The sequence below is a fragment of the Homo sapiens genome, chromosome 16, assembly GCF_000001405.40.
Source record: "Homo sapiens chromosome 16, GRCh38.p14 Primary Assembly".
NCBI classification, from domain to species: Eukaryota; Metazoa; Chordata; class Mammalia; order Primates; family Hominidae; genus Homo; species Homo sapiens.
The window spans coordinates 79,959,045-81,051,192 of record NC_000016.10 but is presented as its reverse complement, the minus strand read 5'-3'; the positions used below and the strand labels follow the sequence as shown (position 1 = coordinate 81,051,192).

Genomic DNA, 1,092,148 nt, shown 5'->3' with positions numbered 1-1,092,148 from the left:
CTGGTGTTGGTTGCATATATATTTACAATTGTTATATTAATTGTTATATAATGACTTTCTCTCTTTTTGCAGTTTTGACTTAAAGTCTGTGTTATCTGATACAAGTATAGCTACTCGTGTTCTCCTTTGGTTTCCATTTGCATGGGATAACTTTCTCCATCCCTCCACATTAGTTTTTGTGTGACCTTGCATGTTAAGCGAGTCTCTTGCAGGCAGCATATAGTTGGATGGTGTTGCAGGTTTTATTTTCTAAATCCATTCAGCCACTCTATATCTTTAACTGGAGAATTTAATCTATTTACATTCAAGGTTGTTATTATTATATTATTATTATTATTTTTTTTTTTTTTTGAGGAGGAGTCTCGCTCTGTTGCCAGGCTGGAGTGCGGTGGCACAATCCTGGCTCACTGCAACCTCCACCTCCCAGGTTCAAGCAATTCTCCTGCCTCAGCCTCCTGAGTAGCTGAGATTACAGGCACGTGCCACCACGCCTGGCTAATTTTTGTATTTTTAGTAGAGACGGGGTTTCACCATGTTGGCCAGGATGGTCTTGATCTCTTGACCTTGTGATCCACCCACCTTGGCCTCCCAAAGTGCTGGGATTAGAGGTGTGAGCCACCATGCCCGGCCCAAGGTTATTATTGATAGGCAAAGACTTACTCCTGCTATTTTAAAAATTATTTTCTGGTTTATATATCCTTTGTTCTTCTCTTCCTCTTTTGTTGTTTAGGTGGTTTTCTGCAGTGCTAAACTTTGATTCCTTTCTCTTTCTCATTTGTGTATTTGAGGTAATTTTTCTTTCTGTGGTTACTAAGGTACTTACATGAAAAATCTTATAATAGACTTTTTAAAGCTGATAACAACTTTGGTCCCGCACAGATACTCACACAAAAAATTTTTGTCCTTCCTCCACAATTTAAAATTTTGTCTTAAGTTACATCATTTTGTGTATTCCTTAACAGTGTATTATACCTGTAGTTATTCATAGCGGAGATCTGAAAGACATATGCCACCATTAGAGTAATGGTGTATTCTGAATTTGATTATGAGTTTACCTCTACCAGTGAGTTTTATACTGTCATATGTTTTCATATGACACACAAAATGATGAAAGTAATTATCATCCTTTTGCTTTTGGTTGAAGTACTTCCATAGCATTTCTTGTAAGGCCAGTCTAGTGGTGATGAATTCCTTCAGCTTTTGTTGTCTGAAATATACTTTATTTCACTTTCATTCAGGGTATAACATTCTTGGGTGGCAGTTTTTGTTTTTGTTTTTTTTTCTTTCAGAACATTGACTATATCATCCCATTCTTTCCTGGGCTTCAAGGTTTCTTCTGAGAAATCTGTTGATAGTGTAATGGAGATTCCCTTATATATGATTTGATGCTTTTCTCTTGCTGTTTTTAAAACTCTGTGTCTTTGAATTTTTACAGTTTGATTACAATGTGCCTCTGAGAGGACCTCTTTGGGTTGAATCTATTTGGGATTCTTTGAGTGCCATGGATCTGGATGTCCATATATCTCTTCCAGGACTTTGGAAGTTTTCAGCTATTATTTCATTAAATAAGCTTTCTGTGCCTTTCTCCATCTCCCTCCGAAAATCTCATAATGTGAGTATCTGTTCTCTTAATGATGTCCCCATAAGTCCTGTCAACTTTCTTCACTCTTTTTCATTCTCTCTTTATTCCCTTTGAATGTGTTATTTCAAAAGAGCTGTCTTCAAATTCAGAAATTCTTTTTATTTTCTGGCTGGGTGCGGTGGCTCACACCTGTAATCCCAGCACTTTGGGAGGCTGAGGCAGGCAGATCACCTGAGGTCAGGAGTTCAGGACCAGACTAGCCAACATGATGAAACCTCCTCTCTACTAAAAATACAAAAATTAGCCAGGCGTGGTGGCAAACACCTGTAATCCAAGATACTCAGGAGGCTGAGGCACGAGAACCGCTTGAACCCAGGAGGTGGAAGTTGCAGTGCAGCAAGATGGCACCACTGCACTCCAGCCTCGGTGACAGAGGGAGACTCTGTCTCAAAAAAAAAATGGAAAATTTTTTTTTTTCTGCTTGATCTAGTCTGCTGTTGAAGCCCTCAATTGTATTTTTTATTTCATTCATTAAATTCTTCAGATCAGATTTCTGTTCTTTTTTAAAAATATCTGTCTCTCTTGAATTTCTCATTCAGATCAAGAATTATTTTGCTTATCTGTATTCTCTTGTGTCTTGCTGAGCTTCCTCAAGATCATTATTTTGAATTTCTTTTCAAGAAATTCATAAATTTCTATCTAACTTTGGGGTCAGTTATTGGAGAATTATCATGTTTCTTTGGTGGTGTCATATTTGTTTGCTTTTTCATGTTTCTTGTGTTCCTATGTTGATTTCTTTGCAGCTGATGGATCAGCTGCCTTTTCCAGTTCTATGCAGTGGCTTTCATAGGGAAAGGCTTTAATGTGCAGATGGGGCCTAAGTATCAGTTGAGTAAGGCACACTGGCTTTGGTTCTGTATGGGTACAGTAGTAGTGTGGTCTTCATGCAGGTTCTTCAGCTGTAATCAATGTCAGCAATGCCTGCAAGTGCCTCAGTGGCCTAGGCTGCAGTAGACTGTGTGGCTGGCATCCTGGGTTGAGTATGGCTCCTTTGTGGATGGAGTATCGGCTTTTTACATGCTGAGGGGATGCAGGGCTGGTCCACTGGCTTGAGCTTGGCTTCCCCACTGAGCAACACTTCCTGTTCCTTTGGAGGCAGGGCACTGCATGGGCCTGGGTGCTAGGGTCATGGCTGTTCTGCTAGGCCTAGGTTCTGAGTAGTTGAGTTCAGGACTGTGCTGCCGCGAGGATGGTTAAGATGGAGCAGCTCTTGGGCAGCTTGTTCCCAAGGAGTAGGGAGCTGTAGCCCCTCAGCTGGGGGATGCTGCACTGCTGTGTGTGAGATGGTGTAGTGATAGCAGAACCTCAGGAATGGAGAGATGCAGTGGTTACTGTCCCCTAGAGCAGTGGGTCCAGGTTGAAAATGGTGCCATGCTGTAGTAGCTTGGGTCACAATGTCGGCTTTTTCTCTGCAGTAATGCAGTCATGTGAATTCGAGGATGCTTTCTAAACTGGGCTCAGGGCTTGAGAGAACTGCAGGATTCTCCAGCAGAAAAGACTACAGGTGTCTGTGGTGGTAATGGGACCTGCTGGCGACCTTCTGCCTTCCTTTTCCCCCAGGCAGAAATCCATCTTGGTTCTGAGCTCATCCTGACTGGGGAGACGGGGTGGCAGAGCAGGGTATTTCACTCCCTTCTCTCTCTGGCCGTCCTGAGTCTCTGTGTGCCACAGGTTCTCTACCACTCCCCTGATATACTCCAGCATTTTTTCTTTTTTTTTTTTTTTTTTTGAGACAGAGTCTCACTTTGCCATCCAGGGTGGAGTACAGTGGTGCAGGCTTGGCTCACTGCAACCTCTGCCTCCCAGGTTCAAGCGATTCTCCTGCCTCAGCCTCCTGAGTAGCTAGGATTACAGGCATGCACCATCACGCCCAGCTAATTATTGCATTTTTAGTAGAGATGGGGTTTCACCATGTTGGCCAGGCCAGTCTCGAACTTCTGACCTCAGGTGATCCACCCGCCTCAGCCTCCCAAAGTGCTGGGATTACAGGCACGAGCCACCATGCCAGGCCTCATTTTCTTTTAGATACTCTAGTCAAAATGTATTCTATTTGTTGTTTTGGTCCTTTTCTGTGGGGGCAACAAGCATTAGGGACCTCTAGTCAGCCATCTGGCTGGTATTACCTGGAGTGTCTTTTCTAGGAAAATTGTCTGTTAGCATATTTTCATGAACAAAAGAAAAAACAATGAAAATAACTGGGTATTATTAAATAAAATCATTTTATCATATGGCTTTCAAAAGACAATGAGTGAAAACTTAAGGCAATACAATAAGTCATATTTATGAGTACGTTCAAGAATTCACAAAAAAGGGTACAATTCTGGCTTCTCTTTAATCATTAAATTTCAGTTTTTACAAATAATTCAGGTTCAGGTTTTGAGGGGGAAACAGTTCTTGTATTATTACATGCTCATTTTTCTTCTGTAAATGACTCTATTGGCTAGATTTACAAACATTGTCACAGAAACAAATTTTTTAAGCCATAGATCACTGCATTTATATTTACAAAAAAGCCATAAACATGCATTTCTCCTTTATTAGGACTTAAATAGATGCTTGAATATTAAGGCAGTGATGATTCTAAAACATAATGAAATTCTAAGTTAAGGCTTTATGTTTCTTTTGAAACCCACACTCATAGGCAACTGTGACCAAACCAAACTCTTACCTACTAGGTTGAGCTCATCTGCCCGGGATATGTTATTTATCCATTACCAACACTTCTTTTGTGTCAAATGTATGGGATAGGAATTAGTAGCAAAACCATCAATTTACTTTAATGAATCATTAGTCCCCTTACTAGGTTTTGAGGATTTAGCTTTCAGTAATACAGGCATGTGCCACAGAAAGGAGCATGTCGTGTGTGTGTGTGTGTGTGTGTGTGTGTGTCAATGTGGAGAACTTACAGGCTGCACTGATTCCTACTTGACTGGAACTTAGCCAACAATTAAGAATCCAGGATCTCCTAAATACAGAAAATCCCCAAAGCATACTTGATCATGCTCCTACCTCAAAACACACAAAGCATTCTTGATTATTGAAGCAATAGGTCTTCACCTTGTTTTCTTTGAAGACTGGTATTATTCACTTAAGAAAAAAAACCAAAATGCAGAATACCATATTTTAGATGAATCTATCCTATAATTGCTAGCCTCAAGGCACAAGTAATATCCTTGCTAGATACTTTTTCTTATTCAAAGAAAAGATAAAGAATGGTGAATGGAAGGAAATTCACTTTAAAATAATTGTAGATTGCACTCCTGCCCTATCAAGCTTAGTAGAAGTGCAAAGTATTGAAACCTAATGGGGGATGCCCTTTTCCCACTTTTTTTCTTGTTTAATTTTAGAGTGACAAAACTCAGATCCAGCTTGTGGATGCACTTGGGGAAACAGCTCCAGAGCCCCCAACTCTGGCCTACTGTGGAGACCAGAAAGGATCTTCATAGGACACACCCCAAGATGAAGTCATAGGCATGTTTCCATAACTCCCTGTTCCCAAGGTTTGGATAACCTACGCTCATTTAGCAGGAACACTACACTACGTGCTTGTTGCTGGCGACTTTTTTTTTTTTTGAGATAGGGTCTTGCCCTGTTACCCAGGTTGGAGTACAGTGCCAAGACCATGGCTCATGGCAGCCCCAATCTCCTCGAGTGATCCTCTCACCTCAGCCTTCCAAGTAGCTGGGATCACAGGCGCATGCCACTGTGCCTGGCTAATTAAAAAAAAAAAAAAATTCCAGAGACACGGTCTTCTTACGTTGCCCAAGCTGGTGTTGAACTCCTGGGCTCAAGTGATCGTCCTGCTTTGGCCTCCCAAAGTGCTGGGATTACAGGGGTAAGCCACCACACCTGGCCCGCTGCTGCTTCCCTAGCCGATAATTTTACATCAATAAACCTCTTGTGTGTAAAGTGCTGTACACTTGTATGCTGGTATCAATAGTAGTTCATGTAGCGAAGAGGTGGCAATGATTACATGAAAACTGCTTCAAAGCTAAAGACAGTTGTAGTTTTCCTTGGTGTCTTTAAATCAGAAAAGAGGTGTCAAAGCTGACGAAGGTCCAGGCAGCAGGAGTCTTAAGAGCATGGAAGCACTACTGCTTAAATCCTACGGTGGCAGCATCCGGTTTCTTTAGTGATTAGTAACAGGAATCAGGAATTTCTAACAAGCAGTGCCAAAGATATTTTAGGTGCAGTTTAAGTATATTACACTTTGACTAAAATGTTTTGAAGATTTGAGAAGTTTGTACCCTTGAACCTGGTAAGCTGGGCTTCAGCTAAATGGCTATATAGGTTTTATAGATATGAAATACATTTTTTTTTTTAACATGAAAAGACTAGCTGTGAAAAGGCAAATGTAGGCAACACAAAAACAATTTAGATCAACATCTCAAACTTTATAATACACTCACATTTATACGCAAATTTCTGTTTACAAGTACAAAAGGCAAAGAAACACAAAGAAGCTAAGCAACTGCATCATCAGCCACATTCAATCGAATTAATACTGTTGTCCCCAGTCCGTAGTTTTAATCCAGAGGAAATGGTAGATGCCATTTCACACATGGACTCCACCGTTAGTTTTAGAAGTTGGAGACTGTGTGTGGTTCCGCAGAAGTCTGGGTTTCTACAGAGCTGAACTGAGACTCCATCGTGTTCCAGGCCAGATCAGCCAGAAGAAAGTCATCCATTGCTGTCTGAGTTTCGTTGCTGGTGAAGAACAAGCTCCCCAGGGTTTCAAACCCAGAACTCATGGTCTGTGTTTCTGTACTGTTCAACTGAACTTTGCTTTCTAGAGCAGGTATATTTTTAGCAGTGGAGACTCCTTCAGTTTGGGTCTCTGTGTCAGATGAATCAGTACTCACGGAAAAGCTGGAGTGTTTCAGAATACTTCCCAGAGGCAGATGAGGGCTACTGTCTAAGAAAAAGTTTAAGTCTGTCTGTGTCTGTGTGTCAAACATCTCAAGGCCTAAGAAGTTAGAATTTCCCCTACACCCATAGGACTGAGCAGAGGTATCTGCGAGTAAGAAGTCCGTTTGAGTCTCTATGTCCAGTGACTCCAAGACTGGCTCGGTGGTCATGGTGCTAAGTTCACTCTCTTCAGTTTGAGTCTGGATATTTGAGGCCGAAAAGAACTCTTCGATATCAAAATCGATTCCGGGGTTCTGGGCTGGGCCAGATGGGAGCTGGGTGTCAGGTCCAGGATTTGTGTCAGACAAAAGACTACGATGATCCAATGTCTGAGCAGGCAGATTACTTGACAAGATGTTTTCCAAATCACTTAATAAATCTATGGTTTGGGTCTGATTATCTGTCATGTTCTGTGAAGGAAGCATACTATTCTGTGCACTGAAATTTATAATTGGTGCAGATTTCTCAATATCTTGATTTAAAGTCTTAGGCTCATTCTGAGGTAACAAACTATGAGTTACTGTCTCTGCTACTAAACTGTTGCTTATAATGTTACCTGTAGCAACATTATATGATGAATGAACACTCTCAAAAATGTCTCCGCACATTCCAGCTTGGTCCATCTGTACATGGTCATCCGTTGGACTTTCTATCCCACTGGTTTGAGTTTCTCTGGAGACCCCACCTGACTGGAAACAGGTGTCCATAAATGCATCAGTCTGAGCAGCTATAGATGAAGTTACCTTAGAGCTGGGCAAAAATGTCTGAGTGTGAACACTAATGGGAAGAGACACTTGAGAATCAAACGACAAATCAGTTTGAGAACAAGACGACACAGAGGAATCAGCAGTGGCCCACTGTGCAGAAGGTATAAAGTTTTGTGAGGCATAAGACAGATCTGTCTGCACGTTGATTGAAGAAATGCTATTCTTTTGACACGTGTTCCCTAGTTCTTGTAAAGGATTAGATGGACTTTTACCAAAGTTCACTTGAACACCAGTACTTATTGGCTCACCAGCAATAGGATTAGCAATTTTGAAAAGAGGTAGGCTCTCCTTAAGAGAGCAAGCCTCTGAATCTAGGCCGAGGATCAGGGTTCCTACTGACAAGGGCATTAAGTGCACAGCCCCTGTGGCAGAGCCCTGATCAACACCTAACACCACAGGCTGGGCTGAGGAGTCGGCTGTAGGCACAAAGACAGGCATGACAGAAAACTGCATCACGGGTAGTTTAACCAAAGCCACTTTGGGCTTTGGTAAAAGCAACTTCTGAGGATATCTCGGTGGTGTTGTAAGAGTCTGCTTGTCAGTGTTAGAGCCACAAGAGTCTTCAAAAGATGGTTCTAGCTTTATTTCTGAAGCTTCTAGTTCTTGAGTGTCTGGTCTAGGGATTGGTTGGTTGTTCAATGATTCAATGGTCTTGTTGGATAACTTCTGGTTTTGTGCACAGTTTTCCATTTTCCTTTTCTTACTAGGTGGGTCCCTGAAAACAATGACAGAGCAAAAAGAAAACCTTAAAATACAACTTTCTTCGACCATGACACTCTATCCTCACTTACAAATGCCATTTCCCCCATCTATAGCAGAGGTCATGTTCAACCCAGACAAGATAAATCCATTCTTTCGCAACTCTGGGAGTTGGTCCTATTATAGCAGGTGAACTTTGAGAAACATGCAAACAGAGAAGGAGGAAACATACCTTTTGTTAAGCTCTAAGTACTAGAACTCAACTCAGATCTTTAAGCCAAAAGAAGCTAAAAGACTTACATAATGCAAGTTTTATCATTTCTAAGGCAGGAAGCTATCACACTAAATGAAAATTTGACCTTTAAATGAAGTACAGTTTCATGATAAAACTTATTTGTTGGCAGTTTGGTTCCCTCTGATAGAAAATTCTGGAAGCTGAGATTTTCAAATGGAAATAACAAGGGACTCTCAAAGAGGGCTGGCAGAAAAAAATAGGGGGAACAATTGGGTCAAGATTTCAGGCCCAGACATGTGTCATTTGCAAGACCTGCTTCCATTTTCAAAAGCTTCCTTCTTCCACGTCACACATTTTCTAAGATTCCTTTTTCCTCCCCACACCACTGGCTCTCCAGGATGTTTCATCTGAAATGCTTCCCATAGCTACTGACTTCTGTGCCATCATTTCTTTCCCTTCACCTGTGTTCTGCAGGTATCTCGTGCCCAGTTCGGTAGATGTGAGACTGCAGTGCTGTTCTACTGGCGTAGGGACAGCCGCATGTGCACCGGAAGGTCTTGCCACAGTCCTCTGCATGTCTTTTCAGGTCCCATTCTGTACCGTACGAATTGCTGCACTTACTACATTTGTGCTTCTTCTCAGCATGCATTTTCATAAAGTGCTAGGAGGAACGCAGAAGGGACTAAGGTGAAAAACAGCAACTGGTCAAAACATTTCAGAAACCATCATACACCCAAATTAATAATGATTTTACACTATTAATATAAATAACATAAAATACAGCAGTCCAAGTCAAAAGAATGTAAAAGCAGGAACATCGCAGTTAATTATATATATGCCTCTTCTTGTTGCTTTTGCTTTGTGAAAAGTGAGGAGATTGTTTTGGAAACATCTATGGTCTCCAGCATTTACACTCTGATCTGTAAGTGCTGCAGGCAGGAAAAAAATGTCTTTACAATGCTCTTCTCAGGACGCCCTCCAGCAGACCCTCAGGGGAACATTTCAGATGCCAATCTCTTCCAGTTCTGAATCACCTCTTGTCCCAGTCACTGGGGCCCTCCCTCCTCTTAAGATTGCGGCTTCCAAAACTCTTCTTTTCCTGGATTCTGCAGGTTCTTATTCCCCTGGGAGAACAGTTCCTTTGTGCCTTTGCGCTGGGCCCTTGGAGGTATGCAGACTCACACAGGAGATCTGCGAGCAAACATTTTCTCATTCTTTGCTGAACTGGTTTACTCTCTCTCTCTGTATTTTAACTCAGTTCTAGACATATTCCCTCCAGACCGTGCCGCTTTTCCCTCCACTTGTGTAACAGCATACTCAGGTTTATACCAACTGGGAGACACGCAGGCATCTCCCCTCACAAGCAGCTGTCTACTCAATTCTGTAGTTATGTCTGCTAAGTAATCAGAATGCACAATAGGTTTTTAGCATCTGTATCTCATCCTCAGAGTAGAGAGTACCTGTTTTACGAGAGAAAACTGAGAAAACGGTCTCTCAGGGCCTCTGGGGCAGCCTTCAATTGGACAGCAGTAGAATTTCGGTCCAGTTTTCAAATCTTTTCTTATTGTTGGATTGACTATGCCATCCTGCAAAAGGAAAATTACTTTAAATTATTATTTCAAAAAAACAACACAACAGGCTGGAGTGGAAACGGAATGACTGAAAACGAGCACATTTTGTGAAATACTTTTAATTAAGAGTTTTTCCATCTAGTGTCAGCAGTAAGAGAAAAAGAGTATGAGTAGATTAAACGAAATGTGGTGAGAATACTAAGCAAGACTCTAAAATTCTGCATTCATTTGACCATTACTGAATTCCTCTTAGTCAATTTACATTCCAGGGAGATGCCCCCCTTGTATGTTCCTAGGCTGTGAAATGCTCCAGAAAACCACGGATTAGGATCACTACAAGATTCCTGCTCATTTCAAACACATCGTCAGTGAAGCTCGGTAATCCTTTCATTATCTTTTCCAACCTCCCTCATGCTCCCCTGTAGTGTGTGCTCTCATCATTGAATGCCTTTTACTATCTCCTGTCCTCTTCTAAGTGCCCCTTCGTTCAAGTCCTCCTATTTATGTGGATTTTGTCATTAGCCTCAATCTAATTTCTAGACCTTCAGTCTCTTTTTCACTCATACTTTATCAGATTCACCTTTCTCAAGTATAGCTTCGATCATGTCATTACCTCCCTCAAACGTTTTCAGCAGCACCCCCGTACTGTTCAAGTCCCAACTTTTTGAGCCTGGGATACTCAAAGTCCCTTACTCCATAGCTTCAAACTACTTTTTCTTCTCTCATTACTTCATTACACCGAAGAGAACGCCTTCTAATGCCCCCCACACCTTTACATGGGCAGAGATTTATTTGTATCTTCTGTTGCCTTTGGGAATGTTTTGAACAGAATAAATGTTCAATAAAAACTGGTAGCATTATACTGAATCTCTTCAGGTAGCCATCTAAGCCAAAACTATCATGCCTGGGTAAGAGACCACTGAAGACAGTCTAAGTGGATGTTAATAACCTCACTGTCATGGCAACAAGCTGACACTGTCCATGCTCCTGTTTTCTGAGAGCCAACACCCCACCACTCACCAGCACAGCAGCCTCCTCCCACCCCCACCCACTGCTTCTGGGGCCTTCTTCCCATTTCTGTCCTCAGAGAATAAGCTCAAGGGTAGGATGGCTCAGATGAGAAATGGCAATGGCACGATAAAATGGAAGTGCAGTGAGAAAGTGGTGTTTTCATTCTGAAGTTCTATATACTTTCAAGAATAAAATGCACTGGACTTTTTGTACTGTATCTTTTGTGCGCATAACTGAAAAGAGAACCTATGAGAGGAAACAATCCAGTAACAAGACAGAAAGAAAATATACAAGAGGAAAAGTAAGACACAGTTGAAGAGTAGAGGGTGAAAAGAAACGATTGTAAGAACTGTAGCAAAAACTAGGAAAAACTGTCTGTCTAGCTACTCTAGCACCACCTGACTGCCTTCCGAGAAAGCATCCAAGAAGGAAACGGTTTGCTTTGTCATCTTATTCTAAATTTAAAATTAGAAATCTTTGTACAGTATAGTCTATAGAGTAACTTGGAACCTTTCCTTTCCTTAAAAAATTTCTGGCAAATCATTAAAAACAAACCTCTGGACTAAAAATAACACAAAATCCTCTAAGCCATGTTTTACAATATAAATGTTGCTTGATAAGAGGTTCTTTAAGTGCCTGCCTGTCCCCTCCACTGCTTTCACACACAAGGAACAAAAGAATCTCTAGGAATAAAAAAATGTACATTTACTTCTGCTCTTCCTGCCCCTGAATCCTCATGGCTTTCATTTCTCCATGAATCCCACCATACACAAGGCTGGGCTAGATTTCTGGATTTCCTTACAGGATATGGAATATGGCCATATACCTTAGGCACCCACATCAAACCAGAAGGCGGCACATACTCTACAGTTTGCAATCCAATTCCTCATTCTCACCCATCCTCGTTGCTCATCATTTATGTTAAGAAGGGAAGATTTGGTTGGGGGTGGGGTGTTTTGGGAAGAAAGATTAGAATAAAATAAGAACCAACAGCAACTAGTGGGGAGGGGAAGAAAATATAATCTAGAAAATATATAAACAATGAAAGAAATTATGCAAGCAGCTGTAACTAAGACCGAAAATTTCCACTGACTATAAGAAAACCTGCCAATAAGATACTCAGGGCAGAAAGTGGATGGAGTCTCTGGTCAACACAGCTCTTAAAACCTAAGATAGCTTCCCAGCCAGCCTTCCTCCCGGTTCCTTGTCCTTACCCCTACCTTCTTCCAGTACTTTGAAAACAGGTATCAACATTGATGTTTGAGGCCTGGCGCAGTGGCTCACTCTTGTAATCCCAGTACTTTGGGAGGCTGAAGCGGGCGGATCACTTGAGGTCAGGAGTTCAAGACCAGCCCGACCAACATGGCGAAACCCTGTTTCTACTAATAAAACAAAAATTAGTCGGGCGTGGTGGAGCATGCCTGTAGTCCCAACTACTCGGGAGGCTGAGGCAAGAGAACTGCTTGAACCCGAGAAGCGGAAGTTGCAGTGAGCCGAGATCATGCCACTGCACTCCAGTCTGGGCGACAGAGTGAGACTGTCTCAAACAAACAAACAAAAAGAACAATGTTTGAGGCAGGGCATGGTGGCAGGAGCCTATAGTCTCAGCTACTGGGGAGGCTAAAGCAGGAGGATCACTTGAGCTCAAGAGCCTGACAGCAACCTGGGTTAACAGAGCAAGACCCTGAAAAGCCTTCTATGTAGTAACCAGACAAGGTACAGATCTCCATACTGGGCACCATCATATAGATGGCTATTGCATCACACAGACAACCTTCATTAAAGGAAGACACCAAGACAGGAGCTGCTCAGGGGCCACTGGGCACTGCGGTTAGAAAGCCAGGACAAGACAGGAAAGTCAGTCTGCTTGTCAAGAAAAAAATGATGGATCTGGTGAGGTATAATTCCTGCTAAAAAAAAGTTTGCCCTGGCTGGGCACAGTGGCTCACACCTGTAATCCCAGCCCTTTAGGAGGCTGAGGCGGGTGGATCACTTGAGGTCAGGAGTTCGAGACCAGCCTGGCCAACATGGTGAAACCCCACCTCTACTAAAAATACAAAAATTAGCTGGGCGTGGTGGTATGCACCTGTAATCCCAGCTACTAGGGAGGCTGAGGCAGGAGACTCGCTTGAACCTGGGAGGCAGAGGTTGCAGTGATCCAAGATGGCGCCACTGCACTCCAGCCTGGGCGACAGAGTGAGACTCTGTCTCAAACAAAACAAAAAAAACCCAACATAATTAGAAACAAACCTACTGTATACTAACCAGTCCTGAAAGGCAAATGGTATCTTTATGTTCAACAGATGTTTACCAGGGTCTTTAAAGAGCTAGAGCTCCTAACAACAACTCCACAGAAAGGAACAACAGAAACTATTAAGAAATAGTTCATCCACCTAAGTTATGATTAAATAAAGGATTTAGGTCGGTCGCGGTGGCTCACACCTGGAATCCCAGCACTTTAAGAGGCTGAGGTGGGTGGATCACCTGAGGGTCAGGAGTTCGAGACCAAGCTGGCCATCATGGTGCAACCTGTCTTTACTAAAAATACAAAAAAAAATTAGCAGGGTGTGGTGGCAGGTGCCTGTAATCCCAGCTACTAGGGAGGCTGAGGCAGGAGAACTGCTTGAACCCCGGAGGCAGAGGTTACAGTGAGCTGAGATGGCGCCACTGCGCTCCAGCCTGGGTGATGGAGTGAGACTCTGTCTCAAAAACAAACAAAAAAACACAAAAACAATAGGGAAGAAAAGGATTTAGTTAAAATTTAGTATGAAAACAAAACAACAGGTTGAAAGCCATTCCCAGAGTTACACTTGAGTGCTGAAAGAAACCCAGAGCTTTTCAGTCCAACAATTCGGCCCCACCTGCACGGTCTTCCTCAGCATACCTCAGGTACATTTCCTGACTGGCTCCCTGATCTTCAATTGAGAACGTTGTTGCATCCCGGTTTAGATGGTGGTAAGAGCAGATCACTCTTCATTGGCGACACATCTGTCCTACTAGAGACTACAACCTCAGAGTTTTCTGCTGTGAAATTCTTATCAGAAGCCTGACTATGGGCAGACAGAACATGCAATATTCTGGGTACTCTAAATTTACTCCTGATCATCAAAAGCTACATATTCGCAGAACTGCTTTCAATGACTTGCGCTTTTGAATTATGTCACTGCTGGCCTAGAGTGGTGGAAGGAAACTTGCCATTGTAATGACTGAGAGATTGTGACTTAACAGGTCCGGGGTGGGGCTGGACATCTGGATTTTTAATAAGCTTGTCACAGATGTGTCCCAAGGTTGAAAATGACTGCCCTGTTTTGCATAACGTGGAGGGTTGTTGAGACTATTGTCATGGTGTATTTACTGTGTCCCCCTCTTAAAGAAGAGCCACAGGGGCAATTTCCCTTAGGTCTCAGTCCTGAGCTGATCTTACCAACACCGTGAAACTGACTGATGGTGTTTAGAGGCAAACCTACCGCTCCTTTAAAACATTTTTTTATTCATAATCGACACACAGTAATTATTCCTACTGATGGGGTGCGGTGTGCAGCATGGATGGACATATACATTGCATAGTGATCAAGTCAGAGTGTTTAACATGTCCTCGACCTCAAACGTATTGTCTCTTGGTGGTGAGAACATTTAAAACCCTCTCTTCTAGTTATTGTGGCACATACAGTCCACTGGGCAGGACCCAAGGGCGGCATTGTGGGTGTCGTGGCAAGCACAGGGCTTTAGAACCAGAGGCCCCGGTTTAAAGCCCCGCATCATCTAGGTTGCATAATCTGTTTCTCATTAATATAATGGAGACGATGCGTCCCTCGCCAAAACGCCGTTAAGAACTCACAGGCAAAAAAGTGTAAAAAGCCTGGGCCGGCGTCCGGCACGACACTCGGGGCCAGGGAGCCAGGGAACCAGGGAACTGGCGCGTACGGCGGACCCGGGGCTCCCAGCTCCTCCTCCCCCCCAGAGGCCGCACCTGCGGCGCCTGCCGCGAGGGTTCGAGAGCCGCCTCCGGCCGGGGAGGGCAGAGGCCGGTGGGGCAGCGGCAGCGGCAGCGCGCAGGGCGCTCGTCCCCCCGAGGCCGGCTTCGCGCGCCGGCGCCGGGCGCTTTGTTGGAGCCAGGCCCGGCCCCCCGGGCCGCCGGCCGCGTCGGGCTCACCTGCAGGCGGTGGCTCTTGACTAGGTGCATGTTGAGCGCGGGGCTGTTGGGCAGGATCTTGCCGCAGCCGCGCACGGTGCACAGGATGTTGGTCCGCACGGCCCGGGACAGCTCGCTCACCGACGGCTGGATCAGCTCCCCCGCCGGCGGCGCGGGGACAGCGGGCTGCTGCGTCGCCCCCGCGGGCCGCGGCCGGCTGCCCCTCAGTCGGGGTCCCGGGGGCACCCACGGGCCCGAGGCGGCGGCGGCGGCTCCTGTCGTGGCCGCCGGGACGGCCCGGGCACCCGCCGCCAGAGCCGCGGACCCCGCCGCCGCCGCCGCCTCCGAGGCCGCCATGGCTCCCGCACGGCCGCCCGGCCCAGTTCGTAGGCCCCGCCCCCGCCGCAGCCACTTCCGGCAGGGGGCGAGGCCGCCAGGCTTGTTAGCATCCGGCGGGCCCAGGCGGCCGCGGCGCCCCCTGCCGGCCGCGGAGGGCGCGCCTTGGAGGGAGAGGACTTTAGGTGACGCCGCCAGGAGGCGAAATTTCACCTGCCAGCAGGTAAAAGGTATTGCCCCGCCTCTCTAATCGATCCATTCTTCCTAGGAAAGTGACTTCAGGCAGTAGTCACATAAAAGAAAAAGCAATACGTTGAGCAATGCGTTTACTTCCCAAAGATTAGAAACAACCCAAATGTCTAGTGGCAGGTGAGGCAGAAGTACACTGATTTCCGCCGTTGTTTATTACCTAGGCCTTACTGGGTACCAGGTGGGTCTGGTGGATGCACTTTTCATGCTGTGTCTCATTTTGTCTTCAAAACGACTGTAGCGGGTATGTACTGTAACTTGCCCCACCTTGTGCAGAGAAGGACATTTAGGCTTATATAAATTAAGTAACTTGACCTAGACCACACTATACAAATGAAAAGATTGTTATTATTGATAGGATTAATCATTTTAAGAAGGCTGGATTTGCTTGCTTCTATTTTAGCTGCTGAAATTAGGATTACTGTTTGGGAGACACTGCAGTTCAGTATACGATTACAAAACTTAATACTTAGACTGGGTAGTTCATGTAAATGGACATAGGAGGCTGGGGTAGACAAAAGGGAGGGGTGAGGACTGCAGTGAAATTGGAAACACATCCTTTATTAAAAGGGGGCAGCTGCTACTCATCTTTGGTATGGCTAGAGTTTTATGTGAAAATTTCCACCTTTTACATACTAGCAGCTATATTCGTTTTCTCTTGCTATTAATAAATTACCACAAACTTACTGCCTTAACACAAATTTATTATCTTCCAGCTCTGGAGGTCAAAAGAAATGAGACTGCTGGGCTAAGATCAAGGTGTCAGCAGGGCTGTATTCCTTCCCAAGGCTCCAGGGGAGAATCTGTTCACTTGCCTTTCCCAGCTTCTAGAGGTTGCCTACATTCCTTGGCTTGCGGACCCTTCCTCCATCTCCAGAATCAGTAACGGTGAGTTGAGTCTTCGTCACATCACATCACTCTGATTTCTTCAGTAGTGATCCCTCTGATTCTTCTATTCTTGAGGCCCCCTGTGATGACATTGGGCCCATTCAAATCATCCAGGATAATTTCTCCAACTGCCAAGTCCCTTTGCCTTGCAAGATAACTGTGATAATGTGAAGTATATATTTGGTCTTTGTCCTGGCATGCAATTCCTAAAATCCTTGGAATCAGCAAATTGGTGTTTTTTTGTATGCTAATTAGTTGACTGATGACTCACAGTCCCTAGGTAGCTTTAGGATGGGACTGGTCACTGGAAAGACCAAGGTAGGATTAGAGGCTTGAGACTTTCAGCCCTCCCCCTCAACCTCTGGGGAGGAGACAGGGGCTGAAGCTTAAGCTGATCAATCATTCCTAGGTAATGAAGCCTCCATAAAATCCCAAAAGAAATGGGTTTGGAGAACTTCCAGATAGCTGAATGCATGGAGTTTCCTGGAGGGAGGCGCACTCAAAGAGGGCATGCGTGGAAGCTCTTGCCCTATGCATCTTTTCATCTGAATCCTTTGTAACATCCCTTGTAAGAAGTCAGTCTATGTGTCTTCCTGAGTTCTGTGAGCTGCCCTAGCAAATTAATTGAACATGAAGAGAGGGTTGTGGGAAATGCAATTTATAGCTGGTTAGTCAGAAGCGCAGGTGAAACAACCTGGGGCTGGCAACTGGCCTCAGAAGTGGGTGGCAGTTTTGTGGGACTGAGCCCTTAACCTATGGGGTCTGATGATATCGCCAGGTAGTTAGTGTTGGAATTGAACTGGAGCATACCCAGCTGGTATCTGCTGTAGAACTGATTGCTTATGTCAACCAAGAAGAGGTGAAAGGGCCAGGCATGGTGGCTCACGCCTGTAATCCCAGCACTTTGGGTGGCCGAGGCAGGGCGGATCACGAGGTCAAGAGATCGAGACCATCCTGGCCAACATGGTGAAACTCTGTCTCTACTAAAAATACAAAAATTAGCCGGGTGTGGTGCGCACGCCTGTAATCCCAGCTACTCAGGAGGCTGAGGCAGGAGAATCGCTTGAACCCAGGAGACGGAGGTTGTGGTGAGCCAAGATCGCACCACTGTACTCCAGCCTGGTGACAGAGCAAGACTGTCTCAAAAAAAAAAAAAAAAAAAAGAAGAGGTGAAAGACCACACTGCAAAGCAGTAAGACAAGGCATTTTTTTTTAATTAAAAAAAAAAAAAAGAAAAGAGACAGGGTCTCGCCATTTTGGCCAGCTTGGGGTCAAGTGATCCACCTGCCTCGGCCTCCGAAAGTGCTGGGATTATAGATGCAAGTTACCACGTCCAGCCAAACAAGGCATTTTGATTGGGGTCTTAGAAATTACAATTTGGGAGACACAGATTCACCTAGAAGCCAAATGGGGTTCTGAAAAGAGGGAGAGAAGTAGATGTTTTTAAAAGAAAGCAGAGGGTTAATACACAAATTGTTTTGAAAGAATTATCATTGGTGGAGGTGGCTGGCTTAGTACATGAATCCATAGTTGATTGGTTGCCGCTGTTCAGGAGTTGTAGCACTGGTGAAATTCAGTTTTCCAGGATGTAGTGGTTATTGCAGTTTTGGCCCAGTTCAAAGCTTCAAGGCAAGTTCATATTTTTTGTTTTTGTGTTTTGCAAGTTGCAGATTGTGCAGGCAGTCCTTCTTAGAATGGCTTCCCAACTCCATTTTAGAGCTCTGAACCAAAGTGATGCCATTTTGTGTATCACTTTTCACATTTTCCTTTTTTGATCAAGATCCGAGGCAGCATAGCTGATTAATCATTGGTTGGTTGGCCACAGATTAGTTATCTGTTCCCCTTAGAGCTAGAAGCACCTGTGTCTAGAGTGTTATGTCCCACAAAAAGTGGTTGTCAAGTCAGTGCACATCCAAGCTTCCAAGATTGGTCAAATTTGAGTAACAAAGGGTCCATTTTAACAAGGAGGCCTGCATTAGTCTATAGCAGTTAGCTGTATATCAGGAGAGACATACATTTGATTAACCATTTAAATGTCTAAATGTTGTGACATCATGATTTTAACATCTTGGATACAATGGGACAAACAGAAGGTACAAGTCCTTCTGCCAGCTGCTCGGGTCCTGGGTCCCTTGACTGTGGCTTCCAGAATAGCAGAGCAGCTTTTGGATCCTGCAAACAAGTGCTAAAAAAAAAAAAACACTGAAAATCAACTGATAAAAGACGGATTAATAGGAGAAAAGACATACAAGTTTTATTAACGTGCCTGGTGGGGAGGGGAGGCATCAGAGTGATGATTCCCCAACCCCCAATGGGGTGTGGACGCTTATATACCCTTTTTCATAGGAGAGTAAGGAGATGGGGAACGTGTGTAATTCTTCTGAGGAGCAGTAAATTATTATAAGGGAGAGTAAATGGACCAGGGAGACAGAAATTAACTTGTAAATGATTCTCTTTGGAATCTGAATGAGCCTGAGGGGCAGGCCTTATGAAAAGGTCCATCCATATGTGGCTCTATTCCTCAGTCTTCATTTTTTGATAGATAATGAGATTTGAAGGACAGAATAGAAGGCAACTGTGTTTCTTTTAGTAAGAAGCTTTCTTAGTCAGACAAGGAAATTCCAGAGGGAGTTCCTCTCTGCCCTTGGTTGAGGCAAGAATAAGACAAGGTTGGAGGGACCTTGACTCTCAAGTGTATTTCTCAGGCCTTTCCATTTTCAAAAGCATCCAGCATGCCAAAGTACCATCATTTTCTGTGCCTCAATATTCCCTAGTCTGAAATTTCCCTAGTAGTTTCACAAATGAAACAGTGAGTTGGCCATGAAGAGAAAAATCAAGTTAAATAGAATTTTGGCTGGGCACTGAGGCTCACACCTGTAATCCCAGCACTTTGGGAGGCCGAGGCGGCAGGATCACTTGAGGTCAGGAGTTTGAGACCAGTCTGACCAACATGGTGAAACCCTGTCTCTACTAAAAATACAAAAATTAGCTGGGCATGGTGGCACGTGCCTGTAATCCCAGCTACTGGACAGCTGGCAACCAAGGACGTTGGATAAAGAACCTCAACCAAGGTAGGGGGTTAAGGAATGAGACAACTCGTAAACAGAATCCGTGGCCATGGGAGAGGTGTGGAACACAAGGGGTTCCTCCTGCAGGAACTGTGCTCGAATCCGTGGCCGCACCAGAACAAAGAAGGGAGTTGCTTTTTTGTCCCACTCAATTCTGACACCATTTAATGTCATCCAAGGGGCAAAAGACCACACTGCAAAGCAGCAAGACAAGGTGTTTTTATTGAGGTCTTAGGAATTGCAATTTGGGAGACAGATTCAGCTAGAAGCCACTTGTGTTCTGAAGAGAGAGGGTAGAGGAGGGGTTTTTAAAAAAAGCTGAGGGTGATTAGACAAGTTGACAAGTTGTTTTGAAAGAGGCAACTGGCTTAGTACAAAAATCCATAGTTTATTGGTTGGTGCTGTTGAGGAGTTGTAGTGCTGGTGAAATAAAATTTTCCAGGATGCAGTGGTCATCGCAATTTGGCCCAATTCAAAGGTTCAAGGTAAGCTCCTGTATTGTTTTTTTTTTGGAGCTTTTAATTTTTTTTCAAGTTGCAGGTCATGTAGGGAGTCCTTTTTAGAATGGCTTCCTCCCTCCATTTTAGAGCTCTGAACCAAAGTGATGTCATTTATTTTATTTTATTTATTTATTTTTTAAGATGGAGTCTCACTCTGTCACCTAGGCTGGAGTGCAGTGGTGCAGTCTCGGCTCACTGCAACCTATGTCTCCCGGGTTCAAGCGATTCTCCTGCCTCAGCCTCCTAAGTAGCTGGGATTACAGGTGCACACCACCAGGCCCAGCTAATTTTTGTATTTTTAGTAGAGTCGGGGTTCACCTTCACCATGTTGCTAAGGCTAGTCTCAAACTCTTGACCTTGTGACCCACCTGCCTTGGCCTCTGAAAGTGCTGGGATTATAGGCGTGAGCCACCATGCCTGGCCTTTATTTTATTTTTTGAGGCAGAGTTTCACTCTGTCACCCAGGCTAGAGTGCAGTGGCATGATCTTGGCTCACTGCAACCTCTGCCTCCCCGGTTCAACCAGTTCTCCTGCCTCAGCCTCTCGAATAGCTGGGATTACAGGCGGCTGCCACTACCCCCAACTAATTTTTCTATTTTTAGTAGAGACAAGGTTTTGCCATGTTGGCTAGGCTGGTCTCGAACTCCTGACCTCGGGTGATCTGCCCACCTCGGCTTCCCAAAGTGCTAGGATTACAGGCGTGAGCCACTACACCCGGCCCAGAGTGAAGTCATTTTTCTATATCATGTTTCACACTTGCTTAATGTGTGGGGGAAACCCCCTCCCCCACATATCTGGTATCAGAAGTGTGAGAGTACACTAGGAGAAACCTCCTGAAGTGCTGGGATTACAAGTGTGAGCCACCATGCCCAGTCTAATGTGTTTCTGTAACTCCAAATCCTCTCTGAAACAAGATAAAGAATAGATTTTAAAATGTTTAAAAAAGACATGCTGGCGGGCGTGGTAGCTCATGCCTGTGATATGGTTTGGCTGTGTCTCCACACAAGTGTCACCTTGAATTGTAATAACCCCCATGTGACAAGGGCAGGGCCAGGTGGAGATACTTGAGTCATGGGAACGATTTCCCCCATACTATTCTCATGGTAGTGAATAAGTTTCATGAGCTCTGGTGGTTTTATAAATGGGAGTTTCCCTGCACAAGCTCTCTTGCCTGCCGCCATGTAAGACATGACTTTGCTTCTCATTTGCCTTCCACCATGATTGTGAGGCCTCCCTGGCCACGTGGAAATGTGCGTCAGTTAAGCCTCTTTCCTTTGTGAATTACCCAGTCTTAGGTATCTTTATTAGCAGCATGAGAATAGACTAATACACTCCTATAATCCCAGCATTTTAGGAGGCTAAAATGGGCAGATTGCTTGAGCCCAGGAGTTTGAGATCAGCCTGGGCAACATGGAGAAACCCTGTCTCTACTAAAAATACAAAAATTAGCTGGGCATGGTGGTGCAGGCCTGTAGTCCCAGCTACTCAGAGGCTGAGGCAGGAGAATCTCTTCAACCCAGGAGGCAGAGGTTGCAGGGAGCCAAGATTGTGCCATTGCACTCCAGCCTGGGCGATAGAAGGAGACTTGTCTCAAAAAACAAAAAACAAACAAAAAAAAAATTAGCTGGGCAGGATGGAGCGCGTCTGTAATCCCAGCTATTCGGGAGGCTGAGGTGGAAGGATCACTTGAGCCTGGGAGGTCCAGGCTGCAGTGAGCCATGATCATGCCACTGCACTCCAGCTTGGGTGACACAGTGAGACCCTGTCTCAATAAATAAATAAAGAAATAAAAAATTAGAAAGGAAAAAATTTTTAAAAAGATAGGGTATTTAGTGATGATCACTGAAGTACTTTGATCAAAATTAACTGATGTGCCAGTTTTTTGACACCTTTATTCATAAGTCAATATATTTGTCAGTTTGAATGTTATACACATGATAAAATAGATTATGAGAAGTATCATATTTACAATAAGAACACTATTTTATATAACTGACTCACCAAATATGCAACCTCTTGCAACAATAACAGAATGGACTCAACTCCATCCTTTGAATAGACCAATTTCATGATTCTCCTAAAAAGTTTTGAGTTGAGTATAGTTCCTTGTTGCTTCTCTCTGTGATCCAGAGCTTAAGAATCAATCCCTGGAAACCAGCCACTGGAACCAGACCTCTCCAGAATTGAGAAGAGACAGCCATAGAAAAAAGGACACAAACCCAAAAGTCTTGAGCGCTGTGCCATATGCTTGATTTCAGAGCATTCAGGCACTCAAGGTCAAGTGTGGGGCCATATATATATATGTCCTGTCATCTCAAATGCCACAACGGCTACAGTTAGCAGGATATCAGAGAGAGGAGGCATATCGTGGAGGAATGAATCAGTCCCAACAATTATGTGAGCATTTCTAAAAATTCAATACCAAGGATTCTTGAAAATACAAGTTTACAGACGGAAGCTATACAGCTAGCCATGAACTGAAGTGCATGTGCAATATCAAGAAGGAGGAGCTGTGCTTAAGAAACCACGCACGTCTTATTTATCTCTAATTTTAAAATAATTCATTCTCTTGTTGGGTATGCAAGTGAGCAGTGGAGAAAGTGGAGCATCTGCAATACCTGAAATTAAAAAAAAAAAAAAGGGAAAAAGAAAATTAAAAGTCATCACAGGAGGATGGATTTGAGTCAGTTTAAAAATGGCTGAGATTAGAGGGTGGATCATAGATGCCCCTCCTCCCTATTAAGTACAGAAGCAGAAGATGCAAGAGAGAGCAGGATGGGCTAGCAGACTAGGGTGATGGGTGAGCTCAGAAGTAATTAGCAGATTATAAGGATGGAATGGAGGCATGTTGTTAATTTTTCTAGCTTATAGAGTAAGCTGACCACTCACCCGCTGGTGCTAAGGATTTCAATGCTTCCAGAAGATGTGGGCTAGAGAACTTTATTAGGCATCGGAGGGGTTCTTCCCTCTCAGCCAAGATGCTCCCATTTAAACCACTTTTGAATTTCGTTTCAAGCTGTCAACAAACATTTATAAATGACTATTAAACATATTGTATAAATACGAATGGTAAAATATAATGAAATCATAATGATACGTTTCATTAATTCTTGCCATTAAGAAATACAGGAATTAACAGGGGTGGGGACCATTTAATCTGCTAACTGCAAACATAGAGGGCAGGTCGGGCAAAGTGGCTCATGCCTGTAATCTCAGCACTTTGGGAAGCCAAGGCGAGTGGATCACTTGAGGTTAGGAGTTTGAGACCAGCCTGGCCAACATGGTGAAACCCCGTCTTAACTAAAAATACAATAATTAGCTGGGTATGGTGGTGGGCACCTGTAATTCCAGCTACCCAGGAGGCCAAGGCATGAGAATTGCTTGAACCCAGGAGGCGGAGGCTGCAGTGAGCCAAGATGGTGCCACTGCACTCCAGCCTGGGCAACAGAGTGAAACTGCATCTCAGAAAAAAACAAAACAAAACATAGAGGGCAACTGGTGTATCAAACAACATCCAAGGCAAAATGCCAGCATGCACAGTGCCTGCTACATGGGAGATACTGACTGTCAGTTCCACCCTCAGGTGCCCTTTACAGTTTGCATTCTTAATGGAAAATTAGTGCTATCTTTTGCAATCTGTAACTTCAATGTAAAAATACCACATTTTTTTTGAGTCACACTGAGATTTCTTTCTTTGTTTCTTTTTTGAGACAGAGTCTTACTTTGTTGCCCAAGTTGGAGTGGTACGAACATGGCTCATTGCAGCCTCGACCTCCCTGGCTCAAGCCATTCTCCCGCTTCAGTGCAAGTAGCTGGGACCACAGCCACATGCCACCACACCTTGTATTTTTGAATTTTTGTAGACACAGGGTTTTGCTGTGTCGCCCAGGCTGGTCTCAGTCTCCTGGGTTCAAGGGATCCGCCCGCCTCAGCCTCCCAAAGTGCTGGGATTATAGGTGTGAGCCACTGTGCCCAACTGAGATATCTTTTTAACTTCTAATTATGGAAGATTTTAAACATATACAAAAGTAAGGAGCACGGTATGAGCCCCATGTGCACATCACCCAGGTAAAATAATTATCAACTTATGGCTGGGCGCAGTGGCTCACGTCTGTAATCCCAACACCTTGGGAGGCCGAGGCAAGGTGGATCACCTGAGGCCAGCCGTTCGAGACCAGTCTGGCCAACACGATGAAACCCCGTCTCTACTAAAACTCCAAAAAAAAAAATTAGCCAGGTGAGGTGGCAGGTGCCTGTAATCCCAGCTACTCGGGAGGCTGAGGCAGGAGAATTGCTTGAACCTGGGAGGCAGAGGTTGCAGTGAGCCATCACGCCCAGCCCAGATTCATAATTTCTAAAGGTCTCTTTTGCTAACAGAGGAACTTATAAATACAATAAAGAGGTCTATTTAATTCATAAATTTATTACATGAAATTTAAGTGACAAGTGAAAAAGGAACAGTTTCTTAGATCTGTTTTCCACTTAAGGTTTTTGTTCTTTTTAAACAATGTTGATATCTTGTACTTAATATTTATTACGACATCTTACCTTATATTGTGCAAATTCTAGTTGTGGTTGAGGATAATCTCCAAATGTTTCTTGAGTTATTCGTTGGACTCTCTCTTTTTCTACTATGTTTTCATGAATGATCCTTGAATCCACTATGGGTGGAAGATTTCAAATAAAACAGCCGTTAGGAATATATTTCATCCTTAAATTATCCTCCTTTCATTCCTAACCCTTCGAATTGTTTGTATAATTTTAAAATAATATTTACTGCTTCTTCTCTTGGCTGTAATAATTTCTTAGTGTAGGGAAGTTTCTTAGGGTAGTGAAGTACAGGTTGATAAAAGAGAAAATAAAAATCATAATTCTACCACCCAGAGATAAGCACTGTTAGCATTTTAGTATATTTTTGCCTAGCTCTTTTTACAGTGAATAAAAATAAAGATGCATATATGTGTATATATATATACACACACATATATATACATATATATACACACACATATATATACACATATATATACACATATATATATACATATATATATACACACATATATATACATATATATATACACACACATATATATACACACACACACACACACACATATATATATATATATATCTCCATGGCACCCAGCCTATATATGTATTTTTTTTAAGAGATGGGGTCTCGGCTGGGCACGGTGGCTCACACCTGTAATCCCAGCACTTCAGGAGGCTGAGGCGGGAGGATCACTTGAGGTCAGAAGTTCCAGACCAGCCTGGCCAACATAGTGAAATCCCATGTCTACTAAAAATACAAAAATTAGCCAGGTGTGGTGGCAGGCGCCTGTAGTCCCAGATAGTTGGGAGGCTGAGGAAAGAGAATCGCTTGAACCTGGGAAGCAGAGGTTGCAGTGAGCTGAAATCATGCTACTGCATTCCAGCCTAGGAAATAGAGTGAGACTCTGTCTTAAAAAAAAAAAAAAAAAAAAAAAAAAAAAGAGAGACAGGGTCTCACTATGTTGCCCAGTCTGGACTGGATCTCTTGGGCTCGTGATCTTCCCTCCTCAACCTCCCAAGTAGCCGGGACCACAGATGCATAACATTGTTCCTAGCCTCACCTATGTATTTTTAAAACTGGAATCGTAAGATACACACAATTTTATATCCTGATTTCTTTACCTAAGATGAGATCAACAGCAGTTCCTATGACACTGGAAAATCATAAAAGTGTTTAGTTTATAACAGTGGCACTGTTTCATTTCATTGCCAAATCTCTACTAAGAGATAGGAAAGTTTTCATTTTTTTATGAATTTTTATTTTACCCCACCACTTTTGTAAATTTACTTTAGTAGTTCTGTACTCTTTTCTCTTGGGTTTTCTAGTGAGAGACTTCAGACATCTGTGAGTAGCAATACAGTCATGATTCTCATTGTTCTAGAAGTTTATCCAGCGCATTAAGAGCATGGGCTCCAGATCCAGACGTACCTGGATTTTACTCCCAGTTTTGCCACTCCTTAGCTGTGTGACTTTGCCTAGAGAGTTACCATACCTCCCTGAAACCCAGTTTCCTGATGAATGGCGCTTATTCACAGGACTACTGTGAAGATTAAGGAAAGAATACATATAAACATCTTAGTGTGGTGCCTGGCACACAAGAAATGCTCAACAACTATTAGCTAACTTTTGTTTTTGTAATTATTGTTTTGTTGTTTATTGTTATTCTAGTAAATTCTAAAGGAGAACTATGGTAGATTAGCTTTCCTCCTTCAACAGATATTTACTTTTCAATTTTTCTGAAAACAATAAAAGTTTTAAATTAGGATCCTACTATACACGTTTTACCAAGTGAAAGAAATCTATAAGGGAATGATGCATTTCCAAAATTCAGTTTCATATTAACACACACGTACTATTTATATCTAGTCCAAGGCTTCTTTCCTGTAGAGGTGTCGTAGAGTTGTGAGTTTCAAAGGTCTAGGGAAAAAAAAGTGAATATTTTACTAATCTTGACATCTTGAAGTACAGATATTAATTTTTTTTTTAGTATATTAAAGTATGTCAAATGTTTATTTTTTTCCAACAGAAAGATCCAAAGCCATATCCTGGCTGAGTTGGCTGAGTTGAGCAGGACACTGACAAGGAGGCTGCTGAGCCTGCAACTCGACTGTTCTGTTTGAGGAGCTCTGTGCTTTATCATAGAAATGGATCTGGTGAGTGCAGAGCCCAGGGAATCTACGGAAGCATTTGCACTGTGGTATTTCAGCGTCGTCAGTGCTCAATCTTCATAACCCTAAAAAACTTACTGAGATTGGAAAAATAACTTTCCTACTGTAAGTCTGAATCTCTTGAACCCCTTCTCCTACCTTCACCCACTGAATCCATTGTTTTTATAGTTCTGTGCTTGACAACGTGGATTTTCGTAAGAATGCCACTGTCTTTTTTTTTTTTTTAGACAATATCTCAGTCTGTTGCTCGGGCTGGAGTGAGTGGCATGATCATGGCTCACTGCAGCCTCAGTCTCCCTGGGCTTTGGAGATCCTCCTAACTCAGCCTCCCAGGTAGCTGGGACTATAGGCATGCGGCACCACACCTGGCTACTTTTTTTTTTGAGACAGAGTCTCACTCTGTCGCCCAGGCTGGAGTGCAGTGGCACTATCTCCACTCACTGCAAGCTCTGCCTCCCGGTTTCATGCCATTCTCCTGCCTCAGCCTCCCAAGTAGCTGGGACTACAGGCACCCGCCACCATGCCTGGCTAATTTTTTTGTATTTTTAGTAGAGACAAGGTTTCGCCGTGTTAGCAAGGATGGTCTTGATCTCCTGACTTTGTGATCCGCCCGCCTCGGACTCCCAAAGTGCTGGGATTACAGGTGTGAGCCACCGCGCCCGGCATGCCTGGTTATTTGTTGTATTTTTTGTAGAGACGGGTTTTCGCCATATTGCCCAAGCTGGTCTTGAACTCCTGGGCTCAAGGGATTTGCCCTTCTTGGCCTCCCAAAGAGCTAGGGTTACAGGCATGAGCCATGGTGCCTGGCCACTACTGTCGTATTATAGCAGAACAGTTTATATCAATTTGGTGAGAGGGTAGTAGGTAGGAGGGGATGGCTAGAGAAGAAAATCATGATCTAAGTTTAAAAAATATATATTATTTATTTTTTGTTTTGTAGAGATGTGGTCTCCCTATGCTGCCCAGGCTCATCTCAAACTCCTGGGCTCAAGCATTCCTCCCACCTTGGCCTCCTAAAGTGCTGGGATCATAGGCGTGAACCACTGTGCCTGGCCTCATGATATAACTTCTTAATGTTAGTTTTTCCTTAAAGAGGGACTGCTTGCAGAGAGCTGTCACTTCTTTCTGCTTAGAACAGATGAAAATACAGAAGTATAACATCTCTAGTGGCTCAAAGATATACACAGAGCATTAACAATCCACTCACAGGAGTGTCAACACATATGCAGACATCTGCCATGCATAGTTTGAAAAAACACCCCTGCATCTGTAAGGACAGATCTGTATTTGTCATTAGAGGGGAACATTACATTCAAATTATTTTAACAAATGAACTTTGGGATTTAAAAAACCACTGCTTTTCCCTTTAATTCCAGTGCCTGTATAACCTGCTTGAGTGATGGGACAAAAAGTTAATTCTACTTCTCTGTTGTTTCATAGAATAATATATTTAGCTTCAAAAGATAATGTGAAGTTTCTCTAAAGAGAAAACAAATTCTAGTGTGATCAGGTGATTTGGAAGCTGAGATCTACAACACAGACTCCAGTGACTAATGAGTGGTATAAAACACAATACAATTATAAAAAGATGACTGTGAGGAATTTTTATTTTCCTTTCATGTTCACTAATTGCAAGCTTTCTTCATTTCGGTAATATCTAAAATGATCTCCTCTTGTCGGAGGTAGATTTTCCCAGTAGCTTCTAACTCCTGTGTCAAAGAGAAAATAAAGATTTACCTTTAAAGAGAGTCACTGATTGGCTCACCTGATTATACTGTTTAAAAACAATAGCCTTAAGAGAGTCCAGATACCGACTTCTCAGGTCCATTTTCACAATCTGATGGTGTTTGCTAGCAATTGTCAGCGCCTTGAAATGAAAATTTGCAAGACTATTACTAGGATTACTGCCTCTGTGTTTATAATACTTGTCAAAGTAAAATGTAAGAGCTGCAATTAGGGAATAGTTTCCCCGTAAGTGTAAAAAGAAGTCTAGAAAAACATCTGATAGCCTGTTACTGAGCTTCAAAAACAAAGTGGTTAATGGCATTAATACTCTGATAAATGCAGTCTTTTGTATCATTTCTTAGAAAAGCGATCCTGTTTAAAGTTAGGAGTTACTAATAAATCAAGTTCAGACTTTGGAATAAACAATAAATACTCAAAATGTTACTGTTTTTGAATATCAGTCATCTAATACCATAATGATATTGCCATACAAAAACGCAGATATGTATGCTTTTTGGCAAATACTGAAGAAATAAGTGTGTATTGAATACAGCTCATAAGAGTTTCCTGTCATTAGGGGAAAAGAAGACTGAAACAGAATTACTATGATAGGATAAGATGTTTAACCTGATCTAGAGAACAGACAAGTTTGCCTTAAGATACACAATAGAAATGAACATTAGTCCGCGCAGTGGCTCACGGCTGTAATCCCAGCGCTTTGGCAGGCCAAGGCAGGTGGATCACTTGAAGTCGGGAGTTTGAGACCAGCCTGGGCAACATGGTGAAACCCCACCTCCACTAAAAATAGAAAAATAAGTTAGCCAGGCATAGTGGTGAGTGCTTGTAGTCCCAGCTACTTGGGAGGCTGAGGCAGGAGAATCGCTTGAACCTTGGGGGTGGAGGGTGCAGTGAGCCAAGATCGCCCCACTGCACCCCACCCTGGGTGACAGAGTGAGACCCTGTCTCAAAAAAAAAAAAAGAACATTAGCCTTTGGGGTAATGTTTAAACTACCTGTGGCAAGGTGTACTCACCTGGCTATAAGTGGATGAAAGACCACTATGTATCATGGAGCAGGAGACCCCAAATGTAAAGAAGTGTTTTAAGGAAATAGAAGTGAGTAGCAGTCTTTGCCATTTCAATAAACCACCAAAAAACTTAAATGACAAGCAAGTAGTCATTTACTACCTAGGGCTCGCCTGGTCACAACAGTGGAGTCCTTGGTACTCCACACCGCACCTCCACCCCACTCTGCTGTGGAGTGACAGGACATGATGCAGCCAGGATGGTGGAGCTGCTCGCCTACAACCAGCTGATGTGGCAGCTCTGGAACCAATTGAAGGTGCCACTGAGGTTGTGAATGCTAACAGTGGTAGCAGCAAGTGCCAGGCCAATTTAGGGAGAACTAACTTTGGGGAAAGATGCTAGGAAGCCTGTGATATTAAAGGCAGAACCATAAAGAGAAGCAGGCTCGGAACAGAGGCTACATCTTATGTGAAAGCAGTCTCCTTGTGTATGGAATGTGGGAGAAATGGTTACAAATGAAAATAATGTTCATTAATAAGCAAATTATACAATTATGAAAAAGTAATGAGGTATATTCATTTGTAACCACGTGGAAATGTTATGTTAATTTTTTTTTTTTTTTAAGACGGAGTTTCTTTCTCGTTGCCCAGGCTGGAGTGCAATGGTGCGATATGGGCTCACTGCAACCTCTGCCTCCCGGGTTCAAGCAATTCTCCTGCCTCAGCCTCCCAAGTAACTGGGATTACAGGTGCCCACCACCACGCCTGGCTAATTTTTTTGTATTTTTAGTAGAGACAGGGTTTTACCATGTTGGCCAGGCTGGTCTCAAACTCCTGACTTCAGGTGATCCACCTGCCTCGGCCTCCCAAAGTATTGGGATTACAGACATGAGCACCGCGCCTGGCCTACCCTGGCTTTTCTAATAACCATCTTGTCAAAGGAAATAGCAAACTTTGACAGTAGTTATTTTGAACGAACGGAATAGGGAAAAGGGGTATGAAGCTTTGAAGACTTTTTATCTTTAGAGACTTCTGTATCGGTTGCATTTTTTTATATTAAGTATGCATTATTTCTAGATCAAAAAACAATAAAATATAGCTCCAATCTAATATCTTATGCCATGTTCCCATCTGCAGATAACAACACTCTGTTTCTTATTTTAGGAGAACAAGAATTACATGTGGTATTCTATATCTTTTTTTTGTTTTTTTAGAGGTGGGGTGTTGCTTTGTCTTGTGATCGCAGCTCACGGCAGCCTTGGACTCGTGGGCACGAGCAATCCTCCCACTTCAGCCTCCCAAGTAGCTGGGACCACAGGTACATGCCACTGCACCTGGCCTAGTATTCTCTATCAAATACTTATTCAACAGTTAAAATCTATATAGACCTTTGAGATAGGATAATAAAATATTATAGCTTGTAATAATTTTTTCCATACCTGACCCAGAAGCGGTGTATTGCGCCTCAGCATGGAGGAGGACGTGAAGGCGTACGGAGTCTGGGAGTAGTACACCACGTAGGTAGGTTTGTACTGGTTTGGCTTTGTGTACTGTGTTCCCCAGGCAATTCGAATCCAGACTGCATTCTCCTCAGTTTCTCTGAAGCTGACTGTCACCTTATTAAAGAAAAAAAAAAAAGGCTTAATTTCCTAATTAAAATTTCACTGTGGCACCAACTCCAGGTGCTTATTAGGGGTGAACAATGATGTCCCTATACTCTTGTATGCAGGTTGAGACCTGGCAGTCTTTTCTGCTTTTCATGAGTATTTTGAGAATCTTTGGGAAAACATTTTGTGATTTTAAAAAAAAAAAATCCTTTTCAGTTCTTTTTTTTTTTTTGAGACTAGGTCTTGCTCAGTTGCTCAGGCTGGAGTGCTGTGGCATGATCATAGCCTGCTCACGGCAGCCTCAACTTCCTGGGCTCAAGCAATCCCATCTCAGCCTCCCTAGTAGCTGAGACCACAGGCACGTGCCATCATGCCTGGCTAATTTTTTTAAAAAAGTTTTTTTTTGTAGAGGTGATTGTTTTTTCAATAATTTCTTGGGCTTGTCCTGAAAACTGTTCCTCCTTACGTAAGAATTTATGAGGTAAGGCAGCCTTACAAATGAGATACTTGTTTTATAATGAAGCCTTCTTAGCATCTAACCCAGACCTAGCACACGCTATAAACTTTAACAGTAAGATTTCTATGTAATTAGGCTGGGTGTTGTGGCTTATGCCTGTAATCCTAGCACTTTGGGAGGCTGAGGTAGGAGGATCGCTTGAGCCCAGGAGTTTTGAGACCAACCTGGACAACATAGTGAAACTCAGTATCTACCGGAAAAAAAAAAAAAAGCCAGGCACGGTGACATGTGCCTATAGTCCCAGCTACTCAAGAGGCTGAGGTGGGAGGATGGCTTGAGCCTGGGAGGTCTAGACTATAGTGAGCCGAGATCATGTCAGTGCATTCCAGCCTGGGCAACAGAGTGAGACCACGTTTCCAAAAAAAAACAAAAACAAAACAAAAAGAAGAAGAAAAAGAAGATTTCTATGTCATAATGGGCTTAAAGAAGATTTCTATGTAATAATGGGCTTGAAAATATACTATTCCTAATGCTCTTATGCATTTAGCTCAGAAGCTAAAAACTCCTCTAAAAGAATGTTACATGGCAAGACCAGAGGTACTACCTTGAATCCACTTCATGGATAAAATACAGGCCTTTCCAAACTTTTAAATATGGTTGCCAATTGGTCTGGAATTTAATAGGCTGCTCCTGGATTATCAGCTCCCCTCTGATTCAGCTTCCCTTTAAAGCTCTGAGCCTAGAAAGGAGGGACTTGAGTGAGATGCACTCAGCTTGCCCACGTCTCTGTTTCCTCCCTCTGAGATCTTGTTCTAGGAAAAGTGGGTTGTTACAGTGGCACTAGCAAATTCTGCTCATTCTTTAGCAGCTTTTCCAAATTCCCTCAGTGCAGGAGACAAGAAAGTCTCCCCAGTCCAGGGTATGGCGGCACACAGCTGTCTGACTTTCCTGAGTGAGCATCATAGAGCTTGGACCCAGTCACATGCTCAGTGGGCCTCTACTGCCTTGAATGGAAGATTGTCTTATTCTGAATAGCTTCTTTGTTTTACATTAAAAAAGCAAAAACATCTGTAAAATCAAGGGTGCTTCAGGTTTGCACTGACTATTACTGGAACTACTAGCTACATGTGGCTATTTAATGTAAAAAATCATTGAAGTTTAAAAAGATTAAAAATTCAGGCTGGGTGCGGTGGCTCACACCTGTAATCCCAGCACTTTGGGAGGCCGAGGCAGGCAGATCATCTGAGGTTAGGAGTTCGAGACCAGCCTGGTCAACATGGAGAAACCCCATCACTACTAAAAATACAAAAATTAGCTGGGCATGGTGGTGCGTGCTTGTAGTCCCAGCTACTCGGGAGGCAGAGGCAGAAGAATTGCTTGAACCCAGGAGGCAGTTGCAGTGAGCCGAGATCTCGCCACTGCACTCCAGCCTGGGCAACAGAGTAAGACTCTGTCTCAAGGAAAGAAAAAAAAAAAAAGATTAAAAATTCAGCTGCTCAGTCACACTAGCCGCAAGTGCTCAGCAGCTACATGTGGCTGAACTGAACAGTGCCAATACAGAGCATTTCCATCACTGCAGAAAGCTCTGTTGGACTGAGCTCCTCTGGAAAAAGAAGCCTCAGGCCCTGAATGGACAGGAGAGAGGAAAGGGAAGTTTTCATAATATTTACAGTGTGTTTCTGATATGGAGTAGAACCGTATGAACTATTACTAACTGAATTTCTTACAAATTAAAAAAAAACTATGATAGTAGCAAATTTTAAGTGCACAGACGTCATGACATTGAATTTTATGTAAAAGATGAATTTTATTCTTACATTTTTTAATGCTCTCTGAAGAATTTTCTTGAACGAATTTTTAAATTGTTTCATATCAAAAAGGTCAACATCTTCACCTGCCAAAGTGAAAAAAAAATAAAGAAAAATCAAGGGAGCTACAATGTCTTCAGTAAATACATTCGTAAAGTACCATGAAACTAAGCATTTTGTATAATTCCAGAGTAATAATGATCAAATCACACAAATGGTGCTAGTACTTCTGACATGGCACCAAGAAGTATGTTTCTCATTTTCCAAAAGTGAGTAATAAATAATCACCTCATTTTGAAAGAAATGAGGAACATACTGCTATTTTTTTTTTTTGGATATAGAGTCTTGCTCTGTTACCCAGGCTGGAGTGCAGTGGTGCAATCTCAGCTCGCTGTAACCTCTGCTTCCTGAGTCCAAGCCAAACTATCAAATATTCAATTGTAAACAGAAAATATTACCTGGTCCTTTACTCATCTGAAAAACTTCCCAAACTTTCTGGTGCTGATGAAATTGCATATCTGAGAGAGGGAAGAAAGCTTTATTACTAGCATATCATAGAACTTTGAAGTAATATGCTTATAGATATTTCTATACTTTAAAACTGGGGAAAGTAACAGTAATTCACAAATTGAGTTATACAGATTTGTATTCAAAATATAAACTTTATATGGATTAAAGTACTTCATATAAATAAAGCAAATCATAATTACTTAATTCAACTGACTTAGATAATACAGTTGAGTTTTGGTATTTATTCTATGTTAGCCCATTTATTCCATTTCCACATTCCATTTATTCCATTCCACAGAATGCCACATTAATCTGGCACGACAGGGAATGCTGTGCCCCACAGGACCCACATTTGAGCCAGCTGTTCCTCTGCCTGGAGCCTCTTCTCCTAGCTCCTTACACACCCTACTCCCCACCTCATTCTGCTCTCTACTCAGAGTAGTCCCCGCCCGGATCACCCTACCCCAAACACCCTGCGTTAGTTCCCAGTTCCTGTCGGAGGACTCATCACTACCTGATGTCACATTATGTATGTATGTATGTATGTGTGTATTTATTATTATTATTTTTTGAGATGGAGTTTCACCCTTGTTGCCCAGGCTGGAGTGCAATAGTGCAATCTCAGCTCACTGCAACCTGTGCCTCCCGGGTTCAACCGATTCTCCTGCTTCAGCCTCCCGAGTACTGGAATTACACATGCCTGCCACAACGCCTGGCTAATTTTTTGTATTTTTAGTAGACATGAGGTTTCACCATGTTGGCCAGGTTAGTGTCGAACTCCTGACCTCGGGTGATCCACCTACCTTGGCCTCCCAAAGTGCTGGGATTACAGGCGTGAGCCATCGTGCCCAGCCACATTATTTATTTAGATGTTCATTTGTACACTGCCTGTCTTTCCAGTTAGACTCTGATGGAAATGAGGGACCTGTTCACTGTTGTAGTCCCAGGTCTAAACTTAACTGCGTGGCATAAAGCAAGCACTCAATATTTGTTTTGTTTTTCTAAGAGACAGGGTCTCACTATGTTAACTGGGCTAGACTTGAACTCGCGGGCTCAAGCAATCCTCCTGCCTCAGCCTCCCAAGTGTCCCACACCACCACACCAGGCTTCAGTATATGTTTGATGAACGAATGAATGAATAAGTATATGACAGAAAACACCTTTCAGGAGTTACAAACTTGGAGTGTCTTGGAGTAGAAATGGACCTAGGAAGTTAGCAAGTTCAACCATATCCCTTCATCCTTCTGGCTTAAAATTGTCTCTGCACTGACCTCTGTCTGTGCCTCTGGACTTCAGACCAGGTTTTCTTTTCTTTTTCCTTTTTTTTTTTGAGACAGAGTCTCACGGTGTCGCCAGGCTGGAGTGCAGTGGTGTGATCTTGGCTGACTGCAATCTCTGTCTCCTGGGTTCAAATGATTCTCCTGCCTCAGCCTCCCGAATAGCAGATTACAGGTACCTGCCATCATGCCCGGCTAATTTTTTGTATTTTTAGTAGAGATGGGGTTTCACCATAGTGGCCAGGCTGGTCTCCAACTCCTGACCTCAGGTGATCCACCTGCCTTGGTCTCCCAAAGTGCTGGGATTACAGGTGTGAGCCACTGCGTCCAGCCAGGTGCTTAATGAATTTTTGAATCAATGTATGAGAAATGGGAATGGTGTGGATCCACCTTTTATGCTTGAGAGAATCCAACCACTGAAAATGAGACAAACTAAATCAGAGGCAGATGCTCCAAATTCAGCAATAGCTGAATTGGAGCATGCCATGAGTTGGAGCAAAGTATTAATAAAGATAATTTTTGTTACACTTACAGAAAACAGCTAATACATAATGATTGCAATTAGTTAATACCAGGCTTTAAGTATTTAACATGTACTCTTATTTAATCCTCACCATAACCTTATGTGATATTATCACTATTATACAGATTGGTCAAATGATAATACCAGAGATGTCGGTATGCCACAGAGATGTTAACCAACTTCCTCCAGGGCTCACAGGGAGGCAGTAACGGAGCCATGAAATGAACCCAAGAGGTCTGGCCCCAGGGCCTGTGTTCTCAGCCCCTATATTATGCTGCCTTCTGATAAAAAAAACAGACATCTTGAAAAAGTACAGACAGGAAAGCTAGACAAAAATCAATGAAATGGAAGGGAGGAGAGGTGAGAAGCTACACTGTAATAGGAACAAATTTTCAGAAAGATATTTTCAAATCCTTTAATAATAATACAGATGCTTCTTGACTTATGATGGGGCTATGCCTGATAAATCCACCTTGAGGTGAAAATAATTCACCTAACCTTCATATATCTTAGCTTAGCCCAGCCTACCTTATGTGTGCTCAGAGCACTTACATTAGCCTACAGTTGAGCAAAATCATCCAACAGAGTCTTCTATCATAAACTGTTGCATACCTCATGTAACTTACTAAATGCTGTACTGAAAGTGAGAAAAGAATGGTTGTATAGGAACTCAAAGTATGGTTTCTGTTGAATGTCTGCTGCTTTCATACTAGTTGAAAATTTTTAAGTTGAGCTGTTGTAAGTTGGCAACCTGAGTAATACAAAGCCAAACATTTACTTTGTGTTTCTGATGTGCCAGTTACCATGCTAACAGCTTCTCGGGCACTACCTCATTTAATCCTAACAAGAATACCGTGAAGTAGATAATGTACTATTATCTCTGCTTGAAGTCTGAGGCTCAGAAAGGTGATGCAACTTGTCAAAGAACATACGGCTGAGTGACATACTGGGATTTGAAACAAGGTCTCCTGAACTCTAGACTCTGAGGCGTTATATACAAAATTGCTTCTGGGACAAGTACAGCGGTTCACACCTATAATCCCAGCACTTTGGTAGGAGGAACACTTTAGCCCAGGAGCTGGAGACCAGCCTGGGCAACACGGCAAAACCTTGTGGCAAAAAATACAAAAAATTAGCCATACATGGTGGTGCACTGCTATAGTCCCAGCTACTCGGGAGGCTGAGGTTGGAGAATCACTTGAATCCAGGAGGCAGAGGTCGCGGTGAGCTGAGATGGCGTTACTGCACTCCAGCCTGGGCGACAGAGGGAGACCCTGTCTCACAAAGAAAGAAACAAAATTGCCTCTAATAAACTGATTGGTTAAGTATAAATACAAATCACTGACACTTACAAATGATGTCTAACAGGGCAGCATCACTGATACTTGCACGCTTTTCCTAAAAGAGAAAACAAATTATTTAGTAACTGTGGTTATAGGTTTGGTTCTATCCCGTTTAAAACACATTTTAGGATTGGTTAGAACAGACTATTAGCACATTCTCAGTACTTTACTGACAACCCATCTCCAATCTCTTCTCCTGTTAACCAATGGACATTCTTTCTGATTCATGTCTTAGTCCACAACCTTCTCTCACAATTTATTCCTCATTTATCACTTTTAACTTTTTGATTTTTTAAAAATTAACTTTATTGAAGTATAATTATCATCCATTAAACTGTATATTTTTAAAGTATACAATTTGATACATTTTGACTTATGAATATACACACAAAACCACTACCACAATCAAGACAGTGACAATATCCACCAGCACTGCCTCCCAGATTTTCTCGTGTCTCTTTTTTTTTTTGGAGACAGAGTCTTGCTCTATTGCCCAAGCAGGAGTGCAAACGCGCAATCTTAGCTCACTGCAACCTTTGTCTCCCAGTTTCAAGTGATACTCCTGCCTCAGCCTCCCAAGGAGTTGGGATTACAGGTGTGCACCACCATGCCTAGCTGATTTTTGTATTTTTAGTAGGGAAGGGGTTTCACCATGTTGGCCAGGCTGGTCTCCTAACCCAAATGATCTGCCTGCCTTGGCCTTCCAAAGTGCTGGGATTCCAGGCAGGAGCCACTGAGTCCAGTCTTGTGTCCCTTTCTTATCACCGCCCACTTCCTTCCACTCTTCTTGGTTCCCATGTCTCTACCTCCCAAGCCTTAGTCCTAAGGCAAACGCTGATCTGCTTTCTGTCATTACAGATTTGTTTGCATTTTCTAGAGGTTTATATGAATGTTAACATAAGTGTGTACTCATTTTTTTGGTCTGGCTTTTACTCAGCACAATTATTTTGATATCCATCCATATGTTAGCATCTATGAATACTTCATTCCTTTTTACTGCTGAGTATATCCACTGTATGGAAACATCACAATCTGTTCATCTGTTTACCTGCTGATGGACATTTGGGTTGTTTCCAGTTTGTGGCTTTTATGAATAATGTTGCTGTGAACATTAGTACACACGTCTTTATGTGAACGTGTTTTGTTTTTAAAACAATGCTACAATGCATCTTCATTTATATAACTAAATATTTATCAATATTTATACATACCTCCTATTTTTTATTATTTTCTCATCATAAATTTCTGTAAGTAGAATTGCTAGGTCAAAAAGTATATTTATTTAAAAGCAAAGGAGGCCAGGCATGGTGGCTCACACCTGTAATCCCAGCACTTTGGGAGGCCAAAGTGAGCAGATCACCTGAGGTCAGGAGTTTGACACCAACCTGGCCAACATGGCAAAACCTCGTCTCTACTGAAAATACAAAAATTAGCCAGTGTGGTGGTGCGTGCCTGTAGTCGCAGCTACTCAGCAGGCTGAGGCACTAGAATCGCTAGAACCTGGGAGGCAGAGGTTGCAGTAAGCTGAGTTTGTGCCACTGCACTCCAGCATGGATGACAGAGCAAGACTCTGTCTCAAAAATAAATAAAAAATAAATAAATAAAAGTGAAGGAGAGACGGGTATATTGGAATAAGAAAATTATTTGAACTAAATTTGCAACTTTTCTGATAGTCTGAAAACATTTTAAAACAATAAGCAATTAAAGAGATAAATACACATGAAAGACAGAGTCTCTTTCCTTACAAGTTTGCCAATACATCTGGGTGTTGTTGTCTTTTCATCCTTGATAATTTGATAGGTTTAAAAAAATACTGCGAAAAATACTGCTCGTTATTTTAATTTGTACTGTTTTTTCTACTATATTTACTTTTTCCATCTTATTGATTTTTAAGCATTCTTTTAAGATGAAAAGGTCAATTAAAAATTAGGTTTTTTTCCACTGCAGTTGTATATAGCCCTCATCACTTCACTAGTAGTTTAGCAGCTACCTTACATCTCTTTTGGAGTAAGGAATAGAAGAAAGAAAAACCCAAGGGGGTAGCACTCTGTTCAAGGCTCATCATTTTTAACACTGTTACCTCACACAGATGGATCAAGTGCTGAACTACAGATTCCTTTCTCTGTCGGAAATTTACAGTCTGCAGTTGATTTTCAGACAAAAAATCCCAGGCCTTCAGGATTGTTGTCAGTTCATTCATGGGGATTTTCAAGATGGTCCTCTTGATGAACTCAGCAACAGTCTCATCCATCTCTTTGGCACTTTTACAAAACAAAAACAGCACAACAAAGTATTAACCAAATACAATACTTGTCTGTCTTTATTTACACATACACATACACATATGAAAAATAGAGACAGGGTCTCACTAGATTGCCCACGTTGGTCTTGAACTCTTAGGCTCAAGCAATCCACCCGCCTCAACCTGCCAAAGTGCTGGGATTACAGGCGTGAGCTACTGCGCCTGGCCATCGGCATCATATTTAGCTGGGATTTTGATTTGTAGGTCCAACACCTAAATGTTTACACTTTTTCAGCTATTTTGCAGTGTTTTAGCATGAGCATTTAATTATTTTCTCCTTAATGTATATTTAAATGTTTTAGAGTTTAAAAATTAGTGCTATCTCTCCTTTTCTGGCTAGAGTATTTTGATGTTTTGATGGTGATGATATATAAATCATTCATTCATTTACTGATTCATGTAACCCCTTACTGAGGATCTGTGCATGCCAGGCCCTTTTCTAGGCACTGGGGATACATATGTCTTTGGCCAAAAAGACAAACATCTGTTCCAGTATGGCACATCCATTCTAGTGGGGAGAGAGAAACAACAGGGAAATCACAAACTATGTTAAAAGTGAGGAGTGCCGGAGAAAATGGAATAATTTTGGCAGGCTGAGTTGAGCGTGGGAGTGCTGGAGAGAGTAGGCATCATAGAGAACATGACTTGGGGGCAATCCTTGTAGGAGAAGGAGTCATGTGGTGGAAGAGCTTTCCAGGCAGAAGGAACAGCATGTGCAAAAGTCCTGAGGCAAGAGCCTGCTTGGGGCCTTCGAGGAACAGGGAAGGGTGGCCTCCAGTCAGGGGACAGCAGAGACAGGAAGGAGGCATAGAGAAGGAGGTGAGGTCAGTCATCATGGAGGGCCTTGAAAGGCACTGCGGGGATCACTGCTGTTTTCACTCTGCAAGGTGCTGAGCACAGGCAGGACATGCTCTTGTTTAGCTTTTCTACCAGGATCAATCTCGCTACTGTACTGAGAACGCAGTGTAAGGAGGCGAGGGCAGAGGTTGGAGGTTAGTGAGGCAGGGGAAGAGGTCAGGTTCTGGATACACTTTTAAGAGGGAACTCACGGGGTTTCCAGATGGATTACATGTGGGGTGTTAGATCAAGAAAAGAACCAAAGATGAAACCAAGGTTTTTACCAGGGAACTAAAAGACAAAGTTACTATTAGCTGAGACGGCCAAGACTGCGAGAGAGGCAGGAGAAAGCTCAAGAATTCTGTAATTCTGTTCTGAATCTGTTAATATTAAGATAAAGATGAGAGTCCAAATGGAGATACCGAATAAACAGCTGGATCTGTGACTCCACAGGACATGCTAAGAGCTAGTGGTGCAGTGGATTGCTGTCTCTTAGTCCTTTAATGCACCGCCTGTGAACAAAGAGCTCTTTCCTCCCTCACTTCTCCTGCCCATGCCTGAGGGTGAGATTCCTTAATTGTCTATAAGGTCCTGAGCCCCAAATCTGGTGTGCCTCCCTTATCAATAGGCAAGGGATATAATCTCCAGAAGAATGACCTAGCGGCTGCAGGAATAAGGAAGGAAGATTCTGAGCTCTTTTATCATTTTCCTTTGGCAGAAGTTGTGAGCCAATGGTGACAGCTGATCTCACGTCTGCTACTTTATTTGGGGACACCAGTGAGCATCTCTCTCTCTCTCTTCAAATACAGAACAAAAAAGCAAGCAAACATGATATTTATTTATTTTTTTCATTTGAGATAGAGTCTCACTCTGTCGCCCGGGCTGGAGTGCAGTGGTGCAACCTCGGCTCACTGCAACCTCCCCTGCCTGGTTCAAGTGATTCTCCTGCCTCAGCCTCCCAGGTAGCTAGGACTGCAGGCGTGCACCACCACGCCTGGCTAATTTTTGTATCTTTAGTAGAGACATGGTTTCACCATGTTGCCCAGGCTGGTCTCGAACTCCTGACCTCAAGTGATCTGCCCTCCTCGGCCTCCTGAAGTGCTGGGATTACAGGTGTGAGCCACCGCGCGTGGTCTGCAAACATGATTTTTATACAATGCAGGGTACCACCCGCATACTTTAATGTCCCTTAACAGTGTGTCTTCTAGGAAGGCACACACAGACCTTGGCATCTGTGTTTAAGACAAGCCTGTCAGTCATCTGTTTCCTTCACAACTGTGGGAATTCCAGGGACAAAGAAGTATCTTCCTACAAGAGTCCTGGCTGTGACTTATTTGTTGAACACTGAAAAATTATCCTTGTCCACTTCTGAAAAGAAATAGTTGACTGTATTTTAACAATATACTGAAAATGATAGTAAGACAAAGATAAAGAGGAAGGATTAGGAGTCATTTAGAAATAGAAAAATAACTGAATTAAGGTCGTAGGAACAGAATCAGGATCATGAAACAGGAGTCGGATTTGTTTCTTTGTGTAGTTACTGGACCATCTAAAGCCTTCACCATGGTCTACAAGGCCCCGTGTTGCGTGGCCCCTGCTTCCCTCTCCTTGGTTTTCTGAGCTCCAACTACACTAGTCTCTTAAATAATCTCTAGAGAAGGACCATTGTGCCTGCAGTTACAACTGCCTAGAAGGTTCTTCCTGCACATGTTCTCTCCAGTGACTTCTTGCAATTCTGGTGTTAGCTTAGATGGTTTCTCCTCAGACTTATCCTGACCACCCAACCAAAAGTTACTTCCCCACTCTCCACTGCTAATTGTTTTTTTCCTTTTTTTTAGACGGAATCTTGCTGGGTCACCCACATTAGAGTGTAGTAGTGGGATTTCTGCTCACTGCAGCCTCCTGCAGCCTCTGCCTCCCAGATTCAAATGATTCTCCTGCCTCAGCCTCCCGAGTATCTGGGATTACAGGTGTGCACCATGACACCCAACTAATTTTTCTACTTTTAGTAAAGATGGGGTTTCACCATGTTGGTCAGGCTGGTCTTGAACTCCCAAGCTCAAGTGATCCTCCCGCCTCGGCCTCCCAAAGTACTGGGATTACAGGCGTGAGCCTCTGCACCAGGCCATCCACTGCTAATTGTCTTTACAGAACTATCTGAAATTATCTTTTTAACTTTTCTTGTTTCTAAAATTGAGCTCCAGGGCAGGACGATGTTTTTATTCACAGCTATACTCCTAGACCAGAACTGCCTCACTATAGTCAGTAAGTCTAATCAGGCCAAGAACAGTCTAATGTGTCTTTGATAAATACTTGTGGAATGAATGCCTGAGGAGACAACCTGGGTGGTTTGGGGTTCAACAGTCAGTGAAACATCAAATCAACACCTCTCCCATTAAGAACACGGGCGAGGGGCCGGGAGCGCGCCGGGCGTGGTGTATCACTTGAGGTCAGTCGTTCAAGACCACCCAGGCCAACATGGTGAAACTCCGTCTCTACTAGAAATACAAAAATTAGCCGGGTGTCGTGACGCACACCTCTAGTCCCAGCTACTCGGGAGGCTGAGGCAAGAGAACAGCCTGAATCCGGGAGGAGGAGGTTGCAGTGAGCCGAGAACGTGCCACTGCCCTCCAACATGGGCGACAAAGCAAGACTCCGTCTCAAAAAAACAAAAAACAAACAAAAAAACCCACAGACGAGGCTACCCGTTAAAATGAAGATTCCTGGGCCCTATCAAATTAAACTGTGAGGAGGGCGCACGGAGGGCTTGAGATTTAGCATCTTTTAAAAAGTACGTCAGATGATTTATTCCGGGTAAAGTTTGCAGAACGCCAGTCTAAAGAAATTTGGTAGAGCGCCCTCAGTCTCACCAATTAAGACGGAAATCCCTTTAGTAAACGTTTACCCCGTGACCATTTTTAAACTTTCCTTTTTTTGTTGTTTCGGAGACACAGTCTCGCTTTGTCGCCCAGGGTGCAGTGCAGTGGCGCGATCTCGGGTCACTGCAACCTCCGCCTCCCGGGTTCATGCGCTTCTCCTGCCTCAGCCTCCCAAATAGCTGGGATTACAGGCACCCGATACCACGTCCGGTTAATTTTTGTATTTTTAGTAGAGACGGGGTTTCACCATGTTGGCCAGGCTGGTCTCGAACTCCTGACCTAAGGTGATCCGCCCACGTCGGTCTCCCAAAGTGTTGGGATTACAGGCGTAAACTACCGCGCCTGGCCCCATTTTAAAACTTTCTTTATACTTCCTAGCGTTTTAGTGTCTGACATACAGTAGATGCTCAAGATCTGTGGAACGCATGATCAAAAAGATCCATTTTAAGTAACGTTCCCGTAGCCACACACCTCTGCTGCGCTCCAACAGGCAATGCGAGGAGCAACGCAAGAGGGTACAGGGACAAAAAACGACGGAAGCCGAGGTGACAGAAAAGCAAAACCCCAACTCTGGGAAAGGAAGCAACCCCAGGATCGTAGAGCGGAGCCCCTGGTCACATGACCACACGGCCCTCCCCTGACGCAGTCGCGAGCCTACGAAAGGCTCCACCCGCCCCACCGCGGGCGAGGTGACGTCACAGCCGGCACAGCGCCACCGCCCCCTCACCTCGGCCCGAACCGTAGTTCCTCGCCCCGAGCCCGAGACCCAGCGCCAATCCTGCGCCTCACAACGTGCGACAATTGCGAAAAAGCCACCCCCGAGGCCTGGGATCTGGCTTCCTCAAGGCCCCACACCCTCCGGGGCCCGATCCAGTGCCGCCCGGGGCTCTCTTACCGGCCCACATCTCCTGCAGTCTCACTCCTCAAGAGCTGTTCCCGCTCGCCGCGCCTTCAAAGCCACCAATTGCAGTTCCCGCCGCCTCCAAGCTCCGCCCACCGGAGCACAAGCATCAGGCTGTGTCTTGGGCACAGGGGACTGCACGGGGGAGCGACTGAAGCGAAGGTCGCCGAGCCCCCCACGCCGCTCTTCTTAGAAGTGTGCAACCTTGCACCAGTAGTGGACTTACACATAGGCTCCGTTAGGACCTGGCTTATGTGCTCGGCTTGTGGCTTAGACGCTGCCGTGCCCCAGTGGACTCACTGTGCCTCCCCCCACGACGGACGGAAATGGGCCCCTCCAGGACAGGCGGCGCATGCGCCTTGGGGCCCGCGGGCGGCGGGGGCGAGGAGCCGGGAGCACGGTGGAGCGGTGGAGGGCGTCACTGGGTTTCGGCGTCTGGCAAGCGGTTCAGCTGTCTGCTCCCTAGCAGCCGGCCTTCGGGTCGGGCGTCTCCGCCGGCTACTGCCGCTTCAGTTCTCCCGGTGTGGCCACGAGTCGGGTGAGTCTCGGGAGTCCAGGCCGTTCCGAACGCGTTCCGTTGTTCCTCCTCAGGTCCCTGATGGCGCGTCCCGCCGAGCCCCTTCCTGCCGCCCGTCGGCCCCAGGAGGTGGGGACCAGGAAGACCCGGCTGCCGCAGGCCCACAGCCGGGCTGCTGCGCTGGGGAGGCTGCGAGCGAGGTGGCTGGGCGCTCGCTGGAACACGCTGGTGGCCGAGACAGGCCGTGGGCGTCGCTCGGGGTTGGGATCCGCCCGCCACTCACTCAACTGGCTGGTGACCTTGGGCGCGCTCCTCCCCTCCCGGAGCCGGGGCTTCCTCGCCGGTAAAATGGACCTTGAGGAATGGAGCCCTCAACACAGGGTTTGACACGATGAGCGCCCAATAAAGTGTTGTTATTGTTGTTTATCTAGCAATTGAGAATTTGCGGGTAGAAAACGGGGGCCGTTCAAGCAAGTCTCAGCTGCAGTGCCCTGTGATGTGAGAACCCACCAAGAGCCCCATCAGTACACTTTACTCTTTTTTCTCCTTTAATGCTTTTTTTTTCCAGGAAAGTAATACATTCATCTTGCTTTTCTTGCGTTTAAAGATCAGGCGTTTTACGTAGAGTCTTAAGTAAATCAGTTTTGGAAGTCTTCATTTAAAACCTCAAAGGCATGGAAGTTTTCGATGGCAAAGGAATTATGTTGTGATGCCATTCGTATCTCCTCTCCTTTATATGTATGGCTTTTGCACTTGTTTAGTTGATTTAAAATGAGTTTCTTTTTCATCCTTTTCCTACTGCGTTGAGGCCTGAACTAGTTGTCAGTTTCTGACATTCCGCGAACATCGATTGGGCATTTACCATGTGCATTGGCAAGAATGCTCCCTCACGAGCCTGTGCGTTCCTTGAGATGTGTGAACGAGTATTTTCCTCTGAAATTCACATGATTCTGGCAGAGTGCTAGGCACCTTGTAAGTCCTGGTAATGTTTATTCAGGGAAAGCTGCGAGGGCGCATTCTCTGAGAAACTCTTCGGTGGAAGTCAGAGTAGTTAAGCCCTTCTCCCTAGGCAGCACCCCCGGGTCCCTCCCAGAAGCAGCCTGGCATGGGGTCTACAGTGCCAGCGCCAGTCGCTTTCTTAGTGGTATCGGTTTAGAACTGGTCCTGTGATAAGTGGAAGTGGGCAGGGGAGGCCGTCCCCGACCGTGTCTGCGACCTCTGCTGCAGTATGGCTCATAGCTTGAAAAGTTGAAAAATAATTCTTTAATACCAGGGCCGAAATGTAGGCCTTAAAAATGTTTTATGTTATTTATTTATATATATATATATTTAAATTTTATTTTGAGACGGCGTCTTGTTTTGTCGCCCAGGCTGGAGTGCAGTGGCGCGATCTCGGCTCACTGCAACCTCCACCTCCCGAGTTCTAGTGATTCTCGTGCCTCAACCTCCTGAGTAGCTAGGGTTACAGGCCACGCCTGGCTAATTTTTGTATTTTTAGTAGAGACGGGGATTCACCATGTTGGCCAGGCTTGTCCTGACCTCAAGTGATCTGCCTGCCTCGGCCTCCCGAAGTGGTGGGATTACAGGCGTGAGCCACCGCGCCTAGCCTAAAAAGATATATTTTAGAAAGCGGAGTGTTTACAGTTTTTTTTTCTGGAGAACAGTTTCTTCAGACTCTGCACAACAGACTTTTCTGGCCTTGTTTTTTGCTTATTTTGCAGTAGCATTAGAAATTACAACTGTAGTGTAAATTTCCTGTGCAGCCGCACAATAGGAAAATCTTTCTAAAGAAAAGCCAACTGGCATTAAAATACAGGGTTCTTCCTTGTGATTATAGATTTGCTGAAGTGAGTTATTAGAATGCTTACCCGTTTTCTTTATACTAGAGTTAATACAGCGCTGGCTCTTGGTTTATTTTCTAAAATTGTGCCACCTGGTGGTTGAAATCTGTCTTAGACTACTCTTGAGGAAAATTGTACCTCAGAGTCAGTAGACAAAGATTGAAGGAGTGAGTAAAAGAAAGCTATAATTTTTATATCTTCACTAAGAGTACCCTACCGCTTCTACCCTCCCAGCTTACTCCCCAGGAAAAGTTAAAATTGCCCTTATGGGCCCCTTAGCTAGCTATCAAAACACATTTGACAGCTGAAAATTTTAAGGAATTTCAGTGGACTGTTTTGGTATCATTGTGTGCATACACAGTGGATGGGGCTGGATTGAGGAGGGAGGTGGTGGAATCGTGACAAGTTTACCTTTTTGATGTTTTCTTAAATGCCATTGTAAAGATGAGACTGACAAACTGATGGAAGTCAGAGTAGTTAAGCCTTCCTCCCCAGGCAGTCCCTGGGGTCGCTCCCAGGAGCAGCCTGGCTTGGGGTCTGCACTGGAATTAAATATTATTCTATTCAAATAATAACAGTTTGAATGGAATTTATCCCTCTCTATTTCACTGGAAACATCCAAGAACGAGGTCTTATGTTCCTTTCACTTTCGTTTCCACCATGCTGCTGATGTTCATAATTATTATTTTTTGAGATGGAGTCTCACTCTTTCGACCAGGCTAGAGTGCAGGTGGTGCCATCTCAGCTCACTGCAACCTCTGCCTCCAGGGCTGAAGCGATTCCCCTGCCTCAGCCTCCCAAGTAGCTGGATTACAGGCCCCCACCACCACGCCCAGCGAATTTTTGTATTTTTAGTAGAGACTGGGTTTCACCATGTTGGCTAGGCTGGTCTCGAACTCCTGACCTCAAGTGATCTGCCCACCTCGGCCTGCCAAAGTTCTGAGATTACAGGCGTGAGCCACAGCTTCCAGCCTCACATAAGTTATTTTAAACCCATGCCATCACTGAGATATATAGGTCAAGAGCAAATTCCATTTTATGGAAGAGAGACTTAGGTCTCAGATTAGTAACCAAAATGATGTAACTTGTGAGTAGCTGACTAGTGACAAATACAATACTCTTCTCTTTTTTTGTGTCTTGACAGACTCACTATTTCCACACTTACAGGATAGTATTACGTTGGCTGCTTTGGAACTTGGGCCTAGAATGACTACCTTTTGAACTTGTAGTCAATCAGAAGCTCTTTGGGAAATAGTTTTTCCATCTGAATGTATTTCATTCACAAACTGCTGTGAATGCCTGTCTTTCCTATTTTGAACATGGATTAAAAATCTGTCATGGTTAGAGATTATGTTGGGTTGTGACTTTGCAGCTAACTACTGTGTGACCTGGGGCTTAGTTTCTCTATGAAAATGTGGGCAGTGCATATTTTGACCTATAAAAAGACAGTTTCTCATGGTTCAACTGAATTTAAAAGGCTACCCGTTTCATAAGGTTATTGCATTGTAAGACTTGTGCTTAGCACTTGGCAAGTGTTCAACAAATTATTTTCTAAACTAATAACGTTGATATCTTCTTATGACTTTGAAGAAATTTTAAGAATAAGAATATGGAATACGTATTTAGCGTTTCTTCAGTTTGTTAAATATATTTTGAGTTAAATTGTGTTACTAGAATAGTCTTTTAAAGGTGAGTGCTGGAAGACATCAGCACTTAATTACATGTGTTCTGAGAGAACATTGCCATTTTTACAGTTGTACCTTACATATTACACCCCAGAATACAGCAGTACATCTGTGTATGCACCAACATTTAGGCAAAGCCAAGTGACACAAAGTGGATGGAAGTGAGCATAGGTGACGGGTAGGTAGAGGGCAAGGGGAGGAAGAACATATCTAGCTAAAAATATGTGGTAGAAGAAAGAAGGGAGTGATGGGGAAAGCAAGGAATCTGTTGGATAAGGGATAAGGTGAGTGTTTAGAGCTTTAGGTTAAGTAGTAGCTTCTTACCAAGAATAGGAAAAGGAAATGAAATTAAACCATTTTATTCTTTGACATAGTCATCTAGGCTAAGAAAGTAGAAGGGCCTTATAAATATATACAATTATTATTTGTCAATTCAAAGTAAAACTAAATAATGTGAATTAGAAGGGAAGACGTTTTATTGGTACCCTACCCTGATTGACAATAGCATATGTATTTGAGGTAAACTTGTTATAGAGGGAGGAAAATATGTACCATTTTATGTACTTAGGCTTATATACATCTTTGCATCTATTAATATTGTCTCAGTCAAGTGTCTTCTCAGGTATTTGTCAATTAAAGAAATCATTTCAGTACATCATAAGCTTGTTTCTGAATTGTAAAGGCACACATTTGAGTGCCGGTTGATAGAAATGTGCAAAAATATTTTGTCAAATACATTTAGAAAATGTTAGAGACATTTTCTAGTGATTAAACCAGTGTCTGTTTTCTGTTATTGTTGTTTTTGAGATGGAGACTTGCGCTGTTACCCAAGCTGGAGGTCAGTGGTGCCATCTTGGCTCACTGCAACCTTGCCTCCCAGGTTCAAGTGATTCTCCTGCTTCGGCCTCCCAAGTAGCTGGGATTACAGGCGCCCACCAACACGCCCAGCTAATTTTTTGAATTTTTAGTAGAGATGGGGTTTCGGCATGTTGGCCAGGTTGGTCTTGAACTCTTGACTTCAGGTGATCCACCTGCCTCAGCCTCCCAAAGTGCTGGGATTACAGGTGTGAGCCACCGCATCTGGCCTATACCAGTGTATGTTTTCTTTAGGAAAAAATAAGGCAGAAACCAGAAAACTAACACTTCACATAAATGTAGGTGCAGAATATTGGTACGATATTGGATAACTTAAATTGCTGAACTGTATGAAACTTAATTTTTCTAAGGCAAAAATTGATATCATTGGAAGGATCTTGGAGTCAGTGGCAGGCAAACAAAATTTAAACTTGGCTGCATTTTCTTTTTTCGTTTCAAATGAATACTTAACTAGGTGCAATGGCTTTATTTGTGGTCTTCAGCTGTGGTGTGTGTGTGTGTGTGTGTGTGTTTAGTAGTTACTGAATAGTACAGGGACCTACTGCATTTTTATAAGTTGCAATTGAAATAGTAGCTATGCTATAATCCTTTGGAATTATTTGTTCAGACAGTTTTTTGTTTCTGTTGAGTGGGAGGTGGATGGGCAGTTTGAATTTCTCACAGGTTTTTTTTTAACAGCTTGAGGTATAATTTACATACCATAAAATTCGCATGGTGAAATGCACGTAACATAAAATTTACCATCTTAACCATTTAAATGCACAGTTCAGTGGTATCAGATACATTAATAATGTTGTGCAACCATCACCACCGTCCATCTCCATAATACTTTTTATCTTGTAAAACTGCTTGTTAAACAGTAACTCCCCATTCATCTCCTCCTGCCCTTCCACCTCCCTCTGGTAACCACCATTCCACTTTCCGTCTCTTTGATTTTGACTACTTTAGGTGCCTCGTATAAGTGGAATGTTAAAGTATTTGCCTTTTAAAAAATATATAATTTCAAATTTTATTTCAGATTTTGGATATAAGTAATGTGCAGGTTTCTTACATGGGTACATTGGATGACACTGAGGTTTGGGGTACTGTTGATCCCATCATGCAGGTAAGTGAGCATAGTACCTAATGGTTTTTCAGCCCTTACCCTCCTTCTACCGTCTATTAGTCCCCAATGTCTTTTGTTGCCATCTTTATGTCTGTGAGTATCCAGTGTTTAGCTCCCACTTATAAGTGAGAATATGCCATATTTGGCTTTCTGTTGCTGCGTTAATTCACTTAGGATAATGGCTTCCAGCTGCATCCATGTTGCTGCAAAGGACATAATTTCGTCCTTTTTTATGGCTGTTTAGTATTCCATGGTGTATATGTACATATTTTCTTTATCCAATCCATTACTGATAGACACTTAGGTTGATTCCATATCTTTGCTATTGTGAATAGAGCTACAAAGAACTTATGAGTGCATGTTTTTCTTTTTGTAAAACGGTTTATTTTCTTTTGGCTATATACCCAGTAATGGGATTGCTGGATCTAGTGGTAGCTGTTTTAAGCTCTTTGAGAACTCTCCAGACTGCTTTCCACAGTGGGTGAACTAATTGACATTCCCACAACAGTGTATAAGCATTCTCTTTTCTCACAACCTCCCCCAGCATCTGTGTTTTTTTGACTTTTTAGTAATAGCCATTCTCACTGATGTGAGGTGATATCTCATTGTGGTTTTGATTTGCATTTCTCTGATGATTAGTGATGTTGAGCATTTTTTCATGTTTTTTGGCCACTTGTATATCTTTTGAGAAGTGGCTGTTGATGTCTTTTGCCCACTTTTTTTTAAAATTTGTTTATTTGTTTTGTTTTTTCGAGACGGAGTCTCACTCTGTTACCTAGGCTGGAGTGCAGTGGCGCCATCTTGGCTCACTGCAACCTCCGCCTCCTGGGTTCAAGCGATTCTCCTTCCTCAGCCTCTCGAGTAGCTGGGACTACAGGCGCCCGCCACCACACCCGGCTAATTTTTGCATCTTTAGTAGAGATGGGGTTTCACCATATTGGCCAGGCTGGTCTCGAACTCCTGACCTTGTGATCTGCCTGCCTTGGCCTCCCAAAGCGCTGGGATTACAGGTGTGAGCTACCGTGCCCAGCCTTTTGCCCACTTTTTAATGGGATTATTTATTTTTTACTTGTTGAATTAATTTCTTTATAGATTCTGGATATTAGACCTTTGTTGGATGCATAGTTTGTGAATATTTTGTCCTATTCTGTAGGTTGTCTTTATTCTATTCATAGTTTCTTTTGCTGTTTTGAGATCTTTAATTAGGTTTCAGTTTTTGTTGTAATTGTGTTTGAGTACTTAGTCCTAATTCTCTTCCGAAGGTGAATGTCCAGAATGGTGTTTCCTGGGTTTTCTTCTAGGATTCTTATAGTTTGAGGCATTCTGTGTAAATCTGTAATCTATCTAGAGTTAATTTTTGTATATGATGAAAGGTAGGGGTCCACTTTTATTCTTCTGCATATAGCTAGCCAACTATCCCAGCACCATTTATTGAATGGGAAGTCCTTTTGCCATTGCTTATTTTTGTTGACTTTGTCAAAGATCAAAAGTGTGTGGCTTTATTTCTGGGCTGTTATGTTCCATTGGTCCATGTGTGTGTTTTTGTAGGAGAAGCTTGCTGATTTGGTTATTGTAGCCTTATAGTCTGAAGTAGGGTAATGTGATACGTTTGGTTTTTGTTCTTTTTGCTTAGGATTCTTTTGGCTATTTGAGCCCCTTTTTGGTTCCATATGAATTTTTGGATAGTTTTTTCTAATTGTGTGAAAAAATGCCATTGGTAGTTTGATAGGAGTAGTGTTGAATATGTAGATTGCTTTGGGCAATATGGCCATTTCAGTGATATTGATTCTCCCAATCCATGAGCACGGAATGTTTTTCTATTTGTTTGTGTCATCTGTGATTTCTTTCAGCAGTGTTTTGTAGTTCTTCCTGTAGAGATCTTTTACCTCCTTGGTTGGATGTATTCCTGGGTATTTTATTTTTTTGGTGGCAATTGAAAATGGGATTGTATTCTTGATTTGGCTTTCAGGTTGAACCTTATAGTGTATAGACGTGCTACTGATTTTTCTATGTTGATCTTGTATCCTGAAACTACTCAAGTCATTTGGCAGAGTCTTTAGGGTTTTCTGGGTATAGAATCATATCGTCAGTGAAGAGAGACAGTTTGACTTCTTTTCTTATTCGGATGCCTTTTATTTCTCTTGACTGATTGCTTTGGCTAGGAAATAAGTACTGTGTTGAATAGGAGTGGTGAGAGCGGGCATCCTGTTCCCTTGTTCCGGTCCTCAAGGGAAATGCTTCCATCTTTTGCCTGTTCAGTATGATGTTGGCTGTGAGTTTGTCATAGATGGCTCTTATTTTGAGGTATGTTCTTCAGTGCCTAGTTTGTTGAGGGTTTTTATCATGAAGGGATGTTGGATTTTATCAAAGGCTTTTTCGCATCTATTGAGATAATCACATGGTTTTTGTGTTTAATTCTGTTTGTGTGGAGAATCACATTTATTGATTTGCGTATGTTGAACCCTATATATATGTTTTTTGACTGGCTTATTTCATTCAGAATGTCCTCACATTTCATCCATGTTGTAGCATATGCCAGAATTTCCTTCCATTTTAAGGCTGAATAGTATTCCATTGTATGTATATACCACATTGTGCTGATCCATTGTCTGTTGGACTCTTGGGTTGCTTCCATGTTTTAATTATTGTGAATAATATGCCGTGAACATGGGTGTTCAAATATCTCTTCAAAACCCTGCATTTAATTCTTATGAAAATATAGCCGGAAGTGGAATTGTTGGATCATATGGTAATTTCATTTTTAATTTTTTGAGGAACTGCTATACCAGTTTCCACAGTGGCTATCCCAGTTTACATGCCCGCCCACAGTGCGCAGGAGTTTCAGTTTCTCCACATCCTCTTTAGCGTTTGTTATTTTCTGTTTTTTTTTCAGCAGTAGCCATCCTAATGGATATGGGTTGGTTCCTGTTTTCTATTTGGAACTTTAAAAAAAATTAAAGCAGGTAATCGGTTCTTTCTTTTGGTAATCATTTCTGAGTTAGAGTAGGTTAAGCCCAGGTGGGGCACGGTAGCTCATGCCTGTCCCAACACTTTGGGAGGCTGAGGATCACTTGAGGACAGGAGTTTGAAACCAGCCTGGGCAACATAGCAAGACCCCTGACTACAAAAAAAAAAAAAAAAAAAGAACAGCTGCCCATGATGTTTTTCCTTTGACCTTGGCTGCTAATTTTCCACCTTGTGGATGATCCAATTAAACTTAAGTTCAGGGATTTCAGCTTCATGTTTTCAGTGTAATAATTAGTTTTATGGCTATATCTGTTAAATTTGAAATTTTTTTTCACAACTTCTGGTTTCATTTCATTGTTTAGTTTTTTTTTCAGCCAGCTATTAAGAAAAAAGCAATCTATATTCACACTAATATGAGACTAATGACCCTTTAACCCTCAGAATAATATACATTTTAAAATAATAAGCCAATTCTCTTAATTGGTAGAATTTCATCTGAACAAAATGAGTTGTTAATTTCGAGAATGTGGCGAAAATATTTGAAGTCAGGCTTATTAATATAAGCAAGCTGTTTCTGCTTTAGTGCTTATTTCCGGGATTGGGTCTCTTGAGGCTTCCTGCTTTTCTCCTGAACCTGTAGGTTCTCTAAATACTACTGATAACTTGCTGAATATCTTAAATCATTGAATTAGAAAGCTTTGTCTCAAGTTTAATAATTTGCCTGAGGTCACACAGCTGGTTAATGGTTAACATACTTCTCTGATAAAGGTCACTAGAGGTTCTTATGAAGATACTTTTAGGTGGCGTAACAAATGTGTTTATGCATATTCAAGACACTCTTGTATCCACAGGTTGCACTGCTGTGATCCATCCTCATCTCCTAAAGATGCATCCTGACTTATCTCCACACTTGCACACTGAAGAATGCAACGTCTTGATTAACTTGCTTAAGGAATGTCACAAAAATGTAAGAGTTCAGAAAAACGACTGTACAGCCAAAATGAAACTTAGTTATAACCCACTGATGTAAAATGTTATCTCCGTTGATAGAAGGAAACGATAATGTCTTAGTAAGGAGTCTGAGTTTAGTCAAGATTAGCAGTTGATATGTGCGATTTTTTTCTTTTTTTTACACAAACTACCTCCTTTTATGATTAGTAAAAATCAGACATGGTAGTTTGTTAGGGAACGTCTGAACTGGTATGTAACAGTTGGAATCCATGTTCTTACAATAAAATGCTTTCTCTTTCCTAATTATAGGGCACTAGAACAGTTATATTCAGCGCTGACACTTCTGATTATAATGGAATTATTCTAAAAGTATCTGCTCTTTGATGGCTACCATTCTGTGTTTAATGGTAATAGAAACGTGTTATATAATTAGACATTAACTAGATTTATGATTGGCTTAATCTGATGTGTTTAGTTGTTAGTGGAATGGAAGTAAAATTACATGGTTAAAACCAAAATAGAAAAGGAGCCCATCCATATTTGGAATACATTAAATCAAGCTGACATTTTTATAGCTGTTGAATATTTAGCTTTTCCTTATATGTTTGATATATGACACCGTTGTTACAAGAAGCATTTGTTTTTTCTTTAGCTTTGCATAGTTTTTCTCATGATGTCTACAAACTGTAGATATATCAAATTATAATAATATAAAGTATCACTTAAATGAGTAAAATTTATAGACCAAAAGTAAGGTGGTAAGTAGTGCTTATAAAATGTGAAGTCAGATATTTTTACTGGTTCAAAGAATGTTGTTGATGACAATATTTTTTGGGCTATTTCACTATACATATAGATCAAATGAGCCAGACTACATCAATAAAACATAACGTTTTGATTTTTAAAGTAAAAACTATATAAAATATTCACTGTTTAAAGAACAAGAACTAATTATTTGTGTTAAAGTAGAATATTTCAATTTGTATATGGTCAGTTATAGTCAGAGACAGAAAAGGGGAGAGGGTCTGGCAACAGAGAGGCACAGCGGAGAGAAAGAGACTCTGTGGAATAACATTTCAGTCTTGTTATTGAGGATTTTGCCAGTATAGCCCTTTAGATTTATGTTGTGCTTTTTGTAATACTAGACATAAATAAGGATATTATCGCATCATATTTATTTCCATGGTTAATCAAATTAAGGGGCAGAGTTTTTCAACCCTTGCTTTTAAGTAATCTTTGTTTTATGTTTATATTTGTATATTGCTTTTTGGTCCATGACTGTTTTTAAATTGAAATCTATTTAAACGTTGTTGTTTTTTTTTTCTTTCAAATGGATTTCTTATAATAAAGGTGGCTTCTTGAATCACTGGAACTAAAGATGGATTTTAAAAAATTAACTTTATTGAGGTGTAATTTACATGTAAGGAAATGCATCTATTTTAAGTATACAGTTTGATGAGTTTTGTCATATATAGATACCCATGCAACCACCATCACAGTCAAGATCTAAAACATTTCTATCAGTTTCCTGTGCCCCTTTGCAGTGAGTCCCCAACCCTTAACTTACGTCTTGCCCAGGTAACCACTGCACTACTTTTTGTTGATATAGATGAATTTTGCAGTTCTAGAATTTGTTAGAAATTTACACTACATCGTATATTCTTTTTGTTTTTGAGATGGAGTCTCACTCTGTCACCCAACCTAGAGTGTAGTGGCGCGATCTTGGCTCACTGCAACCTCCGCCTCCCAGGTTCAAGTGTTTCTCCTGTCTCAGTTTGCCTAGTAGCTGGGATTACAGGCGTGCGCCACCAGGCCTGGCTAATTTTTTTTATCTTTAGTAGAGACGGAGTTTCACCATGTTGGGCAGGCTGGTCTCGAACTCCTGACCTCAGGTGATCCTCCCGCCTCGGCCTCCCAAAGTGCTGGGATTACAGGCATGAGCCACTGCACCTGGCCTACATTGTATATTCCTATATTTTGCACCATGATATGTTTTTGAGGGTCATAACATGCTGTTGCACATGTCATTAGTTCATTTATTTTTATTTCTGAGTAGTAGTTCATTGTATGGATATGCCACAGTTTATTTACCTATTAATGGACATTTAGGCAAATAAACAGTTTGCAGCTGTGCTATTTTGGATAAAGCTGCTATGAACATTCATGCACAAGTCATTTGTTTTTGAGACAGAGTCTCGCTCTGTCACCCAGGCTGGAGTGCAGGGGCCCAATCTTGGCTCACTGCAACCTCTGCCTCCCAGGTTCAAGCAATTCTCCTGCCTCAGCCTCTTGAGGAGCTGGGATTACAGGTGTGTGTCACCACACCTGGCTCATTTTTGTATATTTAGTAGAGACGGGGTTTCATTATGTTGGTCAGGCTGGTCTCGAACTCCTGATCTCAGGTGATCCACCTGCCATGGCCCCCCAAAGTGCTGGGATTACAGGCATGAGCCACCGCACCCAGCCATCATGTGCAAGTCTTTGTGTAAACATCATTTTATTTCTCTTGGGTAAATACCTAGGAATGGAATGACTAGGTCATGTGTTAAGTGTATATGTACCTTCATAAAAGGCCACCAAACTGTTTTCCATTTTATACTACTCTACATTCCTACCACTGTCCATCACCACTGCCTAATATTATAAACTTTTTAAGTTCAGCCATTGTGTGGATATGTAGTAGTATCTCCTTTTGGTTTTAAATTGTATTTCCCTGATGACTAATGATTTTGACATGCTTTTCATGTGCTTCTTTGGCCATTCATATAAAATTTTTTGCCTGTATTTTAAAATTGGATTGTTTTATGACTGAGTTATAAGCATTCTTTTTATCATTTGGGATACAAATCCTTTGATAAGTGTATTGTGAATATTTTCTCTGTGGCTTTTTTTTTTTTACTTCCTTTAGGATGTGTTTCAAAGAGTAGCTTGTACATTTGATGAAGTCTTTTTTTTTTCTTTCATGGTTTGTGCTTTTTGTGTCTTAAGGATCTTTGTGTATTCTGTGGTCACAAAGATACTCCTGTATTTTCTTTTAGTTCTATCGTATTAGCTTTACATTGGTCTATGATTCGTTTCAAGTTAATTTCATTTTTTTCTTTTGATATTTGTGTATTCTTATCTGAGATTTCAAGTTAATTTTTGTGTATAGTATGAGGTGTGAGTTGAAGTTGATTTTCTTTGCCTGTGGGTAGCCAGTTGTCTCAACACCATATGTTGAAGAGACTGTTCTATCCCTGCTGATTTACCATGGTCCCTTTGTCAAAAATCAATTTACCATATGTGAGTGGGTCTATTTCTGGGCTCTCTAGTCTGTTTCACTGATTTATATGTCTCTTCTTAACACCAGTACCATGCTGTCTTAATTACTGTTGCCTTGTAGTAAGTCTCAGTCATATAGTATAAATCCTCCAATTTTGTTCTTTTTTCAAAGTTGTTTTGGCTATTCTAAGTACTTTCATTTCCATATTAATTTTAGAATCAGCTTGTCATTTTCTACAAAAAACTTGTTTACTGGTTTTTTGTTTTTTGAGGCTGAACATTGTTGATGACTTGGATTTTATCTTTTGTATCAGCAGGCAGTTCGTGTTTTTACATATTTTTAGGGCATAGCTGGCATAGTCTTTACTCTAGAGTTAGCTTAGCCCAATTACTAAATTAGGATTCTTTACTGATTGACTTGCATATTCAATGAGATCTCTACTTTGGCTTATAAGGACTCCATTGACTCCCAGCCCTGTGTGAGCTCTGCGTTTTTCAGCTTGTAGCTGCTGTAATTGTTCTTCGTAGTGACTATGGCATTGTGAAAGTCACCCAATACATGTGTAGTGAATACTCAGTCAGTGACTCAAGGCAGCTCCATGTAGATTTCTGGAGTTCTTTTGCTGCTTATCTCTACCTCACAAATTCCGGCTGCCCCAGCCTGCCCGAATTCCTCTGACGTTTGCCTCCTCTGCTCGGTGAAACTACCATTCTCCTCTTGAGTTCTGTTCTCTGCTACATGGTTTGGAAATTGTCTGTGGGTAGAAAGCTAGGTGAATGTAGGGTTCACTTTGTTTTGTTTTTTTCTTTCAGTTATCACAGTCCTGTAGTCTGTTGTCCCAATATCTGAAAATAGTTGTTTTATATATTCAGTTTGTTCTTTCATGGCTAGAAGCAGAAGTCTGGAAAATAGATTTTTAAGTAAATAGCATGGGGACAATTACATAGCTGTTTGGAAAAAGTTAGAATACCATACATATGAATCAACTAATGGGGCAGACATCTAAATGTCAAAAATGAAACGATACAAACACTAAGAAACCTGGATAAATTCTTATATAACCTAGGTGTGGGGAAAGTGTGCCTAAGTAAGGACCCTGAATTCCAGAGACAATAAAATCAAAGATTGATAAAGGATCGTTTGAGGCCTGGAGTTCCAGACCAGCTTGGGCAACATAGCAAGATCCTGTCTCTACAAAAAATAAAAATAAAAGTGGCCGGGCATGGCACATGCCTGTAGTCCTAGCTACTTGGAAGGTTGAGGTAGTAGGATCACTTACCCAGTTGTTTGAGGCTGCAGTACAACACATCAGCCTGTGTGACAAAGTGAGACCCTGTCTTTACACAAAAAAAAAAAAAAAAAGGAGGGGGAATAAGAGGCCAAAAATCAGAGAGAAAAATGAGCAAAAGCATGAGAGACAATTTAAAAAAAAAAGAAAAGATGGCCTTTAAACATGAGAAGATGTTCAACCTCAATAATTAGAGAAATACAAATTAAATATACTGAACATACCATTACTTATCTGCAGGGGGGCCAAATTAAACAGTGTGACAGCGCATTCTGTTGGCAACACTGTATACCCTCATACATTTCTGATGGGACTGCAAATTGTTATAATCTTTATAGAGAGGAATTTGCTGCCTTGTAGCAAAACTGCCGTATATTTGCTTTTTAATCCATCAGTCCCACTTATAGGAATTTATCTTAAAAGTATAACTCTAACAGTATGAAAAAATGTATGCATAGAGTTATTTACTGCAGTGTTGTTTGCACTTGGAAAATGTTGGGAACACACTTTCCCAACGTAAAGTAGTTGAACGACCTATGGTGCATCCACACAATGGAGCACTATACAGCTGTTTTGTAATTTTTATTTTTAAATAGACTTTGTTTTTTTAGAACAGTTTTAGATTTACAGAGAAATTGTGAATGCAGTACAGGGAGTTCCCATATACCTCACATCTAGTGTCCCTTATTATTAACATCTTACATTGATAAGGTGTTTGTTACAGTTAATAAACCAATATTGATACATGATCGTTATTTAAAGTCCATGCTTACTCAGATTGCTTCAGGTTAGTGTTTACCTAATGTCTTTTCTCTGTTACAGGATTCCGTCCAGGATACACATTACACTTAGTTCTTGTCACTCTTTAGGCTCCTGTTATCTGTGACATTTTCTTTGTTTTTGATGACCCGAAAAGGTTTGAGGCATAATGGCCAGGTATTTGGTAGAATGCTCCTCTGTTTGAATTTGTCTTGTTTTCCTCATAATTGGATTGGGATCATGTGTTTTCGGATGAAGACCACAGAGGTAAAGTACATTTTCATCAAGGCTGCATACTACAACATAATTTATCACTGTTAATGTTGACGTTGATCACCTGGCTGAGATACGTGTTAGGTTTCTGTACCTTTTTTTTTTTTGGAGACAGGGTCCACTATGTCTTCCAGGCTGGAGTGCAGTAGTGTCATTTTGGCTTACTGCAGCTTCAACCTCCTGGGCCTGGGTGATCCTCTCATCTCACCCTCCCGAGTAGCTGGGACTACAGGCCACGTCACCATGCTCGAATAATTTTTTGTATTTGTATATTTGTAGAGAACGGGTTTTCGCCATGTTGCTCAGGCTGGTCTTGAACTCCTGGGCTCAAGCAATCTGTCTGCCTTAGCCTACCAAAGTGCTGGTATTACAGATGTGAGCTATTGCACGTGGCTAGGTTTCTCTGCTTTGAAGTTACTCTTTTTCTCCCTTTTCATAACTCTTTGGAAGGAAGTCACTGTGTGCAGCCTACACGTAAGGACTGGGAAGTTACCCTGTTCCTCCAAGGTGGTGGAGTATCTACATAATCTTGTGGAATTCTGTTCTGGAGAGTTGCCTGTTCTCCCCCATTTATTTACTTATGTCAGTATGGACTCATGTATATTTACTTTATACCTTGGGTTATAATCCAATACTACTTTGTTTTGTTGCTCAAATTGTTCCAGCTTTGGCCACTGAGAGTCTTTCAGTTGGCAGTGCAGCTGTTAAAAAAAAAAAAAAAAGCCAGGCTTGGTGGCTCAGTCCTGTAATCCCAGCACTTTGGGAGTCTGAGGCGGGAGGATTGCTTGAGCCCAGGAGTTCAAGACCTACATGGGCAACATAGTGAGACACCTGTTTCTAGAAAAAATTAAAAAAAATTATGTCACTAGATGACACATGCCTGTAGTCCCAGCTCCTCAGGAGGCTGAGGTTGAGGTGGGAGGATCACTTGAGCCTGGGAGGTCAAGGCTGCAGTAAGTCATGATTGTGCCACTGCATTCCAGCCTGGGTGACAGAGTAAGACCCTGCCTCTGAAAAGAAGAAAAAAAAATTTCTTTGAACCAACATGTAATGACTTCCAGGATATATTTCGTGAAGAAGTCAAAGGACAAAACAGTATTTATAGTATCCTAGCGTTTGTATAAAAAAGGAGGAGAAGATAGCAAAACATATTTGTATCTCTTCATTTGTGCAAAAAGAAACAAGATAACCAGAAGCTAATGAGATTGATTACGTTCTGAGAGGTTGGTAGGAGCAAAGCAGAGAGAGTGGAGGAGTGACACTTTTACAAAATCTTTTGGCCGGTGGCGGTGGCTCATGCCTGTAATCCCAGCACTTTGGGAGGCCATGGCGGGCAGATCACTTGAGTCCAGGAGTTTGAGACCAGCCTGGCCAACATCACAAAACTTCATCTCTACCAAAAATAAAAAATTAGCTGTGCGTGGTGGCGGACCCCTGTAATCCCAGCTACTCAGGAGGCTGAGGCAGGAGAATCACTTGAACCTGGGAGACAGAGGTTGCAGTGAGCTGAGACTGTGTCACTGGACGCTAGCCTGGGTGACAGAGTGAGACTGTGTCTCAAAAAACAACAGAAAAAAATTATATGTTTTGTATAATTCATGCTGTTTGAACTTTGTTAATGTTTCATATACTCAAAAAAAGGGGAGGGAATGAAAAAAAGGATGAGCAGAGTTGGGAAGAAAACTCAAAAATGGAATACAAGCAAAACCAAACAAACTTACTTGAAATGAGTCATCTAATTACACTAAAGAAAAAAATGAACTAACCCAAGTAATTTGAACGTAGGCTAAAGACAAAGTAGAGCTGTTGTTAGTAGTATGGATTTTGCAGCAGTGTGGATTGGCAGTTCTGACACTGGCTTCTATGTATTCTGTGTATTCCAAGACTGAGCAAATAAGTAAACATATTGTAGACGAAAAGAGACAGGTTTCTTACTGTCATAAATATAGAAGTGGAAAGACTAGGATGTATCCTGTGATGTTGGATTGGAATTAGAGGTATCAGTGTGAACTCATGGTTTTCAATATATATAAGATGTAGAATAGATAATGTGTGTCTATGTTTGTTTCATGTATATATTCAATATATGTTTTCCTGTAGCAATGAGCATACGTAACGCCCAGATTTTGTTTTTTAAATACCGCTCTTCCGTAAACAGAAACAGGGATCCTTGGAGAAATGACTGATTGTAGGGCTAGGGCTGGGAAAGAACAAGAAGAACCTGCAACATCTTGTACCAGAAAGTATGACATTTATCAAAGAATGATAGGGACTGTTAAAAGGACAGGGGCTAGCTTGAAGGGATTCCCACTGGCCAAAAATGGGGCAGAGCATCAAAGTAATGAAAATAATATAATCAATTGAATAAGGATCCATGAGTCCAAACTCATATAAATATATAAATGGATGAGAAGGGAAAGTTTCCCTTACAGTAGAATGCCAACTAAAATATAAGAGGAGTGCTAGAATTAGAAAATCACTTTTTGTTAACTGTTGTAGTAGTAATTGATTTAGTCAGTAATCATTAATAGATCCTCATACTAGTGGGTGAAAAGTTTGAGGAAATAATTGGATAGTTAAATGGTCTCAAAGTGTGTCCCCATAATAATTAGAGAGGAAAAACGAATACGGTGTAGAAACTTGGCAGGTAGCTTCTTACCTAGGTAATAAAAGTTAACATCAATAATGGGACAAATTGCCATGTGCCTCTTGATGTGATACACTGAAGACACAACATCACTTCTAGGGTATTCCTGCCAAAAAGTCACGACCTGAATCGAGTTGTGAAGAAACACCAGACAAACCCACGTGGGGGAGCATTTTGCAAAATAACTGGCCTGTACTCTTTAAAATGTTAAGGTAATGAAAGAAAAAAGAGACAAGCTGTTTCAAATAAAGATTAAAGATAAGAAAAATATTGTTTAGAGTTGGAAAAAAAAAAGACTAAAAAGACGTGACAACTAAATGCAATGGCAATCCTGGATCGGGAAAAAAAACCCACCCAACTTTTTTTGCCTTTTGCATGAATGATATTATTAGGCAAATTGGTGAAATTTGAATAAGGTCTATAAATTAGATACTAGTGTTAATGTTAATTTCCTAATTTTGGTAATCGTATGGAGACTTAAATTTAAGTCCTTGTTTTTTTTAGGAAACGTGCATCATATCTGCAACTTACTCGGTTCAGAAGAAAAGCTCGGGTGTATATGTAAGAGCTAGAAGGATAAAGCAAATTTGGTGAAATGTTACTATTTGGAAATTCTTTGTACTGTTCTTGGAACTTTTCTTCAAGTTTGAAATTGACAAATGTTTTTAAAGACATCTGCTGTCATCAAGAAATACTTTACCTAACTGATCTTTCTGAAGACTTGCACTTTTTAAGTGTTAAATTGAGCCCAGGAGTTTGAGTGTATAGTGAGCTATGATGTCACTCCGGCACTTCAGCCTGGGCAACGGAGTGAGACCATGTCTCTCAACAGCAACACCACCACCACTTAGTGACTTAAAACAACCATAATTCTGCAGGTCTATATCTGGGGGGGAAAAGTTAATTAAAAGTTTATCGGGAGGATGTCTCACTCTGTCACCCAGGCTCGAGTGCGGTGGCACAATCAAAGTTCACAGCAGCCTTGAACTCCTGGGCTCAAGTGATCCTTCTGCCTCATCCTCCTGAGCAGATGGGAGTACAGGTGTGTGCCATCATGCCTGGCTAATTCAATTTTTTTTTTTTTTCCTCCTAGAGACAGGCTCTCCTGTGTTGCCCAGGCTCATCTCAAACTCCTGGCTTCAAGCTGTCCTCCTACCTTGGCCTCCCAAAGTGCTGGGATTACAGGCATGAGCCACTGTGCCTGGCCTGATCCCAGTTATTTAATTAATAAATCGAGTGAATTATATTACCTAAGATGTCTTCTAGCCCTGAGTTTGTGTAATTCTGTTTTAGTCTTTTTTGTTGATTAGTCTTCCTGAATACCCCTGTCTGTGCTGGAATGCTGCAGTGCTCTCCAACCTGCTTGAAGTGCATGAGTGTTTTATCTCCAAATAGCCTACCTTGCTGTGCTTTTATCATTCTTTCCGTGCTTTTATAGTTCTGCTGTGATCTTTGCAGGCAAGTGTTATTTCCACAGCTTTCAGGTGTCTGTGGGTGGCTTCTGATCTACTGGCCTATTTTGCCTAAATTTGTCAGCAAGACTTAGATATTCTTTGCATCTGAAGGTAAAATACAGAATTTAGAACAGCTTATTTCGTCAAAGCTACTTGGAAATCCTTGTGTATTTTTTCTGATTTATAAAAGTAATATGTAAATAATACATATCATTTTAGATAGTGTTAAAAAAGTAGGAAAGTATAAAGCAAACAAAAATTACCTTTTGTTCAACCATCCAGAGATAAACTCACTAAGTACTGGGTTTTTCCACCATTTAAAAATTTTTGTATTTTCCCTTTTTCTCTTCTTCTTATTAGCATTTTGAAATGCCCACTTTTTTTCCATCGTGAGAAAATAAATACATAAGATTCCTTCCCATAATCCCAGCCTTCTGGTATCTTGTGTTAGCGTCCCTTTCAGAGCTATTGAAAGAATACTGCTTTCTTCTTTCAGGTTGGCTTCTACCCTCACTAGGGTCCCAAAACTTTCAAGATCACTAATGACTGCACTACTGGCAAATTTGGTGGATGTTTTCAGTAGTTACCTCACTTTTCTCCCAGCAGCAATTGATTCCCTCTCAAAACACTCTTCCACAGGCTTCTACCATAACTTTCTCTTCCCTGGTTTTCCTTAAGTTTTTTTGGCCACTCTTCAGGATACCCTAGGCTACACCTTCCTGCAAAAAATCATTCGCTTTCCTGGTTTCAGTAACTCCCAAATCTGTATCTCTGGCTCAGATTTTCTCTGAGTTCCAGGTTTATCTCAGCTAGATAGTGGACTTAACTGTTCCACCAATAAACTCAACATGTCCAGATACAAATTTATCTTATCTCTTTTTAAAACTTCCACTGTCATTCTTGGCTGAAAGCCAGTGTCATCTTTAATTCCTCCATCTGCCTCACCTCTTCCTGTGAGTCCTTACCAGGGCTGTGTGTTCTCTGCCGAATCTCTCTTGAACCATTGTTCTCCTTTGCCAGTGCCACTGCCATAGTCCATGGCAACACTTTTATTGGGGCCACCTGTAAAGGACTTCTATCTGGTCTCCTGGCGGTTTTGTTTTCTTTTTTGTTTAAATCAATTTTCCACCCTGGATTTAGAGTGATCTTTCAAAAATAAGTTTAATCATTGTTACCTTTTTTTTTTTCTTTTGAGACGGAGTTTCACTCTGTCGCCCAGGCTGGAGTGCAGTGGTACAATCTCAGCTCACTGTAGCTGTTAGGAATCTGCATTTTATTTATTTATTTAGTTAGTTTTGAGGCAGAGTTTCTCTCTGTCGCCCAGGCTGGAGTGTAGTGGCATGATCTTGGCTCACTACAACTTCCGTCTCTCCGGTTCAAGCGATTCTCCTGCCTCAGCCTCACGAGTAGCTGGGATTACAGGTACCAGGCCATTATGCCTGGCTAATTTTTGTATTTTTAGTAGAGATGGGGTTTCACCATGTTAGCCCAGGCTGGCCTCAAACTCCTGACCTCAGGTGATCCGCCCGCCTGGGCCTCCCAAAGTGCTGGAATTACAGGCATGAGCCACCGCACCTGGCTCATTGTCACCTTTTTAATAGATCCTTTTGCCTATACAATGCGTTATAAATGTCTTGCCTTGTGTTTCAAGTCCTTAATGAAACTCATCCTTGAGTAGCTGTTAGTCTTCACCACTCTCCCACAGCTCCTTCCCCTTCATTCCTGTGGTTTTTTTTTTTTTTTTTGCAGGTATATGGGAGAATGATATTTCTGTCTTCCAAGCCTTGATTTTTCCTTTGCTGAGCTTAGTGCATTCCTCCTGGCTCCACTTACTGTTTGCTAAACCAGGTCTTATCATCCTTCAGGTTTTCTTCAGCTTAGTTGGTCGTTTCCTTTTCCCTTTCCTGGCCTAGATTCTCCTGGTGCAGTCACTCTGTTTGAGTAGCATCATACATAACAGCTTTTCTCCTTCGTGGCAGTTCTCACACTTTTTGGTCTCAGGACTCTTTTGCACTCTTTTAACATTATTTAGGATTCTAGGGAGCTATTGTTTATGTGGGTGATATCTACAATATTTATTGGATTAGAAATGAAGGCTGAGAAATGAAGAAAAAATTATTTTAAAATTACAATGATAAATTATAATTTTACATGTTAAGATGACATGTTAGCATAGTTATTTTTCACGAAAATCTTATTTTTCAAACCAGAAAAAAGCGAAAAGAATTGCATTGCTTTTCATTTTTTAAATGTCTGAATTAATAAAATATACCTGAATTCTCATGTCTGCCTCTACATTCAATCTGTTGTGATGTTAGACTTCATGTAGCCCCGGGAAAACTCCGCTATACCCTTGTGGGAGGATGAAAATGAACAAAACAAATGTTTTTGTATTATTGAGAAGATAGTTTTGACCTTGTACCTTCCCTGAAAAGGTCTCAGGAACCCCTCGGTGTCTCTGGACTGCACTTTGAGAACCACTGCTTTATGGCAGTGACTTCTTATTTGCCTCTTTCCCTCTGACTATGTACTGTGAGAGTAGGACCCAGATCCACCTTGCTCACTTCTGTGTCCCTGGTACCTGGGACATTGTTCTTTATGTAAAAGGTTCGCAGATATCTGTTGATTCACTTATTCAATCAGTTACTCGGTTGGTTTGGTTCTCAAGAAATTGACACCAGGCACTAGAGACTCAGTCCATGTAAGTATAAGAAAATTGTAGCCTGTGGGCATTTCTTCTACCAATTTCTCTGGGGCACTTGGGTCTAATATTTTTCATGTAACATCACAAGAGTATAATTCTCATTTTACCTTAGTTAATATTGAGGTAAAAGGAAGCATATAAATTAGTTTTTGTCATGGATTTTTGAATTAAGATGTACATATGTGGAATGATATGAATAAATGTCAACTATGTAATATTGCCTCACATTTGAAAAGTCTACTTGACTTGAAGGCATGAAAATGCATTGTCATGTTTATTTGTTGTCAAGGAAGTAGTAGTATAGTAAAATACACAGGAAATATTTATTCTTTGGGAATGATAGAGGAAAGAAAAAAGTAAAATAAAAATTAAGTACAAAAAGTTTTTTTAATTAAAAAATTTATTCTGGAAAGGTCATTAGGTAACAAATAGGAGACTTTAGTCTATGTTAAATGCTTTCTGGAAAAACTGACCACTTATTCAGTGTGGAATTGAAACGTACGTTTAAAATGGTGGTGAAGCAGGAAAAAAAGAAATAGCATGAGGCATAGCTTATTAATTATGTGTTGTCTGGTTTCCATGAAAGCCTTAATTAGAACGAAAAGGAAAAGATGTGCTTATTATTACAACTACCAAGTTCAGCATTTATGACCTGTCATTATAAAACAGATCACCATGCTGTCTGACCCACCCTTGAAAATCGTGAAGTGCAAACACACTAATTATGTTCCTACTGAAATTCAGGTTCTTAACTTCAGGCTTCAGCTTAACCTGCTTTAGAGCACGCATACTTTTTGCCACGATAATACTCATAGGACTAGAAACAACTAGGAGATGTTATTTTATTTTTTAAATCAGACTGAACTTCAGGCAGATTTCCTTATATTGTAAATTAGTGGCTTATTTATATGACCTTTATAGGGCATCTAATGATAGTGGGTTTTTTTTTCTTTTTTTTTTTGAGATGGAGTTTCGCTCTTGTTGCCCAGGCTGGAGTGCAATGGTGCGATCTCAGCTCACCGCAACCTCCACCTCCCAGGTTCAAGCAGTTCTCCTGCCTCAGCCTCCAGAGTAGTTGGGATTACAGGCATATGCCACCATGCCTGGCTAATTTTGTATTTTTAGTAGAGATGGGATTTCTCCATGTCGGTCAGGCTGGTCTCAAGCTCCTGACCTGAGGTGATCCGCCCACCTTGGCCTCCCAAAGTGCTGAGATTATAGGCGTGAGCCACTGCGCGCATCTGTGTTACTTATTTGATGTATTTTGGTGACATTTTGAATGGGGGCAAATGAGAAAAGGGCTCTGGCACTAAGCATTTATTAGATAACTCTTTTACAGGACAGTGTTTGGTAGTGAAGTTACTCTGCCCATGGCAGTGTGGCCATGCTGCAGCTTGACACCACTCCCTGTAATAGAGAATGGATTGTGCTGTGATTTTAACATTTCCCTTAAGAAAAGGGTGTTAGGTTATGATAAAACTTTTATACTGTCTTTGTGAGGTTTTGGTGAGTTAGTAAGTAGGCTTCCCTATCATTAAGAAAAAGTCTTTAAATCTTTGTTTCTACTTGCAGAACATTTATTCCTTCTTTGTAAGAAGAACCAGGATAATTTGTTCATTTGTATAGTTGATCCTTGAACAGCTTGGAAGTTCGGGGCACTGACCCCCATGCAGTTGAAAGTCCACATATAACTTTTTGACTCCCCAAAAACTTGTCTGAGAGTTTCCTGTTGTCTGAAAGCCTTACTGATAGCATAAATAGGTGATTAACACATGTTTTGTATGTTATATGTATTATATATTGTATTCATGCAATAAAGTAGGCTAGAGAAAAAATAAGGAAGAGAAAATACATTTATGGTATGGTATTGTATTTATTGATATTGTAAGTTTACATCATCTGTTTACAAGATGATGTATGTCAGTCCGAAATGGTAGGTAACCACAGCTGCAGACCTCAATCTACAGTACATTTCAAGTAGTTCAACTTTTTCCTGTAATGTCATTACTTTTCTCTGCTTCTTGGGAGCACTTCCAGCATTACTAGTGGCACTTCGTATGGGTCCCATGGTGTTATTCAAGTTTTATGGTTATTACAGTAAACATGACTTGCTTACTGTGTATGTTATTGGTATCACAGGGTGTTATAAGTGGATAATTGTAGTGTCTGAGCCCAGTGTAATAGCAATAGGAGGTGACTTCAGAATTATTACGGCAGTACAGTATATACCGCAGTTAATTTTATGTAGTTGTGATTTGATATATCTTTATGTTTGCTTACAATTCTCTCAAATTTGAATGATGCTATTTATGTTCTGTGTGTGTGTTAGTTTTGATAAATTTTATCTTTTTAAAATTTGTATATGTTTTATGGTAGTAAATGACAAAATAGACTAGTATTCACTTTTTTTTTTTTTTTTTTTTTTTTTCCTGAGACGGAGTTTCACTCCGTCGCCCAGGCTGGAGTAGTGCAGGGGCGCGATCTCGACTCACTACATCCTCCGCCTCCTGGGTTTAAGCAGTTCTCCTGCCTCAGCCTCCCAAGTAGCTGAGATTACAGGCGCCCACCACCACGCCTGGCTAATTTTTTGTGTACTTTTAGTAGAGATGAGGTTTCACCATTTTGGCCAGGCCGATCTTGACGCCTGACCTCGTGATCCACCCACCCGTCTTGGCCTCCCAAAGTGCTGGAATTTACAGTTGTGAGCTACCGTGCCCGGCCAGTATTTACATGTTTTACACATTTATGCCGTATCTTTCTCTTAAATTTTTTTGATATTTCTAGGCTATGGTAGTTCATCTGTGAGGTTTTTTTTAATTGTTCCAAATGTTCAAAAATGTTTTCAATATATTTATTGAAAGAAAATCCAGGTATAAGTGGACTCATGCAGTTCAAATCCATGTTGTTCAAGGGCCAACTGTGTTTTATACATGTGATTTAACTATTACTTGTTTATTAACAAAGTGACACTGTAAACTCATGTCTGTGGCAGTATTTAAATTTTATGTGCCCCAAACCTTGGCATATTATGGGATGAAATATTTTACTCCTTTTCTTCCTTTTAGCACAACATTCTGAAATTTTTTGGTTATTGTAATGATGTTGATCGGGAGTTGAGAAAATGCCTGAAGAATGAGGTAAGAAAAGTGTCAAAGGATGGATATGGTTGAACAATAGAACAGAACATTTTTGAATATTGTGTATTACTGCCATTATTGAATTTTTCCCACATTTTAGTGTAACAGAAAATTGACTTTACATGTATGAACTTCCTCTGTTTAGGGGAAGAAATGAAAGCTTTTCTGGGGACAGTTTTAGAACATGGCTTTTTGGCCATGAACACAAATGAGGAAAACAACTTCCTTATGATGATTACTGTAGGTCATCTGGATGAATTTAATGGTTTAGGAAGTTGTATCTCTGGCCGGCAGAAAGACTTATATCAGTCACCTATTAGCTGATTGGTAGGTAACTAAAACTCTCAGGGCCTCAATTTCTATATATAAATTGAGGAGGCTAGAATTAGGCTGTTTTCAGCTTTAACATTTTGAATTTCTTTGTAGTTATGGTTTGTGTAAGCCACAGGGATCTAATTTGACTTGTTTTGGAACACTGTCATCTCCTGAACTTGATTTTAGGGCACAACTTGGACTTGGGCAAATAGCCACAGTACACAGTTCATTGTCTTTTTCCAGGCACTGCCAAATAAGCAGAGTGCATTTTAAACCTTTGAAAAGAAATTTGATTCAATTTCTGTTTCATACATCAGATTTTTTGTGTCCAGAACTTTTAAAAATATATGATGGCTAAAATTTTGCCTTTCAGATATCATTTTTGTTATTTTTGAACTTTTTTTTTTTTTTGCCTCATATTGAAAGATTTAAATATAATATTTGAAGTTGTCCAACATCTTTCTTTTGATTTTGTTTTCTGCTTAGGCTGTTTTTCCCTTCCTGGATTCCCTTTAAATTGTGACATTCACCTTTACTGTTTGAAGAACTTTTTGGAGTACTCAGTGAAGAGTAATAGTTTGTTTCTTTTTTTCTTTTTTCTTTTGAGACAGGTTCTTGCTCTGTCACCTAAGCTGGAGTGCAGTAGGGTGATCGTAACTCACGGAAGCCTCAAACTCAAGTGATCCTCCCACCTCAGCCTCCTGAGTAGCTAGGACGACAGGTGCGTACCACCATGCCTGGTTAAGGTTTTACACATTTTTTTGTAGAGATGAGAGTCTCACTGTTTTGGCCAGGCTGGTCTCAAACTGCTAACCTCAAGCAGTCCTCCCACCTTGGCCTCCCAAAGTGCTGGGACTACAGACATGAGTCACCATTCCCAGCCTTATTAGTGTTTTTAAATTATTTACTAAAAATGTTTGTCCTTTATATGAAAAAGCCAGTTTACATGAAAAATACACCTAGGGTGAGTCCTCCCACCTTGGCCTCCCAAAGTGCTGGGACTACAGACATGAGTCACCATTCCCAGCCTTATTAGTGTTTTTAAATTATTTACTAAAAATGTTTGTCCTTTATATGAAAAAGCCAGTTTACATGAAAAATACACCTAGGGTGAGTCCTCCCACCTTGGCCTCCCAAAGTGCTGGGACTACAGACATGAGTCACCATTCCCAGCCTTATTAGTGTTTTTAAATTATTTACTAAAAATGTTTGTCCTTTATATGAAAAAGCCAGTTTACATGAAAAATACACCTAGGGTGATGTTTCTTTAATAGTAAACTTGTGAGCTGGCATCTGTAATCCCAGCTATTCGGGAGGCTGAGGCAGGAGGATCCTTTGAGGTGAAAGCTTTGAGGCCAACTTGGGCAACATAGTGAGACCCTGTCTCAAAGAAATCTCTTAAAATTTAGCCAAGTGTGGTGGCACAGACCTGTGGTCCCAGCTACTTGGGAGGCTGAGGCGGGAGGATCGCTTGAGCCCAGGAGTTCATGGCTGCAGTGAGCTATCTAGGTCGCCACAGTGCTTCAGTCTGGGTGACAGAGTGAGACCCTATCTCTAAAAAATAATATTGGCCGGGTGTGGTGGCCCACGCCTATAATCCCAGCATTCTGAGAGGCCAAGACAGGCGGATCACCTGAGGTCAGGAGTTTGAGACCAGCCTAGCCAACATGGTGAAACCCAGCTCTACTGAAAGTACAAAAAAATTAGCCAGGCATGGTGGCGGGCGCCTGTAGTTCCAGCTACTCGGGAGGCTGAGGCAGGAGAATAACTTGAGCCTGGGAGACGGAGGTTGCGGTGAGCCCAGATCACATTACTGCATTCTAGCCTGGGTGACAGAGTGAGAGACTCTGTCTCTAAATAAATTAAAAAAAAATAAAATAAAAAATAAATAAAATAAATAGCTTATGGAAAAATATAGCTCATATTATTTTATTCAGTATGGCTATTTGTTTTTTACATACTTTCAGCTGTATAACATAGGTTTTTTTCATGTTTTTAAATTTTTTTCCTGTATAGTTCAGAAATTTTGCCACTGCTTTGTCAATTAGATCTTCATATGAAATTGTCTTCTCAGCTGGCCTGAGATCTGTTAGTGACTTTTTGGTAGACCGTTGGAGATATTTTTCTTATTTTGTCTGAGTTTGTTTTCCTATACATCTCATGTTTTCTCTTTGAATTCTTTTCTAAGTCCTCTGTGTAGTTATGTTACTTTATTCTCTAATTTGTAGATGTTTATTCTCTAATTTGTAGATGTTTTTCTGTCTGCTTGCCCATCACTAATCTCTGAGTCTGCACTCATGTATTTCTTCTCTACTCTTAATGCTTGCTTCAGATGCTTTCCTGCTACTGTTTGCTTCATATGTCATCTGATTACTTCATTCCATGAAGCTTTTTTATTTTTTTATTTTTTTTGCCAGAGTCTCACTCTGTCACCCAGGCTGGAGTGCAGTGGCGCAATCTCAGCCCACTGCAAGCTCCTCCTCCCGGGTTCACGCCATTCTCCTGCCTCAGCCTCCTGAGTAACTGGGACTACAGGTGCCCACCACCACGCCCAGCTAATTTTTTGTATTTTTAGTAGAGACGGGGCTTCACCGTGTTAGCTAGGATGGTCTTGATCTTCTGAGCTTGTTATCCGCCCGCCTTGGCCTCCTAAAGTGCTGGGGTTACAGGCGTGAGCCACTGCGCCCAGCCTCCATGAAGCTTTTAAGTAGAAAAAGGGTATGGCCATTTCTTGTTGGGACTCCGCTGTGTCACTCCTTTTATTCTTTTTTTTTTTCTTTTTTTTAGAGAGATGGAGTCTTGTTGTGTTGCCCAGGGTGGTCTCAGACTCCTGGGCTCAAGGAGTTCTCCCATCTTGGCCTCCCAAAGTTTTGGATTACAGGTGTGAGCCACTGCACCTGGCCTTTTGTTCTTCTTCTTGAAAAGAAACACTAATAGTACTTTTGTGGCATTCTCTTTTGTCCCTCTTAATTGTTTTGTTTGGTTTGGGGTTAATTGGCCTTTCATTCTGTCTGTATTGTTTGATTGAGTTTTGTGAGTAACTTCATATTCATCCTTTTCTCCCCTTTTATTCAGGGACCATCTGGACTTCCTTTGGAGATGTCTTAGCATATTTTAATGTAGACTATATTTTAATTTGCTTTGTAACTTATTTTATTGGCCTGCTACAAAGTATTATCTTCTGAAGAGTTTCCCTTAAGACCCTTCTCAACCTGATTGCTGGGGGCAATCCAGTAGACGTGATTAAAGGTAGATATGAAAGCTTTTTCTCAGAGCAGGTATCCTTCCTTGTTCTAGAATACGTTTTATTGATTTTTTCCCCAACAATTTTATGAGTAAATTTAATGTATGATAGATAAAATGAATGACTTTGAAGGGACCTGGTGCTTCATGTGTAATTTAAAGTAGCTTTTTTTTTGAGACGAAGTCTCACTCTTGTCACCCAGGCTGGAGTGCTGTGGTGCGATCTCGGCTCACTGCAACCTCCTCCTTCTGGATTCAAGTGATTCTCCTGCCTCAGCCTCCTGAATAGCTGGAATTACAGGTGCATGCCACCATGCCCTGCTAATTTTTGTATTTTCAGTAGAGACGGGGTTTCACCATGTTGGCCAGGCTGGTCCCTAACTCCTGACCTCAGGTGATCTGCTCGCCTCAGCCTCCCAAAGTGCTGGGATTATAAGCATGAGTCACCGCACCCGGCCTGAAGTAGCCTTTTGACAAGGAAGTAATAAAAAGTTTGAAAACTACCATTCCAGAAGATATGTTAGAATCCTTCAGTCAAAACTTTTGACCTAGAAAACTTCTTAAAGATTATCTAGCCCACCTCCTTATATTTGAAGTTACTGGTCCAGAAGAGTGAAGTAACTCAAAGTCATGAATCCCCTCATTACTCTCTCTTGGGTGGCGGGGTTTGTCCCTGATGAGCTCGGTATCACTAATCTTTAATTTCTGTGGCCTCGCTCTCCAGATCTGTGGCTCCTAAAAGATTCTGATGTTTAACTGTTCACATGTTTTCAGTTTTTTCTGTTTGAATTTACTTTTACCCTTTTCCCCTTCTGCCCAGGGGAAAACACACTCATCCACCTTTAAAGTGTGTTGGATTGGTGTATGTATTATAAGCATGTACATATATACATATAAAAACACTTTTAAGGTCCTCTGCTTTAAATGTAGGTTAACTATTTAAGAAAATCTAAGTGCCAGGCTTTGTGTCTCCTGTTGTAACCTGCTGGCCAGATCAGAATACTAGGCTGAAAACCTCTTGAGGTGAAAACTGTGTTTATATGTAGCTGATTAAGAAACATAGGATTTGAGGAGTATCAGGTTTGTTAACTGTTCGTGATGAAGAAACCTTGGGAAGTTGAGCTATGTATTTCCATATGAGTCAATAGGATAATATGGTTGCTAAGAGCTAGTTACTCTTGATAATGTCTAAAGAAATACAATGTGAGCTGGTCTAAGATGTAGGCCCACTGTAGTCTATGTCTGTCATTGTGACTGGAGCACTGTATTCAATTTTGGTTGTGATTTTTTTTTTTGGTAAGGGGCATTAATGTTAAAGTGCTTTATGAAATAAAAGTCATTTTATAGGTTAGATATTAAAAGATGGAGGCTGTGTTCTGTGCAGCAGTTGTGGAAACTAGCAATGTTCAGCGCAAAAGGTAGTAAGTGGGTTATCTGTAATTAAATGTTTGAAAATTATAGCAGACAAGAAGAAATAAAAGGTGGTAGTTGACAAGGCAGCACTTTTGGTTTAAAATGAAAAACTTTGGAACGAGTAGAATTGTCCAACAGTTAGACAGGCTACCTCTCAAGGAGTTTACAGGGAAGCACTTTTGGTTTAAAATGAAAAACTTGGGAATGAGTAGAATTGTCCCAACAGTTAGACAGGCTACCTCTCAAGGAAGTGAGCCTCTCCACTAGAGGTACTCAGCAGAAGTTAGAGGACTAGTTAGACTGCAAGCCCCTGGAGAACATGGACAGAATTTGCCCATCTTCAGTACTTATTTAATTCAAATTTTGGGAGGAAATTGATTGAGCAAACATTTGTGCATCTATTAGCATGTAGATGCTGTACTGTATTGAATGAAATTGTGCTAGATATGAGATACTCTCTAAGGTAACTATTTCCAATCTCAGATTTGGTTAAATAAAAGATAAGAATTTTGTCAGTAAGAACATGTTTAAAAAATTTAAACCCTGTTAACCTCAAAGGACATTTATATTTTGCAAATATTTCTAAATAGTAAACTGCTATAAATAGTGACATAATCTGCTGTTTCTTTTCTCCCCCCCTTCTTTTATTTTTCAGTACGTAGAAAACAGGACCAAGAGCAGGGAGCATGGCATTGCAATGCGAAAGAAACTTTTTAATCCTCCAGAGGAATCCGAAAAATAAATTGTATTTTCACTCGATGCCTTGGCTGAGAGAAGACCTAAAGACTCTGGGTTGATACCTGAAAGAATCCTGTCTTATTTGGTCTCCATAATCCTTTGAATGGAAAGTGACCTGTGAGAGATTGAACCATGGAGAAATATGAAAACCCTGGATTCTGAGTATTTGTTGGGCAGGGCGTTTAGTACTGTCTCCCCTTTACCAGCAAACCTGACTTCACCATGTTTATTCCCTTTGCCTACAACCAGTTAATATCTGAGTAACTTATCTCCTTCAATAAAATAATTTAAATAATTTTTTTCTCCTTTCTCTTAGATTCTTTTGGCATTAGAGGAAAATGTTGCCATTAGGCTTTTTCTTTTTGACAACATGATGTTGAAGAATTCTGGGGAAATCCCAGCAGTGTTAACTATTTGAAAATGTTGCAACTTTATTGTTTTTAAAGAGTGATTTTCTAAATGATTAAAAAAAATTTTTTTTTTGAGACATAGTGTTACTTTGCTGCCCAGGCTGGAGTGCAGTGGTGCGATCTCAGCTTACTGTAACCTCCACCTCCCGGATTCAAGTGATTCTCCAGCCTCAGCCTCTCTAGTAGCTGGGGCTACAGGCGCAGGCTACCATGCCTGGCTGGTTTTTGTATTTTTGGTAGAGACAGAGTTTTGCCATGTTGGCCAGGCTGATCTCAAATTCCTGAGCTTAGGTGATCCGCCCACTTCAGCCTCCCAAAGTGTTGGGATTACAAGCGTGAGCCACTGTGCCCAGACTAAAAGATTAAATATTTACACTTAACATTGATAAAATTTCATCTGGTTAGGAATTGAGTCTTAGCAGACTTTGCTTTCCCATTTGGTTGAATGTGTCCACTCGAGGTGCCAGTTAACTCCTGGACATTAACCTTAGGCCAGTGTGTCTCCTCTCTGCTGAGTATAGGACTGTTCTTCCCGTGCCCAATTCTAGCAGTCATTTCACCAGTGTTCCTTCTGCCAAGTGTTTCTGAGACCTGTGACAATCTGGAAGTCAGCAGCTTCCAGCTGCAGTCACAGCAGGGGCTTGATCTTGTCAGGTGTCAGGGAACAGACTCAGCTGTGAGCTCCTTCTAGTGGAGTTCTGTGTATAATATCCAGCATGAGGCCTTGTTGGTGTTGGTGTTTAATAAGTGACTTCCCCATCACAGGAGGTATTCAAGAAGCTGGACTTTCGCTCAGTACGTCGATTACAGAGCATAACAGACATTCAGTGAAAGGATGGGGAAAGAACCAGAATTAATTCTGAAGTACCTTCCAAGACAAAGTGTATGAATATTTATTCAGTCCCCCTAGTGTCAGGCAGTAGAAATACAGAAATGAGACATTTTGCCTTTAGAATCTTGTAGTTAACTGAAAAGTTGACTTTTAGTCACCTGTAATCATCAAAGTGCCATGATTAGGTAGATGTCATAGAAGACAGAGGACTTTCATGTTCAGTCTTCATGAAGAAGGAGCTATTCCAAGAAAGCTATTTAGCAAAGATGACCTTTGACAAATGAGTGAAAATGGGATACATTCTGAGGCGCACTTTAAGGCATTTAGCATGACTAGAATATGGGAGCTTAGAGTGGAGGAAGATCATAGACAGCTTTGAAATCTGTTGGAATTTTATTTTCAGTGCTGTGATGACCAGTTGCAGGTTTTAATATGGTGATTAGGGATTTGGGTAGAGGAGTTAGTTGGAAGGCTGATATATTTCAATTTGTATTTTAGTAAGTTTTTTTGGTTATAGTTTGGGGGATAAATTGGAGGGGAAGGAAGATAACGCCCAAGGAGAGCAATTAGGTTTTTGTGCTAACTTGAGTGAGAAATGAGGGCCTGGATGAAAGATGTGGCTTTGGGGATTAGGAGGAGTGACGATTCAAGCATTGAGTCAGCATGACTGACTAGGTGTAGGGTTTAAGGAAGTGTCTAGGATGTCTCAGGCATTTGATTTGTGCCTGCTTGGGAGGGAGTACTGGGGAGGTGAAGTGTGTGTGGAGGATCCAGCGGGAGAGGGCTTCCGGGTTGCTGCTGGGTATTTAGGTCTGCAGCTTGTTAGAGTCACCTGGATTAGAACAAAATTGGGAGATGTCAGCATGCAGATGCCAGCTAAGGCCCTGTAGGCCAATGTCAGTAGCTGACCATAAGAGCAGGATGAAACTTTGGAAGTTCATTCTTAAAAATTTTATAAGTAATATATGAGTACGTTTTTATGGGATATTCAAACCACCTACTGTTTTTAGGTCTTACTCTCTTGTGTTGCAGCTGTTGCTGATCCCTGTAGAGTAAAGTACACACTGAAGGCTATGGCAATGATCTACCTTTCCAGCTTCCTCTAGGAAGGGAGTTTGACAAATAAAATGCTAGTGAACTGGAGCACAGTGAGCAAGGGGGAGGGTGGCATGAGCTGAGGACACAGGTGGGCAGGGCCAGAACACACAGGCCTTGGACATCACCTCAGGGAACTTGCATGTTATTTGGAGCATAATGGAAAACCATTAGAAAGTTTTAGGGAGTGGTTATGATTTCATTTATTTATATTTTATAAAGATCTTTCTGGTTATTCGGTGAATAGTTATGGTTAAACCAGTTCAACCCAGTGACAGTACCTGTCACATAGAGTTATTGTGAGGATTGGTTGAGATGTATGTGATAGATTATCTGGCACAAAGTAAGGGCCCCCTCAATATTGTTTTTCTCTCAAGTGCACCCAAATTGGGGTATTGGAAACACTTCCTCCGTAGTTTGGTAGAAGGCACCAAATCACTAGGGCTGATACCGTTTGAGTGGGGCCCCAGCTGATGGGGCAGGGGGTAAAGGGGTGAGGGGCTTAATATGAGGCAGAAGGAAGGGCCAGGCCTCTAGAACTCATCCCAAGCCGGCCCCATTCTCTGGCTCCCTGTACATCCTGCCTTTCCATAGAGGAAGCCAGTCCCAGGGGTGGCTGCATCTTATTCCATGCTTTACATCTCATCAGCCTTGCTGACTTTCCCCAGCCTGCTGTAGATCAGAGTGAAATCTGTTTCTCCTGTCTAGAGCAAGCGCACTTTTTCCTGAGGATTTCCAAATATTTTGAATTCCCATATGCAGTGGAAGCCGAAGAAGCTGGAGGGAGAGTGGGGTTGGGAGGTGCAGAGGTTCCATGTCTTCTTGCCTTTATGAAGCTTCTGGCATTGTGCTGGGTGCAGGTGATACCATGGAATAAGATGGATGTGGTTCTAGTGACGGTTCACATCACGAAGGACCATCTGTGTCCTCTTAGGGAGTCTGGCTTTCCTGCTAAGGGCAACAGGAAGGCATTGTAGGGTCTGTGCAGGATACCAAGTGAAGGAAGAGATTTCCTTACTGTGGACTTGCAGACGATAAGTAAACTTTTGGGTCATAAGAGACCATCTCTTGGAAGCTGAAGAACTTAGGCCAAGGTTTTCCTGAGAAATCTAGTTTTGCAGAATGTTGTGAACCTTGATGCTCTGGTGACAGTGAATTAATGGTTTATTTTAGGAAGCACTACACAATTTTACTTAAGAGTGAGGCTAGAAAGTTGAGCTGTTTCTCACCTTTTATAAATGAAGTTTAAGATCAGATTAATCTCCATGGAGTTTTTAGCTCAAAGCACAATTAGTTTTCTATAGAAAGGGCTTGGGCTGAACCAAATTATGCCATTGATCTGCCTGGTAGACATACAAATCATTCTGTTCTTAGAAAAAAACAAAAAAAACGAAAAACAAAAAATCCTCACTGTCCCAAGGGAGTTGCTCCTTTCACTACACCCTGATATTGAAACCCTGATATTGAAATTTGTGCCCCTTAAATGATATCATATTCAGGGAACCAGCTATACCAGAATCTACCTTAATCCATAGACATCCCTGCCTCCTCTAGAGAGGTCACTGAAGGAGATAAGTACATAGCAGAAAGTGGTGAAGGGAAAGCAAAGGGATGCTTTATTGTTACCAGTCTCCTGCCTCTGGTATCAGATGGAGCAGGTGGCCTGGGCTAGAGGCCTGTGGGGCCATTTCTGTCCTCTAAGCTCTAGTCTGATCTCACCGGCAGCTGGTCACATGGGAGGACAGGAGATGGAGAACAAGACTGACAGTAGGGAGGGGAGAGCAGAGACAGGTGGCTGAGTTTCTCTCACTTAGAGAAAAGAAACTGGCTGAGTGTATACCACGTCTGAAGTGAGCAAAAGGGAAGATTGCCCAAATCCTGTAAAGGACCTTTTTTGTGGTATTAATGCTATTCTTTTTTATGACAAAATGTTTCAGGTTTACAGAAAACTATACAGACTAATACGAACACTCACATAGCTGCTATCTAAGTCATACTTTTAAAAAATACAGGTTTAAAAAAATAATAATACAAAAGTGGGTAAAGCCTCCTGTGTTTGTCACCCCAAGCCCGTTCCACTTATTTCTTTATTGGTGGTAACTACTACCCTGACTTTGATATATTTCATTCTCATGCATGATTTCATACATATATATATATGCATGATTTCATACATATATATATATATATATATAAAATGTATGTATGTCAGTATCCATAGCCATATTTTATTTTGCATGTTTAGTCATTTTACTTAGGAGGCGTCATGATGTGTGTAGCCTTTGGTAGCGTACCTTTTTTTTTTAAAAAAAAAATACTATGTTGATAAATGAGGTTCTTGTTTATTTGTTTTGCCTGCTATATAGCATTTTGTTGTAGGCCTATACCACGGTTTATGTATTTCCCCGTAGATGGTCACTTAGATATCCAGTCTTTGCTATTGTAAACTTCAATGAACGTTCTTACTTACCTTCTTGTCCAATCTGGGAGAGTGTTTTTAGGTATAAACCTAGGATTTTAATTATTGGGCTGTAAGGTATGCATTTTCAAACTTACTAGAAGTTGCTAAATTACACCCCAAATGTTTTTAAGATTTTATGATTTGTATTTTTGTTGTTGTTTTTTGAGACAGAGTCTCACCCTGTCACCCAGGCTGGAGTGCAGTGGTATGATCTCAGCTCGCTGCAACTTCCACCTCCTGGCTTCAAGCAATTCTCGTGCCTTAGCCTCCTGAGTGGCTGGGACTACAGGCATGTGCCACCATGCCCTGCTAATTTTTGTATTTTTTAGTAGAGATAGGGTTTCACCATGTCCAGGCTGGAAAATTTTATGATTTTTAAAATAGTGTTCTTATACATCTTTTGCTAGATTTGTGTCTAAGGGGTATTTTTAAAATTACTTATTCTAATATCTCTTAAAATTTTTTTATAAAGCAGGGATTATAGGCATGAGCCCCTGCATCCAATTTATTCTAATTTCCTATTACTGATACATTGGAGTGTAATTGACTTCTGTATATTTATCTTACATTCAGAAGGCTTGCCAAACTTTCTTAATAATTCTGGGGCCTATAGATTATTTTAGATTTTTCTATGTAGACAGTCACATCACTTTTGAATAGTAACAGTAATGAATCATTTGTTTCTTTCCAATGTTTATACTTCCTTATTTTATTGTACTTAGAACATTCAGTATAATGTTTAATAGATACATCAGACTTCTCTTGTGACTGATGTTAAATCCTTACATTTCACTGACAAGTAGCAAATTTGTAGTAGGTTTTTGGAAGATGTCTGTTCCTCCCTAAGGAAGTTCCTTTTGGTAATTGTAGATAGACTTGCTCAACCTCTACTGCACCTCCTTCTAGTGTGCCTTCCCATATTTGTGAAACTCAAAAGCTAAATACTGCATTTTCTCCAATTCCTTTACAGTTAGGATTCCAGATAGGAATTAATGTCCATTAATCGGTGAGATTTGGATTTGGAATTGACTTAAATTGAGAGAGAGACGGTCCATGAAGCATCCATTTTCTGGTATGGATCAGAGCAGAAATGGTGGGGTTATAGAGCCTGCAACTGTAGCCGCAGTTTTCTCTTTTTTGCTAGACAGCTTTTTAATTGCAATGTGGCTCTGAAGTTTCTTCATCCCTCCCAATGGTCAGGTAAGTTATTTAAATACCTGTCTGTCATTGCTTACTACACTGTCCTTTTAATCTTCATTATATAAACAATAAAGACATACTTAATGCTCACCGCTAGTCTTGTGTTAATATCTCCCTAGTCATTTTGGTTGTCTGAGCCTCATTTTCCAGCAGATTCCTAAGGAAGTTCTCATGGGAACAATATTCCATGGGTTTTTTTCTTTTCTAATTGAGACGGAGTCTTGCTGTGTCACCCAGGCTGGGGTGCAGTGGTGTGATCTTGGCTCCCTGCAACCTTGCTGCCTGGGTTCAAGTGATTCTTGTGCCTCAGCCTCCCAAGTAGCTGGGATTACAGGCATGCACCATGATGCCCGGCTAATTTTTTTGTCCTTTTAGTAGAGACGGGGTTTCACCATGTTGCCCAGGCTGGTCTTGAACTCCCGACCTCAAGTGATCCACCTGCCTCGGCCTCCTGAAGTGCTGGGATTACAGGCCTGAACCACCGTGCCTGGCTCTCTTCATCACTTCTGTTGTCCCTATCCTGTTCAATTTTTTTTCTGCTCCCTGCAGTTCCTCCTCACTTTGGAGTCTTGTCCTGGGAGGGAACCCTACGGGATCAGTTTTGAGAGTTCATTAATGCTAAATTGTTCCAGCCCCTTCAGACCTTCCTGTGGGCCCCATTTACTGAAGTGGGCAAGAACCTTCCCAGTACCAATTGCTGTTCTCAAATTGGCCCTCCGGGCTTTGCAGTGAATATCTGTTGTTTTGGGTTCTTCGGTCCTTAGTTGGTTCAGGTACCTTGTGCCTCCCTGTGCTGCTTTCCACATCGATGCTGAGACCTCCCAGGACTCCTCTGGCTCTTGATGCTCTGTCCTCACCTCACTCATTTGTATTTTGGGATATGAGGGTTACATTTTAACCTAATTTTGTTGTAAATACTGTCTCTCCTCCTGCCCTTTTTATATCATAAAAAAGATAGTTGCTTCCACAGTCACAACTATCTTTCCAGAATTTCCCACCAGTAACTTTCTGACACACACACTTAACTTACCAATGGGAAACATATTTTTTCTGCTCAGAGCCCAAGGTGAGTCACACTGGCCTTACTCTTACCTCCCTATGCTGGCAAGTGTTATGTTTTCTAGTTAATGTTTTCTTAGAGGATTACCATCTCCTGGCTTTATGTGATATTCTTGTTTCTCACACCATTCCTCGTAGAGACTCAGTATCTTCCATCTTTTTCCATTGTGTTTATGAAAACCTCACTTCCTGGTACCTGGAACTGGTCTAGGCTGCATAGCATGTGCTGATGCACTTACTTTCTGGTTTACAGTTCTCTCTGATTTCAACCCCCAAGGATTTTCTTTCCTTTCTTGTGAGCTCAACTACACCTTTAAAAACTATATTTGATATATGCTATCTAGTATTTGTAGATAGCTTTTTAGCAGGAGTGTTTTCAGATTACCTAATGAGCTATTTTACCAGAAACAGATATCCTGTACATAAAATTTTACCTTGGAAAGACTGCCCCCTAGGAATGATTATATTTTCAACAGTTAGAGAACTAACTCATTCCTAGAAGATGGGGGGAGGATGGGAGTTGGGGAGGGCATGGCAAAGAGAGGAGTTATAAGAGCATCTTCTGTTCAGAGACCTTCATCTTCATCTGCATTTGGGCCATTAGACTGTGGTCCGTGGGCCAGCAGCTTTAGCGTAACCCGGGAAAGTTTGTTAGCAACGCAGAATCTCAGCCGTGTGGGGTGGCTTGCGCCTGTAATCCCAGTACTTTCGAAGGCCGAGGTGGGAGAATTGCTTGAGGCCAGGGAGTTCAAGACCAGCTTGGGCAACATAGTAAGACCCTGTCTCTACAAAAATAAAAATAAAAAAAAGAAATGGAGAGTTTTAGACCCCACCCTGACCTACTAACTGAGAATCTGCATTTTAATGAAATCCCCAGATGATTTGCATGCATATAAAAATTGGAGAAGCATTGACTTAGACTCTTTCTGATGTAACTGCCTTCCATAAAATGCCTACTTCTTTAGGGTTAATGACCTTCATCCACTCTTGTCATCACTTCTAGCTTACTCTTTTTTCTGCATTTAATTTTTAAGCAGTTTCCTCAAATAACTTTTGTATTTAAGTTTTTGAGAAAAGTTCTTATTGGTGATATATTATGTTGAGAATGTGATTTGAAAAAAAAATAGGAAGCGTTAATATGGTATGTTGTCATTGAATATGACAGCAAAATCTTAAGGGCAAAGCTGTTACGAAATTCTCAGGGCATTTACTTTTTCCTCAACTCTGGCGAGTAGAGGGCTAAGAAAGTAAAGCATTCTGCAATTCTGCATACAGAAATTTAGACCTGGCTATTTTTCACTGGAGTATTTGCTTACAGAGCATCCATATTTCCTAAAATGCTATGATTGGATTATTGAGCTAATGATTGGACTTGCTACAAATATTGAAAAGTACGAGGAAGGCTGGGCGAGGTGGCTCACGCCTGTAAACCCAGCACTTTGGGAGGCCGAGGCGGGCGGATCACGAGGTCAGGAGATCGAGACCATCCTGGCTAACACGGTGAAACCCCGTCTCTACTAAAAATACAAAAAATTATCCGGGCGTGGTAGTGGGCGCCTGTAGTCCCAGCTACTTGGGAGGCTGAGGCGGGAGAATGGCGTGAACCCGGGAGGCGGAGCTTGCAGTGAGCCGAGATCGTGCCACTGCACTCCAGCCTGGGCGACACGGCGAGCTCCGTCTCAAAAAACAAAACAAAACAAAACAAAAAACGAGGATATCTTTTCAAAGCAGATACAATTAAAGGAAAATTCTCTAGGGATAGTTCAAGTTGCTGTGATGGCTTTATCTGCTAAAATTTTAGTTAAGCTAGCAGATAATTTATGAGCAAGTTCATGATACATGGAATTCAGGTTATGTGTAGACTGAAAGCTCTCTGGGCTGACACCTCTCTGGGCAGACACCACATTATTCCTGTATCTGCAGCTCTTAGGACAGTGGTTAACACATAATTGGTATTCAATAAATGCTTTTTCACTGAATGAATGAATTTTTAGTGAATAAAGAATAAATAAAGTGTTGAAGTAGCCCAAAGGACTTTAAAATTTACATTTTCTTTTTCTGTAGATCACTTGATAGGTACATTGTTGGATGTAATTAAAATAAGACGGGCTCTATATGTCTACGAATAGGACAGTAGTTAAATAAACAATGATGCATTTACACAAAGGTATACCATGAATCTATACAAAGGAATGAAGATTTCGTGTGTCTGTATGTATGACTATATGGTGATTATATAAAGAAAAGAAGAAATTCCTAAAACTTGAAAACAAGCTGAAACAAATAACTCGAGTACATGTCAAGTTGATTTTATAACCACAGAAAGGAAATGATTATAAGTGTTGTTCAAATACAATATTTTGACTTTACATCTCCAGAAGGTGATACATCCTGAAGATAAGGAGAACTGCAAAAAAAGTAAAACTTTATAATAAAAATAATATTGTTTTGAAATTGGTATTATAAAATATCACGTTTTAAAGTTATGATGTTAGTGTCAGTAGAAACCAAGATTTTCAACCTAAGACCAAAACAAGATACAAGTGTAAAATTCAAGTCAAAACATGCATTAAATTTGAATTGGAAATAGTACTTTGAATTCATTATTTTTTTTAAGAAGTATTTCCTAATTCTGTCCACTGAAAAGGTCTTTGAAGCAATGACACCTCAGTAGCAATTAGCATCCTTAGCACTCAGATTATGCTTCCTAATACCATTGCCCACTAAAAACCAGGTCTCTTTGGAGAAGTGGCTGATTCCAGCTCTTGGGCAGTAAATGTCATGTTGAACCTGAGCTATCTTATGCCAGAAAGCAGGGGAAGCATCAAAGACTGCTGGGGTCCTGTCAATAAGACCCAGGAGCTACCTTGAAGGAGTGCCCAGTGGCCACAGGTGAAACAATGCTTACATCGAAAAGAATAGTGAATGCAATAGATTTATACGCATTGAATACGTAAATATCCATGAGTTCATAAAAATGCTTTGAAAGGCGTTAACATCACTGAAGGTTGTTAGGGTATCCAACTCATTACTGTGAAAGGAAAACAAAATATTTGTCCAAACTTTCTGGCATAAACTATTGAAAATAACCATAACCAAATGGATGACTGAGAGAAAGTTATTTATTTATTTATTTATTTTGAGACAGGGTCTCTGTTGCCCGGACTGGAGTGCCGTGGCATGATCTTGGCTCACTGCAACCTCCACTTCCCAAGCTCAAGCGATTCTCCTGCTTCAGCCCCACCAAGTAGCTGGGATTACAGGTGCATGCCACTACTGCCCAGATAATTTTTTTGTATTTTTAGTAGAGACGGTTTTCACCATGTTGGCCAGGCTGGTCTCGAACTCCTGACCTCAAATGATCCACCCACCTCGGCCTCCCAAAGCGCTGGGATTACAGGCGCGAGCCACTGCGCCCAGCCCATAAAGTTCTTTTTAACATATTTCTTGAGATATAATTCATATACCATGAAACTCAATCATTGAATAAATGGTTTTTATTATATTCACAAAATTGTCCAAACATCACCACAACCCAAGTTTAAAATATACAAGGTCAGGAGATCAAGATCATCCTGGCTAACACGGTGAAACCCCGTCTCTACTAAAAATACAAAAAAATTAGCCAGGCATGGTGGCAGGCGCCTGTAGTCCCAGCTACTCAGGAGGCTGAGGCAGGAGAATCGTGTGAACCCGGGAGGCAGAGCTTGCAGTGAGCAGAAATCGCGCCACTGCACTCCAGCCTGGCCGACAGAGCGAGACTCCGTCTCAAAAAAAAAAAAAAAAAAAAAAAACATATATATATATATATATATATATATATATATATATATATATGTTTTTTTTTTTTTTTTTTTTCATTCACGCCAAAAGAAGCCCTGTACTCCTTAGCAATCACACCCCATTCTCTTTCGCCTTCACAGCCCTAGGCAAATACTAATATGTTTTCTGTCTCTATGGATTTGCCTATCTTCCAGACATATTATATAAACGGAAGCTTTAGTTAAATATGTGCTCTTTTGTGATTGGCTTCTTTCACCAAGCATAATATTTTCAAGGTTCATCCAGATCGCGACATGATCAGTACTTTATACCTTCTTATGCTGAATAATAAAAATAAAGTTCTCAGCCTGGCCAACATGGTGAAACCCCGTCTCTACTAAAAATACAAAAATTAGCTGAGTGTGGTGGTGAGCACCTGTAGTCCTAGCTACTAGGTAGGCTGAGGTGTGAGAATCACTTGAACCTGGGAGGCGGAGGTTGCAGTGAGCCAAGATCGCACTACTGCACTCCAATCTGGGTGACAGAGTGAGACCCTGGCTAAAAAAAAAACAAAAAACAAGTTACAAAGCATCATTTTCAGCTCCTAATACAATAATGGGTGAGTGATGTTTAAAATTATCAGTGGGTGTTTGAAACCATTAGGTGGAAGAGAAAGTGGATAGTAGGAAGGTATAAAATTGGATGAATCACACCAGTGAACCCTGAACTCAGTGATAAATCTTAAAATTATTAAATCATTCAAAGACTGCTACATATTGCATGCCTCCTCTTATTTTTTTAAATGAAATGACTACCATATTATTTTTGAAACTAATCAAACTTCTAGAATTAACTTTCACTTTCTGAAGGCTAGAGAAACACGTTACCACAGAAATCCAAAACGTGTGTGATATTCTATAGGACAAATGACTCAATTGTCTTAGCAAATAAGTAGCATAAAAAAGAAGAGGGAGAGGGATTCAATGTATGCTTTAGATTAAGAGATTTAAGAACATAACCAAATGCAATGTGTGAATCTTGTGTGGATTCTGATGGGAACGAACCAACTGAAAAAAGACATCTTTGAGACAGTTGGAGAAATTTGAGTATGATTGGGTTTCAGATGATGTTAAGAAATTGCTGTCATTTTGTTAAGCATAGTAATGGCATTGTGATTATGTTTTAAAAAAATCCTTACTAGTTAAAGATGCCTTGAAGTATTTACAGGGAAAATGATAGATGTGTGGGATTTACTTTAAATTACCAGCAAACAGAGTGGGTGCAGGGGGATTAATGAAACAAGATTGGCTATGTGTTGGTAACTGTTGAAACTGGATGATAGATTCATAAAGTTTTTTTTTTACATTTGTCTCTAATGAATGCTTGAACATTTTTATAATAATTTTTTTAAAGAGTCCTAGATGCTTAGAGTCAAGAAGCAATTTCATCTAGAATATAACTTGTCAGAATATGTGCTTCTCTGAGAAAAGGACTCAGAACGTCAGTTTTTTTTAAATGCTTAACATTTATTTTGGTCTTTTTTTTTTTTTTTTTTGAGACGGAGTCTCGCTCTGTCGCCCAGGGTGGAGTGCAGTGGCGGGATCTCGGCTCACTGCAAGCTCCGGCTCCCGGGTTCACGCCATTCTCCTGCCTCAGCCTCCCAAGTAGCTGGGACTACAGGCGCCCGCCACTACGCCCGGCTGATTTTTTGTATTTTTAGTAGAGACGGGGTTTCACCGTTTTAGCCGGGATGGTCTCGATCTCCTGACCTCGTGATCCGCCCGCCTCGGCCTCCCAAAGTGCTGGGATTACAGGCGTGAGCCACCGCGCCCGGCCTATTTTGGCCTTTTTGATTCTGAAGAGTTCTGGGTTTTTCTGTTAAATAAAGGGCATCCTTTCAAAAGAAAGACAAATGTTGGCAGTGGAGATGCCAAGAGTGGAATAGGAATATGGTCAAAATAAGAAATATAGGCCCACAGAGAAACTTAGCACTATTTTGAAGGCTTCTCCCCAGGGCTGCATTTTCTATGAGAAGTTTCTATGAATCTAAACTATTTTAATCTTTCTTGAGAGGCAGAATACTGCCATGGTTAGAAGTTTGAAATCAGACAGACCTATATTCAAATTCCAACTCTTGTCACCTATGAGTTGTGATGGAGGGCAAATTTACTTAAACTCCTCAAACCTCAGTTTCTTCATCTGTGAAATGGGAATCATGATAGTATTTACTTCATAGAGTTGAAATGATGATTAAATTAAGCCTTTTGACATATGATGTGGTTTAAGTTATCATACGTTTGGAATACCATGAGTGTCCATGGAGTCCTAGCTGGTGTCTGTGTGTGAGAAAAGTAGAAGCTAAAGCACATGGCCGTATGGACACAAATGCCTTTTGTCTGCCTTTACAGCCTTTTCTCAATAGAGATAACACAGCCTTGTGTTTCAGTATAAGGAATCAATGAAGTAAATTCGCACAAAATTCCTGCATTTCTGGAGTTAAGAACTCAGAAGTGCAATTCCAAATATTTGTCTCATTTCTGTTTGGACTCCATTGATCTTCTCAGCCTCTCCCAAGGAAAGAGTGTGAGATTTGAAAACCTGGCTATGGACTGGTTGAGACAGGCACTGCTAGATGCCACCTGACTACAAAGATGAGGAAGCCCCAGCTATACCTGCAAGAAGACTTGGGGCATGTCTGTATATCTTAAAGGAAGATGGAAGAACAAGTGGTGGTGTAGAACGCAAATTTTACTTTTTAATTTCTTTAAGTTTTATTTTTGACAATTATATATATTTATGGGGTATATAATGTTTTGACACATGTATACATTATGGAATGATCACATTAAGGTAATTAGCCTATGTCACCTCAAATATTTACCATATCTTTGTGGTGACAACATTTATTTTTTATTTATTTTTTTTTATTTTACTTTTTTGGAGACAGAGTTTGGCTCTGTTGCCCAGGTTGGAGTACAGTGGCACAATCTTGGCTCATTGTGACCTCTGCCTCCCAGGCTCAAGCGATCTTCCTGCCTCAGCGTCCTGAGTAGCTGGGATTATGGACACATGCCACCACACTTGGTTAATTTTTGTGTTTTTTTGGAGAGGCAGGGTTTCACTATCTTGCCCGGGCCAGTCTTGAACTCCTGAGCTCAAGTGATCTGCCTGTCTTTGCCTCCCAAAATGCTGGGATTACAGGCATGAGCCACTGCACCTGGCCCTGGGTGAGAACATTTAAAATCCTCTTTTTTAGCTATTTTGAAATATCCGTTATTAACTGTAGTTCCCTTGCTGTGCAGTAGAACACCAAAACGTATTCCTTCTATGCAACTGTAACCTTGTATCCATTTGCCCAACATTGTCCTTTTCACTTTCCACCTACTCCCACCCTCAGCCTCTGGTAACCACTATTCTACTCTCTACTTCTGTGAGTTCAACTTTTTTAGATTTTACGTGTAGGTGAGATAATATGGTATTTGTCTCCCTGGGCCTGACTTATTTCACTTAACATAATGCCCTGTAGGATCACTGATACTTCACAAATGACAGAATTTTCTGTTTCTTTTTCTAAGGCTGAATAGTATTCCATTGTTTGTATTTACCACACTTAAAGTCAATGTATCCATTGATAGACACTTAGGTTGTTTCTGTATCTTGGCTCTTGTGAATAATGCTGCAGTGAGCATGACAGTGCAGACATCTCTTTGACATATTGATTTCAATTCCTTTAGATATATACCAATAGTGGGATTGCTGTAATGTATGGTAATTCTATTTTTAATTTTTGAGGAACCTCCGTACTGTTTTCCAAAATGGTTATACAAATTTCCAACACCACCAAGAGTGTATAAGGATTCCCCTTCCTCCACATTCTCACCAACACTTGGTATTGTTCATCTTTTTGATAACAGGCATTCTAACAGTTGTAAGGTGATTTCTCATTGTGGTTTTAATTCACATTTCTCTGATGATCAGAAATGTTTAGCATTTAAAAAATGTATCTGTTGAACATTTGTATGTCTTCTTCTGAGAAATGTCTATTCAAGTCCTTTGCCCATGTAAAATTTTTCATTTTACTTTTTTTTAGAGATGGGGTCTTGGTATGTTGCCCAGGATGGAGTGCAATGGCTATTCACAGGCATGATTATAGCACACTACAGCCTTGAACTTCTATTGTCAAGTGATCCTCTTGCCTCAGTCTCCTGAGTAGCTGGAACTACAGATGTGTACCACTGCGTCCAGTCTGCCTATTTTTTAAGAGAGTTATTTGTTTTGTTGTTATTGAGTAGTGTGAATTCCTTGTACATTTTGGATACTAGTTTCTGATTCAATGTATGATTTGCAAGTATTTTATCCCAATTTGTAGGTTGCCTCTTCATTCTATTGTTCTCTTTGCTGTGCAGAAGTTTTCTAGTTTGATGCAATCTCATTTATCTATTTTTGATTTTGTTCCTTGTGTTTTTAAGGTCGTATCTAAGAAATCTTTGCCTAGATCAATGTCCTGGAACTCTCTCCCTGTTTTTTCTTAGTAGTTTTACAGTTTCAGGTCTTACATTCAAGTATTTAATCCATTTTGAGTTGGTTCTTGTATAAGGGGTGAAACATGGGTTCATTTTCATTCTTCTGTATGTGGATATGCAATTTTCCCAACACCGTTTATTGATGAGACTGTCTTTTTCTCATTGTGTATTCTTGACACGTTTGTCAAAAATTAATTGGCTTTTGGTGTTTGGGTTTATTTCTCATCTCTCTGTCCTATTCCATTGGTTGATGTGTCTGTTTTTATGTCTGTACCATGCTGTTTTGATTGCTGTAGCTTTGTGATATCTTTTGAAATCCAGTAGTGTGATACCTCCAGTTTCATTCTTTTTGGTTGATAATGCTTTGGCTATTCAGGGTCTTCTGTGGTTCTTTATGAATTTTAGGATGGTTTTTTCTATTCCTGTTGAGAATGGCTTTGAAAGTTTGATAGAGATTGCACTGAATCCGTAGATCACTGTGGGTAATATGGACATCTTAACAATATTAATTTATTCCAATCCATGAATAGGGGTATCTTTTCATTTATTTGTGTTATTTTCAATTTCTTTCATCAATGTTTTATAGTTTTCAGTACACAGATCTTTCACTTCCTTGGTTAAATGTATTCCTGTGTTTATGCTATTGTAAATGGGATTGTTTTCAGACGATTTGTTGTTGGTGTATAGAAACACGACTGATTTTTGTTAAGTTGATTTTGTATCCTGCAACTTTACTGAATTTATCTGTTCTAGCGGTTTTTTCAGGGAGTCTTTAGGATATTCCATATATAACAGCATGTTGTCCACAGAGACCATCTCTTGTCATCCTTTCCTATTTGTATGCTTTATTTCTTTCGCTTGTGTAATTGCTGTGGCTAGGGCTTCCAGTACTGTGTTGAACAGAAGTTTTGAGAGTGAACCTCCTTGTCTTGTTCTTGATTCTAGAGGAAAAGTCTTCAGCTTTTCACTTTTGACCATGATGTTTGCTGTGGGCTTATCATATATGGCTTTTATTGTGTTGAGGAACATTGTTTCCGCATTTCTCTCATGTTTTATTCTTCTTGTGTTTTTTAAGTTCAGGGGTACATGTGCATGTATTTATATAGGTAAATTTGTGTTACGGGGGTTTGTTATACAGATTATTTCAATACTCAGGTATTAAGCCTAGTACCTATTCCTTATTTTTCCTGATCTTCTCCCTCCTCCCATCCTCCATCCCTTGATAGGCCCCAGTGTCTGATAGCTGTAGTTGTGCAGGCTTATTTCTGTGTTCTTTATTCTTTTCCATTGGTCTATGTGTCTATTTTTGAACCATGCTGTTTTGGTTACTGTAGCCCTGTAGTATAGCTTGAAGTCAGGTAGCATGATGCCTCCAGCTTTGTTCTTTTTGCTTAGGATTGCCTTGGCTATTTGGGTCCTCTTTTGGTTCCATATGAATTTTAAAATACCTTTTTCTAGTTCTCTAAAGAATGTCACTGGTAGTTGAATAAGAATAGCATTGAATCTATAAATTACTTTGAGTGATATGGCCATTTTAATGATATTGATTATTCCTAGCCATGAGCATGGAATGTTTTCCCATTTGTTTGTGTCATCTCTGATTTCTTTGAGCAGTGTTTTGTAGCTCTCCTTTTAGAGATCTTTCACCTGCCTGGTTAGCTGTATTCCTAGGTATTTTATACTTTTTGTGGCAGTTGTGAATGGGATTGTATTCCTGATTTATCTCTTGACTTGACTGTTGTTGGTGTATAGGAAATGCCATACACCAACAACATCCCTTTTGTACATTGATTTTATATCCTGAGAGTTTAATGAAGTTGTTTATCAGCTTACGGAGCTTTTGGGCCAAGACTATGGGGTTTTCTAGATACAGAATCTTGTCATCTGTAAACAGCGATAATTTGACTTCCTTTCTTCCTATTTAGATGCCCTTTCTTTCTTTCTCTTGCCTGATTGCTCTGGCCAGGACTTCCAATCTATGTTGAATAGGAGTGGTAAGAGAGGGCATCCTTGTCTTGTACTGGTTTTTAAGGGGAATGCTTCCAGCTTTTGCCTGTTCAGTATGATGTCAGCTGTGGATTTGTTGTAGATGGCTCTTACTGTTTTGAGGTATGTTCCTTCATTACCTAGTTTATTGAGAGTTTTTAACATGAAGGGATGTTGAATTTCATTGAAAACCTTTTCTACATCTGTTGAAGTAATCATGTGGTTTTTGTCTTTAGTTCTGTTTATGCAATGAATCACACTTATTGATTTGTGTATGTTGAACCAACCTTGCATTCCAGGGGTAAAGCATACTTGATTGTGGCAGATAGCTTTTTGATGTGCTGCTGAATTTGGTTTGCCACTATTTTCTTGAAGATTTTTGCATCAGTCTTCATCAAGGATATTGGCTTGAAGTTTTCTTTTTTTTGTTATGTCTTTGCCAGGTTTTGATATCAGGGTGATGGTGGCCTCATAGAATGAGTTAGGGAGGAGTCCCTTTTCCTCAATTTTTAAGAATAGTTTCAGCAGAAATGGTACTAGCTCTGCTTTGTACATCTGGTAGAATTCAGATGTGAATCCATCTGGTCCTGAGCTTTTTTTGGTTGGTAGGCTATTTATTACTGATTCAATTTCAGAGCTTGTTATTGGTCTGTTCAGGGATTCAGTTTCTTTCTGGCTCAGTCTTGGGTGGGTGTATGTTTTCAGGAATTTATCCATTTCTTCTAGATTTTTCTAGTTTGTATGCATAGAGATGTTCATAATATTCTTTGATGGTTTTTTGTATTTCTGTGGAGTCAGGGGTAATTTTCCTTTGTTGTTTCTAATTGTGTTTATTTGGACCTTCTCTCTTTTCTTCCTTATTAATCTCATAGTGGTCTATTTTATTTTTTTTCAAAAAAAAAAACCACCCTAACTCTCGGACTTGTTGATCTTTTGAATGCTTTTTTGTGTCTCAGGCTCCTTCATTTCAGCTCTGATTTTGGTTATTTCTTGTCTAGCAGCTTTGGGGTTGGTTTTCTCTTGGTTCTCTAGTTCTTTTAGTTGTAATGTTTGGTTAAACTGAGATCTTTCTAACTTTTTGATGTGGGCATTTAGTGCTATACATTTCCCTCTTAACACTGCCTTGGCTGTGTCCCAATGATTCTAGTATGTTGTATCTTTGTTCTCATTAGTTTCAAAGAACTTCTTGATTTCTGGCTTGGTTTCATTATTTATCCAAAAGTGATTCAGGAGCAGGTTATTAAATTTTCATGTAATTTTATGTTTTTGGGTGAATTTCTTAATCTTGATTTCTAATTTGATTAGAAATTAGAAATCTGTGGTCCAAGAGACTGGTTGTTATGACTTCAGTTCTTTTGCATTTCCTGAAGAGTGTTTTATGGGAAATTATGTAATTGATTTTAAAGTATGTACCATATGGCAATGAGAAGAATGTATATTCTATTGTTTTTGGATGGAGAGTTGTGTAGATGTCTGTTAGGTCCATTTGATCCAGTACTGAGTTCAGGTCCTGAATATTTTTGTTAATTTTATGCCTTGATGATCTGTCTAATATTGTCAATGGGATGTTAAAGTCTCCCACTATTACTGTGTAGGAGCCTAAGTCTTTTTGAAGGTCTCTAAGAACTTGCTTTATGAATCTGGGTGCTCCTGTCCTGGGTGCATATATATTTTGGATAGTTAGGTCCTCTTGTTGAATTGAACCCTTTTCATTATGTAATGCCCTTGTCTTCTTTGATCTTTGTTAGTTTAAAGTCTGTTTTGTCTGAAATTCAGATTGCAACCCCTGCTTTTTTCTGTTTTCCAGTTACTTGGGTAGATTTTTCTTCATCCCTTTATTTTGAGCCTATGCGTGTCATTGCCTATGAGATAAGTCTCCTGAAGACAGCATACCAATGGCTCTTTGTTCTTTATCCACTCTGTGCCTTTTAAATGAGACATTTATATTCAAGGTTAATGCTGATATGTGTGGATTTGATCCTGTCATCATGATGTTAGCTGGTTTTTGTGCAGACTTGTTTATGTGGTTGGTTTATAGTGTCACTGGTCTGTGTACTTAAGTGTGTTTTTGTAGTAGCTGGTAATGTTCTCTCCTTTTCATATTTAGTGCTTCCTTTCAGAGCTCTTGTAAGGCAGGTCTGGTGGTAATGAATTCCCTCAGCATTTGCTTGTCTGAAAAGAAACTTATTTCTCCTTCGCTTATGATGCTTAGTTTGGCCAGATATGAAATTCTGGGTTAGAATTTCTTTTCTTTAAGATTGTTGAATATTGGCCTCCAATCTCGTCTGACTTGTGGGGTTTCTGCTGAGAGGTCTGCTGTTAGTCTGATGGGCTTCCCTTCATAGGTGACCTGACCTTTCTCTCTATCTGTCTTAACATTTTTTCTTTCATTTTGGCCAAGGAGAATCTGATGATTATGTGATGATCTTCTTGTGAAGTATCTTACTGGGGTTTTCTACATTTCCTGAATTTAAATGTTGGCCTCTCTAGTTGGATTGGAGAAGTTCTCATGGATGATATCCTGAAATATGTTTTCCAAGTTGCCTACACTCTCCCCATCTCTTTCAGGGACACCAATGAGTTATAGATTTGGTCTCTTTATATAATCCCACATTTCTTGGAGGTTTTGTTTGTTCCTTTTCATTCTTTTTTCTTTAATCTTATCTGACTGCCTTGTTTCACAAATCTAGTCTTCAAGCTCTGAGATTCTTCCTTCCACTTGGTCTATTCTGCTATTATACTTGTGATTGTATTATGAATTTATTGTAGTGTGTTTTTCAGCTCTGTCAGGTCAGTTACATTCTTTCCTAAGCTGGTTGTTTTGTCTGTCAGCTCCTACATTGTTTTATTGTGATTCTTAGCTTCTTTGAATTGAGTTTCAATGTACTCCTGTATCTCAGTGATCTTTGTTTCTATCCATATTCTGAATTATATTTCTATCATTTCAGCCATCTCAGCCTGGTTCACAACCCTTGTTGGAGAGGTGATGTGGTTGTTTGGAGGAAGGAAGGCACTCTGGCTTTTTGAGTTGTCAGGGTTCTTGTGCTGGTTCTTTCTCATCATTTTATGTTCCTTCAATCTTTGAACTTGCTGATGGTTTTTTTTTTCCTCTTTTATCCTATCTGATGACCTTGAGGGTTTGTGGTGTAACGTGGATTCAGCAGACTGGCTTTATTTTAGAAGATTTTAGGGAATTAGGGCTCAGCTCCCAACTCCTAGACTGTGTGTTCTAATTCTGGGGAACTTGTATTGGCCTTGACTTTGTTCTCTGTCTCTTCACGGTTAGAAATCCACTGCACTGGCGGGGCTGAGGTGCTCGCAGACCACTGGTCACTACACTTTGATAGTTGGTGTCAGCCAAAGTGTTTCATAATACAGTGACAGGGGGATCTGTCCTTGCTTGTACGTGCCAACAGCAGCAGCAGCAGCAGCAGCAGCGTAGTGGGGTGCTCTCTAGTTGGCTGTGGCAGGGTGATAGCGGGTACCAGCATGCCTGCCCCTGTGCAGGCGTTCACCACAGTGGCAGAGGCAACATGGCTGGGGGTGTCAAGAGGTCCCTGCTGGTGACTATGCTTGTGGTCATGCTGGTGGTGATGTTTGCACAGGTGCTAGCAGGCACAGGCCTTTGTGTGTTCTCCATAGGCAGGAATGGTTGCTCAGAGTGGGGGAGGTTCTGCTGTTCTTCATGCCTAGTTTGACTCCCGTGACAGTGTTGGATCCAGAGCAGGGTGCTGGTGAGGACAGGCCTGGCTGTCTCTGTGCCCACTAAGGCTTCAATTGCAATGGCAGTTGGTAGGGGGAAGGGGCGGGTGGACTGCACTCGCAGTGTAGCAGTGGCAGGGCAAAGAACATATATACATCTACATTGGCAGGGCAAGAAAAGCAAAACCGTTCACACACATGCACCAGTAAAGCAATGTGAGGGGTTGCCGTGGTCCAGGGGGAAGCTGCCATGTGGGGAGGGAGTGTCAGGCTGGTGTGTGGCTGTGGGGGCCCTCCCACTGGAGCTCTCTACAGGTCAGGCATGGTTTGCCAGCGCTAAAGCTATGATACAGGCCCCAGGGCACCTGAGGCTGCCCTGCAAGCAGGCACGGTCAGGCTGGATTTCTGGGAGAGACCAGCAGACCAAGGGGTGCTCAGGTCAGACCAGTCCCATCTGATGGAGAAGACTACCCTGTAGAGTTCAGGTCTGACAGTATCCCTGGGGCTAAAGTCTCCAATGGGAGCAAGTCAGCCAGGGATGGCCATCCCTGGCTGTGCTGTGCTACACACGCTCCTTTACCAAGCGCTCTGGGCTCCATGTCAGCTGGCTTGCTGCCCCTGCCACTTCTCTAAGCAGCTCTCCTTGCCAACTACAGTGTCTGTGGTGGTCTAGGGGTCACCTCTTGCTGGGATTCCAGAGGGCCGTGGTAAGAATGGGGTTGCTCCTGGCCAAGTGAACTAACCTGTTCCCCTAGAGTCATTGGGGGCCAGGAATGAGTCCTGGTGCACGGTAGTCCTGTGCAGCGTTCCCAGTTTCCTTCCCCATCAGCCCAGCCTTCCTCTGTCCACTCTTGGTGCCTTCCCTTTGAAGGTCTGTTAGGAGTGCGCCCATCGTCTTGGTCCCTTGGTGACAGCTGTTCCACCTGACTGTGTCTAGTCAGCCATATTCTCTTTTTTTTTTTTTAGTCTAGCTAAGTTTTGTTGATCTTTTCTATTGTTTTTCTAGTTTCTATTTAATTTATTTCTGCTCTGGTCTTTATTATTTCCTTTTTTTTTTTTTTTTTTTTTTTGCTAACTTTGAGCTTAGTTCTTCTTTTTCTAGTGCCTTGAGGTATAACATTAGGTTGTTTATTTGAGATCTTTCCTTTTTTTTGATACAGGTATTTATTGGTATACAGTCTCTCTTAGTACTGCTTTTGCTGCATCTCATAAGTTTGGATATGTTGTGTTTCCATTTTCCTTTGTCTCAATATATTTTTATATTTTCTTCTTTAATTTTTTCTTGGACCCAATAGTCATGCAGGAACATATTATTTAGCTTTCATATACTTGTAAATTGTCTGTGATTTTTCCTGTTACTGCTTTTAGTTTCATCTCATTGTGATCAGAAAAGATACTTGATATGATTTCAGTGTTCCTTGATTAAGACTTGTTTTGTGGCCTAACATGTGATCTATCCTGGATAATGTTCCATAGACACTTGAGAAAAATGTATATAAAAGTAAATTTTAGAGTTGGAATTTTTCACTGGATCTTGGCTTCCCCATATACCTTTGGTAACTCACCTCACCTCACCTCTTTAAACCTCCATTTTCTCATCTGTAAAATGGAGATCTGTGCTTCACCAGTTATATGCATCAAAGGAGACCATAGTATTGGTTTTGGAGTATAAAAGGCCATACAAATATTAACCGATATTTTCTAGAGAGTGTGTAATAGAGCGTATCAGACTTCTCTTGGGATCCCACGAGGACATCCCATCAGAACAGGCCAGGAGTGGCCTCTGATGGGTGCTCTGAATGCTAGGTGGCTTTGGGAGCTCCTTGGACTCTCCTGAGGCATGAGTTGGGTCTAGGGAGGGTCTAAGAAGAGTGTTAGTCTCCTCTATCTTGTTCTCAGCCTCCCTGTGCTGCTCCTGGGCTCAGCCAAGGAAGTTTCACTGGCTATGGTCCTTGGCCCATATTGCAGTGACCTTCATGGCATGAGGAAAGCCGTACACAGTCCCTGGTGCCTTCATATGTCTTTACTGGATTCCCAAGGCATCCTGACCAGTGTACTAGGTGTTGGTATATATTATGAAGAAAGCAGACATGGAGTTGATAAGTCTGGGGAGAAATCTGCTGGGTTTTCCAGGTGTCTGGTCCAGCATTGTCCAGTAGCAGCACTTCCTACAATGATGTTAATGTTTATAGATCTGTGCTGTGCAATGTTGTGGTCATATGCCATGCATGGGGGTTGGGCTCTTAAAATGTGGTTTGTGCAAATGAGGGACTAAATTTCTAATTTAACTCAATTAATTTAAAGGTCACATGTGGCTAGTGGCCATTATGTTGGACAGTATTGGTCAGTGCTAGAAACTTCCCGAGATGGTTAGAAGGGCACCCAATCTGGCCAAAGGCTTGACTTCTCTTCCTAAGAAAGGGCTGTGAGACCCAGAAGTGTCCTGAGTCCAGGCCTTTGCTCTGTCTCCTGCTGTGTGTATGGATTTTTCATTCCATTTGGCCTCTTCTCTGTTTAGTTTTTTCATCTGTAAAATTGGATTAATTTTTTAATTGCTAAACCCTTGACTCCATTGTGATTTGTCTTTTAATCCATCTGCAACAGATTACTACAAATGTGATTGGCTTAAAACAACAGAATTTTATTCTCTTTCAATTCTGGAGGCCAGAAGTCTGAAACCAGTTTCGTTAGGCTGAAACCAGGGTTTTAGCAGAGCCACCCTCCACTGGAGGCTCTAGGGAAGAATCCATTCCTTCACTCTTCCAGCTGCTGGTGGCTGCTGGCATTCTTTGGCTTGTAGCTGCATCACTGTGATCTCTCCTTCAGTGGTCATGTGACATTCTCCTCTTCTGTGTTTAGTCTCCCTCTGCCTCTTTCTGATAAGGACATTTGTGATTGCATTTAGGGCCCCTGCTAGATAATTAAAGGTTATCTCTTCATCTCAAGATCCTTATTTAGGCTGGGCACGGTAGCCAATTCCTCTAATCCCAGCTACTTGGGAGGCTGAGGTGGGAAGATTGCCTGAAGCTAGGAGTTTGAGACCAGCCTGGGCAACATAGTAAGACCCCATCTCTAAAAAAAATGCAAAAATCAGCCAGGTGTGGTGGCATGTACCTGTAGTCCCAGCTACTCAGGAGGCTGAGGCGGGAGGATCGCTTTATCCCAGGAGTTCAAGGCTGCAGTGAGCTATAATTGCCACTGCACTCCAGCCTGGGCAACAGTGTGAAACCCCACCTCAAAGAAAAGAAGATCCTTAATTTAATTACATCTGCTAAGATCCATTTTTCACATAAGGTAGCATGTATGAATTCCAGGGATTTGGACATGATATTTTGGGGTGCCATTATTCAGCTAACTACACCTAGTAATATTTATTAATAGTGGACTTCCTTTAGATAAAATGCTGTGGCTATGTCATGGGATGTGTAGAAGTTGCTACCTGTCTGCCAGGATCTCCAGAGAGAATTTTCTCTGTTCTGAATGGAGACCCAAGTTTGATAAAAATTTTGAGATTGCTCCCTTCCCTGCTTCTACCATGAATTACCTTGATTTGTTTACGGCAGCTCATCTTACTAAAAGGTTGGTCAACTCACAAATGTGCCCCACTGCACACTCTACCAATATTTGAATTATTCCCCATATTACCTCCAATTCCTAAAACGTGTGGAAGGAACTTTGGGACTTCAGTTAGGAAAACGCAAACTGTATTGCATCTGAGTGAGAGGAGAGAACATTTGTTCTATCAGCTGGGTAAGTGATGTTTCACAAATTAGAAAATATAGAGGCTTGGCCCTGACACAGCTCAAGAACAGATTGTGACTCTGCTTTGGAATGTCATGTTTTACTGTTATTTAATCAAATCTGAGAGCAGTGGTTGGGAAGTGGGTTTTGTAAATATTGCTCTGAAGCATTCACATTTCAACAGAAAACAGATGCCAAGTGTTTTCATTAGTATCGATATTCAGAGTTATTTGAATAAAACACAAATCTACTTCCTGGTAAAGCAAAACACCTGCAAAGGCCTGGAGTTGGTGGGGTTGGGGGAGAGGGTGGGGGGAATATGTATTTGTAAAGTTTGAATGAGGAATAAAGTTAGCTGGAAGACCTTCATTTTTCCTAAAGAAGCCTAAAAATGAAATATTTATAACTAGAGGGATATAGAAACACAATTATAATTTAAAGTGTGAGTCACAACACCGTCTTATTCAACCAGGGAACAAAATGACTTAAAGGCAGAATAAAATTACTTCATTTATGTGTCTTAAGAATACGACATTCTTTCAGTCTGCTCATGTCCTTGGGTTAAATGGCAGAGTGTCTGTTCTGTTCCCCGAGGTGGTCAGTAGCTTTATTACTGGTCATTCGTCTGGGGTGGCTTTTCCAAGAATTAATAATGATAATAATAACAATTCACTGCCAAGCACTGTGCTTTACTTATGTCATCTCTTTTAATCATGTTGCCTTGTTTGGTAAGTATCATTGTCCCCATTTGATAGGTAAGGAAACTGAGGCTTGGAGAAGCTTGGCCACTTACCCAAACCCACTGAGTTACTAGCTGTCAGAACTGAGGTATGAACCAGTGCCCTTGATCTGGAGCCCAGCCCTCAGTCACTTGCCTACCCTCCCGAATGAGATGGGCTTGGGTGCTCCCCTCACTTTCTTTTGAAAGCCTATGTAACTAACTCCCCTGGCAAATTCCGCTCTGCTATGTTTGGTCATGGTCACCATCAATAGAGAGGGATTAACTTGCATACTAAGGTTTTGACTTTTTTGCAACATCTGGGCATTGATCTCGGCTCACTGCACTCCAGTGTGTGTGTATATATATACATATATGTAAAAAGATACATATATCTATACAGATATACAAAAATAGGTATATATGTATATATTAAAAATATGTATATATGTATATATAAAATGTGTGTGTATATATAATATATATCATATGTCATATATAATATATATTATATATCTTATATATAATATATATTATATATTATATATCTTATATATAATATATATTATATATTATATATCTTATATATAATATATATAATATATATTATATAATATATATTATATAATATATATATCTTATATATTATTATATATCTTATTATATATTATATATATATATATATATATTTTTTTTTTTTTTTGAGATGGAGTCTTGCTCTGTCGCCCAGGCTGGAGTACAGTGGTGTGATCTCGGCTCACTGCAACCTCCATCTCCTGGGTCAAGCAATTTTGCTGCCTCAGCCCCCTCAGTAGCTGGGATTACAGGCGTGTGCTACCACGCTTGACTAATTTTCCCATTTTTAGTAGAGACAGAGTTTCACCACGTTGGCCAGGCTGGTCTCAAACTCCTAACCTCAAGTGATCTGCCTGCCTCAGCCTCCCAAAGTGCTGAGATTACAGGCATGAGCCACCGTGCCCAGCCTTATGTATTTTTTTTTCTTTTTACTGTGACTATGTCTCTTCAAACTCCCTCGTATTTCTAAATGAGAGATGAGATGGAACTCGATAGCTTCCCGGGAATAGAGAAAATCTCCCCACATCTAAAGAAAATTTCATTTACTTTCTCACAGGGGGATATTTCTTCTTCAGATTCCTAGTCTGCTTTTTACTACTGATGAGCTAACACCCTGGGTTTCAGTGTGCTCATGCACTTGAAAGGGCTCATGCCCTTGAGTTCTGTGAGCTGGTGCCATGAAGTGCTGTCTTCACTCATGCACTCTCACTCAAGGAGTTTTCCTTGAGCTCCCTCTCTCTGCTGGGCCTGGGCTTATGTCGGGGAAACACTGTGAATATATCAGGCTACGCCCCTGGCCTCCCAGAAGCCTCAGCATATGCAGTGAGTGCACTGCCAGCCTTTTCGCCTAGACAGTGCCATGTTGTGCAGGTGTATCCTGCCTATTGCAGGCTGTTCATCGAGCCTGGCCCTGACCCACCAACTTCTCAAGCAGGGTGACCGCAACGATGTCACCATACCTTTCCAGGTGCCTCCAGGGGGCGCTGCTGCCCCTGGTTGAGAACCACTGCTGGGAAGTGGCAAGTTTGGATGGAGTCCCCAACCAATTCTGTCTTGGGTGTGGTACCCACTTGTCTTTATTTCTAGGAATTTGGCCCATACTAAGGATGGCAGAAGCAGATATTTGAAAAAGGAGAAGGAAAACCAAATCCATTTATCAGGGTCCTGCACTGAGAGTGGCTGATCTCAGCAGTAGAAAGTTAATGTGTTTAGCTGTTCCCCACTGAGGCTGCCTTCCACAATCTCTTCCTTCACTCCCTTCCCTGCTCACCCCTACCCCAGCTCTATCAAAAGGTAAACTACATGGACCTGAACCACTCCCACCCCGAGGCAGAGGCTGAGGAAGACCTTGGTTGGGAGGGAGAATGGAAGGGGTGAATGACCCAGAGCACTGTGGCTGATGAAGGAGAGGGAGGAGGTCTCGCCACTAAGACTGATAGGCAACTTAAGGGCAAAAGCAAAGACATCTTTTCCCTGTCCTCTAGAATCCGTGTGTGTGCCGATTCAGCTAATAGCAAGATTTTCCCAGTGAACAGAGTATACCCTCCCTCCATTCTTATTGTTAACAACATAACAAAGGAGTGACACAGACAAGAGCAGAGAGGCTGGGGCCCTGCCCTCGAAAATCTATTGTTTCACTGTTCTCCCTGGTGAAATCTGCCAAGTGCTAAGCATTGTCTAGGGTTTGGGAGTGAATGAAATAAAATCCTTACCCATGTGGAGTTTAGAGACTAGTTTAGAGTGGCAGATGGTTGAAAGAAAATGTACAAGATTAACAAATTTTAAAGTTGGACCCAGTATGCACTGGCAAGGATGTAGAGGGGCAGAACTCTCATACGTGGTTTGTGGAGGTTGGTACAACCTCTGTTGAGAACAACAAAAGTTATGACTCAATCATGCCACTCCTATTTACATACCCGAAAGAAACTCCTACAGATACACAGTCAAAAGTGTCTACGACAGCTTTTTTTTGTAGTATGAAAGAAAAAATCAACAAAAATGTTTATGAACAGGAGAATGAATAAATACATTGTAGTACATTCATACGTGGAATGCATCAATGAAAATGTGTGACATGCAGGGCCTGATTAGAAAGAAGGATGACCCATCATTCTTGCCTGTGGTTGGTTCCCACCATGCTCTCTCCCTGTCTGTCTGCTTGCTGAATATGAGAGGAAGCATGTTGCCCTGCTTGCCCATGGCAGCCTTCCTCCAGTAGAGGAACAGCCTGAAAAAGTAACTGACAATGTAAATGGTAGAGTAGAGAGACGATTAAATCCATGTCAACTCTATCACCCTGGTTCTGAGGCTGTTGCTCTTTCAGAATGTGAGTCGGGCATTGTTCTTGAGGCTAACGCTACCTTGGTTTGCGTTTTCCATTGTGTGCAAGACTTGCACCACATAGGTTGCTATGGAAGCGTACAGCAATCATTTCCTAATCAGCAGGAAAATTGTTTCTTAATTTACTCAATTTTAAGTTTTTCTCTATTTTTACTTAAACATTTGCACCTGCTTGGTTGGCTGGTTCTATCAGTACTAGCAAGAGTTAGCCTTTAAGGAAACCCATGAACACAAAGAAACCAACCTTAATGGAAACAATTGTGAAGAGTCCAACGTGATTAGTGTGTCAGCTTATCTTTTTCTGAGAACACGCGTCTTAGTTTCCATTGTATTAACTTGTGTCTGCTATAACAAAAGTACCACAAATGTGGTTAAACCAACAGAAATGTACTTTCTCACAGTTCCGGAGGCCAGAAATCTGAAATCAAGGGATTGGCAGGATGTGCTCCCTCCAAAGACTCTAGGGGGAATTCCATTCGTTCCTTGACTTTTCCATCTTCTGGAGGCTGTTGTCATCACTCTGATCTCTGCCTCTATCTTTACATGGTCTTCTTGTGTCTTTGTGTCTCTCCACTGCTATCTCTTATAAGGATACTTATCATTGGATGTAACCCCAGCTGGGTAATCCAGGATGATCTTATCTCAAAATCCATAACTTAATTACACTTGCAAAGGTCAGTTTCCCAAATAAAGTCACATTCACAAGTTCTGGGGATTAGGATATGGACATATCTGTATAGGGCATCATCATTTAACCAACTACAATGTACTTGTTCTTTGTTTTGATTTTATAGTGCAAACAGATAACGTGATCTTATTTTCAACTTAAAAAGTGGTTCCTGATTCATAAAAATAGGAAAAAATAGATCAGTATTTACTGGTGCTCCATGGAAAACATTGCCTTCCTTTACCCGAATTGGATAACAGATTAGTTAACACTTGAGAGATAAATTTTTTTTAAGATTTTAATAGAGGAACTATGATTGTGCAATATAAATGTTGGACAACATGTTCTTGGTAGTGTGAGTTCCTTGCTCCCTGGGAGAGAGGCCATGTTCAGCCTCAAATATGTCCCAGGACAAATGTGGACAAAGAGGCTCAGCATCAAATACGGGGGTTCCAGAAAAGGAAAATATGAATAAAATTAGCAGAGAGCAGATGAGCGTGAGACGGGAAAAAGTAGTTATGTTTTAAGGCCATTTCATCTCCTCTGAGAGGTAGTAGAGAGATCCCAAAAGGACAGCTGTGAACATTGGAAAGGAAGTAAAGGACTTTGAACCTGGAATCAGATAGACCCTTTTGACATACTTCCATATGATTTTGGGGAAGCAATGCATGCATCCTGAATGAATTTTATCTCCCCCACGTTGTAGAAATTTTATTTTATAAAATGGAGATGACAGTGCATACCTCTCAGGGTTGTTAGGAGGATAAACTGATTTATCCTCTGTGAGAGTACTTTCCCCATGGTAGAGGCTTAGGACATTTCTGTCAAGTTAGAATCTGAACTAGAAATGTCTTCAGTGAGTGACAGGTTGGAAACGCCTGCAGTATGAGTGTGTTATCACAATTCTTTCAGATTCACTAGTTTCTACGAGGTTTTGACTTGAAATGGAAAGGCCAGTATAAATAAATGAGTTCAGTTTCTAGCCATGATGGAGTCACTGATATGGATTATCCTTCATGCAAACAACTTGGCCTGGCCAAAATACGTAGGGCAGCTTTTTATTTCCACCATCCCTGACAGTGGATAGTAAATATAGCAAGACTTTGGTCCTTGAGAGAAGAGAAACTCATGATTCCCAAAATTGTCCAGCTTCCTGGCTAGGGACATTATTCCAACTGTAGAATAAAGAACTGGAATTTGAGCAAAGGACAGTGATCCTACTGACTGAAGGAGGAAGAGATCAGCGTTCAGGGGAACAGAAGAGGTTAGAATCTGTGAGGCGGGAGATTGGAGAGGAGGGAGCTATCCAGAGGGAGCTGTGTGTGGAGATTCTCTGAGTCTGTGCCTGAGAGACACGTGTGCACACAAGACCACCTGAGGCTCATCAGAGAGTGGCTGCTTCAGGGGTGAGAGTGGAATATAGGTACCAGAAGGTAGGCAGTGCTAAGGACGAGCAGTGCTGGGGCATGGTGGATTTTCAGCTCTGCCAGAGTGGAGAGAGATCATTAACGGCTGATTAATCCCCCTGGTACCCAGCTGAGGTGCCAGAAAGGCCACATCTAAGGAGCAGAGTCTTCTCCCAGGTAGTATTGCATTTTGGACAAGAGATTTCTTTTTTGAGTGGGGGCATCCTTTGCATCGTAGGATATTTAGCAGCATCCGTGGCTCCACTCATCAGATGCCAGTAGCACTCCCCCACCAACGTGCGGCAACTAAAAAGACATCGCCACATGTCCTCTAGGTGCAGAATTGCTTCCGTTGAGAACCACTGCCCTAAAGTAAGACCTACTTTGTACCTTACCTAACAAAACCTGAATAAACTCCTGATAAGATTAGCAGTGAGGGCAGAGTTTAGAAGTTGAGTCCTCAAGTAAGAGGGGCCTGGGAAACACTGGGCTTTCCAGAGATCCATAGTAACCACTCATAAACCTATATAAGTTCAAGATGACCAGCCCGTAAATGAAGTGCAGAATCAATACCTTTCAGGAGAAAATAAGAAAATTCAGATACGTGTATGGTAATACATACAATACATAGCCTACTATGTGTTCATCACAATGCCCATTTTTCAAACAAGAAATACTAGACATACAAAGAAACAAAAAAGTTTGATTTTTAGGCAAGAAAAAAGGCAATAAAACTAAGCCCAAGATGGTCCCAGCGTTGCACTTAGAAAATAAAAGCTTAAATGCAGCAATTATAATATGTTCAATGAATTAAAAAAGTAAAAAGAGGTAATCTTAACAAAGACATAGAGACTGCAAAAAAAATGCAAATGCTAGAAGTGACAAGTAAAAAATGAATAATACCTGGAGGTATTTAACAGCAGATTCAAGATGGCAGAGGACAAGGTCGGGGAATTTGAAGGCAGAATAGTACAAATTATCCCATCTAAAGAACAGAGAGATACAATTTTTTTGTTTGCTTGTTTGTTTGTTTGTTTTGAAACGGAGTCTCGCTCGGTCACCCAGGCTGGAGTGCAGTGGCACGATCTTGTCTCACTGCAACCTCTGCCTCCTGGGTTCAAGTGATTCTCCTGCCTCAGCCTCCCAAGTAGCTGGGACTACAGGCGCGTGCCACCACGCTTGGCTAAGTTTTTGTATTTTTAGTAGAGGTGGGGTTTCACTGTGTTAGCCAGGACGGTCTTGATCTCCTGACCCCGTGATCCACCCGCCTCGGCCTCGCAAAGTGCTGGGATTACAGGCATAAGCCACTGTGCCAGGTTTTGTTTTGTTTTGTTTTGTTTTTGAGATAGAGTCTCACTTGGTTGCCCAGGCTCGACAGGCCATAGTGCAGTGGCACACTCTCAGCTCACTGCAACCTCCGCCTCCTGGGTTCAAGCAATTCTCCTGCCTTAGCTTCCCGAGTAGCTGGTATTACAAGTGCTCACCACCGTGCCCAGCTAATTTTTGTATTTTTAGTAGAGACAGGGTTTCTCCATGTTGGCCAGGCTGGTCTTGAACTCCTGACCTCAGGTAATCCACCTGCCTTGGCCTCTCAAAGTGCTGGGATTACAGGCATGAGCCACTGTGCCCAGCCAAAGATTTTTGAAAACAAACTGAGCCTTAGGGATATGTGGGAAAATATCAAATAGTCTTATATATAAATATGTAAATAAATGTAATATGTAAAAATATATAAATATATTCATGTGTAATGTATAACTGTATGTATATAGAGTCCCGGAAGGAGACAAGAGTGAGATTAGGGCAAATAAAACATTTAAATAAATAATGGCTTAAATCTTTCATCCTAATTTGATGAAAAGCATCAACTTACAGGTGTTAGTAGCAATGAACCCCAAGCAGGATGCATACGAAGAGAACTACACCTAGGCTCATCTGTAGTCAAACTGCTGACAATCAGAAATGCAGAGAAAAATCTTGACAGCAGCCGGAGCAAAAAGGTACATTACTGGGGAACAAGGATTAGAATGACTGCGGAATTTTCATCAGAAACTATGAGATCAGAAGACAAAAAAATAATACCTTTAAAGAGCTGAAACAACTCTCAACCCAGAATTTTATATCCAGCGGACATATCTTTCTAAAAAGGTGGTTGAGAGGATTCACTACTAGCAGACCTGAGTTACAAGAAATGCTAAAAGATATCATTCAGGCATAAGAGAAATGATTCTAGAGAGAAATCTGGATCTATAGGAAAGAATGAAGAGCAACTGAATGGTAAATAAGTGGGTAAATATACGGTGTTATGTTTTCCTTTGTGGTAATGTTCTGAAAGACAATTGACTTTTTAAAGTACAATAACAACACTGCAATATGGGGTTTACACTCTATGCAGAGGTAAGTGATGTGGCAACAGTTGTACAAAGAATGAGGGAGAGTGGATAAGTTGAATTACATTGTTGTCTATGTATGAAGTGGGAAATGGTACAGCATTAATTATAAATAGCTTTTGATAAGTAAAAGTTTATATTGTTAGCCCTAGATCAATCACTGTAAAACAACAACGAAAACCCACAATCTTCAAAGAGATATAGGTAAGAAGCTAATATAGAAAATAAAATGGAACACTAAAAAAAATTCAGTTAACCCAAAAGAAATCAGGTAAAGAGCAATAAAGGAAAGGAAACAGAAGAGTCAAATGGAAAACAGATATCAGATTGGAATACCTAAATCCAATCTTTCTTTTTTTTTTTTTTTTTTGAGACTGAGTCTCGCTCTTTCGTCCAGGCTGGAGTGCAGTGGCATGATATCAGCTCACTGCAACCTCCACCTCCCGGATTCAAGCGATTCCCCTGCCTCAGCCTCCTGAGTAGCTGGGATTACAGGCATGTGCGTCCATGCCCAGCTAATTTTTGTATTTTTAGTAGAGATGGGGTTTCACCATGTTGGCCTGGCTGGTCTTGAACTCCTGACTTCAGGTGATCCGCCTGCCTGGGCGTCCCAAAGAGCTGGGATTACAGGCATGAGCCACCGCACCCAGCCTAAACCCATTTTTATTAGGCCATTCTTGCGTTGTTATAGAGAAATACCTGAGACTATGTAATTTATATTAAAAATGTTTAATTGGCTCACAGTTCTGCAGGCTGTCCAGGAAGCATAGTGGCATCTGCTTCTGGGGAGCCCTCAGAAAGCTTCTGATCATGGCAGAAGGCAAAAGGGGAGCAGGCACATCACATGGCAAAAGCAGGAGGAAAAGAGAGAAAGGGAGGTGTTACACACGTTTAAACAGCCAGATCTTGCGAGACCTCACTATCATGAAGACAGCACCAAGCCATGAGGGATCCACCCCCATGATCCAAACACCTCCCACCAGGCCTCATCTCCAGCATTGGGGATTACAATTCAACATGAGACTTGGTTGGGGACAAATATCTGAAGTATATCACCATTCATATCAGCGATTATATTAAATGTAAGTAGACTAAACACTCTATAAAAAGAAGAGGTTGGGCCAGGCGTGGTGGCTCACGCCTGTAACCCCAGCAATTTGGGAGGCCAAGGCAGGTGGATCATGAGATCAAGAGATTGGGACCATCCTGGCCAACATGGTGAATCCCCATGTCTACTAAAAATACAAAAATTAGCTGGGCATGGTGGTGCATGCCTGTAGTCCCAGCTACTTGGGAGGCTGAGGCAGGAGAATCACTTGAACCTAGGAGGCAGAGGTTGCAGGGTGAGCCGAGATTGTGCCACTGCACTGCAGCCTGGGCAACAGAGCAAGACTCCGTCTCAAAACAAACAAAAAGAAGAGATTGTTGTAAGACTCAACTATATGCTGTCTACAAGAGATGTATTTTACATATTAAGGCACAGGCTGACACTAAAAAGATATAAAGAATGAAAAAAGCAAGCATAAATAAAGAAGTTTACAATCATCATACAAATGCACTACCATAAATGTTGCAATATGAAGGCGCTCAATGAGCCTGCCATATTCGTTATTGTTTGTTTTTGAACTGCATGGTAGTAGGAGGTACTCCCACAATTTTCATTTTACAAACATTCATTCCTTGATTTAACCCACCACCACTACAATCACTGTCACTGACTAACTCATCAAAAAGTTTTTATTAATGTTTTTTAAATGTACATATAGCTCACAGTTATTGCAATATTTAATATTTGAAGTGTTTTGGGTCTTTATTGAGAAGTTTGGTGATGTTTTTGTGACCAGAAATATGCTGTAGGAACTTAACTCTTGTTTATATCAGTTAGCCTATGGTAAAATTGGTTTTATTACATGCTGTTTTGCCTAAAGTTGAAGTTTTCATGAAGCTATTCACAGTGTTTATTACATGACAACTTACTGTATGGTAAATGAGCATCACCAAAAATCTTGGCAGCCTTTGCTTACAGGAGAAAATATTCAATCATTTTCTTCCTTGTTCTACGTTTCCAGTGATTATTAGAGATGATCAATTACCTGAAAGCTTTCCTTCTATACATCATTCTAAAATAAAACTTATTATTAATGTTACCCAGAAATATCCATGGGCACAATATAGACCAATCTAGGGACCAGGCCATATTAAAGCAACAACAGCAATGACAATTATGTAGCCAAAATGAAAATTAATTGCAAGCCTCATATGCAGTCCCCCAATAATACTCAAGGGAATCAAATTAGCAATCCACAGAAACACTCCCTGCAATCCCTGTCTTGGTTTTAAATGTCTTCAAATATTCTGACACTCCTCCTTTCAAAAGATGGAAGCTATTTTCCTTCCCCTTCAGTGTAGAATGGGCTTAGTGACTGTCTTCTAATGAACAGAATGTTGTGGAAGTGATAATGTGTGATTTCCAAGACTAGGTCATAAAAGGCCTTGCAGCTTCTTCCGTGTTCTCTCTCGGGTCGGGGAAGCCATCTGTCATGTCATTGAAGGCACTCACACAGCCCTGTGCAGAGCCATTGTGGTTAGAATCTGAGGCCTCTTGCCAATAGCCTCATGAGTGAGCCATCCTGAAAGATGGTCTTCCAATCTTTTGAGCTTTCAGATGACTTCAGGCCTAGCTGACATCTAAACTGCAATCTGATGAGTGACCTTGAGACAGAATAACACAGCTGAGCCTCTCCCAAATAGCTGACCCATAAAAACAGTGAGATGTAATAATGTTGATTTCTTTTTAGCTGCGAAGTTTGGGGTAATTTATCGGGCAGCAGTAGATCACTAATTCAGTCTCCTTCCCTGATTTATCTCAGTCACCACCTCTCACACTAGGTGATGGCTCCAAGATCTCTCATCCTGTTTCTTGTTCTGCACTCTTTCCTTTTCTTTCCTTTTTATTTATTTATTTATTTATTTATTTATTTATTTATTTATTTATTTTTTGAGACGGAGTCTTGCTCTGTGGCCCAGGCTAGAGTGCAGTAGTGCAATCTCGGCTCACTGCAACCTTTGCCTTCTGGGTTCTAGCAATTCTTCTGCCTCAGCCTCCCAAGTAGCTGGGATTACAGGCACCTGACACTGGACCTGGCTAATTTTTGTATTTTTAGTAGAGATGAATTTTCACCACGTTGGTCAGGCTGGTCTCAAACTCCTGACCTCAGGTGATCCACCCCCTCGGTCTGGTTCTCCCACTCATTCACCACATTTCCCAATAAGACCCCAAAGCAGAGGACAGTGTGGGAGAAGGGGCTGAGGAGGATTTGCTGACCAAGTAATACTGGCTTTTAATAGGAGAGGAAAGGGAAAAGCTACAAACACCCAAATACTAATGATTTTGATCCTCATTACATTAGTGTTTATAACAAAATTTGTTGTTTGTTCACTATATGACAAGTCCTGTGCTAGGAGCTTTATTTGTATATATTTAATCCTAAAACACATCCCAGTGAGGTAGATACTATCATTATCCCCTTTTTCAAGAACAAAATTGAAGCACAGAGAAATTAAGTTCCTTGTCCACAGTTGCAGAGCTGTTCAACAACAGGGCCAAGGTCCAAAGCCAGGGGCCGGCTGGGCGCGGTGGCTTACGCCTGTAATCCCAGCACTTTGGGAGGCCGAGGCAGGCAGTTCACTTGAGTTCAGGACTTTGAGACCAGCCTGGCCAACACAGTGAAACCCCATCCCTACTAAAAATACAAAAACTAGCTTGGTGGCAGGCTCCTGTAATCCCAGCTACTCAGGAGGCTGAGGCAGGAGAGTCGCTTGAACCCAGGAGGTGGAGGTTGCCGTGAGTCAAGATCGCACCACTGCACTCCAGCCTGGGTGGCAGAGTGAGACTCCGTCTCAAAAAAAAAACAAACAACAAACAACAACAACAACAACAAAACACAAAGCCTGGGGCCTAAGTCCCTGTGCATATCACATCAAATTGGGTTCAAATAGGCTCAAACTCATTTTAAACTAGTATTTAACTTAGTATTACCAAAACCGTGGGGCTGACTTCTCACAGATTCAATGCCAGTGAAGACATGTTTAAGCCCATGTTCCCTAATTTCCCTTCTTGTGAGCCGGAAAGAAATCCAGGACCTTCTGGATACTGAACTCATAGTGGCCTTTCTTTGTCTTCAACCTCAGACAGAATCTGCAAGTGGAAAACCCCAGGGACGTTTAGATTTTAGAAGTTAAGTCTACTTTGTTCACTGATTCACCCCCATCCACCCCTGCCAAAAAGAAAACACCTGAGAAAAAAAGATTATGCTTATTATTGCCTTCCCATTTATCAGTCGTTACAGTAGATGGCAGGACCATTTGCCCCAGGGGATTGAAATTACACACCTTTGGTGCGTCATCGGACATGCAAATCTTTCTCATCAGTGTGAGGTTTGGCATGGAAAAGCAGTCACTTCTGCTGCCCCATGCTGTTTTCGGCTCCAGGGAGGACACATATACTTTTCTAAAATGCTTCTTTTTCTAATTAAAAAGTAGCACAATCACTCAGTAGAAAACAGAAGAGGATATTACTCATAACCCAATGCCCAGAGACAATGATTATTCTTACGATACACTCGTCAGGCATCCCCCGGGGTCATTGTATTCTGATCTTTTGTTAGGTCCCTGTTTGGGCTCCAGATGTTGGAAGCTCTGGCTCTCAGGACATTGTTTTTGCCACTGGAATTTGGCCTGTCTGCAGCTGAGACTCCGTCTTTGTTCAATTCAAGAGCCTGGGAACTTTATATTCTCTTCCATTCGCCCCACTGGGGGGCTCCCTGCTGTGAAAGGCAGATTTATCCTTAAGTCCCATTGTTCCAGCACTTGTTTCTTGGTACGACCGATTATGTTATTGTTTGCAACTATCTTCTGCCTCTGTCTGAGGGTATTACACGTCCAACACCGTTTGCCACGTGACTTCCAGGAGCAATCCAGTAAGGGGAGTATGTTGGCAGGTTTGGCCTTGTGACTCGCTTCTTCCAATGGAATGTGAGCGGACATGATTTATGCTGTCTGAGCAGAAGCTTTCAATGAGATTGCATAGTTTGGCTTGGCCTCTTGCCTTACTGCTTTCTGCTGTAAGCTCCACAGTTCCCAGATGATGCTGCTCTTTCAGCCTGAGTCCTGGAGTGAGAAGATGGGAGCAGAGCTAAGCAGAGGCAGCTGAGCTGCAGACTTGAGTGCAAGAATTAAACCTCTGCTGTAAACCACGGAGAGTTTTGGAGTCTGGGTTACAACAGAATACTGACTAACACACTGGTTCTTTACGTAAGCCAGGAGGAGACCCTACATCTCCTGGGGCAAACATGCCTCAGTGGAGGCATCAAAACTGCTTCCAGCTCCCTCCTTAAACTGAGGCATAACTTCACCCTGCTTTCACTGACAGGATCCAAATATTGACGTGCATTTTCTCATGTTGATGGAGGCTGAGTTGGAGCCCTACCTCCTGAGTTCTCTGCCACTCACCTCTGTTTGACCTTGGGCAATTTCTCTACCATTTTGTTCCTTATTCTCATTTTGGCAAAGAATACCTACCTTTTGGCAATGAACACCTACCTCATTTTGGCAAAGAATACCTAAGGTAGTTAGAGTATCCCTAAGGTAGTTAGTTATTCCTCTAATAACTACTAATAATAACTCTGAGGTAGTTAGTTATTTTCTAACTGCCTTAGAGTTTAGATTTGAAGAATAAATGTAACAAATGGCAGCGACGATGTTTATCGTTCTCTCACTCCCGCCCATGGATGGACTCTCACTGTCCAGGATGTTGTGTGGGAAGTTCACAGAATGGAAGCTCTAGAATGGAAACTTCTAGAAAGGAGCTGGAGGCCTGGTGCTGTTGGCGCTTCTGCTGCCCAGCTGTCACCTCTTCTGGTTTCTCATGGACTTTATTCCCTCCTCCTGTAGAGGAGCTTCCTCCAAGGCCACAGAGGCAGAGGGCTTTCTGTGCTGTCTCTGTTCACAGCAACACAGGGGAGAACTCTGATGGGCCTGACTTGGGTCATATTGCCATCCCTAAGTCAATCCCTGCGTTCAGGAGGGTATCCCAGCCAGTCGTGCCTGGGCTCACACACCCTGTTGTGAAGGGTAGAGTCAGAGTCTGTTGGTAGAAACATCAAGAGAGCAGCACGGTACTCAAGGTTACCACAAAGACCAGTGCGTGATCACTAAAACTTAGACGTGGCTTGCGGTAGTTGGTGGTAACATGAAAAATGCATGGGTTTGGAAAGCAGGCAACTGTGTGACCCTGAGAAAATGTCTTCATCTTAATATACCTTGATTTCCTCATGTAGAAATGGAGATGATAATTTCTCTCTCTCAGGTTTATGATGATGAGATTAGGTAACGTATGAAAACGTCTGGAGTGTAGGCTTAAACAAATCCTAGTTATTATTCCCCAAGATTAGTTATACTTGAACCCAGGCCTGCCCAAGCAATCACTTTTCAAGCGTTTATTATTTTCATTTACACCAGTAATCCACAGCATAGTTCTTTAGTTAGTGGGCATGGGGCCAAACTATTTCATGGGAAATGCTTCAGAAAGGAGGCATTTCCCCACGCCTGTCTCCCAGCATCTGACTTTGCAATGAGAACCACAGCTCTCAGGTGGACCCAAGTGCTCCCATCAGTAGCTCCCTGTATTCTCTTCCTGGTGGTGAGCCACCTGGGAACCCAGATTGTCAGAGGGTGGCAATGAGACTGAGATATATGCAAGAATTTGGGTGGTTTTAAGAGACTGTCTCAGCTAGGATGCCTGAAACAATTTCACTTGTGACATTAGCAATTCTTAACCTACTAGGTGTAATGAACCACTTTGAGAATCTGAATGAAGTTATAGACATTCTCCTCAGAAAGATGCAGAGGTCGGGCGTGCTGGCTCGTGCCTGTAATTCCAGCACTTTAGGAGGCAGAGGCGGGTGGATCACTTGAGGTCAGGGGTTCAAGACCAGCCTGCCCAGCGTGCTGAAACCCCATCTCTACTAAAAATACAAAAATTAGCCGGGTGTGGTGGCACATGACTGTAATCCCAGCTACTCAGGAGGGTGAGGCAGGAGAATCACTTGAACCCAGGAGGCAGAGGTTGCAGTGAGCTGAGATCGTGCCACTGTACTCCAGCCTGGGTGACAGAGCAAGACTTCATCTCAAAAAAAAAATGCAGAATTAATTACACATACAATTTTAGGAGGTTCATAAAGCTCCAGGAAGCCAGCCCTGGGGCGCCAGGTGGAGACTCTATACCTGTGTTCACTTAACAGTTAACCTGGCTGGTGCTTTCGTGGGCCTTGCCAACTCTTTCTCCATGACCCTCTTTTGTGCAGGCACTCATGTCTGACCAGCCTTTCTTCTGTTGGACACATTCTATGTCAGGTAACTTAGAGTCTTGGCATGAGATATGCTCTCAATAAGTCTTTGCAATCCAGTCTTGCCTTCCAAAGGGCTATTCTGCCTCAAGTTGATCTCATACTTCTATTTTGATTCAGGACATATGAGTTTTAAAGTTTTTCTCTCAAAAGGATATTCTTATTTCAACATGCTTTAGCAGCATGAAGATTCTCTTGCTCGCAATAGATGGAAAGTCTGCATTCAAAATGGCATAGGCAGAGCCTGGTGTGGTGGCTCACGCCTGTAATCCCAGCACTTTGGGAGGCCGAGTTGGGCAGATCACCTAAGGTCAGGAGTTCGAGACCAGCCTGGGCAACATGGTGAAACCCAGTCTCTACCAAAAATATAAAAATTGGCTGGGCGTGGTGGCGGGTGCCTGTAATTCCAGCTGCTCGGGAGGCTGAGGCAGGAGAATTGCTTGAACCCAGGAGGCGGAGGTTGCAGTGAACCGAGATGCGCCATTGCACTCCAGCCTGGGCAACACGGTGAGACTCCGTCTCAAAAAACAAAACACCAAAAAAACCCCATACAAAACAGAACAAAACAAAAACAAAATGGCTTAGGCAAAAACAGGGAATGGCTTACAACTAAAAAGTTCAAGAGTCATGACTGACTTCAGGAACAGCCACCTCTGTGGGCTCAGATGCCATCAGAACTTGTTCTCACTCAAGCTCCTAACACCGTCTTCCTTTGTTTTGGCTCCATTCTCAGGCAGTGTTTTCCTCATGGGGACAGGAAGCAGGACAGCTTCCATTTAATGTTCCAAGGGCACTAACAGATGAACTGTCATCTTCCCCTCAGCTCCAAACCTGCACCTAGCAGTTCCAGGCTTATACCTTATTCACTCTCAGAAATGTGAAGAAGTTCATTTCAAACCAGTTTCCCATGATCTGCTTGGGGAAAAGCAAACCTAAGACCATCTCCTTTCCCCATCTCCAACCAGAATGTACTTAGCCATTCTTCCTTAGTGATCACTGAATGAGTTCTTACTCTGCTGGAGTTGGTGTAGTGGGTGGAGGGGACAGATGGAGACATAAGTCATTGGGTAAAGGCAGTGCAGTAAAGTCTGTGCTGCGGCAGGGATGGGGAGCAGGTATAGTAGGGAACTCAAAAGGACTGCTACATTTTGCCTGTGGGAGTCAGATGATGCTTCTCTCAACGGGGGATATTTGAGCTCATTCTTGAAGCATGAGGAGGAGTTTTCTAGGTAGAGGTGAGGGTAAGCGTCCTTCTAAGTGGAGGAAATAGCAAGTGCAAAGGCTTAGAGGAGCAAAAAAGGCAAGGAGTGTCTAGGAAACAGTGAAAGATTTCACGTAGCTAGAGGAGGGTGCTTGCGTAGGAGTGCTGGGAGATGCAAAGAATGGGGGCAGAGTGGAAAGGAATGCAAAGCTTGTTATCATGATGTGGAGTCTGGACTTCATTCAGGGGCAATTGGCAGGGTACTAAAGAGTTTTAAGCCCCTGCCATAACTAGGTAGGCATTTAGAAAGATCACCCTGACTACAATGTGGAAGATGGGTTTGGAGGGGAAAGCCCTAGAGGCAGGAGGCATCTGAGAAGCTAGTGCCACCTTCCAGGAGAAAAGGGATGCGTTGACCTGAGGCAGGTGAAGAAGGAATGGACTTGCGAGCTCTTTAGGGGGTAAAATGGACAGACCTGGGGACCAGATGGATGGGGATGAGGAAAGAAGGGTCTAGGATGATTCCCAGCTTTCTCCACTGGGAAACTGGATGAACGGTGGTGGCCTGCACTAGCTGGGAGAGGCGCAGGTTTGGAGCTGAGGGGAAGATGACAGTTCACATGTTAGTGCCCTTGGAACATTAAATGGAAGCTGTCCTGACCTCATCTGGGTTCCTGAGTCTGGAGGTGGTGGGTCTGGAGGGGCCCATGAGGCTTGTAGGCTGTGGGTGGTGGTGTGCAAGCAATGATACCCTAGACAGGGTGTCACCACTAGCAAGAAAATGCCCCATGATTGTTATTATTATTGTTATTGTTTTATTCTGTCCTTGCATGTTCCCCTCAAGATTCCAAGTCCTGAGGAAGAGAAGGTCCCTTTGGCCTGTGGGATCATGGGCCCACTCTTGACTCAGGGAGAGCAAGAAACTCTGATTTTCAGCTACCTAAGATGGCACAGTGGGGACAAGGAATTTCTCCAGAAGAAATAAATATATTCACCCTATGAAGAGGAAGTACGTGTCAAGTGACACCAAAATGACAAATATCCACTTGTTACTTTACCGTTTATTTCAGCCTCAGTTGTCCGCATGGTGAGTGCACCTGCCCCTAGCACTGCCCAGAGGCTGCATGAGTGATTTCACCTAAAGCTCTGGCACTCTCTGTTTGTATCATAGCAATCGCTTTTGAAGTGTTTATTACTTTTATTTACACCAGTAATCCACAGCGTCCTTCTTTTTATTTTTATTAAATTAATTAATTAATTTTTGAGACGGAGTTTCACTCTTGTTGCCCATGCTGGAGTGCAATGGCACAATCTTGGTTCACGGCAACCTCCGCCTCCCGGGTTCAAGCGATTCTCCTGCGTCAGCCTCAGCCTCAAGAGTAAGTAGTTGGGATTACAGGCATGCGCCATCACGCCCGGCTAATTTTGTATTTTTAGTAGAGACGGGGTTTCTCCATGTTGGTCAGGCTGTTCTAGAACTCTCGACCTCAGCTGATCTGCCCGCCTCGGCCTCCCAAAGTGTTGGGACTACAGGCATGAGCCACCACGCCCTGCCAGCCTCATTCTTTAGTTAGTGGGCGTGGGGCCAAACTATTTCATAGGAAATGTTTCAGAAAAAAGGCATTTCCCCAAGCTTGTCTCCCGGCGTCAGGCACTACGATGACACAAATCGCTTATGACCAGCGTTCACCGATGGCCATAGCCCGGTCACGATCATAGAGCACGGTTGGCCGGCTCCTGGATCCGTCATGACGCGCCGGCAAAGCAGCTTCCTCCCGAGTGGATGAACTAACATTTTTATTGAGCACACACCACGTGCCGGCTGCTATGCCAGGCACTTTCACACACGTTATTTTATTTATAATCCTCACCTTGACCCTGAGATGTGGATGGCATTTTCTCCATCTTAAAAATGAGAAAAAAAATAGGGCTCGGAAGCGTCAAGTAACTTGCCCAAGGACACGAGCGGAAAGTGGCGGAGCCTAAATGACAACCTGGGCCTGCCTGTCGCAGGCTCTTTCCACCTCGGCACGAGGAGGGCGCCCGGCGTGTGCGCGCGCGCGGCCTCCTGGTGGTTCTCCCTCTGGCCTGGTGGGAACCCGCGGGGCCTTCCCGAGAGCGGCCAGGGCCCCGGAGCCCGGCTCTGCGCAGGCCGCTGCCGAGGTCCAGTTCCCGGGGGAAGGCAGCTTGTGCTCTGGGCGGAGAGCCCGTGGAGCGACTCGGGTTTAATAGACGCGCCGGTCCTCTTCCAAGAGCCTGGAAATCTGCAGAGGGATCCCGCCTTTCCAGGGAAGCCGGGCTGGGTGAAACTGACAGGTCTTGGCGCGCGGAGGAAGGGGTGGCGGGGAGCCCGGCCGGCTCCCTCCCAGTCTGCGCTCGCTGGCGGCTCCCCGAGGCTCCGGGCTTGGCTCCGCGGTACCTCTGGCTGCAAACACATCGGCCCCAGAAAGTAGGTCAGCGTGCGGCAAGCTCTGTCCCAGGCGGCGCTGCCGACTCCCCCGCTCCCCTGGCCCCCAGTCTCCTGCAGCCTCCCCGGCCTGCGGTCGGCGCCCTTGCCCTCCCCCCGGGTCTGCAGTGTCCTCCTCTCCTCTGGCTCATCTCCTACTCGCCTCCTGCCCTCTCTTTCGCTCTCTCCGTCATTTGAGCCCCCCTCTTCTCTCTCTCGCTCCTCTCCCCTTTCTCGCCTCCTGCTCCCCCCAACTCCGTCGGTCTGACACCCTCCCCTCCTTCTTCTCCTTTCCTCTCCTCTTAACATCTTGGCCCATTCACTTCTGGTAGCAGTAGTTAATAATACAACCAATCTGTTGTCTTTTTAAAGAGATACCGTGCTTGTTTCAAAGAAATCAAAGGACGTAGAAAAGTTTACATGTGGAAAAAAAAGAGAAAAATCCCACTACTGAGAAATAGCTTTAGTTAACACGGGATGCACGCTACTCAGATATATTTTTATGTATACATAGAGTTAAAGGATATAAATATTTTATAAAAATGAGACCACAAATAGATGCTTTTTCATTAAAAGTATTCATATTAATTTAATTTTGTTTGAATTCAATACAAAAAAAACTACAGTATAGTGAAGTGGAAAGAATTGTTGAATTTTATTTTATTTTAATTATTTTATTATTATTTCTTTTGGCGATGAAGTCTTTTTCTGTCGTCCAGGGTGGAGTGCAGTGGCGCCGTCTCGGCCCACTGCAACCTCCGCCTCCCGGGTTCAAGCGATTCTCCTGCCTCAGTCTCCCTAGTAGCTGGGATTACAGGCATGCGCCACCACGCTCAGCTAATTTTGAATTTTTAGTAGAGATGGGGTTTCTCCATGTTGATCAGGCTGGTCTCAAACTCCTGACCTCAGGTGATCCGCTCACCTTGGCCTCTCAAAGTGCTGGGATTACAGGCGTGAGCCACCGCGCCTGGCCACGCCCGGCTAATTTTTTGATATTTTTAGTAGAGTCAGGGTTTCATCATGTTGCCCAGGCTGGTCTCTAACTCCTGACCTCAGGTGATCCGACTGCCTCGGCTTCCCAAAGTGCTGGGATTACGGAGTGAACCACTGTGCCCGGTCTGTACCCCTAGTACTTAGAACAGTGCCTGTAACATCGTTGACACTTACAGGTACTTACTGAATGAATAAATAATTGAACATGACTTGGAATCTTGCCTAAAAAACCTAGGCACCAACTTCAACACGGTGATCCAAGTACCCAGCTTTTCCAAATCAGTTAGACTAGGCTTCTAATGAGAAGGACGGGAGCTCTAAGACTAGAGGACTAGAGGTGTCCTAAGGCCATTAGGACTTTTTTTTTTTGAGACAGGGTCTCGCTCTGTTTTCCATCTCTGGCGCCATCTCGGCTCACTTGCAACCTCCGCCTCCTGGGTTCACGCCATTCTGCCTCAGTCTCCTGAGTAGCTGGGTCTACAGGCGCCCGCCACCATGCCTGGCTAATTTTTTTATATTTTTAATAGAGACGGGGTTTCACCGTGTTAGCCAGGATGGTCTCGATCTCCTGACCTTGTGATCCACCTGCCTTGGCCTTCCAAGGTGCTGGGATTAAAGGCGTGAGCCACTGCGCCCGGCCTTAGGCCGTTGTTAACTTCTCCATTGGTAACAATGGAGAAGTGTTTATGTAAATGTGGGGCCATTTGCAGCTCTTGAGATTAAGTGAGATCGCTGGTAGAGAATGGAGAAGAAGGCAGAATTCAAGTTTTCTTCCCTTGAGTTCATTTCTGTGCTGCTTCAATAATAGACACAGACACAGAAAAATCCATTTTCCCCACTCTTTTATTTTTGCTATTCTGATAATTTGTCCCCCTTTTAAAAATAAACTTCCCATGTCTTCCAAAAAAAATAGACCTATTTTTGATTAATATTAGGGACATCAGACCTCCACATCTATAAATTGTTAATCTGTGGAAAATCATAGGCTCTCAAGAAGAAGCAGGTTCCTCTGAGCTCACTCTCTATCTTGCACAGGATTTGCCACCGGGGAAAGGAGGTGCCAGCCTACCTTACCTGGGTGCTTCTTGGGAGGAAAGAAATGTGTCATTCTGCATCCCCTGCCTATGAAGACTAGAGACTCCATTACCTGGCTTAGTTTCCATTCAGCTGCAGCTCTCCTGAGCTGTGGCTTAGCATACCAGGTTCCCTCTGTAGAGGATGGTCCTGAATAGAAGATTGGGCTCCAAGGGCGGTCTTAGCCTTCTTCAGTCAGATATTTATTCAGTAAAGCCTTCCCTGATCACCTGGTCTATGTCAAGATATTTTTATTTCCTGCTTCACAGAACAAATACCATTTCTTGCAAGCACCTATCTCAGTTTATAATTATATATTCATTTGTGTGGGTTTTTGGGTTTGTTTTTTTTTTTTTTGAGATGGAGTTTCACTCTTGTTGCTCAGGCTGGAGTGCAGTGGCACAATCTTGGCTCACTGCAACCTCTGCCTCCCAGGTTCAAGCAATTCTCCTGCCTCAACCTCCCGAATAGCTGGGATTACAGGCGTCCACCACCATGCCTGGCTAGTTTTTTTGTATTTTTAGTAGAGACTGGATTTCACCATATTGGCCAGGCTGGTCGCTAACTCCTGACCTCAAGGGATCCATCCGCCTCGGCCTCCCAAAGCACTGGGTTTACAGGCATGAGCCACTGCACCCAGCCTTGTGTGGTGTTTTCATTAATGCTTGTCGTCACCACTAGACTATAACCTCCATGAGGGCAGGGGCCATATCTGTTTTTATTAACACAGTACTCTCAGAGTGTGTGCTTGGTAAATGTTTATTAGCTGCATAGATGGATAGGTGGATGAGCAGATGAATGGATGGACTGACAAACTAAGGAACTGAAAATGTTTTGGTTAATTTTTCTGAACTACAAAGGCATGCATCACATAAATAAAATCAGGAAGCAGACCATGTCCCCCTCATAGTGCGGCAGGATTTGAGTTAGGAAAAGACCTTGAGCTGAGGGCAATGGAGCCACCTGAAAAGCTTTCGGCTGCAGCACTCAAGATGCCAAAGATCTGGAGGAAAAGTGAACACAAACAACCCTGAGCTAAGGGGGTTTGGAAATTCCAAATACCTGGTGTGGAGATAACCCAGCAGGTGTGGAGCATCTGCGTATGGTTCACATAGACTGTCAAGGTTTAGAAAAGCTGGGCGCAGCCTGATGGGGGTCCTCTCCCAACATGGGGCTCATGGGAGGGACAGGGAGAATCAGATGAACAGACGTAAGACAAGTTCTTGGCACAAGAAGGTGTCACTAACTGAGCTATTATTTGAATAAAACACAGTCAAGTCTCCTGAATGTATTTTGTGAGCCCCGTGATGATATGGTTTGGCTGTGTCCCCACCCAAATCTCATCTTGAATTGCAGCTCCCATAATTCCCATGTGTTGTGGGAGGGACCCAGTGGGAGATAATTGACTCATGGGGGCGGTTTCTCCCATACTGTTCTCATGGTAGTGAATAAGTCTCACGAGATCTGATGGTTTTATAAGGGGAAGCACCTTTTGCTTGGCTCTCATTCTCTCTTGTCTGCTGCCATGTAAGACGTGCCTTTCACCTTCTGCCATGATTGTGTAGCCTCCCCAGCCACATGGAACTGTGAGTCCATTAAACCTCTTTTCCTTTATAAATTACTCAGTCTTGAGTATGTCTTTATCAGCTGTGTGAAAACGGACTAATACACCCTGACAGCCTCTTTTCATATCTTTGGCCTTCATATCTTCCTTGTTAAGGTGTCTGGTGTCCCGCATTGGCAGCCAAGTCTTAAGCTAGCTATGGAGTATGGGGTTGTCCTCATGGATTTGGTATTCTCAGCCTAACCTGAGGACACTAACTGGGCAGTGTGACTTCCTGAGCCCCATCGGAATGCAGAGCTGCTGAAGTGGGCCCCGCGATAGTTTGGGTTCCTGGAATAAGGAGTGGAGGGAAGGCCTTATGTGTTGGCAGATGCTGCGGGAGGAGCCGGCTCAAGCCCACATGCCGGTGTGAATCCACAATTTAGTTTTAGTTTTAGGTGATTTTTTAAAATTCTTGATACCATGTAGATAAAACAACAAGTTGTTTAGCTTTTTCTCTTTGTAACCATTTGCTTCAGAATTAGGTAAGACTCAGAATCCAAAACCCAGTACCCAAGCAGAGAAACAGCTGATTACTAGCATGGAGATTTTGGACAGGGACACACACTTTGCAGGGAACCTGGAAACCAGTCACTAATGACAGAAGCACCATCTGCATTCACCTCCCCACTGATCACCTCCCGCTGGATGTCCCACAGAAACCTGGACCTCAATATGTCAAATATTGAACTTATGACATTCTCTGGGGTCCCCTCTCTTAGTGGCTAACACCACCATTGTTTGTGTTGAGAATCATGCATCTCCTTCAACACTGCCCCTTCCTCACCTCCACATGCATTCCGTGATTGCGTCCTGCTGGTCCTGCCTCCTGAGTGCCTCTCCGAGGCATCCCTTCTCTCCTCCTCTCCACCCACCTCTGGCATCTGTAGCCAGGCACAGGGATTGCATTTGTCTCCCTGCCTTCATTATCACCCCTTCTCAAATCCCATCATTCCACAGCCACTGACGGCCCACATTCTCTTAGGATAAAGACACTTCATGACCTCACGTGGGTGAGTTATCCCAGCTCTATATTTCCCTTCCTGGTGACCCAGGCTCCAGCCAGGATGAACCTCCTTCATTCACCTCCTCCAACACGTGGGCCGCTCTCTGCACTGTCCCTCTAACCTGTCCCCCCACCTTGTTCCCACTGCCTGGGCCACAACACATGGGCCACTCTCTGCACTGTCCCTCCAACCCATCCCCCAACCTTTTCCCATTGCCTGGCTAATTCCTACCCATTTTTTTAAGTCTGGGTAGACAGCACTGCTTGGTCCCCAAAGCTGTCAGGGGGCCGGGAGAGGTGGCTCACGCCTGTAATCCCAGCACTTTAGGAGGCTGAGGCTGGTGGATCAACTGAGGTCAGGAGTTCGAGACCAGCCTGGCCAACATGGCGAAACCCTGTCTCTACTAAAAATACAAAAATTGGCCAGGCATGGTGGCGCGCACCTGTGGTCCCAGCTACTTGAGAGGCTGAGGCAGGAGAATCGCTTGAACCCGGGAGGCAGAAGTTGCAGTGAGCTGACATCATGCCATTGCACTCCAGCCTGGGCCACAGAGTGAGACTCCGTCTCCAAAAAAAAAAAAAAAAAAGGCCGGGCGCGGTGGCTCACGCCTGTAATCCCAGCACTTTGGGAGGCCGAGGCGGGTGGATCATGAGGTCAGGAGATCGAGACCATCCTGGCTAACAAGGTGAAACCCCATCTCTACTAAAAATACAAAAAATTAGCCGGGCGCGGTGGCGGGCGCCTGTAGTCCCAGCTACTCGGGAGGCTGAGGCAGGAGAAGGGCGTGAACCCGGGAAGCGGAGCTTGCAGTGAGCCGAGATTGCGCCACTGCAGTCCGCAGTCCGGCCTGGGCGACAGAGCGAGACTCCGTCTCAAAAAAAAAAAAAAAATAATAATAATAATAATAATAAAAAAAAAAAAAAAAAAAAAAGCTGTCAGGGTAGGGAGCCTCCCTCCTGCAGGTGTCAGTCTGTGTTGGGATTACCTCTTCACTGTTGTAGCTTCAGTACCTAGTGTAGAGTCTGGCACATAGTAGGTGGTCAATAAATGTTTATAAAATGAATGAGTGAACAAAAACAAGAGAGAGAGTTTGGCTTGGCGTGAAATGGGCATATTAAAACCTGATAGGTTACCAGGGTGTATTAGTGAGAAATGATGACTTTCTGGCTAATGAGGTAATGGGTAATTCTAATTTTTTCGTTTCCTTTCTCTACCTCCTCTTTTCCCCCTTCTCCCCCTCCTCCTTTTGGCTTATGTATTTTCTATAACTTATGCAATCAGCATGTATTTATTTTATAATAATGTAAGAAAAAATGTCTTATTCGTTTTATGGCCACAAAGAATGAATTTTGCATTTTGCATCACAAAGATGAAACACTGAACCCTGGGGGCTGTTCTTCGAAGGTCAGTGGCAGCTCTCTCTTCTGGATGTATTTTTCCTTAGCTATATCTCAGCATTTCAAGGATTTTTAGCCAATTAAGGTAGATGTATGTGAATGAAATGGCTAAAAAAAAAGTCTCCCAAGGGCTAAAAGTCAGCAAAATAATAAATGACATTTAAAAGGAAGCAAAAACACTCTGAAGAAACTAAATGCTACATATCATGGAAAAATGAATGCATTTTGACAAATACTTGTTACAAATATGAAATTAAGGTGGACACGTCCTTGGACAGACAGGCCACAAGTGCTCCAGAGTGGAAGGAAGGAGATGCCTCCCCTGTGTGCCGTGCATGGCCATTCGCATGACTGCTGGGTTCTATTCATCCTAGAGGGTTCATAGACATGAGTTCCCACCCAGCCCGCTCCTGCCTGAAGAAGGAAGACGTTCTCCCCCAGCCCAGGTATCTGGGTGTGAGTTGGGTCCTTAGATGGGAAAAGCATGCTGGAAGTTTTATCGGAGATAGGAAAGAAAGAGCACCCTGGTTTTTTTTTTTTTTTTTTTTTTTTTTTTTAAATCTCTTGGTCTTGTTCTTTTGGATCTCGACTTCCAGGAATTGAAATGTTTAGGAAACTGCTCCTGCCCTTAGCCAATGCATTCTCGACACAGCCGCGTGTTCTACTTACCTAGTGCTGCCTACCACATTCCCCAAATTTTCGTGCTGTCAAACAAGGATTTTTAAATGATGGATTCTGTGGGGCAGAATTCTTTTTCTTTTTTGAGATGGAGTCTTGCTCTGTTGCCCAGGCTGGAGGGTACTGGTGCGATCGATCTCAGCTTACTGCAACCTCCTCCTGTTGGGTTCATGTGATTCTCCTGTCTCAGCCTCCCAAGTAGCTGGGATTACAGGTGCGCACCACCACACCCAGCTAATTTTTGTATTTTTAGTAGAGACGGGGTTTCACCATTTTGACCAGGCTGGTCTCGAACTCCTGACCTCAGGTGATCTGCCCACCTTGGTCTCCCAAAGTGCTGGGACTACAGATGTGAGCTGCTGTGCCCGGCCTGATTTCTTTTTGAAGTATAAGATGTATGCCAATTTTATTCCAGATACATGCCTATTGCAAAGCACGGTGCCTGACACATGATATTCACCCAGCAGAGATGTGTTACATGAACAAATAAGTGTTACAAGGTGCCCAGTTCACACAGGCCAGCTGAAAGCTGATTCTGGGGCTGGCCTGGAGCCCCAGTTGACCACATCTCCTAAAGGTCCCTGGGCTTCGTTCCCTTCTGCTCTCTCCTAGTATCTGCAGCCTTGATTTCATGCTTCACCCTGACCCAACCGTGCTAGGGCATTAAAGAGAGGTCCCTGCCCGTCAAGGCTGGGTGTTAGGTGGGAAGCAACGCCCCCTCGCGGCTAGCGTGCTGGTGGCTGTCACAGATCTCAAAAGGAAGACACCTCTGGGAACCAGAGTTTAGAGATCCAGCTGCCCTTTCCCTTGACATTCATTGAGATTCATTTCCACCCTCAGGGAGTCTGGGTTTTATTGGTATTTGTGAAGGTTTCTTTGTATTACGGTTGGCAACTAGGGAAAGATGTCATCACACAAATAAGCTTGCAAAGAGCTGAGTGGAAAATGTTGCAAATATTAAGAAAGTGACTTTTTGGTCACATTCCCCTGGCTGCCACCAGGTGAATTGACTTAGGGCAACTGTGACTTACTTTTGGCTTATAACTTCCATGAATAAAGCCCGTATAATTATGCTGTGACCCCACAGCTAATTATCTTTCTTTCACTCGCTCTGCTCTGGCCCTGTGGTCTCTGCTGATCTTCAAAGCCATGCAGAAGGCCCCACCATTAGGGCCTTTGCACTTTCTGTCCCCAACTGCTCTTGACCTAGGGGTTTTCACGGCTCACCTCCTTCTCTCCTTCAAGTCTTTACTGAAAGAACATCTTCTCCACAAGGCCTTCTCTGACCAACCTGTTTAAAATTGCAAGCTCCCTGCCATGGTAGGCTCCAGACCCCTCCAAAGAACTTAGCTCCTTTTAAAATAATGTGTTCATTGGCCGGGCCTGTTATCTCAGCACTTGGGGAGGCCAAGGCGGGTGGATCATTTGAGGTCAGGAGTTTGAGACCAGTGTGGCCAACCTGCAGAAACCCTGTCTCTACCAAAAATACAAAAATTAGCCGGGCATGGCAGTGCTTGTACTTGCAACTGCTTACGAGGCTGAGGCCTGGGCAACAGAGCAAGACTCTGTCTCAAAAAAACAAAAACAAAATGATTTTTTGCTAATTGTCTGACTGTTCCCACCAGACGTCATGCTCTAGGAGGGTAGGAATTTGTGTCTGCTTTCTTCACTGCTGCATCCCCAGATCCTGGGACAGTGCCTGGATCATAGTAGGACCTCAATGAATATTTGTTACATGAACGAATAAACAACTCTGTCAATTACCATCTTTCATTCTGGGCATATAACAGTTTTGATAATCAATACCAACAACCTGTAAGATATTTCTTATTGTCTCTGTTTTATAGAAGAAGAAACACAGGCTCAGAGAGGTCAATTAACTTGCCTAACGGCACACAGCTACTTCCTGGCTGAGTTTGAAATAGAGTTAAAATGAAGCTGACACTCAAATCAATGCACAGTGTGCTCTTTTTTTTTTTTTTTTCTTTTGATGGCATCTTGCTCTGTCACCCAGGCTGGAGTGCAGTGGCACAATCTCAGCTCACTGCAACCTCCACCTCCCGCGTTCAAGTGGTTCTCCTGCCTCAGCCTCCCTGGTAGCTGGGATTACAGGTGTGTGCCACCACGCCTGCCTAATTTTTGTGTTTTCAATAGATACGGGGTTTCACCATGTTGGCCAGGCTGGTCTCTAACTCCTGACTTCAGATGATCCACTCACTTTGGCCTCCCAAGCTGCTGGGATTACAGGCATGAGCCACCGCACCCAGCCCAATGCACTCTTGAGCTCTGCATTCTCTCCTATTGATGCAAACACCTCAAAGAGGCCCAGCGCTCCTCCATGGCTGGGCGAGGACAGGCAGGATCAAAGAGGAACAGTAATACAATTCCAGGGACGAGACATTTGGTATAGGCAGAAAGTGCAAAGGAATGTAGGCTGTTCAGCCGGAGGGTTCCTTTGTAAGTTTTGGGTGAAGCACTGATTGGTTGTTCTCCATGCCAGGCTACAGAGGCTGCAAACCAGAAGATGTGGGGGTGCATTTTGGGAAGTCTTGTCTGTAGCAGCCCAGTCTGTGGGAACTGGGAAGCACAATCTCCCTAAACTCCATGCTGATCAGATTTCCCAGAGAAACTGTTTCTGCCAACCACATCTCATATTTGTAATCATGATGATAAATAATTCTATGCGATATGATGATAAATATGGGAGTCACACAAGACATTTTAAACTAAGTGCCTGTTGTCTCCAATTCACAATTGCAGAAATGTGGAACCAGCCCAAATGCCCATCAATCAGTGAGTGGATAAAGAAACTGTGGTATATATATATATACGATGGAATACTACTCAGCCATAAAAAGGAATCAATTAATGGCATTCACAACCACCTGGATGGGATTGGAGATCATTATTCTAAGTGAAGTAACTCAGGAATGGAAAATCAAACATCGTAGGTTATCACTTATAAGTGGAAACTAAACTATGAGGATACAAAGACATAAGAATGATACAATGGACTTTGGAGACTCGGGGGGAAGGGTGGAAAGGTGATGAGGGATAAAAGACTACAAATTGAGTTCAGTGTGTATTGCTTGGGTGATGGGTGCATCAAAATCTCAGAAATTGGCCAGGCGTGGTAGCTCATGCCTGTAATCCCAGCACTTTGGGAGGCCAAGGCATGTGGATCACCTGAGGTCAGGAGTTTGAGACCAACCTCGCCAACATGGTGAAATCCCATTTCTACTAAAAATACAAAAATATTAGCCAGGCATGGTGGTGCATGCCTGTAATCCCAGCTACTCAGGAGGCTGAGGCTGGAGAATTGCTTGAACCTGGGAGGCAGAGGTTGCAGTGAGCCAAGATCGCTCCACCGCACTCCAGTCTGGGCAAGAAGAGCAAAAACTCCGTCTCAAAAAAAAAAAAAAATCTCAGAAATCACTACTAAAGAACTTCCTCATGTAACCAAATACCATCTGTTCCCCAATAACCTGTGGAAATAAAAAATAAAAAATTAAGTGTCTGCTATCTGACTGCCCAGAGTCAGTTCTCAGGAGGGATTCAAAAGAAGAGACCAAGAGATTCTGATATGATGCTGCCGGGTTCCCTCTAGTAGCTTGGAAATAAACTGAACTGAGAGATTTTAGTTCTCAGTGGGGTCTTCAGGGACCCTGGGCCTGAGCAAGGGAGAGCGATGTCATAGATGATCTGTGGTTCTTAAAGTATGGCCCTCGGACCTGCAGCCTTACCTGGAAACCTGTTAGAGATGCAGATTCTCTCCCCTCTCCTACTCAGTGCTGAATCAGGGGTCCCAGCAACCTGTGGTTTGACAAGCCCTCTGGGTAGTTCTGAAGGTTGAGAACCACTTGTATATATCGTTGCAAAAACAGGGCCTCAGTGGCCTTCTGCTCTCTTCAATATTTGTTGTCCCCTAATAGCTGTGCTGTAGGATCTGGAGTCCAATCTGGGTGTGAATGCAAGTTTGAATACACAAGTAGTTAATTTCCCTGAGCCTCAGTTTTCTTATTTGTAATATGGGGATAAATAATACCTGCGGTACAAGTTTATTATAGTTAAGTTAAAATTAAATGAGATAATGTATATGAAGTTCCTGGAACACAGTAGGTACTCAATACCTTCCTTTGCCTCCTGCCTCCCTCCTCTATTAGCCCAGACTTTTGTTCTTGTTATGAGCAACAGAAAGTCAATTCACAGTAACTTAAGAAAAAATTAAAACGTTATGGGTTCAGGGAATTCCGGGAAGACCTGTCCATCCTTGCTGCCTCGAATTTCTCTCGCCCCACTTATTCTTGAACCGCCCCTCACCAGGTTTTTATACCTCTACTCCACTGAAACTTCACTTCTCCAGGTTTACAGTGACCTCCTTGTGACTAAATCCAATGGTCCTTTCTCAGTCTCTATCTGGCATGTGCTGTCAGTAGCGTTTGGCACAGTTTATCACTTTCTTCTTTTTTTTTTTTGAGATGGAGTCTGGCTCTGTCACCCAGGCTGGAGTGCAATGGCGTGATCTTGGCTCACTGCAACCTCCGTCTCGCGGGTTCAAGCGATTCTCCTGCCTCAGCCTCCTGAGGAGCTGGGACTACAGGCGCGTGCCACCACGCCCAGCTGATTTTTGTATTTTTAGTAGAGATGGGGTTTCACCATTTGGCCAGGATGGTTTTGATCTCTTGACCTCATGATCCACCCACTTCGGCCTCCCAAAGTGCTGGGATTACAGGCGTGAGCCACCGCCCCCAGCCATCACTTTCTTCTTGACAAGCTTTCTTCTCTTGGCTTCCAGGACACCCTCCTCTCCTGGTCCTCCCATTTCTGAGTCTTCTTGATCTCTGTCGTTCTGGAGCTCTCTAAAGGTTCAAGTCCCCCAGATCCCATTTTGTGGCCCTCTTCTTTTTCTTCCTTTTTTTTTTTTTTTTTTTTTTTTTTTGAGGCGAGTCTCATTCTGTCTCCCAGGCTGGAGTGCAATGGCATGATCTTGGCTTACTGCAACCTCTGCCTCCTGGGTTCCAGTGATTCTCCCGCCTCAGCCTCCTGAGTAGCTGGGATTACAGGTGTGTACCACCACGCCCAGCTCATTTTTTGTATTTTTAGTACAGACAGGGTTTCACCCTGTTGCCCAGGGTGGTCTCGAACTCCTGACCTCAAGTGATCCACCCACCTCGGCCTCCCAAAATGCTGGGATTACAGGCATGAGCCACCATACCCGGCCCCTCTTCTCTTTTCCATCCACACTCTCTTCCTAGATGATCTCATCTAACTTCATGTTTTAATCCCATCCATGTGCTGACAGCTTCCAAATTTATATCTCCAGCTGGGACCTCTTTTTTGAATTCTACTCTAGAATATCCAACTGCCTTTGCAGCGTCTCCACTTAGATATCTAATAGCTCTGTCAAACGTAGCATGTCCCAAACGGAGCTTCCAATCGCGCCTGTGCACACCAGAACCCGCTCCATCACAGTTTTCCCATCTCAATTAATGGCAGCTCCATGTTAATGTAACTCAGGCCCAAATCGCTGGCTTCAGGCTTGTTGCCTCTTTTTCTCTCATATTGTACGTCCAGTTGGCAGCAAGTCTTGTTGGTTCTGCTTTCAGGATCTATCTGGAGTCTAATTCAATGGTAGCGGTCTCCATCATCTCTCACCTAGATTTTTGTAGTGGCTTCTTCAGTGCCTGTGCCCGCTACAGGTAATCTCTATACAGCATTCAGGGCAATCATGTTAAAATACAAATCAGATGATCTGACTCTTATGCCCCCAGATCCTCCAGTACATGTTCCCCCCACCCGTTGCCTCTCTGTGTTAGTTTCTCAGGACCAATGTCGCAAATGACCACCAACTCATGGCTTAAAACAACAGAATTCTATTCTTTTCCAGTTGTGGAAGCTAGGTGTCTGAAAGCAAGATGTCATGCTCCCCGTTGGAAGTCTGAGAAACGATCCCATGCCTCCGATGGTGGCCAGCCATCCTTGAATGATCTCATGCCTCCGATGGTGGCCAGACATCCTTGGCATTCCTTGGGTTGTGGCATCATCACTCCGATCTCTGCCTGCATTCTCACATGGCCTTCTCCTCCATGTGTGTGTCTCTACACAGACTTCTTATAGGGGCACCAGTCTTTGGACTTAGCACCCACCCTACTCCAGTATGAAAGGAAAAAACTCTTGGGGCCCCCAAATCACTAAGCTAAAGGGAAAAGTCAAGCTGGGAACTGCTCAGGGAAAACCTGCCTCCCATTCTATTCAAAGTCACCCGTTTGCTCACTGAGATAAATGCATATCTGATGGCCTGCTTTGGAGAGGCTAATCAGAAACTCAAAGAAATGCAGCCGTTTGTCTCTTATGTACCTATGAACTGGAAGCCCCCTCCCTGCTTTGAGTTGTCCTGCTTTTCCAGACTGAACCAATGTTCATCTTACATATGTTGATTGATGTCTCTTGTCTCCCTAAATTGTATAAAACCAAACTGTGCTGACTACCTTGGGCACATGTTATCAAAACTTCCTGAGGCTGTGTCACAGGTGTGCGTCCTCAACCTTGGCAAAATAAGCTTTCTGAATTAACTGAGAGCTATCTCAGATATTCAGGGTTCACAGCAATATGACCCCATCTTGACTAATTACATCTGCAATGACCTTATTTCCAAATAAGGTCATATTCTGAGGATCTAGCAGACATGAATTTTGGGGAGACATTAGTGCACCCAGCCTACTCTCTAACCTCATGTCCTGGTCCTCTGCCTTCCTTCTCCTTCCTGCTTCAGCCACCGTATCCGGATCACTGCCGTTTAGACATGCCAGGCTAGGTCTCAGGGTCTTTGCATTTTCCATTCCCATTGCCTGGAAGGCTCCCGCAGACACCCACATGACCCACTCAAGTCTTTTCTAAAATGTTACCTTCTCAATGAAACCTTCCCTGGCCACCCAATCTAAAATTTTAACACCTCCCATCAAATTGCATATTCTTCTTTTCAGTATTATTTGTCCCTCTGTAGCACTGATCACTTTCTGACTTACTATACATTTTACAAAAAAGAATGTGTTGAAAACATTTTGAATTAATCAACTCAGTAGAATCTAGGAGTGGGCTACTTTGGTTATTGAAATTATGTCATTTAAATCTAAATGTAAGCACTCTTTGTTTCTTTCTGTTGGCTTCCTTTTCATGTAGGCTCTTCTCTTATTTTGGTCTGATGACCACCAGAAACTCTAGGTTTATATCTTACCAGCTTGACGAGAATCTTAATCAGCTATTACCATAATAATGCTGCATAACAAAACACCTCAAAACTCAATGGCTTACAACAAGAAGCGCTGATTTTTATTTTATTTTCTTTTTTCTTTCTTTTTTAGAGATGAGGTCTCACAGTGTTGCCTAGGCTGGTCTCAAACTCCCGGGCTCAACTGATCCTCCCATCTTAACCTTCCAAAGAGCTGGGATTACAGGTGTGAGCCAGCGCACCTGGCTGAGCATTTATTTTTCTATTTCACAGTTCTGCTGCTTGGCTGAGACAGCTCTGCTCCTGATAGGGGATTGGCTGGGCTTGGCTCTAGGGCTGCAGTTTGGAATCAGGTCTGCTCCATATGTCTCTATATTTCCATGGCATCTGCATCTGTCCATGGACTCTTCTGCTCATGGCACATGGTGGGAACTCAAGAATGCCAGTGGAAACATGGGATGCCTCTCAATAGTTTGACTAGGAATCATGCACTGTCATTTCTGACTACATCCCAATGGCCAAAATAAGTCACTTGGGGTGGGGAAACAAACCCCAGCTACCCGCATGCACTGCAAGGTCACATGCAGGAGAGAGTGAAGGATTTAGAACACTCATCTAATATCCAATAGTAAGCTTGGCAGAAAGAAAGAAATTCTTGTCCATTAGTTCCTGAGAAGGTCTTGGGCTGATTCTCATTTGACTGAACTGCTTCACTCAATCCCTGGGACTTGGGGCAGAAACAGAAATGATTAGACTTGCGCCATGCGCTCACTCACATAGAGATGGGCAGCGGGGTGGGTGGGGTAGGGAGGTTACCCTTTTCCAAGGCCCTGGATTGAGAATTAGAAAGAGATGTCCTTCCAAAGGAAATTTGGGGTTGTTCTTACCAATTTGGGGTTGTTTGGGTGCTGTGCAAAGAAAATCACAAGTCTTTAACCCTGGAGTATTGCCTCCTAAAGATAGATACCTGTCCGAATCCCCCAAACCTGCAAATATGTTATCCTACATGGCAAGGAGAAATTAAGGTTGCAGATGGAATTAAGGTTGCTAGTTACTAACCTTAAGATGGGAGAGTAACCTGGATTATCCAGGTGTACCCAATGTAATCACAGGTGTTCTAAAAAATGGAAGAGGGGCCGGGCACCGTGGCTCACGTCTGTAATACCAGCACTTTGGGAGGCCGAGGCGAGCAGAACACGAGGTCAGGAGATCGAGACCATCCTGGCGAACACAGTGAAACCCCATCTCTACTAAAAATACAAAAACAATTAGCTGGGCGTGGTGGCAGTTGCCTGTAGTCCCAGCTACTAGTAAGGCTGAGGCAGGAGAATGGCGTGAACCCGGAGGCGGAGCTTGCAGTGAGCTAAGATGGTGCCACTGCACTCCAGCCTGGGTGACAGAGCGAGACTGTGTCTCAAAAAAAAAAAAAAAAAAAAAAAAGGAAGGTGGGGCAGTGACAGTCATGAAGATAGAAGCCTGGAGGCATCTGGCAAGTGGTAGGCCTGGGAAGCAGAAACATTACATGGCATGGAACAGGCACTGTGGCACTTGGCTTGGGAGTCTGAAACTAGTACCTTGCCTAGGAATATGACGAAAGGAAAATCCAAGGGCTACCTCAAACGGACATGTCCCATTCTTTGCATGGGAAGTGGGTCATCGTGGCAGGGCTGGACGCTGTAGGGGAGAATACGCTTCCTTGCTTTTCCCAGCTTTTGAAGGCTGCCCACATTTCCTTGGCTCATGGCCTCTTTTTACCTTCAAAGTCAGCAACAAAGCATCTCTGTAACCCTGCTTCTGTTTTCATGTTTCTCTCATTGCCTCCTTCCTTTTTTTTGTTTTTGAGATGGAGTCTCTCTCTGTAGCCCAGGCTCGACTGCAGTGGCTCGATCTCGGCTCACTGCAACGTCCGCCTCCCGGGTTCAAGCAATTCTCTGCCTCACCCTCCTCCTGAGTAGCTGGGATTGTAGGTGGCTGCCACCACACCCGGCTAATTTTTGTATTTTTAGTAGAGATGGAGTTTCACCATCTTGGCCAGGCTGGTCTTCAGCTCCTGACCTCATGCGATCCACCCGCCTCGGCCTCCCAAAGTGCTGGGATTACAGGCGTGAGTCACCGTGCCTTGCCAGGAACAGTGTTTTAAAGTGTTCTTGGCCGGGCACGGTGGTGGGCAAGAGGAAGGAATGGGGTGCTGGAAGGAACCTCATGTAAGCTGGGGTTAAAGGGCAGATAGAGAAGAGGTGTGTTCATAGAGGAAGTAGCCACACCCAAATCTGTCTTGGCAGGGAGGGAGCATAGGAGGCCATCTCTCTCCTTCTACCCTGTGGTCACCTGCATGTGCTTCCTGTTGGTTGAACCCAACTAACAACAGAAGGGTAATTTGGAAGAGAGAATAATGACCAAATACCCATAACCTGTGACTGTGTTACCTTACATGGTAAAAGGGGCTTTGCAAATGTAATTGAATTCAGTTCTTGAGATGAGGGGATTAAACTAGATTATCTGGGTGGTCCCAGTGTAATCACAAGGGCTCTTGTAAGAGAAAGAAGAAATCACGAGAGGAAGGATGAGAGGTGCTGATGTGACAATGGAAGTAGCCAAGGGCCAAGGACTGTCAGTGGCCTCTAGAAGCTGGAAGAGGCAAGGAATGTATTCTGCCCAGGAGATTCTCCCCAGGAACCTCTAAAAGGGGCCAGACCTGCTAATATGTTAATTTTAGACTCATAAGTTCATGCTAAATCATAAGACTCATTTTGGATATTTGGCCTCCAGAACTTTAGGAATAAATCAGTGTTGTTTTAAGCCACTAAGTTTGTGGTCATTTGTTACAGCAGGCACAGGACACTAATTTAATAAGGGAGTCCTGTGATGTGGTCCATAGGGTTGGCTTCTGGTGTCACATGGAAGGGCGGAGAATGGAGTGGGAAAGCAGACAGAATAAGAACAAGTGTCAACATTCGGAAGTCAGGAGCTCTCTCTGGAAAGCCACAATCCTTCTGCCCATGGTTAGTGTGAAGCACAAAGGGACTAGTGGATGAGGAAGTCGCTTTGAAGTGCAAATGATTATTATGGGGATGTACATGATTTTGGTATAGTGCCAAAGACCCCCTGCACCTGTCTATAGTGGAATGGCAGGAGTCTCTGATTTTTGTTTGGGCTTCAACTCTTACCCCCATTTCCAGGCCAGGTGTTTGGCTGAGGCCCCGTCTCTCTTCCTCCAGTGACGGGCATGAGACCTAGAACTGCACTAATCAGCATTGCCCTATCCTGGCCAAATGATTGGTTGAAGGATGAGCATATGACCCAAGTTGGTCAAATCAGAGTGAAACCCAGGACTTGCCCAGGAGCTACCCGGAAGAGAATTTCTCTCTTTTTATGCAGGACTCGAACCTGGGAAAATGTGAGGGAAAATCTTTCTGAGCTGTAGCCAACACAAGGAGAAGAAAAAGGCAGAGAAAAGCCAGTGACATTGTTCAAGTTCCATAATCTGGCCACACCTCTGTCTGCCATAGCTCTGATCTTTTCTGTTTTATGTCAATGAGTCACTTTTTTGCTTAACCATTTTGAGTGAAGACCTTTGCTCGGGACCCACCCGGCCTCTTGCTTGGTCTCTTTGTATCTCATTGTGCATTGAACATTTGCTCGCCTGTGGTTTCAACACCCGTGCAATTTATCAAAGAGGACCGTAGACACAGGTGACAGACAGGTCATTAATGACAGGTTTTCTGAGTGGCAAAAACTGTCCCCAAAATAGGATGCTTTGTGTTCTTCCATTTGAAATGGCTTCACCATCAAGTCACGCAGGGAGGTTTTGGCCCTTACATTTGTAGGGGCGTAACATTGCAACAAAGACCCAAGAATCAATTTCCCTTTTTTGGAGTGAGTAAATATAGAACTAGCCATTTCCAGAAAGCAATGTGCTAGATAGATGTACTCTCATAAGAGGGTGATTTTCCTTATAATTATACCAAACTAACTATCATTTTATAGTCTTTATTGTTTGCAAAAATTTGTACATACATTATCTGATCAAATCAACCCAAGTTAAAACCACCGCAAGAGGTGTGTATCATAATCCCCATTTTATAGATCTGGAAATCGAAACTCCACTCTATGAGGTTAAAATAGGTCACCCATGTTCTCTAGTTAATGAGGGTAAGAGACAGAATTGGAATTTGGGTCTCTGTGATTTCAAAATTCCATGTAGTTCACATCATACCACACTGGCAGAATGAGAAAGTTTGTGGCAGTGTTAAGTCGAATTGGCTCAGAGTCCACTTTATGGCTCAGAGTCCACTTTATACTCTTTGCCGCCAAGCCCATCTCCATGGCTTCCTTGGACCATTGGAAAAGGGCCATGGAAACATCAGAGTGTCTCTAATAGAAAGTAGTGTCAGAAGTTAAGAGGTTACCAACTTGGTCTTCTTCCCTCATCTTTCACTGCATCATGAGACGAACATGCCTTGGCTGGACAGGTAGTCCAAGGAAGAAGATGAGAGATATGTGACGCAGATGTGCCTCAGTAGAGCCCAACCGATATCAGCCAAACTCTAGCTGACTTGTAGACATATGAATGATAATAAATGATTGTTATTTTAAGCCACTGAGTTTTGGAGTGTTCAGGTGATTTGTTACACAGCAATAGCTGACTGATACAATCCTCAATGAAAATGATTCCCACTGGGCATAGCCATTTCTGCTGGTGTGTTGTGGTTTGTGGTCAACTGTGAGTGTGACTGTCCTTTTTCCTGACCATCACTTTTGGTCATGTGGGACTGCTTATGCCCAATTTCTCAAATCGTCTTTTTTGTACATAGCTCCTTCAACTTCTGGCCATTAGCCATTCTTCCATGCAAGCTGAAAACTGACTTCTAACGCTAGGCAAGCAGACAGTCACCATGGCAACCCCTCCATCCACCTGCTCTTTTCCATCTCCAAACTCCAAATCCTACCATCTGCTTTTACCAACAAATCACATCAAATAAAAACAAAAAGATTAAAGCCTGCTTGTATTGATAGGCATGCAAACTCATGCAAACACCTGACTGTAGGCAGCAGTAGCCTATCCAGTTTGTCAAACATCCAGGTTCTGGGTGACAGTTCAGGTCTTGGAGAAGCAGGAAGAGCCAGGATGAGCCTTCAATACCTGTGAAAGGAGAGTTGAAAAGGAAGGGGAATTGGGCAGAAAGAGCCTCAGACCACAGCACACGTTTAAGAACATTTTTTTCCAGGTTGATAAGGAGGTAAAGTTACCCTTAGAGGAGTCCCAAATCCTCAAGAAGGGGTTGGCACTGTACTGTGCTGTGCTCAGTCACTGGGTGGAGTAAGCTTGGTAGAAGCACAGCCTCAGGGTGAACATGAGCCAACTTTGTTCCTTCAGCAGGAGATCTGGGTGATGCCTTTCTGTGGCCACTATACTCTAAATCCCAGGTTGGCCCTCAACCGATATGCCTTGAATAGAGAAATGTGTTTAAATAAAGGGTTGAGAGAATGGGGCGTGGGGGAGGTGGAGAAATTTGACCTCTCCATGGAGAGGTCGGCTTTTCTAGAACATATTCCTACAGAGCAGACACGGAATACCTGTCTTAGAGACAGGGACCCAAGACTAGTTGCCTTTCTTTGTCTAAATCGGGAATAGTACCTAGATGTCCTTGGAGTGGGTGGCAGGATTTGTGGTTGTTGAACAACATGTTGCTGACTGTCAAAGGTTACATGGTAGCAAAACAAGAGCATAGGAATCATTTCTGCAGGTTCCCCTTTAGAGCAAAGGAGGAGGTGTACAAAGTCCTCAAGATCTGCCTCTGTAGCCAGACTCCAGGTGTAGAGAGTTAGTTTAGGGTCATTTAACCAACTTAACTTAACAAATAATAATTGCACACTTGTGCTCAGACTGCACCAGGGGGATGTTCCAGATAGCCCCCATCTGCCTGTTCAGACCCCTCTTTGCTCTGTACCCGTCTCCATCTTGCTCTGGCTGCAGAGGCTGAATTGTATGGAAAGCATCAGGCTCCAGTACCCCCTGGCTTATGGTTGGGATTGGCCAATGGTGACAAGTAGTGGGAGGGGAGGTCTCCCAGCAGAAGATGGGAAGGAGGAAGGAAAGTGGGCTCAGGCAACTTCCGCTCTGGCTCTTTCTCTTTGACTACATGATTGGCAATCAGGATTTTTCTCAGGGGGCTGATTCTTTACAGCTGTCTCTCTTGTGACTTCCTTAACTGACCCCTCCTATGGTAGTAAGTACTGGTTATTGCCCCTACACCCACTCCTTTGTGTAACTAAACCCTCCTGTACTTACTCAACCGATTCAGGTGTGCCATCAGTCTCCGGCGAGACCTGGGAGTGATAAAGGAGCAATAATATAACAGACATGGCCTGTCTGGGGATGATAGACATTGTCTTAGTCTTCTCAGGCTTAAACAACATACCATAGACTGGGTAGCTTATTTCTCACAGTTCTGAAGACTGGGACCGTCAAGCTCAAGGTGCTGGCCAATTTGGTTCCTGGCGAGGTCTCTTTTCCTGGTTTGTAGATGGCCACCTTCTTGCTGTATCTTTACATAGTGGAGAGAGATTGAGAATGAGCAAATTCTGTGTTGTCTCTTCTTTTTTTTTTTTTGAGATGGAGTCTTGCTCTGTCACCCAGGCTGGAATGCAGTGGCGCGATCTTGGCTCACTGCAAGCTCTGCCTCCCAGGTTCACGCCATTCTCCTGCCTCAGCCTCCCGAGTAGCTGGTACTACAGGTGACTGCCACCACGCCCGGCTAATTTTTTTAATTTTTTTAGTGGAGACGGGGTTTCACCATGTTAGCCAGGATGGTCTCGATCTCTTGACCTCATTATCCGCCTGCCTCGGCCTCCCAAAGTGCTGGGATTACAGGCGTGAGCCACCACGCCCGGCTGTCTCTTCTTATAAGGGCACTAATTTTATCATGAGGATACCCTCCACCCATGACCTCATATGTACCTAATTATCTCCCAAAGGCCTCATCTCCAAATAATATCACATTGGGGGTTGGAGATTCAGCATATGAATTTTGGGGGTATACAATTTAGCCCATAGCAGACATCAAACACATTATTCCATAAACATTTTAAATTATAATACAATAAAGTCTACAATGGAAAAGTACTTGGTGCTCCTTGTCTGGGATCAGATGCAGTCAGAAAAGGCTCCCGGAGAGGTGCCATATTTCACGTGCTCTCTGGTAGGCACCAAAGGAATGTGCCAGGCACAGAAAGACCTGAGGTGGGAAGGAGTTTGGGGTGTTCTAGGAACCTAAGAAGGCTGTGGGTGGCGGTTGGAAGAGTGGCAGAGAGGAGGCTCAGGAGGCAGGTGGGGCCATGGGGGACCTTATCCCAGGAGATGGCCAACATATCTGCATGGGAAAAGAATCTCAGCCCTCCAAGTCCCCTTGTCCAACCCCTCAGGAGATACACTATCTCCATCTGGCCATTCCCTTGTCTCCTCTCCTTGAGCCCTGAAATTTGAAGGTCATCAAAGTTACTTTTCAATTCATGTTTGACCAGTCCCTATCAATCTGTCTTCTGTCTGTCTTTTTTCAAAAGAATAGGCTTCATGGGCGGGGAGGAGGTTGGTCAAAGGGTACAAAGTTCAGTTATGCAGGACAAATCAGCTCTGGAGATCTAGTGTACAACATGGTGAATGTGGATAATACTGTGCTGTATAACTGAAACTTGCTAAGATAGTAGATCTTAAATGTTCTTATCACACACACGCAAAAGTAATTATGTGAAGTAATGGATATATTAATTAGCTTGACAGGTAATCGTTTCATAATGCTTATGTATATCAAAACATCATCTTGTATACCTTTAATATATACAGTTTTTGTCATTTATACATCAAAAAAGCTGGAAGAAAAGAAAATCAGGGGAAAAAACCCAAAAAAAGAAAAGAGAGAGAGAAAGAAAGAAAATAAGATTCAAAGAGGTCTCTAGCCCACGATCAGCTGCTGGTCTTAATAAGGACATGGTTCAGGGGCCCCCGGCTGGGTCAAGGGAAAAGTCCCAAGGGTTAAAATGCTGAGTAAAGACTGGGGCACCTTCTGCTCTCCTGTCTTCCTCTGGACTGTAGAGGGCTGGGAGGATTAACACGTTGTGAACCACATGGCAAGATGGCCCAAATGGCTCACAGGCAGAACCAGCCCAGTGCACAGAAGCTTGGTTATTAAAAGCTCCCAGGGGCCGGGGCATGCAAGGCAGACTGCATTTTGGCAGGACACTGTGGAATCTCATTTATTGGCTCCATTATCTGAATTAGGAACAATTTGAACTTATGACCACAAGATAGAAATAAATGATAAGAGCACTTACAATTTTCCTCTTCCCTGCTTGTCTGTGTTGTGGGCATTGTGAGGGCCTCGCCTACCTTTCCTCATCTTTCAGAATCATTTAATTAAATTTAATCAGTTCTTCTAGATCCCAGAAAAGGAAGAAGGGAGCCAGTATTTGTTATGTGCTAGGCTCTGCATTAGTTTTAATCCGGAAGCCACACACAGCAATTCAGCATCTCATTTAATCCTCCCAGTGGCCCTAACACAAAGGTATTCTTATCTGCATCGTGAGTGTTGATATGCTGAAGCTTAGCAAGCCTGAACAACTAACTGTAGTCCCTGAGAGTCCATACATGCATCTGTTCATCCATCCACCTATTTATCTGGCGACCCATCCTTCCTTCCATCTATCTGTCCATCTGTCTCGCACCCACGCAGCAATTACTTATTGTTCACGTTTTTTGTGCTCTGTGCTGGGCCCTGGGGTATCATCGAGGCAGGAAACACTTGGTCTTTGGCCCTCATGGAGTTCCCAGCCTAGTGGGGTGAGTGCTCAGCCCTTCCTGGGTCCCTTCGGTGGGTTGTCCCAGAGAACTCCTCACCTGCCTGGGCACAGTGGCTCACGCCTGTAATTCCAACATTTTGGGAGGTCAAGGCAAGTGGATTGCCTGAGCTGAGGAGCTCAAGACCAGCCTGGGCAACATGGTGAAACCCTGTCTCTACTAAAATACAAAAAATTAGCTGGGTGTGGTGGCAGGTGCCTGTAATCCCAGCTACTGGGGAGGTTGAGGTATGAGAATCGCTTGAACCCGGGAGGCGGAGGTTGCAGTGAGCCGAGATTTCACCACGGCACTCCAGCCTGGGTGACAGAGTGAGACTGTCATAAAAAAAAAAAAAAAAAAAAGAACTTCTTACCCACAGCCCCGATTCAAGGTCTTCTGCAGTCTTGATCTTGACTTTGGTACCCACAGGAACTTGGGGCATGTCAGTGGCACATGGGTCACCCTCAGCCCTCCAAAAGGAACGCGTTTTAGGGTAAGCAACTCTCAGATGCCTGAGACTGGGGGGTCTCCCAGGACATAGAGTTTTAAGCGCTAACACGAGTCTTGGAAAAACTAGGGTGGAGAGTCACCATAGCTCAGTTGTTCTCAACAGGGGGGTGCTTTTGTTCACCCCCCATCCCCCTGCCCAGGAGTGCAGTGGCTCGATCTCCGGTCACTGCAACCTCCGTTGCCCGGATTCGAGCAATTTTCCTGCCTCAGCCTCCGGAGTAGCTGGGATTACAGGCGACTGCCACCCACACAACTTGGGTGGAGGTGCTATTCCTGACCTCTAGTGGGTCGAGGCCGGGGATGCTGCAAAACATCCTCCAGAGCACAGGGCACCTGCCGTCCCAACCCCCAGAAAGAATTATCCAGTCTAAAATGTCAATAGTGCCAGGAATGAGAAGCCCTGCCCTAGTTGGTAAGGACAATGGAAGGTGGAGGGAAAAGGGAGTATATAACTGGTGGGTTTATCTAGATCAAGATGGAAATTGAACAGCTCTGTGTGGCTACCAGGTAGTTAGACCCCAAGGTTCCTAATCCACGGTTCTGCTGAGTCCTTGTTTCTCAGTGTTTGGTCTTTTATTTTTGAGACAGGGTCTCCCTCTGTCACCTAGGATGGAGTGTGGTGGTGCAATCTTGGCTCCGTGCTTGGTCTTAAGAATTGCCTGGAGTGCTTGTTAACAGTCAGGATTCTAGGACCGTCTCTGGTCTTGCTAGATCCAAATCCAGGAGAGGAGACTGGGAATCTGTATTTTTGTCACATGAGGTTGGAAAACTCTGTGCTGAGTCACCGATGGACACATGCAAAGCTGAAGGGGCTGAGGGATATGTGGAGCCCGACCCTGGCCACCTGGGTGCTGGTTCCACTGTGGGACAGACAGAAAGCGTATTTCTGTTGCTGGTCAGGTACTCATGGTCTTTCATGCCCACAAATTACTCAAGCTGTTAGAGGCTAACTGGCCATCTGCTCTGGGAAGTCAACCTGAGCAGATGTGCATGCACCTGGAAGGGCTGTTTGAGGACATATGGGGACCTTCTTGCTGTCCGTTTCGGGAGGTGGAGTCCCTAAAGTCAGATCCAGCAATAACTTGTCACAGAGCAAAAGGGCCAGGGCCAGGGCTAGGACTTTGAGAACTCCTGGGTCCATGACATTTTTTTCTTTGCGACAGAGTCGCACTCTGTTACCCAGGCTGGAGTGCAGTGGTGCCATCTCAGCTTACTGCAACCTCCAGCTCCTGGCTTCAAGTGATTCTTCTGCCACAGCCTCCCTAGTAGCTGGGACTACAGGCATGCACCACCGTGCCTGGCTAATTTTTTATTTATGTATTTATTTTTCGAGATAGAGTCTTGCTCTGTCACCCAGGCTGGAGTGCAGTGGTGTGATCTTGGCTCACTGCAACCTCCGCCTCCTGGGTTTAAGCAATTCTCCTGCCTCAGCCTCTTGAGTAGCTGGGATTACAGGCATGTACCACCATGCCTGGCTAATTTATTTTTGTATTTTCAGTAGAGATGGAGTTTCACCATGTTGGCCAGGCTGGTCTCGAACTCCTGGCCTCTAGTGATCTGCCCGCCTCGGCCTCCCAAAGTGCTGGGATTACAGGCATGAGCCACCGCGCCTGGCCCATGACATTTTGTATTACTCTGTGCACCTTCTCTCCAGAGCTGAGAGCTGGGAGCCTGTGGGTGGGGGTAGCAGGCAGGTTCCTCAGGACTGACTATAAAACTCACTGCGGGATTCTCTCTGCCAGCAGAATAAGAAACTGCTCTTTGTCTTACTTTGTTTCTATCCTGCCATGGATATACACCACAGGATTTTGAATCAGCTTACAAAAAACCCACACACAGAGTAACACAGAAGATTGTACAAAAGAATTATAAAAAAATCCAACCCAGGCTGGGCATGGGGGCTCACGCCTGTAATCCAAGGACTTTGGGAGGCTGGGGTGGGAGGATCTCTTGAGCCCAGGAGTTCAAGTCTGTTCTGGGCAATATAGTGAGACCCTGTCTCTACAAAAACAAAACAAGTTAGCCAGGCATGGTGATATATGCTTGTGGTCCCAGCTACTCAGAAGGCTGAGGTGAGAGGGTGGTTTAAGCCCAGGAGGTCAAGGCTGCAGTGAGTCATGATCATGCCACTGCACTCCAGCCTAGGAGACAGAGCAAGACCCTATCACGAAAAAAAAAAAAAAAAAAAAAAAAAAAAAAAAAAAAAAAAAAAAAAAATCAAACCTAGAGGAATTATCTGTAGTATGGGGAATCATGCTCAGATTTGACGTTAAACTTCCTGCTAGCCAAAGTAAAAAGAAAGACACTGTTAGTTGCATAATTTTAATACCAAATGTTTTAGAAACTTATGTGATTTCTATAGGGGCAACTGGAAACAGGAAAATTTTTTACATGGGCTTCATTTGGGGACAATGGATAGAATGATTTTTTTCAACATCATCCCTGCTATAATGCTATAATCAGTTGCACAAGACCATTTCTTATTTATTTATTTATTTATTTATTTATTTATTTATTTATTTATTTTTGAGACAGGGTCTCACTGTCACCCAGGCTGGAGTGTAATGGTGCGATCTCTGCTCACTGCAACCTCTCCTTCCTGAGTTCAAGCGATTCTCCTGCCTCAGCCTTCCAAGAAGCTGGGATTACAGGCACCTGCCACCATGCCTGGGTAATTTTTGTATTTTTGTAGAAACAGGGTTTCACCATCTTGGCTAGGCGGGTCTTGAACCCCTGAGCTCAGGTGATCTATCCGCCTCGGCCTCCCAAAATGATGGGATTACAGGTGTGAGCCACCGCATCCTGCCACAAGACCTTTTCTTACAACAACCCATTGAAAGTCAAGGTCATATATACAGGGGTCCATGATTTTAGGGGTTAAGGAAAGTTTTTATGGCAGCACAAGTTACTTTGGAAGGGTCTACAGAATATTTTGCTATTGATATAAACAGAATATTGTAATTCTTGGACAGATGACTCAGTAATTCTGCTTCTACAAATCTATCTTGAAGAAATAATTGTGGGCAAAGATTTATATACCAAAGCATTTACTTGTCATTACTTAGCCCATTCCTTAAACATGTATTCGGTATTATTTCTATGGTGACAGGCTGTATTCTAGTGTGGACATGCAATGGTGATGTAAAAGCTCATAGAGCCTATAGTCCAGTCTAGTGGCATTGCTCTAACTAATGGCATTGTCATTGCATAGATAAACACAGTTGTGTGTGAGAGAAGTAGTAGAATCCCTAGCATCTGACAATACCTGTTTTAGTCTGTTTTGGATTGCTCTAAAAAATACCTGAGGCTGGGTAATACATAAAGAAAAGAGGTGTATTTTGGCTCATGGTTCTACAGAGTGTACAAGAAGCATAATGCCAGCATTTGCTTCTGGTGAGGTCCTTAAGAAACTTACAGTCATGGCAGAAGGTGAAGGGGAGCAGGTCTGTCACACGGCACAGGAGAGAGAAAGAGAGATGTCAGGTTCTTTTAAACAACCAGCTCTCACATGAGCTAACAGAAGAACTCACTCATTCCCAAGGGTTTCACCCCGTGACCAAAACACCTCCTACTAAGCTCCACCTCTAACATTGGGGATCACATTTTAACATAATATTTGGAGGGGACAATATCCAAACTATATCAGCATGGAACCAATAGTTGCTTTATTGCAATTAAAGTGAAGAACCAAGGCAACTTGCTCTTGGCAAGCTGAGATGGAGGTAGACGTGTGCATGCATTTCAGGAAGTACTGTATTAGATTGAAGGGTCCAGTGGGCATCAACAGAATGATTTACACAAGGGATAGAGAATGCTGGTTCTCCTGGAGCATGGTTAGGTGAAGGTGGGTTCAAAGTTCTACAGGGAAGCAAATGCATTGATGCCCTTCCCAGATCCTCTGGTCTCTATTCTATTACGTGCCAACAGAGTCCTCTGCAGATATTGCATCTGCAGAGGACTCTGCAAAGATTGAAATGTGGAGGCAGAGATTGCATCTCTGCAGTATCTGTGCCTCTCCACCAAAGGGCCTGCTCTGCCCCATGCACAGGGGACAAGCTAGAAATGCTGAAGAGTTCCTAATGCCAGGAGCATCATTCAGCCAATGGCAAGTGGCAGTTGGAGGATACTACCGCTGCATCCTTGCCTCTTAGGGGAAAGACTCCGACATATGTTCTATGTTGTCTCAAAGACTTTCCCGGTAGAACTCAGCCCCAGTTGTACATGGCAGTGGCCTACTCAGTAACAGAACCCTTTATTGGCCACCTTCCATTCCCTGATTAATTTTTCCACTGTCCTTCTGATGCTTCCTTAAAACTACTAGCACTCGGCTGGGCGCAGTGGCTCACGCCTGTAATCCCAGCACTTTGGGAGGCCGAGGCAGGCGGATCACAAGGTCAGGAGTTCAAGACCAGCCTGGCCAATATGGTGAAACCCCGTCTCTACTGAAAATACGAAAATAAGCCAGGTGTGGTGGCAGGCGCCTATAGTCCCAGCTACTCAAGAGGCTGAGGCAGGAGAATTGCTTGAACCCAGGAGGTGGAGGTTGCAGTGAGCTCAGATCGCGCCACTGCACTCCAGCGTAGGCAACAGAGCGAGACTCCATCTCAAAAACAAAAAACAAAAAACAAACAAACAACAACAACAAAAAAAACAAAAAACTATTGGCACTCAAATTCTTAAGATTTGCTTCTAGTGGAACCCAATGATCTTTATAAACAGAAAAATTAAACATAGTCAATTTCAGTTAATAGATAACAGTGGATTGGCTACTTGGAAACTCTGTCCCGCTTTCACGTTTTTGGTCCCCAAACTCAGTTCATGGATCCTACTGCGTAGCCAAGTGCAGCAGCTATATGAGAGTGGGCCGTCACCGAACAGGCTCTTCACGCAGAAGCTGCCATGGCATGGCTGTCTTTGGGAGGCCTCAGGTGCGTCTAGACTTGCCAGAGGGACTTAAGAAGGGAGTGATGGTGTTGGTGTGAGACATGGGAAGGGAGGCTAGAGCCAGCCAGGCCAGGCTGGGATTCCTTTGACCTTGACTTATTGACAGATGGGAGCCATTTCTGTTGGCCTTGTAATTGTACATTGGAGATTTTTGTGGCATCAGTGAGTGTGCGTTAGTGGAGTGGGTAAGATTCCAGGCCTAGAGTCAGACCAGCAGTGGGTCTGACACCTGGAGTTGTATGTCCACACTTACCTTATACATGCATATATGTGTGTGTGTGTTTGTTTGTGTGTGTGTGTGTGTGTGTGTGTGTGTGTGTGTGTGTGTATGTATAATTCAAAATATAATTTTGCAGTTTGCAGGTTATCAGGCCTAGAAAATGTGGCTGGCTCATCTCCAAAATATATATTTACAGAGAGATAAGACCCATGAGCATGGGAAAAAGACCTATTTTCTTCAAAGAAAATTTTCAGTATTGAAAATTTCAAATATACACAAAAGTAGAAGAATAATGTCATGAATCCCTAAATATTCATCACCCAGCTTCAGCAGTTATCAATATCTTACCAATCCCGTTTTGTCAATGTAGCCCTCAGCAATTTTTTTTTTTGTGTAGAATTTTGAAGCAAATTCCAGGCAACAAGTCATTTCTGCTGTTATTTTCAGTTTGCATGGTAATGGATTTAGGCTCATTCTTCTTCACGCCTAAGACCCTCTCTGTAGGCTGAAGACGCTCTCTGTAGGGCCCGAGGACTGTCATCTGTGCCGGGCTGTGGAGTCCTGTTTGCCCCCTCCCACAGCCCTGGGCACCCCCCTGCTTGCAACCCCTGCTTTCCTCCTGGGGTCATTGTTTGCAGCGATGTTTCAAGGTTGTACCTCACTTATATCCAGGTACCTGCCACCTGCTTCTCTAGACTTACCTGGTGTAATTCATGCTGAGTGCCTGTCGCGTCTCAGGGAAGGCGCTGCTGCCTCCACATTTCACAATAAATATCTTTTTAAATGGCCTGGTGTTCAGGCTCGTTTCTCATTTCCAAGGAGGCTTTTGACTGATGACCTGAAGAATTGCTTCCCCGTGACTGACAGGCTAATGCAGTATCGCAGCTTTCCCAACTGTCTCCCTCCAGGAGGCTGGGTGGGAGCTGTGACTTCCAAGTGCCACCGGCTGCCTCCAACAGAGGTGTTTGCCCCCAGCTACTGCCTGCTCTCCTCTGCCCTTGCAGGCTGCTGGCTGCTGGTCAGTAAGTCAGCTCCATCCTGGGGTGCTCCAATAGGATACATTTTCTCAGGCAATAGACGTGAAAGGCCTCCAAGGTGAAGGGGAATTGGGCTTTCTGCCTACTGGACTCTGTGAATGCTATCACTGGAGTCTGGAGGCAGCCCTCAAAGGCACAGTTCGGTAAAGACTTTGGACTCCACCGCACGCAAAACCTGTACAAAGGATTCTGGTTAGAATTCTGTCTTGGCACAAAGGCCCTGAGCTGTCAGGGCCGGTCATAGGCCCTAGGCACTCTTACTTTGTGAAGCCCCTTCTTACATTGATCATAATTAAAAGTACCCACATCCCACGTGACATGTAATTCGTACAAAAACACTGAGTTGCAAATGACTCAAATGCAGTTGACATTCTGTAGACATTAAAGTAAACATCTATTAGGCTTGCATTCCAAGTTACATTCTCAATGTACGTATGCATCTGTTAACTTGGTATTTTAGGGGACGTTCTTTTTAAAATTATTATTATTATTTTTTGAGATGGAATCTTGCTCTGTTGCCCGGGCTGGAGTGCAGTGGTGCAATCAGGGATTACTGCAACCTCCGCCTCCCAGGTTCAAGTGATTGTCCTGCCTCAGCCTTCCGAGCAGCTGGGATTACAGGTGCCCACCACCACACATGGCTAATTTTTGTATTTTTAGTAGAGATGTGGTTTCACCATGTTGGCCAGACTGGTCTTGAACTCCCAACCTCAAATGATCCTCCCACCTGTGCCTCCCAAAGTGCTGGGATTACAGGCGTGAGCCACCATGCCCTGCCGAATTGTGCATTTCAAATGAGTGAATTGTATGGTATGTGGATTATATCTCAATAAAGCTGTTTTAAACAATCCTAGCTCTACCACTTATTAGTTGCCTGACCTTGGGCAAATAACTAATCACTTCAGTGCCTTAGTTTTCTCATCTTTAAAATGGGGACCATCACGGCATCCACTATATCAGTGTCCTGGGGCTGCCATAACAAATAACCCCAAACTGGGTGGCTTGAGATGGCAGGCATGTGTTCTTTCACAGTTCTGGTGGCCAGAAGTCGGAAATCAAGGTATCAGCAGGTCTGTGTTCTCTCCAAAGTCTCTGGGAAGGAACCTGTTCCATGCCTCTCCCAGTGTCTGGTGGTGGCTGGCAGTCCTTGTCACTCCTCGACTTGTAGAGGCGTCACTCCAATCCCTCCCTCTGCCATCACATGTCCTTCTTCCCTGTGTGTCTTTGTCCCAATACCCCTTTCCTTCCAAGGATACCAGTCATTGGATTAGGGCCCACCAGAATCCAGTATGACCTCATCTTAATGTAGTTACATTTGCAAAGATCTTATTTCCAAATAAGGTCACATTCACCAATTCCAGGCAGACAAGAATCTCACAGGGGATACTGTTCAACACAGTATACCCCCTAAAAGGTTGCTTTTTCTTATGTTCCGCCACCATGAGACAGTAAAGTCCTCTTACCCCCCCTAGGTGGTTCACATTAGGGTTTTTTTTTTTTTTTTTTCACTTGTAGGTAAGAAACTTGACTAAAACAGGGGCAAAGGCACTCTTTCCTCAGAGGAGCAAGATGGGAGAAATGTGACCAGGTCCAGTCCGAGACATCCCTGCAGACCTTTGCAACTAGGTCTGGGGTGCAGATGTGGGTCAGGGCGGTTCCATTTGTGAGTCTTTTCAAGGTAGACAACACTGGGCTTGTAGAGGGGAGAGGAAATGAGTCCCTAATCTGAGGAGGAACCTGGACTCTGTTATGAAGCCTCTTTCTAGACAGTTGCCTACATGGCAACGAGGCTCTCAGCAAGCAGTTGTTGATTGACACATTGTCCCAAACAGGCTGTCCTGTCAGAAGTCCCGGAATGACACTCCTTCCAGTTCCGTCCAGTGGCCGGCCTCGACAATGTTGCTCCGAAGACAGCACAGAAATTGCCCGTGGCCACTCGGAGACTACAGGAAGGCAATGGCTGCACTCAAAGATAAAAGGTCCACTCAGCAGCTTCAAAAACATTTTGTTCTCTCCCAGCCAAGTTTCTGTTCTGCTAGGAGTTTTTACTTGTTACCTAGAAGCGGCCAGTGCCCAAGGGAATGATGCTGTCTAAACTTCCTCCTATTTACTGGCCTCTCCAACCCCTCCCACTGCCGCTGGGAGACTAGTGCTTCCCAGGAGCCTTTGAGGCAGCCGTGCCTGCAGCCAGCCTCCAGCCACATCACCGCTGAGAACTCCATCCTATCAGATGGAGGCCCAGAGCTGGACGGCAGCCAGTCATAGCCACGAATGTTGGCACCGGGCTTAAATCCACATGGGCCTCCCGCCCGCCTGCAGTGGGTCCAGTCTGGTCTCCCTGCTCTGCTTCTCTCCCTGCTCTGGCCAAGTTGTGTGTGCAGAGTTTCTTGGTCCAAACCATACACTAACAGCTGGGATTTGTATTACTACATTGCATCCTTAGCTTTGTAGATACAGACTCTGGAAATGTCTGTAAGTTCATTTTTCTTTTGCACATTGATTAGTTTGATCCATTAACATGGGCACCCCATTTCAGAAATTCCAGAGCCCACTTTTGCTTGTCTGTGAGTGGAAGTGACCACTTGTCTTGTTGCCCAGAACTGGCTGGGAGCAGGGCCAAGATTCCCCCCTTAGACACACCACTCAGTGCGTGCAGCCATCTAAAATTCTCCAAAACCTCTGACTCATCCTCTTTCTCACTGTCATTCATTCATTCTAAGAATATTGAAATCTACTGTGTGCTAAGGGCACAGTGCTGAAAAAGAGACAACGGCCCTGCCAGCCTGGAGTATCCTTGGAGTCTAGTGCAGGGTAGGAATAAGTAAACAGTGTAACCCACTGAGGTAGGAGGAAAAGATAGGAGCACAGAAGAGGAACACCCGGCCCAGCCTTGGAAATTCAGGAAAGTTTCAGGAAGAAAGGCCATACACATCAGGCATACAAAATGTCAACATCAGGCAGCGGGGAATTGGTTGATGTTGGCATTAAACATGGCCTTAAGGTGCACCAAGTGCCTGTCATATGGGCAAATGCCGCAATTGCACCAGACATGAGGAAAATGGGGAAGGCATTGACTTGCTGGTTTTTCCATTTCTTGGTACAAAATCTCTTCATTGGCAGCCTTTAAAAATGAGGTGGCAGTGTCATGGACACAGGCAGGGGAACATCACACACAGGGGCCTGTTGGAGGGTGGGGGCAAAGGGGAGGGAGAGCATTAGGACAAATACTTAATGCGCGTGGGGCTTAAAACCTAGATGACAGGTTGATAGGTGCAGCAGACCACCGTGGCACATGTATACCTATGTGACAAACCTGTACGTTCAGCACATGTATCCCAGAACTTAAAGTAAAAAAAAAAAATGAGGTGGCAGTGAATTGCTTCTCACTCCTTTACTTCTAAGAGTCTGTACTTTGCAGAGTCAAGACTTTGTTCGATGTCCTAATGGATGAGTATATCACCATGGGGAAGCTCCAACTGAAACCCCTCGCAAGGTCCACCTCACCTATGCGCCCCCCTTCATGGACACCAACCATGGCCTTCCTGTGGGAGGAAAGCCTTAAAAATATGTGCTAGGCCAGATGTGGTGGCTGACACCCGTAATCCCAGCACTTTGGGAGGCCAGGGAGGGAGGATTGCCTGAGCCCAGGAGTTTGAGACCAGCCTGACAACATGCCGAGACCCTCATCTCTACAAAAAATAAAATTAAAAAGTTAGCTGGGTGTGGCCGGGTGCGGTGGCTCACGCCTGTGAACCCAGCACTTTGGGAGGCCGAGGCGGGTGGATCATGAGGTCAGGAGATCGAGACCATCCTGGCTAACACGTTGAAACCCCGTCTCTACTAAAAATACAAAAAAATTAGCTGGGCGTGGTGGTGGGTGCCTGTAGTCCCAGCTACTCGTGAGGCTGAGGCAGGAGAATGGCGTGAACCCAGGAGGTGGAGCTTGCAGTGAGCCAAGATCGCGCCACTGCACTCCAGCCTGGGCAACAGAGTGAGACTCCGTCTCAAAAAAAAAAAAAAAAAAAGGTAGCTGGGTGTGATGGTGTGCACCTGTGGTCCCAGCTACTCAGGAGGCTGAGGTCGGAGGATTGCTTGAGCCCTGGGAGGTTGAGGCTTCAGTGACCAGAGCTGCACCACAGCAGGGCAATAGAGGGAGACCCTGTCTCAAAAAAAAAAAGAAAAGAAAAGAAAAGAAAAATACATGTGCTGAGTGAGCGAGGGTGGGCAGACAGGGAAAAGAACACCGTTTCTTTTATATACAGGAAAACAAAGCACCAATAACTTTGAAAAATTTAGTTCAATTTGTGGTCATTTCAGGTGAATAACAGTAACATTGAGGGCCTAAGCTGTGGCAGGCGCTAAGTGCTTGCTGTTTGACCGCATTTGTCCACATAATTGTACTGTGAGGTAGGAACTATGCTCTCTTGAGTACAGATGGGGAAGGCAAGGCACGGGAGGTTGAGTAATTTGCTCACTGTCCCCAGAATGGCCAGGCAGGGGCAAGAACTCAGGGCACCTTGATTTGGAGTCTGGGCTCCTGACCACGCTGCCTTGCCACGGTCCCGTTTGTTCCTTGGTTTCTCACACTCAGGGAACTGAGGTCGCTGTAAGGCCTCTGGTTTGATTCATGGGGTTGAGAGAATGTTTGGTCTGGGGAATGAAAGTACGAGCAAAGAACATGGAGAGAGAGTTGTGTGTGCCCTGGCGCTTCACAGCTGCGCTGGTCGGTAGGCGAGGCTGCCAGCCTGTCCTTACAGCCTCTGTGCTCTTGCACATGGGGTTCATAACCCTCAGATATGAGTGGGTGGGTGGGGCTCACATCCAGCACAACTCCCTTTGTCAAATCCAAAGGGGGTGCCCTGTTCTGATTCTGCACAGGCACCCTCAGGGTGAACCCTGGCCTGCTCTGCTGTGTCCTGGAGTGGTGGCACCTCCCCTGTCCCTCAGTTTCCCTGCTGGCAGGCCCAGCTCTCCAGAACCTACTTTTGCCTCTGGGCCTGCCCCATTTCGAGTGGGAACTTTGGGGGACCACCATGGTTCTCTTCGGCCTACATCCTGCATGCCCACCCCAAGCTCACGCTCGGATGGCAGAATCTAACACCAGGAGTGGTTTCTGGTTTCTGGCCTTCCTGGAAGGGGGTTCCAGCAAGAGCAGAACGTTAGGGAAGAAAGAAGAATGGGAAAGAGAAGAGAGAGGAAGACTAGCGTGGGTGATGGACTGCCCATTTGAGGTCACTCACTGGAGCCTTGGGAGAAAGGGGCCGCGCGTTTCAGGCCAGAAATAATTCCAGCCCTCTCGGCCCTTTGCCGCTCATGTGGGAAATAAGTTGGACTAACGCGATCAGCAGACATCTACAAACAGATAGAGAGCCCTGGAGACACAGGCACACAGCAACACACCAGAGCACTGGATTTTCATTTTCCCCCAAGCTCCTGTAAGAAATATTAAATGACAGATATGAAACCAACTAAATATATCCTTGGAAAGCTAACTTCTTCCAGCCAGAATAAGAAATAAGACATTATTCTCATTTCTAGGAGACTGTATGTTTCCACAAGACAGGAGATCTTGTCTGTGTCTGTGCACGTGTCTTAGGTGTGTCTGCATGTATGGTGCCTGTGCTGGTGTGTGCCTGTACATGTTTGCATGTGTGTGTACACGTGGGACTCTGCCTGCAGTGTTAGTAAGCCCGAAGGCACAGTTGCTTTGGAAACAGGATTCTTGCCTTGCCACAGCTGGGGACAAGGGGTGTGGCAGGCCGCAACATGACTCTGGGTGGCTGTGATTCTCTCAGGGATGTGGAGGCTCTCATGCTCTTGGGTCCTTCCCTCTCTCATGCCCTTGGGTCCTTCCCTTTAGGTGGCGAATATGCATGGGCTCTGCAGGATAGCAAGGTGCGGAGAGATCTTTTTCAAGGAAGTTATGAAACCCTTATTTGAAGGCAGATCTGGAAAAGAAAACTAATTGGCTGTGTGACTTGCTCTTGCATCTTTGTTTTTTGCCACCTAAAGAGTGGAACCAGGCCGGGCATGGTGGCTGATGCCTGTAATCCTAGCACTTTGGGAGGCCGAGGCGGGCGGATCACCTGAGGTCAGGAGTTCAAGACCATCCTGACCAACATGGTGAAACCCTGTCTCTACTAAAAATACAAAAATTAGCCGGGCATGGTGTGCCTGTAATCCCAACTACTCAGGAGGCTGAGACAGGAGAATCACTTGCACCTGGGGGGCGGAGGTTGCAGTGAGCCGAGATTGCACCATTGCACTCCAGCCTGGGCGACAGAGCAAGGCTCCGTCTCAAAAGAAAAAAAAAGAAAAGAAAAGAGTGGAACCAATTCCTCCCTTCATTGAAATCTTTTCCAGAGGAGGTAGGTGCTAGGGCATGGTGGTGCTTGTTTCTGGCCACTGGGGGACATGACTTAGGGCATTCTAGGGAGCCTCCTGTATTTGTTTTACATAATGGGATGTTAGCAGCCACACTCTGTGCCTGGGTGCAGAGAAGTTTTGTGATGATTGCTGGGCAAATATAAAAGAGATCAAGGAGGAAACATTTGCTTAGAGGTGATGGCCTTGTGGGAACTCTTTTTTTTTTTTTTTTTTTTGAGACGGGGTCTTGCTTTGTCACCCAGGCTGGAGTGCAGTGGCGCCATCTTGGCTAACTGCAACCTCCACCTCCCGGTTTCAAGTGATTCTTCTGCCTCAGCCTCCCGAGTAGCTGGGTGGGACTACAGGCGCGTGCCACCACACCTGGCTAATTTTTGTATTGTTAGTAGAGACGGGGGTTTCACCACATTGGCCAGGCTGGTCTCGAACTCCTGACCTCGTGATCTGCCCACCTTGGCCTCCCAAAGTGCTGGGATTACAGGCATGCGCCACCGCACCCAGCCGTGGGAACTCTTACAATGACAGATGTTGATTTATACAGAGTGTGTGCTGATGTGTTTTTTTAAAAAGGTGTTTATTCTCACATCTTAATGAATAATATCATTAAATCATTTGGGAAATCCAGAAGCTAGACAGTGAAGATCCAGGGATAAAAGATCCAGCCCATCTTCAGAAGGAATTCGCAGGATGGAGAATGCATTTAATTCAAGAGACAATTGCAATAAAGTCTGAGTAGCTCTAAGAAAGAAGTAGTGGGTGTTGTGGAGCACCTAATTGGGAGGTCGAACCCAGCAGGGGTGGGGTGGTGTGTTCTCCGTCTCATCCCCAAGCCCTAGGAACTTGTCATTCCTGACCAATAGGTCGGTTGAGGGGAGAATGGTCATGAGCAAAGGAAGGTCAATGTCAATGTCAATGTCACTTGGGGGGTGGGGGGACCACACTAGTGGGCTGTGCTGGGCTGTAATTCAACAGATCAAAGCACTCAGTGCAATTGGTATGCCTGTTCGTGAATATGAAAGTCACTTTGCAAGTGGTCACTCAATGGGAGTGGAGATGGGTACTCATGCCAAGAGCAGCTGTTGTTTCTTTGGTCTGCAGGATGACAGGCACGGTGCAAAGAACTCTGTGTCCCTCATCTTAGGTATGACCACACGAATCCTTGTCCTCAGTATTTAGTTGAGAAAACTTCCCCTCCACCAGATTACTGGGTGGTGGAGCTTCAGGTCTTTTTGTCTCTAAGGCCTGAGTCCTTCCCATGGATCTCCCTGCCCACTCCAGACATGCAATCTATGCTCATACATATGTAATTGACCCTCATAGAGTGGGATCAAATCAACTGTATTTCATTCTCCCCTCTGCACACTCCTACCCACGTTGCGAGAGGAGTCCTTCTCTTGCCCCTGGTTAGAAGCTTTTCCAGCCAGTCTCAGATAATATGAGTACCCAGTTCACTTTACATCCCAAAGAACCCTCATTTCAGTCATTGATGTGTCCCATCCATGTAGGGATCCAAACCCCAGACCTTCCTAAAGCTGCAACTTCTGCCCTGCTCCCGACAGCGGGCCTGCTGCTGTATGGTCAATTTTGCCTCTGTTTCTCTGCCTTTACCTCCCCTAGCTTGGTAAGCAGTTTCTGATCCCTGCAGGGCCCAGGTGGTGGAGGGAGGGAGCAGAACGATCTTATTTGTCAGGTTCTGTCCCAAACTTGTCACCGTATCATGTGGTAGCATAAAGGGAATATAATTTTAGCTTAAAAAATAAAAGCATATTTGTTTAGTTTTGGAGGAAAGAGATCACTGGGAAATAATAATGGTGGACAAAATATATTGAGCTATTTTTCTGTATTTTCAAACACATACACAACCAGAAGTGGCTACTATTACTTTTTCCCACTTTGTTTTTAAGAAAACAGAAGCTCTGAGATGAGTAATTTGTCAAGGTCAAATAGCTTTTTAAGTGGGAGAGCAGGGCTTTGAGCCCAGAGACTTTGACTGCGGAACCTGGCCTCTTTACTGCTCTGCTATATGAAGTTGGGAAATACTGCCAGAGCAGATTGCGTTTCCTTTTAATAGCTGGTATCAAAGCAAATCTAATGAAAACGTGTAACTTGAAAACAATGTCTCTGAAATTTATGCTCTTAAAGGGGATTTCTTGTGTTTGAAAATAACCAACTCAATTGGATGATATGTAAGGAATTAGGAAAAAAACCAAGCAATTCTCAAGGGAACTAATTTGTATAACTAGGAAATATCTCAAGAGAATTATTTCTTGCATTGTATGATACTTGGGAGCATATACCATACAGTCAGATTTGCAACCAGAAATAATTTGTTGTGCGAAATAAGACACCTTCCCTCCAACACTTGGTCTGTAGGGAGAGGAGACGAGATCACCGATAATGATTTTCACATGTAAGGCTGTGATTTCAGTTGTTGCAATTTGTTCCTTTCTCGACGCTTCAGTTTGGTTGGTATTCACAGGAGCATTGACATACTTTTTACATAATATAATTTTCCAAAGCGTTTTTAACCCAAGAGGTTGGAATATTTTGGGTGGAAGCAGGCATTTTGGACTGGGTACCCTGCATACACCAGTCTTCACCCTGTTGCCCAAGCTATTGTCTCTACTGTTGAACTTCTACTCATCATTCAAGGCCCACACAGATTGTCACCTCCTCATTGTAAGCCTTTCTAATTGTCAGAACAAAATGAGCTGCCTGCCTCCATTGGACCATAGCCAATTTTTTTTTTTTTTTTTAAGATAGAGTTTTTCTCTTGCTGCGCAGGCTGGAGTGCAATGGTGCTACCGCAACCTCTGCCTCCTGGGTTAAAGTGATTCTCCTGCCTCAGCCTCCCAAATAGCTGGGATTACAGGCATGCGCCACCACATCCGTCTAATTTTGTATTTTTAGTAGAGATGGGGTTTCTCCATGTTCGTCAGGCTGGTCTGAAACTCCGGACCTCGGGTGATCCACCCGCCTCGGCCTCCCAAAGTGCTGGGATTACAGGTGTGAGCCACTGTGCCCAGCCGACCATAGCCAATTTTGTAACTCACAACATTTTACCTTCTATTAGATTGTCCTGTCTTTGCGTCATTGCTCTGCTTAAAAGTTTCCATTTAGTAGGTAGCGTAGTCTTGTTTCCGTGCTTGCCAAACTATGGCCTGAGGGCCAAATCCAGCCTGCTGCCTGGTGTGGTATAGCCCTTGGGATTAAAATGACTTTTTGCTTTTTTAAATGATTGGGGGACATAGGCCAAAAGAAAGGTAACACTTCATGACACATGAAAATGATATAACATCCTGATTTCATTGTCCATCATTAAAGTTTTATTGGAGCACAGTCATGCTCATTTATTTATGCATTGTCGGTGGCTGCTTTTGCGCAACAGCGACTTTGAGTAGTTGCAAAACAGACCATCTGGCCCTCAAAGCCGAAAATATTTTCTATCTGGCCCTTTACAGAAAGCCTTTGTTGACCTGTGACACGGTTTGGCTCTGTGTCCCCACCCAAATTTCATCTTGTAGCTCCCATAATTCCCACGTGTTATGGGAGGGACCCAATGGGAGATGCCTGAATTATGGGGGCGGGTCTTTCCTGAGCCGTTTCTCGTGAGAGTGAATAGTTCTCACGAGATCTGATGGTTTTAAAAACGGGAGTTGCGTTGTACAAGCTTTCTTTTTGTTTGCTGCCTTCCGTAGAAGATGTGGCTTGCTCATGCTTGACTTCTGCCATGGTTGTGAGGCCTCCCCAGCCATGTGGAACTGTAAGTCCAATAAACTTCCTTCTTTTGTAAATTGCCCAGTCTCGGGTATGTCTTTATCATCAGCCTGAAAACTGACTAATACAACCTGTGTAGTAGAGCAGGGAGAAATCTCTCACATTTTAGTGTTTATCAGAATAACCTGGAGGGCTTGTTATAACCAAGTGTTGGACCCTACCCCTATAGTTTCTGATTCAGCAGGGCTGGGGTGAGCCCTGAGAATTTGCGTTTCTAAGAAGTTCCCAGGTGCGGCTGCTGCTGCTGCTGGTTGAGTCCTCTACTTTGAGAGTCACTGGTTTAGAGGTAAAGGACGGTCTCTGAAGACACAGATACATCTGGAGCTAGTTTCTTATTAATCAAACAGTTAACCTCTCTGAATCTCCATCTGTAAAATGGGGATAAATGGCAGCCTCTTCAGATTGTTTGAAGATTTGGTAGATAAAGCCTATGAAAGTTCCTGGAAGGTATAGTAAAGATTCAATACATGTTTTTCTCTCCTTCTTTCTGTTCTCTGCCTACACCTTGTCTCCCTCAGCGAAGGAACTGTAAACACTTCATTTTCTCAGGGACTAAGAACTCCCCTTCTTTATAGGGTTGCTTGGGAACTGTATAGTCGTGGACAAGTCCTGAAGAGCTTCCCTCTAGCGTCATACTTTTCATGTAACCCCAGGTAGGCTGGGAAAACCATTCCGACCTAACTTACTTGCACGCCTACTGTGTACAAGCATCTGTACTAAGTAAGAAAATTAACATCCAGGACTAGAAAAGAGATGATCTCTTAACCTGACAGATGATTTCACGACAAAGGCAGAGGCCAGGCCTTAAAAAAGAATGGTTGTGCTTTTGTTAATTATAACCAGCTGATTTTGTCTTCTTCCTTAGGAAGAATGATAAAGGGCAAGTGCTTTAGAAACCAAGCCGTGCTGAAATGTTTAAGGAACCAGATATGAGTGCATTCAAAAGAAATACAGGCAATTTGAAAGTAGTGTTTTTCTGGAGCTTGGCTTTAGAACCAGGGTTAAGCACACAAAACCCTAAGTTTTCCCTAAGAATTTTTTTCCCTTTGAAACTTAGCCATTCCTACTTCGTAAAATTGTTGTGAGGATCAAGGGAGATAATAATATAATTATATTTGAAAAGTATAAAGCACTGTTTACATGCAAGGGAATCAGGTTTAACACATTAAATGGAAATCAAATTAGGGACGAAAGAGTGCAGTTTATTGGATGAATAGCAGAGGGTTCAGAAAATCTGGGGAATGCTGTAGGAATCCACTTCTGTCTGTCTTAGCCTCTAGAAATGTGTGCACCTTAATTTGCTTGTTAAATTAATTATAGAGATAGTCTTTTGACCTTCTTGTTCTCAAATTTCTTACTTTCTCTGCATGTGGCAGAACGTGACAGATGAACAATTAATAGCATACAGTTTCCCTCCACATAGGGCACAAAACATCAGTTGCTTACTCCCTGTTAGCCCTACTTAGAAAGAGGTACTTTTCCACTTTGCCTTCATATTTTTGCATTGTGCCTCCGTCCCTTTACCTCTTTGATGGCTTCAGCTGTGGCTAGATTTGCAAATCACGTTTATTTTGATAACCTTCTACTGAAAAATATTTTTCAGCAGAGGTGTGCTGGTAAATGTTTAACAACCAGTTCCCTGGGAGAGTGTATGTATGTATATGCTATTTATTTGATGTTTACTATCAATATTGCTGATTTAAAGGATGTGTAACACACAATTTACAAATAATGATAAAGTATGCAATACTCTTCATTGTAAATTCCGTATAACCAATTGATAGCAGGATGCCTTTGCTGATTTGTAACCAATTCTTGTCTATAGCCAACCTGTTATTGCAATTGACCAGCAAGTGTAATTCCAACATAAATGTTGGTTGATATTTACTTTTATGTTAATTAGTAAGATGAAGGTGAAACAACCAAAAATATATGTATGCCAGTAATAAGGAGTGACTACTTTTTCTAATTGGATAATAGTTTTGAATACTAGAAGAATATTTTCTTAATTTTTTATGCTATCATACCTACAGACCCAACATTCACTTAATTTTAATCTGTGTAATTAACATTTTTCACCTTCACTTTTTTAAGCCTAGAAAACTAACAAAACAATAAATCAAGCCCTGACTTGTAGCATTTACCAGTTCCCATGGTATAAATAATCCTACTGCTGATTTCAAGTTACCAATGAGATGTCCCTGAACATAGAGGTAGGAAGAGATGTGCTGGTTCACAGTTTTGTGAGCCACATAATTTCTGTTGCAGCTACCCAGTTCTGCTGTTGCAACACAGAGACAACCATAGACGATATGTAAATGAATGGGTGTGAGTGGCTGTGTCCCAATAAAACTTTATTTACAAAAACAGCCTGTGGCCAGGTTTGGCCCACAGGCTATCATTTGCCAATTCATGGTCTTTAGTCAATCTCCTAATTATAATGCTTTTCAACTTTTTAAAATAGACTTTATTATTATTTTTAGAGCAGTTTCAGGTTTACTAAGTGGAAGGTACAGGGATTTCCCACATGCCCCCTGTCCCCCAAATCCATACCTTCCCTCACTATCAACACCCCTCAACCAGAGTGATTCGTTTATTACCACTGATAAGCCTACATCAACAGGTCGTTATCACCCAGAGTTGATAGTTTACTTTAGGGTTCGCTTTCTGTGGTGTACATTTTGTGGGTTTGGACAAACATGTACTCATATATATCCACCATTATAGTGTCACACAGAGTAATTTCACTGCCCTCAAGATCCTCTGTGCTCCACTGGATCAGATCCAAGTAGCAGTTGCCAGGGGTTGGGGGAGGAGGGATGAATAGATGAAGCTCAACTTTATTTTTAATCAGGAAAAAAATACTTAAATCTACAGCAAACAACAGCTATTTATTGAATACCTAATATAAGCCATACGAGCCAAGCACTGTGCTTAGTTTTAAGAATCTGGGCTGGGCACGGTGGCTTATGCCTGTAGTCCCAGCACTTTGGGAGGTAGAGGTGGGCAGATCATGAGGTCAGGAGTTTGAGACCAGCCTGGCCAACATGGTGAAACCCCGTCTCTACTAGAGATACAAAAAATTAGCTGGGCGTGGTGGTGCGCACCTGTAATCCCAGCTACTTGGGAAGCTGAGGCAGAAGAGTCCCTTGAACCCGGGAGGCAGAGGTTGCAGTGAGCCGAGATCGCACCATTGCACTCCAGTCTAGGTGACAGGGTGAGACTCTGTCTCAAAAAAAAAAAAAAAAACAAAACCAAAAACAAACAAACAGCAAGAATCTGGGAGCACATCACTCATAGATAGGTTCTTCATGGATCTTACATTCTAGTCAGGGTAGACTGACAGTTACTAGAAACAAAGCAAAACAAACAGACAAAAGAGCTATGAATCTTAACTGGAATTCAATACATAAAATAGATAAAAGCTCAGAGTCCTAAAAACTTGAGCACTTTCTCACCCTGCTGGTTCCCCCTGTGTTTAACTGTAGGACTCTACTGATAAGAACTGGAAAACCATGACCCAACTGTCAGTAGGATGTTGACAATTTTTTTGTTATTATGTTGCTGCTTTGAATTTTTTTGCATAATACATGATTTTTTTTTTGAGACAGGATCTTGCTCTGTTGCCCAGGCTGGAGTGCAGTAGCACGATCAGATCTCGCTGCAGCTTCCATCTCCTGGGCTTAAGTGATATTCCTTCCCCAGCCTCCCAAGTAGCTGGGAATACAGGCAGGTGCCCCTATGACTGGCTAATTTTTTATTTTATTTTATTTATTTTTAGTAGAGATGAGGTCTCTCTATGTTGCCCAGGCTGGTCTCAAACTCCTGAGCTCCAACGATCCTCCCACCTCACTCTCCCGAAGTGCTGGGATTACAGGTATGAGCCACCGAACCTGGTGGCTTGTACATAACCCTTGATCACATTATTTTATTACAAAAGATTTCTAGCAGAAAATTTAGGGGGTCAAAGGGGTATGGCTATTTTTAAGGCTCTTGTTCTATTTTGTGAATACATTTTTCAGTTTGTGCTACCGTGAGCACTATTATGTGAGTTGTATCTCACCTTTGTCAACATCTCATATTGGCATTTAAAAAACATTTGCAAATTTGATAGATGAAAAATATTACCTTGTTTTAATTTGCATTTCTTTGATTAGTTGAGTGCTGAACAATTTTTTCATTTTAGTCATTTGCATTTTTCCTCTGAATTGACGAGAATAGGACAGTTTGAACATAATTTAAGTAGAGCTTTGGAAAGAGATTAATGAATCAGTTTTTACCTCCAGATACCAGATTTGAGTTTGAATGAGGTCATGGCCAAGAAAAGCAGAATTCTGAGAATTCTATAGAATTCTCCAGCGTAGCCAGGTCTGCATTTTATTCTGGACACATTACTCTTCTTTAATAACATTATTTTTTCAAGTATTTAAAAACACTATCTGAAAACTTACAGGTAAAGATTTAAATATGAGGGAGAAACCATGTGATATTACTCAGCAGAAGAGAAAAAGATGAAACTAGATGTAATGAAAGTACAAGGTTTGTAGTATGGACTAAATGCTTGTATCCCCCCAAATTCATATGTTGAAGCCTAATCCCCAGTGTGATGGTATTTGGAGGTGGGGCTTTTGGGAGGTAATTAGATCATAAGGGTGGAGCCCCTATGAATGGGATTAGTGCTCTTATAAGAAGAGACACAACAGGGATGATTATTATCTCTGCAAACCAGATCTCTACAAGACAGCCATCTGCAAACCAGGTCCCTCTCCACACACTGGATCTGCCTTGACTTTGGACTTCCAGCCTCTAGAACTGTGAGAAAAAATTCATATTGTCGAAACCACCTAGTCTGTGGTATTTTGTTATAGCAGCCTGATCTAAGACAGAAATTTGTGTTAGGGTTCTCTAGATAAACAGAACCAATTATATGAGAAATCCCATCTGTCGTCTACGAGTTGGAGATCCAGGCAAACTAGAGTGTAGTTCAAAGATCTGAGAGCCAGAGAGAGACAGTGCTAACACTGTAGCTTCCAGTTTAGTCTGGAGGCAGGAGGACCAGGAGTGCTGAGGGCAGGAGAAGACTGATGTCCCAGCTAAGCAGTCAGCATGAGAGGGCAAATTCAACCTTCCTCTGCCATTTTGTTCTATATATGCCCTCAAAAGATTGGATGATACCGCCTCCACATTGAGGAACATGCTAATCTCTCCCAGATACACCCTTGTAGACACACCCAGAAATAATGTTTAACCAGCTAGCTCGGCAGTCCATGGCCTAGTCAAGTGTTGACACATAAAACCATCGCTGTAGGACACTTTTAGGTGGATGGGAGAGAAAGTCTGAGTAGTTGAATTAGTTTACTTTTTCATAGTCTTCATAAGCAAAATATGTGCCTGCTGACAGTAATTCCAAAAATATACTTAACTGTGTTCCTATTTTGAAACAGGTATGGTTTACTTCCAGGCTTTTTGCATCTAGTGTTTTTCATTTTTATTTTTTCAATTGTAAAGCAACATTTTACTCAAAAGTTGGCTCGACTGTCAAAAGAAATATTCCTTCCTTTGAATATTTATCAGTTTTTCTCTCATCCCAGAGCTCTCTTAGAGTTTCTTTAGATTATTATGGGATTTTTCAAAAATACATACAGGTAAATATAATAATTTCATGTGAATCCATTACCCAGCTTCAACAATTAGCACGTCTTATCAATCTGGCTTTACCTACCCCTTTCTGTCCTCTGAACTTCTATCCCCTGCCACCCTCAGCCATGCACATGCACACACACACACACACACACACACACACACACACACCCCTATTTTTTTATTGTTTTTGGGATTAAAACAATAAAAATTGATTAACATAATTATCCAATAGCATTGTATAATATTTTGGCAGTCTTAAACAATTTTGTTTTGAATTACTTATTTGTGATAAAACTCTTATTTTTATTTTATTTCATTAATATGTTTTAGAAGAATTTTGTTTGTTGTGAAAATAAAAGCAATACCTTTTATTGTAGAAAAATTTGAAATTACAATAAGCAAAAAGAAAAAAATCAATGTATGTTACCATTTATATTTTGGTTTATATAATTCTTATTTTTTTCTACATATGTCTTCTATGAAATCATATTTTATATTCTGCTATTTTTCCCTCAGTAAAATACTATGAATATCTTTCTATAACATTGACTTTTTTTCTATTTTAACGGCTGAATAGGCTTCCTATTGTAGGGATGGAAAAAGTTTATTTCATCAGTTATTGTTGGAAATTCTTTAAAAAATTTTTGGCTATTAATTGCCTTGCTACAGTAAATATGGATGTATCTAATTCCTTGTGCACATAATTATTTTCATTGGATAAATTGCCAAAATGAACATATAATTATTTGTTTTCTTCTTGAGTGGCTTGCCAGTTTATGTCCTTTTCTAATTTTTTATTGGTGACGTCAACATTTTTTTGTGGTTTTTTATATATTATAAAAGGTTTATTTACCTATTTGTCATTTGTTTCACTTTTTAAATTGTCATGTTTTTCATTTACCTTACGTGGCAGATTGTATTTTCCAAAGATGGTCTTAACACTTCTGCCCTAGAGATGTGAGTTGATGTCACCTCCATTTGAATCTGAGCAGGCCTGAGACTCAACTTGTAATTTCTAAGCCTAGGTAAGAAAATGTGTGCGGCTTCTGCCTTGTTCGCTGGAGCACTCTCCTGTGGTACCCTAATCTGCCATATGGGAATTGTGACTATTCTGAGGTGGCCATGCTGTAAGGAGCCCAGACTATACAGAGAGACCATGTGTAGGCATTCTAGTTGTGACATTCCCAGCTGTGATCCCAGCCACAGGCAGCATCACCAGCGAGACGTGAACAAAGCCACCTTTACATGATTCCAGCCCCTACCTATCAAGTCATATGCAGCCTTTGAGTATTCTCACTGAAGATCCAGATGTCATGGAGCAGAAACAAGCCAATCCTGTTATGCCCAGTCCAAAATAATTATCCACAGAATATGTGCTCACAATAAAATTCTTGTAAGCTACTAAGTTTGGGGGATATGTGTTACACAGTAGAACACTAAAACCAGAACATGTTATGATTCTGTTATGAAGTTATAAAACGTAGAAAGTTAACATTTTTATATGGCCACATATTTCAATGTTTTCCCATTTTTTTTTTTTTTTTCGAGTGAGGGTCTCACTTTATCGCCCAGGCTGGACCATCTCTGCTCACTGCAACCTCTGCCTCCCAGGTTCAAGCAATTCCCCTGTCTCAGTCTCCTGAGTAGCTGGGACTACAGGCGCACGCCACGATGACCATTTAATTTTTGTATTTTTAGTAAAGATGGGGTTTCACCATGATGGCCAGGCTGCTCTTGAACTCGTGGCCTCAAGTGATCTGCCTGTGTCTACCTCCCAAAGTGCTGGGATTACAGGCGTGAGCCACTACACCGGGACTGCTTTGATTTTTACCTTTTATTCACCCCTCATGATTAGAAGGGACTTTTCCATCTGCTATGGACTCATTTGTGTCCCCCTGAAATTCATATATTGAATTCCCAACCCTCAATGTGACTGCATTTGGAGACAGTGCCTATAAGGAGATAATTAAGGCTAAATCAGATCATAAGTGTGGGGTCTTGATCCATAGGATTCGTGCCCTTACAAGAAGAGCTACCTGAGAGCTTGCTCTGTCTCTCCATGCTTACTCAGAGGAAAGACCAGGGTGGGACAAAGCAGCCATCTGCAAGTCAGGAAGGGAGCCCTCTCCAGAAACCCAGCCCTGCTGGAACCTTGATCGTGGACTTACCAGCTTCCAGAACTGTGAGAAAATAAATTTCTGTTGTTACAGCCATGCAATCTGCAGTATATTTTATGGCAGCCCTAGCTGGCTAATATACCAACCAAAGGTTGAATAATATTCTTCCTTATTTAAAAATAGTTCTTTTATAATCTTGTTTTTTGGTCTTCATCTTCCCTGGTCTCTCTGTAGCACTGAGGACAGGTGACCTCCTTTGCCTCTTGCTGTGGCTTCTCAAACTCTATACCCCGTAGCTGTTACTCCTACCCTTTCCAGATTCTCCTCCTTGGTTGTCTTTGCACAAACATCTTTCTCCAACTTAGTCTTTAAATTTTGTAGTTCCTCAAGTCTCGGTTCTGGTTTCTTTTATCTTCACACTCCATTCCCTCTAGGATACCTCATCTACTTGTGTGACTTCAGTGACCAGTTTGAGCTGATGGTCCCTAAATTAAAATTTCCTTTCCCGACGCTTTTTTGAGCTCAAGACCAAATACCCAACCGCTTTTTCTTCATCTCCGCATGGCTATCTTATAGACACCTCCAAATAAACCCATGAGTTCAAAACTAAGCTCATGCTCTATGTCCGTCCTTGCCCTCCTACTCTCAAACCTGGCCCCTTTCCCATGTTTGTGATGTGGAGTGGCACCATCAGATACCTTGAGGTCACCTGGACTGCTGCCTTCTGCCTCCTCCCCCTCATGGAAGATCAACTCCCAATTCCTGTTGGTTTACCTCGGAAATAACCTTGACCTCTCTGTACTCCTCTGGTTCTTTCCTACTCTTGCTTTTGTCCCCTATACCATCATTTTTTATCTCACTTCAGTAGAATATTTACTGGTCTTCTTGCTTCCAGCCTTTGACTTCTTCCAATCGACTCTACAGCCAGAATGATCTTTTCAAAATGTGAGCGTAGTCACAACACCTTCTGGCTTTGTCTGTCCGTGGGTTCTCATTGCTCTGAGGATAAAGATGAACCTCCTCGCTATGACCCAGGGGACCCTTCATGGTCACGGCCCCCATCACATATAGCAGTCTCCTCTGACCTCATTCTCCCACCCAGTCTCTGAACTTCATCCTCATCAGCCATTCTCCAGTTCCCCAAACCACACGCCCAGTCACAAAGTCTTCTCTGCACACGTTCACCCTCACCCTCTATGTGAGCCCCTCTGTGTATTTAATTCCTGCTCCTTGCTCAGAGCTCTCAGATGTTCTCGGGAAAGCCTCACCTGACCCCTGTTGTATGAATTCCTTGACCCCGGACTTCTCTGGCATTATCACAAAGGTAATTAAATAACTGGTTGTGCAATTCAACCTTTGATGTCTGCATTATGGCTGCTGTGTCAATTAAGGTAAGAACAATTGGAAGGCAGAATTGGAGGCAGTTTTATTGGCCACATGCCACACCTGAGACCATACCTGCCAGGTAACAGCTTAGTCCAACCACTGACAAGAGGGGGAGAGAGAGAGACAGACAGCAGACAGAGAGACTGACTTATGCATTCATTTATTTTTAAGCAGAATTTCTCCTCTCTCCTCTCATTGATTCTGACCCTGTTGGGGGGAATGTTATCAGGCATGGCAGGATAAATTACCCGTTATTGCTACCTTTGCCCTTTGTTCTGGAAGAACCCTTTCACCTTCTTGTGAACTTGTGGCTCTCTGTCTTCAGTATCTGCTGATAAATGCTGAAGAAGCTGGGTTTTAAACATCCTGGTGTTTGATCACCTCCCCATCCAATATTTCCTAAAGGTGAGCAGGAAACCACCTCCAGTGTACTATCAGCAAGGGAAAGGGGAAGAGTGAAAGGGTTGTCACCTGGTGGCTCTGTGTGCCAGATAAAAGCAATGCAAGGTGGAGAGCAAAACCCTACCTAATCCTGGAGGAGCTGTGATGGGACCCTTGATACTTAACTGTAGTTCTTTGGAACTCATCAGACCATCCTGTTAAGCCTCAGCTAAACTGCAACTCCAAGACTGTGGAATAAATGGGGGTTTTCTCCATGGTTATGTCCTCACTGCCCCACAGTGATCTTGCTTGTATTAATAATTTTGTACTTGGTAAATATATATAATAATTTTAATATAAATAGAATAATTTTGTACTTGGTACATATTTGTTAAATGTATGAAGAAATTAAACTCTTTTGCTTGAGACAACGTCTTGCTGTGTTGCCTAGTGTGGAGTGCAGTGGCGTGATCAAGGCTCACTGCAGCCTCCATCTCCTGGGCTCTGGTGATCCTCCTACCTTAGCCTCTCGAGTAGCTGGGGTTACAGGTGTGCAGCACCATGTCCAGCTAATTTTTGCATGTTTTGTAGAGATGGGGTTTCACCATGTTGCCCAGGCTGGGTCTCAAACTTCTGGGCTCAAGTGATCTGCCCACCTCCGCCTCCCAAAGTGCTGGGGTTACCAGCATGAGCTACCACGCCCAGCCAAATTAAACTCTTTAATCCATTTGGAATTCATTTTAGTGTGTGCTGTGATTTAGGGAATAGCTCTATTTTTCCCCACAAATGATTAGTTCCCTCAATGGCAAATGTTTAATAATTTATTCTTTTCCTAGTAACTTAAAACATTACAATTACTATATACTTCAGTCATGTATACACTAGGTGCTGTTTCTAAACTTTCTATTGTTTATTAATCTCTTGGTTTGTTACCATTACCATCACCCTTTAAAACATTTTTCTTGATTTATGTGTTCTTGTTTTTATGAAAACATTTGTTTTTTTTAACATACTTTTAATATATCTATTTTATTTTTAAAAATACATGACTATTGGAAGTGAAATGAAAAGCTGTGCTCTGTGAAGTGTAAAGTGTGTTAAGAGAACTTGATATTTTGATATTCTGTGATTTGGGTTCTGAGTTTTAAAGATAGTGATGTATCCTGGCACAATTTATGAAATTAAGATATTTCTGGCTGGAGCGGTGGCTCACACCTATAATTTCAGCATTTTGGGAGGCTGAGGTGGGTGGATCACCTGAGGTCAGGAGTTCCAGACCAGCCTGGCAAACATGGTGAAACCCCATCTCTACTAAAAATACAAAAATTAGCCGGCTATGGTGGCTCACACCTGTAGTCCCAGCTACTTATGAGGCTGAGGGAGGAGAATTGCTTGAACCCGGGAGACGGAGGTTGCAGTGAGCTGAGATCACGCCACTGTACTGCAGCCTGGGCAACAGAGCAAGACCCCATCTCAAAAAAAAAAGATATTTCTATAAAAAAGTAAATTTTTGATTGCCCATTGAAAAACATAAATGGTGGCAGCTTGCAGTAATGTTCTTTGTTTTCTATGAACAACCATGAGTACGCTGCAAGAATCCAAACTTCTAGTCTTCTGGGAGTCTTCTAGTCTTGTGAAATGCATCAATAGCCCTTGATGCATTTCTGATGTGGCTCCTCTTTCCTTGTTACTAATGTTCAAAATCTTCTTGGCTGTTCTCAGTCATTTATTATTCCAGATGAACCTTACAATTATTGTGTCAAATTCTGAAAGTGAAATCCTGCTGATATTTTGACTGGAATTGAATTATATTCACAGATTCATTTGGGGAAATTTTAGTTCTTTGCAGTATTGAATGTTTTCATCCAGGAAAATGACATGCCTTAAAAAAAAAAAACTCAAGTTGTTTTTGATGTCCCTTAATAAACATTTTTAGCTTCATGTGAGTCATGTCTCTCTCTCTCTCCCTCCCTTTCTCTCTCTCTCTCTTATCCTTGTCTTTCCTTCCCTCCCTTCCCTCCCTCCTCCCTTCCGTCGCCTGCCTGCCTGCCCGCCCTCCTTCCCTATTGTGAATGAGTATGTTTTCCCCATGAACTTTTCAGAACTAGTCATATATTTAACAAATAATCATTGAACGCTTGTATAGTTACAGCCTTATTCCAGGTAATCCAAGTTATTGATTTTCTTCTGTGGTAAAATACATTAAACATAAGAGTAACCACTTCAGCAATTTTTAAGTGTACAGTTTAGTGGAATTAGGTACAGTCACATCACCACTATCCATCTGGAAAATGTTTTCATAATCTCAAACTGTAACCAGCCATTGAATTTTGAGTAACCAGTATGATAAGACACTTTAGAAAACTCTCATTAGTTTCAGTTGTTGACAATTGTTTTGTTTCATAGATGTACACCTGTATTGTATGTGGTCTGTCTCCTTTCCAGTAGGTGCCTCACTTACTTTTCTTGCATTATTGCAAAGGTACATAGAACTGTCACCATAATCTGAAATAACATAAGTGATTATGGGCATCCTTGTCTTGTGTATTTTAATGAGAATGCCTTTAGTGGCTGGGAGTGGTGGCTCACATCCATACTACCAGCAGTTTGGGAGGATGAAGTAGGAAGATTGCTTAAGGCCAAAAGTTCGAGACCAGCATGGGCAACATAGTGAGCCCCCTCCCCCCAGCCCCCACCATCTCTACAATTTTTTTTTTTTTTAAATTAGCAGAGCATGGTGGTGTGCACTTGTAGTCCTAGCTACTTGGGAGGCAACACTTTAAAGCAAATTTAAATAAAATGAAGAGAATGGCTTTAGTATTTTTAAAAAGTGTACTATTACTTGCTGGCTTGCTGTTTAATATTGATATTTCTTAGAGAAGTATACTTATTTTATTGGGAGATTTTTAATAATCGAGAAGAATGCTGTATTTTATAAAATGCTTTTCTTTTTTAAATTTTACTTATTTATTTATTTTTGAGACAAGGTCTCATTCCGTCACCCAGGCTGGAGTGCAGGGGCATGATCACCGCTCACTGCAGCCGTGACCTCCCAGGGTCGGGTGATCCTCCCACCTCAGCCTCCTGCAACTACCTGGTAAAGGAATTATTTTTATTGTTTTTTTTTTTTTTGTTTAATAATGAAAGCATGGAAGCATGGATGAATACAGCTTTGACTACATGCTTTGAGAGGTACTATTTATTGTTTTACTAAGTGGTGGAGTGGTGAGATCACGTGGTCTGTACAAATTCTATTTTTGAAGACTAATAGATGATTGGTGTCTGTGTCTACCTACTTTATAAAATATGAAGTGTGTTACTGTAATTTTTGGTCAGTTTTTCCTTGAAATTTTTATAGTAATTGCTTTATACGTTTTGATGCTAGTACATAAAGGACTTGACTGTTGTTTGTTTATTGATCTGCCTTTACCAGGCAGTTGCATTTTATGTGAGGGAAGTACTTCTGAAGACTGCAAATCTAAGACTGATTTTCTTTTTTATAATTTTTTTATTTTTTATTTTTATTTTATTTTGTCGAGTTATTTTCTTATTGGGATAAATGTAGAATGTGTGTGAGAGTGTATTCTTGTGTGCATAAATCATTAACCTATAGTCTAATTTTGCTTTAATGATTCTATATTCTACAGCGTTATTCTGATACTTTTTTCAAAGGGCCTAATGTAGCATGATGGCTTTTGACCCTTCTTATATGACCCTTCTTATAATGTTGTGTAATATCTAACTTCTGCTTTAAAGGGAATGGTTTAGGGGTACCATTTCAGCAATAGCCATAGCATTATTATTTAATAAAAATTGTTATAATACACAAATTTTTATTTTATTTTTAGATGGAGTCTCACTCTGTCTCCCAGGCTGGAGTGCAGTGGCACCATCTCGTTTCACTGCAACCTCCATCTCCTGGGTTCAGGCAATTCTCCTGCCTCAGCCTCCCAAGTAGCTGGGATTACAGGCATGCACCACCATGCCTGGCTAATTTTTTTTTGCATTTTTAGTAGAGATGGGGTTTCACCATGTTGGTCAGGCTGGTCTCAAACTCCTCATCTCAAATGATCCACTCGTCTTGGCCTCCCAAATTGCTGAGATTATGGGTGTGAGCCACTGTGCCTGGCCAATACACAAACAATTTAAATTAAAAAAATACTTTTTACTATAATCTATTTTTACTCTATACTGTAGTAAAATAACAAATGCCCACCAAAATCATCTGCATAAGTTCTGACATTTAACAGCAACATGAGTCTTAGGATAATGACAAAGATTAGTGGGTTGTTTTCTGCTAACGTGTTGCCTTCATGTGGCAGCATCAGCCATCATCATCATCATCACCACGACCATCATCTTCATCCTCGCCATAACAAATACTGGGTAATATTTGCGTATGCTTGGCTGTGTTCTAAGTACTTAAATATATTAACTCTTTTAATACTTGTGACATCGTATGACATGGTTATTATTAGTCTCACTCACGTCATAGATGAAGAAACCAAGGCACAGGGAGAGAAAGCAATTTGTCCAAGGTCACACAGCTTATAAATGGCAGAACTGGAATTTGAACCCAGGCAGCTTAGCCCTGGAGTCCGAATCCCTAACTACCATGCCATGCTGCTTCTCCACAGTTTACAACTCACTTGGCTAGAAAGGTCTGTAAGTTTCCTATGTTTTTCAATTTTTTAAAATACTGAGCTTTGGCCGGGTGCAGTGGCTCACGCCTGTAATCCCAGCACTTTGGGAGGCCGAGGTGGGGGGATCACGAGGTCAGGAGATTGAGACCATCCTGGCTAACACAATGAAACCCCATCTCTACTGAAAATAGGAAAAAAATTAGCTGGGCGTGGTGGCGGGCGCCTGTAGTCTCAGCTACTCGGGAGGCTGAGGCAGGAGAATGGCGTGAACCCGGGAGGCAGAGCTTGCAGTGAACTGAGATCCTGCCACTGCACTCCAGCCTGGGTGACAAAGCGAGACTCTGTCTTAAAAAAAAAAAAAATACTGAGCTTTGCATTATTTCAAATTTTGCACATAAAGTAAAATTTTCTTAATATGTTTATCCCACTTTTAAATTCACTTAATTTAAAATCAGACAAAATGTAACTATACTGTTTTGCTAAATTGCATTACAGAGAGTTTGCATGAGTTTATATCACAACTACCATTATTTAAAAGAAATCTTTTTCAATAAGGGGATGTGTAAGGTGACCTATTATTTTAATTTGCATCTTTCATTAAATAAAAAATGAATTTATTAACCTTTAGTGTCTCTTCTGTAGGTTTTCTGCGTATGCCAATTTTTCTACTGGGTTTTAGTATTTTATTTTTTGATTTCTGAAAAAAATCCTTTTTATTTTATTTTTGTTATTTTTATTTTTATTTTTTGTGACAAGATCTAGCTCTGTCACCCAGGCTGGATGGAGTGCAGTAATATGATCTCAGCTCACTGCAACCTCTGCCTCCCAGGCTCACACAACCCACCCACCTCAGCCTCCCAAAGTGCTGGGATTACAGGTGTGCGCCACTGCACACAGCCCCCTTTCTGTTTTAAAGGTATCAACTACTCTTTCAAATGTAAAGAAACGTGGCAAAATAGGGCACTTGCATTTTATGTTACTTAAAAAGTTATATCTGTTATGATTTTTTTGTTCGCGTTTCTATTTGGTGAATGGAAGTTTTACATTTGTATGTTATCAAGTCAGTTGCTGTTTCCCTTTATAATTTATTACATAGTCTTTCCTTCTCCCTTAATAAGTTGATAAACATTTAATAATATTTATTCTATTTTTATGATATAATTTTATTTAATTGTTTAATCCAGCTGGGATTTCTGTTTGTGGATGGTGAAAAGAAAAATCCACAATTGAAAGTGAATCTTTACATTCCCCTTGCAGTTTTAGCATGTTGTGCTAACAAAATTTATTAAAATGTCTGTCTCTGATTTCAGAAACACCTTTAATTAAACTGATGTACACAATGGATTCTGTTTCTTAGTGATTGGTTTTGTTCCACCAACTGCCTTGATCTCTTCTCATATAGTAGCACGCTGTCTGTCCTATCTTGAGATAGTGGTTAGGGCTGGTTTGCTTCCATTAGTGTTATTCTTTGATAGTCGTATTTATTTTTCCAGTTTCATTTTAAAATACAAGTTGTAGAGGAGTTCAGATCATAGACTCTGGAGCCGGATTTACTGATTTTAAATCCTCAGTTGATGCCTTCCAGCCCTGAAACACCTGGGCAGATTGCTTGACCTTTGTATATGCCTCAGTGTCCTCATCTGTACAAAGAAAGTATCTTTAGGGGGTTGTAGTGAGAATCAATAGTTAAAATACGTACAGCTCATATATTAATAATTGGCACAGAGTAAGCTTTAAGCATGCTAGTTATTCTCACAATTTTGTGAAGTTCAAAACTCATCCTATTGGGATCTTGATTTCAATCACATTAAACCAAACCTATGGATTGATTGGGGAAGATTGATAACTCCCTCTTCAGGAGCATAGTTTGATTTATTCAACTTCTATCGCACATTTTCTCAATGAGCATTTGTAGTTTTACCCACATGAGGTTGCAGTCTTAATTAACTAGAGCAATTAAGACCTGAGTGGGGAGAAAGATTCTGATCACTCCAAATCCATCTGGATGCAACCGTTGAACTGGATGCTCCCACTCCTGTCTCAAACGGGATGAGACTCTTACTGGGGGCAGTGAATAAAGAAGATAGAGGCAGTATAAACCTTTCCTCTCTCTGGTGACCCTACAGCAAGACCCTCCCTGATTTGGATGTTCTCATTGGCACAAGATGCGGCCGGCAGCAGTGGTGATTTATACTAGGCTTGACCTCTGGGTACCACCACCAGGCTTGTTGCAGAGGAAGGCAAGGTTGAGCACTCCAGCCTTCCCTCCTAAATCAGGCTCCAGACCTTGTTTGAGCTGCATCCCTACTCCAGAAAGAAGTAGGAGCCCTCAACTCACCAGCCCTTGCCCAGCTCATTCCATCAGAAACAGGGATTAAATTGCACAGACTTTATTCCTGGCATGTGCATACGTGGAGCACTTATTGACTGATATCCTTTCTTTCACTCAGCTAGTCAACGTTTCCCATGTTAGGAGCTATAACATTCTTCCAGCTCCCACTTGCAGACCAGCACGACGTGGTTACTTTTGCTTTCTTATCAAGCACACGCTGTTCATGAATACATTTGGAACTTGTTATCCTTTCTTTATCTCTCAAGGCTAGATATCTGTAAACAGAACATGTTTAATAAATATTTGTAGTTTTTTTATATGTCACACATAGTTTTCATTTAGATATTTTATAGATACTGCAATTCCTTTGTTATATTTATGAATTGAATTACTTTTCTAAATGTAAAATTTGTTATACTAATATTAAAGGAATGTTACTGATTTTTTGAATGTGTATGTTTTAGCAAGCTTTTATTTTTCTTTCATAACTTCTATTCAATTAATAAAGTTTTCCTTATTATTTTCCTTCTCCCCCACTGATTTAGAAAGTATGTATTCTTTTTCTATTCTTTTAGTCTTCCTTAAATTTTTAATGCACATATTTGACTGAAGACTTCAAATTAATACCTTTATTCTCTTTCCAACTATATGATGTCCTTAAAATGGTTTAACTCTGGTCTCCCCAACATCGTGGATGTTTTTGTTATCTAGTGATTACATCTTGTTATTGTTTATTTTTTCATACCAGCAAATTCAGCTTTAATCTCTTTTTTTTCAGTCTTTTATTTTAAAATTGTAGACTCACAGGAAGTTGTAAAGATAGTACAGAGAGATTCCTGTACCCCCCACCCAGTTTCATCATCCATGACCCCTGGCAACTTATCTATTCTCCATTTCAATCACTGGGTCATTTCATGAATGTCACACAAATGGGATCATGCAGTATGTGGCCATCTGAGATTGACTCTCTTCCCACAGCATAATGCCCTTGACATCCATCCAAGTTGTTGAGTATATCAATAGTTTGTTCCTTTTTATTACTAACTAGTATACCACCATTTTGTATTTATTCCCTCAACAGCTGTTATTAACATTATCATTTTTATTGATATGTTTACCAGCTTGTCTACTTACTATTATTCCTTGTATGTGCTTCCTTCTGAATTTGATTTCCTAAAAGTACTGTAGCCTTCAGTAATTCTTTCCATGAGTATTTGCTCGTGCTATTTTTTTTTCAGTCTTTATTTTTCCCAAATTATCCTTCCCCTCTCTTAATTTGAATGAATAGAAGGTTCTAGATTTATGGGTTTTTTTTTTTTTAATCTTTTTCTTTTTTGAGACAGACTCTCACTCTCGGGCTGGAGTGCAGCGGCATGATCTCGGCTCACTGCAACCTCTGCCTCCCGGGTTCATGTAATTCTCATGCCTCAGCCTCCCAAGTAGCTGGGATTACAGGCACACGCCACCATGCCTGGCTGATTTAAGATTATTTTTTTCACAAAACTTTGAAGACATATCTTCTTATCTTCTGGCTTCTGTTGTTGTTCATTTACAGGTAATCTTGTTGGCCCTCGTCTTCTGTACCCTCTCTCTGCTGCTGCCATGACTTTGAAGATGATCTTGCTGCCTTTTGCCTTCTATAGTTTCACCACAATGTATTTAATGTATATTTGTTTTTGTTTATTCTATTCTTGTCTCAGACCAAATATTCAAAATGAAGATTCATGACTTTCTTTAAAGCTTAGAAAATGTTTAGCCAACATGTCTTTAATATTTTCTTCTTCCCTTTATTATTTTTCTGAAGTAAGGATTATTGAAGGCCAGTTTACATGCAGTAAAATTCAGCTCATTTACACATATAGGTAAGTGATTTTTGACATTTATAGTATTGTAAACACCACTATAACCATAATACAGAATATTTTCATCACCCCAAAAAGTTCTGTCACCTCCTTTATAGTCAATTCCCTATCTCTGCCCCAACCCCTGACAACTTCATCTGGTTGATGACTCTATAGTTTTGCATTTTCTAGATAATCATGTAAATGGAATTGGAGTATGAAATGTTTGTGCGTGGCCTTTTTTTTTTCACTCAGCACAATACACTTGGTTTATTAATACTGTTGCGTGTACTTAGTAATTCCTTCCTTTTTATTTCCATGTAGTATTTCATTATAAGGCTATACCATAATTTGTGTTCACCAGTTGATTAGTATTTGGGCTTTTTCCTGGTTTGAGTGATTATGAATAGGCTGCTATAAATATTCATGTTCAGGTCTTTCAGCGGACATATGTTTTATTTCTTTTGAGTAAATATCTAAGATTGGGATTATTGGTTCGTATGGTAATTGCATGAGTAGCTTTAGAAGAAACTGTTTTCCAAAGTGGCTGTAGCACTTTGCATTTCCACGAGCTCTGCATAGAATTCCATTTGCTCCATGCCCTTACCATCACTTAGTATTGATAGATTTTTTTTTATTGTCATTCTGATAGGAGTGTAGTGGCATCTCATTGTGGCCTTAATTTCCCTAGTCACCAATTATGTTGAGCTTCTTTTTCATGTGCCTATTTTTCCATCTACAGATGTCCCCAATTTACAATTGTTTCACTACAATTTTTCAACTTGGTGCAAAAGTGATAGGAATTCAGTAGAAACTATACTTTGAGTACCCATATACCCATTCTATTTTTTATTTTCAACCATTTATTGGATTCTGGTAAGGTATTCAATAAATTACATGAGATAGTCAACACTTTATTATAAAATAGGCTTTGTGTTAGATTATTTTGCCAAGCTGTAGGCTAATGTAAGTTTTGTGAGCACATTTGAGGTAGGATAGACTAAGCTCTGATGTACCACAGGATAAGTGTATTAAACGTATTTTTGGCTTACAGTATTTTCAACTTAAGATGGGTTTATTGAGATGTGACCCCATCATAAGTTGAGCATATGTATATATCTTCTTTGGTGGAATGTTTGTTCAAATTTTTTGTTCAATTTTAAAATTAGTCTTTAAAAATATTGTATTTTGAGAATCCTTTAAATATTCTCAAGATATTTCCTTTATCAAATATGTTTTTAGCAAGTATTTTCTCCCTGTCTGTGACTTGTCTTTTGCTTTTAATTTCTATTCATTTTTCTGTAGAGATAGGGTCTCACTATCTTGCCCAGGCTGGTCTCAAACTTCTGGCCTTAAGCAGTCCTCCCACCTCCACCTTCCAGAGTGTTGGGATTACAGGCATGAGCCACTACACATGGCCCTTTTCCTTTTTAAAATACAGTCTTTCCGAAAAGCAGAATTTTTTTATTTGGATGAAATCTTTTTTTCTTTCATGATACATACTTTTTTGTGTCCTGTGTAAGAAATCCTACTGTATCCCAAGATCACAAAGATTTTCTTTTAAGATTTCTTCTACAAGTTTTGTAGTTTAGGTTTTAGATTTAGGTCTAGGACCTAATTTGTGTGTGTGTTGTGAGGTAAGAGCTGAAATTCCTCTCCCCAGTTCCCACAAAGTTTAATATGCTATGTTTTTATTTTTATTCAGTTCAATACACTTCCTAATTTCCCTGATTTCTTCTTTGAGCCATGGATTATATAAAAGTGTTTTATTTAGTTTTCACATATGTAGGGGATTTTCCAGAGTTCTTTGTGTTACTGATGTCTAATTCCTTTGTGGTCAGAGAACACATTTTGTATGACTTGAATATTTTAAATTTATTGAACCATATTTCATGGCTCAGAATATGATGTGTTTTGGTAAATGTCGTAAGTGTTCCATGTGCAGTTGAAAAGAAGGTGTGAGATCTTTCTTTTGTTGGCAGAGTGCTCTATAAATGTCAATTAGATCAAATTGGTTCGTATTGTTTCTCAAACCTTCTGTGCATTTACTGATTTTCTCTTTCTTCTATAGATAATTGAAATGGACTTTGAAATAAACTCTGATTTTGGATTTGTCTATTTCTCTTTATGGTTCAACCAGTTGCTGCCTCATGAATTTGAAGATCAGTTACTAGGTTATAAATGTTTAGGAATTGTCTTGTCCTTTTGATTAATTGACCCCCTTGTTTTGCTTTTTTTTTTGAGACGGAGTTTTGCTCTTGTCGCCCAAGGCACGATCTTGGCTCACGACAACCTCCGCCTCCTGGGTTCAAGCGATTCTCCTGCCTTAGCCTCCTGAGTAGCTGGGATTACAGGTGTGCGCCACCATGCCCAGCTAATTTTTGTATTTTAATAGAGATGGCATTTCACCATGTTAGCCAGGCTGGTCTTGAACTTCTGACCTCAGGTGATGCACCAACCTCAGCCTTCCAAAGTGCTGAGATTACAGGCGTGAGGCACTGTGTCCGGCCTGTTGGAAAGCTTTTAATGACTGATTTTATCTCTTTACTTGCTATAGGTCTGTTCGGGGTTTTATTTCTTCTTGGGTCAATTTTGGTAGTTTTGTGTTTCTAAAAATTTTTCCATCTCTTCTAGGTTATCTAACTTGTTGGTGTACAATTGTTCATAGTATTGTCTTGTAATTCTTTTAGTTTTTTAAGGTTGGTAGTAAAGTCCCAATTTTTATTGTGATTTTTAGATATTTGTATCTTCTTTCTTTTTTGTGTAGTCAGCCTAAAGTTTTGTAAATTGTGCTAGCCTTTTCGAAGGACTAACTTTGGTGATTTTCTCTATTATCTTTCTATTCTTGGCTTCATTCATCTCTGCTCCAATCTTCCTACTGCTAGCTTTATGTTTAGTTTGCACTTCTTTTTCTAGTTTCTTAAGATGTAGTTAGGTTATACTTTATTTCTTCTTCTTATTTCTTATACTTAATTATTGCATGTACAACTTTTTCAGAGTGTCTATTCAGATGTTCTCCCCATTTCAAAAATTGGGTTGCTGTGTTCTTTCTATTAACTTGTAATTGTTCCTTTTATATTTTGGATGCAAATATTTGTTCGGATGAGAACACATGGACACAGGGAGGGGAACAATACACATTGGGGCCTGTCAGGGGGTTGGGGGAGGGAAAGCATCAGGATGAGTAGTTAATGCATGTGGGGCTTAGATGGGTTGATAGGTGCAGCAGACCACCATGGCACAAGTTTACCTATGTTAACAAACCTGCATGTTCTGCGCTTGTATCCAAGAACTTAAAACCAAAAAACAAATATTTGTTTAGATATAGGCATTGCACATATTTTATTCGAGTCTGTGTCTTGTGATTTCAAGTGTTTTTCAAAGAGTAAAAGTTTAAAATTTTGTTGAAGCCCAATTTATTAACTGTTTTAAATGTTTAGCGTCTTCTATATTCTAAGTAACCATTGTCTGCTCCACAGTTTGCAAAGACTTCTCCTGTCTTCCAGAAATTTTAATCTTTTAGATACAGGTCTAAGATCCATCTTGAGTTAATAAAATTGTTTGATGTGAGATAAGGGTTAAGGTTAATTTCCAATAGACCTCTAGTTCTTTCAGAACCTTTTGTTCAAAAGACTATCTCTTCCCATTGAATTAAATTGGAACTTTGGAATCTTAATAGAAAACCAACTGACTTGGCTTGGTAATAACTTGATACGTGTTAATCTTTTCCTAGAATCTCTATTCTGTTCCATTTGCTTCTATTCTATTCTTATTACAAAGTTGTTTTTATTAGTGAAGCTGCATAGTACGTCTTAAAGGTAGTATAAATTTTCCAGCTTTGTTCTTTTTTCAAAATAATTTTGACTATTCTAAGTTGTTGGCATTGCTATCTACCTTTCAGAATCACCTTGTTAATTTCTTCAAATAATCCTAATGAGATTTTGATGATGATTGCCTTAAATCTATAGATCAATTTTATGAGATCTGACATTATTACAACATTTAATCTTTTAATACACGAACGTGGTGTATATCTCAAACTATTCTTTACATTTTCTCAGCAGTTTTTCGTGTAGCAGTCTTGTGAATATTTTGTTAAATCTGTAAGTATTTCATGGTTTTTGACACTTACATCTTTATAAAATTTCAATTCAGATTGATAGTAGATTGAAATATAACTGACTTTGTATCCTCTGACATTGATACATTTACTTAATAATTATGTTAATTAAATTAATAAGTTTAAAAATATATTCCTTATGACAGTCTATGAATATGATCATATCACCTGTGGATAAATACAGTTTTACTTTATTGCTAAGATTTATGACCTTTATTTCTTTTTCTTTCCTTAATATACTGGCTAGGACCACCATTAAAATGTTGACTGGGAGTTGTAAAGTAGACATTCTTGCTCATTTCCTGATCATAGGGGGAAATTTTATGGCCTTTTGCTGTAAAGTATAAGGGTAGGTAGTGATTTTTATTTATTTATTTATTATTTATTTATTTTTTTTGAGATGGAGTCTCACTCTGTCGCCTAGGGTGGAGTGCAGTGGCATGATCTCGGCTCACTGCAAGCTCTGCCTCTCAGGTTTATGCCATTCTCCTGCCTCAGCCTCCTGAGTAGCTGGAACTACAGGTGCCCGCCACCACGCCTGGCTAATTTTTTATATTTTTTAGTAGAGACAGTGTTTCACCGTGTTAGTCAGGATGGTCTCGATCTTCTGACATCGTGATCCACCCGCCTCGGCCTCCCAAAGTGCTAGGATTACAGGCGTGAGTCACTGCACTCAGCCAGGTAGTGATTTTTAAATGCTTGTTATCATTATCTCTTTGAGAAAATGCTCTTCTATTCCTAGACTTATCACAGGTTTTTTCATGCATGGGTGTTAAGTTTTGTCAAATGCTTTTTCTGCACCTATTGAGACGATCATGTGGTTTATTTTTTCATGTGTAAAAATGGCTAATTCTATTTCTTGATTTTTGAATGATAAGACAACATTGTATTTCTGGGATAGCACACACACAGCCATAATGTATTACCCTATTTAAATATTGTCGGACTTGATTTGCTAATATTTGTTGAGGAGTTATTTTTTATGTTCGTGAGGAATATTGGTTTGTACTTTTTTTTTTTGTAATGTCTTTTTGGCTGTCAGAGTAATATCATAGTAATGCTGGCCTCAAAATGTTGTGGGAAGTATTCCCTTGTTCATTATTTTTCTGAGACAGTTTTGCCTGGTTGGTTTTTTTTTATTTTATTTTTTTTACCTAAATATTTGCAAAAATTCATCAGTGAAACTATCTAGACTTGGTATTTCCTTTGTGGAACTATTTTAAATTGTGAGTTTAATTTCTTTCATATAAAGGGGTTTTCAGATTTTATATTTCTTCTTGCATGAGTTTTGGTAATTTGTGTCCTTCAGGGAATTTGTCTATTTTATCTAAGTCACCACATATTGGTATAAGCTGTTAATATAGTCTCTTACTATCTTTTAATGCCTGTAAGATCTATAGTGATACCTCATTTTTTTTTAACAAAAATTTCAACTGTTGTTATAGCTTTAAAGGGCACACATGCAGGTTTGTTACATGTGTAAATTGTGTGATGCTGAGGCTTGGAGTCCCAGTGATCTCGTCACCTAGGTAGTAAGCATAGTACCCAACAGGTGGTTCTTCAGCTTACGCCCCACTCCCTTCTTCCCTCTCACATCTAGTGATCCCAAGCGTCTGTTGTTCCCATCTTTATGTTCATGTGTATTCAATGTCTATCTCCCACTTATAAGTGAGAATATGTGCTATTTGGTTTTCTGTTCTTGTGGTAGGTCACTTAGGATAATGGTTTCCAGCTCTATCCATGTTGCTGCAAAGGACATGATTTCATTCTCTTTTATGGTTGTGTGTATTCTATGTTGTGTATATACCACACTTCCTTTATCCAATCCAGTGTGATGGGCACTTAGGTTGATTATATGAGTTTACTATTGTAAATAGCACTGCAGTGAACATAAAGATGGATGTGTCTTTTTGATACGATGAGTTATTTTCCTTTGGGTATGTACCCAGTAGTGGGATTGCTGGGTCAAATGGTAGTTATATCTTAAGTTCTTTGGGTATCTCCAAACTGCTTTCCACAGTGGTCGAACTAATTTACATTTCTACCAACAGTGTCTGAGCATTTCCTTTTTTTTCCGTAACCTCGCCAATGTCTGTTGTTTTTTTGACTTTTCAATAATCACCATTTTGACTGGTGTGAGATGATATCTCACTATGGTTTTCATTTACATTTCTCTGATGATTAGTGATGTTGAACATTTTTTCATGTTTATTGGCTGTTTGTATGTCTTCTTTTGAGAAGTGTCTGTTCGTGTCCTTAGTCCATTTACTTTAATTGGATTTTTTGTTTGTTGCTTGTTCATTTGTTTAAGTTCCTTGTAGATTCTGGATATTAGTCCTTTGTCAGATACATAGTTTGTAAATATTTTCTTCCATTCTGTAGGTTGTCTGTTTACTCTGTTGGTAATTTCTTTTGCTGTGCAGAAGTGGTTAAGTTTAACTAGGTTCCGCTTGTCAAAATTTTTTTTTTTTTTTTTGTCATTGCTTTTGGGGACTTGGCTAAGTTAAATTCTTTGTCAAAGCCTATGTTGAGAAGGGTATTTCCTAGGTTTTCTTCTAGGATTTTTATAGTTTGAGGTCTTACATTTAAATATTTAATCAATCTTCAGTTAATTTTTATATATGGTGAGAGGCAGAGGCCCAGTTTCTTTCTTCTACATATGGCTAGCCAGTTATCCCTGCACCGTTCAATAAATATGGAGTTCTTTCCCCATTACTTATTTTTGTTGATTTTGTTAAAGAGCAAATGGTTGTGAGTGTGCAGGTTTATTTCTGGGTTGTCTATTCTGTTCCACTGGTCTATGTGCCTGTTTTTATACCAGTGCTATGGCATATAGTTTGAAGTCGGGCAATGTGATTCCTCTGGCCTTGTTCTTTTTGCTTAGGATTACTTTGGCTATTAGGGCTCTTTTTTGGTTCCAAATGAATTTTGGAATAGATTTTTCTAGTTCTGTGAAAACTGACATTGGAATTTTGATAGGGATAACATTGCACAGTATGACCATTTTAACTGTATTGACTCTTCCAGTTCCAGAGCATGGAATATATTTCTATTTATTTTTGTTATCTCTGATTTCTTTCAGCAGTGTTTTGCAGTTGCCATTGTAGAGATCTTTCACCTCCTTTGTTAGATAAATTCCTAGGTATTTCATTTTCTTTGTGGCTAATGTAAATCATATTGTGTTCTTGATTTGGTTCTCAGCTAGAGTGTTATTGGTCTATACATATGCTACTGACTTTTGTACATTGATTTTCTATCCCAAGACTTTACCAAATTTCTTTATCAGTTCCAGGAGCTTTTTGGCGGAGTCTTGAGGGTTTTCTATGTATAGAATCATATTTTTGGCAAAGAGAGATAGTTTGACTTCCTTCTTTTACTATTGGGATGCCTTTTACTTCTTTCTTTTACCTGATATGCCCTGGCTAGAACTTCCAGTACTATGGTGAATAGAAGCAGTGACAGTGGGCATCCTTGTCTTGTTCTAGTACACAAGAGGAATGGTTCCAGCTTTTGCCCATTCAGTGTGATGTTGGCTGTGGGTTTGTCAGAAATGGTTGTCATTATTTTGAGGTATGGTCCTTCAATGCCTAATCTGTTGAGGATTTTTATGAAGGAATATTATTGAAGGCTTTTTCTGCATCTTTTGAGATGATCATATGATTTTTGTTTTTGATCCTGTTTATGTGCTGAATTATATATATTGATTTGTGTGTGTTGAACCAATCTTGCATCTCAGAAATGAAGCCTACTTGATCATGGTCATTTAACAGTTTTGTTTGTTTGTTTGTTTGTTTTTTGAGATGTAATCTTACTCTGTCACCCAAGCTGGAGTGCAATGGTATGATCTCGTTTCGCTGCAACCTCTGCCTCCTAGGTTTAAGTGATTCTCCTGCCTCAGCCTCCCATGTAGCTGGATTACAGGTGGACACCACCACACCCAGCTAATTTTTATATTTTTAGCAGAGACAGGGTTTCACGATGTTGGCCAGGCTGGTCTCGAACTCCTGACCTCGAGTGATCCACATGCCTTGGCCTCCCAAAGTGCTGGGATTACAGGCACGAGCCACCGTGCCCAGCCTCATTTAAGATTTTAATATGCTGCTGGATTCAGTGTGCTAGTATTTTGTTGAGGATTTTTATATCTATATTTATGAGGGATATTGGCCTGAAGTTTTCTTTTTTTGTTATATTTCTGCCAGATTTTGGTATCAGGATGATGTTGGCTTTGTAGAATGAGTTAGGGAGGAGCCACACCTCCTTGATTTTTTGGAAAAGTTTTAGTGGGATTGGTATCAGTTCTTTTTTGTACATCTGGTAGAATTTGGCTGTAAATCCATTTGGTCCAGGGCTTTTTGTGTTTGGTAGGTTTTTGATTACTGATTCAATTCCTGAACTTGCTATTGTTCTGTTCAGGTTTTCACTTTCTTCCTGATTAAATCTTTGGAGGTTGTGTATTTCCAGGAATTTATCCGTTTCCTCTAGATTTTCTAATTTCCATGCATAGAGGTGTTCATAATAGTCTCTGAGGATCTTTTGTATTTCTGTGGGATTGGTTGTAAAGCCATCTTTGTCATTTCTGATTGCACTTATTTGAATATTCTTTTTCTTTGTTAATCTAGCTAAGGGTATATCAATCTTATTCTTTCAAATAACCAACTCTTGGTTTCATTGGTCTTTTGTATGGACTTTTGGGTCTCAATTTCATTCAGTTCTTCTCTGATTTTAGTAATTTTCTTCCAGTAGTTTTAGAGTTAGATTGTTATTTTTTTGTAGGACCTCTAACTGCAATGTTAGATTGTTAGTTTGAGATCTTTCTTACCTCTTGATGAAGATGTTTAGTGCTATAAATTTTCCTCTTAACACTGCTTTAGCTGCATCATAAAGGTTTTGATAAGTTGTGTCTCTATTTTCATTAATTTCAAAGAATTTTTTTTATTTCTGCCTTAATTTCATTTTTTCCCAAGAGTTATTCAGAAGAAAGTTGTTAATTTCCAGGTTTTTGTGTAATTTTGAGAGCTCTTCTTGGTATTTATTTCTATTTTTATTGCACTGTCGTCCTGATATCTCAGTTTTATTACTGATATTAGAATTTGCTTCTTCTCTTTTTTCTTCATCAGTTAATCTGGAATTTATTATTTCAATTCACCTCTTGAAATAGCTAGATTTTAGTTTTATTGATTTCAAGTGTTTGTCCATAATCTATTTTATTTGTTTCTTCTATTATCTTTATTATTTGCATTCTCCTACCTACAATGAGTTTCATTTTCTCTTCTTTTCTAACTTTTTAAGGTTAGATAATTAATATTAGATCTTTTAACAAATTTTCTAATATAAGCATTTAAAGCCATAAAATTTCCTCTAAGTATTATTTTATTTGCATTCCACAATTTTTATATATTTTTGTTTTCATTGCTGCTCGGTTCAAAGTGTTGTCTAATTTCCTAGGTGATTTATTCTTAGGTTTTCTTTTTTTTAAGCATGCTGTTTAATTTCCAAATATTTGGAGATTTTCCAGATACTTTTTTTCTGTTGAGTTCTATTTTAATTCCCCTGTGATCAGATCAGAAATGTACTCTAATGCTTTCATTTCTTCTAAATTTATTGAGTTCTTTTACATGGCCCACCATATGGTCTTTACTGGGCTATGTTCCATGTGCACTTGCAGAAAATGTATATTTGACTATAGTTGAGTGTAGTTTTGTGTAAATGTCAATCAGGTCAGGTTGGTTGATAGTGTTTTTCTAGTCATTTACTTCTTTGATGATATTCTTTTTGCTCTATCAAGCACTGAGAGAGGAATACTACAGTTTTTAACTATCATTATGTACATATTCGTTTCTTTTTTCAGTCCTGCCGGTTTTTTTTCTTCATGTATTTTGAAGCTCTGTAATTTTGCACATTTAAAAAATGGTTATATCTTCCTTGCGAATTGAGCTTTTTGCCATTATGAAATGTCCCTTTTTATCTCTAGCGAAATACCTTTTGCTAAAGTCTACTTTGTCTATTATTGATGTAGTTACTCCAGCATTCTAATAATTAATGTTTGCCTGGTAGGTCTTTTACTTTTGATCTGTGTCTTTATGTTTAAAATTCATTTACTATAGGCATATAGTTTCTTGTAGCATATAGTTGAAGTTTCTTTTTTATTCTTCTGATACATGTTTTAATTGGAATACTTAGAACATTTACATTTAATGTAACTACTGATATAGTTTTCTTTCAGCTTTCACTTTAGTACTTGCTTTCTAATTCTGTTTTTGGTTTATTTCTAACCTTTCTTTCCTAATTTAGATTAATTGGGTTTTATTTATTTAGTATTCTATTTTATCTTTGCTATTAGCTTATATGTTATGTCTCCTTATTCTTTGTTTAATGCGATTGTTCTCTGAGTTACTATATATGTATTTGAAACTTATCTCAGTCTATTTTAAATTAATGTACTACTTTACATATCATGTAAGAACCATACAACAGAATATTTTTATTTCCCCCTTTTGCTTTGTGCTTCTGATGTCATACATTAATCCCAAAATATATTTCTATTATTTTTGTGTTAAGTGATTGTGTGTTTTTTTTTTTTTTTTTTGGAGACGGAGTCTTGCTCTGTTGCCCAGGCTGGAGTGCAGTGGTGCGAACTTGGCTCACTGCAAGCTCTGCCTCCCAGGTTCATGCCATTCTCCTACCTCAGTCTCCCCGGTAGCTGAGACTATAGGCGCCCACCACCACGCCCAGCTAATTTTTTTTTGTATTTTTTTAGTAGAGATGGGGTTTCACCATGCTTGCTAGGATGGTCTCGATCTCCTGACCTCATGATCCGCCCACCTCGGCCTCCCAAAGTGCTGGGATTACAGGCGTGAGCCACCGCACCCGGCCCGATTAATTGTGTTTTTAAAGAAATTTAAAAATAAGAAATACAAATCTTATATTTATCTGCATATTTGCCATTTCTGGTTCTCTTCATTTCTTTTTGTAGATCTGGCTTTCCATCTGGTATCATTTTTCTTCAACTTAAATGACATTTTTACACCTTTTTTGCAGTACAGGTTTCTTACAGAAGAATTCTCTCACATTTTGTATGTCTGAAAAAGTATTTATTTTATCTTTATCTTAATGTGTGTGTGTGTGTGTGTGTGTGTGTGTGTAAAAGATATATATATCTATCCTTTATAGATGTTCTGCAAAGATACAGAAGTTCTACAAAGTCTGTCATTCTGGTGATTGGAACTTGAAAGTCTTCCAGTTTGAGGAATATGTGAACTTAGAGTTTCCTAGTTTCACCCTACACATGCACAGCTTAATACTCATCAGTGTACACAATGAGACTCTTATGAAGGTTTTTTTTGTGTGTGTGTGTGCTTTACTAAAAGAGATGGTGTCTCACTATGTTGCCCAGGCTGGATTTGCGTAGCTGGGCTCAAGTGATTCTCTTGTTTCAGCCTCCAAAGGAGCTGGCATTCTTACGAAGATTTGTTTAGCTCTTTCTCTGTGTAACTTCCTCTTTTCTGATATAGTCTTTCAAGTTACAGCTGCCTTAGCCTCCCCCAAATCTCACCTCTCTCTCCTCAGCTCAGCAGGACCACCTTGCTCTCACTCTCTCTGTGCTGGAGTCTAGAATTGCCTTCAGACAGAAAGCCAGGTGATTGTAGGGGAGTCATGTGTTTTCCTTCCCACAGAAATCACAGCCTCACAGTGCCTGTAGTCTAATGTCTGTATCCAGCTGTTCAATTTTCTTTTCCAGTTTCCTATTTATTACGGGAGGGCAAGTCTGCTACCAATTACTTCAACAAGGCTTAAAGTGAAACTGGGTAATACTGTTTAATCTTTCATTACAAGAGAGTGTAAAAACACTAACTTTGAATTTAAAACAAACAAAGCAAAATCCTTCCTTTATTCCCGGATTTTTAGGAGCTTTCATTATTTTTTTAGGTGTTGATTATTTAAATACATAAAATAGACAATAAATATAACACTTTTCCCATTAGTGGTTAACCCCTTTGTATATCTTTAGCGGAAGTTACAGCTAAACAATATAGTCATAGTCAATATCAGTCTTTTTTTGTTATTTATTCTTTTAGTGTATACATATATAATACTATAAAAGTATACATATATGTATGTATAGAATTTTCAGGAGAAGTTTTTTTTGAGACAGGGTCTGGCTCCATCGCCCAGGCTGGAGTGCAGTGGAGCGATCACAGCTCACTGTGCAACCTCTGACCTCCTGGGCTCAAGGGATCCTCCCACCTCAGCCTCCAGAGTAGCTGGGATTACAGGCATGTGCCACCATGCCTGGCTAATTTTTTTTTTTTTTTTTTGAGACGGAGTCTGGCTCTGTCGCCCAGGCTGGAGTGCAGTGGCGCAATCTCGGCTCACTGTAAGCTCCGCCTCCCAGGTTCACGCCATTCTCCTGCCTCAGCCGCCCGAGTAGCTGGGACTACAGGCGCCCGCCACTACACCCGGCTAATTTTTTTGTATTTTTAGTAGAGACGGGTTTCACCGTGTTAGCCAGGATGGTCTCGATCTCCTGAGCTCGTGATCCGCCCGCCTCGGCCTCCCAAAGTGCTGGGATTACAGGCGTGAGCCGCCACGCCTGGCCAATTTTTGTGTTTTTTTTGTAGAGATGGAGTTTCGCCATGTTGCCCAGGCTGGTCTCAAACTCTTGGACTCAAGCAATCCTCTCACCTTGACCTTCCAAAGTGCTGGGATCATAGGCATGAACCATCATACCCAACCAGGAGGGTCTTTTTTAAAGCACTGTTCTTAAAATAGTATAATTAGATTGAAATTTTTCTCAGATCTTTGAAAATGAGAATATATTTCTGTTGCTTTTAAACATAAGTAAGTTTGGTATGGTATAGTATTCCCATTTTGTACATTTAAAAAAATTTCTCTACCGACTTTTAGAATTTATTATTGAACATGAGACAAACATGATTTTAATTGCTTTGAAGGTAATACTTTTGTTCTGCTAGTATTCTTGTAGAATTTCCCCCCATTCTTCAATTGAATGTCCTGATGTGTTCTACTCAATAAATTGTCTAATGATATGGTCAACGCTTCCAATCTAAAAATTTATTTTATCTTACTTAATTTTTAGGGACAGGGTCTTCCTCCGTTGCCCAGGCTGGAGTGCAGTGGCACAAGCCATACCTCATTGCAACCTTGAACTCCCCGACTCAAGTGATCCTCCCACCTCAGCGTCCTGAGTAGCTACAACTACAGGCATGTGCCACTATCTCTGGCTAATTAAATTTTTTTTTCTTTTTTTTTGTGAAGACAGAGTCTCACTATGTTGCCCAGGCTGGTCTTGAACTCCTGGCCCCAAGCAGTCTTCCTGCCTTCACCTCCCAATGCACTGGGATTTCAGGTGGGAGCCACTATGCCTGGCCAACCTACAATATTAAATGGTTTATTAAGTCTATAAAATTTTCTTTTGTAATATCTATTATTATTGCTTTTAGTACAATCATTCTTTTTTTTTTTTTTTTTTTTTTTTTTGAGACAGCGTCTCACTGTGTTGCCCAGGCTGGAGTGCAGTGGTGTGATCTTGGTTCATTGCAACCTCTGTCTCCCGGGTTCTAGCAATTCTCCTGCCTCAGCTACCCGAGTAGCTGGGATTACAGGCACATGCCACCACAACTGGCTAAGTTTTGTATGTTTAGTAGAGACAGGGTTTTGCCATGTTGGTCAGGCTGGTCTTGAACCCTGACCTAAGGTGATTTGCCCACCTGGGCCTCCCAAAGTGATGGGATTACAGGCGTGAGCCACACTGCACCCAGCCATTCTCTTATCTTTGTTCTCTACTCTACTCATTTCATTCTCTGCTGCATCATAAGCACTTTTTAACTTTGCTTTTACTATGATTTTAATTTTTGGTACTGTATTCTTAGCCATTAAAACATTAGTTATCTTCTTTAGTTCTCTAGTTTGCCCAATTTTTGACAATTTAGTAGACTAACACATCCCTACATGAGGTATATTCCTCAAAATTTCCTCATATTTTAATGGAATAAGCCTGTATTATGGAAAAGATTACATTGTTTTCCCATAAGAATACTCAAGGCCAGAATTTTCTTGGCCACAACTTTTTTCGCGTAAGTCTCCCTTTCTTTCATGTCCTTATCTTGAGTGATTGAGTAATTGTACTGAAGGGGTAATTTTTGAGAACTGCCCTTAGCCTCCTGTGTCTGCTCACCTGAGTATTCACAGATGAGACATATCACTTCTGAAGCTGGGGGGCACCTTGGGATTTGAGTCCCAAAACGGTCCCTAGTACAACTCGGCTTCTAAGTGTATAGTCCCATCCACAGTCTCCAGGCAGTGCAAAATGATCTTTAAAATATAGATGAGGCCAAGGTGGGTGGATCACCTGAGGTCAGGAGTTCAAGACCAGCCTAACCAACATGGTGAAACCCTGTCTCTACTAAAAATATACAAAATTAACTCAGCATGGTGGTACACACCTGTAATCCCAGCTACTTGGGAAGCTGAGGCAGGAGAATCACTTGAACTGGGGAGGTGGAGGTTGCATTGGGCTGAGATGGCGCCATTGCACTCCAGCCTCGGCAACAAGAGCAAAACTCAGTCTCAAAAAAATAAAATAAAATAAAATAAAAATGGTAATAGTTTAAGCCTTTCTAATGCTCTGAGTCAGTGACTTTAGTGAGTGGATGACTGATTAATGAAATATTAATTAAGAGTATGGGCTAGGTGCAGTGGCTCTCACCTCTAATCCCAGTGCTTTGCGAGGCTGAGGCAGTAGGATTGCTTGAGGCTAGGAGTTCAAGAACAGCCTGAGCAACATAGTGACACCCTATCTCTAAAAACATTAATTTGCTGGGTGCAGCGTGTGTGCCTGTGGTCCCAGCTATTCGGGAGACTGGGATGGGAGGATCGCTTGAGCCCAGCAGTTGGCAGTTACGGGGAGCTATGATTGCACCACTGGACTCTGGCCTAGGTGACAGAGTGAGACCCTATCTCTTAAAAAAAAAAAAAAAAGAGTATGATGAATGTTAACGAGGTTAAGAGGGCTATGGTGGATATACTGTTAGAATAATTTTATCTGCCTAAGAAGGAAAGAGAAGCCTTCCTGAGAAAGTGATAAAACAAAAGAGGAAATTTTAATGATAAATCAACGTTGGCTAGATTGAGAGATGGAAAGTGGGAGAGAAAGAAAAACACATAGACAAAGCGAAAATTACATGTCAATGCAATGATTGAGAAGCAGGTGCTACATCAAGAAATACTGGAGGACATCAAGCAAACAGGAGAGTGATACTTAGAGTATGCAGAAAGGAGGGTTCTATAAGATCATGTGAGTTTTAAGATCTTCTACAAAAGAAAAGCCAAAATGAAAGGTTTTAAATAGCTATGGGAAGTGGGCATGGCTAAGTACATGACCAGCTTTCTATTTTAGAAAGATCTTTCTGGTTGTAGAGTAAGTGGATTTAGGGGTGAGACACAAGATTCGTGTCTAGGAGGCCACATTGGAGGCTACTACAGGAGCCCAGTTGAAAGACAGTTGTGGGCCGGGCACGGTGGCTCATGCCTGTAATCTCAGCACTTTGAGAGGCAGAGACGGGTGGACCACTTGAGTTCAGGAGCTCAAGACCAGCTTGACCAACATGGCGAAACCCCGTCTCTACTAAAAATACAAAAATTAGCCAGGTGTGGTGGCGTGTGCCTGTAGTCCCAGCTACTTGGGAGGCTGAGGCAGGAGAATCGCTTGGACCCGGGAGGGAGAGGTCGCAGTGAGCCGAGATGGTGCCACTGCACTCCAGCCTGGGTGATAGAGTGAGACTCCGTCTCAAAAAAAAAAAAAAAAAAAAAAGACAACAGTGGCTTGAAAGACAAAGGTGACAGTGTGACAGTAGTGGGGATGCAGAGAAATACACAGATGTGAAAAATCCTTAACATGTTGAATCAAGAGGACTAGATTTTTGAGTGTTGGCAAGAGAAAGTGAGAAGAATGAAAAATAACTGAGATTTTTTAGCTTGAGCAACTAAATAAATAATGGTGCCATTTATTGAAATAGGGGATAATGGCACAGGGACAAGTATGGGAGAAGAAGGGGGAGAAGTTTGGAGGTGAGGTCTAGTCATATCAGGAAATACAACATATGGATTTGGAGTTTGTGGGACAGGACTGAGCTGGGAGATGGGAGTTGGAAGTCGTTGGCATACCAAGGGCCGTGGAAGCTGAGGAAGATGGAGTTGCACACAGAAAGTGTGTAGATGGAGTCAGGAACAAGGACAGAACCTGCAAGATTGTCTAATGTTAAGGATGGAGCAAAGGAGGATCCAAGAAAGGAGAATAAGTAAAAATACTTAGAAAAGGTGGGAAGGAAACCAGGAAAGTATGGCTGCTCTCACCCCAGGGAAAAGTGTATTTTTCAAAAAGAGTAGTCAGTGGTATCACATGTTGCAGATAAATAAGACAAGCAAGATCAAACAAGACAAGGGTTCAAAAGTGTTCTTTAGATTTAGTTGCAAGAAGGCTCTGATTTTTCTTGGTGAGAACAGTTTCAGTGGAAAAAGTGGAAGTCACAATGAGGTAGTTGAAGACTAAGGTGGAGAAAATAAATAAAAGCCATCAGAGTGGACAGCAATTTGAAGAAGTTCAACTTTTCCCCTGACTTCTGGGTTGTCTACTCTAAAGGATACTTTTACATTCTTTATTTTTCTTAGAAAAATTGAGCATTATACACTTTGGCATGGATGTCCACTTGTCAATTTTGTCTGAAATATGGTTGGTTATCTCATAATTATAAAAATTAAAAATACTTAATTTGTATGTTTTCCCTTATTACACTTTTAATTACTGGTTTGAGCTATTTGCTCTTTTTTTCTGCAGAAACATTCATTTGTTGAATGTTTATGATCTATCCAATTTATCTGCCAACTTCTGTAATATATTTCTGTTTTACTTTTATTCAATATTGTTTTAAAATTGATTTGTAAGAATTCTGTTACTATTTCTTAAATTAATTCTCTGCATCATTTTATCAGGTTTTGGCAACTTGAAGTCTTTCTTTTACCTTTTCCTATATGACCTTTTTTAAATTTTAGTTTTTTAATGGCTTGACAGTTTGTCAGATTGTTCTTATTTCATAAAAATTGTATCTCTCATATCCTGCTGAACATAAGAGGTAGATCTTTTCTGAACTCCTATTTCATGAAGTTTAGTAGAAGATCATTTATCTGGGAGTCTAAATATAAAAGTATATGATGGAATTGTTATATACATATTATGTCCTTTTTAAAAACCATTGTTTAGATTTAAAAATCATTTATTATAATAATTGAAGAATAATTTCCTGAAATGAATGGTCCATGGTGATGGTGAGCTCCACTGGGCCATATCAGTGATGGTGAGAGTTGTAATAGATGGATGAAGGATGCCTTTACCTGATGCTATTTTATACCGTGGAAAGCTCATACGTTTTATGGAACAAATGTCATTTGTTACTGATTACTGAACAGGAGATGGCTCAGATGTAGAAGCTGGAAAAGAAACCTGAAAAAAGCAGACCAAAAAACAAAAAAAATTTCATCAACGCTGTGGCACCATTTCATTCTTCAGTTTCTGTGCTGCCTTTACATCAAATCCTGTCTCTTTAGATCAACAAAGATTTCCTGGAAAATAAAAACTTCATTTAAAAAAGTAATTTATCATTTTTATGTGTGTATTATCTTTAAAGGAAACAAGTGCAAGCAAATTCTCTTTGTGTTTATGAGACTTGATAAGTAAAATATATTTGCTGTGTTTCTGTTGCTAAATATTTAGATATATTTTTCCCATTTTTAAGTTAGTCCAGATTTTTTATGGGTGCAATTGATGACTTATATTTGATACATTCTTCAGTTAGTTTGCATGATACATTTATGTTAGATAAAACTCTTGTAGGATATGTATGCCTTTACTAATATAATTTTGGCCAGGTGCGGTGACTCACGCCTGTAATCCCAGCTCTTTGGGAGGTGGATGGTTCACTTGAGGTCAGGAGTTCGAGACCAGCCTGGCCAACATGGAGAAACCCTGTCTCTACTAAAAATACAAAAATTAGCCAGGTGTGGTGGTGCATGCCTGTAGTCCCAGCTACTCGGGAGGCTGAGGCAGGAAAATTGCTTGAACCCAGGAGGCAGAGGTTGCAGTGAGCCGAGATTGCACCACTGCACTCCAGCCTGGGCAACAGAGTGAGACCGTCTCAAGAAAAATCAAAACAAAACGCTAATTTTTTTTTTGTATTTTGTAGGTCCCCCATAATGTTCTATGATGCTTTTTTTTTTTTTAACCATTCTGCTTGTTTGAGGTTAACGTGTATAAAACTGGAAATATATTATTCTGAAAGAGATCAGATCATAGACATTCTGGCTAAGTGATCCTTTATTGTAAAATTATTTTACAAGAAAATCTTCTAAGATTCTAAGCAAGAGAGGCGAGTCAACATGGATGGTTCATACTTGCAGATTCATAAGCATAAAGACAGAAAAAGATGGCAGGATGATAGCACATTGAGGTGCTCTCAAGTGTACAGATTCAATATATCTTCCTTATCCTTCCAAAAATGAGTTTATTATTTGCCAGCTGCGACAACTCTTCCCAAATGCCACCCCAGTTTCTATCCATCTCTCTTTTTCATTTACAATTACATTCTTTATCTGATCCACAGGCTTAAATCTTTTTCCGAGACATCTTTTTTTTTTTTTTTTTTTTTTTTAACTGACATTTGTCTAATTTGGATTCAGGAATTCTGTTTCAATCACAGCAATTTTACATTCTAAATAATCCCATATGTGCATCATCATATACAGAACCTCATACAAAGTCCATTTTCCATATGTAATATTTAATCAGACACAATATCTTCCCATCTTAGGAGGATATACTTTTTGGTCTTTTTGTACTTTTTTTTGGTCTTGATCCATGTGGCCCATTAGACTCTACATTAATTTTTATTTTCCACTTCTTGAATATACAATGATATATCAAGATCGAGTGTTGGAGAGTAATTAGTATTGTTTCTAATTCTAAGGGATACAGAGGCTGACAGATACCCCCTTCTATATCTGAAGTTCATAGTGGCTTTGTCTATAGTGTCTTGCTGCTAATGTTGCATAGCAAATGTTTAACAAAATATCCCAAACTTCCAAACACACTAGGAAAGATTAAAGGCCTTTGTAAGTAGAGTTGCATTTTGGGTAATGAGAAACTGTGAGGCCAATGGCTTTTAAAATATGATTGTGAGATTACTGAGGTTGTGACTTATAGACGGCTGAAGGAAATGTCAAGCTAGAGAATTTTTTCCCATTGCCTCTTCAAATGTCAAATACAGATATGGCCATGGATTTTAATTTATTTCATTTTTTTCAGACAAGATTTCACTCTGTCACCCAGGCTGGAGTGTAGTGGCGTGATCTTGGCACACTGCACCTTCCACCTCTTGGGTTCAAGTGATTCTCCTGCCTCAGCCTCCCAAGTAGCTGGGATTATAGGTGTGCACCACCACACCTGGCTAATTGGTGTGTTTTTAGTAAAGATGCCATTTCACCATGTTGGACAGGCTGGTCTAGAACTCCTGGCCTCAAGTAATCCACCCGTCTTGGTCTCCTAAAGTGCTGGATTATAGGCGTGAGCCACCACACTTGGCCTGGCCATGGATATTTTTGATGCTGTCAAAGATGGTGGAATGACTGGATTCACTATTTCATAGACAATATGGAATGTCTGTTATGTGGCAGGCACTGTACTAGGTCTTGTGCATACCAGAAGGGGTCCCTGCATGCACACTGCCCAAAGCAACCTTACTGTCTGTTGAGTGAGTGGGGAACAGGACAAAGAGCGGACATGTCAGCAAGTGATATAACACAGTGTAGGAGGAGCTCTCCTTTAGGTCTCTACAAAGTGCTGTGGGATACACGAATGTTCAGAGCAGCAATTTCATGATAGCCAAAAAGTTGAAACAACCCAATTGTCCATCAGCTGATGAGTAGAACAAAATGTGGTATATCCATGCAATGGAAGATACTTGGCAATAAAGAGGAGCAAAGTACTAATACATGGTATGACATGAATGAACCTTGAACACATGGTTAAGTGAAAGAAGCCAGTTTCAAAGATTATATGCTGCATGATTCCATTTATATGAGATGTCCGTAATAGATAAATCTATAGAAACAAAAAGTAGATTGGTGGCTGCTTAGGGCTGACAGTAAAGTGAGGGAGAAAGAATGGGAGGGTGACAGCTAAGGGAAGTAGGATTTCTTTTTGGAGTAATGAAATGTTCTTAAATTGATTGTGGTGATAGATGCTCAACTCTGAATATTCTAAAAGCCATTAAGTTATGCACTTTAAATGAGTGAACTGCATGGTATATGAATGACACCTCAATTAAGCTGTTAAAAATGCTGTGGGAGCAAAGAAATGCGTGATCGTTGCCAATGTCATGGGGATGGGAACAATATTTACAGAACGCATGTTCCTCTAGACAGCCTGCCGGTGAGTGCCCTTACCCCCATTTTCAGAGAATAGAACTTGTCCCTGGTCTCAGGGCAGAGACTGGGCATAGTCCCCCATCTGTAGGAAGCAGTAAACACTCTTCCTTACCATACTTGCATACAGAGGAGGTAATATTTATGCTCCTCCTTTAAGTATCAGAGTTAATGAGGGACGGGTGACCAGAGAGGGACATTCCGGCAGAGAGGCATATGGTCAGGGTCCTGGTGGGAAAGAGATGGCACATGTGATCTGGATAATTTGAGGAGAGATCAATAAAGTGACTACCTATAGAGGTATGGGAAGAGTTTAAGGGAACCAAAGTGGGGATGGTGGCAACGTGGAGCATTACCATCCCAGGCCTGAATGGGTGAGGTGAGGAAGCCATTGTAGGAACACAGAGAGGGTGGCTGTATATACAGGGCTGCCTTCCACAGGGGGACAGCCCAAATGACAACTGCCCGGATTCATTCTCCTCCTACCCTCTGATTTCTGCTGGTCACTTTCATTGGCTGTACCCAACAAGAAGCAAGAGGGCAAGAGAGCCCACTGATGTAATCCATACTGGTCAGCCTCATGGGACAGGGAAAGGCACAGAAGCTGGACCCACAGGGATGAATGGGAGGTAATCAGCACAGATAAGGAAGTATAAAGATAACGCATATTGTAGGACTGGTAAAGGTCCCATTGAGTCATTACACCATTGTAACGCGGTCTATGCTGATTATCATTCTTCTCCAAATTCTTGCCCTGAGACCATGTTTTTTTTTCTGGTAAATTTGAGAAGTGTCTTCCAGAAGCTTTTCTCAGTGGACTCCAAATCCTTTCATTCTTTTCGCAAGGCATTCCAGCCTCTCACTTTCCTGGTTCTTCGTAAGGCCCATGGTTGCTCTCAGTGCAGATCTCAGATAAGCCAGGCCCTCTAAGTCAGGTCAGGAAGCCCAAGGCCATCTTTGGGGGAACCAGTGCTCATCTTATTCAAGTAAATGAGCCCCCCAGTGCTGAGGAGGGTAGAAAACAATTCCCCTGGCAGGGAAAGTTCAGGAAGGAGGGTTTGTAAGTCTATGGGGATCCATTTATGTCTGCCACCAGGGGGCAGGTGGACCCATTTTTAGGACTACTCTAGAAAAGTGTTTTGCTAGAGTCTTCCAAGAACAGAGGCAGAGAAAAATGGGGACTTGGAAAAGAAACAGGGTTTTTGTTTTGTTTTTCTCTTGCTTCTAAAGTTGTTCTCGGATCAAGGAAAGTGTACAGAAACCAAAAAACTCTCCTGCTAGAAATAAACAGCTAGGCCACTGAAGTGTTCTTCATTGACGTTGGTAAATTTCTTCAAGTCCCCATTGGATCTCTCCTTCATCTTTGCAGACTAAGAAGTGAGAGTTTGTACCGGAGATAGCTTGACCTAGGATCACAGGCCATATGAACAAGGCTGTCGGAGACCAAAGCGTCGAACAGATACTCGTTTATTGGTTTATAATAAGAAACATGTTGGGGAGATAAGGCAGCTGCCAAGGCTTGATTAGGACATTCTTTTGTTCAAAAAAACTTCATGGGAAACCAAAGCATAATCAGAAGATGACTGGGAATGAGAATAAAGTGAAGCTGGTTGTATGACTGGAAGTTTACTGCTTAGGTCTGCTGTGTCTAGCCTCAAAGCAGAGATTTTTGTGATAGTTGAAAGGGCAGCCTGCTCCTTAGATGACACTGAGATGGAAAGCTCCAATACTGCCCCGTGACTCTCTTCTCTCTGTTGCTGAGCACTCGTGTTTAGTGTTAAGTATTCTCTCTCTTTCATCTATCTAATCTAATCTAATCTTTGTGTCTATCATCTATGCACTATCTACCAACGATATATCTATCATCAATTGATCTATCATCTATTGATTATCAATCATCTATCAACCATCTATCTACCAACAATCTGTCATAATTGATTTATCATCTTTCAATCATCCATCCATCCTGCCAACAAGTCGGGCATATTTTAATGTTAGGGCCTGTGAGTCATTTTGGGTCTTTAAGATGAATTCATAGATCGTTGCTCCAGTTCCTGTATCTTGATTTACAGTTTGACTCTCAGAGGAGGACCTTCACTTCTTCTGGGTAGTTGTACCTTTGGATAACTGAGAGGCCAGAACACTCAGATTGAGGATGCGCTGAACATGTATGATAGAATAGGTACAAACTGAACACTCAGTTTAGACCACAGGGTGAAGGTATGAGAATCTAACACCTGCTGGTGAGGTCTGAGGATAGGAAGACACCACATCCCTCAAGGATTAGGTAAGATACTATTTAAAAGAATGGACTTCAGTGAGTTTTTTTATTTATCTGAGCTGTCTCAAAATTTAAGCCTTTGTCATCTCATTCTGAGATTTATGCATACAATGATGACTGTTGGGTTGTCCAGAATAATCACTTTCAAAGTGTCTTGAGAAATGCTAGAGTTAAATAAAGATATGCTGTAGATCAGGGTTGACAAACAATAGCCCAAGGCCTGAATCCAGCCTGCTGCCAGCTTTTGTAGATAAAGTTTTATTGGAACACAACTACACCCATCTATTCACATATTGCCTATGGCTGCTTTCTCACCACAACAGCAGAGTTGAGAGGTTGTCACAATGAATGAGTGGCCCATAAAGGCTAGACTAGGGGCTAGCTGGCCCTTTACAGAAAACAATTGCTGAACCCTGCTGTGGAGGAAAGAATACAAGCTTTTAAGCTAGATATTTTCTAGCTGCCTGACATGAGGCAAGTTTTTGCCTCTGTATGTCTCCATTTTACCATCTGTAAATGAGAATAATTATATCTACTTTTAAGTTAGGTTTAGATGAAATAACTTATTTAAAACATCTACCATATAAGGCTCTCAGGAAATTATTATTAATAAATGGGAAAACTTTACCCAAACCTCTGTGGCAGAGTTAACATGAAGACACGTACATTTGAAACAATAACCATGGCAGTAAGTTTGACTGGGAGCAACTGTTCAACACAACTCTGTAGGAATACACCGATTTTTTATAACTGTGCTGCCTAATATGGTAGCCACATGTGGTTTCTGAGCACTTGAAATGTAGGTAGTCCAAATTGAGATATGCTAGAAACATAAAATACACATCAGACTTCAAAGGCTTAGTATGAAAAAAATGTATATGAAAAAATTTCATATCGATGATCTTGAATATAGAGGCTGGAAAAAATTATTTCATATTGATTATATACTAAAAGATAACATTTCAGATACACTGGGTTGAGTAAACTATATTATTAAGTTTAATTTCTCCTGTTTCTTTTTACTTCTTTTTTTATCTTGGCTACTGAAATTTAAAAATCACATTTGTGGTATGTATTATATTTCTATTAGGACTGTTTTAGAAGAAAGGAATGTTAGTTACACAACCACTAAGAAGTTAGTTTTGGGAAATCTTTGCCGCCTAATAAACAAGTATAGCTGGAAAATCACGGTTGCAAATGTAAACGGAGACATTTTATTTAGAAGTTGAAGGAATGATTTCTCATAAAAGGATGTAACTTCTTTGGAAACAGATGTTGGTTGTGCCATCTTCATGTTTCCCAGGGAAGAGTCAGGCATGTATTAGGTGCTCAGTGACTGTTGAATTGAATTGACAGAGATAAGGGAAAGGCAGATTCATCAGAAGAGGAAATGAGGCCAGAAGAAAAGTCAGTGAGCCTCACTCTGTCTTGCTAAAAGAAAGAACGGGTCTGGGGCTTTAACAGATTTAAGTCTAAGAGGAGATGTCTTAAGAGTCAGGATTTAAGGCCCTGGAGAGAGAGCCATTCTGTATAGAACTGGAAACTCCCAATAACTCAAATCTGGATTGGGGAGGCAGTTTCCAAACGCAGGGCCATCCAAGTGGAGTCAGGAGCCTTAATGCCAATCACAGCCCTGGGATAGGCCGAGGAGGCTCATTGTTCACTCACTCAAGAACTGATGAAGTGCCTGTTATGTACCAGGCACAATGCTAGGTGCTGAGGACATAGAGTTGAAAGGATATGGTCTCTATCTTCAAGGAGCTTACAGTTTAAAGGGAGGCAGACGTGGTCATTTACAGTATGAAGTGGCCATTGCTTACACAATTATACTTAATGAATACCCATATTCCATTTTAAGATATAAGAATCTATAACCATTTTGAAAATTAGTGATATATGAGGAAGAAACACTCCAACCCAATATGCAGTGTTTCAGCAGCCCTTATAGCGCCATTCACTTAAGCAATTCACAGTCTTCACAATCTTTGTTCATTCTGTGTGTCCTCAGCATGATAAACATTTGGGGCTAATAAGCTAGTTTTTTTTTTTTCTTTAACTTACATACTAGGGCTTTCAACAGTAGAGTTTGATGTTTACAGCTTTGATTAGTTGAATTGTAGACTTATTGTGGTGGTTGGGACCATCATTCAATATACTTGCTCCCCCTGTGGTTGGAATACACCTTCCTGCATCATTGAGTTTGGCTTGGCCATGTGACTTGCTTTGGCCAAAGGAAGGCTAGCAGACTTGAGGTGAAGAGAGGCCTTAAATCTGCTTGTGTGACTTAGCTTGGCTTTTGCACTTTGTTACTCCCGTGGAAAGAAAAAGCCCTAAGAAGCCACTGGTCCAAGAAGAAGACAAGTAGTAAAGATATGAATGAAACTCACAGCAGGAAATCCAGCCCAGCTGACCTACAGCTTAAAGCAAAGCCACTCTCTGGGCCCAGCCTAGACAAGCCAAACTGCAGTGGACCTGCAGACCCAAGAACATGAGAATAAATGTTTGTGGTTGTAGAAACTTTGAGTTTTGGGGTGATTTGTTGTGCAGTGCTATTTTGGCAATAATTGTGTAATACACTCATCAGGAGTCAGTTATGTTTGTTCCTAATCCTTTTTAGACTGATTGAATGTTTATTATATTCATATAATTTAATGAAACATTACACACACTAATGGAATATGAGTGCAAAAACAAAGAGGTTTGTTTTTCTAGATAAATCTTGTTCTATGTTTAATTTTTAAAATCTTTGTTGGGTTTTGGTGTTAAATGTGACGTTGGACTCCTAAAATGAATCAAAGAGTTTTCTATCTTTTTCTACTGGCTGAAATAGTTAAAATTATATTGGTTTTATATATTTTGAAAACATGAACCTATGTTGTCCTAAAGCCTTGTACAAGAGTAGACATTTAATCATCTTATTTTTCCATCATAATGGTTTATTCAAGTTTTCCATTTTGGGGGGTGGTTTTGGTAATAAACACATTTCTAGAAAATCATTCATTTACTAAAAGTTTAAAAAATATTTATGGTAGTATTTTCTTATAATATTTTTAAGCATTCTGAATCTTGCATATATAATTTCCCTGTTCTTTTTTTGTTTAATCAAACTTGTAAAAGGTTTTCCAGTTTTTGGAATTTTTACTTATCCTACTTTTGGTTATTTATATATTTTCTATAATTTTTTGTTATTTCATTAATCAGAGCATGTAATTTTTAAACTTTAAGTTCCAGAGTACATATGCAGGATGTGCAGGTTTGTTACATAGGTAAATGTGTGCCATGGTGGTTTGCTGTACCTGTCAACCCATCACCAAGGTATTAAGCCCAGCACGCATTAGCTATTTTTCCTAATGTTCTCCCTCCCCTGACCTTACCTCTTGACAAGCCTCAGGGTGTGTTTTTCCCCTCCCTGTGTCCATGTGTTCTCACTGTTCAGCTCCCAGTTATCCATGAGAACAGGGCATGTAATTTTAATTGCTCTTTTCTAAATTCTATTTCAGTCTTAATAGGTTGTATGTTTCTAGGAATTTATTCATTTCTTCTAGGTTATATGATGTGTTGGTGTATAAATGCTTATAGTAGCCTATTATGATCCTTTGAATTTCTGTGTTATTGGTTATAATATTTCCTCTTTCAGTTTTGATTTTGACTCTTCTTTTAGTCTAGATAAAGCTTTGTCAATTTTGTTTATCTTTTCAAAAAAGAAACTTAGTTTTCTTGATCTCTTGTTTTTCTACTCTATCTGATTATTTTTGCTCTGATCTTTATTATTTCCTTCTTTTTAATAACTATGGGCTTAGTTTGTTCTTTGTTTACCTTGAGGTGTAAAGTTAGGTGAATTATTTAAGATCTTATTTTTCCCCCCATGTGGGCATTTATTGCTATAAGCTTCCCTCCTAGAACGCTTTTGCTGCGTCTCATAAAGTTTGCTATATTGTATTTCCATTTTTGTTTGTCTCAAGATATTTTTAAATTTCTCTTTTGATTTCTTCTTTGACTCATTGGTTGTTAAGGAGCATGTTGTTTATTCTTTATCAACTTGAGGAAGTTGCTCTCTATTCCTAGTTTATTGAGAGTTTTTATCACAAATTGGTGTTGGATTTTGTCAAATGCTTTTTCTGCATCTATTGATATCATCATGTGAGGAGTAGGTTGTTTAATTTCTACCTATTTGTGAATATCACAGTTTTCCTCCTGTTATTGATTTCTAGTTTTGTACTATTGTGGTTGGAAAAGATGTATGATAGAGGTCAATCTTAAATTTGTTGAGGCTTGCTTTGTGGCTGCTATCGTCAAAATTCATATGTTGAAACTTAATCCCCAATATGATAGTATCAGGAGGCAAGGCCTTTATGAGGTGATCAAGTCATGAGGGCTTTGCCCTCACGAATGGGGTTAAGTGCCATTACAAAAAAAAAAAAAAGTTGAGGAGCTGCCTTCTCCTGCCATGTGAGGGTGTGGCAAGAGGAGCCGTCTGTGAAGCAAAGTGCAAGATTTCATCAGACACTGAATCTGCTGGGGACTTAATCTTGGAGTTTCCAGTCTCCAGAATTATAAGAAATAAATTTCTATTATTTATAAATTAACCAATCTAAGGTATTCTGTTTAGCAGCCCGAATAATGGACTAAGACAGACGCCTAACATATGATCTATCCTAGATAATGCTCTCTTCGCATTCAGGAAGAATGTATATTCTGCTTCTGAATGGAAAAAAACAAAATCAGGATCAGGCACGGTGGCGCATAAGGCCAGGAGTTTGAGACGTCTAGGCAACACAGCAAGATCCATTTGGTCCAAAGTATAGTTCAAGTCTAATGTTCGCTTATTGATTTTCTGTCTTGATGATCTACTGTTTGTTCTAAGTGGGGTGCTGAAGCCCCGTGCTATTATTGTATTGCTGCCTATTTCTCTCTTTGTGTCTGTTAATATTTGCCTTACATATTTTGGTTCTCTGGTGTTGGGCACATATATATTTACAATTGTTAGTCCTCTTGATGAATTAACTCCTTTATCATTATATAATGATCTACTTTGTCTGTTTGTCAATTTTTGACTTAGTCTATTTTGTGTGATATAAATATGGCTACCTTGCTCTCTTTTGTTTTCTTTTTGCATGGAATATCTTTTTCACTTTCAGTTTACATGTGTCCTTAAAGCTGAAGTGAGTCTCTTGTAGGTAGCATATAGTTGAGGGGAGGGGGGTCTTCTTTTTTTTGTTGTTGCTGTTTGTTTGATAGGGTCTTAATCTGTCACCCAGGTTGGAGTGCAGTGGTATGATCACAGCTTACTGTAACCTTGAACTCCTGGACTCAAGCAATTCTCTTGCCTCAGCCTCCCGGGTAGCTAGAGGTACAGGCATACACCACCGTACTGAGCTAATTATTTTATTATTATTATTATTATTATTTTTTTTTTTAGAGAAAGGGTCTCATTGTGTTGCCTAGACTGGTCTCAAACTCCTGGCTTCAAGCCATCCTCCTGCCTTGGCCTCCCAAAGTGCTAAGATTACAGACATGAGCCACCTGGCTCTGTTTTTTTTTTTTTTTTTTTTTTTTTTAGTCCATTCAGCCACTGTATGTCTTTTGATTGGAGCATTTAATTCATTTACACTCAATTAATGATAGGTAAGGACTTACTGTTCTCATTTTGTTAATTGCTTTCTGGCTCTTTTTTTTTTTAAAAAAAGATGTTTTGTTCCTTTCTCCTTCTCTTGCTGTCTTCCTTTGTGATTTGATCATTTTCTATAGCGGTGTGATTTCATTCTTTTCTCTTCATCTGCTGTGTATCTATTCTAGGTTTTTGCTTTGTGGTTATCAGGAAGCCTATATAAAACATATCATAGTTATAACAGTTAATTTTAAGCTGATGTCATCTTAACTTTGATTGCATATAAAAACTTAGCACTTTTACTCCCTTTCCCTCACATTTTATGTTTTTGTTGTCACAATTTACATCTTTTAATATTTTGTATGTATTAGCACATTATTGAAGCTATTATTATTATTAATTTTTGTTTCTTTGAGACGGAGTCTCTCTCTGTCGCCCAGGTTGGAGTGCAGTGGTGCGATCTCGGCTCACTGCAAGCTCCGCCTCCCGGGTTCCCGCCATTCTCCTGCCTCAGCCTCTGGAGTAGCTGGGACTACAGGTGTCCGCCACCACGCCTGGCTAATTTTTTGTATTTTTAGTAAAGACGGGGTTTCACTGTGTTAGCCAGGATGATCTCGATCTCCTGACCTCGTGATCTGCCCACCTCCGCCTCCCAAAGTGCTGGGATTACAGGCGTGAGCCACCGTGCCCAGCCGCTATTATTATTTTAATAGTTCTGTCTTTTAACCTTTGTACTAGGGTTATAAGTGATTTACACACCACCATTACAGTATTAGAGTATTCTGAATTTGACTATATACTCACTTTTACCAGTGAGTTTTATATTTTCCTATGTTTTCATCTTACTAATTAGTGTTCTTTTGTCTCAGTTTGAAGAACTGCATTTAGCATTTTTTGTAAGGCAAGTCTAGCAGTGATGTACTTCCTGAGCTTCGTTTATCTTGGAAAGTCTTTATCTCTTCTTCATTTCTGAAGGACAGCTTTGCCAGATATAATATTCTTGATTGACAGTTATTTTCCTTTAAGCACTGTGACTATGTCATCCCACTGTCTCCTGACCTGCAAAGTTTCTGCTGAGAAATTTGCTGATATCCTTATGAGAGTTCCCTTGTATGTGAGGAATCTCTTTCCACTTCCTGCTTTCAAAATCTTTTTTTTTTTTCCTTTAATTTTTGGCAGTTTGATTATAATATGATTTGGTAAAGAATTATTTGGATTGACCCTGATTGGAGACTTTTGAGCTTCATATATCTGGATGTCCATATGTCTCACCAGATATAGGAAGGTTTCAGCCATTATTTTTTTCAATAAACACTCTGCCCATTTCTTTATTCCTTCTTCTGAGACTTCTATAATGTGAATGGTAGCTCTTATGATGGTGTCATATAAATCTTATAGGCTCTCTTCATTCCTTTTCATTCTTTTTTCTTTTTCCTTCTTTGTCTGAATATTTTTTAGAGACCGGTCTTTGAGTTTACAGATTACTTGCCTAATCATATCTGCCATTGTCCCCTTCTATTGCAGTTTTTTCATTTTATTCATTGTTTTCTTCAATTCCAGAATTTTTGTTTTTTTAAAATGATTTCTATTTCTTTATTGAACTTGTTGTTTCATTTATTTATTGTTTTGTTGCTGTTTTTTTTTTTTTTTTTTTTTACAGCTCTTTGAGTTTTCTTAAGAAATTATTTTGAAATCTTTTCAGGCAATTACAGATCTCCTTATCTTTGGAGTTGGTTATTCTGTTCTTTTGGTGGTGTCATGTTTTCTTGATTTCTTTTTTTCCCTACCCTGTCCTCCTTTTCCTTGATTTTTCATGCTTCTCTACATTTTGTGTTGCTATCTTCACATTTGAAGGAGTAGTCACCTCTTCCAGTCTTTACTGACTGTCCTTGGGAGAGAAATGCCTCCACCAAACAGCCCAGCTGGGAATTTCAAGGCTCTCTTGGATGCTTTCTATGGATACATCCACTGTACACCTCTTGTTCCCTCTAAGGGGATTTCTCTTCTCCTTCTCCTCCTTCTCCTTCTTCTTTGCCCAGGCTGGAGTGCAGTTGCACGAACTTGGGTCACTGCAACCTCTTCCTCCTGGGTTCAAGCAGTTCTTCTACCTCAGCCTCCCAAATAGCTGGGACTACAGGCATGTGCCACCACAGCCAGTTAACTTTTGTATTTTTAGTAGAGATGGGGTTTCACCATTTTGGCCAAGCTGGTCTTGAACTCCTAACCTCAAGTGATCCATATGCTATGGCCTCCCAAAGTGCTGGGATTACAGGTGTGAGCCACTGCACCCAGCCCCTCTAAGGGGATTTCTTAAGGTTGTATACCTGCTCTTGACTCTGCAAAGCCAGGCCAGGTGCTCAGAGTCTCCTGTTTGTTTTTCCTAGAATGGTGTCTTGAAACCCTCAAATTGTGTGCATTCCTCCAATCCCACAAAATTGAACTGGCTCTTTTTGTAAGATGCTTGCAGTGCTGTCCACAGGGGCATGCTTGGGAGACTGGTCTGGGGAAGATGGGGTTGAGGGTAAGCAGTGTTTGGGGTGCCTGTGGGTCATTTGGGAGGGGTCCACGAGCAAGGCATCCCAAGTGGCTCGTGGAGGGGTTTCCTGATGGAGTCTGTGGATCTGCATCCTCTCTTCATAGGAACATGCTCTCCCAACCACTGAGCTCTACAGTTCACTTCAGTATTCTTGCCGAGATGAGAAAGAAGTGGTCTTCATGAACTGTGTCCTGCATGGCTGGGGAAGCTGGACATTCACCACTATGCTCTCGCTTTCTCCCGTGGGAGAAACTGTGATCAAAGTGGACAACTCCTTTTTGTCACTGGGCTGTGCCGTCTTGGAGGGCAGATGACATGGATAGTGTTAACTGTTCTTGTTACCCTCTTCAGTGCACCTAGCCTCAGAGTTGTTGTGCCAATAGTGTGCTGAAACTTTTCCACTGGACTCTTCCCAAAGATACTCCTATCTGTTGGTAATTATTAAAGTTAATGCTTCTGTGGAGTGAGGCGTGATGATGGTAGAAAGCTCTGATTCCACCATTTTGCTGATGTCAGTTTTAATTTCTAACTGTTCACCTTCGTTCTGACATTTTGTCCCTGGGCTCTGCTTGTCATTCTCATTCCCTGAGCTCTCATATGTACCAAGAACATGTCTCTTTCCTTCACTTCTGTAGCTAGCGTCACAAAAACAAGAATCTATATGGATCATTGTGTTCGTGATAGAGTCCCTGTTTTAGTGCTTAGTGCTTTTAGCCTTAAATTCCATCTTTTCTGGTAATATTGCTTCCTTTCCTCCTTTGTTTTTCACTGTGTTTTCCTGGTGTCTGCTTGTCCATCCCTTTATTTTTAACTTTTCTTTAGCATAAAGACTGATATGCTCAATCTTACATTTTACATTACTTTAAAATTTACATTCATAATTATTTTAATTATCAATTTCTATTTGTTTTTTCCTCATTTTTTTCTGATTTCATTGGATTACTATTCATTCTATTTTCCTTCTGTTTTCTCCTTGTTAATTTAGATGTTTTATTGAAATTTTTGTTCCATTCTCTTTTCTTATGCTCATTAGACATCTATGTACTATTTTTTTTTTTTTTTTTTGCAGGTGAGATTCCAGTGTTTCCTCCAGAAAGGCACATTATTCCTCCACCATGGTCTTCTTTTTCCTGTGTACCTTGACCCTGTAGGAGATGAGACTTCTAAAGTGATTCCTTTCCCTCTTTTCTCCTCATCACCCCTTCCCACTCTCTAAGGTGAGATCCTTGGAACATTTTTACGTCTCTTCTCCCTCTCCACCTATAACTCCTAGGTTTTCCTGGAATTCTCTAGGATTTTAGTCCCAGATGATTACTGGAATTTTCCTTGCTGTATGTCCCTCCTGTTTCCAAAGGACTTATGTAGCATTTACACTACATAACCCCCAGTAGCCATGAATATCCACTTAACCTGTCTATACTGGGTTCGTTTTTCATCAGTATTGTGTTTCCTCTCATCTCCCTATATCTTGAAGTCTCAATCTAACTCTCACTTTTGAAGATCTTTGCTTGATTATTTTCTTCAGATGGGAATTGCTGGTGGTATACTCTTCACATTCTTTTGTGTTAACAGTTTCCTTCTTTTGCCCTGGTGGGTGAATACCATCTTGAATAAGTAGAGGATCATAAGTTGTTTTCAGCTTAGCTATTGGCAAATGTCATTTCCATTGTCTACTGGCTTCCAATGTTGACAGTAAGAAGTCAGATGCCAATTTTCCCCTTTGCAGATAATGTGTACTTTCTGTTGATTAGCTTGTCAGCATTTTGTTCTGTTTTTGTTTTAAACTTTCAGGAATCTTACCAGGACATGCCCAAGTGAGTGTTTTCCTTTATCAATCAAGTCTAGAACTCTGGGAGTCATTTCAATCTCTAGACTCCAGGGTCTCTTCAGTTTAGGAATAATTTTTTGTATTACACACTTTATAATTATTCCCTCTCCTTTGTTTCCTTTTTTCCTGAGATTGGTATCATTGCTCATGGTAGGTCTCCTGGATCCAGCCCCAAGTCTCATCTTTCCTCTTATTTGTCCACCATTTTGCTTGATCCATATGGTGAGAATTTTTTCCAATGTATTTCTAGTCACTAGTTCATATCTCTCCAATGACCATTCTCTCTTTAACTCATCTACCAAATTGTTCAATGGAACAGCTGCCAGATAAAGTGCAGAACAACTAATTAAATGTGAATCTCAAACAAACATTGAAATTTTTAGTGTAAGTATGTTGACTATAGCATGGGACATAGTATACTAAAATTATTTACTATTTATGTGAAATTAAAATTTAATGGGGTGTCTTGTAGTTGTTTGTATGTAGTTGCTTTAATTCTGGCAACCCTATTCAATGGAGAAATCATATCTCTGAGGTCCAGACATTCTTTTTGTGTATGCATTTGATTTTCCTTAAGTGTCCTTGTTTATTTGCTTGGTTCTTTGTTGTTTTTAAAATCTTCAGTTCACTGGCCAGGTGTTTTGTTTGTTTGGGTTGGTCTTTCTCTGTTTGGATGCTGAGTTTCCCTTACTATGTTATGTTAAAAACAGTCAGAGATCTGCTTGTCATGGGACCCCAAGTAGAGGCTGACCTCTGACTGGTAGAAGATAAAGGAATTTTTCCCATAGCGGGAAGGGGGAGGGTATATGGTAGAAGGTGGACAGCAGTCCCATGCTGAGGGCCTAAGAAGAGCCCCTCTGTGCCAAAGTGTCTTTGTGCTCTTCTAGCTTCACAGATGCAAAAGATTAAGTTTACCTGTTCGGTGTCTTTGTGGCCTCTAAGAGCCATGGATCCCACACATACTCAGATAGGATTGATACTGTCTCTCACCTCAGGAATCCTTGTACTACCACAGATCACACTGTCTTTGCAAATCTGTTATTAGCAATCTCTGCTTCCAGGTTTTCAGGTGCTGGTTCCATGGCTCTTCCTGAGCCGAAAATAAGGAAACTCCATAGACCTTGTCCACTGGAACTCGTTCCCATCTACCCTCCACTCTATCCAGGTAAGAAACCAACCATCTCAGGAAAGGAACCAGGCAGGAGTCAGAGGGGAAGATGGGCACTGAAGGTATCAAAATACCCAAAAGATGCAAATTGCTAAAGGAAACAATAATCAGATTAGGTGTGGTGAAAGACCTGGAAAAAAATTTGAAAAAAAAATTAAAGTGTAAGAGGATTCTGCTCTTGGAATATACCACAGTTGTCTTCATGTTCTCACTTCATTTAAACCAACCGAAACTGAAATCAGAAAGGAGGCATATGAATGTGATCTATGCAGAGAAGATAACAAGGATGCTGTGTAGCTAGAGCCACACATGGCTTGGGATGAGTGTATTACAACAGGCATAGAACATTTCATTATTTTGGAGGGTTCTACTGGACAGTACTACAATTAGTTGTCTATACTCACAGAGAGGTCCTTGCCTCTCCATTACAAACACTGGCTAACCAATCTGAATGTTTGTATCTTGAGGTAAAATGATATTTTTCTTTTTTCTTTCTTTCTTTCTTTTTTTTTTTTTGAGACAGAGTCTCGCTCTGTCGCCCAGGCTGGAGTGCAGTGGCGTGATCTCGGCTCACTGCAAGCTCTGCCTCCCGGGTTCATGTCATTCTCCTGCCTCAGCCTCCCGAGTAGCTGGGACTACAGGTGCCCGCCACCACGCCTGGCTAATTTTTTTGTATGTTTTTCGTAGAGACGGAGTTTCACTGTGTTAGCCAGGATGGTCTCGATCTCCTGACCTTGTGATCCACCTGCCTCGGCCTCCCAGAGAGCTGGGATTACAGGCGTGAGCAACTGCGCCTGGCCAAAATGATATTTTTCATACATGTATTGTTTTAATGTGGCACCTGAACCTGGTGGACATCATGCTGAATGAAATAAGTCAGGCTCGGAAACACAAATATCACATCATCTCACTTATAGGTAGAATTTTGAAAAATCAAATTCATAGAAGTAGAGAGTAGAAGGGTGGTACTGGAGACTGGCTGGGGGAAGGAGAAGAAGAAATGAAGAGATATTGGTGCAAGTGTACAAAGTTTCAGTCATACAAGACCAATATGCTTTTGAGATTTATTGCATGACCTAATGACTATAGTTAATAAAAATGATTTGTATATTTCAAAATTGCCGAGAGAGTAAATTTAAATGTCTTACCACAAACATGATAATTAATTGAGGTGATGGATATATTAATTATCTTGCTCTAATCACTTCATATTGAATAAATGTATCAAAACTTCATAGTGTACCCCATAAATATATACAATTATGAGTTGCCATTTTAAAATATTATGAATTTAGGCCAGGCACAGTGGCTCATGCTTGTATTCCCAACACTATGGGAGGCTGAGGCAGGAGGATCACTTGAAGTCAGGAGTTCAAGACCAACCTGGGCAACGTGGTGAAACCCTGTCTCTACTAAAAATACAAAAATTAGCTGGGCGTGGTGGTGCATGCCTGGAATCCCAGCTACTCAGGAGACTGAGGCAGGAGAATCATTCAAACTTGGGAGGTGGAGGTCGCAGTGATCTGGGAGATTGTACCACTGCACTCCAGCCAGGGCGACAATGAGACTCCGTCTCAAAAAAAAAGATTATTAATTTAAAAATATTTTAAGTGATCAGCTGTTACTCTACCCCAATCTCATTGGAGAATAAGATTCTACTGCGGTTCTAAGTCATTGTGTGCTGAGTAAAGTGGTTAACTAGTGATTTGAAAGAATACAGGAGAGAGGGTAGGAGAGTGAGTAACAGGTGGAGCCTCTGTTTTCTTTATAGAAAAAAGTAAACAACTCTTTGTTTAGTTAGAGAGCACTTAATTTTAGGATGGGCTTCACTGGAGGGTAAATGGCTCATTACCCACCTCCATGATTCTGGAGGCGAAGGCACTTGTAGCTCCACCGTTAGCCAGCTGGATAACAGGCCCATGTCTGTCCTGGCCAAGCCTGTTTTGCTGTCTGGTTGCTTCGGCCAAGAAGCCTTCCCAGAACCGTGCCCTCCTTCCTCATGCCTGTGCTTTCTGTGTTGTATTTCTTTGTATTTTCTTTTTGCTTATAATTTTCTCCCCCCACTGTAAGCCCCATGAGGACAAGGAACATGATTGGTTTTGCTCACTGCCGTATCTTCCGTACCTAGTACGTAACAGGACATCAATAAATATTAGTTGAATGGAAGATTAAATCAACAAAATGGTGAGTTCCTGATGATCATAGGTATGTGCCACCTGGGTTCTATTCCAGTAAGGAATGGGAGATTGGCTGCCGGAGGCAAGAACGTGTTTCATTTACATTTACGCATTTGACCCTGAAAAATGTCACCAGATTTTACAAGTTATTTACAATGGTGTCTTGGAATGACTGCAGGCTCGTAAATAACCAGGAAAGATAAGGCTGAAAAAAAAAAAAAAAACAGTTGAAGAATCAGTTGCTTGTTTTAAAAACTCATTTCACAATGCGTTATTTTCTTACCAAAGAGGCAGGAAGCTCAATGTCTATAAAACTTTAAAGTAAGCATTTCCCTTTAAAATGAAGACACACTCTTAAACCTCTCTGTGAACCAATCTCTCCATAAAAATTTATGATGTATTTGAATTAGAGCATGCTAATTTAAGTGTGATGCACAAAGAGCACTGCAAAGGAAAAAACAAACCTTAATTTTATTTAATCTCAAATAATAACTAATAATTGCACAAGAAATAATCAGGATCTTTGAAAATATAAGCAGTCATTTACATTGCCATTGGTAGCTTAAATGTGTAGCCCAGCAATCAGAACAAGGAGTCAAAGTTTCTTTTCAAGGATCTGAAATAAAAAGGCAAATAGCAAAGCATGTGCCCAAACAGCCGGCTTGGAGTAACTCCCTGTCCCAGGATGCTCAATGCCTTTGTAAAAGAAATATCAATCGGGAATGTTCTTCTAACATAAATAAGCTAGAGGAAATATCTTGATTTTTAGAACTGATAGGATTTCAAAACAGGAAAATCTTCAAAGCTGATACATTTTTTTTGAAAGAACAAGATATTTCTTCCCAAGGCAGCATTTGTGCCCTGGAACTAGCTGAGCAATCCTCCTGCTGACCTTTCCCCTTGTTCTGAAAGGCTTAATGGTGACTAGCATGCCATTTCTCATGCGTCTTGAGTCAATGTGGTGTTCTGAGTTTTATTAGGTTGGTGCAAAAGTAATTGCAGTTTTGCCATTAAAAATAATGACAGGCCGGGTGCAGTGGCTCACGCCTGTAATCCCAGCCCTTTATGGAGGCTGAGGCAGGTGGATCATGAGGTCAAGAGACTGAGACCATCCTGGCCAACATGGTAAAACCCCGTCTCTACTAATAATACAAAAATTAGCTGCTGTGGTGGTGCGTGCGTGTAATCCCAGCTTCTCAGGAGGCTGGGCAGGAGAATTGATTTTACCAGGGAGGCAGAGGTTGCAGTGAGCTGAGATCATGCCACTGCATTCCAGCCTGGCGACAGAGCAAGACTCTGTCTCAAAAAAACAAAAAAAAGAAAAAAAAAAAAGAGACAAAAACTGCAACTAGTTTTGCACCAACCTCATAGTTCCTAACTAAACTCCATATTCTTTACAAATACTCCATCTTCAATGATAACAATAGACACTGAGGACTCCTAGAGGGAGAAAGAAGGAGGGGGCAAGGGTTGAAAAATGAACTGTTGTGTACTCTGCTCACTACCCCGGTGACAGGATGTTTCTTAACCCAAACGTCAGCATCATGCAACATACTCACATAACAAACCCGCACGTGTACCCCCGAATCTAAAATAAAAGCAGAAATTATATGAAAAAACTGGGGTGGGAGTTGGAAGGAACTTTAGATATGTAATAAATTTGTTTGAAAACTGTTAATTTCTCATGCTTTCATTAAAAAATAATTTTCCTCAAGAAACCCCAAATTCTCCACCTCAGGAATGAAAAGTGCATTTGAATTTCAAGAAGGTATGGGCATGAGAACCTTGCAGTTTTCTAATTTGTGGAGACAAAATAATTTTTATAACACCAACCAGAGGTTTCCTCTACAAACCCCTTGTAATTCCTTTCTGAGCTCTCTTCCTTCTAGAATCTTGGGGCATCTGAAAAACTCAAAGCTATGTAAACACAACATATTGGTTGTTGGAGACAGGATAGCTTCTTGTCTTCTTTCCCTTGTGATATGGTTTGGCTGTGTCCCCATCCAACTCTCAACTTGAATTGCATCTTCCAGAATTCCCACGTGTTGTAGGAGGGACTCAGGGGGAGGTAATTGAATCATGGGGGCTGGTCTTTCCCCTACTATTCTCCTTATAATTAATAAGCCTCACAAGATCTGATGGGTTTATCAGGGGTTTCCGCTTTTGCTTCTTCCTCATTTTCTCTTGCTGCTGCCATTTTCGCCTCCCGCCATGATTCTGAGGCCTCCCCAGCTATGTGGAACTGTAAGTCCAGTTAAACCTCGTTTTCTTCCCAGTCTCAGGTATGTCTTTATCAGCAGCATGAAACGGACTAATACACCTTGTTTTCTCACTGTGGGGTTGTAAACATTTGTAAATGTGGCCACCTTAGAACAGACGTTGAGTGGAAATAAGAATTGTAGGGTAGCACTGAAGCCAGTTGCCTTGTGTAGGACCATGTTCTCTGTTTTCATGCCTTTTCTTGTCCTCCTCTTAAAAGATGTCTCCTTCTAGTATTCTACCAGACTACCTTAGTCTTCGGATTTTCCTTTCTATCCAAGCTTATTTTTATAAAGGTTGGGATCAATTTATTGATGTGATTGAGATGGACCCTCCTTCTAGCGTCAAGGCATTCTAATGGAATATTAAAATTATAAAGATGACTCCCCCAGACCCAGAAAAAACAAATCCTTGGCCTTGAACAGTTCTGTTAGAACCAATTCTGTAGGGAAGTTTGTGAAAGTAACTTGCAAAGCTACTCAATATGGATATTAAACAGCCTAGTTTTTCCTAATTGTGCCTCATTTCAACTGTGTCCTCTGGGTACTACTGGCTTCCCAGTGGTTGGGTTGAGTATAAGCCCCCAAATATGAGTAAAAGAAGAAAAAGTTAATTCAATCACCAAGTCTTGCTCGCATATTAAAAATTGGATAGATGAATGTTCAATCATATGTTTTGGCTTTGGCCAGCCAGACGAGGTCAATTTTTAGATTTGAACTGCTTAGAATTCTTCAGGCAAGTCTTGATGGAGCACTTCTTGGACAGTTAGAACTTTACCAGGTTCACAGGAGAGCTCAGATGAAGCGAACACCTCATCCACACTGGTTTCCTTTGGAGACCTTTACTGTTGAGAGGTGGTTTTCATAGCCGCAAAATGACAAGTGCAAGTTGAGTAGATCAGTGTTTATCAACCAGGTGCCACATTGTGCCCCAGGAGACATTTGACAATGATGGGGTGTTACTGGCATCTAGTAGACAGAGGTCAGGGATGCTGCTTAACATCTTACAATGCACAGGACAGTTGCCACAGCAAAGCATTACCCAGACCCAAATGCCAATAGTGCCAAGGTTGAGAAGCCCTGCAGTAGAGAATGCTGAATGTCACAACCAGGGAAGCAAAATCTGTCAGTGGTGAAAGGGATGTGTATGGCACTTAGAGTAGAATCACAGCCAGAGTCAGGACACAGGTAGATTTTGGAGAACTGGAAGTGAGGACCAAAACCAGGGGAAAAGTGAGAGAAGCCAAGACCGTGGCTATGATCCAGGTTGTAATACCTGAAGCTTCCTTGGCTTGTATGGTGGGGTACTGGACTTGCCTAATTTCTAGGCATGGAGTTGGGGCTTGTAACAATGGTGGGAGATGGGCAGTGCTTTGGGAATGTAGCTGACCACTGCATGGGTGCTAACTAGCCCAGGGATCTTAAAGAATTTGTGTAGGCCATGAGGATCCACTCCAGCCACTGAATAGTCATAGAATTGAATCTAGGACATCACCGTATGCTACTACCATGCAGTTTTATCCCTTCTAAGAATCCAAATGCCCTAGTTTAATTTCTAAATTTTTGTTTTGTTTATTTTCACTAAAGCAACATGTTAGTGGACTGCGGAGGGAAGTGAATTCATGGCTGGTCCTCATCTTGATATCTTTTAATAGGATCATGAGGCAGTGTGGTAGGAAGAAAACGTTGTATTTAGTTAAAAAAAAAAAAACAAAGAGAATCTGCCTTTTAAGAGAGGAAGAGCATGGCTATCAGAAGTGAATGGCTCTTTGATGGAGTAAAATACTTTGATGAGACTTTGTGGTTGATGAAGATGTCTCTGTCTTGCTTTTTTGACTACTTCTAGGCAAAACCTAGATTTGTAAGGGTAAGTGAGAGAGCTCAACTGCTTCAGCTTAGAAAATAAGGATTTTGACTGTTTGTGGGCAGCCCAAGAATGAGGTAACTGAATGTGGGAAGCCCAAGAATGAGGGGCCCAGTGTGTGAGAATTGGATCCCAGAAATATGGCCATAGGCAGCCTCTGGGGAGAGACCAAGGCCATGAGAAGCTCCCCATGAAGGAGACATTATGGGACGTGTGTGAAAATGACACAGTTTTAAATTACGTGCGTTCTGGCTGTGAAGGAATGGTTGTAAAGAAACCACTTATATTATCCCTAAAAGCCTCAGTAAACGTTTGCCACACGATGTAACAGCTTTGGGATAGTTGCTGGGGAAGAGGGAAGGAGGCTGAGTGGGGTTCAGAAGCAGCAGGGAAGAGAGGTGACCCACAGGAGGGTAAGCCCTACTTCATCCACTCCTCTTTCCCATTCTCACTCTCTGAGGCACTGGAAAGGTCACAGGACCTCTCCTAGTACATGAGATGGGAGCTCGACACATTTTATTTGGAGAATAAAAGAAAATATGCCGTCATCAAACTAGAGCGTGTTGGGGGGCATCTGGTTTACAGAACTAAGTCAAGGAGAAGAACTCTCAAGCAATGGTGACATCTGCCAGCTCTGCAAAGTGGGCCCTGCCTTGTCACACAAGTCTCCTTGGGCAAATGTTTTCTATGTAGATTTTAGACACTTTCCTGTGACTTTCTCAAGGTCTTTTGGTGACACATGCAGCTTGAAGCTTTTGCAAGGGGCTGGAGTCTAATCTCTTCTTGCCCAGCTTGGCTGCAGGAGAAGAAGGGAGATATGTTAGGACTTGGCTTTGACTGAGGTGGTGTAGCCTGGGGTTGCAAGGGCTGTTGCCAAGGCTTTCTGGTGGCATCACATGCTTCAGGAGTTGGATGAATTTTCTGTCATCTTTTGGACTCTGTCGCCTCAAGATCGCTTGTTTTGTTGCATTGCAAAGATCATGTTAGCTGTGTCTCCTTGCCGTTCTGAGAGTGCCTGGCTGCCAAACACAGTCCAAGAACTGTTGAAGAGGCCTCTTGCTAAAGGTGACAAGTTGAAGATGCCAAGGCGTTTGCTGCAGTCATTTTTCTTGCCCAATCTTTATCATCTTCCATTAGTCAGGAGTATTAATGGACAGTCCTGGAGTGTCCAAATGGCAATAATCCATCTTTTTCCCAATCCTACCAAGGGTGTTTCAATGCAGCTGTTGGAATAGTAATGTTTGTGCATTATTGCTGTTCTCAGGGTACTGTAAACTTCTCCCCCTCCTGGATCTTTGCTCACTAAATCAGCCCTAACCCTTTCTCTTCAGTCTCTTTCTCTTGACTTTCCCCTAGATCTTGCCCCTAGACCATCACTCAGCTGGTTCCTCTTCATTGCCTCCATCTTAGTTCAAATGTTTCTTCTTTGGACAGTTTGGAGTTTTGCTCCCCCTCTTCCCTGCCATTCTATAGTAGGTTTTTTTTTTCTTAAAATAGTGCATATCATCTGGGTGCGGTGGCTCATGCCTATAATCCCAGCACTTTGGGAGGCTGAGGGGGTGTATCACGAGGTTAGGAGATAAAGACCATCCTGGCCAACATGGTAAAACCCTGTCTCTACTAAAAATACAAAAAAATTACCTGGGTACGGTGATGCGTGCCTGTAATCCCAGCTACTCGGGAGGCTGAGGCATGAGAATCGCTTGGAGCCGGGAGGCAGAGGTTGCAGTGAGCAGAGATCATGCCACTGCACTCCAGTCTGGTGACAGAGTGAGACTCCGTCTCAAAAAAAAAAAAAAAAAAAAAGGTGCATATCACTACCTGTATTGGCTTGTTTAATGGCTTACTTAGTGTCTTAGTCCGTTGTGTTGCTATAAAGGAACACCTGAGGTTGGGTAATTTATAAAGAAAAGAAGTTTATTTGGCTCATGGTTCTGCAGGCTGTACGTGAAGCATGGCCAGCATTTGCTTCTGGTGAGGGCCTCAGGGAGCTTCCAGTTATGGCGGAAGGCGAAGGAGAGCTGCATCACATGGCGACAGGAAAGAACAGAGAGGAGGAGGTGCTAGGCTTTTTCTTAGTACCCAGATCTTGCCTGAACTAATAGAGTAAGAACTCACTCATAGGTATGGCACCAAGACATTCATGCATGATCTGCCCCCATGGTCCAAAAACCTCCACTAGGCCTCACCTCCAATACTGAGGATCAGATTTCAACGTGAGATTTGCAAGGACAAATACCCAAACTGTATCACTTGCTTATTATCTTTCTCCCTCTACTAGAATATAAGCTCAAGAATGACCAGGATTGCATCCGATATGCTCACCATCGTATCCTTCCCATGTACAACTGTACCCTGCACACACTAGGTTCTCAAGAAATATTCATGTAATAAGTGAATAATTGAATGAATGAATGACTAAGTGAAACTTCTCTTTACAACAAGCAAATGTAATAGCCCTTTCTAAGCTCTCATCATCCTCATTGTCCTTGGTGGATTCCCACCACACTCAGAATTCCTTTTCACCTTTCCATGCATATGAGGCCCCACCTAATCAGGTGCTGGTCTTCTTAGCTTTCTGTCTCCTACCACTTTTTGTCTTGCTTCGGGAACTCCACTGTCTTTTCTGTTATAGGAACATGCTAAGGTTATTCTTCATAGTCAAGAGCACAAGCTCTGAACCCAGCCAAATCTGTTTTTGAACTCAAGTTCCACTTATTGCTAGCTGTGTGATATTGGGAAATTCTTTATGTTCTGTAACCCTCACCTCCCTCATGTGTAAAATGGAAGTAATGATGGTACCTGTCTCATATGTGGCAACTACGTGGGGCAGCACACTCAAGGAATGAAGGAAGTTTCAGTGAATGACAACTTTATAAAGACAGTGTTGAGGCAGCCCAGTGCAGCGGTTTGGGAGCCAGGAACAGCGTGTGGGCCGGAGTGTGGCTGCAGGACAGGAGGTCAAAAATAAGGGTTGAGGGTGGAATAGGAAGACCCCGGAACGTCATCCTGGGAGCTTGAGATTTTATTCTACATTTCTCTTGTTCTTAACTATTTAGGGTGATGGATCTCTGCAGTAAGTGGAAGAGTTCTTCATGGCCCCCAAGGTTATATCCATCTAGAACTTCAGCACGTAATTTCATCTGGAAATAGTGCCTTTGCGGATATAAGTTAGGTAAAACTGAAGATGAGATCATACTGGATTAGGATGGGATCTAAATCCAATGAAAATGTCTTCATAAAAAACAGGAAAGAACCCATAGAAACACAAGGAAGAAGGTCATGTGAAGATGGAGGCAGAGATTGGAGGGATGCAGCCACCGGCCCAGGAATGCCAGCAGCCACCCAGAAGCTGGAAGGAAATGAGGGATTCTCTCCTAGAACCTTTAGAGAGAACATGGTCCTGTGAACAGCTTGATTTTGGACTTGCCCATAGCTTGTATACTCTTACTTTGGATACAATTTTATCCAAACTTGGCTAAACAGTTTCTCAGCCTATGGAAAATTTAAAATGGAGAAGATTCAACTCGATTCTTACAGATTCAAAGCAAGAAAATGATGGGAACATAGGAGGAGACCAAGAAAGCCTATAAAAAGCAAAAATATGAAGTGAACATTGTGGTAGCTTTAAGATGTTTAGTGTAGCTGCAGGCACCCTATACACATGAAAACCCCCAAGGGGAATCCCCATATCACAGTGTAGTGTGATATTTGACATTCGTGATCATCTAGAGATGTACAGAAAAGGTGAATCTGTGTTCTGTATATTCTGCCTAAGGCAAAGAAATGTTTAGCTCTCTTTAAAATAGTTCCATAATTTTTTCTAAAAAGCTTTGCTTGAAAACTGTAAGCTTCCCATATCTGGAGCATTTCACTTTAAATATTTGGATAAATATGTTATCTTCTTACTTGGACATTTCATGTGTTTAGGGATTGTCTTCTAAATTCTTCCTAATTCATATAGCTGCTAACACTTCCCGCAGAGCTAAACCATTACAGATATGAAATAAAGACCTATTGATTTGACTTACTTTTACTTGTAAAACCTTCTGAGTGTTATAACCTCATTTAATCTTTCAGCATTTACAGTTTCAAGAGTTTGTGTCACAATTAGAAGAATTCAGCTGCACCTCCAAGTGACAGCAGTTGCTCTGGTTGGTGGGTGATCTCAGGAGGCTTGAGAATTGCTTTGTCTGTGAGGGAAGTAAGACATTTTCAGAGCCCCACTTTAGAAGGTGTGAACTGGCTAGATAATGAACCCCAGGGCTAACGCTGCTATAGCAGTGGGAAGGAGGTGATGGGTTTTCAGTTTGGACCTCAAACATCAATACCCTCCTGGTACGGGGAGGAACAGAGTCCCTCCTTTACTTCTCCATTAGAAAGAATGAGATGGCAAGACAATGAAACAGGCAAAGTGAACAGAGATGCAAGACAAAATTCAGGTGAGAGAGCCAGAGCATCACTCAGCCATTCCTGACATGTAAAACAGGCAACTAGAAATTTGCAGAAAGGAAGCGAAGTCTCCATAAAGATGTTTTTAAAGTGAGCTTGAAGTATTTGGAGACAATTCAGTGTTACATAAAATCTGCAAATCTCTGGATAAAGAAGCAGAGATCCCAGCATGGGACAAATGGAGCCTCAAAAGTGGGAAGAAGACAGAGAAGACCAGGGCAGAATGCATCTCTTCCTTTCTCTTGGCTTTCCTGGATAAGGACTGCATCATTCCTGTGGAAGGACAGGCCATCAGCTCCGAAACACTGTATGTATTTTCCAGTATATACTGCTAGCTGTGTGATGTTGGGAAAATTTGTTACCCTGTCTAACCCCCACTTCCCTCATCTGTAAAATGGAAATAATGATAGTACCTACCTATCTCATAGGTGGCAACTACAAGGGGCAGCACACTCAGGGAATTAAGGAAGTTTCAGTGAACATCAACTTTATGAACACAGTGTTCATAAAGGCAGGTCAGTGCAGTGGTTTGGGAGCCAGGAGAAGCACGTGGGCCGGAGTGTGCCTGCAGGAGACAAGGTCAGAGATGTTGCTAATAATGGAGAATAAAGGATGCATTCTCATTACTGACCTTGGAGTCGTTCATTCATTCCCAGAATGTGTTTTGTCAGCTTACTAAAACACTAAGTTAAATAATCCCAGGTTTTGTTTATTATAGATACTAGGACTTAGTGGACCCAAGGTTAATGACATCCAGAGTAGACAAACATCAAGTGTGTACTGCTTCTGTGCCAAGCGTCCTTCATCTAGATGTCCATGGATCATATTTGGGAGGAATGAGGAGTTCCTGGAAATTTATATGAAATTCAGTGTAGTTGCACGTGTGCACTTTCATGGCCAGCCAACCAATAGCTTTCACTATGTTTTCCAGGATCTGTGATCCTAGTAGGGATAAACAACACAGCCTTTTAGAATACTCTCTTAAAATTTTATTATTGCCATAGTACATAAATAATATGATACTGAAGTTGTCAAAAATGCATATGAACAAAACGAAAAATTATTAATGCCAAAGACTAGTTATTCCTACAGATGTTAAATATCAAAAATTATATATGTATAAAAATACGCACACACAACTAAAATACACATTAGATATATATACAGTCATGAAGCGCTTAACAACAGGGATATGTTCTGAGAAATGTGTCATTAGATGATTTCATCAATGTGCAATTATCAGTGTACAGTATTTATGCAAACCTAGATAGCATATGTAGAGTTTTATTTATCAACATTTCTTCACATGGAAAAACAACTGTTTCAGCACCATTACTGAATATCAATCATTTCCCCTACTTGATCTGCGGTGCCAATATCAAGTACCACATATCAGGTTTCTATATACGCTCCATAGTAATCTTATGGGACTACCATAATACATGCAGTCTGCTGTTGGCTGAAATGTCATTATGTAGCTCATGACATGTTATATATACTATATATTCTTAGAAAAAATAATGGTATACAACAAAATATTGGTCAACTGTTTTCCCATCTTGAAAAACATGCATGCCTTTTCTTACAAATAAATACACATTTACATAATCATCCTTAACAGCTGTAAATGTATAATAATTTAGTGAAGCATTTAAGACTTCTCTGGATTTTTCCTTATAAATGGCACCAAGATGTATAATACTTTTTGCCCACTTATCCAATTATGTTTAAGGATAAATTCCAGGAGTAGCCTTCCTGAGCCACTTTTTAAGTCTTTCGATGTTTTACCCAGTTGCTTTTTGAAACATTTTATATCAATTTATACCTCAAGGACAGTGTAGGAGGGTGCTTCCTTCCTCTTTTCTATCCCTTAGCCAAAATTGGGTATGATCATACTTTATATCTCTGTTAATAAGATAGTTAAAACAGCAGTCTCAATATTTATTTCAATTTCTTTGGTGGTTAGCCAAATTAAACACATTTTAACGTTTTTTGTGGCTATTTTTATATTTTCTGAAACTTGTCTTTATTAATGTCCTTAGCACCTTAGGACATTCATCTTTTTTTTCACTTGTAAGAATTTTTTACATATGAATCCAGCAGCACATATGCTGCAAATAAATTTTTTGGTTTGGTTTGTGGTTGACTGAGTATTTGTAGAATGAAAATTTTAACCTTTTATGTAGCCAGATCTTTAAACTGTTTCATTTAAGTGTTGCTCTTTCATGTTATTTTTAACTAGATATGAGATTTTATAAATATTCATCAGTGTTTTCTTCTAGAGACTTCATAGTTTCATTTTGACACTTTATCTAATTTCTATTTTTATATCACTCAACACTTTTTTTAGGTTGTGCATGGTAACAAGTGATCCCCAAATTTCAGGGGCTTATAATAATAACGATTTACTTCTCACTCACTTTACATGTTAGCTGTAGGTTACCTTTGGTGCTATTCCAGTTGTGCCTCATTCTGTGACCTAGACCGAAGAGGAAGCCTCTACTCTGAGCTCCTGGAAGAGAGACAAAGAGCAACAGTGGGAGCGTGCAATGGCATATAGAACTTCTACTATACTGGGGTATTTGTCACTTCTGTTCACATTTCATTGGCCAAATTAAGTCACATGGCTAAGCCTGATGTCAATGAGGCATGGAATTGTAATCTCATTGAAAAGGCAGCTCATAATTCAGAACTAAGTACAATCTACCTTATTTTTAGAGTAGGGCCTAACTTTATATTTTCCCAAATACTTAGCTAATTGCTTCAATACTATTTGTTAATAACCTGATTTTTTACACTACTCTGTGATACCACTTTTATCCCATATCACATTCTAATAGGTCCTTCTTCCTGTTCCTAAACTTTGTGTTGGGTTTCACTGAGCACCAGGACAGTTAGTGCTTTTTAAGGCAGATAGGGTAAGGCCCACTTTATTTCCCTTCATTTAAAAAGAGTCTTGGGGCCGGGCACGGTGGCTCATGCCTGTAATCCCAGTACTTTGGGAGGCCAAGGCGGGTGAATCACTTGAGGTCAGGAGTTTGAGACCAGCCTGGACAACATGGTGAAACCCCGTCTCTACTAAAAATTAGCTGGGCATGTTGTTGCCCGGCTGAGGCACGGGAATCACTTGAGCCTGAGAGGTGTAGGTTGCATTGAGCTGAGATCGTGCCACTTGCACTCCAGCCTGGGTGACAAAGTGAGACTCTGTCTCTAAATAAATAAATAGTCTTGGGTATTCTCTATTTACTATTCTAGTTGAATTTTTGAAAACCTGTATTCATTCCAAAAAAAGAAGCCCTATTGAGATATAGGTTGGAATTGCACTATATAAGTGGATTAATTCGGAAAAGAACTGATTTGTTTGCAATATTGTCGTTTCATCCATGAATATAGTATGCCACTTTATTTGTCCATGTCTATTTTTTATTTTTCTTAGAGTTTTGTAGATTTTTAGAAGCGTGTCTTAAGCTTCAGATTTATTTTTTTCAAGAAAAAATAAGTTTTTGATACTTTTGCAAAATTAGTTTCCCCTGTGATATTTTATAAGTAGTTGTAACTGGTTATTTCATTCATAATTTTTTTTACAAGAGTAAGAAAGATTTTAGAAGGAGGGGGAATCTTACTGATATTTATGAACTTTTCCTCTAACCCTAGTGCAGTAGGATTGTTCAACCAAGAATACAGTTGAATTTATCAAAGGCTTTTTTTTTGTCCTTAAAGCTCTTCACAGGATTTTTTGCTTGTTTCTATTATTAAATTATACTGATGATTTTATAATATTGAACTATCCTTGCATGTCTAAAAATAATGCTGACTCGACAGTGATATTCTTTGAATATGCAGTTGTATTAACTTGCTATAATTATTTGGATGACTTTTTGTATCTATATTTAAATTTTAATTTGTCTTCACATTTCCTTTAGGGATATTTTTGTCAGCTTTTTCTGTGGTATCAGAGTTATACTGATTTTATTAAATTAGAGAATCTTCTTTTTAAAATAACATTTTCGAAGAGTTTGGAAGATATAGGAATTAATTGCTTTCTTAAAAGTATTCAATTGATCCTAAACCATGTTGGGGAGAACTTGTTTTCTTTTTACTTCTTACATGGCCATTTGGATTTTTGAGTTTTTGAGTCAAATTATTAATAAATGATATTGAAGCAATTAGTTAAATGAACTCTTGAGTCAGTTTTAGCTATTTATAATTTCCAGCAAAATTTTCCCGTTAGTCATAATTTAAAAATTGATTGACATAGCCTCTAAAGTATCTTGTACCATTTAAAATATTTCAGAAGTTGTAAATTAAAAACAATATTGAAATTTCACTTTACAAGGGTTTTAAGGTACGAACAAAGGCAGAGCAAAGGTGTCAACTCCATCTGCTACCAACAGATGGCGATACAGTCACTTTATGTTACTTTAGATTTAAGAACAAATGGACTGAAAACCTTCCAGAACCTGATTTCTTTAGACCTTTTACCATTCCTAACATTATGTGATTGCCTTGCTTCTCTCTTCCCTCCCTCCTTCCTTCCTCCTTCTCTTCCTCCCTTTCTTCCTCCTTTTCGTCCTCCCTCTTTTTCTCTTTCCCTGTCTTCCTTTCTCTTGTGTAGACTTGGAATGCATTAGTCTTTTCAAAAAATTAGAGATTGGATTTGTTTTTTGATTTATATTTGTTAATTCCTGATTTTTAAATTTCATATCCTTTTCCAGCTTTTTAAAAAGTTAAGTGCTTAGTTTATTTTCCATATTATTTAATAATGAAAGCATTTAACTCCGTAAATAACTCACTGATTAACACCTTGACTGTATTCCATTGGTTTTGATATAATCTGTTTTCACTGTAATTAATGTCTAAATAAGGTCATTGCAATTTTGTTATCTTCTTATACATAATTACGTAGGACAGAATTTGTTTTATATTCCATGAAGGGAGGTCTTTAATATCTAACTCCCTATAGTTATGAAGTTGTATAAGGTAGCAAAGTTGTTGTAACATGAAAGGTTTACTGATGAATTAATTACTTATAAAATTGCTCTTATCTTCAATGTTTCTTGACCAGTAAGACCAGGGCTTATACCTGTTAATCTGGTCATATTTCTTTGTCTAGTAACCGCTAGTTGATTTATGCATATTTTTCTGACAAAACATAGCAGACACATTAGATTTGATTAAAAAGAGATCCTGTAGAATTTTATGAAGTTGATGAAAGTGATGTTGGAGAACTGCTGGAATCACTCAAATTTCTTTGATAAATTAGGATCTGGCAGAATGCAGCTAAAAGAGAAAAATCTACAAAGATGATGACATGGTAGCTTCAGAGAAGAAATATCTAAATAGAAAATCATTAAAAGGACCTTTGGGAAACTGATAAAGGCTTTGATATTTCTTAAGAAAAATTACTCTTGATTATTCAAATACGAAGGATGGCTGTATCCTGAGCTCCTAAATTTTGTCAGAACAAATATGCCAAAAATCAATGTTTAATTTTTCCCAGCACTTTGGGAGGCCGAGGTGGGCAGATTACTTGAGGTCAAGAGTTTAAGACCAGCCTGGCCAATATGGTGAAACCCCATCTCTACTAAAAACACACACACACACACACACACAAAAGTTAGCCAGGCTTGGTGGTAAGCACCTGTAATCCCAGCTACTCAGGAGGCTGAGGCAGGAGAATTGGCTTGAACCCAAGAGGCGGAGGTTGCAGTGAGCCGAGGTCACGCCACTGCGCTCCAGCCTAGGTGACAAGAGTGAGACTTGGTCTCAAAAAATAAATAAATAAATAAAATGTTTGTTCTTTAATTTTATTATATATGCAATAAAATAGACTCCCTGTGATAATTTTTTGTTTGAATTTTCAAGGTAAAGTTCCACTCCAACTTTTTTTTCACATTATAAAATTTTGAACTTCCTTATAAGGGGATTTGCTTTGAAAGGATTATTCTCAGAATCTATTATCCTCAGGCAATGCCTGTAATTTATTTATAGTATTATTGCACTTTATTATGTGTTCTGTGTCAGTGGTCCACAACCTTTTTGGCACCAGGGACCAGTTTCATGGAAGACAGTTTTTTCATGGACGGGTGGGAGGAAGGGATGGTGTTGGGATGATTCAAGAGCATTACATTTATTGTGTACTTTATTTCTGTTATTACATTGTAATATATAATGAAGTAATTATACAACTCGCCATAATATAGAATCAGTGGGAACCCTGAGGTTGTTTTCCTGCAACTAGACAGTCCCATTTGCTGGTGTTGGGAGACAGTGACAGATCATCAGGCATTAGATTCTCATAAGGAGCACGCAACCTAGATCCCTCAAATGTGCAGTTTACAATAGGATTCGCCACTATGTTGCCCAGGCTGGTCTCAAACTGTTGGCCTCAAGTGATCCTCCCACCTTGGCCTCCCAAAATGTTGGGATTGTAGGCATGACCACTGCACCCAGCCCAAAATTCTTTGTAGTTTTTGTTTTTAAAATTAAACTTTCAAACTTTTAATATTCTAGATTATATATATATATATATATATATATATATATATATATATATAGTCTAATTGACCTGCCTAAAACAGAAATGGTATGTTTGAGTTTTTCCAAATTACAGTTTTTGTCAGTTTTTCTTTGTATTGCTAACATTAAAAAATGTATTTAAATGGAATATTCTGAGGAATAGAACAACCCAAAAAAGTTATTTATCTTACTTTAACTTTTAGTAGCAGTTAGCATTAGATGTTTTACATGATTTTTTTTGAAAAGCTGTGAGCATTGATAAGTATTTGCTGAATAGTGCGTCGTATCCTTATTTTGAATTATGACTCTTATTCTTGTAAAATGTCCCCCTTTGTTCCATTTAGTGTTTTTGTCTAGATTTTTTTTAATCTAATATTCATTTTACATTTGTACCATGTCTCTTACATTTCTTGTTTTTTAAACATGTTATAATCACTTTTGTATTTGTATTTTGTGAAAAACATGTTGTTTCTGACCCATCATAATTTGGGGGCCTAATTTAAGAATCTTTGCCTCTCTCTGGGCATTTATCCCATTCACCTTGGTCCTTATGATAGATATTGCCCCTGCTATCTTAACTCATGTTTTTTGTTAACTTCTTGCTGTCTCCTTTATTTTCTACCTTAAGCTGTGTAGAGTATAATGACTTAACTGTTATATTTGTCGGTGTTTTAGAGGCTAATATAGCACGTAAGTTCTAGTAATGAATTATCTTTGGTGTTTTAAATTTGTTTCTAAGATCAGGAGCAAAGCAGTTATGTTTGGGCTCCCAATGCTCTGTCTTCTATGTGAGAGAAAGTATTTAGTATAATTCACTTCCTCCTTCTTCACAGATCTTGGTACCAAATTATTATTACATCGTTACTTTCCCCTTTCCATTTTAAAACTAGACTTAGGCCAGGCACAGTGGCGGGCACCTGTAATCCCTGCTACTCGGGAGGCTGAGGCAGGAGAATTGCTTGAACCTGGAAGGTGGAGATTGCAGTGAGCTGAGATCGTGCCACTGCACTCCAGCCTAGATGACAGAGTGAGACTGTCTCATGCTAACAAACAAACAGAAAACTAGATTTAAAATGACTGAAGTATTTTTACCAGTTTCAGTATTTATTGCCGACCCATTCCTAAGATTTAAATTTTGATTAGATCATACAATCAGGCAGGTTCTTTTTCAAGAAGGGCACATGAAAAGTATATTTTCTGAGTTCTTGTTAATATGAGAATGTTATTGTGTTGTCTATACATGTAAATGACTACTTTCTTTGTATAAAATGGTTACAGGTTTAAACTGTTAAAACTTTAGCTCACCACTTTCTTTATGATATCTTCAGATTTTGCTTTTGTTGTATTTTTTCTCTTTAGTCATAATTTTTATCTTATCTTTGTTCTCTAATCTCCATTTTCCATAATTATCATACCTTCCTTCTTCATCTTAAAATCTTTGTCTTTTTATGCTAAATTCTGAGGGGCAAGGGGAAAGGGAGTATTCTGAAGTTTACTGTCCACGTCATGTACTGTCAATTGTCTACAATGTTGGTTTTTTTGTTTTTTTTTTTTTGAGACAGGGTCTCACTCTGTCTCCCAAGCCAGAGTGCAGTGGCACAATTTCAGCTCACTGCAACCTCTGTCTCCCAGATTAAAGTGATTCTTCTGCCTCAGCCTCCTGAGTAGCTGGGGTTACAGGTATGCACCACCATGCCTGGCTAGTTTTTTTGTTTTTAGTAGAGACGGGGTTTCACCATGTTTGCCAGGCTGGTCTTGAATTTCTGGCCTCAAGCAATCTGCCTGTCTTGGCCTCCCAAAGTGCTGGGATTACAGGTGTAAACCACCACGCCCAGCCTTACAATGTTGATTTTAATTTTACTACAGCATTTAAAGTTTCCTTGAAATCTTTTCTGTCATTCACATTAAAAAAAAAATCTTTCTGTTGCCTATTCATCTCAATCTTATGACTCTCTAGTATTAGAAAAGCTTATTATTTTTTGTTCTTTTTTGAGAATCTCAGCTAGGTTTTGAAATTTTTCTTCTAGATTTTGGAGTAGCTTATCTTTAGAGGTAGGCTGTTCCTGACTTTCTTATTATTTAGTAGGTGTGTCTTTTCTCAGATTAAATTCCTTATTTTCCCACTTACCTTGTGCTAAAGAATATTGAAATTACAGCTTTGTAGATAATTATACATTCAGAAAAGTGTAATAATTCACTCTTAAGAGAAAAATATTCTTCTTCTTAATATGTATTTTTAGCTATACTGTTAATTTAGATCAATAAAATAAACTTTTTTCCAGAGATAACTTGGCCTTTAATGGTCTTCCACCTATTCTGAAGAGTCAATTTATGAAAATGCTTTTATTGTTTTTTTGTTGTTGTTTAAGAACCTTGGTTTAAAAACAATGTTATTTCTTAGAATATTTTTTGATTTACAGAACATTTGCAAAGGTAATAGAGAGAGATCCATATATTGCTCAGTTTTCCCTATTATTAATACAATACATTAATAGGGCACATTTGTCATAATTGGTGACCAACATTGATACATTATCATTAACTAAAGTCTGTATTTTCTTCAGATTACCTTAATTTTTATCAATATTCTTTTTTCTGTCCCAGGATCCCATCCAGGATCCCACATTACATTTGATTGACATGTCTCCTTATATTCCTCTTAGTTGTGACAGTTTCTCCGACTTCCCTTGTTTTTGATACCCTTGACAGTTCCGAGGAGTACTGGTTGTATATTTTGCAGAATGCCCTTTGGCTGAGATTTGTCTGATGTTTTCCTCATGATTTGACTGGGATTATGGGTTTTTGAGAGAAATATCATTTTTATCATGTCATAACAAGGGTACATGCTGTTCACATGATTTGTCACTGTTGCTGTTGGTGTTGATCACCTGGCTAAGGTAGTGTTTGTCAGGTTTCTCTAAAGTAAGGTTATCACTGCTTACCCCCTCACCCTTTCCATACTGTACTCGTTGGAAGGAAGTCACTATGTGCATCCCATTCTTAAGGAGTGGGAATTTATGCTCAATCTCCTTGAGGCGGGAGCATCTATATACATTACTTGGAATTCTCCTGCACAGGAAAATGGTCTATTCTCAACCATTTTCTTATTTAGTTATTTCACTATTGAATCATAAATATTTATTTTATACTTTGAATTTAATCCAATACTACTTCATTTATTTTGACTCAAATTGTCCCAGCTTCGGCCACTGGCAGCATTTTCAGTTGGCTCCTTTGACATGCCCCCATCGCTGTGGGTTTATTTATTTTTGAGCACTTCCTTATTTTCTGGAATCATAAGATGTTCCAGGCTCATCTTGGATATTTCCCATCCTAGTCCTGGAATCAGCCATTCCTCTAAAGCAAAAACACTCTGGTTCTTTTTACTGGAGAACAGTATTAGAAATCCGGATCTGGGCAGTGGGTTTCCTCAATGCTACTGGGGTGTTGTTACTTCTAGACCCTCTCAGTTGACAGAATAAGGAAATGTGTATATACCTACCTGCATATATATACATATTTTTATACATAACTATCTGTATCTATATTAAGTGGAATATGTTCACACTGACATCTCCAGCTCCAGTCCATTACCACATGGATTGTTCTAGCCTCCTCCCATCACTTCTCTGTAGACTGCTTTTCCAGAATCTTGCTTTTAAAACACATTTCCGGCCAGGGGCGGTGGTTCACTCCTGTAATCCCAGCATTTTGGGAGGCTGAGGCGGGCGGGTCACGAGGTCAGGAGTTCGAGACCAGCTTGACCAACATGGTAAAACCCTCTCTCTACTAAAAATACAACAATTAGCCAGGCATGGAGGAGTGTGCCTATAATCTCAGCTACTCGGGAGACTGAGGCAGGAGAATAGCTTGAACCCAGGAGGCGGAGGTTGGAGTGAGCCAAGATCACACCACTGCACTCCAGCCTCGGGGACAGAGTGAGACTTCGTCTCAAAACAAAAACAAAAACAAAAACAACCAAATGCTTAGCATGTCAGGGTGGAATAAGACAGATCAAGACTCTGTCTAGAAAAAAAAATTAAAAAACATTGTTTTTATATGTTTAAATAACATTATGTTCGAATGCTATAAATATATCTATGTTTTAAGTGTGTATGTATTAAAGGTTCGTTGCAGAACATTTGGAAAATTCAACAATGTCTAGGGTAGAAAACCCAAATCTCTTTCTAGACTCAATCACTGCTAACATCTTTACACATATGCACACAATTCTATAAATAAAACTGTGGTGATACTAGACATACTGCTTTGTAATCTGCTATTTCTACTCAACAAGATATAAGGAACTTTACCACCATGTCATTAACTATTTTTCTTAAAGGTCATGATTTTAATTGCCTGCAGAATATTAACCTTTAGTTTTGAACACTTGAGTTTTGATGTTTTTTGGTATTAAAAATAACTATAATAAATACTTTAAAACATAAGTCATTATGCACATATCTGATATTTTTAGTTAGACTATTTTGTGGAAGTTAAGTTACTGGGCCCTAGAGTAGGAATATTTCAAGGAGTATGATAAACAATTCCAAATTTCCTTTCAGAAAAGAAAGCAGTAATTTAGCTTCCTTCCAAAATTGTATATGAGCCATTTTCTCTACATCCTTAGCAACACTATATATTGAAATAATTTTTAAAAATAATTGATTAAAATGACATTTCAGTGTTGTTTTATACTGAATTTCTTTTATTACAAGTGTGTTTGAATAGCCTATTTCGTAAGTTCATTGCCCATGTGTATTTCATTTCTATATTTCCTGTTAATGCTGTTTTCAGTTTTTTTCTGAGAGTATTTTAAAAATTATTTCAAAATAGCACTTTAATTTCAAAATAAGTGTGTACTCAATAGAGAAACTTTAAAAAAACACAGAAAAAGACAAAGGAAATGTAATTACTTATGATTCCGTTACCCATTCTTACTTGATTGCTGTCATTTTCACTTTGATGTGTGCTGAGGTCTGAATGTTTGTTTCCCCTCTGCAAATTTTTACATTGAACCCTAAGCACCAGTGTGATGGTTTTAAGAGAGGCACCTTTGGGAGATGATTAGGTCACCAGGGTAGAGCCCTCATGAATGGGATGAGTGCGCTTATAAAGGAGGCCCCCCAGAGAGCTGTCTTGCCTCTCCATCATTCCAGGATGCAGAGAGAAGGTGTCATCTGTGAACCAGAAAATGAGCCCTCCCCAGTACAATCTGCCTTGATCTTGGACTTCCCAGCCTCCCGAACTTTGAGAAATAAATGATGTTGTTTACAGTTTACCCAGTCTATGGTATTTTGTTATAGCTGCCCAAATGGACTAAGACAATGTGTCTATTTAATTCCAGAAATTATATTTTATAAATGGTTAATTGGGAAAATGAGTCTCTAAAATGGTTATAAAAAGGTCAGTCTGCCTTGATCTTGGACTTCCCAGCCTCCAGAACATTGAGAAATAAATTGTGTTTTTTACAGTTTACCCAGTCTATGGTATTTTGTTATAGCTGCCCAAATGGACTAAGAAAATGTATCTGTTTATATTCCAGAAATTATTTTATATTTTATAAATGGTTAATTAGGAAAATGGTGTACCAGACTCCTTGTTTTGTAGCCTGTTTATCGATCACTCAATCATTATTATTTCCCCAGTTAATACAATAGTCTTTTCCTACTTTGAAGGAAGGTGCTCTTGAGAACGCGTATCTACGCATCTTTTCTGTGGCCTGCCTTCATCAGGATATCTGACTGCATTCAACAGGACCCAAGTCTGAACCATCTCCTAATTCCATGGCACCATTCTCTGTCCATGAGGATTTCTCTACAGGATCAGCCTCCTGGAATTGCCAGCCATAGTGTTCCCTTGAGTTGCTGTCACTGCCAGTCTCAGCCTTGGGGACAGTGGGTAGGAGGCATGGTCACTCTCAGCTTTATTACCACATTCCAAGCACATACACAGCTGTCTCTGAATTTTCCACAGCACAACTGAGATATGACTGTAACATTTCACAGAACTTGTCTAAAGTTCTTGACATAAAACAAGAAAAACTGAACACAGAGAAAATTAAAACCAGTAACTGGGTTATTCTCTGAGTCCACAGGTTCAAGTGCCTCTGTCTGAGTCCCCAGCCAGCACTTCCAGGGCCACTTCCTAGATGGGATGACCCTGGTACAGTCTGCTCACCCTCATTTATTTGCTGGTGGCTTCCTCTGATGCCCTTTTCCGTGGTGGAGCTTCAGGTTCCCGCCCCTCTGCAAATTCTCACTTGTCATCCCCAGATTGGTTCCCACCAGGATGATTGACAGTTGCAGAGGCCACACTTCTCAGAAATAAAAATAAGCCTAACGCCCTGCCCACAGTGTTCTTTTGGACACTCTCTCCGAACAGATTGTAACGATCAGGCACCCGTACGTTTTCTTCAGTCAAATTACTCAGCATAAAATTGAAGTCCCCCTATAGGCTAGCAGAAACTCAAAAAGACACAGGCATAAAGCTAATTATTGCAGTACTATTTGTAATTGTAAAAGGCTGTCCATCAACAGGGGACTGGTTGAATAAACTATGATACAGCCACATCATGGGGTATTATGCAGCTGTTGGAAGGAAGAGTAATTCTGAATAATGTTAAGGATGATCTCTAGAATATACTACTTACTGAAAAAAGCAAGGTAGAGAAAACTGCATAGCATGCCAACTTTTTTCTAAGAAAAGGGGGTATATACATGTATGTGCTTATTGGTTTATATTAAAAATTCAGTAAAAAACCATGAAATAGAATGGTTACCTACAAGGGGAGTGAAGGAAGCTAGACTTCTCTAACTATACCTTGTTTGTCGATTTAATTTTGGAATCATGTAAATGTTTCACACAATTAAAAAATTAACAGTTAAAATGTAATCCCTAAAAATCAAAATGAAAACAAGTGAATCTAAGCACATAGTGAGTTGGTGATGCAACCAAGCATGAAGTTGTTTCAAGGGACTTTAAAACAGTCATTTGACTGGACATCTTTTGTGGGATATACTCTAAGTTCCAAAAGAACTACAAAACATTTTGGGCTTTGTCCACTGGAAACAACTAGAAACAATGATCAACCCATAGCCACAACCTGGTGTTCGCTTCATGGTATCTTAATATTTCTCAGTACAAGGAACCAGGAATCATTGGTGAAATGTTAGACCCTAAGTCTGGTGGAGGAAATGGTCAAGATGAGTCTGAGTATCTTATACTAGAAAGCAAGGATGCTATCAAAGGCTCAGGAGCTCCTGCTACCCAAAGCAGGAGCAATTTGGGCAATAAGAAGAGGAATATCCATGTCCCTGCAAAAGACATGATCTTGTTCCTTTTTATGGCTGCATAGTATTCCATAATGTGTATGTACCATATTTTCTTTACGCAGTCTATCATTGATGGGCATTTGGGTTGATTCCATGTCTTTGCTATTGTGAATAGTGCTGCAATGAACATATGCGTGCATGTGTATTTACAATAGAATGATTTATATTCCTTTGGGTATATACTACCCAGTAATGGGATTGCTGGGTCAAATGGTATTTCTGGTTCTAAATCTTTGAGGAATTGCCACACTGTCTTCCACGGTGGTTGAAATAATTTATATTCCCACTCCTCAGCAAACTAATGCAGGAACAGAAAGCCAAACACTTCATGTTCTCACTTGTAAGTGGGAGCTGAATAATGAGAACACATGCACACAGGGAGGGGAACAAGATGCACTGAGGCCTGTTGGGGGAGGCCGGGGGTGGGGAGAGATCAACAGGAAAAGTAGCTAATGCATGCTGGGCTTAATACGTAGGTGATGGGTTGATAGGGGCGGCAAACCACCATGGCACACACTTACCTATGTAACAAACCTGCACATCCTGCACATGTACCCCGGAACTTAAAAAAAAAAAAAAAGAGGAACAATGGCAATGTAGTGAAACATTAAACGTGCTAAAGTTCATGAGTTCACAATTACACTAAAACAAATCCCTCACGATCCTTTGGAGGATGGTAGAGAACCAACTCGTTTGGAGAACTGATAAAGGAAAAGAATAAAGCATTTGGCCAGCCTTCTCTGCACAAGTGTACCCCAGAGAAATGATAGTTGATCAGGGGAGATTTCATAGATGTATCCAGCTAGTAAATAGCGAAGAAATAATAGATGATCACGATTTTGCAACTTGTATTAAAATAGTGAATCTAGGCAAGGATCATCAGTGACTGCAAAGATTACAAAAAGGAAGGCAAGCAAACATTATATGCCTTGTGATGAAAGCACACACCATCAGCTGTAAAGTCCACTTGCCCCCGAAACAAACACAAATCTGATCAAGCCTCTAAATCTAGCTACCAGTATATAGGAAATACTCCGTAGAGAAGAACATGCTAAATGACATCACTGACAAATAATCTAGCTTCTTTAACAAATAAATTGCAAGAAAAAGTTGGCTGGGATGAGGTACCTAAAGGTTAACAAAGGTTTAAGAAACATTGAAAACAAATATTATGAATAGATGTGTAGATTCCGATTTGTATAAACCAACTGTCAAAAAGCATGAGACAACAAAAAGTATTTATGAGAAATGTGGACACCAACTGAATACTTGATAATATTAAGGAATTAGTGTGAATTTAGGTGTAATGATGGAGTCGTGGTTACATTTAAGAGAACAATTCTTATTTAGAGATACATATTGACACTTTCAGATGAGATGATATAATGTCTAGGACTTGCTTCAAAGTAATCTAGTGTGTGTAGTGAGGGAATAGGATAGTAGAGATGAAATAAGAATGGCTTTGAGCTGGTGGATCTTGTAGCTGGGTAACAAGTACATGCACACTCCTTGTATTATTTGCTCTACTTTTGCATAGGTTTGGAATTTTTCATTGTAAAAAGAAGGTAAAATACTTAAAAAAGGAGGAGAAAGAAGAAAAAACCTCCCCCATAGGACTTCACCAATACCCTTTAATTATGTTCCGTTAAGATTCTTCCTAATGCTTGTGGTGAAGAATGATGCTTTCATTTCCTGTGTGTTCCTGGGCTCCTCTGGTTGAGGACACTTCTTGAACGAGAACATGCACCCTCACCTCCCAAGATGTAGGAACAATGCGTTCTATTTAAAAAAGAAACATTTTCATATCATCTGCAAAGATGCAACTTTACCCATAACACAGACAGCCTTTTTTGTGATTCTTTAGACCTGCAGTTCTCAAAGAGTGGTCCAGGCAAACTTGGGGCTGTTGAAGCAATTTCAGGAATCCGTATGGTCAAAACTGTTTTCATAGTAATACCAAGACTTTTTGCCTTTTTCATGCCCATTCTCTCACAGTGTATAGAGGAGTTCTCTAGAAGCTCTGCAACTCTAGATAACTTTATTGCATTTACAGTCAATGGAATGTGTGCTTGTGTGTTATTTTTATGTATGTGTATTCATGTATTTTTTCAGTTTAATTGTTAGTAGCTTGAATATCCATAGATATAACCCAAATAAATACAAGCTCTTCAAAGTTTGTAATCATATTTAAGAGTGTCAGTGGATCCGGAGACCAAAAAGTTGAGAAACTCTAATACAGACAGCAGCTAGGCACTCGATGGGCACATACGCATTTCACAATAATGTCATTGATTTACTGTGCACAAAGAAAAACTGCATTTTGGTCTTCCTAGACAAAGGAGCGTTGAGCTCACAAACTTAAATCTAAGCTCTTTCTTCTTATAACACAAACAACTAAAAGTTGATATTGCTTGCTTCCTACCTTCCATCCACTTCTCACCCCACGGTTTCAAAGTCTATTGTCTTGACTATTGCTTAGTCAAGGCTCAAGGCCAACAACTTGAGTATTTTTTCTCTTTCATGTTGGCTATGTGCAAGAAAGAACTCTTCTCAAGCATGTAGCCAACAGAGAGTCTGGGCCTACTTAAGGCAACAGAAGCTCTACCTGTCTTTTCCACAGGATGTCCCAGGGGTCATGAAATTTTCTTCTTACATTATAAAATGAAGCCAATGTTTCTTACCTTGTTGAAATGATAAAATGATGCAACATGCATGAAATCATTAAGTTCTGCCTACAATGCCTAGAAGGAATGGCAAATTCATTTCATTACCAGAAACTGCTGGAGTCCATAAATAGTGCAACCCATTTCTTTCCTTTTCCTTTTATTTATGGTCAAAGGTAATCTCAGTTGGGTTTCTGGGAGGTCTGTCCTTTTTGCTCTCCCTCCCTTGTTTCTCAGTCCCTCTCCCAACCCCAGTATCCATGGTCTTTTCCATCCCTCAGTCCTTATCCCAAATTCACTCTCTATCTTTGAGGTCTTCAAAGTTCTGAACATTAATCCTGACTCCATCCTAGGGATGGGGGTGGGGGGTGGGACAGCAGCAGGTCCTTACAGTGTAAGTGGGGGAGGCAAGAAAGAGCCAAGGGAAACAAAAGATGGCCACATTTGGAAAGCAGGTGGCCCAGGCAGATGCTTATGAGTGGTAGCTGCCATTACTGATAGCACCATTTCAAGAGTCCTTCTCATTGCTGTTGTGGCCCTACTCTAACAATCTTTGTTCTAATCCATTGACTGACAGTTTTGTTTGTAGTCACCTCCACCCCAAACCCCATGTCATTACATCCCTCCTTATGAAGGCTAAGCTAGATTGGTAACCATCATTCCATCATTTATAATAACTTTCTTACAAACACTCTTAACTCTGTTACCCATCTCTCCTTCTATTGACCTCATATGGCAAATCCCACCGTTGGTTAAATCCAACACCCCAACGCCTTCAGCCTGACCCTGAACAGCTGATTGTGAATGGATAAATTACAAGCATGCTGACTGCTCTGACTAGCCTAACTTTAACTTATGACCACAAATATCCAGTGGGCCTTCAGCATCTTCCAGCAATGCCATTATATTTTCCTAGTTAACCCACTCTTCTCTTGAACTGACTTTTCATATCTTTTAATCTGTCCTGAAACATCTAACACTAGAAAAACCATTCACATGTTATCTAAATGTGGATACCTTTGGGAGTGAAAGAGGTTCTATCAACAGTTTTTTTGTGTGTGTCGGGGTAGGGGGATACAACAGTCAAATCAATATTGTTTCAGGCAAATCACATACCCCTATCTGATACATTCTCTTTTTTCCTCACTTTCATCTGATGACTGCATGGCTTATTTTATGGAGAATACAGAAATAATGAAAGAGAGCTCCAATCTGTCAGGCCACTTTATCTGCAGCCATGCTTGTTCTTCCAATGGATGGTGTTTGAGTTTCCTGCAGTTGTTGTAATAAATTACCAAAACGTGGTGGCTTAAACTAATAAAAATTTATCCTCTCATAGTTTTGGAGGCTAGAAATCTGAAATCAAGGTGTTGGCAGGGCTCCGGGGAAGAATCCTTCCTTGCCCCTTGCTAGCTTCTGGTGGTAGCTGGCAATCCTTGGCATTTCTTGTTTGGCAGATGCATCACTTCAGTCTCTGTGTCCATCTTCACATGGCCTTCTCTCTGTCTGCCTCTGCCTCTGTTTTCTCTTCTTATATGGACACTGGTTACTGGATGAGGGTCTAGCCCTAATGACCTCATCTTAACTAATTACATCTGCGAATAAGGTCATGTTCTGAAGTTCTGGGTGGACATGAATTTTGCGGGGACAGAATTCAACCTAATACAGATTGACTCTGTGCTCCTAAATCTAGTTCCTCCACTTTGGACTTCTACATCCCCTCTCTGTTGGCATTTTCAAAGACTCTGTTCCTGTAATTCTCTCCTCTTTTCATTGCACAACCATTTTCCCATATTTATTGCATGCCTATCATTTTACAAACATACTGCAATAACTACTTCTTTTTTTTTTTGAGTCTCGCTGTGTCACCCAGGCTGGAGTGCAGTGGCACAATCTTGGCTCACTGCAAGCTCTGCCTCTCGGGTTCACTCCATTCTCCTGCCTCAGCCTCCCGAGTAGCTGGGACTACAGGCGCCCACCACCACGCCCGGCTAATTTTTTGTATTTTTAGTAGAAACGGGTTTTCACTGTGTTAGCCAGGATGGTCTCGATCTCTTGACCTCGTGATCCTCCCACCTCGGCCTCCCAAAGTGCTAGGATTACAGGCATGAGCCGCCGCGCCCTGCCAATAGCTTCTATATTAAAAACTATTCCTGCGTCCGGCGCCCCCCTCAACCTACTGACCCACTTCTCTGCTTCTTTATAGCAAAAGGCCTTGAATGAGTCACCTGTGCTCACCATCTGCACTTCTCCTCTGCCAAAGCTCTATTTAACTTGCTTCAGTCTAACTTTGAACTTTCCTGTACCACCAAAACCCATCTCCACATTGCCAAATCCCAGTTCTCTTCTTTCCCAACCTTCCACCAACATTTAAGGTTCATTCTGCTGTCTTTCACTTGAATCTGGGACAGCACATTGTGTTGGTTCCCTCTCTCACTCACGCCTTCTCAGGCTCCTTCACTTCTTCCTCACCCTCTTCCTGACCCTTGAATGCTAACCTGCTCTAGGGCTCAGTCCTAGGGCCTCTCCTCTTTCAGACTTGCGTTCATCCCACCAGTCATCATAGCAAGTATCCTTTCATTGTCATCGATATGCTGCCCAGCCACATAAATGTCCGGCTGAGTTCCTGACTCACATATCTAATACCTCCTTGACTCTACTTGGATATTGAATTCCCATCTCAAAGTTAACTTATCCTAAAATGGAACTATTGATTTCCCTTCACCCACCCCGATACCACCTACTAATGCAATACTCACCCATTGTCCTCAGCTCAGTAAATGGCACCACCTCCATTCACCTGAATACTCAGGCTAAAAATTTAGCATTCCTTTCCCTTCCTCTTGTCTCAAGTATTATCCTATATATCCTCAATCCAACTACATCTCTTCATCTTGACAGCTTCCTCCTTATTCCCCATCACTAGGACTTCACTCAGCGACTTCTGCAAAGGTGGCCCACGTCACCCTTGTCCTTCTTCATGCCATTCCTCTATCTAGGAGCTGAGTGATGCGATCGTATCATTCCTTTGCTCAAAGCCTCCCAGATGACCTCTCTTGTCACTTGGAGGAATCCAAATTCTTTCCCTTGGCCTACCCTGACCTTGGTTAGCTCTCTATCTCTTCCCATGTTCCTTCTTGCTCAGTTGGTTTCAGCCAGACTGGCTTATTTGCAGGACCTTGAACACACCCAGCTTCTCCAGCCTCAGGGCTTTGCCCTTGCTATTTTCTCTCTCTGACATTCTCTGCCCTTTGATTTGATTTGTGTCCTCCTTCATTTTGTTCAAATTTCTGTTGCAATGTCACCACCTTAGTGAGGTATTGCCTAAGCACCTTATCTAAGCCAGCACCCCTTCCTGTCCCCGGCACCCTCCATCTCAGTTCCTGTCGCTTTACCTGCTTCACTTTTCTTCCTACTTCACATCACTACCTGAAATAAAATTATGTATATATGTGTTTTATTTTCTTGGTTTATTCTGTCTCCTCTGTACTGTAAGCTCCATAAGGACACTGTTTTGTTCAACAAGAATAAGCTCCATAAGGGTAGGACACTATTTTGTTCAACAAGAATAATATCTAGCACACTGTAGATACTAAATAAGTATGACTTTAATAATAATAAACATTATTATGGAAGTAAAATATACCAAATGAATGCTGAAAATAAAGCCTAATTAGTAACAAGAATTTCTGCATAGCTTGAAAACAATACTCAGTTTGAAGGTTTTATTTGACTTACTGCCTTTCTATAGGAATCTTTGACATTCAAGGATATTAGTGACTCATATTAAGTTTGAAATGGGTAATAGTTGTCATTACAACAGGGACTATTACTCAGCCCTTATTATAGATGCTTTGCATGGATTAGCTTATTTAATTCTCAAAACAACTCTATGGGGTATCTATCACCTCAATTTATAGATAGGGTGTGGTGGTTTTAAACCATGTCCATAAATTCTTTGATAGTCCTCCCTTTAAAAGGTGGATTCTAATTTGCTTCCTTTTGAGTATGAGCTTGGCTTAGTGGTTCAGTTCTAAAGAATAGAATAAGTGACTATGTTTGGTGTCTAAGATGAGATATTCAAAGGCATTGTGACTTCCTCCTTGCTCTCTCTCTCGGATCACCCAATGTGGGTCTTGGTTTTTCCATCTTCAAAGTGAGGTGTGTGGATCAGATAACATCTCCAGTTATCCAACCTGACATGTCGTAAATCATCTGTGCATCAAATAGTCTTCTTAGCATGGACTATAACATCAGATTCGTTAGCTGCTCTGTGCTAGAAAGAGTTGAAGCTTTGACAGTTTTGCTTCATTTTGTTGGATTTGGGGGGCCAAGATCAGAATGACATGAGAACACTCAAGCAACTTTATGGAGAGACCCATGTGGCTAGGAGCTTAGGCCTCCTGCCAACAGCCATATGAGGGTGCCATCTTGGAGGTGGATTCTCCAGCCCAGCCAACCCTTCAGGTCAATGCAGTCCTAGCAAGCATTTTGACTGCAATCTCACAAGAGATCCTGAGCCAGAACCACCCCCAGTTAAGTTGCTGTCAAATCCACAACCCACACAAACTGTGAAATTAGAAAAACCTTTTGTTTAAAACCATTAAGTTTTGGGGATAATTCATCATGCAGTAATAAATAACACATACATTTGGAAATGGAAGGGTAGAGAGGTTAAACAAAGAGGCTGACACCAGATATCTAGTAGTGATGATGCAAGAATTGGAACCCAGGCCATCTGCCTCTGGAGCCCACATGTTCAGCCACCACAGGATACAGGAGGTCAAGATTATGTCTCAAGTAATACCGGAAGGAGAATATTGCCACATTTCAATGCCACTGTTAAGGCAGTGGATACGATCTTTCCTTGGACATTACACTTGCTGGTCTTGCTCTATTATATTAAAAAGGCCGTGTTCCAGGCAGCTACTGCCCTTGCTTCTAAGTTCCCTTTCTGTCTCAGATTTGTTTTGGCGTAAACACCTACCGTTTCAGTATTCCTTCCACCATTCCTTTAGGCTTCTGCTCAGACCCGATTCCCATCATGTAATTCTGGTAAAACTGCCAATTGTCATATTGTTCCCATAGATAGGAGTATGACTTAAGCCTGGCCAATCATAGTGTCCTATCAGTTATTGACTATGGTGATTGGACCAGTAAGACAGCATATGAGCTACATTGGCCCAATAGAGTCCTTCCCTGGGATTTAGAAATACTGTATAAGGCATAAGCCCAGGTGAGTGGCCAGGTGCCATATTCTCAGCTGCATGGAAGAAGCCTGTCTTCAGCAGGAAAGATACCAGCATGCAGAAAGAAGGAGAGAGTAAGAGAGGCTATTTTGTATCCTTTCATACCTTGAATCCGGCCAATCCTGAGAGCAATTCCATCCTTTTCTAGTCTATATGAGTCAGGAAATACTCTGTTGTTTTAAGTTAGAGCTTTCTATCAGTTCATCTTGAGTTACGACCAATATGAATAGTCTACCACAGTTTGTGGAAGATGGCAGCTATCTTCCATTCTCCATGAGCAACACTAGTTCTCTATCATCTGGAGAACCTAGAGCCTCACTGTTAATTGGTTGGGCTGAACTTCCTACAGTGGGTGAAGACCCTTCCCCCCTTCATCCCTCAGGAAGCACCTGCCTTTTCTGGAAGCTAGCCATGGTCTGGGGGTAAGCTCAAAATAAAATTGTGTTATGACGGATGGGTAGCTCAGTCACTCAGTTTAAAACCTTAGTCATCTCTGTATCCTTTCCTTAGTCGCGGCCCCTCCCCAAGTCCTCAATGCACACACATCCTGTTAGTCATCAAGTCCTGTTGATCTGAATCGAATGCTTCATGGAAGTAGGTGGAGTAACCATAATGAAAGTTAGCCTGGTTCTTCCTTCTGAACATCTCGCAAATCCCATTTTTCTTCTTCATTTCCACTGCTAACACCAGGGACCATTGCAATTGGTCTCCCTGCCCCTAACCTCAAACCCTGCAGTTGATTTCCCATATTTCTTCTAGAATTTGTTTTCTACAGTGCACTTTTGATAGTCACATGCTTTTGATTGATTCAAAAGTCTTCATCAGTTTCTCCACTGTTGACCTACTAAATAGCAAACTTCTTAGCTTGGCTTTCAAGACTATCTCCGAACTGACCCACATTCACCATCCAGGGTCCTGTGACCTCCATAAACCAGTCCTCCAATCTTCTCATACCCTTCCCATAGCAGAATTGCTTACCATCTACTCTGACTTCTTCTCCTCACGGAAAACACTGTCCTTCCTTTTCTATGAGTCTTCAAGATCCATTTCAGTCCTAAAACATTTCCTGAGCATGGTCATCCACACTAAGTATCCTCTTCTGTGAACTCTGTAAACAACTGTTGTCTAGACTAGGGTTTTTCAAACTGCACTCACATTCTCAGGGAGTACTTGGCCAGTACAAGTCAAGCTTTTGGTGTTTTTGTAAAACTACTGATTATATATTCAAATTTGGCTTAGTATATTATTTCCAAGCCCAGTTTCCTTCTTGTCTTCTTCCAAATTACATCCTCATGCTATGGTGGTGCATTTATTCGTGAGTACAAATTAAGACTCATTAAAATTTGTTTAGCTACCTACAGATAGAGAACTGCTTATTATTACTGTTATTATTTAAAACCATGACCACCGGGAAAATATCAATATGAAGAGAGAAGTTCTATAACAATTTCAACAGTTTCTAAGCCAAATATGCTTTCTGATTTATTAATTCCTTATCCTCACCATTTTTTCCTTATCTTCATGCGGGATTTTAACTAGAAATTGGTATAAAATTTGTTATATTGGCATAGTTCGAAAAACAATCACTGTGTACCTACTCTCTCTCAGGAACAGTGGAAGATGCTTGCGATACAAAGATAAACAAGCCCCTATACGAAGAACAAGAATGTTCCAGATGGATTCAATGTGGAAGGACATTCTAGGCAGGGGGAACAGCAAATGCAAATCCATGTGTCCTGGAATGAGCCAGACATGCTTCAGGTTCCATGGAGTTTTTTTTTTTTTTTTTTTTTTTTGGATTAAAAAATTTGGTGACTTTTCAAAGTTTGACAACCTCAGGATTAAACAATTTATCGAGCCCCTCTGCCATCTCACTCTCCATGAGGGCAGTCCAGGTTGAGACTCAGATACAAATCACCTTTATTGAGTTCTGCTGGGATGGACAGGTCACTTCATGTATACGTAGATCCTCTCCTTAATTCTATTTAAATCACTTAGGTGACTATCACCATCTCCCATCAGGGTTCGGTGACCTGCCCACAGCCTCCCAAGTAGAAAATGATCCAGGGAGCATGTGAGTTAATGATACATCACATCTGGAGCCAGGCAGGCATTTCATGGGTGGGGATGAAGATCTTCCCTCCAATTTCAGAAGTCTGACCTTGCAGGTTCTGAAGTAACTATATACATAAATATTTATAAGGAGAACCCTTTAAGCAGAGGGGTGACCATTTATCCATGAGAGATGGCTTAGGAACGGATTTGGGTTTTGGAGAGCTTCTCTAGCTCCTCCAGCTCCGCAGCCTGTCACACGCAGGATGACCTTTTAGAACAACTGAGTGCTCCATTACACTCCTCACTTGCGGATTCAAACTGTCTCTGGGCAGGGTCCCAGTTTTGCCTGTCCAGGGACACTGTGCACTTGGGTTGACTTTGGTAAATGTTTGAGTAAGGGATGAGTGAATAAATTCGGGGAGAGGGGTTGTTGAGGGAAGGCCACCCCTGGCTCTAAAGACTTTCCAGGGTTTATGGGGTGGCCACGCCTGTCCTGGATCCCCATGGTGCCTCTGGATGGGCCATTTCATCCTTCCTCCCTGTGGCCTCCACATCTTACAACCCAGCCTGGAGGGAGGGGCCGCGCAGCCCCGAGGGGCCAGGTCTCCCAGGCGGCGTCCACTCCCCTCGAGGGTGGAGGAGGTAGGTGGGGACCCCGGGCCGGCGGGGCTCGGCTGGGGCCCCTTCCCTGAGGTCTGCAGCCGCAGCCCTCTACCTGGCTCCCCGGCCGCCCCTTCGCGGCCCCAGATCGGGCGCACCCGGCGGGCACCTGGCCCGCCGCCCCCCGGGGGCCCCGCCAGCTGCTCCCGAAGCCGGCCCGGGGTGGCGGGGCGGGCCCGAGCGCTAGTCGACTCTGGGACCGGTCCCCCGGGGCGCGGCCGGGCAGCAGCCCCCGCCTCCCCGCCCCGGGGGCCGGGCCGGGCTCCCGGGGGGCGGGGACTCGCCCAGTGGCAGCAGCGTCCGGGCCGGCGGCGGGCGCCGGGCGGCTTCCTGCAGGCGGCGCCGGGGCGAGCCGTTGCCGGCTGCAGCCACCGCCGCCGGGTCGCCGGGTCGCGGGGGCCGCGGCGCTCGGGCCGCGTCCGTGCCTCCCGGGCGCGCTGCGCGGCCGTCGCTGCTGCCCGCGCTCGTGCCGCCGCCGCCGCCGCCGCCGCTGCTGCCGGTTACGCCAGCCCCGCCGCCGCCCGCTCTGATTCTGCGCATAGGCAGCCCCCAAGCCTGTCATTCTGCAAAAACACAGTTTACTCAACACACCACACACACTCGCACACACACGCGCGCACACACACGCGCACACCGGACCCCGCGCGCACACGCACGGAGGGCGCGAGCGAGCAGACGCGCACACCGGCGAGCCAAGTTCCGCAGCCTGGCATGGCTTCTGGGGACCTTTACGAGGTACGGGGACGCGGGGGCGCGGGCCGGCCCCAGTCAGCGGGCGGCGGCGGGCGGCGGCGGCGGGCGGCGGGGACCGGGCCGGGGCCGGGGCCGGGCGCAATCCGGAGTTGCCGAGCCCGCGGCGGCGGCGGCGGCGGCCGGAGGGTGGCGGGGGCCGGGCGCGCCTCCCGCCCGCCGCCCGCCGCCCGCCGCCTCCCGCGGCGCCCGCGCCCGCTCCCTCTTTCTCTTTCTCTCGCACACACACTCTCTTACTCCATCTACTTTGCGGCCTTGGAGGGGAAGGAGGAAGCCGGGCGGAGCCGGGGCGGGGGAGGTAGCGGTCCCGGGGAGGTGTTTCTCGCCCGACGAGCCGCCTCGAGTACAGAAAGTACAGGTAAAAGTCGGCGCCGGACGTGCTGGGAATGCGGGGGGGCGCGCCGCGGCCGGCGGGGGTGTGGGGCGGGGGTTGCGCGGCCCGGCTGGGCCGGGGGCGCGGGGGAGGAGGGGGGCGGGCGATCGGAGCGGAGCCTGGCCGGGGCGAGGCGGGGTCCCGGGGGGCTGCGAAGGGGGAGGCTGGGTGGGGGTTCGGGGGGACAACCGCCAAACCGCTCCCCGGGGTCCCCGGGCCACCTCCCTCACCCCCCACCTGCTGCCCCCGCACCAGCTCGGACGCCCTCCGGGCTCGGGCGTGGGGGTGGCCCTTGCGGGTGTCGTGCTCCCTGGGGGCGAAAGGGGGCGCTGCGGAGGGCCCTGGGTGGGAGGAGAACGTGGAAGTCTGAGGTGTTGGGGACATAGGACACAGATGCCAGCCCAGCGCCCAGTACTCTCGTCACCCTCAGTGGATACCTGGCTCCAGGTCCTAATGAGTAGTGGCCAGCGTTGGATACTCTCATGTCTTCCCAAAAGTGGCGAAGGAAGACATTAGTCTGGCATCTTTCAAACAATGGAGGAACACCCATGGTCTTTGGGGAGCAAGGGCTTAGGAACACAACTGTTACTGCTTTGGGTTTTCCACAAGTGGACAACACAAGGAACAGCCAGCCACCACTCCCCAGAGGGAATGGCCTCAGAGGTGTTGGCCGCCAAGACCAGGTTCAGGATAAAGAAGTTAAGAGACCAGCCATCTTCAACCAGAGGGCCTTCTGGGCCTCCGTGAAACCAGCCGCATGGGTTAGCCTGGACCTGCACTTCCCGGAACATAAATTGGTTAACGCCATCTGGTTCTTAAGGCTTTGGGGCTCCATTGAGATAAGCACCCAGAAGGGGTAGAATTAGCCTTTTGCATAAGACATTGTAGGGTGATCCACCCACGACAGACTGCAGGGGGTGATTCCTAAGAAGCTCTTTCCTCTAGGCCCTCGTGGGCAGTTGAAGCTTTTTCAGGTGGTGGGTTTGCTGACTGGCGTTAGAGAAGAAGAATGGAGAAAGGAGCACAGGTCTCCTGTGTGACCATGTTCTTGTGAATGATTCTGGAGTTGGTGAGGCCCAGGCCTGGACTGCCGGCCAGCAGGTTCAGGTGGGGTGGGTGGGAGACCTTAGAGCTCCTTGAAAGAATGGTGTATGTTGCCCTCTTCACTACCCTGTGGCCGTCCTCATCTCTATGCTAAGAGACAAGGTGAAGTTGGATAGAGATCTTGTGAAGAACTTCGGCAAATGTGGCCAATGGATCACCCAAGCGCCTTGGTCTGTTTCAAGATGGTGGAACAATTTCTGAAATTGAAAATTGAAGCACAGTAAAATAGAAGGTTTGATTGAGTTTCCTTATGTGTAACCAGTACTGTGGGGACATTGGCTAAAAGTAGATATTGTTTAGGGGTGAAAGTGATCTGGTTGGAATCATGGTTTTCTACGAATTGAGGTTGAGTCAGCTTAGAGCTGTTGACCTTGCCTGAGTGAAAAGTTGTGTCTTGAAGGTGTTAAGAGGATGTACTAGGAGTCATCAGTATTTCCCCATTTAAAGTTTAGAACTTATGAACCTTCTGGGGATAATTTCTTGTTTAATGTTCATCTGCAACTGCCCTCCTTAACGCTGGTAATTGTCGTTGCCAGATTAGTCTGTTAAGAGGAGAGTTTTCACGGTGGCCTTGGAACTATCTTAGTATCTCAAGAGTTTTTATAGAATTTCAGTTAAGGAGGACAATAATAATAATTACTTCTGTGATAGTAGGTAATTGTACTAGATGGAAAATGGCTTTCCCATGGCTGATTATTTGCATAGTCATTACTAAAAGGGCTAAATTGCATTACGAGAATATAACGAATGTCAACATTTTTATAGCCTGTGTCTACATTACATAACATATACTGAGAAATTTAATTTATTGTTCAAATTTAGCTTTAAGAACAATTAAGAAGTGCTAAGTGTACATTAGCATATATATTTCTGACTGTAAAGTTGTTATGTGGGTAAAAAGTAGCATATTGATTTAAGAAAAATATTGGAATATCCAGTGTATGTTGACTGGCCTTGAAAGGAAAAAAAGAAAACAGATTTCATTCTAAATTATGAGACCTGTTTATTACTTTCATTAAATATTATACTAAAGTGTACATAAAATGGCTTCTCGCAATCTCTACTCAAGAAACCACGTTTTTAGTGGGCCAAGAGTTCTTACGTTTGTAATTGATATATTTCACCTGTGTGTCTGCTGACATTATCTTTGAGCCTTTATGGTGAAGTGTGATTTGGATTGTAGAGATTCTTCATCTTTTCTTTGGCATTTCAGACAATTAAGTTGTAAAGAGTGAACCTCCATAAAGCAGTTGTTAGGAATAGGTGCTGATTTTTAAAGACACCAGAAAACGAAAACTTTGTTTATGTAATAGCACTCTTCAATCATAGTGAAGAAATAAGAAATCAAGCTCAGGTTCCAAAATCTTGGATCTTGATAGATAGTTCTGGTTTGTTTCTCCTGTAGTGGAGTTCTCATCATCTTCTGGTGCATTGTAGCCATCACTTATAGGAAGGTGATTTTAAATTTTGGGTTATGTCTTAGAGTCAGGTATCTGTCTGGATCGAAAGTGAAATTTCTTAGCCAGATGCCCTGGTCTATATTCGGCTAAACATAGGGGCCATGGAGTGGCAGCCTGTGAGCCAGGTCTAGGCTGCATACGCATTTTGACTTGGCTCAATGGTAGATAAGAAAAACGATTTGAACACTTTTAGATGGAGCATATGATCTCTAGCTTGTCCCTGTCCCCTTGCTCCCTATTACCAGGCACCCATTCTTCTTAAATCATTCACTGGGCTCCAGTAGACTTTAGAGTTTGCAACCTGATTCTAGTCAATCTTTTGCTAAGATGTTTGGGTGTCAGGAAGAAATAATCAGTGGGATAGGCTCTCAGTTTTCTTGTCTCTCTCTGGGTTTCTACCTGCTTGTACGTTCAATTACTTGTTGACTGAATCAGTGAGCAGAAGACTGGTTTAAGTATATAAAGTACCCTTGTGTGACCTTCGTTGTCCTTCTGTTGAGTGTTACCCTCTATTGTCTTTTTCTTTCCCAAGCTCATGGCCTCTTGGTGGTGGTAAAACCGTGTGTAGGGGTGGCTCAGTTCTCTCTCTGTAGGGAAGTGTCCACAACTATCCATTTTTTTTTGGATCTTTTCGGTTTGTGGTTGGTTGAATCCACAGATGTGGAACCCATGGATATGGAGGGCTGACTCTATCTGCACCTGGCATTCTGCAAAATCACGCACCACTAAGAATAACAGAGTTTATGGGAAAAACAGGATTGAGGCAGACCGCTAAAGAGCTGTGGAACTTTTTTTGCAAGTTGGTCTAGCCTTTGCCGTGTCCACATTGAGCTTTGCTTCCCTCTTGTCTCTGTGGATTGCACAGGGCATTTGCTTCTAAGAGAGACGATTTTATTGAAATTAAGTCTGATCCAGGGTGTAGCCTTCTTCGTTTATCTGTATAAGGAGAAATGTTTTCATAGCTGTTCTTGCAGTTTTGCCATGAGGTCAACATAGTGGAAAGCATAGTGGTTCTTGAAGCTAGAAAATCAGCCACTATTCATGTTAAAGAAAGGCACTTGAGTGCATTTCCAGCTTTGTTCTGAGGTCTTCACACATTGTTAAGTCTTTCTCTTTCCCTGTGAGAGTGCTTACCTTGATTGCTGCAAAGTATAAACAAGCTAGGAAAAACTGCATATGAACCCACACAGACGTCATTCCTCTATTTACGAATCACACCTGAGGTCATTCCTGTCAAAGAAATACATGTACTAGCAGAACTGATGGTCTGTGGTACAGCTTCTTGAATCTCTGTACCAGTATTTGAAGAGGCAGCTATCTTCAGAGAAAATGTTATCAGTTGGATTGGATTGATTCTTGGGCACGTAGAAGACACCTGATGAATATGGAATGAGTATATGATTCTCCCACCTCTTGAAAGTTATTTTAAATTATTCCCTCTGGGCAGGCATCAGCTTATTTTCAAGTAGGCTTTTATGTCAGGTCATTCCTTAGTGCATGAGATAATTTCTTCAGGGGCTTAAGCTGTCCTAGTAAGGAGTTGATACGGCTCCTTGCAGCCTGGCCAATTGCTAAGAAGTGGTTCAGGCCTGGTGATTATTAAAGATCTTTGTATTGGAGGCATGCATTTAGATTACCAAGATTTGGATCCTTCTGTTTCTCTCAGATGGTGAAAAGAAGTGTGGGTGTGGTTGAATTCATAGCACCATCATTCATTTGTTATTTCATATTTATAGACCACCAAATATATGAGAGGCACTTGGGGAACAATGATGATCACGTCCTCCAGGAGCCCAGTGGGAGATATAGTTAAGAAAACAAGTATTTTACGGTACAGTGGGGAAGTGTTAATAGGGATGATGGTGTTCTCTAGGAGTTGCTTGAGAATATTATCTTTTCTGTTTTTGAAAGCATCTCTAAAAAATGAAAGCAAAAAAGAAATAATATCTAAGAGAACTATTGTTATATATTTAGCATGTAATTGATGTTCAATAAATACTAATGTGATATCTGAATTAATTAAAATGTTAGCTTTTGGGGGTAGTTACAAAAGTAGGACTGGGTTTGTTTTCTACACATGTTTATGTAATTTAAAAAAACCAAATCGGGATACTGGGTACATATTCTTTGTAACCTATTTTATTTTCACTTAAATATCTATATATCTATATATATCTATATATAGATAATGTAGGTAAGCATTTTCTCAAATGCTAAAATATTATTTTGTGTTATGAGTTTTAAATGACAGTTTAATTTTCCCTTGAATGTACCATGTTTTCTATAACTAATCCCCTGTTATCGGACATCTAGATAGTTTCCATTTGTAAACCATTATAAATATTGATGTTATGAACATCCATAAACACAATTATGTATTTGCATATCTTACTAGTTTCTTCAGCATAAACAATTTCATATACAGTGAAATTGCTGTATAAAGTTGGCCGTTGGACAATACTTGGATTAGGGGCACTGATCCCCTTTGATGTTGAAAATTCACATATAACTTTTGACTTCCCAGAAACTTAACTACTAGTAGCATACTGTTGACTGGAAGTCTTACTGATAACATAAACAGTTGATGAACATATATTTGTATGTTATATGTAGTATATACTCTATTCTTACAATAAAGTAAGCTAAAGTGGAGAAAATTTTATTAAGAAAAATCATAAGGAATAGAAAATATATTTTCTGTTCATTAAGTGAAGTAGATAATCATAAAAGTCTTCCATCTTCATGGCATTCCCATTGTGTAGACTGAGGAGGAGGAGGAGGAAGGGGAGGGGTTGTCCTTGTGGTCTCAGGGATAGCAGAAGCAGAAGGAAATCTGCCTATAAATGACCTGCACAGGCCGGGCACTGTGGCTCATGCCTGTAATCCCAGCACTGTGGGAGGCCAAGGCAGGTGGATAGCTTGAGCCCAGGAATTCTAGACCAGCCTGGGTGACATGGAGAAACCCCATCTCTACTAAAAGAATACAGAAAATTATTGGGCATGATGGTATGTGTTTGTAGTTCCAGCTACTCAGGAGGCTGAGGTTGGGGGATTGCTTGAGTCTGGAAGGCAGAGGTTGCAGTTAGCTGAGATCACACCACTGCACTCCAGCCTGGGTGACAGAGTGAGGCTCTGTCTCAAAAGCAAAAAACAAAAAACAAACAAACAACAACAACAACAAAACAAAAAAGCAAGACAAACCCCTGCACAATTCAAACTCTTTTGTTCAAGGGTCAACTGTAGTTTGATGAATGGTAACGTTTTTAATGCTGTTGATACATATTCCCAGATTGTCCTTCAAAGTTAACAGTGGATTAGATTAGAGGAAGAATAGAAGTAGGGCAGCCAGTTAATGTGCTGTTTCAATAATTGAAACAAGATGATGGTGGCTTGAACTAAGGGAGTGGTAATGGCGATGGAGTGGAATGGATGCAATTGAAAGGTTGAAAAAGAATCAACATTTGGTATATCAGTCAAGCTTATGTTTGGTGGCATATAATGGAAAATGTACAATAACAGTGGTTTAAAACAGGTTTATTTTACATGAAATAAACTTTGGAGTTAGGCAGTACCAGGGTTGATTGATATGATATGTTCTATGACATTCTGAGAGTACCAGGTATGCTGGAAAAAAAAAGGTAAGGATAGAAGGGTGAAAGTTGAGTATTCTCTCCATAAACAGCTGTCTGGAAGTTCCATACAATCCTGCTTTCTTCTACTGGCCTGAAGATAGTTATGTGGTCACATGTAGCTGAAAGTGTAATTTTCAGCTGCAGTTTCCCCTCCCCTCCTGAAATAAAACTTGATTGATGGTCTGTAGGGATTGAGGGAAAGACAAGAGTTAAGGTATAATTTCCAGGCTTCCATTCTAGTCCATTAGGTGGATGGTGGAGCCAAGGATGAGCATTGGTTGGAGGGAGTGGAGGGAGTGGAAAGGACAGTGAGTTTGGAGTGTTTGTTGAACATCCAGGTACAGACGTCCACAGCAGCAAGTTGTGTGTGCCTGAAGCTCAGGAGCACTATTTGACATGGCGATAGGGATTGGGAATAATTAGTATGTAGATTATAATTAAAGCCAAAAAACAGTGTGTAAACATGAGGAGGGGTCTTGTGATGGAGAAAGTGGACATTTTAGAGATGGAAGAAGAGAAATAAGGTCAGATGTACAAGGGGTAGCAAGAGAGGTAGAAAAAAAAGAGGTGTTGCTGGTATGGAAGGCAATGGAATATTGCATTTTAAGAAGGAGGGGATGGTTAATAATGTCCTTTGGAGTTAATAACCAGTGAGTCATTGGTAACCTTGGGGTGCATCTATTCCATAGAGTGTGTTGGTGGGTCAGGGATGGCTTGATTGCAGTGTGATGAGGAATCGAGGAGTTTGGGTCTTCTGGATTTAGAGACATCTTGTATGGGCAACTCTTCTAAGAGTCTTGGGCATGATAGTAAAAAGAAAGTGAATGTGATATCCAGGGTGAAGTGGGAGAATGGATTAGTCATCTCCACTTTTCTAGTTCTATACACTCTCTGCCCCTTTGGATGACTTGGATAACAAAAGATTGTGGTGTAGACTTTGGATCTACATGTTTAGAAGAGGTGATTTTCCATAAGCCCTGCTGACATATAACAGATGTGTTTCATGTCTTCAGTAATTTTAATTGGAGAAAAAAGTAGAACATACGTAATGGAGTCATACAAAAATTTTGTTCATTAAGAATTTGTTGCAGCCGCATTTAGTGAGGAGGGCTAAGGTGGAAAGAAGATGATGGTGCTATTGATAAGTTATGTGATGGTCAGTTTTATGTGTGAATTTGGCTGGCTCCAGTCTCCAGTTACTCAGTCAAAATCTAGGTGTTGCTGTGAAGGTCTTTTGTAGATTTGATTACAGTTCATAATCAGTTGACTTAATAAGGGAGATTATCCTAAATAATCTTCATGGTCCTGACTCAATCAGTTGAAAGGCCTCAAAACTAGAACTGAGGCTTCCCTGAAGAGCTAGAAATTCCAGATGTGGACAGCAGCTTTAGCCTGGGCCCAAGTATTCCCACTTGCTCTTCCTGATGATCTAGCCTATGGATTTTGGACTTGACTAGCCAGCCCCACAACTATGTAAGATAATTCCTTGCACTAAATCTCTTAATGTATATATTCTAGTGATTCTGCTTCTCTGGTTGAATCCTGACTGATGCAGTTAGGGTTGTTGTCCACAACTCCATCATTTGGTAATAGTGTATGGCTAGACAAAGCTTTTAATCTTTTGAACTTCTATAAAATGAGATCTCTTCTATTTTTGAAAACTCTTCTTCTGTTTCAGTCTATTACTTCTTCAAATAAATGCCTTGATTTCAGTAGCTCACATCATCTCACACATGTATGCATGTGTAATGAGGGGCAAGCGTAGAGCTCTGGGTCTTAGACTAGAACTGGTAACTCTAAGAACTCAACCAGGCCTGGGTGTTCTGTCACACTGGAGTGCTCAGGATGGCAGGCATGGTGGTGCTGGACCTTGAGGAGAGGCCTATCCTGGGCCTGAAATTTATCCTTGTCTGGAGTCAGCCCCTGGCTCTGGTAGGTTGGTGAATGGTGGGGGTTGTGGAGTAGCACTTCTTGGTCCTGATCCACCCCTTCTTGTCCCTTCCCTCAGTTCATTGTCATGCTTCTGTGTTGTGCAGTTAGCCTTAGCCAGCGAGTAGAAGCTGCTACCTCCAAAGGTCACACCACTCCAGTGAAAGGTCCATTCATTGACCAGGACTTTATAAAGCGATGGGTTCCTGAGAAGGCTTGCAGGGCCATTTGTTTATTTTATGTCCCAGTTTCTCTTATAAAGGCCACCGCTGCCAAATTATTCCCACTTGACTCCAGTCATTCCATCTCTCCCAGAATTTTCATGTTGATCAATCACCACATTGATTTATAAGTGACTTACAGAAGTTTCAACATGGAGACTTGAGGGATACGTTTGTGGGACTGGGACCCTGGGCTACACATTGCCATACTACAGATTCCTCTATTGAGAGGCCACTGCCCTCCCCTCAAATTCTTGATCAGGGAACTTTTCTCCTTGATTTTCATTACCTTGTCTTCTAGTCCAGTGTTCTTAAAATTATGTCCTAAGGGGCCTTACTAACAAGCCATGGGAACTTATACAAATGCCGGATTTGAATTTTATTTGAAAGTAGTCATTTGTTTAATGATCCATCAGTCAAATTTTTATTTTATGTCAGCTGTGGACCTAGAACTATGGTGGTACTAGGGCTACAGCCATGAATGCCTTTAAAACTATCACTGAGGCTGGATGCGGTGGCTCATGCCTATACTCCCAGCACTTTGGGAGGCCAAGATGGGCGGATCACCTGAGGTCGGGAGTTCGAGACCAGCCTGACCAACATGGAGAAACTCTGTCTCTACTAAAAACACAAAATTAGCCGGGTGTGTGGTGGCACATGCCTGTAATCCCAGCTGCTCAGGAGGCTGAGGCAGGAGAATCGCTTGAACCTGGGAGGTGGAGGTTGCAGTGAGCCGAGATCACGCCATTGCACTCCAGCCTGGGCAACAAGAGCAGAACTCTGTCCCAAAAAAAAAAAAAAAAAAAAAAAAAAAAAATCACTGGGAATGTAATAATTAAAAAACTCAACAATCGTATATGGTTTAATATACCATATTTTTAACACATTGAAGTTTTCCATATGTTAAAAGGTGCAGCCATGTCAGTTCCTTTTTTGGTGAGCATACCTCAGAATATGGCTTTTTCCGCTATTTTTGACATATATTGGAACTTCTGGTAAATGCACTATTTCAGCAACAGTGGTTCTTCAGTGTTCTTAGAAAAATTCAGGCCTATCCATGTCTCCTCACATAAAATTAAATGAGCGAATACACTTTTACAGCACAGTCACCCCAGTCAAATACCACTTGAGGTTGAGGAGGCTGGTGAATGTTCTAGACATGGTGTAATAATCAGTATGTGATAACAGTGGAATGTGTAACACTTTGTATCATTATATTGTATTAAAGGTAGTGTTGCGGTTTATTGAGAAGACTGGCTCCTTCTGCTCTGACTCAAATTTGAGAGAAGGAATGGGGACAATATTGTGTGTTAGAGGTTTTTCTACATGAAACAGACATTTCCTTCTCTGATTTCAAACTTCAGGATCAATTAGAATGAAGAATATCCTGAGATTCCAAGACAAGATGGTCAAACCACACCCGATACCAGTTATAATTACTTTCATAGCAAATCAAAGATTGTGTTTTTATTTACAAACAACCAAATGCAGAAAGAAATTGACTGCCGAGACTGTTACGGGAAGGCAGCTGACATCTTTGGGCCTCATTAAAAAATTTTGCTATTAGTGAAAACAGGCTTTATTATTCTCGGAAGTTAATGTAGTGATAAGGAAGTATCATAAGCTAAACTTACAAAAGAAATCTACACTGAGAAATTATTTTATGTATCAATTTTTATGTGTTAGGGATCCTGGAAACATATTGTTAGGGAAATGGTTCTATTGCTGAGCTCCACTGTGTTCTGCTAAACCCTAAGCTCGGTGAGGGCAGGGACCATGTCTGTATTATCCAAGGTTGTATTCCAAGCTTGTGGCACTTTGCTGGACCTGTAGCTTTTCAGTAAATATTCATTGAATGAATGGTTGAAAATGTTTGAAACCTATGCTTCCAGGCCACCTTAGCCTTCCTGCAATGAACTTCATTGAGTGCTTCCTGTATGGCATTAGTCCCTCTGTTTTCTAAGAACTTTCTTTCAGATTGTCCTTGAAATTCAGGTTTCCATTTTGCCTTCCACTAGACCTTGTATAGATTTATTAGGTAACAAAAGTGCCTTAAAGCAAATTGAAACATTTAAGCCATTGTCCCTCATCACAGGTTAGGACTGGATTGAGAGTGGCCATTCTCTGTTAAGGTGTGCATGTGATAGAGGCCCTTTCACACTGAGCACGCACAAAGACCGCCCTGTGGTTTGCATTTGCTTCTGCCATTTGCACCTTTGCCTTTCTACTCTAGCCTCAGTGGCTGGCCTAGTTTGAGATATACTGTCCGTTTTAGATTGGGTTGCTTGGAGAAGGACTCTGGAATGGAGAACTGTGTCCAGAGGGTTTGCTGAAGAGTGCTGTTGGGAGACACACTTGTAAGGAAATGTGGAAAGCAGGCTAGGACAGATGGCGAAGCTGCTCTGCATTGAGGTTACAACTAAGATCTCAGCTGATTCTATGGGCAGCTCTGGAGCTGTAATGGCCCTTCAGAAATGTCCCATATTGAGGCAAGGGAACTGGGCCCTTATATCCCAGCGTCGGCCAGTCATTGCTGGTAGGCTGTTCCATGGGAAGGGGTATAGACTTGGGCGGAGTAGTTACCTGTGGCAGAGGGCAGTTCCCTTTGAGGGACACATCTGTGAGCTTTTGGCAGCACAGCAGCGATATTCCTAGCAGCTGTGGGGATGGGCACATCGACCCTGAAAAGGAGATACTCCTGGGTGGATACGTGATACTCCTGGGTGGAGTATCACGTTATCCATGACACCATCCCTTCTTGCCCTTTACTGGTAGGTGAGTCTCTGTACTCTGGATCCCCAGAACACACCTGTCACCTTGGTTGTACTTTTGGTTGTTGGTGCTTCCCTTGAAAACATCACTTGTCATTTGCAGCTTCTTGTTGCAGCCTGGGTGTGAGAACTGATAGACTGGCCATGTGTTAGGAGCATGCTTATGGTTTCTTTGACTCCCCATTGCAACACACAGCACAGGATCATGTATAGGTAAATATTTCAGAGGCTGTGACTTCTTTTGGGTCGCCACCTCTTGTTCTTGAAATATTTTCCTAGAATGGCCCTCCACTCTCAGTTGCCTTTGTGTCCTCATCTCCTGCTGCCTGTTCCTTAAACATTGCAGTTTCTCATGGTTTTGTCCCAGGGTTCTTCTGTTCTTTCATTGTACTATAGTGATTGTATGGATGATTGCCAAGTCTTGGACATTTGCCTGGATTTTTCTCCTGAGCTCTGGAACTATCTATCTAACTTCACTTGGGCTCTTTAAACTCAAAATATCAAAAGTTGAAGTTAGGATCTTCCTTCTGGATTCCTAGCCTCAGTAGCACCCCCATCCACCTGTTCCCAAGGTAGAAGTGCAGCCTCCTTTGTTTTGCGCAGATGCCATGTGTGTTCTATTGAATCAGCATCCTGCATATTTCTTGACTCCATCCTTTTTCCTTAATACTCTCACCACTTTAATTCAGGAGAAAACTGCCATTGCTTGGGTCTTTCTAGTACCTCTCAGCTGATATTTCTGCATCTAGCCCTTCCTACTTCCATTTTTCTCTGGACTATACTCATGAGTCTTTCAACAATGTCCATTTTATTATGTCTCTTTCCTGATTAAATGCCTTTAAGTGATATATAAGCTTTTTGTGGCTTGACTCCTTCTCACCTCCTCCTATTTCTCTGGTTACAGCATGTATTCAATCCAGAGAAATCTGTTTTCAGTTCCTTGAATGTTCTGTGCTCTCTCCTTTAATCATATCCTTCCAAATGACTGGGACACTGTCCGTTACCAATCCTTGTCACATTTTTGCTTGTTTAATTCCTACTCACTTCAGATCTCAGCTTATGTGTTATTCTTGGCAAGCTTCCTCAGCTTATCAGGAGATTTCCACCCTTTCTTTGGGCTCCTGTGGAACCCTTTTCTTCTCTTGTTATAGCACTCAGCTGAATATGTAGTATCTTATTTTCTAAATCTCCCACTTACATTGTAAGCTTTGTGAGGGCAGTGATTGTCTGTCTTGTTTCATCTGTAGCACCTAGCACAGTGCAAGACTCAAAAACCAATCTGTTTAATGAAATAATTAATTTATTCAATCTTTCATTTATATGAAAGTTGGAATCATCTCAGATATCTCTATAGTCTCTTTGGTCTGATGCTTAAAGCCATTTTCAGTCTCTCAGTTTTCCTTAATTCTTGAATGTGTTTCCTATGTCTTTATGGATCAAATAATGGGACATTGTTTTCCTATAAGCCAAACTCACCGAAAGCATCCATCTTTGTGTTATCAATAAATGTAATCTTGTATTTAGAGGATTGCTGAATCTTGGAAATGGCAGAACTCTTGGATGTTGGATGAGAGTTTTGAAGTCGTCTGTTTAGTCTTTCACTGAGATCTCTAACAGGCGATGAAAAGTGAGGGCCTCATATACTCTGTTGAAGGAGACAAATGCTTGAGATGCTAAAACTGGTGATTTGCCTTCACTGAAATCTAAGTGTGTTGGACATGAGACAGAGACTGTATCTTCCCGGACTGTTCTGGAGAGTCTCCTTGAAAATCTTGACATCATTATCGCTTTCTTATGCAAGATTTAGCAGAGGACGGCAGGGAGGCTCAGCACAGCCTTGAGTCTTGTTTAGCTCTCCTGGTGATCAAGAGTGGAGCTGAGACCTACCCCCCTGACTGACTGATATTATAGGGAGCACCTTATATCTAAACTTTTCCTAGAAATCCAAACTCGTCTGTGAACTGTTGGAAGTCAGATCAAGTAATAGAATCCAAAGCACCTGTAACTTTAAGAAGGAAGGATAAAATTTGAATGTCTTGATATTTACATTGCTAATTTGCTTGTCTGTATTGCCACCTGAAACCACATTCACTTTGAGGAATATGGTATATATGAGAGCTGTGAAGCAGACTTTGGTGAGATCTTGTATTTAATAGAAAGAGGAAGGGAGCCACACAATAGCTGCCTTTAGGATGCAAAAATATATGGACTTTCTTCAAACTGTAAACCCTTTTTTTCTCTTAATTGCTGTATATTTTGGTGTTGTGTAGACAAAGGTTGTTTTTGCACCTTGATTATCACACATGGCAGAGATGGCAAAGTCTTTGCTATCTTAGGTATTTCTTTATTTTATTACCACCCCCTTGGCATTTGTGTAGCCACGTCTATGGTATTGGCTTTTTGGGAAGCTGGTGTAAGTCCTGTTAGGTTATTGACTTAATGAATTGCTGTGTAATCTCTTGGAGTAACCTAATCTCTGATCCTAGGTGTTGCATAAAAAGGTTGTTGAAATGATACTTCTTATTTTTCTTGAATATGCTTCATAATAATTGTAAAAAACAGTTATAATAGCGTTTGCTATTATTTTATTTTGTTTTAGATTTTGGGGTACATGTGCTAGTTTGTTACATAAGTATTACATGTATAGTGGTGGGGGCTGCGTTTCTAGTGTAGCCATCATATTGTACCCAGTAGGTAATTTTTCAACCCTCATCCCCCTCACATCTTCTTTCCTTTTGGAGTCCCCAGTGTCTGTTTTCACCACCTTTATGTCCATGTGTACCCTTTGTTTATGTCTCATCTACAAGTGAGAACATACAGTATTTGATTTTCTGCTTCTTTATTAGTTCATTTAGGATAATGGCCTTCAGCTCTATCCATGTTGCTGCAAAAGATATGATTTCATTCTTTTTTTAATGGCTGCATGATATTCCATGGACATTTTCTTTATCCAGTCAACAACTGGTAGACACTTAAATTGGTTTCATGACTTTGCTCTTGTAATAGTGCAGTGATGAACATAGAAGTGCAGGTGTCTTTTTTTTTTTGCTGGAGTCTCACTCTGTTGCCCAGGCTGGAGTGCAGTGGTGTGATCTTGGCTCACTGCAACCTCAGCCTCCCAGGTTCAAATGATTCTTCTGCCTCAGCCTCCTGAGTAGCTGGGATTACAGGTGCCCACCACCATGCCCAGCTAATTTTTGTATTTTTAGTAGAGATGGGGTTTCACCATGTCGGCCAGGCTGGTCTTGAACTCCTGACCTCGTGATCCACCCCCTCGGCCTTCCAAAGTGCTGGGATTACAGGCGTGAGCCACCGCACCTGGCCCCGCAGGTGTCTCTTTAATATAATGATTTCTTTTCCTTTGGGTAGATACCCAGTAATGGGATTGCTGGGTTGAACAGTAGTTCTATTTTTAGCTGTTTGAGATACCTCTATACTGTTTTCCATAGAGGTTGAACTAATTTACATTCCCAGCAATAGTGTATGAGTGTTCCCTTTTCTCCACAACCAAGCCAACTCTGTTGTTTTTTTTTGACTTTTTAATAAAAGCCATTCTGACTGGTTTAAGATGATATCTCACTGTGATTTTAATTTGAATTCTCTGATGATTAGTGATGTTGAGCATTTTTTAATATATATTTTTGGCCACTTGTATGTCTTCTTTTGAGAGATGTCTGGTCATGTCCTTTGCCCAGTTTTTAATGGTTGAAAACAAACAAACAAAACAGTCATAGTTGTTTGTTTTTTTCTTGTTGAGTTGAGTTCTTTGTAGATTCTGGGTATTAGTCCTTTGATGAGGGCATAATAAAAACAGTAATAATAGCATTTAATATGTGCCAGACACTATGGTAAATTCTCCACGTGTATGGTATCATGTAATCCTTTCTATGAGATGGGTACTAGAATTATCTCCATCTTATGATTCATAAATTAATTCACAGACACCAGACGGTTGAACCAACATTTAAGCCAGTCATCCTAGGTGCCTCTAATCATCTCTTGATAAATTATAAAATGCCTATGCTTTTCCTTCTAAATTCTGTCCTTTTGTTGGTAGATGATACTTCTATCATAGCACTGTCTTGCACCTGTGCTTTCCACAGAATCCCAGGTATAGGTCAATGAGTGTTACACTAAGAACAAGAAAAGGAAAAAGAAAATCTTCCTGGTTTTCCATGCTTATGGCACAAAAACAGGTGTCTGTTGTATTGTTCAAGAGAGGGATTGCACAGGGCAGCTTTGGTGTGTAAAGGAGTTCTTGTGAATGAGTTAATCAGGATGGGAAAGCATCTCTTTGAATCTGAATGGATGTTTGTCAATACTACTTTAAGCCATGCTGACTCACAAAAAGTGATGACTGCACATCTTAGTAATTGTGATGGTGGAAACCATTTAAGTCTTGGTCTTCTTCGTGTTGGTTGGCTTTTACTCAACTTTAGCAGTGAGAAGACTGATTTTGAGAGCAGTTGGTAACATTTCTTGGTCAGTCTAATTTTGTCCTTTTAGCATATTTATGAGCCTCAGTGCATTTTTTTCATGTGCTTTTTTTCCTTTTTCTTTCATTTGGCATGGTGCTTGCATTCCTTCACGGTTGGAATTGGCAGGATAATGTTTCTGAAACTTTTCCTTTACTACCATGTACTGTACTTAAGTTTTGTACCTGGTGGACTGTGATGCCTTGGTTATTTGGGTTTGTGCTCAGGATGCCTAGACTTCCTATGGGTAAGGCAGATAATCCCAGATTCTAGCAAATATGTCTGCATGCTTGGCATTAAAAAATATTACCAGAGCATGCACATTACTAATCTTTACTAAAATTAAGATAATATGTTCAAGTAAGTAAAACCATTTACTTCAATACATAAAGAAATGCAAAGGACTAGAAAGAGATATATAAAACTATTTTTCACCACCTGATGACAGGCAGTAAAACACTGATGGTAATTTACCATGATAGTTTTCTGTGAGGAACTCAACGGGAATAGAGAGGAAAACTGAGATATGAGATAATACACACACACAGAGGAGAGAGAGGAGAGAGAGGAGAGAGAGAACGAACATATTTTATATCTGTCCTAGGTGTTTCACATTGAATTTTCTAGGTGACCTGACACTTCTGTTGATTTTAACCAAGAGAGGTCAGAATGTCTTAGATGCTGTCAAGTCTAATTTCTCACCCAGTGTATGTATCCTTATGATCACCCAGTACCTCCTAGGAAACTTCCTAAGGAAGGGAGTGCTTTGCTTTGAAGGGCAGTCTCTTCCATTTTGGCATGGAAGTACTGGCTGTTGGAAGTGCTGTAGTATAAATTGAACCAAAGTCTTCTTGTGTAGTTTCTACCTGAGGAACAATGAATTCTGTCCCCAAGACCTCTCAGTTCCATTTCCTGGCTGGCTTCATTTCCCCTGCTGCCATTCAAGGCACTCATTTCTTTCTTGTGGAAGAAACAATAGTCTCTTAACTAGACTCCCGGCATATCCTCTTTGTCATCTATTCTTGTAATGTATTTAAAGCGACTGTTTGGAAAGGTAATTCTGAGCATGTCACTTTCTTCTTCTTCGTCTTTTTTTTTTAAATTGTACTTTAGGTTCTGGGTTACATGTGCAGAATATGCAGTTTTGTTACATAGGTATGCACGTGCCATGGTGGTTTGCTGCACCCATCAACCCGTCACCTACATTAGGTATTTTTCCTAATGTTATCCCTCCCCTAGCCCCCCACCCCCCACAGGCCCTGGTGTGTGATGTTCCCTTCCCTGTTTTCATGTGTTCTTATTGTTCAACTCCCACTTCTGAGTGAGAACATGCGGTGTTTGGTTTTCTGATCTTGTGATAGTTTGCTGAGAATGATGGTTTCCGGCTTCACCCGTGTCCCTACAAGGGACATGAACTCATCCTTTTTTATGGCTGCATAGTATTCCATGGTGTATATGTGCCACATTTTCTTAATCCAGTCTATCATTGATGGACATTTGGGTTGGTTCCAAGTCTTTGCTATTGTAGAATGATTTATAATCCTTTGGGTATATGCCCAGTAATGGGATTGCTGGGTCAAATGTTATTTCTAGTTCTGGATCCTTGAGGAATTGCCACACTGTCTTCCACAATGGTTGGACTGATTTACACTCCCATCGACAGTGTAAAAGCGTTCCTATTTTTCCACAACCTCTCCAGCATCTCTTGTTTCCTGACTTCTGAATGATCAACATTCTAACTGGCGTGAGATGGTATCTCATTGTGGTTTTGATTTGCATTTCTCTAATGACCAGTGATGATGAGCATTTTTTCATATGTCTGTTGGCTGCATAAATGTCTTCTTTTGAGAAGTGTCTGTTCATATCCTTTGCCCATTTTTTGTTGAGGTTGTTTGCTTTTTTCTTGTAAATTTGTTTAAGTTCTTTGTAGATTCTGGATATTAGCCCTTTGTCAGATGGATAGATTGCAAAAATTTTCTCCCATTGTGTAGGTTGCCTGTTCACTGTGATGATAGTTTCTTTTGCTGCGCAGAAGCTCTTTAGTTTAATTAGATTCCATTTGTCAATTTTGGCTTTTATTGCCATTGCTTTTGGTGTTTTAGACATGAAGTCTTTGCCAAAGCCTATGTCCTGAATGGTATTGCCCAGGTTTTCTTCTAGGATTTTTATGGTCCTAGGTCTTACATTTAAGTCTTTGATCCATCTTGAGTTGATTTTTGTATAAGGTGTAAGGAAGGGGTTCAGCTTCAGTTTTCTGCATATGGCTAGCCAATTTTCCCAACACCATTTATTAAATAGGAAATCTTTTCCCCATTGCTTTTGTGTGTCGGGTTGGTCAAAGATCGGATGACGGTAGATGTGTGGTGTTATTTCTGAGGCCTATTTTCTGTTCCATTGGTCTATATCTCTGTTTTGGTACCAGTACTATGCTGTTTTGTTTACTGTAGCCTTGTAGTAAAGTTTGAAGTCAGGTAGCATGATGCCTCCAGCTTTGTTCTTCTTGCTCCAGATTGTCTTGGCTATGCGGGCTCTTTTTTGGTTCTATATGAAGTTTAAAGTAGTTTTTTCCAGTTCTTTGAAAAAAGTCAGTGGTAGCTTGATGGGGATAGCATTGAATCTATAAATTACTTCGGGCAGTAAGGCCATTTTCATGATACTGATTCTTCCTATCCATGAGCATGGAGTGTTTTTCCATTTGTTTGTGTCCTCTCATTTCCTCGAGCAGTGGTCTGTAGTTCTCTTTGAAGAGGTCCTTCACATCCCTTGTAAGTTGTACTCCTAGGTATTTTATTCTCTTAGTAGCAATTGTGAATGGGAGTTCACTCATGATTTGGCTCTCTGTTTGTCTGTTATTGGTGTGTAGAAATACTTGTGATTTTTGCACAGTGATTTTATATCCTGAGACTTTGCTGAAGTTGCTTATCAGCTTAAGGAGATTTTGGGCTGAGACGATGGGGTTTTTCTAAACATACAATCATGTCATCTGCAAACAGAAACAATTTCACTTCCCCTCTTCCTATTTGAATACGCTTTATGAACATGTCCCTTTCTCCCAAAGTCTTCAGTAGCCTCCCATCACTCTTGGACAAAAGTCCTGTATACTAATGATCTTGCCCTTGCCTACCTTTCCAGGCTTGGCTAACACCACTCCCCGTTTTCTTCCCTGTGTACCAAACTTACTGACTCTTTTTTGTTCATGCAGCTATCCTTTGCTTCATGACCTTTGCTCATGCTGTCTCTTCTGGCCCTGCCTGGTGTCCTCTTACCCTTTTGAGCCCTAAAAACATCCTTGTTTCACTAAGGATGCCTCCCTGACCCCCAGACCAGGATAGACCTCCTTGTGATATATTCTTGGGGCAGCCCAGCTTCTCTCCAGCACTGATCATTGTAATCAGTCAATTGTTTCTGTGCTATTTAAGGACTATGTACTTGAAGACAGAGTCACATCTGTCTTGGTCACTGCTGCATCCCCAGCACCTAGAGCATAAGAGGTGTTTGTGGAGGTCTTTCAAGTATTCCAGAAAGCTCTGGGCTACTAGAAATGCAGACATTTTTCCTTCAGGTTAAACATCACTATCTTTTTTTCCTGCTCTTACCCTGATATGTTTATTAACCATTTCCCCTTCTGGTTTTCTCTCATGGATGTTCTCTAAACAACTTAAGATCCCACTTTAAGTGTGTTACTGGGAAGAATTCTCGGTTCATCAGCAAAGTTCACTTCTCATAATTTGGACACTACTTTTAGTTAATTTAGTCTCATGAAAAACCAGAGCCTAAATTGCAGAATAAATATTTTTTAAAAATAATATGAATGAAAAAAATAGTCTTAGAACTTCTGGATAATGGGTTAAAGTGGTACTCAGAGGAACATTCATAACTTTAAACATGTCTATTAAAAACAAAGAAGAGTAAATTCAGCATTCATTTCAAGAAGTTAGAAAGAGAACAACAAAATGAAAGGAAACCATAAAGAAGGAATAACTTAAATGGAAGCAAAAATATTAAGAAAGTAGAAAAGAAAAATAGCAGGATAGGTGTATTAATGGTTGTATTAGAATTTTTTGATGTCAAAAGTACTTATATATATTTACTACTTTTTATTGTGGTAAAATATATACAGTATAACATAGTATTTTCCATTTTAATCATTTCAAATGTACATTTCAATGGCATTTAGTACTTTCACAATGTTGTCTAGTTCCAGAACATTTTCAATGTTCATTTTTTATGTAGCGGAAACCGCATGCCTATTAAGTGTCACTTGCTGTTTTCCCAGCCCCGGGCACTCATTCATCTGTTTTCTGTTTCTGTGGCTTTTGCCTATTTTGTATATTTCATACAAATGGAATTGTATAACATATGGCCTTTTCTATTTGGCTTTTTAAAACTCAGCCTAATGTTTCTGTGGCTCAGCCATGTTGTAGCTTGTAATCAGCCATGTTTTAGCATGCATTACATATATGTAGCATGTAATCTGACTCATTAAATCAGAGTTCTAATATACTCCTTTTTATGGCTGAATAATATTTCGTGGTATTTTGAATATACCACATGTTGTTTATGCATTCATCCGTTGGTGGACATAGGTTGTTTCCACTTTTCCATTATTGTGGATCTGCATATTGGCTTACCAGTATCTGTTTGAGTCCTTGATTCAGTTCTTTTGGCTGTGTAGGTAGGGGTGGTTGCTGAGTTCCATGGTAATTCTATTTTTAACTTTTTGAGAAACTTCCAAACCATTTTCCATTTTACACCCATAGCAGCAATGTATGAGGATTTTAGTTTGCGTCCTTGCCAACACTTGTTATTTTCTGTTTTTTGATTATAGCCATCCTAGTAGTTGTGAAATGGTATCTCATTGCAGTTTTGATTGCATTTCCCTAAGTGACTAATGTTGTTGAACACCTTTTGATATGCTTATTAGCCATCTGTATGTGTTCTTTGGAGAAATACTTATTCAACTTCTTTGCCTAGTTTCAAATTGAGGTGTTTGTTTTTTTGTTGTTGAATTGTTGAGTTTCAGATACATGATTTGAAAATATTTTCTCCTGTCCTGTTGGTTATCTTTTCACTCTCTTTTAACAACGTCCTTTGATGCACACAAATTGTAGTTTTAAAGAATTCTACTGTATCTGTGTTTTCTTTCATTGCCTTAGCTCTTGGTGTCATGTTTAAGGCAGAACTTCCAGTACTGTGTTAAACAGAAGTGGAGAAAATGGTCATCATTGTCTTATTCCTGATTTTAGGTAAAAAGCTATCAGTCTTTTACCTGAATATGGTGTTAGCTGTGCGTTTTCTTAATTATCTTTTATGATGTTAAGAGAGTTTCATTTTATTACTAGTTTTTCAAAATTTTATTTTTAATCATAATAGGGTATTGAATTTTTCAAATGCCTTTTCTCTGTCAATTGGGATGACTGTGTGTTTTTTTTCCATCATTCTACTCATGTGACATATTACATTTATTGATTTTCATGTTTCGAGCCACCCTTGCATTCCTGGGATAAATCCCTCTTGGTCATGGTGTGTGATCCTTTTAACATACTGCTGAATTTGGTTTCCTAGTATTTTGTTGAGAATTTTTTGCATCTATATTGTCAGGGATATTGGCCTGTAGTTTTTTTTTTTTTTTTTTTTTTCTCCTTATGTCTTTGGCTTTGGGATCAGTTTAGTGCTGGCCTGATAAAATGAGCTTGAAAGTATACCCTCCCTTTTAGCTTTTTAGAAGATTTTAAGAAGAATTGGTGCTAATTCTTTATATGTTTGGTAGAATTCATCAGTGAAGGCTTGGTCTTGGCCTTTTCTTCGTTTGGGGGGCTTTTGATTACTGATTCAATCTCCTTACATGTTACAGATCTATTCAGATTTTCTATTCATTTTTGAGTCTGTTTTGCTTGTTTGTGTTTCCCATTTCATGTAGGTTATACAGTTTGTTGGTGTACAATTATTTATAGCATTTTAAAATAATTCTTTTTATTTCTGTAAAGCCTGTAGTAATTTCTCTTTTTTCATTTCTCATTGAGCCTTCTTCATTTTTCTTTATTAATTTTGTTGGTCTTTCCAAAGAATAGACTTTGGTTTCTTTGATTTTCTCTATTGTTTTTGTATTCTCTACTTTATGCTAATCTTTATTATTTACTTCTTTCTACAAGCTTTTGGTTTATTTGCTCTTTTTTAAATTTACTCAAGATATGCAGTTAGGTTATTGATGTCTTTTTTTTTCTTTTTTAATGTAGGTGTTTACACCTGTAAATGTCCCCTGAGCACTGCTTTCACTGCATTTCATAAATATTGCAGTATTAGTATGTTTTGTTTTCTTTTGTCTCAAGATATTTCCTAAGTTACCTTGTGATTTTTTTCTTTGACACATTGGTTGTTTTAATACAGTGCCATTTATTTTCTACATATTTGTGAGTTTTACAGTTTTCCTTCTATTATTAATTTCTAGTTTATCCCATGTTGGTGAGAAAAGGTACTTTGTATGATTTCCTTTTTTTTCTCAGATTTTAAACCGTTTATTAAAGCCTGTCTTGTGGCCCAACATGTAGTCTATTCAGGAGAACATACCATGTGTACCTGAGAAGAATGTATGCTCTGTTGTTGTTGGGTGGGATGTTCTGTATGTATCTGTTAGGTCTAATAGGTTTACAGTGTTCTTCAAGTCATCTATTTTCTTACTGTTCTGTCTAGTTGTTCTGTCTATTGTTAAATATGGGATATTGAAGTCTCCAACCATTGTGGAACGGTCTGTCTCTCCCTCCTATTTTGTCAGTTTTTTGCTTCATATATTTTGGGGGCTCTGTTGTTAGATGCACATATGTTTATAGTTGCTATGTCTTCTTGATGGATTGAACAATATTAGTATTTAAAAAAATCATTTTGTTATTTGGTTGGGTTATAGGAATCTTGAAGTCAGTTAGAACTTCTCCAACTTTTCATACGAACAGTTCCCAGTAACGGATGTAGGGCCTTTTCTAGCATGTTCTTTTCTTTGGTTTTCTGATGTGATGTGTATTGTGTAATGATTTATGTTAAATTTCACTCTGCCACTTTTAGCCTATTGAAGTAATTTTGAAAATCTGTTTGGATCCTCTTTCCTTTTTATGGGGGCTTATTATTTCTGGGCTTTACCACAGGTAACATAGAGAAGTGTTTTGGACAAAGTGAGTATCGGTCATGAAATAGGGTAAGTTAAGACATCACAAAGCTTGCTGTTCTTACTGAGATTGAGCCATTTTTTTGAACAAATACCTCTTGATTTATTAACATCTACAGGTCAGAATAAGTTGATTCCAACACTTTTTTTCCAGTTTTCTCATTGCATTTGTGGAGGAGAGAGAATTTTTGGAGATCCTTAGTCTGCTATTCTTACTGACATTAGCCTTATGTTGTTGATAGTAGTATAGAATAGTATTCGAAATGATGTGGACAATTTTGTCAAATGCTTTTAAGATATTGTACATCTGGGCCGGGCGCGGTGGCTCACACCTGTAATCCAGCACTTTGGGAGGCCGAAGCAGGTGGATCATGAGGTCAGGAGATCAAGACCATCCTGGCTAACACGGTGAAACCTCGTCTCTACTAAAAATACAAAAAAATTAGCCAGGCATGGTGGCAGGTGCCTGTAATCCCAGCTACTTGGGAGGCTGAGGCAGGAGAATGGCGTGAACCTGGGAGGCGGAGCTTGCAGTGAGCCGAGTTGGTGCCACTGCACTCCAGCCTGGGTGACAGAGCAAGACTCTGTCTGCAAAAAAAAAAAAAAAAAAAAAAAAGATATTGTGCATCTGTATCATTTTCCTCATGTACAGCCTTGCATATCCTGTTATAGGAGGAAATGAGATTGGTGTGAAGGGCTTGCTTATAGTAGTTTCATGTTGTTATTGATAAATCACTTCACATTATTGTATACACCTAAAATCTGACCTTTAAAAAATGCATTTTAGAATTTTTACGAAAAATTCACAGAAATCTTTTAGAAGTTTGTAGAATGGTAATATCAGAGTGCTGCTGTTCTGCATGCAAGGCTTATTTTTCATGATTAAAAAAAATTCTGGTCACAGTTTTACAACTTTCTTTATAAGATTGTTTTCAGGTCCTTAGATTATATGAAGTTTGGGACTGGAGGTTTGCAATCAGATACAGTCATAGGTGTTCATGTGTCATCTTCTCTACTATCTTAACTCATTTTCTTCTCTTCATTATATGCTTTCTTAATAAGTATATTTTAAAAACCAGATTATAAAGCAGATACATGTTCACTATCAAAAATTTAAAAAATATAGAAAATACAGAAAACACATTTTACTCATAATTTGTTAATTTAGCAGTGTTCACCATTAACATTGATGTATATCCTTCTAGTCTGTCTTTGCACTTACATGGGAGTCTTCAAATGTGTATGTATTAACTACATATATACAATTATTGGCCATACAATTTTTGCAACTGTTTTTAACAATATAAGTATTTCCTTACTTCATTTAATAGTGTTCTATAACATAATTTTAATATGCTGTACCATATATTTTATCACTTTGTTTTAGTATATTAGATTTTATACTTGGTTTTTTTTGAAATTTTCAGTATTTTAAACAGGGGTATAAGCTTTCTCTACAAATCTTTGTATATATTGCTGTTATTTTCTTATGATAAATTTCTAGATGTGGAATGTCAATGAGTATGCCCTTGGTAAAGACTTCTGATAATACTGTCAAATTACTCTCCAGAAATCATGTGCTTGCCATCCAGGAAGGATATTGCTAGCAATAACAGACATGTTTATTTCATGAGGCTCTCAGCACTACTCGTATTATTTAAAAAATGCAACTTGAGAGGTGTTTTTCATTTCTTATTGATAATAGAAAGATTTTTAAAACCATTAATGGGTTTAATTCTTGTCTGTCACATACATTAACAAAAATACTTATTTTTCATTCTGAATAGCTCTTCATTTTGCCTATTGTGGATTTTTTAAAGGAGAGTAATTTAAACATTTATGGCAGATTAATGTATATTTTTGTGCTTCTTTCTCATCTCACTGTTCTCCTCCCTTCCTCCTTCCTTCCTTCTTTTCTTCCTACATTCCTTCCTTGGAGTGAGGGGAAGGCTATCCTCATGACAAAATATGTAAGCATTTATTCTTAGTCTTTTATGGCATAATTTTTGCCCATTTTAGTGGAAATTTAATATAGCTGAAATTTGTTTTGCTGTATTATGTGAAGTAGGGATATGGTCTCTGTGATTGTTGATCTTTCGTTTCAGTCCACTTATTAAATGAGTCATTATTTTCCCTCTGACTTGAAATGTCCGATTTGTCATTGATGAAATTGTAACATATTAATATGAGTTTGTTTCCAGGCATTCTACTCTGTTCTACAATTTCCATTATTGTGCTTTTAGAACACATTTTATTATTTGGTAATTCAAGTCCATTTCTTTCCAAAATTTTTTGTTTATTTCTGTTGATAAAGTTTTCAGATGAGGTACTTCTTTTAATTGTACTAAACTTATACGTAACTTTGGATAAAGTTGATACCTCTGTGATACTGAGTCTTATGATTAAAGAACATAATATTTCTCCCCAAAAGACTTTCTTTTGTATGTGTTAGGAAAGTTTTCTAGTTTTCTTGATACAGATCCTAAGTTTGTTAGACAGTTTAGAGTTTTGTTGCCTTTGTGAAGAGGGTTTTATAATTCAGTTCCTTTTGGAATTTAAGATAGTCACATCATGCTTAAATTATATCATCTTACCTGTCTTTCTGTCAGTTATAATTTTATATAAGATAGTCACATCATGCTTAAATTATATCATCTTACCTGTCTTTCTGTCAGTTATAATTTTATATATATTTCTACTCTTATTTTATTAGCTAGAATTTTCAGAAATGCTAAATTATAGTGTAATAGCTAGTATTCATGTTTCTTGTTTCTCATTCAATAAAACTGCTTTTTGTTTCACCATGAATTAAAGAAGTGGCTATTGATATAAAGTAGATATTATTTTTCCTGTTAAAGTTTCTACAGCTAGTTTACTGTTTTTTCTTCTTGACAAAGAATGGATATTCCATTTTATTACATTCATTTTTGATACTTACTGGAGTGATCGTATACTCTTCCCCATTATCACTAGATATAATTTAGTAACAGATTTTTTTAAAAATTTCCATATTTAATAGCACACACACTTGATGATAATACATTTTTTTTTATTTTAGTATTATGCTAAGTTTCAGCCAGCAGCTGTGAGTGTTTAGAATTTTAGTATTGAGTATCTCTTTTTTTGTATGTGCTAATTTAATCAAGTTTTTAATGTCAAATTAATGCTGGTTTCATGAGATTAATTGATTAATTTTTTTCCTGTTTTTAGGAATAGCTTATGTAACATGTCAACTAAGCTTTCTCTGGAATGCTTTATGAAAGAAATAAGTTGGTTATGATACTTTGTGTGTCTGTATTTTTTTGGGACAATTTAGACAGCATGTTCAGTGACTTGATTTTTTTCATATTTTCACTTCTTTAATAATTCTTGGTAGTTTATATTAGTAAGAACATCATTTTATTCTTATTTTAACATTTATCTGAAAATGTACAAAATGTATTTTCAGAATATCTCTTCCATATATTTGGTTATACCCTTCATCTCTTTCCTAAGGTTGTAGATTTGTACTTTCTCTTTTCTTCATATTTTTTGTGTTGCCAGAAGCTTGTCTCTTAAATAGATTTTTTTTTCTGTAAAATCAATTTTTAGCTTTATTTTCCCATTGCAGTCTTTTCTTGCTCTGTTTCAGTGTTTCTCTGACTTATCATTCATTCCTTCATCTGTTTACTTTTTTTCTACTTTTAATTATGAACTAGATAATATGCAAACAAAAATATATATGTATAATTTAATAATCATATTGAGTGTACTCGACACATAGTTTTAAAAAAGGACATCTTTCTAGTCCTCTGTGTGCCCCCTTCTCAGTGTACTCCTTCCGTCTCCCCAAGAGGTTAACTCTTCTTCTGAATTTCTGCTTATTTTCTTGACTTTAAAAAATAATTTTACATGCCGGGCACGGTGACTCACGCCTGTAATCCTAGCACTTTGGGAGGCCAAGGCGGACGGATTGCCTGAGCTTAGGAGGTCGAGACCAGCCTGGGCAACACGGTAAAACCCCGTCCCTATTAAAAAAAAAACAAAAAATTAGCCGGGCGTGGCAGCGTGCGCCTGTAGTCCCAGCTATTCGGGAGGCCGAGGCAGGAGAATGGCTTGAATCTGGGAGGCGGAAGTTGCAGTGAGTCGAGATCGTGCCATTGCACTCCAGCCTAGGCGACAGAGGGAGACTCTGTCTCCAAAAAAAAAAAAAGTTTTGTAATATATACGTATGCATCCCTAAAATATATGTTGTTTGATTTTTCCTGGGTTTAAAATTTATGAAATCAGAATCCCATTATATGAATTCTTCTGCATCTTGCTTTTTTTACTCTACATTATGCTTTTAAGATTTATCCATGTTAATATCATTATAAGAATATACAAATGTACGTTAAAATATAAATACACAAAATATTAAAATATATAATATATAATATACAGATACAAAAATTACAGTATATAATATATAAATAAAAGATGGATGGAAGTGTATGGAATTTATTTATACATTCCATTATCAATAGACTTTTGGGATCATTTCGATTTCTTGTTTTGTTTCATGCTTTGATATTACAGACGGCTGCTATGAATATTTTTTTGTAGCTCCTTCCTAGTATATCCGTGCCAAAGATTATTGAAGATAAATTCTTAGCTGTGGTATTCCTGAATCCTAGTGTATATTCATCTTTTCTAGATTATAACAGATTCACCAAATTATTTCCAAAACATCTATTCTTTTCAGGCTTAATTTGTTTTTAATTTTCTAGCTAGTTGAATTGAGTGCTTAACTTACTTATTTTCACGTTTGATGTTTGAAAATTGACAGAGAAACTGCAGAAGTTTCATTATGTTGTCTTCTAATTGATATGTATTTTTCTAAGTAAAATGTACTTTCAGTTGCTAATTTGCTCTTTTACTGAAGAATTAACGTGGGAGGGTGTTTTTAAATTGCTGTATAATCAAATTAATATTATTGTTTGTTTTTTTGTTGCATATAACTTCAAGTTTTTATGCATTATGACCAGAGGTTATGACATATACGTAACTTCTTTTGCAGTGTTACTGAATTTTTGTGACCTAATAATGTATGACCAATATTTTGATGTTTGAGAAAAATACAAAGCCTCTGGACAGCACAAAAGTTGATATTTATTTTATATAAATAAATATGTATTAATAATTAAGATATAGATATATACCTATTAAATAAAGCTTATTAAGTACTATATCAAGTAAATTCTGTAGATCGTTATTGGCTTTGCCATAAGATGAGAGTTAGTCTGAAGTCTTAGGTTCTCCTTCTAGATGTATTTGTTAGGTTTCCATGCAAATATTTATTGCAAATATTGATATGTTTCAAATTATTTATGACATCATATGTTATATTTTCTGTTGATCATTCTTTCCTTTTTTCCTTTCCTTGGGATTATTTGTGCTATTTCTTTTTTCTTTAAGTGTTCTAGTAGTTATATATATGCTTCTTATTTTTGTAATGGCTGTTCTTAAATCCTTTACAAACATATTTGAAGCTATTTTTTTCTACCAATGTCTAGAATTAATTAATTGTTACAACCCACCCCCCTTGAAAAAGGCAAGCTCCTTAGACACTTTATTTCTTCTCTACTAGTCCCCTTCCCGTAACTTTTAATTTAATTATTTAAACTGTATATACAGATTTTTGTTACTATTGTGGTTTTGTATCATACCTACTTCCTTAAGCATTTTATCTTTAACATTTCCTCAAGTATAATAGTTAAATAATGAACAATTATTTAGATTTAAATATAAATTTACTTATATCTTCACTTATAATATATTTTTATATATTCCATTGTTTTCTTTTTCTTGGACTTCTGTTTCAAGATGCTGAAGTATTTCTTATAGTAGCTCTTTCAGAAAGGGACTGTGCATGGGCATTTTTCTGATTTCCTGAACATATGTAATTATGTTGAATATATGTAATTATATGTTCAAGAAATGAAGATATAATATAGTTACCTAATTTGAAATAATATTTCTTTCTATAGAAATAAATCTTTTTGGTGATATAATCTATTCACAGATTTCTTAATGCTAACCTTCTGTGTCTTAGAGTAAGTCCTACTTGGTGATAAGGCATTTTTTTTTTTAATATTTAGCTAAATTCAGTCAGTTTCTATGCCTTTTCTCCTTCCTATCCTGGCCTCTTCATGTATCTTACTACTCTTACCTTTATTTTTTGTGCTTTGCTCATTCTGACCTTCCTATTGACCTTGAGTATACTGTGTTTCATCTTATGAAGTGTTGAAAATACTCTTCAGATTTGCCCCAAATAATATCCTCCTGCTACACTTATTTTTTATTTTTAATTGAAATAATAATTATGTTTATTATGGGGTACAGTATGATGTCTTGATCTCTATATACATATTACAGAAAGATTCCATCAAGCTAATTAACATATCTGTTACCTCACCAATTTATCTTTTTTTTGTGGTATGAACATTAAAGATCTATTTTAGCAGTTTTGGAGTATATAATACATTGTTATTAACAGTGGTCACAGTGCAGTGCTGTGGATCACTAAAACATATACCTTCAGTCTAACTGAAGCTTTGCACCTGTTGATCAACCTCCTTCCTTCCCCCATCCTCCCCCACCCATTCTCTGATAACCCCCTTTCTCCTCTCTGTTTCCGTGGGATCAACTTTTTTAGATTCCACATATAAATAAGATCGCATAGCATTTGTCTTTCAGCGCCTGGCTTATTAGCATAATGTTCTCCAGTTCCATCCGTATTGTTGCAAATGACAGAATTTCCTTCTTTTTAAAGTCTATATAGTATTCCATTGTTTATGTGTATGTATCAAATAAATTTTCTTTGTTTTTGTCACTTCTGATTTCTGTTATTTTCCTTGTGTATTTTTCTTCCTTTACTTTTATGCATTTATTTATTGCCAAAATTATAAATGTGCACTTTAATGAATTATAAAGTAAATACCTGTTTCATTATCAAGTCTTCACCTTATAGAACGCTGCCAGCACCCCAGAGCTCCCATATACATAAAGGTTGTTCTTAATATTCTCTTCCTTGCTTCTATAAACCTATCTGTTTGTAGAACTAAACTGAGGCTCTTATCTTTATTATTTTCTTCATTCTACTTTTTCTGTGCTTGTTTTATTAAAAAAATTCTTGACATGGTTGTTTAGTTCATTAGATTTCAGCCTGCCATTGCTCCTAAATATATAAATTAAAACTGTACATTTTAATTTAAGCATGCCTTTAAGTATGTCATACGAGTTTTAATATATAATCTTTTATGATTACTGAGTTTAAAACACTTCTAGTTTCCATTTTTGTTTCGACGTATATTTCTTAATTTTCAAACATGAAGATTTTCTGTCATCTTTATTTTATTGTACTTTCAATTTTATCATTAAAGAACATACTCTGATATTTAACTTTAAGATGTATCAGAATTGCCTTATCACCTAGTGTGGGACTACTTTTTGTAAATGTTTCATGCATGCAGCTGTTGGGCACAGCATTCTATGTGTGTTTTAGGTCAAGATTATATATTTTATATTAATTGTGTATTCAGATATTTAACCTTGCTGCGTTTTTGGTCTGATTGTTCTATCATTTATTGAGAGGCATGTGTGAAAAATCTCTGTTCCGATTATGGAAATGTCTATTTCTCCTTGTAATGTCAATTTTTACATTTTGTATTTTGGTATAGTTTTGCCAATTTTTACATTATATATTTTATGATATTAAGTGCATACACAATTATAACTTTTCTGTGTTCCTAGGAAATTGATCCTTTTGCCATTATAAAAAATTCCACTTTCTAACTCTAGTTAAACTTTTTGTTTTAAAAAATATCTGATATTAGTACAGCTACATCATATTCTTTTAATAAAATTTGCAGAGCATTTCTTTTTTTGTCATTTTGTTTTCACCTTTTCTGTATGCATATGTTTTACATGTATCTTTGTAAATGGCATACAGTTAGGTTTAAAAAATTCTATCTGATAACCTTTATGTTTTAATTGGAATATTTAGACCAGTTATATTTAATATAATTATACATATATTTGAGCTTAAAACTACCATTGCACTGTGTGCTTTCTTTTTGTCCCACCTATTCTATGTTCCTATTTCTCTACTTTCATGCCTTACTTTTTATTGACTGAGAACATTATTCCATTTTTTCTGTTATTTTTTCTTTTCTTTTAGTGGTTACTCTAGAAATTACAATATGTATACTTGAGTTAAATTCTAATTTTAATTGGCATTTTGGGCCAGGCGTGGTGGCTCACACCTGTAATCCCAGCACTTTGGGAGGCCGAGGTGGGTGGATCATGAGGTCAGGAGATTGAGACCATCCTGGCTAACACGGTGAAACCCCGTCTCTACTAAAAATACAAACATTAGCCGGGCGTGGTGGCACGTGCCTGTAGTCCCAGCTACTTGGGAGGCTGAGGCAGGAGAATTACTTGAACCCAGGAAGCAGAGGTTGCAGTGAGCCGAGATCATGCCACTGCATTCCAGCGTGGTCTACAGAGGGAGACTCCGTCTCCCAAAAAATAAAAAAATTGCAATTTGCACTATTCCCAGACAATTCAGAGACCTTAGACATCTTGAATCCAGTTTATCCACATTTGTCTTAAGTGCTGTTGTTTTTGAGTGTTTTATTTCTGTATATTTTAAGCCCCATTGGAAATTGTTATTATTCTTTTGACTTTCTCCAGTTTTTCATTTTTGTGTCTTTACTTCCCTCTCCATGTCCAGCCTTCTACCTGAAATTATTTTCTAAAAAACACTCTTTTTTATTACCTTTAGTAAAATTTTCCTCATTTTTATTTGCCTAAAAAAGCTTTATTTCACATTTAGTTTTGAAGGATGTTTTTTCATGAAGTAAAGAATTATCGGACTGCAGTTATTTCCTTAGTGGATTGAAGATGACATTCCATTGTCTTCTGGCTGCCATGGTGTTTGTGGGGCTACATGAATTTGTGAAGTTAATATTTTCCATCAGTTTAGGGGAATGCTCAGCCATTTCCTCTTTCTCCTTATTCTCCCTGGTTCTGCTGGTGTTCCCCTCATATGCAGTTATTCTCCATCACTGTATCCTCTTTGTCTCCTAAGCAGTTTTTCTCTTTCCTTCTTATTTCAGTTTACATAATCCACTAATTTTTAAATCTGGTTTCTAGTGTCTAGTTTGTCTTAAAACTCTTTCTCTGAGGCCTTAATTTTGGGCATTATATTTTTTACTTCTAGAAATCTGCTCTGCAGTTTTTTAGTTTTCATTTTTTTTTTGCTTTTGAAATGGAGTCTCACTCTTTGACACCCAAGCTGGAGTGCAGTGGTGTGATCTTGGCTCACTGCAATCCCTGCCTCCCGGATTCAAGCGATTTTCTGCGTTCAGGTGATTCTCCTGCCTCAGCCTCACAAGAAGCTGAAATTACAGGTGCGCACCACCACACCTGGCTAATTTTTGTATTTTTTGGTAGATACGGGGTTTCACCATGTTGGCCAGGCTGGTCTCAAACTCCAGACCACAAGTGATCCGCCTACCTCGGCCTCCCGAAGTGCTGGGATTACAGGGGTGATCTACTGCACTGGCCAGTTTTCGTTTGTATGTTGAAATTTCATTGTTGACTTTTAGTTCATTGGACATAATAAGCATCCTTATTTTAAGGTGTGTGTTTGACATTTCAACATCTGGAGTCCCCCTAGACCCTGGGCTATTTTTGCCAGTTCTCATCTTCTTGTCACACCTGTCTGTTTTATTTTGATTGTATACTTGACATTGCATTTGGAAGAAATATTTGTAGAACTGAACTGAGGCCTAGTGTGGTTTTACTTTCTATAGATTGGATTTTCATCTGCTTTTATCAGACAGTGGAGAAATATAGGATCATCTTAAACCACTTACAAAGATGGAGATTCTTTTCTGGGGAGTTCAGATGAATCAAAACTAGGAAATGGTCTTTATGAGTTTGGGTTACTTACCATTTACCCTTACTCCTAGAGTGCAGCCTTTTGGGGTCCCAGTGGGATTCCCAGTATTCCCAACTTTTGTCAGCTGACTCTTCTGGTTTAGAAAATGTCCTCCAGTGGCTCTGATTCTGGATTCATTTCCTGGCTTTCTGTTTTCTCCCAGATCTTGGCTGTCTAATCGTTTAATTTCTTCTCTTCCTCTATTTTACTTTTTTAAGAATGAGACAAAATCTTTAGTGGTTGTGTCTAATCTTTTCCCTAGTTTTTGATGGCATAATAGGATTTTGTATATTTTTCTGTAGATTTAAAAGTATTGTATGTCTTATTTTAAAAAATTAAAACTTAGCTTTGACATTGACAAGAATTAGACATCAAGTCTAAATTTTACATTTATCTTTGCTTATCATGAATTATTTTATGGCACATCTGCCCCATTTTTGAATTTATTGTTTCAGTTCACTTTGTAGTCAGTGGTATAATTCTATTTTTTTTTGTGGGCAGGAAAAATATATGGGTGGTATACTTTCTGGGCTTTAGCAGATCTGAAAATAGAAAATGTATTTTTTTCTTTTGTTTTTCTACATACAATATTTAGCTTGGCTGGTTGTGAAGATTTTGTTGCACATTATTTCTTTGAAAACCATGGTGTGGAGGAGAAGTCTGATGCTAACATGATTTAAAAAATGAATAATTCCTTCTGGTTCTTGTAAGATTTCTTCTTTACCTTTTAAATACATAGTTTTCTGAAGTATATATCCAGGTATAGAGTTTTCATTAACATAACTTGGTACCTAATCTTTTAATCTGCAGTAAAGTCCTTCAGGATTATATGATTGATTATTACTTTATTAACTCATGTTGCATGGCTTAATATATTTTAGTTTTTCTGGAGATACTTTTTACTATTTCTGTCATTTTGCCTATCATTTTTTTTCATCCTTAATTCTCAGACAATTGTTTTAACTCGTCTTTTAATTAACACATTCGGTTTTCTGCAGTGACCATTGCTAACTCCATTTATTTTGCAAAGTAGTTTTGTTGTTTTTGTAAAACCTGACACTTTCTAATATAAATGAGCAGAAAAATCCATTTCATTTTAAAGTTGTGTAGTCCTCTTATTCTTAAACCCTTATTTCCATTTCGTGGGTGTGGTATTCTCAATATCATTAAGAATACGTGTTGTGTAGTTTATAAAGTCTGATTTTGTTTTTAGTACTAGGAAATGAATAATCTGATTCTTTTTCAGTTTAATCTCTTTAATTTCACCTATGCAAATACCTTATTATTGTTATTATTTAGTTTTATCGTCTCTATAAAGGCATGCTATTTGCCCAGTGTTGGGAGTTGAACTGAGATTCTACCCATAAAAGTACTGGTTTCCTGTTCACATCTTTCGGCCTGGGGAGGAAGGGAGCTGGGAGAAGTTTGTACTTCCTGTTGACATGACCAGAAGCTTACATTGTCTGCTGAAGGTTCCTCCCTATGTTCATGGTGACAGCCTAATATCAGTGAGTGCAGGGTCCATTCTCTAACCCACTTGGCTGTCGTCACTGGCAGCTAGCAATAGAGTAACTCTTCTTTTATTTGGCCAACACTAAGGGATGATAATGATACCCACCTTTTATAGTTTGAGAATTAGTTGAGACAATGCTTGTTAAGCTTTAGTATAGTTACTTGCATATAGTGAGTGCTCAATAGATGTTGGCTTTCAGCATCACCTCCATTAACTCATGCTTTTACTAATAGTTTTCTAGTCTTGTAGCCTTTTGAGCCATCCTCTCAATCACATAATGATGTAATAAATGACAGCTGATTAGAATGCGATCCTATCCCAGAATGCAGGTGCTCCTAAGCACTGAAATTCCTCCATTTCTTTCATTTACTTGTGAAATGTAGAGTCACTGGCTCTGGGCATGGCTGTAGCCCATGGACTGGGGGACTGTGGTTGATGATATGTGATGGGTATTTGGGGCCTGCTTGATGAAGGCCATTCTATTCCATACTAGGAAGTTTGGACTTTATTCAGAGGTAAAAGGGAGCCTTTGAATATTTTCAAGTAGGAGGCTGGTGGCCAGACTTGTTTTTGATAGGTGTTGTACATAATATAATACTAATAACAATAGCTAATATTTATGGATACTTATTATATGCCATTTTCTAAGTGTTTTATCTGCATTATCTCTTCTAATCCTAAAGCATCTTTTACAAATATGAAGACTGAAACATTGAAAGACTGAAAAACTAAGTTACAAAGCTAGTACAGCATGGAGGAGGCAGGATCTGAACCCAGGCGACCTAATTCCATGGTGTTATGCTACATGTCATCCAGGAAGCCAGATTACTTCCTTCTCATCCAGGAAGTTATGTCTCCCCAAAATTTATATGTTGAAATCCTACCCAAAGGGGATGGTATTAGAAGGTGGGCCCACATAGATGGGATTAGTACCCTTATAGAGAGGCTAGAGGGACCTTGATCGTGCCTTGTGCCATGCAAGGACATAGCTAGAAGCACTGTTTGGGAGGAAAGAGCCCTCACCAGACCCTGAATCCACTGGGGCCTTGATCTTGGACTTCCCAGCCTCTAGAACTGTGAGTAATAAATTCCTATTGTTTACATATCACACAGTCTATGGTATTTTGTTATAGCAGCCTGAATAGTCTAAGACACATGGACACTGGTTAGTGCAGGTGAGAAACACTTGAGGTGTTGATGTTGGGGATAGTGATGAGTGGACCAAGTTCAGGAGATATTTAGAAGCCAGGTCTGATGGCCAGTGAATAGGGAGAGAGAGAGGGAATGGAGGGGAATTCCAAGTTTCGGATATTGTCAGGATCTCTAGTATGTTCTGTTTCCCTTCATTGGCCACAGTGTGGCTGTTTGACTTACTAAGAACATGGGCTGTGAAGTCATCAGGCTAGGGTTCAAACTGTTTCTCTTGTTACTGGTGTGGCAGTGGGGGAATGGGCTTTGCCTTTTAGAATCCTGGTGTTAGCTTATATGAACTGGGAGGAGTAGAAATGGTCTAACAAACAGGATTGATAGGAAGACTACATGGGTTAATTCATTTTAAGAGCTCAGTATTCATACAGCCCTGCATCCGTAAAGTTGCTCCAGAGAAGCCATTTTCACTAATATTTGCAGTAGCAGACAGAGGCGAGACTGTGACACTGCACAGTGAACAAGGTGCCACTTGGTGACAACTCAACCCCAGCTCCTTTTCGTACTTTTTAGAAAAGCTAGAGATTGTTCAGTGCCTGGCATATAGTAGGCACCCAGTGAATATTGGCAGAATGACTACTCTGCCACAAGCTGGCATTTCAGTTGCATTCTCCAGCATCCTGTGACTGCATAGACACGTGCTTTTATAGCGTGCATAGCCTTGGCCGCTTCCACCTTCTATGCCTTGTCTACCTTGTTCACTGTCTGAAAAGTCTTTTGGGATGCCTTGAGCACAAAAGAAATGATTAGAAACCAAATAATTTTCCATTAGGTGCTCATATTTTATGACCACCTGATGGCCCCTTATTTAGATCATTTCATTTTTCGTAAATGAAGTTTAGTGGGGGGATCTGTGTGCAGTGAAAGCCTCATGCCAGAATAAATGGCTGCAGTTATTCTCACTATTGCATTAAATACCTATTAAAAGTAATAACTGAAATTAAGCTCTCCTTCCCTGAGAAATTCAGCTTAGTATATTTAGTGTCTCCAAAGTAAAATAGGCTCAGAGAACTTTTCTTTGAAAATTTTCAGAGAACTTTTCTTTGAAAAATTCTGTGCAAAAATGCAGTTGGGGTATTCCTCGATGTGGTTTGGTAATTGGAGAATCAAAGGAAAAATCTGTCTACATATTTGCTGTATAGTTGGGGAAAAGTTCTAGTATGTGGAGGGCTGATGTTCTTCTATTTGTCACTGCTGTTTGGGAGAGTTTGAGAGGCAGTGTGGTGTGTGTGTGTGTATGTGAGCAATGTGCAGGTTCTGGGACCACACTGATAAGTTCACAGCCTAGGTCTGCAATGACCAGTGTCAGCATTGGCAAGCTTTCCAACTTCTCTGTGCCTCAGTTTATTCATCTGCAAAATGGGGGCAATAATAGTACCTGTTTCTTAGGGCTGTTGTGAAAATGAAATGAGTCAGTATTTGTAAAAACCAGTGCCTGGTATACAGTCAGTGCTTAGCCAGTGTTTTGTTGTGATTTACACCTGCAAGGATTGTGTGGCCGACACTTCTTTCTTCCTTTTAAATGCTACTCTCCATTTTGTGATGTTGCTTTTTACACTTTCTTTTTGTAGAGGCAGCTTTGCGTCATTTTCTAGAGCTTAGAATTGGCAGTTAGATATATGATCTATCTATCTGGAGTCAGTCCCATCGTTATTAGTTGTGTCATCTCAGACAATTTCTGCACCTCTTGGAATCTTAGTTTCTCCATTTGTAAAGGGAGTTGAGTAAGAGTAGTGCCTGCCTCATTGGGTTGTATTGGGATTGGGTTATTATAAAAAACTTCTGATACTTATTACAGTCCTTTTTTCCCCTAGAAAGGTGAAACTAAGTTTTATTTTCACAACCAACCCCGGAGAATGCCATTTTCATTGAATATTGGTCAACACTGCATGTGACTATGAAAATTTTCAGCCTTCAGTAAATTTTAGGTGAAAAATGGATTATCATTTCAAATGTATTTTTCTTTGGTAGTAGAGGTTAAATTTTTCTCTAGGTTTTATTGGCCATTTGAATGCCCTTCTTTGTGAACCTTCTCTTTTTTTTTGTCAATAAAAGTTGTATTGAGATGTGATTCACATACTGTACAATTTATCCCTTTAAAATATGCAATTCGGTAGTTTTTAGTGCATTCACAGAGTTGTGCAGCCATTATCGTAATCAGTTTTGGAACAGTGGTCATCATTCCCCTTCTCCTTCAAAAAAAACACCTCTATCCATTAGCTGTCACTGCATGCCACCCCACCCTCCTCATCCCTTAGCTCCAAGCAACCACTAATCTACTTTCCGTCTCTATGGATTTGTGTATTCTGGATGTTTCATGTAGATGGAATCATGCGATGTGTGATCATACAATAGAAGACTGGTTTCTTCTATTTAACATAATGTTTTCAAGGTTCATCCATGTTGTCGCTTGTATCAGTACTTCATTCCTTTTTTTTTTTTTTTTTTTTTGTAGATGAGGGTCTTGCAATGTTGCCCAGGCTGGTCTCAAACTCCTGGGCTCAAGAGATCCTCCCACCTCAGCCTCCCAGGTAGCCAGAGCTACCGGTACAGTACATGCCACAGCCCCCATTCCCTTTTTTTTTTTTTTTTTTTTTTTGCGATTAATACTCCCTTGTATGGATAGATTACATTTTGCTTATCCACTTTTCAGTTGATGGACATTTGGATTGTTTTCACATTTTGGCTATCATGAATTATGCTGCTGTGAACATCTGTGTACAAGTTTTTGCGTGCAGATCGGCTTTCATTTCTCTTAGGTTTATACCTAGGAACTGCAGAGTCTTAGGTTACTGGTTTAACTCTTTGAAGAACTGCCAGGCTGTTTTCCAGTGTACCTATCATTTTTTAATTGGGGGTATAATTGCTTTTCTTATATATTTGTATGCTTTTTATGTTAGGAATTTCAGATCCATGTCAAATCTGCTGAAAATATGTAACTTCTTTGCTTTTAAAGAATTGTTCTTACAGTTTTTAGTCTTTCGTCGTTTCTGTCATAACCTTTAAACTTACAGGTGTTCTGTCATCCAGAGATTGAATAAATGTTTGTTTCATTATGGGATATGGACAAGCATGGATACTCGGAGCTTTAGGAAATCATGTATGCAAGATTCATTTAGCTTTTTTGGTATATAACCAGTATATTATTATATAATATATTATATATATTGTATAACATATAGTACTATATATTATATAGTACTATATGTTATACAATATATATTAGTATATATTATATGAGGAACTAAATTCTTTTTTTTTTTTTTTTTTGAGACGGAATCTCACTGTCACCCAGGCTGGAGTGCAGTGGCGCGATCTCGGCTCACTGCAAGCTCCGCCTCCCAGGTTCAAGCCATTCTCCTGCCTCAGCCTCCTGAGTAGCTGGGACTACAGGCGCCAACCACTGCACCCGGCTAATTTTTTGTATTTTTAGTAGAGACGGGGTTTCGCCCTGTTAGCCAGAATGGTCTTGATCTCCTGACCTCGTGATCCACCTGCCTCGGCCTCACAAAGTGCTGGGATTACAGGCTTGAGCCACCGCGCCTAGCCGAGGAACTAAATTCTTTCTATTCCATATTATCAGTCAGTTGACCCAGACCCACTTAATTATTATTATTTTCTTAACTTCTTTTCCCACGGATGGCGATGACCACTACAGTATATATTAGATACCATTGATGCTAGTATCTCATGACAGTTTATTAACATACCTGAGCATGTTTTTCACCTCTATATTCTTTCCCATGGTGTGTCTGTTCATTCTTGTTCCAGCAACATAGACTTTATTATAAAGATTTTAGTATTGATAATGATTGTCTCTTTTCATTGCTTTTATACTGGAAGACTTTTTTTTCCTGTCCTCCCATTGGGATAGGGAATGGAATAGCATCAGTCCTAAAATTTAATTTGGGGAGATTGTGACACTGTACTCTTGGGTCTTCCTCCGTAGAATAAGACACATGGCTCAGTTTTCCCATATCTCTTTTTCTGTCTCTCAGAACAGTCTTGCAGTTGTCTTTATATAGGTCACATATATTTCTTTTTAAAACAGTTCTTAGGTACTCTCTACTGTTTGAGGCTACTGTGTAAAGAATGTATTAAAATCATGTTTTATAAGATGCTGTTTCTGAAATATAGGAAAATGATTTTCATATATTCATCTTATACCTAGCCACTTTATTATCTGCTTTTTATCAAATGCTTATCTTTACCACAATTCTGTTGTCTTTTAACATATTAAATCATACCATCTTTAAAGACTTTTTTTGTCTTGTCCTTTGGATATTTATAATCTCATTCCTTTTATTTTTCTTAATTTCTCCAGTGCTTTTCCTGGGTACCCTAATTCATTTTCAATACCCCTCTTTCCCTCTCTACCCCCTTCCCTATTTTGTCCTTCTCTTCAGTTTTTAACTCCTTGACACACATCTGTTAATTTTTTAAGCTTACTTATGGTCTCCCAGCAGAAAGTAAGTTCTCTAAGAGGAAGGACTTTCATCTGTCTTCACCACTGTGTTTTTTGATACAGCAGTACCTAGTGTTAATGCTTCAGTAAACATTTGGTGAGTGAATTATCTGCAAATTATTTTGGGACTCCAGATTGTACTGAACCAAGATTAATGTCACTTTTAAAGTGGCTTGATGTTCCCTTCCTCTCTTAGTCTTTGTTTTACCCTTTCTGATGAGAAGTGTTTTTTTTTGTTATTTTTTTGTTTTGAGACAGAGTCTTGCTCTGTTACCCAGGCTGGAGTGCAGTGGCACGATCTTGGTTCACGGCAACCTCTGCCTTCTGGGTTCAAGTGATTCTCCCACCTCAGCCTCCCAAGCTGCTGGGATTACAGGTGCCTGCCACCATGCCTGGCTTTTTTTTTTGTTTTTGTCTTTTTGATAGAGACAGGGTTTCACCATGTTGGCCAGGCTGATCTCTGACCTCAAGTGATCTGCCCGCCTCGGCCTTCCAAAGTGCTGGGATTACAGGTGTGAGCCACCTCACCCAGCCCTGGTGAAAATATTCTATTCTTTGTTGGAGATAATGGGGATAGGTTAGCTGTTGAGTAGCCACAGTTGATTCTCGTTACTTGTGGTTCTCATTACCTTTATTACATTCTATAAAGTTGCCCTCGAACACCGGATTAGCAAATGCTGAATCGTTGCTTCTGGTGGGAATACAGGATTAGTTAGGTTCCTGCTGGAGTGCAGTGGCACAGTCTCAGCTCACTACAGCCTCAACCTCCTGGGCTCAAGTGATCCTGCCGCCTCAGCCTCCCAAGTAGCTGGGACTACAGTTGTAAGCCTCTGGTCACAATGTTTCTGTCAACCATTTAATATATAACCTAATTTTATGGTGTGTTTCTCTTTAAAGACACATTATTAAATATATATTGTGGATCATTAACATTGAACTCATGGCCAGCAGTACTGTAGCTCATGCTTGAATGAAGCTCACAGATGTAACACACACATTCTGTCCTTAGGCACATGACAGTCTTCTTGCATTTAGGGACACCAGGGAGCAGAAAGGACACGTCTCTGCCCTATGAGAGCTCAAACAAGAAGGCAGAGAGTCACCTTGCTTCACCTCAGCTGGACACTTGCAATTGATGACATGAATTTTCCACTGCTTTGTGCTTGTGCCCAAAAGACTGGACAAGCTCCAAAAGGATAATTTTGGGGTTACAAATACTTTATAGACAGTAGGTGAATTAGCAGGTATGAAATACATGAATGAGGTCAAGTGTAGTTTTCTCTGGCACCATGGCAGCAACTTTTCCAAGCAGTGGCGTGACCTCTGCATCACGCTTTGGCCTGAAATGACTTGATGCCATCTGACGCTTTGGCGATTGTGAGTTCCTTCTGGGTTTTAGCGTTGCCCACCGTGTTCAGGCTTTTTGGAGCTGTGCTGCTTGTATGGACTGTAGTCATATTCTGCTCTTTCCACGTTTGGTTTGCTCCCGTTGAAGCCTGGCTCACCTCTTTGCACAGTCGTGCTTTCTTACGTTCTTTCTTCTCTTCCTTGCGATGGTCTGCATTTGTATAGTCAGAATTTCACTCTGCGACTCTTCTGAAGTTCATTTGAACTTTATTCCTAGCGCTTCTGGACAATAGATGTAGCCTTTGTTTTTTTGTTTTTTATTTATTTATTTTTGAGACAAGTCTCACTCTTGTCCAGGCTGGAGTGCAGTGGCATGATCTTGGCCCACTGCAGCCTCGACTTCCTGGGCTCAAGTGATCCTCCTGCCTCAGCCTCCCGAGTACCTGGGACTACTGTTGTGTACCACTATGCCTGGCTAATTTTTGTATTTTTTGTAGAGATGGGGTTTTGCCATGTTGCCTGGGCTAGTCTTGACCTCCTGGCCTCAAACAATCCTCCTGCCTTGGCCTCCCAAAATGCTGGGATTTTTGTGCACCACCGTGCCTGGCCAGTCTTTGTTTTTTTTTTTTTTTTTAATTTTCTCCTTTATTAGATTGAACATTCACATGTTATTTTATGTGCATTATATTTAATAAGTAACTTTCAAATATCCAAAGTAGTTTTCCCAGCATCTTCTTTTGTATTTTTATTAACATATAATAGTTGTATGTATTTTAATAGATGTAGATATACCTTTTGAATCTCAAAATATGTTTTAGTTTTCTAAAGTTAGGGCTTTCACATCTAAGTCACCTGGGGGCTCCTATAAGATCTGGTCTTCCTGGCCTCTCTCAGATCTATTGATTCAACAATTGCAAAGGATGATGTGTTGAAAAGGCTCCGCAGGTGATTCTGATCTACAGGGAGGTGGGAGCCAGGGAACACTCATTTTGAGAGCTGTGGCAGGACTGTCAATAATTAAAAAGAAGAACCTTCAAGACCACCAGCACCACCACTCTTGGGGCACTTTTACTAGACGTCAAGCTCTCTACTAAGCTCTGGGTGTGTTATAATCTTACAACAACCGTTTGATGAAAACGCATACTTCGATGAACCCAAATTCACAGATGAGGAAACAGAAGCTCACAGTGGTAAATAACTTTTCCAAAGTCACACAGGTCCTCAGTGATAGATTGGAACCCAGATGGCTGCCTGGTAACCACAGGTGGTTCAACCTGGAGCCCCACCAGAATCCCCTGGCGGGCTTGTTCAAACAGATTGCTGGGCTTCACCTGCTGAGTTTCTGATTCAGTAGGTCCCTGGTGGGGCCTGAGAATCTGCATTTCTGAGAAGTCTCCCCCCAGCCAGGTGATGCTGGCGTCCTTGTACCCTCTCTCCTTTGTGGGACTGAGTGTATGGCTTTTTCTTCACAATTAACAACGCTCTACATTCTGAAGTCTATTGCACATTGTCCGTTTGGTTGCCATCACCTTCACTGCCCAGGCATTAATAATTTGGTTTTTGTCACCTTTGCGCATTAAATCCACAGACGCACCGGCCCTTAATGTTTCTTTTTCCCCTTTAAGAGACAGCTCAACATCAGGGTGAGTGCAACCTTCAGTTTCTATGATTTCAAGAATACGGCCCTGGATAACTGTTCAACTCTGAATGTTCTTGCTCTAATTTCATCTATCCTGCATTCTAGATGGACTGCCCCCTCTGGTAGTTAGTTGATCTGTTTGGCTTATAAGATTTTTATCCCCCAGTCAATAATAGAAGCGTAGGTGAGAAGATACTTACAAGGAATACAATGATTTTGACACTGTTTTTCTTTTTAAATTTTTAATTTTTGTGGCGACATAGTAGGTGCATATATTTATGGGGTATACGAGATGTTTTGATGCAGGCATGCAATGTGTAATCATTACATCATGGACAATGGGGAATCCATTCCCTCAAGCATTTATCCTTTGTGTTATAAACAATCCATTGACACTCTTAGTTATTTTAAAATGTACAATTACGTTATTATTGACTATAGTCACCCTGTTGTGCTTTCAAATAGTAGGTCTTATTCATTCATTCTATTTTTTTTGTACTCATTAACTATCCCCATCTCCCCTCCAACCCCCCACTACCCTTCACAGTCTGTGATAGCCATTCTTCTATTCTCTATTGACACTGTTTTTAATGAGCCAGAGGCAGTGAACTTTCTCAAGTGTGTAACAGGAGGCTTTCTTAGGGACAGTTGCTGGTGCAGTTAAACTGCCTAGTTGAGGTGTGCCTTGCCTCGCACAATAGATTAATGCATCCCCAAGTTGGATAATATCGTCATGCATGAAAGCAGCCTGCTAGTCTAAGGGAGTCCTATAGCAAACCATCTTTATAAAGTGAACAGTGACACCCAATTTATAAATCTAAATTTTCGCCATTTTCTTAAAATGAAATATAGTTTCAAACTGGGGTACTAATGTCTGAAAAGGTTTTATGCCTCTACAGTTAATTTACCCTGAGACAGTAATTTCTAGTAACTCTAGTCATTTCTAAATAGTCTGAGTCAGTTTTCCTAGAATTTAGGACAGGACCTCAAAAAAATACAGTTCAAGCTCTTTCCCCATGTTTCAGGGAATCTTAGAATTCCCCTGGTAGTTTCCTGGTCTTAGGGAATCTTTTACAAGTGTGTTTAGGCTTGAAGTGGTTTGTGCAATTGCTGAATGTGTTGTTGTTATGCAGTCGTGTGTTGACTTTTTCTCAATGCAGTTCTTCCTCATGCACTTGCATCTTTATGGTTATACATTTACTTCCAGGTATCATTTCACTCTCCTAAATGTGTTTTTCCACCTCAGAGAAGCCACAGAAGTAGCAAACACTAACCCAAACCAAAAGGAACAATTTGATCGATGCACTCATAACCATCATCACAAAACTTTTCCTGCCCACTGATTCAGCCTGTTGTTTTAAAATGAGATAATATTTAACTGGCATATTGGTCATGACTCATCGATAGTTAACAATCATTTTGTTTCCTGACAATACACATTTGAGTTCAGTTCGTATTGAAGCGCTTGACAAAAAAATCACATTGCTTAGGACTAGACTTTCTGTGCACATTTCACAATTTTTAAAACATTAACCTTTTTTCAAATTTCAAGTGTCATCTCCATTCACTGTGGAAAATGTGAAGTATTCAAAAGGCACAAATATACCCAACACAGAAATTATGCATACATCCATCACTCAGAGACACTAACCTATATCATAGGTAGATTAACATATCAAATTATATATATATATACACACCATATATATATATATAAACCATATATTTATATAAACCATATATATATATATATATATATATATATATATATATAGTATATGGTTTGTAGATATTACATTTATACCCAGGTATGTACATATGGGGTCATATGTCTTAGTATGCTGTAACATGTGTTTTCCATTTAGCAATTATTCAAATATTTTCCTGGGTCAGATATTTTTCTACACCAAAATTCTTAATGTCTGGTTAGTATTTTCTTATATTATAGAACCCAGAGGTACTGTGATTTCCTTAACCAGTCTTCGGAATTTTAGAATATTTCTGATTTTTTGATATGATTAGAAGTGCTGCAGCAGGCCGGGCGTGGTGGCTCACGCCTGTAATCCCGGCACTTTGGGAGGCAGAGGCGGGCGGATCAGGAGGTCAGGAGATTGAAACCATCCTGGCTAACACGGTGAAACCCTGTCTCTACTAAAAATACAAAAAATTAGCTGGGTGTGGTGGCGGGTGCCTGTAGTCCCAGCTACTCGGGAGGCTGAGGCAGGAGAATGGCGTGAACCAGGGAGGCAGAGCTTGCAGTGAGCGGAGATCGTGCCACTGCCCTCCAGCCTGAGCGACAGTGTGGACTCAGTCACAAAAAAAAAAAAAAAAAAAAGTGCTGCAGCAAACTTCTGTATTTATGTGTTTACACACTTGTATGGTATATTAAAATCCTAGAAAAAAGCGTTTCTGCATCCAGTGTTGTACACATTTGGGATTTTGATTCTTACTTCGAAATTACCTCCCCAACCCCTTGCAAAACCACCTCAAGATGTACATCTAGGTTTTTTATACTTTTGTTTATTATTGTAGTTATTACTTTTGTTTATTATTGTAGTTATTATTACTTCTATATGTAAGTTATCTGGAATTTATTTTATACTAAATTTATTTTGGTGTAAAGATAGGGGTAAAATGTCTTAGCTAAGTTCTTTTCTGTGTAACTAATTATTAATAATTGGTGTCTAACACCGATTATTGACTAATCCATTTACTTCCCATTTATATGAAATCTCACATTTACCAACAATTAAGATCATTGATCTATTAATATTTCTGGACTTTTGATTTTTTTCAGTTATCTAATGTCTTATTCTTCCTTAGATACCATACCTCTGTATTGGAATGCCTTATTTTATTTATTTATTTATAGTAAAGCCTTCCTTGTATTCTTGTGTTTCGAAGTTTTATTGACTACACTAGCCCAGTTATCTTACATATGAATTTATGGAGTCAATTTTTAAGTAAAATAAAATCTTAGTAGCTGGGATCAGAATGGTATTTATTAGTAGACTTGGAAAGAATAGACTCATTTATAATAGGCCAATTGGCTTATCTCTCTAATTTACCTAGGTCTAATTAGGTCCTCCAATAATTTGTTATTTTGATTTGTGTGGATTTTACATATTGTTACATTTTTCCCTAGGTATTTTGTTCTGTTCAATTTTGCTTTTGTTGTTATTATGAATATACCTTTCCCTGTTAAATATATAAAATGTCAAATAAATATATAGATATCAAATATTTATCAAAATGGCAAATATTTTGATATAAAATATCAAATATTTTTCAAAATATATGTGTGTGTGTATATATATATATATTTTTTTTTTTTTTTTGAGACAGAGTCTTGCTCTGTCACTCAGGCTGGAATGCAGTAGAATGATCAAGCTTACTGCAGCCTTGAACTCTTGGGCTCAAGCAAGCCTCCCCTCTCAGCCTCCTGAGCAGCTAGTACTACAGGCATTCACCGCTACACACAACTAATTTTTAAGTATTTTGTAAAGACAGGGTCTTGCTATGTTGCCCAGGCTGGTCTCGGACTCCTAGGCTCAAGCATTCCTCCTGCCCCAGCCTCCCAAATATATTTTTTGCTTGTTAATTTTATAGGGTAAACTATTGGTTATTGAATACTTATTTTATAGCCTGCTATGTTTGTGACTCTCTTTTAGTTATTAAAGTCTGCTTGTCTTAGTTGATATTTTAACTTCAATTGTATCCTAAGCAAACAGTGGTCATTTTCTCTGTCTGTCCTGGTAATTGAAGCTCTTATTTCTTTTACTTGCTTTGTTTGGTAGGCTAGCATTTTTTTACTGGTGTTACATATTAATTGTGATGGGAGTCTTACCCATGGTTTTAATGGGAATGTCATTATTACATCACCATAAGTATGATGTTGGCTGTTAGTTTGAGACTAGGATTGTTCTTTTGGTCTTAGTTGACTATTTTTTAAAAACAGGAAATGACTTATCAGATGCCTTTGAAAAATTAATGAAATCATGTGTTTTTTTTTTTACTAATTTATACGATGATAATGCTAATTTATAACTTCTTTTTCTGGGACCAATCTCTGCTGATGGAAGTATATTTTCTGCTGTTATACTAGTGGATTTAAAAATATTTTATTTAATTTTTTAAAATGAATATTCCTAAGTGACACTGGACTGTGGTTTTAGTGTGTACTGTGCATTATTAGATTTTTCTGTCAAGGTCATTAAATGTTATAAAATGAGTGGAAAAGTGTTCCTTTTTTTACTGTCGTCTGAAACATTTTATAATGCTTCAGAGATCATTCTTAACAGCCTTTTCAAATTCACCTATAGCTTTTGGTTAATTTGATGTTGTTTATTTTTATTGTCAGTTGTGTTCATTTGTATTTACCCAAAAAATTCCTTGTTTCATTGAGGATTTTCAAATTTATTGTTCTAAATAATTTCCTCTCATTTTTGAATTACTGCCATTTTTTGTTATATATTCTTTTATTCTTGTTAACAAATTCCCTTGTTAAATATTCCTCATTGTGTGTGTTTGTGTTTTCTCATTTTCTTTAAATAGACTAGACAGAGGTTTGTGGATGGTAGAATTTGTTTTGGGTAAGGTTTTTCAGAGAATTGAGTTGGACCACTATTTGGTTTTTAATGAATAAATTTCCACTTTTAATTATGTTAATGCTTCATTTCTGTTTTTCTTAGTTTTTATTTTGTTGTTCTCTTTTTAACTTCTCAAGTTGGACCACTGGTGCGTTTAGTTTTATCCTTTCTTATTTAATGACAACATCATTTAATAATTTTCTTATGATTGTAGTTTTGGCCATATCACTATTATGAATTATTATGTGTGTTATTATCATTATTGCTATTTTCTAACTAATTTGTAATTCCATTTCTTTACCCCTTGACCCAGTAGTTATTTAAGAGCATGTTTCCTAAATGACTAAGGGTATAGTAGACTTTATTTTAGAGCAGTTTTAGGTTTACAGAAAAATTCAGCAGAAAGTACAGAGTTCCCATGTATTACCTCCCCCTGCTCCCATAGTCTCCACTGTTTTAACATCTTCTATGGGTGTTGTACGTTTGATAAAATTGGAGAAACAAATATTCATACACTATCATTAAGTTACATCCATAATTTAAGTTAGGGTCTACTTTTTGCATTGTACAGTACTGTTGGTGTTGTCAGATGTTCTTTGTGATTTCTTTGTAACTCTGTGATGAGCATTTTGTATTTTTCTCTATCTCAGGTACTTAGGATAAGTTTCTGAGGATAAGTATCTCAAATGTTTGCTTGGGATAAGTTTCTAGAAGCAAAATGAGCAGGTCAAAGGGTAAGGATGTTTTCTAGGCTTTTGATAGATTTGGCCAGATTCTTTATTGGCCCTGTGAACCATTAGGGAAGCTATGCCATTTCTTGGCTGTAGGTATTCAGAGTTGTTTTCCACAGGATGTCAGGTCTCTCTGCAGATAAACTGTGAAGTGCCGAGTATGGGCTCTGGTTCTCCACTGATTTCTGTTTTTCCTGAGGGGGACTCTTAGGTGAGGGAGCAAGGAAGCCCTTCCAATTCACCTTACATGGATTCAAGATGTCCAGACTCCTTGGTAATTAAAGGCTAAGATTCAGGTTTCCTCCATTCTCCAAACACAGCCTCTTAGAGTCCCTACTGCCACATAGGAGAAATTTACATTTGCTGAGTAACCAGGATGGACATGTCACATACTTTGTCATCTTAAAATATATGTGTGCATTAAATAGGATGTGGATGAGGAAACCAAGGCTGTGAGAGGGGAGGTGAGGGCTGAAGTCCAAGGTCAGCGGCTGGTTGAGGATTTAAGCACAAGTCTATTTGGCTCCCAAGCACCTGCTTTTTCCCTTCAGCTGAAGGGCAGGCTTTGTTGGTGGGTGACTGCCCAAGTTCCAGAAGTGAAATCCTAATGATATTTCCCCTCGTAAATCATGGGGGCATCTCATTGAAACAGCAAATGTCTACCTTCCCATCTGATACCCTGCTCCCTTCCCTGATACAGGAGGCTCCCCTGGGAGCCCTTTGATTTCCCAGTTTATTAATTTTTTAGAAAGAAAGAGAGCCAAACCCCATCACACTCCCTTTGCAACTCTAAAAGCTCAAACTAATAACTTATTGAGCTCATGCTCTATGCCAGGTGTGCTATGTGTATTCCCTCACGGAATCCTCCCTGATGTGGAGTTAGTACCATCTGCATTTTACTGATAAGGGAAGTAAGGCTTACAACAGCTAAGTGACTTGTCCAGAGTCACAGCACTGAGAAGCTGTGGAGCCAGGAGGGTGGACGCTAGACTGCCTTCATCTACAGTATTACTCTTGACCACGTGAGGCCACAGTTTATGGAGCATAATGGGTCTGACGGTTCTCGGATTCTGGTATATTTTCCAAACTCCGGAAAGTTCCTCTGCAGAAATTCCTGTTTTGTAATAGCAACATCTCCTAATTTATGATGTTAGGGTGGCCTTTGCTTGTGGCTTAATCTCTGTTTGTTCCAAATCCTAGATTCTTGTCCACCCAGCCCCCAGAAAGCCATATATTCTGGATATCTCTCCTTGGGCTCTGTCCACCTGTTGGTTGTAGCTCCTCTTTCCAGGTGAACCATGATATTTTCACCTCCTTTGCTGATGTGTCACTGGTTGGCAAGGATTGATTAGTTTGTCTCTCTAACCAAGCATCTCAGTCCCCTTCCCTGTGCACAGTGGCGGCTCTTGGGCACACGTTGCAAAGTAGGATTGTGTTGAGCTTGTAAAATAGGGATTAAAATTTACACTTCCTTCAAAGGATTATTGTGAGGATTAAATAAGATGATGCATAGAATGTTCTCAGCATAGGGCCTTATGTACAGTAAGGCATGCTTCCATCATTTTGCAGCTCATTCTCCTGTGTTTCCTGCATCTGTTCTTCCCACAAACCTGGTTTTTTACCCTGGCTTTTGACAAAGTGGATTATATATTTTGGAAACAAATCCTTTGTAAGAAATATGTATCATAAATATCTTCTCACAATCTGTGTCTTTTTTTATTCTTTTAATTGTGTCTTTCGATAAGCAGACATTCGTCATTTTAATGGAGTCTAGTTTATCTGTCTTTTCCTTTATGTTCAGTACTTTTTGGAGTCCTGGTTTAAGAAGAGATTTTCTATCTGAAGGTCATGAAGGCACTTTGCCATGTTACCTTCTGGAAGATTTATTGTTTTGTATATTGTGTTTAGAGAGGTGATGGATCTGGAATTGATTTTTTTTTCTTTTTTTGAGATGGAGTTTTGCTCTCATTGCCCAGGCTGTAGTACAATGGCACGATCTTGGCTCATCACAACCTTCACCTCCCCAGTTCAAGTGATTCTCCTGCCTCAGCCTCCTGAGTAGCTGGGATTACAGGCATGCGCCACCACGCCTGGCTAATTTTGTATTTTTATTAGAGATGGGGTTTCTCCATGTTGGTCAGGCTGGTCTCGAACTCCCGACTTCAGGTGATCCGCCCACCTCGCCCTACCAAAATGCTGGGGTTACAGGTGTGAGCCACCGTGCCCGGCCTGGAATTGATTTTTTTAATACATGGTGTGAGGTGTAGGAGTCAAGATTAAATTTTTTTTTTTTTTTAAGTTGGGAATTTACCATTTCTCGGAAAGGCCATTCTTTCCTTACTACATTGTCCTCTTTCTAATAAATTATTGACCATTTATGTGTGTTTCTGTTTCTTTGACTTGGTAAAGAAAAGTGTAAATTACAATTTTACCACTTCTCAGACCTTAGGAAACTTTGACTGCATTACACCATTTTTTCCCTTTTGTGTTAATGTTGTCATGCATTTTAATTCTTAATTTATTTTGAAGGCCACATGTCATTATTACTAATTATTTAGCACAACAAATGTTCATTTAAATCAACTCACATATTCTTTCTGTTGCCCCTCATCCTTTCTTGCATTTCAGCTTTCAATATGGGATAGATTTCCTTCTTCCTGAGGAATTCCCTCTGGTTTTGTCACATTTGTGTGCTGCACTAGCTTCTGAGAGTTGATTGTGCACATCTTGTTCCATCTCTACATTCAGTGATGTCACACTGGCAGCTGACATCAGCCACAGCGGGAGTATTTACACCACAGAAATCAGCAAACACTGACAGAGCTTTCCCGCTTTGTTAAACATTTATCAGTACACCACTGGTTGGTGACAAATTCACTCCCTTGTTGTGTGTTCATTTTATAAGGATATTTCCATAGGGCAAATAATTCTGAGTGGCATTTGTTGTATTTTAGCTCTTCTGTTGGTTTTATTGAGGACCCAGCTGTCAGTTTTATTGTTGTTCCTCCTGCTTCCTTTTCTAAAGATAATGTGACTTTTTTTCTTATCTGGGTACTTTTCAGAATTTATCTTTGTCTTTGCTTTTATGAAGTTTTATTATGGTGTTTCTAGGTACCATTTAATTTATTCTGCTTGGGATTTTGTGACTCGATGTTCTTTTAAGGAAATTCTTGGTAATTGTTTTTTTCACAGAGTGCTTTTACTCTGTTCTTTCTTTATTCCTCTTCTAGGACACCAGTCAGACAGACACAGACTTTCCCACCAGGTCTCCATGCCTCTTATGTTCTTTTTCATATTTATCTGCGGTTTTCTCCTTGTTGCTGTCTGGATGTTGTCTTCTAACCTATCATTCATTTTACTAATTCTATTTGTGTTTTATATGCTGTTAAACTTATCTATTGAGTTCTTAATTCCAGTTACTATGTTTTTTTGGTTTTAGATTAATTTCGCTTTGCTAAAATTGTCCACATGGTTATCTATTTCACAGTTATTTTAAAGGTTATATTTGACAATTCTAGTATTTATATCTTCTGTGGATTTATTTTGACACTTGGTCCTGCTTCTTGGTGTGCCTGGTAATTTACGGTTGAATTTCAGGCCATGGGTGGTTGTTTCCTTCTACAAAGAGTATTCACTCAGCCCATCTCCTGAGAAAATTTATCCTGTCCTCCAGTAGGCAAAGAAGAGGCAGATCACTTTCAGTTCAATCAGAGACGGAAGCCGGTTTTCAGTCTTTGTAAGGTTCAGCTATCTCTGATTATCCCTCTCTTCCTAAGTGAAAGACTTGAGTATTTACTTTTGCCTGGGCAGGTCCTGAGTTCCAAAATTCATTTCCTCAGCACTTTGAACCTTCTGAAAAGTAAGCTCAGCTCTCCTGCTTCTTTCTGCTCAACACTTGAGCCTATTATCCTTCTTTGACTAAGAATCATTGAGCACTTTGAAGGAAAAACACGTGCATAGTGTCTTAGTTCTCTGTTTCTCTTCTGTCCTAGCTTTTCCATCCTCAAGTCTTGTTTGCCTTGATAGGCTCTTGCTACAACTTTTGTCTTCTCAGCTCTGTAAAACTGTTGAAAGCTCTCCTTAGCTGCCACGTGCTGCTTGCCTTTCTGTTTATGTTTCTGCCAGGCTTTTCAGCATCTACCCCTATACTGCTCAAGAGCTGGCAAATAACCCAAGGGAGAAGACCAGAATGCTAAGTGTCAGGTTACCTCCATGAAGTCCTTCCTCCGGATTTTTGGCACTTCAAGTTCTGGCTGCCAAGGCAGCTCTTGAATGTCTTAGAACAGATGAAGTAACTTACCAGCTTTTCTCCTCCTCTTGGCAGGGACATTGGTTTCCTAAAAGTTGCTCAGTTTTGGCCGGAAGTGGAGGTCTAAAGTTTTTGGTTTTGTTTTCCTGAATTATCTGTGTTGATTTTGGAATCAGAGTTTGGCAAGCCACAAAATAGATTGATAGATTCCTATATTTTTCTATAATGTAAAATGAGTTGAGCAGCTTTTACATTATCTTTTGAAAGTTTGAAGTAACTTTTTTTTTTAAGATGGAATCTCACTCTGTCGCCCAGGCTGGAGTGCAGTGGTGCGATCTTGGCTCACTGCAAGCTCCACCTCCCGGGTTCACGCCATTCTCCTGCCTCAGCCTCCCCAGTAGCTGGGAGTGCAGGCCCCCGCCACCACGCCTGGCTAGTTTTTTGTATTTTTTTAGTAGAGACGGGGTTTCACTGTTTAGCCACGATGGTCTCGATCTCCTGAGCTCGTGATCCGCCTGCCTCGGCCTCCCAAAGTGCTGGGATTACGGGCGTGAGCCACTGCGCCCAGCCTGAAATAGTTTATTAATAAAATCATTTGGACATAGTACTCTCTCTCCCTTCATAGTTGTTCTTTGGCAACTTTTTCTAATTTCTGATTATTAGCTTAGTCAGATTTTTCTCCCTCCTCTCTAATAATTTTGATAATATATTTTTGGGTGGGTTGTTTTAATGCAATCATTAATTTCTTCTGTATTTGCCAAGTTTATTTGTTGTGGAGAATACATAATATTTTAAGATCTCTTTGTGTTTATAGCCTCTTTTTCACAGATAATGTTTTTAAGTTTTTTATTTCTCTCTCTGGGTTTGTTTTTTAATCAGTGCTTTTAAAGAACTGATTTTTTTTTTTTTTGGATCCAGTCTACTGTTTTTATTTTTTATTTCTGTTAATTATTTTGTGCTTTTAAAATTAATCATTTTATCCTACTTGGAACAAGATGATATTTGTGGGTGTGTTTTTTGCTTTTTGTACTTTGTGCTTTACATATTTTTCTTCTTTTTAACTTTTTTTAAAATATATTTTTATTATATTTTAAGTTCTAGGGTACATGTGCAGGTTTGTTACATATGTATACATGTGCCATGTTGGTGTGCTGCACCCATTAACTTGTCATTTACATTAGGTATATATCCTAATGTTGTCCCTCCCCCATCCCCCCACCCCACAACAGGCCCCGGTGTGTGATGTTCCCCTTCCTCTGTCCAAGTGTTCTCTTTGTTCAATTCCCACCTCTGAGTGAGAACATGTGGTGTTTGGTTTTCTGTCCTTGGGATAGTTTGCTGAGAATGATGGTTTCCAGCTTCATCCATGTCCCTACAAAGGACATGAACTCATCCTTTTAATGGTTGCATAGTATTCCATGGTGTCTATGTGCCACATTTTCTTAATCCAGTCTATCATTGATGGACATTTGGGTTGGTTCCAAGTCTTTGCTATTGTGAATAGTGCCACAATAAACATATGTGTGCATGTGTCTTTATAGCACATGCACATGTATGCTTTTTTTTAAATTTTTTTAAAAAAATTTTCATATAAGGCTATTTTTCCCCCTGAACTCAGCTTCAGCTGAATTCTTAAGTTTTGGTATGTGTTGGAGTTGTTGTCCTTATTTTGTAGGTAGCTGATAATTTGGATTACCTTCCTTAGCCAAGAGTTAGTTATTGGGGTGTCTGAGACTTTATCTTTTAGCAATTTTTTTTTGCTAAGATAAATAATTTGCGTAATCTTTTAGCTGTTGATTTTGCTTTTCATTGTTTTCTGGACAGACTAAATAGGGGGTTAATTTCTGGGTTTTGGTATTTATTGAGTATTTCTAGTGGACTAGGACTTGTTAAAATTTTTCGGTAAATATTCCAGGCATATATGAAAAGACCATGTTTTGCATTTGTTATTGTGAAAAGTTGTGACTACCATAGGCAGGTGACCAACTGCTTTATGCATTTTCAATAACTTTTATATGTTTTCAACAATTTTAAAAATGATTAACTGCCCTAAATAAGACATTGCTAGGTATTCAGTTGTGTTCTGTTGTTTTTTAAATCATAAATTAAAATAAGAATACCAGAGGAAAATTGGAAACTAAAAGTATAAATAATAAAACACACACACAACAATCTCCCATAATCATTCCCCACTCTTAATATTTTGGTCAAGTTTCTTTAGCTCTGTTTTGCTATATATATTTTATTTAGGTACAGTTAGAACCACAGTGTATATCCAGTTTACAGCTTAAGCTTTAACCTTATATTTTGACTGTATTTTTCTATCCTCAATGTTCTCGATGGTAATATTCAACCATGTACAGAAAGAATGTAAAATTAGCCCCTTCTATGACTTTTCTTTTTTTGATGGATTGATTTATATCAGGGTGAGCTAATTTGGTATCCATGCCCAAACTGGGTCCCTTTGACCTCTCATGACAGAACTGGGAATAAGAAGAATGAGAGACAAGGGCAGCTCAAGGACAGGGATCAACTGTTAAGTTGGGGGTAGAGATGAGGATGAGGTTGTTGTTGGTGGTGGTTGTGGTGTTGGGCCAGATGGTGGGTGAGGGGTGCTGGTAATAATGCATTGGGTTGTTTTTCTAATAGTTATCTTGTTTATTCTTCACAAGAATTCTTCAGAAATATTTCTTATTAACCCTGTCTTCCATTTGTGCAAACCAAGGCTCTGAGTGTTGAGTGAATAGCTCTACATCACCCACCTGAGTTTTTTTTTTTTTTTTTTTTTTTTTTTTTTTTTTAATGGAGTTTTGCTCTGTCGCCCAGGCTGGAGGGCAGTGGCGCGATCCGCCTCCCAGGTTCACGCCATTCTCCTGCCTCAGCCTCCCAAGTAGCTGGTACTACAGGCGCCTGCCACCAAGCCTGGCTAATATTTTTATATTTTTAGTAGAGATGGGGTTTCACCGTGTTAGTCAGGATGGTCTCGACCTGCTGACCTCGTGATCTGCCTGTCTCGGCCTCCCAAAGTGCTGGGATTACAGGCGTGAGCCAGCGCGCCCGGTCCACCCACCTGAGTTTTAAAGGCAGAGCCAGGGCACAGACCTACACCTCTGGCCCCAAGCCTATGCTCTTTTCTTTATATTATTATTATTATTATTATTATTATTATTATTATTATTATTATTTAATCTTCCCAGAATCACCTGTGAGTGTGAACTGGCTCCATGGCTGAACTGGTGTTCTCTGTGTGTAACATTCTGGTCACTGGGGTGGAGGCTGGAGTCACAGAGTTCACTGTGCCCTGCTTTTGAAGAGCTCATGGTTTAGTGGAGAAAATGAACAAATATAGAATGGATTCAAGAATCCTGCCTGAGAATTCAGGAAAGGTTTTGTGGTACTGGTGTCTAATGAGTCTTCAGATGTGAATAAGGGCTTCCAGGTGGGCAGAGGTAGGAAGGGTTCCAATCAGAAGGACCAGAGGAAGCCATAAATAGGTGTGTGCAGGAAATGGAGATGAGACTTGGCAGGGTGTATGTGGCTGCAAGGCAAAGAAACTAGGGCACTTACTCAGTGGTTCTAGAGGGGTCTGTGAAGATAGCTTTTGGTTGTGGCTGTGACTCTTTTGTCTGGTACTTGCTTCTCTGGCCTCAGAAGTTGGGAAGGGGACGAAGCTCAATCCTGATGCTAGAAGGGACACTCCAGAGGGGAAGCTGCCACCCCATTCCCACCAGCTACTATTCACCACCACTACCACTATTCACGACAACATTGGTAACAACAATCCCTGGCATTTATTAAGCACGTAATAGGCCCAGGCCTTGTGTCTAGATTTATTAAGCACGTGATAGGTCCCGGCCTTGTGTCTAGTCCTTTGCATGCGATATCTTCTTAAATCCTTCCCCTAACCCTATGAGGTATAGGTATTTTTATTCTCCTTTTAATAATGAGAATTCTGAGGCTTGGAGAGGTTAAATACCTACCCCAGGCCTCCCTCCCGAGAAACTGCCAGGCTGGGATTTGAACCCAGACTCTTCAGATGCTAGATGCTGAGATCCTCACTATGGGGTGGTTCATGCAAATAAGGAACATCGACAGGTGGTGGGCCTTTCCCTAATTTTCTTGAAATTTTGTTTTGTTTTATTTTGGCCTTTCTATCTTTTGTTTTATTTTGTTTTGCTGATTTTCTTTTGAGTACAGAGAGAGATTTCTATGCCGTAAGAAAACTGACAGCACACAGATGATGATAAATGGCAGCCAACCCTCAGCTCTGGGGACACAACAGGGAGTACTGGGGATTGTGGCAAACCCAGGAGAGGTAGTGGCTTTTGAAATCCAGCCAGTTGTTACCATATTGGAATATAGTCCTAGGGCTGCTGATTTGCAGTTCTATTAATTTTTTTTTAAAGAGAAGAGAAGCTGGGAATCTGGACTTTAAGTGAAGTCTGCAAGTTGTTAAAGTCTGCTCAGTTTTTTAAGCAAGCTCAGCCAACAATAATGGGTTATGATAAAAGCACAGTGTCCTAGTGAGTGGTCTCTATGTTGTGCCATATTGCTGGAGAACCTCCTGCAGCCTCACTGGTGTCCCTCCCCCTGCCCCACACCCTCACACCTGCAAAAGGGGGCCTTCTAAGCTACCTGGTAGTGTTCTTTCCTGGATTGTCTAGTTGTTAAGGGAAGATCCCGCCTGGGCTGTCTGAGCCAGGAATTATTCCCAGTCTGTCTTGGGCACTTGGCTTCCTTTGCCCTACATTCTTGGGGTTACTTTTCCTGTCTTCAGTACTGATTTAGAACAGTCAGAAGATTCCAGAATACTTGAGAGGATGCAAGGAAAATTGCTCAGAATTCACACTTTAGAAATCTGGCTGTAAGAAGAGAACAAGAGGTCACTACTGGAGTCGGTGCCAAATGGAACATTTCGAGCTTGTCTAAAGAAGCCTTTTTCTTCCCACAGCACAATTCACTACTGAATTCATAGCGCTTGGGATTATAAAGTCAGATCTCCCTGGGTCAGCAGGATAGGATAATTTGGTATCAATTTATTATGTTCTCAGCCTGTGCTTTTGCTCAGACAGAGTTGGATTTTAGTCCCCCATCATTTGCGGATTGTCATGGGAATGGGGAGTAATTGCCCTTATTTTCACGCAGGTACAGCCCAGCATTTTGTGCAGGTACCTGTTGGAGCCCAGGGGAGAAGGAAGGTCTCGGGAACAGAGCTAGTCTTCTGAGGTTTGCTTCCTTTCCATCCACTCTTTACATTCCAAGGACCTGTGTGTGGATAATACAGAGACAAGTGCGAGCTTTACCTTCTGCCTGCAGCAGCCTTGCTGATTGATAGCAGGAGGGGGTATCCTGACAGTCACAGGGCTGTGTAGTTGGGTCGCGGCCACGTGTTACTTCTTGTGGGTGAACCAGTGGTGTCACTGGTACCCCCTGCCCTTCCCTGTCTTCTGGGTCAAGAGGGACAACATAAGTGGAAGGTCGCTGGAGAAACCCTTCCAAGCTGTCCTGGTCATAGGGAGGATTGAATTGACTCCAAATTTCTCCAGAGGCATCACAGAGCAATGCTATCATTGTGGTATTTTGCTACCAAAAGCTAAATCTAGGGCAGAAATCACCTCTTGCTCCAGGTTGATAACTTGCGCACTGTCATCTCTTTGTGGTAGTAGTAATAACAACAATAATTATAACAGCTGACGTTTACTCACTGTGTTCCTACAGTACACAGCCATCATTTGAAGTGTTTTAATCCTCACACCAACTCCATGAAGGGGGTACTGTTTTTATATTCTTTTTAGGGATGAGGAATTGAAGGCACAGAAAGGTCTGGTGGCTTTCTCAAGGCCACACAGCTAGTAAGTGTCAGGCTGGGATTATGTACTGCGGGCACTCTTGATTCCAGTCTACTGGACTGCTTGTTGCTGTGGGTATTTGAGTATTTATGTGTTTCTTTTGGCTCCTGTTTGCATGGTCACTGGCTGTCATAGGGAATGGTGATCGGCTTTTCCAGTTGCTCAGGTGACACAGAAGAGGTTGGCTGGTGTCATGGACAGCACATGGGATTTGGAGTTAGAAGGTCTCAGTTAAAAACCCTCAGGCCCCTGCATTCTAGCTGGGGGACCCTCGGGCAGTTTGCTTGAACCTCTCACCTTGATTGGTTTGTTGAACTTGCAGGGTGCTAGCAGCACCTGCCCCCAGCGTGGGGGAGTGGTTTTGCAGATTAAAGTGTTGTGAATGCACTTCCTCGATGGAGGGCCTCTAGCACCATGGTTTCGTCATCCTGTATCTGTCACTCACCCTGTAGGTCAGGGGTTTTTCACATTTGTGGCATCAGAGAGACCCTTAGGTTTCTGTTTACAGAGGCATCCCAGGCCTAGGGGAGACAGGTGGCTCAGTGGCACTGGTTCCTACTGCTAGGCTTGCAGAGCTCACTGCAGGAGGACTGTGGGTGGGGATCCAGGACTGTCCACTTCCTTCTCCTGGGGGACATGCTGCCAGCTGTCACAGAGATAACATTACCGTTCTGTTCCTCTGTCAACTGGAAGAGAGCTTGACCAGAAAATTCCTTTGCTGTGTTGACCCATGCCACTAAAACCTTAGTTTGGTGGAGACCCCTATATGGCCTTTGACTGTAGGTCTTACAGAGCTGGAATATTACCTATCACATGGGCAAGTTGCTTAACCTCCTAGAGCCTCAGTTTCTTCACCTGTATTTTGAAGACAATGACATTTTCTTGTAAGGTTGTTGGGAGGATTAAATAAAATGATGGAAATAAAGTACCTTCTATAGGGTGCTCCTACATGCTAATTTCTTTTTTTCCTTCTTTTGGTCATCACCTTGTTGCTTTCTCAGGTCAGGAGGTCTGAACAGGGCTTCCTGCAGAAAGGATATCTTCATGGTGTCAGTGTAAAGCTGGTGTTAAAGGATGCAATGTGTGAAGGGGAAAGAAATCTCTGCTTTCCAGAGCTGTGCTATGGTTAATAGAGTTGCTTAGGGAATGGGGAGGTGAAAATAAAGGCAAAGAGGAGCAGGCCTAGGGAGCAGGATGTCAGCAGTACACATGTGCTAACCAGACCCAGCGTGTGTTCCCCAGGGCTCCTGCCTTTTCTGCGTCTCTGGACTTAGAATCACACTGATCTGATCTCAGTCTTTTGCTGCTTCTGTGTAGCTTTGATGAGTTGCTCTAACTTCTCTGTGCTTCAGTTTCTTTATTTTCCAAACAGGAATAATGATACCTAATTCCTGGGGGTTTTGAACATATTAAATGGGTGAATAAATGAATGAATGAGTATCAGGTGTCTATATGACTCACTCCAGTAGGGAGGTTCCCTTTTCCCTTTGCAGAAGCAGCAGAAGAGGCAGGAGGAATAGTACAGTCCCACCACCACCGCAACCACTAAGTGATCTCTTTACCACTTACTGGGTGCCAAGCCTGTGTTCAGGCACTTTATCAGCACCATTTCTTCTGGGGAGACCAGGATGTTGCTTTCAGTTCTTACTTATCTTCATCCTTAATTGATTTTGAAGGGGTTAAATTAAAAAAAATACTAAAACAATTTGAACTGATATATATTATAGAAAATCTTGATGGACTGAGATGAAAGGGGCAAAAAAACCCCCAAAAAACAAACAAACAAACAAACAAAAAACAGAGAAAATAATCTTACTTGCATTAAGATGACAACAAATTAAGATAGAGCTCACAATGTCTGGGGTTTCTGGGGGCTAATGCCAATCCCGCTTCACTGGGATGTAGGTGAGACCTGTGGCTACACAAGTTTTAAGAAACATCTCTCCTGACCCATTCATACACCCCAGTTCCAGGTTGAAGTGCTGCTACTTCTGTTAGAGCTGATGAATCACTGCAGACAGCTGTGGGGCTTTTTGTCTGTGGTTCCTTGAGATTTAGACTGCAAATAAAGACTTTCACACTTTGTGACTTCTTTTGAATTCTCTCTATTTTATAAAACGAAGAGATTTTAAGAACTTAAGAAGATAACACTTTCTGGTTTGAGGGCTCCCTCACAATGTCTGCGCTTACCATTTAAGGTTTTACTTCTGGGAGCAGAAGTATTGGGTTTTGCTGTGTAATTGTTTCCTGTTTTATTGAGGGCTTAACATGGAACCTGGAGGTTTGCCTACCATGAAGTTGATGTTCAATACATGTAAGTGGAAACAAAAATGACGACATGCTACCAAAGGAAGGTTTTGTGATTTAGACCATCAATGAGTCCGTCCGTCGGTCCATCCCTCCATACAGCCATCCACCCACCTACCCACCCACCCACCCTCTTACCCATCCATACATTTATTCATCTTTGTACTCACCTATCGATTCATCCACCCATTCATCTACCCATCCACCTATCTGTCCTTCATTTATTCATCCATCCATCCATCCATCCATCCATTCTTTTTCCATCCTTCACCCATCTACCCACTCACCCATTCATATATCCACTCATTTATCCACTCAACCACCCAGTCTTTCATTTTACATCTGTCTATTTGTCAGTCCATCCATCTGCCCATCTATCCATCAATCCATCTATCCATCCACCCACTCACTCACCCACCTACCCTGTCACCCATCCATACATCTCTTCATCCATGCACTCACCTACCCATTCATCCACCCTTTCTACCCATCCACCTATCTATCCTCCATCCATCCATCCATCCATTCATCCATTCATTCTCCATCCATCCTCCACCTATCTACCCACTCACCCATTTATATATCCACTCATTCATCCCAACCCACCTACTCTTTCATTCATCCATCTATTCATTCGTTAGTGTATCCATCTATTCATCCATCCATCCATCCATCCATCCATCCATCCATGCATCCATCCTCCATCCATCCTCCACCCTTCTACCCACTCAACCATTTATATATCCACTCGTTCATCCCCTAACCCACCCACTGTTTTATTCATCCATCCATCCATTTGTCAGTCCATCCATCCATCCCATCCATCCATTAATTCTGTCAAGTGAATATTCTGGAATGTGTTTAATCAATCCTTGTTGTTGGACATTAGGTAGTGTTAAAGTGTTTCCTGTTGATGTTGATGCTTCTTTAGTGACATCTTAGTGGTTAAGAGTCTGGGCTAGGTAGGCACACTGCCTGGGTTTGCATTCTGACCCCACCTCGTATTGTGTGACCTTGGATGATTCTTGATCTCTGTATATCTCAGTTTTCTCATCTGTAAAAGTAGAGATTACATTAGGATCTGTTTCTTATTTTTTAAAGGGTTAAAATACACAATCCATTTGAAGCATAGAACTGTGCCTAGTAAGTGCACATGGTTCCCATAACGTGGTGATGTTGAAACCTTGCACATTGTTCTGGTTATTTCCTTAGGCTGTTTTCTGAAAGTGGAATTACTAACCAAAACATGTAACTCTTTCAAAGGTTTTTCATGGGCGTTGCCAAATTGTCCTTCAGGAATGTTGTAAATTAGTCCAACATTAACAGCTCCCCCGTATGAGAATGCCCATTTTACCTGAACATCTGCCAATGCTGGGCGATTATTTAATTTTTGCCAATTTTGTGAAAATTGCCAATTCATTTTTTTCAATACTTTTATTACTGGTGAATTTAAATATCTTTTATTTGTTTACTGGTGAATTTAAATATCTGTTGTTTGTTTAAATATCTTTTGTTTTATTTATTTTATTTAGATATCATCTATTACCCTCACACACTTCTTTTTCGTGACCTTTTCCATTAATATGTTCATCTGTTTCTTAGATCATAGAATTCATTTCAGTATTAAAAATAACTTTACCACCTATGCTGCAAATATTTTCCCCATAATGTTTTTTTAAAACCTAGATTATGACACTTTTTGATATATGAAAATTTAAAATGTTTAATAAAAGCTTTTATGTTTTTCTGTAAGCCTAGACCTTGTCTGTCTCTAAATCACAAGTGTGTGTGTGCATTTTTTTTTTACATTTAATTCTTGAGGTAAATTGGATTCATGTTGGTTAATGATATAAGGTAGGCATTTTATAATTTCCCTTTACTTAACCAGTTGTCCCAATCCCACTTTATTGAATCTAGAATCTAAAATACCATTTTATTATATATAAAATTCTTATACACACATCTTATATAGTACATGTTATATATATATTATGTATATATATGTTTCTGGGCTTTTTATGCAATTTGGTTTTTTGTCTATGCTTACTTACTACCTTATTGTAGCTTTATTTTTTAATAATTGGCAGTAGAAGTCTTGAATTCTTTTTTTGTTTGTTTGTTTCAGAAATTTCTGGGCTATTCCTGTTTGTTATTTACTTAAAATAAACTTGTCAAGTTTAAAAAATCCAGATGGGGTTTTGATTGAAATTGCTTTAAGTTGAAAAAATTAACATGTTTATAGTAATGAAACTTCCCATCCACAAATATAGAAGTGTCTCTATTTGGTAAAACCTCTTTTTTTTTTTTTAGTGTATCACAGTTAAGTTTTGTGGATTGCTTCATTTAATCCTGCACATTTCTCATTAAATATATTTCTAAGCATTTTCTATTTTCGTTGCCTTTATAAATAGACTTTTTTTCTACTATATTTTCTCACTGGTTATTACTGATTGTTGATTAGATCTGTATTTGGGAACTACACATCTTTCTGAATATTTAAATTCATTCTAAAGTATTTCAGTTCATTCACTTGGGCTGTGAAGATATATGACTGTGTATGCAAATAATATTTTAGAGATTCTTTTGTATAGATCACTTCTCATTTTTATTTCCTGCCTTATTGCATTGGCTAGAAGTTCTAAACTGATATTAAAAATAATGGTTTTGAATGTCAGGCTTGAATTTTTAATGCTGAAATTTTGTGTACTACAGAACTTGGATGGGTGGGTGGTCATAGTTGTACTTTTGAATTAGGCCTTTTAAATGGTTCTCAAATACATATGTCTGTTCATATGTCTGGCTGTTTCTATACTCACTTCACAACCTCCTCCACCGTAGAAGTGAAAATAAAGAATGAGAATATATCTCAGTAGGATCATGGGCTACATGATGGAAGTTTTAGTGGGGAAAACAAGTGGCAAGTTTCATCCACTCTGGTTTTTGGTGCATCTTCCTGGACGTGCTCATTCCACAGAGCAAGGTTAGCAAGGAACACTGAACTGACAAACTTGTCCATGTGGTTGTCAATCCTGCCCGATTTAGTCAGCCTCTTTTTCTGAGTTAGAGACCTGTAAGTAGCTTTTCTGTCTTCTGTAATTTCTCTCTGCACCCGTCCCCTCCTCTGGCACCCACCACCCTCCACAGCCACATGGGGAAGACCCTAGCAAAGACAGTGACATTGCCCCCAAGTCGTTTCATCCTGGGCATCAATGTACGTGACTCAGCTTTGTGCTCCACAGACTTGGGCTGCTTTGTTGGTATAGCCCAGATCAGCATTTCAGGTAATTGGGCTGTAATTGGCCTGCCGTGGACAGCAGGTCCCCAGTGTGAGGCTTCTGTTTTTGGGGAGTTTCCCTGATTGGCAGGGAGTAAGGCAGTGACCTCTCTGTCTCTCTGAGAGCAGCGCTTCTATGACTCATTCTGGCTCCCACCTCCCACACCTGAGCTCTGAGCTGGTGCGTCTTGTTCCATGGGCTGGTGTGGGTGGCGGTGTGGATGGCAGAGCAGGATGCCAGCACACTCCTGGGAGGCAGTGCTAGGGTCTCTCTGGTGTGCTGGGTGCTATCCTGGGACTGCTGGTGCCCGGCTGCTGTGTGAATCTGCCCCGCTGGGGCTTAGCTCCTGATCTTTTGTCCTATGACACCTCCAAATTTCTCCCTCCTTCCCACTGACATTTCTTTCTTTAGCTCTTGCATCTCCCCATTCTATTCTTTTTTAGATTGTGATAAAATACATATAACATAAAATTTACCATCTTAACCATTTTTAAGTGTGCATTTCCGAGGTATTAAGTACATTTACATTGATGTGCAGTAATCACCACTGTCCACCCACAGAACTCTTTTCATCTTGCAAAACTGAATCTCTGTCCCCATTAAACACTAATCCCACATTCTCCCCTTCTCCCCCAGTCCTTGGTAACCACGATTCCACTTTCTGTCTCTATGAAATAAAATACTCTAGGGACCTCAGATAAGTGGAATCATACAGTCTTTTCATGACTGGCTTATTTCATTCAGCGTGACGTCCTCAGCGTTCATCCATATTGAAGTATATGTCAGAATTTACTTCCCTTTAAAGGCTGACTATACTCCATTGTGTGTGTATACCACGTTTTGTTTATCCATTCATCCATTGATGGAAAATCGGGTTGCTTCCACCTTTTTCACCTTGTGAAATACTCCTCTGATCTTTTACAGCTGAAGACAATAGTGGTCAAAGCATGTAGCGCTTTTTTTACAAAGTTGTTCCTATGAATTTTCACAAGAATTAGAAATTTGCCACTATCATCATCTCCATTTTATAGATGAGGAAACTGAAGCTTGGCGAAGTTAAATAATTTGCCCAAAGTTACCTTTAAAAAATAGCTTAACTGAGATATGTTCACATACCATATGACTCACCAATTGAAAGTGTACAAGTCAGTGATTTTTAGTGTATTTACAGAGTTGTGCAACATCACCACAGTTAATTGTAGCATATTTTTATCACCTGAAAAAGAAACGGTATACCCTTTAGTTATCACCCGCCTATTCTTGTGTCCCCACCTTAGCCCTGGCAACTGCAAATCTGCTTTCTATCCCTATGGATTTGCCTATTCTGGAATTTCATATGAATAGACTGGCACAATGTATAGTCTCTTGTGTCTGGCTTTTTTCACTTAGCATAATATTTTCTAATTCTCCTAGTTGTAGCATGTAGCATTAGTACTCATTTCTTTTTGTTTCCTAAAATTCCTTTTTTTAAAAAAAAAATAGACATGGGATTACTGGGTATATACCCAAGGAATTATAAATCATTCTACCATAAAGACAGATGCGCATGTATGTTTATTGCAGCACTATTCAAAATAGTAAAGACTTGTAACCAACCCGAATGCCCACCAGTGATAGACTGGATAAAGAAAATGTGGCACATATACACCATGGAATACTATGCAGCCATAAAAAAGGATGGGTTCATGTCCTTTGCAGGGACATGGATGAAGCTGGAAACCATCATTCTCAGCAAACTAACACAGAAACAGAAAACCAAACACTGCATGTTCTCACTCATAGTGGGAGTTGAACAGTGAGAACACATGGACACAGGGAGGGGAACATCACACATGGGGCCTGTCGGGGGGCTGGGGGCTAGGGGAGGGATAGCTTTAGGAGAAATGCCCAATGTAGATGACAGGTTGATGGGTGCAGCAAACCACCATGGCACATGTATACCTATGTAACAAACCTGCACGTTCTGCACATGTAACCCAGAACTTAAAGTATAAAACAACAACAACAACAACAACCAGTCCCTAAATGCATTAGAAAAAAGAATCTCTCCCATGAGGCTGGGCATTCTTTAGAGAAATGGTTCTCAAAGTGTGGTTCCCAGACCTGGGGACTTGGAAATGCAGATTCTCAGCCTTACCCCAGACCTACTGAATCGGAAACTCTGGATGTGCAGCCCAGCCATCTGTGTCTTAACAAAGCCTTCACCTGATCCTGATGCACACCAAAGTTTGAGAACCAGTGCTTTGGAGAAACTTGCCAAGAAAGAGACAAAGAGAAAACCACCACCACTAGCAGCAGCAGCAACAGCAGCAACAACAGTCCAGGCAACAGCTGGTATGAAGAGCCATGCTCACGGTACCTAGAGCAAGGTACAGTTTAATACAGTGGCTGAAGAGCTCACGCTCTGCAATTCTCACAGCCCTGGGTTTGAACCCCAGCTTTGGTACTTGCTGGCTGCCACTTCCCTTAACCCCTGAATCTGCAAAATAGGGATAATGATTCCTCCCTTTTAAGGTTGTTCCAAGGACTCGGTGAGACCTTACCTGTAAGGCACTTAGCACAGAGCAGCACATTAAGTAAAAGCCACTATACCAGAAAGGAAACTCAAGCAAATCCATCCTCTGCAAAAGTGTTAACATCTCTGTGAGTTCAACATCCTGTGGAACAGCAGTCTACATGGGGTACTTACACACTGGTAGGTACAAGCAGACTTGGTCTGGGGGCATGGATAGATTTGTGAGGCTCAATTTCAAGATCCTCAGTTTTCCTACAGGCTGTCCTGAAACTGATCTGCCTGCAAAGGGGGCATGAAGCAAATTCTCTTTCCTTGTCTTCTCTTTCCACAGGAGCCCTTCTCCCACGTAACAAAAGAAAGGCAGAGTCTCAGCCATCCCAAATCTGAATACGATGCATCATGTAATATAAATTTCCAGGGCTCCAACAGAGGATAAATGGAAATACTGAGGTTGTGAACAATGATTAGATAATAAATCCATGTGCAAGTGAACAGTTCAAATGACTGGGTAACAAGTCCTTATCCAAGTCAAGTGGTTCGTACATAATTGAAGGAAGCCCTAATTGGGCTGTAAGTTGATAGATCATTAAAAATAATTTTTGATGATTAAAAAAATAGAGATGACGTCTCACTATGTTGGCCAGTCTCATCTTGAACTCCTAGACTCAAGTGATCCTCCCACTTTGGCCTCCTAAAGTGCTGGGGTGACAGGTGTGAGCCACTATACCCAGCCTTATTTTCTGAGATTACTTTTTGAACTCAGACATCTGAGTCCACAGTCCCAGTGTTCAGCCACATTGCTGTCCTGTCTCCTCCTTCAAACATTGTATACAAGTTCATGTTTACCTGTTGATATCTTCCCAGCTTCCCCTCATATTCAAGAGACTGGGGGTTCAGCTTTGTACCTCTCTTGCTCACTGTCATGTTGCACATAAGGGCTTCGTAAATTAAAAATTAGTAACTTGAAAATAAGTGCTTAGTCTGTTGAATGCTGTGTGTTGGACAGTGTTGCAAACTAAACTCACGCAAGGAGTCACTTGTGTTAGTATTCTGTGCATGATGGTTACGTATCGTGTTTTGCCGTTAGAAACGAGAACAGACAAATGAGAACATGTTCGTTAAAGGGCTCTGAAACAGTGTGAATTATAAATGTATTGATGGTGGGGATGTGTCACCATTTGCAGTTAGGTTCAGGAGCTGATGAACAACCCACGAGATGGAGGTTTGCACACAGTGGCCTTGGGCCTGTGGCCAGCTGTGACAGCTGGGAGTTCCACAGTCTCAAGGTCACTGGCCTATGTCATAAAAGGCTGGTTACTGAGGACAAGCTGGGAAGGTGACCCTTAGTCCAGCGGATGGAGCCACCTGGGGTGAGGAGTAATTACTTGCTTGAGGCCCCTGAGCTACTAAGTGCAGACCCGAGTCTCTGTGATTCCTAAGTGCCTGCCTTGCCCTGCTCTCTCTAGCCTTGGATGTGGACAGGCTGTGTTGGAGGCTGGTTAGGGACCAAAACATTCTCTGAAAGTAGGAGCTGTTTGCAGCTCCCTGACTGCAGGTTTCTTTTGAAGAGGCAATGCAAATGGAAGGGGTGGTCTGAAAGCAGTGCCATGGCTTCAGAGTACTCTGTCGAGAGTCCAGTGATTATTGCTATGTGGTCCCTGAGAAAAAAAGGTCTATGCACAAAACTTCCCGGAGCTTTTCTAGAATAGACACCAGAGCTCTAGTTGGAGCCTGGGGGCCATTCCCTGGGGGTCTGGGCTGCCTCTGAGAATTCCCTCCCTTCCCTCTAGCCAGATCACTGGAGCCTTATAGTATCAAACATGGGGATGGTATTAATCACTCACATTCAGTGAGTGCCCATTCAGTGCCAGGCACGTAACTAAGTGCTTTGCATCATTTAGCTCATTAATTTTTGACAATGTCGTGGTTATTATTAACTTCATTTTACAGATGAGGAAACTGATGCATAGAGAAGGGGAAAACTTGTAAAACTCTTTAAGGATGTCACTCAGACTGTACTTTATTTTTCTCAGAAAAAAATTTAATTTATGTAAAGACTCATTGTAACATGGAGTAGAGACAATATGAATTTTCTTTGTGGCTTACTGGCAAATACAGTAGCTTGGGCATGATCTATTCTTGGTTGCCATGTTTCTCACTTTTGTGGTTCATCTCACTTTGTTTATCTAATTGGAATCTCTTTTTCTGCCATTATTTTGTGTTCTTCTGAGAAGTTCTCACCCTTGAGGGTGGACAGAGGTAAGCAAGAGGCATGGCTGGGAGAAACAACTAAGTATCAAGGAAGAAGTTAAGGTTGGGAGATAAATGTGGCTTTTGTGATGATTTGACGCAGGGCACCTTCATGGAATTGATGAAGGAAACAGAGGAGGAAACTCAGTGCTCAGGGATCACTGGGAAGCCTTTGAATGGAGGGGCATCAACAGCATCATAGCCTGGGAGGACCAAGGATTGTCAGTCATTGGACCATATCGTGGTGGCAGGTCCATTATGACTTCTAGCTTTAAATTGAAAACACCGTAGCAGCAGGTTACAAAATTAGGAACCAGTTCTAGAGGGAATGTGTAATAGTATGTGGCAGTGATCCATTCAACACCTGCATTTCCTAGAATGCATTCCTAAGCTTAAGCAGGTATATCTGTGCTCCCAGGGCCCAACATGGTGTCTTTCACATAGTGGGTGCTTATGCAGTAAACCCCCTTGAATGAGTAAGTTCAAGCCCCATGCCTTTAATTGTCAAATAGGCTGACTCCCTAGGAGAAAGGCTTCTCCTTAGCTGCCTTCCCAAACCTGCTTCCCTATTCTGAGTTTCTCTCCAGTTGCTTTCCACCTAGATGTCCTCTAATTACAGCTACTCTAGATCCACACCATGTCTGGTTTCCAAATCTTCCATCACCCTCAATGCATTAGTCTTTAGTGTTGTTGTCCTCATGGCTCATGGATCTGTCTTAACTATCTCAACCTCGTGCCTATGGAAAGTGTTCCTCAAAAACTTCATGGTACAGACACAAAGATGATTATGACCCCGAAGTCCTACTCCATGTAGCGTGGCTACCATGGTTCTAACTTGAAATCTCCTTGCCTTTCCCCGGCCCCCAACCAGGAATATGCAACAAGATTTATATATTGGCCAAATAAAGTCTCTGGGTAACTCTATTGAAATACGGAGCTTTGCATGATGGGATTCCCTAATATAGTCCATCAGAAGATAACTGATATGAGATGCCCATCCAAGTATCTAAAGGAAGTATGGGGTCTTGGTATTACTAAATTCCTTGACTGTAACTTTTTATAGATTTTCTAATCTGTTACCTTAATTCCTGGCAATGATTAGTTAGCAAAGCCAGTTTCCCATTCAGAATAATTTCTGAAAGGCCTTGTGGGTCTTGCCATGAGGAGTAGACTTAATCCTGTTGGGGAGTCATTGCAGAGTTTTAAGAGGGCAAAAAGACAATACAATTTATATTTTAGAAAGCTCATCCTGGCTTCTGAGTGGAGATGAGATTGGAGGAAGGAGATTGAAGGCAGAAAATGAGTTGGGAGCCATTGCAATAGTTCTGGTTAAAGGCAATCACTGGGTCTGTGATCTGTTAGAAGAGCTTCTTCTAACATCCTGACAGTTGCATCACTGCATTACTTTATCTTTAGAGCACCTATGGGCAGCTTCCTTTGTGGTGACAACTGCTTTACTTGAGTTTATTGAGAAAGCACTTGCGAAGAGGCACATCCAAGATACTTCATTTCCTCTTGCTCAGGCATTTCTCCATCTTGGCATAGTGATGATGTCCCCAGGGCAAGGGGACTTAAAAACTGCAGCTTCCTACTGCGTATAAAGAGAGGACACAGATGTCTTCAAGGAAGCCTCCATAAACCTGTCCAGGGAACCTTGGAGAATGTCCAGAATTTTCAACATTTTTGGAATGTTAGTATAGGGCAAAGCCGTTGCAAGCCCAAATGGCAAGATGAAACTATTCACAGTGCTTCTACAAGATATATAAAATGATTTCCAACTCATTCCATCCCTGACCGCTCCCCAGCCTGCTGCAACTATGGCCCCTTTGAGATTCTTGGGGTTACTTGAAATGCACACAGTGGAGATTCTGCAGTAATATTTAAGAGCTTTTTTTGACCACTGATTTTGTGAATCCAACTTCTTTGTCTCCTCCTAACTCTATACTTCTCCCAGGGAACTGCCTCAACCTTGCCCACAAGAGACATCAGCTGTTCAGGGTTGTGGGGTAGAAATGGCTGTAGAAAGAACGTTATCAGTAGATATAGGCTACATTGGCTTGTTGCTATAACAGTCACTCTTTTCTGTGGATCTTTGAGTCTGTTTTGATCAATGGCTTTATCACATCTTTTGGGACACTAAATAGATAATGATACTTCACGACACAATTCAAAATAATTAAAAAATAATAGATGTGTGTTTATGTGTGTGTGTATTTTCCATTCATCAACTTTCCCAACTTGACCCTTGTTTAGAGAGGTTATAACCAATCCAAAGAAAATGTGCAGACCTTAAGAGAGGTTAGTGTTGTTTTTGGTAACAATTGGAATAAAAGGAAATTCTTACATCACAGTCTGCCAATTCAAAGTCATCTTCAAATCTCATGTAATGCCCGGATTCTTAGGCTTCCTTGTAAATGTTTTCATACATTAATCTACTTAGTTATTTCAGGTATTTTAAAATTGTATTCATTCTTTGGTAGGTAAAACATGCTCATGGTACAAAATTCAAAAGGAGCAAAAGGGTAAATAGGTAAAGTAGTTCCCTTCAGACATCTCCCAGACATAACTAGAGTTAGTTACCAGTTTTGTGAACTTCCTTCCAAAGATATTCTGTGCATATTCAAGCTTATATGTTTATAGAGAAACCTTTTTTTCTTGTTTGGGACACTGTGTTTTTTTCCGTATTGCAACCTGTGGCAATCAGAAGGCTCTTTCCAACACGATGACTAAAAGGGCCTCCAAACTTGAGTGTAACTTTTTATGCAAGGGACATACCATATGTCACCGAACCCAAGATAAGAGGTCCCACTAAGACAGAAAACTGTGCAGCCCATTAAACTATGATACTCTCTCAGTTGTAGAATGTATCCTGATTTCAGAGATGTTAAAATGTGGAAAAAGTGTTTTCATCATCAGTGAAATGTGGTACTTCATGTTCTCATTATTCAGTGTCATCCACACACTGTCATCATTATGGATTTCGTCAATAAAAATGATGACTCTCATAATTTGCATTATGACTGTCTATTTAATTCTGGAGAGAAAAGTGGCTGTGAATACAGAGCCTTGCACTATCCTTGGCCAGAAAATTTCTATCCTGTTTCAATCTGTGCTGACTTTCCTTGCGGCCTAGTGCATCTCTGTCACCCTGGATCCCCTTCACCATCAGCTTGGGGATCTTTTGCCTTTTTTTTTTTTTAACTGTGCTGCATCTCTTATGTGTTGGGTTTCATGTATGCTCTTTGTTGATTTATATCCTTGTTATGGTGGAGCACATCCTCAAGTAGATTCTTCAGAGAGTTAGATGGAAAGTTAACCTTTAGAGATTTCGCATTTCTGAAAATGTCTTCATCCTGCTTTCCCATCTGATTGATGATTTGGCTAAGTATAGAATTCTAGGTTGAGAATCATTTTTGTTAAGATTTTGAAAGATTGCTTCCAGTGTTCAATGTTGCTGTTGAGAAATCTGAAGCCATTCTGATTCCTGGTTCTTCCACTGTAAAACTATTTTGCTCTCCAGAAGATTTCACAGTCTTATCTTTGAAATCCCATTCTGAATTTTTATAGGGATATGTGCTGGGTTAGGCCTATTTTTGGTCATTGTGTGGGGTTCCTGGTGGGCTCTTTGAATCTGGAAACACATATTCTTTGTTGTGGGAATTTTTCAGAATTATGTTATTGATTTTCTCCTTTTTAGTTATCTGTTCTCACTTTTTTGAACTTTTGTTATTCAGATGTTGGATTTCTTGGTCCTCTAAATTTCTTGCATTTCCTCTCCTGTACTCCTTCTGATTGTGTTACTGTCTTATATTTCAGAAGATTCCTCAATTTCATCTTCTAATCCTTCTGCTTTTGCGCTGATGTTTTTAGTTTTCAAGAGCTTCACTTTTTGGTTTTGTTAATATTCCTTTTTTATTTCATCCTGTTCTTATTTTGCATGTCAATTGTTTTCTCTTGTCTCTGGAAGGATACTTATTTAATAGCTTTATGGAAGTATAATTTATGTACAACAATTTGTACATATTTAAAGCATAACATTTGATAAGCTTTGACATATTTTACCTGGGAAGTTGTCACCTCTGTCAGTCTAATGAACATATCTATCATTTTCCAGATGTTTCCTCTTGCCTCCTTGTAATCTATCTACTCTTTCCACTCCTTCCTACCCTCATTAACCATACTGATCTGTTTTCTGCCAGTGCAGATTAGTTTACATTTTCACAATTTTATATAAATGTGATCATACAATGTGTGCTCCCTTTTGTCTGGCTTCTTTAAGTATAATTACTCTGAGATTCATCCATGTTCTTGTGTGTATCAGTAATTCATTCTTTTTTATATCTAAGTAATAGCTCATTGCTTAGATACACCCCTACATATTTATCCATCACTTATTGCCAGTATTTTGTTGAGGATTTTTGCATCAATGTTCATCAAGGGTATTGGTCTAAAATTCTTTTTTTTGGTTGTGTCTCTGCCCGGCTTTGGTATCAGGATGATGCTGGCCTCATAAAATGAGTTAGGGAGGATTCCCTCTTTTTCTATTGATTGGAATAGTTTCAGAAGGAATGGTACCAGTTCCTCCTTGTACCTCTGGTAGAATTCGGCTGTGAATCCATCTGGTCCTGGACTCTTTTTGGTTGGCAAGCTATTGATTATTGCCACAATTTCAGCTCCTGTTATTGGTCTATTCAGAGATTCAACTTCTTCCTGGTTTAGTCTTGGGAGAGTGTATGTGTCGAGGAATTTATCCATTTCTTCTAGATTTTCTAGTTTATTTGCGTAGAGGTGTTTGTAGCATTCTCTAATGGCAGTTTGTATTTCTGTGGGATCGGTGGTGATATCCCCTTTATCATTTTTTATTGCATCTGTTTGATTCTTCTCTCTTTTTTTCTTTATTAGTCTTGCTAGCGGTCTATCAATTTTGTTGATCCTTTCAAAAAACTAGATCCTGGATTCATTAATTTTTTGAAGGGTTTTTTGTGTCTCTATTTCCTTCAGTTCTGCTCTGATCTTAGTTATTTCTTGCCTTCTGCTAGCTTTTGAATGTGTTTGCTCTTGCTTTTCTAGTTCTTTTAATTGTGATGTTAGGGTGTCAGTTTTGGATCTTTCCTGCTTTCTCTTGTGGGCATTTAGTGCTATAAATTTCCCTCTACCCACTGCTTTGAATGCGTCCCAGAGATTCTGGTATGTTGTGTCTTTGTTCTCGTTGGTTTCAAAGAACATCTTTATTTCTGCCTTCATTTCGTTATGCACCCAGTAGTCATTTAGGAGCAGGTTGTTCAGTTTCCATGTAGTTGAGTGGTTTTGAGTGAGTTTCTTAATCCTGAGTTCTAGTTTGATTGCACTGTGGTCTGAGAGATAGTTTGTTATAATTTCTGTTCTTTTATATTTGCCGAGGAGAGCTTTACTTCCAACTATGTGGTCAATTTTGGAATAGGTGTGGTGTGGTGCTGAAAAAAATGTATATTCTGTTGATTTGGGCTGGAGATTTCTGTAGATGTGTATTAGGTCTGCTTGGTGCAGAGCTGAGTTCAATTCCTGGGTATCCTTGTTGACTTTCTGTCTCGTTGATCTGTCTAATGTTGACAGTGGGGTGTTAAAGTCTCCCATTATTACTGTGTGGGAGTCTAAGTCTCTTTGTAGGTCACTCAGGACTTGCTTTAGGAATCTGGGTGCTCCTGTATTGGATGCGTATATATTTAGGATAGTTAGCTCTTCTTGTTGAATTGATCCCTTTACCATTATGTAATGGCCTTCTTTGTCTCTTTTGATCTTTGTTGGTTTAAAGTCTGTTTTATCAGAGACTAGGATTGCAACCCCTGCCTTTTTTTGTTTTCCATTTGCTTGGTAGATCTTCCTCCATCCTTTTATTTTGAGCCTATGTGTGTCTCTGCACGTGAAATGGGTTTCCTGAATACAACACACTGAAGGGTCTTAACTCTTTATCCAATTTGCCAGTGTGTGTCTTTTAATTGGAGCATTTAGTCCATTTACATTTAAAGTTAATATTGTTATGTGTGAATTTGAACCTGTCATTATGATGTTAGCTGGTTATTTTCTCGTTAGTTGATGCAGTTTCTTCCTAGTCTCGATGGTCTTTACATTTTGGCATGATTTTGCAGTGGCTGGTACCGGTTGTTCCTTTCCATGTTTAGCGCTTCCTTCAGGAGCTCTTTTAGGGCAGGCCTGGTGGTGACAAAATCTCTCAGCATTTGCTTGTCTGTAAAGTATTTTATTTCTCCTTCACTTATGAAGCTTAGTTTGGCTGGATATGAAATTCTGGGTTGAAAATTCTTTTCTTTAAGAATGTTGAATATTGGCCCCCACTCTCTTCTGGCTTGTAGAGTTTCTGCCGAGAGATCCGCTCGCTGTTAGTCTGATGGGCTTCCCTTTGTGGGTAACCCGACCTTTCTCTCTGGCTGCCCTTAACATTTTTTCCTTCATTTCAACTTTGGTGAATCTGACAATTATGTGTCTTGGAGTTGCTCTTCTTGAGGAGTATCTTTGTGGCATTCTCTGTATTTCCTGAATCTGAATGTTGGCCTGCCTTGCTAGATTGGGCAAGTTCTCCTGGATGATATCCTGCAGAGTGTTTTCCAACTTGGTTCCATTCTCCCCATCACTTTCAGGTACACCAATCAGACGTAGATTTGATCTTTTCAAATAGTCCCATATTTCTTGGAGGCTTTGTTCGTTTCTTTTTATTCTTTTTTCTCTAAACTTCCCTTCTCGCTTCATTTCATTCATTTCATCTTCCATCACTGATACCCTTTCTTCCAGTTGATCGCATCGGCTCCTGAGGCTTCTGCATTCTTCATGTAGTTCTCGAGCTTTGGCTTTCAGCTCCATCAGCTCCTTTAAGCACTTCTCTGTATTGGTTATTCTAGTTATACATTCGTCTAAATTTTTTTCAAAGTTTTTAACTTCTTTGCCTTTGGTTTGAATTTCCTCCTGTAGCTTGTAGTTTGATCGTCTGAAGCCTTCTTCTCTCAGCTCGTCAAAGTCATTCCCCATCCAGCTTTGTTCCATTGCTGGTGAGGAACTGCCATCCTTTGGAGGAGGAGAGGTGCTCTGCTTTTTAGAGTTTCCAGTTTTTCTGCTCTGTTTTTTTCCCACCTTTGTGGTTTTTATCTACTTTTGGTCTTTGATGATGGTGATGTACAGATGGGTTTTTGGTATGCATGTCCTTTCTGTTTGTTAGTTTTCCTTCTAACAGACAGGACCCTCAGCTGCAAGTCTGTTGGAGTACCTGGCCGTGTGAGGTGTTAGTCTGCCCCTGCTGGGGGGTGCCTTTCAGTTAGGCTGCTCGGGGGTTAGGGGTCAGGGACCCACTTGAGGAGGCAGTCTGCCCATTCTCAGATCTCCCGCTGCGTGCTGGGAGAACCACTGTTCTCTTCAAAGCTGTCAGACAGGGACATTTAAGTCTGCAGAGGTTACTGCTGTCTTTTTGTTTTGTCTGTGCCCTGCCCCCAGAGGTGGAGCCTACAGAGGCAGGCAGGCCTCCTTGAGCTGTGGTGGGCTCCACCCAGTTCGAGCTTCCTGGCTGCTTTGTTTACCTAAGCAAGCCTGGGCAATGGCAGGCGCCCCTCCCCGAGCCTCGCTTCCACCTTGCAGTTTGATCTCAGATTGCTGTGCTAGCAATCAGCGAGACTCCGTGGGCGTAGGACCTTCCGAGCCATGTGCGGGATATAATCTCCTGGTGCGCCGTTTTTTAAGCCCCTCGGAAAAGCGCAGTATTCGGGTGGGAGTGACCCGATTTTCCAGGTGCCGTCTGTCACCCCTTTCCTTGACTAGGAAACGGAACTCCCTGACCCCTTGCGCTTGCCGAGTGAGGCAATGCCTCGCCCTGCTTTGGCTCGGGCACGGTGCGTGCACCCAGTGACCTGTGCCCACTGTCTGGCACTCCCTAGTGAGATGAACCCGGTACCTCAGATGGAAATGCAGAAATCACCCGTCTTCTGCGTCACTCACGCTGGGAGCTGTAGACTGGAGCTGTTCCTATTTGGCCATCTTGGCTCCCAGAACTTTTTTTTCTTTTTGAGATTGTCTTGCTCTCTTGCCCAGGCACAGTCATGGCTCACTGCAGCCTCTACCACCTGGGCTCCAGCAATCCTCCCACATCAGTCTCTTGGGTAGCTGGGACTATAGGCACATACCAGCATGCCTAGCTAATTTTTAAATTTTTTGTAGAGGCAGCATCTCATTATGTGCCCAGGCTGGTCTTGAACTCCTGGGCTCAAGTGATCCTCCTGCCTCAGCCTCCAAAGTGTTGGGATTATAGGCATGAGCCACCATGCTTAGCTGTTTGTTTGTTTGTTTTGTGATTGTTGTTGTTGTTGCTATTGATACTTCCTTACTTTCTGGCACTGCAGGATGCTCCAGGCTCATTTTGTATATTCCATGTTTCAACCCTAGAGTCAAACATTTTTCTAAGAAGCCCTTGCTCCTTTTATTGGAGAATGATATTAGAACCAAGATCTGAATGCTAGGTATTATTCATCTCTTTCTTTGTGTTTAAGCTAACAAATAGTTGCAGTTTAATGAGGAAAGATGCCTTGGCTGATCTTTCATTCAGTAAATATGTATTGCATGTCAAGCTTTGTACTTGGGATTAAATTTTTAATTGTTTAAAACTTGCTCTAAATAGAACTTCAGTTTTAAAATACATAGCAATTAGAAATTTTTTTCAGAATTCAATGTTATTTTAGTAAAATGTTATAGTAAATTACAGTAGGATTTATACAGTTATTGTTTGTTGTGCCAAAATCAGTGTCTTTGTTTTATGAAGTCTTTCATTTCATTGTTGGTTTTAAAAACAAATGCTTCTTACTGGGAGAAAACCTATGGATGAATATTGATTTGAGTTACAAAATGTTCCTCAAATCCCTTTGCAACATGTATGTGGAAAATTTTAAATGTACGCAAAAATAGAATCTTATACGGAACTCCTATGAACCCATTATCCTGCCTCAACCGTTTGAACTGATGAGCAATCTTATTTCATCAAACTTGACATTATTTTCTGGATTAGCAAATTATTTTTGAACTTAAAATAGATGTCACTGTCTTTTTGTGACTCAGACATACATAATGGAGGAAGCTTAAATAAATTCTAAGGAACACTTAACAGTTGGCCTTTGTAAGAGCAGGTGAGTGACTAAGTGTCATCCCACTTCAGAAGATGAAAACTTCATGCCCCAATGTCTTAGAAGCTGTGGGTTGAATGGCACCAATAATTTTTGTAACAAGTGAGAATTTGAAAAAAATGGGGATTCCCTCATCCGGGTCGTAGAATTCAGATTCCAGTCCTCTTGAATAGCGGGCAGCGTGCTTGTTGCTAAAGCGCGTTACTCACACTGTGGTTGGCTGGCTTTCAGGAGCAAAATATGCCAAGTGTTTTTTCAGTTCAGTCCGGGTTAGGGTTTCTCAGGTCAGTCGTACAGAGTTTCTTGTGGACTGCTGGAACTTCTGCATGTAGCTTAGGCCACAGCAACTAAGCACAGTTCTTGGACATGAAAGTAAGAATTTGAAATATGTGGACTGAGATTCGTAGACTGTAGGATGAGATTTGTAGACTCAATTATCCAATGAATGTTTCCTGAGCACCTACTGTGGGCCAGGAGCTATGCTGGGGACACAGCAGTGAACAGGACAGATATAGAGCCAGCTACATGGGGCTTGCAGTCTAGGGGTAGAAGTGGATCGTCACCATGAATCCCACAAATCGCTAATTACTGTTGCAATAAGTGTTGTAAAGGGATAGAAAAGAGTGCTCAAATATGCGGGTCTCCAATTTTATCTAAGATGTCAGGGATGTCAGGGAAGATGCTCCAAGGAAGTGACATTAAACTAGGACTGAAGGGATGAATAGATGTTGGTGAGGCAAAGTGTGTGTGTGTATGTGTGTGTGTATGTGTATGTGTATGTGTATGTGTATGTGTTGCACAGGTGTATGGGAGTTCAGAGTGTTCCAGTGAAAGGGAACAATGCCCACCAAGGCTCTGTGGTGGGAAAGGACAGAACATGTCCTTGGAACCGATAGAAGGTGACTCAGTTGAAGTGTGGTCCAGGAGTGGGGCAGGCAGGTGGCATCTAGACCATGCTTAACTCAGTAGACTGCTCAGAAGTCTGGATTTCATTCTTAGTTCAGTGGGAAACCACCAAAGGGTTTGAGGACACGATCTTACAGAGTTGGCTTTACAGTTTAAAAGATTCCCCTGGCCACCCTATGAAGAGCACATTGGCCATGGGTCAAGACTGTAGACAAGAAGACCATGTGGGAAGCTGCCACAAAGGTCTGGGTGAGAGGTTTGGTGACTTGGTGATGCAGAGAAGTGGATGGATCTGAGATGTAATTCACAGTGTTAGTGTCATGACTTTCAAACTTTCTTGACTGTGAACTATAGAAAGAAATCTATGTTGTATCATGGGCCTAGTACACAAATGCATGTGTGTATATGTATGTGAAACAAAGCCTTCATAAAACAATATTACAGGCAATACACACTGATATAGTTCATGCCAGGTCATGAAGTGCCACATGTGTGTCATGTGTGTGTTATGTGCTTGAGGTGGGTGGAGAGTGTTAGGGGTCTTCATGAACTATGACAAGGAGTCAGGATCTTCATGCTGCAGGGAGTAGAAGAGCTCCAGAGTTTTACAGATTTTTTCTTTGAGAGAGAGAACCTTAATGGCATAGAAAAAAGAGCCACCTGATAGCAATGCTAAGACAGAAATAATTTCTCTAGGTCCTTCTACTCCATTTCTTCCTCCTCCTCCTCTTCCTCTTCCCATCTTCCTCTCTCTCTTCTCCTTTCTTTCCTCTTCCTTTCTCCTCCTCCTCTTCCTCTTTCTCCTCATCTTCTTCCTCTTTCTCCCCCTCCTCTTCCTCTTTCTTCTCCTCTTCCTTCCCCTCCTCCTCTCCTCTTCCTCTTTGTCTCCTCCTCCTCTTCTTCTTTCTCTTCTTTTTTATCTCCTCTTTCTTTCTTCTCCTTTCTCTTCCTCTTCTTTTTCCTTCCTCTCCTCTTTTCCTCCTCTTCCTTCTTTCTTCCTCTTCATCTTCTTTCTCTTCCTCCTCCCCTCTTCCTCTTTCTCTTCTTGCTTCTTCCTCTTTCTCTCCTTGCTTCTTCCTCTCTCTCCCTCCTCTTTCTCCCCCCTTTTTCTCCTCTTCCTCTTCTTCTCCACTCCTTCTCCTCCTTCCCCCCATTTCTCCTCTTCTTCCTTCTCCCTTCCTCTTCCTCCTCTTTCTCCTGTTCCTCACTCTCCTCTGTTTCTTCTTCTTCAGCAGGAATTGGCAGACTTTCTACCAATGCCAGAGAGTAAATATTTTCAATTTTTCAGGTCATTTGGTCTCTGTCACCACTACTCATGTTCTGCAGTTTTGAAAGTAGCTATAGAAGTATGTAAACGAATGGCACAGCTGTGTTATCAATAAAACTTTATTTACTGTAGCAGCTGTTAGGCTGGATGCAGCTTGTAGGCTATGGTTTGCTGACTTTATCCTAAGGAACATGGGGGACTATCCTGTGGAATCAGTATCTCATTGGGATAAGATCAGTGTGCTGGGGCATGGGGTCAGTCTCACCTGGGCTGTGGTGGCTCTTGGGTGAGGCTGACACTTGGAGAGTTTGCATTTGGGGAACCTGGAGTTTAGAAGCCGGAATTAGTGTTCTTACTTAGAAACATCCCAGCTTGCACCTCAGATTCAGCCACAGACAGAATGCAAACTGTAAATTGAATGTTCATCTCAGCTCCTCAGCGCTGCAAGCCCAAAGCTGGACTTGATGCCAAGCTAGGGTTTACTTAATACAACCCTTCTGGGCACAGCTCCCTGTGTAGGAGCCATACATAGGTGAATGCAGCCTTTGTGCCAGGAGGAAAAGCTCCGAGAGGAGATGCCTTGAGATGGCTTCTTGGGGCGGCTTTTCCTCTCTCCAGGAATTCCTGGGCCTATAGACCACACATCTAAGTGCACTTGGAAGCAAATGGGTAGCCCAGGGAGGTGCCTGTGGTGGGTACATAGTCCACAGGGACTGTAGAAAGCGCCCTGCCGAGTGTGGCAGTTCAGAGGCTTCACCCTGCAGCAGAAAAGGGTTATGGCCCCATGGCCCCTCTATGTCTTCTCCTTCTGCTCTGCTTGTGGAAATCCTCCTTGCCCTCTAAGGGCCAACTCCCGAGTCTTCTCTTCTATGGGGACTGAATCCTCCAGCCAAGAATAATTTTCCCTCCTGTGAACTCAACCCTTTGTATGTTGGAAGCTTAGGGCACCAGGTATGCTCATGAGTAGGGCCGTAGTCTGTCTCCTGGCATGGATTATAAAATTGAAGAGTGCATGGACTGTGGTTAATCCATCCTTGAATTCCAGCTCCTAGCCCTGTACAAAGAAGGAGCACAGTATCTTGGAGAGTCAGTGTGGTGTTTTGAAAAGGGCCTGGTTTTCGGATGTCTGTCAGTTTCTTCCTCTGTAACCTTGGGCAACTTTGACTTTTTGGATCCTCAGTTTTCTAATCTGTAAAATAGGCCTAAGAAAACTAGGCTTAGTTATGTTCTGACAATTACAGATACAATATACATGCAGCTTGTGTGCCCATTCCGTTGTTGATGACTTTGCCGTTGTTGGCTCGATAAGGTGTCTCATCCAGAGGAGCTGGGAAGTGTTTGGGAGATCAGGGTGAGTTCCTGGGTAAATTCTCAGGACTCAGCAGTGTGTTTGCTTTCATTGACTCTAAGACACTACAGATTATAAGATGCTCTGTTATTTTATGTACCTCTGAATAATAGAATCACCTAGTGAGCTTTCACATGTCTTGGTGCCCAGCCCTGCTCCAGATCAATAACATCAGTAATCTGGGGGGTGGACATTGGTTTTTTCATTCACTTATTTATTCATTTTATTCATTTTCTTCTTTTTTTTAAATCAGTATTTAAAAACCTCTTTGGGTGATTCTATTTTGCAGCCAATATTAAGAATCATTGTACTTTTAAAAGAAACACCTCTATTATATGACTCAATGCTTCCTTATCACTGGGAATTTTTATTTTAATTTGTTTATAGAGCCCTTTTAGACATTCTCTCAGCTCCTGAGGGGTCCATAACCACTTCTTCCTCAAAGAAGGGTCTCCTGAGAATTTTGTAACAGCTAACAGACACCAGAACTGGGTAGTGGCTAGGACCTCTTCGTCGCTGTGCCTGGAATACAGTCCCTGAATTTGCAGCCCAGCAGGTTCAGTGAGTTTGGGGAGAGGTGGACAGGGCAAAGGAACTGTGGGGACTGCATGGCACCAGGAGAAGGATGGGGATGGTCACCGGGGAGGGGACAGAGCAGCTGTATCTTCTGTCTTCCCTGTGGTCACTGCTCAGCTTCAGTCCTGGAGAAGCTGAAGGGTGGTCTAGCTGGGCCATTGTTAGGCATGCTTGATTTCAATCCTGATTACAGAGATGATAAAATGGGAAACTGTGCATATTTTAGAATCAGTGGAATATGGTGGATCACGTGCTAGATATAAACCTGCTTAGAAGAAAGTGGTCACCAGCAGCTTGGCTTTGCAAAGGATGACTGGGCTCCTGCAGACAAGGCAGAACCCAGAGCTCAAGAAGCAGTTTGGAGAGTCATGATCGCCACTCTCCCAAATAGTCACTGATGGAAGGACTTCCCCATCTGATACTATTTTGCTGCCCAAACCTGCTCATGCCTTGGAAAAGAAGCTTGTGAATCAGGGATGATTTTGAATCCAGGCCCCAGCGTGTGTTTGCTACATGACTTCAGGCAAACCCTTTAATTTTTCTGAGCCTCGGTTTTCTTAGGTATCAAATGGGAATGAGTCACCACCTCAGAGGACTGTTGGGAGGATTAAATAAATTACTGCAAGTAAAATATCTAACATGTGCAGACAGCAAACAGCTAGCACATGACAGTGATTAGTTTCTTAGCACTCTTATTCTGTCATTGGTTGTTCTTAGTAGCACTGGGATTTTTGTACTTCTTGTTTTGGTCAAGAAGTGGGGGCACTGAGAAGGAAGCCCCTAACTGCTGGGGAGGAGCTGACATTTTCCTGGGGTCTTGGCGGAAATGTGTTTACTGCACTTAGGGTCTCTCCAGGATGAGCTCATTATTTTCTCTCTGTAGCCACTTCCTTATAATGAAATGATATGGGTTCTTTCTGGTTATTTTAGTCTATTCCCTTATTTAAGATAAGTTACCCCACTTGTGACTCTAAAGAAAGCCTTTCAGCAACCACACATGCTCAATTTCTGAAGCGGACGGCTCTCAGGGTATATTTTTAAACCAGAAACAACATTACAAGTGGTAGCAGGATTCCCAGGCCAGCCTACTGAAATCTTCACTCACTAATGCTGCTGAATGAAAGTAATAATAAGTGGCATTATCAGCTGCTGCCTACACTCATTTATACATTGGTCCAAGAGGAAAATGCACCCTGAATCCCAGGAAGAAATGCCAGGAGCATGTTTTCCCAGCAGCAACATCTTGTTTCAGAAGCCACGTTGAAGGGATTAATGGGGATGGATACTCCTGAGCAAAATACCCTCAACTTTTAAAGAGTTGTCAGCAGAGAACAGTGTCCTTGCTCTGTAGACGAGCATACCCTCCTTTCTAGAGTATTTCCTGTTGGAGTCAAATGACACTGATGACAAGGTTTGTCAGAGGCATTTGTGAGAATAGGTTGTTTTTGCTCTACCTGGTCATTGGATACTACATGGTGACTGTTCACAGTCATGGCAGGGATTGACATCAAATCTGCGGGGCAAAACCCAGTGCCTAGTTTTTGTCTCTTTGCTTCCTTGATGTTCTGGCATTTAGAGTGCCGATGACTATAGGTGCTTTCCAGGATTCAGCACGGAATCCAGGCATGTCCACAGAGAGGGGAGTCATGAGGGGAACTGGAAGAAGGGCCCTCTGAGCAAGTGTTCCCCTCCTGGATCTGTGTGGATATTGTGTAGTTTCAGGGCCCGAGAGATGGCTCAAATTCTTATGTTCCCAGTTTCATTCTCTACCTGCCCATTTCTGCCTAAATATTATTTGCTCGACCACTAAAGGCTGGTGGCTTTACAGTGTCAAGGCATGGGAGAGGGGACACTGTTGGGAAATGAGCCAGCCACAGGGAATATCAATGATAGATTTGAATCCCTTCCCAGATGATCAGGGTTTGGGTACAGAGGAGGGCCTTTGGCCTCTCTATGCCAGGGGAGGGCCAGGGTTGGACAGCAGGTAGCCAAGGCAGGTCCCAACAATGTCTTTGGTACCCTCTTGGGCTGATTCTGTTGTCATCATCCCTGTGTGGACAGACACGGGCTGTGAACAAGGCACTTCCTGTCTTCATGACTACATAGTGTGAAGCTTGGTGGCGACAGCCTCCTTGTTTCCTGCCACTGTGTCTGGGTTCACAGTAGAGAGGACAAGACATAGGGGTTCAGAATTGGGGTCTGGGTGGCCTTGTTTTCTCCTGGGCAACCCAAGGTACAGATACTTGTTTGTCTCAATTCTAAGTTGTTGGCTAGGCCCCATGTGATGGAAGCAGGAACTGCCTGCAGAGCTGAAAATTATCTAGTGATTCTCAAAATTTAGTGCACACAAATGACGAGGGGTCTTGTTAAAATGAACCCCTATTCCTCCATGATGATGTAGAAAATTAAAATGATGAAGATCATGATGATCCTGGCTTGTGTCAAGCCCCTACCCTGTGCTGAGTGCACTCACTTAATACAGCAACTTGTGGGTCATTCGTGTTCCTAGTCCCATTTACAAATGGAGAAACGGAGGCACTGAGCAGTTAGAAGACTTGCTCAAGGCCCACACAGATTCCTGCTCCCAGCCTCTTCCGGGGCCTGGGAATCTTCAGTTTTACAGGTACCTCTGGGGATCCTCAGACTCCAGTTTGAGAAACATTGCCTTTGCATTCACGGGGGTCAGTGACTGTGTCTTTCTTGCTCAGCACTCTATCTCTAGGGCTTTGCATTGGCCAGGCACGTAACAGGTGTTCAGTACTTGCTGAAGGAATGAATGAGTAATGTTCGCTTCCAAGGAGTCCCTGGGGAATCTCAGGAGCTGCTGCCCAATTCTCTGGGAGCGTTAAGTCGTCAAGCCCAGTATTCATGCCCTAGTTCTGACAACTTTGGATTTACTGCCAAGAACAATTCTATCTGGTTTCCTGGTTCTGCTCTCTGGATCCCTACATTGTTCCCTGGCTCTAAGTCCTTCCCTCCTTAGTGGCCTCCCTGTGTCTCTAGACCCCAGGCGCTCCCCTGCTCTTGTCAGTACCTCTTTTAGGGACTGGGATTCTGTCTCCAACAGCGGTGTGGCTGCTGGGCAGGATTTCCGGATGCTGCCCTCTGGCCCATTGTTCTGGGTTCTCCATCCCACTATCCACGTGTCTGTTGGGACACCACCTACCATCTACTGCTGTGGCCTTGAGTGTCAGGTTACACTTGCCAGACTGGACTTCCAGCTCCTTCAGCTGCATTCTTTTTCCATAGTGGCCAATTCTAGCTCCTGAGCCTGGCTGCCATCCAGCTTGCCTTGTCACGGAGCAGTAAATCAGCTCTGTTTTAATATAGCCAGGTGATGCAGATCTTAGGCATCAGAGTGGGCAGGCTTGGGTTCAACTTTTGGCTCTTAGGGTGAGCACTTTAATTCTCACAGCCTCAGTTTCCACACCTGTAAATTAGGTATGATAGTCCTAACCTCCCCTTCAGTGGGTTGATGTGAGGATTAAATGGGATTGTGCACATAAGGTAATAGTTCAGTTTTAACTATTATGTGAGTTTGCCATCCATCTTTAAACAAGTAATGAATTTTATTTTAAGATGATTTTGACAATGAAGATTTTAGATTAATATTTTACTTCAAATTGGTCCTTCAATTTTGTGTGAAGACAAAACAAAACTCACTTCTCACTCCCTATGCAGCCTGGTATAGCAGAAAGAGCACGGGCTTTGGAGACAGTCTTAGGTTTTGTTCTTGCCTTGGTCATGTGGCCTTTGGACTCTGATTTAACCCTTCTGAACCTCAGTTGCTACATCTGTAAAGTAGAGATAATAGCCCCTCCTGGGTTTGTCAGGATGATTGGTAACTGCTTGAGAAAGCACCCAGCGTGAGACAGCAGATGCACACTGAATGTGCCTCACAGCATCCTTGACCTTGCAAGTGGAGAAACTTATTAGAAACAGACATGCCTGCTCAGTGTGCCCTACTTTTGCTTCCACGAACCATGTGGGATAACTGTTCTAGGAACTTTGTCACATTTTGCATGCCAGGGAATTTCTAGCATATGATGGGGAGTCCTCCTGGCTTCAGTATTTGCTTTGCACACATGCAATTAGTTAATCATTTATTTTAATTATTTATTTCCTGTCTGCCTTTTACATATCCTGGCCAACTTCCCAAGGACAGGGGCCTTGTCTGTCCACTTCACTGCTCCATGCCCCTAGCAGATCTCATGAATACTTGTTGCCTCCCAGATCGTGGAGGAGACTGGAGAAGGTGTCTGGTTCAGTCTCCAGTTTCTCTCAGGGGTTTTCTCTTCATGGTTCCTAAAGAGGTAAAGCAGTCTTCACCCTAGTGAAATCTTTGGAAGAGGACTGGGGGCTGTCATTTGCCCCAGCTCAGGTTACCTCTGTCTCCATCCACCTTCCCTGGTGGCAGTGGCTGTGTTCAGTATGTTGTCTTTGAAGTTTCTTACTTTATTGCCACCAGGATATCCAGCCCCCTGTAGCCATGTTGCTATCTTTTTGTAAGAATAATAATGATGTAGGAAAGAGAACTGGTGATAATTCAAGATCGTCATAGAGGACATACAAGGCAGTCTAGGACTCTGGGTAGCTCCTGAAGGTGAAGCTGCTGGGCCTAAAGTTGAATAGTAAGAATGGCTAGTCACCACACTGTGTGTCAGCAGGGCTGTCTCCATCCATCCATCCATCCATCCATCCATCCATCCATCCATCTATCGATCCAGTCCACCCATCCATTCATTCATCCCTCCATCCATTTGTCAACCCAATCATTCACCCATCCATTTATCCATTTAATCATCCATCTATCCATCCATCCGTGCATCCATCCATCCATCCATCCATCCATCCATCCATCAATTGAATCATCCATTCATCTAATCATCTATCCACTCATCCATCTGCCCATCCATCCATTATCTATCCATTCATCTGTCTATCCATCTGTCCATTCAATCATCCATCCATCCATCCATCCATCCAGTCATCCATCCATCCATACATACATTACATACATCATCTATCCATTCATCCATCTATTCAGCCATTCATTCAGTCACCCCTCCATTATCATCCATCCAGTCATCTGGTCATCCAGTCATCCATCTATCATCCATCCATCGATCCATCCATTATCCATCCATCACTATATCTATCCATTCATTCAATTACCCCTCTGTTATCCATCCAATCATCTATTCATCCAGTCATCCATGTATCATCCATCCATCCATCCACCCATCTAGCCATTCATCATCTATCCATTGATCCATCTGTCTGTCCATTCATTCAGTCATCTATCCATTATCATCCATTTAGTCATCTATTCATCCAGTCATCCATTTATCATCCATCCATCCCTCCATCCACCCACCCATTGTTCATCCAGCTATCCGTCCATTCATCCATCCATGCATCCATCCATCGACCTACCCATCCACCCATCTATCCATCCACCCACCCACTCATTCATCTACCCAGCCATCCAGTATGTCAGGAGCTGTGGTAAGTCTTGGCATATAGTGTGAGCAAAACCAGACATGTATCCTGCTCTTGTGATACACATTAATCAAGTAGTCCTATAAAGGATGTATAATTATGATGTAAGTACTTGGAAGGAAATAGCATATATGAGGAATCTTAGTGTGGGGAGCCACAGAGGAGGCTTCTCTTTGATGAAGTGATATTTGAGCTGAGATAAGAATGAGGAGTGAACAGTCACTGAATTCCTTTTATGTACCAGGCCTTGTTACAATTATTTTTACCTGATTTGCATGGACTGACTTTTCATCCTTATAATGATCCCATGAAGGAGGAATGATTATCATCCCCATGAGGAACTGAGGCATAAAGAGATTTAGCTCTCTGCCCAAGGGCGTAACCACAGGTCGGCGACAGAGCTGGGTTTTGGGCTTAGGAAGTCTGGCTTAGAATCTACTTCTTCTTCCATCTAGGGGTGGGTAGGAGTTAGAGGAAGAGGGATGGGGAATGAAAGGACTTTCCAGGGCACAAGGGCCAGGCACTGAGGTGAGGTTTGGGGCCATGGATGATTCCATAGAGTGGCTGCAGGGCAGAGAGTGAGGAGGAGATGGAAGGTGAAGGGGCAGGAAGTGCAGGTAGATACCAAACTGTGCAGGGCTTATACACCATTTTAAGGGTTTTACATGTTCTCATTTGAGCAATGGAGGGTTTTAAACAGGGAGAGGGAGTTGGGGACACAATCAGATTTTCATTATGAAAAAAAAAATTCCTCTGGAGGCAATGTGAGAGTGGAGGAAAGGGAGGCCGGAGGGGTGCAGAGATTTTCCTTTGGAGGCTGCTATGAGAGCTGGTGTCCCACAGCAGGGCAGTGCCACTGGAGAACCATGAGTGTCTGTAAATGTCTTGCAAAGACATTCAGGAGGTAAAATTGCAAATCTTGGAAGTGGAGGTAAGGATGAGGGCCCTCTGGTTGTCAGAATGGCTCCTCGCCTTGGATAACTGGATTAGTTGGGGTATTGTTGGTGGTTATGGTCTTCCAGAGCCCTCAATCATTGTTGACTATGGTGGGATCATGACTCCGGGTCCCACAAGGATTCCTGTATCCTCAGGCCAGTGCCAAGGACACAGAACTGTATCATGTGCTGTGGAGCCCACGTCAGTGCCTGAGCCAGACACAACATTTCTTCCTCTTTGCTGACCTGACCCACATGGCCATTGTTAGATCCATGGCTTGGGTCGAAGTTCTGCTTGTGTACCGTACTGCAGTTACACTTACTTTGATCTCATCTCCAGTTGCTCCTCCAGATGAGTAAGGCATGTCCGCTCACTTGCATGAGCTTAGTTACCCTGTCAGTGTCTGTTGATGTTTCTCTCTGGGGATTCTGTCTCTGATCCTTAGTGACTCCACAGCTCTGGTCATGGTCTGAGGCTTTGACTACATCCTACTTGGGGGGACAGATGGAAACACCTTTTAATCCTGCTCGAGAAATCTGCCTGGCCACTAAAGGAGCTTTGTAAATGCTCACCTTTCATTTGATCTCCAAAAATGGAGCTTTTGGTGAAACACGTTGGTAGTTTATTTTTGGGTAATTTATCCTGTCACTGAGCAACCCTCAGGAGCCTTGGAGCTAGTTGGATTGAGCGTAGAATGCAGAGATATTTCTTGTCAGGGTTCCAGGATGGCATTGATGTAAGGTATGCTGGGATTTTATGGGGTAGGAGCAGAGAAAGTTAGGGTCGGGGATAGGGTCATTGGCTTTATTGAGGTGACCATAACTTGTGGCAAATTTAGGAAGTCTTACGTCTTGCAGGAGACACAACAACAGATATATAAATAGTGAGTAACCAGCCAGGTGGGCAGCAGCCTCTTGATTTATTTTAAATTTTTTTATTTTTCCCGTTTATTTTTAGTTGACATATAGTAATTGTACATATTTATGGGATACACAGTGATATTTCTATATGTGTATACAATGTATAGCAATCAAATAAGGTTAATTAGCATGTCCTTACCTCAAACATTTATCATTTCTTCGTGTGGGGAACATTCAAAATCTTCTCTTGCAGCTTTTTTTTTCTTGATTTATTGGTGTTAGGTAGTAAGAACCTAAAAAGTATCTGATGGTACAGGTATCCCCCAGCTTGCAGTTTAGGGGATACCAGGATGGAAGCTTAGTGTCAAGGGTCAAGCTAAGGGGTCTGGGTCGTGAGACTGGGACAGTGCTTAAGTTCCAGTATTCCAGTTTACATTTGAATATATAAATATTCCAAACCACCTATAAATTAGTAGTGTTAAAAAATTTTTAATGCTCACAGGTTTTGAGGGTCAGGAATTTAGATAGGCAACGTGGGAATGGCTTGTCTTTCCTCCACAATGTTCGGCACCTCTGCTGGGAAGACCTGAAGGCTGGCAGCTGACCCGTCTGGAAGCACATTCATTCTGACATCTGCTGTTTGATCCTGGCTCTTGACTGGGGCCTGAGCTATGTTGTCGGTTGGCACACCTGCATGTAGTCTCTCCGTGAGGGCTTGCTTGGGCTTCCTCACAGCATGGCTCCTGAGTTCCAAGAATGGGCATCCCAGGAGAGCAGAGTGGAAATGAATGTCACTTTTATGATATAGCCATAGAAGTCACATAGGGTCACTTCCCTATGGCCACGACAGTCTCAAATGTACACCCAGTTCAAGGGGAGGGGGCATAGACCCTACCAGTTGATGGGAAGCGGAGCAAGGTCACATTATTAGAAGACAGGAGATCTTAATGTGTTCATCTGTGCAAAATACCCACACCCAGCCATAGGATGGTAGAGAAGATTGTGTTGAGGCCGGTCATCCCCCACCGAGGAATCTTTGATTAGAGCTCATCAATGGTTCAGAGGGACCTTTGGTGCTCTGGGCTAAGCTTTAATATCCCAATGGAACATCCTGAACAGTAACCTATGGCTGTGGTGACAGTGCATCTGAAAGGCCATTTGATTTAACTAAAAAATGCTACCAGTCTTCTGGAGGTGTGTCTACAAATGGCATGTGACAATCTGATTGAGTCTCTTGAATGATTGCAGACTTCTCCCACAATGCACTGTTCTCAGAGCCTCTCACAGCTTGTTTTGTAACTTCATCCAGCTACATATTTATCCGTGCATTTATCTTTCCAGCCACCTAGCGCTTATTAAATGCCTGCAGTGTAGCAGACATTGCACAGGGCATTATGAGCAGGAGGAGAGGTAGAAAAAGCCATAGACTGCAGCAGATCATGGGCCATACCGTCAAGGAACGCAGTCTCTGAAGGGATATTCTTGTATAAGTAAGCAGGGCTGCTGAGGACCTTGGAACACCTCTTGTCTGCAGCTGAAAACAATGAGCGAAGCCACAACCTGGACCTGGAGTGCATTTGACTTCGGACATCTGTGTGCCTCTCCTCCTTCCTCTTGTCCCTTCTGTTGGGTACTAGCAGGAAGTCCACATTTGCTATCAAGGAAGCTGGTACCCCTTTGGGCTGGGCTTTACTAAGCTTGCAACACCCAGGGGATATAAAATTCAGAGCCGGTCATGCATCTTACATACATCAGATGAAAGGAAGCAGATATCTTATGTCTGATGGCATTGGGACACAGTCCTTTTTGTTGACTGCATTGTCTTTAAGCCATGCATTTCCCATTCATCCCAGAGCTGTACACTGTAGCTTAGGGCTGTGTTACCCATAGGCACCTTTTGGGGGCCATTGTGGTTTGGTTTTCCTTTCCAAGCACCTCGCAGAGACCTATGGAGTCCACCTTCTTTCTGCCTCCAGCCACCCACTTCTCCCACACGGTGGAAGGAGACGCCCCTGCCCCATCCTGCTGCTGGGTTTGGGCTCATTTTTGCCTCATTCACATCTGAGAGGGTTCAGTTTCTTGCTGTGGTGGTGAGGAAACAGGGAGATGTGAGGCGCAGCCGACATGGAGAGCAGCCAGGGACCAGCAATGTTGTGACATTGACGAATAGACCAGGAGAGACTTGTAAGGGTACACAAAGGACACCAGGCAGGGATAGTTTGCACTGGGGGTCTTATGCATGGTCTCCAGGTGATCCAGTGGCTACGTTTCAGGGACTCTCTGGACATTATTTTAAAACATACGCAAATTTAATTGCATTCAGTTAAATCACAGTGAGCAGTGGTTTGGAGATATATATATATATATATATATATACACACACAGACACAAAGACACATATATATACACACATGTATATACACATATATGTACACACATATATATACACATATATACACATATATACACATATATATACACACACATCTATATACACACATCTATACACACACATCTATATACACACATATATATACACACATATATATACACACATATATACACACATATATATACATACATATATATATGTGTATACACATATATATACACACACATATATATGGGTGTCCTTCTCCCCTGTCGGTTGGATAATGGATAATTCAGGGTCCCGTTGACGTCTCTATTCCGCAGTGCCATACTGAGTGTGGTCAGCCAGGGCATTATGCTCTTGCTAGGTACATCAGACAAGGGCCCAGGATTGGGAGTACAGGTGGCAGGAGTGTCCCTTGAAACACTATGCTTCAGATTTACTGAGTATTTATTAAGCGCCTCTTAGGGCCAGGTGTGTTGCCTTTTCAAACATTTAATACTTAGAACAACCATTGGAGACAGACTGTTATCCCTACATTTCTGAAGATGAAAGGAAGGCTCAGAGAGGTAGAGGAATTTGCTGTGGGTCACACAGCATGTAGCTCAAATTAAAAATCAGAGCTGTCAGGATCCAAACCTTGAGCTCTCTTCCACTTTGCATCCTGCGTGTTCAGAGGAGGAGAAAGCTTTTGCGTATGGGAAATGTCAACTCTTTTATTAACTTCAAGTGTTAATAAAAACAGGACGCTCTGTTAAGCACTCAAAGCAGTCCCCACCTTTGCCCCCTCCCAGGTGTGCATGCAGCCCTCCACAAGCTGTCAACGTCTGCTTCCCTGCCTGGGAGATTGGGCTGACTTGGAGCTTCTGACACAAATGGTTCAAGATACGTACTTTATATTGTTCACAGAATCTATTGGGCGGTTGATTTTGTTAACGTGAAAATGCCCCACTTCTTGTTGGCCATCTGCTTTGTCCAGAAAGTTGTCTTCCTGGTAACAGCGCCGCTTGAAACAAATCCTCCCACCTGGTTTTCACCCAATAACACAGCCTGCGTGCAAGCACTGTCCAGTTTGCCAGTCGCGTAGCACAACCTTTACTTTCCATTGGTATGTTTTGCCCTGCATGTTTGTGAGTTGCAAAGGGACTATTGTTTCCATATTTACAGCAAGCAGCAGGGCTGCAAATTAGTTTTAGTGACAAACTGAAGATTACCAGCTGTAGTTCAGGATTCAGATTTGTACTGTTACAAAAATATGTATTCATGAAACTAAAATTTCAAATTACTTCCTTCACATCTCGAAATAAATACTGTGCTGGGTATATGATATGCAGTGAAGAACTATTTCTGATTTTTAACAAAACCGAAAATTAGCATATTCAAAACACTTCTTGGTGACTTAGCTTTTAAAAAAATTTAAACACAGTTCTCTGTGTGTATGTGTGTGTGTGTGTGTAAGCAGTATTATAACATTAAGGGATTTTTTCAAGATGTACAATAGATCACCTTCAATCCTATCGTGACAATACAACTAAAATCATTATTGTCCTCTGTGTCCTTGTTTTCATACAGTTAACCTGTTTACACACATTTTTATTTTCTATTCACTGAACAATATACTGTAGTTATTTACTACTTGGTTACATAGTCTTTTCAGTTAAAATGTTTGCTGGCTTTGCACACATGCACACAAACACACGCACATCCACGTCAGTGTCACAATCAACACTTTAGTGCACATCATCTTTCTGTTTTCTTATTCAATTATGTCCTTAGAGTAAATTCTGTCGAATTACTTGGTTCAAAGATATGGACATAACTTGGTAAATATTGTTATGTGACTGCTGGAAGGGTTGTACCAATTTGTAGTACTGTGTACTTCCTCTAAAAATTAAATAAGCCATGGAAGAACATTTAGCAGTAAGTTCTGCTATAATATGACTTGAGCATTCTTAAAAATCAGCCTGCCAGGCCAGGCATGGTGGCTCACACCTGTAATCCCAGTGCTTTGGGAGGCCGAGGCGGGAGGATCACGAGGTCAGGAGTTCGAGACCAGCCTGGCCAACATGGCGAAATCCCCGTCTGTACTAAAAATACAAAAATTAGCCAGGCGTGGTGGCACGTGCCTGTAATCCCAGCTACTCAGGAGGCTGAAGCAGGAGAATCACTTGAAACAGGAAGGCGGAGGTTGCAGTGAGCCGAGATAGCACCACCGCACTCCAGGCTGGGCGAAAGAGTGAAACTCCATGTTAAAAAAAAAAAAAAAATCAGCCTGCTGTCCATAATCATGTAATTAAAAAATAGGGCTTACGGAAAAAGTAGGATTGGGGTACAAAATCAAAAATGTTGTCAGTGGCTCAGTGAAAAAAGGGATGGTAGTACAGTTTTGCACATGCAAGATGGTTAAGAAATCTATAATTCCTACAATAAATGTGGCACTTTACCTTAAAAAAGACTGAAAGTTGGCCTGTGGAAGTAGATGTGAGAAGGGCTAGTAATTATTGTGGGGTTGTGAAATAGGTTTTTCTGAAAGTTGTGCACAAGTGTGGTCCAGAACACACTCGCTTGGTGAACTGGGGGAGCTCATGGGTGTTTGAGGAAGTGTGTGTGTGTGTGTGTGTGTGTGTGTGTGTGTCTGTTTATTCCTGCATGGCTCAGTTTACTTAGGTGCAGCTTTAGCTTTCTGCATTCATCTAGTGCTTCTCATGGACGAAATTGTGCACAAGAAAATGCAAAATTTGCGTTATGCTCAAATTATTCCCTGATATATAAATTGTGTTGGAACAAATTTGTATTTTCTTTTTTTTTTTTTTTTGAAATGGAGTCTCGCTATGTTGCCTAGGCTGGAGTGCAATGGCACGATCTTGGCTCACTGCAACCTCCACTCCCCGGGTTCAAGTGATTCTCTTGCCTCAGTCTCCTGAGTAGCTGGGGCTACAGGTGCACGCCACCACACCCAGCTAATTTTTGTATTTGTAGTGGAGACGGGGTTTCGCCATGTTGGCCAGGGTGGTCTTGATCTGTTGACTTCGTGATCTGCCCACCTCGGCCTCCCAAAGTGCTGGGATTATAGGCGTGAGCCACCAGGCCTGGCTAAATTTGTATTTTCAAAACAGGAGAAGGCAGTCCTGCCTGTGCTTTTCTATTTGTATTTCTTCTTGTCTGACTGGCGCCTTACGCTTCTGTTCAATTTGCAAACAGGAGCTCTGCTGCCAGAAGAACATTTTTATTTTCGGAATGTAGATAGGTAATTGCCTCATGTTGCTTTATAATAAGCAATTTTTTATATCTTTAAATATTTTCTATGAGGATTGCAGCAACTTTATAATAAAGATTTCATCATTACCAGATTCCTGTCTGCTCTATCTCGATGCTTTGGAACTGAGAACAACCTGAACTACACAATAAGCTTCTAGTACTTTCTACATATAAGTACAAAAAAAAACAACCCTGTGTGTTTTATTTATTTGTTCATTTTTAAAAGGAAATTTGACTACCAGCTGATATTTATTGATTGCCTCTTGGGTACAGTGACGCCCTTTGCAGCCAGGTGGGACAGGTTGAGTTTTCTCCTTGACAGAAATCCTTTCTGAGCCTCATCCTCAAAATGGGATGGGGTTGGCTTCTTAATAGGGAGGGCTGTGGCTGTACCAAGATGTATTCGTTCATTCTCATAACTGCTAGTAAAGCCTACCCGAGACTGGGTAATTTCTAAAAGAAAGAGGTTTAATGGCCTCACGTTTCCACATGGCTGGGGAGGCCTCACAATCATGGCAGAAGGCAAGGAGGAGCAAAGTCACGTCTTACATGGGGGTAGGCAAGAGAGCTTGTGCAGAGGAACTGCCCTTTATAAGACCATCAGATCTCCTGAGACTTATTCACTGTCACAAGAAGAGTATGGGAAAAACCCACCCCCGTGATTCAGTTATCTCCACCTGGCCCTGACCTTGACACGTGGGGATTATTACAATTCAAGGTGAGATTTGGGTGGGGACACAGCCAAACCATATGACAAGATAATGGATTTGACGTCTCCACTTCCTGTTGAGTAAATGTGAGTTTCCTCCTATCCTTCCATCCCAGTCCTGGATTTTTCCTTAGACCTACCATCCTCTACAACCTCCTATGGGGCATGAAGGGGGAAAGGGCATCATCTTTGCCCCACCCCTAAAGAGTGTGATCCTCTGAGCCTTTCTTGTAGAAATAGCATCCTGCCTTTCTTTCTGGATAAACTTAAGGTGATCTACCCTTAGTAACCCAACACCCTACTGGAGAGAAAAAAACTTGTGGTTTAAGAGGCATCAATGGTCTCTTACTGGAATTTTCCCAGTGTACAGTGATGAAACACTTGTGCCCTTGTATTACAGGCCACTTGAAGCACCAACCCTTGACCTGAGCCAGGGTTCAGATAAACTGTATTCCCCTCACTTATGAGGCTGCCTCTCTGGATGCTGGACTTGGCCACACTTTTACAAACAGACACAGATTCTGTTAAAAACTAGGAAAGGATTATGACTTAAGCATTGGATCTGAACACTCAGAAAGACACCACCAAAGCATCTGGAGTTTGGTGATGCCAACCCAAAGAAGCTGCATGTTCTGACCCATTTGATGCTCTGTTCCCAACTGGAGCATTTACAGTCACCGAACCAGAAGGAGCCCTCTGGAAGGATCTTGAACAAGGATGGTCTTGTTCAAGGTTTTTCACATTTATACTTTCTTCTTTTCTTTTTTTTGAGACAACATCTCTCTCTGTCGCCTAGGCTGGAGTGCAGTGGTACGATCGTAGCTTACTGCAGCTTTGATTTCCCAGGTTCAAGTGATCCTCCTGCATTAGCCTCCCAAGTATAGGACAGACACACGCCAGCCCCAGGATGAGTTATGTTAATTTTTTTTGTAGAGATGGGGATCTTGCTGTGTTGACCAGGCTGGTCTTGAACTCCTGGCCTCAAGCAGTCCTGTCATCTTGGCCTCCCAAAGTGCTGAGATTACCAGTGTAAGCCACTGTGCCCAGCTCTCACTTATTTTTATTGTCTAAAAATTTTCTTTTTTTAGCATGAAATGCAATACCAGGTAGAACCATAATGGCTATACTGAATCCTAGGGGGCAGGCTCTGGGTGCAGGGAGTTGGATGTGGGGTGTTCACTGCACCCCCATGCTCTGAGGCGACATCCTCTGATGCCTTCATCAATCTGTACGGCTTCCCAGAACATGGGTGGAAAATGTCTGCTTGCATTCAAGACTTTTATTTTATGGGCAGGCAGACAAGTCTGTAGGTGTGATTGACCTGAGTCAGTTGGCCGTGTAACTGAAGAGCCAGGTCTTCTGATATCTACCTCTGTTCTCATGAATGAGACCGGCCTATCTTCTGCCTTCCCGTGATGAAGATTTTCCATTGTGTACTCTTGCCTTGTAGACTGGGAGGCAGCAGTCCCAAACCTGCCTCTACTTCCTTTGTTTCTTCCTCTTTGTCTATGGTCCCTGGACTCAATCTCATTCTTCTTGGCATTTCTTGTACACTTGTGGAGCATTTCTGGCACCCTTGATAATCACTTTTGTGCAGGAGGAGGGGATGATTTCCCCTGGGGCTGCCCCTAGCGGCTTGGTGGCAACTCAGTGATAATTGTTTACCAGAAGCCAGCCTCAGTCATGAATTCCTTCCAAACATTAACTTATTTGATCCCTGCAACGTGCAACAATGTGATCATGATTCCCAGTGTTCAGATGGGAGAAGTGGGGCTCAGAGAGGCAAAAATAGTTTGATCATGGTTTTATAGGGTGGAGGCCTAGATTCAAGCTGAGGTTTATCTTGTTTCCGAGAGCTTGAGCCCTTCACTGCCAGCATTGAGCGGATGGGTCCAGCATTGCCCTCCTGTTTTTGAGCTCACATTCTTGTGTGAGGGTGGAGGGCAACTCATTTTTCACAAACCTGTTGAAGTTCTCGAGAGGTTACTGGCCTGTAGCCAAGGGACAACTAATGGATGTAATTGATTTATGCCTCTTAAAATGTTTTGCAGAATTTTTAGTAGCTTTTGATGTTGGCATGTAGTCACTTGGCTGGGGATTAGGTGTTATTTTGAGGGAAAGATGCGGAGTAGAGAAGAGTGAACACTTTTCCATCAGTCTTCTACACTGGATGCTAAGTTCCATGAGAACAGGGACCATGTCTGTGATGTTCAGATTACACCCCTCTACTGCCTTGGAGTGTCCAGCATACGGTAGATGCTCAATATATGCTTTTCTCCCTTAATAAATAAATGGGATAACTTGAAGAAAGATTTTATGATGTTTATGGATAAAAAGAAGAGATAAACTATGGAATGGAGAAATTATAATATGGGGGTTGGCAAACTATGGCCACAGGCCAAATCTGGCCCACCATTTGTTTTTATAAATAAAGTTTTATTGGAACACAGCCACATTTGTTTATGTATTGTCTGTGGCTGTGTTTGCATGACAAGGGCAGATTTGAGTAGTTGCAACAGAGACCATGTGGCCTTCAAAGCCTAAAATATTTACCATCTGGGCCTTCACAAAAACGTTTGTTGACCATTGGTTTATAATAATGCCAGTTCTACTGAAAGAAATGTGGAAAATATTCATAATAGCACAAAGGCCTGCAACAGATCTTTGTTGGAATAGGAAGAACAGATTCTGCCAGGGGACCTGCCTGCGTTCCCTCAGTGTGCCTTCTACAGCTGGGCTAAAGCTTCTAGAACATTCCTGAAAGCAGATGGGCTCCCTAGAAGGAAGCAGTGGGTTCTTGTAGAGGCCTTGGCAGGTGGAGGAGTTCTTGGGGTCAGTAAGTTTGCATCTGGATGACATTAGGACTCTAGCATCGCTCATAGTTCTTCAAAAGTGGCCTTTGGCCAGAGTGAAGACAGGAATCTCCCTGCCCGCTTTCCCAGCCACCTGACCCTGAGGGACGGTCTTACCTGTGGAAGACTGCAAAGGGAGAACCAGGCTGAAAGGAGGTGTTAGCAGCCATCCTGCTAGAGGAAACTGATGCCACCTCTGGTCCCAGATGTTTGGTGCTCCCTTCTGCCCTGGTGGGCATTCGGATCTGGACCCTGTGTCTCAGAGGGATGGCTGAGCAATAAAGGATTTCCTGAAGTCAGCGTAGACGAAGCACTGGTGAGCTGTTGGGATGAGTCAAACAGAGCATCTGCCCACGAGGAACTCACCTAGTGAGGTCTAGCTCCTAGCTGGACAATAAGCATGTCAAGCCTGGACCAGGGAGCCCCTACCTTGGCCAACTTCTCCACCTGCCATACCCCTGGGTGGCTTATTTTGCACTTAGGATCAGGATGAGATCAGGGTTCTTAACTTGCCATAGAGACCCAGCAGAGTCTGTTTTCTTACTCTCATCTCTCAACATGCCCCAGTCCCTTTTGGCTTCAGCCACGTGGCCTTTCTCTGTTACTCACGCTGACCACTGGCCACATTCCTCCTTGGTTCAGAGCATTTGCACATTCTCTTCCCTCTAACTGGAACTGCCTTCTCCCTGAGCTCCTCCCGCATGCCCTGTTCCAATCAGTGGCAGCTCTTCCTTCCATTCTGAATGTCACTTCCTCCAAGGAGTCTTCCCTGACTGCCAAGACCAGGTTGGCTACCTTGTACACACCGGTGGTGAACGTCTTTCCTTTTGTCTAGAGCACTTATCTCAGTTTGCTATTAATGTTGGTTGGTGACTTTATGTATTAGAAGCTGGCTGTCCCCATGGACTGTGTGCTTCATGAGCATGAGGGCCACATTTGTTTTTATTCACCGTTGCACCTCTGGTGTCTCCTGCAGTGCCTGGCATGTGATGAGCACTTGATAAGCATTTGTTGAATGATGATCAAGTTCCATCTTTGGTATTGGTTCTGAGAGAATAGCTGTGGCTGCCTGGAGTGTTGTATTTAAAAGAAGAAGAAGAATATCAATTTGCCAAGTGCTTCTGTGTAAATTCTGTGCTATGCATTTTGAGTTGATCTGGGCTGATTAGGAGTGGGTGCTGTGGTTGATTAGCAGTGTCTGGCTTGGATGAGGGTGCGAAAGGAAAGAAGGGAGTTGGTTAATGAGGTTTCAGAAAGCACCATCTAATGTACCTCACTGACCTCCTAGGACAAACAGACATTTTGCTCTACTCAGGTAGTGGAGTTTTTACTGGTCACCTTCACCTCCCAATCTTCCAGCAACATGCACACTTCCGCTATCCTGTAACTCAATTGTTGGCCTGTGTGTACTTTGGAATTCAGTATGCAGTGTGGTGATGGGCGCACCCACCCTGCGCAGCTGGGCAAGAGAAGGGAGGTGGCTGCTCTGCTTACCTGGGTGCAAAGTTTGATGCTAACGTGGCTCCGCAGGTGAGGCTTGTCATCCAAGCTCAGGCAAGGCCAGGTGTGGTCTGGAATCAGAGGTCAAGAGGGCAGGACCCTGCAGTAGGGGTCCTGGTAACCAGCAGGACTTAGGGGAGCCTGTACCCAGGAATAGCCGTGGAGAAGCCCCTGACCACCAGGTGCGGTTCTGGGAGGGGCTGGGTCACTTGTCCCTCTCCTTGAGCCAGAGTGTGATGCATGGTAACCAGATTGGTTGCTAGAGCACCCCACAGGGAGGCCCTGTGGCCTGAGCCACCACAGGGTGATGGGGATACCTGCTGTAAGGGCAGAGTGGCTGGGTGGGCATTGACTCATGGGCACCAGCTTTGGTCTAGTGCACATTAGAGAAAGTCCAGGGACCAGTGACGAGGTTGGTAGCTCTAGTCCAATCCTGAATCTGGGGATAAGCCTGAGGCTTTCTGTGTTCATTCATTCATCTAGCATTGACTGTACCTCTACCATGTGACAAGCCGTGGGGTTCACAGTCGAAAAAAAGAGCCTCTACAATCAAGGAGGCCACAGTCTAGTTGTGGAGGTAAATCAACCTTTAAAATATAATGCTATTCACATATATTTATCTGTTCATGAAAGGAAACTTTGTAAATACAAAAGAGTATAAAGAAGATAATTAACACTAATCTTGCTCCCTGGAGATAACATTCTTGTTAACATCTCCACCTCTCTTTTTGCCCAGGTGTGTGTGTATGTGCATATTCTACATGGTTGAGATAATTCTGTTAATGGGGTTTCCTATTTTTATTAACATTTCCTTCTTATCTTTTTTTCCTAGATTCATGTGTGTATATATATTCCACATGATTGAGCTAATACTCTAATAAACTTTTATGTCAAGTTATATCAGTTATGGACTTAGTGGCTTAAAGCAATAACAACTGATTATTTCTTAGGCTTCTGTGGGTGAGCTCTGTTGATTTCATCTGGGCTCACTCATGCAGCTGGGATGGAAAGTCCAAGATGGCCTCACCCACATTTCTGGCGTGCAGTGCTGGCTGTTGGCTGCGGCATTTTGTGTCTACTCATCCTCCAGGAGGCCAGGCTAGCCTCCTAATATTGTGGCCTTACCTGTCCACAGGGTCTTACTCTGTCACCCAGGCTGGAATGCAGTGGTACGATCATAGCCCACTGCAACCTTGCCTTCCTGGGCTCAAGCGATCTTCCAGCCTCAGCCTCCCGAGTAGCTGGGAGTACAGACATGAGCCACCACACCCAGCTAATTTTTAAATTTTTTGTAGAGATGGGTTGTCACTCTGTTGCGCAGGATGGTCTGAAACTCCTGGCCTCAAACAATCCTCCTGCTTTGGTCTCCCAGAGTGCTGAATTATAGACGTGAGCCCTCATGTCCAGACCTGTCTGCTTTTCCTAATGATATTCCTGAGATCTTTATATATTTCTTGATTATTTTTACTATTTTACTTCATGCCACTTAATTTTTTTCTATTTTATACACTTTTTTTCTTGATTTCTTCTAAAAAATGGGATACATGTGCAGAACGTGCTTTTCTGAGCAAAATATTATTTTGAACATGGGATGTCTTTCAATGAAAAATGAGATGGCTGTCTACCTCTGTCTTGTTTTCTTCTAAGTTTTTATAGTTTTGTGTGTGTGTGTGTGTGTGTGTGTGTGTGTGTGTTTTAGGCCTTCTGACTCTTGGAACCTCTTGGAATTAATTTTCAGAAAACCCCCAAACTCTGATTCCTCTACTGTGAAGTGGGGGTTTGTTTCTCACTCCACATTCCTGTATAATTGCCCCAATCCCACTTATGCAATAATTCTGCTATTTGGCACTGATATTTGATGCTACTTTGTTTCCGATTTTATCTCCTAATATATGAAGGGATGTTTTCAGGCTTGCTTTCTTGCTCAGTTGATTTATTTTTCCTGTCCTAATGCTACACTCACAAGTATAGTGGCTTTATATTCTACTTGAGTATGTTATTGTAGAAGTGCCTTCTCATTATTCTTCTTTTTCAAAAATCTCTTGGCTATTTTTATTTAATTCTCCCAAAGGTACTTGAGAACCATTTTGTAAAGTTCTGAAAATGAACTCATTGGGACTTTGATTGTAAACTGCGTTACATTTATCGATCAGTTTGTTGCAAACCAACTTTTAATATGTGAAGACTTCCCATCCAGAAACATGGTACATACAGCTCCATTCATTTCAGCCCTTTAAAACATCTCAGTAGAATTTTGTTGTTTATCTTCTTGTAGTTTTCCAATATTTCTTGTGAAAGTTAACGTTTGCAATTCGGTGTTTTTTTGGTTGTTTTTTGGAATGTGCTCATTTTTCCCCATGATATGTTCCAGTTGGTCATTTTTAAAAACAGAAATCAAATTAATTTAAAAAATATTTTTATTGATTTTTAAATGGAATAGATACTATGTAAATAATGTTCATTGAAAAAAAGCTTTACAGAAGAATTTGAATAGAAATGAAAGACCTTCTTTGTGGCCTCTTCCCCTGCATCCACTCCCTGCCTTAGAGAAAACCATTGTTAATAATTAGGCAATAACCATAGAAGATTAACAGTGAATTATTCCAGACCTTTATATATTTGCATATGCATATTTTGACATAAATGGGATCATACTGTACATTAAGACATATAGCTCTGTCTTGATCTATGTAGAGGTTCTACTTTGATAGAGTCCCTGTTTATTGCTTTTTTCCCTTTAGAATTGGTTGTATGCGGATGGATACTCAAAAGTCAAATGGCTGGTTCAAGGGTTTGTGCAGATTTTTTTCCCAGTGGCTTAAGACTGCAGGGGTTTATTTCTCACTCATGCTACCTGTCCAACAGTGTTTAGTGGGATCTTCTGCCCGCCGAGTCCCTCAGAGACCCAGGCTGCTGCTGAAGGCTTAACTGTTTCTTAGCTGCACGGCGTTACAACTCATGGCCTGCTCTGTTGCTGTGGCAGGGAAGACAACAAATAGGAAATTAAACCTTTCTGTTCAGAGGTGATACATTTCTTCTGTTTCCTGCCTACTGGCGAGAGAAAGCTAGCATGATGTGAACCTATGTACTATGTGTGGGAGGAGGAGGAGAGAAGGTTGTACATTTTAATTTGCATAGATATCTGTTAAATTACCTTCCCTAAAGGGTATATCCATTTACATATGCTAAGAACATATATAGCTATTCGTATGCCCACATCCTTGCCAACATAGGGTATTAGCAACCTTTTAAAATTTTGCTGATCTTTCTCACTGTTTTAATTTTCATTTCCCTGATTAGTGATGAGCTTAACCCTCTTTCTAATATGTTGATAGCCATTTTTATTTATTTGAATTTGTATTTCTTATTCTGCTTCTTTGCCCATTTTTAACTTCTTTTTCTTAATCGACTTTGAAGTTCCTTACATATTCTGGATGTTACTCTTTTGTTGCAAATGTGAATATTTTCTCAGTCCATTGTCATTTAATTTTATTTTTGATGTCTTTTATGAAAGGAAAAATTTTAATTATAGTTTAGTGAAATTTAGCACTCTTCATGGCCATTAGATTTTTGTTTCAGTGACCTTCTCCACTGTAAGTCTTAAAACGCATTTTTTGTGTTTGATATGTTCTTAGATTTTTGTTTAACTTTCTAATTTATCTGGAATTTTGCAGAGGCACTGTGATTTCTCCAACTTTGCTCTTTTTAAAAATTGTTTTGGCTGGCCGCAGTGGCTCACGCCTGTAATCCCAGCACTTTGGGAGGCCGAGGCGGGCGGATCATGAGGTCAGGAGATCGAGACCATCCTGGCTAACATGGTGAAACCCCGTCTCTACTAAAAAATCAGCCAGGCGTGGTTGCAGGCACCTGTAGTCCCAGCTACTCGGGAGGCTGAGGCAGGAGAGTGGTGTGAATCAGGGAGGCGGGGCTTGCGGTGAGCGGAGATCGCGCCACTGCACTCCGGCCTGGGCGACAGAGCGAGACTCCGTCTCAAAAAAAAAAAAAAAAATTGTTTTGGTCATTCTAATTATTTACCTTTTCCACATACCTTTCAACCTTTTAAGAAAAGTTTTTGACACATAATAATTATACATATTTATGGAGTATAGTATATTTCAATACATATAGATAATGTGTAATGATCAAATCAGGGTAATTAGCATATCCATCCCTTCAAACATTTGTCATTTCTTTGTGTTGAGAATAGTAAAAATCCTCTTTTCTAGTTATTTGAAAATACACAATAAAATTTTGTTAACTATATTCACCTTACAGTGCTGTAGAACATTAAAACTTAATCCTTCTGTTTAGCTGTGATTTTGTATTTATTAACTAACCTCTCCCTATCCTCTGTTCGTGCTATTCTTCACAGCCTCTAGTAACTACTGTTCTACTCTCTACTTCTATGAGATCAACTTTTTTAGCTTCCACGTATGAGTGAGTACTAGTGGTATTTGTATTTCTATGCCTGGCTTATTTCACTTAACACAATGTCCAGCAGGCTCGTGCATGTTGCCACAAGTGATAGAATCTCATACTTTTTTATGGCTAAATAGTATTGCATTGTATATAAATATGTATATCATATTTTCTTTATCCATTCATCTGTTGATGGACACTTAGGTTGGTTCTATATCTTGACTATTATGAATAGTGCTGCAGTAAACATGAGAGTACAGGTATATCTTAGACATACTGATTTTCCTTCCTTTGGATATATACCCAGTAGTGGGTTATTGAATCATATGATATTAAATTTTTAGTTTTTTTGAGGAACCTCCTTTCTATTTTCCATGTCTTTACTAATTTACATTCCCACCAACAGTTTATAAAGTTCTCTTTTCTCCACATCCTTGCCAGCATTTGTTAGTTTTTGTTTTTTTGATAATAGCCATTCTACCTGGGGTGAGATGTTATCTCATTGTGGTTTTGATTTGCATTTTCCTGGTGATTAGTGATGGTGAGCATTTTTTCATATTGTATTAGTTCATTCTCACACTGCTATAAAGAAGTACCTGAGACTGCATAACTTGAAAAGAGTTTTAATTGGTTGATGGTTCTGCAGGCTCTACAGGAAGCAAAGTGGCTTCTGCTTGGGAGGAGGCCTCAGGAAACTTACAATCATGGCAGAAGGTGAAGGGGAAGAAGACACATCTTATATGGCAGGAGCAGAAGTAAGAGAGAGGAGGAGAGATGCTACATACTTTGAAACAATCAGATCTTGTGAGAACTTACTATACAGTACCAAGGGAGGATGGCAGTTTATTCATGAGAACTGTGCCCCCATAATCCAATCACGTCCTACCAAGCCCCACCTCTAACACTGGGGATTATAATTCAGCATGAGATTTGGGCAAGGACACAGATCCAAACCGTATCACATATGCTTATTGGCCATTTGTATATTGTCTTTTGAGAAATGTCTTTTCAGATCATTGGCCCATTTTTTAATTCAGCTATTTGGTTTTTTGCTCTTGTGTTGAGTTCCTTGTATATTCTGGATATTAATCCCTTGTCAAATGCATAATTTGCAAATATTTTGTCCTATTCTGCGGGTTATTTGTTCATTCTGTTGATTGTTTTCTTTGCAGTACGTACAGAAGCTTTTTAGTTTGACATAATCCTGTCTGTTTTTGCTTTTGTTGCCTGTGCTTTCGAGGTCTTAGCCATGAAATCTTGTGTCTATTTTTATGCCAGTACTATACTGTTTTGGTTACTACAGATTTTTAGTATATTTTGAAGTCAGGTAGTATGATGCCTCCAGCTTTGTTTCTTTTGCTCAGGATAACTTTGACTATTTGGGATCTTTTGTGCTTCCATATGAATTTTAGGATTTTTTTTTCTATTTCTGTGCAGAATGTCATTGGTATTTTTATAGGGATTGCACTGACTTTGCAGATCATTTCGGCTAGTATGGCCATTTTAACAATATTCTTCCAATCCATGAACATGGGATGTATTTCCATTTTTTTAATCTTATCTTTAATTTTTTCCACCAATGTTTTATTCTTTCCATTGTAGAGATCTTTCATCTCCTTGGTTAAATTTATTCCTAGGTATTTTATGTTTTTGTAGCTACTGTAAATGGGATTTCTTTTTCAGCTAGTTTGTTACGATTGTATAGAAATGTGACTTTTTTGTTGATTTTGTATCCTGCAACTTTACTGAATCATCAGTTCTAAGAGGTTTTTGGTGGAGTCTTTAGATTTATATATATATAAGATCATGTTGTGTGCAAACAAGGATAATTTGACTTCCTTGTTTCCAGTTTGCATGCCCCTTATTTCTTTATCTTGTGAAATTTCCCTGGCTAGGACTTCCAATACTATGTTGAGTAAGAGTGGTGAAAGTGTGCCTCCTTGTCTTGTTCCAGTTCTTAGAGGAAAAGCTTCCAACTTTTCCTGATTCAGTGTGATGTTGGCTGTGGGTTTGTCAGATATGGCCTTTATAATGTTGAGGAACGTTCCTTGTCTACCTGATTTGTTGAGAGTTTTTATCATGATGAGATGCTGAATTTTATTAAATGCTTTCTCTGTATCCATTGGGATGATTTTATGGTTTTTGTCTTTCATTCTTAATGTGATGTATTACATTTATTTTCTAATGTATGTTGAGCCATATGTGAATCACTGGGATAAATCCCACTTGATTATGGTGTACTATGTTGTTGATGTGTTGTTGGATTAGTTTGCTTGTATTCTTTGTTGAGGATTTTTGCATCTACGTTCATCAGGGATGTTGGCCGGTAGTTTTCTTTTTCTTGTGTCCTTGTTTGCTTTTGGTGTCAAGATGACACTGGCCTCATAGAATGAGTTTGGAATAATTCCCTCCCCTTCAGTTTATCATTTTACTTTACTTATTTTTTTTTTAGAAACAAAATATCACTATGTTGTTCAGGCCGGAGTGTAATGGCTATTCACAGATGCAATCATAGGGCACTGCAACCTTGAACTCCTGACTTCAGGTGATTCTCTCACTTCCACCTCCAGAGGAGCTGGGTCTCTAAGTGCATGACACCATGCCTGGGCCCTCCTCTTCAGATTTTTGGAAGACTTGGAGAAGAATTAGTTTTAGAGTCCTTCTTTAAAAGTTTGGTAGAATTCAGCAGTAAAGCCATCCTGTTCTGGACTTTTCTTTGTTGGGAGGCTTTTTTTTTTTATTACTCTTCCATCTTGTTACTTGTTAATTGGTCTATTCAGGTTTCCTATTTCTATTTTGTATTTCCTGTTTAATCTTGGTAGGTTGTATGTGTCCAGGAATGTATTCATTTTGTCTAGGCTTTCCAATTTGTTGGCATATAGTTGTTTGTAACAGTCTCTAAGAATTTTTTGTATTTCGATAATATCAGTTGTAATGTCTTCTTTTTTGTTTGTGATTTTATTTGTGTCTTCTCTATTTTTTACTTAGTCTAGCTAATGGTTTGTTGATTTTATATTTAAAAAAAACTGTATTGTTGACCTTTTGTATTTTTTAGTCCCTATTTCTGCCCTCATCTTTATTATTTCTTTTTGTCTATTGAGTTCGGTTTTTTCTTGCTTTTCTAGTTCCTTGAGATGTATCATTAGGTCATTTGAAATCTTTCTGCTTTTTTGATGTAGATGTTCATTGCTATTACCTTCTCTCTTAGTACTGCTTTTCTATATCCCATAGGTTTTGGTATGTTGTGTTTCTGTTTTCATTTGTTTCAAGAAATTTTTAAGTTCCCTTCTTAATTTCTTCACTGACTCATTGGTTGTTAAGGAACGCATTGCTTAATTTCGATTATTTGTACAGTTTCAAGGTTTTTCTTGTTATTGATTTCTAGTTTTATTTCATTGTGGTCAGAAAAGATAATTGATATGATTTCAATTTTTAAAGCATTTGTAGAGACTTTTGTGGCATGATGTATGGTCTATCCTGGAGAATGCTTCATGTGCTAATGAGAAGAATATGCGTTCTGCAGCAGTTGATTGAAACCTTCTATAAATGTCTGGTAGGTTCATTTGGTCTGTAGTGGAGGTTAAAGCTGATGTTTGTTGATTTTCTGCCTGCTTGATCTGTCTCGTGCTGAGAGTGGTGTGTTGAAGGTCTCAACTAATATTGTATTGAGGTCTTTCCCTCCTTTTAGATCTAATAATATTTGCTTTATGTATCTGGGTGCTCCTGTGTTGGGTACATACATATTTACAATTGTAATTTCCTTTTGCTGAATTGATCCCTTTATCATTATATAATGACCTCCTTTATTGCTTTTTACAGTTTTTAAACTTAAGGTCTATTTTATCTGCTATAAATATAACCACTTCTGCTCATTTTTGGTTTCTGTTTGTGTAGTGTATCTTTTTCCATCCCTTCACTTTCAATCTGTTTGTGTCTTTACAGGTGAAGTGAATTTCTTATAGGCAGCATGTAGTTGGGTATTGCTTTTTTAGTTCATTCAGTCATTCTTTATCTTTTAACTGGGAAATTTAATCCATTTACATTCAATGTTATTATTGATAGGTTAGGACTTACTCTTGTCATTTGCTTTGTGGTTGTTTTGTATAGCCTTTGTTTCTTTCTTCCGCTTTTATTATTTATCTTTGGTTTTGTGGTTTTGTATAGTGATAAGTGTTGGCAAACTTTTTCTTGGGCCAGAGTAAGTATTTGTGAGCTGAACACTCTGTGTGACAACAACTCATTTCTACTGTTGTATTGTGAAAGCAGCCACAGATATTACATAGATGCATGGACATGGGTGTGTACCAATAAAACTTTACTTCCAAAAACAAACATCTGGCCAGATTTGGCCTGCAGGCCATAATTGGCTAACTGCTGATTAATTCACCTGTTTATATCAGATGGACTCTTGAATATTTATTCTTCGGGTTATAATTCTTTGGGATATATATTCTTTGGGTTACTCTTATTATCAGGAGCATGTTGCTTAATTTTGTTCTGTTACTCAGATTGTTCCAGTTTTGGCCATCGGGAGCTCTTTCATTTGGCCCTTTTGATATATTCCCGTCATTGTGGGTTTATTTATTTATTTGGAGCACTTTCATACCTTTTAGCACTCTCAGATCTTCTAGGGTCATCTTGTATGTTTTCTGTCCCAGCCCTAGAGTTAGGCATTTTCCTAGGGAGCCCTAGTTTTTTTCATTGGAGAGTGATATTAAGAAACCATGATCTGTGTTGCTGGATGTGCTCATTGATAGTAGGGTGTGACTGCTTCTTGGTCTTCTCAGAGGAAAGATGTAGGAAATATGTGTGTGCTCTAACTCATGTATACATATATTTATATTTCCATGTTTATATGTGTAAATGTATTAAAGTAAACATGAGTTTATACTGATATCTCTTACTCCGATTCAGTATTCCAGGGTTTATTCTAATCTTCTCCTTTAGCTTATTTATAGCTTTTTTTTTAAGCCAGTGAGAAACCTGGCTTTCATTTCCTATCAATTATTTACATATTTGCTCAAACCTAGTGTATGCTTAAGGTCATTTTTTAAATTCTTTGTACCTCTGCAAAAAACAATTTTACCAACTAGAGCAGGGGTTCCTAACCCCCTGGTTATGGACTGGTACCAGGCCGTGGCCTGTTAGGAACCGGGCCACACAGCAGGAGGTGAGTGGTGGGTAAGGGAGCATTACCACCTGAGCTCCGCCTCCTGCCAGATCAGCAGTGGCATTAGATTCTCATAGGAGTACGAACCCTCTTGTGAACTGCGCATGCAAGGGATTTGGGTTGCGTGTTTCTTATGAGAATCTAACTAATGCCTGATGATCTGAGGTGGAACAGTTTCATCCTAAAACCATTCCGCCCGTCGTGGAAAAATTGTCTTCCATGAGACTGGTCCTTGGTGCCAAAAAGGTTGGGGACTGCTGAACTAGAATACAGTATTTGTATACTTTGTCTTTATTTTGTCCAATTAAAACACAGTTTTCTAAAGTTACTTGGGTCAGCTCCTTTTCCCTGTCTCTTGTATTTAGGTTGTATCATACATCTGTAATACAGTGAGATTCATTTGTCACTGGATGCATTCCATCCTGGGAGCCTCTGACACCTTGGTTGATTTTTTTTTAAAAGTGCGTACAGAAAAGGTCACTCTTTTTTTGTGGTCTACAGCTCTGTGGTTTTTGACAAATGTACAGTCATGAATCCACCCCCATAGGACCACGCAGAACAGTTTAATCACCTAAAGATTCCCTTGTGTAGCCGATTGGTAATCATCCCCTCTTCTTCTGGTCCTTGGCACCTGAATGTAAGATTCATTTATGTTGCTGTACCAAGTAATAGTTTGTTCCTTTTAATTTCTGAGTGGTATTCTGTTATACGGATGAACTTCAGTTTGTTTATCTGTTTTCTTGTTGAAGAATATAGTTGTTTCTAGTTTTTGGAAATGACAAATTAAGCCCCTGTTAGTATTCACATACAGAACTTTTTTTTGTAAATAATACCTTTGGCCTCATTTCTGCTGTCTTGTTTAATGCTTTTTGTCTTTTATGCTTTATTACAATTTCTTTTGCAATATAGACCTTATTTCCATCTTCTCATTTGATTTGAAATGCATATTTCCTCTTTTTATTTCTATGTGTTTTGTGTGTGTCTTCCAAACAACTTTATTGAGGTATAACTTATTTATGATTACACACATTTTCAGTGTAAAAGTGACTTTTGACAGATGTATACCTCACCACGCAAATCCAATTATAGAACATTTCCATTTCCCCAGAAAGTTTCCTTATGGCCTTTGCAATCACTCTCACCCCCACCCCGCCATCCACCCCCACACCCAGCCCCCACTGATCTGGCTTCGATCACTATAGATGAGTTTGCCTGGCATGTAGTCTTCTGAGTCTGGCCCCTTCATTCAGCATAATGCCTGTGAGTTTCTTCCAAATTGTTGTGTGTGTCATTCCTTTTTATTATTGAGTGGTACTTCTCTGCACAGATATGCTATGGTCTATTTATTCTGTTAAAATACTTAGATTTCTCCAGGTTTTGTCTGTTATGAGAAAAAATGCTCTGATCATTGATCGTGTCATTTTATGGGCGTGTGTTCTTTCTTGAAAGTAATTGTTTTGTCAATATACACAAACATGTTACTCTAGTGATAAAGGCAGACATCATTCAGTTAAGTTTTCACTCTTCTTCATGTTTGACCATTTCCTATACTCATTATCTTAACTTGGCATTTAAAAATCACATTATTATAGTTTTGCTTTCTATTTTCACATTATATATGCAAGTAATCCTTTGAAAATCATTTAATATTTGCTTTCAATTTGTCATAATTACAATGATTACTTAAGCCTCAACTCCAGGTATTTATTTGGTATCATTGTATAGCATTAATCCTAATATGTATTCTTACTACACCTTCTCCAGTTTTACGTTAAAAATTTAGGTTTAAAATTGTTCTCTGAAGTACCTGTTTGAGTCATGTTTTAAATGGGCAGTTCCTATTTTGTCCCCTAAGAGATGAGTTATCTTCTTCCCCCGTTCTCATCTGAAGGACCACTTGGGCTATAGAATAGAATTCTTGAGTTCAGAATATTTATTGCTTCAACAGGTGTTCTGGAACATAATGTTCTGAAGTTGGCCTGATTTTTGGATGGGGGAGGGCTGGGGGATGAGGCAGATAATTCAGTTTTTTGAAATGAAGAAGCTTTGCATGGATAGAAATAAAGTTGATCTATTCTCAAACTCTCCTTCCCCCGTCAGTGAAGTCTTCTTTTGACGTGCAGACTTAGGACGTAGATTTCTTCTATTATGACTTGATTAGCGTTTCTGCCCTGTTTAGATTTTTTTCTCTTTGTTGGACTTAGACTGGGTGGATCTCTATTAACTCTTCTAGGTATCTATTCTCATTTTCCTTAGTGCTTTCTTTAAAATTTCTGTGTCCTTTTTTCCTGCTCTCTTGGACAGCTTTTCGAGTATGTTGTCTATGTCGCTGGTGTGATTTCCCGCATGTTGGTTCTGTCCTTTCCTGGTTCCAGCGGGAATTTTATTCCCTTGCTTGCGTTTTCTCTTTGATTCCTTTACATCCTTTCTTATGTAAATGAATCGTTTTTTTCATTTCAGCTTCCTTCTCAACCTGTTGGTTTCATTTCATCATGTATCTCTTCTTCTCTCTCTTTTAAAAACATGGGTCATATTTTCTGTAGTATTGGAAGACACACCACAAATACTATTCAAAAATATACAGTAGTACTCTTCACTGGTGTGATTGTACTGGGAACATTTTAGTTATGATCATGTTCTTATGTTTTAAAAATTTTTATGACCATGTTGTGTGATGATGCTGCTATTACTAATTTTGTGTGAGGTCTCTCTAGGCATAGTGTTTTCCAGCAGAATGGATATGGAAATTCCTGTTGGTCTCTCTCACCACTTGGATGCCACAGAGTCCCCCAGTCAGACCCTTGCCCAGAATCTAGCTTGGTTTACATGGCTCTGAGCCAAACTTCTTGGTCTGACAGCCATTTCCCTTGTGTAGTTTTGCTGCACTGGACGGGAAAAACCTACTGCCTTCTCTGGCTAGATTAGCTGAAGCAATCTAAGTCTTCTGGATTTTAAATAGCCCATGCCAAGTTGTTCCCAGAACTTGCCCTCTTTATCCTTCCTGAGGACTTCATACCCCAAGTTGTAACCATGGGGTGCCTTCGCCCTTCCGCCCCCAAGGGAGTTGTCTCAGGATGTTGAAAGGATGCAGAAAGAAAGGTCTTCAGGGATGTGGGGTTTGAGGTACAGAGTTAGGGAATGAACTGTTTCTGGCCAGGGATGGCTGCTCTGGTATATGGATGGGCAGAGGCTGTAGGCGTGGATGTCTTCTTTCTCTGTTCTTTTTTTTTTGGCCTTGCTTTTTGCTCCCAGAGACCAAGACATGTACTAGTAAACCCACAATTTCTCAATCCAGTGCCATGTGTTGGGAAGATATCCCTTCAGCAGTCTGCAAAATCTTTGATTGTAATCCTGGGTTCCAGAGCAATTGTAATTTTATACATTGTGCTGGTTTGGTGGGAATCTGTGGTGGGGATTATGACTGGTGATGAGTCTGTTTCCATTTGGACCAATGAAGAATTGAAGCAGAGGGAGAGGAGGCCCTGTGGCTGGCATGGTAGGGGCTCTAGGAGAGGCCAGCGCAGGAGGCTAATCCGAAGTGATGGAAAGATGCTTCAGGACTTCAAGGAAATTGGCAGGAGTTGAGGGGAAGAGCCTGAAGCTGCGGATATGCTGCCAGCCTTGGTCAGGTTGGACCCACTGCACGATGAGAGGTGTATATAATGTGGTCGCCGAGAGCATGGGATTTGGAGCCAAGATGCATTAGACCAAGTCTTAGCTCTTCTGTGCTTACCAAAGTCCATAACTTCTGGGTGCCTCAGTTTTATCCTCTATATAAAAAATAAGAAAATAAAATTACTTACCTTGCTGGGTTATTTTGGAGAGTTAATGTATAGGGATCAAGTACAGCAGCAGCTGGCCCTTAGTCATGCTGAATCAAGGTTAGGTGGTGATGGTGGTATGTTATCAGCCTGCTAGTGGAAAGGCTGAGGAGGAGGGGGTGGTCTCCCTTGCTTGGAAGGCCCCTCACTGCTCCAGTCCTTCTCATCTCTACAGGCTGAGTTTGCTGTCAGTTTAAATTGTCCTTTCTTGGAGGAGCCTTTGTGACTGTTCTGTTTGAAGTAAATCCATTCCCGCTGCCGTTGTTTCTCACAGCACCTTCCTCTTTGCCATCAGAGTACGAGTCCTTTTTTATTTCTATTTATTTTTTTATTTTTTTTTTATTTTTGAGACAGAGTCTTGCTCTGTCTCCTAGGCTAGAGTGCAGTGGTGCGATCTCGCCTCACTGTAACCTCCGCCTCCTGGGTTCAAGTGATTCTCCTGTCTCAGCCTCTGGAGTAGCTGGGATTACAGACATATGCCACCACGCCCAGCTAATTTTTGTATTATTAGTAGAGATGGGGTTTCACCATGTTGGCCAGGCTGGTTTCGAACTCCTGACCTCAGGTGATCCGGCCACCTCAGCCTCCCAAAGTGCTGGGATTACAGGCCTGAGTCACCGTGCCTGGCCCAGAGTGCTTTTTGTAATTTGTTACTACATATTATGTTGTGCTCCTTTTAAGGCCTGTGTTTCTCACTAGCCTGTGAGCCATGATGGCGGTCTGCGAGGTTTCTTGTTGCACGCTGGTGCCTCGCGTATCAGTGATCCTTGAAGAGTTATTGTATGCGTCACTTCCGTGAAGCCGTTTCCTTCCTCAGTATCCGTTCCTCTTGTTGCTGTTCCAATGGTTCATGCTTTGCTTGGCCCTGCCCTGTTCTAATAGCTTCTCACTGGCAAGATGTGGCTAGGAACTCAGGCTGTTGCAGTCAGATGAACTTGGGTTCAAATCTTGGTTAACCAGCTACTGACTGTGTGATCAAGGGAAAGTTACCTACCTTCTCTGAGCCTCAGTTTCCTCCCCTGTCAAATGAGAATGATGTCCAGCTGGAAAGCTGGGCATAAGATGAAATCTAACACCTGAAAGTGATTTACACAGTTCCTGGAACTATGCATGTACCAGTCAAGATGATTGTCATCAGTATTAATCCTACTGAGACAGCCATCCAGGTGGCATCCTGGCACTGGTAATAATAGCATCAGCATTTCCCTGCCTGCCACCTGCAATAGAGCAGAGTCTCACATTAGCTGGGATCATGGAGAGTAAATGTTAATGAATGATTTGATTGAACTCTGAGGAATAGTTCAGCATCTCAGATTGCTTATTTTTGAGAAAAGAAGCTGGTGGGGGTGTGTACACAGGATTTTCTAATGTCATTCATTCATTCATTCATTCATTCATATGTGCAAATAAAGGGAAGAGAATTAATTATTGTTTCCATTTGGAAGGACTGAGCTTCAGGTAAAGCAAGTGGCCTGCCCAGGTAGAGCGGGGGCAGAGCATCAAGAGACAGAGCTGCCAGGACCAGGGGTACCAGCTCTCTGTTTTTTGTTTGTTTTTGTTTGTTTGTTTTTGGTGTGAGGAGTTATGAGACAGTGCAGGAAGTTTGGAGGAGCTTAAAAAGGATTTCCCAGAGAGAGAATGTTGCAGTCATATGCAAGGTCAAGTCCTAAACGACTTGGGCTTTTTCTATCAACAGAACAAATTACAATTCAGGTTCTGTTTGAGGTGCTCCTGAGAAGAGGAAAAGAGTCAGAAACCTACACAAAGATGTATAGAAGATTAGGTCCTGAGAGATGCCGGAGATCAAAGTATGCTGGGGTATTTGGGAGCCAGCTTTCCCCTGAGTTTTTTGTGGTTATTCCAGTGTTTCAGGAAAAACAGTGTTTTCTGAACCTGCAAAAACCTTGTGTTTGTTTGCTTTTTTAAATTGGGGGTGAAACAATGTATATAAAAGCAGTTTTGTCAACTGAAGTTCATATGTATCGGAGTCATCCATTCATCTTGTAGTGATGCTTTTCCTGTATCTTAATTCTTTCAGTTTTTCTTTATTATTATATATTTTACCGATGGGGACACCAAGGCCAGAGAGGTGGGGTGACATGCCCAAGGTCATACAGATAGAAAATGACAGAGCCAAGGTGTCTTCCTCCACATACCAGGCTATTAGAGATGGTCCTGTTAATACTGCTCATCATTGGTATTGGGTTAAGTAGAAATTGTTGACAAGCCACCCAGTGGCTTTGTGAATGGGACCAGAGGTAGAAGAACTAGCCTTGATGTCCCCCATAAAGCTACCTGTGACTCTGTGATTGCAACCTCCAGTAATTTGGAGGGAACAAAACTAAGCTCCGCCTCCAATGTGGCCCCAAATAGCCATCTAGACCCTGCACCCTTGCTAACCTTCAGCTTTTCATGTAGCCCAACTATGCATAGCCACCTTCCATGCATGGAAGCACTTATCTAAGTAGGTATACTCTCTCTTCTTCCCATGGAGGAGTTGACTGTTTTAAGGGGTCATATTCTGAAAGGTGGAGGAACATTCTGTCTTTAGACACCACTAAGGTTTGTGGTCACAGGAGTCTATGCAAGATTACTGTGGAATGCAAACGTACATAGTTGTGTATTTTCCGCAACAACCCCAAGAGATAGGCGCTATACTTCTGCCTTGCTCTATGAGTCATCTGAGGCCCAAAGAGGTTTAATAACTTGCTCAAGAACACATGATAAGAGGCATAGCAGGGGATTTAAAACAGATCGTTTTGTTACAAAGCCCTGTTCTTAAATATTTTGCTAATGCCATTTTGATAAGTGTCATCTATTAATCTATCCATCCATTTATGAACCCACTTCTGTCCCCACCTTTTCATCCATCCCACATCTGTCCATCCATCCATCCAGCCAGCCAGCCAGCCATCCATCCATCTATTCATTTATTTATCCATCTAGTCACCCATACATCCTACCATCCATCTATCCATCTATCCAGCCATCTATTCATTTATTTATACATCTAGTCACCCATACATCCCACCATCCATCTATCCATTCATCCATTCATCCACCCACCCATCCACCCATCCATCCATCCACCCACCCACGCACTCATCCATTGTGTTGGCTATTTGTCTAACATGGTCCTCCACTTCATCCTGGGGAAGAAATTTCTCCATCCCGGGAAGTGAGCATATATTGTCTAGAGCTGGAGGCTTCCATGAGAATACACCACATCCCTTAGCTCCCAGGAAATATCTGGGCGCTGCTGCTGTTCCTAGGTTGGTGTCCTCACAAATGCTGCTGTTTCAGGCAATGTCAGATTGCTTACTCTCTTTCCTCCCTCAGTAAACCTGTAGAGAGTTTCTCCCTACAATGTTCACAAAAAGAGCAAAGCTGCAGGCTCTTCCAGAAATCCTTGGCGTTCTGAAGCATTATTACAAAGGAATACTCAGTAACTCCATTCCTTAACCCAAAGGTTGGATATTGGATTAGTTAGGCATGATTTTACTTTTTCAAAAATGTTACAGAGTTTGTGTATTATATCTAAAAATTATCTAATAAATCTAAAAGACCTGTTCCCAGGACGTTTAATAAGGAAACAAATTTTGATAGCCAGTTTGGATGGAGATAAATTAATTAAGGAAACAATTTAAATTGTCTATGAAGAGGCAGTATTATAAAGAGGCAGTATGGTCTAGTTATTTGCATATTTATTAAGTGCAAGGCAAAGAAAGTGGTTTAATTATTTTGCATGACCTCTGTTGTGCAAAAGCCATTGATGAGACAATCCCACTTTTCAAAGTTTTTTCACTTTTTAGGATTAAAATTCTAAACATACTAAAATTCAAACACGTAAACATAAACATCCATATAAATTACCCCATGTATTCATTACCCATTTTCAACAATTATCAACTATGACTGTACTCACCTTTGCTCACCTGTTTTATTTTTCTTTTTGTAAGTTTCAGAGGCTTATTCCTGACTCGACTTAATTTTATTGGGTCAAAATTCCATTCTAGAAAAGCATATTATATTGATATTGAAGTAGAATAAACTTTTGAATATAACTGCTTACTTTTTCATTGAAATTTAGCATTTGGAGGGTACAACATTGGGAATTTTCCACCTTCTTTTAATTGAAAAAGTTTCAAGTCTACAGCAAAGTTGAAAGAATACTAAATGAACCCTCACATACCCTTCAGTTAAATACAACAGTTATTAGCATCGAGACTGGCATTTTCCGAGTGTATTTTTCCACGGGATTACATAAAGACAAGGGAGGTTTTCTTGCCTTTGAAGACATGTAGACAGTAGCTCATGGCTTTAGGGCCTGACACATAAAGGTTCAAATCCCACCAGTATCGCCTGCGAGCTGTGCATGGTAGGCGAGTTGCCTTATATGCAATATCTTCATCTATCAAATGGAAAAATAATAGTGGTGTACACCCACAGGGACATGTGAGGTGCATAGTAGGTACTCAGCAAATGTTACCTATCTCTTTGCCTCCTAGCTGTGCCTCTGTGTTGCAGCTGGGGGAGCTGTGTGGGGAGAGCTGGACATTTTCAGTTCAAGTCCTTTTTGGTCACTGTGGAAGATTTTTGCAGTTAAGAGAGTTAGTATGGCCTAGTGAGTAAGAGAATAAGTCTGAGGTGAGAGTGGTTCAAACCCCAGTTCTGCCCTTACCATTCTGGAACTTGGTTAAGTTACTTGGTCTCTCTGAGCCCTCGTTCTCTGACTGTAAATTGGGGATAGAAAAATATTTACTTCATTGAGTTTTTGTCCACGAGAAAATGAGATGGGAGAGTCTATGCCCAGCATTTAGTATAGTGTCTGGCTCATAAGCACCCAGTGAATGTTAATGATCATTGGTATTGTTATAAGTAAGGATAAATTGGCATAGTACCTCCCATATAATTGCTCAATAAATGTTACTTATTATAAATAAGGATGAAGAACTCACACCAAATTGGTCTTTAATAGCCTGCATCTACTTTGGTGCAATGAAAAGAATAAAGATCTCTTGTGAAACCTTGCAAGGCAATTTCAAATAAAAGTAAGCCTGGATGGACATGTGGCTACCACCAGCTGGGCGTGTCATCTAGCGTCATCATGGGAAATGGCTGCATGTGCCTTAGGTTCCATCCAGTGATGTCGTAAAATAAACCAGCCTTCTTGAACCCTCCTGCCAGTGTTGGCTTCTGGCATTGAATGGCTCGTGGCTCACCCCCTGGCTAGGGTAGATGCCTCTATCCCAAAGGCTTTATGGTGTTCTTGTTGCCTCGAACTGAGTTTTTTCCTCCCTCTCTCTCTGTTTTCTGACCCTCTCATCTTGTATCGCAGGTTGAAAGGATTGTAGACAAGAGGAAGAACAAGAAAGGAAAATGGGAGTATCTTATCCGATGGAAAGGCTACGGGAGCACCGAGGACACGTGGGAGCCGGAGCACCACCTCTTGCACTGTGAGGAGTTTATTGATGAATTCAATGGGTTGCACATGTCCAAGGACAAGAGGATCAAGTCAGGGAAGCAGTCCAGTACCTCCAAGCTGCTGCGTGACAGTCGAGGCCCGTCGGTTGAGAAACTGTCCCACAGACCTTCAGATCCTGGAAAGAGCAAGGGGACCTCCCATAAACGGAAGCGAATTAACCCTCCCCTGGCCAAGCCAAAAAAAGGGTATTCAGGCAAGCCCTCTTCAGGAGGTGACAGGGCCACCAAGACGGTGTCTTACAGGACTACCCCCAGTGGTTTGCAAATAATGCCCCTGAAAAAGTCTCAGAACGGGATGGAAAATGGGGACGCCGGCTCTGAGAAGGATGAGAGGCACTTTGGAAATGGGTCCCATCAGCCTGGCTTGGATTTGAATGATCATGTTGGAGAGCAAGATATGGGTGAATGTGACGTGAATCACGCTACACTGGCGGAGAACGGGCTCGGTTTGTAGCTTTTCTTTCTCTTGGGTTTGGCTCTGGCCATGGCGAAAGGGGAGCTCTGCCTGTAGCCTAGGGACATACATAAGACCCCCACCTCCATCCCCGTCTCTTAGCTAGCCAGCAATTCCCCCTTCATCTCTCTCACCTAGAGCTTTGTGGACTCGGTCGTAGGCCCATGTTGGTTACAGACCCTCATGCATGTGGGGAGGCTAAGCCTCTGATGCTCCAGCCAAGGTCTGGAATGGGTCCAAAGTTCCAGACTCTTATTTCAAGACACCCAAGGCCATGGTAACCCCTCTAGACCCACTTCCCTGAGGGCAGCTCAAGTCCTCACCCCCAGGACCCAAGACACGTGTCCTCAGCGGGCCAGTGCCTCCCAGGGCACAGTGCAGAGCCCTTGCTTGCAGCCTCATCATGCCCCCAGCAGTGTAGCCCAGAGAGGTAGGGTCTGGGTTGGGGTCCGTGCCGTCTTCTCAGACACAGTGTGGACTTGGAGTTCACCACGCCAGTGCCTGTGCTGGAGCCTCTTGTCCTTCTGCTATCTCTAGGTTGGATGATTGACCTATATTAGGTCCTGTCTTAGTCTGTTCAGGCTGCTGTCACAAAACACCTTAGAATGGGTAATTTATGAAAAATGGAAATCTAATTTCTCACAATTCTGAAGGCTAGAAGTCCATGATGAAGGCACCAGCAGATGCTGCATCGGGTGAGGGCCTGTTCCTCTTAGCTGGTGCCTTCTGTGTCCTCACATGATAGAAGGGGCAAGGCAGCGCCCATCAGCCTCTTTTATAAGGGCCACTAATCCCATCCACAAGGATGGAGCTCTTATGACTTAATTACCTCCTAAAGGCCCCTCCTCTTAATGCTGTGACTGTGTTGTGGCTTAGGTTTCTTCATATGAAATTTGGCAGAACATAAATGTTCAGACTGTAGTGGGTCCTAAATGCTGTCTTGACCTCATCCTGCACTAATTCTTTCGATTGGCAGCCTCTTACTCTAACACAGCCTGCATATGTTGTGTTAGGTTATGGAATTCCTCCTTTTTCCAAAGTCTCTGTAGGCAAAATTAAGGAAACAGGAGGTGATGACCCATGTAGTTCATACTCCCAAACATGAGATTTCCTGTGTGGTCACATTGCCCCTTACCTGAGTCCTTCATGGCATCAGTCTTTCAGGTTAGCTGCTTGTGCCAGTTATGTGCAGTCCCTCACTTCTCAGACACCTGTGTGTCTACCTGGTGGCATTTGTCTCTTTGGCTGCCAGAGACCCGAGCCTTGGAATGTCCAGAAATCTTACAGGAGTGTGGACAACCATTGCCCAACAGGGCAGGGCCATCAGATTCCCTGATGAAACCAGGGTGCGTGTGGAGACCGGGATGCTTGGATGCAGGGGGAATGGTTAGAAGGGCTCACAGAAGGTTGGGGTGATGAGGCCAACACACTTCAGTGTGACGATGGTAGATTTGGAGTCCAGAACGTGCAGAGCTGGCTCCCCTGCAAGAGCTTGCTGTCTTTAGGTACTCTTGCTGAGAAATCTGAGCAATCCGTGTTGAGGCTCCTCTTTCTCCAGAGAGAGGAATTTCACCCAAACAGGATTTACTTAGCATCTTTGCCCCAGACTGACTCACGTTTCCGTCTCGGGATCCCTGACGCTGACGTGACTGTGCCTGTGAACATATGTAAAAGCTGTTTGTTTTAGAAATTCATCTCTCGGGGAGAAGTGGGCTCGTGTAAATGGGGCTTGGCATAAACACCCGTGTTTGATGTTGCTGTGACGGCTGCTGGCGGTGGCGGAGTTCCCTGTCTCAGGAAGGGTGGCGAGGGGAGATTTTGTGGCCCTTTGGGTGCAGGGGCAAGGCTCTGGCGGGGTTCCCTGCATTCCAGCTGTTAGCAGCTCCCTGCCCTGCTCATATGGGGCAATCCCAAGAGTAAAGCATGAGGGAGGAAGATTTGCTGACTGTAGCTGACAGTCTGCAGTGTGAAGGAGAGAAGCCAGACTCATAGAGGGGTCTACATGAGGGTGTGCCTCTTGTGCTGTGCAATCTTCTGCGGTGAGGCAGAGCTGCGAGCTCTGTGCTCTTCACCCTTCGGCTTTGCTGATGCCCCCTGGTCCATGACCTGGTGATAAGGCATGGTACCCCACAAGCAGGGAAAACAGGTGAGGGCCAACCTGTTGAGATCCGTTGATTGTCCTGTTAGCTCCAAAATGCTATTCTAGACCTTTCTTGTCTCTCTGATCTCTTATCTTCCTCATATTTGCCTGACGTTGTGTGTTCTCTACTCCCACTTGAGCCAATGCTGGCCTCTATTTTGTTCTGTTTTGTCTGTTTCAAAAGGGCCCTTTTGCTTAATCACATCCCATAGCACTGGTGCCCGTAAGGTTAAGGCACTGGTTCTCAGATTCTGCATGTATTAGATTATCTGGCAACTGATGAGAGATGCAGATCCCATGGAATCTGATTTCCTAAGTCTAGGGTGGAGCCCAGGAGATGGACTTGTTAACAAACTTCCTGGGTGACTCTACCGCATTTTGAGATGAGCTTTGTGGCCAAATGTGTGGGGGGTGGGACCTTGAAGTTTCACATCAGGTGTCAATTTAATTCAATTCAATACTGATTTTTTTTTATGACTTCCTAAGAGTTATTCACCATGCTGGGTGCTTGAAGTAGAGTAATGAAGAGATAGGTATGGACTTTTCCCTCTGAAACTTATAGCTTCCCTCTGAAACTTGCCAGGAAGTTGGAATGCCGGCCTCTGGCCCCATGCTGAGAAGGCGCCCGAGGCTGGCTCCATGGAAGGAGTAACACATATTACATACATGTGCATGGCTTCACCATACCCACAATGACGTCTTCTGTGGTCACTCGTGTGATAATTGTCCCAGCCACCATCAGCCTTTCACCTTCTAGTCAGAACTAGCTTGTTAGCCAGGTCTGGGGGAACTGGGAAGAGGAAAAGACTGAGAATCCTTGCTTGAGAGAGAAGGAGAGTGTTGAAGAGAGTGGTTTGAGGTTCCTGGACAAGACCCAAGACAGGGGATGCCGTGGTTCCAGAATTTTTCAGCAACAGGCCAGAGGTGTAGTCCAGCAAAACGTGTTTCCATGTGTGTTTTCAGCCAGAGGGAAGCTTTGCTGAAGCCAGTGTTCAGGCCCACGTAGCCCTGAATGTCCTCCTTCTACCCTCTTCCCTAACCTCACCTTCCCTTATCTGGACTAAAGGATCCAGTCTCCAGGGGCCCAAGGGTGAGCACTGGGGGTTTGCAGCACAAAGGAGGGCTCATCTTAGCCCAGCAGAAGGGGTTGGGGGATCCTGGCTGCAGTTGCACAGCATTTGTTTTGGGGGTGGGCTGTTGCTTTTTATATGGTTTTAGCTTCTCTTTGGTGAGTTAAGGTTCTGCATACAGAACAGCAACTTATGTAACATGTTACTCATTTACTGCTGACTTCCCTGATCTACTGTGGAACAAATGCTAAATTGGGGCTCCGGCGGGTGGTGTTTTGGTTTCAGACTGCGCTTTTTCCCCAGCAGTGTTTGTGGGGCGTGTGCAGCAGTTCTACACTGCTCTTGATTCTGAGTCTTCTCTGATAATGAGTACTGGCTTTGTGGTCCGGGGCCCATCTGCCTCAGTATCTCTTGGGGAGCTTGTTAAAACGGGCTGTATCCCAGTTGAATGAATCAGGATCTCAGGGGGCTGGAGGGGTGGGTTCTGCACGTTCATGCTGAATTGTAACAGCCACAGGTGTGTACAGGAGCTCCAGCAGATGTGTTTGGTCGTAAGAGATGGTTCATAGATCCATCTGTTGGTAGATCCATCTTTACTCCCTGGATTTGAAGCTTGTGAGAAGGAATGTGATCTGGTCCTTCAAAGTTTTAAAACCTGTCATAGTTTCTCTGCCTTGCTTGCAGTTTCTACTAGGCATCTCTCTCTTTTTTCTAAAACTACGCGAGTTTCATCGGTACAGAAAAGCTGGTGGGTTTGCTAACCCTTGCTGTGGTTCTGCCTTGGTGAACTGCTTAGCACTCGTCTAAACAGGCCAAAGCATCAGTGTTCTATGGATTCACACGAGCCTTTACTCTGTGAAACGTCCCTAACTAGGAGCCATCGTTTCTCTTTGAGCCCTAGAATAGCATAAAGACTTGCAGCGTTCTCCAAATTACCAGGAAGGTGATGAGCATCACTGTTGATGCCAGTCTTGTGGCCCCATGTCCACATTTCTGAAAGGACGTTTAAGATCCTTTCCTTGCATCTTGATGACTGTTGTCTGCTGCACAGACGTTGCATCTCACACATTGCATGATTCAGTGTTTGCAGAATTATCTCTACCATTGAACGAGTCATTCCACACAACACACACACGCAACATTTGCCATTTTCTCTCCATTGATCTTTTAAAATCGTCTCAGCTTTCACTTCTAGAACATTTGTTTATCTCTTCCTACTCACTCTTTCAACATGATTATCATTTTTCCCTTTATTGATTATAATGGATAACCATGTTTTAAAGGCAGTTGGAAACTAAGCGCAAGCAATGGGAAGTGGCCTATGGCTTTTGAGAATCTAGGGGCTCCCAAACATGGATCCGGCGTCAGAATCCCTTGGAGGGCATGTTGAAACACAGACTGTTGGGTGTACCTTCAGCATTCTGATTTAGTAGGTGTAGTGTGGAGCCTGAGAATCTGCACCTCCAGCAGAAGTTCCTAGATGCTGCTATTGGTCCAGTGAGCCCAGTTTCAGAACTACTGCTCTAGACTAATGAGCTCCAAGATGGCGGAGATGAAAATGCAGATGGTGTTGTGCCTGCCAGGTGGTGGTATTGAGGAAACTTGAAGTGCTTGTGCTCTGCACCTGGAGTTGGCATTCATAAGACTTTGTAAAGAGAAAGTTTGTGAAATGAAAAGCTGTAAGGTTGAAAGTTTTAGAGTATAAGTACTTCCCTGAGATGAGGCCTTGGAGTTTCCAAAGTACCTTGTGTGATCCTCATGGCAGTCGTGAGAGGTAGTTTTTCTACCCATTTTACAGAGGTGGAGACCGAGGTTACAAGTGTCCAGGTTGGAATTAGGAGAGAAACTCAGGCAATTTGACTGCAAATTTAACTATAGAGCTGGCCTCTATACCACGGCCCAGCTGGATTCCAGGCAGTAGAATTTCCCCAAGCCCTGATTACTGACAGAGACATTTTGTGACTGGGGGAGGGTCAGGAGTGCTTGGTGGTACAGGATGTACTTCTTTGACACCCTCCTTGTTTGTTTATTTATTTATTTATTTATATATTTTTATTATTATACTTTAAGTTTTAGGGTACATGTGTACAATGTGCAGGTTAGTTACATATGTATACATGTGACATGCTGGCACAATGCACCCACTAACTCGTCATCTAGCATTAGGTATATCTCCCAATGCTATCCCTCCCCCCTCCCCCCACCCCACAACAGTCCCCAGAGTGTGATGTTCCCCTTCCTGTGTCCATGTGTTCTCATTGTTCAGTTCCCACCTATGAGTGAGAATATGCAGTGTTTGGTTTTTTGTTCTTGCGATAGTTTACTGAGAATGATGATTTCCAGTTTCATCCATGTCCCTACAAAGGACGTGAACTCATCATTTTTTATGGCTGCATAGTATTCCATGGTGTATATGTGCCACATTTTCTTAATCCAATCTATCATTGTTGGACATTTGGGCTGGTTCCAAGTCTTTGCTATTGTGAATAGTGCCGCAATAAACATACGTGTGCATGTGTCTTTATAGCAGCATGATTTATAGTCCTTTGGGTATATACCCAGTAATGGGATGGCTAGGTCAAATGGTATTTCTAGTTCTAGATCCCTGAGGAATCGCCACACTGACTTCCACAATGGTTGAACTACTTTACAGTCCCACCAACAGTGTAAAAGTGTTCCTATTTCTCCACATCCTCTCCAGCACCTGTTGTTTCCTGACTTTTTAATGATTGCCATTCTAACTGGTGTGAGATGGTATCTCATTGTGGTTTTGATTTGCATTTCTCTGATGGCCAGTGGTGGTGAGCATTTTTTCATGTGTCTTTTGGCTGCATAAATGTCTTCTTTTGAGAAGTGTCTGTTCATGTCCTTCGCCCACTTTTTGATGGGGTTGTTTGTTTTTCTCTTGTAAATTTGTTTGAGTTCATCGTAGATTCTGGATATTAGCCCTTTGTCAGATGAGTAGGTTGCGAAAATTTTCTCCCATTTTGTGGGTTGCCTGTTCACTCTGATGGTAGTTTCTTTTGCTGTACAGAAGCTCTTTAGTTTAATTAGATCCCATTTGTCAATTTTGGCTTTTGTTGCCATTGCTTTTGGTGTTTTAGACATGAAGGCCTTGCCCGTGCCTATGTCCTGAATAGTAATGCCTAGGTTTTCTTCTAGGGTTTTTATGGTTTTAGGTCTAGCGTTTAAGTCTTTAATCCATCTTGAATTGATTTTTGTATAAGGTGTAAGGAAGGGATCCAGTTTCAGCTTTCTACATATGGCTAGCCAGTTTTCCCAGCACCATTTATTAAATAGGGAATCCTTTCCCCATTTCTTGTTTTTCTCAGGTTTGTCAAAGATCAGATAGTTGTAGATATGCAACGTTATTTCTGAGGGCTCTGTTCTGTTCCATTGATCTATATCTCTGTTTTGGTACCAGTACCATGCTGTTTTGGTTACTGTAGCCTTGTAGTATAGTTTGAAGTCAGGTAGCGTGATGCCTCCAGCTTTGTTCTTTTGGCTTAGGATTGACTTGGCAATGTGGGCTCTTTTTTGGTTATTTATTTATTTATTTTTATTTTTATTTTTATTTTTTTGAGATGGAGTCTCGCTCTGTCGCCCAGGCTGGAGTGCAGTGGTGCAATCTTGGCTCACTGCAAGCTCCGCCTCCTGAGTTCACGCCATTCTCCTGCCTCAGCCTCCCGAGTAGCTGGGACTACAGGCGCCTGCCACCATGCCCAGCTGATTTTTTTTGTATTTTTATTAGAGACGGGGTTTCACCGTGTTGGGCAGCATGGTCTCATCTCCTGACCTCGTGGTCCGCCCGCCTCAGCCTCCCAAAGTGCTGGGATTCCAGGCGTGCGCCACTGCGCCTGGCCGACACCTCCTTGTTTATTGATAGATGGGTATGGTGCTTCTGAGCCTGAAACGCTGTGACTAACTCCATGCCACTCAATCTGAAAACCTAGATAACATCATCACTTCCATAGAGAAATACAACTCAACAAAACAGCCTAAAGGAGGGCTAGAAAGCCTGAAGAGAGAAATAACTATTAAAGAAATTGGGCCAGGAGTGGTGGCTCATGCCTGTAATCCCAGCACTTTGGGAGGCTGAGGCAGTGGATAGCTTGAGCCCAGGAGTTCAAGACCAGCCTGGGCAACATGGCGAAACCCTGTCTCTCCAAAAAAATACAAAAATTAGCCAGGTGTGGTGGCACATGCCTGTAGTCCCAGCTTTCCAGGGAGCTGAGGTGGGAGGATCACTTGAGCCCAGGAGGTGGAGGCTGCAGTGAGCTGTGATTGTGCCACTGCACTCCAGCCTGGGCGACAGAGCGAGACTCTGTCTCAAAAAAAAAAAAAAAAAAAAAAAAATACATTGAATTGGTTGTTAAAAAGTCCTCAGAAGAAGTAAGAAAGGAGGAACACAAGGCCCAGAGGGTTTTGCAGGCAAATCTAAACGTTCTAGAATAGATCATCTGACCACACATTCTAGAGCAGATAACCCCTCCCTTATCCAAATGATTATGGAGAACAGGAAAATGGGAAAATACTCCCAACTCCTGTGACGAGGTCAGTATGACCTGGATTTCCAAACCAGACAAAGAGAGGAGGAGAAATGCAAATTACAAGTCAATCTCACTTCAGAATGCAGTAGTGAAAGTCCTGAATAACCTTCTGGGCTTATTATAGTTCCCTTGATACTTCCTCAAAACTACGACTGTTTCAGAAACATCTCATTCCTTGCCCTGAACTTGACCCCAGTTCATTGCCTTTAGAATCACCACTGCTTCTCTGGGTGAGGAGCTTGTCCCAGAAGAGGCCCAGGGAAACTGGTTCAGGAAGGCTCTGACTGTCATCGGCAGTGGCCCCACACTATCTGGTGAACCACTGAGAGGTCAGGAAGGGTGTTCCCGGGGCAGCCTCTTGTCAGCACAGGTATCCATGTATCCACTTCCCTGAGCCCAGCTGTTCTTCCTGACCCACTTCAAGTACCCACCCCCAGGCCAACACACTTTCACTAACCTTTTCAATTTTTAAAAGCAGATGATTTTTCCAAGTCAGTAACAACAAAAACTTGAGGGTTTTTTAATCTTTTGTCTTTCACAGGGTGGCAAGTAAGGAAGGTGTGCTAATGAACTAACTTAAAACCCTTTGATGTGGTGGTGTTAAGACCCTGTCCAACTTGGCCACCGCCCTATGCACATGGAAAGTGCCAGGCTGTGATGGGAAATCCGACTCTTTAACCAGGAGCAACTTGACCTATGGCAGATCCAAGGGGAGAATCGATTCTCCCCGCTTGGCTCCTGAATTCTGGATTTGATTTTGGTGCCCAGAAGAGGATGATGGAGTCTTGACCACTGTCAAGGTTTAGAAACCAACTAATTGCTTTTCCTACCTGCTCAGCTGTCGTTTTCCTCCCTCAATGTCCTTAGGAAAGTCTTAGGCACTGTTTGCTCATGGCTATCCATCAGGGGACTTCCAAAAAGGGTATAGTGGGGGAGTGGAAGCGATCCTCCCCAGGAGCAAGCAGTAAGCGGGTACAGTGTCTGTAGAGGGCTCCAAAACAATAATAAAACTTCACCTCCTAATGTCGGTGAAAAGCCGCTCTCCTTATTGAGGGTTCCAAAACAATAATAAAACTTCACCTCCTAATGTCGGTGAAAAGCCGCTCTCCCTGTTGAGGGTTCCAAAACAATAATAAAACTTCACCTCCTAATGTCGGTGAAAAGCCACTCTCCCCATTGAGGTGGATCCCAGGGCCTTCCTCCACCCTGACTCCTCACACAAAGCAGCCAGTCTTCATGAATGATGATGATAATGGTGGCAGCGGTGGTGGTGGTGGTGATGGTAGCAATAGTAGCTAACATTTCTTGAGGTCTTACTGCAGGTAACGCCTAGCTCTTTGTATTTGATCTACTAAATGTGATTTAATTTCCTCAGTGGTTCTCTGATGGAGCAGTTTAACAACATAGCAACATAACAAGGTTACCTGGGATCAACCTTGTTTATAGATGGGGAAGCTGAGGCTCAGCAAGGGTAAGACACAGCACTGAGAGAAGGAATTAGGGTGTGGTGCCGGGTCTGGGGATGCTGAAGCTGTTGGGGGTCTGTGACCAGTTTTGTAAATGAAGAAAGGTACTTCAGGGATTCAGGTTGAAGCCAACAGACCTTTCCCAGATGCCAAGGGCATTGTTCTGGCCAACACCCCTGGGCCTGCCTTTGAGGCATCTTCAGTAGTATCAGAGATGCTGACTTGGCATTCCAGGGAGGTGGAACCTCTGGTCCTGGTGATTTTCCTTAGGGCCTTAGATTAAAACACACACACATGTATGCATGTACATACACATGCACATATTCACATCACAGATGTACACATCACACACTCATGCACACATCATATATACACACACACCTGCACATCTATGCATTGTAAAGGGGACTCCCTCAATTGTCAAAGTTTATTTCAATGCTAGAAGAAATGGCAAAAAAAGGACAAAGATCTTCACCAACTGATGAATGGATAAACAAAATGTCGTCTTCCCAGACGACGGATGTTATTCAGTCATAAAGAGCAATGAATAGTGGACATATGCGGCAACGTGGATGAACCTCAAAACCACATATGATATGATTCCACTTATGTCAAATGTCCAGAATAGGTGAATCTGTAGAGACAGAAAGTAGATTAGCCGTTGCCAGGGGCTAAGGGGAGGAGGGAGTGGGGAATGACTGCTAATGGGTACGGCATTTCATTTTGAGCAATGAAAATGTTCTGGAATTAGATTATGGGGACAGTTGCACAACTCTGCAAGTCACACTAAAAATCACTGAATTGTGCACTTTATATGGGTGAATTTTATAGTATGTAAAATAAATCTCAGTAAAGCTGTTTTTGTTTTAAAAAAAAGGAGAAGAAAAAGAAGCTAGCAAGTAGGATGAAAAATAACAGCTACCGTTTCCCTACTGCTTGCCATGTGCAAGGGAGCCTTCTAAATGCTCTCCAAGAAGCTGTGCATTGAATTTCCTCGACAGCCCCCATTTCTACACTGGAAAATTAATGCTTAAAGAAGACACGTGCATTGCTTGAGTTAGTCCAAGTGTCACAGAAGGTGGAGCTGGAATGGAACCACAGTGCCCACTCGTGAACCCAGGCTCCCATGTGGGAAATCGAGGTACTCTTAGTGAACCAAGGGACGCTGTATTAGTTCCCTATGGCTGCTGTAACAAATTCCTCCCAACTTGGTGGCTTAAAGCAACACCACCTTCTTCCCTTATAGTTCTGGAGTCAGAAATCTAAAATGCATTGGCAGGGCTGTGCTCCTTCTGGAGGCCCTGTGGGAGAATCCATTTCCTTGCCTTTTCCAGCTTCCAGAGGCTGCACGTTCTCCTCGGCTCGTGGTCCCTCATCTCTATAACCTTTGCATCCATCCTCACATCTCCTTCTCTTGACTCCAAGCCCCCTGCCTCCCTCTTACAAGGACTTATGTGATTACACTGAACCAACCAAGATAATACAGGATAATCTCCCATCTCCAAATCCTTAACTTAATCCCATTCACAAAGTCCTTTTTGCCATGTCAGGTACCACATTCATAGGTCCCAGGGATTAGGATATGAGATCTTTAAGGATTTGCTATTCATCCCACCACAGGCATTTAGGAGAGTTTGAGGGGAAGAAAGGGTATGCATATGGGTTTGTATTCTTGAATGGGCAAGAAACCTGCTGGTAACAAGGAAATGTTAATTTTGTCGTCTAGATTATTAAAATTATTTCATTTAAGTGCACTTGCACATCTGTGCATTGTGAAGGAAACTACCTTAATTGTCAAAGCTTATTTCAATGCTAGAAGAAATAGCAAAAGCCACATCAAGTAGATTATTTCATTTAAGCGAAATAATTATTTTGTTTAAATGAAATAATCTACTTGGTGTGGACTTTGATATAACTGGAAAGTGTTGAAGTTGACTTAAATTCACTTGTTGATTTTTTTAAAATTATTTATTTATTTATTTTTGAGACAGAGTCTTGCTCTGTCGCCCAGGCTGGAGTGCAATGGCATGATCTTGGCTCACTGCAACCTCCGCCTCCCGGGTCCAAACGATTCTCCTGCCTCTGCCTCCTGAGTAGGTGGGATTACAGGTGCATGCCACCATGCCCGGCTAATTTTTTTGTACTTTTAGTAGAAATGGGGTTTCACCATGTTGGCCAGGCTGGTCTTGAACTCCTGACCTCAAGTGATCCACCCACCTCGGCCTCCCAAAGTGCTGGGATTACAGGCATGAGCCACCACGCCCGGCCTCCCTTGTTGATTTTAGAGATGGGAGCAAGCAGCTCCTCCTACAAGACACAAAACACTTATCTAATCCTAGGATGCATTTCTATACGACAGTTACTGCATGACAGTGTTTTGTACAAGCCAGCGTGAGCCTTCCTAGTGCCCAATGAGCTGCTGTTAATAATGACAATAACAGCAATTGCACCAACAACAGATATTTATTAAGCCCTTGCTATGAGTCAGGTGTTGGTGGGCTAAGGATGTTACATTTAGCAGCTCTGTTAATCCTGACAATTCTATGAAGTAGGTTGTCTTTTTATCCCTGGTTTGCACATAAAGAAATGGAGGCTTTACAAAGTTAGTTAGGCAGCTGGCCTGCAGCCTCCAGATGGTAACAAGGTAGAGCCAGAATTGTGGTCCTCTTTCTTCCTTTCCTTTCCTTTCTTTTCCTTTCCTTTCCTTTCCTTTCCTTTCCTTTCCTTTCCTTTCCTTTCCTTTCCTTTCCTTTCCTTTCCTTTCCTTTTCCTTTTCCTTTGCTTTGCTTCTTTCCTTCTTTCCTTTCCTTCTTTCTTTCCTTTCTTTCTTTTCCTGGGCATTTTAAAATGGCTTTCTTACATCACCTTATCCTGTGATATCTGACTGTATCATTAGATCTTAATCACACACAAAGGGAAAGCCTGTTCTACTCATCTCTCTCTCTCTCTCTGTGTGTGTGTGTGTGTGTGTGTGTGTGTGTGTGTAACATTTTGTATGAAAACACTTGTATTTTGATTTTTCTGCTCAATATAGCGTATGTCTGTTTCCGTCTATTTCCATATTGGGCAACTCTTCATATTGGAATTTTAGTAGTGCCATTTATATGTTTTCAGAAGGATATACAGGTTGAATGTCCCCAAGTCCAAAATCTGAAATGCTCCAAAATCCAGAACTTTCTGAGCATCAAAATGATGCTTAAAGGAAATGCTCATTGGAGCATTCAATTATCAGATTAGGGGTGCTTAACTGGTAAGTATAATACAAATATTCCAAAATCAGAAAAAATCAGAAATCCAAAACACTTGTGATCCCACACATTTTGGATAAGGTATACCCAACCTGTGCAATATTTGATTTATGTAGCCAGTCTCTTGTTGTTGGACATTTAGGTTAGGTCTAAACATCTTTGGTTTTCTTTCATTTTTTTCTGGACTATTTTTCTAGACTAGATTCCCAGAGGCAGGATTATACTGCTAATTTTACCATATCCTTCTAACTCCATCCAAAAAAGAATAATAACCAGTGAGGCATAATTTTCTAGTTTTGTCATTGCCTTGCCAGACGTGTGTGTTTAAGGGGAACAAGAGGAGCCTCGGTATCGTTTATTTGCATTTCTTTAGTCTCCACTGAAGCTGAGCTTTTTCTCTGCATGCTCAAGTACTCTTTGTAACTTCCTCTTTGTGGCTGGTTCACTCCTGTCTTTTGAGATTGGGGAGAATTCAGATACACAGGGAAGAGGTATGGTATGGCAAAGGAGGAGAGCCCAGAGCATGTTTGCTGGTTGGTGAGAAGATGCGTTTGGGGCAGGGGCTGGTGTGCTTAGGGAAAGACTTGGGCGACAGCTGAAAGACAGGCTGGGGCCAGGTGCAGGAGGGGCCTGGGTGGCAGGGAACCCCCTGTTGTACTTGTGGCAGCCACTCTAATGCAGGTCATCCATGGAAGGACTGGTCCTAAATTTTTGATGAACTGGCAGAAATACCAAAATCTGGTTCTGGCCCCTATGTCAGCCACTCTGGCCTTCCTCTGGCTTGTCCGTAACTCTGTACCACCCTCTTTAAACCCACTGGGCAGCTCGGCTGATAGACATTCTCCATTAAGGGCTGCCCCAGACACCTCTACTACCTATACCCACCTGTCTGCTCCCTGGAGAGCTATTAATAAGGAGCCCAGGGTGTGGGTGACTCCAGAGAAACATCAAAGAAAAGAGATTTGGTAGGGGCTGCGGCAGGAGAGAGAAGCCTCCACTGGGGTCAGGGATGCCATAGAGGAAAGTCACAACCCTAGACTGGTTAGAAGAGGAGAACCCAGGAGACAAAATCCTGAGGCAGCCTTCTTTAGATATTCATGTTATTCCAGGTGGTGGAAGAACAGCTGGTGAGGCAAGCCCCTGTGTATAGAGCCCCTTTTATCTTCCTCGTGCGCAACCTGACTATGCTGTGTATAGAGCCCCTTTTATCTTCCTCGTGTGCAACCCGACTGTGGTGTGGTGTTCCTGGGAGCGCCAGCCTCGAGGCCTCGATTCACACTTTTTATGTTGCAACATGGCTTCTCTTTCTTTCATCCTGTCCCAGAAAGAAAATCGAGACCCTGGGGCAAAATGAGCCTGGAAATAGGTTTGCGCACCTCGTGTCATTAAGACGTTGCCGTCCACGGAGCCCCGGGGTTCTCTGAGGGCCTCCTGGTGAGAAGCCAGATGGGTGGACTCCAGCGCTCCCTTCTCCATGTCAGCCACAGTAGCTGCTTGTATTAGTCCATTCTCAAGTTGCTAATGAAGACACACCCGAGACTGGGTAGTTTATAAAGGAAAGAGGTTTAATTGACTCACGGTTCCCCAGGGCTGTGGAGGCCTCAGGAAACTTACAATCATGGCGGAAGGGGAAGCAAACACATCCTTCATGTGGTGGCAGCAAGGAGAAGTGCTGAGCAACCGGGGGAAAGCCCCTTATAAAACCATCAGATCTCATGAGAACTCACTTCAGTATCACAAGAACAGCATGAGGGTAACCGCCCCCCGTGATCCAGTCAACTCCCACTGGGTCCCTCCCACCACACGTGGGGATTATAAAAACTACAATTCAAGATGAGATTTGGGTGGGGACACAGGCAAACCATATCACTCCTGTTTTATTTGTTTCATGTGAGGGTTTGTCATGTGCTTTTGTTGAGGGAAAAGAAGACAGGAAATGAGAGGACTTAAAGCATATTTCTGAATACACCAGTTTAATAAATCTGCCCACCAGTGGCATGAGCTACTTGATGAGGTTGTTGTGCCCCATGTCTTGGGTTGTTTGGGTGGACTTAGGCAGACTTAGGCAGAGGGATTCCTGCATGGAGACGGGTGAGATTAGGTGGCCTCACAGGACCGAGTCAGCTCCTCAGAGCATGTGTCTGGCTGGGCAGGGTCGTGGCCGCTCTGCAGTCAAGACCCTCATGGTGTGCACTCACTCTCCTCATGGCTGAGCCATGTGTCACCACAGCCCATGTGTGCAGAAATACTCAGCTCATTTTTGGAGGCTCCTTGTCCAAGTTCCGACAGGTGCTCAGGGAGCTTTTGCAGCGACCATGCAGGGAGGGAGAACACAGGCTCTGCTTTCAGTGGGGGCACCTGCCTGAGGCCACAAAGCCAGCCAGAGGATAAGAGTTAGCTGTCTTGCCCACCGACCCTCCTGCTTGGCCTCTCTCGATGTCCTAGCTCCCAATTCTGGCATCCCCCGGCTGAGGGAGATCCAGGTACTGACCTCTGATTGGCTTTCATGGCTCCACGCTTACACCTGTCTGTTCCCTGCTGCCCCAGATCTGTGCCACCATCTCCCACCATCTGCTTGACGCGGCTCCTTGTCCCCACAAGACGGCAGTGAGGTGGAGGGGGGACATCTAAAGGGCCACTTCCGACTTGGTTCTGAGGACCATTGTCCTGAGTCTTACAGTGAGGGCAGAGCCACTTTCCATGGTCCGTGGGGCCTCTGAGTCCTGGGCTGTGGGGCCTTGGGGGTCAATATATCGTCGTATCTGCTTCCCCTTCTTGGCACTTTGCTGGATGCTTCCTCTGCTCGGCCAGGCCGGTCACCTTGGCCTGTCGTCTTCCCATTACCTTCCAGTGTGCAGAAATGTGGCACCCACTATTGACTCTTCTCCTTTACTTTTGCTTGTGTTAATACTTAAAAAAAAATCTTTTACTGCCATTTTAGAGTGGTTTCAAGAAAGAGGAGACAAATTTGTCAGTGTGGTATATCTAGGTCCCTAAAATGTTCTTCTTTTTTTCTTTACTTTTTCCTCTCCTCTCTTCTCCTCTCTTCTCTTTTTGTTTTCTAAAGTTACAAATAGGTGAGTTGTAAAAAATTCAAACAGTATGGAAAATATAAGCATTTAATTTTAATTTTATTTTTAAATTATTATTATTATTTGAGATGGTGTCTGACTCTGTCGCCCAGGTTGGAGTGCAGTGGGGTGATCTCGGCTCACTGCAGCCTCTGCTTCATGGGTTCAAGTGGTTGTCCTGCCTCAGCCTCCTGAGTAGCTGAGATTACAGGTGCCCACCCCCGTGCCTGGCTAATTTTTGTATTTTTAGTAGAGACAGGGTTTTGCCATGTTGGCCAGGCTGGTCTCAAACTCCTGACCTCAAGTGAATTTCCTGCTTTGGCCTCCCGAAATGCTGGGGAAAATATAAGCATTTTAGAAATTAAAGTCTCCATATTCTCCCTTCCCAAATCCTATTTAGAGGTGACTTCTGTTAATGTTTCCTTATGGATCTTTTGGGACTATTCTCTAAGTTTATATATATGTATATGTATTTATATATATTAAATCTATGTACTTTATTACATACCATATATTATATATGTGATTATATTACATATTTACTTAAATATTTGTTTGTTGAGTGATGAACAGGAATTATCCCATTTCTTTCTCTCTCCATGTATGTAGGTATAGATATGTATATATCTGTCTGTCATCTGTCTGTCTATTCATTTATCCATTATTTATCTGTTAGCCAAGGCCTCACCAAGTTGACATCCGAGTAAAGATTGAAGGTGGTGAGAACACCTTGTCCTGCAATTTCTTTTTTGACTTAAAGCCTGTCTTGGAACTCTTTCTGAGTCAGGACGTGTGGAACGGCCTCCCTGTTTTTGGCTGCTTGGGATTTACGGTGTGCAGGGACTTAACTGTTCCTCTGTGATGGCCATCTGGGCTGCCTACAAAGGGACCTGCTCCTGCCAAACCTGGCTAGGGCCAGTCTTTGTAATGCTTTTCCAGGCCCTGTTGTTTTAATTTTAGTTTCTAAATGTGGGTGAGCATCTTCTCATGTTCCTTCCACTTGTGTCTCTCCCTGGGCATTGCCCGGGTGCCATCCTGCTGTGGAAACAGTGGTGGCGAGTCAGGGGCATTCAGCCATGTTGCCTGGAACAAATGACCCAGCCTCTGTGGGCCAGATTCTTAATTTATAAGATGCAGATATTCATACCTCACGGGTTGGGGGTAAAGAATAAATGAATTCGTTTATAGGAAGCCCTTAACATATTCGCTGGCTTGTGGTAGACATTTGATAAATATTAGCCGTTATTTCAATTTTTTCCCCCTTTTTCCAACTGGGTCTTTATATTTCCCCACTTGTTTTTAAAATCACTTTACATACAGTACACATATATGAATCCTTTCCTATGTATGCTAACCAGTACTCATAAAATGACTGCCATATACCAGGAACTGTTTAGACAAATAACTGCAATACCTCATGCTGTGATGGAGACATGCAGAAGATATTGTGGGGCCATAGGTAAGGGCACCGAAGCCAGCTTAGGGGAAGGAATTACTGAGGGCTTCTTGGAGGAGGTGATGCATAAGTGGAATCTGATAAAATGAGCCGAAATGACTGAGGAAAAAGGCAGGGATGTCAGGAGGTGATGACAGCATGTACAAGGGCATAGAGCTGAGGGACAGCCTCTGGGTGCCTGTTGACACATCACAAAGAATACAGCAGTCCAGCCAATTCTAGAGCAGCCTGCACGGGAGGCTGAGCTCCAGGGAATTCCTCGGGTAGTCAGGCTTGTCTTAAGAACCAGATAGATGGAAGCCCACCCCATCTGTCTGTGTTCTGCATGTGTGACTCCCTCTGTCTGAATGCCTCCCGCTGTGAGCCCTCACGTGAGTAGTAACCTCTGCTCATCCTGCAGGTCTGGCTCAAGCAGCAATTCCCCCATGGAAACCTTTGCTGACTGCCAGCATAGCTCAGTTTCCGTTTTTATTTGCACACATGGAATGGTGTTTCTTGGTTGACAGCACTGACCTCGGTTTGTAGTGGTCACACTGATTATTCGGGTAATCTCTGCCTCTTTCACTCGATCAGAAGCTCCACAGGGGAGGGATGGTCTCCATTTTTGTTCACAGCTGTATCACCAACACCTAACAATGCTGGGCACTTAGCAGGTGCTTAAGAAATGAATGAGTGAGTGAATGAATAGATGAAAGAGAGGACTTAAGGAGCCGGTTCTGCTTTAAGATGGGGGTCCTGAGGCCAGGTCCACCCACTGCAAACCCTTCTGACATCTGTCAAAGCTGCCCATCCCCTGGCCCAGTCTTTCCTTCTCTCCTTGAGTTGTCCTGGGTGTTGGCTTCACAGCCTCTGCTCATGGTAACATGTCCTGGAAAGCCCGTATTTTGTCAGGGCTCTTCACAGCAACGACAGGATTCCCTTCCCATTGGCTCATCTGGTGATTGTTGTCGCCATCTGCCACGATGGCCCTGCTTGCTGTGTTCCTCTTCCCTTTATATTCACGAAGCCACAGTAGACTCTTAATAAAGCGCCAGGCTCCCTCCCCCATGAAGGGCATTGTGAGTTCTTTTCAGCAGGGTGCATCTCATTTGGGCTGCAGCCTCTGTATTTTGCGCAGTTCTTTGCTATGAGAGAGCGAATGCCCAAATCATGTAATTTATGACCTGCCTTGATGGTAACATAGGACATGAAATTGGTGGACTTCTTAATAGACGTCCCAGTTACAGGAAGTATTGTAAGATTTCACCTTTAAAATTGCTCTCATTTTGCAGGTAGCATAGAGGCGAAGAAACTGATAAGAGCAGGCAGGTAGAAAGAGGCTCCGTGTGTTCAAATACAAACATTGCCTCTTAGCATCTCCAGGCAGGTCTTACCAGCTTTTGAGCCTCACTTTTCACCTCTGTAGTCCGGGAATAGCAAGCCTGCCAGAAAGGATGAAGCAGTGGGTCCTGGCGCCTCATGAGTCTTCATTTCTCTTCTCCTTTGTCAGACTCCGCTTCAGGTGGAGCTTCCTGCTTTGCTCAAGAATGTGCTTTTCTACCCCACCCTCAGCCTGCCCTGTCGTTTTTTCATTGATCCTAGGATATTAGGTTTTATTCTGTTGCATAAGCCAGCAAGGCGAAATCAAGAGGGACAGCCCCTGGGTGCCTGTTGCCACATCACAAAGAATGGGTTGCAGGACAGTGGACTCTGTTACTTTTGTGACTTTTCCATGGAAGTTAGAGTCTTGAGTTTTTCACCTGCCATCTTGGTGACAGTGCCACTGAGTAGGAGGTTCTGCCTCCGAGTTTGTTCTTTCTTCTTCTGTTCCACTGTGGACCTCTGGAAGCTTCTCCCATCTTCATCTCCTTTCCCGATTCCCTCCCACTTCACCACCCTTGCAGAAAGAGGGTCTGTCCTGAGTTCCTGGAGGTTTAGCAAGACATCTCCATCTCTGGCCTGGCTTCCACCAGTAACTCCTCATATTATTAGGTTGGTGCAAAAGTAATTGCGGTTTTTGCTATTTTTTTTTTTTTTTTTTTTTAATGGCAAAAACCTCAATTACTTTTTCACCAACCTAATACTTGGTGGCAGTGAATGAGAAACAACTGGTCACAAGATCTGTTGAGCCCTCGTGTGTGCCAGGCATGGCATTGAGTGCTGAGGATACAGCCCAACTCATATTCCTGTGGGAAGAACTGAGGAAAGAGCCAAATATTCCAGTGAACTGTGAGCAGGTACGGCAGTGCCCTACATGAACGTGGATACCACCGAAGCAAGGAGATTATAGACGCAGCTTCCACCTGAAGGATGCATGGAGCTTGATCAGGCAAAGAGGAGAGGGGAGAGTGTTCTAGACAGTGAGAACTATATTTTAATTAAGAAGATTTGTAGAAAATATGTAACATCTATTTCAAGCATCATTAATAAATGCCATTTATGATTTCTTCATGAAATATTTATTAAATGACTGCTGTGAGCTAGTATTGTATACCTAGAAGCAGGTCTCAGCATGCCTCGTTCTGGGGGTATGATGAGTAAGGCAAGACAGAGTTTAGGGAAGAAAACAAACAAATGGGGAAATGACAAATACATTGACAATCTCCATACCATGTCAAAATAGCCAGCATTTACTGAGCCCTTGCTAAGCCAAACCCTCTTGCTAGCACTGGCAGTTCCTCAGTTAATCCTAGCAGGGAGGGTCATTACCCTTCCCATTTCACGGATATGGAAACTGAGGTATATGCAGGTGAAATAGCTTGCCTACAGTCTATTAGTCAGTAGGTGGCTGTTCCAGGATTCAGATCTAGTTGTCCTGGCTTGAGACCTAGATTCCTAAATTCTCCTTTTCTGCTTCTTGAGGGACAGGGCTATCTGGGAGGCCAGAAGAGAGCTACATTGTATTTGGAAAACTTTAAAAAATTTTTAGCGTTTTGAGATCATTTTCTCCCCTACAGTTCACTTAAAGAGGCATTTGCTTTCCCCTCACTATGTGGTGGGGACGAAGGCTGTAGAGATGACCAGCCGTGTCTTCCAAAGAACTCAAAGCTTATTAAGCTGATTAAGGGATCAGCTGGTCCCCAGTGACCTGCTGCAAAGCTGAGCATGCGAACTCAGGAAGGCCCAGGACACCGGAGCCCTGGGGATGGGCTGTTCCCGGCGCTTGGGGAGGAAGAGACAGCTGTCTGGAAGAGAAGCATTTCAAGTGGCCCCGGAGGATTAGATGTGTGAAGGTGGACGGAAATGACATTCCTGGCCAAGGGAACAGAGGAAGTAATGGCTCAGAGGGTGGAAAACTCAGTTTCGGAGAACCTCAGACAGTCCTGGAAGTTAAGGTGTTTATGGGGCAAGAGTGGGAGTTAAGGCCAGAAAACAGGATGAGGCCAGACGATGGAGGCATGTGAACTTTTGAGCAGGGGAGTTGCAAGAAAAGGTGATAAAAATGAATTTTAAAGGAAATCACTTTATACTTTGATACCCTACAGAATATTTTGCCACATACCAGGATCCTGGCATAATAGAGCTTTTGGAGTTAGCATGGCCTTGGAGGGTTTTAATGCAGGAGACATGATTTGATTTGTAGAAAAAGTTCCTTTTAATCAGGTTAGTTTTGTATTTTGAATTCATGCTTTACACTGCTGAATGCTTTAAACATTTAGGCGGGGCATAGTGGCTCACACCTCTAATCCCAGCACTTTGGGAGGCCAAGGTGGTGGATTGCCTGAGCTCAGGAATTCGAGACCAGTCTGGGCAACATGGTGAAACCCTGTCTCTACTAGAAATACAAAAATTAGCTGGGTGTGGTGGTGGGTGCCTGTAATTCTAGCTACTTGGGAAGCTGAGGCAGGAGAATCACTTGAACCCAGGATGCGGAGGTTGCAGTGAGCCAAGATCATGCCACTGCACTCCAGCCTGGGCAAGAAGAATGAAACTCTGTCTCAAAAGAAAAAAAAAATTTAGACATCTGACAGTGAACATCATAAGATTACTTAGAGGTGTTGGATGTAGTGATTAGATAATCTGAGAACCTAAACTTTCTTAAAATTCGAAGTGTATGGATTTTATCTGGCATAATTTTAACATGCCAGATGACAGTTAACTGTGGCTAAGATTTTTTTTTTTCTTGAATGCACCTGTGAATTTGAGCCCTGCTATTGCATTCAGGTCCTGAGAGCAAGGATTCTGTACATGGGACTAGGGGCTTTTGGTTCCACTCAACTGTAGAACTGATGAGTCTTCTCTTTTATTTAACTCTCCCCTCCACCTCACCTCCTGACATGATTGATGACCGGAAGTGCTCAAGCTGAACTCCCCCTGGGTTGGTCTGTTCTCTCTGTTAATTGTATCTGCTCCCCAAGATGATAAGAGTGATTGGAACACTGGGGAGAATGGACTGGAAGGAAAGTGCTTTGCACCTGTGTCTTTTAGGGGGCTAGAAGGAGACCCCCAACACCACAATTTTTTTATCCTATCTTCCAGCCTCTTGCTTTTTTCCCCTATGTCTTTTGATCAAGAGGTAAGAACTTCTGTAGGTCCTCCATTGTAAGTCTAGTGTTTATTCATTTATTCACTCATTCATTTATTCAACAAAGAATGACTTGTGTCGTTCTTTGTGCTGGGCCTCCGCTGGTTCTGAAGGTATATGAATAACTAAAACAGCCCTTGCCTTTAAGAATCCATCTGGTGGTGAGGAGGGAGCCAGACATTTGAGAAAATCCTTGTCAAGATGTGGAAGGTATCCATGATGATTTTCCTACAGTGTGATTCCCTTCACTGTCCAGTACGGTAGCCATCAGCCACAGGTGGTTAGAGTTATATTTCAATTAGTTAAAATTAAAAAATTAAAATTTCAATAGCCATATGTGGATTCCACCTACTGTATTAGACAATGCAGATATTGAACATTTTCATCATTGCAGGAAGTTCTGAATCAGACTGTAAGCTCTTTGAAGGCAGATCCATGTCTGGTTCTGCCCATCCGTATACCCCAGGTGCTAAGCATCTGGTGAACACTCACTAAGTATGTACTGAATGAACATGGGAGAGGATAATAAGGAGAGTAAAAGAAGGGTGTACAAACAACCAGAAGAGAGATGCACTGCTCTGGAAGAATGTGCAGAAGAGATATCCCTGGAGCTCCATCAAAAAGTAGGGGACTTTTAGCAAGTGGGGAAGGGAGGAAGGGTGCTTTCTCCAGGAGGGAGAATGACTCTGGTCTCACTAACTTCCTTCTGTGTTCTGATGTCTCAAGCCACACAAGGTGTTACTATTTTGTTTGCAATGGAAGGAAAATTCATAGCACTCACGCTGTGTTCTCTCCTTGGGTGTCTTTGAGAGGTGGGATCTCACTCAGAGCGCCAGATGTGATATAAATACGAGTTAGTCATCTAGGTGTGAGATCAACTGGATTGCAGAAAACAAGTGTTTTCACGTATGAGGCCAATACAAAGCTTTGCAAGCATGTTTGACACATGGAGACTTCATGATCTGTGAGTGAGGTGAATACGGAATGCACCACTAGGAACATACTAGGAACATTATTAAGAATTTGGCGTGGGGTATGTTGTGATTGCTGGAGTGAGTTCCCCCACCTGATTGTTTGCTCATGCAGTCATTGGATGAACACTGGGTTAAGCATGCGGTGTCCTCTAGGCACTGCGCTCTGTGTTGCAGACACACAGGTGAATACATCTCAGGCTTATCCCTCAAGAGGCCACAGTCTGGTAGGGTCTTCAAGCAGGTGTATGGATGATGATAACATAGTGAAATGAGCTCTGCTTGGTAAAGCATCACATGACACAGGAATCAGATGTGGCATCCACATTTTCTTTCCTCCTTTGTTCAGCAAAGACTAGGCTCTGGAAAACAAAAGCAGAACATCCATCAGAGCCAACACCATGAAGAGGGCCTGAGACCAGGGCTAGTTTCAGTGTCTTGATGCTCGAATCCAGCATCAAGCTTGGTCAAGATGCTGGAGTTTGACCCTCATGCTGGCACTTCCCAGTGGCATGGCCTTGGGTTTTGGTTTTCTCATCCTTAAAATGGGGATGTAAACAGTGTCCTACAGGGTCGTGATGAGGATGGAATGAGACAACCTGTGTGAATCCCATAGTAGGCACTCAGCAACTTGTGAGTATTGCATAGTTGAGAGAAAGGACTCTGGGGAATATGCCAAAGTGACACTTGGAGTCTCCATTTCACACTGTTGTGGGGGCAGGTGTAGATCACTTCTACTCCAGCTGCCCATAATAATCAAGGAGCCACCCTGGTTTCTGAGGATGGCTGTGTTAAGTGAGGAACCAGAATGGATAATGTATCCCTCAATTGGGGATAGCATCCTTCAGCGATCTGTCTAAACTTTTCCTCCCTTCCTCCAGGCCTGAAGGGAATGTGGTGGTGTTCTGTACCTGGGGTTTGAAATGTTCTTGGTGGAGAACTTGGACATGGTTCCTGTGCCCTGCCAGGAGTGGCTGTGTTTTCTGAAAACTTATTTGCATGGTAGAAGTGCCCTACGGTCTGTCCTTGTCTGTCTCAGGCTCTGTGGCCTCACCCCAACCCCAGCCCTCCACTTCCTGCCCTCTCAGACAGCTTACCCCTAGCTCAGGGGCAGCTGCCCCTGTATCTTTAATGACAAGTTTCTATCTTTCCTTCTGTGTCTTGCACACTGCAGTGAATTCCCTGACACCTTTTGTTGCTGCATGTAGACCACTGTGCACCATTTCTTGATTCCCCTGGGATCCTTCTGGCATTTCTCTATTGATTGGGCAGTTTTTCTTCCCCTCTTTGCTGAGTTGAGATCCCTCTTTCTGTCTCAGAGTTTCTCCTCAGGAAATCTTACACACATCTTTATTATTTTATCCAGTGTGATTATCTCTGTCTTTTAATATGAGTTTAATATGTTCACAGAATAATGTAATTATTGAGATATTTGGATTATTTCTCCTATTTTAGGTAGCATTTTATTTTTACCCATTCTTGTTCTCTGTTCCCTCTCTCATTCCTATTTTCTGACCTTTTAATGCTTTTCACTGGATTGATACATTTTATACATTCCTTCTCCTTGGGCTGACTCAGAAGCTAGCTGTAGATTGTATTTTTAAACTTCAGCACACATACTAAAGTATGATCTTTTTCTAACAAATATGATGTCCTCTTACTGAATTTGGCAAGATGCTTCCTTCTGCTTGGCTTTCAGTTGTCATTGAACATGTCTCTTCCACATCTTACTATTATTTTATACACCCAACATTATTAAACACCATTGATTATTATTTTCACAGCCAGTAATTACATTTACTAAAATTTTAAAAATCTATTTTTTTACCCGTGTCTTCCTCTGAATTAAATTTTTGATTTGCTAAGTTTCTCTTAATTTTTTTAGAGTCTGTGGTAGATAAATTTTCTTGGTGTTAGAACACCTGAAAATGTCCATTTATGTGGTCCTTTAAATGCTGCTTTAGCTGGGTATAAAATTGGTTGACAGTTATTTTGTCTCAGCATTTTGATGAATAGTAGCTCATTTTTTCAAGCCTCTGTTATTGCTGTTTTCAGTCTGCCATTCCTTTTTGACAATATGATTTTTCTGTCTATGCTTTTTTTTAAGAACTCTTTACCCATGGAATTCTACAGTTTATCATTAATATTATTTGTCTGTGTGTCCTGCTTGGTACTTAGAGTGCTCTTTCAAACTGAGAACTTTTTCTTTTTGAGTTCTACAAAAAGTTCAGCTATTCTTTTCTTAGAGTTATCCCTTATATAGAACTTTGATTCTTATCTGCAGGATATTTATGTTTAAAATATATTTAACTTTTTATTTTGAAATAATTTCAAACTTACAGAAAACTATGAAGGACCCATTTTCTGATTAACCAGTTTTTTTAACTTTTTTCTCTCTTTCTGTGTGTGTCTGTATATGTATATGTATATAGACACACATATTTATAATATATACACATTATATAAACTATATACAAATTGTTCTTTTTCTGTACCATCTGAGTGTAGACTATACATTATGCCTCCTTACCCCTTAATATCTAGTGTGGATATTTTATAAAAGGATATTCTTTTAAGTAAACACAATGTAGTTAAGAAATTCAAGAAATTTTGCGTTGATGCAATACTTTTATTTTAGCCCACATTCAGTTTTTTTGCTATTACCGCAATAATGTCTTTTAGATATTTATTTCTTCCAATATAGAATACAGTCTAGAATTCCATGATGCCTTTAGTTGCCATGTCTGTGTAGTCTCCTTTAATCTGGAACAGTTCTTCAGTCTGCCATTGTTTTTAATGACGCTGACATTTTTGAAGAATACAAGCTAGTTATTTTACTGAGTTTATCTAATGTTTCTTCAAGGTTAGATTTAGCTTATGCACTGAACTAGCTGATATGATGCTCTTCCTTCTTATCCATCTCATCTGTCTGTTCATCCATCCATCCGTCTGTCCATCCATCCATCCATCCATCCATCCATCCATCCATCCATCCATCCATCACCTCTATCGTGAGTACAAATTCAAGGATTCTTACTTTATGTGACAGTTTATAATCTATTACTGCCATTATTTATTTTACTATTGAAAACATCCAAGATTTGGCCAGTGGGAGCCCCTTCAAGCTGCCTTATATGCCCTTTTGCAATGCCTGGCTATTCTTTTGATCACTTCCTATTTTTAGGTACAATAAGATTTTCTAGCCCAAAGTATACCTTACCTGCCCAAGCCCTGGAAGCAGCCATTTCTCTAGGAGCCCTTGTTTATTTTAGTGGGATTGTTATTTAGAAACCAACATGTGGGATCTACATAGCTCATTGCTATTTGGGTTTCATTTCTTCTAAGCCTTTTCAGCTGACAGAGCTAGGAAATATGTATAATTTTTAAAATCATGAATTCTTACCAATACCTATGATCCATTTTAACCTCACTGGATTCTTCCTTGCCTCTCTGCATCCCATATTTGTATGTCTTCTTCCACAGAGAGAATCCTATTTCTCCACAATATCATATATTTACTCATTTTCTCAATCCTGAACTACTCATAAAATAATCTTAGAATTGCTCCATTCTTACCACAGTGAAAAGCAAACCCACTAAGAAGAGTTCAAGATTTATCTGTTGTATATTCATAATATTATATCCAAAAGTTATTTGTATTTGTTCTTCCCCTCTCCCCTTTTGATGTGGTTATGTTATTCCTTTGAAAGACGATTAGGTTTATTTCTTTCTCTTTTCATTTAGTTTATTTCCACCCCCCATCTTTATTGCTTTTATTTTATATCTTAACATGTTTTAACATACTTCCAAAAATTAAAACAAAAAGATATCCTCAAAGAAGGGTCACCTCTTCCCCATCCCTTTTACTCAATTTTCCCTGCCAACCACTTGTGATAATCAATTTCATTGTTTTCTGGTTTATTCTTCTTGTGATTTTTTTTTTTTTGGAAAAAAAAGCAAATTTATGTTATTTTCCCATCTTTTTTTTTTACATTTAAAGGTAAAGTACTTTTCCACCTTTCTTCTCTTTATTGGAATGTATACTGTGTAAACCACTCCATATTCATAGAGATAGCTCTTTCTTTTTTAGAGCGACATAGTATTCTATTGTGTGGGTGCATCGTAGTTTATTTCACCAGTCTATGCTTGCACATTTAGGTAGTTTCCAGTATTTTGCAGTTATAGATAAAGCTACAATAATTTTATGCATATATATATTTGTACCATTGGAAGTACAGTTTTCCTGTTAAATTTCTAGAAGTGGGATTGCTGGGTTTCGTGAGAGTAAGTGCATAAACAGTGTTGTCAGATACTGCCAAATTTCTTCCCATCACACTTGTACCTTTCTGTATCTCCCCCACAATGAAGATAATGCCTGACTCCCCACATTCTCTGTTGCAGAGTATATTGTCAAGGTCTTGAATTTTTGCCAAGCATAAGATGCATGAGAAATGGTATTTCAGTGTAGTTTTAATTTTCTTTGTTATGAGTTTTAATGTGCACTATTCTTTTGGGTGGATTTGGAGCCATTTCTTCTATTTAAGGGCCATTTTTGTGTAATGCTGTGGATTGTTTGTTCTGTCTTTTGTTCATTTTTTCCTGAAGGAATTTTTGGTCTTCTTATCTTCAGTGTTTAAAAGTTCTTTACAATTGGGGATATTAGCCTTTTATCTGTGATACACAACTGTTTTTCCCAGTTTGTCATTTGCTGTTTAATTAGTTCTTTATGCTATTCACTGTCCTTGTTTCCTTTCTGTCTGCTTTTGTTTGAACATTTCTTGTTTATTTTAAATGAATGTTTTTCTTGCATCTGAGCATTTGAAATGTTCCTATTTTAAAGTCCTTGTCAAATTGTTTCATGATGTTAATTTAATTTTATTTGGAGTAATTCATGTTTTGAGTATTGATTTTGCTGGCTTGTTTTCTAAGCGTGAGCTGTCTACAAGTTTTGGTATTTTGGTGTGCAGGCTCATTTCAAGAGCAAAGTTTCTGTTTTGTTTTCGTTTCTCGTTCCTTCTCTCTCTCTCTGATAGTTTTGTGTTCGCCTCTACCTGGTCCTGAGATCCTAATAAAGCCTTAGCCGTGGATATCACATCCCTTGGTTACTGTTTTACTGCCTTCAGGGTGGACAGCTCACTTCATCCCCTGGCTTCCAGCTCTAAGCCTGGGCTCCCCCTCCCATCTTGCAGGGAAGACTTAGTCCTTGTTGCCTTTGAAGAACCCACATCTTCCCTCCCCTCTCCCACCCCACTGACTGCTTTGTGTCAGTGTTGTGCCTCTCATACGCAGAGATGATTATCTCGTTTGTGAGCCCGGCTTCATCTTATTGACTCTCTCCTTTTGTATTTTATCTGTCGCTTCTGTATGTTTGGAACAGGGGCACGGTGTCAGCACGTGAGTTTATGGAGCCTTCTTAATGGGAAATACTCCTTTGTACGCTAAAGGAGGGAATGTTGGAAGTCTTGAGGGGAACAGAAGGAAGGAAACTAGCATGATGGGGGCTTTCCTATTTTCCAGATATGTAGCATGCACCATTTCCTTTACTTCTCAGCTGCCCTCCCATTTCACACGCAGGACAGTGGGGGCACAGAACAGGCGAGCAAGTTGTCCAGCCCTGCAGCCCATGAGGGGGATGTGGGATCTGAATGCAGGCAGTGCCCCCGACTGGACGTCACCCTGGCTTTTGGGCTCAGCAGAGCAGTTAGTCCCCTCTGTGCCTGGAATGCCTAATCTTTGGCCTAGGCCTGGGTGTGGGGTTGGGAGTAGGAGAGGCATGATTAGGGACACTCACCAATTAGTTCCTCCTTTTTGAATGCCTTGGTGTCCTCCAGCTGACATTGGAGAAGTGCCTGGAGTGTGCTGGGCACTTTATTGACCCCAGGTCAGTTCTTTAATTGATTGAGTTCAAAACAGCCCGAAGAGTAGGTACTTTTAGCCCCTACCTTTTAAAATACTAAGTAAGATTGAATCTCATTTCTCATATTTTGTGGGAACAAGGAGACCAATGCTCAAGAGCTCGTGTGGCTTCCTTGCTTCTCCCATTAGCAAATGTAGGGCTGGGATTATTTCCATGTCCTCTGACTGCAGAGCCCTAAGCTTCCACAGTTCCAACATGTTCTGTTTCTCACAGCGTCTTCCCTGCCAGCTTGTTGCTGTCACTCGGGAAGCATGATGCTCCTGAAGGAGAGGGACCTCGAGGACTGCTCGGTGAGAGGGCAGAGTCTGAGGGGCTCTGGAGGCACCATTCCCCTGCGTCTCCTGGAGAGAAGGCCCGTTTCAGCCACCCGCATCCAGAATTGCACACATTTTGAATCCAGTACTCAAGGAGGCTCTGATCCCTGCTTGGCTCAGAGGTGTTGCATCTTTCTAAGTTTATCGGAGAGGCGAGCCCAGTGTCCTGGCAGAGGGTAGGAGGGTCTCTTTGCCTCTGCTAGTTTCATGGCTTATTTGGTAAGATGGCCTCAGGGCCCTCGTCTCTTCGGGTGCTTCTCCACCCTGTTGCGCTAATGGAAAGACCATGAGATTTGGGTTCACGAACACCTCCCCTCCCTGCATCACTCTTTATCACATCACCCTATTGTTTTCCAATCTGTAATTTTTTTAGGTATTAGTTACTTGTTAGCTTTTCATCTCCCCAACCCAAAGCAAGCTCCATGAGGGCACAGGCCCTATTTCTCTACTTTCTTTTGGATCCCCATCACCTGGTAGATACCTAGCCCATAGGAGGTGGCAAGTAACTAGATTTTGAATGAATGAATGAATAAAATGAGGAGATGGCTGGCTCCAATCCTGGCTCTTCCATTTACAATCTCTGTGACTTCCAGCAAGGTACTCACTTTTCCTTATCTGTAAAATGGACTAACTAGAATGGCAAATGTATAAGACTGTTCAATAATTGACACCCAGCCTTAGAGCTGCTCAGAAAAGGCCTGGCCTGGCCCCAGCAGGGATGGATGTCCCCAGGCTCTGGGCATCTGGTGACACCCTGCGCCCACCAAAAGCAGCTCCCATGAGGTGAAGCCTCCACGAACGGGACCGTGCCCTGGATCTGCCTGGGCCGCTGCAGAAACCACAGCCAGCTCTGTCTGATTAGGAAGGCCTTCTGAGTTGCTGAGGGTTTGAGATTAACCCTGAAGGAACAACTCCCTCTACACAAGCCTTGTAATTAGACACTCGTGTTTACTCTCCGAAGTTCACTGAATCATTTTACCTGGTGTCAGGAGCTGCATCTTGATGTTTGACAAAGCCTGATTGCTTTTGGTAAGGGAACAATACAAAACTGGGGCTTCACAGAAGCTGTGGGTGGCACAGGCCCATCTCCATGCCGGGCAGCTCTGATGTCTGAAGCGTTGCCTTGCATGTAGCAGGGTTTGGTGGAGCGTTTTCTGGTCCCTGCCTTAGGCCTGGTCCTTGAGATTCCAAGATTCCCAATGCCATTTATGAGCCTGAGCCCACCCGGAGGTGGACCCAGGGCCCTGTATGCAGAGGGGCAATTCCTGTAGGCTTCTAGGTGCCACGGGTGTTATGCAGCGCTGGGCTCTGAGTGTGCCAGTGGCCTTGCCTTCAGACATTATGTTATTAGAGAGACAGCAAATATTACCAGAATGGTGTTGTGCTAAGCTGGGCATGATGATTATAAAGCAAATAAGAGCCACCATTTATTCCTGGTTTACTGTGTGCTGCTTCTTTAAATGTTATCTTACTTGATCCTCATATCCTGCTCACCAAGGATCAGAACACGGAGCCTGTCCAGGCTGTGTACACACAGTAATCTTCCTTAGGAGGGGCATGGGACAGGTTGGCTTCCCGGGCTGGGCTTCTGGTTGGGTTCCGGAGTCTCAGTCTCTGTAGTGACTTTTTCCCAACCCAGCCCGGCAGAGCGCTGAGCACATGGTCAGTGCCTGTCTGCGTCTCCTTGCACCCTTCTTCCCCAAATCACCACGGCTGAGCAGAGTCATCGTGAGATGTGGCTCCATCCTGCACGGGGCAGTCACTCACTTCATTGGCAGAAATGGTGACAGTCCAGGAGATTTTCCAACTTCCGTTGGCATGCAAGCATGGGGCAGCCCCATGCATGAGGAAGATGGCTCACACTCGACACCACAGTGACTCCTGGGGTTTGAGGAATTCTTGGGTTGTCTGGATCCTGGCTCTCAAAGCCTGGACCCTGGAGCAGCCTGATTTTTCACAATCCTCCCATGATCCCTGTGTACACGCAAGTGTAAGAACCATGGGTTGAAGTTCTCAAGCTTGCCTGCATGTCTGAATCACCTGGGAAGCATTGTCATCATTTTTAATGAACTTAATTCCTAAAACATATTCTTTAAAATAATAGCTTAAAGAGTGTAACTAGATTGTTTGTAACTCAAAGAATACATGCTTGAGGAATTGGAGACCCCATTCTCCATGATGTGCTTATCTCACATTACATGCCTGTATCAGGACGTCTCATGTACCCTTAAATATGTACACCTATTATGTACTCACAAAAGTTAAAACAATAAAAAGAAGAAAAATAAGAAATTAAAATACTCTTTAAAATAAATTTCACTTTTTTGTTTTTTCGTTTGTTTGCTTTTTTGTTTTTTGAGACGGAGTTTCACTCTTGTTGCCCAGGCTGGAGTGCAATGGTGCGATCTCGGCTTACTGCAACCTCCACCTCCTGGGTTCAAGCGATTCTCCTGCCTCAGACTTCCAAGTAGCTGGGATTACAGGCATGCACCACCATGCCCGGCTAATTTTGTGTTTTTAGTAGAGATAGAATATCTCCATGTTGATCAGGTTGGTCTCAAACTCCTGACCTCAGGTGATCCGCCTGCCTTGGCCTCCCAAAGTGCCAGGATTACAGGCGTGAGCCATCGCGCCCAGCCAAATTTCACTTTTTAACCAGTTATAGGTTCACAGAAAAATTGGAACACGAAATACAGCAAGTTTCTATATAGCCCACACCTAGTTTCTCCTATGAACATCTTACATTAGTATGATTTTTTTTGTTGTTGAAACTGGTGAACCGGTATTCAAGTATTATTATGAACTGAAGTTCATACTTTATTTAGGTTTCACCTAGTGTCTGTTCCAGAGTCCCATTCAGGGAATATTCAGAGAATATTATGTTTAATCATGCCTCCTTAGCCCCTCTGGGCTGACAGTTTCTCAGGCTTTCCTTCTTTTTATGGTCGTAAAAAGAGTTTTGAGGAGAGCTGCTTGGTATTTTGTAGAATGTCCCTCAGTTGGGATTTGTTTGATGTTTTTCTCATGATTAGAGTGGTGTTGTGAGTTTTTGGGAGGAGGGACCCCAGAGGGTAAGTGCCATTCTCATCACATCCTATCAGGTCTATAGTTCATAAAGACTAAGAACGTGACCTGTCACTGTTGATGTTGACTGTGACCACCTGGCTGAGGTATGCGTGTCAGGTTTCTCCACTGTAGGGTTACTTCGCCTCCCCCTCTACACACTGTGCTCTTGGGATGGAAGTCACTGTGCGTGGTGCTCACTCAGGAATGGGAAGTTATACTCCATTGCTTTGAGGTTGCAATATTTACACAAACTATCGGGAATTCTTCTGCATGGAAGATTTGTCTCTTCTGCATTTATTTATTCAATCATTTATTTAAAGCAGTATGGACTCATGGATGGTAATTTTATATTTTCAGATTTAATCCAGTACTACTATATTTTGTTGCTCAAATTGTTCCATCTTTGGCCATTAACAGCTCTTTTAGGTGGCTCGTGTGTCCTTTTGACATACTCCCATCATTGCAGCAGATTTTTTTTGTTGTTGCTTTGCTTTGTTTGAGCACTTCCTTCTGTTCTGGCACTTATAAACTTACAGAGTCAGCCATTGCTCCAGAGTTTCCTAGGTCCTTTTATTGAGAATTGTGTTAGAAACTAGTATCTGTGCCCCAGGTATGTTCTTTGCTATTGGGATGTCATTGATTCTGGGCCCTCTCAGCTGAGAGAGCATGGCAATACACATGGGTATACTAACCTGTGTATATACCCTTATCTATAGATATTTCTGTATGCAGCCATCTTTATCTGCATCAAACTAAAAATGAGTTCATACTGGTGTTTGCAACTCTAACCCGTGGTCACATTCTAGCCTTCTCCTTTTGCTTATCTGTAAACTCCAACTCCCACAGTGAAAACCTAAGTCCCACCATCTGCAATCCATTTACTTAATCATTCAATTCCAGTATACAAGTATAACAGTATCAGAATTGTTAGCCCCTACCGCCATGGGAATCAACTTTTTCAACTGGAGTACAGTGCTGTGTAGAGTTTATTTTGCCTTTAGTTTCACAAACTCCGCTCATTTCTAAAGTTATTTATGTCGGCACCATATTTCCGTAACCCCTTCAGTAAGGTTGCTTTATACATATATAATTCAGATGGATTCTTTTGTCACATTCTGCATTCTACCCTGAGATCCTGTGCCCTCCTAAATGACATTTTTAAATTGGCATGCTTTTAAATTCGCTCTCTGTGCTGTAAATTTCTTTGGTATTTGACAAGCGCTTAATGTCTAGTATTCTCCATTGTAGTATCATGCAGAGTAGTTTTAACTGCCCTAAAAAGTCTCCTATGCCTCACCTATTTGACCTTCCCCTTATTCCACTGGAACCTCTAGCAACCACTGATCTTTTTACCTTTTTATACTTTTGCTTTTACTAGACTGTTTTATAGTTGGTATCATATATAGATTTTTCAGACTGGCTTCCCTAACTTAGTAATACGCATTTACTATTCATTCTTTTTTTGGTGGCTTGATAGCTAACTTTTTTAAAAAATTATTTTTAATTTTTGTGGTTACATAGTAGGTATATAAATGTATGGGTACATGGGATGTTTTGATACAGGGATGCAATGCATAATAATCACATCATAGAAAATGGGGTATCCACCCTCTCAAGCATTTATTCCTTGTGTTACAAACAATCCAGTTACACTCTTTTAGTTATTTTAAAGTGTAAATTAATTATTGACCAGAGTCACCCTGTTGTGCTGTCATATACTAGGTCTTATTCATTGTTTCTATTTTTTTGTACTCCTTAACCACTTCATCTCCCCCGCCCCCCGCCCTTCCCAGCCCCTGGTAACTGTCCTCTTCTGTATTTCTATGAGCTCAATTGTTTTGGTTTTTAGATCCCACAAATAAGTGAAATCAGGTAATGCCTGTCTTTTTGTGCCTGGCTTCTTTCACTCAGCAGAATGACCTCCAGTTCCATCTGTGTTGTTGCAGATGACAGGATTTCATTTTTTTATGGCTGAGTAGTACTCCATTGTGTATAAGTACCACATTTTCTTTATCCATTTGTCTGTTGTTGGATGCTTAGGTTGCTTCCAAATCTTGGCCATTATGAACAGTGCTACAACAAACATGAGAGTGCAGATATCTCTTCAATATACTGATTTCCTTTCTTTTGGGTGTATACCCAGCAGTGGGATTGCTGGATCACATGGTATTTCTATTTTTAGTTTTTTGAGGAACCATCCAACTGTTTTGCATAGTGGTTGTACTAATTTACATTCCCACCAACAGTGTGTGAGAGTTCCCTTTTCTCCACATCCTCTCCTGCATTTGTTACTGCCTGTCTTGTGGGTATAAGCCATTTTACATAAAATGCGGTGAGATGATATCTCATTGTAGTTTTGATTTGCATTTCTTTGATGATCAGTGATGTTGAGCACCTTTTCATATCCCTGTTTGCCATTTGTATGTCCTCTTTTGAGAAATATCTAAATCTTTTGCCAGTTTTTTAATTGGATTAGATTTTTTTCCAATAGAGTTGTTTGAGCTCCTTATATATGCTGGTTATTAATCCCTTGTCAGATGGATAGTTTGTACACGTTTTCTCCCATTCTGTGGCTTGTCTCTTCACTTTGTTGATTGTTTCCTTTGCTGTGTGGAAGCTTTTTAACTTACTGTGATCCCATTTGTCCATTTTTGCTTTGGTTGCCTGTGCTTGTAGGGTATTGCTCAGGAAATTTTTGCGTAGACCAATGTCCTGGAGATTTTCCCCAATGTTTTCTTGTAGTAGGTTCATAGTTTGAGGTCTCAGATTTAAGTCTTTTCAATTTTGATTTGATTTTTATATATGGCAGGAGATAGGATAGGGGCCTAGTTTCATTCTTCTGAATATGGATATTCAGTTTTTCTAGCACCATTTATTGAAGAAGCTATCTTTCCCCAGTGTATGTTCTTGACACCTTTGTCTAAAATGGGTTCACTGTAGGTGTGTGGATTTGTTTCTGGGTTCTCTATTCTGTTCTATTCATCTCTGTATCTGTTTTTATGCCAGTACCGTGCTGTTTTGGTTACTGTAGCTCTTTAGTGTAATTTGAAGTCAGGTAATGTGATTCCTGCAATTTTGTTCTTTTTGCTTAGGATAGCATTGGCTATTCTGGGTCTTTCACAGTTCCATATAAATTTTGTATTTTTCTATTTCTGTGAAGAATATTATTGGTATTTTGAGAGGGATTACATTGAATCTGTAGATTACTTTGGGTAGTATGGCCATTTTAACAATATTGATTCTTTAAATCCATGAATAGTTTTTGGCGTCCTCTTCAATTTCTTTCGTCAGTGTTTTATAGTTTTTATTGTAGAGATCTTTCACATCTTTGGTTAACTTAATTCCTAGGTATTTAATTTTATTTGTGGCTATTGTAAATGGGATAACTTTTTAATTTCTTTTTCAGATTGTTTACTGTTGGCATATAGAAATGCTATTGATTTTTGTGTGTTGGTCTTGTATCTTGCAACTTTACTGAATTTATTGGTTCTAATAGTTGTTTGGTGTGGAGTCCTTAGTTTTCCCAATATAACATCATATCATCTGCAAACAAGAATAATTTGCTTTCTTTCTTTCCACTTTGGAAGCCCTTTATTTCTTTCATTTGTCTAATTACTCTAGCTAGAACTTTCAGTACTATGTTGAATAATGGTAGTGAAAGTGGATATCCTTGTTGTGCTCTGGATCTTAGAGGAAAGGCTTTCAGTTTTTCCCCATTCAGCAGGATACTAGCTGTTCTGTTATATGTAGCTTTTGTTATGTTGAGGTATATTCCTTCTATACCAGTTTTTTAGGGTTTTATCATGAAGGGATGTTGAATTATATCAAATGTGTTCTCAGCACCAATTGAAATAATCATATGGTTTTTGTCCATCATTCTGTTGATATGATGTATTGCATTGACTGATTTGTGTATGTTGAACCATGCTTGTATCCCAGGGATAAATCCCACTTGGTCATGATTTTTTTGACATATTGTTGAATTCAGTTTGCTAGTATTTTGTTGAGGATTTTTGCATCAGTGCTCGTGAGAGATGCTGGCCAGTAGTTTTCTTTTTTTTTTTTATTTTTTTTCTTTCTGATTTTGGTATCAGAGTAATACTGGCCTTGTAGAATGAGTTTGGAAGTATTTCCTCCTTCTCTATTTTTTAGAATAGTTTGAGTAGGATTGGTATTAGTTCTTCAAATGTTTGGTAGAATTCAACAGTGAAGACATTGGGTCCCAGACTTTTCTTTACTGGGAGACTTTTTATTATGGCTGTGATATCGCTACTTGTTATTGATCTGTTCAGGTTTTGGATTTCTTCGTGGTTCAGTCTTAGTAGGTTGTATGTGTCTAGGAATTTGTCTGTGTCCTCTAGCTTTTCCACTTTATTGCATATAATTGCTCATAGTAGCCACTGATGATCCTTTGAATTTCTGCAGTATCAGTTAAAAGGTCTCCATTTTCATCTCTGTTATTAATTTGGGTCTTCTCTCTGTTTTTCTTAGTCTGGCTAAATGTTTGTCAATTTTGTTTAGCTTTTCAAAAAAACAACTTTTTGATTCATTCATCTTTTGTATTTTCTTCTTTTCAATTTTATCTATTTCCACTCTGATCTTTATTATTTTTTTCATCTACTAATTTTGGGTTTGGTTTGCTCTTGCTTTCTTGTTCTTTAAGATGCATTGTTAGGTTGTTTATTTGAAGTTTTTCTTCTTTTTTGGTATAGGCACTTAAAGCTATAAAATTCCCTCTTAATACTGCTTTAGCTGTATCCCATAGGTTTTGGTATATTTTGTTTCCACTATCATTTGTTTCAAGAATTTTTTCAATTTCCATCTTAATTCCTTCATTCAGTAGCATATTGTTTAATTTCCATGTATTTGTATAGTTTCTAAAATTCCTGTTATTGATTTCTACTTTTATTCTATTGTGGTTAGAGAAGAAGATGCTTGATATTTCCATTTATTAATGTTTTAAGACTTGTTTTGTGAATTAAAATGTAGCCTGTCCTAGAGAATGATCCATGTGCTACAGAAGAGAATGCTGCAGCCATTGGATTAAATGTTTTGTAAATATTAAGTCCATTTGGCCTATAGTGCAGATGAAGTCCAATATTTCTTTGTTGATTTTCTGTCTGGAAGATCTGTCCAATACTGAAAGTGGAGTCTTCAAGTCTACAGCTCTTATTTTCCTGGGGTCTGTCTCTTTAGCTCTAATAATATTTGCTTTATATATCTGGGTGATCCAGTGTTGGGTGCATATATATATTTAAAATTTTATATCTTCTTGCTGAAGATATAAAGATAGCTCTGTAATGTAATTTGAAGTCAGGTAATGTGATTCCTGCAGTTTTGTTCTTTTTGCTTAGGATAGCTTTGGCTATTCTGGGTCTTTCACAGTTCCATATAAATTTTGTTTTTTTCTATTTCTGTGAAGAATATTATTGGTATTTTGAGAGGGATTACATTGAATCTGTAGATTACTTTGGGTAGTTTGGCCATTTTAACAATATTGATTCCTTAAATCCATGAACATGGAATATCTTTCCAGTTTTTGGCATCCTCTTCAATTTCTTTCATCAGTATTTTATAGTTTTTATTGTAGAGATATTTCACTTCTTTGGTTAAGTTAATTCCTAGGTATTTAATTTTATTTGTGGCTATTGTAAATGGGATAACTTTTTAATTTCTTTTTCAGATTGTTTACTGTTGGCATATAGAAATGCTATTGATTTTTGTGTATTTATCATTATATAATGACCCTCTTTATCTTATAGTTTTTGTGATGAAGTATATTTTATCTGACATCAGTATAGCTACTGGTGCTCTTTTTTGGTATTCATTGGCAAGGAATATCTTTTTCCATCCTTTTTTTTTTTCAGTCTATTTGTCTTTAAAGGCGAAGTGTGTTTCTTACAGGCAGCAGATCATTGGGTCTTGTTTTTTTGTTTGTTTTGTTTTGTTTTGTTTTGTTTGTTTGTTTTGAGACAGAGTCTCACTCTGTCTCCAGGCTGGAGTGCAGTGGCGCAATCTTGGCTCACTGCAACCTCTGACTCCCTGGTTCAAGCAATTCTCCTGCCTCAGCCTCCTGAGTACCTGGGATTACAGGCACACGCCACTCTGCCCAGCTGATTTTTGTATTTGTAGTAGAGATAGGGTTTCACCATGTTAGCCAAGATGGTCTTGATCAGCTGACCTCGTGATCTGCCTTCCTTGGCCTCCCAAAGTGCTGGGATTACAGGTGTGAGCCACCACGCCCGACCTGGGTCTTGTTTTTTAATTCAGCCACTCTGTCTTTTGATTGAAGAGTTTAGTACATTCACATTCAATGTTATTATTTATAAGTAAAGACTTTCTCCTGCCATTTTGTTATTTGTTTTCTGGGAATTCTGTGCACTTCTTTTCCTTCTTTCTTTCATTCCTGTCTTCCTTTTAGTGAAGGTGATTTTTGTCTGGTTATGATTTAGTTTATTGTTTGTTAATTTTTTTGTATTCATTATATATTTTTTGGCTTGAGTGATATAGTTTGGCTCTCTGTCCCCATCCAAATCTCATCTTGAATTGTATTCCCATAATTCCCACATATTGTGGGAGGGACCCAGTGGAAGATAATTTTTTTGTTTTTTTTTAATTATACTTTAAGTTCTAGGGTACATGTACACAACGTGCAGGTTTGTTACATATGTATACATGCGCCATGTTGGTGTGCTGCACCCATTAACTCATCATTTACATTAGGTATATCTCCTAATGCCATCCCTCCCCCCTCCCCCCTCCCCCCACCCCATGACAGGCCCCGGTGTGTGATGTTCCCCTTCCTGTGTCCAAGTGTTCTCATTGTTCAATTCCCACCTATGAGTGAGAACATGCGGTGTTTGGTTTTCTGTCCTTGAGATAGTTTGCTGAGAATGATGGTTTCCAGCTTCATCCATGTCCCTACAAAGGACATGAACTCATCCTTTTTTATGGCTGCATAGTAGTCCATGGTGTATATGTGCCACATTTTCTTAATCCAGTCTATCATTGATGGACATTTGGGTTGGTTCCAAGTCTTTGCTATTGTGAATGGTGCCACAGTAAACATACGTGTGCATGTGTCTTTATAGCAGCATGATTTATAATCCTTTGGATATATACCCAGTAATGGGATTGCTGGGTCAAATGGTATTTTTAGTTCTGGATCCTTGAGGAATCGCCACACTGTCTTCCACAATGGTTGAACTAGTTTACAGTACCACCAACAGTGTAAAAGTGTTCCTATTTCTCCACATCCTCTCCAGCACCTGTTGTTTCCTGACTTTTTAATGATTGCCATTCTAACTGGCATGAGATGGTATCTCATTGTGGTTTTGATTTGCATTTCTCTGATGGCCAGTGATGATGAGCATTTTTTCATATGTCTTTTGGCTGCATAAATGTCTTCTTTTGAGAAGTGTGTGTTCATATCCTTCGCCCACTTGTTGATGGGGTTGTTTTTTCTTGTAAATTTGTTTGAGTTCTTTGTAGATTCTGGATATTAGCCCTTTGTCAGATGAGTAGATTGCAAAAATGTTCTCCCATTCTGTAGGTGGCCTGTTCACTCTGATGGTAGTTTCTTTTGCTGTGCAGAAGCTTCTTAGTTTAATTAGATCCCATTTGTCAATTTTGGCTTTTGTTGCCATTGCTTTTGGTGTTTTAGACATGAAGTCCCTGTCCATGCCTATGTCCTGAATGGTATTGCCTAGGTTTTCTTCTAGGGTTTTTATGGTTTTAGGTCTAACGTTTAAGTCTTTAATCCATCTTGAATTAATTTTTGTATAAGGTGTAAGGAAGGGATCCAGTTTCAGCTTTCTACATATGGCTAGCCAGTTTTCCCAGCACCATTTATTAAATGGGGAATCCTTTCCCCATTTCTTGTTTTTGTCAGGTTTGTCAAAGATCAGATGGTTGTAGATGTGTGGAATTATTTCTGAGGGCTCTGTTCTGTTCCATTGGTCTGTATCTCTGTTTTGGTACCAGTACCATGCTGTTTTGGTTACTATAGACTTGTAGTATAGTTTGAAGTCATAATTTGAATCATGGGGGCAGTTTCCCCCATACTGTTCTCATGGTAGTGAATAAGTATCACGAGATCTGATGGTTTTATCAGGGGTTTCCGCCTTTGCATCTTCCTCATTTTCTCTTGCCACTGCCATGTGAGATGTGCCTTTCGCATGCTGCCATGATTCTGAGGCCTCCACAGCTATGTGGAACTGTTAAGTCCAATTAAACCTCTTTTGTTCCCCAGTCTACCCAGTGTCTTTATCAGCAGCATGAAATTGGTACAAGTAGAGTGGGATGTTGCTGAAAAGGTACCCAAAAATGTGGAAGTGACTTTGGAACTGGGTAACAGGCAGAGATTGGAACAGTTTGGAAGGCTCAGAAGAAGACAGGAAAATGTGGGAAAGTTTGGAACTTCCTAGAGAGTTGTTGAATGTCTTTGACCAAAAGCCTGATAAGTGATATGGACAATAAGGTCCAGGCTTAGATGGTCTCAGATGGAGATGAGGAATTTGTTGGGAACTGGAGCAAAGGTGGCACTTGTTATGTTTTAGCAAAGCAACTGGTGGCATTTTGCCCCTGCCTTAGAGATTTGTGGAACTTTGAACTTGAGAGAGATGATTTAGTGTGTCTCGTGAAAGAAATTTCTAAGCAGCAAAGCATTCAAGAGGTGACTTGGGTGCTGTTAAAAGCATTCAGTTTTAAAAGGGAAACAGAGCATAAAAGTTTGGAAAATTTGTAGCCTGACAATGTGATAGACAAGAAAACCCATTTTTTTGTTTTAGGAGAAATTCAAGCCAACTTCAGACATTTGCATAAGTAATGAGGAGCTGAATGTTAATCCCCAAGACAGTGGGGAAGATGTCTGCGGGGTTTGCCAGAGGTCTTCACAGCAGACCCTCCCATCACAGGCCTGGAGGCCTAGGGGAAAATGGTTTTGTAGGCTGGGCCCGGGGTCCTGTTGCTGTGTGCAGCCTAGGGACTTGGTGCCCTGTGTCCCAGCTGCTCCAGCCATGGCTGAAAGGGGCCAACATACAGCTTGGGCCATGGCTTCAGAGGGTGCAAGCCCCAAGCTTTGGCATCTTCCATGTGGTGTTGAGCCTATGAGTGCCCAGAAGTCAAGAACTGGAGTTTAGAACCTCCACCTAGATTTCAGAAGATGTATGGAAATGCGTGGATACCCACGCAGGTTTGCTGCAGGGGCAGGGCTCTCTTGGAGAACCTCTGCTAAGGCGTGCAGAAGGGAAATATGGGCTCACCGCCCCCACACAGAGTCCCTGTGGAGGCACCGCCTAGTGGAGCTGTGAGAAAAGGGCCACCGTCCTCCAGACCCCAGAATGGTAAATCCACTGACAGCTTGTGCTGGGCACCTGGAAAAGTTGCAGACACTCAATGCCAACCCATGAAAGCAGCCAGGAGAGAGGCTGAACCCTGCAAAGCCACAGGGGTGGAGCTGCCCAAGACCACGGGCACTCACCTTTTGAATCAGCGTGACCTGGATGTGAGACCTGGAGTCAAAGGAGATCATTTTGGAGCTTTAAAATTTGACTGCCCTGCTGGATTTTGGAATTGCCTGGGCCCTGTAACCCCTTTGTTTTGGCCAATTTCTCCCATTTGGAATAGCTGTATTTACCCAATACCTGTACCCCCCTTGTGTCTGGGAAGTAACTAGCTTGCTTTTGATTTTACAGGCTTATAGGCAGAAGGGACTTACTTTGTCTCAGATGAGACTTTGCACTGTGGACTTTTGGGTTAATGCTGAAATGAGTTAAAACTTTGGGGGCCTGTTCAGAAGCCATGATTGCTTTTGAAATATGAGGACTTGAGATTTGGAGGGGCTGGGGGTGGAATAATATGGTTTGACTGTGTGTCCCCACTCAAATCTCATCTTGAATTGTACTCCCATAATTCCCATAATTGTGGGAGGGACCCAGTGGGAGATAATTTGAATCATGGGGGCAATTTTCCCTATACTGTTCTCATAGTAGTGAATAAGTCTCATGAGATCTGATGGTTTTATCAAGGGTTTCCACTTTTGCATCTTCCTTATTTCCTCTTGCCACTGCTATGTAAGAAGTGCCTTTCACCTCCCTCCATGATTCTGAGGCCTCCCCAGCCACGTGGAACTGTAAGTCCAATTAAACCTCTTTTTCTTCCCAGTCTACCCGATGTCTTTGTCAGCAGCGTGAAAACGGACTAATTCAATGAGGTTTGCAAATAATATCTTATATCTCATCATTTTAAGCTTATAACAACACTATTTGCATAAAGAAACAAACAATAACAAACTAATAAATATATAATTTTTTTTAGATGGAGTCTCGCTCCGTTAACCCAGGCTAGACTGCAGTGGCGAGATCTTGGCTCACTGCAACTTCCGCCTCCTGGTTCAAGCCATTCTCTCAACTCAGCCTCCCAAGTAGCTGGGATTACAGGGGCATGCCACCATGCCCAGCTAATTTTTGCATTTTTAGTAGAGATGGGGTTTCATCACTTTGGCCAGTCTGGTCACGAACTCCTGACCTCAAGTGAAGCACCCACCTCGGCCTCCCAAAGTGCTGGGATTACAGGCGTGAGCCACCACACCCGGCGACTAATAAATATTTTATACCTTAACTTCATCCCCCTGCTTTTCAACTTCTGTTTCTATTTATATCTTATTGTACTATGTCTTGAAGAGTTGTTGTAGTTATTATTTTTGACCTGCTCATTGTTTATCCTTTCTATTTAATAAGAGTAGTTTACATCCCACAGTTACAATGTTATAGTATTCCGTTTTTTTCTGTGAACTTGCTATTACCACTGGGTTTTATGCCTTCAGATGATTTCTTTCTTTTTTTTTTTATTTTTTTATTATTATACTTTAAGTTTTAGGGTACATGTGCACAATGTGCAGGTTTGTTACATATGTATACATGTGCCATGTTGGTGTGCTGCACCCGTTAACTCGTCATTTAGCGTTAGGTATATCTCCTAATGCTATCCCTCCCCCCTCCCCCCACCCCACAACAGTCCCCAGAGTGTGATGTTCCCCTTCCTGTGTCCATGTGTTCTCATTGTTCAATTACCTCCTATGAGTGAGAACACGCAGTGTTTGGTTTTTTGTCCTTGCGGTAGTTTGCTGAGAATGATGGTTTCCAGTTTCATGCATGTCCCTACGAAGGACATGAACTCTTCATTTTTTATGGCTGCTTAGTATTCCACGGTGTATATGTGCCACATTTTCTTAACATCCTTTTCTTTCTGATTGAAGTGCTTCCTTTAGGCATTTCTTGTGGGAGAGATCTGGTGTTGATAAAATTTCTCAGCTTTTGTTTGTATGGGAAAGTCTTTATTCCCCCTTCATGTTTGAAGGAGATTTTCACCAGATATACTATACTAGGGTAAAAGTTTTTTTGTTTTGTTTTGTTTTGTTTTTTGTTTTTCTCCTTTAGCACTTTAAATATGTCATGCCATTCTCTCCTGGCCTGTAAGGTTTCCACTGAAAAGTTTGCTGCCATATGTATTAAAGCTCCTACATTGTGTGCTATTTGTTTCTTTTTTCTTGCTGCTTTTGGAATCTTTTCTTTATCCTTGAGCTTTGGGAGTTTGACTATTGAATGCCTTCAGATAGCCTTATTTGGGTTAAATCTGCTTTGTCTTCTGTAACCTTCTTGTACTTGGATATTGATATCTTTCTCTAGGCTTGGGAAGTTCTCTGTTATTATCCCTTTGAATAAACTTTCCACTCCCATCTTTTTCCCTACCTCCTCTTTAAGGCCAGTAACTCTTAGATTTGCCCTTTTGAGGCTATTTTCTAGATCCTGTAGGCATGCTTCACTGTTTTTTATTCCTTTTTCTTTTATTTCCTCTGACTATATATTTTCAAATAGCCTGTCTTCAGGCTCACTAATTCTTTCTTACGCTTGTTCAATTCTGCTATTCAGAGTCTGCTGCATTCTTCACTATGCCAGTTACGCTTTTTAGCTACACAATTTCTGCTTGATTCTTTTTAATTATTTCAATCTCCGTGTTAAATTTATCTAATCGAAGTCTGAATTCCTTCTCTGTGTTATTTTTAATTTCTCTGAGTTTCCTCAGAACAGCTACTTTGAATTCTCTGCCTGAAAGGTCACATATCTCCCTTGCTCCAGGGTTAGTACCTGGTGCCTTATTTGGTGAGGTCATGTTTTCCTGGATGATCTTGATTCTTGTAGATGTTTGTGTCTGGGAATTGAAGAGTCAGGTATTTATCTCTCCCTGTAGCCGCCACAGATGGGAATGTGCTGAGTCTCACCTGAAGCCACCAAGTCTCGGAGTCTTACCCAAGGCCCTCAACGTGGTACCTGTATATTGCTGCTGGTTATTCAGGGCTCTTCAGTTAGCAGGTGATGAATCCTTCCAAGATGGGATCCTTCCCTTGAAGGCAGCAGGTTCCCTTCTGGCCCAGACTGGGCCTCATGACTCTGACCAGTGCCCCATCCTGCTGTGACTGAGCTGTTATCCAAAATGCAAGACAAAGTCCTCCCTACTCTTCTCTCTCCTCTCCTCAAGTGGAAAGGAGGGATCTCTTTTGGATACTTGAGGTGTGCAGTCTGGTGTTAGGAGAGCGGTGATACCAGCACTCCCTTAGCCACCCCAGCTGGTGTCTCAGTGGATTGTGTGCCCCCTGAGTCTACTGGCTCTGGGCCCATTGCGGGACTAGGATTGGCCTTGGAGGTCTAGCCCTTGTGGCCTAGACCACCTTTCAGGTTTATCTAGGGCCCCAGAGCACTTTATCCCATTGTGGCAAGACTTGCAGGAACTCAAGTTCTGACCACTGGGATATCAGTGATTCCCCTCTGGCTAGGGCTGGTCTAAATGCTCCGTCATTGGGTAGACGTCAGCTGAGTTTGGTATGCTTTTGCTTTCTGCTATAACAGGACAACAGTGAGTTCAATGCCTCACAATTGCTACACTCTCCCTTTCCACAGTGCACAAACGTGCTTTCCATACCACACTACTGCTTCAGGGGGAGGGGAGAGAGGTGGCGTTTGTGATTCAAGACTGTTTTTCTTACCTCTTCGGTGCTTCTTTCAGCAATATGAAGTTAAAACCGGGTCCTGTGAGTGCTCACCTGATTTTTTGTTCTTATGAAGGTATTTTTTTTTGTGTGTAGACAGTTGTTAATTTGATGTCCTTGCAGGGGGGAGGGTACAATCCATGGAGCCTTCTATTGTGCCATCTTGCTCCATTCCCTCATAACTCATTTTTTATTGCTGAATAATGTTGCATATTATGAATGTACCACAGTTTGTTTATCCCTTCACTTATTAAAGGACACAATGGTTGCTTCCAATTTTTGGTGCTTTGAATAAAGCTGCAGTTTTTTGTGTTTTGGTTTTGTTTTGTGACTATAAGATTTCACATCATTATGGTGAATGCGTAGGAATGGTGGTTGCTGGTTGATGTGGTAAGACTAGTTTAGCTTTTTAAGAAAAGACAAAACTGTCTTACAAAGTAGCTGTGCCATCTTATATGCCCACCAGCAGTGAATGAGCATTCCTGTCACTCGGCATCCTCTCCAGCTATTGGTGTTGTTGGGTTTTTGGATGTTAGCTAGTCTAATGTGTGTAGTGGTACCTCCTGGCTTTAATTTCCTTGCTTTAGTTCCCTAATGAAAAATGATGGTGAATGTCATTTCAATATGCTTGTCATCTGTATAACTTCTTTGTTGAGGTGTCTCTTCAGATCTTTTGCCCATTTTAAAATTATTGAAATTATTTTGTTTAAATTATGTTCTTTGTAATGTCCAATTTAAAAATTTTTTATTTCACGGATCATGTTTTTAGTGTCTTATGTAAAAAGTCATTGCAAACCCAAGTTCCCTAGGGTTTCTCCTGTACTATCCTCTAGGAGCTTTATAATTTGCATTTTACATTTAGGTCTATGATTCATATTGAGTTAATTTTTGTTTGCAAAGTACAGAGTTTGTGTCTAGGTTCTTTTTTTTCCCTTTTTCAAATGGATATCCATTTGTTCCAGTACAATTTGTTGAGAAAAACTATCCTGTCTCCATTGAATTGTCTTTATTTCTTTGCCAAAGATCACCTCGGTATATTGCTGTGGATCTATTTCTGGGTCGTCTATCATATACCACTGATGCATGTATCTGTTCTTTCAGCAACACCACGCTGTCTTGATTACTTTAGCTTTATAGTAAGTTTTGGAATTGGGTAGTGTGAGTCCTCCAGGTGGATTCTTACTCATCAGTATTACCTAGGTCTTTTGCCTTCCCAAATAAAGTTTAGAATCAGTTTGCCAATATCTACAAAATAGCTTGCTGGGATTTGAATTGGGATTACATTGAGTCTATAGATCAAGTTGGGAAGAATTGACATATTAAAAATATTGAGTCTTGGCGAAGTGTGGTGGCACACGCCTATAATCCCAGCACTTTGGGAGCCTGAGGTGGGAGGATTGTTTGGGGTTGGGAATTTGAGACCAGCCTAGGCAACATAGTGAGACCCTGTTCTCTGCGAAAAATAATAAAATAGCCAGGTGTGTTACCACATGCCTGTAGTCCCAGCTACTTGGGAGGCTAAGGAGGGAATATAGTTTGAGCCTAGGAGGTTGAGGCTGCAGTGAGCTGTGATAGCAGCACTGTACTCCAGCCTGGGTGACACAGCAAGACCTTGTCTCAAGAAAAAAAAAAATGGAGTCTTTCAATTCATTAACACAGATTATTTCTCCATTTACTTAGATTTTCTTTGTTTCATCAGAATTTTACAATTTTTCACATATGGCTCTTATACATATTTTGTTAGATTTATATCTACGTATTTCCTGTTTTGGATGCTGTCATAAACAATATTTTTTAAAGTTTTAACATTTACGTATAATAGTTGTACATATTTTTGGAATACGTGTGATGCTTAGATACCCGCATAGGATGTGTAATGATCAAATCAGGGTAATCAGGGTAATTGAGATATCCATCACCTCAAACATTTGTCTTGTGTTTGTTTTGGGAACATTCCAATTCTTCTGTTCTAGCTACTTTGAAATATACAATAAATTATTGTTAAGTATAATCTCTCCATTGTACTATTGAATATTAAAACAGTATTTTTTTAAAAAACATCAAGTTCCAGTTGCTCATTGCTGGTATGTGCAAAAGTAACTGACTTTTGTCTGTTAACCTTGTATTCTGTGACCTTACAGTATTTGCTTATTAGTTCAGGAGTAATTGTTTTTCTTTTTTTCTTTTTTCGTTAATCCAGTTCTTTCGTACTTTCTATGTAGACAAGTCTTGTCATCTGTGGACAAAAATCGTTTTATTTATTTCTTCCCAAACTTTATATACTTTTATTTCCCTTAAAAATGTTTTTGCAATCGCTAGGACTCTCAGTGTGATATTGAAAAAGAGAGAGAACATCTTTTTCTTATTTCAGATCTTAAGGGCAAAGCATCCATTTCTCACCGCTAAGTAAGACATTATCTGTAGGTATTTTGTAGATGTTCTTTGCCAAATTGAAGAAGTCCCTTTCGTTTCCCCCTTTTTTTTTTAAGTTTGTGCTTTTTAGGAACTAAAAGATTTTTTTTTAAATGTATACATATACAGAACGTGCAGGTTTGTTACATAAGTATACACGTGCCATGGTGGTTTGCTGCACCTATCAACCTGTCATCTATATTAGGTATTTCTTCTAATGCTATTCCTCCCCTAACACTCCACCCCCAGACAAGCCCCGGTGTGTGATGTTCCTCTCCCTGTATCCATGTGTTCTCATTGTTCAACTCTCACTTATGAGTGAGAATATGCGGTGCTTGGCGTTCTGCTCATGTGTTCATTTGCTGAGAATGATGGTTTCCAGCTTCATCCATGTCTCTGCAAAGGACATGAACTCATCCTTTTTTATGGCTGCATAGTATTCCATGGTATATATGTGCCACATTTTCTTAATCCAGTCTATCGTTGATGGGCGTTGGGGTTGGTTCCAAGTCTTTGCTATTGTGAACAGTGCTGCAGTAAACATACGTGTGCATGTGTCTTCATAGTAGAATGATTTATAATCCTTTGGGTATATACCCAGGATGGGATTGCTGGGTTAAATGGTATTTCTAGTTCTAGATCCTTGAGGAATCGCCACACTGTCTTCCACAATGGTTGAAGTAATTTACACTCCCACCAAAAGTGTAAAAGCTTCCTATTTCTCCACATCCTCTCCAGCACCTGTTGTTTCCTGACTTCTTAATGATCTCCATTCTAACTGGCGTGAGATGGCATCTCATTGTGATTTTGATTTGCATTTCTGTAATGACCGGTGATGATGAGCTTTTTTTCATGTATTTGTTGGCTGCATACATTTCTTGAGAAATGTCTGTTCATATCCTTTGCCCACTTTTTGATGGGGTTGTTTGGGTTTTTTCTTGTAAATTTGTTTAAGTTCCTTGTAGATTCTGGATATTAGCCCTTTGTCAGATGAATAGATAGCAAAAATTTTCTCCCATTCTGTAGGTTGCCTGTTCACTCTCGTGATAGTTTCTTTTGCTGTACAGAAGCTCTTTAGTTTAATTAGATCCCATTTGTCAATTTTGGCTTTTCTTACCATTGCTTTTGGTGTTTTAATCATGAATTCTTTGCCCATGCCTATGTCCTGAATGGTATTGCCTAGGTTTTCTTCTAGAGTTAGGCTTTAGGTGTTACTTTTAAGTCTAATCCATCTTGAGTTAATTTTTCTATAAGGCATAAGAAAGGGGTCCAATTTCAGTTTTCTGCATATGGCTAGCTGGTTTTCCCGACACCGTTTATTAAATAGGGAATCCTTTCCCCATTGCTTGTTTTTGTCAGATTTGTCAAAGATCAGATTGTTGTAGATGAGTGGTGTTATTTCTGAGGCCTCTGTTCTGTTCCATTGGTCTATATGTCTGTTTTGGTACCAGTACCATGCTGTTTTGGTTACTGTAGCTTTGTAGTATAGTTTGAAGTCAGGTAGCATGATGCCTCCAGCTTTGTTCTTTTTGCTTAGGATTGCCTTGGCTATACAGACTCTTTTTTGGCTCCATATGAAATTTAAAGTAATTTTTTCTAATTCTGTAAAGAAATTCAGTGGTAACTTGATAGAGATAGCATTGAATCTTTAAATTACTTTGAGCAGTAGGGCCATTTTTACGATATTGATTCTTCCTTTCCATGAGCATGGAATGTTTTTCCATTTGTTTGTGTCCTCTCTTATTTCCTTGAGCAGTGGTGTGTGGTTCTTCTTGAATAGGTCCTTCACATCCCTTGTAAGTTGTATGCCTAAGTATTTTATTCTCTTTGTAGCAATTGTGAATGGTAGTTCACTCATGATTTGGCTGGCTGTCTGTTATTGTTGTGTAGGAATGCTTGTGATTTTTGCACGTTGATTTTGTATCCTGAGACTTTGCTGAAGTTGTTTATGAGCTTAAGGAGATTTTGGGCTGAGATGATGGGGTTTTCTAAATATACAGTCACATCATCTGCAAACAGAGACAATTGGACTAGGAAGTCCCTTTCTATTGGATTTTGTGAGATGCTTTTTCTACATCAATTGATATGATCATATGGTTTTTCTTCTTTTAGCCTATTGATGTGGTGGATCACATTGATTGGTTTCCAAATATTGAACCAGCTTCTTATACCTGATTGTGGCGTATAATTCCCTTTATACATTGATGTGCTAATATTTTGCTGAAGATTATTTTTCCATCTGTGTTCATGAGAGATATCAGTCTACTATTCTGTGTTCTTGTAATGTCTTTATCTGGCTTTGGTATTAGGGCAACTCAAGCCTCATGGAATGAATTAGGAAGTGTTCCTCTGAACCTGTTTTCTGGAACAGCTTTTGGAGAATTGGTATTATTTGTTCCAAAAATGTTTGGTATAATTCTTTGGGCTTGATGCTTTCTTTGTTAGCTTATTAATTATTGATTCAATTTCTTTAGTAGAAATTCCTTCAATTTCTTTTTTTTATAGCCCTATTCAGATGAGATGATGTATTTCTCCTTGTGTATATTTTGGAAGTTTGTGTCTTGATTAAAGAAATTTCATCTAAGTTATCAAATACATGGGCAGAGCAGTTTTTCTTAGTATTTCTTTATTATCCTTTTATTTTTATTTATTTTTTAAATTATACTTTAAGTTCTAGGGTACATGTGCACAATGTGCAGGTTACATATGTATACATGTGTCGTGTTGGTTTGCTGTACCCATTAACTCTTCATTTACATTACATATTTCTCCTAATACTATCTCTCACCCATGTCCCCACCCCACGACAGGCCCTGGTGTGTGATGTTCCCCGCCCTGGGTCCAAGTGTTCTCATTGTTCAATTCCCACCTATGTGTGAGAACATGCGGTGTTTGGTTTTCTGTCCTTGCGATAGTTTGCTCAGAATGATAGTTCCCACCTTCATCTATGTCGCTGCAAAGGACATGAACTCATCCTTTTTTATGGTTGCATAGTATTCCATGGTGTATATTTGCCACATTTTCTTAATCCAGTCTATCACTGATGGACATTTGGGTTCTTTCCAAGTGTGAGCTATTGTGAATAGTGCCGCAGTAAACATATGTGTATATGTCTTTATAGTAGCATGATTTATAAGATCAATAGTGATGCCCCCTCTTTCATTTCTGATATTGGTAGTTTGTGTCTTCCTTCCCTCTCTCTTTCCCTTTTTTTTTTTTGGACGGAGGTATTTGGGAAGTGTTTTCAAAATACACATTTGAGCCTCTTCCTATATCTGCTTCCGATGGAGGTTTGGGGGTGTTGGCTTGGCCTTGCTTTCTTTAGCACATCCCAGAGCTCCTGATGTATCCTGTGTGAGGCTGGAGACTGGGAACCGTTATACATCTGGATCATTCTGTTTTTAGTTTTCAAACCTTTTCAGGAGGGCACTTTCAGGCCATTTGTGAATGTTAATATGTGAAACAGAAAAATGCAAAGCCATTGTAATTGATTTGCGAGAGGAAGAGAGAGACCTAAGGATACTGCCTGCTTGGTATTCACCCCTCTCATCTCAAGGCAGCGCCTGAGGAAGCCCTAGGGGGGTCCCAGAGCCCCATCTCTGGTTCTCATATTAAATAAGGTCATGCTCGTGAATGTATTTGAGGGTGGTGCTTAGCACATAATACGGGTTGGTTAAAGGTTAGCTGCTGGTCTTGCTCTTATTGATAATTTCCTATGATTCATAGGCATCCACCAGTGGAGAGGGCTGCCTCTCAGGGTGGTCAGTGGATTCCCTGTGGCCAAGGAATCTGAGCAGAAGCTGATATATGGGAGAAGAGAGTAGAGGACCGCACAGGGCCTTCACAAAGAGCCCTCTAGGTCCCCTTCTGAATTTGGAGATGCAGGAATTCAGCCTGTCTCTTCACCTTCCCTCTTCCTAGAACAGAGGGTGGCACAGGGGAGAAGGTGGTGTGTCCCAGCACATCCAAACCTTTCCATTGGAAATCCCAACGTCCTCTGATCACATCCTTCTAGGATCGTGGTCCATTTCAGTTTCTTACATTGTTTATCTGGTTTTGGAAGGCTCTGCTCTGACCAACGGGGGATTGAACCTGCACAGTCCAGTGAAGAGGAAGCTGGAAGCGGAGAAGGACTACGTCTTTGACAAAAGGCTCAGATACAGTGTCCGCCAGAATGAAAGCAACTGTCGGTTTCGAGACATCGTTGTGCGGAAGGAAGAAGGGTTCACGCACATCCTGCTGTCCAGTCAGACCTCGGATAACAATGCCCTGACACCTGAGGTAAGGGGTGGCGGCCAGAGGGAAGGGCAAGCTGGGCTGTGGCTCCTTCTCACTCAGAATGGAATATTGGCTTTCTCCTTCCTTCCATCAGGGAGCTGAGGATGGTAACTAGCGTGCATAAAAACTTGACTGCAGCGCGCAATTTGCTCATCATTTTACATACATTATCCCATTTGATCTTTATGACCGTGTAATGATACCCTCTCATCTTATGGATGAAGACCATGGGGAGAGGGACTCACTGAACTGATCGTGGACACAGACTTAGCCAAGGGGCAGACCCAGAATCCAAACATCACATCTTGGGCTTTTCCAGCTAAACTTTGTTGTCATCAGCATGTCATATTTGTTGGCCGCAGATATAATTCACTCAGTTAATGTATCTCACTCAGTTTATAATACATATATATGTTACTACATATTGTATATATAATTGAGACAGATTGATTTCACATACCATAAATGTCACCCTTTTAAAATGTACAATTCAGTGATTTTTAATATATTCACAAGATTGTGCAAGCATCATCACTACTGAATTCCAGAACATCTTCATCACCCCAAGGAGAAACCTCACCCACATGAAATAGTAACTTCATTCTCCTTTCTCCCATGCCCTGGAAACCACTCATCTACTTTCTGTCTCTGTAGATTTGCCTATTCCGGACAGTTTGTATCAATGGAAACGTGCAGTTTGTAGCCTTTTGTGTCTGGCTTTTTTCACTTAGCATGTTTTCATGTTTCATCCATGTTTTAGTGTGTATCCATACTTCATTCCTTTTATGGCTAAATAATATTCCATTGTATGAATAGACTATATTTTATCTATCACCTTTTCTATTTGTTCGACTTTTGGCTTGTTTCTACTTTTGATTTTTATGGATAATATTTCTACAAATGTTATATACAAGTTTTTATGTGAACATATATTTTCAGGTTTCTTGGATATATTTCTAATTTCTAATATGATTTTCTTGAGTCTATTCCAATTCTTAGAATTGCTGGGTCATATTGCTTACCGTATTTTTCGAGGAACTGCAAAAACTGTTTTCCACAGTGGGTCCCCCATTTTACGTTCTGACCAGTAGTATGTGAGGGTTCTAGGTTCTCTGTATCCTCGATAACACTTGTTACGTCTGTCTTTTTTATTATAGCAATACTAGTGCATGTGAGGTGGTATCTCATTGTGGCTTTGGTTTGCATTTCCCTGATGACTAGTCATGTTGAGCATCTTTTCATGAGTGCATTGGTCATTTATCTCTTCTTTCTATTCACATCCTTTGCCTATTTTTAAAATTAGGTCACTTTTCTTTCTATGGTTGACTTTTAGGCATTCTTTATTTACTCTAGATAGTAAGGCCTTATCAGATACTTGACTTGAAAATATGTTCTCCTATTCTGAGAGTTGATGTTTTACTTTTTTGATAGTGCCCTATGACAAACAAATTTTTAAATTTTGATAAAGTCTGTTTTACTGCTTTTTCTACATTACTTTTTAAATATTAATCATGCTTATGTCTTAGATGAATAAAATAGGGAAACAATGAATACTTAATGCAGTGAGATTGACAACATCATTCAAAATACAGGGTACATGGCAGGAGAAGGGAACAGATTCTTGACGGCACAAAGGTGGGAAGATGCTCCACGAAGCAGCCTTTTCCTACAAGATGCCTGGGGTAGGGCAGTAGAGTGGTAAATGGCGATAACAGTGATGACAGCCACTGAACAGGGGCTCTTTGTTCCTTGTATTTGCTGTTTATCTCATGTCATTTCGTCACCTCCCTTCTGATGTAGGATTGTTATGATCCACATTGTATAGATGAGAAAATTTAGGCTTAAACAACCCAACTGGGCTAGGGTCTCACAGCTTAACCAAGTAGGTGCCAGGAGGGCAGGGGTTCTGTTCTTGCTCGCCCTTTTGTCTCTTCTGTTCATCCCAGTGCCAGGCCCACTGAAGACATTTAACTCCGAGACCCCTTTTTCTGTCCTTGCAATATCCTGTATTCTCTTTTTCATAATAGCAATGGGAGGTTAATGAGAAGGGTATGTTTTGGAGGATGAAGTCAAGGGATGGCCACTCACTCACATCGGGATAATAGAATGACCTAGCATTGTCCAGTGTACCCCGTACCATCAGGGAGGCATAGGAAGTGGGGTGGGGAGGGAGGTGCTGTGCTCTTGAATTTGTGATTGCATTATTATTATGGTTGAAATAGACCCTGGTTCTTTTACGGGGTTGTGGGTGCGGCCATCTGGAATGATTGACAAATGGTGAGGGAAGCACTGTGGCTAAAGCTTTGGGGTTGTGGGGTAGTGGTTGTGTGCTGCCCCTTCTCTGAGCATGGTGTTTTGGGGGCCTCTCCATCCTCCGCCTGTAACAGAAGCATCCCTGGGGTTCTCTGCTGTGTAGACCTCTGTGTGGGATTCAAAGAAGCCCAGAGCCTGCAGTCCACCCCGAAAGCAGCTCTTCATATGTTTATACACCTGGAAACCTCATTATTTTAAGCTCATCATGACATCTGCAGAGACCAGTTTTTCCTAGATTCTTTCTACTTCACTACTTTCTAAAAGCGTGCTCTAAAAAGGCACAGCATTTTCTTTCAAGAAATTGAACACATGTGAAGTCTCCAGTTCATTCCCTCTGTGGAGCAGCCCTGGGTGGTAACTGTTGCCCACTCATCATGGAAAACATGTTGTGCTCGTCTGATTTAAGGTGCACAGGTTCTCACCTCCTGAGCTGCGGGCTTGGTTAATTGGGGTTCCTGCCCTAATCAGTGTCAGTTGGTTACAGAACAGGAGGAAAACAGTCAAAGTTATTGATCTGGTATTTTCAGCTGTCTCAACAACTGAAGGGGATTGAGTATGTGGGTGAGCCAGCTGACTGGGTAAAGCAGCCCGTAATGAAGGTCCTACTGAAATGAAGAGGCTGTGTGAGAGGAGGAATACAGGTTTTAGTCTAGCAGACCTGGCTTCCAATCCTCCCTTCAACTTACCATGCTGTTACCTTGGGAAGTTACTTTGCTGCTCTGAGCTTCCTCCTTTATAGAAATTTTACAGTATTTTGCTGGCAAGATTAGAGATAATGTATGCACAGGAGCCCACAAAGTACCTGGCATATAGGAGGTATGTAATAAATGTTCCCATCATTGTTAATGGGAAGCAGAGGCCATTTAATGTCCACCAGCAGACATTGCCTTGCTTGTGAATGGAGGAACCAGAAGGCGACCACTTTCATGGTTATAATTAAGTTGCTTTTTCTAGTTGTATGTGTAACATTGGTTGGATTGGCCTCATGGGCAGAAATTCATACATTACTGTGTGCATTAAGTAGATTCTGAAGCTAGTGGGTTTGCTGTAATATTTCTCCTGTCTGGGATACAGCAGAGAACCAGGAGATGAACAGAAATGCCCCTTAAGGAAAGAGTCAGTGAAACAGATGACACAGTCTCCTTGATTGAAAGCTTATCCACTTCCCCATTGGGAGAAGACTCCAGGTCTTCCTTCAGTGCCCTTGGCCTCAGCCCACAATCCTACCACTACTCTCAGGAACACAGCAGACATGCAGGAGTCCCTTTTCACACCGCTCTTGTCGTGGCCCCATGTGCAAACCTGTCTCAAGGCCGGTTCACCTTTATTCTTGAATAGCTCTTTCATATGTTTACTTCTATTTCCACCATAACCATTACAGTCCACTACTAGGCTATTTTGTCTGGACTGCTGTAATTAGCCGTCTCATAAGTCTGCCTCCTTTCATGCTTCCTGCCCTGTAATCCATTCTGCATAAGGCAGGCAGAATGATCTTCCAGAAATGCAGCTGTGGCCAAGTCAACCCTTTATACACACACCCCTCCCCAACCAAATGTGTCGATGGCTCCTGATTACCCTGGCTGACAGTCAGAACCCTCAGCGTGGTGCAGTCCCGCCTCATCGTGCAGCCCACCTCACATACCTGTCCTCCTGTACCTCAGTCACCTGGTTTGCTTTCATGCTTACACCTGCCCCGGGGCCTTTATATGTGCTCTGACTGGAACGGGCCTTTCTTCCTCCTTGCTTCACTCACTCTTGCTCTTCCTTCAGGTCTCAGTTCACCCATCACTTGCACAAGTCTTATCACAGTTGTTAGTCTACATGTATTTGTGGGGTGACTTGTTAAATGTCTGATATCCCCCCCCTCCTCCATTAGACTGTAAACTTCTTGGGGATAAAGACTGGCATTCTCTTAATTCAGTAAACATTTGTTAAATTCTTTTATGTGAAAGGGTCTGGACTAGGTGCTGCAAGGGATATAAAGATGGTAAGTATGCTATTTTAGCTCTTGTGGGATTGTATTAGTTATCTATAACTGTAGCAGATTGTTTTAAACTTAGCATTTTAAAACAGCACACGTTTATTGTCTCATAATTGCTGTGGGTCAGGAATCTGGGCATGGCTCAGCCAGATGCTTCCAGCTCAAGGTCTCTTACAAGGCTGCTGTCAAGTGGAGGCTGGGGCTGCAGTCTCACACGAAGGCTCAACTGGAGGAGAATTCACTTCCAAGCTCACCCACGTGGTTGTTGGATGCATCTGTTTCCTGCCATGTGGGCCTCTTCTGAGGGCTACTCATGACAAAGCAGCTTTATTCCCTCAGAGCAAGAACTCCAAGAAAGAGCAAGAGAGGATGATCCTTTTGTCACCTATTCTCCTCCTGAAGATGACCTGCCATCATTTTGGCATCTTCTGTTGAAGCCAGTTGCTAGGTCCAGTCTTCTCTTGAGGGTGGGATTTACAGAAGAGTGTGAATACAAGGGGTTTAAATCACACAGAAGGCAAGATGCAGTAAGGAGGTGCACATTCTACAAGGGAGTTTGTCAGAAGAATCACAACAAGGATTTAAAGTATTCAGGGTTTTGGGAGAAGGGAGAGTATGCATCTAGTCTAGGGTACGGGGAAATCTCCCTTGAAGGTGGTTGCATTTGAGATAGGCCTGGTGTGACTGGATTTCAGCAGGTACAGATGAAGTATAAAGAGAAGGACCCTGATTGATTCCTCTTTTACATCACATTCTAATTAATTTGGTTATCTGGGTGTAAACCCACGCCGGATCCAAAGCTAGAGGTCATAGAGGGGGAGTCTGTTCTCTCCAGCAGACAACTAATAGCAGGTGCAAGTGACAGCTAGGAAGTGCATAATGAGGGCAATGAATGTACAGGACATATTTAGGACTTCAAAATGCATAGCAGTCTGGGACTATTTGTTATAGAATCACATCCCAGAAGCCTCTAAGAAGAATTTTCTGTTATAGGCCAGCAGGTGACCATTGAGAGGTAGTTATATGCATACAGTATATTCTGTTTAAGAAGGAAACAGAATGTGGACTAATTTCGGAACATTTTACTTTAAATGAACCAGTTACATTATTAAATTTGGGGTCTTTCAAGAAGGTAGAATCTTAGCCATCTGTCCAAATTGAATTAGCAACACCAAAAGGAAAGAAAAGAGATATAAACTAGATATAACTTTTTTAAAAATGAAAAACAGTATAGTTTGTACTTTTGTATCAATAAAATGCAAATTTATTTTCAGTTTAATTCATAAATGAGATGGCTGTTTTGTTTGGTCTTTTATTTATTTTTTCTTAACGAATTGAGAAGTAGGTAAGTATGGCCTTAGCCAGAGAAGCTACTCTCTGAGTCATCTATAGAATTTCAGTTCACCTCTTTACAGCAGGGTTTCTTTTTTTTTTTATTTGCCTCTCAGAGAAATAGAGTTCATGTATAGGTGAGAGTATATCTATTTCTGGAGGCAGATGGATTAAAGGACCCACAAGATAGTGGCCTGTGAGCTTTTTTGATGTTCAAAATGAATATCTGTTGCTTATACCCAGATAGGCTGGAATGTGCTTATTCCATCCTTCCAGCAGGGCACAGGGCTGGAGATTCTCAATTCAGATTGACATCCAGCCCTGTTTTTTCCACCAAAATCCTATCCATTAAAAAAAATCATCCAACAGTATAAAGTAGGAGAAAGTAAAGGATGGTTAGCATGAGATTTAAATCATGGTCGTGCCTCTTACTGTTGGTGTGACCTTGGACATCTTACTGCACCTGTCTGAGTCTTCATGGTGTCACTTGCAAGGTTGAGATACCATCTCCTACCTTACCAGATTTTTGTTTGGAATAAAATTCCTGGTGCAATTCCTGGCACTACTAGGTGCTTAAGAAATGGAAGTTCTTTTAAAACTTTAACCTTAAAAAACAGTATTTTCCCAGTATCCCCCTAACTTCCATACACCGTGATGATGCCTGTGGAGTCTTTAATAGTGATCCTTTGGAAGTTTGCTCACTTATCATCTCTTCTGTTAGCCTCTAAGCTTCACCCAGGCACACGCCATGCCTTGTTTTCTATCACTATGTACTTTCTGCTCTTGTTTTAACAATCCAGTGATTGGGTGTTCTTTATTTTATCCTCCTCCCCATTCATTATAATTCATGTATTTTTAAGAAGTTATCCCTAAATTATATACACATAGCAAAGGCTAAGAGTAACTACCTCCACCACTTCCGAATATAACCTTGACATGCTCCAACCCTAGTCATTCCTCCTCTCATCCTCTACAATATTATTGCCTGCTACTACAGTTGTACGCCATACCAACCCCTGCCCTCAAATTAATGAATATCAGTATTATGATTTTTATAGTCAGTTTTTTTTTATTAACAACACATTCACCAATTTTTTCCTTTTTTTTTTTTTTTTTTTTTAGATGGGATTTCATTCTGTCACCGAGGTTGGAGTACGGTGGTACGATCTCGGTTCACTGCAACCTCTGCCTCCCATCCTTCTGCTGAAGAGCTGGGACCACTGGCATGCACCACCATGCCTGGCTAATTTTTTTTTTTTTGTATTTTTAGGAGAGTTGGGGTTTCATCATGTTGCCCAGGCTGGCCTCGAACTCCTGAGCTCAGGCAATCTGCCTGCCTCAGCCTTCCAAAGTGCCAGAATTACAGGTGTGATCCACCAATTTCTTTGCTGGTTATTATTCCTTGCAGGTCAGTTTTTGTTTCTGAATATAGTTTCTTTTTCTTGAAGTACATTCCTTTTTAGTTCTTTTAGTGAGGGTCTAAAAATGGTAAACATTCTTTGACTGAAAATGCCTAATTTTTACCCTTCCTTTTAAGTGAATTTAGCTGAGTGAAGAATTTGTTGACAGTTGTTTTCCTCAGCACCTTGACAATTGTATTCTGCTACCTTCTGGAATTTATTTCTGCTATGTAGAATTTGCCTCCGGTTAAATATTTGCCCTCTGTAGGTAAGCTTTCTTTTTCCTCTGGATGTATTTAAGGTTTTGCTTTGTCTTTGATGTTCTGAAGTTTAAATATGATATGTCTGTGCTTGCGTGTATTGTTATTTCTATTGCTTAGCTTTTTGTTGTAGTTCTTAAATTTTAGTATTCAAGTCTGTGGTAGATAGAAGCCCTCTCCCCAAGATGTTCATGTCCAAATCTCCAGAATCTATGACTATGCTAGGTTCCATGGCTAGGGGGATTTAAGGTTTCAGATATACAATTAAGGGTGCCAGTTAGCTGACCTTAAAATAGAGAGTATTCTAGACTACCTGGATGGGCTCAATGTAATCACAAGGGTCTTTAAATGTAGATGAGAGAAGCAGAAGAATCTGTCAGAGTGACACAAACTGAGAAGGTGAGGAAGACCCAGCTCGGCATTATTGCCTTTGATGATGGAGGAAGGGGCCAGGAACCAAGGAATGTGGGTGGCCTCTATAAGCTGGAAAAGGGAAGAAAATGATTCTCCCTTAGCGCCTCCACAAAGGAATGCAGTCTTGCTGACAACTTGATTTTAACCCAGTAAACCTGCATCAGACATCTGACCTAAGGGACTATAAGATAATAAGTTTATGTTATTTTATGCTGCCAAATTTATAGTAATTTTTTACAGCAGCCATAGGAAACTAGTGGATCTTTCATCAATTCTGTTAAATTCTCATCCTTTATCTCTTTCAATATTGACTTTCTCCTCTTCTCTGTGATCTCCTGATAGAATCCCTACAGCACCAATTTTAAATCTTAGCATTCTTGTCTTTAATCTCTCCGTTATATTTTCCATCTCTGTTTTTCTGTGCTACGTTTTGGTCAATTACTTCAGGTCTTTCAGTTACTTTATGCTCCCTTTAGCACCACCTAATCTGCTGTTGATCTCAGCAGATGTCCATGACTTTGTTTTTCATTTCCAGAAGTTTCTTTTTCTCCTCAAATCTATTTTTTCCCCATATTCTCCTGTTCTTTCCTTATTGTTCATGTCTGTTTTCCTCTCTGTGATTATTTGAAACATCCCTATTTTACAGTCTCTTTTGGATCCTTGTATTACTTGAAGTCATGTTATGTAATCCGCTCATTTGCTGAGTATGCCAACTTGTATTTCCCAAGTGTTTTGTGATTTTTGATTGTGAGCTCATCTCCTGCTAGGGTTTTTTTTCCTGTGTAATTCCCATGCGGTCTGGGTTGCAGCTTCTCCCCAGAGTACTTTTACATTCATTTCCATCAGACACCTCAGGGATATTACTAGCCTGTGTCCAATTTCTGTGTTAATTTTTTTATCTTGTGGATTCTTCCCCATGTGGGTGTGGTAACTCAGAACTTCAAATCCACATACAGGGCAGGTATGGAGTTTTAGCTTCTCATGGGAGAGTTTTCCTACAGCAAAAATAAATTATTTGCTGGAGTGGCTTGTCCTGACTGTGGTATGGCAAATAGGTAGCAGAAGGACTAGAAGGGCTGAGCCTGTTTGTGGTAAAGCCGATTCCATCATAGGCTTCCTGTCTCCAAAGCCTGTACCTTTTCAGCCTGGCCAACTGCCTTGAGTCCTTGTGAATACCAGGCACCCAAGAGACATTGTGTAGTCTAGATACGCAGTGTTGCTGCAAGGTTGTGATTGGAAGGAGTCGGGGAGTATGCAGGGGTGTGAGGGGGATTGCTTCAGTCAGTACACAGACTTGGAGGGTCTGGATGATGCTTGGGCCTCAGAACGTAGCATGTGGCAGGAGCTCACTTTCAGATCCTGGCTCCATCCTAAAATCCACAGTCTGGGAGGGGAGAAGGATCTGCTTTCCCCTGGGCATCACAGAGCTCATTTCCTGCTGCTCCCGTAGCCACACTGCTATCATGTGGAGGTCTTCAGATGAAAAGCCCTGATGCTTTGAGAGGCAGCCTAGCCTGCGGTGAAGGACATGGTCCCCAAAGTCTGACTTCCTGAGTCCTAGTCTAGCTCCACCCCATACTTGCAAACTTCTCACAGTGACTGTACTTTGATTTTGTCATTCATAAAATGGAGCTTCAACAAGTGACTCCCCCAGAAGGCTAAGTGAGTTCATATCGTAAAGCAGCACTTCTCAAACAATAACATGCATATGAATTTCCTGCAGGTCCCATGAACATGAAGAAACTCATCCTGTCGGTCTGGGCTGGGGTCCAAGACTCTGCATTTCTAGGCAGCTCCTAGGAATGTGAAGCTGCTGGTCTAAGGACCATACTTTGAGTAGTGAGGTTTGAAAGTGCTTGGGGCAGAAGCTGACCTGTTCCGTAGGGTCAGTATATAAACGGGGACATCTTGCAGGGTATGTGCCATGCACTGCACTAAGCAGTCTACTTGCATCTTGTTTGTTGGTTCATCTGAGGTAGCTCTGAATTTTACAAATAGGGAGACCAGGAGAGGCTATTGATTTCACCCCAGAACACCCAAGATACTGTGGGGTAGAAGTGGAGCTTGTGCCCAACCGTAGCCCCAGAGGCGCATGTGGACCTTCTGGAACCCCCTGTCATACGTCGGGGCTGGGGCTTTAGACTCTGCATTTCTGGCCACCTCCTGAGGGATGTGTTGCTGCTGTTCCAAGGACTACACTTTGAGCAGCGAAGTTTGAAAGTGCTTGGGGCAGACAGAGCTTGTACCATCTCCGCAGGAAGCTTTGAGCTGGCCAGTCTGTTAGTGCAGGCTCTGCCACTTCCTGACATGTTGCTTTGAGAAAGTCACCTTTCTCTCTGAGCCTCAGTTTCCCTTTCTATAAAATGGAGCTAATAATAATGCCCACCTCACAAGGGGTTGGGGGTGCAAGTACTCATGGGCAAGTGCTCTGTAACCTTCAGGCTCATCCAAAAATAGTTGCTCATGTGATGAGGAGCTGAATAGCCGGGCTGCATGCCTTTGAAGAGCGCAAACACAGTTAGCTTTCATGGGGTGCAAACTTTTTGGTGGCAAACTCTTTACAGTCTTTTAAATGGTTTTCACAGGTGCCTTTTGAGTTGGCCTTGTAAAAGCTTCTAGGTGGGTGAGCAAGCAGCCTGCCTAATTTCCTCTGAAGTTGAGGAAAAGGGCTATGAGGGAGTTTCTGTGTGACTAAACAAGCAGATACTGAGTGTCCACCATACCCCAGGCACTGTGCTAGGCTCTGAGTATACACTGGAGAATAAGAGAGATGCAATTCCTGTCTTTATTAAAATAACAGTTGAGCAAGTGTGGACAAATAAAAGGCAGGAAACAAACAAGTAGTAGGTAAGACAGGTAAATGTATGATAAATGAAGAAAACAAATGGGGGTGCTGGGCAAGGGAGAATAGGGGGAGGAGAATAGGGTGGGTCATAAAAGGACCTTCAGAATCAAGGAGCCTGGGCAACCCCACAAGGGGTGGGGAGATTGGCATGTGCAAAGGTGATTAGGTGAATATAGGCTTGGCCCAGGGAAGACGTTCAAAGAAGGCTGCAGGGTGGTAAATGGGAGCTCTGGGCTCTCCTAGCTGCCCCACCCCTGCCTGTCCACCCCTGGGCTGGCTGCGTGCTCTGGGGCTGAGTCCTCTCCTTCTCCATAAATGGAAGGCCATGGCCAGATAGTGGGAATTTGCAGTGTCAAAGTGCATAGACTAGGCATTGTGTGAGCCAGGCCAGGGCTCAAATCCACCTCTAACACTTACCAACTGTGTGGCCTTGGACTAGTGTTACGACCCCTCTAGGCATCTGTTTCCTGGTCTGGAAGTAAGAATAGTGACCACTCACTGGTGTTGGGGAGGCTGGAACCCATGTAGCAGGGTACCTGGCCTGCAGTACATGTTCACTGCTAAGGTAGCACTTGTTGGTCTTACCACTTACCGAGGGCACCTGTGTCTATCTCCCAAATTCTGTCCTGCCCTCCACCTGCCTAAGACAAGGTCATAGAGACCTAAAAATCCTAGGGCATACATGCAGGAGACCCAAGCAGGAGATTAGGGGAACTTGTCCCATGATGGCAGGGTGGCCAGCACAGTTCTTCCATGTCAGATGGCACCTTTACTGGCATGAAGAGGAGGAACAAAATGCCTTTTATCCAGAATTCATCACTACCTCCCAGGAATGTGAACCTGCAGGTGGCCATAGCATAACCTTTCCTTTCATTTATTCTTCACTGGAGGCCTTGAGAGTGGGTCCACCCACTTATAGATGGGGACATTGAGGATGAATAACCAGCATGGCTCAGGTCCCATGGCTAGTAAGGTGCAGAGCCAGAATTTGGACCAGGGGCTTGGAACTCCAGTGGGACACTGAACCCAGGTCTGGATCTGATGCCAAAGCCCACTTGCCATGTGGCACCTGCAGGCCGTGCGGGGTATGAGCTGGAGGAAAGATGAGCAAGGATGTATAATAATTAAATTGAGTCATCTAGAGATGGCTTACATCCCTCACTTGGGCTGTGCATGGATTTTTTCCACATCTTGTAAAGGGCTAAATAAGCAAATGCCAGAACAAGATTTGCAGAGATTTACCAAGGATTGAGTGACTCCAGGCCAGGCTTCCAGATCTGCAGCCAGTGACCACACTGCCTCCTTATTAGCACTCTTCTGCCTTCTCCGGGGATGGTGCTGGAGGGCTTTGGCTATGATAAGTGTTTTTCTCCTTGCTCTGGACTCTTGCTTGTACTCAGGGGAGGCTCCCTGCACAGGCAGAAGCAGATTCCCTGGCCTCTACCCTCAGGGGGTCAGGCCTCTGGCTGTCTTGCAGTCTGAAAGCCCCAGGCTTACAGGATAGACACTTAACATCCCTGCAAATTCATCTCTGCCGGCAGATCATGAAAGAAGTCCGGCGAGCGCTCTGCAACGCAGCCACAGACGACAGCAAACTGCTGCTCCTCAGCGCAGTGGGGAGCGTGTTCTGCAGCGGCCTGGATTATTCCTACCTAATTGGCCGGTTGTCCAGCGACCGGCGAAAGGAGAGCACTCGGATTGCAGAAGCCATCAGGTGAGCTGTGCTCCTTTTCACACACCCTGGGGTCCTGCGTAGGATTACCAAGTAAAAATACAGGCTGCTCAGTTAAATTCGAATTTCAAACAACCAGGAATTTTATTTTTAGCATAAGTATATCCTGTGCAATACTCGAGGTCTGCTTACATTTTTAAAATGTTGGTTATTTATCTGAAATTCAAATTTTAATTGGGCATCCTATATTTTCATCTCTAACCATGGTCCTGCCAAAATTAGGGATGCTTTGCCCTCTAGGTTAGATCCCACTTTCATTCTTTTGATCGGAAAGATTTTTTATTTGCTATCAAGGCCTGAGTCTGGTAGTGGCCATGTGTTGTCCACACTACTCCCGCCCCTTGCCTGATGGGGAGAGTCTCTGGTTGTCTGGTTGTTTGTATGTCCCAGCACTGCCGTAGCTCAGCAGTGGGGAGGTTGATGGAGGGGTTCCCTGGGCAGCTGTGTGTTTGCAGACCCAACGGGGTACAGAGTATTTCCCCCTTTCTAATTGCCCCTGGGCAAAAGTTGGGATCCTGGCGGTGACATCCAGTCCCAACAATGAGTACCCTTTTGGGACACTGAAGGGTAGTTATTTCCCCATTCTTTATCAGTATATCAAAAGCAAGTGAGTGTCATTTCTAGACACTACGGCTGTTTAGCTGGTTTACAGCTGTCACCCAGTGTTCACCTGGCGGGTGCTGCTGTATCTTGCTTAGGAATCAGACAAGTCACAATTCAGGAATGCCCCTGGTCACATGAGAAGGAACATTTACTCCACATGGTGTCACGGAGCCTCAGGCCACAAGTCAGGGATTTTCTGGGGCCTCCAGTCTCTATGGTTCTGTGGAGGGGCCACACAGAGGGAGGCTGATTCCCACGTGGCTATAGGGGGCTTTGAGGGGTTGCTTTGTCTCTAAGAGGTGATGCTAGGATGCTCTTGTGTGTGGAATTCTGAGTCCCTCTTCAGGGTGAAGCAGCCATTGGAGCCCCTGCTCCGAAATACCCGTGTGTTTCCTGTTGCAGAATCCTTGCCAGAAGAGACATGACGAGCCTGGGCACTGTTATGTGAAAGGTGTTGTGGTTATGGAGGCACAGGCTTCCTGGCTGTGCCCACACAGTTTGCGCTTTGCGTGGTCCCAGCTATGCCCTCTCACTACTGCCTTTCCATGTATCAAAGGGGGACCACAGGATTTCCAGCGTGCTTCTCTCGTCATGCATGAGGCCACCAGAGCCCATCCAGAGAAACAAGTGCCCATTTTTGTGACCCGTGGAGCGTCAATCATGGTCTTTATCTGGTTTACACATTTCAGTGGAGGTGTTAGCTGGATTTCCAGAAGTCCAGGGAAACCTGGCTGACACAGCCCCTCGTTTTCACTCCATGCACGAGCAGCTCATTAGCATGCAGACCCCTTGTAGTGAGTTGAAGTGTGGCCCCCAAAAGATATGTCCACGTGCCAATCCCTGGAACCTGTGGAGGTGACCGTATTTGGAAAAAGGCTCTTTGCAGATGTGATTAAGTTCAGAGTCCTGAGGTGAGATCATCCTGGATTGGAGTGTGGGCTCCAGACGCAGAGAGAACTTATTTCATAAGAGGGGACACAGAGACAGGAGAAGGTAATGTGACAGAAAGGGAGAGCGTAGAGTCATGCAGCCTCAAGCCAAGGAACTCCAAGAATGGCCAGCAGCCACCAGAAACTGGGAGCGAGGCCTGACACAGCTTCTCCGTCAGAACTTCCAGAAGGAACCAGCCCTGCCAACACCTTGAGTTTGGAGTTCTGGTCTCCAGAACTATGAGAGAATACCTTTTGATTGTTTTAAACTGCCAAGTTTGTGGTGACTGTTCCCTGGGAAACTAATACAGCCTGGAAGGAAATCATTAGCAGCTCAAAGAGCCCCATCTTTTCAGGCTCTCCTCTTAGGCAAGGGCCCATCCTGACCTCTGCCCAACGTCCTCAATGGCTGCTCCTTCTGGTGGGCAGCTCTTCACCTTTGCTGGATGGGGTCTGTTAACAGATTATCCTGGACAGCTGCAGGCAAGGTGGGACTCCCAGGCCAGCCCTGGGTTGACGGTGATGAGGCTTGTCCCAGCCTGGGGAGGGCGTGGGGATCCTTCTTGCATGCAGGAATAAGGTATTGTAGCTGGGTCACTGAAGGGATGGAAGCTGAACAGAAACAGGGTACCCAGGGGGTCAGGTCTCATGATGGATTTCCCCAGAGCCCCCACCGAATGGTTCCTTCCTGTGGCTTTGCACGCCCAGTCTCTCTGGTGAGGGAAGTGTCTCCTTGACCTATCCCTGCATTTGTGTCTTAGATGTATCAAAGCTGAGGGGCAAAACCTCTTCTCCTGTCCCCATAGCCTCTACCCATTGGGGTCTGCTGCGTGGTATCTGTGCGTCTCTGGACTCTTGAGAACCAAATTCATGGAGAAAGAGGTGTCAGAGGCAGATGGGATTGAAAACATCAGCTGTAGGAGAACGTGGCTGGGGCCTGAGGCCCAAACTGGCTCCTGACTTTCCCAGCTGAGTAGTTCTGGGGAAACATGACTAGTGGAATTCAGACATTTGCCATCTCAGCGGGCAAGTGAGCTCCCCTTAGGCAGAGCACAGGGCAAGATGGCGGAGGCAGGAGGAATTCTTCTCGATGCTTCAAAGGGAGCAGAAGTTGCTAGTTCATGAACTAGCAAGGATGGGGGCGTGGGAAAGGAGATGTCCCCTGGACCACTGGTTCTCAGCCCTGACAGCACAGAGAGGCCCAAGGGAGCATTCCCAAGACCCTGATGCTTGGCAACACCCCCAGGGGACTCTGAGTTATTTAGGCTGAGGTGGGGCCAGCGCATCTTTTGATGTCAGTCGTCCTTGGTGGTTCTCAGGTGCAGCCAGGGTTGAGAACACCCGCCCTATGCTAACCAGATTTCTGCACCACTGATTGAGAGCACTAAGAGAAACGCAAGATTCTTATTTTTATGCAAGAGAGTAAAGGTGGTTATTAAGGGGATGAGTATGAGGAAAGAGGTGATACAGGCATGAGAAAGGTGAGGACGATGAGCGAAGATGGATGGAAGTGCAGAAGATGCGGCGTGTAGAGACAGATGCTCCCGGGGTTAGAAAGAGACTGTGGCTCGCCCATCAGCACCAAACTCTTTTAAGGCATCTCCAGCTCTCCCAACTCGGGAGTGCTGCCTTGGAGGCCACACTCTGGAGTTGGGGACACAAGGTGGCAGTGAAGCATTCTGCACAGAACGTTTTGTGGATTTCCAGAGGGGTGTCCTGAGAGAAGCGCACTGTCATTGAAAGGAGCTTGATTCATACTGCAAGTTCTGTGCCTGCTCCTGTGGACTTTCTAGGTGTATTAGCATACTTACAAGAAGTCTCTTGTGAAAGAACTTCCTTCAAAATCTAGCAGGGCTAAAACGTTGTTTGGACATAGAACTGCCACCATCTCTTCTCTTGGGACACGCTCCTGGTAGGGCTGACCAGGCATGCCGCATGGCCTTGGCACCCCGTGAGTGGTACTCTCACCCCCTCCTCATCCTTGCCTAAAGAAAACTTGCATACACGTGACTGGGACTGGTGACTGGGACGCATCACTCTGCAAATGTTTGATGAATGAACTAGCAGATTTGGGGAGAGCTCAGGTGAATTGTTCAGAAGGCTCTCTCCAGGATCCATCCTGAAAAGAGTCTGCCTCCTCTGAACTTGTCATAGGTGACAAGGTGGCTTGTTCAAACGTGGTATTCAGGAAAGCAGTGTTGGCTAGCAGCTGCCCACATGGCCCCTGGAAGCAGACCGCCTGAGCTCAAAGCTGCCTCTGCACTTGCTGGTGGTGGAGCTTTGGGTATGTCATGGATCTCTCTGTGCCTATTAGCTCATCCAGAAAATGGGAACAATCAAAATGATGGTACTGGCCTCACTGGTGTGTTGCTAGGATAAAGAATAAAAAGATACTCTGTGTGAAACACTCGGGCTATTCCTGGCACTAATATGTTCTTGGAGTTCTTATTATGGTTGTTGTCACTACTGCTGGTACTTCCAGCCATGACTTCTAGCTAAGCTGAGTCTAAGACCAGGGAGTGGGCGCCTGGACTAAGGGGTGGGTTGGAGACTAAGGAGTGGCCTGCCAGGGACCTCTCTGGGGGCCCCAGGATGGTGGTCACTGTTTGGTCCCGTACTGGCTGACTTGGCTCTGAGCTTTGGCTGGGGGAGGGTTCTCCTCCATGCCTCTGGTTAAAGGGAGTTGGGTAACTGGGTCACAGGAGAAATGCCGATTGCTCCAGGGGAAATTGAGGCACTCCTGTGAGCAGAATTTTGCTGCTGGGTCACCTGTAGCCTAGGAGAATGGATCACAGACCAATCTGAGAATTGAATGAGGACTCTGTCCACCCTCCCCAGCAGATGCACTACCCATAATAATAGCAGCAGGGATCGCGTGCTCCCTGCATGTCAGCACTGGGCTAGCACCCTGCATGGACCGTCTCCTTGGATTCTTATTCAGCTCCCTATCTGGGGCAACATCATTGATTTTCCCATTTTACAGAGGGAGAAAGTGAGGCTCCAGAGACCAGGCACCCTGTCCAAGGTCTCACCATTAGTTAGGGGCAGAACTGAGACTTCACTCTGAGTCTTTCAGATTCTGAAGTTGTTGCTCCTTCTGCCACATCAGTGCAGCCCAGCAGCTTTGTCAGGCAGAAGCCACAGGGGTCGGGTAGAGCAGAGGAAGCTGTGTGGGTCAGGTCAGCCTGATGGCCTTGGATGTGGGGGAAGGTGGCGTACAGTTTTCCCCACGCAGCCCCGCCATCGCAGAAGGATCAGATATCGGAGCTGCAGGGCCCGTAATGCAATATCCTGTTTGCTGCTTGGCTCCCAGTGATAGAGATCTACTGCCCGAGGTGAGAGAAAGAGGATGGGGGGTGGCCTTCATTAAACATCGGGTGACATTTTCATATCAAGGAAATGAAGTGCGAGGCAGATTGGATGACACAGGAGGGGCTGGGGCGGAGGGTCAGAGCTCTGCACGCCTGGTCCCCTTTCCCTTGCGTCCCTGATTCCGTTTCATGGATCTCAGGTTGGAAAACACAGAATGAAAGGCTCTGGGGTCCTGCAGAGGAAAGCTCTGGAAAGTCACAAGGGCTGCAGTCCATTCCTGAAGGATGTCATGTGGTTGATGGAGCTGAGGTGGCAACAGTATCAGAGAGGCTTACAGGAGACCCACAGCAGGGAGGCTGTCTTGACAGGCACGGACCCTCTTTTATTAAAAACGTCCAGCAGAGGCGGAATGATGCATCGTTGGAATGTTATGGAGGGAATTCTGCACCGAGTGGAAGATACGGTCCCATGAGTCCTAAAGTCCTTCCCACCTCTGAGATCTAAGACTCTGGAATTGTATGAGGTCACTCAGGAATGGGATGTTTGACAAAAATCATCCAAACCCCTAAGGATTCTCCAAAAAAGTCCATATCCCCCGCAGACCCCAAATTGCTTTCAGTGAAAAGCACTTGCAAAAACCAGTGACCTAACCGAAAACCTCACCATTAGGTTAGGAAGTGAGTGATGTCAGGAGATGGGCCACTGGAATACCAAGCTTCAGAAGTCATGGAGCCAGAACTCCCTCTCTGAAGTAGTACCTTTTGGGGGCCAGCAGGGACTGAGAGCTAACTCCACCATCTTAGGGAATGTGATGCCTCAAGCATGAGTCAGAGGCACGTACTTTTATGATGACTTACATAGATCGTAAGATACCTTCTACCCCCGCAGAACATTAAGTAGACTTCTCGCAGTTGAATCTGATCCCAGTATATCATTATGATATCCACAACTTTTGATAAGACTTGGGGGAAGGAACAGTATTGATTGAGAAGAGATAAATCAGCTCAACTTTTTTTTTTTTTTTTTTTTTTCTCCCTGAGACAGAGTCTCACTCTGTTTCCCAGGCTGGAATGCAGTGGCCCGATCTCGGCTCACTACAACCTCCACCTCCTGGGTTCATGCAATCCTCCTGCCTCAGCCTCCCAAGTAGCTGGGACTACAGGCATCTGCCACCACACCCAGCTAATTTTTGTATTTTTAGTAGAGATGGGGTTTCACCATATTGGCCAGGCTGGTCTAGAACTCCTGACCTTGTGATCCATCCACCTCGGCCTCCCACACTGCTGGGATTACAGGCGTGAATGACCATGCCCAGCCTCGACTTTTGTATTAGTTAAGTATTAGCTGTTGTAACAAGTAAGCCTCATATATAGTAATGTACTTCTCACATACATGAACCTAAAATAGATGTCACCATCAGCCTGTGGCTGTCTTCCCATTGGTGACTCAGGAACCTAGACTTCTTCCATCTTGTGGCTCGGCAAATGTCTTCCAAGACTGCTGTGCCCATCAAGATGAATGGGCTTGGAGGACGCCATGGTGGGAGGTTTGATGTGCACCTGGAAGTGGTACTGGTGGGTTTTTGCTCACATCCTGTTTGGCCAGCACTTGGTGACTTGGCCACAGCCACATGCAGTCGGAGACGGGAAATGTGGCCGGCCAGCAGACCTGGGAAGAAGAGGGAAAACAGGTTTGGTGAAGAGCTGGTTCACCATTGCCACACCTCTGCAGTCTTTGTTCTTGTTCTGGGAGACTCATGTATTTGCTCAACAGCTGTTTACTGAGTGCTAATTCCAATATTGATGGAAGCCAAGCGGTGCCCCAGGCAGACCTCTGGGTGTCCTTAAGGAGCTAAAGGGGAAGAAGAATCCAAAAACAAGCAAATAGTTAGGGTGATTGCAAATTCTGATAATGGTGTTTTTCTGAGAACTCTCAGAGGCCCATGTGGCTCATGCACAGTGAGCAGGGGCAAGAGTGATGTGAGGGAAACCTGGAGAGGTAAGCTGAGGCAGGTCAAGGTCAGGCCAAGGTCAGACCAACGTAATGGGCATTTGGATTTTATTCTTGTGAGTTCTTATAGTTTCTAATCTTTCCTCTGAAAGTAACGAAGGATGCAGACTTTACTAGACATCTTGTGTCTTTCCTCCATGTCCAGATGAATATTAAAATTTTATAGATCATACATAGCAACTAGGAAAAGGCAAAAAGCCTTCTGAGGCAAAGGAAATACAGGTCATTGTTGATGGCTCTGTGTAATTGGTAAAGGTACATGCCTTGCTCAGTGCAGAAGGGCAGGGAGAGAAAATATTGCCCAGTCTTGTAGCCAGGATTGTAGCTCCTTCCTACAGGGAACCCAATTTTAGTCAGAGCCATCCTAACATATTCAGCATTTTAGAACCACCCTTGATGAGTCTGGCATCCCTGCAGGTAATTCAGAATCAGACCATCCTAGGTGTGATTTTTGAAAGAAAAATGTCATCAATCCCAACATGTACCCACCATCTGAAGCTTGAAGTCCCTCTACAGCATCACCCAGCATAATCATTGAGCTAAAATGCAAATACCTCCAGGAATGAGGAATTCATACCCCACAAAGCCACTCCATTCACCTTTGGCCAGAGATGTTAGAACATTCTTTCTCTCTTTGAGTTGAAATATGCCTCCCTGTTACACCTTCCCTGTGGTTCTGCTTCTGCACCTTAACATTCAGGTTGACTTCCTTAGGATATATAGAAATTCTGTCAATATCTAGGGTGCCCATATAACTTACTGTGTAAGCTATGGCTTTTGAGAGTGGAAGGAGATGGTAACTGGGTGCAGTGCTAGGACATGGGGCATGAACTGGGGCAATCTGAGCAAACCAGGACATGCAGTGACCCCATCAGTATACCTCAGAAAATCTGACAGCTGGTGGTTCCATGTCCAGGCAATGAGGCCCTTGCCTGGCACCTCTAACCTCTGACGACCTGAGGGTGCTCCTCACAGCACCTGGGAGAGTCAAGGGTTCCAGTGGGGCTTAGCATGCTATAGTCACCTGTTCAAGAGGATCTTCTTTCTCTCCCAGGGACTTTGTGAAGGCCTTTATCCAGTTTAAGAAGCCTATCGTGGTGGCCATCAATGGGCCGGCCCTGGGCCTGGGTGCCTCCATCCTGCCCCTCTGTGACATCGTGTGGGCCAGTGAGAAGGCCTGGTTCCAGACGCCCTACGCCACCATCCGCCTCACGCCTGCTGGCTGCTCCTCCTACACCTTCCCCCAGATCCTGGGCGTCGCGCTGGTAAGCCTCCTGTGATACCTGGATTCGGGTCCCAGCAGGATCCTTCCTCTGCCTTGGGTTTAGGGGCTCTTCATGGGGCTAGAAACCTGAGGGTGTTGTCAGCCTGCAGATTGGCTTGGCTGCCTCATGTCCTTCACACCTTCAGTGCCAGATGGAGTAGCCCGGCCTGAGAAGATGGCGATGATGTCAGTGTATGGACCATGCACTCTGCATGGCGTCTCAATTATTCCTCACTCCAACCCCCTGAAGGCGTGTCTTAGGATTGGCTGGGTGCTGTGACAAGCAGCCCACGGTCTCAGTGGCTTTAACAACAAAACTTGCCTTCATCCTCTTGAGTGGTCCAGCATAGGTGTAGGGGCCACCCACACTCTCTGGGGACCCAGGTGTCTCCCGTCCAGTAAATGTGCCCTCACTTCCAGCCAATGGGAGAGAAGAGAGAGCCAGAAGCATCACCCTGGAGGGCTTCATGGGCCAGGCCGGCAGGGGCGTCTTCCCCTCCACTCATGTGGTATTGGCCATGACTCAGCTTCTGGTCACATGCGCCTGCAAGGGAGGCCGGGAGACGCAGCCCAGCGCATGTCCAGCAAGAAGAGGGAAAGGATTCAGTGGACACAAAGCAGTCTCCACCCCATGTGGAAACGATTGCGATTTCCATCTTACAGATGGAACGTTAAGCTCAGAGAAGTCGTGTCACCAGGTGGGGCAGACAGAGCCACTGTCCAACAGAGGCGGCGGAGTCCACTGTAAGCTGTGGTCAGATTCTGCACCAACATCCAGAAGCAAGTCTGGACAGGGGAGAGCACTGATGACAGCTGGCACGTAGGAAGCACTTGCTGTGTGCTGGGCTGGGCTGTCAACGCCGTCCACGCCCCTGTGAGGCAGGACAGCTGTGATCCCCATTTTGCGGATGTGGAGACTGAGGCTAGAGAGGTTTAGTGAGTTGTCTAAAGGCATGCAGTGGTAGTGCCAGTTGTGGGATTTGAGCACGAACTGGCTGGTTCCACTGTCTGTGCTCCGAACCCAGCCTGTTATTAAATAGGTCCCACATCTGAGGGGTTAATCTGAGATTAGCTGTCAGGACCAGGGAGGGGTTCAGAACATGTAGCTGGTCCGAGTAGGCGTTGGAGGCACCACGCTGCTGGGTCTGGGCTTCCTTTGACGGCTCCTCCCCTGTGGACTCTCAGGCAGCCTCTGCTGTTCAGAGCAGCCACAAACTCTGAATTCAGCTCTGATGGGCTAATCCTTATTTCATAAGCACGGGTCCCATCTGGATCTCAGAAGGTTCTCAGGGAGTCCCCTCCTTCCAGCCCCCTCTAGCCAGTCAGCTCCCTTTTTCCTCTCCCTTTCTTCAAATACTGCAAATCCACTAAGTGCCCGGCTCGCCACACCCACCAGGAGTGCAGGGGTGAACAAAAACCCTGCTCTTCAGACCTTCTATTCCCCAGCTCTCTGTCTTGGAAGGAGGTCCCACCTTGTTCAGAGAGGACCCCTTTGAGCAGGTGACATTTGAACAGACGCAAGAATTCCAGGCAGAGGATGCATGAAGGGAAGAACAGGGTAGGGAGTGGGCCTGGCAGGCCCTGGGTTGAGAGTGGTCAGGTCAGTGTGGCTGGGGCCTGGTGAGGATGGTGGGGAGAGGGCGAGGGATGAGGCCATGGCAGTGGCGTGGAGTGGCCCCTGCGAGCCTGGCATGCCGGGGAGGGTGCTGGGCCTTCTGTGTTGTGCCTGCCTCAGCAAGGTCTGCCCGGGGTCCACTGGGGGCATCTGCCAGCAGATGTCATAGGTCATAGGAGACCCACAAAAGTGCCAGAGAAGCACCCCTTAGGTGACAGGGCCAAACTCTACAACCCCAGAGAAAAAGCCGAGTGCTGGCTCCCGGCCCTGCAAAGTGTGCTGGGAGCTTGGTGCTGTCATCATGCCTCTTGGACAGCAGAGAAGATTGTGGCTTTGTGACGTTAAGTGACTTGCCCAGAGTCACATGCCAGTGACTAAACTCTGTTTATGTTCTTGTTTTCTTAGCTCTAGCATGGGTTTTTTGTTAATTTTATGGGTCTTCACCAGGGACACCCTACCTCTGCCCAAGAATCTCCTTTCTCTCTGAGTCCTTAGGCTTCTGGATAATACCCTTAAGTTCCCTCTTCAAAAGAGAGCAGTCCATTGTGGCCCCACGGCTATTGTGAATTGTTCCTTTTTAGGAACAGACTCCAGGATGTTTCTTTTGATGTCTTGATTTTATCGGAAGGTCAACACCCACCTTTGACATTACTCTCATGCTCTTGAGGCAGCTCCGCACATTCTCAGGACTGTGGCTGTTGCACCTAGGCAAGCACCTGTGGAAGGGCAGGTGCTTTTACACTGGATTTCTTCCTCGTCTTCCTTTGCAGTTCCATCCCCCATTGTTTCCATCTGAGGGCCTGCAAGCCCATTCTTCTCATCTCTCAAGTCCTGCTTTTGTTGCAATAGTGAGGCTGATAAGCATTGTCCCTTTTCCTTCCTTGATATTCCCCCTTGTTCTGTTTTGAAAATAACATCACCAACCATACAAAAATAGCAAATTTTTGCTACCCCTTCTGCACTACCAGGCCCTGTTCTAAGCACCTCTCAGTTAACCTTGCCTCTGTGCTGGGAGCTTGGTGCTGTCATGATGCCTCCTGGACAGCAGAGAAGATTGAGGCTTTGTGACGTTAAGTGACTTGCCCAGAGTCACACGTCAGTGACTAAACTATGTTTATGTTCGTTTTCTTAGCTCTAGAGTGGGTTGTTTGTTAATTTTATGGGTCTTTACCAGGGACACCCTACCTCCACCCAAGAATCCCCCTTTCTCTCTGAATCCTTAGGCTTCTGGATAATACCCCTAAGTTCTCTCTTCAAAGAGGGCACTGCAGGGTATGGTGTCTGAGGGGTGGCCAGGAGCCTTTCCGTATGAATGGGGGCCTCGCCTTGTAACTCACACCTGCCAGGGAGTAGCTTCCAGTGGATCTGAATCCAGGTTCATTGGAGCAGATATGGCCATTTGCCCCTTCTCCCAGCGAACTTCTGCTGAGTTCATTTGACTGAGGTGTTCTTCAGAAAGTATCAAGTCCTCCATTTGTGTTCAAATCTTGAACCAAGCAAGCATATGCTAAGACTTATTATCGACATAAAAGATTGCCCTCTACTCTGGCGTGAAAGATTGTCCTCTGGGTCATCACGAACCATCAGTGACACAACCAGAACTCAGTGGGGGAACTTACGCATAGCTCTGGAGGCCTGAGAGTGCCTGGCATTTCAGCGTCAACCCGAGAGGAGCTAGCATGTAGAGGCAGGAGAGAAGAGCAGGTGGGGAAGGCGTTGCCGGCCGTGCGGACCCTATCACATGGATTTGACCATTATGCCCTAATTATCAGTCACTGTCTGTCAGTTGCAGCTCATTACTATCATGTTCTCTGTCTGTGCAGGACTTTATCTATATAGCTCCTCCCAGACCTTGTATGACAGCTGAAAATTTCAAAGCAAAAGGAAATTCTCTGGGGAGTGTGGTACAGAGATATCCCAGGTCACCAGACCCCAGGGAAGATTGCTCTCTGCCCTTCAAGACTGGGCAGTGCCCTTGCCCAGCCCTGAGCTGCTTGGAGAGATGCACGTCTCTGCCTTGGTATTGTGGTGTTATTCACGACCTTTTTGGCTGCCAGTGATGGAAGTGCTTTAACCAGTTTAATTTTTAAAAAAGGAGCTTAATGGTTCTCCCAGCTGGAAAGCAGAAGTGGCAGTTCCCTTGGGGAGACAGGGCTGGGGAATTCAAGTACCATCAGGTCTCTCTCTCTTTCTCTTAATCTTTCTCTCTCTCTCTCTCTTCCCCTATTTCTCCTTTCCTTGTAGCCCCACCTCTCCACAGGCCGGGACACAGCCATGGATGGTCCTTGGGCTCACTGATGTTAGCCTGCAGTCACAGAGGAAGAAAGACTTTTCCACCACACCTGCAGCTGGAAACCCCACTTGAGCTTTATTATCTAGAAGGGAGCATCTCTTTCTCCCTGGGCTGTTGTGGGCTGTGTGCATTTCAGTGCCAATGATGTCATCACGGCTGGGTCATCGGCTCTGAAATCTTCCCAACCCACAACCCATGCCCATGGGTCTGCCACCAGAAATGGGGAGGGGTGTGGGGCATACAGAGTCACAGTAAATACACAGCTCCTTTGGGGAATTTAATGAAAGCTGTGGACCTTCTGCTCATGCACACGAACATTTCCATACAATTCCCAAAGCTTATCTGACCCCAAAATAAGATAAGGATCTGGAAGGCAAGATGCCTTCCAGAACTGGGATGGTTGCAGGTGGCAAGCCCTGGACCAGCTGAGGGACATGGGTGGACCTCCAGGCCCTCAGTCTTTGCCTGCTTTTGCTTTTTCAGGCCAATGAGATGCTGTTCTGTGGGCGGAAGCTCACCGCCCAGGAGGCCTGCAGCAGGGGGCTGGTGTCGCAGGTCTTCTGGCCCACCACGTTCAGCCAGGAGGTCATGCTGCGGGTCAAGGAGATGGCATCCTGCAGTGCCGTGGTGAGTTCCTGCGCCTCCTGCGTGCTTGTCCTTTTGATAGACCCATTTTACACATGAAGACAGCAAGGCTCAGAGGGCTTCACTGACTTGCTAGAGGTCGCACAGGGAATAAGCAAAAGACCCTTTGCAATTTAACAAATGCCTTTTCTCAGTATTGACAGCTTCAATCAGAGGGAGACAGTCAGCATTATTACAAATTGTCCATCATCTCCAGGCAGAGAAACCTCACAGGAGAGATGGATACTCTAGGGTAGCGTCACTGCTTTCAAAGAAAGTCCTAAACACCACAAAAACGCAAAACATCTATAGCTTTCAAAGAAACGAGAAGCAGCGGCCAATAAGGATAAAAAGTATTGAACCCATCCGGAAGATGACTAGAGAAAGCTGTACACACCATGCCTCTATTTCATTTGTTTTCTCCACCGACTGCTCGTCACATTTAAATGTCACTGTTTGAAGATGCACTGAAAAATACATAAACAAATAACACCTCTGCAGAGGCAGTGGTTTTTAATTAAGTGTTGATTTTATCTCATAACAGTCACTCAGAGCGCGGCAGGGGAATATCCTGTGGGAAGGTGGAGACAAGGCCACTCCTGCGGCCCCAGGGCTGGTTCCAGAGCTGAGAGAGGCATTTTGGGAGATTGAGGCTCTAGGACTCGCTCTGTGCTTGAGAAACAGGGAGCTGCTGCGTGCATTTTTGGGGCCAGACCCTTGCCCCTCCCTTCCTTGTCTCCCTGTGCCTGTGTTCACACCCGGCTGTCATGCTTCTCATCCCTGACTGTTGGCACCTACTGTGTTTAAGTCTTTCTCCTGCTGGGCCTCATCCCTGACTGTTGGCACCTACTGTGTTTAAGTCTTGCCCCCTGCAAGCTGAACAGACAGTGCTCGCGGGGTGAGGGTGACGGTGGGGGGTGGCGGTCTCCAGGTTGTTAGTCAACACTCACGCGGGCCACGAGCATTTCTGATCTCTTCACGTGGATTCTCTTTTAATCTTACTAATGACTAGGGTCACCAATTTGCCCCACCTTGTCTGGGACTCTCCTGGTGTGAGGACTGAAAATCCTGCATCCCAGGAAACCCTATTGTTCTCACGCTGCTGATAAAGACATACCCGAGACTGGGTAATTTATAAAGAAAAGGAGGTTGAATAGATTCACTGTTCCATGTGGCTGGGGAGGCCTCACAATCATGGCGGAAGGCCAAAGGCATGTCTTACATGGCGGCAGACAAGACAGAAGTGACAACCAAGTGAAAGGGGAAACCCCTTATAAAATCATCAGATCTCTTGAGACTTCTTCACTACCAGGAGAACAGTGTGGGGGAAACTGCCCCCGTCATTGAATTATCTCCCACAGGGTCCCTCCCACAACATGTGGGAACTATGGGAGCTACAATTCAAGATGAGATTTGGGTTGGGACACAGGCAAACCATATGCCCCTTAGTTGTGGGCAAACAGGGGTGGTTGATCACCCTGGGGTTAGCTTCATGGAGAGACAGGTAGAAATTCTAAGCAGAGGAAGTGGCAAGAGTGAGGGCACTCAAGACAGGAAATCCACAGGGAGTGTAGGCAGCAGTGTGCAGTCAGGTGGCACGGGGATGCTAGGAAACATGTGACTGAAAAGGAGGGTGGGAGACTGGCCTGCAAGCTGCATGGAGGGGGTTGGCCTGTTCTGTGGCAGGGAAGAGAGGCTCAGGTGAAACCAAGTGTTGAAGGACACCTGAGGGTACAGGCTCTTAGGACAAGGAATACTGCAAGGAGGTCTCTGCTGCCAAAAGCTGTGAATTCAGGAATGCTGGGGGGGTTTCCCAAGAAAGGAACTACTCCAGCAGAGTAAGGCCCATGGCCTCTGGGAGACGGTGCTCTTCGAGGCCATTCCAGGGGGAAAGAGCCAGCTGGGTCTGGCAGCTCATCCCACCACCTGCAGCCTCTAGCCCAGGCAGGGGAGTGAGGGTGCAGCCCCTCCCAGTCTGCTGGAGCCAGGGAGCTGCCATCTTGCTTCTTTCTGTTTGAGGGCATTTCAGGAGAGGCTGGTGGAGGCCAGCGAAGAATGCACGAAGGCCTCACTTCTGGCTGTAACGTCTGCCAGAGGGCGGCAGCAGCAGCGTGGCTGTTGGAATCAGCCAGACCAGGTTTTCCTGCTCCCTCTACCCATGAGTGGTCAGGCAGCCCTGGGCCACTTTACATCATGGAGCTTTGGGTTCTGCATCTGTAACATGGGGATCAAAAGACTACTTACTTGCAGGGTTATCATGAGAAGTAAATGAAAGAATTCAGGAAAAGTATTTCTCTTAGATCCTGTTGGATAATGGTGATCATAGTGGCATTATTATAGTTATTACAAATATTACTACAATCATTACTCATTACTATTATTAGTATTACTATTACTGTTATGAATTTTTACTCACTACTATGATTATTACTATTGTTACTGTGATTATTGCTCATTACTAAGACTATTACTATGATTATTGTTCATTAATATGATTACTGTTACTATGATTATTACTATTGTTACTATGATTATTGCTCATTGCTGTGATTATTATTGCTATTGTTACTATGATTATTGCTCTTTGTTGTGACTATTATTACTATGATTATTGCTCATTACTATGATGATGGTAGTAATCATCATAGTAACACTGTGGGATTAATACTATATTTACATAATATGTATATATTATATATAATACATATACATAATTATATATTATACATATACATAATATAATATGTATATATTATAGTGTATATACATATATACATGTGTTTACCTATATACATATGTGTTTATACGTATATATAATGTATATAATACATAATATGTGTATATACGTAATACTTTAGTAATGAATAATCATAGATCATTTATGATCATTTATCATAGCTGTGGACAGCAGCTACTACATTTATAACCATGATTACTATGATCATTATTACTCATTACTACAATTATTACTATGGCTGTGATGATTGTTATTCATTCCTATGATTTTTACTCTTTACTATAATGATTATGAAGGTGATAGCCTTGAGTGTTATTAGTTGTTACTACCATGATTACTAACATTGTAGCCTGAACACGGGGCATTGCTCTCAGGGTGAGTTGTATGTGACAACCATTCGTTCATTTCATCGTCTTATTCTGTGTTCTCAGTGATCCTTGAGTTATTGCCAACAGATCATGAAAATGAATCACGGGAGGTTAAAACAGTGTCTCCCACACTTTTTCATGACACCTATAGAAAAGGACTCTGTGTTTGTATCACCATTGGGCAACAGGCAAGCCTCTAGTGGTCTGGGGTGACATGGGCCCCACTGAGCCATCCCAGGGCCTCACAGTGTTCACGTCTTGACACATCTGGGATCCATTCATGGCCGTGCTGGAAACATGGGACTGGGAAGGCCCAGGCTGGAGGAGGCAGCCTTCTCTGGCTGTGAGTATGGGAGGTTGGCCAGTGCCCCATGGGCCAGGTACCTAGTTCTGGAGCAGAGTCCCTGGTGCCCGGCTAATCAGGCCTGTCTATTTCCCTCTAGGTGTTAGAGGAGTCCAAATGCCTCGTGCGGAGCTTCCTGAAATCAGTGCTGGAAGACGTGAACGAGAAGGAATGCCTCATGCTCAAGCAGCTCTGGAGCTCCTCCAAAGGCCTTGACTCCCTTTTCAGCTACCTGCAGGACAAAATTTATGAAGTCTGAGGGGCCCCAGCTCACGGGCCCCCAACTTCCAGCTCTGCCCTGTGTTTCGGAAACCAGAGCACAGTGTCTGCCCCGGCCAAGGAGTTTGTCAAGGTGTCTCTTTATACGTAGGGTTGTGTCCATTTCCTCGTGTCCTTTGGTTGCTCCTCCTTGGTTTGATTTTGTGTAATGGATGGAAAACGCAGCATACTTGGCCTCCCCCACCTCCCTGCCCTTCCTGGCCAGAGAGCTGTCCAAGGCTGTATCTTCCCAGGGCTCCGCCAAGCACCGCTGTCCTTTCCCCACTTGCTGAAATGCACCATGACGGTCCAGGAAGGGGAAGACCACTTTCACATTCTTCTGACTCAGGCTGTGTCTACACAGTGCCTCTGACTTGGAGACTTGGCCATCATGGCTCTCTCTGGTTGTATTTAGATCGGGTGTCAGAGGACGACCAATCTTAGGGAATTTCCAGACCAATGAGCAAAATGATTGTGCACACCTGGCCTCAGTCTCCTTTCCGACGCAAATCTGTGTGACTATTAGGGCTTGGTCTTAAAACCCAATTGAGTGATTTGCAAACCCAGATATTGTACATTTAGAAATGTTTTGTTAAATATATATTTTTAAAACAATGTAAGTGGAAATTCTGATAATTTATGTGTATTATATGTAAAGCTAGTTTTGCAAAAACAAACTACTAGGGAAATGTTTTTTCTTTCCTTGGACTTGTTTTATTTATTTATTTTTGTTTATATATTGTGATGTCTGTTGTTCACACAGATACTATTTTCATACTACCCTGGACCAAATCCCACACAAGGTTCATGCCGTTTGGTGCATTCTAGCAATGAACCATGTAGAAATAAAGTTTAGAGAGATGAAAACAGAAGGATTTCTGTGGACAAAAGGAATAGCGCTGCACCTCTGTGTAAAACGGTTCTCAGCTGTAATAATAGAATACTAGTTCCTTAGGTTTGTCCTTAGGAGACATCTTGGGAGAGTTTTTTCTTCCCTCTGCTGTCTTTAAGGAGTTAAAGGGCCCTCTTAGCCTGAATGATCCTGAAACAGACCCAGTCCCAAATTGCGTGATGTTGGGCAGGAGTGGGGATAGGCCCTACCTGAGAATAGCATACTGTCTAGAATAAGACTTCTTTCTTTGGGGCAAATGACTGAACTTGGATCCTGCAGTCTGTTGCTTCCATGTGATCAGTGATTTCTGGTATTGGCCAGGGGGATGGGGAAGAGTTCCCACTCTGCTGAGCTGTCTGGAGGTCTGAATCTTTTCCCTCCAGAAGCTGAAATGACTCATCTGTTTTCTAGTTTTTTTATGTACATAGGGAGCAATGACCAGGAATGAGATCTCCTTGCCCCTGTGCCCCTGGGCTGCAAGGGGACTCCAGCAGCTGTGTTAGACCATCAGATTCAAGTCCCTGGATTAACTACAGAGAAGGAGGGATTGGGGGTTGTGGTTTTGAGTGGTGAGGAGAAAGTTCAGGAAAACCTGAAGTTGAGAGCAGACAAATGGAAGGGATGTGTTCTGCGTGAGGTTTAAACCATGGGTCAAGCACCCAGAAAAAGCTAGATTCTCAGATTCTCAGGATGGAGGGATTTTTTTCCGTTTCTATCACAGCCCCTGCGTATTCCTGGAGGCCCTTGGCCCTCCCCTTCTTCCCCTTTCCTGTTGGGCACCAGCCTTTCTTGGCCCTTCTTTGAAGAGAGTGGAATAAGGCAGCAAGAAGTGGGCACAGCTTATGGAGGTGAGGCAGGCTTAGAAGAGAGAGTTCTGGTGACAGTTCTCTAACTCTCTGTGGTCCTTTATCTTTTCCTGGCAATCAGGTGCACTGGGCAGGGCAGGTGGAATGTATTCGTGGCCCTGAGCTTTGAGTTTCAAAGAACACGTTGATAGTCTACACCAGATCTAGAGACATGGTCCTTTAAGCAGTGACCCTCAAGTTAATCTGGACTGCTGGTCCTTCTGATGACCTTGGTTCCCTCCCTGGAAAGCGTGTCTCCTTTAAGAGTTCATGAGGGTCAGGAAGGAGGGGAAACCTCTCCTTCAGCCAGAGGAGGATGGAATTAAAGTCCTGTGCACCCTCCCCTTTGTCCATGTAGGATCCTGTAAGGACTTCGGACCTGTCCTACAGGGAGTTACTATAGGGAGACACCTGCTTTTGCCCAAATGCCTGTTGTCACAGCTCTATCTGGATCTTATCTCCTCCTTTGAGAAAGCAAATGTGAGCTTTCCAAAACCCTTAGATGACCCTGGTTCTTACATATTGTGGCAGACAGTGTCTTCACTACTGCTAAATTTTCATTAGAAAGAGCCCCCTCTTTTCTGTTGAACTTCTGATTGGGCGCAGTTATATTCAGCATCGGTTGAAGTGGGGTCAGGATTCTCCTTGGACATGGAAGGGGATGTTTAGAAATTCCTTTAGATCAGTGTCCACCTTCATTCCCTGCTTGAAAGAACTAGAAATGCTTCAGCTTTGGATGTACTATCAAATCCAAACTTCTAAACATTTCAAGGATCTCTGAAGATTAAGGTAGGAATGTGAAACCATTTCTAAGGTGGAAATCTTGCTGTTAAGTCACAGGTCCTGGGTGTAACGGGGGTGGTGAAAGTCTGTATTTTGGTTGTTTCCATACAGTCAGTTCCACCAATTGGGTGAAAGCAGGTGAAATCTTTTTGCTGCAGGGTGGACTGAATTTTTCACTTTCTGGGTAGTTGTTTTGATCATGTGTAGGCGAATTCCAGGTAACTTACAGCAAATAGATTTGGGATGGAAAATACCAGACCTCTGGTTGTGTCAGGGTTTATCCTAATAGCTTTCCTGAGACAGAGCTCAGACTTTCATTTTTGATCTTCCACCCCAGGGCCCCCTCTCTGTCTATGGGATCCTTTCTCCCCTCTCTCTACCATTTTCCCGTACCTTCCCCCATAAGTCACTCCCAAGAGCCTGGGCAGGTCTTTGAGGAATTGCGGCTCATTTTGGCAGCCCCGTCCTGCAATTACCTTTGGGTTTGAAAGAATAGCTGTGGGTGGGCAATTGAGGACACCTCTTTAGTCAGGGACCTTTCTAGCAATCCACTCCCTCCCATCCTGTTAGCCATGCAGTGGAACTCTCCTTCCCTCTCTGCCCCAACCCCGGTGATGGCTCACTCTCAGCATCTTATGGGACCATCTGAGTTAACAACCCTGTTCCAAGAAGACTTTGTGCAGAACTTTTGTTAGGGTGGTCATACCTTCTCACCACCATTTGGAAGACACAGCCTAATGCTGATGTACTTAATGTGCCCCTTCCGGCATAGAAATAATGTCTGGGTAACAGCCATCAAAATCACTAAGAATGACATTGGATAGCTATGAGAAAGTAGTAGAGAATTGATTTAAAATATCATTCTTGTTTGGTATAGATTAAACTAGGAAATGTTCTCTCTGAAGCATGAAAATGTTTTTCCCATGTGAAGTTTAGTACAAGGATGGAAAAATAATAATCACAGTAGACTTTGAACAATGCAACTGTATCTCTGAATATCCACATTTAAAAATAGCCTTCACTGAATGCTGAATTGCATTTCCCATTAATTTTTGGTTTTAAAAATTTTGTAAACTTTTTTTTTATTTGGAATTTAGTCACATCCATTAAATTTTCCAATCTAGTTTCTGTGGAAATTTTTTAACAGAGAGAAACAAATAGAAACATCTTCAAATCTTCCTAAGTGAATATTTAAAATGCAGAATTGCTTATCTTCTGTTTTTCTGTATTCAGACACTTATATCTGTTGTATATATTAGTTTAGACACTCTCACTAATATACACAGTATTTAAGACTCTAAATGAGATTTCTTAAGTATTTTATTTTATTCTCTGTAAATGGTTTTGTATAATCTTTAAACATCTACACTTTGCCTTTGTAGATATTTAAGGGAAACCATTTGGGGTTGTCTTGCATGTATATTTTTGTTGTAGATAAGTGTTGCTTAGTTATTTCTGCAAATTTTGGTTGAAATGCTTACAGACTTTAATACAGTATATATTTTCAAAATATAAACTTTTATATTTCTGTGATAAGTTAGGATATGCGTTTTAGGCAATATTTTTCATTAATATCACTTGTTCTTTTGAAAAATAGCATACTGGTTTGGTGCCAATTTTTTCATTAGAATATAATGCTCTTATATTGTTGGAGAGCAGGTTAATCTTTTTTCGAAGTAATTGCGTTTGAAGTATAATTTCAAAATGTATTGAATTTGTGAATAAGCCTTACCATTAGGATCAGTAAATTTTTCAACTTTGCAACTACATAAGTAGTTTAAGATCTCCCCGTAAATTCTCACTGTGTGGCAGTTGATGGAGTTTGTGAACAGAGCCTTAAGCTTGTTGCAAAAAAATTTAAAAAGGGTAATACGGGTTGTTTCCTCCATGCAACGTAAGCCATGCTGATGGACTGAATGCAGTCTGTAATTCATGGCTAATCCGAAGAGTTTGATTGAGTTGATGGCGGCAGGGACCAGATAGACACCTTGGTGATTGTCTTTGGCCATAAGAATAGACCAAGGATAGGTTTTCCAGAGACACCTTCATACTGTAAACATGGTTTAGACACGGTCATAGGGAAGGCTGCTGGTCCATCATTTGTTCTGAACAAATGGCATTTCCTGCTCCTGACCCTGGCAGTTGGCCCCAGATTCCTTGTCGATGACTTGGAAACGTCCATTCTGGGTAAGGTCAGCACTCCCTGAGAGATGTTAACAAAGTTTACCTATGAGTCTTACTGTGTAGACAATCTGAAGTCAATTTTAGTTACACAATCAGCATTCCCATGTGTCCTCAGTGTCTTATCAATGAACTATGTGTATCAAGCCATACTAAACTGGAGTTTAGCAGGACAAAGGCAAACTAAATGTAGAACATAACATATCAGCTGAATATGTCTATCCAGGACTGTTTTTCTAGAACATAAATCATGGAGCTCCTTGACAGTGTATCCACTGTTTTTGGGGTTTAATAAAACCAACTAGAATTTAGACTTAAAAAGAAATTATTATTCCTTTTGGTTGTCCACATAAAGTAGTCCAGGGCTATCATATGGCTAAAATCAAGTTATTTGGTTCATCTCTGGTATGTATTTATAAAGTCAACTTATCAGCCATTAAGATGGAGATTTGCTTTAAATTTTTGCAGTGTGTGTGGCAGTCAGAAAAACCCATATCTAGTTTTCAACTTCACCTCTGGTGTTTTTATGGCTTAACCTTATATCATTGATCCAACATCTAGCCTGATGCTGGAGCTCTTATTTCTAGCCTGATGCTGGAGCTCTTATATCTAGCCTGATGCTGGAGCTCTTGAAGCTGACTCTTGGAAGTTTGGAGGGTGTAGAGTTTCCCATCTAGTATTTAATTTGTCCCTGTGCCATTAGTCCCAGCTTGAAGTCATTTGCCAGTGTCGATGTTGACAGGATTGTGACAATATTGCCTTTCATAAAACCGAGAACCAAAGAATTCCATTATTCTAACAAAGCCTGAGTTTCATAGATTGTGGGCACATCTAGACAGATATGTGCATGCTTGATGGTGCAGAGAAACTGCTGACTTCCACCAACCTCATGCTCCCCCTGGCTGGCCATACAGAGGGATTCGTTGTCATATTGAAAAGGCTCTGAAAGATGAGTTTCTAATTGAAGCTCACTATCTCAGGTTGGTGTTTCTACTGTGTAGTCCCAAGCCTGTATCCATATCATAAAAGTGGAGGCCTGGTACTCCTCCAGGTTATCTGGCCAGTGTAGACTCCTCCATCTGAATATGAACCTCCAGGGTAAGAATTTTTCAGACATGTCTATACTGAACAGTAGGATCCTGCACTTTCCAAATGTCTGCCTCCTTTTGTTCTTCATTGACCCATTCTAATTCCTGTTAGGTGTGAGAAGAATTGTCTTCAGTTCTCTCTCCATTCTCATTCATGATGGAATCATTGATCCATTGACCAGTTGAGAAATGATTGATGCTGAAGAAGTGGTATTCTATTGGTAAGGCTTATTACCAAACTTCCGATAATGAAGCAGGCTACCAAAAACTTATCCAGCCCACCCTAGGAGTGTTTGGATTTGATCATGGATGTAGCATACACCAAAATCCACCGAGACCTTTGCAAAATTAGGCTACTTGTTTTATTTTGCCAGATTATCATGGGAGAGTCTTTAACTAGTTCTGAATATTTGTAAGTCTGAGTACTTCATAGAATTATAAAGAAGGTACAGCTGACCCCTTCTCACCATGTTGTAAATATTTACTGAGACTGGGTGCAGTACTGAGGGATAATAATCTTCTGATTTATCAAATCCTGACTGTCTAGAGCAAATTGTACACTCTCTTTGTGAATGGTCCTGTAACGTGTATGAACACATTTCTGGGTGCCTTAGAAGTTGTATTTTTCATGTGTGCTAATATGCAGTATTTATACATTGTGAGAAGCTGCTTTGAATAAAAAGGTTGAAACTTCGTCTGCATTTGCTTGTGTTCCCCGTTTTGCAGGCTGCACATAAAGTTCATGAGTAGATTCTGTGGTTTCTGAGCAGAGAAGTTTTTGGGGGCCTTCTAGCGGTTGAGACATCTGATATTTCTAGGTTGTGCCTGTGTTTCTAGGGAGCAGAGGCATCTGAATTTGGTGCCTCTGCTCCCTAGAAACTACCCAGATTTGGCCAGGAGGCTTCAGTTATTCAGGAAGACAGTCACTAGGTGGGAGCAACAGCTTGATGCCAGAGGATCCCAGAACTGGGGGGCACAGGAGTGATTTTTTGGGGGGTTGATATCAGCATTTATCCCTTCCCTGATATTTCCAGAATGTTTCCTTGTACCAGGGGCTCCCTCCTCAACTAAAGATGAACCTCTCTGGAGCTCGAGCTTGGACAATCCCAGCTGCCACACCTTTGTCACTATGGACTTACACAAAGTTCTTTCACATACATGCTCTCATTGCTTTGATCATCACAATATGGCTCTTAGGAGTGGCACCCTGGTGAGGACCCTTGGTTTCTAGGGCCTGGCCTCAGAAACATTGTGAGGGCTGCCGAAAAGAATGATAGGAAGTCTTTCAGGGATTTGTGGTAATAGGGGATTCTTGGAAAAGGATTTACACAAGTTCATCTACCCTTCCTCCCATCCATCCTATCAGTCTGTCAGTCCAGCATCCAACCATTCATTGATCCATCCATCCACCCATCCATTAATCCATCTGTCCTGTTTGTCCATCATCCAACCATCCATGCATCTGCCATTCTTCCATCCATCCTATCCATCTATCTGTCCATCATCCATCCATCTATCCACCATCCTTCTGTTCATCTCTCCACCCATTCTTCTATTCATCCTGTTTATTCACCTGCCTTTCCATCCAACCATCTGCCCATCTGCCATCCTTCCATCCACCCATCCTATCCATGTCTATCATCCAACCATCCATCCGTCATTCTTCTGTTCATTCGTTTGTCCACCCATTCATTCATCCATCCATCCATTCATCCATCCATCCTATCTATTCATCTGGCTGTCTGTTATCCAACCATCCATCCTATCTGTTCATCTGTCTATCATCCAACCATCTGTCTGCCATCCTTTTATTCATTTTACAACCCATATCCATCCGTCCATCTACCCATCCATCCATCCACCCATCCATTCATCCATCTATCCTGTCCATTTGTCCATCATCCAACCGTTCATGTGTCTGCCATTCTTCCATCTATCCATCCATCCATTTCTATCTATCCATCTATCCGTTATTCATCCATCATCCTTCTGTTCCTCCATCTGTCCACCCATTCTTCCATCCATCCTGTCGATTCACCTATCATCCAACCATCTGTCCATCGGCCATCCTTCCATCCATCCATCCTATCCATCCATCTGTCAATCATCCAACCATCCATTCATCTGTAATTCTTTTATTCATCTATTTATCCACCCATTTATCCATCCTATCTGTTCATCTGTCTGTCCATAATCCAAATATTCACCTGTCATTCTGTCATTCTTCCATCTATCCTATCTATTTGTCCATCTGCCCATCGTCCATCCATCATCCTTTTATCCATCCATCCATCCATCCATATATCATCCTTCCATTCATCCATACATTATCCTTCCATCCGTCATCCATCCATCCATCTATCTGTTTGTTCATCCATTCTTCCATCCATTCAGTAATGGCTAATGGGCCCCCTGCTCTGTCTCAGGAGCTGCACAGGTGCTGGGGAATCATGAGATTACTCAGACAGCCCCAGTCATACAGGAGCTTGGAGTCTAGTAATGTGAGAAGGGTGGGTAATCTGCCATGATTCTTGACATGTCTACAGTACAGTGCTGGAGAGAACATCTTACACAATTATGAACACTTAGAGTCTAGAAGACGGTGCCACGTTAATTTTTCATATTCTCCATACTTTTCGGTCTGTGGGGAAGCCATAATTGGATGGAGCTCAGGATTTTACCTCTGCTGGCCTCCCTTTCCTTTTTGCTTTCTGTTGTTCTTGGTGTTATCATTGTTGTTTTGTGTGACTGTTTTCCCCTTCTCTAAAGACCTGATTCCATCTTAAGTAGTGAAGGTCAAAGCTGTGGGGTCCTTTGCTCCTAGATTCTTATGGCCCCTCCAATAGATTGGATGAGGTCTTTTTGATGTTTCAGAGTATAATATCTATAAGACAAACCCTCCTTATTTCAATTATCTCTCACTTGCTAGCTTTGATGTGACATTATGCTGAAAGAACCCCTCCCCCAATAGGGGAGATAAAAGTTAAGAACAAAGAGAGTGAAGTGGGCTGAGACCCCACATCCATCAGATATATCAGTAATTAAATGATCAAGCAGTATATTGAATAAGCAGTAATGGAGTGCAATCACAAAAGCAACTTGATTTGCCTCTCACTGTCCCTTTAAGTCTGTTTAATGGGAGTAGTCCTTCCCTAACCCTGAATGAAATCTTGATGGGTTTCAGGACCTTTCTCTCATTCATACGTAAGAGTTACTAGTCACAAACACAGTCTCAATTCAATAATCAAAAATGACTATTTTCCACATAAGAATCATTGCTCCCAACTTCATTTAAAGTGTCTAATCCTTGCTGCCTTTTCTGCACTGGGAAAAGCAGGAAAGATCTTCTGTGACTGGTGCTGTTGACAGGTGGGGCTTTTCACTCTCTGAGCCTCATAGGTGTTTATACCTGACTCTCTCACATAGTGAAATTGTATGAGGTTTTAGTGACCTCCCTCAGTTGATGGTGGGCAGTCCTCTATAATTGCCAGATGAACCCTATGTCATCAGCTATTCCTTCAGCTCCTAGGAGTCTGGTTGTCCACTGTCAGCTTTTCCAGTTCATCTCTGTTGACCCCTTTAGGGCAAGACAGTCCCCAGGCCAGTTCTTTGCCATGCCACACCACATGTGGTTCATGGGAAACACTCATGCATCCTCTGTCCAAACTGATGCAAGGGATTTCTCAGGCATGAGTCAGACACCAATCTACTATGTCCTCCAAGTTTTGGGAGGTATATGTAAGGCCCCATTCTTCAACCTGAGATGAAGGGGGAGACCTCTTTCCTTGCTTTATGGGTGTGTGTGTGTAATAGTGGGTAGCATAGTTCTCTGTAATGGAGTCCTCTTAACAAACCCTTCTTAATAAATGTGAGATACACAAATTACATCTAAAAATTATGCAGGCATTAGAAAGTGGTGATTTCAATGTGGTGGCATTCTCCATATGAGAGACACGCTGTAGGGCTTTGTAGGCTGTGACAATGACTTGAGCTTTCTCTCCAACTGAGATGGCAGACCCTGGAGGGTGCAGAGAGGAGTGCCTGGGCTGACTTGTGCTTTAACAAATTTCCTCCATGTAAATAGACAAAAGCCAGTGATGGCAGGAGCAAGGTCAATAACATGAGACTCTTGGGATTGTCCATCTGCACCTCGACAGAGGCTTGAATTTAATCAGAGGTGGGGTGGTTGAGGTGGTGAAAAGGAGCAAAACCCTGAGTCTTTTGAAGGCAAAGATTTGCAGGTGGATGGGCTGTGGAGTCAGACAGAGAGAGGGGTCAAGGGTGAGCCTGGGACTTTGAGTCCGAGCAGCTGCAAAACTAGAATTGCTCATAACTGAGGCAGTAGTGGCTCTAGGATTTGTGGGAGCAGGTCTAAGTGTGATTTCCAGGAGCCCAGCTGAGACCTGGTGATATGATTTGACTCTGTGTCCCCACCCAAATCCATGTCGAATTGTAATTCCCAATGTTGGGGGAGGGACCTGGTAGGAAGTGATTGGAGTGTGGGGGCGGTTTTTCCTATGCTGTTCTCGTGATAGTGAGTTCTCATGAGATCTGATGGTTTAAAAGTGTGTGTCACAACCCCAGTTGCTCTCTCTCTCTCCTGCCGCCATGTGAAGAAGGTGCTTGCTTCCCTTTCACCTTCCACCATGATAGTAAATTTCCTGAGGCTTCTCAGCCATGCTTCCTGTTAAGCCTGCTGAACTGTGGCTCAATTAAACCTCTTTTCTTCATGAATTACCCAGTGTCAGGTAGTTCTTTATGGCAGTGTGAGGGCGGACTAATATACCTGATTATCACAAGTGCCAGGTGTCTGGTTTTGCTCAGCCTTTGAGGATAACAGCTGTGCCTGCCTCTAGGGACTTTTTGAAGGGTTAACAGAGTTACACACACCTGTGTATATGTCTGTGTGTCTGTATATTTGTGAAATTATATATATATATATATATATATATATATATATATATAAAGTTTAAGTATATAAATGACACTGAAATCTAAAATTATAATGTATAATATAGAAAACAGTTATTGGCCTATAGTCATTTTTAATGATTAAATTTGCATATGAGATTTATATATAAATGAGTATATATAGTATTTAGAACAGTTGCTAACATATAGTCACTGTTTAATGATTAAATGAGATTTTCACGTGTATATATATATATTTGCAAGATCTTTTATATGAGTCATGTAAATTAGATGACATGTCATTATTATACACAATTATTAGTAGAGTTGTTGGCATAAAGTCACTATTTAAAGACTGTGATTTTTGTATATGTGTGTGTTAGGTATATTAGATTTATACAAATATATGAAATATACATTTAAATAAGATTATATACATATATACATGAGATTTTTATCTATATATAGAATGCTTAGAAGAGTTTTGGGCACATTGTCACTCTTTAGTGATTAAATGGACTTTACACCTGTGCATGAGATTATATGTGTATTAGATTTATTTTATAATATGAGATTATATAGATAGATACATACATGCATACATATACAAATACACACGTGTGTATATCTTTAGGACAATTGCTGGCATGGTATTACCACTTAACCAATAGTGACCACATTAATACTTATGCTGGTGAATGCCATGGGCAGGGCTTAGGGCACTCCAGTCAGTGAACTCAGCACAGGCGTCTTGCTCTGAACACATGCAGGCCTGGGCACAGCCGAAGTGGGGCCCAGGAGAAAGCTGGTCGTGATGTGCTAAAGCCCCTTTGCTTTCCCAGAGAAGGATCTGCAAGCAGGGTCTTTGCTGGTAACCAAGCGGAGCATTGTCCCCCTAGAGAAACTCCCTGATTGAGGGGCCATGGCACGCCCCTGCTCTTCTGTGGCCTTCTGTGTCCTCATCTGTATTTGGGGCTCCCACTACGTCTCTCAGGATTGGTGACAAGATTAAATGAGAGTATATGAGACTTGGCGTACTTTCCCCCAGGGATTCCATAAAGCAGTCCCATTGGAAGCTCTTGCATTTGGAGATTTCCAGTGATGTTTCTACTTCATCATTCACATCCCTTCCTGGAAACATGGATGTGGTGGCACTGGACCAGGAGTGTGCCTACGCTGGGCATGAAGCCAAGTCCAGAAGTTGGCATCCAAGATCAGAAGACATGACCAGTGCATTGATCTGGAATGCCTGGCCAAGAGCCTGAACTCAGAACCCAGCAGCAGAATGGACAGTAGTCTCAAGAGCCAACATGGGGAGGTTCAAGATGAGGGCAGGAGGGGTATCCTGGGCACTTGTATAGGGCAGCCACTGTCTTGCCCAAGGAAGAGAAGGAGGCTGTGTTTGGTACCAGGTGAGTGGGAAACGCCAGTGTGTGCATGACCCATGATAATTCCTCCACCAAGATTGTCAATTGGTAATAAATCTGGGGAGATTTTGCTGAGAAAAGTGGCCAGAGAGAGCAAAGGCAAGAATGTTAGAGATTCTTAGGTTTTAGTAGAAAGAGCATAGTTTGAAGCCAGATGACCTTGCGTTTAAATCTCTGATTTGACTTTGATGAATGACACAGTCTTGATTATGGTCACTGTAAGTAATCTGTTCGACGGGCACGATAACACCTACTACAAGTTTTTGTAAAACTTATGTGAGCCAAGTGTAGAAAATGCCCAGAAGAGGGGCTGGCTCGTACTAGGTGGCCCATAAGTGTTCATTCCCTGACATTCACCTTCTCCCTTTCCCCTTAAAAGCAATGGAAGCCTGGCTGAAGACTGGGGCAGGAGGGTTGGGAGTGAATTTGGAGGCAGAGAGAGTCTCTGAGACTCTGTCATTGGGGACTGACATCCAAGCTGGTGTAATTCAAGAAGTGCCAGGAGACCCCACCCACTCAGGAAATCCCCACCAGCCAGATGGTGACTTGTGGGGTGTAACTTAATAACCTCCTGGATTAAGGGCCTTAACAATGATTGGTGGCTGTAGGATGGTTGGGGGGTCCGCAGATTTAGCCACTGTGTGCAGAGAAGCACACACAGATAGAGCTCTCAGGGCAAGCTCGGCGGGCCAGGTCGAGAAGGCTGATCCTTGGAGTTTTCCTGCTGTTGTGGAGTGTGGAGCCCTGGGCTTTGCCAGGACAGATGGCAGGTGCGTGCAGTCTCAAGGTGACAGAGGACCTAATGGGTTCCATCCTCATGGCACATACTGTGTCCCAGTGTGCCACCTGTGCAGCCACCCTTATTTACACTTTCACTTGCAAAAAGAGACATATGAGCTGCTCTCACTACAATTTGGATGGTAACAAGCAGTTATTGGCAAAGAGGAGAATATTCAGATGTTGTGGGCCAATCTTTGGTGGAATAGATCTGTGGTTGATAATGTTTTTTCTTAGCTTGCGGTTGTGTCTTGAAGATTATATCTACTCTTGGCCACATTTCCTGTTTGATTGTGGAGTCTTTGGGTCTCTCTTCTCGTCTGCCCTGTGTCTTGTGTCATTCATCAAGTTGTCCTCATGGTAACAGCCCTGGTGGAGCTGGGAGAGCTTGGCATTTGGAATCAAATAGACCTGGGTTTGAATTCTGCCTCCCCTACTCTGTGGCGTATTGTGATGCCATAGCCTCTTGGCTTCAGATTTCTTGTCTAGGTTTCTGTTGCTGTTGTTTTCAGAATTGTATATGATCCTAAATGTGTTTAATAGCATGCAGACATACTATTAAATAACGTGCAGTTATTTCAGGTTAGTTCCTTATTTATAAGGTATTTTTATGCCCAATCTCTTTTTATTATTATTATTATTATTATTATTATTATTATTATTATATTTTTGAGACAGAGTCTTGCTCTGTCACCCAGGCTGGAGTGCGGTGGTGTGATCTCGGCTCACTACAAGCTGCGCCTCTCGAGTTCACGCCATTCTCCTGCCTCAGCCTCCCGAGCAGCTGGGACTACAGGTGCCCGCCATCATGCCTGGCTAATTTTTTGTATTTTTAGTAGAGACGGGATTTCACCGTGTTAGCCAGGATGCTCTCGATCTCCTGACCTCATGATCCTCCCGCCTCAGCCTCCCAAACTGCTAGGATTACAGGAGTGAGCCACTGAGCCCAGCTTTATTATTATTATTATCATTTTATTATACTTTGAGTTCTGGGATACATGTGCAGAACGTGCAGGTTTGTTACTTAGGTACACACGTGCCATGGTGGTTTGCTGCACTCATCAACCCGTCATCTACATTAGGTATTTCTCCTAATGTTATCCCTCCCCTAGCCCGCCACCCCCTGACAGGCCCTGGTGTGTGATATTCGCCTCCCTGTGTCCATGTGTTCTCATTGTTCAACTCCCACTTATGGGTGAGAACATGCGGTGTTTGGTTTTCTGTTCCTGTGTTAGTTTGCTGAGAATGATGGTTTCCAGCTTCATCCATGTCTCTGCAAAGGATGTGAACTCATCCTCTTTTATGGCTGCGTAGTATTCCATGGTGTATACGTGCCCCGTTTTCTTTTTCTGAGACAGGGTCTTGCTCTGTTGCCCAGGTTGGAGTGCAGTGGTGTAATCTCAGCTCACTGCAACCTCTGCTTCCAAGGCTCAAGCAATCCTGCCACTTCTGCCTCCTGAGTAGCTGTGACTACAGGTGTGTGCCACCATGCTTGGCTAATTTTTTAAATTATTTGTAGAGATGAGGTCTCACTGTTTTGCCCAGTCTCTCAGTCTCTTTTAGTACCTCCATTTGATAGGAGAGAAAACTGGGGCTCAAAGAGATGAAGTGACTCGCCCAAGGATACAGTGGTAAACAGCGGAGCAGCAACTCTATTATTTATATTTCCGTTTGTTTTAAAACTTTTAATTCTGAAATAATTTCAGATTTACAAAAAAGTTGCAAAAATAGTAGCAAAAATAATTCCACATACCCTTCACCCAAATCCCCTAAATGCCAACTTCTTGTGTGTGACATAATGGTAAGAATTAGAAAGTTAACATTCATAACAATATTACAATTTAATTATTCAAATGTTTCCAATTGTCCCCTGAATATCCTTTTTCTGGTCCAGAATCCAATCTAGGATTATGCATCACATTTAGTTGTCACATCTTTTTAGTTGCCTTTAACGTGGAACAGTTCCTTCACCTTTCTGAGATGTCCTTGACCTTGACATTTTAAGGAGACTTTAACAGGCCAGTGATATTTTGTAGAATGTCCCTCAAATTGCGTTTGTCTGAACTTTCCCCATTGTAAAATTCAGGCTATGCACTTTTGGCAAGGACATCATGAACGAGATAGAACTGTTGTGTCTTTCTCAGCGCATCATATCTGGAGGCACTTGGTGTCCATTTGTTCTTTTACTGGTGATGTTAACTTTAGCTTATGGCTTTAGATTCCCTACTTTTTCAACTGCACTGTGTTACCCAGACATTGATCTCTGTGTACTGGACTCAAGCTGTTGGACTTGATAGTGTCGTTAAAGCAATTGAAAATAATATTAAATGATATTGCAACTCAGGATGCTGCTTTTACCTGTGAGTTTAATTGATGGCAAAACCCAACTCTGATGGTCTGAGTCAAGCCAGAGAAGGGAAGAGAGCTCAGCACACTGACATTCTCCCAGGAGAATGTCGCCCCAGTCTTCTTCTCCTTCCTCTTGCCCCTATCACAGCCTGGGGAAGGTGCTGGTGAGCTCACAGTACATGTGATGGCAGCTCAAGCTATTTACTGGGGGCCATTTTACTTGAATACCCATTCAACCTTGGTGTTGAAGGGAAGGGGATTTAGGTGGCAGATGCTTGGGTTAGTGACAAGGTGGACCCTGAGGGAATCTGAGTCCTCTAGGGTTGGTTTTCTTTGGGGGGCACTAGTGATTCTCTTGTGAGAGAGCATGGCATCCTCTTCACCAGCTGGGAGATCAGGGATGGCAATGGTGGTCAGAGTGGATGAGTTCAGCAGAGTTTCACTGGGGCTTGGGACAGGGATTAGCTTCTTCCTTGGGCCTGTGGGTCAAGAACTTAGACATGAGGGGTTTCTTGTCCCTTTGTGATGCCTCTGTTGTAATTTATCAGTGACTGTTGTCTTTCTCTCTGCCTGGATTCTGGGGCTGGGCATCAATTGTCAGAATTATTTGTCATAATTAACTGTCAGATTTTTTTTTTCAGGTCTGAAGATGTGTTAGCTGGCTCAGAAAGCAATTAATCCTATGTTTGCTTGTTTTCTAATTAATGTATGTTACTTTTTAGCGCAGTTTAAAGTTTACAGAAAGATTGGGCAGATTGCACAGAGTTCTCATATACCCTCTTCCCCAAACCCCATACGCTTTTCTCTATTATTGCCATCTTGCATTAGTGTGGTATATTTGCAACAACTGATGAAACAATATTGATTCATTAATGTTACTAATGAAAGGCCATAGTTTACATGACGGTTCACTCTGTGTTGTACAGTCTGTGGTTTTGACAAATATGTAATGTCATGTATCCATCATTATAGTATCATACAGAATAGTTTCACTGCCCTAAAAAGGTCTCTGACGCTCTAGCCATTCATCCTTACCTCTCTCCTCTGAAACCCCTGGCAACTTTTCTTTTCTTTTTTTTTTTTTACTATTTCTATAGTTTTGCCTTTTCCACAATTTCATGTAGTTGAAATCAAGCAGTATGTAAGTATGTAGCTTTTTCAGATTGGCCTATTTTGCTGAGCAATATGCATTTAACTTTTTCCATGTCTTCTTTGTGACTTTATTAAAAATTTCTTTTTATTGTTGAATAATATTCTATTGTATGGGAGGCCAGTTGTGGTGGTGCATGCCTGCAGTCCCAGCCATTCAGCAGGCTGAGGCAGGAGGATTGCTTGAGTCCAGGAGTTCAAGTATGCAGGGAGTTATGATCGCACCACTACACTCCACCCTGGGTGACAGAGTGAGGCCCTGTTGTAGAAAATAAAAAAACAAAGAAACTCTATTGTATTGATGTCCCATAATTTTTTATCCATTCACTTACTGGAGGATGTGTTGGTTGCTTCCAAGTTTCGGTAATCATGAACAAAGCTGCACATAAACATCATGTGCAACTTTTTGCATGAACGTAAGTTTTCAAATCATTTGCGTAAATACCTGGGAGTACAAATACTGGGTAGTATGGCAGGACTATGTTTAGCTTTAGCTTCGTAAGACTGTTAAATTATCTTCCAAAGTAGCTGCGCCATTTTACATTCCCACCAGCAATGAATGAGAATTCTTGTTGCTCCACAACCACATCAGCGTTTGGTCTTGTCAGTTTTTTGGATTATCATCATGGAGGCCGTTTTTAAATTTTTATTACTACAGGGGAAGCTCTCTCTTCCCCTTCCCATGTTCCTACTTCTGCTCTTAGTGTAGGAACCCCCACCAATGACTCAGAAGTGCTGGCAAGACAGCTTGCACTTCTCTCTAGTCCTTCTTCAAGTTTCTCCATGGGAGACGGTGGTGCCCCTCTGATCAGTGAGAGCCTGACATGCACTAGGCCTTGTTGACTGGGTCCCAGAGACAAAATACACATCTCTTCCCTTGGCTGGTGTGCACCCCTGGAGGGAGGGCTTCCATTCTTTATCTTTTCTGCCTGAATAAGAGGAATAAGAAGAGAAGGTGTACTTGGGAATGAAAGGTAGACAAGAGGTCCCATTTTATTTTCTAGTCATGCTGTACAAGGGAGCTCAACTTGGAAGGTTGTGTGCCCATTAATCAATCCTGAGATCCCAATTTTTACCCTTTATGTTTCTTAGCTGTGGAGTGAGAGAGGTTAGTTTCCCCCCTTCTTCAACAACACCCACATCATCACCACCAATAGCAGCAAAAAAAATTGTTCCTAATACAGTTATAGTATTATTAACACAATGCAAGCAACCAGCACCATTGTTGCCTATATGTAACATATCAGGTCCCATAGTCAGCATACCATCTGTAGTAGATCATGATTCCTCACAATGAACCCAAGAGTTATGTATCATGGCCCCCAAGGAACTTGGCTCTTGGCTCCAAGAGATCACACAGCCAGATAATGGCAGAATCATTCTTGGAAACCATCTCTATCTGAATCACAAGACCATAGTAGTTCTGATAGCACCTAGCTCAAGGTGGGGATGGGGTGGCCCCTGTACCTTGGAAGAAGTGAGGGAGAATTTGTCTCCCTCTTCAGCCCACTGTCCACTTTTACTCAGGACTCAGAATAGTTTTCCCTGTCAGCTTCTGAATTCGATTGTTATCAGGAGAGAGAGATAATCAATTGAGTACCTTCCATACCCTGGGTGCCACACACTGACTTTTGTATCTGTTGTTTTGTTTAGTTTTTACAATCAAGCAGTTGGTTGGAGAATATTATGATCCTCCTTTTACAGACAAGGAAACTGAATTTCAAAGAGGTTAAGTAACTTTTCCAAATCCATTCCTAGTCTCAGCTAATAAATGGCAACTGCTGGGAGTGGAGTATGGAGTCGTCTCATTTGAAAAACTGTGATCTTCACACTTGGTTTTCTCATACACTTTGGTCACAGGATCCTTTCATGCTCTTAAAAGTGATTGAGCTGTAACCACTAATGAGTTATCAGATTTATGATCACCATTCTTGTCAACTTCCCCAGTCAGACATCTTGTGCCTTCTCATGCTAGGACACACCACCACCGAGAAAGCACCCTTGCAAGTATTATCCCACCTGGGTATAATCGTGCCTGTAAATGAAACTTGTAATGTCCAGGAAATACAGAGGGCAGAGAAATACGTTAAACAAAACTCCATCAACGCAATTAGTCAAACCTAGAATGTAGAAAACCACACAAACTATTTCAGCTTTAGGTTTTATAACCAAATGAATTTCAAAGAAAAAAAATATCAGTGGGATGGGATTACCTAGGAGGCATATCTACCAATTGCCATATAAGGACTACTTCGGATCCCAATTTAAATGAAAAACTGTGTATGTGTGTGTGTGCCAATCTGAAATATTGGAACAATGAATATTTCATAATATTAAGGAATTATTGTTAATTTTTAGGTGGTTAATCCTACTGTGGTTATACTTTTAAAAATATTCTTATATTTAAAAAATAAATATAATTAAGGATTCATGAAAAAAATGATTAAAGAGCCCAAAGAGCTTTTATGTATATGAGTGGTATCTACTGATATTTAAGATATTAGAAATGTAATGAAGAAATTTTAAAAAGTTTTAACTCACATAAATATAACAATAATAGACCCGTTACATATTGACATGAATAACATTTTTATGAAAAACAACTGCATTTTCCAAAATAAAAAAGTAGTGAGAAGAGTGGCATTCTTTTGTATTTTTAAAAATCTTTTAAATGTCTGATGTAATAGATGACAGGTGGATTTTATATCTGCTTCTGTATTCAATCTGTTGTGATATCACATATCATGTAGCTTCTGGAATATTCAACCAGACGCTCATGACAGTAAGAATGAAAAAAGTAAGCAATGCCTTAGTATTATTAATATGAAAATAGCCTTGACTTCACAGGCTCCCTGGAGGGGTCTTAGGGACCCCTAGAATTTCCCAGAAAATACTTTGAGAACTGCTGCTCCACACCATGCGTCATCCAAGAGAGTGGTGTTGGACACACCACTTTTGGGGTTGCAGTGGTTAGTGCTATGATCCTAGACTGGTAGACTGGCAGTTAGGTAGTAATGGTGTGTCGACCAGACTTTTGACTCAAAACAAACTCACAGATACGGCTATTCCTGGTCCAAAATTCATTCGCAAGGAGTAAGAGAATCTGTGAGCTGGAGGAGTGCTGATGATAAAAGACAAAGTATAAGACATCTCAAAATCATCATCATGACTACAAGACATTGAGCAATTGCAAAGTACCTTACTGAGCATATTTCCTCCAGTTTTTAGATGAAGTAGGAGAACCCCAGATAACTGATTTGCCACTGTCACACCTGTGTTGATGAAAAGAGTCAAGCTCTGTGAAATATTTGAAGAGATTTATTCTGAGCCAAATATGAGTGACCCATGACCCATGACGGAGCCCTCAGGAGATCCTGAGAACATGTGCCCAAGGTGGTCGGGCTACAACGTGGTTTTATACATTTTAGGAAGACATAAGACATCAATTAATACATGTAAGCTGTACATTGGTTTGGTCCAGAATGGTGGAACAACTAGAAGTGAAAATGAGGGAGTGAGGGGGTGGGGTGAGGTGGTGGTGGTTGGGGTGGAGGGGTAGTTCCAGGTCATAGGTAGATCAAAGATCTTCTGATTGACAGTTGATGGAAAGAGTTAAGTTATTGTCTAAAGACTTGGAATCAATAGAAAGGAATGTCTGAGTTAAATAAGGGGTTGTGGAGACCAGGCTTTTATCATGCAGTTGAAGCCTCCAGGTAGTAGGCTTCAGAGAGAATAGATGTACATATTTCTTATCAGACTTAAAGAGTCTTTTCTATCAGTCTTAAGGTTTGTGTTGATGTTAATACTGGTCAGCTGGGCCTGAACTCCAAAGGCAGGAGCATGTCCAACTCCTGCTTCCCATGATGGCCTGCATTAGTTTTTCAGGCTAACTTTAGAACGCCCTTGGCCAAGGGGAGGGGTCCGTTCAGATGGTTGAGGGGCTTAGAATTTTATTTTTAGTTTACACCTGGTACACAGCAGAGATGGGCGTGAGGCAGCAGGTGGGGAAACTTTTCTGCCTAGGTACAGCTTGGCTCCATCCCTTTACAGTCTCTGCTCTGTCCTTTGTTGGTGTGGCTACTCGGCAAATCATTAGATAAATGTGCAAAAGTCGTGGAATTGCAAGGTGTGGCTCTAGCAAGATTCAGTTTAGGGGTTTTTCTATGGCATTCCCTATAGACAATTTTGAAAAATACCCAGAAACAGCTCCATGCCTGGAAAGGAAATGCCAAAACCAGCCTGATTAAGACTGAAACTCCAGATGTCATCAAATTTCCAAACATGTGCATTTCTTGGTGGGTGGCAAGCAGTAGCCTGGGTGCTGACTCACCAGGCTGGGATCCAAGTGGCTGGGGTTGTTTCCCACAAGAATGGTTCATCAGCTGGTTGCCATTGTGCCACTGCTGTGTTTGCTCTTCTCCGGCCCAGACAGTCCTCACCATTTCCGAAGGTCCACACTGAGGTCCACACTTCTTCATCTGAAGCACACGTAGGGCATGCACATCTGGCTTTGGAGCTCTTGGTTGGCAAATCAGCAGCTCATCCTCTGTCTAATGAACCCATGGGGTTGGGACACAGAGTTGAAGGGGTGAAGTTCTGCATCTGACCTTCCATGAATCCTTTACCTTCTTATTGCTAAAGCATCGTTGAATTTTAATCTTTCTCTCAGGCTCCTATATCCAGTTAACGACCAAGTCCTTTGAAACCTGACTCCTCAACATTGTTCTTATCTATCCCTTCCTCTCATTCCTATCATGGTAGGTTCTTTCATTTTATCTCCTGATTCTCTCTCCTAGCTGGTCACCTACCCTTCAGTCTAATCCAGCATTTCCTAAACTTTACCTTTTTGATTTTGTCCACATCTCTCTCCCATCTGTAGTATTCAACCTTGCACGTTTGTTTACATTGACTGCATTTATTATATAAAATCTAACATTGTACTGTCTACATAAACACCTGTAAAACATATACACATACATTTTCTAAAAACTTAGCTAGTAAAATAAACCTGTGCACAACATAAAGACATAAAATACTTTGAAATATCTCCATTGGTGCATGGAGCACTCTTTGGGAAACTCGAAACCCATTCTTTACTCTGCAGCTGGGGTGGTCTTTTTATTAATTTAAAATTTTTTATTATTAAATGTTTTTATTTTAATAGCTTTAGGGGTACAAGTGGTTTTTTGTTACGTGGACGAATTATACAGTAGTAAAGTCTGGGCTTTTAGTGTAATCATCTCCTGAGTAGTGTGATGAGTACTTGGGTACGCATCACACTACTACATTGTGCCCAAAAGGTGATTTTTTTTCATCCTTTACCCCCCTCCCACCCTTCCTCCTTCTGAGTCTCTAATGTGATTATACCACTCTGCATGCTTTTGTGTACCTATAACTTAGCTCCCACTTATAAGTGAGAACATGCGGTATTTGGTTTCCCATTCCTGAGTTACTTCACTTAGGATAATGGCCTCCAGTCCCATCCAAGTTGCTGCAAAAGACATTATTTCACTCTTTTTTTAAATGGCTGAGTAGTTTTCCTTGGTGTGTGTGTGTGTGTGTGTGTGTATACACCACTTTTATATGGTATATACGTACATATGTATATCCATGCCATATTTTCTTTATCCACTCATTGGTTGATGGACATTTAGGTTGATTCCCTATCTTTGCTACTGTGCATAGTGCTGTGATAAACATATGAGCAGATATCATTTTTATATAATGATTTCTTTTCCTTTGAGTAGATACCCAGTAGTGGGATTGCTGGATCAAATAGCAGATCTACTTTCAGTTCTTTGAGAAATCCAGGAGTGGTCTTTTAAAAACACAAATTCGAATACATTACTCTACAGATTAAAATCCATTGAAGGCTTTGTACCAGATTCAGTTTAAATACCATCCTGTATCTGAGCACTTGCCTTGCTTTCTAGCTGGGGCAGCCCTAGCAGCGTCTTATATTGTTCCCTAGTTTTATAGCCAGGTTGTTGAGGCAGCAGGTGGGGAAGCCAGGTAGTAGGCTTCAGAGAGAATAGATATACATGTTTCTTATCAGACTTAAAGAGTCTTTTCTGTCAGTCTTAAGGTCTGTGTTGATGTTAATGCTCGTCAGCTGGGCCTGAATTACAAAGGGAGGAGCATGCCTCTACTGTTGCTCCAAATCCCAGTTACTGTTAGGGTCTCTCCGGCCATGAGCCTGCATGGCCCTCTTTTCTCCTGCCCAGGGGCTTCCTCCAGGTGCAAGACACTACATGATCCACCTGGTGTTCCCACATGCCCAGTGCTTACACATCAGAAGTGCAGGAGTTAATCACCTATGGGGCAAATGTTGACCAATGCCTTATGGAAGCCTTGTGTAAAGTCCCCTGTCTTCCCTCGCTTAGATGGATGTTTCAGAGATGCAATCTTTCTCACGTTCTCTGCAAAGATGCCTGGTAAAGCCAAAGAGATCATCTTGTCACCAAGTCATGACCAGTTGGGTAATGACATCCTTCTATTTGCTCCCAGTGCCTCCCTTACTTACTCCCCCTTTCCCTCATTTCTACTTCCCAGGGATTGCACTCCCTGGAAAGCTTTACCCTCGGGCTCAGTTTCCTAGGGAACCACGGACTAGAAGTTCTCATTTTGAGGTCTTCATAGACCTCATCTCTTCTCATGATGCCACTCCTTCTTCTCCCTGTACTCAATGTTCCAACTTCTACAATCTACTCTTGGTTTCCCCTACCAGCCAGCAGTCCCATTCCTTTGTTTACACTGTGTCCTTGTCTTCAAAACCTATTAATACCTATTATTCTATCAAGACTTCACTCAGGGATCACCCCTCTCCCCCACCGCCAGGAGCCTTCCCTGATCCTCCTCCCCTCTCCACATAGAATTAATCATTCCTCTTCTTCACCCTGTTGTATTCTTCCAGAGTTCTCTGATAGCAGCTCCACTTGGTACTTCATTGCATGTACTTATTCATGCTCAAATGCAAGTTCCACAAGGGAAGATATTTTTTGCATTTTGTACATTTTTGTGCCCATTTTTTGAATAAATGAATATCTGACCCTTTCAGCTATGCGACTATGTTTTGCACATCAGTGTCTCCAAATGCCATCCTAGGGCCATTGTAGGGTGTACAGAGCAGAAGCTCATACATATTTGATGAATGCATGAGTGAAATTTAGTCTAAATCATTGAGCATGTATTGAACAATCATCATGAGCAGAGATGAACCCCTCATGCTAACCATTTGCCTCAACAATGCACAAAGTTTCTCACAAAAAGCAGCCAGACGCTGTGGATGAGTCATTTCAAAACCAACCCAGTACTAAGAAGACAACCACAAGCTTTGAGTCGCTACATGGCTGGCCAGAAGCTTGATCTTCTGAGTGTGAGTCCCAGCTGGGAAGCACAAACTATTGTGTTCACCGCAGGAGTCAGAAATGCCTGGGCCTGTCTAGAAGATGATGGGATGGCCTCATGGAGATTCTTTGCTCAGGGTCTCCTGGGAAAGAAACATTCTGAAGGAAGATTGAATCCAGGCCAAAAGCTTGCTGCAAGAACAGAGGTCCATATCTGAGGAAGGCGCTTCCCCACTGAACTCCCCCTAGAGCAAGGCAGCTATGGTAAAACCTGAGCACAGAACCAAAGAGCTGCTTCATATCAAAACTTGGTGAGGCGCTGCAAGCACAGAGCCGTGGTGTTTTTTAACCAGGGAAACAGGATGTAGCCCGAGTGGGGATAGGTACTTTCCCACCAGGGGTGGTTGTTGGAGCCCATGATGGCGTCAAGCTAGAGGACATAGTGCAGTGCAGTGGGGCTTTGGGAACAGCAATGGACGCTTCCACAGAGAGATGGCGCTGGAGCTGGTGAGCAGGACTATATGGCAGGCTCCATGGAATACCTAAAAGGGGCTTGTTCTTGAGCTGATGTGTGATGCCCCTGGTAGCATATAGTGGGGATAATGGGAAGATTAAGTCAGAGAAGGAAAGTTTTTGTATTGCTGTTGCTATTTTATATTTTTATTGTTGTATCAAATGACCCTAGGTTCTGACATATATATAAACCATTGGTAATTGATTTAATTATATAATTTATGTAAAGTCTTAACCCAATGTCTGTACATAGTAAGTGCTCAATTGCTTTTAGCTATTATTATTATTATTATTAATGAAGGAGATAGTACTAATTCATCCAGGCCGCTATAACAAAATACCATAAACTGGGTAGCCTATAAGCCACTGAAATCCATTGCTCACAGTTCTAGAGGCTGGGAAGTCCAAGATCAAGGCACCAGTAGATTTTATGTCTGGTGAGAGCCTACTTTCTCAGATGGCACCTTCTCACTGCGTCCTCACATGATGGAAGGAGCAGGGAGCTCTCTCAGGCCTATTTTATAAGGGCACTGATTCCATTCATGGTGGATTTGCCCTCATAACCTAATCAACTCGTAAAGGCCCCGCCTCCTAATACCATCACCTTGGCAGTTACATTTCAACATAGGAATTTTAGGGGAACACAAAAATTCACACCATAGCACCAGGGTCGGGGATAGAGAAATGGCTTTTGATTACAATTGCTCTGACCCCTGTTTTTATCTCTGGACTAATAATAGGGCTGGGGATCACATAGGCAATGTTTAAATACGTGTGTTGAAGTTATTAAAAAAAGAAGGAGAGAAAGAGAGACTCAGAATAGAGACTTGCAGATTCTAGTTTCCATCTTGGTTCTACCCACATGGATTGAGTGTCACCATATGTCCCTGGGCTAGGCACTCTTGGCTTGCCATTGTACTTAACCCTCTTGGAATTTTTCTGAGTCGTAATTTTTCCCTGTGAAAGATAGGGAAACTGAGGCTTGGGGACTGGAAGATATCTAGTAAGTCTTGCTCTCCTGTGAAATATAGGGAAATTGGCCAGGCAAGGTAGCTCAAGCGTGTAATCCCAGCACTTTGGGAAGCTGGGGTGGGTGAATTACCTCAGATCGGGAGCTCGAGACCACCCTGACCACATGGAGAAACCCCATCTCTACTAAAAATACAAAATTAGCCAGGCATGGTGGTGCATGCCTGTAATCCCTGCTACTCGGGAGGCTGAGGCAGGAGAATCGCTTGAACCCAGGAGGCGGAGGTTACAGTGAGCCGAGATCATGCTATTGTACTACTCCCGTCTGGGCAACAAGAGTGAAACACCTTCAAAAAAAAAAGAAAAGGAAGGAAGAAGGAAAGAAGAAAGAAAGAAAGAAGAAAGAAAGAAAGAAAGAAAGAAGAAGGAAAGAAAGAAAGAAAGAATGAAAGAAAGAATAAAGAAAGAAAGAAAGAAAGAAAGAAAGAAAGAAAGAAAGAAAGAAAGAAAAAGAAATATAAGGAAACTGAGGGTTGGGGACTAGAAGATACCTGGGAAGCCTTCCTTTCCTGTTGTAAGAGGTGATGAAATGAAGACTCACCTGGGTAAAAGTCACCTGCCCAAGGTTTTCTTACCTTATAGATGAAGGAAATGAGATACAGGAAGCTTAAGATGCTAGTCTGAGATCTTAGGCTGGTTAGAATCAGCAGCCAGTGCCAACATTTGAACATCCTCTCTGACTTCAAATTGCTTTATACCCCACTCTCCTGTCTCAGGCATGAGAAAGGCCTGGAGTGTCTTGGCCCCAGTGCAATGGAAACAAAAATGGAGGCAAAGCAGGTTTGGATCTGACCTCCCATCTGTGTCCCTGGCTTTCAGAAGCCCCCTGGCTTTCCCCAGCCAAGGGAAAAGACGCTCGGTGAGCTGGAGAAATGGTTTGGCTGAATGTTCTAAATTTAGAAGGGGACCTGGATGCACCCTCAGTGGCTTTTGACTCGAGCCCAAAGTTGAAGCCTGTTGGTGTTTTTCCTCTTTGGTTTCCCTGCGGGGCAGGAAAGCTGCTCTCTCTCAGTTTCCTAAGGGCTCAGTCACCAGCGCCAGGTTTATAAATACCCTCTCCCTTCCCTGGCAGCTCTCACCTCAGCAGATCATTGGTGATTTCAGAATTCCTTGTGGAGTCTTTACACTCTGATGCACCAGGGTGATAACCCGGGGAGGGTCTGTGGCAGGGGTGTACCAAGACCCTGAAGAGCTCATACCCCCCTCGCTGTGGCCTTGCCGAGTAGTGCAAAACTGTGTGGGGAAGTAACACACTCCTTTGTCCCACTCAGGAAAAGGGCTTTGGAGGTTAGCACTGTGTGTCATTAAAGGGGAGAGAGAAAAGGTCATCAAGGGAGTACTTGTGGGGTGCTGTAAGTAGGGCCTGTGAAAAATGGTTCAATACTCGCTGATAACGTGAGCTAATATTGACTGTGGCTGGGTGCCAGCTCCACATGAGGCTTTTCCATGGACTACTGTATTGATGAACTCATATGCTTCCATGGATTCCCTACACTGATCCAGGGACAGAAATGGTTCTATTTTATGGGTGAGGCACTGAAGCCATAAGAAATGAAGTTATCCCAACCACTTAGCTGGTGCACGCAGGCATCCACATTTTCTCTCTTTCTACCATGCCATGTTGAGTCTGCTTATTGTGCCTAACTTGCAGCACAGTGGGCAACTAGGCAACCTGAAAAGTTTTGAAGTCGTGTAGACTGGCATTCAAGTCACAGCACTCCCACTTGTTCCTAAGAACCTGGGCAAATTCTCTAAACTTATCCGAGCCTCAGTTTTCTTATTTGTCAAATGGAAATGAGGTAGAGTCAATGTGAAGACTAACTGAGATTAAGACATTAACTTGAGAAGTAGTATTCCCTGAATAAATAGTAGTGACTAATAATAATAAAGCTAATATTTATTCATTCCTTCATGTGTCAGGCTATGCTTTACGTGTTTTATTTAATGATCTTAGCCATCTTAGGCAGACATGCTTTTATTAATTTTATTTTTCAAAAGAGAAATCTGAGGGTCAAAGAGGGTAAATGACTTGCCCATGGCTTCATAGCTAGTAAGTGGTGGAATGTGGATTTGAATCCAGAGGATGATTCCAAGTCCCTGTTCTTATTTCATCGATAGTGACTTTATCAGCAACACTATCATTGTTCATCATTAGCTGCATCATTGTCTGTCATCATCACCATCACCACCATCATCACCATCACCATTGTCATTATCACCATCGTCATCACCACTGTTACCATCATCAACATCATCACCATCACTATAGTCATCACCATCTTCATCACTATCATCATCACCACTGTAGTCATCACCATTATCACCATCACTATAGTCATCACCATCTTCATCACCATTATCATTACCATCATCATCATCACCATCACTATAGTCATCACTGTCTTCATCACCATCATCACCATCACTATAGTCATCACCATCTTCATCACCATCATCATCACCACTACAGTCATCACCATCATCATCATCACCATCATCATCATCACCATCACTATAGTCATCATGATCTTCATCACCATCATCACCATCACTATAGTCATCACCATCTTCATCACCATCATCACCATCACTAGAGTCATCACCATCTTCATCACCATCATCACCACCACTATAGTCATCACCATCTTCATCACCATCATCATCATCACCATCATCAACATCATCACCATCTTCATCATTACTACCACCATGTTTATCACTATCATCACCACCACCATCACTACTGTCATTATTGCCATTTTCACTATCTTCATCATCACTGGCACCACCACCATAATGATCATCATCATCATTGATATCATTATATGATTATTGCTATTCTTTAACTTGTCCTATTAGCCCAGGACCTCCTCCAGGGTAGGGACGGTGCCCACACCTGGCTTGGGCTTGGCTCACAATAGGGTCTCAGCATATGTCTGTGGGTGGGCTGACTGACCTGTGACTGACTGGAAACATGAAAGGGGGATCCTCTGTGAACTCAGCTCATCCAAGAGGCTTCCTCACCCCTTAGCCCAGAGAAATGGAGGGCTGGTTGACCTGAAGGAATCATTGAGAAGGACATGGTTAGCAAAAAGCCCACAGACTGAGTCCTACATTTTCCCTGCACTGTCCAATGTGGAAGCCACTAGCCACATGTGACTTTAAATACATAAACTCAATTGATTAAAATTAAATAAAATTGAACATCCTGTTCTGAAATTGTACTAGCTCACACCTGTGGCTAGCAGCCACTACATTGAATAGCGTGAATATAGAACACTTGCATTGTCCAAAAGTTCTGTGGGACAGTGCTGTTCTAGGAGGTCCTGATTTTAGTCCCATTGTGCCTGCTAAGTACACTCAATCTTTTCAGACCAAGAGGCTGGTCTGGGGCTTGGGACATATGCTTACTGTGGCCAACAGTCCCTAGTGGGATAGAGAAAGGAGGTAGAGAGAAGCCCCCAGTGGGCCCACCAGTCTTAGCACCATATTGCACAGTCACACTGGGCCTGAGGTGGAGTGGTTAAAGGCATCAGCACTGAATCAGGGCTCAGAGCTGCCATTTCCCAGCTGTACAACTGTGACCACATTAACAAACCTCACTGGGCCTCAATTTTCCCAGTTGTGAGATGGGTGTAATATGACTTTGCAGGGATTTCTGGGAAAATTGGATGAGCTGTATCTAAAGTACCTTTGCAGAACAGATGGGGAAAAAGTGTTAATTCTCCTCCCTTCATAAGGGAAGAAGCCTAGCTATGTGTGTTGTCTGGGGGTGATCCTAGCCCCTGCCCCACCTCCAACAGGCTCAAAGACAGAGTGGCCCTATACTCTGCAGTGGAATCCCCCTGCCCTCCCTGCAGCCCACTCTTTTATGTTTACAGGTTTGATTATTTCTGTGAGACAGAGGATCATGGGCCTTCACCAGCAAACCAAACACAGCACTTTCCCCAAAGGAGGGAGGACAAAGGGACATTGGGTGCAACAGTTCTGGCAGCTACAGGAATGGACTGCCTCCTGTCCCTCTCACCTTCTTGCCCCCCACCCTCAGTCTCCCTTGCTTGCGCTATGTGGCCGTTTCCCTAATAAAAATCAGCACCTCTGTGGCTCTGAATTTCAAACTCAGTAGTAACAATCACAGTCATAGCTACTGTTCACTGAGGTCAGTGTGCTAGGCCCTGTTGGAAGGCATTTACATACAATACTGCATAAACCCTTTGGCGGGTCACATTATTGGCCCATTTCACAGATAAAGAAACAAGAGAGTTTCACTAACATGCCCAAGATTTCGTGGCAAATAAAAATGGCAGAGCAGGTCATAGAATTCAGGTCCATAGGAAGCCAAAGGCTGTGTTTTCCCGACCATTCCACATTTCCCATGGAGTCTAGAAGGTGGTATGTGTGAGAGTGACTGGCACAAAGTAAGAGCTTTATAACTGTGAGCACTGGTTGTGCCTGGGGCCAAAAGCCAGGCTTTGGGGTCAATTCGGCTTCGAAGGCTGGCCGTGTGTGGACTAGCAGTGGGATCTTGAACAAGTTGCTTAACATCTTCTAGAAGCTCCTTTGCTCTCAGTTTCATTCATTATCTGTGAAACTAAGGTGGTAATTAAACCTCATAATGCTGTTATGAGGATTCGGCGATGGAGCCTTATGTTTGACAGTGTTTGGCCCATGGTGAGTGTTCTGAGTCCATTAGCAGCTTCTGCCTTTGTAGATGTTTAGGGAGCTCCTCTCTCTAAACCAGGGCTTCTCAACTGCAGCACTGCAGATAACTTTGGGCTGTACAATTCTCTATTGTGGGAGCTTATCCTGGGCATTGCAGGGCGTTTAGCAGCATCTTTGGCCTCCACCCATTAAATGCCGGCTGGAGCAACCAAAATTATTTCCAGACATTGCCAAACTTACCCTGGGGGCTAAAATCACCCACCCCTGTGAGAACCCCTGCCTTGGCCACACTCACTGCCAGATTCACTGAACATGGTGCATGCACTATTCACACTCTGGGTTTCCCTTCACTGAGTAGCAGACAAAGGCAGGGAGGCTCACGTGGCTGGGGGGCTGCAATCAGCCTGTGGTGGCCAGTGTTGTTGCCTTTGGAGGATTGGCACCCAGCTCACCATTTCAGCCAGCAATTATCTGAACAGAAGTGCTCTAATTGCCTGAGGATCGGGTTTCCTCTGGGGGTCATTTTTTTCAAGTCTCCTGTTGTTGTTTATTTATACTCATCCCAATAAAAAGCATGTGCTCAGCTGCATAGAGTGTTAATGACTGGTGGGTCGCTCCAGATAGCGCCTGGGGAGGCGTCTGCAAATTCATCCTCCAGAGGTTTCTCATCCGCTGGATCTGCTGGCAGGGCCCTGGTGGGTCTGAGGTGGGGTGTGTGTGTGTGTATGTGCATATGTGTGTGTGTGTGTGTACACTGAGAAATAGGCATTTGTTGCCTCTCTAAGTTTGCACTTGTAATAACACAAGCGTCTCCCCCAAGGAACTTTCTTTCTTCTTGTCTGGCCACTAGACTGGGTCTCTGCCAGCTCAGACTTCCTACACCCCATGCCAGGCCCCTGCATCTTTCAACTTGATTCTTGGGGTGCTGAGACCCAAGGCAGTCCCAGCTGGCTCTCCCCCAGCAGGGGAGCTAACGCAGTTAATGAGGAAGACACACTTGTGTGTAGGACTTCATGGTGAACAAGCCACTTTCTCATTGGTCATCATCATGATAAGGATATTAAATAAGTCATCTTTATTCAACACTGACTCTGCGCCAGCCACTATATAGGGCTGCGTTCCTCCTTTCATTCATTCATGCATGCATGCATTCCTTCATCCAAACTGATAAATATTGAGTGCTGCCATAGCCCAGCCATCATTCGAGTGCTGGGGGACTGAGAAACAACTGCCTCACTCCCCGCATCAACCACACAATTGTAGGCAAAGAAATAAATAAATGAATAAGGTAATTTCAGTTACTGATAAATGGTAGAGATGAAATAAACCAGGGGAACGTGATAGAGATTTGCCAAGGACAGAGGGGCTTTTTTTTTTTTTTTTTTTTTTAACATGCAGATGTCATCAGAGAAGACCTCAGACCAAGCCCTTAAGGGCAAATGACAAGAAAATTCCTGGAAGAGAAACAGCCCAGAAAAATGCCTGGAGGTGGCAACATGGGTGAATTGCTCAAGGAAAAGAAAGACGTCCAGGGTGTTTAGAGTCTAGAGAAGTGGGGGCAAGAGGGGGACATCGGAGGGAGGGTGTACTCAGAGAGACTAGGAACTGGACTTCTTCAGCCATGTTGAACAGTTGGAATTTTGTTCTAAGGATGATGGAAGCCATTGGAAGGTTTTCTTTGCCAAAGTGATGTGATCTGATAGAAGGTTTTATGAAGCCCACGTTGTCTACTGTGCAGAGAATGGAGTAACAGGCCAAGAGGAACCGTAGGGAGACCAGTTAAGAGGCAGAGACAGTGAAGAGGTGGGTGAGTTTCCCATTGCTGCTGTAACAAGCTTACCACAAATCTCATGTGGCTTAAAAAACACACACACGCATATTTATTATCCCATGGTTTTGTAGGTCAGAAATCTGACATGGGTCTCACTGGGTTAAAATCAAGGTGTCAGCAGGATTGTGTTCCTTCTGGAAGCTCCAAGGGAGAATCCATTCCTTGCCTTTCCCAGCTTCTAGAGGCTGCCTGCAGATGCAGGTTGTGACTTCTCGCTCATCTTGAAAAACAGAAATATAGCATTTTCAAATCTCCCTCCTCCTGTCTCTCTCTGTCTCTCCCTCATCATCACCTCTACAGTAACTCTGACCCTCCTGCCTCCCTTTCCTAAGGACCCCTCTGATTACATTGGACTTGATATAGTTTGGATCTGTGAGCCTGCCCAAATCTCATATTGAAATGTAGTCCTGAGTGTTGGAGGTGGGGCCTGGTGGGAAGTGACTGGATCATGGGGGTGGATTTCTCATGAATGGGGACAGTACCATCCCCCTTGGTACTGTCCTCTCGATAGTGAGTGAATTCTCATGAGATCAGTTCATTTAAAAATAGGGAGCGTCTCCCTCTGGCTCTCTTGCTCCTGCTTTCGCCATGTGGGGCGCCTGCTCTCGATTTGCCTTCCACCATGAAGAGAAGCTTCCAGAAGCCTCCCCAGAAAGAGATGCTAGCATGCTTCATGTACAGCCTGCAGAACTGTGAGCCGATTAAACCTCTTTTTTTACAAATGACCCAGTCTCAGATGTTTCTTTATAGCATTTCAAGAATGGACTACCACCGGGCTCATCTAGACAACCAGGATAATCTCACTATCTCAAGGTCCTTAGCTTAATCACATCTTGACAGTCCCTGTTGCCATGTGAGGTCACCCAGTCACAGGTTTTGGAGATTTTGGGTAGTGGGCACCTTTGGGGCCTATTATTCTGCCGATCCCAGGAAATGAGCCATGATGGAGGCTTGGATGGTGCCAGTGGGACTGGAGAGCGTCCACTGGGGATTTATTTTGAGGCAGAACCACAAAGACTTGCTGATGGAGGATGTGGGGCTGTGAAGGAAAGCCCAAAATGGAGAAGATGCCCTTTACTGAGATGGGGAGGGAGGGCAGGCTTGAGTGGGGAGGAGAGGCTGATCAAGGGGTTTTGTGGCCATGATTATTTTGTGGCCCACTGGAGAGTTGAGGGGACATGTCCAGGAGGCAGCTGGATGAACGAGCCTGGAGTCAAGGACAGAAGCTGGACTAGTGATGTGAGTGTGGGGGTCTCCAGCCCAGAGGCAGGATGTAGCCACAGGACAGGACGAGAGCACCCATGATATCAGGAAGAACAGAAGGTCATGGGGTTTCAAAGATGGAACCAAAGAGCAGAAGCCAGCAAAAGTATACACCACTCCTAAAACACAGATCTGACCTCATCACCCAATGCCTAGACACTTCTCTCCTCTCAGCAGTTAGTTTCAACATCAGCACTTGGGGATAGAGATGGTCCCCACCTTGAGTGATTGCTCACTCTATGCCAAAAATAGTGCTAAATTCCTTACATACATTATTGCATTTCAGACCCCCTTTTTTCCCTTCCTCCTTCCCCATTTTGGGGGAAGCGTGGGAGTGATGGAAGTAGGTTGACTGTGGAGGGTGGGAGTGATGGGGGTGGGGTTGAGTGTGGATGGAGGGAGAGTGGGGTGGGCTTGAATGGGGAGAGTGGGAGTGGTGAGGGTGGGGTTGAGTGTGGAGGGTGGAAGTGGTGAGGGTGTGATTGAGTGGGGAGGGTGGGAGTGGTGGGGGTGGGGTTGAGTGTGGAGGGTGGAGTGGTGGGGGTGGGGTTGAGTGGGGAAGGTGGGAGTGGTGGGGGTGGGGTTGAGTGGGGAGGGTGGAGTGGTGGGGGTGGGGTTGAGTGGGGAGGGTGGAGAGGTGGGGGTGGGGTTGAGTGGGGAGGGTGGGAGTGGTGGGGGTGGAGTTGAGTGTGGAGGATGGAGTGGTGGGGGTGAGGTTGAGCGGGGAGGGTGGGAGTGGTGGGAGTGGGGTTGAGTGGGGAGGGTGGGAGTGGTGGGGGTGGTGTTGAGTTGGGAGGGTGAGAGGGTGGACTAGTGGGGGTGGACTTGAGTGGGGAGAGCGGGAAACCACTTAGCCTTTGTTGATTTTTCCAGCCAAGGCAGGAACTTTGTCTTTTTATTAAGATCAAAAGGAATGCATGAGGGGTGTGGACAAGGGCTGGCGGGCTGCAGGTGGAAAGTGCATGCAGTGGGAACGTGCAGCCATGAGGTCCAGGGTGCATTTTAGAGAGGACGGGTTGGAGGTCATGGTGTGGTCTGGAAGAAAGGTCAGGAAATGGAATCATGGTGTTAGTGGTTTAGAAAAGTGGTCCGATGCCAGAGGCTAAGTTACTTGGCTTGGTTCACACATCAGCAAGTTCAAACCGAGTTCAGTTGTGCTGCGAAGCCAATATGCTAAGTCACCATAATTTAACAACAGGTTTCCCCTCAAGGTATCATGACATTATTTTTTTGGGTCTCAACCAACTAGCATTTGTCAAAGAGAGATGGAGAGAGAGAGAATGAAAAGAAGGAAGGAAGGAAGGAAAGAAGGAAGGAAGGAAGGAAGGAAGGAAATAGAATAGAATAAAATCACAGTTTATTTCACGGAGTGAAGGAAGGGTTGCTGCGTGCAAATGTGTTTCTGTGCTGTATGCTTATCTGCAGATGGATGTACCGGGCTGTGATATGAAACCTATTTTTATGGCTGGTTGTGGCTCCTCTGAGCTGCTATTGGGTTTGCCCTCCACCCCCTCTCACGCTGACTCTGGGCCCTTCAAAATGAGTCATAGAGAGTCATTACCACTCCCCCCGACCCAACCCTGACTCTGCTGTACACCTCATGGTTTCTGATAATACAGCATTGTGAAGTCGGGGGAAGGCTGGCAGAGGGGCCCAGTCTAGTCTGTGACCTGAGCCATCATGGTAGGGTGTCCAGGGTGAGGGGAGGGTGGTGTGAATCCCCAGTAATGCAGGTCCTTTCCAGGCCAGGCCCCTGGTCCCCAGGAGTGCGGGGATGCCTGAGGTCTACTGCTGCCTTATCCAGAGCTGCCATCCCCGGCGATGACTCAGAGTTCCTGTGGCCCCAGCATCATCCCTCCATCCCTGGCTGTGAGGCAGGAGCAGAGTTGCAGACCTGAGAGGCCTTGAATTTGTTTGATATAGGACTTTGCCACCAGACAAAGTGCTTTGCCTGTGAGGTCTGGCTTGGCCTGGCCTCTGAGAAAGAACAAACACAGACCTCACTGGAAGGAACCTGGAGAACGGGAGAGGAGAGGCTGCTGCTGTCTGCCCTCCCAGCAGCAGATATAAAGACAATGGGCTTCTAAGTCCCCTAGAGTCCCAGCTGTGTAATTTAAGGCGAGTTCATCTCTCACAGCCTCAGTTTCCTCATTTGCTGGCACCTGTCTTTCTCCTTCATAGCCATTGTCACTGTTGCAATGATATCAACAATGCTTACATTTCAGATAGATCCCCAGCTGGGTTGAAAGGAACGTCAAGACCCTTCCTTTCTTATGACCTATGTATCAACTCCCTTCTACCTTGCCTCCCTCCACTTGGAGCGAGTTCTAGTTGGTGAAATGTAGCCAGAGGTTCCTGGAAAGGCTTTCCTTCTCAAGTAAAGCCTGGCTCAGAGAAAACCACTGGTCTCTTTCCTTTTCTTCCTCCTGACATGAACATGGGGCAGGAAGGAGCATGGAGAAGACAAGAACAAGGCTCTCAGAAGGAAATGGTGTGGCTGGAGCCATGAGAACTGGTTGTGGAGGGGGTGAGGAAGGTGGGAGAGGTGGGAGTGTGGTTGAGTGGGGAGGGTGGGAGAGGTGGGGGTGTGTTTGAGTGGGGAGGGTGGGAGAGGTGGGGGTGTTGTTGAGTGAGGAGGGTGGGAGAGGTGGGGGTGTGGTTGAGTGGGGAGGGTGGGAGAGGTGGGGGTGTGGTTGAGTGGGAAGGGTGGGAGTGGTGGGGATGTGGCTGAGTGGGGAGGGTGGGAGAGGTGGGGGTGCGGTTGAGTGGGGAGGGTGGGAGAGGTGGGGGTGTGGGTGAGTGGGGAGAATGGGAGAGGTGGGGGTGTGGTTGAGTGAGGAGGGTGGGAGAGGTGGGAGTGTGGTTGAGTGGGGAGAATGGGAGAGGTGGGGGTGTGGTTGAGTAGGGAGGGTGGGAGAGGTGGGGATGTGGTTGAGTGGGGAGAATGGGAGAGGTGGGGGTGTGGTTGAGTGGGGAGAGTGGGAGACGTGGGGATGTGGTTGAGTGAGGAGGGTGGGAGAGGTGGGGATGTGGTTGACTGGGGAGGGTGGCAGTGGTGGGGTGTGGCCTGGAGATACAGCAGCCACTTTGGGACCATGAGGATATTTGAAAGACATGAAGAATAGAATGATAGAAGCACGTTTGTGACATTGTGACATACAGCAGACTTTATGCCCACCTTTTGATTTCTTACCTATTTAAACACTGAAATCTGGTCTTTTCCTTGTAGGCAAATATAATTTCTGACCTACGTAATGATGTATGCACAAGAAGCCTCTCTTGAATGTATTAATTCAGTAAACAGTTATGGAGTCCTTACAATGTGCTAGTGGGACTTTGAAGATGAATCCAAATTTGGATCCTGGCCTGGAAAGGCTCAAAGCCCAATATGGGAGGTAAGAAATGTAGAATCCATATAACGATGGGGTCTCCCCGCCCCTTAAGATCTAGTTATGAGTAGCTGCAATTCCTGTGAATTCCAAGGTAGTTTCACCACCTCAAGTTCACCTTTAGATCTGACTTCTGGCTTCTTTTAGGAAGTTCCCATCTCTAAATCTCATCTCTGTTCCTTTATTTCTGCCAGCCTGGATACAAATGTGAAACTTATCTTCTTTTATTAACCAATCAATCACCTCCTGCCAAAACAACATCAGCAAAAACAACAGAAAAAAACAAAAACAAAAACAAAAACAAATCTGTGTACACAAGACCTTTGTTTCCACAGCAGACTTGGCTAAAGGTTTGGGCATGCATATGCATACCCCCAAAATTAAAAATGGAAAATTGAACACTTCTGTCCTTCAAAGTTATTTGTTCTCTCCTACAGGGTCTCACTCTTATCTTCGTTCTTCTCCCCGCACTCCCACCACCTTACTTACTCCCATGGCATGCTACATCCTTGAATAAATATGCCCAAGGCAGATGTGGTAATGAAGATTGGTTGAGAATTCTGAAGGCAGACGTCCCAGACGCCAATCACACAATTTCTCTGTGGCTCACTTTTCTTATCTGTGAAAAGGGAGCTAGTTACCACCAGCCCCAACCCCAATCCTCTTCCCACCTCACAGAATGGGGAGAGGATTCAGTGGGCAGTCCCTGGCATAGGGGTCACAGAATCTACACCACCAAATATCATTCATATTCTAATTCTGTATTCTGTGTCCCCTATTGCCCCAAGATAAGTTCATTTAAAACAAAAAAGCTTCTATCTCAGGTAGAAAACCCATCATCACTGGGCATTGTCTTCCAGTGATTCTGAGCAGAAACAAAGGGGAACGTATGTCTTCATTGTGACTCAGCGAGCAAAGAGATGGAGTCTTTTCCAAGAAGAAAGTGGGAGATTTGGGACCACTGACATATTTGGCCCACTGATTCCATTCCCCTAGACCAACACGTGTTCATCAAATTGCATCACTCTTATGGGGAACTTAATGCAACTCCGGTGCCCATTGCATTAGTTTTTGATGATGGAATTCTCTTTGTGAACTTGAACTTGAGGGGTCTGGCTACCCCTCTGAGACTTCTTTTTTGAGATAAAATCATATAACATAAAATTCGCCCTTTTAATGTGTACAATTCAGTGGTTTTTAGTGTATTTACAATGTCATGCCACCATCACCACAATCTAATTCCCAAACATTTTTATCTCCTTAAAAAGCAGCCACTCCCCATTCCCCCATCTGCAGCCCAGGGCAATCCCTAATCTATGTTCTGTCTCTGTGGCCTCTCAGAGACTTCTGGCACCAGTCTCTCCAGTCCATGAGCTGTGAACTCCCTTTTTAGCACATTTGGCCCTGACACCTGCCATCTTACCTTTGCTTCTGGACACCCAGATTGAATCTTCCCTAAAAACCAACTTTGCATTGTTTGCCCAACATTTGAACCTCCTTCCTATATTTGTGTAACTGCTCAGTGTATGACTCATTTTCGGAGGAGTCAGTGGCCATCTTTCTCTATTAAGGCTCAAGAAGATAGATTCCTGCTTTCCCAGACTTCCTTGCAACGAGTCCTTAGATGGGTGTGCTAGGCTCAAGCTCAACCAGTGACTATGAATCTGGAGCCAGTGGCCTGAAAAGTCAGGGGTAGTGAAGAATCTTTGCTGTTAGTGTGGTGGTAGCAGTAGTAATGTCAAAGGCCTACTGGCAGCAGGGCTGTGGGCCCATGGCAGCGGGACCATGCTCAAGTGGCACTAATGTCTGCATTGGGCTGGCTGGTTCTGATTTTGGCTGTCTCTTAGACTCTCTTGCTCCTGGGCACTGTTTAAGCTGGTCCTCCAGCCTTCTTGGCTATTGAGTGAGCTAGATCCTATCTTTAAAATAGATTTTCTTTCAATTAAAATCATCCAGAGTTGGTTTCCATGCTTGCAGTTAAGGACCCCATCTGGAAGAAGTATTTTATGAGTAGAGTCTTAACCAGAACGGGTCATAGGGTTTTGCCTCAGAATACTGCAATTAAGAGGGCACCATATTTTGAAGCTTGAACTCCCTCCCCCATGCTCTTCCTTATTCCTGTTGCAGTGCTGAGCTGGCCTCTTCTTCTGAGACCAGTACCTCAGCAGCAGGTGAACAAAGACAGAGATGGAGACTTAGGATCAAAGGCACTGAGTGCCTGACCAGGGGTCCCTCTGTGAGGCAGGAGAACAAGCCCCTCCTCTGTTTCTTTGAATTTCCTTGTTTAGAAACTGAATTTCTGGGCCAGGTGTGGTGGCTTACGCCTGTAACCCCCGCACTTTGGGAAGCTGAGGCGGGTGGATCACCTGAGGTCAGGTGTTTGAGACCAGCCTGGCCAACATGGCAAAACCCCATCTTTAATAAAAATAGAAAAAGCAGCCTGGCATGGTGGTGGGCGCCTGTAATCCCAGCTACTCAGGAGGCTGAGACAGGAGAATCACTTGAACTTGGGAGGTGGAGGTTGCAGTGAGCTGAGGAGCTGAGATCGCACCGTTGCATTCCAGCCTAGGTGACAAGAGCAAAACTCCATCAAAAAAAAAAAGGAAAGAGAAAGAAAGAAAGAAAAAAGAAAGAAGAAAGGAAGGAAGGAAGAAAGAAAGAAAGAAAGAAAGAAAGAAAGAAAGAAAGAAAGAAAGAAAGAAAGAAAGAAATTGAGTTTCTGGCTGCTTGTTGTGGGTTGAATCATGTCCCCACAAAACACATGCTGAAGTCACATCCCCAGTATCTAAGAATCTGACCTTCTTTGGAAATAGGGTTGGTGCAGATGTAATTAGTTAGGATGAGGTCACACTGGAGTAGGGTGGGCTCTTAATCCAGTAGGGCTGGTGTCCTAGTAAGAAGAAGGAGGATGACACAAAGACAGACACACAGGGAGAATGCCGTGTGACCCTAAGAGCAGAGGTTGGAGTGGTGCCGCTACAAGCCTGGGATTGCCAGCCACCACCAGAGCTAGAAAGATATAAGGAGGGATTTTAGCTTCAGGAACGATGAGGAGCATTTACGTTGTTTTAAGCCACCCAATTTGCAGTAAAACTCAAGGAAACTAAAACATCTTTTGAATCCAAATTCCTGGCCATAGCTCTGCTTAACAGGACATCCTTGGAAGCAGACAGAATGGGGTTTGAGTCTCAGCTCTGTTACCACCTGCTGCATGGGTTCGGAGGTAAGCTGTTTACCTCCTTGACATCTCCATTTCCTCATCTGCAAATCAAAGATGAACATAGCTTCTTCAAAGACTGTTAAACATTTAGAGGAGTGCACGGCACATAAACGGCAACTATTAATATGAAAGAACTGCTTCCTGTCAGTATCTGGCCCTGATGGTCGCTTCCTGTTGAGGGAAACAAGTCTAAAACCTGCTCTTAGAATACAGATCAGTGCCACGGATTATTCAGTTACAATGAATTTTCTTTTTTTAAGAAAAGAGATAATTCCGCGTTTGCTATGTTTTTCCTTCCTATTTTTAACATCTATCTGTACTTTTAGATTATGGTGCAGGTAGCCCTCTTTCCCAGGAAAAGTGAGTGCTTCACAAGGGGTGCCCACTTTTGCCCAAGGACAGAGCCTCCTCCAGCCAGCTAGGGTAGAATGGGAGAGGGTGCAGGTGCTGCCCAGGCCAGTAATCTAGCTGCCGATCTGGGGGACACTCAAAGCAGCTGGTGGCTTTAATATCCGCTCTTCACAGCTTCATCTCCACTCGAGATGGCTGTGCTGATTGTAATGCAATAAAGCTGGAGTTTTGCGGGGAGAATGCTGTCCCTGGTTATTTCATTTAGAAGCCATCGTAATACTCTTCAGGGAGAGATAAGAGTGATTTAAGTAATTCAGGGCTCCAGGAGTCCAGGACATTTATGGTTCCTTCTAACCCTGGGGAATTTTATGATTTGAGGCCTGTGGCCACAGAGCAAAGCCAGCCTGCTGTTGATATGGGGAACAGATTTAACAAGTGTGAGCACCTGTCGGTGCCAGGTGATTTATACACAACTATCCATGTTTACCTTGCAACAATCTTTAGGGAACATCGGACCAGGTACCCTAGAAGTGGACCCTGTATAAAGATTCCTATGGATGGGCGCGGTGGCTCATGCCTGTAATCCCAGCACTTTGGGAGGCTGAGACAGGCAGATCACCTGAAGTCAGGAGTTTGAGACCAGCCTGGCCAACCTGGTGAAACCCTGTCTCTACTAAAAATACAAAAAGTAGCTGGGCATTGTGGCAGGTGTCTGTAATCCCAGCTACTCGGGAGGCTGAGACAGGAGAATTGCTTGAACCTGGGAGGTGGAGGTTGCAGTGAGCCGAAATCATGCCACTGCATTCCAGCCTGGGCAACAGAGACAGATGCTGTCTCAAAAAAACAAAAAACAAAACAAAACAAAAAAATCCTGTGCATGTGACTTATTAAGGAGGAACTCCCAGGGAAAACTGGCAGAGGAGAGGGGGAGAGGGGTGAAAAGAGAGAGAAGCCCAAGAAGAGTGTGATTTCAGGCCGAGACCTGTGGAGGGGAGCTTGAGTTTGCTCCTGCAGGGGAACCCTGGAGCGTACAGTGCACCTGTCCTGCATGCCAGAAAGCTGGAGTTCCATACCCCTGCACCCGACAGTCACTGGCTCTGGGCCTTGAGGCTCAGCATAAATAAACTCCCAGGCACCTGTGGTTCCCATCTGTGCCTGTAAAAGGCTTTAGCAACCCAAGGGCAGTTGGATGCAAAAATACCCAAGGCCAGCAGATGAACATTGAGCAGGAATAAACAGAATACAAGGACATCTGGGTGGAAGTCACCAGTGCCTGCACATGGAACTATGAAGATCACCATTTTTCAGATTAAGAAACTGAGGCTCACATTGTGAAATAACACTCTCTGGAAAGGTGAGTGGCCGGGTCTGGATTTGAACCTATGATTCCAGAGTGTTTGTTTTTTCCACTGAGATTGCTGGATTGCTGGTATCTGGGGACCAGTGGCTGAAAGCATTGACTTCTCTGGTTTCTTTTTCCTGTTAAAAATATTTATGTTAGTTTTTATGCCTAAAAAAGCAATAAATAGCAATGAGAACAAGTGATTTATGGCTCCAGCATAATATGGACAAATCTCACTAGAGTTCTGATGATTGAAAGAAGCCAGACACAAAAGAGTGAGATTCTCTTTATACCAAGTACATACACACACACACACAGAGAAAAAATTCTTCTCTGGTGATAAAAATCAGGCTCTTGGTGACTCTTGGGGGTGGGCATTAGGGACCGAAAGGGAGCCCCAAATGTACCTTTTTGGAGCTGGTCATGTGTAGGGTCTTGATTTGGGTGTTGGGTTCACGAATAGTTTCAGTTTGTTAAAATTGCTCAAGCTAGGTACTTAAGTGATGTGTGCTCTTTATATGCATGTCATGCCTCAATACAAATTTAAATTGAAGAAGAAAAGTGTAAAGGTGGAAAGGGAGAAAATAAAATTGGGCATAATCCCACTCACGCAGAAATCACTGTCATTAGCTCGGCATGATGGTGGGTGCCTGTAATCCCAGCTACTTGGGAGGCTGAGGCGGGAGAATCACTTAAACCTGGGAGGTGGAGGTTGCAGTGAGCTGAGATCCTGCCATTGCACTCACTTCAGCCTGGGTGACAGAGCGAGACTCTGCCCACCCCCACAAAAAAGAAATCACTATGATTAATGTTGTCTTGATGTATATCTTGTAAAATGTTCCCATGTGTGCACACACAAACAAATATGCCCACAAACACATGTGAGGGAGTTTCTGGCTGTGTTGGAGGTGATTATCCTAACCTTGAGCGTGGACCATCTTGTCTTCTGTATTGACAGGAATAGAAAGTACACCAGGGTCAGTGGTCTGGGAAGAGGTGGAAAGGGATAGGTCCAAGAGAACCCAGATGTCCCGAGGATCTGGAAGGTGGAGCTCCCAGTGATGAGTGTTTTCATTTAAAGCATGTGTCCCTATTTGCATCCCCACCACTGCCGATGTGGATTGTGGCCACATTCACAATTCGTTTACTCTTTTATTCAACAGACATTTGCTGAGCACAGACGAAGTGCAGATACTGAACAATGCACAGGGTCTGGGGAGACAGATAGTGAGAAATAAGGCTTAGTTTCTGAACTCAAGAAGCTTTGAGTCAAACAGTGCAGCTCTGAGCAAGATACTGCCCTCATAGGAACCTCGTTTTCCTTATCAGAAAAATGGGATTAATAAGGCCTGCCAGGCTAGGTAATTTTGAAATCAAGTGGGGTGACATTCATAAATAACTATAACAAAGCATAGACTCCTTTACTCTACACTGCGTTGCACACGTGCTCTAGGAACCTGGTTTGAGCCCAGGTTGTGTTCACACTGGGATCCAGGCACATCTAGCCGATGAATAAGCTGTCTCTATCAGAAATACGTTTGCATGCATGTTTAGGAGCTCCCAGGAAAGAACTCACCCTAAGTGAAGAGGAAGTCACGACAAGCAGGCTTAACTTGGTAAGACCACCTTCTCTGAGTGAAAGAACCATTCTGATTAGAGAATGAGGTCTATATCTAGGAAACTTTCTGAAATGTGAAAACTCAAAGAGTAGACTTCCCAAGGTGCCCAAACAGGACTCCCGTCTTCTAATTCCAGACGGACCTTGCAGGTGGCAATCGTGCATGGGAGGACATGGTGGTGGCAGGTGAGTGGGGTTGTATCCTCTAGTTCAGTGGTTCCTGTAGGAAGTGTCTGTGATGTTCAGAACTCAGTAGTTCTGGAAGGAATGGCATTGTCCTGTGGACATGTGAGTGCCAAGGGAAGAGGGTTGGAGGAGGTGTAGGGGAAGGTCATGGAGATGCCACATGGAAAATGGGTGGACTGGCTCACTGGCAGCCTGAGGCTCCCCTGGGAACTCACAAATGCTTGGGGGCATGAAACCTGGCTGGGGAATCAGGATTCCCTACTTTGGGTGGATTTTACAGGAGTCTGCTTTCTCTTTCTTTTAGTCAGGATGGGGGCATACCTTGACTTATATACAATAGTCCTTTTCTTCTCTCAGGGTTCCTGACTGTGGCTGTGGGTGGCCTGGACTTGGCAGTGGAGGGAGATTCATTCAGAGAAGAGCGATGGAGCTGCTATGTTCACCCACTTTCCCAATTATAGCCCCTCTCCTCCAGGGCATTTGCTGGGGGTGGGGGGTGGCGGAATAAAGTCCCCTGACTTGGAGTAGTGCTTCTCAAAGTTTAATGGGAATGAGAAAATCCTAGGAATCGGGTTAAATGCAGATTCTGACTCAGTAGGTCTGGGATAGGGCCTAGGATTCTGCATTTCTGACAAGCTCCCAAGTGGTGCTGGTGCTGCTCTTCCCTGACCACACTTGGAAAAGAAAGACACGAGAAGTGATAATCAGAATCCTGGGAATCTGGATTCTTAAGTACCAGGATTTTTAAGTATCATAACTTGCTGTTATGATCAGGCAAGTGTGGAAAACCCTGGAATAGATCATCTTGAAAAATAAGCTGAGATTTGAAAGGGTGTTTTTAATTCAAGTTTTTATGAAGTATCTACTTGGTGCTGGTTAGATCTGGGAGGGGCTTGGGACACTGTCCAGGTATATTGAGTGCTATGTGACTTTTCATTAAATAAAATTTGTGGGTTTTGGTGGGAGAAAATGCAGGGAGAAGATAGATCCTTGTTTGTAAGTCATTTCCAGATGTGAAGAGAGATGGGGAACCCACACAACTAACTGATTTTGCAGGAGGTGACCATGGTGGTAATTTCAGACACCTCCAAAGAAAGAATGAAGTCATCAGACTTGATGAGGGGAGTAAAACTGGAAGGATCTAGGGTGGCCTGACAGTATCAAAACTTTCAAAAGGCCATCCCAGTTCTGACTTTAACCATTGCAAATGCAGAATTTGTATTGCTTAGTTCAGTGGTTTCCTAAGTCTGCTTGTATAGCCCTGGGGTTCCATGAGACTCTGGTGAGGACCACTGTGTGTTAAGTGTGGAGTGGCCAAGGGCAGGATGAGAGAATGGCATGGAAAAGGAGCCCCGTCCTGCTTCATGGAGAGTAGCTTTGCTGGCCTTTGATCAAGGTTCTGTGTGAGCAAAGGCTACTGTTTCCTAAAGCAAGGTTTGAAAAGCCACTTGCCTAGAGCATGCCCTCCTTTGGGGTTCCTTCTGTCCAGATAGTGCTTTCTCTCTTCTTTCCACCGTAAACTCCTATTCCCCCTTTATAGTCCAGCTCAGGTGTGTCTGTCCTAATGCAGCTTTCCTTAAACACCATGCACACCAGCAGTCCTTTTTCTGCATTTCCACTGTCCCTCACTCATACTTCATGTGCTGCTATTAACTTACTGTATTGAACATGTACATCTCTGCATGCCTGTTTCCCTTATTACACCAGGAGCTCCTTTAGGCAGACCTGACGTCACCCATGTCTGTTCACGGGCATAAAGTGTGCCTGGCTTAAAGCAATTATGGTTAAATGCTTGCAGAATGGGATGCCACCTGGTTAATGGTTCTCTGATTAAGAAGCACACCTTCTTTCCGTTAGAGCCTTAGATGGAGCCAGCGTTTTTATTAATTCAAGATTTCATAAACGGTTAATAATCTCTCTTTGCCTCTCCTGGAAATTGCCAGGTTTGGCAAGAATAGGTAAACATGTCCGATAATATCCCCTTTCCTGTCCTCCTGCCCTCACTGACGGTGTTGTGCTTTTAATTTTTTTTCTTGGCGATACTAGACATTTACTTTCCTCCACTTCCCCTGAGATATGACCGAATACCCAATGCAAAGGTTCAGAGTTGGTGAACAACTTAAAGCTCATATTGAATACAAGATCTGGCTGCTGGCACCATTTGGGGCATTGCAGTCTGATGATTCTTTTCCCAGAGATGTGGGACTTGCTGATACAGGCCTCCCATTTATGCTCCCCAAAGGGTGCAGCTGAGATGGCTGGAGCCTGTTCTGAGAAGCCGGGCCTTCTGCTCTCCTGGCATTGATCAGGAGGCTCCAGATATTTCCTTGAGGCTATTCAAGAAGCAGAAAGTTGTGCAGGAGCAGATACAGAAGGAGGCCTGTGAGAGTCAGTGACCTGCCTTGATTCATTTTGCAATGTGAATTGAGAACTTCAAGCTTTGAAGCTGCTAATTAATTGGTCAGGATCCTGTCTTGAGTATTTTTAGGAGATTTAGCTAACTCTGTCTTCTTCAAAGGCACTGATTACCTTGGTGGACCTTTTTTGCAACCAATCTTGTGATCCAGGGAGCAGTGTTCCTAAAGTAGGAAAATAGGATGGGGATAAACATTGATCATTTAACCCTCAGACACTGGGCACCCACCATGTGCTAGATTTTTCTGCCAGGTACTGGGATAAGAATAAGGCAATGCAGAAGCTTAATGGACTGTCAAAAGCACAACAAGGCCAGGCGTGGTCGCTCACGCCTGTAATCCCACCACTTTGGGAGGCCGAGGCGGGTGTATCACTAGGTCAGGAGATCGAGACCATCTTGGCTAACACGGTGAAACCCCGTCTCTACTAAAAATACAAAAAATTAGCCGGACGTGGTGGTGGGCGCCTGTAGTCCCAGCTACTCGGGAGGCTGAGGCAGGAGAATGGTGTGAACCCAGGAGGCGGAGCTTGCAGTGAGCTGAGATCGCGCCACTGCACTCCAGCCTGGGTGGCAGAGCGAGACTCCGTCTCAAAAAAAAAAAAAAAAAAAAAAAAAAAGCACAACCAATTCACCTTCTCTTGATTGTTGAGTCAATGTAGTTAGTCAATACAGAACAGAAAATCAGTCTGATGGATTGAATTAGTCAACCAATCTAGACAAAATAGAAAAGCTGGCTATATGTATAGGCAGAATGGGGACAGGGGAAGAAGGAATGTTTCAAACTGGTTATAAGTATAGACAGTGGGAGGAGGATAAATCATAGAACAAACTAGTTTTATGTGTAGACATAATGGGATAAAGTGTAGGCTTGGTGAACACACAGAATAGTAGATGTATTCTCGATGGGAAAGTTAATCCTTTTGGCAATTCCAGATATGAGGATGTTCCATGAATGGAATGGTGATCTGAAATCCTGTTGATCCATATGGATGGTTGGTTGCTGGAGATCTGAGGGGCTTTGATGAAAAGATTAGGAGTAACTTCTCTGTCAGGTGAACCCCATCAGATATTGTTAAGTGTCAAAATTATGATATTGATTATATTTACAGTGATAACATAACAGCCATGGTGGTCATCTCTCAGCACTTATTGGTTCTCCAGATAGCATTGATGATGGTGATGATGATAATAGCAATAATTGTTGAACATCTACAAAATGTCAGATGCTTTCTATGATTTTTTTTTAGTCTCCTAACAACCTACAGTGCAGGATTCACGGCCAGTATTTTACAGGTGAGGATTCTGAGGTCAGAGAGGTTAATTTCCTTGCCAGCTGTCTGGTGAATATGCCATGTAAAGGAGTGGCTACCAGTGTGTGCTGGAGTCAAGTATTGGGGTTTGGGTGCCTCCTTTGACATTTAAGAGCTTGATTGACCTTGGGCAATCTGTGAAACTTTTCTATGCCTTGGTGTTCTTATCTGTAAAATGAGACTGTTGTGAGGATTTAATGTGCCTGTCACATAGTAAATGATCAACAAATGTTAGCTGTTGCCGCTGCTGTTCTTCTTGTTATTTTTACTATTGATGGCCGGGCTGTGAGCCAAAGACAGACCTGTCTGGCTATAAAAAAGTGTCCTTTCTTCTGTACCTCACTGCCTTCTGGAAACAGGGGAGAGTAGGAAGTCATGTTATTCCATACTGTACTTTATCCCTTTTTTCTAGTGTGTGGATCTCCACCACTCCAGACGCTCTCGGACACCTGGAGTGCTGCTTCGGAAATGCACCTGCCCAGAGTCCAGGTGGCCCATTCTTTTTGTAGCCAATGACAAAGGCAGATGCCACTCATCAGGTGGAAATAAACTAAAGTCCCTGCTCCCCAGTGAGAGTGACACCTCAGTGTCTCTCTGTCCCCCAGAGTCCACCTCCTGACAGGCCCATTAGTGCCCTGTCCTCCTGACTGGCCATATTGGAAGCTAGGGAGGGAGTGACCATGACCCCATTGCTCAGAGCCTCTGATTAATGCTCACTTCCTGAGCTGGCTCCGCTTCCTCCACTGTGTCTGATTAAAACAGCCAGGGGCGACCCAAATATAGCCCAAAATTGTTGGTTAAAGTCTTTTTGGTTTCAGGCAACAGAAACCTACTCTGGCAGTGTACACAAAATGGAAGACTTATTGTAAGACCTCAGGGCTGCCACATAGAATCCAAGTGCCAAAATGCAGCTGAGGACCAGAAAACTGCAGGGAGCCCCTGGAATGAACACTGTACCTCTCGTTCCATGTCACAATGCACAACTGCAGCATTCTTTTCTTCTCAGAACTGGTTTTTTCTGCTACTCCCATGTGGAGCACACGGCTACCCCCAGCACCTGTGTTTTCCTGCACAGGTCAAGCCACATGGAAATTTTCTCTCTGTCTTCCACATCTAAATACTAAGGAAACATCTCTCATTGGCCTCACCTGGACCACGTCTTTACCACTGACCAACCTGATGAAACTGCATTTGGGTATTACACATCAATATGAATTATGGTTGGGAATGTGGAAATGCTAACCAAATGAAAAGGAAAGGGATTACACAAAACTGTGCCCCACAGGATCACCACTCTGTAAACCTATTAATATTTACAATTAAAGATGAGAAGAGGCCGCAGTGAGATGCATTAAATAGCTTGTATTGTGGTAAACTTGTATTTTGCCACTATTGCTATTATTAATAACAGTAATTGGCATCTATACTGGCCTGTATAGTTCAGAATTCAAGGCTGCTGTGGGTGGACATTCTTCACATTTGTAGACAGGAAAACTGAGGTTCAAAGTTGTTGGCTCTGCTAGTAAGTCATAGAGTCAGGCCCCAGATGTCATGTTCTCTCAGCTGTATCGTATTGTGTCTCAAGTTGTAAAGTTGACCAAAGAGAGAGAATTTTAAAATCAATTCTGTTTGTGGCAGGAGTGTTCTAGGCTGGTGACATCTATAGAGGGAGTCTTGAAACCATATATGCTGAAGGGAAATACAGAATGTAGGTTTCCTGGGGTAAGAAGCCAGGAGGAAGTAAGAAGATTCAGTGTTCTCTTCTATGGGTTCAAGGAATGGCTGGGTGCACGGCTAACCCTCTATGTCAAATCTTGGACAAGAAACATACCAGAGAAGACTTTGAACCTTATGTAGTCCAAACTGCTCAGGGAATGCCTGAGTTTCCATTATTAGAGATGCTTTTATGTTAAGGGAGCCTTCTAGCCCTATGATTCTCAGGATTTGAGAGACCAACTTATATTTGTAAGTCCCCCATTAGAAGAGATTATACCTCTCTGAAAACTGTTATGCCCCACATATGATCCATGTTTTCCTGTGTTTTTGTTTGTTTGTTTTGTTTTGAGACAGAGTTTCACTCTTGTTGCCCAGGCTGGAGTGCAATGGTTCACTGCAACTTCTGCCTCCTTGGTTCAAGCAATTCTCCAGCCTCAGCCTCCTGAGTAGCTGGGATTATAGTCGCCTGCCACCACACCCAGCTAATTTTTGTATTTTTAGTAGAAACGGGGTTTTACCATGTTGGCAGGGCTGGTAACTCCTGACCTCAGGTGATCCATCTGCCTCGGCCTCCCAAAGTGCTGGGATTACAGGCATGAGATACCGCGCCCGGCCTTTCTTGTCTTTTTTTTTCAACAAAGAATATAAGACCAAATATTGGTTGAATGAATATCTATAGGCATTTCACCTACACGTGATAGTTTCCATTTCAAGGACATTACATTATTTTCTAACACGAAAAGAGTGGAGATATTTTGCCCCATATCAAACACAAATTGGGGATAATTGTAATTTTTCAAAGACCAAGAGGGGAGACAAAGTGTCCAGCCTTAGTCTGTAGTAATTTTGGCTTTAGAAGAGAATAGGTAATGTATTTCAAAAGCCAGAACATACCCAGTAAAAGGGTCTGCAGGAGGCACCGCTCTGGAGATCTACGTGGGTTCCTGCTCATCCTCTACTGGGATAGTCCAGCTGTTCAGAGATGAAGATTTGGGAGCTCATAATGCTAATGATGTATAAATTCATTTTCAGCTATTTTATTAAGCTGGTCTTTCCAGGTTCATTATCATTAATATTTATGGTTGCAATATGTTCCTCCAGAGACTCTGCAAATAGCTCTTCTATTGTTCAGGTAAAATTTATAGCAAGTTAGACTAAGAGGGAGCACTATATGAACCCAGGCTTGCACTTCCCATAGGAATTGAAAGCTTTGCTGATGGTTTTGGATGGGTGTGAATCTTCAGTCTATAGGTCCAGCCATCTTTTAGATATAGGTCATTAACTATGCTGTTATGAATCCAAGAGGGAATATGAAGTTGTATGTGCCAGAAGGGAGAGAGGTGCGGTGCAAACTTCCCGAGATCACATCCTCCTTTGTTGTAAGTGGCTCTGGCAAATTCTTCCTTTTGCTGCCACAGTCTCTGCCCCAACGAAGCCTCACAGTTTCCTCTGGATGCAAAGGTACAGGCAGGACTGTGACACAACCACTGTGAGTTTCCTGCCCAGTGGGATAGAAGTGTCTTCCTCCCCTGAAGAGTCCACATAGAGTTCTGGCACTTGCAGCCGTGCCATCTGCACCTGCCAGAGATTTCACACTGCTATGTTGCAAATAGGGCTTGAAATTTCTGGCTGTGTCAGGAGGAAGGAAATGGCTTTACCACTTAGCCATGCATCTGATGACAAGCTCTGGGTGGGCAGGAAACTATGGGAAGAAGACAGATTTGGGTATTAGAATCAAATGTTACCTCTGGAACACTTTAAAACGATGAGCTATTCTGTGCCTCCTAAAAACAATTTTTGGGGATGGTATGGAGGGTTCTCACAAGGGCATGAGCCCCTGATAATGTCATAAGCGCCAGTTTGATTAGCATGGCTAGACCAATACAAGTTCACATACCTGATGTCTTAAAGACACCTGACACCAGGCTCAGGTGAAATCCTCACCTGTAAAACCAAAGGGTCAGATAGATGATCTCTACGGTTCTTTCCAGGTGTGATGATTTGAGACTCTAAAAAGAATGGATTTCCCTTCACTAGTGTATTTCCTTGTCATTTAGATTCTAGCAAGACCTTGTTTATGTTGGAAACTGTTAGCAGACGCCGAAGCTGTCCGGGGCTGAGTGAGTACCACGTTACTCAGGCTTCACTGCGCTGAAGGAAGAGGTTGAGATGAGGGCAGTCACTCACCTGTGATGAAGACCCACTCTGCAGCTTCATTTCCTGTCATTACAGACAGTGCCTGGGCCCAATCAGGAGGGGCTTATGGGGAATGGGGGGCAGGTGGCACTGGGGTGTCTAGGGAGAGCAAATACAAATTGGATACCACCTAGAGGTCGCGAAATGGAGAATAAGTTTCTAAGAACAGCTAAAAAATGAAAGAGACATGACAACCAAATGCAACATGTGACCCTTGATAGGCCCTTAGACTTTTTTTAAAAAAAAGCTATAAAGAACATTATTGGGACCACTGTGTCAATTTGAATATGATTGCATGTTATATGATATTATTGCATTAATATTAAACTTCTTAAGTATGAAATTGGTGTGGTGGTTATGTAAGAGGATTCTTTAATTTTGGAGAAATACCTGCTATTATAGTATCTGCAGCTTTTATATGCTATGTGTGTGTGCATATATATCTATATCTATATATAATATGTACTTACAGAGAGAGATGAAGCAAATGTCATAAAATATTAACAGTTGGTGAATGTGGGTGAAACTTGTATGGTGTTCCTTGTGCTATTCTTTCTAATCTTCCGTAAGTCTGAAGTCTTTTAAAATAAAAAGTATGGGAAAATGGCCCCAAAGTCAGCTATGTGCCATGGCATAGCTTCCCTATCCTACAATCCTTCTGGGTTTATTCATCCCATAGGTTAAGGCAGACACACTCCTGTTATACTTTGGGCTCATCTCCTTATTTGCTCTGTTCTCTCTGCAGACAGAGTCAGCAACCTCCTTATAATTGTGTGGCTTGATGATGTGAGGAACATCAGAGTTATCCCTAAAACTCATTTATATGTGTCTTGGGCTACTCCTCCTCAGCACCCAAGTAACAGCCATTTTTGAGTGACGGCAACAGTGTCGGCAAAAGCAAACATTTATTGAATATTCACTGTGTGCCAGATATTTTATCTGTATCAGTTCACCTGATTCTCATAAACAAACCTCGGTTAGGTTCTCTTATCACCCTGTTTTATATATGAGGCGATGAGGCTCCTACTGCTGACAAGCAGTGGAGTCAGAATTTGAAGAATCTAGGGCCAGTGACTCTAAAACCTGCATTCCTGACCACGGTTGAGCATGTCTCGGCCTGCAGCTGCATTGCAACTACCTAGAGAACATTTGCAAAATTTACACGTGCAGGCACTGCTCCCAGGAGTATGGAGTTATGCAGTGGGGCTCAGACATCTGTTGCATACAAAGGTTTGGCTGTTTGGCTTCAGTCTCCCTTGTCTCCCTCAGCCTTGGGTAAGTTTCCTCCATGACCTGTCTCCTCTCCCATCACCACTTGGGAGAGTAAATCCCTTTAACCTTAGGGATTTGGTGTGGCTCTTCCTTTCTGCTGATACCACCGTCTGTCTGGGTTGGCTCTGATAGTCTCACAGGGTACAAGTTGGGGCCAGTGGTGTGGCTGAACTAATAAACTTACCAGGCATCATTCTCATACTTGGCTTCATGTGGAGCTGTGGCAGAAACTTAGGTGAAAGTGCCTGTGGACCCTTGCATTGGGTAACCTGTGCCTCCTGACAAGAATCTTCTGGGGAAGGAGGACAGAGGCACAAGGAGGAGGAGCAGGCTTCAGCTGTATCTGCAATGTTTCATTTCTGATTTTTTGGATGAATCTCAAGAGAATGATGCAGAGGGAAAAAGTCAATCCCTAAAGGTTACATACTGTATTTTTCCGCTTACTTTTTTTTTTTGAGGAGGACAGAGTCTAACTCTGTTGTTGCTCAGGCTGGAGTGAAGTGGTGCGATCTCAGCTCACTGCAACCTCCACCTCCCAGGTTCAAACGATTCTCCTGCCTCAGCCTCCTGAGTAGCTGGGATTACAGGCACGCGCCACCATGACTGGCTAGTTTTTGTGTTTTTAGTTGAGATGGGGTTTTACCATGTTGGCCAGGCTGGTCTCGAACTCCTGATCTCAGGTGATCTGCTTGCCTCGGCCTCCCAAAATGCTGAGATTACAGGCGGGAGCCACTGTGCCTGGCCTACATAACATTTTTGATATTTAAAAATTATATAAACAGAGGACAGCTTAGTGGCTGTCAGGGGTCAAGGGTTGGAGGGAGGTGCTACCAAAGGGCATCTGAGGAATCCTGCCGAGATATTCTGTATCTTGATTGAGTCACTGTCAATTTCCTGGTTGTGATACTGTCCTAGGGTTTTGGAGGATGTTGCAACAGGGGGAAACTGTATAAAGGGCACACAGAATCACTATATTATTTCTGAAAATTTCACATGAAACTTCAGTTATCTCAAAATGCAAAGTTTAGTTGGAATAAAAGAGGATATAAAGCAAATGTGGCAAAATATTAATATCTCTTCTCTATGGGTTTGGGGTGCATGGAAATCTATTAGATTTGTTATATTATTTTCACGATTTTCTGAATGTTTGCAACATCCAGTAAAAATAAAACCCTCTGGAGTTACCTACTCAGCCTTATATGTATGAAACCTTGCCTAAGACTCATTCCTGGTCCCATCAGACTGGTGTGCTAGAAGCACAAGTCCGAGGGATGGAGGAGCTGCTTAGGTTGGCACTGATCCCAGTGGGAACCACGCTTCGGACTCTCTACTGTCCTTATTTAACCTGGGAAACCACTGAACACTCTTTGAGTATTGGGACTTTCTACTCTCCTTATAGCTCCCATAATGGTCTACTGAATCTCCTTGGTATACCATAGAAATGGGCGAAATTCTACTTCTGTACTTGATGACAGCTACTTCTAGACTAAAATAATTATCACAAGGAGCGCTGTCTTAGTAGAATCCTTGGTTTTGTGTATTATAAGACAATAGAGACGTATATACCAGAATTCACTTATTGTATCACTAAAGTACAACTTCACAATATAATCAAAAGGGACTAAATGAGACATGCAGAACAGTTTAGATATAGAAATAGAAAAGAATGTTTGAAGGGTCAGTTAGATTGAAATAGAATTTTAATACTCATGAGAGAGCCAAGTGTTTCCAACCCAGTGTCGCTTAAACAGCCTTGGCCATCGCAGGTCTATTCACATGGATTCTGAATGACGATCAGAAGATATTCCTTATCTATGGAGAGATGGATAAAATCAATTCACCCTTAATTTAAATTTAATCAAGGAATATTTCAACTAGTCTTCTTTTTTCTTCAAAACATCACAGGGACCTTGTGCAGACAGATGGTTTCCCACCCTATCTGCACGTATGAATTACCTGTTCAGTCTTTAGAAAATACCCATTTCCTAGGGCCTCAGAGATTCTGATTTCATTGGTTTGGGGTGCAGTCCCAGGAATGGAAAAAATTTTAAAATGTCCTCCAAGTGATTGGATGTGTAGCCAGGGTGAGGACACTGGTGTAGGAAAAAACTTTATTCAGTTTATAAGCAATTCTGATTTGATGGATTTGCTGTTACAGAGGTTTGTTCTAGATTAGTTTAGTGGCATAGGTCCCATTGTACAGTCATTTTGTAATATTGCGAACCTAATTCCTTCAGGGAAAGGAGTGTTTCTGTGGCTGATGTCTTCTGGTAGACCTGGGGGATGTACTTTCCTCACAGCCATGGTTTAAGAACCTACAGGCCTTGGGTTCACTGCCTACTTTATCCCCAGGACAGGGAACATTTCTCCCATTCTGCAGAGTCTGTATGCTAAGTTTGCTGAAAATGAGACGTACATTTTCTAAATTTTTTCATTACTGATAATAAATGCAAGTGGGCAAAATTCAACCTGTTCAAAAGTCATGGGTCATATTAATTGCTAATTTCATACAATTTTTTTGGTTGGGATTTTTACATTCAAACATCATTTTGTAATAGAAGAATATTATGTTTTATATTCTATACTAAAATCTGTACTTACCATTCATAGAAACAAGGCTTTTAATCTAGCAAATTAGAAAGATGATTTAACTAGGAAATGAAATGCCAAATTACCTGGAGCTACCATGATTTCATGTTTCTTTGATCTGATCCTAAGAAAAGTCAGGTCGTTCTGAGGATCAATATCACGAACTGTGCTTTTGGCTTTCATTGTCAGGTGATGAAGAAGGCCTGCATATTGAACAGTTGTTGAGTTGTCCAAGGTTGTTCGGATGGGAATACCTATTATGAAATTTAATTTTGGTTAATATTTTTTCTGATTAGAAAAGTAATAAGTACAGTGTGGAAGTATTGGAAAACACTGATAGTTGTAAAGAAGAGAAAAAAGTGATGGCTTATCCCTCTCTGGTAACAATTTTAGTTTATTTCCCTCAAATCCTTTTGTCGCTACGTAGATTTTTAAGTATAGTTGTGTGAAACTATATTTACAAACTTGACTGTTGCTTTTTTCTTCACAAAATTATAACATACAAGTTGTCCTTGTTGACAATGTCATCAACATTATTTTTAATAACTGCATACTTCACTATTTTATGGACATATAATCAATCTCCTATTGTTTGGTCATTTGGTACCTTATATTTTTTATAGCTAATGGGGTGATGATGAACATTTTTGTGCATAAATCTTTCAGAAGCCATTAACTGACTACTTGAGTACTAAGTTAACATATTTTTATATGAAATGCACTCCCCTGAACATCTTGTCTATAGTGAGTCTGCTCTGAAGTTCTTGCTCTGTGACATGGTGTTAGTCTTCTTCCCTGAGGCCACAAACATAAAGGGATATCACTGCACATGCTAGAGGGTACATCAAAAGGGACTCCTCACACAGTATTTCACAAATCTTAAGTTTTATGTTAGAAAATGTGGTAATAAGGATATTGTAGTTTTGCTGTGCATTCCGTGGTTTGCACCCATTTTTGGCTTTATCACTATTAAATTTGGCTACTTGGGTGCTCTATTTTTTTTTTTTTTTTGAGACGGAGTCTTGCTATTGTAGGCCCCCCAGGCTGGAGTGCGACGGCATGATCTTGGCTCATTGCAACCTCTGCCTCCTGGGTTCCAGCAATTCTCCTGCCTCAGTTTCCCGAGTAGCTGAGATTAGAGGAACCCACCACCACGCCCGGCTAATTGTTGTATTTTTAGTAGAGACAGGGTTTCACCATGTTGGTTAGGCTGAACTCCTGACCTCAGGTAATCCACCCGCCTCATGCCTCCCACAGTGCTGGGTTTACAGGCGTGAGCCACCATGCCCAGTCTGCTCTATTGTTCTGTTACATGAGTTTAAAACAGAAACTATTAAGTGGAAAATTCTAGCCAGAAGAATATGCAAGTGTAATTCAATTCAGTTGAAATCAATCTAACTCAACTTGGAACACCCAGCATTAATGCCTATTATGTACCAGGCACTGTGCTAGGTATTTTATATATATCGTATCTAATCCGAGATAGCCTTCATATTATTTTAAGAACTACTAGATAGCCAGGGATTTGATTTGCAAATGTGCTTTTATTTTAGGAGGAGATATGAAGGTGAATTTGGAATTGCTATCAAATTCCTTAGGTATCCGTATTAAGGGCACTCAAGAAATGAGCCTAACATGGCTCCTGGTTTCCTTCAGAGAATGTGGGTCCAGAAACGATTAAACGAGACAAGCGCTTTCAAGAATGGAAGAGTGTTACAAACTTAGGATTTTACCAGGTTTTCATAAAAATCTTGAAGACCATCAATTTTGACTTTGAAGACTGATTTCTCTTTCTTTTAAGATAACTGCTATGTCCAGAATGTTTTGCTAAACAGTATGAGGATAATATTTACAGGAAAACCTATTCAATAAATAAAGCATAATAAAAACCTTGCTAATCTTTTATTGTGATTTGTTGGCCACTTTTTCTCTGGAAGGCAGTCAGCTGTCTTGCATACTTGAAGGTCACAAAGCGTGGATCTTTAACAAGCAGAAAATGGAAACGTAGCAAGCATGCAACCTTTGATGGGAACTTTTTGACGAGCAGTTTTATTTTGCATCCTAAGTAGTGACTACCTACTAAGGGTGCAATGCTCAGTAGGAAAACAAGAAATACAACCAGAATAAATTATTTAAAATGTAGATGACAGGATTATGAATCAGATGCTCAGGTCTATTTAGTCTGTTCATGATCCAAGTCAATAAATAAAACAGCTAGCCTTTTTGAATAAGTGTGCACGGTGGAAACACATGGAGTTTTTCATATCCGCCATACACACTTGGAAAAAATCAATCAACAAATATTTATTGAACTCTTGCTTGGCACCATGTGAGGTAATTAAAAAAATTATTGAGAAGTAATTTTAGCACATGGTATAAAATTTACCCACTTCCCTTCTGAGAAACAACCACTGGTTTCTTAGAAGCCTTCTAGAGACATTCTAGGTCTATTCAAGAATGTATGTGTTTGTGTTTGTAATCTTCATCTTAATGATACCATTGTCTATTCTGTACCTTGATTTTTAAATTTAATACTCTTTGGAAATTGTTTGATTCAGTACACATAAGTCACTCATCAGTGACTGAATAACAGTCGGTTGAATGGGTGTTTTGTAATATACTTAATATGTCCTGCTGATGAGCATTTAGGCTGTTCCCAATCTTTTACTTTTGTAAACAAGGCTACAGAATATGTCCTTGGTCATCTCATTTCACATTTATACATTTATATGTATGTGTAGGATAAATTCCTAAACTGAAGCTCCTAGAACAAAGAGCATGTGCATTCTAAAATCTGATGGCACTACTTTACAATATGACTCCCTGTGATCCTAGTAAGCCAGCACTCATTATTTCAATTTGTCATCTTCAACTGCACATTTGTGCTTTGGTTGATAGATTGTATTTCAAAATAAAAGGAATTGGCTGGATGGCTGTTACAATCTAATGAAACTCAAATGATAGATTGTTAGAAATGTCAGGAATATTTAAAATTAAGAGCCTGTAGAAATCAGACTTATATACATAAGAAAATACGACAGATCTGACTGCCCGGGTGACAAATATACATATTTGCCAGTATCTAATTCAATGATCAGTGTTGCAATATTGTAAACAATGAATGGTTTTATAAATGAGAAACCAATGCTAACAAAAATCTACTCTAATAAAAACGTGTAGCATTGGGCTAAATTGGGAAGACTACTTTACGGTCATCAATAGGAAGTCTGTGTTTCAGTAACAGTGAAACCGAAGGACTATATATAAAATGGCATATGATGATATCTAAATGAATAAGCATGGTAGAAGTCTGACCTAACCACAAATATAATCTGAAAATGCTAAAATGATTTGCCTTGATTTAGCAGACCAAAACCGCTAGTAGAAAACAAGAATACATAAAACACCATCTTAGTTAAATATTTTGGTATTAAATTTCATGGGACTTCCCAAAGCTGAAAAGCTACAAAGCTGCACTGAAATAAATGATGCTTTCATCTAAAATTGAGGAGGTTGTTGAAATTGAGTATTTTATTACATTCTGGTCACGTAGCTTACACCATATGCCATTAATAAACACCCTTGTTATATACTCTGGTTATTAACAATCGAACCATAAAAATAAGCCCCTCATTTATATTTTAGGGAAAAAAGGTTAATTTGGCTTTCAGGTAAAAACTCTTAAGTACCCAGAAACCTTGAAAAGTGTCCTGAATTCTAATACAAACTTATCCTATTAGAGGTTAATTAGAAGTTAATGGGTATTGAAGGCTGGGCGTGGTGGCTCACGCCTGTAATCCCAGCACTTTGGGAGGCCGAGGTGGGTGGATCACAAGGTCAGGAGATCGAAACCATGGTGAAACCCCATCTCTACTAAAAAAAAAAAAACAAAAAATTAGCCAGGCGTGGTGGCGGGTGCCTGTAGTCCCAGCTACTTGGGAGGCTGAGGCAGGAGAATGGCGTGAACCAGGGAGGCAGAGCTGCAGAGCTTGCTGTGAGCTGAGATCCTGCCACTGCACTCAAGCCTGGATGACAGAGAGAGACTCCATCTCAAAAAAAAAAAAAAAAAAAGAAGCTAATGGGTACTGAAAATAATATTTTGTTGCCTTCGGATAAGAGAAGTGTTAATTGAGGAACCTCAGGAAAATAAAGTGAAAATCACTTTTCATCTCACTACCCAGGGTGATCACTGTAACATATCCCTACCCTTCCTTTCCTATTTATTTGAAGTGTATGTGTGCACCTGGCCATAAATAGGATTAGAACATGCCGGTGACCGCTTTGTTCTCTGCTTTTTTCATCTAATACTGTGAGTAGTTTCCCAAGACACTAAACAGTCTTCAACCTTTTAAATAGAGTAATGTTCATCAAGTAAAATTAGTTACTTTAAAAATTCCCCTACTGTTAGGATACATTTATTTACTTATTTTTTCTGTTTATTTATTTATTGCTATTATATATGATGCCTCAGTGAGTATCCTCATACCTAGATATTTTCTTCATCACTCTTTAGGATAAATTGCTAGGAGTAAAATTATAGATCAAAGGGGGTGAATATTTTTCAGACCTTTGAGGCATATCACCAGGATTACCTACTTTAGACCAAGATCTTCCAAAGAATCACATTAGATGAGTGGTTCTGGCTGTCACAGGTGAATGCACCTGTACAGGGTTGAAGAGTGTCCCCCTAGACCCCCCAAATCCCCAAATTCAAGTCCAATATAAACCTCAGAAGGTGGCCTTATTTGGAAACGGGTCTTTGCACATATAATTAGTTAAGATGAGGTCACATTGGATTCGGGTAGGCCCTAATCCAATAACTGGGGTTCTTATAATGAAACAGACAGACAGACACAAAGATGAGAATGCTACGTGATGATGGCGGCAGAGATCGGAGTGATGTGTCTATAGGCCAAGGAACACTAAAGATTGACAACTACCAGAAGCTAGGAAGAGGTAAGGAATGGTCCTCCCACAGAGTCTTCAGAGACAGCATGAGCCTTCGGACATCTTGATTTCAACTTCTAACCTCCAGAACTGGAAGAGAATACGTTTCTGTTGTTTTAAGTTAACAGGCATGTTGTAGTTTGTTACTGTAGCCAAAGGAAACTAACACACCATCTCTATGAAATCACATGGACGGCTCATCTTCGGAGCTGTGGCAGAGTGTATGCAAATACCTGGAAATAAAATCAATGCAACCAGATCCACGTACTAGGGCTGGAATGCTTCCTGGAAATATTACGCATAGTTTGTGACTTACCTGGAAGGCAGATCTTAAATCCTCTCTTCCCCCTGATTATTCAAGCTCGAAAATTTATTATGTTCTATTATCTCTCTCACTCATTTGGCCTTGAGTTGCTGGTTATAAAACAAATGTTTTAACTGTATAAATGAATTAAAAATCCTCACATTCTCATAACTATTTAATTACTATCAAGTATTGGGTATTATGCCAAGCACTCAACAATTATTGTCTCATTTAACAATGAAAACCCCCAGTAAAATAGGTTATTGTCCATTCTTAGTGGTAAGGAGTTGTAGTTCAGAATTTAAGCAGACTTTCAGTTGGTAGTTGCTTAATAAATATTTACTGATGGATTTTTCCAAGGCACTGAGTTGGTAATAGGCCAATTCCATGGTTGCACCACAAATTATGTAAAGTAGCTACTCTTATTTTAACTAATGCTCTGGAATTTCTGGCACTCCTTGCCCTTACAAATGTCTGAATTAGCAATGAAACTAGCATGAACTCTTAAGAGGTTGCCACCATAGCTGAGCGTGGAGCAATGTGCCAAAGTAAATGTGATGTGGATTCTTAACAAGGATCGTGCAGCAAGAGCAAGTTTCTGGTAAGTCTACAGATTTCATAGTTGGAAATATGTAGGGCCTTCTTATGCTATATCCACAAAGACTATATTATAAATGATATCGTTAATTCTCAAAGATTTTTAAATAAAATATGTTCAAGGAACAAGTTCCATTTAAAATAAACACTGAAATTCTGTATGGTTCATAATGTTGAAACGCAAACAACCCACCAACAATGATATTCTCCCTATCTTCTATATGATAGTTTTATTGGCACTTCTGAAATGTTGGAAGAGAATTACCAAAGCTTTAAAAAGTAAACAATGTATAGTGCTTCTTAGGAGTATATAGAGATTTTTAGACATGTCTTATTCATATTTATGCCCCCAGATCTTAGCAGAGTGTTTGGCATATAACAGATACTCAATAGATGTTTGGTAAGTGAATGCCAGAGCTAAAATATATAAATATATTTTTGATGTCAAATTCGAAGATGTTTGTCTTAAGGACTAACACGGCAAACAGGTTCCTGGTTGGCTTCTGTGTGTCAAGAAGACAGCCTGTGATATATTTACCTTCTGCATTTACAACCATAGTTCCAATAACCCCTTTATGACTCTGGATCCTCTTTAAGGTTTCCTCCACCTCTGCCTGAAAGAGACCAGGAAGATAATTAACCAAAAGGGCCCTGTGGTAACTTCAACCCTAAGGAGAATAATGTTTAGCAAGATACCTACTCTCCTATCTCCTTAACCTAAGGTGCCAGGTGTGATAATCTCAGATTTTTAAAAGACAGCTTAGAAATTGTCAAGTCCCACATAAATACCTACGTAAGACCTCCTGGATACAATCCTGATGAATCTCTTGGCTTGAACCCTTGTAGAGACAGAGAGCTTACTGCCTCACAGGAGTTCACTCCATTTTTATCTGTTTCCATTTACTAGAAAAGTATTCTTTACATTGCATGGAAATTTGTCCCAGATTATCTTTCATTCATTGACCCTGCTGTATTCAAATGAAAATTCCTTTTCTACATTACAGTGCTTTAAATATTTATAGAGCTATATCATGGCCTCCCTCTGTCTAAAAGTAGTCCTTATTGAGAAATCTTATTTTCATTAATGTGACCTAATCAGTTCGGATGATTAAATTTAAAGGATAGTCTATAAAAACAAAGTATTCCAGGATTCTAGGATTTTCTTGATAACTATAGCTTGCGTCTCAGTGCAAGCTGAATGTTCAACTATGAGTGATTATTCTGGAATCTATTATTGTGTTTTAAACTCATTCGGAATCTTATGTGTAGAGTGTATTGTATGTTTTCTTCCCCTGTAGAAAACTCAAAGACAAGAACGATCTTTTCCAAACCTGCAAATTTTTCATGACTGAGCAATCACTGGATATTTTGAATTCTGCAAATTCTCTTGATGAGGGTTTGCTATATTCTTTTTTCCTCAGTATTGCACAGGTGAACATTTTGTTACTTCAAGATAGTTTTCCTTTGTACTTGGTATGGGCAGGAGCACTTATTTTCTCTATTTCAGCATCAGAGCCAAGGTTTTCTTGACTTTAGGCATTTGTGTACTAGATTCATGATTCTTGCCATTATGAATGCCATGTATACTATTTATCTAGGTGTTCTTTAAATTATCTCACTGCTAAAAGCTTAAATAAATGCATTTTAAGAGGAAATCGTATGTCACTACCACAAATGGAAACCTGACGTTATTCCTCATAAATAGAAATAACTGTAAAACAAACAAAATGAACAAAATGAAGAGAGAGCCTATCATTAAATTCTACTGCAATGAAAGCTCTGAGCCTGAGGCCTGCTCTTCGGATGAAAAAATGGAAATTTCCAAATGACAGTGGTATTAAGGACCTAATAGCAACAGAAATTTTCTCCTGTATGTAGTCTGAAGGTTGAACAAAATGGAAGAGGAATAACTTTCTCACGATGTGATTCACTCTTATTTAGCATTTCTCGGCCATCTTATGTAGCAACGAATGTTTGCATCTGACTTTGAGAAACACTACACTAAACCGTAAGCGTTGAACAGGGGATCAATAATTCACTGCATTTTGGGCAATCTTTAAGACGATGTCCACAGCTTCTTACAGCCACTGTGTCCTTATTTATCTTTCTCCCTTTACTTATCTCCCAAACTCCTTTCTTTTCTTTCCCTGGCCTTTCCATTTCTCCACCCAGTTGTTTCTCTTCTCATGATTTGTAAGTGCTCCTAGTATAATTTCTTAATCCCCATCTCCAATCCCCGTTTCATTCTTCTCTTAACGCCCTTTGCTTTCCACAGTCTCTACTTTTTTTTTTCTTACCTCTTTTTCTGGGGGGGAGGGGGGCGGGTCTCCCATCACTTCTTTCCTTTTTCTTTATTTCCCTTTCTTCTTTCTCAGTATCTTCCCTTCTCACCCTTCCATTCCCTTGCTTTCCCTGTCCCACCTCTTCCTTCTCTCTAAGGGTCTGATTTTTTTTCCTCTCCATCTCGGCCTCCCGCCCCCTCTTTGGAAACTTTCCTGGCTCCCCGGATTTCTCACTCCCCTGAGCATTCTTCATCCTCTGAATCTCTCTCTTCCCTTTCTCAACATCACCCCTCCTTATGTACCATCCCCGCGAAATCAATTCCCAAAACAGCTTCCAGTCATCTAGACATCTTCTTGCCCCTTTCCAAGGTCTCCCTCTCGCCCCTCCAGGAAGATCCTGGAGCCACCAGCCTCCGCCGCGGCCCCTGGACCGCCCGTGCCTGGGTGGGCCCCAGAAGCTGGGTGCGAAGGTCCTTGACGGTCGGCGTGCTTGGAACGGCGGGGCGTGGACGGAGACCCCAGATTTACCATCGCGGAGGCCGCGAAACTCTGGGCTCAGGCCGGCGGCACAGCCTCCCGGGATGTCAACAACGCTACCCGCCGTTGCTAGGAGACAAAAAAGGAAGTGGCCCCACGGAAGCGTCAGGGCTGCGCCTGCGCGCTCGCGAGTCGGCTTTTTCGCCCTGACCGCGCTCCTGATGCCTCCCGGCCGCCGTAGGCGAAGGTTCGCGGAAGAGGGGAGCAGGCGCTCACCTGAGGTTCGCCCAATCCTGGAGCAGTGGGTCCCGGGAGGGAAGAGGGAAGTGGGTCAGGCTCCCGGCCTGTGTTTGTCCATTCATTCATTCATTGAGGCACGAATTAATGTGATAACCACTTATTCGTTCAAAAACTGCTGATTCACCACCCACCAGGTGCCAGGGAGACGGACAAAATGCACCAAACAAAATGCACGAAACAGTACCGGAAGCAGTAATGTCCACGTGTGATACTTGCCCTGGAGCAAGTAAGGAGGGGACAGGACCATCTGACTTCGGGGTTGGGCTGCTCTAGGGGTTTGGTGATAGTCTTAGCTGCCTGTGACCGTCCATTAGTACTGCCCTGTTCAGGGCAGATACTGTTCGCTCGCCTCCCAGTAGTTTTTATATTGAAGAAAAATATATCAGAGCATCAAATAGTACAACCTTATGTACTTAAAAAAATTACTTTCTATCTGTCTACTCTAAGATCAGTAGAGTAAGCACAGTTGCACATTTTATGTTCTCACCTAGTTATAGCACCCTCTTCCTGTTCTCAACTCCATTGAAGAGTTGCTACTTGTCAGTATTTCTGTTAGTTGTCAGTATCCATTAGGATCTGTATTTTTGCCATTTTAAAAATCAACAGTTCTGAGTTACTAAAAAATTGCAAATGGTAGTTCCGGAGGTTCTATACGTTGCCATAGAAGAGCATTCCATTGGGTGTTTAAGGAACTGTTGGAGGAAACACGTTAAAGATCAGTTAGGAATGATCAGAAGTCACTTGACCTTTTGAGGGACATTGATAATATCCTTATAGCCTAGGAGGAAAAGAGCCACTATTGTACGACGAAGCACAGCAGGAAAATTTTATGGCTGGAGTCGTGTTATGACTTCCTGAGGTTAGAGGAGGACAAATATTGATTACAAAATACAAGCTGTAAGTTGGGAATGCATCTTCATAGGGATCATGCCATAACAACTTCCTGTAATACCGATTCTGTTTGTGCATCCATTTCCAGAAAGTAGTCTCACACTGAACAAGGCATACATCGTGCTAGGAATGTCAACTGGATTCTGAATGGTCCATGTTAGGGGTGCTCTGGGACAGTTTTGAACTCATTGGCAGGCTTGGACTCGATGATCCATTTCAACTCCACATCTGTCATTTTATTATATTAACTACAGAAATACTCTGAGAAACTGTAGTTCTGCTCTAATTTTTGTTGAGGTGTGGGTGATTCTGATCACTGTAGTTCTCTCCTTTTTTTCCCTCCAAGAAATCTGTATATCTCAGCCAGTTCACTATTACTAGCCAAAGAATCCCGCTTGACTCTCAACACCTGGTACTCCAACAAAGTTGCTTTGGAAAGGACTGCTATAGCTGTGGGGAAGGAGTCTGAGTCTGGTGTGTGCGTGTGCGTGTGCATTTGTGTGCTTGTGTGTGTATGCATGCATGTGTGTACAGATCTGGCTCTTACCTGATTGACTATAGCTACCATTTTGCAGTAATACAAATAATAGGTCTTTACAGAAATACTGGCTGAGTTGAATGAAGAGTGATTCTTGGGTTCTCTGGGTGTTTCTGATCAAGGAGATTCCACTTGATTGTGTAGCCGTTTGTTTTTCTTACAAAAATCAGTGACAGTGCACCATGTCTGATATGTCAATCAGCTTTAATGAAGGAACCAACTGCATATGCATGGAGTGTGAATTTCCTTGTTTCTGGAGTCAGGATGTCAAGCTCATTCAATAGCTGACAGCTGTAATTAGAGCAAAGAACGATTCTAGCATAAAACGCACTGACGGGAGAACCCAACTGCTGAAAAAGAAATAAGAAGTAGCCAAACTGACTTCCAACCAACAGTCAAGTTTGACTCTGTGCACAGAAAATCAATGAGGAGAACTTGAGCCATTTCCCCTTTATCAATTTTTCACTTCTAATTATTCCTTGGAGGTAGCTCGGTTTAATTTTCATGCCTTTTTTGGACCTGTAATGAATATCCAGAGCTGTGCTATATAAAGTGTCTTTGCAATGTCTTACATGTTTCCTACTCCATCCCCAATATATGTGAATTCCCCTTTTACCCTCTCCTCTTTCTCCCATCCCCTCGGCCTTTCTTTTTGACTCACAATAAGTGCTAAATAACTTTGAACGTAAGTGAAAATATTAGTGAATAATAGTTTTTGCAAGTACTCTGACTTAACCCCAAAAGTGATACATGCAGAGACCAAGTCCACTATTTTTCACATATGATTTTGTTAGAAGGAGATGATTTTCTTCTGGGAGTCTCTCTTGCTGTTTGATACTTTGCTACTGCTCTCTGGTTAGCTTGAAGAAATCCAGATAACTTAATGATCTTGAGTTTTTTTTTTGGTATTTTCTATACCAACCCATATAGCTATCTTTGGCATTCTTGGCAGTTGGCAAATATTATGAACTGGGCTGTAGAATAAATTTTGTGCCCATTTTCTCATAAGGTAAGGCATTGTTTGTCACTTACCAGAACTTCTCCTGGTATTCTACTGGTTTCCCTCCAGAAAATAGACACTACATTCTTCTAACATGTTCACAGGCCAGGCATGGTGGCTTTCATCTGTAACCCCAGTGTTTTGGGAGCTGAGGCAGGAGGATTGCTTAAGGCCGGTAGTTTGAGAACAGCCTGGGCAACAAAGCAAGACATAATTTCTACTAAAAATCAAAAAAAAAAAAAAAAAAAGGCTGGGCGTGGTGGTATATGCCTGTATTCCCAGCTACTTGGGAGGCTGAGGCAAGAGGATCACTTGAGGCTGGGAGTTTGAGGTTGCAGTGAGCCACAGTTACACCACTCTCACTAGCCTGGGTGACAGAGTGAGACTTGTCTCAAATAAAAAAAGTACAATAAAATAATAAAATAAAATACTCCTTAATACTAGGGCATAATTAGAAGATACCAGTAATATCAATAAGTATTTCCTAAAACTGACCCAATGTCATAGAATTGCAGTATTATAGATTTTAAGTTTCAGAAAATCAATCATTTTCTTCTTCTTAGGACAAAGGCACCCTCTGGGGTGACTCCTTTCAAGACCTAAGTGTAATAGAAGTATTTGCTTTCCATAAGGGAATCCTTCCTGTTGAAATTAAGTGTTTTCCTAGAGCACAGGATTTGGAGTTGTATGCATGTGGGGTTGACATTTCTAGGCATATTTCCTTCAATAAAAAAAACAGCATCAGCTTCTTCATTTATAAAGTAAGAAAGATAGTATCTACCTTAGAAGGTTGAGATGCGAGGTTTAAATATTATGTGGGTGAAATGTCTGGCTCATACCAGGTGACCAGTGTGGATCATTTAACCATGTTTCTTTCTTCTGTCTTTTCTTTGGTCCATCTTTCCTCCTTCCCTGCATTCCTTCCCTCCTCTCTCCCTCCTTCTCATCTTTTCTCTAACCTTTCCTCCCCATTTCCTTCCCCCATTTCCATCTTGTCTCCCTTCTTCACTATCCTCTCCTCAACCTCTCTTCCTTCTTACCCTCCCTAGGAAAAATTTCTGTAATTCATATTGTTGACGTTGTCACTAAAGAACATCTTTCCCTTTCTCTTTGTAGACAACCTGTTATTAATTTAGAACTTTCATCTGTTTCATCTACCTCTAATCCCATTTTAACATAATTCCCATTTTTATACTTCTAGCTCCAGCAAGCAGTTCCCATCTTGGTGTACTGCACATCATAGGTATTCTCAGTATCTTATGGTTGAGGGTAAACCGTAAATATTTCCTGGTCGATTAACTTTGTTCAAAGAAGAAGAAAGGAAGGCCTGAGGGGAGCAATAAAATGTCATGCTCTTTATGTACCTCTCCTTTTCTCAGATAATCCAGTCTTGAGGTCTCTGATCTATTTAGTTTCAAAATTACTTTGGGAAGTATAACACATAAAAAAGTAAGGTGCACAAAACAAATGTACAGGGGGTGAGTTACCATGAAGTGAACACCTAAGCCCCCAAACCAGGTTAAAATAAATAGAACACTGTTCACACCCAAGAAACTTCTACTTGGCCAGTCCCAATCATTATTCCCACTCTGCCTGCAAATTTAGTTGTCTGACTTCTAACAGTATAATTTAGTTTGCTTCATTTAAAATTACATAAATGGAATTACCTCGTAGGTAATCTTTTGTTTTGGGCACAATTTTACTCAGCATTGTGTGTATGATAGCCATCTATGTTGTGTGCAGTTGTGGTTTCTTCATTTTTATTGCTGTGTAGTGCTCACTTTTAGAAAACACTACATTTATTTATACTTTTACTGCTGAGAGATATTTTCGTTGTTTCTAGGTTTTGACTATTATGAATAATGCTGCCAAAGCATTCTTTGACATGTCATTTGGTGCACATAGGCATGCGTTTGTTTCAGGTATATATATATGTATATATATATGCAGGAGTGGAATTGCTGAGTCATAGAGTATGATCCATTATCACACACTGTCAAACTGTTTTCCACTGTGGTTGTGCCAGTGTGCCAGTGTACCTCACACTGTAGTGCAAGATAATTTCTTTTGGTCTACAGCCTTGCCAGTAATTAATATTGTCATGCTTTTAGATTTTAGCCATTTTGGTACATGTAAAGTAGTGTCTTATGTGGTTTTAATTTGCATCTCCTTGATTACGGATAAGACTGATCACTTTTTCCCCCACATAATTATTGACTTATATTTTTTGGATTTTGTGTGTATGTGTGTGCGCGTGCATGTGTGTGTGCCCTGTGGTACAAGATTTTTGATGATTATATGTATATGTCTACGTTTACATAAATACCTACAGCTACACCTATATCTATCTATTACAAATCTGTTCTACTCTGTGGCTTACATTTTATTCTCTTAATTGTGTCTCTCAATTGTGCATACCTATATGGATGCTTGGTGTGTAGCAAAAGTGGCGCTGCAGTCCAGTGGGGGAAACGTGTTTTTTTCAATATATGACACTGTGTCAGTATGATATCCATGAGAAAATAAATGAAACATCTTCATTACCTTGGGCTAGGGAAAGCTTTCTTAAACAAGATACCAAAGTACTAATCCCATAAAAGAATTAATTACTGGACTATATAATAATTAAGAAATTAGAGGTGTCTTTGTCCTAATAAGAATAAAATGATTGATTTTCTGAAACTTTATAATACTGCAATTCTATGACTTTGGGTCAGTTATGGGAAATACTTATTGATATCACTGGCACCCTCTAATTATGCCCTAAAAATTACCCAATCTTAGGTATTCCTTTATAGCAACACAAACCAGACTAATACAGGGACCTTATTCTCTGAGCAGAGGGGCATTGGTTTCAAGAGTGTGTGGCAAACTTCACTGTTTTTTTCTGTGTTCTCTTACCACTGGACCTCGACACAGATACAATTACAGAATGTGGCAAAGTTGGGTAAAGTCTCAGCATTCTGGCCTGAGGATTAACAAGAAAAGCCCCAGAGAATTTGAAACTATCAGGGGATTCACAGTGAGGGAATTGCTCAGGAAGGCAACCCCATGAAGTTGTTTTTGGACTCCCAGACTTACCCCTGACTGAGCATATGTGTTTCTGATCCCAGACAATATATCAAAGACTTTGAGAATAGAACTGTGGTATAGACCACTGTGCAAGTCCGAGACTGCTGACTGGGTAGAATAAACATGGGTCAGATCCAATATTTCTTCAAATTCTTGGAAAGTGGAACCTACACTGAAACCATAAGCCACAGAAGGCTGGTCAGAGCTTGGAGCCAGAACCAAATTGGATTGATTTCTGGCAAAAACAAAAATACCAACATTCTTTATGGGATTTAAATAAAACTCAGCATTTCATTACCTAATATTCAAAGTGTTCAGTATACAACCCCAAATCACTTGATATACAAAAGTCCAGAAAAAAACTTTTTTAAGAGAAGGGAATCAATAGACTCTCTTGTGATGTGAGATGACACAGATTTTAGAATTATCTGGCCAAGACTTTAAAATAACTATAATCAAAGTAGTCCAGGAGGTAAGGACAAACGTTCTTGAAACAAATGGAAAGATAGAAAATCTCAGGTAGGAAATAGATGATGTAAATATATGTTGTAAAGAAGGAGCAAATGGAGGTTTTAGAACTGACAAAATAACAAACGAAAACCTCACTGGGTGAGCTAAACAGCAGACTGGAGATGTTAGAGGAAGGAGTCAATGAGCTTGAAAACAGATCAAAAGAAACTATCCAATATGAGCAAAAGAGAGGAAAAGCAAACCCTCAAGGAACTGTGAAAAATCTCCAAAATCTAAGATTTGTCATCAGTGTCTCAGAGGGAGAAGAGAAATAGGGTAGTGCAGAAAAACATTTGAATAGGTAATAGTTAAATTTTAAAAATGTATCTTAAAAGATACAAATCTATAGATTCAAGGAGCTCAGTGAATCCCAAAGAGGATAAACAAAAATGAATTTATATCCAAATACATCATAAGCAAAATGCTAAAATCTGAAGATAAAGAAAAAGTTTGAAAGCAGTCAGAGAAAAATGAAGTATTATTTATAGAGAAATGATTTTGATTTATACAGGCATGATTCCTGGTCATAAACCTTGGAGGGGAACTATCTCTTTAAAGAGCTGAGAGAAAATATTGTCGACCCAATTTTCTATATACAGCAAAAATACCCTTCAGTAATAAAGGGAGAAATAAAGACTTTTTTTTGTTTTGTTTTGTTTTTGAGTCACAGTCTTGCTCTGTCGCCCAGGCTGGAGTGCAGTGGCGTGATGTCGGCTCACTGCAAGCTCCGCCTCCTGGGTTCACGCCATTCTCCTGCCTCAGCCTCCCGAGTAGCTGGGACTACCCGTGCCCGCCACCACGCCCGGCTCATTTTTTGTATTTTTAGTAGAGATGGGGTTTCACCGTGTTAGCCAGGATGGTCTCGATCTCCTGAGCTCGTGATCTGCCTGCCTTGGCCTCCCAAAGTGCTGGGATTAAAGGCATGAGCCACCGTGCTCGACCAAGACATTCTTAGATGAAGGAAATTTAGTGCCAGCAAACATGCACTTAAAAAAACATTAAATGAAGTTCTTAAGACAGAAGTGAAATGATATGAGAGGGAAACATACAACATTAGAAATGAAGGAAGAAGAAACTAAAAATGTAAGTATAATACACTAGCGGTCAGCAAACTATAGCCCATGTACCAAATTCAGCTCACCATCTATTTTGATTAATATAATTTAATTGGAACACAGTTATGCTCATTTGGCTATGTGTTGTTTTGGCTGTTTTCGTTCTATAAGCACAGAGTTGAATAGTTGTGACAGACACTGTATGGTCTGCAAAGCCTAAAATATTTATTATCTGGCCCTTAGCAGAAAAAGTTTGCTGAATCCTGTAATAGACTGTTACTCGCTTGAATTCTCTAAAATGTGTTTGATGGTTGAAAAAGGTTATAGCATTTTTGGGGGTTTTGAAAGAATGTAAATGTAATATGTAAGGTAACTACAAGTAAAGGGAGGGTAAAGAGACTAATCTAAGGGTAAGTTTCCTACATTTCAATTGAAGTGGTCAGGTATTGGTTTTAAGTAGATTGTGACAAATGAGCTATATAATCTCTTGGGCAATCAATAAGAAAAATTACAAACTGATACAGTAAAAAGGTGAAGTAGATAAATTATCATATGAAAAATTGTTTGGGCAACCCAAAAGGGAAAAGGGCAAACAGTAGAATGGTAAATAGATGGAACAATCAAATCCTGATACATCAATAATTACATATATATCACATAAGCAGACTCATTAAAAGATAGAGATTGTCAGCATGAATTAAGAAACCAAAAATGATCAGTGATTTCTGTTTCTGTAAAGATGAAGTAGACATGCTTCTGCCTATTGTTTCCCCTAATTATACCTAATAACTCTGAAGATTATATATACAAACAGAAGAGATTGAGATAACCAGACAGATTGGCTAGGGACCTTGGGATCCAAGGAATGACACGCTCATAAGTTACTTGAGATTTCTTTTTGTCACATATATCCTAGACTAGGATATCTTGCACAAGGAGCTGGCAGACCAGAAATGTCAACAGGCACAGAAAGATTTTAAAAGTCCCAATGAAAGCCTACCTTTTCTACCCAAAGGATCAACAAACATCCAGCCTAAAAAGATGGAAACTCTCAGAAAACAACCACTCGACTCCAGCCAAACACCACAGAAAAAAACCATCAAAGCCCAAGAGGAGAATATAGATTTCCACTCTCATATTGCCATCATTCCCTCCATCCTCTGTGATAGTATTGCCAGAGAAGAATGAGTAGGGAGTTGGGACTTTCGTCCCTGTTGGGTGTTAACTAGTTGCCCTCTCCCCCAGCAGCTTCAGTAAAGATAATGTGGGAACCCATTCTGCCACTTCCACCACACCCTAGCCTGTTAACAATAACATTAAGTATAAATAGTCTAAATACACCAATACAAAGACAGAGGTCATCAGAGAGCATTAGAACAAGCATGACTGAACTATATATCATCTACATGAAACTCATTTAAAAATATAATAATATTGGCAGGCAGAAAATAACAAGATGAAAAAAATGTTGTGTAAACATTAATCCAAAGAAAGTGAGTGACTACATAAATACCAGATAAATAGACTTCAGAGGAAAGAAAATTACCAGAGACAGAGAGAACCATTATACATTGATAAGATGATCAGTCCACCAAGAAGACATAGCAAACCTAAAAATTAAAATGTATGCACAAAACGATAGAGCTGCAAAATATTTAAAGCAAAAGGTGATAGAGTTGAAAGAAGAAACAGACACTTCCTCAATGATAGTTGAATTCAACATCCCTCTGTCAACAATTGATAGAAAAACCAGACAGAAAAATCACCAAGGATAGAGAACTAATATCATCAACCAACAGAATTTAATTGACATTTATAGAACACTCCCACCAACGTCAGTAGAAGACGTATCCTTTTCAAGTGCCCAAAGAACATATACAACAAGATAGGCCACATCCTGGACTGTAAGACAAACCTTAACAAATTTAAAAGAATGGAAATTATACAGAGTGTGTTCTCAGACTACAGTGGATTCAAGATAGAAATCAATAACAGAAAGATAATAGGAATATCTGCAAACACCTGAAAACTAACCAACACATTTCTAAATAATTCTAGTTGAAAGAGGCAGTCTCAAGAGAAATTTTTTAAATACAGTGAACTGAAAGACAATGAAATAAGATGTATCAAATTTGTGGAACCCAACTAAAGCAGTTAGAGGGAAAAATTATACGTGCTCTCATTAGAAAATATGAAAAGTCTTAATCTGAACTCTCACTTCAAGAAACTTGGAAAAGAAAAGCAAAATAAATTGAGTTCATATTTAAAAGTTCCCTGTATTAGTCAGGGTTCTCTAGAGGGACAGAACTAATAGGTTAGATGTATATATAAAGGGGAGTTAATTAAGGAGTATTGAGTCACATCATCCCAAGTTGAGGTCCCACAATAGGCCGTCTGCAAGCTGAGGAGTAAGGCAGCCAGTTGGAGTCCCAAAGCTGAAGAACTAGAGTCTGAAGTTCGAGGGCAGGAAGCATCCAGCATGGGAGAAAGATGTAGGCCAGAAGACTAAACCAGTCTTGTCTTTCGACGTTCTTCTGCTTGCTTTTATTCTGGTGACATTGGCAGCTGATTAGATTGTGCCCACCCAGATTGAGGGTGGGTCTGCTTTTGCCAGTCCACCGACTCAAATGTTAATCTCCTTTGGCAACATCCTCACAGACACACCCAGGAACAATACTTTGCATCCTTCAATCCAATCAAGTTGACACTCAATATTAACCATTACAAGTCCACCCATTGTCAACTTGAACCCATATACATCTCCTAAAATCATACATAATCTTCAAATAAAGACAGAAATAAGGTCATAATTATGCCTAACATAATCATAAATGTGCCTAACAGCTATCCTTTGTACAACTGGAAACACATCAATCCCCAACTCAAATGCTGTTACATAAAGTTAACAATACTTAAATGCTGATATGAAGTCAATAAATCTTACATCACATGATAAAGGAAAAAGAAATAAAATGAGTATGAAGAAAGGTATTTTCTTAGTATAAGTATACATATGCACAAACATGTTCTTAACAAAATAAGAAGGAAATATTTATGACAATTACAGTCCTCGTTTTTAGCAACTGGTCACGTGGTCATAGCTGGTATTGGTGACCAACGGACCAAAACATTCCCCAAAAGAAATCTCCACTGGGGACTCACTAAATAATTCCACCAAATATATGAAGAAGAATTAACATCGTTTCTGTACAATCTCTTTCAGAAAACAGAAGAAGGGGGATAACTTCCCAATTCATTTCATGATTTTATAAAGTTAGCATTACCCTGGTCTTCAAATCAGATAAAGACAGTACACACACTGAAAAAGAAAGAAAAAGAAAAGAAAAGTGTGGTGGTGAGAGTTTGAGAGTTCTTAGACTTGGCACCAAAAATACAATTCATAAAAGGAAAAATTTATAAATTAGACTTTATCAAAGTTAAAACTTTTGCTCTTCAAGAGACCATCTTAAGAGAATAACAGACAAGCTGCAGACTGGGAGCAAATATTTGCACATCATGTGTCTGACTAAGGACTAGTATCTGGGATAATTAAGGAACTCTCAAAACTTAACAGTAAAAACAACAAAAACAGCAGCAACAACAACAACATGATCCAGTTCGAAAATGGGCAAAAGACAGGTAGAAACTTTCCACTGAAGAAGATATACAGATGGTAAATAAGCACCCCAAAAGATACTCAGCATCGTTAGCCATTGGGGTGGTGCCAATTAAAATGGTGGGAGTGTTCTATAAATGTCAATTAAATTCTGTTGCATGATGATATTGTTAAGTTCTCTATCGTTGGTGATTTTTCTGTCTGGTTTTTCTATCAATTGTTGAGAAAGGGATGTTGAATTCTTCACCTATCATCAAGGATGTGTCTGTTTCTTCTTTCAGTTCTATCACTTTTTGCTTTAAATATTTTGCAGCTCTATCTTTTCGTGCATACATTGCAGTTGTACTATGTGTGGTTTTCTTTGTATTTATCCTGCTTGGGGTTTGTTGTGTTTCTTGAAAAATGTGACTTGATGTCTTTTGTCTGGGAAAATTCTCATGCTGTGTGTTGCCAGTTTTCAGTAATTAAAAATGTGCTTTTATGAATGAATAAAGGCTACGAGTCTTTTCTAAGAGAGTCGACTGAGACATGTTTACTTACCATGTTCTGCATGTATATTTTCATCTATACAATTGTAAGTATGAAAAAAAAACAGAGCAACTGTATGTGCCATTTTCCTTGTATTTCACTCTAAATGATCACTAACTGGTTCTCATGCTCAGGATCCACTGATCATCATTTAACATATGCTGGGCCAATTTTTCTCTAAATTTTATTTCCTAATTGAAGTAAACATTTGTCAGGGTGAAGACAGTGAAACAATGTCCTCCAATCTTTAAAACCTAAAGGTATTGGATAGTGGATAGTATGGCAGTCTGCTGCTCTTCTATAAACACTAATCTCTTATTTTTTGTTTCCTGGGCATAGTTTTCCAAGCACTTCCATGTGTTCTGTCTCACTTGCCTTATAATGTCCCTTTGAATTTGTCAAGCTTGGCTCCGTTTTGCAGATGTTGTGTCTGAGGCAAAGAAACCAAATGATGGAATAAGGATCCAGAGTGGTAAATCTCATTTCACCCCATTCTGGAACTTTCTCCATGATAGTTCTGCTTCTGTCTTGGAGTGCCTGTTGTATATCCTCCAAGTTATCTAGATGGCTCTATGCTATTCTCATTCCAAAATATAGCCTGTCATGGACACGATAAGTGGCCGAGCAAGAAACAAGGCTGAGCTCCCTTGTCCTCCTTCTGTGTTGTTCTGCCAACTGCATACAAGAGAGAAGAGGACATTGTTACCTGACTGGCAAAAGGAAGGAGTTACATCTCCTTCCCAGGGAGGATGCTGCCTTGTAATGTCACACCAGACATTCCAGCATGATCCGATCCCTTTTGTAAATCTATTTGGTTGACTTCTTCTCTTGCAGCTGACTCAGAAATTGGAATGAGTTGTCTGTGGATCCTGTAAGGAGCCTGGACATGGTGAAGAGAATGCCTTGACCATCAGGAGACAGCTTAGCTTGTTGAATCTTGATCACTTCTTCTGACCGCTTTGGATCTTAAAAGAACAAGGTAAGAGTGGAAGCAAAATGGTGGATGCTGAGGCACATGCTTGGAAGGCAAATAAATGGAGACTATGAATAGAACATTAGAGTCCCTCCCAAGATAAAGCAGACTTATATGGGACAGTCATTCCTTCTACTATATAAATATATATATATATATATATATATATATATATATATATATATATTTTTTTTTTTTTTTTTTTTTTTTTTTTTTTGAGATGGAGTCTCGCTCTGTTTCCCAGTCCGGAGTGCAGTGGCATGATCTCGGCTCACTGCAACCTCCGCCTCCCGGATTCATGCCATTCTCCTGCCTCAGCCTCCCGAGTAGCTGGGACTACGGGCGCCCCCCACCATGCCAGGCTAATTTTTTGTATTTTTAGTAGAGATGGGGTTTCACCGTGTTAGGCAGGATGGTCTTGATCTCCTGACCTCGTGATCCCCCTGTCTCGGCCTCCCAAAGTGCTGGGATTACAGGTGTGAGCCACCGCGCCCGGCCTCCTTCAACAATATTGATGGAATATTTGAGGCAGAATCGTGGGGGTGAAGGGAATACAACCATAAATAAGATAAAAATATCCCTTGCTTGCACGGTGCCTACAGTCTTGTGGGGGATATGGTTAATGAACAAACAGTTGCAAAACTGCACACAAAGTTTCCCAGTGGGAGAAGTTTAGGTTGCAAATGGTGCACGTAGAAGGTCATCCTAACCCAGCATGAGGTGATCCTAGAAGGAATCCTGGACTGGTGCTATCTAAGCTGAGATCCAAAGGAGGCTCGGACACTAGTTAGGTCAGTAGGTGTAGGGGTGGAACAGAGGGAAAAGCAGGTGCAAGAAAAGTCTGATGTTTCAAAAAACTAAAGTTACTGCAGTTTGATGTGACTTCAGCTATGACTTTAGCATACAGATTGGGGAAAAAACTTCTCTAGGCAAAACCTAGTATTATTTTGGTAAACTGTGCTCAAGTGCCTTACCTGAAATTCAGAGCATGCGCATGAATGGACCTGCCGCCTTTCCTTTACTAGTGTGCTCAGGTAGGAACCCCAGCTTCATATATGGAGGCCAGAAAGTACAGGTTAAGGCAGACTTCTGCATTTGCTGCACTGACTGGCAAAATACTGACTCAGCACCCCCGCCTCACTGAGGCAGACAGCGCCCTCAAGTGGAAATGAAGATGAGCGGTACTTTGTGCCTCATTAGCCCCAATTTGTATATGCAGTAAATGTGCTGTTTTGTTTTGTTATGTTTTGTTTTTGTTTTTGTTTTTGCCATTCCCCTGTGAAGCTGCAGTCAGCTGATGGTCAGCAAAGTCTGCTGAAATTCTGAAACCAAATAATATAAGGAGTGTTTTCATTTCTATGAAGAGCTGATTTGTTTTATTATCTAAATTTTAATCCAAGGAAGTTTTCAGGTTGAGAGGTTGAGAAAAATTATAAAAGATAACAGAAGAAAGGATGGGAAATAATAAAAAAGAAAAATGTTTTGTCATTTCTCTTTCAATTCCATCTCCAGAACATTAGTTCAGCTTTGGCTAGTGGAAGGGAACTAGTAAGTGGATCTTCTGATATAAACAATGTTAACAATGGAAAGTTAATTTCTTCTCAACATCTCTAACTACACTTTGGGCAGTAGCTCAGGAACATAACTCTGAAGTGCTATCAAATGTGCAGTCGGCCTGGGCACTCATGTGTTTGGGATCAAGACAGAATAAGGAGGTGTGTGTTAGAGAGAGGATGCCTGTGTCTCACGTTGTAATGTCCCAAGACCTGGGCTGCTCCCGTAGTTGCCCAGTTTCATCTCCTATGCCAGGGGGAAAATTGACATCTTTTGCCAAACTACATTGTGATTTTGAGGTTATTCAATTTCATTTAGCTATTTTGTAAATATTTCAAGATTTAAGAATATGCTGAATAGAATTAAAATGCTTTCGGTGACAGAAGGTGCTGAAATGGAGTAGCTACTGCTCTTTGTCTCTAAGTAAGAAGGCAAGTTTGGGGAAATGACCTGTGTTACTCCTCACAGGCCTCTAGGTGGTGCTGCTGTGACAGCTATTGGCTTTACCGTTTCTTTTTAGCGCTTAACTATCAAACCAAATATTTAACTTATTAAATCTCTTACACTTATGGTTAATTGCTAATATAATACTATTGATAATTTATACCATCACATTTACATTAGATTCTCCTAATAATGAGCCTATATTCATAAATTGCACAACAGAGTAATTTTAAGGGTTGGAATAAATGTAGGTCTCTGGTTATTAATTAATAAAGTCAAAAACTTTCACGTGTGGCTGAATTTTTCCACATACATTAAAACTAACTACATAATTAGCTTTTCCTTACCTCTACTTGCATTGGGTAAAATAGTACTTCGTACACAGTAGGAGCCAAATTAATGTTTATTAAAGGACTTAATTCTTTTTTGAGTTTCCCTTTCTACTATTCATTGAGGATGAGATAACTACTGGATTAAGTTTTTTAAAACGCTGGTCAGACATTGCTGCTTATCTCGGCTAATAACAACAACGGGAGGCCATTTTTTCTTTATTTCTGAAAATGGCCTGAAGAATATCTATAAAATCACTTCTTTATTTTAAAAGCAAATTGGTTTTTGAGGTTGGTTCTATTGAAATGCAAGAATGGTATGAAAAAGAGCGTTTGATAATTGCTCAAATCTTAATCAAGATTTTATTAAAATCAATATTTGATGGGCTGCTCAATTTAATTAAATTAAACCACAGAGAAATGAGGAATAAATGAGCTTGAAAATCAATCACAGGATGAGGTATGTTTCTTTTTGTTAGTTTAATATATGAAATGTTGTGTTAAGCAATTGCTGACCATGGGAGAAGCAAACAAAATCACCACTTCGCTTTAGACAACATGAGCCCACATTTTGTGCCAGGCACTGTGCTAAACACAGTCTACATGTGCCTTAATTAATTTTGAAACAAAATCCCGTGAGGTCGGTCTCCTCAGTTTATGATTCAGGCCTAGGTGTGAGCCAGGATGGCTGTTCCAGGTCATTCCATTGATAAATGGCAGAGTTAGCTGTAAATATAATGACCAAGCCTTTCCTACTACCTCAAATTGTTCACAAACAGGAAGAAAAAGCGCAGTTAATGATTAAGTTTAGAGAAGGGCATTGGTGATAATTTTCTTCCTTAAAAAAGTGTAGCTTTATAGGTAAGTAATTAGAGGGGGCAGGGGACCCAAATTAAAAAGCGTGAGTGTTGACTTAGAAGCTCTGAGTCCCAAGATGGCAAAAAACAGGAGGGAGGTGGGAGGTGTTATTTTTCTGGATAGACATATAATATAGTTATTTGCCATATAATTTATGCTTATTGAGAGTGGCAGAGATTTATGGTGTTAGTAACAAAGTGTTTTAATTGGGATTAGCTAATGAAAAAGTGGCAGAACTGGCAAGGGAGAAGGTAGGAAAATGTGATTTGAGCTGAGGTGTTTCTTCTCATGGGATGCTAACAAAAGAGTTAGTGTTACGCACCGGGGCAAGAATCATACTTTTAATTAGGCTTTCAGAGTTTGTGCTTGCATTCTTGGTTCTAAGGAGTCTTAGTCACCCAAAGAATCAACTCTAGGAAAGTAACGATATTCTCGTTAAATATCACTGGCAATGAGAATGAAATTGCAGCTTCCTAAAAATAAAAAAACTCCCTCATTTTTATTCACTGCTTCTTTGGTGCGATGGAAATTAAAGATCAACAACAATCACACCCACACAATTGTGCAGCTTCCCTACACTCCAGGCTGAGAAGAATTTGTTTCTCAAGCCACTGCTTCCTAAACTTTAGTCATTCATGTTTCATGTTTATAATTTTTGCTATCTCCCTGCACCTCTTATATTACTTAAAATTTTTATTAAAAATGGCTCATTAAAAAATTAAAATTAAGTACATTTATTTTAGAAAAAATACGTAAGTGGGAAGCTAGAGTCACTTGCCCTAAGAAGGGTATTTGTGAAAAGAAACAATGAAATCAAAACAGTGTTATTGAATTTTAACTTCAGGGAAGTGTCCAGAGGTCGTAAAGACATACTTTCACCACACTGAGACTTCTTTGATCATAACTGAGCCATAAAAGAAAAGACTTGAAAAGGGAATAATTGTCTCATTATGTGAATCACTTTTTATCCAACAGTGTATCTATTTGCCATCTAAAATTACATTTTCTAATCAAAGCTTCATCCTCCAAACATATGTCTTTGTTTGCTGGTCATAGGAATCTCTCACCCCTCACCTTTTTAACTCTCCAACTTCCAACTTCTCCCAGTAGTATTTAAATCTCGCCTTCTACCCATCTAATTCCATTTACCTTATGTCTAAACATTTAGAGGATCCTGTTAAGCAAACACATTGGAGATGGAGGCCGATTACAAAATGAGCTTCTATTATTGGTTAATACAACTTTTCTTCATATATGCTGTTTGAGATCATGTTTTCTCTAATAAGATATGATACATTTCCAACTGTAATAAAAGTCTGTCTCTTTACTACTCCTGACCTTAATACACCCCCTTACCCTTCTTGAGGCAACAACCGCTGGCTGTTATCCTGTTTCATATATTCTTCCAGAGATAGTTTGTGTATGTGCAAGTCTACTTGAATCTATACGACTCTCCCGAAATTTCACACACGGAAGCACACTCTGCATGTCATGCTACACTTCATTTTTTTAAACGCAACAATTTTTTTAGTATATAGTTTCATATTAGTATATACAGCACTAGTCTCTTCTTTTGAATACTGTATAGAGGTATTCTATGCATGTACCCAATTCCCCTTTGATGGACACTTGGTTATTACTCTTTCTTCTACAAACAATGCTGCAATATCCTTGTGTAATTATCTTTGGGCCCATAATGACCATTAAGAAATAAATACATCTAATGCTGAGCAGTGCTCACTGAAATGGATGGAATTCTAATTATTAGAATTGGACAGGGCAGACACAATTGTATCTCTTTCATGAGTACTGGTTTTCTCTTCATTTTTTTTCACCCATAATATTAATTTGTATTTGTTGTGGCGCCCTGCACATTACCAAGCATTCCGATTTCCACATGAAGTTATAGGCTCTGAGTTATGCTTGTTACATTTGTCTAATACTATTAATTCTTCTTCCTCATGATCTCTTTTGAAATTAGTTGTATAATTTCATGCTTAATTCCTCTCTCTAGTAGTGGATGAAAAGCTCCATGAGGCTGGAAAAGGACTATAGTTGTCTTGGGCACTGCTGTGTCTCTGTCACCTAGTGAGCATCTGATATACCATAGTTCTTTGGTAAACATTCACAGATGAAGGAATGAAAAACATATGCATTGAATTTCGTTTGTTTGCTTGTTATAGACTGAATTTATCTCCCCACCCCTGAACCCATATGTTGAAGCTCAAACCCCCAGTGTGACTGGATTTGGAGAGAGGGCCTTTAAGGAAATAATAAAGGTTAAACGAGATCATATGGGTGGGGCTTTAATCCAGTAGGACTGGTGTCCTTATAAAAAGGGGAAGAGATGCCAGAGATCTGTATTCCTCCACCATATGAGGACGCAGTGAGTAGGTGTCCATCTACAGGCTAAGAAGAGAGGCCTCACCAGAAACCAACTTGCCAGCACCTTGATGTTGAACTTCTAGCCTCCAGAACTATGAGAAAATAAATTTCTGTTATTTAAGCTACCCAATCTGTGGTATTCTGCTATAGCAGCATTAGCAGACTAATACACTACTAAATACCCCAAAAGGCTAATATAGGTATTGAACGACTAAATGGATAAAATGTACATTACAAGTAGAAAAAATTAGGTCTCACCTTATACTCACTGGGCATTACTCATTGACTAAGGTTATTGTGGAGCTGAGGATGGCTTTGTGTTCTTTGCATTTTTTTCTCCACATTTGTTCCTGCATTTCTGGTGACAGAGATGCTGGCATCTAACCTATCCTCACAATTAAGCATCGTTGCATGTAATATTTTGAAAACCAGGCATCTGACTTCTTAATTCAGAACAACTGCTGGAAATATGGGGGCCATTTTTTTTCTTAACTTCTATTTTAGGCTCACGGGTACATGTGCAGGATGTGCAGCTTTGTTATGTAGGTAAATGTGTGTCATGGGGGTTGATTGTACAGATTATTTCATCACCCGGGTTATAAGCCTTATATCCATTAATTATTTTTCCTGCTTCTCTCCCTCTTCCCAACCTCCACCCTCTGACAGGCCCCAGTGTGTGTTGTTCCCCTCTATGTGGGGGACCATTCTTAGTATGGAAAGTTGACAACACAATCCTTTTGTAGATAGGGAACTTTATTTTGATTGGGATGTGCTGGAGGGTTGCCTTTCTCCTGGTGTTAGCATTTGGTATGAATGGCTCTCCTTCTAGCTACTTGTCATGGTGGGGAGATAGCCTTATTGATTGACAAGACTTCCCATAGTATTATGGCAATATCCTGACTTCCTCTAGTTCATTCTTCATGTATTCATTCATTCATCTACTTTCTCAAGATATGCTCGTAAGGTGCCTCATTCTTGTAACTGCTGGAGATATGATGATGACACAGATTCTGTCTTCAAGAAGTCCGTAAAAAAGTGGGAAAAAGATGTGACTGCAGATAAAGACTATGCGAAGGACTCTCTACACAAGGCATTTGCTTAAGTGCCGAAGGGCCTAGAAGAGAGAGTGACCAGTGTCCAAAACCCTTTGTGAATTGAATTCACATACAGTGCCTGATTTGATTCTCAGAGCACCCAGTTGGCTGGTTTTTGGTGGTTTTTTAAAGTATCGTAAGACAAATGCTCCAGTTGCCAGCAAGTTCTACTTCATCATGCTATTATAGGCTTCTGTGAATAGGAAAAATACACCACCATCAAGAAGCAAGCAGCTTGCTTGTGTTTCAGAGGAACCACCTGTGGAAGAATGTTTTCTTGTATTAAAACTGGTATTGCCATGTTCCATTCTAGAATGTCCAAGTGCCACCCTTCTGAAGGTGTTTAGTTCAAGAGTTTCCATTTTCATATTAAGTTTCTATCTCCATACCTAGTGGGATGAAGATGGTGGTGTATGGATTTTCTCTCTTACAACATTTTTTGTCCCTTATCTATACATCTTTCCCCTAAATATTCAGTAAGATTTGAAGCTGTTAAAAAATCCTAAACTTCTCCAACTGTAGGAAAGATAACTGGAATATTATTTTAAGAGCAAATACATGTACATTCCTAATGTTGCTCGAATGGGAATTATCAAGAAGAAGAAGAAGAAGAAGAAAAAAAAAAAAGGAAAACAAACCCATGAGAGTTTGGGTTGCTATTTCTGACCAAGTTTGAATTGGGAAATACCAGGAGTCCCATAGGAAATCTTATCTCACCGGAAGACGATCATGGTCTCTTGGCCAAAGAATGGGTATGCATTTTTGTGTAAATAAAACTTGCAGACTCAGACAGAGGGCTGGTCTACCTTGCAGCTTAGCATGCCATTTATTATCATTCACAAGGTGGTGTTAGATGCTCAGCTTTAAAAAGAAATGACTTTTCAGCAGTATTTTTACCCTTGAGAGTATATAGGGAGAGCTCTGTGTTGTATGTTAATCAGAGCTTTCACAACTTGCTTTGAATGGTCTTTGAAATGTGTCTGGAAGAAGAGTGAATGAACTATGCCCAAAGTGTGCTCTATTATTTATTACTCAGGAGCCTTTCCATCTGAGACATAGGCTGAAATTAAAGGCACCAAGTACCTGTCTTTACTAACTCAATGTTCTTACAATTTCCGTTCCCTGTGTACTCATGCCACCTGCAAAGGATTCCAGGATTTGATGCTTCATCAGACTCAGTTTTTTTTTTTTTTTTTTTTTTTTTTTTTTTTTTTTTGAGACGGAGTCTCACTCTGTCGCCCAGGCTGAAGTGCTGGAGTGCAGTGGCGCGATCTCAGCTCACTGCAAGCTCCGCCTCCCGGGTTCACGCCATTGTCCTGCCTCAGCCTCCCGAGTAGCTGAGACTACAGGCACCCGCCACCACGCCCGGCTAATTTTTTGTATTTTTAGTAGAGATGGGGTTTCACCGTGTTAGCCAGATGGTCTCGATCTCCTGAGCTCCTGATCTGCCCGTCTCGGCCTCCCAAAGTGCTAGGATTACAGGCGTGAGCCACCACGGCAGGCCAAGCGTCAGTTTTTTAATGAAAATTGTATTTTAATATCTGTATTTTAAAATGCCCCACTCCTTCTGTGGATGTACAGGTCTCAGAGCACACCATGCTTTGCAAACAGTTAGCAAACATGCTTGGGAGCCGTTCCTCCTAAACTCATTTCTCTCCCTTTTCTCAGATGGGAAACTCTTACTTATCCTACAAAACCTAGTTCAAATGTTACTTCCTCATGTACCCTCCCTGACTGTCCCAGGCAGTTAGTTGACTAACTGTGCCCCGTTATCCTTTCCATATACCTTTATCACATGCATTCTCAATGCAGGTAATATTGCCCCCAAGGGGCACCGACTGGTTATTTGGAGAGGGGAATAAAAAGATTATTTTTATGTATAAAATGTAGATATATGTAATACATAAACAGATACACAGTATATAAAATTTCATGGTAGGAAGAGATTAGGAAAAAGATATCTAAAATGGCTCTTCTGGTGGTAATCATGAAAAAAGGTTGGGAAATACCTGCTTTATCATAGTATTTGCCTCTTGTATGGCAGTTGACACTGTGTATTAGACTGTGTATCTCTTACAAGTTAGAAAACCATGGTTTTGAAGCCTCAGCCCCTAGCACGTAGTTGGCGTGTGTATTAGCATTCACTAGTTATTAATATCTACTTGAAGGACATAATGATTGAGATGTTTGCTTCCAAGCATGATTGCTGCACACCAGAAACTCCTGCAAAAATTGTTTTTAATGTCACTTGCTGGGATCTAACTCCAGAAATTCTACCTCAGTGGATCTGGAGTAGGGACTGGTTCTATGTATTTTTAAACACTACCCAGGTGATGGGATTTAGAAATTGTTGCTCCAGCCCGATAATTTTTTTTCTTTTCTTTTGAAAATGTCTCCATTTATAAAAACCAAAACCAAAATCAAAATAGGTGTTTTATTCATGTGTTGGTATTTCCTGTGCTGGTCAGACCACAGAACACCGGTTTCCAATCAGGAAACCATTTTCTAAAGGAACATCAGCAGGCTCAGGCATTTCCAGAAAAGCTCAATGACATGAGCTTTTCTATTTGGTGAGAATTTTAGACCAGAGGATTATGTGAATGTGGCAAGCAGCATGGTCTGGCTTTGTGGGGTGGCTTAACCCCAGGAAGTTCCTGGGCAGGGTTTCTTTTGCTAACCTGCTGGGCAAAATGGACAGATATGAAAGGTGAGGTCGTTTTGTGATTGAATGAATGTCTAGGGACTGGTTAATGGATGCATGAGAGGGCGATTTCTACTGGCAAGACCTGAATTCTTTCTTTAGTCCTGTCCTGGAAAAAAAAATCATTTTAGTGATTTGAATGGCTCTGTGGGAGACACATTTATTAAATCTATGGATTGCACATACCAAAGAGGAGTAACAAATGCATAGAAACGCAATTCTTCAGCAACTACTCAGTAGGTTAGATCAGAGGTTCTCAACCCTTTTAGACCCAACACCCTCTTTATATGAAATATTTTGAAGTGCCACTTTCATTATTGTGAACTGAATGTCTCAGCCACCTAGACATGTAATTTCCAAACTTTAATATAAAGCCCTAAATGTAGTATAAAGGAGAAATAAAGGGCATTAAAAAATAAAATCACACTAGGAAATAATGACACACGATTGGTTCTGCCATAATACTTGTTTTGGAAATGCAAATTAATTATAGCACGACTGATACAGGAAGGAACAAATAAACATTTCCGTTTGCTTATGCATGATTTCTTTCATGAGCAACACGAGGTGAACAGAGGAAACTGCAGCCAGCTGAGTCCACTTGCATACGACTCAAACATCTCCCAGCAACCTCAGTTTTTTGCATGTGGTGAGTCGTACCCATCTGCAGCTGGTGTTACACCCTTTCTTCTCATTCAGACAACTCTTCTTTCCACAGAAAGGTGCAGCCTCTGAGTGACTCTCCACAGTAACTCACAAGCTGTACGTTTCCATGGCCCACAGGTACACAAGCAAACTTTTGGTCTTTTTCAAGGTAAAGTACCATGTGCGTTGTAGTACTTATATATTTCTTAACCATTTAACATCTGTAAAACCATGCAACCATTTTTATTTGTTTCTTTAAATGTGTCAATATTGAAGTTTTTGAATGTTATGCCGTGTGATTTTGCATAGCGAAGTGATTTGTAGGAATGCATATATTATATTATATCAGAACTGATTGTACTTAGATGCTTGCCTCTGATGTAATGAATTAGTTTGAATTTAAGAGAAAACAATATTCAATTGAATATTGTTGACACTTTTTCTTTATATTTGACATTTTGAAATAAAAATTTAACAGGTATATTATTAATGGTAAAAACTGCAATTACTTTTGTACCAACCTAATAGGACCTATGCATAGAATTATCTTAGTGGAGCAGCTCAAATGTGGATCAAAGCAGTTGAGCTACTCTGGTGACTCATATACCAGTATTGCCACTGTTGTAAATGTGTGATTTTTCTAAATGATGAATAACTTCTGAAGTTCTGAGCAAAACAAAGTATACTTTTCCCTTCATTTACACAGCGGTCGCTTTCCTGGAGAATTCATTTACATTAGCCCCATGCAAAAAATACCTATATTAATAAGTAAAATGAAATCAGCTTCTGGTCATTTTTATACATATGTATAGGGATTGGCATGTGGGAATGGGAAGTGAGACAGTTCTCTTATCCACTATGCAATATCCAAGCCCCTGCTCACTAAATGCCACAGTGTCCCCTCCCCCTTATGTGACAACCCAAACTGCCCCCACATATTTCCAGCATGTCCTCTGGTGAACCATTGGCCTGTAGCAATGGACTTCTAAGCTATAATTAGGATCAACATAAATTTCTTAGGTTAAGAAAATAACTTCAGAAAACAGAATGGAGAGAATGATTAAGCACAAGAAAGGCTAAGAAGAGTTCAGAGACTTTTGTGGACGGCAAATGAAGTATTAGTAAATAATGTTAAGAGACCTAATGTCCTCAGGCTGATTGGAAGAAGTACAATAACTGGATCAGTGCTGTCTAATAGAAATACAATGTGAATACGTACGTAATATTAAATTTTCTAGTAAGCAAATTAAAAAAGATAAGAAATAGGCGAATTGACTTGAATATATTTTATTTAAAACAACATACAGAAAATATTATTGTTTTGAGATGTAATGGATATAAAAAGTGTATTAATGAGATCCTTAATTTTTTTTTTCTTCACTAAGTCTTTCAAAATCCGGGAGTATTTGCTCACAGTATAGCTCACATTTCAAGTGCCCATGGGTTCTGTCTTGCTCCTGAGCAAGTCTTATTTGGTTATCACAGCACTTACAAATGGAATTCTGTGTTTTCTAGGATGCTGCTGAGGGTGGGATGAGAAGTCCCAACTCAAACTGTCTTAAACAATGAAACATTTGTTCTCATACAGAAATTAAAGTTAGGGTACGCTCTAGGACTGGTTGGTTCAGCGATTCGTGGCATCATCAAGGATGCAGGTGCCTTCCATGTTTCCATCCTGATTTTCTCAATGCGGGTCCTGCTCCTCAGGGTTGTAAGGTGGTGGCCAGTGGCAAGATGGCGGCTCATGCTTCTTTGTTTGTGTCCAACAGCAGGGATGAAGACATTTTTCCCTAAAATATGAAATATCCATTCTTTCTTTCAGACATATTGGGCAAACATGCCATGTCTCGACTGACTTACACAAATCATCTGGGTCAGAATATTGGATCCCTTCTTGTGATTGATGCAAGAATGGCTTTGGCTGGACATTTTCTTTTCATTTACTCACCATGAGGCACACTATTTCTTGTTGTCTTGTACTTGCTTTCTTTATTCAGTTACTCTACGTTTCTGTCCCTGGAAGTGTTTGAGTTTGTGGCTGCCTCTTAAACACAGGCTCCAATCATTGTTGACGGAGCCACACATGCAACATTGCATTAAATTTTGATGTGAGAGGATTTAAGAGAATGAGAGGAGGTTTAAAGGAGAGAGCTAAAGTGAAAAGGGAATTGACATCATGTCGTATGAGGAAAGTCGAAGGGAATGGCCTTGTAAACCTATGAGAAGTGGAGGGCTTGTGGGTGGGATAGAATACCCTCATCTTATCGATGAGGGTATGTCTACTTGTAGCAGTTCTGTGCTCCCATCAAATTAGCTGCTTCAGCCAGGCGTGGTGGCTCATGCCTGTAATCCCAGCACTTTGGGAGGCTCAGGCGGGCAAATCACTTGAGGTCAGGAGTTCGAGACCAGTCTGGCCAACATGGTGAAACCCCTCTCTACTAAAAATATCAAAATTAGCTGGGAGTGGTGGTGAGCGCCTGTAATTCCAGTTACTCAGGAGGCTGAGGCAGGAGAATTGCTGAACTTGGGAGGCGGAGGTTGCAGTGAGCTGACATGGCGCCACTACATTCCAGCCTGGGCGACAGAGCAAGACTCTGTCTCAGAAAAACAAACAAACAAACAAACAAAAAAACAGAAAAGAAAAAGATTAGCAAATTAGCCGTCTCTAATTTGTTCTGGATCTGGAAGCCAGATAATGAAACTTGTTAGAATAACAAATGGGCTGTGAATGAGAGGCTGAGGTGCTGTCCTATGAATATAGTGTTTATATATTAATTCATGAACTGGGTTACCCCTTGCCCACCTCTCTCAACTCACTCCTTTTTGAGATATATATTTGAGGCCTTAAGCTTAGTTCTGGGTAGGCTTCTAACACATCACCTTGTTTCTGTCTCAAGACCTTTTCATTTTCTCTTCCCTCTGTCTAGAGTGCTGAATAACAAGAAAGGTCATCAAAGACATGATGAAATATTTTTAGATATTTTTAAGACAAGCCCCAAAAGTGTCTCTCTTACTTACATCCTATTGGCCACATGGTTCTAATCTAACTCCAAGGGAATCTGGGAAATGTAGTTTTTTGTGTACCCCAAAAGAAGAAACACATAGCACTACCTCTGCGATGTGATCCTTGGCGGCCAGTCTCACAAGGGTTCATTTTTGACCAACGCCAATAGAGTTCAAGAGAATCTCTTCCTTGAAGGAATAGTTCTCTATCATCTCCAAGTTTTAGCGCCACCCACACAACACTATAGCCACGCACATGAAGGGAATATGTTCCGAAAAGGAGCTAAATCAACTAGCTAGTGCATCTTCACCCTTTGATGTGGGAGACTTGTGTTCATTTCCCTAGGGCACCCTTAACATCTTGCACCACTACGTGTAACCCCTACGGAATCCAGACATTAATAGTTCTTTGGGCAATTCACAATCAAATGAATAGCCAAGTTATAGTAAATAGGGAGAAAGTAGAAATCCTTCTAAGTCAAAGGGAGTGTAGGCCATTACTATGTTATAGAAGGAATTTCAGGACAGAGGGATGAACTGTTCCTCAACCCCAGAGCAGTTATAATAGTTAACACTGGCCATGTGCTCACTGTGAGCCATGCCTTGTGTGAACATATTCCACAAATTACTTTACAATTCCTACAACAAACATCTGAGGGAGTATTCTTATTCCCATTCTACAGATGAATACATTGAGACCTCCGGAGGTCAAGTGACATTCTGAAGTCATGTGATAGTGAATGGTGGTGTGTAATTCCAACCCAGCTGTCTGAGTCCAGAGCCAATATGTTACACTCTAATGACTCTGGACCCTGTGAAGTTAAATTCAGAAACCTGAGATTGTGCTGCTCCTCAAACTAGGATTGATGTCATCCTATGAAATAAAGAGCAAGTTTGGGACTCCTGCCTAATGACCCTGTGGAACTGATCAGTGTCACATGATCCTAATCATGTACAGCAGAGACACACATGTACATATATAATCTCAATGCTCTAAAGTCAGGTGTGCCATTGGGCAGTACACAATCAATTGTCAAACACATGGCACTAGCAATTGAGTGTTAAGCTGTCTCTACAAGGTATAAATAAGAATGTGGAAAGAAAGAAGTTTGCTAGATACAGGATGCCAGCTGTAATTTCAAGAAAATGTTGATTGCATGTTTTAGGAACTATTCCACAAAGCCTTGCTCCAGTACAGATTTTCCTTGTAAGGTAGCATGAAAAAAAGAGAGAGAAATTTTTATTTTTATTTGGTGTTTATTGTTTCTTCGTCAGCAGCTGTGCCGATGTGGTGTTGATTATGCAGAGAAGAATTATTTTGATTATTGACAGTTGGCATTCTTCTCATAATTTGGAGTTCTTCATCTCAGAATTGTTTCCTCACCTCCTCTCCTGTCTGCACATGAATAAAAATTTAAACGCACTTGCCAGGATTCTTACCCAAGGCAGCTGTTAGGAGGACTGTAGTTGAAAGTTCAGATGCAATTTGATGTAAACCTCTCCCTGCCGTTTGTTCCTTTCTGTGAGCCTGACTTCAGAGCAATGGAGCTTGCATGGTTCATCACCAGCATCTGAAAGGCCTCCCCACAAAGAAAAAGCTATGCTCTGTGTTATGGCTTCATCCCCCTGCAACCTTATCTGCTGGCTGTGTGCCCCTCTCTCCCAGCAGCGTTCATTCGGAAATGTACTTCAACGGGTTACCCGTCAGGGTTGGCTCACACGAATACTCTGTGCTACTTTCTGTATTTTTTTCTTAGAAAAAAGACTGCTTAGAAAAACAAAAACAAAAGTGATCTATAGATCCCCTTTCAGGTGATTTTCTTTTGCCTTTTTTTCTTTTCTTTTTCTTTTAAGACAGGGTCTCACTCTGTTGCCCAGGCTGGAGTGTAGTGGCAAAATCACGGCTCACTGCAGCCTTGAACTCCTGGGTTCAAGCGATCCTTCAGGTGATTTTTTAAGTGGTATATGTAACAGAGTTCTTTGGCTCCTTGTCTTGCATCTCCTTGATCTAATTCTCTTTCAACTTCAGGTGAGACACACCTCAAATGACAGAATCCCACATCAAGCTTTCTCTCCTGGGGAGTTAACCCCCCTGGGGCTAACCCTTCACAAAGGCGGGATGGAAGCCAGTGGAAAAGTACCCAGCTTTTCCTCCTTTACCTACTGTTCAGAGATCCCAGAAGAATCAAACCCTGGTGTCTGCAGCAGTGAGCCTGTGTGTTTCCTTATCTCGGCTTTTCCTCCTTCTCTGGATCATCTCCCAAACAAGCAAATCATGCATCTAAGTCCTTGTACTTAGGCTCTGCTTCTGGGGAGACGCAAAATAAAACAGTTAAAAAAAATTTCCCCCGAGTTAATTTGCTTTTGCTTTCTCCTTTCCCAGATCTTATCTATTTTTATTGTTTTGGAGTAAGTATGAAAATGTATTCTTTTGGCTGGGCGCAGTGGCTCACGCCTGTAATCCCAGCACTTTGGGAGGCTGAGGCGGGTGGATCATCTGAGGATGGGAGTTTGAGACCAGCTTGGCCAATGTGGTGAAACCCCATCTCTACTAAAAATACAAAAATTAGCCAGGCATTGTGGTGCATGCCTGTAATCTCAGCTACTCGGGAGGCTGAGGCAGGAGAATCGCTTGAGCTCAGGAGGCGGAGGTTGCAGGGAGCCGAGATCGCGCCACCGTGCTCCAGCCTGGGTGACAGAATGAGACTCTGACTCTAAAAAAAAAAAAAAAAAAAAAAGAAAATGTATCTTAAAAAAAAATAGGGGTAATATAGGTACATCAACTATAAACATATATACATACATATATATTCTATGTTAAAGAATAAAATATATAATGAACATATTTATTTTTAACATGAAAACTGTCTCTTTGTAGAGACAGTACATTATGGGCAGTACTCTGTCATGGGTCAGACAGACCTGTCATGGAGGAGTGGCTCCGTGGTATCCTAAGCTAGTGAACTTGAGACAGTTATTCACCCTCCCTAGGCCTTAGTTCTGTGTCCCCTGTAAGACAGAGGAAGCATTTTTATGGGATTGTGATGCGTATTAATTGACAGTGTGCATGTAGCTTGCTAGCCTGGTGCTGAGCATTTAGCAAGCACCTAGCACATTTCAGTGATTTACATAAAAAACGAAAGTCTCCAGTAAGGCACACATACCCCGTACTCTGTGTGGGAGGAGGAGGGGATAGAAAACCACTGAGTCTGCTGTGTATCCTTCTAGAATTTTTCTGTGTTTATACACACATTCTTTAAAAGTGCATATGTATATGTTGTTTCATATAGTTTACTTTCTCTTTTATGCGTGTGGGACCATAGTATACATACTCTTCTGCAAGTTGACATTTGTTTTAAACAGATAACACATTGTGGACATTCTCCTGGATCAGAATATATGCATTTATTGCATTAAAAAAATGGCTGCATGGTCTTCCTCTGCATGAATGAATCCATTTGTGATGGTTAATTGTATGTGTCAACTTAATTGGGCCACGGGGTTTGACATTTGGTCAGCATTATTCTGGATGCTTCCGGGAGGGTGTTTTTGGATGAGTTGAACATTTACATTGATAGACTGAGTAAAGCAGGTTGCCCCAATGTGGGTGGGCCTCATCCAATCAGTTGAAGGCCTGAATAGAACAAAATAGCTGAGAAAATGTCCTCCTGCCTGACTGCATGAAGCTGGGACATCAGTGTTTTCCTGCCTTTGGCTTGAACGGAAGCCTGGGCTCTTGAACTGAAACATTGGGTTTTGAGCCTGCTGATGTTTGGACTGGAAATACGCTATCAGCTCCTCGTTCTTAGGCCTTAGGACTGGGACTGGAACTAAACCCTTGGCTTTCCTGGTCCTCTAGTGTGATAACTGCAGATCTTGGGACTTGTCAGTGTCTATAATTGCATGAACCAATTCCTTATAATAAATACTTCCCACCCTATACACACACACACACTATATATATATATATATATATATATATATATATGCATATTGTATATATACAAATATAAATATATACTGTATATGTATATCTATATATACACACACACACATATATTTTGTGTGTACATATATACACACTATATATAGGTTCTATTGGTTCTGTTTCTCTGATGAACTCTCATTAATACACCACTGCTTTACCCTTTCCCCTGTTCATGTACATCTAGGTTGTCTCCAAGCTTTCAATATTTCTAAAATACCAACGACATTTTTGCACATTTCTCTTCTTGGCCTCTGGGATGAACCTGGAAGTGGCATTATTCATTTTAAAATACAATTCTGGGCCGGGCACGGTGGCTCACGCCTGTAATCCCAGCACTTTGGGAGGCTGAGGCAGGCAGATCACGAGGTCAGGAGATCGAGACCATCCTGGCTAACATGGTGAAACCCCGTCTCTACTAAAAATACAGAAAAATTAGCCGGGCATGGTAGTGGGTGCCTGTATTCCCAGCTACTCGGGAGGCTGAGGCAGGAGAATGGCATGAACCAGGGAGGCGGAGCTTGCAGTGAGCCGAGATCGCGCCACTGCACTCCAGCCTGGGTGAGAGCGAGACTCCGTCTCAAAAAGAAAAAAAAAAAAAAAAAAATACAATTCTGGCCTTTTCCTCCTTCATGAGACTTTCCTGGACTGTTCTAATGGGATTACACACCAACCTTCCCATTTCCTGAAGTTCTTCTATTATCTGTAAATGGCACTTGCTTAGCAGCCAGGCGCACAGCTTCTGTCACCACTGTTTCTGTACCTTTGCCTTTGGTTTAAGTTCTGAAATGTTCCTTAAACTTTTACAAATTTATGCCTTTTTCTGCACAATTAGTTCACTAGGTCTCTGGAAACAAAATGCTCTGCTTCTCTGCATTTTAATCTAGACCATGGTCTTCAGCTGGTGGTGACGTTGCCTCCCGGGGACATTTGGCAATATCTGGAGACATTTTTGATTGTTACCGCTGGAAGTGCTCATTGTCTAGTGGGTCGAGGCCAAGGATGCTGCAAAACATCCTACAATGCACAGAATAGAATTGTCATTGAGAATAATTATTCTTGATAATGAAAGAACTATCATTATAGAACTGTGAGTTTATCCTTTCAATCTGGTTAGTTTTTTCAGCTTTACTGAGGTGTAATTAAGAAATAAAAATTGTACATATTCAAGGTTTAAAAAAAAAAAGCTATCTGACCCCAAATGTCAGTAGTGTTGAGGTTGTGAAGCCCTGATTTAGAGTACAAAAAGCAGGTTTATTAAACTGTGTTCTAGAGGGTTCTAGGGCACTTTTGGGGCTGCTACAGGCAGGTAGGCATGTGGAGTTTGGGTCGTTTCGTAAAGAGAAATGCTAAGATAGCCACCAAAGATTTCCATCCCCTGTCTATTCGATCCAACACTGATCTAGTTAGTGCTGTGAAGGGAATTTGCAGATGTAATTCAAATCCCAAGTCAGGTGACCTTAAGATACCAACATTATGCACAGGATCCTGCCCCACTAAGGGGAACACTTTGAAAGCAGAGAGTTGCCTTTGGCTGGTAGCAGAAGAGGAAGTCAGAGACGTTAGGAACATGAGAAGGATTTGACGCACCATTGCTGCTTTGGAGTTTGAGGAAGCCACGTGAGAAGGAAGGTGGGTGGTTTCTAGGAGCAGAGAGCGACCACATGCTGACAGCCAGCAAGGAAACGGAGACAGCATTCTTGTAATCCTAAGGTACTGAATTCTACCTACAGCCTGAACAAGTGTGGAAGGGGACCCTTCTCCAGAGTCTCCAGATAAGTGCCCAGCCTGGCCAACAACTTGATTTTGGCTTTTGAGACCCAAAGCAGAGACTCTATCCAAGTCCCCCTGCGATTGTGACTTACAGAACTGTGAGCTAGTTAATGGGTGTTGGTTTAAGCAGCTAAATTAGTGTCAACTTTTTATAGACAACAGTAAACTAATGTGGAGCCCAACCCCTGGTTTATCCACAGAAGCTCCTTTTTATATTATTATCTGTTTCATATACCGGGTTAAAAATGGGGATCTTTTTGCTTATTAAATAATTGATTTAGTAATTAGCTGAGCTTATTCTTGAGAAGAGATGGTGTAACATGCATGGTGTGGTGCTTAACCACTAGGCTTTTGGCATTAGACAGAGGTAGGTTTGGGCTCTGTCTTGCCACATATTATTATGTGACCCTTCTGTGAGTCTCAGTTTTCCCATCTGTAAAACGGGGCAAAAACTCCCTGTCCCATAGAGTTGTGATCTGAATCATAAATTGATGTAAAATGCTTAGCAGCAAGGTTGGCTTATATAAGATGCTCACTAAAAGCAACATATTAGTGTGAATCAGGGTTACCAGCATGAGTTCTGCTGGGAGACTGAGCTGAATAACAGAATAACTAGCAGAGTCCTGGAGTTTAATGTCTTACAAAGATATTCTGAACATCTTGCTTTTGGTCATTGCCCTCTGTCTTTCAAATGTTGAATGCATGACTATGAAACATTGCTGGCTTATTGGAAAATGAAGTAAATATACCAAAAAAAATGAGGACGTATCTCTGAAGGAATTTTCTTACCATCTGCATTTCCTTCTTTCCTTCACAGACATTGTTAATCTTTTTTGATATGTCAGTAGTTTTCCAAAATCATCCATGATGAATTGAAAGTCCATAGGGCTTCAGGACTGGGGTAATATTAAGCATTTCTTTTGTGTCTGGTCCCATTCTTAGAGATGTAATCCTCACACCAATTCTATGAGGTAGGTCCTGCCATCCCTGTTACACAGATAAGACAGGGTAGGTAACTCATGGAATGTAATACAGATAATAATCGGCAGGGCCAAGATTCACACGGAGGCAGTCTGACTCCTGGACCTGTTACCTGAAACCACTGTGCATTAATATCATGGAGAAGGATGTTTAGGGGAGGCATTGTGCTGAGAACAGCTGATGTGAGAGGAATTCTGGCCATTGTAGCAAGGAGAAGGAGGGGTCTTGGGTGGTCAAATGGTGATTGAACCCATGAAGAGAAGCCTATTTTCCAGGATGTCCAAGACAAGTAGCAGGAGGTACTGCACTGTCCCCAAGCAATCCAGCTGGAAGACCCAAGACATGGTCCCAGCCCTGCTAATTACCAACTGCATAGATATGGGCAAGACATTAAACCCCTCTGGACATTAGAAACTTCATCTGAAAGGCCGGGCATGATGGCTCACGCCTGTTATCCCAGCACTTTGGAAGGCTGAGGTGGGTGGATCACTTGAGCTCAGTTGAGGAGTTCAAGAGTAGCCTGGGCAATGTGGTGAAACCCCGTATCTGCAAAAAATACGAAAAACTAGCCAGGTGTGGCGGTGCACACCTGTAGTCCCAGCTGCTCGGGAGGCTAAGGTGGGAGGATTGCTTGAGCCCAGGAGGTTGAGGCTACAGTGAGCTGAGATCATGCCACTGCACTCCAGCCCGGGTAACAGAGTAAAACCCTGTCTCAAAAAAAAAAAAAAAAAAAAAAAAAAGGATACTTCATCTGAAAAATGGGAATAATCAGATTCTCCCAGCCTCTTTCACAGACTTACTGTGAGTATCACATAGTAACGCATGCCAACATGCTTCAGAACACACAAAATACACACGTGCTGTAATAATCACATTAACAAAATTCTATCAGCTGAAATTCTGGGCTCTGGGTTTTATCTGGTCCTTAGCATACTCCTTTGATAAATTTGGACTTTCTGTGGGTCTTGAGAAGGGTAAACTCAAGGCCGGGGGAGCTGGTGAGATGTCTGTGGTCCTGTCATAGAGACTCTTTGACTCTCTTAATCCACCAGGGATCTTCCTATTCCCACCAGCACCTTTAAATAGACTGGTCTGCTTGGGCTTCATCTCCCTTTTTGGTTTCCAGGCTCACAGACTACCATTTAAGGACATGGTCTCCAAGGATGTCGTGGTGATGCAGGATCAAGTCCCTCATGGGAGGATGACAATCCTGGCTCTAAAGCTGACCCCGGGGGAGCTCTTGGCAGCATGTTCTTTGGAACTGTTTGTGCCTCCTCCGAAGATACTAGACAACTATGAGTCAAATTAAAATGCTTCCTTTGCAACATCCAAGTCTTTCAACATAGTGTTTCTGAAGTTTATAGACAGATTAACCAAAGCCAAAACTCTGCATGTGATTTTACTTCACAATCACTTTGTCCTGTAGATGTCTCATATCGAGCATTAGGAAGAGGCTTGAGCATGAGTTATCCAAGGAAGAGATAACTTAAAAGGGAACCATCTACAGTGTGGAATTTCCCAGCTCCTCTCCCACCTGGAAATAAAAGAAGATTCCTGGTTCTGGATATTCTGAACAGAGGGTCTTCAGGATTGAGGGGCCTCTTCCTCTATTTTGATCTGCAAAACTCAGCCTGAGCTACTATGGCTCTCGGGGAGCAGTTATTCAAACCCATCCTTTGTGAATTTCACAAGTGTAAAGAAATGACAATGCACTGAAACAAACTAGATATCAGGCATCTGTTCTATTTCATTCCCCCCTTTTCCATTTTCTTCTCCTCCATCCCATTCTATGTCATTCTGGGCAATTGTATTTTATTGCTAGCCATTCTATTCTATGCCATCCCATTACATTTGAACTTCTGACCTTTTTATTCTGTATTGTTCTGGCCTATTCTATTCCATTTTGCAGCCAAGAAAATTTATGTATTTTTGGTAAATGTTTTAGCATAAATATGCCAAAATTTTGCATGGGATATACCCATACCAAAAATTGTTGTTCATCTGAAATTCAAATTTAACTGGGCATCCTATATTATTTCTGGCAGAATTAAGGCAGAAGAGCCTTAATTCTGGACCTGCAGTATGTGTCGTATTTCCAGGACTAGGAAGCTGAACTTAGCCTTATGCAGACTCTCAGTAAACACTACATTGTGCCTGAATTGTTTTTCACCTGTTACTTGCACCTGACAGGCAGCCAAGCCTAAAACTAGAGTACTATGAAGAGGCAAACAGGAGATGGGGAGATAGAGAGAGGAGGTACAAGGAGGTCTTAAAACTGATTTGACTGAATGGTAAAGGGAAAATTATTGAGAAAAAAAATCAAACCCACTAATCAACAGTGTTGAAATTAGCTGTGCTGTGTAGGGTCAGAACCTGTCTTTATTTAAGTTTTTCATGTTTTGTTCATCATGGATGTTTTGCAGTAATTTTTACTTTAAAAATATTGCATTAACAACCTGGGAAACACGTGAAACCCTGTCTCTAAAAAACAAATACAAAAAATAGCTGGGTGCAGTGGTGCACGCCTATAGTCCCAGCTACTTAGCAGGCTGAGCTGGGAGGATTGCTTAAGCCCAGGAGGCAGAGGTAGGTTGCATTGTGAGTGGTGATTGCCACTGCACTCCGGCCTGGGTGACAGAATGAGACCCTGTCTCAAAACAAAACAAAACAAAACAAAACAAAACAAAACAAAATAGCATTAAATGTTGTTCGTCTTGATTATTAAGCTTTTTGGTGTCTCCTTAAATTTTGCATCCTTGTCCTAATTATGCTTGTTGCACTTAACAGAATGTAGATTCTGCCGGGGGCGGGTGATAATACCCATTGGTGTGTGTCCTATGGAGAGCATTATTATCTGGGTGACGTACCTCTTGTTGGAGCATTCTGTGTTAGATGTTTCCTTGTTGAAGTCTCTGAAAATTTCTTTAATCTTAGTCATCACCTTTTCTAATTGTGTCTGTTGGCGTCTTTCTAACAATCCCATCTCTGTCCCATTGTGACTACTGTGTACTTCCTGACTTCACTTTCCCTTATGGGTACCATAAGGAGAAAAATAGTTCCTACTTCATGGAGTTATTTTGTTTTTTATTTTTTATTTTCTTTTAGTAGAGAGGGGGTTTCACTGTGTTGGCCAGGCTGGTCTCAAACTCCTGACCTCAGGTGATCCACCCACCTCCACCCTCCAAAATGCTGGGATTACAGGTGGAGGCACCGCATCTGGCCTCATGAAGTTATTTTAATGATTTAATGGGATTACTACCTAAAGCACATAATCCTCATATGTGGTAAATGGGAAACAACCCATAAATGTTATAATAGTAATAATTAACATTTGTCTAATTTGATGCTCCAGGCAACTGTGTGATATGGACACAATGTTTACCCTCATTTCACAGATGAGAAAGTAGGGTACAGAGTGGGAGGGTGGTTCGTGCAATGTAACTCAACTAGTGCATGGGGGTAGAAGCCAGACTTTCTGAGTCTAAGTCCATTTCCCATTCCAACATACCACACCAAGATCATTAGCAGCCTAAAAGACCAAATGTGGAGACGTGGAAGCTTCTAGAAGGTTCTGGAATTTAAGGTAACATTCTTCTTCCTGGCCCCACACTGGAATATTATTTGTAGAATAGTTCTAATTGTCTTGGATTTATAGCACATCACTATGCCAATAGCTTTTGATTGAGCTTTCAGACTTGATGTGTGTGTTTAAAGATCTAATGTCAACCTCAACTAAGCATTAACTTAATGCATTTATTAAACATTGCGTATAGAATATAATCATGGTGAAAAAATTCTCATATTGCTGCATTTTAGAAGCAATACATTTTCCTGTAGGGAAAAAGTGATTGAAATTTATAGAGACCCCACCTTTAAATAAAATTTGGGGAGAGGATCAGTGAGACTCATCAGAATCTTCTAGTTGGCAAGAGATCACTTCCTGGAAGGTGTATGGTTATACGTAAAGTGCTTGGCAGTTTACTTAGAAAACACTGGTATCAGCAATGAGCTAAGGAAGATTCAAGGGTTAAAGCCTTGTTTTTCTTTGTAGTTATTTATTAGACTATATTTATTAATGGTACAAATCCCATAGTAAATTAAGATAAATTGCAGTCTATATTTGAAAACTCAAAGCCACCAACGATCCAAAAAAACTGAAAAGTGAATAAAGGCAGTTATCTGCTTTCAGATTTATTTCCCAACAGTCCCTCTTTAATGTTGGCTGTGATGTGTGCCTTGACATCTTTTTGTTTGTTTTTCCTCTGAGAGTCAGTTATCCTGGGAATAAAATATGTTTGTGAGAGGCAGTCTAGTGGCATGCTTTAGGCTGTGGGCTTTATACTGAACTCAGTTTGAGTGTCAACTCTACTAATTCCAGCTGTATGAGCCTGGGCATGTTCCTTAAGTACTTGGAGTCTAAGCACTTGGCTAATAGTGGTATCTCCTTCATGATGTTCTTAAAAAATTAAATGAGATAATGCATGTAAAGTGCTTAGGGCCGTGCCTTACCAACATTAAGTGGTCAATAAATGTTAGTTATTAGTTGGGAAATAGGAATAATGTAATCCTCTTAAGGATATTTTGAGGATTCATTGAGATGCTTATAAAGCATTTAGGTCACTACCTGACCCACAGTGAGCACTACTCAATAAGTGTTCATCATTGACATGGTTGTTTTTGTTTTTACATGTTATTTGTAAAATGTGGATAATGTAATTAACTTAGTATCGTTCTGAAGACTAATAGAGATAATGTGTGTGAAGTATTCAGCTCTGTGCCTGTCACAGAGTAAGAACCAAATTATGTTAATCTCCTTAAGGACAAGAACTGTGCTTTTATGTCATTTTTTTCCCCAGCACCCTGGTTCAATGCTTGACACATAGAAAGTGTCCAATAAATATTTTATAAATAATTGAATGAATAGCTGTGTTATTAATTATATTCTCTTCTATCCAAAATGAAATAGGAGGTCTTGGAAAAAATTCCTGTTCTTCTTTAGAATCTGTTGACCCCTGGAAAATGGAGAATAAAATAAACCTGAGAACACAGGATGTTCCCAAACTCTGAGATCATCGTCATAATCCCCTACATTAGAAAGGTCTTTATGGTTCACAAAGAACTTTCACATCCATTATGTCATTCAACATAAAAAAATAAAACAGGCGAGAAATATCCTTAGGGTCAGCCTGGACATGGAGCTCAGTCTCTCACGAATGATTTAAAATCCACTCTGTCTTGTTGCAGATATTGCTTATAGAAAACTTCAGGCACAGAAATGCTACCCAGCTTGATTTAGCTTAAAGAAACCTTTTGTGACCTTATAAATAAACATGGTCCAGCAGGAACACAAGCGGAATTTCAGAATTTTGAAGATGAGCTGAGAGAATTTGCTCAGGAATAGGACATATTAAAACAATCTCTACCAAAGGAGTGAAAACAATAAAGAGATTGACTCAGAAGAGAACAGAAAGGACAGTGCCACTTACTGGCGAGCAATGAGTGCCTTACTCATTATAACTGTTGACTGTGTAACAATAATGTTTGGGAACATTGCAATCCCTAGAGCAGGCTTATAATGATGCTCATTTCCTCATATGGATAGAAGGCCTGACATAAACTCTGATTGCTCATGGAAAGAGCTTCCTATCCTTAAAATATGCTCTCAAAATTGGCCTGGGCAAGGCTGATAATAGACATTTTTATGAATATAAATATCAGCTTTTAAATATCTGTCCTCTGATATAATGCTGTGCGTTCATGCAAGTGTTGGGTGAATGTGTTTTGACCTTATGTCCAGAGTGAGTGGGTTAGGCCAGTTGATTAATTAAGTGAGTTATAGAAAGACAGAGACAAGGGCTGTATTGCTCAAAGTCCCAGCAAGGAAATGATGGTCCAAATGGAGGTTCAGACGGTTCAAGGGCAGGGAGTTTATTGACTGAGATATGGGCAGCCTTACAAAAATGAACAATGGATGATGAGTGAAGTCCCTAGAGATGGGCAATGATAAGAAGCCATTTCAATGCCTCGGTGTGCATAGCATTATGGAAACGCAGAGATAACTGGAAATGTGGGAGAGGAGCACCTGGAAGGACCTGTGATCATGGAGAGACACAGATTCTCTCAGAGATATGGTGAAGCAGGGAAGAAACACTCTGGCCTCTCTCTTTGCCCACTTTCTGATCTCCTACAGGTAACTCGCATTGTTCAAACCCAACTGTCTGCCAGCAGGCAAGGTGATATGGTTTGGCTGTGTCCCCACCTAAATCTCATCTTGAGATTTATGTCATGGGAGGGACCAGGTGGAGATAATTGAATCATGGGGGTGGGGGTTCTCCCATCCTGTTCCTGTGATAGTGAGTTAGTTCTCACGAGATGTGATGGTTTTATAAGGGGCTTCCCCCTTCACTGGACACTCATTCTTCTCCTTCCTGCTGCCATGTGAAGAAGCACATGTTTGCTTTCCCTTCTACCGTGGTTGTAAGTTTCTTGGGGCTTCCCCAGCCCTGCAGAACTGGGAGTCAATTAAACCTCTTTTCTTTATAAATTACCCAGTCTTGGACAATTCTTTACAGCAGCATTAAGAATGGACTAATACACAAGGGAACATGGGAGATGTAGTGTTCTGGGGTGTCCAGGGCACAGAACACAGCAGAAAAGGTTGAGGATGGATCCAGGTGGGGGAAGAACAAGGACTACGTATTTTGCTCACTGACTTCCTCCCTGAAGCCTTGCCTGCAATCTTACTTCTTTGTTCTTTGCTTGTATCACCCTATGTGTATGATGTTTTTCTTTCTCTTTCCTGATGGCCTGGGAGCTTTTTGAGGGTAAGAATGCTATCTTATTTCTACTTGGATGCTCAGCCTGGCACCTAAGGAATGTGTCAGGATATTAATCAAACGACAGGGTAACTTGGGGCATCCATTCATTAGAGTTCATGGAGAAGCTAAGCAGGGCTCAACAAACTTTTTCTGTAGAAAACTAGGTAGCGAATATTTTAGTCTTTGCAGGCCATACCATCTTCATTGCAACCTCTCAACTCTGCCTTTGCAGAGTAAAAGCAACCATAGACAAAATGCAAATGAATAAGTATTTCTGTGTGCCAATAAAACTTTATTTACAAAATAGGCTGTGGGCCAAATCCATAGGTCATAGTTTGCTGACCCCTGGAACAAAGTCTCAAAACCATCAGAAAATGGTTTGTGTGTTGAGTCCACCATAAACATAGTCTTCTACCTATAGACACCACCATAAGCAGTGGTGTCTTCATTAAATCTTTTCGGTGAGGATCTGCCTCCACTTGATTTCTGCCCTAGGTATGACATAAGTTGAAGCAAATGTCCCAATTCAGTGTTAGCATACACCAGGGTAAACTTTGGTGGAGGCCTTTAACACACTTGAAATGAGAAAATAAATAATTCAGTGTTGTACATAAATGTTTGAAGCCAATCCCAGTAGTACATGTGCACGTGCACAAGTGTGTGTGTTGTGTTGTTTGTCTTGAGTGAAAGGGCAACATGAGAATTATGTGTGGACCATATGGGCACAGCCTGAAGGCATGCAATCTATCTCACAGTTAAACCACCAGACTTTGAAGTGCATGTGAGCCCTGGTCAAAACTTTAGACTATTTCAGATAGGAGCGGGATGAGGGGCCATCTTGTTTGTGGAAATAAAGCCTGCCTGAATGAAGACAAACAGAGGCCATATATTCAGAGCTTGATATAGAAAGGAGTCAGCTGCTATCACTTACAGTTGGCAGAGACTCAAAGGCAGGCAGGGAAGTGGGAAAGCTTTATAGTAAAAAAAAAAAAAAAAAAAAGTGAAAGCTTTGGGTGGAGCCTGATTGGAGGCTGTGGCGTGGGGAAGCTGGAGGGGGCTAACTAGAAGAAAGGCATACTATATGAAAGGCAACATATTTTTAGCTTTCTTTGGTTGGTTCTGAGTTGGAAGCAGAGCCAAAAATTAAGGAAGCTTTGTGTTACTGGCCAAGCTTTTGTTTTGGGTTGATTGCTGCAGAGTTTGGGATTTCGCTTCCTGGGATGCTGCAGAGGTTGTGGATCAGTGTTCTATTGTCATATATGGTCTGGTCGTTGTCTGTTTGTACGTTCATTCTCTCACATTATACTGGTTACTGCTGACTCTTTCCTGGCTCTGCCACCTCCTGGTTGATGTTAAAACAGGAAGAGCATCTTTGGGTCTGCATAAATTTACACAGGCCATGGTGACCTTTCCTAGTCCAGGCTCCATGCATGCAGCCATGCCAGTGAGGAGAGCAGGTGACTCAAAATGAATCTGTAGCTACCTGATTATCACAACACTCAATGTCACCCAGAGAAGCTATGGCCCGATTCTCCGTAAAACCCAGCCTTTTCTATAAATCTCAAATTATTCCCTTAATGACTGATTTGGCTGTGTTCTCACCCAAATCTCATCTTGAATATCTCCCATAATTCGCATTGCTGTGGGAGGGACTGGTGGGAGATAACTGAATCGTGGTGGCAGTTTCCCCCATACTGTTTTCGTGGTAGTGAATAAGTCTCATGAGACCTGATGGTTTTACAAGGGGAAACCCCTTTCACTTGGCTCTCACTCTTCTGTTGTGTGCCACCACGTGAGATGTGCCTTTCACCTTCCTCCATGATTGTGAGGCCACATGGAACTGTAAGTCCATTAAACTTCTTTCTTTTGTAAATTGCCCAGTCTCCAGGTACGTCTTTATCAGCGGCGTGAAAATGGACTAATACAATGACCTCATCCTTAGCATCCTTTAATCTCCTTTCACATCCTTTCCAGGTCACCCTGTTAGGTGGACCCACCCAGATCACATTTGGATTCTTCTCTGGTTTCTGTTTATTTCCTTTGCTTATGATTTTTCTCATTATAGTTTTATCATCATAAGGGACAGCCTGAAGCCAGGATGTCCCATTGTAGAGTGCACCCGATGAACACAGGGATACCACCCAGGCTGAAACAGACGTAGGCAGGTTCCTTCTGTGTTCCAAATTTTTCTCTCATGAGTGGTTAAAAGATTGCAAACCTTTTCACAGGTCTGTCTGTTTTCTCTTCTTGCTTCAGTTCTTCTTTTTCTACAATGTTTATCTTTCTTTCCTCAACATTTAGCTGGATTGTCCAGTTTGTCATAAATTTGCCAAATTACTGGATGCCTTTCTCTTCTTCTAAAATAAAATATACAACCCTCTGAATTTTATTTCTATCATTGCTTCTCTCTCAACGGACACTACCTTCTTGCCTGTGAAGCAAATAAGCCCTGCAGGCAGTTCATTTTTTGTGTCTGTACATTTGCTCACCTGAGTAAAATGATACAATTCTTTTTCATAGACTTGCAGATCTCTGGAGCAGAAAGGGATCTCTGAGGTCAGGGAGGCTAATATTCTCCAAATGTGGTACGTAGTTCCCTGGGAGTATGCAAGATGCTGTTAGCTAAGCATTTCAAATAATTCTAGTTGTTTTATATTTACTTAAATCTTATTAGTAAAAATATATGATGGGTACATTAAACTGCATGAGTTCATAAATATTGTCTAGGATAAGGCTGAAGCAGATGGTGCCTTGGAAACTGATTGTACTCAGTACATGTGAATTAGAAGTGTTGTCAGGTAATACCTGGATATGACACCTATCATGAAAATAGAGTTTGTAGACGTATAGATCTGCTCCAATATCCTCAGTGTGACACATGAGGAAACTGAGGCTCTGGACACGGAAACGGTTTTTCCAAGACATCAGCTTTACACAAGCAGGACTAGGGTTATATCGTCACTGCCCAGATTCCCAGTGTTCTTTTATTCAGTTTTCAAAGATCTCTTTTTGGCAACTGTGAGTTCAACTCAAGAATGGATACCATGATCAAGCCCTCAGAAGGCCCCTCTGGGATGAATTTTCAAAAGCACAAGAAATTGGACAAAAGCCTATTCTACCTACATGGCGAATTAACCTGAAAAAGTTTCATTTTCAAAGACAAAAACTGGCCATTTACTTGATCTAGAACAACTGAAACTTCACTGGATAACAAGGTAAATGAATGCATCACACTGTTCACCAAAGTGGAGGCCTACAAGCTGCTGGTTGCTCCCAGTAATGGGAGATTCGGAAGGCAGTTAATGGGTTAGTATAGTTTTTATTGTGAAAGCAAACTAAATTAAACTGATAGTTTTAATTAAATTTGAATTGGCTGTGATTTTACTCAGTTTTAAAGGCCACTTGAGACACTAGCATTGCACTTAAAATCTAGTGTTGTAATTAGTGACATCTACATTTATTATAACGGTTACGGCACTTTATTGAATTTATTCAGGAGTAAACAAAAGCTCAGCATCTAAAGAGCTTGTATTCCAGGATAGGTTGGCTTTGGAAGCCTGTTTTGTCTCTGTTAGAACATCAGGTGATGATGCTGATCTTGAAACAGGAGGTTTATGGTTTAGCCATCTAGCCACAGGCTCGGACCTTGGGCTACCTCAAGGCTGAGCCATCCGCAAACATTGTAATTATGCTTTTGCTGTGATCTTTGTCTGGAAAATCCAAATTTGGTGCATGTTAAGCATCCCCCACTATCCCAATACGTCTGGATTTCAAGGTCCATGTAATGGACTGAATGTTTTTGTTCCCTCCAAATTCATATGTTGGAACCCTACCTCCCAATGGGTTGTTGGAACCCTAACTCTCAATGGAATATTGGAACCCTACCTCCCAAAATGGGATGTTGGAACCCTGCCTCCCAGTGGGATGGTATTAGGAGGAAGGGCCTTTGGGAGGTGCTTGGGTTTAGATGAAGTCATGAGGCAGAGCCCCCATAATGGGATTAGTGTCTTTCTAAGAAGACAAAGAGACTAGAGCTAGTTCTCTGCCATGAGAGGATACAGCAAAGCGTCGTCTACAAGCCAGGAAGAGGGCCTACACCAGGAACCCAATTGGCTGGCACCTTGATCCTGCACTTCCCAGTCTTCAGAACTGTGAGAAATACATTTCTGTTGTCTAAGCCACCTAGTATTTCTTGTTATAGCTTCTCAAACTAGAATAGTCCACCACAAGTCTAGATTTGGAGACAGCCAAGCAACTACTAATTTGATCTGGAAATCTGAAGAGCTGCAAGGTAGTCCCAGAAAATGTTTGCAAGGGAAGCTGCTGGCTTCCTGGGAGGGCAGTGTCTTGGTGGCTCCATTTTTATCAGTTCCAGGCAAAATTAGAATCTGAAACAATGGTTCTCATCACTTTGCTGTGGGCAGCATCACCTGAGAGAGAGGCTTGTTAAAAAGAATCTCCAGGGCCTCATTTTGAGAAATTCTCTTTTAGGATGTGGAAGGTAGGAAAAAGACAAATTAACTGCTTTTTCCTGCTATACTCTCGCTCTCAACACAGAAAAGTTCTGACACTGGTTGTGTAGTTTTTTTTTCCTACACATCAATTCAATTCTCCAACAGACATCAACTGGATGTCCTACAATTCAATTTAATCTGGTCACTCTCTACCTGGAGTTTGAGTCAGATACCACAGGTTAAGGGCTGAGTCCCACAAAACTGTCCCCCATTTCGGGGGCCTCTTCATCTTCTGTCCAGCTGGCTGTCAATTTGAGGTTCCCTTGATTCTCTTGTCAGGTTTGATCATTTGTTAGAGTGACTCACAGAACTCAGTAAAGTGCTTTGCTTACATTTACTGATTTATTACAAAGCATCTGGATGAACAGTTAGATGAAAGAGATGGCATAGGGGAAGGTATGTGGCAAGGGGTGCAGAGCTTTAATGCCCTCTCCTGGCATGTCACCCTCCTATCACTGTGACGTGTTCAGCAGCCTGGGATCTCTGAAGCTTGTAGCTCAGGGATTTTTAAGGAAGTTTCATCACCTAGGCATGATTACTTACTATCTCAATCTCCAGCCTCTCTCCTCCTCCAGGAGGATGAAGCATGGGGCTGGAAGCTCTGAGTCTCTAATCATGGCTTGGTCTTTCCGGTGACCAGCCCCCACCCAGACACTCACCAGTGGTCACCTCATTAGAACAAAAGACTCTCCTACCACCCAGGAATTTCCAAGGGATTTAGGAGGTCTTTGTTAGAAACCAGGTCAAAGACCAAATATGGAATAAAAGATTCTCCTAGCACCCTGATTGCTCAGGAAATTACGGGGCTTTAGGAGCTCTGTGCCAGGAACCGGGGGCAGAGACCAAATATATATTTCATATTGTATCACAACATCACAGTAGGTGCATGGGCAAAACTTCTTTTTGCAAAACTCTAGTCTGAAGCATTAATTCAGTCTAGTGGAATCCTCAGAAAAATCAGCTGAGAAACAGGAATAGGAGTACCTTCTCAAAACAGGAATAGGAATCCCTTCTCAGAGGGTCACCATGTTCTATACTTTGTTGGGAGGTCCATATGAGGACAGTCTGTTAAAAATTATTTGATGAGAGTGAGATTAAAGCATGAAGTATATTTTAATCACATATGACTAAATACTTATAAAAATAATACAGGATGATATAACGTAAAAAATGAATTACTCTTAGTCCATTTAATCCCCCTTCCCAGAGGCAGCAGTTCACTGTTTGGTATGTTATTCGTCCGGATCTTTCCCTCTTTGTTTATAAGCATAGATGCTTCCCTAGTAGATTTTCCCTCATTTTGTTCTGACTTCTGAGGGATTTTTTCTACTTTGTCTTTTAATGGTCTTGGGTTATTCCTTTGACGTAACATCCCATTCTTATTTTATGGATATAAATACTTTCCCAATGTCTCCAAAATAGTGTTGAGTTTCTTCCCCCCTTTTTGGGGGTACTATCTCTGGTTTTCTCTGTTAGCACATTTCTTGCTTATCTTGGTCTTTCTCTGGCAAGCTGCAGCCATTTCTCAAATGCCTGTTGATTCTCACTCATTCATATGTAAGAACAAGGCAATAGGAAGCTTAGGGATGGTTGATGAATGAGTTTCTCTGTAGGTACAATGGGCTGGAATCTGGACATTTTGCTTTGGGTCCCCTACTGCCAGCATGCAGAGTGCTTTCCTCAGGGATGTCCACATTTACACTCACCCTAGCTGCCCCAACTTTCTCCATTTATTCAATTTCTTTGTAAGAAGACTCCATGTTGCTCTTGTTTTTTTCTTGCGGTTGTCTTTATTGCAGGCAAACACCTGCTTTTAGGACATTCTGAACATGCAGGGAGGGAAGCTTCTCCTCCGCAGGCAGAACTCAATTAACCCCACTTTCCTCCTTCCTGTTCTCATTTCCATCCTGGTGTTCAGGAGTTCCAAGCCTCACTGGAGTTTTCTTCTTTTGAGATTGAATGGTCAAAACTCAGAATTTTTCAAGAGAGTGACACATGTACTTACTAAAATTAAAAGAAGTTGAATGTCAACAAACAACAAATACTAGGAAAACAAACCTGGGTACTTCAGTAGTGACCAAGACTTGGGACACTGCCACATTATTCAGATGAATTTCAGGCTTGAATCTGTGTTTGTAAAGAAGAGTGAGCTTTGATTAAAGCTGACACAAATCTGAATTGTTTCCACCTGAGTCCTTCAATTCAAACCCATATTCTTGCAATCTATGGAACCTGAGATTACTTAATAAGAATCAACAAAACAATCAAATTACAAAGAAAAATCCCAAACACGATGAACATGGACACAACAGGAAAAAGTTAGATGTAATTTCTTTTTAATCAATACAAATAAAATTACTCTTATTCTTATTGTCAGTGTAGATCTGTGGAGCATTGAACACCAATTTCTGAATTCCACTATTTTGTTCACAATAGCTATAATAGTAAAAAATATTCAGATCTTGATAGGGCCTTATAGATTAATTGGAACACACTCCTAATTGTATAGAGAGGGAAATGAAGGAAACCATATTGGAAAGAGGTTAAAAATTTAGGCTTTAGGCTGGGTGCGGTGGCTCATGCCTGTAATCCCAGCACTTTGGGAGGCTGAGGCGGGTGGATCACCTGAGGTCAAGAGTTTGAGACCAGCCTGACCAACATGGTGAAACCCCATCTCTACTAAAAAAAAAAGACAAAAATTAGCCAGGCATGGTGGCAGATGCCTGTAATCCCAGCTACTTGGGAGGCTGAGGCAGGAGAATCGCTTGAACTCAGAGGCAGAGGTTGCAGGTAAGCTGAGATTGCAACACTGCACTCCAGCCTGTGTAACAGAGCGAGACTCTGTCTCAATTAAAAAAAAAAAATTGGGCTTTAAATTTAGGTAGACCTGATTTCTCATCTGCTTTGGCCTGGAGGTGACACCATTTCTTCTGCTCAGAGTCTACTAGTCAGAACTGATCACATGACCCTATCCTAACTGCAGGACAGTTTGGAAAATGTGGGACTGTACATAGACTATTTGGTGAACACTAACTCTCTTTGCAGAATCGCCACCATTATTATCAGATTCAAAGAGATGAGTACCTGTTGTTTAGGTTTATGGTAACTTTTGTTTAGGCCTACAGTTATTGGTGGAATTAGGACTAGAAGAAAAATAAGAGGTTTGAGCCACAGTTGAGGGCCCTATTTGTAAAAGCCTTTCAGTTTACATGTGGTGAAACTTAGGTTCCCAGAGACGGAGCAAGCTTTTCAAGATGTGGGATGAATTTTAGGAGCAGAAATGAATCTTGCTCTTTTTACTTAACCACACTACCTCTTTCTCCTCTCCTGAAGATTTCTGTACTACCATTTCACAATTATTTCTGTGATGTTTTTCCTCCAAATTACTGAATTGTTTATTATCACCTAGAAAGAATAAGTCTTTCAATGAAATGTATGAGCATGTAAATTTTATGATAATGAGAAACATTTCCTCCTAAAACTAGGATTGAGCATCTGGAAACATAAAACACACATTAAAATGACTGAAGAGACCCCCTCCCCCAAGTCAAAGTAATTAAAGTTTGTTTGCAAAGATTTGTGTGAAGATCAGGAAATGCTTAAGTTCCGTAATAATGAAGTCTTGTCGTAATGACAAAAGGGTCTTCTAACATGGAAATGCCATTGATACTTCATTGTGGAAGAGCATTCTTCTAGAACTATGATTGTGAACTATGAGGTATCCATAAAATTATGTGAAGTAGGTAGGCACTATCTCCAGACTGTGTTGGACTTCCATTTTGGTGGACTAAAAATGGCCTCAGATTCTTTGACATATTTCCCATTGAGGGGTGGGGTCCCATTGAGAGGACTGGCCCCATGGCTTCTTTGACCAACAAAATAAGGTAGAGGTGACACTGTGCCAGTTTCCAGGCCCAGGCTTAGTAACCCCCACTTCCTGTCTTTCAAAATACTTATTCTGGGAAACTTAAGCCTTCACATTGACAGGCTCAAGAGTATGTGGAGAGAGAGGGGTTTTGCTATAACTAGCTTTCCAATCATTCCCGCCAAGCACCAGATGTGCCCGGGAAGAAATCATCTTGGAAGTAGATGGAGATGGAGGAGATGGAGACATCCTGGTTGTCCTACCTAAGTCTAGAGGATCAGAGACAAACTGCCTGGCTATGCTGTTTTTGAATTCCTAGCCATCAAAACTGTGAGCAAAATAAAATGATTGTTTAAGCTGGGACCTGCTGGGGTGCCTTGTTACACAGCAATTGGTAACTGATACAACTGTCCCATATGGTTCCTACCTGGTTATGAGGGCAAGCTTGGTTTTGAATCTCACCTCCATGACTTAGAATCCATGTGACCTCAGCCTGATTACTTAAATTCTCCCTGTTTCAGTTTCTTCCTCTATAAAATTAGGATACTGAGATTTACCTCATAAGATAGTTGCGAGGACTAAACACATGAATTACTGTAAAGTTCTTAGCACATTATTCAATGAATATTTATTTAATAGTTTTATTTGTTTTTTGAGGCTCTACTCTGTGCCAGGTACTGTTCTAGGCTCTAGAGGTTTGTGTCAAAAAATAGGCAAAAGTGATCCCCCCGCCATCTTGAAATTAATTTCCAGTTAAATGTTATTATTCTATGTACATTTAAAATAAACAGATAAGTAAAATCCAGAACTCACAGAATCCAGGGCCTTTCTACATCTGTAGAACTCAACATACATCAGTCAAATATGTGTTTCCTTACCACAATTCTGCACAGCCCCACCCCACTTTTTTATGTGAATAATGTTTGATTGTAGGGATGATGGTGACTTATGGTGACAACCAAGAACAGGCTTCAGAAAGAAAGCAGCTGTGTAGCTATGGCCAAATTGAACTTCTTGAGTCGGTGTCCTCGCTTGTAAAATGGACAATTCTACTGAAGGAAATTGAAGGTCTTACCGACTCCATCCAAGGAATTGACAAGAGATCCCCAAGAAGGTTGCATAGAGCGAGGTAAGAGCCCATTTTCTGTTGATGAAGCTGAGGGGTTTAGAGCACTGGGGCTGGTATTTTCTAAACTTCAAATTTGTATCTGTGGCCTAATATGGACAAGTTCAGGTTCAGGGGCAATAGGAAAGTGTATTTAAAATGTGACTTAGAAAAGATAAGGCAAGTGGCTGCCATGTTGCTGAGTTATTTGTATGTAGAACACAATGTTCCCATCAGTGGGAGGCTTCTCCCTCACTCTCACACTCACACGTCCAGCAAACATCACTCTCTCTCCATCTCTTTTTCAAATCCACATTCCTTTTCTACCATGACAGCCACTCTGATTGACTGTGGTCACTGATACTTCTGCTTGGAGCTTCATGCTCTTATCCATGAATACTTACTGTGCAGCTGTCGAGTGCTGCACGTACACAGGTGACAGTAATGCACCAAGAGAGGCTTAACTGCACCAACGGAGGTTTTTCCAGGATTACGTGAGAGCTTGGGAAAGAGGATCTTCACCCAGACGAGGAGGCTCTGAACAGGGTTCAAGGGCAACTGTTGTTTCTGTCTCTCCAGTACCCCTTTCTTCTCTTTGCCGGTAATGAACCTCTTTCTTGTGAAGAATAAAGCCTGCATGTTCTGAGTGGGGCTGACTCAGAACCCCCTGGGAACAACAGTAGGCATGTGACCCACACCAATAAATGTCTCCGTGGGAATTTTATGACGTAGCCGTTGGCAGAGACTCATTTAGCCAGGTTTGCTAATGGGATGGAGTGTAAATTTGGGGTGGCCACTGGCCATCTTTCTTATCATTTGGAGAAAGTCTGTCAGTGAATGGAACATATTCTAGAAAAGATGGAGAGACACTTTCCCACATCAATCTAAGGTCATTGAAGGTTTGTTGCAAAGATTTATGTCAAAATCAAAAAGTATACTCTTATATTTTAGGGTGGATTTTAATAGTGTAATAGTGTAATAGTGTAATAGTGTAACAGACTAGCATTGCTCTTCTGTTACAGTGAGAACACTGTCTTGAACTGCTGGGGCATCTGCCTAAGAATGAAAGCAAAGAACAGAGGAAAGCAGACCTAGGAGAAGGAGGGAAAGACAACGTCCCAGTAATAACATTCAAGCTTCTGGATCCAACCATGTTTGCTGCCGGACATTAGTCCTGGTACTTCTTGTTACATGATCCAGTGAATGGCTCCTCGTGCCCTCCTCTCCCCATATGTTTCCTCCTTTTTTTGCTTAAGGTAGTTTGAGGTAGATTTCCATTGTCTGCAAGTACAGAAAGATTTGTGGAGTAGATAGCACCTCAGCTGCATCTTGAAGGATGAATAGGAAATTCTCAGGAGAAATAGGGATGGAACTGAGGTGAGTAAGACTTTTCGGGCAGAAGGAACATATAAACAGCTTAGGGAGAAATATTCTAAGTGAAATATTTATATAAAATAACTATACAATGGGCATTTCCATGGGCTCAGGCTTCTCACTTAGAAAAATACTCTTGGCTCTCTATAGCTGTGAGTTCCACGTCTGTGGATTCAAACAACTGAGGATTGAAATATTGGGGGAAAAAGGATGGTTGTGTATGTACTGAATATTTGTGGATTTTTTGTCCTTGTCATTGTCCCCAAACAATACAGTATAGCAACTGTTTACATAGCATTGATACTGCATTGGGTATAAGTAATCTAGAGATGATTTAAAGTATGCAGGAGGATGTGCACAGGTTATATGCAAATCTATGCTTTTTAAAATTATACTTTAAGTTCTGGGGTACATGTGCAGAACGTTCAGGTTTGTTACATAGGTATACACGTGCTATGGTGGTTTGCTGCACCCATCAACCCGTCATCTACCTTGGTATTTCTCCTAATGCTCTCCCTCCCCTAGCTCCCCACCCCCCGACAGGCCCCGGTGTGTGATGTCCCCCTCCCTGTGTCTATGTGTTCTCTTTGTTCAACTCCCACTTATGAGTGAGAACATGCAGTGTTTGGTTTTCTGTTCTTGCGTTAGTTTGCTGAGAGTGATGGTTTCCAGCTCCATCCATCTCCCTGTAAAGGACATGAACTCATCCTTTTTTATGGCTGCATAATACTATGCTATTTTATATCAGGGACTTGAGCAGCTGTGGAGTCTGGTATCCATGGCAGGGTCCTGGAACCAATTCCCAGTGGATACTGAGGGATGACTGTACAGCTATAGAGTGGCCAACATTCATTTGTAAACAGTACCCACGAGCCTGTGTCTTTCTGAGTGAAATCTGTGAAGCAATAATGAATTGGGAAAATACTAGCTTGTTATGTAGATTCAGTTGCTTTCTGCTTTTATGAAGTTCTAAGTGTATTAGTCACAGGATCAGCGACAGAAATGCTACCTTTAAGAAGAATTTCAATGTAATCTATTGGGGCATGCTCACAGAAGTTAGGAAATCAATCATGTTTACTTTGTGTTCTTATTTGTTTAGAATGGCTGATAAATAAGCTTTTTCTGTGTAATTGCTTATGAATAATGGAACTATTTTCAGTGGATCCCTGCCATTTTACAAAAAACAAACAAACAAACAAACAAACAAAAAAACAAAAACAAATACTAATCAGTTTTTTTTTTTACCAATACTAGTACTAAATTTAATGCACCTGAAATTAAAATGACTCATTTACATGGCTTGATCAGTGATGACTGAAGCCATAAGCGATTTGAATACATCACTCTCCTTCCTTCAAGTAAATCCTTTTTTCCTCTTGTCTCCTACTGAGTAGATTTACCCATCCTTTAATGCTCATTTCCAATTCTACTTGCTCCAAATAGTTGCTTCTGAATGCTACAACAGAATCAAGCCCCAGAACGTATTCTCTTCTGAAAACATGCTTAAGTTTATGAAACACCCTAAGTACTACCTGTTGGCTTGTTATGAAATTAATTTGAATTACAACTGAAGTTGGGTTCGAGGTCTACTTGGATGTAGTGTGTGGGGCTTGGGGAGTTTAATCCCCATGTCTCATGTTTTGATTGCAGATCAGATTCTGTATATAACTCCCTAGGAATGCCATCAATATTCTTCAGCCCTTTATGAAAGGTGTTTCCAGGTATTGTAGTTTCTTGAGATTTTAATAAGTAATATGCAAAAATGGCTTTTTGATGAAATACAAATATGTTTGAGGGAAATTTTGCATTCAGTGGGTCTCCATAATGCAGGACTTATCAGAGCCTTTAATATACTTTTATTTCTTTCCAAAAGGGAGATATGGTACAAAGCACTTCACATATTATCTACTGGCCCATTTCCCATAGGAATACTAAATTCCTTGGTTTTCTAGGGAAAACTGTGTTTTTTTTTTCTGTCTTTGCTCACTAAGTGACTTCTAGAAATATCTTTCCATTGCAGATACCCATTTCACTTGGGCGGCAGAGTATCTCAGGCATCTAATTTTATAATAAGAAATGATTTTGACCCAAGAGACCATGCAGGTCTGCTGTGACCTTCCAGTTCTTGCTCTTTCTTTAAGATGTGTCAGCAATTAACATTGAAGGAATTTATTTCACTGAGTACTGTATGTTACAACTTCATCTACTAGAAAGGTCCTTTCTTCCTCCTCAAATCTTAGTCCAAAAAGAGGCCAACTGTTTTTGCCTGCTGAATACTTCCAGTCATATTTGAATATAAGAATAGTTTTTAAATATATAATTCACCACGCCTTCCCCTACGTCTATGTATGCTAAGAGTTGTGCTCATTTTAAGGTGATTTCATAAAAAGTGATTTCTGTCCCTGTATTTCGAGATGCCTGGAAAGACTGTTCATATCCTCTTTCATCCTTAGAACTGGAAGCTCTGGGAGTCATGATGTAGTAAGGCTTTGAGCTTTGGAGCAAACCCAACTTGAATTTGAATACCCACTCTGTTTCTTACTAACCTTATGGGTTTGGGATAGTCTTTTACCTTTCTGAATCTCATTCTCTTCATCTACAAGATTAGTATGTTAGTACTGGCAACATAAAAAAATAGAGATGAATCTCCAAGCAAAGGATTTATTTTGGAATAATATATGAGAAGTAGGATTGCGATTTGAAATACATAAACCAGAGCAGCCCCTAGATGTGTCTGAAGAACAAAGGGAAAGGCTGGGGTTGTACTGGAGGAAAGGAAGAAGGTTATGTAAATTATTTTGAAAGGAAATTCATTGGTGGCTTACAGGAGCTGGCAGGTTCTGACTGGTGAGCAGTAGCAGTTACTAGGTAAAATTTGCAGTCATAAAGTTGTAGCTGGCTGTTGTGGTTTTGGATTGGGCTGGCGAGATAATTCCTGGAGTAGGTGTTTGTGACCTGAGTGTTTTTCCCTCTGGCTCCCAGACTCTATTTTAGTTGGGTGTGACCAAAATGACTCCATTTTGCATAATCAGTTTTCACAGCACCCACCCACCTCATCATAAAGTTGTGGTCTTCCTATGCGCTCATCTTTGCAAGCTGAAATACAAGATGATTGATATGGTTTGACTCTATGTCCCCACCCAAATCTCAGGTTGAATTGTAATCCCCACGTGTTGGGGGCGGGACCTGGTAAGAGGTAATTGGACACATGGGCGTGGTTTACCCCATGCTCTTCTCACGAGAGTGAGTGGTTTCTCACGAGATCTGATGGTTTAAAAGTGTGTGGCAGTTCCCCATTCTCTCTCTCTCTCTCTCCTTGCCACCATGTATGATGTGCCTTGTTCTTCCTTTGCCTTCCACCATGACTGTTAAGTTTTCTGAGGCCTCGCCAGCCATGTGGAACTGTGAGTCAATTAAACCTATTTTTTTTTTATAAATTACCCAGTCTTAGGTAGTTCTTTATAGCAGTGTGAAAACGAACTAATACAATCATCCAGTGCCAAGTTATTGCCCTGAGTCCACCTATTCCCCACATTGTTTGAAATTGTGCTCACATCTGCACATGAAACTTCTTTTTTCCATACCAGTGTGTCCTCTCTGTTCAATTCAGTACACAGACCTTTCGTGGCTCTCTTATTGCCAGTTTTTTTGTACACATGATGTCCACAGGCTGTAGATATCATATAGATATTTCAGAATCTCTCAGGTCAATTATGGCCTGAGATAAAATCTTGTATTATTTTGCTGAAGTGAGTTAACACTGTCTGAAGCTGCGTCACATATTCTTTTCTAAGATGCACTTTGAAACAGCCTTAACTACAAAAAAAAAAAAACAACAAAACAATTGAAATGTATTTTCTTAGTCTTTATCCACAGTGACACAAACCAATTCCTAATCTGATCCATTTTTTTTTGTTTTGAGAAATTTATTATAGCCTTTCATTATGGAAATATTCAAACACACAAAATAGAGATAATATAATAAAGTCTTACGTGCCCAGCACCCAGCCTCAACAATGGCCGATTTGTAAGCAATCTTGTTTCATTTAGATCTTCTACTTCTTCCTCACCATTAAATTATTTTGGGACAAAGCTGAGACATCTCATCATTTCATCTATGACTATTTTAATATGTACATTTCTAAATGATAAAGGCATCTTGTAAGTATATAATTACAACACAAGCATCACAACTAAAGATTAAAAAGAATTTTGTAATATGTGAACCATTTTGAATGGAGGAAAAAGACAAAAAAGTGTGTAGGAGTTGAGGTTCATTACTGAGACTCTGTGGACTGATAAAATAATGACCTGAAAGCCTTGAACAATGTATGATCTTGATCTTCACCCCTATCTGCAGATTAGAAGAATCTGGAAAATTCTAAATCTTGAAAAGAAAAGAAGTAACGTCTATGGAGGGACCACGTAGTATTTCTGAGCCTGTGGATGGGGGATGTGGTTTGTGCCCACCCTGCCCCCAGCAAAGGTTACAGGGAGCTGAACATTTCTGGAGACTTATAGACATACTTGCTGGGTTCCCCTGAGCTGCAGTTTTTTTTTTTTAAATGGGGTCTTGCTCTGTTGCCCAGGCTGGGGTGCAGTGGCATGTTCACAGCTCACTGAAGCCTTGACATTCCTGGCTCAAGCGATCCTCCTGTCTCAGCCTCCTGAGTAGCTGGGACCACAGGCAGGCACTACCACACCTGGCTAATTTTATTTATTTTTTATAGAGATAGGGGTCTCACTATGTTGCCCAGGCTGGCCTTGAACTCCTGGGCTCAAGGAATCCTCTCGCCTTGGCCTCACAGAGTGCTGGGACTACAGGTGTAAGCCACTGCACCCAGCCTGAGCTGCAACTTTTGACCCTCTCTCCAATGTTAGTCATCACTGTATCATTGATAGAAGGTGATTTCTTCTATTTTAGAATCAATAGGGTTGCTGCAGTATGGATTTTAGACTCAAACGGGAGAACTGGTATGTTTATGATATTATTATTCCTCCAGGAACTAGCAACAAGGTAAAAAGGAAGCTCTTCAAAATATGTCCTAAGTGTGCTACTGAGGACCAGTAAGTATACCCAAGTGGCAACATTTCCTATCAAAACGTGGCAGAATTTCTTTTTTTAGAAAAGTGCTAAGTTAATTAGCACCTTATGGGACCTTGTTATGGCTCAGAACGACTTTACATCTGTTGATAATTTAATCATTATAAATGTGACACAAGGAAATTGAGCTTCACGTTCTGTTACATAATGTAAATTGACAGTCAGTGAATGCTGCTCAATAGCTTGATGTCATTAATAAGGTTGTTCTTAAGCTCATAACAAATATCAAGTTGTTTTCTCAGTAGGTTAAGAAAATAGATTCAACACTTGACAGTTTTGAGATGTGACATTGCCCAGGGCATGTCTGTTATGCTTTCAGAATTTGTAGGCTGCTGATAGAGATCATATGGGCGCTGATCTCTGTTCGAGGTCAAGAAGGTTCTAGAAGCACATCCTATAGGGCAGGACAAAGAGCCCTCCAGCCACTGCTCTCCCAGACTGACTTTAGCTATTGACAAGGGGTGAGGGAAGGGTCCTGTTCTGCTCACAAGGACTTCTGCCTGGGAAGTGTGGGGATACATCTGAGGTCTCACCATGTGGTGTGAAGGAAGGAGTGCTTTGTGAACAGAGCCACAGGCTGGCCTCCTCCTGTGCATCCACAGCCTTTCATAATCAGATCCTGGGATCCTCTCTGATCAGAACATTCTGAGAGACACCCCTGGGCCTGGTGTCCCAGAAGAGCAGCACAGGGAGGGAAGGAACGTACAATGCCAAAACAGCGTGAACCACATCCCCACTCTGAGCGCCAGCCCAGGCAAGTGGTGCAAACTCACGGAGTCAGCCTGCATGGCCAGCTCTGTGCTGCCTTGGGAGGGCACCTTGTCTCTTTCTCTTCCCACAATGTTGTCGTTAATCCTCAATGTTGCGTGGAGCCATTGGCTTCTCTCGATCCATCATTATATTTTTTTCCATTCAGATATCCCATTGTAGGTAAATGAGGCAAGGCTCCCCACCTCTTCTAAGTGGGGTAGAAGTGTGCTCAGAGTTAGTACAAAACCAAAATTGACAAGCAAATGAAAACCAAAAACAAGTCAACAAAAAAACACAGAGAAGGCAAGGGCTTTAGGTTAGCAGCAAGGATCATAACAGCAAAAGATTTGGGTTGGTTGGAACAGAAAGATTGTCAGGTTTTGCAGGCTTCTCAGGGGAGTCAGTGATGGAGACTGAAGGAGTCTTAGGGAAAGGATCTGACATCAGGAGGACTGGACCTGCAGAGGGGGTGTCTGAGCCCAGAGCACTCCGTTTTTGGAGAGTGGGGATTGGAGCACCTGCCCTGGTGGATGGAGGTTCCCAACTGAGATGCTGGGGGCAGAAAGCCTTAGGGAGGCGACAGGTAAACCTCTAAGAGGCCAGCATGGGGCTGACTCTGGCAGCCCAAGGAAAGGGACAGGACCCCGAGGGGGTCCTGGACACTGATTACCATGGAAGCAAATGTGTCCACAGCTTGGTCGTAAGGTGGGAAGGGTAAGTCAATCCCGAAGCATGTGTGAGGTGTGGCTGCTAAGTGATCAAACAATGGAAAATGGACTCCAAATCTAGCTGGTTTTGTGTTCTCGAATAAGAAATTGCCTGATTTGAACTATATGTTTTTTTTCTTCTTAGTACATAAATACATGGTAATGATAGAAAACCAGAAACTTTCATGATAAAAATAAAGAAAATATAAACAAAATCCCCCTCAAATTTCTAGTATATACAGATAAATCACTATTGTAACTTGATATAGGTTCTTTCTCTCCCTCCTTCTTTCTTCCTTCCCTTTTTTATCTCCTCTCATTGGGCATGTGTGTAAATATATATGTATATATATATATATAAATAAATATAATATATACTGCATTTCATTTTGTTTCATAGTTTTCTTCCTTAATATTGAAGACACCTTTTTATGTATCTGCACATTATTTTTGATAGCTGAATAGTATTCACCGTGTTAGTGTATTCAGTCTTCATTGTCTAACAGTTGACATGATGCTCTAATATTTTTTTTGCTCAGGACAGCAGGACATTGGGGCATTATATTCCCTGAGGTGTACCTCTAATAGTGAACCTGTGAGGTCTACTGGGGAAGAAATGAGGAAGGTTTCCAGAGACATAGACTCGAAGTGGGAAGGAAACGTGGTTGAGGTTTTGGAAAATTTTGATCTAGTTTCATTTTGTGTCATTTATAACCACCTCACCCTTGGGTGGTTCAGCCTCTATGTGACAGTGGCTAGGAATCTTCTATGTCTGAAAGCCACCGATGAGCTTATGAAATATCCATCTGATATGGTTTGACTGTGTCCCCACCCAAATTTCATCTTGAATTGCAGCTCCCATTATCCCCATGTGTCATGGGAGGAATCAGGTGGGAGGTAATTGAATCATGGGGGTGGTCACCCCCATGCTGCTGTTCTTGTGATAGCGAGTGAGTCTCACAAGATATGATGGTTTCATCAAGGGCAGTTCCTCTGCACATCCTCTCTTGCCTGCTGCCATGTAAGACTTGACTTTGCTCTTCCTTCACTTTCTGCCATGGTTGTGAGGCCTCCCCAGCCATGCTGAACTGAGTCAGTTAAACCTCTTCCCTTTGTAAATTACCCAGTCTTGGGTATGTCTTTATTAGCAGTATGAGAACAGACTAATACACCATCGTAAAATATTTTTTCTGTGCAATGATCCAGAATCTGCTTTAGAACATGAGATCTGGAGTCTGACAGACTGAGTCTACAGTCCTGGACAAACGTCCTAACCTTTCAGGCCGTCAGTTTTCCACATCTGTAAAATAGGTATGATAAAAGAATGTGCCTCAGACAGTTGCTAGGAATATTAAACAAGATAAGGCATGTGAAGCATGTGACAGAGCTCAATAAAACTCAGCCATGATCACAATAATGGCTGTATGTTATCACAACACAGCATATATTTGGCCCCTGCTATGTGATAGCCCCATGGCACATAAAGGTGCTGCCTGTGTCATGGCCTCTCAGTCTACTCTTGTTGACCCTAATTCCCTTGTTTTTCAGAGGATAGCAGTTCATGTCCTTCACCCCACCCAGCTCTCTTCCCTCCATTTTTACCCATTTTGAATGGCTTTAAGATCTTCTCTTCATCTTCTCCATCCCCTCTGCAGCTCCCCAAAGACCTGCTTTAGTGACGTGATGCCCAGTAGGTTCCCCATTGAGTATACAGGGGTCTTCCCTTCCTAGAGCCTCTATTGCATTTCAGCCTCAGGAGACATAGGTGGAGGAACGTCTCTGTGCAGACGAATTCTGTTTAAAAAGAAGCAAATGTGAAACATAAGGTGTTTTGATGTTCAATATCACTTGCTTCCTGCTTCCCTCTTACGGACACATTTTGATGGAATTATCAGTATAAGAACATTCTGAAAGTGGAAATTACACACTGAACTTCTTGAGGGCAGAGACTGTACCTTGCTTTTTTTTTTTTTTTTTTTGCCTCTCTAGCTCGTGGAAGGCACTATTATATTTACTGTGTATCAAGCTCTTACTAGGTGCCAGCTTCCATACAAAGTACCTTAAATGCACTTTAAATTTCCCAATAACCCCATGAAGTAAGTTATTTTACCATTACCACTTGAACTGTTGGGGAAACTTGGAACTCAGAGAGATTAGGCAAAATATTCAAAGTCACACAGTTGTTAAGGTTTGGGATTTTAGCAGGCCAATAAATAAGGATATTTTCCTGTTATCACAAATTCAAAATTAATTGACAGATAGATATTGGAGTGAAACAGATAAAGTCTAAAATATTGCCTTTAGTATTTTAAAGCTGGCTAGAAAATATGGTCATAGATTTATGGCCAGCGGGGCTTGTTGATGCCTTCTTCTTTCTTTCCTTCTCATGAGTTAAGATTTTACGAAAGGCCAACCAAGGTACAAAAGAAAGTTACAGATTGAAGAGCAGGTGACTGCCCCACATTGATTTGGGTAAGGGGTGGGACATGGGGAGTAGGAAAGAGAGGGGTCGGCTGTGGAGACAAAAGGATATGAATTATTATTCATATTTCCAAAGAAAGTTTATAATTTACATGATTTCCACTTAAATAAATAGATCATCTTATTCCATTTTGAACTTATTTCCATTAAGTAGATTGGCTTTACCTAAATAGATTGGCTTTACCTAATCACCAAGCACGGACCAATAAGCCCCCACATTCCGAGCTCACTCCTTTATGGGCAGCACAAGAAGCTGAGACCCTCATCCACAGAAGATTCTTTGCCAGGGAGACACAATTCCAGGGGAAGGAGGGTCCTCCACCAATCCTCCATGCAGACTTGGACCCAGACCCTTCTGACTTCAGGGTGTTTCTATTTTTCAAAAGGCTTCTCTGTTTCTCAATAGTTTGTTTACTGAATGACTTTGATTTCCTCTTCAGAATATCTTAGAAATGAAATTACAAAAAAAAAAAATCTTCTTTGGAGACTTTTTCACACGTCAGGACTTTTAAGAAAATTTAAATACTTAGTATATCTTTGGCAGAATTCCCGCTCTTCACACAATGCGTAACTGTGCCGGCAACCCAAACTCTTCTGACAATGCATGTAACTGGAGCTACTGGCTAAAAACTATTAAGTGATCGACAAGGTTAACAGATTTTCTAGGTTTTCCTTTTCTGACCAGCCATCTTGTCCAGCTTGCTTTCTTTCTCTCATTGGAATAGATTAGACAGAATGGTGTCTCATCTCTAATTAAATTCTCATCTTTGCCCAACTGTTTCAAAGGGCAACTGTCTTAAACCTTTGAACTTTATTTGTAATACAAAACTTCAATTAGATAAAGGACAATAATTAGCAGATCTTTTCTCTTTGGGTATAATTAAATCTTTAAGAAGGGACATTTTAATCAATGAAATGTAATGACAAGTTCATAAATTAATTAATCCCACCAATGGAGACTTGGCAGTAATCAATGGATCTTTAAAGAGGGCCAGGGTGAGGGGACATAGCTGTGGGAATAGAGATGCTCAGTTCAGTTTGGTGTAAAGATTCTCATTTATTAAGGATTAGCTGGCTCAAAGGATGATCTATTTATTTAAGGGGAAATCATGTAAAATATTAACTTTTAATGGGAGGGAAACCTTCTTCTTGCAAGCTTTTGCTTTTGAAACTTTCTTGTTAGAGATCTCAACTAAGATTAGAGCTGCCAATGTATATTCATACCCTCCTGAAACTGCTTGCCCATATACTGATTGGGTAGCTAGACTGAATTAGAGAGAAAGCGAAACCGAAGTTGACCACCAGTAGATGTTTCAAGTATTTTCGTCTAAAACAGGAGTTAGCAAACTTTGATCTGCTTGCCAAATCTGGCCCATTGCCTATTTCTGTAGATAAAGTTTTATTAGAACACAGCGACACCCATTTGTTTCTGTGTTGTCCATCACCATTTCATATTTCACAGGCAGAGTCAAATAAATACCCAGAGAGACTATGTGATCCACAGAGGCTCAAATGTATACTATCTGACCCTTTTTTTTGAAAATATTTGTCAGTCCCTGCTCTAAAACATTGAGGAGTTTGGTAAAATCTAAATTCAATATAGCACTACGTAGACAGTGTTTATTGTAAGACTATGAGTTAAGTACTTAAAATATGAGTTTCTGTGGCTGTAATAGCCTCCTAATCAGGTTCCTGGTATTCACGTTTGCCCCATCTATCTGGGCAAAAAGCAAGGGAAGACTGATTTGGATGGCAGTGGAGTGGGGAAAACTGGAACATGCAAAGGCCCTGTGGCAGAAGGGCATGCAGCTCATTAAAGGGGTAGATGGAAGGTCCCAATAGCTTAGAGAGCAGAGTGAGAGGGACAGGCTGGGTGTAGAGGCCAGAGGTTCAGCAGATCAACTAGTACCCAAAAGCCCATTATATTAGTTTCACTGCATAAATCCAACTACTTCTCCTTTCCTCAATTTACAGCCTTTCAAGAACTTCACATCTCTCTAAGATAAAATCCCGTAGCCTTAGCTGGGAGCCAGAGCAAGCTTGTTTGGGGCAGGGGAGGGAGTTCTGGAGGTTGGAGGGTGACAGGAAAGAGGAGCTTGGAGATGGGAGAGCTGGTAGAGTTTGCAGGGATCCCTCCCATCTCTGCCTCTGTCTTCACATGGCTTCTCCTCTGTCTGTGTCCAATCTCCCTCTTCTTTTTCTTCGAAGAACACCAATCATTGGATTGAGGGCCCATCCTAAATCCAGAATGATTTCATATTGAGATCCTTAATTATATCTGCAGAGACCCTTATTTTCAAATAAGATCTCATTCGTAGGCACTGGAGGGTTAGGATATGGACATGTATTTTTGGGGGTCATAACTTAACCCTCCACCAAACAGAGGATACATGATCTACTTTTTCATTTAAGACCAATGCATGCTTTCTTTGGGTAAAAGATTGGGCCAAAAAGGCACAAATATGGAACGAGGGGAGTCCGCTGAGAGGTGGCGGCAACCTTCCAGATGCAAAATGACAAATACTGCTTCAACACGGTGGCTGTGTGGCAGGCAGGGTTTGGGGTAGGTAGGAGTCACTGCTTAGTTGGGATCTATCTATGGCCTGTAAGAAATTAACCAAGGTAGGTCTTTTGCAGACTCGGATGATTTTTTTCTATCCTCCCACCTCCTTTGAAAGGGTATGCAAAGAGAAGGGCTCAGAAGATCAAGGAGACACTAGCTTAGGGAAGGATTAGACCCAGCACATGGAAGATGCTCAATATATGCTCAACATAGCTGGTAGAATAAACACAAGCAGGGGAATTATTCAGCATAGTTCTTCTCTGACTGTGTTTGCTTTGGGGCAAGGTTGCAGGTCTCCCTTTTCCAAGATGTTTTGAAAAATAATAATACCCATTTGAATGGGGCTTAGAGTTCCTTGGCAGGAAGACATTGAACTCTTGCAAATATTACTATTATTTCTGGAGCCAAATTTAGCAAGGACGGCTCTGCCTTTAATTACTGGTTGATGCTGAGTTGTACAGGCAAATGATTCCATGCACAATTAGTTGTTCCCACAAGTAGCCAATTATGGGAACGATTATTTAAGAAAATTGTGGCTCCTGCTGAAGGGACTTTACATCGTAGCCCCAAAATACATTTCTGTATAAAAGTTCCTTTATTGCTTGTATTATTATTTTTTCCTATCTCCTGGGCTGCAAGAGAAACAGCCCTTGTGGTCTCATTTGTGGGGAGAGAGAACTGTAGAAAACCTGGCCTTTGGGGTATTGTGAGACTCAACAAAGAGTGGAGTTTGGAGTTGGAAGCTCTCCTAGGTCTCACTCCAGAGACCATGTCTTAACCCCAACGATGGAATCTGGAAAAAAACTTAGGATTCTGGATGGTTGATAAGGGAATCTCCTAGAGGCATGTAGTGACCTACAACTCAGCCCTATGTGACTGTTAACTCAATTTTTGCTTGTGCCCATCAATACAGTTTTCTCTGCCTCTTGGTAACTGCACTTCTTACCTAGACCACCTCTCATACCTGAGCATTGGTGACTCCTCCATGCATCCAGGTTGGCATAAAATCATAAGCTTGTAGAACCAGATGGGTCATAGACATTGCCTGGTCTGTCTGACTCATTTCAGAGATGGTAAAATCGAGACCCAGTGAAGCAAAGGACTCACCTGGTGGTCCAGCTGAACCATGACCCCCTCTTGCCTGTCTCCAAAGCCCTGGCTCTTTGCACAAGGTCATGCTGGCTGCTGAGGGCACCGGCTATGGGACAGTGCAACCGTCAGCATGTTGTGACTGTTACCATCTAGGGGCAGGCTGATGTCTTCCTCTACGTCTGATACACGCTAGGAACCATGCGGACACAGAGTTGGAAGGAACTCCAGAGAACCTTCCAGTTTAGACCTCTTTTTCTATGTAAGTGGAATTTTGAAATATATTTACCTAAGATGACTCTTTCCCTTTGAACATTTCTCATGACGTAGACCTTAAAACCTCCAAGATTCAACCTGACCTCGCTCAAGTAGGAGAAACCATATATTCAAATGCCACTGTTTGGGTTGTTACATATATACCCTGTTTCCTGCCCCCAAATAGAAAGCATGCTTTTGAGTTATTGTGTTAACTAATATTCTAGTATTGCTCAATAGTCAGTTTTTTTTTAATTGTATGCACAGTGCCATCTACTATTCTACCTTAATGTGTTATCTTACATGATTGGCCTCAATTGTTCAGTACTCTGCACTAGTGTTTCATATACACACCCTTCCCAAGGCCACATGATGGGTGAAATTTACTTTCTGACACCTTGAATTTGGGTTTAGCAATGTGATTTGCTTTGGCTGAAGGGTTGCTGGCGTAAGTGCTGTGAGCAGAGCTTTGGAAAATGCTTGCACACTTGGGCATGCCCTTTTGTGATCCAGCGACCCAGCGGGAAAAGGACATGCCAAGGACAGTTGCTGGGCCTTCAATCCCTGAGCTTGAGAACGAGGCTGTGGAATACAGCCACTCCCTGGAATAAAAAACCTGTGGATCAGACTTCGACTGCCTCTGCAGCCCAGCTCCCACATCCTGGAGTATAGCCCAGCCCAGATGAGTTGAAGCTGATTTGTGTATCTGTGAAAATAAGAATAGGTCTGGTGTGGTGACTTACGCCTGTAATCCCAGCACTCTGGGAGGCCGAGGTGGGTGGATCACCTGAGGTCAGGAGTTCGAGACCAGCCTGGCCAACATGGTGAAACCTCATGTCTACTAAAAATTAGCTGGGCATGGTGGCACACACCTGTAATCCCAGCTACTTGGGAGGCTGAGGCAGGAGAATAGCTTGAACCTGGGAGGTGGAGGTTGCCGTGAGCCAAGATTGCGCCGCTGCATTCTAGCCTGGGCAACAGAGTGAGACTCTGTCTCAAAAAAAAAAAAAAAAAAAAAAAAAAAAAGAATATATGATTGCTGTTTTAAGCCACTGAGTGCTAGATTGGTTTGTTATATAGAATTGTTTTGGCAATAGCTGACTGATGTATTCCATATTGCATTTTGATTAACATTGAAGGGGATTAACATTTAGACGATGTCTAAAAGAGACTGGGAGAATAGGAATTAACAGCATAGATGGGGTGGGCAACGTTTGAAAAAAATGTATCCAGTATATTTGGAACGAGGCAGTCAAAATGCTATGGATCTACAATTTACTCAATTTTAAGATATTCTAGGGGTTTTCCACAAAAGTAAATTTAAGACAATATTTTTGAAAATAAAGGCCTCATGGAATAAACCAAGGAATGCATGGATCAGAATTTTCCAGCCTGTGTGAGAGATTATAATACATGGACTATATCCTTAGTCACCCCATTCCTCAGCCACCTTCTGAGCAGCCAGAATGAAGGAATGGATGGATAATTGGGAAGTGGCCATTCTTTCATGTTAGCTTCATTGCAAGTATCTCTCTGCACAAGAAAAGTACTCTTTGAGCTGTTTTGGGAGAGTAAAAATACAATAGGTAGTTAAAATCCAGCTGTCATTTGTTTTTCTCAAAAACGAAAGAAACAGCTAGCCACATTTTATACTTCTCAACTGGCCATCTGATAAACTCACGTCTGGCAAGATTCTACAGCATTTTTGTGTTACCTTTCAAAGGCCACCTAGTGATCTTTGCTAAGTAAGGTGAACGTGACACATGGCTCCACTAACTGCTCTCATTGGCTGTGTAGGGTCCTATGCTTTTTCTGGAATCACCGGGTCAACTTCTGAAAAGATAGGCTCTTCTCTTTATCAGAATGAAAATGCAATTTGTTCCTCTGAGGACCATAGCTCAAGCCCTCCTTTTCCTATGACATGAAAACCTTTTGGTTCTGGAGATGATGAAATTAAAGGATGTGGTTTCTTTCTCGCTAGTTGTTTTATTGATTCTCTGCATTGTGAGTGATAAAAGCACATTTTATGGTGGCTGTAAGGGGATCCTGGGAATTGTAGGCAGAACTAAGCTCCAGGATTGGTGCTATGACAAAACACAGAAAATGAGCATCAATTTTTTTTTTTCCCTTCTGGAAACAAGAAACTTGGATTTCAAGTGCCAACAGAATTCCTGAAAGACTCCAAAATGAACCAGAACACCACTGGCTTCAGAGTCCAGGTCTTTACTCTGCCACTAGCTTCCTGAATAACCTTGGCCAAGTCACTCATCTCCTAGAGGATTCAATTTCCTCCTCTGCATAATGAGAACAATGATCTCTCCCTCAGCAAGACTGGACTCCAAGTCTGAACTATGTGTATGGAAAGCTCTCTATTTTTTTTTTTTTTTTTTTGAGACAGAGTCTCACTCTGTCACCCAGGCTGGAGTGCAGTGGTGCGATCTTGGCTCACTGCAACCTCTTTTGCCTGGGTTCAAGTGATTGTCATGCCTCAGCCTTTTGAACAGCTGGGATTACAGGCATGCGCCACCACGCCTGGCTAATTTTTGTATTTTTAGTAAAGATGACGTTTCACCATGTTGGTCAGGCTGGTCTCGAACTCCTGACTTCAAGTGATCCATCTTTCTCGGCCTCTCAAAGTGCTAGGATTACAGGCTTGAGCCACTGTACAACACTGAGAATTTTTTGTTTTTGTTTTTTGTTTGTTTGTTTGTTTGCTTTTTTTTGACAGGGTCTTGCTCCATCACCCAGCTGGAGTGTGTGGTGGTGCAGTCACAGCTCTCATCAGCCTCAAACTCCTGGACTCAGGTGATCCTCCTGCCTCAGCCTCCCCAGTAGCTGGGACTACAGGCATGCATCACCACATCCAGCTAACTTAAAAAAAAATTTGTTTGTAGAGTCGAGGTCTTGCCATGTTGCCCAGGCTGGTCTTGAGTTCCTGGTCTCAAGCCAGCCTCACGCCTTGGCCTCCCAAAATGCTGGGATCATGGGTGCGAGCCAGCGTAGCCCACCAAGAAAATGTTTGAGTTGACTGGAATGACTCTGAGGCTGCTGCTTTAAACCTGAGCTTCCTCTTCGATAAAGTGGATTCATTTTATTTCTAACTCATGAAAATTAAATGGAGATGAAATGAGCTACTTAATTAAGTGAGGATTATTGCACTATTAGGACAAACAGAATAATGGTCCCCCAAAGATGTTCCCATCTTAATCTCCAGAACCTATGAAAATGTTAGCTTACATAACAAAGGGGAATAAAGATTTCAGGTGGAATTAAGGTTGCTAATCAGCTGACCTTGATATAGAAGATTATCCTGGGCCATCCAGGTGGGCTCAATGTAAGAGATGGGAGATTATTCTGGAGTATCCGAGTGAGCCCAGTGTGAGAGATAGGAGATTATCCTGGACCATCCAGGTGGGCCCAGTGTAATAAGGGTCTTTATAAGTGGAAGAAGGAAGGGAAAGAGAGAGCCTGCGAGATCGTACTGTGTGAGGTCTTGGCTCAGTGTTGCTGGCTTTAAAGATGGATGGAGGGTCAAGAGAAGGAATGCAGGTAACTTCTAGAATTGAAAAGGAAAGGCATTGATTCTCCCTTAGAGTCTCCAGAGTGAATGCAGTCCTGCCCATACCTTGATTTTATCCTGGTAAGATTCATTTTCGATTTCTGACCTGTAGAACTGTAAGATAATAAGTGTGTGTTGTTTTTAGCTACCATAATTAGAAAACTAATATGCCTTGTCAGCCCTCAGGGAGTGTCCGTCATTACTGCAGCGACCAATGCCGTTCCTTTTATAACTAAAAGTGATTTTTATACTAATAGTCTCATCGAGTTTTAAATTACATTTCTGTTGGCCAGATGTATTTTCAATTGGTTGTTTTGAAGCAGTTTTGAAGGAGAATGCATGGATGATATTGTTTCTGAGATGATATGGCTTCTGAGAATTTCTTCTTGTGGTTTACCCAATAAAATAATTGAGTTCTAACCATTCCCCTGTCAAAGCTATAGATATTTCTTCATTGTTTTTTGGTATTTCATACACAGCAGAGGAAAAGTCTGATACTTGCCTTAATTTTGGTTTCATCATATCGCTTTTTTCCCTTTGCTTGCATTCTTATCGAACTCATTTTATAATTTTTGTTGTTGAAACATTTGCTAAGATCAATCTGATTGAAGAACTTTTCATGGATATTACTCGGAGTTCATACTAATCTTATCGGCATCATCAATATCTATCTCCCCATCCCCACCAGCCAAGTAAACTCTAACTATGACTTAGATAATGTTTTTTACTCCAGTTGTTCTTGTTGCTTTTTCAGGAAACCCTAATTCCTGGGTTGGATTCCTGGTTGTTGTCTTGAAATTGTCATCTAGTTCCAGTTCTGACATTTTAGACGGAAATTAAAAAATTGACATGAACAGTCCCTGCTTTCAGGGACACAGTCATCATTTCTAGTTTGTGGAGACTACACCTGTAGGAAACCATGAGTCACCTCTAGACCTCCTGGTACTTACGTCCTGTGATGTCGTTTTCTGGGTCTCCAAACATCCAGTCAATAGCGGGAGGTGAGTCTGGTCCGGGAGAGCCTCACTGGGTGTCTTAAACAGCAGTATGGACACAAGAGAAAGACGTTATTTTTGTTTGCTTTTTGGTATAGACTTTGCTTTTCTGAACGACGGGGGCCCATAGTGAGAGAAGTTTCTATCCACACTCAGAAGAGAAGCTTTGCACTGTTTCCTACATTTGATACCTATCAAATGTGCTTTTCCTTTTCTATTCCTTTAGCCTTGTAGATAGGTGAAATTTATCAGAGTTATTGTCACTTGGCTAACTTCATTTTGCAGGATTTAAAATTTTCATGTTTTCTCTATAAATATTTTGCGAAGTTGGGAGAAGCTGGATCAAGATTTCCCAGGAGGATATTCTTAGGAACGTTTACCATGTTTGTTACCTGAATCAGGCATTATTCGAAATGCAATACATTTGGAACTGGAGATACTATTTCAAGTTTAAAACTGAAGAACCCAAAATTCAGAGAAATAAAACAAGTTGCCTAGGCTCGCACAACAAATAACATGGCTCAGCTGGGGTTTGAAACCAAGTATTTTTGACTTCTAGATCTTTTCTTTGCCCCACAATGTAATCTTTTTTTTTCATGGAATGAAGCCTTTGGCCTTTTCTCACCTTCATGAATAAACATGAATATTGAGAATGAAGTACAAAATGGCATTTGCAGCTGCTTTGGGGGAACATGAGCATTATTCATAATTGCTGACACCTCTCATTAACTCATCAATCAATATTTTGAACAGCTATCCCCTGTCATATCTGTAGTGTAAAATTTAATTGAAATTCTACTTATAGATAGATATCTAGCAGATAAACATTCATATATGTGTCAAAAGGTATATACGAAATATTCACAGCAGCACTAATGGTAATAACCCTGAAGTGGAAACAGCACAAATGCCATCAGCAATAGGATGGATAAACAGATCATGCTATATTCACATAATGGAATACAATGCGGGAATGAAAATGAACTACCACGGTATGAAACAACATGGAAAAATCTCACATAGTATTGAGTGATAAAACCAGACCAGTAAGATTCCATTCATATCAATTATTTATTTACTTATTTATTTTTTTAGACAGAGTTTCACTCTTGTTGCCCAGGCTGGTGTGCAATGGTGCTATCTTTGCTCACCGCAACCTCTGCCTCCTGGGTTCAAGTGATTCTCCTGCCTCAGCCTCCCAAGTAGCTAGGATTACACGCATGCACCACCATGCCCAGCTAATTTTATTTTATTTTTTTTAGTAGAGATGGGGTTTCACCATATTGGCCAGGCTAGTCTTGAACTCCTGACCTCAGGTGATCCGTCCGTCTCAGCCTCCCAAAGTGCTGGGATTACAGGTGTGAGTTACTGCACCTGGCCTATTTATATCAATTTTTCTTTTTTTTGATGCAGTCTTGCTCTATCACCCAGGCTGTAGGGCAGTGGCGCGAACTCTACGCACTGCAACCTCCGCCTCCCGGGTTCAAGCGATTCTCTTGCCTCAGCCCCCCAGAGTAGCTGGGATTACAGGTGCATACCACCACGCGCAGCTAGTTTTTGTATTTTTTAGTAGAGATGGGGTTTCACCATGTTGGCCAGGCTGGTCTTGAACTCCTGACTTCAGGGGATCCTCCCGCCTCAGCCTCCCAAAGTGCTGGGATTATAGGTACAAGCCATCCCACCCGGCCCTATATCCATTTTTTAAAAAGAGGCAAAACTAACCCATGGTGGTAGAAGTCACAACAGCCATTACTTTTGTAGAAAGGAAGGACAATAACAGATAGTACAGAAATGGCTTTTTGGTGGTGTTAATGTTCTGTATCTTGAATTGGGTGTTTTTATACGTAGGTATTCACTTGTGATTTCTGAACTTTTCTTTTTTTATATTAAACCTCAATAAAAAGTATATAGAAAGGAGATAAAATCCAAGAGACTCATTTGAATTTTATTTGACTTTCAGCAACATTTAACTTTATTGAATACCCATTTTTTTTTTCTTAATGTGGCTCTTTGCTTGGCTTCCCCAATGCCATCCCCATCTTCCTCTCTGATCACTATTTTTGTCTCTTGCTGGGTCCTCCTCCTCTACCTATATTTTAAAAACTCTTTATTTTGACTTACAAGAAAGTTGCAAAAGTTTTACAAGGGAATTCCTATCTGCCCTTCGTCTATCTTCCTGGAATGTTAGCATTCTACATAGCCATAGTATAATTTTTAAAACCAGGAAATTGGTATTGACACTCATAACTGATCGGCAGATCTTATTCAAATTTCTTCAGTTGGTTCACTCTTGTCTTTTGCCTGGTTCAGACTTCATTCCGGGATTACACATTGCATTTAGTCATCATGTCATCTTAATATTCTCCAATCTGGGACAATTCTTCCGTCTTTCTTTGTATTTCATGACTTTGACAGACTTGAAGAGTACCCTCTTGTTATTTTGTAGTGTGACCTTTATTTTGGGTTTTGCTGATGTTTGCTTTAGTTTAGACTGAGGTTATGCACTTTTGGCAAGGAAATCACAGAAGTGATGCTGTGTCCTTCTCAGTGCATCAAATCAGGAGGCACATGATGTTACTATGTCTCATTGTTGTGAGATTAATTTTGATTATTTGGTTAAGGTAGCATCGACTTTAAAATGACTATTTCCCCTTTGTAATTAATAATTACCTCGGGGGAAGATTCTTTGAGATTATGCAAATATCCTGTTTTGAATCATACTTTTGCCCCCTAATTTCAGCATCTGCTGTTGATTCTACCTGCCTTTTAAGTAGGAGAGTCCCTTAGGGCTTGGTCCCAGACCGTCTTGTGGTTCTCCTTCCTCCATAGGAAAGCTCATGCACTCCACAGCTTCAGGTATGATCTAAATGCTGCTAACACCTGCAGCTGCATCTCCAGGCCAGTCTCCATGTTTGAGAACTCCACGTGGATGCACCCCAGCCACCCCTTTTCCCCCTCACTGCCAAGCTCATCTTGTGATCCCTGACACATGGTTCCTCCCACCCTACTCCTCTGCATGGTTACTCCCACCCTGCTCCTTCTTGAGGCTTCTCCATTTCATCACCTGTAATGACCTGCACCTAGTTACTCGTGTTAGAAAGCTGGGACTTACCTTTGACAAACTTCTCATCTTCATTCCCTACATTCAGTTCACCACCAATATCTGTTGACTCTATCTTTTTAATCTTCACATTTCTTTCCATGTCCACAGCCCATACCTAGTCTGAGTCACAGTCGTGTCCGCCCTGGACTGTTGCTTTACCTGGTAACTGATCCCTTGGTTCTTAGTATTTTCCTTCTAAGATGCTTTTTATGAGGCATCTAATGCAGTTCTATTTATACCTTTTTTTTTTTTTTTTTTTTCTTGAGATGGTGTTTCGCTCTTGTTGCGCAGGCTGGAGTGCAGTGGCGCGATCTCAGTTCACTGCAACCTTCGCCTCCTGGGTTCGAGTGATTCTCCTGCCTCAGCCTCCCAAGTAGCTGGGATTACAGGCACCCACCACAATGCCTGGCTAATTTTTGTATTTTTAGTAAAGATGCGGTTTCACCATGTTGGCCAGTCTAGTCTGGAACTCCTGACCTCAGGTGATCCACCCACCTTGGCCTCCCAAAGCGCTGGAAATACAGGTGTGAGCCACTACACCGGGCCTATTCCTCATTTTTATTATGTAGGAATTGTCATGGAAATTATGGTGACCCATACTTTGAGTTGTTATACAGCTATTGCAAATAATGAGCTAGTTATATACTAGGGGGACTTGGGAAAATTGAATGACTGACTGAATGAATGAATGAGAGGGAAGCAGAAGAACTTTGTTTCCTGGTATTCACGGCTCCAGGGGTACCTTGCCCAGGACTGGGACTAAGGGAGGCAAGTGAAGCACTTGTTCCAAATGCAAAATTTAAGGGGTCATGAAAAACACTCAATAGTGAAGATAATATTTTAATGCAATCTTTAAAAAATTTAATGCCAAAAAAATCCATGTTCAACAAAACATCAACATTTAAATAAAGACAGGGTCTTAAGATCATCACTCACCTCACCCTAACCCTGGCCCTCTCATTGTTAATGGAAGAATTCAGCTCATCAAATTGGGGTCACTTAGAACAGGACTTCACTAGGAGAGAGGGAGTGACTTTGCCCTTAAGGGGATGGTTGGCAATGTCTGGAGATATTTTGGGGTGTCATAACTGAGGGGGAGAGATATGCTACTGACATTTACTGGGTCGAGGCCAAGGATGCTACTAACACCCCACAGTACACCACACAGCCTCCCATGGCAAAGAATGATCTGGCCAAGGTTGAGAAGCCCTGCCTTACACATACTTATAAAATATTGCATCCTTGTGTTTAAAAGCTTTGCATAACTGGAAAGAATATATCAAGAAATGTTTGACAGAGTAGTAAACAATCTATGAGCAGTAGGGATATTCTTTTTAATTTTTTTTCTGTTGAAATAGAGTCTGGGGAGTCTATAAAGAACTATCGTGTTATTTCTACTTCTCAGGTGTTGAATTTCCCACTTCACACAAGTGTGCTGGGCTGAAGGAAGACCAGGGACTCAGTGGTCCAGGAGATCTGTCCCTGCATCTTACTGGAGAGTGACCACCCCCTACCCACTCCCAGCATGACTGAGGTTGAGAAACAGGCTTCCTCGGGAAGACCCATTCAAAGGCCATTGATTGACTTGTTTCTTAGAAAACAGGCCTCCCGCTCAAGTGAATATGGAGTGACTGGTTTTTGGAGAAATGGTTGTCTAAAAACAGAGCCTGTCTTTTGGTGTCCTTGTTTTGGCTTATTTATTTTACTTCCTGCCCATCTTCTTGGTTCATAACACCATCTCTTCCTCTTCTTGCTATTTTAGTCTTGGGAGAGGGAACAGTTTTCCCCTGTTGCTGATCCCAAGGGGCACCCCATTCTGTGTTTGTTCCCGGATCCCTGCCCATGCCTTGTATGTCATCTTGTTATTAAGGCCTCTTGTTTGTCATTTGAGCATCTGGGTTGAATTTTCTTGCTGCAAGCATCCTGATAGACAAACCCCTCTTCCAAGCTATGGCGACTCCTCTAATTTTATTTCCTGATCAGCCCATGTTTTTCTGTTATCTTACTTGCACTTCCAACTAGGCTGAGTTCTCCATGTCGTTAGTGGGTGACCACGGGCAGGGCTCTGCGATTCCATTTGTCTTTGCTTTATAATCTGGTAAACCAAGGTCATAATTATATGGCCTCTCTACCTCACAGGGAAAAGTCCAGCTATCTAAAGAAATCACATGTGCCAGAAAACTGTAAGGCACTACACAAAGCAAAGCTCCTATTACTCTTCCCATTTCTGCACATTTACACCAGGTTATCACGTCTGCTTTTGGAATCCCTCCCCCGTGAATCTTTAGTGATGTAGGAAGGAGGCCGTTCTTCTTACATTTGGAAGACAGATTCCAAGGCAATGTCACCTTGAGGTAGGTTGGAAAAGAGGCTAAATCCTGGAAATAGTACACATGTGTCCTTGGCACAGTTCTTCCAAGGGCCAGAGTGTTGAAATCTCTTGGTTGTTCATTAATATAACAGGCATATTTACTGATGAGCTCGCATGACCTGGCCCACGGATATGTATCCTGGTGCGTTAATCCGCTCGGGCTGCCATGACAAAATACCATAGACTGGGTGGCTTAAACAACAAAAATTTATTTCTCACAGTTCTGGAAGTCCAAGATCAAGGTCCAGCATGGCTGGTTTTCAGAGAAGTCCCTCTTCTTGGCTGGCAGACAGTTGCTTTCTTGATATGTCTTTGCACGGTAGAAAGAGAAAGAGTTCTGGTCATTTCTTCTTTCTTTTTTTTTTTTTTTTTTTTTTGATGGAGTCTCGCTCTGTCGCCTAGGCTGGAGTGCAGTGGCGCGATCTTGGCTCACTGCAAGCTCCGCCTCCCGGGTTCACGCCATTCTCCTGCCTCAGCCTCCCGAGTAGCTGGGACTACAGATGCCCGCCACCACGCCTATTTATTTATTTTTTTTTTGTATTTTCAGTAGAGACAGGATTTCACTGTGTTAGGCAGGATGGTCTCAATCTCCTGACCTCATGATCCGCCCGCCTTGGCCTCCCAAAGTGCTGGGGTTACAGGAGTGAGCCACCTCACCCAGTAGGTCATTTCTTCTTATAAGGGTGCTAATCCCATCATGTGGGCACCACCACCATAACCTCATCCAAAAGAAGCAGTTCCAAAGGCCCCATCTCCAAATACCATCATACTGGGGATTAGGGCTTCAACACACAAACTTTGGGAGACACAGTTTAGCCAGGGCACCTGTGGGCTGGGTATCTCATCACCTGCGGAACTTGCTAAAGTGCCAATTCTCACACCCACCCAGGGATTCTGACTCGGTATGTTTAGGGTAGGGTGAGATATTTTTGTATTTCAGTATACATGCTGTGTGTATCCAGTGTAGCTGGTTTCTGGAGCATCATGTAAGAAACTGTAGAAGTAACTTCAGGGCATGAGACTCGAGTTAGACAGGCTTGTGTTTTAATTTTGGCTGTCATCCTAGCTACCTGGGTGACCTAGCCCAGGGTACTCTGCATTGTTTCCGAGGGACTTAGTTTGTTCATCTGAAAAATGGAGATAGTACTAGCACCTTACCTCCTCTGGGGTTGCTATGAGGGTTAATTTTAAGCAACTGTTTAATTATTCCTTAAGTATTAGTTCATTAATTATTAATTATTCATTAATGCATGCAGAGTGCCTCGCAAATCTTAAGTGCTTTTTATTTGCAGCCATTGTCACCAACATCCAGAACGTAATCCATGACCTCTATCTTGGTCCTCTTTTTGCACCCGAAAGGATCTGTGCTTGGGTCAAGGACCGGTCCCTCCTGATGCCAAGTGAGGGAATGCTTTGCTGTCCCCAGGAGCGCCTACATTTGGTGGTGACGACCCTTAACACACTGCCATTTCTCTCCCTTAGCCACAGATCAGACAAAATGGGACTGGGCCAGGTTTTGCCTACCATGCTGTCCATAAAGGCACGGTTGACTTCTGTTTTCCAAATTTCAAATTTCTTCTTGGTAAGTTAACTACGTGCCCTCGTGAGACAATGGGCGGGAAGTGTAGCTCATCTCTCCTGGAGCCACAAGATGGCGCTGTTTCCTTTGTCATGGCCCGGCGTGCACCCCCATCCCTGCGGTTTCAGGGCCCGGGTGCCCTGCTCTCACGGCCAGGTCTCCCCGACAGGCAGAGGGCTCTGTCAGATCACGGAGTCCCCATCTTTGGGATGAGGGTAGGACAGTACAGTTTCTCAGTGGTAACCTAATGCCCCTATAGAGCATAATCAGGGTTGACCAAAGGAAAGGCTTTCCTTACTTCTAAACAGCTAAGCTGTCCTTTGCCCACAGTTCGGTCTGTTTTTGGAGAACTGTGCCCTGTGGCGCACAGAAGTCAAACAACTGAGACTTGGGCTTTCGTTGACTTTCATTTCTCTCTTTCTTATGTAAATGTACCCATCAGTGGCTTTTTGATAGATGAACTCACAACAATTACCCTCCGTAACATGAATGCAAAACACCTTCCCCACGATATTTGAAGTGCAAAGAGAATGGCCTGAGAGCAGAAACAGGCTGTAGGCAACATCCTCTGGTTCCTTACAGAGACAGGATACCAGGATTCAACCCTAGCCACCTTCGAGGTAATTCTCCACAACTTACCTGATACTGACAGCTGCAGGTTGCACGCCTTTAGAACCGCTCACTTGTCAGGGCTGTTTGCGTCCACCTTTGCTCATGGTCTATGGACAGGGACTATTTGTTCAGAAACCCCAAGTTAGGTCTTTATCTCTTCTCTACTGCATTGACTGCCACGCATTTTTGTGCAGGTGTTTTCTGTAATTAACTGCAGAGGATAGCACAATAGTTAGCATAACGTTAGGCATGAGGCCGGGGATGGTGGCTCACGCCAGTAATGCCAGCGCTTTGGGAGGTTGAGGTAGGAGGATCATTTGAGCCCAGGAGTTCAAGATCAGCCTGGGCAACATGGTGAAACCCCATCTCTAGAAAAAATAGGAAAATTAGCCAGGTGTTGTGGTCTGTGGCTGTAGTCCCAGTTACTTGGGAGGCTGAGGTAGGAGGATCGCTTCAGCCCAGGAAGTCGAGGCTCCATTGAGCTGTGATTGTGCCACTGCATTCCAGCCTGTGTGATAGAGACTGCATCTCAAAACAAAAACAAAAAACCAAATACCCCCATTTGGCATCAGCTGGTATGGCTTTGAGGCCTGGCCTTCTCATTTCTTTCCTCTGTGTTCTGGTTAAGCGACTTAATTACTCTGACCCCAAGTTGCTCTGTCTATAAAATGGTAATAATAACTATGTACATGTTAGATTTTTGTGATACATAAATGAGATAATATAGGTGAGGCACTAGGAACGATGTCTGGCATACTTAGTAGAAAATTTTATTATGTGACTTAGCTTTGTCAAATGGTCCCTAGAAGAGGGCAACTCAAGGAAGGGATGGAGGAAGGAGAGACAAGAGGTCTAAGTGGCACCCTTGGAATGGATCTCAAGATCCATCAAGATATAGACACGATTTAGAGTAAAGCAATAATACTGAGCTTCTTGAGGGCATCTGGACTGGAACCATGAGGCTGGGGCAGCCAGCCACTCAATCTCATTTTAGATACTGCTGGTGAGCATACAAGTTGACCCTTTAATGAAAATGCTATCTGGGCATGTGTATGTATGAGTGTGTGTGTGCAAGTATTCATATGTGTGTTTTTCTTTCTCCTTCTCACCCCACATTCTCTGTCCTTGGCATTCATAATTACTCATCATCCTCCATTGTACTTCCCTGCCTTTCCCCCATGCTGCTCTCTCTGCCAAATCATCTCTCTTCTCTCCCAGGATCATCTCTCTCTTTCTCCCAATTTGCAAGGCCCAGCTCCAACATGGCCCTGTTCTGAGGTCTTTCCCAAGCTCCCACCGTTCCTTGCTCTCTTCTCTGTGCTACTTTAGCCAGCCCTACACCTCCATCCCTCCAGGAGCAAATGCCTCCTTGAATTTTGTCCCCTAGGTGCTGTTACCTTTCTCCTGGCTCAACTGCAATTAGAGGATTTTAGAATTAAATTACATGGTAGTAGAAATAATATCACTAAGTATAATACATTTTTAATGCAAAACCAAAACCAAAACACCCAAACATGACAGACATTCCACCTCTTTCTTCATCTAATCCACATTCCCACACCCTTTTTTGGAATGGGAAGGGGGCATTTACCATTATCTATTTCCAATCCTTCCTTGCAGACTTTTTGCTATTGCATTTTTGTGTGTGCCTGTGTCTGTTTATCCTTGGATCTGTAGTACTTTTTACACACCATGACGACAACATGATTGCATGATGTTGAGTGTTCTATGTCCATATCATTCTTACCCAATAGGCTACAAGGTATTAAAGGTCACCAACTGTATTTTATTAATCTTTTTATCTCCAGGAACCAACACCGAGGCAGGCACAAAAAGACTGTGTTTCCATAGGTAACTGAGTAGAAAACAAGTGTGGTTGAGTGTGTGCACATGGGTGTGAGGTGGGAAGAAACAGAAAATCACAGAGGAAGGTTTAATTGGAGTGTCATTTCCCCTTGTTGGCTGAAATTCCCAGAAGACATCTTGGATCTCTGCAGAAGCTGCAAGAAAGGGCAAGGTTGGAGTGAGCAGCTGAGCAGAACATTGAGTTAAGTGCAGGCACTGATCCTTGAAAGGCCTGGCTCATCCAGGGAGAGAGGGCGACTCAGAGGGTGCAGGATGTGCATCTGCAAAACCTCCCGGCTGGAGCTGCGCATTAAGATTTGCTTGGTCATTAAGATTCAACGGGAGAAGCAGGGTCTCCCTGCCTGTCAGGTGACTGTTGAGAATAGGCTGTGTCGGTACGGATCTGAACACTATGAAGGACTTAGGAGCTACATCTCAAAACCTAGGGGGGAAAATAGTGCAAAATGGCTTTTGTTATTAGAGGTGTATTTTATTGCCTGAGGTTGGAAGGCTGTTTGCAGGTGGGAAATGTGTTCTCCAGGATCTTCCCCACAGGTGGTGCAGGTCTTCTGTATTTCCAGCCTGTCTCCTTCCCTATTAATCATTCTGATTCTCTCATCCTGTGCAGATGTCATGGGCCTCTGTATCTGAAGACTTTATCGGTGTTTATCTTGTAGCTTTTAATAAATCATTTACTGATGGTGTGTGATCCAGGGTGTTTTACATGAGTGAACGCCACCCTGGCCTCACCTTGCTGCATTCCTGTGACATGTCAGTGTGACTTCTGTTCTGGCTCCCTCCCTGAAACTGGAGCTAGAAAAAGGGAGTGAAATTGCTGTCTCAAAAAGCTTGTTTTGGGACAAGGGTGAACTTCACTTAATCTAATTATCTATAGTCATTATTGTATCAGAGGATGCACATTAAAGCAGAAACGGTTGCTGCAAGAGACTAGCACAGACCACGGAAAAGAAATTTGCTCTTCAGTGAGGGATGCACTTCAATCTGTCTCCTGCTCTCTTGACTCTTTTTGGTTTATGGTATGTTCTAAACCAGGGAGTGGCAAACTATTCTTGGGCCACCAGCCCGCCTCCTGCTCTGTAAATAAAGCTTTATCGGAACACAACCACAGCTATTTGCTCACGTATTATCGATGGTTGCTTTTCCAGGTATAATAGCAGCATTGAGTAGTTGTGACCCTCTGGCCTGCAAAGCGTAAAATAATTATCATCTGCCCTTTTACAGAAAAACTTGTGAGGGCCCCTGTTCTAGATATTTCACAGTTACCATCAGTGGGTGGTGATGCCCTGTCTGTGTCCTAGGGGTCCTCCAATCTGTGCCACAATTCTGAAGAAAAAAGTGTCAGGGACAATAGTACTTATGCCCATGTGAATGTCTACATGCACACATATGTGTATATGTGTTTATAATGTATAGGTGTGTGCCTGGGTGCAGGGGGGAAATCTTGAAGGGTGTACACCAAGCATGTGAACAGCAGTCATCTGGGTGGCAGGATTCTGTGTTGTCTTTCTCACGAGTGTATATTTTTGAGGTTTTCTGCGATCACTGTATATTTTGTATACGGCAGCAGCAACAACAATGACACAATCCTTCCTTCTTTTGTTACCTGATTTTCCCTGTATGGTTGGTGACAGTAAAGTTATGTTCCCATAATGAAATTGAGCAGGGAAAATGTCCTTTGTAGTTGAGAACTTAAGAAGCATTTGGTGACATCTGAGCACATGATCCCTCCTCCCCTGACACAAGGAGAATGAGCAATTATAGCTGTTTTGACATTAAATTTGAAAACAAAATGAATTTACATATGTACATACACGCATCTACATGCATTTGTACGTGTATATAAAATTTCCTTTTTATTTCCCCTTTCCTGTGCAACATTTCTCTAGTTTCTCTTCATTTATTATAATTACTTTTGGTAGCCTACAGATGCCAGTTGTAAGTCAATGGCTTTGGAAAAAATAAGAACATCTTTACAAAATATTTTTTGAAGAGCATGCATTCCTTCATAAGTTAGCAGCTACAGAAAGTAAAGACCACGTTTGCTTGCTCCTGGGAAATTTGCATCTGGGAATTCTTTGGAAACCGGACAAGGTCCCTTAAACTGTCTGTTCCTTGCTGCATGAACACTACATCAGGCACAACGGAAAATGGAAACCTAACTGCCTTTCCATGTTTTCTTTCTTTTTTTCTTAAATGCAAGCTTTGAAGGATCAAAGTCATGAGGACCAGCCAGGATTTGGGCTTGTTCCTGCCTCCCAAGTCAGCATAGCTGGGTGCAGAGATGGGTCAGGTGGTTCTTAAAACAGGTGCCTGAGTGCTGCCCTGGGACACTTGTACATTTAGGGGTGGGCAAGAATACTGCTTGTATTAGTCTGTTTCCAAACTGCTATAAAGAACCACTTGAGATGGGGTAATTTATAAAGGAAAGAGGTTTGACTTAGTTCTGCATGGCTGGGGAGGCCTCAGGAAACTTACAATCATGGTGGAAGGTGAAGGGGAAGCAAACACCTTATTCACATGGCGGCAGGAGAGAGAGAATAAAGAAGTGTCTCACTTTTAAACCGTCAGATCTCATGAGAACTCACTCTGTGTCATGAGAACAGCATGGGGGAAACTGCCCCCCACGAGCCAATCACTTCCCACCAGGTCCCTCCCTTGATAAGTGGGGATTACAATTTGAGGTGAGATTTGGGCGGAGACACAGAGGCAAACCCTATCACTGCTCATACTCCTTAATCTTTATTCAATTTGTTCTCCCTTTGTAAGACTCCAAAGAGAGTCCTGACTCCACAGCTACAGGTATGGCCAAGTGGTGGTGGCTGGTTGTGCAGAGGAGCTTGGTTTGATTCAGAATCTGCTTCCCTAAACCATTTGGATCTGTGAGGGTCCTGACATGAGGTGTGCCTCTCTCTCAGTGCAAATGAATAGGTACACATTGGCAACTCTGCATCCCAGGATATCATTCCACAGCAGCGAGACTCACCTGGCAGAGGCCCTGGTTTAACAGACATACTGGCAGGAAACAGAGCTAGGGTATCCTCTCTCTCTCTCTGGATTCTGGCAAGAGTTGAAGAGGATCAGAGTACTGGATGTAGAAGGTTTTAAGCAACCCTACTTATGCCCTTTTAGATTGGTTAGTTCATTTTCTAATAGATTCCCTTTTGTTTGAGCACCCTTTCTATGCCAGCTTTGGTGATAGATGGGACCTTTTTATCCCTCACCACTTCCTAACCCCACATTCGGGTCCCCAGGTTTATTCTGTTCCTCTACACTTTTGTCAAATAATCCCCTTTCCTCTATCTGAGGATGCCATCCCTTCTCTGACCTTATCTCTAATTATTCAAAACCAAGTTCTAGGTTTGGGTGTCATGTCTTTGTCTTCCAGGAATCTTCCCTAAAGCCACCTGTTCTGGAGTCAAAGCCAGATACCAGTTGTAAGTCAATAGCTTTGGAAAAAAATGAAACCTTTAAAAAATACTTTTTGAAGGGCATGCATTCATTCATAAGTCAGCAGCTACAGAAAGTACAGACCAGGTTTGCTTTCTCCTGGGAATTTCCTGGAGACCAGACAAGGACACTTAAATCCTCTGTTCTTTGCTGCATGAACACTGAGTCAGGCACAGGTGAAAATGAAAATCATTATTTCCCTCCATGACATGCTCTCACGGGTTCCTCTCCATGCCCCACCAGAGTTCTGGGCTGTAGTGATAGTCTTTCCACAGAAACGGTGTACCTGGAAGAGGTAGGAGAACAAGAAAGAAGAAAGAGACAGAACAACTTGTGATTGCCATATATTAGACTCTTGTCATACATTTTTTTTCCATTTAACTAACCAAAGAAGCCTGTGATGAAGTATTTATTCCTCTATCTTACTGATGAAGAAAGTCATAGTGATGTAAAACCATTTAGTCCAGAGTGAGTCACAGTATGGCTGAGGTTAGAACCATCTCTACCCGACTTCCAGGCTCATGGCCTTCCTTTTAGGTCACATTTGTTTCTGGTGCTTAACAGAGGGAGGGAGGAATAAGGCGGGCGGAAGGAGAATAGTTCAGGAGGAATCAGGCACATGAAGACATGCCAATTTATGTGATCATGTGTCGTGCTAGGAGGATGTGATAGGGACGGTGTTGGTGACATAGAGAAGTGTTCAGCTCTGCCCAGCAGGGCCCTGAGTTGGGGGTCATAGTGCTCAGAGATGGGGAACAGCAGGAAAACCTTCAAAGAAGGAGTAATACAAACATGGAGGAATTGCTTATACTTTTAATTTCCAATTGAAAATGAAAAAGCAGAGTATGTTTTGTTATTTTTTTTCACCTGGAAGTTTACTGAGAAATAAAAATAGTCTTGGTGTCTTCTGATTCCAAATTCTGAGTTTCAGAGGCAGGGAGAATGTTCCCTTCTGTTGGCAGTGGGGATGGTGACAGTCCCAGATATTGGTATGAGCCCCAAGGCCCTAATAAAGATTTGCTCTCTGGTTTTCCTGCCAGGTCTGATACGCTTCCATTTCCCAATTGAAAACATACTTAATTGCGACAGGCTTTTGGCAGGGATGAGGTATTCACCAGGTTCAAATCATCACACTGGAAACAGAAGAGTCAATATTCCAGTTTAAAGAGTTGAGCTCAACCTCTCTTGGAAGAGCCCTCCCTGGTCCTCCACCCACCTTTCCCTGAGGACTTGATTCTCTCAACTGGAATAGTCATCTCTTTATCACACCAGGGCGCTTGGGAGGCCATTATGTGGGATTTCTGGAATGAAGCTCTTATTGGAAGCAGCAGCTTCCTCCCCTATCCTCCTCCTCCAGGAACCTGTGGAATGTGATTTTCCATTTGAGAATCTGATCTGCATTTGGCTGGAGTGTTTCTCTTTACTGGGGACTGTATTCTGCAGGTCTCCATTCAACTTCCTTAAGAAAGCCCATTGCTTCTGTTGTTTTGGCTGTGTGTATGGGTAGAATTGTGAATTGAGCTGATTATCTGAAAAATGTAGGCTCCAAAGCTTTCGGCTCTGTGTGTCTAGAAAACTGAGCCAATGATAAAGTGTTCGAGCTAGAGGCTTGCAACCACTTTAATCAACCACCTTGTCATGTTACAGATGGGGATACTGAGGCTCTGAGGGAGGTAGGTATTTAATCAGCAGCTCACAGAAAATTGCTAGTTTATTCTATATTAGAAGCTTGGCCTCTATTTCCAAGTCTGTTCCTGGCCCCTTCCTTTCTCCTTGGGTCCTTGTATCACTCTTGCAAACATTTTCCCTTTAGGTCTGTCTGAGTTGGTGAGTTGGGACTCCAGGATACAAGTATTCTGGGGGATTTTGTCCTTTTCTGGCTAATTTTTGTGTCAGGGCATGGAATGAAACAACCCAAGCCAGACTCCAAGTTCCAGGTACATCACAAGAGGGTGCGCGAAAGAGTCTGGAGTTTGAACCAGGGAAGACTTGGGCACGAGCAAAAACGAGGACTATGAAGCTAGGGTCAGGTCACTTCCCTTTTCTGACATCTTGGTTTTCTCATCAGTACCTTGGTTTTCTCATCAGTACCTTCCTGGTGGGAGAGTTGTAAGGCATAAATGAGAGAATTTGGGAAAGGCTTGGCACCATTGTGCTTGCTCCATACATGCTGGCTGCCTCTCTTCCAATTTCGAGATTTCTGAAACCTTGGGAGTGTAATAATGAAACTGCCTTTGCAAAAATTATGGCAGTAAGAGAAATTTGACATAGCAGACTCTATGCTTCTAACCTCACAAGCTAACTCCTTTTGCCCACTCCTAGGCATGGGCTAACTTAACTATGGGAGAAATGTAGTTTATAGTTTAACCTTAAGGATGATAATAGCTCTTCCCAAAACTAGCCACTTCTTGTTTGTGGACCCACTTTTGTAAAACCAATGGAAGGTCACAAGATTAGAATTATGGGATGGGCCTGAATTTGGCTAAGACATCTGCATAGTTAAATGATAACTAGTCATTGCTTCCTACTTGTTGACTGCTCAGGTGTCACATGGCTGGTGGTCACAAGATTTGTAAGTTCCCTAATTGCCCCTATAGATAACATTGCTATTGTAAAACCAAAGACTGGTGTTTGAGATATTTTTCAGACCTTGCCTTCTGGTAGAAAAAGCAATGTCACCCTGACCAGTGACCCCTACCCAGGAACTGAGTCAGCACACAAAGACAGCTCTGACACTCCTATGATTCCATCCTCAACCAACCAGAAGCACCCATGCCCTACTTTCCTGCCCACGAAATTATCCTTAAAAAACCCTAGCCTCTGAGCTCTTGGGGAGATGGATCTGAGAAATATCTCTCCTCCTGTTGCGCAGCTGCCTTGCAACAATTAAACTCTTTCTTGACTGCAACAGTATTATCTCAGTGAATTGGCTTTATCTATGTGGCAGGCAAGAATCCATGGGGTGGTTACAATAAGACAGAGAAAAAGGGGAAAGGGGGTATATGTTGAGCATCTACTGTGTGCTATGTTGTATGCTGTTGGAATAATCTTGTAATTAACCCTGGCGTGTTCTTCAGAGTAGAAGGAAGGAGTGGTAAAATCTTTCTCTAATAGCTTTTATGTTTGGCTAATCATGTACACAAATAGATTCCATGAGAATGTTAAAACAGTCTTGAAGTTGGTCCAAATTATATATTCCAACCCTAACCAAGGCCAAGACAGTGAAGATGAAAGAGTGGCTGCTCAACTGGCTGTCTCATCCCTCCACAGGAGCTTGGAGACACTTAGGTTTCCCTGTGTGCTTTAACCTGTTTGCTCGTGTCCACCTGCTCCCAATTCAGCTCAGCCTTTGACATGGGTAGCTAGTGAGGCACTAGATGGCTGTTGGGTGGGCAAGGTGGGAGGAGTGTGTCACAATTAACCTCTTCTTAGCACACTTGGCATAAGTGCTTGTGTCCAAAGAACCTTTCTCTCTCTTTCAACCTTAAGCTTCAATGCCAAAGACTATGACAGCGGAGGGAAGGGAGAGGAAACAAAACCTGTGGTCCGTTCTCCATGTCACTACAAGTGACCTCATTTAGAACCCATGAGAGATTTATAGATGAGGAAAGTGAGATTCAGTGAGCTTACACAACGTGCCCAAGGCCACATGGATAGAGTTGAATTCAGAGTTGAATTTTGAATGTGCTTTTTTTTTTTTTAGTTCTTATTTTAAAGGCTGCATCTTTGTCTTAGCAACCCAGCCTTAGCTTTGGATTTCCATAGACCTGTGTTTGACTGTTATGTCATTTTGAACAAGCCGAGTTTGTATTTGGAAAATCAAATCCAGTGAGAATGCCTGTATGCTTTACATCTTTGTGTTAGTTGGCTTGGGCTGCTCTAACAAAATACCACAGAGTAGGTGGTTTAAACAACAGAAATATATTTTCTTGGAGTCCTGAAGGCTGGAAAGTCCAAGATGAAGGTTTTGGCAGAGTTCAGTTTCTGGTGAGGACTTTCTTCCTGGCTGATAGACAGCCCCCTTCTTGCTGCATCCTCACATGGCGAAGAGAGAGAGCCCTAGTGTTTCTTTCCCTTTTATAGCGCACCACTTCTATCAGAGCAGCGGTTCCCCCTTATGACCTCACTTAACTTTTTTTTTTTTTTGGGGGGATAGAACTTCACTCTTGTCACCCAAGCTGGAGTGCAGTGGCACGATCTAGGCTCACTGCAATCACTGCTACCACTGTCTCCCAGGTTTAAGCAATTCTGCCTCAGCTTCCGGAGTAGCTGGGATTACAGGTGCAGCCAACACGCCTGGCTAAATTTTGTATTTTTACTAGAGAGGTGGTTTCACCATGTTGGCCAGGCTGGTATTGAACTCCTGACCTCAGGTGATCCGCCCGCATCAGCCTCCCAAAGTGCTGGGATTACAGGTGTGAGCCACCAAGTCCTGCTGACCTCACTTAACTTTAATCACTTATTTAAAGGCTCTGTCTCCAGTATAGACACATGTGGGGTCAGGACTTCAACATATGAATTTTAGAAGGACACAAACATTTAGTCTATACAATCTTTATGTTGGGAGTTCAGAGAATTAGACATGATGTTAGATTATAGATTTTGATCACAGCCTTCTTAAGGGTTATGAAGCCCAGCTACAAAAAGGGGATGGCAGGGAGAGAGAGTTGGTGAAAGCATTTTCAGGAAAAGCAAGTCTTATCTGAGGCATTTTCCCCTGATTTTGTTTTACCATCGGGAAGCCCAGACCCATTGTCTTGCTCCATTCACTTCTGGCTCTGTTTTTATTCTCCTGACTTGATTTTGCAATTTGTAAGTAAAGGAGTTAGCACTACTTTGGAATATGCTAAATGATGTGAATGTTGCCTATTATTCTCCTATCTTGTTATAATGCACTTATTAGTGCAGTTAACTAAAAACTTCCAGATCTCCCCCAGCCCCATTCTCGGAGCAAGGTAGCTAGCATTTCTAGCCCACCATGAGTAATGTGTCGTTATGTAACTTGCTTTGGCCAATGAGATAGGAATGGAGTTGATGCACGTCATTTCAGGTAGAAGCTTTAAGAGCCAGTACGCGATCTAGCCACCTAACATTTCCCTCACTCATTACAACCAGCAAGCTCCAGACGGTCCTACGGGAAGAACAGAGTCCCCAGCCATAGACACGTAGCATGAGCAGGAAATAAATCTTATTGTTTCAGTCCACTGAGACTCTGGGCTGGTTTGTTACTGCAGCATAACCTAGTTTATCCTGGCCGGTTCTCTGCCGCAGACTCAACATGTCGTCCTGTCTACACTATGAGCCTGAAATCATTCAGCACCCGAGGATTATGTGCCGCCTGGTTTATCAGAGTTATCTTAATGAGGCTATCTACCAGTTGTTGAGAACTCCTCATTTTTAAGTTGTGGGCTTCGGGCTTTGACTTCCATTATCTCACTGAAGGCATAGGATAACTTTGTTAAGTAGGTGCTACTCTTCCACTTTGCATAAGAGGATACTAAGAATCTTAGTGTTGAAAGTATGTTGCAACAACAGACACAACTAGGAAGTGAGTTAGGTCTCAAGCTCAGATTCTTCCAACTCAAAAGCTCGTAGGGTTCTCATGATGGTACACTGCTTTTTTCCTCTTCTCAGGTGTGTGCTGGTGCTTAGACCTCTGCATCAGGGCTTGAACTATCAGCTAATCAAAGACTATAAATCATCTAGTCCAAGGGTTGGCAATCTATGACCTGTGGCCCAAATCTGGTTTGCTGCCTGCATTTATAAATAAAGTTTTATTGGCACACAGCCATTCATTTCCCTGTTATCTATGGCTGCTTTTGCGCTCCAACAGAGGAGTTGAACAGTTGCAGCAGAGACTCTCTGGCCCACAAAACCTAAGGTATTTGCTATCTGACCCTTGGCAGAAAAGGTTTGCTGACCCCTGATTTAGACTATGCTTTGTTTGAAAAATTAGGAAACTGAGACCCAGAGAAGTGCACATGTATTAAAATAGAGAATTACTTTAATGCAAATCTATGGATAATGAACCATTAGGCATAAAAAAAATTCAGGGTTTATATGAATAGTCACTCTAAAATTATATAATTTTAACTTCTCTCTGCATGAAGAGAGTGTTTGTGCTTTTCTCAAAGTTAATATTTTATTTTTCAATAACCCTAATAGAGATGAAAATTTTTTAAAAATCCACTTCTGAATTCGTTTGCAATGAATTCTACTAATATTAGTTGGGACCATATGCCATTTATGGCATTGTCCCTATTTCAGTTCATTTGTCCTTATATCATGAGCATTTCCCGTGTCATTAACATTTTTCATAAATGTAATTACTGATGGTTGCATAACATTCTGCTCTATAAAAATGCCATGATTTATATAATCATTATAATATTTTTAGATTTTTGTTTTACATTATGCTGAATCTTTATATATAAATCTGTCTACGTTTCTATATTTTTTTCTTGGCATAGATTCCTAGAAGTAGAATTCCTGGCCAAAGCATAGAATGTTTTAACGGTCTTGATTTATTTTATAAATTTCTTTTCAAAAGGATTGTCTAACTTATATTCTGCCTTGAGAAGGAAGATGTTTGTCTTACTATACTCTCTGAAGTATATTGTTACATTTTAAGTCTTTCCTATGACAATATGTAAATATTTTATTTTTGTTTTAATCAGCATTTATCACCATTCAAGATGAATTTTTTTCATGAGATGGTTTGTATTTTATTTTCTGAAAAGACTCCATTCTCATTATTTGCCCTTTTGTTGAGAATTCAAAATACTGTTAGAACTTCCCTTGATCTACTTATTAAGTAGTTTTGTTGATCAGTTCTACTATTGTCGTTTGTTATTTATTTATTTTTTTTGAGATGGCATCTTGCTTTGTTGCCCAGGCTGGAGTGCCACTGCATGATCCCACTTCACTGCAACCTCTGCCTCCTGTGGTCAGGCGATTCTCCTGCCTCAGCCTCCCAAGTAGCTGGGATTACAGGCGTGCACCACCACACTTGGTTAATTTTTGTATTTTTTGTAGAGGCACGGTTTCACCATGTTGGCCAGGCTGGTTTGAAGCTCCTGACCTCAGGCGATCTGCCTGCCTTGGCCTCCCAAAGTGCTGGGATTACAGGCATGAGCCACTGAGCTCTGCCTGTTAATGTTTTAAAATTGGGTTGAAATGGTCCTTTCTGACCATAACCCTCAACTCCATCCCATCCTGTTCCTTCACCCTCCTATAAGTGTGATTTTGCCATTGTAATGATCTGGTTTCCTCACCTCAATCCTGCTCCCTCAGGCTAGTAAGTTCCTATGCAAACTGCAAAGCATCGTGTATATGGATGTTGTTACTGCTTAACCATGACCCCGTGTGTAGCCACTTCAGCATCACCTTAACAGTCTTATTGCCTTGACCTTTCATTGCTTCCCTCTGGCCAATCTCAAATCTCCAATAAACCCATCTAATGTTTTTGGTGTCAGAACACTTCTAGAAAGAGTCTTGAAAATGCAATCATTCAATGCACTTATTTGACACATACTCTTCGAGCATCTACTATGTGGCTGGCACCATTCCAAGGGTTTGGTTTATGCCCGTAAAAAAGACCACTGCTGTCATAGAGCTTGCATTCTATGGAGAGATACAGTAATGAGTAAACATAATAAATCAGTATATTAATTATAAGTGCTGTAAAAAAAGAAAAAGCAAAGAAAAAGTAGAGCAAAAGGTAGTGGAACAGTGTTTGCGGTATTCAGTGGCCCAGTCAGGTTAGTTTTCAGTAAAAAACTGAAATTTGAGCAAAGACTTAAGGCTGATAAAGGGAATAGCTGTGTGATATCTAGAGGAAGAGCATTTCAGATGAAGAAAGTGGCCCTATGCTGGCCTCAAGGTGGGCATATCTGGTGTGTCCAAGGGTCAGTAGGAGGCCAGTGGCTAGAGTGCAGCAATAGTGAGGAAAGATGATAGAAGATAAAGGCCAAGAGCTTAAGAGAGAGTCTAGATCATGTAAGGTTAGTCCAAAAAGTATGAATTTTACTCTGTGTGAAACAGGAGGGGTGAGAATGATCACAGCATCTTGGATATGGGAATGGCTCGATTTAACTCAGGTTTTAAAAGGACCGCTCATGTTGCTATAGTGAGGAGATTCTGTAGAGGTACACAGATAGAAGTTGTACAACTATTGAAGTACTGGTGTGGAGTTGAGGGTAGCTTGGTTCAGGGTGGTGGCTCAGTAGTGAAGGTGGGGAGACGTGATCAGATTGTAGATACATTTTGAAGGTATAACCAACTAGATCTGCTGCTAGACTGGATATAAGTTCTTAGAGAAAGGGAGAAATCAAGAATGACTCCAAGGTTTTTGACATGAACAACTGGTAGGATGAGGCTGTCATCAACTGAGATGGGGAAGATTATGGGAGTAGCAGGCTTTGGGGTTAAAGTTTGGGAGTTGCTTTTGGACACATTGTATGTGAGATGTCTAGTTAGGGTTTTAGGCATGGATGTTGAGTAAGCAGTGTAGGGTGGGTTTCAAGAGGAAGGTCTGAGCTAGAAATATAAAGCTGGGGGGACACTAGGATAGATAATATATAAAGACATTGGAGTGTATGAGATCCCAAGGGAGTGAGTGCAGCTAGAGAATGACTAGCTCCTCTGCAGTTTACTGTACTCTGGTATCAGTTGGATTCTGTGTGCAGATTACTAATTCTTTTGCCTGTTCCTTGACTTGTTAGCTCTGTGCTGTTTAATCTGGGTTTTGACTCCTGCCAAGAGTTACAGGGAAGACTATATGATGCTGCATGCTCTTTGTCTTTCTGAAGCTTGTATATGATTTTAAGAACTCAGAAAAAAGTTTATTTGAAAATTAATTCTCTTAGAGTAGCATGCACATCCATTTTTTAAAGGAAAAGACAATCTTTTAAAGAAAATTTATGCTTTTTCTAGGATTCCTGTAACATCTCTAAGTTGGTCAAAGCTTGTAGGTTAGGAGTACTAAGGTGGAACATTAGGGACGTGAACTCATTCATTCTCCGTAGCAGAAGAAAGCCCTGGGTTAACACTTTTCAATTTTTCATCTCACTTGACTGTAGAACTTTTGATTGTTTCTCAAATCAAATCTTTCTCCCTTATGACATTTCTAACACAACACAGACTCTGAAAGAATATTCCAAGGAATGAATTAACATGGTATGGGCCATGGCAGTACCCTTATAATAAATGTGTGGTTCCCTATGGTGACAGTGCTCTTTGGATGTATGATTTTTGGGATCCATTGGTTAAAAATACAGTTTCAGGACTTCATACTTACATTTAGTATAACTTGATTTATCTTTGCAATTTTCACAGTCATATATGCATTAAAATTTTAGCCTCTTATATAGAATACCCATCAGCAAAAGAGGGCAGAAGCCAAGAGATCCAGGAAATAATGTATCCCACTTAGAAGAGTAATGAGGAGAAGTCCCGAGATGGAGCTGGGTTATGTTACTACCACACCATTTGCTTACATGGAAACAGAAGGATGAAAAGTTCCCATAGGGAGATAATCTGGGGAGAAAGGCTTTGATACGTTTTTGAGGCACTAGAAATACTTAAGGATTTTATAAAGACAAATAGTTGGAGAAGAATAGAAAGGCAATTAAAAACTCCATGAAAAACAAAAAGCTATACAGGCAGAGCAATGTTATTATTATGCTCTACTTAGCTTGATAAATCACTCTTACAGAGAAAGCCTTGTTTTTAATCATACAGCAAGATCCTTTTAGAGCAAAGTATGTTCTCAGGGTAAACCAACATTTTTTGAGCATCCATTGTGTGTCAATGCCTTCTTGAACGTAATCACCTTTTATGAAATACTAACAGCTTCCCTCTGTGATAACTATTTTCCATTTTACAGTGGCAAAATGGAAATATTTTGTGTTTTACAGTGATAACAACTCAAACAGAGAAGATAAGAAACTGGACCCAAATTGTGCAGCCACTTAGTAGCACATCTGGATTCAAACCCAATCTGCATGCTTTGAAAGCCCCTATTTTCTTCTACCTGTGCTGTGCTCTTTCCCAAGGTTTGGGCAGAACAGTTACAGAAATGACTGTGACCCACTTAAGTACTATAGGAATAATCAGCATTTTAGTAATAAATATTGATTAACAATGATATAAATAGTAACCAAAGCTACCCAAAATGAAAGCACAATTCACAACCCTAGCTGATGTATATAAATTAATGATTAACCGATTATTCCACTATAGTAATATTGAAGATAGCATTTATTACAGTCTTGAGATCGATGGTTCTCAACTGGGGGAGACTTTGCCCCAACAGAACATTTGGCAGTGACCGGAGGAGGACTCCTGGCACCTAGTGGATGGAGATCAGGGATGCTGTCAAACATCATGCAATGCATGAGACAGCCCCCATCCCCACACAAAAAACTGTCTAGCCTTGAGTGTCAGTAACACTGAGGTCAAGAAGTCCTCCCCTAAATAAAGAGTATATGGAGAGAAAGGCAACAAATGCAACTTGATTAATATGTGGACTCTTTATTCTTTTTTCCTCCGAAAGATAATTGAGTTTTTTCAGTGAATATATGTTTTCTGATCTTATTTAGCAGTGCTTTGATATGCAAACAAGCTATTTATACTAATGTGGATAAATTAACTACCTACTGATCTCCTGTCAAGGCTCAGTTATTTATAAAGTGTGTTGGCAAGAGGTCTGTGTATCCTCAGCATGTGGTAGGTTGTGTATACATATAGGCTGCTGCTGTCTGTGTGTGCACGTGTGTGTGCGTGTGTGTGCATATGTGTGTGCTCTTGCTGGTTTTGATGGGAAGTATAACCTGGGTTTTGAAAAAAGATGCCCTCCCACTACTTCCAACCTTAAGCATTCACTTCTTCCCATTAAGATTTCCCTTGCAACTTGGCTCTTTTAAACTCCCATCTTGTGCATTCTCTCTTCTAATCTAATACCTCTGCGTACATATCTAAACATGATCAGTGACAGTTTTCGCTGCGGGGTGAGGCTTTTACTGACAAGGCCAGTGAGCGCTGATTTGAGACCAGCCATTGTGAGTGACTTCAGCTGTCTCTTCAAGTGACATCTAGCTACTTGAGAAAGGAGTGATGACGAAAGTTCTTTGGACAGAAAACTTTCGCTGACAAGAAGGTGACAGGTCCTTGCACAGCTGGTCTCTGATATGCCTCAGAACGGACCCACAGAGTGACTAATTTGAGCTTTGCAGTAGCTGGGAGGAAGTACAGGGCCCATGCATGCTGAGAGCTTGAAGAGGTCTGTAAGACAGGCTGGCAGTGGACACGGGCTGGAGGAACCCATTGTTGGTGGGCAAAGGCCAGGAAACTTCGTTTGTTTAGAACATGAGAACATTGAACATGTTCATGGTGAGTGGATATTTTGCCTGTCCAGAAACAATTCTTATCCTGGAAATGATACCTTTTCTTTCTTTAGCAATTCACCCCATCTCTCTTCTCATTTGGTTGGGACTGTCCCAGGCTTCCTGGTTCCAGGGATCAGCCAATAAACCCCATCCCCTTCATCACAGCAATTGGTTCAGGGAGGGGTAGGTGACCCAAGCGACTCAAAGAGACTAAATTGTGACTTGCGCCACAATTAGTGGGTAAGAGGTGCCCTTTTTTCCTGCAGTCACCAAGCTGTGGCTATAAATGTGGATTTTCTAGTAACCACTGTGTGAAACAAGTTAGAGAATGAACTAACTGGGAGAGAAATATAGAGGTAAGAAATGGAGAGAAGAAGCATTCCAGTCCTAATGAAATTATTGGAGCCTCCAATCAGCTATGTTTGAACACCCATCTTTCTGGACTTTTTCATTACACAAAAGAATACATTATTGTTTCCCCTATAGCTGATGTAAATAGATTTTGCAACACAATGATTCCTGATCAATACAAATAGCTCCATTTTTGAGTGCCTGCTATATGCTAGAAACTGTATATCCATTAGGCCATTTACCCTCACAACAACTTTGTAAAGTAGACAGTTCTCATGTCCTCATTTAGATTTGAGAAAACCTGACACTTGGGGAGATTAGGTAATAATACCCAAGGGCAGGCAGTTAGTAAGGGTGGCACTATAAAGCAAGTTCTGTCTTATAAACGTTGCAGGTCCATTTTCTGTGGAAAGAAAGTGAAGCATTGAAGTCAGACTGTCTGGCCTTGAATCTTTTTTTTTTCTTTTCTTTCTTTTTTTTTTTTTTGAGATGGAGTCTCGCTCTGTTGCCCAGGCTGGAGTGCAGTGGCGTGATCTCTGCTCACTGCAAACTCCGCCTCCTGGGTTCACGCCATTCTCCTGCCTCAGCCTCCCTAGTAGCTGTGACTACAGGCACCCGCCACCACGCCTGGCTAATTTTGTTTGTACTTTGTAGTAGAGATGGGGTTTCACCGTGTTAGTCAGGATGATCTCGATCTCCTGACCTCATGATCCGCCTGTCTCGGCCTCCCAAAGTGCTGGGATTACAGGCTTGAGCCACGTGCCCGGCCTGAATCTTTTTCTTAACACTTCTTTGCTATGTGCCATTTATAGGAAACTAACTTTCCTGTACCTGGACTTTTTCATCTGCACAATGGAGATTATAAATAATTTGTCTATCTCGGGATAAATGTGAGGATGTGAGAAGATGCACATAAAGTATTTGAAACAATGACTGAGACTCAATAAACAGTCAACGCACATTACCTATCATTGTTTTCTGCGTCCAGGAAAGAGCTAGGGTGGCTATTTTGGGGTCAAGACCTATCAGGCTATGCTCACTTAGAAAGGGCACCCCAAGATCCCTGAACACTTATGCTGATTGACTAGACCTAAAATTAACTATCCTGTTGATATTGGAGAAGTCTTAAAAATAACGAGTGTTTTAACTATGTAACACATCATGTTTCATTTATTCATTTGTTCCATAAGTGTTTATGGAGTGACTACTCAATGCCAGATGTTGAGTTGGATCCAGACATGAATAGATCAGAGCGTTCCCTGCAAGAAGGGAAGAAATTGAAGCACAAATAATATTGATAGTATAGGGAAAGTGTAGTGTACTGTAAGAAAGATGAAGTAAAATACTGTAGAGCCTCAGAGGAGGGAGAGGGGTTTAAAAAGAAGGACAAAATGAATGGTTTTAGGAAACAGATGTTGAACAGGCAAGATTTCCATGTGTGCAGTTTTAGTGTTATAAGAAAGAGAAAAGCGTGAGCCAAGCCACCAGGACCTATGAGTCATACTTCTATGTCCTCTTCCAAGGGCAAGGGGGTTTATACAACTCATTGCCCCAATACCATGAGCAGGCTCTGTAATGGTAGCAGTAAGTCCAGTAACGAGGTCATAGTGATGTGCTGAATGATTAGATAATCATTAGAGTTCACTTAGAGTTTACTGCATTTAATGGTCTGTTCATCAGCTCATCGAGACATGGGAACAAAGCCCGTCTAAGCTAGCTTGGCCCAATACAAAGGAACGGAAAGCTGGCTATATGTACTGATTTCTTTCATTGATATCCCTTTAATTTGTATGGGGGCCTTACATTCTAACAATCTCTGGTTTGTCCATATAATGGGCCTTGTCCTATATTTTCTTTCTCAGTAGGATTAGAAAGTTGTCTTGGCTCATTCACATATGCTTTTTCCTAGCATTATTCACTCTTCCTAGGGATATAAGACTGTCTCTGTTCATTCATCCTCCATTCTCACTACTTTCCCTCCCTACCACTGAGGACCCATCATTTCCTCTTCCTGGACCAGAGCATCTTTTCTGTTTCCATGGTGAAGCCAGTATGCTCTCTATGCTACAACCAAAGTCTCACCAATCGTATTTAAAAGGGCTGGCTGGGGCGGGGGGAATAAATGAGGGTTGGGGCCCTTGGAGAACCAGGGACTCCATAGTAGTCAGTAGTTGAATGTGGTTTAAATGTTGGAGCATATTAAGTGATGGTTAAGAGGTAAGATTGAAAGATAGTGGCCAGATGGCAGAGGGCCTTGAATGTTAGACAAGGGAATTTCAATGATATGTTCCCAGTGCATGAATCCTTTGAATATTTTGAGCATCAGAGTACCATGTTCATCTATCCATTTGGAAAAGATCATTGTGGCAGCAGTATGTCAGGCAGGGTGATGAAGGTATGAAACTAGAGGTAGGACAATTAGCTGGAAGGCAGTCACAATTGTCTTGGTGTTGAGAAGACATTGATGATGTCTTCTCAAGGGATGGAAAGGAAGGGAAGATGTGGGAGATACTGTGATGAAGAGGAGCCCCACCAGAGCACCCTCTTCTGCTGGGTGTCTTTCTGATCAACGTGGGAATATCCATAATGGTAAAAGGTGGTAGATTTTGAATATTCAGAGAAAGAAGTCATGTTGGACCTAGCCCTGTCTCAACAGAGCAACTCATTTTTCCATGATACAAGAATCAGAAACATCATCCCCTTCTGGCGAGAGGGGTGAAGGGTGCAGCCATTTTATTATGTTTGTTGGGATTCCTCATCCCTGATTCTACTCCATGTGCAGGTTGGTTGAACTCAGGCCATTTGACCTAGAAATGTCTCTTCCTTGTGACTTCCTCTCTGTGTGCAGCTCCAGATGATCTTAGGTGATTTATTTAGTATCTGTGTTGCTTTGTTTATTCTTTTAAAAAGTGAGCAATTGAACTTGATTTGTAGGATTTTTGAGGAGTAAATAAAAAACATCCATATGAAAGCATTTAATAGAGTGCCTGGCTTATAGTAGATACTTACTAATAAGAAATTGTTTTTTCTCTTGTAATCATGGTAAGGGAGCAAAAGGGAAATAAGCCATTATTCTTGACCTCTAAGGGCTCATGATCTAATAAGAAAAATAAGGGAAAGCAATATGGAACAAGACAAGATGGTGTCTCATTTAAGGGCCGGGTTTTCTAAGATGGGCCATATGTCCTTGTGGGCCAAGAGACTGTTAGAAAGTGAAAACTTCAAAGAAAAAGAAGGATCAAGTTAGGCCTTGAAGCATGGTAAGGGTCTGGAAATACAGAAGAGATGGAAGATAGTTCCCGTCCAGAGGGTGCAAATGAATGTGAGGTCTGATTCTGACTCTCCTGACTTGGGTAGAGCGAGCCAGGAGGTGAGTGTGCTTTCAGGATGTGGAAGAGCACTGGGCTGGCCATCCAGAGTCCCAGGTTCAAGTCCTGGCTCGACCTTCAAATAGCTCTGTGACATTATTCAAGTGCCATCGCTTCTCTGGACTTTACCTGCCTCATCCAACAAAGGGGGCTACAAATATTTGTTCTACGAGGATAAAAGGAGATAACAAATGTGAAAACAACAAGTAAAACACAGAATCCTGTGCACTTTTGAGTTGTGTGATTATATTTGACCACCAACTTTGCAGGAACACAAATAATTGGAAAGGATTCTTGTGCTAACCATGGGAAGGGACAGAATTTATTTCAGAGAGCATTTATTTGCATCACTCTGACTTTCGTTGTGCATGGTACTCCAGTGGTGTGAGGATACAAAGATGAATAAGGTCGATCTTGGCCTCTGAGAAGCTCTTTGTCTAGTAGAAGAGACACACAGGTGACAATTAAATACAACACAGTGCGAACAGTGGCTATACTGGATCCATGTCAAGGGTCCATATCTAGGATGGAGGAGGGAATAATTGATCCTGTTGGCAGGAGATAGAAAATAATCAGAGAAAGTTTCACAGAAGATAGTATTTCAGCTGGATTTTGAAGGATGAATAGTATTTCATGAAGCTGATAAAAAGGATTAAGAATATTCTGCATTGTCCAATACATTAGCACTAGCCACCTGTGATTACTAAAGTAGCCACTTCAAATGTGGCTAACAGTCTGAATGGAGATATGCTCTTAGTATAAAATACACACTAGATTTTAAAGACTTAGTGTCAGAAAAAGGAGTATAAAGTGTTTCCTTAATAATGCTTTTATGTTGATTGATTATATGTTGAAAAGCTAATATTTTGGGTATGTTGGGTTAACTAAAATATACCATTGAGGTTGATTTTTTTGATGTGACTATTAGAACATTTAAAATTACATGTGTCTCTTCTATTTGTGGCTCATTTCAGTTATGTTTCTCTTGGACAGCCCTGCTCCAGGCAAATGAAACAGTATGAAAAGGGACAGGGGCAGGAAAAGCATGAGCAAGTGGAGGTAACTGGGTGACTCCATTGGAACATGAAGGCTTCAAATGTGCGGGCTGGGGAAGGGGAGTGTCAGGAATTGTGGCTGAAAGTTTGGTGCAGATCATATCATCCAAAGACACTTGGATGATGCCCTGACAGCACTGGGGAACCATTGAAGAGTTCAAGTGTGGGGGCAGCACAGGTGGGTTTGTGTTACTCATCTTCGGGGTGACTAGTGGAGGAGGTAGGAGAAGCCATGTTGGTAGAAGACATTGGGATGGTCATTGTCCAGGATGGTCTATTCGTTTCTCATGGCTGCTATAAGAAATTGCCACAAGCTTGGTAGCTTAGTTAACAACAGGAATTTATTCTCTTAGGGTTCTGGAGCACAGAAGTTCAAAATCAAGGTGTCAGCAGGGCCGTGGTCTCTCTGGAGGCGCTAGAGGAGAATCCTTCTTTGCCTCTTCCAGCTTCTGGTGGCTCCAGACATTCATTGGCTTGGGGTTGTATCAGTCCAGTCTTTGTCTCTGTCTTCACATGGCCTTCTCCCTATGTGGCTGTAAGTCTCAAGTCCCACTCTGCCTTTGTGTTATAAGGACACTTGGCACTGGATTTAAGGACAACCCCAAATCCAAGATGATCTCATCTTGAGTTCCTTAACTTAATTAGTTACATCTGTAAAGGCTCTTTTTCCAAATGTAAGGATACCACATTCACAATTTCCAGGCATTAGGACTTGGATGTATCTTTCTGGGCATGACTTTAACCCACTACAGCAGGTGGTCAGAGTCTAAAGAGGCCAGGCATGGTGGCTCACACCTGTAATCACAGCACTTTGGGAGGCCGGGGTGGGAGGATCACTTGAGGCCTGGAGTTTGAGACCAGCCTAGGTGACATAGTGAGACCCCATTTCTACAAAATGAAAAGAGTCTAAAGAAAGGATAGTGAGGAGGGAGACGAGATAACATATTCAAATAATATTTAGATGATAATTGAGATTTATGCATAAAAAGATACAAATGTCTGATATTTGCTTCACACACAAAAAAGTGCAGAGGGTATGGGCGGGGGGATATAAATGAAACGAGATTTCCCTGAGTGAACAAATTATTGAAGCTGGTGGGTAATATGAATGTCATAATGCTACCCTCTTTACTTCCGTATGTGTTTGAAATTTTCTAAAAAAAAAAACATGTCAAAAAGAAGAAAATTGAGAATACGTCATTTCCTCAGGTTAATGACTTACTAATTCAATTTCTATTTTGGTTAAGTGCTCATGATGTGCCTGGTATTTGCAGAAATGCCAAATGCCAAATGTTGATAAACTGTGGAGTAGCCACAGATTCTTTTTCACCCCAGGGGTATGACACCCCTGTATCACCTGACAAATAAGCTGAAAGATTTACTTTGTGTGTAGGCGCACACATCTGTGACAAGATTTTGTCATAGGATAAATGCCCTTTCATCACAGGCAGGCGGGAAATTCATGTCACCTTGTCCAAACCCAGAGCAGTGAAAACCTATGACTAGCCAGGATCTTGTTAGAAGGAAACAGTTTGTTTTTCTTAATCATCTTGATGTCACTTACAAGAAGGCATGAGCGACGGGGATCCCCTCTTTACTCCATAAACTAACTGTCACAGGGAAAGATGAGCCTATTTAACTGCAGGAAAATGCTGAAATAGTTTAATTGTCTTCCCTCGATGGCAGACGGTTGTTATCAGAGTGGAGGAGGGAATGCAGAACCCAATGAAATATTAAATGCAGACAAAAATGTGTGGGTGAATGTGATTGTGTAGTTTAATCCATGTGCTTTTTTTTCAAGTAGTTTCTAGTTTCATTGCAAAGTGTGGTATAAAAATGATGTCAGAGGAATGGTTTGCTGGGTTATTTAAAAGATTGCATACACCACTTACAAGGTATGTTGTTGATGGTTAAAAATGACATATTTATTATTCATGTGGTCCCCCTGACATAGAAGAAGCTGCTTGAAAAATGAAATGTAGATGAAAAAAAAAAAGGAAAAGTAATGGAGTTCGCAATGTAAATCTGTGGTTAAATGTGTCTGGGGCCATTTCAGGAGCTCAATATTGCAATTTTCCTATGAGACACAACCAGCTCAGGGACATCTGAATCTGATCCAAGCACCACTTAATGAAGTTTTCTTGTATCCTTCAATCATTTGTCTTAGTTTCTTTGCTATAATCTTCACTTTTGGTCTGCATTCTTCTGACTGAAGTGGTTAGGAACATGCACCCTGGGCTCAAATGTTGGTGATGCCACTTGCTATGCTTGAAGCCTGAGTCTAGTTGCATAGCCCTTCTAAAGGCCAGTTAGACTTTCAAGTGAACACAATAACTTTTCACTGTTTCAAAAGGTTGTTGAAAGTTAAATGATATAATGCATGTGACACCCTCAGCACAAAGTTTGCCCCATGTGAGTCACTTCATAAATGTTAGTTATTAGTTTCAGAATAAAGATTTACTGGGGCTTGAAAGCAGTGAGAGACAAAAATGAAATATACTTGCTAACGAGTGGTTTGCAGACCTGCAGCAGCTGCACCACCACTGAGAAGCTTGTGAGAATCTCAGGTTCCATCCTGGACCTGCTGAAAGTGGGTTCACATTTAAACACAACACCCAGGTAATCCATACATACAGTAACAATGAGAAGCACTGGAAACACTCCTGTTATAGGACATTGCAAGGAGTCTGTAAGGGAGAGTTTCCCTGTTGCTTTGGAGTTAAAAACACCATTACTAAGGATCCCACCCATTTCAGAGAGTGGTCAATAGTTGGATTTGACACTTTCCTGGATCCCAACCCCACTCCAGCTTTCTGGGGGTTTGCACAAATGGCTCCCCCTCTCATCCCAATTAGAAGCATGGTAATGGGGGGAACTTATCAGTGTTGGGAATTATTGACTTCAAGTGCAGTGGAGTTTAAAATTTTTTTCTTCCTGTAAGCCATGTAAGGGAATAACTTCAGGGACATCACCTTTGAAGACTGGGGATGCTTTAAAGAATAAAAAAATAGGCATGTCATACCTAATTGGATGATAGCTGAGTTGGCAGCCTTCAGGCCCAGCCTGGTGGTGCCATTTGAACTAAGTGAGGCATGGTGTATTGGTACATTCTTGGGAGACGTTGGCATGTGTCCCCTGGAACATGGGAGTGTATCTGAACTTAGGGACTAGGGGCTGATGCTTCTCCCCTAGAGATTTGTGAAGTCAGGATGTGCCTGGGAACAGAACTGAGAAGACTACCCCACCCTAGGTTTTTGTGACCCTCAGGTAGCACAGGAAAGGGACTTCAGCTCCTCAGCTCCAGGTGAAACAACATGGAGTTGGAGGAGAAGCAGTCTTTTGACGTTGCCTGTGCTTGGGTGTGCCGGATAGGGGCATGGGTCATTAGCGTGGCTGAAGGGACAAAGCTTTCCCCATCTACAGAGTCCTCAATGATGGGCAGAATCTGGGGAAAGTTGTCTGCTGCCTTGGAAAGGATCCTTGGCGAAGAGACCACCTGCCATTTTGGGAAAGGCAGTTGGCAACCAACAGAATCCTCACAGTGACAAAGTGAGACTTGTGTGGCTTCCCCACTGCCAGTCAAGTCACTATTTTCCCTCCTAATCTTCAATGCCAGGGAAGAGGTTCCTTAGAGCCAGCCACTGGGATTCTGTCCTTTGAAAGTTCTAGAAAGGGAGGAGAAGTGAAAATGAAAGCAACTCCCTTCCAGTTCTCTGAGCTGCAAACCCAGCTCGTGATGAGGAAGGGGAGGATTTCAAAGCGAATATGGGCTTGGAGTTTTAAGCTGGGCTGGGCTTTTAAACATCCTTTCATAACTGGAAGTGACCATGATGCTTTGGAATGTATCCAAAAGTTTAGTAAGAGAATAGAGGTAGAAAATCAACAGACTATAGTCCAGGGTGGTGACTGGTGAATAATATAGATGCTTCTGATTTACACCTCACTAAGTTGTACACCTTGCTCAATACACATGTTTGTCTTTCAGGTAGTTAACATCTGCAGTTTTGGCTATTGGTCAGCAATCTTCAGCTTTCATTTGCAGGTCAGTTTTCTCAAGGATGGATTTGAAGTTTTTGCTTGGAGCTGAGACCTGAGAGTAAGTCTTGTCTGGTCTGCAGTCTGCCCACATCTATTTGGTCCTGCCTTGTCTTCTATTTGTTATAATGCATATGTTGACACTGTGCTGTGTTGTCTACTTGCAAATACTGACACAGGACAGAAAACCAAGGCCTGATTTAGATGATAGCAGGGAAATGAAACTGAAGACATCTAATATCACATGATTCAGATCGAGAAAGCAGAAATTTGGAAAACACAAAGAAATGGATTTCTGTGCTGATGGTAGCTTACATCTGCGATATGAACATTGACCAGAAGTTCTATACTGAGACTGGAGGAAGTGTTTAACAGGTTACAGCCTCTTCATCTCACTGATGTAGATCTTTCCTGCATTAGATTCACCTTCAGTGCTGTGATCATTGTTCAACTGTGCAAAAGATTGTCACTGAGGAGTGGGATTGTTGTGATCTCAGGATGTGAACTCAAAACCAATGGAAGGAAAAAATTGAGCTCTGGAAATTTTTGTGGAAGAATAAAGGCTGCCTCACAGAGGAGTGAGCTTTCTGTCATGTGAGTCAAAAAACCTCAGTGTTTTTAGAGCCACCCTGTTGTGCTATCATATACTGGGTCTTATTTATTATTTCTGGGTTTTTTTTGCACCCACTAACCATCCCCACCTTCCCTCCATTGTTGTCTTAATTCAGTAAAAACAATAGCTAAAGTTACTGAGCATTTGCTAAGCCACTCATCTGTCTGTCCATCCATCTGTCCATCTGTCTATCCATCCGTCTGTCTATCCATCCGTCCATCCATCCGTCTATTCATCCATCCATCTGTTCATCCATTCATCTGTCTGTCCATCCATCCGTCTGTCCATCTATCCACTTATCCATTCATCCATCCATCCATCCATCCATCCATCCATCCATCCATCCATCCATCCTCTATTATCTACTTACTGTTTTTGAAAATCCTCAAGAAGACCCTGTGAGGTAACTATGTCAATTTTACAGATTGGGAATGGCTCCGAAGTCCACAGGTTAGATCTGTAGCTGAGTGAGAATATTTTTAATACCCAAAGGTAAAATGAGTCTCTAGAATGGGGCTAGTCAGCTTTGAGAGGATAGAAAAGAGGAAACACAGAAGCAGAGTCTCAGAGGGCAAGGAATGCCAAGGCATCATTCAGAGGAGAAGGATTCTTGTCTATATATCCGGAGGCTTCATGATATCCTTCCTGGGCATGTCCACCCTTTAATGGGGAAGGCTGGCTGATTTGGGAAGTCCCTTTTCCTAACCTAATGCTGAAGTGGGCATCAATTTTAGACTGTAAATCCATCTTATGTACCTCAACTGAAGCTACAGGAAGGAAATGTAATCTGTAATCTGAACATAAGTGACGCTATGGATATGTGTGTATGTTTATATAAAATATGTCAAATTATAATCAATATATCTAAGCATACATTTCTTTTTTTTTTTTGAGATGGAGTTTCGCTCTTGTTGCCCAGGCTGGAGTGCAATGGCGCGATCTCAGCTCATTGCAACCTCCGCCTGCCGGGTTCAAGTTATTCTCCTACCTCAGCCTTTCCCCGTAGCTGGGATTACAGGCATGTACCACCACACCTGGCTAATTTTGTCCATCTTTAGTATAGACAGGGTTTCTACATGTTGTTCAGGCTGGTCTCAAACTCCTGACCTCAGGTGATCCACCTGCCTCGGCCTCCCAAAGTGCTGGGATTACAGGCATGAGCCACCAAGCCTGGCTTAAACATATATTTCATATAAACTATATCTAATTATATAATCTTTTTTTCATAATTTGAATCTATATGTATACATGTATATACTGTCCTAGATTATCTGAGACACTGCAGGGAATGGGAAGGCAGTTTTCTGTCCATGCTGGGTGATATGGTTTGGCTCTGTGCCCCAAATCTCATCTCCAGTTGTAATCCCCACGTGTCAGGGGAGGGACCTGTAATCCCCATGTGTGGAGGGAGGCAAGTGATTAGATTATGAGGGCAGTTCCTTCCATGCTGTTCTCCTAATAGTGAATTCGCACGAGATCTGATGGTTTTACAAATGGCAGTTTTTCCTGTGCACTCACACACTCTGTCTCCTGCTTTCCGCCATGTAAGATGTGCCTGCTTCCCCTTCTGCCATGATTGTAAGTTTCTTGAGACTTCCCCAGCCGTGCAGAACTGTGAGTCAATTAAACCTCTTTTCTTTATAAATTACCCAGTCTTGGACATTTCCTTATAGCAGTGTGAAAACTAATACACTGAGATCTAATATTTGCTGAGTCTCTATTATGTGTCAGTCTAATCCAGCATGTATTAGAGCCAAAATTTGAACTCCCCTCTGGCCACTTCCAGAATTGAAGCTCCTCCAATTCAGAGTTGCTGTATTTCCCTGTCTGTCTCCTTTTTTTGAAGTATTCAGTAATTCAGCAATCTGATCTCTATCTGAGCCTCAGGTAGACAGATGTGCTCTTTAGCCACAGCTAAGAAATGCAGCTGGAAATAGAGTAATGCAGGGGCTGGGAGCCATGTCCTGTATTGGGGGCCTTTCTTCTGATCCTGTAATTGAAGGGCATGGCTCAGCTAGCCCAGCCCCCTCTTGTGGCTTTCAGAGGGATATGGAGTGACATGAGTTGAGGTGTCTGCAGTTCTGAGGTGTAAATAAATCCACAGAGATAAATCTCAACAGCGGAGGTGCAATTTCCCTTCATCCAGTGCTTCTTGGAGGCTTCGAAGAGCAGCAGTTTGAGGGGGATGTTTGAGTCCCTTGCATGAGCTGGATTTCCAGACTCTTGGCATATTGTAGGTGGCTGCATAAGATCGGACCAGCTGGGGATGGGGCTCAGCCAGGGATGGAGCTTGGGTTGAGAGCATTGGATTCAGGTGTTGACTTTGAGCCAGAGCAGAATCCCAGAGGTAAGAGGAGATTTTCTTTTGGGAAATACTATCAGGCTTATCATCCTTTGTTGTTGTTGTTGTTGTTATTTTTTCTTTTTCTCTTTGTGAAGGGCAATCCTTTTTCCGTTTTTAAGAACCTAGAACCATGTCTTCAAAGTAGGTGACTGGGACATTACAACACTTCATTTGGTTTCTTTGGTAGCAGATTCACATGACAGAATGGTTTTTACTTTACTTGAAAACTCTTCCTACCTTAGAATGCACCATAGAGTGGTCAACAGTGATTCCCAAGGGAACAGGAAAGCCACAGTTTGGCCCACCCCCAAAGGATGTGGTAGTGGAATTAATGTTGCCTCTGAGTTCATCCTGCATATATTTAAAGGTGAACTGTCTAGAAAAATAAAATTTTTTAAATGAAATATTTATTTTGCCAGCCCCATAATGCTTCTTGCTTTGGGTGGGGATTCCCTTTTTCTTCGTGCTTCAGGGCTCAATCTGTCACTGCCTTTCCTCTGATTTCATTAACTTGAGCTTGTGTTCATCTTGTGGCAGCTTAATAACCTTTATTTGTGGAGTTCCTCAAAGAAAGCCTTGGTTATAAATCCCATGTCACAGAAATGGAGTTATAAATGCCAATCTGTGTCACTGTATAATATTTATTATTTTAATTAAAGAAAATGGATAGTGACATTTATTTGGTCACAAGTTACTTGTTAATGGCAATGAATGACAAAAAAATTACTAATTTTATGAGCAAATCTCAGAATGTTTTTCAGTGATGATTCTGTTGTGCTTTCAGTATGAGTTGGACATGTTTTTGGAAGCCAGTGCTTGTATTTGGTGAGACATTCTTATCATACAGAAAAGCATCAGCTTACTGAGAGGGACAGTCAGATCTACCTGGTGAATTCAGTTGCCTTTGTCCTCAGCTCTCTTTGGCTTTCTGAGGTAACTGTGTGTGTGTGTGTTACTATCAAAGCAGAACAACTACAGTTTCAAGATTCAAGGATGTGTGCTAGGATTTTGACCCATGTTTAAGGCATTCTCACTGTAGTACACATTCAGATTGGGGAATAAGTAAACTATGTATAATAGTCCAAAGGCTGGGGACTTGCAGGGTGTTTAAATATATGTTATTTAATGCTCAGATTACCGCCATGAGGAACACACTTTTATAGCTCTATCCATTTATTTATTCATTCAGTCAACATACATCATTGGGAATTAGTTGTTTTAGGAAAAAGTCAATGGAAGAGGAAAACAGACTGTTGTTTAGGAACTTGTGCAAAGTGCCACAGCCTGTAAATGGCCTTGCTGGCAGATGAACCAATCATTTGCGTGACTCCAAAGCCTGTGATCTTATCAATATTCTACTTTCCTTCTGAAACAGCATCTTCTAATGATGGGAATTTGACCACAGCAGTGGAAAAGTCAAGGAGCTCTGTGGCACTGAGGAATTTGTTGCTGCTAAGGTTAATTTTTCTTTGTCAGAATATCTATAAAGTTCTGTTTGCTAGGGATTTTGCTCTTTTGGTTTTTGTTTGACTTGTTCCAGGAGTGAAAGGCTAAAGGAGAGTGCTGAAAAACTGAAGGCAGATTTTTTTTTAATTGCAAAAATTGTTAGCTTGTTCACAGTCGTAATGAATGTGGATGTACATTTTACTTAAAATGGGAAATATTAAAATTAAAATAAGTTTTAATTTTCATTTTAAAAGTAAAATAACTTTTAATTTTTATTTTAAAATTAAAATATTAAAATACAAGGAGTATATTGTTTTTACTACAGTATGCTTGTAATTATTTTATCCCTTGAGTCCAATGACATTAGGAACAATTTTGTTCTATAGAGAGACACAGTCCACACTTACAAGGTGGGCTTAAAGATGAGGGCACATGAGGGAAGAGAGAGAAACAAATATTTATTGAATGTGTACTTTGCACTAGCCATTATACTAGGCAGTTGGCATGCATTCTAGCATTTAATCTTCTAAGAGATGTGCTATTATTTTCCCATCTTACAAGTGGGAAAATTTAAGCTCAAACCCTTCTGGCTATACAACCACAAGCTGCTAAGCCAATTGCACCCAATTGGGGCATATTCCTAGGAAGCCCCTGATCATGGGTCACTTGCTGCCTGAATTGAGAGATAGCATATACATATCAAAATGTATCATAAAGGTCTGATTCAGTGAGTTTTGACAAATGCATACATCGATGTAACATGCCAATCAATATATAAAACATAAACATCACTCCAGACAGCTCCCTGGTACCTTTCCAGTCAAGCTCCATCATCCAAAGGCACCCACTTTCTTGACTAGTTTTTTCTTGTTCTAGGACATCCTATAAATGGAATCATATGGCGTATACTTTTTTTTTTTTGAGACAGAGTCTCGCTCTGTGACCTACGCTGGAGTGCAGTAGCACAATCTTGGCTTACTGCAAGCTCTGCCTCATGGGTTCACGCCATTCTCCTGCCTCAGCCTCCCAAGTAGCTGGGACTACAGGTGCCTGCCACCACGCATATGGTGTATACTTTTAAAAATGGCTTCTTGGCCGGGCGCGGTGGCTCACGCCTGTAATCCCAGCACTTTGGGAGGCCGAGGCGGGCGGATCACGAGGTCAGGAGATCGAGACCATCCCGGCTAAAACGGTGAAACCCCGTCTCTACTAAAAATACAAAAAATTAGCCGGGCGTAGTGGCGGGCGCCTGTAGTCCCAGCTACTCGGGAGGCTGAGGCAGGAGAATGGCGTGAACCCGGGAGGCGGAGCTTGCAGTGAGCCGAGATCCCGCCACTGCACTCCAGCCTGGGCGACAGAGCGAGACTCCGTCTCAAAAAAAAAAAAAAAAAAAAAAATGGCTTCTTATATTTAGCGTATTGCCTCTTAGATTCATCTATTTTGCCATGTATCGATAGTTTCTTCCTTTTTATTGTTGATAATAATACATTGCATGGATATACTACCCTTTTCTTATTAGTTCACTTGTTACTGGATATTTAATTTGTTTCCAGTTTTTGGTGATTATGCATGTAGCTATTATGAGCATTCTTTTACAACTCTCTGTGCAGACATATTTTCTCTTCTCTTGGGTGAATAGGTAGGATTGGAATTGCTGCGTCAAAGTCTAGGGGTACACTTATACGAAACTACCAAGCTGTTGACCAAAGTGATTAGTAGCATTTTATGCTCTTGCCAGTAGTGTGTGAGAATTCTGGTTGAATCAGTGATGTGGTCTATGACTCCAGTGTCAATTCATCTCATTGACATTGCTTGGCTTCTGCCACTAAGCTGTGATTGCTGGTGTGAATGGACTCTAGTGAGGAGAGCTGGAGTTAGCAAAGACATGAGGAGTTTAAATAATAGTTCTTGTCAAGCAGTCTCCCTTCACATAGTAGGGCTTCTCACAGGAAGAAGCCTGACTAGGAGCATCAGGTTTGGGGGCCAGAGGCAGCTAAAGGCTGGTATACAGGATCTGGGAACTAGAGGCAGGAAAGGGAATGCTCTCAAAATAGAGAAATGGAAAGAAAGTGAATATGTCATTGATGAATAATGTTTTCCTTGAAAATTTGCCCCAGGTTATCCACATATTCAAAAGGGGATGCAAACTCAAAAGAATAAATGTCAACCTCTTAGAACTATTGGGTGTTTTTTGAATTGAACTAAGATGGTGGACACATTTGCAATTTGCATGAATTCTTTGGTGAGTCACTGGTAGATTACAGAATTTGGGTAAGAGAACATCCGATTTAGAGGTTAGGTGACTCAGATACATGGTTAGGAAAGCTGTGCCCCACCCCAGCCCTGGTCAGCAGCATAACTCAATTCTAAACCACCTTGGAAGGTAGGGATAGGGTTGCAGATACACTTTCTATCTCTTCTCTCAGGATGACCTAAAAGACTAACAGTTTGCCTTGCACGTCAGCCAACTAGCTGTGATGCCTAAGCAACCTCCTGAAGCAGCCTGTCATTGGAGGGAGAGTTACGTGGTGGAGCTTTCTTTCTCTCTCACAGGGTCTCACCTGATAGATATTCCCCCATCCCCCCCAGCTTGTCTTTCAGTTGCTATCACCAGAATTAGTTGAATGAGCATTCCAAGTCTTCCCCCATACCATCCAGTTCTCCTTTGTTACACTTGCCCCATTTTCTTCTTGTGTTGTTATCAGATAAGGAATTTTTACAGTAGACACAAAGAGTGAGAAAAGAACAGTTTGGTGTGTATTTTCTTTCCGCTTTCAGGACTGGTGGTTTATATACTTTGTTGACTCCTGTCTCCTACCATGATTGATACTGGAGACATCATCGTCATTATCTATATCATTATCAACATAATCTTAACCATTATGATCATGATGGTTAATATCTATTGAGGGCTTACTCTGTGCCCAGAGATGTTATAAGTGCTTAACATGTATTATTGAATCTAATTCTCAAAAGAGTTCTCAGGGTTTGCAGATATTGCTATGGGTTAAGTTACTTGCTCAGGGTCCCATCTTAGATGCACGTCCTTGGTTGAATTTGGCGGCGAAGACTGTTTAGGTCTTGTTTTGCTCCTGACATATGTGACATGTAAAGTTGCTAAACTACTCAGAAACTAAATCATCTCAGTAAACATAGGGAAGAGAAAGTTTGAAAATTTTATTTTTCTGTTGTCTTTGATAAATATATAGGTACTAGTCTTGTTCTTTTGGCTCATATTTCATTTTTAATAAAAGTTTAATTTCTGTGGGTACATAGTAAGTGTATATATTCACAGGGTACATGAGATGTTTTGATGCAGGCATGCAATGTGTAATAATCACATCATGGAGAATGAGGTATCCATCCCCTCAAGCCTTTATCCTTTGCGTTACAAACAATCCAATTATACCCATATTTATTTAAAAATAGACAATCAAGTTATTACTGATGATAGTCACCCTGTTGTGCTATCATATACTAGGTCTTATTCTTTCACTATTTTTCACGTACACATTAACCATACCCACCTCCCTCTCACCACTGCTCCCACACTCCCCCCTCCCCACTCCCCATCACTCTTCCCAACTTCTGGTAACCATCTTTCTACTCTGTGTCCGTGAGTTCAATTTGATTTTTAGATCCCACAAATAAGTGAGAACATGCAACGTTTGTCATTCTGTGTCTGGCTTATTTCACTTAATATAATGACTTCTAGTTCCATCCATGTTGTTGAAAATGACAGGATATTATTCTTTTTATGGCTAAATAGTACTCCATTGTGTGCATGTACCATGTTTTCTTTATCCATTCATCTATTGATAGACACTTACTTCTAAATTGTGGCTACTGTGAACAGTGCTGCAACAAACCTGGGAGTCAGATATCTCTTCAATACACCGATTTCCTTTCTTTGGGGTATATACCCAGCAGTATGATTGCTGAACATGCTTCATTTTTTGATCATTAAATGAAAAATATGCAAAATGACTGTTAATCTTTACAATGTTCCTTTGATTCTACTCCAACTTTATTTTCAACAGTATAGATGCTTCTATGCATGCAGGTATGCTTCTAAGAGTGTTACCATAAATCATTCTTATTAAATTTTAGTTCATTTTCAGACCAGCTCTAAGATCTTCAGCAGAAATTTTCTTGTCAAAGGCTTTCACAGTAGCCTGGACTATATTACAGACATGTTTTACAGATTTGTAACACTCTTTCATGATGAAATTTTAGACTAAAAAGAGCAGGTCACTGATGAAAAGAGAAAAGAGAGGTAAGGTGGCAGAGCTCCAGAAGAAAGCTTTGTAAGGTAGCCTTGGGACAAAAAAAGTAGAAGCCAATGAGAAGTATGCTTTGGGTTTTCAATGTCTGAAAATGGGGAGAGGCTTATACTTGAGCTGAGGGGAGTGATCGAACCTGGAATAGAAAGGGAGGGGCTACGTTTATATGGCTAACTTGGATCTTGAGATGTTTGGATCAGAGGAGACGCTGGGCAGGCTAATCATTTTCCCATGTGAAGCATCTATACCACCCCAGTGGGACCAGAGTTGGGAGACCGATACTGATGGTAAAATATTTATTGTCTGCTCTCTCAGCTCAAGTCTGTCTCCACAGCAGAAAACTTTCAGTCCTTGGGCACATCCTACTCTGTGTTTTGGCTCCGCTTCTTTATTCCTTGGTCTCTTTGAAGTTAAAGAAAAAAAAAAAAGCACAGGGACAGGGTAGCCTAGCTGGTTCAGAGAAAGCATGTCTTATTTGGAGACAATGTCCAAGATTCTACGATTAGTATTTTCATGTTGTATTGTGGACTCCTTTTCCTGGTAATTTCCCCCTTTTTAGTGTCTTAATTTTTAAATCATCTTATTTATAAAAATTAGTTTGTGACTGGGTCAATTACGTCATGCTGGGGACTGAATGTTTATGTACTCCCCAAATTCAAATACCATCACCAATGTGATAGTATTTGGAGATGAGGCCTTTGGGAAATATTAATAATTAGGGCATGAGGGTGAAGCCCTCGTGATGAGGTTAGTGTCCTTAAAAGAAGAGACAGGAAAGATCTTGCTTCCTCTCTCCCGTGTGAGAATACAACTAGAAGATAACTACCTGCAGGAAAATAGTCCTCACCAGAAACCAAATGGGTTAACACCTTGACTTTGGGCCTTCCAGCTTATAGTACTATGAGAAATCAATGTTTGTTGCTAAGCTACTCAATCTATGGTAATTTGTTAGAGCTGCCTGAATTGACTAAGACACATTGTTATGACTAAAAGTTTTGAAGTCTTTGCAGGAACAAAAAAGCCTTTTAAATTAACTAAGAATCAACTGAGAATAGCATAATATCATGGAAATAGCATAATCTTTGAAATCGTACAGAGGTGGGATCATATTCCACTTCTGACACTTAGAAATTAGAAAATAGGTGACTTTGGGAAAATAGCTTAATTTCTTTGAATATCAGTTTTCTGATAAAAATGGGAATATTGCTACTGAAAGATTTAAGCATATAGAACATGTAAGCTGCTTAACACAGAGCTTATAAGGTATATGATAAAGTAAGTAGCTATTACTCACATCCCTCAGAATACCAGAATTTTGTCTGACAATACCAAGTGTTGGGGAAGATGTGGAACATGTGGAACTGTCATACACTGCTGATGAGATGAAAAAGTTGGTGCGACCACTTTGGAAAACTGTTTGGCAGTATCTACTAAAACTAAACATCTGCATACCCTATAATCAGCAATTCCAGTCCAGGTATATACCCAACATAAGAGCATATGTATGTGACTGCAAAAGGCATGCGCATGAATATTCATAGAAGCATTATTCATATAAATCAGAATGGCAACACAACTGAAATTACTGTCAACAGTAGAATGGAGAGATAATCTGTGGTGTATTTTATAGTGGAATGCTATATGACAATGAAAAAAATGAGCTATGTCTGCACATAGCAAATGGGTGAATCTACCAAGCATAACATTCAGTGAATGAAGCCAGGCATAAAGGAGTGCATACAGTATGGTTCTATGTATGTAAAGTTCAAAGAGAAGCAAAACGAATCTATGTGTTAGAAGTCAGGAGAGTGATTGCCTTTGAGGAGGAAGGGACTGATAACTGGGGGGTAACAAATAGGTTCTGGTGGAGAGCAGGCAGTGGGCTGGCCATATTCTATGTGTTCCTGAGTTTGTTTTTAATCTAGTAGCAGAAGTGTGGGCACGTTGTGAAAATTTCTGAAGATAGATTTGCGATTTGTGCACTTCTCTGAGTTTTCTTTTTGTGCTTTAATAAAAAGTGTTTACTTAAAAATACAGCTGTTATCGCTTCTTCCTGTTAGTTTTCTCTAGAGGGGTCTCTTTGACTCTCTTGCCTTTGCAACCCCTGCTCCAGTTGGAGACACTTGCTGCAAAGGCAAATCCCAGCGCTCTAGAACTCCTCCATTGTCAGCTTTCTGCCCGCCCCCCGGGGTAATCTCAGAGACAGCACTGTAAAATCGGACTTGACTCTCTTTCACGACAAATTCTTCCCTGAGCGGGGAGGAGACAGCAGCCCTGACCCTCAGGCATGGTGTACTGCCAGCCCCTCAGAGCTCTTGGTTGATTAAACTCTACATCTTGCAGTGCTTGCAAAGCCCAGGATACTGTTTAGATCTAAGCTGCTGGAGGGAGGCCCTGATGGAAATGCTCACATTCTGAACCAAACAATTAAAAGGTTTTTAGACTTGAGCACAAGTTTATCTGTAGCTCCTGGTATAAACTACACTAATGCCTAGGGAAACACCTTGCTCTTAAAAAGGAGATTAGTTAGCTTTGAAGGAAAGCAATTCATTTGCAGCACTAAAGTCACTAAGTAAAGTTGGTGGAAGCTTCTAGGACCTTGATCTCCTCTGTTCCCTCAGGGGTCTATGTTTTCCAAACAAAACATATTAGGTACCTAGTACGTACCAGACTTGACGTGATGCTTACACATACATTATCCCAAATTTGATTCCCAGGATAACTGATAAGGATAGCATTATTTCTTCCCCCAGGTGAGGAAGTTGAACCTCAGAGAACTTAAATAAGTTGCTCATGGACATGTGGACTATTAAGCAACTCAGGAATAGCTAAATTTTAGATATACCTTTTTGATGACCACAGTTGAGTGTCACCAAGCCAACCAGTACAATGGATTTCATACTCGAAGAACTGAGGAAATTGATGCCAGGATAATATTAGCAGAAGGTTACGGAAAAATCTCTAGATGAGGAGAGCCAAGCAAGCTGGAAACGAACACACCGACAGCAGACAGCGTCAACACCTACATCATCATGCCTCATAATTTTTGGAAGTGTTCTTAATCTGTTTTATTGTGATTTCATGGATCAGTGATTGTCTTGGGTGACTGGCCAGGTTGCAGGCTTCCCAGAGTGAGCATCCAGGCTAGAATTGTGCTGATAATGACCTTCAATGTGCATTTGACAGTCAGATTTAGTCATTACCACATTTCAATGGCCATAGAAAAATGCCATGGATGTGCCCCTATGTCATTCTCTGTGACCTCTGATATGCCTAGTAATGGAAACCTTCAGGACATGGTGGGTTTTCTTTTGTCGAACCGACGGGTAACTGACATTGCCACTCTGTCCATTCATTGCTTCCATTACCACTTGTGAGTTAACTCAATCCTTGAAAACCTACTGATTAAAGATCAATCACAATAGTGGCCCAAGTGACTAGACTTGCAATGCCACATTTTAGGGCTCCCTGCCAACTCCTTGGGCAGTTCTGCTTGCCCAATTAAACACCTTGCATCACCCTGACTGCATTTGCAATGATGCCTCTCTTCTATTCACCTGTTATTGAGCATTAAAGGCAAACTCAATTTTATGCAGATAAATAGAGGTTAGTGGTAATGTGCCTTATGACCTTTCAAGGGACAAGATGACATTAATTTTTAGGGATTCTACCTTCTCAGGCTGTCACTGTGAGCATGTAACTTGATGAGAATGGAGGTTTCTGCATTTTGAGGATGTACTTACAGTTTAACATGCTGTTTCAAATGTAAGGAAGCTCTCTCTTTAATTTTTTTTTTCACCAGCTTGACAGTTTTTCAAACATATTCACTGTCAGCCCTAACAACCTGTCAACAAATGCCATTATGTGAACATTGCCAAGGCTCACTTGAGGACTGTGGAGAGTGACAGACATGCCACCCGGATACGTTTCTCAAAAACCCAGGGCTGAAACTTTTGAAAGATACTCTATCCCTTCCAAGGAAAAAATGAACAGTCAGATCTCCAGGAAAAAACAAAACAAAACAACATACACTTGTCATATCAGATATCTGTTTCTTTCCTGGGCAAATTAAGGTGTATGTGAAGGAATAAAACATACAGAGGACAATAGCAGCCAAGATCCGAGGCCATGCCACATCTCCACAGTTGTCTGCGAATCCAAGAAAGGAACAGAAAACCATTTTTTTCTTTCCTTCCACTAGAGAATTTAAGGGGAGGCTACCTTCATTTTTAGGTTGAATATTTCTAGGGGATGGAAGTGAAGAAAGAGTAGTTTAGATAAAGCAAAGTGAAGCCAACCATGAGCTTCAGACATATAAAAAAGAGAACTCGCCCTAATACTGGCACAGGGCGTATCTTGGTGGGAAACTATGCGGAAGTGTGATGGGATAGTACCAGAAACTTCGGATGTGGAGCTAGAATAGCTGGATTTGAATCCAGCTCTGCTGTTGAAGGGTTGTTTGGCCTGGAGCACTTTAATTTGACTTCTGCCTCTGGTTCCTTATTTGTGTACTGGGAATGACAGTGCTCACCCCATTAATCATGAGGATTAAATAAATGGGTCTTGGCTCAAAAAAAATGTAGCTGAAATTTAAAACTTAAACTGACTTGCAAAGAGAATGTCTTTGACACCGCCTCCCCCGCTTTATGTACTTAAGACATAAGGCATTATGTCTTAGTTTTGGATGGAATTTAGCTCTTTATTTGTAAATTCAACCTGGGTGAAATGTTTTATGTTTTGGGTGGTATTTCAAACCAAAGGCAACCCTCCCCACAACAGTGGTGGGAAAGGGAGGGAGGGAACAGAGATGATAGAAGGAGCCAACCTGGACTGCAGTTATGCACAGACTTCTGTCCAAATGACATCCATTGTCACTTTGATGTATCCAGGGGGCTGAGGCTGCCAGGTGGTTGATGTTTGACCAGTTTTCTCCTTTTTATTTTACACTTCAGAGCTTATGAAGAATCCTCCCCCACAGAGGAGACCTGACAAAGATCGTCTCCTTGATCAAACTCTGTTCAAGCTCCTCTGAACTTTTCGACTGGGGCTGACTTTTGGGTTTCCATGGTTTTGTGTGCATTGTCCAATTTTAGCAAGACTCCAGCTAAGTCAGTTTACCCAGAACTCGCCACCCTTGATATCTGGTCACTTTCGGCACCTAATTGTGTTTCTCATCCCTCCACCTCCCTGAGGTGACTTCCAATCACCCTAGCCTGTCTTCAGCAAGAATCCTTTTATGTCAGTTTAGCCAAAATCCCCCTTTACTCCTGATGTTTCCTTTCAGGAATTTTTCATCCACTGACCTCTACCATGCTCCTTGTAAATCCTCATTTGCTCATGCTGTACTCAGAGTTGAGCCCAATCTCTCTTCTGCTCTGTGAGACCCCATTGGAGTGGTCCTGATACCTATTGTGATGGTCCTACATGAAGTCTGCTTCATGATTCTTTAACAAGTGTCACGAGTAATTTTTCTTAACAGATCCACAAAAGGAACAAAGAAACAGTTTCCCAAGCACTATCCAAGAAGAATGAGAGTTTGCCTTTAAGTCTTGGGTGTCTTGTCCTAAGAAAGCTTAGAAAGGGGGTATTTAGACAGAATTAGGGTGAGGCCTCCTGGGGACCTAGCCTACAAAGTAGAGTCTGGACATTTCAATGATGAGTGTACCTGTGTCTTTTCTCCTGTATATTGTGTTTATAGCCATATCTTCTATTTGGGATGTATCTGAAATACCTTTGTATTCTTCGAATTTTTCTCTTAGGGCTGGGATATTTTTAAAGAGTTGGAACTTATTTCCTCCCCTATGTTTCTATTTGGACTTTCTGTGTTGATGATGGTTGACTTATGATTTAGAGGGAAGTCTTTGATGTTCCCAGGAGGTATTGATCCAACTGGACATCACAAATGCTGATTGCTGGTACTTATCAAGGGTCCTCATATCCCCTAAGAAAGCCCCAAAGGACAAATACCTTCTGGATTGACTGGGGGTAAAATCCATATTTGTAGGTTCATAAGCTCCTTCTTTCCTGAAAACACTATGCTACTTATGATCAAATATGGGGAGTTTTGTTGATGGTGTGAGGAAAAACAGAAAAGGGCTGGGAAGATGGGGTTATTATGGCCATGGGTTTATCCTACATATAGGTCTGTAAAAACCTTGACCTTTCTGCTTGTTTATCAGATATGACAGATGCTGTCCTATTTGATACACAGCTCAATCTCTCTGAGCTTCCATATCTGCCAGCTGTGAAATAGGGATAATGTCAGCTTTAGAGCCTTTGGGGAGATGAACTGAGACTGTTCATGAAGGAAACACTTTATGACTACCTGTGGGGGTCAGATTTAGGTGGTAGCAACTGTGGCCCTGAAAGTTTGTAATGATAATGGGCTTGGAAGCCAATTGACATGAGAACAAAATACCTGTTCTGCAAATGTGATGAAGTTGCTGATAATTGAGATGATGATGATAATGAAAATAATAATTCTAACCTTAGTTAATTTTTAGAGTATTTACTTTGTACAGTGTATTCTGCATGTAGAATATTATTTCACTTTCCAATAAAATCCATCATAATTGAGTTAATTACATACTACTCTTATGCCTTTTCTAAAGATGAATAAGCTGGAGTCTAATTGGAATTAACTTTCTCAAGGTGAAACAGCTACTAAATGGAAGAGCTAGTTCTACTTTTGTCCAAGTCTAGGGCTAGAGACCAGTTTCCAACATACATAATTTTCACAAAGTCTAGAACTCAGGTTCCTAGACTTCTTTATGCAGCTATGGGGTTTTTTGAATTTAAACTTCCCCTGTTCTTCTCTTTGCTTTTGTGCCCTTGGGAGCAGAGGCTTCACCTTGGTTTTGGCTGTAACTCCCATTAACTCTACTGGGTGTGCAGCACATCTCCCCCAGCATGTCAAGATGAGATTATTTTCCATCCAATTGTTTTAATGTTGTGGGTGTTGAGTGAGTCTACATTTAACCTTTGGTTTCATTATAAGGTTCAGAGCAGACAAAGTGTGGGGAGAAAATAAACCAGGTCACAGATGCCAAGAAAAGATAGATTAGAGATGGCTTTATGAAAGCACAGTGTACAGAATAATAGAAAAATAATTACAAGTGCATTTGAGAAGTGGAGAGATCTTTCTGCCTTAACTTTGAATGTTAGATGAATATTACCAGAATGCAGAATGTAAAATGCTAGGAGAATAAAGAAAAACACAGTGCATATTATCTAAAGTTGCAATAGAATTTCCCTTATTTTTTCATTATTTAAAAAATGTAATAATATTCGTGATTTTGTAGAGTGCATCAGAGTCTCATATACACAATTTTTAAATTTCGTTTATTTTCTGATCCTCATAATAATCTTGTTTAGTTTGAAAGTTCAAGGGCATGGGCTGGGCGCGGTGGCTCACGCCTATAATCCCAACACTTTGGAAGGCCGAGGCAGGCAGATCAACTGACATCAGGAGTTCAAGACCAACCTGGCCACCATGGTGAAACCCCCATCTTCACTAAAAATACAAAAATTAACCTAGCGTGGTAGCGCATGCCTGTAGTCCCAGCTACTCGGGAGACTGAGGTAGTAGAATCACTGGGATCAGGGAGCAGAGGTTGCAGTGAGCCAACATGTGTCACTGCACCCCAGCCTGGGTGACAGAGCAAGACTCTGTCTTAAAGAAAAAAAAAAAAAGTGAAAGTTCAAAGTCATGGTCTTTGGATGCTCTTGCTTTGAATCCCACTCATGTCACTTATAAATCTGTGACCTAGAGAAAGATACTTAATCTCTGATAATAATGACATATACATTTCTCATGGGATTATTGTAGGATATACCTATACATCCTACAATATTCCTATATATCCAACATGGGAAATGCACAAAAGGAGAACGTAGAGACTGTGGGTATATGATCGGGCTTGGTGATCCTTGTTAATGGTACCAATCTTTATCTCATGGGCAGCAGGACAACACTGAAAGCTTTAAACCAGTAAGTAGCATGGTCAGACTGACATTACAGCAAGTGTTTTCCAAGCTCATCAGAACCAGGGAACTTTTATCTCAGCTTCCTATCTCAAAAACAGCAATTTCAAGTACTAGGAGTCATAATGGTTTCTACCAGAAAGTTTCCTATGTTGAGAGAGGAGGGACAATGAGCTGCATATGGGGCAGAGTTTAATTTCTGCCTAACAAGTTAAACTGCTGCTGAGAAACTAGCCCTCCCGGAACAAAATCATTAACAAGAACATTCATACATCCATCTGAAACCTTGATAGATAACCTTTTGCTAACAGGCTCAGACACCAGCTTTGAAGGTTTTACAGGCATTACCATGACCCTTCGATGGGCTGCCAGTTCCACATTAAGCCTGAGGTACAGCCACCAGATGGTGATTAACACCAATCCCAAACCTATCATTAGGTTGACCCCATTGCACTTAGCCAAAATTAGGGAGAGGAAAGCTGAATGCCCTGTGAAAGCAGGCAAACACGGGGTAAATAAAAGAGCAAATGTATTCTAATTTGTATCTTATACTCCAGATGTGGGGAAAGTTGATGTTATGACCTTCCCCTCTCCTAATAGTTGCCTTAGATTCTTTCCCATTTACTTCCGGTTTTGAAATTTTTACACTCAAGAGAAGTGGCATTTACTAAGCATACTGTATGTGTCAAAATCTAAGTAGAGCTTCACAGTGGCAGTGCCCATTGAATATTCTTGGAAATAAATGCACATATTTATATAACAAATATGTTATACATATGTGTATACATATATGATGGCTTCTGCTCTCAAAACAGTTACATTCCTGTGTAGAAGCCAGACTGATCAACAAAGTAGAGAAGGGTTCTTAGAACAAAGAATAAACCACTTTGGGGAGACATCAGATACATCTATCAAGACAGGTGATAGGGGCTCTTAGAAGGTGTTTATTTCTTTGAAAACCTAAAGGGCCTGTTTGGACTGAAGTTGAAGAATCCCATCCAGGCAGATTGTAGGTCTGAGGACATGCCTAAGCCCTAAAATACCTATCATGTTGGGGTGGAACTCATCCTGAACTCATAGATGTAGCCCAAGAAAAAAGCTAGGGAAAGGATTGGTGAGAGTAGCTGCTTATGGTCACTTGCAGGTATTTGCAGACCAGTTCTAGGATCCAGGGGAAACGAAAGGGGGCTACAAGAAAAAAAAAAAAAAGATCTACTTAAATAAAAGTGCTAAGTTTGCAGTAAGAACTTAGAAAGCCAACCAGCCTGTCTTTGGGACTTAGTGACTGAGGGCACCTCAAGAGTATGATTTCCTGTGGGAGCAGAACCGAGCATGCCACCAGAAACATGAAGAGTGGCCGGAATAGCAGTAACCATCATGAGCTGGGAGACTGGACAGATGCCACATGACTCTGTGCACAGAAATGTTCTGAGAAACAGCCTGATCCAGAAAAGAGTGGTTTGAGACTGGCTTTTCAGAGACATTGGCAGTGGACTCAGAAAATCGCATTTCTCAAACTATTTATTCCCTGCATAACCAATGAAAATGAATCAAAGAAAAAATGTGAAAATTTGCTCAACTGCCTCAATGACAAAGCTTTCAAATTAAAGCAACAATGGGACGTATTCCACCTTTGGAATATGTGTCCTTGGTATCTGTGGAAGTTGCTAGACAGCAAGTTTTCCTGCTAACACCAGAGTTTCAGCCAAGGAGGGTGCGTCTGGGTTGCCTGGTTTCCACGGAAGGAGTTTCGGTGAGCCATTGACCCTATTTCCACATGCAAGTAACCCTCATTGATTCACAATCCTAGGTCAAAGACAGCATTTGGACGTGTCTTCTTACTGCTCTCTTCACAGCTAGAGCAAAGCAATCCCTATCACCTGATGTAACTACAACTGGAGTTTGAGAGATAGGGGTAAGCTGAGGCCAGAATCCCAGCCCCAGCTCTGCTGTTCATTACTAAGGTGACCATGAGCAAGCCACTTTCCCACTGTGAAATTCCTTAAAGGAGGAGGTTGAACTAGATGATTTATAATAGCACTTCCAGCTCAAATATTTACTTTATTCCATTTCATTCTAAGTTGAGCATGGGTAGAGACAGATAAAATTTTTAGTCTCCTCTCTGTGGACCTGTTTCCTGGTGTCTGTTTTATTGCTGACTTATATTCCACTTACGGCCAGCAATTGTGTCCAAGTCCACTTTTGTCTTAAATCACACCATTTTGAGCTTATAATTATTTTTAAGATTTTTATTATTTTTATTTTTTATAGATTTGAGGGGTCCATATGCAGATTTGTTACATAGATAGATTGCATAAGTAGTGAGGCTTGGGTTTCTAGTGTGCTCTTCACCCAGATAAGGAACATTGCAACCAAGAGATAATTTTTCAACTCTCAGTCCCCCTCTCACCTTCCCCACTTTTGGAGTCCCCAGTGTCTATTATTTCCCTCTGTATGTTCACTTATACCCGTTGTTTATGAGCTTATAATTTATAAGGTTCATCCTGTTCCTGTGGGATGATTTTCCCAAGGATCTAAGCCTTCCCAAAATTTAACCCCTCCTTCCCATTTGTTGATAGTATCCCTTGACTTCCGATCATTTCTAAATCCAAAGAGAATATTATCAAGTTTATTTAATTTATCAAGTTTATGTGATAAAATATCAAACATCAATGAGAATATTATCACCAATAATATCACATACTATCAAATTCCCCTCTGCAAGTCATCAATGCAGATATGAATTGGAATGAATTTTAGCTTTAGTTCTTTAATTCATGTGCAGCCATGAGTAACAAGTTAGATTAGTTATCCAAGGGCAATATGGCAATATGTATCTCTGTCCTATGAGGAAAGTTAATCTAGAACTAGAAACAGAGGTATCTAAAGAGATTAATGAAAAGTTAACTATCTTTTACATTATATCTACTTCAGATGTGTTCAACCTAGAGGTCTCTCAGATACACATTCAGTGAAATTTCATTGCACACACATGAAGTTTACTTGATCAAGTTCAAGTACACATGCAGATTACTCAGTCAAGTTCAAGTCATGTGTTCAGCCATCCTTCCTGGGAAGAAAGGCGGCTTCTCCCTTTCATGATGGACTAAAACTTCTGTGTTTGTCTACATAGAAGAAGATAGAGCTGCTTTTAAAAATGAGAAAGATGATGTTGAGGACTGAGTGAAAGCATTTACTCAACATTTATTGAGCACAGAAAGCATATGGGCAACGGTGGCTTAGGCTCTGGGGTTGCGCCGTGGAACTGTCACCCTGAGCTTGGCGTCTCGGTGCTTATGGATTGGGGAAAAGCCAGACTGTCTCATGCAAGGCATGCACGTTTTCCTGCTACTGTCAGAGTTTTAGCCAAGCAGGGTGCACCTGGGTTGGCAGGTTTCCATGGAAGGAGTTTTGGGGAGCCATTGGGTTATCAGAGTGGAGAGAACTCAATAATATGAAATCATGGCATAGGGATCAGCTCTCCTATCTTCTCCCTTCTTCCTGTGCCTTTCAATTACTGGATAGCAGACTTGACATCTTGAGTTGTCAGGAGTATTTTTCTAGAACTTTCCTTTCTCACCTGTATACATAGAGAGAAACATAGCCCTTCATAAAACAGGTGGGCAATCTGTGCCTTGCAAAGAGTAAGATATTTCAGATATTCCCTGAATGAAAGCTGCCTTTCATTCATTTGAGTTTTCTGCTTCATACTAACTTTGAGGTTTACCCTCATTCTGAAGCTGACAGGAAAGTACCCAGTCCTTGGGGTTCAGCTTGCTAGACTCATCTGTTATCCTAAAGGAGCCTTATTCTCCTGGCATTTCCAGACCAATGTCCCTAAATATCTAAGTCATTCCAGGAATGAACAATGTTGGAATGCGTGAAGGAGATATGAAGATAAATAAAGGAAGTCTTATTTTTGTCTTTTATTTAAAGTAGATATCCAAGACACAGGAATGTACCTCATGCAATGCTACAATAAAACTATGGCAAAGTAACTTCAGCAAGACTTACCATGTTGAGAATTGATCGTAGGACTTCCTACATTTTATACAATCATGTGGGCCTATGCCACAAATTTAATAATCCAGTTGGGTGTTTATTTACTTGTTTATACAGATATCTCCAAGGACAGCACTGTTTCTTCTTCTGAGACTGGTTTTCCTCCAGTTCAGATTCAAAGACCATTTATTGAACAATTTTGCTTACAAATTTTGCTTTTATACGTCATTGGTGATGGTTGTGTTCATTTTTTATGGATGAAGAAATAAAAATCAGACAGGGTAAATGATTGACTTGAGGTCACACAGCCAGAATTCAAATTCTGGTTTGCTTATTCTAAATTCTGACCCGCTTCATCATTTAGCCAAGGATGGCTACATATTCTGTCTTATTGTTGATCTCTTTTGTTCTGTTATTGTCTGATGGGTGACCCTCCTAGTCAAGTATCAAAATAAACTTGTGGTTCTTCATAACCTATAATATTTCTGATGCAGACAGGACTTGGGTAGAAAAAGCCCACAGTCATCCCTTTGAGATTTCCTTATCCATTTACGACATAGCTATTGACTAAGCATCTATTCTATACCCTACAATGTGCTGGAGGCTGGAGATGCAGCACTAAATAAGGCTACATGACACCCTCTCAGGGTGCTTATATTCTAGGGGAAAGCACATGGTAAGTAAACAGATAGTTAAGCAAAGCAGGTGATTATGATCATGTGCTAAAGGCTTTGAATAAAAAGGAGAACTGAGAAAGAAATTCAATGTGACTGAGAACTTTGTTAAATGGGGTGGACAGAAATGACATTCAAGCCAAGACCTGGAGAAGGAGAGATTGCTAGCTATGGGCCAATGTGGTGAAAAGTATTCCAGCCATCAGGGAGAGCACTAGAAAGGCCCAAAGGTCAACACTGTTGTCCAGTGTTCTATTAGCAAGACCTGACAAGGGGGGCCAGGCAGGTGGTGTGTGCAGTACATCCCACCTCACAAAGTCTGCCAGGCGTGCGGTCGCCTAGTGACCAGCAAAAATTCTAGAAGGGATGCTTATTGCAAACCACAAGATTTATGCTCTTAGAGGGGTGATAAGGCTGGCCAATGCCAAGAATTCTGCCTGTATCTGGAACCACTGAAATCTTAGGTCAGCCCCAGAGCACAGAGGCCTCTCCCCATCTGCCCGGGGTGGTGGCAGGCAGCACGAGTCCATCGTTCTGCTGCACTGCCAACAGTAAATTACAGCTGGTTATTGCTAAATTCTGGGATTTGCTTCTCGAATAAAAATAATTAACACTGGCAGGAGTTTGATTGCATTAATTCACAGAAAGAAACACCCAAGTGATAAATCCATAGTGGGAGAACTGCCCATATGTTACAGATTGGCTTAACATGGTTGAGGCATTAAATAAAAGAAGTCTGGGAAACAAAAACCTTTATCAGCTTTATTAGCATGGAACTCTGTGGCTTCCACTGGGGCTGACACACTTAATTAAAGATGCTCTGGTCTAATTAGGTTGCACATCAAATATACAAATACAAGCTTTTAAAAAAACTCACTGACTTGAGTTTGGACTCCCTCTGATATGCATGTTTTCTTCATCCCAATACCAGAAACTTCTCCAGTGAGACCTGGACACTGTTAGACTGTCCCACCCAGTCTGGAAGGAGTAGGTGTGATGTTTCTTTTTGCCAAATTTCTGTGCATCTAGAGGAAGCTGGATATTATCTTGCTGCCTGGCCTTCTCTGAAGTTGACAAAGCCTGCTCAGCGCTGTGCGGGTACAACTGAGAGGTGGAGGGAGTTAACCCTCAACCAACAGCAGATGGAAGTCAATAGATAAATGCCCCAGGCTCCCCACCCATGGCTGTTCAGTTCTGAAGTCTATTCTAACTGGTTCCAAAGAGGATCTCTAGGGGGACAAGTCCCAGTAGGCCACAACTTGTTAGCCTTTCTCTATTCTCTGTCTCATTTTCTCACTTCCTTATTTATGCCTCCTGGGATCACCTCCCACGTATGGTGAATCCGTGTCTTTGTCTCAGGGTCTGCCCTCAGAAGAACTCAACTCAAGGCAGTTGAGCATTTGAATGACATCTGACAGGTTACTGGAGCTGGAAAAGGAGGTCAGTACATCTGTCTCAGGGATTGCTGACCAGATATGATGTTTTACAACTCACTGATGCTCCACCTTCAGGCATGTTCCTTCCTTGCACACTTTTCCATAGGTTGTATGTATTATTCTGTAATATCGGAGTGTAGGCAATGTAAACACTGCTCCTGGGTGTTGGCTCTGGAGTCTTATCTGTGTGACTTTGGGAAGAGCTTCTCTCTCTGTCCCTTAGTGTTCTCATTTGTAGAATTAAGGCAATCGTGGGCTATATCTCAGACGGTTGTGGAAGATGATTTGAGAGATGCATGAAAAGCACTCTGCCAAGTTCTTGACCTCCCCCAAATTCCTGACCTATCGTATGTGCTTAATAAAAATATTGGCTCCTATATCTGATTGATTTAGATTTAAGATTTGGACTGAAGAACTGAAAGGCAGAAATCTTGACACTAGCACTATTAGAAGGCAGACACATGACCGGCCGCTGTGGCTCACGCCTGTAATCCCAGCACCTTGGGAGGCCGAGGCGGGCAGATTACGAGGTCAGGAGATCGAGACCATCCTGGCTAACACGGTGAAACCCCGTCTCTACTAAAAATACAAAAAATTAGCCGGGCGAGGTGGCGCATGCCTGTAGTCCCAGCTACTCGGGAGGCTGAGGCAGGAGAATGGCGTGAACCCAGGAGGTGGAGCTTGCAGTGAGCAGAGATCGCGCCATTGCACTCCAGCCTGGGTGATAGAGCGAGACTCCATCTCAAAAAAAAAAAAAAAAAAAAAAAAAGAATGCAGACACGTGTTTTCCAGGAATTCTTGAAGGCTGGAGCAGGGGTTCTCCAAATGTGGTTCCTGGACCAGCAGCATCAGCAACATCTGGGAACTTGTTAGAAATGCAAATTATTGGACCACACCCCAGACCACTGGAATCAGAACCACTGGAGGGTTCTGTGTTTTAACAAACACTCCAGTGGATTCTGATACAAGCTCAAATTTGAGAATCATTAACCTAAAATATTTCTCTTGCCCTCATCCTTTTCGTCATAGATGATCAACTCAAATGGTTTGAGAAGTTGTGATTAAGGATTCTAAGGCTTTATAGTAAAAATAATTTTGGGGATCAAGGTGAAAAGTAAATATATGAAAACCCTTGGGAATACCTTTACATTCATCTAGAAAAAGCCAGAAAACAAAAGTAAATTACATGACTATTAATGGCATTTTGCACTTGGTCCTTTCAAGGAAACTGTATAGTGAAGCAAACACACTGTTTACTGTGGGATATTCTTATTGGTGGAAATCTCAAAGTATGAAGACACAGCTCCTTCTTTCAAAGAGTTTACAACCCAGCTTGAAGATGAAGCTAAAGCACAAATGGGATGATGGTTTAGACAAGGGAGAACAAACCAACCCTAGGAGGCATTTGTTTTCTTTGTGAAGAAATATCACATGGTTAATGCAAGCAGAGTTGGCTTTCTCCTTCCCCAACTGAGAAAGCGTGTGAGGGAGGGGCTCACAAAAGATGGAAGAGGCTGGGTGCTGTGGCTCATGCCTGTAATCCTAGCACTTTGGGAGGCCAAGGCGGGCAAATCACTTGAGGCCAGGAGTTTGAGAGCAGCCTGGTCAACACGGTGAAACACTGTCTCTACTAAAAGTACAAAAAAATAAAAAAAAAAGTCAGATGTGGTGGCACACACTTGTAATCCCAGCTACTCGGGAGGCTGAGGCAGAATCGGTTGAACTCGGGAGACAGAAGTTGCAGTGAGCTGAGATGGAGCCATTGTACTCCAGCCTGGGTGACAGAGCGTGACTCCATCTCAAAACAAATAGAAGAAGGAAGAGCCCAGCAAGGGTGTGTGACTCTGAAGGACATAGAGGGCGCATTTTGGTGTCCTTCTTAGAATCATAAGCTCCAGGGCCTATTTTATGTCTTCAATCAGGATGTTAGGAGGTCGATCAAATGATAGAGAATAAGAGCTAAAGGGCTGAGTAGTGCTGAGTGAGGAGATTGTCTGAGAATGCGAATCAGGAAGGGGAGGGTGCAGAGAGGAGGCATGGGTGGGAGATGTCTGGGAGTTTGCTGTGGAAGTTTATTCCCTACACCAGGGGATGGCCCTAGGGGAGCTGAGTTATGTGGACCCACTGTGATGGTTACTGATGTGGTTCATTCATTCAATGGGCAATTACACGTCAGGTTCCATGCCAGAAAACAGAAATACAGGTATGAATGAAAAGTTATTGCTTCCATCAATTATGTTAAAAATAAAATGTCCCACTAAAATTTGAAAAATACATGCCAATTGCCAGGAAACCAGTGATTTCAGAGACCTTCGTGTCTAAGGTGAACATATACCCTGCTTTGTCTCAGACACCTCAGTTTACTCTCAGTGTCCAGTGGGCACCCCTTTTACTCTCAAAATGATTCCGTGCTACTGACGTCCAAATTTAGTTTGCAATAGGCTGGTGACTAGGCATTTTTATATGCTTGATTTTTCTTAGTAGCAATACAATTTTGGAGAGCTTTATTAAGACACCCTGGAAAGGCAGAGAGAAAATGCCAGGTCTGATGGATTACAAGTGATTTGGTGTTAAATGAGCTGCAGCAGCTTCTCTGGCATCACAGGCCTTGCCATTTTCTCCTGCATTGTACTGACCCACTGCCTGTGAGTGTGCATATGTATGTGTGTGCATGTGTGAGCACGTGTATGCATGTGTGTGTGAGGGTGTGGGATTCTGAACTACCTGGAGATCTCATTTCGGTCCTGAGTGAGCTTGAAAGGAAAATACATGGTACCACTTCTGATCTCTGAGTCACCTGTCTGAGGGCATTGGTTCCAGCAGAGGCTGTGGCAAGATGAATACTGACATGGCTTTTAAGCTGACAGTCCTGGTTTCCAGCCTGACCCAAAAGGATTTTCAGATTCATGGACTGTCCAAAGGTGGCTCTGGCATCATCAGAAGGAGTAAATAGACCTGGGAAAAAGTATTACTCTTTTCTTTCTTTTACTTTTTTGGTGTCACATACTTATTTTTTCTTAGAAGCCACTGGCTATGTGATCTTGAGAAAGTCATTGCAGCTCTGTGCCTGCCATTCATCTATCCATCAATCATCCATCCATCCATCTATTTGTATTATCTGTCCTTCCTTCCATTCATTCACCCATTCATCTTTATCATTCACCCACCCATCCACTTTACTCAGCAATTCAGCCATTCAACACATATTTGTTGAGCATTTATGGTGGCCCAAAGTATGTCCCCTATCCTTAATGACAAATAGTTTAGTAGACATATCAAGTAAACATAAAATTACAGTTCAGAATGACTAGTCTGGGACAGAGGGTGCTATTAGAGTCCACAGAGGCAGCATCCAATCCAGTCCTGCAGAAGAGCTGTCAGAAAGTCTTCCTAGAGGAAGAAACTCTGAGCTGAACCTTGAAGGAAAAATAATAATAATCCAGGTGAAGGAGGGAAGGACAGGCATCGCAGAGAGAGGCCACTGCATGTGCAAAGCTTGGAGACCAGTGAGAACATGGAATGCTTGGGATGACGAAGGCATGTATACAGGTGGGGGAGGGTGAAGCTAGGGCTGAAGGTAGGGAGGCAGGCAGTAAACAGGTCATGCAGGGGCTTGTACACCTTGCTAAGGAACTTGCACTTTGTCCTCAAGACTTGGGGCCAGTGAGGCAGTGAGGAACTTATAGTGGGGTTGTGATCTGAATTGAATTTTAGAAGTAGAAATAGAACGTCTGGTGGCATTTCATATTGGAGTCTATATTAGCAAACATTTTTGTTTTCTTTTCATTAATGACCCTTTAAAGATTCCAGAAGTGAGTTATACTCACCACAGCCAAGAAAATGAGATAAAGATTTTTAAATACCCTCCTCCATCCTCACTTGCTTCTCACCATCAATACCTAAGACAAATTGATATCAACTTCCAGTTGTGTGCATTTCAACATCTTTTGCCATCTCAATCAAGCCTAGACACACACATAAACCTGTGTAATAGGCTTTTTCTATTTGTTTGAAAAAATAGAATCATACTATGAATGCTATTTGGTAACCTTTTTTTCTTACTAACGATATGTCAGAACTAAATCTCCTTATCCGTAGACTTAGCTCTAAGTCATTCTTTTCAATGGCTACATAATATTTCATGAAGGTATAAAAATAATTTACAGTCAACCATTTCTTTCTTAAACATTTAGTTTTTTTTTTACTTTTTTTGTCATCACAAACAAGGCTGCACTAAACATTCCTTACAAACAACCTCGTGTGCTCTTATTATCCTCTAATGATCAAAAACAAGGTTGCTGGTCAAAATATATGTGCATATTTTAAGGTTAATAAGTTCTGCCAAATTACTGTTCTAAGTGGTTGGGTCAATGCTCACTCTCCTGCAATGTATGAGAACTCCTGACAACACAGTCTTCGAGTACTACAGTGTCAGCTTCCTGCTCCCAAGGAGTTTGCTATCTGATATCTCACTGAGTCCAGCCGCAGGGGCAGCTGGGAGCTTGCTAGAAATGCAGAATCTTGGGCCCCTCCCCAGACCACCTGACACTGAACTTCATTTTGACAAGACTCTAGGTGATTCATGTGCACGTTACAGTTTTGAAGCACTGGCCTCCTGTTGTGGGTCTCAGCCTTACCTGCACGTTAGAATCACCTGGGGAAATCAACCTCCTATGCCGAGGCCATACCTGCAGACTCACTCTATAGAAATCTCTGGGAATTAAGCCCAAGTAAAAAGAAATTAACTCATTAGGTTAACTGTAATGTGTATCCAAAAGTGAGAAGCACCCATGTAGTAGGAGGGGAGACTTGATAGTGGTAATACAGTGGATTATCATAGCCAGAGGTAAGTGTTCAGGACTGGGGGCAAAGGAGTGACTACTTTCCTGCGGAAGCCGGGGGTGACTTTGCAGAAGAGGTAACATTTGAGCTGGGTCGTAAGATGCAGCAAGGCTGGGCATGGTGCCTCACGCCTGTAATCCCAGTACTTTGGGAGTCCGAGGCGGGTGGATCACGAGGTCAGGAGATTGAGACCATCCTGGCCAACATGGTGAAACCCCGTCTCTACTGAAAAAAAAAAAAATACAAAAATTAGCTAGGTGTGGTGGCATGTGCCTATAGTCCCAGCTACTTGGGAGGCTGAGGCAGGAGGCAGGAGAATCGCTTGAACCCGGGAGGTGGAGGTTGCAGTGAGCTGAGATGGTGCCACTGCACTCCAGCCTGGCCACAGAGCGAGACTCTGTCTCAAAAACCAACCACCCAAACAAACAAACAAAAAACAAAAATGCCACCAGGTGAAAGGGAAGGCTGTATATAGGGAGGGCATGAAGAGTGTGGTGATGCTGGAGAAAGGAGGCGTGAGAAGGTTGACGGCAAGAGAAAGACTAGAGTGGATGGTGATGGGCCTGTGTCTCCTACACCAAGATGCACCTGCCTATGATTTTTGAGTGTGTCATTAGGATGACACAGCATAGGCATGGGGGGTGGATGTCATCTCCCATTAGGCAGGCCAAGATTGGCTTTCCCTAAAGAATAATTGGTTGCCTTTTGGACAATAATTGGGTCATCCTTTCCTTTGATTTCTTTGATATTTCTCACCCTGGCTCCAATATTGCTCTGCACCAATTCTTAACTAATTGAAAGATTTTCTTTCTCTTAGAGGTGGTTGACCTTTACTCCAGCCTGGCTAATCACCTGTGATGATGAACCAACCTACTAATAAAAGTAATGGGGGTGTGAACAAATAACTGTGAAACCTTGAAATATCCCTTATGACATGATATAGACTTTTCAAATAGATATGTTTTATCTAGGTGAACAGTCATTTTAATTGGAGGCACAGGTAAAAAAGATTGGAATCAATATTTATTGGTTGATTCGTTGGTTGGCTTATTTTAAATTGATACGTTACGATCAACATATTATTTTGTTCCAAGCAGAGCTAAGGAAGAAAAAGATTTGGCCCTATGTAAACCTTCTTAGAAATAAGTATGTTCTGGGGGTTTGTTTACCACCTAGGATCACATTTGCTGTTAAGGTAACTTCTGTACCTATCTCTGCCTTGTGAAATGCTCAGTCTTAGCATAGCTTCTAGGTAGCTTCCTGTGATGCTCAATATAGGATTATTGAATAGACGAGAAATTACCAAGGAATTGCATCTGGGGAGAATATGTAAATGACTAATTTATAGCAACATCATAATCTCGGGACATTGAAACTAAATGCCTTTGAAAATTTGTCCCAGTATTTTGTTCAGTAAATACAACCAAATGAAAGCCTGTTTATTTTAAAAATGTTTATTCATTAAAAAAATTAAAAGCTGTATATATATGTGTGTAATATATATATATCCATAATATTCTAACTATGCAGATAACCCCTACTGATGTATCTGAAAGGAATTTATGTGCTTATTTGAAAAATTCGAGCAATTCAGAAAGACACAAGATAAAACTAAAAGACTTCGCCAAACCCCAGTTCCTCTGCAGCAAATTAACCATTCCACTGTGTATCCTTTTGAAAAAAAAGTTCTATGTGATATATATACACACTATATGCATGTGTGTATATGTACATACACACATACAGTTAGTGTATATAGTGTCTATATACATATATGTTAGTGTATATATAGTTAATATATGTATTATACGTATATGTATATACATATATAATATATGTATTATATACATATATGTATATACATATATAATATATGTATTATATACATATATGTATATACATATATTATATATGTATTATATACATATATGTATATACATATATATATGTATATACATATACAACTAATTCTTTAACTTGCTCTGTTCATTAATATATCTTGAATATCTTCCCAAATCATCATATATGGTTCTACTTCTTTTTTTTAAAAAAAATCAACATTTTTCAGTGGAAGTACAATTTATATACAATGAAACACAATCATTTTAAGTGTACTTTTTGATGATGTCTGACAAATACATGTACTCATGTATTTACTAACATCATAATATAGTATATTTCCATCAGCCTAAAATATTCCCTAATGCCCTAGCTATATTCCTTGATCTGTCTGGAAGTCTCCATTCTCTGATATTAATATGGCCACTCCAATTTTCTTAAGATTAGTGTTTGCGTGGCATTTCTTTTCCTATCCTTTAATTTTTAACTCACTTATGTCTTCACATTTAAAGTGTTCAATATAGATAGTCTACACTTGGAGCTTGCTTTTTACAAAATATAATTTTTTTCATTTAATGGAGTCTATTTTACATTTAATAGAAGTATTCAAATGAGTTTGATTTTACCCGTTTGAACCTTGTTTTCTATTTAAACAATCTATTGTTTTTTCTCTTTTTACTTAAAACTTTAATTGAATAATTTTTAGTTTTCTGTTTTATTTCCACTGTTGAGTGATTAGCTATAGCTCTGTTTCATTTTCTTAGTGATTTCTCTAGGATTCATAATGATCTCTCTCTTCAAATAATATTTTAACACTTTATGAATAATGTTTATCGTACACTTCCATTTCCCTTCTATGTCTTCTGTGCTTTTGTCATACATTCTTTTTCTCTACCTGTTATAAATTTCACAAAACATTGTTTTTGTTTAAACAGGCAATGGCTTTAAAAGAAATTAGTAAAGAAAGTTTTTTTCATATTTACCAACATATTAATCATTTCTGGTTCTCTTCATTCCCTTATGTAGGTCCACATCTCCAGCCACTACCACTCTTTTCAGCATGAGGAGCTTCATTTGAATATTTCTTGTATTGTAGGTCTGCTACTGATTTCCATTTTTTTCTGAAAATGTAGATTTTACTTTTACTTTTAATAATATTTCTGTTGTATATATAATTCTAGGCTGGATTTTAAAAAACCACTTTAAAATGTTGTTCTGTTGTATTCTGGCTTGCATTGGAATTGTTCTTATGTTTGTTTCCTATATAATGTGTCTTTTACTTTCTACTTTTAAGATTTTTCTCTGTATCACCTGTTTTCAGCAAATAGACTACACACACACACACATATTTAGTGGTTTTTGTTTTTATTCTGTCTTGGATTCATTGAGGTTCTTAGATCCATGGATTTACAGTTTTAATTAAATGTGAAGAATGTTCAACTGTTATTTTTAAAAATATATTTTACCTTTCTCTTTCTGGGATACCAATTATTTGTGTGGTAGAAACTCCATATTCTTTAAAGGGTCAGTGAAACTCTGATTTTTTTTTAGTTTTTTTTTCTCTGTGCATCATTTGGATGGTTTCCATTTCTATTTCTTCTGGCTCATTGATATTTTCTTTCATTTATTATGTTAAGCCCATCCCATGACTTTTTCATTTTGGGTAATTTACCATTTAGTTTTAATATATACACACACACACACACACACACACACACACACATATATGTGTATGTGTATATATATACATATATGTGGGTATATATATTATGTATGTGTATATATATTATTGTCTCTTACAGGTTTTTATTTTAATTTTACAGATTATTTATAAAAGCTCTCTTAAAGTCTTTGCTGATAGCATCAGCTCTGTCTCTCCTGAGTGTGGTTCTATATTCTGATTTTTCTCCTGATCATGAGTCACAATATGCTGCTTCTCCATATGATTAGTAATTTTTATTAGATTCTTGGCATTGTGATGATATGTGGTTGAGTGTTTAGATTTTGTTGCTTCTCTTTGAGACCTATCCTTTCAGGCCATGTAAAGATTTTTCTGACCTCACTCTACCCACATTCAAAATTGAACTGACCATTGTTTTAATTTTTCAGGGCTCTTAGAGCTGATGAAAATAAATAGGTGATCTTCCATCTACTTGTTTATTTAATGTCTGTATCCTCTATTAGTTTGGAAGCTCCAACTATGTGGAATATGTGGGATATTGTTCATCACTGTAGCACCGCTGCTCAGTACGGGACTTAGTACATAGTGAGCAGCCAGGAACCATTTGTTGTTTGAGTAAGGGAATAAAAAGATATACTCAGCTGTTCTTCAGTCTTATATTAAGATCTCGCTTGATCTTAGCAGACTTGGGGTCAAATGCCAGCTTGTTAGCTTGGGGATTTTTTAATAGTGATTTTACTTCCCAGGATATGTCAAATAAGAATATGTTTCAATACTCATTGTGGATCTTGTTGCTGTTGCTCTGAGTTTAGAAATGAGAACACGTGTAATAGAAGGCTAGTTATTGATAGGGATATGCTCTGGGTTTAGTAGAAAGTGGTGAAATTTTTATTCTTTAAGTGCCCCATATTGTTATCTCAAAAAAATTAATCATGATATGGTGTGCTCTAAAGTGCCCCAAGTTTGGAATCAGCATATGTCTCGATTTATGTTCTGGCTCAGTCACAGAGATCCACATCTTTGCAAGTTACATGACCTCTTTGAGCCTGTTGTTCCCTTATTTGTAAAATGGGGCTAACATTATGTCTTACTTCATGGAGTTGCAATGAAAATGGGTTAGTAGAATCTGTAGAGAACTTAAAAGCTCTCTAAGTGCATAGTAGGTGCTCATTTAGTGGCAATTACTACTATAGTAGCTAATCTCAAGTGTATCTATCCGTATAGAGAGCCATGTGGTGATTCAATATTAGTGATGGTGATATTAAAATGGTTTAGAATGCAGAAATGACACATAGATTTCTTATTGTGTTCTGATTCTTATTGAGTGATAGTAGCTGCCTGTAGATTTGTGTTGAGAGGAACACTGAGGCTGCTTGCAGGCTCAGAGAAAAGCGTGTTGCGATGGATTAGCAATGACTGCTCTGTTTATAGTGATCGTCCACACTGCATACCCTGGTGATCTCTGAGTCTTCTTAGTGAAACTGTTCTGGCTGTGCAATGTGGAATAAAAGATGAGGCAGCCAGAAACTTAATGGAAAAATAACAGGAAGGGGGGTTTGGGCAGGTCTCCTTTAGGAGATGGTGTGGCCCAGTCCATGCTTACTCTGTCTCACCCATGAAGGCTCACCAGGGTGGCTAAACTCCACAAGTGGGGAGAGGGTCACATCCAATCAGTGTGTTTAATGATCCCCTCTCTTTGCCCTCTGTTTGCCTCTAATGTGGACTCTGAATTTGTTTGCTCAAAGTTTCAAGGCTCATTAGGCAGGCCAACTGTGGCTTTCCCTAAAGAGCAATTGGTTGCTTTTTGGACAATGGTCAGGGAAACTTTCCCTTTGATTTCTTTGATACTCTTCACCCTGGCTCCAAGCATCACTCTTCACTGATTCTTAACTAATTGGAGGATTTTCTGTCTCTCAGAGTTGGTTGACCTTTAAGCTAGCCTTATTGATGACCTACAATTATTAACCAACATACTAACAAAATAGCGATAGGGAAAGTGAACAAATAACTTGAGTCCATCTATGGAAAGGACCCAAAAATGGAATGATTTCCATAGGCTTTTCCCAATCAGAAAAAGTGAAAGAATGCATCCAGAAATGCTTGGAAAATTAAGGATTATCATGGAAACGCTTACTATTTTGTTGTTTTTCTTATAGGGATATAAAAAAAAACCCTTTTCCTCTGGATATTTTTAACCATGACAACCTTCTTAACTTTCAGGTCTTGGCTTAAACATTACCTCTTCAGAGATGCCTTTCCCAACCACCCTATCAAAAGTAGCCCTCTCTACCTGCCCATTCTCTCTCATTCTACCTGTGTTTTACTCCTATAACAGCTATCAATTGCTGAAATAATTATTTATAGATGTGTGTAGTGTTTCATTGCCTATTTGTTTTGTTTCCTCCACTTTAAGATTCATGAAGGGGGCTATGCCTGTCTGATTCACCATTCTATCCCCAATATCTAACGTATGAATGGCACATAAGAGGTTGTCAATAAACATTTGTTGGATAAGGGAATAAAAAGATATACTCAGCTGTTCTTCAGTCTTACATTAAGACCTCACTTGATCTTAGCAGAGCTGGGGTCAAATGCCAGCTTGTTAGCTTGGGGATTTTTTTATAGTGACTTTACGTCCCAGTATGTGTCAAATATGAATATGTTTCAATACTCATTGTGGATGAGAGTTGCTGTTGCTCTGAGTTTAGAAATGAAAACATGCCTATATCAAATGACTATTTGATCTAAAATGTAATATAGCAACAGCATTAGTGTGACACTGAAATAACTGCAATTATGAGTTTGTGTCCTGATTTCATCTCTCACTAGTTCTGTGATATTAGGAAAATTACCTAACCAACAATGAATAAAAAGAGGAAAACAGAAGAGGAAGAGATGAATGTAAATCATTGTGTACCGTGACTGTAACAAGACAAGTCCTTTATAAATATTAGCTATTATTATAATGATTGGATATTAATTCATTTCCTTACTCACTCATTTAACATAATTTACTGAGTGTCTCCCAGATACTGCCAGGGAGATTTTCTTTGGGAGGAAACTGAACAGGCCACAAATGGTGTAGATTCTCTTCTGTTTTTTGTGGACTGTTTTTAGTCCACTCTTCTCACTCCTTTTCTGGATGCAATACCAGCAACTTTAGACTTTCCTCCCAATGCATACTGGTCTCTTAATTCCTTCTTCTCCAAATAAGAGCTACTGGATTCAAAAGAAAAATGGACGACAATAGAAGATAAATCGCAGTCACTACTGAGAAAATATGACCTTGTTAGCCACGAGACTATAGTCTGAAAGTTCAGGTGTGGATGTGAGTGAAGGAGAGCCCCATGACTGAGAAGATGCTAAGCTAAGATTGAGATCCAGGTCAGAGACTCATTGAATGAGTGCTTATTGTTTGCCAGGTACTGTGTGCTTCAACTCTGTTACTTTTTTATTAATACTTCAAAGTTTCCAGCCATCCTCGGATAACGTCTACAGCCTTCTTCTGTAATTAAGTAGATGCCACTCTTCTCTGCATCAAGTCCTGCTTTCCTGCTTGTCTGTCTCATATCCCCCCATATCCCAGATGTAGACAACTTGTGCCTTCTTTGAATTCCCTCAGCATCTTATTTCTACCTCTCTTGTGGTAATTGGTAATTTATGGGACTTAAACTCTGAACTCCCTGTTGAAATTAGAGAGATGGAGAGAGAGGTGCTGGCAGCTGTGTCAAATCCAGAACGAGGGAAGCACAAGAATAAGGTTTCTATAATTGCAGCAATTTCATTCTCCAATCTAATTTTATGAATTTCCCTGAAGTTTGTATGAATGTTTTATGCTAACCAAATTTACAAGAGATTATCTACAGATGAGGGTCAGTTTATAATTTATTGTGGAAGTGTCCTGGCCATGAGGGTAGGAATGCTTGCTTTCAGTGTTCAGAACCATCCCTGGGGCTTTGCACTCCCTGAAACTTGTTACTATGTCCAGACGCCCTTTCCAACAAATGGAACTGTAGCTAACTCAACACTCCATCCTGTAACTGAGACTCATTCTTGACATGTTCCTCTTCTTCATCTCATAGGTCCAAACAATCCCCAAGCCCTACAGATTCAGCCTCCTAAGTATCCCTTGGGCTGGTTCCCTTCCCTTTTTCCTCACCAGCACTCCTTGAATCCCATCACCTCCATGCCTGCATCACCTTCTACATCTCACCTTTCTTCACTCTCACTGGCCCTCCACATACTGGAGGGATTGCCCCAGAACTCAGCTTGAGGGTTAAATCCAGTCATGAACTTCTGCTAAGTCTTTGACATGAACTGTTGCTCCCTATGCCTGAAAGGTGAATGTCCCCTGCAGATGAGTCAAGCATTCCACTTGTGTTCTCATCTTGCCTTTCTAGCTGATCCAGATTCTTCTAGTTTGGGATCTGTTTCCCTCCTACAGATGCCCTTCTGTCTTTTCTCCTTGTCCACCACAGGTTGAACAGTTCATACATACAGGACTCCAGCAATAATATGCTTTTCCTGAATACTCTCTTAAGAGGCAGGTTTCTATCTGGTCTGTCTCTCTGATAGAGGAGAAAGAAAGTGTGCAAGACAGCTTATTATTAATGCCCTTTAGGTTGACTCTTAGTTGAGAAAGACAAAAGGAGGCTCTTTGTTGGGCCCCAGTTTTAGACAAGCTGGAGAATATCCTTCAGCAGAAACATAGGATGAAACATATGTGTCCTCTGGCAAGAATGCTAAGTGAAGACACAATGAGAGGGTTCTTCTCCAGGGGCAGTACTCCCTAGAACAGGACTGTCAGAGAATGTACCCGAGGGGATTGATCTCCCCTTGAATAAAGGAAAAACAGCCTAGAAATGCATCTCTAATTACAGATTTCTGGAAGATCACTGACGCTCTTCTAGGAAACTAACAAATTCTCCCACAAATCTATGATCACCTTACCACCTGGACAAACTCATCAAACTCATTGCAGACTCAACCCTCTTCCCCCCAATCCTATGAGGCTGTTCTTATTTTCCCTATTTTAAAAAATGGTGAATCTGAGATAAGGAAGATTAAGAAAAAATGTTCAAAATGATTTCCGTTAGCACTAGAGCCAAGATTTGAACCGAAGTCTGTGTGGCTATAACACATGGTTTCTTTCTAATTCTCTGACCCTGATTCCAAAATATAAAATGAAAACATTTAATTAATCACTTAAAACAACATGTGAGCATGACCTTTAAGTAACTTTCCTAGTTTCTTCACGCTGGAATGTTTACAAAGAACATTTTCAACTTTTCAGGAGGAATTCAGGCATGGTGTGGGAGACATTGACTCCATTCATACACCAACACAATGTGCCAGGGTCTGTTTCCAGTGGGGAGGGAGTGAACAAGGGAGAAGAATTCAGAGGAGAGGCAGCCACTGAAAGAACGCTGAAAAGCTTTCTGAATTTTTTTAAACTTACAAAACAAGACATGCTCATTGTTTGTATTTTAAATAAAACAAAGGGATAAAAAACATGACATGTTTAATGTCATGTTAAAATGTATAGGGCATCTATTATTTGTCTACCCAGCCCCTCATCCTCACTTTCCCCCAACCCCTTAGGAAACTGAGTCTTTATTTTTCCTGGTAACTTCTTTCCTTGCTCTAACTTTATGAATTCCATAGAAACTTCTGTTTTGTTCCATGCCCTAATACTGCTACCTCGGCCCCATCCTACCACTCTCAGGCCACAGATGATAGATCCAGGAAGAGCACCTGACCCCAGACAGGTTAATCACAGCCTTCCCCTTGGATTTTTAAACCGGAGGCCAGAAAGATCAGCTGTCTTTCTTCAGTGGCAGAAAGTATGAGAAAAACAAAAATATTTGAAATACTCAATACTCAGAGTTATTCAAGGTGGTGAAAGTCAATTTCTAGTGATCAGGAATAAATACACCTGCCTAGGTTTCATCCCCAGCTGTAGGAGTTGTACAGGTAATTTCACTTCTCTGTGCCTCAGTTTCTTTATCCATAATATGGTATTGTTTAGAGGCACTTTTTTAAGTCACAATACCAAATGTTGGAGGTACCACTCAAACACTCCTGATAGATGTGTATTTTGGCAATTTGACAGCATCTAATAATATTAAAGATGCACAACCCTTGCCGATCAGTAACTCTACTTCTCTAAGGTATGTGCTGCAGTGAAATCAGAGGATTCAATTAGTCAATAAACGCAAAGTGCTTAGATTCTTGATGTGCACACCATGAGGACTATGTCAATGCTCATTGCTGCTAGTAGTATCAGCAGCAGCAACAGCAGTTGAAGTTGTGGGATTAGGGTAGTCTTATTTTACGCAGAAAGGCACGGACACCGACGTTGGTGAGAGAGTCCAAGTGGCAGTCCAGAGTCTTGGTTCAAATTCATTTCTAAGATCTACTCCAAATCGGTCCTACTCACGGTTTGGTCTTTCGATCTTTCTTTGGGTTCTGTGAGTCAGTGCATTCCCTTTTTGTCTAACCTGGCTGAGTTGAGTTTCTTAAACTTGCCACTGATAGTCCAATAGCTGAATTAATTAAGCACTTAGCATATTTAATATAAATGAGTTCACCATAAAAGTAATATAACAAATACTTCCGATGGTTAATTAGAAATAACAAAGTTTAACATTTTGACATTTTGCTTTGGATTTTCATTTTTGTAATTATTATGACATAAAATATGGTAGATAGATATCATTGAAGCCTCCTTCATACCCCTTACTGGCCCTACCTATTTCCCTTCCCACCTCCTCAGAGAAAATGAATGTCTTGATGAGTATCCTTCACTTCCATAATTGTACACATTGACTTCATGGGCATGTACGGAGAGATAACATTGCATAAAATGCGTTAGTGGCATATTATGTAGTGCTGTCCTGCAACTTGCTTTTATAAATCAACATACATGTAAATTAAGTTCTTTCATTTTAGGTGTTGAATTTTTCATTATTTGAATATGACATATTTTGTCTTTTCCTCTCCTGATGAACATGTATGTGTTTCCTTTATGTATCTATTTATTTTGATCTCTCAAAACTCTAATACATTTGTGAATTTCTTCTTGTGTATGTGTGTGAGCATTTCAACTATAGCACATACATTAGAGAAGTAGAGTTACTGATTGGCAAGGCTTCTGTATTTTTAGTATTATTAGATGCTGTCAAATTGCCGAAATGCACATCCATCAGTAGTGTATGTTGGTCCCTCCAACATTTCGCATTGTCACTTTAAAAAAAGTGCCTAGGCCAGGCACGGTGGCTCACGCCTGTAATCCCAGCACTTTGAGAGGCTGAGGTGGGCAGGGGTCAGGAGTTCGAGATCAGCCTGGGCAACATGGCGAAACCCCATCTCTATTACAAATACAAAAATTAGCCAGACCTGGTGGTGCGTGCTTATACTCCCAGCTACTCGGGAGGCTGAGGCAGGAGAATCACTTGAACCCAGGAGGCAGAGGTTGCAGTGAGCTAAGATTGCACCACTGTGCTCCAGCCTGGGCAAAAGAGCGAGACTCCATCTCAAAAAAAAAAAAAAAAAAAAACAGAAACAGAAACAAACAAACAAACAAACAAAAAAAACAAAAGGGCCAGGCTGGGTGTAGTGGCTTAAGACTGTAATCCTAACACTTTGGGAGGCTGAGATGGGAGGATCACTTGAAGCCAGAGTTCAAGACTGGCCTGGGCAACATAATGAGACCCCCATCTCTGAAAAAAACCCATACATTATCTGGGCGTGGTGGCAGAGACCTGTAGTCTCAGCCATTTTGGAAGGCTGAAGTGGGAGGATTGCTTGAGCTCAGGAGTTCAAGGCTGCAGTGAGCTAGCATTGCTCCAATGCACTCCAGCCTGGACCACAGAGCAAGATCCTGTCTCAAAAAAAAAAAAAAAAGAAAGAAAAATGCACACCTTTGGGATGTGAAATGGTATGTTAGAGTTGTTTCAATGACATCTCCTTGATAAATAAAAAGGTTAAGGAACATTTTATGTTTCTTGATCATTTGTATGTCCTTTTCTATGAATTAAATGCATGTAGCTTTTGCTAATTTTTCTATTGCATTATTTGTCTCTTCCTTATTGAATATTAAACATCGTTTATAGATTCTGATACTAACCAGTTAAACTGATAACTAATCAGTTAAATGGTTTCTCTAACTCTGTGGCTGATCTTTCAAAATTTTATCATGTCTTTAGTTATATAGAAACTAGAAACTGGATTGTAGTCAAAATTCACAATTTCTTTATGATTTGGTGCATTTTAAAAAAATCCTAATTTTTAATGTTTGTGGGTACTAGTAGATGCATGTATTTATGGGGTACAGGAGATATTTTGATATAGGCATGCGGTACATAACACATATCACATCAGGGTAAATGGGGTGTCCGTTCCCTCAAGCATTTATGTTTTGTGTTACAAACAATTCAATGGTACTCTTTTAGTTATTTTAAAATGTACAATTAGCCTGGGGTGGTGGCTCATGCCTGTAATCCCAGCACTTTGGGAGGCTGCGGCCGGGGGCGGATCACTTGAGGCTAGGAGTTCGAGACCAGCCTGGCCAACATGGCAAAACCCTGTTTCTACTAAAAGTACAAAAAATAGCTGAGTGTGGTGGCACATGCCTGTAATCCCAGCTACTTGGTAAACTGAGACACAAGAATAGTTTGAACCTGGGAGGTGGAGGTTGCGGTGAGCCGAGATCACGCCACTGCACTCCAGCCTGGGCAACAGAGTGAGACTCTGACTCAAAAAATAAAATAAAATAAATTGTACAATTGAATTATTATTGACTTTCATCACCCTGCTGTGCTTCTCCATAGTAGTTGTACTAATTTACATTCCCACCAACAGTATACAAGGGTTCTTTTTTCTTCATAATCTCACCAGCATTTATCATTGCCTGTCTTTTGGATAAACGCGTATTTTACATGGGTGAAATGATATCTCATTGTAGTTTTGATTTGCATTTCTCTGATGATCGTGATGCTGAGCACCTTTTCATAGATCGGTTTACCATTTGTTTATCTTCTTTTGAGAAATGTCTATTCGGATCTTTTGCCCATTTTAAAATCAGATTATTGGATTTATTTTCCTATAGAGTTGTTTGAGCTCCTTACATATTCTGGTTATTCATCTCTTGTCAGTTGGGAAGTTTGCAAATACTTTCTCCCATTATGTTAGTTGTCTCTTCACTCTGTTGATTGTATCCTTTGCTGTGCAAAAGCTTTTTAACTTGACGTGATCTCATTTGTTCATTTTTGCTTTGTTGCTTGTGCTTGTGGGATGTTACTCGAGAAAATCTTTGCCCAGTAAAATGTCCTAGAGAGTTTCCCCAATGTTTTCTTATAGTAGTTTCTTAGTTTGAGGTCTTACATTTAAGTCTTTAGTCCATTCTGATTTGATTTTTTTATATGGCGAGAGATAGGGGTCTAGTTTTATTCTTTTGTATATGAATATTCAGCTTCCCCAGCACCATTTACTGAAGAGACTGTCCTTTCCCCAATGTACGTTTTTGGCACTTCTGTTGAAAATGAGTTCACTTTACATGTATGGATTTGTTTCTGCATTCTCTATTCTGTTCCATTGGTCTGTGTTTTTATGCCAGTACCCTGCTCTTTTGATTACTATAGCTCTAGTATAATTTGAAGTCAGATAATGTGATTCCTCCAGTTATGTTCTTTTTCCTTAGGATAGCTTTGGGTATTCTGGGTCTTTTGTGGTTCCACATACATTTTAGGATTGTTTTTCCTATTTCTGTGAAGAATGTTATTGATGTTTTGATAGAGATTGCATTGAATATGTGGATTGCTTTGGGTAGTATGGATATCTTAACAATGTTGACTTTTCTAAACCATGAACGTGGAATATCTTTCCATTATTTTTTTGGTGTCCTCTTCAACTTCTTGCATCAATATTTTGTAATTTTCATTGTAGAGATCTTTCTCCTCTTTGTTTAATTCCTAGGTATTTAATTTTATTTGTAGCTATTGTAAATGGGATTACTTTCTTGACTGCTTTTTCAGATTGTTCGCTATTGGCTTATAGAAATGTTACTGCTTTTCGTATGCTGATTTTATATCCTGCAGCTTTGCTGAATTTGTTGATCAGTTCTAACAGATTTTTGGTGGAGTCTTTAGGTTTTCTCAAATATAGGATCATATCATCTGCAAACAAGGATAATTTGACTTCTTCCTTTACACTTTGGATGCCCTTTATTTCTTTCTTTCGCTTGATTGCTTTAGGATTTTCAGTGCTTTGTTGAATGATGGTAAAAGTGGGCATCCTTTTTGTGTTCCAGATCTCAGAGGAAAGGCTTTTAGTTTTACTCCATTCCATATGATACTAGCTGTGGGTCTATCATATGTGGTTTTTGTTAGGGTATATTCTTTCTATACTGTTTTTTGATGGTTTTTTTATTATGAAGGGATGTTGAATTTTATCAAATGTTTTCCAGCATCAATCCAAATGATCATATGGTTTTTGTCCTTCATTCTGTTGATATGATGTATCGCATAGATTGATTTGCGCATGTTGAACCATCCTTGGATCCCAGGGGTAAATATCACTTGATCGTGATGAATTATCTTTTTAATGTGTTGAATTTGGTTTGCTAGTATTTTGTTGCCGATTTTTGCATCAGTGTTCATCAGTGATACTGGCCTGTAGTTTTCATGTGTCTTTGGTTTTGCTATCAAGGTAATACTGGCCTCATATAATAAATTTGGAAGTATTCCCTCCTCCTCTGTTTTTCAGAATAGTTTGAGTATGATTGATATTGGTTCTTATTTAAATGTTTGGTAGAATTCAGCAGTGAAGTCTTAGTGTCCTGGGCTTTTCTATGCTGGGAGGCTTTTTCTTTTGGATTCAATCTCATTACTTGTCAGGCTGCTCAGGTTTGGGATTTATTCATGTTTTAATCTTGGTAGGTTTTATACGTCTAGGAATTTATTCATTTCTTCTAGATTTTCTAACTTATTGGCATATAGGTGCTCATAGTAGCTATTAATGATCCTCTGAATTTCTGAGGTATGGGTTGTAATGTCTCCTTTTTCATCTCTGATTTTGTTTATTTGGGCCTTATTTTTTTCTCTGTTAGTCTGGTTAAGGATTTGTCCATTTTGTTTAACTTTTCAAAAAACCAACTTTTTGTTTTGTTGATCTTTTTTATTTTGTTCGTGTCAATTTCATTTATTTCTGCTCTGGTGTTTGTTAATTATTATCTTCTAATAATTTTGTGTTTGATTTGCCCTTGTTTTTCTAGTTCTTTGACATGCATTGTTAGGTCCTTTATTTACAGTTTTTCTTCTTTTTTGATATAGGTGCTTATAGATATAAACTTCCCTCCTAGTGCAGCTTTTGATGTATCCCATAAGTTTGGTATATTGGGTTTCCATTATCATTTGTTTCAAGAAATTTTTTCTATTTCCTTCTTAATGTCTTCATTGACCCACTGCTCATTCAGGAGTATATTGTTTAATTTCCGTATGTTTGTATAGTTTCCAAAATTCCTCTTGTTGTTGATTTCTAGTTTTATTCCATTGTGGTTAGAAAAGATGCTTGATATTATTTCAATTTTTTTGGATGTTTTAAGACTTGTTTTGTGACCTAACATATGGTCTATCCTTGAGAATGATCCCTGTGCTGAGGAGAAGAAGGTGTATTCTGAAGTTGTTGGAGTTAATGTTCTGTAAATATCTAGTAGGTCCATTTGGTCTATAGTGATGACTAAGTCCTATTTTTTTTGTGTCTGGAAGATCTGTGCAATGGGTGTTGAAATCTTCAGCTATTATCATATCATATATCTTTCTTTACCTTTAATAATATTTGCTTTATATATATCTGAGTGCTCCGGTGTTGAGTGCATATATGTTAACTACTGCCAGGCTACTGCTGATGTTTCCTTAAGGCCCCAAAGCTCTTCTGTTAGGTTATGCTGAATGCTGCCAGGCCTAGGAGTCACCCTTCAGGGCAGTGGGCTCCTCTCTGGCTGAGGGCAGGTTCAGAAATGCTGTCCAAAAGCGACGTCCTGGAACTGGGGACTCCAAGGGCCTGCTTCGTGCTCTACCCAACCATGGCCAAGTTGATAGCTGATTTTTGGTTCTTATGAAGGTGGGGTGTGTGTGTGTGAGTGTGTGTGTGTTTGCGTGTGTATGTGTGTGTGTAGATATTAATAATTGTTAAATTTGGTGTTCCTGTATGTGTGGCAGGGTGTGATTGGTGGAGGCTTCTATTTGGCTATCTTGCTCTACCTAACTTCTCAATCTGATTGGTGCTTTTTTGAGAAATAATTCCTTATTACTGAGTCATAGCTATATTCTCTTATATTTCTTTCTTGTAAAAGTTTTGATTTTGATTTTTATGTTTTATATATTTATTTAATCTAGAATTAATTTCTCTGTGGTTTAAAGTTAGAATCTAATTTTAACTTCCTATATGAAAATCATTTGTGGTAGCACATTTAATAAATAGTTCATAGTTTCCTTATACATTGGTAATGTAAATCCTTTTTAAATCAAGTGTTCATGTGACTCTGTTTCTTGGTTCTTCATTCCATGTCGTTCTATCTCGCCCTACCCAGTCCTAGCTGATTTCATGCCATTCCACTCCACTTCCATTCTATTCCACTCTACTTCTTCCTTCATTCTACTTCCATTCCATTCTGTTCCATTCCATTCCACTTCCGTTCCATTCTATTCCACTCCCATTCATACTACTTCCATTTCATTCCACTTCCATTCCATTCCACTTCCATGCCATGCCATATCATGCCATGCCATTCCATTCCACTTCCATTCATTCTACCTCCATTCCATTCCTATTTGGCTACCTATTCCTGGGTCATTCTTAGTTGCTATTAAGTATTATATTTTATGGGGATGTACTTTTGGTGGTTTTTAAATGTATCTGTCAATTTTTTAACATTTTTTTCATCAAAATGTCTAGTTCCCTACCCCTTGATTCTGGGAAGGCTTTAGAGATGATTTCTTTCTTTTTCTTTTTTTCTTTTTTCTTTTTTTTTGAGATAGAGTCTCGCTGTTGTCGCCCAGGCTGGAGTGCAATGGCACAATCTCGGCTCACTGCAACCTCTGCCTCCAAGGTTCAAGTGATTCTCCTGCCTCAGCTTCCGGAGTGGCTGGGATTACAGGCACCTGCCACTATGCTTGGCTAATTTTTGTATTTTTAGTAGAGATGGGGTTTCACCATGTTATCCAAGCTGGTCTCGAACTCCCAACCTCAGGTGATCCACCCTCCTCGGTCTCCCAAAGTGCTAGGATTACAGGCCTGAGCCACCGTGCCCAGCCTAGAGACAATTTCTAACTAATAGAACGCAGTGAAGGTGATGTTGTGTGACTTTCAAGACTACATCATAAAATGTGATGCAGCTTCTGCCTGGCTCTTTGTGGCTACTTTTGGAAACCAGCCACCATGTTGTGAGGAAGCCAGGCAGCCACGTGGAGGGTGGTGGGGGGGCATGTGTAGATGTTGCAGCCAACATCTCCTCTGCAGTCCCAGCCAATAGTCAATGTCAACCACTGTGCAGATGAGTAGATGATCTGTTAGAAGATTCCAGCCCTGAGCAGCATTTCCAGCTTCTCCTGCTTCTTGGAGTAGAGATAAGAGATTCCCACAGAGAACTGTCCAAATTGTTGATTTATGAACAAAATAAATCGTTGTTGTTTTAAACAACTTAGATTTGAGGTGGTTTGTCACATAGCAATATGTATTGAAACAGTTTTCTCTTCTTATTCTTTTTCATAATTGTCTTCACTATTTTTTTGTTTTTTTTTGATACAGAGTCTGGCTCTGTTGCCCACGCTGGAGTGCAGTGGCACAGTCTCTGCTCACTGGAATTCCACCTCCCAGGTTCAAGCAATTCTTCTGTGTCAGCTACCCAAGTAGCTGGGGCTGTAGGAATGTGCCACCACACCCAGCTGTTTTGTGTGTGTGTGTGTGTGTGTGTGTGTATATTTTTGGTAGAGACGAGGTTTTGCCATGTTGGCCAGGCTGGTCTCAGATTCCTGGTCTCAAGCTGTCCTCCTGCCTTGGCCTCCCAAAGTGTTGGGACTACAGGTGTGAACCACTGAGCCTGGAGTTTGTTTGCCGTTCTGGAATCTTTCTCCCTTGGTATAAATTTTAGGACCTGTTTGCCAGCTTCCATGAAAAATTCTGTTGGGATTTTAATGGTAACTGTATTACAATTACCTATTAATTTGGAGGGGCTTAAATTCTTAATGTTATTAATTTTCTCCCTTCTAAATGTAATATATCTTTCCCTTTATAAATATTAGTGTCTTTCAATGATTTTTACTATATTTTTTCACATTTTAATAATTCACAAGTCTTTCACATTTTAATAATTTCATCCCTTGATAACAGTAAAGTATCTTGAACTTTTTCTATAGTATTTTCTAATTGGTGAGTGCTGGTTTGTAGCAATGTTATTTATATATTTTTATTTTGAAACTGTATTCAGGAATTTTTCTAAATTATCCTTTTAGATCTAATAGTTTTGCTTTCCCATATGAATTTTAGAGAATTATATAATTTGTATAATTACAAATAATTATATTTTTAATTATTATATGTATATAATTATTACAAGTAATTATAATTACAATTTATAGAAGCAATTTATGTATAGTCTTTTATTTTTATTTCTGGGACAAAGGAATAAAAGTGATTATAGGACATTTGTGTTTTTTTGACTTTGAAAACCATGTTTCTAATATTTCACAGTTGATGAATTTTATCATCGGTTTTTAGAAACCATTTGGTATTAGGTTTAAAAACTTCATTTTATTGCTGGTTCTCTAACACTTTCTGTCATAAATGGCTATGAAATTTGTAAAATATTATATCTATATCATTTGAAATGATTGTTTACTATTATTGAACCATCCTTGCATTTCTAGAATAAATATCTGCTTGATAATATTATTGTTTTCTGATACATAGGGCCATGAAATTCATCAAAGAACTAGAAGTCTATTTATAATATCTGAGTTAGACAGAGTTTCGATGGCATTTGATGAATCAATCACCAGTGGCTTGATGATTCTTTTTGATTCCCCCTTTAAATCTAAATCTTATAGATGGCATTGAGTACTTCTAACAGCAGGTACATAAGGTCTCCTCGTATCTCTTTCAGTGATGTTAAAATTGGTCAGATTTAACTGGCTACTGATAATCATTGACCAGAGCCATTATTTCAGTGTTTCAAAGTGGTTTCTATTTTTTTAACTTGCAATTTTTCAAAAAAAATTCTTCTTCTCCTCTTTCTCGCCCTCTCTTCCTTTCTTTTCTTCTAGATTTAAATTTGCTCTGAAGTAGAATTTATTTAGGAAATGGAGGGCAAATTCTTGATTGTTTTTTCCTCTTTATTTTACAGTTTCCAAATAATGACTTACTTCCCTAGCATTCTCCAAAGGTCACTAATATTTTTAAAAATATTATAAATTTTTTATGGATTTTTAACATGATCTATATGTTGCAATCAATGGCAAGAGAGGATTCTTTTTGTGCTCAAATTGTCCTGTCGTTGGCCAGTGGAAGTTCCTTCACCTTAGCTCCTGAGACCTCTTGATGTAACTCTAGGAGACTTGGTATGTCTCTTTTCTGCTTGTTCCAGGAGCATCTTGCACATTTTCTGTGCTCAGTCTGGAACCAGACATTTCTCCAAAAAGCAGGTACTTTCTACAAGTGAGAAAAGGTATTTTGCGGCCAGAGTCTGGGCACTGGGATGTTCTTTGTGTTGGGTTATCATTGTGCACAGATGTTTTCAGTAGAAAATCTTGGAAAAGCATATTTTTAAGAAAAAATACATTATAAGTTGATGCCAACAGTATAAATGCTGAAAACAAAGATTTATTTGTGGAACTTTTTGACCTTAGGATATATCCATTTGGAATTCATTGTCAAATTATTGTGTTTTAAAGCCCCTTGAAATAATTGATTAAGACTTGAGTTTCCCTCTGTCACCCAGGCTAGAGTGCAATGGCATGATCTCGGCTCACTGTAACTTCTGCCTCCCAGGTTCAAGCGATTCTCCTGCCTCGGCCTCCCAGGTGGCTGGGGCTATAGGCACATGCCACCATGCCTGGCTAATTTTTGTATTTTTCGTAGAGACAGGGATTCACCAAGTTGGCCAGGCTAGTCTCAAACTCCTGACTTCAAGTGATCTTCCCGCCTCAGCCTCTCAAAGTGCTGGGATTACAGGTGTGAGCCACTGCACCAGGCTGAAATAAGTTACTTTTGATGATATTACATTTTATAGTTATATTTATTTGTTTCACTTAGTTTTTAAAGTACTTTATCTTATTCTGATTTAAATTTTGATACAATTTGGTTAAACATTTGCTTGTTATGAAAGGCATAGCTGAAAAGCAAAGCATATTTAAGAAGTCTAGCCTTTCACACTACTGCTTTATGTACCTGTTTTTGTAGATATAAACAAATACACACACTCTTTTTCTCTCTCTCATCAGTTTCCTAAATAAAAGGTAATATACTACACATGCTTTCTGCTCCTTGCATTTTTAAAATTAATATTTTCTGATAATCACTTTGGAGCAGTATCAGATATAATTTTGTTCATTTTTATAGCTGCATAATACTCCGCTTGGAGCAGGGTACCATAGTTTATGTAATTAACTACATACAGATGGACATTTGCATTTTTTTATAGTCTTTTACTATTACAAATAGAGCTTCAATAACTACTTTGTTCATATCATCTTATTTTTTTTTCCAGTGTGTCTTTGGCATTTCTAAGTAAAAGGCATATATAATTTTGCTAGACATTTAAATATTTCTCACCATAGGAGTTGTACAATTGAAATATATACCAACAAGTTTTAAAGTCCCTGTTTTTACCTCACCAGTATAGTATATATTTATTTGTTTGTATGGTATATTAAATATATCCATGTATATTTAATAATTATATATGTAATGTCTCTGGGTGTGTTTGTATGTATATATTTTTCAAACTTTGGGGGGTTTTCTTTTCCAATATAATAGGTGAGAAATTCTGTTTAGCTGTAGTTTTACTTTTTTTTTTTTTAGCAAAGATGAATGACTTTTTACACATTTAAGAACCATTATGGTTTTTCTGTGAACTCCTGTATCTCTTGTTCCTTTTGCTATAAAATCATTGTGCTTTTCTTTATTTATAGGAGTCTTTTACATCTTTGGGTTATTAACTTTGTTGTGATATAGGTTGCAAATATTTGCCCCTGTTTGTCATTTGCTTTTTAGTTTGCTTAGGCTGATTTTGCTATTTTTTTTTAAACATTACCTCTGGTCTTTAAGTTGTCCCCCTCATCATTCTGCCATTCTAGCCTTATGAATGGAAACCATTTCATTTACTTCTCACCTCAGCAATCATGATCACCAGCAAAGGAAGATTTTTTAAAGTGCCGAGTATAGAAAAGGCAGGGAAGAGCTCATTTTTATCAAGCAGCTGTGCATTGGGCCTAGTATCTTCAGGTCCAGTAAGAAACCTACTTTCTCGTGATCACTGGGGGCTCTGGAGAATCCATGCTGGGCATTCAGCTTCAGAGGAGGGCCACTGATATTGGACTTCTTATTGGTTGGAAATCCCAAACATCCGCATGGTGGCCCACTGTTATCACCTTGTCTCTGCACTGTCTGCTGTATCTAGTCATCACATGTGAACTGTTCAGAGCAGCTAATGGGTGTTCCACCTTACAGATGAGGACACTGTGCTAAACCCCTTGCTGAATGTCCCGCTGTGGCTGAGGCAGGCTACCAGCTCATGGCTTCTGGCGTCCAGGGCACCATTTGTCTCTATTACCTCCCTCCTGCTCTGAACTGCAGGCAGGGAAAGTGAAGATGAAACAAAGTGAGTGGTTTCTTCAGAGTGTCCTACCCAAGGAGTAAGTTTTCCAGAGGCTTAAAATAAAACAAATGCAAAGACCAACTTCAAATTGAGATTAGCACAGAAAAGAAAGCAAAAAGCTCATTGGAAAGAATTTTTTTTTTTTTAATGTCATGGTTAGAAGAGGGAGGGAGAAATGCTGCCCAGCTGTGGCCCAACAGTACTTCCAATGCTCCGTCCTGGAGCTATTCCTTTAACTGCAGCTTATCACACTGATCTGGCAAGTGAGACGGGGTTGCAGTGTGGCATAGGCTCTTGGTGTTTAAAAAAATAAGTCACTTCAAGTGAAGTTTACAGAGAATTGGGGCTTCTTCCAGTCTGTTTCTTGATTCTTCCCTTTCAGCTCAGGGCGGAATGAAGACAAGTAGGCAGCTCCTGGGTAACAGAATTCTCTGCCTTGGGAGGAAGGTGAGCAGGGCACTGGTGTCCCAGAAAATGCCCCTGGCTGGCCAGCTCCTCCTCGTAGAACAAACAGCATTCCCAAGGCCTTCATTAAACCACCTTTGTTCTAAGCTCTCTGGCTATTTCTGGCTTTATCCACGCAGAACCAGTGACAGAATAAAATGAAGCAAAACTTAACTCCTTGTCCAACATACTTGTATAGAATAGATTTTGGGGATGAAAGTGGTAAAATTCAGTCAAACTGACCTGTAAGCATGTATTCTTAAGTCGCTAGTTTAACTAACTTCTTCCCTAAAATCTCTGCGTTTCCCTCCATAGATAGTCGAGTTGAAGAAACCATTTTATGTGCACTTTATCATTTTATGATGTTCTTAAAATGTTTATCTCAATAGCTTTTGGAACTGAAAACAAAATCTGTGATTCTTTCTCTCTTTCACAACCCCACCCCTGGGAGATATTTTCAGCTTTCTGATTTATTTTCCTTTTAATAAAATATTGAATGCCATTTTCCCTAATTATTTCTCATTGAATGTACTCCTTAAGTCCCCTTTTTTCAAATAAAAAGAATAAAACCGACCATGTAATACGACAATGGTTCTATCACTACTGATAATTATACATTTTGTTCTCATTGTAATTGCCCTGGTTTGAACTGTGCTTATTTTAGCAGAAAGCGTTCATTATTTTATCAACAACTGGCAGACCCCGCTGGTATTTACTGACTTTTCTTTAACCAAAACAAGGATTATAGCTCCTATCCATGGCTCAGCTGCTAAATCTTTGCTAAGAAATTTGGGAACCCCTTTTGAATGAAACACTGTACAAAGCTTTAAGCACTCTTTGCAACTGAGTTGTATTAAATGATAGACAAAAAAAGCCCTCTGAAGAATTGGTGCTTAATTACAACTTAATTAGCATAATTATGCATGCTAATAGCATCTCAAATGAATAGCAGTTGTCAGGAGGTTGGGACCATCTGTAAGAATGTCGGATTAATACATCATTTTTTATTTCTAACAACGCTGTAACTCTTTCCCTGAAAGTGATTTTCATTAATCAAGTTCATTTTTATTATATAGAAAATTTGGCATTTTTCATTATGGGCCATTATCTGTTTCCCCATGCAGCCCTAATACAATACTAATGAGCCCCCGTGTGGCTGGCCCACATTGACAACGGTGGTACAGGTGTATTATTATAATTGTTACAAACAGCACATTGTACCTCTGGAGTAGTGGAGTTCTAATCTCTGGGCACCCGTGTTTCCACTTGGTACGTCCCCAGGGCCTAGTACAATTTTCAGAGCTTTATGAAAAACATACATGTTTGTGGTTACAAAGAAGCTATTTAAAGAGAAAGTGGCCCGTGATTACCTGCAGCACAGGGTGCTGTTTAGCTGAGAATCCCTTGTGTGGAAACAGAAAGCTTTGGGGGCCAGGAGGCTGTCCGTACCTCCACCAAGCCCTGCTCTGGGAAGGAGGGAGGCCGTGGCTGTGAGGCCGGGGTCTCCTCTGCACAACGTCCCAGCAGGTGAGCAGATCCAGGCAGCATCACTCATTGCTAAGCATTGTCATAAAACCGCAGGGGGGATGCGCGTCTTCATGGTTCTTAGCCCCAAGAAACACCCCAAATGGCAATCTTGAAATTCACATCTGGATCCACCCCCACGTGCTACAGCAGGCCCCATAGATGTCTGGAAAATCTGTCTTGTCTCTGAGCTGCCTTTTACTCTTAACTTTGGCTCTAGATTTGTTTTGAGGGTTTAATCCATGCTTCCCTTACCAAACAAAACAAAAACCCTCTGCTCACTCTCTCCCCTGATAACACATCCCTATGGGCTCTTTTTGTTATTTGCAGAGGGGTCTCATCTGTTCCGATATTTTCATCCCAGACTGAAGCCCAGAATTGATGCCTGGGACTCTGTGAGGGGTAGGAGGGTTCTTCAATTCTTTTTACCCATTTTGAAGCTCATACATGTCGTGTAAATGCGAAACAAAATGACTTCAGCTTTCTTCCAAACCTCAGTTTGGGGAGAGCAGAAACAAGCCACTGGGCTTGTAACCAAGATCCATGGTCCAGTGGTGAAAAAAGAGCCCTCCCCCTTTAGCATCTGAAGCCACTGGCAGGTTAGGGATGAGGGCTCTATTGGAGGCCAGCAATGTGTGTTTATACCTTGCACCTGCAGGTGGGAAGAGGGGTGTGTGGGAGGGAGGGTCTCCTGGCTTTGGTGGGGTCAGAGAGGATAGGGAAGGCTGTCAGTATCTTCCCCACTCAAAATCTACACTGAAGATGAGTCTATGAAACACCGTGCCAACCCCCCATGATGGTGTGAATCAGGCAGCCTACAGACTGGAGACTTGCATGGGCCATTCTTAATGAAAACAATTACTCATCATTCATCTGAAATTCACATTTAACTGGGCATCTCCTGTATATTTATTTAAACTTGGTAAGTGAGGCAATGGTACTCTGGAGCTAGATTGCCTGGCCTAGAATCCTGGCCCTGCCCTTCAAGCTGTGTGACTTAGGTAACTTACTCAACTTCTCTGTACCTTGTCTATTCTCTAAAGTAAAGACAGTACTATCTCCTTTGGAAGGTGGTTGTGAGCAATAAATGATTTTAAAAGGGTCAAGCACCTAGCACAGTATCTAGCAATAAGTGCTCACAAAATAATATCTATTAGTATTGTCTGTTGATGACTGTTGATGACCTCTGTTTCTTTGCCAAGTGTATTGTGTTTGGGATCCCCTGCCTATGTCTCTATAGTGTCAGACATTGAAAATTTCTAAAACCAAAAGATTTTACCAGCCCTTTAGTTTGGCTGATGTTTTCCAAGGTCCTCAGAACGTGTGCAAAGTGTCACTTGCAGTTTAAATGTAAAACAAGAAGGCAGATGTGGCTTGTGTGCCCAGCAGGAGCAGAGGCCTTGCAGAGCAATGATGCTGAGCAGCCACCGGCTTTGGGGCCCAAGGGGTGCCCAAGCCCTCTAATTATTAGCAGAGAGATATTGCACACACTGAGGTGACCACTTGTGGCCTCATTGACAGATGGAGTTGTTCACGGTCCCTGCCTCACTGCGCTGCTGGGAAGACCACGTGAGATAGGCGTGGATTGCTCAGTGCCATGCCTGCGGTGTGCACAGACTCCCCAGCCCTGGGGGGAAGAAGCCATGCACTCTGGAGCTGTGGCCTAGATGGCTACTGTGTCCCCACTGCACGCTGACATACAAATTGTGTGACTTTAAACACACTTTACCTCTCTACCTTGGTTTCCTCTTCTTTAAATGCAGGTCATGGTAGCTTTGTACCACTGGGTGGTGATCAGATGTACTACTGCGTGCAAAGCACTTAGGACATCACCTACCACTGTTCTGGTTTTCATTGCCATGGTTCCTTATTTTCTGCAAGCTCTCCCCTTCCTTGGAGGAGGGGGCCCCAGGCTGCTTGCGACCGTGAATTCCTGGCCAGGGCATCTGTAGGAGAGCTTCCTGCTCTTTCGCCTGGCTTACAGCGAGCTGCCGCTGGGAGATGCACTCCGTCCGTCTGTGACAGCTCCAATCAGCCTGGAACAAAAGAGCACCAGCAGTCCCCTGGCAGCCTTTGCTGGGGGTAATGTGGGGTTCTCCGGAAGGTCACGGGCAGTCTGTTCTAGTTGTTTAGGGAATGGCCTGCTTTGTGGTCAGGTATGCGCGCACACACACACGCAGCATGGACACTGCTCTGTGAGGATTCGGTCTGCTTTTTACCCCTTCAGCAAAAGCAGTGTCACCTTGAAGAATATGGGCAAGACCTGAAAGGAAGACATCTCCCACCCCACTCAAGGAAGAAGAGACCTGGCATGTTCCTATTGAAAGGGTTGAGTGTACAACCCATTGAAAAAACCTGAGCCCCTTGTTAATTGCCTGCTGTTCACACCATCCTCCATTCAGGCATCATGAATTATTCTAGCAAACATTTAATGAGAGTCCCTTTTCTCTGAAAACTGGCTCATGGGGTGGCACTCAGAGGGGATTGGGGATTTGGTCCTCAGTGGAGCTGTCACCTAGTGGAGGAGACACACAGTGCCTGAATGACGTGGAGGAGGAGGGAAGGTTCGAGGGGCTGGAGGAAGCCGGGAAAAGTGGCAGGCCGAGGGAGTTATTGAGATGGACAGTTGGTTTTGTACAGAGGGCCTTGATGACTGTGATCCTGTCCTTGATTTTGAAATGCACACATCCTTCAAGCCAGCATGTCCACTCCTGGAAATTTATCCTTCAGACCTGTATATGACTCTATTTGTTCAGCACAGATTTGTAGAACCAAAAGACTGGGAATAACCGGGATGTTAATTAATAAGAGAAAGGTAAGTAAATGATTGTATATTTGAACCACAGGACATTTTGAAAAAAAGAATAAAATGGATCCCATGTGGAAAAAATGGAAAGAATAAAGTAGATCTCTCTACAGTGACATGAAAAGATCTCAAAGATCTTTCATTGAGTGAAAAATACCACAGGCAATATAATGAGTATGGAATGTTCCCTTTGGTGGGAAAAAATGAAGATATAGGAAATCCAGTTAACAGTGCTTACATTTGAGGACAGGCCCTGGGGTTTGGGAGTGTGATGGAGTAATGTGCATACTCTATTGATGTGTTTTTATATTTTCCCCATCTGTGTGTATTAATTTTTCAACTGAAGTGAAAGAAGAACAGAAAAAGAAATCCTTCCTCTGCATTGTGGCATAGAGAAGGTATCCCTGGTTCGTGGCCAGGTCGGGGGTGTCGGGGCACACATTCACAGCCCTACACCCTGAAAGAATCCTTCCACACCTCTTCTGGAAGATGCTATAATCTGTCAAATCCCATAGCTAGTAGGACCACCTTATGGCTTCTTTTCCAGTATCATTTTGTCTCATAGGAAAAGTTGACTGAGAGCCTCATTTGAATGAAATTCGCACCTCTCTGTCTTGTTACTAGAACCGAAATCGATTGAGGTAGAAGAAAACAAACTGGATTTCTTAAAAGGGCCATATCGATTAGAACCAAGAAGCATTTCTTCTTAAGATTCCCTAATCAGAAGAAATGAGCCCATTACAATCAGTTCTCATGAATAAGAATCCTTCATTTTTCTATGACCCCTGTGAGCCTGGATGCAGTGAGTATTGAATTTGTTCTTTTGAATTGCTGGAAGAAAACTGAATAAAAACTCAGGAGTCCTGGGTTCCTGTCCCAGCTAGGGGAACGTGTGTGCAATTTGGTGTGGGTCACCTTCCCTCTTGGCCTCAGTTTCCTCATTTGTGAAGGGGAGGGCTTCAGGTCTGATATCTCATAGTTTTACAACACTAAATGAAGACAGAGAGAAGAGGTGGAGGAGAAAATTCCCTCGCCATGGAAAACAAGATGGCGCTGCTGGCTATGTCTGCCTGAGTATATCTCCTAGACCATACGAGGAGATATGGGGGGAGATCATAAATATTAGGATAATTTAAACAACACTGAATTCAAACAACTCTTGAAGGTTTTCCAGCTCCTCAATGTTTTTGTTCTCCCCTATTCCCCAACCCCACACTGGCGTTTCCACCCAGGTGGGTGTAGTTGCTCCAGAGCCCCATCCTCTGAGTTGTCCTAGTTATACCCATTCAATACTGGTTCTAAGTCCTGCAGAGAATCACTGACTTCCTCTTAGGTAAGCAGCCTCTTTCTACTTTTCTGATAATGTTCTTTGGCTCCTGCTGCCAGGGCTGACTTCTAAGGACCAGGATCTTCTAGCTCCAGAGCCCAGAAGTTTCCTAGCTGGTGTTTGCCTACTTTATATCATACTACCTAAAAAAAAAAAAAAAAAAAAAAAAGGAAGAAAAACTTCTTTAAAGTACTTAGAGAAGGCAGTGGTGGGGATGGGGGAGTGGCAGTGCTATTCATTAGAATTCCTATAGAGTAATCAAGTCTCTTCATTCCAAAGAGTGTTATTGCCTAGGAATTAATATTAGATCTGATTTTGAAATAAGCCTAATGATGATGACTTTTGGGGGGCCTATATTTTTTGCTGTATTTGCATAAAACCCTTTACTCAGCTTGGCACATGGAAGTTAAAAATATGAATTCTACCCTTAAAATCATAGTCATACCCTTCTTGTTAGCTTATTATTAGGCAGAAAAGGTAATTGTACATAGGGACTACAATTAGACAGGCTAACTTAATGTCATTTCAAATGTTGCTTTTGAAATTAAATAGCCATCCATGCATAGATGTAGATATTTTCAGGAGGCCTTGGGTTCATCAGCAATAGGAGAGCTTGGAAGCACGGACTCTCTTGAGCTTTTAGAGGTTTTTCTGAGAGGCTAGCACTGGGTGCGATGAGGTGGACATCTTGGCTCATGTACATTTTTTGTAGATCTTTCTTTCTGTCTCTCCTTTCTTTCCTCCTTCCTTCCTTCCTTCCTTCCCTTCTCTCTCTCTCTCTCTCTCTCTTTCTTTCTCTCTCTCTCCCTCCCTCCCTTCCTTCTTTCCTTCCTTCCTTCCTTCCAAGCTACAGCATCCCCTCTGATAGTTTCTGCACCCCGTCACTATTTAGACATGATGAAGTTAGCAACACACACACACACACACAATGTGGTATACCCTATATTTATTATCTATTGCTGTGTAACAAATCACTCAAAAATAGGAAACATTTATGATCTCAGTTTCTGTGGGTCGGGAATTTGGGAGTGGCTTAACTAAGTGGTTCTGTTTTAGGATCTCTCCTGACTCTCATTTTTCTCCTTTTTTCTATGCCCACAATTTTCCCTCTGCTTGAAATGCTTTCCCTTGTCTTCCTTTATCAAGTGGCAAGCTTCTCTTCATCTCACAAAACCCTGATTAAAAACCCATCTTCTTTTTTTTTAATCTCTCTTGCTCTCCCTGGCAGTTAGATTCTACCTCTAGAGTCCCATGACATTTGGACATCCCTCTATTAAGATGTTATCTGCTGATTTTTTAAATGTGTATGCATGATGGCCAAACCTGTGGGGACCAATATGGTAGCCAGTAGCTCCATGTGGCTATTTAAATATAAGTTGAAATTAATTAAAATAAAATAATAAATTCAGCTCCTCAGTCACACTAGCCACAATTCAAGTACCCAGTATTCACACATGGCTGGTGGCTACTGTAATGGACAGCACAGGTTGAGAACCTTTCTATCATCATAGAAAGTTCTATTGGACTGTGCTGGTCTAGAATGTTAGTTCTTTCAAGTTAGGGGGTGATATAGATTGGCTGTGCCCTCCCCCCCCGCAAATCTCATCTTGAATTGTAATCCCCATGATCCCCACTTGTCGAGGGAGGGACCCAGTGGGAGGAGGTGATTGGATGATGGGGGTGGTTTCTCCCTTGCTGTTCTCATGATAGTGAGTGACTTCTCACGAGAGCGGATGGTTTTATAAGGCAGTTCTCCCTGCTCTTGCTCGCTCTCACTTGCCTGCCTCCATGTAAGAGGTGATTCTTCACCTTCTGCGATAATTATAAATTTCTTGAGACCTCCCCAGCCATGCAGAACTGTGAGTCGATTAAACTGCTTTTCTTTATAAATTACCCAGTCTCACGTATGTCTTTATCACTGTGTGAAAAAGGACTAAGAGAGAGAGCCCGTTTTCTTCATTCAAAAATCTTATTTTTTTTTCTGGCTTAAAATAGCAAATGTTTGACTTGTTCACCTCTGTATTGCCTGGATCTGGCATAGTGTCTGGCTGAATAAATAAACTAGAAAAATGGTTTCTGGAGGGTCTCAGAGCCTTTATTTGATTGTTCATTTATTTGACAAATGCTGAGTTTTCACTCTATGCCAAACATTGCGTATCTGGTCACTGGGCCTGAATGAGAGAGGGGTAACATGGCAGACAGCATTAGTTAATTGGTTTCACCTCCATTATAATACCCTTCTTAGTGCCACCTTCCAGCTAGAGGTGAAAAGGTAACATAACACAATGGCCACCAAGAAGTGTAGGTATACATTGGCTATGAAATTGCTGGGAGTTCTTTCATTTTTCCAATACTAGTCTTGTCACAATGACCTTTCTTTTTGCCAGATGATAAAATGTTCCCTTTTCTCCTTATCCCTACTGAAGTGTAGGTATGATGGCCAGAACTGCAGCTCCTATTTTATTTCATTAGGTGATAAATAAACACAATGAAATAACCATGCAAATGATAGAGAAAGGTGCGGTATAATGTCGTGGAGACTTTCATGGGCTGTAGACCACATTTCTCCAGGTTTTTGTAGTGTGAGGAACAAGTACACTCCTGCTGTTAAAGATATTAGTAGCTGGGTTTTATATTACTTGCAGTCAAATGCAATTCTAACACACAGCAGAATGAGTAGAAACCCTAGTCCTTCCTAATCTGAAGGTATGGAGGATTCTTCTAGAAAGCATAGGCTTAGAACCTCCAGCTGTCTGCAATGCAGCAATGAAAAGCAGAAACACTTCTGAACAAATTGTGAAATGAAGAATTGGAGACTGGGCCCCCAGAAGGCACTGGAACACAGCTCTCAGGCTTCACCTGCACGGTGCTCCACCTGATTGCTCCAGTCTCAGAGTCTTCCAGTGCTTGTGAAGTGACATCACTGGAGTTGTTTCTGAAGGGTACCCCAGAGCACCTGTACCCATGTTGACCAATGGGATGTGTGGGATTTGTGAAACATGCCATCACCGTGGGGAGGGTCAGGCCAGCTCTGGACACCAGACAGTCGTTTCTAGCTCTAACCTGTTGCAGAGGCTAGAAACGAGTTGGAAAGTTTCTGGAATAACTTTTGACTCCTTCACTTTGCATATTTTTCATGTATATTTTTGACTTAAAGTGAGCCAGAAAAAAAAATAGTGTATTCTGATTAAACATAGTGAAGTTTGTCAATTGGTGAGGATTCCAAATATAACATTGCTTTTATCTCATCCGGGTCTCCTGTGGACCACATTTTAATGTGTCAATTAAGTATTTAAGTAACGAGTATGGTGTGCTTATCATCCTGGGTATACAAACACTTGTTGAGATGGAATGGAAAGGACAAACGGTGGAAGCTGACAAACTCTATGCTTGGCAACCCTGTTCTTTGGCCACTGGTTTGTAAGGCTTTGAACCTTTAATTGGCCTCTAACAGCAGATTGACAACAAGCTAGATTTCCATCAACATACTCCTGAGTTGCCAGTATTTTGAGCAATAAATTGCTAGCTAATAAATTTCCCTTAGCTTCCTTTGTAAATGCCAGCGAAAGCCCTAAACATTCCGTGCAGATTTAATTACACATTTAATGTTTCTGTAATTTTGAATTAATTACATGCCAAGCAGATTTATGTTCTATGTACTTAATAAACCTCCGTGAGTGCCCTTTTAGCAATCAATTGGTATTTAGGACCTGGTTTGGTTTTTAAAAATAATGGTTCATGTCGCTGGGTCTTGTTGTTCCTTCCATATGTTTGGGTGTTGATAGAATTAGAGGCACCAGACGGTGGTACTGAAATGAAAACAGAGTCGTTGTTGGATAGTGGGGTTCGGGATATTGGGTGAGGAAGGGGGATGAGATCATATTTGGATGTCAGAAAGCCAGATCATCAACTTAATCAGCAGGTTGGAGTTTGGGCATTTGTCTGGGACCATGGGGTGGTAGGAGCAGATGCTGCACTTTGGGAGCAGTGACAAGTCTAGAGAGTCAAAATGTCTTTCCCATTTCCAGGTGGTCGGTACCTTGATGGTCACTAGGGAAATTTTTTTTTCTGAAGGTAACTGTCAGGTAACTGAAGCCAGCTTGTTGTATTCTTTCTAAGGGCAATCTTCTTTCCAAGCTCATTGGGAATCTTATTATATTTATTGGGGTACCCAGCATTGTGCTAAATGTATATGAGTCTTGTCTTGATGGATTTTCATGGAAGCCCTCTGGGGTGGGCAGTAAGGTGAGGGGATGTTTTACAGATGAGGAAACTGAGATCCAGAGAAGCCAAGTCACTTACACGATGAGGAAAGGGTGGAGTTGGGCTCCAGAAGGGGCCAGATGGGCCTTGCTCACTTTGTCGTGAAGCATTTGTTCCTGTGAAAAGAATACCAGATGTTTGTCGTTCTTAATTACATTTTTATCTGAAGCTGTTTTTTTTAACCCCTTGTCTTAGTCTGCTCAGGCTGCTATAACAAGCAACCATAGACTGAGTGGCTAAATAACAACACACATTTATTTCTTCCATTTGGGGAGGTAGAAGTTCGAGGTTAGGAGGCCAGCATGGGCAGACTCTTGGTGAGGACTCTTTTGCTGGTTTGCAGACAGCCACTACCTTCTTGCTCTGTCTGCTTACAGCAGAGCAGGAGCAACTGAGCTCTCTAGTCTCTTCTTATAAAGGCACCACTCCCATCCGGGGAACTCCACCCACATGGCTGCATCTAAACCTAATTAACTCCCAAGGGCTCCATTTCCAAATACCATCACTGTGGGGATTAGGGCTTCAGCATATGAATTGGGGCAGGAGGTAGGAGCACGATTCAGCCCACAACACTCCTGAATGGACTGATGAAACTCAAGTTCAGGGGAGAAACCAGAGTCTTTCTGGTTTGCGTGACCATCACACTGGCAAGCATTGCAGTATGTACTATGGAGCCACCTCTCAGTACGGAAACAGCCACCTCATTTCATAGAAGCCTGCAGGAGAACCGCTCCTTTGGAACACAACTAGAAGAGGCAGCCCTGTCCTCTGTGTGTGAAGATACAAGTTGAGTGACCGGGGAATGGAGGCAGGTCAGGGTGACGTGGAAAGGGCCCGTGTGAAATGAAAAAGCAGTTCCTCGGGGTAGGATTGAAATTCCACATGTAACAGAGTCACGTCAGTTCTCCCTCTGCATGGCCAGCGTCTGATTTCCCTTGTTGTCAGAGGTCATGAGGCTGGTTTACCGGTGCGGGATAAGGGCCACTGCACTGTCACGAGGATGTTCTTTCTCGGTTTGGGTGAATGTCTTGCAGGCAGATTGTATTCACCTGAGCTCCACTCTCTACATCCTGCTGAAAAATGCAGTCAGCTCCTCTCCCAGACCACCTTTACCATTACTAATGGCAACTCTGAAATGGAGCTATGTTAAATAAAAGGAGAAACTTCCCATTTTTGTCTGTATTCTCTCCTTATCTGAAAACATAGCCAAGCCTGTGAAATTAAGCAGTAACGTAGCACACAGCCATCATTATTGCTAAATAATTGACTACATATCGTGAGTGAAACAAGGGTGGTTACAGAATGGTAAATTCAGTCATCATTTATTAATGGTGGTTACAGAGCATAGCAGAGCAATTTATAAATTGAAATTTTAAATTGAACAGCTTTCTATTTATATTTTTAAAGGCAAGAGGCAGGGGATATGGGGTAAAACGTGACATTTAGCTGGTGACGCTGTGTGCATGATTTTGAGATTTTGTTTTTAAATGAGTTCTTCATTAGGTCAACTTTATAATGCACCTTTATTGTGAACCTTGTTCCTTTGAGTGAAAGCTGCTAAATATGCTAATTATCCCCAATCTGATTTGGGTGAGTGGATATAGCAACTATTAGTGGCTTTATGTGTTCCATAAGGTGCATTTTATCCACATATATGTGTGTGCCTTTAAACATCAGAAGAGTACATGTTCAGATACATGAAAAGAGATGTAAGAAATATCTGGAGGAAGACCAGAGCCATGCACGCTAAGCTCATGAGACATCTAAATCACGACGTGGGTCATTTTCACTGGTCCTGAACTGAAAAGAGAGAGATTACTGAAAAATAAGGAAAAAGATGACTGATATCAGTAGTCTATCAGTAATCTCATCAGAGGATGGTTTTAGGCTTTGCTAATTTTTGAATGCATTTAAAATTTTTTTTCTATTTTTAATTTTTGTGGGTACATTGTAGGTGTATTAGTCCATTTTCACACTGTTATAAAAGATACTACCTGAGACAGGGTAATTTATAAATAAAAGAGATCTAATTGACTCACAGTTCTGCATGGCTGGGGAGGCCTCAGGAAACTTACACTCATGGCAGAAGGCAAAGGAGAAGCAAGCACCTTCTTCACAAAGTGCCAGGGGAGAGAGAGAGAGAGAGAGAGAGATATCAAGAAGATGGAACTGCCAAACACTTTTAAAACCATCAGTTCTCACGAGAACTCACTCATTATCAGAAAAACAGCATGGGGGAAACTGTCCCCATGCTCCAATCACCTCTCACCAGGTCTCTCCTCTGACACATGAGGATTACAACTGGAGATGAGATTTGGGTGGGGACACAGAGCTAAACCATATCAGTAGGTGTACATATTTATGAGATACAATGAGATGATATGATATAGGCATGCAATGCAATGTGAAATAATCACATCATGGAGAATAGGGTATCATTACCCTCAGCCTTTTAGTCTTTGAGTTACAAACAATCAAATTAGACTATTTAAAAATGTACAGTTAAGTTATTACTGACTGTAGTCACCCTGTTGTGCTATTAAATAGCAGGCCTTGTTCATTCTTTCTATTTTTTTGAATGCATTTTTACCTTTAAGTTGGAGGTTTAACTTCATGCCATCAGTTAGCTACAATCATTTAATTTATTGGAGGCCAAGTGAATTTAATCATTTATTTATTTTCAGATTAAAAAGTTCCTAACGGGATTACTGAGTGGACTAAGACAGAACCATTTACAAGCTTAAGAACCCTCTGGTTTTTTCCATTTGTCCTGTTGGCACACCCTTGCACAGTTGTGGGTGATCCTGTTTCTTCCGTGACTTCATACCACTTGAGACCCTTGATCATTTGCATTCCAAGTCACATTTTTACGTATAAGATTCCTCACTAACTGATCTAGAAGTAAAAATGACCTCTGTGGTAGTGCACTTTTCCCTGGTTTGCTTGTGTTGTTTTGTTTTTACCACCATGTGGCTTAGCTAGTTCTCACTAGATGTGCTCTGCTCTATGGAACTGCCTGAAAGACACAAAGCTAGAATCACAGTGTTTCCTCTCACCCCCTTTGAATAGTTCTTCACAGCTACTTGCAGGCAGTACAAACCATTTTGCTATTTCACCTTCTTCCCCAAATACCCTTTATTTGCCTGATGTTTGGGTCCCACAAATGCTTGGTGTTTTATGCAGATGCTGCCTCGTGCATGATAAATACAATGGGTGACTGCACATCTGGATTCCTGCAGATCCTCTGCTCAGAGACCATGCCCTTCCATCAGCTACTCCTCTCTGCTATGAAATCAGCAGCGAGCCCTTCCCTTTCTGTGTTTCCATTACTTTTTCCTTCAGCACATCTGATTTCGATTGCAGAGTCTCTGGGTAGAGCTCTGATTAGCTTTTCTCTTGGAGTCGGTCCTCTCGTTGCTTACAAAAACTAGTGCAAATCATGAAAACGATCCTAAACCAAATCCACCAGCGGGAAATGGTGTGTGTGGGGGGGGTGAATATTGTGGTGGGGTGATACATATTTGAAAACTCGCTGAGTTGGATGCTGTTTGCCAGAGATTCTGCATAAACAGTGGTGATTGTCAGGACGTATCTTCCTTGCAGTATTTCTGCTGGGAACTATTGGACAGGCCGTATCTGGAAGATTTCTTCTCTTTCCTAAACAACAAAAAAAAAAAAAAAAAAAAAGAAAAAGGAAACGCATCATCTCTCTGCAGCATCCTACTTCTAGCTTCTCCTGCCCACTCAGCATGGACTTGGAATTTTGGCCCCAATCAAACCTTTTGTGTCTTTTAACACAATGGCTGGGCCCGTCTGAGGAGGGATGGGATGAGAGACAATTTTATGCATTGTGTCAGTGTTCCATGATTGGGTCAAGAGTACATCCCTTAGAATAATAAAAATAGCTTATGGATGAGAACAAAACCATCATTTCAAATCCCCACACAGTCACCCCCACCCACCGTGGTTGGGGCTGACATTTGGGAGCGCCCGGTCTTGGGAAGGAGCACAGTGCTGAACGTGCACTCTGCTAACATCCCGGGTTGGAGGGAAACAGATCTCCCCACCAGCTCTTCTCTGCTCCAGCCAAACTTGCTGCATTGGTCATAAATATTTAAAGCTACAGTCAACAAAGTTTACAGATGGGGAAGTAAGGAAACCCAATCCTGTCTGCAATGCCTTCTGTGTCCCGGGGTCTGCCTGGTCTATCCTTCAGAATAAGGTCAGCGGCTCATGGCTAAGGAGGAACAGATGGAAGCCTTCAGAGCAGGTCGTCATTCCTAAGGAAAGTTTTTAGCCCCTGTGAGGTGCATGAACCTTTCATTTTACTATTCTGACTCTGCTGAGAGAGGGGAGGGGAATAGATCCTCAGAAGGAAAGATTTGGAAGCAGCTATTTTACATCCATGCTTTGGAAACCTTGGGTCCACAAGCCTATTCTGAGCGCCTGGGCTCTGCCCAGCTCTGTGCAGGAGTTGGGGGATGTCGAACTCAAAAGGTACAAGCCCTCCCCTCCAATAACTCACTTTCATAGTACAAGGTGGTATATGCTCCAACACAGGGCACTGGAGGCTTATCAAGATATGTGCAAAGTGCTATGGGGGCTTAAAAGACTGATTCATTCATCCAACCAACCAGGATAAGCAGCTACTATGTGTAAGGCATTGGGCTGGCCTCTGCAGGCGGGGGTCAAAGCTGAGGAAAAAAGATAGGTTCCTGCCTTCATTGGTCTTACAATAAAGTAAGGGTGGTGGTGAAAAACTTATGGGAGAAATAAGGCTTCATCTAGGGAACTACCTTTGTTGGATCTTGAAGGATGCACAGGAGCTTTTCAGGTAAAATGGATGGTGATGAAGAGAGGACATTCCTGGCAGAGGGAAATCAAGAACAAATGTTTGCAAGTGGCCTGCATGACTAAAGTGGGTAGGAATTTCATGACTTTCCCCAGGCACATGGGTACCCAACAGGCAAGAACCTTGTAGACCAAAGAAAACACTTTGGATCTTATCCAAGCTGGGGACTGGTCCAGGACTGTGTTTACTCAGAGATCAGGACATGTTTTCCTAATTTTTCCACCCAGTGGAAACCCCTTTTTCTAATTCTCACAAATACCCTGTATGTTATTCACCATGTTATGAAAACAATGGGCTCTGCTCCATCCTAACACAGAAGGCAGAACTCCTCATTGGGGTGGGGAAGGGAATTGTCTCCGGTCTTGCCTTGTCTATGGAGCTGATACTACCTTACCCAACTGTCTAGGTGGTTAGTGGCAAGGGGTCTTCTGGCACAGGGGCTGTTGTCTGAATTCTGCAAGAACAAGGCCCAGCAATTAAAGTTGCCTAAGTCCTGGCTCTGGGGTAAAAAAAAATGGATGAAATTGCAAGCTAGTAGATTGTAGATGTCATTGTTGGATATGGGTGAGAGGCAGGCTTTATGGTGTGAGCATATATGCTGACTCAGAAGGTCCAACTCTAGCTGAGATGGGTGGCTCACTTTCACAGATAAAATTGTCCTCTGAATATAGGGATGAGTCTGAGACTTAATTTTAAAAATCCCCTTTATTGAACTCCAATGAAACTATACTAGAATAGCAAATACGTGTTTTTATGACATGTGAAATTGGTTTTAGAGATAATCTTTTTTCTGCTATTTATCCTTTTCTTGTTTGAAAAATCTATAGTCTAAGTGCATTGTAGTTTACACAGCATTCTCATATATGTATTTTTCCTAAGAACTTTTTTTTTAACATTTTATTTTAGCGATGGAGTCTCACTATGTTTCCCAGGCTGGTCTCAAACCCCTGGCTTCAAGCAATCCTCTTTCTTTGGCCTCCCAAGGTGCTGGGATTGCAGGCAAAAACCACCACGCCTGGCCCCAGGAACTTCTTAAAGATCGAGGTGGAGATTCGTATGCCCATTGCATGGGTTAGAAAACTCGAAATCAGAAAGATTCCATAACATACTGTGGCATGTGATTCATTTCATTTCTGTTTTGGCTACCCTGGTTCCTCAGAAGGCATGGGGTCTGTAAGAGGCTGTTAGGGATGTGAACCCTGATCTCGAATCCTAATCCATTATTTTACTGGGTGCCTTGCCCACAGCTTTTGGTGCTGACAGGGCTTCATTCCACTGTTGAGATGCTGTGGCTTCCAGGAACACATTTGTACTTTGGGGAAAGCATGTGACTCCCGTCCCACAAACAATGACTGACTCTGCAGTGGCCCCAGCTCCTGTAGGTGATCACTCGGCAGAGTAGAGGAGTGTGTTGCTGTGATTTAGTTTTATTCTTTGAAGTCATCTGTAGTAACTCAGTATAGCCTGAAAAAGACTCCTTGAGACTTTGTAAATTGGCTTTTTGATTCTTGGGTGTGTAACATTCATCCAAAACATGAATACATGGTCCTCTGGCCATGGAGAGAAAACTCTGAAATAATTATTTCTCTCCTTACTCACATTTTCTCCAGACTTGTTTTTGAGCCCCTACCAATCCATTGCCTTATTTCTTGCCCTCACCCAATGTTCCAGTTCCCCATTTACCTTTCTGAGATGCCATTCCTATAGACCATTGTGCACACACTGGGCTACTGATGGCTCAGCTATATTTGGAAATTCAAGATGAGCTGTTGCCAGTTGAAGTCGATCGTGCAGGACCTGAGACCTGAAGTTGAGTCAATACACATGCTCATTCCATTTTTAACTATCACTTTCATGTGTGTTGTACCTAGGTCCATAGTGAAGAAGTGGAAAGGAAATCACTTCCTTTCTGAGACAGTGTCAAAGGGTGTGGTCTCCTAGGTTCCCGTCAATCCTGAGTGTGTCATTCTGTCTTTTCTCACCTCTGTCCACACATACATTGGTTCTTAGTTGGGTGCAAACTTCTAGAAGCTGTTGCAAAGTTGGGTCACCCTTGGATTCCCATGACCAGTTTGGACCTGAAGTGGAAATGATTGTATTAGAGTTGTGGGACTTTGTATATATAGATCCCTCATGAATGGCTTATTGCCATCCCCTTGGTGATAAGTGAGAGTTCATATGAGATCTGGTTGTTTAAAAGTGTGTGGACCTCCCTCTCTCTCTCTTTTGCTTTTACTCTTGCCGTGTGATATGCCAGCTCCCCCTTAGCCTTCCGCCATGACTGTAAGCTCCCTAAGCTTGTAGCAAAGAAGCTCCAAAGCAAAATTATTTCTCTTCATGTGGGAATCATAAACACCCAGCCTCTCCTTGGCCTGTTCTACTAGAATGGAGATTGCTCCCTGAACCTCTGCTGGATCAAAGCACCTGGATGTTGGGGGTTGAGGCAAGGGGACCAGCCCATGCCTTAGAGTGGTTCCTTGGAAAACAAGATATGGTTCCCAAGATGAGAACCTCTCAGACGTGGCTTATTTAAAGCCAGATGAGTGATTCTGCCTAAAATCTCTGTGGATAGGAGACCACATTCTAGGACTAAGGCCCACTTCCTAGACACCATACTTCACTGGGCCGTAACCACAGCTAATTGCAAATCTAATGCCAAGGGGAAAATATTCAGACCCTCTTTGGAGTTGTCTTTTATTCTGTTTCTTCAAAATGATTGCCCCAGTTATGGGCAAGTTAGGAAGACAGTACAGCTTAGCAGACCCCAGTGTCAGAGTGACTGGGTTGCAGTCCTAGTTTTACCTGTACTAGTTGTGTGACCTTAGGCTTGTGATTTCATCTCTCCATGCCTCAGTTTCCTCTTTCTGCAAAGTGGAGAATATCAACATTACCTACTTGTGATGGGCTGAAAATGGTACCCCAAAGATATCCATGTTAATTCCCTGGAACTTGCAAATGTTAGCTTATTTGGAAAAAGTCTTTGCAGATGTGATTAAGAATCTTGAGATGGAGAGATTATCTTGGATTGTCAGGGTGGGCTGTTAATGGCATCACAGGGGTCCTTACGTGAGGGAGGCAGAGTGAAGGAATGTAAAGATGAAGGTAAAACAGAGAAATTTGAAGATACTAGCCCTGGAGATTGGAGTGATGTGGCCACAAGCCAAGGAATGCCAGCAGCCCCCAGAAATTGAAAGAGGCAAATAAAAGATTTTTCCTGGAGTCTCCAGAAGGAACTAGCCCTGCTGACATTCTGATTTCAGCCCAGTGAAACTGATTTTGGACTTCTGTTGCTTGAGGCAACCATGTTTGTGACAATTTGTTGTAGCTGCTACATGAACCTAATACATACCTTCAGAATCCTATTGATAGGATTTAATAAATTAATGCATGTAAAACATTTTTATATAGTCCTTGTCATTATGTCATGACATAATAAGCCCTCAGTAAATATCAGCTAGTATTATGATTTTATTTTGAAACTAGGAGGAAGATTTGCATGAGACAATAGAAACTGATAGGGGGCAGGGGTGGTCAAAAGAGTAGGTGTCAAGCCCTGACTGGGTCACTGCCACTAGAAAGCTGAGCTTTTATTTTCTCCTTTAACGAAAGAGGCCGAGTAAGCCCTGCCCTGCTCACCTCCCCCAGTTATGAGGATCAAATGAGTTAATGAATGTGAAAGTGCCTTGCACGTCACCCGCGTAAACCGTTAAGCTTTGGTTACAAAGGCTGGGACCAAACTGAAGCAACATCCTAGGGGGCTGGGTGGGAGCTTTGTTCCTTTGGCGCTATGAGGTGAGATCATCTCTTTCAGCTTTTGTTCCTGCCTTTCTGAGCTCATTTGCTGGTTTTTCCCCTAATCCCAGCCCCTTCAGCCCCGAGTGGAGCCTCCGATGACAAAGCTCCAATGGTCCCAGTCGGCCCTGTGAGCCTTCCCTGAGGCATATTTCTTCTTGTTTCTATTTTTAAGAGGCACAAACAAAAATAAAAACAAAAACAAAAACAAACATAGTAATCTTAAAAATGATTTATAATGCCCATGATAGAGATTAGGTCGATGGATTCCAATTTAATTTTCAGAAGGATTTGAGATGTTTCCAGTGTATTTTTTTTTTTTTAGGCCAGAGACCTATGAGATCCAGCATCAGGGTGTCAACTGAGATGAGAACAAGTCAACCCTTGTCAAATGCTTGAAAGTGGTGAATTCATCTGTAAAGATACCCAGCCTCCCAGGAAATGTGCTGTTTTAGCCTGAGTAGGCAAAGGAAAACACAGAGGAGGAAAATGGGCCAGTTCTGCCCAAGATTTGCTTTGATCATTGCTGTTGTTTCCTCTGCTTTGCATTCCCCAAGATGGTCAAAGGTGTGCACTGTGAAGACATCTCATTGCTGGAGGACTTGACAAATTCCTCCAGTGCATTTATTCTGATCTAGTTGCCCACTGGAAAATAAAGGACCTCATTCATCAGCATTTATTCATTTAAAAAATATGTATTGAAAACCCACTGCATTCCAGGCACTGTGTTAGACACTGGGGAAACAATGATGAATGTGATGCATGTGGGTATCTGAAGTTTACAGCCTTGGAGGATGAGTCTTGACCAAACAGCAACAGGGCACTGACAGACTGCAACAGTGCAGAAGGGATGCCTGGTGCTGGGAGCACCTCCAGTGGTCGGGAGATTTCACTGTGGCAGCATGATGGAGCCAGGCCTGAGGGATGGGTAGGGATCGATTGAACCAAAAAGGAGAGGGAAACACACTAGATCCAGAGAGAGCAGCGTGTGTAGAGGCCTAGGGGTGGGAAAAATCGCGATATATGGGAGGAGCCAAGAGGAAGCCAGTGGGCTAGAAAGCAGAGGAAAGAGAAGAGTTTATGATGAGGCCAAAGGAGTCATTCCAGGGACTAAGATGGTGGCCCTGTTGGCCGTCTGAGAGCACACACCACTTGGGGAAGAAACAGTTACCTTCCCAGTCCTGTTTTCCCGTAGATGCATTGTGTGGGCCATCTCTGAGCTTGTCTGATTTCCAAGATGATCTTGACTGAGCATAGAGCCCTTAGAAAGTTGAACCTCAAAGGCAGATGATCTGTAACTTGGGCCTATTCTAGGTCTCCTTTTGGCCTCCTTCAGAAATAGGGGTTTGTCTCTCTTTCCCTTCAGGTCTAGGTTTCTGTTCTGAACCGGGATGTCTTGCTCTGGTGTTGAACTTCTCTCTGTCTCTAGTTTCTTCATTCATTCAACAATGAATATATATATATATATATACACACACACACAATAATATATAATATATAATATATGTATGTAATATATAAACATAAATATGTGTAATTATATATTATAATTATATATTATATAAATTATATATATATATATATATATATGTATGTATATTTTGAGACTGGTCTTGCTCTGTCACCCAGGCTGGAATGCAGTGGCATGATCTCGGCTCACTGCATCATTGCAACCTGTGCCTCCTGGATTCAGGTGACTCTTGTGCCTCAGCCTTCCCACGAGCTGGGATTATAGGCACACACCACCACGACTGTCTAATTTTTGTATTTTTAGTAAAGACAAGGTTTTGCCATGTTGGCCAGGCTGGTCTCGAACTCCTGGGCTCACACAGTCTGCCTGCCTCAGCCTCTCAAAGTGCTGGGATTACAGGTGTGAGCCACCGTGCCTAGGCCTCATGCAACACATACTTATTGAGCACTTATCACATGACAGCACTGGTCTAGGCCTTGGAGATGCTTTGGTGAGGAGAAGAAGGCCTGCTGCCAGCTCTCATGAAGCTCAAGTCCTGTGCTGGAGAGAGGGCTATTGGTCTTTACAATCAGATTATCACTTTCCCCATTCATTGTTCAAACCTCCTGCTATCATCCTCCATGGATCCTCACCTTCCCTTATCACAGGAGCTTGGAGATAGGGCAGACTCTAGACCATTTGCAGTAGACAGCACAGTCCTCTCTGGGTTAGCTCTCAGCTCTGTTGTCTTGCTTCTTGGCTTTCTTGCCACAGCTTAAGGCTGGAGCTGAGATATTACAAGTATCTTGCTGACATCCACCACCCTGCACTGTGACTCCAAGTGCTCAGAAAAGCTACCTTCATTGTTATTTTCCTCTGGGCACATGTCCCTGCTCACCATCGGCAAATCTTCTGAAGGCAGCATCAGTACCGTCCAACAATGGCTTCCCACTCGCCAGCAGTTAATGAACTATTGCTAGGGATGGTTAATGCCCTGTGAAATCAGTCATTAATTGTAGAAACAACTGATTTCAGAGAGTTTGAGGCAATTATTAAAGCCGTTTATGATGGTGTTGGCATAACAAAACACACTGCCATGCTGCCCATTCATCATAAGGAGAAAAGCCAGCACCATGGCTTTGAAGTTTTTCCCTAACAGGGAGTGGTCATGGCTGCGGAGCTCCGTCAGCCCCTGCAGCCACACTCCTAAAACCCTGGCTACATACACTGGAAGTCAGCAATAGTGCTCCTTTGGGGGAAAAAAGGTTCACCTGCTAATGGCCGGCAGAAGGAGGCAGCATCGGATAATGGATGAAGCTGTTCTCTGGCGGTGGCTGTTCCTGATTCTGGTGGTTTCTAAGCAGCAGGCTAGGGAACTGCTGAGAGACAGTGAGGTTTCTCCAGGTGGTCTCTGAGCTGGCATCTGAAAGTGATGATTCTGAGACTTTATCTTTATTTGTTTTGTTTCTGGGGAGAATTTAAAATAAGCCGGTCCCTTTGTTAGTAGTGCATCCAAAACGCATTTATTCATTTGCTCTAAAATGCAAGCTTGCCTCCTGACAGCTCAGAAGTCAGTTACATTAATAGAAACCAATAATAGTCTTTCTCTGAGCTACCTTTATCAAGACAGGGAAGATTTTCAGCTTCCCACCCTCCAGTCTCCCAGCTATTTCTGGAGCCCTAGGGAGTGTTTTGTATAAACACTTGAAGAAATCCTTAAAGGCCCTGATCCTATTGCTCTTGACATCCTCAGCCAAGGTGGTGTGTAGGAATGTCTCTCCTTTAGTCACCCTGCATTCACAGCTACTGGGTCTGCATCAGGCACTGTCACCCATAATATCCAGAGAGAATGGTGACCATGAAAGGTTTATTAACAGGCAGAACTGAAGAACTATTATTGTGATTTTGCAAAAATCATCTAGGCCACAAATGGGTAAGGATGCCAGGTGTATGCTCATAGCAGGCTGGTTTATAATATTGAAATACTGGAATTGCTCTATGTGATCAATCACATAAGGCTAGAAAAGTACATTTTGGTACATCAATATGGTGGAATATTGTGCAGTATTTAATACAGTTATTGAAATCTATGCTTACTGACATAGAAAAAAAATGACCGTGGTATATTATTGAGTGGAAAAAAGCAAGGAATCATATATGCTTGATCCTATTTTACTGAAAATACACGTGTGGGTACATGCATGTGAAAGGGTCTCTGTTGAGACACCCTAATATGTTAACAGTGGTTATTCCGGGAGATTGAAGATGACTTTGAAATTCCTCCTTATACTTTTGAATGCTGTCTGAATTTATTGCAATGAGCATGTCTTGATTTTATAATAAGAAAAAAATCTTTTTGTTAACATTTAATTGAAACCTGTTCTATTTTATTCATTGTGATAAAATGATATTCTGTCAGGATTTCCTAAAGCTCTTTATGTTACTTGCCTTTATTGGCCAAATTAATATGGAATACTATTAGGAAAAAACAATTTTAAATTTAGAAAATTATGAAATCGCCAAAGAATTTTAAAGATTAAGTTGTAGAAGTAGAAAAAAAAATGACTTGCAATTTCTTATCGATTATGTTATAAATCAAAACCAAAGACTGGTTGGGCAACATCAGAGCAAGTAGGTGGGGGCGCGGTGGGGGCATATGCTGACTTGAAGCAAGGATATAGGGGAGGGCTGGGGAGCAACAGCCCTACAAAGGTAATGTTTGTGCAGCGATGGTGGGTGCCGATGATGTATAAGGGTCTGTAGGTCACAGGAGTGATTCTTGGCCACATGAGTCTGAGAATTTGTGATGACTGAATTTTTCACTCTGCCATTAATTTTGAGTTTTCTTAATTTGCCCGTAATTCCAGATTCAGCCATGCCTTTCCCTGGTAATCTTCTGTCCTGTCTCTAAATGTTGGAGGACTTCTGCTTGGCCCCTTTGCTGAGAATTAGCTGTAACAGATACCCAAGAAAATGATCATTTCCGAGTCTCCTTAAATGAGCTCTTTCTCTTGTTAAACATCATTGCATACACCTCTTATTTTAAAATACTGCAGCACAGTTGAGATTTCCCTGAGTGGTGTTTTCAAATTCCAATGCAGGGAGTTGTTTCTTTAACAAAATTTGATGCAAAGTGCAAAACCTGAAACTTGAAATAAAGACCGTGAATCAAGTTTTTATCTAACTTATGAAGCAGCTGGAGGAAGACAGCAGAAATTATTTAAAACACATTGTACAAAATTAAATATGTTAGAAGAATTACCTTTGGGGATGAATATAAACAACAACAAATATACAGTACACCTAAAATTATCTTTGTCATCATGGCCTGAGGAGAATTCTGGGAAAACAAAAACAAAAACAAACAAAACAAAACAAAAAAGCTACAACACAGTAAACACTAATATCATCCTATTAATGACTGAGCAAAAAGAGTATTCCACAAATTATATTTTTTTCTATTAAAGAAAAAGCCTGTATATTGTCAGAAGTTTTCTAGCTTTGAGCAGACAGGTTATGAATAGAATAATAAAGTGAAATCAATGCAAGACATTTCCTAGTGGGTAGTAGAGGTATTCCTAATAAGAATGTTGCAAGACCCAGGTCAAAAACCAAAACGAAACCAAACCAAACCGGTTAACTCCCAAATTATCCCTTTAGAGTGTATCTCTTTACCAATGGTGTAGAGAATTTGTTCTTTATTATCTGCCCTAGTGCAGTTTTAAAATAAGTTCCTTCATTGTTTCATGTATCTATATTTTGTTTCTCCAGCAAGATTTCAGCCTGTTCAGGGGAGAGGCCATTTACTCTGCTTCTCTTGTATTTCCAACCACTTTTGTTGTCAGGAGAGCTGAAGGCATGGCAGGTGCTTCCCAATTATTGATTCACTGGGCAAGAAGGAGTCTGAATCAGAAAAGAATAGCTTTAGCATGGCTTGCTAATTCCAGTTGGTTGACTATAGCTTCTTAAAGCCTCTAGTTAAGAAAGGTTCTGAAGATGAGTTTGGGCTGAACAGAAAGAAGATTGTGGTTGATGGATAATGTCTCCCAAGGGCACAAGAGTGGTGATACTGATGCTGTGTGCAGTCCCTGTCCCTGAGTCAACCAGCCCTGGAGCCACCACACTTCTGGACTCTGTTATATTAGGTAGACACATCTCATGATTTAATACACTATTAATACGTTTTTCTTACTTGTAGTTAAAAGCTTCCTATATCATAGAATCTCCTAGTCACCAGTCCCAAAACTTCAACAGAAGTTTGACTCAGAAATTATAATTTTATTTCTACAAATAAATTAGAATATTTTAACGAAAAGCCACATACAATATATGATTAGAAAAAATTCTCAAATATTAATTTTTTTTTTTTTGAGACGGAGTTTTGCTCTTGTTGCCCAGGCTAGAGTGCAATGGTGTGATCTCGGCTCACCACAACCTCCGCCTCCCAGGTTCAAGTGATTCTCCTGCCTCAGCCTCCCAAGTAGCTGGGATTACAGGCATGCACCACCACGCCTAGCTAATTTTTTATTTTTAGTAGAGACAAGGTTTCTCCATGTTGGTCAGGCTGGTCTCGAATTCCTGACCTGAGGTGATACGCCTGCCTCGGCATCCCAAAGTGCTGGGATTACAGGCATGAGGCACCATGCCCGGCCTCAAATATTAATTCTTGTTCTTACTAGTTGAGTAACCCCTGCCTAAGTTTCCTTAAAACTCTGCAAACCTCTGTTTTCTAATTTGTAACAATGGAACAAGATATGTCTCACAGAATGATGGTAAAATTTAAATAAGATACCTCAAGCACACAGGCACTGAACACAGCTGGCATGCAGGTGACTCATAGTAGCTGTGTCGCCCACACCAGGCTTCTTTCCTTCTCCTGACCTCGCTAAGGAGGTCCAACCTCGATCACTTGGTAAAAACATTCACTGTGAGGCCGGGCGTGGTAGCTCACGCCTGTAATCCCAGAACTTTGGGAGGCTGAGGCAGGTGTATCACTTGAGGTTAGGAGTTCGAGACCAGCCTGGCCGAAGTGGTGAAACCCCGTCTCTACTAAAAATATAAAAATTAGCTGGGCGTGGTGTTGTGTGCCTGTAATCCCAGCTACTCAGGAGGCTGAGGCAGGAGAATCGCTTGAATCCCAGAGGTGGAGGTTGCAGTGAGCTGAGGTCGCGCCACTGCACTCCAGCCTGGGCGACAGAGTGAGACTCCATCTCAAAAACAAACAAACAAACAAACTTCACTGTGAAGTCCTGGAATGAGAGAGTACACAGTCTTTCCTTTTGGACTGATGGATTTCTTTGCAAAATTGCCTGGTGATTCTGGCATCATATCCCTCTAGGACTGGTGTAGCTAAAAGGCAATCTAATCAGGAAAATAAATTCAATGCAAACTAATATACAATTTGGAAACCTGAGAGTAGATGCATTTTACACTTTGGAAGATTTTTGTCTTATTTTATTACAGTACTGTATCTTCTGATAAATTAAAGGGAGATGAGTTGTTTCTGAGCCAAAGAAACCCTTACAGTGAAATTAAAATTTAAATCCTTTCTGTGTTTGCTCTGTCAGACCGATGGGGCTTTGTCAGAAGGGACTTGAGCTATGTGACTCTGTTTTATATTTTTATTTTTTTCTTTGTCTAAGAGGCCCTTATTGACTTTTTCTGTAATTTTGTTAGTCTGTTGTTAGGATGTTGTTCTCTAATGTAGAGGAAAAGGTGGAAGCTGTAGGGAGAATGATTTAAACTTCAAGAATTGATTCAACACAAGTAGAATTTCATAATAACTAAGAGAATGGGTTTGAAATGCAGCTAGATTTGGGTGTTAATCCTGTCCTCGCCACTTAACAGCTGATTTACCTTGGGCAAATTCTCTATGTCTTTAAGCCTCTGTTTCCACATCTGGAAAATGGAGATGATGCTTGTAATGTTTAACCATTGCTTTGTAAAAACCTCCCTAAATGTAGTGGCTTAAAACAAAACTCACTTAAAAAAAATTCTCAAATATCCGTGTGTCAGATGAACTAGTCTGCTCTTAGTCAGGAGACTGCAGATCTTTGCTGGACTCCCCTACGTGACTGCAGGCTGCTGGGAGGCAGCTACTCTACATGCCCCTTATCCTCTTGGAGCAGCGGGCTAGCTGAAGCATGTCCCTCTCATGGTGACGGCAGAGGGAAAAGAGCATGAGCCCAATCAACCAAGCGTTCATCAAGCCCTTTTTCAATCCTGCTAACATTTCATTGGCCAAAGTAAGCTACATGGACAACCCCACAGTCAAGGGGCAAGGATTATGCTTCTCCCATAGGGCTGGTTACTGGGGTGGTAAACAATCACCAACCTGTTACCTGGTAAATACCAGGCTCATGAGGTTGTTGTTAGGATTGAATGAAATAACAAACTAAAGTATTTTGCAGAGTTAATGGAGCTTCCTGAGTGCTAAAACAGGACAGCTATTAATTCTACCTACTATTGCTACCATAACAAGGTATATTGCATGCTCCTAGTTAGTACAAGTAATGACTTCAGGTGAAAAGGACATTATCAAAGCATACAAACAATTGGTAAATATGGTGGTTTAAAATATGTCTACAAAATTTTTGATCCTTGTCCATTCAGAAAGTGGGGTCTAATTTCTTCCTTTTGAGTGAGGATTAGATTTAGTGACTCTTTACAGGAAACAATAGAAAAAAACAGTGGAAATGCAATGCCAGAGACTAGGTCCATGTAACCAAGGTCCAGTTTTGGTCAATGGAACATGAGGCACATTTTTCTGGGAGGGTATCTGGGAAACCTTTGGCTTTCCTAATAAAACATAAAAAGATGAGGTTGGTGTTACCCCTGTACCACTTCTTGCCTTTGAGGTAGACATTGTTTACAGCGACAGGTGTCATTTTGTGACCAGAAGGGTAGGGTCAAGAGAATTACAGAGGTGCCTGTGTTGACATGATTACATAAAGCCAACGTTACCTACTTCCAGCTTTATTTTTACGTGAAAAAATTAGTTGGGGTTGGCCAGATTTTCTGTTGTTTACACCTAAAAACATTCCAAACAAATGTAGAACCTGAGTGGAATAGGCTGAATAATGGCCCTCAAAGATGTTTATTATCTTCACATCCAGAACCTGTGAATGTTACCTTCTATGGTAAGAGGGACTTTGCAGCCATGATTAAATTAAGGATCTTGATATGGAGAGATTATCTCAAGTTAACTGGGTGGCCTCTAAATGTAGCCAAAAATGCCTTTATAGATGAAGGGAGAGGGAAATTTGTCCATAGATGAGGAGAAGGCAAAGGGCTGGTGGAAGTAGAGATTGGAGTAACACAGCCACAGCCAGGGAAGGCAGGTGGCCACCAAACATCAGAAAAAGTGAGGAAAGGATTCTTCACCAGAGCCTCCAGAAGGAACCAGCCCTGCCCACACCTCGGTGCTTCACCAGACTGAGGCGGGGAACACAGAGATGATCTGGGTGAGGTCAGGGAAGGCTTTCCTGAGGGAGACATAAAAAGAGTGAACTGGTGATAGCTTGACAAAGAGTAAGGAGGCAAAGAACGAAGCACATTATCTGATGCTTCTTATGGGCCAATCACTACATATGCCATTCAATGAATTCTCACAGTTATCTTGTGAAGAAGATGCCATTGTTATTTCCATTTTGCACATGAGGAGAATGAGGTGGCTTCTCCCCCTCTTCCTGGTCTCCTCCTTCCCTCCTCTTTTCTCCTTCCTCATCCTCTTTCTGTCCCTCCTCCTCCCCTCTCTCTCTCCCTCCTCTCCTCTCTCTCCCTACTTCTCTTCCTTGTCTTTCTCCTTCCTCTGTCCCTCCTTCTCCTCCTCCTTCTCTCCCTTCTTCTCCTTCTCCCCCTCCATCTGTCCTTCTCTTCCCCTCATCACTTTTCCCCTGGCCCCTACCCTTCCCCTCCTCTTTCTCCTCCTCCTCTTCTTTCTTCCTCCTCCTCCTCTTCCTTCTTCCTCCTCATTTTCTCCTTTTCCTCTTCCTTCCTCCTCCTCCTCCTTCTCTTCCTCTTCCTCTTGATCTCCTTGTGGCAAATAGAGAGAAAAAACATGTGCCATTAACCTCTATCCACCTGACGCTGTGTAGGCACCTGATGCATGCTGACTTACACGTCATACGGGAGTCTGCAATGAGCTCATGTAAAAGTTTGTGCTCATGCACACACACACCCTCACCCCCACATACACACACATGATTTCAGGACTTGGACACTTTTTGCTTCTGACATAAATGACCACAGTCTTGTCAAATGCTTCAGGAGAGAAAAACATTTCTCTTTCGTGCCATCATTTGCTCAAAGGCAGATGCAGAGTGTTCGTTCGAATGCTTCCTCTCCCCTGATGATCTTGTGCAAAGCTCTCCATTTGGGAATAGTTGCAAGTTTCCTTGTCATTCTCCGGCTCTGGTTTATAGAAAAATGGATCATTTGTTGAGGCAAACTTCAAAGCCAGAGAGTGCCCTCAGTTAGAAATGGTTCCGTCTTTTAATTCAGGCATAATCCTATTAGAGACACAGCTCTCAGGGCTGAGGAATCCTTGTAGGATTCTTTGATCAAGGGAGCACTTTTGAGTTCAGTGGCTTCAGCTGTCCAAGCCCTAAAAATAACAGTGGGCCCATTTACTATCTGGAATTGTCGATTTCTGTCATTTACAGTGAAGGAAGCATATACCTGTACCTGTGTTTGAGTTCAGGGGAAAAAGAGGGAACAGGAATAGGGTTGTGGTGTATCTCCAACATATGGCAATGCGACCCTTGCTCGTATGCCAATAACTTTAGGTGGCGTTAAATTACATCTGAAAGCATTTGACACCCTGTTCATTCATTAGCCATCTTAGAACTATCTTTCTGATTCTATGAGATGAAAGTTTCATTTTGGTATTTTATGCTTCTCAAACTCTTGTAAACTTTTCTGTTTAACAGAGAGATTTAGTCAGTCTTTACCTAAGACTGAAAAGCCGTCTGCTCTGCCAGCCTCGCCTTCCTCACTCCCCTATCCCTACTCATTCCCACTTCTCTCTCCTTGTCTCCCTCAATCTTTTGCTGCCACCACTCCTTGCTGTTTGTTACACACACAGCACATTCCCACCTCAGAAACTCAGCATACTTCATCCCCTAGGTCCTGGAGTGTTCTTCCCACAGAAATCCATGCGCTTCAATCTCTCAGCTCCCTCTAATCTTTAATCAAACACGGCCTTTTCTGTGAGGGTGGCTCTGTCCACCCTATTTAAGACAGTGCCACCCCTTTCCCCCCATCTCCAACATTCTCTCTCTTCTTACTCTGCTTTATTTTGGAGCACTTTTTACCATCCAAAATATTACACAGTTATTCGTTTATTGGATGTCTCCTCTAGGAGTTTATAAGCTTCATAAATTCAAGGGGTTTTGTCAGGTTGGCTCACTGCCATATTCCCAGAACTTGAAGAACAGTGCCTGGCAAACAGAAGATGCACATGAAAAATTTTGTTGAATGGATGCATGAGAGAGTTGGTTTTTGACTTTGGCAAGTGGGAGCATTAAGTTAGAGTTTAGTAACACTGCTGTGTTCCATTGTGGCTATTGTTACCTGTCCCTTTTATTTTAGGCAAGCGACATTAACATCTGAGATTCCCGGCCTGAGATTCCTTTAAAAGTCCACATTTTGATTCCCCAACAATCTGTTGAAGCTGTGTTGTTCATGGCATTATTTAACATGCTTTTGGGATTGTTCACAGTCCAGATGAAATATGGATTTCATTGTGTTTTGAAATGTATATTTTGAGGCCTTATATCCATATAGGCTTTTCATTTTTTAAAATGAGTTTTTCATGTACAGTCCACATTTTTCATGATCTGGGGGATAAAATTTGTTGACAAGAGAGCTGTGTGCTTTTTATTTCTGACTTGCCTGAAATGTAACCAACAGATTTACCAATAAAATTTAGATTTGAACTGTACCCCAAGCACCATCTTGGAAGTTGGAGTTCAACAATGGGCTTGACTAAGATCTGGCCTGTGAGGCTTGGGCAGACACTCAGAGAATTGATTTTGAAGAAACAACAGTGTCAAAAAAATGGAGAATGGTGGAAAAATCCTTAGGAAGGCAAGCAATCTGAGGCCTGAGTTTCAGAATGGTTTGGAGGAAGAAGGCTGTAATTCTAATTAAACAAATTCTCAGATGCATCTGAACTGTCCACACCCAACTAGGTGCAGCTACCCAATTAATTCATTATGCAACACATTTATTGAGCTGCTACTATGTGCCAGGTATGTGCTGAGTGCCAAGCTCCCAGTGATGGAGAAACAGATAAGGTTCCTACCTTCTTAGAGCTTAACTTTTGGAGGGTCAGATGACAAACACATCAACATACACAAGTAATCATTTGTAACGGCTAATTACAAACTGGGATGAGATGGTTGAAGGAAAAGTTCGGAAGAGTCAGTAGAGATTAACAACATGGGTGAAGAACTGCGACTCAGCTTGGTGGTGAGGACATCCAAGAGGCAAGCTCAAAGTCCCACCAGGCCACATTGTCCCTTCCCCTTCCCCCAGCAGCCCTTCATGTCTCTCTTCCACCAGCAGTTCCTTCCTATCCATTACTCATTTTCTTCTTCTAAGCCAGAGGTTTCCCAGCTTCTTTTTTCTTTCTTTCTTTCTTTTTTTTTTTTTGTGAGAGAGAGTCTCACTGTGTTGCCCAGGTTGGAGTGCAGTGGCGTGATCTTGGCTCACTGCAACCTCCGCCTCCCAAGTTCAAGCGATTCTCCTGCCTCAGCCTCCTGAGTAGCTGGGATTACAGGTGTGCACCACCATGTCCAGCTAATTTTTGTATTTTTAGTAGAGATGGGGTTCTACCGTGTGGTCAGGCTGTTCTGGATCTCCTGACCTCATGATCCACCTGCCTCGGCCTCCAAAAATGCTGGGATTGCAGGCGTGAGCCACCGTGCTTGGCCTCTCAGCCTCTTTAACATCCAGGGGAGTTTCTGAGATACTCCCATTTTCCCCAACAAATAACTCCCTAGAGCCATCTGGCTCCAGTGCCAGCTTCTGCATCCCCTCTGTCTTTATTTCCTGTCATTGTTCCGGGCCCTGCCACACTGGACCACACTCATTGGCTCACCTGTCATTTTTCTGGGCCTTGCCACACTGGACCACACTCATTGGCTCACCTGCCTATCTACTGTACCTGCCTGAAAGCCCCTTGAGGGCATTATTTCTACATTCTCAGCATGTAGCACAGGGCCGCTGCTTATGAAAAACTAAGTGATAGTAGCTAGGATGTATAGGTGCATACTCCGTGCCTGACGGTGTTCTGATACTTACGCACCTTGTTAAATCCACCCAAATTCTCCAGGAGTTAGTGTTACTACCCCTACTTTATGGAGCAGAAAACTGAGAACAAAGGGATGAAGCGATAGAAATGTGTAACTGGAAGTGGCAGAATCAGGCAGCGCAATCCCAGACTCCAGACTGTCAACCACCATGCCCTCAATGAACGAATTAATGAGCGAGTGAATGAATACTTTTTATGTTATCCCATTTTATTTTTAAATATTAATGGATATTATGATGGAGAGGCCCTGAAAATGATAGAAAGCTTTGCACTCTACTCATTCAAACCCTGTTTTCCAGTCATCCTTGGTTTTTGAAGATTTCATTACAAATTCCCTGAGATGGTCACAGGGCAAGTTTTTGCACGTGGGAATTCCTAGTAAATAATCCCTCCCTTTCTACTTCCAGCCCCAATGCAACTGTTCTCATCAGGCATGTTGTTAAATTGCTGGTATCCACAGTTGGTTCTACCATGAGATTGAGAAGGTATGGGAACTAGTCACAGTTTACCAAACCAATGCAGAGAGGCATCTCTGTGGGCCTTTCCTGCAGTCCTAAAGTGCCCGAAATAGCCTTCTCTTTCCCCTCGTGCCATGTAAATAAGATAAAATTATCATTTAGTCAATACCTCCTGCGTGCCAGGTACTGCACAGGTGATGTCCCTTACCTCAAGGAGCACCTTCCCCAGAAGAGTGGATGCTCCACCCCTAGACAGCTCCTCACCTATTGGTTTTCACACTTGGCTCCTATTGTGATCATTTGGAGAACCTGGTGTTCAGACGGAGACCCAGTTACTGTTCTCTTTCGAAGACCCTGGGCCTCTGTTCTTTAGTAGCTCCCCAGGTGGTTCTGCCACACATTTAAGTTTGAGACCTTCTGCACTGCATAGATTAGGGCACATCAGAATCACCTGGTGGTGCCTTGCACTGCTGAGCGTCTGGTGTCCAGGTGATCTGGGTTCAGAATCCCCATATCTGCTGAGTGCCCTGGTCATAGGAAGATGGTAAGCTGGCTGCTCGCCCTTCCTTCCCAGATCTTCAGGTGCCTGTGGGAAGACCTGGAGGCACCCAAAATCCAGGGAACAAAAACCTTGGAACAGAGGCTTTTGTGCAGGTAGGAGGCCTTTGCTTTTCATTTTGATTACAGTGTGTTTTTGTTCTGGGTGGCTTGGGGTTTGGTTTGTTGTTTAAAACCCAGGTTAATATAGCTCGCTAAGACCTTTAAAACCCAACACAGGATTTCTTTTCTGTGCCTGTTGTTGTAGGGTCGGAGATAGCATGAGTGGAGCCTGTTTCAGTGTTAAATTTTCCTAAGCTTATTCACATCCAGCCTCTCCTCTAAGTTCAGCAAGATTGGGGCAGCTCTTTTTACAAAAGAGGAGATTGAGGCACAAGAGAGATGAGGTGAAGCGGCCTGGTCGGGGATGCAAGGTTATGTGAGCTATGTGGCTGGGGCAATAGCCAATGCTGTCTGACTCCCAGATCGTCTGAAAAAGAGCAGCAGGTGTGGCTTGGACAAAATCTCCTAAAACTATACCTAACAAGGCACTCACAGACTGCCTGCTGCTTCTACAAGAAACCACGGCGACACTAGTTAGACTTAGGGTTCTGGTGATAAATTGGCATTAATGAAATCTCAATATCTACCCATAAAGAGAAAAACAAAAAAATCTATAACAGGCCCTGATGGGCCATTAGATCTTAATAGGAATAATACAAATTCCTGGCAGAGCACATTACTGAACTAGGTGAGCCTGGCCCGGCCCATCCTGATCTGTAGCATCTCCATATTCTTACTGTACCTGTATATGTTGGATTAAGGTAACAGTAGCAAAGATCAGGGAGGCAAGATTATAATTGAATGATAGAGCACTTTCACTTAAGGACTGAAGGAATGAACTTGGACAAATTATTGAAACACTCTGAGCCTCTGTTTCTAATCTGAAAAATGGAAACAACCATTCTCGCGTCAGGTTGCTGGAAAGAGGTCATGACATCTCACTGTTTTCACTTGAATTCCCCGGATTTCTGGGTGGATTAGATACCTGCTAAATGTAGACAGATATCTGTAGTTCTTTTGTACACTCCCTGTTTACCTGCTTAGTCCAGTCTTCTTTTGAGTTGTTGACCTATGTTTATTTTATTTTATTTTATTTTTTGAGATGGAGTTTTGCTCTGTCGTCCAGGCTGGAGTGCAGTGGCGTGGTCTCGGCTCACTGCAACCTCTGTCTCCCAGGTTCAAGTGATTCACATGCCTCAGCCCCCACCGAGTAGCTGTGATTACAGACGTGCGCCACCATGGCTGGCTAATTTTGGATTTCTAGTAGAAATGGGGTCTTGCCATGTAGCCAGGCTAGTCTCAAAATCCTGACCTCAAGTGATATGCCTGCCTCAGCCTCCCAAAGTGCTGGGATTACAGGCATGAGCCACTGCACCCGGCCTGACCTGCGTTTTAACAATATCGCTCTTTTTGTGACAGATACACATGTATTGTCTTCCTATCTCTTTTTTTTAGACAATTATATTGAGGTATAATTAACTTACCATAAAATTCAACCATTTTAAATATACAATTCAGGGATTTTTTTGGGTGAATTTATGGAGTTCTGCATCCATCGTCACAATACAGTTCTGGACCTTTTCCACCAACCCAGAAATTTCCCTTGTGCCCATTTTCAGTGTATCCATGCTCCCACCCCTAGCCCTAGGCAGCCACTTATCTGTTTCTGTCTCAATCAGTTTGCCTTCTTTGGGCATTTCATATGAAATAGAATCAGACCATATGTAATCTTTTCTGTCTGGCTTCTTCCACTTACCATCATGGGTCTTAGGTTTGTCTGTGTTGTAGCATTATTTAATATCAGGACTGCAGTTCTTTTTACTGTTTAATAGTATTCCAGTGTTGGGATGTACCACGTTGTGTTCTCTCCGGTCCTCACTGTGCATGTGGGCAGACTCAGCCAATAGTATTCCAGTGTTGGGATGTACCACGTTGTGTTCTCTCCGGTCCTCACTGTGCATGTGGGCAGACTCAGCCAGGAATACACTGCCCCCAAAACATGATTGTAACCTCAGACATGTAGAACCAAGGGGCCCTCCTCACCTCCATGATCTTTGTCTCTATTGATAACGCCACCGGGCTTGGGCATTGCTCCTTTAACTGTGGCAGAGAAGCTGCTGGTCTACCCCCCACTGGGCAGAGCCTGTGACAGTATTAACTGTTAGAGGGGCAATAATCTAGTGATGGTGGTGGTGGTGTTGCTGGTGACGGTGACGGTGACGGTGACGGTGACGGTGGTGGTGATAGTAGTAGTGCTGCTGCTGGTAGTGATGGTGGTGGGGTGAGCATGGTGGATTTTGCAGTCCTCCTCCTCTTACCTAAAGTCCAGCAGTTTCACAGGTACACATACTTCTCAGACAGCTGTATACCTTTGGTGATTTCCAGAGCACGGAAATGGTTGGCTTTGTTAATTTTGTCCGGCTGTAGAGTTGCTCTTGGGGAAATTATTTGTTCATCTGCTTGTTCAGCCATAGCTGGAAGGCTCATCCTGCCTCACGATCTTTTGATTGCCTTTTAACTTAGCTAGGGGTTCTATTGCCATATAATTTTGATTTTGACTTGTGTGTCATTATCTCTGTTTTAGCATTTATTTTTGTCTTATTCAGAAAGCCTATCTTAAGATCATTAACATATTCTCTGATGCTTTCCTCTAATATTTTACAGCTTTGTGGCTTATATTTAGAGACTCCTGAATCATGTGCAGTTGCTTCTTGGAAGGGTCGTACACATTTATAATTCCACCAAAAAAGTATACAAATTCTTTTAACCATACTTAGCCAGTGTTGAAATTTGCATATATTTCCTCACCATTGAAATAGATTATTTTATTATTAGTTGTTTCTGTAGTTTTATGTATTCATGTTATTTGCCAAATACTTCTTTTCATAAGTCTTGCTATGTGGCAGATGCTGAGCCCTCTTTTCTCACATTTGCTACAAATATTTCACCATGCTGTCTATTAATTAAGTAACTATATTTTATTGTAATAGCATTACAAAATAATTTTAGAGAAACAGGAAAATAAAAGCAAAATAAATTTTAAAGTACAGTTTTTTATTTACATCTTAGTATTTGTGTTTTTCAGTTGGTGTACACATTCACACAAAAAGATCTGACAAATAGTGTTTTTTTTCCCGAATATTATGTAATAAACCTATCAGTTAATCCCCAACATAATTTTAATGATCAAAAAGTATTCTATTACATGGATGTATTGTACTTTGCTTAATTCACTTCCTTCAGTTGATCCTTAGGTTCTTTGCAGTGTTTTACTGTTATATATGACATTCTAAAAAACTTGTAGCTAAATTGTTACACATGGCTGATTTTTTCCTAGTATGCTTTGCCAGAGAACATACTGATTGCTGAAGCTTTTGATACAGGTTGACAAACTGGCATCCAGAAAACTTAATACAAACTACATTCTTACTAGTTGTATATAAGAGTAACTCTACTCCTAGGACAGCAAGTATTACCATTTTAAGAAAATGGGCCGGGTGCAGTGGCTCACGCATCCCAGCACTTTTGGAGGCCAAGGCGGGTGGATCACGAGGTTAGGAGATTGAGACCATCTTGGCTAACACGGTGAAACCCCGTCTCTACTGAAAATACAAAAAATTAGCCGGGCGCGGTGGCAGGCGCCTGTAATCCCAGTTACTCAGGAGGCTGAGGCAGGAGAATGGTGTGAACCCGGGAGGCGGAGCTTGCAGTGAGCCGAGATCGCGCCACTGCAGTCTGGCCTGGGCGAAAGAGCTAGAGTCCATCTCAAAAAAAAAAAAAAAAAAAAAAAAAAAAAGTCTGCAAATTTGGAAGGCAAAACTGCATCTTTTCAGACAAGATGGGGTACATTCAAGGTGGTATGGCTGTAGACTAAAACTGCATCCTTTCAATATGTTTAGCATACCTTCATAAATGTATATATTTTTATAAAAAGTGTGTAAATATATGTATATGTGTGTGCATATATACACTTCTACATGTGTGTATGCACATATATGCATTTTTTAAAGTGGCCGTTTGGTTGCTAATGAGGTTGGACATTTTTTCAGATTAAGCAATTACGTTTCTGCTTTCATGAATTGCCTCATGTCAATTTTTTTTTTTTTTTTTTGACAGAGCTTCACTGTGTCACTAGGATGCATTGCAGTGGCGTGATCTCGGCTCACTGCAGTCTCTGTCTCCCAGGTTCAAGTGATTCCCCTGCCTCAGCCTCCTGAGTAACTGGGATTACAGGTGCCCACCACCACCCTAGGCTAATTTTTTATATTAGTAGAGATGGGGTTTCACCATGTTGGCCAGGATGGTCTCAATGTCCTGACCTCGTGATGCCCCTGCCTTGGCCTCCCAAAGTACTGGGATTACAGGCGTGAGCCACCACGACTGGCTTTTTAAATTAAGAGTATTGATCCTTTTATTACTTACTTACGAGTTCTTTATATAATTTTTACTTTACAGATAGGAGACCACAATGTTTTATAGTGTACTTTTCTGAATTTAGACTATGTCATCAATATAATTCCATACCAATAATATAATTTTTATATCACTATCAAGAAGATGGTACCATTTTACTTCCTCCCATTATCCTCTCCCTAACCATGTTAGATTGATTGCAAAAATCAGTGGAAAAAGTTCTCATTTCTTTCCCCTTCCTTGTGTCTGTGCGCTTTGCAATATGGCTTTGCAGCTCCTCCTGTAGGTGATGGAGTCTGGTGTCTGTGCCAGCTCCGACACTTGATTTGCCAATGGCATAAGGTGGAGTGACAGTGGCCGCGTCAGGGTTTGTGTGCTTCTGCTGTCTCTTGGAAACCTGCAGCCATCCTGTAAGCAAGCATGGGTGACCCTGCAGGTTGCTGAGAGACATTTGGCCCTATCACCCAATGGCCTTAGACGATGACAAGCCAGCCGCCAGACTGGTAAGTGAGGTTGTTCATGACTACCAGGCCCAGATGAACTGCCCGCCAACCACAGATGCATGAGCCAGTGTGGCCGAGGAGATCAGTTCCGGCAGCCCAGATTGACAGAGCCATTCAGGCGTCCTATGGGGTCATCAGTCACAATACACCATGGTCGATTTAAGCCACTAAGTTTTGGATTGTTGTGTAGTAATGGATATATAAATATTATATTATATATATGTTATATATATTTATATATATTTTAAGAAGGTAATGTAGTGCAGAATCTGGATTTTATTTTTACTCTGTATAGGACTGTGATTTTGTATGTGTTACATCTTTCCATGGTTATCTTCATATTATTGTATTTGTACTTTATCATCATGGAGAAGTTTTTACTATTTACCACCAATCATTTTACACACTGTGCTAATGTTCGAGTTCTTTGTTTTATCTCTTGTCCATGTATTCTGCATGTTGAGGGAAAAAAGTCATGACACAGTGCTATTTAAAAATGTGTTCCTTGTAGTCACCACTGAGTTTCGCTTGAATCATAATTTGTACAAAGTGGAGGAGAGGTGTTTTCTGTTGGTTTGTTTTATTTCATAACTTGATGAGATAGGAACTGTTTTTATGTTGGTTAATTATAACTTCAGTACATTCATGGTTAGGTTTGAGTAAATTAAAATTGTTTCCTAAAACAAAAGTGCAATGAGCAAATAAAAATTCCCCTTTATAAAAAAGTTATTACTGTCTCAATTTTAAAATTATATAACAATTAAACAATGTAGAATCTGACATTAGAGCTTCAAATAAACTAGTCAGAATTCAAATTTTGAAAGATTAAAAACATAGAAAGAGCTTTTACTACACTGGCTCATATTTGTATTCTTAGTAGGTTTTAAAGCATCTGAGTATTCCCTATCTTATACCCTTATTTACATTATATATGCAGTATAAATAATTTATATGTGATAACATTTTGCCCAGGGCATTATATTCTCACAGCTTTGTATCAATAATCAAAATCTGAGAATCTCTCAAAAGTTAACTATGAGATTGTTTTAAATCTGATTTTAATCAAAGCAGAATTAACAATGTAGAGATTTTGGTTTTCCATTTTACTAATATTTTAGTAATTTTCTCCCCTAAAATCTAAAATGCTTGTTATAATTTATATGTCACTACGTATCTATCACTGAATCATTTTCAGATATGCCTGTCTATTTGGCTGGGTATAACATTCACAGGGTAGCCATTTTTTTCCTCCTTTAAAACACCATTAACATGGACGTTACTCAGTTTTCTTCTGGGATGTGTTGTTGGAAGGCCAGCATGCATTCTCTTCTTTTATAGGTAATATGAATTTTCTGCCTGAGTACTCTTAGTAGTCTTTTATTTTTGAATTTAAAAAAAAAACAGCAATAAAAGAGGTTATGTCTAGGTATTACTTCTTGTGTTAATGTTGCTTGCCTTTTCACTTTCAGAATAAATTATTCAGCTTCATTGTAGCTCCCATTTTACTTTTGTTTCATTTGTTTTGGTTTCCTGCAACACCAGTTATCCATATGTTGGAGCTGGAACTTTGCCATGTGTTTCTTACCTATTAACTTCCCTCTCAACATTTGTTTTTTTTTTTTACTTGGTGTTCTAGGAAAAGCATATTGAGATTGTTGTCCACATTTTTTGGTTTTATGTCAATTTTAGTCCACCATTTTAAATGCTGTTTTATCTTTAATTCACTTATGGGGTTGTGCTTTGTTTCATTTTTCCTTACCTATGTTGGGAACCACTATAAGTTTCTAGGTTGTCTTATCTACATGTCTTATTTGAGTTCCCCATCCTAGAAGCAGACCCAACCAAGGGCCCAGCACCTGTACAGGGGAGGGCAGGCAGCCAGTAAGAGGTGAGGTAGTAAGCCAAGTGCTGTAGTGGGCAGCTCAAGCTAAATCCTGAATGGAAACTCAGGGAAGTGGTGTAAACAAAAGCTCCAAATTTTCCCACTCAAGGTGTGAGGAGTTTGGGACATTTATATCCTATACCTGCCAATCACTGGTTAAGGGTTGTCTGCAGGGAGAAGTTGACCATGACCATGGGCAAATGGAGTTCTGGCAACCTAGAGGCAGATCCACAAAAACCATGGAGATTGTTTCCCTCATAAATCAGGTTGGTGTGCCGTGCCCATAAATTGTAAGAAGGGACTATGGGAATAATGTAAGTTTTGGCTACATAAGATAAAAAGAAAATCAACAAAACTGGATGCCTCCCTGAAAAAGCTATGATAACCAGGATGAACAGTGATTGAGGAACAGAGGTTTTGCACTATGAAGCTTTGATTTAAATTCGGTTTATTTCTACCACTTCTTGTGTCTGTTTAACATTTCTAAGACTTCTATTTTCCTAAGTGTAAATGAGTTATAATAGTAGGGTAGATTTGAGAATCAAATATGATAACGCTTAGTATCCAGTAATGGCTCTCATATATAAGCTTTTAAAAATATTCAGCTATGAATTTACCTTTGAGTGCCTCACTGGTCATATCCCTTAGTTTTATGATGTAGTGGCTTTTGTAATGTTCTAAATAATGTGGTGTGTTTGTATCCTGTCTCACTTCGAGTCAATTTAAATAAAGCTGTCTAGCTGGCAGATCCCTAAAAAAGAAAAAGTATCTGAAAAAACCGGATCTTGTGCTTGTTTTGTGTCCTGGTATTTAAAAGTGCTTTTCTGTTGAATATAAATCTTTCTATACTCCTAAGTAACCCCATGAGCTTCCATAGACAAAGAAAATTATGCTCAGAGAGGTTAAACAATTTCCCCAGGATCACACAGGAGGCAGTAACAGCGTCAGAACTAGGGCCCAGATCCCTCCAAGTACTGCATCAGTGCTTTACCACAGTCTCATGCTCCCTTCATGTTTTAGACAGAATAATAGCCCCACAGGTGTTCATGTCCTAATCCTCTGAACCAGTGAATATGTTGCCTTATATGGCAAAAAGGGACTTTGCAGATGGGATCAGGGATCTTGATATGGGGACATTATCCCGCATTATCTGAGATATAATCAAGAGGGTCTTTATAAGAGGGAGGCAGGAGGGTCAGAGTCAGAAAAGGAGTTGCGTGGCCAGGCATAGTGGTCACGCCTATAATCCCAGCACCTTGGGACGCTGAGGCGGACAGATCACTTGAGGTCAGGAGTTTGAGACCACCCTGGCCAATATGGTGAAACCCTGTCTCTACTAAAAACACAAAAATTAGCTGGGTGTGTTGGCGCATGTCTGTAATCCCAGCTGCTTGGGAGGCTGAGGCAGGAAAATCACTTGAATCTGGGAGGCAGAGGTTGCAGTGAACCAAGATCATGCCACTGCACTCCAGCCTGGGCCACAGAGGGAGACTGTGTCTCAAAAAAAAAAAGGAGTTGGGCAATGGAAGCAGGTGTGCATGAGAGGGAGGGGAGAGAGAAAGATTTAAAGATGCTATGCTATGCTACTGCCTTTGAAGTGGAGGCAGGTGGGGCATGAGTCAATGAATGTGCATGGCCTTCTAGGAGCTGGAAAAGATAACAAATTCTCCCCTAGAGGTTTCAGAAGGAATGCAGTCCTTCTTTTATCCCCATAAGACCCGTTTCAGACTTTGGCCGCCAGAACTGTAAGATAACAAATGTATGTTGTTCTCAAATCATGAAGTTTGTGGCACTTTGCTACATCAGCCACAGGAAACTGATACACTTTGTAACGGTTAACAGATTTACACACCTATGTGTGTGCTTTAGACGTGAAAATTGTTTATTCATTTTTTATGCAAGGAACAGCGCTTAGAAGGACATGCAGAGATGAAGAAAGGTTCTTGTTCTGAGGATCTGAGAGTCTGTGTGCAAAACTTCAAATAAGTAGGAGGCTTTGTCTGGGGGTTAAAATAGAGGCCAGCTTAGGGTTCTCCCAGTATGCAGAGTGAGAATTCAGACAAGTTTTCTTGATCAAGGTGCAATTGGAGCAGAGTCTTTCAGAATGACTATTCTGTAGGAAGAGATGTGCAAAGATTACCCTGGGCCAAGGGAATCACATATGCAGTGGCATCAGAGAAATACCTGGTGGGTCAGGGAGTGGAGGGAGCAGCCTTACATGTGGGGGATGATGGGAGCAGTGACAGCTGTGGCTTTGTATGTGGTTTTCCTTAATGCCCCCAATGTCTCCCAACAATGGCTGGCTCTGTGACTGCTCAACATGGCATCGTGGGCTTGCCTCGGGTGTTCCGGAGTCTGGGTTCTGTCTGTAGGGAAAAGGACTCACGTTAGCATCTGCCCAGAGTTTGGCTCCAGGGGTGCCATCAATCTGCTGATTCTTAAGCACCAGGCGTCAATAAAAATAATCAAAGGAAACTAACAGCCCATAAACAATATTAACTCCAGGACTGGTAGGCGAGGGGCTGGAGAATATTGGAGCAACCCACATTTGAATACTTGGACAAAGCCCCAGTGCAAAATGTGCTTTCTGTATAAGGAACAGATGCTGATCAAACCGTCAAGATGGTAATGGTTTAATTTGATGTTTTGAGAAGAAGACCATGTTCTTTCCCCCTTTCGATGCATCTCATCATTGGAGACGTGTCTTCTCTCCAGAGTTTAGATCCTGGGCCTTTTTTTTTTTTTTTTGAGACGGAGTCTCACTCTGTCGCCGAGGCTGGAGTGCAGTGGCACGATCTTGGCTCACTGCAAGCTCCGCCTCCTGGGTTCATGCCATTCTCCTGCCTCAGCCTCCCTAGTAGCTGAGACTACAGGCGCCCACCACCATGCGATCCTGGGCCTGGTTTTCCAGGTGAGCTCTGGACCTCACATTTGGTCTGAGTCTAGTCATCCTTATACCCTCAATTCTATGAATCTTTGACACAAAAACTGTTTCCCTTCTACCTGGTCCGTGGCAATACAATTCAAATAGCAAACCCTTTGAGCTCTAGCTCATGTATAAGGTCTGAACTGATTCGTTTTCAACTGTATTATGGAACAAGGTACCATCAATTTTATGAAAACTATGATAACAATGATTCAGGCACTGATGTAGCATGCTTGGTGCATAGCATTCTTGACCTGGTTTAATTAACCAGGTTAACTAGTAGTGGCTTCTAACTCTTCGCTTCATCTTGTGTTGTGTGGACAGGGCCTAACATCCAAAGTCCAGGTAAACTGGAAGGTCTAGGCTTATCTGTTCCCTGATGTTTTAGTGAATTATCTCACTTCATTGTTTATATTTTATATAGATAGCATGCCCTATATGCCAGGCATTCTTGTAAGCACTTAAAGATATTAACTCATTTAATCTTCATAACAACCTAACATGGCAGGTATTATTATCCCAGTTTTGGTGATGAAAAAACCGAGGTGCAGAGAGGTTAATAAATCCCCCAAGGCTCCGTATCTTCTACATGGCAGAGCTAGGATTCAAACACAGGGTTTGGCTCTGCCCCAAGGCTGCCTCTTTGGGACTGAGAAGATGTGGTCATTCTGTGGCATCTTCCCACCTGCTCACCTCTGCACTGGGTTGGATTGGAAGCCACACCTCTCATACTCCAGGGTTTTCTCGCTGCCCTGAAGCCGTCTGCAGCCCCAGGCCAGCCTGGCCCGTTGCTTTCAGAGAGTTGGTTTCTGTTTGCTTGCCTTGTCTGGGCCTTTGCAGGATTGTGAGGCCAGGAGTGAGGAGGGGAAAATGGCTCTCCCCACCCTGTTCCTCTTGACTTGCCAAGAGCTACTAGGCCCTGAGCCAGCTCCCTGGGCCTGCTGCCACCACAGATGTGTCCTGCCCCCAGCAGCAGAACCAGGCCCTTTCTTGGAAACTGACCAGGGGGTGCCAATGGAGAAAAAGATGAAACCTCCTTCTCTGTCTACCCTGATGGTCACCTACACCCCACCACAATCTCAGAGTGTAGGTTAGTTGTGCCCATGTTCTTCTAACAGCTTCTCTGAAGTCCCGTCATAATCTCTGGGCCCTAAAGAATGTGTTAATCTCTTGGAGTTTGGCAGGTAGGAGCCATTCTCTAGTATTCTAGATGAGGTCCCTGCAATGCACATCTGCAGAACTGGGCTCCCCACCTGTGCCTTGGTAAAGGCAGGTCTGGTCTCTCTCACTGAATCCATGCCCCATGCATAGGGGTTTGGTTTTTTGAGCTTAGGATGGCACCTGGACAATTCTCTTTTGTTGTTCAGTCAAGAGACACAGAGGAACAGGCCCTGGGTAAAGCACAGGACATCCAGAGACCAACAAATCACAGTTCCTGTCTCATCCAGCTCACAATGTCCTGAGTAAAGCAGGTAAACACACAATTATATGGAGGAATGAGAAAAGCTTTGATGGTAGGGAACAAAATGAGACAGACAGGGTAGACTACTCCAGGGTGGATAACAGTCAGGGTGGACAAGGTCTTTCAGGAGCTGACACTTGTGTTAAGTCCTAAGAAATGGATAGGTGTTAACTGAGCACAGAAAAGGAGGAACCTTTGTTAAGGTGCTGGGAACTACGTATGCAAATGTATTAACAGGGAAGAAAACATTTCTGATGCCTAATGTGACCATTGAGACTTGTCACATGAATACTCTTGTTCGAGGAAGTGATGTCTGGTGTCACAGCAGCCACTTCGTGATGGTGAGGCTGTTCAGCTAGTATTTGAGTCAACACCTTTGGGCTGTTGGGTAGAATATTAAATATCCTTAGGATTTAAGCATGCTTTTGTTTTAGTTACTTTCAGATAAAAAGATATTAACTGATACAGCTATGATAAGAAATAGTGTTTACAAGCAAAGAAAGGCATAAAATGCTGTTTTATGCAGTTTGTTGTGTGTAGACATGGCTCTGCCCGTAGTGGATGGATGTGTGTGTACACGTGCACGAATTTGCCTGTGTGAGTTTTTCCAATATTACACATTATAATTGTGTCCCATCTTATTAGTCTAAATAAATATCTTTCCAAATGGAGGAGTAGATGCAGGTACCTCTTCACACCATACCAGCTCCCCGAGCGGAAACCTCATGAACGGTCACCTCCAAAAGAAACCACACTCACGCACTTGTTCACAAGGAGTATGCCAGCTCTCCTCATGCCTGCCCCACAGCTTTGGAAAATTTTTTAAAGTTCATTATTTATAAAGTTAATGCCTATAATGAAAAGGTTTCTCTTTGATGTGGGAGTGCTTTCGAAGCCTGGGTGACCTATATTGCCAATGTACTCTGTGTATGAGGTGAGGCAGGGACCGGCTGGGGAATTACCCGTGTTTAATGAACACTAAAATTAGAATTTGACTGAAATCCACAGAAATGGCTTGACAGCAAGTTCGAGATGCCCCTGGGGAGCTGTGGGCAGCTCAAATTTACCCACAGGCATTTTTGAAAAAAAAATTTTTTTTTTTTTTTTTGAGTCAGCACAGTTGGCTCTTTTGAGCCTAGAATGCTGCTTGCACTCAAAGGCCTCTCTCCCCTTCCCCCACCCCAGCCCCCTGACACCGATGCTTTGGGGACAGCTAGGCACCTCTGCAGGCTTTTGTTGTGTTGCTCATGCCCGGATGAGCATAGTGCATGAAGCCTGGTGATGTTCTGTTTTGCCTGTTGCCAGTGACCACACTCTTCACAGGAAGTTCTAAGAAAAATCACAGCATCAGGAGTGTTTATGCTGTTGACTGAAAAAGGCCCTAGATATATATCCTCTTGTTCAGTCGTCCCCTTAAAAAGGGATTTGGTTGAATTTTGACAGTCTAAAAAGCCCAACAGAAATTTGATATTTTACTGACCACTGTGGAAAGAGAGGCCTGAGTATATAATAAGCTTAGTTTAGGGATCGTTTCTCTAAACCCAGGAACCATAAAGACAAAAAAACTTAAAAAAATGGTAATGAAGGACAAGTATGGGGGTCCAGCTTTAGTACAGCTGTCTCATCTCACAGAGGCTCAAGGAGGGGAAGCAGCCAGGAATCAGGGCAGAACCCAGTTTAGAAGGCAAATCTCTCGATTCCTAGGCCAGTGTGCTTTCTGCTGGGGCCCCTCACCCAGCGTGTGCATGACTGCTGTATTAGTTGCATTTTAATTATTGAGGAGTATATTTATATACTTGTATAATTCAAAACTTTTGTTTTAGTTTTAAGTTATAAAAGCATTTACAAAGTTGCTTGTTTTTAACAACAAAAAAAGAAAAACTATATATAAAAATGAAAATAATCACTTTCAATCCTTCTCTACTCCCTGCCTACTAGGGCACTGATGTTAACATTTTGATATATGGTATTCTGTAGCTTTTTATATTCTTACATAAACATACAAATATATACACATATGGGCTAGAGGCATGTCTTCCTATTTTTAATAAACTATTAAACTCTTTCTCCAGCATTTTCCTTTTTCATGTAATAGTACATCAAAAGTATCTTTCTGTATGTGTATACATCATCTAATTCTTAATAGTGCCATAATATTCTATATTATAGATTTATCAAAATGTACTCATATTTCTTATCGATCCACTTACTTTTTCAAGATACGTCTTCATACGGTGTTTCTCAGGGCCACTGCTACCCTGGTCTAGTGTTTCTCAAACTTGAGAGTTACAAGAATCACCTGAAGATCACATTCCTGGGCCCCACTCCTAGCAATTTTGATGCAGTGGGTTTAGGTAGGAGCTGGGAATTTGCATTTTTGAAGCTCCCAGGTGTGGTGATACTGCTGGGCTGAAAACTAGGGTTTGAATAGCTCTTCCCTAGTCCAAACTCAATTAGCCCCTGGTGTAATGGGTGAATTTGTCTCTTAATTCACTGGCTTTTACTGCAACCACTCATTTTACCCTCTGATCTCTTCATGGTACAGCTAGAATGATATTTTGGAAACAAAGCTGGTTGAACTTATGGCTGCTGAAAACTCTTCAGTGTAATCTCACTGTGCATGGGATGGCCTACCTGGCTCTGCCCATTCTCTCCCCTCTCCTCTCAAGGATTTCCCTCCTTGGCTGTCTCCCACAATGGCCTTCTTAAGGTCTGTCCTACTTGCCGTGCTCCTTGCAGCCTCAGGGCCTTTGCACATGCAGTTCCTGCTTCCTCTCATGTCTTCCCTCCTACCCTCTCCTAGCACGGTGCCTTGCCCATAGCAGCCACTCAGAAAGTAACTGTGGAATGAATGATGGAATGAACAGTGAGACCTAACCATCTTCATGGACTTCACAGTCTCTAAAATGCTTTGATGGATTTTTTGGGGAGCCAAAGTGTGCAAATGCCACCTACTCGGTGTTCATGTTCTCCAAGGTCCAGTTGAGACCACCCGTGCTTTTCAGGAGCTGAGAAGAATGGCACTACTCTGAGCTGCTCTCCAAAGTGGAATATTAATCATTTCCAGATACAAAGTCATCAGTGTTACCTTGTGCTTTATGCTGCCTGTCCTTGAATGCAGACTACATGGAGGCCTTTGCTGGCCACAGCCAGACAGCACTGGTACAAATGGGCTAAGCCACAGCCACTGTAGAAACTGCCTCTCTTTATGTCTGGTTTTTCATCAACAGCCTCCCTTCCTATGCCTCTCACTTACCTCTCTGCTCTATTTGTCTCAAACACATCTCTTATGGCTCCTTGGCAACCCATTTTTGCCTTCTGGATGTTAAAACCTGAAAAAAATGGATAAATGGGAAATAGTTCCCATACACAACCAAACCAGAACTCATTTGAAACATTCAAAGGATTCAGTATCCTATCCTAATAAGCTGGGACCCGACCTTCAGAGTCCAGCTTAAAAAAAAATTATCAGGGAAATTGCCTGTGATCATCAAAACCACTTTAGGTCTCTCCCCACATTATATAACGTTAAGCACCATCTGTGTTCATTTGTTTAATGTCTTTCTCCCCTACTGAGTGTTCAGCTATTTTAGGGAAGAGATCATGATGATGAATTTTTTGGTTTGTCTGTTTTCTTTCTGTATCTTCAGTGCCTTGAACAGTGCCTGGCACATAGCAGATGCTCATTAAACACATGGTGAATGCATGCATGAATGAATGAATGCATGACCTACCCATCCCTCTTTTTCCACTCTCCTTCCTTCCTTCCTTCCTTCCTTCCTTTCTTTTCTTTTCTTTTCTTTTCTTTTCTTTTCTTTTCTTTTCTTTTCTTTTCTTTTCTTTTCTTCCTTTCTTCTTTCCTTCCTTCCTTTCTTCTTTCCTGCCTTTCTTTCTTTCCTTCCTTCCTTCCTTCCTTCCCTCCCTCCCTCACTCCTTCCTTCCCTCCCTCCTTCCTTCCTTCTTTCCTTCTTTCTTTCCTTCTTTCTTTCTGTCTTGCTCTGTCGCCCAGGCTGGAATGCCGTGGGGCTATCCTGGTTCACTACAACCTGTGCCTCCTGGGTTCAAGCCATTCTCCTGCCTCAGCCTCCTGAATAGCTGGGACTACAGGTGTGCACCGCCAAGCCTGGCTAATTTTTTTATATTTAGTAGAGATGGGGGTTTCACCATGTTGGCTAGACTGGTATCGAACTCATGACCTCAGATGATCCACCCGCCTCAGCCTTCCAAATTGCTGGCATTACAGGTGTGAGCCACCATGCCCGGCCTCCAGTCTCCTTTCTTCTCAGCTCTTCACATGCACTTTAAGTTCCAGATACACAAAGTCAGATTCTCTAGCTAGTACCAAGCTCTTTCAAACATCTCTGCTTTCTCGTGGAATTCTTTCTCCTCCTAAAATTTTATCTCCTTTCCTCTTTCCATTTTCCAGCCTGGAAAACACCTCACCATCTGCTGAGGCCTAGTGCCATTTTCACGGGCCTCACAGTGGTTTCTCAGGGGCACACAGGTAGAGTGGGTCTCCCCCTGTGCTGAATATTGCTCCTAGCAGCTGCAAGGACCACATTAGACTTGAATTATAGTCATCTCCCACTTAGCGTCAATAATTTATGCCCCAACCTCACACATTCTGTCTGAAACGGTTAACTTGGCACCTGTAACTAGTTATTTTAGATAGGAACAATTATATGGCATTAACCAGTAGCCCCGAACCCTTAACAAATTTCTTAAATCATAACTAAGACAAGGTAAAATACCTATATATGGAACAAGATATGTTAGAATGTAAAATGTTTAAAACTTTGCTTGCAAAATGTCAGACAATTAATATGGATGCTAGGAATCAGCCACCTCTTCTGCAGTGATGCTACGGTATACTTCTTAGCGCCGGCCACATTTGGAGACTCAAGTTCTGTTTTTGACCCTCAGCTTTCAAATAGCTACATATTATTCTGACGTTGTACTGATTTTATTTGGAAGGACACTCAATTCTTTATTTGCATATTGTATTAAAAACTATATTGCACTGAGGATTGGGGATGTAAATATATGTTTTCCTTTACCAACATTAGTGCAGTGATGTTATATTGGGAAATATTTGCATCCTATGAAGCTTGTGTATTAAAGACCCAAGGTGTTGAGCTAGAAAAATGTTAAGAAGGGAGATGTTCTCTCTGAAAAAATGTTGCATATTTTCCTAAATCCAGGTAATCCCTAGCACAACCTGGAGAACTTTCTCTTTCAAGTGGTTCTTAGGCTCCTCTAGCAGAGATTCAGATTCAATAGGTCTGGGGATCTGCAGATGGGGCCCCGGAATTGATTTCCAACTGTTTCATATGAAGAACCAGGTTGAGAGTCGCTGGTTTAGGTTATGCATGGTCTCTGCCAAATAGCTCATGAGCTTTTCAGTGACAGGCATTCTTTTGTTTCTTTATGCCCATGTGCTTGGGATGAAGTTGAGGTGTCGCTGAAGTGAACAGTACTGATGCTGTGCATACAGCAGGCCTACCATAAATGCTTATCCAGAAGTGTTTGTGTGGGGCCAGGCTTTTTTGAAGACTTTGTTTGCTGTGTCTGCTACAGGGCCTTGCCTATAAGGAATCATTTGGAGTTTTTTTCTCGATGAGGGATCTGGAATTGTATTTTGTGTAAAGCGTTCTCTTTCCTTCTGTCTTTCCTGAGTCAGGCAGGTTTTGTGGTTTTGCAAGAGTAAGAGTTTCTCACAGCATCGGAGACCACTGAGTGAAGCCTGATCCTTGTTAAAATCATTATTGTCATCTAGTTCTCCTAGCCTTTTGTCCACCCCGGGGCCAGGTCAAGAGGCCCCTTCCTAAGCTCTCACCTGCAATAATGCTTCCTGCCCTTGACCTTGGGGTCCACCAGATTGCACTGTGCTTTGCCTCTCCAGCAAATCCAGGGTTGCCTCTGGGGCTCTCAGGTTTCATTTTATTTTCACTAAATCCTTCTGGGGCTTCTATTTTTATCCTTGTGTTTGAGTTGTCGAGGCTGTTTAAGATGACGCCTTTGCTATGGTAGTAGTTCTCCTCCCAGGGACAGAGACTACTGTCCCCCTGTGGCCACCTTGTAGCATTTACCTGCACACACGGGGGTGAATCCTCTTCTATTCCTCCTCCTCTTCCTGCCACACTCACAACCATGCAGGCACAAAGTTTCTCAAGCAGTTAAGAGGGAAAAAAGTTGATTGGTATAGTTTGTGTAGTTGATTTGCATAGTCTGTACAGTTGATTTCCATAGTTGTCTATATTTTCTGCATTGGTCACTTTTTCCCTTTATCCATAGCTCTTTTCAGCAATTGTCATTTTCTGCTTAATGTCAATAATTCAGTCTTTTCTCTGCAATATTCTGTAACTGCAGTAGGACTTTTAAATTCTTTGAGATCAGGAGTTTGTCTCATCTATCTCTGCAACACTGAGGGCACATGGCACCCAGGAGAGCTTGGTGACTGCTTGCTAAATGAAATATTATCTTCCAGAACTCTGAAGACACAGCCATTGATGCATAGCAAATTAAAAAGAAAAACCCTAAACAAAATTGGAATAGTTTATTTTTAAAAATGTCACAGTGTTGCCTATTTACAACTATATATAAACAACCTGAACAGCACAGTTCACTTTCAGGTTCGGAAGAGAGGTTGTTGAATGTGTCATGGCCCTGCCACGCCTATCTCCATGGTGATGTCTTCTCACTTTGCCTTCCTCCTGAGAAATGGCAGTGCCCATCTGAATGAAAATCTGATTACAGAGGAGGAGAGAACTCTGGGCAATGGTTCCATTCTCTAGTGCTGGTTGGGCTAAATCAACACTGAACAGTAACCTACATCTGTGTCTGCAGCCTAATCTTGTTCTTTTTTGTAACAACCCTTTAGACCCTAAGCTTCAGTGCTTCCTTCTGCCTGAAACATTATTTCCCTATCCTCTTTGCATGATTACGGTCTGCTAATTTCTTAGATCTCAGCTTTGAAGTCACCTCCTCCAAGAAGCCTACTCTGACTTCCTGGCCCCTTAGGCCGGCACGAGGGGTACCTTCTCTGTTGCAATGGCACCATTTTTCTTCTTCAGAGTGTTGTTATTCTCTCTAGCGATTTTCCACTGTGGCAGACATAGAGCTGCACAGCCCAAATCCTCTTTCAGGGAAGAACTGGATGCCCAGCTGGAGGAAGTGTAGACAGCCCACCATGGGCTTCTTCCTGGTCTCCCTCAGCTGCAGGGAGCCCTCTCCACCAGGGCAGCCCACTTCCAGTGCCTGAGCAAGGTGGGGTGTCAAAGCCACCATTTCCACCTGGTTCGGGCTAATTCTGACAGGTATGCTTGCCCTAGAGCCCCACACCAGGTGGGCTGAGGCTTTGTGAAGCCTGCATCACACCCTACCTTCTCCCTCTGCCCAGTCATGCTCCTTCCCTTCCTTTCACAGGTGCTGAACCCTAATAAGCATCTTGCACATCACACTCCATCTCGGTATCTGTTTTTAGGAAACCCTCTTGATGACTAGTTAGTTGTCTACCTGACTCAGTGAGAACCCAGAAGATGCTCATTCATTATTGCAGCCCCAAGTACCTATTACACAGCAGAAAGCAAATATCTGTTGATGGATCTGTTGAATGAATGAATGAATTTGGATGACTCCAAAAGAGGTTCCCATGCTTGTTTTCCCCTGACCTCGGGTGGGCTAGATGCCCCTCTCTGACCATCATCCTCATAACCTGAGCCCTGTCAGTCCCTCTCCCAGTGGAGAAGTGCATGTTAATTGTATCTTTTCCCCTTTGTTCTCCATCCTTCCCTGCCCCTGGGAGGATTGGATAGGGGTACTGAGCAGCTGAGGACAGACAACCCCTTTTATTCCTTTTGACGGCCTCAGGGAAGTTTGATGGGGATATTTCCATAATCGATGAGGGAGCCCTGTCACCCCAACCATGGAGTCTTTAAAGAGAATAGGTTTATGCAAATTAGATATTGATGGAGTAATGATTAATTGGCCCTGAGCCTTTGTTAATATGCAACTGTAGTAACAGAGATACATTTATAATTATTTCAGTTAATTGTTCAAACAAGCACTCAGGACTTAATTGCACAGAGTAATTGAAGAGTCTTGGTATTAGGATTATTTCTTTCTAGAGTAAAATCAGAGTCATTTAACTAGTTGGATTCCTGTGCTGGGGTGGGTAGGTGAAGTCTAGTTCCTCAAAGTCTACTTTAGATCTACAAATGTGAAGGTACAGTCACATATTCTCATATCTTGTGTTATTAAAGGTGTTAGGGATATAGGCATTGAATTTGGACAGATAAGAGTTCCAATTTTGTCACTTCAATAGCTGTGTGGTTTGGGGAAAGTTATTTAGCTTCTCTGAGCTACAGTTCCCTAATCTGTAAAATGAGAAAAATAATATTTAAAGAGTGGTGGGGAAAATAAATGTAGCAGTCCATGGTACATGGTAAACAGTCCTAATGAGAACTGCTGCAATGATATTTATCATCGCTGCCTCGCAGAGGCTAGATTAGTAGACAGGAGTACATGGTGTCAAATACCTCTGATCTCATGCACGAGAAGCATGTGGCAGAGGAAGGGCATAAAAGGCCTGACTTAGTTTATTTAAATACACAGAAATGGGAGCAGATTGGAGGCACATGTGCAGGTTCTGCTACTGAACTGCAAAAGGTGATGACAGGGCTTTGCAGAATAGCTGGTTTGACTTCCCACCTTGAGGTGACCCAATTCTGAAGGATCTTGTGAATTCCAATTTTCTCTTATTTACCTTTGTTCAAATTCTAAAATCTGTCTCTGTCACTGTCTGTCTCTGTCACACACTCACACACCCATTTACAAATATTGTGATGGGGAGAAGAAGAGTGGTTGTGTCTGGTAAGGGGACAGTTCTTTTCAATGGTCCTTGGGATTGTTTCTGGTCCTTGCTGAAAGTGGACACTTTCCAGCCATGCACGGCAAGAGTTTGCAGGATGAGCTGGTCATAGTGGAGAAAGGTGCTAGCAGCATCTGAATTTCAGGCTCAGAGAGAAAGAAGAGAACATATTGTGGTTTCAGAGTATGGGCTCTTATGCCAGGCAAATGTAGTTGTAGTCCAGGCTTTGCTTCTTCTAAGTCTATCATCTGGAACTGAATATCTAAGCTGTCTCTGACTCAATTTCCCCACTGAACTATGAGTTCAGAATCCATAGACAATAATAGTTCGGACATCGTTGAGTTGCAGTAAGGCATAAATGGAGCCAGTGAGTAAAGTATTTAGCACAGTGCTTGGGCACCTGAGTACTCAACAGGTACATTGTGATGATGATGATGGAGACTGAGAGCTGTGGGTGGGGCTCTGGCAGCCTTTCAGGCAGTTGTAGAGGTGCTACCGAGGGGATCACCCATTCATTCCCAAATTACTCCATAAACCTCAACCATCAACAAAGATACCCAGTGAGAAAAATGGACTGGCTGGGCGTGGGGTGTGTTTCCCTGTTCCCCTGTCAGGTTGGCCACTTTTCCTGGAGGACAGCTGGTGATTCCTTTGGCTGGAACCCTCCCCTCAGCAGGGCCGATCATGCTGCTGCTGGTTTGTTTGTTTGTTTTTTTATCACCTCCAGCTAAAATCTCAGAACAGAAGGAGGCTGGGCACATAGACATTCTCTTCGTGGTAGGCGGGCCACCAGGAACACTAGATTATTGTTTAGGTAACAAATGCTATTTGATAAATAATTGTTATGGAGTGAGTAGTGAGAACTCTCAACCCTGTTGGCATGGGTCTCAAGAAAAATGGCAAGAGTGTCTGCGAAAAGCTGTAGCCCTTCACAGGGTCATCTGGTTCAATCTCCCCATCAACCTACAAAGTGAGTTCCCATTTTACAGATAAGCAGGCTAGGCATAGAGTGGCAAAGTGTGTGCCATTTGTTTTTATGGGGCAGTTTTTTTCAATTTCCTCGTGCACTGGGGAGGCCCTTTTCTTGAAATATTCTACAACCTACTCAGGCTTAGAATTTTGCCATCAAAGCTCCACTGAAGACTTTTGTCCCTTTTAAGCTAATAATCTTGGAGATAAGGTGGGATGTGTGCAAAATCTTCTGGCAGCCATTCCAGGCAGTGGAAACTCCCAGTCAATTGATTTTGTTACTGTAGCGTGGACAATCAGTGCCTGCCTGTGCAGTGGGGGCTGAATTCACGCCCAGGCTTCCCTTTACCTAGGTGTTTGTTTTCTTTGATTATTGGTTACTTCATCTTAAAGGTGCTCATCATGGAACCTCTGTCTCATCAACATCTTTCTTTCCCTGTCAACTCTACCATCCTGTGGTGTCTGCTAGATTCAGTGCTGCCAGGCTGCACTGAGGAAGCCAGATCCATCATTACACTTCTGAAAACACCGCTCTGACCACTTCGCTGCTACCTGCACCCTCAGATTCTGCTTGGGGTGCCACCTACTCTGCCTTGACCCCATCCCGTAACAGGGAGTCTGGCCCAAACTCACTTCCCCTCAGCATTTTCTTCCCATCCATACAGTCTGCACCTCCCTGACTGCTCCTCAGGAATTCTGGAGCAGGAGATTTAAGATCCTTTATATCTCTGAAATTCTCAACCTGTTCTTATTTATTTTACTCTTTTCCCACCTAAAGGAGACGGAACCAGGAAGCAAAGGACTGCTTCTCGTGACAGACGCAATCCAGGCATTTCATAGGCAGCAGCGATTCTCAGCATCACTCCCTACCCCACCCCAAGGGATTGACTGTCATCTCATCCATCACATAGATTCACTTTCAAAGCAGATTTTCAACTGTGGAGCTTATCCTTGGGGACAAGGTGTATAGAGTGTTGGTATGTGTGTCTGTGGGTGGGGGTTAATGTGATATATTAATTGCAACTCTCTGGTTTGAAGAAAAGTGCTCTCAACTTAAACCAGCTGATAGAGTTGGATGTTTGTCCGTGCTCAGATCTCATGTTGAATTGTAATCCCCAGTGTTGGAGGTGGGGCCTAGTGGGAGGTGTTTAGGTCATGGGGATGGATCTCACATAGCTTGTTGCTATCCTTCTGATTGTGAGTTTTTGCAAGATCTGGTTGTTTAAAGGTGTGTGGCACTTACCCTCAGTCTCTCTCTTGTTCCTGCCCTGGCCATGTCATGTGCCTGCTCCTGCTTCGCTTTCTGCCATGAGTAAATGCTTCCTCAGGTCTCCCCAGAAGCCAAGCAGATGCTGGCACCATGCTTCCTCTACAGCCTACAGAACCATGAGCCAATTCAACCTCTTTTCTGTATAAGTTACCCAGCTTTAGGTATTTTTAATAGCCATGTAAGAATGGCCCAATACACCAGCTTAAACCAAAAAGGGAGTTTATTAGCTAACAGGACAGAAAAGTCCAGGGGTTATGACTTCAGGCATGGCTGGATTCAGAGACTTAAACAATGGTGTCAAGGACTTCTTTCCTCTGCTCTGCTTCCCTTGATCTCGGCCCCTTTCTCATAAAGGAAGGATGGCTGCTAGTAGCATCGTTCCAGTTCTCAGCTCCCCTGGAGCAGCACTACATTGATTTTCTCTATGGTTCAAAAAACATTTTAAGCCCTCGATTGAATCTCATTGACTCTGCATGGGTCACATGCTGGTTGCAAAGGCCTGGGGTACAGGTCTGCCCAGGAGCCACATGTGAAGTCAGCTCTGGCCAAAACCACCTGGAGACAGATAATGTAGTCAGGCCGTAGGCGTGATAGTAACCAACATACTCATTTTTTATTTTTTGGAAACAAGGACTTTCTAATAATTTTTCACTCCATGTACTTTGAGGCTCTGTTATTAAGCACATATATATTTATGATTCATATGTCTTCTTGATGAATTGATCCTTTTATTTTATTAATTGATCCTTTTATTTTATTAATTATGAATTGATCTTTATATTTCCAGAGATAGAAATGCTCCCTTTCTATCTGTGGAAATATTATTTGTCTATTTTGTCTGACATCACTGTAGTTGCAACAGCTTTCTTGTGCTTACTGATTGACTGGGGTACCTTTTTGCATCTATTCTGTTTTACCCTATCTATATCTTTATATTTAAAGCTCATTTCTTATAGATAGCACAGGTTTGGGTCCTGATTTTTTGGATCCGTTCTATCATTTGTGGTGCATTTCTTCCTAGATAGGTGATAAGCTTGCAGAGTGTATGTGTGAGATCTTTCCTGTCTGGGGCAACCTTCATAGGCCCAGATCCTTGTACTGCCCATAGCATGTGTCTGATCTTACAAGTGTTGGGAGGCAGTGCTGATGGCAACTGTCTGGCATAAGGCAGATATTCAACGTGGAAAATGAGTGAAGGGTTAGAGAATTAGAAGACTGTAGGGAGGTGAATGTTAAATGTTAGGCTGAGTGAGACGGGGGGCCAGGGAGGACTGGGCTGGGTTCTGGGCAGGGCTACATACTAGAAATGTAAATGAGAAAGGGCAAAGTTGTCTATAACAGGCAGAAATGATGAGGGACAGAAATATGTGCCCCAGAGAATAAAAGGGATGGGCTTTAGGAGCAGGATGAAGATGGAGGAAATCCAGAAAAGTGTTTGGATGATGCTAACATACTTTTTGAGGTGCAGAATCGGCTGCCCCTTTTTCAGCCAAATGCGTGAAAATGCACTCCCCAACAGTTTCAGCTCCTGGAGTGTAGTCCCAACAGCAGGTGCATAGTAAATCTTTTTTGAATTAAATGGAAATGTTTAAGGAGCCATTTCCTTAGCCAGGGCTTTCTTTGCTGTCAAGGAAGAATTTATTTAACAAGACCTAGACTTTGGCAAACGAGATTCTCCTTCTCTTGGCTGGTCTTTGGCCATGATTTAAGATGCCGATATTTGCAGTCCAGTGTTGGGAAATAGGTTCTTGGTTGGGGGAGGAGTGTAGCTTTAAGGTTTGGGAAGCAGATAATTTAAAGAAACTCTGAAAATACATTTGGTTTTCACTCTGCTTCCCCCAAATGCTTCCAGATCTTTGAAGTATATACTTAGTTCTCCAAAGTCACAAATCTCTAAGGATAGTTTTTGTTGCAAATACAATGACTTTTTGTATCAGCACAATCAACTCCAGATCATCACTATGTAAGAGGCAGGGAATATTCATTGAATTGGTGCAGCATTTGGTGCAAGTTTTCTTTTTTTCTTTTTTGAGATGCAGCTTCGCTCTTGTCACCCAGGCTGGAGTGCAATGGCGTGATCTTGGCTCACTGCAACCTCCACCTCCCAGGTTCAAGAAATTCTCCTGCCTCAGCCTCCCGAGTAGCTGGGACTACAGGCGTGTGCCACTACGCTTGGCTAATTTTTGTCTTTTTAGTAGAGATGAGGTTTTGCCATGTTGGCCAGGCTGGTGTCAAACTCCTGAGCTCAGGTGACCTGCCTGCCTCGGCTTCCCAAAGTGCTGGGATTACAGGCGTGAACCACCACCTGGACATTTTCTTTCTTTTCCCTGCTGTGGATATTGTCAGTTGCAAGCATTATTTTCAATCTAACATGTATATTCTATAAGAATCTGAGTGCCTGGGATCAACAATTAGCGATCAGAAGAAGTTGGTGTCTGGTCATCGGTTTACGGTGTGTCTTTTCTCCTTCTATTTCATTACCAACAACAAAACATTTCTTTCTGTGAACAGAAGAGGCACCTTTCTTTTGCAGACACCCAGAGCTAAGGTGCAGCATCCATGCCAGGCCTTAATGATCACTTGTTTCTCAAGAAGACAGCTACAGTAGCTAGAATGAGCCCTGTGATTCAGGGAGGTAAAAAGGAGAGGAGATATTTTAATGTTAGTGGAGTGCTGTGTAGCTTCTCAGAATCCATCACCCCTCAGCCAACATCCCCATATCGGACCACTGTGAGAGCCAGACCTTCCTGCCAGGAGGTGGCCACAAAGCACCTCCTACTTCTACAGCAGGGACTAGGGAGTGGCAAAGAGGGAAGAAGCCCCCCTAGGTACTAGTTTGGTCCCATATCTCTCTCAACGTGGAAGCAGTGTTGCAAAGTGCTCAGGAAGCTGTTAAATTCATCCAGATATCGGGCACTTGGTCACAGCAGGGGAGAAGATCCACCAGCCAACCCCCAAGTTGTAACCTTCCTTAATGGTTTCATAAGCGGGACATTCAAATCCCTCCAGGTATAATTACAGGAGAAGTAGGTTCTGTCTGCTTAATTACGTGGGATTCTCTGCTAATACAAAATGACTCCTTTTGCAGAGGTGATGTGAATGATAAAGTTTCAAAGATGCCAAACACTTAGGCAAATTGGAGACATCATTGTCCCCCCATCAGTAAGTGCTGAAGGTAACAATGGAGAAGGCCATTTCCATTTAATTCATCTTGAATATCGTAATGTGGATTCAGATGTAATCTCATTCTGAGCACAGTGCTATGTTTCTGTTCAGTTTTACATCAAAGCCTCTTTCGGAAGGCATTTTTCTTCTTACAGTGCTACTTTCACAGATATTACTTCTGCATATTTTAAATGAATAGACAAAACAAAAATATTAATGGCTTTAAAGATTGAAAATCTGTGACCTCACTATGTAACTCAGTGACTTCATTTTTATCTCCATATATAACTTACACAGATAAAGCAATACCAAACCTACTCTTTTGTACTTTATTTTCACTTCAACATTTTCCCTTGTGGTACTATGAAGTCATTTTAATAATTACCCAGTATTTGCATCCTGTTACTTTACAAATATTTATTAAAATTTTCCCCAAATAATGAACATTTATGTTTTTTTCAAAGATGAGCTTTTGGAGAAAATCATCATTGAATAAATGCCTGCATATAATTTTATTTTTTCTATGTGTTTGTTAAATTAGATCCTTGGATAAAATTCATAGAAGAAGAATCACTCCCATAAGGAATAGGACTATTTTCCTGAATCTTGTTATAATAATTTCCAATGTGGTTGTGTCAGTTTAGAATGAATGAATGAATAATGAATGTAGGGCTCACTGAAAACTCATGAGGATTTGGTGTTAAAATCTGTAAAACTTAGGTTTCAGAGAGTATCTCATTCTTGCTCAGTATTCCATATATTTGGTTTCTCTCCAAGTTTTTGATCCTCTTTCTAGCAAAAGATACCTGGCTGTTTCCAAGCTAATCAAAGGCAGTGTTTCTTTGGCTTTAAAGCATATACAATCATTTCTCTGAATGCTAAGATTTCCTGCAGCTTTTCCTTCCATGAGCCAAATGCAGAAAAAGAAGGAACAAGTTTATCTAGCAACATGATGATGCTAGTCTCTCTAAAACCCAGAGTTATCTTTCCTTAAATGGAAAAAAATATTCTACCTATTTCTTTTCTCACAATTGAGACCGACATGAACTTTGTTATCTGCTAATAATCCAGTGGAAAGTTTTCAGTCTTTAGGCAAGCACACCTCCTCAGCAGCACTTGACTTTGGCCCACTCGCTCATAGAAACCCCGTCTTTCGTTGGGGCCTGTGTCCTCTTTTCCTCATGTTTCCATCCACTTGTCTTGCTGTTCTGTAGGGTCCTTTATTGCCTCTGTCTTAGTCACCTGGCCACTGAACGTGGAATGTCTGTGGCTCCTAGTCTTAGGCCCTCTTGTCTTCTGCTCTGCTCCCTGAACAGTCTCATCCCCATCTGAGACTTCCATTGACATCTCAGTGCCGTGATTCATACATTTAAATCTTCATCCCACATCTCTGAGTGCCAAACATGTGAATTGGAGTGTCAGCCAGGTATATCCATTTGACTGTTATGAGTATAATTTGGCTGATTCTAATGTGAGTTTCCTCCTCTAGCCATCTTCCCAAACCTAGTCCTCTTTTGGAAGTCTCCATCCCAGCACAGGGACCTCTGTTTGTTTGTTTGGGAAGATCAGGAACCAAGCAGTGTCTGTGATGCCTCTTCTCCTTGCTGCCCACATCTGTGTCATATCAAGTCCTGTTGACTTACTGTCTAAACACCTCTCACCTTCATTCACTTCTTCTCACCTGCTTAGCTGCTTGTTAAATACACACAAGCCAGACTTCTCATATCTGCACAGCCTCTCTTTTCCCCACTCTGCTCAATTCTGTTCTCTTCATTGAAGCAGGTGGCTTCCTTTGCTTAAAACCTCTGTGACTTCACATTACTGTTAGGATGAGGATAAAAGCTCTAATCATGGCCTATGAGGGTCCATGATCGCGTCCTGGCCTGTTCTCAGCTTCCTCTCATTCCACACTTGTTTTAATACTTGCTCCCCAGGCCCCTGCCATGTGTGGGTCTTCTTCACACTGCTCACATGTTCCATGCCCCCCTCTAACCACAAGGCCTTTGCACGTGCTTTTCCCCCCTGTTTGGCAGAGCTGCCCTTCCTTTTTAGCTGCCTTTTTAGGGATGCTGGAGGGGAGGAGGGAAGTGCTCACTTTGTAAAGCATTCATTTGTAAAACTGCCATGACTGTCATTGGCTGACAGCTGAGTCTTTTCCCCATGGATTGTCCTAAACTGAAGGGAGCTACTGCATATCAGTTTATGACTGGTTGATGTAAGGGTACAAAGTCCCAGGCTTCTTGCCTTGTCGGGGACATTTCTGCCAAGTTTGCTCAGCTCCAGAGTTCTTGTGGGCTTGGCTGAGGCCTCTGTTGCCACTTTTCCCTTTGCTTGATGCAGTTTCCCTCACCGAGGAGATGTTCCTGAGGATGCCGTCCACTGCACCCCTGTGCTCAGATCTACAGCTCAGAGCTTCTTTCCCAGGTGTTTGAGCTGTAGAACTCCCATTCATTCTTTAGGTCTCGGTTGGCACTTCACATCCTTAGGGCATCTTCCTTGACTTGCCTGAAACTGCACATTCATTAGTGTCATTAATTAATGCATGCCTCCCTCACTAAACTTTAAGCTCCCTGAAAGCAGGAGTTCACCAAACACCCAGCTGTAGGCATGGCACTTGGCAGAAGAAGGAGCTCGATGAATACAGCTGATTCTCGATATGCGTGGTAGCTAAGTCTATTCTGTAGTGTCACTGTGAACATTCACTTAGCAAATACTGAACCATTGCTCCTGGGAAATAAAAGGGTTTAGGGTCTTTTGAGCTTCTGGCCACAACATTTTTGTCAACGGATCCAATACATAACTTTGTTTTATGTGTGTTTCTGTTTAAAGACTGCTTAATTCATCAACATTGAACTCATAGCCGACACTGCTGTAACTCATGTCTGTGCAAGGCTTGTGCATTTTCTCCATAAGGCACAGCTCAGCCTTCTTGTGGTCAGGGCCAGCACTTCATTACTATCCTTGGGGGCCATTTTAAGCAGTGAAATCAGCAGCAAACAGTATAAAAATGCAAAAACCGTGGCACTAAAGAGATTGCAAGGAGGCTACTAGTTTGCAATATGAGAGCTGAAACAGAAGGCAGAACCTGAGGCCGGGCACGGTGGCTCATGCCTGTCATCCCAGCACTTGTGGAGACCGAGGCGGGCGGATCACCTGAGGTCAGGAGTTTGAGACCAGCCTGGCCAACATGGTGAAACCCCATCTCTACTAAAAATATAAAAATTAGCTGTGTGTGTGGCAGGCTCCTGTAATCCCAGCTACTCAGGAGGCTGAGGAAGGAGAATTGCTTGAACCTGGGAGGCAGATGTTGAAGTGAGCTGAGATCAAGTGATGGCACTCCAGCCTGGGTGACAGAGTAAGACTCTATCTCAAAAAAGGAAGGCAGAGGATGGCCTTGTTTGACTGCAGCTGGGAACGTGCCTGCGGGGCGGCTGTTTTTTCACTGTCATATGCATGTCTGCAAATGACCATCAAAGTGCTGAGAGTGTTGATTTTGGGGTTAGAAATACATTTGGTTAGTAGGCAAATTTGCAAATATGAAATCTGTGGATTATGAGGATCAACAGTATTTAATGTGATAATTGACAATATTTGTTAAATGTGATAAATGATTTAAAATGGCCACAAATGATTTGTCTTCTCCTAGCACAGCCTTTGGGTAGTGACCTCCTGTACTGACTCTGAACTGGCCTCAGGACTTGCTCTGGCCAATGGGCCAACAGCAGACCTAAAGCAAGCAGAGGCCTGGAAACTACATTGAGACTGTCCTCTTGGTGTTCTCTAGAGTCCTGAGGCAACACCACGTGAGAGAACCCCGGTGTGCCTGATGCATGTTGACATGTGGCCAAATGCATGCCCATCCTGTTGCCCCATCTGACATTGAGCCAACTTCTAGAGATATGAATGAGGCCAGCCTGGATCACTCACCCCATATGAGCTGGCCTGGATTAGAAGAACCACCATCAACCCATAGAACCAAGAGAAATAAAGTATGTGGAACAAGCTCCTCTAACCTACTCAGTTTGGGATGATGGTTACTCATCAGTAGAGAACTTGCTTCTTGCCAATTAGGTGAGAACCTGGGCAATCAAGGAAGGACAGAAGTGTGTGTAAGTGTGTGGGTTGGCTTATAGAAATAGTTAGAAGGCCCTAAGTTTATTCAACCAAGGCACTTTAACTTATTAAGTAGAGTCCTGACCTTCTCCACTTCTAAGCAAAGAGGAGAGAGTGAAGCAAAGTGGATACAGGAGGAAATGATGCTTGCTGGCTTGGGGAGAATAAGGATATCTTTGGTGGACATTTAAGCCACTAGACCAGTCCATATGGAGTCTTGAGTCAAGTGTAAAAGTGAGATATAGAATGGTGCTTTCTACACTGTTGTTGTTGTTTTTTTTTTTTAATCTGCTCATCTGTAGACTGACAAATCTCCTTCTACAACAGGCTGCTTGCTGACACCTTTGCCTCTGATGTTCATAGTCTTCATGTTTAGATTTCTTAATGGCATGCTTAAAAGTACTTTCAAAATCCCCGAATATCATTTATCTCAGGCAGCAGAACATCTTCAGGAGAAAGAAATCTTTGCCTCAAAAATCAGAGTAGCAATTAAAAGCACAGAGGTCTATGAGGGTAAAAGCAAATTGAATTGGGAACAGGATGTACGACAAACTTTTCAAAAAACCAAGAACTAGTCATTCAGTAAACCAACGAAATTATTTTTTAAAGCAAGCCCTTTCAAATGCTTCCACTGTATTTATTTTTTTTAATGCTTCAGTGACTAAAAATGGCAAAAAACATTTTATGTAAAAAGAAATCACTTGTATGTAAAGTTGCAGCTGCTTCTTATAGGTATACAAATGAATAAAAGCCTGGGTACATGCTGGGTTTTCTGTTTTTTTTTAATGGAAATCTTGATGCGTTCTTCAGTGTTGACTTGAGAATCGTTCATTCAGTGGTATTTTGGAGTTTCCACTGGATTGACGACAAGAAGTGAAATACTGAGAAGACGTCCATATCCTGGTTGTATCTCGTTAGATGCAGTCGATTGCCTCTTATGCTTTTGAGAATTGTGACTCTCTTGATGAAGCTAGAAAATAAAAATTATGATGATGATAATGACAATAATTAGTAAATTTCTAATAAATGATTGTTCAATATTATTTGGGGTACCTTTTCCATCCCCCACAACTTCATGTTAAAAATAACCACCTTTTCCTAATGTTCAAAAATAGAAAAAATTACTTGAAAATTCCTAAGAGAAGATACCAGAAAATAGTCTTCAATTAACTAGTTTTTGATGACTCAGGAAAACACAAAAGAAGTTTATTGTGTATCCTGCAGACAGGAATGATACTTTTATAAAAAATAGCAAGTAATCACTTATTTTTTTAGGGCCCCATCCAGGCTTGTTTATTTTTGTTTGAAGCCAATAAGGCCATCTCTGGAGGCAGCCTTCGTGGAGCTTAAAGACCATACATTGGCTTGAGAACTAGATAGAGTCAAGATTAGAACTTTATCTCTGGGCCCCTTCCCTGAGGAGGGATGGTCTGGGTAGAGTGGGCTCAAGAGGAGGTTGCAAGAGAGATTTTCCCTGTGATCTGACAAAAAGGAAGTCAAGCTGTTGCTGTTTGCTGATGACATGATCATATACCCAGAAAACCCTGAAGACTCATCCATAAAGCTTCTAGAACTGGTAAATGAATTCAGCAAAGTTTCAGGGTGCAAAAATAAATGTACACAAATCAGTAGCTCTGCTATACACAAACAGCGACCAAGCTTAGAATCAAATCAAGAACTCGACATCTTTACAATAGCTGCAAATAAAGTAAAATAAAATAAACTTAGGAATATGCCTAACCAAGGAGGTGAAAGACCTCTACAAGTAAAACTACAAAACATTGCTGAAAAAAATTATAGACGACAAGAACACATAGAAACACATCCCATGCTCATGGATGGTAGAATCAACATTGTGAAAATGACCATGCAGCCAAAAGCAATCTACAAATTCAATGCAATTCCCATCAAAATACCACCATCATTCTTCACAAAATGGAAAAAAAGATCCTAAAATTTATATGGAACCAAAAAAGAGCCCACACAGTCAAAGCAAGACTAAGCAAAAAGAACAAATCTGGAAGCATCGCAGTCTTAGGCAGTTCTGAACTAAGAGGGGCAGTGCTCCCCAGGTGACATTTAACAATGCCTGAAGACATTTTTAATTATCACAATTGGGGAAGGTGCTATTTGGCATCCTGGAGGCCAGGAATGATGATAATTACCTGACAATGCCCAGAACAACCCCCAGTAATTCTCACAAATTATTTGGTCCCCACACTCCAGTGAGACTGTGTTTGGAATTGCTATAAAGGGTCTCATGTTTAGAAAAGATGTGGACATGCTGGGGGTGTTTGTGAAGCATAGTGTGGATATAGGCCCACCCTCAGGGCAATTTGTCAGAAACAGAATCACAGAGAAAGTCAGAAGAACCAAGGATAGAACTCAGGTCCTCAAACAAGAGCAAGTGACACAGGGAACTAAACTCCCAGTTCTTGTATATGGTTTCCACTGGACGAACCCTTGAGTTTTTGCAATAGACATGGCTCCAACAAGGACTTCCAAAGGATAAGTGGGGACATGGCTGTGCCATACAGTGGTGAAAGGACTAGGACCTAGAGACCCAAAATTCTAGTTTTAATCCTCCTGTGGTGTGACCTTGGCCCTGTCACTAACCTCTTGGAGTGAGATTCTTGATTAAATGAGAGCATCTGCACTGTCTCTTAGGTTCTTTCCATTTGGAAATTCTAAGGCTCTTAATAAGTGCACTAATTTCCTGCCTTGTCAGGAAATGATTTTAGGTGGCTGGTCCTCTTATGTGCATTTCCTTTTTCCAGAGTTGCTCAGCACCTAAGAAGAGTTTCTAAACTGTTTCCAACAAATGCTTCTCAAAGAATTTTTTCATTGTGTCTTCTCAGACATGTTGGGAGAGAAGAAGTGTTAGTTCCATCTCGCGGTGAGCAGACTGAGAATCAGAGCACAAGTTCACAGAGCTTCTGAGTGGTTGCGATGCGTAACCCCACATGGGTTCTTCCAAGCAGGATGCATTCAGTGGTCCTCACTGAACTACCTGGGAAGTAGAAGCATTAGATCATCATTTGTTGCCCCATGTACACCTGTATTGGACAATTGCTGCAAAACATAGTACTAAACTTGTTCATGTTTAGGGAATGGTGAATCTGAGAGTGAATCCCCCAAAGGTGAAAGGTTAAGCGGACCATTTGGAGTTAGGCAATATTATTACAGTGTCCCTTGCACGACGGCATTGTCTCAAATCAGTGTGCACAGAAGCTTTGTTTCCAGGCTGTCTGCAGAGGATGTCGTCCGAGGGAATCCTCCTCAGGATGTCCAGCTGGCTCGTTAGCTGAGCGTGTGTCAAGGGGAGCATTTGACTGCTGCCTGCAGCCTTCACACCAGATGTCAGGATGAGCAGAGACAGTGATGGAGACAGCCTTGGTGGGTCATGACAGCCCCCTAATTCAATGGTGCAGAATTAGACAGTGTGGCAGCAAAGAGCTCAGCCTATTCAGGCCTGGAAACAGGATGCAGAAAGGACAGGAGCTGGTTTGGGCACCTGTGGCTTTTTGGAAATGATTTCTCACTTTCCAGCTAATCCGGCTAAAATGTGGGCTGAGAGCATTTCCAACGATGAGGATGGGGACTTTTTATCATGCCTACAGCAAGTTTTCTGTCCTTTTGCTGTTTTGCCCAGCAATTCTGCCTCTGAGTTGGCATATGTGGCTCTGTAATGGGCTGCGGTTTCCTCCAGGGCAAGGACTTTATATTTGTCTTAATTTTATCAACAGCCGGAACAGTGCCTGGCAGGTACAAGGCATCCCAAACTTGCAGTAACAGAGGGGGTAAGTCCCTCTGTTATAATGGACATTGAATAAGCCTCACCATGTACCAGACGTTGTTCTAAGTACTTAGCATGGAGTCATTCATTCAGTTCTTAGAGCAGCCCACAGAAGTTTGAAGTTTGTTATTACCAACTTACAGATGAGGCAACTGAAGCGCTGAAAGATTAAGAGACCTGTCCACTGTCCAGGGTGTTGGAGCCAAGATTTGAATGCGGAGCTCCTGAAAGAAAACCAGCACATTGTAAGGAGTTCTGTGTTTCCTTAGCTCCTGGGAAGTCAAGATGTCTAACCTCCACCTGGCTGACTCTGCCTCAATCTTCTTCCCCAGCCCCAAGTCCCACTCTCAACTCCATTTTATGACAGTTGGAGAACTTGATGACTCCTCCAGATCCTGACCCATCCCCAGCTGGAAGAGCTTGCTCCTATTGTATAGATAACGGAGGAAAGTGAGGAGGATATGGGTGTGTGCTCCTGCCTGTGATACACCAGCTTCCACACCTTTCCTGGAATTCCCTCCTCCACTTTTGATCTTCCTCAACACTAGACATCTCCTGCCCTCAGGACCTTCAGCCATCTATAACGTCCTCTCTTTTTGCAGTTGAAACCCCTCTCATGAAAGCTTTCAGCAGCTGAGCACATACAAATTATTCCCATCTCCCAAATAAACAAGCTGGGAACCTCCATTCCTTTGCCTGCCTGCTGCTGCATTCATTATGTCTCTGGCATCCCCATTAGAAGCCAGACTTCCAAAGAATGGCCTCACTCACTCACTCTCCTGACTCCCTCCCATACATTCCATGCCCCCTGCAGGAGTTCCTTTTTCTACGTTTCACTTATTTGCTTATCGATTGCTGGTCTCCTTTTACTAGAATATGAGCACCATGGTTAGACATTTGTCTTACTCCCCACCACCCCATCTTCAGTGCCTAGAGCAGTGTAGACACTTAGCAAATATGTTTTGAAATAAATATATCATGGACAGTATTTAATTGCTGAAGTCAAGAGGACCCATCTGACATCTGGGTCCCTCTTGGGATCAAAAAGTGGTCTTCTCCAGGACTCCGGGAAATTGTAGCACCTGGATTTTCCAGTTTTGCAGAACTGCCCCGCTTTCTGCCTTTTCCTTCTTTAAATCACCTACACATGTGGCATTTGGCATTGCCTAAGCTCTTAGACCCAATCATGATTCAGGTATTCGGCAAGGTAGCTGAAGGGTCTGGAAACAATGTCTGTGTCTTCTGCCAGTGTCAGCTTCACTTCCACTGAGTTTCACGCTGGGGGAAACCAGCTGTGAAGCAACCTTGGGAATTGAAGGTGTCATGCATTAAACTGTGTCCCCTCTGAGAGGTATGTGCAAGTCCTAATGCCTGGCACCTGTGAATGTGACCTTATTTGGAAGTGGGGTTGGCCGGGGTGGGGGTTGGGGGATTCTTGCAGTTGTAATGAAGTTAAGAGGAGATGATGCTGGATTAGGGTGAGTCCTAATTCAGTGACTGTGTCCTCATTAGAAGAGGGAAATGTGGGTGCAGAGACGTAGAGTCACACAGGGAGAACATGGTACGATGACAGAGGCAGAGATCCAAGTAATGTGTCGAGAGGCCAAGGAGCGCCCAGGATGGCTAGCCACCCCCCAGAAGCTGGGTGTACCTGGAGCAGATTCTTTTCTAGAGTCCTCAGCGGGAGCACGGCCCTATCAATGCCTGGGTGTTGGACTTCTGGCCTCCAGACTGTGAGAGGACATGTTTTTGTTGTTTTAGGCCACCCAGCTTGTGCCACTTTTCTTAAGGCAGCTCTAGTAAACTAACACACAAGGCAAACAGTCTCAGAGTGTTCCTCTCCCTTCAGCCAGTCCTTGCAGCTCAGGAAATTCGTGACTGAAATAAATCCAGGCACAAACTGGCCAGCTCAGCACTGCCAGACAAAGGGTGTCAGTGCAGTGAGGCGGCTAATTCTTCACGCCCGCAGAGAGGGATGTGATAGGAGGTGGCTCTGGGAGCCATGGGCCCAAGCCCTGCAGGACAGACCCCTCAGAGGCCGCCGGTTCGGGAACTCTGAGATGCCCAGGACCCAGGCAAGTGGGGACCTGAGCCAGCTTCCAGATTAGACAAAACCACCTGAAAATCATGAGCTGACTTGAGAGATGGCCCCAAAGTGAACCAGAACATCAGAGTTCTTTGCTTCAGCCGAGGCTAGGAAGCCGGTGATAGCATTTCCTCACTTTGTGTGCTAGATTCTTGAAGCCTCTATGTGCCCTTTCAAAGGAAAGCCTACTTGTAATGACTTACTGAATATTCATCTTTGTCATTAAACTTTAAGTTTTGTGAGGAAAAAGACTGTTTCTCTCTTTTCCAGTACTATGTACTCAGCACCCACTACACAGTAAGTGCTCCAGAATGTACGTGTAATTGGATTGAATCAATCAGAAGTGTTTGTTCACAATGATGTATCCTTAGGTAACTGTAAAAGGAGTCTAGTTACTGCTTACAAATGTGCTTGCCTTAGTACATTAAAGAAAAATTTAAGGAGTCCTTAGGTGCTAAAAAAATGTAGGGAAAAAGTAACCTAAAAACAAAACTCAAAATCCACACAACTATCCAATACACAGAGTAAACTCTAATGTAAACGGTGGATTTTAGTGAATAATAATGTGTTATTATTGATTCATCAATTGTAATAAATGTACCACACTAGTGCAAGGTGGTAATAATAGGGGAAATTGAGGGGGAGAAGGGAAGAGATGGAGTGGATGGAACCCACTATACTTCTATACTTTCTGCTCAATTCTTCTTCTTCTTCTTTTTTTTTTTTTGTTTTGAGACAGAGTCTCGCTGTCGCCCAGGCTGGAGTCGAGTGGCGTGATCTCGGCTTACTGGAAGCTCCGCCTCCCGAGTTCACACCATTCTCCAGCCTCAGCCTCCCCAGTAGCTGGGACTACAGGCGCCCATCACCACGCCTGGCTAACTTTTTGTATTTTTAGTAGAGATGGGGTTTCACCATGTTAGCCAGGATGGTCTCAATTTCCTGACCTTGTGATCCACCTGCCTTGGCCTCCCAAAGTGCTGGGATTCTAGGCTTCAGCCACTGTGCTTGGCCAATTCTTCTATAAACATAAAATTGCTCTAAAAAATAAAGTCTATTGGTTAAAAAAAAAAATCTAAACACCCAAAAGATAATCTCATTTTCTTGTTTTCTGAAGACCTGCGCTTAACGTCTAGGATTAATAGCAAGACATCCTCCATATGCCCGTGAAAGCCCCCCAGATAGATGAGTGTATGTGACCTTGGTTAGAGAGGGTGTTTTTGGGATGACTGTTGAATTTCATGCCCCATTGGACAGCTTCAGTGACACAAATTTTTCCCCATATTCATTCCATAGATGAGTTTTTACACGTGGAGGCCCAAGTACCAAAGGATCCAGATGAAATTAATCACAAATTACATAATCAATGCCCCAAATCTTGTGTTATTTCTGACATGTATACCTTCTGCTTTGATGGTGGAGACAAAGACAAAACCTGCTGCAGAATTTCAAGATCTTCTTGACAAAGCCTCTCGCAGCCTTTGTATCCAGCTACTTAAATCTTTATTTCCACTGGAAAGTAATGTTCTGGCCAATACCATGGTCTATATTTTTATTCCTATCTCAGCCTTTTAGGAGAAATCTCAAAACTTAGTCTGGCAAACATAAGCTGATTAATAGGTTGTTTGTGGCATGAGAGTGTTCACAGGCACCCTGTTCCTAAAAGTCCATCTGGGAGGAAACTCTAAATGCAAGCAGTGGAGTTTGTTTCTTCTGGGGCCATTTTTAGATTTTTGAGATGGAAAATCAGGTAATGAGTCAAATACTGAAGAACTAACCAGTTAATGATAGGAATGCATTAAAATATTCTATGTTTATTGTGCATTTGTTCATTTTTTTCTGTAATTCTGTTTTTGCTTTGTCTTTGAGGCTATATTATCAGGTGTATGCTAGTATAAGGCAGATGCAAGGAAAACATTCCTTGAATCATGTCATAAAACTCTTTATCATTAACAATGTTTTTTGTTATATTAGAGTCTGATATATTTAGTCTGACATTAATATTGTTACACTGCTTACTGTTAGCTAATATTTGTCTATTATATGAACATGACAATACATATATTCCCTTTGCTTTTGATAATTCTGGTCTAATTTTATGAATTTTCTATTCCAATATGTATCTGTCTTTTTTAACTAGTTAAAGTTTATTTACCATTATGACTACCAATATGTTTCAATTTATATATGCTATCTTACTTTGTTGTTGCTATTTACCATACTTGTTTCTTGTTGTTTTCACCCATACTCTTTCATTGGAACTGGTTTTCTTCTTTCCTTTTTCCATCCTACTAATTTGGAAATTAGTACTGTATTTGAACTATATTAGTATCCTATTGGATGTTAATACTCTATTATTGTGGACACTCTATTATTTTAACACTCTATTATTACACTTTACTGTTAATATGGTGTGATGGTTAATTTTATGTGTCATCTTGCTGGACTAAGGGAGGCCCATAAAGCTGGAATAACAAGATGAGAAAGGCCGGGTTGTGGATGCACTTGGTGATGAAAGTCAAACTGAGCTGTATAGAAGTTTAACAAAAGAGAGAAGGGGGAGGATGGAGGGAGACTGAGCAGACTGCTTTGGGAGGAGTTGTATCAGATAAAAGGCTAAAAGGCTCTGGAGAATGTTGGAGGTGAGAACTAGGAGAGGAAAAACGGTCAGGAAGTTTCTGGTCAATGCTAGATGTCCTTCAAGGAAAAGGAGTAAAGGCTAGGATTCCTCCAGGTCACTTGTTGGTTCTTTAATTGTTGGCTTATTTTTTTTTTTAACATACTTCTCTGGGACTGAAATGCACATTTTGTACCTTCGGGACCGCTTGGGGGTATGTGAGACCTTGGGCAATAATTGTGTCTATATAAACAATTTGATTTTAAAATGTATTATAGAATTTATGGGTCCATATGAGATATAGCAATTTACTGATGAATACGTAGAACAGTGGGCAGAGAACATAAATTTATTTACTGTCCAATCAATACATTTGCAGAGTTCAGGCACCATTAATTCCGGAAACCACCTCTTCATGTTCTTTATTATCCCATATGCCATTCCTGGCTAATTTCATATCTTCTACCATGAGCAAAAGGTAGCAACACTGCTTTTACTCCCAATGTGATGGCTTTCTGTAACCTATTTATATTGAAACAACACAGTTCATCTTGCTCTACAAATCCCAAGGCCATTTATTTAATGCTAGTTCTGTCATTATTCATCAGCTGCATCATGCTTCATGTTGCCTTTGAATACTGGTTTCTGGTGATTCTCTCAAAGGTTGTGCTTCATTGATGATGACCATAAATGCAGTCTTATCAAGAGGATGCAGGAGAATGGGAACCATGAGTCGTTTTCTGGTCATACTAAATCTACCATTCAGAATTTTGTTGTTTCAACATAGGACATGTAGACGTGTGGACTTACGAACTTTTGAGGCTGTAATCACAGTGCTCCCAGCACGTGACCTCTTTTGATGATGGCAGCCGGCCTTCCACACAGTGGGAAGCACAGGGGAGGATGACAAGGGCCCATGGATAGAGAAAGAAGAGTAATCTGTTTGTGCAAAGAGTATCTTCTTCTCTTCCACCATGACATTAACATAGGAGAGCAGGACATCAGCACATGGACAGAGGCAGGAGAGGACGTCGATTAAAAAGCCATCTGACATTGTAGAGCCCTCAGAGGAGATAGGCATGGTCAATCCCACTATCCATGGAGCCTTCAGAGGAGGTGAGTAGCCCCCCTGAGTATCAGCAGCAGACTAAGAGGAACACAGGATAAAGGACACCTGCCACCATCCAGTTGCCCTTGGGTGTTATATCCTGCAGGTGGCACTGCTGTCAGAACATGGCAAAAGCCAATACCGGTGCCCACCCAACAGACCCAAGGATTGACAATGATCTGTCAACAGACAAAGCCCCAAACTCAGCGTGTGTCTGGCATGAGTAATAGTCATCCTAAACTCCACCTGGCAGCAGCATTTTAGTGGTGCAATCTCACATAATTCCGTGAGATAAAACCCATGCCAGCCAATGGGAGCCTGTTGCTTGCTAGGTCATCCTCCTAGAACTGGGGCTCGGCCAGGGGGGCCCAGGATGACCCCATAGGCATTGTTCTAGAGCTCCCTGGGGCATCTGTTTGACTCCATACATGGGGTAAACAGCCTAAGAGTGCCCCAGATGGAAGAAATGGAGGCCAAGTTCCATTTTAAAGAAGATACTCCAAAGTATGGGGGCACTCTGTGCAGTTCCACTGACTTCATCCTGAGGGTATGCATGCTGCCTGTCTTCAATAAGATTATAAATGCAAGTCTTTATGGTGACCCTCTTCCCTTTGACTTGACCCAGACTCCTCCGTTCCACCATCTTTCTTTTCCTCAAATTTGCCATCCTGTTTCATGCCCCTGCATTGTAAATATGACAAGTGAATTTTCTTCTTCCAGAAAACATTTTCCCCTCTTCCTCTTTTGGTAGATACTTTATTCCTCAACATCCAGCATATGTATTACCTCCTTCGCCAAGCTTTCTAAAAACCTTTCCATCTACCCATTCCCCTACCCATCAGAGTATCTGTTCTTTGGCTTATCTAGCCAAGGAAAACTCTTTGGTGAGCACCTATTCTGTGCCAAACACTGTTCCAGGCATTGTGGCAACAACAGTGAACAAATCAGACCTCACAAAGCCAACCAGGCTCCCTCTGGACACTATATATTGCTATTTCCACTTACCCTGTTGTATTGAAATAATCTGTCAGCAAACTTTTTCTGTAAAGGGCCAGATAGTAAATATTGTAGACTTTGCAGGACATATGTTCTCTGTTCCAACTACTTAGCTCTGCGGTTGTAGCACAAAAGCAGCCATAGACAATATGCAGACAAATGCATGTGACTGTGTTCCAATAAAACTTTATTTACAAAAACAGATGGTGAGCTGGATTTTTCCTGCTAGCCCTAGTTTGCTGACCCCTGCAATAGAATGAGAACAGCTCTTTTGAATTATTTTTTCTTAATTTGTTTTTCACTGGTATATCCTTAGAATAGTGCTCAGAAGGCTTAGAATAGTGCTTTGTAGATAGAAGGTCCTTGGTATGGATTTGCTGAACAAGAGACATGAATGGATGTCATCCATGAAACAAGAAGTTCCTGAAAGGTAGGGCCTTATGCACACGGTGATCAGATTGGAGAACGTGTTAGGTGAATGCCTGTTGAATAGATGGAGGAATGATTGGAAAGCCTCTTGCTTGCGCCCTTCCTCTTCTGCAGTGCCTCTGGTGGCTGAAGGCAGGAACTGGGAAGGTCCAAGCCAGCCTGATTATCCTGTCCTGGTTGCAGCTGCCTCCTCTCCTCGGCAGCTCCTCTGATGAGGAACCAGCATCAGAACTCCAGGCAGCCTTGCCCACACTGGCGCCTGCCCCCGACTCAGCCACAGCCTGCTGCAGTCTTGTAAGGCAGCAGCTCCTTTCTAGGGAACCTGACAGCGGAAATGGCCATTAAAGTTAAACATGACTAACTGTCAGAGGGAAGTAGTGACAACAGGAGCCCCAACCGCCACCATCAAGCCATCTGTCAACACTGGCCTGTTGGGTTTCTCAGGGTGCGCCTTCCTAAGTGAGGGTCAGCGGATTGGCTCAGACAGGCAGGGCTCTGGCATTTGGCGGGGCCTGTCAGCTGAAATGCAGAGGTGAGGCTGTTGTCACTTTGGAAATTGGGGCATGACAAGTGCAGGCAGATAAACACAAGAGGAGGAAGAGAGGGTGGGGGTGCTAGGCTGGGGGACAGGATGGTGTAGCTGGCCAGAGGGACCCTCGGCTGCTGGGGCCGCACGGAGAAAGGAAGTAGCTCTTCATCTGTTTCATGTCAACTTCGCTGTCATTGGATAGTCGGTAAGATTTCAAACAGATAAACGCCCCTTTGGGAAGCTGGAATGCCTTGGCAGACAATTTTAGGCCTTGATCTGATTGATAAATCCTTTGTGACAAGAGGGGATGAGAGAGGCCTCCGGTTTGGTACATATAAATAGGAAATTAGCTGGCAAAGTTGTCAAAGATAATTAACTTTCCGATTCTGCGGGTCTATTCAGGTTGACATCCTGAAATTATTTAGAAATGCACATGTCAACGCTCTGACAGAATTTGGGGCTGATCACATAAACAGATTTGGAGATGCTTGATTGTAAAATGATGTAAGCGCTTAGCTGGTGTTTTATCGCTGTGTGCTTCTGTGAGCTGTAGTGGAAGTTGCAGGGAGAAGGGTTTTGTTATGGGGGGATGGGAGGGTGGGGATAGGGAGATTGAAATGAATGTGCAAGACACAACACATTTGCTTTCTTCCTTCTTTTAATCATTTGAGAAATTCCGAACCCTGAATTTAACTGAAATTAACCTTGGATTCAAACCCGGGACTGTCCCTCAAGTCTCACCCTCCAGTACGAAGGGAAGCATTCTGAGGGACTCAGCAGCAGATGCCTTCTCTCTGTCCAGCCCAGTTTCATTAAGGCCAGTGCAGTGTGCAAAATTGGTGAGAGCCGCTGCTGTTCCTGATGCATCGTTTCTTTGGGTAAATCACCAGGCCTGGTGCTCTATTAAGAGGGGAGAAAGCCGCCTTGGGCATTTACATCTTGTTACTAGGAATTGTCTCTTTAAAAAGCCAGACTCTTCCATGAAGAAACATCCTTTCTCCAGGGTAGATTACAAGGGATGAAAACCCACATTGACTGAGTCGCAGAGGCCACTATGGACACTGCGTTGTGTGATTTGCTCATTTTAATCTCCATAATTTTCATATGAGGTATGTGTTTCTCATTTGGCTAATGAGAAAACAGATACTTAAAGAGTTTAAATGAGCTGGTGAAGGTAATCCAGCCATTTAAGGGGAGAAATTTAAGAGGCAAGTCCTTGCCTCCAAACTGCTCATAGTCTAGTAAGAGACTCGCCCATCACCTGAAGTTGATTTCAAAGGAACATCTTTGCTGTAGTTGTTAAAAATAAAGTTAACTAACATATTAAGAGCAGGATCAGCCTCAAACTCTTTCCTAAATAAGGCAGTTAGGGGCTTGTTATACTGCAAAGCTATGTCCTAAATGAGATCCCTTCTTCATATCAGTTTCTGGGGGTGTTTGCTGGCATCTTCCAGGACTAGCCACAGAGCATAAGGAAACTGAATACAAGGTTCAGAGGCACATTCCCTAGAGCTTAGGTTTAACTGTCTCCGCTTTCCCCCACTTCCCAACATCTTATTCTTTTTCACATGATCATAGACTCTTGGATAAAAGGGAGTTTGGAAGTCACCTAGTCTAGGGGTCAGCAACCCATGACCCATGGGCTGAATCCATTCCGTTACCTGTTTTTGAGTGGCCCACAGGGCAAGAATGTTTTCATATTTTTAAGTGGGAAAAAATCAAAAGAAAAACGTTTCATGACATGTGAAAACTAGCATTCAAATTTGAATTTTCATAAAGTTTTATTGGAACACAGCTTTGCTTGTTCGTTCATGTACTCTCTCGGGCTGCTTTTGTGCTACTGTTGAAGAGCTGTGTAGCTGTGACACACTCTATGGCCTTCAAAGCTGAAGACATTTACTCTTTTGTCCTTCAGAGGAAACCTTTGTTGACTCCTGGTTTAATTCTGTGTTTCAGTGAGAGCTTATTGAGCTTGGATTGTGACGAACATTGGGAAAAACTCTGTCAACCAGTATTATCTAATGTTTGCCATCAACGACTCAAAGTGGGTACTATTAGCTATCCTTTTAAACAGGTGAGGAAACTGCGATTCAGAGGGGTTCGGGAAGCTGGTTGGCTAACAGTTGAGCCAGGATTCATAACCCAGCCTGCCTGATTTCACACACAAGTCACATGCTCCAAATGCCCTCACTACGTTGCTATTTTACTATATTCCATGTTACCTGGATGTGGCTTTTCTGGTCTAGGTGCTCAGGACATAGTGGTGATTACCACTGTAATGGGAAGAAGAGCACCAACAAAGGTATCTATGCTTTAATCCCCAGAACCTGTGAATATGTACCTCAGTGCCAAAAGGGACTTTGTAGACATGACTAAGGGCTTCTTTTTTTAAAAAAAATTTTTTTAATTTATTTTTGGACAGTCTTGCTCTGTCACCCAGGCTGGAGTGCAGCAGCATGATTTTTGGCTCACTGCAAACTCTGCCTCCTAGGTTCAAGAGATTCTCCTGCCTCAGCCTCCAAGTAGCTGTGATTACAGGCACGTGCCACTACACCCGGTTAGTTTTTGTATTTTTAGTAGAGATGGGGTTTCGCCATGTTGGCCAGGCTGGCCTTGAACTCCTGACCTCAAGTGATCCACCTGCCTCGACCTCCCTACTTGCCAGGATTATAGGTATGAGCCACTGCGGCTGGCCTAAGGGTCTTGAAATGGGAAGATGATTCTAGGTTTTTCAGAGGGACCCAAGGATAGGGTCCTTCTAAGAGAGAGGAAAGAAGTTCAAAAGAGAAAGAGATGGAATGATGGAAGCAGATATTGGAGTGTTACGGGGCCACAAGCCAAGGAATGTTCTTGGTGTCTAGAAACTGGAAAAGACAAGGAAATTGATTTTTCTCCAGCCTCTAGAACTGCAAGAGACTAAATTAGTGTTGCTTTAAGCCACCAAGTTTGTGATAATATGTTCTACAGTAGCCATTGGAAATAAATACACCAGTCCTTGCCTTCAAACTTCTCATAGTGTAGTAAGTCTCATTTGCCACCTGAAGTAGATTTCAGAGGAATATCTTTGCTGTAAGTGTTAAAAATAAAGTTAAGGAACATATTAACACCAGGATCAGCTTCGAACCCCTAAATAAGGGGCTTAGGGGCTTGTAATACTGCAGAGCCATTCCAGTTTCTGGAGCTGGATGCTGGCATCTTCCAGGACCAGCCATAGACCATAAGGAAACGGAATACAAAGAGGCAAATTTCCTCCAAAGTTGTGCTCCAACTTTCAAAACTTGCACATATCTTGGGTTAAACTCAGGCTTCCTGGCACGTAGCATGCAGCTGACCTCGTGCTCCTTAGCGAGTTTGCTTTTCCTGGTTACTGAGGAGCTGGACTTTTACAAAAGGGAAATCACAGTCTTGCCTGCATTTTATTAGTATTGTGGCCATTTGCAAATTAATTTGGAAGGCAATATAATTTACCTCTTGTATAGAATTCAGTTTTGATTACTGCCTTGCCACTGAAGTGCCAGATTTCCCAAAAGCTCTTATTATAAGAAATTAAGATACCTTTCTCCCTCATCCAAATAAAATAAACATATGGCTGTGGGATACAATCGAATTAAAAAAGTATCATTTAATCCAGGGAACATAATTATTTGAATGAAACTGGAGAGGAGAAACTCAATCTAGGGTTTGAATGTTGACATGAGAATTTGAAGACTATTTTCACTCATCACTGAGTTTTAATAGCTCTTTGTAGAGAATAATTTGCAGCATAAACCATGTTCATATGATATTAGTTGTTTCAAAATCATGTTGAATCCCAAGCAAGAGCCATTCTTGGACCACTGTTGGGGGTTGGGGGAGTGTCAGTGTGTTTGAGCAGATGTCCTAGGAGTAGTATTTAACCATATATTGCTGTGACTCTTTAATGGTAAACAGAATGGTTTTGTTTTCTTGGGTCCTATTTTATTTAAGATGTCACTTGAGAAGAGAGCAGAAAAGTTAGCTGCTGTGTGTACCATGTATGTACTCCTCTCTGTATCCTTTATGTGTGTTTGCAGCATGGTTCATGGACTCGAGAAAATGGCCCTAATTTTCAGTGCTGGAATGTTTGTTTTGAGTTTAGTTGGAACAGTTAAGATTGCTGTCACGTATCCCCTTGGAGCTTAGCACTTGGTGTACAACCTGTCTGCTTTCCAACTGCCAGCCTCTGCTCCTTTTTGAGTGCTTTCTCTGGCTGCCGGAGCCCACTCTGCCTGCATTTTGGAGTAAGATTGGAATGTTTAGAAATTAGTAGTCCTCAATCAAAAACTTAAGTGAGCTGGTGGATAGAAACAGACATATCTCTCCTGGAGTGGGAGTGGGGAGTGTGTGTAACCACAAGTCCTTTCTTCTCCTAGCATCTTCTAGCAAGAGCTCCAGTTTTCCCATGGTGGTTACTCATTGGCATATTCACCTTTTCCCAGTTTCCTTTTCTTCCCCATCTCATTCTTCTACTTCTTGTTGGCTTTTCCTAAACTATCTCCCAAGTAAACCACTTGCACCCACATCCTTGTTTTGTTGTCCTTTTGGAGAAAAAATCGAAACAATCACTATACAAGTTTGTTTGCTTGCTTATCCATTAAATACTTGTTGGGAGCCTGTTCTGAGCCAGTGGCAGAGAAGTAGGTAAGATCCCTCTTGGTAGGAGCATACATCCTAGTGAGCAGGCAGATGTTAAACTAGCAAACAGACATGCAAAGGACAGGTTTGGGTTGAACCTATGTGCCCTGCTGGAAATAAACAGGGTGACGGGGAAGAGGGTGGGAGAATATTTATATTGAGCAGCCATGGAGTGTCCCCCTGTGAGCTGGTGACCTTTTAGCTCAGGCTAGAAAATGAGAAGGAGCCAGACATAAAAAATCCAGGGGAACATTGAAATGTTTAAAAGAAAAAAAAATTGCATTTAGAGTGTTGAGCACAAGGGGGATGAAGGGGATTTGATATGGGAATTGAGGTAGGAAAGGGAGGCAGGATCCGAATTATCCGGTACCTTATGAGCTGTGTTAAAACTTTTTATTTTGGGGCTGGGCATGGTGGCTCACACCTGTAATCCCAGCACTTTGGGAGGCCGAGGTGGGTGGATCACGAGGTCAGGAGTTAGAGACCATACTCCACACTGGCCAGTATGGTGAAACCCCGTCTCTACTAAAAATGCAAAAAATTAGCCGGCATGGTGGCGTCTGCCTGTAGTCCCAGCTACTTTGGAGGCTGAGGCAGGAGAATTGCTTACACCCAGCAGGCGGAGTTTGCAGTGAGCTGAGATCACACTACTGCACTCCAGCCTGGGCGACAGAATGAGACTCCTTCTCCAGAAAAAAAAAAACAAAAAAACTTTAAGAGGAAACAACAACTCATGTTAAAATCCTTCTGGAGAAACCAGACCATTTGCAAGTGAATCTAACCATCTGAAATGATTGGATGTTATATCGATAGTTATTAGACTAATTATCTGTAGCTATTAGGTTAAATAATCATCATTGCTGATAATGTCTTGATTCAGGGCTGAAATAATAATACATATAGATATAACAGAGAAGGACGTAATACTGCTGTGAACTTTCTTAAGGCTACCTATTTGGCAAAATTCTTTCTGCCTCGTAACATCGCACTTTAATATTTTCGGCAGCTTGCAAAGCCAGAATAGTTTCTCATCCCTGCTTCACAAAATGAGAAAGTGGAAGTTCAAGGAGTTTGGGTTACTTACTGTCTTCATCTGTTTGTGTTGCTGTAAAGGAATTCCTAAGGCGGGGTAACTTAGGAAGAAAAAGGGTTTATTTGGCTCACAATTCTGATGTCTGGAAAAGTTCAAGTGAAGATTGGTATCTTCATTTGGTAAGGGCCTCAGGCTGCTTCCGCTCGTGGTGGAGGGCAAAGGGGAGCTGCTGTGTGCAGAGGTCATATGGTGAGAGGGGGAGGCCAGTGGCAGAGCCTGGAGGTGCCAGGCTATTTTTAACAACCAGCTCTCATGGGAACCAGTAGAGGGAAAACCCACTTATTCCCATAAGGATAACACCAAGCCATTTATGAGAGATCCATACCCATAACCCAAACACCTCCTCCACCTCCAATTCCAATGCTGGAGGTGGAGTAGGCCTCACTTCTAGCACTGGGGATTGTATTAATCTGTTCTCACCCTGCTAATAAAGACATACTGGAGACTGGGTAATTTACAAAGGAAAGAGGTTTAATGAACTCACAGTTCCACATGGCTGGGGAGGCCTCACAGTCATGACATCTTACATGGCAGCAGGCAAGAAGCTTGTGCAGGGGAACTGCCCTTTATAAAGCAATCAGATCTCATGAGACTTATTCACTATCGCAAGAATAGCATGGGAAAAACCCGCCCCCATGATTCAATTATCTCCCACTGTGTCCCTCCCATGACACATGGGATTATGGGAGCTGCAATTCAAGATGAGATTTGGGCGGAGACACAGCCAAACCATATCAGGGATCAAATTTCAATGTGAGATTTAGAGGGAACCCACATACAAACCATGGCACTTATCTAAAGCTAAGAGGGTTAGAAGAAGTTAAGTTGGGATTTGAACCTAGATCTATCTCCTGAATGAGTGATCTTCCAGTGATTAAACCTCATTCTCATTGCCATCTTTGCTTTGTTCAAAACACTGTTTAAAAGATTTAATAAGCAGTGAGTTACAATAAGAATATTCATCTGAGATCTTGATTTAGTAAAGTAAATGAGAATCATGTTATTAATTGCTATTTAACTCGCAGGTTTTCTGTTCAATAAAAATATTAACACATTTTGATTCTACTTTGTTAAGCTTAGAGTCAGGCTTTTTCTCTACTTCTATCTTTTATGCTTGATGATTACATATTTTTATGCTATGATGATTGACTGGACTTGGCATGTTCCTAGGCGAAGACCAAAAAAAGCTGGAGAAATGCTTATCTCAGTTATGGCTGCCCAACATGAGAAATGAAAAGCTTTCCTTAGCTGACTTGTACCTGTAGGATTTGTTTAATTAGAAAAAGCTTTGCCATCAAATGCAGATGGTTAAAGTGGTTTCATCTCTTAACAACACTTCTCATTTGCCAATAGAGGGAGGGAAATCGCGTGAATATAAACAGGAATATTTTTGTTACTAATACCCCCTACTATTGATAAACAGTTTAGTCCTTTTTTTTTAAGCTTGTTTAAACAAATGGCCGTATACTCCCAAAGAAAGCCTTTGGCTGGGGTGCTGAGGTGCTGTGTGGAGTAGTAGGGATGGTGGTGGGGCCCATTAGCGTCTGGGATACTTAATGGATGGATTAATATTAGTGATTCTGTTTGGATTCAGTTTAAATTTAATATTAATGTTAATTTCATTAGCTGAGTTAGATCAACTCAGCTGATTTTAGTATTTTGATTGGCATGGTCAATTAACTCATTCATTTAAAAAATAATTATTGAGTGCTGAATATGTGCCAAGCACAGAGGATGTAGCTGTGAACACATTGTAGAAGATCCCTTTTCCGATGAAGTTTCAAGCCAGAGGGAATTTCAAAGAAATCCCCAAACATCAGGTGTTACGATGATGCTGAAACAGAGCGAAGTGATAGAGACCGGGGCATAGGGTGGGGCAAGTCTTCAGAGAGGTAGGGGGCGCGGGTTGCAGCTGAAATCTGAGTGTTGAGGCTGACACCATGTAAAGATGTGGGAGAAGGGCTTTTCAGAAAAGGAGAAGAGCAGATACAAAAGTCCCGGTAGGAATAAACTTCATGTATTTAAAAAAATAAAAATATAGTCACATGACTGAAGTCAAGGAACCAAGTGGGAGAGAGGCTGAAAGAGATGTGGGTGAGGTAGGGAGGGTGAGCATTTTACACTAACTTGTGTTGGGAGACCATGGGAAAATTTCCTTAGACACATTATAGTATCTGATATTCATTTTTAAGATCGTTACGATTCTTTACGGGAGCAAGACCAGAAACAGCTACACCAGTCAAGGAGCTATGGCAGCTGTCAAGGGGAAGATCCCTGGGGGCTGGCATCAGGCAGTGGGGACTACGGAGGGGAAAGTGGATGGATTTGTGAGAAGCTTTGCAGATATCAACAGGACTTGCTGCTGAGTCAGATGACAGGAGGGAAAGAGAAGGAACAAGGGCGTCTTCGGCAGATGGGTCAGAACAACAGTGTGGGTGGTGATAGCATTTCCAGGGAGGAAGATCACTGAGGGAGGAGCTGGTTTAAACAATAAATCAAGAGTTTTATTTTGGCCTTTGGTTTTAGAATCACAATTGGAAAAGTCATGAAGGGAGCTCTGTATATCATTCTAGACTAGTTGTTATTTTATTCTAGATGTTTAAAGGTCAAAATTTAAAACTCAGCCTTGTTAAAATGACTCTATAGCCTGACAAGATTCAAACCCTCCCATGTGTAATGTTTATTCTTTGAGTCTTCATCAAAGGAAGAAAAAAATCCATGTTTTTTTCTTACATATAAAATGAATTTTTAAATAATTCTTTAACCTTGAAATATGTGGTATGTGTATTGGGTGGAGGGGGCAGTGTATGTGTGAAAGAAAGGGAAAAATCTTACATTCTTGTAGTTTTTCCAGGTATTTTGCATTCATGTTAGCTTTGTAAGACTCACAGCAAATCTATATATTTGGTACTTGTATCATTATGATTAAGTTTGACTTCATATTAAAAATATACTCTCCCATAGTGGTTTAAACACTAAGGTTTTATTCTTGCAAATAAAAAAAGTCAGAGACAGACAATTTAAAGTTGATAAGACAGCTTCCTAAAATCCTTAGGGATGTTCATAGGCTCTGTCTATTTTGCTGCTCTGCAATTTTTAGCATGCTACCTCATGGTGCAATATGGCTGCTCAAGCTCTAGCCATTATGTATGCATCCCAGGCCATGAGAAAGTAGAAGTGAAAGGGCATACTACTTCTTCTTAGAGGCCATTTTTCAAAGTTAATTATCACATTTCAGCTTAAAGCTCATTGTTACATGGCTACACCTAGCTACAAGGAAGGCCAGGAAAATGGTCGTTAGCAAAGTGACATTTACTATGCCAGAAAGAGAAGGGATATTAGCAAGCATCTAGTAGCCTTGCCACAGTCCTAGCATTGCTGCTTTACTTGTCCAAGACCACATAACTTGAAACAGAAGGGTGAGGCTGAGACTTAACTTTTACTATTCTCTTACTTTCTGTCTTTCCTACTCTCAGCTCTTCTATTATCTTCAAAGTTGAGAAAATGGCTAGTTTTTCTTAAACATCCTTTCAGAGCTATTTATTTTCCCATTTTGAGTGCTGGGATCATTCTCCGAGTTCTGCAAAGTGCTCTGGGCAGCAGAAGAAGGAGAGAGGGAGCTTTGTGCCACTGATTTCAACCTTGCAATGCAATCTCTCCCAGTTTCCATAAATCAGCAGGTTTACAGGAGACGGTGAGAAGAGTGCCCTCTGATTTTTACACCTGATTCTCTCTAAAATCTGCCCAGGGGCTTCTGGAGGTGCTTATTTTCCCAAAAGGCAGAGGCTGCAGAAACCCACTACTATGTCAGGGTAGAAGAATTTACCTATTTTGGAAGTAACTGGTGATTCTGAGAAACAGCATTATAACTTTTAGTATCCATTTATAATATGACTCAGTGAATGTCTTTGCACGTGTCCTGAGACCCTCGCAGAGAAACTCTGATGGCTTTTGAGCTGCCAGCGAAAGCTTCGTTTTAGAGGTGAACACTTAGCATCTGGATCCCAGCTGTTTCATCGGAATGGATGTGTGGCTTTGTGAGGTCCCACGGTGGTGACTTTTCTCGCTCTGCAGGCGTCGTCTGCCTCCCTTCACTGGGATGGTCATTTCCGCTTGATCACATGGCTCAGCATCAGTGCCTGTGCTATATGGGGTCATATGTCAACGTAAAGGCAGAATATGGCTGACCTCGTAACAGAGGCACTAATTAGCCTGATGTTGGGGAAGCTACTTGCTGTGGCCTGAATATTCCTCCCCATCACCAAATTCATATGTTGAAATTTTAACTGTCAGGGTGATGGTCTTAGGGGGTGGGGCCTTTTGAGAGGTGATAAGGGCATAAGGCCAGAGCCCTCATAAATGGCATTGATGCCCTTATTAAAAAGGCCCAAGGGGGTTTGCTCATTGCTTCCACTATGTCAGACACAGTGAGAAGATGGCTGCCTATGAACCAGAAAATACGGGCTTACCAGACACCAAATCTGTCAGTGCCTTTATCTTAGAGTTAGTAGCCTCCATAACTGTGAGAAATAAATATCTGTTGTTCACAAGCCACCCGGTCTACAGTATTTTGTTACAGCAGTCTGAACAGACTAAGGCATCACTTCAAGTCTCAGGGTCTCAGGTTTCCTCACCTCTAAGAGGTCAGCTAAGCCCATTTGGGGCTCCCTGTGTTCCTGAACTGGGTAAGAGGGGATCGTAAGGGGTGTGCTGGAGTATCTCAAGTGTGTGATCTCGTGGCTGAGCTTTCAGTATGTTGACAAAAAAGCCAAACTCTGTCAGATATTTTAAAGAGGCTTATTCTGAGCCAAAATGAGTGATCGTGGCCTGGGGTACGGTCGCAGGAATTCCTGAGAAAGCATGTCCAAGGAGGTTGGGTTACACTTTGCTTTTATACATTTTAGGGACACAGAAGTTATAGGCAAAGGCATAAATCAACACATGTAACTGCTCTGGCCTGGAAAAGTCGAACATTTTTTAGGAGAGGAGGAGGCTTTCAGGTTATAGGTAGATTCAAAAATTTTGTGAATTGGCAGTTGGTTGAAAGAGTTAAAGTTTATCTAATGACTTCAAGTAAATGCTTGAGTTAAGATAAGCGGGATAGCGGAAGCTGAGGTTCTGATTGTATACATGAAACCTCCAGGTAGCATGCCTTAGAAAGAATATGGGAAATGTCTTTTTTTAGAACTTAAAGGCATCAGACTCTCATTTAATCTCTCCTAGGTCCAGAAAAGGCCTAGCTGCACTAATGGAGATTCTCTGCAGATAAAATTTCCCCCACAAAAGACGGCTTTGCAGGGCCATTTCAAAATATGTCAAATACGTATATTTTGGGGTGAAACATTTTGATTTCCTTCAGAATCTGCTTTCTGTCATGTGAGGTCCTATCAGAGTCAAGGTGGAATTTGCTAAGTTGTTGCCAAAGAGTCTGTGTTTTCAGTCTTGTGATCTCTATTTTAATGTTAATGCTGGTCAGTTGTCCCTAAAAGGGAGCGAATATAACCAGGTTTCTCTGACCTCCCTTCCCATCATGGTCCAGAATTCAATTTCTCAGGTTTCCCTTGGTTCAGAGGGGGCCTGTTCAGTCAGTGGGGGAGGCTTAGGGTTTTATTTTTGGTTTACAAGTAGAAGTCCATTAAGGGAGACAGCTTTGATCAAACACCTTCTTATGTACGTTGCACCAGGCAGGCACTTTGCCTGCAAGTTCTCTGCTATCTGTTCAGCAGCCTGATGACATAGATGCTGTCATACATGTTTTACTGCTGAGGAAATTGAGGCTGAGAGAGACAAAGACTTGGCTTATATTCTGTATCTCATGAGAAGTGGTGGATTCTGGATTGGAAGTCAGAGCTATGGCACTGATATGTGGGTCTTCTCTTAGTAAAGTGAATTTGTGACACATCTATTCAAGGTAAATGAAGTTTGAGAACTTAGCAGCACTTGGCACATACAGGTTGAGCCATAGGAAATGGCTAAATGGCTAATACGTGATTGTATTTGTGCTACAGAAGGGTTGATTCCATATGGCTCAACCCAGTAGATAAAATAATAACTTGCCAGCTCATTTTACTTCTCTTGTAGCTGGGCAAATACAGTTACTACAGGACTCCTTTGTGCTATGATTCTAGAATATTAAATTCTAGCTCAAATGGGCATAGTGTCGTCATTTTAAGCAAGTAGACATTACAAATAGGCTTAGTCATTATTCCTTGATAAATATCTATCATCTGTTCTTTCTGCATCCACCCATGAACTACTATCTTACCAGAATAGGAATAGTACTGATTAAGTGATGGGCCTTTTGTGTAACGTACACAGTTACATTAAAAAATAACAAACAAAACCTTTATTGCTACAATTACAAGCATAAAAAAGATAAACCCAAAGGAGTTTATTGCAGCAAGAGTCTCAGTAGGGATGTGATCTGTCAACCAGTACAAAAAAATGTGATGAGACTATCCCGGGATTACGTTCATGATGATAAGGAGGAGTTGAGTATTGATTTATATTCTTTTTGTTGCTTCATACTTCTACAGGCTTTCTAATTTTCCCATGTGTTATATTACTTTATACAAAAAGAAAAGTATAATCCTCAAAAATGAAACAAAACTCTTCAAAATTTAAGTATAATAGCACAAAAAATATCCACGTGCAAAGGAAGTCTTCTGTTTTTAAAGAGGAAAGAGTTTGACTTGCTGAGAGAGAAGGTGAGTGGATCTACAAAAAGAATGAAGATAGTTGGAAAAAGAAGGACAAGGAAAGACGTGGAACACAGTGGTCATGAGGTGGAAGGCCAAAAAAAAAAAAAAAAAAGGAAAACAGCAGTTATAGGGTGTAGATCTCTCCCTGTGCTGTCACGTCCTCCCTGAGCCTCCATGCTAACTTAGGGTCCCTTGGTACATGCTCACACATGATCACCCTATAAACTCAGCCTGTTTAACCAGGACTTCTTGGTTTTAGCATTGAATATTTCACTTCCTGGGAAACCAACTAGGAAGGTTAGTCACCTAACTCATCGTAACCTCTCCTTTTCTTTCCCTATACTGAGCACAAAGGTATCACAGTGTTATAATTGTAACAATTTAGCACAATTGTCACAAGATGCACAATTTGCTGTCATATCAGTTTTCTTATATCTCTCCTCCCCTGTTAGGCTGTAAATTCCACTAGGGCTGGAAACTATACCAGTGACTAGCAATGGGTAGTGGATAGTGGCTACTCAGGTATTTATTGAATGAAGGAATTCACTGGATAGGACTGGGCAGCCTACGCTGAGCATGTGCAAAGATAGAGATGGAGGAGAGAGCCTGTTGTACACTACAGTTGAGAGCCATCCAGCATGGTCTGTGAAGGGTTGGAAGGCTAGGTGAACACGTCTGGAAGAATGACCTCCCCAATTAGCACTTGGGGGGTTACTAAACCCTTTGGCTGTTTGCTGAAAGCTACCAACCTACTCCCCAGAAATGCACACTGGAACATCATTTTGCTTATAGATTTAGAAAGTATAGAGCAGGCTGTTAGTCAAATCCAGCTAGCAGCATGCTTTTGGTGAATAACGTTTTATTGGAACACAGCCACAGCCATTGATTTGCACATTACCTATGGCTGCTTTCTCACCCAAGGGCAGAACTGAGTAGCTGTGACAGAGACTGCATGATGGCCTGCAAAACTGCAAATTTTTATTCTCTGGCCCTTTACAGAAAATGCTTGCTGGCCTCTGGCTAGAGAGCACTGAGGGCCTGGGAGTGCCTAGACTCAGGTTAAATCCCTGCTGGAGACATGAGAGAGCCAGTGAAGGATTTTAAGGATGAGAATAAAGTGGTCAGTTCCCTTTGGGAAAGACGTCTCTGTCTGCAGTGTGGTGATGTGAGACTGGCTGCGGGGAAACTTTGTGGCAGTTGTCCAGGGAGGGATGCCAGAGTTTGAAGGAGGGCAGGGGGATGAAGAGAGCACACAATTTCAAGTGCCTGCCTTTCCAGATCTGCTCTGCTTCTTAATCTGCTCAACTCTGCTCTGATAGGAATGCAAAGCAAAGAAGCCACCAGCGGCTACAGTCTTCACTTGACCACATGCTGCTGGGTTCCACACAGATACAGTCAAAATCAGCCCTTCGAAAGCTCACCATTGGCAATGTGCAGAGCTCTAATCGGGAATTCAATCATATACTTCTGCTCTGTGTAGTGCTGACTTTAAAAGATCTAAACCCTAAAACTGAAAAAGAAAAAAAAAATCTAAAACCCTGTGGGGCTCACAGAGCGAGTCAAAGAGCAAGAGTTTATTGTTGGCATTCAAAACAATCATCGCCTTTGAAATGTGAGGTCTTGACAATTCCACATCAGGACAAAATCAGGATGCAATGAGATCTAGCTCCTCAACCTCTTGGCCAATACCCTGGCTGTTGCCTATGGTGCTGAAAGGTAACAAGAAGTAGAGAAAACAATTTGTACCCTCAGATCTATTTCACCCAGGGAGTCCCCATCTTCTTGCTCACAATGGCCATCAGGGCACAGTGGCCACGTCTGGAGACAAAATATTGAATGTGGGTGCTCATTTCTACCCTTACCCATAATTTTGTTCCTCTGCTTAGAAGAGTTTATGCTACTATTTGTTGTATTAGTTCATTCTCACGCTGCTAATAAAGATATAACAGACTGAGTAATTTATAAAGGAAAGAGGTTTAATTGACTCAGTTCCAAATGTCTGGGGAGGCCTCACAATTATGGTGGAAGAGCAAGGGACTTCCATGATGGCAGGTGAGAGACAGCTTGTGCAGGGGAATTCCCCTTTTTAAAGCCATCACATCTCCTGAGACTTACTATCATGAGAACAGCATGGAAAAGACCTGCCCCACCATGATTCAGTCACCTCCCACGGGGTCCCTCTCATGACACGTGGGAACTGTGGGAGCTACAATTCAAGATGAGATTTGGGTGGGGACACAACCAAACCATATCATTTGTCATGAACAGTGCCCTGAAGAAATGGTTTTGGCCAGTGCTCAGTAATTGCAGTGTCTAAGAACATTCTGGGGGATGATAACAGATAGAACTGTGAGGGGAAATTGTATTGAGTTGTGGTGGAGAGGAGGTGAGAGGCAGAATTGTGGGGTGAGCATGTGTGAGCAAACAGAATGGACAAGCAGGCTGGGCATGGTGGCTCACACCTGTCATCCCAGAACTTTGGGAGGCTGAGGCAGATGGATCACCTGAGGTCAGGAGTTCGAAACCAGCCTAGCCAACATGGTGAAAACCCATCTCTACTGAAAAAGATACAAAAATTAGCCAGGCATGGTGGCACACGCCTGTAGTGCCAGCAACTGGGGAAGCTGAGGCAGTAGAATCGCTTGAACCCAGGAGGTGGAGATTGCAGTGAGCCAAGATCACGCCAGTACTGCAGCCTGGGCAACAGAGCAGGACTCTGCCTTGAAAAAAAAAAAAAAAAAAAGGAATGGACAAGCTGATAGAAACCGGGGTGCGGATGGCTACTGTGGTGTGTGTTCACTGTCTTCCCAGTTCCACAACTCTCATTCTATGACAATCTTCAGCACAGATGCAGTCTCAGAATCCTTCTAAACACAGCCAATCTAGGCAGCCAACACCATCAGAGCTGGTTTATAAGATGAAACTGATTTGATATCCTCACGTTAGAGAATTCAGCTAGTCCAAGAGAATGGTCCTGAGCAGTTACAGTGCATCCTGCTAGGGAGGGCTAAGGAGTGAGGTTGTGGAGGAGGATTGGGTTTAGCAGATTTATTGGGACTGAAGGGAATGCACAAAAATGGCATGAGGGTGAGACTGTGGCTGCTCAAGGTGAGGGCGGGCTGGGAAGAATGCTGATTTGCAGAGTGGGCTAATTGGAAGTAAATGAAGTGGCATGCTAAGTTCAAGGGCACGTAGCCTGACCTCCCACTGTTGGGCAGGAAGGGACATTGTCGATGAAGCAGCAGTGCAGAAATTGGAACCCTCATACATTTGTGGTGAGAGTGTAAAATGGTGCAGCCACTGTGGAAAATAGGTGAGAATTTCTCAACAAGTTAAACATTGAATTACCAGGTGGCCCAGCAATTCCATGCCTAGGTTTGTACCAAGAAGGATGGAAAACAGGGACTGAAACAATAGAATGTACATACATGTTCATAGAGGCGCTATTCACATTAGTCAAAAGGAGAAAACAACCCAAATGCCCATCACTGGATGAGTGGGTAAACAAATTGTGAGCCAGGTGCGGTGGCTCATGCCTGTAATCCCAGCAGTTTGGGAGGCCAAGGCAGGTGGATGACTTGAGGTCAGAAGTTCGAGACCAGCCTGGTCAACATGGTGAAACCCCATCTCTACTAAAAATACAAAAATTAGCTGGGGATGGTGGCATGTGCCTGTAATCCCAGCTACTTGGGGGACTGAGGCAGGTGAATCACTTGAGCCTGGGAGATGGAGGTTGCAATGAGCCTAGATTGTGCCACTGGGTGACAAAGTGAGACTCTGTCTCAAAAGAAAACAAAAATAAAAACAAAACAAAAAAAAACTGTGGCCTATCCACACTAGAGGTTATAATTTAGCCATCAAAAAGAATGACATATTTATACATGCTCCAGTGTGGATGAACCTCAAAAACATGCTGAGTGAAAGAAGTCAGCCACAGGGACCACATATAATTCCACAGATCTGAAATAATCAGAATAGGTAAATCCATGGAGACAGAAGTCAGACTGTTGGGTGCCAGGAGCTGGAGGGAATGAAAACTGAGAAAAGAGTGCCTCATGGGTAAAGAATTTTGCTCTGGAATGATAACAATGTTTTGGAACTAGATGGAGGTGGTGGCTGCATAACTTTGTGAATGGACTAAGTGTCACTGAGTTGTTTTTACTTAAAATAGTTAATTTTATTTTATGTGACTCTCATCTCAAAAAATTATCCCAAAGAAGCAGCAGGAGGATGAGAAAGAGGAGAAGGAAGAGGAGGGCCTGGTCCTTGAAGGTCTGCAATTCTTGTGGAACTCCAAGTGCGCAGGTTTGTCCAGACAGCCACATGGAACTATCTCCTGTACATAGGTGATTATTTTAATTCTTCCCTTTTTTTTTCTGTGTTTCCTGCCACCACATGCATTGACTCACCCCCTGAATCTCTTGAATGCACCACTTCCTTTATTGTCTATTACCACTTTTCTATAGGACCTTCATATCCCTAGACTTGGAAGTTGCCTTTCTCCTGGCACACAGTGCTCTGCAATTTCAACCCATCCTCCACCGTAGTGCCAGAGAAATCGCCATAAAGTACTTCTTGCAAGTGCCGTGCTGCCTTGCTTCAAGTCATTCCTGGCCCCTGCTGGAGCCAGGTGGAGAGTTCTAGCTCCAGAGCCTGGTGTGTGAAACTGAAGAGGACCCTGGCCTTGTGGTTGGATACTCCAGCATATCTGGACACTGGCGTACCATCCTAGCCAAATCCTGAGTGTGTTTATTAACACAGACTTGGTTTTGTTTTTTCTTTGTTTGGTTTGTCCTCTGTTTGGTTTTTCCTCTTGCTGCTTGCTGGTAATGACAGTCTGTCCTGGGGGCTTAGTGGGAATCAAATGAGAATACACATGGCTGACAGCTATTGAGCATTTGTCCTGGCAGACCCTGGACAAAAGCATCATTTGAATTTTCTTAGGTAAGAGAAGGTGGCATTAAAACTAAGGCTCTATCTATATTTGATACAACATCATCATCAATTTTCAAAATCCTCTTCAATGTGGCTCAATGCTTTAACTCACTGATTCTGTTTTGTATGTGATAGATCAATTTCACCACCCCAGAACGTGCCCTGTGCATGATGGCCTCCACACCATTGCCTAGGCTGTCCCCTCTGCCTGGCATTCCCTTGCTTTTCCTAGAGTCAGGCTACTTGTAGGATCTCCAGATAATAGCACCTTCTTCTAGGGGAGGAGGACCCCTGCTTTTGGAGGACTGAGTTCATTTTCCCCACAATTTCTCATGCTCGAGCTGCATCTCTGATACCTAAGATGATGCTGGGGAGTCGAGAGAGGCAGAGACCCTCATGTCTTCCCTGACTCTTCCCTGACTGCTGAACTGCCAACAGAAATTCACAGCCACACACACAGCCATGGGTCCCGGAGTTGGCCCAAGAAACCGTACATCCTAGTTTGCTAAATTTTATTCATGCAAATATTTGCATTTCGATGTCCTAGAAAGCCCTTAATCCCTGGGCGCAATGCCAGGCTTGGGTGGGAATACCATCTCTGATGGAGGCCAGATGCCTGCCTGTCTTTATCGTGGCTGATCCAGGCTCTTGGTTCCCTGTCTTGGGGTGGCCCTGCTTCTTGCATGTGGTCAGGGACTTGGTTGCTGCTGAGCAATGTTTGCTTTTCCTTTGATAATTCTGGTCATTTCCTGGAGGTCTGATGAAGGATAAGGTCTCTACGGAGGCAGGAATCTAACAATTGATTCTTTTGTGATTACTTGACAAATAATGCAACTTTCTGAATATCCAAGCAAAATCAAAGTCTTTATCTCCCTCTTTCCCTCCTGCCCCGTTGTCTTATTCTAATTCCACACTTTACTGTGGCTGAAAGGGAGCATATAAGCCCAAACCTTAGCTTGGGTGCTGTGCGCAGCATTTGGCTTATTCATTCCTTGAATAAATGTTTATTCAGCACACACTCTGGGCCAGGGATTATGGTAGATATTTTGGGATATGAGGTGAAGCAGGTGAACATGGCCACTGCCTCTCCCCTCCCCCATCCCCCCACCAAAAGCCTGCCACACTGTAGCAATGACAAGTAAGAAGTTATCATCAGGCAGTGTTGTGAGTGCAGTGGTAGAAGTTGGAGTGTATTGCAGGGATGTGAAACAGAGTTGTCTCCCTGGTGAGGAGTGTTTTGGGAAGGCTTCCTGTAGGACATGAAGAATGAACCATGGGAGAGTATTGCAGACCACTGCAACAGCATGTGTGACAGCTCAGAGGCAAGAGGGAATGTGACACATTTAAGGAAGTAAAAAGAGGTCAGTGTGGCTGGGAGGATGGAGAGCTCTATTGGGTTAGAAGCAGTGAGAAGGGAGGAGAAAAGTACAAAATGAGGCTGGAAAGCAGCTGGGCCTGAGATCCAAAGTGTTTCCTTGAGCCCAGGGCACCTGGAGAGACTTCTCTCTATGCCCGATTATTGGTAGGGCTGGCACCACAGAGTCCTTCTGAATTCTAGCTCCCCTAACACTTACGAGCTAGTAGCTCATGTGAACTTCAGTGTCCTTATCTATAAAGAGACATACTTGGCCTGGCCACACAGGAAGATGGGAGGCTTGTTGGAGGTGGACTACGGGCTTACTGCTCCTGTGTAGTGGAGGCTCACCTTGGAGAGTGATGCTCCAGTTGCTCCCTAGACCTGGACCTCGGCACCCGCTGGGCCTCAGAGAGCAGTCACCAGGCCTGGAAGGCCAGTCATTGAGCAGTCAGGAGGAGCACCAAGTGCACTAAGGCACAGATAGAACACCTGTACTGTTTTTCCGACTTTCTCAGTGGTGTTTGCTGAATTGGGGCTTGGCACCAGGCACACATAGGTTGCATTCTTTATTCTGTTGTCTGTGCATTTTGTTCATCCATTCCTTTGTTATATCATGGCTTGTTTGCTATGTGCAAGATGGAATTCTAAGCACTGGGGAGATACACAGCCCTGGGGAGCCAGTCGAATATTGTCCTTGCCCTCAGAGACCTCAGCATCTAATCAGGAAGACAGAAATTAAAGAAATACACAAATAATGGTCACAGTTGTCAGAGGTATTAGAAAAGGCAAATAGAGTGCTAACTAGGATATTTTTACTATGCATGTTTAAGGTATAAGTCTTGGCTCTACTGATTTCCAGAAGGGAAAGTTCCTGGACCCTTCTGCACCTCAGTTTCTCCATCTGCAAAATATGAGGATTAGGGCTAAACTATGGGAGGAATGGTGGTTTTAAACTTGGCTGCATCAGAATCACCTGGGAAGGTCTTAAATATCCCAGCATGCGGGTTGTACTTACACCAATTCAATCAGAGTTTCTGGGGGTGGGGCCCAGACACAAGAATTATCTTAAATATTCCTGGGTGATTCCACTAGGCAGCCAAGTTTGCGCACCAGCCCTCGAGCCCAGTGCTTCTTGCACTTTAATGTGTCTGGGAATCACCTGGGTTTTTATTAAAATGCAGATTGTGACCCATGAGCTCTCTGCTAGGGCTGGAGCGTTTACAGTGCAATCAAGGCCATGGGCATTGGTTTTCAACTGGGGAGACTTCTGTCTTTCATGATGCTTGCAGATATTTTTAATTGTCACAACTGGTGGATGAGGGTGCTACTTGCCTCCAGTGGGTAGAAGTCACAGATGCTTCTAAACATCCTCTGATGCACGGGACAGCCCCCACCATAGAGGGCTTTCTGGCCCCAAATGTCAATAGTGCCAAGGTTGAGGAACCCCTTTCCAGGGCAAACCTGACGATGCTAGCCTGAGGGTGGAAGTGACACTGCTGGCCCACGAGTGACATTCTGAGTAGCAATGGAATCCCCATCTCTAGTTTAGCCCTAATTATTCTGGGCAAAATGATCCATGTGAAACAAAACTTGTCAGAAAATGAGCTGACAAAATTAGCAGAGATCGTTAAAAAATATTCCTTATTGGAGTTTTGGTGGAAGATAAAGAGAATTTTACCAGTCCCACATCATGGGCATTAAAGATGTGGCCATTTGAATGTTTGTAAGGATGGGGCATTCAGAAAGCCAAACGAGAACCTCCCCTTTTCCACTGGGTTTAAGCAGCAAAGACAGATGAACTAAAGAAGGCAAATGCATGAATTATTAACAAGCCCGGGTGGGAAAAGTGTAGTGCAAGGCTTTTTAACACTGTTGGAGATCAGGATAAGGAAAAATGGGCAGAGACTTAATTGTTTCATTGACTTTTGCTGAGGAAACACAGAGTCATCAAATATACACACAGAGGGCAGAGGAAGAATTCACGTGAAACACTTTCTCTCTCTCTTTTTTTAAAGATTAATTTGTAATTTATTGCTCTAATGACCTGCCTGGTGAAGAAATTGAGGTCTGGACATAGGATTCATAACACAATCACCCCTGAATAGCTCTCCTAAGCTTTCCTTCCACCCCACATCCCCTGCCTGACTTCAAACCCCGATAACTTCTCATCTAGATGAATGTAGTGAGCTCCCATTTGGTTTTCCTCTGTTTACTCCATCACGCTTCCCTTCAGGACATCCCTGGCCGGGCGTGGTGGCTCACGCCTGTAACCCAGCACTTTAGGAGGCCGAGGCGGGCAGATCACCTGAGGTCAGGAGTTCGAGACCAGCCTGGCCAACATGAAATACTAAAATATAGTATTTATTTTAGTAAAATAAAAAAAATACTAAAGATATAAAAAATTAGCCAGGTTTGGTGGTGCGTGCCTGAAATCCCAGCTACTTGTGAGGCTGAGGCATGAGAATCGCTTGAACCTGGGAGGCGGAGGTTGCCGTGAGCCAAAATTATACCACTGCATTCCAGCCTCGGTGACGGAGTGAGACTCTTGTCTCAAAAACAACAACAACAACAACAACAACAAAACAAAACAAACAAAAACAACAACAACAACAAAAAAGACATCCCCATAGTGTGGCCAAAAGGAGAGTTCTTGATATAACAACTGATCACCCCACTATGGGGAAAACCATCCATCAGTGCTCTCAGTGTAAAGGCCAAAACCCTTATCATGGCCTTTGGTTACATATCTCTCATTGCCTCCTCCATCTTATCTCTTACCTCTGTCTTCGCTGCCTTTCCTCCCCTCCACCATACTCAGACAGTTAATTTACACTCATCCAGCAGATGCCAGGCTGTTTCCCTCACCACCATACCTTTTCAGCTGCTTTTCAGTTTCCTCTCCCCTCCACCTGTGTTCTCAACATGTTCTCATCCAGTAAAACCTATCTTTAGCCTCATTTCTTCTGTGAAGCCTTCCTTGGTACCTTCTTCCTGCCTTCTGTCCAAAGAGTACAGATGCTTGCTTCTCCTCTGGGCTTCTAAGGTGACTTTCACTTGTGTCTGTTACAACAATGCTGTTAAACATGCCTTTCAGCGGGAGGGTGAGGATTGTCTCACTGTATCCCCAGCGCCAAGGACAGTGACCAGCAGATTGCAGGGGCTCAGGGGCTGTTTGATGAGTGAATATATGAGCCCCAGTGCGTTTTCCTATTCCTGAAGGGATTCCCCGTTTGGGGTATCACCTGCAATAGGCACAGAAACAAGATCCATTGATTTGGATCCTTGCCCTCAAGAGATTTAGAGTTGAAAAATGAAGATGGAAAAGTTAACAGATAAATTAACATAAGGGTTGATAGTTACTTTGATAATAATAGTGATGATCACTTCATTTATGGAGCATCTATGAAGTACCAGACAATGAACAAACCTTTTGCCTACATTTATTTAATTCCTCACTATGCCCTTCTGAGGGAAGTAGGATGATCTCTATTTTGTAGTGAAGGAATCTCAGGCTCACAGAGGTTAAATTATTTGCCCACAGTTACACAGTAAACACAGGACTAAGACCTGAACTCAGGTGTTGGCTTCCAAGCCTTAAGGCTTACCAGTAACATCCCAGAGAAGCACAGAATGAGCTGTGGGCACAGTCAGGGAGAGAGGAAGGAGGGGTTAGAGTGGCCTCCTGGAGGAGGTAGAACCTGAGTTATCTTTTGAGCTATGAGAAGGGATCAGACAGAGGTCGTGGGGTGAGGGGAAGTAGACTCCAGGTAGTTTCTCTTGTCTGCTAGGTCCCCTACTCCCTGGTCTCCATTCTATGAACTGGCCTTGGCTCCCAGGACTGTCTCAGAATGGCTCCTGAAGACTTGCTTTGTGTGTCTCCCAGAAGAATCTGGGGAAAAACGGCGACTCCCCAAAGATGTCCACGGCCTCATCTCTGAAACTTGTGAATATATTACCTTTCATGGCAAAGGAAACTTTTCATATGTGATAAAAATAAGGATCTTAGATGGGGGATTATCCAGATGGACGCTCTCTATAAAGGTCTTTGTAAGAGGAAGGCAGGAGGGTCAGGTAAATGAAGGAAAAGGAGATGTGATGATGGAACCATCAAAGACTTGGGATGACTCACTTTGAAGATAGAGGAATAGGGTCACGAGCCAAGGAATATAACTGTCCTCTAGAAGCTGGAGAAAGTAAGAAAACAAATTTTTTCCTGAAACTAGAAGAAATGCAGCTCTGTGGACACTGTAACTTTAGCCTTCCAAGACTCACTTCAGACTTCTGACTTCCAGAGCTGTAAAGAATAAATTTGTGTTGTTTGAAGCCATGAAGTTTGTGGTCATTTGTTATAGCAGCAAGAGGAAACTGACACACCCTAAAAGACTGCCTTCCAGTCCATGGGGAAGGAAAGGACAGGCATGCTGATAAAAATAGGCACTTCCTGGGCTGCGTCTCAGAGAAAACCCCAGCAGGGCCTTGCTGCCACTTCCTGGCTGCCTCCCGTAGAAGAACAACATTCCAACCCCGCATCTGGGGCCTGGAATGATGGTAATGAAATTGCATCTCTGCCCTAAGTGGAATTCTTACTCTGCATCCATCAGATGATAATGAGATAGAACGACAAGTGTTGTCATGAACTGGGGTTTAAGGGATACTGTTAAATGATAGCAGCAAAACAAAGATCAGCATACCTGGCATAATCCATCTTTTTGTTATATATATCCATTTACATATATAATCAATATATATACAATATAATGAATAGCTAATATACTATATAATTAATATCTAATTTATAATATCTGTTTTGTTATATATATAAAACAAAAAATGGAATATATATATATATATATATATATATATATATATATATATATTTCATCCCATGTCCATCTGTCTATCTACCTCATACACACTGAAAATAATTTGGGGAAAGCTGTATCGCAATCCAAAATCTTGACTGTGATTATAGAGAATTTTACTATCAACATCATATATGTCTGCACTGCTTTCATCTTTACAGGAAGTGTACTCTTTTTGAAATACAAATATAGATAAATTGAACAACTGAGATCTGAGTAGGCTCTCCTCATAAGCCCTTACAAGCAGAGGTAAGATCCTTGTCTCTACTGGGGTCAGCAAAGCTTCTTAGGTCCCCACAGTCCCTAGATTGACGGTCCTCTAAGTGCGGTCCATGGGCCTCAGGGAGTCCCCAAGTCTCTTTCAGGGAGTCTTTGAGGTCAGAACTACTTTCTTAATAATAGTAAGATCTTATTTGCCTAGTTGACAGTTGCCCCAATGGTGAGAAGGCAGTGGTGAATAAAATGGTGGTGAATAAAAATTCCTTAGAAGGAATCAAAGTGACAGTGTCCAATCGTACAAGTCGTCATTGCGTTCTTCACTGCTGGGTGCTTACGATAAAAAAACAAATGAATGAAGCCAGCTTATCTTAAGATTGCTCTTGATAGATTAGTAAAAATGATTAATTTCATTAAATCTCAACTCCTGAGTTCATATCTTTTAATATTTTGTGTGATAAGTCGGAAATATGTAGAAAGTACTTCTGTTACATAGCAAAGCACAGTGGTTGGCTCAGAGAAAACCACTTGTGTGATTGCTTGAGTTGTGAGCTGAACTAGTCTCTTTTTTTTCATGGAATGCCATTTTTGCTTGGAGGAGCAATGCATCAATTATGATTATGGTGGACATTTTCTTGAAAATGAGTAAAGTGAGCCTGTCATTTTAAGGAAAACAATTGACAGTATCTGTTGCCAATGGTACCAGTCAAGGTTTCAAGTGAAAAACTTGTATCTGCAACTGTGAGCTTGATGGCTTCCGAATATTTGAATACTTTTGGGATGAGATTGGTGGTATTTACAAATGTGTTTTTAAAAATAATGTAAAAATGAAATGTAAAAATACTGGAGAAAAATATCTTTGTAACTCAGGGAATCCATGTGATCTAAATGACCAATGCATCATGTATAGTCAGACAGTCAATATGCAAAATGGAGCAATGAATTTTTATTAAATGGAATACAAAAATTTTCACTGATATGATTTCAGATTCTACATTGCAACTAATCTTTCAAAGAATACCCCTTGTTGAGTTTTGGTGTAGTATCAAAAAGCTACCCGCAAATATCTAAAAAGGCTATTAAAATAAGTTTATTTTTTCTACAGGGATATCTATGTGAGATTGAATTTTCTTTATATATTTCAACCCAGATAATAAGTTACAAAAGATTAAATGCAGGATCGGATGTGAGAATCTAGCTGTTTTCTATTAACTCAGACATTAGAAGGATTTGCAAAAAAAATGTTAGACAATGCCAGTCATCTTGCTAAATTGTTTTTTGTTTTGGAAACTTTGGTTATTTTTTAATAAATTTACATTATTTATGCTAACATGTAATGGATTTATGGTTGTTATTTTAAGTGCATTGATAAATAAGCATTTAAAATTGTATTGGTTTTTGTATTGGTTTGAATTTCTAAAATATAAATGTTGACATAACCTACAAAAGCAGAAACTGTCTGGGGGCCTAGATGGGTTGTAAGTGTGTAATGGGTCCTAGAACGAAAAGTTTAAGAACTATCATGCTAAATTTTTTGCCACTGTTACCTTTTTTTTTTTTTCCACTGTTATTTTAAAGTCGCCTGTGCTTACAGCGATATGCTACTCTTGGCTTTTCCTATAAATGCGCATCATCCCAGAGAATGTTGTATTTCAGAGAATGATCGTATTAAAATATTAGCTAACGTTTTGCAGGGCTAAGGAATTTGGGATTTTGGAAGCTTAATGACTTGCGGCATGGAAAGCCATGCTGTGAAAAATGATACCAGCTCGTGGGAATTGAATGTCCACTGAGACTTGCCCTTGGATGTTGTCAGTCTTTCACCTGAACTCATAGAATCTGGAACTGTCAACTTTTCGTTATGCAGGAGCCAGGCTGGGACACATGTGGGTTGCATGCATGGGCCTTCCACCATCCATGAAGGGTAGATCAGATTTATGGACCATCTCTTCAGACAGAGCTGCATTTTCTTTCTTCTTTCCCAGTGATGGGCCATTGGTCACCATAAAGAAGAACATCAGCTCCTACAAACTCCTGCCCCCGCAGAGCTGCAGGCATTATCAGGCTTCATCTAGCCTCTTCATGGGGTAAGTTGTTACAGCCTGGACCAGATGGACTCCCCCAGGAGGTTTGGCTAAAACAACTTTCTCCCCTGAGTATCTGAAACCCTCATGCTCACAAGCACCCATCTGTTCCTCTTGAAAATGTGTCTCAGTCATTGAGTTTGGGATGATCTGAAATTTTCATTGCAAATGAAATATCTCTGACCCATTTCCTCTGACACCCAATTCCCAATTTCACAGGTGATGGTTTGCTGGAAAGACAGACTTAAACATGATGCTAGCATTTTGGAGTTCTATGTCACATTTTGGCACGTAAGTCCTGCCATCCTCCCTATTATTCTCTGGTCTCCTGAGTTAAGAGAGCTGTATAAAAAGGGGCAAACACTGAATGAAAAACAACACAGGAAGGCTTGCGCAGAAATCCATTTGCCATGAAATGCATGACTTCTATAATCGGCAGAGATTAGGCTGGGGGCTTTAGGAAGCTACCTGCTTCTCCTTCCTGAATCCCTGCCTATTTTGCCTTTAAACTAAAGGGAGGGGTATTGTAATTGTAATTCCAGGAAGAGCCAAATCAAATGCACAAACCAGTGCTGAAATAGAATAGCTAGACACAGTACTCTCAGGTGCTATACTGGAGTGAGCAGGTCTATGCAAACCTACTCCCAAAGGCTGAGGGAGTTGAGAGGCCAAAGAAAGACATTGAAAAATCCAGTTTCTCCGAAGGAAAATATTTGATAGGGACTTTCATACAAAAGTGATGTCTCAGGTGGCTTTGAGAAAGTGGATTCCCACAACCACTTTCCAGAAGCCATCCTTTATAATAGCAAGCTTTTAGACTAAAGACATGTGCAGCTGGCCACATCTTTGGACTTTCTTGCTGAAACTCAGGACCACTGGGGAGGTGAGAAAGGCATGTTTATGTGGGGCAATAATCTATGCTGCATGCATTGTTTAAAGACCTTGCTACAGAACACCTTGGTATTCAGGACTCAAACATTGGCCATCATGATGGTTTCAATTCAAGATGTTACCACTCTTGCCATGCAGCAGGCTACTTTTCTCCAGAGACTGACAAGGACCTGGCTTAGGCAACCCCTTCCTGGATGGTCCAGGTTACTTGGTCTGTAACTGGGAAAGGGAGAAAGTAAAATGGAGATGGGGAGGCTGATTCTCCTCCCACGTCGGAAATAGTGCTTTGTCTGAGCAGGGGCTTGAAGAAGAAGTAAGAATGGGTCATTTCTGAGCAGGGTTTACTCAATGTCAGCACTATTGAATTTTGGTTGGGATGATTCTTTGTCGTGGGAAGCTGTCCTGTACATTGTAGTATGTTTAGAAGCAGCCCTGACCCACTGGCTTCCAGTAGAACAGTCCCCCACCCCCAAGTTAAGAAAACCCACAATGTCTCCAGACGTTACCTAGGGACAAAATCCTCCCAGTTGAGAAGCCATGTTACAGGGTCACTCTACAAGTGGGGCCCTGGTTCTTGCCTGTGAGACCCAGGCACTGGTGGCACGCAGCCCAGTGAATATCTTTCTCTCTGGAAAGCCAGCTTAGAAGGTCGTCCTCTGAAGGGGAAGAATTTGCGAAAGGAGTGAGCAGAGGATTTGATCCACATGACTCTCATAGAAATACAGATGGCACAACTCCCCCTTCTTTGCAAATAAAAGTAGAAATTTAACCTCCATCAACCACAGTCTCCATAGGGAGAAGAAAATGCAGTTAGTGGAAATTACAGAGTTCAGTGCTATCAGGTTTGGTTTATCGGTTGCTAACACAGGTACTGTTCCCTGTACTGTTCATCAGTCAGGACTCAGCTTCCTAGCCAGCTTCCTTCCCTTTAACATTTGGCCAAAGGTCATCTTGTATTTTCCAATAATTTTAACAGACGTTTTTGTGTGTTGTTTATACCCAAAAGACGTAAGGTTGCCAGATATCTCATGTGTGTAATGCTTTCTCCTATCAGGTACAGAAAAGGTATTTATTGGTTTGCATCCATTCCACTTCATGGTTTTGCAGTGTGGGGTCATGGATAAGGGCTAAACTGTGGATTTCAGTCTGGAAAAATGTCAACATATGTCAGTTTCCCTATACTGTAAGACAAGGAACTTTGGCTAAAGGAGATTGGCAAGAAGGAAGCATAGTGTTGCACAAAAAGAGATGTTGGAGATTCATCGAACAGTAAAGAATCACAGACCCTTTGGCTCCACTTATCAACTGTGTGACCTTGGCATGTCACTTTACTACTTGGAACCTTAGTTTTTTAGTCTTTAAAATGCAAATATAATAATATATATATTAGAAAGCTTTCATGTAGATTAAATAAGGAACATAGAAGGACTGAGCAAGGAAGGAACTCAGGTGACACCCAAATTCCTGGGGCTGAGTTTGGGTGCAGTGAGGAGACAGGAGTGGGGGTGTGATATGGAGAGATGGTTCCGGAGAATATCTGGGCTGCTGTGACACTCTGGGGAGAAGCAGAAATAACTAAAGGTAATTTTAAAAAAGGAACTTGTGTGTGTTATCTAAATTTGTTTCACTTCTTTAAAAATACCTAAGTAATAGTTTATTCATAGAAGCTTTAAAAGTCAGGTTTGTACCTCCTTCCAATGGCATACTTGATGGAAAGATCCATGAGGAAGTCCACCCATGTCTTTAGAGATTATGTACAAAAATTGGCTATAACCCCCCCGCCCCACCCTTACGTTATCAAAGAACACTGTTTCTTCCATTCCTCTCTAATGGGATCCTGTGTAGAGTCTCTGTGTCCTCTATCTACGATTTTCCAAGTGTGCAGAGATGTTGTGAAAGTTGGCTAGGAATGGGTGGGTGGGAGGCTGGATAAAGTTTGGGATGCATTTTTTAGTGAGAAATAAGCTTTGTGCTCTTTGGCCTAAACAAGAAGAAATCAGAGATGAACTAGAACAGCAAGGCATGATTCTATCATTAAAAAATGTATTTACTGCAACAGCTGTAGTGTGGAACAGCTCTACAAGTTGGAAAACAGACTTTGCTAAAGGTGCATTACAATTACTTCTGAGGCAGTAACCTAAAATTATTCATTATGAACGTATTCAAAGTTGAACTTCCTAGAATGAAACCTTCCGAATGAATGTGTGGCAGGAATTGGGAGGGGGTATTTGTCCCCCATTTACTTCCCAGCTCCCAGGAGAGATTTGGGTGGAAGAAGCAGGCACGTGGCCCCTGAAGAGGCGCTACTGCCTAATAGAGCAGCCTAGTGTATGGGAAGGAGTCTGGGTATTTTGGAGTCAGACAAGCTCCAGCACTTTATGCATTTTTTTAAAAAAATAACAACTTTACAGAGATGTTATTCACATAAGATTCACCATTTTTAAAAAGTGACCTTATTTTTATTTAGAGGGGTTTTAGATTTACAGCAAAATTGAGCAGAAGCAAAAGGATTTGCCATATACCTCCTGCATTCACGCAATCATAGCTTGCCCCAGTATCAACGTCCCCCACCAAAGTGGTACCTTTGTTACAATCGATGAGTCTTTTACATTGACACAATCACCTAGGGCTCAGAGTTTACATTAGTGCTCACTCCCACATGTTCTGTGTATGTGGACAAAAGTGTCATGGCATCTATCCCCCAATGCAGTATCAAACAGGGTATGTCCACTGCCCTAAAACCCTTTGTACTCAGATTTATCATTTTAAAGTACACAATTCAGTGATTTTTAAATAGCATATTCACATGGTGTATAACCATCACCACTGTCTAATTCCAGAACATTTTTATCACCCCAAAGAGAAATTCCTTATCCCTTCACAGCCACTCCTCATTCTCTCTTCCCCTAGCTTCTGGAGGCCACGAATCTAGTCTACATTTCTGTGGTCTGCCTATTCTGGACATTTCATATAAATGGAATCATACAATATACTACTTTTTGTGGCTGGGTTATCTCACTTAGTATAATATCTTCAAGGTTCATCCATACTGTGACATGTGTCAAGTTTTTTAAAATTATTTTTACAGTCAAATACTATTTCATTGTGTGAATAGAGTACATTTTGTTTATCCATTCATTAGTTGATGAGAATTTGGGATTTTTATTTTTTTGGCTGTTATGTACAGTACTACTGTGAACATTCCTGCAGAAGTTTGTGTGGAGAAATATGTTTTCAAATTTCTTGAATCTGTACCTAGAAGCAGAATTGCTGGGTCATATGGTAACTTAGTCTATATTTAACAACTTGAAGAACTGCCAAACTGTTATCTAAAGTGGCTGTACCATTTTACAGTTCCTCCAAGAATGTGTAAGTGTTCCAGTGTCTCCATATCCTTGTCAACACTTGTTATTGTTAGTATTTTTGATTCATCCATTTATCCTTTCATTTATTCAATAATTAACTACTGGCTGGGTGTGGTGGCTAACACTTTAATCCTAGATCTTTGGGAGGCTGAAGGGGAAGGATCACTTGAGCCCAGGAATTTGAGGTTGCAGTGAGGTATGATTGCACCACTGCACTTCAGCCTGGGTGACAGAGCAAGACTCTGTCTCTAAAAAACAAAACATGAAATTATTGATTACCTATGTGTGCCAAGAACTGGGGTATAACAGTAAGCAAAATGATATAAGGAGCTTACAGTGTTATGGCACAAACAGATAGTAGTCAAACAATAATAGAAATAAAAATAAACATGCAATTGTGAGAATTACAAAGCTGGTGGGTGCATGATACGAAAAGATTACATACCAGGAAGATTTGATTGTCCAGGGCTTCAGGGAAGGTTTCCCTGGGTAGCTGATGATTGGGCTGAGATGTGCAGGGTGAATGAGAGTTAAAGATATATTCATAAGCAATACTGTTAACATATCTATCGCTCAGTTCTTCCTTTGTACCATTGAGATCACATTGACTTTGGGTACTCAGTGAAAGCAATTGTTAGGCACCGGTTAGATTTCTCCTTGTTGCTCTGGTTTTCACCTGTAACCTTCTACCCTTCCTCACCAAAAGAGAGGGTCTCAGACAAATGGCATTAATGGTGATGGTGCCACGATGATGACGATGACAATGATGATTATGTTGATAATGCATGTCAATGTTGGTTATGATTTAGTGGACACCTTCTATGTGCCAGGTAGTGTGCTAAGTAACTTATGACATTCATTCTTTACAATGACGTCGCAATGGAAGGAGATCAGCATGAGATTCGAAAGGAAGAGAAAATGAAAAGGACAATGAGAGAATAGTCACTGGGCTTATGTATGAAGGAATTGGGCTTATGGTTGCGGAAATAATTCCAAAGCAAATATTTCTAATTCCTGAAATAGGTACTTGGTTTCAAAAAACAGATTTTTAATTTGTAATTCTGTTTTTACTTAGATACTTTATTTCTTGAATATGGAATGCAATTTCTTTTATTTCAAATTAAACTAAGCGGTTTAGCTTAATCATATATAACAAACCTTGCAGTATAAGGGCCCTGATCCCAAATCTTGCTACACATTAGTTTCTAGCCCATGCAGTAAATGGATACCTGGAGCAAATCCAAAAAGAGAAACCACTTTAATTAGGTTTGAAAGTGTCTCCAGTCAGTTCCAGAATAGCCATCACTGGATTTACGGTGCACCTTCCAAACTGTAACTCTTTGCATATCCAGCTGAAGCAAGAAGGCTCCAGAGAAATCGAGTATGATTTCTTCAAACCTAAATGTTTGTCTCTCCAAATAAGCGTCCCTAGAAAATATGGCCAAGATAGATGGAAGGAAAGTCGGTCTCACCTTAGCTAAGCCTGTCAGCCTTTGTTATTGCTTCCATTTAATTGCGAGGTTTCTAGAAGAATCAGTTCGGTAAAACCCTCCTTGGAATGTTTCCATAAATATAGACTCTCCCCAAAATCTGTCACATAGCAGTTACATTCACTCTCACCTTTATGCCCAAATGACAGTGACTTGGGACTTTACCCCAGCAGGAACTGGCACTGAGGTTAGGAGAGGTCATAACTTGTTGAATATCACTGTAATTTCAGAACCAGAATTCAAACCCAGGTCAGCCCAACTCTAGCATTTCGAGCCCAAGGAACTTACATACATACATATACGTATATATACATATGTATATGTATATGTATATGAAAGTACCTGAGTGTGGTGCTCATTTATCACTCATGACTTGCTGCCCACACTCACACTATGTATATACATATATATGTATACACACACATATACATATACATACATATATATACACACACATATACATATACACACATGTATGTATATGTGTGTGTATATATGTATAATAAGCAGTGTAGGATTGTTTTGAATCAGCGGCTGTTTTAAAGTTGAGTCACCTGTTAATTTCTTTTGGATTCCTTGTCCTTATTTTCCCAGCCATAAAACATAAGTGTGACACATTGCAAACAAATGTGCAGGCAGCATGACACAGTGGAAAGGCGTGAGGTTTGGAGTTGGAAAAGCAAGACTAGAGCCTGACTTTCTGCTTATTAAGTGCCTTGACTTTGTGCTTGACCACTCTGATTCTCAGTCTCCTCTTCTGGGGAGAAATAATTAACACATCTGGGTAGAGAGCTATGGTGAAGAAGAAGGGAGAAAATTCTCCTAGAAATGTAAATTTAGAAATGTAGATTTTAAATTGCCATCCACCTTAGTTACTACTTTTAAAATCTAAAATAATACGAGTAAGTCTGGCAAGAGAATTCGGCAAGGTCTTCTCTGTGAGTTAATTGGAGATGCTGTGTAGGTCGGCAAGTCACAATGACACTTATCCTTGAGTATTCATCAACTGGTCCCTTTCTTCTTACATGAATGATGTAGTAATTGCAAAGAAGGTGGAGCCTCAGGGTGAGAATTTTAGTATATCCATGATGTTCTGGCCACTGTGCCAAATGCTTTGAGAATATCACCTCATTTAATCCCTACAGTAAATCTATTTCATTGGTAACATGGTAATCCTCACTTTACAGATGGAAACTGAGCACAGATTGATTCAACTTGCTTAAGTCAGCTGAGCTAAATAATGATTTCCTTTAATCGCAATTTTGTCCTTTCTTTTGCATTTCCTTGTTATCATCAAAGTGAGTTGCCAGTGGAGGTTGTAACTTTTTCTCCTGGGTATTTGTCATGTAATTTTAATCTGACTGACTGTAAGAAGGTATGATAGGCAGAAAAATGTCCCCTGCCCCCAACCACCAAAAGATGCCCATGTTCTAATCCCAGGACCTGTGATTATGTTGCCTGACACAGCAAAAGAGACTTTGCAGATGTAATTAAGGCAAGGGTTGGGGAGATTACTCTGAATTTGTGAATGGGACCCATGTAATCACAAGCGTTCTCATAAAAGCCAGAGAAGGAGATGTGAGAATCAAGCAAACCCTGAAGCAATGTACTCTGCAGATGGAGCAAGAGGCCAGAGCCAAGGATACAGGGAACCTCTAGAATCTGGAAAAGGCCATGAAATGAATTCTACCCCAGAACACCCAGAAGGAACCCAGACCTGCTGACAATGCAATTTTAGTCCAGTGAGATACATTTTGGACTTCTGACCTAAAGAGCTGTAAGGCATTGGGTTTTTAGCAACTAAACTTGTGTTGGTTTAAGCCACTATGTAGTCATCTGTTACAGCAGCAGTGGGAAATTAATATGGGGGGGGTCAGATCAAATGATTTTTCATGGCAAACAAACTAACCAAAACACAATCATAAACATTCAAATAAGCATAGCACTGATGTGGAATATGGAGAGACATTCAGAGTTGTAATGGGTTGTGAAGCCAACCTGTGAGGTCAAGGCCACACAGCTAGGCTAAGGCTTGCAGTACTGTGTTTAATAGGAGTGGTGACAGTGGGCATTTTTGTGTTGTTCCAATTCTCAAGGGGGAATGCTTCCAGTTTTTGCCCATTCAGTATGATGTTGACTGTTTCTTGAGTGTTTTTTTTTTTAATCATGAAAGGATGTTGGATTTTGTTGAAGGCTCTTGCTGTGTCTATGGAGATGATCATATGGTTTTGGTTTTTAATTCTGTTTATCTGGTGAATCGTGTTTATTGATTTTCATATGGTGACTCAACCTTGCATGGCAGGAATGAAGCCTACTTGATCATGTTGAATTAACTTTTTGATGTGGTGCTGGATTCAGTTTGCTAGTATTTTGTTGAGGATTTTTGCATCTATGTTCATCTGGGATATTGGCCTATCCTTTTCTTTTTTGGTTTTGTAAGGTCACACAACTAGGAAGTTCAGTGCTGGAATCTACAGCTAGGTCTTCCTGACTGTGTCCACCCTTCTTCGTAAGTATGGCCAGCATAGTGGCTTACGCAAGGTCACACAGCTGGTTATCAGCAGAGCTGGGCTTGAATGCAGTTCTCCTTCTCCATATACATTTTCTCAAAAGCAAATAAAGAGACCTGGATGTGAACAGAGACTTATCAAAGGATGGGGATGCCGAGCCTGGTCCTCCTGCCTCCTCCACATGGCTTAATTATGAAAGTACCTGAGTGCGGTGCTCATTTATCACTCATGACTTGCTGCCCACTCTCACTGTGATGAATTGGCATACAATGGAACTCAAAGTGAAATGATCACTAATGAAGTAGTTAATGTTTGCTGAATGTTCCAAGACTGCACTTTGATTCCTTGTCACCACCACCCATCATTGATGAAGAGTCCTTGACAGAGGAATCACTTTCTCTGTAAAGAAGGGCTGGGGTTACTCACGGTTCAGAGTATACCCAACAGAACATCATGTCCTCCCTAGTGCTGAAATTGGGACACAGCTGGATGACAAAGTTGTGTTTTGGGGAAAGAGAAGTAAAGCAAATGTGGATGGCTAATCATTGTGTGTGTAGAATTACACTTAGTACTTTCGGACGACTGCTCACAATGTCATTATGAGATGTTATGATTCTGCTTTCCAAAATACGGAAACCGAGGCACAAGTCCAGCGGGAGACGGGACTATAAGCAATGTTTGGAAGCTTAGACATCTATGTGGAGTGTGTAGCGGAAAAAACAAAGTTCTGATTAATACCCTTGGATAACCAAAAAACATTTACTGCCCCCTGTTTCCACATGTGAACAAGTCCCATTATTGGTTCATACATAACATGTAGTTTATTTTGAGCTGATCTAAATCTAGTTGTGTGATGATCAGTGAGAGTGAGTGTTGGTGGAAACCATACTTGCATGGAATTCAAAGATTTAAATCGTAGTAGGCCTATTCTTTTTTTAAGCTTGTGCACATTATTCTCTCTCTTTGAACTTTCTTACCTATTGAAGCAGCACATTATATGTTTTGAAGACAGGCAAATCTAAGTTAAAATTCTCTTTCAGCCACGTGTTAACTATGGCTTTAAGCAAGTCAGTTACACTCTCCCTAAAAGTGCTCTATCAGAAAATTGTAGATAATAATATGCAGCTTGTAGGTCTCTTTAAAGAACTGTAAATAATAACATACATCCAGAAAACAAGTTAGCACGTAGTGGTTCCAAGTAAGAGGCAGATCTACCATGAAGAATATTTGACCAGGTACTCTTTAGATCCACTTCTGGTCTATAATTTTGCAGTTTCAAAACCTTTAACTACTATTTGTGGGGAACTTACCACATACTAGGTACTAGGCCAAGGATTATGCTTGCATTGTCTCATTAAATCTTTACAATTTTAGGAGGTAGATGCTATCAAAATTCATGCAAGTACAGACACCTGGGTACAGAGATGAAAAATAAACTTCCCTGGCCACAGAAAATAATGCGATAAAGTCAAGATTTGACTAAATATGACTGACTGCCGAGCTCCTACTCTTAAAATTAAGCCCTTGTTAATTATATGTATCCATATATATTTTATTGCTTTTGTAGAAAAGGCTGGATGTTGATTGCCTCTTCTTCCTCTAATGCAGGTAGACAAACCAGTGATGTTCTGAGCCCTTGTGGGTCCCTTGATGGCACTGAGAAAAGTAAAACCCAATACAAATTATACTAATAGTTTGATTCAAAAGTTATGTTATAACTGAGACAAATTCTGAATGCTATGAAGAAAGTGAGACTCAGAAGTGTGATGATCTGTGTTCTCAGTGAGTGGAAGAGTCACTTCTGAAGGCAGATAGGACTCTGCTTCTCTGGGAACCAGCTAGGAAAATCAAGATGTTCAGGCTATCAGCCCAGGGTTTGGTCCCTTCCTCTGTTCTGTAGGTTAGACAGTTGGTTGAGAAGGCAGATTACCGAATTCTGTGGCTATCTATCTCCAGCTCACTTCCCAGAAAATTCACATTTACTGAGCTTTTATAATACGCTATTCAGACTGCTACGAACAAGAGTGCAAGTAAGAAAATAAGGTCCTTGTGCTTTTTTAAGAAAGTCCTGATTTGTAGCATTTGTCAATTTTTGTGGTGTAAATACTCACACCAATGTCAATTTCCAGCTACAAACGTGATGACATCGATCACAGAGTTGATAAGAGTTGAATATGATTGGCTCTGGTGAGCCATTGCAAGCTGACTGCAGCACCACACCAGTCCTCCTACTGGGTTCTTAAATATGCTCTTTGCTGGTAATATGGTTTTGCTCTGTCCCCACCCAAACCTCATCTTGAATTGTAGCTCCCATAATTCCCACGTGTCATGGGAGAAACTTGGTGGGAAGTAATTGGATCATGGGAGTGGGTCTTTCCTGTACTGTTCTTGTGGTAGTCTCACGAGATCTAATGGTTTTAAAAATGGGAGTTTCCCTGGACAAGCTTTTTTTGCCTGCTACCATGTAAGATGTCCCTTTGCTCTTCCTTCGTCTTCCACCGTGATTGTGAGGCCTTTCCATTCACGTGGAACTGTGACTCCTCTAAACCTTTTTCCTTGTGAATTACCCAGTATATGTCTTCATTAGCAGCATGAGAACTGACTAATACAGCTGGGATGCATGCCTCTCCTTTGCTTAGTTAATGTCCATTCTCCACTTATGTCGTCATATGTCCACTCAAATGTGACGTCCTCAGAAGCTTTAAATGGACTCTGTCCGTTATGAAATGCCTTCTGAGAGCTTGGGAGCCCTTTCCAACTTCTTCCATTGTTTTAGGTGATATCAGAAAGCACCTTCAGAAAGAAATTTTGGCTATGACTACCCATGAGTGTCCCCGAGCAGGTGCCAGAGACCAGTGTGATGTGCACACAACCGTGAAGCAATTTGAGATGGAACTGTTCTGTCAAAACAATGCAGAAGAAAACTTCTGCATCAAATCAAATCCAGTCTTTCCCTAAAACAACGAAACCTGTTGTCAGACCTGCTGACACGAGTATCACATAATACTGAAACCTCCCATTTCATGTATTTATTGTTGAAAACTGAAATGGTAATACTCTTATTTTAAGCTACTTAAGGTTCTAACTTCCAGTGACATTTTAGGTGTTTCAGGGCAGAGTAAAGACATTGATTTAGCCAAGGGCATTGGAAATACTATAGCAGCACCCTTGTCTTCTCTCTAGAGGTTGCTGAACTGATTTGGGTAAAATAAGAAATGATCCCTCAGCCTTGAACAAAATCAGGACAAAATTAAATGTTTGAACTTTTAAGGAGTTCATCCAACTTCTCCCCTGTTGGTTGTACTTGCCTTTGGTGTCTGCTTCTAATCCCCACTTGTGGCCAGCTTGGGGGAACATCCTGCTAGAAGGCAGCTCTGCCTGGGGTAATTCTGGCCTCATTCAAAATAGGAAGAGCCCCAGGTCTCTTGAGATTCTCCTCTCCAAAGATTTCCCATCTGATTGTGCAGTCCTGAGAGAGGAGCATTTGCAAGCCTTGCTATCCAGTGGCTGAACTTCTGCCTGCTGATCGCACTAAGGAGAGCCATCAGCTGTCCACAGGGTCTCATGTTCCTGCTTGTTAGCATTGCTGAGGAAATTGATACTTCTCATCATCTTCCCTGACACCAAATGGCTTTCTGGTGCCTCCTCTTGGGTCTGGGTGGCCTTTATTCTACAGGCTTAACCAGGGACAATTTTACTAAACTCTCCTGTGCAAGCCGAGCGAAGGGAAGCACGGTTATGAGGAACTGCCCCTGTCTTCTCCATCTTTACAACCATCACTGCTGACATTCCCAGAGCTCCCACAGTGAACCAGGGTCACGAACCTCACAAGGACCTAGGTATTATTGCTTTCCACTTCACAGCTGGGGATCTGAGGATTCAGAGAGGTTAGGAAAATTGCCTAGGAGGGAAAAGCAGACTTAGCGAACACAGGGCAGAGTTGAGACTCAGACAACTCAAACATTGGTCCGATGATAAGCGTAGAACTCTACCAAAATCCCACCTCTCAGAAACTGATGGATTGAGGTCATTTCATTCAAGGAAGAACAAATTCTTGATAAGCAGATCACATAGAGGCTGGATGTCCTTGCTGTCACTAAGTCACCCTCAAGAAACATTGTTGAATGCTCTCTTCCTCTTGTAGACAGACAGAAGCCACAGCCACATCAGACATGCCTGGAGACCTCCAGCCCAGACTTCTTTAGCATCAATGGCAGATGTGGTTTTTAACCCATGGCCGCATTTCTTGCCCCCACCCCCACCTCAAAAGGACATAATTGGTTCTTTCTCCCATTTCTCTGTAAAGAGCCAAACCAGACGGTAGGTAAGTCATATATAAACAGTGAAAAAATGTTCTTAATAACTTTATTCTCGCTGCACATATGCATGCCTTGGACTTAACAGCAGGAAATATTTGAGTCTTTCATAACTAATTTCAGCAGTTTTTTCTTTTCCACACATAATAGTGCTATCTCCAAGGCCTTTTGTCTTCTCTCCCCATGTAGGTGGGGGCTGGTCAACTGCTGCTGGTGCAGGGCAGATGCCATGAAGGTGGAGTTTCCTAAACACAGCTTGAATGGCAAATTCTGCCTTAAGGCTGCTTTTGCTGTTTGCACTGGATAAACCATGCTCAAGGTGCTGAGTGGATTCTGCATTTAGCATTTTATGGTGCAGACAGTTTCATTGTAGGTGAGGGAAGCTGGCCTACTGGGATCTCTAGGGAACCTGAGTAGGAGGAGGAAGAGGAAGAGAAAGAGGAGGAAGAGAAGGAGGAGAAGGAGGCCAGAGTCAGTGTCTGGTTCAGTCAAGAATTGGATGGCCTCAAAACTGGCCCAGGAAAGTTCAGCCAAGTAGACCAGAGTGCTCTGTCCAAATGATGGGAAAAATATAGGGTGATTCTGGCCTAGTGAATTGAATCTGGAAGGTGCTAGGTAGATTTCCAAGGTAGATTGGGTAGGCATCTACATCAGGAGACCTGACCACATAAAAGAGAGGATGGATACAGTTATGAGAAGGAAATGACAACTGGTGAGTGTTTACTTTGTGCTATGTTTTTTACATATCTTTTGTGTAATATGGGGTTGTAGCATCCTATGGATGTGGTTTCAGTTTCTGGACTATCCCAAATGTATCTCTTCTAAAATGATTGGTCAGGCAGAATCACCTGCTCCATTCTTTCTTTTTGGGGCACTATGACTCAATCCCACTCACCTAGACCCCATAGAATGGGTTTCCTGCAGCAAGGAAGTGTCCAGTTACCAGAAGCAAAGATTAGAGCAGCTCAAAACCAACAGGTGCACAGTTCAATAACTGAGTTCCAAGTCCTCTCTGATACTGGTGCTGGGTGTTTTATTTCTGCACTGAGGGCAGGATGAGTCTCTTGAAGAGAGAGGGCCTCAGGAGTTCCAGTTTTAAAAATCTGGGGAAGACTGAAATGAACCACAAAGCAGAATGTTTTAATCTAATTACTGACTAATTCCTGCTGGGTACAGTAGTATGCACTTGTAGTCTCAGCTACTGGGATCACTTGAGCCCAGGAGTTCAAGTCCAGTTTGGGTAACACAGTGAGATATACCAACTTTAAAAAAGAGGCTAATTCCTAGTTCTTAAGAGGGAACTAAAAGGTGGTTCTTTCCCTCAAACTGAATGGGCCACCAGGACTCACCTGCCAGGTATGAATAAGACAAAAACAAGATGGAAAAGGAGAGGAGGATCATAGTCTTAGCGGGAACAGGAGTGACCATCTCTCCATCCCAGGTGCATTAACAGAGAAGAGAGGTACAGCTGCCTCAACCCAGTATCCTGAGAGCCTTTGCGGAAGGTGGGTTAACCTTGGGCTGGTTGGGGGCAGGGGCTGTGGTTTCTAACAGGCACGATGGCAGTGGCGAAGGTCAGACTGTCCTGAAGCCCCTAACTCCAGGGAGGAAGATGGATCAGGGCCCAGCTGCTGTACTGTGAAGCCATGACAGTGGTTGTGCCCGGGCCACTCTTCCTGCAGGCAGCTCCCAGCCAATGACAGAGCAAGACAGGCCCGGTCCAGAGAGACACAAGAGTTCCCCCTACAGGTGTCTTTGGTTTGAGGACTCCCCGATGACCCTGCTGAGCTTTTCTTACACCATACAGTGGTCTAGGACATTTGTCTTTGCATGTGTTGTTCTTCTAGTGAATTCCTGGTAAACCCCTGTGTGTGTGTATGTTAGTTTCCTATTGATACTAAACTTAGTGGCTTAAAACAACACACATTTATTTTCTTACAATTCTGGAGGTCAGGACCCCAAAATGGGTCTAAAATCAAGGTGTTGGCTGTCCTCCTTCTGGAGGCTCTAGGGGAGAATGTCTTTCCTTGCCTTTTTCAGTCTCTGAATTTCAGCTGCCTGAATCCTTGGCTCCTGGTCCCTTCTTTATCTTGAAAGTCATCCTCACAGCATCTTCAAATCTTTATCTCTTACACTCACTCTCTTGTCTTCCTCTTATAAGGTCCCTTGTGCTTACATTGGGCCCACCCAGAAATCCAGGATAATCTCCCCATCTCAATCTTCTTAATCACATCTGCAAAGTCCCTTTTGCCTAGCAGGGCTGTTCATAGATTCTGGGACTAGGCAGTGGGCATCTTTGGGGGCTTTTATTCTGTGTACCACAATCTACTGAAATCTTACCCAGGAATCAGGTATTCTATGGGAATTGTCTTACCCCTGAGTCAAAAGCAACCACTCATTCCCATGAACACTTAATTTTAGTTGAATCCTGTAGTGTTCTCTTGTTTAATACATCACATTGCTCTGTCTCTATTTTCTTATCTATGTCCCCTGAACTAGATAGAATCCAGGATAATTACTCATCTCTGTGGCCCCCAAAGCAAACACAGAACCTGTCACAGGTTAGGTCTGAGTAAGTATACAGCCAAACTCAAGAATACACTTTGCCACATGTAGACTGCATTTTGGAAATTTCCAATGTGGAGTAATCTAAAAGATCATTTTAATGGTGTCTAATATGTAGGACCAATCAGACAGAAGCCTATGAAATAGGTAGAAATCTGGGTAGACATCACAAGCCAGTCTCACTTAAAATGCTGAGCAGAAGCATCAAGACAAGCATATGCTCTCCAACATAGTGACCTGGGGACAGTAGCGTCTATTGGAGTTTCTGGAACATAAAGTTAAAGCAGGGGTGGAGCTTAAAGATGAGGCTGGAGGGAAACAATAAAAATTGGTGCCAACCCTCCCTTCTGCATTCTACTAAGGAGCTGGGACTTTGTAGGCAACGGGGAATCATGGATTTCTAAGTGGAGTGATGTGATCAGGGTTACACTTTCTGAGGCTGGAGCGTGCAGGGAGAAGGGGGAGGCAGTGCACTGATGGGAGGGAGATGGGGTTGGTTCATGAGGAATGTTCACGTTTTGAATTAATGTGGCGAGAACCCAAATGGACAGGGAGGACTCCTGAGACACTGAGTTTAATGTGGTAGGACTATGCCAATTTTTCCTCATCATTTTACCCCAGGGTCTACAAAGGGTCATCTAGTCTCTCTTATTCTCTCTAGACTGATAGATACACGCATAGAGAGATATCTGTTCTCTCTCTCCATATATATATATGCACATATACACATACGTCTGTATATACACACATACGTGTGTATATACACACATACACGCACATATATGTGCGTATATATACACATACACACATATATATACACACACATATATACATATGTACACACAAATATTATGTGCAAGAGGTAGCTGCCATACCTCCAGCACACACACACACACACACACACACACACACACACACACACTCACTTACTCACTCTGAGTCAGTTATCGGATAGTTGGAGCACATTCAGATACTCAGTTTAGGCTATCTGGTTAAGACTAACTTCACAGCAAGTTCCCCTCCTCTAGGAAGTGAATATAATTTTATATGATTATAATTCTGTCACAGTTGGGAGAATATGAATAGCATAATTGACTAAATATATTCTTCATCTCTGAGTTATACCCCTGATATATCAATATTTCCAGAAAAGAAAGAAACAAACATTTATGGAGCACCTACTGTGTGCCAGATACTGAGCTGAATACCTTTTTGATCCATTCATATATATATATATATGTGTGTGTGTGTGTGTATTTATGTATAAATATATATACATATATATTTTCAGCATATGTGTGCTTAAGAAGTGACAGAAGTGTTTTAACTGTTTTTCTAATGTTAAGGGTTGTTGGAACTCAGTGATTGGGGCATGTAAAAATATTCTAAGTTTATTGTCCCTTCCTCTAGGATGGGATCTTGCTGTGAAGTTAGTCTTAATTGGATATCCTTAACTGAGTATGCTCTGGCTATGAAATAACTGACTCAGAGTGTGCATGTGTGTGTGTATGTGTGTGTATATATGTGTGTGCATGTATGTGAATGTGTGTGTGGGTGTGTTGGAGGTGGGGGCAGCTGTATGTAGCTCATGATTTCCAGGCATTCAGCCTTCTGTGCTCCCTGGCCTTTGGCCTTTGAGGTGCCTCTTCCCTGGCCCATGCCTGCCTCTGTACATCTCTCTGGGCTAATTCTCGGCTACTCAGGTTTCTGGTCCTAGCTTACCACAAAGGGCGGCAGGCACAGCATTCCTTCTCCAGCCCACTCAGGGATTCTTCGGTGTTGCCTCATTTCCATACCCCCAGCATTTGCCAGCAAATTCATTTGGACTCATTTTTAATAAGCTCCTTGGCGCTTGGCTCACACCTTGTATTTCACTTGATTTGTGTTTGAGAGAGGAAGAAAAACCACAAACAAACAAAAAATGATGGCCTTATTTAAAGTGACAAATATTTATTTGACTTTTCAAAACACACCCAATACTTTCAAAGACCTCTGGGAAAATATTAAATTAAAAACTGTCTGGGCATTAAACAATCTGTGAAATCAACCACTCTTGGTACATAAAGCTTAAATTTCCCCATTGGTACATATGGGTTTAGACCATTTGGCCACAACTGTCTTTATAAACAGAGAGAAAAGGGTGATGAAACATTTCCAGCATCTCAGTGATTCTTCCTTGTGGGCCAATTAAAAAAAAAACTCCCACCCACCACATTCTTTGTTCCCTTTTGCTTCAGTATGTGAGTGGCCTCTCTGTAATTCAATAGTCGTAGAGAAATTGATCCACAAAGAGATTTTTAAATCCATAATTTTGCCACAGTTAGGAGAATATGAATAACCTAATTGACCACATGTACTCTTCATCTCTGAGTCATGCCCGTGATATGTCAATATTTCCAGAAAAGAAAAAAACCTAACATTTATCAAGCACCTACTGTATGCCAGGTACTATGTTAAATGCCTTTTTGATGCATTTTCATTTAATCTTTATGGTAACCCTGTAGCAGAAGTTTTATCTCTGTCTTATAGATTAAAGAAAGGTAGCTCAGAAGAGCTAAATAACTTGTTCATACTTAACACAAGAAGTAGAAGAAGGGGGATTCAAGACTTCAGACTGATGCTTGTCTGATATTTTTTGCTTCGAGGAGGGGCTGTTGCTTCAAGACTAGTACCAACAGGTTAGAATCAGCTTTGTGACTCACCCCTGGCCCCTGTTCAGTTCTGTGTAAATCTGACTTAGTGGTTAGGAAGTTAGACTCTATACCCAGAAGACTCGAACTTGTAGTCCTGCCCCTGTCTGTTACCAGCTATGTGATTTCAAGCAAGTAACTTAATTTTCCAGCCTCACTTTACTAGAATGGAAGATGGAGTTTATCACAGTAATTACCTGAACAGAGGGTTGTTCTAAGGATTACAGTACATGCTGTCTAGAAAGAGTAAATACTTGGCCTATAGTAAGTATTCAATAAATATCAAGTCTTTATTCTTCTTGAGTGAATTACTTCCCAGAACCTCTGCTATTTCATTTGTAAACTGTGGAGATTTTGTAGTCAAAATCAAATTTTAATTGGAGAGATTAAAGGAACTACTTTACCAACCTTAGGGTTCATGAAGGGTTAAATTAAATGGTAATATATATTAAATAGCTTTGTAAAGTATAAAAAGTATCACTCAATTCCCCCCTTCTCTCTCTCCTTACCTATTAACATTTATTGTTACTATGTCTGTACAATTTCTGATGGCCTTGAGTTCAGTCTGCACCCAGGGCTCTGTTTAACTAGGAATTGGTGCTTTTCCGACTGCTTAGGGTGTGTTAGAGTCTTATGGCTACTGTAGTAAATTACCACAGTCTCAATGGCTTAATACAACACACCTGATTCTCTTCAGATCTGAAGGTCAGACATTTGAAATCTGTATCACAGGCTGAAATTGCAGTGTCAGTAGCACCAAGCTCCCTCTGGAGGCTCTTGGGGAGGACATGGTCCTGGCCCCTTCCATCTTCTGGTGGGCAGCATTTTTTGGCTTGTGACCACATCACTCTAATTGCTGCCTCTGTGGTCACATAACCTTCTCTTTTTCTGTGTAATCAAATCTCCCTTTACCTCTCTCTTATGAAGGTGATTGTGACAATATTGAGCCTGCCCAAATAATCTAATATAGTCCCCTGATCTCAAGGTTTTTAACTTAATCACATCTGCAAAGTCCCTTCTGCCATGTAAGGTAAGATATCCACAGTTTCCCAGGATTAGGATGTGGACATCTTTGCGGATCATTTTCCAGCCTAGCACAGGGCATGTTCATAGATCACGAGGAAAAAGCCATCAGCCTGGGAGGAAAAGGAGCTGTTCTTTATGGGAAGTGTGAGTTTACATTGTGTTCAACCCAAATTCTCTGTCTTCTTCCCTCCTTCCTTCTTTCCCTACTTTCCTTTCCCTTTCTTCCTTCCTTCTTCCAGGCAATCTTTCATTCATTCTGTATAAAATGAATTCATTGTGATAGTGTAGGTATAGAGATGAAAGCAGGTTCCCTGTTCTGAAGGAATTTACAGTTACAGGTGTGAATGGGAAGTACATGGTCATTGGCATGGTTTGGTTGTGTCCCCACCCAAATCTCTTCTTGAATTGTAATCCCCACATGTCACGGGAGAGACCCAGTGGGAGGTGATTGAATTGTGGGTGTGTTTTCCCCCAAGCTGTTCTCATGTTAGTTCTCATGAGATCTGATGGTTTTATAAGCATCTGGCATTTCCCCTCCTGGCTCTCATTCTCTCTCTTGCGGCTCACTGAAGAGGTGCCTTCCACCATGATTGTAAGTTTCTTGAGGTCTCCCCAGCCATGTGGAACTGTGAGTCAACTAAACCTCTTTTCTGTACAAATTATCCAGTCTTGGGTATTTCTTCATAGTAACATGAGAATGGATTAATACAGTGATTAATAGGAAGCCTGGAAAGAAGCATCAAACTTAGGCCAGGGAGGGATCTTGGGGTAGTGGGAACACCAAGGCATTGGCGTCAGGCAGCTTTGTGCTCAATCCTATCTAACCTCCCAGCAGCCTGCCAGCCCTGCCAGGAGCAAGTTCTTGAGCCTTCTTTTCTTCACGTGCAGGAGGAGTAGTAACAGGAGTAAATGCAGTGACCAATGTGAAACACCTCAATCTGTGGCTGAATCATTAATAAGCCTTCCCTCACTCTCCTGGTCTTCAGAGCATCATCTCAGGCACCCTACAGGCCAGTTAAATGAAATCAAAGTTGCCTTGCGCCTTCTCTTTAGTAGCCACACTTTCAGTTATAATAGTCTTTCAGGAATTATTGTCCTATCGCTGAATTTCACGGGAATGTTTTTGGTGTTTCACAGGGAAGTGCGATGTTGGCTCGTGATTTAAGATGGTGTTTCCTAGGCCTGCTGTAACTAGTATCATAAACTGGGTGGCTTAAAACCATGGAAATGTATTTTATCACAGTACTGGTGGAGGCCAGAAATTAGAAATCAAGGTGTCTGCCAGATCGGAGCCCTCTGGGGGCTCAGAGGGATAAAGTGTCCCAGGCCTCTTTCCCAACTTCTGGTGGTGGCTAGCAATCCTCGGCATTCCTTCTCTTGCAGATACGTCACTTCAGTCTCTCTCTCCATCTTCATGTCACCTCCTTTTCTGTGCCTCTGTCCGTTACTGTCTTTTAAAAAGGATGCTCTCATTGGATGTAGGGCCCACCTTAGCCCAGTGTGATCTTATCTCTGTCCTTACCATAATTATACCTGCAAAGATTATATTTCCTAAAATCCTTTAAAAAAAAAAGCAGGAAAAAGAAAACAAAAGTAAAAAGTATAAGTGTAAAACAAAAAGGTAAAAAAAAAGGAAAAAAGAATAAAACAGTAAAAAGTAAAAATAAAATACAATTTTAAACAATTTTTTAAAAATTAAAAAGAGTCCTCATTTCCAAATAAGGTTGTATTCTGATGTTCCAGGTGGACATAAACTTTTGCAGAAGCACTATTCAACCTATTATAGATGGATACTATTTATGTTGTTAAGAAAGTATTTAGATAAAATGCTCTCAGCATTTGGTGCTTAATATTATTAAATATCTTTTTGGCTTCTTTGAGGTAAAAAAATTTCCTTTTCTTTGACAGATTGAAGAGGATCACTCGTGATTTATCTCCCTAATTATTAACTGATACTTTTATTATGATATGAGTATTCCTTAGTATGTAGTATTCTTTAAATACACTGTAAGATTATGTTTGAAAATCCATTATTTAGAATTTTTACATTTATGTTCTTAAATGAGAGTGAATTGCAGTTTGTCCTTGGGAAGATTTTCAGTGCAGTTACAGAGTCACATTCACTTCTTAAAACAAATTGGGAAATTGTCTATCCTTTTTATGTGTTCTGGATAAGGTTATACATTGTGAAAATTAGTTAATTCTTGAAATCACTTGCCTATTAATCCATTGAACCCAGGGCCATTTTATGTAAGTGACTGCATAAAACTTAAAGATTCTATTCAAATAAATAGTTACTGATCTAGGCAGATAGATCAATTTTAATAGCGTACTAGAAAATGCTTTAACATTTCACTGTATTTTTTAATTTTTCAAATTAGTAGAATTTCTTAGACGATTCTGTTTTAAAAACTCTGCCTTGCCCCTCGTATATACATTGTACTTTTGTGCTCTCTTTCCCTTTCACTCCATTTTTGTGGAGGATTACTTGACTTCGTGGAGTCCATTTTATTTTCTGCCGTGCCACATAAAGGTGTCAGTTATTCCATACACTGATTAGTTGTGTGCTTTTTCTCTTTATTAATTTACTAAGTTATTGTTACCCGTATTTTCCCCTTCACCTGCCTTCACCATGACTTTCATAGGCTTTATTTTGCAACTTAAGAGAAAAAAAGATAACAAACATGTTTGTTGATAAAAATAATATAAATAATATAAATATATGTATACTATATACAACATAATATACATATATAATATTTAAAGTTTAGAAACTTATTTTTATTTTTATTTTTTTGAGACAGAGGTTTGCTCTTGTTGCCCAGGCTGGAGTGCAATGGTGCAATCTCAGCTCACTGCAACCTCCACCTCCCGGGTTCAAACAATTCTCCTGTGTCAGCCTCCCGAGTAGCTGAGACTACAGGCATGTGCCACCACGTCCGGCTAATTTTGTATTTTTAGTAGAGATGTGGTTTCACCATGTTGGTCAGGCTGGTCTCAAACTCCTGACCTCAGGTGATCCACCTACCTCGGCCTCCCAAAGTGCTGGGATTACAGGTGTGAGCCACCACGCCCGGCCTAGAAACATTTTATATACCTAATATTTAAACACGCTTCACATACATATGTGTAAGTGTATAAAATATTTAAAGCTTTAAACTTGCTTCCAGCTACAGTGTTTAACACATCACATGTGGATTTATTTGTCATATACTGGCACTTTATATTGTATAATACCTATATATTTATAAGTATAGATACAAATTTTAATTTTGGTCTTTCTCTGACCCATGAAATATTTAAAAGTGTACTTGCTCAAAATGATTGCAAGTTTTGCTTTAATCTTTTGCTCTACACTTCTAATCTCATTGCTTTTTAAAAATTAAACTATGGTATTTGCAGGAATTGTGATTTTGGAACTTTATTTAAATAATCAATTTTTGTAGATATGCCAGGGACATTTGAAAAAAAAAAGGTATTCTCTATAAGTAAGACATAAAATTATTATATACCTTTTAAATCATTCTTACATATTAAAATGTTCTATATCTTAATTAAATGTTTATCTACCGGAACTCTCAAAGAGTATTACTTAATATTGTTTTATTTAGCTAGCTATTTGATGAATCATTAGTTAGAGGCCAAGTTGGTTAGTCTCCTTAAGTTGTTTCTAGGAGGCATTTACGGCTGCAGACAATAACATCAGTGGTGAATTCATATCATGCAGATATTTTGGTTAATTTCTACTTCTATTTCTAATGATTTTGATTTTCTGTATTTTGAGTCTATTTTGCCTATAGAGCTGCATGACTCTTATGTATCAAATTTGGATAATTGAATTGCCTATGGAAAATGAGACTGTTGCCTCTGCTCTTTAATGCATTTTATTTTTAACTGTACTTTGTCAATCTGATATTTAACTTCATCCCGTTTTGCACTCCTTTGTGATATCAGCATTCTATCGTGGAGGTATCATACGCTAACATTTCCTCAACCCCTCACGCTCAGTGTTGGAAACTTTCTAACAGAGCAATGATTGAAGGCAGGACAACACACAACAGTGGTTTCCATCTTTTACATGATGGACAATTCATCCCCTCCTATGTTTTTCTGAAGAAGCTCTTAGTGAGATAAGGGGATCCCGATGACTGCTCTTCTCAAAGTTGGTCTCTCATGCCCTGGTTCTGTGGGTCTTTCTGCATTGGGCTGCAGTGCTTTGAGGTGTACACAACCCAAAAGAAAATTACTATAGGACCCACGGAGAATGCATTGTTAACATCTGTTTGCAATCTGGCCCCGGTGGCCAAATGTGATTTCTTTGGAACTCATTGCATTTGGGAAAACTTTTCCTAGAAAAAAGAAATAATAAATCATCCCACCTCACCACTCATTATTCATTCATCAAACTTTTACTGAGAATCTTATATGGATCTATGAATAATCCAGGCCTAAATAGAGAACAGTCAGTAAGACAGATAGGGCCCATGCCCTTCCTCATGGGATGGATAGCCCATCCCACTGGAAGATGAAAGAGGAAAAACTGCAGTTGTAGGCCACCTGTTTCCTAGAAGCACACTCCCGATGGGGAGAGGAGGTGGAAATGGACTGCTACAGTTCCCTCGCATCTTGGAGAAGACAGTATGAAGAGATGATTTTTGTGATGAGGAACCGCTTGTGAGGAAAGCGATGTGACAGAAAGTGTCATAGCCTTGGGCTAAGAGAAAATCAGCAATTAGCCAGAGAGAGACGTGCCCCACCCCCCAGCCCCCCACACACAAAATTGAAGATGGAAAAAAAATTTCCTTAATTTTTATATATATGCAAGGAAAGGGGAAGCTGTGGGGAGTGACGTCCCTTGCCCTGGGTACAAATAAGACTACAATCCATTGACACGTCCTGGCAGACTGAATTGAGAGCACTGGGAAAGTCCTGAGGTTACATTTTTCTTTTTGAAGAATGCTGCCAAATTGCTAATTTGGACTCACGTTCTTTTTCTGCAACATAGCTTTCTCTGACCTCGAAGGAGCTTGAGTGTAGGCAGCTGAGTGTCTTAATGTCTGAGAATTGCCAGCTCTGCTTCTCCTCCTGTAAGCTCTTGGGTGGGTTAGTCCATAGGGTTAAATGGCTCACTGCAATTCAGCAAAGTGGGTTTTACATGCAATTAATGTTTGTTAATTTTGTTAAATGTCAAAGTATACATTTTTTTTGGGGAAAAAAAAAGTTCCTGCAATACAACCTTCACCCCCAGCCCCTTTAAATATCGAAGAGCAAGATGTTATTCTCAAACAAATGCAGAGGCCATCATATTCAGAGTCTGCCTGAAACTGAATGGAAGATACCTTAGTTTGATGTCCCTCTTGGGAGAAGAGACAATAATATGTCAGCACATCTGAGTTTAGAGTCAAAATTAAGGGGACAGTGAAATTGCCTTTACTACCTGGCCCCTGAAGAAGAAAGAAGAACTTTGACTCAACTATTGTACCCCTTGTTTGAGTCTGCATCTTTTTTTTCTAATATTTTGATAGTTCTCCTTTATGCATCATGTGTACTCTGGGATTTTTGCTTTTTTATTTTTTTCTGATCTTGGTTGTGTCCATATCTATATATTCTGGTTCTGTTTTTTAGGTGCTAAAGGTTCAGAGATTATTACTGTATCCTCTTTATAATGACCTTTTTTATTACATAAAGTTTATGTATTTAACGTAAAATATACACTTAATGTAACATATACATAGTAAATATACACCGTGGTAAAAATATAAAGAAGCTAAAGCACTTGATTCTTCAGTCTTGACATATATCTGCTACTAAACTGAAAAATGATTGTCTTTTCCAAATTCATAGGGTAAAAGTAGATTTAGGAATCTCCATCTTAGAATTTCATCAATAGTCTTACTTTTCTCCTTAAGAGTTGAATCTCTGCTACAGCTCTGGGCTGGTTAAACTGTGTTTTATCCATGCACCTGGTAGAGCTTAGGTGTGGATGTCCTAGGCATTTTTAATTCCATGTCTTGTCCTCTTTTAAGAAAATAATTTTCTTCGTACAACTGCTCTCTCTTGCATTTCTGTGATACAGTGCTGTGATCAAGTTCTGTCTGCCTCACTCACTGCCTGCTCTCCCTGCTGGATGGAGGAGGTTAGCTGAATTTTTTCTAAGCCACAGCCATTTATTCCCTCTTCCTTCTGTTGCATCAGTTGCCTTGTACACATCACCCCTTTCTTTTAACCTAAGAAAGGAAAGACCTCCAGGACCAAGATGTTGTATCTATGGAGACCTGTTTTAGTTTGCTCCTTAGGTGAGAGAGACACAGTTCATCCTGACGGCTCTTCCATACCATGAAGGATTCTGAAAAGCCAGCTGATCATAAAATAAACCTCTTATCTTTTCTTGACATGTTCTCTGTTCAGTTCATTATTAGAAATCTATGACAACGGCTTCTTGGTGATTGTGAGCAGGGCCAGCTACATGGGTATGTGGCTTGACCAGTTGCACAGGGCCCCATGCTTAGGAGGGTCCCACACTGAGTTTAATGTTCTGTTATCACTGTCTTAAAACTCCTTAATAATCTTTGACCAAGAAGTCTCATGTTTTTTATTTTGTTTTGCCCTGGGTCCCACAAATAATGGAGCTGGTCCTGATTTTTGGGATAGGATTCTGACCAATCCTCTTTGCACATCATCAACCTAGCAAATGTACTTGGCTAATACATGGGAGTTTCCATCCTCCTCATTTTGAGAGGGTCAAAGACACATATGTTCCTCCCTGGCCCTTGGGAGGACATGTTAATATTCCCCAGGGTTCAAAGGGAAGAGTTGAGTTCAACAATGATTTAACTTAACGTGCCAAAGAGCTTACAGTTGCAATGGGTGGTGAGCTCATTCACTGATAACAATGTTTTTATGAATGGAAAGGAGCAAGGTCCAAGGTACTTTTCAGTTCCGTGAAAATCAGTAATGGCTTGTTTGGGAAGCTCTCTGAATTTTATGGCCTTGAGGTCCTTGAGAGTGACATCATTTGAGGTTGCTATGAAGTTTTATGTCTCACTTTTACTTATGCAACTGTTTGCAGTCCTTTGGTTGCTCCTTCTCTCAGTGTCATGCAAAACTTTGCAGAAATGACCTGTGAATTTGATCCAAAGAATGTATCATTGCTACTCAAGGGACATGCTATGTACAGAAACAAGACTATGGTAAGCCAACGGAAGAATATTTTTCTTTTGTTTTCCCTTTATCTATCTCTGTCCTGAACTTTAGTTGGATCTCCATTGCCTATAGGAAAGAAATATGCAGCAACCCCTTCCTCAGCTAGGCATTCAAAACAAAATTTGTTTTTCTATGGAAGTCGCTAACTTCAGGGACCAGGGAGAACACTTTGCCAGAACTGAAGAATATAAGTTATACATTCTCTGGGAAATGTGGTCAACTTGGAAATATGGCCAGTTGGACTTACATTTAAGCATGAGCAGAGAGGTTAGTGGAGAGAAAGAATAAGCTAGCTTTTCATCTTAGAGGCATAATCCACAGTCTCTCTCTCTATGTCTTTGATTTTGTTTTGTGTGTGATGAGATTTTAATTGGGCTGATGAAGGAAAGAGGGTAAATGATCTCCCTCCAGCAGAATGCACCACTGTAGTATTTCTATTTAGTGGGTTTCACTCTGGGCAGGATTGTGTGTGTTTGTTTACACTTTTTGCTTTTGTTCAGTTCTTGAATTGGTGGAAGAGAAATTCCTTTTAAAACATGCTACACTGGTCTAGATGCACTGTCTGTCCTAGCAATGATTTTCCCTTTCCAAGGATGGTATTGTGGAAAGAACCTTGGGGATGAAGTTGGGAAGTCAGGATTCAAGTCCCAACTCTGCAAGTAGCTGCCAACCTTTCTGCATCTCATTTTCACCATCCTCAAGAAGAGCTGGGGTGAAGTTTACGAATCCCGTAGTGGCTGTGATGACTATAGGATAGTCTGTGAAAACTCCCTAACCTAGTGTCTAGCACACAAGAGCTGTTCAAATTGTGCTGAGTTGAACCAGAGCAGAGGTATAACTCTGTGTTGGTGTTCTGGTTGTTATTAAATGTCCTTTTAGTAGGAAACTAAATTTGATCAGATTAATCTCCATTTGCCTAGTCATCCTCCCTGTGAATTTTGTAAAAGAGATATAGGTGAAAATAATTGTGAGAAAGAAACCACAAACTAACGTAATTAGTATTTGCACCTAAACCTCAATGCAAGGAAATGTGGTGAGATGGAACATGCAGAAATCCATTTTACTAATGTGGTTAGGCTAAAACATGTTCTAGAACAATATAACACACTCACCAATCCTAGAAGAACGTCAACAGAGAGCAAGAAAAAAATCTGCTTGCCCCAGCCTGCAGCGGAGTAGCACTTTTAAGACTAGTTGACAAATAGACAGGGCAAGATACCACCAGCCAGCCTTCAGTATGGGACTTAGCCTTGCCATATGTGAAGGACAGAAGACAGAGAGAGAGAGGGAGAGGCAGAGTTAGAAGAGGAGGAAAGGCCGGGCATGGGGGCTCATGCCTACAATCTCAACACTTATGGAGGTAGAGGTGGCAGGATCGCTTGAGTCCAGGAGATTGAGAGCAGCCTGGGCAACATAGGGAGACCCCATCTCTTTTTGAAAAAAAAATAAAAAAATTTTATTTTTTAAAATGGGAGGGGACATAGTACATATATGGAACACTCAAGTGCATAGTGACCTTGCAAACAAACAAACAGAGCTAAGTCAAATATTGGTTCAGATTCTGGCAAATCCATAGCAAAGCTTTTCCCTGGAGGAAAGGGACATTTCAAAGAGCAGAGTTAGAAGAACTTTACCTTCATCCTAATGGTGTTCCGGAGGCCACTCCTTGAGATTTGATTTGGTGTCTCTCAAGGGAAACTTAGATGTTGATCTTCATGGAAGACTCTTGTAGGTCACACTCATTGGGGGTCTTTCTTTTTCCTCCTGAATAGAAAAGGGACACATTTAGGCTTTCATGGAATTCCAAGCTCAGATTCCAAGAAGAAAATTGCATTTGTTCATGTAATAAATAATAATACATTTGGACCTGGCAAACACTAGGCAGAGCTGCAGAAGATATATAATACAATTAGCCCTTGCTAGGGTTGCCCGCCAACAATGAGGCAAGATTTATGTGTTTGCTTTTTCCATAAGTACAATTTTATTTGATAAGTGCAGTCTAAAGATATAAAGAATTAATCCAGGGTCTGCATTGTGGGATATTTCCTCTGTAATATTAAAATAAATATTACCCTTCTATCCAATTACATGAAATTATGTTAATAATATCTTCTTTGTTGCTGTTGTCTGCCTGTTTCATCTTTGTAGCCAAAGAGTTTATTAAAAGCAGTGACTGGCTTCCTTTCAGAAAGAGGTAGACTTTTTTTTTTTTTTTATCATCCTAGTCAGAAGAGCACAATTATTTCTTTTTAAAAGAAACACTCTCGACTGGCACGGAGGGTCTGGTGACTCCCAGGGCTGGCTTTCATGAGACAGCCTTTGTTCTAAACTCCTATATCTGCTAGCTCTGCCCTTATGGCAAACCTGAACTTTTAGGAATAGCAAAGTCATATTCTGCGTTGAATGGGTGTGTGGGGTTGAGGGTATACAGATGTGGGTGGGGGTGGGTCTCTGATCAATTTAAAGGATTCAGTCCATACCAACTATCGAGACTAAGCATTGCAGGATGAGGGGGCAAAGTTTAGGGGTGAGTTATTTTCTCAAAAGTCCAACGTTACACCCAGCCATTAGTTGTCTTTACTGGAGGCTGCTTATTAAGAATTTATTCTAGACTAGGGATGGCATATACAGTCTCTGCCAAGAAACATAGTGCCTGGAAGAGAAAGCAACAAATGAGCTAAAAATTAAAGTGCTCAAAGGATTCAGATAGAGATAATATGGTCTCCTCATTCACATAGACGAATGCACACTTGCCGATTGCTGGATTTCAATCAGAGCTGCTAACAGTGTGGTCCTTTGTCCAGTGCCTGTCTGCAAACTACTGGCTACCCATCCATGGTAAGAAAAGCACAGAAATTGAGAGCAAACATTTAGAAACTTCTAGAGCAATTTGACATTGACATCTTATATCCGTGTAATCTAATAGTAATAAAAAGCTAGGGCTAGGTGTGGTGGCTCACGCCTGTAATCCCAGCACTTTGGGAGACTGAGGTGGGCAGATCACCTGAGGTCAGGAGTTCGAGACCAGCGTAGCCAACATGGTGAAACCCTGTCTCTACTAAAAAAAAAAAAAAAAAAAAAAAAAGCAAAACAAACAATAACAACAACAACAACAACAGAAAACAAAAATTAGCCAGGCATGGTGGCGGGCTAATGGGTGTAGTCCCAATTACTTGGGAGGCTGAGGCATGAGAAGTGCTTAAACCCAGGAGGCAGAGGTTGCAGTGAGTTGAGATCACACCACTGTACCCCAGCCTGGGCGACAGAGTGAAACTCTGCCTCAAAAAAAAAAAAAAAAAAAAAAAAAAAAAAAAAAAAAGGCTGGGCTTGCATCTTGCATTTTATTCTTTTTGTCATATCACATTCTCATAATTAGTATTCATTGGAAATACAATGAGCTGGGAAAAAAAGAAAAAGAAAATTCGGTGTTTTATCAGATCATTTGAGAAGCACAAGTCCTAGCAGATACTTTGTCTCCTTTATTTTGGTATTCACAGAGCCCATGAAAAATACTTAAAACACTGCAAAACCTCAGTAAGTCCTGGTTACCCTGACATGAGCTTTGAACATCACCACAAAGCCTTCTCTCACCCCTAGCTTCTGCTGTTGGGGAGAAGAAGAGTGAAAAGAAATGAGGATTTAATGCAGCATCCTGTGTTATTTGCATATATGTGTATACTGAGCCTTCACAAAAATCTCTTGAGGAAGCGTAATTAGAGCCATTTTACAGACGAGAAGAAACCAAGGACACACAGCCTGCCCAATTCAAAAAGGGCAGAGCCAGATTTCAAAGGCAGGTTTCAATCCAAAGGCAGGTTTTTCTCTTTCCAGACTCCCCTTGCTGAGCTGAGGCGTTCAGAGAACATGTATGTGTGCCTGCTACACTCCAGGTATGGTGTGCAGCACCTTGCAGGCACTATGTCGGTGATTCCCCCGGAAGCCCTCTGAGTGTATCTAGCTCTTCTACAGATGAGAACTTGAAGTCATGGAGAGGTTAAATGATGGAAGAAAAACCAAGCCAAGCAGGGTCTGACGTCGATTCTGTTCGGTGAGAGGAACTATGGCTTAGCAGTTTATTTCTAAGGTTTTAGAGTTGAACAAACTGTGTTCATTTCCAGCAAGTGTAAGGGATGGAGTGACCGTTATGTACAGCTGTACAGGCTGTGCACCACACAACATCAAGGGTCACCATTTACATTGTTGTGCATGTAATGGAGCTTGTGCATGGCACAACCTGCGTGGCTGAATCAATAGGCCCAGCTGGGAAAAGCTACTGAGTCTGAACCCTGCTGTTCAAAATTGTCCCAAAGCACAGGCCCCAGAGGCACTCTCTGGAAAGCATGGAGCTCTGCCCTGCTCTTAGCAGTGAGAATGCTTCTACACACCCCATGTTGCCCTATTGTCCTGCCCTGGGCGCAGGTCACTGATCAGAAACAAAGCGAGATGAGCTTGTGATATACCCTTTGTTGGACCTTTAATCTCTGGCCCATTGTGCTTTTATAACATGTGAAAGTAGATTATGGGCTGTGAACCACTGTAGAACTCCGTTAGGTAATGATTGAAATGTAACAAACGCTGCCAATTGTAATAAAGGAAGAATGAGGTCATAGGAAAACTTACTCACATTTCAGCTACTAGTTGCAAAAGATCCATATTCCCTTAGAAGAACAAGCATTGGTTCTTACTGATAACTCTGTTGCCTTCTCTTAGCAAGACTTAGTATAGAAATGACAATAAATGCTAACAAATGAAGGAAAGGAGGAAGAAATAAAAAGGAGGCAAAATGATTGAATAAACGAGGTTGCAGGGATAGTAGAACTGGGAGCTTGCCGCCTGGCTGTCATATGTTTGGAGTGGGAGGTAGCTATCGATGTGTGATGGTGCCTCTTTATGTGTAAATTACTTGTCATGGAAGCCAGTGTTGATTGTGCCCAATGATGTGCCAATCATCTTGTTTCATTTAATGCTATTCATTTAATTGCTGTTCAACCTCACAATGTAATAACTGGTCTTCATTTTACAAGTTAAGTAAATGGCTGTAGGTTCATACTTTTAAGTGACAAATACAACATTTGAACACAGACCTGTATGACTCCAGAAACTACACCTTTCTGTCATATCAGTTAAGGCAAGCAATACTTCGGGGCATAAGTGTCTCTATGCCCCAAACTTACATAGAGATACTTAAACTTCCTTTTTTTTTTTTTTTTTTGGAATTCTGGGCTTTTCAGGGGGATTGGGGTTTTCTCCTTGTACCTGTGTTTAGGTTCTTATCTTTCCTGAGATACCCTCTTCTCCACATACCTGGGGAGGTTCTTGCTGCAGGAGGGGGAAGGGAAAGCAGAATTAAGGGTGGGTTTTGTGATGCAGCTGGCTCAGGTCCAGGTTTTATTCCAGCATCAAAGTATTTCTGCTGCCTGTAGGGTCTTATTCTTTGATACAAGGGCTGAGTTGGCTGAGAAGAGCTATTGATAAATCAAGGTATGCAAGTCAGAAGATTCAAATGAGAACTCTCTTAGAAACAAAGAAAAGGGAAGGAAGGAAGGAAAGGAAGGAGGGAGGGAGGCAGGGAAAGATAGTGAGAAGAAACCTTCCTGAGTTTATCACTGAATTATTGGATTCATCTTTTCCTTCAGTGATCAATGGTAGAAAATACTTGGGACAATTAAGATTCAGGGTAATTCAATAAGAGAAGGAGTATCATGTTCTCGTCCTGTGATTTGATGCCATTGGATAGTGAGTTGGGGTCACCAACAGCTGTCTTGTGTTTTGTTGATGTGGTTAATTTTATTTCAAACTTTTGGAATTCCAGGGAATGGGTTTAGAGAGGGAAGTGGCTTTGGGGAGGAGGGGAGGCAGGCACGGTATGCAGGTCAAGGAGGTCAAGGGGAGAGGAGACTTGTCGAGTGTCAGCTTTGTTCAATTGCAACCTGTCAGCTAAGTGCCACGGCTTCTGCCAAGGCCTGGAGCTTTCCCAGTGGCCCACATGTCACCTCTAATTTGACTTTATGTTTCTGAGGGATGGCTTATTGGCCCCCTCCCCCTATTCTCTTGCTTCTACACAGGTTACTGAGTCATCAGCATCCATCCCTTTCACTGCCGGAATGGCGGGATAAGGGCAGACCTCCTGGCCTCTGTGGCCACACGGCATAGAGGGCCCTGTGCTGAGTCCACAAATGGGGCAGATTGACAGTCATATAGAGCACCCCTCCTCCCTGCACTGCTGAAAGAAGGCAAGGCCCTGGGTGTGGGATATTTTCAGAGGTGTTTATTTACCCAACAGTCAATAATTTTAGGATTTTAAAACAATCAAAAGAAAGTAGCCCGTTATGATGAGCAGGTCTCTTAGTCACTGATGCCGCATTTACCCAGTGTTGTCAGAGAGCCTGGAAGACCCAGGTATCTCAATTTCCCATGCTCAGTATGGACGGGGGATTTGAACATAATGGTATTATGGTTCATTTTCTCAGACTACGTTTTAAAAATGTCTCTTAGAGTTTTGTAATGTTTAGCCACATGACAATGTCATCTGAGATTTTGACGGTGTGCTCTTAATCCTGAGTTCTTCTTAAGGATTGCAGAGCAGCATGGAAACATGCCCCCGTATTCAAGGCTCATGTTGTTTCCTGCTTGGCTTCTGCAAAACCCACCTCTGTTTCTTGCTAGGTGGGTAGATTCTGGGCAGGTTATCATCAGAACCATTTCTTATTCCTCTAATTGAGAAGCTGGGGCAAAACAAAGAAAACCCTCTTGTTGTCTGGGGTGAAATTCTTTCTCCAAATAACTCAGGGTATCTGAGGCCTTTCTAACTCTTGGGTTTTAGCTCCTGGGAAACTTTCTGAAAAAAATCTGCTGCTGTTGGGCATTTGCTAAAGCAACTAACAGTATTTATATGCTCGTTAGAAACTTCAAAAATCACACAGGATCTGTTTCCCAGGGCATTAGGGTCATGTCCTCTTCTTACTTGATGGCCTTTTTTCTAACCACACCTGGGTGTGTTTGGCATGGTAGATAAGAAATGAGTAAAATGTTTCGCTGTTCTTCCTGTGGAGGGGTGGAGTTTTAGTCCCTAGTTCTTGGACATGAGTGGCCTTAGTGACTTGCTTAACCAATAGGAGGCAAGAGAAATGTTGTTCAGGGGTACCTGTGGTTACGTCATAAAAAGTCTTGCAGCCTCAGCCTAGACCTCTTAGAAAGCTCACCCTAGGGATGTTCCTTCTTTGAACCAGGTGGCCGAGTGCCAAGGAGAAACCACTTGTAGATGGTCTGTTTAATGGCTCCAAAGTCAGGATGCAGCATCCGCAGTCAGCCTTCCCAGCCCAGGCTTGTGAGAAGAAATGCCACCTTGGAAGTGACCCTCCAGTGTCTGCTGTCCATGAGGCATCACTCTCCATTAGAGATGAATCACTCAACTAAACGCATCCTGAATTCTTCATCTACAAAGTTGTGAACAAAATAAAATGACCTTTTATTTAAAGCCATTGAGTTTGGATGTAGTTTGGTACGATATGAAACTAGAATACTTGGTAAAGACAAATGTTAGTTCTTGGGATCCAAGACTCTAAGAGTGAACATATTTCATCGCAGGAGGAAAGATGTAAGGGACTCTAGTCTTACATCTTGGGTTCACTATTTCTGTGTCACGTGGTCTTCACATACTTCTCATTTCTTACTATCTAGGCAGTTCAGTGAACTAATTTCTTAATTTAGTGTTTTACCTGAGTATTGTTTTCCAGCTTCAAAATGGCTTTATAAAATGCAGAAGCAGAGATACTTTAGGTCTTGGGGAGTTACCACTGGAGAGGAATCCTTGTTGGGTATTACTAGACAAATCCATGTTATCACTAGGACAGTGAGATGAATGAAGTGGTTCTAGCCTTGAAGAGTTCCAGACTGTTCTGAAAGGGAATATGGGTTCATTCTCATGTATCCAGTACAATCATCTTACAGCAGTTTCCTGTAATCTAGTGTTGAGAAGAATTCTGAAGCTAATACTGGGCTCTGTGGGAAATAATATTATCAGTAATTAGTGATGACTGCCATAGTTAGTAGTAGTCAGTGCTCCAGCTTGAGGCCTGTAGGTCTTGAGACCAGGACATCCCAATGATCATTGACTCTTTTGCAAACCTTAGAGGCCTGTTGAACTGCTGACCTCACAAAGAGGATCATCACCCTTGGAAAGCTTCTGAGAAAATTTCAGTAAATTATAGCTGTGAGTCTTGGGAGCAAAGCCCAGAGAGTATTTGATTTATCCACATAAATATATTTTGCAATCTAAATCAATGAGACTGGGGGTATATGCACTCTTTCAATGAGAAAAACTATTAACTATGATACTCATAACGGCATTTTATACTACAGTGTAACCAAACACACACACACACAGACACACACACACAATAGAGTAGCATAGTAGAATATATATGGGATATGAAATGAGAGACCTGATGTATTAATTTTCTAGGGGTGACATAACAAAATGTCACAAACTGGTACTGGCTTAGAGAACAGAAATTTATTTCTCACAGTTCTGGAGGGTGGAAGTTGAAGATCAAGGTGCCAGCAGGGTTCATTTCTTCTGACACCTCTCTCTTTGGTTTGTAGATGGTCATCTCTCATGTCTTCACGTGGTCTTCTCTTGGTGTGTGTTGGTATCCTAATCTCCTCTTTTTTATAAGGACATCAGTAATATTGGTTTAGGGTCCATTTATATGGTCTCATATAACTTAATTACCTCTTCAAGGGCCTATCTCCAAATATAGTCACATTCTGAGGTACTGAAGATTAAGACTTCAACATATAAATGTTAGGGGGAACGTAATTCAGCTTATAACACCTGGGTCTGAATTCTGACTTTTCTACTTACTGCTCATATGACCACACATAAGTTGTTTAACTTTACCAAGCCTCAGTTTTCTTTTTTGCAAAAGCAGAGTTAAAAACCATACTTAGCTGATAGGGTTGATGGGTGTGGGGCAGGGCAGTGAGATGATGTAAAACCACCATGCGTATAAAAATGCTCTATATGCATCAGGCATGAACAAATAACTACCCCTCATTTTCACCTCTGGATAATAGCTCCTTCCAGGTTGGGTGACATTAATAACCAACATTTGTAGAGTTATTTAGATATTATAGTGATTTTTTGCAGATACAACTCATTTAATAATTTTAAAAATTTCGTGATGACTTCATAATTATTAGTGCCATCATCACACTAATTTGACAAATAGAAAAATATGTGTTTGTTTTCTCCCTTATTTTAGAGAGGCAGACAGGCCCATTGATGCCAAGTGTCTCATCCCTGGCAACTGTATTCATGACTTTAGGCACACTCTGCCATTTACCCTCAGCTCTAGATCTGGGAAGGCTGAGCAGGGTAGACATGGAAATAAATCATCAACTTTTAGTTGAAAGCCGAGAGCTTATGAGGTTTGGCATGCTTTTTTCATCTTGCTTTCTCACTGTAAAATGAATGGTGTAAAAAATCCAAAATGTCTTTAGGTGTTTGCCCTGCCTTCTAGTTTCAGAATTTGATCTGATGACTTCTCATGAAACCCTCTTGCAGAAATGCCTCTGACTATGAAGAAAGACCTTATCAAAAGTTCAAACCTCTTGTCTTGAGAAGGTCAATGAGAAGGAAAACAATTTCTCATCAGCTGGGAGCCAAGTCAATGTTTCTCCATTTATTTTCACCCTTAGATGGAGGATCAGCTAGCTAAAAGACTGCAAGAGTCACCGTGAGTGTCTAGTACACAGTACTTGACATGTCAGAGAAGAGCCCTTCCTTTGTTTGAGGGCTAAATATGTCTCTGCTTTGAGAATAATTTTAGGGGAAGAATCAGTTATAGATCACTAACTGGGGGATGTGGAACATGTCACAAGCTCATCATCACATAAAATATGAATGCCAACATCTCAGGTGAAGCTGTGGTGGACTGGACATGGGTCAGGTGCTTTGCATACATAATAATCGTTAGTCTACCCACAAAACAATGAGGAAAGGAAACTAAACCATTGCAGAAGTTGACATATGTATTCTTAATATTGGCTCTGGAGTCAGCCTGATTTAGGGGCTGATTATGGCTCCATGATCAACATGTGATTGAGGCCAAGTAAACTAAGTTCTCTCACTAGCTCTTACCAGCTCAGGACAACTTACTGCGCACATCTCTTCCCCACTTTGTTCAGTGACATCAAATTAGTAGCTTTAAACTGGTCATGATGGGAGTGTCAGTTTCTTCACCTGCAATTAGGGGTGATGTAAATGGAGGGCTTGTCCCAAATTTTCTTATCAGTAATGAAAAACTAATCTTCCTTGCCATCATCACCATTAACTTCATCACCATCACTATCACCATTATCACGGTCAACTTCATTACCATCACTATTCAACATTATCAACTTCATCGCCATGACTATCACCATCATCAACTTCGTCACCATCACTATCACCATCACCATCAGCTTCATCACCATTACTATCGCCATCATCATCATCAACTTCATCAGCATTACTGTCATCCTCTTCCTCCTCATCACCACCACCCTAAACCTTAATCCTTCCCATTTTCAAGAAGGCTCAGTGAGTTGAGGCTCAGTTATTTGGCTTGCCCTGGAATGGGAAATGTTTTCAGCTGTGCTAGTATCCTGCTTTATGTAACTTGTTTTTCTAGAGAAAACTTTACTCCCTTTTCAACTACTTTCCAATCTAATTATCTGAAGGAGAATGTCACCATTTGGTGGTAATAGAACTTTAATGCCACTCCAACATTTGTTCACAAAGGGAAAACAGACCTCAGGCTCAGAACGTTAGATAGAAAATGGTATATAACTAGAATTTAACAATATGGCTTTTATTATAAGCTCTTTACATTTACTTTTTATTTATAGCAACTAGTAATAGTTTTACACTTAAGGTGGTGATTATAGTTTCTTATACCATGTAATTAAAAGAAAGGATAAAATAATGAGTAGATTAAAAGTAAGCAATAAGCAACAGATAGTACAGCATACACATGAATATGACAAAAAATAGTGATGGTGGCACATGAATATGTATCAACTGCCCCAAACAAATTAATCTCAGCTCTAGGCTCAAACTTATAGTGCTTTTCTATCTCTATTTCTCCTACTCCTAAAAAGCCTGTTACAGTACTCACTGTGTCAGAATCACCCAGGAGAAGTTAATAAACATGAGATTACTGGCCTTGACTCAGTGGTGTCCAGGAACCAGCTCTTAGCAGCGCAGAAGAGCTTACTGCGCACATCTCTTCCCTACTTTGTTCAGTGACATCAAATTAGTAGCTTGAAACTGGTCATGATGGGAGTACTGGTACTAGGGAATCTGAAAATTCACCAATCAGGGCTATTTACATATTTTTCCAGAGAGCTGGTTGCTAAGTATTTATCACCACATCACTGCCCCTGCCCCAAACCTACTGAGTCAGAAACTCTAGGAAAAGTGCCACAAATATCTACTGTTATTAAACTTCCAGGCAGGTGACTCTGCGGCCCATTCTCCATTCTTTAACCACTGCCCTTATGGTCTCAGAAACTCTCAGAACCTGCAACTTTTGCTTTTCCTTAGCTGCTCTCCCACTTCCCCCAGCCTCCGTGATGGCGAAAGTTCAGCTATCAGGAGGGAAAATGCTGCCAAGGCTTCCGCACCCAATGAAGCAGAAAGACACTGGGCAGGAACGGAGAAAACTCTCATTTAAACACAAATAGCTGAAATAATTGCTGAGCAAATCTAGAAAGTGACTGGCTAAGTAAATTGCTTTTTTGCATGAAGTTTTTTTTTGAGTTTGACCCTGGGGAGTGAGGTGAGGAGTAACTCTTCCAGAAGCCCAGACCTACACAGTTGAATCCCTGGCTGTTCCTCCCTTGAGTTACACAGGCATTTCCTCGGCTTCAGGCTAGCCCTGCCTCTGCCTTCAGGGCAGCTGAGCCTCTGTGGAGGCTCTGGAAGGATGGGAGGAATCACTGCAAGACACTGAAATAGTGGTCTGGAGGTCTGGGGTTGCTGTCCTGTTGGCTTCTCAAAGTTATGTTATATCATGTTTGGTATGAAATTGACATCAGCCCATGGCCCATGAAATGGTGCTCTCATTCTCATCTTTTTGCCAACAAAAGACTAGGGTGCATCACTGCCCATTACTTAGCATCTAACATGTGTTGTTGATTGCGCTAAGGCGATTTTATTTAGAACAAAATAATAGCAACTTAACATAGAGCGTGCAAGGAATTATTTCAAGCCCCTTTAATACAGTAATTTACTTAAAAGGTACAACAGTCCTATGAGGTACAAATTCCTTTTTCTCCACTGAGGAACAGATCTTTAGGTCACTTGCCCAAGGTCAAAGAGATGGGATTCCAGTGCTGCCAATCTACTCCCAGGCTCAAAACTCTTCACTACAGCAGGTTTAACTGCCTCTCACATCTGGTCATAGTCATTTCGTTTTTAAATTCTTGTGATCTGGGAAAGAACTGTGGTTGTACTGCTGAGGAAAGTGAGAGTCAAAGGAATTAGGAGACTTGCCCAAGATCACACGGGAAATGAAAGAAAGAGCTAGAAGAAAATAAAGGGCTGAAGCAGAAATAGCAACATAAGGATGGGACCATTTTGTATGCCAATGGCTGCTCACATCTGCTGGGCACAGAGTCTTTAGAATCTCAAAGCTTTATACCAGGAGAGTCAGCTTGAAGCTGATGGTGGTTAAAGAAACTCTCTCCTTGGTCAGTTTCTAGCTTTGAGTCTCTGGCAATTCATTCAATCTAAGACTTACATCCACCTCCGCCCCCACCATCACCCCTAAAATAGCCCTTATAGTATAGCTTAAGGTACTGATTGTTGTGAACATTTAATAAACTAGCATGTGCAACTCCTTCCCCACCAGCAAAATGCCTAAGCGAGCAGGAAAAGCAATTTTTGGTTGTTGTTATTGTTTTAACTCAAAGCTGGATGTTTTTGTGGGTTTGTTATCCAGGCAATTTACAGGAAAATCCCTCAAAGCCTGGAGACTGCCTGTCCCCAAGGTTAGTCCTGAGATAAGCCCTAAAACCAATCAGAGATACCTTTCTGGCTGGCATCCCGCAGACAGACATTAACTTGAGAGAAGGGTTGATTGACACAAAGTAGGGATGGCCTGGCCCTCTGGAATGGCTGGCTGGATCCCAGCAACAGTCAGGCCAGGTCTTCTGGGTTGGTGGGAGGTACATGTTGGGTCCCTAGAGGAACTCACTTATCTGTCACCACCTGGTCGGACCTTGGGGTTGACCCGCTAGCCCTTCACACAGTGAAAATTGCAACGTGGTGCCTATTGGGGAAAAACTTGATCTCAGGGCAGTCCCCTCAGACCAAAAGTAAACTCCTCTCTCCTGTCTGTTGGGCAGAAGTCAGAATGAAGGCTGCCTTGTCTACTACCAGACTAAGTAGATATATTAGTTTCAGTTTTTGATCCTAGAATGTCAGCAGTTGCCCAGATGTAATGCAAGAAGCTGCCTGGGGCTGCTTTTCATTCTTATTTATGCTTTTAAATACTTCAGAATATGTAAGTATAATACTTGGTGATTAGGATAATTTAGAAAAGACTAATAAGCTAAACTAAGAAAAAAATATTTAAACTGTGAATCTTGTCTTCCATTAATATAAGGTATAGCTTGATAGTCTTAATTCAACTCCATTTCTTTTTATAAAATAATAGAACAACTGCTTATACAGTGATGGAATAAATGAGCAATCATGAAATTCTAGGTGGTAAGACAGTCTCAATTTTGTTGCTTTAAAAATCCGCATGGTTGAAAATTTTGGACATTTGCCTTGAATTTTGAAAAGGAAAGAGCTGTTCTTGACCTCTGCTTGATAAAGGTTTCAGACAGACGTGGAATATTCATGGTCCTTGTCCTCCGCTGGTACCCATGGGGGTGTTGTAATCTAGAATCTGAAAGAAAGGGTATGAGGAGCATTTAAAAGCCTTTTCCAAATTGAGTTTCTTCCTGGAAATTAACAACCATGAGGGCAAAGGTGTATTTGGATGGGCTGGGCGCAAAACAAGGCTTTTCCCACTCACAAATCTATTCCTCAGGCTTCCTGATCTGCAAAGAGAGAGGAAGAAAAGAGAGAATGCATGAGCAAGAAAGCCCCCATATGTTGTTTATAGGGCAGGCCAGGAAGAGGAGAAACTGTTACCGGAAAGGGATCCCTATCCAGACCCCAAGAGAGGTTCTTGGATCTCACACAAGAAAGAATTGGAGGCAAATCCATAAAGTGAAAGCAAGTTTTTAGAGAAGTAAAGAAACAAAACAATGGCTACTCTATAGGCAGAGCAGCCCTGAGGGCTGCTGGTTGACTATTTTTATTGTTGTCTCTTGATTATGTGCTAAACAAGCGATCATTAATGAGTTTTCTGGGAAAGGGGTGGGCAGTTCAAAGAACTGAGGGGTCCTCCCTTTTTTAGAACATATAGGGTAACTTTCAGACATTGCCATGGCATCTGTGACCAATCATGATGCTGGTGGGAGTGTCTCTTAGCATGCTAATGAATTATGATTAGCATGTAATGAGCAGTGAGGATGATCAGATGTCACTTTCATTGCCTTCTTGGTTTTGGTGGGATTTGGCCAGCTCCTTTACCACATACTGTTTTATCAGTAAGGTCTTTGTGACCTGTATTTTGTGCTGACCTCCTATCTCATCCTGTGACTTAGAATGCCTAACCTTTGGGAGTGCAGCCCAGTAGGTCTCAGCCTTATTTGACCCAGCACCTATTCAAGATGGAGTTGCTCTGGTTCAAACGCCTCTGACAAAACCAGCCTTTGATCAACATGATCCAAGATCTAGTTTTCATTGTTGCAAGCTCAGAACGTTGCAAGCTTATCACTGCTTTACAGACTAAGAAGCTCCTGGTGGCACCACTCCCCAATTTCTGGCATTTGAATGGTTGCAGGGAAAGCCAAATTGCCATCAGAAGATTGTTTGTTGAGTGTGCCACAAGAACAAAGCAGGTTGAGTCATTGAAGCAGCTGGTGTCGCCAAGCTTAGCCTCCTGTCTCCACTATGAGGAGGGAGTGGCCAAGAAGTCTGGCTGTTGAAGACAGCCTGGGGCTAGAAGACACTGTCTTTCCCTTTTTTTTTTTTTTTTTTTTTTTTTTTTCTTTGAGACGAGCTTTCACTCGTGTTGTCCAGGCTGGAGTGCAGTGGTGTGATCTTGGCTCACTGCAACCTCTGCCTCCCGAGTTGAAGCGATTCTCCTGCCTCAGCCTCCCAAGTAGCTGGGATTACAGGCATGCACCACCACGCCCGGCTAATTTTGTATTTTCAGTAGAGACGGGATTTGTCCATGTTGGTCAGGCTGGTCTTTAACTCCTGATGTCGGTGATCTGCCCACATCGGCCTCCCAAACTGCTGGGATTACAGGCGTGAGTCACCATGTCCGGTTGTCTTTCCCATCTTTTCTGTTTACTGTGGGGCAGGATTTGCAGGCAATAGAAATGGGGTAAGTCACTGCTTTTCCTTGCCTCAGTTTCAGCCCCTGTAAAGTGGGAGTGATCTATCATTTACATTTGCTGGCTAATGTAAACCATCTGCCATGATGTTAGCAAGAATATTTCCTTTATTTTTTTACATTTTGGTGTGTTTATGTGATGGCTATGTAATCTACTAGTTTACTCCAAGTGTACCCTGCTTAGATCAGGGGCCTTTCGTTCATTCCCTTGCAAATAACCCTTACTTAATTTTTAGTTGAAGTACCTTTAGTGCTTGTTGACAATCTGCCCATGTTCCCCTTATTTAACTCTCAATCATACAACCTGCTCAGACTTTCCAGAGCTTGAGATGATCCAGGCAAGGAGGTGAAGAGATCTGATGGCTCTGGAAGAGTCAACATTCTGGGTACTTAGAGAATGGATATACATTGTAATCTTTACTCTTGCCATCCATTTTAGCAGGCACCATGCTTTCCTTGAGTCTCCTTTTGTGGGAGAAAAAGTACACAAATCTGAGACACTAATTGGAGGGGCACTCCACTCAGACACAAGAATATATAACACAAATTGGAACATAACCTTATGCGTTTCTTAGGTTGCATATTGTTTATGAGAAAGTATTCATTAGTAGGCATTTTGATGATAAGGAATTAATATTAGAAAGGAAAAAACTTTGCAGGCAAACAAACAGTTTTTATTTTTTTTATTTTTGTTAACCTCAATTGATATCTAGGAATTTGATGGTTATCTTAAAGAAAGTTGGTTTAAAAGCCCAGCCGTTTGTATATACAGTTTCCCCATTAGTCAAACTAATTGCTTGAGAATTTAGCTACTAATCTCCCATTTTGTTCTTTCCTGAAACCCCCTTTAGGGTCCCCAGAGGGATTTAGATTTTCCTCCGGTAAGCAAAAGTTAGATTAATTGATATTTTCAAAGCAGAGATGCCAATCTTGCCTATGGAGAGTCCAAGATGGTCTGAAAATCTATTCTCTGTTTTCCATCCACGTTTCAGGACAGCATTTTACGAAGTGAAGGACCCTTCCTTATCCCTGGAGGTACCCTCTCCACTTTAGTTGGCACCTACACAAGGCATTAGATAATACTGACACATCATAAGACAATGATTTTCTTTCCAATTCTCTTTCTACATTTCTGAATATGTCTAGGAGAAATGATCCATGTGATGCCAGTACATAGTGTTAATCTCTTTCCAGGGTTGCCAAATTTAGCAAATAAAAATGCAGGACATCTAGTAAAATTTGAATTTCAGATAAATAATAAATATACTTCTAGTATAAGTGTGTCCCAAATAGTGCACAGGGCATACTTGTACATAAAAAGTACCTGCTGTTTATGTGAAGTTCAAATTTAACTAGGCATTTTGTATTTTATCAGGCAACACTTCTTTCTGATTTCTCTTAATGTCTCCTTTTAAGCAAATATTGGGCAGACATCAGGCTTAGAAGCTATTGCCAGCAATGATATCAAATTAAAATTTAATAATAAAGTTTTATTTTCATGCTGTTGATTTTTACAGGTACCTTTTAATTCAGAGAAAATTTCCCCCGTTATTTACTTAGTGTAGTGCATTTAAAAATAAAGTTAATTTTAAAATAAGTTAAACACTAAAAAGTGAACGGATTAAAAAAAGTGTTAGTATAGGATGAACTTCAGTGTGGCTAAAAATTACTGATGATGGGACATACTTCTTTCCCTTTGCTGCGAATAGACTTACCTTGTATATAAACCTGGGGTAAAATATAGTCCTTGGAGATTTGAAGAGTGCCTTTGATTCCCTATAGATTTTTATAATTTAGGGAGGGAGAAGAACCCTAAAGAGCTGTGTTGGTTTCGTTTGTCTCAGGACCCAATCACGTTTTCAGCTGGCATGGTTACATGTGTCCATAGTCCCAGCTACTCAGGAGGCTGAGGCTCAAGTGTGAGCCCAAAAGTTCGAGACTGCAGTGAGCTATGGTCATGCCACTGCATGTCAGTGTGGGCAACAGAGTGAGGCCTTTTCTCAAAACAAGCAAACAAACCCTCCAATTTTTGTTCAGACTGTTTTTCTCTATGAATTGTTTTTCGCTTATGTAATAGTTCTGATTTCTCTCTAACACTTGTGCTTTCTCTCTTAGGAATACTTAATGCATTCTTCCCAAGTTTTCTTTGTTTAATTGTTCTCAAAGTCAGGGCTCTGAGTGGTGCTGGGAGCATGTTAGAAATGAAAATTCTCAGGCCCCACCTCAGACCAGCAATGTCTGTTTAGACAAGGCCTTCATGTGACACTGATGTACCTTAAAGTTTGTGATCAATGACAGATTGGATAAAGAAAACGTGGTACTTATACACCATGGAATACTATGAAGTCATAAAAAGAACAAGATTATGTCCTTTGTGGCAACATGGATGGAGCTGAAGACCATTATCCTTAGCAAACTAATGCAAGAACAGAAAAACAAATGCCACCTGTTCTCTCTTATAAGTGGGAACTGAATGATGAGAACACATAGACACAAAGAGAATGATAGACACTGGGGCCTACCGAGGGTGAGAGATCGGGGAAGGAAGGAGACAAGCAGAAAAAATAACTAGTTTTAGCACCTAGGTGATGAAATACTCTGTACAACAAACTCCTGTGACATGAGTTTACCTATATAACATACCTGTACGTGTACCCGTGAACCTAAAATAAAAGTGAAAAAAAAAAAAAAGGTTGTGATCCACTGTTGTCATTCATACATACAGGCATAGCTACAAAGCAACATCTCTTTTGAAGCATTTCCTGCTTCTTTTAGCTGGAAACATTCTCTTTCTTAACCGAATTGCCATAGCAGTTCATTTGAGTTCCCTTAGAGTATTGTGGCACTGCAGTTATTTGCAGGCAGTATTGACTGTTTCACCGTAAGCTCCCTAAGAAGAGAAGCTCTCTCTCTCTCTCTCTCTCTCTCTATATATATATATATATATGTATGTATACTTACAAATTTATATATGTTATTAATAAATTATATGTACAAATATAATTTATAAGTATACAAATAAATTGATAATTATTACATTTACAAATTTATATAATGTATATGTAAATTATATATAATTATAAATGTATATAATATATATAAATTATATACAATTATAAATATATGAAATTTATAACATTTGTAAGTATAAATTATATAAACAAATGTATTGAACTTGTCAAATATCAGAACTTTTTCTGGCAAAGGATTTTTAAAAATTAAGAGACCTTACACATATCAATCACTAAGGGAAGAAAATCACTACGTTCTTATTCATCTTGAGCTAAAGATACAAAAAAGGCAGGATGCAAAAGAAATGTGAATAACCATAGACAAAAATATGCAGCCTCACTGGTACGTAAATTAAGGTAAATTGCCATGCGAATAAAGAGGCATGTTAGCTGTAAAATTCACAAAGATTTAAAAATAGTATGTTTAGATTTGGCAAGAATGCAGAAAAATAAACATTAATGTAGCACTGAAGAGGAGTTTAAGTTATATTTGTATCTATCCCATAAAGAATCATTATGGAAAGTAATTTGGAAGAATAATGTAGAGAGCCTAAGTAAAGTTCATACTCTTTGACACAGTAATTTTTCTTCTTGGGGGAAAAGTCAGAAATGCATATGACTATTTATATACAAATATGTTCAATACAACTTTATTTATAAATATTAAAAATGTGGGAATGGAATGCATGCCAAAAGTGGTTAAATTATGTCCAGTACAAATGACAGAACATCTGTAGACATAAAAAAACAATGTTTTCAAAAGATACTGAATGTCATGGAAAAATTTATTCTTATGTTAAGTGAAAAATAGGAAGATAAACATTTGTATGTAAGGAATCATTAGAATATTGTTAAAATGTGTGTATGTCCAGAAGAGACTAGATCACTAGGTTGATGACATTAGCTCTGAAGAGTAGAAAGTCCTGTTACTATGAGGTGCTGGATCCCTTTATTCTCTTCTAGACTTGTGATTTTATTGTTCATCCTTCCCTTATATTTTCAAAAGTTTCTACAATGTAAACTTTACATTTAGTAAGTTACATTTAGTAAGTTCTACATATAAAACTTTTACTTGTTTCTATTGAAAAGTACAGAAGGCTACTTTTGGGCATGGTGGAGTAACTCACACTGAACTCACCTTCCTATCATCAGTAACTATAAAAAGCAATGAAATATGTAAGATAACTGTTTCTAGCTGTTGGGGAGCATTTGGCACAGGGCCGTGATCCTTTTGGAAAGGAATACTCTTTTTTTTTCTTTAGAGATGAGGTCTCACTCTGTCACTATCATAGCTCCCTACAGCCTTGAATCCTCTCATTTCAGCCTCATGAGTAGACAAGACTATAGGTGTATACCATCAGGCCTGACTAATAATAATTTAAAAAAATGTAGAGAAGGGATCTTGCTATGGTGCCCAGACCGGTCTCAATCTCATGGCCTCGAGTGATCCTCACACTTTGAAATCATAGAAAAAGAAAAACCAGATGAGACAGAAAAATTATTTTAATAACTAATGGCTGAAAATTTCCAAATTTGATAAAAATTGTTAGCCTATGGACCCAAGAAGCTTAGTGAACACAAAGCCAGATACATACAAAAAAAGGCACTTACACGCATCATAATGAAACTGTTGAGAACGAAAGATAAACAGAAAATCTTAGAAGCATACAGAGAAAAATAACATATTACACACAGGGAAAAGGATATGAATGGTCTCTGATTCGTAATTCGAAACAATAGCATCTAGAAGACAGTAAAATGGCATTTTTAAAGTGTGTAAAGAAAAAAAGTCAACCTAGAATTTTATATTCAGCAAAAATATTTTTTTAAATTGAGAGTGACATAACATTTTTAGTTAAATGATAGCTAAGGTAATTCTTCACCAAAAGATCTACACTATGACAAATGCTGAAGAAAGTTCTTTGGGCCGATGAAAAATCATACCAAATGAAAACTTAGATCTTCAGGAAAAAAGATCAATAAAAATTATAAGTTTATGGATAAACATTAAAAAATTTAAATGAATAAGTGAAAAGTCTATTTTTAAACTGTTCTTTTTTTAAAAGAAGACAACTGATTATTTAAAGCCAAAATAAAAACTTGTATTGGGGGAACTATGTAAGTATATATTAGTATGTATAAAGAGTATATATATGTGTGTATATATTAGTGTGTGTGTGTGTTTGTGTATAGTACACATATACCTATACCTCAAAGAAAGGAAGGAGATAAATAGAATTATATATATATATTTTTTAATTTATTTATTTATTTATTTATTTTTTATTGATAATTCTTGGGTGTTTCTCACAGAGGGGGATTTGGCAGGGTCTTAGGACAATAGTGGAGGGAAGGTCAGCAGCTAAACAAGTGAACAAAGGTCTCTGGTTTTCCTAGGCAGAGGACCCTGCGGCCTTCCTCAGTGTTTGTGTCCCTGGGTACTTGAGATTAGGGAGTGGTGATGACTCTTAACGAGCATGCTGCCTTCAAGCATCTGTTTAACAAAGCACATCTTGCACCGCCCTTAATCCATTCAACCCTGAGTGGACACAGCACATGTTTCAGAGAGCACAGGGTTGGGGGTAAGGTCACAGATCAACAGGATCCCAAGGCAGAAGAACCTTTCCCAGTACAGAACAAAATGAAAAGTCTCCCATGTCTACCTCTCTCTACACAGACACAGCAACCATCCGATTTCTCAATCTTTTCCCCACATTTCCCGCCTCTCCATTCCACAAAGCCGCCATTGTCATCCTGGCCTGCCCTCAATGAGCTGTTGGGCACACCTCCCAGACGGGGTGGTGGCCGGGCAGAGGGGCTCCTCACTTCCCAGCAGGGGCGGCCGGGCAGAGGCGCCCCTCACTTCCCGGATGGGGGGGCTGGCCGGGCGGGGGGCTGACCCCCCCACCTCCCTCCCGGACGGGGCGGCTGGCCGGGCGGGGGGCTGACCCCCCCCACCTCTCTCCCAGATGGGGCGGCTGGCCGGGCAGAGGGGCTCCTCACTTCCCAGTAGGGGCGGCCGGGCAGAGGCGCCCCTCACCTCCCGGATGGGGCGGCTGGCCAGGCGGGGGGCTGACCCCCCCACCTCCATCCCGGATGGGGCGGCTGGCCGGGCAGAGGGGCTCCTCACTTCCCAGTAGGGGCGGCCGGGCAGAGGCACCCCTCACCTCCCGGACGGGGCGGCTGGCCGGGTGGGGGGCTGACCCCCCCACCCGTCTCCCTCCCGGACGGGGCGGCTGGCCTGGCGGGGGGCTGACCCCCCCACCTCCCTTCCGGATGGGGCGGCTGGCCGGGCGAGGGGCTGACCCCCCCACCTCCCTCCCGGACGGGGCGGCTGGCCGGGCGGGGGGCTGATCCCCCCACCTCCCTCCAAGATGGGGCGGCTGGCCGGGCGGGGGGCTGACCCCCCCACTTCCCTCCCGGACGGGGCGGCTGGCCGGGCAGAGGGGCTCCTCACTTCCCAGTAGGGGTGGCCGGGCAGAGGCGCCCCTCACCTCCTGGACGGGGCAGCTGGCCGGGCGGGGGGCTGACCCCCCCACGTCACTCCTGGATGGGGTGGCTGGCCGGGCGGGGGGCTGACTGATGCCCCCACCTCCCTCCCAGACGGGGCGGCTGGCCTGGCGGGGGGCTGACCCCCCTACCTCCCTCCCGGATGGGCGGCTGGCCGGGCAGGGGGCTGACCCCCCCACCTCCCTCCCGGATGGGGTGGCTGCCGGGCGGAGACGCTCCTCACTTCCCAGACGGGGCGGCTGCCGGGCGGAGGGGCTCCTCACTTCCCAGACGGGGCGGCTGCCAGGCGGAGGGGCTCCTCACTTCTCAGACGGGGTGGCCGGGCAGAGATGCTCCTCACCTCCCAGACGGGGTTGCGGCCGGGCAGAGGTGCTCCTCACATCCCAGACGGGGCGGCGGGGCAGAGGCGCTCCCCACATCTCAGACGATGGGCAGCCGGGCAGAGACGCTCCTCACTTCCTAGATGTGATGGCGGCCGGGCAGAGGTGCTCCTCACTTCCTAGGTGGGATGGCGGCCGGGCGGAGACGCTCCTCACTTTCCAGACTGGGCAGCCAGGCAGAGGGGCTCCTCACATCCCAGATGATGGGCGGCCAGGCAGAGATGCTCCTCACTTCCCAGACGGGGTGGCGGCCGGGCAGAGGCTGCAATCTCGGCACTTTGGGAGGCCAAGGCAGGCGGCTGGGAGGTGGAGGTTGTAGCGAGCCGAGATCACGCTACTGCATTCCAGCCGGGGCACCATTGAGCACTGAGTGAACGAGACTCCATCTGCAATCCCCAGGAGGCCGAGGCTGGTGGATCACGTGCGGTTAGGGGCTGGAGACCGGCCTGGCCAACACAGCGAAACCCCGTCTCCACCAAAACCAGTCAGGCGAGGCGGCGTGAGTCTGCAATCGCAGGCACTCGGCAGGCTGAGTCAGGAGAGTCAGGCAGGGAGGTTGCAGTGAGCCGAGATGGCAGCAGTACAGTCCAGCTTCGGCTCAGCATGAGAGGGAGACCGTGGGGAGAGGGAGAGGGAGAGGGAGAGGAGGGAGAGGAGGGAGAGGAGGGAGAGGAGGGAGAGGGAGAGGGAATAGAATTATATTTTTGCAAACTTTGTACATGCTATATAAAGTCAAAACTCTAAATATAGTATTATTTAAAGACTCACAATCTCTAGAAGAACCTCCAGAATAATACAGAGAAGTATAACACAAAATCTAGTGAAGCTAATGAAAGGGAATATTTAAAGTAATAAAAAATAAAATAAAGACTTATCCCAAAAGGAGGCAAGCAGACTAAGGGAAGGATAAAAATAGATGGGCCAAATAACAAGATGTATCCTTAAATCTAACAACATAAACAAATAAGTTGAATGTAAATGGTCTAAAGAGTCCAAATAAAAGACAGTGATTGTTAAACTTATTTTTTAGCAAGTGGCAACAAGAATCAACATATGTCTATGAGAGATTCCCTATAAATACGAAGAAAGAAGTAAGTTGAAAATAATAGTGTAGAAAAAGATATACCATAAAGACATTAAGCTCAAGGAAATTCTTGTTGCTATACTACTGTCGGATTAAATAGGCATCAGTCTTAGGAATGCTATCAGAAACATAGACACTTCATAATAAGAGTGTCAGCTCGTTAGAAATAACAACTCTTTTTTTTTTTCCTCTTTGAGACAGAGTCTCACTCTGTTGCCCAGGCTGGAGTGCAGTGGTGCGATCTCGGCTTACTGCAACCTTTGCCTCCTGGGTTCAAGCAATTCTCCTGCCTCAGCCTCCCAAGTAGCTGGGATTACAGGCGCCCACCACCATGCCTGGCTAATTTTTTTATTTTTAGTAGAGATGGGGTTTCACCATGTTGGCCAGGCTGGTCTCGAACTTTTGACTTTGTGATCTGCCCACCTCAGCCTCCCAGAAAGAAATAACAATTCTAAAATTGTATGCAACCAATAACGGTGCTTCAAAATACACATAGAAAAGAAGTGACAAAACAAAAACGAGGAACAGAAAAACCCACAATCCTAATTGAGAAGTTAGCATATTTCGTGGTGTAATTCACAGGACAAATAGATGATTTGTAAATCAGTAACGATATAGAAGATTAGAACAAGATTATTATAAACCTAATTTAACTTGCCATTAATAGACTACTATAACAACAAAATACACATCCTTGTAAAGTACACATGGAAGTTCACCAAAATAGACCATATAGTGGTCTCAAATAAACTACATCTCAGTAAAACACAAGAGACTTAATTTTTTTGTAGCATGTGCTCTGCTAACAAAGGAATTAAATTAGAAATAATAATAAGCTATTTAAAAATGAAAAATCCTAATGACGAGTGATGATCTTTTTTTCATATCTTTGTTGGCAGCATAAATATCTTCTTTTGAGAAGTGTCTGTTCATATCCTTTGCCCACTTTTTGATGGGGTTGTTTTTTTCTTGTAAATTTGTTTAAGTTCTTTGTAGATTCTGGATATTAACCCTTTGTCAGATGGATAGATTGCAAAAATTTTCTCCCATTCTGTAGGTTGCCTGTTCACTCTGATGATAGTTTCTTTTGCTGTGCAGAAGCTCTTTCATTTAGTTAGATCTCATTTGTCAATTTTTGCTTTTGTTGCCATTGCTTTTGGTGTTTTCATCATGAAGTCTTTGCCCATGCCTATGTCCTGAATGATATCACCTAGGTTTTCTTCTAGGGTTTTTATGGTTTTAGGTCTTACATTTAAGTCTTTAATCCATCTTGAGTTCGTTTTTTGTATGAGGTGTAAGGAAGGGGTCCAGTTTCAGTTTTCTGCATATGGCTAGCCAGTTTTCCCAACACCATTTATTAAATAGGGCATCCTTTCCCCATTGCTGGTTTTTGTCAGGTTTGTCAAAGATCAGATGGTTGTAGATGTGTGATTTTATTTTTGAGGCCTCTGTTCTGTTCCACTGGTCTATGTATCTGTTTTGGTACCAGTACCATGCTGTTTTGATTACTGTAGCCTTGAAGTATAGTTTGAAGTCAGGTAGTGTGATGCCTGCAGCTTTGTTCTTTTGCTTAGGATTGTCTTGGCTATATGGGCTCTTTTTTTTTTCCATATGAAGTTTAAGGTAGATTTTTTTTTTTTCCTAATTCTGTGAAGAAAGTTAGTGGTAGGTTGATGGGGATAGCATTGAATCTACAAATTACTTTGGGCAGTATGGCCATTTTCACACTACTGATTTTTCCTATCCATGAGCATGGAATGTTTTTCCATTTGTTTGTGTCCTTTCTTATTTTCCTTGAGCAGTGGTTTGCAGTTCTCTTTGAAGAGGTCCTTCACATCCCTTGTAAGTTGTAGTCCTAGGTATTTTATTCCCTTGTAGCAATTGTCAAAACCACAATGAGATACCATCTCACACCAGTTTGAATGGCGATCATTAAAAAGTCAGGAAACAGCTGATGCTGAAGAGAATGTGGAGAAATAGGAATGCTTTTACACTGTTGGTGGGAGTGTAAATTAGTTCAGCCATTGTGGCAGACAGTATGGCTATTCCTCAAGGATCTAGAACCAGAAATACCATTTGACCCAGCAATCCTATTACTGGGTATATACACAAAATATAAATCATTCTACTATAAAGGCACATGCACATGTATGTTTATTGCAGCACTGTTCACAATAGCTAAGACTTGGAACCAACCCGAATGCCCATCAATGATAGACGGGATAAAGAAAATGTGGCACATACACAGCATGGAATATTATGCAGCCATAAAATAGGATGAGTTTATGTCCTTTTCAGGGACATGGATGAAGCTGGAAACCATCATTGTCAGCAGAGTAACACAGGAACAGAAAACCAAACACCCCATGTTCTCACTCATAAGTGGGAGTTGAACAATGAAAACACATGGACACAGAGAGGGGAACCTCACACACTGGGGCCTGTCGGGGGGTGGTGGGCTAGGGGAGGGATAGCATTAGGAGAAATGCCTAATGTAGATGATGGGTTGATGGGTACAGCAAACTGCCATGGCACGTGTATACCTATGTAACAAACCTGCATGTTCTGCACATGTATCCCAGAACTTAAAGTATAATAAAAAATAAAAATAAAAAAAATTAAAAATTCAAAAATTGAGCATCATATTTTTATGTAACAAATTTGATTAAGGATAAAAAAAAGTTAGAAAATGTTTTTACCTGAATGATAAAAATAAAACATATCTAAATTTGTGAGATGTTCCCAGAGCATGCTAGATGGACGTTTATAGCTTTATGTGTTTATATTGGAAAAGGAACAAAAAAAAAGATGTAAAACTCAATGGTCTCATTTCCCACCTTAAAAAGGTAGAAAGAGAAGATAAAATTAAACCCAAATTAAATGAAAGAAAGGAAATATTGAAGACAAGAGCAGAAATTAATGCGAAAAAGACAAAAATGGAGAAAATTTACAAAGTCAAAAGTCACCTCTAGGATGATTAAGAAAAATAGAAACCATAAGTCAAAAATACTGAGAATGAAAAAGGATAACAAAAGGAATATGAACATTATTACTATAAATTTCATACAACTTTCATAAAGAAATAGACTAGCTGGATAACTACCCCATGAAGAATACTTAAGGTATGAATGGACTCACTGGTGCATTTTATGTGATGTTTAAGGAAGAAGTATTTCAATCTTATACAATATCTTTCAGAAAATAATAAAAGAGGGAGCATTTACAATTCGTTTTTTAAGGCCAGCATATCTCAGAGAGAAAAATCTGATAAAGTTATTTTAAAAAAATTATAAAGTAATATTACTCATGAATAGAGAAAAATATCTTCTAAAACATGAGCAAATCAAGTTCAATAATATATAAAAAGGATGATGTGTAATGACCAAGTGGGGTTGATTTCAGGAATGTAAGATTCGTTTAAATTTTATTAATATATCTATCAATGTATGTAACCACACTGATAACATAAAGGAAAGAAAGCATATGATCAACTCAACAGGTTTAAAAAGAAAGCATTTGGCAAAATACAGCAATGATTTTGTAATAATTCACAATAAAAACATAACAAACTGTAATAAAGAAAAAACTTCCTCAATTTGGTTAACAGTGTTTGCGAAAAACCTACAGAATTAATGCTTCCCCTCTAAGATCAAGCATAAGGCAAGGATGACCACTCTCAACAATTCAATATTGTGCTAGAAGTCCTAGCTTATGCAATCAGGTAAGAAAATAAATAAAAGAAATATTAAAAGATTGGAAAGGAAAAAGTAAAACTATCTTTATTTTCAGACAGTATAATTGTTTACACAAAAATCCTAATGAATCTCTAAGACAATTAATACAGTTAATAAGCAAATTTATTAAAGTTGGAGGATACAATGTCAATATACAAAACTCAATAAAATTTCTATGTACTGGCAACTATCAATAGAAAAATAAAACTAAAAAAATAAAATTTGCAATGACATCAAAAACATTTAGAAATATCTTTAACAAAAATATTATAACTTGGCCGGGCGCGGTGGCTCACGCTTGTAATCCCAGCACTTTGGGAGGCCGAGGCGGGCGGATCACGAGGTCAGGAGATCGAGACCATCCTGGCTAACACGGTGAAACCCCGTCTCTACTAAAAATACAAAAAAAATTAGCCGGGCGTGATGGTGGGCGCCTGTACTCCCAGCTACTCGGGAGGCTGAGGCAGGAGAATGGCGTGAACCCTGGAGGCGGAGCTTGCAGTGAGCCGAGATTGCGCCACTGCACTCCCGCCTGGGCCACACAGCGAGACTCCGTCTCAAAAAAAAAAAAAGAAAAAAAAATATTATAACTTTTGTATACTAAATATGGTATATAAAATATTTCTGAGAGAAATTGATAAAGCCCTAAATAAATACAGAGATATAAAGAGACATACTATGTTCTTAGGTCAGTAAACTTAGTGTAGTCAAGATGTCCATTCTCCCCAAATTGATCTCCAGATTTAACATAATCTCAAATGAAAATCTCAACAGGCTTTTTAATAGAAATTGACAAATCAATTTTAAAATCTATCTGGGAATGTAAACGACTATTAATAGCTAAAACAATCTCAAAAACAAAAAAGGTAGAGGTTTTCAACCATCTTATTTCAAGTCATACTATAAAGTTACAATAATAAAGACAGCATGGTATTTGTATAAAGATAGACAACTGGACAAATGGAACAAAATAATGTGCAGAAATGGATTTACATATATTTGGTTGGTTAGATTTTGTGCAGCATCTGAATAAGCCTATAGAAGAACTTGACAGCCCTACCTCACACCATTGACAAAAATTAATTTGAGATGTATTATAGACTTAAATGTAAAACCTGAAACTTTCTAGAGTAAAAAATAGGAGTATATCCTCTTAACTATGAGGTAGGAAAATGACTTTTTTTGAGGGAGAAGGAGGTGTTATGAAGACTAGCACCAAGTTAAATATATCTGTCTCAAGTTATTTCAATTGGTTTAGCTAAACTTTCAAATAAGTTCCTGGGATTTTGATTTTGTCATTTATGTGATTTGTGTAGTGCTTTAAAAAAAAACACACAAGGAAACATTTAAAAAGTAGAAAGAATTCCTGCTTTGCAGCCAGGAATATGTGAGTTCAAATACAGACTCCGGTTTTAGCCACTTAATAATGAGCAAGTCACTTAATCTCAGAGCTTCACAGGATTATTTTTGACATGTAAGCAAAATAATGCACATAAAGTGGCTCTCACATAAGAAACAGATAATAATTACTCAAATATTACTTCCTTTCCTCACCTTCTTTACCTGGTCCCAAATGTTTGCATCTCCAGGCTGATATACAGATATCAGCATGAATAAATTAGGCACTTAAGGGCACAGTTTCTGGAATTAAGCTCTTTGGGTTGATGTCCTATGTGGGACAAGTTTTATTTAATTTTTCTGTGCTTCAGTTTCCTTATGTGTAAAATATTGAATTAACTCACAAGGTTTTTATGAGAAATTGGACAATCCGTATAATGTGTTCAGCACAGTGGCAGAGCATATGGTCAGTGCTGAGAAGATGTTAGCTACAATTATATGACGTGAACATCTTCAGATGTTAAATAGCACCCCACCCTGATTGTGGGATAGAGAAAATATGTTCTTTGGACCTCAGAGAGCAGTTTGGGTCATGGAGATGCCTCACCTATTCAAAACCACACTTTCTGTGTTCCCAATGCCAATAGGAACCTGGAGCACATGCCTCGTAGAACCCAGAACAACAAGGTCATTTTACTTAGTCCATGTGACAGATGAATTATGATCATTTCTCATGTCCTCCCCTCGGTTCAGGATAAATTACACTTTATTCTTCCTTGTTATCTTCATGGGGTCAGTCTGTGACATAGCCTCTTAAAGTCACATGGTATTGAAACATTAAGACAAGTAACAGCTGTGAGGAATATCCACTATCAAACCAGAGGCTGGGCATTCTCAGTCTCAGTCTTCCTCCTTGACCATGCTGGGAAGGAAGACCATTTGTAGAATATTCCTTGTCTACATCTATCTGATGATGCATTTGCTAGCTTTAAAGATATAAATGTGAACAGATACCTTGTCTCTGAGTGGGGCTTTGTATAAACAAAAAGAGACTCATTGGATATCCAAAAATCAAAGCAAAATTTATTTATACCCCAGAGAGAATAAGAAAGGACTTCTAGCTCAGTAATAAGTTACAATTCTCAGCACTCTAGGCAGAAGAATGAAGACATTTCCAGTGAAGGTGGGTGTGTTGTATTCTGGCAGCCTCTGGGTCTCTTAGAATTGATAGGTTCTCCTTGTCTGTTCTGCAGAGGGTCATCCGTTCAGCCAGTAATATCCAGTAGACACAGCCATGATGGCATGACTCAGAGAGAGGGTGTGAAGATTCTTTCTTTGATGGCATGGACTTTGTAGTCATAGATTTTATGGAGAGGGGCTGAACATTCATAGATCAGTCCACAAAAGCATAAGTAACCCACTTATGCTATCTAATTATCCCTCTTAAAACCCATAATATATGCGATTCAGACCTAATGTTTGGATCTGGTAACATGCCTGAGTATAGTAGATACTCAACAATTGAGCTTTCTTTTTAACTTTGTCTGCAGGACATAATATTTCCCCAGAGAATACACTTTCTATGATTCTTACCATTCTGTTACCAGGAAGATAATTAACTGGTAAGGCCTTGAGGAAGAAGCTGGCATAAATATCATGAGGGTGTCAGTGGTCCTATAAAACAAGTTAGACACTAGGTCTTCTTAGTTAGGAGTCTTTTGGTTATAAGCAACTGAAATCAGTTTGAACTACAAGAACTTGGAAGGGGGCATTGTATTTTAAGCCTAGGGAATATTTAATGGTTCTCAAGGGTCAGGAAAGAGCTACCATCAGGCTCAAACTTGAACCTGACATGTCATCAGGATGTTCTCCATCTCTTTTCTTTGCTCCTGTCTTTGGATTTAGTCTTTCCCTCTTTCTTGCTGTAGTCTGACTGTCTTTACCAAATGACAACTGAAAATGGCCATCCATTTGTTTACTGTGATAACTGGGCAGCCTGAAGCTGGGGTCTCTTAGTGTCTATTCTATAGTCCCAGGAAAGAAATCTTAGCCTTCTCTGGGTCACATGCCGCCTGTGTTCTAATCCATCTCAGCCAGGGGCCCAATGTCATTGCCAGATGGATAGAGGGTATGAAAAAGGATAGGCCCCAGAAGATTATGTAGCCCAATTGATGGCTATTCCATCAACAATACTGGTGGTTCAGATGGTCCTCCCCTTATTTGGGAATACCATAAAGGGTTGAAAAAGGACCCAAATATTGCAAAAAAGCCTCAAGAATACACTTTCATAAGAGACTAATTAAAGATGCAATTAAGTTAAGGGACTTAGGGCTTGGCCTTGTTGCCAGGACAATTCATGCATGGTGTCAGAACATCCTGTCAATTAGTTCCATAAACTGTGCCCTCCTCTTCACCCCCATGGCCATCACCTCCTTTAAAGTTCTTATCTGCTCCTACCTCAGCTACTCGATGGCCAAACTATTTGGTCTCCCTACCTTATGGACTCCTTGTTGCCACTATAGACCATTTCCTGTAATGCTGTCATTACAGTCCTAAAATTCAAACCTGGCCAAGCTGCCTTCCTTCTTGAAAAATGTTAATGTCTCCAGTAGCCCTAAGAAGTCCATAGGCTCCATTCTGTTATTCAAGATGCCAACCAATGGTTTTGACCTCACTTCCTGTGAAGCTCTTCCTCATCATGAACATCACCTAGAAGGTATGTCCTTTATTTGTTCAACTCAGCTAGTGGGAAAGACAATGGAGTCATATCCTATCCTTGTGTTTAAGTCTCCGCTCCACCACTAACCAGCTCTGTGCGAGTGGGCAAGGCACTGACAGTTTCAGGCTTTAGTTTCCTCCTGAAAACTAAACATAAAACCCACACATAAGTTTACATGAAGAATAAAAATGAGATAATTTATATAAAGTGCTTAAAATGATATCTGGAATGCAGTAAGTGTGCAGTAAATATTACCTATCATCACCAATATCTTCATCACCATCATCACCATCACCATCAATAAGATTAATATTATGATAAAACAAGCCACCATTTTGATTTCTAGAATGCAAACTGCCTTAAATTATTGATTTTTCCATCTCACGCACTTCTCTGAAGCCAAGTGGAACACACTGTTTGAATAAATGGCCAAAAGGAAGATGGGAACTTCAAAATAAGGGGTAAAATGCTGCTTTAGTAATGAGCTCTTAACCACACCTCCTGCAGAGGCACCTAAAAGATAAGACTATGGTCTTCTTAGAAATAATGTCTTCCCCCACCCCCCGCAGAGGAGAAGGGACATTCCAGGCCTTGGCCTTGGGCTGTCCACACAGGATTCCAAAGGCAGAGGGCATGAGCCTGAGACAACTGCCACCAGGTTTCTGAAAGGGGTTTTGAGCTGTAGCCCACAACTTGGCCCCAGTGACCTGCCACTGGGGAGGGATGTGGCAACCTCGTAATTCATTACCAGTTGGAAATAGAACATCATTGAAGAGATAAGGGCAACAATAGCTTTTCTATCCAGTGATAAATTACTAACAGTTGCATTATTTTCTCTTATTTATATATGGGTCTCTTTATTGAATTTAGTGGGAGATAAATAAACGATCTGCCAAGCGTCTGGTTAATATTACTTCTCAGGGGCTCGTTTTAGGCCCAACTGGACTCCTACTGATAACATCTGTAAGCTTTTCAGGAGGGAGAGACATAACATTTGTTTCTGACAAGAACCCTCTGTTTGCCTTATCTGTTTCATTTGAGAGGCCATCGACCCCTCGCTTCTTTGGTTAAAATGAACTCTTTCCAGCCAAGGAGGAGTTCTTGAACTTGACTCTCACCACACAATGTGACTGGGCGCCCCAGCTGCAAATCTGAGGACCTCTGTCATGCACAACCAGACTTAGTACTTCCTGTTGGTGTTCAGGAGACAGTGAGAGACAGGGAGCTGAATTTCTCCCCTTAAAATACATTAAGACAAAAATTCAGCTTTCTAATCTGAATATTCCTGCCTGGCCTAAATGGAGAGTCTTTTTCTTTTAACCACAAGGTTTAAATTTTTTTTTTTTTTAATGCAAAGAGATGTTAATACACAGTGATTTAGAAATACATAAATGGTCTACAGCAATGAAGGTGAACCTTAAGCCATAATTAAAAAAAAAAATAACCCCAAGCTTCCACTAGCCTGCTGCAATAGGACTGCAAACTCAGAGATCCTCTTTATTTTTTAGATCCACCATTCTAATGCTCTGGCTCTTGAGGCCTTGTATTGAAGGCATATTTCTATACGTGTCTGAGCTGCTTCTACTCCCTCTCTGTAGGCGGTGTTAGAGGTAACAGTCTCTGGAAACCTTTCTCTGATCTTAGGTCTGTGTTTCCAAATACCCAGTTGCTCTGCCCAGGGCCCTCAGGATGTTAGCACACATCACCCAGTATTGCTGTGTTTACTTGGCTCTTTCTTATTCCAGGCAGCAAGTTCCGGGGGGACATATCATCACATTTTCTCTCTACCTTCGGAGTTCAGTAGAGAGATTGGTGTCGAGTAGGTGCTTACTCATATCTCTAGGTCACGTTTCTTTATTACAAAGTCTAATGGGACACTGTTTCTTTCCCTTGAGTGCTGGTCTCTTTTTTTTTTTTTTCTTTCTGTCTTTGGTATTTATTATTTGAGAAATTTCTGCCTCTGGTATTGTTATTATTTGAGAACTATATCTCCCCCCATCCCCCCACCAAACTGTAAGTTCTGTGAGAGCAGAAGTTGTGTCTGTATGTATACATGGTTTCCCTTAATGTCTGGCACAGTGCTTGGCACTTAGATGGCACTCAATATATGTTTACCAACTGATTGTATGAAAGGCATTTGGGGCCAAGGGCTTTGGGGTCAAGGCTTGTGTGTGTGGAGGAACGTCACAGTGCTGCATAGACCACACGTCTGAGTCAGGCCTGATTCAAAGTGCAGCTCCAATACAGCCCTTGGGTGTTGGGGAATGGCCCTTAGCTTCTCTGTGATGTGGGCCCGAGTGAGGCTCAGGAAGAGGCTCTATGCCTGGGTGACTCACAGATTGTGTGGTCTGTGCTACATAAATGAGAGAGTTGGCTGGAAAGAAGCAGTTGTGTTTTTAAGGCAACAAGGCATGTCTCTGGCCCCTTCAGTTCTGCTCATTCCTCTGATGGAGGTCTTCAGTGGACTTTCCTTGTTCTAACCATCTCTCTTTCTTGGGTCCCTCCTCATCTGGTGCTATGTGGCTCATTCATATTCTCTCTCTCTCTCACCTTTTCTGCCCTTCCTTTTTTCCTCTGGTCGAACCAGGGTCCCACTTTCCAGGTGGGATTGGAAAAACCAGGAAAATTCCTTGAAAGGGGATGGCGAGGAACATGGGAGTCTGACAACGGTTGATGTAGCAGCAGGGTCTACGTCTTCCCACCCCTTCAGCATGCTGAATTTTGTCTACACCTTTCTCCATGTGCTGCACGTAGTGCACCTTCACCGAAGTGCCTCCAGCCCTCCATGGGCCTGCTCTCTGTCTTGCTCTGAAATCCCTGAAGGTGCTCTAGCTAATGAGCTGACTTCTGGCTAAAATTCAGCTTAAGCTCTGAAATCAGTTTGAGTTACAGTCATTCTGTTCTTTATTTTGGCATTTCTGTAACCCAAACATTTGATTTGTTTAAAGAGGCAGATGTGAAAAAAATGCCTTCTCACTCTACCCACTGGCCAAGTTTTGTCAGAGAGAACAGGCTGACTTACTTGGACTCCTCAGGCCAAATATCAGCTTTAGAGAGCAGAGAAAGCTCTTCCCTGTCTGTGTCTTTCACACACATGTACATGCCCACACATGCACTCAAGGTACATAAGTCTAAAGTATTCAAAAGTAGACTTGATCTCTGTTCTCCAGGTACTAAAAATCTACCAGAAGAAACACATAATAACTATTTAGCCCCCAGAATGATTTCAGCTAAGGTTTCTCAAATGGAAGCATGTAGTTTCATTGGACTCACAGAAGGTATCCCTATGAAAGTGGTACATTAGCTGTGATCTAAAGAATGAGTAGGAATTTACTAGATAGAGAGTGGCACCCAGGCAGAGGGAACAGCATATGCAAATACCTTGTGGTTTAAGGAAGTTTTGTCCCTTGGTATAGACTCTTAGAATATCAAAGTCCATTAAAATCCTCTCGTTCAGTTCCTTTATTATACTTATGAATGAAGTAAGGCTCAGAAGGGAAAATGCCTTGTCTTAGATCCCACTGTGAATCAGAAAAATGCATCTCTAGCCTTCACTTAACTCCCCCACCAGCACCCACTGGGTTGACGGTGGAGCCCCTACTGTCAGGATGTGAAGAGAAGGCGGGTTAGGCAGGGGGGCCACTCTGCCTCTGCTCACCAGGGCCCAGAGCCACCAATCAACTGAGAAGTCCTGGTCTTTCCAAATGGAATTCTATCCAACCACAAGCTCAACTTTTTTTTTCTTATTATTTAAATTATTCCTAGATGAGTGCCAGAAGTAGAATGCTTGGGATGAAAACGATGGCATTCCATCATTGCATCATGACTAAGTGATATCACTGAATTTTGGGAAATGAGAATCAGCATCAGGCTGGAGGGAAGAACAGAGCTTACCCACCTCTACTGACCACCTAAGTCTCTGTTTTCAGCACTTCACTTGTGCATGGCTTTCAGAGGAGTAAAACTATTCTGTGTTAAGAGTTTTCTATGTGGCTTGGACTGAAGAGTCATCTGCACTTTCTCACTTGCAGACTTGCTTTTTCCTCTTCAAAAATGAGAGTGAAGGAAATGCAATCCATATTCCATGATAGAAATACAACTCAAACTAACTTAAAGAAAATAAAGGAACTTATTGTATCTCATAAGTGAGAAATCAAGGTGTTGGATAAAGGGGCCCAGTCTCTGTCAATAGGATTTTCTCCTTTCTCCTGTCTTCTATTTTTATGTGATAGCTCTGCTTTTTCATACATAATTAGAGCTTCTTTCAGGAAATCCAGGAAGATAGCCATAGACAGCTTCAGCTTCAGCCTGTGTTTTTCTTACAGTTCAGAGTTCCACAGGAGTAGGGTGCTCCTCTCCCAATGTCCATAGTTTGAACCCCAGGGCACTCTGTGTCCAGCCCTCTTTGGGTCACATGTCTACTCCCGAATGAAAGCACAGTGACCAGAAAAGTAGAATTCTCCTATTGACTTGTCTAGGGCAGGAAAGTGAGCTACTATAATTGAGCTCCACATTGATGTTTCATGAAGATGGAGCAGAAGTTGAGGAAAAATTGGTTCCCCAAAGGAAATGTACAGTCCTCTTATTGGAATAAGGAGAAAGAGGGTTGAAAAGAATACATGTAATCCAGAACCTCATATTCTCCATTTTTTCATAGCATTAAGATGCTCTTGGTGACCCAAGTTAGATTCATTGAGTCACTTTCAAGTCGCTGGCTCATCACCTACACATTTTATTTTGTTCATTCTAACTTCAGAATCTCTCCGTTCGCCCTGACTGCTGGATCCGCTTTCATTTCCAGGTAGATGTGGCTCTCAGAGTGTCGAGGCTGTGGGCAGGTTCCTACTTCTTCCTTCAGTGGATATTTGTTGATGACTTCTCATATCAGGTGTTGGGTATACAGAAGTTAATAAATCTGACAAGGAACCTGCTTGGGGGAGCTTGCATTCTAGCATAGGAGGCAGGTGTGAAATAAATATGTGGGCAAATACACAGACACTTGGCATTATAGGTGATGGCAAATGTGATAGAGGAAAAGGAGAGGGTAAAACCAGCTATTTATAACTACTGATATATACAAATAGATGAATCCCACAGACATAACATTGAGTGAAGGAAGCCAAACGTGAAAGAATGCTTACTGTATGATACTATTAATATGAAGTTCAAAAACAGCCAAAACTGCTCTATAGCGATAGAGGTCAATATAGTGGCTTCATTTAGGACAGGTATAAGCTGGGAAGAGGAATGAGGATCTGAGATACTGGAAATTTTCTATATTTTTATGTGAGTAGTGGTTTCATTTGCATAGATAGATAGATTAGATAGACAGCATCTACCCACTGTTTAATAGCACCATGGAGTCAAGCATCCATACCTACATTTGAAAAGATGGCACCCCAGGGAAAGCCAGTGGTATACTGAACCAGGTTCTACTCTACCACATTGGACAACAATGGTATTACTGCATGATCTGAGCCTGTTTCCACATCTACCTGCCTCATACTCTCCCCCTTGTTTCTTCTAACCCAGATCACGAGCATTTTTGCTTTTCTTAAGGAAAGTCCAGTTTATTTCCACCTCACTGTTCCTTCTTGTAACATCCTTTTTTTTCTGATCTGTGTATGATTCTCTCTGATGATACTTTCAGATCTCAAGTAGTTGATCTTCAGAGTGATCTTCCTTGACATCCTCTAAAAGTTACATCCCCTTACTCCCAATTCTAGCATCCTACCTAAGGCGATGTTATTTATTTATTTATGTTATTTGTTTAACTCTGCTTGATTGCAAGTCCCATGAAGGCAGATATTTCGTTTAATTTGATTTTATCCCCAGAGATCAGGAGATTTGCTAAGCAATAGTAGAGACTTTACATATATTTGTAAACTGGATTAATGAAGGAAAGTATTTAAACCAATGTGTAACACGGTTATAGTTACATTTACAAAAAAATGAATATATCTCATTTTTGTTGGAAGTAATTGTGAATATTTATACCATTATTAATCTACAGCAGTCTACCCTCTGGCCAAAGTGATTTCCATTTATCCCATAAGCAAATTACACCCAACTCCTTTAAAAACTTATCAAACGTCATGCAATTACAACATTGGACTCAAAGTCAAGCATCTTATGTTCTGCATCTTGTCCAGTGACAGATGAGGCATTTGGGGCATGGCTCCCTGACTGAGGGTTTTCCTGAACCAGAGAAATGTGACTGAAATGACTAGCTGTGTGCTTACCTCACACCTAATATGTAATGATGAGGCCGGCACATCTGATAAGAGAAACAGATATCACTGTTCAAAATGGGGAGGATAATGGAAGCACATAGCAGGCACCGTTAGGTAGTGATTCTGAAATCCAGCCAGGCACCTGCTCCCAGCTTTTCCTACTCTAGGGTTGGATAATTATTTTTGAGTAGGATCTCTTTATACTTTCATTTCTTTTTTTTTAATTATATATTTTAGAGACAGAATCTTGTTATGTTGCCCAAGTTGGTCTTGAACTCCTGGTCTCAAGGGATCATCTTGCCTCAGCCTCCTGAGTAGCTGGGTCTGTAGATGCAAGCCACCATGCCAGCTCTTTATACATTCTAGGAGTGGTTCATGGTCCATTGTTCCCCTTTAATTCTGGGCTCTTACCTATATCCTCTGAAAAGTTTTTATTTTTGTCTTAATAAATATCCTACTGCAGCTTAGTAGCTTTCTCAGCATACCTTTGTTCTGTAGGAGGAACCAAAATCCTCTTTATATCCTCTACTATCTTAATCTTTTTTAGTCCAAGCTGCCAATGTTGTCACTAATCTAATGTGTTTAAAATTTCCTAAAACTTGATTTGGTTTACTCCAAACATCAAAAATCACATCCCTAATTCTTTTTGATATAAACTGTATCTGTTTTGGGCTAAATATGGGCCTACTGTGTGATAGAACCTTAAATTCTTAAAATACTTTTTTTTTTTTTTGTAGTAGAGCAGATCAAAATTTACAAACTTAATCTTTCAAAGGTCTTAACTCAGAATCTTACAGTCACAAGTTTGACTTGATCTTGGATCCAGGGCTTATTTCCTGAAATATAGAGATGTTTTCACCAGTTGTGGAGACTGGGAATGAATGGCATCTTTATTTGTTTAATGCAGTAAGTCCTTGGTCTTCTGTATTTTCTTCTAATTCTGCTTGAAAACTAAATAGTTCCTTTCTTCCCCTTTTTTTTCTTTTACCTTGTCAGACACTGCTAGCAAAATCAATTGGTCGTTTCAAATTTCTGTTTTGTGATTCCTTTAGCCAGATCTATGAGTTCATTAGGTATAATTTCTATCTTTCAAGTTACTGCACATGACACTTTCGCTAATATTTCTATCACAATATAACATAGTTACCCTTCTCTTAGCCTCCGACAGTCCCTTCACTTTTCCCCAAGCCTCTGCTTACTAAGGGGTTCCAAAGCCAATGCCACATGTTTTAAATTTTGTTGTGGGTACATTTCACTTCTGGTACCAATTTCTGTTTCAGTTACTTATATCTGCATAGCAAATGACACAAAACTTTATGGTTGAAAACAATAAGTTAGTGTATTTTTTAAGAGTCTCTGTGTTGGCTTGGCTCAGCTGGGTGGTTCTTCTGCTGCTGTGATCTGGGATTAGTTATGTGGGTGCAGTCACCCAGCAGCATGTCAGGGGCTGGAGGGTCTCAGATGGTTCTAATCACAAGTCTGAGTCATTGGAGGTGACTGTCAAACTGTTGGCTGGGTTTTTCTCTTCATGCTGTTTCTTATTGTTCAGTTGGCTATCTCTGGCTTTCATATATTGTGGCTGGAGCATTTGATGAGAGCAAAACCAGAAACTGCAAGGCCTTTATTTTCCCAGATTGCTTTACCAATGGCCTATCATTAAAAGCCACACAGTGTTACTTATGCCACACTCAAAGCATGTTCACAAAGCCAGTCCAGATTCAGGGGTAGGAAAATAGTCTCTAATTCTTGATGGAAGGGGCAACAAAGTCACATTGCAAAGGATTATGGACAAAAGGAGATGTGATTCATTGAGAGCTCTTAGTATACTTCACCACACTAGCTTAAATGGGAGGAACAGATTATAATGTCAGAGTAGAAGCAAAGAAACCGGAGAGTACATCGCTTATTTTTGATGCAGGAGATATTCATGCTTGAGCCTAGATAAAGAAATGGATAGATTAAAAGTATTTATATCTAAATATCTTCAATGTCTATCTTCTTCAATTCTTATTTCCCATAACTAGCAACATTATTCTGTTAAAATCAAACTGGGAGCATGATATGTCTTTAACCCTGTCAAGAAACCTTGAATGAGTTTCTTTTTTTTTTTTTGTAGGTTAAAAAAATTTAATATTTTTGAGAATAAGAAGATAATTCAATCTGCTACATCTTACACATTATCACAGGCATGAAGGTGTTGTAGAAATACTTGTACTAATCCTGGAAATGTCCCTGACTCTGTTTTAAAATTTTATTTTATTATACTTTAAGTTTTAGTGTACATGTGCACAACGTGCAGGTTTGTTACATATGTATACATGTGCCATGTTGGTGTGCTGCACCCATTAACTTGTCATTTAGCATTAGGTATATCTCCTAATGCTGTCCCTCCCTCCTCCCCCCACCCCACAACAGGCCCCGGTGTGTGATGTTCCCCTTCCTGTGTCCATGTGTTCTCATTGTTCAATTCCCACCTATGAGCAAGAACATGTGGTGTTTGGTTTTTTGTCTTTGCAATAGTTTGTTGAGAATGATGGTTTCCAGCTTCATCCATGTCCCTACAAAGGACACGAACTCATCATTTTTTATGGCTGTATAGTATTCTGTGGTGTATATGTGCCACATTTTCTTAATCCAGTCTATCATTGTTGGACATTTAGGTTGGTTCCAAGTCTTTGCTATTGTGAATAGTGCCACTATAAACATACATGTGCATGTGTCTTTATAGCAGCATGATTTATAATCCTTGGGATATATACCCAGTAATGGGATGGCTGGGTCAAATGGTATTTCTAGTTCTAGATCCCTAAGGAATCGCCACACTGACTTCCACAATGGTTGAACTAGTTTACAGTCCCACCAACAGTGTAAAAGTGTTCCTATTTCTCCACATCCTCTTCAGCACCTGTTGTTTCCTGACTTTTAAATGATCGCCATTCAAACTGGTGTGAGATGGTATCTCATTGTGGTTTTGATTTGCTTTTCTCTGATGGCCAGTGATGATGAGCATTTTTTCATGTGTCTTTTGGCTGCATAAATGTCTTCTTTTGAGAAGTGTCTGTTGATATCCTTCACCCACTTTGTGATGGGGTTGTTTGTTTTTTTCTTGTAAATTTGTTGGTGTTAATTGTAGATTCTGGATATTAGCCCTTTGTCAGGTGAGTAGGTTGCAAAAATTTTCTCCTATTCCGTAGGTTGCCTGTTCACTCTGATGGTAGTTTCTTTTGCTGTGCAGAAGCTCTTTAGTTTAATTATATCCCATTTGTCAATTTTGTCTTTTGTTGCCATTGCTTTTGGTGTTTTAGACATGAAGTCCTTGCCCATGCCTATGTCCTGAATGGTATTGCCTAGGTTTTCTTCTAGGGTTTTTATGGTTTTAGGTCTAAAATTTAAGTCTTTAATCCATCTTGAATTAATTTTTGTATAAGGTGTAAGGAAGGGATCCAGTTTCAGCTTTCTACATATGACTAGCCAGTTTTCCCAGCACCATTTATTAAATAGGGAATCCTTTCCCCATTGCTTGTTTTTCTCAGGTTTGTCAAAGATCAGATAGTTGTAGATATGCGGCATTATTTCTGAGGGCTCTGTTCTGTTCCATTTGTCTATATCTCTGTTTTGGTACCAGTACCATGCTGTTTTGGTTACTGTAACCTTGTAGTATAGTTTGAAGTCAGGTAGCGTGATGCCTCCAGCTTTGTTCTTTCAGCTTAGGATTGACTTGGCGATGAGGGCTCTTTTTTGGTTCCATATGTACTTTAAAGTAGTTTTTTCCAATTCTGTGAAGAAAATCATTGGAAGCTTGATGGGGATGGCATTGAATCTATAAATTACCTTGGGCAGTATGGCCATTTTCACGATATTGATTCTTCCTACCCATGAGCATGGAATGTTCTTCCATTTGTTTGTATCTTCTTTTATTTCATTGAGCAGTGGTTTGTAGTTCTCCTTGAAGAGGTCCTTCACATCCCTTGTAAGTTGGATTCCTAGGTATTTTATTCTCTTTGAAGCAATTGTGAATGGGAATTCACTCATGATTTGGCTCTCTGTTTGTCTGTTATTGGTGTATAAGAATGCTTGTGATTTTTGCACATGGATTTTTTATCCTGAGACTTTGCTGTAGTTGCTTATCAGCTTGAGGAGACTTTGGGCTGAGATGATGGGGTTTTCTAGATATACAATCATGTCATCTGCAAACAGGGACAATTTGACTTCCTCTTTTCCTAATTGAATACCCTTTATTTCCTTCTCCTGCCTGATTGGCCTGGCCAGAACTTCCAACACTATGTTGAATAGGAGTGGTGAGAGAGGGCATCCCTGTCTTGTGCCCGTTTTCAAAGGGAGTGCTTCCAGTTTTTGCCCATTCAGTATGATATTGGCTGTGGGTTTGTCATAGGTAGCTCTTATTATTTTGAGATACGTCCCATCAATAACTAATTTATTGAGAGTTTTTAGCATGAAGGGTTGTTGAATTTTGTCAAAGGCCTTTTCTGCATCTATTGAGATAATCATGTGGTTTTTGTCTTTGGCTGTGTTTATATGCTGGATTACATTTATTGATTTGCATATGTTGAACCAGCCTTGCTTCCCAGGGATGAAGCCCACTTGATCATGGTGGAAAAGCTTTTTGATATGCTGCTGGATTTGGTTTGCCAGTATTTTATTGAGGATTTTTGCATCAATGTTCATCAAGGATATTGGTCTAAAATTCTCCTTTTTGGTTGTGTCTCTGCCAGGCTTTGGTATCAGGATGATGACCTCATAAAATGAGTTAGGCAGGATTCCCTCTTTTTCTATTGATTGGAATAGTTTCAGAAGGAATGGTACCACCTCCTCTTTGCACCTCTGGTAGAACTCGGCTGTGAATCCATCTGGTCCTGGACTTTTTTTGGTTAGTAAGCTGTTGATTATTGCCTCAATTTCAGAGCCTGTTATGGGTCTATTCAGAGATTTAACTTCTTCCTGGTTTAGTCTTGGGAGGATGTATGTGTCGAGGAATTCATCCATTTCTTCTACATTTTCTAGTTTATTTGCATAGAGGTGTTTATAGTATTCTAGATGGTAGTTTGTATTTCTGTGGGATCGGTGGTGATATCCCCTTTATCATTTTTTATTGTGTCTGTTTGATTCTTCTCTCTTTTCTTCTTTATTAGTCTTGCTAGTGGTCTATCAATTTTGTTGATCTTTTCAAAAAACCAGCTCTTGGATTCATTAATTTTTTGAAGGGTTTTTTGTGTCTCTATCTTCTTCAGTTCTGCTCTGATCTTAGTCATTTCTTACCTTCTGCTAGGTTTTGAATGTGTTTGCTCTTGCTTCTCTAGTTCTTTTAATTGTGATGTTAGGGTGTCAATTTTAGATCTTTCCTGCTTTCTCTTGTGGGCATTTAGTGCTATAAATTTCCCTCTACACACTGCTTTGAATGTGTCCCAGAGATTCTGGTATGTTGTGTTTGTTCTTGTTGGTTTCAAAGAACATTTTTATTTCTGCCTTCATTTCGTTAGATACCCAGTAGTCATTCAGGAGCGGGTTGTTCAGTTTCCATGTAGTTGTGCGGTTTTGAGTGAGTTTCTTAATCCTGAGTTCTAGTTTGATTGCACTGTCGTCTGAGAGACAGTTTGTTATAATTTCTGTTGTTTTACATTTGCTGAGCAGTGCTTTACTTCCAACTATGTGGTCAATTTTGGAGTAGGTGTGGTGAGGTGCTGAAAAGAATGTATATTCTGTTGATTAGGGGTGGAGAGTTCTGTAGATGTCTATTAGGTCCACTTTGTGCAGAGCTGAGTTCAATTCCTGGATATCCTTGTTAACTTTCTGTCTCATTGATCTGTCTAATGTTGACAATGGGGTGTTAAAGTCTCCCATTATTATTGTGTGGGAGGCTAAGTCTCTTTGTAGGTCACTCAGGACTTGCTTTATGAATCTGGGTGCTCCTGTATTGGGTGCATATATATTTAGGATAGTTAGCTCTTCTTGTTGAATTGATCCCTTTACCATTCTGTAATGGCCTTCTTTGTCTCTTTTGATCTTTGTTCGTTTAAAGTCTGTTTTATCAGAGACTAGGATTGCAACCCCTGCCTTTTTTTGTTTTCCATTTGCTTGGTAGATCTTCCTCCATCCCTTTATTTTGAGCCTATGTGTGTCTCTGCACGTGAGATGGGTTTCCTGGATACAGCACACTGATGGGTCTTGACTCTTTATCCAATTTGCCAGTGTGTGTCTTTTAATAGGAGCATTTAGCCCATTTACATTTAAAGTTAATATTGTTATGTGTGAATTTGATCCTGTCATTATGATGTTAGCTGGTTATTTTGCTCATTAGTTGATGCAGTTTCTTCCTAGCCTTGATGGTCCTTACATTTTGGCATGTTTTTGCAGTGGCTGGTACCAGTTGTTCCTTTCCATGTTTAGTGCTTCCTTCAGGAGCTCTTTTAGGGCAGGCCTGGTGGTGACAAAATCTCTCAGCATTTGCTTGTCTGTAAAGGATTTTATTTCTCCTTCACTTATGAAGCTTAGTTTGGCTAGATATGAAATTCTGGGTTGAAAATTCTTTTCTTTAAGAATGTTGAGTATTGGCGCCCACTCTCTTCTGGCTTGTAGAGTTTCTGCCGAGAGATCAGCTGTTAGTCTGATGGGCTTCCCTTTGTGGATAACCCGACCTTTCTCTCTGGCTGCCCTTAACATTTTTTCCTTCATTTCAACTTTGGTGAATCTGAGAATTATGTGTCTTGGCGTTGCTCTTCTCGAGGAGTATCTTTGTGGCATTCTCTGTATTTCCTGAATTTGAATGTTGGCCTGCCTTGCTAGATTGGGGAAGTTCTCCTGGATAATATCCTGCTGAGTGTTTTCCAACTTGGTTCCATTCTCCTCGTCACTTTCAGGTACGCCAATCAGACGTAGATTTGGTCTTTTCACATTGTACCATATTTCTTGGAGGCTTTGTTCATTTCTTTTTATTCTTTTTTTCTGTAAACTTCTCTTCTCATTTCATTTCATTCATTTTGTCTTCCATCACTTATACCCTTTCTTCCAGTTGATCGCATCGGCTACTGAGGCTTCTGAATTTGTCACGTAGTTCTCGTGCATTGGTTTTCAGCTCCATCAGGTCCTTTAAGGACTTCTCTCCATTGGGTATTCTAGTTATCCATTTTTCTAATTTTTTTTCAAAGCTTTTAACTTCTTTGCCATTGGTTCGAATTTCCTGCTGTAGCTCGGAGCAGTTTGATTGTCTGAAGGCTTCTTCTCTCAGCTCATCAAAGTCATTCTCCGTCCAGCATTGTTCCATTGCTGGTGAGGAGCTGCGTTCCTTTGGAGGAGGAGAGATGCTCTGATTTTTAGTTTCCAGTTTTTCTGCTCTGTTTTTTCCCCATCTTTGTGGTTTTATCTACCTTTGGTCTTTGATGATGGTGACGTACAGATGCATTTTTGGCATGGATGTCCTTTCTGTTTGTTAGTTTTCCTTCTAACAGACAGAACCCTCAGCTGCAAGTCTGTTGGAGTTTGCTAGAGGTCCACTCCAGACCCTGTTTGCCTGGGTACCAGCAGCGGTGGCTGCAGAACAGTGGATATTGGTGAACTGCAAATGCTGCTGCCTGATTGTTCCTCTGAAAGTTTTGTCTCAGAGGAGTACCCGGCCGTGTGAGGTGTCAGTCCGCCCCTACTGGGGGGTGCCTCCCAGTTAGGCTACTCGGGGGTCAGGGACCCACTTGAGGAGGCTGTCTGCCCGTTCTCAGATCTCCAGCTGTGTGCTGGGAAAACCACTACTCTCTTCAAAGCTGTCAGAGAGGGACATTTAAGTCTGCAGAGGTTACTGCTGTCTTTTTGTTTGTCTGTGCCCTGCCCCCAGAGGTGGAGCCTACAGAGGCAGGCAGGCCTCCTTGAGCTGTGGTGGGCTCCACCCAGTTTGCGCTTCCTGGCTGCTTTGTTTCCCTAATCAAACAACTAACTCGGCATTGGTGGGTGCCCCTCCCCCAGCCTCACTGCCTCCTTGCAGTTTGATCTTAGACTGCTGTGCTAGCAATGAGCAAGACTCCTTGGGTCTAGGTCCCTCCAAGCCATGTGTGGTATATAATCTCCTGGTGTGCCGTTTTTTAAGCTGGTTGGAAAAGTGCAGTATTAGGGTGGGAGTGACCCGATTTTCCAGGTGCCATCTGTCACCCCTTTCTTTGACTAGGAAAGGGAATTCCCTGATCCCTTGCACTTCCCAGGCGAGGCGATGCCTCGCCCTGCTTTGGCTTGTGCACGGTGTGCTGCCCCCACTGTCCTGCACCTACTGTCTGACACTCCCCAGTGAGATGAACCCGGTACCTCAGTTGGAAATGCAGAAATCACCTGTCTTCTGGTTGCTTATGCTGGGAACTATAGACTGGAGCTGTTTCTATTCGGCCATCTTCCCTTGAATGAGTTTCTAATTCTTCAGGTTAAATTTTTTATGCCTCATTTTGAAATTTAATTCTCTGGATATAATGTGCCTTTAGCTCACCTTTCCCTTTGAATCCTACTAATAGAGTCACTCCAGACCGTTCTTTTGTGAGTCAGGGAACATAGAACACTCCTTATTTCTCCATCTTTCTTTACCTCTGTTTATACTATTCTGTGGACTAGCATACTGTATTAGTCCATTTTCATACTGTTATGAAGAAATACCCAAGACTGGGTAATTTATAAAGAAAAAGAGGTTTAATAGACTTACACTTCCACATGGCTGGGGAGGCCTCATAATCTTGGTGGAAGGCAAAGGAGGAGCAAAGACACATCTTAACTGGTGGCAGGCACGAGAGCATGTGCAGGGGAACTGCCCTTGTGTAAAACCATCAGATCTCATGAGACTTATTCACTATCCTGAGAACAGCACTGGAAAGACTGGCCCCCATGATTTAATTACCTCCCACAGAGTCCCTCTCATGACATGTGTGGGTTATGGGACCTACAGTTCAAGATGAGATTTGGGTGGGGACAGAGCCAAACCATATCACATACACTCCTTGGAATTTTGAAGCCATGATCATGTTTTAATGCCCACTCAATCACCTCCTTTAGAAGATTTTCCCAGAGCACCGCAGTTAAATCACCCCTTTAAATTTCAGGGCTGATAAACTAAACACCATTTAGTTTCTTATAGCCTGAGTAGTTTCCACATCTATATACAGTATTATCTTAGTCAGTTCAGGCTGCTATAACAAAATACCACAGACTGATGCCTTAAACAAGATTTTTTTTTTCTCTCTCACAGTTCTGGGGGCTGGAAATTCAACATCAAGGCACAAGCAGATCAGCAGATTCAGTGTCTGGTGAGGGCCTTCTTCATGGCTTGTAGATGGCTGGCTGGCTTTCCTTTTTGCTATATCTTTGATGGCAGAGAAAGCGAGAGAGAGAGAGAGAGAGAGAGAGAGAGAGAGAGAGAAGGGGGTGAGATCATCTCTCTAATTCCCAAAGCTCCCACTCCTTCACTTTGGTGTTATAGGCTTTAACATGTGAGTTTTGAGGATACGGAAACATTCAGTCCATGAAAATTATTTCAACTAGAGAATGAGTTTCTTGAGGACAGTTTCTTGTTTCCACTCTATACTTCTTAGCTCAGAGTCTGGGACACAGTGAATGCTAATGTATCTATGGGAAATGAATTTTAATAGGTTTCCCATAGATATGCTTTTCCCCTTTTATTGCCAGTTCCTTTGAAAGAACTACTTATTATGGAAAATTTCAAAGTACACAAAAGTTGTGAGAATAGTTTGATGAACCATGTATTCATCATCCATTTTTGAAAATCTTGGCTATCCTTTTAAAGGCAAAACTCCTCTTCTGCAGACAAAGCCTTTGGCAGTGAGGGGCATGAAGACACCATTCTGTAGTCCTCAATTAATTCAAATCAATTTGGGCACAGTTTTCTCCCCCAGAATAACATCAATAGAACTCCCAGTGAAAGAACGTCTTCCTAAGGCAATTCTGAAGACAAAAAAGCAACATAAGAACACACTTCCCAATAATGTGAAGATCTATGACTGTACTAAATAAAAATGTTCCCTTAATGTACTGTAAAAAATAAAGATGTTTGGCTAGATTTATCAACCTGCTCCAGGAGCAGAATTAAGTTTCCATGCTACATTTTTTCTACTTATTTAAAAACACCTGAGTTGTTATATAGCTAGTCAGACAACCGCTTCATTATATAAATATAATACATGTCTGCTCTGAAGATGTACTGTTTAAAGAAAGCTTCTCTTTTCCCAGGCCTGTTGGATAACTTGTAAATAATGATTTCTAAGGACACAGATGTGGGTGAAAATTGTTCCAAGTTAAAACTGGTTATCCATTGGTAAAGATTTTTTTAATAGATTAATAAGACTTTAAAGAGATTTAATGTACTAGAGATCGTGACTAGATTCCTACAAAATGAAATTAAAGCCAGTTCTTAAAATTTGCAGTTACACAGCTTGGAAATACAATGGCAAAGCAAATTGGGAAAATAAATCTTTATTCTCAATGGAATGGGTCCCCCCAGGAGATTCATAGTCAGTGGTAACCAGTGTTATGTACATATTGACATGTCATTATACCATTCTCTCATTTTAGAATCACATGAAGTTCATGGACTAGAATTCCAAGAAACAGTGTGTGAGGAAGTATTTTCTTCATGTCTTTGCTCCTAACATGAACTGTTCACTAGTACTGCCTGTAGCTTCTAACCCAGACAATTCACAGGCCATGAAATGATTGAAAACAATCCAAAACGGACTACTAAAACAGTGACCTGGTGGCTGCCAACCCCCTGGAGGGAGAAGATGAGTGAACAAGGGGCAAAGTTGAAGGAGGCTCATGAGAAGCTACATATTGTGAGGGCAAAGATAAGAATGCATGTGGTTTTATCACTTCTTAGAGCCAACTATAAATTCCATTTATGATGGATCCAGGAGACCTGGAATAAAATAAACTTAGGAGGATCTGACTTCTTCGCCACAAACCTTCCACAAACCTGGATTGGTGAAGTATTAATTTGTTGGATTTTAAAATTTTATCCTCTCTTTCAGTGTGATCCAAAGAGAGAACTGGAATATCACATTTCACTGGGAAAATCACTCCAATATTACTTTAGCAGTTCTGCCTCAACCAGTCATACTGCTTATGGACATAGCATGGTATAAATTGCTCATGAGCCTTCATCAACAAGTAATTGGTTTACTTAAGTCTAAGTAATCTATGGTAACTCTCTGCTGGCCCTCTCTCCAAGTTCTCAATCCCACTGGATGAAGGCTGACATACTCAGGTAATGAACTACTCCTTCTCTTGTCTTCCAGCCATAGCAAACACCACTGCTTCCAATTAAAATCTACATGATTTATGAAAACCCCCAAGCTTATCTGCCTTAATTCTTCCCTGTCCTGTGACAGAATCCTATTAAATTTCTTTCTTAAAATCTAGTGCTTCATACTCTGAAATGCCACGGGTAGTTATGCAGCAAGACAGTTAGAAAAAAGAGCAGGTCATAGAAAGTCTGAAAAATAGTAATAGCTACCTACTGATGATTGGGCAGGACCACAGACCTAAGTATGCACTGGGCACTTTAGGTAAGGAGTTTGTTCATTATCTCATTAAATGTATATAACTCTTAGGAGAATACTCTCTATACTTTGTACATTTGGTACCGAGACATAGAGGAACATAACTTCTAAGGTCACATAGTGGTGGCAAAGCTAGGACAAGAAAGGTATCTGGCATGTAATTGACGGATAATCATGTTACTCATGATCACTGTTACTCATGAAGTCTGGATACTTCTAGGGGTCTGCAGAAGTATTACTGGGGTTTCTAAAATCCTACTTAGTATTTCAAACACAAATCACTTAAGAACTTACCTACAAAAAAGCAGCACAGTCCAACAAAACATAACATGCTAATTTTTTTTGTTTGGATGGGAGTTTTATTAACTCAGAGCGGTAGTCTTGGTTATTAATGCTGATCAGAGTACCAGTCAGAAAAAGGAAGTCTTTACTTCATAAATGCAGTTTGATCTTCAAACAAGCAAGCAAACAAACAGAAGTTTAGAACTTGAATTTATTCAAATGATCTACAAAATAACAAGAAAACAACAAATGTCACTAGTAAGTCTTTACCTATCAGTAATTACCTTTAATGTAAATGGGTTAAACTCTCTAGTCAAAAGACAGAGTGGCCAAATGGATGTTTTTTTTAAAAAAGGACCTAACTATATGCTGCCTACAAGAGACTCACTTCACCTCTAGGGACACACACAGACTGAAAGAGAAGGGATGGAAAAATATATTCTATGTAAAGGGAAAATGAAAGAGAGCAGTAGTAGCCATGCTTACATCAGAAATGATAGAATATGGGTTCATTGAGTAAAATAATAACAGGTTTTATAGTGAGGAGAACATTGCTTCAAAGAGATAGGATAGGTATATGCATAAAAACAAAGGACATATTCCAGAGACACATGCAAACATATCTATATGAATGATTTGGCCTACATGCTGCCTTTTTTTTGTATCTCCCCAGAATTCTGGATAAATACCCAGATGAAGTGAGTAGGATTGAGTAACAAAGCCTTTTACTTTGTTACTATATTGAGGAACAATGCTTGAATATTAACAGATCTAATAGTTATTATTTTTTTGTAATCATCTGAAGACCATGGGTTTTAGGCTGGACCTCAGTAAAGAATAGGAATTGCATTGAAAGAATGGAGCAAATACGTATTTCCATTCAGAGGAGCATATACATATTACAACGACAATCATCATACTCAGCTATTCATCATACTCAGGCAGCAAGTATGTACTGGATTAGGTACTAAACTAGATGCCAGGGTGTAGAAATGAAAAAGTCAAGTTCCAGTATTTAAGGAGCTTAAGTCTAATAAAGAAGGCAGATGCATCAATAAAATAGTTGATTTGGAGAAACTAAGGCTACTCCACAAGATGTGACATACAAGATGGAGTAACATTTTCTTATCTATCAAAGTTGCGTAAATCCTTTGAGCTCCTTCTTGAAGGATCAGTGACTGGGAGTTTGTCAGGTGGGAAAGGAAAGAAAGAGGAATTAGGTCTTGTCCCAAGACATCACACTGAATATAGGCATTCAGTGAATTCAGCTCTGTTTTCAAATTGTTTATCAATAAATAAGTATACTCTAATAGGGTCATTGAAGGACACGGACGATATGTCTTGTGGTTTAATACACTGAACTTCTTGCAACCAAAAACCTTGCCTTATTTTTGCAACTCCAGGAGAGTCACTTGCGTATAGTAGCTGCTCAGTAAATAATTTTTGAACTCTTGGTGGTCCCTTCTGTCCAGAATATATAGTATAATGATTGGAACTAGAACTTTTTGAAATGTATTGATAATTCAAAAGTTAGAAGAGAGTGACGTAACAGAACTGATTATGTTTGTGGAAAATGGGCATGGGTAGGCAGTGGTGATAGGTGTTTATGTCACCACCTGTTATTTAGTTGTTATGCCTCAACTAAACAAGAATGAATGTTCAGGCTAGAGGTTGGTTAGGCTAGAGGTTGGTTAGTTAAAGAGCAGACACAAGAGTGAGTTGTGGAGTAGTGTCCTGTTAAATGAGATTCTCAAGAACAGGATAAATAGACCTGGATTTAGCTGGCATGGGTCTGTGCAAAGAGCTCAGGTAGAATGACAGAAAACAGTTTTTGTTTTGACTTGGCATCAATTCTGCATAAACTGATTATGACTTAATGATATTTCACTGTTCACATTTCATTTAATCACTCTCTTCAACCTTTTCTTCTCAGGGTGGTTTCTCACTAAGCATTGCATTCAGCAAAACCCAAACCACAGAAGTGCCTGATGGCTTTTCCGCTTCAACATGCATTCTTCTTAGAGTCATGTGAAGTCATGAATGAAGATAAAATTATGACATGAGCAAATTCTGCATATACTGTCACAAAATCCCAGGCACAACTTTTCTAAATATAGACAGGCTTTAGGGGCATTAATAAACATTGAAATGATTAGTACCTTTCCCCAATGAGAGCTGGAGCATCATTTTGAAGTGAAGCCAGAGAGCATACTAAGGTTTTTGCCTCATTAAAATGACTGATCTTTATGTGAAGATGCAAGGGTTAATTGCACCATCTCAGAGAACCATGCCCATGCATCTACAATCAAGAGAATTTCGACCAGTAACAAAACACCACCTTGATGTCTGAGGAATTGTAAGCTTACATTTCAAATTTGTGCTTTCCTAGAATTTTCTAGAGCCTACTTTGTTACTAAATTGAGGAACAGTGCTTGAATATTAACAGGTCTAATAGTTATTTTTTTTGTAATCATCTGAAGACCATCTCAACCCAGGATTTTGGCTCATCGTGTTTATTTCCCTACTTTCTACCATCCCAAATCCTAGTGATTCTTTAAGTCTCATCTTCTGGAAGCCTTCCATCATGCATCTTTTGAGCTCCTTTAGCACTGAAACAACCTATGAAGCCACTTTTGAATGAGAACCATCCTCATTATCTGGTTTCAACATGTCTATACAACTGCATTCCCAACTAAACCATAAGCCCCCCATAGGCAAAGGTGTGTCTTCTCCAACTTGTGTACCCTTCATCTTTTCCACCCCAGAGCAGAACATGGGACAGGCCCTCAACAGGAGCCAATGGAGATCCAGCCCCATGCACAATGACTTAAAAGTGTACATATTCAAAGGAAATAAGTATATATTGACTTCTTAGTATATGCTAGGATTTGGGTCAGGTTCTTTACATGCATTATTAACTTTTATTTCCTCTAAAACGCTGAAAGATAGGACTTATATTTTAGATACGGGAAAAAAGTCAGGGAGTGGTAAAAGTGGAAGGACCAGCATCCAGACAGGTCAGCCTCACACCAGGGCTGTGTCTCTCTCTTCAATCCTGTGCTATCTTTTATCCTAGCCAGGGGCTATTTGGGCTCCTGATTACGGCCAATATACTGCAGTGAAAGTAAATTTCAGGGACAAAGTTTTAAATAAATCTGTGCTCAGTACTTTACACTTATTCCCCTACCACCACTGCACATGAGAGGTATTGACATGAAGCCCAGGAAGCAAAGCTGGAGTAATAAGTTTTAAGGCTTATTATAGAAGGTACAGTCAATAATTATTATGGGTTCCATCATAAGTGAGATACTCAACCCTCATGGTTGCTTTACTCATGGCCACTTCTTCCAGTTAAATACGATCAAGGAAGAGAAAGAACCAGAGGAGGGGAGTTGTGGACTCAGAGGATTTGTTTTTTTTGTGTGCTCAGTCACTGACTCCTGGGGCTTTAATTGGCTTTTTGTTGCCAGGACACCCTGAAGAAATAATTTTATATGACCCCTGAGAGGTCTGGCAGTCATTGCTTTTTCAAACATCTATTTGAATATTCAAACATTCACTTAAATGTGAGTTGAAGGAGATTGGACTTTGCCTGCGATTCTGAACATGTAAGCCACCTCCAGTCTTCCTGCTTTGCCCATGGCTGTGCCTTCTTCTCATGATGCCCTCGCTTTCATCCCATTTGCCAAGGGAAGAGCCATCCCGTCTTAATATGCTGCTCAAATATTAACTTCTCTGTGAACATTTTCCTGAATGCTCCCACACTCCTGACAAGTATAGAGTGGTCGTTCTACCTCTAAGGTCCTAACTTGGTGTTTGTTTCAGTATCTGTCTTTTGCACTGTGTTCTTATTGAAACATGAACGTGTCCACTCAGGACAATGTAATTATTTGAGGAGGGAATCCTGCATGGTGGTTAAGACCGTTTGATTCTTAATTCAGACTCAGCTTACTCATCAGTAGAAAGGGATAATATCCGTCCCTTGGATTGCTGGGAGAGTTAAATGAGATGGATAGAGAGTTAAATGATGCTGGTCAAATCCTTAGTACAAGCACTTGACTGATGTTAGCTATTAGAACTGTTGTTCATTCAACCATCCCAGATCCCTTCTGACCCCCTACTCTGTACAGAGAGTTGAACACCATCTGATGTGACTAAGAGATTACAGTTCACCATCCCAAGGAGAATGGTCTTTGTCCACTGTGCGTGTTCACAGCTCTGTGCTGGGCAAACAACATTTGCTGTGCCTGGCAGGTCTGCCCTAGCCTCTCTGAAGCATTTTGTTCCTCACTGCAGAGGTTGGGCTGAGTTGCAGCTTCTCCAGGGTCCCCTAGGCCATCCAGAACAAAGGATTCCAGGAACAGAATTCCTATACCATTTATCTGGGCTCATTAACTAGCTATTCTTTCAGTTAATGTTTTTTCTGTCACCTTCTGCTGTGCTAGGGACTGAGTACATATGTCAGCAGGTAGACAAGACCCCTCAACTCCCTTAGGTTTCCTGCTTGCGTAAGTTATAGTTGAATATGCAGGTCAACACATAAATGAAGGTGATAGTTTGAGATAGTGTTAAGTGCTATAGAGAAAATACAGCAGAGTGATGTGTTAGAGAATGTCTGCGGTGGCAGCCTGTATTCAGTCTCTCTTTCCATGATTCAGCAAATGCAATATTTCCTAAGGAGTGCTCTGTTGAACATCCACTGGACTAGATGCCCAACTAAGGAAAAATGAGGGGCCCTATTGGAAACACAGTTGGAAGATATTTCCTACATGTTTGTGTCCTGTTGGAGTGACACAATTTATATTAATATATGAAAGGCATTGATATTTACTGCAGTAAAGAAATTTTTATTGTGCTTAAATTGGCATTTCCCAAACTTCTTTAATCATATAATTTATTTGTATATCTTTTACTGTTTAATACTCATTAACATTCCATGAAACCCATGTCTATGGAATAAACTTTGGGATATACTTACTGTGTCAAATAATATTCAGACTCAGCCAATCTCTTGCCTACATACCTGACAAATATGTCATTCACATGTCATTGCCAACCCATAAATTTTAGGCAAAACAGAAAAAATTGCACTGAATGAGCAAATAAAAATCTTATTTAGTTAATTCAGTTTAACTCCCCAAATATCCTAAAATACCTTCTATGTTTTAGGTGCTGGAAATAGAGAAGAGAGCAAAATACAATCCTTTCTGTCATGGAGCCATTGGCGTGTCCTGCTGGATGGCCGCCACAGCTTTCTCACTGGCCTTGCCATGCAATTTCTCCTTCACAGAGCAGCCAGAGCCAGACTTGATAAGGTCAGGCAAATCATAGAGCTGCTTTGTTGGGTTTCCCCGGTGGCTCTTCATCTCATACAGGGCAAACAACAAAAATATTTACAGTGGTCTGTAACTGCACTGTCCCAAACTGCAGCCACTAGCCAAGTGTGGCTTTTTCAATTAAAATTATTTAAAATTAAATAAAATGAAAAATTTATTTCCTTAATTGCTCTAGCCACATTTCAAATGCCCCACAGTCACCTGTGGTTAGTAGCTACCATCGTGTGTACACCCACATAGATCATTTTCATCCTTGCAGAAAGTTCTGTTGGTTACAGAATGCCCTATAAAATCCTACCCCATTGCTGCTATTATCTCATCCTCTGTGGCTGATGCCCTTTATCCCTCTGCTCCAAACACAGTGGTCTCTGTGGATTCCTCAAACACTCTAGTCACGGTCCCACCCATCGGTCCCTTTTCCCTCTCTCTGGGATGCTCCTTCCCATATGGCCACTGGGCTCACTTCCTCATCTCTTGCAGTTTTCTCCAATGTAACATTCTAAAGGATGTCCTCATGGTTACCCTTGTTAAAGTTGCAATGCCCGTTTCTGATCTTAACATGCTCTATTCCCCAGCCTACTTTTTTTTTTGCATAGTGCTTATCACCATCTGATATACATACCCTTTACTATATTTATGGTTTGTATATTCCATGAAAATAGAAATTTTAGTCTGTTTTGCTCACTACTGTATCCAAGTACCTAGAATAGGGTCTGAGACATAGTAGGTGCTCAGTACACATTTTTGAATAAATGAGGGAGCTTTATGGGGAAAGACATAACCACAAGCAGAATAACAACATCAACAGATACAGATTTATTATAATATTAGGTGGGGGTAAGTGCCATGGAGAAAAAACAAAAAAGCTGTGTATGGAAAGAGTTTTATCTCCATTTTTAATAGTCGGAGAAATGAATGCTCGGGAAAGTTAAATAAACTATCCCTGCCCATATTCACAATTGTCCAGCCAGGATTTGAACCTGCATCCAGTGATGTACTGGGTAATATTTAACTCCTGGCTCCCTGAAGATTAAAATAAAGCACTGGTTTGTAGTGTCTGCCTGTTTACATGGTGTAAATACCTCCACCATGGCTGATTTGAAGCTGTCAGTGTGACACAACTGACCTTAGAGTTGGGAAGAGATGCACACAGTCTCCTCTCATTGGCTGGTACAGACTGGCTCTGGCACACCACTGCATGTGACCTTGAAGTCCAAGCCCATCCCAGGGTACCATGTGGTCACTGCTGGAAAGAACTGGACTCTAAACAGTCTGGTCTTTCTAGGGACCAGGTGGCCACTACAATTTGGAATCCTTGTGTCTCACTGGTACCTCTATCCTTACAAACCAATTGGGTTTACGTTCAACCTGTTTGGATTATAGCATTTTTTTCCTAAGAGGATCATGTTTATTGGACTTGACAGAAAAAGTTGCTCTCGTAGGAGTCTGCTTCTCAGCTAGCTTTTGAAGTGACTGCCTAGATGACACAGGTAATCCTCTTGAACCTTTGGGGCCTAGGTGGACTACTTTTTAATTGAGAATTCCATGTTTCTACAATAAGTGGCCTTCTTAATAATAGCCTGCCACGTCATATGTGGTGATTGCTAATTTAGGTTTTCAGGCTTCCTGGATGTAATGAGCTCTAATAAGCCCAAGACTTGTCAGAAACTCAGGAAAGCCCATTTCCCTCCTTGAAGCAATGATTTCCCTCCATCCCTGGACACAATTGGGCATACTCTTAAAAATATTAATAAGTATGACTGGGATGTTCACCCCTTTCCAAATAAAACATAAAGTCCTGGTTTCACTAAGTCAAGCTATTAAGTTAAGAAAGTGTTTTTAATTATCTGAGCATTTCAGGGAGCTCATAAAACATTTAAGGACCTCACAGGGGTGGTGCTGAAGCCCTTTCAGAGTGAATTAGAGCTTTGACTTGTGGAGCTGGCTGGGGAGGGCTCGGGGCCACAGTTGCGGATTCCACTTGGCCTGGAGAATCCACTTGAGCAGTAAAGGAAAAGCTGCAGATCTTGTTCTTTGGGAGGGTGTGTCTGTGTCCAAACTTCAGAGGAAAACTAGATGAAGTTCTCTGGAAAAAAAAAAAATAAAAAAAAAAAATAAATAAAACACTCCAGTTTTCTAGCTCCTCCTGCTAGGTGCTGAGGTTTCGAATGATAGCCATGAGTTACTGAGGAGTAACTTGTGTGCTAAGCATTCTGTTTTTCTGACCTCATACCATCCTTATAAAAGTTATTCCCCCCATTTGATAGGCAAGAGAACAGTATTAAAATCACACCAATAGAACAACTAGAGAAGCTAAATCTTGGGAAGAGACCCAATTATGTCTGACCCAAGGGCCACGTACCTTATACTGATGAGTGAGCTGTGGCTCACATTCTAATGCCATACAATAATAATAATTCCAATTATAATAGAATTGTTACGAAATAATAGATACCATCTTAGTGTTTCCATTGTGCCAGGGATAATGCTGTGCACTCTACAAGAGTTTTTCTAATTTAGCTCTCCTAACAATTCTAAGAAATTATTCTCCTGTATATTACAAATAAAGGAATTGAGTCATGTAGAGAGGTCAAGTCACCTCAAATGAGGCTGCACAGCTGAGGCTAGATTTGGGATTTGTTGGAGGACTGAGTCTCCAGTCTATGCTCTGTCTCATTCTCACCCCAAAGCCTCTTGCCTGAGCCTGTCTTGTCAGGCAGCCGTTCCTTATGTTGTCAAGTGGCCAAGTATTATTTGCACCTGTGCAAGCACAGCGTGGGCAAAGCTTTTTTTTTTTTTTTTTTTCCCTTTATAACCAAGGCCTATGTGTCCTTCCCAGTCTCTTTTTATTCTTGTGTTCTTTGGTCACTCCAGCTAATTCCACTGTCTTCAAATATGCCCCTATGTTAATTGGATTAAGAAGCCATTTTTAAAATTATAAAATTGGAATAAAAATCATGTTTTCCAGTTGGGCGCAGTGGATCATACCTGTAATCCCAGCATTTTGGGAGGACAAGGCGGGTGGATCACCTAACATCAGGAATTCAAGACCAGCTTGGCCAACATGGCGAAACCCAGTCTCTACTAAACATACAAAAATTATCCAGGCGTGGTTGTGAGCACCTATAATCCCAGCTACTCGGGAGGCTGAGGCAGGAGAATCACTTGAACCAGGGAGGTAGAGGTTGCAGTAAGCTGAGATCACACCACTGCACTCCAGCCTGGGCGACAAGAGCAAAACTCTTTTACAAAACAAAAACACAAAAACCAAAAACAAACACACATGTTTTCCTTGAAATTGCATTTTTCTAGCTGGTATGACAGAGAGGTTTCCTGGCACATTGATGCCCTTGGCCATGGGCTGTCCAGGTCTTGGCATCCTTAGTCCAACTCAATTTTTATACCCTGGTGTGCTACTCAAATCTCATTACATGCAAGCATCACACTGGTTAATTATCAAATCTGTATGCCTTTAAAAAATATCTGGTAGAATCTATTTGTACCTACCAGATAGAAAAGAAAAACAATCTGTTGGCAAGAGTGTGGCTATCAGGCTCTAGTGAGTGAGAATGTCATTTGAAACCCTCATAAAGGGCACTTTAGCAACATTTATCACAATTGCAAATACATCAACTTTGAAACAAATTTTTATTTTCTTGGATTTTTCTTCTAGCTATGCCTGCTTGCAATGAAATGTGTAATATTACTGTCTTCAGTATTATTTAAAATAGAAAAAAAAATTAGTACCTATCGCTTTGGGAACAGTTTACATAAATTATGGGATATCTATAGAATGGAATATGATACACCTCTAAAAAGGATGCATCAGTTTATGTACTGAAGTAAAATGATCTCTAAGCTATATTGCTAAATAACAAGAGGGAACAAGGTGCAGATCTGCATGCATAGTATGCTACCCTTTCTGTAAAGCCAGGAAGGAGAGAATATGGATATGAATAGGTGCTTGAATATGCTTTAAAAATCTCTTGAAGGATATGGAGATGTGGGGCTAGGGTTTGGGGAGAATTGGGTGGATGTGAGCAGGGTGAGATGGATAATTTTTTCTCTGTGGATGTTTAGACTTGGATTTATGAATCCTGTGAATATATTACCTATGCAGAAATTAAATGAAAAATAAATGATAGCCAGAGGATGGAATTTCAGAGAGTGTGGAAAGTCTTCCAGATTAAAGAGGTAATGTGTGCAAAAAGGAGTGTGATATTTTCAGGGAACATGGAAACATTCAGCACTGAAGCAGAGAGAAGAAGGTATCCAGAGCATGCCTTCTAGGGCTTTTTGATGATTTCTGGATCATTATGTTGAGAGTAATTGAAGTGTTCCGAGCAGGCAAGGGGTTCCTTGGTCAGAGTTTGGAAGGTTCTCTCTGGCTGTGGGGGGCTGATTGCAGAGAGATCAGTCAGAAACTTTTGCCTTTGTCCAGGTGAGAGCTCGACCATGAGGCTGTTACATCTGGGCTGAAGTGGACATGAAGATGAAGTGATAAGATGTTTCAGAGAAATGGTTGGATGGTAAATTGATTGGACTTAGGGAGGGTTTGGCTAAAGAGTTGAAGGAAATGGAGATGGTGAGAACTTTGACCAGAGACTGATTTACCTAAATTACCGAAGACTCATAGAATGGAACACTACGCAGCTGTAAAAATGAGGCATCAGTTTGTGTACTGAAATGGAACAATCTCTAAGGTATATTCTTAAGTAAAAGAAAGCAAGGCAGAACTTTGTGTGTGTGTTGTGCTACTTTTTGTGTAAAACCAGGAAGAAGATAATATATTTTATATCTTATCTATATACATATATAATATCTTATACATATTATACTTAATATGTTATACTTAAGATATAAAATATATACATATATAAGATGCATAATATATATATATAATATAAGTAATATGTATAAGGTATATAAGTATAATATATAATATGTATAAGGTATTATATATGTATTATACATATACATACATAAAATGTATGAGATATGTATAATATACAACTATAAAATGTATAAGGTATTATATATGTATAATATACGTCTATAATATGTATAAGGTATTCTATATGTATAATATACATATAGAATATGTATACGATATATGTATATACATAATATACATATGTAATATCTTATTTTTATCTTATTTTATCTTATATGTGATCTTATATTTTATCTTATTTTTATATGTTCTTGATTATGCTTTAAAAGCTATATAAAGTGGCTGGGTGTGGTAATCCCAGCACTTTGGGAGGCCGAGGCGGGCAGATCACGAGGTCAGGAGATCGAGACCATCCTGGCTAACATGGTGAAACCCTGTCTCTACTAAAAATACAAAAAGCCAGGCGCGGTGGCGGGCATCTGTAGTCCCAGCTACTGAGGAAGCTGAGGCAGGAGAATGGTGTGAACCCAGGAGGCGGAGCTTCCAATGAGCCAAGATTGCGCCACTTGCACTCCAGCCTGGGCGACAGAGTGAGACTCCATCTCAGAAAAAAAAAAAAAAAAAGTTATATAAAGTATATGAACAACAGACAGGTGGGGCCATTTCCTGAGAGACAGCAGGGACTAGGCTTGGGTGGGGAGAACTTTAGTTTAGTCTTAGGCATGTTGAATCTGAAGTGCTCTTGGTACATCATAGGGGAGAGAACCCCTGCTCCTAGGGGTTTCCAGGGAATGGGTGGGACCTCTGTCTGGGTGACAGCAGCCAGGTGACTCCTTGGTGCCTTGGTGCTCACATGGGCCTCATGTTTGGCAAACTGGGTGAACCCTTCCCCTGGCAGGGGGTCAGCTAGACCATGTTGGCTTAAGCATCCGGAGGTTGGCACAAACTATTTTGTTGTTGTTGTTTAAGCTGTCAAGACAGGACACAGTTGCTTGTGACAGGGAAAAGGAAGCACATGTCATGCCAGATTGGGTGGCAGAAGCAAGGTGGGGAAATCCATCTAGTGCCAAGGCCACTAGAGAGGGTGAGTGAAAGAGAGAGAAAGGAAGGTAGACAGAGGAATGTGGGGAGGCGAGACAAAGTAAGAAACTAAGGGAGGACAGAAGACAGACAAACAATGACAGAAAGAGAGAAAGGGGAGAGGGAGTGAGAGACAAAGATAGAGTCAGAGGGAAGGAGGTAGAGAAATAAAGTCGGAAATCAGAGATACACACATACATGCAAAGATATAAACAAACACTAAGGCAGAAGTTGGGAGAGCACAGCCAGCTCATCAGACTGAAGGCCACCGAGTGAGGTTCAAAGGCGTTGGAAGAGACACTCAGCTGTCATGGTTTGTTTCATGAGTGCCCAAACCTTGTTGAATCCTGAGCCCCACATCATTTGTTATTGTCATTATTTGCAGTAACAGTGGTGATAGCAGTCGTCGTTATTGTCATTGAATTAGAACTTGCTTTTATCTAGAGCTTTACAGACTCTCTGAAGCCAACATCCAAGGTAGACTTTATAACCTCTGCTGAGAATTTAATAGCTCAGAAAATGATGCTCTGAGAAGTGAAGCCACTTTTAGAAAGTCACACATCTTGTCAGGAACAGAGCCTCTGAGATTATTAACAATCTAACTTTGGGTATTAACATTCTACCTGTCTTTCTTTCCCCTTCATTCCATGAGATGAATGTATTTATTTAAAAGCAAAACAGACATAAGAGGAAAATAAAATGACACAGGTTTTATGTCACCTATCCTTTTAAAAACAAATATTCAGTTTGTAAACATTTTCAACACCATCCTACATATGGAAAATGAATGCTGGAGAACAGTGAGGGCAGAGAAAGAAGTGAGACAGGAGGGGAGAGTAGAAAAATGTCTCAGGTGACATTAGCTTTGGGGGTGTTTGCGCAATGGTTCTATTTGAGAGTGGCCAGGTCTACCAAGCTGTCTGCATGCCATATGACAGAAGATGAGATCAGAGGTACACACCTGACGTGCAGCCGGACAATCAGGTTTCCTTTCACTGATTATTTGAAATTTGGAGTCAGAGCTCTAGAGCCTGGAATTTGGAACAGGGGAGAATTTGGAATTTGGGGAGATGTGCTGAATGGATATCTTTCCCAGAGGATTGAAGGACACATGGGCCAGTGGCAAAGATGGAAACAACAGAACGTAATAAGTTCCAGGATTCAATTGTGACTCAAATCAGAACATCCTTGGATGACTCCTCAGTCACATGAGTTAATGTGTGCCTTATTTTTGGCTTATGTTGGTGTAAGTTTGGTTTTTGTCCTTTACAACTAAAAAAATCCTGACACATGCACCCTTAATTACTTATTCCCTTTAATTGTTTAAATTAGTTCAATTTGTTCTCTACTACTCATATTCACACAAGATTTAATTTACAGAGTTTTCCTTCATAGACAATAAGAAGCAAAATAGAACCTAAAAATGTTCTTAATAGCCTCTGGGGATAATTTCTTGACTCAAAGCAGTTTCTAAGTGACCTTCTAAGTGTCATCAAAATATGAGCATACTTGAAGGCAAGGTCTGTTCCTATGACTTTTTTTCTTTATTTTTTTTCATACCTAAAGCCTGCTCAGCCTTAGCAAGAAATTCAAATGCAAAGCGGGTTTGTATGTAAAAAGAAATTAGGTGTTCTCTGAAGGAAAGCATCTTCTACTTGGTGGCTTGTAGCAGTTAGCTATTGCTGCATAAAAACCCCACACCCAATGGTTTCAAGTGATAAGCATTTATTCAGCTTTGCATATGCAGATGGGTAGTCATTTCCACTGGGGTGAACTGGGCTTGGTAGAGCTCATCCATTTCTCTATGGGTAGGTAGGTGTGGGTTGGTTAGGCAGCTTTGCTGATCTTAATTGGACTCTTCTCTGTGTTCTGGACTCTGCTTCAAGCGTCTTCTCATCCTCCAGTGGGCAAATCCAGGCTTGTTCAGGCTCCTACTGAACAAGAGAGAGAAAATAGAAATGTTTCTTTAAGTTTCTGCTTGTATTGAGTTTGCTTCTGTCCTATATGTTGAAGCAACTTATGTGGCCAAGCCAGAGTTCTCATGGGAAGGCACCATCGAAGGGCATAGATATGTGAGTGTCTTCTGTTGTCTTTGGTGAATGTACATAAAGTCTCGGAAAAGAACAGACTCCACTCACTGTGATGGCAAATACTAATTGCTGACACATGACACTGAGAGTCTAGAATGTTCCAAGGGGGTGGGAGGTATTGGGTAATGGGGATGGGGAGTGAACCTTTCAGTCCATATTTGTGAAGGAATTTGGAACTGCCTATATTATTCTTCTTTTGAAAGTATGTCATATAGAGAACTATTCTTTTAGCCTTTTATAGCTGTCTCTAATCCTTTTTGGGGCCAGGATCCTTTTCTTGTCTTTTGAGGGAAAAGGGTCCTCAAAGAAATTATAGTCAGGAAAGTTCAAGATCAAAAAGTAAGAACTGAGGCAGGAATAAGCACAATATGCTATGTGAGCCCAGAGGCGGGGCACTTAGCCCAAGCAGGCAAACCATTTAGAGAAATCTATTTTAAATTGATTCTTTTATTTGCTGGATTTTATATTGACATGTTTTGCTTTGTTCTCAATGTGTTCTGGGACTGCAGCCTATTCATTTATTATTAAGAGAACGGTAATTATTTCCAGGAGCTCCTGAGAATACACTTTGCTTCCCCTTTGCCTGTTCTCTGCTGAATCTGATATAACCTTCATATCTCTGAGGACGTCTGTGTCAGGAGATGACAGACCCCCATGTGCTGGTGGCGTACACCAAAGACTGTGCTCTGGAAGGAGGGCTTGCAGACCACCGCTTTTCAAAGTTTAATGAAAATAGGAGTCCCCTGGGATCTTGCCAAAGTGCAGAATCTGATTCTGGAGCTCTGAGATGAGGCCTGAGATTTTTTTTTTTTTCTAATAAACTCCCAGGTGTTGCTGATGCTGCTGGTCTGTGAACCACATTTTGAGTAGCAAAATCATAGAAGATCAGCTACACCTTCTCCATTGGTGAATGTTGTAGCAGGGCTGACCAGAAGGTTACCTATATCTCATTTGTCTGCCTTGCTGGACTGTAAACTCGGTGGAGACAGCATTTGTTTCTTGCCTACGACTATATTCCCAATGGCAGGCACATAAAAAAATCTCAACAAATATTTGCCAAATAGATTCTTCCTACCCCCTCCTTTCCATCAGAGATTTTCCTAATCCTAATGTTCTTTCAGCCTGATGCTCCAAGTGCATCTTGGACCTGTGTCTATCCCATGGGCTGTAGTATGGACCCCTCATCTAATTCAAGACAGCCCAGATGTCCAGGGCTGGACCACATGTCTTGCAGCCCTCTCCTAGAATTGTATAAACCTCATCCTAATGCTTGTGCACCTGTCTGATGTGAGGTCCTCCTTCCATTGACAACTGGACTGCTCTCTAACTCATGCCCATGGTCCAGACCAGCTGGATATTGATCCTAGAGTTCCTTACATCCTTTTGGACTCAATGATTGACACTGCTGATCTCCTTTTATTATGGCTCTTCTAGGTTGGCTAATTTTTTCAAAACCTCTTAACCACTTCCAGCTTCCTGCTTAGATACTTCCTGCTTGGGAATCCCAGCAAAGCTGCATGATTTGAGCTGAGCTAGGCCCATGATGACATGAAGGACCAACACTGCATTATAAGATCATCACCACTCTCTTAGCTGGAGTTCCCTCCCAGAAACTTCACACTCTCTCCTTAGAATGCATTATTTTGTAAAGCCAAAAGCAATTAGCCATTATGCAGAGTTTATTCTCAGCTTCCTCAACTGCAAAATGGGAATGGTTGTACCTTCCTTGCGGTGTTTCAGTTAAGATTAAGTTGTAAATAGAATAGAAATAAACTATCTGGCTTAGCATCTGACACATGGAAAAATGCTCCATAAAGGATAATTGTGTTTATTCTTACTTCTAAGGGTGAATCCTAAAGTCCAGGGAAGGACTTCTATTAATCCAGGGCCATATCTCTAACAACTATCAGAAGGTTGGATCCATTAGGTAACAAAGTATAAATACCTAAAACATAAGGCTTGCTCCCCTCAAGGGAGCCCCAGTGATGAGAGTAAGTGGACAATGAATCTTACCGAAAGGGTAGCTGTCAGCTGTCTCTACTCCTCAGACTTCCCTGGACTTCTTTCTCTTCTAGAATGCCTTTCCATTCTCCATCCTGCAGGTATAGCTCGTACCTGTGTATACCCATCCAACACTTGTCTAGAACTGGTTTTACCCTGGTGTTTCTATTTTGTAAGTAATCTGGTTCTTCTTGAACTTTATTCCTGTTTTCTGGGTTTTCCCATCATCATAGAATATGGTAATTTCATTTATTTCGTTAGCCAACAAATATTTAATGGACAACTCCTATATGCCAGATACTATCCTAGAAGAGGATACATTCAAGGATGCAGCTCTGAATAAATCAGAGAAGAGTCATCTGTCCTTACAGAGCTTAATGTATTTTGCAAAAATGATACTAGATTTTTCATTTTCTCAGAAATCAAAATAGTGATGAGAACAAGTTCCAGTCTAGTAGAGATCCCAGAGGAAATGCATATGCCGTAGATACTTATTAACTGACTGACTCAGTGAGTATATAGTTGTGAGAGATATGAGGAAAAGATCGGGGAGGAGAGATAAGGTGGATTCATCTGGAGCCATTACATGGTTCTTACTGGGAACCAGTTACTCACTAGAGCATGTGATGAGCATGCATTGACCATGCGCTACCTACTATAATTGGAAAGACAAAAACTGTAGTTAACCAGACAATTTCTTGCCTTCATCAAGCTTAATATCCAGATAAACATTCTTTGTTGGCTTTCTCTGTATCTGAATGAGCTCAGAGCCTCTTACCATCTCATTTAAGATGCTAGAAGGGTCCATACTGATCACAAGTTTCCTTGAACATATTTTGGGGTATGAGTACCTTTTATATGCCTTTCTGAAACAACTGGATATACAAATGAAGATTTGACTCTTCAAAGTTTTAAAATCCTAAATCATAAAATCCATTTTTCCAGCTTAGCAGATAAATGAACAACCAGCATAATTTAAACTTAACTTCAACAGACATAATGTTGCCTGTTCCATCTTGGCCTGTATTTAATTACATGAAGTCAGCGTTTCTCAACTTCAGCACTATTGACATTTGCAGATGGATAATTCTTTGTTGTGGGAGGCTGTCCTATGCATTGTAGGATGTTTAGCAGCATCCTTGCTTCTACGTACTAGACGTCAATAGTATTTCCCCCACCCACTGTGACTACCAAAAATGTCTCCAGGTATTATCAAACATCCCCTGGGGAACAGCTTGTCCCATAGTTGAGAAACATGTGTATCTGTGCTTTTTAATAATGAGAAGGGTTTTTGAATTATACCTGATCTGGTATTGAGTACTGGCTCTTTTACATGCATACTGTGTCATGTTAGACAGGACTGTCCTGAGAGTTAGTTCCTCGTCTGAACAAAATGGGTGATGAAGTCTATGAGCTGAAGATGCGTGAGGCTTAAAAGATGACATGTGTAAGGTATCTGAACAGTGGAGATCTCGTCTTTTTCTTTAGATAGTAGAAGTGAACATTGCCCAAAACTCATTGTGCTTGGAAAATGTGTGTGCTGCAGGTCTAGTGGATATATTGCTGAGAAAGCTTGATGTAGCTCAAGAAATCCCTGATGGAACATCAGTGATGTGGAGCAACACTTAATTTAAAGCACAAGCTTTGGAGGAATATGTACGGGATTTGACTCCTGGATCCACCATCTTCCTGTGATGATCTTGAGCAAGTTGTGTAACCTCACTGACTCAATTTCCTTATGCAACAAGTGAAGATAATGGCAGTACTCATTTCATAGGGTTATGGTGTTGAGAGGATTAAATGAGATCATGAATGTGAAGCACTTAGCACCATGCCTGCGGTCCATAGTCAAGTGTACTTAATAACTATTAGTTGTTGTTGCCATTATCTCTGTTGTTTCACTCATGGGTACGTCCCTGGGGGGGACTTCAAAGCAGATAGTGGCCTCTTTCCAGGGGTTTCCTCTCCTGCCAGAGTAGCTCAGTTAACAACTTCTCTAATGAGCTCAAGTCTTCAGCAGCAGGACCCTTTGTTTTCCTAGTAACTCTCTGTCAACATGGTTTCTGTCCTGCGTCAACATTATACCAATTGCATATTTACCAGCCTGCATGGTGCCCAAGTCTATCAATTGCTACAATGGAGTAAATGATATTCATTGTTAAAACAGGGTAAATGCCTGTTTCCTTTACACAATGGAAGAAGCTGTTGTAGGCTGTTAAGCAAATAATTATAAATAACACACTATAAAATGCTTTACATATGCCTTATCATACTGAACTGCAACACTCTGAAGTAGCTGTTATGGCTGAGTAAATTATACGTGTCTTTGAACACTACCCAAAATACATATTTACACGTACTTAAAGTCCTATGCTAAATAGTCTCTATAGCAACCAGAAAAACACAAAAGCCTTATTAAGCATGCTTCGTAGTATTTTTAGGAGTTTAATCATTAGGAGAAAGCTCATAGGCCATATAGACACCAGGGAACATAAAGAAAGAAAGTCTTTACAGGAACAAAAGAATGAGGCTGGCTTTGAACCTGGTGGGAGAGAATTTTATTTTTTTAAACTAATAATCACCAAGGGCCTTCTCTTTAGACGGCAATGCTATGTTTGGGGCACATCAGACACAGTTTTGGAATTACAATCTGGTTTCTTAACAGAGAAGAGAGATTCTTCAATTAACACGTTCCAGCAAAAGATCACTTTCAAATTTTCCTCTTTAGTGTAAGAAAAGATTTCGTTGTCATTCAGAAATGAAGTAATATGTGATGTCTGTGTTGAACCTGAGTCATACCACTCTTTGAAGGGAAATTCTAGTGGTTTCATTGGGGTGGAGCCATATCTCATCCTTTGATTATTGTATTTTTCCAGATAGTCTATGGTATGCTGCAGTAATAATGTAACCTAGAAATTCCAGTGACTCAACACTGCAAAAATTTCTGTCTTGTTTATATAACATGTCGATGCCAGTTGGCAAAGTTTCTGCTCCATACAGTTCCTCGGGGACCCTGGAGAATCCCATCCTCTTGTGATGCCACTGCTTCAACACTTGCTTGCCAGGGCTCTGAAGCAGAGAAGAGAGAACTGAATGGGTGGCTTCATGGCCCAGAAGCAGCACAGCTCGTTTCCATTCACATCCCATCGACCAAAACTCATGGCATATGTCCCAGTCGATCTTCACAAAGGACAGGAAAGATAGGGGAGCATGTAGATTATTCAGTGAGCACTAAACATCTTTGGGACAAATATTACTTATACATCAGAACTGTGCCAGATGCTTTAAGTTACTTGAAAAAATATATATATATATGTGTGTGTGTGTGTATATATATATATGTGTGTGTATATATATGTGTGTGTGTATATATATATGTGTGTGTGTGTATATATATGTGTGTGTGTGTATATATATGTGTGTGTGTGTGTATATATATGTGTGTGTATATATATGTGTGTATATATATGTGTGTGTGTGTGTATATATATGTGTGTGTATATATATGTGTGTATATATATGTGTGTGTGTGTATATATATATGTGTGTGTATATATATGTGTGTATATATATATGTGTGTGTGTATATATATGTGTGTGTGTATATATATGTGTGTGTATATATATGTGTGTATATATATATGTGTGTGTGTATATATATATGTGTGTGTGTGTATATATATGTGTGTGTGTATATATATGTGTGTATATATATATGTGTGTGTGTGTATATATATGTGTGTATATATATATGTGTGTGTGTGTGTATATATATGTGTGTGTGTATATATATGTGTGTATATATATATGTGTGTGTGTGTATATATATGTGTGTGTGTATATATATGTGTGTATATATATATGTGTGTGTGTGTATATATATGTGTGTGTGTGTGTATATATATGTGTGTGTGTATATATATGTGTGTGTATATATATATGTGTGTGTGTATATATATGTGTGTGTATATATATGTGTGTATATATATATGTGTGTGTGTGTGTGTATATATATATTTGTTGTTGTTGTTGTTGTTGTTGTTGTTGTTGTTGCCAGGCTGGAGTGCGGTGGCACAATCTTGGCTCACTGCAACTTCCGCCTCCTTGGTTCAGGCTATTCTCCTGCCTCAGCCTCTCGAGTAGCTGGGACTACAGGCACGTGCCACCACAACTAGCTAATTTTTTGTATTTTTAGGAGAGACGGACTTTCACCATGTTAGCCAGGATGGTCTCAATCTCTTGACCTTGTGATCCGCATGCCTTGGCCTCCCAAAGTACTGCGATTACAAGCGTGAGCCCCTGTGCCTGGCCACTTGATTTTATATTTAAAACAACTTTTTAACACGAACTCTGTCCATTCACTGATGGAGAAATAGGCTTGAGAATCGTAAGTGACTTATTTAATGTCACCCAAGAAGAGTAGGAAGGGTAAATTTGAAATTGAGGTCGGGAAAAGGTGAACATAAGTTACTCTGTGACTTAGCAGTTTCACTCTTAGGTACTTTTTCAGAAACACATAACGTGTTCACCTAAAGGCATGTTCATGGAATGCTCATAGAAGACCTCTTTGTAATAGCCCTAATGTGAAAACAATTCAATATCTATCAACAATTGAATAGATAAAATGATTGTGGTATGTTAACCCAATGGAATACTATACATTACTGAGAATGAATGAATTATAGCTGTATACAAACATGGATGAATCTCACAAATATTTGAGTAAAGGAAAGCAGCCACAAAATAGTTCATGTTGTATGATTGTACAACAAAGCAAGCAAAATTAATGCAGGGTGATAGAAGTCAGGATAATTGTTACATTGAGGCTTGGTAGTGACCAAGGTTACATGAACAGAGCTCCTGTGTTTATTGTAATGTTCATTTATCTGGGTGCAATTGGCGCAAAAGTAACTGCATTTTTGCCATTGAAAGTAATGGCAATTACAAAAACTGCAATTAATTTTGCACCAACGTAATAGTTATATGGCTGTGTTCAGTTTGTGAAGACTCATCTAGCTGCACACTTATAATTTGGGATATTACTTTATATATGTTAGACTTCAGTAAAAAGTCTACTTGAAAAAATGAACTTGCAAAAGCATGAATTATAGACTCAGATCAAACTGATTCCAGGGCCCTCTTTTTGACCACATGGCATTCATCTCTTTCCCAGACAGATTAAAGCAAAATTCCTCCCTAGCCTTAACCAGTCCAATTTGTTCCCACTTCATTAACACAATCCATCTATTAAGATTTTTTTTTTTTTAGAATCACAGTTTAGGTAGAAATTGTCAGCAAAATTTGAGGAAAGTGTCAAAGTCAACTACAATTCACACTAATACTGATTTTGGTGAGATAGTTCTCTTTCGTGAAATCAAATGTAAACTTGAGATCTGGAGATGAACCAGGGAAAGATAAGAAATCCCCTTTCTCCTGACCTTGAGGAATGAACATGGTCAAGTTCAGAGGAGAGAGAATAAGCCTACATTATAAGAAACCCCAAATGAAGGCTCATAATATAGACTATGGAGGGGGATGTTTCCATCCATTTCATTTGGAGCCATAATGAAACTCAAAAGTCATTGTTCCCACCCAGCAACAATGGATTACAGCTGAAAGATTAATCCCATTGGTTTTTTTTTTTTGTGACTTTTCCCTATCTAACACAGCCACCACCACAACCAGCAATTTAGTGTGGAGATTTGACTGCCAGCAAACAATACTGTCTTAAGGAAGGCATTAGTGGTAAACCCTTAAGCTGTTGTGTAAGCACCTCCTAGTTGGCAACAGAAGGCTAAACACAAAATTGCAAGATGAGCTTGAATTTAATTTTGCAGCTTTCATCTGTCATTATGCTATGGCAGTTTGGTGTTCTGGGCTTTACAGCAGCCACAGGGCAGGAGAAGGGCTTCTACTCCTAATGGAAAGAGCTTCTCTCCCACCTGCATGTATCTGGAAGCCATGCTTGTGAGATCATGGTTCTCAAAGACCTTCATCTTTGTCTTTAAAGATCTGTCGGATTCTTAATCAATTGCACTCTTTTTAGATCATGCATCCTTGTAAAACAGTGCAATTCAATTCAACAAATAATTAATGAGTGGCCACTGTATGCCAAGCACTAGGTATTTAGATAAACTCTGCCTGGCAGAAGAAACTATAGATAGTATCAATTATTATGTATCATAATGACTGTTAATATAAAAGTTTACTTGGAAGGCCATATAAGCACAGAGTTTGGGACCTTTGCCCAGTTTATGGTTCCAAATAAGCTGGGTTTTGAAGGATGAAGAAGAGATTTCCTGAAAATACAGATGGAACCTAAAAAATATGGGTGTACAGAAAACTGGAAAAAGAACAGAGTATGATGAGCAATGGGGATAAGAAGACAATAGCAGCCATATCCTGATAGTTTTTGTATATGATGCTATTATCATCATCATCATTATTATCATTAAACTTTCTTCTCCTATTGGCAAAGAGTGGCCATTCAATAATTTTTGAAAGAAGAGGAAAATGATAAGATTTTATTTTAGAAAGAGCATCTTGGCTACTAGAGTATAATAATGATATGCATATTTTAGAAAGGGGATGTCAGAAATATAAGGAGAGCTACAAGGAGATTATTGCAGAAGCACAGGTGTAAGACATTGGAGGCAGGGCCAGGTGCAGTGTGGTTCATGTCTGTAATCCCAACACTTTGGGAGGCTGAGGTGAGTGGATTACTTGAGGCCAGGAGTTCAAGACCAGCCTGGCCAACATGGCATAACCCTGTCTCTACTAAAAATATAAAAATTAGCTGGGCGTGGTGACATGTCCTTGTGATCCCAGCTACTTGGGAGGCTGATGCATGAGAATTGCTTGAATCCAAGAGGCGGAGGTTGGAGTGAGCTGAGATTGTGCCACTGCACTTCAGCCTGTGCTACAGAGTGAGACTCTGTCAAAAAAAAAAAAAAAAAAAAAAAAAAAGAAGAAAGAAATTGGAGGCCGTTGCATTTGTCAGAACTCCTTCCTGGGGTGCCTTCTATATGTTCAGTCACCATTCCTTGATAAGTCCTATTGAGATGTGGCTTAGATTATGAGAGGATCTATATGAGCTAGGTGAGGAGAGAAATGTTTTACTTGTACTGGAACAAGATGGGGAAGAGAGAGTAATGAAGAAGGGGGCAGGGAGTGGAGGTTACCTATGTAAAATATTTTTTTCTTCGGGCAAGAACCTCAAATCTTCAAAAGCCTACAGGTATCCTGTGGTTCAGGGAGTATACAGAAGTTTTTTTTCATGGTGTGGCAGACCACAGCAAAGCAGGCCATAAGGACAGCAGGACACAGTAAGCTACGGGAATGTGCAGAGAAGTTGCTGAGCACTTTGGAGCCCGACGTTGCTAGGGTTGGGTTGATGGCATGGGGCTGAGCAAGAGTAAGATGACAGTGAACTTGATAAAGGCATATCTTCTCAACAGAGTGGTATCACCCCAGGGGTAGCAAAATTTGGTTCTTGAGGGTTGATAACAAGTTTAGCTTTTAAATGTGTAAAGCACAGTTATACACACAGTGCATTACCAGATACACAGTGTTTATCTGTGACATTAAAATTTCATTGGAAGAGATGAGAAAAAATGTGTTAAAAGGCGTTTTAGGAAGATGATAATGTTAAAAATGTTGAGAATCACTGGACAAAGGAAATGCCAGTGGAGATAAATAAAAAGTGGACTGGAGAGACTTTTTAATAGAGGTGAGAGAAAGAGAAAGAGAGGCAAGAAGAAGATTCAGATGTCAGAGATAATTCTAAGGTTCTGGTTTAGAGTTCTGGGGGCATTAATTGAGATTTAGGCTGAGGAGGAGATTTGGGGTGAGTGGGTTGTAGATTATTCAAATTAATTTGTGATGAACATAAGATGATTATCTTCATTAAAAATAATTCAAATTATTAATAATGATAAATAATGGAGTCTGAGCTGTATTTAAACTGAAAATCTCTCACATGCTGGTCTGTGCTATATCACTTATCTAGAGAGTGAAATGTGTCTTACTTGATTCTGTGAACATCTTTTGCATCATGGACACAATCTGCTATTTACATTATTTCATTGGCCTCAAAACTGCAGAATAAGATGACATAGTAATGATGCCCTTGACTTCTCAAGCCCACTCTCAAATGTGAGATTTATATGATCCCTAAGGCAGAGAGTAGAAGCTTTCTGGGAACCTCTCATTTTCTCTGCAGCCCTCGGATGTGTGAGCCTAGGAACAGCGTAATTTACCATTATGAGTTTCTTGCACATTTGACAGACATACCAACTGCTCCAGCTACCCGTACAGTGTCTGCAGTGAAATCCAAGTCCACATTGTCATCCAGGGACTATGATCTTCATCATTTCTTAGTCCCACTGTTGACCTGGTGGGAGTTTACAATGATTCAGGAATGTGGTACAAAAGGTAGGAAAGGGAGCACTCAAAGGGAACAGAGAGCCGTTCTTTAACAAGAAGAGATACGAAAGGTCCTGGTTGCATAGAAGATGAATAGATGCATAGAAGGAGAAGGGAATTCATCTTCTACTACATTTGGGAAATTGTCCAAGACCTGGTGTTTTAGTCAGGAATTTCAGATTAAGGAACACCAACCCAGCTAATGGAAATCCAGATTACTGATCCCAGAAGGGAGGGACTTGGCTGCCCAATTCTAAGGGAATTGAAGATGTGTTGAAGCCATGAAGAAATCTCAATGGGAGTATTCCCAAAGTGTATAAACACACTGAGAAGGTCATGCAAACAGGCAGTCAGGATTTTGGCAGGATAGGAGGAAAACTGATTGACAGCATCATTAGCCAGTGAATATAAAATTGTGGCTTCTTGTTGATGAAATGCATGACTACAGCTTACCGTTACTGAGACGCTAGAGTTCCTGATGCATATTTTAGATCCGAGAATGCTGGGAAATGGGGGGCAAGATGAAATAGTCAGTAGAAACAGCAAAACCTTGTGGAGTTAATGGAAATTTGAACTTGTATGGATATAATGGGGAACCATCTGACTTTCTTGGTGGTTATTAGTTGTCCTCAGCATCTGAGAGAGGCAGGGAAGAGGGGGAGGGCAATAAAATACCAAGGGCTGGTGAAAACATCTCCAGGACAAAAGACTTGTCTGCACTCACTAAATCCTTTTTCAGCGTTTCCTTCCCATGCCGACCCCATGCTCTGCTTTCCTGGGCCTTTCTCATCACTTCTAAACAGAAGCAGAATCCATTTTCTACCACAGAGACTTGCAGAGGTTAAGTGAAGTCACACACACCAAATGGCCAGCACAGGGTCTGTGCATAGTCAGTTAAAGATAACGGTTTCCTTTCTTTCCTCTTATTTATGTTCATTAACTTTAATCTTTTTCCTCTTCCTCCTTCTTTTCACCTTTTAAGGGACAATCAAGGCACTTCAAACTGTTGAACTCCAGAGGGTCGTTGTGAAGGGGGCCTTTTGTCTGTATACCTTGTTCATTCATTTATTTATTCAGCAGGTTTCTACTAAACACGTATCTTGTTCTAGGCACTGTACGTGGCTCCAGGCATGCCCTGGTGAACAAAGAGGATGTACTTTCTGCCCTTGAGAAGCTTCTGATCCAGAGGGAAAGATAGACAAATTTAAAGAAATGCTAATTAATGTTACAAGTGAGATTAAATAGTCTGCTACATGAGCAAATAAGGGAATACCCACCAAGCTTTGAAGAGTATCCTGTCTTGGAGATAATGGCCTCTAGGTTAAAGCATGAACAGTTCAGTGAAGGTGTTTTGAATATCCATCATGTACCAAGCACTGTGCTAGGCTTTGGAAATATAAAGATGAATATATCATGGTCTGAATGCTCATGTAGAGGGTAGGTTTTCTGTTTTGTTTTGTTTTCTTTTTTTGAGACAAGGTTTCACTCTGTCACCCAAGCTATAGTGCAGTGGTGCAATCCCAGCTCACTGCAGCCTCCACCTCCTGGGCTCAAGCAGTTCTCCCACCTCAGCCTCCTGAGTAGCTGGGACGACAGGCATGCACCACTACGCCTGGCTAATTTTTTAATATATTTTTGTAGAGACAGGGTTTCACCATGTTACCCAGGCTGGTCTTGAACTCCTGAGCAAAAGTGAGCTGCGTGCCTCTGCCTCGCAAAGTGCTGGGATTACAGGCGTGAGCTACCACGAACAGCAGACAGTAGTTTTGACAAACAGTAAATATAATGGGTTATTTCAGTAGATTGATTAATTTCAGTAGGGTGTTGTTGAACCAGCTTGGTAGAGATGACATCTGAGTTAAATCTGGACAAATAAGTAGCAGTTAGGGAAAAAAGGATGGAGGGAGAAAATAAACAGTGTTCTAACAGAAAAGTACAAGCAGGGCATAGAGTCTTGAAAAAGTGAATCTATGATGGATACTGTGTATTTAGTATAGTTGGCATACATAGTTTGAAGCTCCGGGCAGCAGAATCTGGAAAGCCCTCAATGTGGCAATTACAGCAAGCCATGGTCATTTTGGTGAATCACTGATTAGTGGTGGTGATTGGATCATACTGTGCTTGATAAGGATCACCCTAATACCAGTGTAGACAGAGGATAGAATTTGAAATCCAATATACCAATATACCAATATATCCAATATACCAATGACCACTATACCAATAGTACCCACAAGCCTTATGCTTTCCTCCCTCACTCCCTTTGTCTTCTGGGCTGTTAGAAACACAAAATCTAAACCCAGAGAACGACCACTTGGAAGAGAACAAGCTGTTATCTTGCATTTCCCCTGTAGACATCCAGCCTTGGTGTGGATTTATACAGCTGCATTTAGAACTGATGATAGAATCATCGTTTGTTTGTTTTTTAGCTCTTCCATGACACAAACCAAGAAAAAAAAAACATAATAAAATTTTACAAGTTAGCTGCCACCAAGAATAAACAAGAGAGCACTATAAGAAATGAATCAGAGGCTCTAACTGAATCTTCTCTCAGGACAATAACTCTAATGCAAAGCCAGGGTCTGAGGAGGTCGCCATAGAAAACTCTCCTGGGGCATTTCCGAGGAGAAAGGAAATATTCTCCACCTGTCATCTTCACTTCATGTCCTAATATGTCTGTTGATGTGCAGAGAAAACATAATCTGTGGCCTCTGCTCTGAATCAAGGTTTGGATAACCAGGGCCATTAAGGTGTCCCCAAGGATCACAGAATTAACCCTCTGTGAACACAGGGAAGCTGCTGCTACTAAACCACCCGAGGAAAGCTGCCTGATTCTAATCGTGGCTGAGCCCAAGTGTCACTTGCCATTAGGTTCAATTGGCAATTTTTTTTTCTTTCTAAATTACAAGATAACCTTTAAATTGTGTACAGGAGCTCATGACTGCTGTAGATCGCAGGTAATCGGGAGTGATTTCATTTTACCCAGGGACAGGCTCCCTCCTCTGGAGTCTTTGTTCATTAAACCTCTGTCTCTCTCAGGTTCCATTTAAGTATCAATGAGGAATACATTCTGTAGCAGACGTTGTATGTTTGCTTTTAGAGTCACCTCTTTGTTGGTGGATGATCCTTTAGAGCTGGATTGTCCTGGAGCCTCTCACATGTAGACGGTGAATATGCATTCAGTGCATCCTCTGTGCGGTGTCTTGTTTACAGATCACGGAATTAGGCTGACCCCATGACCTCTCCAAAAAATCACTTGAAAAAAAATCTAAACTTCTAATTATCTTTTGCTGTTTTCAATTGAAGCAACTTTAGTATAATAACTCTTATAGACCAAGTCATAACATTACTTATCCATTTATTCATTCATTCATGCATTTATTCTTGTTACATAATTATTATATGTCTCCTGTGTGCCAGTCAGTAAGCCTGGCATTGAGTACAATGGTGCATTGGGAGCTTACAATATAGTGGTGAATAGACAAAATTAAACAGGTGATTCCCTTTTGTTGTGATAAGGCTATGAAGTGGAGAGAGCAGGAGGTCCAGTCTAGGGACATTGCCTACAGTTTTGAGGCCACAGGAAAGTCTTCTCAGAGAGTTTTACATCTGAGCAGAGGCCTGAAGGTTGAGGGGAGTTTCACGGGCTGAAGAGCTTGTGCACGGATCTGGAGGTGAGAGGGAAGTTTAGGGAGGCTGAAAATGGAAAGTGGGTATGCGTGTATGAAGAAAGCAGAGTGGTGGTCAGATTGTCCTGGAAGAATGGAGATGGAGAAAGATGGCCCATATCTCAAAAGCTTTGCGAGCCCTATTAATGAGTGAGGACTTTATCCAGAGGGCTAAAGAGAAGAGAGGAGAGAGATGATCAGATATGCATTTTAGAAAGGTCGCTGTGGACATCTTACTCATAGTGGGTGACTGGTCCTCTGAGGATCTGATGTATTTGCGAGGCTGATGGGACCTCAGATACAATAACCCTTTTCCCAGGAACAACCTCTAACCAGCTGCATCCTTTAAGTTTAAACTTTTCCTCCAAGAACACTGTCCATGCTTTATTTATTCCAATTCTGCAAGTACTGGAATGGGGTCACAGTAAGAACCCATCTAAAGAAGGTCATAGCCAAGAGTTTGAAGGCACAACAACGGCATTATTACCCACAGCCCTAGACCCTAGCCAGAGGCTACTGGTAAGCAAAGGAAATTTTAGAATTTGTTGTGGCAAAAAATAATCTAAATAGTTGCAGTTTTGTCAAGTCCTTTTGCTTTACTGAGAGAAAAAGTTTAAACACTAGAGCTATGGGTTGTAACATTTCTGACATCAGCCAGAGTCAAATTAGAGAGATGACTGGCCTGGGAGTCTCTTAAGATGTAGGTTTGAAGTCCAGTTCTGTCACTTAATAACTCCGACAACTTTCAAGACTTCATAGTCTCATCTTTTCCCCCCATCTAAATATTAGCATAACTCCTGTCCCAATGATGTTATGGAAATTAAATGACACATGCATAGGATATTGTAGATATTTATTGAACGAATAAAAATGAGATATTAGAGAAACCTTGGACTCCCTTTCTAGGCTTCGGTCTTCTCATCTGTAAATTGAAGAGGTTGGGTTAGACGCTTTCAAACTCTTTCCAGCTCAAATATTCTGGTTTCTTGATGGCCTATTTGGGATGCCAAATATATGAAAATTTGGTTTGGTACCTGATAAAGTTCAAGGACAAGATATAAAAAATATTTCTGATAGAAAAAACCCTAGTTACTCTTCTGGCACCACTGAAATTGCTCTTATTCCCAAAGCCAGGTGATTAGAAGAATGCTTATTTGCTTCTGTCGTTGACTTTATTTGACTTTCTAGTGAAGACTTGGTCTCATAGGATGAAACTGACAGCAAATTTCCTGTAAGACCACTTTGCCCTGTAGAAAAAAATAATTGATTTATCCTTTTATGTTATCTCATGAAGTACTATTGATGTTCATGCTAAAAACTCTGTGTTTCTTCCTGAGTAAGGACTCAAAAGGAGACGATTCTGACCACAGAAAATCTGATATTGACTGATGGAGTGCGTGTTTCAGATGTTTGCTGACATATGAAAGGTGATTTGATTTAGAATTTAAGCACCTCTGAGAGTTATGCCCTCTGTATAGCGCCTTTGATGTGTGCGCATTCTTTCCTTGCTGTGTTTAAAGAATTCATTCTCTCTTAGTAGGTAGACATTGGCATTACTCAGAATTTAATGCTTCTGCTAATTGACCTTTATGTACTATGATAATGAAGCTAAAAATAGACACATGTTCTAAAGATATGAAAATAGAAAGTTTTGGGGACTAGATATTTCATCTATTTAGGAATGACTAAAATATACTCTGATCACAATTTAAATATTTCTTGGCCACAGTGACCTATTATCTTCTGTATTGCTGGGGCTGGGTGTCTGGTGTTTTATACATTATCTATACTTTATTTTTTGGTACTTCAGAGAAGTCAGATTGTAATTTGATCACATAGGACCATCTGGAGGCCTATCCTAAATATAACCCTCAAACTTTAGGAAACATAGCTGCAAAATAGCTACTCAGGAGAGCAAAAATGTCAGCTTCCACCTCATTTTCTCTGGCTGTCTAAGATGACCCCTTTGAAAATTGCTTCCCCAGTATGCAGTCCCATGGCATACACTTTATTATAATCACTTCTTTGATGTCCATCTCTTAGCTTGGGCATTACATTCCCAAGGCGACAGGAACCCTAGCTTGTTCACCTCTCCTTTCCATTGTCTAATACATAGTAGGTACACAAAATGATTATCCACTTAAGGGTAATTATCGATTCATTTTGCGTTTTAATCATCTGTCTCACTCACTAGAATGCAAGTCCCATGAAATAGAGACTTCATGTTTTTAAAATACTTTATTAGAAGACTGCTGGTTATCAGTTGGTGCTCAGTAGTTAGTGAATGAATGCACATTAACAAGAAGAACCGATGTAAAAAGGCAGAAGGTGATCAGACTGATTACTTAATACTTAGGCACTTAGACTCCACTACCCAGAATAAATAAATTCTGCTAAAACTGGTCGTTTAAATTAATCCATGCAGCAGGGTGCCTTGGCTGGTGCCTGTGTTCCTAGCTACTCAGGAGGCTAAGGAGAGAGGATCCCTTGAGCCCAGGAGTTCAAGACCAGCCTGGGCAACACAGACATACCCTGTTTGTAAAAAAGGAAAAAAAAAAAGAAAAAAAAAAAGTAGGTATGGTGGTGCCTGCCTGAGGCCCAGCTATTAAGGAGGCTGAGACAGGAGGATTCCTTGAGCCCAGGAGTTCAAGACCAGTCTGGTCAACATAATGAGACCAATGTCTCAATCAGTCAATCAGTCAATAAGTAGTCCATCCACCTCTTTATTCTGAATCATCAATATTAGTCTATCTACGTCTTTATTCTGATTCATCAATCCACTTTGTTTGTATGGTGATATTTTAAGAATTCTGGCACTAAAATAATTGCTGTATCTGTTTTTCTTTTTAAAAAACCACAGCAATATTGAAGTATAATTGACATAAAATAAACTGCACAGATTTGAAATGTACAATTTGATACATTTTGATATGTGTATACTGTGGGGAAACCATCACATAATCAAGATAATGAACATCTCCATTACTCTACATGTTGCCTTGTGTCCTTTGCAGCCAATCCTTCCCTCTAGACCACCACTGATCTGCTTTCTGTCACTATTTATTAGTTTGTCTTTCCTAGAATTTTATGTAAGTGGGATTATACAGTATGTACTCATATTTGTTTGGCTTCTTTCACCCTCATTATTTTGAGATGAATCCATGTTGTAGTGTGTATCAAGAGTTCATTCTTGTTCTGTTGAGAAATATCCCATTGTATGAATATAGCTGTTTGTTTAACCATTTACCTGTTGATGGATATTTGGGTAGTCTCCAGTTTGGGGCTATTACCAATAAGGCTTCTACAAACGTTCATGTAAAAGACTTGGTATGGACAAATATTTTCCTTTCTCTTGGGCAAATATCGAGGAAAAGAATGGTTGGACCATATGGTAGTTAGATGTTTAACTTTTCTATTTTTTGTTTTTTGAGATGGAGTTTCATTCTTGTTGCCCAGGCTGGAGTGCAATGGCGCGATATCGGCTCACCGCAACCTACGCCTCCCGGGTTTAAGCAATTCTCCTGCCTTAGCCTCCCAAATAGCTGGGATTACAGGCATGTGCCACGATGCCCAGGCTAATTTTGTATTTTTAGTAGAGACGGGGTTTCTCCATGTTAGTCAGGCTGGTCTTGAACTCCTGACCTCAGGTGATCCTTCCGCCTTGGCCTCCCAAAGTGCTGGGATTACAGGCGTGAGCCACCACACCCAGCCTGATGTTTAACTTTTTAAGAAACCACTAAGCTGCTTTCTAAAGTAGTCATACCATTGTAGATTTCCACCAGCAGTTGTATGGGACTCCTAGCTTTTTCACATCTTTTCCAACACTTGGTGTGATCAGTCATCTTAGTTTTAGTCAAGCAAACATGTATGTAGAAGTATCTTCTTGTAGTTGTAATCATCATTTCCTTAATGACTAATGATGTTGGGCACCTTCTTTGTGCTTATTTCCCACCCATGTATCTTTTTATTTATTGGGTTTTCTTATTATTGACTTTCAAGAGCTCCTTATATATTTTGGATACAAGTTCTTTATCTGGCATATGGTTTGTAAATATTTTCTCAGATTGTGGCTTATCGTTTCATTTTCCTAACAGTGTCTTTTGATGAGTAGACATTTAAAATTTTTATGAAGTCCTGTTTATCAATTTGTTTATTGCTGCATACTTTTAGAGGAGTAGGAAATCTTTGCATACCCCAATGTCAAAAAGGTTTTCTCTTATGTTTTCTTCTAGAAGTTTTAGAGTTCTAGGTTTTAATTTAGAACTATATGTTTCACCATCTCTGAGCCCAAGACTTCCTGGAAGTCACAGCCAATGTGATAAGATAAATAAAATCAATGAAATATAAAAAATTAATAAATCCAGGGCTATACTGTTCAAGGTATACATTAAAGTTAATATTTTTGGATGTAGATATCCAGTTGTTCCAGTACCATTTAAAATAGAGACATCCTTTGCCCAGCTAATTGCCTTTGCACCTTGTAAAAAATCAATTGCTTGTATCTTGATTATTGGAATTTTATTATAAGTCTTGAAATCTGGGAGTGTTAGCTCTCCAGCCTTATTCTTTTTAAAAGTTGTATTAGCTAATTTAGGTCCTTTGCATTTCCTTATAGCTTTTAAAATGAGATTGTTCAATTTCTATTAAAGAAACCACACTAGGATTTTGATATGGGAGAACTGACAGCTTAATCATATTGAAGCTTCTGACCCATGAACACAGTATAGTATATCTTCCCATTCATTTAGGTCTTTAAGTTGTGCAGCAATGTTTTACACATGTTAGGGTACACATCTTTTATATCTTTGTCAGATTTGTTCCTATGTATTTCCTATTTTGAAATTAAATTTTAAAATTTCAATTTCCAGCATTATTTCCCCCAGCTTTATTAAGGTCTAATTGACAAATAAAATAGTGTATATTTATAGTAATGTTTGGATATATGTATGGATTGCAAACTGATTAAATCAAGCTACTTCACATGTCCATCAGCTCACATCCTTATTATTTTTGGTAGTGAGAATATTTAAGATTGACTTTCTTAGTGATTTTAAGTATACAGTATGTTATTATTAACTATAGTAGTCATGTTGTACAATAGATGTTCAGTGCTTATTCCTACTGTTGAGCTGATATCTTGTAGACTTTAACCAACATCTCCTCATCCTCCCCCCTTTTGCCCCCAGTCCCAGGCAACCATCATTCTATTGTTCTCTGCTTCTGTGAATTTGACTTCTTAAGATACCACCTATAAGTGAGATCACGCAGCATTTGTCTTTTGTGCCTGGTGTATTTCACTAAGCATAATATCCTCCAGGTTCATTCATGTTGTTGCAAATTACAGGATTTTCTTTTTTTTTTTAAGGCTGGACACTATTCCATTGTACATATATACCACATTTTCTTCATTCATCAGTTGATGGATATTTATGTTAATTGTATATCATGACTATTGTGAATAATGCTGCTACGAATATGGGAGTATAGACATCTCTTTGAGATATTGATTTCGTTTCTTTTGGATGTATACCCATAGCGGAATATGGAATTGCTGGATCATGTGGTAGTTCTGTATTTAATTTGGATTAGTAGTATGTAATGTGTGAAGAATCCCCATGCTGTTTCTCATAATGGCTGCACTAATGTACATTTTCACCAATAGCATACAGGGGCTTCATTTTCTCCACATCTTCACCAACAGTTACTTTTTTGTCTTTTTGATACTAGCTATTCTAACAGGTGTGAGGTGATAGCTCATTGTGGCTTTGATTTGAATTTCCCTGATGATAAGCCATAAAGAGCATATTTTAATATACTGTTGAACATTTGCATCTCATCTTCTGGGGAATATCTATTCAGGTGCTTTGCGTCTTTTTAAAATTCAGTTGATTTCTTACTATTGAGCTGTTTCACTTCCTTATAAATATGGAATATTAGCCCCTTATCAGATACATTGTTTGCAGATATTTTCTCCCATTCTGTTGGTTTTCTGTCCACTCAGTTGGTTGTTGCCTTTGCTTTGCAGAAGCTGTGTAGTTGATATAATCTTATGTGTCTATTTTTATTTATGTTGCCTGTGCTTTTGGGTTCAAATCCCTCCTCCCCCCAAAAAAGTTGCCAAAACCAGTATCAAGAAGCCTTTCCCCTATGTTTTCTGCTGAAAGTTTTACAGCTTATGTCTTAGGTGTTTTTATTTGAATTAGATTTTATATATGGTGTGAAATAAGGGTGAAATTTCATTCTTCTGCATATGGATATACAGTTTTCCCAACACTACTTATTAAAGAGACTGTCCTTTCCCCATTATATGTTCTTGGGAACTTGGCCAAAGATCAATTAACTGTAAATAGGTGAATTTATTTCTAGGCTTTCTGTTTTGTTCCATTGGGCTACATGTCTGTTTTTATACCAATATCATACTGTTTTGATTAATATACCTTTTCAGTATATTTTGAAATGAGGGATTGCACTGAATCCGTGGATTGCTTTGGGGCACTTTAAAAATACTAATTCTTCAAATCCATGAACATAGATATACTGCCATTTACTTGTGCTGTCTTCAGTTTCTTTCATCAGTGTTTTATAAGTTTTAGCATACAGATCTTTCACTGTCTTGATTAAATTTATCTCTAAGTATTCTATATTTGATTCTATCATAAATGGTATTTTCTTGATTAGTTTTTCAGATAATTCATTGTTAGTATAAAGAAATGAGAATTTTTGTAGGTTAAATTTATATTCTGCAACTTTACCAAATTTGTTTATTAGTTCCAGCATTTTTTGGTGGAGTCTTTATAATCATGTCCTCTGCAAATAATAGCGATTTCACTTCTTCCTTTCCAATTTGGATGCGCTTTTATTTCTTTTTCTTGCCTGATTGCTCGGGCTAAGACTTCCAGTACTATATTAAATAGACTTTGGGAAAGTAGGCATGTTTGTTCCTGATCTTAAAAGAAAAACTCTCAGCTTTTTCTCCAATGAGTATAATATCAGCTGTGGGCTTATTGTATATGGCCTTTATTGTGTTGAATAAACTGTAACTAATCTGTTGAGAATTTTTTATCATGAAATAATACTTGTCAAATGATTTTCCTGCATATACTGATATGATCATATGGTTTTTATACTTCAGTCTTTTAATGTGACATATCACATTTCTTGATTTGTATATGTTGAACCATTCTTGCATCCTAGGAATAAATTCCACTTGATCATGGTGTATGATCTCTTAAGGTGTTGTTGAATTTTGTTTACTAGTATTTTGTTGAGGATTTTTGCTGCCTTTGTAAAATAAGTGTGAAAGTGTTCTTGCTATCTAATTTTTGGAAGAGTTTGAGAAGGCTTGGCATTAATCTTCTGTAAATGTTTGGTAAAAATCACCAGTGAAGTCATCAGGCCATGGGATTTTCTGTGTTGGGAGTTTTTAATTACTGACTCAATCTCTTTGCTCATTATTGGCAAGATTAGATTTTTAATTTCTTACAATTTTAGTAGGTTGTATGTTTCTAAGAATTCAGCTTTTTATTGATGGTATATAGAAATACAATTGAGTTTTGTACATTATGTCCTGCAACTTTATTAACCTCATTTTTAGTTGTAGCACTTTTTTTGTGAATTTCACCAGATTTTCTATGTAGAAGATCATGTCCCATATTAATAAACCTATTTTTCACTGTTTGTTTTTCAACTGGATGACGTTTTTGTCTTTTGCTTTCCTTATTGCATTGGCTACAGTATCCAGTACAATGCTGAATTTAAGTGGTCAGAGTAGATATCTTTTCTTATCAAAGGGAGAAAAAATGTGGTCTTTTACCATTAAGTGTGATACTATAGACTACTCATGCATACTCTTAAGCAGGTTGAGAAAGCTGGGGCAATTTGTTTCCCATCTCTTTTGGATCACTGTCCTTCATTGACTGATATCCAGTGTCTTGCAAACCATTGTTTCATATGTCTGTTCTTCGGTTGTTTTTGGAAGGAGGATAAATCAGGTAATTTTTTACTCCACCTTGCCTGGAAATGGAAGTTCCAAGGTCTACTCTAAATATTTTTTAAGTAAAAATAGAAGACTTTAAACTCTTATAGCATCCACATGATTGATTAGTTTATTTTACTATGTAGAGAAAGTTTTGTTCCTCATGACAAAATAACATGAAGGCACATATCTGGTTGATATTATAATCTTGGACTGAATGATTGATTGGGTCATTCAATAACTATTTGTTATATGCCTACTACATAACAGTGCCAGGTAGACTTCCAGGCCCTGGAGATTTGTCTATAGACAAAGAAGGTAGGTTTCTGCTAGAGTGGAGCTTTCACTCTGGTGCAGGACAGAGTAGATTATTACACAAGCAAACACATAGGTAAGATAATTTCAGATAGTGAAGACCATTTTGAATCTAGCTTTGTTTTAGAGACAATGACTGGGAAAAGGAAATACTTTAGAACAGTCATCTGAGGAGTCCTCTATGAAGAGCTGACATTTGAGCTGAGACCTAAATGATGAGAAAGAACCAGTTACCCCAAGTTTTGAGAGAAGAACATTCCACATGTCAAAATAGATAAAGACCAAAAGGATTTAAGCCGGATAAAGGATTTAAAGATAGAAATACTCCCCTCACAAACAAAGAATAAGAGCCTAATAAGAAGGGACTGCAAATTAATATAAGAACCATGCTATAGATTATTTATAACAATATTCTCAGGGTAATCATGAATAAAGCATTCTCACAGAGCTTTACAGGTTGTTCCAGCAGACACTGGTCTGCCACCTGGAAGGAGCTTGAACATAGCCCTAGATTTAGGTGTGTGCAGTAATGTACTAGGGCTGGCCTGGGTGGGCTCTCCAGAGCCAGCTGTGGGCATCTTTTCTTAACTCACATTCAATGATGTCACCCTCATAACTTGACATCAACCATAGTGGGAGTATCTACACCACAAAAACGGCAAATTTTACAAATGGGGCTTTTATCCCACAGAAATCTCATTGTTAAACACTTATTAGCACACCACTCTATAACAACATTTATCAGCGCAGCAGTACATAATCAGTACTCTCTATATAATTATTAATATATATTAATATTTTCATATAGATCACAGTCTATAGCCTCTAAGAGTAAGCCAGAACATAATTTTATATATAATAACATAATTGTATACCTAAGAAAGAAGAAAGTGATGCCAATTATAATTTTGAGATTCCATGGAAAGAGGTAACATCATACTTTCAGCTATGCTAAAAATGTGAAAAACCTGAACTTCGGAATTGAAGAAATACAGCATAACTTAAGCTCATTATATAGAAAATGCTGTATAGTTTATTTTATGCATTGGTCATTCACATAAAATGCCTAGCTCTCATTACAAGTCCAAAATTTTAAAAAATCAACAACAATACAGTTTTTAGAGTTTAACAAAAGTATGTGAGCTTAATAAGCCCAATTCATAATGTAAGTCAAGATTTTGGGACCTTATATGGACAAATTAAAAAACAGCCTCCCTTTCACCTACTATCGCATGGGGCTTGCTGCTTTTTCTTGATGTATTATTTATTTGTCTGTTTTTCCCAAATAGACACTAGCATGCTTGAGGGCAGAATTCCTCCATATCTTATTTTTCTTTATATTCTCAGTGTTGAGATAGTTGCCCAGCTCACTGTAAGTGATCAAGAAATGTCAAGTAAAATAAAAATAATTAAAAAATCAATGTATTTACTTATCTATCTCATCTATCTGTCTGTCTATCAATCAATCAATCATGACCCCTAACCAAGGCATATTCATGTTTGGGTATAACATTACACACACAGATGGTAGCATGAAGGTTCTACTTTTACAGATCTTTCACTATGACTTATCAGTCAGATACATTGTTCAATAACCTCTTTTCTCTGGACAGTCTCACCAAAGAGTCCAGTACACAGTGCTGGTCATGTAACCCAATTGGTAGGGTCAGAAGTTTCTGACAAGTTAGTTGAATATAAACTTAATAAAAACCCGATTGTATTGACCGCATCACTGGCCTGCTGTGATGGCATTCGGACATTCTGACATGAGTAGATTTGTCCTTCCTTGCTCTCAAGGACTGGATGCAGGTGAAAGTCTCCAGTGAGCCTCTGTATCCCCAGTTGCCTAACAAGCTATGAGAAAGAGTCTTAGGGTAGCTCTTCTCAGACACTCTGGTTCAATATAAAAGAAACTGACCATTACTACCAGGTACCAGCCAAGCACATCACTTTGAATAGATCCATTTGGACAAGGTGGCTGCTTTCCTTTTCTTTTTTCTAGAAGCTGAAAATATCCCCTGATAGCTTAACAGAGAATAACATATTGTCCTCGTGTATTTACACAGAGGAGAAGATTTTCCTCATTGTACTTGCAATTTCGTCTTGTGTGATGACCTCCATTTTCATAATCCTTCATGGAGTATCATGATTTAAAAAGCTTTCTCTCCCTGCTGTTTCTGTTAAAAGGTTTTCTGGTGCAATTCCTGAAAAGTCAAATTCTGCATTTAAATGTTGTATTTTCACAGATATAATATAAAAGAGGCCATACTTCTGCGTATTTTTCTTCCTGGGAGAGCAGCAAGCAATTCCACCCTTCTGCATATATTGTTAACCAAGCTGTAAGAGTGTACAGCAGCTTTAATAGCAAAGCAATTGTGATTACATCTTGCTTGTAATTACATTTATTTGCTCACATATGTCCAAAAAAGCAAGCATTAGTCAGACTGTATGGGTATGTGTTTGTGCAAGGAAAATCATCCAGTGGGTTGACAGTGAGGAAAATAGCTTTTAGCCTCTTAGGTTTCTCCTATCACGGACACTCCCAAAGACTGTCAGAGCTTACTTAGTTTTTGCTTCCTTGCTTCTAAAATCGATTGCATTTGGAAAGCAGGGTGATTTATTATGAGTGATGGATTTGCATCAAAATAATCAAAATATTAGGAGGTGCATATAACAAGATACATGTCTGTGATCCCAAAGAGAAAAGAGTTAAGAAATACCATGGTTCAAAGCAGCTTTAGAAATGGCAGTTGTCCCATCCAAGGAAAGGATGTATGCTGCTTCCCAGGGAATGTAGAGGAAAATAGGAGGGTTAGGCATGAGAAAGAATTTTAGATCTGCATTTTTGAACTGTCCCTAAGGAAATGGGACAGTGATGGAAATAGCACTGGCTTTTTGTGAGGTGGATGGGTTTGGATCCTGGCTGGGCCATTTATAACTCAAAGGAGTTTGGAGAAGTTACTTTACTCCTCTGTACCTTCATTTTATTTTTCTTTCTTTTTTTTGAGATGGAGATTTGCTTTTGTCACCCAGGTTGGAGTGCAGTGGCACCATCTCAGCTCACTGCAACCTCTGCCTCCTGGGTTCAAGCAGTTCTCCTGCCTCAGCCTGCCGTGTATCTGGGATTACAGGCACATGCCACCACACCCGGCTAATTTTGTATTTTTAGTAGAGGTGGGGTCTCACCATGTTAGTCAGGCTGGTCTCAAACTCCCGACCTCAGGTGATCTGCCCGCCTTGGCCTCCCAAAGTGCTGGGATTACAGACGTGAACAACTGTGCCTGGCCTGTGCCTTCATTTTGTTATTACTAGAATGGAGGTAGCAATGCCAAGCTTACTGGGCCGTTTTTAAATTTATTACTCATGAGATTATACAAACTCCTCACAAGCAGCCACTGAAACTGGGCTGCTGCGGTATCCTCAGAACCTGGAGTAATTCCTGGAACATCATACTCAGTGAGGATTTCTTTTTAAGTAAATGAATGTAAATTACTTGATATGCACACGACTCAGACCATTGCACTGTATTATTTTCCTATTGCTGCTGTAATAAATGAGCACAAACTTCGTTATGTAAAAACACAAATCGCTTCTTTCTGGAGGTCACAAATCCTAAAATTAAGGTATTGTCAGGGTTGCAATCTTCCAGAGGATCTAGGAGAGAATCATTTTTTTTTTTTTTGGCTTTTCCAGCTTCTAGAAGCCATCTGCACTCCTTGACTCATGGCCCCCTCTTTCATCTTCAAAGCCAGCAGCAGAGCATCTTCAAGCCTCCCTCTAAATCGTATTCTCCTGTCTCCCTCTTGTAAGGATCCTTGTGATTATATTGAATACACTGAGTAATCTGGGGGAATCTCCCAATCACAAGATCCTTAATGTAATCACATCTGCAAAGCTCCCCCTTTTGCCACACAAGGTAGCATATTCACAGGTTCTTGGAATTAGAATGTGGGCATCCTTGGAGCATCATTATGTCTACCCCCAAGTATCTACTGTGGAGTAAAACCTGCCTATTTATTATCACCATTTCATTTTATTGCCTGTTGAAAGCTCCTATTGAAGACTTTCCTAAGAAGCAATGGGCCAAACTTCCAGATTCCCTTTTCATTTCCATGGCAATGGTCCAAGGATGCCAGACACCAACCATGACCTTTCAGGGCTTAATTGACAGTGATTCATCTCACTTGCATTTGGACTCAGGAGGGCCTTTTGTTGGGTTGAAGAAGTTTTCAGCAACCAACAGAGGCATGGGACTCCATCAATATTTGTGGATTAAATAAGTAAATGAATATTCAGAAGGTAACAGCCTACTTTCGAGGGTCATTTTTGAAGACAAGAAATGTCTTGTAGAAAATTATTTGTAATTGACAAAAGAGCAACATATTTCAGTAAGCATATACTGCCAGGGACTCACTTATTTAAAAAAATGTGGTGGCTCATATGCCTTTCTTCCCTTGGGCTGAAACATTTTCAAACACAGTGGTTGAGTCCTTAGTGCCTGAAGCTTGTTGGTGCCCACCAAATACTTGTGAAATACAAGTGAGTTATGTAAATCATCAAATAATTCATGGAAAAGCCAAGATCTCGTAGAAGCTTTAGGCTGGCAAAAACTTAAAGGTCCACTAAATTCAGTCTTTCAGCTAGTAGCTAGAGTTTTTCTGGCTATGCAGTTTAAAAATAATCTATTAAATTTCTTCTATGATGACACTAGAATAAATGAGGTTTCTATATTTGGCAAATTTGGTGGGAAGTTCTTTATTGCACTGAACCAAAATGATCTCTCTATACCATCTGTGCACCCAGGTCTGGTCTTCTCTGTCTCACATGTCACTCCCCTTGAGACTGGCTCCCTTTTCTTTGTACTCTGGTATATCTCACATCTCTCCTATAGCTTCTATAATGTCAGATTTCAAGGGGCTATTTTTGCATCTCTACCACTAGACTATAAATTTCCTAAAAGCAGATTTGTTTTGTCTTTGAATTCTCAGAGCCGAGCAGAGTGCAAGATCTATAGCACAGGCAGAGTCCACTTTGGTTGAATGAATGCTACAGGTAATTAAGCATAATGGAACAAGCCCAAGACATTTAGTAAAGAGAATTGGGTTTGAGGTTTGATCATGCTACTTCTGAACTGTGTGAATTGGGCAAGGCAGTTCTCCTCTCCCAATCACAGATTCCTCTGATTTTATGGCAACCACACAGGGTTGTTTTGAGGATTAAATGCGTGAATTATGGGAATGTATTATGCAAATGGGAAGGGTTGTCTCAGTGTCCTTGAAGCCACATAGAATAGATCTAATCCTTTTCTATTTGGCAGCCCTTCAAATATTCAAGGGAAGAGATCTCACACTCCATATCCCAAGCTGACAATATATATATATAATAACTAACTGTGAGGTGTCCAGAATTAAAGTTCTGAGTTTCAAATATCTACTGTGCCACATATTAGCTCTGTGACCTTGGGAAAGGTACTTAACTTCTTCATGCCTCAGTTTCCCCATCTGTCAAAAGTGAAATAAAAATAAGGCCTATTTCAACAAGTCAGTGTGAGGACTGGATAAGATATTGCATGTCAAAGCTTAGGACAGTGCCTAGCACATAGTAGGCAATCAATTATTATTATTATGCTTTTCCCTCAGCCTTGATGTACCTAGTTTCTTCTACAATTCTATGAACCTTTGTTTTCAGTCATTACTCTTTAAGAATAGTAAATAATTTTTTTTATCTTGTAAATACTTCAACCACATTTGATGTCCAATGGCTGCCTTGCGCTTTGGGTTGGGAAGGATTCTGAGGTTCTGTGTGGGTTTAACAGGAAAGAATGTGAAAATAGACTACTGGTATTTTGCAATGATAGAGAAACAGTAACACTCATGTCCCAAATATGCTGATCTCATTTGTTTGCAATTCTGAGTAAACTGGCTTTTTTTTTTTTTAATTGCCTATGGCAGCCTGTATGCCACGCTAAATTTCCTAAAGGTCAGTTTGAAAAACATGAGAGGTAAGAAGTTCCCTGACTTGTGGCTCCTTCCTCCTGTTAAATGCCAGGCACTCTTTTAGATGTTGTTGCTACAGTGCTCTTTTTGGTATTGTTCATACAGAGGAGAACAAGTTCATGTGGGGCAAGAGGGAATTAACTAAAGAAATACATTGGAAGCTAATTGTAAAGACTGGTAAGTACCAAGTGAAAAACAGAATGAGAGACTTGGACAGCACCTGGGGAGCAGGGATGGGATGTGTAATTTAGATTGAACAGTTTGGAAGGACTTCTTGAGTAGTGACATTTGAGCTGAGATTTGAGTGGGAAGGATTCAGTTTTGTATTGGCTGCTGTAACAAATAACGTTGTTATTTTGATGGCTTAAAACATGATGGCTTAAAACAACACAAATTTATTTTCTTATGGTGCTGTTGGTCAGACACAGGTCTCACTAGGTCCAAATCAAGATGTTATCAGGGCCATGATTTTTTATGGAGGCTCTAGGGGAGAATTCATTTCCTTGCCTATTTGAACTTCTGGTGGCCACCCACCGTCCTTGGTTTGTGGCCCCTTCCTCCATGCTTAAACCCAGCAATGGTGGGCTATCTATCTTCCTGACTCTTCTTCCTCTCATGTCCACTTTTAAGGGGTCTTATAACTACATTAAACCCGCTTGAACAAATGAAGCTAATCTCCTTATCTTCAGGTCTTTATCTCATTCATATTTGCAAAGTCTCTTTTTCTTCGTGAAGTAGTATCTTCCAAGGTTCTGGGAATCAGGACATGGACATCTTTGGGGACCATTATTTTGTGCACCACACAGTTATAAGGATATATGGGGCAGAGCTCACCAGGTAAAGACACCAGGAAGAGCAAGGGCTCTTGGCACGTTTAAAAGAAAGAAAGACCAACGTTTCAGTAGCCTTGTAAGCAAAGAGGGTGGCAAAAGAAGTCATGTTGGTTACCATTTACTGAGGAATTACTATGTGTCTGTCACTTGGTAAGCACTTTTTATATATTATTTCATAGATTCTCATGGCAACCCTATGACAAAGGCAGTATTATTCTCTTCCTTCTACCCGATGAGAAAATGGTAGCTCAGAAGCTAAGATATGTCTTTAAGATCACAGAACTAATATCTTATGAAGGTAGAATATGAATCCAAACACTCTATGGGTGTTTATTCTTGACCACAATACTCTTCTGCTCCCCATACCTGTAATGAATGTGCTTGGAAGTAGATCTCAGTGGAAACTTAGAGGGGGTGGTCCATGGTTATTGGTGAGCCTGGTTCCTACCTTGGCTTTGGTCTTCAGTGTGCTTTGAAAACTTTCTTACTGGTTTCGAGCTCCAGGCAGGGACATTTTCCTGAGAAACAACAATGAATTGAGAAAGAGAAAAGTAGCTGCTAACAGCTAAGTGCTGATCTAACATGAAAAACTGGCCGTTTGTAATTCTGGGAACTGGCTTGACACTCAGAGCAGGCCTGGTGTTCTTCTGTTGCACATGAAAACTTTTATGGAACACCAATGTCACAATGTCTGTGTGACCATGACAGAGCCAGGCAAAAACAAGACCACTCTGTAATCATGTCTCAGTACAGACAAAACATGAGTGTTGTTCAAAAATACAACATAAAGTACCAATCCTCAAAATACCAACCGTCCCTCTTTCCCAGATAATATGGTGACTGCAGCTTCCTTGCCAATCACAGCTGAAACCTCACAGTTGTCTGTCCCCCCATAGATCAGATATGCTAAGATACACAATCATAGAATTGCGTCCATTTACTCACAGTGCCCAATTGAGAGCAAACTTCCACTTTTTTGAATCTACTTCAAAATCACCTCACACAAGCCCAATTCCTGTAAGTTCTTTCTAGCACCTTGTTACTGAGACAATACATGGCTCCCTTTGGTGTGGTTTTCTCAAATTCCAACAAGCCAATAAACTTAACTTTGTTTTACAGGTGTGTTTCTGGGTGTCCATCTGGCGGGTATTGTCAATCAAGAAACACTAATGCATGTAACAGCACCCACATCCCTAATATTCTTCTCTGTGTTGTTGGGAGCTCTTCCAGGTTCGGTGCGGTCCTATTGTGAAAAAGGCACAGAATGCAATCTGGTGACAAACTGCAAGGAACAGAGTGCTCAGAGCACAGGAGAATATGCAGGGGGACAGAATTTAGGGTTCAGTTCACAAGTCTACACGGGTGACCTCAGGCAAGTTGTTTAATCTCAGCCTCTGTTTTAGCATCATTAAAATTAGCATAATGATAATTTACAGAAATGTAAACATTAAATGAGGTAATCCATGGAAAGAACTTAGCACAAAGCCTGCCACATAGTAAGAATAAGATAAATGCTGGCTGTTTATTACAAATACTTACTGCAGAAAAAAAGAGATTTGCTAGAGACGGCATAGTCAGGAGTGCCCAGCTGGAGAAAGAAGGGCTTAAGAAGAGACACGTAGAGAACAGGGAAGCCAATACAAACAGAGGAGGCACTGCAGGCTCCCAGAACAGCATTGGACGTCCTCAGTGATTGAAAGAGACAGAGAGCCATTCCTCTGAACCATTCTCTAGCCAAGTCACTGGGAGTGTTCAACCTTTCTACAAGCATGACCAATTCAACAGATTATGTTTCAAACTTTATCATAATAATCAAGCATCCGAGTCTTTGGAAAAGGAAAAATGTCCTAAATAATAAGATTATTTTGGACTGAAGTGGTTTAGTGAAAGCATACAAAAAAATGCAACATGGTTTGGGACTGAGAAACACTTGAATTCTTATCTTGGCTCTTCCTTTGTGACATCGAGCAACTCACTTTCCATTCCTGCAACTTCCCGAATTCTCTGGCAAAAAGGGATGGATACCTGCAATTCAATACTGTTGAATTTTTGAAGGAGAGAGTTTAGCATATTGGATATATAAAAGTATGGTATTTGTGACGGCGATGATGATGGTAGCCCTGGTGGTGATGATGGTCTTGGTGTTGGTATTGGTGGTGGTGATGATGATAGTGGTAGTGGCGGGACAGTGATGGTGATGGTAGTGGTGGTATCTCTGGTGGTAATGATGATGATGATGGTGATTGTATGGTTGGTGGTAGTGATGGTGGTGGTGGTGATGTTGGTAGTTATGAGATGGTAATGGTGAAGGTGGTGGTAGCACGGATGTAGTGATGGTGATGGCATTGGCAGTAGTGATGATAATGGTGGTACTGGTGATTATGGTGGTGCTGTGGTGGTGATGGTCATAGTGGTGGTAGCCCTGGTGGTGGTGATGGTAGTAGTCATAGACCTGGGGGAGATGACTGTGATGGTAGTGATGATGGTGGACTTACCCTACACTTTAAAGTATGAACTGAACTATTATCTTCATTCAACTGAAAGTTGTCAAGTTGATAATTTTCTATTCTTTAAACTTCATCTCCCACTAACCTGTGTTACCCACACATATCACAGATGGAGGCAGCAAGAAAGAAAAGAAGGTCTGCAATAAAGAGAGATAGCAAGGGCTGCAGCCTCAGTCCTTCCTTTTTATTTCTTTTTAAATTTATTTTTAACTGTGAGTATCTATTAGCAGTATATATTTAAGAGCCCAGGTGATGCTATTTTTGGCATTGATACCAGTATCTTCTGGCCATTTCTGAGACCTAAGCTCAGACACTGTTTCTCATCCTCTTGGAGACACCCTGTTACTTCTGAGTGGAGCATTTTCTTATTTCTGAATCTTTTAAAAGCGTCATTATACCTTTATTAGCTCTACTTTCCCCCTTACTTCCCTCTACCCTCAGGCTGCACTTCAAGTGTTCCAGGGAGAGAGCCCCTTCTTTTACCATGGAAAAACTCTGGACAAAACCCATTCTTGCAGCACCTGAAATTGCAACGTCAACTTCAGCGTGAGATGAACGAGAATTCCTGCGAATCACACTGCTTATGAGTGGTAAACCTTGACTTTATTCATGCGATGCTGAAGCAAGCCACATGCTGCGATCTGTCCTGTAACTTTTTTCCTCCTCCAGAATATAATAAATTAAACATAGTATGAAATGCAAAAAGGTTACACTGAGACATACACTATTTGAAGGTTTAATTCATTTTTCTAGTTTATAAGACACAAGGCTATTAAATTTTTAAAGCAGTGATCTTCTAAACTCTCTACTTTATGAGGGCTTTCTTCATAAAGATAAATGGTTTCCTTGCCAAATCAAATGCAGATTTGAAACAAATTAAGTTAATGTTCAATGGTACAAGGTAGAATGGATGGGGGAGCTGTTTTATTTTGCATTGTAATAACCATATACACCTAAATCAATAGCTGTGGAAAAAAGGCAATAATATCACGTAACTGCAGGAAATGAAATATAGTGGTTGGGTCGGGGGGGGAACAGGCTGCAAAAAGAAAGGGTTTGTATTGGAATAATGACATTTCATTAAACAGGGAAGGAGTGGTATTGAAGAGAAGTCCATAGCAGTAAATTCTATTTCTTATAATAACACTTGAGACAAGTTAAAGTTGGCTGGGTATTGTGATAAAGGATAATGCCGCCGTCCTTTTGTGCATTGTGCTATAATTTTATGTTTAAAGAAAACCTGAGACATTAAAGAGGCAGCACGTGTTTTCTCAGTGTGTCCTTATTCTTCTAATCTTTTGCTTAATTTGGTACAAGATCTTATAATCTGTCTGAAAGCCATTACTTGGATAAGGAAGGCAGTCCTAGGTTTAAAAAAGTGCATTTGAGTGAAGGTCAATCGGCATTCGTATTCTTTTCAAATTTTTTTGTTGTTGTTGAAGGGGCAAGGCAGAAACAAAAGGATTTGCTATTAATGAAAGGGCTCTTTCAACAGTTATCAGAGAAAAAATAATTCCTGAGTTGATATTTTTCAATATATACGTATCTACCTATCTATATTCTACAGAATATCTACATAAGAGATGTTATAGGAAGCTGAACAGAGTGGCCTTCACAGGTGTAGGGGCCTGACTCAGGTTCCTCATTGTCTAAAAACCACTTTGATTAAACTTTCTTCTCAAGCTGCCTCTAAAAGTGGTTGCACAAGAAGAGAAGAGAATGATTCCAACATTCTCTTCCTCTAGGCACAGCCCCAAATGGGCACAACTTATTTGAAATCAGCCTTCAGGTTCTGAAAGCTGGAGGACATCTGTATGTTTCTCTCTCTCTGGACCTCTTTCTGTTCTCTTCGTTGGAAGGAACAGAAACACTTTTTCAACCTGGCACCTATGTGCCCCCCACCCCAACTTCCCAAAGATGGGCCTACAGGGGTGCTTGTAGGAAAAGCAAGATACTAGAGGGGCCACCTCCTCTAGGAAGCCTTCTTTGCCGTCTCCAGTTAGATGAACTGTTAGTCTCCATTTATAGTGCTGCTTGGAAGTGGGAAGACTGTACTATGCATTTTACTATATTATCCCAAATAGTGGGACATGTGGTGCCTGCAAAATGGGAAACAGATACCACAGAGGTGAAGCTTATGGGCTCTAGAAGACTAACCACTGAAGGACAAAATAGTGTCTGTGACCTTCAGTAGCTCTGCAATCTTGGGAAATTGGCTTAAACTCTGTTCCTTAGTCTTGTCATCTGTAAAATCGTACCTATCCCTCCGGGTTGTTGTAAGGCTTAGGTGAGAAAATGCATGGAAAGAATTAGCACAATGTCCAGCATGCAGAATATGTGACAGTTGTTATTGGCATTGGTATTGTTATCTTCATTATTAAGAACCCTATGAATCATGGTTCTCCCTCATTTATTTATTTATATTTATTTTTTGAGACAGAGTCTCGCTCTGTAGCCCAGGCTGGAGTGCAGTGGCGTGGTCTCGGCTCACTGCAACCTCTGCTTCCCAGGTCCCTGTTCAAGCAGTTTTCCTGCCTCAGCCTCCCAAGTAGCTGGCATTATAGGCACGTGCCACCATGCCCAACTAATTTTTGTATTATTAGTAGAGACAGAGTTTCACTATGTTGGCCAAGCTGGTCTGCAACTCCTGACCTTGTGATCTGCTCGCCTTGGCCTCCAAAAGTTCTGGAATTACAGGCGTAAGCCACCGCGCCCAGCCTCTCCCCCATTTATATTTGAGAAACTTGAAGCTCAGCAGAGCGAACAGCACATAGAAGGCACTCAACAAAACGTCCTTCCTTCTCTTTATCCCGTCCACTTTCTCCAGTGTGATCACAATGCTGTGGGGATACTTTTATGTGCAGAAGAGATCTCTCCCCCAGGTTGATGACTAAAAAGGGTTGCACTCTGGAATAGAAAAGGAGTGTCAGGTTTGTTTGTTTAATACATAAATCTGTAAATAATACCTCAGGTGTCTCCACCCGAGACAGGTGCCTCCATGCTTCTGGGCATCTCAGCCTCCCAAAGTAAGCCCATTTACGAAATGCTGTTTTAATGGCTAGGAAGCATTACACAAACTTTAATAAAAGAGCTCTGAGTAGACAACCGAGGATACAAAGTAAACAGCACATTTAATCACCCACTGAGCACACAGCTCCTGGGATGTAGTTGCATGGTTATTCTGATCCTATATAAGTCACTCCTTACTCTCCTGGTTCTCGAGGATCACTCAAAGCCTCCACCCATGAAAGGACTGGCAGGAGTCATGAGGATCCCAGAAGGGGCACACAATAGGCGTCACACATCAGAAAATGCAGAAGAGGCTGTTCAGCCCAGATCTTGGACTTGAGTCAGGCATGGGTGACTAGCTCGTAAATCAGGCTTAGCACAGGAAAGCCTTGGAGGGCTTGTGGTTTCCAGGCACCTGTCTGTATGCATGCCTCATCTATGGGAACATACCTGTCTTTGCCAATTCCGCAGTAGCATACATGTGGCTAGAGAGGGTGTAAGCATGGTGCATTGTCCCCAGGTACCACAGACCCTTGCTCTCCTGCTGGCTTGATTGGGAGAAAAAACTTTTTCATTTCATCTGTTTATGATGCAGCTGGGGACTGTACTAGGCACGGAGGATGCTCTTAACTCTCTTAGCCTCTATGCCTGCCGAAACTCTTGTCTTCTTAGCCGCCATGTGAATTTAAGTGGTTCAGCATGCGGACTCTCGTCCTCTGTCTGGTTCCTATCAAAAAGGATGGGAGAGTGTTATCTTTTTTGGCAGAATTTAAAACAATGTTCCTTATCTTTTTTCTTAAAAATTTTCCTAAAATTTTAATGAGATGAATATCATAATCATACAAAAATAGTTAAAATGACTTTATGCAAAACTAGCATCTATTCTCAAGTTTTCTGGGTAGTGGAAAAATCCAGGGCTTTGGGACCAAAGGACACTGAGTATGAATATTGATTCAGCAAATTATTAACCTCTCAGTGTGTTCATTAGTAAAATAGGCATTCAGAACATGATGTGAGGCTGTTGTGAGAATGACAAATAAATGATGGGAATGGTATGATCCACGTACGTTGTTCAATAAGATGTCCACGTCATCCTCATTGTGGTAGACCTCCTGGCTGATGTTGTTTCTGCTGTTTTTATTAAGAGGGGAGCTCCATCTATTACAATGATAGCTGTTCTTTGAGGAATTCATAGTCCCAGAAAATTTGCAGTTTAGCACTTCTCTTGAATCAGTAAAATTTCTTAAACATGTGCGGGACTCTGGTATGAACAGAGCCTGATAGTAGTCTCTGTGCTTGTCATGGAGGAGTTCATAATCTTAAATTAGACAACTAGAAATCATAATCGGTATGTCGACTAAAGAACAAGGCTGAACTCATACGACAGATTCTTATTTCCAAAGAAACAGTACAGTTCCCCTGGGATTTGGGTGGTTTGGCTGGGCACTCATACTTAAAGTAGAAATGAAACAGAGTTCATTTAATAGACTTAGTAGAAATAGAGATTTAGTTTCCCATGACTGCTGTAACAAATTACCACGAACTTTGTGGCTTAAAATGACACAAATTTATCTTTCAGTTCTAGAAGTCAGAAGCCCAAACTGGGTCTCACTGGGCTGAAATTAAAGGTGTCTGCAGGTCAGTGTTCCTTCTGGAGGCTCTAGAGGAGAATCCGCTTCCTTGCCTTGTCCATCATCTAGAGGCTACCTGCATTCCTTGGCTCATGGCTCTTCCCTCCATCTTCAAAGCCAGCATTGGTGCCTTTCCCACGCTCTATCCCTCTGACACTGACTCTCCTGTCTCTTTCATTCTTTCTTTATCATCACTTGTGATTGTCTTGGGATGACTCAGCTAATCCAGGTTAAGATCCTTAGTTCAATCACATCCACAAAGTCTTCGTCTTTGCTAGGGGAGGTAACACACTCACAGGTTCCAGGAATTAGGATGTATGCACTTTTGGGGGCCATTATTCTGCCTCCCCTCCCATGGGGCAGACAAGATCTCCCATGAGGGACCTTGAGTGGAGTTTTTCAGAAGTAGAGTGATCCACCAAAGGCTTCAGTAAGTGGAGGTTTCTGGGAAATTTTATAGGAAAGGTTGGAGAAATGTTTTCCATTTTGGCTTATTATTGCAGTTTTTATAAAAGGACATTTCTACTTTAGGTAGGAGATGATCACCATGATGCTAACTGCGTTTCATTGAACATCCTCAATGAGTCACTCATTTTGCACAGTGCCTGACCACATAAACTCACTTTATCTTAGTAGTAACCCAGCAAAGCATTATCTCCATCCTATTCATGGACCTGTAGCTATTATATTGTGCAGTTGAGATTTGAATCTGAGTCTGTCTGGCTTAGAAGTCCAGATTCTTTCCAATAGGGCACACAAGATCCTGGGAAAGGATTATTCACCTTTTCTCTGGACTGGGCTCCTGGTCAAAAAGTCTGTTTCCCAGCCAGATGTGGACAGATGCAAAACCAGGGGCAGGAATGCCTTTTTTGCTTGAGCATCAGCTTTGTGGGGAGGCCTGGGCTGGCAAGAGCTCAGAGACATGGGCTTTCTTCTCACTGCCCTTCAGGATGCAAGCCCATGATGAGGAAAGGATTTCCCCTCCAGCCCGACATCAAAAGGTTCCCGTCAGGGCTCCCAGGGCCAGGATGCTCTTAGCATGGGATATTAACCAAACACACTTCACCCCTGTGTTTGTCAGTGGTGCTTGTGTTTTTGATGCAGCCTCATTCTTTGGACTTAATTAAAACCCAGTTCCCTCTTTTATTCAATTTATGAGGCCTAGCCTGCAGGATTAAGTGATTACAGACAAAAAGCCCCATTTGTGAAACACTCCTAAACTCAAGCTGTTACGCTGCTTACTTGTACTCCATTAAATTAATAAGGAATGAATTGGCTGATCCATTATGAATAAAGCAGTGGGGAGTCTTTGCCCGGTTCATACTTTCCTCTCCCTCCTTGGAGAACATTTGTGTAAAATGATTAGGTTCATATTCATTCAATTGGAATTCTCTAAAAGTGGAATGCATAAATTACTCTAAAGACACAGAGTTTATCTTAAACATTAACTACGAAGGGTGAATTAATAAGACTATTATAAAACCATTAGCATTCAGTGTGTTTACCTACAACTGCAGCATACCTAAACTAAATTCAACCCACAATTGCCATTTGTGTTGGGAGATCAAGCTAGTTTATTTTAGCTCGTAGTTCATTTAAACTCATAACACACCCTTGAAGATTCAGTTTTTCTATTAGCTTTTATTTCAGGGTCTCTCTTAGTTGAAAATGTAACTTTTATTATTTCCTGATTCAGCCATGCACCTCTATCTGACAGTTATTACACCTAAATGTTTCCAAACATTGGTTGTTAACTCTAGAAGATAGGAATCAAGAACTCTAAGGACACGTGGTAAGCTCCAGAGAAGACAATTATTTAAGGACTATGGGGTCACAAACAATTGGAGAGAGGGAGTATTCAAAGATTTTTGGTTGACCAAATGCCCAGGCTGTTTAGAGAGTGTAATATGGCTTTGTACAAGTTAAATGTCAGTTTGATTCAGGGTATTCTAACCTATGCACTCTTGACACACTTTGGGCTAGATTGTTCTTTGTGGTGGGGGCTATCTCATGCATTATACAATGTTTAGCAGCATCCTTGGTTCCAGTCAACACATACTGGTTGCAATACCTCTCCCTCTCCCCTTCCCCAATTGTGACAACAAACATTTCCAAATATTGTCAAGTATCCTGTAGAGATGAGCAGGGGTTGTGATAGGGGGCAAAATAGCCCCCAGTTGAGAACCACTGCCTTAATCTGTTCCAAGAAGAGAGGGAGCATTTAATCTCTCTTCAGAACTTGGTTTTCTGTTTGTAAAATGAAGAAAGATGGTCTCTAAAGGATTCTTAAAACTCTCCAAATATGTGATGACCTAAACCTGCTCAATGACAGTTGCTTTTCTGTCCTTCATCTGGTGGGAATACAATAGCTTAAAAAGATGAATCATTCTGTTCTTTAAACTCAGTCTCCTCTCTTTGCCCCCATCCTCTCCCCTGGTAAGAAATCAGTTTCCTATTGTAGCACTGAGTGGTAAAATAGAAACCATCAGAAGAGGACGTCCATGTGCTTTCACTCTACCTTCCCTCCTGCATCTGCACCCACACACTCTGGCTTCCTCTGGTGAGTGACTTGGAACCAAGTCTGCCTGATTCTCAATTCCACATTGTTACCCAAATGAACTTAGGCCAGAGATGCCTTGCAACAAGGGTGGAATTGTTGCATCTTCCCTGCTAGAATTTCCAGCACACGTGTGTGTGTATGTGTGTGTGTGTGTGTGTGTGTTCTCACAGATGTCCACAACTTGTAAGTGATTCCTGCCTAGTGGTCCCACAGCCATCAGGAGAGAACTCAAATGCCTGAAAAAAATGCCTGAAAATCAAGCTATCTCAACTTTGGAATGGCAAGTTCTTTCACATTTGCAATAACAAAATCCACAATGCGAATACAGTAACATCTTAAAATTCCAATTCCCATACCCTAGGGGACTTCAGAATCAGGTAGCTATGGTTCCAAGTCCTACTAACAAGAAGAAGGTGGGGTACATGGGTGTGGGTGTAAATAGGAGGTCAATTTAAAGCCTGTGGGAATTCCCTTCTGGAGGCCTCTGTTTTCCTGCTTCTGACTAGATTGGAAATTTAATCTATTACCAGGGAATGCCGTCGTTATTCTGCGTACACAGGTTGAGATGAGGTAATGTGTCAAATGACAGGAATGTAGAGAGGGGTGAGAATAGGTATAAGCCCTGATTGCCTGAAACCCAAGCCCTTGACTGTCGACCTCAGCATACTGCTTTCTTATTATCTTCTAACTTCTAAAGTCATTGTAACCCATCAAAAACCCACTGTTCATTGTCAAAATGGAGCACTGGTTAATTAAATGAAATTTAAAATAATCCTTATACCTGTAATTCGGAGCTCTTGCACTGCTTTTTTTTCTTTTTACATTCTTTTATTCTTTATTTAATATTATTTTAAATAGCATAGGAACCACTTTACCATTGGCTGGTTTTTCTCTTTTCTAATTTCTTTCATTCTCCTCTTTAAGTCAACTGCTATCATGCCCTGCACATTATCAGAGTTTTAAGAAGAAGGGGGAAGGAAGCCAGGTAGATGATAATCAGCAGCATGGATCATTCACTGCTGCCTAATTGGTAAAATGTAGTAGTTGGCATCATTTGATATAGAATAATGTGTACATGTTAGCTGCGTGTCTGTGCAACAGGGGCTTTGCAATCAGAGAGGAGAGGGCCAGACTCAAGTGTAACATCTTTCTAGTTGTGTACACTTAGGCGAGTTACCAAAAATTAGTCTCAGCTTCCTCGTCTGTCTAAAAAATTTATAATCTGTGTCCGTCTGCGCCACAGTGAGGATAAAGTGAGACAATATTGTCATTAGAGCATTTACTAAGGTGGCTGCACAACCTTTCAGCATAAAGTAAAGTCAGGGAGAGTGTCTCCTCCTTGAGGCCCCTCAACTCCTTACCCTCAGCCTAGTGGGAAGGATTAACAAATTCTTTCTTGAAAGAACTTACATGTACATATGCAATTGGCAAAAGTCTGACTCTTTGGCCCAATTCCAAGCAAAACTAATCATCAGAAACTTCATGCAGATTTACGATTACTTTTTCTATAACAGGGTTAGGCCCGAGCTGCTGAGACAGAATTAAAAAGGGGCTGCTGCAAGCAGCGAGGGCTCAGGTCTCACAATGGAGCATTTTCCAACACGGCACCTTGTAGGGACACCCTGACTCCAGGTTGGCTGGAAATTAATGTCAAATGTGGAAACAGCCTTCTTCCTCTTCCCTAAGATTGTTGTGATGGGCTCTTACAAGTGAGCTATGGGCTTTCATGTAATGCCAATAAAGAGATGCACATAGGACCTTTTCCATATAGTATGTTTAATTTGAGACATAATTTAATTTTATGATGGCTGATTTATCTCAATTAAGTCAAATGTGTGCACAGAGGTGTTTCTCATTGTGGGTGAAGTGGAAACTGCATTGAGCTCCGAGCCTGCGTTCCAGACCGCACCTTGCCACATACTCACTGTGTGATGTGCGATGAGCCATCTGCTTTCTCTGCAGGCCTGTCTACCTTTTCTGAAATGCTTGGCGAGGGTCAGAATGGAGGATGTCAACTGCGGGCAGCCTACAGAAATAGTTTGCTGTACACTGGGTAGACACCTGTTAAGAAATGCTAAATGCATTACCAGTATTCAAACACTGGTAGAGTTGACATTAAAAATGTGGGGTTTTGATGTCCTCTCTTAGAAAACTGAGGGATCTGGCAACAAGACATCTGCACTCCAAAATGGGAGCAGCTGGACAGAACTGACAGGCAGTTGCTGAATTTTGCTTGGTCATGTACTGGCTTTCAGTTTGCTGCTGTCCCCACCACTCCCTATTGTGATATCTGGCCCTCTGTCATTCATTCACATCTTTTCTGGTTCCTGCGTTATAGTTTCTAACCCCTGTATTGCAAACACCCTTCTACAATAACTTAGGATTTTGAGGATCTGTATAATCTGGAATTACCTGTGTGAAAATACTCTTGCTGTTTAAACATTTAAGGGAGGAGAAAATCTATTGTTTCTATGAACAAACTTAAGATGCCTTTGATTCCATGTATTCAAGGACTGTCTTTTATGAGGCTGCTGTGTGAAGGTTGCTTGCTGGCTTTCACTGGAGAGGGGCAATGATGCACTTAATGGTGGACATGAACATGGGAGAAGAGGAAACAGAAAATAAACAAGCAAAGAGACAAATGAGTGTTAATGAATTAAAATCTGAGACAATTCCAAAGTGACAAAAGAACACAGATGTATGAAAAAGAGTCCTTTAGGAGGAGGAAGTTAATGTGGCCTGAGGGTTTTGTTTGTTTTGAGAGGGAGTTTTGCTCTTGTCTCCCAGGCTGGAGTGCAATGGTGCGATCTGGGCTCACTGCAACCTCCACCTCCCAGGTTCCAGTGATTCTCCTGCCTCAGCCTCCCAAGTAGCTGGGATTACAGGCACGTGCCACCACACCCAGCTAATTTTGGTATTTTTAGTAGAGATGGGGTTTCACCATGTTGGCCAGGCTGGTCTCAAACTCATGACCTCAGGTGATCCACCTTCTTTGCCCTCCCAAAGGGCTGGGATTTTAGGCAGGGTTGTTATTTAAGCTGAGAACTGGAGATATGGAAGCCAGGCAAAGGTCAGTGTGACTGGTTATCTGGGGGTGAGAAAAAAAGGCTGCAGAGGGGAAGCTGGCCAGGTGGGCAATGGCTTGATCTGCAGAGATTTGGATGATACTGCTGAGAGTCCAGGTTGATTTTCAAAACTTTGGGAAAAAAAAAATAGATGGCACCATTAATAAATAGATGCCTACTTTTATATTCATCAGGGAATCTCTGCTCCGGGAACTCACAGATACTTAAACTGATAGGAGAAAGACCCCCTGCCTGCCTCCCTTCTTCTTTTCCAACGTTCTGACCTTTCTCCTGTGCCTTCCTGGCCCTTTGCATGGCTCCTTTCCCCATATTGTGAGTGCCCCAGTGGCTTGATGTCACTGAGAACATCATATGCAGATGGAGGGTTCTTTTCTTGGAGAGATTGTGATTCAGTCATTCAAGATGATTCAATCATTCAAGAAAAGAAAACTTGCACTTGCTGAAAATGTTCTAGAAGCCAGCTGCTGTGCCATAGGAGTAAAAAACTTTTATTAAAATATTTTACATGTATATATGTATATAAATTTCACAGGACATAATTCTACAGGTCGAGGAGTTTCGCAGACATAACTCCTTGGGAGCAGTGCCCAGGTCAAGAAAGAAAATGTGGCCAATGCCCCAGGTACATCCTCTCACCATCTTCCACCCTCACTCTCACCCCTACCAAGGAAACCACTGACCCCAGTTCTTTTTAGACAGAGTCTTACTCTGTCACCCAGGCTGGATGAACTCAGCTCACTGCCACCTCCACTTCCTGGGTTCAAGTGATTCTCCTGCCTCAGCCTCCTGAGTAGCTAGGATTACAGGCACGTGCCACCATGCCCAGCTAATTTTTGTATTTTTTCACCATGTTGGCCAGGCTGGTCTCAAACTCCCGACCTCCAGGGATCCACCCATCTCAGCCTCCCAAGGTGCTGGGATTATAGGCGTGAGCCACTGTGTCCAGCCCACTAACCCCAATTCTAACCCCATATATTAGTTTTTGCCTGTGTTTTAATTTTATGTAATTGGAATCATACAGTACATACTGGCTTCTTTTGATGAACATTATATAGGCGAGATCCACTTATATTGTTGCTGGTAGTTGTACTTTGTTCATTGTTTTTGCTCTAAAGTATTCCATCATGTGAATATAGCATAGCGTATCATATTCACTATAGGTAAACATTTGGGTTAGTTCCATCTGGAGTTGTTATGGATAGTGCTGCAATGGACATTCTTTGCATGTCTCTTCATACACACATGTGCATGCACATGCACACGCATGTGCATTTCTGTTATACACCCGTGCATCACGTTCTGCTTTAACTGGTCCTGCCAAACAGTTTTCTATCCTTATACCTTTTACCTACATTTATCTCATGAGTTCTCTTATCACCCCACTTTTTGTTGAGACAGGATCTTATTTGGTCATCCAGGCTGGACTGCAGTGGTGTGATCATAGCTCACTGCAGCCTCAAACTGCTGGACTCCAGTGATCTTCCAGCCTCAGCCTCCCCCGGTAGCAAGGACTACAGGTATGTACCACCATGCACGCCCACCCCCCAACCGCTAACTTAAAAAAAATTTGTAGAGATGGGGTCTTGCCACATTGCCCAGCCTGGCCTCAAGCAATCCTCCAACCCTGGGAATATAGGTGTGAACCACCATATCCTGCCTCATCCACTTTTAACATATGCAAAATAAATAAAGGCACAGAAAGATATAGTCAGTACCTCAACGTCACAGAGCCAGCCGGCAGCAGAGCCAGAGCACAAACTTGAATTTATCTGGCTCTGTTTCCCATGTTCCCTCCACCGCATAGTGAGCCACAGATGATTCATGAGCTGTGTGGCTGCTGCCTTTCCAAGGCACCACTCAGATGCCACCTTTTCCCTCAACTTTTTCCTGACCCAGCCAGGAAGAGGTAACTGCACATGCTGTCTGCTCCCCAGACACTTTCTGGGTGAGTCAACTTGGGGAAGTTATGTTTATTTGTCAGTACAATAGGATATGAAACTAGAGACCTCAAGGTTAGGTGTGAAGATTAAATGCACTTACTTACTATAAGTAAGTGCAGCATTTACACGGGATCTGATACATAGCATAGGCTCTCAACTGAAGAGATGGATGGATGGGTCGATAAATGGGGCATAGATATTTCCACAGAACAATGATTCAACACATTTGGGGTATATGCATGTGTATATATGTATGCTTGTGCCTGATACATGTACATTTATATCTACAGCTACTCCCATATATTATCTTGTACTTGACGGAGCCCAAATAACCTTTCTCTTTTTAGGGGTCACACTTTCCCCCTCTGTCACTGAGAGAAGCAAATAGATTCAAATGCAGCAAACATCTGATGAGCACCTACTCTTTGCCAGGAACCTTCAGAAGCTGTGTGCTCTTTAACCTACTTATTTCCAAAAAGCACACCTAATGGATGTTGTACCCAATTTACAGATAGGGAAAATGAGGCTCAGAGAGGTGAGGGAACTTACCCAAAGTCACTAGCTTATGAGAAGCAGAGCTAAGACTCAGTGTTGAGTCACATTCCAAGAGCAGTAGGGTTCGCTTCTTTTCTGTACCATGGTGTTTCCCTATAGGGTTTCTGGTGGCTTTGTGACTCTTTCAGGGCTATGTCCCTGGCTAAGGAGAGTTCTGCAGAGACCTGGTCTGTGCTAGAGAGAAGTGGTTTGGAGCCAGCTTGCAGTGAGGAAGTAAGACAAAGCTGTGGGGGGGCTCTGGAGCACAGGGAAGCAGAGGGGCTGTGAGCAAATGAAGCATCATCCAACCATGTGTGCTGTGTGTGGGTGGCTGCACCAAGACAGGCCTGGCTCAGTCCCTGTCTCCATTACTTACTGTCATGGTTGAATAGTGTCCTCCCCAAATTCATGTTTACCTAGAATCCCAGAAGGTAAGCTTGTTTGGAAAGAGGGCCTTTGTAGGCAGTCAGTTAAGAATCTCAGCTAAGAATCTCAAGATGAAATTATCCCACATGAAGGTGGGCCCAAATTCTATGGCTGGCATCCTTAAAAGAAGAAGAGAAGATACAGAAGATACAGGGACGCAGAGAGAAGCCACGTGAGGAGGGAGGAGCAGATAGGGTGACGCACCTGCAAGCCAAGGGAACGCGGAGGAGTGCCAGCAGCCATAGGAGCTAAGGGACAATTTCTTCTTTAGGGTCCCAGAAGGAACCAACGCTGCCCACACCTTAATTTGAGACTTCTGGCCTCTGAGAAATGAGAAAGAGTAAGTTTCTATTGCTTTAAGCCACCCGGTTTGTGGTGATTTGTTATGGCAGGCACAAGAAACTAACACACTTGCTGACTATGTCCTCTGGGAGAAACCACTAAGCTCTCTGAGCCTGGGTTTCAACACATGGAAAACAGGCCTAATGAATGGGAAAGACCTTTAGGGATCCTGAAGATGATAAATAAAGCATGCAAAGAACCTACATATATTGGGTGGTTATTACTTTTATGACCCCACTGTCCCTCCTGAGAGGACCCTCTCTGGAACCTGTGAACACCGAGCCCTGTCAGTCCAGCTTTCAAAGGCAATGCACATCAGCCTAAGTTCTGTGTTCCTGGCATTTCAAGGTGGCTTCTAGCCTCAGCACACCCCGTTGCTTTTAGTTGCAAGCACGTACTGTCAAAGTCTCATATCCCCCTTAGAACCATAAACGCTCTAATAGCAGTAACGGGCAGCCTCGATCATGGCTAAACGTGATTATGTTCCACATAAAAATATAAAAGCTCATTTGAGCCAGGGCTCCCTGTGGGCCCTTTGCCTGCACTTTTATTGAAAAGCCCACATTCCTGACTCTGTGAGCCCTGATGTAAGAGCCCAGGGAGGCCATATACCATGGACCACTGTAAAGTTCCAGGGCAGCCTGAGGAGCTGGGCTCTACTGGAAATCTCTGTCTCTCCTGTGGTCTGTGATCCAGAGCCCCACACTTGATTCCCTGGTAACTCCTATGCTTGGAGTTCCTCATATATGCTAGCCATGCCTCTTGCTTTGCTCCCTGAGAGACTGGAAGGCCATGGAATCAGGGAGCTGCTCTGTTTCCTCCCCTGCTACATCCTCAAGGCCCAGCTCAGTGTCAGGTGCAGGAATGGACCGACCTCAGGGGATATGGATCTCTTTTCCTTCCCTACCCTAGGCCTGGTCTCTCAATCCTGCTGCATTCTCCCCTGCCCACTCTGAGTCTTGCCTTTTAGCCCCACACCATAACTCAAGATCCAGTCACAATTAAACCTCTCTCTCCACCCTTCCGTGGTCTGTGCCATTCACCTCTTGGTTTTCACTCATACCTGTCCCATTGCTGGGAACACTGTCCTGGTCTCCTATGCTAATACTTGCATGTTCCATAGGTGTCAGCACAGATATCACTTTTATTACTAGATGCTTTCTGGTGCCTAAGTTAGGCCGGGTTCTCTCTCCTATGGCCCAGCTGTGCCTCCTGAATCACCCTGACCCACCATACCTTCCCACTTGTTGACTTCTCTGGACACTTCTCTAGACTTTAAGCACCATGATGTCCCAGACAAGGCCTTCTTCCTTCTTTGCCCAGTGCTGGCAGAGTCTCTGACTCATGGTAGTCCTTGATATATATTGCGTGGCGATGAACTGACATACTGCAGAGAGAAGAACAGGTCTCCAAAGAGGCAGACACAAAGGGGAAGGAAGGAGAGGAGGGAGACAGAATGCTCTGTCAATAAATACAGTAAAATGTGATTCTGCAAGCATTGTCTCATTTAATCCTTGCAACAAGCACATGAGAAAGCTAATATTCTCTCCCTCTGTTTTCCCTTTTTTTTTCTTCCTTCCCTCCCCTTCCCCTCCCCTCTCCAGGTCTCACTCTCTGTCGCCCAGCCTGGAGTGCAGTGGCATCATCTGAGCTCACTACAACCTCCGCCTCCCGGGTTCAAGCGATTCTCCTGCCTCAGCCTCCTGAGTAGCTGGGACTACAGGCACGCGCCACCACGCCCAGCTAATTTTCGTATTTTTAATAGACATGGGGTTTCACCATGTTGGCCAGGCTGCTCTTGAACTGCTAACCTCAAGTGATCCACCAGCGTTGGCCTCTCAAAGTACTAGGATTACAGTGCTAGGAGCCACCATGCCCGGCCGCCTCTCTTTTCTTTTACACATGAAGAAAAAGTGGTCAGAGAAGTTAACTTGGTCAGTGCCAAAAGCACTGGAAGTGAGTAGGACCAAGCTTTTCATCTAGATTTGTTTGTTAGACTCTAAATCCAAATTCACAACAAGATCAGAATATGAGAAACCTAAGGAACAAAATTCTAGGAATCATTTCTAGAAACTGTGGCTATTGAAAAAGCACAGACCTAGGGAATCAAATTATTTTCCCTGCCACCAGCACATGGGTAGGCCTGTGACAAATTCCATGCTCTGGACCCCAGATTCCTCAGTGAGAATAGAAGGGGCTAGAGACATCAGGGAATTGGATTTGGTGACTTTAATACCCACTCAGCTCCAAAGCATTCTTGAATGATGCACGATTTATGAATATATATATTGAAATTTACTGATGGGTGAACAGCTCTCAACATGAGATTTTTGTTGTATGCCTTAAAAAAGATTATACATAAATATGCGTGTGTGTGTGTATGTATGTTTCGATGTATATGAACCCATGATCTGAAAAATGGCCACTGTGGCTTGTGGAAACCTATTAATCTCTGCTGTTCCACCCAACATCCTCAGAGAAAAAAATAAACAACTTTTTGAAAGTGCTGCCATGGGGTCAGACCAAATACTGTGGCCACTTCCAAGGGGTTTGCCTTGATTTGCCTGGATTCCTGTTCATGTGACATCTGCCTTCTAATTCAAGGATATGATCAATTCAATGTGTGAGTTATCAATCAAGGACTGGCAACAGTGATGCTGAACAAGCCTGGTGGAAGGAAAGAGAAGGCAGGCCAGAGCCCAGACAGACGCATTCACAAACCTTACAAAGAGGACAGGCTAATTAGGGGCTGTAGTTCTCCCTCTCTTTATAGTTGGTATAAGAGGAGTGGTAATCGTAGTGTCCAAAAATATATGGGCTACATAGTTGCTTAGTAAGCTGTGGGTATGTGGTTTCTTCTGCAAGGTGCTTTCTTTCTGATAAAGAGATTACGTTGTTTGTTTGTTCATTTATTGAACATATTTACACTTACACACACACACACACACACACACAATGTTCCAGATACCGTACTTGGCAATGGTAGTTAGACCTTGCTCTTGCAAAATTTATAATGAAGTTGGGAAGTGTGGTTTGATCCCTCAAAGTGTCCAAATCCTAATCCCCAGAACTTGTATTTTCTTACATGACAAAAAAAAATTTTCAGATATGAAGAACTTTGAGATGAGGAGCTTAACCTGGATTATGCAGGTGGATACAATCAATCACAAGGGTCTTTGACAAAAGAGGTGGGCAGAAAGGTCAGGAGGCTTTGGCTATGGGGAAGGGGCTGCAAGCCAAATAATTCAGGTGGCCTCCAGAAGCTGGGAAATGTAAGCAAACAGATTCTCCCCTAGAGCCTCCAGAAGAAATACAGTCCTATGGGTCCATTTCAGACTCTTCACTTCCACAACTGTAGGAAAATAAACTTGTGTTATTTTAAGCCACTAAGTTTGTGATACCTTGTTACGTAGCAATCAGAAACAAATAGAGGCAGAATGGCTTTAATCAGAAAACTAAAAGACTAAATACATAATTTCACAATGTGGCCCTGGAGTGATAGGAAGGAGAAGAGGATGGTATGAGCAGGTCCAGGAGAGATGATGAAAATCATTGGTTGGAGAAGGCTTCCCTGAAGGAGAAGGATACTGATGTGTGGGCTGAGGCACATGCAGGAGAAAATTCCACAGAGAGTATATTCTGAGTGACGGCCCCAAGCAGGAAAGGAACATGGCATGGTTTCGAAAGTAGAGGGAGGGCAGAGGGCTTGGTCCACAGATGCTGAGGTGGAGATGGTGCATACTCATCCTAGAACATGTCCGTGGGAGATTAATCACAGCCTTTGCAAGCTGGCGTAGAGACTTGGGTTCTTAACCAAAGAGAAATGGGAATATTTTGAATCGTGTTGCACTGTAGTGAGACTTTGTCAGATTTATACTTTGGAACTGTGTGTCCAGTTTAGTAGCCATTTGCTATGTGTGGCTCTGTCCCTTTAAATGGCTAAAAACGTGCTAATTTAAAATGTTAGCTATTCAGTCCCACTAGCTGCATTTCAAACACTCAATAAGCACACGTGGCTCATGGCTGCCACACAGGATAGTAGGGTCTAGAAAACTCCTTGCACTGCAGAAAGTGGAGTAGACGGTGCTGCTTCAGAAGAAACACCTGACCGCAGGGCGGAGTGTGGACCAGATAGCGGTAAGAATGGATGTGGGACAGCATCTGGGAAGGAGCTTCCCAATATTCCAGGTGGGTTGATACTGGTTCAACCAAAGATGGCGGTAGTGGGTATGAACATCAGTGGACAGATTTGAAGTCAGTTTAGCAGGTGGTCATGGATTCTGTTTTCAGATATTGGCAAGTTGCTGCCCTGCTTTGGTCCTTCATTAGATTAGAAGTGTTATCTAAAAGGAGCTTCTCAAGTTCTCAGAGCCTCAATTTTTTCACCTGTGAATGGAAATAATCCGTATTTCAAAAACAATATGGTGATATAAAATCCCTGGAATAATGGGTGTTGAATAAAGGGCACATCTCATATCTTTTACACATTTCTAACTTAAAGTGGTCTCCTGGATGCTGTTAAGAGGGAGGTGACCCAGGTGGGAACCAGTCCCCGCACCCCAGTGGTGGGTGCAAGGGAGCTTGAAAATGCATTTGGATAGCTATTTCCTTTTTTTTTTTTTTTTTTTTTTTTTTTTTTGAGACAGAGTCTCGCTTTGTTGCCCAGGCTGGAGTGCAGTGGAGCAATCTCAGCTCATTTCAAGCTCTGCCTTCCGGGTTCACGCCGTTCTCCTGCCTCAACCTCCAGAGTAGCTGGGACTACAGGCACCCGCTACCACGCCCAGCTGATTTTTTTTTTATTTTTTATTTTTTGTATTTTTAGTAGAGACGGGGTTTCACTGTGTTAGCCAGGATGGTCTCAATCTCCTAACCTTGTGATCTGCCTGCCTCGGCCTCCCAAAGTGCTGGGATTACAGGCGTGAGTCATCGCGCCTGGCCTTAAATAGTAAGTCACTGTGGAATAATAAACAGCTGCTGACCAGGTGGGCCCTTGCTTTCCAAAGCAGACATTGATCAGAATGTCTCTCACTCAGCTGGACAAGCCCTTGACTTTGGTGTGAAGGTCCTGGGGAAAAGTGCAGAGGGAAGGAGCCATATGCAGAAAATAAGCAATTCTCTTCCCAACATGACAGCAGGGCGCCCAAATGGAGTTATTTTGTAGTCAGACTGCCACGTAGGACCACACTAGGAGAGCGAGCTTGGGGGAGGCAAGGAGGAGAACGTGCCATCCGTGTAGAGAAGATAATTGAATCCATGGGAGGCCGACTGGGGCTCATTTCACAGGGAGCCGCACAAAAGTGCATGGCTCATTCCAAGACAATGCAGGCCTTCAAAGAGACCTGCTAAGGGGAGCGCATTACTATATTAAGGGCACAACATACCCTAAGTGAGACACACTGTTATGCCTCTTCTTCCCAGTCACAGCCTGGAAATAGCCATAAAAGAAATGAAGTATATTTGCCTTGTTAACACAGTTTGTATTACATATTCATAAACCATTTTGTGAAACTGCAAGGGAAAGATTCAATTGTCTTGGAAGCTGATAATGGCCAAACAGCCACACAGAAAGCAGGAAGCATGTTATGGAATTAGCTGCACAATGAATGAAACACAACGCCTATAATAAACCCATTCAGATATAAATTATGGCAGGGTAGATGCAATGTTTGTTAAGCAATAAAGCTTGCCACCCTACACGGGAAACTGAATGAGATTTATCATAAAATATGGTGGAGAATGTGCTAAGAATCTGGCTTCTCAAACTGGGCTTAATCAAAACAATCTAGAGAGCAGTTTTCCAGGAACAGGAAACCAAAAGAAAACGATAACACTGGGTCCTAAGGGCATTTTGACATTGTGACCCTAAATACCCTTGCTTGCAAGAAATTCCACAGAGGACATTTATAATTTTGAAAAAGTTTTGTTTTGATTTTTCCTTGGAGAATTACCAAAAACTCTTGAGCTCTGGAAATACAAAATTTGACCAATAATTGGCTTCCTGGTTAGATAGGGAAGTAATTCAAGGACAGGGAACTTGTCCAAGTGACACTGGGCTCTTGGTTTCCCTTGGAAATGGTTGAGGTTGTTGATTCCCAGTGAGGCAACTGGGTCTCAGAATGCACTGTGAGATATATGACTGGGTCCCAGAAGGATGTGCGACTTATTTTCTCAGAAGACCTCCTTGAATCTTCCGCACACACTGCTAAATGAATAGAAGGGTACTTTGTGTATTATCTTCTAAAGCTGGGAGCTTGAGTTTATCTCAGACTCCACTTTCTGGGAAAAATAAAATGGAACCAAATAAAACAAAACAAGAATTAACCCAGCATGATGTAGGCTTTCTGGTATTGTTACTTGAAAAGAACTGCAAATATTTTATGGCTTTACAAGTTGAAGTCAATGTTTTTAGTGTATTGAGAACAATGAAAAATACCTTAGGAATGTATTATAGTCCCAGAGTTGGATTAAGAGTGTTCGGAAGCCAAAAGGAATTTTCTGCCTGCTAATAACATTACCCTGCAATCTAATGAAATAATCTCCCTAAAGCCAGGTTTATGGAATAAGCTGATTTCCCATTTGTGGTTAAAAATAAGAATAACAAATGTCCTCTTTGGTCAACTTGCCACTCAGTCCATATACTGTAAAACTATGCTTTGGAAATAGCAAAATTGTATGACTTAATGGGTCAATTATGACATTTTAGAGATACAGATTATTACTGACCTGCAGTGAAGTAACCAGAGAATTTAAATTGGCAAAAAGCTCCAACACATGGAGTTGTTACTGGCAAATTCAGCTGTGTCATCTTCACTGTATTCATAGATGGTGTGTGTGTATACATACCCACACATGTGTACATGCATATGCATATGTAAGAATCCACTAGAAAAACTAGGCATTAACAAAAGATTGGAAAATAGAAATACATAAGATTCTACATGTTTATATGTTTTAGAGATGAGATCTCACTATGTTGCCCAGGCTGGGGTGCAGTGACTATTCACAGGCATGATCGATGCGTACTACAGCCTCAAACTCTGCTCCTCAAGTGATCCTCCCACCTCAGCGTCCCAAATAGCTCTTGCCACAGCATCCAGCTCAAGATTCTATAACATTAACAGCAAAAAAATCTCTACTTCCCTCTCCTCAATGAAACTCATTCTCCATACTCTTTTTCCTAGTTAAGATGCAAAAATTGCCAAGTATTTGGAAAGGTAATCATAGTAACAGAGTGCTGAAATAAAACAAAGACAAAAGTGTCCCTCAATATCCTGTCTGGGAGCATAGCACCAACTGCCTGCCTTTATATGGCTGTTTATTTCTTCCTTGCTATCATCTCATTTACTTCTTATGAATATTTCTGCAGAGCAGGAATCACTGTAGCCACTTTACATATTAGGGCATAGAGGAAACTCATGTATCATTAAGAGGGAAACAAAGAAACAGCAAAAACCAAAACGCCTTCAGCTGCAAGAAACAGACACCTGAACTTAAAGTGATAAAGCACATGGGGGTTTACTTGTCCTATATAACAAGGAAGTCTAGTGGTAAGCCTTCCAGAACTTTCTGAATACACGATGCCAATAAATAACTACACCCTTTTTCTCTTTCCGCACCACCACCCTGTAGACTTTTCAGGACGAAAAAGGATGAAGGACAAGAGGACGAATAGCCACACTGCAGAGATCGTCCCTTTATGTCACCAAAACCAAAGCCTCCCCAGAAGCCCATCCTGCAGACTTTTCCACATTCGTTTCATTGATCAGAGGTTGCTGCTTGGCCAACTGTAACTGAGGAGTGGCCACAGAGAAGGGACTTAGGAAGGGGTCAGGTCAGCCAACCTATAGCACCTAACACACTCAGAAATCTTTAAATACTTGCACAAGTTTGTATCTTTTAAAAGAAGAACAGGGACTTGTAGACTTAGCTTTCAAAGCTGGTGTTCTTTTCATTATGCCTAGCTATCTGCATTGTTATATCAACATTTCTTTCTTTTGGCTCAAAATTATACCTATCAGTTATATCTTTGTTAAAGCAAAGAAGTTCAGAAACGAATATTATGCATGAATTAAATGTAAGTGTGAATTTGCCAAATTGGTACTTTATACATAATAGAAATCTCACTGAACTTGATGGGAAATGGACAGATGCACCCACTGAAGATATCCAAGTCCTGGTTTATGAATCTGAATTAGTTTAATCAATTTGGATAATTTACAGTAATTTCTGAGCCATTTGGTTTTTATGGAGAGACTAGGTGAGGCAGCTGTTAAGCCTGCTTTTTAGAGCCTTCTAAGCACAAGGGGCTCTACTTCCAGTTGAAAACCCTAATGTGCATTATATTTCTCTGGAAGCAAATTTTGGGTCCCATACTCAGATCACCAACACTTCATCCAAAGCTCGGGGCCTCTGTTTAATAGAATTTGGTTGAGGTAGAAACTCTCTCAAAGTTTTATCTATTATATTTCTGTGCAATAAACCACCCTAGAATTTAGTGACTTAAGACAACACCCATGCATTGGCCTGCAGTTCTGCAATTTCAGCAAGGTTGGGTGGAGGCGGGTTGTCTCTATTCCAGGTGATGTTGCTGTGATGTGACTCATTTGTCTGAGTGCTCTGCTGCGGGGAATGTCTGGGGATGGCTGGTTTTCTCTCTCTCTCCACATGGTCTCCCACTCAGGTGTCTAGTCTGAGCTTCTTTACATGACAGCTAGATCCCCAGAGAATGACTGTGGAACCTTCCAGGACTCTAAAGAACTATATTTCAGAATTCACACATCACTCTGCCACATCGCACTGCTCACAGCAAGCACAGGCCCACCTAGATTTCAGAGATGGGGAAACGTACTCCAACTCTATGCAAACTGTGCCGTGCCCTCACAGAGATGGCAGGGATGGTTGGTGGCCATCTGTGCAGACAACTTCTACACCCAGCATTATCTCTGAAGACCATCAATTACCTCAAAGAGTCACCTTGCTTTCCCAGGAACCTATGCATCCGCCACATGGAGCAGTAGTGCCGAGGAGAGAGTTTCAGAGATTCTACATCTCACTCTCCCACTTTATTACTGTCATATCTTGGTCAAGATGCTTAATGTCTTTAGGCTTCAGTGTTAGCACCAGTCGAATAGAGACAGCATCAGTGCCCTCCTCATAGGCTATGAGAAGTATTTTACGGAGTTAATCCATGTTAAACCACTGAGGGTAGTGCCTCCATAGAATTGGGGCTCAATAACCTCGAGTCATACTGCCCTCATCTCTACCCTGAAAGCTTCCAAGGGTGAGACTGATGTCTTCATCTTTGTACCCTGGGGAAAAGACTAGATTATTGCAGGTACTGAGCAAGTATGCAATAAATGAATGAATGATGAACCAGGATATCTTGATCTTTAATTATGAAATTATTTATTTGATGAAGCCAGAGATTTATTTATAAAAATATCAAAATGGTACAGCATATGTTTTATGTGCCATTGGCATGAGCACTTACCCATTCATTCATTGAGCAAATATTTACCGATCATTTATTATGAGCTTGGCAGTCTATTGGGTTCTGGAGATAACAAGTAAATAAGCTATGCATAGTCCCCGTTCTTATGGTCCTTATATTCTAGTGAGAGGAGGAAAAAAAGTAAACTGAAGCACAGAAGATAATGTTTGATGGTAAAATATGTGTTATGAAGGAAATAGTTATATGATAAAGTGCCTGGTGGAACCAGGAGTGGGATGGAGTGCAGCTTGGGTTGGCAAATCAGCTCCTGAAAAGTTGGAATTTCAGCAGAGATCTAAAGAAGAGAAAATGTCAATCACTGACAGCTCTGTGGATAGAGTGTTCCAGAAAGAGAGAGGAGCAAGAACAATGGCTTGTGGTGGAAATAAATGTAGTGGGTTCGAAAAATATGAAGAAGCCCTGAGTGCCTGGATCGTGACGAACAAAAGACAGGGGAGATAGGCAGGGGCTAAATGGTGTGGCCCCTTTAACTGAAATTTTACTCTGAGTGCAATGGAATACAGCGGAAGGGATTTAAACACGACAGTTGAAAATAGCTTCCCTTGTTTGGATTTCATCCTTGGATTGTTTTATTGCTGACAGATGGACCTCCAACACAGCTGTCGTGCCACATCCATGGACGCTGGGAAATCCTGTTCTTTGGAGGTATGTGTGAGTGAGAGGATGTAGTGATGGTGATGGTGAAGGTTGTTGGAGAGGATCCTTTTCTATCAACGTTGGAAATATATTGATCTCCCAGAGCAAAATCCAGATTGTCCAGATTCGTTCTGCACGAAGAATGAAATGATGATACATCATGACAACAACAGCCACTTATTTCAGTCTGACTCTGTGCCAGGCATTTTTAGAGCTTTATAAACATTGTTGTGGTTGATTTTCATAGAATCCCAAGACATCGGTGCTATTGATATCTTCCTTTTACAGATGAGCACACTGAGACTCTGCAAGGTGATGTGCCAGCCCAAGGCTCACCAACAGGGGGGATTTGAATTGAATCCCTGGACCTTATCTCTCCAGGACATTTCAAAATTCTTCTCATCTGCACCTCCTCCCAAGAAACCTCCCCAGACACCTCCCCAGACAGCACAGATAGAAAGGGAAAGAAACTCGGTGCTAAGTTACAAGATGTTCTCTAGAACTTGCGGAAATCATAGGGTGGGAGAACTGTGCTGGTTTTCCAACAATGATCCTAATGAGCAATTTAGCGATGAGCGGTGCACATGTGTTGGGGGCTGAAGCACAGTCTGCCTTCGGCACACATTTGTATCATTGTTTGGTGTCTGTATACAACTTGAGATTTCCAAAATGCTACCCGAGGAAGTGGATGAATGGCATTCCTCCAATTTTATAGATTCGGGGCTGAGACAAGCTAAATGTTGGCCTCAAGTCACACAGAAAGATGATGGAAACTTCAGAGGCCCAAATGGAGAAGTCATATCCCATGCCATCCATCCAAATGTCAAGTGACTTGACTTTCACCTGCGGTCAGTATTTCCAGGATAGGTTTGCTGGGTCATGCTTCATCAATCACTTCTTTCATTTATTCAACAAACATTAAATGCCTCCTAGGTCTCAGACACTCTATTACATGAGGGAGCACAGGGATGCATCAGACAAGGTCCTAGCCATTGAAAAGCTGTCTAGCTGTCTACTGTTTCATTTTTTTTCTTTTCTTTTTTTGAGGTGGAGTCTCGCTCTGTTGCCAGGCTGGAGTGCAGTGGCGCGATCTCAGCTCACTGCAACCTCTGCCTCCCAGGTTCAAGTGATTCTCCTCCCTTAGCCTCCTAAGTCGCTGGGACTACAGGTGTGTGCCACTATGCCCAGCTAATTTTTGTATTTTTAGTAGAGATGGGGTTGCACCATGTTGGCCAGGATGGTCTCGATCTCTTGACCTCGTGATCTGCCCACCTCAGTCTCCCAAGCTTGAGCCACTGTGCCCAGCCTAGTTTTTTTTTATTTTTAATAGAGACAGGGTTTCATTATGTTGGCCAGGCTGTTCTCGAACTCCTGACTTCAGGTGATCCACCCACCTCAGCCTCCCAAAGTGCTGGGATTACAGGGGTGAGCCACCATGCCTGGCCAAGCTGTCTACTGTTTCTACTTGGACCTCTGCCCTCTTTCAATTTCAGTGTGTCCCAACCCAATCCAGTGGTGGTTAAAGATGTGGTTTCTGACATAACACTGCCTGGGTTCAAATCCTGGCTCAGTGTGACCTTGTACTAGTGCTTTAAGTTTTCTGCCCTCCAGTTGCTGCATCTATAAAACTGTGAGATTAATAGTACATAATAGTACATAAATAAAAGAATTGTCATGCAAATAAAATGATATGATGCAGTGTTTCTGTAGTTCTTTGAGGATAAGGATCACCCAGGTCCCTTGTTAAGAATGCAGCTTCCTGGGACACTCCCTTGGAAATTCTGATGCCGTGGCTTTGGGGTCCACGACCTTGTGATTTGTTTTTGTTTTTGCTTTTTTTAAACCAATATTCCAGATGATAGTTTTCACCAGGATAATCTGGAAAACACTAATACAATGCATGGAAAGCAATGATTCTCAACCTTGGCTGCACATTGAAGTTTTAAAGATACAGAAGCCCTTTAAAGATACAGAAGCCTGAGTTACACTAAAAAACTTCTGTTTCAATAGGTCGGGATATAGATTTGGAAGTTTAAGTTCTCCCCAGGTATTTGTAATGTGTAGCCAAGTTTGAGAACTCCTGATAGAACACATTTAGCACAGTGTCTGGCACAAGCAATGTGTAACAAATACATCATCATCATTATCATCTTTATTGTTCCACAAGCAGATAAGAAACATACAATTAGGAAGAAAATTAAGAGGGTCAACACATATGTAAGAATAATGACAAAGGGATGCTAAAATTCTGTGGCATTTAGATTCTCTCATGGTCTCCTAACCTTAAACACTTTTGTGTTTTCCCTTCTTGGTTAAAGCTCTATCAGGAGCAAGATCCTAATTTTTTGTTTTCATTTTTATATGTTCTCTCCAAGATTCACCCAATGCCTTATAATGTAATAGTAAAGGTATTACATAATGATTACGATGTAGATTAAATAAAATAAATGCATTTGTAGAGACATAGCAAGGACAAAATACTACAAGAATGATGAGGAGAAAGATAATTTCAGAGTTGACACTTGAAGAATGGTTTGAATTTTGTTGAGTGGAATGAGGCTATTTTGGCAGGAGAAATGGCTTGAGCAAATTTGGAGAAGATTCTGTTAAGTATGTGCAAAGAAAAAGGGACAATCAAATTTGACTGGAGTGTTGGACATATGAAATATCACAAGGAGATCTGAGCTAAAAGGGTAGGTGGAAGAGGCACAGGGAAACTGAGGCACAGAGCAGCTGTGTCACTTGCTCAAGGCATGCCATGGTTGGTCTGGAATTTGAAGCATGGCTCAGGCAACTCCCACAACCCACAACCTGAAGCTGCTACACCCTACTGTTTCCTTTAGTCTTGAAATATAGGGGGTTATTGAAACGTTCCTAAGCAGAAGCATGACAGCCTCAGACTGACTTTGCAGCATAATCTTCAGGGCAACTGTGAGGAGGAAAGACTACAGAGACCTAGAGATCAAGAGACTGGTTTCTGCTGAGGCCTTTCCTTCTTACACAGTGTGAGTAACATACATGTTTACCACAGACAAAACCAGTGCTGAGGTCAGTATGCAAAGTACACAAACACATCATGCCTTTTAGTTCCCTAGATGGAGGTGGGCCACAGATTTGCATCTTAGTGGTTTGGCAGCTTACACAAAGAAGGGCATAAAGAAAAACAGAATTGTCACTCAAGGGATGTCCAGCCCTCACTGTTACAGATACCAGAAAGCAAATCCCTGCTGAGGTTCTGAAAGTGAGGGCCCCTTGCAAAATGCTGAAAGTTGCTCTCCAGGTTGAAAACAGCAGAGTCCGTAGTACAGCTTCCTGAATGGCCATTAACAAAGGAGGTCTTGCCCATGTGGAGGCTCGATTTTAATGCTTAAGTATCTGCTTTCACGTTCTGGACACTCAAACTTAATATTTGTAAAGCATTTTCCTTTATATATTACTATACATAAACATATAATAATTTTTATAAATTTTTTATAAAACCATACTTTTGCTTCCCAAAAGGAACGGTTGCCTTTATAAAGTTGGCTAAATGATCAGTTTCTACTATATTCCATTTTATTTCCAGTGTTGGAAATCTAAGGCTGGGCTTTTCAATATGTATATTGTAATTTCTTGCTGTCGTATCTTAAGCATGTATAATGAAATGTCAATAGCTGCTGTGGCCTATTAATAGGAATCTTCCTAATGATATATCAAACAGGATAGTAGCAGCTCAGCCTTGCTCCCTTGATGGTTTTAAGTGGCTTTATGCATTCTTTGTACCTTGTTTGTATAGAATCTTAGGTCCTCATGTTTAAAGCTGCCTAAAGTTCATCTAGCCACGATCCTTTTTTCTTCCTTTTCCACCACTTCCCAGTCATAAGATGTTGCAAATTCAGCTTAAACAATGTCACCACCATCCTTGTTGTAGGACAGTGATATCAGGGAGAAAAAGGGGGATGCAAAACCAATAATTGGACAGTAATTAAGCACCTGCTCTGTGTCGGGCACTTTACACTTTACCTGTTTGAATGAGACAACACACTAAATGATATGTAGTAGTCTCCCAGATTAACAAGGAGTGTGAAGTTTATAGAAGCCAAACAGCATGTATTAATGTTTACACAGTTAATAAGTGTCAAAGAAAAAACTCCATTTCAATTCTGACTTCAGTGCCTAGGTTCTGTCCATGGAAATAAATATACATTCCCAAGGATAAACCTGAAAACATAGGTGCAGCAGGTTTCAACTCCAGGTAAAGTGATGTAGGCACATTCCATCCTGTCTCTTCTATTGAATGAAGCTATTGAAGCTCAATATAATGCTTACAGAAGCTGTTTGAAGGCTCTGAAGGTAAACAGTAGCATAGTAGATTGGGAAACAGACCAAAATTCAAAGTACCATTGATCCTGTGGTGAGTTTACTATCTTCTTTCTTCCTCTGTCCTACAGCCTGGACTCAAGGCAGCTCAAAACACAAAAGTGGGCATCCATGAATGCAGAAAGAACTCACAACCATCTAGCTCTGCCTTAAGCAAAGGAAAGGGGACTTCCAATGCTCAAAAACAGTGGGGGAAATCCCTCACTTTGGAAAATTTTTGCTCTCTTGAGCCCCAGCGCCCAGCTGATCATTACATGCTGGTGAGAGTGCAGCATCAGTGATGGCGATGGGAATGCACAAGCTACTAAAACTCTGGTGGAGATGAACCTTCCTTTCTCATTGGTTCTGAGGATATGGCAAGTCCTCGTTGCTTTTTCCCTCCCCTGTCTTCCTGCCAGTTGTTTGTGGATGTAGGTACAGTTGTAGGAATCCTGCAGCAGAGCAACGAAATTAAAGCCCCAGCTGTGTGGTGGGGAACCAAAAAAACGAGCCTCGGAATGGCAGGAAGTACCAGGAAGGGAGGAACTTAAGAAAATACAGAAAACCCCTTATGTTATATATGAACTTCTGGGCTGACTGTTCCACTAAGCATGTCTGTTTCTAATCACAAAGAGCATACCAAAGACTTGAAGAATTGAACAAAGGGAGGGGTGGAGCCAAGATGGCCAAATATGAACAGCTTTAGTCTACAGCTCCCAGTGTGAGTGACGCAGAAGATGGGTGATTTCTGCATTTCCAACTGAGGTACTGGGTTCGTTTCACTGGGGAGTGTCAGACAGTGGGTGCAGGACAGTGGATGCAGCACAGTGAGTGTGAGCCGAAGCAGGGCGAGGCATTGCCTCACCTAGGAAGTGCAAGGGGTCAGGGAATTCCCTTTCCTAGTCAAAGAAAGGGGTGACAGATGGCACCTGGAAAATCAGGTCACTCCCACCCTAATACTGTGCTTTTCCAATGGTCTTAGCAAACAGCACACCAGGAGATTATATCCCGCACCTGGCTTGGAGGGTCCTATGCCCATGGAGCCTCGCTTTGCTAGCACAGCAGTCTGAGATCAAACTGCAAGGTGGCAGCAAGGCTGGGGGAGCGGCGCCCGCCATTACCGAGGCTTGAGTAGGTAAACAAAGTGGCCGGGAAGCTCGAACTGGGTGGAGCCCACAGCAGCTCAAGGAGGCCTGCATGCCTCTGTAGACTCCACCTCTGGGGGCAGGGTATAGCCAAATGAAAGGCAGCAGAAACCTCTGCAGACTTAAATGTCCCTGTCTGACAGCTTTGAAGAGAGTAATGGTTCTCCCAGCACGCAGCTGGAGATCTGAGAATGGACAGACTGCCTCCTCAAGTGGGTCCCTGACCCCCAAGCATCCTAACTGGGAGCCACCCCCCAGTAGAGGCAGACTGACACCTCACATGGCTGGCTATTCCTCTGAGACAAAACTTCCAGAGGAACGATCAGGTAGCAACATTTGCTGTTCACCAATATCCGCTGTTCTGCAGCCTCCGCTGCTGATACCCAGGCAAACAGGGTCTGGAGTGGACCTCCAGCAAACTCCAACACACCTGCAGCTGAGGGTCCTGACTGTTAGAAGGAAAACTAACAAACAGAAAGGACATCCACACCAAAACCCCATCTGTACGTCACCATCATCAAAGACCAAAGGTAGATAAAACCACAAAGATGGGGAAAAAACAGAGCAGAAAAACTGGAAACTCTAAAAATCAGAGCGCCTTTCCTCCTCCAAAGGCATGCAGCTCCTCACCAGCAACGGAACAAAGCTGGACGGAGAATGACTGACGAGCTGAGAGAAGAAGTCTTCAGAAGATCAAACCACTCCGAGCTAAAGGAGGAAGTTTGAACCAATGGCAAAGAAGTTAAAAACCTTGAAAAAAAATTAGACAAATGGCTAACTAGAATAATCAATGCAGAGAAGTCCTTAAAGGACCTGATGGAGCTGAAAACCACAGCATGAGAACTACGTGACAAATGCATAAGCCTCAGTAGCCAGTGTGATCAACTGGAAGAAAGGGTATCAGTGATGGAAGACGAAATGAATGAAATGAAGCAAGAAGAGAAGTTTAGAGAAAAAAGAACAAAAAGAAATGAACAAAACCTCCAAGAAATATGGGACTATGTGAAAAGACCAAATCTACGTCTGATTGGCGTACCTGAAAGTGATGGGGAGAATGGAACCAAGTTGGAAAACACTCTGCAGGATATTATCCAGGAGAACTTCCCCAATCTAGCAAGGCAGGCCAACATTCAAATTCAGGAAATACAGAGAATGCCACAAAGATACTCCTCGAGAAGAGCAACTCCAAGAGACATAATTGTAGATTCACCAAAGTTGAAATGAAGGAAAAAACGTCAAGGGCAGCCAGAGAGAAAGGTCGGGTTACCCACAAAGGGAAGCCCATCAGACTAACAGCTGATCTCTCAGTGGAAACTCTACAAGCCAGAAGAGAGTGGGGGCCAATATTCAACATTCTTAAAGAATTTTCAACCCAGAATTTCATATCCAGCCAAACTAAGCTTCATAAGTGAAGGAGAAATAAAATACTTTACAGACAAGCAAATGCTGAGAGATTCTGTCACCACCAGACCTGCCCTAAAAGAGCTCCTGAAGGAAGCAGTAAACATGGAAAGGAACAACTGGTACCAGCCACTGCAAAAACATGCCAAATTGTAAAGACCGTCAAGGCTAGGAAGAAACTGCATCAACTAATGTGCAAAATAACCAGCTAACATCATAATGACAGGATCAAATTCACACATAACAATATTAACCTTAAATGTAAATGGGCTAAATGCTCCGACTAAAAGACACAGACTGGCAAATTGGATAAAGAGTCAAGACCCATCAGTGTGCTGTATTCAGGAAACCCATCTCATGTGCAGAGACACACACAGGCTCAAAATAAAGGGATGGACGAAGATCTATCAAGCAAATGGAAAACAAAAAAAGGCAGGGGTTGCAATCTTAGTTTCTGATAAAACAGACCTTAAATGAACAAAGATCAAAAGAGACAAAGAAGGCCATTACATAATGGTAAAGGGATCAATTCAACAAGAAGAGCTAACTATCCTAAATATATATGCACCCAATACAGGAGCACCCAGATTCATAAAGCAAGTCCTTAGAGACCTAGAAAGAGACTTAGACTCCCACACAATAATAATGGGAGATTTTAACACCCCATTGTCAACATTAGACAGATCAACGAGGCAGAAAGTTAAGAAGGATATCCAGAAATTGAACTCGTCTCTGCACCTAGCGGACCTAATAGACATCTACAGAACTCTCCACCCCAAATCAACAGAATATACTTTCTTTTCAGCACCACATCACACCTATTCCAAAATTGACCACATAGTTGGAAGTAAAGCACTCCTCAGCAAATGTAAAAGAAGAGAAATTATAACAAACTGTCTGTCAGACCACAGTGCAATCAAACTAGAACTCAGGATTAAGAATCTCACTCAAAACCGCTCAACTACATGGAAACTGAACAACCTGCTCCTGAATGACTGCTGGGTACCTAACGAAATGAAGGCAGAAATAAAGATGTTCCTTGAAACCAATGAGAACAAAGACACAACATACCAGAATCTCTGGGACACATTCAAAGCAGTGTGTAGAGGGAAATTTATAGCACTAAATGCCCACAAGGGAAAGCAGGAAAGATCTAAAATTGACACCCTAACATCACAATTAAAAGAACTAGAGAAGCAAGAGCAAACACATTCAAAAGCTAGCAGAAGGCAAGAAATAAGTAAGATCAGAACAGAACTGAAGGAAATAGAGACACAAAAAACCCTTCAAAAAATCAATGAATCCAGGAGCTGGTTTTTTTGAACAGATCAACAAAATTGATAGACTGCTAGCAAGACTAATAAAGAAGAAAAGAGAGAAGAATCAAATAGATGCAATAAAAAATGATAAAGGGGATATCACCACCGATCCCACAGAAATACAAACTACCATCAGAGAATACTATAAACACCTCTATGCAAATAAACTAGAAAATCTAGAAGAAATGGATAAATTCCTCGACACATACACTCTCCCAACACTAAACCAGGAAGAAGTTGAATCTCTGAATAGACCAATAACAGGATCTGAAATTGAGGCAATAATTAATAGCTTACCAACCAAAAAAAGTCCAGGACCAGATGGATTCACAGCCAAATTCTACCAGAGGTACAAGGAGGAGCTTGTACCATGCCTTCTGAAACCATTCCAATACTAGAAAAAGAGGGAATCCTCCCTAACTCATTTTATGAGGCCAGCATCATCCTGATACCGAAGCCTGGCAGAGACACAATAAAAAAAGAATTTTAGACCAATATCCTTGATGAACATCAATGCAAAAATACTCAATAAAATACTGGCAAACTGAATCCAGCAGCACATCAAAAAGCTTATCCACCATGATCAAGTAGGCTTCATCCCTGAGATGCAAGGCTGGTTCAACATACAAAAACCAGTAAACGTAATCCAGCATATAAACAGAACCAATCACAAAACCACATGATTATCTCAATAGATGCAGAAAAGGCCTCTGACAAAATTCAACAACCCTTCATGCTAAAAACTCTCAATAAATTAGGTATCGATGGGACATGTCTCAAAATAATAAGAGCTATCTATGACAAACCCACAGCCAATATCATACTGAATGGGCAAAAACTGGAAGCATTCCCTTTGAAAACTGGCACAAGACAGGGATGCCCTCTCTCACCACTCCTATTCAACGTAGTGTTGGAAGTTCTGGCCAGGGCAATCAGGCAGGAGAAGGAAATAAAGGGTATTCAATTGGGAAAAGAGGAAGTCAAATTGTCCCTGTTTGCAGATGACATGATTGTATATCTAGAAAACCCCATCGTCTCAGCCCAAAATCTCCTTAAGCTGAAAGGCAAATTCAGCAAAGTCTCAGCATACAAAATCCATGTGCAAAAATCACAAGCATTCTTATACACCAATAACAGACAAACAGAGAGCCAAATCATGATTGAACTCCCATTCACAATTGCTTCAAAGAGAATAAAATACCTAGGAATCCAACTTACAAGGGACGTGAAGGACCTCTTCAAGGAGAACTATAAACCACTGCTCAATGAAATAAAAGAAGATACAAACAAATGGAAGAACATTCCATGCTCATGGGTAGGAAGAATCAATATTGTGAAAATGGCCATACTGCCCAAGGTAATTTATAGATTCAGTGCTGTCCCCATCAAGCTATCAATGACTTTCTTCACAGAGTTGGAAAAAACTACTTTAAAGTTCATATGGAAACAATAAAGAGCCCGCATTGTCAAGTCAAGCCTAAGCCAAAAGCTGGAGGCATCATGCTACCTGACTTCAAAATATACTACAAGGCTACAGTAACCAAAACAGCATGGTACTGGTACCAAAACAGAGATATAGACCAATGGAACAGAACAGAGCCCTCAGAAATAATGTCACATATCTACAACTATCTGGTCTTTGAGAAACCTGACAAAAACAAGAAATGGGGAAAGGATTCCCTATTTAATAAATAGGGTGGGATGAATAGGTGCTGGGAAAACTGGCTAGTCATATGTAGAAAGCTGAAACTGGATCCCTTCCTTACACCTTATACAAAAATTAATTCAAGATGAATTAAAGACTTACATGTTAGACCTAAAACCATAAAAACCCTTGAAGAAAATCTAGGCAATACCATTCAGTACATAGGCATGGGCAAGGACTTCATGTCTAAAACACCAAAAGCAATGGCAACAAAAGCCAAAATTGACAAATGGGATCTAATTAAAAAGAGCTTCTGCACAGTAAAAGAAACTACCATCAGAGTGAACAGGCAACCTACAGAATGGGAGAAAATTTTTGCAACCTACTCATCTGACAAAGGGCTAATATCCAGAATCTACAATGAACTCAAACAGATTTACAAGAAAAAAACAACCCCATCAACAAGTGGGTGAAGGATATGAACAGACACTTCTCAAAAGAAGACATTTATGCAGCCAAAAGACACATGAAAAAATGCTCATCATCACTGGCCATCAGAGAAATGCAAATCAAAACCACAATGAGATACCATCTCACACCAGTTTGAATGGCGATCATTAAAAAGTCAGGAAACAACAGGTGCTGGAGAGGATGTGGAGAAATAGGAACACTTTTACACTGTTGGTGGGACTGTAAACTAGTTCAACCATTGTGGAAGTCAGTGTGGCGATTCCTCAGGGATCTAGAACTAGAAATACCATTTGACCCGGCCATCCCATTACTGGGTATGTACCCAAAGGATTATAAATCATGCTGCTATAAAGACACATGCACATGTATGTTTATAGTGGCACTATTCACAATAGCAAAGACTTGGAACCAACCTAAATGTCCAACAACGATAGACTGGATTAAGAAAATGTGGTACATATACACCACGGAATACTATGCAGCCATAAAAAAGGATGAGTTCATGTCCTTTGTAAGGACATGGATGAAGCTGGAAACCATCATTCTCAGCAAAGTATCGCAAGGGTAAAAAACGAAACACCGCATGTTCTCACTCATAGATGGGAATTGAACAATGAGAACACATGGACACAGGAAGGGGAACATCACACACCGGGGCCTATTGTGGGGTAGGGGTAGTGGGGAGGGATAGCATTAGGAGATATACCTAATGTTAAATGATGAGTTAATGGGTGCAGCACACCAACATGGCACATGTATGCATATGTAACAAACCTGCACGTTGAGCACATGTACCCCAAAACTTAAAGTATATTAATAATAAAAAAAATAGAATTGAACTAAGGGAGAGACCACCACCCAAGTCTCAGATAGCTCACTGGGTGGGGCACAGGCAGGAGAAATCCAAATAGCACTATGGTGTTTGAAAATGGGATGGAACTTGCAACTATAACCTACAAACCTTTGGGGAAAATTTGCAGCCCGACCCAATAGGGTTGATTGCATAGTAAAACAAAAATGTCAATGTTTACTATACGATTTTAACAAGATCCTATGTTCCCTAGCTTAATATTAAAAAAATCCAGGATATAATCCAACACTACGTGGCATACGAAGAACCAAGAAAATATCCCCTTGAATGGGAAGAGATAAAAGCCAATGACAAGATGGCACAGGTATCTGATAAAAACTTTAAAACAGCTATTATTAAAATATCCAAGAAGTAAAGATGTATTCTTTTTTAAATGCTTAAAGTGTCTTTAATGATGGTCTTTACTCTCTGTATTTGTCCGGATTCTCCAGAGAAACAGGACAAATGATATATATAGATAAAGGGAATGATTTTTTTTTCCTCTAATTTTTATTTTTAGTTCTGGGGATACACGTGGGATACATGGGATACAAAATCTGCTTACTCATTGTACCAATTCTCAAGTTAATCTCATCCAGAAATACACTCACAGACACCATGATTGTACAATTTTGGAAAATAATGGAATGATAGTACTTTTCACCAAACAAATAGAAGATATATACAAAATAGGAATTTTGGAAATATAAGTAAATAACAAAGAAAATACTGACTGTGTTCTTTATCAGAATGGAGATTAAAGAGGAAAGTCAGTGTATAAACTCAAAGACAGATCAATAGAAACTCAACCCAAAACGATGATAGAAAAAACTGAAAAAAAGCCTTAAGAATGCCAAAGGGTTTAATTTTGTATTATGGGAGTCTCAGAAGAAAAGGAGAAAGTGTGTGATACAGAAAAAGATATTTAAAGAGTAACTTAAAATGTCTCAAACTTGGTAGAAGACATAAATCTACAGGTTCACAAAGTTCACTGAATTTCAAACAGCACAAACACAATGAAATAGCTTCCAGATACAGTGTAATCAAAGAATTGAAATCTAAAGATAAAGAAAGAAAATCTTGAAAACAGCCAGGGAAAAACATCATGTTACTTGTACGAGAATAACAATTGGAATGACTGTACAATGTTTCTCTATGTTTCTCCTCAGAAACCATGGAGACCAGAGAGAGAGGAACATTTTTGAAAGCCTGCAAGAATAGAATTGTTATCCCAGAAATTGACAACCAGTGAAAATATCCGTTAGGAATAAAGGTAAAATAAAGATACCTTGTAGGACCAATCATCCTGTTTTACCCAGGACTGAGAGGTTTCCCAGGATGCATGACTTTTGGTGCTAAAACTAGGCAAACCAGAACAGTTAGTCACCCTAACATTCTCAGATGAAAAAACACTGCGAGAATTTGTTGTCACCAGACCAGCTGTAAAATATTTCTAAGGGAAGTGCTTCGGCTGGAGGGAAGTGATACCAGATCGAAATGTGGAATATCAGAAATCCAAGCTGAGGAATGGAAATGGCAAATATCTGGTTGAATAAAATGGTGAATTCTTCTCTGAGTTTAAAATATGCTTGATGGTTGCAAGCAAAAATATAACATTGTCTGATGAAGTTGTCAATGCATACATGCACATAGCATTATACTTACTGATCAAAGACCAAAATCATTCCCCCTAAGATTTGGAACAAAGGTGGCAGTTCTAATCTTAGCGCTCCTATTAAACATTTTTTATGGAAGTCCTAGCCAGTACTGCAAGGCAAGCTGAAGAAATAAAATATATACGGATTAGAAAGAAAGAATTCCTGTTTACAGAATACACTATTGGATTTGTAGAAAATCCCACAGAATACACTACTGGATTTGTGGAAAATTTCAGGGGCTCTATGAATAATGCCAACAAAAATATAAACTCTTAGTGCTAACAAGTTTTTTTAGAAAAATCACAGAATGCAAAGTTACTGCACAACTCACTGTATTTCTATATACTAGCAGTGACAAACTGAAATCAAAATTTAAAAACAAAAATAATACCATCTACAACAGCTCAAAAGGATGTAATAGTTAGATATAAATCTGAAAGTCATATACAAGATCTGTATTCTGAAAACTACAAAGTGGCCATAAAAGAAGACCTAAATGACTGGAAAAGTATACCATTATATGGATAGGAAGACTCAACATAGTAAACTATCTGTTCTCTCCAAATTGATTTATAGGTTTAATGCACTACCAATTAACATCTCAGCAGATTTTTTTTGTAGATAAAAACAAACTGATTCTGAAATCCATAGAGGAGGGCAAAGGAACTGAAACAACTAAAACAATTTGTAACAGAAAAATAAAGTTGGAAAAATCACTCTACCTAATTGTAAGACTTACTATATAAATCTACAGTAATAGAGATAGTGTTGTATTAGTTACAGGAGAGACACATAAATGAAATGGAACAAAAGAGATAGTTCAGAAATAGACCCACACAAATATGGCCAGTTGATATTTGAAAAGTTATAAAGACACTTCAATGAAGAAAGGATATTGTTTATAATAAATGTTATTATAAAACTGGGTATATTAATTGAAGAACCTCATCCTAAACTTCACACCCTACACAAAATTAGCTCAAATTGTATTACAGGTCTAAAAGTAGAATGGGAATATTAAAACTTTTAGAAAAAAACTTTTATAATTTTAGAAAATACTTGTCACCTGGAGACAGGAAAAGAGTTCTTAGACAAGATATCAAAAGCACAATTTATTAAAGAAAGAACATTTATAATTGAGCTCCATCACAGTTAAAACTGTTTTCTCTGTGGAAGACATGGCTATAAAAATGAAAAGATTGAAGCACGGTGGCTCATGTCTGTAATCCCAGCACATGGAATGCCAAGGTGGGAGGATTGCTTGAGCCCAGGAGTCTGGGACCAGCTTGGGCAATGTAGTGAGACCCTGTCACTACCAAAAAAAAAAAAAAAAAAATTAGCTGGGCATGGTGGCATATACCTGCAGTCCCAGCTATGCAGGAGGCTGAGGTGGGAGAATCACTTGAGCCCAAGAAGGTTGAGGCTGCAGTGAGCCGTGACTGTGCCACTGCACTCCAGCCTGGGTGATAGAGCAAGACCCTGTCTCAATAAATAAATACACAAACAAACAAATAAATTAAGTAAATATATGAGTGCATGTATGCATGTATCTTTTTTTGGTATTTTTTTTCCTTTGGACAAATATTAAATCATGTCTTTTACAGCAACATGGATGGATGTTTCTTAAGTGAAATAACTCAGAAACAGAAAGACAAATGCTGCATGTTCTCACTCGTAAGTGGGAGCTAAGTGATGTGTACACATGGGCATAGAGTGTGGAATGATAGACATTAGAGACCCTGAAGGGTGAGGTGGAGGTGGAAGGGGGGAGAATGATGAGAAATTACTTAATGAGTACAATGTATGTTATGTGGGTGATAGAGTAAGAGCCCATCTTCACCAGTATGCATTATATCCATATAACAAAATTGCACTTGTACTTCATAAATGTATATGAAGACTAAAAAGAATAAAAAATGAAAAGATAAGTTCCATACCAGGAGAAAATATTTGGAGGTCACATGTACAACAAAGGACTCATATACAGAATATGTAAAGAAATCTCAAAGCTCAACATTAACAAAGCAAAAACCTAACTTTGAAAAATGAGCAAAAATCTTGAATAGATACTTCACTGAAAAGAATATACAGAAGGCAAATTAGCACATGAAAAGATGTTTCATCATCAGCAATTGGGGAAATGCAAATTAAAACCATGATGAGATACCAGTACATGCTTATTATAGTGGCAAAAAAATACTGATGCTATCAAGTGATGACGAGAATGTGGAGCAGCTGGAACTCTAATATGTTGTTGGTGGGAATCTCAAATGGTACAACCACTCTGAAAAAAAATTTGGTAGTTTTTCATAAAGTTAAATGCACACATCATATGATCTAGCAATCTCACTTCTGGGTATTTACCCTAGAGAAATGAAAACTTATGTTCACATAAAAACCTGCACATGAATATTTATCCCAGCTCTACTCATAATTGCTAAAAATGGGAAACAAACCAAATGTCCTTCACTGGATGAACGGTAAACAAAACGTGGTGCATCTATCCAATGGAGTACTCTCAGGAAGAAAATGGAATAAATGGTTGATACACACAACTTGGATGGATCTAGAAGACATTACACTGGGTAAAATATGCCAGCTTCAAAAGGTTATATTATATTCTGTTTATATGACATTCTTGAAAAGACCAAACTATAGTGACAGAGAACAAATGAATGGTTATCAAATATTAGGAACTGGAGGAGAGGGTGCTACAAAGAGATATCACAAGGGTTTTTTCGGGATGGTGACAGAGCTGTTCTATATCTTGATTGTGACAGTAGTTACGAGAATCTATGCATGTGATAAAATTTACAGAACTACACACACAAAGCCGATTTTACTGTGTGTGAATCTAAAAATAATTGAAAAAATTATGTTTAGCAATCACTTCTTTTTAAACTTTTATTTTTAATGACAAATGTGTTTCCCAAATAAATTCTCATGAGAATAATAAAAATGCAGATAAAGCCACTGTGCCACCTAGATTAAAACTGTCAATCTCACTCTTTGCCAAGGGTAATCCCTCTTATCAACTCATATATGTTCTTATAAAGTGGCAATGATTTCTAAAGTCTGGCATTTTATCTCAAATGCTCAATTCTTTAATTATAAAATAAATGAAATTAAGCAAGTACTTCAAGCATTCAAATATGTTGAAGAAACTAATACAAAGTGAATGATAATGTCATTGTTATAACACAAAAACGTGTCTACTTTCATTGAACTTACTTTTTATTGTTATTATTTTCTATGATTGTCTACCCCATTCACACATTCCCCAGTTCTTTGAGTGTTGTTATACTATTTGTTTTATATGACTTATTTTATTCCTTTAAAGCCTTCCCATCTGAACTCTACTCCATCAATCATGGACTATCACAAAATCAATCTCAGGGCAGATGTTAAGAACAGACATGCAACAGATGCAAAATTACAACAGAAACAAATCACTTTCTTTTGATTTGCTAGTCGCTTACACTTTCTCTCGGCTTTTGTGTCTTGAATATTCCCCACTCCATCTTTTGCCTTAAGTTTCCAACTAAATGCACTGAGTTCCCATATTTCTAGTTTTAAATTTTAGTTCTGTTTCTCTGGTTCTGACAGTCTCTTCTGTGTTAGTGTGCGGTCATTCCAGATTGAACGGGTAATGGCACCTCTGTTTGGTACACCTTTGGGGACTTCCCTATTGGTCAATGAATTGCCCCACGGACAGATCATCTGCTAATGTAAAAGCAATTCTTGGACTTAGGGTCAAGTCTCAGTCATAGTCAGTCTTTTGTCTTGTCTTACATTTCCGCATTCTGTATATTCCCCTCTTTGATCAATCAATCATAAATGATATCTCTATGCTGCCACTAACTCGACCTTATTTTAATCACATTAGTTAGTCCAATTGTCAAGTGGCAAAAATTAGATTAGTAACTTGAATAGTTGAGCTGATATGGTTATCTCATGCCAGTGGTTGTAATGGTTCAGTGATTGTAACTGGATCAGACTGAATATTTGGGATCCAATCCATGGAATGGAAATTGACCTAAAGCAGTCAGAGTCTGGTCTTTTGGTTAAATCCAGACTTAGTTCTTTTTTATAAGCATCATATTTTTCAGTAGGATCACAAGGCCACCTTCAACTATCATTTGTTGTCATTTGTGTCTTGATTTACACGAATCTTCTTTGATAAACTCTGTTGTATAATAGCCATTGTCATATCCACAGACATGATGATAATGTGCTATGTGATCATAAGTACTATTTTTCCAGTCCCCCAAATTCCTGTGACATTTATTACATTGCTTTTAATAATAAAATGGCAACCCAAACAGAGGCAACTCTTTGTGGATGGATCTGGGAAGAGAGAAGCTTCCTTTACATTGTAACACCCAAAAAAGAGACGCCTTCCCTATCTGATCTACTGCTACATCTCCTAGCACCAAGACAAGAATGGCTTATACCCGGCACTCAATTAGTATCTGTTAAATGAATGAATGATTGTATTTAGTTAGGTGAAGGCTAAGGGAAATTTGGCCCTTGTTTTACTTTCACAGGGCAGGACAAGTTAGCAGTAACAGCTTGCTGCCCTGAATGTAAACCCAGCTATCTGGCATCAGCTATCTGCTCAAATGGCTTCAAAGGGACTTTGTTGCCAGTTAAAGGTAGTGAGAGACTCTCCAAGGCAGGAGGTCAAAACTGCAGCACTCTCGGGACACATTGTGTTCTCAGATCACATTCGGAAAGGCAAAAAGTGTGAAGAACAATTACACATAAGGTGTCAGGCTGTGTGCTGCACCCTTTACTTGTGTGATCTTTAAAAGAAGTGCCCAAAGTGATTCTGCAATGTTCGTGATTCTGTCTCCTATGTTACAGGTGGGAAAACTAAGGCTCAGAGTCAGGGCCACCACAAACCTAGATAGTGACTTTGTACAAATGAGACCGTGGTAGACAGTTCTGTGACTTGGTGACTGGGGGCATAGGCAAGATTTCAGCCTTCACTTCGCCCCTCAGCTGGGCAACTTTTTGCAGTGAGCAACCTATACAACTGGTAATCTTGTTCAGAAAAACGAAGAAACTTACCCAAGGCCACAAATTATAACAAGGTTTAACTGACTCTGAATTTCACATTCTTCCTGTTTTGACAAACTATCTAATGGTAAGTTGATACAATTAATGCTGTCCTTATACTGAGAATATTCAGTGACATGAACTCTTAAGACTTTTAAAGATTGGATGTAAGAAAATACAACAGATTTTTCCAAATTCAGTTCTGAGTGCCTCCAACTGAGAGCCTCTTTATTTTTGCATATTATGGTCAACTTTAAGTTTAACTTAAGCTCCGCAACCATGCCCACCCGACCCTGGCCTCCCCACCTCCCTACCTCCCCATGTCCCAACTTCTGAAGCCAAGTTCACAATTCCCTTGCTTTGTGTCACAGACAGGGCTCTGAAATGTTGGCAATGGTATCAGTGAAAGTCATAGCATTAGGAGAATTGAAAGAAACTGATTTTCTTTCAGTAGCTCAAATAGCCGGCGCTTTCCAAAAATATCTGCAGCTTTGTCTAACGCAGATTTATAACTCGACTCCTAATAAAGCTTTATTTCCCCCAAGTTGTGGTGTTTAAAATTCACATGATGTAATGCCGTTAACTAATGTTGCAATTTATTACTATTTAAGGCATTATGCAGGGGAAACATAGAAGGATAGCTTAAGGGGAGGGATTCAGAATGATATTAAGTATGAATCAAAGCACAATAAAGTAATAATTAGCTGGATTTTCTGACCTAGGTTGGAGGTAAATTTTCCCTGAGCCTTACCCACCTCCTCATTAATTGGTGACATTGTATCCCTCTGACCATCCCCTCTATTTCTGCCTCATTGATATTTGGGTGCATGATTAAGTACTTGTGCCTTCAGGATTTCTGGCTAAAGCGGTATATATTCAGAGAGGATACCATGCATCTATGGGATTAATAAATGGGCATGTGTCTGACAAACTAGCTGGTATAAAACACATCTAAGGTATATACATCCAACATAAATGTGGATGTATGTTCACCGAAAGACATGCAGTACAATGTCCACAGCGGCAATCTTTGTAATAGCTCAAATAAGAAAACTACACAAGTGCCTATCAATAGTAGAAAGTGCCTCGCTTGCCTCTCATTCTTGATATCCACTAGTTGTAGCTGATTCCAAACTCTAACAACTGAGCCCTACCCCAGTCCTGCTTCCCTAGGGTGCTCATAGGTGCTTCCTGCCTTGACCCACATGGCTTATGAATGCCAGAGAACACAGTGCCTTTCTGAGCCTCTGGTCAACTGGCTGAGCTGCAGAAGTCAATTCTGGTTGTACATGAAGTAGCAGATATTTTTCTACCCCAAGCCCATGGGAATAAAAGGAAGGAGAAACATCTTGCTTTGAGGCTATTGTGTAAAATGAGATGATACAAGTGAAGTCCTTGGAATAAAGTAACCACGTGATATTATCTTGGTTATTGCTTTTATAAGCTTCTAAAAGAGAAGAATGGATATACTAAAAAAAAAAAAAAAAAATTCCTACTTCTTGGTATTTCCTTAAAGGTCAAAGGAAAATCCATTCCTTTCCTATCTTCAATGGCCCCTAATGCTTATAGAATACCTTCCTTGGTCATTTCAAGCCCAACAAGATTTGCTGCCTACATTTTTTTGTTTTTTTGTTTTTGTTTGTTTTGTTTTTTTGTTTTTTTCCTAGATGATGAATTGGCAGACTATGGCCTGGGGGCCCCTACCTGGTTTTCTTAAAAAAAAAAAAAAAAAAAAAAGTGTTACTAGAATCCAGCAACAGTGCCCATTGCTTTATATATCACCTGTGGCTGCTTTTGCACTTCAACAGCAGTGAAGTGGTTGTGATTACAATATTTATTATCTGCTTATTTATAGGAAATGTTTGCTGACCCTTTCTACCCTCATCTTCTTTCACCCAAAGAAGGTTTGCTCCAGCCCTGCTGGGTCGGTGATTCCCTCCTGCTTCCACCTCTTCCCTCACAGGGTTCCTTCCACCTGGAGTGCCCTTTCCTCTGTGCCTTTTCTTTGATGCCTTATTCATTCTTCAAAGCTCAGATCAAATTTCTCTGCCAAGTAACAGCCTGTTTTTTTTCAACATCCATGGCGGGAGATCCTCTTAACCTGTAAATGTGGTTCATGTATTTCTTAAATTATAAGCCATATCGTTTTGCAGTTTTCCAGAAAATAGCTGAAAATATCTGTTACCCCTACTGGATACCCCTTTCTACTTTGACAGAGGCAAGAGTAGGTCTGGTTCATAGAGTATTGGACACAGAATAGGTATAGGCACAAGTTTGCTGCACGAAAATGCCAGCTAGGGTCATTTTCCTGCCCTTCCTCATCCGCTCTCTTCACCCCAGCCTAACTAGGGTGACTATCTCATTTGCCTGGGATGGAAGGATTTCCTAGAGTGTAGGACATCCAGTCCCAAAACCAAGCAAGTTGGAATTAGGTGGTCATGCTAAATATAACCTTCCCCAGATGATCTACTTAGCAAGCCTCAGAGTTCTCAAAGCTAACCAGTCCTCCAGTACCTCCGTGAGCTGGCTGAGTCTTTGGAGGCTCAATCCCCTGACAACTCCACTCACCTAGTTATTTTAAGTTAGACCAAAATAATTAAAGACCTCAAAGACCAATTATGTGTAAAGGGGCCCCTCTTCTTATCCATCACGTAACTTGTTTTCCACTCCTTGCTCATCTTTTTTTTAATAATTGGAACCAAAAAGCAAAATAATAATAATCGTGTTTCAGATGAAAAGAGATGAGAGAAACAGATGCAGGAGAGGATAATTTGAATTATCTTGGGCATCAACTGGGATTTCACAAACAAGAGCCTTCAAATAAACTGCCAACAATAAAGGAGTGGAATGGAACCTGGGATTCCTGTGTAGGAAGCAACTGATGAGGGGTGGGAATGGCAACCCACCTCTGGTGCTACTTCCCCTTTGCAGGTTACAGGGCTGGGCTGGTTTGACATTTTGTGCTGAAGTCTTTAGAGTGAATTTGTTAGGAGTAAGTGCCCCAGTTTTGCAATACACTGACATGCAGTGCATTTCTGACTTAGTAGCCATATGATCCCGAGCAAACCCCTTAAGTCTTGGGTCTCAGACCACCTCACAGAGCTCAAGGCTGAGACAAATGAGCATTAGAAAATGTCTAGGATGGCGTGGAATGGAAATTGATTTCTTGGAATCTAATATAAGACCAATCTCATTGCAACCAACTGTTCTCATTCTACTGTGGATATAAAATCAGTGTCCTTCTTGCACTTAGCCAGGGAAAATTTGAGATTAGAAATCAGTGTTGTTATATGCCCCTTCATGACAACTCACCAGGTTATCGGAGGCCTTCTTATTGGGACAGATGTTTGCTTTGCACCCAGTGTGTGGCAGGCTGTCAGTCCATCTAACTCAATTCCCATTGCATATTGCTATTCCAGAGATTTCAAGTTCCATGGTAAAGAACCATCAGTATCATTGAATGTGTCTGGGTCACCTGGTTTAAAATTCAGTACACATTCCATAATGCTGTTTGGATGAAGAGTCCCCTGAATTAGTTGAATTAAGGGTGACGCTACAGCTTATGTTTTAGTATTCTCTCTGGGTTGTGTAGGCGGCCTGGGTGGATTGGCAGGACACAGGAACTCCAGGGATGTCCTCTCTGGGAACATGCCGAGGGAGTTTTAACAGGGCCAGGCAGCCTGAAGCAGAGCCAGTGGAACACTCAGACTGTCTCCCCTAGCCCTGCCCGCTGTGACCTCCTCCCACATGAGGACCAAACTTTGTCTGATACAGAGCAAGCTGTACTGGGGAAGAATGCATTCTTGGATTCATCGTGTTTGGAAGTTTTTGTGGTCCTTTTCCCCACTTGCTCTTTTGGCTTTCCTTTGTTTGATTGGTCTCCTGGGAAAAGACAGTTGTCCAAGTGAGTTTTGTATAAAGTCTGAGTCCCTGTCCCACTTTGCTCGGCATGAGGAGGCCACATTTTACTTATTAGGCCCTTAAGTGAAAAAACCACCAAGAGCTTGGCAAATGTTGTTGTGTCTAAGACACAGAGCACCTCCCAAATTTCAGCAATGAGTTTTACTGTGGGAAGCTGGGTCTTTAAAACTCATCATGTCTTTTGTTTAAGTGATAAGCAAACCCCTGAAGTTCCTTGAAAATCATGTTCAGAATGGCAGTGACCACCAATACAATGGCTCCCACCATCATTAGGGTTGGCACTTACTCATTTTTGGAGGTATGTGGGGACTTCTCTGCAAGGTTAGGACCATGTATGTTTAGATATAGTCTAAAAGGCAACATGGTAGTTTCCTCTTGAGCACTGAATGTGGAAGTTATTTGGGGTCAGAGACAACAGGGTATGGGAATGGGAAAGTATGACCCAGTTTGGGCCTACCCTTAACTCCATGTGAAAGACCCCTGCCAAAATATCTCCAACCTTGGGTGGAGGCAGGACTGGCTTCAGGGGTGTGTGTGATCTGTGCAGGTGCATGGGACCTTGCGTTGAAAGGCCCCACCTGTGGTTTAAGACTGTTTTCACCCTCTTGAAATTCTTAATAATTTTTGAAGAGCCCTGAATTTTTATTTTGCACTGGTCCTCACAAACTATGTAGCTAGTCCTAAATGGAGGAGAAAATTAATTTCTTTCAAATTTAGTATTGCTGGGTGACTTGTTCATGAAGAGAACCAGGAGTAAACATGCCGATGTGGAAAGATTGGAGTAAATATCCCAGCGGATCGTTCAATATTTCCTTATTTATCAAACTCTTTCTGAACATCTGCTGTGAGCCAGACATTTTGTTATGTGCTGAAGACAGAAAACTCCCCCAACTGTGAGACACACGGCTTTGCCCCACATACCAGCTGTATGGACTTTTCAATGTACTTAATTGATCTGAGTGTCCATTTTCTCATCTGTAAAATGGGAAGAATACGGTCCATCTCACAGGGTTGTTGTAAGGATTAAATAAGAATATGGACAGAAAGTGCGCAGCTTACAGTTTAGTAGCTTGCGAATGTCCAATAACCATACTCCTCTATCATCATCTTCATATTTATTATTGTATAATAATGTGTGGATAACAGACTTATAAGACAGTGAGAACTTCTCATCCTACCTGGTGAAAAGGGGTTGAAAGGATCTAGGAGAGGACATTTCCTTTGAATTGAATCCTAAAGAATGATGAAGCATTAGCTCGTTGGGTGGTATTTATTTCTGAATATTTTGGAGGATTTCCCCACAATGGTCTCATTATGGATGGTCTAGCTATAGATTTTTCACTGGATTTGAAAAATTCAGGGATATTCGCCTGGTAGCAACCAGAGGAAGTACGTACATTATGATTATGATAGTATGCATATGCGGAGCCTGCTGGATATCAATTGAATTCACTCCTTAAGTTCTCAAGCTAGACTATCACAAAGTCTAAAACATCCTGTACAGTCTTCTCTGTGGAAAGACAATGGACATTGGCTGCAGATCTTATCCACACATTGCTTTGATCATGTGATTGTCATTAGCATGTGGTGGCCAAGTGTCTTCATTCTTGGCACTGGGCACTGTAGATAGGAAGAATGTGCTCAAAGATGGCATCGTCAGCGACCCCCTTAGTGTCAGGGTAATGGGAGCCCCCATAGTCGGCTAACCCAGGCCTGGACATCCACCGCTCATCCTTTCCCTTGAAATTTAAGCCCTGAGTAAAAGCAAATGCTCTGAGCCCTATCTTATTGCAGGGGTGAATCTTGGAGCACGTTAACACTCTAGTTTGTTTGTTCATTTGTTTCAGAATCTAAGAGTACGGATTTATGGGAAAGCCTATGAAAATAGTGGGCTCACGGGAGGTGGGAATGAAGGAGCAGGAAGACACCAGAAAACAAGATAAATTAGGAAGTGTGTTGGGGGTTCAGATGCTGGGTTCAGAATGCCATGCCTTTATGAACAGTTTGATAGCCTTGCTTTTTGCTCCTTTTTCTTTTCTCTCTTACCTTCCCCTTCTATCTCCCTCCTTTCTCTCCCTCTCTTACTCTCTTTTTTCCTTCTTTTCTTTTGCTTATTAATTCAGATGCAATGAATACCTCTATGTGTCTGTAATGACTTTGCAATGTGTCAACTAGGTCAAGCTGAACTCCATCTCCCAGAGTCCTTTCTTTGTTATGTTTTTGATTAGGGTAGGCCACAGGGGAGATTCTAGGGATATGTGGAGGGTGAAAGGCAAGCGTCTGCCACTTTGTAGTTCACACATATTATCACTGATCTGCTGACTCACCTCTCTGGCATAAAGCAGCATCTGGGCCTTGCATTACTGTATCTCATCCCTGGTCCTCCTTCAGTTTCTCCAACTCCTAGGTCAGGAATGTGTTTAGCTCTGTGACAGAGGGCCCTAGCTATTGAGTCCCTGTCCTAGAAGAGGACATCCATCTAAAAAACATGGCCAAAGAAAAAAGCAGAGGTAGATATTTGTGGGGTCGTAACCAGAGAGAGGAAGAGGTGATTGCATGGAGCCAGCTCTGTAGACACTCAAAGCATTGGCTTGGTCTCTGATTTATGAAGGCTCAGGAAAGATGACCTCGTGCAGGACTTTCTACCACCATTTCAAGATGTCACCAACAGACTCAGTGACCTGCTGACCTTCCTATATCCCAGATAATCAACTTTTAGTAGAAATAGCAGATTCCTTCCTTGAAGTGTACAGATCAATCTAAAGCCTCTGTCTTCTTAGAAAACTAACAATTCTAATTCTTGTGATATGGAACAATGGTCACTCCTGGGACTTTTAAAAGAGCTAGAAGACAACTACATAAATGATGAGTAGGACAAGTTTTAGAAGGCATAGGAGCAGTGTTGCAAAATGGTTAAGACCAGGCTCTGCAACAGAAGGTCTCTTGATATTTGAGGCTTGAATTTTAGGGCTGGATGTTCATGAGCTGGTTGAGTTCATATCCTACTCCTTGACTCATGAACATCCAGCAATAAAAATTCAAGCCTCAGATATAAAGAGATCCTCTGCTTTCAGAGATCCTCTACAGATGTACAGCTCCTTGACTACAGTGACTTCTAGCTCCCTGTTCTGGGCATCGGGCAACAGGAGTGACTGGATTGGTAGAGACTAGATTTTCACTTGAAGTTGTAAAAGTCACACTCCGTAATGAGAAACAACGTGGGGACTAGATCGGCCGTGATCCAGGAAACCAGCCCAGTTGGTAACACCCTTGTAAAAGAGACTGATAAATAAATAAGCAAGCCATCCAGCTTTTCTTCTCTTCAGCAAATGAGATGAAACAGCTGGCCTTGGAAAGAGGCCCTGTGCTTTGTTAACTGGAAACAGATTAGCAAACTCAATCAGCTGACTGGTTTTCCAGTCTGCGGCCGTCCAACATTTAAAAAAGAGAATTTTTGTTGAACGTCTCTCTGGCAAGGGCCAGGCAACGAATGGCACTAGCCTGGCCTGAATGTTTCGTGCTGGTGGGTAAAAATACTTTAACTTTCCTATGGGTCTTTGACAAAAACCTAAGGGAATTCTATTGAGTGCATGTTGTCAGTATTTTAATCAGCTTCAGCTGTCAAAACTCTTGTAACCCGCCTCTTCTATTTAAAATGTGTCTTCTAGGCATAAAATAATTAAAGGTGCAGGGCCATACAGTAGGCTCAGAGCCATTGCAATATGACAAAACCCTATGGATAAAAGGTATTATTTCAGGAAGTTTTAAACATAAATTTTGTTTTGTCAGAAGGCTGCAGGGTACACATTTTCTATACTGTCAAGCTTGATGGTAACAATATTTATATTTCAAATAAAAAGATTAAATTGCAGTCTTATGTGTTTCTGGTTTTCATCAAATTTTTCTTACTAGTTTATCATCGTGCTGCATCTCGGTATGTCATCATACTTTTTTTTTTTTTTGCTGACAATACTTTTATTTTATTGAAATATTATGTCTTTCACTGTCAATCCCATGGTTAAAATAATGAAGGCAGACAGCCCAGCCACTCAAGTTTGGGTGTTTTACAAACAAACACCTTGCTTTACACCTTGTTGAAGGTTTTGTGAATGCAAAACAACAAAACGACATGAAAGAATAAACATGCTCAGACCCATGTGTTTAGGTGGGTGTTTGAGAAAGCTTTGAGCTTTTCACCTGGAGTCATTTGTGTGCTTTTTCATCCCAGGGTAGAAAAACAAACAAGGCACAGGCAAGGCTGGCAGAGCTGGGGCAATGAGCTTTTGCCTGTGAATGGCTGTGCTGGCCGCCTGTGTCAGAGCTTGTTAGCTGCTGCAGCTCAATGTCTGCAAATGGGACCAGGCAGCCATGGAAGTTTTCTGAGCCACGGGAACAGAGGACTTTCTCAGTTTCTGGGCTAGCACAGTGTCAGCCCTTCAATGTCATAGTTGACAGAGCAGTTTTAGGGCAATGTGAAGAGTGCATTTCTCTCTCACCTGTTGCGATGAAGCTGGGCTGTGGTTGGGGCTCTGGGCATGCTCATTTAGAAATGAAGGGCAAGTCCATGCCTGCAGAGAGTGGCTTCTCTTTCAGAGCTGTTGCTTCCTCTGCTTCCCACTTGCTGAGGGAAAGTCACCTGGTTAATCAGAACTCTTCTCTCCACCCCTGAGTTTATAGTGTGACCTTTTCAAATCAACTAGCCCCAAAGGGAGTACCCTCATCTGAGATGGCAAAGTATGTATGAGCAGTAATGTCTCCCTCCATGACTGTGGCAGACATCACCAATACATTTCAATGCTAACACTCAGCTAGATGCATCCTCAGAATCCCTTTCATCATAATTTCCTAGGCAGCCACAACCAATCAGAGTGGACAGGTCATCTTTGCCTTGCTAGCTCTTTCTGAAGAAGATGGGGGTACTTGGCCAGGGACACCTAGCAGTCTCATGCCAAACGACACTTGTTTTAATGGTGCAGTTTATTGCCCCCAAATAAATCACATTTAACAATACTTTAATTCACATTCTGATCTCATTCGTGGAATCTGCATTTTGCAAGAGGGAAAAATCAAGCCTCAGAGAGCTTAAATAACTTCTCTGAAGGCATACAGTCACCAAGTGACACAGCCTGGACTTGAACCTTGGATTCCTAATTCAATATCCTGATCAAGAGATTTTGAGCATTTTAGTATTCAAAACATAGCGTTTGGTAAAGAGGCAACTATGTAAAGCAGCTAGGAAAGTCCATGGAAAAATACTGCTGATTCCCATTTAGCATGCATGAAGATAGTTCTTTCTAAAATCAGGAAGCATCCCTAGAAAGTTTAGCTGCAGTTATAATTTTTTTATGAAGAGAAGGATGAAGTCTTTATCAGGAACAAAATGGTATTTAAAGATGTATCTTTGTCATCTCATTTCCGTCGTATTGTCTTGGGAGCTCCAACTGAAGTCAAATATTTTTCAGGTTGTTGGTTTGGACTCCTCCTCCCCCCACACAGCCATAATGACATTATTTTCAAAATGTATCTATCATTTAAAAAGTAGCAGCCACCCTGTGCTAAAATAGTAGTTAACATTTACAAACAGGTAGTTTCTCAGGGGCCAGGCACATTGCTCAGGGTTTGGCATGCATTATTGAGTTTGCTTTTCACAACCAATGCTTCATAGGGACTAATCTTACCTTCATTCAAAAGTGAGACTCCTAACAGCCGACAGCATGTGCCCAGGTCTATCCATGTAGATGTGGGAAGCAGGTGAAACTCTGTGTGATGCTAATATTCCTGCTGTCCATTATTGCATTATGTCTTTCACTACAATGCCTCATATTTAAGATGAAGCTCATGTTTTATATTTTGCTTATGAGGAAACTGAGATGTAGAGAGATTAAGAAAATTATCAAAGACTACACGGCTGGGAACTCAGTGGGCAGAGCTGGGCTGAAACCTGGATAGATACCAGATGGTGGTGGGGAGTATGGAATAGAGAAGGAAGAAGGAACCACTGAATATGTGTGGTGGGTGGAAGCAGGCATATGCCCTGCTCTGGAGTGGAAAGTCATGATCAAGTCGGAAGGACCCAGGCCACAAAGATACTTGGTATTTTTAAATGTTATTATACCTATGCTTAGACTGTCAGCACATCTGGAGAACAGAAAGTCACTTGAGACAGGATACCATATGAGTACAGTGGTAAGAGTCTTTTGCCATGCTAATCAGAAAATCCACCCCTTCAGGTTTGTGAATGTTGTACTCCTACTCCCACAAGCCAATTCACCTTGGAAATTAATGTTGGATGTTGCTAATTACTTCCCTGAGGGACACAGAATGTTCAAGAGTACAATGATCGTTCTTCCTTGGAGATTGCTCTTTGTATTTTATCTCCAACATTCCCCTGATACATGCAGCCCCTAAAAGAGCCAAGGGGAATTGGAAGAGCAGGAAAAAATGATAGGAGAATGTGTTAACAAAAGCCTGTTCCAGGAACGCTTTATATAAGAGTATGCATGCAATAATGTCATGTGGAAGGTATTCGGGTATGAGTGAAATAGACAACAAGACAACACAGAAAAGGTATGCAGAAAAACAAAGTAAGAGAGGGAGAAGCAAAGGGAGCTATTTAGGTTATCTCACTGGTTTAAAACAAAACTGTTATATTATGCCTTACAGTCTTCTGGATTGACTAGGGCTGAGCTGGAAGACTCTTCCGCTGATCTCACTTGGGACCTTACATGCAGCACTAATCAGATGGAGGCTTGGGATAGAATTGCCAAGAAGGCTTCACTTACATGTCTAGCACCTTAGCAAGGAGCCTCCCCATGTGGTCTCTCCATCAATGTAGAGAAACTTCTCACAAGGTGACTTATGGCTTTCAAAAGTACAAAAATGAACGCTGCCAGAAGTCATTTCCGCTGTTTTGTATTAGTGAAAGTGAATATAGGAGCAGCCTAGAGGCCATGTGGGAGGCAACCATACCAGGGCACGAATACTAGGAAGGTGAAGTTTACTGAGGGCTGTTTTTGGAGTCTCTCAGTTCAATGGGGACCTTTTTGCTTTTGAGCTAAAACCCATATTCTTTATCATAATTATCAAAGCTTCTCACAATCTAGCCTCAGTCTTCCCAGGGTCAAACTACTATGCTCTTTTAATATATAAAATTATGTCTATAAAGCACTCATTTTACAAAATGTCTTCATTGTTCCTTGCCCCATGTAATCACCTAGTTATCCTGGAAAAGCCAATACTAATGGTCCTTACTGTCTGCCTCTAGCGGAATCAGAATGAATTATTTCATCCCCCAGGCTCTTATAAAACCATAGAAATGAGGAGAAGGTGGAAAAGAAGGTGGAAACAAAGAGTCATTTTTGTGAATTGTGGGCAAGAGGGCAGGTCTGATGGCTTGAACCAACGATCAGATGAACACAGATTTAAGGAATCTGAAAATGTTTTTAAAAAATGTGTACACCCAAGCACACAAAAACACACACACATTGAAGTTAAAATGATACAAGCTTGGACTCAGACGTTATTCTTGTAGGAGGCTTTTTTCTCCATGTCTAAACTACACTGACTACCTGGAAACCTATAGATAATATCACTCCATTTAAATTTTTATTGCTATAGCATTTCTCGGAATACAAACCCTGTCTGCTGTATGCATATCCCATGCCAGCCTGCACATGGCAAGAGAAACTAAAGTATTGGCTAAATCTGAGTCATTCGAGGAGGCATGTTAGATACACATCTCCTTTTATCTTTTTGTCTTAAGGTATTCAGTAGGAAAGATCACATTAAACAAAAGGAAAGGAGGGTGAAGTAGAAAGATACAGAAGGGTTTTATGGAAGCCAAGAGGAAGAAGTGGAAGCCAGGCATAAGAGGAATGGGAGCCAAGACTGGAATATTGCCAATGGAAGTGAAGAAATCACCCCTTCCTGCCATCACATCAGCTTTTGAGTTTAATTCTCTACAGGTCTCTCTCTGCCCTCTTCTCTGTCTCACTGCATGCGGTACAAACATGACTAGACCATTGCAGACTACATTCTCAATGTCCACAGCTTAAGACTCAGTATGCTTACGTCCCAATTTTATTTTCTGAAGCAGGGAAGGATCTTATTAGTCCAGCTAACTACCAAAGATTCTTTCTGGGGCAAGTGATGGTTTTTGGTCCAAATGCACATGACCAATGTAGGAGGGAATAGGGACTTTGCTTGCCACCATGTGGTTTTGGAGGTCCCTTCATGGATCTTATAAGGGAGACATTCTCAGATAAAAGGTTGTGGGATGGATGGGAAGAGATCCAAAAATGCACACTAAGCTTTACAATTATGTTTTGATAGATGAGAAAATAGAAATGCAGAGACTTTATGTCTGTAGAAACTGGCTGACACACCTTGCATTGAACATGAAGACTGTCTTAGTGGGCTACAACCCAGTATCTACTTCAGCACTACTTTCACACAGTTTTCTGATTATTCCCAAATACAATTTTTGTTTCATCATAGAAAAACTATCATTATGACACAAACCACAGCCCCACTGACTTTAGGGTTGACAGATCAATTGAATGCCTAGCATATAACATCAAAAAAGACACTCCCCAAAACTCCTGGAGGGGGCATTGCTAACCTCTGGTGTTTCATAACCTGAAATGCATAAGGATAGAAGTCTATAGAAACATTTTATAAGAAGCAGTTTTCAAACAGGTGATTAATAGACCTGAAATTACTAGCAAAGGAGAGTTTAATTATCAAGAGCCAGAACAGTCATTCTTAAGCTTAAGCAATAATCTGTCATAGGGTGGATTCCAACATTTTCTTCATTTAGGAAAATATAAAAGAGCCCATCATAGTTCACCTCAAAGCATCAAATGACTTTTAAGCCTTCATTGAGAAACTTAAATGTCTATGTTGTGAAAAATAAAAAGGCAAATTCAAAAACAAAACAAAACAATGTGAAATCAATATTCTAATTGTATAAAATCATAGAGTCGGGATTTATTATGTGGATCTAATTTCAAAAAGTAAAGTTAGGAGAGGATTTACTGAAGCACAGAGAAAAGAGGACCACTTCAAAAGCTGTAAGCAAACTCCTTAAAAAGCACAGAAAAAGATACCTAACAGGTCCCCAGAAACAAGTTAATATAGGTGATCTCTAGTCATCTGCCTGTAAGAGAATTGGCTTAAATATTTATTTAATTGCCAGTCATGCTTAAATCAGTTTCCCAGGACTTGACAAAATGGGGAAACATTCTGACATATATTCTTCTGGAATAAAAGCAAAATTAAAAGGACTTAAGTTCAAGGAAAAAGGTGAGTCTGCATTGTCCTAAAGTTATGCTTAAAGGAGGAATTAATCTATTAGGGGCACTCAGTTCTAGAAACAATAATGCCCACAATGTGGAAAATAGAGAAGATTCAGTGTTTGTTTGTTTTGTTTAGTTTTGCTTTTTGAGATGGTATCTTGCTCTGTTGCCCAGGTTAGAGTGCAGTAGTGTGATCTCGGCTCACTGCAACCTCTGCCTCCCGGGTTCAAGTGATTCTCATACCTCAGCCTCCCGAATAGCTGGAATTACAGGCACCCATCACCATACCAGGCTACTTTTTTGTATTCTTAGTAGAGATGGGATTTCATCTCGTTGGTCAGGCTGGTCTCAAACTCCTGACCTCAGGTGATTTGCCTGCTGTGGCCTCTCAAAGTGCTGGGATTATAGGCGTGAGCCACCGTGCCCGGCGAAATTCAGTTTTTTCGGAGGGGTGGGGGAAGAAAATCAACAAGGAAGAATGATGTGGAGAACAGTATGCTCATACCCAACACTACCATGATCTGTTATCGACAATACCAGCAAATTATCCAGGAGGCTGGCTGGTTTGATGATAAGGAAGCTGTCACTTTCCCTGCTGAGATTGACACGCCTCATGACATCGGTATAATTGATGTCTGTTCAATGATACCCAGATCTGTCCCAGAATCTGTGCAGGAACATCTGATAGTTACATCCAACTTAAAAGTGAAATGCTAGGAAGGAGCGTGTCCAGATGGCCACAGATGTTCTCAGATAAAAAAAGAATTTTTAAAAAATTATTAAAAGCTGTTTAACAGATGCCATATTCAACAAAGGGATGGTTCATTGTTCATGCACTGATTTTGGAGAAATATTTGGGCTGTGCTGAACTGAATTGGGAGCAGTGGTTCTCAATACTCTAAGAGTAATTTGCCCTAACCCTGGCATAAGTTTCTGTGTGGTCAATACAGTTTCTACCAGGGAAAGCATAGCTTCCTTCTGGAACATCTGGGATCATTTGTTCAGCAAGAATGACAGTCTCTTCTTTTAGCTTCCATCATGAAGTCACCTCAAAGGAGGCTGAGCACCCCAGGGGTCAGATCTTTGCTCATACTGAAGTCTGCAAGGTACTCATTCCTGATCTAAAATCAAAGATAAATATGGCAGGTGGTAAACATGTCAAGTTGCACCAGAGAAAAATTCAGTATGAACTGTCTCTAGTAGACGCATGAACAAAAGGCTACAGAATGGCCAAGGGGAGAGTGACTGATTACACAGCAGTCAGGAGAGCTGCATACAGGACTTCTACTTAGGATAGAGGTCAGCACACTAAGGCCCATGAGCTGAATGTGACCTGCCACCTGTTCTTGTAAAAAAAATAAATAAATAAACAATAAAAGTTGTATTACAACACAGTCATGCTCCTTCCTTTACGTATTGTCTATGACTACTTTTGCATTACAATAGCAGAAGTGAGTAGTCATGACAGAAACTGTGTAGCCCACAAAACGAAAATATTTACTATCTGGCCCTTTACAGAAAAAAATGTGCTGATGCCTGGTTTAGGAACTCACTTTAGAGTCTCTCTTCTGTTAAGGTGACCTTCTTTCTTCATGGAAACCATAGCAACTTTTCTATCATCTCACTCATGAATTCATTTACTTATTCATCCTTCAACTAATATTTATTAAGTTTCTTTTTTTTCTCCAGTACAGTATTATTATTTGTTTTGGCACTTGCAAAGGTGAATAAAACTTAGTCTGTTATCAAAATGCTTAAGGCATAAGGAGTAAAGTATTTTGTATGCAGTGGATTTGGCTTCATTATCATTGCTTTTGTGGCAACAGTAGTGAATATTAACAACCACAGTATTAATAATTAATGTTTACTGAGCTCTTGCTATACATTACAATCTCAGTGGTAACTGCTTGACTTAGATCATCTCATTCATTCCAAACCCTGAGACCATGAGGTAGCCATTATCCCCGTGACACAGATGGGAACACTGAGGCTTATAAATATTGTGGCGTTTGTCCAAGGTCACATAATCAGAAAGTGATGGATTGCTAAATAAAACCCAGATTCACTGAAAGCAAAGTTCATGCTTTCATAATAGACAGATGTGTGTCTGACCTTCAGTTTCACTCAATATGTATTTTCTCTGTGCCTGATCTTCCCTTGACCTAGCTAGAGACAGGGAACACACAGGAATAATCACTAACCCTGAGGACCATGTGCTTTGGCGTTCTTGATCCTAACCTGAACACAGCATTGCCCTGGCCTCAGGCTCAGAAAGGCTGTGTCTGAGTTCCATCTCCTGAGTAACAAGCCCATGCAATAGCAATGCTTGGAGGACATTCAGCATTCCACAATCAGCTGCTACAACTCCTGAATATTCGTCTTTATCACAAGGAGGAACAGTGAGAAAATAGAATCTAATGACTTACATTTCTTGAATAAAGAACACAAACCCATTTGCTTCCACCTCACATTCTTTTACTCATTACTTTCTTTTAGAAAATGAAATTGGGGAATCCATATAATTATTTAGTGTCTGCTTACTTATTGGTAAACTTTGTTATTATCATACAGTCCCTTGCTCAGAGTGTTGACACTTCATAGCCTCTCCCAATCCTAAAGGAAAGCACCTGAATTTTCATTCTGGTTCCTTTGGATACTAAGGGCACAGAAGTTGCTTAAACAGCAGATAGGGTTTACTTGACAAAGCACTTTTAAACCCAAAAAGGCCCCATCCTCCCCACGAAGCAGATGCCTCTTAAATCAATCTCTGTGGAGTTGAATGGCAGGGTCTGTTACATCACTGTCAGCTTTCTTGCATCCACAGAGGATGAAACCTTCCCCTACCCGCCCCCGCCACCCCATACCTCTGAGATCTCTTCATTTAGAGGAAAGGAACTTAAGGAGAGAATGGACCCTCCATCCAGGAGTCAATGAAGGTCTCTAACAGAGAAGCCAGTCTCTCACAGACATTGTTGGTAGAGCACTCAATGGTACAACACACCCCCTTCCAATAGAAAGTCATTTTATTCCATTTTTAAATTTACATTTTATGTTTCTCATTTTCATAGGTAGCCCGTATCCCTCCAAGCACAGCATCAAAGATGGGTTTAATTTGGTCCTAAGAAAATTGTCTCCCAGCCAGTGATTGTTTCATAAAAGGCATGTGAATCCATCGTGCCACTGGGATACCAGTCACAGTTTGTCGGGGGCTTCCTCCCTCTTCTAGAAATTTCTACAGTTGCACTTTCCCACAAGGTAACCCCTTGACACAGATGGCTACTGAGCACTTGAAACATGGTGAATCCAAATTGACATCATCATCTCTCCAACACTTAGTATGAAAAAGGAATGCAAAATACCTTCTTAACTTTTTTCTTCACGGTTGATCATGTGTTGAAATGCTGGCATTTTACATATGTTGGGTTAAAGAAAATATATTTTAGGAAATTTAATTTCACTAGTTCCTTGTTTACATTTTTAAACATGAGTACTAGAAAACATATAGTGACATCTGAGACTCCTGTTCTTTTTCTACCAACAGAGCTGTTTTCGAGAGTCCCTCTCTTCTGAATATTGTTGTGTGCAGACAGGCCAGGAACTGCTGTGACCATCCTGCTGTCAGACTGAAGCCGGCAAGGGAGGAGGACCAAGTGAGAAGACGGGGCCGGAATCTGAGGTTCACGGAACCTCTGCACTTCCAGTTATGTGTCCCAGTCAACATCCTTACTATTCAAGCACGTTTGCAGTAGGGTTTTCTCTTACCTGCTGTTGAAAGCACTGATACTTGTATATGGCCTAGAGGCCTTATTTCCTGAGAGTTTAGGAAGTGGGTGCACTGAGTTATGGGTTTTAGATTACAATGCGGAAGAGAAAGCCTGGCACCTCCCAAATCTTGTGGCCAAGCTCCATAGGAGCCAGGCAATTAGCTAATGGATTCTGCCTCTTGGAGATGGGATATAAAGGTGCTTCTCAGACCACCAAACAATCAGTGATGCCCTAGAGCTGAGAGCCCCCATTGAGAATAAACTCCTGCAAGGGGACTGTGGCACAAACAGAGCACAAGCCTCCTGGCCTCAGCACCCCCTTTACCCATACCTGGAGGAAAAATGAGGCTTAGTCAACCTGAACAGAGGGCACTAGTATGCTGGTGGCTTCCTTTTCCTTTGCTCCTCCCTGGCAACCCACCCCTCTGCACTCCATTCCCTGCTCTGGAAGGCAGCATTCATCAACAAAATCCTCACTGTCTGGCTCTCAGTTAGGTTCAACCAATGGAAGCATCAGTAAGGAAACAAGAAAAAGAGAGAAGTGTGTGGTTGGGGTGTTTATTCTTCTGGCTCCCTCCCTGCGGGTCAAGAGAAGCTGCTGCTTCTTACTCACCATCACAGCATCCATTATGTGGTTCTCTCCCTCCAGGTGTCATACAACCCCTCCCCCCTTTCCTTGTTCCTTCAGGTCTAACAACAGTAATGGTGCCTCCTTGGTGCTAAACCTTGTGATTTACTTAGACCTTGATCATACCTTTATCAGTAGTCTTTTTATTAAGCCTTCTTCCAATGTTCCAAGTTGATTATGTTTGGAACATTGCAAGATTATGATTATCTCTTTTAGTCTCCTTGACTTTCTTTTGAGCAGATTATAGTACTATGTCACCAAGGTCTCAAAATGCCAGATTCCAAAATGAAGGCTGTCCTCTGAGCAGAGAGTAGGAATGTGACTAGTGGACTAGGACAGGAAGATGAAGGGAGTTGGCTCAAGGAACAAGCCACATGGGGTAGAAGAGGGCAGAGGGACCCGTCCCACTGATGGTGACTTGATTTTCGACCTATCAACATGGAGAGCCAGGGAGTGTAGGTTGCAATGTCCCAATCTTTACTCTTGGCTTGTGATCTGCAACGTCTATCTGCAAATATCAGTGATATATGGGATCTTTAGGCTGCTGCATAGAGTTTCTAGGACCTTGTTCCAAAGATTTTAAACATATAGTGAGTTCATATTGAATGAGATTCCTGGCAATGCCAACTGAGCTGTAATTAGGGAGTGTGTGTTGACTGTTTAGGATTCAGGTCGCTATAGTATGTGATAATATGATGGCCTGATTCAGCTCAGAGCAAAACTGGAAGGTTCAAATAGTTTGATTTAAGCCTGTAGCCCGAGCTACTTGGGAGGCTCAGGCAGGAGGATCACTTGAGCCCGGGAGTTCAAGGCTGTAGTATGCTATGATTGCACCTGTGGATAAGCACTGCACTACAGCCCGGGCCACAAAGTGAGATCCCATCTCCAAAAAACTAAAAAGAGAAAGTTTGATTGTAGCATCCTTACCTACCCCTCTCAACTCCACTATGTTTCTTTCATGCTCACAAACTTTCACCTCTTCTTTCTTTTACCTCTTAAGTTTCCCAATCCTTGATGTCCATTGACACTGTATTTTTCAAATGTTAGTCATTCCTTTATATACCACTTTAAGATTTTTGCCAAATAATCCTAACCAATATTTATTTCTTTAATATATTCTTAAACTGACTTGTTTTTAAAAACTTTACATTACTTAAATGCCTTGTCCCAAATATATGTATGAAATCACAGATTTGATAAGAGTTATAGTTATACTGTTTTTCATATACATACAAATACATAATATCTGTATGTATATCAAAGTATACATACATACACATACATAATATCTGTATGTATATGAAAGTATATGTATGTACATGAAAGTATAGCATACTGTTTCTTTTTCATATACATACAGATACATAATACATAATAATGATAAGAAGAAAATTCTGTACCAACTAAATAATCCCAGGTATTCCTTGTTTTCTGGGTGCCCCAGCTCAAGGTACACAGTTATTAGACAGATTCTAGGGCATATCTCCGTGTGGTGATGGAAATGTTTATATCTGTGCCGTCCAACACAGCAGCCACTAACCACATGTAACTATTCACACCAGAAATGTGGCAAATGCAACCATGGAACTAGATTTTTTAAATGCAATTTTAATTAACATAAATTTAAATTTAACATGTTATGAGAGACAATGATAACGGCAAGCATGCCTCTGGAGTATCTGTGTTTAAAAACACATCATAGTAGAAAAAATGAACCTTGGGCCAGATACTGTGTTACTCCATGAGCATTTTAATAGGTCTATTTTCTTACTTGTTCTTAAGAACCTTGTGAGAGAGATATTACCTCATTCTGGTGGTAGGCACAAGTCAAAGATGGGTGGGAAGAATTTCCAGTGGGTCCTTAAATAAAAAACAATGAAGCCATTCTCTGTTATTTAAACAGAGAGAGAGAGAGAGCTGTAAGTGAGCAAATTGTCAACCCATCCCAACTACATTCAAGATTTAAAAGGTTGACATTTCCTTTTTTCTTCTCTCTTTTTTTAAACACCAGCCCTCCTCATTAACCAGATATCTTTATTCTCTAAATATTTACCACCCAAACAAAATTTACCATTTAATTTGCTGTATAAAATCATTTACTGACTGATAAACCTCATTACTAAGCTCCAACACAGCCCCTTCTACTCCCGACAGTTTTAATTCTTGTAGCAGCAGGCTACTGCGAGAGAAAAACAATCCTGTCAAATTAACGGCGGGGGTCTAAATTATTCAAATACACTAAATCCATGCAGAACCGTTCCCCTGCTCATAATTTTTCTTTGGGAGCCAACAATTAACCGGCAATATTCTAACTTAAACAATGACGGCCATTCTAAAAGAATTCTGGGAACAGAGAATGTTCCACCTTCCCATGTGTCCTTCTGCTCCTGAGGGCACGCAAAGGATGACCTCTGAATGAGTCCCCATAGAAAGAGGAGGTTTTCTCTGCCCAAACACCTCACCTCTTCAGAGCGTAAATCCTCTGTGTCTTTCCTGCCATGCAGGTCAGAGACTGCATTTTGGATATCAAGGTGTGTGTCTGCGTGCGTCTAGCCTCTACAACAGGTGTGTGTCAGCCTGCAATTAGTTAATGGCAGATGCACCTTTCTGCCTGTGGGGGAAAAAGTGCCTCCAGTTTTCTACCTGCAATTGCAACCAAACTAATGACTGAGCTGCTGATTCAGAAAACCAACCCACCTAATTGAGCCTGCAAAATAGAAAAAGAAGAAATCGCAAAATGACCTGAGGTTCAGAACATATGGCAGGAAGCCCTCTCACGTTTGAAAAGAAAATCTTTCCCACCATGTTGGCTCTCAGTCACAATCTGCACACAGGAGGGTCTTGGGTGTTGGTGGGCATTGTTTGTTGGTCTAATTCCCTATGGTTTGCAGCTCCCTAACAGTGACGGATCCCTAAGCATGACACCCAATGTCAGAGTTCTTGAATAGAACAAAAATTAGGAGGTTGAGCTTGACAGTTCATGCATGCACACATTCATTTTTTCATCAAATATTTATTGAGTGTCAACTCTCTGCCAAGCACATGGTACCTAGCATCACAGTGCTAAATGTGGAAACAAAAGTGAAAGAATGATACTTCATAATGGGCTTAGCCTTTTACATCAGGGTTGATCAGAATGTGTGAACCAGAATCACCTCCAAGGTCTGTTAAAAATAAAGATGAATTAGACTCACCTTAGACAGATTGACTCAAAATCTCTGGAGGGAACCCAGGAACCTTCATTCTAACAAGAACCCCCAGGTGGTTCTTAGCACTTCAAAGTTGGGGAGCCTCTGCTTCCATCGGAAAGCATCAAGCAACAATGGCCATAATAGAAATGCTACTATCAATGGGACAGAAAAGATACCTGGGAAAGATTGGTGAGGGATGCAGTGGGCGCCATACCCAGGGTCCTCACTTAGAGCCGGCCTAGAGTTAAAGAGGTGTGGGTGGTGCAGCATGAGCCAGGCCTGTTTGCGTAACTCCAAGGGGCACCTTTCTCACCATAAACAATGGTAGCCCTCCCCAGTGTGTTGATGGGGGCCTTGTTTTTCTGTTATTATTCGTTCACAATTTTGTTTTCTTAAACATTTTATTTTACAGTAGTTTTAGATTTATGAAAAAGTTGCAAGGAAACTACAGATCGTCTCTATACCTTGCACTCATTTTCCGTTTTTAACATTTTGCATTAATGTGGGCCCTTTGTCACAACTGATGAATCAATATTGATACATTATGATTCACTGATCTCTCCACTTTCCTTGGATTTTCTTAGTTCTTAGTATCCTTTTCCCACCTAGGATCTCACATTACATTTAGTCATCATTGTCTCCTTCAGCTCCTGTTGGCTGTGACAGCTTCTCTGACTTTGTTTGTGATGACTTCGAGAGTCTTAAGGAGAAATCATCGGCTATTTTGTAGAATGGCCCTCAAGTGTGGTTTTGGCAGGTGATTTTCTCATGATTGGACTGGGGTTGTGGGTTTTTGGAAGGAAGAATACAGACATAGTCATTTCCATAACATCCATTCACTTCAAAGGTATGTATTAGCAACATGACTTATTTTTATTTATTTTTTATTGTTATATAATAGTTGTATATTATTTGGGAGTACATGTGATAATGTTTTGATACCTGAATACAATGCATAATAATCAAATCAGGGTAACTGGGATATCCATTACCTCAAATGTTTATCTTTGTGTGCGTGTGTGTGTGTGTGTGTGTGTGTGTGTGTGTGTGTGTTGAGAGCACTACAAATACCTTCTAGGTTTTTTAAAACAGACAATAAATTATTGTTAACTATAATTTTCCTACTGTACCATCAAATACTAGAATTTATTTCTTCTCAGTGTATTTTTGTACTCTTTAACCAACTGCTCTTCATCCTCTTTCCCCTCTTCCTTTCCCAGTCTCTGATAACCACCATTCTACTCTCTACCTCTATGAGATTTTTTTTTTTTTTAGCTCCCACATAAGCGTGAGAACATGTGATATTTGTCCTTCCTTGCCTGGCTTATTTCACTTAACATAATGACCTCCAGTTCTATCCATGTTGCTGCAAAATGACAAGATTTCATTCTTTTTTATGGCTAATATGCCATTGTGTATATGCACCATTTTCTTTATTCATTCATCCATTGATGGGCACTTAGCTTGCTTTCATATCTTTGCCATTGTAAATATTGCTGCAGTAAACATGTCAATTTACTTCTCTAAGTCCCACCACACAAGAGAGCACAGGATGCCACAGTGTCTCAGGATATAGATCCTTCATCCAGACTGGGACATGTGGGAAACTTTCTGAAAGGAGGCAGCTTTTTAGCTGAGTCCTGAAGAATTGATGACTGCTTTTAACATGCATCTACTGAGTGTCCTAGTACAGGCTGAACATTAAGAACACAATGCAGAAAAAACAAAAAAAAAGACAAGGCCAATGGTCTCATGGAGACCCCAGTGAAGTGAGGGATTCAGGCATTTAGTAACGTAAATGGCAGTTAATCAGGCGGAGACACTGTGTTTCAGTCCTGAAATTTTGCCTGCAAAGGTTTCCTTCAGTTCTCACATCTCTGCATCCATCAAGCCCCTCTGGGAGGATGCTCTGTAAAGATTTCAAAGCCCCTGGCTTACCTGGAGCTGTGTGCTGATTCCTGTGCATGGAGCACAGTGGAGAGTGGAGGGGATGTGGGTGCCAAGTGGAACAACATCCATTTGATCCTTTTATATGTAAATGTGACTTTAAACAGTATTTTGTAATGACCTGCATTTCTGTTAAGAAATATCTCTTGATGATTTATCTTTCTGCAATTATGACAGCCTAGTGATCTTGTTAATTAATGCCAAGGAGGGTTTTTTAGCACCTCATTAAAGGTTTTCCCTTTCAGGACACTGATGCCGATGCTCTCATACACAGCCAGGGGCAGAGAAAGCCATTTTCTTGTGGGTGGAAACTCATCTTTATTCCTTCTCTTCTTCCTTTTCCTCCCCCTCTTCTTTTGATAATATTTCTTTCCTTATTTTTTGCCTCCTCTTCTTTCTCCTCATCCTGAGTTCTCTTCTAGTCTCCTTTTTATTTTATTCTAAAACATAGTTGCTTCTTGTTCTGAATCATTGTTTCAAATATATCAACTCTCATCAGTGTATTTCATTCTCCTGGAAAGACTTTTTTGTTGTACTACTTAATTCCATGTGTTCTATTCAACAAATTTTGTTTGAGAGTCTTCTGTGTTCCGAGTTCCCTTATTTTCCCTTATATTCCCATATATCCATTATTTCCCTTATATTCTCCGAGTTTGCCTTCATGAAACAATAGTGAACCAGAGTCATGCCTTGCTGGTGGAACTCCTAATTTTGTCCCATAAAAATAACAAATGAATGAATGAATGGAGGGATTCTGTGATCCAATAAATGTGGTTAATGTTGTATATCCTATCCTTGCAGGCTGTCAAATTCTGGCAAATCCTACCCCCCTGCTTGTTTTTGTAAACAAAATCTTCTTGGAACACAGCTACACCTCTTCATTTATATATTGTTTGTGGCTGCTTTTCTGCTGCAATGGCAGGGTTGAGTACTTGCGACAAAGACCATTTGGCCTGCAAAGCCTAAAATATTTACCATCTGGCCCTTTACAGAAAAAGTTCACTGACCCTGCTGTATCCCATCTTTGGACATTCTGGATGCCCATTAAATATTTAAAGAGTGAAATATTCTGCAGTCAGAAAACTTGCTTAATTCTTTCCCACCCATTTCCCCCTCCCTCATATTTGATCATAGAAGCCTCTTTCAATTCACCTTCTTAGATACTGACTTGGGGACATTTTTCTTGGAGGTAATGTTCAGCCTTGAAGATTCTCTTTTCTGACTGATTTTAATTTGGTTTTCTCATCTTCCTGGCTTTGTCTTCTGGCTTGATGTGCAGTAGAACCTAGTGTTTTACCCCCAGATAATACAAACCTGCACCCCGCCCCCGTTTCTTAGCCTCTGTGAAAACATCTTTCTGTTCAGTCATGACAGCAAGGATTCTCCTTGGCTCCTGTCAAACACCATTTCTCTTTCCAGGAGCAATGATGTCCGGAAACCAAGTTACCACGAATGGCAAAGCAAGTTAGACTGGTTTTCTGTTCATGAGTTTCCACTCTTGTCTCAGCTGACTCATCTCAAGGAGAACTCATTTTTGTTGTGATTCATTATTCTGAGCATTTTTTGAAGCCAAGAGTAAACTGGGATGACTTTGAGGATCAGCCAGCCTTAAAGAAAGGGGGCATAGTAATGTAGAGAAATCCCGGAAGGCATAGATTTCCCCTAAGATTCAGAGTGGACCTGGGAGAGCTATGGAAGGGGAGATATTCTCCCTTATCCTGAAAACAGGGAGGTGGTGTGGGGAGAAAACAAACGAACAAACAAAAACACTAGGATTAAAATTTGGTGCTTGGAGAGTAGGGTGAACGTAGAAATAAGTTCCCACGTCACTTTCCAGTTCTATGTAAATGAGGCCTGAAGGGAATGCTGGGAATGAGGTGGGAGGTGGAGGCAGGTATCTTTTCACCAGGGTTAGTGGGGATGTAGTGAATCAACAGATGTCAGCCACAGAAATAAGAGGAAGGTGTTGTCAGAGCCACGCCAATAACTGTAGGTCTAAGGGAACAGATTGAAGTCAAGGGCCAATGCACAAAGCCCACTCTAAGTGTGGCAGGCAGAATTGTAAAAAAATATTTTCCCCAAGTCTTCAAGATTTCCTGCTCTAATCTCCAGGAATATAAATATGCTGGCTATTACTCCCATGATTTTGTTACATTAACATGACAAAAGGGATTTTGCGGATGTAATTAACATTACCAATTCTTTGACTTGAAGATAGGAAGATTAGCAATTTTCTCCAGTTGGTGGCAGGAGAGGAAGTTAGAAAGATTTGACTCACAAGAAGGATTTGATGCACTGCTGCTGACTTTGACAATGGAGGGATTGGAGCACAGCCTCTTGGAGCTGAGAGCGGCTTCCGCTGATGGTAGCCAAGAAATGGAGACCTCCATTCTATATCACAAGGAACTAAATACTGCCAACAACCTAAATGTGCCTGGAAACATGCTCTTCCCCAGAACCTTCAGATGGGAGTCCACCCCGGCAGAGTCTAAAACATTTACTATCAGGCTGCTTCAAAAAATGGTTGCTGACTTCTGATTTAGTCCATTTTGGGGACTTTTGTGGTAGATCAGATCTAGCCAGAAGAAGTTATTTTTCCTAGATCACATATAAATAAATGCAGAGTGGGTATATAAATCCAGATTTCCTGAATCTCAGAGTTAGAAGGGCTCCTGGAAACACCTTGGAAATGTTGCAATAAAGAAAAGAAAGGAGCCCAGGAGCATGAATAAGGGAGAAGCTATGAATGGAAGGGCATGGAAAAAGAAGTCGGCCATGGCACAGATTAGGGGAGACTATGCCAAGGCCAATTTGGAGGAATAGTCAAAGAACACGTGGGCGGGAGGACGCAGATAAGTCGTGAGCTGAGATGGGCAGACAAACCAACCAAGGATTAGAAGTGGAGTGAAGATGGAGATAGCAAAAGTGCAAAAAGCGCATAAAGAGCAACCTCCTCTGGGAAAACCCCATGTAAACTAACACCTGAAATATGAATCCTAGCAGCATGAGAGTAAGTGGGTGGGGGTGGTGGACGGATGGCGGGCTACCGAGTGTTACAGGCACCGAGAAAAGTGGATACAAAGCCCCAAGGAAAGACATGGCATGCAGTGATTGAGAAACAAAAAGAAACTCAGTGTGGATCATTCAGTCTGAACATTTTCTGAATCTGACCTCACTCCAGGTGAGGCAACTCCCCCTGGTCATCCCCAAGCTAAACTTGTAGCTGCGACTTGTCAGCGACATGGATTTGTTTGAGCAAGTCTTCCACATATGGGAAGAAGACACTAACTCATTGTTCTGATTTGTGCTTTAACAAATGAAATGGGGCTGGGCGTGGTAGCTCATGCCTGTAATCCCAGCACTTTAGGAGGCTGAGGCAGGCAGATCACAAGGTCAGGAGTTTGAGACCAGCCTGGCCAACATGGTGAAACCCGTCTCTACTAAAAATATAAAAATTAGCCAGGCATGGTGGCACAGGCCTGTAATCCCAGTTACTCGGGAGGCTAAGGCAGGAGAATCACTTGAACCCAGGAGGCAGAAGTTGCAGTGAGCCAAGATTGTGCCACTGCACCCCAGCCTGGGTGACACAGTGAGACTCAGTCTCAGAAAAAAAAAAAAAAAAAAAAGAAAGAAAGAAAGAAAAAAGAAAACAAAGAAACAGAACAAAACAAAAAATTCCTGATGTTAACCATCTGAAGCCACCAGGTTCTGCTGTGAGCTATATTATTTTGCCTATAATTCAGCCAAAATAATATAGCTTTTTTAGATTAAGGGAATATATTGAAAATAATATTGGAGCCGTTTTAGTTAAACCACATTCATCAGTGTTGTACTGATTGATCTTAGAAATATATAAATAGAATAATAGTGACGAATGGGTGAAGATGTTATTATCTTTTTCTGATAAGTTTGGTTAGAGAGACTTAAAAGAACTAAAGGTCTTAAATTCAATTTTTGGCTCTTCAAAGAGATCCAGCAATTAATATAAACAAGAAACAGAGAAGCTGATTTTCTTTTTGGTGCTATTTGTTGATCTTTTACTCTTCATGTAATATCACTGAGTCTCATTGTTAGTATTCTAGTACTCAACCACTAGATTAAGGAACTGTTCTAAAACTTATATTCACTAATTTTTTGAAATTTTATTGCATATTCTAATTTGAACAGAAACCTAAGACTAGAGTTTCACTTATTACAATGATTCCCCTATAGCAGGAATAAACATGGAATTTAAACGCAATTTTCTTCCCAAAGCTACACTACTTCTTCAGACAAACATTCACCGAATTCACTGAAACGTCAAAAGCAAGCCTGTTATAGAAGCTTATAGCAAAGTCTGACACGTTCTGGAAAATTCTCCAATGGAACAACAGAGAGGGCTCCAAGGCTAAAATTTAAACTATTTTCCTGAAAGTTTAATTTCCATGGCTTGATTTCATAAAAAGCAGTTTTCATCATGGTTTTTAGTTTGCTCCTAATTGAAAGGGAAAATTCTCCCCCTGAGAGATTCTCCCCAGATGGCTGTCTTTGACAGTGATATGTCTCCCTCTTGGCCAGAAGCCACAGAAATGGGTCCCCCTCATGTTAGATCATTAATTGTTCTTCATCAGGTCTACACACACTAAGCTGAGAATCTAGGCAATTATGCAAATAAGTGAAGCAAAAACCAATGCATGTGCTCCAGTAAGCCACGATTCTCATTGACAGTAGCTTTGACTTGACTTGTCCAGATAATTGCTTCAAGTTCCCCACTGCAAAATGTGTGAGCTCCTTCAGAGAGTGTGTGATTTTTTTTTTGATGATGCCACCATCTTCTTAAATAGAAGAGGTGTGGGGAGGGATGGGTAATGATGGTCTTTGTTTAAAACAAAAACAACCTCTGTTAGTTTGGGTTGCCTGAGAAGCTGACCCTGAGGCAAGAATTCAAATGAACATGCACATGGTTTATCCAGGAGGTGATCCCAGAAAACATGAATAGATAGACGATTGGGAAAGTGAAACAGCAAATTACCTCTGTGAGTAAAAAGCTTACTCCTACTGAGGAACTCTGAGAACCAGTGTAGAACTCTGCTTAGAGTTCCCACCTGACAGAGATACACAGATACCCAGCAGTCATTGTTGAGTGCTTTAACTGGGGGCATTAACACTTTAACACTTGGGGCAGAATGGACTCTGACCTACAAAGCTCTTAGGCAAAGAGATGCAAATGCTGGCCTAAGAAGTTTGGCTGGCAGGCCCTACAATGATAAATCCCAAAGTGATATTTATAGGATGCCAACTTTACCCCCAGACTTCAAGCCAAAACCCCTCAATTTTTGTGACCCCTGGTCTGAATCCATTTTTCTTCCATTCTCTGCTTTCAAAATAAAGCTAGATGTTTGGAGATGAACTTGAAGGGTTGTGATTCTCCTGGAGAAGGTAGACATGTACAGAACTTTGTAATCTATTTGCAAAGCTAAAGTTATTTGAGACATTCTGGTTAAAACAGTCACCAAAATGATGTATGAGTCTAGTGACTCCTCTTGGGAAACCAATTCTAAAATGCTACCTATTCTTACTCTCAGATACCATTTTTGTTTTCTGTTTTGAATATTAAAACTGAAAGATCCCATGCACCTGGTCTTTGATTTGTATGTCTTTCAGCAGCCTTTGGCTCAAGGTAATATAATTCTGACTAAACTATTTTCTTTGGGAGGCTACACTTGTAACCAGGCCAAGCCAAATCAACAAGTGTTTATTTAGCACTTGGTATATATCATGGTTACAGAAGGTAAATACTTCTAAACCACTTGCTGTGTTATCTGTTGTAAGACAACCATTTTTTCCCCTCATTTTCTGTGGTATTATTGGCAAATAAGGCAGGAAATGAAAAGAGAGCTAACAATGGACTTGTGGGATGGAAAACATAATTTCTTTCTCAGCATTTTGGTTCACATAATATTCTTAGAAAACTCAAATATATAGAACTCAGGAATTTTCACTAAAAATATTTACCACAGGATTCTTTATTATTTCAATGACAAATTCTTTTAGGAATATGTGAGAATATTAGATTTATCCAAATTTGATGTTGTACAGAAATCTAGGGTAATCTTTTATCTCTAAGGTCTACATGTATACACAAAGACCCAGAAAATAGTTTCTAAGGAAGTAGCCCTTGCATGTCATTCTTATTAGCTTGAAAATAATTTCTCTCATCCTTTGATCCTCTTCTATCATGCTTTGTGTTCTCAGAGCCTTCCCTACCTTCCCTGAACAAGTAAGTTGTGTTTCTGATTCCCTTTGTCAATCTCTATTGTTATTTGTCTATTTTACACCCTGATAAATTCCTCAGAGTGGGGACAGTGTCTTATTCATTATAAAATTCTCCTCCTTCCCCTACTCCTGCCCCTCCCACTTCCCCTTCCTCTCCTTCTCCTTCTGACACAGTCTTGCTCTGTTGCCCAGTCTGCAGTGCAGTGGTGCAACCTTGACTCACCATAACCTCTGCCTCCTGGATTCAAGCAATTCTCATGCCTCAGCCTCCCAAGTAGCTGAAATTACAGATGCATGCCACCATGCCTGGTTAATTTTTGTATTTTTTGTAGAGACAATGTTTTGCCATGTTGGCCAGGCTGCTCTCAAATTTCTGGCCTCAAGTGATCCACCCACCTCAGCCCCCCAAAATGCTGGGATTACAGGCATGAGCCACTGCACCTGGCCTTATTCATTATAAAATTATTATTTTGCTTAAGACAGAGACTGGACATAATGCATAATCACAAATACTTGCTGAGTTGACCTAAGGAAAAGCATTATTCTGATAAAGGATATCTGCAAAAATCAAACTAACAAATAATCCACACCAAAAATTATACTTAATGGTGAAATATTTAAAGCATTCCATTGAAATTGAGAATAAAACAAGAATGTCCCCTATTGTGACTTCTATGTAATGTTGCATCACAGGGTTCAGTAAGTGAAGGAATACAAATTTTAGAAATGCAACAATAAGAAATAAAGGAATGTAACCATCGTTAGCAGACATTAACATTACTGAAAAGTAGAAATCTAAAAGCATCTACAAATAAAATATAAGAACTAAGAACCGAATTTATCAAGGTTGCTAAATACAAAGTCAATGTGCAAAAATCAGTTGTATTTCTATATGCAAATAACTAGAAAATAAAATTAAGACAACGATGGCATTAACAATAGCATCACACACATTAAATTATTAGAAATAGCCTAATGAAAGATGTGTAAGACTTCTACACAGAAAACTATAAAATATCGTTGAAATAAATTGAGGAAGACTTAATAAATGGAGGCATATAGCAATATGTTGATTATTTCCAAAGGTACCTATATGTTCAATGCAGTCTTTATTTAACAATTGACAGGTTTCTATGTGTTAGTAAATCGACAAACTTCTAAAACTTGTGTAGAATTTTCAAGGGCTAAGAGTAGCCAAGACAATCTTGAAGAAGAGAAAAGAAAGTAGTATATGTACACTATCAAATATCAAGAATCATTATAAAGCTACAGTAAATGAGTGTAGTATTGAAGCAAGGTTAGAATAACAAAGTGATGCAAAGAAAAGAGGGTGTCTCAGTTCATCTTGTGTCGCTATGAAGGAATACCTGAGGCTGGGTAATTTATAAAGAAAATACGTTTATTTAGCTCACGGATCTGTAGGCTGTACAGGAAGCATGGGACCAGTGCCTACTTTTGGTGAGGCCCTCAGAAAGCTTCCAATCATGGTGGGAGGGGAAGGAGACTGAGAATGTACAGATCCCATGGAGACAGAGAAACAAGAGACAGCAAGGGGAGGGGTGCTACCCCCTTTAAAAAAACCAGATCTCCCATGAAGTAATAGTGCAAGAACTCACACTTTACCACAGGACCACCCCAAGCTGTTCATGAGGGATCCACCCCCATGATCCAAACACCTCCTATGGGACCCCACTTCCAACATGGGGAATTAAATTCCAACATGAGGTTTGGAAGGGACAAATATCCAAACTATTATCAGGGAGTTCAGAAACATGCACGTGTCACTCACTTTATGGCATAGATGACCCTAGAGTGAAGCGGAAAAAAATGGGCTTTTCAATAAATGATGCCAAGTCAATTAATTTTGTCCACATGGACAAAAACTAAATGTTCAACTGAAAACAAACACAAAAATTAATTTCACATGTAGATCTAAATATAAAATACTAAAATGTCTAGGAGTTAATACAAGTGAGAATCTTGATGAACTTAGGGTTAAAAACAGATTCCTTAAGCTGAATTTAAAAAGCACTAACCCTAAAGGCCAAGATTATAAACTAATATTAAAATTAAGGACTTCTGTTTATATTTTAAATATCCATTAAAAGAATGAAAAGATAAACTATAAAATGGATATTATGTTTGAAATCATCTAACAAAGGATTTATATCACACACATACACACAAATCAATAAAAAGGCAAAGCAATATAAAAATAAATGATATTTAAATGGTTATAAGCAAACGAAAGCCACAGTAAAATATCATTACTCATCCACCAGAAAAGCTAAAATGGAAACAATAACAAGCATTCTCCAGGCTGCAGAGTAATGGAAGCACTCGTGCATTGCTAGTGGGAGTGAAAATCGAAGCAGCCACTTTGGAACATTTTCAGCTTTTACCAAAGTTTACACACACATACTCTGTAACCCAGCAGTTTCACTCCTGGTATATACATACAACAAAATGCATTTATATGTACACTAGAAGTCGCACAAATAACAGTGTTTATAGAAGCATTATTTGTAATCACCAAAAATGAGAGCAGGTCAAGTGTCCCTCAGTGGTAGAATGAATAAATAAATGTTGTGTTAATATAGTGAAATTCTATGTCGCAAAAACTGTATTATGGATGAATTTCACAAACATAATGTTGAGTGAATAAAGCCAGATACAAAAGAGATATATGATATGATTCCATATACATGATGTTCAAAATTAAGCAAATGTTATTTATGTCATCAATAATTGGAATAACGGTTACCTTTGGCTGACTATATAAGGTCATAAGAAGAGTTTCAGTACATCACTGATGTATTTCTGATCTGGATGGTGGTTACATGGATGTGTTCAGTGTGTAAAAGTTCATTAAGTTGTATAGTTACAATGTGTATACATTTCAGTCTGCATGTCATATATTTTTAAAATACCGTAATAAGTGTGAACCTCACTACGTTTGTGCAATGATTTTCAAGACTATGACATTTTGCCTGGATTGCTCTTCCCCTAACTATCCTCCTGGTTAGTGTGGCATTTACAGCCCATGTCTGAAGGTGGTCTTGTGTTTGCCAAGTTTTTTTAAATACAGGAGTACAGAGTGACTGGAGAGGAAATCTGAGAGTTAACAGGAAGCCAGCTCATATAAGATCTTGTAGGCTCTTCTAGTTATCTATTACTCTGTAACAAATCATCCCCAAATTTTATGGCTGAAAACAACATTCTTTATTTTTCTAGCAATCCTACGTTTGGGCAGTGCTCAGCAAGGATGGTTATTGCTGCTGCACATGGCATCAGCTGGAGAAGCTTGATGCCAGGGTTGGAGAATCTGCTTTAAAGATAGCTCTTTTACACAACTGGTAAGGTGGTGTTGGCTGTTGGCTGGGAGCTCAGAAAAGGCTGTATGCTTCTCCTTGGGCATCTTGGACTTTCTCATAATGTGGTGGCTGGGTTCTAAGAGTGAGTGTCCCAAGAGAGCTAGGCAGAAGTACATGACATTTGTATGACCTAGACTCCAAAGTCACATAGTGTCATTTCTACCATACTCCATTGATCAAGGCAGTCACAAAGTCAAACAGAGTTTCAAGAGGATGGAACGCAGACCTTTCTTTTTGAGGGAGTAAGAAGCTTCCAGAAGAGGATATTGGATAGAGCATGTTATTTCAGCCACCATAAAAAATAAAATCTACCATATAGGCCATGGGAGGTCTTTGATTTTTCTCTTCCATTATAGGGTTTTGAGCAGAGAAGTGACATGATCAGAGACCTAAGATACTTTTTGCCTTATTATTTTACCTTATATTTTTGTATAGTCTTTGATACCTCAGAAAAAAATTTGTCCTGAGACTAAAACATATGGGTAATTACATATAGGATTGTGACCCTATGGAAGTAAAATGCCCAGCATATTATAGAAGATTGCCAAATGCTGGGTCCTTTAATAGTCTAACCTGATCGTGTCCAAATGCTAGACCTGGGCAAAACTAAGAGCTGTGGGTAAATTTACCTATGGGCCTCAGAAGTTTTGTACACAGGCATCTGCATGAATGAGGGAAGAGTGTGGAAGAAATCAGTTTTCTTAGGCTGGGTGCTGGCTTTCTGGATAAAGACCCAGGCTGCCCAGAGAAACAACACAGAGGCAGTATCTGTTGGAATGTGTCTTTACTCTTATGGTAGAGAAAATCTTCTCTTTATTTGGAGAGCTTTCCCAGTTCTTACACAGAGGCAGAAAAGTTTTGGATGAGGTGAGTGGAGAGACATAATGCACCTGCTTTCTACCCTATTGGGCTTTAGAGATTTGAGCATTAGATCTGCTCAAATCTGTGAAGGTAAGGTAGATAAGTAGGTCACAAGATGAGAGAAGAGAGAAGCCCAGGGGAAGACTCGGCAAATTGGATGAAATAATCTTTAGGCTACCTTTAAAGGATAATATAGCATCATGGAAAAATTATGGGTTTGGCCATCAAAGATGACTGTATTTGAATCCTACTCACTCTGCTCACTAGTTGTGTGACTATGGGCATGTAATGAAATTGCATTTTAATCTCTTAACAAATAAAAGATGATAATAGCCACCAAAGAGCATTTTGAGGATTAGATGTGATAATACATGCAATACCCTTAGTACAATTACAGTAAACATTCCAAAAATGCTAGGGCCCTAGCTCCCTCTAAATTGCCTCTATTTATTCCTTTTTTTATTCTCTGGATTGGCATAGTTAAGATTTTATATACTTGGCCAGGACTCCTGGATAATTTTTTCTAGAAATGACTTCTCAAGTCCAGAAAAGAAGACTCACTGACGTTCTAACATTTTTTCATGGAATTAAACAAACTTGGGAAGTAGTTTGATTTACTATGAATAGGAAGGATAGTGGAGTGAAGAAAAATGAATTTAACATTTTCTTTGACTTGTAACAACTGTAGCATTAATTTTAAAAACAAAAATAAAAATCTAAAGAGACAGTAGATCTCTGAATCCATAGAAAGTTAAATAATAATAATTTAGTGGATTGCTGATAAACCAGAATTTAGAGATATTTCCTGAATCTAATAATGTCCTATACCTAAGTATATTTCTGAGCCAATGGAGTAATCACTGCCATTGTCAAGAAGCACTTGTCATGCTTTTTAAATGTTCATGAAGTGTAGCTGGGAATGAGGCACACTAGATGGATGATGCCAGTGGAATCAGATTATAAAGGAAGACACAGTAGTTGGCCAGAGCCAGCTCTCCCAGATCATGAGAGTAGATAGTGTGCATTTCATCCTAACTTTCTGTTCACTATCATCAGTCAGCCTTATAGCTTGAAATCAGAAATCATAAGCCATGCTAAGAGTATTTACATCATGGAAATTGGCAAAAGCCACAAGTCAGTCCTTTCTTACTCTCCAAGGCTGGCACACCCCTGGATTGACAGGTCATGAAATAAAACATTTTAACAGCTTCATTAAAAGGTAAAGAAACTGTATTACACACAAAGATTTTGTCTTTATTTTAAATAGACAAATAAAAGGTATGTACTTGAGACTAGAGAAAACTTCAGATTTAGAACTTCTATTTTGAGTTCAGAATGAGTGGAAAGAAAACCAACTAATTTAATTAAAAAGAACTTCATTGTGTTTGAATTCAGTGAAAGGGGGATTTTTAAAAAATTGATTTTTGTTTTAAAGTTCAATAAAATTTTATTAATTTAATTAGTTCCTATCAGTTTTTAAATAAGCTGTGGCTTAGATTAAATTTGCTCACAGACACTCTCTCTCTTTTAAGCCAATCTCCTCTGAGCATATTAATGGATCTGGTCTTATAATTTTGCAGATGGAACACCATGGTGCTTTTAAATCAAGTGAAAGTTTTGGGCCAGGATTTTGAAGTATCTTTTCCATTAGGGTGGGGAATGGGAACGGAACCTACAAACCGGGAAAAAAGAGATTTTGGCAAGAAGCATGAAGGGGATTCTGTTCATGGCAGCTGTTAATTTAAGCCAATTCCACTGGGCATCCTGTTCAGTAAGTTGATTTAAGAGTGGGAGCAGGCATCAGACATGCAGGGTAGTCTGACGCTATGTTCTGTGTGTGGGCATGGGGTGAGCTGGAGGAACGAGGTGCATCGTGCAGCACAATCAGAAAAGAGTCACCTTAGAAGATGAGGGACCTACCAGAGGAACCCTGATGAGTTCAAAGATCTCGTCAGGGCATATTAATACATTCAGAGGAACAAGTAAAGAGAATCAACAAACAGGTAACAAGAATGGAGTTAAATTCTGAGGCATGAGAATCTAAGTGTGATAAAACCTTTTCCCAAATGTTTTCTTCCACATATTACTCCCACATGATGCTTTCCAAAAACAGGGATTTGCAATCTAATAATTTCACAATTTAGGGGAATACTCTAGCTGCTTTTGGAAATACACAGTGGGCATTGGTATATTTAGAGCTCTGATGAGTATTAGAGTTAATAAAGCAATTTATCTTTGCTTAACCAACACCTTTGAGCACAGAATAATTTCTGGCATCACAATCTGCACATTCATGTTCCACAGAGGATCAGTTTAAGACATGGTAGAGTGGGAAGACCTTGGACTTGGGATACAAATACTCCCAGGCCCAAATTTTAACTTCTGCCATATTACAAGCTGAGTGAGTTTGGAGAAGTCACCTCTTTGAGTCTCAATTTCTTTATCCATTAAATCAGGAGAAAATAATACCTTAGCTTGCAGGAGAATCTTTGAGGACTGGAGATAAGGTCTATAAAGAAACCAGCATGGCACAAGGCACATAACAGATGTTTAATACAGGGTTGCCTTGGATCCTCCCTGTACAGAGGCAGGTAAGATTTCAAAAGAGATTTGCCTCACAGGGAAACTGCTGAAATCAAGAAGTGGCAGAGAAGTTTGCAGAATCCAATAACCTGTCATCTCCTCTTGATACTCCTGCTTTCTTGGGGCAAACCTGGGGAGATCACTTCATCATTTTGAGCCTCATTTTCCTCAAGAGAAACTATGTTTGTCGGTGATAGAGTTCAGAGGCTTATTAAATACAATTTGGGGCAGGTAATGTAGGCAAATAGTGCACACAGGGTCAGCCTTCTGAGTTTGTTATAAGCAGTATCTATTGTTGAGCTTCTGTTTTTTCAAGCTATCTGTAAGAAAAGGGTTGTGTCTCCTAGAGGGCTCCAAGATCTGAAATGAGAGGATTAAATGAGATGATGTTTATAAAAACCTCAGCATAGGCCAGGCATGGTGTCTCACTCCTGTAATCCCAGCACTTTGGGAGGCTGAGGTGGGTGGATCACCTGAGGTCAGGAGTTTGAGACCAGCCTGACCAACATGGTGAAACTCTATCTCTACTAAAAATACAAAAAATTAGCAGGGCGTGGTGGCACATGCCTGTAATCCCAGCTACTTGGGAGGCTGAGGCAGGAGAATGGCTTGAACCCGGGGGGCAAATGTTGCAGTCAGCCAAGATTGCTTCATTGCACTTCAGCCTGGGCAACAAGAGCGAAACTCTGTCAAACAAACAAACAAAAACAAAAAGCCTCAGCATAAACAACAGTGCTCTAGAGAGAAGAGAAAGGCCCTTTGCCTTGTAAGAATATCCAGACTTTGCATGGTTTTACTTTGCAGCTTTTCGCCAGGAGCGGAGCTTGCCTGGGGGTTTCTGGAGGGAGTGTACCATGGGATTAGCATCCAAGTAGTCTTTTCCCAGCTCTCCAGTCATTTTTAACACAGCCCTAAACGGGCTGAGTCATGAGTAGAGGATTGGTTCAGATATTCATTTCTGACATATTTGCTGTGCAGTTTACTCATGTCAGGCATTTTGAATTACTGGGAGTAATGAGAGAAAGAAGGTGCAGCCCCTCCCTGACACAGCCAGTGGCTGGGGTGGGGGAACAGATGTACATGCTAACTGATCATTAAACCACAAAGCCATGAATGCTGGGATAATCCACAAAAAGTGCTTAGAATACTGTCTGAGCACATGATAAGGGCTCAATTCATCTTGATTACTATTATGATCAATATAATTATTATTATTAAACACACAGGTTGCAATGGGAACATCAAGGATGGGTGGGTAGATGGGGGATGGCTCATTTTGCCTGGAAGCTCAGAGAAAACTTCACAGAGAGAAGGCGATATTTGAGTCTTGAAAAGATGAGAATATGGCCAAGTTCAGGAGAGGGAAAGTACATCCCAACGGTCAAAGAAATATGTACAAAAGCCTTGATATGAACATCTGACCCATGCTGAGATGTCTGCAGGCATTTTAGCAAGGCTACAATATGAAAGGGGGGTGTGTGTGTGTGTTTTAGTGGCTAAAGATGAAAATGAAAAGATGAGGGGATAAGAATCAGTTTGAGAAGGTGTTTGCTCTTCATTCTGAGGAGTTTGGATTTAAGTCTGATTACAATAGAAACATGGCCCATTTATAAAAATATATACATTGAAATAATAAAAAATCTCTGACCAATTGATTCCAATTCAAGAAGTCTATTCTTTTTTCATTAAGGAGTCTATCCTTATAGAGCAGAATTGTTGTATCAAAATGTTAGACAAAATCTGAATAGAGAGGAATTGTGGAGTAAATGTTGATACAGTTCTATAATACAATTATGTAATTATTAAGATTGATATTAAAGAACAGTATTAAGTAGCTTGGGAAAACTAAACCATGTGGCATCAACTGAAAATGTATAGAAATAAAACTGGCTATTAGAGGACTCTTAATTTTATTACAAACTATATTTGGCTAGACGATTAGAAGGCAATATTCTAAAAGGTTAGAGTCATTACCTGCGGGTGGAGGGATCATGGAAAATTTTTATTTTATTTTTTTGAACTTATTCCAATCAGGGAGAAGAAGGGGAAGGAATCTTGGGCCCCAGTAGAGAAATGAGGTAATCAGCCCACAGATTACAGGCGCCCCCACTGCCCAGGCTTGCTTAGGTAAACAAAGCAGCCAGGAAGCTCGAACTGGGTGGAGCCCACCACAGCTCAAGGAGGCCTGCCTGCCTCTGTAGGCTCCACCTCTGGGGGCAGGGCACAGACAAACAAAAAGACAGCAGTAACCTCTGCAGACTTAAATGTCCCTGTCTGACAGCTTTGAAGAGAGCAGTGGTTCTCCCAGCACGCAGCTGGAGATCTGAGAATGGGCAGACTGCCTCCTCAAGTGGGTCCCTGACCCCTGACCCCCGAGCAGCCTAACTGGGAGTCACCCCCCAGCAGGGGGAACACTGACACCTCACACGGCAGGGTATTCCAACAGACCTGCAGCTGAGGGTCCTGTCTGTTAGAAGGAAAACTAACAAACAGAAAGGACATCCACACCAAAAACCCATCTGTACATCACCATCATCAAAGACCAAAAGTAGATAAAACCACAAAGATGGGGAAAAAACAGAACAGAAAAACTGGAAACTCTAAAACGCACAGTGCCTCTCCTCCTCCAAAGGAATGCAGTTCCTCACCAGCAATGGAACAAAGGTGGATGGAGAAGGACTTTGACGAGCTGAGAGAAGAAGGCTTCAGACGATCAAATTACTCTGAGCTATGGGAGGACATTCAAACCAAAGGCAAAGAAGTTGAAAACTCTGAAAAAAATTTAGAAGAATGTACAACTAGAATAACCAATACAGAGAAGTGCTTAAAGGAGCTGATGGAGCTGAAAACCAAGGCTCGAGAACTACGTGAAGAATGCAGAAGCCTCAGCAGCCGATGTGATCAACTGGAAGAAAGGGTATCAGTGATTGAAGATCAAATGAATGAAATGAAGCGAGAAGGGAAGTTTAGAGAAAAAAGAATAAAAAGAAACGAACAAAGCCTCCAAGAAATATGGGACTATGTGAAAAGACCAAATCTACGTCTGATTGGTGTACCTGAAAGTGATGGGGAGAATGGAACCAAGTTGGAAAACACTCTGCAGGATATTATGCAGGAGAACTTCCCCAATCTAGCAAGGCAGGCCAACGTTCAGATTCAGGAAATACAGAGAACGCCACAAAGATACTCCTCGAGAAGAGCAACTCCAAGACACATAATTGTCAGATTCACCAAAGTTAAAATGAAGGAAAAAATGTTAAGGGCAGCCAGAGAGAAAGGTCGGGTTACCCTCAAAGGGAAGCCCATCAGACTAACAGCGGATCTCTCGGCAGAAACCCTACAAGCCAGAAGAGAGTGGGGGCCAATATTCAGCATTCTTAAAGAAAAGAATTTTCAACCCAGAATTTCATATCCAGCCAAACTAAGCTTCATAAGTGAAGGAGAAATAAAATACTCTACAGACAAGCAAATGCTGAGAGATTTTGTCACCAGCAGGCCTGCCCTAAAAGAGCTCCTGAAGGAAGTGCTAAACATGGAAAGGAACAACTGGTACTAGCCGCTGCAAAATCATGCCAAAATGTAAAGACCATCGAGACTAGGAAGAAACTGCATCAACTAACGAGCAAAATCACCAGCTAACATCATAATGACAGGATCAAATTCACACATAACACTATTAACTTTAAATGTAAATGGACTAAATGCTCCAATTAAAAGACACACACTGGCAAATTGGATAAAGAGTCAAGACCCATCAGTGTGCTTTATTCAGGAAACCCATCGCACGTGCAGAGACACACATAGGCTCAAAATAAAAGGATGGAGGAAGATCTACCAAGCAAATGGAAAACAAAAAAAGGCAGGGGTTGCAATCCTAGTCTCTGATAAAACAGACTTTAAACCAACAAAGATCAAAAGAGACAAAGAAGGCCATTACATAATGGTAAAGGGATCAATTCAACAAGAAGAGCTAACTATCCTAAATATATATGCACCCAATACAGGAGCACCCAGATTCATAAAGCAAGTCCTGAGTGACCTACAAAGAGACTTAGACTCCCACACATTAATAATGGGAGACTTTAACACCCCACTGTCAACATTAGACAGATCAACGAGACAGAAAGTCAACAAGGATACCCAGGAATTGAACTCAGCTCTGCACCAAGCAGACCTAATAGACATCTACAGAACTCTCCACCCCAAATCAACAGAATATACATTTTTTTCAGCACCACACCACACCTATTCCAACATTGACCACATACTTGGAAATAAAGCTCTCCTCAGCAAATGTAAAAGAACAGAAATTATAACAAACTATCTCTCAGACCACAGTGCAATCAAACTAGAACTCAGGATTAAGAATCTCACTCAAAACCGCTCAACTACATGGAAACTGAACAACCTGCTCCTGAATGACTACTGGATACATAACGAAATGAAGGCAGAAATAAAGATGTTCTTTGAAACCAACGAGAACAAAGACACAACATACCAGAATCTCTGGGACACATTCAAAGCAGTGTGTAGAGGGAAATTTATAGCACTAAATGCCACAAGAGAAAGCAGGAAAGATCCAAAATTGACACCCTAACATCACAATTAAAAGAACTAGAAAAGCAAGAGCAAACACATTCAAAAGCTAGCAGAAGGCAAGAAATAACTAAAATCAGAGCAGAACTGAAGGAAATAGAGACACAAAAAACCCTTCAAAAAATTAATGAATCCAGGAGCTGGTTTTTTGAAAGGATCAACAAAAGTGATAGACTGCTAGCAAGACTAATAAAGAAAAAAAGAGAGAAGAATCAAATAGACGCAATAAAAAATGATAAAGGGGATATCACCACTGATCCCACGGAAATACAAACTACCATCAGAGAATACTATAAACACCTCTATGCAAATAAACTAGAAAATCTACAAGAAATGGATAAATTCCTGGACACATACACTCTCCCAAGACTAAACCAGGAAGAAGTTGAATCTCCGAATAGACCAATAACAGGAGCTGAAATTGTGGCAATAATCAATAGTTTACCAACAAAAAGAGTCCAGGACCAGATGGATTCACAGCCGAATTCTATCAGAGGTACAAGGAGGAACTGGTACCATTCCTTCTGAAACTATTACAATCAATAGAAAAAGAGGGAATCCTCCCTAACTCATTTTATGAGGCCAGCATCATTCTGATACCCAAGCCGGGCAGAGACACAACCAAAAAAGAGAATTTTAGACCAATATCCTTGATGAACATTGATGCAAAAATCCTCAATAAAATACTGGCAAAACGAATCCAGCAGCACATCAAAAAGCTTATCCACCACGATCAAGTGGGCTTCATCCCTGGGATGCAAGGCTGGTTCAACATACGCAAATCAATAAATGTAATCCAGCATATAAACAGAGCCAAAGACAAAAACCACATGATTATCTCAATAGATGCAGAAAAAGCCTTTGACAAAATTCAACGACCCTTCATGCTAAAAACTCTCAATAAATTAGGTATTGATGGGACGTATTTCAAAATAATAAGAGCTATCTATGACAAACCCACAGCCAATATCATACTGAATGGGCAAAAACTGGAAGCATTCCCTTTGAAAACTGGCACAAGACAGGGATGCCCTCTCTCAGCACTCCTATTCAACGTAGTGTTGGAAGTTCTGGCCAGGGCAATCAGGCAGGAGAAGGAAATAAAGGGTATTCAACTGGGAAAAGAGGAAGTCAAATTGTCCGTGTTTGCAGATGACATGATTGTATATCTAGAAAACCCCATCGTCTCAGCCCAAAATCTCCTTAAGCCGAAAGGCAACTTCAGCAAAGTCTCAGGATACAAAATCAATGTACAAAAATCACAAGCATTGTTATACACCAATAACAGACAAACAGAGAGCCAAATCATGCATGATTGAACTCCCATTCACCATTGCTTCAAAGAGAATAAAATACCTAGGAATCCAACTTACAAGGGATGTGAAGGACCTCTTCAAGGAGAACTACAAACCACTGCTCAAGGAAATAAAAGAGGATACAAACAAATGGAAGAACATTCCATGCTCATGGGTAGGAAGAATCAATATCGTGAAAATGGCCATACTGCCCAAGGTAACTTACAGATTCAATGCCATCCCCATAAAGCTACCAATGACTTTCTTCACAGAATTGGAAAAAGCTACTTTAAAGTTCATATGGAAACAATAAAGAGCCCGCATCACCAAGGCAATCCTAAGCCAAAAGAACAAAGCTGGAGGCATCACACTACCTGACTTCAAACTATACTACAAGGCTACAGTAACCAAAACAGCATGGTACTGGTACCAAAACAGAGATATAGACAAATGGAACAGAACAGAGCCCTCAGAAATAATGCCATATATCTACAACTATCTGATCTTGGACAAACCTGAGAAAAACAAGCAATGGGGAAAGGATTCCCTATTTAATAAATGGTGCTGGGAAAACTGGCTAGCCATATGTAGAAAGCTGAAACTGGATCCCTTCCTTACACCTTATACAAAAATCAATTCAAGATGGATTAAAGACTTAAACGCTAGACCTAAAGGCATAAAAACCGTAGTAGAAAACCTAGGCATCACCATTCAGGACATAGGCATGGGCAAGGACTTCATGTCCACAACACCAAAAGCAATGGCAACAGAAGCCAAAATTGACAAATGGGATCTAATTAAACTAAAGAGCTTCTGCACAGCAAAAGAAACTACCATCAGAGTGAACAGGCAACCTACAAAATGGGAGAAAATTTTCACAACCTACTCATCTGACAAAGGGCTAATATCCAGAATCTACAATGAACTCAAACAAATTTACAAGAAAAAAACAAACAACCCCATCAAAAAGTGGGCAAAGGACATGAACAGACACTTCTCAAAAGAAGACATTTACACAGCCAAAAAACACATGAAAAAATGCTCATCATCACTGGCCATCAGAGAAATGCAAATCAAAACCACAATGAGATACCACCTCACACCAGTTAGAATGGCAATCATTAAAAAGTCAGGAAACAACAGGTGCTGGAGAGGATGTGGAGAAACAGGAACACTTTTACACTGTTGGTGGGACTGTAAACTAGTTCAACCATTGTGGAAGTCAGTGTGGCGATTCCTCAGGGATCTAGAACTAGAAATACCATTTGAACCAGCCATCCCATTACTGGGTATATACCCAAAGGACTATAAATCATGCTGCTATAAAGACACATGCACACGTATGTTTATTGTGGCATTATTCACAATAGCAAAGACTTGGAACCAACCCAAATGTCCAACAATGATAGACTGGATTAAGAAAATGTGGCACATATACACCATGGAATGCTATGCAGCCATAAAAAATGGAGAGTTCATGTCCTTTGTAGGGACATGGATGAGATTGGAAATCATCATTCTCAGTAAACGATCACAAGAACAAAAAACCAAACACCGCATATTCTCACTCATAGGTGGGAATTGAACAATGAGATCACATGGACACAGGAAGGGGAATATCACACTCTGGGGACTGTGGTGGGGTGGGGGGAGGGGGGAGGGATAGCACTGGGAGATATACCTAATGCTAGATGACGAGTTAGTGGGTGCAGTGCACCAGCATGGCACATGTATACATATGTAACTAACCTGCACAATGTGCACATGTACCCTAAAACTTAAAGTATAAAAAAAAAAAAAAAAGAAAGAAAGAAAGATCATCTAAGATTAACAAACACATAAATCCTAGATGTAGTAATGGAATCTGGGTCAGTCTAGCTTCAGAGCCCATGAGTACAACCAATGGACACTGTCCATTGCAAGAGTTTTTCGTTTGTAACCAACATCAGTCTCTTAACCAGGTATCACTGCATCTATCCTCATCATAACTGGTGAGAGAGTCAGGACCCACAATAAGGTATCCATTTCCGGAATGAAGGCAGTGAGGTACTGAGATCCATTTATTCACTCATCAAATATTTGAGTGTTTGTTGAATGAGTACAGTGGGCAAAATGCCACATTTGGTAATGAGGATGACAATACTTATGGTCTTAGACTAGAACCTGTTAAAGTGTTCCTAAGGCTTGATGACATGTTAAGTGGGACCAGTGTCCTTAGTGCTGGCCTGAGTGCCAAGTTCTGTGTTCCCCTTGGCCATCTGTATGGGAGTCTTGTCATCTAATAGAGAAACCTCTGAACATGCTATGTCTCCTTTGACGGATCCCTTCCTCCTCTGAGCCTCCCTCTCTCACTAAAGAACAATAAGGCTGCATTCAATAATTTCCAAAGTCTTTCCAGTTTTCAGGTATAATTCCGCATCCCACCTTAAAAAAAATATGGTTTCTTATGACACAGAGGGAAAGACTAAATCACACAAATGAAACAATGAGTGAGAAAAGTGACATCACATGTATGAATCAATTTGTATTCAGTTCAAAAACAGGCAAAACTAACCTATGGAGCTAGAAATCAAGATACTCATTACCCTTGGAGCAGAGGGTAACTGTAAGAGTGAAAGAAGGATGCTCCTTTAGGGACCAGATGCATTCTGGGTTTTAATGTGAGTGCTGTTTCCACCTGTATATTCACTTTGATGTTTTGCCAACCTGTATTTTTGCCAATTTGGGCTCTTTTATTTATGTCTTTAAAAATACCTTCATAAAATAAATTCAAACAGAATCTAAAGAGAGTGGTAGGGTAGGAAGTGCTTCTGGCGGCATCAGAAAGAGGTCAGGAGCTCCTGACTTACTTTGTGACCAAGGCAAGTCAACTCACCTTCCCTGAGCTGTGGGAGGTCACTCAGGGCAACCGCCTTATTTTACAGATGAATGCCAGAAGGTCTACGCAATCAGCACTGGGTGGCTTTTCCCACTTCTGAGCTTGGATGGGTAGAGGACAGGCTGTGCCTGCAGCATATACCCTGGAGCCTGGAGGCCTTGGAAGGAGCACACTATCCTGAGTATTCAACAGGTGGCAGTCTTTGCTCAGTGTCAAGATGCTTTGGGTCCGCAGGGCTGCTTTTTAAAGGCAGAATTAGCTAGGACGCTAATCTTGAGGAGAAAGGTTTCTCTATTTCCCGGGGTGGGGGTCTTATCCCAGGAGGTCCCAACTCAAATATTCCTGCTCCTAGCCATTCTATTTAGGGTTCTCAGTTCTTCCAGGAGGAGCCTGAGACAGGAGGCTCCCCAAACCCCATTCTATGGAGCAGTTTGCCCCAGCCATTGAGCCTGCCTCTACTGGGGGTCATGGGCCTCACTCAGGGTCTTCCTTCTTGGGGGTATATCTTTGAAAACAAGAGAGAGAGAATTTTCTGGGAACCTGGGTGAATGCTCCAACAGAGAAGGGAGTGTGAATATTTCATTAAGGTGGCTCGAGGTATTACACAACATTACAAAACCAAGTGTGTTGGCAGGAATCTGACAAGCACATTTAAATGGGTGAAAATAGCAGGAAAAGAGGCCCAGAGTGGGGAAAGACTCAGGGAAGGCCTCTGTAGGGCCCTGAAGGGAGGGACCAGCCCTTTAGGGTCTCCTGCCAGGTCTATGTGAAGTAGCCTCCATCACCATCTGCCCTCACCCCAAGCGCATTCCAAGGTGACGGTGCACTCGGTAATGGCAGGACAGGGGTGACATTCAGCAGCTCACGAACTTCTACCCTCAGACTGGGTAGTTCTGGAGGATGGGGAGTTCTCACGCAATACCTCCTTGGTTTTGACCTCTCAAAAGGGCTGGAAGAGGCTTAAAACTCAGAGCTACTCCAGGAGGCTGCCCTAGAGTCTCAGATGTCTGGATTAAGTGATAGTCGAGGCTGGAAAAATATACTGAGACCTATTTGTTAAGGTTGTTGTGAGGTTGGGGTATACCATGGGGTTCAACGCTTCTCTCTAGTTGATGGACAAGAAGGAACAAAGGCCTCTTTATTTAAAGCATTGAAGATTTTCTCCTCTGTGTCGTATCTCATCATGTTTTCTTCTATAAAACAAGCCTATTTCTGCGGAGATAATGAAAAGAATAATATAAAAACATGCATTGAACTATTATAGGACCAGATACTCTACTAACTTTGCACTTCTTATTTTTTTTATAAAGCACTGAAGTACAAACTATTACTATCCCCATTTTACAGATGAGAACATAGAGGCTTAGAGAGGTTAAATAACTTGCCTAAAGTCATGCTCCTAGTAGATGTCAAAAAGGAATTGAAATCTAGGCCTGTTTGAATCCAGAGCCCACATACTTTATCTTTCTTGGTTGGAGAATGTGTCAAAAACCTCCCTGAATTTTTCAACTCACTCATAATCCAAGGGAGGTGTGGTGGAGGGGAATTCATGGAACAAGACAAAGAGTAAAGACATTGGAACAAGAGAAAACCTGGGTCATTTATAAAGTATGTCTCTTGTTCTGAGCACTTGGGAAAGCAACTTTACTGTGCAGAGCCTCTGTTTTCTCTAGTTGCTGTGAAAATGAATTGAAGAACTATCTGTAATGTGACAAACCTGTTATCTGGCATGAAATAGATATTCAATTAATGTTAAAGCCCTTCTTTTCTTCCAGCTTCCCTGCACCTGACTAGCTAGATCTAATTATCTTACAGGGTTGGTTCCTTCTTCCCAGGAAGAGTTTCCTCAGAGAGACTGCAACTGATGACTCTAAACCAGAGCTATGTAACTGTTGGATGTTCTCTGCCTGCACCTTGAACTCCCATCTCAATACTTAATTACATTGTACTGTACATTGTTTAATTATTTATATTTCCCTCTATGACTGACAACTTGATGTGGCAGAAAATGTGTCTACCTGGTTCACTATGGACTCCCAAACTAGTAGTAGAGAGACTAAAATGTTAGAGTACTAAATAAATATCTGTGGATGGATGGGTGGATGGATGAATAGGTGAATGGATGGATGGAATGATGGATGGATAAATGTATGGATGGAAGGATGAATAAAATGGAAGGATAGGTTAATGAACGGGTGGATGAATGGATGAGGAGGCCGGGGATGGAAAGACAGATGGATAGATGAATGGATGGAGAAATGAATGGATGGACTGATGAATGAATGGATGGATGGGTGGAAGTATGGATGAAATGGATTGATAGATAAATGGACAAATGGATAGACAGCTGGATAGATGAATGGATGGAAAAATGGATGGATGGGTGGTTAGATGAATGGATGAAATAGATTGATCACTGGATATAAAGGATGGTCTGCTTAAGTATCTCAATTTATAACATTGTGTCTATCTCACATGTATACACACCGGTGTTTTGGGGAATGTTGTCTGTTTACTATTAATTCCTTGGCTTTTATCATTGTAGGGATGCTTTTCCTAGGCAGAAGCAACACCCAAGGCTCTCTCTGCCTAAACAGATAAGAGCCATTCTCCAGTCCAAACCCACAAACAAAAGCATTTTCTAGATGTTTTTCTTCACATACTTCTAGGAAAAAAAAATCTCGCTGACAAGAGAGGATGCCAAACTCAATCACTCATTACAATGACTGTCCTCCACTCAGGAAGAGGGGCTGCTGACTTTTGAAAACTTAGATTTTTTTTTTTACAGTGTTGATAGGAAAGAGGGGAACTGATAGCCACTGATAACCAGGCTGTTAATTGCTCTGCTTATCAGAAGACGGTCTTTCATTGCCATGTGTATATGGGGAGCAGGTCGTTCAAAAGGCAAAGCAGTATGTGTGTGAGCAATGATCCTGTGGCTTGGCAGTGACAGGGTCCTAGGGGAGAGGCCAGGGTTCAGGGAGGAGTGAGGGAGGGCAGGGCCAGTGGAATACTCTCAGGTTAATCTGTTCTTACCAACGGCACGTTTCTCCAATACACATACTCCACGTACTTGAACTTAATAACCTTGGAAAGCACAGTAGTAGCTTAAATCTGTTGGGCTGTAAGCAGATTCCAGTGTTCTTGATTCAGCTTGACCAGAGATAAATCCTGGTGGGTCTCAGAGCGCAGGATGTCCTCGCCTTTGTGTCCCCTCCTTCCACCGGTCACACTCTTCCCCTTCTATTTTTGTAGGTGTCATTCAGGAGCTCTCTTCATGCCCACAATATTCCCCCTTCTAATTGAATTCTCAAAGTAGAATCAGATCAATACAGAACCCTGAAGGTATCGTGATTGAGAAGGCTCTCAGCTGCACCTGCTACTGGAATTATACCTGTGATCAGAAGCTCCTGTTTTTATTTCGACAAAGAAATGGAATTCATAAAATAGAGTAACAGACTGCCCCATAAAGGAGAGTATGGTGGTGAACTCTCAAGAACTATTGCAATTATTTCCTAGAAGGAAGGAGATACAGAAATATAAGAAACGAATGCAAAGAAGGCAAGGAGAGCAAAAAAGAACAGGAGGAAGGAAGAGTGAAAGGATGAAGAAGAGAGAAGAATATAGTGTTCATTGAGTATCTGCTCAAATTAAGGATAAAGCCACATGTTTTCGTAAATTTTCTCTAATATCCATAGCAATCTAGTATCCATAGCCAAACAAATAAGTGACTTCCACTTAACAAAGGAACTGAAGCCCAAAAAAGTTAATATGGACGAGTCACACAGCAACTGGGATTGAAGCTGAATAAATCTAGCTCCAAGGCATTCTCTTGTAGGCTGCTCTTCTCATGTCTGCTAGGATTACATGGGTCAAGCACAACCCTGTCAGGTTTCAGTGATCAGAAGGACAGAACCTTGCTGTTAGACAGAAACTAGGGTCTCTATACTGGGCCAACTCCTTGTTCTCAAACTCAGGAGCTGGAATTGCCAGACCTTGGAACCAGCTGACTGGAGACTGTGTCCCCATTAAAGGAAATGTCCAGGATTTCATTTCATGTTATGTCCCCCCCCACCGCCCCACCTCTTCCTCCTTAGTGCTTTCTTTCTCTCTGATATCAGCTCTGCTACAGTTTGAGGCAAGGGTTGGGACTAGAATTGTAGTTTTTTGAATCTCAGTGTGGTTGCTTTTGGTACTTGTTGAGGCCTCCATGTAGTCAAATTCATTATCGTATATAAAGTTACAATTAAGAGTTGGAAATAATATATGAAGATCAGATGGAGGATGTGAGGCTACAAATCCCTGACATCTACCTCTACATAGCTAATCTGTGAAATGGGATTATCATGGTATGATGTGTCCAGAGCGGTCCTCATTATGTCATCCTTTCAGTCTATTAGTAAGATGTTTTGAAGGCATTACTAGAAAGCATTCAGTAGATATAAACTATATGACCCTAGAAAGGAATTCACATGCCTGGTACATTGAACAATCATCACTGAGGTTGCTCAATAGGGCTGATAAGGACTCCAGGGAAATAAGCTAGCATAGGTGTAGGGGTAAGGGAACTGAAGTCAGTGTGCTTGACTCTATGTTCCAGCTTTGACTAAATTTCCTGGTTCTTCATTTTCTCAGTTTTAAAACAAATGAAGATGATAAAAAAGAGCTTTCTTATGGCCATTCTCTGCCTAATACTTCATGTCCCATAACAGCAGCTCTGAGCAAGTATCTAGCTCCCTTAGAGTTTTTTGATGGCCTCCTTTGATGCTCCCTGCTATTCTTGGGATAAACCCTAAAGTCTTGAGGTGATCTGTGGGGTTCCTTCTTCTCTGTGCCCTAGCTATCTTTGAGCCTCAGTTTTTATTTGCTTCCCCCTTCTACCCTCAGGTTTGTCATGCTGCCTTATGGGCAGGGCCCCTGTGCCTGAATCCCCACCTCACCTACCTCTTCCTGCTTAGTGCTTTCTTTCTCTCTGATATCAGGTCTGCTACACTTTTCTAAGGAAAGCAGTTCTGACCCTTTTATGCATGTCAATTCTCCTTCTGTTATATGTCTTATTTACCACATAACTCTTGGAATCATTTTATTATGTTGCTGTTGATTTGTGAGTTACCTTTTTTTTTTTAAAAAAAAGAGCATAACAATAAACTCCATAAGGTTTGAGATCAAATTGTTTTTATGTTGTTCATTTTGTCTCTACTGATGACCTGTGATAGAGTCAGATATTTGTTGAATGAATGAATGAATGGACAGATTGGGGGAGGCATGGAAGGAGGTATGGAGGAAAGTAGAGAAAGAGGGAGGGGGGGGGAGGGAGGAAAAGACAGAGAGATGGAGGGAGGAATGATCACCAGATGGAGCTGACTTTTCTCTGAGAAGATATTTATAGTCAATTACAAATGAGTGGACCAGTCAGATGTGATCCTATTTCTTCATGTGGGATATATAAAGATGTGATATAACTCCTTTAAATTTCTTCAAATTCCCCGAGACTAAGACCCCAAGGAAGCACCCCTAGGGTGCTTGAAGCCCTGAAGGGGAGGTTCCATTCTTTCTGAGCTCTGGCAACTGGGCTGTGGACATTATTTATTACCAGAGAACTGCTAGCTTGTAAGATGCTCATCCCCTGCCACGTTTATTATATACTTTTTTGATCAAACTGTAAACCAACAAGAGAGTGCTTAGCAATCATTAACAGCTGTTCTTGGAAGAGGACTAGATCATATACTGGTACATTTTACAATGTTCACCCTGGCCACTGACTGTTCCACCTCTGTGGCCATGCATGTCCTCTGTAGCTGGACATATCACAAACAAGCCTCCTGGCTAAAATCAGAAAGGGAAGGAGCAAGAAGCGTGCGAGAAAGAGCCAAAAAACAATTTACTCCCTATAAAGTTGCTGAGCAGCTTGAGGCCACTGCATTTTGGTTTGCTGCTAAGTGAATATGTAACTACTTTATATATTTCAACAAAATTAAACTTAAACCTACAGAATTAGGTTTATTAATTTCTGTCAGGGCACAATGGGGGAATAAGAATGGCCATTCATTATGGACACACAATTACTGGAGACAAAAATGAAGCCCAGCACTATTAAGTATAATAAAAATGTTGAACACTGAGGAAATTTTCATTAAATATAATCTATTCTTTATATTACTACACTTAATCCTTGCTGTCTACTCCTCTGTTTTTCTCCAACCTATTTAATTTTATTACTTAACTTTTTATAAATGTTTCTTAATATAATTATGATTAAATATTTGGGAGGAGAGAAGAACCTTAGTCTCTTAAAAAAGAAGAAGAAAGGAAGAAGAAAGCTCTTTCCTTCTTCAGTCCTATGATAGTGAAAAATGATGTTTTTTGAAAAAAATAAGTACTAAGTGGGATTTTATTGTTGGGGCAAGGCTGGAACATGAGAGAAGGGAAGGCAATAAATAAGAAAAAAGAAGCACTGATCAGCAATTGTAGTAAGCTCTTAATATTACACTTTAAATAAAAGTCCATTGCCTTACTAAAAGTGTCTGTGAATATTTGCATGGCCAAACCATGTAATTAAAAGATGGGCCTAGCTGATGTTATTGCTTGTGCTACATGGAAACATTTGTGATTCAAGCATTTATTTTTTTAAGCCAGGATAGATTCCCCTGCTAGAAAGCTTTCTCTTTTTTTTTTGAGAATGAACCCTCCATTCTGCTCTCTATAGGAAGAAAGTGGAGGGTTAAGTATTAAGACGTTGTGGTGTCTCAGGCAAACTCTCCAAACTTCTAAAAACCAGAAGGAAAGCTGGTCATGTGGCCATGAGCAGGGGGATAGTGGGACATTAAATGGGAAGCAGTACAAATTCAATTTTATTTGCCAAAAGGTAGTCACTGTGCTTTCAAGCTTCTTAGCGGACATATTGTGTAGCATGGTCTTATGTATTTTTTTGATACATAATAATCACACGTATTTATGGGGTGCATGTGATATTTTGATTCATGCATACAATGCATTTTTAAAACACAGCTCAGTTAGGAAGTAGCAATTATATAAGCATGGGACTTAGGGATATTGAAATGAAACAGTGACTCACACTTATGCCAATTAATGACTGCTTTAATGACTACATTCAGAACAGAGGGGTCCTGGTCTCATGGCCATTCACCTCAGGAGTCCAGTTCCGGGCACCACAAGTTTAGTTTTAAAAGTTGTCTCTTTTCTACATTTTCAAGCTGTGCAAGAAGAAAAATCAAGCTTTTACCATTAGTTTCTCTGTCACACAGCTTGAACCCTATACTCCCGATATGCTTATTCTGTTCTGCTACTAAGCTGGGTACTTGATATTTGCATTGTAATGATTGTGTAAATTTTATTCATAGCTGAGTCATGTAGTATATGGTATGATGACCCTTTTTTAAAAAATTATAGATCTGTTTCTTCGGAAGCCAACAATTTTTGTTGCCATTGTTGTTATTATAATTATTACTTTTTGCATAGTTCTTGACATATACTTATTCTTCCCCCAATCCTGCCTACCATTTGTGTAAATCTCAAAACTAGGATATTTTGTCAATGCTATTTTCTTCAAAATGGCCCTCTTGAGCCTTCCTACCTGCTCCAATCTGGATTGGAGGCTCATAGCTGGGGTTTGGGGATCCCCTGTTACCACCATTCTGGGTGCCCTTCCCTCTCTTGTGCTGAGTCTGTTTTTTCCTGAGTCCCATACTCTCTTCTTGATCCACCCCTTTCCCCACGATGTTTTGTAACACATATTTTCTAGTAACTTCCAGAGGAGGAATGCATGGGAATTAAAACGCCGAGAACTTGCCCTGTTAGAGAAGTTCCCCCTCACAGCACTGTCTGAGTGATCTCCCCCGTTTTCTCCCTGGAACATCATCTTATTTTAGTCCTCTGCCTAATCTTCACTCGAACTGACAATATTCTTATTTATGTATCGGCTCACTTTGTTTCTGGGCTTCCCCACAAGAAAGTAAGGTCATGAGTGCCAGGACCTTGCCTTCTTTGCTCACTGCTGAGCCCCAGTGCTAAGAACAGTAACAGAACCACTAGATCATCCATGAATGTTTGCTGAATAAAGGAATTGATGAGCTTATTAGCTTTCTTGCACATATGAATCTATACAGAGAAGGAGGTGTTGGAGTTTTGGCCCTCATTTGATGTAGCCCATCGTTAGGCAGAGGACATGTGGTTCTCTGTATGAATTCTCCATACGAATGAGAACATACATCAGCCTTTCAAAATAAAATCAATAGCAGCCTTCCCTGATGCCACCTACTCCTGGTCTCTCCAGCATGGGGCTTTCTTTTCAGCCAAAGATGCAAAACACCTAGACTTCAGGCCCTCCCTGGAGCTTTCTGTCCTGTAGGATTTGCTATTGCTCCCCAAAACAATGTGAAGAAATGCTTGATTCTCATCTTACATAGCTGGCTAGATTGGAACTCTGCAAACTGTTTCGAATATGTGAGTGCATGGTATGTGTGAGTATGTGTGTGTGTACATGTAAGTAGACATTGTATGTGTGTGTATATATACATATGTTTGTGTTTATAAATGACATATTGATTACAGTAATATAGCCATTATAAAACATGTGAAAAATAGAAATGAAAAATAGAAGAAATGAAAATAACTTTAATTGGAAACGTTGATATTTTCTTTGTACACTCTATTCAATCATTATGTGTATACCCTTTTGGAAATCCTGATTTAGATTTGTATGTATCAAACATCAATGTGCTGGGGAAGCACCTGGAGGGCTTCTTAAAAATTTAGATTTTGGCTGGGTGTGGTGGCTGAATCCTATAATCCCACCACTTTGGGAGGCTGAGGCGGGTGGATCACTTGAGGTCAGGAGTTCGAGACCACCCTGACCAACATGCTGAAACACCGTCTCTACTAAAACTACAAAAATTAGCCTGGTGTGGTGGCGGGCATCTGTAATCCCAGCTACTCAGGAGGCTGAGGCAGGAGAATTGCTTGAACCCAGGAGGCAGAGGTTGCAGTGAGCCCAGATGGCACCACTGCACTTCGGCCTGGGCAACAAGAACGAGACTCCGTCTCAAAAGAAAAAAAAAAATGTAGATTTCTGTGCTCCTTTCAAAGAGTGGCTCACTAGGACGTACGAATCTGCATTTTTGCTACCTTCAAATACTGACTTAGACACCCTGAGCATTGCTTATTTGGGAAGATCCAAGCAAGTCAACATATTGGGATTATGTTAGCTCAGCTTCTGGTGGAATTGCCTTCACAAATACATTTAAATAAATAGCAACCTTTCGGATTTGATGAGAAAGATTATCAGTTAACAGCAACAACAAAGATCACAGATCTTTCATTTCTGTAAATTTCATTGAAGAACTATTGTCCGTGGTGGCCGTGGATGCTCCTTAAATTATACATTCTTCAAATTTAGTGTGAAGGGTTGTTTTTCATAAAAAATGGTCCAATGGTACTAACAGCTAGCTATTTTGAATCCCGTATTTTGCATCGTACTCAGTGCTAATCACTTTTAATTAGCACTCACAAGAAAGACCATTACAAAATAGGTAATAGTATCTCCAATTCACAGATGTAGAAATTGAGGCCTAAAAGTCACTCCTGCCACTAAACAATGCAAAGTAAAGCAGAAACAAACAAAAAACCTTGATTCCAGACTTGCAAGGTATGATGTGAAAACCTAGAGAAGTGCAGAACTCACCTAGGATCACAGAGATGGTGAGTGGTTGAGTTGGACATTAGCTGGGGCCTCCTGACTCAAGCTCCATGCTCTTGGTACAAGGCTGAGACTTCACTCCCTAACTCCCCTCAACTGATGGTTGGCTCTGAGCTAACTGGGACAGGCAGAGACGTTTAATCAATTCCTCTGTCTTCCTTCAGTTACATCCCCTATCAGCTGCTCAGCTTTGTAACCTTCCTGTGATAAGTAGTGAGCAATGCAAAAGAGAATTCAAAATGATCACAATTCATCATGTCCAGTACACCCCAGAATGAATAGGACCCTGAAGTTCTGCTCCAATGGTTCAATGATGCCACATTATCCTGGAAAAGACTCCCGTATACTTAACATCACTGATGAGCTGCCACTCAGCCCATACCACACACCCTCCTTGCTGGGCTGGGCCCCCTCCCTCTATCCATATGTTTGGCATCAGTTACGCAAAACAGGTGGACGCCAAGTAGCATTCTCTCTTTCCACCCTGATGTTTTGGCATTGTCTACACATGGCCTCTGGAGGCATTTTGATGGATGCTCTCTTCTCCCTATCACAGTAATATTAACCTTGTTTAATAATCTATTAACGCAGAGGATAAACATCTTGTTAACATTCACATGCTTTCTTTGCCACTGAAATAACACTACCTTTTTGTACACTTTAAAGGCTTACTTTTTTTTTTTTTATGACAGGGGTTGATAGATGTGGTGGAAAGGTACTGGCAGAGAAACAGGAGGTCACCTGGTTCAGATCCCAGTCTGCTGTTTACTGATGTGACCTTGGTGAGGTCACCCAGCCTCTCTGAGTCTCTGTTTTTTCATTTGTAAAATGGAGTGGCTGAATCTATATTGCATTGCTATTTTGAAGTTTCAAGAAAATATATATAAAGTGTCTAACTTGAGACACAGTAGTCATTAATATATATCAAATCTTTTCACAATCCTTACACCCCCACGAAATGGGTTTGCATAGAATTGAAATTAATCCCCTCAATGAGTATCCCCTTTACGATGCTTGATTTTGGCTCCTGAGCATCCTCCCCCAGAGACAGAAGCTATACTGTCTACCATGATAGCTGTGCCTCTGCATCAATTCAACCAACATTTGGTGGAGAAAAAGAAACCCAATGGACAAAGCTATGGTGGATCTTCAGAAATCATTATAATGACACGGAAGCAGCCGAGTGACTTGCAAATTCCATCTACGTATTTGTAGCCAGCTGACAAGGAATGGAAGAGAAGGGAGGAAAAAGGCCTTAGTCCCCTTCGCGGTGCACGTCCCGCCTACCTCTTACGGACTACTCACTGGTGTGCTAGAGGCCCCAGCCAGCTGTTTTACAAGCTTCACCATGTGTAAGTATCACTGGGCATCCTGTGAAAATGTAGCCTGCAAATTGCGAATGCAGATTTATTCAGTAGGCCTGGAATGGGGCCCAAGACTCTGCATTTCTAGCAAGCTTCCAGAGCCTGCTGCTGCAGGTCCCCAGACCACTCTTTGAGTGGCAGGCACTCTACATTTTGTACAAATCATTCAATTGGCACAGATGCTTTTACATTCTTTTCTGCTCCATCTACTAATTCCTCACTCCTTCTGCCTCGCAGTGAGTTACATTCTCCTGTATTTCCTTTTCTCTCTCTCGGCCCAGTGATTCTTTAAAGTCCCCTTGTTTTTCTTGGTTATTACTGTCATTCTCCTTTTTAGACTCTGAGTAACAGCAAACAACGTCAAGTTTAATCTCTCAAGGAGGAGTTTGCATCTGGAGATGGAAAAATAATAAAAATAAACAAGTAGACAACATCACAAATCCGCGGAACAGAGTTCCAAGACAGGAAGTTAATATATTAAATAGTAGTTAAAAGAGGAGGGTTTTCTTTTCAGCAAATGTCACATGTCTGGTGTTCAAATAGAAAGTTTAAAATTTCTGACATTGCTAGGAAATTTGGGGAGGTATTGCTAAGATGCTGCACAGATCTACCAAGATTCTCATTTTCATTGCTACTGAATGGAATACTTGAGAAAAAAACAGTATCAACGTCCACTGCATCCCACTACTCTCCATCAAATTCGAATGGTCTGATGTGGGATTCAGATGTAGATTTGTTTTTAAGCCACCGCAATGGAGAATAATCAGGATTCGGGGGCTGGGGTGCAGGTTGGTCGGGAGGGAAAAACTCTTGCTTATCTGGCAGGGAAACATAGAGATGTGTTTCTATACGGATTCTAAACTAATATCTTCCTTTTGGGAAAAAAAGCATCTCCTATGTGATTTTTTTTCCTCAAATATATTCTTCAACAGAGAAATATTCATTTCCCTCCTGGATTAATTGCGGTCCTGTTGCTGACGGTTTTTGCATTAAATTTAGCTGCTGCTTGCTGTGGGTAAAGGCAATCTGATGGGGAATGCGCACAGAGGGGCAGCTGCAATTCGTAGGGAAATTATTACCATTTCAGATGTCACTCAGCCTGATGCATGATTAAGGGGAACGTGAGGCACCTCCTGTCTAGGCAGTGGGCTGATACAAAAGCGGAAATCTGTTCTCCCAAACTGGTGTACTGCATTGTCATAACCAATGCCTGTCACCCCCAAAGCTGCCTTCCCCAACACACTCAGAATCCTGAAGCATTTAGCTTCAATTACAAATGTCACTTGTCATTTCTGGGATACTGACTATATTAATAAAACTTTTTCTTTCCCTTTTTGTAGAATTTGATTAAAGTGTCTTCTGGATAAATAACATTTATCTGTTTTTCTTCATTCCCATGTTGTGTACACGAAACGGCACGAAGGAGAAACACCTGAACTTTCAAGTCCCTGCAGTGGGCAGATGCAGCGTCTTATTAAGTACTCCAGAGGCTCTGTAACATCCTAAGGGATTTTTGCTTAACTTGTTACACAGAACCGTGCAACCAGAGGGCTCCTTGTGCACATGGAGACACAGTGAACCCTTGGGAGGGGAAGGAATGGGTCTGCAGAAAGAACACTCTTATGGAGGGAGCGGGGAAGGCTGGGCTCACGTGAGAAGAGAGCATGTGGCTGAGTGAGGCAGAGATCAAAGGTGACTGGCAGAGGGGTGTTTTCTTGCAGGGCTGGAGTGTCATGTGCTGACATAGCAAATCTGTGGTTCCAATCAAGGGGGTCCGAGGGCCAATGGCTTTTACCAATGGCAGCAGAGCTCATGGTAAGATAGGGGTTCTAGGTTTAGACAGAACTTGGATAGAGTCCCAGCTCTGCCCTGGAGCACCCTGGTTCATGAGTGATGATTGTGGTCCTCAGTCTTCCACAGGATGATGAGTATTGAAGGAGGTAACATCCGGGTACAAAGAAATTAATAATGTTGTTGCCTATTAGTACTGCTCAGGGTGACCCTCACAACACATGGCAAACAGTGAGAATGGTCACCACCATGAGCACAGCTCTGAAGAAAAGTTTTGGATGCTCCCTGCTGGGCCAGCTCTTAACTCTTTAGTTGATGGACTGCCTATCTGGCAGAAGCCATATCAGCAGAGGGGTGGGACACAGGGACCCCTTTCATCTGCACAGAAGTCTTTAAGTATTTTAGCAAGGGGAACAACTGTGTTGGTCCTAACAGGCTGAATATCAGCCTTGGTACTGTGGATTGTTAACTGAGTGACCTACTTTGTAACAGCCCTCTCAGAATGAATAAGATACCTCTGGAGGGCTATAATCCCGGGGGTCTCAGAGTGTAATCTTAGATCCAGCCAGGGGTTCCTGGTGAGACCCTCTGGGTGATTCACACATGCTAAGCACCTTCTGTGTACTAAGCACCACGTTACACACAAAGTGACAAAAGAAGGCAGAAAATGCCACAGCCCCCAGTGAGCTCAAGGTCAAGTAAAAGACAGGCAAGAAAACAGGGAATTGCAAGGTGGAACATCCAGTAAATCAAGAGCATGCAGATGACAAGAGGCGTGGATTCTGCCAGCAGGACTTAGAAACAGCTTCAAAGACAGTTGAGCTTTTTAAAAAATATATTAAATTTTAATTACACCAATTACACCAATTAAATGTCACTGGTTAAAAAAAAATTAAAAGTATATGGATAAACCTAAAGACCCCCACCAGGACTACAATCCCCAACCCCATAGGTAACACAGTTATTAGTCTGATGTGAATCTTTGAGTCTATTGTTTTAAAAAATCGTAATGGTATGTTGTGTGTGTGCGTGTGTGTGAATATTTACATAATCATATCATTATTGTATCTATCAGCATTGAACTTGCATTTTGTTTTTCGCCAATATGCCCAGAGGCTCTCCAGGTGAGTATAATGAATTGCCTGTCTTCTCATCTCCTGCAGAGTAGTTCATTGACAGTGGGTCCATAATTTGTATAGCTGTTCTATTGATGACATTTATATAATTTTGATTGTTCATATTATAAACAGCACTACAGTAAACATCTTGCTCCTGTCTTCTTGTAAATAAGTGTTCAATGCATGAGATATATGAGTATGCATTTGTTGAGTCATTAAATATACAATAACTTTCCTCCTTACCTCCACCCCAAGTAACTGTTTATACACGTATCTTTTCACCAGTTGACTATAGTAATACCAGTGTTTCCATACCCTTGCCAACACATATTATCATTTTCCCCATCTCACAGGTGAAAAAATTTAATGATTTTTTAATAGAACGCATGGGCCTTATATTTTAATTGGTCTTCTCCTGAGTGTATAATGTACACCAGCCATTTATATTTCTTTGGGTTTAGATTTAGAAAAAGATTAAGACTCTACGAGGCAGATAGGTTGCCAGGTAAGAGAAAGCAATGAGGGCAAAAGTAACAAGTGCTTTCAGAGGTCTATAGGTTTGGGGAATGTGTTGTGGGTGAAATATTGGGTACAAAGGGAGAAGGATGTGAATGAGGGAGTGGTGAAACCAGCATTGTAGGGTTCTGGACCACACTAAAGGATCTGCCTCCCATCCTATTGCCAAAGAAGACACATCTGGCATTCTCAGGTTTTAGAGGTTCAAGATGAAGTTTGCACTTCAGAAACATGCCTTTAGCCACCTTGCAGAAGAAAGACTGAATACAAAGCAGTAGCAGAGGGGACAGAGAGACCCAGGACTTATTTCTAAGGTGGAAGTGACAAGGCTTGATAGACTTTTCAAGTATACAGTTTGAAAATGATGGTGTACTGGACAGGCCTTATGCAACTCCTCAGAACTCATTTTCTTTAGTCTTACAGCTGGATGCAGACTAAAATGATAGATAGGTGCAAATAGAAAGGTGCTATTCAAAGTGTGGTTCGTGAACCAGCAATATCAGCATCACTTGGGAACTTTTTAAAATGCAAATTTATTGCTCTACCCCACATCTACTGAATTGGAATTTCTGGTGGTGGGTCGCTTCCAGGTGACTACTTTGCACACTTAAGTTTAGAATCATAGAGGTCCAAGAGTCTTATCCAAGATTCCACATGAGAGGAGTCTGAATCCCTGAGTCACCACCTGGAGGAGAGCCACTCAGGAGAGCCAGCTAAACAGGATCTCTTGCATAAAATTCAGACAAAAACAAAATGTTTGTCTGGTTAAGCCATTGAGATATCTTCTATTTGTTAAAGCAGTTAGACGGGTCTACAATGACCAATACACAGTTCATTTAAATGAAGGTCCAGATTTCTGCTCTCCTAGCAGACATTTTTAAATCCCCACTCTGAGAGGAGAATATGTTTATAATCAATGGCCAGATTTGCATCTTACATGCAGCCACTAGGGAGTAAAACTAGGACTTACGTTTTCAGTCTCTGTGGAGTGAGGAGAGGACCAGGAGACCAATTCCGCTGGCTCATTAAAGGTCTTGAGTGCTGATGACATACTTTTAAAGATGATTCTTTTTCCTAGCTTGGGTCTGACACTCTAGATGCAGAAGTGGCCCAAGTGATTTCTCCACTGGGAGAAAGACCTGAAGAATAAAAACAGGGAAAAAATATTTCTTCTCAAATTCCTGCTTCTCATCCACCACCTTTATCACCTTTAACCTCAGTTCTCCTTGAAGAACAAACACCTGCATCACAACTCACCTTCCACCGAGTATCCTGTATTCCTTTTTCCAGAAAGAGAAAAGAAAAATAACAGCAAACGCTTTGTGTGCTTGCATCGCGCTGTTCCTAGTGTCTCTGTAGGTCACTAGGTTGAGAAAGATTCTGAAGCTCCCTTGTAACGCAGTGGGTGATATGGTTAGGCTTTGTGTTCCCACCCACATCACATCTTGAATTGTAATCCCTTGGTATTGAGGGAGACACCTGGTGGGAGGTGATTGGATTATGGGGGGCAGTTTCTCTCATGTTGTTCTCGTGATAGTGAGGGAATTCTCATGACATCTGATGGTTTTATAGATGGTAGTTTTTCCTGTGCTCACATATGCTCTCTCACCTGCCACCACGTAAGATGTGCCTGCGTCCCCTTTTGTCATGATTGTGTTTTCTAAGACCTCCCCAGCTATGTGGAATTATGAGTCAATCAAACCTCTTTTCTTTATAAATTACCCAGTTGCAGGCAGTTCCTCATAGCAGTGTAAAAATGGACCAATACAGTGGGAGAAGATGCCAATGAATTGTTTCTCATCACAACATACTCCAACCCTGTGCTGGTGAATGCCTTGTTATTTCTGCGAACCTTCTCCTCTGACTCCGCACACTTTCTGCTCTGCCTACATAGTGAAAATTCACTCGGGGGTCTTGAGATTTCCTCTGTGGCTCCTTCAGTGTTGAATCCAGGAGCCTGTCTCTTATATGAATTTCTCACTGGCCTCTCAGAAGGTTGGTGACTTGGGAAGAAATGACACCTTATGCCTTCTATGCACCTCAAGCAGCAGTTCTGGGTTGAAGAGCATCTTTGGATATTGGTGCTGGAATAGGCATGTGTGGTGAGGCCACTCAACCCAATGCCTGTATCCCAGGAGCCAGTCAACCACAGCTGGTTTCCCAAATGTGGCCTACCACCTGTTTTTGTACAGCTCACAAGAATGCTTTCTACATTTAAAAAATAGGAGAACAATTAAAATAACAATATCTAGTGATACATGAGAAGTATTTAGTTAAACACGTAATAAAAAATTATATAAAGTTCAAATTTCAGCGTCTGTAAATGCATTTTACTCATGCACAGCCATGCTCCCTTGTTTATATGGCTGTGGCAGCTTTTCTGTTCCAATGGCAGGGTTGGCCAGTTGAGGTGAAGACTGGGTTGACCTGCAAAGTCTAAAATGTTTCGTATCTGACTTTTTGCAGAAAACTTGTGTCAATCTCTGCTCTATCAAGTTGGGAAACTGGGGGCTTATGGGAACCCTTTCCCATACTGTCAAATAGATTTCCTGGATTGACACATCCTTGGTGTGGCTACTTATTAAATTATTGGGCAGGTTAGGGTAGTTTTGAGGGCTTTCAAATTTGAAAACTGGGTTTTGGGTGGGGTGGTGAGTTGGTCAGATGTCTAACCTAAAGCTCCTGAAACCCACACAGGTGTGAAAGTACATGTTCTGTTGGTGGTGGATTTCACCTTGGGGAGAAGAGCAGAGGGAAGCTTTAATGGAGAGGTCTCTGCTTTTGCAGGTGCCATGTTTTTTAATAAGGGTGTGGGCTGATGAGGCCCAACTCCATCTCAGAGGCATCATGGGAAGGGTGTGGAATCCATCAGACATCAAACAAATGGCTTTGGGTGAGAGCATCTTACAACTGGCACATGCATAATTGCGGGGTTCACCATTCCCGATGGGAGCTCGGAAAATCAAGATGCAGTTCCGAATGGCATTTCCAACCATCCCTGGAAATGGGGGGAAATCAGTTTTATTTATTAATTCCATCTTGCTGGCAACCAATTTGGTGTGAACAGTTATGTTTTTCAGCATGTTTCCACCTTGCAACTCGCAGAGTTAATTTAATGAAATGACTAGTCTTGTGATGACCTGAAGGGGGAAAACACATTAATCTGGAAACTATCAAAGCCGTCTGACATGTATTATTGTAGGACTCAGAAAAAATAAACAGTTTATGTAGAAGATTAAGTGGCAGTGTGGATTTGCTTTTGACATATCTTGTCTCCAAATCTAAGTTGGGAATTTATTATCACGCCATCATGTCACAGCTATCTCATTTATATGATAACACATCTGTAATGTTTTACAAGTGCAGCAGTACTTGTTCAAAATGGGGCTTTTTTAAGTCCTAAATTATAGTACCTGGAGAGGCATGCATAATTATAGTGCGTGTTAGCAAATGAGAGGGTGCATTTTCCACCCGCACTCAGCATTAATCGTCAGCACAGTGGGTGCAATAAAATCATAATTGCTTCTTCCAAACTTCTCATCTGAGCTGCACAGGTTGAAGGCGGTGGTTTGGTGGGGAGATGCCAACACCGTGGTGGGTGGAGGCTTCACTCTCATCTTTCCAGAGAGTCCCTGGATTGTGTGGCTGGAATTAGCTGTGAGTTCAGACAGAGAGCCACACCCCACTGGAGCTACACATTCAGGTTCCCTAATCTTAAGAATATTCTCAAATCAGCACAGGAGAAAAGAGTACAGAATGGTGATTATGGACCCTGTTTTCTGGATGCAGGTTTGGATTCCAGCTCTGCTCTTCAATTTTAGATAAATTATCTCCTTATCTGAATAGCTGTTTTCTCATCTGCAAATGAAAGATGGTAGCTCCTAGCTGAAAGTGTTCTTAAAGCAATTAACAATGCTTATAAAGCACAAAATATACCTGCAATAAGTGGTGGATGTAATTACAACTCTCCTTTTGAACATCATTGTCTAACCTGTGCTGTCCAATAGGGCCATCACTGGCCACATGCGGCTAGAGAGCACTTGAAATGTGGACAGTCTCAATTGAAAAAAGCTGTAAATACAAAACACCTACTGAGTTTTGCGGGTTTAATGTCGGAAAAGAATGTAAAATAACTCAATAATTTTTTCTGTTGGTTACATTTTGAAGCAGTAATATTTTGGCAATATTGGCTTAATTATATTAAAATAAACATTACCTATTTCTACTTTAATTTTTTTATTTGTGGCCACTAAAACATTTAAAATGATGTAAAAACCTCACATTTTATTTTTATTAGATAGTGCTGGTCTAAACAAATGAACACTGGCCAAAACATTATGTGAGTATTTGATTAGAGTTGCAACTCATGTTTCTTTTTATTATTATTAATATCATAATTGATTTACTCTTACCTTACTCTGGAAAAAAAAATATTGCAGATACATTTGTAGAGAAAATAGAGAAGAGCTAATGATTGCTGTGAGCCACCTAATTTAACTGCTAGCTCCCTGGCAGCTAAGGCAAAGAAAGAAAATGTGGATCATATGGATGTCTTTTTAGAAGGCATAGGATTCATTTGGAAAGCACAGCTTTCTCCTAGCACTGAATTCTCAACAGGCTATTTCCTGGAGCAATCCTGAAATTGCATATACACCTGCACCTTTCCATCCTCTCCAAACAAGGCTTTTATGAAGTCAGAATGCTGTGAGTCATGCAAAGTCAGTGATGATAAATACACGCCCCTTCATTTATGTAAAGTATCTCATTTGATCCTCAAAGCAGCCCTGCAGGATGGGCCGTGCAAGGACTATTGTTTCTTTCTTATGTATGACAAATCTGAAGATCGGGGGGATGTCAGGGACTTGCTCAAGTTTTTGTAGCCAGTAAGTAGCAAGGCCAAGACTCAAACCCTCATTGTCCAAAGTGGAAACTCCCTATGCTTTTGGCAATCTTGTACACGTTAGCGTGAAAGACACTCATGAGAGAAGGCAGAGAGCATCAGGCCCCTTGCCAATAAAGGGGACACAAAGGCAACTAGGAGGCTGATAGCTCCAGAGACGAAACTCTGTTTAACCAAATAGAAGGAATAGATACTTCAACGCACATTCCACAATTGACACGCCTAACTCAAAATATGTCCTATCTGGGTCTCCAGGGATGACTGGTCTTCAGGCATATTAGCTCGCTTACCTCTAAGAGTAGTTCTCCTAGAAACCTAATGCACATGTCAGTCACCTGGGACCTTGTCACAATGCAGGTTTTCAGTGAGAGGCATGCGGAGGGCCTGGGTGCTATCATTTCTCCCAGCTCCCAGGTAATGCCTAGTCTGTTGGTCTGAGGTTTGAGTAGTGAGGTCTACTACATTTGTTCTCTGTTTTTCTCCCAAACTGCCTCAACCATAGACTTTTATACAAACAGGAAGGTACTGATTCTCAAACTTGGCTATACACGGAAACCTCCCTAGGGGCTTTTCACCAACACTGATGCCTGAGACCTACCCTAGACCAATTAAATCACAGTGTCTGGAAGTGGGGCTCTGAGGTTGGTAAATTTTCACCTCTCCCCGGGTATTCTAATATGCGTCTGTGCTAGAAGCTTAACGTTTGAGACTGACGGGATCATACAGCTTATTTTCCTCTGCGTAAGAACTACCTGAGACTATCCGAAATGACACATCCTGGTCATTCATTCTTAAATTAAACTATTGAGGTCAGTGGTGTGCAAGGCACTAGATGCAGCCTGGAAGGTCCAGGCCTTCTTCTCAGTGTGTTTATTCTACTGGGTTAAATTGCTGCTGCAGGTATTTCTGAGAAGAGCAACAGGACCATTTTAGATAGTAAGTGCCGTGAGATAAATATAATGGAAATGGGATAGATTCATTGGTGGAGGTTGATGGTGGGGATTTAGATGGGGTAACCAACTTTCAGGGAGAGTTGAGAGAGAAGGGAATGATCCCATTGAAAAAAGGGGGGAAGGAGATTTTGGTAGAAGGAACCCCCAAGCTCACAGGTGGAGCCAGCTAGAAGGAGACCAAAATTGGGAACTCAGCTGTTTTCAACCCAGGCCAGCAGCTTTTAGAAACACTGGTAGAGAATTGTAAAAATCTAGATTCCCATGTCCCACCTTCATTTCAGTTCACCAGAATTCACAGAGTAGGGGCTGGGTATCGTCATGTAGATGTTAAAATCAACTTGGGTGATTCTGATTTAGCCTCTAGACTAAGGAGCCCCAATGTAGACACTAAAAAGCACAAACTTGAGCCAGAAATCAAAGGTGTGTTGACAGCCCTTCCCTTCAATAAGCGAATAGCTCACCCATCTTCGTTGAACTACAGACAGAGTAGTGTAAACAGCCTCTAGAATTCCCACATCACTTCCTTTCTTTTCCTTTTCAATAAACAGCTGGTGAATATGACATTAATTTAACTGTAATGACTGCTTTTAATTTTCATTTTAAATCTATAGTTACTATATATTGGGTTGCTGGCTGGTGCCAACTGCCCTGGCCACATGTCTGGTTTTCATTTAGTCTGAGTTCCTTTAGGGTAGTCGTCTTCAGAGGCCTGGTTTAATGCATAACCCTAATTGCAATGTGGAATTAAGCTGCTGCTGACTGTAGCATTTTCAGTTTCAAAATCAAGAAAAGTATCTCCTACGAGGGGGAAAGAAAGGCCTGTCAGGGTTCCACTCCCTCACCAGGGCCTTATCTTTGTACATTTTTTACTTTCAACGTTTTTTTAATTGAGTGCATAATATTGCTATAAAATAGCCGTTTAGATAATGTGGTCAGCCTGCTGGCTTATGGATGTGTCTTCTCGGTTTCAAAATGTCCCCTTCTCCTCCTCCTACTCTGACATGGGCCTGGTTTCCCATTAAAAATGCTGGCAGCTTGAAAGTGAGGACGGAAATGCAGGCTGAGCTCCTTCTCCCAAGTTATGCTTGGTACTGAGTCTTTCCTGGAGCCCTCACAGTCTTGGAGGGAAGTGAAGTTGTCAGCTGATAATCATTTCCAACAATTGTTGGCCAGAGAGCCACTAAGTAAAGGATTAAATGTCATATTTTCATATTAAATATATAAGAAAAAAAGAAGGATTTTCTCCAAGATGGTAAATACCTTTCAGTGAACCAAGATAGGGACATGAGGTTGAAAATTTGCCCATGTTCTATTCTAGTTCATGGAAAAATATGGATAAAAGGAGGTCCCCGATGGAGGTTGAGCAGTGGATGGAAAGGCAGCTAAGCTGGACATGGTTATGTGGGGTGGGGAGGGGAAAGACAAACCAGAGGCCGTCTCCACGCCCAGCCCTCTGCGGGATGCCTAATCCTCACTGCATAAATATTTGCTGAATGAAAGTCAGTTGTTAACATAGATATGTTGATTTTCTTTCCAAATAGTTTCTGTTGGCTCCCTCTTTGATTTGTTTTTTCTTGCACAGATTCAACGTGCTATTGAGTAGTTGCTGTCCTGGGTTTTGGGGGCCATGGGAGCCCTGCAGACAGCACATGAACCAGGCAGCCCTGTCCACACCCCTCGTGGGCCTCCCAGTGTGGCGATAAAGAAGGAAGAGGCTGGGCACGGTGGCTCATACCTGTAATTCCAGCACTTTGGGAGGCCGAAGACGGTGGATCACGAGGTCAGAGATTCGAGACCAGCCTGGCCAGCATGGTGAAACCCTGTCTGTACTAAGAATACAAAAAATTAGCCAGGTGTCGTGGCGCATACCTGTAACCCCAGCTACTCGGGAGGCTGAAGCAGGAGAATTGCTTGAACCCAGGAGGCGGAGGTTACAGTGAATCAAAATTGCGCCACTACACTCCAGCCTGGGTAACAAAGTGAGACTCAAAATAAATAAATAAATAAATAAAAAGGAGGAGGAAAGCATTCAATGAGCAGTACATGTCATGAGTGGTTTTGTAAGGAGTGAGTGATGCTGTGGGCACCAGCATGTGTCTGATCCAGACTGAAGGGGACAGAAAGGCTGACATTTACTCAGAAGTCTTTGAATCTGAGAACCCTAGGGTGGGTGAGACTTGATCTTTGATCAGGGACCCTTTGTTTCTCACTGGAGCTACACAAGCAGCCACCCAACTGCTCAATTTGCCAGTCAAGGGTGATTCTCCCTACTCTGTGGCCATCATTGCTTTACATTAAGTCCACCCCTGGTTGCTCCACCTGACAGACTTCTTTGTCAGGCTGTGCTGTGCCCCTGGGATATTAGGGATGCACACTGGCCATCAGGGTCACGTATTACAACTCCATCGCTCCCGGGCACCCTACGGCTCCTATTTTCCCAGGACTTTCTGCTCCTTCCAAGTTCCCCCAGTGCCTCCCTGAATGCCCTTGCATGAAGACTTCTCCTCCTAGTCTTCCCAGCTCCTCCTTGGCCTCCCTGTTCCTCCCTCTCCAATAATTTCCAATATTATGACTCCATCCTATTGCACCATCCTCTTTTCTTCAATTCCTTCTTGTCATTCTTCCCCAATACTCTCCCCAGGACACCCATCCCTTCTAGTTCTCTTAGCTGCTCCCATTTGCCTTAGCCCCCCATGACTTCTCAGAGACTGTCAATGTTACATAATTGCTCATTGAAAATAAAAGTGTTATGTTCACATAAAAATGAGTAAACTATAAAGCAAAGTATGAATTAAGGTTATTTTTGTTTTTGTTGTATTACATTGATGAATGCCAGAAACCAACTTGAGCCTTTTAGGCAAAACAAAGTAAATTTATTTGAAGGATCAGGGTTACCTCCTGATACCCAAAGAAGGCTTAAGTTTGGACTTCATATTTTAGGCAATGGGAAAATCACCCAAGATTTATAAGCAGAATGGTGTGATCAGATGTGGGCTTAGAAAGACCATCTGGGCCGGGCGCGGTGGCTCACGCCTGTAATCCCAGCACTTTGGGAGGCTGAGGCGGGTGGATCATGAGGTCAGGAGATCGAGACCATCCTGGCTAACAAGGTGAAACCCCGTCTCTACTAAAAATACAAAAAATTAGCCGGGCGCGGTGGCGGGCGCCTGTAGTCCCAGCTACTCGGGAGGCTGAGGCAGGAGAATGACATGAACCCGGGAAGCGGAGCTTGCAGTGAGCCGAGATTGCGCCACTGCAGTCCGCAGTCCGGCCTGGGCGACAGAGCGAGACTCCGTCTCAAAAAAAAAAAAAACAAAAAAAACAAAAAAACAAAAAACAGAAAGACCATCTGGCTCCATTGTGAGCCTGGGTTAGGAGGCACCAGATAACAGGAAGGAGGGAGTCAGGAGCCTCTTGTCCAAGTGACAGAGTGATGGGGACTTGAGCTATGGAATTTACATTGGCACCAGGGGCAGGTGGATGCAAGAGAGACTGAAGAAGTCTTCGATGAGACATGAAAGGAGGGGTAAGAAGTTAGTCAGGAGGACACCATGGATTCTGGCTTGGACCACAAGGTGGAGGATGGATCATGGATGGAAATAGCAGGTTTTTAGAGAAAACTGATGAGTATTATATTGTTTGACACACAATGAGCTTGCAAGGCCTAGGAACTAGAGAGGAAAGAATCCTTCAAGTCACTGGCATCTTATAATAAGGATGTCACTTGTCAGGGAGGATTGTCCTTATGAAGTCAAACTCAAAACTCCTTTGTTAACCTCGTGTGTCCAGCCATGTGGTACCTGCCATGAAGAACACCAAAGACGAAAGGGCCTAGCCCCTGCCAAAACCATCAGAAGTGGTTGACCAACACAGATTTGACTTGGCATCCTGCTTGGGGACATGAGTTGGAGGTTGATGTAAGATCATCATATGGGGAACTCCCTTCTGGTGCAATTGAGATCACTGAAGATGACCTTGAGTCTATGACAGTTTCTTTTCATGTAGACCCATGGAAGAAATGTCTCTCTGACCTCAATATCCGGAAATTCTGTGCTTTTCCTAGTTTGATATATCTTATGAGCAATGCAAACTTTGTAACTGAAGATGTATGCTTGCCTTGAAAGCTAGCTACCTCTGAGTCACATTTGCACTCCACTTCTAGAATTTGCACAGGATGATAGAATTCACAGTTTCTATGCTAATATTACCCTGATCTTATTTCTCTACTCTTATTTTCTCATTCGAACCAATTCCTTCTTTTTATTTTTTGTGTGTTTATTTTTCAAAACCATCTCAAGTCCACCAGGCAATAAAAGAAACAAGGGAGAGAGGAAGGAACTTTCTTTTCTGTTAAGAAGAACTAGTTTAGTCTACAAGCAAATTTAGTGTAAGTGAAATAATTTGAAAAAATACAAAGCAACTTAAAGTGGGACAGTGTAATCAGAGTTGAAAGAAAGGAGAAATTGTGGGGGGAATGCTGAGCTTTTTTAAAAGTAGGGTTTTCATTGGGGGATGACTCTAAATAGTTGAGTTTTTTTTTTAAAAAGAAAGCAGAGCAGGAGCAAGTCTTTTGAGTTTCTCCAAATCCTGGACATCTGACACCGAGCCAATGCTTATATTAGCTAAAAAGGCTTGGCCCCTGTTCAGTCTGATCAAAAATGAATTAAGTGGATGCTTATAAACGGGGTTTAAAAGAGGACACACACACCACACACACAGACACACACACATCCCACGAGTAAAAATAATAATTATAGGCTTTTAATAGATGCTAATTTAGTGATAACAACTTTACATAGTTAGAGTTGTTTATGCCAAGATCTAACAGTAGCTGACTTGGGTTTTTACCCATGAACCACGAAGCCAAGTGGCATGTTCACTTGCTATCTCATGGCGCTCCACTCCTCCACGTCCACCACACCCATCTAACAACTCCAACCAGTTGCTTTGCTGTTGGCTTGATGCAGGCTTGGCTCAGGTGAACCCCCGTTGCTGGGACCTGACCTGCATTGCTAAGCGTCACCTCCCAGTCTTTCACTATTCACCGGGTTGTGTTTTTTACTTGTCTGCGAAGGGAACATTAAACACCTATGATGAACATTCAGTTAGTTGGGGTCCAGATTTTCCTTTTCTCATTTCCTTCCCTCTGCTAAAACCTTAGCCCATTTTATTTCCAGATAGGTGAAAAAAAATTATCTCTGGAAAGGACCTATTAGAAATAGTTAGGACAAAGGAGGAAGTAAAATTCCAGTCAATGATCCTACTAGAAACTTGAGCAAGGGAAACAGCACTCTGTGCACTGGGCAGCCCCTTGCTTCACCTAAGCTAGAATTGTCCACAACCTATGATTGTGCAGATACAGAGACACACTATTTGAAGGCTTGGGTTTTAGTTCAATGGATCTGTGTCCCAAATCCAGCTTCCTTATTTTCTAATTATGTGACATAAGGCAAGCTCACTTCAAGCTTCTGAGTTCAGTATCCTCGTTTGTAAAAGAATGAGAATGTTTTTAATAACTGCATTGTCGTATTATTATGAAGATTTGATGTCATGGTGAATACAATTAAAGTTCTATGACAGTGCCTGTTACATGGAAGCTCCTCAATTAATCACAGCAAATATTTCTCTATGATGCACCAGATACTCTGCTCAGCAACTTCCGTGGGATGTTTGTTTTATTATTACTTTTATTAGAATCTCCCCCGAGTGAGCTCTAAGAGGAATATCCCAAGGCAACAGTAACTGCTCAATAAATATATGTTAAATGAACGACCAGTTTTATTTAATGCTCAAAAGAACTCCAATAAATTTAGTACTATAAGTATCCTCATTTGTCTGTTGGGGAAACTGACGCACAGATAGTCAAATAACTTGTGCAATACTGTGCATGGCTGGACAACGTCAGCATAAGGATTTAAATGAAGGCCTCCTGGAGCCTCCAGCCTTACCCACTGCAATCTACCAGCTCTGTAAATATTTTTATGGCAGAAGAAGCAATCCCGATGGCCTTCTCCAGTCTTCCTTCCTACTCTGCCAAATGTTGGCGTTCACACTATCCCTGGGGGAAGCCCTTCTCCAGGCCTAGCCATCAATAAGACAGTGCCTGGATTTAGAGCCTGTGGGTGTATGCTGGGGACATAAAACAGCACACGCTACATGAAGTCCTAGGAACGATTCGTTTGACACCAAAGCCATGCAGGGGAGGAAGCTGTGAGCCTATTGGCGGGCCCCGGCTTGCTTCTGCGAGTTGTTTGTGAGACAGTGTCTGGCCTCCATCCATGACATGTTCACCGGAGGCTCTACGCCAAGACTGGAAAGGGGGAAAAAAAAAAAAAAAGCCTCTTCCTGACACTGTGGTCTTGCACCCTTTGGGCTTTGCAAGAGGCTGAGTAGAATGAAGTGCTGAAAAATGCAGGCCGGAGATGGTGAGGGCAGAGGCAGGAAAGAAAGAAAATAAAACAGAGATGGTTTGGGGCTTGTGATCCCCCTGCTGCTACTTTCCCTCTATGCTCAGATCCCTGGCAATCTTTGCTGTTGTTGTTCTCTTTTTCTTTTTCTCTTTCTTGCCTTCTCTCTCCAGCTTTATTTCATTCTTTCTTGCCTATTTTTTACTTTTCGTCTTTCTTTTTCCCTTTCTTGCCTTCATTTTCTTTCTCTTTAAAAATTTTTTTTTCTCTTTTGCTATCTCTCCCCTTCTTTGCTTGTCTCTTTTTGTCTTTCTCTCTGTGTCTCTTTCTCTGTCTCTTTTTCGCCATGTTTCCTTCCCGCTTTTTAAATTTTTTTTTCCCCTTGAAAAATTCAGAACTTTTCTCAAAGTCCTTGCAGTCTAGGGGGACAATTAGAAAAAGAAGAAGACAACTACCGAGAGACTGAGGCCCCCTGTAACAGTGCAGGTTCCAGCAAGAAGCAGCTGTTTGATGATTCTGTCCTGCACAATTGGCTGGAGTCCTCACCTGAGCTTTGCTGTTTATTCTTTGTAAGAGATTGAACATTTAACATGCTTAGACTTACACTTTCCTTTATGTCTTTTCGTGATCCCTTTTCCTTTTGGTACCTGCATTCTAGGTTCATGAAAACGAAGTGAGACCAATTCCTTCACCATCATTCTCTTCCCAAACATAGCAGACATTAGGTGTAACTCATTCAGTTTTATGTCCTGGCCAACCAGTTCTACTCTGAGAGGGAGGCACAAGAATATGGGAGGAAAGTATCCCTGAATACACCATCCATTCACTCACATATTCCCTCCACAAATACGGATTGAGCTCATACTCTCTTCCAGGCATTATTCTAGAAACGGGAGATACAGCAGTGAACAAGGCACAGAAACCCTTGCTCTCAGAGCTTCCGCTGCTCTTACAAAAGAAGCTAAATCTGCATGTGATGGCGAGAGACATATTGGACAGCTGAAAAAGCAGCCTCTTATCTCACTGAGGTTCAAATAGCGAAGGACAATGAGGCTTTCGGTCTGGTGTGCTGGAGAAATGTAGTTTGCTATAATTCAGGGTGGTTGCCTCTAGGTTTGCAAAAAGAGCATTGTCTCGGTTCTCCCCATCTGCAGCCAAACTGTTTTCTGTCTTTTAGCAGGGTCCTGTGTTCTCTTAGTAGCATTAGGAAATGATGCTCCCTAATCAGACAACTGACACTGACTAAGGTCAGCTGAGTTCTTAGCTCCAGGTGACATGCCTGGAATGCACGTTCCCTTTTTTTTTGGGACAGAGTCTCACTCTGTCACCCAGGCTGGAGTGCAGTGGCACCATCTCAGCTCGCAGTAACCTCTACCTCCCAGGTTCAAGTGATTCTCCTGCCTCAACCTCCCGAGTAGCTGGGATTACAGGTGCCCACGACCATGCCTAGCTAATTTTTATATTTTTAATAGACACGGAGGTTTCACCATGTTGGCCAGGCTAGTCTTGAACACCTGACCTCAGGTGATCCACCAGCCTTGGCCTCCCAAAGTGCTGGGATTACCGGCATGAGCCACCGTGCCCAGCCCCTTCCCAGCTCTTATAGTCACCATATGAAAGTGACACTTTAGTTCATTTTACAGATGAAGAAACTGATGACGCTCACAGTTGGAGCCCTTCTCACTGCATTCTCACATTCAGAAGCTTCTAGGGAATGCCCAGTCTTGCTTCATTTTTCTCAAAAAAAAAACCTTGGCTGTCCTGTGACATTCCAGAAATAGCAAGACCTCATATTTTTAAAAGCCAATACATTTTAAAACTTGAATTTATGTTGGAAATACTTGAGGTTCTTGAAAATATATGAAAACCCGGTGCCCTGTTTCCTAGACCTGGAATAGGACCCTGAGTCTGATACAGAGATCTTACTTTGAGACAAGCTGGTATGCAGCCTCATTTGCTCCCCAACTTCACAAGGTACAATTGACAAAGATTGTATATAGTTGGGCTGGGCACAGTGGCTCACTCCTGTAAGCCCAGCACTTTGGGATGCCAAGGCAGGCAGACTGTGTGAGCCCAGGAGTTCTAGACCAGCGTGGGCAAGATGGCAAAACCCTGCGTATAAAAAAAAATTTAAAAATTAGCCTTGGGTGGTGGCACATGCCTGTACTCTCAGCTACTCAGGAGGCTGAGGTGGGAGGATCACTTCAGCCTGGGAAGCTGAGGCTTCAGTGAGTCACGACTGTGCCACTACACTCCAGCCTGGCTGACAAAGTGAAAACCTGTCTCAAAAAAAGTATATAGTTAAGGAGTACAATGTGATGTTTTGATATACCTATATATTAGAAAATGATTATCACAATCAGGGTGAAGCTAATTAACCTATCACCTCACACAGTTACCTCTTTTGGTGTGGTGATGACATTTAAGATCTATTCCCTTAGCAAATTTCAACTCTACAGTACAATATTACTGACAGTTGTAGGAGGTCAGGTCCCTGCATGGCCTTGACTGCCCCAGCTCTCCCTCCTTCTGCTTGCAGTTCACAAAATAACTGTAGAATGTATCGAGAAAATGCAACCTCCTGAGATGTTAAGGAAGTGTCCAGAACAATCCGGTCTTTCTACCTTCCTTTGAGAACAGGGGATTCTGCAATGCTTGAACACAGCAAGCCAAGTGGTACACAGGGTGTAGAACCTGGAGTGAAATGCTTTCAGGGTCCCTCAGCTGCAGTGGGCCCAAGCAGACTAGAGTCCATCTGTCCTGGGCTGCTTTCTTGAACCTTGAGGGAGTGGCTCGCCATTGAGCCTAGGCTCCCGTTTATCTTTCCTGCCTATGTGCTATACCTTTGCTTTTCCTGACTTCTTGTGCAAGTGTTCTGTCTCACCAGACCAGACCTAAGAAGAACTTTTGCAGCCATCGTTACCATGCTGTGCATTAGATCTTCAGGACATATTAATCCTGCCTTGCAAAAACTTTGTTTTCTCATTTTACCCATCCTCAGATCCTGGCAATCACCATTCTATTCTCTGCTTCTATGAGTTCAATTTTCAAAGATTTCACATATAAGTGAGATCATGCAGTATTTATTGTTCTGTGCCTGGCCTATTTCATTTAGCATAATAGCCGGTGAATTGATCCACATTGTTGCAAATGGCAGGTTTTTCTTCTTTTTAATTCCATTGTAGATATATACAAAACATTTTCTTTATCCATTTATCCATTGATAAATGACACTTAGACTGACTTCATATCTTGCCCATTGTGAAGAGGACAGCCTCCACAACAAAGAATTATCTGGCCCTGAATCTCAACAGTGCTGAGGTTGAGAAACTCTGGTTTGTATCAAGGGGAAATCTCTCCAATTTAGGTGTTAGAGAAATATCTCTGGCAATGCTGTGATAGACTGAGAGAGAGTGAGACTGAAGGCTGAGAGGCAAGTGGTAGAAGCCAACTGTGAATATCTGGCAGATCTTTCCTTGATTGAATTAACACAGTTCTGATATTTAAGGCCTTCGTGCAAAGGCGCTGTTTGGATATCAGGGTCTTTTTCATGGAGAAAAAACAGCATTTAGGATAATGATGGTCTGTATTAGTATCTAGAGCCAAGTTACACATCTATCTTTTTGTCAGTTGTTTATTGAATACCTGCACTGTGTTGGGACCCGAAGACACCATGAGAAACAGCTATGGCCTACCTTCATTGAGCTTACAGTCTAGCCTGGTAGGTCAGGGTGATTTTTCCAGTATAGGATCTGTCAGAGCAAATGCATTTGGAGGTACAAGTGATCCACTGAGAAGTGCTGAAATAGCCTGAATTAAAGCTTGAATCTGGGCTGCCAAAAAGAGCCTTTGGCTCAGCACCACATTATTCTAATACTTGGGGTGAATAACGCACCATATCAAAGAGCCCTATCCAATTTAAGAACCATCTTATACTATTGTGCAACCCAGTTATAACTATAAGGTCTCCCAGTAGGATAAAAAGATAGGTAGGTTACCAAGTCTTGATTATATCAAAAGAAGGTAAGACATTGCAGTGGCTGGTAAATTTTTCCTTTGGGGAAAAAACACACACTGGAGCCTGTCAGAGGGCTGGGGAGGGGGAGAGCATCAGGATAAATAGCTGATGGATGCAAGGCTTAATTCCAAGGTGATGGCTTGATAGCTGCAGCAAACCATCATGGCACACATTTACCTATGTAACAAACCTGCATATCCTGCACATGTATTCTGGAACTTAAAATTAAAAAAAAAAACAAGCAAATAAATAAAGTGTTGTCAGCATTCATCAAAAAAAGGCAGGAAAAATAACGACTGTTTCTTATGTACCTACTATGAGTCAAGTACTGAGCTAGTTACTTCACATATAATATCGAATGTAATACCACATAACTAGTACTTACATGTGGCAGATGTCTATTTAATGTTTACACCAGTCCTGTGTGATAGCTGCTACTAGTGGACCATTTTACAAATCAGGACTCTTAAGGAATGTCGTGAAAGAGGTATAAAAAAGAGCTGGGTCCTAGCACTTTGGGAGGCCAAGGCAGGTGGATCACCTGAGGTCAGGAGTTCAAGACCAGCGTGCCCAACATGAAGAAACCCCATCTCTACTAAAAATACAAAAAGTAGCTAGGGGTAGTGGCGGCCATCTGTAATCCCAGCTACTCGGGAGGCTGAGGCAGGAGAATCACTTGAACCTGGGCGGCCAAGTTTACAGTGAGCCGATGTAGTGCCAGTGCACTCCAGCTTGGGCAACAGACAGAGACTCCGTCTCAAAACAAAACAAAAAATGAACAAAAAAGAGCTGGGGACCTGTGGTGTGGGCTGCACGTAGTGACTTCCAAAGAGTACAGTGTTGAAAGAGGGAAAAAGAGTAACTTTACAGAGGAGAAGCATAACAAACACCACCAGTCAGGTGGTCAAATTTAACATCAAGGTTAGTTTATAGCATATACTTCTGATACCATCTAATAAAAATGGCACTTTTCCCTATGGTCTTCCTTCCCAAAATCCATAACTCCAGTCTAGTCATGAGAAAAACATCAGATAAATCCCACTTAAGGGAAATTCGGCAAAATCCCTGATTAGTCCTTCTCAAAACTGCCAAGGTATTCAGAAACAAGGAATATCTAAGAAAATGTCACACCCAGGAGAAGCCTAAGGAGGCGTGACAACTAAATGTAAAGTGAGATCCCAACAGGACCCTGACAGGAAAAAGGGACTCAGGTAAAAGTTAAGGAAATCTGAATTAACTATGGACTTCATTTAATAACATGCCGATGCTGATTCATTAATTCTAACAAATGTATGGGATGAATACAAGATGTTAAAAATAGGGGAAACTGGTTGTGAGGTTTATAAGAACTCTCCGTACTACCTTCATATTTGTTTTCTATAAATTTGAAATTACTCTAAAATTTTAAAAAATTAGATAGAGTTGGAAGCATGGCTTTGTACTTGGATGGAAGAGCCAAAGATAACTTAAGGGAAGAGGTGATGTTTAAGATGGGCCTTGATATAAGAATGACACAATGGACTTTGGGGACTCAGGGGGAAAGGATGGGAAGTGGGTGAGGGGTAAAATACTACAAATTGGGTGCAGTATATACTGCTCAGGTGATGGGTGCACCAAAATCTCAAAATTACCACTAAAGAACTCACTCATGTAACCCAATACCACCTGTTCCCCAAAAACTGATGGAGATTAAAAAAAAATAGGGGTTGATGGGTGCAACAAACCACTATGGCACACGTACACCTATGTAACAAAATTGCACCTTCTGCACGTGTACGCCAGAACTTAAAGTATATAAGAAAAAAGAAATAGGAATAGAAATAACAAGGATAGTCCCACTTCATTTCCTTGGTGAAAAGGAGATAATTAAATCTGATTGTGGTCATCTCTGTTCGGCAATCAGAATAATCCTCTAATCCCCTGATTTAGGTATTTTTCTGAGTGCAGTAGTTATCAACACATCCTAAAGAAATTAAAAGGTCTGTTTCAAATAAAAATTCCTCTGTCAAGAGAACTCTAAATATACTTCTCTTTATGAATTATATTTTTACTATGTTTACAAAAGTGGGCATTTTGTTTCTTTAGAACACCTTTTTATTATACATCTCTTGATGAATAAAATAATGCAATAGCAGGGGTTTCATTTTCAGTAAAGTTGAGAAGTCAAACTATATTTCATAAAGCCTGAAAACATAATTTGTTTTCCATTTAATACCCATATCTGCAAATGTTGACCACTAGAAACACAGGATTCCTTATTACAGTTTTTGTAATTCTAATGCCAAAGGCCAACCAAATCAAGGTCTCGAATATTTGTGCTTAATTTCAACTTTCCTTTAGCTGTTGTATACAATGTTTTCCTTTCTACATAAGTGGAAAGGGTCTAAACTTCTGAAGTCAGCTCTTTTATATTCACAATGAGTTTCAAGCAGGAGAAATAATCTTGGAGAGAATTTACCTACATCTAATTTTAAAGTATGTATTTTAAAATGTATTTGCCAATCTTTATAGGAATAGGGCAGTGCAGAGAGGAACAAGCTTCATAGAAAATCACAACTTACCAAGCCTGTTAATGAAGACCGGCTTCAGGAAAAGATACCTTGCTGATATGCAGGGTCGTTTCTTCTCGAGGGCAACAGATCTTTCACATTGCGTCCCCCTTTTGCCACAACATATTGTTTTGCACATAGTAGACACTCAACGAATTTGTTTTTAATTGAATTTAACTCTTTCCTCAAAGTTCACGTTTATACCCAAAAGTAAACTAACAGCAGAAGTTGTTGTCCCTCTCAGACAACCTTGTGGGTTGATATGCTCACCTCCCAACTGCTGAAATTGCTCTAGCTAACAGCTTATACCTGTGACCATCGCTAGAGCACTGTCTCAGCTGGAGATGCCTGGAAGAATCAGATCACGGTTATCGCCGTGCCACGCCTACCTCTGAGGATGGCCAATGATTGGCTAACACAGAGCACAGAGCAGGTTTTTCTTGCCTTGAGACAGGACAGCTCCAGGTGGAACCACTTATACTCCAGAGCCCTCCACGTGAAATCAGGCCAAGCCTGAATGTTTTCCAAGACCATATTATCGCTCAACTCCTCCTTTTTGCCAATTCTGCTTCCTTCGCTCCCTTTCAGATTTTTCCTGAGGAGCGTTTCCTCATTAACTAACATATACCCCAATCCCTGCCTCAGGTTCTTCTTTTAAGGAATATAATCTAAAACGCACACTCTCTCCCCTACCCCCCCAAAAAAATAATTTAAAAAAAATGGGCCTTGAAGTGTGGGTGATATTAAACGAGCTAAGATAGGTAAGGAGAAGCATATGGATATGCGTGGGATTGGAAATATTCAGCTAGTGCATGGAGACGGGGTAAAAATCAGGATCAAACTGAATAGCTCTAAATGATCTTAAAAAACGTTCATAGTTTACAGGGGGAAAAGTAGGGTTATAGAAAATAAAGGTAGACTACTGTGTGACTGGGATATATTCAATTGCAAGTGAGAAGACTGGAGTGGTTCATTGACTCCACGACATCATCAAAGACTCAGTCTTGATTTCAAGTCTCTGCTCTGCCATCCATCTACTACTATTGGCTTTTCCTTCAGGTATTTACCTCATGGTTACAAGACAGCTGCCATAGCTCTGGGCATCACCTCCTTACTGCAAAGGCAGAAAAGGGGTAAGGAAAAAAGTCTAATTTTATCAGGAAGACCAAAACCTCCCCAGAAGTTCCCCAGAAGACTTTATTATATCACACTGGCAAGAATAAGAACCTATGGCCACCCTGGACTACAAAAGAAAGCTAGTTTTTAACAAAGGGTAATCGGATTATGTTCTGGGCTTGGATGACTCACCATTTGTCTCCTGCAATTGGGCACATTGCTACTTAAGAAAATAGCAGAAGTTCTGTTAGCAAAAGAAAAGGAGAAATGGCTCTTTAGTAGGCATCTAACTAAAAGTATCATAGATACAACACTACATGTATGTGACTAGGTTTTATTTTTATAGCATATAAAACATACGTATTGTGTATTATATACTATATATTATATATAATGTTATTAGGGCCAGGTGCAGTGGGTCACGCCTATAATCCCAGCACTTTGGCAGGCTGACGCAGGTGGATCGCTTGAGGTCAGGAGTTAGGGACCAGCTTGGACAACATGGTGAATCCCCGTCTCTACAAAAAATACAAAAATTAACTGGGCATGATGGTGCATGTCTGTGGTCCCAGCTACTCAGGAGCTGAGGCAGGAGGATCGCTTGAGACCAGGAGGCAGTGGTTGCAGTGAGCCAAGATGGTACCACTGCACTCCAGCCTGGGCAACAGAGTGAGACTGCCTCAAAAAATATGTATTATTAGTATATATACAGTATATATGTGTTTAGACAGAAGGAAAAGAGAGAGTGAGAAACAAAGAAGTGAACCGTGTGGATTTTCCAGTTTTTATCAGTCATATATATTTTATTCTATGATAAATGTTATGAACGAGAAATAATGCTTAACTGTTGAGAATACATTAAAGTGATGGTTAAGACAGTGATCTTTATTTTTTCAGTTTTTATAATTTCCTGTTATGAGTCTCTGTCTTTTATCATTTAAATTTAATTTTAGGGAAGAACACAAGGGGTAGTCGCAGGCATGATAGGAGCTGTTGTAAGTGAAAAAGAGAGAACTCAGGTTGATTTCCCATGCTTTGTGAAAAGGAGCTGATCATAATATAAGGAAAATAAGCACCTAAAATAAGATGAGGATGGTAAAGACAGAAAAGAGTAGAGAGGTGTGGGGCGATGTCAGGAAAGGGGAAACTTTTGTTTCAAATGATGTACAGTGTACGAAATCTATATAAAATACCATTCTGAGGAGCCCTGGGTATGTGACCCAGTGAGGTGCTTGATAAGGGACCTTCAACCACCACAAAGACAACATACAGACTTGGGAAGAGAAGTCTAATGGCAGAAGTGGAGTGAGCTCAGGAAAGCTTTCTTTTTTCTTTATTTCTTGCAGGTGTCAGGGAACATGTGGAATCAATATCTATTTTGAACTCATTAATCTTACAACAAGAATTAGTTCCAGAACTTTTTTTTCCATTTCTTACTAGCAGTATGACATTGGGAAACCTACTTGACCTCACTGTATGACACCTCCCTATCTGTAAAGCGGAGATCATGATACTACCATCTTGTATGGTCAGTGAGGCTTAAGTAAGTGAGTTAATTCCCGTAAAGTGCATAGAACAGTACCTGGCAGTTAGCAACCCCTTAATAAATGTTGTTGTTGATGATGATGTTAATAATTGTATTTTTCCTTAAAAATAAGATTCAATTTTTGTGCTTTATTTGCATATCACACAACGTTTGGCAAAATCTTGGAGACATAACAGCAATTCAATAAAAACATATTAACTGTTTAAGTGCTTCACTATTTCTACCGTTTTCAATTACACAACTCACCATGTTGCATGCCTTCTTAATAATTTTCAATTGTTTCAGATCTTCTAAGAGATAAAGCAAGATATAAAACATCTGCTAGAATTACTCCCTACTTCCCCAACTTTATTTTTCTCATCTTTTCTCAGCTGTGTAACTTAGCAAATGCTGATCTTAAAAATAGCCAAGCCCACCATATTGTTTATGTATATTTCGAGTATTAACCTCTGCTGATTTGGTTTCCTCTACCTGAAACATATTTCCACTCCTGTTACACATTTGTTAAACTCCTATTCATTCTTCAAAACCTTTCTTAGACATCATATCCTCTGGGATGTCTCTCTGGGATGCCATTTCTTGCCCAATAGTGTAATATTTACATATTATGTTGTATTTGTACTCTGTATTTATGTCTATTGATGATTTTGTTATTGTAACTTAGGAGATGTCCTTGTCTCCACTGTTTTTTAATTTCTATGTTAAACTTTCATTTTAGGCTCAGAGGTACACATGCAGGTTTTTTATATAGGTCACAGGGGTTTGATGTACAGATTATTTTATCACCCAGATAATCAGCATAGTACTTGATAGGTAGTTTTCTGACTCTCTCCCTCCTCCCACTTTCCACCTTCCAGTGGGCCCCAGTGTCTGTTTTTCCCTTCTTTGTGTTCATGTGTACTCAGTGTTTAGCTCCCACTTATAAGTGAGAACATATGGTATTTGGTTTTCTGTCCCAGTGTTAGTTCGCTGAGGATAATAGCCTCCAGCTTTTTACATGTTGTTGCAAAGGACATGATCTCATTCCTCTTTAACAGAGCAAGATCCTCTTGTCCTTATATGTATATGCTGATGCCACTGTTTTCCATGGTGTATATGTACCACATTTTCTTTGTCCAGTTTACCATTGATAAGCATTTGGGTTGATTCTGTCTTTGCTATTGAGAACAGTGCTGTGATGAACATATGAACGCATGTGTCTTTATGGTAGAATGATTTATATTCTTGTGGGTATATACCCAATAATGGGAGCACTGGATCGAAGGGTAACTGTGTTTTAAGTTCTTTGAAAAACAGCCACGCTGCTTTCTACAGTGGCTGAACTAACTTACATTCCCAGCAGCAATGTATAAGCCTTCCCTTTTCTCTGCAACCTCACCAGCATCTGTTATTTTTTGACTTTTTAATAATAGCCATTCTGACTGGTATAAAATGGTATCTCATTGTGCTTTTCATTTGCATTTCTCTACTGATCAGAGGTGTTGTTGGTCTCCACTTTTAAGCTACATCAACGGTGGGAAGAAAGTATCTTATGCACCATGCTTCTGGCTGCAAAGTTTAGTTTTGAGTATGTCAATAAATGCCTATTAGTTTGTTGAACTGAACCTTTCAGCAGAGACCCCTTACATCTGTAAACTACTGTGTTACCATAAAAACAGCTATTTCTGTTAAACTCTATAGCTGCAAGAGAATCTCACTTGCTAATGATAAAATAATTCTCTTTACAAATGCTCAATGATTCTTCTAGGTTTGGTTCACACAGCTTACCAACTGTGTTCTGCTTCCTTCTTATTCCTTCTGGGTTCAAATGCACAGGGAGCCCACATTTGTCACTGAGTTATTGCTAACAAATAAGACATCAACAAGGTTGTTTCACAACCCACAGGGATTGACTGATCAGAAGAGAGCAAGATCCTCCTGTCCTGATAAGGATATGTTGATGCCACTGTTTTCCAGCTGTGGTCTTATCAGACAATGATAGTTCAGTGAGAGTAAAGCCCTCAGCTTACTTCCCTGTTTCTGGCACCACAGCCAATCTCTGTTGGTTGGTACGAAGATATGTTCGTAGCAACTGGGCTGGGTGAAGCTTTATGTTACTTGAAGGTGGCAATAGCAGACACATCTGAAGAGAGGACCAAGGCTTGGTACCAAAACACATACTCCATTGTCTTCTTATCCAGGGGATCACCAAACAGGAAGGCAAGAGCAAGAAATTCCAGTAACAGGTCAGAAAATGGACTGCATCTTGGTTCAAGACCAGATCTATTATAAAAATAATAATTTCCCTCAGGTTCTTACTGGTTGCTGTATCTAATTGTGGGAAAGGTCATGTGGGAAAAAAATGCAGAGAGCTGGGAGAGACACTGTCCCATGGCACAGCCACCTCTGATTGCCTGGTCTGGTGGGAAGAGAGAATTTCTACGACCACTGACTCTTACTCCAAAGCTGCCTTGTGGTTTTCTTTGCATTGGTTCTTTCAGCACCAGCCTCCGTGTGTTCCCTTGAAAACATTAGCAGTCCTTAGGGGCTCTGTAGAGAGGGGATTAAACAGCATTTAGTCCTTTGTCCATTACCCTATTCTAATGAAATGTGTTATTTGAAAGAATTATTTAAGCCTATGTAAATCAGTCAACGTGAGAAGATAAGGTTGGTGGGGGCAGGCAGAGTTGAGCTGGGTGATAAAAATAGAGTTTTATCTCCATTTGGACTGATTTTGAAAAGGTTTTTAACCATTGCAACTGAATCCCTTTCAGAGCCCTCTCTCTCTCTCTCTCTTTTTTCTGTACCCGAGTTGCTATGAGAACAGGAATCATCTCTTCAGCACAATGACAGCAAGTGTCGCATTTGGGAACGCACCCTGATTTTTCACTGTTTGTTCTTTGCTCTCAACAAGATAAGCTGTTGTTATTTCTTTCTTCTCGAACAAGCACGCCATGATTGCTGAAGTGGTAGGAATAATTGGACCAAATAGTCATGCGATTAATGCAAACAGAGGGAACTCATCTGTTTCGAGTACAGTAAATGCACTTCTGAAGACGCAGAGAGCTTGCTTTCTCTGTTTATTCTTGGGCTGCAGAACAAATGTTGCTGAGTTCACTGCCACAGATTCCTGTGTTTCTTCCATGGGGTGGAGACCTTAAATGAACTGGGTTGAGGAAGAAATCAGCCCTATCTTGGGAGAGGGTGGGCCAGAGAGGGGGAATGCGGGGGGAAAGCAGGGGAGAAGGCTGCTCTCTCCCCCAGGCGACACCCTCTTCCCCACCCTCTTCACTGGGGACACAAAGACTTTTGTTTTCTCAAGGATATTTTTCAATTAGAAGGTGATGTGGCAAATTGAAATGGAAGGGGAATTAACATTCATTAGAATCCTCAAGGTGCTCAGTGTTGATGTCATTTGGATATTGCAGACACGAGGTAGATTTCATTATCCCCACTGGACAGACAAGGAAACTGAGGTTCAGAAGTAAGTCTCCCAAACTCACAACACTCATATGTTGAGGTGCTGGGGTTTGAATCCAGGTCTTCCTGTTTAGTGTTGTGATGGCAGCACAGGGCACAGGCTCTGTGGTTCCTTTGAGTCCTGACCATCTTGTAACTGAGAGACCTTGAGCAAGGGACTTCACTTCTCAGCACCTCATTTTTGCCAACTGAAAAACAAAACAAAACAAACCACTAGGGTTGATAACAGTATTTATCCTATAGGTCTATTGTAAGGATTAAATGAGTTATTAAATGAAAATAATGTAGAATCGTGCCTGGCAGATAGAACACCCATAATATCTGCTACCCTGGACACGGATTCCTCAAAGTAATCAATGGTGCTTTCTACTACACTAGCACCCCTTCTGCATCACACCTGGGGTTCTCTGCAATGGCTCTGTAACTCATTGCTTTGCATGCAATCTCTCTGACACACCTTGACCAGATTAATCTCCCCCAAATTCTTAAAATGCCATTTTTCCAGGTCACTCCATAATTTTGGAGGCTCCCTATTGCCTGTGGGGTAAAAACTTGAACGTTCATCCATAGAGTGGCTATGCCCTGCTTATCCTGCTAACTTCCGGTTGCCCTCACCACCTGCCCCCCCCCCCCATCCCCTAGCTGGCCCCTGCCCCACCAATGGCACTCAACTTGCTCTCTCCCATTTGAGCAGTAGGTTTCAATCCTGGGTACTTCTCAAATGTCCCACCCCAACTTTATCTTCTCCCAGAAACATCCCTTATAATACGAACTCACAGAGATCTTGGCCCACTCCCTATCTCCCAGAGCCTATACAATCAATGTTTGCTGTTCTCTGACCTGTGCCACCCCATGAATGCTTGGTTCTCTTAAAGGCAGCTGTTGGGGAGGAGATGGAATTTATCATCCCTTGCCATTGTCTGTTGACTTCTCCTTTACCGTGATGTGTGGAGATTACTGGGTTTCCAGGAGGCTGTGGAACGTGGAAGGTCCCTGCAGCAAGAGAAGTCAGAGTCTCAAAGGACAAGATAAAGTTAGACATCTAGAAAACTGAAAGGAAGGAATTCTAGGCAGAGGGAGAAGCTTGTGCAAAGTTTTGGAGGCATGCGAATCCCTGCAGATGGTGAAGTCTGAATGTCAACAGATGATGGAGAGAGGCAAGGTGATGCTGACAGTTCTCAGTGACCAGGGATAACAAGGGCGATTATTCTTCTCAGCTTTCAGCCCTCTCCCCACCCCTTTTCCCTTCCCCACTCCTCTGGAATCCACCTTTAGCCCTGAGCTTGGTTCTTCTTTCAGTTTGATGAACGGTTTCACCACTGCGCTTAATTGTTTCTTTGCAGTAGTCACCGAACAGAATGAAGATTAAATCCTACTAAATAGATGAAGCACCTTGCACAGACTTTGGCCAATAGAGCCTCATCTACTTGCTTTTCTGTATGAAGCGGGAAATCCACTGGATGTTGTTTCACTGTAAGTCGGTATTCCATCCTGGGTTGGAGATCATGTGGTGCCCTCCTGCTAGAAGTCCTATAAAATCCAGTTTCTCCTCTGAGATTGCTGAAGTACAAGACAAGGGAAAAATCACTAGCATGGTGTTGGAGTCTTTCCAAGAGCCAGAGGCGTAGACAGCATTATCCAAGTGAGCTGCAGAATAACCCTACAAAGGTGCCGGCTTCCTTATCTAATAAATGAGAATAAGGAGGCTTGAAAAAGTAAGAGGATGCTCCCAGTTTCATGAATCCAGTGAGCACCATGAACAACAGATGTCCCCTGGGCCCTGCCCACACCCTGTCCTGTATACATGAGCGTACACCAGCCTGTCTTTCAACTGCTGGCACCTGCATTTCTTCTCACAAGAACATTTTCTGGACAACAAAGCCCATTCTGTCCATTTCCGAGTGACATCCTCAACCAACGCCTGGAGGGAAGCCCCCTTTGCCCCTAACATGGGAGAACTCCAAGGGACCCTGTTCTACACAGGCTCCCGGAGTCCCCATGAGGAGTCACCTACAGCTACCTACCATCACCATTCTCTTGAAACTGATTTTTACTTTTTAATTTACTGCCCTTGCTTCCTTGTCTTGCCTTTTCACTCTGTGACCAGTTCTTCTCAAAATTACACCCTAATAAATTCTTCGCACTGAAATCCTTGTCTCAGTGTCTGTCTTTGATGTTTGAATGTAGATCTATTTGATCCTGAAATCTACAGCCCTTTCACATTGTGGAGCCATACTGCAGAGATAGCTCATGAAGAATTTCCCTGGGACAGAATAACAGTGGAATGGTGGAACCCACTAGATTAGAAATGACAGGCGGGTTCTGTTTCAGGGGTCTTCTATGATTGACTGGTGGGAGAGCCACTCAGAAACTAGTTGGAGGATGAGTTTGAGCCCATATCCATACAGATGAGAATGGACAGCCCGACAGTGTGATGGTGTATGCTGCATATCAGAATTGGTCTTCCTGGACCTTGCTCTTGTTCTCCAAGTGCTCATGTTTTTGGCCCTTTCTGTGTCAGCTTGCAAATAGGAGGTTAAGGCCATGTATTTGGCACTGTATGCACTTTCATGTTTAAAAGCCAGAGTAAGTAGTAACAAAGCAGAGAGAATACAGAATTGAGCATCAACTCAGAAACCCTGAGCTGCAAAGCTGATTAAAGCACTGTTTGGACAAGTCACTTTTTCCTTTCATGCCTCTTTTTAGTGATGAAGATATTAAGAGCAACTGCCTCATGTTTGCTAAAGATCTCTTCCCAGCCAGCATGTCATCTATTAGTCTATGACTTCAAGATGTTCGCCTCTTGCAGTGTTAAATGTCTTTTTCTAGTCAAGGGGTTAGTTGTCATGCTGGTGGATGTTTCGTGTGTGTGTGTGTGTGTGTGTGTGTGTGTGTGTGTGTGTGTGAGAGAGAGAGAGAGAGAGAGAGAGAGAGAGAAGGTGTGGGGGATGGGGTGGGGATCTGTCCACCTTCTAGCCCCTGCTTTTGGTTAATATATCTCATTTTTTTTTCAGAGAAGCCAGTTTCTCCCCTTCTCTCCATTCATGTGTTTTAGCTCCAGGAATGGTTCTGTGTTCTGGTTCCAACCTGGAAAATTAGCACATTGCATTCCTAAGTCTCAATGTGATGAGATTGGGGTCCAAATTATAGAAAGCGGGGCCCTTATCAGGTCACCTGGGAAATGGATATGAACCTGGAATGGAAAAAATTCCATCTGGATTTGCCCCATGGTCCCTCACTCTGGGATCAACCCAGATGAAAGAAAGTTAAGGAAACTGACAAAGAAAAATTTAGTCTGGGAGCCACTGAGTAATTCCCTTGGTCAAGGCAGTCCTGAAGCTAACCCTTTCCTAGGACTTTCCATTTAACTAATCCCTAATATTCCATTTTTGTTTAAATTGTTTTGGTTTGAGCCTATGTTGTCTTTCAAACAAACAAAAATCTAACTAATTTATAATGCAAAAATTGTGCTGGTTGTGTCCAGTATTTTATGCCCACGTTGAGCTTTATACTCCGATGGACTTCCCTTTAGCTCAGCAAATAGGAAAAATGGGCTCCCAAACCTACAGGGTGGACATGGAAACTCTCCCTAGCACCCTTCACCTCACCCCGCTCTCAAATCCCTACCCATCCCTGCCCATGACTGTGCTCCTTCCCCAAACAGAGAGAAAACCGATTTAAATGGTTTCTATATCTCAGCGGTAGGTGTTTATTATGGCTGTAAAATAATTTCCCAGAGACTCCAGCCAGGCATGAAGCCTTTGTGTTCTGAATTTACCAATCAGTGGCAATTTGCTAAAATAATCATCTTCATGTTTGCTGTTAATAATCTTGCTTCAGGCTGTTCCAACCAAATGGTTGGTCACTTTCAGTAATGGCCAATTTCTCAGAGATTGTTGCTAAAATGATTAGGCACATCATGATTTCCCAGGGCACATGCTTTGGAGTTGATTCATTAGAAAACTAAAAGGCTTCTGGACTCCTTTGGAAACTGGAAGATGCTTATCTGAAAAGATATGCCATCACGCCTCTTATTGTTTTTCCTTAGCTACGTCCTGGTTTAACTTTTTTCCTGCCCCTTGTTGGTTCATTATCTTGTTACTAGACAGAATGCTTTTTGTTTGCTGTAAGCTCATCATTGTAGCTGATGGACCTGGAAACATTTTACAGCCAATTAGATGAATCAATGAGTCCCTTTTTAGAAAACATCCTTTCTTGAAGTCCTTGTATGAACCAGGCACTAGCCCAGAAATTTTGTACAATGTCTCACTTATTTCTCCTAGCAAAGACCTACTCTCCAGTTTGCACATGGGGAGAGTGTATTAATCTCAGAGAGGTTAATTGACTTGCCGCCTGTCACACAGTTAATAAATGCATAGCCTGCATTTGAATCCAAGACTCAGTGTTCTTTCTCCTGCACCAAGAAGCCTGCCTTGCTCATTCAACTCCACTCACCCAGGTCCCTGCTTGTACCAAGGCCAAGCCTGGCACCTGGGAGCCCAGCCTCAGGTGGAGACAGGTTAGGACACTGGCAAGCAGAGCATGGGAAACCACAGCAGCAGCAATCCTGATTTTCTTGTGGCTGCCTGGTTCACACCCAATGCCAGCGTGTCTGCTGCAAACCTAGTCTTTCAGCTCTAGCTCCTGCAGCTGGAGAAAAAGAAGAAAGCGGGATATAGAGAAAAAGACTTTAGGGAGAGCATTCTAGGCAGAACTTGATCTGAAACATGCTCTTATTTACCAAAATAGAGAGAGGAAAGCATCTTCTCATTGCAGTTGTAGTAGGCATTCTGTAGAAAGGATCCCCAGACCCTTAGATGAGTGGTGGGAGAAAGTCACACCTTGATTCTTTCTTTGGCATTGTGCAAATGCATGCAGGAACAAATTGGGACAAAAATGCTAAGTCATCAGGTAAACAATGAGCAAAGGTGGAGAAAGACATTGTCTGGTTTTTAAAGACTAAACAGCAACTGGGGCAAAGCTGGTAATTCTCTGCAATTAGAATATTGCTTCTGTCACCCAGAAAATAGCCATTTGAATGGGGATCAACATGAGCACTAGGAAAAAATAGTTTCATGACACAGAAACCATATGATGAACAGGAAGAGGATCCACCTGGAGTGGGACAGACAGTTCTCCAGCCACACCTGGCAAATGTTTCATCACAAATTAGTGTGAAGTCTTTAGTAACTAATAGCAGAGCCACATTGCAATTTTCCAGGTATCATATCATCTACATGTTTTTATATCTTTAATTATTTAATATTTTATAACAAAGCTACCACATTTGCTTCAAAACAGAAGTACAGGAACCTTTCTTAACTTGGTAATGCTTGTCCATCAAAAATCAACAGCAAATGTCAACCTTAGTAGTAAACAGACAGAGGCAATTCAATTGAAACCCTTAGGTTAGGGTGATCTTAACTAGCTGGATATATTAATATTAATACTTAGGTTAAATCTTAGTAAATTGTACATGTTTCATTTCATGGGGTGGCCCAATGGTTCAACTTTGGTTGCTTGGGAGAGATTAGTACTGCTCACAACTCATTGGCAGAATGAGTCACGTGGTTCTGACTTAACTTCAAGGGGTTGAAAGGTAATCTTCGGTGCCTAGGAAGCAGAACAGAACTGAATACAGGTAAACAGCAATGTGTCACTTCTGGAACAAGGCAACTGAAAGCCAATATGTAACTTTCTTTGCTCTCTTCCCCTGCTGAGATGACCTTGGAACCATGTGTTTCAGATCATTCAACTCCAAGATGGTGGAGTTTCTGTTAGCCTGGATCCCTGAGTGATCATATGGAGCAGGGCTGTCTATTGATCTAGACCGGGGAATCTTCGTAAAGATTTCTGAAATTTCAGAATGAATTTGTTACTGTTGTACAACCTAGCCTCTTCTGACTAAAACAGATGATTCTTAGTTTTTCAATGAAAGTCTTCAGGTATTGCAAAGGAGACACACCTGAAACAGAGGAGCTTCCTGGTATACGCAGTCCCTGTCCCAGTGACTATGTTTGATATATCAGGAAACAGGTACCCTAATAGGAAGACATCGAAGCAGAGATGCTTTCAGCAGAATGAAAAATAAAATTACTTATAAAAGCAAAAGAGAAACAGGGTAAGTTTGAGGGAACAGACATGGAGAAAAGGGTGCAGATATGTCTACTTTTTTGAAGACGTGCTGGACCACTCCTATTTGAAGCTCTTGTTTAGCCTCTTGTCTTTTTCTGCTGAGAATCTTTCAAAATGGACTGAAATCGTAGGTCTATTCCAAGGCAGAAAAAGAAAAAAAGAAACTCTCAAAATGTTATAAGCAGGTGATGACCAGGAAATATTTTCAAGGAGTGTTCCCCGGGTGAAATTTTGCAAGTGCCTGATGCAGAATTGCTTACTGAATCAAACTGAAGGGCTGGCGCTGAGAAAGTTTCCTATAAACCAGGTTCACAGTAATACCATGTCCACTAAAGTTTGAAAACAACTGGTTTAAATTTTTCCTTCTGGCTACCATGTTATGTTTTGGCTACTAAACCTATCCTTTCTCTAGACTAGTTATTGAAAAGCAGTTTTCTACTTACCCCTTTGCAACGTATTAATGATAACTATTAAATGAAACCAAGACAAATGATTCTCACTTCAAGAAAAGGTATTCTTCAAGTAGACGTGGCTAACCTGAGACATGCTGGTTTGGGCCATATCTCCCCTGTCCCTGTTTATGCAGCCAGGTAAGCCACATACGTATTCTAGACCACGTTTTCACAGACGTTTGGGTGAGAACAAGGGTGAGTCACTGGCAGCAGCTGGCAATACTACATGGGGTTTGCATGCATCAAGATTCACTGCCTCTTCCTCCCTCAACCTGCTTCCAAATCTCAGGCTAAAATTTGACTTAGGCTTTCCAACCACAGAGAAAGCCGAGGTTCCATCACCTCTTCTGTCCTTTGTGGAAGATAGTACCTTCAGTCATCACCTGAGATGTGCCAGAGACTCTGAGACTTGGTCTGAAATGATGTCTTGAGCCAGGATTTGTGTCCGAATTAGAAGCATCTCTGAGTATTGTAGAACTTGCCAAGTGAATCATCACAATTTGTGCCATAATAGGCTTCCAAAAATTAAGTAAATGTAGCACTATTTTTCAAGAGATGCAAAACCTTTTCAGATTTTGTTTACCTCCCAGCACACTGACAAAACTGACCTAAATGAAATAACTCCAAACTACAAAGCCTGGACACATTTCAAGGATTACAGTTAGGTCAAGAAGATTTCTCATACATTCTCCTGTTTGTTCATCAAGCTAATCCAATGAGGTGATCAGAGGTGAGCCTGGGCAGAGGTGAGCCTGATTTTACAGAGGAGCAAACTCAAGTGTAAAAGGAACAAGTGGTTTGCCAGAGATCAAATATCTTACAATGAGCAACAAATTCATGATCCCAACTCTGGCCTTCTGATTCGAAATACAGTCCTTTTGCATGAGGAAAACTGCAGAGACTCATGTTTGAATCCTGGCTCTGTCACTTAGTGGTTAACTGATTCTGGAATATTTTCATAACCTCTCTGGGTTCTTGACTTCTTCTCTTGTGCAATGACTATCACATCTTTTTCGGAGGGTAAGTGGGATTGCTTTTTAAAGTACTCAACATAGTAGACCTTGAATAATTCTAAGCCCCTTTCTTCCCAGTCACTCATGTTCACTTATCACATATTTACTAAGCATTTAATATGTTCCAGGAAGTATATGAGATCTGGAGGATGGAGAAACTAACAGAATATGCATAGTCCCTGCCCTCAGGGAACTTACTGTGTATTCTCCCACCACCGCTTAAGCAAGGTAACAGAAAGCCCTGTGTTATCTTGCTCCTAAACTTCTCTGCAAGCTCATCTAGGGCCACGTTTGCCCACCTCTCCCTCTGTGCTCTGGTCTCCTTTTTGTTTCTGGAACATATCAATCTCATTTCCACCATAGGGACATCAACCCTGTTGGTCTCCCTTCTCCTAATTCTTGATCAAGTCCCAGATTAAATAGCCCATTTTGCATATTTACTCTTACAGTGTCCCATTCTTTTTCTTCAGAGCACTTGTCAAAATTTACAATTACCTGTTGATCTATTTGTATTCTTGAGAGATTTTTGTCTCACACCAAGCTATGAATTCCATGAGGTGTATATTTATCCATGGCCTAGCACATGACCTGACACACATTATAAACTCAGTGGAAATGGAAAAAGGATGTGTGATTACCAAATAAATAAATAAATAAATATGCCTACAAACAAGTCTGAAAATCAATTGTTGAAATTGTATTTATGTATACCGGAAATAGTAGCTAAGCAGATATCCTAGATTGTTCTTTGACAAAATTAAATATATGAAAGTCATTCATTCATTCACTTATTTAATTGAAATTGTGATGGCATGTAGTCGAGGGAACTTTAATCCAGGCTAGTAGATACTACACACGCGCTTCTACTTCCGCTTAACTTTCCCATGCAGACATCACTAATCAACTATAGCGCTTTTCCCTCTGTTGAGAGAAGAAGCAGTTTTCTCAATACAGCACTTCTAGTAGACACTAACAATTGATTGCAGTGGGCTGGTAAGACACTTCACCCCAAGCCTCAGAGACCACTGTTAACTCTGGTACCTCCTGCTCAGCATTTTTCTGATGCTTACCCCACTCCCAACCTTTAGCATTGTCTTGGCCCAGCAAGCTTCCTCACCCATAGAAGGATCTCTAGTGTGTCAATGAATTTTAATTACTAGAATGTACAGCATGGTGATGAAGTTATTGAGATAGAGACAATGCAGGCTCCTAAAACTGGTTTTTGTCTCCTTTCTCCATTCACTTTTATTTCCAAGCATGCCAGGAAGAGATGAGAGATTTTCTTTCACTTTGTTTGGAAATTGAGAAACTAAAGTCTGTGCATAAATCCAAGGTTCTACCTTCAACTTCTGACTGTAACAGCTCCACTTCACTTCCCACAACAACAAAGAGAGAGGCTTTGGAGATTTCTGTCCTCAGAATTGTGCTAAACCAACATCTTCCTTTTCAGTGCATTCAGCACCCAGATTCTTTTATTGGAGATTTCTCTGCTCCAAATATCCCAGCTTATCTCCTTCATACAACTTCCCAGCTGACTGCAAATCAGTCATTTCTCATGCTTCGTGAAACTTAAATTTCCCTGAAACCCCCTTCTTCCCCTAACTACCAGCTTAATCTTTCCTTCCTCTAGAACAATAGATTTCAACTGGAATTGATTTTTCTCTCTGGGGACATTTGACAGTATCTGGAGACATTTTTGCTTGTCACAACTAGGGGCAACGTGTTGGGGTACTACTGGCATCCAGCAGGCAGTGATTAGGGACACTGCCAGACATCTACACTGCATAGGACAGCTACCCAGCAAAGAATTATCTGGCTTCCAAAGTCAGCACTGCTGAGGTTGAGAAAAACCTTGTTCTAGAGTAATACCAAAGTCCCTCTTGACATTTTAAGGTCTCCTTAGAAATCTCACCAGGACTGGCAAACTCCATAAGGTGACCACGAGTCGCTTAACAAAAGGTCAGACCAAATGGCAGCACCCCAGGACTATTTCTTTTCAGTTCTCTGGCTCCAGCAAGCATTGGGGTAATCAGATGACATGAATGTGGGTCTGCTGAACATGCCTCCATTTTTTTTCATCTGTGTAGGTGCGACAACAGCACTTCAGAAGGGGCAATGTGATAATTAAATAAGAAAATGCAGATACTTAACAAGTATAATATCTTCCCCTAGTCAGGGCTGAATAAATGGGAGCTGTTCTTGTTGAATTGTTGTTTTCTTTTTCATCGTCACTATTATTCTCTCCCTAAAATATCAGTCTTTGACCCTGGGTCTGTGTGCAAGGCTGTTTCCTCTTTCCCTCTTGTTTGACTTTCTGTCATTGCCTTGGGAACCACTGCTACCTTTTTGATACCTTTTACCAACTTCAAATTTTGTGGTGGGGGGGAAGTAGATTTAATTTCCTGTGTTTATTTGTTTACCTTGTGAATTCCTTTCGCCCAGCCTCAAGGTTCCAACTGAGAATTTTTTTCCAAACCATGAGTCACTTACCAAAGGGGCAGACCAAACGCAACACCCCAGGACTATTGACAATGACAAGCCATGTAGCAAAAGGGCAGACCAAATGCAATACCCCGGGACTATTGAAAACAACAGGCCATGTCTAGGCTCAGGGCTCTTTGGGCACACGGCTGATGACCCAGCAGGGGCAGTCATTAGTACTCGAGAAATTGTGTTATCTTCTACTTATGGGATATGAGCAAAATTTTAGGGGTGTCCACATTATTTCATCAGACACATGTTGTGGACACATGTGGATCAGAACCATTTTTAAATCTTTTTATTTTATGCAAATTCAGCAGATACGTACTGCTGTCACCTCAGATTTATTTTCTTTCTCTGTCTCTCTTTTTGACGTGGAGTCTTGCTCTGTTGCCCAGGCTACAGTGCAGTGGCACGATCTCAGCTCACTGCAACCTCTGCCTCCCAGGTTCAAGTGATTCTTCTGCCTCAGCCTCCTGAGTAGCTGGGATTACAGGCAGCTGCAACCACACCTGGGTAATTTTTGTATTTTTAGTAGAGACGAGGTTTCACTATGTTGGCCAGGCTGGTCTCGAACTCCTGACCTCAGGTGATCCACCTGCCTGGGCCTCCCAGAGTGCTAGGATTACACGCGTGAGCCACCACACCTGGTCTCAGATTGATTTTCAAAAATGTTTTATAGAAATATAGCAAATATATAGAAAATACCCAGAAAAGTGTACAAATCATAAGCATAGCTCAAAGAATTTTAACTGAAATAATATAACCATGTGACTCACAACCCTGGTCAGAAAATAGACAATTATTAACTCTCTAGAAGCTCCCTGTGTCTCCGTTCAGTGACTACCACATTCTTATCCCCAGTGGTAACCACACCCTAATTTCTATTATTATAGACTAGTGTTGCCTGTTTTTGAAATTTATGTAACCGTTATTAAACAGATCTGCTCTTTTCCATTTGCTTGGAATTTTTTTGCTTAGTAATTGAAATTCAACCATGCTAACATGTATAGCAGTAATTTATTAATTCCCACTATTATATGTGATTTGTTTAAAAGTATATACCATAGTGTAATTATCTGTTCTGTTTTTGGTGGACATTTGGATTTTTTCCAAGCTTAACCATTGTGTGATGATCTCATGAATGCTCTCATCATTGTCTTTTGGTACATGCATTTCTTTGGGGCTTACGCACAAGAGTAGAATGGCTCCATCACAGAGGTTACATGCATTTGGCTTTAGGAGATACTGCCAGTTTTCCAATGTGATTGTACCAAGTTATTCTCCCGTAGAACAGTGCAGGTGAGTTCTAATTGCTTCAAGTCTTTGCAGACACTTGGTAATGTCTATTACATTTTGTTTTATGTTAACAATTTCTGTTGGCCTGTTGTTATATATCATTGTGGTGCCATTTGCAGATCACTAATGGAGTTGAGTATCCTTCACATGCATATTGTCCATTTGCTTGTCTTTTTTTGTAAAGTGACTGTTCAGGTGTTTTGCCCATTTTTTATATTGAATTGCCAGCCTTTATTGATGTAAAGAGTTTTATTGTATATTCAGGAGGAAAACTCTTCATTTTTAAGTATGATGTTAACTGTGGGGTTTTCATAGATCGCCTCTATTAGGTTCAGAAAATTCATTTCTGTTGTTAGTTTATTGAGTGTTTTCATCATGAATAGCTGTTGGCTTTTGTCAAATGCTTTTTGTGCATCAATTGAGATAATCATGTGTTTTTTTTTTCCCCCTTATTCTGTTGAGTGTCTTGTTACATTGATAGATTTTATATGTTGAACCACCGTTTTATAATCTTGGAATAATTGCTACTTGGTCATGGTGTGTAATCCTTTTACTATGATGGTGGATTTAATTCACTGGTATTTTATTTAGCTCTCTTTATCTTTGGCTTTTAGCAGTTTTACTGTGATATGCCTAGATGTCTTTATATTTGTATTTATCTTTCTTAGGTTTGTGGGTCTATTCTGGTGTCCTGATTTTTGTTTTTCTTAAATATTGTGGCTTTAAACTTTCCATCACTTTTGGAAAATTCTTAGCTATTTTCTATTCAAATATTTCTTCTGCACCTTCCTCTTTCCCCTTTTTCTCCTCTTTCTCTCTTCCATTTTTGTCTCCAATTCCATATGTGGTAGACCTACTCCCCATGCCTTATATATTTTTCATTTTTTTTTTTTTTGAGACAGGTTCTCACTCTATCACCCAGGCAGGAGTGCGGTGGTGCAATCTTGGCTCACTGCAACCTCCACCTCCCAGGCTCAAGTGATCGTCCTGCCTCAACCTCCCGAGTAGCTGGGAATACAGGCACAAACCACGATGCCCGGCTAATTTTTGTAGAGACAGGGTTTTGTCACATTGCCCAGGCTTGTTTCGAACTCCTGAGCTCAAAACGATCCACCCACCTCGACCTCCCAAGGTGCAGGATTACAGGTGTGAGCCACAACGCATGGCCTATTTTTCATTCTTTATTCCTTCCATACTTCAGTCTAGAGAGTTTCTGCTAACTTCCAGTTTCTCCCAGTTGCTCTCTTCCTCTACATCTCAACTGCTGTAAACTCAACCACTGAGTTCTTAATGTATTTTTTAGTCTTGAAATTTCCATTTTTTTCATATATTTCAATTCCTTTACAAAATCTTCTTTCTTTTGATTATTTTAGAGTCTGTGCCTGACTTCAGTGTTTGCCTCATCTGTTCTGTTTCTTTTGTTAGCCTTTTTTTTTTTTAATTGTTGTTTAGTCCTGTGTCTTATTAGCCCTGGTCACTTTTTGTTGAGCACTGAGCACAGACATTGATATGAAAAATTATGGAAGGCCTTGACTGGGTGTGGTGGCTTATGGCTATAATCCCAGCATTTTGGGAGGCCTAAGGTGGGTGGATCACTTGAGGTCAGAAGTTCGAGACCAACCTGGCCAACACAGAGAAACCCTGTCTCTACTAAAAATACAAAAATGAGCCGGGTGTGTTGACACACATCTGTAAGCCCTGCTACTCAAGAGGCTGAGGCAGGAGAATCGCTTGAACCTGGGAGGCAGAGGTTGTAGTGAGCTGAGATTGTGTCACTGTACTCTAGCCTGAGTGACAGAGCAAGACTCTATCTCAAAAAAAAAAAAAAAAAAAGAAAAATGAAAAAATTATAGAAGGCCTAGATGAGCCTTCAGCTTCCAGCAAGCAGTTAGGGTCAAACTGAGCTGTTTCAAGCCTGGAATTCAGCTTTGCAAAGATCTGGTTTGTTTCCTCTACTCTCTGTTTAGAGTGTCCTGATGGTGAGCCTGGTGAGCTTACCTCATCTCTATCTCTTTGTTGGAAGTTAAACTCCAAATTTCACCTCCTAAGGACCATGAGACACCTGCAAATTCTGTCTCTTTAGCCGACTGTCTGTGATTCCTTCTCCTGGCCTAGAGAGCTTATGAACTGGTGAACACCTTCTGCGAATACATAGCTCAGACTGTTAGACTTTTATCCCTCTACTTCCCTTTGAAGATTTTAGCCCCTCAAGTCTTGACTATTTAGAAGTCTAAACTTGAGTTTCTCGCTCCTCCACTCTGTAAGCCTGTCAGAAACTCAGCTCATCTTCTTGGTTTCTTAAAAATCTATCGCTACTTGGCTTCTCACTCTTTCTGCCCAGGATCCTTACAAATTGGTGTATGCCCCAAAGGAAAATGGTGAGTAGAGAGCTGTGCTAGCTTCAGTTAATTTTTCTTTTTTGCAGATCTTAGCCCTTGTTGTTTGGGGTACCTTGATGGCTCTTTAATGGTATTTAGGTTTTCTGGTCATTTTCGGCGAGGCTTTTGTTTACCATAGGCTAGTTTGCTATAACTGCAAGCAGAGCTTCCCCAGATCGACTCTGGATTCTTTATCCATAAGCGTGAGAGGACTAACAAGGGTGAAATGAGCCATCTTTCTGACCACAGAGAGTGCTTGTGAAAGCTTTCTTCACTTGTACCTGTGAGGAACCTGTCCTCAGCTCCATGTTGTATCTTAACATCTTGTCAGTCTTCCTGCCTCTCTGTTTTTCAATAAAGACATTTGCCTTGGCTGGCTGTGGTGGCTTATGCCTATAATCCCAACACTCTTGGAGGCCAAAGGGGGAAGATCACTTGAGCCCAGGAGTGTGAGACCAGCCTAGGCAACGCAGCAACAAAAGATAGAAAAAATTTAGCCAGGTGTGGTGGTGTGTGAGTGGAGTCCCAACCACTTCAGAGGCTGATGCAGGAGAATCCCTTGAGCCTGGGAGGTCAAGGCTACAGTGAGCCGAGATCGTACCACCACACTCCAGCCTGGGAAACAGGTCAAGATCCTGTCTCAAAAAAGAAAAAAATAATAATACGACCCTCACTTTTTGGATGAAAATATCATTGTTGCACTGGAAGTATAAACAGTATCTGGCTACGTTTTAAAATGTAAAGTTCTTATCTTTTAAAAGTAATCCTAAAACAATTAGAGATTAAATAATGAATACCTAAAATTTGATTTCAAATAATTCAGTGGAGATTCTATTCTATGTCAGAGTGTTTGAATATGTTCCTAATTTAAAAATTAGGCAAGTAAAAAAAGTCACAACCATGAAAAAATACTCTGACTTGCTACAGAATAAAAATCAGAACTCCTTAGCAATTATACAAAAACTCATCTACACCCCACTTAGCCAGTGGTCATGCCATGCTCTCAATCCTTTACAAGTGATGGTACCTTTGCTCCTTATCATTTCCATCCTAACATCCTTTTTAAAAAGCTGGCACTATTGTCTTTAGTATTGTTAGACCATGATCCCCACAAGAGGTTGAAGGAGAATGCACAAGCTGTTGGAGGCCTAGCAGAGCCCCTTTAGAGAGGTTTTCTAAACTGCCACATTTCATAAAGGCACAAGCAGGCATCTTCCAAACCACCGCCATCAAAATCAAGACCGACCTTGACAAAATCAAGGCCAACCTTGACTGTCTGCTGTGTGCAAAGCTTCCTGCCAGATGTTTTACCCAGGTTATCTCTGTAAACCCTCACAGCAATCCTGTGACTATTATTACATAGTATTCCTTTTTACAGGAAGGGAAACATGTTTAGAGAGCCTAAATAGCTAGAAGCAAGGGAACAGTTACCAACTAGCTAAACCAGGATTTAAACCTCAGGTGTCTGACACGAGAGTCTCATGATTAAGTGGTTCTCAAACTTGAACGTGCATCAGCCTCACCTGGAGGGCTTGTTAAAACACATGCTGCTGAGCCTTACTCCCTGAGTTTCTGATTGAGTAGACTTGGGGCAGGGCCCAAGAATTTGCATTTTAATAAGTTCCCGGGAGCTGCTGATGCTGTGTGTCCAGGGACTTCACTCTGAGAAACACTGTATTAGGATACATTGTACTTGGGTCAACGGTCATATGATTTGTTGTTCACAGATATGCAGGAAAACTTAGTGGTTTCTTCTTGGCCTGGGGGAGTCAGGAACTCTGCTGTGTTAAACATGGACCAAATGACCCATCGCTTTCGGTTCATTCACTCAGGACATGGGTTCACTCTGGTAATGGTCACGGCAGGAGACTGCCTGTTTCTTGGGCCTGGAATGCACTGAGTCCTTCCTGTTGACTGATAACAAGTGGCTAGCCTCATCTTGCAGCAACACGTCAGATGGTCCCTGTTTAGGAGCCATTTTGATGATAATTTTTGTAGGACTTGCCATTGCAATATTGACTCCATTAGGCTCCCTCATTAGTTCGTTCTTGCACAGATAGAAAGAAATACCAGAGACTGGGTAATTTATAAAGAAAAGAGGTTTAATTGGCTCATGGTTTCATAGGCTGCACAGGAAGCATGTCGGCACCTGATTCTGGGGAGCTCTTAGGAGGATTTTACTCATGGTGGAAGGCAAAGGGGAAGCAGGCTGTCTTACATGGAAGGAGCAGGACTAAGAGACAGATGGGAGGTGCCTCACACTTTTAAACACCGAGATCTCCTGAGAACTCATTCACTATGCAGTACCAAGGTGAGATGGTGCTAAACCATTCATGAGAACTACACCACCATGTGCCAATCAACTCCCCTCTAGCCACTCCTCCATCGTTGGAGATTACAATTCCACATGAGATTTGGGGTGGGGACACAGACCCAAACCATATCAGCCCCTATCTGGAAAGGCCTCAAGTGCAGCCACAGTAAATGTGTGAATCATTGCTCCTTTCCTAATCCCACCTGCTGTTTCAGCTTAGTTTTCCACTGTTATTTCCCTACTCCCAAAGCTCCTGCTGCACAAATCTCTTCTTTCTTCCCAGGGCATTGTTGTCAAGACTCTTGCAAGCTACTTAGAAATGTTTGCACTCAGCAAAGCCTTCTTGTATTCAAGAGGGTGAATGAGATAATGGCGATAGAGAGGTTTAGTGGCTATGGGGCCCTGCTGCTTAGCAGTTAAGAACCTGCCTCTCTTGTAATCCAGCTAGCATGCACTGGAGCTGGGTGGTCTGATAGAAGTTTCTTAAGTTGGTGCTTCCACTTTCCTCATTACCAAATAAGATAAAAAAATTACAATATTTCTGAGTTATTTGGACTGTTAAATGACTTAGCATATGCAAAAACCTTAACAAGGTGTCTGGCACAGAATAAGCCGCCACTGGCAAGAGTTCCTTCTCATGTATATGAAGGTCGTGCGCTTTGGAGAAAATGTGGAGAAAGGACATTTGGACTGGATCATGAAGTGATCCAGCTTATGGGCAGTGTTTGGGGTTTGGGTAAGAATAGTCTTTGTGGAAGGAATAACACAAGCAAAAGGAGAAAAATAGCCATGGGATGGGGGCATGGGAAGGGAGGGGTCTGAGAAAATGTGGAGGAAGGACATTTGGACTGGATCTTGAAGTGATCCAGCTTATGGGCGGTGTTTGGTGTTTGGGTAAGAATAGTCTTTGTGGAAGGAATAAGACAAACAAAAGGAGAAAAATAGCCACGGGATGGGGGCATGGGAAGGGAGGGGTCTCTAGCGAGGAGACTGTCTCTTGTCTATCCTGAGAGCCTCTTCTCCCCTTCTACCCACCATGAATCCTGGGCTACAAATAGGAGAACATCTCACTATTCTTAGGAGACCAGACCTTTGAGGTACATCATGCCTGGGCTTCCTCCCTCCACGCTTTGGAGCACTTTCTCTGACTCACTGGCAAGATCACCTCTTCTTTATGCACCATGCACAGAACAACCCTCTGTTTTCAGCCTTATCTTGCTGTATAATTATAATTATATATGTGTGTGATAGAGGGTCTTGTCTCCTTGTTGAACTGATTTTTTCCATGTTTATGAGGGAGCCATGTCCATCTCTATGTTCTCCATGCTTGACTCATGGTGGGGATTCCGTGGTTGTTGTCTGAAAGTATAAATAGACAATGAATGGATAAAGAAAGAGTTAAGTGAATACAGTATTTTCCCACTAAAGACTAGTCCAAAGCATAGTGTGAAAGCAGTATAATATAGAGCCATGTTCCTCAACAGGTGGGGCGTGGATCAGTAGCATCTTCCTCACCTGGGAGATTGCTAGAAATGCAGACTCCCAGGTCTCATCCCAGACCTGCTGAATCAGAATCTGCATTTTAACAGGATCCCGGGGTGATTCATGTACACTTTACAGTTTGAAAAGACTGGTCTAGTGGTTAAGAGAGAAAGCTCTGGAGACCGAGTTTCAATTCCAGATCTGTGTCTTACCCAGCTATGTGGACTGGACTTATTCCCTCAGGGCCTTAGTTTTCGCATCTTTCATATGGGCAAAATGATAGGAGCTCCTTCATTGTCTTGTTGTGATGATTAAATGTGTTAACATGTGTAAAATACCTTGCACGATGCTTGCCAAATGCAAGCATTCAGTGTTCAAAAAATAGTAGCAGTTGTTATTATTATTCATATCCTTCTGACTGCCCGTGAGACCGTGGAGAAAGAAAGGAAACCTCGCTGAAGATCTAAATAGACACTGCTCTGTGTTTCCTCTCCAAACCCGGTAGCTGGGTGGTGGGGACCGGCTGGCCTCTGGGCTGCCTCTTCCTGCATCGGGCCCCCTCAGTGGGGCACTGCTGACGTGAGCAGCGTGGCCCTTCTCTCTGCTGTCATGCCGCAAGCCCAGAGCTTCCTGGAGCTGAGGACATCAGCTAGACAGAGAGAACCACCCTTTCCCCGGCGCTGAGTCATGCTATCTCTATTCAGACAGGGATCAGGGCAGGTGGGAAACTCTACAGCCTGGCGGAGATGCCCCGGGCGAGGGATTGGGTGACTCATACTGGGACATGAGTAACACTTATTACATAAGGGCAGATCGAGAGTATTCAAGTGCCACACAAGCCTGAATCTGTCCCCACAGACTGGGGAGGGGGTTGTCAGGAAGGAGACTTGCCCAAAGACAAGTCCTGGAATCTCCAAAACAAGTTGGCCCCACTTCTCACGAGTTGCTTCTTTCACATATATGCCCAAGGACAATATCATCATCATCATCATTGATGTGGTTATAATTTGAAACAGGCAGATAAATTGCTTTTCAGGACTAGAAAAAACCTGTGGGTAACTTACTTTAACTTTTAGAGGTGCAGATTAATTAGCACCCAAACTTTGGAGATATGAAAAAGCAATAACTCTCCTTTTTAAGAGCTATGTAAAAAAAGTGAAGTCAATTTAAAAAGCAATTCAGTAGAAGAAATACATTTATTTAACAAACAAGGATAAAAATTTTACACTGATGAAATTAACAGTATTCCTCCTTCAACATATGCATATTCCAGGATTGTGAAGGTAGAGAGAGATGTATACCCACTGATGATGAGTGTGGCAAAAATCAATGGAAGCTTTCTGTCGTGAAGTTGGGCTTAAAAGTCTTGTGACATTGGACCTTCTAGGTTTAAGCTAAAGACGCAATCTGAAATAAAAAAGATAGTTATGAAGAGAGAAACGTTTTCTAAATTATTACTTATAATAAGGGAATACAGAAAGCACTTTTCAAATCCAACTATACAATTTGGTTTCGTCTATAAGTGGTAAATGTACTGGGCATTCAGCTATTGGAAAATCTTTTGAAGTCCTCAGTACTATAGAAGATCCTAGTGCTAAAATGCTGGGTTAAATGGTAAAGCAGAAAACAAAATTTTTAAAGCCTTAGGGTCAAAGCTACATTAACAACAACAAAAGGTCTCTCTACTCTGGAAAAAAATCCAACTGTAAAAGACTAGAATGAAACATAAAAATATTACCAGTAGTTATGGAAGTTCAGTGAACATTTTCCATCTTGATTAAATTTTCAAAACTTTCTGTACTTAACATGTCTTTATGACATAAATGTATATACAAAAGTATTATAAATAATAAATATCATATACACTTATTTAGAATATATATGAATATATAGTATAAAAGTGATATATAATATATAACATATGATTTGAAACAATGAATACTAGCAATATAGTATAATATAATATATAGGAAACTGTCAGATTAAAGTTGAAGGAGACTCTGTGGCCAGTGTTTTATATTCATATACCAAATTCTTCTTATGTGCAAAGGGTGACCAGCATACAAAGGTTAGCTAATTCATAACTTTAGTCCAGTGTACTTTAGAAGAAAAATTAGATGGGTGTGGATTATGTGCTATATTAATCCCTATGGATTAGATATTTCTGTGTAGAGAACTCTGATTAATTTCCTTATTGCTGATCTAGCCAGGCAACAGCTTTTACTTGTGGTAGTTACAGGCCTTTCGACCTCACAGTAGATAAATCAGATGGCAATAGAATTGGTACACACTCCCTTCCATCCTCTCCCCACCCTTTCAATAAATGTCAATTTTCTGGGTTTTTCCGGGCCATGGAATGTACGTGTCATAACCGAAGAACAAATCCATTTGCATTCTCAACCCAAACACCATTTTGGAACTCCAAACCTCCCTGAATGCCAACAGGGCTGTGGCTCCATGCCCAAAAATATAAAGGGAGAGCCTCTCACTTCCCATGAAATCTTAAATCTGCTTTATGTCAAATGGTGGCTCCAACAGAAGAAAGTGGCCAGAACCAAATACTCACATTCTGATACATCAATCCGGTTAATCCCCTGGTCCTGCTAAGCTACAAGGACTTCCAAAAACACAGTCCAGCTATCGTGAGGCATGATGTTTTTTCCAAGCCCTGATCTACCAGGCATGCAATTGCCATATTCATTGTCCAAGGCCCCATCTCTTCTCCTGTTGATCTCCAACCAGGGGTTGCGAACTAAAGCCAGTGGGCCAAATGCAGCCAGTTGCCGGCTTGCTTTTTCTTTTGGCCCTTTCTTAATGGCCCTTGATCTAAGAATGGCATTTATTTATTTATTATTAACCAGATGGTTTGAAATGATTATATAAATATGTACCTAATAGCCTTGAGGCTGCCTTTTGGCCTTGATTTTGCGCAGAATATTTACTATCTGGTTCTTAAAAGAAGCCTGTCCTGAAAGTTTTTGTTGTAACCATCCCAACCTAAGAAATTATTTCCTGGATGCAGCTCCTTACTGATACTCCTGTTCCATGCTGCCCCCTCCCCACATATTTTTTGTTTTTTAAAAGCATCCAGAAAACCCGTCAGAGCATGATTTTCCTCTCCTTGGAGCCTTCCTACGGCTTCTCTTTCTTAAATAAAATTCTACTTCCTATCTTTTCCTTCAAGCCTGAAGCCCCTGCCTACCTCTGCCTTCATCACCAACAACTCTCCCATTGGATGGGTTCCAGCCTCCTGAGTAACCTGTTCTTTTTCACGTTGAGCCTTTGGACATGGCCCTAGAATATATGCTTCATGAAGCAGGGATTTCGTATTGGTGATGTCATCATGTTCTTCAGGGTGGTCTTTGGCACATAGCACACATTGTATTTATTCTGCACCATGGAATATATATGTCATTACCAAAGAACAAATCCATTTGCGTTCTCAATTCAAACACTGTTGTGGACCTCCAAGCCTTCCTGAATGTCAACAGGGCTGTTTTTATATATGTAAATATCATACATGCCAATTCTACTACTTACTGTATTTTGCTCCTTTATCCATCTGTAAAATGTTGATAAAATATAAATTCTGCCTCCCAGCATTGCTATGAAGATTCAAAGTCACTTATTTTTGCAATATATAGAGAGAACTGACATTAGAACTCAGGTCTTTCTGATACTCTGCTGCATCATGCTGTCTTCATTCAAACATTAAACCTTCCTCTGCTACATGACCTAGGGACAAATCCCTGTGTCTGTGTACACATGGCCTTCTCTTAGAGGAAATATCTTTGTCTTTGTGTCAGAGTGATCTGTTTACATGCCCTCATCCAGGCGGCCTTGTGGTACTAAATGACTCAAATTCAAGTTTGTAATCCTCCAAAGCCAGTGTCTGGTTTGGTGCTAGATAGCCTTGTTTTTATGCTGTAACTACTGCCTAGAAGAGCAATTCTAGCACCTTTTGTCCATCCTCTCCCCTGCCCAGCTGTGGGGCATGAGGCCACCCCTCTGGCCAGACGTCTGGGTTCCTGCTGCTTTTTGCTGTGTTCACATGACTCCTTGGCTGCACTAGGTTCTTTGGTTATTGGTTGGAACAGGCAGTTCCAGGGAGGGAGAGGAGAAGGGAGAAAAGGATTTGATACACAGTTGCAGCCTTTCCATTTATGGGAACATGGCTTTTAATTCAGGCTTCATATTCAACCATTGTCTTTCCCAAGCTTTTGTCATGTTATTGCTTCCCTTGTGATTTTTGTTTATTGGTTCTGCTCCTAAACAATTACTTACTTAATATTTTCCTTTAAATCATCTCACTTTTTTTTTTTTAACTTATTTTGTATGCAAGTCTGTGGATGCCAGGCCAAACTCCTTGGCAAGGTTCAGAAGGCCCCTCACTGTGTGCCCGGCTCCCATCTCAGCCCCTGTCTCACCACTCACTGTATCTCACCAGGCATTTCACTTAACTAATCATCAGAGTGGCTAACAGTGGCACTGCTCAAGCACTTACTGTGTCCTAGGCTTGTGTACCCTTCATTTTGGTGAACCCCCCCACAAGCCTTCCCCAGAATGATGGGGTTGACCCTAGAGAAGTGAAATAATCAGCCAAGGTCCCACGAAGAGGAAGCAAGGCAGAGCTTGGGTGGAAGTCCTGCTATTGTTTCCATGCTTGTTTTTTCCAGGTACAACTCCCTCACCTGAAGTGACCTTTCTGCCTCTAGGTCAGGATCTTTCAGATAGAAGTTCAGGAAAAAGCACAGATTTGATGCTTTTGCTCCTTTTCTAAACACCGCTCAGTGAATGACTTGTAAGTGGATGGGGCCATATCGAAGCTTGTTACCTGTGTCATGGAATCCAATGTCTAAAGCATTATTGTGTTGACCAGGGGAGAAAACAGTTGTGTAAAGAGATTTTTTTTTTTCATGAAGAGATGAAGAAGAGTAGGAATATATTGGTCTACTTCCAAAACAACAATAAATAAATGGTCCCACTTATTTATTTTTTTAACTGGTGCAAACCCTTCTTTATCCAAAGAATTTGCTTTGCTTCTTTCATCTTCCCCTTGAGGCTGGCTCCCAAGGCCATACAATGAAAGGGGCCTGAAAAAGCATGCCACCAGTAAACCAGCATGCCATTCAGTATCTTTTCTTACACAACAGTTATTTGTAAACTAATCAATAAACTTTTCTCATTTTGTTTGCTCCTTTAGAACTCTTAGCAGCCGCCTGCTGAACCATGAAGAAACTTAAAATAGCGATGATCTCCTCTTGACGCTGCCGCCTCTTTCTCCCCATAGAACCCACGAGCCAATCTGTGGTGTTTATACTCGAGGCCGTATGAAGCTAATCTGTATGGAAATAAAGGATAGAAATATTCAGATTGAGTTTTACTAAGTGAACCTGAGGTTTTTCAGTTCAGCAAAATAGGCCAGGTAAATGCGTTTCTGATACAAAATAAATCACTGGTTTGAAGACCTATGTTTCCCGTTTACCATTTTGCTTAGACGCAACTCACAGCTCTCTGCATGGATTGTGAAAAGCACCAGCCCCTTCCCCCAGGATAGTTCCTGGAGCAAAACTCGTGTTCCTGTTAGAGTCTGGGAGTCCTCTTCTCCCAGCCTGAGGCTGAAGGTGTTCAGGACTTCTCAGACGGCCAAGGAAGACAGAGGAAAAGGAAAACATTCAGGGATGTGTTTATAGAGCAATTTACAAGCTAGGCCCTGAGTTCTTACTCAGGAAATAAGACACACACTCTGGCTCTGGGTACCAGAAGACTGTCACACAGTGTTGTCAATGCAAAGATTGAGACAGGTAAGGAGTTGCCATAGGAGAACATAAGAGACGAGCCTCACCAGCAGTGCAGGTGTTCAGGCCAACCCTTTTGAAGCACTTGGTTCTAGTCTAGGTGTTTTCATTCATTCATTCACTTAGTCATTAGTTCAACAGTATCTGCTGAATGCAGGTGCCTTTTTAGAAGTACAGCAATGAACAAAAAAGACATGTTCTCTTCTCTCATGAAGTACACAGTTTTAGTGTATCTTATTATTATTATAATTATTATTAATATTTGAGACAGGGTCTTACTATGTTGCCCAGGCTGGAGTTCAGTGGCATGGTCAGGGTTCACTGTGGCTTTGACCTCCCAGGCTCAAGTGATCCTCCAGCGTCAGCTCCCCAAGTAGCTGGAACTAAAGGCATGCAGCACCACATCCAGCTAATTTTTTTGAATTTTTAGTAGAGGCTAGGTCTTGCTATGTTGCCCAGGATGGTCTAGAACTCCTGGCCTTAAGCGATCCTCTTGCCTCAGCCTCCTAAAGTGCTGGGATTATAGACGTGAGCCACCTGGCCAGTTTTAGTGTATCTCAAAGCATTCGCTGCAACATGGGAAAGAGGGAAGGAGAGGAGAGGATAGGAAAGTCATTCCAGGTCCAGGGAGTGGCAGGAGCAAATGCATGGTGACAAGACATAGCCCAATGTTTTCTTGAACTGCACTGCATTCATTACTTCTTCATTGTGATCTTTCAGGCTGGAAGTTGCAAGAAATGATAATAGGAAGGGCTACGTCTTTAGCTTGTCCAGTAGGCAATATAGAAAAATTAGTGCCTTTTTTTTATGGTTCTCCCATATGCTTTATTTTTATATCTCAGGCATAGAAAAAAATAAACTTTAGAACTCTTAGAGCAAACATTTCTGAGAAAGCTCTTGATTTCTTTATGATGGACTTATTTCAGTCTACCTCAGGTCATAACAAATGCCATCAGACAGAGGTGAAGAATGCAAAGCTGTGGGCAGGTGCTGATCTGGACTCCAGAAAATACCATGGTCAAGGTCAGCCCTGTGTGGTCAGCAGAGTCACAGATTTGGTGGCAGAGCTCAGAGAACGGTAGCCTGGTACATATAGTGCATTTAGGGCATCCCGATGAGGGGGAAGCATTTCGACATGCTCTGGTTTGTGAAGTCTGAGTAAAAACAAACAACAGCCATGGACAGTCCTTCCTGAATTATCAGAATTTATCCAGGAGTGAAAGAAGCTGCTGATAACTGAGGCTTGCATATATGTTGAACCATATGAAAGAAGTTGATCATTTTTGCTCTGTAGGGTGGCAGTTTTGTAGATTTTCACCACTCTGTTGCAGGTACAGAATGGGGCTCTTTATCCTTGGCATCTCACATTACCTATTTGAGCTACTAAAGTCTTCATTCCATAGCTGAAGAAATCAAATCTCAACAAGGTGACATAAATTGCCCAAAGCCACACAACCAGAGCAACCAGGATTCAGATTAAATCTGTTCAATGTCAAAGCCTGACCATGGATTGAAGCTCAGGGGCCTCTAGCCTCCCTGTGTCGGAGCCTACAGAGCCTTTGAGAGCCCTGTGGTCTGGGTTCTTTTCTACTGGGTGGCCCAGTCTGCTCTTTTCTACTCTGCATATCATCTTCTCTGGACTCTGAAACCAGCCTGATCCTGGGTGTCTTTGTGCCCTGATTGGCTGGAACTTCAAGGAGCTGGAGGATGAGACTCTGACTTCTGCGGGACACTTGGCTTCTGATGAGGGTGGAGGCTGGACAGATTCTGGAAGTGTTTCCTGCAGGGGTTTCTCATACTGACTGTCTCAGCACCCACCTCCCCCAACCTCATCACAGATCCTGTTTTGTCAAGAATTCTCCAGGACTGATATTATTATTATCATTTTTATTATTAGTTTGAGATGGCATCTCACTCTGTCACCAGGCTGGAGTGCAGTGGCACCATCTTGGCTCACAGCACTCTCTGCCTCCCTGGCTCAAGCCATTCTCCTGCCTCAGCTTCCTGAGTAGCTGGGATTACAGGCATGCACCACCACACCCAGCTAATTTTTGTATTTTTAGTAGAGACGGGATTTCACCACGTTGGCCAGGATGGTCAGGACTGAATTATTAATGCCAAAGCTTAGATACTTACCAGCCCTTCCTTGAATCCTCAGCCTTAAAAGGAGGTTTATAGCAGTCAGAATGGGCAAAGTTATGCTGTACAAACAAACATTTCCCCAAACTCTCAGTGGCTTAATATAATCTAAATCTCTGTCTCTTTCTGTCTCTTTTCCTCCCTGTGCTACATCTCCAGCAAGGGTCTACAGGGGGTCTCTGCTCATCAGGGCCACACAAGGCCCTAGGCCAAAGGGGGCTTTCTCTCAGTATATGTTTCTACAATCACCTTGGCATAGGGAGTAATATGGTTTGGCTGTGTCACCACCCAAATCTCATCTTGAATTGTAGCTCCCATAATTCCCATGTGTTGTGGGAGGGATCTAGTGGGAGGTAATTTAACCATGGGGGTGGAGCTTTCCAGTGCTATTCTTATGATAGTGAATAAGTCTCACAAGATCTGATGGTTTTATGTAAGGGAGTTCCCCTACATAAGCTCTCTTGCCTGCTGACACGTAAGACATGCATTTGTTCCTCCTTCACCCTCTGCCATGATTGCAAGACCTCCCCAGCCATGTGGAAATGTGAGTCCATTAAACCTGTTTTTCTTTATTGATTACCCAATCTTGCGTATTTCTTCATAGCAGTATGAAAATGAATTAATATAGGAAAGAAACATCAAATTGCACACTGGCTTTTAAAGCCACCCAAAGTGACGGGTGTCACTTCTTGATGAAGGCTTTGTTCACATCTCATTGGCCAAAGCAAGTCACCTGTTCATAGCTATCTTCAAAGAGAGTGGAGAAATATAATTTTGCCACATGTCTAGAAGACAGGGCACAAGAAATTTTTAGGGAGAGCACTGAAGACTCCACAGCCATTCAGGATAGTGTAGAGGAAAATGAGCTCATCTCTTGGCCATTAGGCATGGCTCTTCCAAGCCCATAGCCTCGTGAAAGGCTGATTCAATAGGACAAGAGGCTAACCCAAGCAAGCTCTAATGTCCAAAAAAATCATGAGGGCATATTTGAGTGCACTTCCATCACTGAATGTTGTTATTGTGGTAAGAGTCTAGAACCAAGTGAGCAAAAAGAGTTTGCTTGCTAGGAAATCGCCATATTGCTAAGGCAGCTTTTTCCGTTGGTCTTCCATCTCAAGCAGGCCTGACCCCAAAGAGTAGCCCTCCTTGAATAAGTAATAATAAAACTTAGACGTCACATCCAAATAGCCTTCCCATATGAAAGCCAATGGTAATTTTTAGGGAAACATGTCCAAATACCATTCCAGAATCTTTCTCTGGGTTGCACGAGTCAGATCAGCATTGGAAATCTTTCTTTGGACAGACATTAGTCACTGGGATGAGTTGCACACTATAAACTGATAGCCCTTAATGTTCATGTCAAATAAATCTATTTATACACAGTTTATATGGCTATATGTAATAGAAGGCATCAGTGAGTACTTCCAAATGCTGATGTGTCTGATGTGAGTACAGGCAGCTTATAGGCAATGCCCAGAGACAAGAAAAGCAAGCTACTGATTTCGTTTATATTGTGACATTGCATGGTTCTACACCTCCATTTCTTTAAATGCCATCTAAATCTGAAGGGGGAAAAGGTAGTGAATAAAGAAATTAAATAAAATGTTGATGTTCACACAAGCTGATATTTCTCATGCGTCCTTTCTTATTTAAGCCAAATGATTGCATTTAATATGAATGCAAAAAAGACAAAGTGCTGAGAACATTCTCAATGTTATTATTTTTTTTACCAGTAATATGAATCCTTTTTTCAACAAATGTTTATTTAATGCATACAGTGTGCTGAACAGAGAAGAAGATAGACAAGGTCCTTGATTTCATAAGAATTATATTCTAGTGAGATACAGACAGTGAGTATGTAGACAAATACTTATATAATAAAATTTCAGATAATAAAGAGTCCTTTAAAGAAAAACAAAGCAAGGAATGAGGATGGTAAGTGACAGGTTGTCTTTAGGCAGCATAGTCTGGGATGCTTCTCTAAAGAGGTAATATTTGGGTTAAGAAATGGATTAAAGTGAGTGGATGAGTCATTGGAAGGCTTCATGGGAGATAATTTCAGGCAGAGGAAGCTGGAAATTCAAGGATATCTTAATTTTTGCTTTGAGCAACTGAGTATATGGCAGTGCTATTTACTAAACGGGGAAGAAATGAGTTTGAGGTGAGAAATCAAAAATTCTATTTTGCATCTCTAACATTTGAGATGCTTACTTGGCATCTGAGTGAAGATATCAAGTATGTAGATGAACGTATGAGTCTGGAGATTTAGGGAGACATCAGAGCTAGGTATACCAATATATAAATTTGGAAGTCATCAGCAATGAGATGGTATTTAAAACTAAGAAACCATATGAGGTCACTTAGGGAATGAGTTACAAATATGGAAGAGAAGAGGACTAAGGCCAGAATCTTTGGATGAACCAACATTAAATATTGGGACAAGACAAAGAATTGAACTGGCCAGAGATAAGGGAGGAAAACCAGGAAAGTATTGTGATTGAAAGCTAAGATCATAAAAGATTTCAATCAGAAGAAGTAACCTAACTACGTGTGCCACATGACACTGAGAATTCAAAGACAATGCAGCCTAAGATGTGGGCACTGAATTGATGAAGGTGATTAGAAAATTTAACAAGAACCGTTTTAGTTGAGCAGTACAGAGGAAAGTTTGGAAGTGCGCTGAGGGATTCTGGAATGACATTCTGATGTGTTCCTCCGCAAAAAGGTGGTAAAGAAATGGGAGGAGCTACTAGGAAAATGTGTGAAATCAAGGGCAAGTTTCTTTGTTTCTCTGTAGATGGGAGACCTTTTGGCGTGTTTGAATGTTGGTGGGAATGACTCACTAGGTTGCTGAAGCAGGACGGAGAGCAGTAACTGCAGGAGTAAAGTCCCTGGAAGGGTGGGTTTAGGTAGCAGCAGGGATGTTGCAGCCATCATAATAGGAAAGAAGAGAAGATTGACTCTATGTGTAGGGATGAAAGTAGAAAAGAGAAAACGCTCTTCTGATTGTTTCTATTTTCCGAATAAGGTAATTATCATGTTCATCTATCGAGAATGAGCATTGACTGTTTGAGGAAGGAGAAGAAAGTGTCAACAGTCATCTGGATCAGTGGGAGGAGGTATTGACTGGGGACTGTGGTTAGCTGTTCAGGTGGTGCTGGAGGCCCACTTAAGGCATGTGGCCATAAATCTAAAGTGAGGCCGATAAACATGGTTGTAAATTTTTCTCTAGCCACATTCTGATGCTCGGGTACGGGCATGAAGCAAGAAGAGAAATGAGTTTCAATTGGGATGCGATTTACAACAGCAGTGACAGAGGGAGATGAAGCTGAGGTTAGGAGAGGGAATTCTTGTAAGGATGAACCATGGAATCCAAACTGAAGTAAAGGGGGTGATAGCATATGAGCCTGGAACTGGAGTCTCTAAAGGGGCATAAGCCCTGCCTGTGTTGGTGTGTAGATTAGAGAACGTGATCTTCCTGTGGCCAGAAAGCCTGATGTTTGACACCTAGATATTGGGAGTGGTGTGGCTATTGACAATATACAAGGCTAGAGTACATCTTTGGAGGAAGGATAGCTGAAGTGTGCTGGAGGAAAATCACTAAAAGATCATTGTCTAGAGGAAGAAAATATAGCAAGAAAACATTGACTTATTATTTTTAAACAGTGGCTGCTAAAAAAAAAATGAAAAAGGGAGGTGGGAATGAATTCCCAACTTGAATAACTTGGTAAAGTGAACCAGTGAATGCCACCCAAATGCAATGACCTTCTTTTGATCAGTTTTGAGGTCTGCCTATGCAATTTTATGACAATGAGGTGTTAACATTTGACATAAGTGAGTTTTTCTTTTTAAAAAAAGGAAAACAGATTTACAGTTATTCTTTATAATAATCTCACAGGGTCTGGCTCACATTGCCCATTTATTCTTGAATGTGAGAGAGGAGATGGATTTAGAATAGGGTGGAAAATAATACAGATTCCACAGTTTCTCATAATGATAATGCAAATGGCAATGAGTGACCTTAAACTGAGGTGCCATTAATAGTTGTGGTGATTGTGAGTTTTTGTGGTATTTTGTCCTTCCCATGCAATTTGGAGGGGTTTCATGAACATCTGGACACTGCGATGCATGCATATTAGTCACGTGAATGACATCCAACAAGAGTGTTTACAAAAAATAAAGGGGGCGGATGTTATGGATTTCAACTCTAGCAGACAATGTGTTCACTTGTTACAGAACCAGCCCCAGTGAATCACACCTCCTCAAACACGTGCTCCTTTGCTATGTGATTTTGCTATTCCTTCCATCAAGAAGTAGAGTTTACTTTCCCGTGCTTTGAACCGAGCTAACCTTGTGACTTGTTTTGACTAAGAAAATGTGGCAAAAGTTACATGGTGTGATTTCTGAGTCACAGCCTTAAGAGACCTTGGAGTTTTTGCTCTTGGTTTCCTGGATCACAGGTGCCACCACATGAAGGTCCAGGCTAGTCTTTTGGAAGAAGAGAGGCATATAGATTGGGAGGCCCAGCCGACAGCCAGCACTGTTACCCAGAGATTTGCCATCTTGGATCCTCCAACACCTATTAAGTCACTAGCAGACTGCCATCATAAACACAGCCCCACTGGAGATCAGCAGAAGATTCACCCTGCCGAGCTCAGCCCAAATTGCCAACGCATGGAATTGTGAGCTAATGAGTGACTGTTAATTTACTAAGTTTTTGGGTGATTCATTATACAACACAAACCCAAAGGGAGGGGGAGAAGTAATGTCTATTGAGTATCTACTTTGTGTTGAGCAACCCCTGAGGACATTTTCTTGATTTTGCTTGATTATATCTCTCCTAGGAGGTATAAGTTTCTTCACAGTGAGAAAACTGAAGGTCAAAAAAGTTCAGTAGCTGACCCAAAGTCACACAACTTCTGAATAACAGAGCAAAGATTAAAACCCAGAATGTGTCCATGGGCCCAAATACCACTATTTGAATATGTCAGTTTCCTAACTTAAACTCACTTGCAAAACATCTTTGTATGTTGTGGCAGATCTTTATACAACCTTATGTATTATTTATTTAATAATAGTTTCTTTGAACTGGCTCACTTGAGTAAGTAACTAATCAAACAAATATATTTAAGGCAGAAACATTACTGTGACTAATAACCATGTCTAATATTTGTTGCATGGTTTCCCTAGGGTAAGTTCTCTCCTAATTGCTATGCATGAATTAATTAATTTAATCCTCACAAAAACTCTATGAGGTTGGAGCTATAATCATCATTATACCCATTTTACAGATGATAAAAATAAAGCATGGAAAATTAAATAGTTGCTCAATGTCACCAAAGAAGTAGTTGGCTATAAGCTCTGTGGTTCTAGCACCTGCACACTTAGCCCCTAGGCTAGAGGTTTTTAACCACGGGCAGTCTTGCCAGGGAACATTTGGCAATAATCTGAAGACATCTGGGATTGTCCTGATTGGGGAATGTGTTACTGGCATCTAGTGGGTAGGAACCAGGAATGCTAACAATTATCTTACAATGCACAGGATAGCTCCCTACCACAAAGAATGATCCAGCCCAAATGTCAATAGTGCTGAGGTTAGGAAATCCTCTTCTAGGCCATTCTCCCTTTATAAATGGTAAACAGAAACAAGTAAATAGAAACTCAGCCAAAACCAAACAATGTTAAACAATCTCTCTAGAAACCATTGCTTGCCCAGTATATAAACCTTGGATCTCTCTTTGTGTTGAAAAAGAGATTTGCAAACATTAGAGAGATAGTAAAGACAAGCACCCAATGGAGGCTTTTTCCTTGGTGTCATCAGAGGATTATGAAAGACTTATAATGAAAGTTAAATCTTCTTGTGTGATTCTAAGTTTTTTACACCATGCCCGAGTCCCTACCAAATCATCCCACAGTCCACTGGCACACATCCCTTGTCCTCAGGGACATGAGGCTGTATATCCTCTATATATTGGCTGGTGGTCCAAATCCAGCCCACCATCTGTTTCGCAAATAAAATTTAATTGGAACATACTCACACCTGTTCATTGATATACTGTCCATGGCCGCTTTTGTGCTATAGCCACTGAATTGTGTAGTGACAGCAGAGACCATGTAGCCTGTGAAGCCTACAATATTTACTTTCTGGCCCCTTACAGAAAATATTTGCCAACCCCTGCCTAGAACTGTGCCTGGTACACAGTTGATACTCAATTAATACTTGCTAAATGAATAAAGCTTTTGAAGACACCACTTTGAGCTGAAATCCTCTTTCTACATTGCCATTTCCTCCATTTCCCCCAACACTCTCTTCCTCTTACCCCATCCTTCACCCATTTATTTATTTGTTTATTTATTTATGCATTTCCACTTTGCTCAACGTGAAGTGACAGCTCCATTCTTAAAACAAACACTTGTTGGCTGTGTCATTGATCAGTGTAAGCTGCTCAGTTTTAGGGCTCAGAGATATAAATGGATCTGCTTGAGAGGGGATGGTGATGGATCACCGTCTTCTCGGGAGCCTGAGCAGGTCCCTTTCTCCCTGTGGCTGTTGGCATTCACCACACTTTCTCAGCTCCAGCACTAAGGGATATATAATAGACACGGGAGGGCCCATAAAAGTAACATCTGAAACTGCCGCAGAGCTGAGTATTGATTTATTCATTACTATAAATTTTTTGTCATTACTATGCAATTGCTCTATCTCAGGAAGAATTGATAGATGTGGTTGGAACCTGAAACCCACTGTGCAAAACTTTTTCCCCCTTCTATAATTTCCTGTAACTGTTCTAAAGAATCATTATTCCTTATTACATAGCTCTGGCATGCCACCTATTTAGATAAATGCGTGAGCAAGTGTGCAGTAAATATTCATAGTAGCCCATGTGTCAACGATATATGTCACTAATTAGATAATTTAGTGGTTCAAATAAATAAATAAGAAAATAGAAGAACACCCAGGAAAATAGTGAAATAAAACACAGACTCCTTGTAGGGGTCTGAGCATATAGGACAGCTTTTCAGGCTCATAGTATCATCTTGTATGCTGGCAGCCTATCAGAAGGTCACAGAAGGGCTGAAAGAGACTGCTTACAGATGGGAAAAGAAACAGCAATGTATTCGAATATGGAGGAGATGGATTCACTTTGTCAATGTGCATGACAAGTGAATGACATTTGTTTGGGCCTTCTCAGCAAGCCACACACTTGTTACCTAAGCAAGTCCACTAGGGAGTGCTCTCAAGAGATACATGGGCCTTTTTATCTCTTCCACCCTTGTTGTTTTGTTGAGTTTGCTATTTTACTATTGTGTTGATGCAGAGATAACTGGGCTCAGAGTTTGAAGATGATGAGTTCGAGTCTTGACTGTGATGCAAAGTGAGAAAATTCCTTATTCAACTTGGGCCTTAATTTTCTTATTTGCAGAATGGGAATGGTCATCGTTTTGATAATAATGACAATGGTGGTGCTAATAAAGCTCAGATGAGGCAGTGGACATTGAAGTCCTTTGCAGAGTCTAGAGTCTAAACAGACGTAAAAAGAGTTGTGGATTTTTTTTTAATTTTTAAATCAAGGAATGTGATATAGGCATATGAAGCAACCATTTACAGAATCAAGAAATTAGAAGCTACTATTTACTGGGTTCCTTCTTTATATTCTGAGCTAGACTTTTCCTATGGGTTGTCCACTCGGATGCATCCAAGTGAGAAGGCTGTTTTTCACATTTTACCGATAGAGAAACAGAGGATTAGAGACATTCAGTGTAACTTGCCCAAGGCCAAGTGAGGTGCTGGAATAACACCTACCTCCCTCTGGCTTTATCCCCCATACCTCCCGTGCTGCTAATACACGCTGTGTTGCTTCTAGGTTAAAGTTTAAAGGACTTACTCTGTTTTTGAAGAAATGAAAAGATTTCAATTTGAGTTGTCTAAAGAAGTTGACTGTATCGACCAAACTCACAGAGCGATCCTCCTCAACTGGCACCGGTTATATGAACAAGTCGGAGTCCTGTTCCCATAAATGCAGTTATCCCAAACTCAGTCAGTTTGATTAAGGGTCTCTGTGGTGACCTCTTCAAGTGGTGTTAAACAAAAATAATTGGATCTACTGAATCCTGAGATCTGACTGATTAGCTCCTAATGCATGAATCTGGCCTTAGCCCTTTCTAGTGGTGTGTTAGAATGGGAAGGAGATGGATTCACTTTGTCAAACAGCTAAAGCTGTGTCTTCTAGACATGGTTAAACTAGTCATGGTCCCCTCTGGTATGTTAATTTCTCAAATGTAGATAGGATAAATCCTACACATGGCCATTAAGCAATCATATAAAAAGCAAACTTATTCATACCTGGGTTTACCTAGCTGTAATTAAGAGCACTAGTTACTTTATTTAGCAAATAGTTTACACAGGGCAGGTATCGGTAGCAAAGGAAAACACTAGGAATGCAAGGATGAATCAAATTTAGATGATTGTACCCATCATCAGAGCCCTCGTTAAAAGCCCCTGCTGTAATTGTTAAACAACAAAAATATGGATGCATGAATGGATAAAATATGGATGCATGAATAGGTGGACAGATGAATGAATTGATGGATGGATGGAAGGATGAATAGATGAATAAATGAAACTGTCTGAATTACCTAGACACCTTTTCAAATTTTTCTGATTCAGGGGAAGGCTCAAATCCATTTATTAATATACACTATGGCTAACTTAGGTACAAGAATGAATCTTTTTATGTTCCATACTGATATACTCCTATTGCAAAATGTCTTCCTTTTTATTGATAGCCGAAGCTCTGACTTGTCTCTTGTCTAGGTTTTGTCTCTTAGTCAAGTCTTTCCCAACTGTCACTCTGATTGCACTCTGCATGGACTTGAATCAGGGTTAATCCCTATGTCTCTCTTCCAGCCTCCCTGGGATTCACCTCATACTCAATTAAGTGCCCACAGGAGTAAAATTCTACACAGTGGATAAATGAATAGATGCTAATCAATGGAATGTTGCTGGGTGGATAGAAAAATGGATAACCATGTCTTTCATGCTTGTTCCTCCAATATCAACAGCAGTGCCTGGCTCATAATATGGGATTATGGATTGGGTGAATAGGTGGTTAGATGATTGAGTAAAAAAGTGATTAGGTGACTGAGTACAGAAATGGTGAGTGATGAGTGGATGAATGGATGGATGCCTCTGTGCATGAATGGAAGGATAAATTACTGGGTGGGTTATTGAATCAGTGAGTGGCTAAATAGAAGAGTTGATAAGTGGGTGAATGATTAAAAGGGAGTGTATGAGTGGATTTCTGCATCAATAATCCAATGAATGGGTGGGTGAATATATGGAAGTATAGCTGCCTGGATCAGTCTTGGGAGGATGTAACCATAAGTGAATGAATGTGTGAATAAAGGAATGGATGGTGGGATGAATATGTGGATTGCAGCCCCAAAGCTTGTTGAGTGCTGGAAAAGCACAGGCTCAGATGTAAACTCTGCCCTGATTTTGGCCAAAGTAAACAATCCTCTTGGTTTAGGGAAATTACGTTGCTGACTTTGGGAAGATTCAGGGCATCGTACACAAGGGCATGGAAAGTCTGACTTGCTGGCCAGAAGAGTGATAATGACTGGCGGTTTCCAAGCACTGTTTATAAAATAACCAAAAAGGCAATGAGTGTGTTTCTTGGGTTCCTTCAGGCCACAGTGAGGAGGGATTTAACCTCAGCAGGGACAGCCTTATGTAAAAGGCTAGCCAGCACAGTCTGCATGACTGCCTTGGGGTTACAAACCTGCTACTGACCAGATGGGCTTGATTACTTTATGCTCTTCTCTTCTTCTCTTCTCTTCTCTCTTCTCTTCTCTTCCTCTTTCTTCCCTCCCTCCTTCCCTCCCTCTCTTACTTCCTTCTTTCCTTCCTTCCATCCTTCCTTCCTTCTTTCCTTCCTTCCTTCCATCCTTCGTTCCTTCTTTTCCTTCCTTCATTTCCTTCCTTCCTTCCTTCCTTCCTTCCTTCCTTCCTTCCTTCCTTCCTTCCTTCCTTCCTTCCTTCCTACTTTCCTTCTCTTCCATTTTTTTTCCTAACTACCAGGCAAGGATAACCCAGGTCCAGAAAACAAGGGCTCCTAATAACTGACCCATGCTTTGCTTTGAAATTTGGAGCTTCACTTGGGAGCCTGGTTCATGTCTCAGGTTAAGCTGGCTGGAGGATTCCCCTCTCTCATGATCACTACCTACCTCTACCACTACTACCTAAGAGGATAGATCCTCTACCCCTACTACCTAAGAGGTAGGTAGTGATTCTAAGACAGGGGAATCCTACAGGGACTGCATTTGGGGAGAGCCTTCTTGCTAGTGAGAATCTGCACAGTCCTCAGGTGGTGTGGGGTATCACATGGCAAAGGGACTGAGTGTGCCAGCTCAGGTCTCTCTTCTTCTTCTTATAAAGCCACCAGTGCCACTCCCATGATAACCCATTAATCCATTAACCTACTAATCCATTAATCCATGAATGGATCAATCATGAGGCCAAGCCTTCATGACCCAATCACCTCTTAGGGTTAGGGTTATATATTATATATGCATTCTGATTAACTGAGAGGATCTGTGATGTAGTGGAATAAGCAAGGGGCTTGGAGACAAACTGATGTTAATGTCTAGTGACCTTGGAAAGTTTTCTATATTCCCAAAGTCGGCTTTATCTGCTAAAAACAATGAAGCATGAGTATGATTATAAAAACACCTGCCTCATGTCATTATATTATAAGACTTAAAAGAGATAATGTGAAAAAATTAGTATTGACTGGCACATATGAGGTGTCTTATTTAAGTTAGTAATTCTTATACTTTTTGGTTAATTGTTTAATTCCTCTTCCATAGTTAGGGTACACCAAAGCCTGTGGGTTAAATATCAGGTGGCTTATTCACTTGGTCTGTTGAAGGCTTTTCTCTTGGGTTGCAAAGGAGAAGACTGCTGTACCCGCATTCATGTTGTCAGCTTAGCTCAGCTGGTTAACCGCAGAAAGTATTTGACCCATTCTACCACAGGTTAGCTTTCCAAGACAGGAGGGAGGGGCAATCAGTATTAGTTAGCATTTTCCTATGTTACTGCAGGTATTGCTATTTATCCAATTTCACTGAGCTCAATGAGAGAGCAAACTATTAATTTACTATCCCTGAGAACATCTGAGCCCATCAAGGCCAGGGTCTTTCCTGGTCCTAGGATGAGATTAGTCCTGTTAGATGTGCTCTGACTATACCATGAACTTTCCCTATGTCTTAGACTGCTTTCTGTTGCTTATAACAGAATATCTGAAGCTGGGTAATTTATAAAGAAAGGGAAATAATTTCTCACAGTTATGGGAGCTGAGAACTTCCAGGTGGAAGGGCTGCATCTAGTGAGAGCCTTCTTGCTAGTGGGACTCTCTGCAGAGTCCTGAGATGGTGCAGGGTTTCACATGGTGAAGGAACTGAGTGTGCTAGCTCAGGTCTCTGTTGCTCTTCTTATAAAGCCACCAGTCCCAATCCCATGATAATCCATAAATCCATTAACCTATTAATTCATGAATGAATCAGTCTAGTCATGAGGGCCAAGCCCTAATGACCCAATAATCATCTCTTAAAGGCCTCACCTTTCCATACTGCCATATTGGGGATTAAGTTTTCAACATATGAAATTGGAGAGACACATTCAAACCACAGCACTCTCTCATAATATTCTTATGTTGTATCATGATGGCTTGTATAATGTCTTTTATCCCCAGTAGACAATAAGACATATAAGGACAGAGGTTGTGTTGACTTATTTACTGTTGGATCCCAGCAACACACACATAGTAGAAACTTCAAATAAAACATTTGTTAAAAACCGAATAGCTAAAGTTTGGTATTTTTTGCAGCATCAAAAGAAAGATTTTGTTCACCATTGAATCCTCAGCTGCTAGTACAAAACCTGGAAGCAGAGGAGGATTTAGTTAGGGTTATTTGAATGTAAGCAACAGAAATGAACTCTGATGAACTTTGCATATAATAGGGGGTGTGTTGAAAGGTATTGGGTACCTCACAGATTATAGGGAAGGGTCAGGCCCACCGAGACTTGGGTAATAGCCAAAAATTAAAAAGCAGTCTCTTTAGCACAAAAACACTGGATGCAATTCAGCTGCAATTGCCTTTTAGAGCTGGTTCTACTTGAGGTTTAAATTTCCGAAAGTAAAAGTGGGATTGGCCTAAGTTTTAGCAGCAGAAGGCGAATGGACACGGGCTAAATTAGCAAACAGAGGTCCAGAATGTTGAGAAAGGAGGTAATGTTGAGACTTTTTTCACCCCCTCCCCAACTGGGTAGACTCCTGCATCATTGCTCAGAAGTGTTGGAAGCCATCTACCCCATCACCCTTCCTGTTCCCAGATATTTTAGAGAATTGGAAAAGTGTCTGCGTCACACTGGGAAGGCCACAGAACAAAGTAAGTCTTTTCTGGCCCGAACCTCGCATGGCATATGTGGAAAACCCAAGCTCTGCTGGAATCCTGTTACACTATACGAAGAGCCAGAGCCTAAATTATGGGTACTCTGAGGACAGAATTTCAGACTTTGCTCTGGCTTTTGTCAGCTTAAGGCTCTTAAGGTAGTTTACACAAAGATTTGTATGTCTGAATTTTTCCCTGGCAGGTTCTCAGTATAACCTAGATAAAACAAACCCCAAATATTTGTGGTTAGCAACAATAAAGAATTTTCAAGTTGCCTGACATCTCCTATCCATGTAGATCACCACCTAGGATCAATATTCAGCTCTGAGACAAAGGTAGAGAGAAGGATGGTGGGAAATTTTTCCACGATTTGAGCACGATCCAAATTTAAAATTATTTTCTAACACCTTCTCTTCTCTCTCTCTCTGTCACACACACACACACACACACAACCCACACATACTTTTTTTTTTTTTTTTTAACCTCCAAAGGGCTCTTTCAGAGCTATGCAAAATAAATGCTGATATTTCACTTGAATGCCCAATCACCAAACAAAGTATCACCCAAAGAACTATTGTTTGCCAGCATTGCAGAACAGGGGAGGAGCATCTGAAAGTGAGCTTTTTCACAGTCTTTCCTTTAAAATCTCCTGATCCTGGGTTATACCCTTTGCTTCCATGACAATCTCCTCTCAGATTCCAAAGTTAAGCAGAAGGACTATTCCACGGTGGTAAACAGAAGACAGTTTACATAAAAAAATATAGATTTCCTTTAAGCACTTTGCTTAAGCCTTTAGTAAGTTGTATTTACATTATTATTGTTTATGTTCCCAGAAGTGGGCGGGAGGATGGCCTTCTTGCTGTTTATGTGGTTTCATGATTCACACTTGATGAGGCAGCTATCACCTAGGGCGGGGACGAGGAGAGGGGCCGAGACAGGGAAGTACAAAAGAGATGAGAGCTCGCTTGCTTGTGGGATCCACGGCCCTCACGTAACAGTGTAGCCAAGACCCGGGGGTTTCTGAGTCAGTCTTTCAAATTCCCAGACATGTTTATCAGTTTTGAGTTTCAAAACTGGCCCACCCAGAATAAAACCCTTTTGCACCTGATGTGTTTTACGTGGCCTGTGCTTCGGGGAATTCTCTTGACATAGAAGTTTCTTTCCCAGCTGTCAGCTTGACAGTGCACTCAGTTAAAGCTACTTGTCTCCAGGGTCCTGAGCATGTCTCGCAGGATCTGCTTCTCCGGCCCTGTCGTGGCACGCATCCAGATGTCTTCCCTTGGATGGCGTTGGTGGGGAAGGGAAGTCCAATGGCCAGGGCCAGAAGTTTTCTGGCCTTAAATTTCAGTGGGCAATCTCTGTGAGCCGTGTCCTGTTGTGTGTCCAGCTCAGGGCCACATTATATATTAATATTTCTGAGCCAGGTTTTGAAGACTGGATGAGACAAAATAATAAGAAACGCATGTTCTCTTTTGAGAGGCATTGGGACAGAATAGAAAACAGCCTGCATTTTGGAGACATTCAGATCTTTTTTGTTTGTTCCTGAGTTTTTTTTTTTTTTTTTTTTTTTTGAGACGGAGTCTCGCTGTGTCACCCAGGCTGGAGTGCAGTGGCACGATCTCAGCTCACCTCATCCTCCGCCTCCCGGGTTCAAGAGATTCTCCTGCCTCAGCCTCCTGAGTAGCTGTGATTACAAGCACCCACCACCACACCTGGCTAATTTTTCTATTTTTAGTAGAGGCGAGGTTTAACCATGTTGGCCAGGCTGGTCTCGAACTCCTGACCTCAAGTGATCCACCCCGCTCGGCCTCCCAAACTGCTGGGATTACAGGCATGAGCTACCTCGCCCAGGCTGTTTTGTTTTTAACACTGGCTCTGCTGCTTATTAGCTCCATGGCTTTGGGCAAATTTCTTAACCAATTTTTGCCTTAATTTACTCATCTGTAATTGGGAGATACTCTGTACCTCATAGGCTTCTGAGAGGATTAGATGAGATAATGAGTATAATGCACTTGGCACAGTACCTAATAAATAATAAGCTCGTAATACCTGGTAGCAAGACTTAAACATATTTTTGTTATATAAAGGCAGCAGGCAGGAAAGCAGAAGAATAGCTAGAGTGGCATGGAGGTTAGTCGGGAGGAATTGCCTGGGCCATGTTTTAGAGTCCATGGAGGGGTGTGTGTTTGTGTGTGTGGTGTGTGTGTGTGTGTGTGTGTGTGTGTGTGCGCTGTTAATGGCTTTGGCGTGGAAAGCTAGGGGTGTTTAAAGAAACCTCAAGTTGCAGACCTGGGAGTAGGATGCACCTCATATTCCATTTGGGTGTAAGCCTAATGGAATTATGTCTAATGGAGTTAGGGACTCTTAGTCCTCTGAGACTTCACAGCAACATCTTTTACCAATTTTTCTGGGCACCACATGTCCTGGACACTTGAGATTTTAACTTATAAGCCTCCTTTGATAGAAGCTCAGCTCAGATTTGGCCACTAAAGAACTAATATTTAGGGACAATGTCTGTTATCAACATCTGCTAAGTTGGACCACCAGATCCCAACTCCTAAGCTAACCAATTCATTCCTGTATTCCTTCATAAAAACAAATATTTATTGAGTACCCCTCTATGTGCCAGGGTCTATGCTCAGTGGTAGGGATATTACGGGGAGCAAAAGACGTAAATCTTTATTATTAAGCATAAGCTCTAGTGAGGAAGACAATCACAAATAATCACAAAGTAAATGCAAATTATCAATGGCTGTAAGTGCTATGAATGAAACGTGCAAATTTCTATGAAAGCAGAAAGGAGAATGTCTAGGAACCTTCGGTGAGGGTTGTCAGAAAGGTCCCTCTGAGGGGGTAATAGCTGAATTGAAAAATAAGGAGGAATTGGCAAAGCTAAGAGGACAGAGAGATGTTGTATTGTGTTCTGATGATCTCCTGCTCCATAACAAATCACCCCCAAAACTTGGTGACTTCCATCAATAGTTTATGATGGACTTTACCCTTTGGGTAGTGTTTGTGTCTCAGTTTCAAGGTAGTTACTGGAATTACAGAGACATGAAGGCTTGGCTGGACTGGACGGCCCAGTTGGCCCCCTCACATAACTGGCAGTGGATCCTGGCTGGGGGCTAGGAGCTCAGCTGGGCCTGTCCCATGATGCATCTCCCCCAGGCCTCTCCATGAAGCTTGGGCTTCCCACAGCATGACAGCTTGGATTCAAAGGGGAGCATCCCACGAGTGTGTTCCAAGGGCCCCACGCAGAAGCTGCAGGACTTTTTATGACCTAACCTCAGCAATCTCAGAATATCCCCTCTACCCCATTCTAATGGTTAAGTGATTTGCCAAAGCCAGCCCAGATTCCAGAAAAAGGGAGAAATAAACCATACTTCTCAGCCGGGAGAAGGCGTAGACATGCAGAGAGGGAGGACAAATTGGCAGGCCCCTTGGGAGTAAGCTACCGCGTGCTGCTTTTGCTCTCTCTATTCCTTCTATTTGGGATTATCCTCCCAGAAATACTCACACAATCTGTGCCAATGAGATCTCAGTTTTAGAATAGCTCTTCATTTCTAAACGTCTCCTCCTCTAAATATCCTCTTCAAAGTGGATTTCACCAACCTTTGCAGGCAGTCACTCTCTGCCTCATGACTCTGTTTAATTATTTTTATGACACTTATCACTCCAAAATTATCCCTTTATTGGATTATTTTCTTGTTGGCAGTCTTTCCGTGACTGAACCCACCCTCACACACACATAAAACACAAGCCCCATGAGGTCACATCCTTGCTTATAAACGCATCCCCTAGAAATGTGCCCGACATTAAGTGGGCACTGCATATTTATCCAGGGAAATAAGAGGATTCTGGGCAAAAAAGAAATGGCACACACGAAGATGTATTGTGAAATGCTGCAAGTGTACCTTACTTTCTGGTATGCAAACACTGTAGTTTGAATCTGTCTGATGTATACCCCAAATGGCTTATTTCATAGATGTGTGAAGCTCACTGAATTTGGGCTATTTCTCACTCTTCCCAAAAAATAACTGAAAGACGAGCAACAGCAAAAAGCACAAACAACTAAGTGATGAACCGGCTATATTCATGGAAATAATTTTGCACTTTTCCATGTAGAATATTAATTCACTTGTTTCTTACAACATCCTTAGGAGGTTGATATTTTAATTTCTTTTTATACCTGATGACAACTGGAGCATAGGGAATTTTCTCGGGGGTCTCCCGTCTAATATTGGTAGATACTGGGTTCAAATACAGATCTGCTTTGCCTCAGAGCCCTGCAAGTTTTGCCTAATAGCCTAAGGTTGAAGAAGAAAATCAGGGAAGATTAAATGTCCAAACTGAAACCCAGAATGATACATTTTCCCTGTGGCATTGAATCAACTTGCAGAGGCCCATGATAACTGAGTTGGCCCAGAAAGGCAAGAGGTCGCCTCTGATTATAAGGCAGGGAATTGATTCCTACCTCAATTACAGCTGAATAACTACTAGTTAGGAATCACGAAAGGACCAACATTAGGGCAGTGGGGATGAGGAAAGATCTGCCAGTTGCTGCAAATGGAGGCAAAGGCAGTCAGAGTTGGGACCCTTCATCAAGCCCAAACCAAAGCCATCAGAACATGATGTTCTTGACCAGAGGTGAGGGCAGGAGGGGGAGACTATGGCTGGGGAGATTGTCGGCAACCCATCTGGTTTAATTTGGAGAGACAAGAGGAGGCTTCTCTTCTGAGATTTTTGAAAAGCAATGTCAATGTATCTCTTGCAGACCTTCAAGGCAATGGTAGAGACAGGGGAAGGATTTGCCTAGAGCTGGTTACCATCATTTCCAATGGAGTGTCCATCTCTTGGTGAATAGAAAAGTGTGTGTGTTAAGTCACACTGGGAACCTCGTGGCTGTCTCTTTACACTCTGCAGCCCCAAGGGTTCTCTCCCCTCAACCCATGTGAACCATGATTATTTTAATATCTTCCTGTGCTTGGATGGTCATCTTACTTGATATCTCAGTCTGTGTTTTGAGCTGTTTTCCTCTTTCTCTTTGCTTCACATGGGAAACACTTAAATACATGTTTTAAAGGATATATAACTAGAAAAACTTTCTTTAAGTCAGGCCATCTGTGTTGGCGGAAACTTTAGGCTTTTGTCTGGGAACTGGAATTTCTTTTTCTTGTTTTCTGCAGTTTCTTGGGAAGGCCAGGGAAAAATAACAACAACAAAAATCCCCAAGTAATAATTTTTTAAACGCTTCTAAAAGGTATCTGGAAATGAGAGAAAGTAAGATGCTTAAGAGACATTTCAGAAAAACTTGAATAATCCATCCTTTCTCTGAAAGAGTGTACAAATAAAGAGCTCACTTAATTACCAAAGAGTTTGTGTTGGACTTGAAGAACAAATGGTGCATGTTATTCATTTCTGACCTGGGATGTGTGTGCTAAAGCCAAGGTCAGCTTCCCAGAAAAAATATTAGATAGTCTTGGAAGTTGAGAAGAAGCATGGTGGGTGGAAGTGGAGAATGGTTCAGCCAGCGGAGCTCAGCATTAAAGTTGATGTTCTTGGCCTCCATGTTAAACCTTTCTGCCCACCAAGGTAACTGTGACCTCAGCTGACCCTACACCTCCCAGAAGTAACTCAGAACCCTCTACCCCAGTTCTTGCCCATCCCAGATCTTTTCCTGGCCCGTTGGTGCTATCATTTTTTCACACCTGGACTCACACTGTGAATGGCAAATGGGTCAACTAAAAGCAAACTGATGGGGTAACGGGAGCCTCCCCTCCCTGGGTAAACATGTCCATGGTTGATGAAACTCTGACTGATGCTCTAGTCTTTATGGTGATATTATTGAGCCCGGTCATGGAATGGGGTGGAGGGATGTGATGCCTGTTTCCAGAATTTTACATACATTTCTCCATTCAAGTGAAACTCCCTAATATAAAGTTTGGAAAACATTCAGAAAGCCTGAGACTTGGACCAAAGGGGAATTGGATGCTATCTAGACTGGTCAGAAAGACATTCAAAAATAGGTAGGCAATGAAGGAGGCTGCCTCTTCTACTTGCCTAAATTGAGTCTGTTTCTATAATTGGCCCAGTAACAGGTACTCACTTAGGAACTCAGGCCACCTGCTCCTGGGAAAGGCTGCACCTACCACTGATTGATTTTGTGCATGGGGAAAGTCACCTGCCCTCCCTGAGCCCATTTTCTCAAATGTAATGAGATGAGCAGTTTTCAAGCCAAGCCTCTTTGAGCTCCACGTATTCTTCGGAGAGGTCCCAGGTTGTAAACTGAAAGCGTGGGGTGTTTGGCTCACTCCCGCCTATGTTTTCATAGACTGGGAGTCTGCATAAAATTTCACTTATTAAAAGAGTTATATTGTTTAGTCGAGAAAAGCTTGATAATCTTCAAGTTAGTGATTTCTAAACTCTAATGTGCACCTAAATAGCCCACAGGTCCTGTGAAAATGCAGATTCAGATTCCATAGACTTGAAGTGGGGCCCAAGAATCTGCATTTTAATAAGGGTTCTGCAGCAAAGTCCTAGACTACTAAACTAGGGTCTTTCTTTTCAAAAGCATTGACTTGGTGTTCTACTTTTACGGCAAAGTGACCAATGAAAATACTAAATCCCCCAGAGCTTGAGAAGTGAACTGTTTTAGGATCTTTTTATTGGGGTGGGAGGTACTGACTATTGGGGTCCAGGAGTCCAGGAGGCACAAAGTGCAAAACTTTCTTTAGCAGGTAGGCTTTGAGAGCAGAGAAGAAAAGGGCTACCTTAGGACTCAGGATTGAAGGTAATTTTCCTGAGCCTCAGAGGGGTGAGATAAATGAACTTACCATGGCCCCTCTTCACGTGGGCTTCTCGACCCCTTCCCTTCTCCAGTGCTGGTGGCAGCAGTGGTTACATTGACCTAGTTCTAGGGGAACACGATTGAGTTCTAGCTCCTGCAATGAGATGAAACGCAATCAGGATGGGAATCTTGGGATTACAGGCAGCCACATGCTCCCAGCCTCTGCAGTGGAGGCACTTGGTTGACATTCCTGGGTGTCAGTGGTAGCAATGAGAACAATGGTTGTGCCATGGAAGGATCAATATCTAGGAAAATCTGTGATGTCCTCTGGGCTCAACAGATCCCAGTCAAGACCTCTGTCTAGGGCATGGGCTAAAGAACAGGCAGAACGGCCTTTCTCAAATGGATTTGCTCCTTGGTCAGTGATGGATGGGTCTATGACAAAAGGAGAAAGTACAGAAAGGGTTATGATAAGAGATCAAAGTCGTGTTATTTGATGTCTAAAGAGAATGAACTTCATCTCATGCCCCAAGTTTGCAGGACATTTTGGTTTCGTTATTAGACCTTATCTTGCCACTATTCTAATCTGTATCAGTGGTTTCAAACTAAAAATGATTCAGAGGCTGATGGTCCACAGGACACTCTTTCAAAACTTGGGTCTGGGCTTAATAACGAGAATATATAAAAAGCTAAAATAATAGAATAACAATTTAATTAAAAAATGGTCAAAAGATCTGAACAAACATTTCTCAAAAGAAGACATACAAATGATCAACAGGTATATGAAAAAATGCTTAACATCACTAGTCATCAGAAAAATGCAAGTCAAAACCACAATGCAATGTCACTTCATCCCAGTTGAAATGGCTTTTATTAAAAAGACAGGGAATAGTAGACACTGGTAAGGATATGGGGATAAAGGAACCTGCATACACTATTGTTGGGGATGTAAATTAGTACAGCCACTAGAAAGAATAGCATGGAAGTGTCCCAAAAAACTAAAAATAGAACTACCATATGATCCAGCAATTCCACTACTGGGTATGCATCCAAAACAAGGGAAATTAATAAATCAAAAAGATATCTGCACTCCCATGTTTATTGTAGGACTACTCACATAGTCAAAATATGAAATCAATCGAAATTCCCATCAATGGATGAATGAATCTAGAAAATGAGGTATATATACACAATGAAATATTACTTAGCCATAAACAGAACGAAATCCTGTGATATGCAGCAACGTGGATGTCACTGGAGGTCATTATGTTAAGTGAAATAAGTCAAGTACAGAAGACAAATATCATACGTACTCACTCATATGTTGGAGCAATAAAAGTAGATCACCTGAAGACAGACAGTAGGTTGGTGGTCACTGGAGGCCAGGAAAGCTGGGAGTGGGGGATAAAAAAGGTTGATTAGTCTGGGTGCAGGGGCTCATGCCTGTAATCCCAGCACTTTGGGAGGCTGAGGCGGGTGGATCACCTGAGGCCAGGAGTTCCAGACCAGTCTGGCCAAGATGGCGAAACCCCATCTCTACTAAAAATACAAAAATTAGCCAGGCAAGTTGGCATGTGCCTGTAACCTCAGCTACTGGGGGGCTGAGGCAGGAGGATAGTTTAAACCTGGGAGGCGGTGGTTGCACTGAGCCGAGATTGTGCCACTGCACTCCAGCCTGGCAATAGAGCGAGACTCCATCTTAAAAAAAAAAAAAAAAAGGTTGATTAATGGGTACAAACATACAGTTAGATTGAAGAAATAAGACCTAGTGTTATAGTGATCAATAGGGTCACTATAATTAACATTAACCTATTGCACATTTCAAAATAGCTAGAAGAAAATAGTTTATAATGGGACAATCTAAGATGTAATCATTGAGCTGTATCATTGAGCTGACAAATGACAAATACAGGATCAAAGAGAGAAAATACAAATGAGAATCAGGGAGAGAAGATAAAGCCATAGAAGATAGCTCAACCTCAGGACCAGGGGCTGAAGGAGAAAGGTAAGTGAGCAAGAGCTTTCCCAACAAGGCTGAGCAATGAATTCCACTTCACATTTAAAGCTTTGATTCCCTGCTTTCTTTTGCAGGTTGATGCTGAATCAGGTTATAATCAACTTTAGAAAGCGAACTTTCATTACTAAAAATATCAGAGAGAAAGAGCCACAAAGGTTTTGAGAGAACTTAAAGAGATCCCTGGAGGTTATACAAGAGAAAGAAACAACTCAGAAATAAGAGACTTTAGCAGTGTGCTTGTGTGTGTCTCTCTGTGTGTGTGTGCATAAAAGAGAAAGGGAAAAACTAGAAAGCAGGATAAGAAGGAATCTCATTTTCCATCATTTGTTTTAAAATGTTGACTTAAACTTGGGACAAAGTACTGTGATATTATACCCATTTTATAGAAGAGAAAATTGAGGCTGCAGACATAACAGCCATGATCTCTGCCCTCATGGAGCTCATGGAAGTCTCGGTACTCACGATGTAGCCCATGGATCAGTCAGCCTCTTTAGGAGCTTGTCAGACATGTGGAGTTTCAGGCCCCATGCCCAAACCACTTGAATTACTGTGTTCTTTTAAAGCTGGTTTCTGGGCCATTGGGGTGCCCATTAAAACTTAAGAAGATGGCCGGGTGCGGTGGCTCACACCTGTCATCCCAGCACTTTGGGAGGCCGAGGTGGGTGAATCCCTTGAGGTCAGAAATTCGAAACCAGCCTGGCCAACATGCTGAAACCCCATCTCTACTAAAAGTACAAAAATTAGCCAGGCATGGTGTCTCATGCCTGTAGTCCCAGCTACTTGGGAGACTGAGGTAGGAGAATCGCTTGAACTCGTGAGGTGGAGGTTGCAGTGAGCTGAGTGAGGTCAAGCCACTGTACTCCAGCCTGGGCAAGAAAGCAAGACTTCGTCTCAAATAAAAGATGCATATAGCAAAAATGCAAGGCCAATAGAGAAGAAAGGAAACACGAGAGCTGGCACCCCAGGCAGTGGAAAGGCTACGTGGAAGAAAAGAGCAACCTGGGTATGGTCTAGAAAAGCGAGTGGTTTGATAAACAAGAGCAGGAGAGGAAAAGTGGAGAGAGAAATACCTGAGGCTGGACTAGATGGCTTGGGTGAGTTTGCACCCCTGCCTCTTAGGAGCTGCGAGACTTTACTGAGGCTCAGTTTCCTCAACCGTAAAAAGGGAATAATATTAGTATCCTTCTCACAAACTTGTTGCGAAAGATTGAGTCAAAATACGTAAAGTTCTTAGCAGAGTCCTGGTGTACAACAAGCCCTAAGTTGACTATTGTTATTATCCTAATTATCCCTAGAGCGTGGTGGCTCTGAGGACTTCCTGGGTGGAACACACTGCCCCCTGGAGGAATGTGCAGTTAGAGTAAAAGCGAGGTGGTTGCCCCTGAAAACAGATTGCCCACCCAGGCACTTTCTAAATTGTCCTAGAAAACGAGCTTAAGTACCCCCTTTTAAAACCATCCCTTTATTTATTTTTACATTTTTATTAGTATGAATAATGTTTCTTTTAATTACATAATCATAGATAATAATAGTAATGATAACAGCCAATGTTTATCTAACGTCCATGACATGCCAGATACTGTGCAAAACCTTTTACAAGCATTTAATTTAATTCTCCATTTAATTCTCTCAAAATCTCTGTGAGGTGTTGAATAATCGTATCCTATTTTTACAAATGGGAAATGAGACCAGCAGACAGATAAGAAGCATGGTTATGATGATAAGTCCACCTGGTGGAGGCCTGGGTAAGATGTGACAGGGACTTCTAAGTGCATAGCCCCCCTGATATTCATTTCCGCCCCAGCTCATATGCCCACCTTCCAGTGCTCAATTTTACCTCATGTTAGGCAGAATCCCAATGCTCGCCCCCAAGATTCTGGTCCCCTGATTGTTGAAGAAACCCTTATCTACGTGCTGCTGTGAAGGGATTTTGCAGATGCAATTAGGTGATGTTAACATATGGAGAGAAAGTGCAGGTGGACCTGACTCAGTCAGGTGAGCCCTTTAAAAGCAGGGCGTTTCCACTAACTGGAGGCAGAAGGGAAGTCAGTGAGATTTAAAGTACAAGGAGAACTGGACCAGCCATCACTGGCTTTGAAGATGAAAAAGTCCATGTAATGAGGACCAAATAGACGTCTCTAGAAGCTGAAAGTGGCCCCAGCTGACAGCAAGGAGGAAAACTGACACTTCAGTCCTTGCAGCTGCAAAGAACTGGATTTGACCAAGGACCAAAATGAATTTGGAAGCAAATTCCTCCCCAGAGCCTGGAGATAAGAGCCCAACCCAGCCAATACCTTGACTTTTGCTTTTAAGACCCTAAGCTCACCCGGACTTCGGATCCATGGAAACTGTGAGATAGTAAATGAATGTCCTTTAAAATCTCTGTTTTTGGTAATTTGTTCCATAGAAATAGAAGATAAAGACAATCTCCATGAAGATCACATTTCACCATAAAGTTAATTGTCACTCAATGTCTCTATAGGTTCTTGGAAACTGCCACTGTCAGTGAAACAACATAAAGTAGGTATTGGAATAACACCATTTTATTCAACTTTCTTTATAATGTTAATGAGAACAAAATTGGTTTCATTATATGTGATTTCACTCTGCATCTTTTTTGTTGGATCAAGGGACATTGTTTGACATTTTCTCAAACAAAGAAACATAAAAATTGATCCAAATATGTTTCCTGAAGGAAAGAATGGATGAGGCGTAGAGGTTTCTGCTTTTGATCACAGATTCTGGCATCAGGCTTCCCAGATTCCAAGTCCAGCTTCCTCCCTTAAGAGTTGTTTGGCCTTAAGTCTTTTTATCAATCACTCTGAGTCTCAGGGTCTTCTTTCATAAAATTGGGATAATAAGAGGGTTGTTGGGAGAATCCAATGATGTAAGACTCAAAGCATTTGATTCACTGCTCAGCACATAGAGATCACTCAATCAGTGCTATCTGTACATGTGATCTTAACCTGCGTGGGTTCATGAATGAATAAACTCCAGCGAGAAGGAGATAAGACATCATAACCATTAACATCACTCTCAGGTTTTGAAACTCAGGCCACATGTTGTACTAGGTTAGATCACAGGCATTTCTGGATCTGTGAACCTGACGGATGATTCCCACACAAGACCATGGGAAGTGGAGTCAGATCCTAAAGGAAATGTTTGGATAACCCCAATACTGAGTCTACTTGGAAACCAGGAGAGCCACATGGCTCGGCCTGGGAGGCTCCCGAAAATGTTGGGATCATGGCCAATTCGGCCATCTAAACTGCTGACTCAGGGAGTGGATTCCTCAGAGAGGGTCCCCTAAATAACAGGACTGTCGATTCAATCAAAACCATAGAGTCGGTACCGCAGGTAGACAAAGCCAGACTTCAGCAAATAGCCTCATTCACAACAACTGTTCATTCTAGGCCTTGCCAAGGAGCCAAAGGGAGAAACCTACAAAAGTATGCTCCTGTTTCAACTGAGTGGGTATTATTCCTTTCTTTTTTTTTTTTTTAAAGGTTACTTAGCTTGGGGCACCATGTTTAAGGCCTTCTTTTTTTTTTTCAGTTGTATCATGTCTTTTCTGAAGGAAAAAAATGTAAAAAGAAAATAGTTTTGTCACTGAAAAAAAAAAAGAGAGATACTAAAGATAAAATAGCTCCCTGGCACACAAGGGCAACTGGATCTTTTAATTAGAGCTGGGTGAAACCTGACATCATAAAATCTGCCATATAGGGAAAGAAGGAGGGTTCCGTCCACACCCAGACAATGACTGCAGTCTGTCCTGCAACTTAACTACCAATTTTGGCAACTTGGCTTGTCTCCCTCCAACTATCTATTATTTACAGAGCTATCATGCAAGTGAGATTTCTACTTTTATGCCCCCATACCCCTAGTCCTCTAATTTTAACAAGTTAGGAGACATCATGGCCTGCTGCAGAGGAGGAAACTGGAATATTTGTAAATAACTGGTGAATGCAAAGATCCATTTCAACTGAGGGAAAGAAAAAAAAAAAAAGAATGCAGAGTACCTCGTGGTCTCTGTAATGGGTGAATATTCAGGATCTGGTGCACGGAGGAAGGAACAAAAGCCGAGAGGGCTGGCCAGAACAATGGACCATCACAGATGCTGGGTTATGTAACTGGGTTATTTGAATTCACAATTGTGAAGGCAACAATTGTAGAAGGACTGTGCTCCTGCTCCATGGTGGGAAGGAAGCAGGCTCCTGTGCCCCTACCCAGCTGCTCTGGGAGCAGGCTCTGTGCCTCCTGATGACGCTGACGGCTGGCATTCAGGAGAGGACTGGATTACTTCTGACACTGCAAAGGTGTTCAGCAACTCTATGTTGAGCTAAACTTTTTAACACTATTAATAATAATTTTAAAAAAAGACAATGAGCCAATTAAATAACTTTCCCCCTACAGCAATTGGCCATTTGTAAAGGACCCGATTCTTTCCATTCAAAGCAAGCTCCTTGAGCTCAAATGGTGTCTCTGGGTATACACTGGGACTAAAATTCACATGTTTCATGCACAACTGAGTCAAGCAACGTGGACATGAATGTGTGGAAAAGGCGCAGTATGGAGGAATCAGGGAAAAGTTCTCAGAAGAGGCGAGCTTTAAAGATAGTGCAACCAAGATCATGGAAAGACACCACGGACAATGCTGAAGGTCATTTTCCATTCTCACGTGGTGTCTTGCATGGAGCACCTGATAAACTCAGGCTTGGGCAGTGAAAGGACAGCATTCCCCTTGCCTGCCTTCCCAGTACTGAGCTGCCCATGTGCAAGCCCTAAACTGCAGCCACACCCAAGTATCTCATCCGACTTGGCACGAGCTGTTCCCTGAGTCAGGGACACTGTCCCCATCTCAGTCTTCTCATGACTATCCAACCCCTCAATTCCAGGTGGAATCTCACTCCTGCTGTAAAGCCATCCTCAGGCACTTTCTTCACCCTCCCACCCTCATTGGGTAACACACCCCTTTTCTTGGGTTTCAATAACTCCTTGACTTTAACTCCTACAAACACTTATCTACCCTGCCATTGTGAGCTATTTATGACCCTGCTTCCCTCACTAGATTATGCCCTGCTGTAGGACAGAGGGCAAGCCTTCTCACTTTTCTATTTTCAATGTTCAGTACAAATGGTAGTCTTATAATGTTTGGGTAATAAAGGTCTTTCTCCTAAACCCAACGTAGTTGCAAATAAAGTTTGAGAATTTATAAGCTAATTTGCAGGAACAGGCTGAGTTCTTTTATTCTTTGTAGTTGTGGCTGTGTTGTTGCTGTTACGTATTTAAGCTGGGCATGCAAACAGAAGCTGGGCTCTGATTCTTCAGCAATCTCACCTGTCTGGGCACCTTGTCAGTCTGTTGGAGGCAATTTCCATTTCCTATTGGCTGCCAGTTCCATGAGGATGAGCTTTCCAGGCAAGAAGGGGCACTAGAACAAATAGCTCAGAAGCTTGCTTGCTCACTGGTGTCGATAGGTGGGAATATATGAATGATGACAATGATGATAGTAACTTGAATGCTTGAATGGGCAATCTGGAGTCCTAAGCACTTTCCATGTTTTTTCATGTGAAAACCTCAGAACAAACACAAAAGGTAGGCATGGTTGATATTCTTTTTTTCGTTTTCGAGATGAAGTTTTGCTCTGTCGCCCAGGCTGGAGTGCAGTGGCGCAATCTCAGCTCACTGCATCCTCCACCTCCTGAGTTCAAGCAATTCTTCTGATTCAGCCTCCCGAGTAGCTGGGACTACAGGCACACGCTACCACGCCCAGCTAATTTTTGTATTTTTAGTAGCAATGGGGTTTCACCATAATGGCCAGGATGGTGACCTCATGATCCGCCCACCTTGGCCTCCCACAGTGCTGGGATTACAGTCATGAGCCACCAGGCCTAGCCGATATTCTTATTTAATGGTGTGACATGACTTGTCCCCAATCACCCAGCTTAGGAGGGGGAGGACTGAAGCCCAGCAGCTACACTCAAAAGCCCATACACACTCCTCAGCACTGCTTCCTGCAGCTTCACGTGTGTAAGCATGTCTACACTTATGTTTAGGTGCACAAGTGTGGATGAACACATAGAGTTGGGTGTGTAATGTGTGCTTGTGCGCATATGGGCAGGTGCATGCTAGTGTGTATCTGATTTGGCCTGTCCCCATCAGAATGTCTGTGTATGTATGTTCTTCTCTCAACTAGGAAAACAAAAAATCAGGGTTTGAATAGGGTCAATGTTAACATAATGAAAGTTTCCCCCAGGCAGCAGGTGGTCCCTTCCTCTGGTTCCTTGGCCTCTTTGTCCACTTCAAAACAAGAACACATTGAGTAGAGTCTGCATTTCTTTGGGTGGGGATCCTGGCCTTACCCGAAGCAGTGCTGCAGAGGGAACTTGCAGATTATGGGAAGTAAATTTCCACTAGTGAAGACTTGCTCTTCAGTGACGAATTTACATTTAAATGCACCCTGTCATTTTAAATCTCAGGCACTTGGCGCAATCACCTCCCAAGAAGCAGACTCTGTAGCATCTGTTTCAAGCTAGGTAGCACCCAGGCTGCAGCAAGACCAGTGCAAACTCCAGGGCCCAGAGGCATGCAAGGGCGTGGAAGGAGTAGTCTGGGGATATATGCAAATTTTACTGTCAGGGGTGACTCAAATGTGCCTTGAGGATAGCGCCAAGGGGCATTTTGTGTTACCAGGCCATGGGTGGAGTCCCTTGAGACAGGAATTCTCCAGGTTGGAGGTGAGACTGCAGAGTGGCTTGTTCAATCCTATTAGAGGTAAGAATGCATTGAAGGCTGCTGACAAGGCAGAGCAGCTGCTGTTTGTCTTATAAAAGCCATCAGATGACAGTTCAACGAGAGAAGCAAGCTTCCTTAACTTTCCTATCATGCTCCCAAGTCCCTGATTTAGGGCAGAGATACCTGGCTGGTTCAATTTTTTTTTTTTCCTTATTGTCAGAAAGCAAACTATTTACTCCCGGGATTTATTTTGTTTTCTTTGTTTTATCCCATTTCACATAATTCTACTTTATTCAGATTTTCAGGTTAAAGATTACTAACAATGCCCCCGATGACACTAGTGAACAGGTATTTGCTACACTTCTGTTTCTACCCCTTGGACCTGCTTGAAACCTCTCGTTTGCATCTGTTTAAGAGCTTCATATTTTTTCAAAAGTCCTTATCTGGCTTAAAAGTCCACAACTTGTCATAGCACTGAGCAATCCAGAAGAAGTTACAAATGTTTGCTGTGTTGGAGCCATGAAAAGCCTGATTGTTTTACCTATGAACACTCTCAACTCAGGATATGGCAACATGCTAGAAACGATATGATAGGCAAAAACATCCAATCAAAGTTTCCACTCGTAAACTTCAGTGGACCACAGAATGATATGAAATGAACACCCATAAGGAAGGATCAATTAACAGAGCAGAAGGCCAGAAACAAGGTATGAATCTTGGATATGGAAGATAGCACGAGAAATGGAAAGACTCATTATTGGATTTTGAAATTCTGAAACAATGCTTTTGCATTAAAGGAAACCTGCAGGTAAAGCAATCAGAGTGTATAAAGAAGGGATTTTAAAAGTATCTATATTTGCATCACAAATATAGATAATGGTTACTCAACTTTTCTTCCAGTCTTTCTTCTATTCATCTGAGAGTGTTAGGTCTAGAGTTGAAGGAGGGCTATGGCCCTTGGCTCACCACATGGTGAATAGCAGACCATGGTATTAATCATAAGTATGGGGAATGCAGACAAATAATGTTGTTTCTCACCTCTGCTGTGGCTTGCATGAATTTAACTCATGCTCGATGGAGACTAAAATGCCTTAAAGCCTACGGATGCCAGTCTTCTGAAAAGTGGATGTTACGTGTTGAATTGCGACCCCCCCCCCCGCCAAAAAAAAGATATGTTGAAATCCTAACCCCTGGTACCTCAAAATGTAATCTTATTTGGAAATAGGGCCTTTCATCAAGGTAAGATGAAGTCATTAGGGTGGGATCTGTTTTAATTTAACTGGTGACCTTATAAAAAGGGGAAATCTGGACAGACACATAAAACAATGGAAGGTGACGTGAAGATGGCTGTGTGATGATGGAAGCATGAATTGAACTGATGTAGCTGCAACCCAAGGAAACCCAAGGCTACCAGCTAGCACCAGAACTAGGAAGAATCGAGAAAGGACGCAGCCTAGAGCCTCAGTGAAGCTTGCCCCCGCTGACACCTTGATTTACAACTTCTGGTCTTCCGAACTATTCGAAAATATATTTCTGTTGTTTAAAGCTACCCAGTTTTTGGTACTTTGTTACAGCAGCTCTAGGCAACTAGTACAATAGGATTTCCATTTCTGTCCATGTATGAGCACTGGGCATTATTCTTCATTAGTTTTTCTCTTTTTTCTTTTTCTTTTTTTGAGAAGGAGTCACGCACTGTCGCCCAGGCTGGAGTGCGATGGCATGATCTCAGCTCACTGCAACCTCTGCCTCCTGGGTTCAAGTGATTCTCCTGCCTCAGCCTCCCAAGTAGCTGGGACTACAGGTGCCCACCACCATGCCTGGCTAAGTTTTTATATTTTTAGTAGAGACAGGGTTTCACAATGTTGGCCAGGCTGGTCTCAAACTCCTGACTTTGTGGTCTGCCCACCTCGGCCTCTCAATCAATAGATTTTCTTGGTTTGGTTTTTTGATAGAGAGATCTGAGTGCATGGACATAAAAGTTTGAGATTCATGAGCTGAAAGAATGCCTGGGGCTCAACAGCCAAAGTGTGTGGGTGCAGCTGCCTGTGATGGAGACTAACTGATTTGTGCTTGCTGTACCTTTCCTCTTTCTGGGCACACAAAGGACTTATTTCCTGGTCTACCTTAGCCTTAAGTTGGTAACAGTGACAGTTGCCTGCTGCCAGGCCTGGGCCTTTGAAATCTCTGATAATTTCTCTTCTGCCACAGTAACCTTGGAAGGCATGCATTCTATTTGGCATAGAAACAAGATTGAAGAAAAGCATCCAGTCCCCACAAAGCTTTGTGTGCATAAGAAACACACCTTGTATTAAGCTGAGATGTTGGGCTTAATCTGTGACTTTGAGAATCCTATCCTATTCTATTACTGGACCAGTAATTGCTCCCAAATGATTTCAGAGGAGATATCCAGGGATCTCAGAAAACAACATTGTTGTCAACTGCAGGCAGACCTTTAAAAGACGTTCACGCTCTGAGACCTATCTCTTCTTTCCACCCACATTCTTGCAGCTTAATACCATTGCTTACATTCCCCAGAAAAGGAAGACATTATAGACACGTGCTTAAAAGAAACACATCTTAATAAGAAAAAGTAGGTGTGGGTAGGGTGTCTTAAGGAGGAAGACATCCTAAAACATGTGTTTAAACTGTTCTCCTTTAAAGCTGTGGTTTTCCACCCTTGCCTGTGCCCTGTTCGCTGTACCCAGAACTAATAAATCATAAATAACAATTTCCGGGGTGGAGCTTAGACACATGTAATGTTTGATTACCCTAAAGTGATTCCAGTGGACAGGCAAGCTGAGAAAACTTCCTCTGGAGAAAAGCTGATCCAAAAAGCTGACTGTCTTATTAAGATGTGTTTCTTTTAAGCACATTGAGATAATTTCTTACTTCACTGAATATTGTAAGCAATGGTATTATTAAGGCATGTTCCCAAGTCCCTAAGGGTATAGCAATGTTTACCTGCACTATCTGGAGAACGAAACATGGAAACCCTGATTACAGGCAAGGCTTTGATGGCCTAAGGACAATTCCTATCATCTCAGGGATGCCATTGGTAGACAGACTTCTAGAATTTTCTAACGCTTATCACATCTTCACAAAATGACCATGAGGTCATGAACATTCTCCACATTTTTTAGACATGGAATCCGAGTCTCAGGCAGATGAAATACCTTGTCCAAGATTGCACAGTTAGTAAGAGCTGAAGTTTGAACTTAAATCTCAGTCTCAGTCTGTCTGAAGACAAAGCCTCCAGAGGAGAGGGTAGCCTCATTGCTCTATGGGCATGATTCTGGTGGTGAACATTGGCATTGTGTTCCAAACACAAAATTGTGTTAGAAATTTTTAACTTAGGAGCCCATGATATTAGTCACAGTTTAAATTTCTCCACATAGAACCGTTCTGAGAATTTTGGTGCCAAGGCTAGCCTATTAATTGCATGGGTCCAGAGTTTTCATAATCAATAAGAAAAGAGAAGGTAAGTTTTGGTTGCAGGCTTATTGAAAGACCAACCTCCTGAAGCACACTTTTAGCACACAAACCAACCTTCACCACCCTCCCAAATAGACTCTCTGACAATCCTAAATAGGCTTTGATGCCCTGCCCTACTTGCCTTTGAAAATGGCATTTCCTCAGCCCCAATCCCCCTCACTGATCCTTTTCCCTTGAACAATTCTTACCTTCCTTGTAGGAGTATAAGGGTTAACTTCTGCAGGCAGAGGGTGGTTCCTCTTTCTTTCTCCTCCCATGGCTGACAGTATTCTCCAGAATGACCCCTTTCACTCTGTGACCCAAAGGTCAACTGAACCAGCAACAGTCAAACAGCGGAGTCTGTTTCCATAGGGCTGAGACTATGCCACGTTCACCTTGATGTCCCAGGGTCTGGATTCAAGAACAACGACAGGCATAGATGAGGCTTGTGAGTTAGAAAAAAATAAATAAATGATGAATCAATGGAAAGTTTGCTCTTTTGAGCTAGGCCAAGGGATTTCATGAGCCAAAGAATCCTTGCTATTCCTCTGACCGTATGAAAAATAAAAACAGCAGTGAGGTGTGTTGGGCCATTTGCTGTTAGCCTGTGGTTCATTTTATCATGGGGAAATCATTTGAGCTTGGAGCTGGAGCCCCTGCTGTTGGTAGCATGTCCTCTGCCCCATTAAGAGGATTCCCCCCACCCCCCGTAATTACAGGGTAAATGACTTGCTAAATCCAGAGCCCTCACAATACATCTCCTGACATGCAGTTCATATTCCTTGGGCGGTTTAATCGCACTTTCGAGTAGTACATATTTTACAGAGAAGTGAGAGTTCTCCAATTAATAGTAATTGTGATCAAAGCAGTAATGCTCCTCTGCAGCCTGAACCCGCAAGAGGAGAGACTGGAAGGCCCACGTTAATTGTCACAAAGAGCTATGTCTATCTGCAGCGGTATATAAATAATAAATTAGAGGAAGGGGGGATGCTGCAGCTGTGATGGTCTTCCAGGGGGTTCGGATATTTATGTAGTGCTGATTGCTAAAAATCTTCTCCGAGTAATTATTAGTAAAAGTGGAATGTCTACATTTGTAAGGGAATTTTAATTAAAGGGAAGGTGACTCTCATTATGGGGAAGAAGTAGTGTTTGGGGATTTACATGTAGGTCCAGAACTAAAGCGTCAGGGCCTGATTGGCTCTCGCCACTGCTGCTTGGACAACAGCAGGAAGCTCAATTCCTCTGGGTTCAATTTCCCCTGGTCTTTAAACCAGGGGAAATAAAGTAGTTATAAGTGCTTGAAGTTCCATTGGATAAACAAGTCCTACAGTTGAAGGCTTTTTATCTGATTCAGCTCAGGATTGCCTGACAGAGCTGGGCCACACATCCACTCTTTTGAGCCCCAGTGTCTTCACATATAACACTTGCATGCCGCCATTTTCAGGTTGCGTTTCAGTGCGGTAAAGGAGACCAAGTATGCAAAAGGACATGGAACCACTACTGGTATGTCTCGGACTTTGAAAAATATTATGAGAACAACTTCTGTCTATTGCTTCAATTTTCTTTGGTGTAACTAATTTGGCTCTCGCGATTTAGAAAAAAGTAAAGCATTTTCCTGTGTACTCTCAGTTTATGATCATTCTTCATTTCCACAGTGAGTATGGTGACTCTTAATATTTTAATTAAGTAAGTAATTTGGGGGGAGATGTATAGATTCTTTTAAGGAGCTGATACAGGCCATGCCATATCATGCAAATATTGCACATATTTTGTGTGAAATTCCAAATATCTCATGGAACCCTGTGTTGACCACCAAATGCCTTCCGTTAAGGACCTATGGCCTAGAGGGCTGGACTAAGGAGATTTCCAGAGCCATGTGAAGAAAAGGAGAAGCAAATCGTCCCAGGTGACATATGATGCCATGATATTATGGGCAGGCTCTCTTTCCCGCCGCAGGAAGGCAAGTTAATTTCAGACTCTGCCCAGCCCTTTTGCTACATGCCAAAAAGGAAACTCATATTCCGGACATGCATCCACCCACAGATGGTCAGGGATTCTCATCTGGCCTGTGGGAAACACTGTTCAGTCTTGTCTTCCCACTATCCCAAATATACATGGACACAGACAATCAAGATATAACAACATTTAAGGGAAACTGGCTTTTAGAAGGGAGGAACAAAATTCAAACAGATGAGGTAATGTGCAGGGAAATAGATTTCATAGAGAAAACGCATCAGCTTATCTATGATCCCTTGAGTGATTCAGTGGGATATACTGACATCAATACAAGGACAATTCTGCTGTTAAAAATTTGAGGTCTTAGAAATAAAAGCTTTAGAGGCTAGGCGCGGTAGCTTACACCTCTAATTCCAGCACTTTGGGAGGCCGAGGCCGACGGATTCCTTCAGGTCAGGAGTTTGAGATCAGCCTGGGGAACATGGTGAAACCTCGTCTCTACTAAAAATACAGAAAAATTAGCCAGGCATGGTCGTGGGCACCTGTAATCCCAGCTATTCTGGAAGCTAAGGCAGAACCCGCTTGAACCCAGGAGATGGAGGTTGCAGTGAGCTGAGATTGCACCACTGCACTCCAGCCTAGGCAAAAGAGGGAGACTCTGTCTCAAAAACACCAAAAAATTTTTTTTTTAATTTTTAAAATATATAAAAGCTTTAGGTAGTTAAGAGAATGACTGGCAGAAAAAACACAAAGATTCAGTTAGGAAACTAGAGCAGGAGTTGGCTGATTTCCTCGTGGAAGACTGGAGAGTAGACATTTCCAGCTCTGTGGGCCTTACCGTCTCCATCACAGTTAATCTGCTCTGCAATAAAAATAAAAATGTTAAAGCCATTAGTAGCTCTTGTATACATTACTAGTTGTATAAAAATGGGTGGTAGGCTGAGTTGAACCTGCAGGCCATAGTTCATTGACCCTTTATATAAACCACGGAGCTGAGTTGTTTAAAAAAATTCCATTTGAAACATAGAAAGATGTGAACAGGTGAGGGAAGTGGTAAGAAAAATAGAAGCTTGATTTAGCCAAGTTTTTCTTATCACTGAAATTAAAAATGCATACAGCTCTATATTTTAGTTCATTCATTCATTCACACTGCCCTAATTAACTGGAAAATGAGGAGAATGAACATTTGATTCCGCACTGTGTGTTAAAAGATAAGTTATTTTTATATCTCACCTTCCTATAAGGTGAGCATTATTTAAGGTTAACCGGATACAGCATGCATAAAATAACTCAATTGAGAACCACAGCATTAAAAGAACCACAGCTAGCAGCTGAATCCATGTCTGCAGCTTTCCGAAGCCGGTTCCCATTCTCCTTCACAATATAAGGGTTTTAAATATTTTTGACCCAGTCCTGGGTTCTGCTACTTTACTTTATCTCATTTGATATCCCAGTGTAATTGAGAAAATTAGAGATTAACAGGAAAGTTCAATCCATGCAGCTGGTAAATGGCAGAGCCAGGAATCAGCATTAACCATCTAAATTTACAAAGGCCAGGTGCGGTGGCTCATGTCTGTAATGTCAGCACTTTGGGAGGCCAAGGTGGGTGGATCACTTGAGGCCAGAAGTTGGAGACCAGTCTGGCCAACATGGTGAAACCCTGTTTCTACTAAAAATACAAAAATTAGCTGGGTGTGGTGGCGCGTGCCTGTGATCCCAGCTGCTTGGGAGACTGAGGCAAGAGAATTGTTTGAACCCGGGAGTGGGAGGTTGCAGTGAGCCAAGATCATGCCACTGCACTCCAGCCTGGGAAACAGAGCAAGACTCTGCCACAAAAAGAAAAAAAAAAAAAGGTATCTCAGTTTACAAAGACACAAGCCAACCCAGGAACCAAGGAAAGTTAATAACTTAATTATCTAGGTGGTTTTTCATCCTATAGAAATTTAACTTGCAAGGCCCTATAAACATCAGAAATGCACTTATATAAAAGTAACAATAGCCAACAGGTTTGGACACCTCCCCTTGGCAGATATCATGCTAAGAGTGTTTCATGTATCTTTTCCGCAATGGCTGCTTGAAGGACAGTGCTACTACAATCCAAGTTTTGCACATGGGAAACCAAGGCTCAGAGGTTAAGTGACTCAGCCCTCTGGAAGTAGCTTGTATTTATTTATTTTCTTGTTTATCATTGTCTCTCTGTCTCCTTTAGAATGTATGCTTCATAGGGAAGGGTCACTACTGCATTTCCCAAATTTTTAATTTAATTAATTAATTAATTAATTTATTTATTTATTTATTTATGACGGAGTCTTGCTCTGTCGCCCAGGCTGGAGTGCGGTGGTGCGATCTTGGCTCACTGCAACCTTTTCCTCCCCGGTTCAAGTGATTCTCCTGCCTCAGCCTCCTGAGTAGCTGGGAATACAGGCACCCACCAGGATGACCAGCTAATTTTTGTATTTTTAGTAGTGACGGGGTTTCACCGTGTTAGCCAGGATGGTCTCCATCTCTTGACCTCGTGATCCACCCCCTCGGCCTCCCAAAGTGCTGGGATTATAGGCGTGAGCAACAGCGCCTGTCCACATTTCCCAAATTTAAAAAAGTGCCTGCTGCACAAGTAGATATTTAAAATATTTGTGAAATAACTGAATAGACAAAGGGATTAATAAATGAATGGGTAAATAAGTGAACTTACCCACAGTTTCACAGTGAGTATCACAGCAGACATGGCTAAGTGTCCTTCCCTCATCAACAACACACAACTCTAAGAAACTTAAACAAAAGTGTGAAGAATCACTGACGGTGAGACATGAATGAGAAATGAAGAGGAAGATGACCATCTCTGAGTTTATAGGAAGCTCTGTGAAAACAGTACACCAGTTTAGAAAACCCAATTTCAACTCTCACGGCTGTGTCTGATTTGTAAAAACAAGTACTGACACCCGTGATGGAGACACAGCAATGGTATTTTCTAAACCACATCATGGCTTCTTTTTTATTTTTTTTATTTTTTTGAGATGGAGTCTCACTTTGTTGTCCAGGCTGGAGTGCAGTGACGTGATCTCGGCTCACTGCAACCTCTGCCTGCCAGGTTCAAGCAATTCTCTCCCTCAGCCCTCCTGTGTAGCTGGGATTGCAGGCATCCGCTACCATGCCCAGCTAATTTTTGTATTTTTCGTAGACATGGGGTTTCACCATGTTGACCAAGCTGGTCTTGAACTGCTGACCTTGTGATCCACCTGCCTCAGCCTCCGAAAGTGCTGGGATTACATGCCTGAGCCACCGCGCCCAGCCAACGTCATGGCTTCTTAATGTATCTTAAGCAAAGCAACTCACATAAGAAAAGCTTCATAAATATTAGCTGCTGTTAAGATTAGTACGAGGGTACATATGGTGATTTGTGGGAGTGCAGAAGAAGACAGACTTACAAAGTTGTCTGCACACGGTTATATGAGAATGTGTATGCTTTCAGAGGGGAAAGAAGAGAAAAGAAAGGAGGGAAGAGAGAGGGAGGAAGGAAAAGAGGAAGGGAAGAAGGGAGACTGGCAGGGATGGAGGGAGGAAGGAGAGAAAGAAGAGAGGGAGGAAAGGGGAAAGGGAAGGAGTGAAAATAGAAGGGAGGGGGAAGAAGGAAAGAAAGAAGGGGAGGAAGGAAGGGAGAAATGAGGGGAGGAAAGAAAAGGAAGGAAGAGAAAAAGGAAAGAAGAAAGAATTGTTGATTTGGATTGGTGGATAGATACACAAATAAAATATGGAAGTATCCAGAGAAATTTCTAGTTTCTGAGACTTTTCATCATTCTTCAACAAGGTTATGTACTTATAAAATTTGTATAAACTTAAATTGAAGCTGGAAGAGTCTGGAAAACTTGTGGAGGGAGCTCATGAAATGCCCTGGGGAGATGAAATGGGTGTCACACGTGAAAGGGAATTTATTTGGTCACATCAGAGACCAGAGTTTGTTGCAGTTACTCAAGCTACCTTTTTTCAGCCGACACTTTCTGTGATTGCTCTGTGGTCTTGCTAAGGATTTCTGCCATTCATTGGACCAGATGGCAGAGTCAGCAGGCAGGCTGGCATGGTGCGGGGGAGACCCAGCAGCTGATGAGCCTTTGAAGTGTGTCTCTTATAGGAGGGTTGAACTGTGACAGAACTGATGCTGATTTCTCAGACAACATGGCAGCACCCAGGATCACACGCACACACTCACTCACACATACTCACACAAATAAAAACTCAATATGCATACCTTCACATGCATGCTCACACACACACACACAGACTTATACACACAAATACCCAATGCACACTCTCACTCACACATACTCACACATAAAAACTCACGTATACATACCTTCACATGCAAACTCATGCACACTCACATACACAGACTTATACACACAAATATGCGATCCACACTCTCACACATTCACGCCTAGGACTTCTCACATGTGCATGCTTTTACCTACATACACACACACTTATGCAAATACTCAGCTCTGCATATTCTAACTGCATAGTCATATACACAATCCCATATAGTGTCACACGCACATGAATGTACACACACACATGTGTACACACAGTGACACATGCACATTCACATACATAGTCACAATATTCACATGCATTCATACATGCAAATGCTCACGTGCAAAATCTCACATGCATAGTCATAATACACACATGCATTCACACACGCAAATGCTCTCATCTGCACAATCTCACATGCATGGTCACAATACAAACATGTACTCACATGCACTCATACATGCAAATGTGTCTGCACATTCTCACCCACACAATCACATTCTTATGCAATCATACCCAGACACACTCACACACACTTGAACACACTCAAATGTATCCATCTGCACCTGTTTATCCTTAAACCTCAGAAATGATTTTACCATCCTCTACAGAGCCTGTAGGACATGCTCCGTAAACACGCACCACCCATCTCTCACAGACAAATCCTCTCGGCAGAAGCCAGTCTTCTGGCTATATCAGCCTACCTGCCTAGTTTAGGTTGCCTCCCCGCTGCCAGAAAAATCTTGAAGGGCCAGGTCAGGGAAATTCATGGAAAAGCTAGAAAGACTTGGGGGAAGGGCCCTCTAGCTGGTCAATAGCATAGCCATTTGTGCAGCAGCTATTATCCCCCGCCTTTGTATTATTCAGAAATCCATAGATTGTGTTTGCCTTTTGTGTTCAGCTTCCAACAAGCCTCCCTTTGTCCCTGTCACAAAGGCCAATGAACTCTGTGTGGCAAATAAGTTTCAGGGCTGGCTGGACATTATGACTAATTGTGATGCAGTCTATATCCTTGAGACTGTAAACCGATATCAGAAGACAATGGCAGAGAGGGAGCCCATTGAGTGGAGAGAGTCCCCTAGTAACCTCCGGGGGCCGAGATGGGCAACAAGGAGGCTATTGAGGATGGCAGCCCCAGCACAGAGCCTGGCGCAGCGGAGCGGGTGGCAGGGCCACACGGCTCAGCTCGAATGCTGCTTTGTTTGCCCAACAGTGAAAACCAGCATGTTAGAAATAGTTCAGTTTATTTCTTTCCAACATTATGGAAACATAATTGACAAGTAAAAATTGTATCTATGCAAGGTATATAACAGGGTGATATGATATATGGGTATATATTGTGTAATAATGTTTACAATCGAATTAGTTAACACATCCATCACCACCCACATTTACCATTTGTGTGTGTATGTGTGTGTAGGGTAAGGACACTTAAAATCTGCTCTCTTATCACATTTCAAGTAAACAATAGAGTATTGTTAACTATAGTCACCAGGCTGTACATAAGATCCACAGAAGTGAGTCATCTTATAACTAAGTTTGTACCGTTAAACCTACATCTCCCCATTTTTCCTACCCCAGGATTAGTTTTGTGTGGATTGCTCAGAAACTTGGAGAAGAAAAAAGAAGACAAAATAAAACACACAAAAAATAGACCATCCCAGGCCCCTCCCCAGCAACATGCATAACCCAGGCCTGTTCACTGTAGGTTTTGTTTTTTTTTGTTTGTTTGTTTGTTTTTGAGAAAGAGCCTCACTTTGTCGTCCAGGCTGAAGTGCAGTGGCGTGATCTCAGATCACTGCAACCTCCACCTCTTGGGTTCAAGCGACTCTCCTGCCTCAGCCTCCCAAATAGCTGGGATTACAGGCGTGCACCACCATGCCAGGCTAATTTTTTTGTATTTTAGTAGAGACAGGGTTTCACCATGTTGGCCGGGCTGGTCTCGAACTCCAGACCTCAAGTGACCCACCCACCTGGGCCTCCCAAAGTGCTGGAATTACAGGTGTGAACCACTGCACCTGGCTCTACTGCAGCTTCTTGATGCAGTGCCAGGAAGTCATGCTAAATCATCATAGATATCAAAAAGGAGTGGAGGAGCTGCCTGATCCATGAACATCTCGTTTAACTAAAAACATCACTTCCACCTGGCTTCTCTCTGCCATGGCATGGCCTGTCTAGGGACCACTGTCCACCTAGGATGAGAATGGTCATTTGATCTGCCCAAATCCCCAGTGCTAAATTCCCACGGGAGAGATGATCATTCTTCCATTGGCAAGTAGCACTTATTTATTCAATCAACAAATATTTATCACATGCTTGCTGAATGCCAAGGGCAAGGCACCAGAGGAAGAGTAGTGAGTGAGTGAGGTTAAAGCCCTGCCATTTATGTTTTATTTTTAAATTTAAATAATAGCATTTATTTGAACTATTATTTTCATTTTGAAAAAAATTAAGCAGAGATTAAAATGGTCTTTTTTGTTTCTGTTACAAAACATCACTGAACAACTAAGGTTGGAATATAGAATTCAGTTGGTCAGTGTTAAGAAAAACCTGGATTTCTGAATGCAAATCAAATGTTAGATGATATTCATTTTGATGCTATTTCCAATTGAGATGGGTCACTAAGAAAATGATCATTATCATATCTTTATTTCTGTATAAAGTGCACTATTTCATTTTTCTGTCCATAATTACTCATTAGATTCTTGTCTGTCTTCTTATCCACATTACTACTCAGAATATGGAGAATGGAATAGAACTCAATTTCTTTTCCTATCCTAGTTTTCCACTGAAGTGCAAGAAGGTTAAAAGGCCATAGACTTCTGAAAGTAAGAAAATGTCAGAGACTGCTATATTTAAAGTACCTTCCTTACATGAAGTGAGGTTCCAAAGCTGAAGTCTTTTCCCAACAAAACACCAAAATATTACCAAGATTCTGAAAGTATATGCATTTTCAATAAATACCTTCAATAGTCTCACCAGTTATAAAATGATAATTGCACATTTTTAAGATCAGCTTATAATCTTCCCCTATAAAAGATGCAATTTCCCTTCTGTCTCAGAGTGGGCATTCCATTAGGCGAGAGATAATGCATCCGAGGACAGGTGACTACAGGTACTCATAAAAAAAAGCCTGTGAAGGGGTTGAGAGTGACAAGGGGAATGACCTAGTTCATCTGGAGCTCCTGGGAGCTCCCAGCAGAGATGACTTTGAGCTGAGACCCCACGGATGAGAAGCGCTACTGTGCAGGCAACTCTCTGGGGAAAGCGTTAGGAATGGAGGACTCTGAGCAGGTCGTGAGGTTGGCTGCCCTAGGATGGAGAGAAGGCCAAGGAGGCTGCAGTGTGCTGGCAATGGGGAGAGAGAGTTGTAGGAGGTGAGCCTGTAGAGGTGGGGTGCTAAGTCAGGTGAGGGGTCAGTATCTCCCTGCACTCTGATAGACAGGTGTATCTAATAATTATTATAGTTCCATTATCTACTGCTTATGATCTGTGTGGCCAAGGATGAGCTGTTTACTTTCTGAGCTCTATTTTACTTGTCTCTAAAATGTGTAAATGATCATAACTTTCTACTAGGACTAATGCCTGAAGTCCGTAAAGGGACTAGCAGAGTTTCTAGCATAAGCTCAACATGAAGCACATACACTGTCACTTAATCATCAGAGCTGCTATGATTAATGGCAAAGATGGCGACAGTGTTATGTGGCTCCCATCTTCCTAACAAGCCAGGCAAAATGTTAGATAGAGCAGACATTCATGGGGTTAAGAGGACCTTCTTAGGTCTCCAGCAGACTCCAGTGCTGTGAATAAAGAGGCATGAAGTGAACAAAGGAGGTGTATTAGTCTGTTCTTCGATTGCTATAAAGAAATACCTGAGACTGGGTAGTTTATAAAGAAAAGAGGTTTAATTGGCTCACAGTTCCACAGGCTGTACAGGCAGCATGGCAGCATCTGCTGCTAGGAAGGTGTTAGGGAGATTTTATTCATGGTGGAAGGCAAAGTGGGAGCAGGTGTCTTACATGCAAGAGAGTGACGTGGGGAGGAGAGATCTAGACACTTTTAAACAACCAGCTCTCATGAGAACTCTCACCATCACGAGAAGAGCACCAAAGGGACTGGGCTACACCGTTCACGAAGGAACCCCTCCCATGATCCTATCACCTCCCACCAGGCCCCACCTCCAATGCTGAGGATTCCAATTAAACATGAGATCTGGGTGAGGACACAGATTCATACCATATCAGGAGGTCACAGATGAATGGGAAAAGTAGACAAAAATGTTAGCAATTTTAATAAAATGTGAAGGAGGGGCTGCAGGATGCTACGGAGCACCACGGAAGGCACCAGCCCAGTCAGAAGGAACACTCCTGGGAGCAGGTCACAGTTGGCTGCAGCAGGGAAATTCTAGTGGGTGTGAACCAGGCACAGCAGAGAGCAGGTGGGGGTCTCTGCTGTGCCTGGTTCACACCCACTAGAATTTCCCGGCTTCAGCCAACTATGCTCACATAGAGCAGGCTCCATGTGCATCACGTTCAAGGGCAAGAAGACCTGGACGCTCTTGGTGCTCCCATGAGCTTCCTGGCAACATGGTCAGCTGGAATCTGAAGAATAAAGGGCTGGTGACAAGGAATAGGGTAGAAGACATCCCAACTACGAAGCCCATCTGCGAAGCCAGGATGCACAGCAAAGAAAGCTCTTGCCCATCCCAGTGTTCAGTTATAGGAAATAGCAAACTTCCCTTTTTGCTAAAGCCGGTTGGAATTTGCATTTTTGTCATTTACCACCTAAAAGATTCTTACACTCTTTTCCTATCCTATTTTTCCACTGAAGGGCAAGAAGGTTAAAAGGCCATAGACTTGTGAATGTGAGAAAATGTCAGAGACTGCTATATTTTTTTTGGATCTTTACATAAGATCCACAAAGCGCCAGGAAAAGTAGGATGCTGTGCAGAGAAGAACAACAAGTACCCCAAACTCAAGTGTAACCCATTCAGGGCTACAGGGCCATTGGCCGATGTCTAAAGGGTCATCAACCAGCTAATCTAATTTTCAAAAATTAATCACACAGAATACTGTTTCAAATACATGGGCACGGTGTGTGATTCTTTCTTTCTGGCTTTTAAGAATTACATCACGTATCTCTCCTGAATTATTGCATTTTGCGCTGGTCTCTAGAACTTCCTATCTTGCCTACCGTTGGAATCCAGCTATAGTCTGGGCATAGAATCATAGCTGGGCAGTGAAAGAAAAATTGGAAATTAAGAGTGACTTAGGGTTTTAGGATTTTTGGCCTGAGCAATGGGGTGGTGGTTAGTGCCATTAACGTGGAAGAAGGAAATTGGCAGAGGAAGAGTTTAGAATGTGGGGAGATGAATGAAGAGTTTTGGTTTGGATACATTACGTTTGAGATGCCTAGTGAAGAAGTTGAGGGAGATGTTACACTGACAAATCTGGAACACAAAGAAAAAGACAGAGTTGGAGCTATAACTGAGAGGAAAAGCAGTATATAGATGGCATTTAAAAGCTGGAGTACTTTTGGAAGAAGTGAGCTGTCAACTATGTCAAATGAAGCCGAGCCATTGATCATTGACTGAAAGTAATCCAGATAATTGACCACTGGACTTGGCAAGATGTAGGTCTCTGGTGACCTTAATAAGAGCAGTGCAGGTGGCATATGGAAGGAAGGAAAGTTGAGGAAGGGAAGAGCATGGGTTTTTATAACCCTGTAGTATTTTTCATGTCAAAAGGGCAGAGAAATTTGGCTGTAGCTGAAGGGCAATGTGGGAGGCCTTTTATCAGTGAGTTTGAGATGGGCCTCTTTATTTTTGTTTTTTGAGATGGAGTCTTGCTCTGTCACCCAGGCTGGAGTGCAGTGGCATGATCTCTGCTCACTGCAACCTCCACCTCCCAGGTTCAAGCGATTGAGAAGGGTCTTAAATGAATGAATAAAACTCTGCATAGAGGGATGAATGAACCAACCATCCAAGCCTTAGGTAAAAGCTCAAAGCTAGCTTCCTGATGGTGTGCCCCCCAGAAAAACAATGCTCTGGACTCGCAGCCTCCACACAATGAATTGTTTGGCATTGGCTTATCAAAGAGACCTTCCATTTCTCAAACGCCCTTATGGAAAAACAGCCATAAATTTTTTTTTTCAGGATTGAGGATATTTCCAGGTGTTTCCTGGATGGTCCAGGTGGATGTATGAAAGTACTTCCCAGGGAGGCTTGGTACTTTCCTTGTTGGTCAAAGTAGGTCCTGAGAATTTCTGTTGTAGGGATGAGGCATAAGGCTCCAGTTTTGAGTCTAACAATATATAGAGTGGCTCACTGGGATAACTCTTAGGAGAAAAACCAGACTTGATGTGAATGTTATTTCCAACAATCTTCCCTAAATTTTTGTCCATAATTTCCTTTTTCCTTTTGCTTAAAAGAAAATAGAAAAGAAAAAGAACCCCAAGAAATAAAAACACGCAAAAACATGTTTATTTTTTGAATTAGCCCAAAGCAAACAACATCAAATCAGGTGGCCTATCCTACCATCTATTATTTGTGTGGGTTCTAAGATTTTTACTCCTCTGTGCCTGAATAATGTTATTGGAGAGCTGCCTTATTAATAAACCGCTCTGGTGAAGTTTCACAGGCATAGAATAATGAATAACAATTAGGGACATTTAAAAAGTAATATTTTTTCCTGCAATTTGAAAATTGATTTATGAATTTGAGGAGCCTCCAATTTCATTAAATAAGTGGTTTCTTCAATTGAGTCCTTTTGCCAGTCTTAAAAAAGCCCCCTGAAAGCTGGCAAACTAGTGAACTTTTCTTGCCAGTTCATTTTGATAGAAAAGAAATTTTTGACATTTAACAACATTTGATTATGTGCACGAGGGAAGTCCAGAGTCATTCTCACCTAGATAATTACGACATGGAAACCATTTATCCAACAGTTTGGGACCATCAACAGTTCTCTCAAGACTATTTTTCTAAGAAATTTGGTCAAATTTTCTAATAAGTATAATCTTGAAAATTCATAAAAGAGGGTATCTAAAGCCAAAGAAAGAACTGAGAAGAGAAAAAAATGAAAAAAAAGAAAGAGGGTACATCATGCATTTAGAGAATTATTACGAAACGATAAATAGAGAGAGATTTGGCTTATCAGATTCTTTCCAAAACTGAGCCAAAACACCACCTCTGGAAGACTTCCTTGATAACTCAGACCAATTTGTATCATTTATTTAGTGCACAAGTCCTATGATCCTATAGCTTGGAAAAATAATTCATCTAAGATATATTTATTGATCATTTACAATGCTCCAAGAACTGAAATGTGGTCTAAGGACAAAGAAGTAGATAGAATATTTTACTAATTCATAAAATTCTCAATTTAGGCCAGGCACGGTGGCTCACGCCTGTAATCCCAACACTTTGGGAAGCCAAGGCAGGTGGATCACTTGAGGTCAGGAGTTCGAGACCAGCCTGGCCAACATGGCTAAACCCCGTTTCTACTAAAAGTACAAAAATTAGCCAGGTGTGGTGGCAGGCGACTGTAATCCTAGCTACTTAGGAGGCTGACGCAGGAGAATTGCTTGAACCCAGGAGGTGGAGGTTGCAGTGAGCCAAGAACACGTCACTGCACTCCAGCCTGGGTGCCAGAGCGAGACTCTATTAAAAAAAAAAGAAAAAAGAAAATAAAAGAAAAATCCTCAACTTAGATTCTAGAATAATAGAATAGTCAACAGAAAAAAAAGAAATGAAAACAGATAAGCATCTGACCCTTCTACTTCTCACTTGTTTTTATTATCACACAGAGATAAATTTTTTTTCAGTAGGATTACCTATAGTAAACACAGAGAATATTTTTTTCTTTTACTTTAGGTTTCTTCCCTGATACATCCCCATAATGCTTCTTAATTGGCTTCACTTTTGAATCAATGATGTTAAACCACAAAGTCCGCAGGACATCTCAAGCATTTTATGGAGAACAGCAACTGCCAAGCAGCAAATCTCAAGTCAGGGCTAATCACTTGTTCTTCAGTGTATTGAGCTCTCACCTGGAGTCACTGGTCCTATTTAGCTATATGTGTCAAGGAAAGCCATAGGATTGATCTTCATGCATCAGGCAAAATCCTAACTAAAATAATATCCAGCTGCGCTCAGAGGGCTGTTTTCTCAGGGAGACACAAAATATTTCAACAGCACAAAGTCAATCATGTTCTTTGGAATTCTTTACATTTACCTCCATCTCCTGAGTTAATTCTTAGAGAATCGTGATTTCAGTTTGCTTTCTCCTATTAACCATTTTAGATCTTTATCTTGATTTCCACCCTTGGTCAGCTATACAGATCTGGATATTAGAATATATACCCTCAACAACTCCTCCATGCAAATATTTGAAATTAAGAAATTCTAGGAATTAGCTTGTCTAGCACCTGGAGTCAGGCAGACCAAGGATCCATTTATGACTATGGTCACATGTGAAAGTGCCTGGATTATAGACTAAATTAGTCTGGGGTGAGGTGGGTCTCTGTTTCTTTACATGTTTTCCAGGTGATTCTAACACAGTGGACCTCCACCTTGCCTGATTTAAATATCTCAGTATGCAGCCTCTAGTGAACATTGGCTGTATGAGATCCCCTGGTAGTTCGACCCAAGCATCAGAATTTAAAAAAAACTGTCTGTGATTCCAATGTACCATCAAAAATGGAGAAAAAGTGCCCTAACCCTGCTACTTAATAGATGTGTAATCTGGGTGAGTGGTTTAACCTGATTTACCTCAGTCTACTAATCTGTAAATTGGGGATAATTGCTATTCCTGTTTTACAGAGTGTTGTAAGGGTTATATGAAATAATTTATGTGAAGGATTTCATAGTGTTTAGTACATAATAAATGCTTGATCAATAAAATCGTCATTGATTTATTGTTATTGATCAGTTTGCCTCCACAACACAATGCCACTGACTGAGTGACCTGAACAACAGACATTTGTTTTCTCACAGTCCTGGAGGCTGGAAGTCTAAGATCAGGGTGTGAGCATGGTCAGGTACTGGTGAGGGGTCTCTTCCTAGCTTGCAGATGGTCACCTTCTTGCTGTGTCCTAACAGGGCGGGGAGATATATATATATATATATTTTTTTTTTCTCTCTTTTCTTAATAAGGCCATAGTTCAATCAGATGAAGGCCCAGCCTTTATGAACCCATTTAACGTTAATTTTCTCCTAAAGGCCATAGTTCCAGATATAGTCACACAGGAGGTTAGGGCTTCAACATAGGAATTTTGATAGGACACAATTCAGTCCATAGTAATTATCATTAATATCTATTTGCAGAGCTCTTCTGTTAGGGTGATTGTCTCAATTTGCCCAGGATGTTTCTGGTTTGGGCATTTAAAGTCGAGTGTCCCAGGAAACTCCTGTTGCTTTCAATACAGAATCCATTCACCCAAAGATCCAAGCTAAAATCCTTAGCCAGCCTAGGGTCTTCCTTCATATCTATCTTCTGCCATCTGATCAACTACCAAATCCAAGCAATTCTAATGTTTATAAACTATCTTTGTTTTGCTTCCATATGTCCATTCTTACTGTTGCATCCATTGGTTATTTTCTCATTATCTCACATCTGAACCATTACAGAATCCTCTAAATTAGTTTTCCTTTACCATAAACCAAACTTGAGCATGAGTCAGAATCTCCTGAGGACTTGTTAAAACACTCATTGCTGCTTGCCTGCTCCCTCCTGTTCTCTGATGGGGAAGGTCTGGGGTGGGGCCTGTGAATCTGCATTTCTAACAGGCCATCCTGATGCTTTGGGGCCCTGAAATTTCAGTTTCAGAGCAGAGTGACTGGTGGTTTTCACTCTGCACATCCAGAGCCATTGGGGAGATGGAGCCTGCTGGAGATTCCAGAAGCATGTGGGTCATGCAGCAATGACACATTCCCATCCAGGGTCCTTTTGTGGACGGCAGAGCTCCACATCAGCAGGAAAGGCCTGGCACCAGGCTAGCTTACTGTCAAGTGACCTGCTCAGCTGTGAACTCTTTTTATCCTCTCCTAGTTCCTGTTCACAACAGTTACTCCTAATGTAAAATGCTGAGTCAGTGACTCTTAACAGACAGTTAGGTTGAGACATCGTGACTTATGATTTGGGCTGCAACATTATCCATCATGCTCATGACCTTGGCATGCTCCAAACTCTTCACCAACCCGGGAGGTAAAGTGAATGTCTCCAAACAACTGGGAAATTGCACGTCCTAAAAATTTTCACCTGATATTAACATATTTATTCACACCAGATCAGTTCTGGATTCTCTTTATTCATTTGTCCATTCATTCATTTGTTCAGTAAGTATTTATTGTGCCTGCTTTGTGTCAGGCATGAGGAATACAATGAGGAAACTCAGAACCTCTTCCAAATTCCATAAGGTTTTGAGTCTAGGGAAATTCCTCCATGTCTGAAATTTGAACAGAAGCTCAACTGTCTTGTTTCTGTTATTTTCTAATATGTATGAGGCAGAGCATCTCCCCTTCTGCTGATAAGCCTCCACATAAACAATTTGACAAAATCCTGAAGTTTCCACCTGCTGCTGTATTCTTAAGATATGGACACACATGCTCTCACATGCACACATCTTTCATGGCACATATTCACCAGTATTTCTTTGGTGAAGCTTCCATCAGTTAATTGTATTAGTTATTGTTACTGCGTAAAAAATTGCCCCAACACTTGTGAGCTGAAAACAGCACACACTGTTATCTCTCAGTTTTTTTGCAATAGGAATCTGGGTTCATTTTACTGATTGGCAACCACTGTCCAATAGTCAATTGTACCATAAGGCTTTATATATATTTAGTCACATATGTAGGTATAGATAGAATCTTCTAAAATTCTAGAAGAAATGAACTAAATAAGCCAAGGCCCTGGAGAGAATTGGCTACACCATGGGAAAGGTGGCATATCTGTGAGAAGACAGGTATTCAATCTATTATATGAGACTTTAGGACATATCATTACTTCTTTGAAAACTCAAGCTTTGCTAGTGGACTCTCCTTATATTAAATGGACCTTAAGATTTCTTTCTAAGAGGGGAATATGAACATCAGCTCTAATTAACTTGGAGGATGTAATTTGCTTAGAGCTGGCTCATGGACATGGTGGCTCCCAAGCTGTTCTGATGAGTCAGCAAACCGTTGAATGACTCAGCACATCTCTTATAATGAGCTTCGAGATATCTACTTTCCAAGTAAAAACGTTGTCTCATAATATGGGAGTCAGAATATGAGGCCATCAATGGGGCCAGAAAATGAGAGTCCAAAATTCAGAAATAGTTACCTGCTGCTATATTTTAACACTGGTAAATGTGAAATTTAAAGTACCCAGACCCATTGTGGGCATTAAGGCATGGGATTGAGTTTATAGAATGCAGGAACGACATAGGAAGCAGGGTTATTAGTGGCTTACTTAGCGTGATAATATCAACTGGTGAACACTTCCCAGGATCCATTCCCACTGATAAGAACTTATCACTGCACATATTGATTGGGGATTTATCTGTACCATCTGTGGCTCTGGAAACTAACGATTTGGGCCTGTGTTTCCTCCAAAGGTGAAATACTGAGAAGCCCCATGTGGATGTGTAGGAAGCTCACACTGATAACTTCTTGTACTCAGGCCAGTGTTGCGAAATGTTTTGTAGGGTAGTTTCTGGGCTGCCGGCCTGGACTAAGAATGTGCAGGGACTGCACGTCCCAGAATCAGAAACGGTGACCTCTTAGCCCAGAGATTCACATGGTCTTGATAGTTGAAAGAATTCCACAAAAGGTGGGGCCCACAACTTCAGCACCAAAAGAGCTCAAAATGTGAACATTTACCCAAATATTTTTTTTAAAAGGCTGTTTATGGCCTGAGAAAGTTTCTGTGGCAGAAACTCTACCTAGAACCTTTTGTAAGAGCTATTTCAATGCCCCGTGCAAACATTTCATGAGCTGAATTGCTAAGGGTCGTTTGAATGACTGAGTGAGGCAACACACACATGAGGTTAAAGAGAATGGAAACCAACAAATGAATGATGATATTTAACATAGATCTCAGCCCTGTCAAAGCACCACGAGAGGATGAGATGAGAAAATGTAAATCTAACACTGATGGCTGTGTGTGTAAACATTCCAGGGTACAACTTGGAATTTCTGAGATAGGGTCAAAGCAGTGAAATGAGGAACAAGTAAATGTTAACATTAATAATCTTTTTTTTTTTTGAGACAGATTCTTGCTCTGTCACCCAGGCTGGAGTGCAGTGGCACGATCTCAGCTCACTGCAACCTCTGCCTCCTGGGTTCAAGTGATTCTCTAGCCTTAGCCTCCTGAGTAGCTGAGATTACAGGTGCATGCCACCACACCTGGCTAATTTTTGTATTTTTAGTAGAGACAGGGTTTCACCATGTTGATCAGTCTGGTGTCGAACTCCTGACCTCAGGTGATCCACCTGCGTCGGCCCCCCAAAGTGCTGGGATTACAGGCGTGAGTCACTGTGCCTGGCCACCATTAATAATATCAATACTGAAAATGCACACAATTTATTGAGAACTTATTATGGGAACAGGCCTTGGGGTAGCTTCTTTATCTATGTATTATGTATCCAAACTGGCATTATGCCAGACAAATATTAGTCTCCCATTTTAAAGGTAAGCAAATCAAGTCTTGGAGAGGTTAAGAAGCTTTCTCAGGATTAAGCACTTACAAGTGGTAAAGCTGGAATTGAATTCAGTTGTATTTGATACCAAGATCGAATTCAAGAACACCATTGAGCCCTGGAATATTTTGGAAATAATGGTGTTATTTCGTTCAATGAGTGTAAATAGGAATTCCTGAGCATCATTTTTGTCAGAGATTTACTAGCTTCCTGCTTGAGTATTCCAAGAATTGGATGGATGCTTCTTCTCAAGGTAGCCCAATTTACTATGGGAGGGAAGAAAATATTTTAAAGTTCTTATTTTAGTCCAGATAGATAGACAGATAGATGGAGGTAGGGTTTGGCTGTGTCCCCTCCCAAATCTCATCTTGAACTGTAGTTCCCATAATCCCCACATGTCACGGGAGGGACCTAGTGGGAGGTAACTGAATCACGGGGTCAGTTACCTCTATGCTGTTCTCATGACAGTGAGTGAGTTTTCATGAGATCTGATAGTTTTATAAGGGGCTTTTCCCCTCCTTCACTCTATACTTCTCTTGCCTGCCACTGTGTAAGATGTGCCTTTGCTTCTCCTTTGCCTCCCACCATGATTGTGAGGCCTCCCCAGCCATGTCTGCAAGTCCATTAAACCTCTTTCCTTTTTAAATTACCCAGTCTTGGGTATGTTTTTATTAGCAGTGTGGGAGCAGACTAATACAGATAGACAGATGGATAAATAGATAGGTATCCTGCAGTGACCATTGGACATATTTGTTGAACTTGAAAAAATGCATATGTTCATGCCTTTAGAAGTACAGATATCTGTTCTGTGGAAAGTGCACCTGAAGGGATTTTAAGGCATATTTCAGCTCAAGAACTTCTTTATTCCAATGAGTTGGCAAACTCTGGGCAGCAGCCAACAGCCAAATCTGGTTTCCTTTTTCTCTCTTTTTTTTCCCAAATCTGTTTTTGTAAATAAAGTCTTATTGAATACTAGCCATGCCTACTTATTTATGTATTATCCATGGTTTCTTTCAAACTACAGTGGGAAGTGTTGAGTCGTCTTGACAGGCACTGTCTGGCCCACAAAACCAAAAATACTTACTGCTTGGCCCTTTACAGAACAAATGTGCTGCCCTCTTTTCTAAAGCAGGAATGTTTATAAAACAAACAAACTAAAAACACCTGGAGATGTTATTAAAAATGCAGATTTTGGAGTCCCACCCAAACCTACTGAGAATAAATTGGGGGAGAGCTTTCCATGCATTTGGGCGAGAACATCAGAGATTCTAAGGCAGGGAAGAGCGTGGCTTATTCATTGGCCAGAAAGTTCTCAGTAGTGCTTGAGCAAAGAGAACAAGGGCAGGGCAGTAAAGGTGCGTTGGGTATATCACACAGGACCTAGTGAGCTTTGGAAGATCTCTGAACTCTATTCCACTTATTGAAAAAAGTGAACGAGTTCAAAGTAAGGACATAATATGAACACATTCATGTTTTAATAGGATGACACCAGCTGCTGAAAGGAGAACAGATTGGGGAGGGGCAGGAAATCACACAGACGACCCAAAAAGACCTCTCTATACCCTAGTTCAATAACAAAGATAACTTGGACTAGGCTGCCCCATGTCATATATCTGGGCAAAAAGTTCAACTGGATTTCATGGAACAAATGAAGAAATATGAGCTCTGGCCTGCAAAGAAAATCTTATCAGAAAGAGGTGAAATTAAGAAGGGCCTTAAAAGATGGCTGAGGCCGGGCATGGTGGCTCATGCCTGTAATCCCAGCATTTTGGGAGGCCGAGGCGAGTGGAACACGAGGTCAGGAGTTTGAGACCAGCCTGGCCAACATGGTGAACCCTGTCTCTATTAAGAAAATACAAAAAATAGCTGGGCATAGTGGTGCATGCCTGTAGTCCCAGCTACCTGGGAGGCTGAGGCAGGAGGATTGTTGGAACCCAAGGGGTGGCAGAGGTTGCAGTGAGCCGAGATGGCACCACTGCACTCCAGCCTGGGTGACAGAGTGAGACTCCATTAAAAAAAAAATGTGGATACCCGAGAAAAATCAAGTGTTTTTTTTTTTTTTTTCTATTCTACTGCATTCCAATTTGGGAAGTGGTCTAAAAATCATGATAGGTAGGCAATAATTCTTTATAAAAACTCTTGAATTGCGATTTCCTCTTCTTGGCAAAATAGCCAACATTATATCAATGTTATACTTGTTCAATCATTCAACATTCTTTCTCCAGCCCAATGACTTTTGCTTTAAAAGTCTGCCATTTTGAGTGTTTTACATATTAATTCATTTCCAATAATAATTACCAATAGAATGTTTACTTTGCTTGCTAACATTTATAGTTCCTCTGATAGGCTAATATTTGTTATTCTTTATTGAAAACCTATTATTAGGAAATGCCTGCTTGAAACTTTTGAGTATTTTGTTTTGTTCTAAAGCATGTTGTGCTTTGTACTATGGATTATGGTTGTGTGCATATGAAATGTGAATACACACATACATACATGATGGGAGATGAGATTTGCTTTAGATACAACTAATAGGAATACTCATCTCTATTCAATACCATCTACTTGACCCAAATAAATTATGATAGTAAATGCAATTGCTGACCCTTCAGGATTTAGTTCTTTGTGTTGGAATATGGGGACATTTTTGCCCAGAGAAAAGGTGGATTGACAAGTGACTCTTTTATTTTGTTGTTCTCTCTTCTTCCCCATTATCTAGGATAAGCAACATCACTTTGAATGGTTTGATCACATATTTTAAGTGGATTGCCAAATAGGAGGCATTAATACCTTATGGAAAAAATATATAGTCTGTGACATCATCTGAGCCCCATGAGGAATGCATTTCAAGGTGGAGGAGAGATATCCTACAGGATTCTTTATTGATGCATCACATTTATAAAGTTTAGAAAAAGCTAAGTATTCAAGGCACAGAACCCAAGAGGTATTCCATACAGGAGAAAGGAATTAAAGAGAGGGCCGAGGATGAGGCTGGATCATGGATGCTGCTGACCTGGCTGGGCTCCGGGGCTCCTTGCTGAACATGCTCCCTGCTTTGGGATGGGTGGAGGCTGCTCAAAACCCCTCTTGGCAGCCATGGTGAGAAAGGAAAGGAAGGTTGAGGAAGGCCATGTGGGAAGGTACTCATTCCCTGTGAGAAAATGGTGACTGGAAACAGCTTTCGTCCTGGCCAAAGGATGCACCAAAAGACATTGAGCAAGTGTCATAATTGTGGCCAGGAAACATCTGGCTGGATCAGGAAATGAAAGGAATTTTAACATAGGTACATCTGTGGTGACAGTTGGGTGGGGTCCAGTAGTATAAAGACATTTTAACTTTGAGGGGAGGAGATATAAGTGAAAAAATAAGAAAATAAAAATGTCTAATAACCTGTGTTCTTTTTTAAAAATTTACAAACAGTCTTTTATTTTTTGTCTTATTTATTTAGCTTGGATAGGGTTTACATCAAATATATTATGAATGCTGAGATAGGAGACTACAGAGAATACATTTCCAGGGAAAGTCCAAACAAAAAAGCCAACCAGAGTCTTCTGGAAGAGATATCTCAAACTTAGTTTTTCTGCAAAACTATTATCAGAGCCCACTTGGGAAATGGCAGATTAGATGCCTAATTAACATATGGCCCTGTAGTTATACTTGATGGCTACTCTCCAGTAGGAAAGAAAACATCTTCTTCAAAATATTTTAGAGATTGCTGAGTCAGATAAGAGACTTTAAAAAAGGATTAAACAATTCACAGTCGGGGAAGCAAAATGGAGATTAGGGGTGGGTGATTTGGTTGCTTTCAAGTACATAGGAAACAGCGGGAGATATCAGGAAGGCATCAGAGCAATTTAGTAAGTCGGGAGCCAGAAGACCCCATCTGGGGAGGTTTGTATCTCCTCCTAATTTGATTTATCCCTGACTGTACTTCTCCCCACTCCCCATCCCTCTAAAACACCTCCAACTGCGTTGGGCTTCATGCATTCATTTAGGGATAGCTTAGAGGTACGGGAGAAAAAAATGAAGAAGGAATCCAAGAAGATAACAAAGAGAAAGAGTTTTTTTGTTTGTTTCTTTCTTTGAGGTAGGGTCTCACTCTCTTGCCCATGTTGGAGTCCAGTGAGGCAATCACAGCTTACTGTAACCTCAAACTCCTGAGCTCAAGCCATCCTCGTACGTCAACTTCCAGAGTAGCTGGGTCTACAGGTGCATGCCACCATGCCCAGCTAATTTTAAAAAATGCTTTGTAGAGATGGTGACTTGTTGTTGCCCAGGCTGGTCTTGAACTCCTGGGCTCAAGCAATTCTCTTGCCTAGGCCTCACAAAATGCTGGGATTACAGGTGTGAGCCACTGCACGCAGCCAAGAGAAAGTTTTAAAGGTGTAGAAACAGAAATGTTTTACTAGCTTGCATTTTTTAAAGGTTTCAACTTTGGATTCTGCTCAGGCTTGAGGGCAGACACGTCCAGAAAGTAGACCATTAGGTGAGAACAGCCCCAACACTAGAGAGTCATGGAAATGAAATGGGTGTGTGATATTGAGCCTTTAAAGTGGGATTCGAAGAGGAGACAGTTGAGATCACAGCATTTTCAACTCTGAGCTCTTCGCCAAGTTTCACAAGGCCCCACATCATCACCTGCAGGAGTTGGGCTTGGATTTTCTGAGAGGGAAGGGCAGTGTCGCAGGTGAAAGTACAATTCAGCCAGGACTGAGAATGCTCCTTTAAATCACGAACTCCTTGAGAACAGGGTCTCTGTGTTTAACCTAAATCTTGATAACTTCAAGACTTAATTCACTGGCTGAAAGACAGGGCATGCTCTCTCCATATTAGTTGAAATGAGTGTCCCTGAGTGTGCCTTGCACACAAGTTGATAAATGCTTTCACGAGGACATCTGTGGAATCAACTTAGAGCAGCAGAGCCTGGACTTGTTGCTGCCTTGTCTTTGCCTTAGTTTCCTCTTTGATAAAATGAAAATAACATGGCCCGGTGCAGTGGCTCATGCCTGTAATCCCAGAACATTGGGAGGCCGAGGAGGGAGGATCACTTGAGCCCAGGAGTTGAAGACCAACCTGGGCAACATAGGGAGACACCGTCTCTACAAAGAATACAAAAATTAGCCAGGTGTGTTGGCAAACGCTTGTAGTCCCAGCTAATTGGGATGCTGAGATGGAAGGATCCCTTCATCCCTGGAGGTGGTGACTGCAGTGAGCCAAGATCATGCCACTTCACTGTAGCCTGGGAGACAGAGCAAGACCCTGTCCCAAAAAAATGAGTGAAGGAGAGAACGAAGGAAGGAAGGAAAGAAAGAAAGAACAGAGAGAAAGAGACAAAGAGATAGAAAGAAAGGAAGAAGAAAGAAGGAGAAGGAGGAGGAGGAGGGAAGGAAGGAAGGAAGGAGAATAATAAGAAGAGGAAGAAGAAGAAGGAGGAGAAGGAGGAAAGAAAGAAGGAAAGAAAGAAAGGTAAAAGAAAGAAAGGTAAATAAAAGAAATCAAGCTACCTGGTAAGACTCTTGTGAGAAATAAGCCCATAGTCAGATCTAACCTGGGTGAAAGAAACAGCACACAATCACAGTTCGTTTAGCCTCTTTTTAATGTCTCCCTCAGATCAGAAAGGGTATGCTAGAAAAAGCTGAAGGGTTTTCTGATGCAGAATCAGCTTCATTTGTGTGAGAAAAGCCAAATGTGAGATATTGGGTGAGATCCAAATTATCCACAGTTAAATCCGTCTGTCTCCAAGCACCGAGGCTGCATCCTGTTGGGGGTAAGGTGGCCTGGGGGCGCTGGAGAGGATGTTGGAGGTGGGGGGACAGGTGCCAAGGAGGCCATAATTCTATCAAAGGGTTGATGGAATATAATGGGGCTTGAGGGCGTGAAGCCAATTGTGGGTCTCCCTAAGAACAATGGCAGCCACACTGTCTGTCTGATGCTAGTCCAGGATGTTCCTGGTGTTTCTTCTCACTGAACCCTGGGGTCCCCCTTTTTGTTGTTGTTGTTTGTTGGTTGACTGGTTGATTGGTTTGCAAAATAGGACACAGGGAAACCTGGCTAAGGTAGCACTCTATGAGTGCTTTGAACTGGCCTGCCTGCTTAGGGCATTAAAATCTTAACCGGACCAACCAGCCAGCACCACCCAGTCTGCGGCTCTTTGGAAGCCAGTGGTTAGCCACCCAGGCTTTGGAATCAGGCTGCTGGGGTTAATGCTTCTGCTGCTGTACTACTAGGTGGAGTGTCCAGCCATGCCCAGTCATGACCAATTTTGAGGGGCCAGTCGTGGAACACGTTTCTATTAATCAAGTATAGCCCAGTTTCCCCTTCTGTCTTTTTCCTCAGAGGCAGGCTTTGAAGTTTCACACTGGATTTGAATCCTGGTGTCTACACTTACTGGCTGATTGACCTTGGGAAAACAAAATCCCTTAATCTTTCTAGGTCTCAGTTTTCTCAAAGGAAACTAATATTACCTGTTAGAGGATTAAACAAGATAAAGTATGTAAAACACCTAGCAGGGTTTCTGTCACATGATAAACTTTCAGGAAATGCTAGCTGTTACCACTGTTCTCCTAGCCAGGAACATCTTCCCCGAGGTTTACATATGGCTTGATCGCTTGCTTCCTTTGGGGCTTTGCTCAAAATTCTGAAAGCTGCTTTTTATGAGTGAGGTCTTGCATGATCATTTATAAAACACTGAATTCTGAATTTCATGTCTGCCCCAGTACTATTTCACTCTTTCCTCTGCCTTATTTTTCTTTATGTGATTTCCACAATCTCAGACTAATTCATCTGTCTATTCATCTATTCATCTACCCACCCATTCATCCATCACCCGCCCATCCATCCATCCATCTATCTCCATCCATCTTGCTGTTTAGCCAACCGTCCCTCCTTCCATCCATCATTCATCTAGCTAGCTATATCTATCTTGTCTGTATCTTCTCTCTAGAACATAAGCTGAAACAAGGGAGGACTATTCATCTGCTTTTTTTTTCTCTTCTGCTATATCCATAGCACTTAGTAGACACTCAATAAATATTGAATGGCTTAATGCATATTATTATTATTTAAGTTGGAGCTTTGCGATATAAGACTTAGTTCAGAGTTGTTAAATTCACCCAATGATATAGTTTAGATATTTATCCCCTACAAATCTCATGTTGAAACGTGATTCCCAATGTTGGAGGTGGAATCTAGTGACAGGCATTTAGGTCAAGCCCTCATGGATGGCTTGGTTCTCTCCCCAGGGTAATCAGTGAGTTCTAGCCTTAATAGTTCATGTGAGAGCTGGTCATTTAAAAAAGCATGGTGTCTATCTTGCTCCCTCACTTGCCATAGATGTGCCTGCTCCTTTCACCTCCTGCCATAATTTTAAGCTATCTGAGGGCTCACCAGTAGCACATGCTGGCACTATACCTCTTGCAGAGTCTGCAGAACCATGAGCCAAAATAAACCTCTTTTCTTTATAAATTGCCCAACCTCAGGTATTCCTGTAAATCAATGCAAAATGAATGAACACACATGCTAACCTGAGAGCTAGCTATAATAACTTCCAATTATTAATGTCTGTATTCTTAGGATAATTATACAGATTTTCTGCATTGGGTTGGTGGGATAGTTGATGCAGTGGGGTGCCATGAGACCCACATTCAGGACCAAGGCACTTAGGCACTTATTCCTGCAGCTGTCTTTGACTGATGAGAGCTATTTGGTTCAAAATCATGCCTTCTTCCCAGGGGCAGGTCACATTCAATGGCTGGTAAATGCAATGGTATAAAAGCCTAACCCACATTTTTTTTTTTTTTTTTTTTTTTTTTTTTTTTGTGAGATGCAGTTTTGCCCTTGTTGGCCAGGCTAGAGTGCAATGGCGTGATCTTGGCTCACAGCAACCTCCACCTCCCAGGTTGAAGCGATTCTCCTGCCTCAGCATCCCTAGCAGCTGGGATTACAGGCATGTACCACCATGCCCAGCTAATTTTGTACTTTTAGTAGAGATGGGGTTTCTCTATGTTGTTCAGGCTGGTCTCAAACTCCCGACCTCTGGTGATCCGCCTACTTCAGCCTCCCAAAGTACTAGGATTTACAGGCATGACCCACCGCGCCTGGCCTGAAAGCTTTTTAAAGCAAAGTTTCTGCATGAAAATCTCCATCTCAGAATCTGCTTCCTATTTACCTGCTCTAGTGACTTTATTTGTGCCTTGTATTACTATTTGTGGGAGCTTCTTATTCTTTGCCTATGTAACTGGCCCAAATTTGACATCACATAGAGGTCCCTTCATATGACTTCTCAAAGACTGTGCCTCTTCTCAAGAGGCATAAAATGTTTCAACTTTCGTTTACGTTAAATTACCTTATCTCACTCATCCAATGAACAAACAATGAGTGTTTGCTCTGTGCCCGGCACAGTGCTGAACACCCTAAATTGAGAATTTAGATCTGTCTCTGGGATCTCCATCACAATCAGCATTTTGCTGGGATTGGAAGGATCATATGTCATTCCCTTCCCTGGATTGGCGAGAGTCACTTGTGAACTATATGATCCAAGTTTTAAAAGTATGTTTCCATAAAGCAAGATCATTTATTCCATACTGCTTCCTGTATAACCATCTTTAGATCAGCTCAAAAATGTGATTCCGTCTAAATAGTCACATATATCATTTAACTTAAAACCGCATTGGGTCATTCTGTGAATATTTTTCATTCTTTTTGTTTGTCCAATGTGTTTTAAAGATTTGCCCACATTCATTCACACAAGTCTCTCTCATTCTTTTTAAGACTAAATAGTAAGATGGCCACATTTTCATTCATCCATCAACCCATTTAATTGTCTGTCCAGAATTATTTATCAAGCGTTTCCAAAGTGAGAATGCCTTCTCAGCTCTAAACAAGACCAATGATGTGTATACCTTCAAGGAGATAAGATTCTAGCGGGAAAATCAGAAAGTAAGCCAGAATGCAAATAGAATGAAATGAGACCCTTGCAGAGAGAAGAAGATGTTGTGAAAAAAAAAAAAAAAAAAAAAATGAGTCAGAATGATGGATAGTGTGGAAAAGAGGCTGAACGAAAACTAAAAACACCAATTAAAAAGAAAAAATTAGCTGGTCGGAGAAAGTTTCTCCCAGGAGGTAACATGAAAGCTGAGTTGAGAGAAACAAAAAATGTCGGACATGGGAAAACTATGCTCATAATCATTTTAAGCAGATAGTTGAGCAGATACCAATGACCCAAAGCATGGGTAACTGTGGCTTCTTCAATGAGCAGATCAAAGCCAGCATGCTGTGGTCCTAAGGGAGCATATATCCATCTACTGAGAGGGCTAAGTCTACAACACCACTTAGCCACTGGCAGAGATATAGGATTGCCTATCTCTGAGATATACATTTTGAAATTCATTCAAAATCCGTTATTTATTCAAAAATATTTATTAAGCATTGACTATGCCTAAGAGTTAAAACAGTAGGCAAAACTGGCATAATGTGTGTCCTCAATGAGCTTATGGCTCATGGAGGAGACAGAAACTATCTTTTAAAATAACTTAATTAGCAAAAATAGACATACGACAACCAAAAATTGATTTGAGCATTACATTTTGCAGGTGGTAAAGTCCAGCTCCTCCACAAACTGTTTCCCACTAAGGCAGTAGAATGGTCATGCTCCAGGTAAAAAACAAATAATGTTATCTGCGGGAGCTCATTGGTCTTTCAATGTTAATCCCGTGCCTAATTCTCATTAATCACCCTTACACATCATTTATTACATGTTGTCTCTGGGAATTCCCATTCTTTCCACGGCATCATCCTAAAGTGTTTTTCTTTCCTATTTCTCTGAGTCCGTTCTAAAAAGTGATTTCTCTGAAGATGCTAATGATCACTCGGTATTCAGAAATTCTCACTCAACTCAGTAGGTTCCACAGCTGCCTGGCCAGTGCATAGCATCTTCTTGCAATTCCTATTTTAATAATGGCTCTTGATTATTTTAGAACTAAACTTTCCCATTGAAAAGAGTTTAGCAATGTATCTCTCTTCCACTTTCCCCCACTTCCATTGTCCTTTAGGGACATCTTTTTTTTGGGGATGGCATCATGGTGCCTTGTGCTGTTACCTGCACAGGTGGTAATAGATAAGTTTTTCAAATAGAGACAGCAGGTAGGGTGGAAACAGTGGGGCTCGGGAGTCAGGGTGTGCTGAGTTTCAAATCAGCTCTTATGCTAACTAGATATGTGGCCTTGGCCAAAGTACAAATGTTATCTGAGCCTCACTTTCCTCATTTGCAAATGAGCCTCAGGGCCAGGAGTAAGGTGAGGTGAGAGCATTATTCACTGCAGGTGCAAGATCTAAGAGGGTGCCAAAAATATTAGTGATCAAAATAAATAATATTTTAATGCAGTATTTAATAAAATTCAAACAATGCAAAAAGATCCACCATGATCAAAACATCAAATTTTTTTTAAAGGGACCTAAGGGACCAGGATTGGGGTGAATCAAGAGTCCAAGTTTTGCACATCCAGGGCTCCCCGTTAATTTTTATACTGGAAGCTGGTGTCCCACTCACCTTACCCTAGTACCAGCCCCATGGGCCTATTGACATTGCATGATAAATCTGT

General features: G+C 41.5%; 5 protein-coding genes and 6 long non-coding RNA genes across 49 annotated transcripts, besides 44 other annotated features; 7 read left to right on the top strand and 4 right to left on the bottom strand.

Annotated features, from left to right (window-relative positions):
• Positions 1-3,842: 3,842 nt before the first annotated feature.
• Positions 3,843-15,351, bottom strand: ATMIN (ATM interactor). 2 transcript variants are annotated; one of them, NM_015251.3, is made up of 4 exons: positions 14,987-15,351; positions 9,712-9,837; positions 8,713-8,912; positions 3,843-8,032 (listed from the first exon to the last, which is right to left on the bottom strand). In NM_015251.3, the coding sequence occupies exons 1-4, from the start codon at positions 15,320-15,322 to the stop codon at positions 6,223-6,225; spliced, it is 2,472 nt and encodes an 823-aa protein (NP_056066.2). In that variant the 5' UTR covers positions 15,323-15,351; the 3' UTR covers positions 3,843-6,222. The 2 variants fall into 2 exon arrangements, with proteins under 2 accessions (NP_056066.2, NP_001287657.1); NM_001300728.2 differs by lacking the exon at positions 14,987-15,351 and adding an exon at positions 13,718-13,995.
• On the top strand, positions 10,882-34,452 carry CENPN-AS1 (CENPN antisense RNA 1). Of its 9 annotated transcripts, none has more exons than XR_007065134.1 (4): positions 10,882-14,456; positions 16,267-16,438; positions 26,588-26,714; positions 30,692-30,901. It is a non-coding gene; the product is annotated as a CENPN antisense RNA 1 (long non-coding RNA). The 9 variants fall into 9 exon arrangements; XR_007065133.1 differs by having other exon boundaries at positions 12,641-12,726; XR_007065132.1 differs by lacking the exon at positions 10,882-14,456 and adding an exon at positions 15,413-15,524 and having other exon boundaries at positions 26,588-26,834.
• Positions 14,682-15,031: a silencer, noted in NCBI's record as "silent region_7750". NCBI's record gives its function as "represses an Ori minimal core promoter by ATAC-STARR-seq in GM12878 lymphoblastoid cells {active_cell/tissue: GM12878}" and the evidence as "EXISTENCE:reporter gene assay evidence [ECO:0000049][PMID:35858748]".
• Positions 15,242-15,531: a silencer, noted in NCBI's record as "silent region_7749". NCBI's record gives its function as "represses an Ori minimal core promoter by ATAC-STARR-seq in GM12878 lymphoblastoid cells {active_cell/tissue: GM12878}" and the evidence as "EXISTENCE:reporter gene assay evidence [ECO:0000049][PMID:35858748]".
• Positions 18,086-43,979, bottom strand: CENPN (centromere protein N). 8 transcript variants are annotated; one of them, NM_001100625.3, is made up of 11 exons: positions 43,916-43,979; positions 39,083-39,263; positions 37,012-37,057; positions 33,808-33,867; positions 33,359-33,435; positions 30,917-31,093; positions 28,495-28,596; positions 26,415-26,478; positions 24,555-24,667; positions 22,896-23,022; positions 18,086-18,623 (listed from the first exon to the last, which is right to left on the bottom strand). In NM_001100625.3, exons 2-11 carry the CDS (start codon positions 39,251-39,253, stop codon positions 18,499-18,501), a joined length of 1,062 nt encoding a protein of 353 aa, NP_001094095.2. In that variant the 5' UTR covers positions 39,254-39,263; positions 43,916-43,979; the 3' UTR covers positions 18,086-18,498. The 8 variants fall into 8 exon arrangements, with proteins under 8 accessions (NP_001094095.2, XP_006721299.1, NP_001094094.2 ...); XM_006721236.5 differs by lacking the exon at positions 18,086-18,623 and adding an exon at positions 19,708-22,624 and having other exon boundaries at positions 43,748-43,979; NM_001100624.3 differs by lacking the exon at positions 18,086-18,623 and adding an exon at positions 19,708-22,624.
• Positions 43,471-43,610: an enhancer, noted in NCBI's record as "active region_11175". NCBI's record gives its function as "activates an Ori minimal core promoter by ATAC-STARR-seq in GM12878 lymphoblastoid cells {active_cell/tissue: GM12878}" and the evidence as "EXISTENCE:reporter gene assay evidence [ECO:0000049][PMID:35858748]".
• Positions 43,921-44,030: an enhancer, noted in NCBI's record as "active region_11174". NCBI's record gives its function as "activates an Ori minimal core promoter by ATAC-STARR-seq in GM12878 lymphoblastoid cells {active_cell/tissue: GM12878}" and the evidence as "EXISTENCE:reporter gene assay evidence [ECO:0000049][PMID:35858748]".
• Positions 44,201-44,570: a silencer, noted in NCBI's record as "silent region_7748". NCBI's record gives its function as "represses an Ori minimal core promoter by ATAC-STARR-seq in GM12878 lymphoblastoid cells {active_cell/tissue: GM12878}" and the evidence as "EXISTENCE:reporter gene assay evidence [ECO:0000049][PMID:35858748]".
• CMC2 (C-X9-C motif containing 2) lies at positions 44,308-84,745 on the top strand. 11 transcript variants are annotated; one of them, NR_147838.2, is made up of 6 exons: positions 44,308-44,459; positions 49,859-49,945; positions 53,764-53,879; positions 69,316-69,387; positions 70,314-70,423; positions 75,014-84,745. NR_147838.2 is itself a non-coding variant. In NM_001351970.2 (5 exons), the coding sequence occupies exons 3-5, from the start codon at positions 53,799-53,801 to the stop codon at positions 75,098-75,100; spliced, it is 240 nt and encodes a 79-aa protein (NP_001338899.1). In that variant the 5' UTR covers positions 44,308-44,459; positions 52,842-52,908; positions 53,764-53,798; the 3' UTR covers positions 75,101-84,745. The 11 variants fall into 11 exon arrangements, 5 of the variants coding, with proteins under 5 accessions (NP_001338899.1, NP_001338897.1, NP_001338896.1 ...); NR_147839.2 differs by lacking the exons at positions 49,859-49,945; positions 70,314-70,423 and adding an exon at positions 54,173-54,270; NM_001351970.2 differs by lacking the exons at positions 49,859-49,945; positions 70,314-70,423 and adding an exon at positions 52,842-52,908.
• Positions 46,894-46,983: an enhancer, noted in NCBI's record as "active region_11173". NCBI's record gives its function as "activates an Ori minimal core promoter by ATAC-STARR-seq in GM12878 lymphoblastoid cells {active_cell/tissue: GM12878}" and the evidence as "EXISTENCE:reporter gene assay evidence [ECO:0000049][PMID:35858748]".
• Positions 51,833-52,399: an enhancer, noted in NCBI's record as "NANOG hESC enhancer chr16:81032399-81032965 (GRCh37/hg19 assembly coordinates)". NCBI's record gives its function as "activates a minimal SCP1, AML or CMV promoter by ChIP-STARR-seq in naive H9 embryonic stem cells {active_cell/tissue: H9 hESC(naive)}" and the evidence as "EXISTENCE:reporter gene assay evidence [ECO:0000049][PMID:30033119]".
• Positions 78,227-78,521: a silencer, noted in NCBI's record as "tiled region #7727; HepG2 Repressive non-DNase unmatched - State 17:Gen3'". NCBI's record gives its function as "represses a minimal TATA promoter and a strong SV40 promoter by Sharpr-MPRA in HepG2 cells {active_cell/tissue: HepG2}" and the evidence as "EXISTENCE:reporter gene assay evidence [ECO:0000049][PMID:27701403]".
• Positions 102,192-102,241: an enhancer, noted in NCBI's record as "active region_11172". NCBI's record gives its function as "activates an Ori minimal core promoter by ATAC-STARR-seq in GM12878 lymphoblastoid cells {active_cell/tissue: GM12878}" and the evidence as "EXISTENCE:reporter gene assay evidence [ECO:0000049][PMID:35858748]".
• On the top strand, positions 158,597-222,458 carry ARLNC1 (androgen receptor regulated long noncoding RNA 1). Of its 2 annotated transcripts, NR_131947.1 has the most exons (4): positions 158,597-158,688; positions 210,971-211,074; positions 213,148-213,261; positions 220,436-222,458. It is a non-coding gene; the product is annotated as an androgen receptor regulated long noncoding RNA 1 (long non-coding RNA). The 2 variants fall into 2 exon arrangements; NR_131948.1 differs by lacking the exon at positions 213,148-213,261.
• Positions 222,459-246,155: 23,697 nt separating this feature from the next.
• CDYL2 (chromodomain Y like 2) lies at positions 246,156-453,286 on the top strand. Of its 4 annotated transcripts, none has more exons than XM_011522866.2 (7): positions 246,156-246,290; positions 366,064-366,655; positions 417,957-418,174; positions 430,258-430,430; positions 438,357-438,567; positions 442,958-443,101; positions 446,647-453,286. In XM_011522866.2, the coding sequence occupies exons 1-7, from the start codon at positions 246,165-246,167 to the stop codon at positions 446,803-446,805; spliced, it is 1,623 nt and encodes a 540-aa protein (XP_011521168.1). In that variant the 5' UTR covers positions 246,156-246,164; the 3' UTR covers positions 446,806-453,286. The 4 variants fall into 4 exon arrangements, with proteins under 4 accessions (XP_011521168.1, NP_689555.2, XP_011521169.1 ...); NM_152342.4 differs by lacking the exon at positions 246,156-246,290 and adding an exon at positions 246,595-247,043; XM_011522867.3 differs by lacking the exon at positions 246,156-246,290 and adding an exon at positions 314,516-315,201.
• Positions 246,315-246,374: a silencer, noted in NCBI's record as "silent region_7747". NCBI's record gives its function as "represses an Ori minimal core promoter by ATAC-STARR-seq in GM12878 lymphoblastoid cells {active_cell/tissue: GM12878}" and the evidence as "EXISTENCE:reporter gene assay evidence [ECO:0000049][PMID:35858748]".
• Positions 246,395-246,704: a silencer, noted in NCBI's record as "silent region_7746". NCBI's record gives its function as "represses an Ori minimal core promoter by ATAC-STARR-seq in GM12878 lymphoblastoid cells {active_cell/tissue: GM12878}" and the evidence as "EXISTENCE:reporter gene assay evidence [ECO:0000049][PMID:35858748]".
• Positions 247,315-247,384: a silencer, noted in NCBI's record as "silent region_7745". NCBI's record gives its function as "represses an Ori minimal core promoter by ATAC-STARR-seq in GM12878 lymphoblastoid cells {active_cell/tissue: GM12878}" and the evidence as "EXISTENCE:reporter gene assay evidence [ECO:0000049][PMID:35858748]".
• Positions 247,665-247,814: a silencer, noted in NCBI's record as "silent region_7744". NCBI's record gives its function as "represses an Ori minimal core promoter by ATAC-STARR-seq in GM12878 lymphoblastoid cells {active_cell/tissue: GM12878}" and the evidence as "EXISTENCE:reporter gene assay evidence [ECO:0000049][PMID:35858748]".
• Positions 311,367-311,526: a silencer, noted in NCBI's record as "silent region_7743". NCBI's record gives its function as "represses an Ori minimal core promoter by ATAC-STARR-seq in GM12878 lymphoblastoid cells {active_cell/tissue: GM12878}" and the evidence as "EXISTENCE:reporter gene assay evidence [ECO:0000049][PMID:35858748]".
• Positions 323,267-323,767: an enhancer, noted in NCBI's record as "H3K4me1 hESC enhancer chr16:80761323-80761823 (GRCh37/hg19 assembly coordinates)". NCBI's record gives its function as "activates a minimal SCP1, AML or CMV promoter by ChIP-STARR-seq in naive H9 embryonic stem cells {active_cell/tissue: H9 hESC(naive)}" and the evidence as "EXISTENCE:reporter gene assay evidence [ECO:0000049][PMID:30033119]".
• Positions 323,768-324,268: an enhancer, noted in NCBI's record as "H3K4me1 hESC enhancer chr16:80760822-80761322 (GRCh37/hg19 assembly coordinates)". NCBI's record gives its function as "activates a minimal SCP1, AML or CMV promoter by ChIP-STARR-seq in naive H9 embryonic stem cells {active_cell/tissue: H9 hESC(naive)}" and the evidence as "EXISTENCE:reporter gene assay evidence [ECO:0000049][PMID:30033119]".
• Positions 379,827-379,876: an enhancer, noted in NCBI's record as "active region_11171". NCBI's record gives its function as "activates an Ori minimal core promoter by ATAC-STARR-seq in GM12878 lymphoblastoid cells {active_cell/tissue: GM12878}" and the evidence as "EXISTENCE:reporter gene assay evidence [ECO:0000049][PMID:35858748]".
• Positions 383,818-384,778: an enhancer, noted in NCBI's record as "OCT4-NANOG hESC enhancer chr16:80700312-80701272 (GRCh37/hg19 assembly coordinates)". NCBI's record gives its function as "activates a minimal SCP1, AML or CMV promoter by ChIP-STARR-seq in naive and primed H9 embryonic stem cells {active_cell/tissue: H9 hESC(naive and primed)}" and the evidence as "EXISTENCE:reporter gene assay evidence [ECO:0000049][PMID:30033119]".
• Positions 394,107-394,246: an enhancer, noted in NCBI's record as "active region_11170". NCBI's record gives its function as "activates an Ori minimal core promoter by ATAC-STARR-seq in GM12878 lymphoblastoid cells {active_cell/tissue: GM12878}" and the evidence as "EXISTENCE:reporter gene assay evidence [ECO:0000049][PMID:35858748]".
• Positions 394,397-394,446: an enhancer, noted in NCBI's record as "active region_11169". NCBI's record gives its function as "activates an Ori minimal core promoter by ATAC-STARR-seq in GM12878 lymphoblastoid cells {active_cell/tissue: GM12878}" and the evidence as "EXISTENCE:reporter gene assay evidence [ECO:0000049][PMID:35858748]".
• Positions 442,503-443,003: an enhancer, noted in NCBI's record as "H3K4me1 hESC enhancer chr16:80642087-80642587 (GRCh37/hg19 assembly coordinates)". NCBI's record gives its function as "activates a minimal SCP1, AML or CMV promoter by ChIP-STARR-seq in primed H9 embryonic stem cells {active_cell/tissue: H9 hESC(primed)}" and the evidence as "EXISTENCE:reporter gene assay evidence [ECO:0000049][PMID:30033119]".
• Positions 443,004-443,504: an enhancer, noted in NCBI's record as "H3K4me1 hESC enhancer chr16:80641586-80642086 (GRCh37/hg19 assembly coordinates)". NCBI's record gives its function as "activates a minimal SCP1, AML or CMV promoter by ChIP-STARR-seq in primed H9 embryonic stem cells {active_cell/tissue: H9 hESC(primed)}" and the evidence as "EXISTENCE:reporter gene assay evidence [ECO:0000049][PMID:30033119]".
• Positions 470,527-471,016: an enhancer, noted in NCBI's record as "active region_11168". NCBI's record gives its function as "activates an Ori minimal core promoter by ATAC-STARR-seq in GM12878 lymphoblastoid cells {active_cell/tissue: GM12878}" and the evidence as "EXISTENCE:reporter gene assay evidence [ECO:0000049][PMID:35858748]".
• LINC01227 (long intergenic non-protein coding RNA 1227) lies at positions 478,385-484,090 on the top strand. Of its 2 annotated transcripts, NR_104665.1 has the most exons (4): positions 481,583-481,968; positions 482,297-482,386; positions 483,080-483,245; positions 483,434-483,638. It is a non-coding gene; the product is annotated as a long intergenic non-protein coding RNA 1227 (long non-coding RNA). The 2 variants fall into 2 exon arrangements; NR_104666.1 differs by lacking the exons at positions 481,583-481,968; positions 482,297-482,386; positions 483,434-483,638 and adding exons at positions 478,385-478,559; positions 483,677-484,090.
• Positions 484,091-488,057: 3,967 nt separating this feature from the next.
• Positions 488,058-895,235, top strand: DYNLRB2-AS1 (DYNLRB2 antisense RNA 1). The gene is made up of 6 exons (NR_120307.1): positions 488,058-488,164; positions 522,407-522,551; positions 890,887-890,961; positions 891,738-891,856; positions 893,511-893,579; positions 895,186-895,235. It is a non-coding gene; the product is annotated as a DYNLRB2 antisense RNA 1 (long non-coding RNA).
• Positions 500,382-510,459, bottom strand: DYNLRB2 (dynein light chain roadblock-type 2). Of its 5 annotated transcripts, NR_130943.2 has the most exons (5): positions 510,114-510,200; positions 507,842-507,917; positions 503,346-503,435; positions 501,542-501,709; positions 500,382-500,678 (listed from the first exon to the last, which is right to left on the bottom strand). NR_130943.2 is itself a non-coding variant. In NM_001305017.2 (4 exons), exons 1-4 carry the CDS (start codon positions 510,426-510,428, stop codon positions 500,635-500,637), a joined length of 378 nt encoding a protein of 125 aa, NP_001291946.1. In that variant the 5' UTR covers positions 510,429-510,459; the 3' UTR covers positions 500,382-500,634. The 5 variants fall into 5 exon arrangements, 3 of the variants coding, with proteins under 3 accessions (NP_001291946.1, XP_006721358.1, NP_570967.1); NR_130942.2 differs by lacking the exon at positions 503,346-503,435 and having other exon boundaries at positions 501,542-502,250; NM_001305017.2 differs by lacking the exons at positions 503,346-503,435; positions 510,114-510,200 and adding an exon at positions 510,339-510,459.
• Positions 510,060-510,149: an enhancer, noted in NCBI's record as "active region_11167". NCBI's record gives its function as "activates an Ori minimal core promoter by ATAC-STARR-seq in GM12878 lymphoblastoid cells {active_cell/tissue: GM12878}" and the evidence as "EXISTENCE:reporter gene assay evidence [ECO:0000049][PMID:35858748]".
• Positions 523,621-523,710: a silencer, noted in NCBI's record as "silent region_7742". NCBI's record gives its function as "represses an Ori minimal core promoter by ATAC-STARR-seq in GM12878 lymphoblastoid cells {active_cell/tissue: GM12878}" and the evidence as "EXISTENCE:reporter gene assay evidence [ECO:0000049][PMID:35858748]".
• Positions 523,741-523,790: a silencer, noted in NCBI's record as "silent region_7741". NCBI's record gives its function as "represses an Ori minimal core promoter by ATAC-STARR-seq in GM12878 lymphoblastoid cells {active_cell/tissue: GM12878}" and the evidence as "EXISTENCE:reporter gene assay evidence [ECO:0000049][PMID:35858748]".
• Positions 584,164-584,745: an enhancer, noted in NCBI's record as "OCT4-NANOG-H3K4me1 hESC enhancer chr16:80500345-80500926 (GRCh37/hg19 assembly coordinates)". NCBI's record gives its function as "activates a minimal SCP1, AML or CMV promoter by ChIP-STARR-seq in naive H9 embryonic stem cells {active_cell/tissue: H9 hESC(naive)}" and the evidence as "EXISTENCE:reporter gene assay evidence [ECO:0000049][PMID:30033119]".
• Positions 584,746-585,328: an enhancer, noted in NCBI's record as "OCT4-NANOG-H3K4me1 hESC enhancer chr16:80499762-80500344 (GRCh37/hg19 assembly coordinates)". NCBI's record gives its function as "activates a minimal SCP1, AML or CMV promoter by ChIP-STARR-seq in naive and primed H9 embryonic stem cells {active_cell/tissue: H9 hESC(naive and primed)}" and the evidence as "EXISTENCE:reporter gene assay evidence [ECO:0000049][PMID:30033119]".
• Positions 643,681-643,825: an enhancer, noted in NCBI's record as "145 bp enhancer 101 fragment used in the MPRA reporter construct; PK_construct_203". NCBI's record gives its function as "activates an SV40 promoter by MPRA in HepG2 cells {active_cell/tissue: HepG2}" and the evidence as "EXISTENCE:reporter gene assay evidence [ECO:0000049][PMID:23512712]".
• Positions 643,747-643,760: a transcriptional cis regulatory region, noted in NCBI's record as "HNF1 motif; enhancer activity is reduced when this motif is scrambled". NCBI's record gives its function as "necessary for full MPRA enhancer 101 activity {active_cell/tissue: HepG2}" and the evidence as "EXISTENCE:site-directed mutagenesis evidence [ECO:0005528][PMID:23512712]".
• Positions 711,335-712,497: an enhancer, noted in NCBI's record as "VISTA enhancer hs4". NCBI's record gives its function as "enhancer in: neural tube[6/10] | hindbrain (rhombencephalon)[10/10] | midbrain (mesencephalon)[10/10]" and the evidence as "EXISTENCE:transgenic organism evidence [ECO:0001131][PMID:17130149]".
• Positions 733,037-733,537: an enhancer, noted in NCBI's record as "H3K4me1 hESC enhancer chr16:80351553-80352053 (GRCh37/hg19 assembly coordinates)". NCBI's record gives its function as "activates a minimal SCP1, AML or CMV promoter by ChIP-STARR-seq in primed H9 embryonic stem cells {active_cell/tissue: H9 hESC(primed)}" and the evidence as "EXISTENCE:reporter gene assay evidence [ECO:0000049][PMID:30033119]".
• Positions 785,207-785,501: an enhancer, noted in NCBI's record as "tiled region #10573; HepG2 Activating DNase matched - State 5:Enh". NCBI's record gives its function as "activates a minimal TATA promoter and a strong SV40 promoter by Sharpr-MPRA in HepG2 cells {active_cell/tissue: HepG2}" and the evidence as "EXISTENCE:reporter gene assay evidence [ECO:0000049][PMID:27701403]".
• Positions 787,027-787,321: an enhancer, noted in NCBI's record as "tiled region #10203; HepG2 Activating DNase matched - State 5:Enh". NCBI's record gives its function as "activates a minimal TATA promoter and a strong SV40 promoter by Sharpr-MPRA in HepG2 cells {active_cell/tissue: HepG2}" and the evidence as "EXISTENCE:reporter gene assay evidence [ECO:0000049][PMID:27701403]".
• Positions 819,082-819,131: a silencer, noted in NCBI's record as "silent region_7740". NCBI's record gives its function as "represses an Ori minimal core promoter by ATAC-STARR-seq in GM12878 lymphoblastoid cells {active_cell/tissue: GM12878}" and the evidence as "EXISTENCE:reporter gene assay evidence [ECO:0000049][PMID:35858748]".
• Positions 829,761-830,003: a silencer, noted in NCBI's record as "fragment chr16:80255087-80255329 (GRCh37/hg19 assembly coordinates)". NCBI's record gives its function as "represses an EF-1alpha promoter that drives an FKBP-Casp9 reporter gene in an ReSE screen in K562 erythroleukemia cells {active_cell/tissue: K562}" and the evidence as "EXISTENCE:reporter gene assay evidence [ECO:0000049][PMID:32094911]".
• Positions 852,603-853,802: an enhancer, noted in NCBI's record as "P300/CBP strongly-dependent group 1 enhancer chr16:80231288-80232487 (GRCh37/hg19 assembly coordinates)". NCBI's record gives its function as "activates an origin of replication core promoter dependent on BRD2, BRD4, P300/CBP, MED14 and CDK7 cofactors, with strong dependence on P300/CBP, by STARR-seq in HCT116 cells {active_cell/tissue: HCT116}" and the evidence as "EXISTENCE:reporter gene assay evidence [ECO:0000049][PMID:35650434]".
• Positions 882,706-999,842, bottom strand: LOC105371357 (uncharacterized). 2 transcript variants are annotated; one of them, XR_933774.3, is made up of 4 exons: positions 985,122-985,344; positions 981,680-981,848; positions 883,513-883,789; positions 882,706-882,960 (listed from the first exon to the last, which is right to left on the bottom strand). It is a non-coding gene; the product is annotated as an uncharacterized LOC105371357 (long non-coding RNA). The 2 variants fall into 2 exon arrangements; XR_001752272.2 differs by lacking the exons at positions 882,706-882,960; positions 883,513-883,789; positions 985,122-985,344 and adding exons at positions 894,904-894,968; positions 999,549-999,842.
• Positions 941,618-971,333, top strand: LOC105371358 (uncharacterized). Of its 3 annotated transcripts, none has more exons than XR_933777.4 (4): positions 941,618-941,756; positions 943,064-943,263; positions 953,853-953,974; positions 969,461-971,333. It is a non-coding gene; the product is annotated as an uncharacterized LOC105371358 (long non-coding RNA). The 3 variants fall into 3 exon arrangements; XR_933776.4 differs by lacking the exon at positions 941,618-941,756 and adding an exon at positions 942,388-942,605; XR_933779.4 differs by lacking the exons at positions 941,618-941,756; positions 953,853-953,974 and adding an exon at positions 942,388-942,605.
• Positions 966,393-966,462: a silencer, noted in NCBI's record as "silent region_7739". NCBI's record gives its function as "represses an Ori minimal core promoter by ATAC-STARR-seq in GM12878 lymphoblastoid cells {active_cell/tissue: GM12878}" and the evidence as "EXISTENCE:reporter gene assay evidence [ECO:0000049][PMID:35858748]".
• Positions 1,005,381-1,006,580: an enhancer, noted in NCBI's record as "CDK7 strongly-dependent group 2 enhancer chr16:80078510-80079709 (GRCh37/hg19 assembly coordinates)". NCBI's record gives its function as "activates an origin of replication core promoter dependent on BRD2, BRD4, P300/CBP, MED14 and CDK7 cofactors, with strong dependence on CDK7, by STARR-seq in HCT116 cells {active_cell/tissue: HCT116}" and the evidence as "EXISTENCE:reporter gene assay evidence [ECO:0000049][PMID:35650434]".
• Positions 1,023,208-1,024,407: an enhancer, noted in NCBI's record as "P300/CBP strongly-dependent group 1 enhancer chr16:80060683-80061882 (GRCh37/hg19 assembly coordinates)". NCBI's record gives its function as "activates an origin of replication core promoter dependent on BRD2, BRD4, P300/CBP, MED14 and CDK7 cofactors, with strong dependence on P300/CBP, by STARR-seq in HCT116 cells {active_cell/tissue: HCT116}" and the evidence as "EXISTENCE:reporter gene assay evidence [ECO:0000049][PMID:35650434]".
• Positions 1,023,639-1,023,698: an enhancer, noted in NCBI's record as "active region_11166". NCBI's record gives its function as "activates an Ori minimal core promoter by ATAC-STARR-seq in GM12878 lymphoblastoid cells {active_cell/tissue: GM12878}" and the evidence as "EXISTENCE:reporter gene assay evidence [ECO:0000049][PMID:35858748]".
• Positions 1,078,803-1,079,009: a silencer, noted in NCBI's record as "fragment chr16:80006081-80006287 (GRCh37/hg19 assembly coordinates)". NCBI's record gives its function as "represses an EF-1alpha promoter that drives an FKBP-Casp9 reporter gene in an ReSE screen in K562 erythroleukemia cells {active_cell/tissue: K562}" and the evidence as "EXISTENCE:reporter gene assay evidence [ECO:0000049][PMID:32094911]".
• Positions 1,079,989-1,080,133: an enhancer, noted in NCBI's record as "145 bp enhancer 24 fragment used in the MPRA reporter construct; PK_construct_3572". NCBI's record gives its function as "activates an SV40 promoter by MPRA in HepG2 and K562 cells {active_cell/tissue: HepG2 | K562}" and the evidence as "EXISTENCE:reporter gene assay evidence [ECO:0000049][PMID:23512712]".
• Positions 1,080,056-1,080,066: a transcriptional cis regulatory region, noted in NCBI's record as "NFE2L2 motif; enhancer activity is reduced when this motif is scrambled". NCBI's record gives its function as "necessary for full MPRA enhancer 24 activity {active_cell/tissue: HepG2 | K562}" and the evidence as "EXISTENCE:site-directed mutagenesis evidence [ECO:0005528][PMID:23512712]".

Coding starts and splice junctions, on each gene's coding strand:
- CMC2 (NM_020188.5), top strand. CDS start 53,799: ATGCATCCTGACTTATCTCCACACTTGCACACTGAAGAATGCAACGTC. Junction 53,880..69,315: donor TTAAGGAATGTCACAAAAAT/GTAAGAGTTCAG, acceptor TCTTCCTTTTAG/CACAACATTCTGAAATTTTT. Junction 69,388..75,013: donor GAAAATGCCTGAAGAATGAG/GTAAGAAAAGTG, acceptor TTTATTTTTCAG/TACGTAGAAAACAGGACCAA.
- DYNLRB2 (NM_001305017.2), bottom strand. CDS start 510,428: ATGAATGAATGGACAAACACAGGCCGGGAGCCTGACCCACTTCCCTCT. Junction 501,710..507,841: donor TATGGTTGTAAATGCAGAAG/GTAAATATATCA, acceptor ATTTCATAATAG/GTATTCCCATCCGAACAACC. Junction 500,679..501,541: donor TGAAATCATGGTAGCTCCAG/GTAATTTGGCAT, acceptor ATCTCTCCATAG/ATAAGGAATATCTTCTGATC.
- CDYL2 (XM_011522866.2), top strand. CDS start 246,165: ATGGGCCATTTCATCCTTCCTCCCTGTGGCCTCCACATCTTACAACCC. Junction 246,291..366,063: donor TCCCCTCGAGGGTGGAGGAG/GTAGGTGGGGAC, acceptor CTTGTATCGCAG/GTTGAAAGGATTGTAGACAA. Junction 366,656..417,956: donor ACTGGCGGAGAACGGGCTCG/GTTTGTAGCTTT, acceptor TGGTTTTGGAAG/GCTCTGCTCTGACCAACGGG.
- CENPN (NM_001100625.3), bottom strand. CDS start 39,253: ATGGATGAGACTGTTGCTGAGTTCATCAAGAGGACCATCTTGAAAATC. Junction 33,868..37,011: donor TGCCCTGTTAGACATCATTT/GTAAGTGTCAGT, acceptor TCCCTCTCTCAG/ATATGCAATTTCATCAGCAC. Junction 28,597..30,916: donor ATACACCGCTTCTGGGTCAG/GTATGGAAAAAA, acceptor TTTCATTTCAAG/GCGCTGACAATTGCTAGCAA.
- ATMIN (NM_015251.3), bottom strand. CDS start 15,322: ATGGCGGCCTCGGAGGCGGCGGCGGCGGCGGGGTCCGCGGCTCTGGCG. Junction 9,838..14,986: donor TCAAGAGCCACCGCCTGCAG/GTGAGCCCGACG, acceptor TTCCTTTTGCAG/GATGGCATAGTCAATCCAAC. Junction 8,033..8,712: donor GAGATACCTGCAGAACACAG/GTGAAGGGAAAG, acceptor CATTGTTTTCAG/GGACCCACCTAGTAAGAAAA.